Source organism: Podarcis erhardii (genome assembly GCF_964252035.2).
Source record: "Podarcis erhardii genome assembly, chromosome: 5".
Taxonomy (NCBI): domain Eukaryota; kingdom Metazoa; phylum Chordata; class Lepidosauria; order Squamata; family Lacertidae; genus Podarcis; species Podarcis erhardii.
The window spans coordinates 19,862,209-20,974,277 of NC_138509.1; the positions used below are offsets into that span (position 1 = coordinate 19,862,209).

General features: G+C 42.9%; 24 protein-coding genes and 14 long non-coding RNA genes across 75 annotated transcripts; 21 read left to right on the top strand and 17 right to left on the bottom strand.

The window, feature by feature from the left end:
* Positions 1-2,786: 2,786 nt before the first annotated feature.
* LOC309341581 (uncharacterized protein) lies at positions 2,787-91,590 on the bottom strand. 6 transcript variants are annotated; one of them, XM_081861273.1, is made up of 5 exons: positions 25,509-25,542; positions 24,334-24,389; positions 5,814-6,011; positions 4,713-4,876; positions 2,787-3,630 (listed from the first exon to the last, which is right to left on the bottom strand). In XM_081861273.1, exons 3-5 carry the CDS (start codon positions 5,833-5,835, stop codon positions 3,067-3,069), a joined length of 750 nt encoding a protein of 249 aa, XP_081717399.1. In that variant the 5' UTR covers positions 5,836-6,011; positions 24,334-24,389; positions 25,509-25,542; the 3' UTR covers positions 2,787-3,066. The 6 variants fall into 6 exon arrangements, 2 of the variants coding, with proteins under 2 accessions (XP_081717399.1, XP_081717398.1); XR_014156390.1 differs by lacking the exon at positions 5,814-6,011; XR_014156388.1 differs by lacking the exons at positions 5,814-6,011; positions 24,334-24,389; positions 25,509-25,542 and adding an exon at positions 91,240-91,590.
* LOC309341673 lies at positions 5,285-5,807 on the bottom strand. The gene is made up of 2 exons (XR_014156521.1): positions 5,670-5,807; positions 5,285-5,512 (listed from the first exon to the last, which is right to left on the bottom strand). It is a non-coding gene; the product is annotated as an uncharacterized lncRNA (long non-coding RNA).
* On the top strand, positions 36,074-38,920 carry LOC309341591 (uncharacterized protein). The gene is made up of 3 exons (XM_081861290.1): positions 36,074-36,584; positions 37,178-37,341; positions 38,252-38,920. The coding sequence occupies exons 1-3, from the start codon at positions 36,563-36,565 to the stop codon at positions 38,813-38,815; spliced, it is 750 nt and encodes a 249-aa protein (XP_081717416.1). The 5' UTR covers positions 36,074-36,562; the 3' UTR covers positions 38,816-38,920.
* On the bottom strand, positions 51,606-53,314 carry LOC309342732 (uncharacterized protein; the record flags this gene model as incomplete). The annotated part of the gene is made up of 3 exons (XM_081863565.1): positions 51,606-52,441; positions 53,004-53,167; positions 53,296-53,314. The coding sequence occupies 3 exons, from the start codon at positions 53,312-53,314 to the stop codon at positions 51,872-51,874; spliced, it is 753 nt and encodes a 250-aa protein (XP_081719691.1). The 3' UTR covers positions 51,606-51,871.
* Positions 57,875-60,363, top strand: LOC309342687 (uncharacterized protein). The gene is made up of 3 exons (XM_081863473.1): positions 57,875-58,028; positions 58,622-58,785; positions 59,695-60,363. Exons 1-3 carry the CDS (start codon positions 58,007-58,009, stop codon positions 60,256-60,258), a joined length of 750 nt encoding a protein of 249 aa, XP_081719599.1. The 5' UTR covers positions 57,875-58,006; the 3' UTR covers positions 60,259-60,363.
* On the top strand, positions 77,848-80,592 carry LOC309341843 (uncharacterized protein). Its single transcript, XM_081861690.1, has 3 exons — positions 77,848-78,258; positions 78,852-79,015; positions 79,924-80,592. The coding sequence occupies exons 1-3, from the start codon at positions 78,237-78,239 to the stop codon at positions 80,485-80,487; spliced, it is 750 nt and encodes a 249-aa protein (XP_081717816.1). The 5' UTR covers positions 77,848-78,236; the 3' UTR covers positions 80,488-80,592.
* Positions 91,591-92,641: 1,051 nt separating the features above from the next.
* LOC309341583 (uncharacterized protein) lies at positions 92,642-117,601 on the bottom strand. 6 transcript variants are annotated; one of them, XM_081861276.1, is made up of 4 exons: positions 98,662-99,279; positions 94,292-95,211; positions 94,000-94,163; positions 92,642-93,436 (listed from the first exon to the last, which is right to left on the bottom strand). In XM_081861276.1, exons 2-4 carry the CDS (start codon positions 94,311-94,313, stop codon positions 92,864-92,866), a joined length of 759 nt encoding a protein of 252 aa, XP_081717402.1. In that variant the 5' UTR covers positions 94,314-95,211; positions 98,662-99,279; the 3' UTR covers positions 92,642-92,863. The 6 variants fall into 6 exon arrangements, 5 of the variants coding, with proteins under 5 accessions (XP_081717402.1, XP_081717404.1, XP_081717403.1 ...); XM_081861275.1 differs by lacking the exons at positions 92,642-93,436; positions 94,000-94,163; positions 94,292-95,211; positions 98,662-99,279 and adding exons at positions 100,106-100,780; positions 101,339-101,502; positions 117,138-117,222; positions 117,315-117,601; XM_081861278.1 differs by lacking the exons at positions 94,292-95,211; positions 98,662-99,279 and adding an exon at positions 102,278-102,635.
* LOC309341590 (uncharacterized protein) lies at positions 110,577-113,157 on the top strand. Its single transcript, XM_081861289.1, has 3 exons — positions 110,577-110,719; positions 111,304-111,467; positions 112,550-113,157. The coding sequence occupies exons 1-3, from the start codon at positions 110,698-110,700 to the stop codon at positions 113,111-113,113; spliced, it is 750 nt and encodes a 249-aa protein (XP_081717415.1). The 5' UTR covers positions 110,577-110,697; the 3' UTR covers positions 113,114-113,157.
* A 6,199-nt stretch (positions 117,602-123,800) lies between the features above and the next one.
* BMS1 (BMS1 ribosome biogenesis factor) lies at positions 123,801-148,151 on the top strand. Of its 2 annotated transcripts, none has more exons than XM_081861117.1 (23): positions 123,801-123,928; positions 125,368-125,580; positions 126,163-126,353; positions 127,025-127,104; positions 127,869-128,057; positions 128,931-129,073; positions 129,175-129,296; positions 130,076-130,272; positions 130,473-130,609; positions 131,226-131,971; positions 132,791-132,892; positions 134,078-134,232; positions 135,019-135,100; positions 135,924-136,000; positions 136,668-136,853; positions 137,280-137,468; positions 138,444-138,624; positions 139,704-139,762; positions 140,337-140,459; positions 143,754-143,901; positions 144,759-144,934; positions 146,128-146,289; positions 147,694-148,151. In XM_081861117.1, exons 2-23 carry the CDS (start codon positions 125,405-125,407, stop codon positions 147,922-147,924), a joined length of 3,852 nt encoding a protein of 1,283 aa, XP_081717243.1. In that variant the 5' UTR covers positions 123,801-123,928; positions 125,368-125,404; the 3' UTR covers positions 147,925-148,151. The 2 variants fall into 2 exon arrangements, with proteins under 2 accessions (XP_081717243.1, XP_081717242.1); XM_081861116.1 differs by having other exon boundaries at positions 123,891-124,059.
* A 1,899-nt stretch (positions 148,152-150,050) lies between these two features.
* Positions 150,051-329,007, top strand: LOC309341560 (heparan-alpha-glucosaminide N-acetyltransferase-like). Of its 4 annotated transcripts, none has more exons than XM_081861216.1 (18): positions 150,051-150,068; positions 151,020-151,114; positions 152,762-152,898; positions 157,235-157,353; positions 191,913-191,982; positions 192,923-192,977; positions 211,106-211,188; positions 249,719-249,795; positions 254,484-254,514; positions 257,553-257,713; positions 264,715-264,827; positions 269,747-269,871; positions 274,804-274,930; positions 278,697-278,783; positions 301,980-302,057; positions 322,868-322,938; positions 325,622-325,734; positions 328,064-329,007. In XM_081861216.1, the coding sequence occupies exons 3-18, from the start codon at positions 152,801-152,803 to the stop codon at positions 328,243-328,245; spliced, it is 1,590 nt and encodes a 529-aa protein (XP_081717342.1). In that variant the 5' UTR covers positions 150,051-150,068; positions 151,020-151,114; positions 152,762-152,800; the 3' UTR covers positions 328,246-329,007. The 4 variants fall into 4 exon arrangements, with proteins under 4 accessions (XP_081717342.1, XP_081717344.1, XP_081717341.1 ...); XM_081861215.1 differs by lacking the exon at positions 150,051-150,068 and adding an exon at positions 150,151-150,373; XM_081861217.1 differs by lacking the exons at positions 150,051-150,068; positions 152,762-152,898 and adding an exon at positions 150,163-150,373.
* Positions 209,073-232,942, bottom strand: LOC309341646. Of its 2 annotated transcripts, XR_014156492.1 has the most exons (4): positions 232,862-232,942; positions 232,271-232,321; positions 214,074-214,397; positions 209,073-209,210 (listed from the first exon to the last, which is right to left on the bottom strand). It is a non-coding gene; the product is annotated as an uncharacterized lncRNA (long non-coding RNA). The 2 variants fall into 2 exon arrangements; XR_014156493.1 differs by lacking the exon at positions 209,073-209,210 and having other exon boundaries at positions 213,477-214,397.
* Positions 309,633-337,244, bottom strand: LOC309341647. The gene is made up of 3 exons (XR_014156494.1): positions 337,099-337,244; positions 334,462-334,537; positions 309,633-310,860 (listed from the first exon to the last, which is right to left on the bottom strand). It is a non-coding gene; the product is annotated as an uncharacterized lncRNA (long non-coding RNA).
* On the bottom strand, positions 314,544-316,703 carry LOC309341616. Its single transcript, XR_014156437.1, has 3 exons — positions 316,281-316,703; positions 315,445-315,560; positions 314,544-314,678 (listed from the first exon to the last, which is right to left on the bottom strand). It is a non-coding gene; the product is annotated as an uncharacterized lncRNA (long non-coding RNA).
* A 3,354-nt stretch (positions 337,245-340,598) lies between the features above and the next one.
* Positions 340,599-456,038, top strand: RET (ret proto-oncogene). 3 transcript variants are annotated; one of them, XM_081861128.1, is made up of 24 exons: positions 340,599-340,796; positions 341,636-341,876; positions 355,435-355,697; positions 357,569-358,095; positions 360,500-361,014; positions 409,061-409,312; positions 410,564-410,854; positions 412,476-412,717; positions 414,463-414,664; positions 416,631-416,830; positions 422,039-422,297; positions 422,615-422,740; positions 423,613-423,723; positions 426,722-426,841; positions 427,923-428,176; positions 433,145-433,292; positions 435,779-435,886; positions 439,079-439,293; positions 439,383-439,505; positions 439,932-440,002; positions 444,055-444,192; positions 448,081-448,180; positions 451,856-452,003; positions 453,865-456,038. In XM_081861128.1, the coding sequence occupies exons 5-24, from the start codon at positions 360,945-360,947 to the stop codon at positions 454,020-454,022; spliced, it is 3,336 nt and encodes a 1,111-aa protein (XP_081717254.1). In that variant the 5' UTR covers positions 340,599-340,796; positions 341,636-341,876; positions 355,435-355,697; positions 357,569-358,095; positions 360,500-360,944; the 3' UTR covers positions 454,023-456,038. The 3 variants fall into 3 exon arrangements, with proteins under 3 accessions (XP_081717254.1, XP_081717255.1, XP_081717256.1); XM_081861129.1 differs by lacking the exons at positions 340,599-340,796; positions 341,636-341,876; positions 355,435-355,697; positions 357,569-358,095 and having other exon boundaries at positions 360,119-361,014; XM_081861130.1 differs by lacking the exons at positions 340,599-340,796; positions 341,636-341,876; positions 355,435-355,697; positions 357,569-358,095; positions 360,500-361,014 and adding an exon at positions 377,992-378,013.
* On the bottom strand, positions 351,293-387,208 carry LOC309341654. Of its 2 annotated transcripts, XR_014156502.1 has the most exons (3): positions 387,113-387,208; positions 369,355-369,487; positions 351,293-351,740 (listed from the first exon to the last, which is right to left on the bottom strand). It is a non-coding gene; the product is annotated as an uncharacterized lncRNA (long non-coding RNA). The 2 variants fall into 2 exon arrangements; XR_014156503.1 differs by lacking the exon at positions 351,293-351,740 and having other exon boundaries at positions 369,241-369,487.
* On the bottom strand, positions 432,909-435,259 carry LOC309341670. The gene is made up of 2 exons (XR_014156518.1): positions 435,099-435,259; positions 432,909-433,061 (listed from the first exon to the last, which is right to left on the bottom strand). It is a non-coding gene; the product is annotated as an uncharacterized lncRNA (long non-coding RNA).
* LOC309341611 lies at positions 440,889-468,869 on the bottom strand. The gene is made up of 4 exons (XR_014156429.1): positions 468,656-468,869; positions 466,672-466,783; positions 441,925-442,001; positions 440,889-441,136 (listed from the first exon to the last, which is right to left on the bottom strand). It is a non-coding gene; the product is annotated as an uncharacterized lncRNA (long non-coding RNA).
* Positions 468,870-468,881: 12 nt separating this feature from the next.
* Positions 468,882-504,530, top strand: CSGALNACT2 (chondroitin sulfate N-acetylgalactosaminyltransferase 2). Its single transcript, XM_081861232.1, has 8 exons — positions 468,882-469,005; positions 483,562-484,802; positions 494,137-494,353; positions 494,869-494,970; positions 496,237-496,415; positions 497,579-497,673; positions 499,989-500,070; positions 502,980-504,530. Exons 2-8 carry the CDS (start codon positions 484,145-484,147, stop codon positions 503,270-503,272), a joined length of 1,626 nt encoding a protein of 541 aa, XP_081717358.1. The 5' UTR covers positions 468,882-469,005; positions 483,562-484,144; the 3' UTR covers positions 503,273-504,530.
* LOC309341626 lies at positions 480,755-484,653 on the bottom strand. 2 transcript variants are annotated; one of them, XR_014156455.1, is made up of 3 exons: positions 484,514-484,653; positions 481,135-481,262; positions 480,755-481,060 (listed from the first exon to the last, which is right to left on the bottom strand). It is a non-coding gene; the product is annotated as an uncharacterized lncRNA (long non-coding RNA). The 2 variants fall into 2 exon arrangements; XR_014156456.1 differs by having other exon boundaries at positions 480,756-481,060; positions 481,141-481,262.
* A 6,554-nt stretch (positions 504,531-511,084) lies between the features above and the next one.
* On the bottom strand, positions 511,085-734,417 carry RASGEF1A (RasGEF domain family member 1A). Of its 7 annotated transcripts, none has more exons than XM_081861238.1 (13): positions 734,247-734,417; positions 551,714-551,893; positions 539,258-539,386; positions 532,655-532,792; positions 528,215-528,436; positions 526,858-526,932; positions 524,424-524,516; positions 521,571-521,673; positions 520,213-520,292; positions 518,573-518,764; positions 517,519-517,642; positions 516,551-516,623; positions 511,085-515,467 (listed from the first exon to the last, which is right to left on the bottom strand). In XM_081861238.1, exons 2-13 carry the CDS (start codon positions 551,885-551,887, stop codon positions 515,443-515,445), a joined length of 1,428 nt encoding a protein of 475 aa, XP_081717364.1. In that variant the 5' UTR covers positions 551,888-551,893; positions 734,247-734,417; the 3' UTR covers positions 511,085-515,442. The 7 variants fall into 7 exon arrangements, with proteins under 7 accessions (XP_081717364.1, XP_081717361.1, XP_081717365.1 ...); XM_081861235.1 differs by lacking the exon at positions 734,247-734,417 and adding an exon at positions 608,557-608,665; XM_081861239.1 differs by lacking the exon at positions 734,247-734,417 and adding an exon at positions 600,980-601,110.
* LOC309341660 lies at positions 553,016-703,252 on the top strand. The gene is made up of 4 exons (XR_014156509.1): positions 553,016-553,190; positions 608,577-608,683; positions 647,080-647,164; positions 703,208-703,252. It is a non-coding gene; the product is annotated as an uncharacterized lncRNA (long non-coding RNA).
* Positions 734,418-748,117: 13,700 nt separating the features above from the next.
* Positions 748,118-768,249, top strand: LOC309341639. Its single transcript, XR_014156481.1, has 3 exons — positions 748,118-748,194; positions 765,781-765,889; positions 768,156-768,249. It is a non-coding gene; the product is annotated as an uncharacterized lncRNA (long non-coding RNA).
* A 112,025-nt stretch (positions 768,250-880,274) lies between these two features.
* On the top strand, positions 880,275-885,425 carry LOC309341598 (phospholipase A2 inhibitor alpha-like protein). Its single transcript, XM_081861303.1, has 4 exons — positions 880,275-880,418; positions 882,792-882,891; positions 883,638-883,721; positions 884,876-885,425. Exons 2-4 carry the CDS (start codon positions 882,804-882,806, stop codon positions 885,208-885,210), a joined length of 507 nt encoding a protein of 168 aa, XP_081717429.1. The 5' UTR covers positions 880,275-880,418; positions 882,792-882,803; the 3' UTR covers positions 885,211-885,425.
* LOC309341681 lies at positions 885,230-886,849 on the bottom strand. The gene is made up of 2 exons (XR_014156529.1): positions 886,165-886,849; positions 885,230-886,134 (listed from the first exon to the last, which is right to left on the bottom strand). It is a non-coding gene; the product is annotated as an uncharacterized lncRNA (long non-coding RNA).
* Positions 886,850-894,555: 7,706 nt separating this feature from the next.
* On the top strand, positions 894,556-905,645 carry LOC309342688 (uncharacterized protein). 2 transcript variants are annotated; one of them, XM_081863475.1, is made up of 8 exons: positions 894,556-894,825; positions 897,222-897,433; positions 898,982-899,098; positions 899,604-899,711; positions 901,490-901,606; positions 902,516-902,632; positions 903,706-903,789; positions 905,060-905,645. In XM_081863475.1, exons 2-8 carry the CDS (start codon positions 897,238-897,240, stop codon positions 905,434-905,436), a joined length of 1,116 nt encoding a protein of 371 aa, XP_081719601.1. In that variant the 5' UTR covers positions 894,556-894,825; positions 897,222-897,237; the 3' UTR covers positions 905,437-905,645. The 2 variants fall into 2 exon arrangements, with proteins under 2 accessions (XP_081719601.1, XP_081719600.1); XM_081863474.1 differs by having other exon boundaries at positions 894,770-894,829.
* A 4,107-nt stretch (positions 905,646-909,752) lies between these two features.
* Positions 909,753-917,515, top strand: LOC309341594 (pulmonary surfactant-associated protein D-like). The gene is made up of 5 exons (XM_081861298.1): positions 909,753-909,779; positions 910,667-910,825; positions 911,638-911,745; positions 913,856-913,939; positions 916,608-917,515. The coding sequence occupies exons 2-5, from the start codon at positions 910,669-910,671 to the stop codon at positions 916,982-916,984; spliced, it is 726 nt and encodes a 241-aa protein (XP_081717424.1). The 5' UTR covers positions 909,753-909,779; positions 910,667-910,668; the 3' UTR covers positions 916,985-917,515.
* Positions 917,516-918,728: 1,213 nt separating this feature from the next.
* On the top strand, positions 918,729-929,733 carry LOC309341589 (pulmonary surfactant-associated protein D-like). 2 transcript variants are annotated; one of them, XM_081861287.1, is made up of 5 exons: positions 918,730-918,884; positions 926,561-926,778; positions 927,906-927,995; positions 929,005-929,088; positions 929,303-929,733. In XM_081861287.1, the coding sequence occupies exons 2-5, from the start codon at positions 926,577-926,579 to the stop codon at positions 929,680-929,682; spliced, it is 756 nt and encodes a 251-aa protein (XP_081717413.1). In that variant the 5' UTR covers positions 918,730-918,884; positions 926,561-926,576; the 3' UTR covers positions 929,683-929,733. The 2 variants fall into 2 exon arrangements, with proteins under 2 accessions (XP_081717414.1, XP_081717413.1); XM_081861288.1 differs by lacking the exon at positions 927,906-927,995 and having other exon boundaries at positions 918,729-918,884.
* A 3,172-nt stretch (positions 929,734-932,905) lies between these two features.
* Positions 932,906-940,419, top strand: LOC309342790 (pulmonary surfactant-associated protein D-like). 2 transcript variants are annotated; one of them, XM_081863614.1, is made up of 5 exons: positions 932,906-933,130; positions 935,203-935,333; positions 936,849-936,965; positions 938,700-938,783; positions 939,354-940,419. In XM_081863614.1, exons 1-5 carry the CDS (start codon positions 933,105-933,107, stop codon positions 939,725-939,727), a joined length of 732 nt encoding a protein of 243 aa, XP_081719740.1. In that variant the 5' UTR covers positions 932,906-933,104; the 3' UTR covers positions 939,728-940,419. The 2 variants fall into 2 exon arrangements, with proteins under 2 accessions (XP_081719740.1, XP_081719739.1); XM_081863613.1 differs by having other exon boundaries at positions 932,908-933,130; positions 935,152-935,333.
* A 6,302-nt stretch (positions 940,420-946,721) lies between these two features.
* LOC309343278 (mannose-binding protein-like) lies at positions 946,722-952,859 on the top strand. Of its 2 annotated transcripts, XM_081864566.1 has the most exons (5): positions 946,722-946,838; positions 947,775-947,949; positions 949,310-949,417; positions 951,112-951,195; positions 951,835-952,859. In XM_081864566.1, the coding sequence occupies exons 2-5, from the start codon at positions 947,784-947,786 to the stop codon at positions 952,206-952,208; spliced, it is 732 nt and encodes a 243-aa protein (XP_081720692.1). In that variant the 5' UTR covers positions 946,722-946,838; positions 947,775-947,783; the 3' UTR covers positions 952,209-952,859. The 2 variants fall into 2 exon arrangements, with proteins under 2 accessions (XP_081720692.1, XP_081720691.1); XM_081864565.1 differs by lacking the exon at positions 946,722-946,838 and having other exon boundaries at positions 947,366-947,949.
* A 9,940-nt stretch (positions 952,860-962,799) lies between these two features.
* Positions 962,800-985,000, top strand: LOC309342733 (uncharacterized protein). The gene is made up of 10 exons (XM_081863566.1): positions 962,800-962,920; positions 963,258-963,448; positions 967,230-967,340; positions 968,769-968,846; positions 970,576-970,951; positions 975,618-975,639; positions 977,014-977,113; positions 977,785-977,868; positions 983,724-983,801; positions 984,332-985,000. Exons 2-10 carry the CDS (start codon positions 963,268-963,270, stop codon positions 984,706-984,708), a joined length of 1,407 nt encoding a protein of 468 aa, XP_081719692.1. The 5' UTR covers positions 962,800-962,920; positions 963,258-963,267; the 3' UTR covers positions 984,709-985,000.
* Positions 985,001-990,879: 5,879 nt separating this feature from the next.
* LOC309342946 lies at positions 990,880-1,000,948 on the top strand. 2 transcript variants are annotated; one of them, XR_014157041.1, is made up of 3 exons: positions 990,880-990,996; positions 991,112-991,252; positions 1,000,293-1,000,948. It is a non-coding gene; the product is annotated as an uncharacterized lncRNA (long non-coding RNA). The 2 variants fall into 2 exon arrangements; XR_014157042.1 differs by lacking the exon at positions 990,880-990,996 and having other exon boundaries at positions 991,008-991,252.
* A 4,046-nt stretch (positions 1,000,949-1,004,994) lies between these two features.
* MAT1A (methionine adenosyltransferase 1A) lies at positions 1,004,995-1,029,257 on the bottom strand. The gene is made up of 9 exons (XM_081861262.1): positions 1,028,883-1,029,257; positions 1,018,992-1,019,069; positions 1,017,602-1,017,724; positions 1,012,861-1,012,973; positions 1,012,335-1,012,478; positions 1,011,642-1,011,860; positions 1,010,511-1,010,693; positions 1,008,770-1,008,903; positions 1,004,995-1,006,825 (listed from the first exon to the last, which is right to left on the bottom strand). The coding sequence occupies exons 1-9, from the start codon at positions 1,028,980-1,028,982 to the stop codon at positions 1,006,723-1,006,725; spliced, it is 1,197 nt and encodes a 398-aa protein (XP_081717388.1). The 5' UTR covers positions 1,028,983-1,029,257; the 3' UTR covers positions 1,004,995-1,006,722.
* A 3,650-nt stretch (positions 1,029,258-1,032,907) lies between these two features.
* On the bottom strand, positions 1,032,908-1,034,536 carry LOC309342044. Its single transcript, XR_014156687.1, has 2 exons — positions 1,034,431-1,034,536; positions 1,032,908-1,033,068 (listed from the first exon to the last, which is right to left on the bottom strand). It is a non-coding gene; the product is annotated as an uncharacterized lncRNA (long non-coding RNA).
* A 6,688-nt stretch (positions 1,034,537-1,041,224) lies between these two features.
* Positions 1,041,225-1,046,065, bottom strand: LOC309341597 (DPY30 domain-containing protein 1-like). Of its 2 annotated transcripts, none has more exons than XM_081861302.1 (6): positions 1,045,911-1,046,065; positions 1,045,221-1,045,412; positions 1,044,481-1,044,603; positions 1,043,527-1,043,622; positions 1,042,717-1,042,833; positions 1,041,225-1,041,443 (listed from the first exon to the last, which is right to left on the bottom strand). In XM_081861302.1, exons 2-6 carry the CDS (start codon positions 1,045,365-1,045,367, stop codon positions 1,041,390-1,041,392), a joined length of 537 nt encoding a protein of 178 aa, XP_081717428.1. In that variant the 5' UTR covers positions 1,045,368-1,045,412; positions 1,045,911-1,046,065; the 3' UTR covers positions 1,041,225-1,041,389. The 2 variants fall into 2 exon arrangements, with proteins under 2 accessions (XP_081717428.1, XP_081717427.1); XM_081861301.1 differs by having other exon boundaries at positions 1,045,896-1,046,055.
* Positions 1,042,042-1,067,938, top strand: LOC309341592 (uncharacterized protein). The gene is made up of 5 exons (XM_081861291.1): positions 1,042,042-1,042,061; positions 1,050,828-1,050,991; positions 1,051,104-1,051,226; positions 1,063,725-1,063,832; positions 1,067,293-1,067,938. The coding sequence occupies exons 2-5, from the start codon at positions 1,050,839-1,050,841 to the stop codon at positions 1,067,653-1,067,655; spliced, it is 747 nt and encodes a 248-aa protein (XP_081717417.1). The 5' UTR covers positions 1,042,042-1,042,061; positions 1,050,828-1,050,838; the 3' UTR covers positions 1,067,656-1,067,938.
* A 1,592-nt stretch (positions 1,067,939-1,069,530) lies between these two features.
* EXOSC3 (exosome component 3) lies at positions 1,069,531-1,074,467 on the top strand. Of its 2 annotated transcripts, XR_014156393.1 has the most exons (5): positions 1,069,531-1,069,824; positions 1,071,020-1,071,169; positions 1,071,935-1,072,086; positions 1,072,806-1,073,336; positions 1,073,403-1,074,467. XR_014156393.1 is itself a non-coding variant. In XM_081861283.1 (4 exons), exons 1-4 carry the CDS (start codon positions 1,069,567-1,069,569, stop codon positions 1,073,005-1,073,007), a joined length of 762 nt encoding a protein of 253 aa, XP_081717409.1. In that variant the 5' UTR covers positions 1,069,531-1,069,566; the 3' UTR covers positions 1,073,008-1,074,467. The 2 variants fall into 2 exon arrangements, 1 of the variants encoding a protein (XP_081717409.1); XM_081861283.1 differs by having other exon boundaries at positions 1,072,806-1,074,467.
* A 7,467-nt stretch (positions 1,074,468-1,081,934) lies between these two features.
* PRXL2A (peroxiredoxin like 2A) lies at positions 1,081,935-1,103,171 on the top strand. 6 transcript variants are annotated; one of them, XM_081861297.1, is made up of 6 exons: positions 1,081,935-1,082,050; positions 1,096,510-1,096,689; positions 1,097,870-1,097,964; positions 1,099,205-1,099,345; positions 1,101,900-1,102,064; positions 1,102,763-1,103,171. In XM_081861297.1, the coding sequence occupies exons 2-6, from the start codon at positions 1,096,512-1,096,514 to the stop codon at positions 1,102,868-1,102,870; spliced, it is 687 nt and encodes a 228-aa protein (XP_081717423.1). In that variant the 5' UTR covers positions 1,081,935-1,082,050; positions 1,096,510-1,096,511; the 3' UTR covers positions 1,102,871-1,103,171. The 6 variants fall into 6 exon arrangements, with proteins under 6 accessions (XP_081717423.1, XP_081717420.1, XP_081717422.1 ...); XM_081861294.1 differs by lacking the exon at positions 1,081,935-1,082,050 and adding an exon at positions 1,084,751-1,084,775; XM_081861296.1 differs by lacking the exon at positions 1,081,935-1,082,050 and adding an exon at positions 1,091,618-1,091,758.
* Positions 1,103,172-1,104,867: 1,696 nt separating this feature from the next.
* LOC309341656 lies at positions 1,104,868-1,108,300 on the bottom strand. The gene is made up of 3 exons (XR_014156505.1): positions 1,107,307-1,108,300; positions 1,106,678-1,106,815; positions 1,104,868-1,104,974 (listed from the first exon to the last, which is right to left on the bottom strand). It is a non-coding gene; the product is annotated as an uncharacterized lncRNA (long non-coding RNA).
* Between the last annotated feature and the right edge of the window lie 3,769 nt (positions 1,108,301-1,112,069).

Consider the following 1,112,069-nt stretch of genomic DNA (forward strand, 5'->3'; position numbering starts at 1 on the left):
TTCCCTCCTTCAGAGAGATGGATTTGGGGAAATAAATCCCGCACCCTCCACTCCCAGAGAGGCTTGCCTGGCATCACTTTGATGTTTTTGTGTGTGTCACGTGGAGACATTTAGATCTACTTACAGCTACAGTAGTTGTTTTTATTGCAGGTTTTATCCTCCAACCTTAGCTTTTTGATCTCAACTGGGTGTTGTTTTAATCTTGCCGTTTATCTATTGTATTACATTTATCTCTCTCTCCAGAGCTGTTCTAGCATCTAGATTGCGGTATTTTGCCTATATTATACAGAGAGCAGCTTAGAGTCAGGGGCAGATCTCCTAGGAAACCGATGAATCTTAGGATTCTGGGCACCTAATCTCAGAGGGATTTAGTTCACAAGCATAAACATTTTTATTCACACCAGTGTCTTTGACACGTGAGACAGCCCAGAACAGAAATTCTAATCAAAATCTGATTTTTTAAATGTGGTGATCTTTTGAAGAAGACAGTGGTTACCCAGAACTGATTGCTAGCTGTGAAGGGGCCCCCAGAACAGCTCAAGTTCAGGGCCCCCAAAATGTAGGTCTGTCACTGCTTGGGACTGATGTTGGGAGAACTGTAATAGACATCTGCTGTTGGGTTTGAAAACAGCAAGGGAGGGGAGGGGAGTAGAGATTCAGAACTATTTGTGGTGCTGGGGAAGAGGTGTAAATACCATGCTATTTTACCCATCTACGTTGCCCACTCAGAACTAATATTTGCCCGATAAGGGGATTGGAAGTCACAGGCACCATGCAGGAAGAGATTTGCTTCCCTCACTTTATCTAGAACCTAGGATCCAGCATGGAAGGGCTTAGTACAAAAGCCATACACTTAGAATACAAGAATTATGAGCCCAGGAACTTGTTTGGAGAATCAAAATTAATGGGAGCTCACAGGCATTCCACACGTAAATCGGTTCCATGCATTAAGTTTGCCTAAAAATTCTTTTCACCTTAAGTTATTTTACCAGAAATCATACTTCAATGTGGGTACTCTTTGGAACGATCTGTAATTAATTAATTAATGAGTATGAGAATGAGAATCTGCAGGTTGTTAGACAGTAACTTTGTGGTTTCTGAAGCCCATTGTGAATAGGTTGTTTTTCAGAAAGTGTAGCCTTGTTGAAGAAAAGTATAGTGGTAATTTGATTAAACAAAAGAGTGCTGGAACAGAGACATAGCAGACACAGCATTCTTTGAAGGGCTTTAGAGTCTAGCTGCAGTTTTCAAACAAATGCCCACCAACAGTCAGCATTTGGACAGCAGACTAAGCAGGCATTCACGTCACCAAAATACGGTGAGATGTATTATATTTCTGTTTGAATTAGAGTAATTTTTTTAAAGTTGCTTTTGCACATTTGTTTATTTATTTCATTAAATGTATACACCACGTGATTGTAAAAAAAACACACACCTGCAAAGTGGTTTACTAACAGATAAAATAATAAAATTGAGGTGGGGGGGGAAATCAACCATACTTCCAAACACACAAATTAATATTTCCATAAATTAGCACAGACCCATTGAATGATATCTGTGTCCTCGTTTTCGACAGTGCTGGGGTGGTCACCATTTACTCTTCCTCCAATGAGTTCTGGAGGCACCTACTGGGCTATCACTCTAGAAACCCTTTCTCTCACCTAAGGGAATCTAAGAGGAGCTGGTAGGTGGTTTACTGCCACGCATGTGCAGAGTGCTCACCCCTCAGCATTTGGCAGCCGCCCAGGGAATGCTAGTGCTCATGGCCCTAAGGGCTTTCCTTATGGAGGAGGGAGAGAAACACCAGCCGAATACCCAGGGGCAGGTTCAGAAAAGGAGGCAAAGATGTAATAGGGGGCACAGGGTTCCGGGTGAAACCCTCCCTGAGCTGACGTCCCAGCCCCCTTGGGCAGACTTACTCCTGGAGGGGGGTCAGCAGGGCCGCCCAAGACATTTGGTCCCCTGAAACGAGTCCCAAAACTGCGCCCCCCCCCATGAAGAAGGGGAGAATGGAGATTGTTGGGGGATCAAGATCAAATGGGGAAGAAAGGCGGGAAGAGAGCAGTGGCGCCTCCTCTTTGCCCCGAGGCTGCTGTGGAGGCAGATTTGGAGTGGGGAAGAAGTGGAAGTGAAGAAGAACCAGCTCCCAAGCAGAGGGCGGATTCAGGGCAGCCCGGGCTGAGCCTGGAGGGGCCAGAGGGGAGCAGAAGGATGAAGGAATGAAAGGAGCAGCATGGAAGGCGAGAGGGGGCAGCCAGACATGCTAATGCGCTTATCTCGCCTCCTGGGTGGGTCCCCCCTGCGGGGTGGGGTGGGGGGGGTCATTGTGTGAAGAGGGAGCGAAGAGGAGACGGGGGAGAGGGGGGGGGAGAGGAGCGGGGAGACCAAGGAGAAGGAGGAGGAGTTATTTCGTAGCCGCTCGCCAGGCGCCACCACAGGACACGGCTACCTTCCCTCAGGCATATACAGTGGTACCTCTAGTTCACAGGCAACCCTCCTATAAAGCTTCATTGAAGGCAGTAGAGCACAAAACGGGGGGGGGGGGGATTAAGAGCAAGAAAATGAAATAAAGTGTTCAATATGTCCCCCCACAAAGTTTTTGATAGATGTATGTGCCTTAGCCTGCAACATAAGCATTTATAAGTTAAACTTATATGTCTTTAAAGCTTTGGAGAGCAACTTAACACACTCATGGTAGGAAAATCAATTAAACCTTATATCCCCATCCCAGACTTCTGTTTTTTAAAAAAATGGAAGACTCATGAATGGAAACCAAACTTATTAATATGTGTCTCAGGAATATTCAGCCATTAGTAGACCTGACCTTTTATCTCTAGAACCACATGTACCGCACAACTGACTTTTTTCTACGGGAAAATTAAGCCCATGTTTATATGCTTGCACACAGGAAAGTGAATGTTTCAGTAAATGGAAAGTTAAAGGAAGCCTCCAGACAAGCTATTAAAAGAACAAACTTTATTCAAAACATCCAAGTCATACATTAAAAGGCATTACAAGAGGGAGCTTGGGAAATATGTACAGGGTAGCAAGGAAGGAGTTGGGATGCTAATCTGGAACCTGACTTAAAGAGAAAAACTGAGAGTCCGAAGCACTTCCATCAACATTCTGCATTTGTCCAGGATTTGTAGCTGAATAATTCCCCGTTGCAGACCAGGGAGTGTAAGTGCTTGATGCCATGAAGAAGTTCCCAGCTGATGGTGGAGGCTGCCTCACCACCTCCGCACCGTAATATGGAACCGGGCAGTTGCTCGCCTGGGAAGTCTCATAAAGCCCAGTTCCACAAAAAGCAGCTGGCTGGTAAGAAGCAGGGTTCAATTCCAGGGAGCTCTGCTGTTGCGGGGCACACTCTCCCGGTTGCGTGTTGTTCAGAGGTGGCTGCCACAACTCTGCTCCTCTATAGCTTTCAGCATAATGCAAGTTGTGTGGCTGACAATATTGTTCCATATGAATATTTTGGCTGCTTCCTGGACTGCTTCTTGGGCTGCTGTCCAGGCTGCTTCTTGGACAGGTTCTCTCACTGTGGCTATAAGGAGCTGTAGCAGGGTTCCCGATCCTTATCTTGGAACCTATCCCCTTTGGTGTTCTGGCCCTTCTGTTTTGAAACCAGACCTGAACAGAAGAAAGGAGAGAACCAGTAAAGAAGACATTGTTATCATGAATATGTCTTTTTGATCCAACAGAGAGAATTACATTTAATAAATTATGCTTATTCCTCTGGGGTTTCTCTTTAGTTCTCTGCAGCATTTTTCTACTATCTTCAGCTCCGCATTCATATATCCCATGTTCATAATGTTCCAGTTACTGTTAAATATAGACCTAAGTTGGAATGACTAAATACTGCTATTTGGCTGTATTTTGTTCTTCAGTATCAGAAATAGCCACCTTTAAAAGCTACACAAGTGTACAGTTCCACAAGACTCGCTTTATTGAAGTATAACCTGTGGATGTGAGCTTCACATGTAAGAAATTGTCAAGCGTTTGTTAATGCCAAGTGGATGCCTGCATACAAGACTTAGCATCTCTGTGTGCATTTGTGCTGGAAGGCAACACTTTATGCCTGGCAATTGTTTTAAAAATTCAATAAACTTAGCAATAGTAATTTTAAATGGCTCACTCAGAAGACCTACCCATTTGTTGTGCCCTGTTTGGGGTCTTCTGCCACAGCCTCCCAAGTGTCCTGGGGGTAATGGACTAGGCAGGGAAGGGTTTATATGCTGTATATATTTTCTAAATGCCAATTTCTCTGTACTTGCTCAACTTTTGCCAGAAAAAGCAATGCAGCTTAACTCGTTTTAGTCTCCCTAGTGCAAGCTGCTTATGGCTGCAGTCCTCTGCACATTACCTTGCGAGTTAGTGTTAACTGGATCAGGCTGCAAAGGCAGCCTATAAAACCATATTTAATGTACTTTTAGCACCAAGCCCATCCATTGCAGAAATTAGATTTCTAAATTGGGTCTCTGAAGATTTTTAAAAATGATTTAAACCCAGAACCCACGATACGCCCCCCCCCAAAAAAAAGAACCAAGAAAGAGGAAGTTAGCTCTTGAACAAGGCGCCTTTCGCGATAAGATGAGAGGCACCCGGGTGAACTAAGGCCTTCGACTACGCAAGGATTATTCGGAGCGTTTCAAATTGTTCCAGTATGTGCGGTTTAGGAAAGTCTTGGGAGCCCCCACCATCCCGATTCTTACGTGCACACGATCTTCTTCGACTCCGATGCACCTCGCCAGCGCCTCCCTAGTCCCGTATCCGGGGTACCGGTTCTCTTCAAAGGACTTTTTTAGGAGCTCGATTTGGGCAGGGGTGAAAACGGTCCTTTTTCTCCTATCTCCTCCGACTTTGGGGTAGCTTCCTTCTGGGAAAAGACAAAGAGGCAAATCTGAAGGAAGTGCTTGGCTTCAACTGAAGCGACGCTTGCAGATCTTCCTCCCGACATGGAAAGCTCAGGGCTGCATCGCCTGCCTTTGCCCGGGAGCAAGTCCCCCAGAATCGGGCGCTGCCTGAGGTTCCACTGCGTAAAACGACCCCCGGCTTCGGTGGCCATTCTTTCAACCGCCCCGCTGACCACCCACCCGGCAGAGCGCAGAAGGGCAAAGCCTTCGCTTTTTACAGGAAGGCTTTTGTACCTGACATTCAAATCCACGCACTTTGTGGCCTTTAAATAAACCTCCGGTTGCTCGGAGGAAGGCTTGAATGAAAACAAACCAAAGAATTTTAAGTAAGAAGTTTACGCTCTTATTTCTATGCCTGTCATCGTTTTCCGCAGCCGATCCTTACCACATTTATTGGGAAATTTAATCCCGTTTATGTGAAAGGGATTTAACATTCAGAAAGTGTGTGTGTAAATGCTTCATGCAGTAAAATGCACTAAATGCTTCAGGCTTACAAGTAAAATATGTGCAAACCAATCTTGCGAAATGTTTCCAACCGAAGACATTTGAGCCCCTGTGTAATCCCTCCCCGGCTACCACAAATGGGTCTTTCCTACACCCTGATCCTGACCAGTGGCGTAGCGTGGGTTGTCAGCACCTGGGGCAAGGCAAGTAATTTGCGCCCCCTAACCCGTAGATTTGCGCCCCCTAACCCTACCCCTACCCCCCAGATGTTGCGCCCGGTGCGGCCGGCCCCCCCTGCACCCCCCACGCTACGCCACTGATCCTGACCCAGAAACAGAAACAACCTTCCTTTATAAAAACCCTCGTTTATGAAACCCTGAATTTATATCAATCATTTGAGCATTTTTTAAAAAGACAAGTGAAGTAAAAATCTTCTTAACAATCCTTTCTTCTTACCTTGGCTGATGGTAGTTTTCATCTTGCAAAAGCGCTGCCTCGCTCTCTTCCAACAAAGCTGCTTTTCGCTTCCACAAAGTCCCCTTGCTCCTCCAGGCCCGCTCCAGGTTTCTGGAGTTCGGCGCCTTTATAGCCCCTCCTGGCTGCCAATTGGCCGGCGCGTTTTCCTTGGAGAGGAGCGCTCCAATGGGGAGGCGGCTTTTGGGGAGGAGCGAGTTTCAAGTTCACTTTTCAAGCGCTGCTTGACGAATCTAGATTGGCCGGAGCGCACCCTTCCCTTGGCATCACCCCTTAGCAAAAGTGGAAAATAGCCCCCTAGGCTTTGAGATTAGTGTGCACAGTTGAAGAGAAGAGAATTGAGAGGATGGGTTGGGGAGCGAGAGAACCAGACAGAATTGTGGTTTATTTAAAAAAAAAATATTATAATGAGGCTTTAATTGTAAAGACAGAGATGCGCCAAACTTAGGCATGTTGAAAGGCTTTGCCCAAGAAGCCTAGATGCAGCAAGTACACTCTGAAACCCCTTGACTTTTGAGATGAAGCAGGCGCCTTCACTGCACCCTTTTCGGCGCCTGCTATAAATTTTGTTTCCTTTCCTTTACCTTTACCTGCCATGCCTTTTAATCGGTGGTTTTAGCTTCACTGTAATTGCATTTTGCATGTTTTTCACTTTGACTTTTATCGATCATGTTCATGCTTTCGTAAGCCGCTTAGAGATTTTCGTTAAGGTTAGGCGGTGCAAAAACTTGAAGGGAAGAATGTGAGTAATACCATTGCAAATAAAGGGGAGGCAAACTCCTCTTGCCAAGAAGTCAGTAGGTCTTTCAAGCCCAAGCGGGTGATGTTAGAGGGTGATGTCAGAGTATTCAGCCCCGGACAGACGTCGCAACCAAATCCTGAATCTACACAGTCTCAAGGCACTGTCGCTTGTAACTGCAACGGGGTTGCATTCTCTTTCTTTCTTTCTTCTTCTTTTATTAAAGATTTTCTTGTTTTACATACACTATGTGAAATGTCTCTTGTATTTTTTACATGTAACATTTTTACAAATCCGTTTCATTTGTTGAGACATTAGGGGGAGAAAAAAGGGGTGGAGGGTGGGGATACGAGTGGGGGTGGGGGTGGGGGTTGGGGTGGGGGTGGGTGGCGATGTTTCTATTATACTTAATTTATTAGGGTTTGGCGTCAGCGTTGCTTGTGCTGTTCACTTGTGGTCCTAACGGGGTTGCACTCTGAGGGAAAGCGAGCTTTCCGTTTCCTAGGCTTGCTTCAGACGTTGCTGATGCTTCCTTTCTTGTTCACTTCCACTATTTCTCTTTCTGTCTTTCTATCCCCACAACTTTCACGTGGCATCTTCCTCTGCCTTTCAGGGACTTGCGGCATCCAAATAGCCTGCCGCTCCACCCTGCACCCGGGGCAGGATAGTTGCCTCCGATCCTCAAAGGAACTGAGAACGTCCTGAAACCTTCCAGCTCATACAATGCATGTTCCCAGTCCCTGGCAGTTTGTTAATCAAGAATGGTTCTCTGATGGTCCATTCTTTGTTATTTTTGCATAAGATAATTAACACAAGGGACCCTCCCTAGGTGTATCTATAAACCCTAATCATAGGTATGCTGACTCAGAATCGGCAAGGAAACTTTTTTTCGAGTAAGAACTACATTTTTTGTGGTGAGCTATGGGAAATTCAATATATTTTTCAATTTTTTTATTATTAAAAGAGCATTTGCAGAGTGTTTTTTATGTGTAGATGCCACCCAGGGCAGGCGATAACGCTGCCGTCTTTCCTCATCCACACCAGATGACACACCACCTAGTACCTTTCCTTTCACTAAGATTTAGCAGTCTCACCTGCGTAATGATGCCCTCAGTTCTCCACCACTCAACTCTTTCCCTCATTCAGAGAGATGGATGTGGGGAAATAAATTCCGCACCTTCCACTCCCAGAGAGGCTTGCCTGGCATCACTTTGATGTTTTTGTGTGTGTCACGTGGAGACATTTAGATCTACTTGCAGCTTGTTGTCCTTATTGCACGTTTTATCCTCAAACGTTTTGATCTCAATTGGGTGTTGTTTTAATCTTGCCTTTTATCTATTGTATTACATTTATTTCCCTCTCCAGAGCTGTTCTAGCACCTAGATTACGGCATTTTGCCTATATTATACAGAGAGCAGCTTGGAATCAGGGGCAGATCTCCAGAGAAACCAATGAATCTTAAGATTCTGGGCACCTAATCTCAGAGGGATTTAGTCCACATGCGTAAACATTTTTATTCACAGCAGTGACTTTGACACGTGAGACAACCCAGAACAGAAATTCTAATCAAAATCTGATTTTTTAAATGTGGTGATCTGTTGAAGAAGACAGCAGTGGTTACCCAGAACGGATTGCTAGTTGTGAAGGGGACCCCAGAACAGCTGAAGCTACAGGGCCCCTGAAATGTAGGTCTGACACTGCTTGGGACTGATGTTGGGAGAACTGATGCGCATTGCCATTCAAATGGAGTGTATGTGCCGTTCCATGTGACAAATTATGTGGGATGGGGCTTTCCTGGGACCCCCACTATTTTATTCAAGCTGGCACCCCTGATAATGGATGTACCCCCCTTGCCAGGCATCACTTTAATGTTTTTGTATGTGTCAGGTGAAGACATTTGGATTTAGTTTCAGCTTTGGATCTTGTTCTTATTGCAGGTTTTATCCTCCAGTCTTAGCTTTTTTTTTATCACAATTGGGTTGACCTGAATTTAGTCCACATTCTTAAACATTTATATTCAGACCAGAGACTTTGACACATGTGATAACCCAGAGCAGAAATTCTAATCAAAATCTGTTTTTTTTAAATCTGGTGATCTGTCAGGGAACAATCCCATTGAAGACGACAACAGTTGTTACCCAGAACTGATTGCAAGTTGTGAAGGGGCCCCCAGAACAGCTCAAGTTCAGGGCCCCCAAAATGTAGGTCTGTCACTGCTTGGGACTGATGTTGGGAGAACTGTAATAGACATCTGCTGTTGGGTTTGAAAACAGCAAATGAGGGGAGGGGAGTAGAGATTCAGAACTATTTGTGGTGCTGAGGAAGAGGTGTAAATACCATGCTATTTTACCCATCCAAGTTGCCCACTCAGAACTAATATTTGCCCGATAAGGGGATTGGAAGTCACAGGCACCATGCAGCAAGAGATTTGCTTCCCTCACTTTATCTAGAACCTAGGATCCAGCATGGAAGGGCTTAGTACAAAAGCCATACACTTAGAATACAAGAATTATGAGCCCAGGAACTTGTTTGGAGAATCAGAATTAATGGGAGCTCACAGGCTTTCCACACGTAAATCGGTTCCCGGTTAACCCAAGTATTCTTCATCTGAGCAGTATAATGTAGAGCGGGAGAGGGATTATTTTGCGGTTACTGTGTTTCTAAACACGGGGAGGTGAGGTCAGCAGTCCTTTCTGATCTACTGCAAAACACGCAGCGTTCTTCCCACCTTCTTCCCACCACTGCCATGCAAAGGAAACAGCAATTTAGAAAGCAATTAGGACTGGAGGGGGGGAGCGGGACAGGGATTAGTTGCGCCCCCCATCCCACCCTATGCATACAAGCAGGTGATGCGTTATCACAGATCTCCAGTTCAGATAATTCAGAAAAGGGCAAGCAGAGTGGTCAAGTGAATGGAACAATGAGGAAAGGTTGGAGCATTGGGAACTTTTTGGTTTAGAGAAAATTTTTTGCATTGCATGGAGAAAAGGGATAGAGAAAAATCTCTCCAACTAAACTACACTTTTAAAAGCTACAATCCTAAAGGTATTGAACTTTCCCCCCTTGCAGTTTGCCTTTGCTGTTTTCTTACATTTTTAATGGATGCTTATTGTTTTGATATATTGATGTAAACCACTTTGTGAGGTTCATTTCAAAAGCAGTACATAAGTAAATGAAATGGTAGGGATTGAGAGGGACGTATTTCTGACTAAATGGATCTCTCTTGATTTATAATAATTAAAAATCATGATCAACCAAAGTTAAAAGAGAACAAAAAGCTTCCAAGCAGAGGCGGATTCAGGGCAGCCCAGCCCCCCCCCCGTTGCCCCAGGAAGACGTTGGTTATGGCGCTGATGCTGAGGGAAAGTAATAAGGGAAGACAATGGCGAGAGGGAAGCCCGTCAGAGTTATCTCGTAGCCGCTCCCCAGGCGCCACCACAGGGCGCGGCGGCGGTGGCGCCATCTTCCCTCAGGGAATATATATATTTGGCGGCGTATCAGCACCCCCACCCACCCACCCCCACACAATCCTTCAAAGTGTGCACTGCCGATCTAGGCTCCGGGTACAAATTCAGTAAATAAAAACCATGAGAACATAGCAACCCGGAACATTGAATTGCTTTTATTTGTAGGAGGGCGAGGAAAGGAAAACCAGCAAACAAAGTTTAGGTATAAAATACATAGCTGCGTTTCAACCTCTTACGAGTTCGTTGATACCTGATGTCCCTTTCTCCTCCAAGGTTCAAAGATCCCCATGTTTCCCCGCGTCAATTGTAACGTGGCAACTTTCCAAGCACAATGTACCCCAAAGTGACTTCCTAATACGAACAGCAGCCATGCCCGTGTGAGATGAGCCCTGTGCTGGTAGTTGTTGGAATGAACAGTTAAACTGCATGTCTGCTGAAACACACGGAGCAGGAGGTCACCTTTCTGCTCGGAAATACACGTGTTGAATTAACAGCGCAAACCGTGTTTTGACACGCCAAAGGCTCCCAAATTTATTGTGGCCGATGCTTTCGTGAAGGACGGTCTCCTCTCTCCGGAAAAGTTTCCCAGCTGCTGAGGAAGAGGGCAGGGAGCAGGGGAGATGTGTGTCTCAGAGGTTTTTGGTCCTCTAGAGCCCCATTGCACCCCCAGTCCCCGGTTTGGTAACCCTCTTGGGAAGACCATCTCTTTGTCCCATTTTGAGATACGAAACGAATACTGAGGATGACGTGACTTGGAAATCAGCTTGATTGTGAGCTTTTTATTCATTTATTGTGGGAGCCTCACAGGACTGTCAAGTGAGATAGAAGAAGGATTCTCGAAAATGGAAGATTAATGTCCCTAGCCGAGGCCAAATTGTCTGGAAATATTTACTATCAAGTATAAATGGTCTGGAATCCACTTCACATACCATCATAAACAGACATACTTGGATTCCAAGGTTGATGAATCCAAAATAAAAGGCTACTTCACAGCTAATACATGCCGCAATCCCTAGATTTTAATGTTACAGGCGCTTCAGGTTATAGACTCCGCTAATGCGAATAAAGTTTTATCTATCTATCAGTCTTGTGAACTGTCCTGAGATACTGTGATGAAGGGTGGAATCTAAATCAAGCAAGCAAACAAACAGAAAGTTATATAGCAGACAAATAAGTATTATACTTTTAACTCTATAAAAATCACACAACAGTAACCCAAGTGGTACAGTTTGCAGCTTTTCACGAGCACACCAAAATACACAATATTGGGAATGCTGTTAACAGAGCAACCTTAACCATGCCTACTCAGAAGTAGGTCCTAAGTCCCAAGTAAGTAAGGCTGGCACAGCACCCTAAATCTCCCTTCCAAAATACGAGAATTTTAAAGCAAATTAGTTTGGACACATTTCTCTATTCTGGAACGAATAAGAACCCCCTTATATTCTTGATAGATGTTCACCCGCTATGATGAAGAATATATTGAGATAGATTGCAATGTATTGTATCCCAAAGGATACAAGTAAATATTTTCCAGGAAATTCTGCTAGTCCCTACTGTAAGTACCTTACAGGAATACATATTTAAATCAATTGCCTTCTGCAGAAATACACCGAGCTTCTAAGCGATGATGATGGCAGAAATTAGAGACATTTCACTGTGTCTCTCCCACCCCCAATGTGAGCCTCTTTTGTTCAGGGATAATCCTTCCTGAGACAGTACTGATATGTTTGCTGAGGTTTCCACTCTTTCTGTAACGCCCCCAACCTTCACGGAAGCTTTTTTTTCAGCCGTAAAAAATGTAGTTCTTACTCGAAAAAGTTTCCTTGCCGATTCTGAGTCAGCATACCTATGATTAGGGTTTATAGATACACCTAGGGAGGGTCCCTTGTGTTAATTATCTTATGCAAAAATAACAAAGAATGGACCATCAGAGAACCATTCTGGATTAACAAACTGCCAGGGACTGGGAACATGCATTGTATGAGCTGGAAGGTTTCAGGACATTTTCAGTTCCTTTGAGGATCGGAGGCAACTATCCTGCCCCGGGTGCAGGGTGGAGCGGCAGGCTATTTGGATGCCGCAAGTCCCTGAAAGGCAGAGGAAGATGCCACGTGAAAGTTGTGGGGATAGAAAGACAGAAAGAGAAATAGTGGAAGTGAACAAGAAAGGAAGCATCAGCAACGTGTGAAGCAAGCCTAGGAAACGGAAAGCTCGCTTTCCCTCAGAGTGCAACCCCGTTAGGACCACAAGTGAACAGCACAAGCAACGCTGACGCCAAACCCTAATAAATTAAGCATAATAGAAACATCGCCACCCACCCCCACCCCCACTCATATCCCCACCCTCCACCCCTTTTTTCTCCCCCTAATGTCTCAACAAATGAAACGGATTTGTAAAAATGGTACATGTAAAAAGTACGAGAGACATTATACATACTTCTGTAAAACAAGAAAATCTTTAATAAAAGAAGAAGAATAAAGAAAGAGAATGCAACCCCGTTTCAGTTACAAGCGATAGTGGATTGAGACTGTGTAGATTCAGGATTTGGTTGCAGCGTCTGTCCGGGGCTGAATACTCTGAGCATCTAACATCAACTGTTTGGGCTTGAAAGACCAACTGACTTCTTGGCAAGAGGAGTTTGCCTCCCCTTTATTTGCAATGGTGTTACTCACATTCTTCCCTTAAAGCTTTTGCACCGCCTAACCTTAACGAAAACCTCTAAGCGGCTTACGAAAGCATGAACATGATCGATAAAAGTCAAAGTGAAAAACATGCAAAATGCAATTACACTTAAGCTAAAACCACCGATTATAAGGCATAGTAACTTTCTGCAGGTAAAGGTAAAGGAAAGGAAACAAAGTTAATAGCAGGCGCCGAAAAGGGTGCAGTGAAGGCGCCTGCTTCATCTCAAAAGGCAGGGGGTTTCAGAGTGTACTTGTTGCATCTAGGCTTCTTGGGCAAAGCCTTTCAACATGCCTAAGTTTGGCGCATCTCTGTCTTTACAATTAAAGCCTCATTATAATATTTTTTTAAAAAATAAACCACAATTCTGTCTGGTTCTCTCGCTCCCCAACCCATCCTCTAAATTCCCTTCTCTTCAACTGTGCGCACTAATCTCCAAGCCTATGGGGCTATTTCCCAGTTTTGCTAAGGGGTGATGCCAAGGGAAGGGTGCGCTCCAGCCCATCTAGATTGGTCAAGCAACGCTTGAAAAGCGAACTTGAAACTCGCTCCTCCCCAAAAGCCGCCTCCCCATTGGAGCGCTTCTCTCCAAGGAAAACGCGCCGGCCAATTGGCAGCCAGGAGGGGCTATAAAGGCGCCGAACTCCAGAAACCTGGAGCGGGCCTGGAGGAGCAAGGGGACTTTGCAAGCGAAAAGCAGCTTTGTTGGAAGAGAGCGAGGCAGCGCTTTTGCAAGATGAAAACTACCAACAGCCAAGGTAAGAAGAGAGGATTGTTAAGAAGATTTTTAGTTCACTTGTCTTTAAAAAAAATGCTCAAATGAATGATATAAATTAAGGGTTATAAATTCAACGGTTTTTATAAATGAAGGGTGTTTTTGTTTCTGGGTCAGGATCAGGGAGTAGGGAAAGCTTTCAAAGACCCATTTGTGGTAGCCGGGGAGGGATTACACAGGGGCTCAAATGTCTTCGTTTGGAAACATTTCGCAAGATTGGTTTGCACATCTTTACTTATAAGCATGAAGCATTTACTGCATTTTACTGCATGAAGCATTTACACACACACTTTCTGATTGTTAAATCCCTTTAACATAAACGGGATTAAATTTCCCAGTAATCGTGGTTAGGATGGGCTACGGAAAACGATGGCAGGCATAGAAATAAGAGCGTAAACTTCTCACTTAAAATTCTTTGGTTTCTTTTCATGCAAGCCTTGTTCAGAGCAACCCGAGGTTTATTTAAAATTAGTGTCCATTGTTAAGGCAAAACCAATTCAGGGAGGAAGATCTGCAAGCGTCGCTTCTGTTTAAGCCAAGCGCTTCCTTCAGATTTGCCTCTTTGTCTTTTCCCAGGAGGAAGCTACCCCAAAGTCAGAGGAGAAAGGCGAAAAAGGACTGTTTTTAGCCCATCTCACGTCGAGCTGCTAAAAAAGTCCTTTGAAGAGAACCGGTACCCCGGATACGAGACCCGGGAGGCGCTGGCGAAGTGCATCGGAGTCGAAGAAGATCGTGTGCACGTAAGAATCGGGATGGTGGGGGCTCCCAAGACTTCCCTAAACCGCACATACTGGAACAATTAGAAACGCTCCGAATAACCCTTGCGTAGTCGAAGGCCTTAGTTCACCCGGGTGCCTCTCAGCTTATCGCGAAGGGCGCCTTGTTCAAGAGCTAACTTCCTCTTTCTTGGTGTGTGTTTTTTTTTTGGGGGGGGCGTATCGTGGGTTCTGGGTTTAAATCATTTTTTAAAAATCTTCAGAGACCCAGTTTAGAAATCTAATTTCTGCAATGGATGGGCTTAGTGCTAAAAGTACATTAAATCTGGTTTTATAGGCTGCCTTTGCAGCCTGATCCAGTTAACACTAACTCCCAAGGTAATGTGCAGAGGACTGCAGCCATAAGCAGCTTGCACTAGGGAGACTAAAACGAGTTAAGCTGCATTGCTTTTTCTGGCAAAAGTTGAGCAAGTACTTAGTTCTCTCCTACGGAGAAATTGGCATTTACAAATATATATATAAATACACTTCCCTGCCTAGGGAAGCCATCCACTTGGCATTAACAAACGCTTGACAATTTCTTACATGTGAAGCTCACATCCACAGGTTATACTTCAATAAAGCGAGTCTTGTGGAACTGTACACTTGTGCAGCTTTTAAAGGTGGCTATTTCTGATACTGAAGAACAAAATACAGCCAAATAGCAGTATTTAGTCATTCCAACTTAGTAGGTCTATATTTAACAGTAACTGGAACATTATGAACATGGGATATATGAATGCGGAGCTGAAGATAGTAGAAAAATGCTGCAGAGAACTAAAGAGAAACCCCAGAGGAATAAGCATAATTTATTAAATGTAATTCTCTCTGTTGGATCAAAAAGACATATTCATGATAACAATGTCTTCTTTACTGGTTCTCTCCTTTCTTCTGTTCAGGTCTGGTTTCAAAACAGAAGGGCCAGAACACCAAAGGGGATAGGTTCCAAGATAAGGATCGGGAACCCTGCTACAGCTCCTTATAGCCACAGTGAGAGAACCTGTCCAAGAAGCAGCCTGGACAGCAGCCCAAGAAGCAGTCCAGGAAGCAGCCAAAATATTCATATGGAACAATATTGTCAGCCACACAACTTGCATTATGCTGAAAGCTATAGAGGAGCAGAGTTGTGGCAGCCACCTCTGAACAACACGCAACCGGGAGAGTGTGCCCCGCAACAGCAGAGCTCCCTGGAATTGAACCCTGCTTCTTACCAGCCAGCTGCTTTTTCTGGAACTGGGCTTTATGAGACTTCCCAGGCGAGCAACTGCCCAGTTCCATATTACGGTGCGGAGGTGGTGAGCCAGCCTCCACCATCAACTGGGAACTTCTTCATGGCATCAAGCACTTACACTCCCTGGTCTGCAACGGGGAATTATTCAGCTACAAATCCTGGACAAATGCTGAATGTTGATGGAAGTGCTTCGGACTCTCAGTTTTTCTCTTTATGTCAGGTTTCAGATTAGCATCCCAACTCCTTCCTTGCTACCCTGTACATATTTTCCAAGCTCCCTCTTTGAATGCCTTTTAATGTATGACTTGGATGTTTTGAATAAAGTTTGTTCTTTTAATAGCTTGTCTGGAGTCTTCTTTTAACTTTCCATTTACTGAAACATTCACTTTCCTTTGTGCAAGCATATAGACATGGGCTTAATTTTCCCATAGAAAAAAGTCAGTTGTGCGGTACATGTGGTTCTAGAGATAAAAGGTCAGGACTTCTAATGGCTGAATATTCCTGAGACACATTTTAATGCACCAATGGCTTTCTGTCCCTTTCCTTTTCTTTTTGAGTCTGTGTCTGAGCCCAGAGTTGATGACAATAAATGTGGTGGAAGTTGCTGTATTTTCTTTGTATGCAAAATAATATTTGTAGATTTGTTAATAAGTTTGGTTTCCATTAATGAGTCTTCCATTTTTTTAAAAAAACAGACTTTTGAGATGGAGATATACGATTTCATTGATTTTTCTACCATGAGTGTGTTAAGTTGCTCTGCAAAGCTTTAAAGACATCTAAGATTAACTGGCATGTGCCTTAGCCTGCAACATGGGCATTTATATCTATTAAAAACTTTGAGGGGGGCTATTGTGATCACTTTATTTCATTTTCTTGCCTTTATTCCCCCCCCCCAAGGTTTGTGCTCTACTGCCTTCAATGAAGCTTTATAGGAGGGTTGCCTGTGAACTAGATTGTGCCCAATACAGTTTGCCTTCTGTGACGTACAACCTTGTATTAGCCAAGTTTAGTCATAATAAAATAAGTCAGTTAATTTTAGATTCTAAATTGGACCCTCTTAGGACAACTAATTTAGAAGTAGTCCCACTGAACTTACTAATACACAACCAAATCAACAACAGCTGCAACATGCTCCCCGCCTGCCGCCCAGCAAAAACCCTGAAACAACTGAGCCTAAGAGTATAAAAAGCCTAAGACATCTCCAAATGGTTTTTTCAGGGCTTTTCACAAATAATGCGACATTATTGGCATATCATTATGTTCCCTGTTCATTTGATTATATATTCAGATCTAAATGGTTCTGCTAATGGGTTAGTGGAAAGTGTGAACAGCAGTGGGGATAGAGGACATCTCTGTTGAGTATCTCTACATAATCTGTGTGAGTCTGAATTTACTCCATTCACTGAGATATAGGCTTTAGGCTTGGAATATATGACAAATCCATATCATAAAACCTCACCTGCCCAGTCTGCTATATTTCTCAACACTGCACTATGGAATTTAATGGGGGTGGGCGCTAGACTGGGCAGATCAAACTGAATCGAGTGGATTTGTCCTACCCTGCCCTGCCCCTTTAGTCCTACCCTGATATAGGACCAGATCTGGCTTGGGTGTGACCTAGGTTGGGATAGGGCTGATCTGGGTCCACATCTCTCTCTCTCTCTCTGTGTGTGTGTGTGTGTGTGTGTGTGTGTGTGTAAGCACAGCCCTGGAATTACTCAAGATGTGATTATGGCTGCCAACCTAGATGGCTTTCTCAAGAGATTAGACAAATTCATGAATACTAAGACTATCAGTGACTACTAATCGTTATGGATATATACTATCAGAGGCGTATCAATTTCTGGGAAAGAACAGGCGAAAGGGTACTCACCTGACCTGTGTCCTGCTTTTGGTATTGCATAGTGATATGGTTGGCTACTGTGTAGAGCAGAATGCTTGGAAAACCTGGCATTTCTTGGAAAACCTGGCATTCTCCTAAACAGACCTCATGTACAGAAAGGTGGTGACATATGCACAAATTAGATGTGATACAAGAGATTTATGAATAAAATAGCTACAAGTAGTTCTTTAGTTGCCAACTGACCAAATATTCTTCCAGATTCATTTGCAGTTAAAGAAATAAAAACAAGCATTTAATGCATGCAATTAAAAAACAAACCAACCATATCCTTGCCTTCAGAAGTTGCACTCAGTCTATACTGATTCTGTATGTCCCTCATCCCTAAAAAACAACAACAAAAAAAACAACAACAAAGATGCTTTCTCTTGGAGATGAAGAGTACTCTATCCGTTGTAAATAAGCTCAATTAAAAGCAAAAGTAGGCATGCTGGCCCATTAGAAAACAACAACAGCAACAACAACTCCACAATCCACAGTAGGGTAATGTGTTTATTGAAACCAACAGGAATGCCAAACAAGTATGGCAAGCTCTTCAGAACTCTTCATCAGACAAGGTGTTTCACAAAGCAGGGGGTGAGGGAAATCAGAGTTTCTTTCTTAGTTAAACACAATCAGATGTTGTAATCATGACCTGCAAGATAAAGACCACAGGCTGAGATGCCATTCATTTGAGGCAGTAGAATCTAGCACAAAAGTTAGTACTCAATTTACAATGACTTTTTCAGATTACAATTTCAATCTGTAAGCAATCATTGTAAAATTGGTGTCTTTTCAATCCTGCAAAACCAACAGAAGAGTCTTGTAGCACCTGAAAGATTAACAAATTTATTATGGACACACACCATATAATTCACTTCATTGGATGCATAAAGTATTATCCTGAGTTGCAGGGACACAATTGGTGGAGAGCTTGTAAAAAGAGATCAGAGGGAAACTAAATGCTGAATTATACAGTTGAGGATAATGACCTTTTAAACTGCAATGATGCACCAAAACCAGTAGTTGATAACACAGACATTCTTGCACTGGTAAGCCAGTTTTTAGCACATCCGTTAAGAGTTTGGGTGTAATCTTCGATACCTCCCTCTCCATGGAGGCGCAGATTGCAGCTATAACAAAGGCGGCATTTGTTCATCTCCGCCAAGCTAAGCAGTTGGCTCCTTACTTCTCTCGCCCTGACCTAGCCACTGTGATCCACGCGACGGTCACCTCCAGACTGGATTATTGTAACTCGCTCTACGTGGGGCTGCCCTTGAGACTGACCCAGAAACTCCAGCGGGTGCAAAATGCCGCAGCGAGACTCCTTACGGGGTCTTCGCTTAGAGATCACATTCATCTGGTGCTATACCAGCTGCACTGGCTCCCGGTGGAGTACAGGATCAGGTTTAAGGTGCTGGTTTTAACCTTCAAAGCCCTATACGGCCTAGGGCCCTCGTACCTATGGGACCGCCTCTCCTGGTATGCCCCACAGAGGAACTTACGATCTTCAAATAAAAACACCTTGAAGGTCCCAAGCCACAAAGAGGTTAGGCTGGCCTCAACTAGAGCCAGGGCTTTTTCGGCTGCGGCTCCAACCTGGTGGAACGCTCTGTCACAAGAGACAAGGGCCCTGCAGGACTTGACATCTTTCCGCAGGGCCTGCAAGACAGAGCTGTTCCACCTGGCCTTTGGTCAGGGCGCAGCCTGACTCCCTCCTTTGGCAATCTTTACAAAACTTTAGTTTATGGTTGCCATCAATTTTGATTTTAATTCATTTTTATAATGTTTTATAATGTTGTACTGTTTTAGTGTTGTTAGCCGTCCTGAGCCCGGCTTCGGCTGGGGAGGGCGGGATATAAATAAAATGTATTATTATTATTATTATTATTATTATTATTATTATCCACTGTGGTTTTAAAAAATGTAAACCCAGCACCTATTGTATTGATTCCATGTGCAAATAATAGCACTGGTGGGTTGTAATACAATGGTCTCATAGTTTGAGGTCACTTCTTCATTCAATAATGAACACCTTAAGGTCAGTGACAGAGCATCCTGAGAAGCTGAAATGTTCCCTCATTGGCTTTTCTATACTGCCATTTCAGATTTGTGCTCATTCATTCTTTTGCATAGACCAGCTAGAAGGTCATTGCATAGTATCCAGGGGTCTGCTCCCTTTGGTCAAGCAGTAGTACATAAATCCCTGAAGAAACCTCTGTGACAAAAAAGTTAGTTTTGCTGGACAGGTTAGATCAACAAGTGTTTCTCTTTTTTCCCCCTGCCTGCAAATTGTTAATGAATGGCAGCCTCTGATTGGCCGTGGTTCCAGGAGGGAGAGTTTAAAAGGAGAGGTTTTGAAGAGACAGTTTGAGAGGGTTGGAATTGTGGTTGGAGAGGGTGGGAGATACATAGGGAGACAGGTTAGGAGACAGGCTGAGGTATAAAGAGTGAATGGGAGAAAGAGTTGGCTCTGGAAGAAACAACTTCCACTCTGACCCTATTGTGAAGGACAGAGTGTGGTGTCCTGTAGGAGGAATAGACCAGAATTTTACTGGGAGGCAGAGGTTGAGTCAGGAGAAGTAGGAGCTGGAAAGGAACAGCCTACTTGGGACTCAAATCTAGTCTGGAGGGGAGAGATAGATTGTAGATCAATCGGTGGGGGAAATTCTGATAGATTCTTCTAAGGAAAAGAAGAAACTTCCAGATCCAGTGAAGGGAGGGGATGTGGAGAGCCCTGTGGTCAATTACTTAAAGTACCTCAAGAGCAGGATCGTTAAAGCGGGTGGATAACTGAAAGAAAGTTTCAAGGAACCAAACCAATAATGCAAAAACAACTGAGGACAAATTTAAAGTGAAATTGCACTGTATTTCTGAACTAACCTAAGTTGAATCCATTTGTGTTATATACTATCTTGCCTTAAATAAATCTTTATTGTTTATTTAAAGAAAACGTGTCTGAGACTCCAACTTACTAGTTACCCCTTCACAAAGCTCCTTCGCAGCATACTCTGGGGCTAGAATTTTTAAGGGAAAGGGGAAATAAACCTTCGGGTAAAGGGTTGTTCAGTGAGGTGGGGGCAATTTACCTAAGTGAGAGCCGGCCCAAAGGCATGAGAGGAAAAAGTGTCCTTGTGCCCGTTGCAACCTCCTCTTGCACCTTTTGTTGTGCTTTACGACAACCACCATCTGCTTGCAAACACCCCCTTCTTGGGCAACATGGTGAAGAGAGTGGTGAAGGAGCTGTTACAGGAGTTTCTGGAGGATGCAGCCCCTCTGTTCCCTTATATCACAGTTTGATGACTGAGGTTTTCAGGGAAGACATTGGTGGTGGTCCCCCATGGTTCAGATGAACAGCTTGTAATTTACAGATTCTAGGCATTCAATATTATGGACCCAGTCCCGACTGAGTTTAGACAGCTCTCCTGCCTTTTCAACTTCAGACACTTGACAAAACCTTTTCTATTTTGTAGGCATTTTAAGATGGCTTCCTGATTCTCTGATTGGTTACGAACTTGCTGGCCTTGTTAAAATTCTGTGGGTGGCAAGACAAGGAACTCATTTTCAATTCAACCATCATACTTTCCAAAGTGCATAGTCAAATTCTTGCAGCAGAAGGTCTTCACGATCAATGCAGAAATGGGATTGTTGTTCATACATATTTCAAAAGGAGATTCTTTTAAAATGCACTGCAAGAATCAGAATGTGGTAGATTTACGGGCAAGGGATAATAAACATAATATACAATGGGCATCATGGGAAAAATTATGGAGGGAAGATTTAAAATTTACAACATGCTGTATGTTGAAAGAGAATTATATGAAAGTGATGTATCGCTGGTACTGAACTCCTACCAAGTTAGCAAAAATGTATAGAACAGCTACAGATATATGTTGGAAGTGTAAAGAGAAAGAAGGCACATTTGACCACACGTGATGGACGTGCAAGAAGACAAAAGGATATTGGGAAATGATTTATAATGAGTGGGAAAAGATGTTTAAAATTACTTTTGTGAAAAAACCTGAAGCTTTCTTACTAAGAATTTTAGATCCAGAAATACCTAAGGATCAGAATAGACAATTTATGTATGCTACAACAACTGCCATTTGCCCAAAGATGGAAAGAGGACAAAGTACCTACAAAAGAAGAATGGTTGATAAAGATGATGGACTATGCCAAAATGGCAAAAATGACTGGGAAAATCAGAGATCAAGGGGACAATAAATTTAATAAAGAATGGGGAAACTTTATAAGTTACTTAAAAGAACACTGCAAACAATTAAAAACATTGGTAGGATTCCAAACAGCTCTTGCAATGTAGTGGGAACTATGGTAAAAACCGAGTTTTAAGAAAATATGGAGAATATTATATGCTGCAGTTGGAAAAGAAGATCTTAGGAAACCATGGGAAGGTGGAGGGAAGTCTTGGGATTCAGAGAATCCTGTGTGTAGAATGACTATGATTTATGTGAGATGATAATTGTTAAAAGCAAAAATGAATAAAAAATAATGTAATAGATTTACAATACATTCTGATTCTTACCATGCTTCTTTTAAAAACAAAACAAAACAAAACTCCTTACTTCTTTACTGAGTAGAGATAAACAACTAATGGCCTGGGAACTCAATCCATGCATTGGGAGTCATTCAAATCTATCACCCTGATGCAAATTCTAAAGCCCACACCTCCATGCATTTACTCCATGCACTATGTGAAATCTACTTCCTACACAAAAAATTGTTTGCTTGTGTTACCCAGAAAGTGACTTGGAACCAAGCCAGACCTAATTTTGTAAGTTTATCTGTAATAAACTCATTTCTTGTTAATTTTAGAAATGGCAAACACAACATGGGGGGGCAGGTGGTAGTTATGAATTCAGATCTGTTTGCGGTGCTAAGGAATGGGTTTAAAACACCATGCCATTTCACCCAAGTTGCCCCCTCAGAGCTAGTATTTACCCAACAGGAAGGGTGGAGGTTGCAGGCACCATGCAGCAAATTTGTTCCCCCCCGCCCCATTTTATTTTATTTTTTACTGTATAGAACCTACAATTCTGAATTTAGGGGAGGGGGATTACTTTGTTGCTGTTATTGATAAACATGGGGAAGTCAGAAATCCTTTCTGATCTACTTAAAATCACCTAGAGCTCATCTACCTTCTGGCCATCCCTGTCATGTGAAGAAAATAGAAGCTTGGGAAGCCATTCAGATTGGTGGCGGGGAAACAAAACAGAAAGGGTTAAAAATCCCCTTTCAAGCTCTTTCTGACTCCACCCACCCCCTCAGCTGCAAACATGTGATGCCTTATCACTGATCTCCAGACATTGAGTCTAGATTGATATCAAGCCTTTGTTCCCATTGGTGGGAGGAGTCAAACTGCCACAACTGTGTTATTAAGGGATAATAATAAAGATTGCTTAAATACTGATTACTCAGTACTGTCAGGAACTGATCGCAAATGCCTTGTGTGTTAAAATGTCTGGTTTGTTTTGCACAAAATTGTCAAATGTCATGAATTAAAATAAAGCAAAGGCATTCTAATGAACAAAAAACTGCCAAGAGTCAAAAGGCTTTGTTAGTATTGTGAAGAACACAAAATGTTGTCCCTGAGAAAACTGGAGCACTCTAGTCTCTCAGCACTCTAGAAATGGCAGTGGCAATGGTAATAGAATGTACAGTGGAATGGATGTCTATACACATTCACAATGTGCTGCATGTTAGAACGTGGTTCCTCTAGGGAAAACACCATGAAGATGCTTTTTAAAGTAAAGGGTAAAGGGACCTCTGACCATTAGGTGCAGTTGTGACCAACTCTGGGGTTGCGGTGCTCATCTCGTTTTATAGGCCGAGGGAGCCGGCATACAGCTTCTGGGTCATGTGTCCAGCATGACTAAGCCACTTCTGGAGAACCAGAGTAGCGCACCGAAACGCTGTTTAACTTCCCACCAGAGCGGTACCTGTTTATCTACTTGCACTTTGACGTGCTTTTGAACTGCTAGGTTGGCAAGAGCACGGACTGAGCAACGGGAGCTCACCCCATCGTGGGGATTCGAACCGCCGACCTTCTGATCGGCAAGTCCTAGGCTCTGTGGTTTAACCCACAGTGCCACCCGCGTCCCAAGATGCTATATAGATGGCATCATACCCCCTTGAAACTAGCAAAAATGTATAAAGGAGGATCACCGATTTGTTGGAGATGTAAAACAGATGTGGGGTTATTTTACCATATGTGGTCATTGGGGAATTCTGGGATAACATCTATAATGAATTTAAGAAACTATTCAAACTCACCTTTAAAAAAACCTCAGAGATCTTTCTTTTAGGCATCTTACCATTAGAAATTAAAAAACACCACCAGAAGGAAAACCTTCACAAACTAGTTTATAAATTCTTGCTGAAGCTACTGATCAGATCTTAGAACATGTCATTGGCCTGGTTGTACGTAACACTAACCCCTTATTAACATTAACCATTGTTAATAAACCATGGTTACAACTGAGGCATCCTGGCAGATAATCAGTTAAATCTTGATTCAATGCATTGTAGAATTGTTAAAAGCACAGTGAGAGCAGTTGTATCTTGAGAGCAGTTTGAATTTTTTGCAGCACTTCATTGACAACATTGCAACTTTTGGATGATGGCACTTTAACCATAGCTAAGGAGGGTATCCAGGTTCACATGTAACACTAAGCTATGGTTAACATTAGCTAAGATTTCTAAGGTAGCTAGAACATTTAACCATAGTAAATAAACCATAGTTATGGGCTGGGTTCACACACAATGCAGCTAAACCATGGTTTAATAAACCATAGTTTAGTAAGCCATGATATGCTAGGCAGGTTGCTGGAAGTCACAAGGGCTTACTGCCATCAGCAAAGCCAAACATTTCCAAGCAAACTCTGCCAATGAGTAGGGGTAATCCACATGCTTCAGAACTCCTCTTCTTTTCAGGCTGCATGTTAAAACATACTCACACAATGGCAGTGATCAATCTCAGGATCAATTATGGTTCATCATGCCAGGAATAAGGCTGTAATACAAAGAAATCCTGTAATCTTAATTTTCAGATGAGGAATTCTCTCACAGTTAACTGAATAGATAATTTGTGCTCAGGCCAAGGAAGTTGGACCATCAACTCCAAATCAGTCTGAGATGACTCTGTCTCTCTAAATAAGTATCTTCTCTATGGACACAATCAAGCCCAACCTTATCATTAACTGGTATACATTCCAAGGGGCTAGGGTTGAGAGACAGAACTAGTCTAGGGCCATTTCTTGAGTTCATAGCTAGATAAGGCAACATGAATGAAACAAAAGACAACATGAATGAAAGGAATGTTTCCATGCTATGTTAACAGGACATGAATAAAACTGTGTGTGTGTGTGTGTGTGTGTGTGTGTGTGTTTACTTGTACATATATATTCACTCACACTAAAGTAACTATTGTCTTACTGAATAGGAAACCCTCATTAAACTGAGAAATTTGGAAAGTATGAAACTGAAGTAGAGACAAGCTATTTGTTGTTGGTGGTGTTTTAAAAAAATACATCTATGAAGAGAGGCCATTTTCAGAAATGATTCTCAAAATAGTTACCTTTATTCAAATCTTTATTGGCATTGACCTACAAAAACTGTCAAGCACTGAAAAAAAAATAGCAACAAAAAGTACTATATTCGGCACCTGCTAAATGTGTTTTTACTTAGGCTAGCCTATCTAGGCGTGTAGAAATGGAATGTGTTTTCATATCTTTTTAGCTTACTGCTGATTTAAATTATATTCCAAATTTTTAAAATACTTGTTTTTAACTGTCAGTCATTGGTAATTTTAATGTTTTGTTTACAGAGATTCTATTACAATCAAGTGGTCTTTCAATGTTTCTTTTTAATGTATCTTTACTAAAGATTTTCTTGGTTTACAAAAGTATGTGCAGTGTGTGTCTGTCTGTCTGTCTCTCTCTCTTCTGTGTTTAAATGTTTTTAATTAATTAATTGTTTTTAAAACCCTCCTAAAACGAGACAAATAGAACAAATCAGCAGCTCTTCCTGCATCCCAAAATCAGACAGGAGTAATCCAATGTAGATCAATCGGTGGGGAAAATTCTGTGCAGTGTTTGAGCTGGCAAGTAGTTTGAGGAGAAAGGATACACACCTGGTGCTTCAGAGATCTGCCTGCCCTTACTGTAAATTGTAGGACAGCCAAGCAGAGCAGTTTCCCAAGTTATCATTCTCTTAGGATTGCTTCACACACTATTTAGATAGCAAATCCATGTAAATTTCAATTCAGATAGAACTATTCATGACATCATAGATGTTAACATGGTGATCAAAGTTCTCTGTCAATAGTGTAATCACACTGATGAAGCAATACAGAAGAGTTTAAGTATTAACTGGTCAGGGTGGCAGCATCATTTGGTCTGGGTGAATAGAAACTGGTCTAGAGAGCAACAATTTGGAACAAAAATGAGGTTCACATTTAACAGAAAATAGTAAGATCCAACCTCCCACTAAACTACACTTTTAAAAGCTACAATCCTAAAATCATTGAACTTTTCCCCCTTGCAGTTTGCCTTTGCTGTTTTATTACATTTTAAATGGATGCTTATTGTTTTGATATATTGATGTAAACCACTTTGTGAGGTTCACTTCAAAAGCAGTACATAAGTTATTCGGGATTGAGAGGGAGGTATTTCTGACTAAATGGATCTGCCTTGATTTATAATAATTTAAAATCATGATAAAGAAAAAATAAAAGAGAACAAAAAACTTATTTTGCAACTTATATGTGTGGCACCATAGAGAGCATAAAACACCCAAGCTTCAATAAAGAATTAAACCATGTGGGTGAACCAAAAGGTCTTCACTAGATGATTTGGAGAAGGCGGCACCAGGAAAGACTCACTGAGGAGGCTGTTCCATAGCTGGGATACTACTGCCTATAAAGCTCTATTTTCCTGATCAACACCCACTTCATCTCATTTCCGTTTCAAATATTAAAATTATATTACTCAAATAAGTCCAGTTTGACTGTGAGCAATGTGTTATGCCTGCAGGTATCAGAAAAAGTTGTATCTTGACATTTCCTTCAGAAGCTCAATGTATATTTTGAAAGAGCAATCTTTAAATAACCATCTAGGCTCTTTAAATAACTCTTCCATGCATTAAGTTTACCTAAAGATTCTTTTCACCATAAGATATTTTACCAGAAATCATACTTCAATGTGGGTGCTCTTTGGAACGACCTGTAATTAATTAATTAATTAATTAATTAATATGTGTGAGTGTGTTAATCTGCAGGTTGTTAGACAGTAACTTTGTGGTTTCTGAAGCCCATTGTGAATAGGTTGTTTTTCAGAAAGTGTAGCCTTGTTGAAGAAAAGTATAGTGGAAATTTGATTAAACAAAAGAGTGCTGGAACAGAGACATAGCAGACACAGCATTCTTGGAAGGGCTTTATAGTCTAGCTGCAGTTTTCAAACAAATGCCCACCAACAGTCAGCATTTGGACAGCAGACTAAGCAGGCATTCAGGTCACCTAAATACGGTGAGATGTATTATATTTCTGTTTGAATTAGAGTAATTTTTTTTTAAAGTTGCTTTTGCCCATTTGCACCTTAAAGACCAACTATCACTCTAGAAACCCTTTCTCTCACCTAAGAGGAGCTGGTAGATGGTTTACTGCCAGGCATGTGCAGAGTGCTCACCCCTCAGCATTTGGCAACCGCCCAGGGAATGCTAGTGCTCAGGCCCCTCAGGGCTTTCCTTGTGGAGGAGGGAGAGAAACACCAGCCGAATTCCCAGGGGCAGGTTCAGAAAAGGAGGCAAGGATGAAAAGGGGGCACAGGCTTCCGGGTGAAACCCTCCCTGGGTTGCATTTGCCTGAGCTGACGTCCAAACGGGCGGACAAAGTAAAGAATTTTGCTATTTAATAACTCTTGGATTTAAAGCTGATACATTTGGACTGAAGCGATTGAAACAAAGTATTGATAATAACAAAGTAACAGATTATTGGAAAAGGACTACTAAATAACTGAAAGCCCCCTAGGGGGAATTAGTGACATTACAATGGCTGCAGACTTCCGGGTTAGCGCGAACGGCTAATGGCGGATTCCCTCCGAGCTCCGGAGGGAATCGGCTCTGCTGAGGACGGGTCTTGCCGTGCCGGCGACACGGGGACCCTCAGAAACCGCAGGCGCGGAAGCCTGCGGACTTGGTGACTCGGTGGGCACCTTAAGCGTCCTCCCCGACCCACGAAGAGCCTTTTTAAAGGCTGCGGAGAGGGTACGGAGAGTGGCGTGGTGCTGAGAGTAGACCGCTACCTCAGTAGAGCGAAGCCGCAAGCCATGGCCGGAGAGCGCTGACTTTCTTCCCAAAATTTGGACTGGATAACAAAGGACCCGTGAGTAGTGGAATTTGGACTTTAAAAATTTTATCCTGTGAATTCGGCACGATCGGGGGATGTGTTAAAGGGAAGTCCGCACCCCCTCTACTTATAGACGTTTCAAAGCAAGGAACGGAGAATTAAGGCGGAATGAATACTGTTTTGAAGATTTAAAAGTTTCTCACAAATTTGTTAGAACAAGATTTTTGTGCTGGAGAGAAAGGGAATTTGGAACTTTGTGTGTATCCCCCCCAAAAAACCCGGGAGTCTCCTATTTGGGTCCCGGAGGAAGAAGTGAAAGGAGTTTGACAGCTGTCAAAGAAGCTGTCAAACGGGCGGACAAAGTAAAGAATTTTGCTATTTAATAACTCTTGGATTTAAAGCTGATACATTTGGACTGAAGCGATTGAAACAAAGTATTGATAATAACAAAGTAACAGATTATTGGAAAAGGACTACTAAATAACTGAAAGCCCCCTAGGGGGAATTAGTGACATTACAATGGCTGCAGAGGGAAAATTACTGGCGGAGATAGAAAAAATGTTCTTTCTCGTGGGAATCTTGCAGGAGCAGAGTATGGCTCTAAGTAAAGTTTTTATGACCTTGAATCCTGAAACAAACAACTCTGCTGAATGCACAAAGGAGATGTATGATAAAAATTCTGCAGCTGAGCAGGAAGAGATGCCTTTGGAATTGACAGAGAAAAAAGAAGGAGTTCAGACACTACAAGTGGAAAATATCAACCAGGAATCTGCAGCGTTAGAGTATGAGCAAAAAGACCTTTGGATTACAGACCTGCGAAAGATGAGAAAGAAGAAGAGAGAAGCCCCTGGAGTACTTGGAATATTAAAACTAGAAAGAACAAAGCAATATGATTGGGACTTTTCTCTTGAGTATGGAAAACTAGATGGCCTTTCGCAGCAAACACTCTTCAACATTCTGAATGAAAGAAAATATGATCTGACTCTGACTGAACTCCTTCGGGGTCTTAGGACCATCAAAGAGGACTACCAATATAGCTGGCAGAGAGGGACTGACAGAGAATCAGACGCCTCGGACGTGAGGAATCCGGGCTAGAAATATTTTTTGTTTGTTTTCTGGACATTTGTCTAGGAAGGGACAGAAACCGGGGCAGGGGGGGGAGAGAATAGAATTATAAAATGTTATGTTTTGTTTTACTTGGTCAATGTGACCTATAATTAATATAATAAAGGGAAAATTTGTGAAGGGGAAGTTAGATCGACCTTAAAAAAAAGAAATTAATGATTATAAGAGAATTGGATAGTTGAATATAGATAAACAAAAGAATTTAATTTTTAAAAGCAATGTGAATATCTTTAAGAGGTTAGGTAAGAACTTGCTGAATTAATTTTGGAATTGGGATGTAAGAGGAGGGGGTGGGGGGAAGTCAATGAAAGTGGGTAAAGAAACTTAGGGTATGTAATTGTATTTGTGTGTTTGTCTGTCTTTGTCTTTGTGTGTGTGTCTGTTGTTATAAAATGTAAAAACCCAATAAAAATTATTTAAAAAAAAAAAAAAGAGCTGACGTCCCAGCCCCCTTGGGCAGACTTACTCCTGGAGGGGGGTCAGCAGGGCCAGCCCAAGACATTTGGTCCCCTGAGACAAGTCCCAAAACTGTGACCCCCAGGGAAGAATGGAGATTGTTGGGGGATCAAGATGGCGAAGAAAGGCGAGAAGAGACCAGTGGCACCTCCTCTTTGCCCCGAGGCTGCTGTGGAGGCAGATTTGGAGTGGGGAAGAAGTGGAAGTGAGGAAGAACCAGCTCCCAAGCAGAGGCGGATTCAGGGCAGCCCCTCCTGAGCCTGGAGGGGCCAGAGGGGAGCAGAAGGATGAAGGAATGAAAGGAGCAGCATGGAGGGCGAGAGGGGGCAGCCTCCCTCAGAGGCTAGACATGCTAATGCGCTTATCTCTCCTCCTGGGTGGGTCCCCCCTGCGGGGTGGGGTGGGGGGGTCATTGTGTTAACAGGGAGCGAAGAGGGGACGGGGGGGCAGGGGAGGGAGAGGAGCGGGGAGACCAAGGAGAAGGAGGAGAAGTTATCTGGTAGCCGCTTGCCAGGCGCCACCACAGGACACGGCTACCTTCCCTCAGGCATATACAGTGGTACCTCTAGTTCACAGGCAACCGTCCTATAAAGCTTGATTAAAGGCAGTAGAGCAAAAAACGGGGGGGGGGGGGAATAAGGGCAAGAAACTGAAATAAAGTGTTCAATATAGCCCCCCACAAAGTTTTTGATAGATGTATGTGCCTTAGCCTGCAACATAGGCATTTATAAGTTAAACTTATATGTCTTTAAAGCTTTGGAGAGCCACTTAACACACTCATGCTAGGAAAATCAATTAAACCTTATATCCCCATCCCAAACTTTTGTTTTTTAAAAAATGTAAGACTCATTAATGGAAACCAAACTTATTAATATGTGTCTCAGGAATATTCAGCCATTAGTAGACCTGACCTTTTATCTCTAGAACCACATGTACCGCACAACTGACTTTTTTCTATGGGAAAATTAAGCTTGCACACAGGAAAGTGAATGTTTCAGTAAATGGAATGTTAAAAGAAGACTCCAGACAAGCTATTAAAAGAACAAACTTTATTCAAAACATCCAAGTCATACATTAAAAGGCATTACAAGAGGGAGCTTGGAAAATATGTACAGGGTAGCAAGGAAGGAGTTGGGATGCTAATCTGGAATCTGACTTAAAGAGAAAAACTGAGAGTCCGAAGCACTTCCACCAACGTTCTGCATTTGTCCAGGATTTGTAGCTGAATAATTCCCCGTTGCAGACCAGGGAGTGTAACTGCTTGATGCCATGAAGAAGTTCCCAGCTGATGGTGGAGGCTGCCTCACCACCTCCGCACCGTAATATGGAACTGGGCAGTTGCTCGCCTGGGAAGTCTCACAAAACCCAGTTCCACAAAAAGCAGCTTCCTGGTAAGAAGCAGGGTTCAATTCCAGGGAGCTCTGCTGTTGCAGGGCAGAGAGATCCTCTCCTGGTTGCGTGTTGTTCAGAGGAGGCTGCCACAACCCTGCTCCTCCATAGCTTTCAGCATAATCAAAGTTCTGTGGCTGGTAATTTTGTTGCGTGTGAATATTTTGGCTGCTTCCTGGACTGCTTCTCGGGCTGCTGTCCAGGCTGCTTCTTGGACGGGTTCTCTCGCTCCGGCTATAAGGAGCTGCAGCCTGGTTCCCGATCCTTATTCTGGAACCGATCCTCTTTGGTGTTCTGGCCCTTCTGTTTTGAAACCAGATCTGAACAGAAGAAAGGAGAGAACCAAATGCCCATTATTTCAAAACAGGTAGGTCATAATTTCACTTTCAGGTACAACAACCAAACAAAGATTAGTGTATGACAGTGGGAGAACCTACGTTAACTTGTTTTGTGTTGTGCGAAAGGCATATAGACATTATGTTCTGTGAATATAGAAGACATTGTTACCATGAATATGTCTTTTTGATCCAACAGAGAGAATTACATTTAATAAATTATGCTTATTCCTCTGGGGTTTCTCTTTAGTTCTCTGCAGCAGTTTTCTACTATCTTCAGCTCCACATTCATATATCCCATGTACATAATCTCCAGTTACTGTTAATTATAAAGCTTTTACATCCACGATACACCTTCCCCCCCAAAAAAAAAAACACCAAGAAAGAGGAACTTAGCTCTTGAACAAGGCGCCTTTCGCGATAAGCTGAGAGGCACCCGGGTGAACTAAGGCCTTCGACTATGAAAGGATTAATTTGAGCGTTTCAAATTGTCCCAGTATGTGCGGTTTAGGGAAGTCTTGGGAGCCCCCACCATCCCGATTCTTACGTGCACACGATCTTCTTCGACTCCGATGCACCTCGCCAGCGCCTCCCTAGTCCCGTATCCGGGGTACTCGTTCTCTTCAAAGGACTTTTTTAGGAGCTCGACGTGAGATGGGCTGAAAACAGTCCTTTTTCGCCTTTCTCCTCCGACTTTGGGGTGGATTCCTCCTGGGAAAAGACAAAGCGGCAAATCTGAAGGAAGCGCTCGGCTTAAACAGAAGCGACGCTTGCAGATCTTCCTCCCGACATGGAAAGCTCAGGGCATAATAATCATTTTTTTAAAAAGTTTCTCTTACCTTCCTTGTTGGTTGCCATCATGAAAATACTCCCTCGGGTTCGTTCGCTCTGCAGGGGATTCGGTCTGGGCATTTATCTCCGGTGGGCGACCTCACCCTTTCTTCTCAACCAATAGGAGGGAGTCACCCCACCCTTTCTTCTCAACCAATACGAGGTTTCCCGGTTGCGGAATGCCCTCCCAGGGAGCTGCCCCGTCTTCATCATTTTTGCGTTTCACCCTTACTTCTCAACCAATAGAAAGAGTTACATTCTCTTTCAAAAAATCGGTTGCTTTGCCAAACTGGGTCTAACCCCTCCCTCCGTCGACACCCCTTTGGCAATTGACTCTTCAACTGAATGGAAGAGAATTGAGAGGTGAGGGGGGGGAGAGAGAGATCTTTCGCGCCCCTGCTACACCTTTTCTTTGCCAAGCCACACCCGCATTGTACAAAAATCACACTTGCGAGGTCCAACCAAAGAACACCCCCCCCCACACACACACATTAGCACACACTTCGTATCTTAAACGGGTACTCTCCTTTTTAAAAAGGTTTTGCTGTTGCTCTAAAAAGAACCAAGTGTAAATTATTTCATATCGACAAAGAAGCTTGGAACAACTTAATTCCAATACCCCTCATTCCAGCATCTGCCGTCTAAATAAATTAGTACATTCCCTGGATGGAGGCTCTGGCCAGGAATCGCATCAAATGCGAATTATACTGTATACATAAGAGCGGCGGCAACCGAAGAAAGAAATCTAAGCTATGTAAGCAAGCTATATTTTATTAACATATGATTCAATTTGCACTCATTTTTCGCTGGTTTTGAAGACTTAGGAAACAGCTTACGTTCTTTTAAAAACGGTGCATTGGATATGCAAGGGGACCCGCCATCTTAGAAGAGGAATTCCTTGCACTAAGAATGCCTTTTCCAAGCTGGTACCTGCAAGTAAGGATTCGTATGTTAATCTTTTATAAACCCAAATAAATAAATAAGACGACAGTGCCGTTGTAGTTGGTTTAATTTGCTTTAATTCAATCTGGACAGCTAGCCCATTTAAAGAGGTTCCCCGGTTGCGGAATGCTCTCTCTAGTGAGCTGCCCCGTCTTCATCATTATTGCGTTTCCTTAGGAATTTGAAAATATTCCTGTTTGTTCAGGCATTTGGTGGCTGCAGAATAATGTTCCTGACAACCCCGAGATCAGTGGGCAGAAGAATAGTTGAAAAAACAAACCAACAAACCTCCTATAATTACTTTTAGGATTCTTCCTAACTGAAATTGCTTTTAGGTGTTTGCAACTGTTATTTTTTTAATGTTCGACATGTTTTTGCTTTGTTTTTGTTTCTAAAGTGTGTACTTTTTCTGTTTGCCGATCTGGGCTCCGAAGGGCGGCGTATAAATTCCGTAAATAAAAACCATAAGAACATAGCAACCCGGAACATTGAATAGGTTTTATTTGTAGGAGGACGAAAAAAGGAAAACAACCAAGCAAAGTTGAATACATAGTTGCATTTCACCCTATTACTAGTTCATTTGTACATTATGTCCCTTTCTCCTCCAAGATTCAAAGATCACGATGTTTCACCACATAAATTGTAATTTGACAAATTTCAAAGCAGAATGTACCCCAAAGTAACTTCGTAATATGAACAGTAGCCATGCCAATTTGAGATTAGCGCTGTGATGGTGGTTTTTTTAATGAACATTTAAACTTCATGTCTGCTGAAACACACGGAGCAGGAGGTCACGTTTCTGCTCGGAAATACACGTGTTGAATTAACAGCGCAAACCGTGTTTTGACACGCCAAAGGCTCCCAAATTTATTGTGGCCGATGCTTTCCTGAACGACGGTCTACTCTCTCCGAAAAAGTTTCCCAGTTGCTGAGGAAGAGGGCAGGGAGCAGGGGAGATGTGTGTCTCAGAGGTTTTTGGTCCTCTAGAGCACCACTGCACCCCCAGTCCCCGGTTTGGTAACCCTCTTGGGAAGACCATCTCTTTGTCCCATTTTGAGATACGAAACGAATACTGAGGATGACGTGACTTGGAAATCAGCTTTATTGCGAGCTTTTTATTCATTTATTGTGGGAGCCTCACAGGACTGTCAAGTGAGATAGAAGTACGATTCTCAAAAATGGAAGATTAATGTCCCTAGCCAAGGCCAAATTGTCTGGAAATATTTACTATCAAGTATAAATGGTCTGGAATCCACTTCACATACCATCATAAACAGACATACTTGGATTCCAAGGTTGATGAATCCAAAATAAAAGGCTACTTCACAGCTAATACATGCCGCAATCCCTAGATTTTAATGTTACAGGCGCTTCAGGTTATAGACTCCGCTAATGCGAATAAAGTTTTATCTATCTATCAGTCTTGTGAACTGTCCTGAGATACTGTGATGAAGGGTGGAATCTAAATCAAGCAAGCAAGCAAGCAAACAGAAAGTTATATAGCAGACAAATAAGTATTATACTTTTAACTCTATAAAAATCACACAACAGTAACCCAAGTGGTACAGTTTGCAGCTTTTCACGAGCACACCAAAATACACAATATTGGGAATGCTGTTAACAGAGCAACCTTAACCATGCCTACTCAGAAGTAGGTCCTAAGTCCCAAGTAAGTAAGGCTGGCACAGCATCCTAAATCTCCCTTCCAAAATACGAGAATTTTAAAGCAAATTAGTTTGGACACATTTCTCTATTCTGGAACGAATAAGAACCCCCTTATATTCTTGATAGATGTTCACCCGCTATGATGAAGAATATGTTGAGATAGATTGCAACGTATTGTATCCCAAAGGATACAAGTAAATGTTTTCCAGGAAATTCTGCTAGTCCCTACTGTAAGTACCTTACAGGAATACAAGTTTATATCAATTGCCTTCTTCAGAAATACACCGAGCTTCTAAGCGATGATGATGGCAGAAATTAGAGACATTTCACTGTGTCTCTCCCACCCCCAATGTGAGCCTCTTTTGTTCAGGGATAATCTTTCCTGAGACAGTACTGATATGTTTGCTGAGGTTTCCACTCTTTCTGTAACGCCCCCAACCGTCACGGAAGCTTTTTTTTCAGCCGTAAAAAATGTAGTTCTTACTCGAAAAAGTTTCCTTGCCGATTCTGAGTCAGCATACCTATGATTAGGGTTTATAGATACACCTAGGGAGGGTCCCTTGTGTTAATTATCTTATGCAAAAATAACAAAGAATGTACCAACAGGGAACCATTCTTGATTAACAAACTGCCAGGGACTGGGAACATGCATTGTATGAGCTGGAAGGTTGCAGAACGTTTTCAGTTCCTTTGAGGATCGGAGGCAACTATCCTTCCCCGGGTGCAGGGTGGAGCGGCAGGCTATTTGGATGCCGCAAGTCCCTGAAAGGCAGAGGAAGATGCCACGTGAAAGTTGTGGGGATAGAAAGACAGAAAGAGAAATAGTGGAAGTGAACAAGAAAGGAAGCACCAGCAACGTGTGAAACAAGCCTAGGAAACGGAAAGCTCGCTTTCCCTCAGAGTGCAACCCCGTTAGGACCACAAGTGAACAGCACAAGCAACGCTGACGCCAAACCCTAATAAATTAAGCATAATAGAAACATCGCCACCCACCCCCACCCCAACCCCCACCCCCACCCCCACTCGTATCCCCACCCTCCACCCCTTTTTTCTCCCCCTAATGTCTCAACAAATGAAACGGATTTGTAAAAATGGTACATGTAAAAAGTACGAGAGACATTACACATACTTCTGTAAAACAAGAAAATCTTTAATAAAAGAAGAAGAATAAAGAAAGAGAATGCAACCCCGTTGCAGTTACAAGCGACAGTGCCTTGAGACTGTGTAGATTCAGGATTTGGTTGCAGCGTCTGTCCGGGGCTGAATACTCTGAGAATCTAACATCACCCGCTTGGGCTTGAAAGACCTACTGACTTCTTGGCAAGAGGAGTTTGCCTCCCCTTTATTTGCCATGGTGTTACTCACATTCTTCCCTTAAAGCTTTTGCACCGCCTAACCTTAACGAAAACCTCTAAGCGGCTTACGAAGGCATGAACATGATCAATAAAAGTCAAAGTGAAAAGCATGCAAAATGCAATTACACTTAAGCTAAAACCACCGATTATAAGGCATAGTAACTTTCTGCAGGTAAAGGTAAAGGAAAGGAAACAAAGTTAATAGCAGCCGCCGAAAAGGCGCCTGCTTCATCTCAAAAGGCAGGGGGTTTCAGAGTGTACTTGTTGCATCTAGGCTTCTTGGGCAAAGCCTTTCAACATGCCTAAGTTTGGCGCATCTCTGTCTTTACAATTAAAGCCTCATTATAATATTTTTTTAAAAAATAAACCACAATTCTGTCTGGTTCTCTCGCTCCCCAACCCATCCTCTAAATTCCCTTCTCTTCAACTGTGCACACTAATCTCCAAGCCTATGGGGCTATTTCCCAGTTTTGCTAAGGGGTGATGCCAAGGGAAGGGTGCGCTCCAGCCCATCTAGATTGGTCAAGCAGCGCTTGAAAAGTGAACTTGAAACTCGCTCCTCCCCAAAAGCCGCCTCCCCATTGGAGCGCTTCTCTCCAAGGAAAACGCGCCGGCCAATTGGCAGCCAGGAGGGGCTATAAAGGCGCCGAACTCCAGAAACCTGGAGCGGGCCTTGAGGAGCAAGGGGGACTTTGCAAGCGAAAAGCAGCTTTGCTGGAAGAGAGCGAGGCAGCGCTTTTGCAAGATGAAAACTACCAACAGCCAAGGTAAGAAGAGAGGATAGTTAAAACGATTTTTAGTTCACTTGTCTTTAAAAAAAATGCTCAAATGAATGATATAAATTAAGGGTTATAAATTCAACGGTTTTTATAAATGAAGGGTGTTTTTGTTTCTGGGTCAGGATCAGGGAGTAGGGAAAGCTTTCAAAGACCCATTTGTGGTAGCCGGGGAGGGATTACACAGGGGCTCAAATGTCTTCGTTTGGAAACATTTCGCAAGATTGGTTTGCACATCTTTACTTATAAGCATGAAGCATTTACTGCATTTTACTGCATGAAGCATTTACACACACACTTTCTGATTGTTAAATCCCTTTAACATAAACGGGATTAAATTTCCCAGTAATCGTGGTTAGGATGGGCTACGGAAAACGATGGCAGGCATAGAAATAAGAGCGTAAACTTCTCACTTAAAATTCTTTGGTTTCTTTTCATGCAAGCCTTGTTCAGAGCAACCCGAGGTTTATTTAAAATTAGTGTCCATTGTTAAGGCAAAACCAATTCAGGGAGGAAGATCTGCAAGCGCCGGTTCAGTTTATGCCGAGCGCTTCCTTCAGATTTGCCTCTTTGTCTTTTCCCAGGAGGAAGCTACCCCAAAGTCAGAGGAGAAAGGCGAAAAAGGACTGTTTTTAGCCCATCTCACGTCGAGCTGCTAAAAAAGTCCTTTGAAGAGAACCGGTACCCCGGATACGAGACCCGGGAGGCGCTGGCGAGGTGCATCGGAGTCGAAGAAGATCGTGTGCACGTAAGAATCGGGATGGTGGGGGCTCCCAAGACTTCCCTAAACCGCACATACTGGAACAATTTGAAACGCTCCGAATAATCCTTGCGTAGTCGAAGGCCTTAGTTCACCCGGGTGCCTCTCAGCTCATCGCGAAGGGCGCCTTGTTCAAGAGCTAACTTCCTCTTTCTTGGTGTGTTTTTTTGGGGGGGGGCGTATCGTGGTTTCTGGGTTTAAATCATTTTTTAAAAATCTTCAGAGACCCAGTTTAGAAATCTAATTTCTGCAATGGATGGGCTTAGTGCTAAAAGTACATTAAATCTGGTTTTATAGGCTGCCTTTGCAGCCTGATCCAGTTAACACTAACTCCCAAGGTAATGTGCAGAGGACTGCAGCCATAAGCAGCTTGCACTAGGGAGACTAAAACGAGTTAAACTGCATTGCTTTTTCTGGCAAAAGTTGAGCAAGTACTTAGTTCTCTCCTACGGAGAAATTGGCATTTACAAATATATATATAAATACACTTCCCTGCCTAGGGAAGCCATCCACTTGGCATTAACAAACGCTTGACAATTTCTTACATGTGAAGCTCACATCCACAGGTTATACTTCAATAAAGCGAGTCTTGTGGAACTGTACACTTGTGCAGCTTTTAAAGGTGGCTATTTCTGATACTGAAGAACAAAATACAGCCAAATAGCAGTATTTAGTCATTCCAACTTAGTAGGTCTATATTTAACAGTAACTGGAACATTATGAACATGGGATATATGAATGCGGAGCTGAAGATAGTAGAAAAATGCTGCAGAGAACTAAAGAGAAACCCCAGAGGAATAAGCATAATTTATTAAATGTAATTCTCTCTGTTGGATCAAAAAGACATATTCATGATAACAATGTCTTCTTTACTGGTTCTCTCCTTTCTTCTGTTCAGGTCTGGTTTCAAAACAGAAGGGCCAGAACACCAAAGGGGATAGGTTCCAAGATAAGGATCGGGAACCCTGCTACAGCTCCTTATAGCCACAGTGAGAGAACCTGTCCAAGAAGCAGCCTGGACAGCAGCCCAAGAAGCAGTCCAGGAAGCAGCCAAAATATTCATATGGAACAATATTGTCAGCCACACAACTTGCATTATGCTGAAAGCTATAGAGGAGCAGAGTTGTGGCAGCCACCTCTGAACAACACGCAACCGGGAGAGTGTGCCCCGCAACAGCAGAGCTCCCTGGAATTGAACCCTGCTTCTTACCAGCCAGCTGCTTTTTGTGGAACTGGGCTTTATGAGACTTCCCAGGCGAGCAACTGCCCGGTTCCATATTACGGTGCGGAGGTGGTGAGGCAGCCTCCACCATCAGCTGGGAACTTCTTCATGGCATCAAGCACTTATGCTCCCTGGTCTGCAACGGGGAATTATTCAGCTACAAATCCTGGACAAATGCAGAATGTTGATGGAAGTGCTTCGGACTCTCAGTTTTTCTCTTTAAGTCAGGTTTCAGATTAGCATCCCAACTCCTTCCTTGCTACCCTGTACATATTTTCCAAGCTCCCTCTTTGAATGCCTTTTAATGTATGACTTGGATGTTTTGAATAAAGTTTGTTCTTTTAATAGCTTGTCTGGAGTCTTCTTTTAACTTTCCATTTACTGAAACATTCACTTTCCTTTGTGCAAGCATATAGACATGGGCTTAATTTTCCCATAGAAAAAAGTCAGTTGTGCGGTACATGTGGTTCTAGAGATAAAAGGTCAGGACTTCTAATGGCTGAATATTCCTGAGACACATTTTAATGCACCAATGGCTTTCTGTCCCTTTCCTTTTCTTTTTGAGTCTGTGTCTGAGCCCAGAGTTGATGACAATAAATGTGGTGGAAGTTGCTGTATTTTCTTTGTATGCAAAATAATATTTGTAGATTTGTTAATAAGTTTGGTTTCCATTAATGAGTCTTCCATTTTTAAAAAAAACCAGACTTTTGAGATGGAGATATACGATTTCATTGATTTTTCTACCATGAGTGTGTTAAGTTGCTCTGCAAAGCTTTAAAGACATCTAAGATTAACTGGCATGTGCCTTAGCCTGCAACATGGGCATTTATATCTATTAAAAACTTTGAGGGGGGCTATTGTGATCACTTTATTTCATTTTCTTGCCTTTATTCCCCCCCCCAAGGTTTGTGCTCTACTGCCTTCAATGAAGCTTTATAGGAGGGTTGCCTGTGAACTAGATTGTGCCCAATACAGTTTGCCTTCTGTGACGTACAACCTTGTATTAGCCAAGTTTAGTCATAATAAAATAAGTCAGTTAATTTTAGATTCTAAATTGGACCCTCTTAGGACAACTAATTTAGAAGTAGTCCCACTGAACTTACTAATACACAACCAAATCAACAACAGCTGCAACATGCTCCCCGCCTGCCGCCCAGCAAAAACCCTGAAACAACTGAGCCTAAGAGTATAAAGCTATCAAAGCCTAAGACATCTCCAAATGGTTTTTTCAAGGGCTTTTCACAAATAATGCGACATTATTGGCATATCATTATGTTCCCTGTTCATTTGATTATATATTCAGATCTAAATGGTTCTGCTAATGGGTTAGTGGAAAGTGTGAACAGCAGTGGGGATAGAGGACATCTCTGTTGAGTATCTCTACATAATCTGCTTGAGTCTGAATTTACTCCATTCACTGAGATATAGGCTTTAGGCTTGGAATATATAACAAATCCATATCATAAAACCTCACCTGCCCAGTCCACTATATTTCTCAACACTGCACTATGGAATTTAATGGGGCTGGGCGCTAGATTGGGCAGATCAAACTGAATCGAGTGGATTTGTCCTACCCTGCCCTGCCCCTTTAGTCCTACCCTGATATAGGACCAGATCTGGCTTGGGTGTGACCTAGGTTGGGATAGGGCTGATCTGGGTCCACATCTTTGTGTGTGTGTGTGTGTGTGTGTGTGTGTGTGTGTAAGCACAGCCCTGGAATTACTCAAGATGTGATTATGGCTGCCAACCTAGATGGCTTTCTCAAGAGATTAGACAAATTCATGAATGCTAAGACTATCAGTGACTACTAATCGTTATGGATATATGCTATCAGAGGCATATCAATTACTGGGAAAGAACAGGGCGAAAGGGTACTCAACTGACCTGTGTCCTGCTTTTGGTATTGCATAGTGATATGGTTGGCTACAGTGTAGAGCAGAATGCTTGGAAAACCTGGCATTCTCCTAAACAGACCTCATATACAGAAAGGTGGTCACATATGCACAAATTAGATGTGATACAAGAGATCTATGAATAAAATAGCTACAAGTAGTTCTTTAGTTGCCAACTGACCAAATATTCTTCCAGATTCATTTGCAGTTAAAGAAATAAAAACAAGCATTTAATGCATGCAATTAAAAAACAAACAAACCATATCCTTGCCTTCAGAAGTTGCACTCAGTCTATACTGATTCTGTATGTCCCTCATCCCTAAAAAAAAAAAAGCTGCTTTCTCTTGGAAATGAAGAGTACTCTATCAGTTGTAAATAAGCTCAATTAAAAGCAAAAATAGGCATGCTGGCCCATTAGAAAACAACAACAACAACAACTCCACAATCCACAGTAGGGTAATGTGTTTATTGAAACCAACAGGAATGCCAAACAAGTATGGCAAGCTCTCCAGAACTCTTCACCAGACAAGGTGTTTCACAAATCAGGGGGTGAGGGAAATCAGAATTTCTTTCTTAGTTAAGCACAATCAGATGTTGTAAACAGGACCTGCAAGATAAAGACCACGGGCTGAGATGCCATTCATTTGAGGCAGTAGAATCTAGCACAAAAGTTAGTACTCAATTTATAATGACTTTTTCAGATTACAATTTCAATCTGTAAGCAATCATTGTAAAATTGGTGTCTTTTCAATCCTGCAAAACCAACAGAAGAGTCTTGTAGCACCTGAAAGATTAACAAATTTATTATGGACACACACCATATAATTCACTTCATTGGATGCATAAAGTATTATCCTGAGTTGCAGGGACACAATTGGTGGGGAGCTTGTAAAAAGAGATCAGAGGGAAACTAAATGCTGAATTATACAGTTGAGGATAATGACCTTTTAAACTGCAATGATGCACCAAAAACAGTAGTTGATAACACAGACATCCTTGCACTGGTAAGCCAGTTTTTAGCACATTGAGTGTTGTTTAAAAAAACGTAAACCCAGCACCTATTGTATTGATTCCATCTGCAAATAATAGCACTGGTGGGTTGTAATACAATGGTCTCATGGTTTGAGGTAACTTCTTCATTCAATAATGAACACCTTAAGGTCAGTGACAGAGCATCCTGAGAAGCTGAAATGTTCCCTCATTGGCTTTTCTATACTGCCATTTCAGATTTGTGCTCATTCATTCTTTTGCATAGACCAGCTAGAAGGTCATTGCATAGTATCCAGGGGCCTGCTCCCTTTGGTCAAGCAGTAGTACATAAATCCCTGAAGAAACCTCTGTGACAAAAAAGTTGGTTTTGCTGGACACGTTGGATCAACAAGTGTTTCTCTTTTTTCCCCCTGCCTGCAAATTGTTAATGAATGGCAGCCTCTGATTGGCCGTGGTTCCAGGAGGGAGAGTTTAAAAGGAGAGGTTTTGAAGAGACAGTTTGAGAGGGTTGGAATTGTGGTTGGAGAGGGTGGGAGATACATAGGGAGACAGGTTAGGAGACAGGCTGAGGTATAAAGAGTGAATGGGAGAAAGAGTTGGCTCTGGAAGAAACAACTTCCACTCTGAGCCTATTGTGAAGGACAGAGTGTGGTGTCCTGTAGGAGGAATAGACCGGAATTTTACTTGGAGGCAGAGGTTGAGCCAGGAGAAGTAGGAGCTGGAAAGGAACAGCCTACTTGGGACTGAAATCTAGTCTGGAAGGGAGAGATAGATTGTAGATCAATCGGTGGGGGAAATTCTGATAGATTCTTCTAAGGAAAAGAAGAAACTCCCAGACCCAGTGAAGGGAGGGAGTGTGGAGAGCCCTGTGGTCAATTACTTAAAGTACCTCAGGAGCAGGATTGTTAAAGCGGGTGGATAACTGAAAGAAAGTATCAAGGAACCAAACCAATAATGCAAAAACAACTGAAGACAAATTTAAAGTGAAATTGCACTGTATTTCTGAACTAACCTAAGTTGAATCCATTTGTGTTATATACTATCTTGCCTTAAATAAATCTTTATTGTTTATTTAAAGAAAACGTGTCTGAGACTCCAACTTACTAGTTACCCCTTCACAAAGGTCCTTCACAGGATACTCTGGGGCTAGAATTCTTAAGGGAAAAGGGAAAGAAACCTTCAGGTAAAGGGTTGTTCAGTGAGGTGGGGGCAATTTACCTAAGTGAGAGCCGGCCCAAAGGCATGAGAGGAAAAAGTGTCCTTGTGCCCGTTGCAACCTCCTCTTGCACCTTTTGTTGTGCTTTACGACAACCACCATCTGCTTGCAAACACCCCCTTCTTGGGCAACATGGTGAAGAGAGTGGTGAAGGAGCTGTTACAGGAGTTTCTGGAGGATGCAGCCCATCTGATCCCTTATATCACAGTTTGATGACTGAGGTTTTCAGGGAAGACATTGGTGGTGGTCCCCCATGGTTCAGATGAACAGCTTGTAATTTACAGATTCTAGGCATTCAATATTATGGACCCAGTCCCGACTGAGTTTAGACAGCTCTCCTGGTTTTTGAACTTCAGACACTTGACAAAACCTTTTCTATTTTGTAGGCATTTTAAGATGGCTTCCTGATTCTCTGATTGGTTAGCAACTTGCTGGCCTTGTTAAAATTCTGTGGCTGGCAAGACAAGGAACTCATTTTCAGTTCAAGCATCATACTTTCCAAAGTGCATAGTCAGATTCTTGCAGCAGTGAAGGTCTTCACGATCAATGCAGAAATGGGATTGTTGTTCATACATATTTCAAAAGGAGATTCTTTTAAAATGCACTGCAAGAATCAGAATGTGGTAGATTTACGGGCAAGGGATATTAGACATAATATACAATTGGCATCATGGGGGGAAATATGGAGGGAAGATTTAAAATTTACAACATGCTGTATGTTGAAAGAGAATTCTATGAAAGTGATGTATCGCTGGTACTGAACTCCTACCAAGTTAGCAAAAATATACAGATATATGTTGGAAGTGTAAAGAGAAAGAAGGCACATTTGACCACACGTGATGGACGTGCAAGAAGACAAAAGGATATTGGGAAATGATTTATAATGAGTGGGAAAAGATGTTTAAAATTACTTTTGTGAAAAAACCTGAAGCTTTCTTACTAAGAATTTTAGATCCAGAAATACCTAAGGATCAGAATAGACAATTTATGTATGCTACAACAACTGCCATTTGCCCAAAGATGGAAAGAGGACAAAGTACTTACAAAAGAAGAATGGTTGATAAAGATGATGGACTATGCCAAAATGGCAAAAATGACTGGGAAAATCAGAGATCAAGGGGACAATAAATTTAATAAAGAATGGGGAAACTTTATAAGTTACTTAAAAGAACACTGCAAACAATTAAAAACATTGGTAGGATTCCAAACAGCTCTTGCAATGTGGTGGGAACTATGGTAAAAACCGAGTTTTAAGAAAATATGGAGAATATTATATGCTGCAGTTGGAAAAGAAGATCTTGGGAAACCATGGAAAGGTGGAGGGAAGTCTTGGGATTCAGAGAATCCTGTGTGTAGAATGACTATGATTTATGTGAGATGATAATTGTTAAAAGCAAAAATGAATAAAAAATAATGTAATAGATTTACAATACATTCTGATTCTTACCATGCTTCTTTTAAAAACAAAACAAAGCAAAACTCCTTACTTCTTTACTGAGTAGAGATAAACAACTAATGGCTGGGAACTCAATCCATGCATTGGGAGTCATTCAAATCTATCATCCATTTGCAAATTCTAAAGCCCACACCTCCATACATTTACTCCATGCACTATGTGAAATCTACTTCCTACACAAAAAATTCTTTGCTTGTGTTACACAGAAAGTGACTTGGAACCAAGCCAGACCTAATTTTGTAAGTTTATCTGTAATAAACTCATTTCTTGTTAATTTTAGAAATGGCAAACACAACATGGGGGGGCAGGTGGTATTTACGGATTCAGATCTGTTTGCGATGCTAAGGAATGGGTTTAAAACACCATGCCATTTCACCCAAGTTGCCCCCTCAGAGCTAGTATTTACCCAACAGGAAGGGTGGAGGTTGCAGGCACCATGCAGCAAATTTGTTTCCCCCCCCCCGCCCCATTTTATTTTATTTTTTACTGTATAGAACCTACAATTCTGAATTTAGGGGAGGGGGATTACTTTGTTGCTGTTATTGATAAACATGGGGAAGTCAGAAATCCTTTCTGATCTACTTAAAATCACCTAGAGCTCATGTGAAGAAAATAGAAGCTTGGGAAGCCATTCAGATTGGTGGCGGGAAACAAAACACAAAGGGTTAAAAATCCCCTTTCAAGCTCTTCTGACTCCACCCACCCCCTCAGCTGCAAACATGTGATGCCTTATCACTGATCTCCAGACATTGAGTCTAGATTGATATCAAGCCTTTGTTCCCATTGGTGGGAGGAGTCAAACTGCCACAACTGTGTTGTTAAGGGATAATAATAAAGATTGCTTAAATACTGATTACTCAGTACTGTCAGGAACTGATCGCAAATGCCTTGTGTGATAAAATGTCTGGTTTGTTTTGCACAAAATTGTCAAATGTCATGAATTAAAATAAAGCAAAGGCATTCTAATGAAAAAACAAAAACAAAAAACTGCCAAGAGTCAAAAGGCTTTGTTAGTATTGTGAAGAACACAAAATGTTGTCCCTGAGAAAACTGGAGCAATCTAGTCTCTCAGCACTCTAGAAATGGCAGTGGCAATGGTAATAGAATGTACAGTGGAATGGATATCTATACACATTACGTGAACTCAGAAATCAGGCCCAGTCTTCACAATGTGCTGCATGTTAGAATGTGGTTCCTCTAGGGAAACCACTATGAAGATGCTATATAAAGTAAAGGGTAAAGGGACCATTAGGTCCAGTTGTGACCGACTCTGGGGTTGCGGTGCTCATCTCACTTTATTGGCCGAGGGAGCCAGCATACAGCTTCTGGGTCATGTGGCCAGCATGACTAAACCGCTTCTGGTGAACCAGAGTAGCGCACGGAAACGCTGTTTACCTTCCCACCAGAGCGGTACCTGTTTATCTACTTGCACTTTGACATGCTTTTGAACTGCTAGGTTGGCAGGAGCACGGACTGAGCAACGGGAGCTCACCCCATCGTGGGGATTCGAACCCCCGACCTTCTGATCGGCAAGTCCTAGGCTGTGTGGCTTAACCCACAGTGCCACCCGCGTCCCAAGATGCTATATAGATGGCATCATACCCCCTTGAAACTAGCAAAAATGTATAAAGGAGGATCACCGATTTGTTGGAGATGTAAAACAGATGTGGGGTTATTTTACCATATGTGGTCATTGGGGAATTCTGGGATAACATCTATAATGAATTTAAGAAACTATTTAAACTCACCTTTAAAAAAAACCCCAGAGATCTTTCTTTTAGGCATCTTACCATTAGAAATTAAAAAACACCACCAGAAGGAAAACCTTTTTTTTTAATATATATATAAATATTTATTAAAGTTTTTAAATATAAATGCACAAATAATGAACAGTCTTACTTCTATCACAAACATAATTTCATCACTTCTTTGGGCTCCCTCACGTCTCCCGCTCCCATTTACATCGTTAAAAGTTTTTTCCAAACAAATTATCAACTTGTTTACAATCTCATGTCCACTCATTCAAATATAATCTAGCACTTCTTTCAAAAAATTTTATATTTTCTTTAGTCTCACTTATCATCAAATTTCAAATCTAATTTAGTGGTGGCCAGTTTTTTATAATCTAGCATCCTTCTTAGCATTCAACCAAATTACAATGTTTTTGTAGATACTTCTTGAATTTCTCCCAGTCTTCCTCCATCTTCTCTTCTCCCAGGTCACGGATTCTGCCAGTCATCTCGGCCAGTTGCATATAGTCCATCAGTTGCATCTGCCACTCTTCCAGTGTGGGTAGATCTTGAGTTTTCCAGTTTTTTGCGATGAGTATCCTTGCTGCCGTTGTTGCATACATGAAGAATGTTCGGTCCTTCTTTAACACCTTCTGGCCGACAATACCCAGAAGGAAGGCCTCTGGTTTCTTAGTAAAGGTATACTTAAATACCTTTTTCAGCTCATTATATATCATTTCCCAGAAGACCTTCACCTTAGGGCATGTCCACCAGAGGTGAAAGAATGTTCCTTCGTTTTCTTTACATTTCCAACATTTATTATCAGACGAATGGTATATTTTGGCAAGTTTAACTGGGGTCATGTACCATCTATATATCATTTTCATTACATTTTCCTTCAGAGCATTGCATGCGGTGAAGTTCAGCCCAGTGGTCCACAACCTTTCCCAGTCCTCAAACATAATGTTATGCCCAATGTCCTGTGCCCATTTTATCATAGCCGATTTAACCATTTCGTCTTGTGTATTCCATTTTAACAGCAAGTTATACATTCTAGATAATACCTTAGTCTTTGGTTCTAACAATTCAGTTTCTAACTTCGATTTCTCCACCTGGAACCCTAACTTTTTATCATTTTTGAAAACTTCTTTAATCTGAGCATAGTGTAACCAGTCTCGCACCTTATCCTTCATTTTCTCTAAACTCTGCAATTTCCAATTGTCTCCATCTTTTTCTAATATTTCCCAATATTTTGGCCATTTAGCCTCCATATTGGGTCTTTTTAGGGCCTTAGCCTCCAGAGGTGAGAGCCACCTTGGAGTTTTATTTTCCAGTAAGTCTTTGTATTTTGTCCAGACATTAAACACTGCTTTCCTGACACAGAAGGAAAACCTTCACAAACTAGTTTATAAATTCTTGCTGAAGCTACTGATCAGATCTTAGAACATGTCATTTGCCTGGTTGTACGTAACACTAACCCCTTATTAACATTAACCATCGTTAATAAACCATGGTTACAGCTGAGGCATCAGGCAGATAATCAGTTAAATCTTGATTCAATGCATTGTAGAATTGTTAAAAGCACAGTGAGAGCAGTTGTATCTTGAGAGCAGTTTGAATTTTTTGCAGCACTTCATTGACAACATTGCAACTTTTGGGCGATGGCACTTTAACCATAGCTAAGGAGGGTATCCAGGTTCACATGTAACACTAAGCTATGGTTAACATTAGCTAAGATTTCTAAAGTAGCTAGAACATTTAACCATAGTAAATAAACCATAGTTATGGGCTGGGTTCACACACAATGCAGCTAAACCATGGTTTAATAAACCATAGTTTAGTAAGCCATGATATGCTAGGCAGGTTGCTGGAAGTCACAAGGGCTTACTGCCATCAGCAAAGCCAAACATTTCCAAGCAAACTCTGCCAATGAGTAGGGGTAATCCACATGCTTCAGAACTCCTCTTCTTTTCAGGCTGCATGTTAAAACATACTCACACAATGGCAGTGATCAATCTCAGGATCAATTATGGTTCATCATGCCAGGAATAAGGCTGTAATACAAAGAAATCCTGTAATCTTAATTTTCAGATGAGGAATTCTCTCACAGTTAACTGAATAGATAATTTGTGCTCAGGCCAAGGAAGTTGGACCATCAACTCCAAATCAGCCTGAGATGACTCTGTCTCTCTAAATAATTATCTTCTCTATGGACACAATCAAGCCCAACCTTATCATTAACTGGTATACATTCCAAGGGGCTAGGGTTGAGAGACAGAACTAGTCTAGGGCCATTTCTTGAGTTCATAGCTAGATAAGGCAACATGAATGAAACAAAAGACAACATGAATGAAAGGAATGTTTCCATGCTATGTTAACAGGACATGAATAAAACTGTGTGTGTGTGTGTGTGTGTGTTTACTTGTACATATATATTCACTCACACTATTGTCTTACTGAATAGGAAACCCTCTTTTAACTGAGAAATTTGGAAAGTATGAAACTGAAGTAGAGACAAGCTATTTGTTGTTGGTGGTGTTTTAAAAAAATACATCTATGAAGACAGGCCATTTTCAGAAATGATTCTCAAAATAGTTACCTTTATTCAAATCTTTATTGGCATTGACCTACAAAAACTGTCAAGCACTGAAAAAAAAAATAGCAACAAAAAGTACTATATTCGCCACCTGCTAAAGGTGTTTTTACTTAGGCTAGCCTATCTAGGCGTGTAGAAATGGAATGTGTTTTCATATCTTTTTAGCTTACTGCTGATTTAAATTATATTCCAAATTTTTAAAATACTTGTTTTTAACTGTCAGTCATTGGTAATTTTAATGTTTTGTTTACAGAGATTCTATTACAATCAAGTGGTCTTTCAATGTTTCTTTTTAATGTATCTTTACTAAAGATTTTCTTGGTTTACAAAAGTATGTGCAGTGTGTGTCTGTCTGTCTGTCTCTCTCTCTTCTGTGTTTAAATGTTTTTAATTAATTAATTGTTTTTAAAACCCTCCTAAAACGAGACAAATAGAACAAATCAGCAGCTCTTCCTGCATCCCAAAATCAGACAGGAGTAATCCAATGTAGATCAATCGGTGGGGAAAATTCTGTGCAGTGTTTGAGCTGGCAAGTAGTTTGAGGAGAAAGGATACACACCTGGTGCTTCAGAGATCTGCCTGCCCTTACTGTAAATTGTAGGACAGCCAAGCAGAGCAGTTTCCCAAGTTATCATTCTCTTAGGATTGCTTCACACACTATTTAGATAGCAAATCCATGTAAATTTCAATTCAGATAGAACTATTCATGACATCATAGATGTTAAAATGGTGATCAAAGTTCTCTGTCAATAGTGTAATCACATTGATGAAGCAATACAGAAGAGTTTAAGTATTAACTGGTCAGGGTGGCAGCATCATTTGGTCTGGGTGAATAGAAACTGGTCTAGAGAGCAACAATTTGGAACAAAAATGAGGTTCACATTTAACAGAAAATAGTAAGATCCAACCTCCCACTAAACTACACTTTTAAAAGCTACAATCCTAAAATCATTGAACTTTTCCCCCTTGCAGTTTGCCTTTGCTGTTTTATTACATTTTAAATGGATGCTTATTGTTTTGATATATTGATGTAAACCACTTTGTGAAGTTCACTTCAAAAGCAGTACATAAGTTATTCGGGATTGAGAGGGAGGTATTTCTGACTAAATGGATCTGCCTTGATTTATAATAATTTAAAATCATGATCAAGAAAAAATAAAAGAGAACAAAAAACTTATTTTGCAACTTATATGTGTGGCACCATAGAGAGCATAAAACACCCAAGCTTCAATAAAGAATTAAACCATGTGGGTGAACCAAAAGGTCTTCACTAGATGATTTGGAGAAGGCGGCACCAGGAAAGACTCACTGAGGAGGCTGTTCCATAGCTGGGATACTACTGCCTATAAAGCTCTATTTTCCTGATCAACACCCACTTCATCTCATTTCCGTTTCAAATATTAAAATTATATTACTCAAATAAGTCCAGTTTGACTGTGAGCAATGTGTTATGCCTGCAGGTATCAGAAAAAGTTGTATCTTGACATTTCCTTCAGAAGCTCAATGTATATTTTGAAAGAGCAATCTTTAAATAACCATCTAGGCTCTTTAAATAACTCTTCCATGCATTAAGTTTACCTAAAGATTCTTTTCACCATAAGATATTTTACCAGAAATCATACTTCAATGTGGGTGCTCTTTGGAACGACCTGTAATTAATTAATTAATTAATTAATATGTACGAGTGTGTTTATCTGCAGGTTGTTAGACAGTAACTTTGTGGTTTCTGAAGCCCATTGTGAATAGGTTGTTTTTCAGAAAGTGTAGCCTTGTTGAAGAAAAGTATAGTGGAAATTTGATTAAACAAAAGAGTGCTGGAACAGAGACATAGCAGACACAGCATTCTTGGAAGGGCTTTAGAGTCTAGCTGCAGTTTTCAAACAAATGCCCACCAACAGTCAGCATTTGGACAGCAGACTAAGCAGGCATTCAGGTCACCAAAATACGGTGAGATGTATTATATTTCTGTTTGAATTAGAGTAATTTTTTTAAAGTTGCTTTTGCCCATTTGCACCTTAAAGACCAACTATCACTCTAGAAACCCTTTCTCTCACCTAAGAGGAGCTGGTAGATGGTTTACTGCCAGGCATGTGCAGAGTGCTCACCCCTCAGCATTTGGCAACCGCCCAGGGAATGCTAGTGCTCAGGCCCCTCAGGGCTTTCCTTGTGGAGGAGGGAGAGAAACACCAGCCGAATTCCCAGGGCCAGGTTCAGAAAAGGAGGCAAGGATGAAAAGGGGGCACAGGCTTCCGGGTGAAACCCTCCCTGAGCTGACGTCCCAGCCCCCTTGGGCAGACTTACTCCTGGAGGGGGGTCAGCAGGGCCGGCCCAAGACATTTGGTCCCCTGGGACGAGTCCCAAAACCGTGACCCCCAGGGAAGAATGGAGATTGTTGGGGGATCAAGATGGCGAAGCAAGGCGGGAAGAGACCAGTGGCGCCTCCTCTTTGCCGCGAGGCTGCTGTGGAGGCAGATTTGGAGTGCGGAAGAAGTGGAAGTGAGGAAGAACCAGCTCCCAAGCAGAGGCGGATTCAGGGCAGCCCCTCCTGAGCCTGGAGGGGCCAGAGGGGAGCAGAAGGATGAAGGAAGGAAAGGAGCAGCATGGAAGGCGAGAGGGGGCAGCCGGACATGCTAATGCGCTTATCTCGCCTCCTGGGTGGGTCCCCCCTGCGGGGTGGGGTCGGGGGGTCATTGTGTGAAGAGGGAGCGAAGAGGAGACCGGGGGGGACGGGGGGGAGAGGAGCGGGGAGACCAAGGAGAAGGAGGAGGAGTTATTTCGTAGCCGCTCCCCAGGCGCCACCACAGGACACGGCTACCTTCCCTCAGGCATATACAGTGGTACCTCTAGTTCACAGGCAACCCTCCTATAAAGATTCATTGAAGGCAGTAGAGCACAAAACGGGGGGGGGGGATTAAGAGCAAGAAAATGAAATAAAGTGTTCGAAATATCCCCCCACAAAGTTTTTGATAGATGTATGTGTCTTAGCCTGCAACATGGGCATTTATAAGTTAAACTTATATGTCTTTAAAGCTTTGGAGAGCAACTTAACACACTCATGGTAGGAAAATCAGTTAAACCTTATATCCCCATCCCAAACTTCTGTTTTTTTAAAAAATGGAAGACTCATTAATGGAAACCAAACTTATTAATATGTGTCTCAGGAATATTCAGCCATTAGTAGACCTGACCTTTTATCTCTAGAACCACATGTACCGCACAACTGACTTTTTTCTATGGGAAAATTAAGCTTGCACACAGGAAAGTGAATGTTGCAGTAAATGGAAAGTTAAAAGAAGACTCCAGACAAGCTATTAAAAAAACAAACTTTATTCAAAACATCCAAGTCATACATTAAAAGGCATTCAAAGAGGGAGCTTGGAAAATATGTACAGGGTAGCAAGGAAGGAGTTGGGATGCTAATCTGGAACCTGACTTAAAGAGAAAAACTGAGAGTCCAAAGCACTTCCACCAACGTTCTGCATTTGTCCAGGATTTGTAGCTGAATAATTCCCCGTTGCAGACCAGGGAGTGTAAGTGCTTGATGCCATGAAGAAGTTATCAGATGGTGGTGGAGGCTGCCTCACCACCTCCGCACCGTAATATGGAACCGGGCAGTTGCTCGCCTGGGAAGTCTCATAAAGCCCAGTTCCAGAAAAAGCAGCTGGCTGGTAAGAAGCAGGGTTCAATTCCAGGAAGCTCTGCTGTTGCAGGGCAGAGAGATCCTCTCCTGGTTGCGTGTTGTTGAGAGGCGGCTGCCACAACCCTGTTTCTCTATAGCTTTCAGCATAATGCAAGTTGTGCGGCTGGTAATATTGTTCCGTGTGAATATTTTGGCTGTTTCCTGGACTGCTTCTCGGGCTGCTGTCCAGGCTGCTCCTTGGACGGGTTCTCTCACTCCGGCTAGAAGGAGCTGCAGCCTGGTTCCCGATCCTTATCCTGGAACCGATCCTCTTTGGTGTTCTGGCCCTTCTGTTTTGAAACCAGATCTGAACAGAAGAAAGGAGAGAACCAAATGCCCATTATTTCAAACCAGGTGGGTCATAATTTCACTTTCAGGTATAACAACTAAGCAAAGATTAGTGTATGACAGTGGGAGAACCTACGTTAACTTGTTTTGTGTTGTGCGAAAGGCATATAGACATTATGTTCTGTGAATATAGAAGACATTGTTACCATGAATATGTCTTTTTGATCCAACAGAGAGAATTACATTTAATAAATTATGCTTATTCCTCTGGGGTTTCTCTTTAGTTCTCTGCAGCATTTTTCTACTATCTTCAGCTCCACATTCATATATCCCATGTACATAATCTCCAGTTACTGTTAATTATAAAGCTTTTACATCCACGATACACCCTCCCCCCCAAAAAAAAAAACACCAAGAAAGAGGAACTTAGCTCTTGAACAAGGCGCCTTTCGCGATAAGCTGAGAGGCACCAAGGTGAACTAAGGCCTTCGACTATGAAAGGATTAATTTGAGCGTTTCAAATTCTTCCAGTATGTGCGGTTTAGGAAAGTCTTGGGAGCCCCCACCATCCCGATTCTTACGTGCACACGATCTTCTTCGACTCCGATGCACCTCGCCAGCGCCTCCCTAGTCCCGTATCCGGGGTACCGGTTCTCTTCAAAGGACTTTTTTAGGAGCTCGACGTGAGATGGGCTGAAAACAGTCCTTTTTCGCCTTTCTCCTCCGACTTTGGGGTGGCTTCCTCCTGGGAAAAGACAAAGCGGCAAATCTGAAGGAAGCGCTCGGCTTAAACAGAAGCGACGCTTGCAGATCTTCCTCCCGACATGGAAAGCTCAGGGCATAATAATCATTTTTTAAAAAAGTTTCTCTTACCTTCCTTGTTGGTTGCCATCATGAAAATACTCCCTTAAGTTCGTTCACTCTGCAGGGGATTCGGTCTGGGCTTTTATCTCCGGTGGGCGACCCCACCCTTTCTTCTCAACCAATAGGAGGGAGTCACCCCACCCTTTCTTCTCAACCAATACGAGGTTTCCCGGTTGCGGAATGCCCTCCCAGGGAGCTGCCCCGTCTTCATCATTTTTGCGTTTCACCCTTACTTCTCAACCAATAGAAAGAGTTACATTCTCTTTCAAAAAATCGGTTGCTTTGCCAAACTGGGTCTAACCCCTCCCTCCGTCGACACCCCTTTGGCAACTGACTCTTCAACTGAATGGAAGAGAATTGAGAGGTGAGGGGGGAGAGAGAGAGATCTTTCGCGCCCCTGCTACACCTTTTCTTTGCCAAGCCACACCCGCATTGTACAAAAATCACACTTGCGAGGTCCAACCAAAGAACACCCCCCCACACGTACACACATTAGCACACACTTCGTATCTTAAACGGGTACTCTCCTTTTTAAAAAGGTTTTGCTGTTGCTCTAAAAAGAACCAAGTGTAAATTATTTCATATCGACAAAGAAGCTTGGAACAACTTAATTCCAATACCCCTCATTCCAGCATCTGCCGTCTAAATAAATTAGTACATTGCCCTGGATGGAGGCTCTGGCCAGGAATCGCATCAAATGCAAATTATACTGTATACATAAGAGCGGCGGCAACCGAAGAAAGAAATCTAAGCTATGTAAGCAAGCTATATTTTATTAACATATGATTCAATTTGCACTCATTTTTCGCTGGTTTTGAAGACTTAGGAAACAGCTTACGTTCTTTTAAAAACGGTGCATTGGATATGCAAGGGCACCCGCCATCTTAGAACAGGAATTCCTTGCACTAAGAATGCCTTTTCCAAGCTGGTACCGGCAAGTAAGGATTCGTATGTTAATCTTTTATAAACCCAAATAAATAAATAAGACGACAGTGCCGTTGTAGTTGGTTTAATTTGCTTTAATTCAATCTGGACAGCTAGCCCATTTAAAGAGGTTCCCCGGTTGCGGAATGCTCTCTCTAGTGAGCTGCCCCGTCTTCATCATTATTGCGTTTCCTTAGGAATTTGAAAATATTCCTGTTTGTTCAGGCATTTGGTGGCTGCAGAATAATGTTCCTGACAACCCCGAGATCAGTGGGCAGAAGAATAGTTGAAAAAACAAACCAACAAACCTCCTATAATTACTTTTAGGATTCTTCCTAACTGAAATTGCTTTTAGGTGTTTGCAACTGTTATTTGTTATTTTTTTAAATGTTCGAAATGTTTTTGCTTTGTTTTTGTTTCTAAAGTGTGTACTTTTTCTGTTTGCCGATCTGGGCTCCGAAGGGCGGCGTATAAATTCCGTAAATAAAAACCATAAGAACATAGCAACCCGGAACATTGAATAGGTTTTATTTGTAGGAGGACGAAAAAAGGAAAACAACCAAGCAAAGTTGAATACATAGTTGCATTTCACCCTATTACTAGTTCATTTGTACATTATGTCCCTTTCTCCTCCAAGATTCAAAGATCACAATGTTTCACCACATAAATTGTAATTTGACAAATTTCAAAGCAGAATGTACCCCAAAGTAACTTCGTAATATGAACAGTAGCCATGCCAATTTGAGATTAGCGCTGTGATGGTGGTTTTTTTAATGAACATTTAAACTTCATGTCTGCTGAAACACACGGAGCAGGAGGTCACGTTTCTGCTCGGAAATACACGTGTTGAATTAACAGCGCAAACCGTGTTTTGACACGCCAAAGGCTCCCAAATTTATTGTGGCCGATGCTTTCCTGAACGACGGTCTACTCTCTCCGAAAAAGTTTCCCAGTTGCTGAGGAAGAGGGCAGGGAGCAGGGGAGATGTGTGTCTCAGAGGTTTTTGGTCCTCTAGAGCACCACTGCACCCCCAGTCCCCGGTTTGGTAACCCTCTTGGGAAGACCATCTCTTTGTCCCATTTTGAGATACGAAACGAATACTGAGGATGACGTGACTTGGAAATCAGCTTTATTGCGAGCTTTTTATTCATTTATTGTGGGAGCCTCACAGGACTGTCAAGTGAGATAGAAGTACGATTCTCAAAAATGGAAGATTAATGTCCCTAGCCAAGGCCAAATTGTCTGGAAATATTTACTATCAAGTATAAATGGTCTGGAATCCACTTCACATACCATCATAAACAGACATACTTGGATTCCAAGGTTGATGAATCCAAAATAAAAGGCTACTTCACAGCTAATACATGCCGCAATCCCTAGATTTTAATGTTACAGGCGCTTCAGGTTATAGACTCCGCTAATGCGAATAAAGTTTTATCTATCTATCAGTCTTGTGAACTGTCCTGAGATACTGTGATGAAGGGTGGAATCTAAATCAAGCAAGCAAGCAAGCAAACAGAAAGTTATATAGCAGACAAATAAGTATTATACTTTTAACTCTATAAAAATCACACAACAGTAACCCAAGTGGTACAGTTTGCAGCTTTTCACGAGCACACCAAAATACACAATATTGGGAATGCTGTTAACAGAGCAACCTTAACCATGCCTACTCAGAAGTAGGTCCTAAGTCCCAAGTAAGTAAGGCTGGCACAGCATCCTAAATCTCCCTTCCAAAATACGAGAATTTTAAAGCAAATTAGTTTGGACACATTTCTCTATTCTGGAACGAATAAGAACCCCCTTATATTCTTGATAGATGTTCACCCGCTATGATGAAGAATATATTGAGATAGATTGCAACGTATTGTATCCCAAAGGATACAAGTAAATATTTTCCAGGAAATTCTGCTAGTCCCTACTGTAAGTACCTTACAGGAATACATATTTAAATCAATTGCCTTCTTCAGAAATACACCGAGCTTCTAAGCGATGATGATGGCAGAAATTAGAGACATTTCACTGTGTCTCTCCCACCCCCAATGTGAGCCTCTTTTGTTCAGGGATAATCTTTCCTGAGACAGTACTGATATGTTTGCTGAGGTTTCCACTCTTTCTGTAACGCCCCCAACCGTCACGGAAGCTTTTTTTTCAGCCGTAAAAAATGTAGTTCTTACTCGAAAAAGTTTCCTTGCCGATTCTGAGTCAGCATACCTATGATTAGGGTTTATAGATACACCTAGGGAGGGTCCCTTGTGTTAATTATCTTATGCAAAAATAACAAAGAATGTACCAACAGGGAACCATTCTTGATTAACAAACTGCCAGGGACTGGGAACATGCATTGTATGAGCTGGAAGGTTGCAGAACGTTTTCAGTTCCTTTGAGGATCGGAGGCAACTATCCTGCCCCGGGTGCAGGGTGGAGCGGCAGGCTATTTGGATGCCGCAAGTCCCTGAAAGGCAGAGGAAGATGGCCACGTGAAAGTTGTGGGGATAGAAAGACAGAAAGAGAAATAGTGGAAGTGAACAAGAAAGGAAGCACCAGCAACGTGTGAAACAAGCCTAGGAAACGGAAAGCTCGCTTTCCCTCAGAGTGCAACCCCGTTAGGACCACAAGTGAACAGCACAAGCAACGCTGACGCCAAACCCTAATAAATTAAGCATAATAGAAACATCGCCACCCACCCCCACCCCCACTCATATCCCCACCCTCCACCCCTTTTTTCTCCCCCTAATGTCTCAACAAATGGAACGGATTTGTAAAAATGGTACATGTAAAAAGTACGAGAGACATTACACATACTTCTGTAAAACAAGAAAATCTTTAATAAAAGAAGAAGAATAAAGAAAGAGAATGCAACCCCGTTGCAGTTACAAGCGACAGTGCCTTGAGACTGTGTAGATTCAGGATTTGGTTGCAGCGTCTGTCCGGGGCTGAATACTCTGAGCATCTAACATCACCCGCTTGGGCTTGAAAGACCTACTGACTTCTTGGCAAGAGGAGTTTGCCTCCCCTTTATTTGCCATGGTGTTACTCACATTCTTCCCTTAAAGCTTTTGCACCGCCTAACCTTAACGAAAACCTCTAAGCGGCTTACGAAAGCATGAACATGATCGATAAAAGTCAAAGTGAAAAACATGCAAAATGCAATTACACTTAAGCTAAAACCACCGATTATAAGGCATAGTAACTTTCTGCAGGTAAAGGTAAAGGAAAGGAAACAAAGTTAATAGCAGCCGCCGAAAAGGGTGCAGTGAAGGCGCCTGCTTCATCTCAAAAGGCAGGGGGTTTCAGAGTGTACTTGCTGCATCTAGGCTTCTTGGGCAAAGCCTTTCAACATGCTTAAGTTTGGCGCATCTCTGTCTTTACAATTAAAGCCTCATTATAATATTTTTTTTTAAAATAAACCACAATTCTGTCTGGTTCTCTCGCTCCCCAACCCATCCTCTCAATTCCCTTCTCTTCAACTGTGCACACTAATCTCCAAGCCTATGGGGCTATTTCCCAGTTTTGCTAAGGGGTGATGCCAAGGGAAGGGTGCGCTCCAGCCCATCTAGATTGGTCAAGCAGCGCTTGAAAAGTGAACTTGAAACTCGCTCCTCCCCAAAAGCCGCCTCCCCATTGGAGCGCTTCTCTCCAAGAAAAACGCGAAAACGCGCCGGCCAATTGGCAGCCAGGAGGGGCTATAAAGGCGCCGAACTCCAGAAACCTGGAGCGGGCCTTGAGGAGCAAGGGGGACTTTGCAAGCGAAAAGCAGCTTTGCTGGAAGAGAGCGAGGCAGCGCTTTTGCAAGATGAAAACTACCAACAGCCAAGGTAAGAAGAGAGGATTGTTAAAACGATTTTTAGTTCACTTGTCTTTAAAAAAAATGCTCAAATGAATGATATAAATTAAGGGTTATAAATTCAACGGTTTTTATAAATGAAGGGTGTTTTTGTTTCTGGGTCAGGATCAGGGAGTAGGGAAAGCTTTCAAAGACCCATTTGTGGTAGCCGGGGAGGGATTACACAGGGGCTCAAATGTCTTCGTTTGGAAACATTTCGCAAGATTGGTTTGCACATCTTTACTTATAAGCATGAAGCATTTACTGCATTTTACTGCATGAAGCATTTACACACACACTTTCTGATTGTTAAATCCCTTTAACATAAACGGGATTAAATTTCCCAGTAATCGTGGTTAGGATGGGCTACGGAAAACGATGGCAGGCATAGAAATAAGAGCGTAAACTTCTCACTTAAAATTCTTTGGTTTCTTTTCATGCAAGCCTTATTCAGAGCAACCCGAGGTTTATTTAAAATTAGTGTCCATTGTTAAGGCAAAACCAATTCAGGGAGGAAGATCTGCAAGCGCCGGTTCAGTTTATGCCGAGCGCTTCCTTCAGATTTGCCTCTTTGTCTTTTCCCAGGAGGAAGCTACCCCAAAGTCAGAGGAGAAAGGCGAAAAAGGACTGTTTTTAGCCCATCTCACGTCGAGCTGCTAAAAAAGTCCTTTGAAGAGAACCGGTACCCCGGATACGAGACCCGGGAGGCGCTGGCGAGGTGCATCGGAGTCGAAGAAGATCGTGTGCACGTAAGAATCGGGATGGTGGGGGCTCCCAAGACTTCCCTAAACCGCACATACTGGAACAATTTGAAACGCTCAGAATAACCCTTGCGTAGTCGAAGGCCTTAGTTCACCCGGGTGCCTCTCAGCTCATCGCGAAGGGCGCCTTGTTCAAGAGCTAACTTCCTCTTTCTTGGTGTGTGTTTTTTTTGGGGGGGGCGTATCGTGGTTTCTGGGTTTAAATCCTTTTTTAAAAATCTTCAGAGACCCAGTTTAGAAATCTAATTTCTGCAATGGATGGGCTTAGTGCTAAAAGTACATTAAATCTGGTTTTATAGGCTGCCTTTGCAGCCTGATCCAGTTAACACTAACTCCCAAGGTAATGTGCAGAGGACTGCAGCCATAAGCAGCTTGCACTAGGGAGACTAAAACGAGTTAAACTGCATTGCTTTTTCTGGCAAAAGTTGAGCAAGTACTTAGTTCTCTCCTACGGAGAAATTGGCATTTACAAATATATATATAAATACACTTCCCTGCCTAGGGAAGCCATCCACTTGGCATTAACAAACGCTTGACAATTTCTTACATGTGAAGCTCACATCCACAGGTTATACTTCAATAAAGCGAGTCTTGTGGAACTGTACACTTGTGTAGCTTTTAAAGGTGGCTATTTCTGATACTGAAGAACAAAATACAGCCAAATAGCAGTATTTAGTCATTCCAACTTAGGTCTATATTTAACAGTAACTGGAACATTATGAACATGGGATATATGAATGCGGAGCTGAAGATAGTAGAAAAATGCTGCAGAGAACTAAAGAGAAACCCCAGAGGAATAAGCATAATTTATTAAATGTAATTCTCTCTGTTGGATCAAAAAGACATATTCATGATAACAATGTCTTCTTTACTGGTTCTCTCCTTTCTTCTGTTCAGGTCTGGTTTCAAAACAGAAGGGCCAGAACACCAAAGGGGATAGGTTCCAAGATAAGGATCGGGAACCCTGCTACAGCTCCTTATAGCCACAGTGAGAGAACCTGTCCAAGAAGCAGCCTGGACAGCAGCCCAAGAAGCAGTCCAGGAAGCAGCCAAAATATTCATATGGAACAATATTGTCAGCCACACAACTTGCATTATGCTGAAAGCTATAGAGGAGCAGAGTTGTGGCAGCCACCTCTGAACAACACGCAACCGGGAGAGTGTGCCCCGCAACAGCAGAGCTCCCTGGAATTGAACCCTGCTTCTTACCAGCCAGCTGCTTTTTGTGGAACTGGGCTTTATGAGACTTCCCAGGCGAGCAACTGCCCGGTTCCATATTACGGTGCGGAGGTGGTGAGGCAGCCTCCACCATCAGCTGGGAACTTCTTCATGGCATCAAGCACTTATGCTCCCTGGTCTGCAACGGGGAATTATTCAGCTACAAATCCTGGACAAATGCAGAATGTTGATGGAAGTGCTTCGGACTCTCAGTTTTTCTCTTTAAGTCAGGTTTCAGATTAGCATCCCAACTCCTTCCTTGCTACCCTGTACATATTTTCCAAGCTCCCTCTTTGAATGCCTTTTAATGTATGACTTGGATGTTTTGAATAAAGTTTGTTCTTTTAATAGCTTGTCTGGAGTCTTCTTTTAACTTTCCATTTACTGAAACATTCACTTTCCTTTGTGCAAGCATATAGACATGGGCTTAATTTTCCCATAGAAAAAAGTCAGTTGTGCGGTACATGTGGTTCTAGAGATAAAAGGTCAGGACTTCTAATGGCTGAATATTCCTGAGACACATTTTAATGCACCAATGGCTTTCTGTCCCTTTTCTTTTCTTTTTGAGTCTGTGTCTGAGCCCAGAGTCGATGACAATAAATGTGGTGGAAGTTGCTGTATTTTCTTTGTATGCAAAATAATATTTGTAGATTTGTTAATAAGTTTGGTTTCCATTAATGAGTCTTCCATTTTTAAAAAAAACCAGACTTTTGAGATGGAGATATACGATTTCATTGATTTTTCTACCATGAGTGTGTTAAGTTGCTCTGCAAAGCTTTAAAGACATCTAAGATTAACTGGCATGTGCCTTAGCCTGCAACATGGGCATTTATATCTATTAAAAACTTTGAGGGGGGCTATTGTGATCACTTTATTTCATTTTCTTGCCTTTATTCCCCCACCCCAAGGTTTGTGCTCTACTGCCTTCAATGAAGCTTTATAGGAGGGTTGCCTGTGAACTAGATTGTGCCCAATACAGTTTGCCTTCTGTGACGTACAACCTTGTATTAGCCAAGTTTAGTCATAATAAAATAAGTCAGTTAATTTTAGATTCTAAATTGGACCCTCTTAGGACAACTAATTTAGAAGTAGTCCCACTGAACTTACTAATACACAACCAAATCAACAACAGCTGCAACATGCTCCCCGCCTGCCGCCCAGCAAAAACCCTGAAACAACTGAGCCTAAGAGTATAAAGCTATCAAAGCCTAAGACATCTCCAAATGGTTTTTTCAGGGCTTTTCACAAATAATGCGACATTATTGGCATATCATTATGTTCCCTGTTCATTTGATTATATATTCAGATCTAAATGGTTCTGCTAATGGGTTAGTGGAAAGTGTGAACAGCAGTGGGGATAGAGGACATCTCTGTTGAGTATCTCTACATAATCTGCTTGAGTCTGAATTTACTCCATTCACTGAGATATAGGCTTTAGGCTTGGAATATATAACAAATCCATATCATAAAACCTCACCTGCCCAGTCCACTATATTTCTCAACACTGCACTATGGAATTTAATGGGGCTGGGCGCTAGATTGGGCAGATCAAACTGAATCGAGTGGATTTGTCCTACCCTGCCCTGCCCCTTTAGTCCTACCCTGATATAGGACCAGATCTGGCTTGGGTGTGACCTAGGTTGGGATAGGGCTGATCTGGGTCCACATCTTTGTGTGTGTGTGTGTGTGTGTGTGTGTGTGTGTGTGTGTGTAAGCACAGCCCTGGAATTACTCAAGATGTGATTATGGCTGCCAACCTAGATGGCTTTCTCAAGAGATTAGACAAATTCATGAATGCTAAGACTATCAGTGGCTACTAATCGTTATGGATATATGCTATCAGAGGCATATCAATTACTGGGAAAGAACAGGGCGAAAGGGTACTCAACTGACCTGTGTCCTGCTTTTGGTATTGCATAGTGATATGGTTGGCTACAGTGTAGAGCAGAATGCTTGGAAAACCTGGCATTCTCCTAAACAGACCTCATATACAGAAAGGTGGTCACATATGCACAAATTAGATGTGATACAAGAGATCTATGAATAAAATAGCTACAAGTAGTTCTTTAGTTGCCAACTGACCAAATATTCTTCCAGATTCATTTGCAGTTAAAGAAATAAAAACAAGCATTTAATGCATGCAATTAAAAAACAAACAAACCATATCCTTGCCTTCAGAAGTTGCACTCAGTCTATACTGATTCTGTATGTCCCTCATCCCTAAAAAAAAAAAGCTGCTTTCTCTTGGAAATGAAGAGTACTCTATCAGTTGTAAATAAGCTCAATTAAAAGCAAAAATAGGCATGCTGGCCCATTAGAAAACAACAACAACTCCACAATCCACAGTAGGGTAATGTGTTTATTGAAACCAACAGGAATGCCAAACAAGTATGGCAAGCTCTCCAGAACTCTTCACCAGACAAGGTGTTTCACAAAGCAGGGGGTGAGGGAAATCAGAATTTCTTTCTTAGTTAAGCACAATCAGATGTTGTAATCAGGACCTGCAAGATAAAGACCACGGGCTGAGATGCCATTCATTTGAGGCAGTAGAATCTAGCACAAAAGTTAGTACTCAATTTATAATGACTTTTTCAGATTACAATTTCAATCTGTAAGCAATCATTGTAAAATTGGTGTCTTTTCAATCCTGCAAAACCAACAGAAGAGTCTTGTAGCACCTGAAAGATTAACAAATTTATTATGGACACACACCATATAATTCACTTCATTGGATGCATAAAGTATTATCCTGAGTTGCAGGGACACAATTGGTGGGGAGCTTGTAAAAAGAGATCAGAGGGAAACTAAATGCTGAATTATACAGTTGAGGATAATGACCTTTTAAACTGCAATGATGCACCAAAAACAGTAGTTGATAACACAGACATCCTTGCACTGGTAAGCCAGTTTTTAGCACATTGAGTGTTGTTTAAAAAAACATAAACCCAGCACCTATTGTATTGATTCCATCTGCAAATAATAGCACTGGTGCATTGTAATACAATGGTCTCATGGTTTGAGGTAACTTCTTCATTCAATAATGAACACCTTAAGGTCAGTGACAGAGCATCCTGAGAAGGTGAAATGTTCCCTCTTTGGCTTTTCTATACTGCCATTTCAGATCTGTGCTCATTCATTCTTTTGCATAGACCAGCTAGAAGGTCATTGCATAGTATCCAGGGGCCTGCTCCCTTTGGTCAAGCAGTAGTACATAAATCCCTGAAGAAACCTCTGTGACAAAAAAGTTGGTTTTGCTGGACACGTTGGATCAACAAGTGTTTCTCTTTTTTTCCCCTGCCTGCAAATTGTTAATGAATGGCAGCCTCTGATTGGCCGTGGTTCCAGGAGGGAGAGTTTAAAAGGAGAGGTTTTGAAGAGACAGTTTGAGAGGGTTGGAATTGTGGTTGGAGAGGGTGGGAGATACATAGGGAGACAGGTTAGGAGACAGGCTGAGGTATAAAGAGTGAATGGGAGAAAGAGTTGGCTCTGGAAGAAACAACTTCCACTCTGAGCCTATTGTGAAGGACAGAGTGTGGTGTCCTGTAGGAGGAATAGACCGGAATTTTACTTGGAGGCAGAGGTTGAGCCAGGAGAAGTAGGAGCTGGAAAGGAACAGCCTACTTGGGACTGAAATCTAGTCTGGAAGGGAGAGATACCGTATTTTTTGCACCATAACACTCACTTTTTTCCTCCTAAAAAGTAAGGGGAAATGTCTGTGCGTGTTATGGAGGGAATGCCTACGGGTGGCATGCCTACGGATTTTCCTCCTCTAAAAACTACATGCGTGTTATGGTCGGGTGCGTGTTATAGAGCGAAAAATACGGTAGATTGTAGATCAATCGGTGGGGGAAATTCTGATAGATTCTTCTAAGGAAAAGAAGAAACTCCCAGACCCAGTGAAGGGAGGGAGTGTGGAGAGCCTTGTGGTCAATTACTTAAAGTAACTCAGGAGCAAGATTGCTAAAGTGGGTGGATAACTGAAAGAAAGTATCAAGGAACCAAACCAATAATGCAAAAACAACTGAGGACAAATTTAAAGTGAAATCACACTTTATTTCTGAACTAACCTAAGTTGAATCCATTTGTGTTATATACTATCTTGCCTTAAATAAATCTTTATTGTTTATTTAAAGAAAACGTGTCTGAGACTCCAACTTACTAGTTACCCCTTCACAAAGCTCCTTCGCAGCATACTCTGGGGCTAGAATTTTTAAGGGAAAGGGGAAATAAACCTTCGGGTAAAGGGTTGTTCAGTGAGGTGGGGGCAATTTACCTAAGTGAGAGCCGGCCCAAAGGCATGAGAGGAAAAAGTGTCCTTGTGCCCGTTGCAACCTCCTCTTGCACCTTTTGTTGTGCTTTACGACAACCACCATCTGCTTGCAAACACCCCCTTCTTGGGCAACATGGTGAAGAGAGTGGTGAAGGAGCTGTTACAGGAGTTTCTGGAGGATGCAGCCCATCTGATCCCTTATATCACAGTTTGATGACTGAGGTTTTCAGGGAAGACATTGGTGGTGGTCCCCCATGGTTCAGATGAACAGCTTGTAATTTACAGATTCTAGGCATTCAATATTATGGACCCAGTCCCGACTGAGTTTAGACAGCTCTCCTGGTTTTTGAACTTCAGACACTTGACAAAACCTTTTCTATTTTGTAGGCATTTTAAGATGGCTTCCTGATTCTCTGATTGGTTAGCAACTTGCTGGCCTTGTTAAAATTCTGTGGCTGGCAAGACAAGGAACTCATTTTCAGTTCAAGCATCATACTTTCCAAAGTGCATAGTCAGATTCTTGCAGCAGTGAAGGTCTTCACGATCAATGCAGAAATGGGATTGTTGTTCATACATATTTCAAAAGGAGATTCTTTTAAAATGCACTGCAAGAATCAGAATGTGGTAGATTTACGGGCAAGGGATATTAAACATAATATACAATGGGCATCATGGGAAAATTATGGAGGGAAGATTTAAAATTTACAACATGCTGTATGTTGAAAGAGAATTATATGAAAGTGATGTATCGCTGGTACTGAACTCCTACCAAGTTAGCAAAAATATACAGATATATGTTGGAAGTGTAAAGAGAAAGAAGGCACATTTGACCACACGTGATGGACGTGCAAGAAGACAAAAGGATATTGGGAAATGGTTTATAATGAGTGGGAAAAGATGTTTAAAATTACTTTTGTGAAAAAAACTGAAGCTTTCTTACTAAGAATTTTAGATCCAGAAATACCTAAGGATCAGAATAGACAATTTATGTATGCTACAACAACTGCCATTTGCCCAAAGATGGAAAGAGGACAAAGTACTTACAAAAGAAGAATGGTTGATAAAGATGATGGACTATGCCAAAATGGCAAAAATGACTGGGAAAATCAGAGATCAAGGGGACAATAAATTTAATAAAGAATGGGGAAACTTTATAAGTTACTTAAAAGAACACTGCAAACAATTAAAAACATTGGTAGGATTCCAAACAGCTCTTGCAATGTGGTGGGAACTATGGTAAAAACCGAGTTTTAAGAAAATATGGAGAATATTATATGCTGCAGTTGGAAAAGAAGATCTTGGGAAACCATGGAAAGGTGGAGGGAAGTCTTGGGATTCAGAGAATCCTGTGTGTAGAATGACTATGATTTATGTGAGATGATAATTGTTAAAAGCAAAAATGAATAAAAAATAATGTAATAGATTTACAATACATTCTGATTCTTACCATGCTTCTTTTAAAAACAAAACAAAGCAAAACTCCTTACTTCTTTACTGAGTAGAGATAAACAACTAATGGCTGGGAACTCAATCCATGCATTGGGAGTCATTCAAATCTATCATCCATTTGCAAATTCTAAAGCCCACACCTCCATACATTTACTCCATGCACTATGTGAAATCTACTTCCTACACAAAAAATTCTTTGCTTGTGTTACACAGAAAGTGACTTGGAACCAAGCCAGACCTAATTTTGTAAGTTTATCTGTAATAAACTCATTTCTTGTTAATTTTAGAAATGGCAAACACAACATGGGGGGGCAGGTGGTATTTACGGATTCAGATCTGTTTGCGATGCTAAGGAATGGGTTTAAAACACCATGCCATTTCACCCAAGTTGCCCCCTCAGAGCTAGTATTTACCCAACAGGAAGGGTGGAGGTTGCAGGCACCATGCAGCAAATTTGTTTCCCCCCCCCCCGCCCCATTTTATTTTATTTTTTACTGTATAGAACCTACAATTCTGAATTTAGGGGAGGGGGATTACTTTGTTGCTGTTATTGATAAACATGGGGAAGTCAGAAATCCTTTCTGATCTACTTAAAATCACCTAGAGCTCATGTGAAGAAAATAGAAGCTTGGGAAGCCATTCAGATTGGTGGCGGGAAACAAAACACAAAGGGTTAAAAATCCCCTTTCAAGCTCTTCTGACTCCACCCACCCCCTCAGCTGCAAACATGTGATGCCTTATCACTGATCTCCAGACATTGAGTCTAGATTGATATCAAGCCTTTGTTCCCATTGGTGGGAGGAGTCAAACTGCCACAACTGTGTTGTTAAGGGATAATAATAAAGATTGCTTAAATACTGATTACTCAGTACTGTCAGGAACTGATCGCAAATGCCTTGTGTGATAAAATGTCTGGTTTGTTTTGCACAAAATTGTCAAATGTCATGAATTAAAATAAAGCAAAGGCATTCTAATGAAAAAACAAAAACAAAAAACTGCCAAGAGTCAAAAGGCTTTGTTAGTATTGTGAAGAACACAAAATGTTGTCCCTGAGAAAACTGGAGCAATCTAGTCTCTCAGCACTCTAGAAATGGCAGTGGCAATGGTAATAGAATGTACAGTGGAATGGATATCTATACACATTACGTGAACTCAGAAATCAGGCCCAGTCTTCACAATGTGCTGCATGTTAGAATGTGGTTCCTCTAGGGAAACCACTATGAAGATGCTATATAAAGTAAAGGGTAAAGGGACCATTAGGTCCAGTTGTGACCGACTCTGGGGTTGCGGTGCTCATCTCACTTTATTGGCCGAGGGAGCCGGCATACAGCTTCTGGGTCATGTGGCCAGCATGACTAAGCCGCTTCTGGTGAACCAGAGTAGCGCACGGAAACGCTGTTTACCTTCCCACCAGAGCGGTACCTGTTTATCTACTTGCACTTTGACGTGCTTTTGAACTGCTAGGTTGGCAGGAGCACGGACTGAGCAACGGGAGCTCACCCCATCGTGGGGATTCGAACCCCCGACCTTCTGATCGGCAAGTCCTAGGCTCTGTGGCTTAACCCACAGTGCCACCCGCGTCCCAAGATGCTATATAGATGGCATCATACCCCCTTGAAACTAGCAAAAATGTATAAAGGAGGATCACCGATTTGTTGGAGATGTAAAACAGATGTGGGGTTATTTTACCATATGTGGTCATTGGGGAATTCTGGGATAACATCTATAATGAATTTAAGAAACTATTTAAACTCACCTTTAAAAAAAACCCCAGAGATCTTTCTTTTAGGCATCTTACCATTAGAAATTAAAAAACACCACCAGAAGGAAAACCTTCACAAACTAGTTTATAAATTCTTGCTGAAGCTACTGATCAGATCTTAGAACATGTCATTTGCCTGGTTGTACGTAACACTAACCCCTTATTAACATTAACCATCGTTAATAAACCATGGTTACAGCTGAGGCATCAGGCAGATAATCAGTTAAATCTTGATTCAATGCATTGTAGAATTGTTAAAAGCACAGTGAGAGCAGTTGTATCTTGAGAGCAGTTTGAATTTTTTGCAGCACTTCATTGACAACATTGCAACTTTTGGGCGATGGCACTTTAACCATAGCTAAGGAGGGTATCCAGGTTCACATGTAACACTAAGCTATGGTTAACATTAGCTAAGATTTCTAAAGTAGCTAGAACATTTAACCATAGTAAATAAACCATAGTTATGGGCTGGGTTCACACACAATGCAGCTAAACCATGGTTTAATAAACCATAGTTTAGTAAGCCATGATATGCTAGGCAGGTTGCTGGAAGTCACAAGGGCTTACTGCCATCAGCAAAGCCAAACATTTCCAAGCAAACTCTGCCAATGAGTAGGGGTAATCCACATGCTTCAGAACTCCTCTTCTTTTCAGGCTGCATGTTAAAACATACTCACACAATGGCAGTGATCAATCTCAGGATCAATTATGGTTCATCATGCCAGGAATAAGGCTGTAATACAAAGAAATCCTGTAATCTTAATTTTCAGATGAGGAATTCTCTCACAGTTAACTGAATAGATAATTTGTGCTCAGGCCAAGGAAGTTGGACCATCAACTCCAAATCAGCCTGAGATGACTCTGTCTCTCTAAATAATTATCTTCTCTATGGACACAATCAAGCCCAACCTTATCATTAACTGGTATACATTCCAAGGGGCTAGGGTTGAGAGACAGAACTAGTCTAGGGCCATTTCTTGAGTTCATAGCTAGATAAGGCAACATGAATGAAACAAAAGACAACATGAATGAAAGGAATGTTTCCATGCTATGTTAACAGGACATGAATAAAACTGTGTGTGTGTGTGTGTGTGTGTGTGTGTTTACTTGTACATATATATTCACTCACACTATTGTCTTACTGAATAGGAAACCCTCTTTTAACTGAGAAATTTGGAAAGTATGAAACTGAAGTAGAGACAAGCTATTTGTTGTTGGTGGTGTTTTAAAAAAATACATCTATGAAGAGAGGCCATTTTCAGAAATGATTCTCAAAATAGTTACCTTTATTCAAATCTTTATTGGCATTGACCTACAAAAACTGTCAAGCACTGGAAAAAAAAATAGCAACAAAAAGTACTATATTCGTCACCTGCTAAAGGTGTTTTTACTTAGGCTAGCCTATCTAGGCGTGTAGAAATGGAATGTGTTTTCATATCTTTTTAGCTTACTGCTGATGTAAATTATATTCCAAATTTTTAAAATACTTGTTTTTAACTGTCAGTCATTGGTAATTTTAATGTTTTGTTTACAGAGATTCTATTACAATCAAGTGGTCTTTCAATGTTTCTTTTTAATGTATCTTTACTAAAGATTTTCTTGGTTTACAAAAGTATGTGCAGTGTGTGTCTGTCTGTCTGTCTCTCTCTCTTCTGTGTTTAAATGTTTTTAATTAATTAATTGTTTTTAAAACCCTCCTAAAACGAGACAAATAGAACAAATCAGCAGCTCTTCCTGCATCCCAAAATCAGACAGGAGTAATCCAATGTAGATCAATCGGTGGGGAAAATTCTGTGCAGTGTTTGAGCTGGCAAGTAGTTTGAGGAGAAAGGATACACACCTGGTGCTTCAGAGATCTGCCTGCCCTTACTGTAAATTGTAGGACAGCCAAGCAGAGCAGTTTCCCAAGTTATCATTCTCTTAGGATTGCTTCACACACTATTTAGATAGCAAATCCATGTAAATTTCAATTCAGATAGAACTATTCATGACATCATAGATGTTAAAATGGTGATCAAAGTTCTCTGTCAATAGTGTAATCACATTGATGAAGCAATACAGAAGAGTTTAAGTATTAACTGGTCAGGGTGGCAGCATCATTTGGTCTGGGTGAATAGAAACTGGTCTAGAGAGCAACAATTTGGAACAAAAATGAGGTTCACATTTAACAGAAAATAGTAAGATCCAACCTCCCACTAAACTACACTTTTAAAAGCTACAATCCTAAAATCATTGAACTTTTCCCCCTTGCAGTTTGCCTTTGCTGTTTTATTACATTTTAAATGGATGCTTATTGTTTTGATATATTGATGTAAACCACTTTGTGAGGTTCACTTCAAAAGCAGTACATAAGTTATTCGGGATTGAGAGGGAGGTATTTCTGACTAAATGGATCTGCCTTGATTTATAATAATTTAAAATCATGATAAAGAAAAAATAAAAGAGAACAAAAAACTTATTTTGCAACTTATATGTGTGGCACCATAGAGAGCATAAAACACCCAAGCTTCAATAAAGAATTAAACCATGTGGGTGAACCAAAAGGTCTTCACTAGATGATTTGGAGAAGGCGGCACCAGGAAAGACTCACTGAGGAGGCTGTTCCATAGCTGGGATACTACTGCCTATAAAGCTCTATTTTCCTGATCAACACCCACTTCATCTCATTTCCGTTTCAAATATTAAAATTATATTACTCAAATAAGTCCAGTTTGACTGTGAGCAATGTGTTATGCCTGCAGGTATCAGAAAAAGTTGTATCTTGACATTTCCTTCAGAAGCTCAATGTATATTTTGAAAGAGCAATCTTTAAATAACCATCTAGGCTCTTTAAATAACTCTTCCATGCATTAAGTTTACCTAAAGATTCTTTTCACCATAAGATATTTTACCAGAAATCATACTTCAATGTGGGTGCTCTTTGGAACGACCTGTAATTAATTAATTAATTAATTAATATGTGTGAGTGTGTTAATCTGCAGGTTGTTAGACAGTAACTTTGTGGTTTCTGAAGCCCATTGTGAATAGGTTGTTTTTCAGAAAGTGTAGCCTTGTTGAAGAAAAGTATAGTGGAAATTTGATTAAACAAAAGAGTGCTGGAACAGAGACATAGCAGACACAGCATTCTTGGAAGGGCTTTATAGTCTAGCTGCAGTTTTCAAACAAATGCCCACCAACAGTCAGCATTTGGACAGCAGACTAAGCAGGCATTCAGGTCACCTAAATACGGTGAGATGTATTATATTTCTGTTTGAATTAGAGTAATTTTTTTAAAGTTGCTTTTGCCCATTTGCACCTTAAAGACCAACTATCACTCTAGAAACCCTTTCTCTCACCTAAGAGGAGCTGGTAGATGGTTTACTGCCAGGCATGTGCAGAGTGCTCACCCCTCAGCATTTGGCAACCGCCCAGGGAATGCTAGTGCTCAGGCCCCTCAGGGCTTTCCTTGTGGAGGAGGGAGAGAAACACCAGCCGAATTCCCAGGGGCAGGTTCAGAAAAGGAGGCAAGGATGAAAAGGGGGCACAGGCTTCCGGGTGAAACCCTCCCTGGGTTGCATTTGCCTGAGCTGACGTCCCAGCCCCCTTGGGCAGACTTACTCCTGGAGGGGGGTCAGCAGGGCCAGCCCAAGACATTTGGTCCCCTGAGACAAGTCCCAAAACTGTGACCCCCAGGGAAGAATGGAGATTGTTGGGGGATCAAGATGGCGAAGAAAGGCGAGAAGAGACCAGTGGCACCTCCTCTTTGCCCCGAGGCTGCTGTGGAGGCAGATTTGGAGTGGGGAAGAAGTGGAAGTGAGGAAGAACCAGCTCCCAAGCAGAGGCGGATTCAGGGCAGCCCCTCCTGAGCCTGGAGGGGCCAGAGGGGAGCAGAAGGATGAAGGAATGAAAGGAGCAGCATGGAGGGCGAGAGGGGGCAGCCTCCCCCAGAGGCTAGACATGCTAATGCGCTTATCTCTCCTCCTGGGTGGGTCCCCCCTGCGGGGTGGGGTGGGGGGGGTCATTGTGTTAACAGGGAGCGAAGAGGGGACGGGGGGGGCAGGGGAGGGAGAGGAGCGGGGAGACCAAGGAGAAGGAGGAGAAGTTATCTGGTAGCCGCTTGCCAGGCGCCACCACAGGACACGGCTACCTTCCCTCAGGCATATACAGTGGTACCTCTAGTTCACAGGCAACCGTCCTATAAAGCTTGATTAAAGGCAGTAGAGCAAAAAACGGGGGGGGGGGGAATAAGGGCAAGAAACTGAAATAAAGTGTTCAATATAGCCCCCCACAAAGTTTTTGATAGATGTATGTGCCTTAGCCTGCAACATAGGCATTTATAAGTTAAACTTATATGTCTTTAAAGCTTTGGAGAGCCACTTAACACACTCATGCTAGGAAAATCAATTAAACCTTATATCCCCATCCCAAACTTTTGTTTTTTAAAAAATGTAAGACTCATTAATGGAAACCAAACTTATTAATATGTGTCTCAGGAATATTCAGCCATTAGTAGACCTGACCTTTTATCTCTAGAACCACATGTACCGCACAACTGACTTTTTTCTATGGGAAAATTAAGCTTGCACACAGGAAAGTGAATGTTTCAGTAAATGGAATGTTAAAAGAAGACTCCAGACAAGCTATTAAAAGAACAAACTTTATTCAAAACATCCAAGTCATACATTAAAAGGCATTACAAGAGGGAGCTTGGAAAATATGTACAGGGTAGCAAGGAAGGAGTTGGGATGCTAATCTGGAATCTGACTTAAAGAGAAAAACTGAGAGTCCGAAGCACTTCCACCAACGTTCTGCATTTGTCCAGGATTTGTAGCTGAATAATTCCCCGTTGCAGACCAGGGAGTGTAACTGCTTGATGCCATGAAGAAGTTCCCAGCTGATGGTGGAGGCTGCCTCACCACCTCCGCACCGTAATATGGAACTGGGCAGTTGCTCGCCTGGGAAGTCTCACAAAACCCAGTTCCACAAAAAGCAGCTTCCTGGTAAGAAGCAGGGTTCAATTCCAGGGAGCTCTGCTGTTGCAGGGCAGAGAGATCCTCTCCTGGTTGCGTGTTGTTCAGAGGAGGCTGCCACAACCCTGCTCCTCCATAGCTTTCAGCATAATCAAAGTTCTGTGGCTGGTAATTTTGTTGCGTGTGAATATTTTGGCTGCTTCCTGGACTGCTTCTCGGGCTGCTGTCCAGGCTGCTTCTTGGACGGGTTCTCTCGCTCCGGCTATAAGGAGCTGCAGCCTGGTTCCCGATCCTTATCCTGGAACCGATCCTCTTTGGTGTTCTGGCCCTTCTGTTTTGAAACCAGATCTGAACAGAAGAAAGGAGAGAACCAAATGCCCATTATTTCAAAACAGGTAGGTCATAATTTCACTTTCAGGTACAACAACCAAACAAAGATTAGTGTATGACAGTGGGAGAACCTACGTTAACTTGTTTTGTGTTGTGCGAAAGGCATATAGACATTATGTTCTGTGAATATAGAAGACATTGTTACCATGAATATGTCTTTTTGATCCAACAGAGAGAATTACATTTAATAAATTATGCTTATTCCTCTGGGGTTTCTCTTTAGTTCTCTGCAGCAGTTTTCTACTATCTTCAGCTCCACATTCATATATCCCATGTACATAATCTCCAGTTACTGTTAATTATAAAGCTTTTACATCCACGATACACCCTCCCCCCCCAAAAAAAAAACACCAAGAAAGAGGAACTTAGCTCTTGAACAAGGCGCCTTTCGCGATAAGCTGAGAGGCACCCGGGTGAACTAAGGCCTTCGACTATGAAAGGATTAATTTGAGCGTTTCAAATTGTCCCAGTATGTGCGGTTTAGGGAAGTCTTGGGAGCCCCCACCATCCCGATTCTTACGTGCACACGATCTTCTTCGACTCCGATGCACCTCGCCAGCGCCTCCCTAGTCCCGTATCCGGGGTACTCGTTCTCTTCAAAGGACTTTTTTAGGAGCTCGACGTGAGATGGGCTGAAAACAGTCCTTTTTCGCCTTTCTCCTCCGACTTTGGGGTGGATTCCTCCTGGGAAAAGACAAAGCGGCAAATCTGAAGGAAGCGCTCGGCTTAAACAGAAGCGACGCTTGCAGATCTTCCTCCCGACATGGAAAGCTCAGGGCATAATAATCATTTTTTTAAAAAGTTTCTCTTACCTTCCTTGTTGGTTGCCATCATGAAAATACTCCCTCGGGTTCGTTCGCTCTGCAGGGGATTCGGTCTGGGCATTTATCTCCGGTGGGCGACCTCACCCTTTCTTCTCAACCAATAGGAGGGAGTCACCCCACCCTTTCTTCTCAACCAATACGAGGTTGCCAAACTGGGTCTAACCCCTCCCTCCGTCGACACCCCTTTGGCAATTGACTCTTCAACTGAATGGAAGAGAATTGAGAGGTGAGGGGGGGGAGAGAGAGATCTTTCGCGCCCCTGCTACACCTTTTCTTTGCCAAGCCACACCCGCATTGTACAAAAATCACACTTGCGAGGTCCAACCAAAGAACACCCCCCCACACACACACACACATTAGCACACACTTCGTATCTTAAACGGGTACTCTCCTTTTTAAAAAGGTTTTGCTGTTGCTCTAAAAAGAACCAAGTGTAAATTATTTCATATCGACAAAGAAGCTTGGAACAACTTAATTCCAATACCCCTCATTCCAGCATCTGCCGTCTAAATAAATTAGTACATTCCCTGGATGGAGGCTCTGGCCAGGAATCGCATCAAATGCGAATTATACTGTATACATAAGAGCGGCGGCAACCGAAGAAAGAAATCTAAGCTATGTAAGCAAGCTATATTTTATTAACATATGATTCAATTTGCACTCATTTTTCGCTGGTTTTGAAGACTTAGGAAACAGCTTACGTTCTTTTAAAAACGGTGCATTGGATATGCAAGGGGACCCGCCATCTTAGAAGAGGAATTCCTTGCACTAAGAATGCCTTTTCCAAGCTGGTACCTGCAAGTAAGGATTCGTATGTTAATCTTTTATAAACCCAAATAAATAAATAAGACGACAGTGCCGTTGTAGTTGGTTTAATTTGCTTTAATTCAATCTGGACAGCTAGCCCATTTAAAGAGGTTCCCCGGTTGCGGAATGCTCTCTCTAGTGAGCTGCCCCGTCTTCATCATTATTGCGTTTCCTTAGGAATTTGAAAATATTCCTGTTTGTTCAGGCATTTGGTGGCTGCAGAATAATGTTCCTGACAACCCCGAGATCAGTGGGCAGAAGAATAGTTGAAAAAACAAACCAACAAACCTCCTATAATTACTTTTAGGATTCTTCCTAACTGAAATTGCTTTTAGGTGTTTGCAACTGTTATTTTTTTAATGTTCGACATGTTTTTGCTTTGTTTTTGTTTCTAAAGTGTGTACTTTTTCTGTTTGCCGATCTGGGCTCCGAAGGGCGGCGTATAAATTCCGTAAATAAAAACCATAAGAACATAGCAACCCGGAACATTGAATAGGTTTTATTTGTAGGAGGACGAAAAAAGGAAAACAACCAAGCAAAGTTGAATACATAGTTGCATTTCACCCTATTACTAGTTCATTTGTACATTATGTCCCTTTCTCCTCCAAGATTCAAAGATCACAATGTTTCACCACATTAATTGTAATTTGACAAATTTCAAAGCAGAATGTACCCCAAAGTAACTTCGTAATATGAACAGTAGCCATGCCAATTTGAGATTAGCGCTGTGATGGTGGTTTTTTTAATGAACATTTAAACTTCATGTCTGCTGAAACACACGGAGCAGGAGGTCACGTTTCTGCTCGGAAATACACGTGTTGAATTAACAGCGCAAACCGTGTTTTGACACGCCAAAGGCTCCCAAATTTATTGTGGCCGATGCTTTCCTGAACGACGGTCTACTCTCTCCGAAAAAGTTTCCCAGTTGCTGAGGAAGAGGGCAGGGAGCAGGGGAGATGTGTGTCTCAGAGGTTTTTGGTCCTCTAGAGCACCACTGCACCCCCAGTCCCCGGTTTGGTAACCCTCTTGGGAAGACCATCTCTTTGTCCCATTTTGAGATACGAAACGAATATTGAGGATGACGTGACTTGGAAATCAGCTTTATTGCGAGCTTTTTATTCATTTATTGTGGGAGCCTCACAGGACGGTCAAGTGAGATAGAAGGAGGATTCTCAAAAATGGAAGATTAATGTCCCTAGCCAAGGCCAAATTGTCTGGAAATATTTACTATCAAGTATAAATGGTCTGGAATCCACTTCACATACCATCATAAACAGACATACTTGGATTCCAAGGTTGATGAATCCAAAATAAAAGGCTACTTCACAGCTAATACATGCCGCAATCCCTAGATTTTAATGTTACAGGCGCTTCAGGTTATAGACTCCGCTAATGCGAATAAAGTTTTATCTATCTATCAGTCTTGTGAACTGTCCTGAGATACTGTGATGAAGGGTGGAATCTAAATCAAGCAAGCAAGCAAGCAAACAGAAAGTTATATAGCAGACAAATAAGTATTATACTTTTAACTCTATAAAAATCACACAACAGTAACCCAAGTGGTACAGTTTGCAGCTTTTCACGAGCACACCAAAATACACAATATTGGGAATGCTGTTAACAGAGCAACCTTAACCATGCCTACTCAGAAGTAGGTCCTAAGTCCCAAGTAAGTAAGGCTGGCACAGCATCCTAAATCTCCCTTCCAAAATACGAGAATTTTAAAGCAAATTAGTTTGGACACATTTCTCTATTCTGGAACGAATAAGAACCCCCTTATATTCTTGATAGATGTTCACCCGCTATGATGAAGAATATGTTGAGATAGATTGCAACGTATTGTATCCCAAAGGATACAAGTAAATGTTTTCCAGGAAATTCTGCTAGTCCCTACTGTAAGTACCTTACAGGAATACAAGTTTATATCAATTGCCTTCTTCAGAAATACACTGAGCTTCTAAGCGATGATGATGGCAGAAATTAGAGACATTTCACTGTGTCTCTCCCACCCCCAATGTGAGCCTCTTTTGTTCAGGGATAATCTTTCCTGAGACAGTACTGATATGTTTGCTGAGGTTTCCACTCTTTCTGTAACGCCCCCAACCGTCACGGAAGCTTTTTTTTCAGCCGTAAAAAATGTAGTTCTTACTCGAAAAAGTTTCCTTGCCGATTCTGAGTCAGCATACCTATGATTAGGGTTTATAGATACACCTAGGGAGGGTCCCTTGTGTTAATTATCTTATGCAAAAATAACAAAGAATGTACCAACAGGGAACCATTCTTGATTAACAAACTGCCAGGGACTGGGAACATGCATTGTATGAGCTGGAAGGTTGCAGAACGTTTTCAGTTCCTTTGAGGATCGGAGGCAACTATCCTTCCCCGGGTGCAGGGTGGAGCGGCAGGCTATTTGGATGCCGCAAGTCCCTGAAAGGCAGAGGAAGATGCCACGTGAAAGTTGTGGGGATAGAAAGACAGAAAGAGAAATAGTGGAAGTGAACAAGAAAGGAAGCACCAGCAACGTGTGAAACAAGCCTAGGAAACGGAAAGCTCGCTTTCCCTCAGAGTGCAACCCCGTTAGGACCACAAGTGAACAGCACAAGCAACGCTGACGCCAAACCCTAATAAATTAAGCATAATAGAAACATCGCCACCCACCCCCACCCCAACCCCCACCCCCACCCCCACCCCCACTCGTATCCCCACCCTCCACCCCTTTTTTCTCCCCCTAATGTCTCAACAAATGAAACGGATTTGTAAAAATGGTACATGTAAAAAGTACGAGAGACATTACACATACTTCTGTAAAACAAGAAAATCTTTAATAAAAGAAGAAGAATAAAGAAAGAGAATGCAACCCCGTTGCAGTTACAAGCGACAGTGCCTTGAGACTGTGTAGATTCAGGATTTGGTTGCAGCGTCTGTCCGGGGCTGAATACTCTGAGAATCTAACATCACCCGCTTGGGCTTGAAAGACCTACTGACTTCTTGGCAAGAGGAGTTTGCCTCCCCTTTATTTGCAATGGTGTTACTCACATTCTTCCCTTAAAGCTTTTGCACCGCCTAACCTTAACGAAAACCTCTAAGCGGCTTACGAAGGCATGAACATGATCGATAAAAGTCAAAGTGAAAAGCATGCAAAATGCAATTACACTTAAGCTAAAACCACCGATTATAAGGCATAGTAACTTTCTGCAGGTAAAGGTAAAGGAAAGGAAACAAAGTTAATAGCAGCCGCCGAAAAGGCGCCTGCTTCATCTCAAAAGGCAGGGGGTTTCAGAGTGTACTTGTTGCATCTAGGCTTCTTGGGCAAAGCCTTTCAACATGCCTAAGTTTGGCGCATCTCTGTCTTTACAATTAAAGCCTCATTATAATATTTTTTTAAAAAATAAACCACAATTCTGTCTGGTTCTCTCGCTCCCCAACCCATCCTCTAAATTCCCTTCTCTTCAACTGTGCACACTAATCTCCAAGCCTATGGGGCTATTTCCCAGTTTTGCTAAGGGGTGATGCCAAGGGAAGGGTGCGCTCCAGCCCATCTAGATTGGTCAAGCAGCGCTTGAAAAGTGAACTTGAAACTCGCTCCTCCCCAAAAGCCGCCTCCCCATTGGAGCGCTTCTCTCCAAGGAAAACGCGCCGGCCAATTGGCAGCCAGGAGGGGCTATAAAGGCGCCGAACTCCAGAAACCTGGAGCGGGCCTGGAGGAGCAAGGGGACTTTGCAAGCGAAAAGCAGCTTTGTTGGAAGAGACCGAGGCAGCGCTTTTGCAAGATGAAAACTACCAACAGCCAAGGTAAGAAGAGAGGATAGTTAAAACGATTTTTAGTTCACTTGTCTTTAAAAAAAATGCTCAAATGAATGATATAAATTAAGGGTTATAAATTCAACGGTTTTTATAAATGAAGGGTGTTTTTGTTTCTGGGTCAGGATCAGGGAGTAGGGAAAGCTTTCAAAGACCCATTTGTGGTAGCCGGGGAGGGATTACACAGGGGCTCAAATGTCTTCGTTTGGAAACATTTCGCAAGATTGGTTTGCACATCTTTACTTATAAGCATGAAGCATTTACTGCATTTTACTGCATGAAGCATTTACACACACACTTTCTGATTGTTAAATCCCTTTAACATAAACGGGATTAAATTTCCCAGTAATCGTGGTTAGGATGGGCTACGGAAAACGATGGCAGGCATAGAAATAAGAGCGTAAACTTCTCACTTAAAATTCTTTGGTTTCTTTTCATGCAAGCCTTGTTCAGAGCTACCCGAGGTTTATTTAAAATTAGTGTCCATTGTTAAGGCAAAACCAATTCAGGGAGGAAGATCTGCAAGCGCCGGTTCAGTTTATGCCGAGCGCTTCCTTCAGATTTGCCTCTTTGTCTTTTCCCAGGAGGAAGCTACCCCAAAGTCAGAGGAGAAAGGCGAAAAAGGACTGTTTTTAGCCCATCTCACGTCGAGCTGCTAAAAAAGTCCTTTGAAGAGAACCGGTACCCCGGATACGAGACCCGGGAGGCGCTGGCGAGGTGCATCGGAGTCGAAGAAGATCGTGTGCACGTAAGAATCGGGATGGTGGGGGCTCCCAAGACTTCCCTAAACCGCACATACTGGAACAATTTGAAACGCTCCGAATAATCCTTGCGTAGTCGAAGGCCTTAGTTCACCCGGGTGCCTCTCAGCTCATCGCGAAGGGCGCCTTGTTCAAGAGCTAACTTCCTCTTTCTTGGTGTGTTTTTTTTTGGGGGGGGCGTATCGTGGTTTCTGGGTTTAAATCATTTTTTAAAAATCTTCAGAGACCCAGTTTAGAAATCTAATTTCTGCAATGGATGGGCTTAGTGCTAAAAGTACATTAAATCTGGTTTTATAGGCTGCCTTTGCAGCCTGATCCAGTTAACACTAACTCCCAAGGTAATGTGCAGAGGACTGCAGCCATAAGCAGCTTGCACTAGGGAGACTAAAACGAGTTAAACTGCATTGCTTTTTCTGGCAAAAGTTGAGCAAGTACTTAGTTCTCTCCTACGGAGAAATTGGCATTTACAAATATATATATAAATACACTTCCCTGCCTAGGGAAGCCATCCACTTGGCATTAACAAACGCTTGACAATTTCTTACATGTGAAGCTCACATCCACAGGTTATACTTCAATAAAGCGAGTCTTGTGGAACTGTACACTTGTGCAGCTTTTAAAGGTGGCTTTTTCTGATACTGAAGAACAAAATACAGCCAAATAGCAGTATTTAGTCATTCCAACTTAGGTCTATATTTAACAGTAACTGGAACATTATGAACATGGGATATATGAATGCGGAGCTGAAGATAGTAGAAAAATGCTGCAGAGAACTAAAGAGAAACCCCAGAGGAATAAGCATAATTTATTAAATGTAATTCTCTCTGTTGGATCAAAAAGACATATTCATGATAACAATGTCTTCTTTACTGGTTCTCTCCTTTCTTCTGTTCAGGTCTGGTTTCAAAACAGAAGGGCCAGAACACCAAAGGGGATAGGTTCCAAGATAAGGATCGGGAACCCTGCTACAGCTCCTTATAGCCACAGTGAGAGAACCTGTCCAAGAAGCAGCCTGGACAGCAGCCCAAGAAGCAGTCCAGGAAGCAGCCAAAATATTCATATGGAACAATATTGTCAGCCACACAACTTGCATTATGCTGAAAGCTATAGAGGAGCAGAGTTGTGGCAGCCACCTCTGAACAACACGCAACCGGGAGAGTGTGCCCCGCAACAGCAGAGCTCCCTGGAATTGAACCCTGCTTCTTACCAGCCAGCTGCTTTTTGTGGAACTGGGCTTTATGAGACTTCCCAGGCGAGCAACTGCCCGGTTCCATATTACGGTGCGGAGGTGGTGAGGCAGCCTCCACCATCAGCTGGGAACTTCTTCATGGCATCAAGCACTTATGCTCCCTGGTCTGCAACGGGGAATTATTCAGCTACAAATCCTGGACAAATGCAGAATGTTGATGGAAGTGCTTCGGACTCTCAGTTTTTCTCTTTAAGTCAGGTTTCAGATTAGCATCCCAACTCCTTCCTTGCTACCCTGTACATATTTTCCAAGCTCCCTCTTTGAATGCCTTTTAATGTATGACTTGGATGTTTTGAATAAAGTTTGTTCTTTTAATAGCTTGTCTGGAGTCTTCTTTTAACTTTCCATTTACTGAAACATTCACTTTCCTTTGTGCAAGCATATAGACATGGGCTTAATTTTCCCATAGAAAAAAGTCAGTTGTGCGGTACATGTGGTTCTAGAGATAAAAGGTCAGGACTTCTAATGGCTGAATATTCCTGAGACACATTTTAATGCACCAATGGCTTTCTGTCCCTTTCCTTTTCTTTTTGAGTCTGTGTCTGAGCCCAGAGTTGATGACAATAAATGTGGTGGAAGTTGCTGTATTTTCTTTGTATGCAAAATAATATTTGTAGATTTGTTAATAAGTTTGGTTTCCATTAATGAGTCTTCCATTTTTTTAAAAAAACCAGACTTTTGAGATGGAGATATACGATTTCATTGATTTTTCTACCATGAGTGTGTTAAGTTGCTCTGCAAAGCTTTAAAGACATCTAAGATTAACTGGCATGTGCCTTAGCCTGCAACATGGGCATTTATATCTATTAAAAACTTTGAGGGGGGCTATTGTGATCACTTTATTTCATTTTCTTGCCTTTATTCCCCCCCCCCCAAGGTTTGTGCTCTACTGCCTTCAATGAAGCTTTATAGGAGGGTTGCCTGTGAACTAGATTGTGCCCAATACAGTTTGCCTTCTGTGACGTACAACCTTGTATTAGCCAAGTTTAGTCATAATAAAATAAGTCAGTTAATTTTAGATTCTAAATTGGACCCTCTTAGGACAACTAATTTAGAAGTAGTCCCACTGAACTTACTAATACACAACCAAATCAACAACAGCTGCAACATGCTCCCCGCCTGCCGCCCAGCAAAAACCCTGAAACAACTGAGCCTAAGAGTATAAAGCTATCAAAGCCTAAGACATCTCCAAATGGTTTTTTCAAGGGCTTTTCACAAATAATGCGACATTATTGGCATATCATTATGTTCCCTGTTCATTTGATTATATATTCAGATCTAAATGGTTCTGCTAATGGGTTAGTGGAAAGTGTGAACAGCAGTGGGGATAGAGGACATCTCTGTTGAGTATCTCTACATAATCTGCTTGAGTCTGAATTTACTCCATTCACTGAGATATAGGCTTTAGGCTTGGAATATATAACAAATCCATATCATAAAACCTCACCTGCCCAGTCCACTATATTTCTCAACACTGCACTATGGAATTTAATGGGGCTGGGCGCTAGATTGGGCAGATCAAACTGAATCGAGTGGATTTGTCCTACCCTGCCCTGCCCCTTTAGTCCTACCCTGATATAGGACCAGATCTGGCTTGGGTGTGACCTAGGTTGGGATAGGGCTGATCTGGGTCCACATCTTTGTGTGTGTGTGTGTGTGTGTGTGTGTGTGTGTGTGTGTAAGCACAGCCCTGGAATTACTCAAGATGTGATTATGGCTGCCAACCTAGATGGCTTTCTCAAGAGATTAGACAAATTCATGAATGCTAAGACTATCAGTGGCTACTAATCGTTATGGATATATGCTATCAGAGGCATATCAATTACTGGGAAAGAACAGGGCGAAAGGGTACTCAACTGACCTGTGTCCTGCTTTTGGTATTGCATAGTGATATGGTTGGCTACAGTGTAGAGCAGAATGCTTGGAAAACCTGGCATTCTCCTAAACAGACCTCATATACAGAAAGGTGGTCACATATGCACAAATTAGATGTGATACAAGAGATCTATGAATAAAATAGCTACAAGTAGTTCTTTAGTTGCCAACTGACCAAATATTCTTCCAGATTCATTTGCAGTTAAAGAAATAAAAACAAGCATTTAATGCATGCAATTAAAAAACAAACAAACCATATCCTTGCCTTCAGAAGTTGCACTCAGTCTATACTGATTCTGTATGTCCCTCATCCCTAAAAAAAAAAAAGCTGCTTTCTCTTGGAAATGAAGAGTACTCTATCAGTTGTAAATAAGCTCAATTAAAAGCAAAAATAGGCATGCTGGCCCATTAGAAAACAACAACAACAACAACTCCACAATCCACAGTAGGGTAATGTGTTTATTGAAACCAACAGGAATGCCAAACAAGTATGGCAAGCTCTCCAGAACTCTTCACCAGACAAGGTGTTTCACAAAGCAGGGGGTGAGGGAGATCAGAATTTCTTTCTTAGTTAAGCACAATCAGATGTTGTAATCAGGACCTGCAAGATAAAGACCACGGGCTGAGATGCCATTCATTTGAGGCAGTAGAATCTAGCACAAAAGTTAGTACTCAATTTATAATGACTTTTTCAGATTACAATTTCAATCTGTAAGCAATCATTGTAAAATTGGTGTCTTTTCAATCCTGCAAAACCAACAGAAGAGTCTTGTAGCACCTGAAAGATTAACAAATTTATTATGACAAAACAAATTCCTTCCAGTAGCACCTTAAAGACCAACTAAGTCAGTTCTTGGTATGAGCTTTCGTGTGCATGCACACTTCTTCAGATACACACGAAAGCTCATACCAAGAACTGACTTAGTTGGTCTTTAAGGTGCTACTGGAAGGAATTTGTTTTGTTTTGACTATGGCAGACCAACACGGCTACCTATCTGTAACTAAATTTATTATGGACACACACCATATAATTCACTTCATTGGATGCATAAAGTATTATCCTGAGTTGCAGTGACACAATTGGTGGGGAGCTTGTAAAAAGAGATCAGAGGGAAACTAAATGCTGAATTATACAGTTGAGGATAATGACCTTTTAAACTGCAATGATGCACCAAAAACAGTAGTTGATAACACAGACATCCTTGCACTGGTAAGCCAGTTTTTAGCACATTGAGTGTTGTTTAAAAAAACGTAAACCCAGCACCTATTGTATTGATTCCATCTGCAAATAATAGCACTGGTGGGTTGTAATACAATGGTCTCATGGTTTGAGGTCACTTCTTCATTCAATAATGAACACCTTAAGGTCAGTGACAGAGCATCCTGAGAAGCTGAAATGTTCCCTCATTGGCTTTTCTATACTACCATTTCAGATTTGTGTTCATTCATTCTTTTGCATAGACCAGCTAGAAGGTCATTGCATAGTATCCAGGGGCCTGCTCCCTTTGGTCAAGCAGTAGTACATAAATCCCTGAAGAAACCTCTGTGACAAAAAAGTTGGTTTTGCTGGACACGTTGGATCAACAAGTGTTTCTCTTTTTTCCCCCTGCCTGCAAATTGTTAATGAATGGCAGCCTCTGATTGGCCGTGGTTCCAGGAGGGAGAGTTTAAAAGGAGAGGTTTTGAAGAGACAGTTTGAGAGGGTTGGAATTGTGGTTGGAGAGGGTGGGAGATAGGTAGGGAGACAGGTTAGGAGACAGGCTGAGGTATAAAGAGTGAATGGGAGAAAGAGTTGGCTCTGGAAGAAACAACTTCCACTCTGAGCCTATTGTGAAGGACAGAGTGTGGTGTCCTGTAGGAGGAATAGACCGGAATTTTACTTGGAGGCAGAGGTTGAGCCAGGAGAAGTAGGAGCTGGAAAGGAACAGCCTACTTGGGAACAGACTACTTGGGAAATCTAGTCTGGAAGGGAGAGATAGATTGTAGATCAATCGGTGGGGGAAATTCTGATAGATTCTTCTAAGGAAAAGAAGAAACTCCCAGACCCAGTGAAGGGAGGGAGTGTGGAGAGCCTTGTGGTCAATTACTTAAAGTACCTCAGGAGCAGGATTGTTAAAGCGGGTGGATAACTGAAAGAAAGTATCAAGGAACCAAACCAATAATGCAAAAACAACTGAGGACAAATTTAAAGTGAAATCACACTTTATTTCTGAACTAACCTAAGTTGAATCCATTTGTGTTATATACTATCTTGCCTTAAATAAATCTTTATTGTTTATTTAAAGAAAACGTGTCTGAGACTCCAACTTACTAGTTACCCCTTCACAAAGGTCTTTCACAGGATACTCTGGGGCTAGAATTCTTAAGGGAAAAGGGAAAGAAACCTTCAGGTAAAGGGTTGTTCAGTGAGGTGGGGGCAATTTACCTAAGTGAGAGCCGGCCCAAAGGCATGAGAGGAAAAAGTGTCCTTGTGCCCATTGCAACCTCCTCTTGCACCTTTTGTTGTGCTTTACGACAACCACCATCTGCTTGCAAACACCCCCTTCTTGGGCAACATGGTGAAGAGAGTGGTGAAGGAGCTGTTACAGGAGTTTCTGGAGGATGCAGCCCATCTGTTCCCTTATATCACAGTTTGATGACTGAGGTTTTCAGGGAAGACATTGGTGGTGGTCCCCCATGGTTCAGATGAACAGCTTGTAATTTACAGATTCTAGGCATTCAATATTATGGACCCAGTCCCGACTGAGTTTAGACAGCTCTCCTGGTTTTTGAACTTCAGACACTTGACAAAACCTTTTCTATTTTGTAGGCATTTTAAGATGGCTTCCTGATTCTCTGATTGGTTAGCAACTTGCTGGCCTTGTTAAAATTCTGTGGGTGGCAAGACAAGGAACTCATTTTCAATTCAACCATCATACTTTCCAAAGTGCATAGTCAGATTCTTGCAGCAGTGAAGGTCTTCACGATCAATGCAGAAATGGGATTGTTGTTCATACATATTTCAAAAGCAGATTGTTTTAAAATGCACTGCAAGAATCAGAATGTGGTAGATTTACGGGCAAGGGATATTAGACATAATATACAATTGGCATCATGGGAAAAATTATGGAGGGAAGATTTAAAATTTACAACATACTGTATGTTGAAAGAGAATTCTATGAAAGTGATGTATCGCTGGTACTGAACTCCTACCAAGTTAGCAAAAATGTATAGAACAGCTACAGATATATGTTGGAAGTGTAAAGAGAAAGAAGGCACATTTGACCACACGTGATGGACGTGCAAGAAGACAAAAGGATATTGGGAATTGATTTATAATGAGTGGGAAAAGATGTTTAAAATTACTTTTGTGAAAAAACCTGAAGCTTTCTTACTAAGAATTTTAGATCCAGAAATACCTAAGGATCAGAATAGACAATTTATGTATGCTACAACAACTGCCATTTGCCCAAAGATGGAAAGAGGACAAAGTACTTACAAAAGAAGAATGGTTGATAAAGATGATGGACTATGCCAAAATGGCAAAAATGACTGGGAAATTCAGAGATCAAGGGGACAATAAATTTAATAAAGAATGGGGAAACTTTATAAGTTACTTAAAAGAACACTGCAAACAATTAAAAACATTGGTAGGATTCCAAACAGCTCTTGCAATGTGGTGGGATCTATGGTAAAAACTGAGTTTTAAGAAAATATGGAGAATATTATATGCTGCAGTTGGAAAAGAAGATCTTGGGAAACCATGGAAAGGTGGAGGGAAGTCTTGGGATTCAGAGAATCCTGTGTGTAGAATGACTATGATTTATGTGAGATGATAATTGTTAAAAGCAAAAATGAATAAAAAATAATGTAATAGATTTACAATACATTCTGATTCTTACCATGCTTCTTTTAAAAACAAAACAAAGCAAAACTCCTTACTTCTTTACTGAGTAGAGATAAACAACTAATGGCTGGGAACTCAATCCATGCATTGGGAGTCATTCAAATCTATCATCCATTTGCAAATTCTAAAGCCCACACCTCCATACATTTACTCCATGCACTATGTGAAATCTACTTCCTACACAAAAAATTCTTTGCTTGTGTTACACAGAAAGTGACTTGGAACCAAGCCAGACCTAATTTTGTAAGTTTATCTGTAATAAACTCATTTCTTGTTAATTTTAGAAATGGCAAACACAACATGGGGGGGCAGGTGGTATTTACGGATTCAGATCTGTTTGCGATGCTAAGGAATGGGTTTAAAACACCAAGCCATTTCACCCAAGTTGCCCCCTCAGAGCTAGTATTTACCCAACAGGAAGGGTGGAGGTTGCAGGCACCATGCAGCAAATTTGTTTCCCCCCCCCCCGCCCCATTTTATTTTATTTTTTACTGTATAGAACCTACAATTCTGAATTTAGGGGAGGGGGATTACTTTGTTGCTGTTATTGATAAACATGGGGAAGTCAGAAATCCTTTCTGATCTACTTAAAATCACCTAGAGCTCATGTGAAGAAAATAGAAGCTTGGGAAGCCATTCAGATTGGTGGCGGGAAACAAAACACAAAGGGTTAAAAATCCCCTTTCAAGCTCTTCTGACTCCACCCACCCCCTCAGCTGCAAACATGTGATGCCTTATCACTGATCTCCAGACATTGAGTCTAGATTGATATCAAGCCTTTGTTCTCATTGGTGGGAGGAGTCAAACTGCCACAACTGTGTTGTTAAGGGATAATAATAAAGATTGCTTAAATACTGATTACTCAGTACTGTCAGGAACTGATCGCAAATGCCTTGTGTGATAAAATGTCTGGTTTGTTTTGCACAAAATTGTCAAATGTCATGAATTAAAATAAAGCAAAGGCATTCTAATGAAAAAACAAAAACAAAAAACTGCCAAGAGTCAAAAGGCTTTGTTAGTATTGTGAAGAACACAAAATGTTGTCCCTGAGAAAACTGGAGCAATCTAGTCTCTCAGCACTCTAGAAATGGCAGTGGCAATGGTAATAGAATGTACAGTGGAATGGATATCTATACACATTACGTGAACTCAGAAATCAGGCCCAGTCTTCACAATGTGCTGCATGTTAGAATGTGGTTCCTCTAGGGAAACCACTATGAAGATGCTATATAAAGTAAAGGGTAAAGGGACCATTAGGTCCAGTTGTGACCGACTCTGGGGTTGCGGTGCTCATCTCACTTTATTGGCCGAGGGAGCCGGCATACAGCTTCTGGGTCATGTGGCCAGCATGACTAAGCCGCTTCTGGTGAACCAGAGTAGCGCACGGAAACGCTGTTTACCTTCCCACCAGAGCGGTACCTGTTTATCTACTTGCACTTTGACGTGCTTTTGAACTGCTAGGTTGGCAGGAGCACGGACTGAGCAACGGGAGCTCACCCCATCGTGGGGATTCGAACCCCCGACCTTCTGATCGGCAAGTCCTAGGCTCTGTGGCTTAACCCACAGTGCCACCCGCGTCCCAAGATGCTATATAGATGGCATCATACCCCCTTGAAACTAGCAAAAATGTATAAAGGAGGATCACCGATTTGTTGGAGATGTAAAACAGATGTGGGGTTATTTTACCATATGTGGTCATTGGGGAATTCTGGGATAACATCTATAATGAATTTAAGAAACTATTTAAACTCACCTTTAAAAAAAACCCCAGAGATCTTTCTTTTAGGCATCTTACCATTAGAAATTAAAAAACACCACCAGAAGGAAAACCTTCACAAACTAGTTTATAAATTCTTGCTGAAGCTACTGATCAGATCTTAGAACATGTCATTTGCCTGGTTGTACGTAACACTAACCCCTTATTAACATTAACCATCGTTAATAAACCATGGTTACAGCTGAGGCATCAGGCAGATAATCAGTTAAATCTTGATTCAATGCATTGTAGAATTGTTAAAAGCACAGTGAAAGCAGTTGTATCTTGAGAGCAGTTTGAATTTTTTGCAGCACTTCATTGACAACATTGCAACTTTTGGGCGATGGCACTTTAACCATAGCTAAGGAGGGTATCCAGGTTCACATGTAACACTAAGCTATGGTTAACATTAGCTAAGATTTCTAAAGTAGCTAGAACATTTAACCATAGTAAATAAACCATAGTTATGGGCTGGGTTCACACACAATGCAGCTAAACCATGGTTTAATAAACCATAGTTTAGTAAGCCATGATTTGCTAGGCAGGTTGCTGGAAGTCACAAGGGCTTACTGCCATCAGCAAAGCCAAACATTTCCAAGCAAACTCTGCCAATGAGTAGGGGTAATCCACATGCTTCAGAACTCCTCTTCTTTTCAGGCTTCATGTTAAAACATACTCAAACAATGGCAGTGATCAATCTCAGGATCAATTATGGTTCATCATGCCAGGAATAAGGCTGTAATACAAAGAAATCCTGTAATCTTAATTTTCAGATGAGGAATTCTCTCACAGTTAACTGAATAGATAATTTGTGCTCAGGCCAAGGAAGTTGGACCATCAACTCCAAATCAGCCTGAGATGACTCTGTCTCTCTAAATAATTATCTTCTCTATGGACACAATCAAGCCCAACCTTATCATTAACTGGTATACATTCCAAGGGGCTAGGGTTGAGAGACAGAACTAGTCTAGGGCCATTTCTTGAGTTCATAGCTCGATAAGGCAACATGAATGAAACAAAAGACAACATGAATGAAAGGAATGTTTCCATGCTATGTTAACAGGACATGAATAAAACTGTGTGTGTGTGTGTGTGTGTGTGTGTGTGTGTGTGTGTGTGTGTGTTTACTTGTACATATATATTCACTCACACTATTGTCTTACTGAATAGGAAACCCTCTTTTAACTGAGAAATTTGGAAAGTATGAAACTGAAGTAGAGACAAGCTATTTGTTGGTGGTGGTGTTTTAAAAAAATACATCTATGAAGAGAGGCCATTTTCAGAAATGATTCTCAAAATAGTTACCTTTATTCAAATCTTTATTGGCATTGACCTACAAAAACTGTCAAGCACTGGAAAAAAAAATAGCAACAAAAAGTACTATATTCGTCACCTGCTAAAGGTGTTTTTACTTAGGCTAGCCTATCTAGGCGTGTAGAAATGGAATGTGTTTTCATATCTTTTTAGCTTACTGCTGATTTAAATTATATTCCAAATTTTTAAAATACTTGTTTTTAACTGTCAGTCATTGGTAATTTTAATGTTTTGTTTACAGAGATTCTATTACAATCAAGTGGTCTTTCAATGTTTCTTTTTAATGTATCTTTACTAAAGATTTTCTTGGTTTACAAAAGTATGTGCAGTGTCTGTCTGTCTGTCTCTCTCTCTTCTGTGTTTAAATGTTTTTAATTAATTAATTGTTTTTAAAACCCTCCTAAAACGAGACAAATAGAACAAATCAGCAGCTCTTCCTGCATCCCAAAATCAGACAGGAGTAATCCAATGTAGATCAATCGGTGGGGAAAATTCTGTGCAGTGTTTGAGCTGGCAAGTAGTTTGAGGAGAAAGGATACACACCTGGTGCTTCAGAGATCTGCCTGCCCTTACTGTAAATTGTAGGACAGCCAAGCAGAGCAGTTTCCCAAGTTATCATTCTCTTAGGATTGCTTCACACACTATTTAGATAGCAAATCCATGTAAATTTCAATTCAGATAGAACTATTCATGACATCATAGATGTTAAAATGGTGATCAAAGTTCTCTGTCAATAGTGTAATCACATTGATGAAGCAATACAGAAGAGTTTAAGTATTAACTGGTCAGGGTGGCAGCATCATTTGGTCTGGGTGAATAGAAACTGGTCTAGAGAGCAACAATTTGGAACAAAAATGAGGTTCACATTTAACAGAAAATAGTAAGATCCAACCTCCCACTAAACTACACTTTTAAAAGCTACAATCCTAAAATCATTGAACTTTTCCCCCTTGCAGTTTGCCTTTGCTGTTTTATTACATTTTAAATGGATGCTTATTGTTTTGATATATTGATGTAAACCACTTTGTGAGGTTCACTTCAAAAGCAGTACATAAGTTATTCGGGATTGAGAGGGAGGTATTTCTGACTAAATGGATCTGCCTTGATTTATAATAATTTAAAATCATGATAAAGAAAAAATAAAAGAGAACAAAAAACTTATTTTGCAACTTATATGTGTGGCACCATAGAGAGCATAAAACACCCAAGCTTCAATAAAGAATTAAACCATGTGGGTGAACCAAAAGGTCTTCACTAGATGATTTGGAGAAGGCGGCACCAGGAAAGACTCACTGAGGAGGCTGTTCCATAGCTGGGATACTACTGCCTATAAAGCTCTATTTTCCTGATCAACACCCACTTCATCTCATTTCCGTTTCAAATATTAAAATTATATTACTCAAATAAGTCCAGTTTGACTGTGAGCAATGTGTTATGCCTGCAGGTATCAGAAAAAGTTGTATCTTGACATTTCCTTCAGAAGCTCAATGTATATTTTGAAAGAGCAATCTTTAAATAACCATCTAGGCTCTTTAAATAACTCTTCCATGCATTAAGTTTACCTAAAGATTCTTTTCACCATAAGATATTTTACCAGAAATCATACTTCAATGTGGGTGCTCTTTGGAACGACCTGTAATTAATTAATTAATTAATTAATATGTGTGAGTGTGTTAATCTGCAGGTTGTTAGACAGTAACTTTGTGGTTTCTGAAGCCCATTGTGAATAGGTTGTTTTTCAGAAAGTGTAGCCTTGTTGAAGAAAAGTATAGTGGAAATTTGATTAAACAAAAGAGTGCTGGAACAGAGTGATAGCAGACACAGCATTCTTGGAAGGGCTTTATAGTCTAGCTGCAGTTTTCAAACAAATGCCCGCCAACAGTCAGCATTTGGACAGCAGCCTAGGCAGGCATTCAGGTCACCTAAATACGGTGAGAAGTATTATATTTCTGTTTAAATTACAGTAATTGTTTTTAAGTTGCCTTTGACCATTTGTTTATTTATTTCATTAAATGTATACAACACTTGATAGTAAACCACTTTGCAGTTTTTTGTTTTACAAACAGATAAAATAATAAAATTGAAGGGGTTGGGAATCAACCATACTTCAAAACATAAGGATGAATATTACCTTAAATTAGCACAGAGCCATTGAATGATATCTGTGTCCTCCTTTTCGACAGTGCTGGGGTGGTCGCCATTTAGTCTTCCTCCAATGAGTTCTGGAGGCACCTACTGGGCTATCACTCTAGAAACCCTTTCTCTCACCTAAGGGAATCTAAGAGGAGCTGGTAGGTGGTTTACTCCTAGGCATGTGCAGAGTGCTTACCCCTCAGCATTTGGCAACCGCCCAGGCAATGCTAGTGCTCAGGGCTTTCCTTATGGAGGAGGGAGAGAAACACCAGCCGAATTCCCAGGGGCAGGTTCAGAAAAGGAGGCAAAGATGAAAAGGGGGCACAGGCTTCCGGGTGAAACCCTCCCTGAGCTGACGTCCCAGCCCCCTTGGGCAGACTTACTCCTGGAGGGGGGTCAGCACGGCCGGCCCAAGACATTTGGTCCCCTGAGACGAGGGAAGAAGGGAGGTCTACACCAGGAACGAGGGACAGGCTCTCCAAGAGTCTCCACTTTCCCGGATTTACAGAAGGCGTCCCGGTTTCTGATCTGTTCCTGGAATGACCCACTTTTCCTCGGGAGATTGTTGGGGGATCAAGATCAAATGGTGAAGAAAGGCGGGAAGAGAGCAGTGGCGCCTCCTCTTTGCCCCGAGGCTGCTGTGGAGGCAGATTTGGAGTGGGGAAGAAGTGGAAGTGAGGAAGAACCAGCTCCCAAGCAGAGGCGGATTCAGGGCAGCCCAGCCAGTCCCCCCCCCCCCGCTAAGCCTGGAGGGGCCACAGGAGAGCAGAAGGATGAAGGAATGAAAGGAGCAGCATGGAAGGCGAGAGGGGGCACCTTCCTCAGAGGCCGGACATGCTAATGCGCTTATCTCGCCTCACGGGTGGGTCCCCCCTGCGGGGTGGGGTTGGGGGGTCATTGTGTTAACAGAGAGCGAAGAGGAGACGGGGGGGGGCGGGGAGGGAGAGGTGCGGGGAGACCAAGGAGAAGGAGGAGGAGTTATCTGGTAGCCGCTGGCCAGGCGCCACCACAGGACACGGCTACCTTCCCTCAGGCATATACAGTGGTACCTCTAGTTCACAGGCAACCCTCCTATAAAGCTTCATTGAAGGCAGTAGAGCAAAAAACGGGGGGGGGGGATAAGGGCAAGAAACTGAAATAAAGTGTTCAATATAGCCCCCCACCAAGTTTTTGATAGATGTATGTGTCTTAGCCTGCAACATGGGCATTTATAAGTTAAACTTATATGTCTTTAAAGCTTTGGAGAGCAACTTAACACACTCATGCTAGGAAAATCAATTAAACCTTATATCCCCATCCCAAACTTCTGTTTTTTAAAAAATGGAAGCCTCATGAATGGAAACCAAACTTATTAATATGTGTCTCAGGAATTTTCAGCCATTAGTAGACCTGACCTTTTATCTCTAGAACCACATGTACCGCACAACTGACTTTTTTCTATGGGAAAATTAAGCTTGCACACAGGAAAGTGAATGTTGCAGTAAATGGAAAGTTAAAAAAAGACTCCAGACAAGCTATTAAAAGAACAAACTTTATTCAAAACATCCAAGTCATACATTAAAAGGTATTCAAAGAGGGAGCTTGGAAAATATGTACAGGGTAGCAAGGAAGGAGTTGGGATGCTAATCTGAAACCTGACATAAAGAGAAAAACTGAGAGTCCGAAGCACTAACATCAACGTTCTGCATTTGTCCAGGATTTGTAGCTGAATAATTCCCCGTTGCAGACCAGGGAGTGTAAGTGCTTGATGCCATGAAGAAGTTATCAGATGGTGGTTGAGGCTGCCTCACCATCTCCGCACCGTAATATGGAACTGGGCAGTTGCTCACCTGGGAAGTCTCATAAAGCCCAGTTCCAGAAAAAGCAGCTTCCTGGTAAGAAGAAGGGTTCAATTCCAGGGAGCTCTGCTGTTGCGGGGCACACTCTCCCGGTTGCGTGTTGTTGAGAGGTGGCTGCCACAACCCTGCTCCTCTATAGCTTTCAGCATAATGAAAGTTCTGTGGCTGGTAATATTGTTGCGGGTGAATATTTTGAATATTTTGGCTGCTTCCTGGACTGCTTTTCGGGCTGCTGTCCAGGCTGCTTCTTGGATGAGTTCTCTCACTCCGGCTATAAGGAGCTGCAGCCTGGTTCCCGATCCTTATCCTGGAGCCGATCCTCTTTGGTGTTCTGGCCCTTCTGTTTTGAAACCAGATCTGAACAGAAGAAAGGAGAGAACCAAATGCCCATTACTTCCAAACGGGGAGGTCATAATTTCACTTTCAGGTACAACAACCAAGCAAAGATTAGTTTATGACAGTGGGAGAACCTACGTTAACTTGTTTTGTGTTGTGCGAAAGGCATATAGGCATTATGTTCTGTGAATATAGAAGACATTGTTACCATGAATATGCCTTTTTGATCCAACAGAGAGAATTACATTTAATAAATTATGCTTATTCCTCTGGGGTTTCTCTTTAGTTCTCTGCAGCATTTTTCTACTATCTTCAGCTCCACATTCATATATCCCATGTACATAATCTCCAGTTACTCTTAATTATAAAGCTTTTACATCCACGATACACCCTCCCCCCCCCCAAAAAAAAGAACCAAGAAAGAGGAAGTTAGCTCTTGAACAAGGCGCCTTTCGCGATGAGCTGAGAGGCACCCGGGTGAACTAAGGCCTTCGACTACGCAAGGATTATTCTGAGTGTTTCAAATTGTTCCAGTATGTGCGGTTTAGGGAAGTCTTGGGAGCCCCCACCATCCCGATTCTTACGTGCACACGATCTTCTTCGACTCCGATGCACCTCGCCAGCGCCTCCCTAGTCCCGTATCCGGGGTACCGGTTCTCTTCAAAGGACTTTTTTAGGAGCTCGATTTGGGCAGGGGTGAAAACGGTCCTTTTTCGCCTTTCTCCTCCGACTTTGGGGTGGCTTCCTCCTGGGAAAAGACAAAGCGGCAAATCTGAAGGAAGCGCTCGGCTTAAACAGAAGCGACGCTTGCAGATCTTCCTCCCGACATGGAAAGCTCAGGGCATAATAATCATTTTTTTAAAAAGTTTCTCTCACCTTCCTTGTTGGTTGCCATCATGAAAAAACTCCCTCAGGTTCGTTCACTCTGCAGGGGATTCGGTCTGGGCATTTATCTCCGGTGGGCGACCCCACCCTTTCTTCTCAACCAATAGGAGGGAGTCACCCCACCCTTTCTTCTCAACCAATACGAGGTTTCCCGGTTGCGGAATGCCCTCCCAGGGAGCTGCCCCGTCTTCATCATTTTTGCGTTTCACCCTTACTTCTCAACCAATAGAAAGAGTTACATTCTCTTTCAAAAAATCGGTTGCTTTGCCAAACTGGATCTAACCCCTCCCTCCGTCGACACCCCTTTGGCAATTGACTCTTCAACTGAATGGAAGAGAATTGAGAGGTGAGGGGGGAGAGAGAGAGATCTTTCGCGCCCCTGCTACACCTTTTCTTTGCCAAGCCACACCCGCATTGTACAAAAATCACACTTGCGAGGTCCAACCAAAGAACACCCCCCCACACCCACACATTAGCACACACTTCGTATCTTAAACGGGTACTCTCCTTTTTAAAAAGGTTTTGCTGTTGCTCTAAAAAGAACCAAGTGTAAATTATTTCATATCGACAAAGAAGCTTGGAACAACTTAATTCCAATACCCCTCATTCCAGCATCTGCCGTCTAAATAAATTAGTACATTGCCTGGATGGAGGCTCTGGCCAGGAATCGCATCAAATGCAAATTATACTGTATACATAAGAGCGGCGGCAACCGAAGAAAGAAATCTAAGCTATGTAAGCAAGCTATATTTTATTAACATATGATTCAATTTGCACTCATTTTTCGCTGGTTTTGAAGACTTAGGAAACAGCTTACGTTCTTTTAAAAACGGTGCATTGGATATGCAAGGGGACCCGCCATCTTAGAAGAGGAATTCCTTGCACTAAGAATGCCTTTTCCAAGCTGGTACCTGCAAGTAAGGATTCGTATGTTAATCTTTTATAAACCCAAATAAATAAATAAGACGACAGTGCCGTTGTAGTTGGTTTAATTTGCTTTAATTCAATCTGGACAGCTAGCCCATTTAAAGAGGTTCCCCGGTTGCGGAATGCTCTCTCTAGTGAGCTGCCCCGTCTTCATCATTATTGCGTTTCCTTAGGAATTTGAAAATATTCCTGTTTGTTCAGGCATTTGGTGGCTGCAGAATAATGTTCCTGACAACCCCGAGATCAGTGGGCAGAAGAATAGTTGAAAAAACAAACCAACAAACCTCCTATAATTACTTTTAGGATTCTTCCTAACTGAAATTGCTTTTAGGTGTTTGCAATTGTTATTTTTTTAAAGTTCGAAATGTTTTTGCTTTGTTTTTGTTTCTAAAGTGTGTCCTTTTTCTGTTTGCCGATCTGGGCTCCGAAGGGCGGCGTATAAATTCCGTAAATAAAAACCATAAGAACATAGCAACCCGGAACATTGAATAGGTTTTATTTGTAGGAGGACGAAAAAAGGAAAACAAGCAAGCAAAGTTGAATACATAGTTGCGTTTCAACCTATTACTAGTTCATTTATACATTATGTCCCTTTCTCCTCCAAAATTCAAAGATCACAATGTTTCACCACATAAATTGTAATTTGACAAATTTCAAAGCAGAATGTACCCCAAAGTAACTTCGTAATATGAACAGTAGCCATGCCAATTTGAGATTAGCGCTGTGATGGTGGTTTTTTTAATGAACATTTAAACTTCATGTCTGCTGAAACACACGGACCAGGAGGTCCAGTTTCTGCTCGGAAATACGTGTTGAATTAACACTGGGAGGACGCCTAAGGGGGCAGTTTCAATAGGCTGACCTTTGCTGTAACTCGAGGGGTGTTTTCTATTAGGGATTTTGGGCAGAGCAACCTCACCCTCAACCTCTGAGCTGCGACAGACTTGTCCACCACTCAACTCTTTCCCTCATTCAGAGAGATGGATTTGGGGATATAAATCCCGCACCCTCCACTCCCAGAGAGGCTTGCCTGGCATCACTTTGATGTTTTTGTGTGTGTCACGTGGAGACATTTAGATCTACTTACAGCTACAGTAGTTGTTTTTATTGCAGGTTTTATCCTCCAACCTTAGCTTTTTGATCTCAACTGGGTGTTGTTTTAATCTTGCCTTTTATCTATTGTATTACATTTATCTCTCTCTCCAGAGCTGTTCTAGCATCTAGATTCTAGAATCAAAATCTGATTTTTTAAATGTGGTGATCTTTTGAAGAAGACAGTGGTTACCCAGAACTGATTGCTAGCTGTGAAGGGGCCCCCAGAACAGCTCAAGTTCAGGGCCCCCAAAATGTAGGTCTGTCACTGCTTGGGACTGATGCTGGGAGAACTGTAATAGACATCTGTTGTTGGGTTTGAAAACAGCAAGGGAGGGGAGGGGAGTAGAGATTCAGAACTATTTGTGGTGCTGGGGAAGAGGTGTAAATACCATGCTATTTTACCCATCCAAGTTGCCCACTCAGAACTAATATTTGCCCGATAAGGGGATTGGAAGTCACAGGCACCATGCAGCAAGAGATTCGCTTCCCTCACTTTATCTAGAACCTAGGATCCAGCATGGAAGGGCTTAGTACAAAAGCCATACACTTAGAATACAAGAATTATGAGCCCAGGAACTTGTTTTGAGAATCAGAATTAATGGGAGCTCACAGGCTTTCCACACGTAAATCGGTTCCCGGTTAACTCAAGTATTCTTCATCTGAGCAGTATAATGTAGAGGGGGAGGGGGATTATTTTGCGGTTACTGTGTTTCTAAACACGGGGAGGTGAGGTCAGCAATCCTTTGAGATGTACTGCAAAACACGCAGCGTTCTTTCCACCTTCTTCCCACCACTGCCATGCAAAGGAAACAGCAATTTAGAAAGCAATTAGGACTGGAGGGGGGGAGCGGGACAGGGATTAGTTGCGCCCCCCATCCCACCCTATGCATACAAGCAGGTGATGCGTTATCACAGATCTCCAGTTCAGATAATTCAGAAAAGGGCAAGCAGAGTGATCATGTGGATGGAAGAATGAGGAAACCTTGGAGCATTGGTGACTTTCTGGTTTAGAGAAAAGTTGAATAAGAGGTGGCATGACAGAAATTTATAAAATTTTGCATTGCATGGAGAAAGTGGATAGAGAAAAATTTCTCTCTCACTAAACTACATTTTTAAAAGCTACACTCCTAAAATCATTGAACTTTTCCCCCTTGCAGTTTGCCTTTGCTGTTTTATTACATTTTAAATGGATGCTTATTGTTTTGATATATTGATGTAAACCACTTTGTGAGGTTCATTTCAAAAGCAGTACATAAGTAAATGGGGATTGAGAGGGAGATATTTCTGACTAAATGGATCTGTCTTGATTTATAATAATTAATAATCATGATCAAAAAAAAATAAAAGAGAACGAAAAACTTATTTTGCAACTTATGTGTATGGCACCATAGAGAGCATAAAACACCCAAGCTTCAATAAAGAATTAAACCATGTGGGTGAACCAAAAGGTCTTCACTAGATGATTTGGAGAAGAAGGCACCAGGAAAGACTCACTGAGAAGGCTGTTCCATAGCTGGGATACTACTGCCTATAAAGCTTTCTCTCCTGATCGAAACCCACTTCATTTCATTTCCGTTTCAAATATTAAAATTATATTACTCAAATAAGTCCAGTTTGACTGTGAGCAATGTGTTATGCCTGCAGATATCAGAAAAAGTGGAGTTGTGTCTTGACATTTCCTTCAGAAGCTCAATGTATATTTTGAAAGAGCAATCTTTAAATAACCATCAAAGCTCTTTAAATACCCATAACTCTTCCATGCATTAAGTTTGCCTAAAAATTCTTTTCACCTTAAGTTATTTTACCAGAAATCATACTTCAATGTGGGTACTCTTTGGAACGATCTGTAATTAATTAATTAATGAGTATGAGAATGATAATCTGCAGGTTGTTAGACAGTAACTTTGTGGTTTCTGAAGCCCATTGTGAATAGGTTGTTTTTCAGAAAGTGTAGCCTTGTTGAAGAAAAGTATAGTGGTAATTTGTTTAAACAAAAGAGTGCTGGAACAGAGACATAGCAGACACAGCATTCTTGGAAGGTCTTTAGAGTCTAGCTGCAGTTTTCAAACAAATGCCCACCAACAGTCAGCATTTGGACAGCAGACTAAGCAGGCATTCAGGTCACCAAAATACGGTGAGATGTATTATATTTCTGTTTGAATTAGAGTAATTTTTTAAAAGTTGCTTTTGCCCATTTGTTTATTTATTTCATTAAATGTATACACCACGTGATTGTAAAAAACACACACACCTGCAAAGTGGTTTACTAACAGATAAAATAATAAAATTGAGGGGGGGGGGGAATCAACCATACTTCCAAACACACAAATTAATATTACCTTAAATTAGCACAGAGCCATTGAATGATATCTGTGTCCTCCTTTTCGACAGTGCTGGGGTGGTCGCCATTTAGTCTTCCTCCAATGAGTTCTGGAGGCACCTACTGGGCTATCACTCTAGAAACCCTTTCTCTCACCTAAGGGAATCTAAGAGGAGCTGGTAGGTGGTTTACTGCCACGCATGTGCAGAGTGCTCACCCCTCAGCATTTGGCAGCCGCCCAGGCAATGCTAGTGCTCAGGGTTTTCCTTATGGAGGAGGGAGAGAAACACCAGCCGAATTCCCAGGGGCAGGTTCAGAAAAGGAGGCAAGGATGAAAAGGGGGCACAGGCTTCCGGGTGAAACCCTCCCTGAGCTGACGTCCCAGCCCCTTGGGCAGACTTACTCCTGGAGGGGGGTCAGCAGGGCCGGCCCAAGACATTTGGTCCCCTGAGACGAGTCCCAAAACTGCGCCCCCCCCCCATGAAGAAGGGGAGAATGGAGATTGTTGGGGGATCAAGATCAAATGGGGAAGAAAGGCGGGAAGAGAGCAGTGGCGCCTCCTCTTTGCCCCGAGGCTGCTGTGGAGGCAGATTTGGAGTGGGGAAGAAGTGGAAGTGAGGAAGAACCAGCTCCCAAGCAGAGGGCGGATTCAGGGCAGCCCAGCCAGCCCCCCCCCCCGCTAAGCCTGGAGGGGCCACAGGAGAGCAGAAGGATGAAGGAAGGAAAGGAGCAGCATGGAAGGCGAGAGGGGGCAGCCGGACATGCTAATGTGCTTATCTCGCCTCCTGGGTGGGTCCCCCCTGCGGGGTGGGGTTGGGGGGGTCATTGTGTTAACAGAGAGCGAAGAGGAGACGGGGGGGGGGACGGGGAGGGAGAGGTGCGGGGAGACCAAGGAGAAGGAGGAGGAGTTATCTGGTAGCCGCTGGCCAGGCGCCACCACAGGACACGGCTACCTTCCCTCAGGCATATACAGTGGTACCTCTAGTTCACAGGCAACCCTCCTATAAAGCTTCATTGAAGGCAGTAGAGCAAAAAATGGGGGGGGGGATAAGGGCAAGAAACTGAAATAAAGTGTTCAATATATCCCCCCACAAAGTTTTTGATAGATGTATGTGCCTTAGCCTGCAACATGGGCATTTATAAGTTAAACTTATATGTCTTTAAAGCTTTGGAGAGCCACTTAACACACTCATGGTAGGAAAATCAATTAAACCTTATATCCCCATCCCAAACTTTTGTTTTTTTAAAAAAAATGTAAGACTCATTAATGGAAACCAAACTTATTAATATGTGTCTCAGGAATATTCAGCCATTAGTAGACCTGACCTTTTATCTCTAGAACCACATGTACCGCACAACTGACTTTTTTCTACGGGAAAATTAAGCCCATGTTTATATGCTTGCACACAGGAAAGTGAATGTTTCAGTAAATGGAAAGTTAAAGGAAGACTCCAGACAAGCTATTAAAAGAACAAACTTTATTCAAAACATCCAAGTCATACATTAAAAGGCATTACAAGAGGGAGCTTGGAAAATATGTACAGGGTAGCAAGGAAGGAGTTGGGATGCTAATCTGGAACCTGACTTAAAGAGAAAAACTGAGAGTCCGAAGCACTTCCATCAACATTCTGCATTTGTCCAGGATTTGTAGCTGAATAATTCCCCGTTGCAGACCAGGGAGTGTAAGTGCTTGATGCCATGAAGAAGTTATCAGATGGTGGTGGAGGCTGGCTCACCATCTCCGCACCGTAATATGGAACTGGGCAGTTGCTCGCCTGAGAAGTCTCACAAAGCCCAGTTCCAGAAAAAGCAACTTCCTGGTAAGAAGCAGGGTTCAATTCCAGGGAGCTCTGCTGTTGCGGGGCAGAGAGATCCTCTCCCGGTTGCGTGTTGTTGAGAGGTGGCTGCCACAACCCTGCTCCTCCATAGCTTTCAGCATAATGCAAGTTGTGTGGCTGACAATATTGTTGCGTGTGAATGTTTTGGCTGTTTCCTGGACTGCTTCTCGGGCTGCTGTCCAGGCTGCTTCTTGGACGGGGTCTTTCACTCCCGTTATAAGGAGCTACAGCCTGGTTCCCGATCCTTATCTTGGAACCGATCCTCTTTGGTGTTCTGGCCCTTCTGTTTTGAAACCAGATCTGAACAGAAGAAAGGAGAGAACCAAATACCCATTATTTCAACACAGGTAGGTCATAATTTCACTTTCAGGTATAACAACTAAGCAAAGATTAGTGGATGACAGTGGGAGAACCTACGTTAACTTGTTTTGTGTTGTGCGAAAGGCATATAGGCATTATGTTCTGTAAATATAGAAGACATTGTTACCATGAATATGTCTTTTTGATCCACCAGAGAATTACATTTAATAAATAATGCTTATTCCTCTGGGTTTTCTCTTTAGTTCTCTGTAGCATTTTTCTAGTATCTTCAGCTCCACATTCATATATCCCATGTACATAAGCTCCAGTTACTGTTAATTATAAAGCTTTTACATCCACGATACCCTCCCCCCCCAAAAAAAAAGAACCAAGAAAGAGGAACTTAGCTCTTGAACAAGGCGCTTTTCGCGATGAGCTGAGAGGCACCCGGGTGAACTAAGGCCTTCGACTACGCAAGGATTATTCTGAGTGTTTCAAATTGTTCCAGTATGTGCGGTTTAGGGAAGTCTTGGGAGCCCCCACCATCCCGATTCTTACGTGCACACGATCTTCTTCGACTCCGATGCACCTCGCCAGCGCCTCCCTAGTTCCGTATCCGGGGTACTTGTTCTCGTCAAACGCCTTCTTTAAAAGCTCGATTTGGGCAGGGGTGAAAACGGTCCTTTTTCTCCTATCTCCTCCGACTTTGGGGTAGCTTCCTCCTGGGAAAAGACAAAGAGGCAAATCTGAAGGAAGTGCTTGGCTTCAACTGAAGCGACGCTTGCAGATCTTCCTCCCGACATGGAAAGCTCAGGGCTGCATCGCCTGCCTTTGCCCGGGAGCAAGTCCCCCAGAATCGGGCGCTGCCTGAGGTTCCACTGCGTAAAACGACCCCCGGCTTCGGTGGCCATTCTTTCAACCGCCCCGCTGACCACCCACCCGGCAGAGCGCAGAAGGGCAAAGCCTTCCCTTTTTACAGGAAGGCTTTTGTACCTGACATTCAAATCCACGCACTTTGTCGCCTTTAAATAAACCTCCGGTTGCTCGGAGGAAGGCTTGAATGAAAACAAAACAAAAAATTTTAAGTAAGAAGTTTACGCTCTTATTTCTATGCCTGTCATCGTTTTCCGCAGCCGATCCTAACCACGATTATTGGGAAATTTAATCCCGTTTATGTGAAAGGGATTTAACAGTCAGAAAGTGTGTGTGTAAATGCTTCATGCAGTAAAATGCACGAAATGCTTCAGGCTTACAAGTAAAATATGTGCAAACCAATCTTGCGAAATGTTTCCAACCAAAGACATTTGAGCCCCTGTGTAATCCCTCCCCGGCTACCACAAATGGGTCTTTCCTACACCCTGATCCTGACCCAGAAACAGAAACAACCTTCCTTTATAAAAACCCTCGTTTATGAAAGCCTGAATTTATATCAATCATTTGAGCAATTTTTTATAGACAAGTGAAGTAAAAATCTTCTTAACAATCCTTTCTTCTTACCTTGGCTGTTGGTAGTTTTCATCTTGCAAAAGCGCTGCCTCGCTCTCTTCCAACAAACCTGCTTTTCGCTTCCACAAAGTCCCCTTGCTCCTCCAGGCCCGCTCCAGGTTTCTGGAGTTCGGCGCCTTTATAGCCCCTCCTGGCTGCCAATTGGCCGGCGCGTTTTCCTTGGAGAGAAGCGCTCCAATGGGGAGGCGGCTTTTGGGGAGGAGCGAGTTTCAAGTTCACTTTTCAAGCGCTGCTTGACCAATCTAGATGGGCCGGAGCGCACCCTTCCCTTGGCATCACCCCTTAGCAAAACTGGGAAATAGCCCCGTAGGCTTGGAGATTAGTGTGCACAGTTGAAGAGAAGGGAATTGAGAGGATGGGTTGGGGAGCGAGAGAACCAGACAGAATTGTGGTTTATTTTAAAAAAAAAAATATTATAATGAGGCTTTAATTGTAAAGACAGAGATGCGCCAAACTTAGGCATGTTGAAAGGCTTTGCCCAAGAAGCCTAGATGCAGCAAGTACACTCTGAAACCCCTTGACTTTTGAGATGAAGCAGGCGCCTTCACTGCACCCTTTTCGGCGCCTGCTATAAATTTTGTTTCCTTTCCTTTACCTTTACCTGCCATGCCTTTTAATCGGTGGTTTTAGCTTCACTGTAATTGCATTTTGCATGTTTTTCACTTTGACTTTTATCGATCATGTTCATGCCTTCGTAAGCCGCTTAGAGGTTTTCGTTAAGGTTAGGCGGTGCAAAAACTTGAAGGGAAGAATGTGAGTAACACCATGGCAAATAAAGGGAAGGCAAACTCCTATTGCCAAGAAGTCAGTAGGGATTTCAAGCCCAAGCGGGTGATGTTAGAGGGTGATGTCAGAGTATTCAGCCCCGGACAGACGTCGCAACCAAATCCTGAATCTACACAGTCTCAAGGCACTGTCGCTTGTAACTGCAACGGGGTTGCATTCTCTTTCTTTCTTTCTTTCTTCTTCTTTTATTAAAGATTTTCTTGTTTTACATACACTATGTGAAATGTCTCTTGTATTTTTTACATGTAACATTTTTACAAATCCGTTTCATTTGTTGAGACATTAGGGGGAGAAAAAAGGGGTGGAGGGTGGGGATACGAGTGGGGGTGGGGGTGGGGTCGGGTGGCGATGTTTCTATTATGCTTAATTTATTAGGGTTTGGCGTCAGCGTTGCTTGTGTTGTTCACTTGTGGTCCTAACGGGGTTGCACTCTGAGGGAAAGCGAGCTTTCCGTTTCCTAGGCTTGCTTCAGACGTTGCTGATGCTTCCTTTCTTGTTCACTTCCACTATTTCTCTTTCTGTCTTTCTATCCCCACAACTTTCACGTGGCATCTTCCTCTGCTTTTCAGGGACTTGCGGCATCCAAATAGCCTGCCGCTCCACCCTGCACCCGGGGCAGGATAGTTCCCTCCGATCCTCAAAGGAACTGAAAACGTTCTGCAACCTTCCAGCTCATACAGTGCATGTTCCCAGTCCCTGGCAGTTTGTTAATCAAGAATGGTTCCCTGTTGGTCCATTCTTTGTTACTTTTGCATAAGATAATTAACACAAGGGACCCTCCCTAGGTGTATCTATAAACCCTAATCATAGGTATGCTGACTCAGAATCGGCAAGGAAACTTTTTTTCGAGTAAGAACTACATTTTTTGTGGTGAGCTATGGGAAATTCAATATATTTTTCAATTTTTTTATTATTAAAAGAGCATTTGCAGAGTGTTTTTTATGTGTAGATGCCACCCAGGGCAGGCGATAACGCTGCAGTCTTTCCTCATCCACACCAGATGACACACCACCTAGTACCTTTCCTTTCACTAAGATTTAGCAGTCTCACCTGCGTAATGATGCCCTCTGCTCTCCACCACTCAACTCTTTCCCTCATTCAGAGAGATGGATTTGGGGAAATAAATTCCGCACCTTCCACTCCCAGAGAGGCTTGCCTGGCATCACTTTGATGTTTTTGTATGTGTCACGTGGAGACATTTAGATCTACTTGCAGCTTGTTGTCCTTATTGCACGTTTTATCCTCAAACGTTTTGATCTCAATTGGGTGTTGTTTTAATCTTGCCTTTTATCTATTGTATTACATTTATTTCCCTCTCCAGAGCTGTTCTAGCACCTAGATTACGGCATTTTGCCTATATTATACAGAGAGCAGCTTGGAATCAGGGGCAGATCTCCAGAGAAACCAATGAATCTTAAGATTCTGGGCACCTAATCTCAGAGGGATTTAGTCCACATGCGTAAACATTTTTATTCACAGCAGTGATTTTGACACGTGAGACAACCCAGAACAGAAATTCTAATCAAAATCTGATTTTTTAAATGTGGTGATCTGTTGAAGAAGACAGCAGTGGTTACCCAGAACGGATTGCTAGTTGTGAAGGGGACCCCAGAACAGCTGAAGCTACAGGGCCCCTGAAATGTAGGTCTGACACTGCTTGGGACTGATGTTGGGAGAACTGATGCGCATTGCCATTCAAATGGAGTGTATGTGCCGTTCCATGTGACAAGTTATGTGGGATGGGGCTTTCCTGGGACCCCCACTATTTTATTCAAGCTGGCACCCCTGATAATGGATGTACCCCCCTTGCCTGGCATCACTTTAATGTTTTTGTATGTGTCAGGTGAAGACTTAGTTTCAGCTTTGGATCTTGTTCTTATTGCAGGTTTTATCCTCCAGTCTTAGCTTTTTTTTTTATCACAATTGGGTTGACCTGAATTTAGTCCACATTCTTAAACATTTATATTCAGACCAGAGACTTTGACACATGTGATAACCCAGAGCAGAAATTCTAATCAAAATCTGTTTTTTTTAAATCTGGTGATCTGTCAGGGAACAATCCCATTGAAGACGACAACAGTTGTTACCCAGAACTGATTGCAAGTTGTGAAGGGGCCCCCAGAACAGCTCAAGTTCAGGGCCCCCAAAATGTAGGTCTGTCACTGCTTGGGACTGATGTTGGGAGAACTGTAATAGACATCTGCTGTTGGGTTTGAAAACAGCAAATGAGGGGAGGGGAGTAGAGATTCAGAACTATTTGTGGTGCTGAGGAAGAGGTGTAAATACCATGCTATTTTACCCATCTACGTTGCCCACTCAGAACTAATATTTGCCCGATAAGGGGATTGGAAGTCACAGGCACCATGCAGCAAGAGATTTGCTTCCCTCACTTTATCTAGAACCTAGGATCGAGCATGGAAGAGCTTAGTACAAAAACCATACACTTGGAATACAAGAATTATGAGCCCAGGAACTTGTTTTGAGAATCAGAATTAATGGGAGCTCACAGGCATTCCACACGTAAATCCGTTCCCGGTTAACTCAAGTATTCTTCATCTGAGCAGTATAATGTAGAGCGGGAGGGGATTATTTTGCGGTTACTGTGTTTCTAAACACGGGGAGGTGAGGTCAGCAATCCTTTGAGATGTACTGCAAAACACCCAGCGTTCTTCCCACCTTCTTCCCACCACTGCCATGCAAAGGAAACAGCAATTTAGAAAGCAATTAGGACTGGAGGGGGGGAGCGGGACAGGGATTAGTTGCGCCCCCCATCCCACCCTATGCATATAAGCAGGTAATGCGTTATCATAGATATCCAGTTCAGATAATTCAGAAAAGGGCTGGCAGAGTGATCAAGTGAATGGAACAATGAGGAAAGGTTGGAGCATTGGGGACTTTTTGGTTTAGAGAAAAGTTGAATAAGAGGTGGCATGACAGAAAGCAACAATCCTAAAATCATTGAACTTTCCCCTCTTGCAGTTTGCCTTTGCGGTTTTCTTACATTTTTAATGGATGCTTATTGTTTTGATATATTGATGTAAAGCACTTTGTGAGGTTCATTTCAAAAGCAATACATAAGTAAATGAAATGGTAGCGATTGAGAGGGAGGTATTTCTGACTAAATGGATCTGTCTTGATTTATAATAATTAAAAATCATGATCAACCAAAAATAAAAGAGAACAAAAAGCTTCCAAGCAGAGGCGGATTCAGGGCAGCCCAGCCCCCCCGCCCCCTGCGCTGAGCCTGGAGGGGCCAGAGGGGAGCAGAGGGATGGAGGAAGGAAAGGAGCAGCATGGAGGGCGAGAGGGGGCAGCCAGACATGCTAATGCGCTTATCTCGCCTCCTGGGTGGGGCGGGGGGGTCATTGTGTGAAGAGGGAGCAAGAGGAGACCGGGGGGAGGGGGGAGACGCGGGGGGAGACCAGAGGAGACCAGGGGCGCATGCGCGGGGGCGGTTTGGGCGGGAAACGGCGCGCGGCGCCAACTGGATTCTATGAGGCGAAGGGAGAGGGAGTGGGGGATGGGCGGCCGTTGGGACGAGAAAGAGGAGCGGGAAGGACGCCCCTCCCCCCCCCCGTTGCCCCAGGAAGACGTTGGTTATGGCGCTGATGCTGAGGGAAAGTAATAAGGGAAGACAATGGCGAGAGGGAAGCCCGTCAGAGTTATCTGGTAGCCGGTCTCCATAGGGCGCCACCACAGGGCGCGGCGGCGGTGGCGCCATCTTCCCTCAGGGAATATATATATTTGGCGGCGTATCAGCACCCCCCCCCACACTCCTTCCTCACACACACAAAGTGTGTACCGCTCATCTGGGCTCCAAGTACAAATTCAGTAAATAAAAACCATGAGAACATAGCAACCCGGAACACTGAATTGCTTTTATTTGTAGGAGGGCGAGGAAAGGAAAACCAGCAAACAAAGTTTAGGTATAAAATACATAGCTGCGTTTCAACCTTTCACTAGTTCGTTGATACCTGATGTCCCTTTCTCCTCCAAGGTTCAAAGATCCCCATGTTTCCCCGCGTCAATTGTAACGTGGCAACTTTCCAAGCACAATGTACCCCAAAGTGACTTCCTAATACGGACAGCAGCCATGCCCGTGTGAGATGAGCCCTGTGCTGGTGGTTGTCGGAATGAACAGTTAAACTGCATGGCTGCTGAAACACACGGAGCAGGAGGTCACCTTTCTGCTCGGAAATACACGTGTTGAATTAACAGCGCAAACCAAATTTATTGTGGCCGATGCTTTCGTGAAGGACGGTCTCCTCTCTCCGAAAAAGTTTCCCAGTTGCTGAGGAAGAGGGCAGGGAGCAGGGGAGATGTGTGTCTCGGAGGTTTTGGGTCCTCTAGAGCCCCACTGCACCCCCAGTCCCCGGTTTGGTAACCCTCTTGGGAAGACCATCTCTTTGTCCCATTTTGAGATACGAAACGAATACTGAGGATGACGTGACTTGGAAATCAGCTTGATTGCGAGCTTTTTATTCATTTATTGTGGGAGCCTCACAGGACTGTCAAGTGAGATAGAAGTACGATTCTCAAAAATGGAAGATTAATGTCCCTAGCCAAGGCCAAATTGTCTGGGAATATTTACTATCAAGTATAAATGGTCTGGAATCCACTTCACATACCACCATAAACAGACATACTTGGATTCCAAGGTTGATGAATCCAAAATAAAAGGCTACTTCACAGCTAATACATGCCGCAATCCCTAGATTTGGATGTTACAGGCGCTTCAGGTTATAGACTCCGCTAATGCGAATAAAGTTTTATCTATGTATCAGTCTTGTGAACTGTCCTGAGATACTGTGATGAAGGGTGGAATCTAAATCAAGCAAGCAAGCAAGCAAACAGAAAGTTATATAGCAGACAAATAAGTATTATACTTTTAACTCTATAAAAATCACACAACAGTAACCCATGTTATGGGAATGCTGTTAACAGAGCAACCTTAACCATGCCTACTCAGAAATAGGTCCTAAGTCCCAAGTAAGTTAGGCTAGCACAGAATCCTAAATCTCCCTTCCAAAATAAGAGAATTTTGAAGCAAATTAGTTTGGACGCATTTCTATATTCTGGAACGAATAAGAACCCCCTTATATTCTTGATAGATTTTAATGTTACAGGCGCTTCAGGTTATAGACTCCGCTAATGCGAATAAAGTTTTATCTATCTATCTATCTATCTATCTATCTATCTATCTATCTATCTATCATCTATCTATCTATCTATCTATCTATCTATCTATCTATCTGTCTTGTGAACTGTCCTGAGATACTGTGATGAAGGGTGGAATTTAAATCAAGCAAGCAAGCAAGCAAGCAAGCAAGCAAACAAACAGAAAGTTATATAGCAGACAAATAAGATCTGCCCCTGATTCCAAGTCTTATACTTTTAACTCTATAAAAATCACACAACTGTAACCCATGTGGTACAGTTTGCAGCTTTTCACCAGCACACCAAAATACACAATATTGGGAATGCTGTTAACAGAGCAACCTTAACCATGCCTACTCAGAAGTAGGTCCTAAGTCCCAAGTAAGTAAGGCTGGCACAGCATCCTAAATCTCCCTTACAAAATAAGAGAATTTATTATTCCAAAATAAGAGAATAAGACTCCCCCTTATATTCTATGTAGATGTTCCACCGCTATGATGAAGAATATATTGAGATAGATTGCAACGTATTGTATCCCAAAGGATACAAGTAAATGTTTTCCAGGAAATTCTGCTAGTCCCTACTGTAACTACCTTACAGGAATACAAGTTTATATCAATTGCCTTCTTCAGAAATACACCGAGCTTCTAAGCGATGATGATGGCAGAAATTAGAGACATTTCACTGTGTCTCTCCCACCCCCAATGTGAGCCTCTTTTGTTCAGGGATAATCTTTCCTGAGACAGTACTGATATGTTTGCTGAGGTTTCCACATCTTTCTGTAACGCCCCCAACCTTCACGGAAGCTTTTTTTTCAGCCGTAAAAAATGTAGTTCTTACTCGAAAAAAAGTTTCCTTGCCGATTCTGAGTCAGCATACCTATGATTAGGGTTTATAGGTACACCTAGGGAGGGCCCCTTGTGTTAATTATCTTATGCAAAAATAACAAAGAATGGACCATCAGAGAACCATTCTTGATTAACAAATTGCCAGGGACTGGGAACATGCATTGTATGAGCTGGAAGGTTGCAGAACGTTTTCAGTTCCTTTGAGGATCGGAGGCAACTATCCTGCCCCGGGTGCAGGGTGGAGCGACAGGCTATTTGGATGCCGCAAGTCCCTGAAAGGCAGAGGAAGATGCCACGTGAAAGTTGTGGGGATAGAAAGACAGAAAGAGAAATAGTGGAAGTGAACAAGAAAGGAAGCATCAGCAACGTGTGAAACAAGCCTAGGAAACGGAAAGCTCGCTTTCACTCAGAATGCAACCCCGTTAGGACCACAAGTGAACAGCACAAGCAAAGCTGACGCCAAACCCTAATAAATTAAGCATAATAGAAACATCGCCACCCACCTCCACCCCCACTCGTATCCCCACCCTCCACCCCTTTTTTCTCCCCCTAATGTCTCAACAAATGAAACGGATTTGTAAAAATGTTACATTTAAAAAATGTAAAAAATACGAGAGACATTACACATACTTCTGTAAAACAAGAAAATCTTTAATAAAAGAAGAAGAATAAAGAAAGAGAATGCAACCCCCTTGAAGTTACAAGCGACAGTGCCTTGAGACTGTGTAGATTCAGGATTTGGTTGCAGCGTCTGTCCGGGGCTGAATACTCTGAGCATCTAACATCAACTGCTTGGGCTTGAAAGACCTACTGACTTCTTGGCAAGAGGAGTTTGCCTCCCCTTTATTTGCAGTGGTGTTACTCACATTCTTCCCTTAAAGCTTTTGCACCGCCTAACCTTAACGAAAACCTCTAAGCGGCTTACGAAAGCATGAACATGATCGATAAAAGTCAAAGTGAAAAACATGCAAAATGCAATTACACTTAAGCTAAAACCACCGATTATAAGGCATAGTAACTTTCTGCAGGTAAAGGTAAAGGAAAGGAAACAAAGTTAATAGCAGCCGCCGAAAAGGGTGCAGTGAAGGCGCCTGCTTCATCTCAAAAGGCAGGGGGTTTCAGAGTGTACTTGTTGCATCTAGGCTTCTTGGGCAAAGCCTTTCAACATGCCTAAGTTTGGCGCATCTCTGTCTTTACAATTAAAGCCTCATTATAATTTTTTTTTTTTTAATAAACCACAATTCTGTCTGGTTCTCTCGCTCCCCAACCCATCCTCTCAATTCCCTTCTCTTCAACTGTGCGCACTAATCTCCAAACCTATGGGGCTATTTTCCAGTTCTGCTAAGGGGTGATGCCAAGGGAAGGGTGCGCTCCGGCCCATCTAGATTGGTCAAGCAGCGCTTGAAAAGTGAACTTGAAACTCGCTCCTCCCCAAAAGCCGCCTCCCCATTGGAGCGCTTCTCTCCAAGGAAAACGCGAAAACGCGCCGGCCAATTGGCAGCCAGGAGGGGCTATAAAGGCGCCGAACTCCAGAAACCTGGAGCGGGCCTGGAGGAGCAAGGGCACTTTGCAAGCGAAAAGCAGCTTTGTTGGAAGAGAGCGAGGCAGCGCTTTTGCAAGATGAAAACTACCAACAGCCAAGGTAAGAAGAGAGGATTGTTAAGAAGATTTTTAGTTCACTTGTCTTTAAAAAAAATGCTCAAATGAATGATATAAATTAAGGGTTATAAATTCAACGGTTTTTATAAAGGAAGGTTGTTTTTGTTTCTGGGTCAGGATCAGGGTATAGGAAAGACCCACTTGTGGTAGCCGGGGAGGGATTACACAGGGGCTCAAATGTCTTCGGTTGGAAACATTTCGCAAGATTGGTTTGCACATCTTTACTTGTAAGCATGAAGCATGAAGCATTTACTGCATTTTACTGCATGAAGCATTTACACACACATTTTCTGATTGATAAAAACCTTTCACATAAACGGGATTAAATTTCCTAATTATCGTGGTTAGGATCGGCTACGGAAAACGATGGCAGGCATAGAAATAAGAGCGTAAACTTCTTACTTAAAATTCTTTGGTTTGTTTTCATGCAAGCCTTGTTCAGAGCAACCCAAGGTTTATTTAAAATTAGTGAGCATGCCAAAACCAATTCAGGGAGGAAGATCTGCAAGCGCCGGTTCAGTTTATGCCGAGCGCTTCCTTCAGATTTGCCTCTTTGTCTTTTCCCAGGAGGAAGCTACCCCAAAGTCAGAGGAGAAAGGCAAAAAAGGACTGTTTTTAGCCCATCTCACGTCGAGCTGCTAAAAAAGTCCTTTGAAGAGAACCGGTACCCCGGATACGAGACCCGGGAGGCGCTGGCGAGGTGCATCGGAGTCGAAGAAGATCGTGTGCACGTAAGAATCGGGATGGTGGGGGCTCCCAAGACTTCCCTAAACCGCACATACTGGAACAATTTGAAACGCTCAGAATAATCCTTGCGTAGTCGAAGGCCTTAGTTCACCCGGGTGCCTCTCATCTTATCGCGAAAGGCGCCTTGTTCAAGAGCTAACTTCCTCTTTCTTGGTTCTTTTTTTGGGGGGGGCGTATCGTGGGTTCTGGGTTTAAATCATTTTTAAAAATCTTCAGAGACCCAATTTAGAAATCTAATTTCTGCAATGGATGGGCTTAGTGCTAAAAGTACATTAAATATGGTTTTATAGGCTGCCTTTGCAGCCTGATCCAGTTAACACTAACTCGCAAGGTAATGTGCAGAGGACTGCAGCCATAAGCAGCTTGCACTAGGGAGACTAAAACGAGTTAAGCTGCATTGCTTTTTCTGGCAAAAGTTGAGCAAGTACAGAGAAATTGGCATTTAGAAAATATATACAGTATATAAACCCTTCCCTGCCTAGTCCATTACCCCCAGGACACTTGGGAGGCTGTGGCAGAAGACCCCAAACAGGGCACAACAAATGGGTAGGTCTTCTGAGTGAGCCATTTAAAATTACTATTGCTAAGTTTATTGAATTTTTAAAACAATTGCCAGGCATAAAGTGTTGCCTTCCAGCACAAATGCACACAGAGATGCTAAGTCTTGTATGCAGGCATCCACTTGGCATTAACAAACGCTTGACAATTTCTTACATGTGAAGCTCACATCCACAGGTTATACTTCAATAAAGCGAGTCTTGTGGAACTGTACACTTGTGTAGCTTTTAAAGGTGGCTTTTACTCATACTGCAGAACAAAATACAGCCAAATAGCAGTATTTAGTCATTGCAACTTAGAAGGTTTATATTTAACAGTAACTGGAGATTATGAACATGGGATATTTGAATGTGGAGCTGAAGAGAGTAGAAAAATGCTGCAGAGAACTAAAGAGAAACCCCAGAGGAATAAGCATAATTTATTAAATGTAGTTCTCTCTGTTGGATCAAAAAGACATATTCATGGTAACAATGTCTTCTATACTGGTTCTCTCCTTTCTTCTGTTCAGGTCTGGTTTCAAAACAGAAGGGCCAGAACACCAAAGGGGATAGGTTCCAGGATAAGGATCGGGAACCAGGCTGCAGCTCCTTATAGCCGCAGTGAGAGAACCTGTCCAAGAAGCAGCCTGGACAGCAGCCCAAGAAGCAGTCCAGGAAGCAGCCAAAATATTCATATGGAACAATATTGTCAGCCACACAACTTGCATTATGCTGAAAGCTATGGAGGAGCAGGGTTGTGGCAGCCACCTCTCAACAACACGCAACCGGGAGAGTGTGCCCCGCAACAGCAGAGCTCCCTGGAATTGAACCCTGCTTCTTACCAGCCAGCTGCTTTTTGTGGAACTGGGCTTTATGAGACTTCCCAGGCGAGCAACTGCCCGGTTCCATATTACGGTGCGGAGATGGTGAGGCAGCCTCCACCATCAGCTGGGAACTTCTTCATGGCATCAAGCAGTTACACTCCCTGGTCTGCAACGGGGAATTATTCAGCTACAAATCCTGGACAAATGCAGAACGTTGATGTTAGTGCTTCGGACTCTCAGTTTTTCTCTTTAAGTCAGGTTCCAGATTAGCATCCCAACTCCTTCCTTGCTATCCTGTACATATTTTACAAGTTCCCTCTTTTAATGCCTTTTAATGTATTACTCTGATGTTTTGAATAAAATTTTTTCTTTTAATAGCTTGTCTGGAGTCTTCTTTTAACTTTCCATTTACTGAAACATTCACTTTCCTGTGTGCAAGCTTAATTTTCCCATAGAAAAATGTCAGTTGTGCGGTACATGTGGTACTAGAGATAAAAGGTCAGGTCTACTAATGGCTGAAAATTCCTGAGACACATATTAATGTGCCAATGGCTTTCTGTCCCTTTCTTTTCCTTTTTAAGTCTCTGTATCTGAGGCTAGAGTAGGTGGCAATAAATGTGGTGGAAGTTGCTGTATTTTCTTTGTATGCAAAAGTATATTTATAGATCCTGCTATAAACAGATTTAGTAACACTTTTCTGTGTTAATAAGTTTGGTTTCCATTCATGAGTCTTCCATTTTTTAAAACACAGAAGTTTGAGATGGGGATATAAGGTTTAATTGATTTTCCTACTATGAGTGTGTTAAGTTGCTCTCCAAAGCTTTAAAGACATATAAGTTTAACTTGTATGTGCCTTAGCCTGCAACATGGGCATTTATATCTATTAAAAACTTTATGGGGGGATATTTTGAACACTTTATTTCATTTTCTTGCCCTTATTCCCCCCCCCCCCAGGTTTGTGCTCTACTGCCTTCAATGAAGTTGCCTGTGAACTAGATTGTACCCAATATAGTTTGCCTTCTGTGCCGTTCAGCCTTGATTTAGCCAGGTTTAGTCATAATAAAATAAGTCAGTTGATTTTAGATTCTAAATTGGACCCTCTTAGGACAACTAATTTAGAAGTAGTCCCACTGAACTTACTAATACACAACCAAATCAACAGCAGCTGCAACATGCTACCCGCCCGCCGCCCAGGAAAACCCCTGAAACAACTGAGCCTAAGAGTATAAATCTATCAAAGCCTTAGACATCTCCAAATGGTTTTTTCAGGGTTTTTCACAAATAATGCTACATTATTGGCATATCATTATGATCTAAATGGTTCTGCTAATGGGTAAATGGAAAGTGCAAACAGCAGTGGGGATAGAGGACATCTCTGCTGAGTACCTCTACATAGAGTTGGAAGAGACCACAAGGGCCATCGAGTCCAACCCCCTGCCAAGCAGGAAACACCAACAGAGCACTCCTAACATATGGTTGTCAAGCCTCTGCTTAAAGACCTCCAAAGAAGGAGACTCCACCACACTCCTTGGCAGCAAATTCCACTGTCGAACAGCTCTTACTGACAGGAAGTTCTTCCTAATGTTTAGGTGGGATCTTCTTTCTTGTAGTTTGGAACCATTGCTTCGTGTCCGCTTCTCTGGAGCAGCAGAAAACAAACTTTCTCCCTCCTCTATGTGACATCCTTTTATATATTTGAACATGGCTATCATATCACCCCTTAACCTCCTCTTCTCCAGGCTAAATATGCCCAGCTCCCTTAGCCGTTCCTCATAAGGCATCGTTTCCAGGCCTTTGACCATTTTGGTTGCCCTCCTCTGGACACGTTCCAGTTTGTCAGTGTCCTTCTTGAACTGTGGTTCCCAGAACTGGACACAGTACTCCAGGTGAGGTCTGACCAGAGCAGAATACAGTGGCACTATTACTTCCCTTGATCTACATGCTATACTCCTATTGATGCAGCCCAGAATTGCATTGGCTTTTTTAGCTGCTGCGTCACACTGTTGGCTCATGTCAAGTTTGTGGTCAACCAAGACTCCTAGATCCTTTTCACATGTACTGCTCTCAAGCCAGGTGTCACCCATCTTGTATTTGTGCCTCTCATTTTTTTTGCCCAAGTGCAATACTTTACATTTCTCCCTGTTAAAATTCATCTTGTTTGTTTTGGCCCAGTACTCTAATCTGTCAAGGTCGTTTTGAAGTGTGATCCTGTCCTCTGGGGTGTTAGCCACCCCTCCCAGTTTGGTGTCATCTGTAAATTTGATCAGGATGCCCTTGAGTCCATCATCCAAGTCGTTGATAAAGATGTTGAATAAGACCAGGCCCAAGACAGAACCCTGTGGCACCCCACTAGTCACTCTTCTCCAGGATGAAAAGGAACCATTGATGAGCACCCTTTGGGTTCGGTCAGTCAGCCAGTTACAAATGCACTGAGTGGTAGCATAGTCAAGACCACATTTTACCAGCTTCTTTACAAGAATATCATGGGGCACCTTGTCAAATGCCTTGCTGAAATCAAGGTAGGCTACATCCACTGCGTTCCCTTCATCTACCAGGCTTGTAATTCTGTCAAAAAACGAGATCAGGTTAGTCTGACATGATTTATTTTTCAGAAATCCATGCTGACTAGTGGTGATCACAGCATTCCTTTCTAGGTGCTCACAGACTGTTTGCTTAATGATCTGCTCCAGAATCTTCCCTGGTATTGATGTCAGACTGACTGGGCGGTAATTATTTGGGTCCTCTCTTTTCCCCTTTTTGAAAATAGGGACAACATTTGCCCTCCTCCAGTCTGCTGGGACTTCGCCTGTTCTCCAGGAATTCTCAAAGATGACTGCCAGTGGTTCTGAGATCACACCTGCCAGTTCTTTTAATACTCTTGGATGAAGTTCATCTGGCCCTGGAGACTTGAATACATCTAAACTAGCCAAGTATTCTTGTACTATCTCCTTAGTTATTCTGGGCTGTGTTTCCTCTGCTGAATCATTTGCTCCAAATTCTTCAGGTTGGGCATTGTTTTCTTTATCGGAGAAGACTGACGCAAAGAAGGCATTGAGGAGTTCAGCCCTTTCTGTGTCCCCTGTTTGCATGTCACTATCTTCTCCTCTGAGTGACCTCACTGTTTCTTTGTTCTTCCTTTTGCTACGAACATAACCATAAAAACCTTTTTTGTTGCTTTTAACCTCTCTAGCAAGCCTGAGTTCATTCTGTGCTTTAGCTTTTCTGACTTTGTGTCTACACGTGTTGGCTATTTGTTTGAATTCCTCTTTGGTGGTTTCCCCCATTTTCCATTTTTTGTACACATCCTTTTTTAATCTTAACTCACTTAAAAGTTCTTTAGATAGCCACCCTGGCTTCTTTAGGCACCTTCCATGTTTCCGTCTCATTGGTATTGCCTGAAGTTGTGCTTTTACTATCTCCCTCTTAACAAACTCCCAGCCATCATGAACTCCCTTTCCTTTTAGTATTACTGTCCATGGGATCTCACCCAGCACTTCCCTAAGTTTTATGAAGTCGGCTTTCTTAAAGTCAAGAAATTGAGTCCTAGTATGCTTGGCTGCTCCATTCCGCTGTATAGTAAACTTCAGAAGAGCATGATCACTCGTGCCTAATGATTCTTCCACTTCTACCCCACTAACCAGGTCATCAACATTGGTTAGGACCAGATCTAAAATGGCGGTTCCTCTTGTTGCTTCTCAAACTTTCTGGACAATGAAGTTGTGTGCCTCCTACTTCTTTGAGTCACGTTTCTCCATATATCTGGCTCCTGTGTTGGTGAACTAGCCTCCTTCTCAGGGGAGTCCTCTTTCTCCTCCTTGGTAATAATCTGCATGAGTCTGAATTTACTCCATTCACTGAGATATAGGCTTTAGGCTTGGAATATATTATAAATCCACGTCATAAAACCTCACCTGCCCAGTCCACTATATTTCTCAGTACTGCACTATGAAATTTAATGGGGCTGGGCGCTAGATTGGGCAGATCAAACTGAATCGAGTGGATTTGTCCTACCCTGCCCTGCCCCTTTAGTCCTACCCTGATATAGGACCAGATCTGGCTTGGGTGTGACCTAGGTTGGGATAGGGCTGATCTGGGTCCACATCTGTGTGTGTGTGTGTAAGCACAGCCCTGGAATTACTCAAGATGTGATTATGGCTGCCAACCTAGATGGCTTTCTCAAGAGATTAGGCAAATTCATGAATGCTAAGACTATCAGTGGCTACTAATCGTTATGGATATATGCTATCAGAGGCATATCAATTGCTGGGAAAGAACAGGGCAAAAGGGTACTCACCTGACCTGTGTCCTGCTTTTGGTATTGCATAGTGATATGGTTGGCTACAGTGTAGAGCAGAATGCTTGGAAAACCTGGCATTCTCCTAAACAGACCTCATATACAGAAAGGTGGTCACATATGCACAAATTAGATGTGATACAAGAGATCTATGAATAAAATAGCTAACAAACCAACCATATCCTTGCCTTCAGAAGATGCACTCAGTCTATACTGATTCTGTATGTCCCTCATCCCTAAAAAAAAGCAACAAAAAAACCTGCTTTCTCTTGGAGATGAAGAGTACTCTATCCATTGTAAATAAGCTCAATTAAAAGCAAAAATAGGCATGCTGGCCCATTAGAAAACAACAACAACAACAACTCCACAATCCACAGTAGGGTAATGTGTTTATTGAAACCAACAGGAATGCCAAACAAGTATGGCAAGCTCTCCAGAACTCTTCACCAGACAAGGTGTTTCACAAAGCAGGGGGTGAGGGAGATCAGAGTTTCTTTCTTAGTTAAGCACAATCAGATGTTGTAATCAGGACCTGCAAGATAAAGACCACAGGCTGAGATGCCATTCATTTGAGGCAGTAGAATCTAGCACAAAAGTTAGTACCCATTTCACAATGGCCTTTTCAGATCACCATTTCAGTCGGTAAGCAATCATTGTAAAATTGGTGCAGGGGGAATCTTTTCAATCCTGCAAAACCAACAGAAGAGTCTTGTAGCACCTGAAAGATTAAAAAAAATATTATGACACACACCATATAATTCACTTCATTGGATGCATAAAGTATTATCCTGAGTTGCAGGGACACAATTGGTGGGGAGCTTGTAAAAAGAGATCAGAGGGAAACTAAATGCTGAATTATACAGTTGAGGATTATGACCTTTTAAACTGCAATGATGCACCAAAAACAGTAGTTGATAACACAGACATCCTTGCACTGGTAAGCCAGTTTTTAGCACATCCACTGTGGTTTTAAAAAACGTAAACCCAGCCCCTATTGTACTGATTCCATCTGCAAATAATAGCACTGGTGGGTTGTAATACAATGGTCTCATGGTTTGAGGTCACTTCATTCAATAATGAACACCTTAAGGTCAGTGACAGAGCATCCTGAGAAGGTGAAATGTTCCCTCTTTGGCTTTTCTATACTGCCATTTCAGATTTGTGTTCGTTCATTCTTTTGCATAGACCAGTTAGAAGGCAACTGATGGCATATATTACTTTGGAAGATGAGCAGGTGAATTAGCCCCTCAGGTTGTATTGACATTCTTAGCTCCTGTAATAATTATGTTAAACTAGATACGGGAACAAAGTTGGTACCTGTCTCTGCCACAGCATCTGGTCCCTCTTGTTCATAATCCTGTTATATAGCCTGTTACTCATGAAGAGGTGTTTTGAGGTTAATGGGCTGTCACCCAAGGCCTGTGATAGGAAAGTGTCACCAATGCATCTCAGATAGAAGAGAGACTTTCAGTTCTGTAGTCAGTCTTGTTTTATAACAGATTGAACTAAGTAGGTAATTGACCTGATGTGATCAATCCTCTCCTCTGAACAGGTTAACCAAAACTGGATGATTACCAAAGTCTCAGAGCTGTTTGGAGAGTATCTGAAAAGGATAAAATACAACTGAATAAAATAGGCATTCACAGCCACAACTGCAAGGAAAGCTTATTTTTTATTTCATTTTTAAAATTAAGACTACAATCCTAAACACGCTATGGAGTAAGTCCCATTTAATTCAGTGGATTTTATTTTTGTGGCACACGTATTTAGTCTATGAGAAGCTGACAGTACACAGTTTTTTAAAAAACCATATAGTGAGAAAATCCCATAGAATATGGGAGAAAATATAAAGAAATACTAGAACCTAAGACCCCCTGGTGTACCTCACGTACAGAAGCCATGGCAGTAAAAAAGAAAAATAGGAAAGGAGACTGGCCAATGTATAGAATATTAGAAGAAAACAATAACAAATTGATGCTGAAGAAGTTTGAAGAAATTAGGTTGTACCTGACGGATTAGTTACAATATTTTCAATTAAATGAAAGATTAAGTATAGATTAAAAAAGGATTTAAAATAAGACATCAGATTTGGAAAAAGAACTAATCCAATCCAAAGGAAAATATATTTCAAAAATGTACAATCTATATCTTGAGTGCCTGGCGTGCTTTGGTCCATGGGGTCACGAAGAGTCGGACACGACTAAACGACTAAACAACAACAACAACATATCTTGAGTGGGAGGTAAAAGAAAAGGTAAAAGAAAGGGGTGATGGTGTGTTGGGCCCAAGAACCTGGATATAATATTCACATGAACCAGTGGGAGAAATTATGGAAGGTGGACATGAAGTTTACAGCGTGCTATAATCTTAGAGAGAACATTATGAAAATGATGTATAGATGGCACCTAACCCCGACCAAATTGTATTAAAATAGATCAGAAGTGTGCTGGAGATTCAAAAAGGGTAAAAGTTCATATATGCATATGTGGTTGGAATGTAAGAGTATAAGAGAGTTTTGGGACATCATATATACAGTAATGAATTAAAAAAGATACTAAAATTCCCATTTACAAAGAGACCAGACCAGAAGCCTTCTTTTTAGGAATAATGTCAACAGAAATTTTAAAAAATAGCAGACCACTCTTCATGTACGCAACAAAAGCAGCCAGGATCCTGGTGGCGAAGAATTGGAAAAGTGAAAAGATCCCATACAAAAACTGAATGGCAGGTTAAAATGATACAATAATTATAATTGGCAAGGATGACAGGGAGAGTTAGAGGATACCCGATGCAGAAGATCAATAAGGAGTGGATGGTATTTAAAGAATATTTAAAAAACTATTGTGATAACAAAAACCTCCTGGCAGATCTTGAGTGACTCTTGTAATATAAAGGTGAAAAACAATAGAACTTCTTTGATAAGATTTTGGAAAACAGAACAACAATAAGGCACTGTGTGATAAATAACAAAATGAGAAAAAGTACAATGAGAATAATTGGAATTATATTTTAATTACTTTAATTTTTTATCTTTACCTTTTTCTTTATTTTCCTTTTTCCTTTTTCTTTGAAAAGTAGTTGTAGATTGTAAGGATGTAGTGTGTGGTGTAAATCTTGTATTGTTGTGTGCTGTTATGTAAGTTAATGTTGATTGTTTAATAGTTAATCATAATCATAATCATAAGGATTACACTGCAAATTTTAATGATAGGGTTGTCACCTGTTCATGATTTTTATGGGTTGCTCATATTTTGAGACCACAAGGAAATAATATTACAGAGTTCGTTGTTTGTTTGGTTTATTATTCATGTTGCGTCCCAACAGTCTTCAATTAGTGTGTCTTCATAGTTTTCCAAACTATGCATTTAATGGAGGAAATGATTTCTGATGGTAGGGTCTTTTTAAACTACCCATTTGTTGTTTGTAGAAAAACAATAGGATTCTAGCATTGTAGGGGCTTGGAAGAGATGACCCTCAGGGTCCCTGCCAACTTCTACGATTTTATAATACCGGCATTATTTTGGCAGACCTACTTTGAAAAGAAAATTGCTGTGAAGAATATCATGGTGTTATGACCATTAATCAGTGATTACCTTTGTTTCTTATTTAAAACAGGTATGACTCAGGAAGTCCATGGTTCAATTCTAACGTCTGCTAAAAGCTCACTAATGTCAGAATCCTATGCACACACTACTCTCAGAGTAAACCCCGTAAGACACAGGCTATGTAGACATTAGTGGATTAAAACACATTGAGGTCATGCTCCCCTGCTGTGTTTCACATCATTTTAGCACATTGCTGTACCTACCAGATAAAGGGTTTAGGTCTGATGTCTTCATTTGATGTGAATTACCTGTTTGGTTTCCCCTTGCCTGCAACTCCTGTCCACAAAGCTGTCATCTGCAACAACTGTCTCAGATGCAGACACCTCCTCTTAACTGAAAAGTGAATGTGGATTATGTTTTTGACATGGTGGGAAACTGGTTTCAGGGCAAATGTATCAAACAGCAGCATTTCTCAATAAACTTTGGAATAGATATGGATTGTGGGAAGTGTCATGCGTACACGCTCTGGAGCCACAGTAAATGGTAATGTGTACACAGCCCAAGATAAGTCTGGGATGTAAGCTGTAGGTGGCCTTTGCAGCTGAGATAATGCTGATCTATCTTACAGGGTTGTTTAAGGATTACAGAAAGGTATTTTTGCTCAAATGCATTAAATTAGAATCTTCATAATCATAACCTGATCGTAATCAGCCTCCTGATGTGACTTCTTGGCATGCCCACAACTTGTCAAGGTTAAAAAGTGATAACTTTACATTTTAGAAAAGCTTGTACATCAGATTTTAAAACAAAAACCAACTTCTTATAATTGCAACAGTAGAAGTTGGCCTTCTCCCAAGCTGGTGCCCTTCAGATGGACTACAACAGGTTTGCTGGCTGTGGCGGATGTGAGCTGCAGTCCAAAACATCTGGAGGGCACCAGCTTGGGAAAGCCTGAGACAAGTAGTGACTGCCAACAGAAAGTTGTGGTGTTCCTGTTCAGGGCTCCAGTGAGCCTTAATTAGGAACCACATAGTGGTCTTTGGAGTGCACAGGAGTACAGGGTGGCAGGGTGCACCTTTACCCTCTACTTTTTGAAATTACTATTATTATTTATTGCATTTATATTCCCACAAGGGTCAGTTCATAGTTTTTAAGGCTTCACCGCCCTGCGGCTCCAGCCAATGCACTTTGCCATAGTTGAAGGACACTGTTGCAGGATCCCCTATGAGCAGAGAGCTTGCTCATGGGGATGTGGTGTGTCTGAGGGTTTATCCCTCTACAATGCCGGCTCACCCATGAAGTGAGGTGACTGCCAGGCGACAGGATCCACCGACCTATTCCTAATGCAAATCTTCCCGGAGGGGGGAGGTGCCATTTTGGGGTCTGCCTCAGGTGCCAGGATGTCTTGGGCTGACCCCTCCTCACTCCTTGCTGGTTTGCCCAATCTATTCAAGGACTCCAGCAGCCTTATTCAATTATTTAAAACTCCCAGCGAGGAGATCAATTGGGTATTCCATTACCTTTTTATTACAGGACAGCCCGCCCAGACACCTCTGAAAAATTGGTCTGTTTTGCCAAAGAGCAGCAACTTTGAGGAGAAATGACTGTGGAGGCAGCAAGTTACATTCTCCAGGGAAGCAAGCTCTCCGTCTGACAGAACGTCTGGTTTCAATGATTATTTTATCCTTGTAATGTATTTTATTCCGCCTTGATTTTCTCTACTGCGTTTTATGGCTTTGGGCTGACAAAATTAATAAGTGATGAATAACAAAAACAACAATATAGTCTTGTCCCTGTTCTGACAGGGGGAAGTGGTGCTGGAAGGGGTGTCACCCTTGGGGCCGGATTTAGGTTTGATGAGGCCCTAAGCTATTGAAGGTAATGGGGCCCTTTATATGTCCAGCTGTCCTTTGTCAATAACAAACTGTCGCTCTTTTTTGTGTTGAATATATGCTATATGGTAATTTATGGACCTAATAAGAATCTAAAGTCATTTGAACATAACAAAATATGCAGAATGTAGGCACCCTATATATTGCTGCTGTTGTTGTTTAGTCGTGTCCGACTCTTCATGACCCCATGGACCAAAGCACGCCAGGCACTCCTGTCTTCCACTGCCTCCCGCATATTGGTCAAACTCATGCTGGTAGCTTCGAGAACACTGTCCAGCCATCTCGTCCTCTGTCGTCCCCTTCTCCTTGTGCCCTCCATCTTTCCCAACATCAGGGTCTTTTCCAGGGAGTCTTCTCTTCTCATGAGGTGGCCAAAGTATTGGAGCCTCAGCTTCAGGATCTGTCCTTCCAGTGAGCACTCAGGGCTGATTTCCTTCAGAATGGATAGGTTTGATCTTCTTGCAGTCCATGGGACTCTCAAGAGTCTCCTCCAGCACCATAATTCAAAAGCATCAATTCTTCGGCAATCAGCCTTCTTTATGGTCCAGCTCTCACTTGCATACTGTACATCACTCCTGGGAAAACCATAGCTTGAACTATACGGACCTTTGTTGGCAAGGTGATGTCTCTGCTTTTTAAGATGCTGTCTAGGTTTGTCATATATATATATATATATACGAAAGCATATATATATATATATATATATGACCCTATATATAGAAATAAGGAAACCAGTGATATTTTAGGGAGCAGGCTAGCAGGCGGGGCCCATTACTTACACAACACAAAACACTGTTGCTGTATGTAAGTTTATTTTTATTTTATCTGTTTTTTATCTTGTATTTTGGAAATGTACAACCAGTTTTTCCTCCCTTTCATTTTTTTATCTTATATTTTGGAAATGTACAACCAGTTTTCCCTCCCTTTCATTTTTTGGGGGCCCCGCAAGAGAGTGAAGCCCTAAGCTATAAAGTAGCTTGTTTAGCTTAAACGTAAATCCGGCACTGAGTCACCCTATAGCTGCGTCTGAAATGCTTTCTATTGCTCAGGGAAGGGAAGGGCTGAGGCTGCTTTGGACTCATAACACCCGGAAATCCCCCGTGCAAAACACTCCTCGGGGTAACCTGGGCGCCAAACGCCGACCCGTTTCAAATATCCCGGCTGCGATGGTTTCCGCCCCCCCCCCCCCGCGGTGCCTCAGGCATTGCCTTCCTTTCCTCTCTCCCTCAGCTCCCCGTCCCCCCGGAACAAATGGTCGCGCGCCGTTGTTTCCGGGAGGAGCCAGGAGAAGTGAGCACCGGCAACCACACGCTTCTTCCGTCTGGGCTGCCCATGAGGAGGACGGACCCGTCTGGTAAGCCGAGCTCGGCGGTTTCTGTCTCGGTAGTTGGTGCGGTTGTCCGAGAGATCCCGATCCCCCCCCCCCCCCGCGGTAGAAGCGATTTCTCCGAACCATAAGCCGTAAGAAAAACGCTTCTAGGAATGGTAAGAGAAGTACTAAGGCAGGGTATTTCAAATCGCGGATCATATCCGGGATGGCGAGCAAAGCGCTCATCCACGTGTAAGGCTAAGAAAATCATTGCCGCTCCCGAAGGAAGCACCTCTTCCGAGGCTTGCGAGTTTCTGGCCTCTCGCTTCCCCACACAGTTCATTAATAAAGTGCTGCCGCCCCTATTCTGTCTTCCGGGAAGAGGTGCTGAATGGATGCTGGCTAGAAGTCTGCGTGGTGCTGCTAGATTTGCCATTCTTCAGGTTTCATCTCCGCCTTCCAGCTGGCAAAAGAATAGCTGTTAGTGGGGAATGTTGCTTGAGCACGTAGGGTTCTATTTACCTGCGATTGTTTATTATGCTATTTAATACACACAATCCCCGGTTTACATGAGATGCTTTAACCAAGATACAAGTACTATCCCAATTTTTTTAAAAAAAAAATTAAAAACAAAACATTGTAGTAAAATTTATTAATCTCGGGGACCTTTGCATAAAAAGGCAAGGTTTCCAGAGGTGTCTTAAGTCCTGTTTTCCCCTCCCTAATTCCATTTGGGAGGGTGTTCCAGAGGGAGGCTGCCCCCACCCAGAAGGCTTCCTAGATATTATAAAGTGGCAGTCCACCGATTATAGTACAGTGGTACCTTGGGTTACAGATGCTTCAGGTTACAGACTCCACCAACCCAGAAATAGTACCTCGGGTTAAGAACTTTGCTTCAGGATGAGAACAGAAATCGTGCGGTGGTGGCAGTGGGAGGCCCCATTAGCTAAAGTGGTACCTCAGGTTAAGAACAGTTTCAGGTTAACAACGGACCTCCAGAACGAATTAAGTTCTTAACCCAAGGTACCACTGTACAGCTAGCAATGCTGCCTCCTGAAGAACTTAATGATTGGTTGGAAGCACATAAGGGGAAGCAGACTACTTGTCTCAAGTTATTTAGGGTTTTATATGGCAATAGCAAGACCTTGAACATGGGTTTGGAGCTAACCTCCCCTGTTGAGTGCGGTGGGATTTAATTCCAAGTAAACGTGGGTGGTGGTGTTCAGTCCACACTTTGTGTGGAAGCAAGTATTTTACTAGCCAAAGTGAGCAAACATTCTCCTCCACTTTTATTCCACCCAAGTGGATATACAAAGGGAAAACAGTCAGTTGCCAGCTACTGAAAGTTGGGAATTAGGTCATTTTATTTTATCATCTTTGTTTTAGACAGTTGTTGAAGCACCTTCACTTCTCACCCACTAAATGATGCATATTATATATAGGACATTTGTTTGTTTATCTTAACATTACGTTGGTAAAAACAGGTAATTTGCCCTGAGTGATAGAACACCAAGAAAAGCAATGGAGGAAAACGATAAGAAACATCACCGCAAGAGACACAGTGGGCCAAAGGCTGACGAGAAAAAGAAGCGTCATTTGAAAGATTTAGGGCTTGAAGATGAGGAGGATGCCCGGAAAAGAAACCCAAAGGCCTTTGCAGTCCAATCTGCAGTCAAAATGGCCAGAACTTTCCACAGGTATGGAACTGCTAGACTTGGTTAGCATACTGGTTTCCTCCTCCCTGTTAGAATGGTTTATTCTTGCATTTAGCTTCAGGTTGCGTTCTTCACCTTACAATTTGTAACTGTATAACACTCTGAGTTGTCTTCATATATATTCACATGATAGATCTCTCTCCATTTTGGTATGATGTGTTTTTTCTTAATCTATATCCTGTTCTTTAGGGAAATCAGCTTTTTAGCCTCACAATAATCTTATGAGAACGATTATGCTGAGTAACTAGCAGGTGGCTGTCCACATCTAGGTCCACGAGTTGCAGCCGATCTTTTAGTTCTCATGGTGCTGTATAGGACTCCCAAATCATTTCCATGTAATTTTATGGGACTCAATGCAATCCTGATGTGAATGGATGTAACTAGATGGCATGAGATAATTTCCTTGGATTCCAGGCTATTGTGGTACATGCAGGGTGGGAGGAGGAATTTGAGGATGGGTGAATCTTTGGTCTGAACAACTGGTGTTATTCTTGTTTTTCTGTGTGGAAGGGTACTTGTCCTGTCTACTTTGTAGCTTACAGTAAACATTATTCTTAAAAACAGGACCCAGGATTTGAAGACGAAAAAACATCACATTCCAGTGGTTGACCGCACTCCATTAGATCCTCCTCCTGTGGTTGTGGTTGTGGTTGGCCCTCCGAAAGTTGGAAAGAGCACCTTGATAAAATGTCTTATTAAGAATTTCACCAGGCAGAAGTTAGTTGAAATCCGGGGTCCTGTAACAATTGTGTCAGGTAAGAACTGACCCACATAAACAAAAGCTTATGTACATGTGTGTGCTTGGTTTATGTTTAAAACAGTCCTCAGTTCAGATCTACTAACAGTTGGATGTTTTTAAGTACTGTTAATTTTCATGGAAGAAAATGGAGGTGCTTCCTGAGTTCTGCTGTTTTGAAATAATTGTGGCTTTAAAGTACATTACTTTGACTGGACCGTACCCTACATAAAAAAAGTTAAAAGCTTGGGAGAATGGTACAGCTTTCATCTAGTGCCTGAAAGTTAGACCAGCTGAGTGTTCTTGGGGAGTGTCACAAATGGGGTGCCACCACAGAGAAGGCCCATTGGCCCTTTGGCTCCTGCTGCATTTTGGATGGGAAGAAGTACTTGGGGCCAGGGCACCCAATGATCATGAATACAGGTGGTCCATATTTGTCTGAAAAGCAAGGACATAATTAGAGGAGTGAAGTGTGCTGTACATAAACATGTGCTATAATAAAATTTGAATAAACTAAAATAAGCCCAAATCACTTGGATTTCCCTGCTGGCCTATGTGATTTTGACAGGAAACCAATTTTCACATGGTAGTATGATCTGATGTTCTCAATGAATGAGCAGAAAAGTATTGTTACGCTTTTAATGGTAGTACTAAAATCTGTCATGTTTTGCTCTTCACCTTTGTTTACAGGTAAAAAGCGTAGGCTTACCATAATTGAATGCGGATGTGATATTAATACAATGATTGATCTAGCTAAAGTTGCCGATCTGGTGAGTTGAATCAGTATATGATAAGCTTTTCTTGCTATAAAACAACATACGCTAATTATAAACTTGGGAAAACATCATACACTAATTACAAGATGGATACAAGTCAAACTGTATATTTCTCTAGAGCTTAGCTCTATAAACATTAGTTATACCTCAATTCTATGTGTGTACTTAGAAAAAAGTCCTATTCAGTGAATAAATTGGACTGATACACTGGATTAGGCATATTTTCTTTGAAAGAAGGAAAATGTTGTTTACTATGCAACATGCGTCGCGGGTGGCTCTGTGGGTTAAACCACAGAGCCTAGGACTTGCTGATCAGAAGGTCGGCAGTTCGAATCCCTGTGACGGGGTAAGCTACCGTTGCTCGGTCCCTGCTCCTGCCAACCTAGCAGTTCGAAAGCAACTGCTAGGGGCAAGTAGATAAATAGGTACCGCTCTGGCGGGAAGGTAAAACAGTGTTTCCGTGCGCTGCTCTGGTTCGCCAGAAGCAGCTTGGTCATGCTGCCCATATGACCCGGAAGCTGTCTGCGGAAAAACGCCGGCTCCCTTGGCCAATAAAGCGAGATGAGCGCCACAACCCCAGAATCGGTCACGACTGGACCTAATGGTCAGGTGTCCCTTTACCTTTTATGCAACATGCACTTTATTTGATTCAGGTGACCCGTTGTTGATAGTTAGATCATAACACAAATTCTTTTCTTTATTAAATTCTCAATATATGCTAGTAATGTTCTGAAAAAAGTTTTCTTTCCATTTCTCAGGTTTTAATGCTCATTGATGCCAGCTTCGGATTTGAAATGGAAACGTTTGAATTTTTAAACATTTGCCAGGTACATGGCTTCCCCAAAATTATGGGTGTTCTTACACACTTGGATACCTTCAAGAATAACAAACAGCTCAAGAAGACTAAAAAGAGATTGAAGCACAGATTCTGGACAGAGGTTTATCAGGTATGATATTGCATCAATGGCTCACCCTGTGAGTTGAATGTAAAACATTTAGAGTTGTAACCAGTGAAGCTAGAAGGCTGCATTGTAACTCTTTAGTGTGTTTCTGTTACAATTTCCTTTGGATCCTTCCTGAAAATTTGTCCTTTATGTAGTTCCATAGCCACTCATGGTTAAAGTCACAAATTTGGAAGTCTGGAAGATAATTATCTACAGTGTTGTGTAATGAACTTTCCACAGTTCAAATGAGTTTTCGAACCCAGTACGGATTTTGGTACTTGTATGACTTCGCTGTAGGTGCACTCTTTGTATAGCATTTTAGTTTAACCAGTAATTTTGATGCAGGACTGCAGTGCACTGAAAAACATGGCAAGATAACTGTTTGCTGCAGTTTGTATAAATTGTGCTTTCCAGAGAGTGCAGGCCAAGTGTATGGATCACAGGTGGGGAAACACAATGTGATATCCAGAAACATTAAGGGGGAAGGATGCAGTTCTGGTGGCAATCCTGCTGGTTATAATGGCCATAGGTTAGCATAACTTGCTTGATAATGCAGTTGGGCTTCTCTTTCTCCTCCTGGGGGACTTCAGAAGTGGTTTTTTTTTTTTTTTTTTTGCTTTAGTTAGCCATTGTTTATCTGGTCATCTGGCATGACAAACTGTGGCCAATACATAGCTCTCCCTGAAATTCTCAGGAAGCTGAATTCCACCTGCAATATACTTGAGGTGCTTTTTCTTCTTATTGTGCAAAACTGCATCATGTACACAACTCTGTGTTTTATTTTCAGAGGAAATCACGCTTATGCCAGAGAAACAGTGAAGTGTAGTGTGTTGCTTCAGTTGCTCTGTGAATTATTCTCTTAATTTGCCAATTTAGGGTGCCAAATTGTTCTATCTCTCTGGGATGGTACATGGAGAATATCAAAAACAGGAAATCCACAACCTGGGGCGCTTTATTTCCGTAATGAAATTCCGTCCCCTTATGTGGCAGACGTCTCATCCTTACGTACTAGCAGACAGGTAATTCCATACCACACACCTCTCATTTCCCGTTTCCCTCCCAGCACTCTGCAATGTTGTTAGATGACTTTTTACTGTGGATCTTTCCTTATATTCTGTAGGATGGAAGACTTGACAAACCCAGAAGATATCAGAGTTAATCCAAAGTGTGACAGGAAGGTTTCACTTTATGGTTACTTGAGAGGAACACACTTGAAAAACAAAAGTCAAATACATATGCCAGGTTGGATACCACCACTTATTTCTTATTTTTTAGTTCTTGCAGCGCTGTGTCTTGTTGTCAAAGGGCAGCCTTGTATTAAGAATAATACAATTTGCACATACATTGTTCCAATGAAGTGTACATGGAGCCCTTTTTAAAAGACTATGTTCCTGCAAACAGCTGTCTTCCAGTCAGCAATATTTTAGGGCTTAAACATTGCCCCCATATTGCAGATTGGAAGGCTGAGGCTGTAATCCTATACACACTTTGCTGGGAATACCTGTTGAGCCGGAAGTCAGGCATTTAGTGTTGCCAGTCCATTGCTGTGAAACTCTTCTCCAGAAGAGATTTGGCAGGCACCCTTGCATTTGACATTTAGGTGTTTCTTGAGACTTTTTTTAGGCTTACAGGCCTATGCAGTTGTTTAAAAATTTTACTGAGTAGCCTGTTACTTTAATTCTATATTGCTTTTAAAGTTGTATTGCAACCTGCTATTTAAGTAAATATAGAAAATACAGAAAAGTAAAAAACAAATTTGGGAGATATATAATTAAAAATTGGGGTTTGTTCATATAGGCATTTTGCCAGCTGGGCTAATTTGGCCAGTCTCTCTTCATGAGATTCCTGTACCTTAACAATAAATAAAAAATGTGGTAGGAAGTCTCAACCTTACAGTACTTCATTGACATAAGATCACTAACACAGCAAAATCACTGTGGTCAGTTCGCTGCATGTGTGGCTAATTTTTAGCAATTCCTACTTGGACCCCGTTTTGATTTTCTGTGTTTCTTCTCATCCAGGCGTTGGGGATTTCACAGTGAGTGATGTCAGTTTCCTGCCAGATCCCTGTGCGCTCCCTGAACACCAGAAGAAGCGGTCCTTAAATGAGAAAGAGAAGCTTATTTATGCACCGCTGTCAGGTGTTGGGGGCTTAGTTTATGATAAAGATGCGGTTTATATCGACCTTGGAGGAAGTCACACACATAAAGAAGAAGAGGTGAGGGTTAATTCTTTAGCAGTTGGTAATGTAGTGTTAATTCTTGTACAGTACTGAACCCCTGACAGACTTCTCTCCCCAGCCTGCTTGATAAGGTGTAATCTCTTGGCATAAGTACCACTATGGTCTCAGCTAACTTACGCAAACAGCAAAATAAGTATATTTAGAAAATAGTTGCTAACAGAATTTTGGTTTGTCAGGAGGAAACAAGACCAAACCATGAACTAGTCCAGAGCCTCATCTCTACGCACTCCACTATTGATGCCAAAATGGCGTCAAGCAAAGTGTCTCTCTTCATGGATTCCCAACCGCTAGAGACTGACATTGACAACCAAGGGTAAGTTGACAACCCTTGATTACCAAGGGGGCAGTTGAGAGAATATTTCACTTATTGCTGTTAGCAGTTTTAGTCAGCCTAGCAAGCAGATTTTGATGAGTCCAAAAAAGTTTTTCTTTTTGAGGGTGGGGAACTGTTTATGGCTCCGGAATCAATATCAAAATCCTTTGCATGGGGTTCCCATGCTTAAGAACCGCAGCACAAGGGTATTGACAGCTCTTTGTTTTGGAAGTCTCCCCCTATTTCTCCTTTCCACCCCGATGTTGGAGGTGGAGAAATGCCATTTTGGGGAGTTTTCAAAGAGCAGCATTGGGAGGGAGAAAGGGTTTCCCTTTCTTGTGCAAGGCGCGTTCTTACTGCCCACCAGCTGATGGGTGACTGGGGCTTTTCCTTGCTCCAGTAGAGAAACAATCAGGAACTGATGTTAAGCTCCCAATTGTTCCTTTGAAGCCTCATCCTTACCTGTGCCACCCCCGACAGAGCGGGTGAGTGTGGCTTTCCAAAAACAGCCTCACAAACCAAATTTGACCTATGGCCTGGAAGCTCCCCAAATATTCTCTGCAGTATGCTTGTTTTTTAATGGTTCGTGATACTTGATTTTTGCTTCTTTTGGAAGTCTGTTTGAGATGCCTAAAGAAGAGAAGGAAACTGACCCACATACTGGGAGGGTACGTCGGAAGGCACTATTTGAAGACGAGGAAAAAGAAGATGGTGGAAGTGATGAGGAGGAAGATGAAGAAGTGTCTGAGAGTGGTAGCGATGGCGATGATGAGGATGGGCAACAAAGTGATGAAGATTTCCCAGATCCGGAGCTGGCCCTGAGATCTTCCAAGCGTTTTAAAAAAGAACCTAAACAAGGAACCCTAACAGAACTTCCAGCATTTGCTGATAGTGATGACAATCTTGAGATAAGTTCAGGTGAGGAAGAAGAAATTGGCCTTGATGGGGACGGGGAAGATGGAGAAGGAGATGGACAAGAAAGCGAGGAGGAGAGAGTTGCCGATTCTGAATCTACAGCCAGAAACACAGATTTATTGAATAGGTCTACATGTGGTGAAATGGACAAAGAGGAGAGAAATAGCAGAAATCTGCGTAGAAAGGTGGCTGCCGCTACAGATTCTGGAAATGGGACAGCAGAAGAAGCATCAGCATCTGAGATGGAAGAATCATCTGCGGAGGACAAAGGAGAATCAATGGAAGATTCTGATACGGAAGAATCTGACGGGGAAGATTCCCAGCCGCAGTGTGCTGGAGTTAAAACACAGGAATCAAAGTTTGACAAAAGCGAGGATGATGTTGAAGGTCTGTTGAAAGAGGAAGAGGAGTATAAAGAAGCCTCTGACTTTTCTCTAGATACAGTTGGTATGTACACACTGCTCTCTTGGCATGTTTGGCATGACATTCAATTGAAATTGCCCACCTTCTATTGTGTTGTTCATTTGCTAGTAAAAGGAGCTGTGCTGCTTAGTAAAAGGAGCTGTGCTACTTAGGAATTATGATGGTCTGCCAATCATTTCTGTAGCATAGATGTAATTCAGTTTAATTGCTCTTTTGTATTTTTGTTTTCATATTACCTTGCTGTTTTCTAGTGGAAGAGGATAAAACTGTAGGTCTGTGTGCCTGAGAATAAGTCCCACTGAGCTGAATAGATATGTATAAGATTACCTTGTGAACCATGGGTTGGATCCAGACTAAGTTACTTGCCCTTAGGTCCCATTGAAATCTATTTGAAAAGTTAGTCATGACTTAATTTAGGCTGCAATCCTAATCCAATTTACTTGGGAGCAAGTCCCATTGAATTAAGTAGGTCTTACTTCTGAGTAGACATGGTTGGGTTTGTGCTATTAGTCTCAATGATCACAATGTGTAGTCTCAGTGATCACAATGTGAACTGTGGGCAACTAATTTGCATACCTACTTAGTCTTAAGTCCTGTTGAATTCAATAAGGCTCACTCCCTGCTAAGTGTAGTTAGGACTGAAGCCTCAGTTTGGATCCAGCCCCATGCATTTGAGAGGGGATTAAGAAAAAGTGAACTCACATAGGAGCTGGAGAAAGTAAATAATCTTTTGGAGATTTATAGCAGCAGGGACCATTTATATTAGTGGTAGAATGAACAGCTGCGAATCCGAGCAAGCTTTGAATCTGCTCAGTTAAAGAAACCATGTTGTTTCCCCCCCAGGTGCACTTAAATGGAAAGAAGGCATTACTCATAAGGCAGCTGAAGCATTTCTGAGGCAACAACAATCGGCTCCCAATCTTCGCAAACTTATTTATGGAACAGGTATAATAAATACACTGCATTCCCTTATACAGTTTAAGAAAAGGGACTAACAGAATGGGTTGTGGAAGGAGAAAGAAAAATAACATGTTGATCATTTGTGGTACATTGGCTGCATGAAAGAAGAAAAGGTCCAACTCTTTCCCATCTTATGATAGCTCCTTTGGTTGGTCCCAGAATATTTATTTGCAACCAGGCAACCAAGTGTGGTCCCTGATAGGCTTTCTGGGTTCTAATCTGTGTCCTTCAACACAGTTGACCAGCTTCCCAGCAGTTGGCTCAGCCCAAAATCAGATTGTTGGAATCAAGTTTCAAGTTCTTAAGAGGTTATTGACTATTTTGTAGCATATCGACCACGCTGATGATTAAGGGCAGGTTACTTCTTCAGCAAACAATAACACAGATTGAAATTATGAAGCTTGGCAGGCTATAGTTGGAAAAGACAGAAGATATTCCAGTGAGGTGGATCAACTTAGGTGGATCAACTTCAAAACAAAAGCAAGAAGAGCAACTAAGATGGCGTTAATAAGTGTTGATTATGATATAATATTGCTATGTTTATAGGAGAAGAGACTTGGAATTCAAAGAATAAGAGTCAAGATCTTTGTCATACATTTTGTAATAGAGGATACAGTGGTACCTCGGGTTACTTACGCTTCAGGTTACAGACTCCGCTAACACAGAAATAGTACCTTGGGTTAAGAACTTTGCTTCAGGATGAGAACAGAAATCGTGCTCTGGCGGTGCGGCAGCAGCAGGAGGCCCCATTAGCTGAAGTGGTGCTTCAGAACAGTTTCAGGTTAAGAACGGACCTCCGGAACGAATTAAGTACTTAACCTGAGGTGCCACTGTCTTTATTTTTCACTGCACAAAAACAAATTGCCTTTCTCTCAAGCTCTCTGGCATATTCAGAGGACTGGAAGAGCGATGGGGCTGTTTCTCAGTTGTGCAGACATTTTCACTATGCATCCTAAACTACTGGACAAGTGAGTAGTTGGGGGGGGGATGTATGTCAGTGAACATTCTTCTCACCAGAGGACAAGACCCATTCAGTTCTGGGGAATGGATTTGTGGATGCTTGCCCCCGACTACTTAAGCTTGCACCCTAGTAATGAAATATTACAAGATGCAACATTCCCAGGGCTTCCTTTCAAAGTATAACTGTGAAGCACTTCTGTTTTTATTCAGTGGCTGAGGATGAGGGGGAGGAAGATGAAGAAAACAATGAGCTTGGAGGGTTGTTCCGCATCAGCCGTCCCAACGAAGAATCGAAGCGAAAAGCCGATGCCCTTGACTGCTCCAAATTCCCTGTGGAAACCCCACAAGATTGGGACTTAGATGAGGTGCTTACTGCAGATTCTGTAGATTATATCTCAGATACTGTATTCATAATAAGACAGTGCATACAGTATATGCTCACTTGCTGGTATCAGTGGAGGTTGGGAGGAGCAGAAGTGGTGATGATGGTAGAAACATAATTAACCACTCCCACAAATTTGAGGATCTTTGAGAATTGTGGATTAGACTTGCAAAAAGAGAGGAGCTGGAGTTTGGAAAGGAAAAGAAGCAACAAGCAGTAGGGTGGAGATCAGTAGGGAACTAAACTGGTTTGGGGAGGATGGTTAAGGAAGGAGTGGCAGTATTTGAATTGTGCAGGCATTTTTTTTGGTTTATGTTTGTCTATGCTGGTCATATGGAAGGATAGTTTTTAGGGCAGGTAGTCTTTTCTGTGTGGAAGGGTGCATAGACTAAGAAAGCCACTTTGAGGCATGATACTGCAGATCAGGTATAGGCAAACTCGGCCTTCCAGATGTTTTGGGACTACAGTTCCCATCATCCCTGACCACTGGTCCTGTTAGCTAGGGATGATGGGAGTTGTAGTCCCAAAACATCTAGAGGGCCGAGTTTGCCTATGCCTGCTGTAGATTATTTGATGCCTCACTTACATGTTGAGTATCCAGTTTACTGTACCTGATAGCCCTTCATTCTTGAAAACACAGTGGCTAGATTGTTGGACACAGTTCGGACACAGATTGTTGCAACTGGTAAAATAATTGCCGCTACATTGGGTCACTTCTATAATTAACGTGTGTTTGCAGCAGAAAACAAGTTTGCTACTCTGCCTGCAGGTTATGGACAGTATCAGAGACTGTTTTGTGACTGGAAACTGGGAAGCTGATAAAGATGCTGCAAAACTGTTGAAGGAGGATGGTAAGTTGGAGCCTTTTCCTTTGCTAGTTGTTCTCTTACTAGCTGGAAGAAAAGGTCTGAGCTGCTATGGGTGAACCTGCTTCAGGGCCAGCTTTAGTGGATAAGAGCTGATGAAAATATGGGTTTCCGCAGGGGGGGGGGGAGTTCTGCATGTGGAGACAATGCTGAAAACTGTAAGGAGGGTTTGGGAGGGACAATTGTGTGTGTGTAGAAAAACAGTATCTGGGAGATGGTTTGGGAGACCTGTGGAGCAGTGGCATAGCGTGAGGGGTGCAGGGGGGGCCGGCCGCACCGGGCGCAACATCTGGGAGTTAGGGTTAGGGGGCGCAAAACCATAGGTTAGGGGGCGCAAATTACTTGCCTTGCCCCGGGTGCTGACAACCCACGCTACGCCACTGCTGTGGAGCAGGAATGGGCTCTGGAAATGGCTGATTTCCTTTATTGGAAGATTTGAGTGCCAGTGCACTCATCTCCTTGTTTTAGTGGAAGACTTCGTATAGCCACTGAATGTATGCACATAGAAGACTGAGTACAAAAAAGCCCATACATTTATGTAGTGTTTTAACTCAGTCTGATTTTATCAGGAAGGGCAGATAATCAGTCCAAGTAAATATACCACCTCCCACCTGCCAGTTTTTCATGTCTTATGAAAATATCACAAATGAAGGGACCATGGGGGCTTGGGGTGTGTGTGTGTTTAAATGAAAACACATTCAGATGCATGCGTAAAATTTATCGATGATGAACAAGCTGAAAGATTTACTGTACAGGAGAAACTAGGGCAGAAAATATTAATGATTTTGCTGATGTTTATTTTTTATAGAAGAATTATATGGCGATTTTGAAGATCTTGAGACAGGAATTGTACACAAAGGGAAAGCAGCTGATCAAGGAGATGAAGTAGGTTTGAGAGAATTAACTGTGATTCATTTGTTGAACAGGTGTTCAAAGCTAGGAGGTTAAAGATTCTCTTGTCAAGAGAGACCCAAATTTTTCAGCAAATATATGATGCAGATCATGGGAATTTGAAAATATTCAGCATATTTTTTTCTCGGTGTTAGCAAATGTGTATTTGTTCTTTGTTTGCAGTTTATGAGTGTCATTGCTCTTCTTCTGTGTGGGACTCATAATTACCTTTGAACTGTTCAGAGCCCACAACTTTTCCCCTACAACTTTTTCCTTACTTTGTAGGATATCAGCAGCCATTTACTATGTAGCTCATCTTCAGCTCTTGTCAGAACTGCTTAAATTCTCACATAAGACACTTGTCAGGTGGATTACAGTGGCAATTTTTTAAAGGTTTCACAGACTCTGTAAACCCAATAACGTTTATCTGTCAATGATGCACAGATTGAGTTTGAACATTTCTTTGCCGTTTTGACTCCTTGTTATTGATGATCTCTAGTTAATTACTTGAATGGGCAAGTCATAAATTTTGATCTTTCTTAGGCCTTAGGTCTAAGTTGAAACCAAAAAGCTGCAGTATTAAAATGACTTGTAATTTTGTTCCCTGAGGACAAAACAAACACACAGAATAAAGCCCTCTTCCCCCCGCCTTTCCCATTAGGCATCAAGCGAAGAAGAGAAAGAGAATAATAATGGGAAAGAGGACAAATCTGGTGAAGAGGAAGAGGAAAAGAAGAAGCGCATGGATAAGAAACGCAAGCTGAAGAGGATGTTTGATGCTGTGTATGATGAAGGAGATGCCACCTACTTTGATGACCTAAAAGGGGAGATGCAGAAACAGGCACAGGTATAAATTTCATACCTCATTGGGAGCTTCTGTAGCTTAGTGGCCAGAACTGCAAGACTGAATTAGATCGGACGGACTTCTGAGTAGACATGGTTAGAAGGTTGAAATATGGTTCAGGATATCTCTGGTTTGAATTTCCCCCTTTTTCCACAATTCTAGGTAACCCCGCATGTCATCTTCAACCCTTATTTATCATAAGAAAAATAACACAATGTATGTGAAATGGTTTGAACTCTCCAACAAGCACTCTCCAGCTGTAAGGCACTAAGTATTATACAGCTTGATGGCAATGAATGTGTACATTTTCCTTCTAGTCCATTAACCTGTACCAGGAGGCTCATAATGCAAATGTTCATTATTGTCACTATTGGTTTCCAAGTTTTTTTTGTCAGTTTAATGGATCTCCGAACTGCTTCTGTCACACAGCTTAACCGGACTGAATTTGAAGATCAAGACGATGAGACCAGAGTTCAGTATGAGGGATTCCGGCCTGGAATGTATGTACGGATAGAACTGGAGAACGTGCCATGTGAGCTGGTGCTGCATTTTGACCCACACTACCCAATTATCCTGGGTGGCCTGGGAAACACCGAAGGAAATGTGGGATATGTGCAGGTATGCAGTCGCAACACTACATTCTCCTTTATGGTGCAGAATTCTTTTGTGTCTCAGTTCATCACCTCCTGTGTGACCACATTTCCCCACTCCCATACTTCTGGGTTAGGGTTGCAGCACTTGCTTATCCCACTTTTCAGATAATTATTGTCCCGCAATGCAGCTTTCCTCAAGGAGAGAGGGATGCCATGGCATCAGGCTTACCAACTAAAAAGGCAATATTTGCAAGGGAAAGTGGGTGGAGGGAAGGTAGAGGAGGGAGATTCACCCATCAGGTCCAGAAGAAAGCATTTATCCACATTTGGGGCTGGGCTGATCTTTTCTTACTTGCTTATTCAGTGCCAGAGCAATTGAACTGAGTGTGGAAGAAGCTCTCATAAGGAGATTCTTTGAGCAGTGCCGCTCTTCTTATCTCCATGGAATCATATCCAGTTGTTTCTTCACATGAATGGCATTCCAATTTGCTGCTACATAACAATCCTCCATTTTTTTGCCATCCTAGATGGCTTTCAGTGTGCCTCCAGATTCCTTGCCTGCATCTCCTTTCTGCAGACCCTTGTCAAAGCTGGTTCTAGAACATAATGTTCTGCCAAGGCTGCCAGCCCTTGTCTGGAATGTCTCTTCTGTTCACAGAAGGGCTATCTTACACCTCATGATAAAGATATTCATGAGAGATTATACTCGGCTCACAGCTAGTTCTTAGGCAAGACTTCGCAGAACTTTCATTCCATTCAATGGTCCTTTGTATCAGTCTCTTTGAGGATGAAAGTTGCAAAATATTCTATGTGTTTCCTTGACCCCTGTTATCATTTTCTGTTTCCAAGGGTTCTCAAAACACCAAGCACCAAACCACTCACTGCATTTTATATAGTGCAAGGTGGCCTCAGTACTAAGACAGGATAAGGGACTGCTGAAATAATTACTGGCATAAATGTAGGAGTTTGCTTTTGATGAAACATCCTTGATTTTCCTCAGATGCGCTTGAAGAAACATCGTTGGTATAAGAAAATACTTAAGACTCGCGATCCTCTCATTTTCTCATTGGGCTGGAGGAGGTTTCAGACGATCCCTATGTACTACATTGAAGACCATAACGGCCGTCACAGGCTGCTCAAGTATACGCCACAGCATATGCACTGTGGCACAACTTTTTGGGGTAAGAGCAAACTCTCTAAAGCAAACTCTGCAACTTCCCAGCCTCAGGAACAGCACTGGTAAAGCCACCTAATGATGATGAGGAATTGTTTGAAGCTTTATGTAAGAGCAGTGGTGGAATTAGAGGGGGAAATGCAAAACCCGCACCTCTGCCTCGTTTATCAAATTTACAGTGCCAGAATGAGATTGACTGAGTCACAGTCAAGAAAAAGGGTTTGCTATTTTAAGGCATGGATTATGTCTTGTTTACCTAGCCAGGGTGTAGGATAAGAAATCATCCCTGGTTCACACAATGGTAAGCCAAGATAAGGGAAACTTGATAAAAACTGAGATAAGTAGATACTGGCAGCCATGCAGGGGGAGGAAGGGGGAGCGTGTGAGTCAAGCTTTGAGCCAAAAAACAAATTTAGTTCATAATAATAAGGCTAAGCCATGGCTTAGCATGGTTTTTTCCTGTCCTGGATCCCTATGTATTGTTGGGTTGTAATTCACATAATCTGCAGCCAGCATGGCCAGTGATCTGGGCTGATGGGAGCCAGGACTCCAACATTATATGCAAACCCAAAGTTGAGGAAGGCTGGTTTAGTGCTACATGTGAACCTGGCCACCGTGTTAAGAGCCAGGTCCAAGAAAGCTTCATATTTCTTTACCTTAAATCATGCTCCCTTGATTATTACTTGTGCCAGGGGGTTGATATACAGTGGACGCTCGGGTCGCGAACGCGATCTGTGCGGGATGCACGTTCGCAACCCGTGTCTGCGCACGTGCAGGTTGCGATTCAGCGCTTCTGTGCATGTGCAAAGTGCGATTTAGCGCTTCTGCACATGCACAACTGCCGAAACCCAGAAGTAACCCGTTCTGGTACTTCCGGGTTTTGGCGGTCTGCAACCTGAAAAAACACAGCTGTAACCCAAGGTATGACTGTATTAAGAACATTACCTCAGTTTTGAAAGGAAGCATTTTGTATTTGCTTTTAACTCCCTAGTTTGCCCTGGGTTTTACTTCTCTCACTACGTTTTTAAGAGAAGATATGCACCACTGAACCATACACTGAAGGTTTGGGTCAATCTTGTTTGTTAGGTCCTATCACGCCGCAAGGAGCAGGATGTCTGGCAATCCAGTCAGTGAGCGGAGCAACAGTAAGTATTTACCATGGACGGTTTATAGTTGGCCTAGGGTGCATTGCAGGGGGTTGGACTAGATGACCCTCGGGATCCCGTCCAATTCTATGATTCTGTTGGTGGATTTATTTGTGAAGTGTGCAGGACGGCCATATGGATAGATAAGCAATGTAGGAAATAAGATACAGCACTCGGCTTCTGCTTGCTAGGGCAAGTTCCTTGGTGAAATGTTTCCCTTAGTCAAGAGACGGGGAAGAGTGGAGGAGTTTCTCCTGTTGCATTGCTGAGTTTTGGACCAAGCAGAAGCAATGTGTGAGTCTCATTGTATCTGTATGTTGTGTGAAGCCAAGTGCGATGTGAGAGGCCCTCTTCTCCCCCAACTTCTCTGGTATGCATACACATACAGTAAGCCACACCAAAATTTATAGACCCATGAGCAAAATAAATGAGAAATGGAGATAAGCACCCTGAAACCTGCACTTTCCAATGCATGTGCACGCCCCACCCTGTCTGCCCGCATGTGTGTTCATACATGGGCGCACATGGATAGCTTATAACAAATACAAGCAAGTTTCTGTGCTTTATATTTCAGCCTGATTTTCGGATAGCTGCCACTGGAGTTGTGCTTGACTTAGATAAGTCCATAAGAGTTGTGAAGAAATTAAAGTTAACCGGTTTCCCATTCAAAATTTTCAAGAATACAGCATTTATCAAGGTATGTGTTTGAGTAGTAGGAATGTTGAGGACCCTCTTGGGGGTCAGCAGAGTAGTAGTTCCGCCACCTTCAGAATTTTGGTGTGTGGGTGGGTCCCACCACCACCAAAAAGCTGCATTTTCTGTGGCAGCCCTTGAGTTGTAGAATTCCCTACCTATAGAAGTTCATCTGGCACAACCAATATGCAGCTTTTGGCAAATGCAGAAGATTTCAACCTTTGCTTGTTGACACCTGAGATGCATGTTCTCAGGACTTGCCCTATTCCTGCAGCTTTAATTTGTTGTAGCTATTTTTAAATATTTAATTATAACCCACCCTGGGAGTTGCTAGTGAAGGGTGGAGAGTACATTTAATTACTGCTGTTGTTATTATTTCCAGAGGCAGCATACCTCTTAATGCCTATTCAGGGAAGTTTTTAATATTTAACGCTGTATTGTTTTTAATACTTGATTGGGAGCCGCCCAGAGTGGCTGGGGAAACTCAGCCAGATGGGCGGGGTATAAATAATAAATTATTCTTATTATTACCTAGGCTGCCAGCAATGGTGATGAACTATGGCCCTGTTTCAGCTGCCCCTAAAGCATCTGGCTGGCTTCTGTTGTGCACAGGGTGTTATGGATCCTTGGCCTGATCCAGCAAAGCTGTACCTACCAAAAATGGTAGCCAGGATCCTGAATCTTTATCCCTAACCTTTCCCTACAGCCCTCAACTCGGTTGAAAGAATAGCAAAAGCTTCATGTGCCGGGTGACACACAATGATCTTGAATGCGTAATGGATATTTTAAACGCCCAGTGCATGTTTCCAAAAGCCTTACGCAATTTTCCTATTAAGGCAACATCTCCTGTGTTGCCTCCTTGAGCCTCCGATAAGGACCTTATTGAAATGTGTTGGTCATTATAAAATGTGTTTTCCAGGACCATTTTGAAGTTGCTCCCCCACCCCCACCTTTTAAAAACTTCTTTGTGTTTTAAACTCCTTTGGGAAGGAGCTTTTTTTATCTGTCATGCCCCATTTTGAACTTCAGACCCTATCTTGGAAGTCAGATGGGTGATTCCTGGGTGCTATGACTCACTCAGTGGCTCCATTCTTTGCTGTTATCTCTCTTAGGAGACAGTTTGGGACAGGCACCTCCCGCAAAGACAGTATCTTTCCTTTTTGAAATTCAAAGTCTTCGCCTAGCTCCCTTTTGTGATGCAAGCGTCTCTTTTCAGTATGTTTTTTGAAGACAGACAAGAAGTCTAGTATGGTTGTTTTGCAGTGCAGGTAGTCCTTCCACATCAAGTAATTCCATTTTTTTTTACACCACATCTTCCAATTTTCTTAGTATTTTGATATGGAATGATGGTGTTTCCTGCTTGGCAGGGGGTTGGACTCGATGGCCCTTGTGGTCTCTTCCAACTCTATGATTCTATGATTCTATGACCCTCCCGTGTGAGCTTCAAAATCAGTTAGGGCCAATAAACTGGGTTTGAACTCTGATGAAATGGAGCCTCCGTAGGTAAGTCGCTCTTGCAGAGTGTTAGAAACTCAGATACATAATCTAATCACCAAATGGCTTCTTAAACCTAGACTATGGTTGCCACAATGGAATGTCTAGGTGCCACCCCCCACCCTCCCCGATGGGATTTTATTAGTATTATTACCCATTGCATTACTATATCGTTTTAAAGACGAAATCTCAAAGCGGTTTACAACACATTCAAACAAACCGGAATAAAACTACTTCAGGTTTCAAGGGAAATATTTCAGATCCTCCTCTAAGTGACATTTTGTCCCCCCCACCCACCCAGTTGCCAACCTGGTGTCCAGAGATCTCCATGTGATTGCAATTGGACGCGCACCAGTTGCAAAACACACCTGGCGCCTGGCTAATTTTGAGCACTGCTCCTGTGTCAAGAGGATAGACCAGCGGCCTGTTCTGGACAGGGTTACATGTCCTCCAAAGGAGTAGATCAGGCACCCCCAACCTGCGGCCCTCCAGATGTTTTGGCCTACAACTCCCATGATCCCCAGCTAACAGGACCAGTGGTCAGGGATGATGGGAATTGTAGTCCAAAACATCTGGAGGGCCGAAGGTTGGGGATGCCTGGAGTAGATCCATAGCTTGGGGGTACTCCTGCATACATATTTGTCGTTAGAGGCACAAATGACATATGCGGCTAGGAATTTCTTTGGGACATAGGAAGCTGCCTTATAACACGTCCATTGGCCCATATTGTTCAGTATGGTCCACAATGATTGGCAGCAGCTCTCTGGAGTTTTAGACATGGACTTTCTCCCAGCCCTACCTGGAGATGTTGGGGATTGAACCCAGGAACTCCTGCTGGCAAAGCACTTCCCCTGCAGGCTTTTACAACCTTTGTCTGGTGTGCCAGCGATGACCATATCTGGACTGGGATAACTTGGGCACTGTAGCCCATGCCTTTGTAACATCAAGGCTGGATTACTGCAGTGCACTCTCCGTAGGGCTGCTCCTCATGCAGAAGCTACAGCTGGCACAGAACGCAGCAGATGATGGGGGCAACATACTGTACCTCTGTTTAACCATCTGCATTGGCTGCCCACTTGCTCCCATATCAGGTCCAAGGCTCTTGCATCAGTATAGAAAGCCCTGAACACCTTGGGTGCAGGATCTCTTAAGGCCTGCATGAGCCCTTTTATCTCTGCTCAGTCACTGGGTGAGCGCTGTAAGTTGTGCCTTGTCTTACAGAGGCCTTGCTGTGTTGAGCTCACTGCTTGTCCTATGTGGAGTGGAGCACAGTCCCAGCAGAGATCTGGCAGGCATCCTCACTTTTGATTTTCAAGCATCTCTTTCAAGCAGGCCTTTGCAGCTGTTGAATTTTTGTGATAAGCCAGTCACTAATGATTGTATGGTTCGAAATCAAAGCTTTGCAAACTTTTCGTGTTAGTGACACACTTTAGACGTGCATCATTTCATGACACGGTAATTCAGTCTTACTATTAAACCAGAGGTTTCCAGAAGGAGCATGGGAAGTATTCACACTGCAGCTGACACACTAACAAGTCACAGCACACAGTTTGGAAAGTTCTGTTCTGAATGGTGCTTCACGTTTTAATGTTGCACACTGCCCCAATATGATATGGTGGTATAAAAATAATTCTGTTAATAAATCAGTAAAGCATACAGGGCAGTCATTTGGCTGTCCTCCTCTGTTCCCCAAGGCCTCACAGAAGCCTACACAGCTTTGGTATAGAAGGGTGCTTTTGGTGATATTGCAATATCAAGCTCAGTATGAAGTTTTTCATTCCTACTTTGTTTCACGTCAACATAGGGGATGTTTAACTCTGTACTGGAAGTGGCCAAGTTTGAAGGCGCAGCCATTCGTACTGTGAGCGGCATCCGAGGTCAGATTAAAAAAGCCCTGCGGACACCTGAGGGTGCCTTCCGAGCCACCTTTGAAGATAAATTGCTAATGAGCGGTAAGTGGCACCTTCCAGTTGCTTTACAGGATGATTCTTTCAGGAGCCTTTCCTTTCAGGAATTGCCAAATGTGAAGGTGCACTCCTGTCATATCTGTGGAATGAATTGCACAGTCGTTTCTGAGAGGGCAGGTTTCTCAAACTCTGCTATGCCTCCTTTAATGTAAAAAAGCTCTGCCCTCTAGTGGTGATCAGTGAAGTTGTCACACCAGGCTGGTGTTTCTGATCATAGTTTCAGTGCCCCTATAAAAAAGTCATGGTAGCAAGGGGTCAGTTTCAGAAATGCTACATGTGTTCCCTAACTGCAATAGTTGCAACAATATCGTTCTGATTTTTACATTTATAGTAAGAGGCAAACTCAATAAAGTTATGTTTCTGCTTTGTGCTCTGGATTGCTGTCGTCTTCATGACCGTCTCAGATATTCCTGTGGTGGCAGTTGGCGTGTTCAGCTTCTGTACAGGGCTACAGTTTTGTATTTTACTGTGTGACAGCAGGACCGGGGTCTTACACATAACAGCAGAGTGAGGTGGTAGAATGGGCTATGCCACCTTCTGCTGGGAAAACTCTGTGTATGTAGAAAACTAGTGGTACAGGACAAAGGTTGAGCCAGAACCTGATGTGCTGGTTTCCTATTGTGTTCTACTTTCACATAAGGGATTCAGAAACGACCTTCTCCTGCCACTCTTCTCATCTCAGGGGCTCCGTTGCCTCACTCTGCTTGCAGGTCTAGGAGGGGAACCCCTTGAGATGCAAAGCTGTCATCCAGATTTGTGGGCATGGGGGTGCACCTGCAACTCTGCAAAGCTTGCCTCCTTAAAACAGTTTTAAAAGCTTAACCAGTTTCTTCCCTTTCTAGATATTGTTTTCTTGCGGACTTGGTATCCTGTCTCCACCCCAGCCTTCTATAACCCAGTAACTTCCTTGCTAAAGGCTGTGGGTGAAAAAGACTCCTGGGCAGGAATGAAGACAACAGGCCAGCTAAGGCACGAGAAGGGCATCAGACTAAAACAAAATAAAGATTCTCTTTACAAGGTAGGGGTTGTATGTTGTTTCATGTCAAAATATGCATAGATTTTATCTTGAATTGCCTTTGATCAGCAACACTCAATAGCAGCACTATTAGTGAAATAGTGGAGGCTCTGAAAACATACTGAATGTGCAGTGGCACAGGGAATTAAGCATAGTCCTGACCTTGTAAGCTTCCCCAGTCCACCATCTTTTTTCCACCTCTGTCACCTTCTCACTCTTTCATTGAAAGATTAAATAGGACAACTCTGCTTCCTCAGCTCAGAGTGGGGAGGAAAAGCCCTATTGTGTGCCTCTTTCCTTAGTAGTATAACTTACTCCAGATTCATGAGTTTGGTGCTATGTTTGCAGAGTCGGTGATTCCCATAGAATCAGCATTGAAAGGGACCCTGAGGGTCATTAGTCCAGCCCCTGCAATGCAGGAATATGCAGCTGTCCCTTATGGGGATCGAACCTGCAACCTTGGCATTCTCAGCACCATGCTCTAACCAGCTGAGTTATCCACCTGGTGATTTTGTGCCTGAGATTCAGGATAACCCTGGGGGAGGACCTTCCGTGATTTCACAGGCCTATGTAAAGCGGGGTTGGGCGACATGTGCTCCTTATTCCAGGTGTGGTTGAACTACCACTCCCACCAGCCCCAGCCATTAGTCCTGCTGGCTGGGTCTGATGAGAGTCCCAACATGTTGAAGTGGAAGGCACAATTTCCCCACTTCCGATTAGTAAAGTATTCCAGCTTTCAATTTATAAAATTGCCTTCAGCTCCCTTGCTAGATATGCGGCAGTACATAGAACAGGATTCTGTCTGTCTGCAACAGTTGTGACATCATTTGATTTGTAAAATGATGATGAAGTCTGTTAACGAGACCCTGTTTTTGAATTACGTTTATGCTAAGGGAGCCACTGCAAGGCAGTTCTTTCCTGCATTGCTCAGATAACATAAATAGAGCTCACCCAGTGACTCTTGTTCTTGTCAGTATAAGCTAGATGTCATCACAGGGGAAAATGACAACATGAACTCCTACATGGCCAAGGATTCAGATATTACATTTTGGTTGGGAAGGAGCTGTGAACATGAGCCAAGAGATTTTATTTGCCTAATTTCCTCATACTTATTATAATGCAGAATGTAATGGGCAAGTTAGAAAGCAAAATGAATGTTGCTGTTCAATTTACATTCACTCTTTTTTTTTTTTTAGCCTATAATGCGAGAAAAGAAACATTTCAATAAACTGCATATTCCAAAAGCGCTTCAGAAGGCTTTGCCATTTAAAAGCAAACCTAAGATTCAGGAAGGAAAAGGAAAAGTCACAAAGGACAAGTGGAGACCAGCTGTTATCAGGGAGCCTCATGAAAAGAAGGTAAGTTGTTTCAGGTTTTGTAATAATCCTTTATTGGGTGCAAGAACCACTTAAAAATAGCAAGTTCTTTCTGACTGCTGACCAATATTGGTGTTTTTAGTACTCATTATTTTTGCTGTAATTTACAAGGATTACAAGTTACTCACAACCTGTAACACAGATTTCTAATAAACGTCAATGATTCCTTCCCATAAAAATCAACAGATTTGTCAGGAATTTCCCTGAGATGTGGATTGCATCTTAAACTTGGACTAGGACAGTGTTTCTCAAACATGGGTTCGCAGCTGTTGTTGGACTAGAACCCCCATCATGCCTGACCACTGATCCTGCTAGCTTGGGATGATGGGAGTTGTAGTACAACAACAGCTGGAGACCTAAGTTTGAGAAATACTGGACTAGGATCTGGGAGACCAGATTTCAACCCCACACTCAGTCATGCAGCCCGCTGAATGACTTTGTCCTGTCCCTCATCCTAACCTACCTCAGGATAAAATGGAGCGGGTGGGATGGCCATGTAAGTTGTCTTTTAAGAAAAATCCATCCATCCAAAATTTCTCAGGCAGATGGGCAGCTGTGGTTGTCTTGCATCCATTTCTATGGCCAAGGGAGTAAAGGGACTTCCAATTTGTTGTAGTCCTCCAACGTAAAGCAACTTGACTTGTAGCTTTTAGGATAGTAAACAAATAAAAATGTACCAACTGGCATATGACTGCCATGAATCTTAAAGGCCTGCTTTATGTAGCACAGTGGTTCTCAAACTTTTTTCCTTTGGGCCACACTTCCAGAATAAAAATTTGCGGCTCGCACCACACCAATTTTTGTTATTGATAGGAAATACACTGAGAAACAAAATGAAACAATTCCTTGATTTAAAACATAGAACACAGCTACTTTCTAAGCTGATCATGGGACATCCACAAAACAATGCAGCTACAGCTACATGAGAACATGAATCATTCCCACAATATAATATTGGCTGCCCTGGAATCTTCCCACCAAACTTGCCATCCTCTCCTGCCACACCCTTTGAGAACCACTGGTGTGGTGTGTTTGATCCAAGAAACAGTGGATACAGTTATCAAGATACAAATTGTGTTAATTATCCTAGAGGGAGATGGGTGTGATAAATGGAACACCACCAACAGCTCTGTTTGATATAAGAATCTGTTTGATATGAGAGGGCGAAGTTCCTGCTTATGTCATTGCTAAGATTTTGATCTTCCTCCCAGAAGTGCATGTGCTGATTTGCATTGCTGCAGCTCAGTGCTAGTGAGTAGCGTTTTAATGCTGGATCTCCCTATCTAACAGTAATTAAATCCTGGGAAATCAGCCTTGTAATGTGTCAGTTCTTGCTCCCAAAGTTCGATATGTACATATCACACATTGTTCATTGTTTTTGTTAAGATTGCAGCACTTCTGTCTGCTTTGGGTACGGTACACAGTTACAAGCTGAAGAAAGCCAAGGTGAAACATCGGCAGCAGCTTAAAGAACGTCTCAAAGGGAGGCAGAAAGAGGAGGAAGAGAAAATAAAGAGGCAGAAAGAAGCAAAGAAGAAGCTCTTTCGCATTATTGGACAAAGGGAGAAAAAGCGGCAGAAATCGAGCCTGAGAGGATCTGCTGAAAGGGAGAAGTGAGTCTTCAGCAGCCACCTGAAGGAGGCGAGAAGACATTTTACCCTGGAGTCCCCAGTTAAGAGCAAGACCCAAAAATACTGTTAATAAGTTTCTGGACTCCAATGAACTTGCCTTGGAGGAGAAAAAACAATGACATTGTCATTTGAAAACATCAGCATCAGATGTAAATTATGGTTTATGGTGTTTACCCTGCAATATGCTTCAGGAAGAAGTGAAGGTGTCACACACTTTGTGGTCGCTGATCATTCATTGAAGTATTTTACATGTGATTATTTGGATGGGATTCATTTATGATCTTGAGGTTACTCAAAATAATTTTATTTGCTGTTAGTAAAAAAATGGATCATGCAGTTTGTACATGGTTTTAATACTAATGTTTGAATGAGATAAAGAAATGGGCAGCCCAAGTTGAATCTGTTTATGAGTTCTTTCTTACACATTGAAATATAGTGCATTTCTCTAGGAAAGGCCATGCTTCCTAAGAAATGTGAAAGCAAATCTTTCTGCCAAGTAGCTGAACTTAGATCCAGCAAATTTGGAGTGCACCTTCTGACTACATTTCATCTGTGGAGAGTAGACTGCTCCTTATTGATGTATTATGCAATTACTTGATAGGTCTTTGCATCATTGCCAAAACAGAATAATTGATAACTGATGGGGCATCATTTGACCTGCTTGAATCTTGACAAACCCTACACTGATCTCATTTCTGAGGGTGAAACTATGTGTTGTGTCTTATTTATAAAATTGTTATCCTTTCTTTCTGAGGCTTGCACCTTACTCAAGGCAGCTTACATACTAAAAATCACATTCACAAATACAACTTATCAAATACAAAAAAGATGGGTGGGACATATCAAACAGTCATCAACACAGGACTTCCACCAAAAATGCTAGCTCAGTGTCAAGGGTTGTATTTAAAGGTAAAGGTACCCCTGACCATTAGGTCCAGTTGTGGATGACTCTGGGGTTGTGGTGCTCATCTCACTCTATAGGCCGAGGGAGTTGGTGTTTTGTCCGCAGACAGCTTCCGGGTCATGTGGCCAGCATGACTGAGCCACTTCTGGCGAACCAGAGCAGCGCATGGAAACGCGGTACCTATTTATCTACTTGCACTTGACATGCTTTCGAACTGCTACGTGGGCAGGAGCTAGGACCAAACAACGGGAGCTCACACTGTCGCGGGGATTCGAACCACCAACCTTCTGATTGGCAAGCCCTAGGTTCTGTGGTTTAGACCACAGCGCCACCCAAGCCTATTTGGAGGAGACCCATTAAAATTAATGAATTTAAGTTAGTCATGGTCATTAATTCAATGAGTCTATTCGTGAGATACCCACTGCCTTGCAGGACATCATCGGAAGAAAAAAAGGCTATACAAATCTGAATGGAGTGCCTAAGGCAGTTCGATGACGCCTTGTACGCCTCCTTCTGGCAACTGCAGCCAAGTTGCTGCCAAACGTATTGCTCTGCTTTCCTTTGGACCACATTAGTGAGGCTTAGTCATCTGGGCAGCCCAGGACCTCCATACATGCTGCCCAGGCTTGTGCCCTGGATAATTCACTTAGGTGCTGCTAACGCAGCAAAAACAATGTGGGAGGCAGTAGTATGGGTAGGCAAACTAAGGCCCAGGGATCCGGCCCAATCGCCTTCTAAATCCAGCCCGCAAACGGTCTGGGAATCAGCATGTTTTTACTTGAGTAGAATGTGTCCTTTTATTTAAAATTTATCTCTGGGTTATTTCTGGGGCATAGGAATTCGTTCATTCCACCCCCAAAAAAATAGTCTGGCCTCCCACAAGGTCTGAGGGACAGTGGACCGTCCCCCTGCTGAAAAAGTTTGCTGACCCCTGAGTTAAGAGTTACCAGTCTCTGCAGCCACAGGCAGGCACTGTGATTCTCCAGTGGTTTGACTTCACTCTCAGAGGTGAACTCTGGTCTCTTGAGACAGACGGATGCTAACAGCAACTATTCTGAGTAGACAACCGTTGAACCAGGTTTTCTCCCCACCCCATATGTAGTACAGCTACCTTAGTTTCTTGATGTCACTATGATGTTTCCCTATCAATGGCAGCCATTTGAGGGTGAGTTGTGTGTACAGTATGTTACAGAAGTGGCAGAGTTTGTGGTGACCTGTTAGGCATAGTATGTCCTACTGCTCTAACATAATAAATAAATAAATATGGGAGCAGACTCCATATGTGTAATTTGCATTTGCTGAGTTACCAGCTGAGAGCTAGACTTCAAATTCCTTTGTTGTTTATCTCATATACACGTATGAAAGTAATTAAGCAATTAAGGACCTCTGATCCTTGTGACCTCTGATCCGTATGCAATGAAGCGCATACAGGTTCTCTGGTAAGCAGGTTTGCTTAAGAAAATGGCGACAAATGCAAAGGCTGTCTTTTTGCTTTTCTTAGGAATGAGCTTTGTGCAAAACAGCAATTCAGGTAAGAGAACATGGAAGCCTAGTTTCTTTCAAATAGGTAGCTTACATTTTTTTGGCTGTTTGGCTTTATGGATTGTAATTTGTTCTGTTTACAATGGGCAAACACATTACAATCCAAACTTGCCTGCCTGTGTTGCAAATATATGTTAAAATGTATTAAAATCATAACAGTATGATTGCTAGATAATTCACCTGCTGTTCAGTTCTGTATGTCGGGGAGGATATCCCTTAAGAGTTTTGCCTGGAGTCTCTTAGCAAGTTTTTTTTTTTTAAGGCAGGGAATTGGCCCTCATTATTAATGGATCATTTATTTCAACAATATTTGCGACATTCAATGTACATCTCCCCGTGCCTAAACATGTTTAGCTCTTTAACAATGTAAAGCATAAGCTGGCAAGGGGAGGGCTTACATATAGAGAAAATTGAAGTAAAAACCTGCACTTCGGCAGAGATGATGCCAAATGTGTGTGCAAATGTCCAAGAGCATAAGGAGATGCTACACAATAGTGCGTTGTCAAATGCAAAGCTCTTTTTGTGTTTTTCTGCTAGTTGACAGCTGCAATATTGTGGCAATAAAGCAATATTTTGCTGGTGGTTTCTAGCATGGCATGTGTTGCTCAGAAAACATTTTCCTTGTGTGCAATTAGATAATGAACTGAAGCTTGACCAGGCCCTGCTCTCTGTCAGCAATTACCTTCCTGAACGAATTGCTGCTTTCTATGTCTCTGAAGCCTGCTACAAAGTAAGTTTAAAAAGGGCATCGCTGAGAAAATAAGGGCTGTGCCATCTGCAATAATGTGTGGGGAATCAGCTGAGTTTAGGGAGGGTGAGGGTTGGTGGTATTGCAGAATTTGATAGCTGCTTGATCACAGAGCATCTAGTGTTTCTGTGAAGCACTACAAATAACCACAGGGTTGCAGCCTACAGATCAGGCTAGTTATTTCAAATCAATATGGGATTTCTCAACTCCTCACCAGATAGTATAAGAACATAATAACGACCTTCCTGGATTCAGTTAATGGCTCATTAGTATACCATTTTTCATCCTTTTGTTAAGTAACACACACACACACACACACACACACACACGGTGATAAACTAACCTTTAGCCATCTAGCCAATGTCTCAGGAGGGTGGGAAACATGAGAAAGGGGGAGGACTTGTTCATTCCAAAGCCTCTCCCTTCCTTACAAGAAATAATATTTTTTATTTTAAAAAACAACAGATTCCCAGTAGGCAGTTAGTTCTTGTAGCGCCAGAATTTACCCAGCGCTCCCCAAAAGTCAGCACACTTCTGTTAGGCATTAAGGACAAATGGATATATTTTCCTCCTTCCTCTTTCCACTTCTAATGTTGGTTAACTGAACCTGGCAATCTTTTTGTCTGCCTCCTGTACCAGCAATAGCTTGAAGCCATCCATTCAGGAGTTTGAATAGACTTTACTAGAAACTGGATTTGCATGCGTTGACCTTTACACAGTCTGAATCTGAGATGAGGCCAGTATCAGGCTTGTACTAAAGTCATGCAAGATTTATCATGATGGAAAATCTCATGTCATTTTAAAGTTATGCCAATGATCTACAGAGATAAACCATAGCGTAAGATCAGATTCAACACGTCTGCTCGCAAATTGCCTTGAAACTTGAATAAACATATATAAAAGGCAATTCATAAATTAATAAAAATGATAGTAGCAGGGCTTATTTTTCAGCTGTGAACTTTCCGGAACTCACTTCTGGCACAGCTCAGGTGGACTCCATTGCCATTATAAGAGAACAAGGGAGTTCTGGCACCTTTCTTTTCAATAGAAAAATAGCACTGGATGGTAGCACATAATAAAAATGGAGGAGAGAGAGGAAATTAGTCTACTGGAAGGAGGAGGATATTAGGGTTAAAAAGTTAAAAAGCCACAAACATCTCCCTGCTTTAGGCAGGAAGACCTCAGGAGAGAGGAAGGAGACCACATTTTTCTTTTTCTCACCCAGAACTGGTTGCAATTAAGCTATCCAGTTTAGGCCTGGCTGACATCCCTGAAATAAAGCCCTTCAGTTTATATTCTCTATCTATCTATCTATCTATCTATCTATCTATCTATCTATCTATCTGTGTGTGTTTCAGGAATGCTGGGAAAGACAAATGTGTCTGTCTTATTGTGCCAAGCTAGCTGGAGCTCTGAACACCTGTTAAGGCCTGTGGATACATTGCAACAGTTGGCCTCCTTGTTTTGATAATAAAATAGAGTTCCTCAGATCCACTCTATTCTAGATAGTTTGCTGGCATTCAGATTAATATCCCATCAGCACAGCCTTCTTCCCCTCAGCTAGATTACTTTCCCCATCGGGGTCTTAAATCATAAAAGACGCGTCTGTTTATTCCCTTGTTTCTTTAGTGTCTGCCTCAGCCTCTCCTCACGGTTTCACCGGCTTCCATGGGAGCGCCTTCAAACACAAGCGTGGCGGTTAGTTCCCGCTTTGCTCTCACAGTCACAATGTTTGCAGAAGCAGATGCGGTTGCCCCTGTTTGCAGGTAAATCGTGCACAGATGCATTTCAGGGGGGCGGTTCTGAGAGAAAATGGTGGGAACTAAAGGCCACTTCACACACTCAGGGGAATCATGAGGCAAAACCTTTCCTGTACTGTATAATTTCAGTGTTACTCAAAATGATACTTCATGGCAAAAACCTTACACCCAGAATGATATCATATTGGGGCTTCTGTGAGTCTACCTGAGAGGATTACTGTACTTTTCCTTGTAGAAGCCTAGGCTTTTTTTTTTACTTAAAAATTATGTGAAAAACTGCGGGTCGTCTTATACATGGATAGTGAATGGTGGGGATTTCTTAAATTGGAGTCCCTAAAAATAGGGGGCATCTTATACATGGAAAAATACAGTATATTCTCTGCTGCTGAGTATACAGAGAAGGGTGATTTACTTGTTCCTAAGGCAGGCCAGAGGTGTGGGAGAACTTTTGAAATTTGCTTATCCAAAGTCTGGAACTCAAATTCTACTGGGGGTACAACTTGGAAACAGATTGGGTGTTTAGTGGTCATATCTACAAACCAGAGGTGATTGGACACTCCCTTCAGATTCTTGTAGTTTGTCTGAGTTGCAGGCCTCTTTTTTTTGTCTGTGACTTAGAGATAAGCAGTTGGTTGCATGAACTGGGCCTTTTTGCATTGCAAAAGTCTCTCACATACCCCCAATCCCCCTTGGCCTATTGTTCCCCATTCTAGGATAATGTGGCATCCCGCCAGATGAGGTGAGAAAAGGCTCACCTATTTGTCTTTATGGCAACAGGAGGTCAACAGTACTTAACTGGCCAGATAAGGCTACAGTCATACCTCGGGATAAATACGCTTCAGGTTGAATGCTTTCTGGTTGCGCTCCGCAGCGACCTGGAAGTAATGGAGCGCGTTACTTCTGGGTTTCACTGCTCGTGAATGCACAGACGGTCAAAATGACGTCACGTGCATGCATGGAAGTGGCAAAACGTGACCCTCTCACGGGCAGATCCGCTGTCGCGTCTTACATTCCGTTCGGGATGCGAATGGGACTCCGGAATGGATCCCGTTTGCATCCCCAGGTACCACCATATTACCCTACAAATAAACTGGCTGATTGATTCAGGGGGCATCATCTGCTAGATTCTAAAGTCCACTGGATGCAGAATCACAGGCCTGGAAGAAACTCATCCAGATGGACCCCCAACAAAAAAAAAGTTTAACAGTACTTTACCTTTATTTTCCGCTTCACACACAGGGGAATCATGAGGCGAAAACTTTCCTGTACTGTATAATTTCAGTGTTACTCAAAATGATACTTCATGGCAAAAACCTTACACCCAGCATACTGGGGAGAAATTGTTTATGGGCTTCTGTGAGTCTTCCTGAGAGGATTACTGTACTTTTCCTTGTATATGACTAAGTTTTTTTTACTTTAAAATTATGTGAAAAATGGGGGGTTGTCTTATACAAGGATAGTAAATGGTGGGGATTTCTTAAATTGGAGTCCCTAAAAATAGGGGGCATCTTATACATGGAAAAATACAGTATATTCTCTGCTGCTGAGTATACAGAGAAGGGTGTTTTATTTGTTCCTAAGGCAGGCCAGAGGTCTGGGAGAACTTTTGAAATTTGCTTATCCAAAGTCTGGAAATCAAATTCTACTGGGGGTACAACTTGAAAACAGATTGGGTGTTTAGTGGCCATATCTACAAACCAGAGGTGATTGGATACTCCCTTCAGATTCTTGTAGTTTGTCTCAGTTTTTTTGTCTGTGACTTAGAGATAAGCAGTTGGTTGCATGAACTGGGCCTTTTTGCATTGCAAAAGTCTCTCACATCCTCCCAATCCTCCTTGGCCTATTGTTCCCCATTCTAGGATAATGTGGCATCTAGCCAGGTGAGGTGAGAAAAGGCTCACCCATTTGTCTTTATGGCAACAGGAGGTCAACAGTACTTAACTGGCCAGATAAGGCTATTACCCTACAAATAAACTGGCTGATTGATTCAGGCGCATCATCTGCTAGATTCTAAATTCCACTGGATGCAGGCCTGGAAGGAACTCATCCAGACAGACCCCCAACAACAACAACAAAAAAATCTTTAACAGTACATTACCTTTATTTTCCTACTTGCAACCTCTAACCCTGCCTTAACACTAACACCACACCTGGCATGCTAGTGTTTTAATTAATATATCAGAGAGAAAGAGGGAGATCAGAAATCTGCTTATACACAATATAGACACAATATAGACAAACAGAAATACAAAGCCTAAAACATTTGCAAGGCTCAGTGCCAAAGTTCCAAAACAAGTGTGTTGATGTCTTGGAGTTCACTCTCTGCTCAAGAGAGTGAATTTGGGCTTCATGGTTCAAAACCTTGCTCAAGAAGGTAATTTTGAAATGGTCTATAGAAGCATTAGCTTTTTCTTGCCAGGGATCAGGTGGATTTAAGAGCAACATATCATCTCCAAAATCAATGGTAAAATCCTTTCCTCAGCCCAGGGAACAATTTTAAAGCAAAAGTCCTGTCAGAACTGATCGCATTACCATATACTGTATTTTTCCGTGTATAAGACTATATCCCCCCCCCAAAAAAAATTTAAAGTTTAAAATTGAGGGTTGTCTTATACACGGAATGTTGCAATTAATTATTTCTTAATTTGGGGCTAAAAAAATACATTTGGGGCCATCTTATACATGGGGGTGTCTTATACATGTAAAAATACAGTATATTTTTTCATAGTAATCAGTCGGGCCAAATTCAGATTGAGAAATGAAAGACAACTAGGGTAGAATGTCTGCAGTATAATACTTTTGCAGTAACAATTAATAAATTGGTTAGCCTTTTAAAAGTGCTACAAGACTAACATAGCTATCTCTCTGGAAGATTTTGCAGCATCAAGGACTTGGTACTCCTTCGAGCTAAGCAAAAGCTGTGAACAGGGATTGACAGGATTTAGTTGCAGCCTCCTTCCCCAACACCTCCTTTCACTGGGACTACTGTGGAACCAACTTTGGCTACAATCTGAAGAATAAATTCTGGGGCTAAAGCCATAGGATTTGGGATTCAGTCTGGTTGCCCCTTTCTGCTTGAATATGGCAGAGTCCCAATAACTATCATGGTCTTCTATAATCAGTACTATAGTCAACAGTATCAGGGGGTCAGTTCAGTGTCAAAGGATGGGAAGAAAAGTTGAAGCTGACCCTAGTGTGAAAAATGAAGATTGATATTGGTATCATGACCTCTGGCATTGCATAATAGGACTTTTATCCCTCCACCTTCTTCCTCCCCCCCCCCCCTTGCTTGAATGAACTGGGATGATTTACTGATGCTGTCTTAAAATGGGACAGTAGTACCGAGGGAGTAGCTGAATCTCACTCACCCTCATCTGAAAACCACTGCCCTCCCCGTACCCTTTGGCTGTTCTTTGGTTGAACTTCAGTGCTGTGAGTGTAGCGACTGGCAGATGGTTCCTAATTTAAAATGTGCTGCCTGACATCAGCTCCAAATTTGCGTCCCTGTCAGATTTTTTATGTTCCCTCAAGTTTGTCCTTTCATGTACTTGACTTCCCCCTTGATAAGCAAGACAATGCATTTCCTGTCCTTTCTGCTATTCTCATATTTTAGTGAATTATATTAATTTTGATCCATTTGTCTTTGGCTTTCTTCTCTCTTTGCTGCACACCATTCTATTTTCACTAATTCATAAGGTAGATTTGAATCTTCTCTCTCTTTATACATGCATTTAATTTTTTTTTTAAGCCAACAGAAATGTACTTGGGGTACATCTGATGGAGCTCTTTGATGCTTGAAGTTAAGCCTGCGAAAATAGTTTAAGATAAGAAAATATACATTTGTGTGTTCTGTTTCCACAGTATTGTGTTTCTGGTTTTTCAGGAGAAATATGTAAGAAGTTAAACAGCCAGCAGATGTATCACTGAAATGTCACTGATTTCAAAATATTTTAGATTGTATATATTTATATGTTTTAAGGCTACAATTTGTCCCTTTGGGAATACAATTTCAATAAGGTGTGTTACAGTGGGCTCTCATCAAATTGTATTTCCCAGATATTGTCTGGGATATCAACTGTTGAGGCCTACACCTCACAACGGATATTGTAAGGCTGGAAAAGGTGCAGAAGGGGGAAACCAAAATAAAGGTGCTGGAGCAACTCTCCTTTATGGAAATGTTTCAAGATTTGGGCCTTTTTAGTTTAGGAAAAAGGCTATCCATCCATGGCCTCTAGCCATCATGGCTATGTTCAACCTCCACCATTAAAGGCAGTGTATGCCTCTGAATAACAGTTGCTCCCCATTTATTCTTTCTGATTTGTTCTTATACATTTTTGTTTAGTTGGAGAGCATTATATGGAGAACAAGGCCGGTACTTGCTAACTGTCAAGCCCATCAAGAATACAACTGAAGTCTCTTGTACGTTAAGTGTGGAGAAAGATCCTGAGAATGGTTACATCCGTAAGTATCCAAAACATTGTTAAATCACTTTACATAGGGAAGGGACTGATGTGTTACAAATATGTTTACAGATAAGGGTTTAAATTGAAGTGTATTTCAGTGAAAAGTTCATCTGGACCTACTGAGCTGCCAAGAGCTTGTTTCAAGTTGTTTTATTCATGTGCTGTAATAAATTCATGTCCTGTGTTTCATTATGAGTCTAAGGCAGCTAACAATTTCAAATGAATTATCAAAGGCAATTATTTTTGGTTAGATGTCTGTTCCATTATCTTGGCATGCTGACTTTGGGTTGCATTGGAATTTTTGTTGGTGCTTAATGGCAGGTTGTGAGCCAAACCGTCTGCATTGCAGGTTGATCAGCTATAGCTGAGATCACTTTTTGGGACATCATACACAATAACCTAACAGTACAGGGCATGAGTCCACACCTCTCCTGTGCTTTGCTGATTGTCAGCCGAGCATGGCTCAGAGCAGGTGAGGCACCATTGCCTTTGCTACAGTTGGCCCTCGTTAGCATCTCTTGGGTTCTGTTCGTCAAACTAGATTTATTGAAGAGGAACATAATGTCAGTGCTGGATGTTGCCCTGACTTTGCCACCCCTTGTTCGTTCTTCATCTGGCACACTCTCTCATCATCGGAGAGTTCTTGTAATGCAAGGCAAGATACACTAAAGTACCACAAGGCAATCCGTTTCCAATGTTTTGTCACTGACAGATGCAGTTGTCGTTTTCCCGCTGCAGGAAAATCTTTCTTTCCAAACCCATAATTTTGGAAGTGATTGCAGAAAGTTACCAGTGTTCCTATCATTCACAGGATTAGAAAAGTAAGAACTAAAACCAGGTGATTCCACCCCCATTGAGGAAGTAAGATAATGTATCTTTCCTAAGAGATTTGGGAGTAACAAACCAGTCTTGAGAATGCTTCAGTATGTGTCCAGGTAGTGACTCATCACTGCTTGAAAAACCTCTCTAAATTCTGTTAAGCCAAAATATGGTGATTTGTGATTGGAAGCAGCATACAGGAAAATTTGCAAAACCATTTAAACATACTAATTCAAAGTTCAGCATAGTTGATTTGATTGCATAAAAAGAAAACTTAAGTCCTTAATTTAAGGGCAAGGTTATACACGGAGAAATGTTTCATGGTGCCATTCTGATGGCCTAAAGTCAAAAGTTATTGGTGGCGGAATAACCACAGGGATGGTGGATGGAATGGATGAACCACAGGGATGGAGGAGCAACTAATAATGATGCTGTTTCTTAAAATATGTAATCCCTTATGCTTTTAATTAGGGTCACAACATAGACTGCAATCCTAACCCCACTTACCTGGAAATAAGTCCCAGTGAAGTCAGTAGAATTTACTCCTTTTTAAATAATATATCTTATTGATTTTCAAAAAACATGGAAAAGTACAAACAGGAAAAATAAAAGGAACATGCAGAGAATAATACCCCCAAAGTAGTCCCCACTTTCCTGGAACAACATGGATTATAAAAAGACAAGGAGTTGCCAAAATATTTTTACTCCAGAATAGTAAAGGTAAAGGGTAAAGGGACCCCTGACCATTAGGTCCAGTTGTGATCGACTCTGGGGTTGCGGTGCTCATCTCGTTTTATTGGCCGAGGGAGCTGGCGTACAGCTTCCGGGTCATGTGGCCAGCCAGAGCAGCGCACGGAAACGCCATTTACCTTCCCACTGGAGCAGTACCTATTTATCTACTTGCACTTTGATGTGCTTTCAAACTGCTAGGTTGGCAGGAGCAGGGACCGAGCAACGGGAGCTCACCCCGTCACGGGGATTCAAACTGCCGACCTTCTGATCGGCAAGTCCTAGGCCCTGTGGTTTAACCCACAGCACCACCCGTGTCCCTTTACTCCAGAATACTGTTCACAAAATAAAATTGACCAGATATTAGAATTTACTGGTGAGTAGACGCAGTTTAGGATTGCAGCCTAAATCATTACTGTATTTATTCAAGTATAATGCGCCATCAAATCTAATGTGCACCTTATTTTTTGCAATCTGCTTTGGCCAAAAAAGGTGAGCATTAAATTTGAGTAAATGCGGTGTATGATGATTTAAAAATGGGGCTGTACTACTATATTGTACAACTGTATTGCATGTTACAAGAAATGCAATAACAATATCCAGTCCTTTCACAGATCTGCAATTCAAGGGATATCTTAGTGGGCAGGGAGACAGATAAACTATGGCAGATTAGACTGGCTTTAAACTTTAGGTATGCAATGGAAATATGCAGTGGTTGTGTTAATGTATGATACTAAATTGCCAATTTGCACCTGTGAAAACTGAGAACAGGAATTAAAGGCCAATTGAGGGACAATTTATCCATATTGTTATGGCCATTTTAAATAGAAGGAGGTGGCTTCTAATTAAAGGCCCAATACCCCTGGGCTGGGTGGCAATAGTGATTTAAGTGACGGGAAATCACTACACTTGAGGTCTGAAAAAAGGAGTGTGGAATAGGGTTAGGGTCAGTGCTTTTTTCCTAGAGAAATAGGTTCTGGTTAGTACTCGCTGTGAAGTTGTTACAGTAAGTGCCACACTTTTTAACAACAACAAAAAAGAGGTGCCGGTAGTATGTACCTTGAATACCCCCTGGAAAAAAGCACTGGTTACAATTGCTTAGCAATGACAGTGTCTGAATTTACTGTAAAAGTGTCCTGCTTTTTTCATTTTTCTCTTCATTTTCCTGAACTGTCAGTCAGCATTATTTGCCCACTGAGCATGTTAAATTCTCATTCCTCTGCTGTTGTTTTGTTCTTCCCTCAGGATTCCCCCTCCCCATTAGTTTTGTGCTACTCGGATTCTCCCAAGCCTACTGTGCATGGATAGTATTGTTTTGCTATATAAGGTCCAGTACCCTTTGAGAATTTAGTTCACTGTTAACTGAATTTTATATTTTTTTATATCATGTGTCAGGAACCTTTGGCCCTCCAGATGTTGCCATCAGCCTCAGCAATCATGAGAGTTGTTGTTTAGCAACATCTGGAGGGCCAAAGGTTCCCCACACATGATTTATATTATTTAGATCAGTGTTTCCCAAACTTAGATATCCAGCTGTTTTTGGACTGACTACAACTCTCAGCATCTCTAGCTAGCTGGACCAGTGGTCAGGGATGATGGGAATTGTAGTCCAAAAAGAGCTGGAGACCCACGTTTGGGAAACCCTGATTTAGACAGCCACAAGGACACCTACCACTTATTTTAATTCAGTAAGTAAATATAGGGTTGTGTGCCTATTCATCAATTAACTCCCCTGGACATATTACATTTGGGTACTGATAAGGTGACTTCCTGAAAAATGTATGGGTACATTAACTTTCTTTCTTCCTTTATAAAGAACATTCCCATTGATAGCTATTAAAAAAATAAACTTCCAAATTAGCCCTCAAATTCTTTCAAGTTTACTTCTTGCTATCTATGCTGCCCAGTAGAGGGAGCCACACACCTCCAAAAAAGAACAATGTAGCTCTGGGAAAAGTATCTGTCCTCAGCTGTTGTCCTTTAGGTGCCCCTCACTGCTGAAAGCAGAACTGGGGGAGTTAAAATGGCATTCTTCCTAGCATGCTGGTACAATTTGGGTGAAGAATAGGAGAGAGAACGAATTATGGAGTAAAAGAGTAATAATTTACCATATATACTGTAATGCTTCAGAATGTTTAAAAGCAGGGGTTTCAGGCTTGTCAGATTTGCTAGAACCTAAAGATCTACCAACTTCAGGTGCAAAAGACTTACAGGTAGAATTAATGAAGTACCCTTGAGCATATTCTGAGTCTAGGATTCCACACCCCCTGCCTGGACCAGTACTGAACATACCATATTTTCCCCTGTATAAGACACCCCTGTGTATAAGAGGCCCTCTATTTTGGGGGACTCAAAAAAAATGGGGCAAAATAGGGAGGATTTACAAAAGTTTTTGAGCTTGGTTTTTTTGGGGGGGGGGATTGTCCAAGCCTGTTGAGCTTTTTTTTGGGGGGGGGGATGCAGAAATTCACTCACCATAATGACAGACGCTGACAATTTCAATCGCTCACGTCACAGAAGCCAATAAGCACCTGTCCTCTCACCAACAGTGGTCAGCATTTGCACAGCTACAACCAATCACCAGTCCCCTCCTAGGCACTATCCGCCCCCCCCCCATTTTTTAACATTATTTTGTAGTAAAAAAACCTCATCTTATACATGGAAAAGTACGGTTGTTTATTAGTCCTTTCACATGGCACTCCATTGCTGGTTGGCTTTCTTGATTTTAACAGCCTTGTTTAAGTCAAAAGAAAGCTGTTTTGTATTGTTTAAACAACTGGGCTTCAGAAACCCTTGCTGATTTCCTGCAGATCACCAGAGATCTTTCAGTGGATCCCAGTCAACCTGGAACTAACTAAGCTCCCCCACCCCACCCATTCTATTTTTATTCCATCTTTCCTCCTTGGAGTTCAAGGTGATTCTGTGAAATAGTCATCAGTTGCTGGACTCATAAACTAGGTATCTTACAAAGGAGGAAAGCTGGTTTATATTTGATATAGAATTTTTGCATTGTGATTGGTTCAAGGCAACGGCAAATGTATTGTCTCCTTTGTGGAGATGTAAAACTTATCACAGAGACATGAAAAACATTTCCATTCTGGCAGCTGTAACAGGCAGGAGGTCTTGGGCCATTTTCTTTGTGAACAAGATTATGTGTCATAAAGCTGTCAGGAGCTGGTTCTAATTTGACAGTTTGTTGGCTCTGGAGACTGCAAGACGATGCACATTGGAGATGGGGATATCTTACAGATGCCACAATATCTTTGCGGATGGCACTGATAAAAGGCGGGTGAATTTTATGGGCAAGTGAAATTGTCCTTGCAAAGAAATAAAGCCGTTTTCTGTTCTTTGACAGTAGTATGTCACCCAACACACTGTGGGGCAACAAAGCTGCCTCAGGGTTTAGAGCAGTCTTAATTTCCTGTTGGAATCAAACTATAGATTGTCGGTTCATCAATTCTTTCTGAAAATTAGGGTTGTAAATTTAATCAGTAGATTATAACATGCAGTCCAGCATTTCAGAAACATGGTTTCTCTCTTGTGTAACACCCATGTTCTCTCACCAAGAAATGTGGCTTGAACCCTCTTCTCTGCCTGTTCTGCAATGGTCAGTCCTGAGCTGGTTTCTGAGAGCCAAACTAGCCATGATAAGGGAGATTTGTCATTCAGAAGCAGCTACACCTCCAGTTTCTAGTTTGGATTGAGGTTACAGCACCGGTTGATGGATTCTAATTCCTCCCCCACCCCCTGCCCAATATTTTCCTAACTGTAAATCTCCTTCTCTCAGAACTGGTACTAGCTACTGGGGCAAAAGATGCGAGGAGAGGACAGAGAAAGGATTCCATATCGTAGCAGTCTTTTTACCCCCATGGTAAATAGCAACTTCGGGGAGGAATTGTGGAAATGGTGGAAGTGAAAGGTTTAACAGTGCCACAGCCTCAATCCAAATCTCTCTCTCTCTCTCTCTCTCTCTCTCTCTCTCTCTCTCTGTGTGTGTGTGTGTGTAGATACTTCTGGTTGAAGAAGTCATAAGATCTGCACAAGATCTCTTATGTTGTGTGTTGTTCAGCCCTGTGGGCTTAATATACTGTCCATAGCGCCAAGGAAATTTTAATTTCACAATTTAATGCAATTTGATTTATTTCTGACTCTATCCCATGGGCTCAAAGTAGCTTATAGCAGTTTTCTTTCCCAAATGTAAATTGTTCTGTGCAAAAGGGCCTCACAATCTAAGTAAATCAAGTTGTTGGGGGATAAAAGAGGCCAATTTTAAAAAAAGAACATTGTAAGCTTAAAATCACATGCTGTAATTTGGCAGCATTTCATATACTGATATGCAGTTATGAGAAAATAGAATAGAAAAAGCAAATAGTACACATTTCTTGTTAATGTGCATGTCTATTGTCAAGATGCATAACCCCTTCAGATTTTAAATTACAGACTCTTGGACTGAGATATGAAGAATGTCAAGTGTAAAAACTCTCAATAGTGTTTTTTGTTTTAATTAAAAAAACCAGCTTCTGTCCTAAAGGCAATAGAAAGACAAAATTTTGTGTGGAGTACTTTACTATGGATAGGTACTTAAAAATCATGGATAATCACTGGGGAACCAGGAATATATTGTATTAGTCAACTAAAGCTTGAGTTGACTGACTGGCAAGTGCACATTTTAATCAGCAGGGTTAAAAGTTAGCAGCATGCTCATTTTGAAGTTATTTTGGTTCTGGTCTGTTACTGTAATAGGGAGTGATAAAAGTATTAAAGATGGTGGCCTAATAGTGAGTGGCAGTTTTTCTTTATTACATTGTGTCGGGCATTTTGCCAATGCAAGAACCAAATTAATGAATCCATGTATTGGTTAAAATCCATTAAATCGGTGATCAATGACATATTTGACATTCAATTTAATATTTATTTAGATGATTATTCATAGTATCATGCTTCACTCTGTTCTGGCTGAGTTGCCTCCTTCCTTTTTTTTGTAATCTCAGATGAATACAGAATAAGAGGGCTAGTCAGAGCAGCCTTTTCCTGCAGAGGGCAGGCTGACCACATAAGTCTCCAGGCAGTTGCTAACCTAGAAAAGGCAACATGTACATGCAAACTCTCTTAATTTGGCTCAGAACCGCTTGGGTTAGGCTTCAGGGTCCATGTAAAATAGAGATGGGGAGCCTGTGGCCCTCCAGAGGTGGAAGGACTACACCTCAAACTACACCTGACCATTAGCTGGGCTTCCTGGGCTGATGGGAGATGGAATTCAAAAACATCTGGAGGGCCACTGGTTCCCCACCCCTGATGTGTACAGTATAAACAGAGAACAGCTGAGAAGTGGGCCGCCCTTGGCTGGTCTTGCAGTCCTGGCAGGTGCCAAGCCTGCCACCCTCTGGAAGTGGTCCTGATGTTAGGAGCCAACATGTCCAGGTTTTAACTGAAGGTGGAACTGCTTGCCTGCTTGTGGGTGTAAACAGTTCTCCCAATATTAAAACCACATAACTCTTAGGCTGAGAGAAATGAGTGCAGGGACAAGGTGTTTTCTGTTTTATTCAGAATAGCTGCCAGTGGTTGGAATCAGCCTACTCTTGTTCTGCATCCTAAATGATTACATACCCTCCAACATTTCTCTGATGACGACGACAACAACAACAATAATTATAAAGTAATTATTTATACCCTGACCATCTTACTGGGTTGCCCCAGCCACTCTGGGCAGCTGCCAACATACATAAAAACATAATGAAACATTAAACATTAAAAGACTTCCCTATGGGCTGCCTTCAGATGCCCTGTAAAGGTTGTATAGTTACTTATCTCCTTGGCTTGGGGGAGGTCCCATAACTCCTTACCCCCCCAACATTTCTCTGATAAAATAGGGACATCCTAAGGAGAAGCAGGACATTCTGGGATCAAAACAGAAACTGGGACAGCTTCTGTAAATATGGGACTGTCCCTGGAAAATAGGGACATTTGGAGGGTTTGCGATTAACTCCAATGTTATTTGTGGAATGATCAGGCCAATCTGTTCCTCAAGCCAGGAGACTGCCAGGATTATAGCCACTGTTCTCTTTCCCTGCAACAATACAGACAGACACTCTGCTATGAGCTGCACAGAAGTATTAAAGGCACCTAGCTAAGAAAGCAGGAGACATCTTTTCTCTCCATGTAAATCCTTTTAAACTATGAATTCTGATGTCGTAGAAGAGACCTCTTTGACCCAGTGCCCTGCTTATCACATTTACTGGTTAGCTGAGCCCTCCTCCCTTTATAAGAGCACTTTAACCCTTATCCATGTAGGTTAACTTAGGCGTCTGCAAGGGGGAGGGGATCTCAATTTATTTAATTATACTTGGCCCATGTGAGGCAACTGGGGTAAGGCGAGTTCATGGCCTTGCTTTGCAGAGGAGTTCATTTTGTTCTCACAACAAGTTTATACTATTAAGCTGGCACATCCGGTCAATATCTAATTTAGCGCAGCAGGCAAAGCTCGCTGACAAGCCTGATGACAAATGTGGTCCTTGCAGGCAAGTAGCAAAAAGAGACAAAAGGCAACCCGGCTGCCAAAGGATTAACTGCTTAAAACCCCATTTGTTTTTTTCTTGAATATTTGTTCAGCTGGTTGACTTGAAAGATAAGCCAACTTTAAGGTCATACTGCCATAAAAAATGTCTAGTAACCACCTGTTACCAACAGTGTGGCATATGTAATGCCATCTCGGACAGAGTAAAATTCAGAGAGAAAAGAATAAAGGGAGCATTTGAAACTAAGCAAAACGTATGTATCAGCCATAAGACTCCATAAGAATCAAAGGACTAGCAGCTGGGGATTCCCCACCCACCCAAATTTAATGTTGAAGGTACTAGTTGCAGCATTTTGAGCAATTGCATGAGGTCTTTCATCTGCAAAGCCAGGTTCACACTGCACACCAGGAAATCAAAAATTGGCTTGGCAAGTGAGTCCTATCCTTTTCCTTAAGTGTCAGCCAGCTTAGGCACATAATAGTTCTAGTACATTTATCTTGCTCTCTGCTCTTCCTTTGTCTTACAAAAATATGATAAATATGTTAAAAAACAGTTGCAGAACTGCTCCACGACATATGTGTGTGTGTGTGTGTGTTGTCCTGTACTTATAAGGGGAGTGAATGAGAAGTGCTGAACAATATCTTTCTAGAATTCAAACTAGGCTCTGGAACCAAGTTGTGGCTCAAGTTAAGACTTGTACTACTCCCTATCCCCATGTGTATCCATATGTGTTTGTCTTTGGGATATTCTCTTTTTACTACCATGCCAACCCTGGGCACCCTCAATGTATTTTTCATTTGCTATAGCTCATGCCCCTTTTCAGCAGATGCCATTGCTTTATGTCTGCTATTTAAAAGGGGCCAATAATGCAGGTGCTGATACATGAATGTGCCATGTCATTCATGCTATTGCAGGGGGTTGGGCTAGATGACCCTTGGGGTGCCTTCCCAGCTCTATAATTCTGTGATTCTGGGCTGGATTAAAGCAACAGTAGCCTGTGGCCAGGTGCTTCTGGAAACTTGCAGGAAGGGCCTGTGGGTGATGCTTTTCCCCTGTGGTTTTTATCCCTACCACCTGTTGTTTAGAAATACAGTGCATCTCTCTATGGAAATCCTATTCTCAGCTTTCATGATTAATGAATAAATGCATGCTTAATCCTCCAGCAAAAATATACGAATAGCCTCTCTTGCCAAGTCCAAAAGTGGCTTTCTTTTTTCATTGGCAGCCTAGCTAGATGAGTGCCAGATCATAAGCAGGACATGAAGGTCATAAGCAGGACGTGGAGTAGTTTGACCCAGAGAACAGAGGCCAGCCTCTGGCAACTGTTTAGGAAGGTCTCCAGCTTTGACAGTGCACTTGGGGGGGGGCCCTCTCTCTGTTAGTGGGCTTATCAAGTGGTGATGGTGGGCACAAATGCTCTGAGCAATGGTAGGCAGCCTGGTCTAGCCACCATCTAATTTCCCCACGGTGCTCCAGAATGAACTACATTGTGCTAAGTTGGAAACAATAATTTGTAACAGCAGACTTTAGGATAAGGTTAAGCAGGATAGGCTGCCTTCCCTCCGCGCCAGACAATGGCCATTTGCATCTTTTACAAGAAGTGTGTAATGTAACATATTTTTCAGCTTAGTAACTCAGAAGGGCTTTACATTTTGGAATGAGGGAGAAGGTTATGGATGACCTTCATTACAGACCTTCCAAGTGTCCCTATTTTCCAGGGACAGTCCCAGATTTACAGAAGCCATTCTGGTTTCTGATTTGACCCTGGAATGTCCCGCTTTTCCTTAGGACGTCCCTATTTTCAGCGGAGAAATGTTGGAGGGTATGGAGTTATCCAACCCCTGAGTCATCTGAAGGCAGTCCTGTATAGGGAGGTTTTTAAATGTTTAACCTTTTATTATGTTTTTATATACAGTGGTGCCCCGCAAGACGAACGCCTCGCAAGACGGAAAACCCGCTAGACGAAAGGGTTTTCCGTTTTGGAGGCGCTTCGCTAAACGAATTTCTCTATGGGGTTGCATCGCAAGACAAAAAAATCTTGCGAGTTCCCGCAGGTTTTTTTCGCTTTTCCTCCCCCTTTCCTAAGCCGCTAAGCCGCTTATCAGCTGTTCTGCTGATAAGCCGCTTAACAGCTGATCGCTAAAAGCCGCTAGACCGCTAATAACGCTAATCCGCTAAGCTGTCAATGGGCTTGCTTCGCAAGACGAAAAAACCGCTAGATGAAGAGAATCGCGGAACAGATTCTTTTCGTCTTGCGAGGCACCACTGTACAGTGGTACCTCGGGTTACATACGCTTCAGGTTACGTACGCTTTAGGTTACAGACTCTGCTAACCTGGAAATAGTACCTCGGGTTAAGAACTTTGCTTCAGGATGAGAACAGAAATCACGCGGCGGTGGCGCAGCAGCAGCAGGAGGCCCCATTAGCTAAAGTGGTGCTTCAGGTTAAGAACAGTTTCAGGTTAAGAACGGACCTCCGGAATGAATTAAGTACGTAACCAGAGGTACCACTGTATGTTGGAAGCTGCCCAGAATGGCTGGGGCAACCCAGTCAGATGGGCAGGGTATAAATAATTAAATTATAATTATGGAACAGGACCTTCCTACTTTAATTGGAGAAATGTTGGAGGGTATTTCATTATCATGTTCTTGTTATGTGGTTTTGAGGTTGAGTGTATGGCTAGAGCAATCAAAGCGTTTTGGGGGGGGAATTGTTCTGAAAATGTAACGTGTATCTTTTAAGCATAGGGACACGAGTGGCGCTGTGGGTTAAACCACAGAGCCTAGGACTTGCCGATCAGAAGGTCGGCGGTTCAAATCCCCGCGAGGGGGTGAGCTCCCGTTGCTCGGTCCCTGCTCCTGCCAACCTAGCAGTTCGAAAGCATGTCAAAGTGCAAGTAGATAAATAGGTACCGCTCCGGCGGGAAGGTAAACGACATTTCCATGTGCTGCTCTGGTTTGCCAGAAGCGGCTTACTCATGCTGGCCACATGACCCGGAAGCTGTACGCCGCCTCCCTCGGCTAATAAAGCGAGATGAGCGCTGCAACCCCAGAGTCGGCCATGACTGGACCTAATGATCAGGGGACCCTTTACCTTTACCTTTACTTTTTAAGCATATTCTTTCCTTCACATAATTCTGGGTGCTGTAGTTTACCTCTCACAGAGATACAACTCTCAGCAACCTTTAAGAAACTCCAGTTTCCAGAATTCCTTGGGGGTGTATATGTGTGGAAATGTTTCTAATATGCTTTAAAGGTATTGTGTGTGCAGCCTGTGTATACAATTTTTGGATTGGCTTGCTTTCGATCAAATTTGAAAATGCTTAATTTTAACAGAATCATTTAAAGCAAACAAAAATGGCATCGTCAGTGCTACTACTGGCATAATTGCAAAAGAAAGCTTGATTGCTATCTGCTAGTGGGAAAATCTGAAGCTCAAACCATACAGGAAGAAGTTGCAGGCAAGTAGCACACAGCTTAAATGTTTGCTTATTTTCCAGCACCTCCAAGCTCCAAAGTGGGGAAATCAAGGCTTGGAATAAACCTGTTCATAAGCTGGTTGCACCATAATAACTGGCTTTGAAATATTCCTCATCAAAAATGGCCCATTGTTTGGTTATTCAAGTGTCAAGAACATACAAATGGAAACATAGGGCTGTCAATGACTCATTTTTGAAGAACCGAGTGTGTGGGGGTTGTATTTTGTATGTAAAGAGTAGATGACTCAGGGCTGCTAATCAATGATATTTTGCTATAAGCAGAATTGTAATTGACCAGCCACACTTGAGCCAGGTGGGGCACAGCAGTTTTTAAGCGTGTGCCTCTTGCTATGTTCTCTCCACACAATGCATGTGACGTAACCATGTGGGCAGTGTTGTCTTCACCCTTTCCCTGCTTCTGTGTTTCCACACACAGCAACATTTTGAAGAAAATGGAGTGAGGGCAGCTCAAACCCTGATGGCTCAGTAGTTAAGGGGCTGGAAAGGGATGTCCCGGTCACTTCAGGCCTTCTTCAGCACAAAGCAAGAGGGAGCAACCATGTAGAAGTGCTCTCCTCCTTTCCCTGAGAGTTTTGCTGGGGAGTTCAAGGTGGGGTACGTAATTCTCCCCCTCTCAATGTTATCCTCACAACAACCCTGTGAGGTAGGTTAGACTGAGAGACTGTGAGTGGCCCAAGGTGAGTTTCATGGATAAGGCCCTACACACCCACCCACCCACACCCACACATTCCTTGGTGGTACGTCTCCTTCCTCATTCTCCCATTCTGGCAACAGGACTTAGGTGGGCAATCCTGACAGAGAACATACCTCCATCTCCAGTTATGGTGCTTCCTGCCAGCCTCTTTGACCTCCTTGATTTGCCTGACCCACTTGGTTGATGACAGGAATGAGCTGGCAGTAAATCACAACTTCACAAGTTGAGGTTACCTCTTTATTAGCAAAAACAGGATCTGCACAGGCCTAATGAGCACAGCAACTAATCTCCGACAGGTCTGGCCCCCATGAGACTGAAGGTCCTTGCCTCCCCACAGCTGCCTAAGTCCCCTCCTCTCTGGGGTTTTTCCTAAGCAGACTGAGACTGTGCCTGCATGAAGCTAACTTCTCCTCCACCCTCTTCATGCCTCTCCTGGTTCTGGGAGACCTGTGAGGAGCGGAGTTTGTTACAGCAGAAGGGGGAGACACCCATGCCTCTTCACCAGCCAGACATCTCTGCTTCTTGGCCTCCCTCCTCTCCTGCGTCTGATTCTGGACTTCTTTCTGCTACAGACGCTGCCTGCTAACTAAGCCCTGTTGCCTCTTCAGCTTTCGACACCTCCCCACCCCCAGTCCTTTCCCTCTGCTTTTTCTGACCACTCATCATCATCTCACCACCACTCCCTGGGCTCTGAGTCTTCTTTCCTTAGCGGTCCCCCCCCCACCATTCCTTTTTTTATTTCAGATGGTTGTGGGAATGGGATGGCGGAAAGAGACTCATTCTCCCCACCTCCTTTCCAGGATGGTAAATGGGGGCTGGGAGTGGTGTGGTAGGGACCTCAAAGTGCACATTGGCCAAGGTCCCCTAAAACCTGGTTGCAACTCCACCACGTCTTGAGGGTGCTATGTGTGTCCCTGCTCTGTCCTCCCTGGTGGTGTTGTGGACACTTAAACGCCTCAACTATGCCATTCAAGGAAGTAGATAGGGGCCATGGGAGCCCACTAGCTGCCCACCTTGGGTTCTGCACCTAGGGACAGGCCTGTGGGGCAGGGCTAATAGTGTGAGATCTGCAGCTCAGGGTCTCTCTCTCTCTCTCTCTCTCTGTGTGTGTGTGTGTGTGTGTGTGCGCGCGTGTATAGAGCAATAAACCTTGGTGATTAATGCTTTTGGCAACACTTCACCCTCTCCCTGGCCAAGATGTCAAGACTTCTCAAAACTGCTCCTGGGAGCTTCCTATTTTTTATTTTTTAATTAATGATCAGTTGCACTATAGTGCAACTGCAAAAAAAAGAAAAAAGTGTGGGAACAAAAGTCTCACAGACATGCAGGCCTGCTCGCATACCACTCTGAGGTAAACTTCATGTTGCAGACTAAGGAGAGATCTGCTTAGAAACTCAGGATCTTGCCACAAAACATCTGAAGAGAGGACTCCCCCCCTTTTCTTTCCTTTGGGATGAAGTAGTAAGCAAAGCATGGAGACCTCTTTTACGCCTCAGGCTTCTCAGCTTAGCTAATGAATACTGCCTGATTGATGAGCTGTATCTCTATTTTTTTTTCTTATTCATTACAAGCATGAGGAATCAGGGAGAAGGAGGCTTAGTTCTCCTCCAAAGCCTTCCTCAGAACACAGATATCACCCAGACCCACCCACACAGAGATATGACCTTTGTGTGTGTGGAGGGGAACTGCCCACTGTGCAGACAGCCCAATCTGCCGTCTGGTGTAGGATGGGGAGGAAACAGATAAACCTCTCCTCCCTGCACACCGGTTTGATTAAAAAAAAGTTATAGCAGATATGAGCGTTTGGCTTTTTTTTTGTTTGTTTGGGAGGGGGTTGCCTTGTTCGGGGGTGGGAGTGGGGCCTGGGGGAGAGTACTTCTGAGCATCCTGCATTTTTCTTGTGTGAAATGGATATTTCGTGCTGCCTGCAATGCTTTTTCTCAGATTTCTGAATGTGCACTCAGCCGCCAAAACTCTGGAGACCACTGCTTTAATGGGGGTAGTTTGTTGGTGAGGGCCTGTTCTTGTAGTTCTCCTTGTGCCTCAGTCAGATTGCTTCCCCTCAAAGAATCTTGGGCGCTGTAGTTTACCCCCCACAGAGCTACAATTCCCAGCACAATGTGGATGTGACCTATGGACTATGCCAGTGGTTTTCAGCCAGTGTGCTGTGGCACTCTGGGGTGCCTTGAAGGATGGTCAGTGGTGCTACAGGCAACACTGGTCTCCATCCCTTTCTCCTTCCCTCCCTCCCTCCCTCTGATGCCCTCTGTTGTCTCTGCCTCTCAAAGGCTTGCACAGCTGTTTGTTGCAGCAGCCGCTGGTGAAAGGTGCCTCTGGAGCTGGTCAGGGGGTGCTGGTTGCCAGGAGCTGAGGCATCCTTGGAGTAAGCAAGAAAGTGGGCAAGGGAGCCCATCCAGCTAGTCTACCAGCCCTTGCTGTTGGGAATGGACAGTCCCATGTTCCTGTGGGGCAGTGTGAGGAGGCACCTCTCTTTGGCAGCGGGGGCAGCTCAGAGACCAGGGGTGGCAGCAGCAGCTGCCCAGAGGACTCCCAAGGAGAGGGGAGAGGAGAGGAGGCCGAGGGAACACCCCACAAGGGGGGGGGTGTTTGAAAAAGGGTGAGAGGCTGCTAGCATTGCAGGCAAGGGATGACATAACTGGGCTCCTGAGCCCCACAGGGGTGCCACAGGAAGAATGTAGTTGGTCAAGGGAGTTGTGGACTCAAAAAGATTGAAAACCTCTGGACTATGCATGTATTCCAATGGGAAGTACTAAGCAGCTCCAAGCAAATACATGCAATTAATAATGATAATAGTAATAATGACATAGCTGTATCTCCTCTAATTAAAGAGCTAATTGAAGTGTGAGGATTGAGGAGGTCTAGTTCCAGCCTCCCAGGAAGTATTGAATTAATTGAAAGCTGGTGCTGGAGCTGTGTTAGATCAAGAGAAAGTACCGGAAATGCAGGGCAAGCAATTAAGAAAGGAGGGGCAACCCCAAACTGTCACTCACCCAGTGACAACTCTCACTGTTCCCCAATCACACATTTTCCTATTCACACCTGTAAAATTATTGTTCTACTCTACCTCTCTCCCCCCTCCTTAGTAGATTTTCCTGTGGTATGAAAGAAGACAGATGCAACTGTTTAGTGATTTTCAAACTTTGTTCCAAAGGAGAGGCAGAAGTGTGTATTTTAAACCCAAGCATAATGTTGGATGCATCCATCAGTATGCTTGCCGCACTGGGGAGACCCTGTTCAGTATGGATTCCCACCCTCAATGGCACCTTCCTGAGGATTTACTAAATTCTTCTGGTTTACTAATACAACTGATCAGGGGGCGTCAAGTTGAATATGGGGGGGGCAGGTAAGCCCCTCCTCGCATAATCAGTCACATGACAGGGTGCACCCACATCATTTGTGCCCATCAACTTGGGGGGCAGTCCCCTCAAATATTTTATTGGGGAGCCTGAATGGACCTTGGCTCCTAGGAGTTGGCTCCTGTGCAACTGATGATGATGAAGGAAATCCCAGAAGTATTGACATAGACCAGCAGGCACAGATGGTCATGTGAAAATATCTAAGTTGTGTTTTGTTACAGGAACAAAATGCAGTCCGTGCTGAACATTTTGATTTGGAGTACACCTTGCTATTTTCATGGCTTTCAAACGGCAACTGTGAACAAATGGTTTCATGCTTGGCCTTAATGCTTCGTTCTGCTGGCAAATAATTTTTTTAAGCCTTTTGAAAGCCTTTGGTCTCATTTGCTTCCTATATGAGCTAACTTTTAAAGAATGGGCACAAATGCATTTAAGGCTGTTTTGATGCTGTCCTAAAATACAATATTTACTATCCATGTGGTTAAGGGAAGTTATACTTACTGAATATGTATGATGTGTAACTTTTTGGAACTTGTATGTCTGCTATAACAGTATGAGTTGCAGTTTTATGGGCTTTATCATCTTTTTAATTTTTTAAAAATTTGTAATAAAACATGTAAACATAACAGAGGCACCACAGGATCAACAGTTAATAAACATACAAGCCGGCTAAAGGAATAAAAGGTGATTCTCATTCATGACTGGGTAAATGTAAGATAACATCTCTGGTGCGAAGTGTAGGTATTTTTTCTTAAATGCAAGAATATCCTTTAAAAACAAAAAACCAACAACTTGTGTAGATATTTAAGGGTATATTTACAGGGAGCAGTGTCTCTGGGCCCTTTGCTATCTTCTTTTATCATGTAATCTCAGTAAGCAAACTCAAAGCAGACAAATCCCTGCACTTAAGCCCACAGATTCCGGTCATTTGTGGCAAGATTTGCAGCAGGGTATTAAAGATTTCTTCATAAGCTGTGAAGAATCAGATCATCCAAGTTCACTGTGTTCTCTCCACTCCGTTATTAATCCCCTTTTCCCATTACGTGCGTGTCTGTTTACTTTTGCAGAGGCGCTTTATGTATTCTGAAGGACAGCTTCCTATATCCTGCGTAAAACACACCACAGTCTTTCCTGTGACCTTTTCTAAAGGCGTTTGTAAAGCAGGGTCCTTTCCCTTAAGAGCAGAGCAAAATCTGCATGCTCTGTGATGCGGTGAAAATAAATGGCTCTGTTTAATAGAAAGTACCGCTTGCAGCTGTTAATTTAGCTTTTGGCAGAGTTGCACAAAATGATCCTATGCTGCAATATATATTCAATCTGGGGGGAGGGTGCGGGAATAAAGAATACTTCATATGGTGATGCCCATATTGGAAAAATAAGGGTGAATGCATGTGCTGCCATTAAACTGCTGCAAAAGAATATTTGCCTGTGACATCGCTGGTGGCAAGAAGCACAACTCTTCTCTTGTATGTGTCTTCCTACTGATGGGGCTTGTCAATCTAGAAAGGTAGCCGATCTAAAAGAAGGAAAATTCTGATCCTAAATCTCTTCTGCCTTGTGGGATATCTTCAGGGGAACAAAAAGGCTAAGGAGTAAACCCTACACAAATCTGGAGTGGAATGCCTAAGGTGGTTGGATGGCGCCTTGTATGCCTCCTTCTGGCAACTCCTGCAGCCAAGCTGGTGCCAAATGTATTGCTCTGCTTTGGACCACATTAGAGAAAGTGCGGGGGGGGGGGCTCTTGTTGTTGGGGCAGCCCAGGACCTCCATACATGCTGCCCAGGTTTGCATCCTGAGGAGATCACTTCAGTGCTGCTAATGCATCCGTTTGGCTTCAGCAACGTTGTAATGTGTATTCATTTTGAATAGCTGCATGATCCTCATAAAGTTGTGAATCTTGATTTCCTTTCCATTTTCAGCAAGAGGAATGAGGGCCAAAGTTTATACTGTTCCTGGGCTGATGAGTAGAGTGGCCATATGCCCTGCTTTGCAAAGGTGAAGTTGCCTATCAACAGTTAGTACCTGGACAACAAACTGATCAGGTACACCAGCCATCCAGTCACAGTCTTTAATACTGTACATTAGAAACAGGAATCATGTAAATTCAGCCCATCTTCATTTTAACTCCGGAGGGAGCCATGCCAGTAAACTTTTCTACATAACTTTGTATGCAAGTTGGCACTCAGGAGGCTGTTTGAGTGCTCACTTTTTATGCTAATGACAGATTTAGCTCTGAAAATCCATTCCATGTTCATTGCTAGTTTATAGCCAAGAACAAACTATATCAATCTCTCAAATGGTATATGAGACTCTTTTAAAAGCGTTCTTTTTCTGGTGCCAAGGACATGAGGTAAAGGACACTCACAACTTCACAAACATGTGCATCATTGCTTATTTGTTGCTTAGGATCAATGCATCTTCCATCAAGATGCACTCAAACTGCCATATACTGTTGCTGGGCAAATGTCTTTCTTTCTCAGTTAGTGGGCCTGTCTGGAATGTGATGATATGACTGCCCCATGTATCCAGACCCTCCAAGTGTCCCTATTTTCCAGGGACAGTCCCAGATTTACAGAAGCCATCCCGGTTTCTGATTTGATCCCAGAATGTCCCACTTTTCCTTAGGACGTCCCTATTTCCATTGGAGAAATGTTGGAAGGTGACCCCGAGCTAAGGAGATAACTAACAATACAATCTTTAGAAGACATTCGATGGTAGTCTTGTATAGAGGTTTTTTAAAAAAATGTTTAATGTTTTATTATGTTTATATATATGTTGGAAGCCAAGCCAGTCAGATGGGTGGGGTATAAATAATAAAATTATGATGGTGATGAAATAGGACGTCCCTATTTTCATCGAAGAAATGTTGAAGGGTATGTGTATCTGCCTGCATAGCAAAATAAGAGGGGGGAAAGGTCCCTTTAACTGGGAGGGAGCACCTAAGGTTCTACCAAAATTTTTGTTACTCTTTACTTTCGGATTAGAGTGTTGAAGTACTCTTGACCTGTTTCTTGTCTGACAAAGCAGAAAGTGGTATAGAAACATATGCAGGAGTACCTTTGGATCTGAAGGCTGCTGGAGGTCACTGGAGAAGCCTAGAAGTTTAAGTCTCTGGGCCAGAATTCCTTATCTCTTAATACTCCCTATAGTATTAGTCAGTGATGTTATCATATTAGGCAGCGCTGTGAGGTTGACTGGTTGTAGTTTGCCTAGCTTGCTCATGGCTGAAGTAAGATTGGAACCTGGGAATTCCTGCTTATACCTCAAACTCTTAGACACTGTATTACACCAGACAAAACTTCTTGTTTTTTAATCACATTTCTTTGAGAACCACATGACTGCAATTACCTATTTGAAATTCATGGACCAGGCAGCCATTTTTATAAAAACCTTTTTTTCTCCTTGCCCCACATAAACTACTGTATGGAAGGAAACACAAGGCATAACATGCTGTATAAGAAGATAAAACATGAAGCAATCCTTCTGTTCAATTTCATGCAGTCTTCTCTGTGAGGCAGTGCTTTCAGGCTACATTAATTCTGAACACAATTGAATGGTATCATCTCTGTGCTGTTCCGTTGGAGGGACGTTCTGTGAAAAATAGGCAAGTGCTTAGTTTATAGACTTGGGAGGACAAGGGGATTTTTTTTAAATAAAAAACCAGAGTTAATAATAGCTCATCCTTCATTTCAACAATATGAGTGAACTAATGGGCAGTGGGTAAAATAATGGCGTTTCTTCATACCTATTCATTGACTTTTGTGTGTTGTAGGATCATATATGCCAATATGACATGGACAATTACACAAACTTGTTATCTCTCTGGGCACGTCTGCTTTGGTTTAATAGTAATTTCTTCTCTTATGCAAAACTTGTGGAACTGTAGTGTGTTGTAGTGAACAGAGTATTGGACTTAAACCAGGAAGACGTGAGTTTAAAACCACCTCTATCATCATGACTCCTTAAAGAGCAGTGGATTAGCATAGATCAGTTACCAACTCTCAGCCTAACCCATCTTGTAGGGCTATTTTAAATATAAAATAGGGAGGGAGAACACCACCATATACAGCAACTTGAGAACAAGTTGAGTTTAGAAAGTGCATTTCTGAGGGAGACTTAGGGTATCTCATCACCCTTAGCAAGCTGCATTTTCCAGGAGTCATTTGAAGGGTACTAGGTTGGGGAAGGCTGTCACAGATAATACAACCAATAAACTAGCCACCTTTCCATTAGATAATGAGTTCCCAGAAGCTTGGATAGATCAGTGTTAGTCCCAAACCTTGTAGAGTATTTTGCAACTTAATATTTTGAAAGTGTAAGTATTGAATAACTCTTTAAAAATATATGGGTTGGTGTTCTGGGCAGTACTCACCTCTGAGGAATTGTTGTTCAACAATTGCATATATTTAGTTTAGCTGCCCTTAACTCACCAATTTTGTTGGTACAAGAGTGTGCAATCATTTGCACACCCCTATAACTCATTAGATTGTAATGAAATCTCGTATATATGGAGTTGATTGTGCTTTGGGGTATTTTATCTGAGATGTACAATTCAGTTCAGACATGGAAGCCATCGCTTAATATTGCCATCCTCAAGTGGCAAGCATGTAGGCATGGACTAGCCCCCAGTTCAAAGAGGAGGTAGTCCCATTTGGACTTCCTTCATCGCCATTTTCCTTTCATACTGAATGTGGCGACCCTGTTGCTGCTTTGTAAAATATCCAGCACTGAAAGTACTTGGAGTGTAGTCAAATTTTATTTCTTTTGAAGAAAGCTCATCAAGATTAAATAATGCATGGCACATAAAATTTACTTGGCTTGTTTAAGGCAGTGCACGTTAATTAAGCTAACAGGAGTCAAGAGCAGCCAGAATACATGGCAAACCAGTCAATGACTTCTAAAAATAAATATAGCATTATTACACATCCTCTAATGTAATAACTCTGTAATATGTTGGTGACGTTTCCAGTTTGTGGAGTGATTTGCATCCCAGAACACATTGATCCAACATTGTAAGACAGAGCCTGTCATGCCTTAGAACTGTGTGGGGGAGAAAGGTGGGTGCTGAACACCCCCAGTCTGAGCAGTGTGAGATTCCAGGAGTTCCAGGCGCTTACAGTGTCTGTGTTTCCTTTTGGCAATGAGGCACAGTGGAGGCCATGGTGTCTTCATGATATACGGTTTATTTATGCATATATACAACCTGAGCCTACGATGGAGGGGTTCAAAGCATTAGCACCCCAAAATGGTCTTGGATTCAAATGGAAACCAACCAGTACTCTGCCTTTCTGGCTTTCAAGCTTGCTGCTTTGTTTCTCCGTCACACCACATTCCCGTTCCCACTGCCCAATCTATGGTTACCTAGAATTGCAACCATTTGCTCTAGTTCGGTGATCAACACACTGATGGGCAAAACTATCTGTGGACACCTGGTGTGTTTTAAAGGGGCCAGATCCAGCACGTGGACCACCAGTTTTTCCACCCTTGATTTACTTCGTTTTAGGTTTCTACTAGAAAACTACTTGTCAGCTTTTATGTGGGTAATGTTCTGGCCTCATCAACACACTCTAGCCAGCTAAACTCACATCTAATCCACACTTCCATTGAAACCCATCGTCAGCTTTATTAATGGCTTGAAATCAATTTTAACAGCAAATAATTTACAAATGCAGATGACCAGGCTGCAACTCAGTGTGGCAGAGAAGGCCAGAGGTGATCAGTTTTAACCAGGCCTAAACAGGATTAGATAAACCTACACAAGAGCAACCAAGTGAAGATACTAGATACTAAGGATTGATCAGATGCTGATGGGGTTGCAGAAGGAAAATCGAAAACAGTTCTAAACACACACACTAGGGGGCAACATAACAAACAACACAATACCCATTTGGGGGCAGAACACATTACAGTATAAAAGTTTATTTTGAGAGCCAGGATGGTGTAGCAACTAGAGTCTGGGGAAGTTCACGTTTAAATCCTCACATATCTTACTTGCTGAGTGAGCTTGGAACACTCCCTCTCTCTACCTCACAGGGTTGTTATAAGGGATAAAGGAAAGGAGGGGGGAACATTGCATACACTATCCATTCCTGAGCTCCTTGGAGAAAGGAGATAATATGAATGTAGTAATCATGGTATTGATTCTGATATGCTTGTTAATGTCCCCCCCATTTGCATGACTAAAGGCTACTTCACATATGATGTAGGTGTGTGTTTTATAAATAGATCTACATGCACCAAGGAGCCTCTCTGATGTGTGCATGCCCCCCCCCCCAACTAGCTTACACAGCTTTCAAATAATGCATTTTTCTCTGCTGTTGGGCTGCAATTCTAAATGACCATAGACTAAGCAGGGGAAGTGCATGCACTCAATTGGGTCACGTTTTGGAATTTTTCACTGCCCGCTGTTGCCCAACAGAAAGGGCAAGGTGCTTTCCTATATGAAACTGGATAACTGAGCAGTAAAAAACAATCTCAAAGCAATAGGAGAATCTGTGCACAAAGTTTAGCTGGGCATAGGCAGGCTATGTACTGTGGGCAAGCCTGAGTTTTTTTGCTCTGTCTGTGTGGATTTAAGATTCTGCCGATATACTGAAAGTCAGACACTGGATAAAGCAGTAATTAAAATACCGTGTTAGGATATCAAGAGCAGGAGTCTGTTTTTGTAATCAATAAAAGGTGTCAGACAGCCAAATAGCTGGAAGTTACAATTCCCCAAACTCATGAGCACTGCTATTACACTGCAGCTTCATTGTTAATCAATTGCCTAACATCTGCGAAATGTCTCTTTGGTAAGATGTGGAAAGCTCATCCCCTCCTCTCCATGACCCTAACTAAATTCTGGGATAACAATAAATGCTGTTAACTTCATAGACACATTGAAAAGAGGCAACTGAAAACTGTTTCTCATACCTAATAGAAACTGGTGCTAACCAAATGACTGTATGTGGAAGGTTTCCTTTTTATTTTTTTTCTGAAGGAGCAATGAAGCAGAACCATCCATTTGATTACTGGAAATGACCCAACGCCTTCCCCACTCCCAGAGTGGGCAGGGGGAGGGCAGGGGCTATTTCTTCCAGAGTTTTTAAATGAATTGCCAAATGAAAGCACACTTTGTTCCTCAGAACTTTGTGGTAGGCAGAATGTTCATTCACATTGGCTTAAATATTCCTCCAGGTTGCTGAAAGATTGGGAAGGATGGCTGCTTCTTTGTTATATCGCGTTTCATCAAGTGTTTCACACACATTGACCATGTTTAGACATAACACTGAACCACAGCTTAGTACTGCATGAATGAGCCAAACCTCTTTCTGGGCTCTTCTTCCCCTCTCTTTATTCTGCACTGCTTGAAGGATGACTTCAGAATTGCTTAGTTTTAAGTCAGCCATGCCTTCTTGCGTCATCTGAACTGAGATTTGTAGTTACCACTAACTAGGGTCAGGTTGAAAACAAACTAGCTTAATAAACTGCAGTTTGAAGCTGGCTTCTTTCAAAATGGACTATGGTCAGTGCTAAACCACAGTACTGAGTTCAGATGAAACAGGAAGCAATGGATAGCTAAAAATAAGAGGAAAAGCTTTCAAAATCCTCCTGGCTGTACAGGAAGGGAGAGTGTATGTGAGCTGGGGAGGAGGCTAAGCAAATTCATGTAGTTTAGTGCTGTGCCCAAATTTGGCCACTGTCTCCGTGGTCCTTACTGGGAATCACTTTAAACACTGATTTTTCAGTTCTTAGTGTTCAGCTTTACAGGGCCAATCATTATCTCTGCAATGGAAGCCAATATTGTGATTAAGACATGCTGAAAGGGCAGCACCAAAACCAGAAAAGGGGTCAGAAATCCAACAGGTGCAGGAGACGAACTTAGTATATTGAGTGCTTTAATCTCTATCCCAACAGGGGACTGTTACTACCATGTTGCAGATGGTGGGCAGAAACTGTGAAAAGTGGTTTGCATAAGGCCATCTGAAACAATTGCTTGGATCCAGTGTCCCCTGTGTGAGACAGTGAGGATTTTCTGATACTGCCAATGTCCCTCTTCTGCTTCTGCCCCCATGTCCTTGTGCATCCATTGTAACTTCCTCTTACCCTTGGAGGAACTTACGCAGAACACTCTGTGATTCTTTGGATCCAAGCCAATCATTATTTGGAAAGAAAGGGGGATTTTAGATGATAATGTCCATGTGCAGAATTGTGATGATCAGAGTTGAATTCTGGGCGAATTCCCAGCCCTTTATTGATGTTGTTTTCTCAGCAAAGTGGAGCAAAGCAAAACAAAACAAAGAAAAAAGGAGAATTTGACAGTTAGGCCAGCTTGAGTTGGAAGGCAGAGGTCTGTTTCAAACGGGGGCAATGGCTGTACTTATGTGAGATGTTATTTCAGTGCCATTTCTTTTCCTATCAACGGTAGGACAGTGCTCTTATAGTAGTTACATATTTCCCATTACAACTGATGTCTGCTGACTTGCCTTCTGGTGAGAGAAATCAAACTGTGCAGGTATTAGGAGGCAAAGGTCAGCTGAAAATATGGTCCAACTGAGGATCAGGTATTCTCAGGCAAATCTGCCACCTTTTCTCCTGCCATGCAGTGCTGCTGGCCACTGGAGTTCTTTGGTTCTGGGCATAAGCTGCGGATACTTGGCGATGCTGAGTGCCACACTTGGTCTCATTCAGGTACACTCAAGAGCTGGGGTTCACTGCAGCTTCCTAACCAGAGTACAATCAGTGTCAAGCCTCAGTTTGTTGCCACGTTATGTGTGAACATGGCTGATTCCAAAGGGCAGCAAGATGGGCTGTTGCCATGGCTCCTAGACCACTGAAGGGCCCACTTCCCCCAAAGTAGCTCCATTTGTACTTTGACCAGAAAAAAAGGCTTCCTGTAATTATCCATACTGAAGAGAACTAGCAGTAAACAGAGTGTTGCACTTGATTCCAAGACAAGTCCAACACTTTGGATTGACCTGGTTTGAGATTCCTGCTTAGCAACGAAGAACACCTGGGCGCATCCTTATTATGCAACCTACCCTATTTCAGGTGGTTCCTGTGATGATAAAATGGAGGAAACCACAATGATGGTTTCTGAACTTCTTAAAGGACAAGCTGGGATATTAATGAGAAAAATGAATGGAAAAGCAGAAAGCAGTGGCAGCAAAAAGTGAATGCTTTAGTTACAAATTTCTGTACTAGCAGACTGAACAATTTGGAAAAGGTGGTGAAGAGAGGTGTGATGTGGCAGCTGCTGCCTGCATTCTTGGTGACGCAGATTAATTAGATTCCTTCCAATCTGGGAACAACTGGTTTGAACAGAACCAATAAATGAATAACAAGTTGCTTATAGAATTACAGAATTGTAGAGTGGGAGAGGAAACATGAGGGTCATCTAGTCTAACCCCCTGCGGTGCAGGATTTTTTTGCCCAATGTAGGGCTTGAACCCACAACCCTGAGATTTAAGAGTCTCATGCTCTACTTACAGAGTTATCCTGGAGTCTAATTTGTCTTAATAATAACTTGCTAGTTTGCAAATACCAACTGTTCCTGACTAATTTGTAAAATTTGAGGTGTATTCTACCATAATCACTTCCTGTGCCAGGGTGTGACCCACAGTTTGTATGTTATGACAAGCAGGTGGAAGCAGCGGTCGGTGGCTAGCAGGGTTTGATCCTGCTTCCCCATCTGGTTTGTCTATGCGACTTGGTGAACTTGTGCATAACTTCTCTGTGGTTGAAGCTCTTTGCAATTCCTTGTTGACACAGGGCTTACCTTACTTATAACAAACTGGAGTTAGGATTATGGAATCATTTAGCAGGTGACCAGGACTATAACATTTAACCCACTAATGTCACCTTTGACATTAAATAGCAAGCTCCTTTTGCTTAGGATGTATATTGCTAGAACTGATGGAATATGCAATTCCATCTGCTTTTATGGAAACAAACTGGGGGAAATGGTCCAGCTGTGTTGAGAAAAGGAAACACAATCAGCAGTGACATCCTTCAAAATCTAATGCACTTATGGTAAAAATGCTTATTTGCAGGAATTTGAAAGCAATTGCTTTGTTTTTTGGAAATGGTTTTAAGAGAATGAAACCTAATTTTACAATTTTTGTATTATATGTGTCCAGCAATTTTTAACACATTAGAGCAGTGGCAGCTATATTTGATATGAACATGAGCTTGCAAAACCTTAATTCTGTTTCTTTTTGAACTATTGGGGGCGCGGGACGGGTGTGGTGGTTATTCAAGGTCAGCAGCACCGAGAGGCAAAAGTGAGTCTGTCCAAGGCAATATTTATGAATGGGCTTTCATCTGCCTCTAATTGAAATTAGCATTGAGTCATTCTCCCCCCCTCCCGCCAGTAACTTTCCAAGGAGACAAATTTAACTTGACAGAGGAATAAAAGGTCTGAACTCAAGCTCTCCAAAAGAGTACAAAATGTGGCCAAGCTCGTAAATCACACTGCTAAATTGTAATGTGTATGCTAATTGGTCTCAAGTTCCATTTTTAACCTTTCCTTTAGCATCATAAGGACAAGAAGGATATTTTAGCATGCAGCAGACAAGACACAGAGAGAGAGCTTAAAGCAGACTGAGGAAATGGACATTCTGAAGGGCTGCATGACTCTGCCCAGATCTCCTTCATGCTGGACCAAGTAGCTTAGATGGCTAAAATGAAACCTCTGTTTCAGAGACAGCATAACTCCTGAGTATCAGGTGTTGGGAACAAGCAGCAGAAGAGAGTCATTGCCTTCATGCTTTGCTTATGAGCTTCCTAGAGGGATCTAGCAGGTAGCTGCTGGAATCAGAATGCTAGGCTAGATGAACCCTTGGTCTGATCCAGCAAACCAATGCTTGATTTCTTTTTTAATGTTTTTTTTTAATTTCAAGTAAGAACTGCAGAGCTTAGGAGTTGTACAGAAAAGAAAGAAAAATAACAGCTGATGATTCTAAAGTAAAAATTTACCTCAGGATTTGCAGCACAAGGATTTGCTCACCCTCTTGGTGGGGCGTCGTTGTGGGACAGCGAGGGCTCTCCTAAGGCCCTGACAAGGGAATCACAGCATCGGCGTCCCATCCGGATAGGTGGTGTGGGCGTAAACCTGTGCCACCTATCAGGAGCTGGAGCCTAGCCTGCAGCTGGGATTGGGAAATGGGGGTGCAGGCTTGGACATGGGCTGGGCCAGGGGCGGAGCCAATGGAGCAGGAAGGCTTCCCTTGGGTCCATGCCCTGGCCATGTAAACAGCCCGCACCTGGGGCCCTATCTGCTTTTCCTTCATTGGGAAAAGTGCTTTGATTTTGTTGGTGCCTTCTCTTGGTTGTTTTGATGGGACGAGACCAATATTGAATGTTCTCCACTTTCAACTGATACAAAATACAAGCGAACAATCAAATGCTATCCATTATCAACTAGGGGGTAATGTTGAGCATCCTAATACTGAAATATTCAAATAATTTCCAATATGTATTTGGCAGCAAAATCTGAGGACAACTTTTGGGGGAAAATTAATTTCATTTCCAGAATTCATTTGTTCTTTTCTGTGCACAGGCATATTTCATTTTTTAAAAAATAAGTAGTCATGATGCATCTCTCTACCCTCTCAGAAAAGCGTGTGACAAATAAGACTCAAGCACATATTACTGACTCTGAATTTCTGCCCTGTCTCCCTTAATGGGCATAGCACAAGGATAGAATATCTGCTTTGTGTGCAGAAGATTCCATATTCAGATTCTGGCATCTCCAGGCATTTCTGGGAGAGACCTTAGTTTATAATCCTGGAAAGTCACTACCAGTCAGGGCAGACAATACTGAGCTGGATCGACCAATGGACTGATTCCATATAAGCCAGTGTTCATGTTAGTCTCTGTTGCAGAACACTTAACTTCCAACTGCCAAAAAAGCATCTGTCCAGTGCAAATTTGCACTACTGGAATGTGGCCAATATTGAATGCAGTCCATCAAGTAGGATAAAAGTAGTACACATTCCCATTATATTAACAACAGCAAAATGTATTGTGACACCTTAAATGCTAACAAAATTATTTTGGCATAAAGGGTTCATGGACTAAAGTCTACTTCATCATCAGCATTACACTAAGTTATATTCACGCCTTTCAAAATTAGTTCCAGCTGCGTTGCATCAGAGAGCCAGGCTGTTTGTTCCACAAGCAAACCTACCCACTCGACCATTGCCAAATTGCCATCTTGCTTTCTGTTTCAGCACGCCATAACACCAGATTCAAGAGCTTTCTTGGTGGGCCAATCTGTTACTGATTGTGCTAACCTGCGGAAGTATTCCCCAGAGTTACATTGGTTTCCTGTTTTGAGAAATTGCTTCTGCATGACTTCAGAGGCCAGTTTGGTATCTGGGAGCTCTACCAACAATTCCATCAGCAGTGATACATAACAGCCCACATTTCACTGGCTTCATCCCCATTCTAAGCCATTGACTTGTTCGCCTTATTATTGCCTGAGAAGCAAAGACATGGTTAATTGTTTCATATGGACCATGAATTCTAGCGTCTTAAATGAACCGTGACTGTGAGTGAGGCTATGGCTCTTCCAGAACTGATGAACAATTGCTCTCATGTGGTGAGGAACTGACTATTTTTAACAGGCTATCGTCCAAAAACTATGTATTCAAAATGTGGCTTGGAAACTGGCTGGTTTCAAGGGATTACTGCAGACTACTGAGTTCAGGATTCCTGCTTAAGCTGGGGCAAACTGGGAGGTTAGCATCACACTGGACTTTTTTCTTATCAAGCAAAATCATTTCAAGATGTTTAGCTGTAGAAAACGTATTACCCCCCCCCCCCAAAAAAAAACCTAACCAAAAGATTGCAGACTCTTTTAACTGCAGGGTTCTTTTGTGCCCAGATGTATTTTAGGCAACAAAGAGTTGCTTACCAAGAAAGAGGACCTTAGTCAATGCCACACAACCTTAGTCATGCCTCACAGTCACACCTACTGAAATCAGTATACCTAGTGCAGGTGGCGCTGTGGTCTAAACCTCTGAGCCTCTTGGGCTTGCAGATCATAAGGTCAGCAGTTCGAATCTGTGTAACAGGGTGAGATCCTGTTGCTTTGTCCCAGCTCCTGCCAACCTTGCAGTTTGAAAGCATACCAGCACGAGTAGATAAATAGGTACCACTGCAGTGGGAAGGTAAATGGCATTTTCGTGCGCTCTGGCTTCCTTCACAGTGTCCCGTTGTGCCAGAAGTGGTTTAGTCATGCTGGCCACATGACCTGGAAAGCTGCCTGCAGACAAACATTGGCTCCCTCGGCCTGAAAGCGGAGATGAGCACCTCACCCCATATACCTGAGTATATTATTTATTTCAAGTATTTATAGACAGCTTTTTCATCAGAAAAGATCACAAAGCAGTCTGATCCTGGCTTCGGCAGGGGAGATGGGATATAAATAAAATTTTATTATTTTATTATTATTATTAACCCTAAGGACAGCATGGATTGAACCTGGGGACTTTCTTCATGGACATCATGTGCTCTGCCTCTGAGTTTCATGCCCTTCCCTTTTCCCACGCCCAGCCATGTTCTACTGTGGCCAATGTGTTCTTTGTAAAACAGAACTTTGTCTGGAACCATCTAGAAAGTACAATGCGCATGATATGAACTATAGGCAAGTTTATGGAAATTAAAGTTTTATGAGCTTCAGAAAATATCATAAATATCATCTGTTAAGCAATCCGGTAATCTGAATTCATGCAATAAATCATGGTTTGCTGGAGTGTTGGTCTGGGGAACCATGGTACACTTTCACTTACCTGTGTGAGCAGTGAAAGGAAGGAGAAATCTACCTTCTTGTGTCGGGTTAGAACCTTGCCTCATTCTCCCTTGCCTCTCTTGTAGTCTTGGCTGAATGACTTAGGGTAACTCTACTCCCTCTTTTTCACTGTTTATTGAATGATGTGGAAGCAGCTGGCAATAATGAGTTTTACCACTTGGAGGTGCTACTTTACAGATATATAGAACAAAAGGGCACCAACAGTAATGTCTTGTTTCTAGTGAAACTGCTAATTTCAGACTGTGTTATTTTACCTTCTTACCTTCCTCACTGTCACTTTTCTCCTTGTTGTTATTTCTCTTGCGGTTCAAACTGTGACGAACTTTAATGTTCAAAGGTTATGATTCTCAGCATGCTTGCAGGGCAGTAAATTGCAATGAAATCAGGGGGACTTGTGTCCAAGTAATATGCATTGTGTGGGGCTTCACAGCTAGCTTGCCTTTGGAGTACACTAATTAAAACTTTCCAGAAAATTAAGAGGTAGCATTTCTCATCTTGACACTGTGGACCAGAAGTGATGAGCAGCTATCCATCCTTTCTTGCTAGATGTGAATGGACCATAGCTGAATAGTAGAGCTCATGCTTTGTGTGTGGAATGTCATAGCTTCAATTCCTGGCCTCTCCTGGCAGGGCTGTAAAGGCTCTCTAGCTGAAACCATGAAGTGCTGCTGCCAGTCAGTGTATGCACTATTGAGCTCGGTAGATTAATGGTTGGACTTCATATAAGGCAGCTTCCTGTGTTTCTGCGTGTGCGCATGCACACGCGCGCGCACACACACACCTCTTTTGTCGTGTAGTTCTGACTTCTTAATCAATGTTCTGCTTTTAGAGGCTTTTGGTGTACATTTACTTGTTGTTTTTTTGCATTTTACTGACTGGAATTAATTTGTATGGTCTGTGATCTCAGTTATTTGAGATAAAATGAACGAGAATTCCGTGAGGAGAATGATTGTAAATGTAGGTGTCAAGTAACATGGGGATTTGGCATTTTTTCACAATTTGCTGTAGCTATTGATGGTGCTTCTTGGTCTGCAGATAGAGAGCAGTTGATGGACTTTTTAAAAAGCCTACAGCTCTCTATCACAGCAACTCCTCCCCCACCAAAAAAACCCCTCACACACCCTAGTACAGAAACTTCCATATTTCATTAGCGAATTTTGAAAACCATTATTTGGGCCTGAAAACCATGCTGTCTCTCTCTCTTTTTTAAAGTGATGAATTCAAACTGTTTTCTCTGAGCATTCAAATATTTTGTTATGTGCAGCAGACTTTTTGATGCTGGCTTGGACCAACTGCCAGAAAGAAGGTGCTTGATGAGGCGCTTGGCTTCTAGAAGTCACTGTTGCTGGGGTGACAATATCAACAGAAGGAGGGGATCACTGGGGAGGAGAGGGCTGCCAGGGAAAGGAGGCAAAGCCTGGCTTCTCCAACCCTGGTTAGGAAGTCACAGCTAGTGCAACTAGCTGTAATGTAATGTGGTTTGAAGGAGCTCAACCAGCCGACAGCCTTGCTCCCATTTTTTGCACCAACTGCAGCCTCTAAATCCATCCCTCAAGAGCAGCTGTACACAGAGCGCATCACAACAGTCCAGTTGTGAGGTAACCAGTGCAGGAGTCAAAGCAGCTAGGCTACCCCTGTCTAGCCTTAGCATCATTGGGCACCTGCCAAGGCAAACATCCCTGCAGGGGACTCACTGACATTCTCTGGAGACTTTTGGTCCTGTTCTCATCCTCTTGGCTATTGCTGCCTGTGTTTGCCTGCTGTCTCTGAGCATGCAAGGAAAGTCAAAAGTAAGTTCCAGCAGCACCTTCCACCTGCCTTGGGTCTGGGCTTGGAGCAACCAGCCCAGGCATTCTTAACTGGTTGGTTTACATGGTGGAAAGAAAAGGGTGGTGGAAAGAGTTTGGTAGCCCTTCCTTCCAAGGTGAGGGGGAGTGGCCTAAGCATGAACTTAACACCTCCATGCATTACCGTATTTTTCTGTGTATAAGATGCCCCCATGTATAAGACACCCACTACTTTTGGGGACCCCAAATTTAGAAAATGAACATATGCACTATCCAATGTATAAGACGCCTCCAGATTTTTTACTTTATTTTAAAGTAAAAAAAACCCTAGTCTTATACATGGAAAAGTACAGTAATTAGAGGTAAACGTTGGTTATATGAGGCTGATTTATATGTGTTATATTGCCACGCCTGCCCATAAATACATATTAACACACTTGTGTCAGGCAGCCAGAAAGACAGAGGGCTTAAATAGAGGAAACAAAAGAATCGAAGGTACCTCAATCAATGCTCTGATTTTTTTTAAAAATGGGATATTTTAAGGGGCTATGGGGAAGGTGACCCATGTTACTAATTAATACTTGAGAGACAGTTCTTGGGCATTGGTTTGATGTCATTACAATGCATAGTGCAGCCAGATATAGTTATTGAAGTGTTATAATTCCCCTGTCTGAGAAAAACGTATGAAAATTCACTCTAGCTGTTGGATGGATGAATATTTAAGAAACTAAATCCATGGAAAATAATTCTGGGATGAGGCGTCTTAGCCTTAGACACACTGGCTAACGAAGTATTCGATTTGTATTATTAGCTCTGCTGGAAATAGTCCAGTAGCATTTTATTTGATTGGGCTTGTATCTTCTATTGTACGCTTGATGAATAGATATTGCTTGCTGGCAGGATTATAAATCCAGTCAGATTTGTCATCAGTTTGCAGTTACAGGAAATAAGTTACATATGGTTTTATAAGGCAGTGGGGGGAAATAGAACCTTCCAGTTAAAAATGAGCGAAGTCTGTGGCATCCACAAACTGAGGCTGAATTTGTCATGTAGTCAAAATGCTTCTTGACTCCATCACTTGAGACTCCGGGGGTGAGATGGGGAGAGTGCCTCTCCATAGAACAACCCCTCTGCACTAGAAAACTAGAAATCAGAGAGGACAAGTATAGCCTGTTCTGACAAGTTTATTCCTTTTCTGCATGCTGGGATTTTGTTTCTCAGCAGAGTATTCAGTTATTTATTCAACTATTTTTTTAATTGAATTTTTATACAGCTCTTCATTCAAGGCTCACAGGGCAGTTTACAATATCTGACACACACACCTCAATTCGCAGTCCAAAGTGGTACAGTCCAATTTTACAATGTAATCTGGTAGTCTAAATTTGGTTTCAGTCCCACTTCTGTTTTTAGGTTTGTGGTGTGGGAGCTGCTAAAACATGGTACTGTGAACTGAGTGGAACGTTCCACAGATCCAGTTAATTTGTTCAAAAGTACAGTAGTGATCTTTGAGCAGGCCAAAAGCTTCCCCTCTCCAGTTAATTCTAGTTATATACTGATATATTTTTTTAATTATAATTGTTCACATCAATTTCCTCTTTGCTGCCATACTGAGCACTCATCCATTTTATTCCTCTTCAAGTGACCAGAGATTATCACATAGCAAATTTAGGTACTGGATGACATAATTAGGGGCAAATGAAGCTCATTGACAATGAGAACAATGCTTCCCAGGAAGGCCACTGGTGGGGGGGGGGCAGCATTCCTCAGGATAGAAACTATTTGTGTGAGGGGGCTCCTTGCTTAGTAAACGCCACCTTGATTTACCCATGGTGGGCTTTAAATGAGCTTTTGCACCTTAAGTGAAAACCAAGACGATCACAGTGCCAAGCTAGAGACTGTGCTTTTGTGGGAAATATAGGTGCTTTGACCCTATAGGTGAGAAAGTGGAGCCCCAAGTGAAACAAACAAACAAATCAAAACAATTCATCTTGTGCAACTTTGCTCCAGGGCACAAAGATCTCTGTGGATCTGTCCTAATTGTTTCCAGTCATACGCTGCAGGTACCCAAATTTCTCCTTCCAATTACAGTGGTACCTTGGGTTACAGATGCTTCAGGTTACAGACTCCGCTAACCCAGAAATAGTACCTCGGGTTAAGAACTTTGCTTCAAGATGAGAATAGAAATTGCGCGGCAGCGGCGCAGGGGCAGCAGGAGGCCCCATTAGTTAAAGTGGTGCTTCAGGTTAAGAACAGTTTCAGGTTAAGAACGGACATCCGGAATGAATTAAGTACTTAACCTGAGATACCACTATATAGCTCCTTCAAGGACACAGTGTGCCATTCAAGGGCAGTCGTGCACTTGGGTGATGTAATGGACTTACAGGAGGCCTAAACAAAATAAAAAATTCCTTCCAGTAGCACCTTAGAGACCAACTAAGTTTGTTATTGGTATGAGCTTTCGTGTGCATGAACACTTCTGCAGGAGGCCTGTGTGACCCCTGGACTTACTGGTCTTAAATCCCCCCCCCCAATGTTATTACCCTCTAGCAGTCCTCAGAAAATAGGGACATTCTATTCTACATCAATATCAATGCTAGTTAGTAGTATTTATTGATTTGGGGTTTTCTTTCCCCACTCAGAGCTTTCCTAAACGCAATACATAAATTCCAAGATTTCTGTGCTTTTAAGTACCCCAGTTTTGTGTGTTTCCTCTAATAACTTTTGTACACTTGACCAGGAGGAAATGCTCAAGCAGTAATACTGGCGTAGAAAAGAATGTCCCTGTTTTTGGAGGAATATTGGAGGTATTACGTTCACTTACCTCAGAAGGTAGTAAGCTAGCCCTGCTGTGTTTGGAGGACTCCTCCTGCTTATTCTTCGGATATACATCTGCCCCAAATCTTGTCCTGCTGGCACCATATTTCTGACACTTGCAAGTGTGAGGAGACAATTGGGTGACACAGTATGAAGACCCAAGGGTAGGTGTGGAGGCTAGAAAGTGGACCACATATATGACATATGAACGGATTTGTCAGAAACATTTGCGATAATTCCACTGTATTCCAGTGTCAAGAAAAGTAGTCTGCATTATTTTCTTTATTAAAAGAATCCATGACTGATCACCCCATCACAATGCTTTCTTATCTGCAGCTGGAGGTAGTCATTTTTCTTAATGGGGTGCTTTTGGGGGGGGGGCAGAATGAAATTGTGAAATTATAGATAAAATATTTAGCGTGGGGTTTGCTAATGGTATGTAGTGAAAGGATGTGGGGTGGAGTGGCGGGGAGAAAGAGAATCTTGTAACTCAACCACAAGTAGCTAAATTGCTATTTTTCTCTTCAGCTTTGTTGGTTGCTTTTGCCTGCATGATTGCCGTGGCCCTCCTGTATTTTCTTGGACTTTATGTCTCCAAGTAAGTCTGTGTAAGTGATATGTGGATCTATATGATTTTGTGCTATGTTTTAAATCTGCAAGTTATCATTGAATTATTTATTTCTGCATTTATTTATTTTAAAGTATAGACACATAAAGAATTAGAATAAACAGTTTTAGTCTATTTTTATGGGTGTGGGCCTTTAACTGGGTGACAGGAATGGCCATTTTCCATGTATGTGGCTGATGAAAACACATTTATGGAGGTATATTGCCAGTCACAAAGTTCAGCTTTGCCCCGTTGACCTGGTTCTTGAATATATTTTTAAAGATATCTACAAGGAGCTGCATCCATCCAGGACCACCAATTGTTGCTCATGGCAAGTATGCCCATGCCTAAAATTGGATTTTGGCCTGTATCTGTGTGAGATCGTCATACAGGCATCAAATGGCCAATTTCTAACACTTTTAATCTATTGTGTGATTACTCTTGATATTTTTGATTCAGTAAAACTAGATGCACATATGCACCACCAGTGTTGGCAGTTTTCTCTGCAGGCACTGTCGTGATCATTTCAGTGCAAAATCTGCTTGCTTCTTTAACAGAACAAGAAGCCACAGTGCAATGTCAAAGAAACCTCAGGCAACATGTGTGGTTCTTCCTGATGTGTGTGGAGTGCTTTGTTGGATCATGGCATTGGCATTCCTGTTCTTTATTTCCTACAAATTGGAATAAATTTAAATTATTGTGAGCTTCTTCATTGTACATAGGGAATTCAGGAACTCACACCAACTTTTGAAAGTTAGTGGGTAACCTTCTGTGCATTAAATTCCTTCGGTGTTTTTAAGGAGTTTTGTAAATCTATTAAGTTACAGGAGAGAAACTCCTCTTTAAACTGTTACTTATATTCAGGTTTTCTAATTCTAGGTAACATTCAAGTCCTAGATTTATAGTCAGGTTACTTTTTGAATTCTTGCAGACTTCACTGTACCCGGGTACACTGCCATTGCCTTCAACACAAACCTACTTCCATTGTAAGTATATGTACCGCTTCACATTCTTTAAACATTTATGGGGGTATTCAGCTAAGTTTTACTTACAGTAGATCCATTGAAATGAATAACTCTTGACTAAATTAGGCCAATTAATTTAAATAGGTCTACTCTGACTAAAACTTAATTGAAATACCCTTAATTGTGAAATATGCATGTCTTGTACAGTGGTACCTCGGTTTAAGAACAGGCTTCTTTACGAACTATTCAGTTTACAAACTCCCCAAAACTGGAAGTAGTGTCCTGGTTTGCAAACTCTACCTTTGTGTAAGAACAGAAGCTGAATGGTGGAAGGGCACCGGTGGCGGGAGGCCTCATTAGGGAAAGCAAGCCTTGGTTTAGGAACGGTTTCAGTTTAAGAACGGACTTCTGGAATGGATTAAGTTCGTAAACCGAGGTACCACTGTATATGTTTCTAATGCGCATAAATTTCTGCAAATACCTCCTTTCCTAACCTTGTCATGTTTTAGAGAGCGATCCCTGCTGGAGTGGTGGATTTAGTAATTAAGAGTGCTTATTCTTGAGTTTTGAGTGATAGGCATAAAAGCACCCTCCTTTTTATTAAACAGAGTGCCTTCACCTGTGTGATGTACTACGTTTCAGCTTTCTGTTTGTTGTGGAAGGATGTTTTACCATTTTGATGCCCCCCCCCCCCCGCAAGAAAGTGAGTTGTGTCCAAGCACTTGCGAACACAGCTTGCACTTTTCCACACTAATATGTTCCTGGTTGCCACTGCAAAACCACCTCTCACAATCTGGTGATGCTTCCAGGGTTTAAAGGGGGAATTTCTTCACCCCTCTGATCCTAGTATACGCGTTGATGTTCTTTTTGCAGTGTAGTTTGCCCCTAGGTATGCTGCTTAGAGGAAAGTTCCTTCCTTCTGGCCTTTTTAGGCTGCTTCCAGACCACCTGACTATTGAGCATTCATCATGATTTGGGTTTACCAAGTTTGCAGGCATGCTAGATGACACCAGCTCTTTACTCAGCATTCATTCTGATCTCTTTGCAAGTTCAAACAGCATTACATCAACCCGTGTTGTTTTTACGCTTTACATTTCCACATCACTTTCCTTATCTCAAAATGTCTGATTTTGGGGAGAAGGAGGTTTGTTGCGCAAGAGCTCCGCATCAAATTTAATTGCGCAACTTGAATTTTCTAGCATGTGATTGAATTTGCCAGTCTGTGATACCACCCCAAAACAGCGATAGCCTGGAAGCACCCTTAGAAGACTGTCTGTTCTTCTCTGATAGCAACCCTACTAAGCAGATAAAATGCTGTGGGGCTCTTGTTTGTGTCCCTGTCTTGCTCAATAGTGCTTGCTGTCAGACAAGATGCTGGGTGATGTACTTTTCTTTGCTTAATGTGGCAGCTAACTTGACAGTAATGAGAGAATGCCACTGCTGGAGACAGATTTGAACTGCTGTCAAGAGCAGTCAGAGTAGATGGAGGTGTTTAAAAATATACGTGGCAGGTTTGTAGAAGAACCTCAGGGTGTATTCTTCTACAGCAGGTGGTTTTAAGTCTGTCTTTCTTTTTTGCTAGCCTCTGCTTGAGATATTCAGCTAGGGCTGGAGCTGACACCTTCATTGTTGACCAGGCAAAGTTAATAGGCCAGGAAACTAGTACAAATGCCCAGAGGCCTCATTCTATTTACCCACCACAGTGGCTGATATAATGCTCCTTTCCTCCCGGCTTACAGTAACACTACTCCCCACTTCTGCCAAGTTGTTAGCCCTCATACAATGCCCTTTTAGAGTTTGAAAAAACTTGTACAAACTGAATGAGACTTCCTGATTTAATACTGATTGCTTGTCCACTGGCATTAGCAGTAAATTTGTTTGCAGGAAATAGGCAAATGTTTGTACCCTAGAGCAACTTGTAGTCTATCATATGTACTCAGAAAATACTGAGTATGAGACTACCAGGGATAAGAATGTTCTGCTGGTTTCTTTTTTAGGTGGTACAGCTTGTGTGTAGTTCATAAAGTATTTCTCATCCTTCTAAAAGAAAAATGGATCGCAATTATGAGTTGGTTCAGAATGGGCCTCAGTTGGCTAGGTGGATATAATGATATAAAACGGAAATAAAGTAGGTGATGCCATATATCAAGCAAGGAAAAATTGAGTTTGGAGAGATGCAATCTGGCCTCTAGCTCAGGCTTTTAATCTTGAAGGGCATTTTTTAACATGATGTGATTGCTAATAATACTTCACAGCAGGTTTTAGGAAATTAACATTTTTAAAGAGAAAAAGAAGCACGCACACACCAACGACTGGAACATACGATTCCAGAATCTAAAATTCCCCGATGTCTAGATTTTGGCTTGATGTTAGACTTTTAAGGACAACCTATTAATTAATTTAAAACAAATGCTGTGCCCAAATATTTTTTAAACAAATATAAAAATGAATTAAGGATACATCCCACACAATGATCTGCAGATGTTTGCTTTTCACTTATTTTTGCTTTTAAGTTGCTTTAAACTTTGTATGATTTCATTGTTTGGTTTTACGTTCTTATATTGCTGTAAACTGATGTGATATATTTTTTATGATACAGTAGTATATAAATATTTTTATAAAAATAATAAAATTAACATTAAATTAAAACAGCTAAACTATTACCAGTGGTAAAATTCAGCCTCTTCAAAGTTAATGCTGTGTCCACCCTACTCCAGGCAGAAGTAGCTGGAACATACCTAGCAAAGAAATGTCTAGCTGTTCCTTATATATTCTAATTTGTTGAACAGATTGTTGCTGAGCTACTAGCTGTGGTGGTAGTCTTCTGAATGCCACTTGCTGGAAACTGCAGAAGATGAGAGTGCTCTTGTACTTGGGCCGTGCTTGCAGGTTTCCCACAGGCATCTGGTTGGACACTGTAAGAACAAGATGCTGGACTTAATGGACCATTGGCTTGATTCAGCAGGTTCTTCGTATGTACTTATAACATATAAGAAAAAGAATCAGTCTTGGCATCTGTTCACCTGCTGTTTGTTTGAGGGGACCCTCCAGAATCGTGCATTCTGTTACACGTTCTTGACACACGTGTGTGTGTGTGTGTGTGTGTGTGTGTGTGACACACACACACGTTTGTTTGTGTTGGCATCTGTCAGAGCTGCCTCAAGGTCCCAGCTCACAGAGGACCAACGCCAGGCTGATGTTATGTACAAAAGTCTTTATTGAAGTTTAATTTCCATTTCAAAGCCAGAGCGTGCAGCCCTACGTCTAGACTCTAGATCGGCGAAGTCCCGTCTGAGTCTCCGCCCCTTCCACACCAGTTTAAGATCCTAGCCCTGCTCCACCTCCTGCGCTGCTCTCTTCTCCTCTGGGTCCTCCTGCCCTCTGGGGCATTGCCCTTTCTGGACTCTTCCGACGCTGAGTCGCTTAGCTCCTCCCCCTGCCTCCGGCGTGCTTTAGGACCCGGTTCCCAATCCTCACTCTCTGCTGTCCCGCGCTCCTGTACATTTGAACTTGCTTCTCGTGCCAACCCAGTGACCTTTCTCCTAACCGTTACACTACTTCTATCACTGCTTCCCTCTTCCGTGACACTGGCCGGATCTGACCTCCCTTCCGTTGTCCGACTCTCCGAGGGAGGCGTGGTAGACTCTGCCTCGTCTCCTCTCCCTGGTGGGGAAAGCACTGGCCCCGATGCCTGGGACTCTTCCCCCCCACTCTGCTCTGGTGGGGAAGCTGGTCCTGATTTCCAACTACTGCTCTGGGAGTCCCTGCTGCCCCCTTGCTCCTGGGGCGTTCCCCTTGGGACCCCCCTGCCCCTGGCCACTGGCGCTCCCTTCTGTGAATCTTCCGATTCGCTGGAGAGGCTCATGGAATCCCTCGGACCACTGTCCCCTCCTACGCTCCCTTCGGATTCCTCCCCCTCGCTCTCCATCTCCCATCTTCCCTGTGCCTCAGCTCCTGAGCCCCTGACAGCATCTATCTGCCTTGGGAGACAATGGAAGAGTGCACCTGCACATTAGTGCTAGATTTATTCTGCCTTAATTTGTTCTGTAATACTTCCCCCAATGCTACTACATTACTGTTATTTTAAATCTGCCCTTCACCCTAAGGTCCTGGGGCAGCTTGGAACAAAACTCTCTTTCCAACAATATGCACTAAATGGAAAGGAAGCACTGTGAGTGGTTTATTTAACTACTCTACACTAGCATGTTGAATGTAAAAATTTGCCTTTAGTAGAGAAAGGGAAGTCCCGTGCCTTGGCACTTACTACAGGCACAACAGCTGGAGAATACTTTTAAACATGTTTGCACACCCCTTCACCTGGAGCTCCTGGCAAGAAGAGCAACCCAGCTCTTCTTCACTTACCATGCACTGGCTCATATTCTTCCCCAATCTGGTGGTGGCTGCTTCCCCCCACCCCCCACAACCCATCAAATTTATCCTCACCAACAGCTTGCCACAAGCTGTCAGGAAGAGGAAAGTCTTGCTCTCCCATTTGCTTAGGTCGGAGTTTTTCAAGCTTTTTGGGTCCACAGCTTCCATGGCCAACTACATTCTTTCTGTGGCACCTCTGTGGGGCTCAAGAGTCCAGTTATGCCACCCCTTGCCTGCAGTGCTGGCAGCCTCTCACCCCTTTTTGAACACCTTCCCTTGTGGGGTGTTCCCTCAGCCTCCTCTCCTCTCCCCTCTCCTTGGGAGTCCTTTGAGCAGCCGCAGCTGCCACCCCTGGTCTCTGGGCTGCCCCCCTGCCCTAAAGAGAGTTGCCTCCTCATACTGCCCCACAAGGGCCTGGGAGGCACCCCCTGGCCAGCCCCAGAGGCACCATTCACCTGAGGAGCTTGTAGCCAGGGCTGCTGCAACAAACAGCTCTGCAAGCCTTTGGGGGCAGAGACATAAGAGGGCATCGGAGGACGGAGGGAGGGAAAGAGGGACACAGGCCAGTGTTGCCTGTGGCACCCCTGACCATCATTCAAGGCACCCCAGGTGCCACGGCACACTGGTTGAAAACCACTGGCTTAGGGGAAAGCCTCCATCACCAGAATGAGGTATATTTGGAGAGCAGACTGCCTGTTGTGGATTTAATTGAGCTGTACTGGCAGTGACTGAAAGAACTCTTGCAGTTGCACTGTACAGAATGACAGAAGGATGAGCATGCTTGGAAGTATTCTCCAGCTGCTTCAGCGGCCATTGGAGGAAAATTGGCCGCTGCCTTCTTTCAGAAGCGAATACAGGCACAGGGTGGCTTTGTTACATTGCACCCTTTAATTAAGATAATTGCATGTGAATTGGCTCATAGAAAGGGGAGGAGGTAGATTTTTAGGAATGGCGGGCCCAAGCATTGCATCCAGAAAGACATCTGCTTCTGAGATGTAGAGAATGGAAAACAACTCTGCACTGTGTTCTCTGCTTCCTGAGCTAAGACCAGGAGGAATGCATATGAATAAGATGTACGGTATATTGGGGCCCAAACACACAATTTGACAACTTCTCTCTTGGAGATCATTTAAAAAAGCCAAACCAAACCTGAGGACTGATTGATGTCACCACATGGTTTACCTGTTGATTCCCTGGAAAATCTTAACCATGATCAAATCCTAGAAAATGTCCTGTTACATAGAACTGTTGTCCCAAACAGTGTGGGAATAGTACATTTAAGAGCGTGTGCAGTTCCCATTCATGCCACCCCAACTTTCCTGCATCTGCATTTAGAAGCCTCTCTGTGATAAGGAAACAAATAATCACATGGCAAGGTGGTTCTTTGATTACGTCACAGCAGATGAGGAAATCACATGACAGACTTCTCTCACATATCAGTAACTCTTCGTGTGGAAAGCTGAATGTGAGGAGAAGGGTTCCAGCTTTTTTCTTTCTTTCTGAACACATAAAATTTCTCCAGGACATACTAGCTTTCAACAGGGTTTTTGTAAGCAGTGGTATTCAATGATGTGATTCCCTCCATATACAGTTAAAAAGGTAAAGGGACCCCTGACCATTAGGTCCAGTCGTGGCTGACTCTGGGGTTGCGGCGCCCATCTCGCTTTATTGGCCGAGGGAGCTGGCATACATCTTCCGGGTCATGTGGCCAGCATGACTAAGCCGCTTCTGGCGAACCAGAGCAGTGCACGGAAACACCCTTTACCTTCCCGCCAGAGTGGTACCTATTTATCTACTTGCACTTCGACATGCTTTCAAACTGCTAGGTTGGCAGGAGCAGGGACCGAGCAACAGGAGCTCATCCCGTCGCGGGGATTCGAACTGCTGACCTTCTGATCGGCAAGTCCTAGGCTCTGTGGTTTAACCCACAGCGCCACCCGTGTCCCCCATGTACAGTTTGTTGTTGTTGTTGCTGTTTGGTCGTTTAGTCGTGTCCGACTCTTCGTGACCCCATGGACCAGAGCACGCCAGGCACTTCTGTCTTCCACTGCCTCCTGCAGTTTAGTCAAACTCATGCTGGTAGCTTCGAGATCACTATCCAACCATCTCGTCCTCTGTCGTCCCCTTCTCCTTCTGCCCTCCATCTTTCCCAACATCAGGGTCTTTTCCAGGGAGTCTTCTCTTCTCATGAGGTGGCCAAAGTATTGGAGTCTCAGCTTCAGGATCTGTCCTTCAAGTGAGCGCTCAGGGCTGATTTCCTTAAGAATGGATAGGTTTGATCTTCTTGCAGTCCATGGGACTCTCAAGAGTCTCCTCCAGCACCATAATTCAAAAGCATCAATTCTTCGGTGATGAACCTTCTTTATGGTCCAGCTCTCACTTCTGTACATCACTACTGGGAAAACCATAGCTTTAACTATACAGACCTTTGTTGGCAAGGTGATGTCTCTGCTTTTTAAGATGCTGTCTAGGTTAGATGTACATGTACAGTTAGGGGTGGTTTAATCCAGGAACATTTTTTAAAAACACATGATGCTGCTGGTTTTATATATCAGAACACAGGTATGAGCCAAAAGTTGAGGTCAATATACTTTCCAGACAAGAGAGTAAAAATGTGCCGTAGCTTCCAGTTATTGCTTACAAATACAAAAGCCTAGATGAGGCAGCAATTTACTTAAGGAACCATTTCCATTATCAGTGAATCATCTCTCTTTATTAGATGAGAAAGGCAGGAATGCCAAGTCTTTGGGCACAAAATCATAAGTCAAAATGTCTCACAGGAACCTGTACTTTTCCACTGTTTTTGCTTGGCTGTCTATATTACCTCTACCCCTTGCCCCTTATTTTTGTGTGTGTTTAGAATTTGATCTGACCCATCCCAAAGGCCCAGAATGGGTAACTGCAGTAGAAAAAAGACAAAAGATCCACCTAGGCTTCAAAGCATTCTAATTTGGGGAGATGCCTTCCCAGTTTTTTGCACAGCCAGTATGGAAATAGTAGATATAGATTAGTACCTAACCTTTTTACTTTGTGAACAGAAGGAGCTTCCATTCAAAGAATGAGGGAACAACACTTCTTCCATTTACAGAACAAAAACACTGGATTCCACGCACAGTGTTGGACTTGGATGGATTTAAAATAACTCATGTTTTACCCCACAGTGGTCTCCTTAAAACAGCATACCCTCCAACATTTCTCCGATGGAAATAGGGATGTCCTATTCCATAATAATAATAATTTTATTATTTATACCCCACCCATCTGATTGGTGTGCCCCAGCCACTCTGGGTGGCTTCCAACATATGTAAAGGTAAAGGTAAAGGGACCCCTGACCATTAGGTCCAGTCATGGCCAACTCTGGGGTTGCGGCGCTCATCTCGCTTTATTGGCTGAGGGAGCCGGCATATAGCTTCCGGGTCAAGTGGCCAGCATGACTAAGCCGCTTCTGGCGAACCAGAGCAGCACACGGAAAGGCCGTTTACCTTCCTGCCGGAGCGGTACCTAATTATCTACTTGCACTTTGTGCTTTTGAACTGCTAGGTTGGCAGGAGCAGGGACCGAGCAACGGGAGCTGAGTCCATCGTGGGGATTCGAACCGCCGACCTTCTGATCGGCAAGTCCTAGGCTCTGTGGTTTAGGCTACAGTGCCACCCACGCCCCCTCCAACATATGTAAAAACACAATAAAACACCAAACATTTAAAACTTCCCTATAGAGGGCTGCTTTCAAATGGCTTCTAATGGTTGTATAGTTACTTATCTCCTTGACTCAGGAGTCCATACCCTCCAACATTTATCTGATGAAAATAGGGACACCCTAAGGAAAAGTGGGCCATTCTGGGATCAAATCAGAAATGGGGACGGCTTCTGTAAATCTGGGACTGTCCCTGGAAAATAGGGACACTTGGAGGGTTTGAACCAGGGTTGAGGAACCTCAGGCCCAGGGTCCAAATGCAGGCCTCTTTATCTGATGCACAGAACTCTCTCCAGGCCACACCTCCACTCCTTAAGCCACACCCCTCACTGGCTCTGCTTCACACCTGAAAGTTTTTGCCTGACTAGAATGTGCCCACAAGCTTTGAGAATGCCTCTTTCTTGCCTTGATGGAGGACAGAGGGGTGTTGAAAGTAGCTGGCATGTTGCTCAGAAGGGAATGTAGCCATCAGTCTGAAAATCCATCCCTACCACTGCCCTAGAAGAAGGGTGGGGTGCGTGTTGGCATCATTCTGTCTTGGGAGGCAAGGGAGGAGTGTGCCTTTGGGGGTGAAGTCAAACTGTTGGATGGTTACAGTGCCTGCTGAGGCTGTAGAGACTGATATGGGAGAGAGATGTTTTGCTGCAGGTGAGACAGATGAAGGTGTCCAGTTGTGCTGGTGCAGCTGCACCATGGTGTTTCCTCTCTCTGTGTTCCTCCCAGGGGTCATTCCTCCTCTGGTCACTGCTATGGATGCACAACCTGTCTCCAGGCACTGCGGTTATGTGCAAGGGATTCCCACATGCTGGGGTTGGCATTCCCAGCCTTCATGTCATGCCTGCAGACATCTTTGTATCGCAGAGTTGGTCTGCCGGTGGGCCTGGTGCCTGAAGCCAGCTCCCCGCAGAGCACATCCTTGGGGATCCTGACATCTTCCATTCTGTGTTCATGTGAGAGGGATTGTTAAGTTCCTTGGGAGGGAAGCACTGACATAGCAAAATGCTACAGTTCTTTTGGAAATCTTGCTTAGCATATGCTCTTTAGTGTTCCGTGACTGTATTACTGCTATTGAAGTGGGAGCCCCACTGATGAGACAATACCTGGCTTGGCTCCATAATATTTAATGTTTTGTTTAGATACTGTACTTTCAACTTGTTATGTTTGGAATATCAGAAGCGTTTGGCATTGCTTCTTTGGAGTCTAGGAATCTCCCAAATGCAATTGCAATCCCTTCTCAAAATAGGAGAGCACCGACTCCAATTTAATTTTCTGGGAAATGCTGAGTTGATTATCGATTTGCTTGACATCCTTGGCTTGGAAGAGGCTCCTAACATCTCCAGTGTGATCTCCAAGTCAGTGTCTGTTAAAAGTCTGCTCTGCACTGCCCCTTTCATTTCAGTTTGTTTTTCACTATTCTAGCACAAATATTTTCCATTTCCTCCAGCATTAGACCCCGCATGCTGGCACTGCAGGCTCACCCATCCCCAAATCACATCCATAGACCTGCAATATATTTATGCAGTTCCCTAGAAAAGAGGGACACTTTGAAAATGGATGGTCAATTAGTCCAGTTTAGCTTCTGATAAAATTATTTAGCAGAAACAAATCAATAAGGTGTCCAAGAAGAGAAGACAGAACAGGATTTTTCCAGTGTTGAAAGTGTGATAAAACTATTGTGTGTGGCATAAGCACTCATATTTTCTTTTGTCCCACTGTAGTCTCTGGTCAAAAAGGTTTTGCAGGTTTTTGAAGCAAAATAAAAGTTTTTAAAACCTGTTTAAAGGAAAAGGGACCCCTGACCATTAGGTCCAGTTGTGGCCGACTCTGGGGTTGCAACGCTCATCTCGCTTTCTTGGCCGAGGGAGCCGGCGTACAGCTTCCGGGTCATGTGGCTAGCATGACTAAGCCGCTTCTGGCAAACCAGAGCCGTGCACAGAAACACCATTTACCTTCCCGCCGGAGCAGTATCTATTTATCTACTTTCAATTTGGCGTGCTTTCGAACTGCTAGGTTGGCAGGAGCAGGGACCAAGCAACGGGAGCCCACCCTGTCGTGGGGTTTCGAACCACCGACCTTCTGATTGGCAAGTCCTAAGGCAGCTTTGGATTTAGGGTGGTGTGGGTAGTTCCCTTGTATAGGGCACTGAGCTGAGGGATGCAAAATAATAATAATAATAAATAACAATACCACCTTATTTGGGAACCTATTGAAAAGAGCAATTAAAAAGCAACTGCACCAGCATGAATTATTGTGAAAATAATAAATACTTGGGGGTGCCAACTTTTGGCTCCGTTCAGGGCACAATGTTACCAAAGTCAAAGGTTCCCTGAATGTGCAATCGAAGCCTTTGTGTGTAAAGTCTTACAGACACTGGGTGAGATCCATTGTTAGTCAGAGTAGTAGACCTATTGAAATAAATGGGTCTAAGTAACTTCTGTTTATTGTTTTCAGTGCGTCTAATCTAAGTATGAGTTAGTTTGACGGTGAACAAATATGCATACACGCCTATAGGATGAATGTCTGAATTACGCTTTTGCTGCTCTCTTCATGTGAATATTAGCAGCAGGGAAAAGTGTCAGCTCAAATATACTTTAAGTTGTAAATGAAGTATTGACTTAATTTAAAGATGCTGATGTTTTAGGGCTGCAACATGCAACAGTGCAATTTACCCATCACTCCTAGGCAAGTGGATTGTAGCCATAACTGATTAGTTTATCAGAAGTTTTTAAAATCAGTTAATGTAAAAAGATATCACAGTTAATTAGGCAGCAATCATTTTCATAAATAATTTTTTGATGCAAGTAATTATGAAAATTGCAGTTGGCAACACCATGTTAGAAAGGCCATTGCCCATTTTCCTTCAGGAAGGAGGGGAATAACTCTTCTTTTTGATATTTTGTTAAAAGTTGATTAAATAAACACATAAAAATGTTTTGCTGTAAACCGCTCTGATACTTTCATGAATAGTGATAAATATTTTTTAATAAATAAATGAAGTTATGTTTATCTCACAACAACCCTGTATACAACCTGCAAGAGAGGCCCTTTAAACAAGATAAAGCCATTGGAGGAAGATGAATAAAATACTGTAAGCGACTGACATAAACACACTATAGTTTTTCCATTTGTAAAGTCTTGCAAGAAACAGGATTCCCCATACAGAGCACCAACAAAACAACCTTCTAAACCCGCTGTGACATTTGTCTAGATATGAAAACAATTCCGTAACAAATAGACTACCCGTTTGTTTTTTTCTAACTCTAGTCTAAACAATCAATGCACAGTAAAAATTAGCATTCAGGCTTCTTTCCGCTCCAGACTTTCTGTGATAAATGATGATTCTCTTTCTTGGCCTCTCAACTGTGGTGCAAAGTAGTTAGCATAATGAATAATTTCCTGAACAATAAAAGGACCTCTGTCTTTAGGAACAATGTTTTAGAGATTGTAACACTATTTTACTTAGTAGTACTTTTCAAGAAGATTTAGAAATGAAATTAATCCAGCAGGGACGTCTCTTTTTTTTGCATATGTCGCTTGGTAAAGTTTCAACTTCACTGACGATATATAATGAATTTTTGTCCAACTGTGGATCCTTATGATCCTTATCTAGCAAAAATGACACCATTCACATGGAAGAGGCAGGCTTGGAGAAACCTCACCGTTTGCTGAAGTACAAAAAAACTTTAGAGAAAAAAAGCCTAAGGGGAAACCCTCAAAAACAAACCAGTGAAAACTGAGCATGCTTAGTGAGCATGGAATACTAACTTACTGGCTGACTTCTGGGAGACAAAAAATAGAAACCAGAAAAATGAAGAGGGAGAGTGGAATGTCATATTCTGGAATGCACACAGCTGGCTGGAACCCTGAGTAGAAGCACTCCATATGGCAACATTTTCTTGCAGGTCCTGCTTGCAATGAGAGAGGTGCAGACCCAGACCCAGAGTTTTATATTCCAAGCAAAGCTAGTTATGTTGTTTTAATTTCTGAGTCCTCCTACATCTCTAATCAAGCATCCATTTTCCAACTGGGGCAGAACATCCTGGGCTGAAATATGGCTGGGTTGTCTAATGTACGCTAGATCAGGCCATTGGGTCATCAAGAAGACCAAATCCATTCCTCTTTCCAAAGCTCCTTCCCAGCTGGCAGCAAAGCTGGGTGAGTGAACTCCTCCCCTCTCGCCAACTGGTTGAGAGGTGAATGTCACGGTCTGGTTTACGAAGTCCTGGTGGAGGACATTGCGACCGGGGGCAAGATGGTGGGGTGGGAGCAGGAACAGGAGTCCGGAAGCCAGAAGTCCAGAAGCCAAGGGTCCGAGGCTCAGGAAACCAGGAGTCGAGGAGTCAAGGGTTTGAGGATCAGGAAGCAAGGAGTCAAGAATCCAAGCGCAGCAAGGCAGGAAGCGTGTTGCTGTGGCAAAGAGCCAATGGGAAATGTTGGTCTTATATCCCTTCCCGGCTCTTGCCACCAGGTGCTGTGAGTTACCAATTGACCTCACCTGTGCGGCCGCGTCTTGCCTCTTCAGAACAAACTTCGGAAAGCCCCAGTCCTGCGAAGCCCTACTGGTCACAGGGCCTGGCTCCTGCACATACTCCTGATAGTGAGGCATTCTGCAGAGCTTTGCCCAGTGGTCCCTCTCTGTCCCTAGAAGCAGGGAAGAAATAAAGCAGCTGGGCCAGTGGAGTCCTGTGCTGCTTCACTGCCACAATAGCCTCCCTTACCTGGGTTGCTTCCTCGGCAGTGTCCGGGTAGAGCACTTCTAGGAGTGCCGCCTCTTCTGTTTCCGCTGCCTGAGGCAGCTGCTTCACTCCATGTCAAAGTGGGCTGGCTCAGTGGAGAAGACATTTCTGTGTGTTCCATGCACACCAAACAGAAACAGATGTCCTAGTCTGCAATCAAGCAACCCAATCCCATACAGATCTGTTCACACAAAGATTTCTAACAATGAGGCCCAAGCACTTGCTTCTTTCTGGCAGCCGGAAAATAAAGATATCATGTATTCAGCTTTCAGTATCTCTACTTCTACTTTAACTACAGATGGTAACCAGCCTAACCAAAGAAGTAGAGTAGAGTTTGTTCTGTGGAATAATTAATGGCCTGGCAACTTACATAGTGCTGCATCGTGGGTTTGTGACCTTCTGGTGAAGATTTGCTGACCTTGCTTGCTGTCTGAAGAGTTGGATTTACTAAAAATAGATGAGACTAAATGAAGTTCTCTCTTAAGAACACTTCTTCAAACCAAAGACATAAAACCATTTTGAAGTGACCCCAGTGTAAGGCACTGGAAAGGTCAGGTGTCCATTAATATCCACAGTTGTGACAGACCCATTATAGTTTGCAGTAACAGATCAAATTCTCCATGTCCAAAGGTGAAAAATGACTTTGAGAGGCCAGTTTTAGCAGAACTTTTGGAATTCACAAGTTGGGTTTTTTTTTTTTTTAAAAAAAAAAATGTTATCCAATTTCTTCTTCTTCTTCTTCTTCTTCTTCTTCTTCTTCTTCTTCTTCTTCTTCTTCTTTGCTTAATGAATGCATTCACTCATTTAATGCTGCCATTCAATATATATAGTCTTCTTACAATAGCTTGCAACATATAAAAACAAAAGACATATAAAAATACAACAGTGCACCAATAATAATTGCAGTGGTGAAACATTTTACACTAATCCAATTCTACCAGCCTCATAAAAAAGAACAGAAAAGAACCCTTGGTAAGCCAGTCATGAATACAAATATTTTTCAGGGTTCAAATGTATTTCTTCACTCTAGGTCATCACATCATAGAATAAAATGGGGTGGGGTGGGGGATAAATACCAGAGCCGTAAGTCATCACACCATAAAATGAGGGGATGGATCTAACACAACAAATGAGATGAAAAAGTTAAATAGAATCAAAAATTAAAATGTTTTTAGAGCCCATTTAAATGAGAACAAAGAGGCGGCTGATTGTATCTCTCAGGAGAGGGAGTTTCACATTCATGGGACCACCCACATAGAGCCACTATCTTTCATGCCCAGTAGCATAAACCTTCTCTGTGGCAGGCAAAGGAGTAGAATCTCTGCCATGGGTCTTAAATCTCTTGCAGGTTTGTTTGGGCACAGGCCATAAAGTATGGAATTATCCATATTGTACCTAAGAAGCAAATTATTTTTCTTTCTACACCAAGTTTTGGAAAGAGCAGAGGAAAGGTAAATGAAGTTAAGCCCAGAGTTTTCCTTGCTCATAATTTCCCTCACTTCAATATTAAATCTGTGCAGAGCTTGAATGAACTATTAAAGGATTTAGACATCATCATCTGTTTCTCCCTTAGCCAACCTGTCCCCCCTGCTTTTCAGGAATATATCCTGCCATACGGAAATGTATCTTTCAGCTGTGTGTCCTCTCCCCTTACTAATTACTAATCCATGCTAATTTGTTACATGCTTGGGGGGCATGGAGAAGCTCTGTTCTTGAACCCCTGCCCCACATTCCAGCACATCAGTTTGTCACTGAGCTAGGTAGACTAGGTATGACTTGGTATCGGGCAACTTTCTATACTCCTAAACATTGTTGTGTGTGGCATTTATATCTATTTCTCCAATTGTTTTCTCAGGCCAAACAAACCTGAAAAACCTGTGTGATCAGAGGCACTAGTTAAGGAAGAAATTAGGGTCATTTTTGTTAAGGGCATGGTGGCACCAATGCATTCCCTTCAGTTCATAAAAACCTAACCTGTTTATAACCTACGTAGAACATCTGTAGGTATGTACTGTATTGAGAATGGGATGTCACATTAGCACCCAAAGCTGTTGCTGTTGATCTAGCTTGTCCAGTTTAGTTAATCCTAGAAGCAACTTGCTAGAAAATGGGTTGCCATAATTTTTGGAGAAACTGCAGCAATTATTTTACAGCAAGCTAGCAGTCTCTGTGCATATGCTGGGTTACATTAGCGCTTGCTCCTGATAGCCTAGAGCTCTAAAGCACCATTCTTTGCCAAGGAGGCGGTGGCTATCTCCAATCTGGCATCTGAAAATGACAAAGCAATCTATCAAACAGAATTAGGCAGGCAGATCCTTCCTGTTCTGTTTAGCGTTGTAATTCAATATGGCCAAGCCAGAGGCCTAACCAGGAGAGAATCGTCCCTTCAAATCTAATGAAGCACGGCTCGTCTTTTGCATCCCACAAGCATTAGCATGTAAGCTTCCTCTATTTTTAAATGGAGATGGGCATACTGTACATGTCAAGCAGAATTTATCAAGGTATTTTGGAGACAATCTACATTGGGCAATAGTTCAGTGGTAAAAACACACTGTGAAATACCAATTGTTGACTTCTGGATCCTTTGAAAAGAGTGTTTGATGTATGTTTGCACACTTAGGTTTTGATGCATTATTTCCTGTTCTGAGAAATATGGGCAGTGCCACACTGACATCCAGGTCTTAAAGTGGGCAAAAACGTGATTGTAAAAGAGTGGCACACAAATCTCTATCTGTGAGAAGCTGTGCATAAGGCAAGGTTCCAGAAACCATTTTAAAATTAATGGTGTTTTTTTTTAATCATCTGTTTGAAAGGAATGTGTTGCTACGATGCTTCCCAACATAATGCAATCCCAACATAGTGCATCCCAGAAATGTAGAATTCAGTATACCATCAAACTCAGCTTTCTATTAAAATAAGTTAGGAAAAAGCCAATGACTAGACCATATGGCTGCAAGGATTGGATGGAAAATGCAGAGACAACCTCATGATACCTCAGAAGTGTGGATATATAAGGTGGGAAAAATCCTGCTTGGAACTCCACCCTCTGAGCAGTACAAAAGAGCCATATTCACAATTCACAGAGAAACAGATTGGAATGATGTAAATTGTAAAACACCCAGAGAAACCACATTTGGGTTCTTGCTTTGGACCATAAATGGTATTCTGGAAAAAAAGTACCTGAAATGGCAAGTTGTGAACTAGACAAACCAACCAAATTTCTGAGTAGTAATAATAACTGCTAACAAATTGCTTCAATTGTCCATTTAACAGTAATGGAGTAAGGCACCGGAGAGACATAAAACTTCAGTTTGCACCTTCAAAATCCCCAAGGCTGAATCTCACCTCTTTTACACAGAATCTGCCTCTACTAGGATGAGTGCCAGATGAGGAGTGTGACCTTGGGAAGTCATAGGGGCTAGCTCGATAAAGATTTTGACCGAGTGTGCGGCAGCTGTGGGGGAAAAAAGAGAATTCCATGTTAGGGATCATTAGGCGGTGCCGAAAATAAAACTGCCAATATCATAACACCATTATATAAATCTATGGTGCAACCACAGTTTCAGTCCTTTGAACAGTTAGTGAAATGAGAAGTTTCCCCACCACTCGCATCACAATGCCAGAACCTGGGGCATCCAATGAATGAAGCTGAATGTTATATGATTTGGATAAGGACAAACCACAGAAACTACATCTTCGCACAACACATAATTAAAGTATGGAATTTGCTCCCACAAGATGAGTGATTGCTACCAACTGGGATGACTTTAAAAAAAGGTTAAATGAGTTCATAGAGGTTAAGACTTCCAAGATCTGATGGCTCTGTTTTACTTCCACGGTGAGAGGCTGTATGACACTGGATACCATTAGCAGGGAATACCAAGTGGAGTGACTACTATTGTACGTGGGTCCCGCCTGCTTCTGAGCTTCCCCTAGGCATCTGGTTTGCCACTGTGAGAATCGGGTGCTGTACTAGATGGACCTTTGGTCCGCTGCAACAAGACTCTTCTTATGTTCTAATGTGTGAATTGGAGTGCTTTGCCTGGCTTGCAAATTGATGTTACAGCCCATACCAGTCACGTGTCACTGGTGAATTTAGTTAGTTTGACTGGCTCAGAAAGAGGCATTCTGGCCTGTTTACACAGAAAATGGTTTTTGTCCTGCAATGCATATTGAAATATGGTATCTGTGGAGGTTTTGTGGCTTACTTCATCGTGCCCATTGGGTCCAATGCGACATTAATTTGGCTGGTTCTGCTGGCTCAGAACATGACATTCCATTTTTTGGAGTAGCGCTTGATGCTTGGAATGAGTATTGGGGCATGGTTTCTGTGGATGAACCGTGGCTCGTTGCATCAATCCAAAATGTTTTTAATGCTTGGAATGGATATTTGACCATGATTTTTGTGGAAGTTTTCTTCAGGATTCCTTTCTAGACTTGTGTGACTGATGAATTTGGTTAACTCAGTTAGCACAGAAGTTGGCATTTTAGGCCATTTTATGGTGGGGAATACCATTTATGGCCCAGAACTGGTATTGGAATGTGGCTTCTGTGGACATTTTGTGGTTTACTCATTCTGATGAATTTGGCTAACTTTGCTAGCTTGGAAGTCTCCATTCTAGGCCTTTCAGTTGTGTTCCAGATGGGTTCTGGCAATGAAGAAGTTAATAAGTGTGTGTGTGTTTGTGTGTGTGTGTGTGTGTGTGTTCTTAAGTGTCTCTAACACATTGCAGTTTTTGACAGCAGTTTTATGTGTAAGGGGGTCATTGTGGCCTATTCTGCACCAGCTTTGACACATCCTCCAAATTCTTAATGTGGCAAAATTATTATAATGACCAGCTTGAATGGGAACTGTCTTTTCTAACAGTTCAAAAAGAGGCCAACATATGATGCCCCCCTGCAGCCCTTGTGCTGTTTTCCCAAAACTGCTTAAGCAAAGCACTGGGCTTTGGGAAGGAGGCACGAAGCTCTGACAGGGTCCTAGAGCCCTCCATGCCTTCTTCTCAAAGCTGGGAAAGTGCTATCTAGACTTTGGGAAGGAAGTGGGAAGCCTCTAGGAACCTGTCAGAGTCCTCATGCCTCCTTCTCAAAGCCCAACACTTTGTTTACCTGGCTTTGGGAAGGCAGTTGGAGGACTGTGGCGGAGGTCAAATATTCCTGGGGGTTGCCAAAAAAGGCCTTGAGGGACTCATGTTGGAACCCTTTGCTCTAAGTAATTAGCAAAACTCTAATCTTACATCAATGCTGACTTCCAGCTTTTTCAGTCTTTGCCATGCTCTGACCCTCCTTGAATGGAGAACTTGACTGTCAACAAAGGTACATCACTCTTTTCTCCACTTTCCCTTTTAGGAACTTAATTCTGCAGAGAGCCCAAGACCGGTGGAGGAGAAACCCAAACGCCGAAGACTCCTTTCCCTGGACACATTTAGAGGGTAAAGTCCTGCACCATGTTGATTTGCCATAGTCTTTAAAATTAATTTTTACAATACAGTGGTACCTCGGGTTACAAACACCTTGGGTTACAAACACTTCGGGTTACAGACTCCACTAACCCAGAAGTAGTACCTCAGGTTAAGAACTTTGCCCCAGGATGAGAACAGAAATCGCGTGGCAGCAGTGGGAGGCCCCATTAGCTAAAGTGGTTCCTCAGGTTGAGAACAGTTTCAGGTTAAGAACGGAGCTCTGGAGTGAATTAACTTTGTAACCAGAGGTACCACTGTAGATGAATTTATACAGTTTATCATTTAAACTTGGAGCAGTGTTTATATCGTGCCTTCTTACTGAGGAATGGGGGGGGGGGTGCAATGGGTTATGCAGGATTCTTAAGCCCCACCTTTTCTGATGGCTGCAAATGCTACTGAGATGTTCATTTTGGGATTTAAGCAGAAACTGCTCACACACCTTCAGACTCCTTCACTTAATCATATGGTCTAGAAACTTGGTTTTAAAAAACAAAAACAAAAGAGTTGTTGGCTGGTTTTGAATTCTAGACCCATTCCCCACTCCTGTACTTTCCTTTTAATAGAGAAGAAGACGCATTCTCTTTAGTAGAGAATGGCATTTACTCGGCCCTTGGCTAAAGGCTGTGGTGTTTTTCATACAGCAAGTTGTTTTGTTTGTGCTCATGTCACTAAATGAGGAAAACAGTTTTCAGAGCAATACCCTAGATACTACTATAATATAAATAGTAAGAGAGCAGTAATGTTAATGCCATTTTGAGAAAAATGGTGGATTACTCGGATTCATAAAGACATGAGAGATAAGCAGTTGACCAGATCTTTTCCATGTGCTTCTGCAACTTCATTTTCTTATTACTGTAGTTGTTACAATCCCACTGGGAGTAAAAGGTTAACATTGTTACTGCAGTGGATTTTCCCCTACCCTACTGCCTGATGAGCTAGTAAGTCTCTCTCTCTCTCCTTTATTAAAAGATTTTTCTTAGGTAGCAAAGGTACATATGATTCTGTTTTCAAATCACTGAGTCCTTCATACAGGTCAGTTACATTCAGAGTGAGACATTACCGTTATAGGCAATATGTAAACAACAATAGGAAATGGAGCCAAGCCAAGAATCAAACCATTGGCATTTTAGATACAGTGATATTTTCCATTGTGTCTATTCTACACTGCCATTTTTAAAGGACAGAGTTAACGTCTAGTAGCTGGCAGAGGGAGCTTGTGAGTACATTAACTACTTAGCTAGTTATGCTGTTAAGAAGGTGCAGAATTCATTAGAGGTACATTGGGTACAGGCAACACCCCCATTTACATGGAGGGATTATATTCTGAGGCATTGTGTGTGTCAGTGAAATCACGTATATTTGAAATACCATTGGAAAAGCCCTTTTGTGATATTTTTGTGATGTTTTCAGGTTACTTCCAGGTTTGGCACAATGCATGCTTGTGTGATCAAGCATATATTGAACGAGCCAGTTCCCAGGATTCCTTTGGGGAAGCCATGACTGTTGAAGTGTGGTAAAAGAGTGCTTTAAATATATGGTAGGGTGAGACTGCTGTTTGTCTAAGGCAATCAAGGGAATTCATAGCGAGGCAAGATTTGAACCAAGGACTTCAGGCTCACAGTCCACTCTCTTCAACGCCATGCTACCCTACCTCAGTACTAGCAGTGATGGGGACACGGGTGAGGCTGTGATCTACACCACTGAGCCTTTTGGGTTTGGTGACTGGAAGGTTGGCCATTTGAATCTGTGCACATGAGGAGGGAGGAGCTCCCATTGCTCTGTCCCAGCTCTTCCCAACCTAGCAGTTCGAAAGCACACCATGCAAGTAGATAGATACTGCTGTGGCGGGAAGGTGAACTGCATTTCCGTGTGCTCTGGCTTCCGTCACGGTGTTCTGTTGCACCAGAAACAGTTTAGTTATGCTGGATGCTGACCCGGAAAGATGTCTGCGGAAAAATGTTGGCTCCCTCGGCCTGAAGCGAGATGAGTGCCGCACCCCATAGTCGTCTTTGACTGGACTTAATCCTCCAGGGGTCATTGACCTTTTACCTTTACTAGCAGTGATGTGACATGCTTGTTTTGCTTCTGTTTAGTCTGCATGCATGCAAGCAAATGTACAGTTTCTCCTAGGTGGTTTCCTACTAAGTAGCTGCTAACTGGGATCCTATATAATGAAAAGGCACAGAGGTCATGAACTGGTTAGAAGGCAATTTGGTTCCCTTCCCACATGCCTGCCAGGTCACCAAAGATATCAGCCTGCTCTGGCTGAGTAGCTACTACAATGAGCTGCTTGTGGATTCTGAAGGAAAAGCAAGCCAATATAGCCCAGTCTGGCTGCCTGAGCGACACTTAATTGCATTTCATGGCATCTGATGCTGCATGCTCTTCCAGGGAGGAGATGGTGCAAAGCTAATGCTGTCACCACCATGTATTGTAATTAAGGTGAGAGATAATGTTATGCCATTTGGAAAACAAGATTTAAGCAAACATGTACTCAGGAAAGAAATGAGGCTTTAGGACATATTTTTCCCAAAGGGATAGCAAAAGGGTCTTATTAATTTATGGCATTTATATCCTGCCCTTTAGCCAAAAAGGCTCTCAGAGCAGCTTACAGAACTCTGTGCTAAGATGGTCCTTGCCCTCCAGCTCGCAATCTAGACATGGCACATGAGGTAAAAGGAGTGGGAGGGAGAAAGGAAAAGCAAGCCAAATTTTTTTTTATTAAAAAGTTACAGTTCTTATAATGCAGTTATATAGTTTTGCTTATGCAGATTCTGTCTCTACAAGAGCAACAACTCCCTGTCAATGTCAGTGGTGGTTCTGGCTGCCTTGCCATTGATAAAAAGGAGTCTCACCCCAGAAGCAGTCTTTCCCCCAGATCAGCTGCAGGAGCGGAGCTGGTGATAATGTCTGCATTATTCCATCAGACTTGATAGAACTACATTGGTGGCAGTTAGATGCCTTCCAGGTGGGGTCTGGATGGAATTAACCTTCTCCCTTGCCATGTCCATGGCAGTTCTTAATAAGGCATAACAGTATGTAAAGCAAAGGTGGTCATATTCTTCTTCAGGCAAAGTGAAGCAACTTCCTCTGGTGGTGGATTTTGGGTAAGGGCAGCAGAGTAGAAGACAGATCTTGCCATGTTGTGTGAGTCACCAAGGTTTCTTGCTCAGGCGCCACTGAAATGAACAAAAACATAGCAGTTGCGTATCAATGAGCCTTGAGCTAGAAGAACTTCTGGAGAACTTAAGAGCCCTGGGAATGGATCAGACTGTTGAGATTCCTGCATTGCAGGGACCCTTCCAACTCCACAGTTCTATGATTTGGTGATTCCTCTCTAATTTAGCATCCTGTTACCCAAAGTGGCCAGCCAGCTGCCTTTTGAAAGATTATAAGCAGGGTAAGAAGGCATTAGACTCTTTCTGCTATTGCTCCCCCAGTAACTGGTATTCAGAGGCATGGTACCTCTGATTGTGTAGGTCATATACTGCCATTGTGTGAATATGTCTAATCCCCTTTTAAAACCATCCAAGTTGGCAGCCATCATCACATCCCAGGGTAGGATATTCCAATCTAAAGCTACAGAATATAAGAGTTCACATTGCCTGTTCTGAAGGCCCTGCCATTTTGTCATTTTTTTTTATAATAATTTTTATTAAATTTTTAAACAATAAACAACAACATACATAAAAACATGTTCTTTTTCATTAACCACATTTCATTCTCATCTTTGGACTTCCTCACATCTCTTGTTCCTGCACTCTAAACACATAAATTTTTCTAGCAAATTATTTACTTAGTTCAAATTATATTATATAATTGTCCAATATTGAATCTCAAATTTTAGAGTTTAAATAACTCTTATTCTTTAAAAATTAATTCTAGGATATTTTTTATCCAAAATTTGTCTTATCTTTCAATTACATTTAAATTTATATTCCTTGTTACTAATTTATTGGAGCCATATTGTTACGAATCTTACATCTTTCTTAACATTCGTACAATTTACAATATTTTTGTAAATAGTCCTTAAATTTCTTCCACTCCTCCTCCACCAGTTCCTCTCCGAGGTCTCGGATTCTGCCCGTCATTTCTGCCAGTTCCATATAGTCCATCAGTTGCATCTGCCATTCTTCCAGTGTGGGCAAATCTTGGGTTTTCCAGCCTTTAGCGATGAGTATCCTTGCTGCTGTTGTGGCATACATAAAAAAAGTTCGGTCCTTCTTTTGCACACTCTGGCTGACAATGCCCAAAAGGAAGGCCTCTGGTTTCTTAGGGAAGGTATACTTAAACACCTTTTTCAGCTCATTATATATCATTTCCCAGAAGGTCTTCACTCTAGGACAGGACCACCAGAGGTGAAAGAATGTTCCTTCAGCTTCTTTACACTTCCAACATTTGTTATCAGACAAATGGTATATCTTTGCAAGCTTGACTGGGGTCATGTACCACCTGTATATCATTTTCATAATATTTTCTTTCAAGGCATTACATGCCGTAAACTTCATACCGGTGGTCCATAACTTTTCCCAGTCAGCAAACATAATGTTATGCCCTATGTCCTGTGCCCATTTTATCATAGCTGTTTTAACCGTTTCATCCTGTGTATTCCATTTTAGCAGCAAGTTATACATTCTTGAAAGTGTCTTAAAGCTGGATTCTAACAGTTCTGTTTCTAACTTTGATTTTTCCACCTGGAATCCTATCTTTTTGTCCAACTTAAAAACTTCTTTAATCTGAGCATAATGTAACCAATCTCGCACTTTATCTTTTATTTTCTCCATACTCTGCAGCTTCCAATTATCTCCATTTTTTTCTATTATTTCCCAATATTTCGGCCATTTGGCCTCCATATTGATAGCCACCTTGGGGTCTTGTTTTCCAATAAGTCTTTATATTTTATCCAGACATTAAACAATGCTTTTCTGACAACATGATTCTTAAAGGCCTTATGTATTTTAACCTTGTCGTACCACAAATATGCATGCCATCCAAAAGCATTGTTAAATCCTTCCAAGTCTAAAACATCCGTGTTTTCAAGAAGCAGCCAGTCCTTCAACCAGCAGAAAGCTGCTGATTCGTACAGCTTTAAGTCTGGCAGGGCAAAGCCACCTCTTTCTTTAGCATCAGTTAATATCTTAAACTTAATTCTGGGCTTTTTGCCCTGCCAGACAAATTTAGAAATATCTCTCTGCCACCTCTCAAAACAACCCATTTTGTCCACAATCTGTAGAGTCTGAAACAAAAACAGCATTTTTGGCAATACATTCATCTTAATAGCAGCAATGCGTCCTGACAAGGAAAGCTTCAATCTTGACCAAATTTCTAGATCCCTTTTAATTTCAGACCAACATTTTTCATAATTATCTTTAAATAAGTTCATGTTCTTGGCTGTTATGTTTACCCCTAGGTATTTTACTTTCTTAACCACATTTAATTCTGTCTCTTTCTGAAACCTTTCTGATTCTGAAGGGGTCAAGTTTTTTTCCAAAACCTTAGTTTTTTGCTTATTAAGTTTAAATCCCGCCACCCGACCAAACTCCTGGATCAGTTGCAGTGCCCTTTTGGTACTAGGCTCTGGCTCCTGTAAGGTCAATACTAGGTCATCTGCAAATGCTTTAAGTTTATACTGTTTCGCTCCGACCTGAATGCCCTCCACCAACCGGTCTCCTCTAATCATATTTAAGAGCACTTCCAGGACCGATATAAATAGCAAAGGGGAGATAGGACAACCTTGTCGTGTTCCTTTTTCAATATTAAACTCTTCCGTTACCACATTGTTCACTATCAATTTTGCCTTCTGTTCCGAATAAATTGCCTCTATCCCATTCTGAAACCCCCGCCCCACTCCCATTCCTTCCAAATTTTTCTTCATAAACTTCCAAGAAATGTTATCAAAGGCCTTCTCCGCATCTATAAATATCAGAACTGCTTTTGTGTTGATATTTGTCTGCAGGAGTTCCAAAATGTCAATAATGTTTTATCTTGGGTGCCAGGCCTCTAGTTGTCCATATTTGGTCGATTCTTGTCCATGTCAGTTGGGCTTCAGCAAAGAAAGTTCCCTCTCTTCCTAGGGGGTTCTTTGTTCTCCAGATATCGATCAAGTCCATGTTGTCAGTAAGTTCAAAGAATGTTTTAGGTAGTCTGCCTTCTTTTGTTACATTTTGACTATGTGACTTATCCATGTTGGTTGATACCACCCCATTCATATCTCCCATCATAATGATGTTATCATAGTTCAGATAGTCCAGCATTATCTCATGCAACTTCTTGTAAAATTCCGATTTTCCGTCGTTTGGCGCATAAATTCCTAATATCAAAAACTTTTCTCCTTGATTCTGAATCTCAATTGCCAGGATTCTTCCTTGTTCATCTTTAAATAAAAATTTTGGTGACAGGCTCTCTTTTGCATATATCACCACACCTCTTTTCTTAACTCGATCCGAGGAAATAAATTCTTGGCCTAATCTTTTATTTATTAACACTTTTCTATGAAGCCTAGTCACATGTGTTTCTTGCAGACAAATAATGTCCAATTGTTCTTTTTTCAAAATGTGAAATATCCTTCTCCTTTTCTCCGGGATGTTGGCACCATTTATGTTCCAACTCAGAAGTTGCAGAGACATCCTGGATATATCTGTTATTGTCCTGGTGGTGGTATCTTTTTGTCCTGGTCTTCAGACCCCAAGGGTGTAGGTATAGATGCAGGCGATGGTCCAGCCCCAGAAGGTTCTTCAATCCCTTTCTGAAGGTCCTCTCCGTAGATATTCAAAAATTTGTCTCTGTCTTCAGCTGTTTTAATTTTCACCTTCTTCCCCCTGAACGTGAAAGAAAGTCCTTGTGGAAATTCCCACCTTAAGATAATTGAGTTACTCCTCAACAGCCTTGTTAGTTCAAGGTAGGTTGATCTAAGGTCCAGAAGTTGTCTAGGAATGTCCTTGTAAATCTCTGCTCTTTTGTCCGAAATTTCCAGTGACTTTCCGTAGTGTAGTCCTAATATCTTGTCTCTTTCCTCCTTGGATCTCAAAGTGATCAAACAGTCTCTGGGCTTGTCCTTCCTTGTTAATCTCCCAAGTCTGAAAGCGGTCATTTTGTCATTTTAGATGAGCAAGGGCGAATATTTATCTCTACCCATTTTCTTCACAAAGCATAATTTTATCAACCTCTTTGTCTTGTCCTTCCTTTCCAGTAGATTCTGCTCCATTTCAGTTAGCATTAGGGAGGTCATTTGAATTTTCCCTTCTGGTATCAAAATATATTGAGCAGGCCCTGATTTAAAATGATGCAAAAACTGAATGTTCTATAAATGTTTGCTGCATAACTCCCCCCCCCCTTGGTATAATATGATGCCAAATACTCAACTAGTACATTTGGCATCCAAATCTACAAAAATCCCTTTGGTCAAAACTGAAGCCTATAGGGCATTTCATATAATAATATCCAGGTCTAGCTCCCATTTGGATTTTAATGTTACAAATGGCAGACTTGACTTGATCCCAACCCATAAAATAGAGCAGTATCACCAAAACCTCATGTAAACACAACTAAAAAAAAGTAGGCACAATACATACTTTTCTATAATAACCCAAATCCAAAAATATTTGAGGCTATTCAGCCTTTCTTCAGGGACATATTTGATGCTCAATGTAGCTGCATTTGAATAGCCTTATAGGTACAACGAGTCAATGCTGAATCAATTCCTCTGTTGCTTGGTTACAAGGCAGATGATTAATCAACTAAAATTATTTAATTAGTGGGCAACTTTATCAGTCATACAAGACTATGGATTGTACTAGCCTGGTTTTCATTCTAAAACACTTACAAACATATATTTAAAATGCTTTAAATGTGATCCATAAAGATCTTCTTAGGGCAACTGACCTAGTTGAGCACATTGATCAGCTAGAGTCTCCCACTCCACTCTATGCATTATGTTGATGAGACAGATGTATAGCTGGCAATCTACAGATATTCCCACTTGCTTAATGAAAATCTGTTTTCTACACTGTCATTGTCTAGGACTGAATATATCTATCATTCTCAACAGGTTCCGGCTTCGTGCTGTACAATGCAGTGATGTGGAACTCTCATGATTGCTAATGCTAAACATGAGTGATGTGTTAATATTCCTTGCTTCACCAAATAATTAGATCTTTCATTTTCTCCCCGAGGCCTTCTTTCCCTCTGGAACCTCTCTCTATTTCTCAACAAATCATTTCCCCTCCCTTTATCTGTTGCCCTTTTTATGGTTCCAAGATTTGTGTAACTGCCATCAGTTCTTTGGCTTGCTTTGCTAAAATGCCAGTAAGTGGCAAGCTGCACACTCCGTGATGTTGGCTTCCTTACTGAGCTGCAAACACTGTCCAGTAGAAATGTGAGCTTTCCCCTGATCTTTGCCTTTTGTGTGTGTCTGGGATAATAAAGTTCAGACTAAACCAAGCCACTGGACCTCTGCAAGAGTGAAGGTTCCTACCTTAGAAATGTTGCAGCATCCGAAACCATCTCAGATGGCTTAGGGTGGGGAACTATCTAAGGACCTAATGGAGACCTAAAGGATAGGTTGTGATATTTGGGCCTGGCACTGATGCTTTAGTTCCTAACAGTGACTGTGGATGCTAAGAATATAAATTGCTGTAGGATCATCAGACATTAGAAATGAACATAGCAGCATTGAAAGGCAGGCATGGAAGGTGGGCAGAATTTCTGCATCTCAGCTCCCTCAAATGTTGCCACAAACTCCTCAGGCTGTCCTCCATTTTGAATCATGGAGTTGGAAGGGACCTGAGGATCATCTAGTCCAACACCCTGCAGTGCAGAACCATGCAGCTGTCCCTCACTGGGATTGAACCTGCAACCTTGGCATTATGAGCACCATGTTGTCATGAACTGGCAGGACAATGGGGAGGAGGAAGAGGATCCTGGTGATGGGTGTACCCTATGGTTCAAGGCAGACACTCTAACCAACTGAGCTTTCCAGCTCAATGCAGATGTTGTAGCTCAGGGATGGGGGAACCTTGGGCCTGGGGCCAAACAGTATCTAGCCCTGGGGACATTTCTGAGCCACACTGGAATGTGTCCTTGAGCTCTGACAATGCCCCATAGATGGAGGTTAGGGAGGGGGTTGTGAACATCTGCAGAAATCAGCCACTGTGCAGAGGTAAAATTTGCATTTATTACTATGTCTGCTTTTGCCTCTGACCCTGGTCATCTTTGGCATGTGACCTCTAGAAGACTGCCCAGCAAGGAATGCAGCTTTTGGGCAGAAAAAGGGTCCCTAGCCCTGAGCTAGATGGTAAATGTCAAACAGTGTTTCCTCAGAGTGGTCAAAGCAGTCTTGATGGGCTGACTCCTGCTGGTGTGGCTTCCGTGGGAGAAAGAGGCTCAGGTGTCTTTGCAAAGAGTACTGTACATTGAGACACATTGCACCCCCACCCCAGTCCCTGCACTAAACAAGCCTTCCCTTTCCATATGCATTGGCTGCTGTTTTGCTAGTGCTGTGCTTATTTATCTCATAAAATGCACACACTGATAAATTGTAGGGAAAAACCTCAAAGCAGTATAATCAGCCTTCTCACTGACTTAGGGAGTTGGCAACCTGTATGCTGACTAGGCAGTTTTAGCCAGATGTGTGCCATCTGTGTAACAAATTCAGGCTGAAAAGGGTAACCTGTGCAACTCCTTGCCACTCAGCTCTGATTTAGAGGCTGACGTCCAATGTATTTACAGTTGGGGGTGATTTCATCAACATGAACCCCAGTGGTGAAACAAAACAACCAAAACCCTGCAGTGCGCTGCGTCTATTCAGCTATTCAGCCATAGCAAATGGTGCTGCTAGAACAAGAGGCAGGTAGTGATAAACTGACTTCCAGCACTGGGCTTGAATGACCCTAAGGACTAGATTGCACCGATGTTATTTAAGCTTCCCAGTATATGAATCTTGGGTTGTTGACATGTCATGTGACATACGTGTCATAATTCATTACTACTTTGACTTTTTCAGCATAGGATGCACTTGCAAACATGCGGCTGAAATAGTTGTATTAATCTTTCTTTGTGGGTCAGATGTCATCCGTTTGTGGCGGGTAATGAATCATGAATCAAGGTCCATGACTTGATGTAATGCCTTTTCATATAGCAAAAAGCAGCACTGCGTGTGTGCACAGCCAGCATGGCATTCTCCTGTGTGCTAGTGTCCTGGCTGTCCTGAATTTTAATACATTCCTCCTCCTGCATCATATAGATGAGGTTAGAGTCCATTGATCTTCTCCTCATTTAATTAACATCTTGATTTTTCCTACAGGTTCAGGATATGCTTTGATCTCCTTTGATCTTGATCTGCATCTAAATAATTGAGGCTTTGGTAGAAATCTTTTATAAATGAGCTAATCATTGTACATTAAAACCTATTAGAGTCAATCTATTTTATTCCCATTGGGGGAGACCAAGTGCAGCAGGAGATATGGAAACGTAAACGTACTCAGCTGTGTCAAAAGAAGCAGCTATAGAGGTCTGAGACCAAACAGCACTCTTCTGCTACTTTCCTGTAATTCCATTAAAAACCCCTGTTATGCAGTGAGGTGAGAATGTTCAGCTGCTAAAATTGGAGGCTAACAGCCATTCTACCTTTAATTTACTTTTTGAATGGGACCTATTAAAATTAGGAAAATACATGTAAATATACATGAGCAGCTTTATATATGTAAGCAATATTGGCATTGATTTGAGGAATCAGATACTCTATTTTTCAGTTCCAAGAAAATCAAGAGTGGTTTGCAATTAAGAAAAAAATAACTCAAACTGCAAAATGCTAAAACACTACTAAAACCGCGGAATAACCATCTCCGGGCGCTTACTCAGGGTTCATATTTCCTTTGGCACAAGGTCACAGCGGAGATTGTGGTGTTTTTATGATAAATGGTTTATTTACACATATATGCAATCTGAGCCGGTGATGAAGGGGTTCACAGCATTAACACCCCCAAAGGCTCTTGTTTCTCCCATGGTCATAGACTTGGATTCAAATAGAAATCGAGCATTGCTCTGTCTCTCAGACTTCTCAGCCAGCAACTTTGCTGCCGGCTTCTAGCTCACATCATTCAACTCTCAGCTCTGCCTTTGTCTTTCTAACTGCCCACAAGTTGAAGGAGGGGACCTCACCCACTTTCCACCTTGCACAGAGCCCCTTTCCTTTGTTCTCTTGATGGCTATTTCAGGAATTTGAATCCTTGATTAAATTTTAACACTTGCTGGATTAGAAAGGTCTCAGCCTACTCTCCCCACAAACTCATAACGGTGAGGTTTAACCATATCCCCACAACATGGTTGTGACAATAATTCCCCTCTCGGAAGCTGATGGTGGAAGCCTCCATGGGCACTGATGGAGCTTGGCCAGCAGGTTAAGTCTTCAGAGCCTTCCATGCATTCCCACTGAATTCAACAGGGAGGGAAGCAGACTGAACCCCACCACTTTGCTGCTGCAAATTGGGACAGTTTAATTCAGCAGCAAATGTTGGGGAACTGGAGGTGTTAGCACAGCCGAAAGTAACAAGAGATCTGGCAGAAAAGAAGATCTGAGGTTCATTGCGGCTTGAGCATTAAGACTCCAGTCTAAGGATGTAGTAAGGGAACTTGAGAAGTGGCAAGGTAGAAAGGACCAATCAGGAGACTTTACAGTTGCCACAATTGCTCTTTTGTGCTAGTCTGATTATTGTTGCTAACCAATGTAACAACTGAGGTTTCAGAAACAATGGGTGAAAGACCTCTTCACAAACTACATGCCAACAAACTAGGTTTGGAACCAGCTGTTTAGCTGACAGGGAAGGGAGCTGTAGCTAATTCTAACATTTATTGAGCATTTGTTCTGATGTTTGTGGGGTGGTTATACAACAATGAGCATTCATCCCAATTTGCTTGTGGGGTGTTTAGATGTCTTCCTGTTTGTCATTTGTTCAATACATTTCCTTGTCACTTTCCAAACTGCAGAAAGTCTGGGTTTTTTTGTTTTTTGTTTTAATAAAGTGGATTTGTTGTGCTAGGGCAACTGAGGGCTTTAATCCACTTTAAATGCACAAACCTAAAGTTTTGATAAACAATTGAGTCACACTGCAAAATCTTGAGAGAGTGTAGCCACTTGATACATGTTTGCGTTTGACTCATTCAAAGTAGGCACACTTTTCCAAAATCCTAAGTTCAGATGTAAAAACTCACAAATGTGTGAACTGATGATGGAACTAAGGCTAGAACCTCATTCTGGTATGGGCAATTATCACCTAGTTTTGTCTAGAAGGCAGCTGCTTTGGTTCATGTTCAAAGGCTCCCACTGGGACTGGATAGTGGATATCAATGACAGCTGGCTTGGTTGATATAAGACTTGTTTAACTGAGGGGTAGAATGGGGAGGGGAGGCTTAAAATGATCAATTTTTATGACTAGCGTGCAAGTTGAGTATTGTGCTTATGTCACTGTGTGAAATACACCCGTGTGTTGGCTGAGATGTACTCCTGCTGTGAAACAATAAGGTCTTGACCTTTTAAAGCAATTAACCACCACATATGTGTTTAAAGTTTTAACTCCAGTGGGATTCCTCAGATGTTGAGAGTTAAGTATGTGCTCGGATCAAAGGCTGGCTTTTTTCAAGTCCTAACGCGGTAATACTAGCTAGTGATTTTTGGTGCCTGCCTTCAAGCACTTTGCTATGTGAAGGTTAGATCCTTTCAAAGGGTTTCAGGTTGAGCATCAAAATATTTAACAGGGAAAGGAAAATGGAAACCCAAAGAGGGGAAGAGTGAATTGATTTCCTTGCACCTCAACAGGTTATAGTATCCTTGAGCTGGAGGAAGACACAGCTGGTTGGTTGGTTGGTTGGCTGGCTGGAACATTCCTGTTAGGCTGAAAAAGATTCCCCACCCATGCTCTAAGGGTCACATTCCTTTGTAAGGACTCTTCTGGGGTGTGGTCAGACTTATACCACTCTCCATCCTCCATTCAGATAGGGAAGGGTATTATCACAGGTCAATAAGACATTCCAGCCTGGTAAAATTGGTAGACAAAAGCATACAGCAGGGTCAGTGAGAGGTATAGCCTGTACAGAGTTCTGATAACCAGATGTAGAGGTCTGGAGGGCTGCATTTGACCCAAAGGAGGACTGACATTCCCTGCTTCTGTGTTAGGGGGTGAGGATATACAGCAACATTTCTTGCAGGCTCCACTTGTACATATGTTATCGTTAGTCACATAGCCTTTCTGAATGTCTTAAGAAAGAAAGATGCTTCAGGACCGTAACTTCCATATATAAGAAGCACTTCAGATATGACATCTACTACATTCAACGTATACACAACATTGGAGGTTTCCTACCCTCCTTTTTACTGCTTTCAAACCTGTGGTTGCACAGGAAGGAAATAATTCACTCTTAGCCCATATGTATTTTAACTTATTGGCAACTGCTGATATTTTATAACTGCCACCACCAAATTTATCCAGGTCAGCTTGGATGTCCAACGCAAACTCAAGCTGTAGGGAGGAACGGCTTTAAGGTCTGAGATCCATCTGTCTGTTCCAGCCATAATTTCTGAATCCCTCTTCTCTAATCTGGGCATTAAGTTCTTTCAAAGAAGCGTGTAACCAAACAATCGAAGCAGGATATTTCACAAATCCTGGGCCCAGACTGATAAAACTGTGACACAAAGAGGAAACAGGCAAAAGACAGCTCAAGACAGCAAAATACAAGATTACTTAGGTGGATTGCCCTTCTTCATTATGTGGCTAGGATAGAATTACTAAGCAGGGCCTCAAAACATCCAGGTTCCATCCTTTGACTTAAGCCATTTCCAAATGGATTTGGCTGAATGTTCCCTGGAACAGCTCCAGCACAGCATGTTTCTTTTAAGAAGGTATTGGGAGAGTAAATGCGAAGAGAGAGTTCCCCTTCCCCACCTGATTATGAGCCCACCTCCTTCTTAATACTTAAAATGCTTCACAGTTGCACAAAGGTTATCCACCCACCCTGTTGATGTAATCTAGCCATTATTTTACAAGTGAGAGGAGAGGCTGCTAGAGAAATGTTTTTGGATAGCCAGGCTGTAAAGCTTAAACCAGGTCTGGTGGAAACTACAACCTTCAAATTGTTACTGGACTACAGCTGTCTTCATCCCCAACCATTGACTTTGCTGACTGGGGCTGGTGGGAGTTGAAGTCCTGAAACATTGAGGAGGGGGGCGTTTTACAGGTTCCCCACCCTGGTTTCAACTGATCTCACATTATCACCTCTGGGCAAATCTGGCCTGGAAGAAAAACCTAGGTAAACCACATGTACTACAGCTGGATAACGTCTGATGCGTAACATGCTGATTGAGAGCTGAACCAGAGAGTCAAAAAAAGGATAGAATGTCACCCTGACATCGCTATGGGGGACACGGAACAGGTGTTTCAGAAATTCTCTAGAGCAGTCCAGGTTGCCCAAATTGAAAGTAAATGGAAAGGGGTGGGGATGGGGATACAGGCTTCTGTAGTCTACATAACAGACAAAGGAATCTATCCAATAAGTAGAACAGACACGAGTTGCTGCCTCTTCCCCACCAACTCCACCCTGGAGCTTTGCCCTTTTCATAATGGAAGCTATTATGACAAGCTGGGCAAACACTGGAAATTTTGGCGAATATAGGTCAGGTGCATCATAGCCCTATGGACTCTTCATGCATCTGAGAAGAAACTTCTCGGAACATTGTTGATTGTCTCTTTCTAAACAAAGCAGATATTACGAAGGGACTATAGGTCTGTAGAGCTCTCTCTCACCCAAAGGGAACAAACTCTGTAGCATCTGCTTTGGAACTTCTTACCATTTGGAATTGGGGAGTGAATAGCATTACATTATTCAGCTATACATGCCCCTGAAGATTTTTTTTTTTTTTAATCAAAATGCATTAGGCAAGTGATAAAAAAAAGGCAAAGGACTCTTAACAGTTAAGTCCAGTTGCAAACGACTTTGGGGTTGCGGCACACGTCTCGCTTTACAGGCCGAGGGAGCTGGTGTTTGTCCGCTCTGCAGACAGTTTTTCCTGGTCATGTGGCCAGCATGACTAAGCCGCTTCTGGTGCGATGGAACACTGAAACCAGAGCAGCGCACGGAAATGCCATTTACCTTCCTGCCAGAGCGGTACCTATTTATCTACTTGCACTTTTTGGTGTGCTTTCGAACTGCTAGATTGGCAGGAGCAGGGACCGAGCAACGGGAGCTTACCCCATTGTGGGGATTCGAACCACCAACCTTCTGATTGGCAAGCCCAAGAGGCTCAGTGGTTTAGACCACAGCACCACCTGCATCCCTAGGCAAGTCTTAGGTATTAATAAGTCACTATTTTAAGCTTTGCCTCTCCTTTTCCCCCTCCCTGATTTCACTCCCAGGCTCCCAGTCCCTTTGTTCCCTTGACTGCCTTTGTTCTTGCTGAGTGCTTGTATCCTGTTCCAGCCCCTTCTGGCCACAGTCCTCAGTAGCTTAGGCCATAGATAGAGAACATGTGGCTGTCCAGTTGTTGTTGTTGGACTCATACTCCCACCAGCTCCATCAGGACCAGTGTTTAGGGATCTGTGGTTTGGCAACATCTAGAGAGCCACAGGTTCACCATGCCTGGGTTAGACCCTGACCTGTGTTGGTTTTTGCCTCCAGATTTCCTCCCCTTGCTTTGTGACTCTTTTCTCTCCTGCTCCAGCATTCTGCCCCACTTCCTCTTCCAGACCTGCTAGCATTGATACTTTCAACATTGTGTGCACAGCTGGCTGTCCATAGCCCAGCAGAGAGGAAAAATAGAATGTGGGGTTCCTTTATAAAGTGGGTATTGGAGGCATCATTGTTTGAGGATATGAGAACTCATATTGTTAATACCTTCCATGCCCCCCCAACCTGGCACTGAGTGTTACGTGCTATTCGGGTCATTTGGCCTCTGCTCTAATTTATTACCTATTCATTGCTCTGCAGAGATTACAGGGTACTATGTGAAAGACTTTGACTTATTGTATTTGCAAAAGCCATATGCATTAGTGGGAAATGTGTGCCAAATATGTTCCATGTAAGACTTTGAAATAAATTCAAGCAACCTTCAGCTCCTGCACAATAGTTTGTGAAGTTGCCGAATGAAAAACTTGCGGTTCCCAGCAAAAACACGGGTATGCAGCCATCTTTCCTAGTTTAAACAACCAATAATGCTTCCCTAAGAGTGAAAAAGAACCTGACGCTTTATAGCGTTATGGTCCTGGAAAAAAAAAGAATGAGTCTCACAGGAGCCACAAAAAACAAGCTGTCATCTGTACAGTGAGGCTTTGAAGTATGTAGGGCTATTTGTTTTGCATTTACTGCTCCTCGTTGTCCATGTTCATTCTTCTCTGTGAGTTTCAGCCGCTAAGTGAAGAAAGCAGTCTGTACAAGTGAAAGCTAAAGAGCAGTAGCCAAAGTGCACCTTGTGAATGTGAAATCCAACAAGAAAGGACTGGCTTCTTAATTGTATTATCTTTAAAAACATGACTCGGAGACCACAATGCATATCCCACCTTGACATTGACCTTCATTCCTCCGTCACTACAGCACTAAGCTGCCTGATGGGATTTTGTCCTGCTCTGCCACTAGTACCTGGAACTTCCTTCCAGAATACCTGTGCAGTTCACCCTTTCTCTTCCTCTTGAAACAAAGTTGAGTATCCATCTGATCAAACTTAATTTCCGGTTTATTTTTGCATTTCTGTTTCCTCTTTCTCTGTGATTTGATATGCTTCCCTCTCCTCCCACACACATCAGTTTAGATTGTAAGCTGCTCAGGGCAGGGGCCTGTCCTCTGTTGTTGTTACTCAGTAAGTTCTATGAATACTGATGCCACTGCACAAATAGAAATATTATCATAGAATGGTGCTGGACTATCTTTTCCTGTTTATAAACTCCCCCCTTTCCCTATTTATTAACTTGAGTTTTAGCAAAGGTTGTAGCATGCCTGATGGCTTACAGACTGCAGTCGGCGAGCTGCCAAGTGCTTTGGGCACAACCCAGTAATTTTCTTAAGGGTATGCAGAATTTGTGTATTAGTCCTATTAAGAGTTTCAGACCAGTTGCCTTTGACAAGGGCAAACAGGGAGGTTTTCATGTTACGGGTTTTACAGCCACCGAGAACTGAAATGGGGGATCAGCAGGTGTCAGATTTGTGGCTGAAGTGACTCACTTCAGGCGGTATCCTCAAGGGCATCCTGATCAAATTTGCAGATGACACCAAACTGGGAGGGGTGGCTAACACCCCAGAGGACAGGATCACACTTCAAAACGACCTTGACAGATTAGAGAACTGGGCCAAAACAAACAAGATGAATTTTAACAGGGAGAAATGTAAAGTATTGCACTTGGGCAAAAAAAAATGAGAGGCACAAATACAAGATGGGTGACACCTGGCTTGAGAGCAGTACATATGAAAAGGATCTAGGAGTCTTGGTTGACCACAAACTTGACATGAGCCAACAGTGTGACGCGGCAGCTAAAAAAGCCAATGCAATTCTGGGCTGCATCAATAGGAGGTATTGCATCTAGATCAAGGGAAGTAATAGTGCCACTGTATTCTGCTCTGGTCAGACCTCACCTGGAGTACTGTGTCCAGTTCTGGGCACCACAGTTCAAGAAGGACACTGACAAACTGGAACGTGTCCAGAGGAGGGCAACCAAAATGGTCAAAGGCCTGGAAACGATGCCTTATGAAGAATGGCTAAGGGAGCTGGGCATGTTTAGCCTGGAGAAGAGGAGGTTAAGGGGTGATATGATAGCCATGTTCAAATATATAAAAGGATGTCACATAGAGGAGGGAGAAAGGTTGTTTTTTGCTGCTCCAGAGAAGCGGACACGGAGCAATGGTTCCAAACTACAAGAAAGAAGATTCCACCTAAACATTAGGAAGAACTTCCTGACAGTAAGAGCTGTTCGACAGTGGAATTTGCTGCCAAGGAGTGTGGTGGAGTCTCCTTCTTTGAAGGTCTTTAAGCAGAGGCTTGACAACCATATGTCAGGAGTGCTCTGATGGTGTTTCCTGCTTGGCAGGGGGTTGGACTCGATGGCCCTTGTGGTCTCTTCCAACTCTATGATTCTATGATTCTATGGTATGGTAGATGAACTGCATTGTCATGCCCAGTGGTGCTGCCCACACCACCAAGGGGATTGTGCTGGGTGGCAATGCCCCACACAGTTTTGCTAGTCTGTGCATTTGATTACAGTCATACCCGGGTTACAGCCGCTTCAGGTTGTGTCTTTTCGGGTTGCGGACCGCCGAAACCCAAAAGTACCGGAACGGGTTACTTCCGGGTTTTGGCGGTCACGCATGCGCAGAAGCACTAAGTTACACTTTGTGCATGCGCAGAAGCACTGAATCACAACCCATGTGTGCGCAGACGCGGGTTGCGAACGCTGTGGGTTGCGAACGTGTATCCCGCACAGATCACGTTCGCAACCCAAGCGTCCACTGTATTTATCTCAAACATTTATTTATTTATTTAATTTACAACATTTATATGCCACCCAATAACGTAAGTCCTTTGGACAGCTTCTAATAAAAATTAAGACAAATATGTATAAAAAGTGATAATTGATACATAACTGCAGTATAAAATCTGACATCAGAAAACCAGCAATAGAAACCAAAACAATGAAGCTCATAGCAGCACTCAAATATCATAGATCTTAAAATGCAAGGGATACCTCAAAGATCTGAAGCTCATTAAAATATTGTGAAGCAGGGCTTTTCCCCCAGTTGGAACTCACCCAAACTCTGTTCTGGCAACTCTCAGGTGTGTGCCATTCCTATTATAAGAGAACAAGGCAGGTGTTCATGGTGAGTTCTGGCACCTCTTTTTCTAGAAAAACCCCCACTGTAAGATCAAAAGCTTGGGTGCCAGGTGGGCCTCCTTGGAGAGGGCATTCCAGAGTTAGGGTGCCACCACCTTCCAGAAGGCACTACTGGACCTCACTGGTATTCCCAACTTGTACTCAAGGTGGTTTGTGGTATGTTTCAAAGTACAATAAAAAAGAGTTACAGGGAGGATCAAAAGAGTTTATAAGCCTCCCCCACAATCTTTTCTTGTACTAACTGCCACTCTGCTGCTGAACCCATGGGCCACAGTAGGTCTCAGAGGGAATGACCCCAGCTTTAAAATGGCTGCAGGAGCAGCCAGAGATATTACAAGAGTGGCATATTGTGAAGCCATAGGGAAGTCCTCGCTGCACTGCTAGGGTAATTTGAGATACCTGATTTGAGACTGGAGGAGGAAATATGAGGACGACCTAGGACAACTGGGAGGCTGTACATCCCCTGCTGTCCACAAATGTCAATAAGGCAAGTGGGCGACCAACCAGGCCTCATCCATCAGCCAAAGAAGGAGTTCAGCTCCAACTGCTAGTTCCCTTGAAAATTCAGGAGCAAAGGCAGCGGGGGTGGGGTGGGAGAGACTCTGGCCCCACCCACATGCCAACGGAATAAGAACCTCCAACTGCTCTTCAAGCAAGAACTAAGCAAGGGAAGATCAGCCTCACCGCAGTGGAATATAATCACCCACTTGTAGCTGACCACTTTGTTTTGGCCTTGAAGAACCGATCTCCCTCCTCTGCCTCTTTCCTTCCACTCCCCTTCCCTTCTGCCACTTGCCTTTTTACTTTGTAAGCCTGATGGCAGGTTACCTCTCTCTTTTTTTATGTGAGCCACTTTGGGAGGGAACAATTGCCTTAAAGTAGGGTGAAAATACAGTTAGTAAATAAGCAATGTTGATTAGGGTGTTTTGAAGAAGGCCGCAGCACAGGAGACATGAGCAGAAAAGGTTTGCTACGACTCTACACCGCGTTTCATCAGTCTTGGTTTAATCTGTACAATGGTCTATTCTTATTTTATTTGCGTTTGTATTTCACGCTATCCTAGAGGATAGGTTATATAACACATTACCTAAGGTGAAGAAAGAAGCAAAAAACATGAGGCCCATTTCAATGGTGAGCACCTTCAGGCAGATGCTCCACTGTTTCCACAAAACTTCATGTGTTCAGAAGGCTTCCCTGTTTTCTTTTATAAACCACTGAATGTTTTCCACGTGCAGTTGTTTGCAGCAAATCCCTGCATGTATGTGTGGCTTCTTTCTCCAGTCATTGAAGAGAATGTGAGTATTTCTAATTGTACTGTATCAGACCAAGCTAAGATGTATAAAATTTTAGAAATTACCTAGAGATTATTGAAAAATGTTTCTCTGAACCTTGGAATTCTGTTGTGGTGAAAGCCTTTGCAGAACAATGTACATTATATATTTTTCTCTCCCTCTGCTGGACCACTGTATCCAATACACCAGTAAATTTTAATCTTCCTTGGATGAACGAATCCCCAGGTGTCTTGATAATAATTACGACATGTTGCACCATCTGTTGAGATCAAAACTCGCTTAACTCTCCTCATCCTTCTTTAGAACTGTTTAGATTTCTCTGCGATTTGTGTATTGTTTTCTTCTTTTTTGAGAGCTGCTTGACAGATCTCTTACTGTTATCTATGCCTGTGATCTTTGAAAAAAAAGGGGGGGAGAATTCCTGTCTAGGAAATGAATCTTGGGATTAATGCAGCCCCATTGCAGAGGATAATTTTTCTGGAATTCAGCTACAGGATCTCCACTGTATGGGTAGACAAGATGGATGCGGAGATCGAACTACACATTGTTTTTAAATGGCTGAGGAGAAGTAGCTGGAGACAGGAAAAATGTGATGCCTGTCAGGCTTGTAAGAAGCAAAAGCTTGGGTGTATTAAATGGAATATTATTCTGCAGTGATTGCTTTTTCAAGAACAAATCTTAGGTAATAGGTAGATGCGGTCTATGTTAAAGGATGTAGGCACTGTCAGGGAAGTCATAGAAAGCAAGGTTCTGCCTCAGCTCATTACATCTCCTCGCTGTCTCCTGATTAAATGAAAGCACGTTTTAGATACAGTAACTTTGGCCTGGGTATTTGTGGCATTGTTGTGCATGTAATGGTTTTAATAAATTTCATTTGCCGAACCAAACAGAGGCACTCACCAGCAGACTGAATGATGGCTGGAGTGTGTTAACTCTTCAGGAATCAACTCTCTGAAACAAGGAAGAGAGAGAGACAGAGTTGTATTAGGATGTGCAGAGTAGAAGTGGTTCCCTCTGCCCTCATATTTACACAGGATTATAATATGTGCAGTGTGCACTGGGTAACTGAGTAGTAATATTTAAACTGTTAATATGTTAATAATAAAAAAATCCAATTTGCATTGATTTAAACATTTTCTTGCCCATTCCCTAGCCACTTAAAGGCATTTTGAACAAAAAGATCTTACATGAAGTAATGGGGGGAAGTGGGTGTGCAGATAGAGAAAAGAGGTTGGCTCCACCCATTTGAGCTCTGGCCCTGCCCACTTTTACCTCCACCTCCACCGGCATGCTGTCCCCGACAGATTACCTCACCCATGATCTAGGCCAGTCTTATGTATTGTGGTGGGACAATGGGGAGGAGTTGATGCTTTAGGTATGCTGGACTCGAGCCATTTAGTGTTTTATAGATAATCATGAGCATCTTAAATTTTGTCCAGAAAACAATAGGGAGCCAAGAGCCAATAACTGCCCAATCTCTAATTTCCATACTCACATGCCATAATTCAATGCTTTCAGTCTTCCAGCACATAATATGGGGAGGGTCTGGACCTTGCACTAGTCTCTAGTAGTCGAGAGAAAGCAGGCCAGTTGGTTTCAAAGTGCCAGTGAAACAGTGTGTCCCAGAAGGCCTTGTGACATCATAGAGACTGATGGGTGACACTTCTCAGATGCATGCAAGTGTGTCTGGTCCAAGGTTTAATCCCCATCGTCTTTTATGACAGGGATGAGGAACCTGAGGCCCTCTAGATTACAACTCCCATCATCCTGACTATTTGCAATGCTGGCTGGAGTTGATGGGCATTTGAGTCCAGCATCTGGTGAACCATAGGTTTTCCAATCCTACTCCATGACTTGGCAAGGGATTCTGGAAATCAGTTTTTGGTGCTATAGCCATATGAAGAAGCAGAATATTTTGGCCTGGTTCCGCCTGCCTGTTGTCTTCCAAAGGAAATGAGGGACAATGGGATGAGGCACCCACTGGATCAAATTACTTTCTGAACTGGTAGAGTTGTTTTATTAAAATGGGATCCTTAGAATTTGCATAGCGAGAAGTTTTGATTTTCCTAAAAGGATCAAGTGCTCACTTTAGAGGAGCGGTTGTAATTTTGCAGGAGTTAAATATCTGACCCATAAATTGTTAGCACTGGGTCACAGTTAGTGAACTCCCTTTCAAGAGTTAATTTTATTTCACAGCTCTGGGGAAAAGTACATTTATCTCAGGTTGGTTGGCCTGCTCTGTATCACTGCTTTGTTGCATTTTGCCCTTTGAGGTGAGAACCAAAGTACTTTTGGAATGCTGTGCTGTAATTTTGAATCATATCCCCCCTTGGAATAATTGCAGCATTTATAGCTAAAACCCAAGAGATGTGCTGTTGAAAAGGAAATGAACATTTTTCTGTAGAAGAAACTGCTTAAAAGAAATCAGTAGACTATTTGCTCACATCCATACCTTGTTGCCTTTGTTCCTCCTCATTATCAAACTTTACACTGTCAGTCCTTGGGGCCACACTTATGCATCATGCTAATGGATAGTGCTGCATAAAATCATGAATACCAGTAGTCCAAAATAGTATTTCTGCAGCTCATTCTTCCCATTATTGCAGAAGGATTAACTGATATTACTTCATTTATTTATTCACTTTCTATGCCACCCTTCACTCGAAGATCACAGGGCAGTTTACAATACAGGTAATGACTGATTTATGTGCATTAGTTTTGTGTGCGACTGCACACGCATGCATAGCAGTGATCTGGAAGTGGCCAGAAAAGGGGGCAGACTGGGAGTGGGAGCATGGCAGGGGCATAATCTAACCGCTGTGCAAATCAGGGATTGCCTGTATTAAAAACAAAAAAATACGTAACATAGAATCAAACAAAAATACCGTAATAATCTACATACACACTGTATTTTATTGTATTTATTTATTTAAAGTCATTTGGTGCCAGTCTAAAAGACTCAATTTACCTTAGTGCTATGTCTGTATTGGTATTAGGTTTGTGCTTGTGTTGGGTGCTATTGAGCCTGATCTGAAAACAGTATTGAGGGATGCTCTAGGAATAGCTTCTTCCTTAGCCTCCTTACTGCACCACAACAGTAGCCTGCTATGAATTACCATTTCCTCTCTCTCCACGTACAGAACTGAATGAATGTCCTGTTTTGTTCCCTGGTTCCCATGATTCTAATTGATATAAATACTTCCTCTTTCTTGCAGCAGCAGCAGCAGCAGCAGCAATCAGGCATCACTTTTTGCAACTTGTTTCTATCCATTTTCTTTATCAGTGGTCCTTGTTCCTTCCATCCCATCTGCTTTTCCTTGACCATCTGTCAAGACTGAACATATGATCCTGTTTTGCACTGGGTCAGAATGTTGGCCTACCTAGCTCTCCAAGGGGAGCTCTCCAAGGTCTCAAGCATAGGTCTTTCCAGGCCTGCTATCCAAAGTTCTTTTACCGGAGGTGATGGGGATTGAAACTAAAACCTTATGCATGCGAAGAATATGCTCTGTTACAGAGCTGCAGACCTTTCCCAAGATTCTCTCTTGACACCGTTTTAAAGTGAATCCATATGCCATTTTGGATAGGAATTAAGCTCGGTCTTACATGGATTGCACAAACTGCAGTTCTAAACCAAGCAAAACCGACGTCCATAATCAGTATCATACATGAATATAACAAGGGGAAAAGCTGTAATAAGCCAGGAAGAGAGGAGGGAGGAAGCCTAGAAGATTTCTATATCAAATTACTGTGAATTTTCATGCCAGGATGTGAACTGAGTGCATTCAAAGTGGAGGGGATGTTCAGCTGACCTTTTCAGCTGTTTTGAAATGGACTTTGCCAGTGACAGGGAAGTACTGGAAAAATTAGCTGTGGCAAAGAGGCACACTTTGCCTGTGGGTAGGGTTAATAGGCCAGCAAAGCCAGCCTACTGCCTGTCAGAGTAGATTACAAATCAAACTGTGGCTTGTGGGTTCTATTTACTTCTTTTAAACCATCATTTATAACATGCATTTTCTTTGCAGTACAGCTCAAGAGTGTGATGGTGCTGTTGGCTTGGCTGTGGTATTTTTTGACATGGGTTTGGTTGTTGCAAGCTAGAGAAAGTTTGAAAAAGTTTTGGTAGGGTCAGGAGAAAAGAGACAATCGGAGGAAAGCAAACAAGATCAACTGTAGTAGACCTGTAACCGGGGCTAGTTTGTCAAATATCAACACAGTGCATGCACCCAAACTGTGATATGCACACACACTTTAAGTTGTTGATCTAATCTGGGAGTAAAGCACCAAAGACCATAACTGAGTATAACCTACTCCTTCCTAAATCAGAATCTGAGACTTTTAGAAATCTCTTCTCCCCTGGAAATCTGTTGCTGCTCAGATTTGTGATGGCTAAGACAGGCCAGCAAAATGTGGAATTCACCAAGCTAAATGTAACTCACTATTCACATATAATGTCCCACCAGGAGATGCACGAATCTGTCTGTGACTGAAAAAAAATGCTTTTGTTGTGTGCCTAAACACTGATGCAAAGGTGATGGTGGGGTGCATATGTTAACATGCCATCAATCTGGCAATATTCAGGTTGCTCTATCTGCACTTCCACTTTTTCATTCCAAGCCTCCAGTTTAAAGGCTTTGGCCCTGTATGCCTGAAGGAGCATCTCCACCCCCATCATTCAGCCCGGACACTGAGGTCCAGCTCCGAGGGCCTTCTGGCAGTCCCTCATTGCAAGAAGTGAGGTTACAGGGAACCAAGCAGTGGGCCTTCGCACCTGCCCTGTGGAATGCCCTCCTGTCAGATGTCAAGGAAAGAAAAAACTATCTGAGGAGGTTTTTAATCTTTGATCTTTTACTGTGGTTTTATAATTTGTTGGAAGCCACCTAGAGTGGCTGGAGCAATTCAGTCAGATGGGTGGCACATAACTAACTAACTAACTAACTAACTAACTAACTAACTAACTAACTAACGTTTCTAGTTATCTCCCTCCGCAACACCTTCAGTCTTGAACTCCGTCTTCCTTTAATATGCTTTCCACCTGGTGGAGTACACCATCGAACATGCTTCTGCTCCTGAATGCTCCTGTATTCTGCTTGCAGGATTCCCAAAGGCATCCATTTGACCAATTTTTAAGAACAGAGTGCTGGACTAGATGGCGCATTGGCCTGATCCAACAGGTACTTCTTAGATATGTAATATGTAGGGGGCTGCTCTAACCACTTACCCTTTTCAGTTTACCAAGGTTAGCTTCAGGTAGATGTGTGCCTGGGCAACTCAATTTTCCTTTTGTAAAGTTCTGGTCCTGGTAGATGAAAAAAGCTATAAAGAATTTTTTTTGAGGCCAGCATGTATTAGATTAGTCAGAGGACTGGGTTTGATGGTTGTGTGTGTGCTTCCAGTGTAATATCTGAAGGAAGAACTCATACATCTCTGACAAAACCAGAGGATGCTCACCTCTTCTCACCCCAAGATAATGGAACATGTAAACATCAGTGGGTGCATCTCTCCCTGTGAATTTGCCCTATTTTTTTTGGGGGGGGGGAATGAAACAAAATCCCTGCATGTCAAAAATACTACCACATGACAGGGAGAGAGAGGTTTACTGTAGCATTTTCCCCAATTTGCCAATGTACTTCATCATGGAGCTTTTTATGTGGGGGAGCAAAATATGAACTCCCCTGCTTTCTGCATCTTTAAGTCGTACAGTCTAGGATTCTGCTATCACAGTCTACCACCTCATTCTGAATAATGTATAGATTTGGATCTAAATGTTGATTGGGTTAAGTGTCTCCATAAAAGCCATTTGTGTGTTGTCATAGCACAATTGAGAGCATTTGCCCAAACACTAACATAAATGGTTTGGTGTTATAACTGGCACCTCATTGTGGTTAAACTTTAGTTCTTGAGAGCGGTTAAATATTTGGAGTGATATAACTAGGCTTATTAATTTAATGATGCCCCTGTGGTACGCCTTGTACAATCATCATTTATAGCAATCAGGAAATGGGTCACTGTGCAATTAGTGACATATATACAGAGACGAGCAATTCTATAAATGAAGCAGAAGTAGTAATTTCCTATCCTGAATGGCTAGGCCTTTTGTTCGACAATTTTCTGTGCAACTGCTTTGCAGCTTATTGATACAGGAATCACTCATTGTTAATGAGAGGAAAACATGTAATTTATATTGAATCCCTGAAGAATATAATCATTAATATCTCCCATTTCTATATTATAGCTTTAATAGCAGAGCTAAGGCTGCTGTCCGATTATACTTTTGCAGATCACTCATGTTTCGGAAGCTTGCTCTAAAATAAATACAAAGTGTATTTTGAGCAGACGTGGGCATGACAGGCTAGATATAGACACAAGTGGGAGTCCACAGGATCTGGATGGATGTCTGAGGGTGGCACACTCAGGAAGGAGCTGCAGGACCCTGGACAGCTCCAAACAGATAATTTGCTTGGTCTAGAGCTCAACTGAGGCCTTTTATTTCTATCAGTCCAAGCTATCCCACAGAAACTTCATCCTTTTCCTGGAGAGTCTTGAAGCCGTAATCCTCTGGCACATCTCAGCCAGTCCTGACCAGGCTGGGTTCCTCCTCCTCTGTGTCAGAGTCGTGACAGCTGCTCAGGGTCAAGAGCATATATATTCAATGGACCCAAGTTGTACATCTGCACAAGCAATCAACCCAGTCAGTTTCCCCCCAATATTTGTGTTTGAGGGAAGAAAGAGGGTTTTGGTCATACAAGGGTCATACAAAAGCAGCCACAAGCATTGTATTACATATACAGGCCATTTTATGGGCAACTGGGCATTTGGGATGTGTTCATTAGCTGAAGGGTGTATGAATCCTGAAAGCTGCCCTGTAGCGTGGGATGGAGTTGCCGTTGTCTGGTTTCATTTTATTTTTTTGCTGGTCATTTTGGCTTTTCCCTGGTAGGAGCAAGGAGCAGTTCTCCTGGCAAGCAACATTCTGTACTGTACTTTTGTCTGCTGATCATTGTCAAAGGCTTCACTGTTGCAAGTGTAGCACAATATAGATGCCTAAGCTTCAGTTTTCTTTCCCTCAGTCCCTGTGATCTCTCAGGTTATCCCTTTGAATATTCCTTCTATGCACCAAGTCTTTCCAGTGCACAGATTCTTAAAAGTCATGTCCACACTGCTTATTACTGGAGATAAGCCCTTATTATGGTCCAGTTGATCTTGGTACAAAAACTATACATTATAAAATGTCATTTAAGGGGGAACCCCCCCCCAAATTCTATTTAAGATAACCAAATTCTATTTATAGTTGGTTATCATTTGGTATTCCTATCACATGCCTTCCAAGCAATCGCTGTTCCTAGGTCTTACGTAATTGTGCTCTAGAAACACTGTGTGCCAATCAAAAGGTTAATAATTCTGCAAGGAGAGAGCAAGGACCAATCAAGGAAAGGCTCTAGACGTAGACTATTTTAAGTAATTGTGCTGCAACAGAGATGTAATGAGATGGTGATTATAGAGCTGATCATTTGTAATGGTCTGAAGCTGAAGATTTGGCTGGTTGTTTCAGATCAATATGTGAACTCCAGCCTTCCTCATCACTGCATCTTCTAGCTGTGTGTGAGAACCTCTCCTCTCCAACCATTCTCTCTGCCAGTTTTCCTCCCCCTATCAGAGTCCACCCTCTGGCATTTTCTCCTTTCTGGCATTCATCTGCGCCACTTTTTCTTCCAATCCTCCTTTTCCAGGCTCCATTGCGTTCTTTCTTCAGACCTCCCTTTTCATGGACTTCTTCCTTCTCTTTTCCTAGTGTAACAAAAGTTTCTTGGCCTATGTTTTACTTGATAAGAAGTCAATGAGATATAACTTTATATTTCAAAGAGTTAATTATTAAAAATGCTTTTAAGACTTACTCATTGGAGTTAAACACAAATCGAAAGCTCCCAGTCTATTCGGATGAATAGATCAGGCACTTTTGGTTTGTGTTTTTGGTTTTGTGAGTTTGATGGTTGAATGAGAGTGGATAATTTATTATGTAATTTATTATTTCTTAATCACAACATGATCAGCGGATATGGCTGCAACTTAGATTGTGATGAAGCCTATTTGCAACAAAAGACACCTATGTGAATGAGTTAAAGGACAGTATGAAATAAGGACAGGTTATTATTTTGAAGGGATCACGCTCCAGCTGAATTTATTTCATCTTCAATGACAGCCAGTATTTCAGCGTGGAATTTCTATATACAGTCAAAAGTGTCTGGCCTGGTGTTAATTGTTCTGTCTGAATTAATATGGCCATGTTATTTATTGGAACAGAGCAATCAGACCCAGCTGCTGACTGTAGCATGGGGGGCCCATTTCAATTAACAGGCCTATCCTCCCAAAGGAGCAATTGCATGAAATGAGCAGCAGGCATACAATGAAAACAGAGGGGGTGGGTGACTGCCGTTTGGAGAACAAAGATAGTGTTTTGTGCAGGATAGAAGATAATCAAATACATCCTTTGCTGCACCAGCTTACCTTTTGTCAAACTGGGGATAAATTTCAATTTGAAAACCAAGTACTGAGGTCTGAAACAACTGGCTGGACAACTAACTAAATTGTGAGCATGCTCAAAAGTTATGCTCAAAAATGAATATATATTTTTTGCATAACTTTCGCTGCCTTATGCCCTGTGTTTTCTTCTTTAAGGGTCTACCCCTGGCCTTTACTCTGCTGTTTTGTAAATCTGTGTGTATTACATATGCCAGGTTTTGCTGGTGTGGTCACATTGGCATATGCCACTGTCTAGTGTAATACTGGGAGGTATGGCTGGCTGACATATTTAGCACCTGAGGTTGTGCCATTGGACTGATTTAACAGTGCTTGTGTAAGATGAAGTTCAATTTTAGAACACCCCATTTGTCTTGGGGAAATGTCTACAGTCCATTAGAAGTGCTCTTGATTCAAAAAAGTAGGCATTATTCACTCCACTATGCCTTTTGTTGTTACTTTGACTCATTGATGATATAAAATTCCCCAGGGAGCTATTAATCCTTCTGCTACTGAAATGTTAGTAAATTTTGGTACATAGGGCATCACCTTCCTGCCTTTTATAGCACTGATAGTTTGTTGTGTCTCATCTCATAGCAGCATATTGCTTTTCTCATTAGGAGCTTCGATGTGGCCAATTTCATTGGCTTTTTCATTTGTGCTTCTTTAAAATCATGTTCTCTGGTGAATTATGAGCCAGTAAAACACCGGCTCTTTGATCAGAGCACATGTGTCTGGGTGGTTGTTCAAGAATACTGCAATATTATACGTTCCAAGCAATACAAGCACACTAGGTGTTAAGATGTAATTCAAGTTGTGCCTAATCAAAAGCACTGTACAACTTCATCTCTTGTCAGTTTTGTTTTTATTGGGTTAAATAAACGGGGGTTAAAATACTCAACACAGTACAGTCAAACAGGAATAACTAAGCAAAATGGAAGACAGAATGCATTATGAACTTTTTAATGGTTTCAAATATGATGGCCCTGTCTTTCTTAATAGATAGCATTATTTGTTAAGTACTCAAAGAGCTTCACAAACACGATCCCTACAACTACGATGTAATTAAGACTGGTACAATTATCACTACATTAGGGGTTATTTTGTGTTTGCAGGTGTGTGAGAGAGAGACAGAGATAGAGAGAATGGCTTGCCTAAAGCCATTTAAACTACAAACTTATACTTGCTTTATTGGGGGTATGTCTTATTGAATTAAATGGGACTTACTTCTGAGTACCCATTTATTTATTTTACACAGTAGAAACTGTTCTATATTCTGAGAACCAACAAGAATTTAAAACTGCAGAAATAAAATAGACTGATTTGGATGGGCTTGGGAGCAAATAACAGTCTTCAACCAAAAAAACACCCATGTTGGGCTTGCAGAGAAATGGTGCCACAGTGCTTTCCCAGAGGAACATATGGCACCATCAACAAATCTTCATCCACAGAACTCAGCGACCAGGAAGGGATGCAGGGGGAGAGATGACTTCTCAGATATTATCCATATCCATTTGATTGCATTGTTGGTGAGTTTGTTGCTGAGATTTGCCATTGTTGCCACTTGCCCAGGTGAAGAGAAACCTTTGCTCTCTTTGGACACTAATATATTGTGTTTCGCATGCCTGATGTTTGGTAGTAGTAAACTTCCAGTAAAGGTTTGAGGGACACTGTTCTCCTGTGGCTACCGTGAGCTTGGGGAGGCAGCAACAGCAACAATAGTCTGAGGAAGAGGACTGTTTTTCCTTACTGTTCCCTCAGTGCTTCCAGCAGTGTCCTGCAGCAAGCGATTCAGAAGCCAGGAGCTGCTGATTCCATCTGCTCAATGAGACTTGCAAGCATTTACCAAGAGGGTAAATGGAACTGTAATGAAAATTTTAGAATTAAGAGGTTTAAAATGTTATGATAGTTTAGACAATGTCATGGAATTGAGACAACTTCTTAGGGGGAAGAGGAAACAGGGATGATCCAGGTCACCCTATGTGCATAGCTAATATACAGTTTAAAAATAATCTCTTCCATAAGTTTAAAAAGACATGAGCAGATTCGATCCATTATAAAACGAGGCAATTGTATATTGAGTTGAATGTCGATAGAATCTAAAATGCAAGTGATTCAGTCAAGCAAATAATCAGGATCAGAAGTAGCATTATTTTTAACAGATAAACACACTACTTTTGTGAACAGATTGTATGGTATTCCCCTAATTATATCCCTTTTTAAATTTCAGATATCCAAATGGCTTGCAAATACTATTGATGTTTTGCTCTGAGACTCAGAAAAGCTTTGTAGTTCCTCTTAATTCCCCACCCCCTTGCTTGTAATATGTACTGTAACTTATAAAATGGACATACTTTGACACTTTCACTTACATTAAATATTCCAGTGATTATCGTTTGCAGTTAGCTGAGGCATGAAAGCTTTTCTTTAGCGGATGTTTTCTTTATATTTTAATCCAACCCTCTTCTCAGTTTGTCATGTTGTAAAATATCATCAACACAGTAATAGCCCTACACTCAGAGCCATCCCATGATATCTCTATCCCTGATACAGATAAAATGTGTGACTTCCTACTCTTCTGTGAAAGGAATCGGGAATGGGAATCAACTTTGATTTCCTGCCCTTGGTCCCTCTTCTGTCTTCTTTCAGTCAAATGGGCTGGAGACGGAACAGGAGTCAATCCATGATGGTTATCTGAGGTACAGCAATCACTGACTGCACCACATTGGGTACCTCTGGTGTCAGAAGTTACGCTGATTGAGCAAAGGAAGCGAGGACAGCAAGCATTATCGTTTTCTGCCTTCAACTTGCTAATAGGTGAAAATGAAATCCAACTGATCCTTTCTGAAAATGGTGTGAAATATTTGTCATTTGGAAGCATAAGCTGTTGCATACTTTCACAGAAAACACATCAGTAGTTCTGAAACAATTTTAAGCTGAGATTCCAAGTTGAAACTGGGACTTGGTAGCAATTAAAATCCTATTTGTCGGAGGCTACCTTGAAAATGTATTAATTGGCACATGGCATTAACTGATACCTTGACATTAGAATAAAGTGAATAATTAGGAGAGAACTGAATTGCTTATGACCTTATTGTGAAATTACCCAATTGTTTTCTCTCCTCATTGGAGAACTCTTAGTTCACTGTGCATTGAACTATATCAGTATTAAAATTTAATTTTTCCCTTTTCTATCAGAAGTGACCTGCAACATTTAAGCTACTGTTTGCATCTCTGAGGAGGGGACTGATTTAAATATTGTAAATTTGACCATCTCTGTTTACTTTCTCTGCTGCTACCAGAATGGAAAGGAAGGTGGCAAAAAACCAGCAAGAATTTGGTATAATACTATTATTTGGGATGTACCACTTTTCGAAAATGACTTAACCTCTGCCTCTGTTGCTAGGACAACTAATGGATATAATTGGAAAAATCTATGTTAAAGAGACACAGGGTGTGAATGAGTAGAGGAGCTGAAGAATTTCTGAAGTGTTATGGTATAATGATGAAATTAATGGATTGAAATGCTATATGACCAAATTGTATTCCCTCATCACTTCATATTTTAACTCCCAAACTTGCATTCCCCCCTCAAATTGTTCATCCTGTATCTCAAGCTTATAAATACTCCTTGAAAAGTTCCTATAAAAACACAGGTTCATTTAACACACCAATGCAATGCTTAATAACCTGCTATATAATCTGAAAATTGCAACACATTCTCCTGGGATTAAAAATAATGTCTCTAATGGCATTTTCACATGGATTCATATTGACCCACAAAAGAGTTAAGAATTAGATCATACCATATAACTCTATCGAATTTTTAGACAGGGTCCACGACAATCATGCCTTCTTTGACTCTCTGTTCATTATGTTTCAAGATATTTAACTGACCTGAAATCAATGAAGCTGTGTTGGATTTCTTGAAAAGATATAACGGTAAAAAGAGAAAGAAGATCTCAAAAAAAAGGTTTTTGGTCTGCAGTCCCAGTCATGCCCAAATCTGAAATGTTGACTACTCTTAAATAACGCTTAAGGAAAAGTGTTTTTTCCTACCCATTTTCCCCCCAACATTAAACTAGCTGTGTTTGTCACTTGATAGCAGTACCAGGACATGTTTGTGTGTTTTATTTGGGGATCCTAGGATTACTGACCAAACACTTGTTTATTTGTGGAGAAATATTTGTACCTGAGTCCAGTGTGACTTGTGAACAGATCTATTAATGATGGAAGGCTTATTTTGCAATGCTTATTTATGAGTGCTGGTGCTGGCTAGTAGATTTGAAGTTTTGCTGCAGACTTTCCCCTTACTATATTTTGCTGCTTCCTTCAGGATTCAGATAAGGAAAATAGCAGTGTCTCTTCTTTCTGTTACCTAGCCTGAGAAATACTTGTATCCGAATGGTTAATAAATCACTTCTTGTACCTGAGCATTAGCGTGGAAAGATAAGTGGTACAAATATTCTTATGTTTTCTGGGCTAGCAAAGACACGCTCCCTAGAAATACAGCTGATAGCGGTGGATCATATGAGATAGCAGGCTAGCACAAAAATAGTCCTTTATAATAAGAATAATAAAAAGCATGTAATGGCTTAGAAAATGAGACAAAAGTGCTAATTTGTTTGCAGAGCAAGCTGAAGCAAAATCCACAAGAGAGAGAGTGAGGAAACAATGTGAAAAATTAGAATGTAGGAAAAGTAATATTACAAAGTGTGTCAAAGCACCCACAGATACGGTCAGTACAAATGAATAAAAGAGGAAATGAATGGTTTTCTATGTTTGCCATTGGTAGGCAATATGTTTGGTGTGTTGGGTTGTTGCTAGTATGGTTTCTTGCTTTAAACCATGTAAGAATCATATCATAAAGCCATTAAAAATATATATGGTGGCATTGCTCTTGGAGCACAGTGTGCAGTTCTGGTTGCTGCCCCTCAAAAAGGGTATTAGAGAGCTGAAAATAGTTAAGAGAATGGTTAAGAAATGCTTAAGAAAATGATCATTGGGCTGGAACAACTCCCTTATAAGGAAAGGCTACATTTTAGTTTAGGGGGAAATGAACGAGAGGGAGATGATGATGATGATGATGATGATGATGATGATGATGATGATGATACTGGCTGGGTTTCCCCAGCCATTCTGGGCAGCTTCCAACAAAATATTAAAATACAATAATTCATCAAATATTAAAAGCTTCCCTAAACAGAGATGTATAAAATAAAGCACAATGTAGAGACAGTAGTTGGGGAGAGTTTTTTTTCTCCATCTCTCATAATGCCAGCACTTGGGGTCATCCACTGAAGCTGAATGGTGTTGGATTCAGGACAGACAGAAGTTCTTTTTCACCCACTGGACAGTGATGGCTGCTAATGTGGACCGATTTAGAGGGGAGTCAGACAGCTTCATGGCAGATCAGGCTGCCAATGGTTGCTACTCATGATGGCTATGTAATGCTTCTATTATCAGAGGCAATGTGCTTCTGAATACCAATTGCTGCAGATCATGAGCTAGAAAGGAATACTGCATACGTGTCCAGTTTGAAGAATTTGACTAGGTGCATCTTTGATGCAGCTGGGCTCTTCTTAACGGTTGTGCGCTTTGCTATTGGAGTAAATGGACAGTAGCCACGTACCAGGCCACTGTGGTTAAATGAGATGAGCAGTAGCAGGCCCATGGCCTGTCAAAAGGCTAAAAACAGAATAGCTTTTTTATGAGGAAGTGGGTTAGGTAGGATATACAGTGGTACCTCGGGTTACATACGCTTCAGGTTACAGACTCCGCTAACCCAGAAATAGTACCTCGGGTTAAGAACTTTGCTTCAGGATGAGAACAGAAATCATGCTTCAGTGGTGCGGCGGCAGCGGGAGGCCCCATTAGCTAAAGTGGTGCTTCAGGTTAAGAACAGACCTCCAGAATGAATTAAGTTCTTAACCCGAGGTACCACTGTAACAGAGGAAAGAGGACAAATGTAGGAGGCAAGCAGATGAATGGGTAACAATGGTTCTTAACTGGCCCCACACCCATGAACTACTGTAAGTGATGATGGACCACTTAATATACCGTATTAATTTTCTTCACTGCCAGCACCATTATCAAAACCAGGGCTATGTTATGAGTATCATGGTCCCTAGGCTACTAAGGCAGGTTCCTTTAACTGATACGTTTTTAGGGAATAGATAGTAGATTGCAGAACCACTGTGTTATTCTGTTGGATAACCCCAGCCCCGGTCAAAACAGACTTGATCTTCATTGTCAGAAGAAATAAACCAGGTGCAAATCCCAACTGTTCTGTGGACCACAGTTTGAGGAATATTGTACCCGGGAATCTGCGGAAGTGAAATATACCACTTACAATGGTAAGTGTCTAAAGACAGGGACCTGTCTTTAGTTTACCTTGCTCAGTAAAGCACCATATATACACTGAAGGTGCATTATAAATAATACTAAATGCTTCTGCAACAACTTGAATGAATGCTCATCTTAATTTCTTCTTGCTGGTATCCTTGACATTTTCAGTTTTCAAAAAAAGATGCACCAAATTTAATTTATATTAATCTGTCCAATGAAGATTTCATGGGTAAGTTTAAACAAGCTTGAGTCAGTGGTGCATTCTGCTATCTGCATCATGGCAGCTGCTGATGCTATTTCATAGAGCTAAAGCACACCTGTTGCTCCAGGACTTTTCTTCCTGGGTTAAATGACAGCCATCCCATACTGCCACAACTTACAAGCCACCCCCTACACAAAGGGTAGGTAAAATACCACAAAGACCCCAATACTGTCTGCAAAGCACCCAAAGAAAGGACCTATCATTAAGTAATTCAGACTCAGAATAGTCTGGAAAATGAACATCATGTTATAAGAAGCAGCTGCTTACGAGAAGACCAAGTTTTGGCTTAATTCCAGTTCTCAATATTTGTTGCTTAAGGGTTTCAAGGTTAAATGGGACCAGAAAATCAGGAAAACGGTTCCTGAATTTTAATTGGATGGCTACTTCACTCCATAGTTGGCCTGCCATCCAAAAGGAAAAAAGAAATGGATAAAATGAACCTAGTAACAGATGTACACATGAGATCTATAAGATCTCTGTATAACTGAAAGATATATGTATTACCATATATCTTACTGTATATGTACGCATTACTGAATACAAAACGAATGTATTACTGAGAAATAAATATCTAATATAACTACCACTTTCCTTTATTTTGCCTCCCACTAGGTTTTAGTAAAGACTTTGAATAATATTTTAATAATAAGATTTATAGACTCATTGCAAATGGGACAGGACAAACTGTTATGAAGTGTTGGACAAATTTAAACTTTACAAGAAGTCTTGCAGGGTTTCTTTCTTTTAATAATATGAAGCAGCAATGTTTTCACATGAAAGCTTACCAATGGGAAAACAGTTTTGTGTAGATGTCCAAATCCATTGCTAGATTTTAAGCGTTTCCTCTTCTCTTTAAATACAGCTACATCTGTATTGAAAATTTAAGAGGATGGCTGAAGTTGATGATTTTAGCTGTTATTGTACTTCATTTTATTAAAGGAGGTTTTATTATTATAGTATACTTCTGAAAGTACAAGCTGCCCTGAGGGCTTTGTTGAGCAATGTGGCAGAGTTCTTTTTAACAACAAACACAAATATGCATAAAGGCATGTGTTGATGCAGATAATTTTTAAAAAATTCATATATGATTAATAAACTGCCATATTGGGTCTCCTTTGTTAGGCAAAAATAAGAATAAAATTCCAAATGTATCTAACACTAAAAACTGATTTGCTGGATATTTCTGTAAAAACATGGTCTGGCATATTTTCAAATAACTAAAAAAGCAATTTAAGAGGCACTCTGTTTTTCAAAATTTTGCATATTAGGCAGAAAAATAAGAGTATAGAAATGGATAGAATAGTCTAGCCTTCAGGAGTCAGCTGTGGTGGCTGCATGAGGCATCTCTCATAGCTTTTCTAGCAAGTGCAAGAATTAATTAATGCCATCTATCCTTCTGCTTCTGACCTCAGGTTGTCATATTCCGTTTTCCCACTCATTGATCTGTAATATAACCTTCCATTTCCTGCAAGAGCTGTTAAGTAAAAGAAAATGCATAATGGTTGTGCTCCTGAACCACCATAACACCTGCACAGTGCTGGGGGTGGCGGCACATGGGAAGACTAGAAAGAGCATCAGCAACTTGCACAGTTGAAATGATGCACTGTCATATTTTCGGTTACAATTTCAAATTGAGAAAAATGTGGAATATTTAATAACCAGCTGTTTGAATAGTATTTTTCCCATTGTTCAAAACCAACACCAAAAACAGTGTCCCTCTCTACCACCACCACCACCACCACCACCACCACCTCCTCCTCCTCCTCCTCCTCCTCCTCCTTCTTCTTCTTCTTCTTCTTCTTCTTCTTCTTCTTCTTCTTCTTCTTCTTCTTCTTCTTCATAAAATGCTCTCTCTATTAGCACCTAAGTGCATTGTCATCCCAAGGGCAAGCATGAAAAGTATTCATTAAACTGAAACTAATTAATCTCCTCTGTCTCCTTAAAAAAAAAAAATGATGCCAAAAGCAATATATTTTTGTATGGTTAGGCTAAAACAGCAGCTGCTGATGGCTCCCTACAAAACAAAATGAGCCAAATTATCAATTTCCGTAACTCTCCTTATCTAGGACCAGAGGAAGCTGCTGCTCATTATGACCTGAATGTTTTGTTTATACGAATATTTTGTTACAACAGCCCTTGGTTGCTGTATGATCTGTGTCTTTTTGAAGGTTCAAGAACCTGAAGCTGGCCATGCAACCTAGTGCAGCACCTTCATGAGAGTAATAACGGATGTGCAATTTCACAAACTTGAATGAAGCATAGGTGTCTCTCTAGAAAGCCTGGAAGGCACAAGCAGACTCCGCCCCGGAAGTTGGTCAACAAGACCCAAACATATGGCTCCTAACTGCTACATGGTAGTTTTCCAGAAGAGGGAGCTACCGGCCTCATTATGTACCTCCACTGTGGATGGCCAAAGGGTGATACTACAATTCAGCAGGGATCTGGGGTCAATTGCATTCCACCTGGTCTGATAAAGCTACTGATTCTGCCCTGACATTTTAGTCTCAGCAACTTGTGGTTAAGGTGTGGACAGAAGTATTTTGAAGAGCTGCTCCAGGTATCTTGTTTGTTGAGTATTCTTCCTGATTCGCTTGGTTTAAATAGAATTTTAAGGTGGGCAAATGGTCCATTGCTTAGTTGCAGTTGTGTAGTGAGGTATACACATATTTCTAAGGCAATCTATATATGCAGTGGGTTTATATCCCAGCGAACCTCAGGCAACATACATGTAGTTCCCAAGCACTCACCCATCGAAGCACTGACCAGACCTACAGTACAGACCTGCTTACCTTCAGTAAGGTGGCAACCTCTTGTCAAATGGCAAAATCTTTTCCAGGCTTTACCATTTCAGACTGCATTTTTAGGGTTGGACATATGAATGTGCTTCCAACAGAGATATGGGTAGGAGAAGCAACCCTTTCTGCACATAGAAAATTAGCATGCTAAGATTCCTTTGTCTTGCCATGGTAAAAATATATATAGATTTCCTGTTGTTGTTTTCTTTTAATGCATGCTAAGAGTCTTTCTTTAATGTAATGTAAGCTTATGTTCAAATTATTTAACACAAACTTACCCATTCGCAGAGAAGAATGTTATCATTCTAAGTTGTTTAGTCAATCTGATTTTTAGTCTTATTTCTAACCTTTAGGTACGACAGTGTCACTGCCCAAAACCAGCAATTTTTTACCTGGTTTCCTAACCCATTAACCCTTTTCCTCTTTCAGATTTTCTCTCACCATCATGGTTTTTCTGAACTGTGGAGGCGGGGGCTACTGGTTCTTTGAGCATGCTGCGTGGAATGGTAGGGGACAACTTCCCATTGCATTTGCTGCATCCCTAAGCACTTTATACAAATCAGCAAACTCATTATTGATCTCCAAAAGAAACAGGAATTAATATGGCCTACCATATCCTCTGTAGGTAAAGAGTATTTAACAATGAACTCTGCTTAAACTTCATAAAAGCCTCTTCAGCAAATCAGCAGGAAAAAATATTGATCTTAAAATAAGCATGTGAATGCTAATTGTATTTTGCCTTTCCACTGGAGGACCATTACTTTATTTAGCTGGAGTTCATCCTTTAATTTTATTGTCTCAGTGCATTGTCTATGAGGCCATTTTCTTTAGGTTTAAGCAAGGTCTGTAACAGCTCCGTTTTGCTGACCCTTCCTTTTTTGCAAGGAGTATATTGACTTCTGAGAGCTAGAGAAGCTTTTAAGATCATGTTACAGTAGCCCCAATCTGAGTTACATATTGTGTAACAATGGTTTCCTGTTATTGGGCTCTCAGTTAAATGGATTAGCATGATGCCAAGTACAATAATTGCCTCGCTCTGTATTTTAGCTCAGAAATCAATTGGCGGTACTTCTGAACTGCCATCTTCATAACACAGGCTTTAATTACATGCACAGTTTAATCTGGGAAAACCACACGTCTTTTCCAGTCCTGCTTCAGTCACGAGAGTATTGGTTTGGTGGATCTCCTCTTACAACTTGTCAACGCTCAACAAATGTTTCTTGAAATATTCCTCTGTCCCTGCCAATTGGCACTGGCCCACTGACTCTGTGAAACAAAGTTAGATATATCTTCATCACTTTTGTGTTGTGAAGTTACTGAACAGGGAAAAGAGCATACTAGAAATGAAGGGTCATTCATTTCATATTATTTTGTCCTCACTAACGTGTATGTGGACTGTTATACAGTGGTACCTCGGGTTACATACGCTTCAGGTTACATACGCTTCAGGTTACAGACTCCGCTAACCCAGAAATATTACCTTGGATTAAGAACTTTGCTTCAGGATGAGAATAGAAATTGTGCAGCAGCGGCGCAGGGGCAGCAGGAGGCCCCATTAGCTAAAGTGGTGCTTCAGGTTAAGAACAGTTTCAGGTTAAGAACGGACCTCCAGAATGAATTAAGTTCTTAACCCGAGGTACCACTGTATACACTTGCATGGCCATTCACATGTTACATAAAGTCTGACCAGGTGGAGCTTCCAAGCCAGGCACAATCTACCAGTCATTCATAGTGGCTTGCCAAGTCCTTGACAACTCTTCTATTTTTGAGGTCCAGGCCTCAAAATTAGAGTTATAAGGCTCTGGATTGCTTGCCATACATTGCTAGTGGGCTGTGTTTGACTTGGTGTGCCATAACCTGGGCAGGGTCTGTGTTTTAAGACATGGGACCCATCTACACTATACATTTAAAGCAGGATTATATCACTTTGAACAATCACAAGATTCCCCCAAAGACTCTTGGGTTGTTAAGCCTACTGACACAGGTTAGAGCTCAATGTCGAGCCTACCAAGTGGCGGTAGCGACGGCGAAGAAAACTTTCTTCGCCGCCTCTATTGCATCTGCAGAAAACAGCAGCAGGAGACTTTTTCAGGTGGTCCGCAATTTAGCGGAACCACCTGCTACATCGGGGCCCAGTACGGGCCACATGATCTCCTGCAATGATTTTGCAAAGTTTTTTGCAGATAAAGTCGCTCAGATTCGGGAAGAGGTAGACGCCACCGTGGGAGCAGGGCCGGGGCGGGAGAGTGCTAGAGTCCTGTCTAGTCAAATTGCATGGGATCAATTCCAATCTGTTACCACCGAGGATGTGGACAGGCTGCTTGGACGAGTGAAACCAACCACCTGTCTCCTTGATCCTTGCCCATCCTGGCTTATAAAAGCTAGCCGGGAAGGACTGGGTGATGGGCTTCGTGAGGTGGTGAATGCTTCCCTCCGTGAGGGAGCCTTCCCAGACCCACTGAAAGAGGCGGTTATCAAACCACTTCTTAAAAAACCATCTTTAGATGCGGCCACGATGGCCAACTATCGCCCAGTCTCAAATCTTCCATTCTTGGGCAAGGTGATTGAGCGAGTGGTTGCTGAACAACTCCAGGCACGCCTGGAAGAAGCGGACCATTTGGATCCCTTCCAGTCGGGATTCAGGCCTCATCATGGGACTGAAACTGCCTTGGTCGCACTGGTTGATGATCTCCGGCGGGCTAGGGACAAAGGTGAGAGCTGTTTCCTGGTTCTGCTGGATCTCTCAGCGGCGTTTGATACCATCGACCATAACATCCTCCTGGACCGTCTTGAGGGGCTGGGAGCTGGGGGGCACTGTCATACAGTGGTTCCGCTCCTTCCTCCTGGGCCGTGTTCAGAAAGTGGTGGTGGGGGATGAGTGTTCAGACCCCTGGGCTCTCACTTGTGGGGTGCCTCAGGGTTCTGTCCTCTCCCCCATGCTTTTCAACATCTACATGCAGCCGCTGGGAGAGATCATCAGGGGGTTTGGGCTGGGTGTTCATCAGTATGCGGATGATACCCAGCTCTACCTCTCTTTCAAATCAGAACCAGTGAAGGCGGTGACAGTCCTGTGTGAGTGTCTGGAGGCGGTTGGAGGATGGATGGCGGCTAACAGATTGAGATTGAATCCTGACAAGACAGAAGTACTGTTTCTGGGGGACAGGAGGCGGGCAGGTGTGGAGGACTCCCTGGTCCTGAATGGGGTACCTGTGCCCCTGAAGGACCAGGTGTGCAGCCTGGGAGTCATTTTGGACTCACAGCTGTCCATGGAGGCACAAGTTAAATCCGTGTCCAGGGCAGCTGTGTACCAGCTCCATCTGGTACGCAGGCTGAGACCCTATCTGCCTGTGGACTGCCTCGCCAGAGTGGTGCATGCTCTGGTTATCTCCCGCTTGGACTACTGCAATGCACTCTACGTGGGGCTACCTTTGAAGGTGACCCGGAAACTACAACTAATCCAGAACGCAGCAGCCAGACTGGTGACAGGGAGCGGCCGCCGAGACCATATAACACCGGTCTTGAAAGACCTACATTGGCTCCCAGTACGTTTCCGAGCACAATTCAAAGTGTTGGTGCTGACCTTTAAAGCCCTAAACGGCCTCGGTCCAGTATACCTGAAGGAGCGTCTCCACCCCCATCATTCTACCCGGACACTGAGGTCCAGCACCGAGGGCCTTCTGGCGGTTCCCTCACTGCGAGAAGTCAAGTTACAGGGAACCAGGCAGAGGGCCTTCTCGGTAGTGGCGCCCTCCCTGTGGAATGCCCTCCCACCAGATGTCAAAGAGAACAACAACTACCAGACTTTTAGAAGACATCTGAAGGCAGCCCTGTTTAGGGATGCTTTTAATGTTTGATGTATCATAGTATTTTAATATTCTTTTGGAAGCCGCCCAGAGTGGCTGGGGAGGCCCAGCCAGATGGGCGGGGTATAAATAATAAATTATTATTATTATTATTATTATTATTATTAAGAGAACTGCACTTCCCTAAATCCAGTGCTGTTGTGAGGCATTGACCTTCACAGAAATGTTTCTTTGCACATTATTTTGAAAAATGATTAGGCAAATTAAAGATATGAGGAGCAAAGGAGGAAGTTACTATGTGCGGGTACAGAACCTGAAGACATACACTTAAAAATAAGCAACCTGTTTTATTAGCTCTGCCTGGTAAATAGTACCTCCTTCTATAGTGGCAATATATCTCTCAATATCACATTCTGGGAACAATAAGAGGGTGGGAATCACATTTGACCTCTGATTGTGAGGTTCTGACTCATATCTACTAGTGGAATGGTCTCCCTTACCAGGTTGTGGACTCTCCTTCCTTGGAGGTTTTTAAGTAGAGGTTGGATGACTATCTGTCATGGATGTTTTAGTTGATATTTCTGCATTGCAGCGGCTGGACAAGATGGCCCTTGGGTTCCTCCCAACTCTACAATTCTATTAGAAACAAAATGTTGAGTCAAAAGTACTAAATACGTAAAATAACGGAGTAGATGAACTCTGGTCAGTGAAAGCCCAAAACTTTTTGCTACCTGAATTGGAGACCTTTAAAAACAACAACCAATTTCTGTACCATTTAATCTTATGTCTCTATGTGTCCACCCCCTCATGGTGCCTCTTGAAACAGGTCTTCATCATGGCAGATGGCAGGGCTAGCCATGACTGGGGTGTGACCCAGCAAGAAAATTATGCTGCTTTTATCTGGGCATTGATCTTGGTTTTCAGTGCTTTGCCATATCTGAATCTGGGTTATACGAGCCAACTCAGCAACACTCTGCTGTGAAAAATCCCCTTGCCCTTTGAAGTAAGAAAATTCAAATTCGGAACTCAGAACAAATGAAAGAAGTAAAGAAAACTTACACAAATATGCTTACTCTGCATAAAAGGTGTGGCATATTTGCCTTATTCAGAAACCAAAAATAATTTGTGTAAGAGTCAGAATATTTTTGCAAGGGTTATTGTGGTAGCAGGAGGCAATCATAATGACTGGAGGATGTGTAAACTTACAAATGCTGTAGTATTTGCAAATAATTCTAGTATGCTTCCAAATGTATTCATAGGGCCATGAGGAGTAGCAAGATGCTGTGTCAGACATCAGATCCATTTTGTTGTTCTTATCTACCACATGAATTGGTAAACTGTATTGTTAAACAATCAGCATTTTAAAATCATTGTTGTGTTTTCATCCATAGGACTGACAGTTGCCGATCTGGTCATGCCCTGGTAAGCTATCAAAAACTGCTCAGCAATATCATTTCTTTCTGCTCTGAAAAATTCTTTGAACTTGTTCACACATGCATGGATATCACTTGGTTATTTTAACCTTAATGCCTTGTAGTTAAATATATGAATGGATTTAAATGATTAGCAGGTAATGTGAAAAGGCCAACTTTCTTACCTTCCTGGTCACCTTAAGGGATTTTGCTTTGCTATTTGCTTTAGTTTCACACTTAGGACTTTGCCAAACTGAACAGTAAGCCCATAATTTACCCAGTATGATCCAGGGATCGTGCCTAAAGCCAAAACCACGTACAATCAAAGCCCATTGGGTTCAGTGACAGGTGGGATTGCCAGTCATTTTTCCTGGAACCCTGCCCTCTTTCCACTTCTTAAAATAATAATATTGCCACACAAAAATAAAACTGAATGCACACAACTTAAATGTGCATAAATTACGGACTTACTGTAATGGCAAAACTATAATTTGACACTTATAATCTGCATAGGCCTGACAAGTGATGGAACAGAATCCCTTAACTTCCTCATAACAGCCATTTTCTTGATCAATAACCCACTCAGACTAGTAGCCTTTTTCTAACATGAAAGTTCCTTTTCAAACTATTTTTTCCTGTTCAAATCAGCCTTCAAACTTACCGCTGAATAGAATGACGGTATCTTGGTCATGTTTCTTAGGTTAAAGGTCAATGTAACCTTACATAATTTTGCTTTCTATTACAGCCAGTGATATATGATGGGCAAATTCTTAATACTTCTGAATTCTGTGATTAATAATAACATATAATGTTAGTCTTTGTTCCAAGATGGGTGCATATAGAGCTTTCTTGGCAACACAGATGCAATTAAAAATTCCAAGCGATGCATTCTGTTCCAAGTCAGAGTCTCTGTGTCCTAAATCCTAGTAACGACATTCGAGATATTTGAGCTTCCTCTGTGCCATATTTTCCCCATCTGTATCAGTTTGTCAAGGCAAAAGCTATCTAAACAGTCATTCTCTCCAACATCTATATATGACTGTCAAAATACCCTAACTCAGCAAGCATCCTATCAGCAGCATATCCCCTTCCCCATTTTGGTCCAGTCACCAGGGGGGTATTCATTTTTGCTTCACCATAAAAAAACAACAACTAAACCCCAACAAATGTAATGGAGTTTATTTAAACCCCCTTGCTTTAAGTAAGCAAGTTTTAAATCTATCGTGTGCATTCCTGTAATGTAAGGTTGATGTTAATGGGTTGTAAAGTGGGTAATAATTTTCTTACTGGCCCCTTCAATCAGATTAGATCATGTTATTGACCATGCTGTTCGTTTTATAACCACAATCATATTGTGGAGGAAGATCTTTGGCAAGTTGCACATTTATAAGTGCCCATTAAGGCAAAGAATGACAGATTTGCACATTTGGCATTTTTTTAAAAAATGTCCTTTCCCTGAAGACTGTTTTCCTCTCCACATCCTGAATTAGCATCTTTACATCCGTCTCAGGTTTTCATGCTGTTCAAGCAATAGCTGATTGTTCAGAACACTTATTTTATAAGGCAAAGTTATTAGTCACATTTTAAAAATATATATCCTCTTTTTGCTTATGTTCATCTTCTTGCTCTTTATTTCCCCTTTCTGTTGAACTGTGTCTTTACTTTTGTTTAGATAATGCTGCCGTATTTGTTTAAATGTTCTCTTAAAATAGCCCCCCTGCACACCAAATTATATACAATCCTATTCCCTCTCTGACTTCCCCTTTTCATTAGATTGAAAATAGTTACCAATTACTTCATTAATTATTTCAATTTCATGTTCACTTCAAAGTAATGGTGTATTTAATTTAATAGTGTATTCAATTATGCTTTCAACCATGTTTCAATCTCTATATTGAGGTTTTAGTTTAAACTCAAATAAATTCTCCAATAATTTGTCTAATCAACTTTTAAAGCTATGTAAGCCGGTAGTTATTTCCACATCTTGTAGTACTGAATTCTACCAGCTGGTTTATTAGGAATTTTGTGCCTATTAAACTGCCAACTATTTAAAAAAGAACTTTTAGTTGATTAATCTGTGTTTTGACTGAATTAATTGATTAGATGTAAATCAATTTATAGATTATTTACAACATTTCCTCTGTCCTCTGGGCAGTTTACAAAACTCAGTAATAAAATAAAAAATGCAAGCAAAATAAATTTAAAAGCAATGAAAAACAATAGTACGTAACCAACAATGTAAAAATAAACACAAAGCTAGCATAAATCAATATGGCAAAGTTACCATTCATTAGAACTAAATGCAACCTTTGTTCTTTGTATGTGCAAACTTGTATTGGTTTTATAACTAGTTTACAATAAAACCATTACCACGCACCAAAACCTGTCCCTTTATTTTGGACACATCAGCTGCTCCTATCTATTCACTCCATAGCTCTCAAAAACAGACTTCTTCTCTTTATACATGATTGGTTTAGACCTAGTCTTCTGCCATCATCTCTGATTTGGCCCTTTGCCATTCCTGATATTAAAAGTAAATTTAAAAGAATGACTCTCCAACTGATGAATGTTGGGTTACTGGTTGCTGAAATGGATATACCCAAGGAAGACTAGTTGGAACAGTTCTTTCACTGAATCATTTGCCCTAATACTGACTTTCTCTTGCATAAAGAGCAGGAGGCTGCTAGCATGTTACTATAGCTCCCAAACTCTAGGAGACAATCTAAGGGCATTTCCACAAGGGCCATTTCCTCTACCACAGCCCTCTTAGCCAACAAGGCAAGCTGCTTTTAAATCTGAGTTGTAGTTTGTCTCATTTACTAGGAAAGGTGGTTTCTTTTCTAGAAAATAATTTTATTTACTTCAGGAACACCCATTTGGGAAGTGTGAGATGAAAATATATCCCCAAACAAATGCCCATTCATCCTTACCTTCCTTGTCAATGGAGATTTTACTTAGGCGAATGGAGTCCAATAGATTTGAATCAAAAGGAAAATCAATGAATGTATGGTTGGAGTTGGGTTGTTGACAAATCCTTGATGTTTATAGGTTTGTTTTCATCATTGGCACATCAGTAGCACTGGCTTTCCATGCGATGATGAAAAGAGGAGTGAGCCGTATCCAGCTCTTGCGTAAATTGACCTGGAGGACTGTGATCTTACTCTTGATGGGACTCTGCTTCCTTAACTATGGACCAAGAGATGGTCCATGTAAGTATAATTGCCTTTCGGTCGTTAGTGTTTTTATCATACAATCACGTACAATATCCACACTTATCTTTCCTCCGTGCTTTCCAGGCATGGCTTGTGCTTTAAATCTCTATGGCCAAGTGCCCCCTGCTCCCCCTTTTTTTGCTGTGGGGCATTGCTGGCCCTGCCCCCAGTGTCTCTGTGCAGTTCTGGGATACTCTGTCCAGTTCTGGTTGCTGCAATTTAAGAAGGATATTGACAAGCTGCAACATGTGCAGACGAGAGCCACCAAGATGATAAGAGTCTGGAAACCAAACCTTATAAGGAATGGTTGAGGGAACTGGGTATATTTAGCCTGGAAAAGAGGAGACAGAGAGGAGATATCCATCTTCAAATATCTGAAGGAGTGATACACGAAGGATGGTACATGCTTGATTTCTGCTGCTCCAGAGGGTGGGACCCGAACCAATGGCTTCAAGTTACAAGAAAGAAGATTCCAACTAAGCACCAGGAAGAACTTTCTGACAATAGGTGATGTTTTGCAGTGGAACGGACTCCCTCAGGAAGTTTTGGAGACTCTGTTTCATTGGAGGTTTTTAAGCAGAGGTTGGATGGTCATGGATGATTTAGTTGAGATTCCTGCATTTCGGGGGTGTGTGTGGACTAAATGACCTCTACAATCCTATGATGCCTGCTCCCTCCCCAATCTTCTTGTGTTTAGAGAGAAGGTTTATGGGGCCTCGTGAGCACATATGACTGAGTTCCTCATAGCAAGGAGACTTGTAACATGTTTGCAACCCACTTCAGATCGTCCTGCTCAGAAGGGGAAAGTGAAGAGCCTCCATGTGGCCTTTTGAATTCATGAATAGGACTATTATTTTCCCCAATGGTGCATTATTATCTCCATCTGCAGACAGAAGATCTAGGCTTTAAAAATAACAAATGGTTAAAACCATTTATTGATTGGGGGACCCTACTATGCTTTCTAAAAAGAAGTCCCTGGTGGTTTTTTTTTTTTTTTGGCCTTTTGAGCAATAGTTGCTATAGTTTTATTTGCTTGTTTTGCTAAATACACAACAGTCTGCAACAGCAAATTACAACTTTGCATTCACCAGCAGAACATATCTAGTTATTGCCTATTAAAGTCCCAGCAGCTGGTGCTGGGCATGTCAACTGTTAACACTTTTCTGCTTTCAGCAAAAATGGCTTGCTAATTTAGTTTGGCAAAACAGAGAGGTACTTTTAGTGACAATAATCTGATCTGGAGACTTTTAGAAACAACAATTACCAGACCGGAGGTGTCTCATTTCTGCTGCCCCCAATGGCAAATCCTGTAAGCACTGGAAGTATTTGGGAAAGGCAGCAACAGTCATGGTGGCATAACACCCTGTGTGGATCATTTATTTATCAGAATGCTTTCTCCTTCCCTCCCTCCCTCCCTCCCTCTTTTGGCTGTTACGTGCAGCATCCATTTTCCAGCAGAAACCAAAGACAGCTCTTTTTATGCAGCCCAAGGGAAGGGAGAGAAATGAGAAGGAACTAAGAACTTGGCACTTAGAATAGATATGTTTGTGACTTTTTTATTTTTATTTTTTTGCAAATCTCTGCACTTCAGTACTGCAGGATAGCCAGTTCCAAGTGCTGAGTACTTATTGAGCCATTGTGGTATCAGCTTTCAAATCCCAATCTCCACCCCCGAAATGCATTATGTTCTTGACAGTTGCCCTTTTAAATCCACAGTGCAGTGCAGTTGGGGTCACACATATTTCTTCCTAACCACGAGTTTCTGCTTTCTTTAAAGGAAGAGCTTAATAATGGAAGCCTTAATAAAGTTCTGTATTTGCAGGATTCTGAAGCTGGTTTCCTCTGTAGAGGACGGCACTGTGGGTGGGTGGTACTGTATTCAGATAGGTTTTCTTCAGAGTGTTGGCATCCATCTGTCTTGGGAGGAGCGCGCCTCTGTATAGCATGGCAGGATGTAAGAGACAATGGCTGTCTTAAAACCCCCAGTCCAACTCAAAATATTCAATTAAATATATTTTCCTTCAGCTTCTAGCATAGACATTTCATCCATAGCAATGCTAACACTCCTCCTCCTGCTGCTGCTTCATCATCATCATCATCATCATCATCATCATCATCATCCTTGCGTTCCTTTTACAGGATTTACAGAGCAATCTCAGGCCTGTTTGCTTAGAAGTACTACTGTGTTTAGAGGACTATGTTTCCCAAAGGTGTGCAGAAGACTATAACGAAAGTCACTCCCATTGCTCTAAAAAGCACCCTACTTCAATAAGATTATCAACAGCTGACAGTCCTAAACCTAAAAGAAGCTTTAGTCTAGTGAATAAAATTAGGAAAGGGACGTGAATAATTTCTGGCAGAACAAACAACGTTGAACATCACCTTAAGTAGAGTATAAATGGACTGCATTTCTGAAATGTAAAAGTATTTGGGCATACCAGCAGGTTCCAGTGTTAAAGAGAATTTAGCTAACAATGAATTCAGTGTTTGAGAAAGATACTTGGGCCTGGGAAAGTTTTGTCTGCTTGCAGTTTTAGCAGAGGACACTAATGGGTTTGAGACAGCATTTAAAAGGGTGTTTGGATGAATACCTTGCCTTATGATTTGTGTTGCCAAGGAAACAGGGTGTGGAATTGCCTCCATCAGACCGTAGGCCTTATTCCATCTGAATAGGGCCTAGGGTTAGAATCATAGAATCATAGAATCATAGAGTTGGAAGAGACCACAAGGGCCATCGAGTCCAACCGCCTGCCAAGCAGGAAACACCATCAGAGCACTCCTGACATATGGTTGTCAAGCCTCTGCTTAAAGACCTCCAAAGAAGGAGACTCCACCACACTCCTTGGCAGCAAATTCCACTGTCGAACAGCTCTTACTGTTAGGAAGTTCTTCCTAATGTTTAGGTGGAATCTTCTTTCTTGTAGTTTGGAACCATTGCTCCGTGTCCGCTTCTCTGGAGCAGGAGAAAACAACCTTTCTCCCTCCTCTATGTGACATCCTTTTATATATTTGAACATGGCTATCATATCACCCCTTAACCTCCTCTTCTCCAGGCTAAACATGCCCAGCTCCCTTAGCCGTTCTTCATAAGGCATCGCTTCCAGGCCTTTGACCATTTTGGTTGCCCTTCTCTGGACACGTTCTAGTTTGTCAGTGTCCTTCTGACACTGTGGGTTTGATGTATCCACATCTCAGTTTCTTACCTGTAAAATTCATGTCATTGTGACTTACTTCAAAGGGATAATGGATTGTACATCATATCCTCCAAGTGCCCCTATTGTTCAGTCACAGTCCTGGAATTATGAAAGCTGTCCTGGCTTCTGATTTGATCCTGGAATGTCCCTATTTCCCCTGCCACTGCTGCCACTGCTGAGGTCGAGGAGGAGGATGAGCTGGCCCTTGTCCCAAGAAACGGTGGTGATGGCAGTGGCGTCTGCTAGGGAGTATCCCATTGCCTCTCCGTGGCCACCACTAACTAGCCTTCTCCCTTGGGCAGTTTACAGCAATTGCTGGGGAGCAATTCAGGAGAAAAGGCTGCTGCGACCAAGGCCCAGCTCCGCGTGATACGTTGGCTGTGAGGTGCAGGCAGAGGGCAGGGCTGCCCCAGGTGGGAAGAAAGAGGAAATGGAGTGCAGCGCCAGGAGTCTTGATTTATTATTATTATTTAAAAAATGCTTTGTGCATCTGCGTCTAATCTTGCCCCTTCTTCTGACAGAAAAGGCTCTGTGGGGGACAATGACCAAAAAATGGGGGGGGGGCGGGCAGTTGATGAAGGCCAGTTGGAGGGGAGTGAGAAATGTCCCTATTTTCATCTGAGGAATGTTGGAGGGTATGCTATAGTACTTAAAATAATTTGAAAGCAGCGAAAACATTAGTAAAGAAAAACATTTAACAGTTAAGAATTTGCAGGATAAGCTTTATTATATGTTCCAGATATTGCTATTTATGCTAGACAACAAGGCAGCTACCCCTGCAGTAGCATAATTTGCCTTCACCTGAGCCAAATTCAGAATTTTAAGCGTGAGCAACAGGAAAATAATCTTAAGTGTAGGAAGTTTCTCTTTTGGAAAACTTTGCATCTGAGCCCTACAGATCTAGAATTATGAATTTTAAGCCTCCAGATTATATTTTATTATCTTCCTGATCCACTACCTCCCTTTTTCATTGGCTTTTGTGCTCAGATGTGTTTTGTACCGAGACTCCAAAAGAAATCTTGGAAATAATTGAACCAATTCATATGGCTGATTGTGTCTCATATTCAAATATGGAATGAAGAGAGGAAATGTAATAAAAGATTATATTTAATACCAGTACCTTAGTCTATGCCTGGCTGATTGGCATGATGCAAATTTTATCATACCTGACTATTTTAGGGTTCTGAAAATACAATAATTTAATAATTTAATAAATAACTAAATGTGATTGAAAATGAGCTAAATGATACGTTGCGAATTTGTGACTTGAGTTTTCAGTATCTGCCAGCTGGCTTTGTAGTTTCCCAAGAGTAATGTGAAGGGTTTCTACCATGTATCATATGATCAAAAAACCTAATACTAACCCAATCACACCCCAGTACAATCTAACATTTTTTCATAATGTGATGGAAAACAGGTAATATTATACCACACTTTTCCATTTATCTGAATCAGAATGGACTTTCTCAGCAACGTTTCAATTCTAGCATTTTTTACACTCATCCCATTAGTCAAAGGGTCTTTGGTTGCCCACCCCCATTCATGCCAACATTTGTGTGTTTGAAAGGCAAGACAGGATTATATATTTAGCAACACAGCGATTTCATATATATATATATATATATATATATATATATATATATATATATGCAATTTCAGTCCTCTCTGAAATGATTCCACACAAATACCTGTGAGAGCATAAAAGTTAGAAAAAGAATGGTATGTCTAGAAGGCTGTGGGAAACCAGCAAGCAGGGTGGGAACACAACAGGCCTCTCCTCTTCTGTGGTTTCTAGCAACTGGTATTCAGAACTGTTGCCAGCTCCAACTGTGGCAGCAAAGCATAGTCACTGTGGCTAGCAGTCATCAATAGTCGTGTCATAGCTAGTAGCCTTTGAAGGAGGAACACCTTCATATCAAAAGGTCAAAATTATAAATCTCCTCATTCCAGCACTAGCAAGCCAAGCTACATCCAGGACAAAATGTCAGGACTGTGCAGACTCTGTTATCTTTTCACAATTGAGTAAGGCTTAGCTGCAGGGCTAAGAGGAGCTGCTAGCAATAGTTCACTAAATTTACAGAATGCCAAGATTTGCTAGTATCTTATAGTGAGCTAGCCTATTGGTCTGTCAGTCCCAATATGGTCTATCCTGAGTGGCAGTATCTCTCCAGAGTTTCTGGCTCAGAGATTTTTTTCCAGCCCCATTGGGGGCAGCCAATGTAAAGCCCTCCAGAAGTTGTTAGACTATAGTTCCCATCATCCCCAGCCAGCCCCATCATCCTGGCTAGTGTTGAGTCCAGCAACATATGGAAGTCACCACATTGGCAACCCGTGATGTAAATAATCAGATAAGTCTCCAGTGCTTACTCACCACAAGGAAAATGGACTGTAAAATACTGCCCCCTACTCCAAAATATCCTACAGCTTGAAATAGAGAACATAAAACAAAATGTTCGCCTTAGACAAATGACATTCCCATAAAATTTGACTTTAGTTCCTTGTCCTTTTGTTCGGAATGGCCAAGTTCCGCCTCCATGAGAGCAAATGAGAAAGCCAAGCACTCTTCAGCAGCCTCCTCTTCTGTCTTTGTCCCCTTTGTGCTTGCACAACAAAAGAGCAGTACATTAAGAATAAATGGCAGTAATGGACTGATGGGAATACTTCCCCTTTAAGTGGACAGCACAAGCTGGATGGAGCCCAGAGCTTTAAAAGTATGAAACCTGCTGATTAATCCTCAGATTCACAATTGTAAATGTAAGCACTTTAAGTTGCTGGGTGGCTTTGTGGAAAGGACAGTATTTTAGAATAGAGAACAGACAGCTTGATTGGGAGAAAGCTGAGACATATCTGAAACTGTCAGAAATTGTCAAAATGTCTGGGCACGTCTAAGGAGACTAGCTAACTTTCATCTCTTAGTAGTGGTGGGCTGACAGGGAGGCAAAGACATTGATGCGCACAGGGCGCAATGAAGGTTGCATAGAGGAACTTTCTCCAAATGTTCTGTAGTTCATTGAGCGCATTGTCAGAGTGAGGCTGTTGATGTGGACAGCTATACCCAATTCCAGACCTGAAAGCGTTTGGTTTTTTGCAATCCAGGGGTTCTGCTGCTCTTGGCTGGAGGTGACACTGGGGAGTTGAGCTGAAGCCTGATGTGCAATAGGCTCAGAATGCTACTTCAAAGAGTTGGCCAATGAAAGGCAAAAGGTCAGCTCCTAGGATCTATGGTGAATCTAGAATAGCCTTCACCATCCTAGTGCCCTCCGGAAATTTTAAAATGCCACTCCCACTAGCCTCAGTCAACATGATAGCTCAGTTGGTGGAGCATGAGACTCCTTAATATCAGGGTCGTGGGTTCGAGCCCACGTTGGGCAAAAGATTCCTGCATTGCAGGGGGTTGGACTAGATGCCCCTTGCTGTCCTGTCCAACCCCACAGTTCTATGACTCTATGACTGTTCTGGCTGGGACTGATGTGAGTGGTAGTCCAAAACATCTGGAGGGCACCAGGATGGCGCATACTGATCTAGAAGTCTCATACTGCCTGTCAACTGCAAAGGCTATTCTTGCACCCATGTATTCTTTACTATGCCTGAAGAGGCTTCTGGGACCTGAATGCACACAATTACTGGACTCCAAGCCTTAATCCATAAGTTTCTTGGTATTGGAACCAAATCCTTGATGCATCTGATTACTCAGTAATTTTGGGCCAAATAGAAAAATATGTAACATGCATGATTGCAAATCATGTACTGGAATTTTTTTCTCAGATTAGGTCTTATATGTAACATTCAGCTTTGTACTTACAGTGTCATGGAGCTGGGCAAGGATTCCAGGTGTTCTGCAGCGTCTTGGATTTACTTACTTCATTTTGGCTTTGATGGAGACCTTCTTTTGCTTAAAAGACCTTGGCAGATATCAGGTGAGATGCAATGGGACTGACCTTGGAAAAACATACCCTTGCTCACTTTTTAGGCCCCAACAGATCCATTTGGTAGTATGTGTGTGGCATCCAGCTAGCCTCATATTATTGATGTCTTATATTTTACCAGTTTCCAGGACTGCTGACTTTCTTACCTATAATCTCACTCTCTGGCACCACTAAATTTCAATCAGAAATAATCTCGATTGTCCCTTTACTTGGCTACACTGTAACCAATGCCCTTGCTTACTCTCCTTTCGTGGGAAGTATATTGTGCTCAAAGGTTTCACAAACTGAATCTCCACACAAGTTTTACAAGTAAGATAAATACCATTCTCACAATAGCTTAAAAACAGGATATCATCATCATCATCATCATCATCATCATTATTAAATTACTGCAGCCTTGGTGATGCCCTTGCACTGAGTCAGTCACATTTTCAGCAGAAGCAGTACGCTGGTAGCACAGTAAGTAAGACACCAGGCCTTGGCTACTGTTGGGTTCCCTGCCCCTTATAAGAGTCTGGTATTTAGTAGGTTTTCAAATTAAATACTTACCTAATTAATATGCACCTATCCACTGCATCAAAAGCAAATGGATAATGCATCAACAAATTTGGTAGCAGAGAAACATTAAAGGTGTAATTTTGAAAAATGTTGAAAGAGAGAGACTTCACATTAATCCCAACAACACTATAATGCAAGTATATTATTTTTATTATTATTTATTCAATTCATATACCCATTGGCGGAGGAATAGGAGTGTGGAGGGAACGGACCGCCCCTGGCACCACTATTCCAGTAGGGTGCCATCATGGTGGCCTTCCCTGGACATGTGCTGCGCACCCCCCGCTCGCCGGGCACCACGCCCCCAGATGCACACCACGCCCTCTGCGGGCAGTGTGCCACACCACCGGGATGCATGTCATGCCCCTGAGGGGGCACCAGCCACGCCCCCACCTCCTCTCCGCCCCCGGTAGCAGAGCATGCAGCTTTTGCCACGGCATATACCACCCTTTACCAGAAGATTCTAGGATGGTGTACAACATTAAAAACACATTATAGAACATCAGTGATAAAAACATAATAAAAAAATAATGACAGACAGCCCAATAGTAAAATAATCATCGTAGTGACATTCCACTCCCCCACACTTTCACATGCCATAGATTACTTAATGGCCATAGGCCTGAGTAAAGAGGAATACTTCTGCTTGGCACCTGTAGGCATGTAGTGATGGCACCAGGTGAGCTTCTCTGGGGGGAGCATTCCATAATCAGGGAGCCACCACAGAAAAGGCCTGTTCTCTTGTATATCACACACCCACCCACCCACCCACACCCTACTGAAGCTGTTTTCCGTAGGAAAAACACATCAAGATTTTATTACATGCACCTTCTATCAAGGTTTTCTTGTGTACATGTTTGGGTTTCACAGGTTGAAGACAGAAGTAACATGTTAAGACGAGTGAGGCCACTTTGAAAGCACCCTCACTATGTTCAGTAGAAACAGACATTTTCTTTCCCGGGATGAGCTCTGCATATTTTCAGTGCAGTTCAGTGTGAAGAATTACTAGGAGAAAATGGAAGGAATGTATTGGCTAGCACCTTCTCCATTACCAACTCACACAGCCCAATCCAATAGCTGTTTTTGCAAATTCCATTCAATAAAGGTGAATAATGAACATGCGATATGCATTTGATTTTAAATATATATATTTAAAATGGATAGCTTGCCCGGAGACTGAGGGGAGGAGCTAAACCAGTGTTTGACTTTCTGGTATTGTGCTTATGTGTATGTAAGGCAAATCAGAAATCTGGAATTGCACTGGGGATTCAGGGCCATTTGCGATGAGTGTTTTGTTTCTGTCTTCACCCTCTGAAAAAAGGGGATGCTTCCATTGGCTTCCAGTCTGAGAAGATCAAGACATAAATTAGAGGGAATGTTACAAATAATATTTCTTCATTGGCAAGCAAGTGAACTGAGTGACCTCATTCCTCCCTCCCTCCCTCCCATTTCCTTTTATCTCTGACTTGGACGATCCTGTTTTAAATTTGGTTTAAATGCGTATTTATAGACCAGACTCTAGTGTCTTCTCCTAGTGATAATGATCAGCTAATAATGATAAATACTTCGCTGATGAGCTAAGTATGTAATTACACAACAGGCTGCAGTCACTCAATAGAGCTTTTACAAGCTGCTGGGTAACTGTCTTTTAATAACTGCCTACATATATGTTTGCATTAGAGATGGCAATGGGTGTCGTGGCACAGGCCCCAAATTAAAATGATGTGTGCATTAACGTGGGGTAGATTTTATCCTTCCTGTTTTATTTGATGCTTCTTGGATCAGATGCTTGCACGAGAACCCTCAGGAGCCACCTTTGAAAACCTGGCACCAAAGGCACACATTTAAAGATGGCTGTTCTCTTGCACATTCATGTTTGAAAAGATGCCTTCCAGTCCCATTTCATGCACAGACCAGACATCTCTCAGCATTTAGCAGGGGAAAGGGCTCCTCGGAAGTGAGCATCAAAGCAACACTTCAGTAGTCCTAGCAGTTCTCCTGCGCATATATATATATATATATATATATATTCCCAATTTATGTTTCCCAATTCCTGTGTCAGGAATGAATTTGGGTGACCACACCAAGCATAAAATACTCAGCTAATAAAGATCCAGTGACAAAGGATGGCATAAAAAATGAATTGAACCATTAGTTGGCTAGAGAACTATATTGCATAACTTGGGAAAAGTGCAAGTATGTTTTGGTTTGCATCTTCTTCTTAGAAAATGCCAGTTAGCTAAGGCCACCTTTAAATGCAGACTGAACTAACCCCCCCCCCCATCTGTACCCACCATCCTCAGGGCTATATTATCAGGAGCTGGAGTCAGGAGTAAAAGGTAAAGGTAAAGGGACCCTTGACCATTAGATCCAGTCGTGGCCGACTCTGGGGTTGCGGCGCTCATCTCGCTTTATTGGCCGAGGATGCCGGCGTACAGCTTCTGGGTCATGTGGCCAGCACGACTAAGCCACTTCTGGCGAACCAGAGCAGCGCACGGAAACTCCGTTTACCTTCCCGCCGGAGTGGTACCTATTTATCTACTTGCACTTTGATGTGCTTTCAAACTGCTAGGTTGACCATAGCTGTCAAATGTCCCTTATTTGAAGGGACAGTCCCTTATTCCAGCGCCATGTCCCGCTGATGTCCCTTATTGATGGATGTCCCTTAAATGATGCCCCTTAAATTTCAAAGGAAGCAGCTCCTCTCCCTCCCTCCCTGCCAGCCAGGGAGGCTCCAACTGTGTTGCTTGGCTGTGTTGCTCACCCAATAAGAAGTCTAAGAACGACTGGGGGGTGGAGCTTGCATGCCTTGTGTGTGGCTAGTTAATGCAAGCTGAGAGGTTTTTTGAATGCTGGACGCCATTTTGTTGCACGTGCTGCTGCAAACTTTGCAGTGCAAAGCCAGGCTGGGGAGCCATCTTAAGTTGAGGCTGCATAGGCCTTGTGGTGCATGTGATTCAGATTCTATTCAGTTGAACCTCTGATTACAAAGTTGGTTGGACAGTGTTCTCGAAGCTACCAGCATGAGTTTGACCAGACTGCAGGAGGACAGGAAGACTGGAGTGCCTGGAACAGGTGAGGCTGCAGGTCCCTTATTTTGGCTGCTGGTCCCTTATTTTCAAATCTGTAAGTTGACAGCTATGAGGTTGACAGGAGCTGGGACCGAGCAACGGGAGCTCACCCCGCCGCGGGGATTCAAACCGCCGACCTTCTGATCGGCAAGCCCTAGGCTCTGTGGTTTCACCCACAGTGCCACCCGCGTCCCAGGAGTCAGGAGTAGGTAGCTATAAAACACCTGGTGTCAGTAAAGTCAATTCTTTATTCAAAGAAACCAAAACAGTGCAGGCCTAGTGATCCCAGCAACTCTTTCCAATCGGTCTTTCTTGCCTCTGTGAGGCAGTTGTGAGGACTGATGTCCCCAACATCCCACCACTCTCCAAGACTTCTCCCCTGGTTGCTTCCCTATCAGCCTAAGGACCTTTTTATTGTCTCTCATTGCTTTGCCCTCTTCATTCCTCTCTGTGTTCTGGGAGACCAGCAGGCAAGGGAGCTGGTCACAGCAGGAGAGGGAGAATCTCTGGCTTCTTCAGCAGCCTGCCTCCACTCTGCTTCTTGACCCACCTCTGCTTCTGCTTTTGAGCTGCTCTCTGCTACAGCCTCTTCCTGCTCACTCAACGCTGTTGCCTTTTCATCTTCCAACACCTCCTCGTCCTCCTGGTCTACTCCCTCTTCTCCCTCTGACCACTCACCATCATGCCCCCCATCACTCCCCTGGCTCTGAGCCTTCATCCTCTGGGAGTTCCTCTGGGAGTTCTCCTGCTGGTGCTTCCTACCACTCATCTGCATCCAGCCAGTCCATGACACATACTGAGAGCATAGTAGATTGCATTGCCTATTGTCTGCACAACAAACTTTCCCCTGGTTAGCACATGGGAGATGAGATGAATAAATTTCTCTCTTTTTTTGAGGGCATATTGCACACAGCCTGAACACATGCAAAATCACTGACCTAGTAGCTGGACAACTGCTTGATAAAAATGACCTTATGGCTTTTTATGACCACTCAGCATGCTCACTCACCCTCCCTCCGTAGGTATGCCTAGGATTTGATGGATTTTCTTCAGGGTTTTTTGCATGTGAATCAAGTGACGGAGACAGGAAGTGGCTAACAATCTAATTGCTGCTTTCACTTTCATGTAGTTAAGAGAGCAATTTCCTATTGATGTATATAAAGGTGGGGGAAGAAAACTTTTGGGGGTTAAAGAGTGGTTCTGACCCACATTCTTCTGGAAGTGGCCATATTTATTTTCTTGACCGTATCTCTGATCTTGTAAATTTCCTTCTCTTTTAAGTTTGATAACTGGTGGGCTCCACTAAGGGATTTCGTTCTCTACTGGCCAGAGTGGGTAATCATGGTGATCCTGGAGACCCTCTGGCTGTGCCTCACATTCCTGCTACCTGTCCCTGGATGCCCCAGGTAAGCAAGTCTGAATGCACAGTAGAGTAGAATTTTCGTAATGGAAAAAAGGGCATTCTATAAATGTATTTGTAAAGGTCTTATTCACTATCATGAAGGGTCATTTTCTAAACAACCTATTGTATGAAGGGTACTTAACTCCAAAAAGAGGCCAGTGGTTTTACCCATTTCCCAGGTGATAGGATATTCTCTGTGTACTCCCCCCCCCAACAGGATCTTTTTCTTTGCAGTGAGAGAGACTGGAGGCTCATAGCATCTTTGTAACATCTGTTAATTTGCAAGCACACAATTATAGCTTATTGAAAACAAGCAGATTCAGAGAGCGGGCAGCAAGTGCCAATCCTGAATCCCAAAGTGTGACATCTGTATCCTACTTCTGCCAACGCCAGCCAAAAAACTCCCATCTTTCCATCTGTCTCAGTTTAAATGGCAACTGCTGTATTTTCTGCCACACACAAACACCACTTGTCAGGTAGATCTTCCGTTAAGGAAATATATTCCAGTTATTATCTCCAATTGAGAAAATATCAGCTGGTTAGCAAGCCCTGACCACTGGCCAGGTGACAGAAGGGGGCCAATGGAGTTGCAACTGGTGCTCAAAAGCTTTTAATTCTGAGTGGGCTGCTCAGATTCAGTGCAAACTGCACCCTGAGTGTCTGCCCCCTGACTATCCATGTTCCTCTTTCCAAGCCCATTTGCTTTCCAGTTTGATTGTTCAGTCAATATCTACTTGAGTTCAGACAGCCAGACCTCGTAGAAACATACCTTTGCATTAGACTTGCTTCCATTTACAATCCATGTTGGAAATAATTGGACCCTAAAGAACCCTCTACTCCCATTCTAAGTGACACCTGCCAGGCAGTCATTTTTAATGCCCAAGTGTATTATTCTCCAGTACACTGAGCCCTTTCCCCAAGTCCAGTTAAAAAACATTTGAGAGCTCTTCTGTCCCAGATTCAAGTCAGAATCTCACCTCTCCCTGTCCTTAGGGTTGTGCTGTCAGTTCTCATTTCTTTGGACAGAAAATTGAAGGGCAGTGTCGGTGGTGTTAAATTTCAAATCCCAATTTTGGAAATGAGTGAATTTAGCCCCCTTAAAACCCTATTCTTTGGGAATTGCAGAAGAGGGAACAGGGCTGGCTTGCTGTGACTGATGCATACCTAGTAATATACGCTGTCGGGTGTTTTTGGCTGTGTTTCCCAAGCTCTTTCATGTACCCCAGGACATGCATCCTTTAAAAAGGCACTGGCAAGGCAAGGCTGTCATATGCTATGTGTCCTGCTGTTTTATCATTTAAAATAATGATCTAGCCATCAGCAGACACAGCTTGAGGTGTATGCAAGGGATTGCAGAAGAGCTGTGTGAAATAGATGTATCAGTTTGTGTTTTAGTATGGGATCATTTGCATGTCTTAGTGAATAAGGCAAAGCTATATTGCTACCTCTTAACAATTCCCCCTCCCGTTACTTAAAACGAAGCAGAATAATTTTTTCCCCTTGCAGATAAATGCTGCTGTTATCTTAAAACAACAGAAGTGAAAAAGAAGCCAATCTTCTCTTTCGTGGCATGTGAAGAGAGAGAAAAAACTGTGTAGGAAGAGTTATTTATGGGAAACAATAACGTCCCCCTACCCCATTACTGGTGCTATGACAGTAATCTAGATTTTGCACCAGAATCTTACAAGTTTTGGACAAAGGGGAGGTTGAAGAAACTTTGGGTTGTTTCCCCATTTCTTAGCACCACACAAGTCAATGGAATGATAAAGTTGACTAGATTATGCTAGAAATAATATTAGATCTCACAAATTTTGCTGGGTGTTTTTTTTTTGGGGGGGGGGGAGGAATTATCTAATAGTTCAGAGGGAAGGATTTTTTTTATAAAAAGGTCTACCAGAGCACTTTCAATTATGTGGCTTTGAACCTGCCTATTTACATAATAAAAAATGAAATGATAATTAAAAATGCATGCAAAACTGCTCCAGGCATAGAGGTGGCGGGGCGGGGGGAGGAAGAGGAGAAAGGAAACAAAGAACATGTTATAGGTACTCAGGGGCACTCTAGGTGCCTATACTAATCATACCAAGACATTTACATTTCTGCAACAATCCCACTTTTTGCATCTGGCGTTGAGCTTTCTAAGATGCAGCTTGGAACAGAGAATTATGAAAGACCAAAGTCTGCCCCCGAGAGGAGAGGAAAGCAATGGTGTGTGCTTGAGGAATCTTACACGGGCGTGGGGCGTGGGGCTCCCATATGCCTTTCCTAACCATAGGAACAACTGTAATGAAAAGGTTCTCTCTAATACACAGCAAAGGGTCCTGGAGAAATCAGTTGCTGGTTGACCAATCCTCTCCATTTGCACTTTCCCCTATTTCCATGTTTGGAAACCCTGAGTTAACCACTGCAAACTGGACGATGCTGTAGATTTCAAAATGTTGCCAGATCAACACAGCTCTTTGCCTCCCCATTTGCAAGGAGGCAGGATCACATCCTCACATCGACTGAACTCCCTGCCTGCATATTATGCAAAGTTCCTCCCAATTTAACTCATATTTCATCTTTCTCTACTCAACCCCATCATCTAGTTACCCCATTAGAAAATGAAGTATTTTGAAGCACATTAGATTCTTTGAAACTTTTCTTCTTTCTCTGGGTAAACTTTGTAGAGTTTCTCTACTGCTTGCACCTGCATGTTAGCAAAGATTTTTAATATGAGATACAGAGAAAGTCAATAGCTATTTGTTTATACATTTCATTGTACACACCATACTTCTGCTGCAGAATTGATTTAAAGCCGGTGGTGATTGGTTGTCTATTAATGGTAGAGAGAATTTTTGCAAAATTGCTTGCAACAGGAAGTTAGCGTTCAGGTTCTTCTGATGCACCTGAGGTGCAATAAAAAGGACTTGTGACACCTTGATTTCAGTTGATTGGGAGGAAACGATATGCCACAGAAATACAATAGATAGAAAGAAGTGTTCTTGAAAGTGTAAAAAGATGGATGCAGCTTGTTCCTCCATCTCAGATTGCTCATGACAGAGTGTGATTCTTTAATCTCTTTCACTCCGTGGAAGCTAATATGTGGCCATAAATCACACACATCAACTTCTCGAGGAATAAAACACTCTTTTTCCCAATGAACATTGGACCACGACCCTGAACTATTTAAGAAGAAATGCATGCTTTCATGCACAGAGGTGTAACATGGCCATGTTGGCTGTGACCCATTCTTCATTTAAGGCTATGATCCTGACCCATTCTTCATTTTGCATCATTTGTTGAAATGGTGTTCCTGCCACCTTTTAAAAAGTTAAATTAGGAGAAGCCTAGCTGAATGAATTTTCAATACCCAGAACTCCTATGTTTTCCACTCTAAGCACTGACAATCTGGTACCAATTTCATGCACATATGTGCAGTTGTATTAGTGGAATCAGCTTAGCATAAAGTGAGTGATGGAATATGCATTCTACACGCTCTTAGAAGCTGTGCAGAAACTGCAGCTGGGGAGATGTGTGAAAAACTAGCTCCATGTTTTCAGATTAAGTTTTCTATAGCGCCAGTCATAGGCAAATGGAATTAAGTTGATTTGTTAAGTTTGTAGGATTCTAGGGAGGGTGTTCATTCTCACAAGAGTTGGTGAACCACATTAGTGGTTTTTTGGAGCGAGCCTTAAGGAGTGGCTCATCCTCCTGATGACTTTATGAAATGCACCTGCAGTTTAGACACAACATGCAGAATTTGCAAACATACAAACTATAATGTTTGCTAAATCTACTGTGTGCCTCACAAGGCAAGGTCCTGCATTTTCCAAGTAATGCTAGAGACAGATTTGAGTAACTGCTGGTTTGCAGTTTGCTAAGGGTGAGTAACCATTGCCTCTTTGCTCTAGTATTTCTTACTGCAACCCAAGATTGTTTTGCTGCAGGCAGAGTCTAATTTAGTTAAGTGAGCATAAAATCTCCCATGTTCCATTTTAAGAGTGTTAGAAGCAGCAGGCTAGGCTTCCCCATTGCCCAGCAACACATTTTTCTTAACCATTTCTTGCATAAGAACCAGCTAGAGGATGGGTTCACATTAGGGTTGCCATACGTCCTCTGCTTCCAGGACACATCCTCTTTATCATGGGCAGAGTCATCATCACAATCCATAGCTAAAAGTAGAAGTTGGCAAATGTCTCCTCTTTTTTTGCTCTTCAAAATATGGGAAACCCAGAGATGAACGCAAATGCCTGCTCACTACCATGTGGATTTTAGTTTGTCTTTAAAAATGCTATTATACCTCTATTGCCACCCGCAGCTATATAGTGCAGTTGCAGCCCTGCCAACAGGTAAACAATAGCTGTTTTCTGCTTAGTAAGCAATATTTGAAAATTGAGGGTTACATTCTGAGTGTATATACTTTCAGTGAGTAAAAGCTAAAATTTTGTTTTGTGGAAAAATGCAGCTTTGCTGGGGATGAATCCGCACAGTAAATATTGACACAATAGAACCGGTTTTATATTCTAATCATGATATCATCCTCCACTGTTTTCAGAGACAGAAAAAGCAAAGGCACATCAAACATTTGAATTAGTAGAGATGTGTTTTGTAGATATTTTGCGGCAGATGGTACATCTCAATTAGGGAAGCATGTTTTCAGATTGCCGTATTCTAATGCATTTTAAAAATTATATCCCATTCTGGGGGAAGATCAGAGAGGCAACAAAAACCGTGATTGCCAGAATTAACAGAGCTTTTTGGCTTTCAGAGATCAAAAGGATCATTACACTTAATGGTGCATGTGTAGTAAATGCTATTCAGGAGTTGAAAATAAGCTCACTAATTCATTTTCAAATTCTTGTCATATCAGACTGGTCTTGTGACGAAAAATAAAATCAGTTCCGGTGCTTGGAAAACTGACAGCTGCAATTAATATTGTGTGTTCTCTCTGCAGAGGTTACCTGGGCCCTGGGGGGATAGGAGATGATGGAAAATACCCCAACTGTACTGGCGGTGCAGCGGGGTACATTGATAAGTTGGTGCTGGGAGAGGACCACATATATCGCTACCCTACATGTAAGGTAATTGATTATCTGCAGGGCTGGCTTGGTGAAGTGTTTGTAAGTGCTGGGCTTATCTGGCCGTTGGCTTTTATATGATAACATCGCTTAGCCATTGCCTTCCTTCTCCTGTCAGACATTAGCCAGGTGCAGCCAAACAAAAGGAAGACTTATTGTGGCACTGTTATCATACTGATTTCCCCCCCTCACCCCCAGAGGATGGAAGAAATCTAGTGTGAAAGCAGTGTTAAGGTTTGACAGCCAGGAGTTTCAGAGTCAAGTTCACAAGCAATCTCAGCTCTTTGGGATTTACCTTTGCATATAATAGTATAAGAAACACCACAATTTAGCTGGACAAATGCTCTCCGTCTGTCCTGTCTCTAATCCAGATGTTTCAGGAAGTGTTAATACCTCTGTGTATTAAGAACATTTTGACAGAGCATTAATTCCTGGTCTCTAGAAAAGGATCTCCTTTTAAATACAGGTTAAGAACTTAATTCGTTCTGGAGGTCTGTTCTTAACCTGAAACAGTTCTTAACCTGAGGTACCACTTTAGCTAATGGGGCCTCCCGCTGCTGCTGTGCGATTTCTGTTCTCATCCTGAAGCAAAGTTCTTAACACGAGGTACTATTTCTGGGTTAGTGAAGTCTGTAACCTAAAGCGTCTGTAACCTGAAGCGTCAGTAACCCGAGGTACCACTGTATAATTTTCAAGTTGCTGGATATATAGATCAGGCGTTTCTAATTTCTGTATCCTTGAAGGGCCACTGTAATCTTCAGAGAGTCACCCAGTGTCTAAAAGTGTATTTTGTTGCACGAAGCAACTTACCATACTTAACAGCAGTTCTGTGCTCCATAGTAAGAAGCTGGCATCATCTAGCACCTTCCAGTGTTCAGCATTTTATATACATTTGCACGTGGCATACAAAATCCAAAAGGGAGCTGGGACATTGAAAAGTGGAGCACCTGCCTTGCAAACATTTATCTTTTTCTGAAAACTGAAGTTGTGCGTGAGCTTTTTGCTTTCCCCCCTTCAGTGATAGAACATCTGCTTTGCATGCAGAATGTCCTCGATTGAATCCGCGGCATCTCCCAGGTGGTGGTCAGAATGCCCTCTGTCTGAACCCTGGATTGCTGCTGCCATTCAATTTAAGTAATGGTGTGCTAGATGGACCCATAGCCTAACTCAGTATAAGACAAAACAAAACAAATTCCTTCCAGTAGCACCTTAAAGACCAACTAAGTCAGTTCTTGGTATGAGCTTTCGTGTGCATGCACACTTCTTCAGATATCTGAAGAAGTGTGCATGCACACGAAAAGCTCATACCAAGAACTGACTTAGTTGGTCTTTAAGGTGCTACTGGAAGGAATTTGTTTTGTTTTGACTATGGCAGACCAACACGGCTACCTATCTGTGTCAGTATAAGACAGTTTCCTATGTCTTGCTTAGAATTTAGGAGGACTGTTAGAGGCCTGTTAAAATCCTCTTGATGGCTGTATGTGGCTTAGCAGGCTACCAGCTGGCCGTTTTTGAATAGACAGAAGAAGAAGAAAGCAAACTAGCATGTCAAACACAGTGGTGTTTAGATCTTCTGTCATTGGGTGCCTTGCCTACAAACAGAACTACTGGCACTGGCAATAAAATGCTTTCTATCTGATACTTTGGAGGCCTTAGCAGTGGCGTAGCGTGGGGGGTGCAGTTTTCTTAAGAGGGTCAGGGCGCAGGCTAATGAGTTACCAGTTTTCCAATAAAGTGGCTGCAGTAAGCCCATCCCTTCCTCTGCTGTTCTGATGAGGCAGTTGGCTTCTGGAATGCTGAAGGAACGCCGTTGCTGCGGTGACGCTAGGAACAGGAGTGGCAGACCAACAGAAGTAAAGACAGTTGTGGGAAGAAAGCAGGCAGTGAAAGGAGGCTGAGTGGCAGTGTGGGACTAAGAGCCTAACCCGGTGACAATGCTATGCTGGCAACTCTCACAAACTACATTGGCTGCTCTCTCCATGTTCCTTTTTAACCTCTGGATTGGCAAGTCAGAGAGGCTAGGTTCGCCTCAAGGACAGCTAAGCAACAGTTCTTACTGTCAGAAAATTGTAGATTTTTAGTTCTGTATACATTTTTGCTCAATTGCTCTGTGGAATGATTTAGATGGCTATGCACAAAAAGGCAGTGCTAAAAGGCAGCGAAGTACAGTAAAATTCTAGGTATATAAGGATCAGGGAGCAATAGGAAGCTCTGGGAAGTTTCTTGGTCTTGAATCTCCAAGCGGGCTGACTTTTCACAACCCTGTATCAGAACAGTGGCCCATCTAGCTCAGAATATTTATTAATCCTGGCTAGCAGTGGGTCCCCAAATTGTCCCCCCCATCTGACATCCTTTAACTGCCAGTGCCACAGAATTGTCCAAGGACCCAATATCAGGCAGGGATGTGCTCTTGGTGAAAATCAATCAGTATTTTAGTGCAAAATTTTTCTCTCTCTTTGCAATTTTGCCTAATATGCAGATTTTTGCAAAGCAATTTCCCCTAATATAGTGCATCCCCCCCGTTATTTTCACTAATACATGTATCTTATGCACACTTTTCTGGAGTACATGTGTTTTTATACATGTTACTTGCATGTGTGCAATGATTTGAGATCAGTAAAGCTGGAAAGACTTGAGAGGGGACCTCTTTTTCCTCATTCCCTGCTTTTAGTTGACACTTCTCCCCGCCAAAAAAAACCCCATAACTGGTATTGTCAAAATTTCTGCAAAAGTAGATACACAATCTTAGTTTGAAATCTTACTGAATTCTGAATATTCATGGCATCTCTACGAGCTGGTGATCTGTAGTGTCCAGCAGTAGCATAAGGCAAATTTGGCTGTGTCCAATAAATATATAATGAAGTTGAAATATATAATAGTAGAGTGTTCCCTCATTATGGATGGATGGATGCTGCAGATTGTCAGCTTCCCATATAGCTGCTGTAAACCTCCCAAAAGTTTAAAAACACCTTGTGAAAAAAGCTGACTGGTAACCACCACATGTCTCTAATCTGTAACTAGCCTGCCATTTCTATGGGCAACTTGTTGAGGCTTCTGTGATTATTATTATTATTATTCACGTAATTTCTATACCGTTTTATATGTTATGTTCTTAACCACAATGCTATATAAACTGCTATCAGTGTTACAGATTTATGTGATGCCTGCTTATTCCTAATGTTTTTGTTTTTGTTTTTGCTTCAAAATAAATTGGGGGAGGGGGGGATGAAATGAAGCGAACAATTATATAACATTTGTATTTGTATAATCGCTTCAGAGAAAAGATTTGGATCAGCAGCGAACATTGGGGTCTCAAATTTCAGGGGTGCGCTGTGCCACACCAAAATTCATCCACCGCCCACCTCTCATACTCCATTTTAAATCATAGTTGTGGTGTCCCTTGCAGCCCCCCCCCCAGGGCCCAGGCCCAGTGCAACCAAACTGGTTGTGCTTCCCTAAATCTGCCTCTGTTTGGATGTCTTTGGTATAGAAATGGTAATTTATTTTAAAAAGGGAGTTACATTTTTCTGGCACAGGATAAATGAACAAATGAGCCGGCTGCCTCTGAACTTCTTGCATTAATGACTGCGTTTGATTCAATGAATAGATATGCATATTTAAGGAAGTGAGACAATTTGGATGTATGCCACATTGTATTATGTGGCCGACATTTATTTTGTGACCTGTAATATTGTAAATTGAGAGGCTGCCTGCTGTTTTAGATCTTGGGAGTTTTGAGTAACCAAAGCAATGTTTTCTTTCCTGTTAGGAGCTGTACAAAACCATTCAACCTTTTGATCCTGAAGGCATTTTGGGTACAATCAACTCCATTCTGATGGCTTTCTTTGGACTTCAGGTAATTTGACGCGTTAAAAGTGCTGTGGTCAATGCACTGTACACACGAGGTTCTTTTGGATTCACATGACCAGATTTTCCTCATCTCACACAGTAGCAGCCATGGGCAGCTGGGTTGTGAGAAGGTACACTCTACACTGTAGAATGGATGCCTCCCTTAGCTTGGTTGGTGTGTGTGATGGGCAAGGGACAGTAATAGGACCAGTTTGCAGAGCTATTTGAAGCCACCAGCTGGTTATGGAACAATGGAGGAAGGGCAGGTACATGGAACAATATTGTTCATCAGAGACAAACTGCACATGATGGATGTGCAGTCAGGTGGATGTGACCCCTAAGTTTTTACTCATAGCCACAGTAAAAAGCAGCAGTCTGTTCCAGATGTTCATGCTGAGAGGAAGGGGCTGCTTATCCCGTTACCTGTGGGTGTTTGATCTCATTAAAATTATCCTGTCTTGAACTGTCCCCCACCCCCCATTGGATGGATACTCATCTCTTCCCCGCATGGAGCAAAAGGCAATTCAGATGGGGAAAAGTAACAAGTGCCACCATCCTGCTAGCCCTCCACACTCATGTACTTCCCACAGCTGCTTCGGGTATTTTAAAAAAAACCTTTGGGAAAAAACATTTACTTGGCTGAGCATCATATGTAGTTTGACGCTTGAAAAGCATATCCCCCAGTGAAGAGATGATGGTACACTCTGTTCCCGCTATTGCATTCCCTAGGAATGAAATCTGTCTCAATGTTGTGTCAGAACCAGACCACAGAGGCCAAAGGGATTTATCTATTAGTCTGATGTAGGAAAGTGGTTCTGAAAGGGGATCATCCTCAGGCACATCAGTAGAACTTTATGTGGGGGACAGTTATGAAATAATAATAATAATAATAATAATAATAATAATAATAATAATAATAATAGTGGTAGTAGTAGTAGTAATACCCTACCCATCTAGCTAGGTTGCCCCAGCCGCTCTCGGTGGCTTCCAACACATATAAAAACGTCAAACATTAAAAACTTTCTGATACAGATACCTTCAGATGTGTTCAGATGTGTTCTGAAAGTTTTGTAGTTCTTTATCTCCTTGACTTCTGATAGGATGGCAACACTTTTCCTCTATAGGAGTGGTGTTTTTTAATGCACCCTAAATATGTTTCTTTGTTTTTCTGTCCCATCTTTCCTCAAATAGAGAGCAGCTCCCATGGAATTTCCTAGTAGACCCCCATCTGTATACTACTAGCCAGATTCAGACTTGTGGTGTTGAACTTCAACAATGGAATACCGCATGGTATTCTTTGGATCCAGAAATGTTGATGTTGAAAGAAAGATCTGCAGGCAGGAATCTGCAATTATTTAGCATCCTGCTTTTGAGTCTTTCCTGCATAATCCTTGTGGATTTTTTCACTGCAGGGCAACATTTTCCATATGGCAAAAGCAACCAAGAGTCCTGCAGCTCTGTAAAGACCGACAAATTGATGGTGGCATAAGCTTTCCTGGACCAGAGTCCATTTCATCAGATGCCACAATCAATTTGTTCATCTCTAAGGTGCTGCAAGACTCTTGGTTGCTTTTGTTGCGATGGACTAACACAACTAGTCCCTCTAGAAATATTTTATATGTCCAGTTCTCTGTGTAAGACACAAAGTTGCATCAGAAACAGCTTGTGTGGACCTTTTCACTTTGTGACCCTCCTGTCCCTTAATATTGCCTGTGAAGTGACTTTTTGAGAAAAAAGAGGCCCAGCCATTTTGTGTATAAGCCCATAATGGATCAATAACAGAGAGTTGGTTTTTTTGTTTTGTTTTTTTAAAAAAGGAGAGCAAGAAATCTTGTTTCCTTTTTAGCATTTTTTTATAAAGATATTAATTTGTTTAGCAGATGCTGCACATCATGAGAACATGAAGTAAACCGAGTAAAAAGCACGGCCTCTTTTGTATGAGATGTTTAAGAAAATTGGGTGATTCGTAAATACATGGAAAAGCTGCTTTTTTAAAGGCGTCTTTTATGGCTCCCTTGGTCAGAGGATAGTTACCCGTAGAATTTTGAAACCCAAAGCTCATTACAACTTTATGGGACTCTTGTTTCCTAATTTTATGAGCACAGTTAATTCTCAGGCTTGTATGAGGTGTCAGGTCTGTCAGCTGGGAGAGGCAGAGGGAGGATTACCAAACAAGTCTGAGAGGCTCGTTCCCCCACAATGTTCCTCACTGGCTCTCAGGACCCTTTCAGCGGAGTCCTCCTTCAGGACAGCTGCTGCCTGACATCATGGTGCAGGCTAGAATTCCCTGCAGATGTTTGCTGTGTAATTTGCTGAGAGTGGTTTTTGAAACCAGCCGGGTATTGAGACTTCAGTCTTAACCAATTATTGCTGTTAAAGGAAGAGCTTTTCAAAGCTGATCAGCTTCCATGAGTCAAGTGAGGGAAAGGTACATATGAGATCTGCAGGAATGAAAAATAGTGACATACACAATGTGGGGCCATTTGTCTGTTTTTGGCTCTTCGTAATTTCTACTCTGACTGGCAGTGGCTCTTCAGAGTTTGAAACAGAGTCATTCTCTGGAGTCATTCTGAGCCTGCCAAACTTTTGCCCTGATCCTGCTATGCTTGTGTACAATAGGTTGTGTGCCTGTAGCTCACAGATCATTGTTATGGTGCTGATCAGCTATTCAGGGTTGTAAGTCACTGTGGGTTGACCAGGGCAAGATAAAATGACTAACAAATTTAATAAATAATAATAATAATAATTCAGGGAAGGAGCAGGCAGAGTGACAGTAACCAAGCCTCCACTTCCAAACAGCTTATTGAATCTCTCCCCAGTTTTCTGATTAGAGTTGGTTCAGAAAAGAAACCTTACATGTAACTGGTTGCACGCTTCTCCTTATCTGCCTACTTCTGTACAACACACGCTCTATAGATGTCTCTAGGTCTGCATGACTGATACAGTGCAAATGCTTATTTAGTGCTCCTGAGGAATATTTTTTATCTAATAATGGTGAGATTTTTTCCATTTGGTGGTTGTACTGATTTCTCCTTCTTTCTGAAGGTAATTAGCCCCTTTTTATTCTGCCTGCACTCAGTTCTCTGACTGTTATGGCTGAATTGTTAAGAATCTGCTCTTGATATTTGCAAATTTTGTAGTGCAGCAAATTTCTGCAATCCCTATTCAGTAGTGCAGCAAATTTCTGCAATCCCTATTCAGTGATAAAGATGGTGAGAAGTGTTGAAAACTCTCTAATGGATAGCACTCACTCAGCCAATGCTTGTGGGGTGGCTCTGTGGGACATTTCCCTTATTTAGCCGTTTAAGTTATCTGGGGAGTATTCCATAGTAACGCTTATATTTTTTGTGCTTTGGCTGGGCCTCTATAAAGCATTGTAAAGTGTTAATGGTGAAAACATGTGCATTAAACATCCCAGTTTAGGTGTTTTATTTATGTTCTCCTACACGTCATGCCTTCTTTCCAATGTTTTAGCTCCTGCTGGAATCAGTAAGGTAAAATAAGCTTCACTTTGACTGCTTAAATCCTCTTATTCCTAAAGAAACAGCTGCACAGTTGGTGATCATGTCCTGACCTACTGTGGCAGCAAACCTCACTGTTAATGACAGAGACCACCTCCTGGTGATAATCATTACTAGCGCAGCACAGTTATTTGCTCTCTATTCCAGCAGAAGACTGTGGGCAGGCACAGATGTAGCGTTAGGGCTCTCTTGACAGCTTCCCTGCTGCATTAGAGGGGCAAGATGTGTGCTTTGTATGTTGGTGTTAGTATTATGTTCCACTAGCCCCCACCCCAACAGTATTCATGTATTGGTGATGCTGTTCTATGGTATCTCCATTGCCACTGGCAGGGTCACCTGCCTCAGTCTCACCTGCCTCAGATGTAATGGAGATATAGAGTTGGGTACCATCTCCATTATGGGACGCGGGTGGCACTGTGGGTTAAACCATAGAGCCTAGGACTTGCCGATCAGAAGGTCGGCAGTTCGAATCCCTGTCACGGGGTGAGCTCCCGTTGCTCAGCCCCTGCTCCTGCCAACCTAGCAGTTTGAAAGCACATCAGAGTGCAAGTAGATAAATAGGTACCACTCTGACAGGAAGGTAAACAGCGTTTCTGTGTGCTGCTCTGGTTCACCAGAAGCGGCTTAGTCATGCTGGCCACATGACCTGGAAGCTGTACGCCGGCTCCCTCAGCCAATAAAGCGAGATGAGCACCACAACCCCAGAGTCAGTCACGACTGGACCTAATGGTCAGGGGTCCCTTTACCTTTACCATCTCCATTACATCTGAGGCAGGTGAGGCTGTGCAAGCCCTGGGCTGGAGTCTGGGTACCATGGTGGGCTGGATGAGGGTGAGTAAATTGAGCTTGAATCCTGGAAAGATGGAGGCCCTGTGGTGGTGGTTCCTATGTCTGGGAAATAAACCAATTGCACTCCCTCTGAAGGAGCAGGTCTGTTGCTTGGGGATGCTCCTTGATCCATCTTTGACAACCAGGGGCCCAAGTGACCTCTATGAATAGGAGTAAAGGTAAAGGTAAAGGTACCTCTGACCATTAGGTCCAGTTGCGGATGACTTTGGGGTTGCGTGCTCATCTAGCTCTATAGGCCGAGGAAGCCAGCGTTTGTCCACAGACAGCTTCCGGGTCATGTGGCCAACATGACTAAGCCACTTCTGGTGAACCAGAGCAGTGCACAGAAATGCCGTTTACCTTCCCACCGGAGCGGTACCTATTTATCTATTTGCACTTTGATGTGCTTTTGAACTGCTAGGTGGGCAGGAGCAGGGACTGAACAATGGGAGCTCACCCCATCATGGGGATTCGAACCACTGACCTTCCGATCGGCAAGCCCTAGGCTCTGTGGTTTACGCCACAGTGCCACCCACGTGCACCTTCTTTAAAAACCTCACTAGCTGATAGGGAAGTACTTATGGCTTCAGCAGCGTTGTGATCATGCAAGTCAACTTTCAGTTCACCACAGCACGCTAGTATTAATTTGATACCTTGTTGTTTCCAGAGAGATGAAATCTCATTTTTTTTAGCTATATCTGCAGCCTTCAAATCCATTTCTTTTCCAGAGAAGCTGTCCTGATGTCAGTAGGAAATATTCAGGAATAATGAAGTTGGATGAATTTGTTCCTCTAGGAAATATTTTTTAAAAAATGTATGCCCCCATCAGCTGCAGTCAAGTGGCATTTGTTCTGCCAATATTATTTAGATGGTGGTATAATTTTTCGACAACTAAGCAGGCAGAAACTTTCACTCACACTCCCCAAGCATAAAAATTGGGGTTGTTATTAATGCATATGGAAAATTAGTTTTGGAAAGGAGAATTTTCCCACACTTCTGAATAGCTGTTGAGTGAAAACTGCTGATTAACAGAACACAGCCTCATTGCCACTTCAGCTTTGCCAATTGCCATGACTGTAATATTGTCTTCCCACCAACAGTAAAATAAAATTCCCATCAGCTACAGCCAGGGCAATGTTTGGTCCCATATGCTGTGCTCTTCAATAAGCAGAAATCTGCCTTCATAAAAACAGTAAGGCAGTCCAAATCCAGGCCTGGATCACATCATTCACTCAGGACAAAATAGTCAATCTAATCAGTTTTGCCTCTGATACCCAAACTAGTTGAATGATGATTTTCAGTTCTACAAATCCTACTGCAAGTCATAAATTGTGGGGAAAGGTTTCTACTAGTGAGAAACATACTGGGCTTGACAGTGGCAGAGTAAGCTGCATGGGTGCCCGGAGCGGCAGCCATGCAGTGCACCCAGGGGTGGCCGATCCGCCACACAGGAGGCAGGGCAACCTTCCGCTGCAGCAGTGTTTGTGCAATCCTCCGCTTGCGGTGGGATCCTCTGCTCACCGCTGCATCAGTGGCGGGATCCTCCGCTTGTGGTGGCAGGATCCTCCACTCGTGGTGGCGGCGGCGGGATCCTCTGCCCACAGCTGCAGCAGTGACGGGATCTTCTGCATGAGGCTGTGGCGGTGCAATGGCGGCGGCTAGCGATGGCAGCGGCTAGTGCCACCACACCCGGGGGCAGCAGGTGAGCCTTTTTGTCATCCCCCTCAGAGTTGGCACCCGGGGCAGACCCGGTGCTCCTGTGCAACTCCACTTGTACAGTGGTATTTTCCAGACTCCTGACTTCCCTACATACCCGTTCAACACCCCCAAAAGCTGCTCCTGAGAGTTGATGCACCTTCTGGGGGAAGCTGTAGAGGGATGGGGGATTCAGTAGAGCTATATTGCACAAGCAGAAATATCTTTGGATCCAAGTCATGGGTTATCCAAGAAATCTCAGAGCCTATATTGCCTTTCCTTTTTGTTACAGGAATGATTCACACACAGCTGATATACTGGGAAAACAGAATGTGAAGGATAGGTCTGTCAATAGCTATACGGAATGTTACGGAAACTGAGCCTTCATTTTTCACCTCAGTTTACTAATGTGTACCAGGTGCTGGGGACAAGCCACAGGTGATAGTCATGCCTTTATGCCTTGCTTGCAAACTTCAAGGGGCTTCTGGTTGCTTTCAGAGTGACCAGGGAGTCCCAATCTGCTGTGAGGTGTGTTCCTCTTGACTTTGATCAGAATGCTGTATTGGAATATAAGATGTGTGGAACGTGAGGATTAATAAATGGATAGAGAAGGGTGATGGGAGAAGGAAGCGCAAATGAAGGAATGGATAGAATGTGTAGTTTAACGAAGGGGGTGGAGGTTTGGTTTGGTTTGGTTTGGTTTGGTTTGGGGCTCATCCACAGATGGCCTCATCTCAGCCCACCACTGATATATGTCCCCTGACAGATTACTGCAGAGGCAATGTAGTCTTTGACATAAAAAAGTTTGCCAACCCCCAGACTGGATGGACATTGGCCTCATCCACCAAAACAGTTCCTCTTTTCTTAAGTGACTCTATATCCAGAGGTATAATGGGGGTAATGTGAAGCAGTGTGTGGTTCAGATCTTAACTGTTTTGGAAAAAATATAATATTCCTCAGCAGTGGGTTTACTTCACGATACATGATTTAATGTTTATAACATTTTGTTATAATTGGAAATCGGAAATGTAATAACTACAGGACCCACCCTTGAAGCATAAGGGAGAATTTTCATGTGAGTGGACTGAAACGACTATGAGGCAATAGGTTTTCAGCTTTGATTCTTTAAAAAACAGTCTTTATGTTTATTTCATGTGTTATAATCTTTAAAACACATGCATAGTAAACAAAGATTATTATTATTATTATTGGTTTGATTTTTTTAAAAAAAATATTTTTATTGAAAGGCAGTGGCTGACAACATCAGTCCTTTTTTTCTTTTCCTTTGCAGAACAATAAAACAAATACATTTCCTAAATTGAGATAAAGCCTTGATGAATTGGGAAGTGGAGATGATAAGCTATGCTTCTTGTGGTCTCTTTAATTGTATTCATTCGAAGTTCTCATTGGCAGGAAATTACATCAACCACTAACTCCTTTTACAGAAGGACTATATCTGATAAAACAGGAGGAGGGGGGCGGAATCTGGCAGGCACCTTTGAAAGTAACTTTACTCCTCTTTCAAATGCCTTTCAAATGCACTCTGACGGAAAGATAGGCATGTAATTTTATGAAAGAACATTCAGACAGCTGTGAGCCTGAATGCTCACGTGCTTGTCCTCAGAAAATCAGAGGACTTAGTCATGTCCTAAGAATATTCCTTGCAATGAGGAAGGACTATTGGTAAAGCCTTCCTTGGAAATTGCTTTAGAATTCATTGCCTTTATGAACATAATTACCATGCATTCTTGTTCTTACTCAAATTTCTGGTAGGCAAGTTATTGAGTGACCTGACCTATTCCAATGGGGTGCACCCCATGAGGCATGCTAGGCAAGGGGACCAACCTGGAATGAAAAGGTGCCCAGTAGTAGCACATGGTAGCAATGAATTGCTGGTATTCGTAAACAAGGTAACAGGTTGCAGAGAAGTAAGTGATCACAGCGCTCAGGATCAACAGGACCAGGGACAGAGCCAAGATAGTGGCGACATTGCTCCTATAAGGGGCTAAGTTCACCTGAGCTGTTATATCCTGGAACAGGCTTCATGATGGCCCAGGCCTTGCTGGGAATGGAAAGGAACTCATGGGGCTTATGCTCTGGCAAAGAGCATTACATGTATTTATTTGCTTTTATTTTCTTCCAACTCGGCACACTTGCACATGTAGAGCAAAGCAAAAGTTAACACTGTGCACATTCTTCATAACGTTTATGGTATTTAAGTACAGCATTCATCAGTTGCACTTTTTGCCCCTTGGGAAACTTCAGATGCATCTTTTGGCAGTTCAGGTGGTTGTTTACAGGGATCTCAAGGAATTCTGAATCAGAAAGCAGTGTTGCCTACCTGAGTAGATCTTCATGAGTCTTCCCCTACCTGGGGATTCACATGACAGAATGCTCCTCCACAAACAATTTTCCTGCAGACAGAAAATTAGCATGCCAGAGATAAGGCTAGGCTTCAGTTCTATACCCTGACATCCTAGTTTTCTGTCTACAGGAAATTGTGTGTGTGTGTGTGTGAGAGAGAGAGAGAGAGGGGGGGGGAGTGCCCTCAGTGGCTGTTTGAAGCAGGCACGGGTTTCCCCGCACAGTGAGAACTAAGCCATTTTCTGTATGGCTCCCAAGGATCAATTTCTGCTTCAGGGGCAATTAAGGAAAGTCATTTCCAAATTAGTAGTTTTATATGCCGAGGGAGGGGTGTCTGGTGGTCCCCCAAATATGGATAGTGTCAGACTGCAATTCAGGATTTAAAAAATGCAGACAGAGGAATGTTTTGTCCCAAGATAGAATATTTGGGAGCAGGACTTGGACAGTGAATATATTCTTCCCCTGCCTACCAATTTGCTTAGACCACTTTACTTCCACCATGAGAACACTAATTTTAAAAATTAATGTTTGAAAAAATGTGAGGAACATGATGTAGAGCTTGGTTGGAAAGAATTCTTTCCCATTCCATGTTGGTTGGGCTTATTTATGTATTTAATTGCATAAATGACATGAAATACTAATTCTGCATTTATGTGTTCAAAGCATTCTGTTTTTTTTCCATCAGAAATTGTGTTTTCTGCTCCCTCCTTTTTAACCTCTCGGATGTTTACACTGAGTTATGTCTCAGTTGAATACTTATGACCCATATTTTCCATTTGTTTCTAATTTTCCTCCATCTGGATTTATCCTAACAATGACAGGTATAAAAATCCACGATGCAATATAAGCTATTTACTTAATAATAAAAAACCTTGCAAATTCAATTGGGATTTCTTGAGGTTCTCCACTTGTATTTTAAGGAACCCTAGGAGATTATTTTTGTTGATCTTTTTTTTTTTTTTTTTAAAAAAAGGCATTTTTGGGGGGAGGGGTTGCCCAGAGTGGGAACACAAAGCCTGGATCATCATCAGCCTGTAGGATATGCCTGTTATATATAAATTGTTCCCACTCTGGGCAACCCCTCCCCCCAAAAAAGCTCAACAGTTTCGTTCAATTCCCCCCTAAAAAAAGCTCAATAACTGGTCAATGGTCAGTTACAGATAGGTAGCTGTGTTGGTCTGCCATAGTCAAAACAAAACAAAAAAAACAACTGGCCCCAACAACATCACACATACCATCTTGGGACTATTTAATTGCTCATCGTCTAACATTGTGTATGCCATCAAATGCCAACAGTGTCCTTCAGCTCTCTATATTGGACAAACAGGCCAAACCTTATGCCAAAGGATAAACGGACATAAATCTGACATCAGGAATCACAAGACAGAGAAACCAGTAGGAGAACACTTCAATCTCCCAGGACATTCTATACAAGATCACAAAGTAGCTGTTCTATTACAAAGGAATTTCATAAATAGACTGGAAAGAGGAGCTGCTGAATTGCAACTTATTACCAAACTTAAAACCATGGAGAGACCTGGTCTGAACAAAGACATTGGATTCTTATCTCATTATACATGACAAAGCCATTTTTCACCTTCTCACCCCTTGCTTTTTCCTGTAAGACCTATTGCAGTCGTTAAGAGTCGTCAACAGGCTCATCACAGCTATCTGCCAATCACCCATTCCCACCACCCTTCTGAGTAATACCCCTCCCCACCTTCTCACTATATAGAAGGGTCTGGTGACTTCTGTTTCAGTGTATCTGAAGAAGTGTGCATGCACACGAAAGCTCATACCAAGAACTAACTTAGTTGGTTTTTAAGGTGCTACTGGAAGGAATTTTTTTATTTTGTTTTGGTCAATGGTCAATCCTTCCCTAAAGAAAGCTCAACATCTCCTGGCAATGACAATGGGTAGATCACAGCCTGATACATAACAATTGTGTAATGCTAGAATCAGAATTGTTGAATATATGTGGCAATTCCAGCATTGTGAGTTCTGAATAACTTTAGACTGCAGAGGAGGACTTATGTGACTGAAGGCATGTCATGGAGAAAGCTAGCCTTTTACCATGATGTGCTTATTTTCTATGTACAGGATTTTTTTGTATGAAGGATCCCAAAATCAAGTGAGCCCAATCACCCGCAGTCTGCAGTAGTGCCAGTCAGACACAGGTTTGTCAATTTCGGTTCTTTTATTTTCTTATTTTCCCAATCTTTAATTCAGCTCTCCCAGTTTGCAGCAATTCACTTTTAAAAAAGCAACTCGTGAAATTTTGTCTGGATTTCTCCTAATGAATTTTTATGTGCACTTTTGACCAAAGTACATATTTCTGCAAGCAGTTTTCCAAATATAAATACATTTTTAGGTTGTTTTCACTACTATCTTCCTTTTCAATGCACACTTTCCATTAATATATGCATTTTTGTACGCATTGGTTGGGTGGAGAACTGTATCACAGAATTCCGAAGTGGATTTTTAATAAAGGTTGTGTTTTGGTTCGCATATTGTTGTGGAAAGTGCAAATTTGATAGATTTTACTTTAAATGTGTGTTGAATTTCTTGTACAGCCTTCCCCTGAATATCAACTTTGGTAGTACTGTGGTGTGTACCTAGCAGCCGAGTTAGAAAAACTGCCATATTATTATTCTCCTTTCTCCCGGTCAACAAAATTATGGGCAAGAATTGGGCAGCATCCTCCAAACCAGGGCACCACAAAGTTGGAAGCCATTCTTGCTAGTACTTATTGCCCTGTAGGTTTTCTTCTGTAACGGCTATCCATTTATTAGACTGAGAAGCAGAAGTGATGACATGTCACTAGGGTGACTCAAGCAGAAGAAAGAAATATTGGAACTCTTACAAAGGCATCTGTTCTCATGAGTTTGATTTCAGATTTGACAGAGAGATGAATTCTGACAAAGCCACAAATGGGAATGATTACTTAGAAATGGAAGTTAGATACTGAATCTCAAAGGGTTACTTTCCCATAAATCTGTGCTCTCTTGCTGAAGTTTTTAGTGGTAAAGGGTGACAAGAAGTGAATATGCTTAGGACTTAGCAAACTTAATTCAGGAGTCAGACACATTTTATGATACATTCCCACATGGCTTTAGTTACTTTTCTTTCGTTCAGGCAAGAATGCATCTATGTTCTCATTTTCACCCATATTTGCAGATGCCACTTTAGGTTTAAGAATATGTTAGTATGCATTGGAAACATTATTTATTTAGAAAAATGTGTCATATGTTTACAATGCTAAACAAGTGTAGCCATGACAGACAATCAATTACAATACAAAGTAGAAAACAAGGAAATCGTATTTATTTAGAAAGATAGAAGAGAAAGAGCCAGAAAGGGGCAAAATAATAAGAAAGAAAAGAGGAAAAAAGAGGGAGAGGGAAATACATACATTCTCTGCATCATGTTTGGTTTGGAGTGGGATGTAATTGAAAATAATGTTTATATAGCGGAACCTCGTTTTTTGAGTGTCTCAGAAGCCGAATGATTTGGAATCCAAATGCCAAAAACCCGGAAGTGAATGCTTCCAATTTTGAACACGCCTCGGAAGTTGAACGGCTTCCAAGGTGCGGTTCTCTATTTTCTCCATTGAAATTGCTGACCGCCCATTGTGTCTTGGTTTGATGAACGTTTTGGAAGTTGAACGGTCTTCCAGAACGGATTATGTTTGACAACTGAGATTCCACTGTAATATTAATGCCAATAATCATGTTAGGGTTGTAGCCAACAAAATAACCTGGTTATAGAATGGAAATTCCCCCCATATCTCTTCACATGCCCCTCCCCCATCTGCTCTGGAGATTTTAGGGAACCTCTAGAACAGACATGGGCAGCCCAGAGGAAAGGAGAGGTGGGGGAACTTCCATAGCAGAAGCCCTTGACAAAAAGGATGACTTCACTGAATACGACCTTTGATATCTCTCCACAATCAAATCAAATAAAACATACAACTGTGCATTGTCTTGAAATCTTCAGTTCCAATGGTTTATAAATAACCTCTGCCTTTCTATGAACCTATGAACCTAGTAAGATGATAAATGATAAAATAGTACTATTTTACTAAGATGCATAGTAAAAGTATTTAAAGAGATTGTTAACTTCCTTTGGCTCTCCACCAGGTGCTTATGGTTTAAAATAGCTGATTGAGGACTATCATTTTAATTATGCAACATTACACTGTTCCTAGTCATTTCTTGAACCATATTGGTAGTGGTGCCTGCCCTGTGGAACGCCCTCCCATCAGATTTCAAGGCAATAAGCAACTATCTTACTTTTAAAAGACATCTGAAGGCAGCCCTGTTTAGGGAATTTTTTAATGTTTAATGCTGTGTTTTGTGTTTAATATTTGATTGGGAGCCACCCAGAGTGGCTGGGGAAACCCAACCAGATGGCCAGGGTATAAATAAAATTATTATTATTATTATTATTATTATTATTATTATTATTATTATGTTCTTGTATAGCTTCACTTCAGTCTGACTTGTACAGGAGAACTTCCCAGTGAATGTTAGTACTGATGAGGGTGTTGTTTGGATTTTCTAATTCAAGCATAAAGGCACTATTTAGTAAGCAAAGCCATTAGATCAGCAATGGTTCACCTTCAGCTGCCCAGCTATTTGTGGCCACTGAGTAACTTCTGGGCAGCCTATGTGACTTTATGGGGCCAGTTCACACATGCATGTTCATCACTTGTGACTTAGCATGGAGTGGACATTTCAGTCGAATGTGCGAACTCCATGTCTCCATGGAAAAATATTGTGTTTTGAATTGACTCTGAGTAATATGAAAACTCTACATGTGGTGACTGGAAAAATTGCAATTTAATGGCATATTCGGTGAGTGACAAACATATATGTAAGAACTGGACCTTAGAACTGCAAGACTGCAATCCCAAGCAAATGTAATATATGTAATTTTCACTGAACTAATAGGACCTCCTGTAGTTTGCAAGCCCCTGTGGATATGTTTAGATAAGTAGATGGGTTGCGCATCTTTCACTTAGTTGTGAATTAGGTCAGGATTGTCTGAAACAAAATGTGTAGAGATGAATTCATTTCTAAACTTGAGGACAAATAAGATGATGTGGAGAACTGACAGACTCTAACTTTCACTGTACTTTGTTTGGAAGTAGCACACCTCTAGAGCAGTAATTTAAGTCTTAGCATCTCTCTGATGTTGAGCTCTTGCTGCGCGCTTGTTTAAGCTTCCATCTTTTTCCTGTCACTGCAGGTGTTCCTTAGCTCTGTTAATACAGCTTTATGCATTAACAACATAAACAACACGGGCCAAATGCCCTCTGGTTAGAGACTGAGTATCATTTCCCCAATTTATAAGAAAGCGAATAGGAATGATCCACAAAATGCTTCGCCAATTAGCTTGCTAGACATCACCCCAAAGCTACAGTAGCATCGCCTTCAAAAACGATCAGACAGGTTACAAAGTAACAACGTTATTCTGAGGACACAGAATCATTGATCAATGTTTTACAAACTTATGTTATGATCTCTTGGGGGGGGGGAGAGAAATGCAAAGGATGTGTGCACAAAACACCATCCACAGTATGGGAAAAATCATGGCTGGCACATGCACAGACCATGCATCAATACCTTACACACAGTAAAGTGTAGGAGCAAGTATTGTGCTTATGTGTGCACAGGCTTACACATGCAGCATTAATGCGCATGCCCAAATGATGGGTAGACTTCAACATTGCACTATTATAAATGCTCCACTTGTGCAAACATACCAGCTTGCCAGACAGAATATCCCACCTTTCCATTTGTGCAGTTCTGGAGGTTTTGACCCCGACCCACTGAGCCAAATTTGTGCAATTTTCCTCCTCCACGTGTCCATACTTGGAAAAGGAGGTGGGGTAAAGTTGCATGGCAAGGGCAGTTCCAAAGAACAGGCAAGTTATGCATGTGGACTTCATGTCAAATGTTCTGCTCTTTGTGTGCGGGTGTGGATGGAAGTGGAGGAAAGCGTGAACTGGATGCTGCCTCAGACTTTGAACTGGCCATTCAGTTGTTATTGTTTCCCAAAACTTCTGGGTCTTTCTTAATTGCTCGGCCCTGCAATTTTGCATGGCAGCCAAGTGCAAAACGGTACTCCCCCTGGGAACAAGTAATCACATTGCTGTGAAGTCCTTTTGGTGTCAGTCCGAGCATCGCCTACCAGGTGTTGCCTCAAATTTCTTAGAAGGGCAGGTGGCTAAAATATGTCTCTCAGCACCACTGTATTAAGAAGCCGATTAACAGTGACTCATGGCCGCTCCAGTTTCCTGTTGATGATTTCTTCACAGTCAACAAAACCTCACCAAATAGCCGAGACTGTGTTTTAAAAAGAAAAGGCTAACCTTTAGAAAGACCTGGAGTTGATACGTTCACTTGTGCTGCTGAAGCAGGGGAGAGCAAAGCACCAATCTTTTCTTTAAAAACACTCTCAAAGTTGGTAGAAAAAATCCTTATACTTTTGGATTTTGCAGTGCAGCGTGTTTCACATAGTAATGATACAGATGGAATGAGACATCTTTTCATTGCACTCTCACGACATTGTTGCTGCTGGGGTTCTACCCTTGTGGGACAGCCCCAGCCAATCAGTTGTCAGTGTGGTTGTGGCCGCAGGTGATTTAACTGCGGCACAGCCGGCCAGCACCCTGCTTTAATTCCATGGTGTGTGTGTGTGTGTGTGTGTGTGTGTGTGTGAGACAGCTGAATGTTTGGTCTGTGATAGCCCATTCACGTGTGCAAAGATTCTTCCCTCGAAGCAGCCCATGGCATAGAGTTCTGCCAAGCTTCAAGATTACGTTCTTTCTTCCATGATCTCCTGTAATCACAGCTGTGGCTGCTGCCAAAGCTGCCCTTGTAAAAAGAACAGGAAAGAGGAAGGAAAGATTTGCATGGGGCGGAGAGAACACCCTACAAGTTGAGCATAAACAGAGAATGGGAGAAGAACCTTCTGGCATGAGAGCAGAAAGTGAGTCTTTAAACCTCTTTTGTTGACCACCAGCATTACGCTTTCCATTTTTAAGTCGCTTGGGAAGACGACAATCAGGCATAGCCCAGGTCTGTAAAGCTGCTTTGCAGCTGCTTGGAGGGGGTGGTGCAAGGCATCTGGGCATTGGCAATGCTAGCCAAGCCCTGGCTCCGTGGCCCACCTAAACAGAGGGAATTATTTTCCTGGGCAGCTAGCAGAACCCCTCTTTGCTGGGCATGGGGCTGCCGCATGCCCTGACCTCCACAGGAGACACACAGTCCCTCTCTGCGTCTCTGTTCCTTTTCGGGCACTGTCAAACAAGGGCAATGACCACTGAATTACTGATCCCACGTTGAAGAGCTGCCCAACCCAGCTTCAGGTCCCCTACTAAGTGCCCCCCTCCAGAACTCACCGCTCTCAGCTGACTCTCAACTGCTTCCTCCCTGCAACATTCAAATTCCCTTTCCAAGCCTCCACCAATCTTCTCCCTCCGCCAGAATTCTACTCTCTCTCTTCCCCCCTCCCTCCCTGCTTGACTTTCCCTTAGGAATTCTAATAGCATTATCTCAATTACCCTATAACACACAATACTTCTCATAGATTTGTGGGGGGACCACACTAAACCCTAGAAATTAATAGATGGTAGGAATTTTGGGTTATTTGCCATTGAACTGAAAATGGAATGGTTTTTTATTCTTCCTCATTTCTTGCTTTCTTCAGTTTCTGTTTCAGCTAAGTTTTCCTTCTCCATATAGCTGCCTATTGCTCTGCCCTTTCTTCTCCTTCTGACCTCCTCTTCCCATAGTGTAGTCAAGAAATGCCACAATAATGCTGCCACTGCTGCCACAGATGGCACTTGCACCACCATGTTGGGGATCAGGCAGTTGGAGTACATTACATCTATACTGTACCAGTTGCACTGGTTGCAGGTGTATTTCTGGCCCCAGTGATAATGATAAATCACCTGCACCCCCATCAAACCTGCCCAGGTGCCCACCAACAAACACAATTAGGCTGCTGGGCACACAGAACAGGGCCTCTGTAGAAGTGGCCTGGCAGTGATAGAATGCCATTCTGCTTGAAGTTAGGTAAGCTCCAAGCCTCAGCATCCCTCAAGGGCAGGCGTGGGTGAAATAGTGGACCTTTTCTGGATACTGAGGCTGGATCTAGTTATTCTCTCCAGGTTAAAGCAGGAGCCAGACCTGACAGACAGTGGCTTGCTTAAGACTACTGATTGAGTTCATAGCTGAGGTGAGATTTAAACTCGGAATAAGAAGCTGGGCTTGGGCCAAAGCTTTGTTCTGACCTCTTCCATTTCAAAGTTCTGTCTTGGGCCCAGTCTTATTCAACATCTTTATCAACGACTTGGATGATGGACTCAAGGGCATCCTGATCAAATTTGCAGATGACACCAAACTGGGAGGGGTGGCTAACACCCCAGAGGACAGGATCACACTTCAAAACGACCTTGACAGATTAGAGAACTGGGCGAAAACAAACAAGATGAATTTTAATAGGGAGAAATGTAAAGTATTGCACTTGAGCAAAAAAAATGAGAGGCACAAATACAAGATGGGTGACACCTGGCTTGAGAGCAGTACATGTGAAAAGGATCTAGGAGTCTTGGTTGACCACAAACTTGACATGAGCCAACAGTGTGACGCGGCAGCTAAAAAAGCCAATGCAATTCTGGGCTGCATCAATAGGAGTATAGCATCTAGATCAAGGGAAGTAATAGTGCCACTGTATTCTGCTCTGGTCAGGCCTCACCTTGAGTACTGTGTCCAGTTCTGGGCACCACAGTTCAAGAAGGACACTGACAAACTGGAATGTGTCCAGAGGAGGGCAACCAAAATGGTCAAAGGCCTGGAAACGATGCCTTATGAGGAACGGCTAAGGGAGCTGGGCATGTTTAGCCTGGAGAAGAGGAGGTTAAGGGGTGATGTTCAAATATATAAAAGGATGTCACATAGAGGAGGGAGAAAGGTTGTTTTCTGCTGCTCCAGAGAAGCGGACACGGAGCAATGGTTCCAAACTACAAGAAAAAAGATTCCACCTAAACATTAGGAAGAACTTCCTGACAGTAAGAGCTGTTCGACAGTGGAATTTGCTGCCAAGGAGTGTGGTGGAGTCTCCTTCTTTGGAGGTCTTTAAGCAGAGGCTTGACAACCATATGTCAGGAGTGCTCTGATGGTGTTTCCTGCTTGGCAGGGGGTTGGACTCAATGGCCCTTGTGGTCTCTTCCAACTCTATGATTCTATGATTCTATGAAAGTGTGTCTTGGCCTTCCTTTTTGAAGAATACAACCAAAGGTTTCTCGCAGAACTGAATTTTTTACAACTTGAATTTTCTGAAACTATATTTACAACCCCTGACATTTAATTCTGAGTTGGTTCTCCTCAGAGTTCCCCTCTGCACTTGAAAAACAGTATTTTTAAAAATGGAAGGGAGCACAAAGAAGTTAGCCTTCGTGGCATGCGTTCAGTTATTAATCACTGTGACAGCCACATTTTCTTTCAGACTGAACGCTACTCGCAAATACCAAGGCATGATATTAGCTTGAGCGAAAGAAGACCAGATATTGAATAAAGGACTCTTTTTTTCTTATTTCTTAAAGTATTGGATTGATGGGACCCAGGCAATCAATACTATTCTTTTTCTCATTAAAGGCTCTAGCAAGTATTTTGCTCCAGAGCCCCAAAGAGCAAATTTCAGCATGAAGAAATCTGTCAGTTTCTAGTAATGGTACATTAACAAGTTAAGTAAAAATTATGGATGAAATGTTTAAGCCTGATTATGGAGTGCCATTGGTTTTAATGAGTTTTGATAGGAGGTTCAGAGACTCAAAACCACACAGGCCTCATTTTTTCCTTAGTTTAAGACAATGCAATCTCTGTCTTGCACCTTCTACTGCTCCCATAGCAATTCTGAATGTTGTCTATTCCAAGTGTTGTGAGCGCCTATTGGATAGTGCTTGTGACATCAAAGTCCAATGAGGATATTTCCCTTGTCACGCTGCAACGGCCTCTTTGTACATAGAACTCTGCCCCCTCTCCTCCTCTGCATCTCCCTTAAATCTGTTCTGATTCCTCAACCCTCCGGAGAAGATTTGGGGAGTGCACAGAGTGTGTATTGTGGGGGGGGGGGGGTTGAGAGATTTTACAAGCAGGTGTCAGGAGCAGGTCAGCAATAACTCACACAGAATCAGTGAAGTTAACTCTTTAATCAAAGAAACAGGACAGCTCAGAAAGCCAGGCCTAGTGAGTACAACAACGCTTCCCGGTAGATCTTGCCCCTATGAGGCAGTTGTGGGGACTGAAAGTACCCACCTTATCCATAAGTCTCCTCCTCCCCCAGGTTCTTCCCAAGCAATCTGAAACTTTGTTGCCTTGCCTGTCTTTTCTCTGCCCTCTTCATACCTCTTCTGGTTCTGGAAGACCAGGAGGGAGGGAAGCTGGTTGCAGCAGGAGGGGGAGACCCCCTGGCTTCTTCAGCAGCCTGACTCATCTCTGCCTCTTGCCCCTCCCTCCTCTCCAGTCACTGATGCTGGACTGCTGTCTGTCACAGACTCTTCCTGCTCATTAAGCCCTGTTACCTCTTCAGCTTCCAACACCTCTTCTTCCCAGTTTGCTCCCTCTTCCCCCTCTGACCACTCATAGTCATCCTGCTACCCATCCCTTGGCTCTGAACCTTCTTCTCTCAGGGGTTCCCCAGCTGGTACCTCATAGCAGTGCTCTGCATCCAGCCAGTCCATGACAGGAGAGTAGGACAATTCCATTGCTCAAGCATAAATCCTTGTGCTGACAGGATGCGCTAGTTGGATACCATCTTAAGAGTCCAAGCTTCTGGCTGGAGAGCAGAAACTGAGTGTGAAGATGAACAAGAGTTCTACCCCAAAATCAACTTAATTCACCTTTAGTTTGTCCTGTAGTTATGGGAATGACTTTCGGGTGCTGTTCAGCATTTTTTGAACTAGTTCAGTGAACTTCATTCACTCCACTCAGCTTCACTCCACTGCTTCTTAGTGATGTGATTTTAAGCACGGCTGCTATCTGGAAAGAGATTGTTTTCATATGTTTATTATTATGAGATTCATAGTTGATTTTTGACCTGGTTTATAATGGTTTTGTGTTATGAACTGCTTTGAAAAACTGCTGGTTTGGCTCTGGAAGATGTTATAAAAATATCTGAATAAATAAATAATATTACACACATTAAAATTGACATCCATACACAAACCAGCTCTAAATGTAGGAACATGCAAGTGTATAAAAAAACGTATCCTCAGTGTGTGTTTTAGTGGCACATTGATGAATTGAAATTTGCAAAATAAGACTCCACACTAAAAGAGGTCCCTATTACCTCCATTCATTTCTGGAATCTTGCAAGTGTTTTTCCTACCTTTGGAACATGGCGGCATTCTGCATGTCTGGCCTTACAGGGAGGTAAATATTCCATTCATCACTACTTTTGCAGGATCAGGACGTTCATACCATTAATTACTAGAAAGAAACAAGTTTCCTTCACAAATAATGGATATTGATGCCTACATTGGCTTAAGGTATTGTTGGTTCTAATGGTCCCAGTTGGAAACTTTTAGCAGGGCTGGCAAAGATTTCTGCTTATCCTCCTGAATGGCTCCCTACTCAAGATGTGTTATGGAAAAATGCCACAGACTCTTTCTGCCTGAGAATTTGATTTCACTTAAAACAAATAATCTTCCTCTGCAAACAGACTTCTCACCACACAACTTAGCCCTGAATCACAAAATCGCTCATAATCTTAGGTGATGACAGTGCAATTTTGACATATGGATGGAGACACTGCCTGATTCAGGAATAGGATCCTGGGAAGAGGTTATAGTGAGAAGAAGTTCAAGAGTTTTTAGATTCCTGCTGCATTTGCACTTTAGAATAAACATATGTCTGGACAAGGAGAGAGCCATAGGGACATTGGAGGAATCTGTGAAAATGGACTATCAAGCAAATTTCCTTCCTCCACCTATTCAACACCTATTGGACTCTAGCCAGGAAAGCTGCTCTTCTTAGTTCTCTACAGTTAACTTTTTAAATGCATGCACACTTTATACATAGATAGATACATAAATTGTTTTGCAATGTGCATTATTTGCATACTCGTGGGGGGTATACAGCTTCTCCTTTATTTGTTGCTAAAGTGTTGCTTGTTGCCAAAGGCAACCTATGTGCTTCCTAACCATGTCTTAAAATGCCCACCATGGTGTTGTTGTTTGTCCCCCCCCCAAAAAAAAGACATTTAAATACTATCTCTTTCAGAGTTTGGAACTCTCTCCCCAGGTCTCATGAGGAAGCGTTTAAAGGTCTAGGGAAGAGACAGCAGCCAGGGTACACTGGTGCAGTGCAGGCATTATATGAATTGTGAATATTCCTGACTTAGAAAGCCTTAAGAAGAGCCCTGCTGGATCAGACTAAAGTTCCATAGTCCACCACACTTGTTTCCTAAACCAGGGAATCAAATGCCCACAGAACACCACAAGCAGGACATAAGTGCAATAGCCTCCACTGCTGCGCCCCAGCAGCTGGTATACTGCCTTGGAACAAGCATGTGGCCATCATGACTTGTAGCCTGACTAATATGCAGTAGCCATGTTCAGCAGCTCTTCTGAAGAGGTTTGCAGGGAGCAGCGCCTGGCTGAGTTTATGTTTAGTAACGGCTACTGCCAGAGATGTAGGGACGTGGATGGCGCTGTGGGTATCAGAACCTAGGGCTTGCCAATCAGAAGGTCAGCAGTTCGAATCCCCGCGACGGGGTGAGCTCCTGTTGCTCGGTCCCTGCTCCTGCCAACCTAGAAGTTCGAAAGCACGTCAAAGTGCAAGTAGATAAATAGGTACCGCTCTGGCGGGAAGATAAACAGCATTTCCGTGCACTGCTCTGGTTCGCCAGACGTGGCTTAGTCATGCTGGCTACATGACTCGGAAGCTGTACGCCGGCTCCCTCGGCCAATAAAGTGAGATGAGCGCCGCAACCCCAGAGTCGGTCACGACTGGACCTAATGGTCAGGGGTCCCTTTACCTTTACCTTTTACTGCCAGAGACATGCTTTCCTTTTCATCAAGCCCACACCCAGTCAGTTTCTCTCTGTTCCTCATTCCCCCATTCATTCCTCTGTCAGTTCTGCTTCCCTTCTCAATACTGATCCTCCACTTTACCCATCCCAACTGTGCTGGTCCTGAGGCTTAACCGTGCGGCAAGGTCTGAGTCCAGTCCTAGGTCGAGGGTGCAGTATGGAGGCTGTCCATCAAAGCTGAAGCGGGGTCCAAGGCAGGGAGTCGGGTGAGGTCAGGAACTCTGACAGAAGAGCAGGACAGGGTGCAGGCAGGAACAGGCTACCAACAATGTTGCTCCCACAACCTGGGACTGGGGCTGACTGCCTTTTATCTTCCCCGAGGCATAGGGCAGTCCCAGTCCACAGGTGACTCGCCTCTCCTGGCCTGGAGGCGAGCACTCCTCCTGCAGGAACTTAGTTCCCTCCGCCTCTCTGCCCTGAGCCTCTGCAGCTCAGGAGAGGCTGAAGGGTTACCGGACCCAGAGGCAACCTCAGCTTCCCCTGATGGGGCTGAGAGTGGAGCGCCTGCAGGCAATGGGTCCTCCATCACCTCCGGAGCCAGAGCAGACTCAGCTGGTGCCTGCACCTGAGGATCCAGCACAGGTGAGGACCCTTCAGTCTCAATCCCCAGCCCCGGCTCAGCTGGTTCTGGAGGCGGGGACTCCTGTGCAGGCTGGGATTCCTCAGGTTCAGCCTCTGAGTCCAAATCCCAGGCCATCACACCAACTCTGGGCTGAAAGCTGAAGTGGGTCAGCATTAGTGCTGTGCTGAAACTTGCCCTCCCAATTCCTTGTAAGTTTTATTCTGTGTTGTACAGAGTTTTGAGATTTTTTTTCTTTAAAATATAAAGCAATATAGAAATGTAAGAATAAGAATAAGAATAACGGGACTTCTGTGTATGGGACAGATCAGTCAGTACAGCATGAGACTCTTAATCTCAGGGTAGTGGGTTCAAGTCCCACGTTGGGCGAAAGGGGGTTGGACTTGTGGTCCCTTCCAGCTCTACAATTCCTCGGGTCTATGATTCTTCTCTCTCACTCTCAGGGTGCTTTAGAATTTATTCATAATTCTGGTGGGTGCAAGTTTCAACTTAACTTCTCATTGTGAGGTGGCTGAGGCTGGTCTGTCTGGTTTTCATATCATTAATGTCTCTCCAGTACACTGCATCCTGCCCCCCAACTCCCCACACCTTATTGCTTTGAAAAGGCCCCATAGGAAGAGTTAGATCATGATACCTTCCCATGCCAGCCAGCACAGTGATTATTTATAGAATGAAATGAAGGCGCAATCACAAAACATCTTGACCTACCTCAAAAGGAAGGCAAGCATAAGAAAAATCCTGCTCTCTGTCTTGAGGAGTTCATTGCGATTTTCTCTTCCCTCTGATAATTTATGAATGCTGTTTCTTCTCTCAGTAATTGGTGGGGAATGGTTGGGGGGAAATGTGGGAGCATCAGAGAGCCATGTCTGAGGCACAGAAAACTGACGGTCTGATCTAGAAGACTTCCCTGCCTTTGTTCAAGTTACATTCCTCTCTGCCAGCTTCTGCCTGTGGCAAAATGTATGTGTTCAAGCTGCCCTTTGCCACCACTTTAGCGAGTTAGCTTGCCTCTTTGAGTACAAGGTGAAAAATAAAGCACATTAGCTTACTGAAAATAATCACTGCTTCCCTGATTTTTTTGTTTGTATTTTCATTATGTTTTTCTGATTTGCAGGCGGGGAAGATTATCCTAATGTACCGTCAGCAACCACTGAGCATTTTAAAGAGATTTCTCATCTGGGCTGTTTTGCTGGTGAGTTGTTGAAGCCTGATGTTTTAAAGATAATAGCATTAGCGGTGCTGCCAGGCCCTCGTTATTTTTAATTACAGTAGTTGCTCACAAACTGCAGATAATCTAACAAGAAGGGAAATGGTCCAGGGCCCCAAAGTATTGCAGCATGCCATCTTGTTATCTCCAACGGCTCTTCAAAACATCTACTTCTGCTATAAGGTATCTAAACTGGAAGTAATCTGGTATAAGCCTTGTTCAGCTCTTCCCTCTTTCTTGGTGAGGTCAGGGGCAGTCCATCCTGTTTTGCCACCCGAGGCAAAATGGGTAGGTGCCTCATACCTCATGCCTCACGCCAAAGCCTTGCTTACCGAGTTCACACAACTTCAACTTCTGGCAAGATCAGCACTTCCGGGTTAGCGCCTCCGGCAATGGCAGAGCTCCTCCGATCGGGAGGAACTTGCTCCATGGAAAGCAGGGTTTGAACCGCCATGGCGAAGGCGGAGACCCTTGGAAATCACAGGTGGAAGAGCCTGTGAACTTGGGATTCGGCTGGCACCTTTTGCGCCCCCCCCTACTTGCGGGGAGACCCAGTATCGGGAATCCGGAGTGACATGGGGTGAGTGGCGCGGTGCTTTGAATCGACTGCTTCTTTCACTGAGTGAAGCCGCATAGCTGCTGTCGGAGAGCGCTGACTTTTTCCTGTGGACAATTGGATTTTAAACAACAACCCGTGAGTAGAACAGAAAATTGGATTTCTAAATACCTTAATTCGGCATCAAATGGGGAAGGCTCAAAACAGGAAGTCCGCCTCCCCTTTTTGTAAATAGACTGAAGCAAAGTATTCGTAAGCTAAGGTTTTGAAAAGCTTCATGTAAAGGATCAAACTTCCATTGACTGAAACTATTAAACCCCCCTTGGAAGCAGGGGAAGAGGGGGAAAATTTTGACCAAGCGTGCCTGCAGGAGAGAGTGGAAAACTAAATTACCACGTCTCTGAACCTGGGAACGAGCTGCAAAAAGAAAAAAAAGGAAAAAGTCCATTGACGGTGAACAGTACATATTTGAGAGCTAGCTACAAGAGAAAGATACTGTTTCCATTGTCCGCTTCTGCGTTTTAAAAGAAGAAAAAGTAAATGAAAATTGATACTATTTTTCACCTTTGGAACTGTGTTGGAAAGGACTGAGTTTTTGAAACTGTTACAAGAGTGGAGCGGAGGCATCCAGCTGTAAGATAAGGACTGTGAGAAACCAGAGTTTGACCTTGAACATCCCAAGAATGTCGGTTAGGGAAGATTTAGTGTCTGCATTTTATAAGACAAACTATTTGTTGGAAAAGCTTCATAAACAGATAGATGCTATGGCTACTAAAATTGACATCTTGGGATCAAAAGTGGGTATCAACACAGAAGTTGTCAAGGATCCGGCACAGAAATCTATCATGACTGAACAAATCGTTGAAAAGGAGAAGGAGAAAGTTGCTGTGGTCGAACCTAAAGTAATACAAGGGGGAGCCTTAACCTTACAGATGCAAATTGAGGATTATAAATTGAGGCCCTTTATGATTGAAACTAGAAAAAGCCAGATCTTGAAGATTGGAGCCTGGCCTGGTCTGGAAAAAGAAAGTTGGAGAGATTCCCCAATACAGGGATCAATTGACTTTTGGGATATGGATTTGGGTCAGGAGGAGATTGGAGCTTTTGGGGCCTTTGGATTTGGAGGAATTTTGAAACAAGATTTGGAATGCTTTATGGATCCTAGCTTTAACTATGGAAATCTGGCTGTCCTGTTAAGAAGGAATAAAGGCATTGTTGGGATGGAGCTCCCCCGAGATCTGCTTTTTAGCACTAAAGATTATGAACAAGATTGGCAGAAGGGACGTGAAGAATAGTTAAGAGCCTCAGATATAAGATCTCCAGGTTGATGGACTGTCTGGAGTTGACAGAAGGAACGGCAGAGGCAGAGACCAGGGAGAGGAGACGGTGGAAGAAGTTTGGGAATTTAAAGTTTATATTTGGAAATTTTGTAAAAATTTAATGAGGGAGAGAAAAATCATGGAATGAAATTTTTATGACCCTAGTGGAAATGTTTTAAGAGTTTAAGTTCAAATAGATATATTAATTTTAAGGAGAAATAAGATTAAAAAAGAAAGGCAAAAACGGATTGTTAATTGGTGAAAGAAGAGAATGTAAAATTATAGTATATTAAGATAGATTATAAGGACAAAATAAAGAGGGAAAGGATTTGCTGAAATATTTAACTGAATTAGAATACAAAAAAGGGAGGTGGGAGGAGGTCAAGGAAACAAGCAAATGAAAGATATATTATGTGAAGGTTTGATGTGTTTTTTGCTTTTGTTTTTCCTTTTTCCTTGATCTCTTTTTTCTTTTTTTTTATTTGTATGGTATTCTTTTTTATTGTGATACACTGTTTTGTTTTTTGTTTAAATTGGTGTTTTTCTGTTTTATCTGTAACCTTTAAAACCTCAATAAATATTATTTTTTTAAAAACAAAAACTTCTGGCAAGATCTTGCAAGACGTCTGTTAGATCTCTCCAGAAACCAGAAGCCCCAGGAGCTTCTTCTTGCTTCTCTGGCAGGGGCAGTGTTGTGCGAGCAGACAGGATTTTTTAAAAAATCCCCTCAAAATTCTAAGTTCAGTTCCCATTTCCCCCCACATCATTGGAGATCAAATAGTTACCATTAGCCTATTTATCATCATTCTGCTAGCTGGCTTTAATGGAATCAATATTAATTACTGAATATCAAGCATAGTCTGAAAACAAGACACAGGGCTGTTAATGTCCCTGTAGCTTCCAGAGAGTGAAGAGGGCTTATTGACATGATGGTAGCCATTTCTAGGACCACCCCAGTTCACCTCCTTAGAAAATGATTTCATGATTTCATGATTTCATAAATTCATGATTTCATGAATCAAATCATGATTTCATTATTCCATGATTTAATTCAGGATTTCATGAATTCAAGATTTGGTTCATGATTTTTCATGAATTCATGATTTCTTGATTTAATTCAGGATCTCATTATTTAAGTCAGGATTTCATGAATTCAGGATTTCATGATTTCAAGAAAAGAGGCCTTGATTCAGCAAAGAGCCACATTCAGCAGAGGAACCCTGGAAACAAGTGGGTGGGTTGCCTGGATTCCCACCACCCTCTGTAGCTGTGCACATGGAACCCTGTCAGAAAACTGGTTTGTGTTTCCTTTGGGGAATGAGGCACAGTGGAGACTGTGGTGTCTTTATAATATAGGGTTTATTTACATAAATAAATGTGTGTGGGTGTTGTATTCTGGGTCAACGCATGCGATTGCAAAGTGCACGTAAGATTGCTACGCTACATTTTGCCCCTTTTCCGGCCACAGTCGGATTGCCATGATGTGCGCGTGCATGGTCACATGTCAGTTGGACGCATGTAAATCAGTCACTGCCTATATATACAGCCTGAGCCTATGATGGAGGGGTTCACAGCATTAACGCCCCCAAAGGGTCTTACTTCTCCCATAGTCACAGCCTTGGATTCAAACAGACCTCCAGGATTGTTCTCTGACCCTATCTCCAGCTTGCTCCTTTTTTCCTCTCACACAACTCTGAACTCACTATCCATGAGTTGAGGGAGGGGGACCTACCCATTTGCTGTCTGGCACAGAGCTCCCTCTCCTTTGCTTTCACAGTGCCCCATCACCTTTCCTTTATTCGCTTAATGGCCCATTATTCTCTTAATGTGATCACCTGAACATAGGAAGCGCCTGGTTTGATTAGCTTTTAACCTTTTAACACTTGCTGGGTTCAGAAATTATGTGTCTTGCACCCAGTTTAACCTACCAAGACTTGATTAAATTCTAACACTTACGGGATCCAGGAATTTAAAGGGGTCTGGCACTCCCAAACTCATAAGAATATTGTCCTTTTCCATATAACAGTTTCCCTCCTTTTATAAGTTAATGTATTAAGTCACTTTATTAGGGAAAGAAAAACTCTGTTGTCTGAATTCAAAGGCCAGACTGAGGTATTAACCCAGGAAGGGTAGAGAACACATAGAACTCCTCCTGTTCCTTCCCTTTCTATTTTTGTTTTCGCCTGGCTTGGGGCCCATTGCGACATTTTATTAAAAAAAAATTATATCAGTTCTCACCATATTTCATTAAAGCACTTAGCTAGAATGCTGAAAATCTCTCCTTCATGTCCTTTCCCTTCCATTCACCTTCTAACTTATGCACATAATTTTTGAGGCCTGCTTCAGGTCCAAAGGCATGGTTTGCCAAGACGCAGACAGGTTTCTATGTGCTCCTCTCAGGAGCTGTAGGCATGCCAAATGTTTAACATCATTGACCGTGAAACACAGGAAAGTCTCTGAGACAGCCAATACCTCTTGCAACAAGCTAGTGATCCACTTTTGGTACTATGTTTTTAACAATGAAGGATGTTTTAGGAACTGTCTCTCTGTGTGTGTTTGCTTTCACTTAGATTTTTACCTAATCTAAATGGTTACAGTAAAGTCATCTGATGATATCCGTCCAAGTGTTAGGAGTTAAAATTACTGATAATTCAAGAGCTGCCAATGGGCTACATCTCCCAAACAACCAGCAACTTCCCCAGTCTGTAGGTGTGAGGAATAGCAGATATATCAACTGGAACACAAGTGTAGATTAAGACATTTCATTATTTAGCAAGAAAAACTGACAAAACACTCAGAACGATATACTGTATATTTCATGTCTGTGGGTTTCAAAACTGATTTAGACCCAGCCTCTATGATGCCAAGCTTTAAAACTTCATGACTGGATAATTCCTATTTATGAAGTTATGTAAGGCCTCCTTTCATGAATGCCTCCTGGAATCTGATGCTCTGAAACTAGCTAGCATCTCCTGTTTTCATGCCTTACTGTGCCTGTTAACTCCCCTACCTCCATCTGGTAACTCAAAATAAAATGTTCCATGTCCTGTCCAAAAACCACAGCTTTGAATCATCCCCTTCGTGCACCAAATTTCCTGCTAGGCTTTGCATTTACTGGACAATTTCTCAATTCTTCCTGAACATCTGTGATAGTAAAATAATACCATAGATGTCAGCTCTTAATAATTTGGGTAATTTTCCGTTGTCAGCTTATTTCAGCTAAAACTCATTTGGAGTTCAGTCTTCACCCTTGCATTTTAAAGCTGCAAACATTTATTTATTTATAAAAAATATTTATACACCACTTTTCATTGTAAAAAAATCTGAGTGGTTTGTAACAATTATATGTAACATTATGCAATAAAACCCATATTGAAATGTTAAAAATAGGAAATCAACTATTATGGGAAAACATATTCTTAATTGCCTGCATAAGTCTGGTGGGGTGGTGGTGGTTAGCAGGCAAGTTGAAACCAATGATGTGCTGAATCTCTGTTGGCAGACATCATACAGTGGTGCCCCGCAAGACGAATGCCTCGCAAGACGAAAAACCCGCTAGACGAAAGGGTTTTCCGTTTTTCGAGGCGCTTCACAAGACAAATTTCCCTATGGGCTTGCTTCGCAAGACGAAAACGTCTTGCGAGTCTTGCGATTTTTTTCGCTTTTTCTAAGCCGCTAATAGCCGCTAAGCCACCAATAGCCGCTAAGCCGCTAATAGCGCTAATCCACTAAGCCGCTAATAGGGTTGCTTCGCAAGACGAAAAAACCGCAAGACGAAGAGACTCGCGGAACAGATTCTTTTCATCTTGTGAGGCACCACTGTATTGTGCTAATGACATTAACAGCTCTGATTCTTGTTGCTGTCAGATGAGCCTTGCCAACAATGCTCCTGCAGTGATTGAGCTGGGATCAGGTGGTCCCAGTGGTATGCTGGAACTAAGTTGTTCACGGCTTTGTAAATTAATACAGGCACTTTGAACCTGGCTCAGTAGTAGTTGGGCCACCAGTGCAGATGTTTGTAACAATGGAGTCACATGTTCTCAGCCAGAAGCCCCTTCACCACCACCACCAGTCTGACTGCTGCATTCTGCACCAGCTGGTGCTCCCAAACCAGGTTCAAGGGCAGACCCACACAGAGCACATTGCAGTAATCTAGCCTTGAGGTCACCAACGTATGGATTACTATAATGAACACACAACTTAAATCTTTCAGTTAATAAAACCATCCACAAAATTGGTTCCCATGTCCAAGAAATGGGTCACCTGCCTACCCTGGATGGGGTTGCACCCTCTCTGAAGGAGCAAATTTGCAGCCTGGAGGTGCTTCTGAATCCATCTTTGTCACTGGAAGCCCAGGTAGCTTCTGTGACTAGAATCACCTTTTACCAACTGCAATGGTTACAACAACCATGACCATTTGTTTGGCTGCTGTAGATCATGCATTGGTTAATTCAAGTTTGGATTACTGCAGTACAATGCACTTTATGTGGGACTTCACTCACACTTGTTCTGCAATCTGCAGTTGGTGCAGAATGCTGCAGCATGATTTCCCAGAGACCTGCGCTATCAAATATGGACTTAAAGGACCTTTAATGCCTCCAACAGCTAGTCACCTTCTAGTCACTGATGCAGAGAAGAACATTGCTCCATGCCCTCTGTATGAGATGCCAAAGACATCTGGTTGACTGCTGTTGAAAACCGTGCGGCACTAATTGTGTTTCCATGCTCAGATGCAACAAGCTTATATCAAATGACTGCTTCAGCATGTTGCCATCTATAACACAGATTTGATTCCCTTCAGGCTTCCCTGGACTGATAGTTTTGTGACTTGACCTTAAATATCTCTGAAAATCCTAATAAGCCACATTCACTATGTAGTGAACACTGAGATAGAACCACCAGCATCCATCCTTCGATTACATCCTGCCCATTCAGCAAGCATTTCTCCATTTTCCAAAGCACAGTGATAAAGGTCTTTGCCACCCCCCTTTTTTTTGAATGGCAGATCTTGCAGTTCATCTCAACAGGATGATGGTTCAAGTCTGTCAAGACTGATTATGCCAATCTCCAAGATCCCCAATTTTGACTCCGAGGTGGGAAGAGTACCTCCCTGGTCACTTACTTGAATGAGGACTTGGATGATTGATGCATCAAATTAAGAAAATCAATGGAATGTTCATTTACAAAAAATTAATCAGTTAGCATAGTTCTCAATGCAGTCTTGTTTGCTTCAACATAAAAGGCAAATGCCTGATTAATAGTGACAGCAAATGAGCTAACAAGTGTGCTGAAATGCACTTGGATCAGACATGCTGGAAAAGCTGATCAAGAAGTAAAGCAGTTTCTCCTTCTATACCTTTTGGTTTCTGCCCCCCCCCGCATTGTTCACCAAAAGTATTTCAATTATTTGGAGTAGTGGGTTGAATATTTCACATGTGGTAGTTGTTATGTGGTTTGAATTGCTTATTACTGCTCCTGGGCTACCAGAACTTGACCTGGTGAATGGTCTGAAGGCTGATAGGCTACCTTAAGCTAATCAGGCCTGGCTTTGTAAACTGCTTTGATGGGAGAACACTTGGGAACAGGCTGTAATCTGCTCCAAGCTCCTCAGAGGAAGAGTGGACTATCAATTAAACAAATGCCATCCATTTAGCAAGTATATATACATATATAAGAGAGGCTTGATGGATGTGCGGAAGGCTGAAACACATGTTTAAGGGTGCATGCCTGCTGCAAACTCCCTCTTCACACAATGTTACTACATAAAGTGTGTAGCTGCTGTTAAATTGCAGTTGACTGTAGATGCCCTTTAGATATTCTCCCAGCCATGTGGGAACAATTTATTGATGAGCAGCTCTTGCACAGCAGGAGGAAAATTTAACTACCCTGACCGCATAGGTGCCAAGGCTGGCCTTACCATTAGGTAGATTAGAACAAGGTGGATGTCTTGGGGGGCAGGTGGTGCAGGGCAGGGGGCAGCATTGACATCATGGAGGACAGAACTGTGTGTGCCACATTGGCTGCCTGGTGCTTTGTAGCTGCCCAATCGCCAATAGCGAAGTAAGCTTCAACTGCTAGTTCATTTGGCTTCTGAACATGGAATTGAGGGACATCTTGACATTTCACAGCAAAACCTCTTAGACCGGTCCTGTTGGGGACCATTAAAGGTAATTGAAATAGCAGATAAAATTATCTGCTACCATGAACTGTAGTGAATTTGCCTCTGTGATCATTTTGATGAGTTCAGTATATGGTTATATTAAATTACAAAACTGAGTCTAGCCATTGGGTCCATTTTGTCCAGTGTTGGCATTTGTGACTAGAACAGGTTCTTGTGGGTCACAGGCAATTGTCTTTTCAAACCATCTCACAAGAAAGCCTTTTAATTGGAAATGGTGGGTCAACTGGGTTATTTTTCTTTAAAAAACTATGCCTTAATCTGTGCAGAATAGGTGCTCCTTGCTTTCTGCCATTCTCTCTCTCTCTCTCTCTCTCTCTCTCTGGCTGTCAGCACAAAATGGTAGGGAATAGAAAGAGACCATTGTAGGTGACAAGTTGGAAATTATGTGTTTGCTCAGCCATGGTATAACAAGCCTGGAAGGCACAATTGACTGCAGCAAGCAGAAATATTTCCAAGCCATTGATCCAGGCTCCACACACCATGCAGGAAACCCAGACTGCAGCTTGTCAGAGGCAGTTAGCAGTTGCTTTTGTAAAGCTGCCTCCTTGAGGATCTGTTCTTGGACCTTGCTCAGCAGGGGGCCCTGATTTCTAAAGATGAGTACCAGTGTTTGGAAACAGGTTTGCTTCATTGGTTCATATGTTGTTTCACAGTTCCTCTAGTTACATGGTTGGATCTTCCATGCAGTCCTTAATGGGGTCGATTTCTTATGAGTAGAAATGTAAGGCCTTTCTGTAATAATCCATTTACAACAGACAAGTTGTGCGGGAGAAAGAAGGAAAGCAGTTGCACACATAGATGTTATTCATCTTGAAGCAGCATCAGTTCCATAAGCCACAGCGATATGTTCAAACTGCTTCTTGCCTGTTCGTCTCCAAATCTAAAACTTCCTTTTCACTAGCTAACATTTGAACTTGCTTTTTAATTTTTTTTGCTCCGCCCTAATCCTTGTAGGTAGCTATGGCCTGCATTCCAGCCATAACAAAGGGGCACAAGCCTAACACAGGTTGGGACACAATCCTAACTACTGCGTCACATCAGCACAAGGGTTTCCATTTTTGTAATGGGCCTTTTCCTCCTCTCCCACACCCAAGCACACTCCCACACCCTTCCCAAATCTGCTCCAGGTGGTTGGGGGAACCCCAGGTGGGCGCACAACCCCAGAATCGGACACGACTGGCCCGTACGGGCAGGGGTACCTTTACCTTTACTAACCCTCTGATTTAGAGCATGTGCCGTGAAAATCATTGCACTGGCAAAATGGTTTCCTTAGCTTTGCATTGGATTCCACCTACAGTCCTTTTTAGCCTTGATCTTTGCAACACTGGAAAGCGTTTTGGTTTGCAGAAAATAAAGAATAATTAGGTTGAGCGTTGGGTTACCAGCAGGCAGCATTTTACTCACCAGTAACTACGTGACCCGGAAGTGTCTTCGGACAGCGCTGGTCCCCGGCCTCTTAAGCGAGATGGGCGCGCAACCCCAGAGTCGGACACGACTGGCCCGTACGGGCAGGGGTACCTTTACCTTTACTAACCCTCTGTTTTGTTAGGTAGCCAGTATCAAGATCTAAAAAGTCATAAGATTCTCCCAGACTCTGCTCCTCCACACCCTCCCTCTGCCCATGATCTACTGTATTGCAATAGACTCCATTTTCAGCTATGGCTCTACCTTACCTTGATTAACCTAAAACTGCCAAGGGGGCCAGTATTCTTGAAATTGAAAGCTGGCCATCATAGCTGAACGTGGCATTGCCTTGTTCATGAACTAAAATTTCATGTCAGCATTATTTCTTATGCCCAGTGAAGGGAATGATAGAAATTGAAGATGGGCTATATCCATGCAAGATTTAACTCTTAATGGCCAACTCTGAAGCATTCTTCTTATTTACATTTCCTCCTCTGTGTTCTTGTCCTTTGTTCTTGGGGGCAAGCGTTCTTGTCAATTAACAAGTGTTCTTGTCAATCTCAAAGGCTTGACAAAGGCAGCGCACATTACTCATGTCACCTTGAATTTGTCTTTGCATGTGCAGTATGTCTAGTATTCATACACAGCACAATCTAGAATTGCTTTTTTAACAGGTCTGATTCTTCCTGGGTGTCACTTACGTTAGCAGTGGAGCAGTTAGCCTTGCCAAACCTTTCAGCTTGGGCACCTATTTTGTGATATTCCAGTTGCTCAGCATTTAGGAGACCAAAGTGAATGTTTAATTCCACTAGTAACACAGTTCCACAGAGGGAACTAACTCCATTTAGCGAGGGGGATTACTGCCCTGTGTTTCATGCCACATGTGATTATCCTTTAGAGTCACCTATATTTCCACCCAATTTATTAGTGGTTCCACACATCAAATGGCTATTCTTATAAACATGCAGATCCCTTTGCTTAGCAAAACAGGATAAACTATTTGGTCAGTGTTGGAAACATGGCTGAAATTGCTCTTGAGGGGGTTTTTTTAATAAAAAAAGTAACCATAACCAATGCTCTTAAAATAGGCAGAGTTTCACAATTTAATCGTGCATGTATCCAAATGCAGTTCTTGAAATTTTTGCTCCCCTTAACAAAATATGAAATGGTGCCTCTGGTTTTCTAGAGCACCTAAGTGAAATTCAGCTTCATGTGTGCTGGGTAACACTTTATTTGCAAAGAGGTCAGAGCTAGTATTGTCTCTTCCTCACACAGCCAGTCAGATTGTGCCTTTGCAATGAATTATGGGTCCGCCATCAGCTATCTGATCTTGCCCTTGCAGACTAGATGGCACTAATGAACATTGCCATGACACAAAATCAAACCTAATTTCATTTTGTGAGGGACAGCTGTGACTTTTGCTGTAAATATGATCCTATTGTGGTTTGGTGTGTGCACGCTGCAGTGATGGATAGCTGCATGTAATGTTAAGAAATGTTGCCATCACTTGTCAGTACAAGCCTATGTGAAATAAGCCCATTTTTTAAAAGGCATTAAAAGAAGCTTGTCATTTTTCTAAGGCTCAAGACAGGAAGAAACATTTCCTTATGCTAGTGCTATATAACAATTGCAGACTTAAAGGATGAATGTAAGGCAAGGATGGGGAGCCTCCATCCCATAATTTCTCTTTGCCTCTCTATCCTGCCCTGAGGACTATCTCTAAGACTGCTCCTTCTCTCCTAGGTTGGCCAGTTGAACATTGCCCCCCCCCCAGAACATGCTTCATCAAAAAAGAGAGGACCAAAGAGAACAGGGACTTATCATTTGCATAAGATTTGCATATGCTAATTTACATATAGCTGCAGATGTAGAAATAATACCACCATTTAAACAGGAATATAGTAACTCTTCCCAGGGTGAGAACAAGACTGTGGGCAGGTGAGCTGCTTACAGTGCAGGCCAACTCTCCCTCTCCCTTCTTATCATTTTTTATTTTTAAACTACACTTGGACCGGACAACCCTTCAAACAGTGGACTCTCCTCTGTTCAGTAGTGCACATGGCCATTCTGCCTTCTCTCCAGGCCAGTCTTGCTTCATCAGACCACTCATCTCCCTGGATCTGCTCTGTACTCTCCTTAAGTGCTTTTGCCTGGCTGGAATGTGCCCTCTTTGGTGTGTTGGAGCTTTTTGAGCAGGAAAAAACAACGTGGTGCCCTCCAGATGTTTTCACCTACAACTCCCATCTGCCACAGTCATAATGGCCAATGGTCAGGGATGATGGGAATTGTAGTCCAAAACCTTGGAGGGGACTACGTTGGCTGCACCTGTTTCTTTCTTTCTTTTAATTTCTCTTTATTAATTTTCATACACACATATGCACAAATATGTACAGAAAATAAATTCTTCACGGAAAAAAAAACAATAATAAGAACAACATAACTTAATTATAAGAAACCCCCCCCCCAAAAAAACAAAGACAAACATGTAAGTTATTGACTTCCCTCCACCTCAGTTTTGGGTTATGTAATACATTTTTTCGGCTGCACCTGTTTCAGGGAACCACACACACACACACACACACACACACACACACTCCATGCCTTTTGGCATTGCTGACACACACAAAATATTTACTGGGGGTATTGGCAGGTTCTTTTTTCTCACATTATCCTGTTATTCAGGTCCTGAATATACCATAAGCTAATATTATCAACTAAACAGAGGATCTCTCAAGGTCAGGCATATGGAGGAGCTGTTATTTAAGTGGGACCACTGCAATGTAGTCTTCAAAGTACTGTGAGATAGTTCAATATATTGCCCTTTTTTAAAGACAGTCAATGTGCAGTACAGGATCTTATGTCCCAGCTAAGCCACTTTTTGGCCAGTGAATAACATTTGTGGAACTGGATAACGTGTGTGTCAATGCACATTAGCCAGTTTTGCATGTGCTATTTGTTGCACACATGATTTTTATTTATTTCTTGGACAAGAGCAATGATTGCTGCAGTAATGTGGTTGTGTATTTGCACCTTAAATTTTGCACTTTTAACTGCAGCATGAGGGCTTTTATTATGCATGTTTTTGGCTCTTTTCTGTTTCCCTCATTGTAAGCCTTTTCAAGGACCACATAGGTTGAAAAGCATCTCTGCAATAAATAAATAAATAAAAACATGTTTCAGCATTTTTTAATCTACTTTTCTCTGCAGGAGGGATGGGAAGTGAAATTTGCCATTGCATATTTGTGCAGTTTCTGCAAGACCTTGTAAACTAGACCAGAGAGGGGTATAATCTGGGAACGCCAATTCCTCCCCACCCAAACTTCTTGAATTTCAAACATATTTCAGGATCCAATCATGTTTGGAGCCCACACCCAAATTTGCAACATGAGTACATTTCTAACTCATTCTACACACACACACACACACACACACACACACACACACTGCTTTTCTTTTCATGCTAGTAACATGCCATTTCCTCACTCATCTTTCCACCTAAATTGCAGTGCTCTGTTTTGCTGATTTTAAAGCACAGAAAGTGAACAAATATAGATTTTGGTGATCTTTAACTAAGTTTTAAATAAGTTTGAGGTGGGCTTGTGTATGTTTGAACACACCACAGTAATATATCTAATCCTGAGATTCTTCCCAACCTTTTATTACAGAAGCAACCCACAAAAGATTTTCAAGGACAGTAGCTCAGTGGTAGCACACACGAGATATTTGAGTGCTAGTAAAATGCAATTTCCCTGCAAATAGGGCTGCCTCGCCACCTCCATTTACTGACCACTGTGCCTTCAACAGGAATCAGGCATTCAGAAAATAAGCACAGGCAAAATCATATGTGAAATCTCCTCTCCCTTTCCCCCCCCCTTTTTTTGGAATTATCAATATTAACACAAAACTCGCTACCTTTAATCAGGGTTTGCAAGCAAGCTTCTGGCTCTCATTGCAATGTCTGTTTCGAAACTAGCAGTGGTTGTCTTTCACATTGGTGCTGGCACAGTTCATCACCAAGAGATTTTTCACTGCAAAGAGAAAGGACAGGGGAGTTCACACATGCAAAAGGAAAAGAGGAGGATGCAGTGTATGAGCCCGCAGAGCACATTCAAATGCTTAACCCGTGGTCAAGGGATAACAATATTATATTTGCACCAGGCCTTTGTTTGGAAAGTCCATAAAAATTAGTGGACCAACTCTAACTCCCAGCTGAGAGCAGTGGGACTGAACAGAGCATCAGAGCCATTGCCATGTCTGAAATCTGGTCATTTATGCCAGCCAGAGTAGAAGAAAGAGTGGGTTAGGACTGCTCAGTAAAGGAACTAATTTTCATTTCTGATTATAACCATGCATGAAAGTAGACTATTTTGCCATTGGCTTTTTCAGCTGCTCATTATTGGCTGGTGGGGAAACTATCAAAAACAGTTGTGTATGATCATTTTCTAATTACATAGAAAATCTTTCTTTATTTCCATCTCCTCCTGCCTCCCACTGCCCTGATGTTTGATTTCAAAGCATCTCCATTCTTGTGTTACAACATGAAACCTGAAGCATTCGTTAAACCACCTCAAAGCTGATTTAACCACAAATCCATTACACTTTAAGGCAGTTGATACAGCTTGTAAAAGTCCTGAATTTCCCACACACTACAGATTAAACGTTTGGAACTATATCCATTAAGCTATTAGTATAATACTTATATGCAACAGGTAAACTGTTAGCTATTTGTGATAAAATAGATGCCTTACCCAAGACTTGAAGATAAATCTTTACATGTCAGGTTGGCAACAGTTGAACAAGTATTATTCACATGAATACAATGTGCTTTTCTCCCTTGAGCCCAACAGAGGGTTTAGTCGTTGTTTGTTTTCAAAACTCTTTCATAACAGTGCATAAGTTATTAATCCATAGCTTGATTAAAGCTCACAAAAATCCTCCAGACAGGGTCTGCTTGAAGTCACCACTCTTCCACACTCTCAGTCAAAGAATCAACTAACAGAACAACCAGCCAACTGCCAACTGCTAACTGCCACCTCCTTTCCCCAATACCATTTATTCTTTATGAAACACATTTACAATGCAAATATAATACAAATACTAACAGAAACACCTGCTAGATGAGTCATTTATTGACACCCAGGGTTAACAAAAGAAAATTTCATGTTTCAGCCTAGTTACTGAGTCTGTGTCCATGTGTGCAGGATTAAAGCAGGAATGGGAACTTATGGTCATCTGGATATTGCTGGACTCAAATTATTATATTATATTATACTGGCTGGGACTGCTGTAGCATATGGAGGGTCCTGTAGTAAAGTATATGATTCAAAGAGACGCAGCTGTTAGGCCACAATGCTGCACATGGCTGATGGGCAGAGTTTGGTTAGTGGGTCTCATATTGTATAAGACTTCTCTGGTGGTATTACTGCAGTCTCAGCTTAAATGTTCAATTCCAGTACAGGAGGTGGAGGGGAACTTGACCGGTATAGTATAAAATTCTGTACTTCTCTCTCTGCTGTTTTTTTTTTTTTTAATTTTTTAAAAAAGAGGGGACTTCCGGGTTGGTGCCTCCGGTAATGGCGGAATTCCTCTGATCGGGAGGAATTTGCCCCGTGGGAATCTGGGTCTGGCCACCACGGTGAAGGCGGAGACCTGTAAAAAATCACAGACGGGAGAAGCCTGTGAGCGTGGGATTCAGCGGGCACCTTTTGCGCCTCCCCTACTCATGGGGAAACCCGGTTTCGGGGGTCCGGAGCAACGTGGGGTGAGCAGCGCGGTGCTTCGAATCGTCTGCTTCTTCCACGGAGCGAAGCCGCATAGCTGTTGCCGGAGAGCGCTGACTTTTTCCTGTGGACAATTTGATCTTAAAGTAATTACCCGTGAGTAGAGCTGAAGCGGGAGAATTGGATTTTTTAAAAGTTTGATTTGGCATCATAACGGGGAGGTTCAATACAGGAAGTCCGCCTTCCCCTTTTGTAAATAGACTGAAGCAATGAGGCTGCAAGCTGAAGTCTTGGAAAGCCTACTGTAAAGGACTAAATTTCCACTGGTAAAGAACATCAAACCCCCCCTTGGAGGCAGGAGAAGAGGGGGGGAAGTTGTGGATTGAGTATGCCTGCAGGAGAGAGCGAAGAGAGCTAAAATACTGCCGCTCTGACTCTGGAAACGGGCTGCTAGCAGGACTGACGTCTTTTGGAATGCTTATTGACAGTGTTTAAAATGTTCATTGACAGGACTTCCGGGTTGACGCGATCGGATTAATGGCGGATTCTCTCCGAGCTCCGGAGGGAACCGGCTCCGCTGAGGACGGGTCTTGCCGCGCCGGCGATGCGGGGACCCTCAGAAACCACAGGTGCGGATACCTGTGGACTTGGTGACTCGGTGGGCACCTTAAGCGCCCTCCTCGACAGTCAAAGAGCCTTTTTAAAGGCTGCGGAGAAGGTACGAGGAGTGGCGTGGTGCTGAGAGTAGACCGCTACCTCAGTGGAGTGAAGCCGCAAGCCATTGCCGGAGAGCGTCAACTTTCTTCCCGACATTTGGACCGAAAGTAAACACCCCGTGAGTAAAGGAAATTCGGACTTTAAAAGAAATTTTATCCTTAATCTGGCGATCGGGGGGGATGTGCTAAAGGGAAGTCCGCACCCCCCCTTCATATAGACAATATAAAGCAAGGAGCGAAAGCCTAAGATCAGAGAGAAATAATCTCGTGTCTTTTGGAGACTGACAGAGATTCCATCAATTTACGTGAACAAGTTGTTGTTTTTTTTTCTAAGCTGTGCTGGAGGAAAGAGGAGAGTTTTAGAAAACTTCTGTGTAACCCCCCCCCCGAACCCGGGAGCACCCTGTATCAACCTAGCGCGAAAGAACAGGGTTTTGACAGCTGTCAATTGAGCTGTCAAACGGCAGGATTAAGAGAACTGTATTACTTTATATCTCTTGGATTTAAAAAGTGTTATATTCAACTAGAAGTGGTTGGAAACAAAGTAAACAACAAGGCAAAAAGACTGTTGGTATAGAACTTTAACAATGGCAATCCCTCTAGAGGGGACTGGAGACATTACAATGGATGCAGAAGGAAAACTACTAGCAGAAATAGAAAGAGCCTTCTTTCTCGTGGGAACTTTACAAGAGCAAGCTATGATTATGGACAAACAGTTGATGACCTTGATTTCTAAGACAAGTAACCCTGCTGATGGAATGAAGGAATTGACTCTGAAAGATTCTGCAGCTGAACCAGAAAAGACATCTTTGGAGTTGGAGGAAAAACAGGTCGAAGGGGAGAAAGTACAGATATTAAATTTCTTACAGGACTCCTTGCAGCCAAGGAACAGAGAAGCTCTTTGGATTACAAGTCATGGAGGGAGAAAAGCAAGGGAGGAAGCCGCTGGACACAATGGAATATGGGAAGTTAAAAAAATAAAGAAATATAACTGGGGCTTCCTCCTCTTTTCTGGATTTGATGACTTGGGGCTTTGGGGACCTTTGGCAGAACCTTGGCAGCAAGTCTTTCTAACTAGGACTGACCTGAGAAAGGATGAAGAGACCCCCCGAGACTTGAAGACCAACAAAATGGATTACCAACAGAACAGGCAGGAAGAGACTGAAATAGATTTAAAGGCCTCCGATGTGAGAAATCCGGGCTAGGGATCTTAGAAGAGGACAGCTATTTGGGAAGGGATAGATACCTGGGGCAGGGAGGGAAGGGGAAAAGTAGAATTTTAAACTTTATGATTTTTGGGTTTTTATAATGTTGATTCATATTTTAATACAAAAAAGGGGAAAATTTTGGTACAAGAATTTTGATTGATCTTAGAATAAGGATCTAATGTATATAAGTAAAGGATTATTGAATTGGGCCTAACAAAAAGAATCAAATTTAAACATAATAAGAACAGGATTGGGGAAGGAAACAAGAACTTGCTGAATTTAATATGGAAATTGGGATGTATGGGGGGGTGGGGGGAAGTCAGGGAAAGAGGGTTATGAAAGCAAGGATATGAAAGCATTCATATGTGTGTTGTGTGTGTGTGTGTTGTTATAAAATGTGAAAATCCAATAAAAATTTCTTTAAAAAAAAAATAAAATGTTCATTGACAGCTAGCTAAATAAGAGAAATACATTGTTTCTATTGTCTCCGGCTACTTTTAAAAAGGAGTAAAAGTAACTGAAAATTGAAACTAACTTTGGATTGTTGGAAACTGTGTTTAAAAGAGGACATTACGGATTAATAGAAATAGAAACTGTTTCCCCCTAGTGGAAGCCTTTGAAACTTGTTGCTTTACAAGAGCTGGGCTAGAGGAATTTCCAGCTGCAAGATAAAGAACTGTGAGACTCTGGGACTGACCTTGAATTTTTTAAGTGTTATGGCAAATGGAAAGGAAAAAACAGACCAGTCAATTGCTGAAAAAACATTAAGGTCTGGGAGGACTTGGCAGCAATCCAGGAGAGGCTCAACATCAGGCCCCTCTGCCTCTTCTGCTGCTGCTTTTGCATCAGTACACTCAAAATCAAGAGGAATGTTGACAGAAGAAGCCTTAGCGGCTGCATTAATTAAGATAAATGATTCACTGGAACAGCTTAACAAGAAAACAGACGCGATAAATGTGAAAGTGGATGCTGCAACTACTAAAATTGACTTAAATACAGAAAGTATAAATAATTTGGGACAAAAGGTGAATACCAATACAGAAACTATCCAGAAATTGATACAGGAATCTACGTTGATATGGCAGACTGCGGAGGAAGCCAGGGAGAAAGCCGTTGCTGCTGAATGTAAAGTAACACAACTTGAGAGAGAGTCCCAGCCCTACAGAGGCAACTTGATGAACATAAGTTGACGCCTGTTATGATTGAACTTGAAGAAAAACAGACGAATTTGAGGATCAGAGCCCTACCTGAATTGGAGAAGGAAAGCTTGACAGATTTTCTCATACAGGAATCTGCTGACTTTTGGGACTTGGACTTGGGCCAAGAAGAGTTTAGAATTGTGAGGGCCTTCAGACTTGGAAGAGGAGGGAAAAAAGAGAAGAATAGATTAAGAGACTGCTTGATCACCCTTCGAATTAAAGAAGAGAGAGATAGAATCTTGGGTTGGCATTACCAGAAGAACCTAGAAGTACAACAGTCAAGAGTGGACATTTTTAAAGACGTCCCGAAATATCTTTTGGATTTTAGGCCTAACTACGGAGATATTGTTGCCCTGCTGAGAAGGAACAAAATCATCTTTAGGTGGGAGTTTCCCCAAGGTCTATCCTTCAGTTTCAAAGGAAGGAAAATAAAAGTAAGATCAGTAGAAGATAAAGTAAAGTTTTTGTATAAATATGAAGAAGATCTGCAGAAGGGACTTGGAAAAGAGCCAAGAGCATCGGATAGAAGATCACCAGGATGAAGTTGATGGACTATACAGACTATATGGAACTGGCGGAAATGACTGTCAGAATCCGAGACCAGGGAGAAGAGTCGGCGGAAGAAGACTGGAAAAAGTTTAAAGATTATTTATGGAAATACTGTAAATTTAATGAATGTTAGAAAAATGTTGGAATGAAGTTATACGGCTTTAGTAGAAATGTTATAAGGATTTAAGTATAAATAGATTAATAGAGTATTAAAGATGAATGTTAGAAAAATGTTGGAATGAAGTTATACGGCTTTAGTAGAAATGTTATAAGGAATTAAGTATAAACAGATTAATAGAGTATTAAAGGGAAAATAAGGTTAGAAATGTGCTAAGATAATTACAGGATAGAAATCAGAGGAAGATGGAAAGGAATTGCTGAAACAATTAACAGAAGTGGAATACAAAAAGGGAGGTGTGAGGAGGTCGTGGAAATAAGATATTGAAATTATTTGATGTGCTTTAAATTGTTTTTGTTTTGTGTTGTTAGTTTAATGTGTTAGTGTTATGTAGTGTTTGTGTATTGTATTGTTCTTGTTTTTTGTAGTGTTTAAATTGTTGGAAAAGTAATAAATATTATTTTTTTAAAAAAAAATTTTTAAAAAGAAAGGAGTAATGTCCCCCCCCCTTGGTATGAGGGACAGGGAGGCACCACAAAATGGGGACTTCCACATGTTAAATTCCCTCTCACTTCAAAGCAAAGCAAAGCAAAGCAAAGCAAAGCAAAGCAAAGCAAAGCAAAGCAAAGCAAAGCAAACCAAACCAAACCAAACCAAACCAAACCAAACCAAACCAAACCAAACCAAACCAGAGCAGCAAATCATTTCTTTTTCTCCCCGCACCCTGGATCTGACTCGCTGCTCCTACGGCCGCTTTGAATTATGACGCACTGTCACATTTATAGGGTGATTTCATCAATTGATTTATTTAATTAATTTAGCGTTTTTAACACCGCACAGAGGGTATGTGACAGAGTGTGGCATTAGCAATTTCCTTCAGCAATAGATTTATTTGAGTTTTGTCTGCCAGGATTTATTTGAAAAAATACCAAAGGCAGCTTTCTGGCCTTGCTGTTCGTTGTGGTGCAAACACCAACAGCTTGGTGTCGAAAAAGAAGAAAACCAGGCCAAATGTTCCTGAGGCTTAGAGACAGCAAAGCTACTGCAGTGGAGACTTAGCTTGCTTCCTTACCATCTTGTTCAGGATATAGGACTATAGGGAGCCTTTCGGATAAAGATGTCGAGGTCTCTATTCTCATGAACAGGCCAGTAAAGGGCTTCATTTGAGCCATGGCTTAATTCTAGAATGTGTCTTCAATAATAAGGTCCAAGAAAGAGCAAGCAACGCTGGCTGGCAGCTCATTTAAGCAGCTTGCACTAAGGGATTCATGTGAACCAGGCCTTGGCATCTATTTCTGAAGGCAGATTTGTCCCAGAGTCCAGCAGTTGCTGGCCAGTATAGCAAAGTTTTATGCTAAGAACTTAGTGTAGGCATGATGTCAGAACACAACAGCCTCATCCAAGATGATGCTTAAAAATATTAAGATTGTCTTCTGTTGAGCTGTCATTTGTCAGTACCCTTGACCAATCTCTCCCATCAAACTGTACAAAATAAAGTTACTATTGGGCTCAATCTCTCTGGCATCCTTGAGGTTCTTTGACTCAGACTGATCCAATTTCTGGAAAGGGCTTTGTTTTAGGAAACCTCATACAATAAAATAAAAACAATCACACTTTCAAATCAAGGTCTTCTATTCAGTTCAGTGCCTCTCTCTTTGCTCTGCAATGCATCTTTTGATTAGTTAATCAATGGAAACACTTAGAACTTGGCACACAATCTGTTCCTTCCTCTTCCTTTGCCTCCCCTCCCCTCTCTTTTCTGTTTTCCCTGAGTTAGATATGTTATCACTTGCTATTGACCTGTTCTCTTTTCCTTCTTATTAAGGGGATTATCTCTGCCATCCTAACCAAATGTACACAAAATGAAGGATTCATCCCCATCAATAAAAATCTCTGGTAAGTGCTTTCAAGTCTACCTTATAAGTTTGATTGATGCAAGTCACGGCAAAATTTGCTCATAGTTTGCATCATGCCAAGAATAAGATGAAAGATGTGAGATACCAGACACCACTTGGTTTGCCCTATTAAGATGCTTCTATTGTATTGCCCCCGCCTTCATTGGGTTTACGTTATTCCCTGGTGTGATGTGGGCTGTATTACAAATGCTGATGCTCATCAGCTGATCTCCTGTCATTGAACAATGACTCACTGCTTGAAGATTGGCTCCATTGGAAAGCATTGCTTCAGCGGTTGATCTGCATTGGCTCATTCCCACATGCAAGGCTTCATTTGCTGCTACAGGCAACAGCTGATGAGCATGCATGTACGAGCCACCCCTTTGAGTGGTCTAACCACACATTGCAAATGCATGTAACAGGTCCCAAGTTGAACTCCTGGCATCACTGCAGGAAGGGCCTCTATCTGCATCCGTGGAAAGCTACTGCCCGTCCTTGCTCATGTCTGAAACAGAGGCAGATTCTAGTCTGGGTCCTCTTGCAAGAGAGAGTAGTAGCAGCAATAAATCTTGTCTGACCCAAGGTTGTGGGTTTGAGCCCTGTATAGGACAAAAAATTCCTGAATTGCAGGGGGTGGACTAGATGACCCTGGTGGTCCCTTCCAGCCTCACTTGGTACCGTATAAAGGCAGCTTTCTGTTCCTCTGGAGAAAAGCTGCTCCAAGGGGGAATATAGAACAACACCAGTGGTACATGGGAGTCTGTTTAACCTTTTCCCTATTTGTCACTTCTCCACTACAGAGCCCCCTCCCAAAGGGTGTCAGGCATTTGTTAACATGCAGTTCTGCTACCAGCTACTGTTTTCATATTTACTGATAGCCATCTGGTAGTGGCATCCATTCAACTGGTAATAATATGTGGTTAGAGCTGGTTCTCACTGGGGAAGGTGGGGCTAGGATCCATAGCTGTCAACTTTTCCCTTTTCTTGCGAGGATTCCTATTCGGTATAAGGGAATTTCCCTTTAAAAGAGGGAAAAGTTGACAGCTATGATAGGATCACAAATGTGCTATATATTCACACTATCCACCCTGACAATGTAGGCAGACATTGCACTCATTACCAGGAAACACAGGCTGGCGGCAAGTACCATTCTGCTGCCAGCAATTCAGGAGGCTGGCCTAGACCTCAGATGGTAGAATCAGAGCATTCTCTTTTCTAGTGGGTTAGACTGAAAATTTATGGTACAGTGACGATCCTCTCATGAAAATCCATATCATAATATTTATCTTAAAAACCAATTCTGTAGTGTGACTTGATACCGTAGCTCTCAAATGCCTTGGTCTCCCCCCTTCCTTTTAAATAAGCGCAAGGGAATTGTAGCAAAGACACAGTGCCCGTCTTTCATGTTTTCTAGAAAGCCTGAGAATATGCAGTGACTCCTAATGGAGAGTTAACTAGTTTTGAACACCTATAGGGGTTCAAATGAGTCTGGCCATTATCTCCAGCCCTTTTTATGGTGCTTATCAGAGAGGATGAAACACTTGGATGAAGCACTTGACGGTTTTAAAGGGAAAGTGAAAAATCAATAGCTACTTACAGCCCTTGCAGTATGCAAATGAACAGCCTAGCTGGCTGGGTCTAAGGAAGGGCATGGAAAAAAAAAAATCACGTAGGACAATGGACTTCTGAGACAAGAGGAAAAATATGCTGCCGCAAGTAAACGTATAGCTTTACTGAAGTGAAACTGCTACATCCACTTGCTGTTTTTGTTTACTACAGTGGCAGCAAATTTAAGAGATTTAATGAAACTTGCACAGAAATTGACATGACATGACCTAACTATAAAAAAATTTTAATGTGATGAATGAGAGTTTTCAGTTTCTGAAAATATCCTGGGGTAGATAATGGCAAAGGACTGTTCTTGTTAAAGTGATGTAGCCTAGTGACTAACAAATGTAGCCCATGTATGCTTCCTTGGGAGTAAGGCCCACTAAGAATCAGGCATGGCTAACCTAGTTGCATCTGTCTCAGGGAGTGATGATGGCCATTCATGCATTCTTTGCATGTGTTGACGTATTCCAGTGCAGGAGCATTACAAATTGTTTGGGGCAGATTCAACAAAATGGCTGCACTAAGGGGAGCCAGTGCTACAAGTCCCGCTAGTGCAACAGGGCTTTCACTCCACTGCTCACCCACTGCTCACCTCTAAATCAGCTCAGGGAGATTGGGAGAATCCCCAGAACAGCACACTGGGGTGCTGAGACCATTACGTCTGGCAAGCAAAAATGCTTGCACTGATAGAACAATTGTATCAACACAACATTGAATTCCACACTCAGTGTCCCTCAATATTTTGTGGTTAAAGCTACAAGACTGGTTAAGATAGACCTGCTAACAATGGTGTTATCTCTCACATTTATATGAGAGCGGGCTCATTAGCTCATGGCTAGAGAAAGGGAGCAATTTTATTTCATTAATTGACTAACTGAATGAATTTCTAGGCTGCCTTTCCACCAAAGTAGTCTATAACACAGATAAAATCAAGAGCAATTCAAATGGGACCATGATAATCCCTTTTCCTGTGTCTTCTCTGTTCCATAGCACTTGGCTAGGTGGGTTCCATAGGCCAGTATAGCCCCACACAGTGAAGTTCTGCCTTTCTGGTTGTTTTCTGTGTTTGCTAGGTCTTTGTCCTTTGTCACCACCCTGAGCTGCTTCTCATTTGTCCTGCTGGGAATCATGTTCTATGTTATCGATGTGAAAAATTGGTGGGGAGGTCAACCTTTCATTTTCCCAGGTAAGATATTGCAGCTGTGGCCTATTATAACATTTGATTGGGGCATTAACACCAAGGTAAGTTTCTAAGAGTAGCCCTGTGCAGACATTTAATCTACATTGAAAATGACATGGCGTAGGGGGTCAGGGTCACACCCGCTGGTCCTGCCCCATCATTGTCCATAGCCTTCATGTATGGAAGAGTCTGTCCCTACAGGGACCTGTCCACATACACTGCTGACATGCAATCTGTGCTTTGTAAAAATGGAGGTTACAGATCTGCACATAAAGAGCTTATGAGTTTTGACAAGTCCCAACTCCCTTGCATATGTACAGGTCTGCACAGATCAAACATCAACCCAGGACTATTGAGGAACCTTTTTCAGTTAGAGTAGCCAAAAGGACAAAGCCCTCCTCTGCTTTTGACAGCAAGTGAAATATTTTTCTTTTTTGTTTCTCTTATTTTCCAGAGCCTTTCCTGGCTATTTATGTTGCTTTGGCTTTTGACCCAGCAGTGTAGTCTCTGTTTTGATTGTGGCTGTTGTGCATTTTAACGTTTTATTGAGAATCTATTTTATAGATTGTTTTTATGTGGTTGTGGGTTCACTTTTGTTCTTAACTATTAGATTTTAATAGCCTGTTGAAAGTTGCTTTGCCTGCTTTTTGTAGAAGGGCAGAAAAATGACTAATGAATGAATTAATACTAATGAAGCTTGGTGGTGGTACACATAGACACCCCACAAACCCTTGCCTGAGAATTGCACAATGTCAATTCCAAAACACATGAAAAGGCTGCTCTGTGATTCATTTAAGTGCTTATTGACATTAACAAGTGATGCTACTTTGAGAGTGCAGTGACTGTACCTGGTGGAAGCCAAGGATAAATCATTCTGTATTTTGCTCAGTCTTAAGACTTCCTCTGGAGCCACTTGGCAATCTCTACTTAATTATGTGTTTGTTCAGGAATACAGACTAGTAATTTATGAAGCTGTTATGCCAAATGGCTTATGTCTATCATAGGTCATAACTCAAGTCTCTAAGCAGCTAGACTTTTGCTCTCAGCAGTCCCTCTAATGCTGCTTAGCTATACATTGCTGATCTCATGCTGGAGAATGCAAGTTAGAGTCAGGTTCTCCCAGTCAATTTCTCACTGCACATACCCTCATTAGAGTGTAGGCTGCAGTTGCCCCTGACAGCTGTCCTTTGTAAAACAGTGTCCCTGTTTTATTTCCATCTTCCCTTTGGAGGCAATGTCATGCAAGCTTTTATAAAACGTTGTTAATGTGAATGGTCAGAGTTGCCACCTTTCAGGTTACAGCCCTCTGTCAAGTAGCGCCTCTAGAATCTAGATCCTAAGGACTTGTCAACACCGGAATTTAATGTTCGTCTCAGATTTCCGCAGTGCCCTGTGTGATGCCAAAGTTTGGTGCTCCCCCACCTCTCACACCTCTCTCTCCATTCTAAATCACATTGCAGCATCCCGTGCAGTGTCCCCTTTCTGCCTCTATAGGTGCACAACATCAGAATGCTGCAGAAGTGGGCTTCAGCCCTACTCTGTTAGGTGCAGCTTATCTGAAGTGTAGCCCATGTTAGTGTTCGTATCCACTGCTGCTTCATATAGTGTGAACGATGGTAGTCACAATGACCATGCTTCAATTTAAAACTTTTAAAATAATAATAATAATAATAATAAATCTGCCCCTTTTGCAATTGTTATTGACTGTGGTTCTAATGGTTTTGTTTCTTGTAAGCTGTCTAAAGGGCCCAATAAGGTCAAAAGGCAGGTTTAGAAATTTTAAGACCCATAAAACAAAATATCACCTGACCTGGTGTGGAAGTGGAAGAATAAAGTGGCTCTGTCACATGATCATGTTGGAGGTGGCAAAATGAATCACCGCTAGCGTCCTCACCCTTAAACTTTGGGTAAGGCGAAAAGGCCAATTACAATAATGATTCACACCCCACAAGGAAATGTATGGGCAAAATAACTAGCTACCCTTCAGAATTGCAGTGCAGTGATTTTTAATATACAGATTGTCACACAGAGGTTATGCAAGCTACTGTGGTGTAATGGTTAAGAGCGGTAGACTCGTAATCTGGGGAACTGGGTTTGCGTCTCTGCTCCTCCACATGCAGCTGCTGGGTGACCTTGGGCTAGTCACACTTCTCTGAAGTCTCTCAGCCCCACTCACCTCACAGAGTGTTTGTTGTGGGGGAGGAAGGGAAAGGAGAATGTTAGCCACTTTGAGACTCCTTCAGGTAGTGATAAAGCAGGATATCAAATCCAAACTCTTCTTCTTCTTCTTCATAATGGTATATCCTAAACTATGTTTCTTCCTATGAATTTACAGGGATGAATTCAATTCTCATCTACGTTGCAAGCTCCCTCCTGAGCACATACTTCCCTTTCAACTGGGAAATGAAGTTTCCGAACTCCCACGCTGAACCCTTGTTTCAGAATCTACTAGGCACTTCACTTTGGGTATTAGTTGCTTATCTCCTCTATAGGAAGAAGTTCTTTTTAAAAATATGACATCCTGGGATTCAGGAACGTAATTTCCTCCCTGCCCCCAGCTCTTGCAATATGATTATGATAACTGACAATCTCAAAACCGGAATCCTACACAGGATATGGTGGTGCTGCCGCTCCATGTCTCTTCTCCATCACTTCTTGCAACATGTGACATAAAAATGTGTGATGCAACAGCACCATCCCTGCATCACAATAATATGAGGCTGGAGTGGGGAGACTTCAGTCACAATGCCATTACATCTCACTTTGTTTAAACATTACAAGGCAAAGATGCAGAATATAGAGAGAGCAGCAGCTCTTTGTCTCATATAGCACCTGGCTCACTCCCAAATCAGTCCCAGGAATCCAGTCTCAGCACCAAGCAGCAAGACAGGTAAGGAAGTATTCTGCCAAAACAGTTTCTCATGGACACCCATTGGAATTGACAATGAATCCATTCCAAAGATGGGGGATAGGGAACTTGTGGCCCTGCAGGTGTTAGATAAATTCAAACTCCCATCAGTCCCAGCCAACATGGCGAAAGGTTAAGGATGATAGGAGCTGCAGTTCATCAACATCCAGAATCCACATGTTCTCCACATGATGCAAAATGTTGTATTGGAGCTGGCCCCAAATATCAACAATGGTATGAACTTCTGCCATGAACCAAATACGTTGGTACTGAAGTTTAGCTGGTTTCACTGATTCTTTGTGTACTTGTTCCCTTTTATCAAATGTGTGTCTCAAAGGTACAAAATAAATAAACAAGCAGCTTAAACTGTTGATTCAAGATGTCGTTTCCCTCATTCACAGATGTACTTAAAAAGCCATATAGTTGCACATTTGTGTTTAGCAAATCTCAAGTCATGTGAAACTTGAGGACATACTTCCCTAGGAAACAGGGTTAATGTAAGGACAGCATGTTGTCACCTCACTCTTCTTAAAAGTGAGGACTCTTCCTTTATGTTGTTGTTGCAGTATCAACCGGACCGCGGACGTCTGATATCTGCTACCTTTAGGGCGTGGTGCTTTTGATAACTTTATGTTAATACAGCTTGGGGCTGTAGTATCTCCCACAAGTGTTCTAGTGGTGTTACATTTACTAGTCTAGTGTATCTGGTACTCCAGGCAGAAATCTTTATTCTCCTTGCTACAATCCTATGTCAGCAGCCTACTCCTCTGACCAGAAAACAGAAGCTAATAAACTGTTTTTATTCATTGGTTACCCAAATCTATCACTGCCTAAAACTGATTCCCCTACCCAGGAAGCCACCATTTTTCTCCATCCATGACAAGAAATAAGTATTATTATTATTATTATTATTATTATTATTATTATTATTATTTAATTAATTCAATTTCTATACCACCCTTTCTCCAATGATCATAGGGCTGTTTACAATAGAAAAACACAAAACTGCATACTGTAATAACAAACCAAAACAATACCCCCCCACACACATACAGGTTGAAGACCATAGGTTGTTTAATTAGCCAAAGGCCTGGAGAAGAGGAATGTTTTTGTCTGGCACCAAAATATATGTAACAAAGGCACCAGATAAGCCCTTCTGGGCAGAGTATTCTACATAGAATCATAGAATCATAGAGTTGGAAGAGACCACAAGGGCCATCGAATCCAACCCCCTGCCAAGCAGGAAACAGGCAGGGAGCCACCGCAGAAAAGGCCCCGCTGTCATGTTGCCGCCCTCTGGTCCTCTCCCATCACTTGATGTGCTACAGTTCTTTCTATGGTTGAAGGCAGGGCCTTGTTTTTATTTTGCTCTTCAGTTAAGCATGGCTAGCATCACATCACTACATTGATCTCCAGCACTGGTGAGAACCTAATTGCGCTGTCCTTCAATCAGTGCTGAAACTGCAGGATCTTAAGTGCCTCGCATAGGTCAGGGTTATGGCACTCCATGGGATTTATTTAATTTTAAAATTTTCAACCATTTATATTTAATCTGAGCTAGGGAAAATAGTGAGTCACTTTGTTTCAACATTGTGAGGCCTCCAGAATGTCGCCACTAACTAAGACTACAGGGTAATATTAATATATTTCAAAATAGGGAACTTTCTCTCAGCAGACTTGTTAAGTTATATCTTAATATTGTCTTGGGGTGTGCATTACTAATAAAAGATAATTAAATGTTATTTTTTAAAAAGAAATTTATGTGCTTATACTAGTGTTTTTCAAGCTATCCAGGAATATTTTCATACGAACCTCTCTACTCAAAACCCCCTGGATATCACTGTATATTGTATGGGGGGGGTGTTATGGAGCATGTATTTGGCCTTGCCTGATGAGCCTCATCTAACATGAACAGAGAATAAGCTAGTGTGATCTGAGAGTGTATCCTATGCCAAACGTTGCTCATGGCTGCATATTGCAGGGGGAAAATCAGGAGTTACAAGTGAGTTGTATGTCTGCCATTACTGCCTTATAAGCTTCCAAGGAATACCAGGATTCCCTGAAACACTGTTGGAAGACCACTGGGTTATACCTGCACAGAAGCTCATTTTTGTGGAAGTTCTTAGCAAGCTTGGCACCATTACCACGCACAAGGACTTGGAATTACCCGATCCTGCTGTGGCCTTAACATTGTGAATGGGATCCTCCCTTAGCCCCTTGAGCTATTTACTGGAGGATGACTAGGAGAGTATCATCTACAGGAACGAAGGCTGCAGCAGAGTCTTTGGCCCTGGATGACTCTTACATGTACATTGGAATGAACACACAATGGAGGAGAACTCCCATGATTAATCTGCCCACTGGACTTCTTAAGCAGAATCCTAAAGAAGGAATTGTATGTCAAGTATTACTTTTTCAATTAATGGAAAACTCTTCTTCTTGTTGTTTTTCAAATAAGGGCTTTACCTTTTATATTCAGATTTATACTAGGTTTCTTTTTTATTTGGAGTTCTCAGAGTAAAGGAATACTCAGAGTCCTAGCTCCAAATCCCAAGAGTCGGCGAGTAGCCAATTTCTGTTTGTATTCCAAAGTCATATGAAGAGTACTCTCTGGCAACCCAGCCTGGAAGAGGCTATAATGTGAATATGACAGCTAGGCAATATTTGGTTGGCAATATTAGAGAAGAAGTGTATAAGTGCCTCTGAAGAGGAAATCAGCCGGACTTGACTCTAGGTAAGTGGGATATCAACAATGTTTCCTAAACCCTCCAGTTGCTGCTGTATGGAAGTTTTTGTTTGTTTGTTTAAATTTATATACCACTTAATTGTGACAAAAACATCAAAGTGGTTTACAAAATTGGGATCCTAAATCATATTATTTTCATTTTTAAAAAAACTCAGTAAGAGCTAAAGACAGTGAATAGAGAGCACAAATATTTCAAAAACAGCTGGCTGATGCTATAAGGATTCCCTGTACTTCTAACATATCTTTTTTTTCCCCCTAACATATCAAAACAGTCAAATAATCAAGGGAAACTAACTTTTTGAGGGAATATTGTAAAATATTGATTGGGGAGAATTAATACTGAAAGGGAAAATTATTTCTGAGGATCTGGCTTGGAAAGGCATTATTTGTGGGGTAGGGGTGTCAGAAGAGAATTTGGCAGGGAAATTAAACTCTGAAAAGAGAAGCTGTTTTCTGTATGTTTGGGTGATAATTGTGTTTGACCACTGCAGCAAAAGTACACCAAATTCATCTTAGTCCAAAAGCAACGATCCAGATACTTCTGAAAACTCGCAAGCAGCGCAGGAAGGTATGCCAGATACTACAAATGTATTTCAGTTCTTAATGTGTTGGCTTGCTCTGCAAAATTCTAGCAATTTCTCTCTCAGGGGTGGGGAATCTGTGGGACACCAGAGGTTGCTGGATTCCAACTCCAGTATGGCCAGTGATTTGGAATTGGAGTCTAAGAACATATCGGGGGTGTTACAGATTTCTGTTTGAAAACAACAACTGATATTGTGATGCCCCTTGTGTTACCCACTTATGAAAGACTAGTAGTACACAATCCCTACTCTCTGTAACAGCTTATGCCACCTTCACTTGGCCTTATCATTCTGCATACAATTCAGATTTTAATCTGAATTGATATGTTCCCTTTTAATTGCAGGGAAGAAGCAATCAAGGGCTGAAAACTAAACATTGATCATTCATAACACAAAACTGGCACTTATAGCATATTCTGCCTGATTTGCCATTAACTTGCTGCAGTGGTCTGCTTTTTCTGTAACTGTTGGCCTGTGAATGGCCATTGAGTTGTTCAGTTCCTGCACTTTGCTGGCCAGACAAGCCATTGATAAAAAGGGACGTTGTGATTTTGAATTGCAGACAGACCAATCAATCAGGGGACAAAGGATGAAGGCAAGTTGTTAAAATTCAAACTGCATCTCAGCTTCCTGTAGAATTTTTAAAATTATTATTACAGCTAACTTCATCAGCAGTCAGAATAGACATGAACTTGCTGGCAACTGACATTTAAAAACTTCTTTTTGTGATTTACTTCTTATTTTTCTGTGCCATTATCTTTGCCTGAACACTGGGCCAATATGTGTGACAGGAGATTAAAAGTCCCAAGTCCCTTCATACTTTGTTGAAATAAAGTTTAAAATAAATTAAAATTCATTAGATTTTTGCAAAGCATCAGAGCAGATTTTTGGGAACACAATGTTTTTAAATTGCACAACCTTGGGGGAATCTAATATAGACTTGTATAAAAAGTATGTGTGCTTGACCAATGATATATTATCTGGTTGCCACTAGCCTCCTAAAGTGGGAAATGGCTGTGCTGGATAAAAGACATTAAATGTGTTTTCTGGAGTCTGTTTCTCCGTAGACCCACAGCTGAGGTCAATGCAGAGCAGAAATTTTCCATCCCCTGGAGCAGCTTGCCATGAACTTGATTATATGACCATATAATGGTGTATCAGATGTATCTGTAGGTGTTGGATTAATATGCAAATACTGGAAGATTATGTTATACCACTTTCGGTCCTATTTGCAGAGCTGGCTGCTTGCTCATTTTACAGTGTTTTTTTAAAAGTCGTTTTATTTTAACAGTTCACAGTTTAGAGGTGGGGAAACCATAAAGGCTATTCCACCTCCCTTTTACAAGCTGAGGCCAGAAAAACACAGTAGAATATTAGAAATACAAATGACAAAGGCAGGAATGAAATCATAAGCCACTTGCCATCACACTCTCAGGGTGCTCATGATTCTGGGTGGGGAGGTGGCAGAGGGGGAGGCTTCTCTTAGGAAAGGCAGCTGCTGACGGATCCAGCTTTGGGGGCTGGACAAAGTGCCTGGTGACTTTACAGGGTGACAGGTGACAGTGGTAGTGGTAGTATGGGCATATGCAGTAGCGCTGAAAGGAAAGTTGGGTGACCAGCAAGCAAAAGAGGGAGCCAACATTTTCATCTCTCCTCATTGCTCTCAATGTAGTGTCACAATGGATTAATGGTGAATTTAAGAGTGGTTTTCAGGCTCCATTCCAGACAATGCTGGGGTTCCTCAGAAGCCAATGAAAAAGGTCAGCAATGGCAGGGTGAGACATTAGGGCATAGGTGCCAACTTCCTGGTGCCCTGGGTGCCCAAGCACCCACAAAATTCTTCATGAAGGGACTGGATACCTGCAAATTTCAGTGTCATACACGCTCTAGGGCACCCACGGTCACAGGGCCAAGTTGACACTCCTGCATTAGTGTCCTCAGTACTACACCACAGTGGTCTGTACAAGTTGCCTATTCATAGGTTCCACATAGATATATTTGGCTGAATGGACAAAGGCTGTGAATAGGGTCTGTCACCATGATAACCAGCCTCTCCTCTATGTATCCTGCTGATCATCTAGACAAGGCTTGGATCTTAAATCAAGAACCACATTTCCTCATGGTCAACCAGGGGCCTGTAGTTAGTGGGGCCAGAGGTGAAAGGGGACAGGGCAATGGGTATGACTCCTATATTTGCATGGTAGGTTATATATTCCAGCAAAGAACAAGTTTCTGTAAGCCCAGTTACATTTTCCATACAGACAAGCAAGAGGCATCATCACTGTTCAGTATCACATTTCAGCCACATAGAAACACTCAGGGAAGGTTGTGGAGCAGGGCTGGCATGGAAAGTGGGCAAGAGAGAAGGTACAGCCTAGGGAGAGTCCCAAGATCTGATGCTCTCCACCTGTATTCCCCTGTATTGGAACAGGAATAAACAAAGCACTAAGCTTCCTATAAACACAGCCTACTCTAAGCAGTCAAAATGGCGGTCTTACCAAGTTTCAGTGGGGAACTTCCAAACTGAACACACAAATGCAAAGGCCTCACTCTTCCATGTTGTGCATAGGTGGGCTAGGAGAGAGATGCAAAGACAGGTTGAGGGCTGAGGCACAAAACTGGCTGCATCCATTGGATTTGGCGAAGGAGAGGCTCCAGGTGGAAAGAGGACTGTGGCCAACTTTCCATGGACAATGGTTGGTGAGTTTCAATGATCGCTAGTTTTGCTTAGTGCATATATTCCTTTATTATGATGCCCCACCTTGATTGATGCAGAACAAAAAGCATACTTTCAAATTCCTGCCTTCAGTAGCAGGAAGCTGATTATCTTCCAAAACTGTTGTAACAAAAGGAAGGCAATGACTGCTAAACTGAGCAATTGCTTTTCACTGGACCCTTAGAAATCTTTGACATCCACCTCCTTATGCCATAATGAGTGTGTTAGTCTTTAAGGTACCAGAAGATTATTCTGGTAATGTCTTTAAGGTACCAGAAGATTAAAAAAAAAAAAGACCAACAAAGTTGCCCTTATGGAACTTATTTGGAGATTATCAGGGAAAGAAACCAATAGGAGAGTTACAGTACTTAAAAGTTGCCTTGGGCACCTTTGAAATTAAGTTGCTAGCTTTTACCATATTTATTACATTAATATACAGCCTTTCTTCCCTGTGTAAGCCCTGCTGAACTCAGATTTATTTTCTAAGTAATCATGAATAGCAGATGTGGGGAACCTTATTTTTCTTCCGGAGGGAAAGGTGGGTAGAGGGCAGCTTGCCTTCCGGAAGTGCTGTCCACAGTGGTGTAGCGTGGGTTGTCAGCACCCGGGGCAAGGCAAGTAATTTGCGCCCCCTAACCCGTGGATTTGCGCCCCCTAACCCTACCCCTAACCCTAACCCCCAGATGTTGCGCCCGGTGCGGCCGGCCCCCCCTGCACCCCCACGCTACGCCACTGGCTGTCCAACAATTCCATTCCACTTGGTCTCCCCAGGAAAGGCAGGACCGTGTGCTGAACCCCTCAGGTTGCATTCTACTGTTGCATAGGATGCTGCTGCATGTATTTTTTTTATTGTACTCCTAGCTAAACCGACCATGCCAACTTCAAATCTCACATGAAAGCATATGCCGTCTTGTGAAATCTTAAAAAGTATTTTTGCAGTGAAAACTAAGTGCAAATTCTCACATCATTGTGTATATTCAGTTGAAACAGAATATGTTTTCTGTTAATATATAGGAACCCTCAAACCATGCATCGTTTATTCTACCTAATGTGCTTCTTTCAAATTCAAATAACGCAGAAGCATTTGTTGGAAGCACCCAAGTGTGCTTTCCTTGTCCTCGTATATAAAAGTGCAAATGTTAACCATGAATTTTAAAAAGGTCACTGCAGTTGGTCAATCAGTATAAATTGGATGTAGCTTGTGGGCAGAAATGAATCTAGTCAAGCACTTAGGTCTATGGTTTCCTTGTCTCTTCCATGAGCTCTTCTTAGGCTGTGCTGTTCATCTTCCTGCTTAAAGGTCCAGCTCGTAGGAATATGGGAAGCTACCTTATACGGAGTCATTTAGCTCAGCACTGCCTTTCCAGAGCTTCAGACAGGGCTCTCTCCCAGCCTTCCTTCGAGATGCTGGGGACTGAACTGGGGACAAAGTAGATGCCCTGCCATTAAGCTATGGCCCTCCCCCAATAGATCCTATGGTGGGGCACCACTGGGACTTGTTAGGAGGCCCTTATTCCCCCCGCAGAGCTACAATTCTCAGAGTGGTTTAACAATCACCCCTCATTCAGGGAAGCTCTGAAAACTGTAGCTCTGTGAGCAGAATCAGGCCATCCTAACAACTCTGCACAACTCGGTTGTGCAAATGAGCCACAAGGGGCAGGCTTGTATACTTGCTCCCACAGGTGAGCATTTTGCTTTCATTCTACATTTCAGTCAATGTTGAGCTCTCCTCTGTACCCAGCAATGCCAGGAGCAGACTGGTAAAACCACTGGGCTTGAACAGAGAGCTGTGGGGGGGGGGGAGTATAACATGTGCCTGAAACCAACACCTTTTTAAAACATTTATCATCTTGTATCATATTAAAAATCTACGCTTGTCTGTGCTCACCAATCCCTACTTCCAGCAGAATAATAACAGTACAAAATTGATGGTCCTTAGAGCAAAAGTTATTCTTTCTGTCCTGGATTCCCCTTCGCTTTCCCCCCATGTCCATTTATCAATCATGGAACTTTTTTATTTTTATTTTTTGTCAGTATAGATCTTGTCCTCTGTAAACTGTCTGTTTGTGTAATGGATGGATTGGTTCCTGCTTTGCTTCATTCAAATGGAGGGCAAGTTCAGATGTCATATGCCTCAGAGAGAAAGCAAGGCAGAACCAGAGAGGACAGAGGAGGGCTTTAGAGGACCTCTGGCTGCTCTTTTCAGTTTTATTGTTAGATCCATCCATGGGTGATGGTTGTATGTGGTGAGGGTGAATTTAAAAACAACACTACCCTAATTTTGTTTTCGCATAATGGAGAATGAAAAGAAAACATTAATGAAGTGCATGTGTGTTTTGCTACAACAGGCCAAGGCTACTGCTGTCACAAAAATGGCACAATTACAAAAGATTTAAATCCTACTGAGATAGATTCATACCTCATACTTCACACAGGAATTGGGGAACATTTTCTGTTAATGTTGGCTGATCCAGTCCCTTTGGTTGGCCACGGTTGCAAGTTCCACAGTCGCACTTGGTCATTTGATAATTGGTTTTCAAATAGCCCTTTAAATAAACATCAGAAACTCACTGGTAACTTAAGACCAGGCCTTCCCACTGATTCCCTGGAACCAACTGACCAGTTTGGATCTCTTCTTTCAGTAACAGTCTGCCGTTGCCCTGACAACGCTTGGGCCCAGAACTCTGGCTTGCCACTCCAGGTGAAGCTGCTGATGCAGTGAAACAGAGTGTATTAATATGCTCACGGTGTCAGTCATTTCCCCCAAATGACTGAACAATTTAGCCATTTTATTAAACCAGTGAGTGAAATAATGATTTTGTGAAGTGATTTAATTTCCGTCATTTCATCAAAAGTATTGGTTTCACAAGGTTACTTTCACGGGGAAGGGCAAAATCCATTCCTCAGTTGTGTGGCCGGCTGCACATGGGAGGGAACCTTCCCCACACCCACCGTGCACCATGTCCCAAACACCCTTCAGCCCCACCCTCTTTCCCAATGCAAGACGTCGATCCCCATGCAGATCCCTGCTTGGGTGTGTGTGATGACCTACTCTTCATCTGTTGAGCATACAGTCCGTGAATGATGAACGTTCATGCTGCTTACAATATAAAACTTGAATATAAAATTGTAAGACATGCACTGCAAGATTTTTACATGCAAATTTGAAAAATGTGAGTAGCCCTCCCCACCAGGGTTTGGGTTGTGGAGATAGCTAATATTTACATGTACCCTTGAACCTATCTAAACAATCTTGCAGCATTGCTAGTGAGGGCTGAGGATGCCTGTAACACAGGTTTTAGTCGTGCCAGGAAGTTTCCTTGACTTTTTAAGATAATGTCATGTTGACACACTGGATCAAATCCTTCCAAGGTGGTTTTATGCGATATGGTATTCTGACATTACCCATGCTCCCTTAACTGAGAGCAACTTGTGGGTGTGCAATAGGTTTCCGGCCACATAATCTTCTGAGCAAACATAATGCTCCTTCTGCAGGTTAATCTGGGTTTTTATATATATAAAAGCAGCACAAATGTCAGTGAATCTGAATAAATTACCTGTCGAAGGAAAGAGCCACCACTTCTCGGTTTTATTAATGTTCTTTTAGCACAGAGGCTTTGAACTTTAACAGATATATTGCAAAGCTCAAAGTCCTAACTGCAAACTTGTACAAAATGCAAAAAAAAAGACATTTAAAATAATTCCTAATTAAGAAAATCAACCTGCCCAGTTCATGTGTTTTACAAAAGGGAAGAAGAAGAAGAAGAAGAAGAAGAAGAAGAAGAAGAAGAAGAAGAAGAAGAAGAAGAAGAAATTTTAGGTAATCCCCTAATGATCTTTATGTGGGCCTGGGGCCCTTGATGCCAGCCAGATGTCAAACGTGGCTGTACATCTTCTGAGACAGTGTAGGTGGATTCGTTAACCTTCTGGAAATGATCAAGGGAAAGCTGGTGTAACATAATGGCCAAGTTTAAACTGTGAGCCAGGCAGTCCTTGGGTAAAATCTCGCCTGACATGTCATATAGCAGACCTTACCCTCCATTAAAGTGCTAGAATTTTATCACTTTTTTGTTTGTTTGTTTGTTTGTTTGTGGAGAAATTTTCTACATCAGACCACTTGGTCCCACCAAAAGGGTCAGGATTCCACCCCATGTTCATTCAGTGGTCCTGATTCTGTGTTTTTAAATTTAGCACGTGGAGTTTTCCGCATCGCTCATATCTCCATGCCAAGGAAATAGCAAACCCACTTTGCCCTGTTTAACTTTTGTTAGGTTTCTGTTAAAGGTGCAGGGCCAATAAAATGATGGGAAAGTCAAAATGGGTTGTGCTGCATTCCTGGTGTGGTGTATCCTCTGAATAATATAATATAATATAATATAATATAATATAATATAATATAATATAATATGTGTGTAGATACAGCAATGCATACTGATTTCTCAAGTCCTTATTTTGTGCAATGTTTTAATAGTCTGAGAAATTGTCTTGATTACATTACAGTTCAGATGCTGGGGAGAAATGATGAATTCACTCTCCCTATACACTGGTACCTTGGGTTAAGTACTTAATTCGTTCTGGAGGTCCGTACTTAACCTGAAACTGTTCTTAACCTGAAGCACCACTTTAGCTGCGCTGCCGGAGCACGATTTCTGTTCTCCTGAAACAAAGTTCTTAACCTGAAGCACTATTTCTGGGTTAGCGGAGTCTGTAACCTGAAGCGTGTGTAACCTGAGGTACCACTGTACATTCAGATCAATTCTGGAAGCCCCCATCTGGGAACCTTCACCATTTGAGTTGAGCAAGGGCAACACAAGAAGAGATTCTTATTAGGGGTGGTAACCCTCTTGCAGAATGTTCTCCCCAGGAAGATTTCCGTACCTTTTAACCTTTTTATTAGACAAACCCCATTTAATTCTCCCAGGCCTTTTAATTAACTCTTTTTAATCCTTGATGGAATAAAATTTTAATTGAGGCTCTTTTTAATCTCTGTGTATTTTAAATCTTTTGTTAGTGTTAATACTGCTGATATCTCTTTATTGATTGCATTGGAGGGGGTCGAGGTTTGTAAACCTGCTGGGATGTGTATGTGTTGGAGGCCAGATAAAAATCCACTTACGTGTGTTGTAAAACAAGGGGTTTTTTTTGTCCACTTGGGTATTTACAACATTTTGTGCTGAGAACAGGAGGAAGCAGGAGTGTGTGTTTTGTTTTTCCACGCACTACTAAGTTTGTACAATCACAAATGTGACTCCCCCGTTCAAAGGTAATTTCTCTTCTCCTTGTAAAAGCTGAGTGAAGGAGGCAAATTAAGACCTGCAAGGCAAGCTACAGTGCACCTAATGTTTTATTGTGACACAATTGTTTGTTTCTTTGTTTTTGAGTTGAAGATGTAGGGCATAGACTCTTTCCTGCCCCCACCAGCTAGCTGAATCCATCAGTGGAGGTATTTTCCTATTCCTTCCAGCTGCCTGGCCTGCTCTATGCCTTTAACAGCTTTTTGATGGGAGGAAATCAGCAGGTGAAGCTCCACAGCTTGGAAATAAACATTAACACCTCCTGATGTCTCCCAAAGAGACAGCTACAGTGCTTTGTAGAAAGTTGGCAGCTGTAGCTGCCACTGACTTTTCCCAAATCCAATCAGATGCCATTAGTGAGGAACAGGAGGAGTAATAAAATCACAGCAATGTGACCATTGCCTTTTACTTTAGTCAAACTCACAAGCTCACGAGTAAGGCTGACTGGTTTACATATATCGAGCATTACTGAATCTGCAAAGATTTGACTGTACAGATTTGCATATATTCTATTCTCAGGTGATAGAAGCAGTTGGTTTTTAAACAGACTGTAGGGAGAATTCACTGGTACTGGACAGCCTGGCTGTATGTGCTGTGGGAGAAGTTTCTGGGAAGGAAAACAGCATTTTGACAAAAAGAGGAGCTATTTCGTGTTTTTCTTTTTGGTGTGTTTAGGTGGTGGATGGTGGAAGTACAGCCAGCAGGAAGCAGACTTCTGAAAATAACCTTGAAAAGTTGGGATAAGGGCTGCCTGTTCTCCTGGGCAAACATGATGAATAATAGTTTCATATGAAAATTCCTCTTGATTGAGAATCGTTGGCAGGTAAATTGGTTTCAATTGAGTAGGCTTCCCAAAATAATTCCCACAATGCATTGCATCAATGCTGAGGATCATATGATGCTATTTTTAAAAATTGTATTTCATGAAACATAGCACAAAGAAGAGTGGATATGGTTATATGTCCCATGTTTGCAAGGTCAAGGAAACCAATTGGCATCTTATGATAACTGCTACTCAAATGAAGTCCTGGTAGTCTTTCCCTCCATATGCTCCCAGGAGCACACCAAATATGCACAGAAACATGCCATATGCCAGCACAGAGCCAGGATCTGCTGGATCCCAAAGCGTAAGGTGGATGGGATCTTCTCAGAAGAGGAAGCAGTCCCAGTGCTTGCTCTAGCCCCCAGTCTCTCTAGCCCCCAGTCCCAGTGCTTGCTGGGATTATGACTTTGCATCCTTAGCAGATATTTTGGAATAGTGATTGCAGAAGAACACATCACCCTTGGTCTCAGCTGGATCTGCTTTCTACAGCTGCATATGAAAGGTTGAAATAAAGCATAAACCCCGATATCTATAATCTCTTTCTCAACTTTCAGTGACTATTGGGTATTTCAGTAATGGGGACCAATGAGGCTCTGAGTCTACTACATTTCCATATGTGGAAAAATATGTTTGGCTCTGAGGTTGGGAAAGAAGAGAACAGAAGGGGCCTAAAACAGAGTGAAACATTCAAATTAGAAATGTTATCTCGATGCTGTCCTCTGAGAACAAACTAAAACCTCTCTTTTTGTATTGGCTTTAGTTACTATATCTGGAAATATGCCACTCCCTTTCATTATATTAAAACAGGCCTGATATAACCTCTCTCTTCCCCTCCCCAGCCCCTCTTTATATATGCTCACACCCCCACCCCCACCATCGGTTTTTGAGGAAGCCTTGCCTGAAAAGCTGACAACTCACAGAGAGACCTATTATAGCTTTAATTACTTGAAGTCAACGCACAGGAGAGGAAGATGTCGTCATTTTAAGACTTTGCATGTCTAAGTGCATTGCCAGGAAGAAGTAGAAGAAATGGAACAAAAAAGCTGCAATGATGATTTATACGTCTTGGCTTAAACTCAGGTAAAAAAGACACAACCCAAACTCCATTGATATCCAGCATCTGTTCACGGGAATTCTTTTGTTTCGGATCCAAGTCTGACTTGTTGTATTATCATACTGACTGGTACAGTGCTACAGAAACACAGAAGGTAGATACAGTAGTGATGCTCACAGCACAGCAATTGTTTCCATGCTGCAAGGTTGTCTTGCTGCAGTTTAGGGAAAGAAATAAGAGACAGCTACACCATAGATAATATGTGCAGCTTGACTAAACAATTGGGATACCAGTAATTACAGTACCAAAACATTAACCTTCCAGTACTTTTTTTTGTTGGCTTTATTCATTTCTACCTGGGTCTCCTCTGGTAGCCAAGAATCAAGAGATGGAATATTAGGGCTTTCTCAATATTTTGCAATATTTATGCTTGCAAAATAGAACCTTTTTTGGGGAGCAGGGACCTACGCATTTTATGAAACCAATAAGTACAGTGGTACCTCAGGTTACATACGCTTCAGGTTACAAACTCCACTAACCCAGAAATAGTGCTTCAGGTTAAGAACTTTGCTTCAGGATGAGAACAGAAATCTCGCGGCGGTGGTGCGGCCGCAGCAGGAGGCACCATTAGCTAAAGTGGTGCTTCAGGTTAAGAACAGTTTCAGGTTAAGAACAGACCTCTGGAAGGAATTAAGTACTTAACCCGAGGTACCACTGTACAGTTAATAGATCTAGCATAAGGTTCAGTTGCCTCACTTAATTATTCTGATGTATCCCTGGCAATTTATTATCACCATTTTTTTGGGGGGGGGTGCTTTTCAAAAATGTTGTAGGCATGAGTTTCAGGTCTTCAGTTTTTAGCCTCTTCCCCTGATCTAGCCAAGGATGGGGAACTCCCAGCTACTATCAGCCTTAGCTAGCATGGTTCGAGGTGATGGAAATTCTAGTCTAACAGCATCTGACGTGCCAGAGGATCCCCAATCCTGGTATAAGCTGACAGTTCATATGCTGTAGCTCTTGAGGTTTTTTCTTAACTGTTGATGCCCTGTTGTAGGACTGTTATGTTTTGCTGGTTGGTCCTTGACTGAAATGCATGCTCTTTGCTTATAAAGTAAGCCACAATGGGCTATGACAGAGCAAAAACCAAGGCAGCTTTCAGCAAAATATAGGGGTGGTGGTGGATGACATTAAGGCAGTAGAATTGGGGAAATTTCCTTATTTTGTCTGCGATATGCAATAGTGTGTTAGCATGGTGTATATTGCACCAAACCATTTTATACAATATTTTATCCAAAGTAGTATGTACAATTCCCCAGTTTCAAATGATTTGATGACAGTTCCATAGTAGTGGTACATTTATTTACAGGTGTCTATATCCCTAATAAGGGACACGGGTGGCACTGTGGGTTAAACCACAGAGCCTAGGACTTGCTGATCAGAAGGTTGGTGGCTCACCCGTGACAGGGTGAGCTCCCATTGCTCAGTCCCTGCTCCTGCCAACCTAGCAGTTCAAAAGCACATCAAAGTGCAAGTAGATAAATAGGTACCGCTCCGGCGGGAAGGTAAACGGCGTTTCTGTGCGCTGCTCTGGTTTGCCAGAAGCGGCTTAGTCATGCTGGCCACATGACCCGGAAGCTGTACGCCGGCTCCCTCAGCCAATAAAGCGAGATGAACGCCGCAACCCCAGAGTCGGTCACGACTGGACCTAATGGTCAGGGGTCCTTTACATTATATCCCTAATAAGATGGCTTCTTGTGTGATTGGGTCCCGTGTTTTTGCTGAGAGTTACAGATGTGTACAGTATAAGTTAGGGAAATATTATCAGTGGACCCGTGTGCTATTTTTCAGATGAGAATAGGGGGTGCAAACCATTCTGCTGGGGCATGAGTGAGAGAGCTTCAGCTGTGTTGCCATACCATCAATCAATGGTTTTAATTACTTACATGATTGAATAATAAAAATCCTCACAGCTAAATTGATTTCTTGGTCTGGCCAATGCCTGCTTTATGCTGAGGCAATTTTTCACCCAAGCCAAATACTGTTTTATCAAACTGCAGGGATTGTTTTCATATAAAGACTCAAAAAGGGAGGGAAAATGAGCAGTGAGAACTCTGCACCAAACTGATTTGGAAATGGGTTGAGGGGTAAGTCCAATACAGACAGTTCCTGACCAGAGTTTTAACTGCATAGAAGCATCAAACCTGGAAGATTTTCCACATGCTTGGCAGACAGCAAGTGAGTCTGAAAACATCCAGAACTTGCTGAGATGCCTCACAAAGCATGACTAGTGGTGTCAGTGAGCATGTGACAATGTTGACAGGTTTGGAGGAAGTCCATTCATCCAGGGCACAGCTTTTATATCTAGAGGAACATGGCTAATATATCCGCATGTACAGAGATCAGTTTATCTGCTATTGGCCAATTGAACCAGATGGGAGCCTGTCTTATTTATAAATATTATTATTTATAAATATTATTGTGTGCCATACTCTCCAACATTCCTCAGATGAAAATAGGGTCATTCTATTCTGCATCAGTGTCCCCTGCCCTGCACCCCATTTACTGTATTTTTCCGTGTATAAGACTAGGGTTTTTTTAACCAAAAATTAGGTTTAAAATTGGGGCTCATCTTATGCATGGGTAGTGCTGAGGGGTGTTTTCTTAATTTGGAGTCCCCCAAAATAGGGGGCGTCTTATACATGGGGCGCCTTATACACAGAAAAATACGATAGATGCACACTGCTGATGGAAAATGTGGGAAAAGGGCAGGGTTGGCTGAGCTGCCCCAACAACTGTTACCAAGAGGAGTATGTAACAATGCCATACAGGCAATTGTCCTGGTTATTTGCTGGAGCCTTAGATGATATATGTTAAACTGTGAGGCTTGCTTCAGCCTGTTGGAATGTGAATAGATGCTAGGAGAGGATATATTTATTAGACACTATCCTTCCTTCCTCCCTCCTGTTTGTGTGTTCACCAGACTGCCATCCCTTTGCAGCTTAAAACGTAAGCTTAGATAGGCTAGTCTTAGCCTTTTAGTTTAAGTAATCCAAAAAGATTTAAGGCAGGCTGAATTATCTTGCTATTTTCCCCTTTTCTCCCCCTTAAAACAATAACCACACAGTCTTGTAAAAGGTAAAAATAACATTTATTCACTCAGAATACTTGTTGAAGAGTAACAGAAAGGCAGCTTTGTTCAGGCAGGCTTAAAATGGTAATTCGGTTACAAAGACATACTTAAGTCTAGCTTAAAATGCAATCAGAGCATTTAGCTCAGACTCAGCAGATATTCTCACATTTCTGGCTTGGTGGAAAGTGATGAAAAAGAGACAGAGGTTGTGCCCAGGCAGGTAGGAGAATATATAAATAATCATGTGATTATCTAGCAAAACATGAAGAGGCACCTGTGCCAGATGTTTTCAAGGCAGCACTTCTGCACAAGCATAATAGTTTCTATGGTCTGCAGCTATGACTGGCGGAGGGCATCTGTGTGCCTGCACAAGCCACGCCCCCTTAGGCTGCTCCTGCTGCCGCAATCACTGTAGTTGGATTCGTTGAGCAGTACTGGCTGGTGGAGTGCAGGAATACAGCGGTGGCAGCTGGTGCCCTTCCCCTTCCTATGGGTCCTCCTGTGCACCCTGCCCTTCCCCACATCCTTTCACCACTAGCGGAATTCTGGACCGTGTATAACGTAGTGAGAAGCCGTGGTGCCTTAAGGGTTTTAGTGATGGTCCTAGCATGTTGGGGGCAGTTGGAGATTAGAGTGTGTGTGCACACACATATAGGAATGTTATTGTCTAAATCCACCACAAAGTTATGTTTACTTAAACCCATTTGTTTCAATGGGCTTTAATGAAGTGTAGGTCTGTTTTGGATTTGGGTCTGTTATCTTAAAAAAAAGAACCACACAAATAAGGCCTTGCTAGTCTTCTTCTTTTCCTCTTAAGACTAAGATATGACCTGGTTGCAGACAAGTATTCTCTCTTTGTTTTTAATCATCAGAGCACCATATATTTTAACAGGTGCCTTTTAGCATGGCTGTGGATTTTTTAAAGGCAGACTAATCTTTTATTGATTAAGTTTTTGAAACATATGGTGAAGAATGTAAATCAGCTTCAAGAAATAATAGAAACCATTGGGTGTTAACTTACAGGTTAGTCCCCTATAAGTCCTCAGTCTGATATTTTTATACAAATTCCTATAGTATCAAAATTAAATTTTATTCCAGAAGATGTTATCTTTCCTTTATGAACTTTATGTTCGTGGACATAAATAATATTAATGTTAGCTCTGTTCCTCATGGATTTTACCCATTAGTTAGACTGAATTCCTATTTCTGTAAAGGGGAAAAAAAACACCCATTTCATGTACAGTCATACCTCGGGTTGAAGTAGCTTCAGGATAAGTATTTTCGGGTTGCGCGCTGCAGCGACCCGGAAGTAACGGAGCGCGTTACTTCAGGGTTTTGCCGCTTGTGCACGCGCAGACGGTCAAAATGACGTCACGCGCATGCGCGGAAGTGGCGAATTGCGGCACGCGCAGACGTGTGGATGTGGGTTGCTTTCGCTTCTGGATGCGAACAGGGCTCTGGAACGGATCCCGTTCGCATCCAGAGGTACCACTGTATATGCAATAATCACTTAATTTCTTCACACTTCATTGCTCTGTGCTTTGGTCACAGTTCAACACCAAATTGGAGCTCTTTGGAATTGTTGGCTTGACGAAAGCTAACTGAACTGGATTGTGGCCCACATCACTGAGAGCTTAGGTCATGACTAATTTGTGGCCTAAATTCAGCTGACTTAGTCTGGTTCCAAACCTTCAGTGTGTGAACTACTGTAACTGAAAAGGACTAGATCTAAACTGCCGTCAGTGGATATGAGAGCCAGTGTGGTGTAATGGTTAGAGTACTGGAGTACTGGGAGACCTGGGTTTGAATCTCCACTCAGCCATGAAGCTCACTGGGTGACCTTGGGCCAGCTGCCATCACTTAGCCTAACCTACCTTACAAAATTGTTTTACAATATGTAACATCAATTTCATTTCTATAGATTATTGAATAGATATGTCATATTATTATCCATAGTTGCTAATAACCTTCTATATGCTGTATAAACTTGTTTCAGATATCAATATATTTATCCAAACAAAGTCTACTTCTACAATGGTACCTTGGTTGTTGAATGGCTTGGCTCCCGAAAGCCGCAAACCCGGAAGTGTTCTGGTATGTGAATGTTTTTTGGAATCTGAATGTCCGACATGGCTTCCACGGCTTCCGGCTGAGTGCAGGAAGCCGCAACTTGGTTTTTGAATGGTTCCAGGAGTCGAACGGATTCCTGGAACAGGTAAAGTTTGACAACCAAGGTACCACTGTATAGGCAATCTGTTCATATGTTTGCACTCAAAACACCTTCTAGTTTATACTAGGATTTAAAATATATTGCTTTGAACATCTACCCCACTAACTAGCCTGCTAAGACTCTCAAGGAAGCTTACAACAATAAAAATCATGCCTAAAATATTAGTCAAGACTATAAATACTAAGTCCAATAAAAACTAGGAAATCAATAAAATAAAAAAGCAATAAGGCCTTAAAACCTTTACATATTATACAGCAATAAGGCCTAAAAACCTTTACAGTAAAAATAATATATATAGTGGTCTGCTCAGTCATAGGCTTGGCAGAACAATGTAAGTTTACTGGTTTCTTAAAAGGTTCCTAGAGTTTGGGTTTAGCACAGTTACTTTAGTTGCATTTGCCTGTGTCTCTGGATGGCAGTTGTGTGGACACTGCCGATGCCAAACATGGGATGGGGCCAGAAACATACTTTGGCACACTTTCTCTGTGGCCAACCCCTTTTCTCCCCAACAACCACTTCAGGAAGTGAGGGCTCATTTAGTGCTGCTGACATGAGTGGGGTGGATGGCAGAGAAAGCATAGTCAGAGCTCCATCCACACCTCCAGTGTTTGATTAGTTGTAGGGAACAGAAAATGAGCAAAGGCATCAAGTTCTTTGGTCTCAATTCCCTTCCCCTAGTTCTGTTCCTTGTGGATTCCTGCTCCCCAGGTTCCTTCCTAATTCCAAACTTTGATGTCCACAAACTTGAGTAGTTTGTGTTAAGTGTGCTGAGAGTTTTAAGGAGCAGGGCCGGCCGAAGACATTTTAGAACCTGAGGAGAACCACAAAATTTTGTGCCCCCCCCCTTCCTGCCAAGAGTGAAGATCTACATCAGGAACAAGGAGGAAATAGATCTACATTGCAACAAGGGTGGGAGGTAGGCGTGCCATTGGGGAGGGGCGAGGCCCCCCCAAATTTTCCAATTTTTTTTTTTCAAATTCTGCAGCAGCCTGACATCATGTACACATGTTCAAGTTGCGCTGCCCCGGCCCCCTCAACCAGTGTGTTTGGTGGGAGGACAGCAGCAGTGCTTTCAATTCACCCAGAGGCCACTGTAGAGGTAGCATTAGCATTAGCAGGCCTCCTGAGGAAACGGCCGATTCATACCATGGGTATGTATTTCTTGGAGGCTGGATCTGCTGCCCCTATGGATCCTGCCACCTGAGGCAGTCGCCTCACCTTGCCTCATGTGGGTGGGCTGGCCCTGGTAATGAGACGCACATTCCCCTCACCGAGCTACAAATTGCAGAGCGGCTTAATGATCCCTCATTCTTCACAGAGAACCCTGAAAATAGTAGCTCTGTGAGGGGAATGGGAGCCTCCCAACAACTCTCAGCACTCTTAGCAAAATTCGGTTCACTGGATTCTTTGGGGGAAGCCATGATTCTTTAGAGTGGTATGATACTGCTTTAAATGTACAATGCAGATGGGACCTGCCTGTAAAGACTCAAGGGCAAAATCTAATCTGGTATGCCTTGCCCTTAATTCTGTAACCCTCTAGACAGGGGTGGAGAAAGGGGTGTGTGGTGGGGGTAGGTCGTCCCGGGTGTCACCACTGAGGGGGGTGACAAAATGCCGGGTGGCACTCACTGAGGGGCCTGCAGTGTGCCTGAGCCATGCGTCTCTCCTGGGAGTGACGCGGTGGCTTAGGCGCCCGCCGGCTCCATGCTGCCCCAAAGGGTCCACCCGCCACCCCCCTCACCTGTAGGGCAGCTTACTGGGAGGAGGCAGGCAGACTCCTCAGAGGCCCCACGGAGTGCCCTGCCCTGGTTCGCCCCACCCCCATGGGCAGCTGGCCCCACCCCTGGGCACAAGGCACGTGCACCACCCCAGGTGTCCAATTGGCTTGCTCTGCCGCTACCTCTAGAGAAGCAGGTGGGATTTCTCTCTTGTGGTTGCAGAGTTCTTTGTTTTTAGCTGTCAGAGTGTACTTAGCACTGCTTGGGTGAGGCATAACTTTACATGTAACATTACCTCATGGAATCCCTAAGTTTTTTTTTTAAAAAATGAGCTCATTACCTAAGTGGTTTTTTAAAAAAACAAAAAACAAAACACGCCACTTAAAGACATTTTAAGCCTCTACCCCACCCTTGGCACATTTTTAGTCCTCATCCCGCCATTCTTTCCATAGAGCCAAATATATTTGTGAGTGGCTTTTCCACACCTTAACTTCTTCCCCCATACAGAAGTGCGGTGAGGAAACCTAGTCAGTTTGACCAGTACGGATGTCTCTCCTTTTTCACCTGACAGCATCAATTTCACTGAAGAGCACATTGGTGTCAGTGCTAAAGAGAAGGAATGGTGAAGGAAATTTCATTTGTTTACTTATTCCATTTCTATCACACTCTTTATCAATTCATAATCCCAGGGTGGGTTTAACATGAAATATAATGGTAATAAAATACCACAAACAATAAAGCTTAGCAACAAAAACAACGTTTTAAAACCTCTTGTTAAAAGAGCAGGGAAACTTGGCAGTGCGTGGGGTAACCCAAAAAAGATACTTGTGGGATTGTATTTGAATCTATATGGGCTGGGGGAAAGGATGGTGACATTTAAAGTGGGAAAAGAGCACTGTAAATAGCAGTATGTAATGTGCATTGAGTTAAAGGGGAGGAAGATTCCTTAATGATAATTAAAGAGCATATGTGACTTGGTGTAGATGTTGGAGAAGTAACAAGCAATGTACATTTCAAATTGCTATTAATAGTGAGTATGAAGTATATGAGCAGAGTGTGTCTATAAAATGTGGTGTTTGTGGTGCATTTATGTAATCCAAGTGATGCTTAGGGTTTGTTTGTTTTAGATTATCAAAGGATGCACATTTGAATCCCCACAAGGATTCATCATATGGATGCTCTCTATATTCATCCCTAAATGAGCTAGTGGTGTTTTCTATTCACAGCTACCTCATGCAACTGTTTGGCGGTAGTAATGCTTCCTATGCAATTAGTCTTCATGAGTTCTGGTGTACACAGTGACAATCCCTCTTGCTAGATCAGGATGAATGCGTGTTTCTTATGGTCATAAGCTGTGGGAGCCAAAATATGATTGTTATTCCATAAACATCTAACTGTACAGGTTTCAGGTCAGGTTTATTAGTTCTGCATCAAAAACTTAGAGACAATACAATAACAATAAAGGGATTAACATTTTAATGAGCAACAGCAAATGCTCATAAATGTAAATTATTGGCATTGGATGAACCAATGAAAATTTATTTTGGCAAGGTATTTAAGACAAAACTGAGTACATTATAGCAACGTAAGGGAATTCCTCAGCATGTTGCACTGCAGTTATCATGCTGCACAGCAAAGTCTGTGATCAAAATTAGCAAGCACCCATTAACAGCTTCAGCGTTTAAAACACAGCATCATACAAGGCAACTTGTGTAATTTTTACAAACAAAAGTACAATGATTTGATTGATCTGCACTCACAGTGCAGAAATAAATGAGTCCTCAAGTCATTTAACAAACTAGTGTGAATTTTCAAATCCTTATTCACCCATGAAGCTCATAGGCAGACCTTGGGCCAGTCACTATCTTACAGCCCAGCTTACTTCACATTCTTTTTGTGAGAATGGGGAAGAAACCCATACAAGCTATCTGAGCTCCTTGGAGGAAGAGTGAGATACAAGTGTGATTAGTTATAGAAAGCAGCCTACAGAAAAATATCAGATTTCACTCCTGGTTTTTTTTTGGGGGGGGACACATTACATTGTTGTAGAATTAATGTTGGGTTTTGTTCTTACAGATAAAATAAATGAGGGCTGCCATTTCACCATTTTGTGCTGATTTTAAAAATATTTCTACACAATGCTTCAGTTCAAAGAGTATAACATTTTAAGGACAACCTGAGATGATACTCTTATGGTTCTCAACAATGTACACAAGTTAGAATTGGGAATCCCTATCACCTCATAAAGGGTACCTCCAGATGGCCTGTTTAATGACATTTCATACTGATTTGTTTGTGCAGAGACAAGGTGGCAGCTATTTAATGAGCAATCACTTGATTTATATCTGGGGAGGCTAGATGACATCACAGCAAAGCAGGTTTTATTTTCCTTGAATTTCCTCATCACTTTCCTTCAAGCAAAAAGTCCCATCTTCTGGGAAAGTCATGCAATAAACCATAAATTCATAACCCAAATTTGCTGGCATATGATTGAATGCCACCCCAGAATAGCAACAGTCTGGAAGCACTTAAAGTTCTTCTGATTTACTGAGGGTGAAGAAGAGACTCCAAAGATTGTGATGAGATGACAAGGAGGGACTTTGGCTTTGCAATGTCAAAAGGATAAGCTGCTTTCAAGGAAATTGGATGGATTTCGAATGTTTCCTTGCAGTGAGTAGACACCAAAGGAATTGTGCAGGTGTTGTGGTGTAGGAGTGAGGGAAGAGGAGCAACTTGGCTGCATGGGGAATATGGTGGAGCTGGTAGCGCCAAGCCAGGTGGACGGAGACCCACAAAATATTTGCTGTCTCTCCTAAAGGGTGGGAAATAGCAGTTATTCATTTGCACATATGGAATCATTTCAGTGTATGCATACTTAAAACTGTCTGTTTACTGACAGCGAGAATTACTTTAAAATGCTCAGTTAGCCTGTCTACTAAGGACATTTTGAATGAAAATAATTCTTCTCGCTAGAATGATTTCCCTTCTACTACAATACATTTCCTTTCATTGTCTTTTTTCCAAGTCTCTGCTGAAAAGATTGAACCCATCTGTTCTATTACTGTTGTCTCATCTTTCCTTAGCAAGATATTATTTATCACAAAATGAGTTACAGTGTGACAAAGAGTTTGTCAAAATTCAATGATGAATCCTAATCGATAGCGCAGCCTTCATATCTCAGAGTAGGGGGCGCAACTCTCCCCTGTGACAAACACTTCAATAATGAAACATTAAAAACTATCCCCTGTTTAGATTCCCTGAGTAATTCCACCGAGTTTTCTGCAATCACCTTTTTTTTAAAAGCACACTTTTATTCTGTTTTCTTTCTTTCGTGGCTCTCAGGGCAGTGTAAATGGGGGCCCTTACTGGTCCCCCCCATGCAAGTACTGTGACCAGATCCAAAACTGCTTGGCATCATGAAAGTTGCTTTGTTGTAGGACTTGCTTAAATTGTGGTCTTGAGGTATAAATTGTAGGGAAATAACTACATAACCATGAGCACAACCATGAACCCCAGATCTGCTAGGCATGAGGATTGGGTGGATATCCCCTTCACTGTTGATGTGATTTTTTTTGTGGCGGCATAAATGCATGTTGTGGCAAGTTTCCCACCCATTACATCTATAGAAAGCTACAATGGCATAGATCTTGCGGTGTTTTTGCTGGTGGTAGCCAAGGTTTGGCTTGGGAATGGGGTGTTCTGGAAGCAGACACAGCCTTGGATTTGCTGGATCCAAAACCTCTTCATTCCCCCAATGGGCCCCCGTGCTGGGTTCACTACCAACTTTAGCCTGGGGCTAGCACAGATGCTCCCCCATTCCCTCTCTCTCAACAGTGAGAAAAAGTTGAAATACAGTGGTACCTTCAGGTTACATACGCTTCAGGTTACAGACTCCGCTCACCCAGAAATAGTACCTCGGGTTAAGAACTTTGCTTCAGGTTGAGAACAGAAATTGCAGCGGGAGGCCCCATTAGCTAAAGTGGTACCTCAGGTTAAGAACAGTTTCAGGTTAAGAACAGACCTCCAGAATGAATTAAGTTCTGAACCTGAGGTACCACTGTATGGGCAAGAAACACTCAAGCCATCCACCATGGTTGGTGTAAGACAGCAGAGCTTTGGGTCATCTGCCACTTCACCAGCCCACTTAGGTTTGCTTTGCACGTCATTTAAACTTCTTCTGGGGGCAACCCAAACTTGAAATAAACATTAGGCATGAGGCCTTATTAGGCTCAGTATAAACTCTGGCATGCTATTTTGCTAAATTGTATTTTCAGGCAGCAAAATGTCTTGGGCTGGCCCTGATTATGGTAGTTTAAAAAGTTTTGGGATGAAAAATTCTAGGACCTTTGTCTAGAGCTCAAGACTTGTTAGCACCTGAGGCTAACCACAAAATGGCGCCCCCTCTCCCACCAGGGAAGAAGGGGTAAATGAATAGCTACATCAGGAACAAGCGGGGCGGGGATAAAGCTATACATTGGGAACAAGAGTGGGAGGGGACTCACAGTGCCTCCTATTGGCCAAGAGGCCACTGTAGAGGTGGAACTGGAGGGGGGCAGGGAGAGGTCTGATCACCAAGGATTGCACTGCTGCTATTGGTGCATTCATTGGTGGCTAGATCTGCTGTCCCTGTAGAGCCTGTTGCCTGAAGTGGTCTCCTCACCTTGCCTCATGGGTGAACAACCCTGCCTCAGCCCAAATGTATTGGTCCCCATGCCTTTGAAAAGCCTTTTCATTCGTTTCATTCAATTGTTCTTTAGTTTTAGATGACACCCATATTGATTCATTTATGGGTTGATATTCTTAAAAAAAAAATAATGATTCAAGAACAAGATCAATTAAGAGTAAAACATTTCTACGCAAACCATTGATTTGAGGCATATTTTGCCTGCGTGTTGTCTTTCCTACATTATTATCCTGATAGAGATTCATTAGTTTCTACCTTTCCTCCTCTGTTAATTTCCAGCTCTCAGACTGTCTCTACAGATTCCCAGCATGCAAAAATAAGCAAGCAAATCTTTCTTGAATGCAAAAAACTATTTTATATGAGCACTTTCAGCATTTGTAAGGACCCTGGGCTTCCTTACCCAAGGGCACAACTTAAACGAAAGCCTTCAAGGTTAATGGTGTGAGTGGCTTTCTTAAGTTCAGTGGAATTTACTCTCAGTATCTATGCACAGGACTGCAGCCTATGTCAACGTTGAAGTAAGTCTCATGAAAGAATATAGAAATGCAGCCTAGAGCATTTGGGCCCTACTGGCATAGTGTATCCAGAAAACATTAGAGGGCATAACCTGGGGAAGGCAGGGATGTTTCTCTGTGTTGGGGCCAGACTGGGGCCTCCAAGGAAGGCAGCTAAGCAGGACTGGGCATGTAGAGAAAGTTCCTTCATGCTGTTCTCATTGTTGATTGGGATATGAAGCCAACACAGCACAGGAAGTCTGTGGGCTTTGTGGGTTATGTCACCTGCCAAACTGCAAACCAATGGGCAAAATTAGCAGCCATTGTTTGCAATAACTTTTATCTTTGTAATTTGGTGGGTGTGATTTTTTCTTTTCTTTTTTTTTTTTTTGCTATATAACGTGATGGAAAGAAATAGAGAGAGCTCTGTTTTCTAGAAGTTAGGTGTGAGCAGAGGATGGTGAGCAACAGTGTTTTGTAGATAGTGGGAAGTTTTCCTACACTGTAGAGACAGCGTTGATTAGAAGAGGGAACGTTTCTTGGAAAGCATCAAATAGATAGCTGGAAAGCTGATTTCAAGACAGAGGTGCTGGCCTTCTACTTAACATGCTAGTTTTATTTATGGAGATAAGGTTTTTGAAAGCAGGAACATACAATCATGTGAGCTGCTACCCACATTTCTGAAGTTCTGAACTGTGGCATGGTAGGTTCTGAAATTCGGAGGTATAACCTCCGTAAGGACTAGGACTATGCCTCAGCTCAGTCATTAACTCACCACCCATATTGGCCTGTAACAGTAAACCAAGAAGCTTGGCTTAAAAACTGCATGGTGCATGAACTCCTCACTTTGCTTCTCTTTTGGTGCAGGCAGGTAAAGCAGGAAGAGGATAGCTTAGCATTACATCTGAGCCTGGGGTTGTGGTTTGATTTGCCCCAATAAGCCAGGATGCATAAGCCAACAAGAATGGTTTTAGACCAGCAAGCAGTTCTGGCTTGGTTTACAAAGCCATTTTTCTTGGATTATGATTACATGTAAACACAGCCACTCAGTGGCCTTTTATGTGAGCCGCTATATTTGTTCTTCAGCCTGACCCTCCAACTGCTGATCTGTATTGCTAGTTGGTTGTTTTATTTATGAATGAAATAAAGTGAAGTATTTTGGGCACCCCACCCCAATACATTGTTATTCAATGTTATTTTTATTATTAATTAAATTTATATACCACCTTTCATCCGAGGATCACTGTAGTAGTATAAATGAAAAATATTGTGTCCACCCTCAGAGTTGCTGAGTTCACTTTGGGTTGTTTTTTCTTTTCTTTTTTAAGGAGACTGCGGGAAACCATTTGTGCAAAATGCGAACGCATGTAAATTCATCGCTCCATGCTGCAGTCACATTGGCTCAAATCCTTGTCACGCCATCATGGTTCCTGGAAGCAAGGCTGTCTCTTCTGGTTATGTGCACTGCACCTCCCACCAGTATAGCTTTATCCTGGATTCAATAATGCTTCTGTGACCTACGGGGAGCTTCCATTTCCTTCTGGTGTGCTCCCTCAACCAACCAGCTATCCATTCTCTCTGAGCAGATGAGGTATGCTCTACGTTGGGAAAGTCAATGGGCCTCTTAGTGCCCATCTCTGTGTAGAGCAGAGGTTTTGACCAGATGATGACCTGCAGGCTTTTTAGTACTTTGATTATGACCTATGTTTGACTAGGACTATGATTCAGCAGTGACCTCACTGCTCAATATAGATCATTTATATTTTATGCTTCCAAAGTTTAATGTTTTTGCTACTTAGGTAAGCACTGCAGGATGGACTAATATTTTCTATTAATGGAAATGATGCTTGTTGTTGCTTTTTAAAATAAAACTGAAGGTAGCTGAAACAGACTTGATTGATTAGGGCTATTTATGAAAGGTATGGCAGGGGAGACTTTGCCGCAGGTTAGCTACTTTGCATGGGGTTGTGGATGTGAAGGTAGGCAAATAAAGGTACATTTTCAGCATTACCTGGATGGGGAAATGCAGCAGAAATTGAACTTGCTGGGGAACGAGCCTGAGATCTTCTGAATGCAAAGCAGGCACTCTACCAGTGAGCTACAACCTTTCCCAAACTTCTGTGGTAAACAACAACTAGCCTCTCGGGGTGGAGTTGTGGTTCAGGATGAGTTGTCAGTCCTATGTAGAGCCAGAAGAGAACTTGGTGGATCAATGCAGAGCCTAGTACAATCTGTGGATGTAGGCTGGAGATCCAGAAATGGAGTCAGTAACAAACTTCATTATTTGTTAGGGCAGCTTTGAGGTTTACTGGCTTTTCAGACTGCTTGAGCTCAGTTTAACTGGTCAGACAAATATATCATGGGCAGCTGTATAGTCACCTACCATGCCTCAGTTGCTCAAACAATGCAGGCATTACTACATGATGAAATTGGCTGAGAATTGACCAACCATGGGAGCCTTTGGATCTGATTAAATGGCACATAAACATGATAGACTGAAGGCCTAGAGGATATTAGCAGATACATGGCTGTGATCATTGCAGAAAATGTCTGCACTGCATTCAGATAGTCTGTGATTTAGATTTTCTGTTATTCTCCATTTGGTTTTTTAATGTGTCATGAATGAAGTCCTCATTTTCTACTGATTTTGTGGTGGGTGGGTGTTTAAGTTGTTTATTTAAAGCATTTTCACCCTGCTCTTTTCCCAAAGAGCTTGCAAAAATCTGTAAAGAGACAGTTCTTGCCTTCAGACTTGCAATGTGAAACACACAACACACATGGGTGAGAAGGAGGAAAGTAGTGCTAAAGTAATCAAAAGGCTCATAAACCCTGATCATTCAATAGGTTCACTAGGTGTTCCTTGAATAAGCAAAAGTCATTCTAGTCTTCAGATATTTCAAGGAGGGCAAAGTTGACACAGGCTTGGCTAATGAAAACAGCGTAACAGAGAGTTGGGGTTGGGGGCAGACTATATGTTGTATACAAAGGAAGCCACAATGGCTGTTCTAAAGAAAAAATAAAATCAGCTTTAGGAGAGGGTGATTTTGATCAGAAATCTACCCCATTTGCTTTCCCCCATGTGGGATTCCAAGACATGTGCTTGCATGAGGAATCACAGAAGCAGCAAATTGTCTACAGTGGTGCCTCGCAAGATGAAATTAATCCGTTCCGCGAGTCTCTTCGTCTTGCGGTTTTTTTGTCTTGCGAAGCACGGCTATTAGCGGCTTAGCGGCTATTAATGGCTTAGCGGCTTAGTGGCTATTAATGGCTTAGCGGCTTTCTCGCAAGACGAAACGTCTTGCGAAGCAAGCCCATATGGAAATTCGTCTTGCGGAACGACTCAAAAAATGGAAAACTCTTTCGTCTTGCGCGTTTTTCGTTTTGCGAGGCATTCGTCTTGCGAGGTACCACTGTACAGCCATAAAGACACCTAGCACAACCTCCTTCATTTATTCCAAGCAGAGAGAAGACTTGGCCAACAAAGCAAGTGAAGAAATCACTCTACAACACAGGAGCGATGGCAAAATGAAAGTGAAACCAAAAAGGAAACATTCCAAGGCATACACAGAGAAGGGAGTGATCACAACCCACCGTGTAACAAGGCAGAGCAAATGCTCCATTTGTTTTTAAGCAATCAATAACTCCTGGTAGCTTGGTTTTATTGGAAGAAGAGATAGCTGCTTGGTTATGAGAAAAGACTGTTCTATATTTTGTAATCACTGACTCAGGCACAGCAGCATCACCTGATATTGCTCATCTGGCACATGATGTACCCTGTGTGCAATTCCAATGCAGCACTCAAGAACGGTTTCCAAGATAGCTCTGAAAATTGGACAGACTTGTTGTCCAAAAGCAAGAGGAGCTGCTGACAAATAGTGACAGTAAAGTTACTGATGTCATCATTAGGTTTGTTTTGCATCAGCAGTCAGGCCAGCCAGAGAAGTATTTTCCAAACTTGTGATAGTCAAAACATACTTCCTCACCACAAGGCAAGTATACTTTCTTCTTCTTCTTCTTCCCCTTCATCAGTAGATTTCAGGGTGGTGCACAGCATAGAAATACAGTATGAAAGAGTAAGAATTCCCCACGCTTTGTAAGTTTTGTATGAATCACTGTGCTTCTCATGACTCCAGATTGGAAGGAGACAAGTTCAGGGGAGGTGACTCTTGTAGACTCCCTTAAGGGAAAGAGCAGTTATGGCATATCGGAGGGTGGGGAATTATGGAATTGAACATGATGCAGACATATGGCTCAATTACCCACCTTCCAGGTTCTTGGAGTGGGGTAAGGGACCTCAGAGCATTAAATCCTGCAGAGATGCAGCTTTCAAGCTACTCTGGACCTAATAGTTCCTTATATTTATTTCTCATGACAGAGACTTTGTGAATTCCTGGACTGGATACTAGCAGAGATGAACATATTCTTACTGGTGTGTGCATTCATTTAGGGCTCCATAATACTGAGTGGTTTTAGTAGCTGCGCTTAGGGTTTCTGGGGAACATAAACATAACATTTGCAGAGTTTTTAAGTAATGCTTCCTGGGCAAGCAATGTATTATGTTATCTGAAACTTCCAGAAGCCGAAAAGCATTCCTATGGATTGATCTTCACCCAAGCGAGTAGAGCCATTTCCCTTGCTACCAGCAGCTAAGCTGGTATATGCACTCATCTCTGATGAGTGTGCCTGTATGATGTAGGTGTTTTTGAACACCGATTTTTAAATTTTTATTCTTAAGGCTTGTGAAAATCCCCAGTACACTTGAGAGTAAGCTCTGTCGACTCCTTGCAACATATTCCAAAAAAAGGGACAGGTCCCAGTGTGGAAAGTTCATCCAACTTTTCTCCCCCAAAGAAGAAATTGTACACAGAGGGAACTACAGAGATGGTGTTGGCATTATGCAACAGAAGTGGCTGAGGCACTCAAGTGCTTCCATTCCGCAATGCATGCAACGTTTGCTGGGGCTTTTAGCTGAGTATTGATGGCTTGCTGGGAAAGCTAATAGGTTGAGCAAAGTCCCCCCCCCCCATTTGTGGTTCAAAAGTGGTGTTACACTAATAAGCAGCAGCTGCAGGCATACATTCTAGGCTACTTTGGGCATCTGCCAGGTAGCTTGCCTACCCTTAAGCATCCTCTCACCATCAGACAAAAATATCTGTTTCCCCAGCAATTAATTATTCAGCATGTTTAATGTATCCAGGGCGGGGCAAGTTACTATTCTGAAATCGGTACCTTCGTATTAAGATGTAGTTACAGAGGACAGGCTGCTGTTGCTTTATCACCTCTCTTCCCCGCCCTCCTGCCCTGCTCCAGATCTTTTAGTAACTCCTTTCTGCATGTTTGTTTGGATGTCCTCCCTTTTTCAACCCCATCCCTACTTTTTGCCTCGATTTTGCAGGCCCAATCTTCGGCACCCAGCTCTGGGCTTGCCCCAACCCCTCCGGCCATTTTTCAAGAACCAAGCCTTCCACTCTGCTCCTGCTATCTTGCAACCAAGCCCGGGGAAGGGAGCAGATGACGGCGTCCCCGGCCGCTGCGCCTGGAAGCTGTATGGATGCCGCCCCATCTCCAAACTGCTGGGTGCTTTCGTTTTTAAAACGTTGCGCAAATTATGCAAGGACCAGTTGCGTTTCCAAATGCTGGTCTTTTGCATTAGGCGCCCTCGCCCAAACTTCCTACACCTGGAGTTTGCAGTAGAAGCAGCAGCACCTGTAGCAAAGCGGTCCTGAGCTTCCCCTTGACTCTGCCCTCCTTTCTTGAGATTTGATCCCTCCCCCGTTTTTCTTTTTCGGCCCCCTTTCGGTGGGTCCCTTCCTGCCTCTGCAGCCAGGCGCCCTGCCCCCTGATCAGTTTCACACTCCTTCCCCCCCTCGCTGCTGCAATTTGTTCATTAACTTGGGGGGGGGGAGAAAGAGAGCGGCTTGTCCATTTGCTGCCTGGACCGAGCCATCCGCGCAGCAGCTCCACCGCGAGGAGGGGGACCAGCCCTGCTCGCTCTGTGCCTGCCTGCCAGCAGCCTCATTAGGCGCACGGCAGCTCCGCCGCAAGGACTCAGGCAAGTTCCCAGCTGGCTCAGACCACCCCAGGCGGCAGCCAGCAGCACCACCGCCCCTCGCTCAGCACAAAAGCCGAGCTGCTCTTAGATCTTGCGGAGCAGAGCGACTGAACTCCTTCCATTCCCGGCTGGAGGGAGGCGTCGGAGCGGCATCCTTCCCCCCTTCGCCTGGGAGGGGGCGCTGCAAAGTGCACTTGGAGAAGATCAATGCAGCCGTGCAGGTCCTGAGCGCGCCAGCCGCCTTGCAAGCAAACGGAGCAGATCTTAATTTCCACTCTCCCCCCCCCCCACCACGTTCTGAACCCGCTCCAATCTCTCTCTCCCCCCTCACCCTCTTCCAGATTCAATGAAGAAGCACCCCGTAGACTCCGATGGGCGGCTAAAGACCAACGGGAGTTGAGCCAGCGCTACCTAGGCAGGTGGGCTGAATCCGCCTCGTCCCTAGGCGCTTCTGGGTCTCTACCTCTCTTTCGATTTCTGGCGAGAGTAGAGACCTGGGAGGCGCCCCAAGCGCGGCTCTTCGCGACCCAGGCCGGCAGGAGCAGACGGGAACCCCCCTTTCCAGTCGAGCCCTTGGTTTTGTTGGCGTTTGGCAGCCGCAAGGGATCTGGAGACCCTTCGGAGGATGGGGCGACCTGACTGAGGAGCGGACTGTTGCATCCCCACCCAAGACCCAGGCGCCTGCTTTGGAGGGAGCGCGGAGAACTATCTTATCTCGTGCACGGTTGAACTCCAGCGAGCCTTGCCAAGACTTCTTCCTTGCCGTCGAAGAAGTTAGGAGAGGCGATGGGATTATTGCGAGGGGGAAAGATGCCTTTAGCCCGTTGGGCGTTAAGTGTCGTCGTCCTATGCGAGGGTAAGTAGATACGATGGGGAAACCCTCTTCGCACTGGTTTAGGGCACGATTCAGCCAAAGTTAACGCATTACAGTAATTGAATATACTCTCAGTGAGATGCGTTTCCTTGTAAACGTGCAGCTGGCTCCTCGTCCCGTGGATTTCTATGCAGAGCGTTGAGCACCTGTTCGGCTTTACTCTGCTGAGAGCCGTGGGGGTGTTGCAGCCCCGTTTTACGCATGTTTACTCGTGTCTCAGGAAGCCAATCTAAGAAGCTCACTTGCTCGGGAGTAAGCCCCATTGAACTAAGTGCTGCTTCCGAAGAAACATAGGATTGAGCTGTGTGTCCCAGGGAGTTCAGTGGGGCTTACTCCTGACGGAGTAGGCATAGGACTGCCGACTTCGTGTGTGTTTATTTGGAAATAAGGTTCTCTGTATTGGGGAAGGGGGCTTATGTCTTAGGAAATGTGTTTCGGATTGCAGTCTTAAAATGCTTAACTTTTACTCGGATCACCCTTCCTGGTGATGACAGACTGTGCTTGGAAACGACCCCACCCCTTAATATGCCTGTGATATTTAGCTCTTGATTTACTCTTTTATTTCTTTTTCTTTTTACAATCTAATCATTCTTGTGTATAAACCCTGATTTCAAACAAATCAAGATGCAAAAATGGGGAATGACTTTTTAAAAGTTTGTGAAAGATCTTTTTTAAAAAAATCTTTCTCTCTCCCCGCCATCGTCAAATTAAATTGGCTTCAGGTTGATAAATGGAAGAGCCTACAAGATGAAAAGTTATTGGCTGGCCACACAGATGATGCTTCCCGCAGCTGTTTAGTTTCTAAGGCAAACAGAAAAAGCCATTATCTTCCTCCCTTCCATCTGGCCGTGTTTGCCAAAGCGTTTCTGATGTTTACGTGAATAAATCAAAGTTTGTGTGTTGTAAAGAAACTTGTTCGCACTCTCCCGGGGTGAGGGTCCCCTTTAAATCATTCAAAATAACAAAAGCCAAAACAAAGGAATACCTTTTTTCAGGTAAACATCAGTGGCTGATCTAGAGGAGGATCATTTGCTGAATGCTGGGTCGTGATTAACAATTTTAAACCAGTTCACAGTGGTTTTAAATACCCATCAGTTAAAAACAGTGGAAAAAGGAGGTTTTGGTTTGAGTCTTGGAAGCACTGATTGACTTACACAAGCCTTTTCTTCTTCTGCCTTACACATTTCTTAAGAATACCTGGGGCCCCTTACCCTATTTCAGATCTTCCTTAAGTCCATCATTCAATCTAAACTTCTGTGCCTCTTCAGTTGGTGTTTGTAGCTTGAAACCATAACATCAAGGTCAAAATCGATAGACTGCAAACATTTTAAAGCCCCCTTTTCTCTTTATACTCAAAAGTGTATTGAATGTTTTCAGAAATGTGTTTAATAGAGATTTTTGCTTAGGCTATGCCTCTTTGTATTATTGTCTAAATAATGCCAGCGGCGGCAAAATAGACAGGTCCCTGCCCATAGGAGCTTACAATCTAAATATTGATGGTATGGGTGGAAATGGAAGGAGGGGAGAGGGAAGGACAGTATATTATCATTCTCCCAAAATCCTTTCCCCCCCAGCAGTACAGTGTTGTATTTTTTGAATACACATGTTCATGTTTTGGAAACTGATGTTTCACTGTAAAATGCAGCATCATATTTATCACAAATTAATTTGGAAGCTGCTTTTAGGTCTCCTCCTTTAAACTTAATATGGTTTAGTGCAAATGCTAATCCAGAAACTGAATATGTTTCTCCCTTTAACATTAATTTGCCGCCGCCTTTACTTCTTTAATGTTTGTAACCTTTATGCTTTTATGTTCTTAACATCTGCATACTGGACGAGGAATAGAAACACATTTTCAAAAATAGCCCATCTGCTTTAAATATCAAAGCTTCTTAGTGGAAGCTGTGGAATTGACCTGAGATTAAGTCCCATTGAATTCAATGGAACTTGCTTCTTGGCAAATGTGCGCAGAATTGGGTTATTGGCTGCAGAATTGGGTTATTGGTTTTAACAAATGGAAAACCACTAGAAGTGTTGTTTCAGAAGTGATGCTATGAATGCTTGTGAGTCTGGATTGTGCCACTTGTGAATTGGGGTGTGTGTGTGTATGTCAGAACTTTTTTCTCATTCAGAGCTTGTGTGTATGAGAAGCAGAAATTTAGCAGCTATAGATGTGCCCATTGCTGTATTTGTGTGCTGGGTAATGCTGCCCCCATGTAACTTAACACCTGTCTAGCAGCATGTGCCATGCTGAATGAAGATCTAGATAGAAAGGAAAAGAACGCAAATTTTCCCGTGTGGGGGCTGGAATTGCAGGTGTAGGAGATCTGGCGAAAAATACCAATGGTCAATGGCGAAAACTGCAATAAGAGAACAATGCAAGGGAAAGTTCTAACCAGTATCTAAATGTGCAGGAGCTTGCAGCTCCCGTTCATTTCAGTAGCTTAATTAACTACAAACCCCAACATATGGGAGGCGGCATTGCATAGGAGAACTCCCCACTACACTGGTTTGTATAGGACCAGAGGTTGTTCTAGAGAACTGCAAGATGCAGCACATTTATATTTGAATGCTTGCCAGTTCTGAACTTCCTTTTAGTGAGCATTTGCAAATGCTGCTCAGTTTCCTCCTTCCTTATTCACCGAAGCTGATTGATCCTTAAATACCAAATACAGGTTGTGGGTCCAATAGGAGGCATAGCTGAGTCTTTTTATCTAACCGTCTTTTCTCCTCCTTATCTTAGTTGAGCTTCATGTGAACTGAAGTCTGCTAATCATTTTATTTATCTCATTGACTAAATATTTATTCTATTCAAAAGCATCATGAATGAGCGTTAAGAGTCAATGTCGGGAGATAACATTCTAAAGTGGGGCTGAAGTCCAATTCCTGCTCTTGTCTCACATGCGAGACTCTTGCCTCCTTCCTCATGAGGCTTGAAAACAAACTTGCCACTGGAAGTGCCCCCTTCCTCAGCAAAGTAACAAAGTTAGCTTTCTTAGGTGCACATTTTCCGCTTGTGGACCTCAGTAGATGACTAATGCCATTTTAAATTTTTGAGTCAACATAGCTGCAGATGCTTATTAGGACAATGTTAATTAGGGATGCAGGGTGTCTAGAACAAAAGGTGCCTATTCTGTGGGAGAAATGAAGTCGGAAAGACACCAGCTCCTATTTATGTTACTGAAATATCCACATAGGTAACAGGAAAGTACTGTAGACTTCTGGATGAATTTTGAAAGCTCCCAGATTTATTGATCTTTGACCAATTAGGCAGGGCCATTTCCCCTTCTACCCAGTAGCCAAGCTGCATTTGCCTCTGTGCATGCCCCCAATCCCTGTCTCTGAGTGTGCCTGGGTGATGTAGGTGTTTTCAAAACACCGACTTGTCATATTTGGGTGAACTTAGATGTACCTCTAAAAAGTAAAAAGTGCTTCCGCCTTAGAACATTACATGTGTACTGTACTTTAGGGAGGTGATTCCCAAACTCCCCCCCCCCCCATGGACCACTTGAGAATTGCTGAGGGTCTTGATAGACCCCTTAATGGTGGTTGGTTTGTATTTTGCCTTCTGTAGCAATGGTGATGTAATGTGCTGTGCTAGGGTGTGCTTTTTTGTTTCTTTTATTTATTATATTGTATTTTATTGTGTTACAGTTTGGATTCAGCAAATAATAAAATACACGTATGAAAACTAATAGAAGCAGTAAAAATACAATTAAAATCAATGTGAATATTTAATGCACTGCGCCAACTGTTCCCAGCCACTGCTCCTGCTGTTCTTCCCAGGCAGACAACAATGGACCACCTGAATGAGGCATGCAGATCACTGGTGGACCGCAAAGCACAATTTGGAAACCCCTGCTTTATGGAGCATTTCCCCCCTTATATACCTCTCCAATCAGTTGCTGAGAGAGCCAGCCCTCCTGTTACATAGAGTGAGGTGGCTGCCTTTAGACAGCTGATTTTGGGAATTGCAAACGGGCAACAAATGTATTGTATTTTTTAATCCCAGGGAGAGCTGCTTGTAATGCTTTGTGTCTTGGGTGCTAAAATAACCTGGCCGGCCTTGATACTTAATGCACCCCGATTTGATGGTGCACGAGGCAGGGGGTTTCATTTGCTGTTCTGCCTCAGACACCAGCATGTCTTGGGCTGGCCACCCCCCCCCCCTTCACATACTCTCTTTGACTGACGTTGGAACAATGAGGGCACAGGGCAATGGTTTCAGAGTTTGGGATGCCCTCCTTATGGAACTCATAAGTACAACAGATTTTTTGTGTGTGCCCTTTTTGTTGGGAAGTTAAAGCATTTTTTATTTGAGAAGTACTTCAGAGATGACGGATTCTAAATGGGAATTTTGCTGCTGCAGGCTCTGGGCCACACAGGTTTTAAAACGTTTCGCTTTGATGGATGTTTTCATCATATGCAGAGAAGCATGTAACAAAGAGCAGCTCTGTTGTGTGTGGCTGAGCAGCCAACACACCCAAAGTCCTGCTGACTAGCCGTGCCCTGAGCAGGAGGTGGTGGTGCGGCTGTTGTTCCCATTTCTGTTTCTTTCACAAAGGGCGATAAGTAGGCCAGTCCCAGGGCTGGCATAGCTTTGATGCCCATTTGGGAGCATGTGGTGGCAGCTTAGAATCCTTGGCATTATTCATGGAACTTGCCCTGACACCCACAAGGAATGTCCTGTTTTGGCCCACACTGTTGGCAGAGGACATAGGTGGTACCCTGACAGTGGGCCTTCCTCTCCACCGGTGGCAATGGCGCTTATGCCACTTGGTGACTAAGCCAGCCAAATGTCAACTGCAGGATTCCACCCGCCATGCTTTATAAATAAAATTAATAGTTGACGTGGAAAAATGGTGGGGAACATGTACGCCTGATCTTTTTATGTTGTTTTGTTGGGATGTTTTTATTTATTTAATTTAGGAACCATCGGGTATTAGTCATGAGCTCATGATTATTTTTATAGAACAATGAAATCTTAGGCTGCTACCAGTAAGACAAAAAGCCTTTATCTCTAATCCATACTGAAGGTTAGAGAAAAGAAATATGGCTTGTGCTCGGATTGTAATGCATCTTTGGTTTATTCAAAGTCGCTAGCATTTCAGGACAGCTTTTCACTTGCTTGGACTGCACCACTATTTACTGCTCTCTGGGCTCCCGTGATTCACTGTTGCTCCTTCCAGAGATTCCTGCCCAGAGAAGGCAAGCTGTAGTGATACAGCAGTACCTTGGGTTACAGACGCTTCAGGTTATATACGCTTCAGGTTACAGACTCCGCTAACCCAGAAATAGTACCTTGGGTTAAGAACTTTGCTTCAGGATGAGAACAGAAATCGTGTGGCGGCAGCGGGAGGCCCCATTAACTAAAGTGGTACCTCAGGTTAAGAACAGTTTCAAGTTAAGAACGGACCTCCAGAACGAATTAAGTTCTGAACCCAAGGTACCACTGTACTGCTTGCTTGCCGTAACAGGATGGAGGGGTGTGTGTTGATACTTCTGACTTTTGTGTTGCCTGAATGTAGCCTATTTTGCAATGGCAGGAGTCACACTTGCTGCCTACTTTTGCCCTTGGCCCTACCTACCTCTGGGATGTGGCCTCTGCACCAGGAAGGTTTCCCATGAGGTTCCCCACCCCTATAGAATAATTACTATAGGCAGATATTGTTCTACTGGGAATAAGGCTTTTCACCTGCAGAGGTGGGGAATCTTTTTCAGCCTGAGGGCCCCAGTTACCTTATGGGCAACCTTATGGGGAGCCAGATCCTATTGGTGGGCAGGACCAGAGGTGAAAAAAATGAGGTGTGGGGACACAAATATGACACTTACATTTGTATTTTGTACATTCCAGCACCACAAAAACTAGAGGTTCCTACACACATCATCATCCTCCATTCAGGCAACCAGGCACAGTTCAAGGCATTTGAGGAGGGTGTCGAATAGTACCCAGAAGGGCTGTGGCCTCAGAAGGAGGCATGGCCTGGAAAGAGTCCCAAGGGCCACATAGGGAGTTATTGGGGGCCACATTGGGCCAAATTTAGCCCTAGGCTGGGGGTTCCCCACCCCTAATTTAAATTAACCAGTCGGTGGACCAGGAATCATTGGTGTTAAAGTCAACAGCCCACCATTGGGTCAAAACCAAGTTGGGAGGGAAAGCTACCGAAACTGCTTATTAATTGCCTTGTGCTAAATACAGAGTGAATAATGCCCAATCTTAAATTCAGTTCTCTGAATTTTGCTGCAATTTGTTACTTTTTTTTAAAGATTCCCATCATATTTTTTTTTAGCATTTTAGTGACTTTCTTTTAACACACGTTTTATATGTAGTTTTGACTAACACACAGTTTTGCAAGCAGTTTCCACTAATACACATCTGTATTAACCAATATATTTATTTTGTGCACCCTTCCCCTCTTTTAGGCATTTTCCTAAATATTATTTGGTTGGTGAACAGTGCAGCATATATGTGAATTTTGAAGAAAAGCTGTGTTTCAGCTTGCGTATTGTTTCAGGCTGCAGCAACTATAGATAGGGCTCAGGTTCAGACTAAGCTTTCCCTTCATAGCTTTAGGTACAAACAAGGCCTATAGCCACTGAGTATTCTGGAGACATGTTCGATTTAGTAATAAACTTTTTCTGCAGTAGAGATTCATAATAACAGCTATTGATCGTATAAAACACACATTGTATATCTCTTCCTTTGTTAAAGTTGGAAGACAGAAATAGCCATTTTGTGGAATGCTTTCAATTCTTTCTTTCTTTTTAATTATTTGCTTTTGTGATGAAAACTAAACTATGTATAACTTCATAAACATACCAGTGACATATAGTTAAATCTCTGCTGTACTGTAAAATACTGGTTTTTTTACTTGCAACTGGAATTCTCCTTACACAGTCATTCCACAAGGCCATGTGTTGCCAGTGCTCACCAGCTATGCTTTCTGCTACAGAATGCTTTTAATTCATTATACTAATATGGATTAATTTAGTAAGTATATCTTCTGTTCAATATTGGACTGTATTACTGATGTGGTGATACTGTTCCCCTGCTCCACCCCATGGCTAAATATCCTAGGAGATTCTGATTACTTATGGATTGCATGCAAAGTTTCTCTTAATTTTAACAGGAAAGGAATTCCTCTGGATGAAGGGAATATTTTTTGTAGTGCAACCTACTATTTATATCTGTTTAGATCTTGATGATCTTGGCTTACATGATCTGATCTGGTCCACATCTATATTCAGCAGTTTGGCATCAAGTGGTTTATTTGCAGACCATTTTGAAAAGTGCCAGGCTGTTTTTACACATGATACTAAAAAGAAGCATCCCCTGTGAATATTAATGGAGGAGAAAGCCGTTTGTCAGTCAGGGTGACAACCTAGACAACGCATGTTTTCAAACCGCATTACAGAGTGCTGAATGCACGAGTGCCGTGTGTCCTTAGCTTCTTTTAGCTGAACAAATCCCTTTTTAAATGGTCTCTCTCAGTGTCATCTCTCCCGCCCCCCCATGCTGAAAGAAAGAAAGAGCCTAACATATATTATAATCTCCACTTCTGGGAAATGGTAATGAGAGCAGACAGTAAAGTCAGTTCACTGGTAAAGTCAAGGGCCAGGTTAAAAGTGGATACAGGGTGGGTGGGGGGTTTGTTTGAGATGTCAGTCTGGTTTGGTAAGAGGAGGCTCATGGAAATGTGTGATTTCCTTTGGAGTTTAAGGTGGAGAACCCTCCAGTGCCCATCAGCCCTCACCAGTGTGACCAGTAGTTGGGGATGATTGGAATTTTAGTCCTGTGATATCTGGAAGGCCACAGGTTCCCCGGTCTTGGTGTAAGTCAATCATTACTGCACTTTTCCTGCAAGCTGAGGATCAAACTAGCTGCAGTGATGGCATGACTTGATAGGGCTTGTAGTGAATTCTTAAAAACGGGGGCAGGACAGAGGGCAGTTAAAAATGCAGCATGAATGGTAGTGAGAGTTAAACTCTTTGCTTGCCTGTGTTCTCTCTCCCCCAAATAGCCACATTTTTCCCCTGGCAAAAGCTTCTTCTGTTCTTGGAGCTCCAGTTGGCAAAATGATGGGTGGGCAAAAGCCTTCATGGTGGTAGAGACAAGCCTCTCATCCTTTTCCCACTGTGTGCACTAAATCATCCCTTGTTTTTTTATGGTTTTAGTTGGAGGCCTGATTCTAACATGCAGGTCTGGCATTGTCAGGTTTCTTTTGGCTGTGTGGCGCACTTTTATTCCTCAGTTAAAATTGGAGGCAAGCTTCATGATCTTTACTCCTTTAAACGGCTTAAATGTGTTGGAGTAAGAATTACCTGCCTTCAGATGAGTCCAACCCCAGTGTTTCTGCATGAGTCACTGTTCTTAGAAGGCCAGAACTTGGTCTCGTGCAGAGTTGCAGCAGGCAGCCTCTTCTATGGGTAGCTGGGTGCCTTGAAGTCACATCATCTGTAAGTGATTAAAATCACTGTTTCAGTACACTTGCATTTCCCTTGTGGCAAACTGTTTTGGAATTTTCGCTTGGGTTATGACTTGCACTTTAAAGGCAGAGAAAATAGACTTTGGTCACACAGTTGACTTCCTTTAAATGGCATAGATAATGATGGGGATGTTTGTTTCACGCACTTGTTTCTTGCTTCTCCAAGACTGGAGGCAACTTCTAACAAAGTTAAACAGTAAACCAATACCAGTCATAATATCACATAATCTAAGATCACAGTCTCATAAACAATGTTCCGTTAAAGAAAAACGATACTCTTTTCCAGCAACAACAATATGGCAGTAAAGATCTAGAAGCTTGTTCAAGAGCCATAGGCACTTTGGAAGAGGCCGGCTTTGCATCCTTCTTCAAAGCTTAAAAGCACAGCAGAGTTCTGAACCATACAAGGTTGGTTGTTCCATATCCTCAGAGCAATTTGCAGTGAAAACCCTGCTCCTCACCGCAGATGCAGTATCTTTAGCCAACATGGACACAGGGCCCTTCTCCCAAGACATAAACAGCTTCTATGGGGAAAGGCATATGTGGATCCTTGGTTGTGACAGGGAAGAACCAACCCAGTGTAGGGCACAGAGTGCAGAAACCTGGGCAGACCCAAAGAATATAAAAATATCAGATGTTGGTTTCATGCTTAGGTTGTCATGCCTCGGGTGGTCCCACCACCTCATTTTTAAAAGGCCCTCTTCCCAGTTTAATGGGGGTGGTCTCATGATCTGATTGGGCTCAATTGTTTTAAACAATTTTTCAAGTTTTGTTGTTGTGGTGGGAGAAAATAATGCTCTTGGGCTCCTCCTCAGAATTCCAGCCCCCAATCCTTTATCGCTTACCTATTTTGCTGTATCTCTTGATGAGTTTTGTTATGACCAAAGATCCCTTGGATGGCAAGAAATATGAAGATTGAAAAGCCAACACTTTTATGTGAAATACTGAATTCTGTGGGACATGATCGATAGGGCAGACCACTTTATTAAATTAGGTTTGTCACATGGACTGATGGTTCGCATTAATCTTGTATCTACATACTAGGTTATGGTAGGATAAGTGGAAACTAGTATTTATATACCAAACCCTTAGAAGACCTAGTGGACACTGACCTAGCCTGTGGTTACTATTGTTGGGTACAGTTTCTGCTGCAAGAAGGGCTGTAGGTTTTAACTGGGAATATGATTTACTTTGTATGAGCCAAAAACCACCCTGAAATGTCACATTGTAGAAAGCAAAACTCTTCCAAGTCCATAACGGAATAAATTATGTAGATGACCAATATTATGTAAATTTTTCACTCAAGCACATTTATTTCTCAGCAAGTTGCTATTTGTTTTCATCCATAAACAAATACCACCTTCAAACTTCAATCAGTATCTAGTGATCTAGAATGTAGGAGTAAAGAGATCAGAACTCCAAAGGTTAATGCAGATAATCTGTCTCTTTGATGTTTGTATAAACTTAAATAAATAAGGTATGGACATATATCCAGTCATGAGAAATACTGAATTGAGGCTAAACAGCCTGCATGCTACCCAGCCTGTGTGTATGTAATTTTAAATACAGTGGTACCTTGGGTTAAGTACTTGATTCGTTCCGGAGGTCCGTTCTTAACCTGAAACTGTACTTAACCTGAAGCACCACTTTAGCTGATGGGGCCTCCCACTGCTGCCACAACGCTGGAGCACGATTTCTGTTCTCATCCTGAAGCAAAGTTCTTAACCCGAGGTACTATTTCTGGGTTAGCAGAGTCTGTAACCTGAAGCGTATGTAACCCGAGGTACCACTGTACCGTATGCACTCCTAGAAGACTGGGTTCAGTTTGTGAATCCAAGAGTCTCAAATTCCAGACCATAGTCTTAAAGTACTGTTTAAAGATAACATGCCAAAATCAATGGGGTGATCTAAATAGTCATATACTGTACAGAGCTTGGGCATTAGTGTCAGGAAGAAACAAACTATTTTGGCTGACTTGCCAATTTGAAGCTTGTCTACACATTAGTTACCTTATACTTGTTTGCACATTAGTTCCTTAACTTCATCCATTCGAGTACCTTAGCACTCTATAGGAACATCGCTATTCTGGACTGTTGTTTGTTTGTTCCAGCAGTGAGCATAGGCAGCTAAAGAGAATATGTTGCAACAGGGCTCAACCAGCTAAGAGTCCCCATAAGTGCAGCCAGATACTAAGAACACTGCAGCTTCTCTGCTCCTGGGTTGGTCTCCAGCTCTGCCAGGACTAGGCTCTCCAGCTGGAGAGCCTTCTTCTAGCCTTGTGCTTTTGGCAAGTTGAGATTCCCTGTCACTGCTTCCAGCCACTCACCCTAGCAGCCACCACAGCTTTTCTTTGCCAGAGAAAACAAGGCATTCACTGTACGAGCTGCTTTTCCTTTTCCCCCCTCTCTCTCTCTGGCTTCATCTGTGATTTTCCCTACCGTTATCTCTTCCAGCTACAAGCAAGAGCAGTCACTGCCAAAGCAAAATCTTAAAACAGCCCATGCAGTGATTTCCTTGATGCTTCCAGCTAGGAAAACCTGGGGCTTCTTGGAGGAGGAGGAGATGCTGCTGAGAGTGCAGGTTGAGTCATGGGGTGGAAGTGTGGAATGTGGCTCCAGATGCCTGTACTGGCTGTTTGAATGCAAGGCTGGTAGAGTTTCCTGGATATGGTTCTGCATTAAGAGGTTAATAAGGGTACCTGCTCTGTCCGTCTGGTATTCTATTTCTTTGAATAAAACCTGCACAAGTGCCTTTTGAAAAGCAGTTTCATGTTATTGATTGGTTCAAAAATGGTATTTCCCTGTTAATGATCCACTGATGGGAATTTACTTTTAGAAATTCATAATGTATGTTCATGAGGAATGGCAATGATGCCCCAAGCTTCATTAATTTGAAACTGTTATTAATTCAGGCAGTTAGTAGTTGTGATTACAACCGTATGATCTCCTAATGATATTATGGCATCTGTTGTATACAAACATTACAGGATGCAGCTTAACAACAAAAAGCCCTTCCAAACAATGTGCTGGAGGTATTAATCACTTTTGATGCTGAAAGTTGCATCCATTTCCACTTTGGCTGCTCAAGCAGAAGCCATGGTAGAATCTAGAAAGGCCACTAGCTATTCCATTCCGTGATCAGAGAATGGGCTGGATTCAGTCTAAGGGAAGATTTCTTGTTGTCTTTCTGTCTCACTCTCTCTCCCTCTGCACCCCCCCCCCATACAGACATGTATTTTCCCTTTATATTTTCTCCCACTCCAGAGCTGGTCTGCTCTCTTCCCCCCTTCCAGGCAGATGTGGGGGGAATGGGAGGTTTCACTCTGTCGATGTTACTGCCATTGAAGTGCCAGCAGTGAAGTGGGCAAGGGCAGCAGGGTTTTCTACCCCTGTAGACGGGAGCCTTGAGAGGCTGGATCCCTCTGCAGGCAGAGAGGAGATCTGCTATGTCCTTAGGTCTCAAGGCATCCTTCCATTAACTCTTGTTTTGTGTCCTTAGTCTTGATCCAGCTCATTATTATCTCCTAGAAGTCTTAAAACTGTTACGGCATTTTTAATTTTTATTTTAAAAAAGCTTGTCATTCCAGGATGGAGGAGGAGGACAGGAGGGGAGGGGAGGGGGGAAGAGAATGCATTTTATGCCTTCTGTTTGTCTTAAGAGGCCTGGCAAGTTTGAGGGTTGGTGTGGGAGGTTAGGGAAATATCAGGAAATTGGTCTCCCCCTCTTGCCTCAGTCGTGCTTTCAGAACCCTGCAGAACTTTGGAGGAAGGGTTTAGTAGGAGTGCACGTTGGTATCCGCCCAGACTCTCTAAATCAGTGGTTCTCAGACTTTTTTTCTCTGGGCCACACTTTCATAATAAAAATCTCATGCCACTGCAGGTGTTTTTTTATTGATAAGAAATATATTGGAAAACAAAAAGAAGCAACTCCTAGCAGTGCTTGATTTATAACATTGCACGCAATTACTTTATAATACGATCACGGGACATCCAGAAAGTATAAAATAGTGAAGCTACAGGACTCATTCCCAAAGTATAATTTTTAAAAAGCCCCTTGCATGTTTACCTTAACTATGTATGGAAACTCAATGGGAGGTGTGAGCTTGCTTTTGCTGGGTAATTTCATTTATATTAAGTTGGATCCGAGACAGACAAACTCATCTCATCAATTTCTCCCTAGCCTAGCCTAGCCTAATACTACACTATACCATAACTGCGCTGATATGTTCAAATGTTTATTTGATTGCCCTTGAATCTTTCTGCCACACTTGCCATCTTCTCCTGCCACACCCTTTGAGTACCACTGCTCTAAATATTCCTGATCTGTGTCTTTCTCACCTTGTTCCTACAAAATATGTTTCTGGGTGTTTGCTTTATATTGCTCAAAGAATTTTCTCAACAACTGGACTTTTAAATGAAGTTTCAGAAGAGTCTGTATTTCAGAGACACCATTTTTTTTTAAAAAAAGGTCTGAAATGGCATGAATGAGCCAGTAGAATTAGAAAAAGCTTTCAGAATAAATGACGCCTTACCACTAGCAGAAATTTTTTTTATTTTAAAAAAAACTTTGTTCAGTTAATCATGATACAAATACACTTATTCAGCCAAATTACCTTTCAGAATCTGTCTAACTAAATCAGTGGTTTCTCTGATTCTGCAAAGGAAGATGGGTACATTATCCCTAATGGTTAGCTAATGGCATATGCATTTAGAAAACTAATTAAACATTATATTTAGCAGATATTAAAAAGTTGCTTCTGTTACTCTAATGGGTTGTTTTTATTTTTTATTTTCTTTTAAAAAACAACATTAAGGAGAAACTTACAAAGGAGATAATAGGAAAGTAGGTGGTTTGGTTTCCAGTCTATCAAAACAGATTTCATAGAATCATAGAATTGTAGAGTTGGAAGGGACTCTGAGCTCGAACTCCCTGCTGTGCAGGAATCTCATCTAAACCATCCATGACTGTTGTCTTATCCAACCTCTGCTTAAAAACTTCAAATGAAGGACAGTCCACTTTCAAGGCAGTCCATTCCACTGTCACACAGATCTTGAAGCCATTGGTTCTGGTCCTACCCACTGGAACTTGTAACTTGAAGCCATTGGTTCTGGTCCTACCCACTGGAACAGGAAAAGACAAGTTTGCTCCATCTTCCATGTGATATTTGAAGATGGATATCGTCTCTCGTCTCTCTTGCCTCTTATCCAGGCTAAATGGTACCCAGCTCCCTCAACCATTCCTCGTAAGGCTTGGTTTCCAGACTCTTGATCATCTTGGTCACCCTCTTTGTACACATTCCAGCTTGAAGATTCTTCTTCAAATTTGGTGTCCAGAACTGGACACAGTATTCCCAGTGTGGTCTGACTAAGGCAGAATGGAGCAGTTCTATGATTTTCCTTGACCTGGAGACTATACCTCTGTTGTTGCAGCCTAGAATAGCATAATCTTTGTTTGCTGCTGCATTACATTGTTGACTCATGCTAAGCTTGTAGTCTAGTAAGACCCCTAGATCCTATTCACAGGTGCTACTGGCAGATGGTTCTTCCTGCCTAAGTGTAGAACCATACATTTGTCCCTATTGAAATTTCATTTTCTTGGTTTTGGCCCAGTTCTTCAATCTGGGAAGTTGGTACAACTGGCTGTTCCTATCGGGCATCTCCGAGGACACTGGGTATGGGAAGTGTGCACCTTTTATTTCCACAGTGTTGCAGCTAGAGCTAGATTGTGTGCAGGTCTTTGGGAGAGTTTGGGGACTGTTTCTGGCAATCCACATGTTTTGTGATCTGTGTCTTTTGCATTCTGTACCTAAGCCAAATTTTGACCAGGCCAGGCAATGGGAAATAGCTGTGAGTCAGTGGTAGAGCACATACTAGCCGTGCAGAGGATTCCAGGTTCAGCCCCTGGTATCTCCAGGTAGGCTTGGTAACATCTTAAGTTTTAAACCCTGAATGGCTATTAAATGGACCATTTGGAATAAGGCAGTTTCTTCGGTTCTGTCCTTTTGTTGTTGCTGCTGCTGCCAATCTTTATTGCACAAAGCTGCCCCATAACTTTCTACCAGTGAAACTGCAATGTGATGGCTGTTATCAAATGTGCATATCTATCTATCTATCTATCTATCTATCTATCTATCTATCTATCTATCTATCATCTATCTAATTTCCAAGCCAACTCAGTGGATTTTAAAATAATAATTACTCCCATCATTTGGAACTTTGCCTTTTGTGCCTTCAGTGTAGCTCCCTAAAGCACATTTTTTCCAGCAAGCTTTAACTTTCTTAAGCAGGCCCTGCCCTGGGGGAGCGAGGAGTCTATTTCACAGTCTAATACATTTCGCCATTAAAGAGCTTCCTCTTTTAATTCCAGGATATTCCAGAAGGAAGCACTTAATTTGAACTGCATTGCAACGAGTAGAAAGCTAGCCTTCTGGCATCCAATGGTTCCTAATTATTTGCCCTGGGGAGAAGAGCGGATGGCAGCGGAAGTGGAAGCAGAGGCTCTGGAGAGAAAGGAAAGATGGGAATGCTCCAAATTAAATAAACCATACTGAGAAGGAATTGGAGGTACCACATTCTTCCTTTCCGGAGACTCCCTAAAACCTTCATTTATTTTGACTTGCAGCTGAAAGGTTTCACTCTCACCTCTTCATTGTTCTGCAGTAGAACAACAAAAAGCTGTAGCCATGTGGAACAAATATTGAGAAGCAAACTGTTTAAGCACATGGTACACTTCGTCGCATGCTTGGGTTTCCAATATTTCAGGTTTTTCTAAAGTGAGACACTTGATTCCTTCCTAACAAAGCCTGAGAAACCAGGAGAAGAGGGGATTGATTTTTTTTTTTTTAATGATGGGAAAGACTGGGAGGGAAGTCCAGCCCTGCCTTACCTTACCTTCCTGCAATGCCTAAAACCTGAATAAAAGCATATCAACTAAAAGTTGGCAGTGATGCGAAATGACTGGCAGAATCCGAGACCTGGGAGAAGAGAAAATGGAGGAAGACTGGAAGAAATTTAAGATGTATCTACAAAAACATTGTAATTTGGTTGAATGTTAAGAAGGATGCTAGATTACAAAAAATTGGCCACCACTAAATTAGATTTAAATTTGATGATAAGTGAGACTAAAGAAAATATAAATTTTTTTTGGAAGAATTGCTAGATTATATTTGAATGAGTGGATATGAGATTGTAAACAAGTTGATAATTTGTTTGGAAAAAAAACTTTTAATGATGTAAATGGGAGCGGGAGACGTGAGGGAGTCCAAAGAAGTGATGAAACTATGTTTGTGACAGAAGTAAGATTGTTTATTATTTGTGCATTTATATTTAAAAACTTTAATAAATATTTATATATAAAAAAAATAAAAGTTGGCAGTGATGGTAGGACAGGACTTGAATAGTTCCTGGAATGCCTTCTGCTCAGGGGATTATACATGAGATTCAGCATATAGGCCTAAAGACATCTAGGCAGGAGGCTTCAGGGATGCACCTAAAATGCTCCTATTTGAAGCACTCTCATACCACTTGAACAGTCATGGCCTCTGCCATAAAATCACAGGAACTGTAGTTTATTAAGGGTGCAGAGAACTGTTAGGAGAGCCTGCACACAGTTACCAGCACCCTTAACAAACTAGGTTTCCCAGGGTTCTTTGGGGGAAGCTGTAACTGTTCAAGTGGCGCAAGAGTGCTTTAAATGTATGGCGTTGAAGTGGCTTTAAATGTATGGCGTTGAAGTGACCCGGTAAGAATATGGGAAGCTGCCTTACACTGAGATAGTCCTTTGGTTCCTCCAGATCAGTATGATCTTTGTTGACTGGTGGTGGCTTTCCAGAATTCGGGACCAATCTAGGACCATTGAGCTATGGGCTGCCTCAAGCCCAACCTTGGATTAGTGCAAAAATGCAGGGTCTCAAAGGGGAGCTCCCAGAAACTTTGCTCCTTTTTTGCTGCTGTGCTGAGCAAAGCCAAGGTTTGGCTTAGGAGGTTATCTTAACCTGGACCCAGACGAACTGCTTTTCATTCCATTTCATATATTCACTCCAGTTTTCCTAGTTCCTTATAGTTCTTCTCAACATTTCCATACACTGACTATCTGATACTTCTGAATGCCCAACTTTATGAATGCCCTGTGCTGTGAGTCATCTTTATATTCCCCGTGGCATCCACATTTGGATCGTATTTCAATTTTTCTGGAAATACAAATATAGTTCTATTACATTACCTGATACACCGGCAATTAATAAGCTAGTTGCCAGATATATTTGGAAAACAAGACGGGAATGTGCAGCAGGGACTAGGCGAGCAGAAAAGAGACCATAATCGTCCTTGAGTATTGCTAACCATGAGGTTCGTTTTGCATTATTACGGAATCCTAACTGTTGAGGAAACTCGCCCAGTGGCTTATTTGACAGGAAAAATGGTGATGAAGTGACTGTTCCTCAGTGTTTGCCAGATACTGGAGTCAGGGGAAGAGGGAAAGCAAGAAAGAAATGAAAGGTGAGAAAGTGGCAGTGTCTTTGGTTGAGTCTGGTGATGCTTTCAGATAGAAGCATTTTTGGAGTGAGTTCAGTTTGAACACTCATCACTACATGTTTAATGGTTCTGTGCTTAGTCATGCAAAAGGCCTCATGGTATATTTTTCATTATCCACCTCTCCCAGATTTTTGGAAAGCTGTCATTGCATTTTGCAGTTATAAGCAGCAAAATCTGGTATCCTGAGCTGCCTTCCATCCTGTACACTTTCAAGTTTAGCAGCTTAATGGAGACCATTCCAAGTTGGCTTGTCTGCTGGGAAACATTGTGTATTGTATAACTCCCATCATCCCCGACCCATTTACTATGCTGACTAGCTCCCAACAACTAATATGTCATTCAGGGATTTGTGTTATTTTCATGGGCTTTTTCTATGTGCTTCATTTCAACCCCCCCCCCCCCCCCGCAATAGATCAATCATATAAATAAATAAATCTGAAGGGCTACAGATTTTCCAACCTTGTTGTAGTAGATCCTGGAACACATTCCAAGATTGAACAGTAAATTAACATGGAGAGCTAGCTAGGCTTATTAGCAATATAATGCTCCCATACAGCTGCTCATTTACATGGGAAAGGTCATCAGTGGTGGGCAAACTCTTTTCGGGAAATTTGCCACCATCACTACCTCAGTAAGCTTCTAAGGAAACTCAGGATTCACCAGAACACAGTTGGAAAGATATTGTGATGTTGTGTGGTTTTCAGAAGGCAACCCCCCTCTGCTGCCCAAGATTCAGTAAAACTACTGATTTGCTCCAATTATGTTTTGGTATACTGGCTTTCCACAAATGGTGGTTTTAACACAACAAGAATGGACGCTTTTAGATCTCCTTCCATTTCATGCAAAGAGAACAGGGAAGCACACAAGTCCAAGGCTCTTGCTGGCTTGTTTGTGTAATAACAACCCATAGTTTGTTGTTACAGCTGAACCTGGCCCAGAAAATCCTGCCCATTTGAAAAACGTATAAATTCTGATGAACTTTGGGGAAGGTGCTTGAAAAGTGCAAAATCACATGCCTTGACAACCAACATTTTAAACTTTGCATGGCTCAAAAGCTTTCCTCTGACTCTTGCTGTTGTTTGAGGAATAAAACTCTGTGTGCTCCTGTGTGGAGGGGGAAAGAGTTGAAGCATAATACATGATCAAACCCCAATTTTGTTTAAAATCTGCTCTGTTCCCTAGAGCATTGTGTACTTGCTTTACCCGGAGTGTGTGCTTTTTTACCAACTACTCTCCCGGAGGTTTCACATTATCCTGTTACTTAGTTAAGAGGGGCAACTTGCCTTGTGTGGCGGCAGTTTGGGAAGAGGCATAAATAAGACACAGTTAATTGAAAGCAGATTCCCACTGTCTACCTCTAAAACCCACCCAGTCCATTAAAGCTCTCATGAATGAATCACTTTTGCAAAGAGAACTCTTTGCTCTTCTTCTGCCTCACTAAACTCTTACCTGGGGGAGGTCGAAGCTCTTGAATTTGGTGACATTGATTACTAGGGAATAAACAACTTGTTAAGTACAGTGTAGTGTTCAGAAGCCAGAAGGACACGGAGATTTAGCCCTTTGAACCTGCTTTGTTTCAATGAGTGGGTACAGTTGGTAATTGATACAGTGATAAGGAAAGGTCTTGACTGCATTACCTGGTGTCAGCTTCCGCTGTGCCCTGAACGGAGACCACAGACTGTATTTCATTTGAAGTGTGCTCATGCAAGAACAATAGATCACAGATTTAAGATGGGGCCTGGCTACTAAAGCAAGAGAGCCAGGTGGAGCAGCGCGAGAGGTAAATAGCCTTTTGTTTGCCTTTTAAGAAATAATAATTGGGGCAGCTGCTGCTGGAAAAGGATTATTTATAGCAATAGCAGGGTTAGGCAAATCAAGGGCAAAACTTTGCACTGCTGTGTCTTTTAATTTTTGAGTTACATCTTTAGGAGGGAATATTACAAATACCACATAGACTTACCTTAAGCATCAGCAAGTCATTTTAAGAAGGGGATAAAAAAAAAAAAGCAGTAGCAGCATTTTGTCTGTAAGTTAAGCTGTTCCAGTTATCCATTGGTTTTGAGTTCGTGTGTGTGTGTGTGTGTGTGTGTGTGTGTGTGTTAAGATTGTGCAGTTCTCTTTCGCTTGGTTCATTCTTAAGTCAGCCTGGATAGCTCAGTTGGTTTGAGTGTGGTGCTGATAATGCCAAGGTTTCAGGTTTGATCCCTGTATGTATGGGAAGGCTGCATGTTCCTTCATGGCAGAGGGTTGGACTAGATGATCCTCAGGGTCCCTTCCAACTTCACAATTCTTTGTTTCTATGTTTACAACATTAGGCTCATGTGCCACATTTTGATTAGATAGGGAAGGACCATAGCTCAGCCGTAGAGCATCTGTTTTGCATGCAGAAGATTCCAGGTTCTAGCCCTAGCTTTTTCTTCTTTGGCAATCACTCGTAGCCGAGTAAGATTGTCCTCCATGAACACGGTCTTAACAGTGACTCCGTAAGTGACAGTGGAGGCAAAACTTTTGCATCATAGTAAAATCTATGATGCATGAATATAGCCTCACCACACTCCTTGAAAGTTGTTCAGACTGGCTAAGTGTGAGTCCATGTACAGAAAGCCCCCAGCAGGGGCAGATCTTGCTCAGCAATGGATAAATATGTCTAGTTAACAATAATAAGCTTGAAATAATAGTACTGAAAATTCAAACATGAATGAAAGAACATAGCATGGAGAGGAACAAACTACCATACCTCTGAAATAATTGACCATCACGACAACTAGGTTAAAGGATGTGGTACGGTAGGCTTTCTTGATCAACATCAATAAAACATCTAAAAATAACTACACAGATATAGTCTAAGTTGATTAGCAGTAATTGCCCTGAGTCAGTGTAGTCACTGATGGGTGATGTCATGTGTAATATTCTCTTAAAGTGATTTTAGCAGACGTAGCCTTTTGAAGAGCTCTTATAGTCGGCATAAATATCTTCCTGGTTCCAAGCTGGATGCCAACAGTCAATGATATGTCTAAATATGACATAATACGGTATTAGATTATATCTTTGTGCTTTTCTTGTTATATGTTGCCAAAGAAAAATGACAGCATCTGTCTTTTTAATGCAAAAAGGGAGCCATTAAAATCTTTGAGAAGCAGAACATGGTAGCAGGGAAATCATGTAAGAACAATGAAGGTGAGCTTTCAAATATTTATCTAGGATCTGCAATCCTCTTGGTCACAGCATAAGCATTTGACTTTTCTGCAAAGTCTGGAGATGATAACGGTGGAGAGGTTCTTATCCTATGCTCATGAATTGAGGCAGAACTTATGTACATGTATAGAGGAGAAGGCATAGTTGGCTTGCTCTCTAAAAAGGTCTGGGCCTGACTCAATATGTGTTTGGTTAAAATGTAGTAGTAGTAGTAGTAGTAGTAATAATAATAATAATAATAATAATAATAATAATAGATTATAGGACTCCTCCCCTATATATATATATATATATATATATATATATATATATATCCTATTGCAATGCTATGAGGAAGAAAAGGTACTCCTCTTCAGACTGGGCCAATAGTATTTTTCTCAGTCCTGGTCAATCCAGAAGCTTCCTTCTGCTTGCCAAATGCAGGAACTAATGTTGGACACCCACCTCCATTCTATGCCTGAAAAAGATTCTGAGGCCAACATGATAGCTCAGTTGGTTAGAGCATGCTGCTGAAAACCCCAAGGTTGCAGGTTTGATCCCCCTATGGGACAGCTGCATATTCCTGCATTGCAGGGGGTAGGACAGATGATCCTCAGGATCTCGTCCAACTCTACAACTCAACCTGGTATGCTGGCCTGCCACTTCCTTCAGTACGTCACGTATACCACACTGGACTCGAGGTTGGGGAAGAACTGCTAGCAGCTGTTGTCCCTCTTATTAATAGACAGAGGCCAGGGACCCCTACCTTTCAGTCATAGCGAGCATGGGAACCATTCCCATCCTCAACACAAAAGCAATGCCAGGATCATACAAGCTGGCCACATTAAGTGGTGAAAAGTATAATTTTGTGTTTACAATCTCTTAGCAGTTAAATAAGTATGTAATTTAACTCTGACTCTAGTTTTTCAAATGTCTCTTCCAAGTCCCGATTCATTAGCTTTGCGCTTCACCTCCCTTCTCCAGTTATCAGTCTTTCCCTCTACAAGGGAAGGTCTTTAAGGTGCTACTGGAAGGAATTTGTTTTGTTCCCTCTACAAGGGTATTATGAACCAAAAGTTGCACATTTGATTTGAAGTAATCCTCCTCCAGCAAAAGCAACTTTTTAAGAAATAAATTGGAGTGGGAAATGAATGGATGGATGGATGGATGGATGCATGAATGCCTGTTAGCTGGAAAGACCTTTTTTTCTTTTTCTCTTCCATTCCTTCTCAGAGTTATCTTCCAGAAGGCAAAGAACCTCCCCCCTCCCCCCAAAAAAGTCCCCTTAACTGTCAATCCAATCAATTGGGATTTGCCCCCCCCCCCGTCAATAATTAACAAAAGCTTTAAATCAATTCAGCTTTGCGGTACTAGTTGTAATACTTAATGTTTAACAAGGAACTGTAATCCTCTTTCACAATTGAAGCTTTTGGCTTTGTAGAATGTAAAAGTGATGACTGGATAAGTTAAACAATGGTCAGGATCCAACCTGCTCTCTCCAGCGTTTTGAGTGGAAAGTGTTTCCGGTCAAGTGGAAGGGGTTTTATTTCCTGCTGGTGAGAGTCCACTGGGCATCACAGGATGTTGCTTCAGAAGCGTTGTGGTGAGGGTGCCTTTGTGGGGCAGCAGAGGATGCTGTTGGAAGGGGGTGCTGAAAGGAGATCATCATTCATGGCACTTTAGACCCCACCCATAGCTTGCTTGCGGTTTCACAAGAAAACAGAGCAGGAGCCATATTTAGTTGGTGTGCTATGTCTCAATGTCAGGGTAATATGAGCCATGGCTCATTGGGGCTCAGCCCAAAGCCAGCATTCAGGGAGAAGGATCAGTCGTCTCATAAGAAGAGGATATTTAAGAAAATGGGCAAAGGGCCTTCCAGTGCTGGTTGGCAACACTAAACTAAGCTGACACAGAGAGGGCCGCCCCCTGGAATGGTTGTAACAGTCATGGTGGATGCAGTGATGCAGGCAGGTGCCCTTTCTTCCTAGTGCCATTTGCACTTCCGATTACTGAGAAATTGGGGGGGGGGGATAAGGCTGGGCCCATCACCTCCTGGCAAATAGAAGGGGAAGAAATGGAGGCAGTGAGAGATTTTACTTTCTTGGACTCCATGATCACTGCAGATGGTGACAGCAGTCACGAAATTAAAAGACGCCTGCTTCTTGGGAGAAAGGCGATGGCAAACTTAGACAGCATCTTAAAAAGCAGAGACATCACCTTGCCAACAAAGGTCCGTATAGTGAAAGCTATGGTCTTCCCAGTAGTGATGTATGGAAGTGAGAGCTGGACCATAAAGAAGGCTGATCGCCAAAGAATTGATGCTTTTGAATTATGGTGCTGGAGGAGACTCTTGAGAGTCCCATGGACTGCAAGAAGATCAAACCTATCCATTCTGAAGGAAATCAGCCCTGAGTGCTCACTGGAAGGACAGATCCTGAAGCTGAGGCTCCAATACTTTGGCCACCTCATGAGAAGAGAAGACTCCCTGGAAAAGACCCTGATGTTGGGGAAGATGGAGGGCACAAGGAGAAGGGGACGACAGAGGATGAGATGGTTGGACAGTGTTCTTGAAGATACAAACATGAGTTTGACCAAACTGCGGGAGGCAGTGGAAGACAGGAGTGCCTAGCGTGCTCTGGTCCAGGGGGTCACGAAGAGTCGGACACGACTAAATGACTAAACAACAACAACAAAAGGCAGTGGAGAGTTTGGTGTGGACCCAATGCCAGGAGCTTTGGATTGGCTCTGCCACTGCACATGCACCGAGCTCCTTGCTTCCTTCTGTGTCCCAAGTAAGGATGCAGGCAGGAGGGAGCTGGCTGAGGGCAGAATGAAGCAGTGCCCCATTTGTCCCCATTGACTGGAGCAGTGCCCCATTTGTCCCCATTGACTAGCTTCCCCTGGTACCTTCTCAGCACTGAGTAATCAAAACCAGCCGATAGGCATCCAGGAGGAGGAGAAAGTCAGCAAATGTGTCTTATTGGTATGCTTGAATTCCTACACCTCTTAAATTAGAAATGAAATCCTTCAGGGTAGTCACAAATAACTGGCAATTGCCAGATAGCCATTTAAAAGGTAACCATGTGCACATGTAACCTTGTGGGGGAGTCATTTCTCCCTACCATCCTGTTACTTCTCCATTTCTCCCAGATTATTGAGCCTTGGTAACAATGGTAGTTTTACCATGTGGTTAGAGGTTACAGGCAGCCATCTATCTCGCCATGTGGATACAATTACCATATGCTAAGCTTTAAAGTGATGACTACTTGGCCTGCAAGCATTTATTTTTATAGTCCAAGGTAAAAAAAAAAATTTTTTTTTTGAGGATGGAGGCTTTGAGCAATTTTACTTTGGGATTTTCTCCAATAATGAAGCCTCTGTGGAGAAAAGGAAGTCCAGCAAGTTCATTCTCTATCTCTGAATATAGCTTCTCCATCTCTGGTGACGCCATAATTAGAAACTGTACATCCTTCCTACATATCTGAAGCATTTTTCTCCCCACTGTGTCAGCATTATATTTTAGCGTTGTGGTCAAGAGCTAAGGCCATAAAGGTATTTTTAAACTGAAGTTCCTTTAAGCTAGTAAGTTCAGAAACTCTTTTGACTTGTGGCCTTTTTTTAAAAGTCAGTTTTCCTTTTGGAACGCCATCCCCACTGAGATTTTTTTAAAAATGAGTGAGAGTCGCCTGGGATATCCCCTATCCATTGTCGGGCTCCAACTCCCCTCTGTTGAGACTTTCTTTTTACAATCAAGTGGTCTTTTAAGTTATATGAGCTAAATAAATGAACTAGAAGAGAAGCCATGGGAAAATACTAAAATAATATTTAATGATGGGGGATTGGAGATTGGAAATTGAATTTCATGGTTCTAAAACCCCTGAGCCTGTTTCAATCCAAGTCCATAATGACCTGAACTTTGTTCGTCCTCCCCCCTTCCCCATCTGTGAGTGTCCCTATTACCCACTTTCCCTAACTTAAACAAGCAAAATGGGTTTCAGGCAGGATTTGAGGAGCTACAGGGATACCTCCGGTTACAGACGCTTCAGGTTACAGACTCCGCTAACCCAGAAATAGTACCTCAGCTTAAGAACTTTGCTTCAGAATGAGAACAGAAATCGTGCGGTGGTGGCGCAGTGGCAGCGGGAGGCCCCATTAGCTAAAGTGGTATCTCAGGTTAAGAACAGTTTCAGGTTAAGAACGGACTTCCAGAACGAATTAAGTACTTAACCCGAGGTACCACTGTATAAACATCAGAATTGAGTTCTGGATGCTGCCACAACTATAAGCAACAGCATCTACTGGACAGTGGGAAACATTGAAGCAGGGCTGGGCGCTATCTGGTTTTCAACACCATGATATATCACCAGCTAAATATAACAATATATCACCACATACTGGCAGTGGTGGAGGGTCTTGCTGGGCCTCCCTGCAGTGGCAAAGGCCCCCCCATACCTCCCCACATCAGTGGAGGGCCTTAAAATATAAGGAAGTAGTGGAATTAATAAAAAATATAAAGTAAACTTCCATATAACATATTTAATGTATTTTCAACTAATTTAAGAGTAGTTTAAGTGATTTACTAGCCAGGTTGCATCTGCTTTCCCACTCAGAGTTCCCACTTAGAGGTTCAATCTATCCATGCATAAGCCCCACTGAGTTCAACTAAACTTACTTTTACTTTCCTGGGAGTAAGTCTCTATGATTTCAGTAGGGATTGCTTGTGAGTAGACATGCGTTTGCTTGCACTGCTTACTGACAAACCCCCTCCCCATCATTCTCACATAGTACCCAACCTCCCATTTCAGCATAAGGCAGCCAGCTAAACATTCTCCTCCCCATTCAGTTCTCCACAGAAGCCCCCCCCCCTCGCAAAAGCCCCCATACCACCAATCTCTCCCTTTTTAAAATTTCTCCTCCTTTTAAGGGAGTGAAGGAGGGCAAGCAAGCAAGCAAGCAAGCAAAGACTTAATCTCCTTTAAATAAATTTTAGAAACCTTCATTTTTAATATGGGGGGGGGGAACTATTTAGGGGGAACCACCAGAAAATAAAAACAAAAACTCTTCTAACTCTTTTTTTTTCCAAGGGGGGGGGGAGTCAGTGTGAGGAAAGAAAGAAGTGTTTTCCATTTCTTTGTTTACATTCTCTGTTTACTTTGCCCCTGGATCTTTAATTTTCTAGCCATGGGGGTCCCTCCTGGATTGTTAGCAGGCTCTGCATAATTAGCTGAGTTCTAAGTGGAAAGATACAGGTGAAGCTGGAAGAGTTTGCTGGTTTGTGTGAGAGCTTATCCTTATTTCTTATTGGCTAGGAGGGAGTATACAGTGGTACCTTGGTTCTCAAACTTAATCCGTTCCGGAAATCCGTTCCAAAACCAAAGCGTTCCAAAACCAAGGTGTGCTTTCCCATAGAAAGTAATGAAAAACAGATTGATCTGTTCCAGACTTTTAAAAACAACCCCAAAACAACAATTTAACATTAATTTTTCTATCTAATGAGACCATTGATACATAAAATGAACGTACTGTACTATAAAATAAATAAGACACTATTGTAGATGATTTAGATTTTTTTTCTTTCTTACCTGCACTGATGATAGTCATTGTTTGGATGGGGGGCTTTTATCCATTTCCGCAGTCACACAGTCACTCAATCAGTAGCTGAACTGGGCTCCACACAGTCACAAAAACAAATTAACCGAAAAAGCCTCAAAAACAAAAAATCAACAGCAATAACAAAAGTGCCAAACTTAATCTGTTCTGGAAGTCTGTATGATTTCTGAAATGTTCGAAAACCAAGGCTTCTGATTGGCGCAGGTGCCCTGGAAACAACAGCCGACAGCCGCATCAGACATTTGACTCCTGAAAAAGTTTGAAAACTGGAACACTTACCGGAACGTTTCCAGCGTTTGGGAACCAAGGCGTTTGAGAACCAAGGTACCACTGTACTGCCTTGTTGAAACACTTAATACGATGTTGTTTTAATACGTGGCATTCAACAATTTATCACACAGCCCTAGATTGGAGCCACCTTGGATATCTAGAGGTCTGGCACCCAAGGTCAGAAAAGTGGAAATCTGCCCAAAGACCTGCTCCGACCATAATGCGCTGAAGATGGATATGACACTTTTGCCAACCGGCTCCTTTAGATGGAAGATGAATGATAGCTTGTTTGGAGATCAGGAGATCGTTAAGAAGGCCCAAAAAACTCTGAAGGACTATTTTGAAATAAATATGAACACTACGGTGGAAAAAAGAACTATCTGGGACGCAAGCAAAGCTGTGATGAGGGGGTTCTTGATACAACAGAACACTGTAAAGAAAAGAACACAAAATGAAAGGAAAGATAAGATTTTGCAGAAAATCAAAGAATTGGAGAAGAAATTAAGATCAAATCCGAAGTCACAGCCGATTCTGAGAGAAATTAAACTATATCAAGCTCAATATTCCAAATTGATAAACCAAGAAATAGAATGGAAGATTAAATTAATGAAACAAAAAACTTTTGAATCGGCAAATAAATGTGGGAAACTGCTAGCCTGGCAGTTGAAGAAGAGACAGAAACTAAATACAGTTACAAACCTAGAAATTGAAGGAAGAAATATCCAGAACCCCATGGAAATTAGAAAGTGCTTCCAGAGATACTTTAAAAAATTATACACTCAAGGGCCGCAAGATGAGGTTGAGATTAAACAATTTTTGGAAAGAAATGGACTAACAAAGTTGTCACAAAAAAACAGATTAATCCTGAATAACAAAATAACACAGCAAGAGATTGAACAAGCTATCCAGAACATGCAATTGGGCAAATCTCCAGGGCCAGACGGCCTGACCTCCAAGTATTATAAGACATTAAAAGACTATCTGATCCAACCATTGATGGAGGTCTGTAATGAAATTATGGAAGGGAAGAAGGCGCCGGAATCGTGGAAGGAAGCTTTTATCACATTGATACCAAAATCTGAAGCTGAAAAGACACAACTTAAAAACTATCGTCCCATCTCCCTTCTGAATGTGGATTACAAAATATTTGCAGACATTTTGGCAAGTAGATTTAAAAGAGTTCTTAATGAAGTAATTCATAAAGACCAGGCAGGCTTTCTCCCAGGCAGACATATGTTTGCAAATACTAGGAACATTATTGACGTTTTGGAACTTTTGCAAACAGATATAAATACAAAAGCAGTGTTAATTTTTATAGACGCGGAGAAGGCCTTTGACAATATTTCTTGGAAATTTATGAAGGGAAATTTGAATGAAATGGGAGTGGGACGGGGGTTTGAGAATGGGATTGACGCATTATATTCAGAACAAAAGGCTAAACTAATAGTTAACAATGTGGTTACAGAAGAGTTCAAAATTGAAAAAGGAACACGACAAGGCTGCCCGATTTCCCCTTTGTTATTTATTTCGGTTCTGGAGGTGCTCTTGAACTTAATCAGAGGGGACCGGTTGGTGGAAGGGATTCAGGTCGGAGCGAAACAATACAAATTGAAAGCTTTCGCAGATGACTTAGTTTTGACTCTGCAGGAGCCAGAATCTAGTACGAAAAGAGTATTACAACTGATACAGGATTTTGGTCGGGTGGCAGGATTTAAATTAAATAAACAGAAAACTAAAGTGTTGGGAAAAAATTTGACAGATATAGAGTCGGAACGGTTTCAGAGAGAAACAGAACTAACTATGGTTAAAAAAGTAAAATACCTAGGGGTAAACATAACAGCAAAAAACCTGAGTCTATTTAAGGATAATTATGAAAAATGTTGGTCTGAAATTAAGAGAGACTTGGATAGTTGGACAAAATTGAAGCTTTCTTTGTTAGGCCGAATTGCTGCTATCAAGATGAATGTATTGCCAAAAATGTTGTTTTTGTTTCAAACATTACAGATTGTGGACAAAACGGAGTGCTTCCGGAAGTGGCAGAAAGATATATCCAGATTTGTCTGGCAGGGCAAAAAGCCCAGAATTAAGTTTAAGATATTAACAGATGCGAAAGAAAGAGGGGGCTTTGCCCTGCCAGACTTAAAGTTGTACTATGAAGCCGCAGCTTTTTGCTGGCTAAAAGACTGGCTACTTCTCGAAGACACTGACGTGTTGGACTTGGAAGGTTTTAACAATGCTTTTGGTTGGCATGCATACTTATGGTATGATAAAGTTAAGATCAATAAGGCCTTTAAGAACCATATTGTCAGGAAAGCAGTGTTTAATGTCTGGACAAAATACAAAGACTTACTGGAAAATAAAACTCCAAGGTGGCTCTCACCTCTGGAGGCTAAGGCCCTAAAAAGACCCAATATGGAGGCCAAATGGCCAAAATATTGGGAAATATTAGAAAAAGATGGAGACAATTGGAAATTGCAGAGTTTAGAGAAAATGAAGGATAAGGTGCGAGACTGGTTACATTATGCTCAGATTAAAGAAGTTTTTAAAAATGATAAAAAGTTAGGGTTCCAGGTGGAGAAATCGAAGTTAGAAACTGAATTGTTAGAACCAAAGACTAAGGTATTATCTAGAATGTATAACTTGCTGTTAAAATGGAATACACAAGACGAAATGGTTAAATCGGCTATGATAAAATGGGCACAGGACATTGGGCATAACATCATGTTTGAGGACTGGGAAAGGTTGTGGACCACTGGGCTGAACTTCACCGCATGTAATGCTCTGAAGGAAAATGTAATGAAAATGATATATAGATGGTACATGACCCCAGTTAAACTTGCCAAAATATACCATTCGTCTGATAATAAATGTTGGAAATGTAAAGAAAACGAAGGAACATTCTTTCACCTCTGGTGGACATGCCCTAAGGTGAAGGTCTTCTGGGAAATGATATATAATGAGCTGAAAAAGGTATTTAAGTATACCTTTACTAAGAAACCAGAGGCCTTCCTTCTGGGTATTGTCGGCCAGAAGGTGTTAAAGAAGGACCGAACATTCTTTATGTATGCAACAACGGCAGCAAGGATACTCATCGCAAAAAAATGGAAAACTCAAGATCTACCCACACTGGAAGAGTGGCAGATGCAACTGATGGACTATATGCAACTGGCCGAGATGACTGGCAGAATCCGTGACCTGGGAGAAGAGAAGATGGAGGAAGACTGGGAGAAATTCAAGAAGTATCTACAAAAACATTGTAATTTGGTTGAATGTTAAGAAGGATGCTAGATTATAAAAAATTGGCCACCACTAAATTAGATTTGAAATTTGATGATAAGTGAGACTAAAGAAAATATAAAACTTTTTGGAAGAAGTGCTAGATTATATTTGAATGTGTGGACATGAGATTGTAAACAAGTTGATAATTTGTTTGGAAAAAACTTTTAACGATGTAAATGGGAGCGGGAGACGCGAGGGAGTCCAAAGAAGTCATGAAATTATGTCTGTGATAGAAGTAAGATTGTTTATTATTTGTGCATTTATATTTAAAAACTTCAATAAATATTTATAAAAAAAATAAATAGATTGGAGCCACCTTTTCTTGGATGTGCTGACATGCGCTTGCTTCAACATCCATTGACCTGGGGAAGCAGACCTTGTGCATTGGCCACCATCCATTTCCATGGAATGCTTGTGCCACTGTCCACCTCTTTGTGATGGCAACTAATGTTGCAACAAGTATGTGTGGCAATTGCCGCAAGTCGTTCCTGCCAGCTCATTGCTTTGGTAAGGCCAATTTGGATACAAGAGGAAGGGCTGGCTTGGAGGTTAGTAGCAGAGAGATCTCTGGGCCCCATAATGCTCTAGCCTTCTGATAACATCATCAGGAATGATAGGACTGGGCAGGAAATATGTGGAGAAAGCCTTATCTCCCACTGTCCTGCCTTGTCTGTGGTTGGTTTAGAGGGTGATTAAAATACAGTGGTACCTCAGGTTAAGAACTTAATTCATTCTGCAGGCCTGAAACTGTTCTTAACCTGAGGTACCACTTTAGCTATTGGGGCCTCCCGCTGCCACCACACCACTGATTTCTCTTCTCATCCTGAGGTGAAGTTCTTAACCTGAGGTACTACTTCTGGGTTAGCAGAGTCTGTAGCCTGAAGCATCTGTAACCCGAGGTACCACTGTATATGTGTCCCATGTCTGGCTCAGCGTTTGAAATTCTCCAGGTGCCAAGTGCATTTTACACCTGGCTCTTGGCCACTTGTGACCAAGTGAAGATGCCCGGGGGCCAGGATGGTGCCTGACGTCTCCACCACCTGGAGGTGCATGCCTGGGGATCCTTGGATCATTCCTGATTTCACATACTAGCAACACATCCTGTAGAATTCTATCCGTTATATTTTATCAGCTCAATCAGAATGAATTTGAGGAACCAAAAAGTCCTATTGAAAAATGGCAACTAGGCATTCCATTTGGGTGACTGTAACCCTGGTTTAAAGAGCCACTGGGTGCCTAGCTTATATATCTGAGTTTCTAACACTGGTTTCGGTTGCAGTGTGGCAACCCCAATTCCATTTGGAGCCATGTGAGTCTGAGTGTTTGTCCTTATCGTGCTATTGCTGTAGAAGTGCTAAGCTTTAGATCAGCAGCTTGGAACAGTGATCAATATGATAGCCACTTCCTTTGAATGCCTTCCTGACAGGAGATAGACTTTCTTAATTGTTATAAGTGCCAATACAGTTGAGAGTCTGTTGGTATTCATCCAACTTCCATGTGAGTGTTGGCTGTGTCCTAGACTAAGCTTGAGTCCCTACCCACTTTTCAAGGTCTTCAGGTTACCAGTAAATTATATCTATACACTTGGCAATTTCTTTGCAAAATCCTGCAACTAATTGAAATGCCCTATATCAAACAGCAGACCATCAAAATAATTGCAGAAAAAATGGGGGGAAGGCTTCAATTTAAACTTTGAGGACAAAAGCCTTGATGCAGGGGAAATCAGACAAGGTCCCTCCCCCGCCCCTGCTTATATGGAAGCTTGCCAAAGGTTGCATTTATGTTCATTGAAACTTTAATTCCAAAAACCAGCACTTAAATGCTAATAGGAACAGGGTTTAGAAGCTCAACTGCCCTTCTCTCTCTCTCTCTCTCTCTCTCTCTCTCTCTCTCTCTCTCTCTCATACACACACACACATCACAAATGTAAGTTAATTCCCCACTTCCAAATCTTGAAAGTTGGCATGTGTGTTTCTAGTTTGCTGGCTTTTCTTTACAGCACAAGGGAGAGAGGAACCTTCCCCTTACTCCTTCCAGTATGTCAGTAGGCAAAGCAGCTACAAATTTGTGGGAAAATACTGTTTGTGTGTCTTTTTCTGTTGGAATTTCAAACAGGGCTAAGCTGAAATGGCCTATGTTTTAATTTGACTTTGTTTTCACACAGATTAGAAAATCTCTCCCTTTTCCAGTAATTCTTCAACATGTGCTGCTAAAACAACCATGTTTTGTGAATGGCATTAATGCTAGAGAACATTCAAGTTACTATATACACCTTGGGGCTCCTTGGATCAACCAGATATCCAAGGTACAGTCATACCTTGGTTTGTGAACGTGATCCATGTGGGAGGCACATTTGCAACCTGCAGCGCTGCGTCTGCGCATGCACGTGATGCGATTCGGCTCTTGTGCGCATGTGCATGACATCATTTTGCATTTTTGTGCATGCGCGAGCGCCAAAACCCGGAAGTAACCCGTTCTGGTACTTCGGGTTTGGCGCGGTCCATAACCCAAAACCGTGCAACCCACAGCATTCGCAACCCAAGGTATGACTGTAGTGGCAAAAGTGGAAGAAAGAGGCGAGCCTCGCACTGGTGCCCAGACATACAAGGAACATTAATAATATGAAATTTTCAAGAATCATAGACTTTCTAGAGTTGGAAGGGACCACGCGCGTCAACTATCCAGTCTGTAGCAGTGCAGGAATCTTTTGCCCAATGTGGGGCTTGAACCCATGACCTTAAGAGTCTCATGCACTGCTAACTGAGCTATGTGTTTCAGTGAGGCACAAAAACAGTATTTCGGGTGGGCCCTGAGAGGACAATTGGAATGCTGCTGCTTTTCTGTGCAAACTGTACTCTGTGAGCAGTCATCCTGTTTCTCAAGTGCCGCTGCTGCTGATACAAGAGCATTCAAGTTGCTCCCTAGAGAGCCTGCACTATGGATGTCACCCTTTTGGGTATTTCTGCATCTGACTGTGTCACCTTATGTTAGACACTGAGGGAAGCAGCAGGGAAGTTGCTAACGGGGAAGCCACAAAACTGCTTTGGCCAACAAGGGAGTTTTCTAGTGTCTTGTGTTCTGTTTGGCAAGCAGTTATTCAGTATTTGAAGTACATATTGTGAGACAAAAGTAGAATGCTGCAAATATTTGGATGAGCCTTTACGGTAGATCAGGATGTGGGCTTGATGATCTACACCAGTGTTTCCCAACCTTGGGCCTCCAGATGTTTTTGGCCTACAACTCCCATCATCCCTAGCTAGCAAGACCAGTGGTCAGGGATGATGGGAATTGTAGTTCAAAAACAGCTGGAGGCCCAAGGTTGGGAAACACTGATCTACACCTCTTCCTTTTCCCCCAAGGGGAGCAATCACTGCGATACAAGTAGCATATTTGTGTTACACTTCGGAAACCTTGGATAGTCCCTGTTTTGACCTTGGAAGACCCATTGTGACAAAAATTGAGAACAGGGTGGTCTGCTGTACCGGTTAGATTTTGTTCTGTATAACAGCTAGAAAGGATAAGGAGTTTGTACATGCGACTGGGGCTAGGGGTGAGGGAGAGATTGAATTCAGTTTGCATTAAAAATCGAACCTACCTAATTTGCACTGCTCAGGACAGTGGGAGAACTAAAACACAGCTGTCCTTCAAAATGTGTACACCTCTAAATCTCGTTGTGATACAGTTCTCAAACCAAACGTTTACAAAAATGTATATATTAGTGGAAACATGCATTACAATAGGGAAAACCACATGCAAAAATGTGTTTATTAGGAGGAAGTCACACTAAAATGCTGATGACTTTTCATGTTACACACACACACACACACACACACACACACACATTTATACACATGCAATGCAGATGAGGTGCCCATATATATGTGTGCTCAATATAACAAATGGAGAGGGTCACAAATCCTACTTTCCCCATGCCCTCCCAAGTACCGGTATATATACATGCCAGACCTTAGGGTAGATTCAGATTAGGGATGTTTGAAGAATATGAACTTTGGGAATTCTATTGCGAAGTGACTTGATCCACGCTTCCTGGACTAATGTGCAGGTTGGAACTTAATTATCTGCCAGTGTTCCCAAATATTGGAACATTTTTTTATATAAAAAAAAGACACAGAGAACCTTGTCTTTGCATACTGTTTTTAAACTATTTTTTGATTTACAATAATTTCTAAGTGCATTTTAAACCTATTTTGATACATTTCCTTTACTCAAATGCAATTTCAGTTTAATGCAGAAATGGCATGGAACAGATTTATAGGTGTGCAAATGCAAAAACAACCAAAAATATACTGATTTGCTGAGCCCAAACACAGATAAGCAAGATTTCCTCCTAAGAAATGCAACTTATCACATGAAACCCCAAGCTTGAAGCACTATCTTGAAACGCATTCAGAGCCAAGATTGCACATAATGACCTTGCACGGCATATCTGTTTTACTGGTGGTTCAGAAGCCTCAGTTATTGGTTGGTATGGTTGCCAGAGTTCTTTGTGCTGCAGTGTGTCTTCACAATTAGCTCAAAGGAAAGTACAAAATAAAAAAAGGAAGAGGTGAGAGAAATGGGCATGGAGGGACAGGACAGGTGCTAGTATTTTGTGGACATAACAAGGGCTGCTGAACACTGATTTACTAAGTTTCCCTCTACATGATTAGCAGATGGAATTGAGTTTCCACTTTTGTTTTCCACATATATTATCCATGTGGGAGAACTAAGGGACTCTGTTAAAGTTATCATATAGTAAACACTGTTTTTTTCTTCTCTTCAAAAAATGCTTCCTGGTTGGTCTGGGGGATCAGTTTGCCTTTTTTTTTTTTTTTACAGAAATACTTGAATTGTAATTATTTATTACTTTTTAAAAATCTCTATATAAAACATATTCTAGTATATAAAACAGAACACAATCAAAATAAAAACAGGATACTGTCGTTAGTTTTCTGTTCTTGCATTTGTGTCACACCTGCTCACAGTGCTACAGCATCAGGCGCTTACAGATCGTATATCATTAACTCATGTAAATGTTATTAACAAGACTTGAGTCAATACTTCTGCGCATTGTAGAAGCGATTACTCTGTAAGCTTAGGGCAGATCCACACCTCGTATTTAAGAGCACATCCAGTTGAACATTTAAAACTTCTGATTTCCCCCCAAAGAATCCTGGGAACTGTGGCTTGCGAAGGGTACTGTGAATCATAGCTCCGTGAGTGGGAAACTGCAGTTCCCAAGATTCTTTGGGAGAAGCCATGTGCTTTCAGTGTGCTTTAAATGTATGGTGTGGTTTTCCATTTAGTCCTCCACAGAAAGGGTTGCTTTGTTTTTTTGGTTTTTTTGTAGATCAGAATATTTTAAAGACTATTATAAAGGCATTGGTGATTCACATTAAGTTTCTTTATGCACTCAAGGGCAGTTCAAAATTCTGGAAGGATGCAGAATTCAGTGGTGGATTTCAGGGCCCACTGGGTATGGGTCCTTCTGAATTATTGGAGGCAGAGGCTCACAGGACATGGGGAGCTTCATTTGCACTGTGCAGTCCATAGCAGTCTCATTGGTGTCTGTAGAGACCCTGGTGTTTGACCTAGTTGGCCTAGAGGTCTATGCCCTCTTCTCATGTTACTCACCCAGGAAGATAAACACAACTATGAAGGGAATTTTGTAGAATAGTAGAGTTGGAAGGGATCCTGAGGGTCATCTGTCCAACCCCCTGCAATGCAGGAATATCCCATACGGGGATCGAACCTGCAACCTTGGTGTTATCAGGACCCACTCTAAACAACTGAGCTATCTAAGTACATCTTTAGGCCAACACCCTGAGGTAGCACAGTCCATTCCAGCCCCATGTCTTTTGAGAGATAACATACCAAAGGAGACAACCTTTTCTCTACATAGACCAGCGGTTCTCAACCTGTGGGTCCCCAGATGTTGTTGGACTACAACTCCCATCATCCCTGAGCTCTGTCCTTGCTAGCTAGGGGTGATGGGGGTTGTAGTTCAACAACATCTGGGGACCCACAGGTTGAGAAAGTCTGACATAGACTCTCCAATATGCTTTAGGGTTTAGGGTTCTTAATCATCTGGGAAACCTACTCCTCTCTAAATCAACCTGGGAGGGCTGCAAGGAGCCACACCATCTCCAGGGTTGAGGCTGAATGCACAGCCCCGTTGAATCTGTGTTGCCCTTTCACACGAGTAACATGCAAAGAGGGCTCTTGTGCAACCCGGTGGCAACTGGGGATTCAGCAGGGTTGTTAGGTATCCCATTTCAAATGGAATTTGCTGGGTCTACAAATCATGCCAAGTGATTCATTTCCCCACAAATCAGCAAGTTTTCAAACCAATCCATTCTTAAGGAAATCAGCCCTGAGTGCTCACTGGAAGGACAGATCCTGAAGCTGAGGCTCCAATACTTTGGCCACCTCATGAGAAGACTCCCTGGAAAAGACCCTGATGTTGGGGAAGATGGAGGGCACAAGGAGAAGGGGACGACAGAGGATGAGATGGTTGGATAGTGTTCTCGAAGCTACCAGCATGAGTTTGACCAAGGTACGGGAGGCAGTGGAAGACAGGAGTGCCTGGCATGCTCTGGTCCATGGGGTCACGAAGAGTCAGACACAACTGAACGACTAAACAACAACAACATAATTCAGGTATAAATAAGTTACATAAAGACACCCCATCTTGATCCATAGACATTCAACTGAGATTTCAGCTTCCATTTATGTGAGGCTCTGAGCTATGTCTGATTTGTTCCAAGTTGAGTTGTTGGAGGTCTAGTGATGTTCTTACCATGTGTCTGAAATCAAAGGTAGAAAATTGCAGTACTTTCCTCTTCGGGGATTACATTCCATCATCTTTGCCATATCTTTGTAACACCGTCTGCTCTTAACATTACCGTACATTTCCGATGTACAGTGTGTTTTTGCCAGAGCTGGAGCAGAGCGCATGTTTTCCCTTGTTTTGCTGGAAACTACAGCAGATCAAAGATGCTTCATGTAATGATCATCAGTCTGCACGGAGTGTCTCTGTGTTACATATTAACCAGCTTTGATGCCTCTTTACATGAGGTCACAGCTTCCCAAATTAATTCTGTCACAGGAGAGGATTCATTAGATTCTTAATTGACTATTTCCTTACAAACAAGCAGGAAGGAACTTCTAGAAAACAAAGTAATTAAACAGTAAGCAATGCACATAAATCATATTTCTGAGCAAAAAAATGAAAAAAATACAGAATTTGTTGCACTTTGTACAAAGGGTGTTTTTGTTTGTTTGTTTGTTTGTTTGTTTTTTGGCAAGTATACCAGTGATAACCCAGGGTCCTCAGCCAATGTTTTTGAAGTTCAAGCTTGGTTTTTTAAGACAGGGGCTGAGCATCAATCCTGGCTGCAACTTCATGGGCATGGGGAATTTGTGGCTTTTTCTACAGAGTTCTTTCCACCATGAAAATGTTTGCAGTTGATAAATGTAAAGTTGGATGTCTCATGCCAGTTTTAGACCTGTGGCACAAACTGATTGCATCAGTTTACTTTGTGGATTGAAAAGAAAAACAGAATTGTGCCTTCACAACCCCATTGAATGTTTGAAAAGGGAATAGCAGTTCATCATAATGAAAGCACTTTCACGTGAGAGGTGCATAGTTATGTTCATCGCTCAGTTCTTTAGCAGTTTTCAGCCGCCAGCAGAGGCTTTCACTGATTTTTTTTCCATATATAAAAGAGTAACGACATGATACTGTTCCAACTATGTTTTGAAAACAAGGAAAAGATTGAAAAAAGTACCTCCTGTATTGCCAGTTTTGTGTGAGGCAGTGGGGTAGTGCAAACACTTTTTATTCCGCGCTTAGAGCTGAGCTGAATTTCCATGAGTTTTGATTTTTGTGTTTGATGGGGAGGAGGGAGTGCTTTTGGTGAAGTGTTACAAAAATTGCACAATGCTTAAAAGTGTTCCTACGCTTTGTCCAAGTGCTGAACATTAATCACAGCTCTGACAGCACTCTTCAAACTCCCTGGAAGTCTGAGTTTCACCCAGAAAATATATTTAGAGGGGCGTCTAACCTGTGGCCTTCCAGATGTTGTTGGACTCTATCACTCTATCAAGCCAACATGACTAATAGCCAGAGATGGGGGGAACTGCAGTCTAACAAAATCTGGAGAAGCCACAGGTTAACCACTTCTGATATTTAGGGATTCTGCCTAAGATTTATCTCATTTGGGTCACAGAAGTTCCCTGAGTTCAGTCAGTCAAGTTCATGGACTGCACAGTTCTCTTGTTTCTAAGCTCAGATGTTTCCTTGTGCTGTGTTCTGTCAGATAACTAGACTCCAGAGACAGTTCCTTGGAACCTTAAAAAAAAAAAAAGCGTTTGAAGGCTTTTGAATGCTGACCTCATGGACCTGGCTGCCTGAGACCCCTGGTGCCTTGTTTCACATGGGAGGTAGCTATAATGAAGATGATTCTGAAACCAGTATCACTCCTGGGAGGTGAGGCACAGCTCTGAGGTAATGTGGGAGACAAGGCCCTAAGTACTATCATTTGAGCATAGCTTATGACATAGGGCACATGCCAGAGACCATCTTCAGGTAGGAACCATCTTTGGTAGATAGACCCGTTTTTCAAAAATGGCCTAAAGGAGGGTTGGAAATTGAAATAGTTGGAGATCTGGACCGCCGTATTTGTTCCGGTGGCCTAAGCAGGCTGTATGATGGTGAGAACCTGCAGGCTGTTTTGCTCTTTTAGCTCTATCATATCATCTTTAACTCAATTACAAATACCCCACCAACTTTGGAAATGCTTTTTTTTAAAAAAATACATAAAAGTTGATAATGAATAGTAGTATCCTCTGTTCATATAGTGAGTACCTTTCTTGTTGAGTACCTTCAGCCCATCTGAACATATTTGTTTTAAAAAGGAGTGCCCCATCTCCCTATACAACAAATCCAATCTAGGTTTTTTTTAGTAAAACAAACAAATTGCAGCATATAGCTTGCTGAGATAACTCCTTAACTACCTTTAGATCTTGGGCTGGTATGACATACCTAACAGCCCCGTCTCAATTTTACCACTGACTTGCTCCTATTAGAACAACATGATCCCATGCATCATATTTTTGCAGGGACCCCCTTGTTTGATTCCTATGGTCAGCTTATATTTCAAAGTGACTGCGTTGCACTTAGGAAAAGTACAGTAGCAGCTAATTTGTATGACTTGATGTCTGTTGCTGCTGACTAAGAGAAAGGGACAGGAAGCAGCAGCTTTGGGGGATAAGTAGAAGTAGCACTACACTCCAATCTGGCTAACAAGTGATTCAGCTTCATCCCATGGTTTAGCTCAACAGGTGAATTACTGTTAATACAACTTTCACAGACAGTTAGCATTAATATTAAAGAATGAGAGGCAGATAATGCTTGAGAGTGTTTCCGTTTCCTTTTTCGCTAATTGCAGTGTCGTATATTATATCATCAGTTACACACTTAAGAGAGATTCCCTAGCAAGGTATGTGAAGTCTCTGGGGAGATAGCATTGCTGTATTTATTCATGAAGATACAAATAATCACTTCAGACTGGGGCTGAAATGGTAGAAAGAGAACCCCAACACAGCGCTTCTCCGATCCTTCTTCTACTTTCCCCCCTCTCTCTTGTTGTTCAAAGTCTCACCAGATGTTCATCCCAACCAGCCCTATGCCCTTGCCTTGCCTTGCCCTGCCCCATATATGAAGGTGAGGCTTAGCAGTTACATGGAATTGTGACATCGTAATAATGCTGTCTGTGTCATCAGTGAACCTGGAGAGAGGTGTGTGAACGTGATGGTTCAGTTACTTCATATGTGATTATCATTTGTTGAATGCAGAGTCAACTGGAGACTTTTGTTTGTGTGAATGAGCCCATTAGAGACCAAGCAACACAGATGGAAGAATTCTGTACCCTATGAAAAAGAAAAGAAAAAAGGTAGCTGTGAATTATGGTAACAGGGAGTAGACAGTGACTATTTCTGGGATGCCAAATTGTCATCTTCTGGGAGCACTTATTCTGCCTTTGGATGCCCCGTTGCAAATGTCGGTGGAAAAGGGTGGTGGTGGGCTGTGCTTATGTTTGAGTGGGCTCAAAGACCAACCTAGCAGTCTGCCCAAATCTTTTTTCAATACTGGTCATCATCACTGGGGGGAGATTTAAACCAAGCCCTCCATTCTGAATCAAGTGCTCTATTCTTACTCTCTCCCCTTGAAGTAGCATTGAATATAATATTATTAGAGTTGCACACAAGAAGAGCATTCACAGCCACCCACCATTTTGTGTGAGTAGTCTTTTCTCCTCCTGTTGGATTGGACCATCATTTTTACACCTCTCATGAAATTTGGTAACAGGACATGTGCACGTTGTATTCTGACGCCCACTTAAAGGTGACCAGTGGGGTGGGTGAAATCTTGCTTTCCCACTGTGAATGGGGGGGGGGGGACGACGACAACATAATTAAGTACTTGTAAGGAATAAATCCTACACAAATCCAGAGTGGAGTCCCTACGACAGTTGGATGGCACCTTCTGCCCCTCCTTCCGGCAACTCCTGCAGCCAAGTATTGCTCTGCGTTCCTTTGGACCACATCAACAAGGCCAAGGGGGGTGGGTCTTGTTGTTTGGGCAGCCCAGGAACTCAATACACACTGCGCAGACTTGTGCCCTGGGGAAGTCACTTCAGTGCTGCTAACACAGTGGTTTTGACTTCACCCCTGGAGGCATACTCCATTGTCTCTCGAGACAGATGGATGCCAACAACTTGTAGTGTGCTCATAAGAGACTCCTTAGTTATATGTGCTGAATTATTTCAGTACTGGGAGCATATTCAAGAGTAAAGTAAATATATATTCTGTATTTATGTGCAAAGCAGTGCTTTGGAAGATTGAACATCGCTTTGTAGACAAAAAAACCCTTCTGCTACCTCATTTTCTGCATAAGCTCAAGGAAGCAGATAGGAAATCAATTTTGTGGGGGATTCCCTTCAGAGAACAGCTCATGCCTGCCCACTTCCATGATTTTATGCTAGGATAGTGAACCATCAAGCAGTTAAATATTTGCAATTGAACAACTGTCAATCATCATTAATAACTGTAGCCATCTTAAGAACTCTCGCTTCCACCACCGCTCTGATTGATTACTGAAATATGATACTTAACCACAAATAGTGGGTTATTAATAGCAAGCATCATGTTTGTCTGGTAACCTCGTTATCTTTTCTATGTGTTAAAAAGAGAGAGAGCCCCGGCTACACAATCAGAATAAATAAGGATATAATTAATAACACGACCTGTTATCCATAAGATGTGGTGAAATCCTAGGGATAAGAAATGGAACTTGTTATTCTGTGATAGAAATGCAGTTCTCTGAAAATACAGCAAATGTAGTTTAAATAAGTGTCATAAAGAGGCCTTGTTTGCACAGTGTAAAGTATATAATTAGGGGAAAATCTTTTGCCTCCTAGTTTGTAACCAAGAATCTCTCCTCCCCGCCCCCGCAGTAACTGAAACCACTGGTTAAGCCTGGTTTTGTGAGCTTGACAAGTTTTTTGGTGGGAAAAAATTATCAAATGAAAACTGAAGAAAAAAATAAAAGACTAGAAATAACAGAAACAAATCGTAATCAATAAACATTCCTAAAATAAGTTGTCATTTCAGGCCAATATTCACTCAGTGTTCATTTAGAAGCAAATGATTGAAGAGATCCCTGATAGACTCAGCCAATGAAGGTTTTCTTTCAGCTTCGTATTTAATTACCTCCCGTCTGTGTGTGTGTGTGTGTTTATTTATTTATAATATTTCATATTGACAAATGATGCAAATAAATTGTGTACATAAGTACGATAATTTAGTTTGCCCCAAGTAATTAATTTTTCAGAGCACTTGTACCCCGCTCTGCAGCCTGGAAAACTTCATGCACAGCTTACAAGTCAATGCAAATATCACAAGCCAGCCCTCAGGCTTGGTTTACTCTTGTTTTTTAAAAGTTTGTTTTTGTAAGCTGATTTGAATCCATCTTTTTGCAGAGGGACACTCATGGTAAAGACCCATATCTAGATATGAAAAAGTGTGACCAAATAATAATTACCATCAGTTGCCCCACCCCCAATGCCTTTCTGCTTCAACCTAACTGACTGCTGTTAGGAGGAGGGTGGAGACTTCGTGATGCCCTCTTTCTATGAATGCTTATTTCACAGAAAAGAAGCGGGGCTTGATATGGGGTTGCAGTCAGTATACACATGCTGGTCAGGAGGTGATTTGGGGATGGAATTACCTTACTTGCAATGTGCTGCAGCGGGGAAAGCAACAGCAAAAGCAACAGCAGGCCAACGTATTAATTGCTTTTTAAAGCCACAAACCCCACCCTCCTTGTCTTTTGTTAAGACTTCCACTCCAAACAGAATCGTGCACCCAGGCATCTTATTACTTCTTTGGAATTTAATTTATGGAACAGGGTAATGATGATTGATGACTGGAGCAAGCAATTGAACAGGAAATGATTTTGGAGCGGAATCCGGGTGGGCAATTAATCGGGGGTAACTTAATTGGATAGGTCCTTATTAATTTGGGGTTATCTGGGGCGGGGTGCGAATTAATTGAATACTGCAATTGATTTGTGCTGATCTGAATGGAAATTAATCGGCTTGCCTTCTGTGAAATTTAAATTGCGGCAATGGTTTCTAAATTTGCACCTGTATATGTAAAGTAGTGCATGTACATCTATGTCATGTTTTGCCCTCTTTTTTGACACCCTGAGAGGAAGGAGGTGGGGGAGAGACAAGGATGCCAAAGGGTGAATGTGGGCAAATGCAGCTGCATGCATTTGTCACTTCGTTACAGTTTGGGATAATGATTAAGAGACTAAGTGATTAAGCTTGGGATGGGGAACTTTTTTTTCAATCTGAGACTGTATATTCCCTTTTGGTCTAAACCACTGAGCCTCTTGGGCTTGCCAATCAGAAGGTTGGCAGTTTAAATCTCCGTGACGGGGTGAGCTCCCATTGCTCTGTCCCAGCTCCTGCAACCTAGCAGTTTGAAAACAGGCCAGTGCAAGTAGATAAATAGGTACTACTGCGGCAGGAAGGTAAACGGCATTTCCATGCACTCTGGTTTCCACCACGGTGTTCCATTCTGCCAGAAGCAGTTTAGTCCTGCTGGCCACATGACCCAGAAAGCTGTCTGTGGACAAACTCTGGCCCCCTTGGCCTGAAGGCGAGATGAGTGCCACAACCCCATAGTCGCCTTTGACTGGACTTAACCGTCCAGGGGTCCTTTACCTTTTACCTTTATTCCCTTTTGGGCACCACAAGCCAGTGGCGGGTGGGGGCCAGAGTCAAAGTGAGTGAAACAATGAATTTACCTTTTACAGTACGGTAGTCTTTACACAGACTCAAACCACAAGCATTGTTGTGAGAGTGCAAGGACCCTCAAGGAAGGGCAATGAGAGGCATGACCTGGGAAGAGGCCCCTTGCAAGAAAGGTAGATTTTGAGGAGAGATCCATGCCATAGGGGTAGCAAGAGAAAATGGGTAGAGCCATACAGTGGTACCTTGGGTTAAGAACTTTGCTTCAGGATGAGAACAGAAATTGTGTGGCAGTGGCACGGTGACAGCAGGAGGCCCCATTAGCTAAAGTGGTACCTCAGATTAAGAACAGTTTCAGGTTAAGAACAGACCTCCAGAATGAATTAAGTTCTTAACCCGAGGTACCACTGTACTTGTGATAAGTAAATTTGCATTTGACTATTGCTAGTTGGAAGGGACGCAGGTGGCGCTGTGGGTTAAACCACAGAGTCTAGGACTTGCTGATCAGAAGATCAGAAGTTTGAATCCCTGTGACGGGGTGAGTTCCCGTTGCTTGGTCCCTGCTCCTGCCAACCTAGCAGTTCGAAAGCACGTCAAAGTGCAAGTAGATAAATAGGTACCGCTCCGGCGGGAAGGTAAACGGCGTTTCCGTGCGCTGCTCTGGTTCGCCAGAAGTGGCTTAGTCATGCTGGCCACATGACCCGGAAGCTGTACGCCGGCTCCCTCGGCCAATAAAGCGAGATGAGTGCCGCAACCCCAGAGTCGGCCATGACTGGACCTAATGGTCAGGGGTCCCTTTACCTTTATTGCTAGTTGATTAAAGACATGAAAAAATGGGTGCCTTTTAAGTTTGATTCGTGAGAAAAACTCTACAGAGTAGTGAGGTGCAAAATAAAATGGCAGCAATAAATTATTGAGGAAAGGTGGAAAACAACAAGGGCATCTCTCTTAGGAGCTGTTAGTTTTCATTTTGCAACTTGTCAGACCCTTCAGCAAGAAATTATTAATAAATGTTCACCTCCTTTATTACTGTCCTAGATTATCAGTTTAATGTACGATACATTAGAACAAATCACAAAGGCAGCCGTAAATCGTGCTACAGTGATTCATTGCTAGATATGGCGGTGGTCTCGTGAATCATGACCATATTTCAAAGGAATTATATAATGTTTCCAATTAGAAATGCGTACCTGCAATGCACAGCATTCTGTCGGGTCTTGGATTAAGCAAGTCCAACAATAAGAGATAGCTAAAAGTGCAGTCCTGTGTTTGTCTATTCAGAAGGAAGTGGGTATACACTGTACTTTGTATGTGGACAAGAGCTGAAGTAGTGGGCTCTAATTTAAGGAATGCTGCAGCTAAAGAAACTTTAGCCTGGTTGTTTGTTAGCTGCTTTGGAAAGAGATGCCTATTAGGCAAAAAAGCTGCTGGCTTTTCAATGTACCGCCTTTCTTGGCACCATAGTTAGAATTCTATGTATACTAGGGGTAGGGAATTATTATTTCTACCCAGAGAGCTTCATTCCTTTCCAGGGGATGGGTGGGGTGGGGGACACAGGCTAGGGCTGGGTAAGGCCAGAGACAAAAGTGAGCAGAACAACTAGCACAAATTTTAGCTTTGAATAGTAGCCTAGTTCTTAACACACCCTCACACCCCTTTCTGTCCTCCACACAGGCAAGGAAGAGGCATTAGTTCAAGGATGCATTCCAGCCAGGCAAAAACACTCAAACAGGGTCAGTGAAGGTTCCTGGCTTGGAAGAGGGGTTATGGTGTTAGAATTCAGGCTCGGTCAGAGGTATGTGCCTATCTGCAGGCACCGGCTGAATTCCTTTGACCTCCCTCCGGCAACTCCCGGCAGGAAAAACACACGAGGTCCGTTCCGGCGATTTTCCTAAGGCTGTGAGAAAAACACACCAACTGCTTCTCCTCCTCCTCCTCCTCCCTGCATATCCCCAGGGAGGGGAATCAGACACAGACAGAAATGTAACTACATGCTTTTATTCCTGTCTATAGCAGTCATACAGTAAAAGATGTCTGCTCTCTCCAACAAACAGAGAGAAACTCCAAACTCCACCCATGTACATCCTGTACAGGTCATATGACACACACTGAGCTCATATCCTGTGCTCAATAAGGATGGACTGCCCCTTTGTTTCCATGGCAGCAGTCACACACATCCTGTCTGGCTTTGCAGCCACTAGCAGCTGTCTGAGCTGTTAGAGCCTTTGCTTGCTGCAGCATTGCTGCTTTAGAATAACATATGGATGGGGAGAGTTTAGAGGGTCAGATATAGAGAGGCCTGAGGTTCTCCATGCCTGACATATACCACAATGTCATAGATGGTGTCACTGTTTTCAGGGTGTCTGGGATGTTGAAATTAAGGATGCCCATTAGGAGCAACTCTTAGACTCAGGCATCTCTGGTCACCTTGCATCTAGCTTTGTGTTCATTGAAGGGAAAGGGAATTTATGGGGGAAGACAAACAAATACCGCACGATGTTCATATTAGCCTATGGACCTAGGGAGAGAGGTTGCAAAAAACACGAGTTCAGAGAGAAAGCACTTAAGAGGTTTCAGATGCAAGTTGTGTGATGTAAACGGTATGGTGTGATCCCAGTGTGGTGTATTGGTTAGAGCGTTGAACTAGGACCTTGGGAGATCAAGGTCCCTGCTCAGTCATAAAGCCCACTGGGTGAACTTGGGCCAGTCGCAGTCTCTCAGCCTAACTTGCCTCATGTGATGGTTGCAAAAATAAAATGGAGAGGCAGGAGAACCATGTGTTGAGCTCCTTGGAAGAAGCTCAAACCTTGTATTAATTTAATAATAAATAAAAATAAATGGTGTGAAGACCTCAGAATCAGCACAGTAGAGTTTTACCGCCCCCCAGGTAATGTGGTGAGTGAAGAGCACTGATGCGGACAGGGTGTATGGGACTAACAAGAGTCTCTGATGTGGGACCATAAAGACTTTTCCTTGCCGTGGGTGGGGTGAATCCCAGTATCTGCATTTCTTAGAAAATATGTTTGTGGAGAATATTGTTTTAGCAGCAGAACAAATCTTGCAGGACGCCTCTGCCTTGCTTTCCAAGCATAGGTTTAAATTGCAGTGCTGTTGGCTCAAGTTAGATTGCAGTGCCATAGTTCCTGATGTAACGTATTGTATTATTTCATATTTGTCAGTTTGTCTCCTTTATATGAAGCAGAGAAGCATCTGAGAGTTCAGGTATCAATGCTTTTGACATCTACACTCCTGGCCCTGGATTCATTCAGACCAAACAAAATAACTGCATAAAGCAAGGCTCCTTTGTTGCATATTTTACAGCTCCATACCTGCCTTTATCAGTGCTCCTTCTTTAACAGTTGTAGACCTGTTCAGATTTGTGAACAATGTGGAAAGGCAGCTGTCTGAGGGAAGGAAATATAGAACCACACTTCAGAGCTGCCTGCTGAGAATGAAACTGTAGGAAATGGGTTCTGATTAAGCTCTAATTAAATAAAGTGCTTAGTAGTACCAGGAAGGGAAATAAAAAATGGTACTGAGAGTGATCCGTTGCTTTCAGCATAGACTTAATTAAAAAAACATTTTGACCTTTTCTGTGCAGTTTTATTGCATATGATTTTGAAATTACTGTTAAATCAGTTTAGGTCTATAGTGTAGGTATGTCAAATAGGTCAGTGTTGATTTGATACAGTGTGGGTTCATGCATTAGCCACTGGAAGAAGAGTGTTCACAGGAAAATTGCTTGAAAATTAAGAAAGGTTTAATATAAGGGAGGTGTTTGAGATAGATAAATGACTCCAGAGGGCAAGTGGTTAGTTATGGGCAGCTGAGATTGATCAGCTAATTTGTTCCCCCCCTTTCTGTTTTTAAAATGTTATCATTTAGATAGCATGTGCAATTCTGCCCCCATACATTTTTTTTAAAATGTCCATTTTAACAATAAAGTACAGCAACTTAAATTAGCAAAGAGAGTGAACCAATATGACCACCAGTGCTTGCTTTATTATGATATGGATAAACGTAGTTAATAAAAACATTTGTAGAGGATTAACACAATAAGGGACGTGGGTGGTGCTATGGTCTAAACCACAAAGCCTAGGGCTTGCCAATCAGAAGGTCGGCGGTTTGAATCCCCACAACGGGGTGAGCTCCCGTTGCTCGGTCCCTGCTCCTGCCCACCTAGCAGTTCAAAAGCACGTCAAAGTGCAAGTAGATAAATAGGTGCCGCTCCAGTGGGAAGGTAAATGGCGTTTCTGTGCGCTGTTCTGGTTCGCCAGAAGTGGCTTGGTCATGCTGGCCACATGACCTGGAAGCTGTCTGTGGACAAACGCTGGCTCCCTCAGCCTATAGAGCCAGATGAGCGTGCAACCTGAGTCGTCTGCGACTGGACCTGACAGTCAGGGGTACCTTTACCTTTTTAACATAATTCACAAACATAAGCATTGCATCAGCTCTAGAAGGGAATGCAATGAGTTGCTGGAGAGCCAAATTCTGTGTGCTACATGGAATATGGAGGTAACATCTTCTCCTTCACCTGAGGCTGCAACATGTCTTGGGTTGTCCGCACTGACTGCTGATATCTGACTATTGCACAGTTCAAGATAATAACATATTTAAAACCAGTTATGGCTATAAAATTTAAGAATAAGAACATACTCATATTCACATATCACCACTTTTTAAGTATTAGGCCCATCTAGGCATATGAAGCAAATGTATACCAAACTGCCCTTTTTTACAAAACCAGTTTGGCAGATCAGTTTCTACACTATTGCTTTCCTTTCACATTTTATTGAGCAATGGATTGAACCACACAGCAGCTGGTAGTGCTTTTTAATTTTTTTAGGCTTTTAATGCCCTGCCCTTCAATATATTTCCAGAATAGCTCCCAATGCAAAAATGTGATACAACGATGCTGAAATTAACAAGCATTACGAAGCAAGTTGACCAGATGACATCCAGAATGAAAACAGAGAGTGAAAAGGCCTAAGAAAAATTAAAAAAGGGTTCACCTGGTGTCAAAAAAGGCAGTAAACTTAGCCACAGCTGAAGCTTCCTGGGGAGTGAGTTCCAAACCTGGAATGTGACTCCATAGAAGGCCCCTGTGTTCAGTCACCACCTACCAGATGGGGGTGGGATCTGTAAAAACTTCTGAGGCAGATCTCAGTATGGAGGCAGGTATTTGAGGGAAGAGGTAGTTAATCTAGCATGATCAACCAAAGAACCAGCTGGACAAATATATCTCTTGAAAGTTACAGAAGGGAAGTGTGTTGCCTTTGCAAAGTCCTTTTTTTAAAAAAAAGGTCCACCTAGTCATTGTACATGTTGCATTCCTTCATTTCTGTATCTTTTCCAGTTGCCTTTGGCCTCTACTTTCCCCGGAGGGAATATCATGAGAACGTCTACCTTGACCAACCCAGCGGAACCCCCCTGCTGCAGATCCATGCCTTGAAAGATTCGGAGGAGGAGAATACATATTTTTGGCTGTGCCCACAGCTCCACATCCCACGAGCTGGAAGTAAAGACAATCTTTGGTTTCAAATCCAAGAGAAAACTGGACTTCTTTTCCTCAATAAGAGCCTAGATAGGGAAGACTTCGATATGCTGTGTAAGTCATGCAGATGAAGCAGATGCCCTCATTGCATGTGTGTGTGTGTGTGTGTGTGTGTGTGTGTGTGGTCTCATGTTTACCTTCATTTGCATCTGGTGGAATTTAACCAGATACTAATTGTTACCAAATCAGTAGAACTCTTCATTGAATGGAAGGTACTCTGGAACCTCTTCCTAAATATTGGCACAGACACCAATAAGAAGACGGGTAACCATGTCAGTCAACTGCAAGAACAACAAACAGTCCTGTTGTTATCCCCGAGATCAAGAAATTAATCATCACATTATTCCCCCACCCAGTCAGCCCCTTGCCTATAGAAACATATCATACCACAAATACATTAGTTTTAAAGATTGACACGAGAAGTGATGCATCAATAATAATGTGATTCTGTTTTGTTTACTTGTGGTTAATGTGTGGAGACAGAGAATGTGTGGAGACAGGCCTCAAAGGATGCTCGCAAGTAGCAGTTTATTATATGAAGGTTGCCCAGAGTGTCTTGGCCATTTACCTTCTCATGTGTCCTTCTCTGCTACTTTGGTTCAAGCCACTCACTCAAAGGAGATAACACTTGGATGAATTGTTCTAATTGATTCTTGGAACATGTGACAGATGAGTGAAATAATAACACTCTGCACTCTAAGGTTATGTTTAACTTACTTGTAAACCCAAAATCCTAGCTCTGAATGAACTGTACAGAAAGAGGAACAAGAACAAACCGGAGATTTAATTGTTGTTCGTTGCGGTTAACAGAAAATTACAATTCTTTATTTAAGATTGGGGTTTTTTCTACGGCGTTCTTCGGGCCAGTCTCAGAAAGCAGTATACATGGAAATATTAAAACCCTAATAAAAGAGGAAAGATGGACTACAAAGGGGGAAAAAAGCTCCATGAAAACCCTTTGAAAGGTCTTCCCTCCCATCAGCGCAAGGTGATTCAGTGGCACTTGGGGGAAGGAGAGGCCAAATAGCTCAAACAGTAGAGCATGAGACTCTTAGTCTCAGGGTCTATGGGTTCGAGTCCCACATTGGGCAAAAGAGTCCTGCGCTGCAGGGGGTTGGACCAGAGGCCCTTCCAACTCTACCATCCTGTGATTCTGTGATCTCAGCTGGAACACTATAGAGCTACATGGTGGGCAGCTGTTTGGGGTGCTTTGTCTAGGTGGGTATAGAACCATAGATGATGGTGAATTGCTAAAATGAGGGTTCTTTGTAATCTTCCCTGTTTCTCTTGTCTCCTCCCTAATAGTTCCAGGAATTTCGGTATCAAAGCTGATCCTCCAAGTTTTCGTCTCACCCCTACCTTTCCAAGGGAAGGAATGCCATGAATCTTATACCAAAGTATTGGTGAAGCTTTCTGTTATCAATTCCACCATGCCAGGTTGCAGTTATGGGATGCCAAGCCAGTTGTGTTTTTCCAATATGGACCTTTCTTTTCACATCAAGGAGAACAAACCACCAGGGATATTCCATCAGCTCCAGTCATATCCTCTGCAAAACCAGTGCCAGAATGCAAGCATTTCCTATGAGGTGATAGCAGGTAAAGCAGCTGCTTGTCCAGTGGGCAGCGGGGACCCTGTTTGCCTTCGCAAATCCTTATTTCATTGGGTTTTCTGCACAGCTTTAGAACATACTTCCAAATATGGCTCCCATGAGCCTCTGGAGGAGGTATTGGAAGCTGGGCAAAAGTTTGCATTGGAAGGCACTTGCATAGGTAGAAGCCACATATGAAAATACTTGGTCAAAACATTTGGAAACTTGGATTAGGTATAGAAGTTATACCATCCCCCCCCCCATATGTGCAATGGTTCAGCAAATTCTATAAATTAAAAAAAAATCTTAAGCAACAGATTTCATGGCCTTCATTGTTTAATTAGGAATGTTTCACTATTTTCAGAAAAGCATTAAGTAAACACTGTATCAATGATGGTTGAAATTCCATATTAAGAAGAATTATCAATGGGAATTCTGGCTAATACATTATAATGGTCCTGAAAGAGAATTTTCACATCCCCACCATTGCGGCAAAAGTCTTGGAACATTTATGTGGCTGGGTATTTGCTGAAGTGTTTAAGGGATTCTGGAAAGGGCTTCCAGTGATTCAAATTTTAAAAATCCAAGCCAAACCAATGCTAGTTTTCCTCTTCATCTTGATTATGATGTAACTTACGTTTTGAGCTGCCTTGAGCATCTGGGAAAGGCAAGTAAAGAAGCATTTTAAATAGATAAATAGAATAATGAACCTTTCCACATTTTCTTTCTCATAAGACTGGAGCAGGGGTGTCTCAAAGCAGTGACTCTAGCAACAGGACAAAGGCACTTCCTGCAGTACCATAGTGTCTTGCCTTGGCTGCGAATTTTTGACCTGCTCTCTGCTGTCCTTCAGCACCACCACTAAGGAGGAAGGAACAGTCCTCTGCCTCAAAAACTACCTGAGCCTGCCTTGTAAATTTCCTTGCATCTTTTTCTTGCTCCCTGAAGTTTCATCTCCCTCATTTCACTCTGTTGCAAGATTTAACGTGCCTGCTTTGATACAGGGTGCAGGTAGTCCCCTTTCCCTTGCTTTTCCACAGAAAAATATTCAAAGTGGGCAAGAAGATCATAGCTAAAAACATTATGCGATCATTAAAGATATATAAGCATAAGGTTAAATATATATATAGTAGAACAATGAAGCAGTAGAAACAATAACTATCCCTTAATTTAACAGAAAAAAGCAACACCCTTTGAAAGTTTTGTCATGAGCCACAGTTCATCCATTAATAGTTCATTCGCTAGTGTGGCAAAGGCACATTAGACAGTAGGTGTGGTGGGTCTTTATCACTTGGGGGTGAGTGGGTCTTCCCTAATGATATGAGGAGGAATGAAATGCCAGACAGAGCAATCCAGAGATACAATAAAGGTATAGAACAGGGGGAATCCTTTCAACCCCCAATTCCAGTCTTTTATAACCAGTACGATTTCCAGAACTCTATAAAGAGTTCTAAGATTGAAGAATGGTGTAAATAATACATAACTGACTGGATTTGAGTTGCAGTTTGGGTGTTGCTGATTGTGAATTTCCGACTTCTGGCATAGGATCCTTTACCCCCAAGGTTGTATCACAGAGAGCTTCCACTTTGTTAGTGATGGAATGAGACGGTATTCTTGCTGTGTTCTAGATAAAGGTGTGCCATTTCTTTACAACATGGACACGGCGAGTATCAGCGTGGCACAGCCTCTGGATCGAGAGGAGCGAGAGAAGTATGAGCTGATTGCCAAGTGTACTGTGACAGAAGGTTCCAGGGAAACTTTTAAGGAGGTGCCATTTCTTGTAGCTGTCTTTGATGAAGATGACATGCCCCCCTTCTTGCCTAATGACACAAACACGGCAGATGCAGTTGTGGAGTTCAGCAGGAAAAAGGTAACGCTCCATGATGGTGCAATGTGCTACTTGTTGGTGATTTAAGAGTCCTTTGCAACCTTTCCACTTCCTCCCATGATTTTTGCATGTTTTGAAGGGCTCTTTTGAGTATGTCCATGTGAAAATGTAGAATTCGGGTCCATGTAAAGTTTTCCTGTAGCAGGACCTGGTAGGAAACATGGATCTTGCTTGTCCATCCCAAGAGTTACATGGATAAATTTTCAGTGAAACATTTCTTCTTGAGGGTGTTCATGGGAGCACTTCCAGTAGCAACCCATGAATACAAAATGTTCTCCCAGAATATGATGTTAATCATTAATTCCCTCTAGTAGCAAATTTTGGGTTGTCAAATACCAATGAGTCATAATGTAATGCTGTTTACACACTTAGATGACCTCTAAAACATGCAGAAGCATATAAGGTTGTAAACCAATAGAAAATAAATGTTCTAAAGGACCCTGTGAGCTTCCAGGACATACAGAACATTGAGGTCATTGAGATAAGAAAATAGTAGAGTAACTCATCTCATTGTCTGGAGAGGGAACTTCCAGGGTCACATTACATTGAATGCAAATTACAGGCGATCTTTCCCTCCCTGCTGCCTATTGTTTGGTGGTCGAGGAGGAAGATGCAGCCACCAATTACAGCTTTGTTAACATCCTGGATTTCTCCATTGTTTTCTGTTAGCAGCATAATTGTCTGCTCTGGGGTTGTGGAAATATGTCTAAAGCAATTGGAAGTCGGGGCAGTGTGTGTGTGAATCTTCTCAATTAAATCTGTGTTTGAGGGCAGTTGAGCCATTGAATATTGAAGGCGTCAGCTGAAATATCAATGGAAAATGGAAGGAGACGGAGGGAACTAGCCTGCTTAAGTCCCACTCAGTCTGTAGTCAAGTGAATGTACATCATAAGTTTTAAGGACTCTCCTTCCTGCACTACATTTCCTCTCTCTACCCCAGCTGTATTGCAATAAAGCAGTCAGATGAAATTTGGGGTGTTCAGGATGCTATGTCAGTAGGTTTTCTTCAATAAATAAAGCAGTCAGGATCAGAGCTAGTAGCTTGCCCCAATCCTAAATAAATGAAGAAATCTGAAACCCTTTTATATAGGACAATGGGGGAAGATTTTAGGAGTGTCCCCTCTCCGACCCCACCCCATTTCAGTCTTAAACACTCCAGAGTGCTATTGTGTTGGAGCTCCCTTTAATACAATCTCATATTTTTGTTAAAAAGTTCTAACAGATTTATCATGAGAAACGTAAGTTTAAAATTATAGGCGTGTTTCTTTCCCGGGCAACTTATTTCTTTGGCTGCTAGATTTTGCGTAAGAGAGATTTACCGTTTTTGGATATCTGCTGCCACCAACAGGCCAGAACCATTTCCCCCCATTTTATCCACCTCAGCTGGCTCTGGAGAGTTAAAATTGAAGGACCACCGTATCCTCTGAATGCTGAATGAAAACCTGTATGCTAACTATTCACCAGCAAGCTTAATCATGTATGCAATGTTGGTTTGAGGAAGCATGTCTGAATCTAAAACCAGTAATCCAGATTCCTGCTAACTGAGATCAAGCAGACACCTCTGCTGTACTCTTTTCTAATGGGATAATTATCATGACCTTGTAAATCTGTTCCATACTGAAGCACTTTACATTATATTTTTCATCCTAGGATAATGCTTAAATGCCAAGTCAGAAATAATATATTGTGACTGCAAGCAATTTCCTCCCACCTATTCTCTTTTAAAGGGCACCGTCATTGCAGAATTAACTGTCTATGATGCAGACACCACCCCTATTTTCCCTATAGACAGTAGCAGGAAGAAGTACACTGGCACCATAAGTACATCTGATCCATGGGTCAAGGAGACATTTCAAGTGGAGCACAACTTCCATGAGATCTTGTTCAACCCAAATGGCAGCCAAGTGAGGGGAACACGACACGAATACAGTAAGTTTATGTGGATTATTATTCCCAAAGGAGTAGTAGTATGCTTACAAAGAATATGTTCCGCAGTTTGCTGCCTTATCCAGCTTTTGAATCATAAGCTGGAGATGTGAGATAATAAGTAATAGTATCAGACTTCCGGGAGGGCAGGGAATATCATGAGATAATGCAGTGTGGTCCAGTGGCCAGTGCTAAAGAGATAATTGTGATGCTGTTGCAATAATCCTTTCAGCCAGTAGGGGCAGTATAGAATAGTCACAAATCAGGGCAGACAACCTAGTAACCTCCAGACATTCTGAACTAAAAGTCCCATCAGATTCAGCCAGAATGGCCAATGGCCAGGAATTATGGGAGCCATAGTCCAGAACATGTGGAGTGTTCCACATTATCCCTTTCACAGATGACAGACCTGACTAATCACCTTTGGTGGAAGTACTTTGCAACAAACTAGGACCTGTTTGAGCACTGCACTGTAATTATTTATTTATGTTGAGATATACATCAGCAACAGACATGGCCTTCCCTTGTGGAATTGGGGCAACAGTTGGATTTTGCCATGGAAAAGTGTTTCAGTTTTGAGATGTTCAAAGAAACCAAGGTTGCCTTTTATTAGCTAAATCCCTTACAGTATGCAAACGCAAGTTCATGGCCAATGATGGGAACTTGCCAGGTATGCTGGAAAATCCTAACCAACAATGGAATGCCATTGTGCTCACAGCTCAACGGTTCAGGTTCAGCACCTTCAGTTCAGTTCATTTGTTGGCATAATTCCCAGTTGCGTTAGTGGACTAAAGATATAGATTTGTGTCCTAAAATAAAACCAGCTAACAATTTTAAAGTTCAAGATGGTTTGGACCATTTTCAAATTTTATGAGATGGAATTAACTGGCCTTTTCAATGTTTATATGCTGACAAGAAACCAAGAGCTTGCAACTGTTGTACAAATGCATATGGTCAGATTATATTCCAATCTGTGCAATGAATACTGTTTCCTTTAAATGAAAGTATAATAACTGTTCTGGTTCAGACATAACAGTCTTGGTCCAACAAGCCATTGTTTACCAGATCAAAAACAAGCCTTTCACCTGCATTCTCCTGCAGGTTGTTGTTATTTTAAAATACAATACAATGGACCCTCCTGATATGAACTTCATTTGTTCAAGGGGTCCGTACGTACCCCGAAAAGTCCGCATCTAGAGGTGCCGCTTCTGTGCATGTGCATGGCATGATAGAGCACTTCTGCACATGCATGCGTGGTGAAACCTGGAAGTTTACACTTCCGGGTTTGCCGCTTTCGCAACCTGAAAGTTATGTTACCTGAAGGTAACATAACCCAAGGGTCCGCTGTATTAAAAACAGTTTAAACTAATTACAATCAAGAGAATACGGTAGGTCCTAAAATATATATCGCAAGTGTCTAAGGCCAGAGTAAAGAGGTATGTCTGATGAAAACTGCATAATGAAGGTGCCAGACACATCTCAGTGACAAGTATGATTGAAAGAGGGCTGAAGAGCCTATGTTGGGTCATGTAACTGTTCCACATAAGATTGTTTCTTCTGTTTCTCTCTGATGCATATGCTTAGTAGGGTTTTTGATTTGTCTTATAGAACAGAGCTCTGCGCACCATTATGCCTGTGCCCAATTTTCGCCATGAGCTCTACATTGTAGAGTTTGAGACTCTTAATCTCAAAGTTGTGGGTCTGAGAACCACTTTGGGCAAAAGATTCCTGCATTGCAGGGGGTTGGACTAAACGATCCTTGTGCCCCCTACCAGTTCTATGACACTCTGATTCTACAATCTGCTCTTAGGGTGCCTTTTTCACTCCTGCATGCCAAACCAGCCATTTTTGCCCTGCTTTCTGTGTCCACTGGATGTCTCTCTTGACCGCCTTTCTCTTTCCTTGAGAGAATATCCCTGAAGTGTTTATGTATTGCGAACTTAATGAGTCCAGTCTTCCGTTTCTGCAGGACTGGTGTTAGGCAAGAGCATTTCAGTTACTGAAAGCAGCTCCCACCAGGTGGACGTTATTGTGAACGACACAGAATACCAGGGGCCTAACAAATCCCTGATGCTCCACTTCAATGTCACCATTCTTCCAATCAGCATCCAGTTTTCAAACGTGACATATCAGTTCACAGTGAACCGAAATGCTGCCAACTTTTCACAAGTAAGGATTGTGTGCTCTTTTGTTCCATTTGGAAATTCAACTTGGAATTTACAGTTGACTTGTGCCTGAAAATGTTTATATAAATGAATATCCTTCAGAGGTTGATTATGTCCTTTGTTGTCTTTCCAACTTTTTTTTAATAAAAAAAATAGTACAATTTCTTGTGCCAAGGGCGGGCGTGTTTTGCTAAGGAGTGCTTCCTCTCAGGTTGGAAAGAGAGCACAGAGTCCCCTGCCATTTCTGGGGAGTTTCATTCCAGAAGGGAGATAGCTCAATGGCTACCTTGGTCCTCTTCTCATACAGCTTCTCAGCTCTGATGATGCAAGGTGTAGAGTTTCTTCCTTGTTAAAGTCTGTCCACTGCTGCACTTCTAGGCTTGTAGAAGCCAGTCCCTCCGGTGAACAACCTCTAGGTTGAATATTGTAGTGTGTCCAACCTTGGGTGTGTGGGGTTGTTCTAGGGAGTCTGGAAAAGTGACATCATAGTAGGCAATTTCAGGGCCACTCAAAAGGTATGAAAATGTTCATATTAGGGATTTTGATCTTTTTTTAAAAAGAAATCCAGTTGTTTAGAAATTATCAAAAATTCAGCACACCTCATGTGAGTCTTGCAGTGATGGCAGCTGGGTTAAGCACTAGGGAACCCTCCCTGCTGACTTCCACTGCTGGGCATGTACCACCCATCAGCCTACTCTGTGCTAGAACATACTACTCCCTCATTTCCTACATATTTACCCTGCTAGATGTTGTTCGTCTTTCGGTAGATCTAGAATACTAGCTGAGTGTACATTCATTTTTTTATTGAATGGGCAAGATGAAATGAAATGTTTCATTTGTTTTTTATTAAAGAAATGAATGCACGAGTTCCAAAATGATTCCAAGCATCGTATAATTAATCCGTTACTCACTCAAAACTATTTTAGCTTTCATCCCCATCCCCCACCCCTTATGAGTCAGAATAGGTCAGATGGAGGTTTCAGAGAGAGCAGGGTGTCAGGAGTCTGCCCGGTCTTCAGCTCAAACACATTGTAACCAAAGTGTCCAACATTCTGGTTGGTCTTTTTTCCCCATAGAACCTTCCAATTATAGTGCTAAGGAGAGGGAATTGTCAAAGTCTATAAAAGAGGGAGAGAAATGCTTGGGTTTTTGTTTTTGCCCTTGCAGATTTTCTCCTCCGTTAGTGAATATTTGCAGGTCTGTCTTTTGGTTGGTTTGTTCTTTGTCTTTCACAAAAACAGTTCCCACTCAGTCACCCCTTGCAGTTCCTTGAAGCATTTTCAATCCACTTCACAATGTATTACTCCTACCTCTCCCCATTCCCTTGTGTTAACTTACTGAAAGTATTTTCATCTCCCTCATCGCTTGACAAGGCTCCTAGAGTGGCGTACCTTAGATTGATAAAAACAGCAACATATGATTAAGGCAGTAAAAATAGGCTATTTAAAGAGGTGGCACTTACGACAATTTGCTGCTGCTTCCTCTCCCGCTTACAGGGCAGTTGGTTTTTAATGGCCACCAGGAGAGGAAGAAGGGACCAGTCTCTCCTGGTGAAGTGATTTGTGGTTTATATTTTAGAGAAATACATTAATTAAAAGTTACATAATCTCGGTAAATTGTACACTAAGTAGAATAATGTTGGTTAGCACCCACAGCCTGTGCAAGTGTGTGAATTGGGGGAGACTGGGGGAGCAAGTGGCACCCACATAGTTGCAGAGCAGTTTAAGCTTCATGGGTCCACAGTAGTTAATGGCTGCTGGTAATTTGTCAACGTAAAAACCGCTACATCCAAAATCCACTTGGCGTGGCTGAAAGACGCTGTGGCAAACAGAAAACACCCACACCTGGCAGCGGACACAAAGACATAGAATTTCCACCGATGACACCAAATCCTGACGTGCCACCCACCCAAAACACACACAATCACCAACACATGCACATAACAAGCACACCCTGGTGCAGCACTGGAAACAAATGCATGTGCACACACTGGCACCCCTCAGATGCACGCAATCACAGCCCCCGCATGCTCCCCCACAAATCAAGAAACCATGACAACACAAAGAGAGCAATGCGAAGGAGAGCTTTATTGGAGACATGGAGCCATGGAAGCCCACACAGTCACAGCAGCATGCAGTAATGACAGGCAGCCCAAATACCCCTTGCTCCCATAGGGGACACTCCCTCTCAGGTGTGGCAGGTGGAGGTGAGCAGGCACATCAGTAGAGGCGATGACACCACAGCTCACATCCTAACCATAGCTAGACTGATGGCCTTCAGCATTGGATAATGGACCACCAGTCTCTCCCTGGTGGCCACCCAGGACCCTGGAGGTGGTTGCTGGTATGGCAACAGAGCATAATTCTCCCCCTGCAGCACGGGGGAAGAAGTAGAGCATGTCTGGAGTGGCTGAGCACGTATCATGCGTGCCGCCTATTGTTGATGCCAGGCACCTCTGCAACCTGTGTGGTTGTGATCTGCAAAACAAAAGTCATACAAGAGTTAGCTTATAGACACAGGTGTCATGTTGGCTAGTGGCTTAGCAATCTTTTACTCCTCTTAGGCACCTACTGCAAAAAGTGTACCTAGTGTGGGGTAAATTTCCCCAGATTGGGCCCAGCCCATTACTTCCTAGGTGACTTCAGCTGGCAGGGGTATTTATACTTGTCTGTTTCCCCCTCGACTGTGAAGGTCTCAGATAAGTTGTATCCTAACCTACCCAACATGGCAGACTTGGAGTTCTACTTGCACCTGGTGTGTTTTTGCTGCTCCTATGAGTGTCTTTAGTTGAATTTGCAAAATTAGTTCTATTTATAGTTAGTTTAGATCATGGTTGGACTTTGCCTTTTTATTGTCTATAAAATCAGTTCCCTTATTCTTTTCTGTCTAAAATTTCAGATAGGATCCCTTGGATGAGAATTTCTGAAAGTTTAATGTTAATTGGATCGAGAGACCCCCCCCCCAAAAGGTGCAAAAGCAGAAAAACAGAAACTGGGTATCCTATTGAAGCCAATGGGAGATGAAAACTAAATAATATATATAAAAAATTATGAATGAAATAACTAAATAAATGAGGTTTTAAAAGTAAGACTGAATGGATTAACCAAACTAAACATTCCTCTTCACCCCTATAATTAGCTTAACAATGTTTCTCCCCCATTTTTGAACAGCATATAAAAATATACTTGGAATGCCTCCTCCTGAGTCTTGTAGATTGAATATACATTACAGATGCATTCCATATGTTTGTGCTTCAGGCTTGCTTCATGTTTTCTTCAGACTGGCTTGCATTTATCAGCATGTGGAGTTCAGGCATCAACTTATTTACTGTTTTGTCCTGTGGAAACTTCCTAATGCAGATTTTCAGGAAGAGAGGAAATAATCAAAATACTTGGGATCTTGAGCTTACCCTTCCATAAGAAGTGCCATTCAATCTCTGTTTACAGACACAGGAAATCAGCACCCTCCCTTCTTCGTTCAATTTGAAGGGTGGTAATTGTAGGTAATAATTGTTACTGCCTTCTAAGGGGGAAGATAGCTAGCAAGCTTGCTCTCTCTGCTGTGCAGGTATCATCACACCTAAGCCAAGTGCCCCATGCAAATGCCCAGTCATGTGCAGCCCCAGTTTGTTTGGTTCTTGCCCCAGGAGGGAAGGAGGCAAGCTTGTGCCTTCACCATATCAGGTTGGTACATAACCTGGTGTGCATATGATTTGGGGCATAGCATCTCCCCTCCTTCCTCTCAATTTGGATGTCAATTTAAGATCTGCAGCAAGGAATTTGATTCAAGCAGCTCACTCCCTAGAGGGTGGCACTCCACATTCTTGAAGTATTAAGCATAATCTGGAATGATTAGCTAGCACAGGGGGAAGTTCAGGATGAACTAACGCAAAGGCGAAATGGCCTTTTGCCCTGAGGAAAATAGGAGCGTATGAAGGAACAATTAACCTTTGGGCTGATGCCATTTCTCCATTTTGACAGTCAAGTGAATGAATGAAGAAGCATGAACGTGGCCTGGCTGCAGCCTGCCCCACATCAAAAATAGGATTTAACCCCCCCCCCAATGGCTTCAGAAAGGAGGCGCTATCCGCTTGTTCTCAGGCCAAATGATCACGTGTGATTTTTTAAGGAGGGAAAGTTGCTGTGAATCTCACAGTACACATCCGGTACTTTCCATTTGGATTGCAGTTGAGGATAGAGATACATACAAATGAAATGAGATGCTGTGTCTTTTTAAATTTGTGTTTTCTTGTCTGGTTGTAGAACAAAACATCTTGGGGCACGAATTGAGCTCAGTGCACCAGATGTATGCATTGTTACCCTTGGGGTGTATGTGTGTATATGAAAAGAGAGAGATGGGATCTGTAAACAGTGTGCCCCAAAGGCCATTATAAATAGAGGTATATAACTCATCTGTTCAAAGGTCAAATGTACATAATAGCATTTACCGTTAACTTTGCATTGAAATGTCACATGCCTTCTATACTGTGTGAAATTCATGGCTTTTGGGATCTGCTGTTTGCAGTGTTATCTTCTGCACTCATCTCTGTGTGTGCATGTGTGTGACCTATCTGCCAGGGAGATCATTCAATGGGTCTTAGTCCGTGAAAGCTTATGCCACAATAAATCTGTTAGTGTTTTAGTTGTTGAATGTTGGCTATTGTCAGGTTGCCAATCAGGAAAGTCCCTTTCAGTTGGCCCCACCTGCTTGGTTGCAGTGTTCGCATACATGAGAAAGAGCACACCACAAAGCAATTCCACCATGGTTTGATGGGTGTGAGAGGAGGAAAGCAATACAGGGCCATAGAAATCCATGCTTACAGCCCAGTCCTACGCAAGTCTGCTTGGAAGTAAGCCCTGCGGAATGCAAGGGATTTATTGACATACAAGTGTGGATAGGATTATGGCTTTAAAATTGGAAGCCCTGTGTAGATGCTTCTTCACATATTTAAATATGGTTTCCCCAACCACATGAGCAAGAAAATTATTGTTTCGCCTGCAAACAAGTATTCATACCAATCCAGTTGTCATCAGATCCCACAATGTGTGAAATTGTGTCCAGAGTTGCAGAGCATTAGCATCTCTGAATATACTGTTGCTTCTCTATGATATTAACTGTTGATAACATGCATGAGGCCACCATTAGTGCTGCTTCAGTATGTTTGTTGCTGGTGGCATTTTTGATGATGATTTCCTTTTTTCTTTGAGCCCAGATAGGAAAAATCTGCATTGACAACTGCATGAGGTTTTACGGCGTCAACGTCACCTATAGCTTACAGACCCCCAATGTCAGCTGCTATGCTGTGGAGATTGCTCAGGGCCCTGAAGACCAGTATGGGACCCTCTACGTGAATGATTCTGCTGTGCTACAGAGACCTGACTGTAAAGAAATCCAGTACGCTGTACTAGCTAAAGAAGAGCAGAGCAGGAAGGAAGCGCTCACCCATGTTACCATTGTCCTTGATGGATCACGTAAGTTGTGTCTGGGCTTTGGTCTTGCCCGTGATATGAGCTCTGAATACGCAAAGCCTCCAATACTTGAATATGCAAAGTATTTGGTTATTCAGGCCTTTTTATGCAGCAACCCTTGCATGTGAGATATAGGCCCCAGGGAGCCTGTTAACACCCTCCCTTCTCTCACTCTGGACAGCAACACAGAACTGTGTTGTTGGATGAAATCCTTTGAATTCAAAGGAAAGAATGTGCTCTTTGCATTTTGTAAGCATTGGGTAGACACTTACAGAATTTTCTGGTGATGGTATAGGCCCTTCTCCTCCTCTTCTTTGTAGCTATACATACCGATGATGGTTGCCCAGACTCATGTTCGATGAGCAAGACCCGATCAGAATGTGAAGAGTGTGGTGGCCTTGGAGCGCTAATGGGAAAATGCCAGTGGAGACAGGGAAGTGGTAAAGGTATGTCCAGACATTCAGCAATTGAATGGGAATCTAGAGTAGGGCAGATCTGAAGAGAGCATTGAAGAGCATGGGCAATTCTGTCACTGGGAACCTCAGTCGGATATCAAGGACATTCAGGGCATTCTTTGTAACCCTGAGTTGCAAACATATTAATATTAATTGATCATTTTATTCCTTGAGCAGCCTTTACTGCTGTGTGTGTGTGTTTTAGAGAGGTAATACTTAAAGATACTGGGAAATCAGATATTGTGGTTGCAACCTATAAGAAGTCAAATACATTCTCCATTCCTCTCACCCTTCTCTTAAACAAACACTTTTGTATGAGATTTTGTGCAGGAAAGAAGAATAGCACTATGTCATCTATTACATAATCAGTAGAAATATGTCACCGATAAGATAGCTTTGTTTGGAGTGGCAGCATATGTATTTAAAGGTGAATTCCTTCAGACCAATATAGTAAATTGCCATGGAGACAACTTATATTAGGATCAGTTTGATTCAGTCTTGGAGGTGTACAGCAAGCAGCTGGAACAGTGGCTGTGATAAACCACACACACAAAAAAAAGAATTACTATGTGCTTCTTCAGGGGGTATTCCAAGGCCTGAAGGAACCAATTTGCCTTGTAAATGTTTGCTGCTAAAATTTAGCAAAGTCCTAATCAACTTATTTGAAGAGGTGTAGAAAGAGCTTTCAGATTCAGAAAGTCACCTGAACTGAAAAATAAATATAATTACAGTCTTTCCTTTGACGGTTTCATGCAGCATCACTTTAGGAAGAGTAAAGGGTAATTTTTCAGTAGCTCATCTTGCAGTGTAAAGATGCTGAGGCCACAACATGCTAAGTTCCTTCTTTTGTTTCTTGTTCTTAGGAATAACAACAAACTATTCCACCTGCAGTCCAAGCATCAAGACCTGCCCGGATGCTATCTGTGACGCTGTTGAGAGCAGAGATAAAAAAATATGCCCTCAAGATTGCACAAGTATGGAATTGACACCTCTCAATTTTCTTTTCTACTGAGTTTTGCTTTCCTACTTCTGGGTCAAGCTGTTGCTTTATCTTAAATGTCAACCAGGGCCAAAAAGTTTACAACTGCCTTCTGAAGATGCCCAAAGTTTCAGGGTGGCTATCTCAAAAAAATGAACTGGAATTAAAAACACAACATAGATTCGAAATATATATATTTTAAGAAAGGTTATGTCTTGAAGGTACTGGTTTCTATTTTATTTAAATGTGATAATTCACTCTTTAGGCTCTAGTGTTGCAGCAGAATTGCACCATGAGTTCTAGTTCCATAGTTACTGGGTTGAGTGGTTATACTCAATAATAGCATACATCCTGCCTGGATAGTTTAATGTTCAGTTAAAGGGTTATATAATGTAGTTATACTTAGCACTTTTGTTGAGTGCCTTGAGCCAGAGTGTCTCTGAGCACTCTGCAAAAGTTGTTAAGTATCTTTATTGCCATTTAAGATGAGGAAATATAATAGGAAAAAAGGCTAAACTGATTCTTCCAAGAAGTGAAAAGGGATATTATTTTCCTGGTTCTCCCATTATCCTCCTCCTGTGCGCTATACTGGGCTGAAGTCCAAATTTAATGTGTGTGTATTTCTTAGTTACCTATGAATTGTAGCTAAGTATGCTCAGGGTAGCATTCTTACGCTGCAGTCCTACATTTGACCCCCTTGGTTAAACTCAGTGGGGTTTACTTTGAATAAGCAATGGCAATGGGCTGTAAGGGTTCCCGGCTATTCACCCATTCAGATACTGGCCTGGCATGTTGAGTCTCAGAAGACACAGGTACACCTATCACATCATACATTATTTCTTGATACCCAGGCCACAAATTAAAGTGGGGTTCATTGTTCTAGGGGCAGCTTGCCTTTGCACAGAACTGTGCGATAGTAGGAAGCAGACTCAGCACTGTGGTATTGTAAGCAAAATACTATGCTTCTCTTATATTCGGGAATGCCTGTGCACTTCTTAATTGATTCTCATCATCAGCTGGCACTGACTGGTTTGCCGAGCCTTGATGAAAAAATCTTCTGTTTAAACATATGGTTCCCCACATCCCTCTGTGGTAGGAACTTCTACTGGAAACTGCTGCAAGGTTCATTTTCTTATGAGGAGAGAGCACTGGAAGCACAAGGCATTTTGGGGGGACATCTGTTTATTTACAAGTCTACACACTGAACATGGGGCAGCAGACAAGCACGGAGAGAAAATGCTCGTCTATAAAATACAATCAGTTTTCCCCAAAGCAAACAGTATCCACTTGGACCACCCATCCAGTTTTTCCTGTCAGCTGCAAAACTCAGACCTTTGTCCCACTTACTGCTACATTCCAAAACCAGACTGTTTCTTCCTCGTCATGCATGCATGCATTGGCAAAACATTGCTTTTTACCCCCACCCCCAGTAAGCAAGTATACCCTATATTTTCCCTTGGAAGCAACAATTCATCATTAGAGCTCATTAGAGGAATACATGCAGATGTTAGACGGGCAAAAGCTAATGGATAGTCCATTCTTTTCCTTGACACTCATACAACCCAATAATTTTTCCATTACACCTCTTAGTGGTCTTCCCAAACTCTTCCAGTTGTGTTGGACTACAACTTCCATCCCCCCCCCCGACTGTTAGCCACACCAGCTGGAGCTCATGGGAGTTGTATTCTGGAAGATGCCCTTATTGAGGAAGACTGGCCATTCTCCATTGCTTCCAAATCACCTCCTCCTACCCATGCCTGTTTCCCTATCCTCCTTTGCTATGCTGTAGCATCAACCTGCCTTGTATTTATTTGAATCTGTTCTTGAGCACCCAACCGCAGCCACCACAATGGCACTAGGGGAATAAGTCCATTCCACCTATTGCTGTTACAGATAGGTAGCCGTGTTGGTCTGCCATGGTCAAAACAAAATAAAAAAATTCCTTCCAGTAGCACCTTAAAGACCAACTGAGTTAGTTCTAGGTATGAGCTTTCGTGTGCATGCACACTTCTTCAGATGGTGTATCTGAAGAAGTGTGCATGCACACGAAAGCTCATACCTAGAACTAACTCAGTTGGTCTTTAAGGTGCTACTGGAAGGAATTTTTTTATTTTGTTTTGACCATGGCAGACCAACACGGCTACCCACCTATTGCTGCAAGAGAAGTGATGCCCATTTCCAAATGCTGTCTGTCTCTCCCGTTCCACCAGCTTGTGGGGAGGGGAGAAAGAAAGCTGTGTTTTGCAAGCAAGAGCAGCAAAGCAGAGACGCTCCACTTGCAAATGCCAGCCTTGTCTCTCCCCTGCCGATCAATGGTGGGGAAGAGAGAAATGAGCAGATCGCCATCACTGTGCTCAGTGTCCCTTGCAGTGTGGTTCTTGCTGCTGTGCTGTCACCAGGGTAAGATGCAGATTGCCACCCCTCTCACCTTGCCACCCAGGACACCAGCAGCTTCTCTCTCTCTCTCTCTCTCTCTCTCTCTCTCACACACACACACACACACACACACACACCCTCAGTCCGGGTCTGGCAACATATTCTGTGCATAGATTGATGCATACAGTTGCATATGGATAAGCATCATTGATTTGTTAGGACTCAGTCATGGCATAGTGGGCAGGATTATAGCTTTGAAGACTATTTCCAGTAAAGTAAAGCTAGCAGTGGTGTAGCTGCTTTTGCACGTACAGCAAATCTATACACCATTGTGAATTCCGTTTCACGTTTGTCTCTACTGTCATATTTTAAGGCAGGCTGTTTTGTGGCAGCAATTGATAATCATCATAATAGCCACACAAAACAAGGTCTCATGCGATTGCTTCTTAGAGCTAAGCCCCAAAGACAGATGCCAGTTTTCGTGCCCAGATTTGTTTCTCCTGTTTTTACAAACGAAATTTCAAATGCTCATCAGGATAAACCCACAGAACATACTGACATGATATTTTGAGCCCTGGCTGTGGAATGGTGCATGCTCACATTTGTGTTTAATTTAGAGACGAACATTGTTGGTGGCCACCAGAAAGGCCTGAATGGACTGGGAATCAAGGCAGGACATGGAGTTTGTCACTGCTTTCCAGGAACTAGCTGTTACTGCGAGAAAGATGATATCAGAGGTAAGTCTGAAGTTTATTTACTGACTTTACGCTTGTGCTGTTGAATGCTCCAACACTTCCATCTTTGATAGATAAAAACTTCTATGTGTGTGCTCTTCCTCTTTCTCTCTCACATGTACATGGGATGGAAGGGTGAATACAGGACACAACCGCAGATGGAAACTGAAGGATAGTGTGTTTCTTCCTGCCAAGGAAACATTCAGTACACAACGAGATTTTTATGTAGGAGCACATTGAAATGAGTGATCATCCTCATGCCTTTGCTAATGGAAATAAACTTCCACACATAACTGTCACCTTCTCCTTACTGACTGCCCTCAGGTCACTGTGTGCTTGTTGTGGATTCTGAATTCCACATGCCTATGACTTACAGCTGGGATATGTGCTCTCCACAACACCCAAAAGCATCTCCCTGACTATACTGTAAAGCAGCACACATTGCATGAGTTGGGGGCAATTGTGTTGTGAGCTTCCTTGCCCCAAAGCTTTGTCATTGGCAAGCACTCATAAGATGCTGGCTGCAACTCATTTGCCAATAAAATCAGCTTCCAGGGGATGGGAAATTCCCTGTGGCCATGTACACTGATTGCACTATGCTAATAGTAGTAGTAATACAATATGGAGATAATTATTGTGATGTTTAGATTATCATTTTTAAATAGAGATGAAAATGAAGAAAGAGCAAGCACTCCCCCCCCCCATTTAATGGCTGACATTATCCTTTAATTAACTCTTGATCAAAAGGGAGATTGAAGAAAATTAAAGATTGAGTGAGATGGGACTGAAAAGAACTAAAGACAGAAGGAGTATCTCAAGCTACACAGTTGGCTTGATTTGGCAACACTGATCAATGCAGCCTGCTGATTTTAGGAAGCAAGTATAGCAGCTTTTTAGCAACAGTAAAAGCTGCTTTAACATTTGAGAGTATGTTAGGTAGCTGATGTAGGTGTTCCTCTACTTCCCAAGTTGTTTTCTCCTAATACTTGCTTTCAATAAGAGATGCTTTAAATGTGATTGTTAATTGGCATGGAAAGAAAAAAATTGCGGCAAGTGCCATGACCAAATTATTCTTTATCCACAGAGCCATTGTGTGATTACATGTGCAAAACTGTGATTGCAGGAGGAGTCCTGCTATCCTTCATTATTTCAGTACTCCTTTCTTCCTACTTCATCCATCGCTATCACAAGAATTCTCCAAAGCCACCTATTGCTTCTGCAGAGATGACCTTCCGCCGCCCTGCCCAGTCATACCCCATAAGCTACTCATCGACAAATGTCCGTCGACCGTCAATGGACTCTGAGAACCAGATGTCAGTAGACACATTTAAAATACCTGTAAGTTTTTCCAGTTTTCAGCTACTTACCATTCAAGGCATATGGAGAACCAGCTTCTATTTACTACTGCTGATTTACCAAGTGTGCGAAAGAGTTCCTGGTTTACTTCCACCATTGTATTTTTTTCTTCAAATCCTTCTAACAGCTGCCACCATGTATCTTTACTATGTCTGCTGTTTACTAGAGCCTTAAATCTACATAGTAGCGGTGGTGCTTTCAGTTTGGCATAAAACAAGCCAGGTTCACAATATAAGTAAATAAAAGTAACAAGTTGTTCTTTAAAGAGTAAAATAAGGTAAATATTATACCATACCCTCCAACATTTCTTCAATGAAAATAGGGACACCCCATTCCATAATGATAATTTTACTGTTTATAACCCACACATCTTACTGGGTTGCCCCAGCCACTCTGAGCAGCTCCCAACATATATAAAAGCATTAAAATTTTTTTGAAAAAAACTTCCCTATACAGGATTGTCTTCAGTTGGCTCGGGGGGGGGGGTCAGATAACTCCATACCCTCCAACATTTCTCCAATGAAAATAGGGACACCCTAAACAAAAGTGGGACATTCCAGGATCGAATAAAAAACCGAGATGGCTTGTCTAAATCAGGGACGTCCTTAGAAAATAGGGACATTTGGAGGGTCTGCTATACTTAAACCAGTTACTGTTTCTTGAAGATTTAGGTTTGCTCTAATAAAGGCTATTGTTACTTTAAGTGGTAGTTGCTTGTAAATATGGAAACGTACACAGAAGTGAAGGAGAGGAGGAGGGTGGGAGAGGAAAAACTGGCAGCAGGGAGAGAGGGGGAAATGAATGGAAGGAAGAGAGAGGAGATCAGTTCAGACCTCTGGCAGGAGTAATCTGTCTCTTTTCTGATAGTTGATAGCTGTCTTGGGCAGAGAGATATACAGAAGGGAGGCAGAAAGAGTTAAGGGGGGCCCTACCCACAAGGGGCAACTGGCCCCACCCACAGCTTGCATGCAGCTACCAACAATTTATCCCTTAGTCAATGCAGGGGGTGGGAATCCTATGCACAATGCTACTTATTAATATAATTTGTTCAGTTTCCTTTCTTCGCGTATGGCCAATATTCATATGGAGTTTGAGACCTTGGAAAACAACTTGCTGCAAGTTTATCTGCCTGAAAATTAGACCCATATGAATAGAAAACGTTCCATTCAATTCTGTGGTTGTTCCACCTAATACAATAGCTTGTTTGTTAGTTGTACGTCCTTTGGTATGGAACCATAAATGACCGCTTGTTCTACTGGAATGAACAATTAGATTACAGTTAACTAGTCCCTCCAGAAGTCTGCAACTAATTATTTTAGGGTTTCCTAGCAACCTGGTTTGGCTGCTCCTCACTGCAGCTGTATCAGCCATACTAGTAAAATATTAAAACCCATTTGCTTGCTTGAGAAAATTTCAGCTTTTAAAAAGTCAAACGAATAGCAGTCTTTTAAAAAAATAAAAAGATAGCTTGTGGTCATCATGGCCACCTGCATTTATCCTGAGCTTATGTTTTACTATGATTTGAGACTACATGTTTGCATACGAAGTTCTACTGACTAGGTCAGGAATGGCCAAACTTGGGTTTTCCCGACCCCCTGTGTCATATTAGGAGTCTCAGTTGCTATGCACTGCTGCTTCCTACTTGGCAGGCAAGCCTTTCGTTTGCCATGGGGAAGAAGGGTGACTGCAGAGAGCCTTACAGCGCACAGCTTGACCCACACAAGCTGACATAGGGAAGAATTGCAGGGGCTGTGAGAGTCACATGCTGTACTTCCCCCCTCCTCCCATTTTCTAAAAAGTGACCTCTCATCACGGGGGGGGGGGGGGGGCCTCACTACCAACAGCACTGACTTGGCTGAGCACCATGTAAGAGAACCACATGCTGTTTTTGCACCAATAACAGATCACCCCTGAGGCCTCTGTGTCACTGCAAAGGCCTCTGAGATGACTTGTGTGTTACTAGCTGGAGGATGAGGTACGATTTGGCACGTGACATTCTCCAGCTTTGCTTGCACATTGCAGGCTCCCTTTCCAGTGAGGTTCTTGAACTTGGCTAGATTTCTGTAGGTGCAGCCAATATACTGGGGTAGGAGAGCTGAAAATACCGTATTGGCCCAAATATAAGCTGCACCTTTAAAATTGGAAGGGGAAAAAGAAAAAAATACCTGAATATAAGCCACTCCATTCCTCGCTGCTCCTGGCTGCATACTTGTGGGGGGGCGCACTGCATTGCCGGAGGCCTTTCCCCTTCCCCACTCTCTCCCTTCCCAACCTTGGGGGAGAGGATGGGGGACTATGCGTGGGGCAGGCGCCACTTTGCCACACTCCTGGCTGCATACCGTAAGGTCGCGAATATATAACTTTTCACGGTTGGAATTTTGGGGGGAAGTGAGGCTTATATTCAGGGCAATACGGTAATAACAATATATTTCACATCTGGCAACCAAGGCACCACTTTGGTTTCAGATAGTGCATGGGTTGTCAAGTCTAAAAAGCCCAGGACACGGAATTTTAGAGGCCTCTAGCAGCCGTGGTGGCTCATTCACCAAGAAGTAATGTATTTAGCTTTAACTTTGGAAGTGTATACTCGATTCTGACCAAACTAAGCCTACTGATGTATATTTTGCTCTAGGCGGCTTAGTTTGGTCAGAATTGAGTATGCACTTTCAGAGTTGGTGCTAAATGCATTGCTTCTAGTAAATGAGCCACCATAGCTACTGGCATTTGCCCTGGGCCACTGGAACAGAATGAGGTACCGGTAATAAATAAATAAACTATCACATAAAAATGAAGAATAACATCAATAGTGGAAATACTCTTCGGACCCATATGCTACCTTAATTTGCACCAAATAATTTTATGGAATCTAGTTTATGAAATGATCACAGACACAGAGTCACAGGTTACCAACCTTAAAAGTCCTGTTATAAGCTATGTGGAAAAAGCATCCAAATTAAAAATGCTCACTTAATGCCTAAGCAAAACAGATTTCTGTTTAAATGGTAATCTGGTACATATACATGAAAGGACAGAGGGTGAAGGCTCAGTTCCAGGAACATTAAGCTCAATGTGGTTGCTAGTGTCATAACCTTAAAAATCCTTCTCTGCACAACAGGGAATCAATGTTAGAGGCATTTTGGGGAGCTTTTGCCAGTGAAACACTGTCTTTTTGTGCATCTCATTTGTCTCCCTAGGCTATATTTAGATGTTAGGGGATGGTACTTTCATAGAGGCATGTATGCTGTTTGCTTTTGTTTCTCTGTTGGTTTATACAGTCATCACTGTTCTGTGACTGTCAGGCTTGATAGGTTCCTGAAACAGAAAGGCAATTGTCTGAGATGAATGGTTGAATTCTAAAACAAGCCTCCCTTCCCCTTCGATTTCCTCAAGCTTATAAAACGGTGAAATATTTTTACCCAAGAGCATTTCCTTTCCTTTCTGGCAACACTGATGGCAGGAGCGCAGATAGTTTTCACCCTAATTGCCACCTATCATGTGCATATACTGGCTTCATAGTTTTATAAAAGGCAATTGCACCTGGGAACTTCAGGGTTGGGAACTAGCCCAATAAATTTCCATGGATTATGTGTGATCAGGCCTCAGAACCTTCTTCAGTGCAGAAGGAGTGTGTCACTTCAGCCACTGTGTTCGGCAAGCAGGGGAAAAAGACCATTTGGGTTGGCCAGGTCTGGTATATATTATTGCTCTGCCAAAACTTATCCTCTGTGGTTTTTTCAACCATTATCCATCAGTTAATAAGCAAAGAAAGTGAAGGTTGTGTCTAGGCCTGGGCAATATATTAATATAAGGAGTACGAGGAGCAGACTGTGATGTCAGCTTCACTCAGCAGTGTATCACTGGTGAAACTGCCACCACTCCTGAGTCCCTCTGCTAGCGACTTTCTCCAGCGAGTGTTGTTAGCAGAGGGACTCAGGAGTGGTGACGGCTTCACCAGCGATATATCATGGAGTGAAATCGCCATCCCACTCTGCCCTCATACTGCAAAGACGGACAAAAGGGCTGCATCTTCATCTTTTAACTGCTCAGCTGAGGAGTGTTCAGTTACCGCTCCCCTTAACTGAGCAGTTAAAGGCTCCCCGAGCCCGGCGCTGGCTCCCACGCAAGCAGGGAGAGCTCTGGCCATGGCTCTGCTGGGGATTGGGAGCCCTCTTGTGTCCCAGCTAAGCGTACAAACAAGCTGCCTTGTCCCAGACGGCTAGGGGCTGGGGTGAAGCCACCTCAGCTCCCATGATGAGAGCTGTGGCGATTTCACCAGGCGCCTGGCAGGCTGGCGGCAATGCAGCTTGTTTTTTCAACAGCGCAGTATATCGGCAGGCCACGATGTTTGGCTGGTGATATACCGTGATGCTGAAAAGCTTATATCGCCCAGCCCCAGTGGTCTCATTTTAAAGATACTGGGGGGCGGGCGGATTAAGGTGAAAGGAAGGGCTTCCTTTAAAACAAAATCAGTGAGTGTATTGCTCTCTGGCTCCTAGTAGCTCAGCATCCCCAGGTCCCTGTGCTTCAATTAAAGCCCAGGTATCTCCTCCCTTAGGGCTTTTTCAGATCAGGAAGCACAAACAGCCAAGGAAAGGGGAGAGTGCTGGAGAAATGTTTAATGGAAAGAAAAACACACATACAACACTTGGCTAACTTGCAACAACCATAAGATAAGCTCAACCTTAACACCCACTGTTATTTTTTTTTTTAAAAAAAATAATAATCTAAAATTATCTGCTAATGAGGCAGAAAAGCAGAAACTTCTTTTGCAAGGAAATATAACTATTGGCAGATTAAAGAAGGTATTGGGGCCTTTCTCCCCCGTTTGGCAGAGAGAGAAGGCAGGTTGAAAACCGTATCAGATGACCTGCAGTGGAAAGGAGAGGGAAGTGCCCCCATCAAATGCTGTTACTCTTCTGTCTTGTGAGATTTACTTTTCCTCTAACACAGGAAGATCCAAAGTGGGAATTTCCTCGGAAGAACCTGGTGCTTGGCAAAACACTTGGAGAAGGAGAATTTGGGAAAGTCGTCAAGGCAACTGCTTTCAGGCTTAAGGGGAAGGCTGGCTATACTACTGTTGCAGTCAAAATGCTAAAAGGTACTTTTTCTGCAAGCGCCTGGAAATATCTGCAAATGATTTGGTAACTTATGACAGAGGTCCAGCTTGGAAGCAAAAAGCTGCTGGATCCCACATACGTTCCAGCCGGATGTCCTAAAGCGTTCTATTTATATTCTGACATTTCCCCCTGTGCTTCATTGATGAGGGCAGTCACTTCCACGGGGCACAAGGGCAACTTGACTTAGCTTGGCCAATGTAGCTCACTTAAATTGTCATCTCAACAGAGGCATTTGAAGAGCATTCTAAAAATGCTGCGCTTTTCAGCTTTAGCTGAACTCTTTCCTACAGATACTTTAGAGCACAGTATAAAAATAGCACCTCATTGTCACACATAAGATGCGAAAGAGCAACATGCTCATCAGATTTTTCTCTCTAACTATAGCTGCTCTATCGATATACAATGGCCAGATCTAGAGTATTTGGTTTGTCACAGCAGAGTGTGACAGAAGCAAAGCAGTAGCTTGGGAGGAAGGCCAGCTTGCCCCTGGGTATACCCATTGTTCCTTTTGCTCTCCTTCATCTGCCTTTGTTTTCCTGCATGCAGAATGGTCAGGAAACCCTTAGCTTAGATATGTCCAGAGTGAAGAGAGAAAGCATGTGGTCTGGTACGGTGCCACTTCCCCAAGCACATTGGCATTGGGCTGCAGTATATCAGGGGACGCGGGTGGCGCTGTGGGTTAAACCACAGAGCCTAGGGCTTGCCAATCAGAAGGTCGCGGTTCGAATCCCTGTGACGGTGTGAGCTCCCGTTGCTCAGTCCCTGCTCCTGCCAACTTAGCAGTCTGAAAGCACATCAAAGTGCAAGTAGATAAATAGATAAATACCTTCCTCCAGCGGGAAGGTAAACGGTGTTTACATGCGCTGTTCTGGTATGCCGAAAGCGGCTTAGTCATGCTGGCCACATGACCCGGAAGCTGTACGCCGGCTCCCTTGGCCAATAAAGCAAGATGAGCTCCGCAACCCCAGAATCGGTCACGACTGGACCTAATGGTCAGGGGTCCCTTTACCTTTTTGTATCAGGGGAAGCAGTGATGGGTGAACCAAGGGAGATGAAAGGTAGTATTACCCATCTCTGCAAAGTGGTAATAACAATTTCAAGTTATGAAATGGTAGGGCTATTAAAAAGCTGAAGATCATCCAGTTGAGATATCTGTACCAGGCAGAATGTTATAAACCTCAAACAGCAGTTATGGCATTATTAGCCTCTTGCTGGCATCCATCTGTCTTGAGAGACAATGGCTTATGCCTCTGAGGTGAACTCAAACTGCTGGAGAATCACAGTGTCTGCTGTGGCTACAGAGATCAGTAACTCATAACTGTTGCCTCATGTGCTGTTTTTGCTGCGTTAGCAACACCAAAGTGACCTCTCAGGGGTGCAAGCTTGGGCAGTGTGTATGGAGGTCCTGGGCTGCCCAGATGAGAGCCTTGTTGATGTGGTCCAAAGGAAAGCACAGCAATACATTGGGCACCAGCTTGGCTGCAGGAGTTGCTAGCAGGTGGTGTACTGGACACCATCCAACCATCTTAAGGACTCCAAATTTGGGTAGAGTTTACTCCTTAGTCTAGTCTTTTCCCAAAGATGTCCTGCAAGGTAGCGGGACATTAACCTGTATCACCTAGTTAATATTGTGACCAAGCAGGAGCTAGCTATCATCATGCCTACAGTGCAAAGAGGAAGTTTCAGATACCTTAATTCTCAGCATCTGCTTTCAGGTTCTGCTGAGTATGCAGTAACAGTGTCCGTCCCCCCGTCCCCCCAAGAACAAGGGGATATTAGCAACAGACCTGACTTTTTGGTGCTAAATCATCTGCAAAATATTACTATAAGAGGAGCAGTTTCAGTTAGATTTCTTCTTTAATGTTCTCAAGTGGTTTTCACTGTTTTCCTTTGCCACCACATTGCAGCAAGTTTTTCAGGCAAGATACTCAAAGCCATCAAAGAATACAGGAGCAGTTTGGCCTGCATTTGTTCCCTACCTGCTACATCTTCCTTTGCAATAGAATGATTAGAAGGTTAGGGCTGAGACATGAGGGGTTGTTATGGCAACCCAACTGTTAAAGGTGGGTGTCAGTTAGAGAATCTAGTGGAGCAAGTGTTTTCAAGATAATCTAAGATTGTTTCATGAAAATAAACAAGCCTGATTCACTTCATGCCTCTCAGACCCTCTTCTTTGGCTTGGAAGAGGCAAATTTTTTCCACGTGGGTAGAAATCAAGGAAGCACTTTCAATCTCTCTCTATATTATTCATTTAAGGCATTTTAAACCTGCTCTTCAGCTGAAAAAGGCTCCCAGAGTGGTTTACATGAATAATTAAAACAAGGAACACCTTGCCCCTAATTTGTTTAAGATGGTTATTTGCATCCAGTAAGTGCCAGAGATCCAGGTAGTATGTCAGTATTTCAATATTATGGGAATAGTGTTTGTAATTAATATATGGTATTTCTTCCATTGCTCTGTTCTGCAGAAAATGCTTCTCAAAGCGAGCTGAGAGATCTGCATTCGGAGTTCAATCTTTTGAAACAGGTCAACCATCCACATGTCATTAAACTCTATGGAGCTTGCAGCCAAGATGGTAAGTGAGAGTCACACGTTATACAAGTGGGGACCATTTTAGTAAAGGTAAAGGGACCCCTGACCATTAGGTCCAGTCATGACCAACTCTGGGATTGCGCGCTCATCTCGCTCTATAGGCTGAGGGAGCTGGCGTTTGTCCGCAGACAGCTACCGGGTCATGTGGCCAGCATGACTAAGCCGCTTCTGGCGAACCAGAGCAGCACATGGAAACGCCGTTTACCTTCCCGCCGGAGCGGTACCTATTTATCTACTTGCACTTTGACGTGCTTTCGAACTGCTAGGTTGGCAGGAGCAGGGACTGAACAACATGAGCTCACCCCATCGCGGGGATTCGAACCGTCAACCTTCTGATCGGCAAGCCCTAGGCTCTGTGGTTTAACCCACAGCGCTGGGGACCACTTTAGGCATGTTTAGCATGATTGCTGACGCATGGGTCCTTTTGGACCTGGAGGAATGGGGTGGGACAGGGGCAGGGCGGGCTTATGCGCATTCTGTCGATGTGATGTGCGCTGTGACCTGGAGCGCAAGCCCCGTGGAAATGGGGAGTTGCCTGTATATAAAATAAGAAAGAGATGGTATGCAATCCCCAGAGTGCTGCAAGAGAAATACAAGCTTGGCACAATCAATCAATCAATCAATCAATCAATCAATCAATCAGTTTTTTAGTCCTGTGCCCCAAAGTATCTATCAGCAGAGGAGGCTGCCCTTTATTTCTGCTGTGGCACTTTCACTGCTCTGGTCATTCCTACTTCCAAACATATTCCACTGGGGGCCTGTTCTTGGGCCCTACCTTTACATTGGATGCGATTGCTTTTCTGGTGAAAAGATCAACAGAAATCTGGGGTAAGGAGGCAGCTTGCAGAATCACCGGGCTTTATTGGACAAAGGTGCTGCCGTCTTAGATATTGAAATACTCCCATTACATGTGTATTAGTCAGCTAAAATGGTAGTACCTGTGGCCACCTGCTTTGGACATGACAGGGACACTTTCACAGTGATAGGTACAATCCAGCAAAACAAGTAAGAAACGCACATACACCTTACTGCTAACTTTATAGGATTTGGTCAGTTGCTGTATTGGCCTGAATATAAGCCACACTCGAATATAAGCCGCACCTTTAAAATTGGAGGGGGGGGAGGAAAAAAAATCCTGAATATAAGCAGTTCCCTTCCTCGCTACTCCTGGCTGCATGCTGGGTGGGTGGGTGGGAGGTGCACTGCATTGCTGGCGGCCTTTCTTGTTCCTCGCTCTCTCGCTTCCCGGCCTTGGGGGAGAGGACAGGGGACTACACATGGGGTGGGCGCTGCTTTTCTGCGCTCCTGGCTGCATACCATAAGGTCGCGAATATAAGCCACACTTAAACTTTTCATGGTCTGAATTTGGGGGGAAAGTGAGGCTTATATTTAGGTCAATACAGTAAGTGACAGATGCTTAGTTTAGAAATAATATTCCATAGGACGGTGCAATAAAACAGCCGGAGGGGGAATTATTAGTCTGGTAAGTTAGGCACTCATTTCAATAGATCTGATGGCAATTGTTGTTGCATAGCAACAGTCTCACATTTGAAGGGGAACTGTGCCTTAAGGGACTGGCATGTGATTTGTTATACTGCCATACTGAAGTTGGTTGATTTGTGCAGCTGTATATTCAGCAGCACCCCCAGTTTCTGAACTTGCTAATCAGCCACATTCATTATATGTTTCCATATGGCACAATTTATAAGAATTTCATTTGTGGCTGACAGCATGTGGGGAAGGTTTTTGTCAACTCCAAAGCCCTGGGAGCAGGGTTCCACTGGAGTCCCTGGGGTCAGAGTTTTAGTGCCCTGCTTAGCATCTTGTCCCTCCTATGGCTAGCACAAGCAAGATAAATTACACAAAGTCTATGCAGATGTATTTAATTTGAATAATGTATACAGGCTGCAGCATCCTGCTTTTGTGTATATAAAATTTGGATTCATTTGGCCTGGAATTTCAGGGTGTTGTTATTTTTAAATCAGAGAAGACACAAAGCCCTGCCTAACAAAGATAAATACAGAGCTAGGTTTTAAGGTTGGTGAATGAGTAAAATTGATACAAGCTTTGCACTCTCTTGTTAGCCTGGTACAATAGGGGAGAATGCTAGGAATCCTGCTGTTTCTGGTTTGGATGCTTATATTCTCTACATTCTGTTAAAGCTGGGATAGGAGAGCTTTGAACCACCAGGCCTCTGTGTTCAATATTGTAGCATGGGGGAAAGTATTCATGTGGGTGGCTATGATGAGGCAAAGCTTGCTAATGGACTGAAATGTCAGGATCCTTTCTGCAGGAATCTATACTTGAGAGCTTTAACAAACCACTGTAATTAGTGTGCAGGGAGCACGAGATACTGTGAGGATTACCACAGGCTGCAGAAAATAATGTTCATGCCTTAAACAGAGTGCTTTTGATTGGTTTCTCTGCGCAGACCAATTTGCATAGAAATCTTCCTTAAACATTCCATAAAACCAAGGAAACATCACAATTTATCTGTCTGACTTTGGAAGAAATGCAGCGTAACACAATTGATTGCTTTTCTTAGACAGGATACCCAAAGGCATGTTCCCAGAAATAAGCACTTTTCATTTCAATTGCCTGTCTCCATGGTGGGAGAACACTTCTGAACATAAGAGTTCACCTAATAGCACTGGGTTCTGTTGTGATCTTTTTCATAGAAAAGTTTATATAATGTTCCTTTAGGAGAGCTGGAGGGTGGGGGAAAATCACATCTGGAAACCAGTGTGCACCCCTTTGGTTTCAGATAGTACATGGGGTAGATGGGTCTAAAAAGCCCAGGACACAAATTTTCACAGCCTCTAGCAGCTATGGAAGTACATTTACCAGAAGTAATGTATTTAGCATTAAGTGTATAGTTGATTCTGACCAAACTAAGCCCCCTAGGGTTGTGTGCAAATAAGCTTTATATTCAGATTTGCTTGATATGCATAATTTAGGCTGTAGTGCTGCAAGGGAGTAAGACCCATGGATCTTAGTGGGACTTAAGTCTGAGTAAGCATTCATAGGACTAGACTGTTAAAACAGATAACAAAATTAAATGGTTTTTGGGGATGCAGGTGTGTGTTTGTTTTTAAGCACAAGGTGTATAAATCTTGCTGATATGTTGCTTTACTAATTATTGAGAACAATTTTTATGTATCTTTTTATGCCTCAGGGCCTTTGTACTTAATAGTCGAATATGCTAAATATGGCTCCTTGAGGAGTTTTCTGAGGGAAAGCCGGAAAGTTGGGCCCAGCTATGTGGGGAGTGATGCCAACAGGAATTCCAGCTACCTGGACAATCCAGACGAGCGAGTCTTAACCATGGGTGACCTGATCTCGTTTGCATGGCAGATATCTCGCGGAATGCAGTACCTTGCTGAAATGAAGGTATGGCGTCCCTCATTCTCACCCTCTCTCTGTGGCCTTCCAAGTAAGCATACATGGCAGTTAAACATATTTCTTTCTTTTCCCCAAAGCTTGTACATCGTGATTTAGCAGCCAGAAATGTCTTAGTAGCCGAAGGGCGTAAGATGAAGATTTCTGACTTCGGTTTGTCACGAGATGTTTATGAGGAGGACTCTTACGTCAAGAGGAGCAAGGTACAAACACAGTCGCTGGCAGCCTGGGATTGATAAGTTGATAAGGAAACTATACACATTAGTAAAAGAACTTCTGGACACACACATTGAAACATGTCTAGCAGGACTCATCAGTGCACAAACTTTTATGTGCCTTGAGATTGTAAAAAGGAACAGCTAATACGGGTTGTGTAAAACCTGTGTATGTAGCCTTCTGTTTTTGATCTTGTGCAAGCTATTTACTTTCAACCCAAGGGTTTTCCCGGGGCTTCCATGTTTTGCTGTAATCCATATGAATGAAATGCACATTTTCTGATAAAAGGCATATGAGACTACTTGACAACATGCATGTTAAATGTGACAAAAGTGAAATGAAAACAAATGTGACATGAGAAGCAGTGCTAAACAGAACTTGCAAGCAGTAATAGTTCTTTATTTTCCTGCCAGGGTCGGATACCTGTGAAGTGGATGGCAATTGAATCTCTCTTTGATCACATCTACACAACACAAAGTGATGTGTAAGTCTATGTATTTATGTTCCCTGTCATGCAACTTTGTCTTTGTACTCATGCTGTGCCAGAACACCTCGGGCTGAAGAGGCCATCTGCTCTATAGCCCTACTGTAGAAAACAGAGTAAGTTGTAGCAGGCTGGATAGTCAGCTTCTCAGTCACAAGATACCCAGCATCTCCTGCAAGGAGGAGATTAAACCTTAGCTAGCAGTACCTCAAGGTTTGTTTAACAAGCTTTTACTGGCCAAGGCATTCATGAAGCCTCACTTTCAGCTAGCTTTCTTCAGTCCTTCAAACACATTTGCTGTAACACTGGACAATATAAGGTGAAATGGATTACTATAATCTGGACAAGGCTGAATTTCCCTAGAATCAGAACCCCTCTAACCCAGGGGATGGGCAACCTTTTTTCTGTCAAGGGCAGCATTCATAGAATTGTAGAGTTGGAAGGGAGCACCAGGGTCATTTAGTCCAATCCCCTGCAATGCAGGAATCCTTTGCCTAATGTGGGCTCGAACCCATGACCTTGAGATTAAGAATCTCATTCTGTACTGACTGAGCTATCCCATGCTTGAGGGCAGTCTGTCAAGGCTGCATGCCCACAGTAGGCAGGGATAGAGCCAAAAGTGGGCACAGCCACCCATTTTCTCTTTGTCCAGCACCCTGCTTTCTTTGCCCTTCCCCACCAAATGAGCTGCTAGCAGAGGGACAGGTCACTCTTGCCACAACACTGTAATGATGAAGGGGGGAACCTTTAATCACTTGATGCCACAGATGCCTTAGATTACGTGATAGTTCCATCCTTGAACCTACAGTCCATTGTAGGGCATTGTCTCTGACCCTCAGCTCCCCAACGTGCTATTTTGCCCTGCAAAGAATCCCAGCTCATCAGATTTCATACACAACCAGTAACCTCTATCTTTAATGTTTGTATAAAGTGGAGGATCTGAGGACATACATAGATCTTGGTGGGAGAAGCCTGAGCCATTCCACTTTCTCTCTTTTGTGCCGTTATGAAGCACAGAGGCTTTCTTGAATGCAAGCTGGTGAATTTACTCTTCAGAAATCACGGGGTTTTTGTCCATTTTCCTTTTGCTGGCATTCCTGTTTTCTCTCTCCTTGCCTCAGTAATGTTCTGTATCTGTGAAATAAAATAGACTCCGTCTGAGAAATTGTTTAGTATGAGGTCACATTCCCAGGATGTTAGGTGTCGGGACTTGTGTGCACAGATGGGGCCCTCGGAATGCAGTTTGAAGAATTGTGCTGGGTTCTGGGCATGAAGAATTCTTTTGTACTTAGCAAGCTTTTTGCTCATATTCCAGTGACCAGCAGAAGTAACCACAGAATGCTGGGAAATAGCCAGCTTGAACCATACCGGGGGGGGGGTGGAGAGAGAGACTTTCCACCAGCTAATGAGGGGAGCTTAACAAATACAATCTGTCTATTTAACATGTATTCTGAAGGTGACATTACTTTGTGCAAGTGTTCATTCAAGTCCATGTCTCTCAGCATGATTCATGCTAAGGAACGGTGTTTTGGCAATGTGCACTGATCAGTTATTTAGAACTATAGGTGGCCAACATTCATTTAGTGCTAAACATCCCTGCAAATCTGTCACCTGAATTTATCAATGTGTTTGTGACCCTTCTGTGGAACCTTCAACTACAGAAGCATGGAAGGGCAGCATCACCTCCATGTGAACTGCCAACTGTGGGAATCAATGTTAGTCTGATAATGGCAATACAACTCTTATGTCTCAGTTATCTGACTGAAGTGTGCTATTTAGCAGTGAACAGGTCTAAGGCAAACATAAATCATGATAAAGCACAAGTTACACAGGGCTGGGGAACCTTTGGCCTTTGGGCCAGATTTGGCCCACCAGGCCTTCCAATTTGGTCCACTAGACCATTTCCCCAAACCCACACTTACCTGTCCTACACCTGATGTCCCATGTGAAGTCAGTTGCCGGGAAGTTAAAGATGTGGTTGGATCAGCTCTATGTGCACCTGAAACCAGAAGATAGCAAGAATGAATCAATGCTACACATCAATCCTGCTTGGTCAATGTCTACCCCCTGCCCCTGGCTAACTTTATCTAGGTGGGTAGGCCATTATGATGTCAGATGATTGACAACATTCTGGGTGACAGCAGCATAAAATGGTGAGGGACATGGGGAGTGGCAGATCTTCAACAAAAAGCAACACAAAATGCAATAAATAAATTGAGCAGGAGCTTGGAATAGGTATAGGTTAGTATACTAACTATCTAGCTAACATGACCCTATAAGGACCCCTCCAATGCTATAACTAATTCTGTGGCAAACTGTTTTTACAGAAACAAGGGAGAACCTTAGAAATAAAATCCAAATTACTGTAAACCCTGTTTGGCATCATCATAGAGAGAATGATAAAACTGTGGAAGAGGCACAGATTCAAATAAAAGGCATATAAAGGGAACAGATGAACTTCAAAAACTTTGTGAAAGGTTATCTGACTTAATTAATTAAACCAAACATCAAGGAAGTTGCAGAAAGTTTCTTTCCATGCTAATAATAATGGTCTGGTTAAGAAAAGAATGTAAAAAAATCATCATATGACCAAATGAGGCAAGCAGTTCAGTTATGCAACCATTTTTGCAAACCAGTTCCTTACTGAAGTAATTTCTTAAAATTTATGAAGCAGAATGATTGCTGCTCCAAGAGAAAAAGGTTTCAGTTGCCAAAAAATTCAGGAGGAATCCCATCCTAGTGAGTTTAACACAGCTTGTGACTGCAAAGGTGAAGAGTGATGAAAAAGTCCTAGCCACTTAGAACACATTCAATCTCATACAGCTCATTAGGAAAATGCACTGTTAATCACTTTGGTTACAGGGTAGTCACTTGCACATTACAAAAGAAGAAGAAGAAAGAGAGAGAGTACAAGTTTGCCTAAATTTTGCATGTGCTAATAGATACATACATCTATCTCTATGTATAGATGCACATTTAAAAATAATGCCTATACCTTAAATAGAACTACAGTGGAACCTTGGTTGTCAAACACTTCGTAAGTCAAACATTTCAGCTTTCAGACACTGACAATCTGGAAGCAATTTCTCCTGAGGCGCATTTCTCCAATTTCTCAATGGATTCTACAGACCGTCCATTGAGCCTCGGTTGTCAAACGTTTCTGAAGTTGAACGGTCTTCTGGAACAGATTACAGTCGACAACTGAGGTTCCGCTGTACAGTACATTTCACCATTGTGGGGAATACTGTGGCCAAGTGATCTGTGTGCCTTATCTGTTTGCTGCCCATGTGCTGACTGTTCAGGGACAACTTCAAGGCACCCCCTCTCCTTTCTTATGGTTATCTTTTAATTGGACATAAGCAGGGCAGCTCTTTGAATAGAGGTTTGAGCCACTGATTTAAGGGGAATAGCTGTGTCTCCCTTTCTCTGGATTGTGTTTTGTGACTAGGATTGTTAATCCTAGTTATTTGAGAACTAAAATGAAGCTTTTCCTTTTTAAAGTTAAATGTGCAATTGCAGCGTGCAGTTCAGCGAAGTTGCAATAGAACATTAGGTTGTATCCATCATTAGTCATATTTAGAGTAGACCCACTGAAATTAATGCAAATGACTAACTTGGATCTATTCTGAATAAAACTTATTTGTACAGTGGTACCTCGGGTTAAGTACTTAATTCGTTCTGGAGGTCCATTCTTAACCTGAAACTGTTCTTAACCTGAAGCACCACTTTAGCTAATGGGGCCTCTTGCTGCTGCCGCGCCGCCGGAGCATGATTTCTGTTCTCATCCTGAAGCAAAGTTCTTAACCTAAAGCACTATTTCTGGGTTAGCGGAGTCTGTAACCTGAAGCGTATGTAACCTGAGGTACCACTGTATACAACCCCATAGATTTTGCAGTGTGAAACCGAATTCTAGAAAACAATCGGCTTCATCAGATATGTAGATTTAGTTTCACCAGTGCACAACTGACATGCAGTATGGAGGCTGGAGTAAACGTCAGTGTAAGCCCATTATCCTAATGCTTCCAGTAAATATTCTTTTCTTTTGTTCTCAGATGGTCATTTGGAGTTCTGCTGTGGGAGATAGTCACTCTCGGAGGTAACCCCTATCCAGGTATTGCTCCTGAGAGACTATTTAACCTCTTAAAAACAGGCTATAGAATGGAGAAGCCAGAAAACTGCAGTGAAGAAATGTAAGTAGCATCAAGCTGCCAGCATTGCTGATCAAAGAGATTCCATTAGTTGATTATACCAATAAAATATTATGATCAGCTGCTCTAATTTAGGTCTTTTCCAGACAGAGGGTCTTGAAGATGTAGCTTGAGTGAGTTTAGAAAAACAAAGAGGAGGTGTCACACCTTGCCATCACAATGAATTGTGAAGCAATGAACTCAGACGTAAAACTGACATATAAATAGACCAAAGATAGGAGCTGGAGCTAGGTGAAAAATCTATTCACTGATGCATTTGGGGGAGGCAGGATAATGTACCCATCAGACAATTCAAAACAGAAGTTGAGCATACCCAAAAACTCTTGCCTCAGATCAATACACCCATGGCAGGATAGGCTATTCATATGCAACCATCGTTTTTCCTTGGGGAGCCAATTATATAAGGGTGTAATTCTATGGTTAAGACATGACTGAGTCACTCTAATGGTACACCAGCCACATAGGAGCTGCTTGTGGAAAAGGCAGCACCCGTGCCACTATAGAGCAGGGGGCTTGTGGAAAAGGCAGCACCCGTGCCACTATAGAGCATTTCAAGGACACCAATGACTGCGAGTAAGTTTGTTTCTTCATTTGCTTACACAGTGGCTTAGTTTTTGGCTCAGACAACTTGCAGGCTGAAAGGCATCTTACAAAGGATTTTTTTTTTTTTTTAGCCACCACCAAAAACTCCTATATAAACTCCTTAGTCGGAAAGATGGAGGAAGCAAGTACTCACCCCCCAAACCTAAATAATATACCAATTCCAGTCCTTTTGTACGCAGATGATGCGGCACTTATTTCCTTCTCTTGTGTGGGCCTAAGAAAACTTTTACGAGCTCTTACAGAGTATTGCGAAGCTGAAGACCTAATAATAAATTACACTAAATCAAAAATTATGGTGTTCTCCAAGAGAAAACTCCGACATAAATGGAAAATTAATAACCAACCTATTGAGCAAGTAACATCTTTTAGATACCTTGGAATCTTTTAGATACCTTGGAATAATCTTTGACGAGAAGGGATCTTGGTGCCATCAGATTAAGAATTCCATTGCAAATGCGCAAAGATCTTCTAGAGCTATCATAAGATTCTTCTACAGAAAAGGAGGTCAATATGTTCCTGCTGCCTCCCAGGTCTTTGTCGCAAAAATACTTCCACAACTGATGTATGGCACCCAGATATTTAATTGTCAAAAACTTAAGTCCCTGGAATCTGTACAAACTAAATTTTACCGCTCCCTACTAGGGTTACCTACCTGCGTTTCCAACGCAGCCATTAGGCTGGAGGTAGGTCAACTCTCTATTAATGCCAGGATATGGATCTTGAAGATTCACCTCTGGCTAAAACTCATATTTTTCCCAGTGGGAGTGGCTCCATTGACTCTATTAGACCCGTTCCAATCTAAATGGAGATTGTCGCTTTATGAAAAATTGAAGGGCCTGGGGCTTTCCTCACAAGAACTTATAGCCTCAGGTTTTGAAAAGGCTAAAAGGATGGTGAGCCAGCGAATAGGAGATGTAGAGCTTCAGGATCATATGAGCAAGATAGATAAATATCCAGCTATCCAAGATTATGGAAAAGGGTTTAATCTAACACCATATTTGCTGGATCTACAAATCGCAAAATACAGGCGGGCGTTTACCCTTACCAGATTTGATGTACTGCCATCTGCCTTACTAAAGGGCAGATACGAGGGCAAACCCTATGTTGAACGAGTTTGCCCATGTGGCCTGAAAGAGGTGGAAACGGCTTCACATGTGTTGCTACACTGCGACCTTTACGGGGATATTAGGTCACTGTTTATCTCCCCCATCGTTCAGAAATTTCCAGGTCGATCTGAACTTCAGCGGCTGAAAATTCTACTAGGAGATAAAAACCCAGAAGTAACACTGAAAGTGGCCAAATTTTCTGCGGCTGCGATCAAGCGGAGGGCATTAGCTGTAAAAAAGTAAAAAACTTGACCCCTGGACAAGCCCCCTTATCTTTTAAGCCTATACATATATTGCAGTGCATAAATGTGTATATATGTGTGTGTGTGTGTGTGTGCATATGTGTTGCTTTTTATGTATAATTTTACAATTTTTTTAAATTGACACCATTATTCCCTTTGTAAACTATTGTTGTTTTATGTTTCTCTGGTCTATGACCGTAATAAACTCAATTCATTCATTCAAAGGATTTTTTTTTTTTTTAGCCACCACCAAAAAAATTGGATCCAAAAGCAATTTAACTATAAATGGGTTGCTTGTTACGGTATCTTATCTTCCTGTCTGTTCCAGACAGCCATCTCTCTGTGCAGGATCCTGCTTCTCCCTCAGTCCCGGGGAAAGGCAGTAGGCAGCTTTGCGTGGAGTCTTCACTTTTTTAAAACAAAAAACAATGAAGATCACACGATAAAATTGAATTCTGCAGCCTGTATAAATTAGATGTCCCAATAGCACCCTGCCTCTGCCTGCTTGCCACTTCCTTGTTGATCACTACGTAATCTGAGTAGAAGCAACTTGGTTTATACAAGTTGGCCAAGGGTTTTGTGTAGAGGAGGAGGATAAGAAACCATTTTGAGCCAGAGAGTCACATTCCCTTGTATGGCTAACCTTCTGAGTGCTGGGCAACATCACAGTAGTGGAAACTCACCTGAAATTCTTCCTCCCACACACAAATCTACACAAATACAGCAATGCCACTCCCGACATCCGGAGGGGGGGTGTTGCGGGCTCACGCCCCATTCACATCCTCGTGGGGCTGGCTGCAGCCCCGCGGGACCAAGGGAATCCCGGGATCAATAGTATTCATTATTCACCACGCCAGCCAATCGGCTGGCGGTGGGGGCGGGACTAGTAAGGGGCATTTAAGGTCGGGGCAGCCCATACTCGCCCCTTTCTTTTCCTTTCAGCAGCTGCGGTTTCCCTCCCTCCCGCCCTTTAGGTTCTCATCTGGACTTTGCTATGGGCTTCGGCTGGTCGCCGCAAGGGGCCTGGTAGGAGTTTTTCCATTTGGCTAATTGGCTATATTTTGGAAGCCACTTGGTTTTTTCGCCTACCTCGTAGCAAAACATCACAACACCTTGGTTTTGGCGGTTAGGCATTGGCAGGGGTATTATTATGCAAATGAGATGGGGGAGGAACGCCATCACCTCCCCCAAATGCTGAAGGGTAGTTCGTTAAAGGACTCCGGGGGGCGTCGCCTCATCCGAAACCTGCGGAGGCTAGGGCCTAAAGCGCGCTCCCGAGCGGTAACCCCTTGGGGAGCGCCTAGGGATGTGCATCTCGGGGGCTCCCCGTGTTGGTGCTTAACCCTTCCCTGTTATACCGGTTAGTCTGATAGGGCCAGTGCCTAAAGCCAATACCACTCTTACCTGTAATCAATAAAGTTGTGGCCATTTTTTGCCCATTAACCTAAATTCGGTGTCCTGTGTCTTTATTCCATTCTGTGGGAGGGGGCGGGAATAGCCACGCAATTGGGTATTGGAGGGTTTTTCAAGCTTAATTGCTTAGCGAGGGTATGATCTTAATGGAGAGCACAGTCAGTAGGGAGTGAAGAGTTAATATTTCTCTCCATTGCTGCGGTCTCCATAAAGATACCGTCCCCCTGCGGGGCAGTTAAACTTTTTCAAAACACTTCCATTGTCACCATTGGTAACTTCTTTAAAAAAACCAACCTAACTCCTGGATTGAGGTCAGATAAGGAGGGGAGACCCCACAGGTTGCATTCAGCCCATGGGGTGGAGGTTTCCTCTCCTTGGTGTAGACACTTTGATTACTCTGGCGCTGTTGCCACTGCTAAATGTTTGGGTCCATTTGTGCATGTGAAGCATCTCAACAAAGTATTTGTATTAATCAGTATAACATTCCCTTATGTGTCTTCCTGAAGGTACAATCTGATGCTTCGCTGCTGGAAACAAGAACCAGATAAGAGGCCGACATTTGCTGAGATCAGCAAAGAATTAGAGAAAATGATGGTAAAGAGTAGGGTAAGTGCCTTTCAGGCTTTATCACTGTGCATGAAGGAAAGTTGGAAAGATTTTCCAGTGCAAGGATTTACATACCAGTAATTGGTAAGACATTGTCCATTTTTCACCATTCATCTTTGAAAAGAATGAGATCAAATAAGAGTGCAAACAGGGGATATTTGAAATTGGGAAGCCCTACCTAATGAGAGGAGGTTGATGGTTCAGAGGAAGCGATGCAATTGCATACCACAAAAAGCTTTTTCTGGTAGCTGATTACATTTTTTATATACACCAACAAACCTTAATTTGCGAAAAGGCACTTATATTCACTTGGTGTTAAACCTTTATGTTCCTTTTGACCCTAGACACCACTCACTTACCTGTTTGCAGCAACATATGATCGCAACAAACAGGTGTTTTGAGAACACATGCTGCATTCACCAGAGACACGATTACCTGTGCCCCCCTCTTAAATGGCCATTTATGTGCTCATAAGTGACTTGGGTCTGTTTCACATATTATCATGGAAGGAAAATTCCACAACAGTTTTCTTTGTCTACTTGTAAAACATAAATAAATGAATGAATGAATGAATGAATGAGTAGCTGAAGATCAATCTCCTGCAAAGAAGTAATTGGCTTATACCAGCATTCAGGTTTCAAGTCACTTGTTTTTCTAAGTGATGTACCCTCGTCTGAACAAAGTGTTGGAAGTTTATGGGCTGCGTTAAGGTACCCTTCCCCCCAGTTCCTCAGAAAGCTTTGGTGCCTTTTAAAACTGTTTCTTCTGGCAGCTGCTGCTCACAGCCAGCTCCAGTTCTTTACAAGGCCCTGTGATCTCTGCCCTCGCCCCCCAATCAGAAGAGCTGATGTGGGTGGGCTTTGGCTCACTGGTACGCCTTGACAAACAGAACTAACTGTGAGCAGCAGCTGCTGGAGAAGCGTTTTTCAAGCCACAGAAGCCCCATTAGAAGCTTGGAATTTAACCAAGGAAGAAGAGGGGCAGATTCCTGCCCAACCTCATTTCCTTCTAGTTGAAGGGGAGAGGTGGGAAACTGCATTTGCATGTGAGAAACCTGTGCTGAATTATACCAACCTCATTGACGGCCCCCTCAGATTAGATATATACTTTTATGAAATATATGTTAGTTATTGCTGATCACTGCCCAAAAGTTTTCCTTTAAGGCTCTAGGCATTTGGGGGTGTATCATGCTGCAGCCCTAGCTTCACTTAGCTGAGGGAATCGGGCTGTCATTCATTCATGTAAAACCAAAATACCTGTTTCTCATTAAGTAGAGAACAACAGATCATTTAAGTGTAGATAGATGTCAAAATCCAGAGGTAGGTTAGTGCAGCAGAGAAAAAGTAGGTTTTGTTAGGTTTGTATTTTGTTTTGTTTTTTTACTGGAATCCCCAAAGTGGCTCACCAAATTAATCAAAAATACTGTTCTGTGAAAAACATTTTTTAAACAAAAGTCTGGATAAAACACAAACTTTCTTCTTAAAAGGGTAGTATAAAAGGCCAAGCACAGCCAGGCTCAGTTACTTGATTTCTAGGAGTCCTTTTAAAGTCATTTCCAAAATGGCAATTTATTAAAAATGGCATTGAAAAACAAGTTTAGGAGGACACACCCCTCTTGCCAGCTTGGAGTAGCTTCATCTAGTCCATATGTGCTTTATCCAAGTATTTGCTAAATGAACCTTCCCCTCCCCAAATCCAAACTCTACAGGACTGACAAAGTGTAAGTATCTCCCCACTCCTTGGCAAGTAAACTAATCAAAACTGCACGATGGTAAGATGCTGGGCTTGAGAAAAATCGCTCAGGTAAGCTTGTGCTAATAGGTACTAGCATTTACATGGAAAAAAACATGGCCAGAGGAAAAGGTCCGGCAGGTTGCTGTGTATGATGGACAGAGGTACCCATAAAATAGACCCTGCTGGCTTCCCAAACTGGAGTTTCAAGCTTTTTAAGATAAAGAAACTAGAATGTCAGGCTGACCAAACCTTAACTATCAGGACATCTGGTTCATCATGCTCTGCAGCAACAAATAGCTATTTGCATACTTGGTAAGTGTAGTTAATGTGTTCATTAATTGCCTCTCAGAACAGTTTATAGTTATAAATACACACACACTACTCCAAGACGCAGTTTTCCAAGAAGGGCAATACTATGCCATGAGTAGGGAGTTGGGCCTAACAATGCACAGTCCAGATATTCATAAGTAATAATGGGATTTTAAGACATCCAAATGATTCAAAAAGCAAAGCTTCACAATGCAAGGAAGTCCATTCCAGAGTGATCAACTCACAAGTAATGTTTGTGATTTTTTCAATGAAAGGGAAAAGGTGGACAAGGTGCTTGGATCGGTCAGGAAAACCACTTGTGCTGTGGACCCTTGCCCCTTGCTAGCAGGGAGGGGACAGCTGACTGAGCCAGGGAGATGATTAATGTCTTCTTGCAAGAGGGAGTGGTCCCTGCCCGCTTGAAGGGGGCACTGGTAAAACCGCTTCTCACTGGCTGCCAATGCAAAGTGTTGATTTTACCTATAAAGCCTTAAACTGCTCAGGACCTCAGTACTCAAAGGCCACCTCTCCCCACGTGAACCGACCCAGACCCTGCAATTATCACCAGAGGCTCTTCTTTGCATGCCTCCACAAGAGGTCCAGAGGGTGGCAACATGAGAATGGGTCTTTTCTGTGGGGGTTCCCCGTTTGTAGAATGCTCTCCCCAGGGATGCTTGCCTGGCTCCTTTGTTACGTATTGTTAGAAAAACATTCCTCTTCTCCCAGGCCTTTGGCTGATTCAACAAACTATAGCTTTGAAACTGGGGTGGGGGGTATTGTTTTTGTTTGTTAGAATGTTATATATTTTGTGATTTTATATTGTATACCGCCCTGTGATCCTCAGATGAAAGGTAGTATACAAATTTTATAAATAAGATGACGATGACGATGATGATAAAGTATTCCTCTCCCCCAAATATGGTAGTCAGGTAGACCTTGTCTCATGAAGCCATCTGATGGAGCAGACCAAAAGTCTGATTTCAACAGCGGCTAACTGCATTCCTCCTGGAAGCTTATAAGCATGTAATGAAGGCAACAATCTTCTTTTGTGGTCCTATTCTAAATAATTACTATTAGAATTTTACTGTATCACTACACCACCTCACCTAGCAACTTATGTCCAGCTGTGGCTGTTTCTGAAATTTCACAGAAAAGGGGGGGCATTAACCTTTCTAGGGGGCTGAAATCTTCCTGATTCCAGCAGTAACCCTTCCCAATGTACCAGATTCATCAAATAAATCCATTGCTTCTGAAATGGTTCCCGATTGCTCAGAGGAGCTTCTGTGCCATGCTGATAATCATACTCGGAACGCTTCTGCTATCCTGGAAGAGGCACAACATTTTCCAAGTCTGCCTGCCAGACTCACTATGTTAACTTGCTGGCAAAGGACATCGCTCATGGGGAGCCGTAATTGAGCATATGTCTAAAGAAGCATGTCTAGTGTTACTCCAAACAAATGTGTTGCCAAGGATACCATTCTTGCAGAAAGCAGGTTGGTGATGATCTCATCCATACTGATCCTTTAGAGTGTTCAGTTTAAATGGTGAGAAATGTGGATAGAAATGGTAGCCAAAGAGCTGCACTCTCAACTAACCCTAATCCCTCCTCTCTCTTTTCTTAAATCTGTTTAGGACTACTTAGACCTTGCAGCTTCCACCCCATCCGACTCCTTGCTATATGATGATGGACTCTCAGAAGAGGAGACACCCCTCGTGGATTGTAATAATGCTCCCCTCCCTCGAACCCTCCCTTCCACATGGATTGAAAACAAACTCTATGGTAGAATTTCACATGCATTTACTAGATTCTAGCAACACACACACCCAAAGTGATTTTCTTCTGCACTGTCCTCACACTCTCTGTAATATCCTTTAGAGCGTTATTTGTCTGAATGAAATCAGTCAAAATTTGCTTGGCAAGTCTTTCTTTTCCTTTCATTTGTCACTGTCAAAACTCTGCATTAGGTTCTTACTTTAGCCGGTTCTGCAGCTGTGTTTAATTTTTTATTTTTTTTTTAAAGAAAAAGGATGTGAAAACGTGCAACTTTACTAAATATATATTGTATAATAAAGAAAAAAAACTAATTCCTAGATCAGGGAAGTACTCTCAGGGGAAGTTTAAAAAAATGCTAGCAAATATTCAATTAAAACTATACTTTTCGGTATCCATGGAATTGAGAGCACTTCAAGTGCATCATTTAATATGGCATCTCTAATTTTAGGTAACTTTTTTTTTAACTACTTGAAGATTTTTATTCCCCCCTTCCCCTCACATTTCACTGTTAAGAGTCCATTGCATAATAGTTCCTGTTTTTATTCTGATGGATTCCTGAATTTCAACTGTTGCCTGTATATTTTAAGTTCCCAGTCAGCCATGGCTGCTTACTAAGTAGTGGAATTTAGGGTGGGGGCAGAGAAGGGAAGTCTAAAAGAGTCAGCTTACAACGCAGAGAAGTCAGAGTAGAGCAAGTACAGCTGTGTATTTCATTGGAAGCTGAATTGGTGAGGACCACATGAAAGCAACCTCTTCTGTTTTCACATGCTTTTGGTTTCTCATGAAAATGTCAACATCTAAGCCATGTTTTGAATGTTGTCGCAAGTGTCTTAAAAGGAATGTGCTTTAATATTGTGGTGGTGAGATGGACAGTAAAGATGGTTCTTGCCAAAACTCCTACATTTTTTTGTCTTGTAATTAAATGCTCTACATGCCATTTAATGCTTTCAAATTGCTATAATTCAAGCCATGTGGCTTTCCCCCTTTGCCCATTTTTTTATTTGTCAGCATTGAGGTACTGATTTGGAGCCTAATATTGGAGCCCCCATTCTTCAATTCATAGTTAGACTCTTTAATTAATGGGCATGTTTTTAAGATGGCTTATGTACCAGGCTAACCTTTCCGAAGTCAATGAGTTATTTGAATGCCCCTTGAATAGTCTAGAGTAGAACCATAGTTGTTATATTCAGGTTCCAAAAGAAATACTTGGAGATTTATTTGTGTCTTAGACTTCAAGACATCCTTGCAAGGAGTAGTCCTACCCCATCCCCCAAACTAAACAGAAACAATTAGGTGATTCAGGAAGAAGAGCGAGAATCAAATCTGACATTCATGAGACATTCACTGGCCCCGTGGAAGCTGTTCCAGGGCCCATTCAAAATATATATGCTTATGTACATACATCCTATTGACTTCAATGGGATGAATGTTTTTAGGAGTGAAACATGCATGCTAAATATTTAAACTTGTCAGAATGGAAGACTATGTAGGCTTACTACTGCTTTGAGCACTTTATTTACCACAGGAATACTCCATTGCAATAACCAGTCTGCTGTATTCCCATGAAGATACAACATTGTGAGATCCAAAGACCTATCAGGAGCTTGTACTGGGGATATATATCAGGAGAGCACTTTATTTTTCATTGTTTTGGCCTTCACTGCAACCTGTGCTTCAGTGCCTTTCAAACACAGTTATCTGTTTGGGTTTTTTGTGTTTTCTTTTCTTTTCTTTTCTTTTTGTGGTGGTGGGGATATTTTGTAATTTGGCTTGCAATTGTTTAAGGGAGTTTTGCCAAGGGCCTTACTGTCTGCACATGAAGTTTTGGTTCTTCAGTGCAGAAAAAATTATCTGTTTTCATTTTTAGGCATGTCATACCCGAACTGGCCTGAGGAGAGCCCCGTTCCACTCACAAGATGCGATGGCCCTAAGTCTGTGTTTTCAAGATATGCAAATGATAGTGTATATGCTAACTGGATGGTTTCACCCTCAGCGGCAAAATTTATGGACAAGTTTGATAGTTAACAGTTTCTTGGTAAAAAAAAAAAAAAAAAAAAGGTAATGGACTCAGGAGGGGAGCAAATGTCCAAAGAACGGCCTTCCCTTTGGCTCATTCTTTGCATAGTAACAACTGGTTGAAGCTACAGGAACATCTAGAATGGGAAATGTTCCTCTTACTTTTGGGTAGTACCTAAAGTGTCTTCTCTCTTGTGTGATGAATACTATAATTGACTCCCTGCCCCCTTTTAAAGTTGTATCAAACTGGGTCACATGATAGTTTCAATTCCTCCGTTGGTTTTTGCCATTCTCCAAGCAGTCCATTTTGGTAGCTGTGTTTTTAACGCAGTAGGACCTTCCTACTTAACAATGTTCAGGGCAAAGACCCAGTTCTGGAATGGATATGAAGAGGGTGGGGGCAGGGGAGGAACACTGTTGTTTCACTATATAAACTGCTATCTCTATGGTCATTGCTAAGAAAAAGCAAACTGATCCAAGCATGAAGCACAAATTATATGATGGGAACAATTTTCTCTTTAAAAAAATTCCTGAGTTTGCTGTAGCATTACGTGTTACCATGTTGTTGGCAGTAACAAATCCTGAGTTAATGGGGTTTTGGGACCAAGACATTGAACGATTCTAGTCAGTGCTGAGATTCAACTTTTCAAGTCTTGGGACCCTATAGAAATATATTGTTCCATCTTAATGGGAAAAAGAGGTTTTTGTTGAAAAATCAGGGTTAAACTATTCTTAACTTTAGCACAATGGAAAGTTTTTGATATCAGATATACTTTAATAGACTTGACCTACAGAGTGCCCACCTGACACAACTTTTTTCTTTACATCCATTTTACTGATGTCTCAAAATCTGCTCAGGATGTTTTGAAATGAGCTGAAGCCAAGGAACCTGGTTAGCAGTCATGCCCAGAGGGTTTTTGTCCTTTTGGCTCAAAACTCTCTTAATTTCTGCAACCCAATTGCACAACCATATGGGACAATGCAGACACAGCACTGGTTCCCTGTTAAGAATGGTTGATACACTGGGAATCAGGCTTAGAATTGTGTGCAGCCTCCCTCCCCCTTAAATGCATTTACATGGTTTGGATCACCAATGTTCACCATGGTTAATGTTAAACAGGGTTCCCCATATCCTATGATTTGAATCCCTCTTCAAACTTCTTTCAGACCATGGTAAAAATGGGAATCCTGGTTAGCCAGAGTTAATGTTGGTGGTGACAAACTGGTTGTGGTGAAGAAGAAACAGCCTGCAAAAGAAAGCACACCCTTCCCAAGGCCAGTTCCTTGTTTTAACAGGTAACAGGGACCTCCTCTTGCATTAACCCCTGGAGAACTTTTTATTTACACACTTATTTTCTTGTGAATCATGTGCAGACAAAACTTTTTATTCAATGTAGTCTTTACTCTTTTTTTCTTTTTTCTTTCTTTTTTTCTGTCCATATGGCTAATATGTCTAAGGGTTTGGGTTTTGTTTTTTTGAGAATAAAGCTAATACTTGATGTGATGTTTTAACTTTAGTGTGGTGTTCTGGAAGATAATCTGACTCCTGCAGAGGTTAGATAAAATGATTGATACACACGGCATTATGTTACTGTATTTTGTTATGAAGTTACAATGTTAAGGAAGGGGAATGCTGGAATGTTAACTCAGTGTGTTTATCCTTTTTGGATACTCTTGCATAATCAAAAAATTATACCAAAGTGTTGCTTCTGTCTCTTGGGTTTCAGCTATGTAGTTCTGTGTGTCTCTTTTACATGTCCCATATTCCAGAAATCAATGAGTCAGATTGCCAAAAACTGTAACCACTCTCTTAATGCAAGAGGTCTGAACACCTCAACAGGATAACATTGTTTGAAAGTAAGCCTGTTCTCAGACAGAGGGACAGGTTAAAGTTATTGTTCTGTAAGCTAACTACTACGCTAGACACTGTGTTTACAATAAAAGATAACTGCCTACAGAGATGTGAAACAGCCCTGATTATACTGTAACAAGCAATCATCTCAAATAATAAAAATGTAAATGTCATAGGCTTGCTACTTCATTGTTGTTGAGAGGAATTATTTGTAAGGATTCAAACCCACAGTGGGTACTGCTGGTGTGTGTCAACACCTAACCCAAGTTGAAGGAAGGAAGGACAGATAGCAAACCAATATATGAGCTTTATAAAAACCTTTTGGATCTAAGCTTGACCACACTTCTGACCAACAAAGAGAGCACTTCCTCCTGCTAAATACAGATCACCTTTGCTTTCCTCCTACTCTGCTTTTGCTGCATCCTGTTCTTGAATACCAAAGAGCTGGATCTGAACTGTACCATCTGTATCTGCCTTTCTTACTAGAATTAAGGAGAAATCATATACATGTGTGGTGCTGTGGTCTAAACCACTGAGCCTCTTGGGCTTGCTGATCGGAAGGTCGGCGGTTGAATCCCTGCAACAGGGTGCGCTCCTGTTGCTCGGTCCCTGCTCCTGCCAACCTAGCAGTTCGAAAGCACGTCAAAGTGCAAATAGATAAATAGGTACCACTCCGGTGGGAAGGTAAACGGCATTTCCGTGCACTGCTCTGGTTTTGCCAGAAGTGGCTTAGTCATGCTGGCCACATGACCCGGAAAAACTGTCTGCGGACAAACGTTGGCTCCCTCGGCCAGTAAAGCAAGATGAGCACCGCAACCCCAGAGTCGTTTGTGACTGGACTTAACTGTCAGGGGTCCTTTACCTTTTCCTTTTAATGCTCACCTTTTTTGGCCAAATTACGTTGTGAAAATTAAGGTGCACATTAGATTTGAGTAAATACAGTATATTCCCTGGGAATAGTCACAACTATCTGATTTTCCATGAGTTGAATATTCCCAGTCATAGCAGCTTCCGAACGGACTACTTGATCCTCATTTTGCAACAATTACAGCATGTGGATAATACCCAGTTTTTCTATTCCAGTATTTTATGGTATGAATGGCTGTCCTATATTCTTGAAGTAAGCAAAGCACTGAATTTGATACATCTTATAGTCAGTAGTTAATCTTTTAGAGGACAGAAGGTATTCCATATCATTTGCTATTCGTTTTTTGGTCCTTATGCAGCCACTAACCACTCCATTTTGCTGCCCGAGACAAAGATGCACCCCACTCCACTCCATGTACAGAAGCAAATTAGCATGGCAATTAAATCTTTCTTCATTACTGGTGATGGGACACCATCCTCCCCCATTGAAGGAGATGGGTATGTTTAGCCTGGAAAAGAGGAATGGGAGGAGATCTGATAGCCATCTTCAAATAACTAAAGGGCTGTCACGTGGAAGATTGGAGCAAGCTTGTTTTCTCCTCCTCTGGCGGGTAGGACTCAAACAAATCGCTTCAAGTTACAAGAAAGGAGATTCTGGCTAAACATCAGGAAGAACTTTGTGACTGCTGTTCAACAGTGGAATGGTCTCCCTCAGGAGGTTGGACTGTCTTTCCTTGGAGGTTTTTAAGCAGAGGTTGGATGGTGTCTGTCATGGATGCTTTTGCAGAGATTCCTGCATAGAAGGGTGTTGGATAAGATGACCCTTGAGTTTCCTTTGAACTCTACAATTCTGTGAATTCTTTGCAGAAGAACCAACAAAGACAAACTCCATGAGGGTAGGTATATATTCCATATTACAAGCAGAGCTACCCTTGCTACCTCCATACAGTTCAAATGAATCAGAGCAACTGGATTCATGTAGAAGAAGAAAGAATGTGCAGCTACTTTGGCTTACTTCAGCAATGGCCCAAAGTAGCAAACAGCATTTATAAGCAAAATATTACAGAAAATGCTCTTTTCTCAGACACTCAACCCCCAATAACCAAGGTCCTTTGCACTCCATCTGAAGCAAATTTCAGCTCTGTTGGGGGAGTACCTTGACCAAGGATTGTATACAATGATGAGCTCATAATCTAATTGTGGGTGTTGTTGCAGATTCGCTAAGTTTTCATATGTGCTTCGCTAAAGCATGACTTGGTGACCTCATTTTGTCACAAATGCGGCAGTTCTTTCAAGCGGACAAATCACTATTGTGGAACCTTGCATTTTCTAGCACAACAGCTGAAGTAATGCTTAAACACTGATGGTGTTATTTTAGTTACTTCCTCCTGACACTCAAAAATATGTTTATAATAATGGCACTCTTTCTGCACATTCATTTTAAAATCAGGCACTCCACATATTCTTTTTCATAGCCATGCATATTAGCTGTTTTTGTTAACATCTAGGGCCAAAAATAGATTTAACTGTAGGAATGGAAGAAGGGGACATAGATGTGGATTCAGAACAGGGAATGTATTAACCATTCACAGTAAAGCAGCTAAGGATTCTTTCTGAGCGGAGAATATTTCTGCAGACTCTTCTTTTCTTAAACCTTTTCAAATGAGCCAGTTAAATTAAAAAATGGCATATTGCATACATGGGCTGTAATCCAGAAAGGATTGTCAGTTCTGGATACCAGAGCTATGCACATATGCTGTTCTGTATTTGACAATAGGAAAGCCTAATTCACATTTATGATACTCTGTCATGGCGGTCACCTGGCCAGGTGACATGTGGGAAGGACCAAAGTATATATGAACCTTAAAAAAAAAAATCTAGAGAAGGCAATAGAAGACCGCTGAGGGATTGGCTGAAAGGTGGAAAGGGTGTGGTCCAGAAAAACAGCCATGCTGTGGAGGTAAAAGGGGGAAGCAGCAGAAAAAGAGAGACTGCAGGCTAAAGAAATAGGCCCATGCTATCAGTAGTTAAGTATGTGGAAGAAAAACACTTAAACTGGGGTAAGTCAGCAATTACCTACATCAGTGCTTCACAAGTATGACTGCTTTTTAACATAAAAAAAAAATCCATGGACCTGCCCTATGCTAATTTTTGTAATTTTATACTCTATTATTATTATTTATTGAATTTATATACTGCCCTATACCCAGAGGTTTCAGGGCGGTTCACAGAACAAAATCAAAATATAAAACCACAAAAAATATAATCAAAATAAAAACAACCCAATAACTCCTCCCCCCCCCCCCCACATTTTAAAAGGACATAGGATGTCAGTCAAATCAACCAAAGGCCTGGTTAAAAATGAATGTTTTTCCTTGGCTCTTAAGGTAAAGGTACCCCTGCCCGTATGGGCCAGTCATGTCTGACTCTAGGGTTGTGCGCCCATCTCACTTAAGAGGCCGGGGGCCACTGCTGTCCGGAGACACTTCCGGGTCACGTGGCCAGCGTGACAAAGCTGCTCTGGCGAGCCAGCACCAGCGCAGCACACGGAAACGCCGTTTACCTTCCCGCTATACAGCGGTACCTATTTATCTACTTGCACTTAGGTGTGCTTTCGAACTGCTAGGTGGGCAGGAGCTGGGACCGAAAGACGGGAGCTCACCCTGCCGTGGGGATTCGAACCACCGACCATATGATCGGCAAGTCCTAGGCACTGAGGTTTTACCCACAGCACCACCCGCGTGGCTCTTAAAGGTGTATTATGAAGGCACCAGGCAAACTTCCCTGGGGAGAGCATTCCACAGATGGGGAGCCACTGCAGAGAAGTCCCGTTCTTTGTTGCCACCCTCTCAACCTCTCATGGAGAAGGCACACAAAGAAGGGCCTCAGAAGTTGATCTCAGGGTCTGGGTAGGTTCATAGGGAAAGAGGCGGTCCTTGAAGCATTGTGGTCCTGAGCTGTTCAAAGCTTTATAGGTAAAAACCAGCACTTTGAATTGGGCCCAGAAACTAATTGGTAGCCAGTGCAGTTGGACCAGGATCTGTGTAATATGCTCAAACTGTCTTGCTCTGGTGAGCAACCTGGCTGCTGAATTCTATACTAGCTGAAGTTTCTGAACAGCCCTACATATAACACATTGCAGTCATCTAACCTTGAGGTTACCAGAGCATAGACAACAGTAGTTAGGCTATCCCGAACTACTAGGGGCATAGCTTGGGCCACAAGCCGAAGCTGATGGAAGGCACTCTGGGCCACTTGAGGCCACCTGAGCCTCAAGCGACACCAAAGGATCCAGGAGTACCCCCAAGCTATGAACCTGCTCCTTCAGAGGAAGTGTAACCCCATCAATATCAGGCGACCTCCCACCCATCCGTTCTAGGTAACCATCCACTAACAGTGCCTCAAGTCCTATCTGGATTGAGATTCAGTTTGTTGGGTCTCATCCAGTCCATTACCGAGGCAAGACACTGGTCCAGCACTTTCACTGCCTCACCTGAAGATGTAAAGGAGAAATAGAGCTGAATATCATCAGCATACTCCGAACCTCCGGATAACCACACCCCCAGTGGTTTCATGTAGATGTTAAAAAATGTGGGGGTTAGGATTGATCCCTGTGGAACCCCACATTGAAGGTTCCATGGGGCTGAAAAGCATTACCCAAGCAATACCCTTTGGGAACGACCATCCAAGTAAGAATGGAACCACCGCAAAGCAGTGCCACCCACCCTTAGTTCAGACAGTCGCTCCAGAAGGATACCATGGTCGATGGTATCAAAAGCCGCTGAGAACTTGAGAAGAATTAGCAGGGACATGTTTCCCTTGTCTCTCTCTCTCGACAGAGGTCATCATACAGAACAATCAAAGCAGTTTCTGTGCCCAAACCGAGCCTAAACCCCAACTGAAATGGGCCAAGATAGTATTGTTTTCCTCTTTGAAAACCAACCAACAAGAAGTGAGTTTGGGCATTGAAGCTTCAGCCCTGATAATTTATTTGGGAGTAAGTTCTATTAAACTGGGCAATTGGGACAGATTAGGGATTCTGCTGGTTTACCCACCCATCTGTCAAGCAGTCTCCCTGCTTGAGCTGAAAGAGCTGGTCTCTGAAGTGGTGTTGAGGACTCCCATACTGCTGGTTCTGGGAGACTTCAACTTTCATGCTGAGGCAGCTGGAAGTGGGGTGGCAGAAAAAGGTCCTCCTTTCCTTCCACTCTGCAGTTTTAATCTGAAATCTTAAGCGCAGTACTAGAGCACTAGAATGCAGAAACAACTCCCATCATTCTTAGCTAGCAGGACCAGTGGTCAGGGATGATGGGAACTGTAGCAAAAACAGCTGGAGAGATCAAAGTTTGTGAAACTCTGGTCTAGACTCTACAGCTTGAAAGGAAAACGAAATCCTAAACTCTGACTGTGTATGGGCATGTGTAAGAGAGAAAGAGATCCCTGAGATGGTGTACCTAACCATCAGCGATATAACTATAAATAAAAAACCAGGCAAGTCCCCCCCCTTTACATGTGAGACTAGTCTCTTCAAAAGAGGATGAGGAAGTAAATTGAGCCCTTTGATGTAGCACTACCGAATACAAGGCAGGGAGACACCTCCCGTTCCATACAAATATTCCCAGAACATCGTGGAATTGAAATCCAATGATAAGATGAAAGCAGAATAATCAAAGGAGCATAAGAACACAAAATAGTGAAAGTATGGCAAATAAAGAGGTGAATGTGTCAGACAAGCCTCCCTAGTGAGAGTGTGGTGCAAACAGGGCTGCACCGCTGACAAATGACTTCTTCCCAAGGTACTACCAGCCTGAAAATGCTTTATTCAGAATAATGGCTCCTTTAAGGGAAGTAGCACTACTGTACTGTATTATGTAATGGGAAAGCTAAAAACATCTTCCGTCAGTTGGATGGCACAACTGAACAGGCCTTCTCTCCAGTGACACTTGCCTCATCTTAGATGGCAGTGGCACATATAGGAGTGCACTAAAAACTATATGCATGCACAGGTAGGTTGATGTGGAGGAGGAAATCCCCCAGGTATCTTCATCCCAATCTAGACAGCAGTAAAGCATACACAGTGCAGCAGAATAGCTTTATAGAGGAAGCATGTTGCAACAGATGACTTACAAACTAGCCCCGTCTGTCTGAGTGCTTATCTGCTTATCTGGGGTTGTACTCAGCTTTCATATTTGTATATAAAACTTCACAACTGTCCACTACACCTTCATCATAAGGAAGCAGAACTTGTAAAAAAGTGTCCATGGACATCCAGCTACTCAGGGAAATGGGGAGTGCAAAAGAATGCCAAGCCTCATACTACAGGGAAAGGGTGGAGGGAACTAGCACCTCCACCTGGCTTATTTGATCTGTGCAGGTGGTGGTGGTGGTGGGGGCCTTCTGATCCTGAAGGGTGCAAGCCTTGTGCAGCCCATTTCATTATAATTAGACATGACTTACTAGTCTTCAACAATATTTGTATTTTAAAAAAATTAAACATGCAGCATCAAATTCCAGATGGGGATTTATGACATAACAGCTCAGGAATTGTAAAGTGTATTGAAACAGATTTCATGAACATTTTCAAAATTATTACTTGCACATTTTGGCTTTGCTGATCATGACTAATTTGCAACAATAAAAGCAGCATCACATGGGGATCATTGTGGGAGTTATTCTACCATTAAGGTCTGAACCATGGAATTTTGTAAAAGGCCCCTCTGGCAAATCAAGCTAATGACTTTCTGACAGCTCCCAAAAAGCTGAGCACAATCTATGCTGCCACGGAAACACTTCTTTACTAAAAGCGCTGCTTTTTAAGAGTTGAATCATCTTCTCTAGTTATTTTTCAGTTTACTACCAGGTATCTGTTCCTACCTCCACTTTGCATTTACAGTGGTGCCCCGCAAGACGAACGCCTCGCAAGACGGAAAACCCGCTAGACAAAAGGGTTTTCCGTTTTGGAGGTGCTTCGCAAAACGAATTTCCCTATCGGCTTGCTTCGCAAGACGAAAATGTCTTGCAAGTTCCTGTGGGGTTTTCCCCCTTTTTTACCCCTTTTCCTAAGCCCTAAGCCGCTTATCAGCTGATCCGCTGATAAGCCGCTTATCAGCTGATCCGCTAAAAGCCGCTAAACCGCTAATAGCGCTAATCCGCTAAGCTGTCAATGGGCTTGCTTCGCAAGACGAAAAAACCGCTATACGAAGAGCCTCACGGAATGGATTAATTTCGTCTTGCGAGTCACCACTGTACAGTGGTACCTTGGGTTACAGACGCTTCAGGTTACAGACTCCGCTAACCCAGAAATAAGAACCCAGAAATAAGAACTCGGGATAAGAACTTTGCTTCAGGATGAGAACAGAAATCATGCAGCAGCGGCGCAGCGACAGCAAGAGGCTCCATTAGCTAAAGTACCATACCTCAGGTTAAGAACAGTTTCAGGTTGAGAACGGACCTCCAGAGTGAATTAAGTTCTTAACCTGAGGTACCACTGTACTGTTCTCCCATTTGATATCTTTTAGGATGCAAAAAGCCTTTATTTTAGTAATGTATCATCATCTCCTTTCCACTCTATCATAAAAACAAAAATGCCAACAGACTGAACTAGTGCACCTCTATTCTGAACACATCTTTTTCATAGTTCCACTAACAATTCAAAGTGATGGAATCATTTCCATTTTTTAATTAAAAACAGCTGATCTTAATTGGTAGGGCTCAATACTGGAAGCGGTTACATTTGCAAATAGGAGATCAAGGTGAGGTTCAATGAAGACAACATGGGTGTAAATCACAAAATGTGGCATTATTCTTACACAGGAAACTTTGCATTTCCTTGGTGTAACAGCATGAGGCAGATCCCACTATCACAGAAACATTTAGCAGCAGCAGCAGCTGCAGCATGATTAGAAATATGCTTCATGGTATGTAAGCGGATATAAAGACAAGTGTTACCGGTATATTGCCATCCTTTGATACTACAGATTGCTTCTGTGAGGAGGAGAGGGTCTGTAGAGATCTGTGATAGCAAGTGTCTCCCGAAACACTGCATTCTCCTTCAGCCCTGTCGGGGGGTAAATAATCGTTACCATTCTACATTACAAAACAAGATAATATCACTGGTACCAAACTGCATGGGAAACAGTCCTACTAGAAAAGCTAACCAACAGATTGAAACGAACACAGGGACAAACAAGGATGCCCTCACCCTAGTATGACTCCCCTTTATTACATATACAGCCCCACAAGACAACAACATAACCCCCACCCCAAGAGCATACAAATTGATATGGCTAATCTGACCCAACACACACACACACTGGGCCCTTCACACACACACAAAAAAAAACCTCACTGCAATCAACTAAATGCAACTAACCATGCTCTGGGCTCTCCAACCTCTCCTACTGCCAACAAAAGCAAACAAACAGATAAAGAACCTATTCTCACAATGCTAACACAAAAAACTATGAAAATCTTTTCATAAAAGCAATAAAAATACAATGAATTAACAATAAGCAAACTTTAAAAAGGTACCATATTGGGGAAAGATGTCTCGCTCTGCCCCTAAGGCCAGGGTCCTAAACTCCCAAAGCAAAAAAATCGGGTGTACCTCCACTAACTGCTAAGCCCTGCCCCACCCTGCCCCAAAGTTCCTGACAGAGAAAATACACAGCCGGTGGTCACTCAGCAGCCCTGCAGTGCATAGTTTCAAGCCATGGCTCTGCTTAGCTTACAGGTGAGGGATGGGATAGAGAGCAGACACTTAAGAGCTCTGCTTCATCATTTAGGAGTTAAATGAGGTTCCATTCCAACCACTGACAAAACAATACCCGGGTTGTTGGTTTTTCTGGGGGCTCGCCCAGTTCCCTGCAATGCCCAGACTTACCCTCTACTTGCTGCCTGTTCTCCATTGCCAGCTGATGTTGGGTCCTGCAAGGATTGTTATGTGAGCTTTCATCCTGGTCAGACTACTAGGTTCTGGCTGGAAATAACAGCTGATTTCCATCACCATCCTATAAGCTTCAGCTGTGCTAGCACAAATCTACATAATTCACTGTGATGCACCACAGCTGCCCTAAGAAGCTTGGTTCTTCCTTTACTTGAGGCCTCCAACACTATTACTTTAAACAGGATCAAAAGGGGAAATAGGAGTCTTCCACAGTGTCAAAGTCTCAGCATTGCTGCCACCAATTGCAATCAATCAATCAATCAATCAATCAATAAATGTCCAGTAGCACGCGAAAGCTTATACCCAGAACAAACTTAGTTGGTCTCTAAGGTGCTACTGGACAATTATTTATTTATTTTATTTATTTTGGCTGCGTCAGACCAACACTGCTACCTACCTGATTCTAGAACCAATTGCCTAGTTATTCACTTTGTCTCAAGGCCAGTAGGATCCTGAATTCAGGAGTAACTTATACGAGAAGGAATCTAGTCGTCTGCTGTACCAGTTCTTCCAAACTTACTTCTATATATATATACACATCACTTCAGCACTTACTAGTAACTTTCACCTTTAACAGTCAAGAAGCTTGTGGGTACTACTAGCGTTGCAAGTTATACAAGGCAGGGTGTATATTTAGCAATTTAACCAAAAAGAAATTATAGGCTGTCACAAGGAAAGAACAATAAACTGTATAACACTAAAATTAAGCAACGTGTTTCAGAAGTCTTACTCTAGACTGGTGTTATATCAAGAGTGGTTTCTCAAAGCCGTTGGAGTAGTTTTCTCAGTTTCAAATGAACTTTAACTCCAGCAGCCCTAAAGACGCTGCAAAGGAGGCTGAATATGGAGGAATCAGCCACAGTCCTCTTAAATTCCCTTTTATAGGAAGCCTGCCTAGTAACCTGAGAACAACATCATAAACTCTTAACTGTGAGCTAATGGCAGTTGTTCACAAAAGTTCACTAAAGTCCAGTTAGAACAAATATGGCAACTTTTGTCTAAGACAAAAGAAACTTCTTCTGGGTACTATGCGGAAAACAAATGGTCTTGTTCCGAAGACGTAATTAAGAATATTTCCACTGGAGTCTAGACAATGCAGTTAGCCATTCATTATCTTCCCTCAGTCAGTTCCTGTGACAGGAGACAGTCCTCCTGATATCAGATCCTAAACCATTTAAACCAAGAACCAGCACCATGAATTAGACCCCCAAATAAAATGGAACCCAGTGCAGCTTATAAAATACATATAGGTATAAGAAGGTCAAATTACCATGTTCCCGTCACAGGTCCTTCTACCACGTTTTGTGCCATCAATGAAGGTTTGTGAACACCTTTGTTTTATTGATGTTGATCTACATAAGCCATCTTTCAAGGATTAGCCCTCCCATAGCGGCTCACAATGTATTTTTTAAAATGATAGTATCTTATAACATAATTACAAAGCCTAAAACCACACTATAACAGGCAGCCCCATGTAAAATGTACCATAGTACTCTGGCATAGGCCATGGGCGTAGCCAGGATTTATGTTGGGAGGGCAGGAGTTTTTTTGGGGGGGGGGCAGAACCGAGCTATCTGTGACTCAATTGGTCAGTTTGTTAAGTATCTTTATTTACTTGATGGGGGGGCATCTGCCCCACCTGCATCCCCCTGGCTACACCCATGGCATGCGCCTATGTCAGGCATAGGCAAACTTGGCCCTCCAGATGTTTTGGGACTACAATTCCCATCATTCCCGACCACTGGTCTTGCTAGCTAGGGATCATAGGAGTTGTAGGCCAAAAACATCTGGAGGGTCGAGTTTGCCTATGCCTGGCCTATGTAACAATGGCAAGATCAGCTTCCTCCAATAAAGACCACATATTGGCCTAGATATCACCTGCTTATCCAGGCAGAAGACAGGATCCATAAATATCCCCAGGCTACATACCTGCTTCTTTAGGAAGAGTACAGCCCCACCCAAAAACAGGCGAAAGACAGCTTCCTAAGTCATACCTGCCTCCTGTCATCCATTATTCTATTTTGTCTGCCATAAGCTCCAGTTTGTTAGCCCATATCCAATCCTTTCATTTTTTTCAGATGCTGATTCACAATTCCCACAGCTTCCCTACAATCAGATCAAAAGGAGATTCAGAGCTGGGCAATCTTAGCCAGTGGTTTTGTGCAGATACCGAATTAGACAGACCCCTGCAGAACACCCAAAGCCCTAGAATGTATAACTTGCTGCTAAAATGGAATACACAAGACGAAATGGTTAAATCGGCTATGATAAAATGGGCACAGGACATTGGGCATAACATTATGTTTGAGGACTGGGAAAGGTTGTGGACCACTGGGCTGAACTTCACCGCATGTAATGCTCTGAAGGAAAATGTAATGAAAATGATATATAGATGGTACATGACCCCAGTTAAACTTGCCAAAATATACCATTCGTCTGATAATAAATGTTGGAAATGCAGAGAAAATGAAGGAACATTCTTTCACCTCTGGTGGACATGCCCTAAGGTGAAGGCCTTCTGGGAAATGATATATAATGAGCTGAAAAAGGTATTTAAGTATACCTTCACAAAGAAACCAGAGGCCTTCCTTCTGGGTATTGTCGGCCAGAAGGTGTTAAAGAAGGATCGAACATTTTTTATGTATGCAACAACGGCAGCAAGGATTCTCATTGCAAAAAACTGGAAAACTCAAGATCTACCCACACTGGAAGAGTGGCAGATGCAGCTGATGGACTATATGCAACTGGCCGAGATGACCGGCAGAATCCGTGATCTGGGAGAAGAGAAGATGGAGGAAGACTGGGAGAAATTTAAGATGTATCTACAAAAACATTGTAATTTGGTTGAATGTTAAGAAGGATGCTAGATTATAAAAAATTGGCCACCACTAAACTAGATTTAAATTTGATGATAAGTGAGACTAAAGAAAATATAAAAAATTTTTGGAAGAAGTGCTAGATTATATTTGAATGAGTGGACATGAGATTGTAAACAAGTTGATAATTTGTTTGGAAAAAATTTTTAACGATGTAAATGGGAGCGGGAGACGTGAGGGAGTCCAAAGAAGTGTTGAAATTGTTGTAAAAGAAGTAAAATTGTTTATTATGTGTGCATTTATATTTAAAAACCTTAATAAATATTTATTTAAAAAAAAGAACACCCAAAGCCAATGGTCACAGGATTGGAAATGTGTTGGAGAAAGACAAAAGTTGAGAGCAGTGGCATAGCGGGGGTGTGCAGAGGGGGCCGGCCGCACCGGGCGCAACATCTGGGGGTTAGGGTTAGGGGGCGCAAATTACTTGCCTTGCCCCGGGTGCTGACAACCCACACTACGCCACTGGTTGAGAGGAAAAATGGGTAGTTTATTCCCCAGTTAAAGAAGTTGCTTATTTGAAGAGATGGTATAGCATGGATGGTGGCCAAGTTAGAGGTGACATCAACATGGCTTCCCTCCAATATTCCTGGGAATCACACAATAGAAATTTTAACTAAAGATTTGCAGAGAAACTGAGGGAAGTCAAAAATGGATGAATGTGAGAGTTAATATGAGTTGATGGTATAAAAATGTTTGGAAAATGAATAAAAAATTATTATATATATTTATATAAAATATTCCTGGGAATCACAGGAGCCAACTCTTAGTGGCCAAGGTCCATTTGATGCCTGCAATAAAATATTTGAGGGAACTGCCCCCGCCCCCAGTTGATTGACATTGCCATTCAAGTAGTGTGTGCGTGCTGGATCACATGATTGATCATGTGGGTGGGGCTTACACCCCCTCCCAATATTTTGTTCAAGTTGGCACGCCTGTTGGGAACTGTAGTTTATTAAGGGTGCTTGGTAGTTCTATGAGGGTGTAAGCAACACTTCCCAGGATGCTTTGGGGCAAGCCACATGTTGGACGCTACCAGAGTACGTATGAGCTGCGGTTCAGTTGCTCCCTTAATTACAAATCCTGTCTCAGCCATTTAACTTACCAGATGGCCTCTGACAAGCCACCGTATTTTCTGAGCGTCAGTCACGCATCTCCAATATGGGCGTAACAATACTGGCCTGCCTTGCAAGGCCCGCTGCGTGGATAAACGGCCGTTATGTGGAACGCTTCCAACACTCGGCCAAGTGCCGCTTGTCGCTATTGCCAGAGAGCAACGGCAGACGCGAAGTACTTTTTGAAGTGGGCGGCGTGAAGAGCGCGCCCGCGGAGATGAGGCGGAGAAGGGACGGTGCTCCTCTCCAGGCGAGAGCCGCCCCTTCAGCCTGGGCTGGGACGGCGAAAGGGGCGCGCGCCGACGCCTCTCCGCGCAAAGGGACGCGCGCGAATTGTGAGGTAATTTTTGCGCTGTGAGGCGAAGCGCCTTTATGCAGGCGCGCGCTCGCGCGCAGGGAGTTGAAAACGCAGCTCGGGGAGGGTTTTGTCCGCGTCAGCCGCTGGGGTCCCCGTAGGGTGGCGTCGAGAGGAGACGAGACCGACCCGTCGCGTGGGGAGGGGGGAGGGGTTAGGGCGCCCGCCCCTGTGGCCGCGGGAGGGCGCCTGGCCTCGCCCTCAGATGGCTCACCCCTCTGCCAGCAGGGCGGGTCGGGCAGCATGGACCGGAGGAAAGCGAAGAAGTGGCAGCGGCGGCGGCGGCGGCAGCAGCCACGCTCCCCTCCCGCCGGTGCCTATCGCTTTAAGGGGCTGCCGCGGCCGGGAGGAGAGTAGTGGCTGAGGCGCGCCGATGCCGCCTCCTCCGCCTCATTTCCTCGCTCGCTCACAGGAAGTGGGGCCGCTGCTGCGCGGCGCAGCCTGCAGTCCAACAGCAGCAGCAGCAGCAGCAGCAAGAGCTGCTAGTTGAGCCGAGGAAGAAGCAGCAGCAGCAGCGGCGGCGGCAGGAGGAGGAGGAGGGGGGGGGCTCCGTTCTGAGGTGAGTCTTGCGGGGCGCGCGGGCCACGTTCGCCGTTCTCCCCTTCCTCGCCCCCCCCCCATCTCAGCCTCCCCCGTGGCTTTGGCGCATCTGCCCCAAGCAGGTTCTTTCACTCCTTCCTTCGCTCCTGGTGCCACGATTGCCGCCCACCGACCCACCCCCCCCCCCCACCATGACACCCAAATCTAGGCTCTCCAGAGCAGGTCTAGTCCAAAGTCCTTTGCGCACGTAACGAAAACATCTCGCCCACCTCGGCTCGTTGTTGTGTCCACTCGCCCACCCCCGGGAATGTATGTGTCTGCAGGATGGGTAACAACTCTTGGATACCTACCTACACACCTGCGTGTGTGTGTGTGTGTGTTTCTTTTTCTTAACTAAACCCTCCGCCTCGCCGTATCTTAACCCTTTCTTCCCTCCCGCCGCCCCATTACAGTAGAACCTTCTATCCTTCCTTCCTCAAAAATCCCCTCGGGGCTTCAGGACGCCAAGCCGAAGATCTCTGAATGCAAATCGGGTGACGCCTTGTGCTCCTCATTCGTGCAGTCTGGTTGCAGAGTGGTGGAAGGCAACATCCCCCGCCCCCACTCCACCTTTCCAGAGCTTCTATATCTTGGGGAATAGCGTTTCTGTCATAGGAATTGCTTGATTATAGCATCAAGGCTGGCGGTTATTCCGAATAAATTGATATAGGTTAGACTAAGTTGAAATGCTAGAAGATAGCCTGGATGGCTCAGTTGGTTAGAGCATGGTGCTCATATTGCCAAGGTTGCAGGTTCAATCCGTGTACAGGGCAGCTGCATATTCCTGCATTGCAGGGGGTTGAACTAGATGACCCTCAGGGTCCCTTCCAATTTTATGATTCTGTGTGCAAGATTCTTTGGTTGTTACCCTTATTCCTATTAATCACAATTGTATTTCTTATCTGTGCCTTATCTTTCCCGGACACACTTTCCCTAGCCTGTTTTCTTCAAACAATTGCGTAAAATCACACTCCACTCTTGCAAGTTGTCCTATAGCTGCTTCAGTTGCAACCAGATTTTTTCCTCCGTGCGCAAAAGCATGCAGTGGAGGAATAGAAAGACATCTGTTTCTGTCATAGTAGTTTCATAGGCAAAAGGATAGTTAAAATGTGTCGCAAGACAAGCAGTCCACATGCAATAACTCTGGGCCGTGTACCCTCTATATTTTCTCTCTGTTGCATTGTTCTGTATGTTCTCTTCCTTCCTTCCACCCATAAATTTATAACTTAGTTCCCTCTATTTTGCGCCTGTTCTTTTCTTCACATATCTCTTCTCACTTAGATACAGAAAGAGAGAAAACTCATTATTTCTTCAGATCCCTTACAGAGTAAGCTGTTTTGTAAGCAGTGGTTTATCCCATGCAGACTGGAAGGCAGTGGGTGGTAAATGGATGGTGTGCTAGACAGTATTTAGCATGTGTTTCTCTCAAGATGGGGTGCTTTGTTAATGAAGAACTGAGGGCTTTTTTTTTACTAGCGACAATCGATCACTCATATTTCCTGTCTTTTTTAAAAAATGGTATAGGACAGGGATTCATAACTGGTAGACCTTTACATGTTGTTGGACTTGAATTTTCATTAGCCCAGCCAGCATGGCCAATGGTCAGGGATGGGAGGTATAGTCCAGCAACATCTTCGAAGGGTTCCCCATTCCTGGTGCAGAGGAGCAAGTAGATAAATTACTCCTATCATTTTATTTTGTTGGATGTTCCTCTTTCAAGTTTGAGAGAAGAACCAACTGAGGTGTTCCAAACTGTGTTACAGAACTGGTCATGGCTACGAAGCTGAACCATGAATCAGTAAGTCTCTGTTTTGTATTTTGCCTCTGCCACGAACTCTCTAGGTAGCCTCAAGCAAGTCACAGCCAGTTTCCTCTGAAATACGGCGATAGTACTGACCTAATTTTACAGGGTGGTTGCAGGTTTAACATTAAACATGTCGTACTGGGAAAGCACACAGTAAATTGGCAGGATGTTTCGGTATCATGGGAGGTGAGAAGTGCATGGATTGCTGTAGCCTCAAGCAAAGCCAACTTGCATTGTTGTGACACAGTGCAGAAATCATCTGGCACCAGTTGAATTAAAATATATTGGAGTTTGCAGTAGGAATGGTGAGGTGAAGTTACTCACTTGAGATTCAACCCTTTGGTGCTTTCCCAGATAGATGAATTGGCTTGGGCTTCCCCAAACCCTTATGTAGCATAGCTACTTAAGAGTGCATTCAGATCTTGGTACATGTCATTGGAGCGGGGGCAAATCAGTTCTGGTGTCCCATTGCCCCTGTTTAAATGTAATGATCCCATAGTGACTGTTATGTCTGGATTACGATTGCTCCCCCGACCCATATCTCTTCTTTCCTTGGTTCTAGGCAGAAAAAAGTCAAAGCATGTTGATTCATTCTTTTGTAATGTCTATCTCATCTGAGATGGAACTAAACTATAGGATATGTGGGAAGTTGTTATGAAACCAAGGGCATCTAGTAGCCCTGCATGAGTCTTGCTGGTCTTATCTGGCACAAACTAAAAGAAGACCAGATATGAATTGTGGTTCTTGGCTTTAGGCTGCATTCTTAAAAAAACACAACAAGTTTAAAATACCACATTTTTCGCTCTATAAGACGCACCAGACCATAAGACGCACCTAGTTTTTGGAGGAGGAAAACAAGAAAAAAAATATTCTGAATCTCAGAAGCCAGAACAACAAGAGGGATAGCTGCGCAGCGAAAGCAGCAATCCCTCTTGCTGTTCTGGCATCTGGGGTAGCTGTGCAGCCTGCATTCACTCCATAAGACGCACATACATTTCCCCTTACTTTTTAGGAGGGAAAAAGTGAGTCTTATAGAGCAAAAAATACAGTATGCAGAATCATCACGTAACGCAGATTTCTGGTGCTTTAGAGTATTCATACCTAGATTCTACACCAGGGGTCCTCAAACTATGGTCCGCGGGCCAGATCCAGTCACCAGAGTCCTGAACCTGGCCCGCCCAGCAACTGCAGAACCCGCCTCGCCCCCCCCCATTTTCCTTTTTTCCACGGGGAGGCTCTAAGCAAACGCTTGGCACACACAAAAAGGGAAGCAGCGAAAAGTAGCAACAATTCCGTCCCCGGTGTTCCAAAAGGCTCCTCAGCATTCCAAAAGGGTCCCTCCCCAACCCCAACATTCCAAGGCTTACCTGTGCCAGTCGAGGAGGGCTTGGAGGGGAGACATGCGACACTGCTCGGCTGCTAGGGGAAGCAGGATACGGCTAGCCAAAGGAGCTCCTTTTAATATATGTTGGTGTGGCTGCTTGCTTGATCGCCTCTCCCTCACCGACGGTCACAGATCCATTGCAAACACAGGAGGGCAACGTAACGGTGGGCGAAGCTCCCTTTCTCTCTGCCTCTCTTAGCTCCCCACCTTTTCCCCTCCCCAAGCCCAGGCCAAGAGACAAGCTCAACAAGTATATGACCAATTTAATAATAATAAGGTGTTTTGAATAGTACTGCAAGTAAACTCAGTGTTACTCTGTGTAGACCCACTGAAATTAATAGACCCAAGTGACTTGTGTTCATTATTTTCAGTAGATCTACTCTGAGTGATCTAGCAAACTGGCATTGTCTACAACCCATACCATAACATTTTAAGAGCCAGTGTGGTGTAGTGGTTAAGAGCGGTAGATTCGTAATCTGGGGAACCGGGTTCGCGTCTCTGCTCCTCCACATGCAGCTGCTGGGTGACCTTGGGCTAGTCACACTTCTTTGAAGTCTCTCAGCCCCACTCACCTCACAGAGTGTTTGTTGTGGGGGAGGAAGGAAAAGGAGAATGTTAGCCACTTTGAGACTCCTCCGGGTAGTGATAAAGCGGGATATCAAATCCAATCTCTTCTCCTCTTCTTCTTAAATATTGTATTGTTTTTCCTGTTTTGTGCACTACAAATAAAATACAGTGGTACCTCTGGTTGTGGATGGGATCTGTTCTGGAGCTCCAGTCGGATCTCGAGGTTTTCGCAACCAGAGGTGCTTGTTCCGCGCATGCGTGTGGTGTGGTAGAGCACTTCTGTGCATGCATGTGCGGCAAAACCCAGAAAATGACTTCTGGGTTTGCCACATGTGTGTCCCAAAGGATACATAACCAGAGGTGCGCATAAGTAGAGGTACCACTGTAAGTGCAGTGTGCATAGGAATTTGTTCATATTTTTTTCAAACTACAGTGGTACCTCAGGTTACAGACGCTTCAGGTTACAGACTCTGCTAACCCAGAAATAGTACCTCAGGTTGAGAACTTTGCTTCAGGATGATAACAGAAATTGCACAGTGGCGGCCCGGCGGTGGCAGGAGGCCCCATTAGCTAAAGTGGTGCTTCAGGTTAAGAACAGTTTCAGGTTAAGAACAGACCTCCAGAACAAATTAAGTTCTTAACCCGAGATACCACTGTATAGTCTGGCACCCAGCAATGTCTGAGGAACAGTGAACTGGCCCCCTGTTTAAAAAGTTTGAGGAGCCCTGTTCTACACCATATGAAGCACCATGTCACAACTTTCCTCTTTCTTTTAAAACATATTGGTGATCTCATTTGGTTAAGGAAAATATGTTCATGAAATCATCAGTACAACTGGCAGATGTCTACTCTTAGGGTGGGTTAAATATTTGTTCCCATCTGTCCTTGCTTTGGTTGGAGAAAAAATTACTGGAAAAAAGTTGCATAGAAAAATTGAAAGCTGGTCACTTGAAATCATGTGGGTGTGAAAACTGTTGCTTTGTAAAGAGAGCCAAAACCTTGGCTATTATTCTTTCTCGCATAAAGCCTCTGTTGCACTGATGGAATGGGAAGGAAAGTGCTTAGAGTGATCAGGTATTCGTGTTTGTCTTTTGATTATGGTTAAGGGACTGGATTGTGTGCTTCAAGCCTATGCATGTAAACTATCAGCACCTTTAAAGACCATAGAATCATAGAAATACAGAGTTGGAAGGGATCCCGAGGATCATCTAGTCCAACCCCCTGCAATGCAGGGATCTTGTTCTGGGTGGGCTTGAACCACCGACTTCTGGTTTACAGCCACACACAGTGACTCATTGTGTCACAGAGTTAAAGGGAAGCTCTGGTAACTAAGGTAATCAAATTTCTCATTGGTTAGGTGTCCTGTTTTTTACACCCCCCCCCCCCGCTATTTTTAATTTCTTTCTTGAGACAGAATAATTTGCCCTGATTGCTGTCCAGCATTTGAAGTAGCCGGGCGTCAGTCACATTTTGCTTCGAGGAACTGAACCATGTTCAGCCATGGTTCACATTAATGCATGTGTGTCCCAAACCATGATTAACAACATCTTTCATGTAAGAGGAACGGAAATTTGTCATTCTGTGCCCCATTTCTGACCCCTCAACCTTGGTTAAAAGCTAAAGAAAGTTGTTCCTATGCCAGCTCCAAGTATTCATTTGCAACTAGTAGTCAGTAGTTACCTATGCTGCCCATAAATGTGAGAAAATTCAATTTACTGACATGGTGAATAAAATATACTATTTCTGGAGATATATGTGTAGGATTGCACATTGCTGCTTAATAGAAACTGCATGTACTGTCTATTACTGTATGTTAATTTCACAAAGAATCTTCATGTAATTATGGCAAATATTCTAACTAATATTAACTAATATTATTAGTTTTTCTAATTGCTCTTGGGTAATCCAGTACTGACAATAGAAACACTCCTACTTTTCTTAGTTTAGTTATCATGGATATATTCAAAGAAAAGCCAAGAAAGTTTGCTGCAACAAAGATTAAGGCTGCTTTATGGCTGCAAATCTAAAAAGACAACTAGGAGAACTCAAGTTTTGTTTTCTAATGAAGTCCAGAAATATGTCATATTGTAGGACTGTTGAAGTCTCTGCTGCAACACTCTGTGCAATGCTAGACACTTGCAATGTGAATGAGTTAGATACAATGTTGGAACTATTTGACTAGCTGAATGTTGAGTAATTCAACAGTTCTTGACTGTGGAAATTTTGTTGCACTGACGTGTCCTAATCTCAGTGTAGCTTTTAACTGCACTGCTGTAAAAGAACCTGGAAGTGCTGTTATTTTCTTTGCTACTTTAAAGTCTTCTAATTGCATTTTGTATTTCTGTCCCGACCCTGAAGGAGTTAGGTGTTCTGTAGATGACTGCTCCAGGGTAATGTCGCGGCACAGATGTCAAATATCATGCTATTGTAGTATATAAAGTAATGACTTTGTGTGCAGATAATGATGATGGTGAAGTATTCTTGTGTTTGGTGCTATTTTTAAGAAATTAATTTAATGTAACTGAGTGGTAGGAGTAGCCATTTGTGCAAGGGCTTAATGAGACAGCTGGTGCTCAGTGTCTGCAGAAATGTCCTTCGCTCGTACAAGTCTTGCTTTGGAAGCAATATGTACATAATACTAAGAAAGTCTTTACAGTCAGTTTATATGTTGAAAAACTGAGGTCTGCAGTCTGACCTCAAATGTTTCATAACTAAACCAATTTCCAGCTTATCCACACAGGCTTGGGGCAGCTGAGCCTTAATTCTATAAAAAATAATAATAGTGACACAGGTAGTGAAAAAGGTCTACCGTCCCATCTGTGATGGGAATGAGGTTGAGAGAGGGTTTTAAAACTTGCTCAGTTGCAATTTGATTCTGCTCCTTGTCTCACAGGTTTTCCCCTCTTAATGAAGAAGTGAGGGTGACTGCAATTGAAGAGGAGAAAAAATGTTCAGTTTCCTTGTAGTTGCAGCTTATTGCCCCACATGCTACTGCCCTGGATGAGAAGAGTGGCTTAGGGCAGTGTTTCCCAACCTTGGGCCTCCAGCTGTTTTTGGACTACAATTCCCATCATCCCTTGCCACTGGTCTTGCTAGTCAGGGATGATGGGAGTTGTAGTTCAAAAACAGCTGGAGGCCCAAGGTTGGGAAACACTGGCTTAGGGGAAGAAGGGTGTTTAAAAATGGTGGCTCCCTGAAAACTCTTTCCTTCCATAGCTTATAGGCAGAATAGTCCTAAATTCTCATGATGGGAAGATTGAAGTGACAGATTGTCCATCATTTCCAAAGGATGATGCTTTCCTTTTTTTGAACAGGTGGAATCTACTAACACGCACCCGACCATAACACACACATAGTTTTTAGAGGAGGAAATCAAGAAAAAAAAAATCTAAACAGTGGATGTATGATTTTTGTGGTTCATGCTGTGGCCACAGACATGTGATCTGACGGTGAGTTTGGGGTAGCCCAATGCAAAAATCCTGTGGATCCATGCTTTGTAACCACATTTTTGCACCACTGTGGCCCCAGGCAACAGTGGGTGCGTGCTATTTTTGGTGCAAGCTGTAGCCATGGACATGCTATGTGATCTGATGGTGAATTTGGGGTGACCCAGTGCAAAAATCCTGAGGATCCATGTGGATCCGTGCTTTGTAACCACGTTTTAGGTGGAGAGGGAAGGAAAAGCACTCAAGGGACAAGGAGCACGCGTGGGGTGTGTGGAGAAGGGTGCTGCTAATAATTCAGGTGAGGGGTATAAGTGGAGAAGGCTCCTGTTCTCTCCCGCTTTGCTCCTTTGAAGCAAGCAGGCTCTGCTTCTCTCCCACCTCCCCGGCTTAGCGCTTAGCGATCTGAAAAACCTCGCTGCTATTTCACGAGCTGAGTGGGGAGGAGAGAGGGACATGGTTGCTTTAAAGGAGCCAACCGGACAGGAGCTGCTTACACTTGTGTAAGCGGCTCCTGTCCTCTCCTGCATTGCTACTCTGAAGCAAGCAGGCTCTGCTTCTCTCCCTCCTCCCCACTCAGCGGCTCTTCTCCCGCTTTGCTGTTTCAAAGGGAGCCACGGAGGAGGGAAGGAAGGGGAACCATGGATCCTCTGCTCACGACTGCAGCAGATCCCCCCGCCATCCTTAGGCATTTGCTCCATAACACGCACAGACATTTCTCCTTACTTTCTAGGAGGAAAAAAGTGAGTGTTATGGTGCAAAAAATACGGCATGTCTTCAATTTCCTTCAGCTGAAACCAAGCAGGTCCAAGGCTGGCCCCAGAACACCCCATTTCAGGTCTTCCCACCAGCAAACCTCCCTGTGCTCGCCAAGCTTTCAGTGGGCTTAGTGAGGGCCTCCCTCAGGTGTGTCTTGCTACCAAAACTCATCTCTGTGAGCAGAGGGGCACCTCTACCCTGTTCAATGCCCTCTAGATCAGTGTTTCCCAACCGGTGTTCCGCGGCACACTAGTGTGCCGCGAGATGTTGCCTGGTGTGCCGCGAGCGAGTCCAAAAAAGGTTGGGAAACACTGGTTTCTCTTTCAAAAAGGAAACGTGGGTTAAAGCGGTGACACCGCCTCCCACTCACTTTCCTGCTCTGGCTTCCCTAACAGTTTTCCGAGTTGCGTCACTGGATCCAGCCCCCTTTTCCACATGTGACACGGGGCTGGAGGGAGGGAAAGAGGGCTTTACGTCGCGCACAAAGGCAGCCTCCTAGAAGCGCTCTGGGCCGGCGCCGTTTCACCGAAGGCGCCGGAGGACCCCCACCCTCAGCTCCTTCAGAAAGGAAGCCCCGCCCCTCGGCTCCCTACGCCGCCAGGCAGCTCAGCTGACTGACGAGGACGTTCTGCGGCGGCGGCCGCCGCACAACCACCACAGGTGCTGGCAGCGTCCGCAGCGCAATAAGTAACAGCGCCTGGTGCTGCCAACTCTTTCTCTCTCTCTCCGGCCCCCCCCCCCAAGCTCTCGCGCGCCCCGCGTCAACATCGTCGCGCGCAGCTTCCCGAGCTTGAGGCCAGCCGCTGCACGCACGCGCCGGCTCGTAATCGGCTCCGGTTGTTGCCTTTCTCCGCCGAGGTCGGTGGACCCCGAGCCTAGGCTTCCTTCCCGCACCCCGCTTTCCGAAGACCGCACACCAGTTGGGCCAGTACATATTCCCCTCCCGTGACTGGAGCGGAATAGCCCTTTCTCTTCTTCCCCAACCCTTGTCGTTGGAGGAGTCCCTCAGTCCCTCGCTTTGCTGCCTCCTCCCCCCCCACCCCCAAAGCTTGGAGGTTCCCCGGCAAGGGGGAGGGAAAAAAAATTGAAAGTTACACTTTCGTGCGTCCCTCCCGGCGTGACGCTGCGCGCTGACGTCACGGGGCTGTAATGGTGGTGTGCCTCGAGATTTTTTTCATCAAACAAGTGTGCCTTTGCCCAAAAAAGGTTGGGAAACACTGCTCTAGATTATGCCTCATTTATTTGGCAAATATATAGGCAATAGGCATGAGCATTAGGCTCTCAGGCAGGCACACACCTAAATACAATGTGAAGAAATGCAGTAAAAATACAGACTAAAACAATGGAATTGGAAAGCAGCAGGCCAAGAGCAGATGATAAAACTTAGCAGAAGGCTGAGAAACAGTGAAACCATACTGGAATGCCTGGACAAATAACAAAGTATTTCACTGATGTTGGAATCATATTTGGGAACACCCTTCTGATGACAGAGGGGCTTGTAACTGAGCGTCTGACAATGACTAATGGTCAGACAGGAACATGTGGTTGAAGTCAGCCCCTCTTGTATGTAATAACTTGTGCTTTGAATTGTGCCTGAAAATGGACCGGCAACAAATGTCGCTGTTTAACTACGTGGGAGAAACTTTGTAAAGGGCAGTGCCAGTTCAAAATGCAGCTGCCTGGCTATCAACAGGAGCTTCTGTGAAGTCTTCAAAGGCAGCCCATGTAGTTGACCAATCTAGTCAACTAGTCATCTAGAGGTTGCCAGGCCATGGATAATGGTCAACAGATATTCTCTCTCCCAGAAGGTGGGGAGTCGCAGCTGATGCACTAATCCATGGGTAGGCAAACTAAGGCCCGGGGCCAGATCTGGCCCAATCAACTTCTAAATCTGGCCTGCAGATGGTCTGGGAATCAGCGTGTTTTTGCATGAGTAGAATGTGTCCTTTTATTTAAAATGCATCTCTGGGTTATTTGTGGGGGCATAGGAATTTGTTCTTTTTCTTTTCTTTTCCAAAATATAGTCCAGCCCCCCACAAGGTCTGAGGGACAGTGGACCAGCTCCCTGCTGAAAAAGTTTGCTGACCCCTGCTAACCATAGCTGAATTCTATTGGAATTGAAAAATAATGTTTTATGGTCTTCAAATTTTTGCTTCAGATAATAAAATTTAGTATTTCAAGTAGAGTTATATGGCACTATGGAGTGTGATACAGCCTGACTGCTTATACAATACCTGCTCCCATTGCAGAGTGCGTGTGTACTGTCGTCTGTGGCATGAATAAGGTAGGGTTGGCCACTGTGAGCTTGGCATTGGTAACTTCAAAACTGGACTACTGCAATGTGCTCTATGTGGGACTTCCCTTGGGCTTTACCTAGAAGATCCAGCTGGTATAGAATGCAACAGCTAATTTGTTGATCCTATCAACATCAAATAATAGCTGGAAAGACTGCACTCTGTTTGTGGAATGCTCTCCCCAGGGGGGTTTGCTTGGTGCCTTCATTAAACACCTTTAGGCACCAGGCAAAAGTGTTCCTCCCTAACCAGGCCTTTGGCTGATTGACACTCAGTGCCCTCTCGCTGTGCTCGATGGGGTACTGCTGGGAGCAACTATATGCCCCCGACGTGCACTTAGCCTGTCCTGGAAACTGGATTTTCAGTGTTGTAGCTCCAGCCTTCTGGTATTATTTACCAGCCAAAACTACAAAGGCACCTAGCAAGATGATGCTTAGGTGTCTACTGAAGATGTTTTTGTTCAGGAAGGCTTTCACCGAGGTCTCTCTACTAACAAACTACTTTTCTATGAGTGGAGAGTGTGTGTTGGCTTGTTCTTGGGGATAATTCAACATGTAGCTGCCAGCCCCCAAACACCTACGTTCTGCTGCGGTGATTCAGTTGATTGTAAAAATGGGCCCAGTGTTGGAGTAGGCGAAGCTTTTTAAAAACTTCTGATAGCTGAGGCATCATTTTTCTCAAGTAAAAATCATTCTGTGATGGTACAAACTCCATGCTGTCTGGGGGCACCCACCCGCTGTGTTTCTGTGTGCATTCCTGACACCACCTTGGGGTGGCTTATTTTGCTGTGCTTCTGTATCAAGAGTAAATTATTTAGTTTCACTCAATGGCAGAGACATAACAGAATTACAGGCCCCTAGCAATGGGTTGATTAGAAGGGGACAAGGCTAGAGCAGTGAAAGCAGCAAACAGCCATTTATGAAGGCAAACAAGTTTTGGTGTTCAGCTGAGTCTTAAATTTATTTTTAAGTCTCATATCATGACCACTGTTAGTGGGTCTTGGCAAAGATGTTTACTGTTTACAAAGTTTACTGCGGATTCCTAGTTAATAAAGTGAGGGTTTCTGGAATAGTAGCAGAGGATCAGGCATTTGAAAGGAGGTTCAGTCAGTGCAGTAGGGAAGGATGAAGTGATATAGCTTCATTTCAAATTAGGACAGACTCAGTTTAACCTGTGGCCTATTCATTATCTTCATAACCGCACTTGCTACCTTTAGAAGAACAGAAATAATGAATTCTATGCTCTGCATTGTTGGAGGCAGTATGATTCCGAATACCAACTCACCCTTACCAGATGACTTTGCAAAATATATGATGAAGAAACCAGTGATCTCAAGCCCATAGCAGATTGGGGGAGGACGTCTGAAAGCTTTTCTAGTAGGTCCCATGAAGATTCATGAAGGCTAACATTTCCTGCAAGTAGAATAAGAATTTTGCTTGAAAAAATGTGTCACTTTCCAAATGGCAAAATCAAGGAAAAGTCTGGGAACATTTTTCTCTTGGAGGTAAAATTGCTGATGATCTTAAACTGAGTCAGATAACCACAGAACAATGAAGCCAAAGGACCATTTTGTAGCCTAAAAAAACACCCTTAAGATAGTTTTGGGAAATGAAGTTTGCATATGTATCAGAAGGATATATTCAATCACACCATTATTATGATAGAAGTGTTTGGTTGTCTAACAGAAGCCATTATTAATTTTGTCTGGCTTACCTTTGCTTTAGAGTATGTGAGATTCTTTTGCAAGAAGTAAAGTGGTTATCTTAGTCATAAGTAGTCGCCATTTTTTTGGTCTTGCATTTTGTGGGAATTGTACTAATAAAATGCCCATAACAGGCCATCAGGGGATGCTGGTTTAAAACTTGGTACATCAAAGAGCTGAGTCTTGTACATAACTGGTGAGCTGTCTGGGTCTTTGTGTGTTTAGAGGTAGAGTAGGTCTCATAAGAAGAATCAGCCTCAACTGAGAGCCTGATAAAAGATCCTTTGGGTTCTGGATCTGTCCCTTGAGCTGCTAGGTTTACAATGCATATTGGTTTACAGTGCTATTGCATCTGTGTAATCTGCCCAAAGTATTCAGTTTGTTAGATGATGGCTGCCAGCCTTATTCTCTGAGGAAAGGGATACTTGCTTCTCAACTGTGAAGTGTATTTGGAGGTTGAAGTGACTAGTTAAACAATGCTGTGTTCTTTCGCTGTTCTTATATGTCAATAAGCAGAACGCTGTTATCAAAAGGATGTTCTCTCATGGTCAAGAAAGCAAACTTAGGCTGCGATAGTTTCCCCAGAAACTCAATGGATTGTTTCTTTGTTGCTATTGTTAGCCTAGTCTGTGCTTGAGGTTTAAATGTACTGAGCTTTCTTGTTCCTGTTCATTCTACTCAGATATGAATATTTTACAGCCTTCAGTTAACATGGTAATGCATACAATTTCTGACTTACATGCCTTAAATAAAATCTATTCCAGAACAAAATCTGATTGTCATGAATACTTATGCCTTAGCAGCATTTTGAGTGGACTAAGAATGTTTTGAACAGAAAACGTTTTTGTTAAATATTTGAAAGTGGGTTTAAGCCCTGCTGCTGCATTCTCTCCCCCAAAATTTGGAATTTCTCTACACAACCCCTAAATCTGCTCTGTTTTCCTTCACTCCCCCTTAAACTTGTTATAATAAATACCTTTAAAGTCCTTGCACTAGTGGAACTGATTAGTTAGATACAGCCCATAGAGACTGGAAGCTGGGTGTTGTTTTTTTGTCTCATACTTATCTCCTAGTTGGGTGCATAATGATGCGTTTTGTTTCTTGCATCTTGATTCACCACATCTGGACTCTAGTCAGTGACTTGAAGATACGCCTGGTGTTAGTCGCTTCAGTATGCATGTAGATAGTAATTTATAATTTTATCTGACTCTTCCCTACGCCCAAAACACTCTTTTCCTAGTGGAAAGGCCTTAATACTCTGACAGGTCTTCAGAGATAGGTGTTTGTCAATTGCAAAGGAGCTATTTTTAGTACATCTCTACAGTGCTTTTAGCACTTTGCATAGGGGTAGTTTTGTTAAGAGGTTCTGCTGAGACTGTTTTAGGACTGTGGGAGGGTTGGTCTTTACCTACCTGCAGTTATGTAAGTCATGCAAGTTGGAAGGCAACCCCCATAGTTTGTTGTTTTAGAACCATGAAGCCCCTCTCAAAATACAAGTGCACATTCTAATATTTTTGGAATTCTAAACCTCATATTTGGCCATCCATTTTTTTTACCTGAAGAAAGTACAGGTTTCCTGTGTACCCTTTTCAGAAGAAGGTAGATGTTCCTGCATGGTGACAGAAAATATAATTGGAAGTAGGAGTTAAATTTACTAACTTCTTAATACATTGCCGTTTAAATAAAAAACTGGTTATGATGCATTCCAGAAATGACAAAAATAGCAGGGGAAAGAATTCTGACAACCACTTATGTAGCTGGAAAAAAAGCTGTTTTTTACTAGTCTGTTGGATGAGTTTGTTTCAGACATTTCCACAAGAAGGAAATCACTGGTGTGTAGAAAGAATTGAAGGTTTACAACCCACCCCTGTCATGGGCCATCGCAGAAAAATAAATTTTGTGATTCATCATGTCTACATTTTTAGGATATTAAAACTTGCCTTCATGTGTTTTCCAGATGTTTGCCTCTTTTGCAATTCTAACTGAGTGTACTTTTCATTTAATTCTAGGCCCTCCCTTAATTTTGCTGACTCAGATTACAGATTTCCAAGACGGAGGAGAGAGAAGCATAAGCACCAGAGGAAAATATCCTGCAGACTGCCCATGAAAATTACTATTGCTCAGATATTTATGGCTCTTACGGGGGTGCGCAGATAGTGAGAAAAAATATTTTTAAAATGCCCCCATGGCTATAAATTGCGAGATTCTTTTGCTTTATACTTATCAGAATTTGATACATTTTCAACTTGTTGTCTTTGGAATACAGAAGCATAGCAAATTCACTACACCTCCAAAAACGTATGTTTAGACAAATTGCCCTGAAAGTAATGGGGGCTGTATCTGACTGTTTAGACTGTAAATGCTTGCAATAATGGAAGTTGTAGCAATACTGGGATTTGCGATCTCTGCAGTATTGCTTGAGCAAGACAACAGTTGCAAGTTTCCCCCCTTATTTGCCTCACACAAATGGATGTATCAGTAGAAATAGTTTTGGTTCAGCTTACAAACAATTGCTCCTTTCAGAAAATACTAGCAAGACATGACCAAAAACATCAGCTGTTTTAGTTGGAATACAACTTAAGTGCCGTAAGAATGCCTAGAAGAGGCATAATATTTCAAGCCAGAACTCGGTGGCTGTTGGTCGGTCTTGCCTTGCTGTTGAGTTTGTTGCTGTTTATGTACCTCCTTGAATGTGCTCCACAAACGGATGGCAATGGATCACTTCCTGGCATTGTAGGGGAGAGTTTTGGCAAGGAGCACTACCAAGCCCTCCTGCAGGAGCAAGAAGAACATTACCAAACCAGAGCTATGAGCCTCAAGCGCCAAATTGCTCAGTTAAAGCAGGAGCTTCAGGAAATGAGTGACAAGTTAAAAATGTTACAGGAGAAGAAAACCCCAAGAGTCAACAGCATGGGCTATCAAGGCACCAAAGAACAAGCACCCAACGATCTCCTGGAATACCTGCATTCTCAAATAGACAAAGCTGAAGTGAGCATGGGGGCCAAGCTGCCTAGTGAATATGGAGTCGTTCCTTTTGAAAGCTTTACTTCCATGAAGGTGTTCCAGCTGGAAATGGGGCTAACGCGACACCCAGAGGAGAAACCTGTCAGGAAAGATAAGCGAGATGAATTGGTGGAAGTAATTGAGGCTGGCCTCGAGGTAATCAATAATCCAGATGAAGAAGATGGTCAAGATGAAGATGACGGAATAGGGGAGAGACAGCTTTACAATGAAAACGATTTTATAGAAGGTACTTTATGCATTTTTTAATTCTAGTTCATAATATGGTGGTCTATACCAAATGGCAGAATTTCCGAGACAGAAGACCGGCTTTCCCCAACCAGGTAGTCTGTAGGTGCTTTGGACTACAATTCCTTTCTGCATATGACCAGGGATGGCAGGAGTTGTAGTCTGAAACATCTGGAGGGTGTAGAAGGTTGCAGTAGGTCATTAAATAACAGGTTTGGGGGATGGCACCATGAAATTGCAAGCACTGCCCTTCACTTTTGTGTGAATTTCCCTATATCCTTTCTACCTGCGGAAGCTTCCAACACTGGTTCTCCAAGTGAGTTTCTAAGCATACCCGGTTTACTTTAACCTGTGTAGCCTTTGCATCATCACCAAGCCAGATAGAGAGCCTAAGTGTGTACAAGGTAAGGGCATGCACTTTTCTGCGGCTCACTCCTATCTCCTTAATCCCTATTCATCCCTTGAGACTGAACCAGCCTTGGTTTATAGATATCACAGGAACGATGCACTTTTCTTTACTGGTAACTGCAATGATATTGGGTGGAATTCAGCATCATGCTTTGATTAACATTCTGTCTGTGCAAGCATTTCGGCTTGCCACACAGAATGTTCCCCGTTCTCTTGCCCCCATGTGCTGTTCTCAGGGTTCTTACCCCTCCAGAGCCAATTTTGGGAGGTGCGGGGTGGGGAATCCCTGTTGTGCATGTGGAAGACTTCAAACAGGCCTTCCACTACTAACAGGGCTTTTAGGTGAATCCCACCCGTTGCAGTCCTTCTCTTATCATATTTACTCTGTTGCGAATTTAAGGATTAATGATAACTACAACAGAAATCCAGATACTCCATCAAAGCAGGAAATAGTTACTGGCCTAGTGTTTGTGATTTATTTATTTAATTACTTATTTATTAAATTTGTATACCACCCTATATACCTTCAGGTCACAAGGCAGTTCACAGGATAAAATCAAAATATAAAAAAATCAAAATAAAAACAAAAGCAACCCAATAACACCCCATCCCAAAAAAATCCAACCCACATTTTAAAAGGGCATTGGATGTGAATCGTGAATTGGATGTGAAACATGATGTGTTTCATGTTATGCCTATGTGTGTGTAGAGAAGAAGCATTATATTATTGCTCAAGAAAATGAACAATGGTTAGAACCAGATCATTTATATGGTATAAATTTGCATGAAGCAGTTTGAATGGTGCAGATTTGACAGCTGCCAGCTAAGTAGTCCATTTGAGGGTTAAAAAATGAAACAAAACAAACAAAGACCTTAAATCATTATTCATTTTTGGATCAACTTTTACAATTCCAAATTTAACTCTGTTGCTGTCGTTATTTAAAAGAGACTATCAATAACACACTCCCCTACCTGATGAAAATATGTCATAAGCTTTACACTTTTGTGTGTTCGAGTCCCCCTCCCCCCCCAAAAATAATCTGACTGGCCTGAAGTTTCAGCATTCTGTTTTGCATGCACAACTTGTGGTGTATCACTGTCATATGTGTTGGACTACGAGGAGCTCAGTAAACTACCTGAGGGTTTATTCCCTGCCTACCATGGTTTAAAAACAAGGGGGAATTGTCCAGTAGCTGGTGGGTTGCATCTTCTCTGGTGTGCAGGGCTGCCAATTATTGCATATGTATATAATATATTGCTTACTCATTCAGTATTTTGGCATCTGATTTATAGGAGGCCACTTCATATCATGTCAGAGCATTGATCCATCTAGCTTAGTTTAGCACTGTGTGCTCCAGAAGTGGGGGAACCTTTTTCAGCCAGGGGGCAACAATCCCTTCTTGGCAACCTAATGATCTGTAGGATGAAAGGGAAGACACTCACAAATAAAAAGCCCGTACAGTGTCCTTGGCCACCTTGCAACGATGAGACAAACTCAAAACCCTGCACATAGCAAACTTCTAAAGGAATTCTCAAGTGCCCTGGGAATGAGGCAGAAAAAAATAGAAGTCTTTTCTCAGAGAAGAAAACCTTTGAGCAGCTCCATACTCTTGCCTTCTTCCCCCACCCCTGTCCACTTTCCACCAGTCCAGTAACAGATGGCATATTTTTTAAATCACAAGTTGGCAGGAGTACTTCAGTATGTCTCAGGCTGCGGTATAGTCCTGTAATGGGGGTAATAAGTTACATGCAGTACTCAGCATTTTTAGAGTAGTCTGGTGGAACACATATTAGCGATCCCAGACTGGGTGTACTTGAAACTTCTCAGCTGAGTTTTCAAACCAGTACACCGTGTGCCCCAAAACGTAGAAAACTGCTGTGACCACCCTTGACTGGCGCATGAATATATTCACTTGTTTAGGAATCTTTGCAGTTCATTATTCTTAAGCTCTAAGAAACTTAACAATGATGGTTTCACTTCATTGCTAATTCTTCAGGCAGAAAAAAAGGTTTTTCTTTTTCTTTTGGATGCTGTGTCATTGTTTCCAAAATGCGGTCAAAAATATGGCAATGATTTCTAAGACTTATTGAAAATGTTCATGTCTAAGATTGCCTTGAGACTGTCATTTTCAAGAAATTGCACCACAGTGGTAAGTACTGCTCTTTTTTTATGCACCTGCTTTGTCTCTGTCTTCATGTGTACTTGTGCAGTTTTGTGAATTGCTATCTCAATCTTCAGGCCTTGATAATTTGTTTGCTCCATGAAGGTGCCCATGTTGGCATATTGTTGAATTATACATAATGTATGTGAAGTGCTTTGAATACCCACAAAGCACTCTGTAAATACCAAGACTTTTACATATGCATTTCCCTTAAGAGCAATGCCTTCAGAACAAAGTGATCATGTTCTCTTCATGGCCACGTGTCTTCACTGTTGGGTTATAGTTGCTGTTGAATCATTCTGCAACACTTAAAGGAAAATCACTCTGGGCAGTAAATCATTAGAGTAGGTTAGTAGCTGGCCGCAGTAATGCTGCATCGCCTCTTTTCGGTACGTTTCTTCTTTTTTTTAAAGGCAGTTAGTCTGCAGTTTATAAGATGAGGAAATAGCATTGACTAAACTTTTTCTGGCAAGCCAACAGAAGACTTTTTTTGGTCAGAACTGAGCAACTATGGCAACCAATCTCCCCCTATTAATATTCTGTTCCCTTTGGTGGTTTCAGTATCTTGTATATCTGCTCACTTCATAAAAATTGTTGCCTGGTTAGCTTGCATCAACAAATGAAGTAGTTTTCCAGACAAATTCAACTGCTTCACTTGTAATTCTTGCCTTGTCACTTTTTTTTTTTTTTAAATGAATTTTAAATAAGAGTTGTTCAGCAGTGGAACAACTACAATTCTATGATTCTATACTTAAAAGCACTTTTAGGGGTTGATCACAAATGTTTAACTCTTAAGAACTGTGCACATTACAAACACACATCACAATGGCAAGTAACAGTAACCTAAAGCATATTTTTTTTAAAAAAAAATCAAAATTGGCATCTTTATCAGAATATTTAGGTTTTAAAATTTTCAGTAAGCAGACAGTTGCAGTTGTTAAAATACCCATGCACAATTAAAATTATTATCACTTAACTGTGACTCTGTCTAATGATATGGAGAAACCGAATGCAGGTTAAACCATGAGATCTCAACAGAATTAGGGTTTGAAGTTCTTTGGGAGTTGTAACTGTAAATGCAGTGATGCCAGTATGTATAACATGATAGCAGCAGGTAGGCTAACCTGTGTCCACTCAAACTACTCAACAAGAAAAGAAAAAACCCTGAGAATTTGGCTAGATGCACCCAGACTCCATTCAAGAGTTAATTGCTATGGATTTCCCCCATCACCACCAGCAGAATGCAGTATTACTGATTTCTGAACTTATAAGCAGGTTTTAGTTGCATTGTCAAATAATTTGTTTCACTCAGCCTCAGAATAAAGTTGTTGTTTCTAATTTGGCCATTACAACACCTGAAATTCCCAGCCATTTTACAATAATGGCTAGTGGCATTCTTTAAGTCATACGATAAAGCCAGAAAATTGCAGAGTTCGCTCTATCCCCATCCAAAAATGCCTCATTTTTTTTTTAAAAAAAAGCAAAACCAAACACTGAAGAAATGAGAATAATCAGCAAGGAGGAGGAGGACAGGAATCATTTGAGCAGTAGAAAGGCCTCAATAATTCCAGTAGTAGAGGCAGAACTTGTGGCAAAACATAGACTGCCACTTGAGCAGGTGAGCAAACATTGGGATGAGGTATTTGTTCTTTCCCTTGTTAGCTACTAAACCAGATAAATTGAGTGCAATGTATGATGGAAATAATCATGGATAGGGAAGAGTTATTGCTGCTGTTGGTTTTTCCAAAACTCACTTCCCTGTGTAGTTGTATCCTTCATGGAAAAATAGCCTAGGGATTAGTCAGTGAACCACTCTGTTGCAAAGAGTGTTGGGTGATGTTTTTGGTTTTTTCTAGAAATGTTTGCAATCTCTCTGGCAATTTGTTTATAAACTCTTGGGTTTAAAATACTTTTAAGAGTTCATTGCTCACTTGGACCCATTCAGTTTTAACAGCCATTTAGCATTGTTATTTCAACCTGATGAATACTCTTGATTACCAAGACTACCATGTTACTTGGTGTGGGTTCAAAAATGATAAACCGGTTGATAAGTTTGCAGCTTGCCTGGTTGAAGCTGGAAACCATCATATCCTGAAAACATATCAGTTTTATTTTATTTGCTGATTCAGCCATCCTGTCATAACAAGTTTACTGTACAAAAGAGTTTGATATAAATATTCCAGTTAACCTTGAGAAATAAACATGGAAATAACTGGACTGCTGATAGTTTTCAATGCATACCAGTAGTTTTTTGCCTGCTTTTAAATTTCCGATGTGTTTTGAGCAGGGCCATCTTTACCCAGGAGTGCAAGGGGTTTGGGGCACCTGGGTGCCAAATTCTGGGGGGTGCCAGGCTCCCACCACTGAAGCTGCCTAAGCGTATTGTATTGAGCTGCTATGCGGCAGCAGGGTCAGCGACACCTTTGACACGACTGATCTCGCGCCGCCTGCCTGGCAGCAGCAGGCAGACAAACAGGCGGCGCAAGATCAGTCGTGTCACAGGTGCCGCTGACCCTAAGTGAAACTCGTATATGCATGCTTGCAAGGGCCCTCCCAGCTCCTCTAGAAATAAGGGTGCCCCCACAATGAAAGGCTACACAATGCCCACCCGTCTCATCTTTCAGACACCTTCCTACGACCGTAAGCACATGCACATTGATAGCATTGTACATATTCTACAGGAAACTGGATATACACATTTAAAATTTGTCCGTTCAGATTATGTAGAAAAATTAATTTTCCTTAAATGGCAGTGAATGAATTAGCATAGTATATTGCAGCAGAACCGAGCATACATTGTGGAGGTAAATTGTGGCCATTTTTAATTAGGCGGTCTTGGCAATTGCATAAGTTATTTGTGTTTGGGGCAGCCTGATAAGTTTCTAAGAAATATTAGGAGCAGAAACAAAGTCTTCATACTGTTAGAATAGCTGATTTGAGTCTGTTAGTGAAAGGAACACATAACGGACTCTTAAGATGAACCCCGGTTCAGGTGATGTCAGTAAATCATGAGCTTTGCCAAACTGCAAGCTCAGATATTGGAGATGGGATGTAGTTTTGAATGGTAGTTTGCAACATAGCAGTTTCTGGATTTTTCTTCACAAATGCCATTTCAGCATAAAAGCAAGAGATAGAAATCCAGAAGTTATTTTTTCAGAAACTTCTGTTAAGAGGTCTGAATGCAACCTATTTTCAGACTCTTAAATTATTTTTTGGTAGGGGCATGGTGACCTAGTCTTCAGTGGACTGAGTAGCTGAGCAGAGCTTTGACATCATTAGTCTTGATGGGATCTGTAAAAATCTACGTAGGACTGGTAATTAATTCTCTAGCAGCTATGCATGATAACTCTGTTTGCTCTTAGAGAATTATAATCTTCTGACAATCTCTGCTAACTCTGTGTGTTCCTCCCCACCTTCAACCCTATGCTATGCATATTTACTTGACAGCTGTGCACTGGACTTCTGTGGGACTTAGTCCAGGGGATGCTTGTATAGTATTGCAGCCTTCAAGGTATCTTAACACTTTCAAACTACCAGTACAGAAAGACAGGTGTTATCTTTATTCTTATTCTGTTTGGGTTTTTAATCATTAATGTTGTACAGTCATACCTTGGGTTAAATATGCTTCAGGTTGAGCACTTTCGGGTTGCACTCCGTGGCGACCCGGAAGTAACGGAATGCGTTACTTCCGGGTTTCGCCGCTCGCACATGTGCAGATGGGCAAAATGACATCACGTGCATGTGCGGAAGTGGCGAATTGCGACACGCAGGCACAGGTTGTGTTCACTTCAGGATGCAAACGGGGATCCGGAACAGATCCTGTTCGTATGCAGAGGTACCACTGTATAGTGTTAGCTGCATTATTGTTACATGTTTACTATTAACTAGAAATTGTGTGTGTGTGGAGGGGTGATAAGTGGAATGTAAGTTGAGCAATAGGCCTGGGTGATGTATTGATATATTGCCTGGAAACCTGTTTAAAGTTAAAATCGCAAGAGTGATTCCAGAATTTTGGAGCAGGAATCCCTGTGTTTGTGTTTGCAGTGTCACGCGGTGCCCCGGCTGAAGTGCTCCTCTCGGAACAACGCTACCCGCCTGGCCTTGTTGCCAGGAAGCAGCAGGAGCTGTGCACAGTGACGCTGATCACCTGCATGGCTGGCAACTGCCTCCTACCTCCCTGCCTCCTTTCCAACATCGTAATATATTGGGATATCGCAAGTTTTAGCTGGCGATATATTATGATATATTTCGAAAGCAAATTTTCCTAGCCCTGTCAAACGGTTAATGTGCAAGACAGCTAGTCATTGTGAACGTTCACTTGGCTTCATGGAGAATGTGCATATAATGCTTCTATCAAGAGGGAATATTGCACATTTCCTGGTCAATATGCATAATCTTCAACAGTCCTTGGAGAATGTGTGCATACTGACTGCTTGTGTGTTTCCCACAGGCATTTGGTTGGTCACTGAGAACAGGATGCTGGACTGAATGGGCCATTGACCTGACCTAGCATTATTCTTATTAGGTTTTTTTCCTTCTTGCTTTTATTGTGTATTTTGTGTTTTTATCTTATATTTTTAATTTGTGAACTGCGCTGAACTCTGCGGATGTAGGGTGGAATACAGTAAATAAAAAAAATAAAATAAAACCTTTTTTCTTCCAGTAGTTCCCTGGAAAATATTTGGCAAAACTGTCATCCTAGCTTCGCCGCTGATAAATACGATATAAATTTTAGAGAGGCTGTTTTTGCACAGCTCTATGAAAAACTGTTCCCTTAAACTTACCCTTTTGATCCTTTCCAGTTAAGCAAATATGTAACTCAAAATTTTCACTTTGAGCAGGATTTATAAAAAAATCTGCAATGACAATAGTGTTTGTTTTAATTAGATCTACCACAGTTCATTTTCTATCAAGGAAATTGATGGAGAGAAAATTATTTACCTCCTGCAATGGGCATTTTTTGAGTCCAGCTATGGAAATAGTTTGCTACTATTTGGTTTCTGTAATGCATATTTGCTCTTTGGAGGCAATACAAGTTTATTGTCAGTGTTTGCCAAATTTGTCATCCTTTAGTGCAGGACTTCTAAATGCTGGCAGATTACATTAAGGATATGGGAACTATTTAGAGGGGGGGGAAATGATAATGCTTTCTAGTACTTGTTCCTTTGCACCTTCTGCTTCTCCCTCCCCCCCCCCCAAAAAAAAACCCCTGGATGAATTATGTACACTTAGCCTTTGATAAGCCTAAAGAATTAGCATCTTTTTTTCTTTTTCAAAGAGAAATTGGGAATGGTCGTTTCAATTGCTAAATCAAAGATTACCAACGGTCTCGGTCTCAGTCAGTTTTATTGCACATAGCCAAAGGCTGCCACAATGTACACAGAATTATTTGACAATTAAAAGAAAATATACTGAATTGATAAAAAAGACTTAAAACATTTATATTATCAAAACATTACATACTCTAAACAGAGCTATAAAAATACCCCAATGTACAAATCAAGACAATAAACAATAAAATTCATAAGCTAAAATCATCACATGGCCACTAATGTTAAAAACAATGTCAATTAATACAGTGTGCAATTTGTACTCAGAGTTTGGTGACAAAGATAGAGCATAGCCTGAGGTAGATAGATAGGATCAAATAAATTCATCTCCTTTACAGTTAATGGCTATCTTGGCTATATAATTTGCTCTAATTTTCCTAGCAGCATTGCAAAAAGTGCTACACGCCAGGTCACATACTTATCTGTGTCTGCGAGGAGATATAAAATCATGTCAAAGGTGTTCTGGCCAGGGGACCTTGTCATTATAGGTACTAAAAATATTTTTCTTGCATCATTATATAGGGGACAGTGCAAGATATAATGCATAAGGTCCTCTACTTCAGAACATCCCCTAATGCAAACACGTTCGTTTTTTGGTATGCCTCTGCGTCTCCCATCTCTATAACGGATACTTTTATAAAAACTGTATTTGGTAGTAATTATAATGAAAGCTTATAATGAAAGCTTTCTTGAGAGCCTGATGTTGCCAAGAAGCAGGTTAGACTTAAATGAGTACAAATTTGTTCTATGAAAGTCAGCCAGCTGATTTTAAAGTATTGATCTTCTTGAAGAAGGATCAGTCGCAGCTTAACACAGTCAAGCCAAGTCATCTGCTGCTTAGTGTAGGACTTGACCTACTAAGCATCTTAATCTGTCAATAAAATTCTACAATAGATAATGAAGGCAGGAGTCTGATTTTCATTTTGAACATTGGTTACTGCAGTCTCTCTCTCTCTCTCTCTCTCTCTCTCTCTCTCTCTCTCTGCCCCCTCTCCCTGCAAAAGTGCAATTTACAACTTGGCTAGCATTTTGAGAATAGGAGACACACTTGGGTTGGTGCTTTTGTTGCAGAAATAGTTAAGGAACTGCCTTGTAGAATCAGATCATTGTTCCATCTGCTGTGACTTGCAGCAGCTTGTCTAGCATTTGGCTAAGGTCTTTTCCTCATCTTGGTACTTGAAATACTTTAAGTGGAATTACGAGGGGTTGAATCTGGGTTTTATATATGAGAAGATTGTGCTCTGGAGTTCCTTTCACATTTTCAATCTTGACAGCTGAGTTTGTTTGTTTTTCTACATAATAATGTACCTGGCTGAGCACCATCCTGAATATTGACACTCTCCTCACAATGCATAGTAATTCCTGAAGCAGTGGAATTTGTCACCGAGTTTAAAGTCTGTGACTGAATCAGTTCCTCCTGTAAATTGTTCCTAAGGTTATTACCGTACTGAGAGAGACAAAGGGACACAATATGAACTGTTCTACAAGAAGGCAGATGATATGGAGTACAGGCATGTCACACTGTTTCGTCCATTTGGGCCCCTAATGAAAGTGAAGAGTGAAACTGTTGACATCTCCAGGTCAATAATAAACATTATTGTTCCCCTTGCTGGAAGGACGGAGGTTTTTGCACAGTTCATGCAAAACTTCAGGTAAGTGCTTCAGAAACTAGGCCCTATACCAATCGTATGTAGTCATGTTCTACAGTAGAAGGCAAATACAGTGAATCTTCCAATCAGCTATAACGCTTAGTGGTATTATAGAACACTGGTAGTTCCAGTTTGGAGAAGCATCTTCTCAGTTTAAAATCTGAGATGCTTTTTTGCCAATATAGGCTAGTGTGCAAAATGTGACCATAGATTGCTGGAGCATTTGGTACCTGATGTGCTGTGGATTAAACACTAGCCACATCTCAAGAAGCACTAATGGGAAGAAGGCACAAAGGATGAATGAACTGCAGCTGTTTGTCATTCATTTATAATGGACAACACACCTATAAGCCTGGTATTCCAGACTTAGTGATTAATTTGGTCAGATTGGTTTCTAGGATGCAGTAGGTAAATGTATTTGTAAATGGAACAAATCCAGTATGCAGTATTTGCTATTTTAAATTACAAAACCCCTTGTTAAGCTATTGCAATACCAAATACTTGTTTTGCTTCTCCAGGGAAGTGTGCATTAACCAGGACAAGCGGATTCACCTCACAGTTGTATATTTTGGACATGAGGGGCTTTCTGACGTCAAGAGCATCTTAGAATCAGTTGCTAGGTGAGTTGGAAAAGTTCGAACTTTTGATTATGTAAAAAACAAAGCAGCAATTAGCTGTTTAAATTTCTCTTAATGAGGTGGTGGTATAATGCTTCCCCCAGATAAGGCAAAGGGTTTTGATGACTGGCTGGGGTGAGTAGAAAACCTTCAGAGAAACCCATGCAATGTTATCACTTTGCATTTTAGTGACTGAGTAGCAAAGTTTTTATTTTTCTGAATTTATTTTTTAGCAAAATCAATATCCTGTTCCTTTACAAGAAAACACATTGCAACAAACCACAACAAACACAAATGAATGCAAAAGCCTCACATAAGAATAAACAGCCTTTGTTTAAAAAAGCAACAACCAGAGGGGGAAAAGACCCCAAACTCAGCAGCAGCAGAAATAATAGAATCAGCTATTACCGAAAGCTTCCCAAAACAGCTGTTTCTTTATTTCAAATAGCTGTATACTGCTTAATACCAGAGCAGTCTCTAAGCAGTTTCTAAAAAGATGTCACCTCTAGTAGTGTTGAGGCCAGGTTGGCATTTCTGGGGGAAACAGTTCACAATGACTGTACTGGGGACATGTTTGTTCTCTATATTCGCTGAATTCATGTAACTATTAGATAGCTTTTTTGAACAAAAATCTGTGGTAGCTCCAAGATTTGCTGATGTGGCAATTTTTTTAAAGCATAAAAATATCCTATGCCAGTAGGAGATTTTAAATGACAAAATAGAGGATGCTGATAAGCGCTCAGAGACTACCATATGTGTTTATGGTTCTGTGTTCAAAATACATCTACATTGGTAAACTGGTTTTTTTCGGGGGGGAGTGGTAATTTACAGGAAACTTATTGCAGGCAAGGTATTTCAAGGTTTTCTTGAAACTATTTAATTTAGTGGTAGAAGTGAAATCTTGCTACCATCTTGATCCTATATAGTTCTGTTTCATATCTGGGAGAAACTCTTTTTACCTGGAGCAGAATATAGAAAATAAAGATTAAAACTTATTGACTTGCAAAAAAGGCATTAAGAGTTCTAGAGTTCAAGTGCCACTACAGATAACACTCTAATTTGCCACCTAGTTGCCCTTGCTTCTGACAGAATCCAGCAGAAACATATCCCAATTGGCAGCATCCATAAGTGCAAAACCTATTCCATAAAAGAGATAGAGCCCAGGCTGTGTATGAAACATAGTTTGCCAAGCTGAAGCTGACGTGTCATGAACTGAACATTTTAACATCACTCTTTTCCTATGTCCCCACCCCTCTTTTTTTTTCTTAGAGAGGCTAACTTTCATAATTACACACTGGTTTCTTTGAATGAGGAATTCAATCGTGGTCGGGGACTAGATGTGGGTGCCAGAGCCTGGGAAAAGGGCGAGGTCTTGATGTTCTTCTGTGATGTTGATATTTATTTCACAGCTGAGTTCTTAAACAGCTGCCGCTTGAATGCTGAGCCAGGTATGTTCACACTAGGTTCCTAAAGTCAGCAGAGGCAGCCAAGGCTTCTGGAAAGTGGGAGGGTTGCAAGTCCCACCAGCTCTACTCAATACTGCTTCTCAGTCCTCTTCCCATAGAAGTCTCTGCTATCATCCATGGTAGTTAAATGGAATGAAATGGCTCAGAGGCAGGATTCCTCCACATACCAGATCCTGGGGACAAATAGGAATGTTGTCTCTATGCATCACGTGCATAGTTCCCACTGGCCACCATGAAAAGCATAACACTGGGATAGGTGTGGGCAGATAATTTGTTCGGGACTGGAAACTTGAGTATAAAACAAAGATGGGAACTGAGCTTCAAATAGTGGAGTGGCATAGGCCACCTGGTAGAGCATTCAGCGCTGCATGCAGAAGACCCCCAAGTTCAACTCACAACATCTTCCATTAGCACTGGAATGTCTTCTCTCTGAAACCAGAAAGCTGCTGCCACTCACGTAAACAGTTATGAGCTAGATGGACCAATGTTCTCACTTGGATTAAGCAGTTTTCTATGTTCCTGTCACCTATCTTCTCTTGCCCAGCACCTCCACAGGCAGGGGACAACCCCACTGTGCATTTTTAAACTGGCACTGGCACCTCTTCATTAGATCCTACTTAATAAAAGAATTAAATCTTGGTCTCCCCAAGATGTGACACTCTAATCACTATCCAACACCCTTGGCAAGAGCCGCGTCTGGAATTGGGCCAAAATTTACAGCAGTGGCAAAGACTATACCTTTTATTTTAGAGGGATGTTGAGGTTAGGAGTCATGTGTCTTTCACGTACTAGTGCTTGACCCTTTTCGAAAGTTTTATTTATAGTTACCTTCATCAGAACGATCTCCTCCAGTCAGGAATAATTTTGAACACTGTTGCTTTTAACTCCTCAGGTTATTTGATGCTCTTGTTCCAGACCCAAATATAATATTTGGCTGTGCATGCTTGGTTCCATTCCCCCTTTGTGCTGTGATTGATGCATAACATGGGTTTTTTGAGCAAAAGTCTTAAGAGGCAGACTTTTTACTTTTCTTTTGCTTGTTAGATGGATTACTGTTTAATAAAAAAAATAGAGGAAACGTGCAGCTGCTTTTTACTGCCCAAAGATGTCCCATAAGGAGTAACGAATCTCTCCTGTCTCTGTAGGGAAGAAAGTTTTCTATCCTGTGGTATTCAGCCTTTATAATCCTGCCATTGTCTATGCTAATCAAGATGTGCCACCCCCTGTGGAGCAGCAGTTGGTAAGTGACTGGAGTTTAAAGAAGCTTAAAAACCTTGTTCTCCATATTAACCGTAGCAGCTTCAATGCAGTGTTTGATGGAAGAACTGTTTATCGTGGAAAGTAGGTCCTTTAAATTTAGCTCTGTTGAGCCTTCTCCATTAAGCAGAGAGGACAAGAGTCAGATCAAAAGAAAAAGAAATTTGAAATATTTAAAACACTGCATGGGATGATGAAAACTTATGAATTCAACACTCACTGAAACATAAAACAAATGTGTAAATGAGCACATTCATTTACATGCCAAGGAGCATGTAAATCATTAAATGCTAGGTAGGGGAAATTCAAATGTGAAATAAAGATTTCAGCAATTTACTCAAGAGCAATTAACTTAGAAGAATTTGGAAATAAAAATAATTAACCAAACAGATACTAGTAAGCCTTAAATTGCATACTCCTTAAATGTTCCATAGTCCAAAATGCTTCCTAAATTCCCAACTATTCATCCGGTTAACCTAAAGATAAAAAATGGAGAAGGAAAATTATAGCTTTATCCACATATAGACTGGTGCTAATGCCAGTTATCTTCTTCATTTTCATCTTCATCATCATCACCATAAAATTTTATTTGTATCTTGCCCTCCCTGGCCAAAGCTGAGCTCAGAGCGGCTAACAAGTAAAAATAGCACAGTGTACAAAAAATCACACAATTAATTAAAATACATTCTAAAATCAATTCAGAATCAAATTAATGGCAACCATTGGGCTAGAGTTCTATGGGGATTACAGAAAGAGAGAGGGGGTCAGACTGTGCCTTGGCCAAAGGCCTGGCGGAACTGCTCTGTCTTGCAGGCCTTGCAGAAAGATGTCAAGTCCCACAGGGCCCTAGTCTCTTGTGACAGAGCGTTCCACCAGATTGGGGCCACAGCCAAAAGAGCCCTGGCTCTGGTCGAGGCCAACCTAACCTCCTTGTGGCCCGGGATCTCCAAGATGTTTTTGTTTGAAGATCGTAAGTTCCTCTGTGGGACATACCAGGAGAGGTGGTCCCGTAGGTACGAGGGTCCTAGGCTGCATAGGGCTTTAAAGGTTAAAACCAGCACCTTAAACCTGATCCTGTACTCCAGTTTACCCCATACTCTTCAGTAAAAATGACAATAATTCAACAGCATCTATGAATGATGCATACAAACATCTTGCAAAGCTTGCAGAGTTTTGTGTTCAGATTTTTTTTAAAAAAGGATCAGAGAGTCAGTGGTCAAAGGTGAACAATTCTACCACACCATCTGCGGAAAAATAAAATGGCATGTTCCTAATGATACATGGTGTTTGCTTCATTAAAGAAGAAAACTGAGAAACATTAGATGAGGGCAAAACTGGAAATCTGTTACTGTGTAATGTGTAGCACACTGGCTGGAGTACGAGGTAGGCTAACGTCCTATTCATGCTGCGTGTAAAGCTGGGAGCCTCCACAGCTGAAGGCCTATGTGGTCAAGGAAGCCTGCTAAAGCTGGGGATCACACAGGGAGTTCATAGAAGGCCAAGGAGATAGAAGATAAGGAATTGCAGTGTGTGTTTCTTTACACAGGGTGATTTGATTACTTTGCACCGACTTCTGCCTGCCAAATGTGCCTATGGAAGTGCCGCCAGCAGCATCCCAGAAGCATAAAGCCTTCAAACTGAGCTTTGTGGGGCTGAGCCAACCCAGGATCCATTAAATCCTGTGTTATCCCTGCTGCTGCATCAGGTGTGACCTGGGCCCAACCAGTGCACCAGCTCCAAGCTGGCGTTGCAGTCATTCTGCCGCTGCTTCTTCATGAAGCCAGGCTGTGGGCGGGGCGAGTTAGGATCGCTTCCTTAGTCTCACTTCAACTTGAACTTGATGGGACAACAAACATGGAAATCCCAGCGAAAACACATTCAGGGCACATTACGACCGTATGTTCTTAGAGAAGCAGGTAGTCCACATGCCATTATTGGAAATAAACTCATGTTGCCTGTTATGCCTAGTTTTGACTTGATGCCGTTGTTTCAAGTGCCTCTTGGCACTGCAAATTTTTGTATGATTTCACTAACACATGCATTTTTATGGACACTTTACCCCGGTCTATGCAGTTTTGCACATGCTACTTGGCTAGACAACTGCAAAATTCAAAGGACAGCTGTGCTTCGGTTCTCAGATTGTTTTGGAAACTGCCAATTAGGTACCTTTAAATGCAAATCGAATTGAAATTCTCCCCCATCCCTAGTGGGTGGTGAGTGAATTGTTTACTGGGATAATTAATTTCAGATCCTGTTTCTTCTTGAAATGCCTAAATATGCATACTTTTATAATTGTAGGTGCACAAAAAGGATTCTGGTTTTTGGAGGGATTTTGGTTTTGGAATGACTTGTCAGTATCGAACAGATTTCTTGGCTGTCGGTAAGATGCTTTGCTTTATGATTTTTGTCTTGGATTTTATCAGATATCCTCTGTTTACTGATTGACATGGGGATGTTGCTTCTTGCTGGATATTCTGCACAAATACCCAGCTCAAGTTACTCTTGCTCTCACTAAGGAAGAGAAATGATTTCTTCCAGGAAACTATTACTTTACATTATTTCTGTCCGGCCTTTCAGTCTAAAGACACCCAGGGCATACTTAATTAAATCATAGTTCTTGAACTTTGTAGAAAAAAAATGTGTGAGTTATTCACCCATGCAGTTTCTTACTTGAGCATTTAAAAAGCTAGCACAAGCCTCACAGCTTAGTTTTGTCTATATATGTTGGCACCACCTTGTGGCTTAACTGAGTTTTGATATTGTGTAATAGCTTTATGTCTTATTTTAGTACAATATTAATGCTGCTTTTAAAAAATGCAGTAGCACTGCATCAATATTTTTTTGGTCTTTTTTTAAAAATATATATATATATATTATTAAGATTTTTAAACATAAATGCAAAAATAAAGAACAGTGTAACATATATCATAACATACTTTCTTAACTTCTTTGGACTCCCTCACATCTCCCGCTCCCACTTGCATCATTGTCAATTCTTGCCCGCAATTTATCATCTTGTTTAAAATCTTGTGTCCCATTCATTTAAATATAGTCTATTAATTCTTCAATAGGTTTATAATTTTTCCTCAATTTACTTGTCATCTTAATTCCATCTAGTTTAGTGGTGCACAATTATTTATAATCTAGCATCCTTTCTTAACATTCAACCAAATTGCAATGTTTTTTTAAATAAATCTTGAATCTCTTCCAGTCTTCTTCAACCTTTTGGTCTTGCCTCTCTTCATATTTTTAATTAAGGCAAATTACTGTTTACTTCCTGTTTGTCTGTAGGCAGCCCAAGCCTAAGTATGTGTGACTCTGCTCCAGCTTCTAGATTTTTTTGTTCCCTGTCAATGAAAGATGAGAGTGTCCATAGTGCCATAGGATTAGGTTATCTAAAGAAGAGGAACAATTGCTAGGGAAGGGATAACTGGAGGAGACAAATAAAGCCAATTCAGTGGAACAAGAGTTTGGGTAGGGAGATCAGAAACAATTCCAAAGAAAAAGAGAAAGGAATAACCACTTTTGCTATAGAATTCATCAGTCTTGGTAATTTTGTGTGTTCCCACTGATTGTTGTTTGGCTTTGGGGCCTTAACTAACCCTTGTTAATTTTTAAAGGAAACTTTTTATTACAAAATTTGACTATTGCTGACAAGGAATTGCTCTTTTGCTGTGTCCATATTACACATTTTTTTGCTTTTAAACCGTTCATGTTTTTCTATAATCTGGACTACTTGCATTTTGTTGTACACCTGTGCTAATTATTTTACTATTTTTTCTGCCAGAAAGGGTGCATTTTATGCTACTTCTGTTCTTTGTGAAGTATTGTGTTTAATACTGAATTTTATTCTTTTAATGCTTTTAATAAATAAAATAAATGATAAATTGCAATGACTAATATTTCTTTGCTTTATTGCTTGCTTTAACTGCAGTTGAGAGTAGAGGAGATTGTTGAATGGGAAAGTGTATGTATAAATGGGAGTGCTTTCTTGTAAAAAATGCACAAATGTGTGTGTGTTCGTAGCTTCCCTTAATGAATCTGTTTTTTAAAAAAGTTTTTTTATTCAAAATTAAAACAAGACATATTATCCAAAAATATACCATCCTTGTTTCCTCCCCATTTTTCCTCCCTCCCCTCACCCTCCCACACAAAACCCACCCACCCCCACCAACTTCCCTCAGTTCCAGTCTTTGGTTTCTCTGAGACTTCTGTTTTCTGCATGTTACAAAGTTGTATAAATCTTCAAACTGTTTAGCTGATTATTATCAATAAAAAGTTTGTGAATATTTATTCAAAACCTGCCAAGAAGTCCCTTAATGAATCTGGAAACTAATTCCTCCCTTTCAGGAATAAGATTTTATATGACATCAGGACCTGAGTCCTAGCATGTGTGTAGCTACAGCTTTTTTGCAGAGCTTATAGGCAATTGTTAGCTTATATCAGGGATGGGGAATATGTGGACCTCAAGAGATTGTTGGACTCCATTCCCTTAATCCCTTACCATTGGCTGAGATTGGTGGGAACTGGAGTTGAACAAACTTTGGAGGGTTATGTGTTCCCCATTTTTGCTTTCACCTATCTTTCAGTTACAAGAGTTCTCGGACTTCATTTTTTGCCATCTTCATGTTTTAAAAATGTCGAATACAGTGGTACCTCGGGTTAAGTACTTAATTCGTTCTGGAGGTCCGTTCTTAACCTGAAACTGTTCTTAACCTGAAGCACCACTTTAGCTAATGGGGCCTCCTGCTGCCGCCGTGCCGCCGGAGCACGATTTCTGTTCTCATCCTGAAGCAAAGTTCTTAACCTAAAGCACTATTTCTGGGTTAGCGGAGTCTGTAACCTGAAGCGTATGTAACCTGAGGTACCACTGTAACTGCTAAAGAATTAGCAGCAAGATGGCTGCAATTGTGCAGATTTTTCATGATTTCTGATGGATCTAGGTTCTGGAAGCTGTTCACAACTGAGGACAACAGTTGAATAATTCCAACTAAAATATAAGATGTGATCATCTTTGTTAAACAGGTTGCCCTTCTCTGTTAGTGATTACATACATAAAAATTTGTTGACTCCTAGGTGATTAGAATCTGAAGCTCTTCAGACAAGGACTTGCCCTTTATCACCTAACTTGCAACTTGAGATCTCTACTTTCTTTTAACCTTGTGAGTCCTGCTGGTTTATCTTGCTTGGAGATATAGGATCTTGAAAATGAATGTATCTTCTCTACACCTCTGCTTGTGAAGTAATTTGATTACGGCATTTCTGATTTCTGTCTTTGATTTATTGCAGGGGGGTTTGACTTGGAAGTCAAAGGCTGGGGTGGAGAAGATGTCCACCTTTATCGAAAGTACTTGCATGGCGATCTAATTGTGGCCAGGACCCCGGTCCCTGGCCTCTTTCATCTCTGGCATGAGAAGCATTGTGCCGATGAACTGACTCCGGAGCAATATCGCATGTGTATCCAGTCTAAAGCCATGAATGAGGCCTCTCACTCTCACCTTGGGATGCTGGTGTTCAGAGAGGAGATTGAGACCCACCTGCGTAAGCAGGCGTACAGGACTAACAGTGAAGCAATAGGTTAAAATGATCCTCAGTGCAATCCTAAGACTCTCGAGCTGCTATGAACCAGCATCGTTCTGAAGCCTTAATTATAACTCAGCTAAAAAACAACAACGCAGTGCCTCTCTCTTGCTGAAGATGATTTCAAAGATCTTTCTCTGGCCAGCTGTTACCTACACATTGCACCAGATCAGGCACTTGAGCAAAAGGAAGCATTTCAGTTTGCTTTTAACATGTCTAACTGCATGGGGGGTTGTGGGCAAGGGAACAAGAACAGAGTATATTAACTTTTCTGCATCTAGATTTTTCTTTTAACATTTTCATTTTTCAGATTTGCATTATGTGGGAACAAGAGTCACAAGTGAATGAAAAACTGCCTTCACTGCCTATCATTATTCTGTGCTGCTTGCTTCACTGTAGTTTTTTTAGAAAGGGATACTATAAGTACGTACGCATTCCGTGGGAAGAATAAAGTCCTGAGGCAAGAGCCCGTGGAGAATTATATGCAAAAAACCCCACCATGGTATGTTGTGCAGCCAGAATCACTGAATTCGCCTTATTAACCATCAGGTACATAAATCAACTTGCAAAAATATGTATTTAAAGTATTTAAAAGAAAGGACGTTGAACAGTTTACAATAATATTGCATTGCTGTTCTTTATTGGATTATAAATGAATTGAGCTTGTATGCTGTCTGCTTATCCTAGCTACTGGCCAAATAAATTTTTTTTGCATGTTTTGGGATGTAGAAAGAAATGCTGTCTTGAGCATAAGCAGTTCATTTCACTGCCTCATAATTACACTTCTGATATCCTTTGTTCTTCAGGTGAGTGTTGAAGTCTCTGTCACTTGGGAGAGGGGACAGGAGAAAAGACGGCAATCGCTTGCTAACTTGGGGTTGTTTTATTTTACTTTTGGCACTGGGCACAATAATGTCTCCTGCTTAGGCCCCATTGAAATGAACAAGAGTTGCAGAAAAGCAGAGCTGTGCTTTTGTGCAGTCTCTTATCTGTTTCGAATGGGGTCTGCGACAGGAACACTGGGAGCATTGTGCCAATTGAATTTGTGGGCAATGAAAATAATACGGCTTTTAGCTCTGAAAGACTATGTACTGTTTGAAAATAGTTCTGGACACTGATCTTTTTTAAAAACATGTAATTTGCCTTTATAACATTGTGAAGAACAATGTAACTTGTCTGAAGTGGAGAGAATGTAATGCAAGTTGGCTTGCTGTTGTCTTCTCTTTATAATTAAATTGAATACTACTGTGTTTTAATAAAGGACTGGTTTCTTGTTTTGAGGTCATGAAGCAATGTGGTACAGCCCTAAAGTGTGTTGTGAATGCATATAGTGTAGTATGGCCAGCAAAAAAGAAAGCAAATATTGTGTACTTCCAAAGATGCAAGTTATGGCTGTAGATTGAAGATGATGGCATATTTTCTGTGAGGAATCGTATGCATAGAAATCCAATTGCATGAGAAATCAGGGAAGCTGCAAAGAACAGTCACAAGAGGGTTTGTTTGTTTTTAAAAATCAAAGTGGCACCTGATATAGGCGCTGTTTTCCTGCCCATTTCAAATAAAGAAGAATAATGGATTGAAGATGGAGTTGGGAAGCCACCCTTATTGGTTAACTATCTACATCTTGCTCCTGCTATAGCTGAACTGATTTCATTCTTCTGTACCTTCACAGGCTGATACCATATCTGTCTTTTCGGACAAAGGTAAAGAGCTATATCAATGCTATGAGTTCCTGGTTTTGTTTTCCAGGAATTGCCCCCACGTTCCAACAACCTTTCATCAGCGTAATAGCAATACTCTTTCTTTGCTTTTAATTTCACATTTTGTAATGTTCAGTGTGTCATTCTAGTAGTGGAATAAGAAATGCCGAACCAAATGAACTTTCAGTCACACAAGTGCCAATCCGTAGAAGAATTTTCCCAACACCAGATTCTTTAATCGGTTAGAGAACTGCCTTGTGATTCAGTATCTGGGAAAATTGCCAGCAAGACAGAAGATGGAAGATGAACTGCTTTAAGGACATAAGAGACCAGCTGGATCAGACCAATAACATGTTTGCTCCAGAACAAATGATGTTAGTAAAATAATGGAGGAGGTGGCTTTTCAGCATAGGAACTGCACTGAGAATCTTGGGCAGTAAGCCCAAATTGAAAAATCTACAATAGGGCAGGGGTCCCTGCAGCAGAAAACATCCAGGCCCTGTTATTGTCTCTGTATGTCTTCCTTGCAGCTAATAGTTTGGGAGCCATCGGGGAGGGGGCTTTTGCACTGATGAATTGATGTGGGGCTTATGTATGCACCTAACTTTTTATTTAAGAAAAAAAGAAAAACATTGGGAGAGCCAACTGCAGAACTCCCAAACAACTTGCTGTTTGATCCCTTTGACAAGGATCCATATTTAGGTCATGTATGGGATTTGCAATAGCCTGGTGGGATTTGACTTTTGCTTGGCTGACCCCCCACCCTCATGCTGTGTCATAAACTGCTTTTGAAACTTCCCTTCCTTTGCTGTGCAGCATTTAGCAAGAGGGAAGTTGAGAATAACAAGCGTAAAATATCCCAGGGCAACCAAAATGATTCCACAGTTAATCTGGATTTAATCAGTTGTCTGCAGTCAGAATATCTGTCCCAGGCCACTTTGTAGGTCCTGTGAAGTTGGCCATATTCACAAGCTTATTATTCTGCTTGTGGGATACCTGGTGTTCCCTTCACTATACCAAAGTAAGGGAAATTTAAAGAATATATTGTATTTTTGGGAATAATATTTTATTCCACTTAGGGTTTTTTGGATTTTCTTTTGTTATCTGTTTTAAAACTGTTATTTCTGTGGTGGAGGGGATTTTATTTACACATTTGCACACCACCCAGAATAGTTTTAATGAAGGGTGTCTAAGTAATAACTTCACAAAGACTAATTATAGGGTTGAGGACATAGCAGCCTACATAATACATCAGTTTGATCTTGACTGTTCAGCAGTTCTCAGAGTCCAGCATTGAATGTGTAGCGCAAACCTGATTATCGTGGGGAGCTTTTTGTGTCAGCTACCAAAGGCCCGAAATCTGCTCCCATCGAAGTAAAATTGTAATGCTTGACCTTGTATTTGCTGTGCATTTTTTTGTGTGTTGCTCATACCTGTCCTTTTGGTTTCACAGCTGGATATGTTGTGAATTGTTAATCTCCTATGAGAGAGATTAGGATTCCTAAGTGAATTCAGTTTCCTTTAACAAATGCAACTCCAAGCAAACACTCTTTAAAAAAAGCTTTTCCTAGGGAAGAACTCTTATCACCCATGCTGTGTTTTATTGTGGGATTAATTACAGCTTTTATGAGAAGGCATCTTGACCTGTCTCGACTCACTGAGAAATAGAACAAGACCCTGTTTGTTCAGTGTTAATCAAAAGTAAATTGCATGGTATGCAGGGATCAAACTGTCTCATTTCTGTCACTGTTCATCAGCAAATAAATGCCCAGTGTTTAAATTCCCCTTTCTTTTTGTCAAATTGTGAAGCATCAACACAGCCTGTCTGGTTTGTTCTGACATACCTAGTAAGACAATTGAAAGCATATATTCACATCTCTTTCTATAAGTGGGAAACAATGACTTCCCAGAGAAGACAGTATAGAGGAGTTGGTCAAAGTTGTAGTATCCTAAATAGGGTCATTCTACAGATTTAGTTGGCCAGATTGAATCTGCTCCTTTTGTTTTCACTCCACTTTTTAGGGCAAAGTGTTCTGTGAATAAGTCCTCCTGGACCATGAATAACTGAGGGTGATTTTGCTTAAGTGATCTAGATTCCTATTCTGACTCCTAGACAAAAAAACAGCTGTTCAGCAGAGCTGTCTAGAAACTAGCAAATTTACTGAAATACACAAGAGCGCAACTTGCAGTCATGGTCTAGTTATCAGAGTGCTCTCATAAGGAAGGAACCAACAGAGTTGCTTTCTTTTTCCCAGGGAAAAAACATTTTAAAGGAAAAGGAAAGTAGCAATTTGATTAGGTTACTATAGGCTGTCCCAAAGAAGAGAGCTGTAGAGGGAAGTGAGAGGTGATATTATGACAAGTCAGAAAGAGGCTACATGTTGGCAGGGGGGAAGGATGGGGGTTGCAGCCATGGAAGTTGGCAGGAGATACTGTTGTACCATTCCTTTCTTGAGTTTTGTCTGAAACACAAGGAGGGGCAGCAAAGCTTCTTACCATCAGGTTAAATCAAAATAGAAGGAGCAGGACACTTTCTGCAGCCTTGGAAAGACTTTATGAGGTAGATGCCAAGATTGCCCAAACCCAGGAAGTAAGGAATCTTGTTTGGACTAAGCAGCAACAAAAATCCAACCTGAGTCCACCACCAACCAGACCTTGCAAAAATAATACGCTGCCGCTACTCCCTGTTGTCCCCTAGCCTGGCTTAGGAGTTCCCCCAGACCTTACTGGATGTCCCTGCAGATACAGTAATTCATACTTCTAGAGTAGGGATTCCCAAATTTGGGTTTTCAGCTGTTGTTGGACTACAACTCCCATCATCTCTAGCTAACAGGACCCAATGGTCAGGGATGATGGGAATTGTTGTCCCAAAACACCTGGAGTCCCAAGTTTAGGAAACCCTGTTCTAGAGCAGTGTTTCCCAACCTTGTGCCTTCAGCTGTTTTTGAACTACAACTCCCATCATCCCTGACTAGCAAGACCAGTGGCAAGGGATGATGGGAATTGTAGTCCAAAAACAGCTGGAGGCACAAGGTTGGGAAACACTGTTCTAGAGAATGACCTAAGAACTGCATCAGAATTTCCCAACCAACTAGAAGCTCAGCTAACACTTAACTTTCCAGGACTTCAGTAGGTACTTTCTCACAGACCCACAACTGCTGTTAATCAAGCAGGCAGCCAAATTGACCTTGAGCTCACAGCCATCACTAAAGAACACAGGTGCACTCAATCCATGATCTCATCCTTATTAGTAAGAGCTTCCTTTCTCACCAGAACTCACTTATCTGGTTACTCAGAAGCCTATAGAAACAAAAGTTTGGTGAAGGCCTAAGCAGAAGAAAGGCTTTTCTGACAGCAGAGACCACTAGATGTGGAAGTACAGAAAAAGAGCACTCAAAGCCAGGTTTCCAGAGTCAATCAGACTACGCTTATCCCAGAAATGCCTCTTCTTGAATCACCATTGCCTGAAACAGGTAGGTAACCTTTTCTCTGCTGAGGGCTGCATCCTATTGAGGGTAATCTGGTGGGGGAACACCCCATCTCCCTGCCTTTCGCCCTCTTTGCCACCCACAAAATTAGGACATGGGTCACAGGCTACCTATCCTGACTCAAAAGTTCAGGGATTCAGAGGTATAAGACAAGTACCATGACAGGAGCCGACCAGACCAAGGTCCTGTTTGCATGGCCATTCCCCAGAATGAACACTTGGAAAATTCACTGGTGAATAAGGCTGCAGTCCTGGGACCACTTACCTGAGAGTAAGTCCAACTGAATTCAATAGGACTGACTTCTGAGTAGATACAGCTCAGATTATGCTCCATGGGACCAAGCAGAAATGCTTTTGCAAAAGTTACTTTAAGTATTCATATTATTGTATATGTAGGCAGGCAAGCTACTACTTTTTTGTGGGCTAGTCTCTTTTGTAGATTAACTAATTAGTGATTTATTGGCATACTACATTTCTGCCCTGCAGGTGTGTTCACTGAAGAACTCTGATTCTGCGTTTGATGGAGTCACCTGCAAGGTTTGTGGCTAGTTTTCTTAGCTTGCTATGTGGTAGGTGTTCTCAAATACCTGTTCATTGCATTTGCACTATATTTTAGTTGCACACTTAAAAGCCAACAACTAAGGTTAAACACATTCCGTATGAAGAGGTTCTGTCACTAAGCCAAAGTCTCTGGCACACTTTTGTGTCCTGAGCCTATGACAAGCAGTCAATTCCTTATTGGAAATGACTGGATCTTTTCCCCAGTGACTGTTGGCTTTCCAAAATTCTAGTAGGGGCAAAGAAGGCTGGCACATGTGCTCTGACTTATTGCTGCACATTGCCTTGCATATAAAAGACACCCCTTTGTGCTATATACAAACTATTCTCCCTCTTGTAAGGGAGAGGTTTCCCTTGTCATCGACTTGTCCTATAGCAGAACTCACCTGGCACTCAGTCACCTCCTGCTTGCAGGGGGTTGACTAGCTTAGATGACCCTTCTGGTCTTTTCCAACTGTATGATTCTATGACTCTTGACTATGGAATCCTGGGGGGTTGAATAGAAACAGTGTTGCTAGGCAACCAACTGCCGAAGACACAAGAGGGCAGGTGCCTTTCAACAGCAATCTTGTCCTCACAAAGTAAAGGGATACTTGTAGTTTCCTTTGTGAAGAGCCTAGGTAAGTCCGCTCACCTTCCTGGGTGGGTGATGCTGCAGCCAGGCCCCAAACTGTGCAAGTGATCTGACCAATGGCAGACCAAATCACACGGCTATTGGCCAATGCCAGCAGCCCTTGTTTGGGTGTTCCCCTGGGAGCAGGCCCAACCAGCCAATGGGGACACTCCCAGGGACTGTTAAATTGCAACCTGCCCGGCAGTCGTTCCTGCCTTTTTGTCGGAGTGTCTTCCTGCATTGAGCCACATCGTAGGGCAAATGAGGTGCCTAAATTTAAAAATGTCCATTTGGGGACTCTGTTGCCTTTAATTTGTGTTGCTGGGGGGGCAGCAGGAGTTGCCCATTTGTGTGTAAGCGACAACATTTTGTGGCCCATTATAAACGCCCCTTCACACTTCACTTGGGCTCTTCTCTGTCAGAAATCCTGTCCACCGCAGCCTTGTATTACCATCTTCTGGTGCTCTTTTATTTTGGTACGTCTTATACTGACGATTTTTAGAGTCTATTTTCTATTTATACCATCCCCTGCTTATTTCAACTATAATCAGTTTAGAAATAAGCCTAAATAAATAAATAGAGGGACCCCAGCTTGTAAGGTAATTCTAAATCTTTAATTTTGTTGGCCTTCAGCCATAGATTTCTATGTTGGGTTATAACCAACTTTGTTTGACTGTGTTGGAAGGAAAGTTTGCTTTCCTAATGCTTCTCGGGACCTATTTTTGATACCTAGTGTACAGTTACTATATAGGGGATTTGGATGACGTAGGGCAGAGCTGAGGGACCTGTATCACTCTAGATATTGTTGAACTGACAACTATAACCACCAGCCCTAATCAGCATGGCCAGCGGTCAGGAATCATGGGAGTTGTAGTCCAACAATATCTGGAGGGTCACAGGTCCCCATCCAGGTTGTGTCCTGATTTTCATGTGGGGCAGTGGAGGGTATGGAAGTGGCTATTGGTAAAACATTAGCATTATCTCATGACCCCATCGCACCAGGACAGAAACTGAAATGTCTCCTTAGCTAGGATGTTTGCCGACATAGTCTGCAGGCTAAGAGTACTGTTTTGTTAGGCTAGCTTTAAAAAATAATAATAAATAAAGGAGACACTTAAGTGCTTAAAGGCTGAATGGATGTTAGTAATCGTTACAACAATCTTATAAGGTTGGCCAGTATTATCTATGTCAGAGGCTGGGAATGGGTGTGCGCTGAGGGTAAGAGGCTTGTCTCTTTCCCAGATGGATGTTTGAACTGGAAACTTCAGCTAACACTCTTGTTCACAATGCTGTGATGCTATGTCAGTCCTCTTTTGGTTCAACCCTGTGGGTTTCCCCTAGAATCTCTTAATTCACCTCATCCAATCAGCTTGCTGCTTTACACATTGAAAAATGGCCTGGGAACCTCTGAATTCCTACTTTTCGGGAGTAGAAAAAGTGACGACGATTCATGCTGCCTGGTTGAAGCAATTCTGATTTTATTAATGCAAGCACATCTAGTCAAACACAGAATATCCTGCTTTATGGTACAGCTTTATATGCAGCAATTCAGCTCATAATAACAAAAACACGGATGGCGAAGGAATGTATCAAACCAAAGGAAAAGAATATAATAATAATAATAATAATAATAATAATAGAAAGCCATATAGAAATGGCACTTTTTCAAGTATATATACTAGAACCAATTGACCACTGGAGTGCACATTCATGTAAAAGCTTTTTCTGTCTTCTTAAATATGTATACACAAAGTGTCCCAGAACTGCATTTCAAATATATATCTCTGAAATTTAAAGCATCCTTTTGTAAATTTCAAATACATTAACAAAGCTGATATACAATCCCTTTCATAGTGTTTGACAATGTTGCTAGCTAGGACATCTCCAAAAGTGCAAAAAACCCACTGTAATAATACAGTATAAATATTATCTTACCTCTAGGGCTGAAGATCAATACTTCAGCATTGGGGGGTGGGGGGGATAGCAGCAGGTCACAAATAATCAAAGCCACTAATTCTGTCTCTGTCTTTGTGGGGCCATCTTTCTGTTAATACATAATATTGTGTTTCCTCTTTTGATGTGTATAAATCTGTTCCATTGCTTCTGTTTAGTTAATTTGTTTTGCCTTATTCGCTGAACAATTTTTGTGGTGGCAGTGAAATGCTTTGGCAAATCATATTTGTTTTTTCAATAAAACTGAGTTTTCTTCCCAGAGAAACATGTATTAACTTGAAAATGGGTAGGGTGGAATAGTAAGATCTTTTCACACATTTATGTTTTTAGGTGTTGCAAATATGGTATATTAATTGGCCCACTATGGGTTCTTAATTTAATTGTTCTTGAGAAAGTAGTAGGTACATGATAATATATAATTATCACTTAATTAAAACAAGTATTTTTAATCCAGTGCTTGGTGTTTGTTTTTTGTCTAATTGAAAAATTAATTAGGAAAAGGCTGGATAGTAACAAGATTTTTAAGCAACTGAGAAATCTGAAGCCTAATGATTCTTATCAGTGAATTAGCCACATACTCAAGAACAATTAAAAATAAGTTAAATTAGGCTAGCTTAATTGGTTTTGGAATATGCTCCTAAACTTGGTCTGCAGGGATTTGTTCCAAATGGGGTGGTTTTGCTCTTATGGGCTGGTTCGCATATGGATGTTCGGCACTTGAAAAGTGAAACATCAAATCATGATTTTGCATGTAAGTGAGCACCTCAAATGCAATACTCTTCTATTTGAGTCAATTTACACATTCAGCTGCCGCCTGAGTAATCAAGTGATGTGGCTTGTGTGTGAGGACAGCTTGAAGTCTTTCAAAGGAGCAGGGAAAATAGTGTAGCTCTGAGAAATGAAAATATCAAAATAGCATGATAGGAGATTTATAATGAGTAGGAAACGTTTCCTCAAAGCAATATAATAAATTAAGAAGGGAGGCATTGCAATGCTTATAAATTTGAAATTGTGCCTTGCACAGCTGTGATTGCACCAGAATGTGGTGGATTGTCTAGACAACCTCTTACAAGTTCCACTGTCACCAATAATTATACAACGAGCTCCATCATCCCAGGAGGAGTTAGGTATCAAAAGGTGACTTCACATTACATATATTGGGTTGTCTCCAGCATCAGTCTGAGTAGACCCACTGAAATGGATGGAGCCAAATTAGTCATATCCATTGATTTCAGTGGCCGTACTCTGAGCATGACTGTATATATTATAAACAGTTATAACTACAAAAGTTACTTAATCGGGTAAATTGCTCTTACATGTTGTCATAAGGTCAGGGGACATGAACTAATATCAATAGTCAATTGGCCTACCAATAGGAGCAATGCATGGCAGCAGCAAACTGTTCTCAAATTCACTGCAGGATGTTTTAACCCAGGAATAACCAATGTGGTCCTCTAAAAGTTGCTCCCTTTATCCCTGATCGTTGGTTTTGTCAGCTGAGGCTGCTGGGAGGTGCAATATACCAACTTCCAGAGGACGCCACACTGGCTACCAATGGCTTTAATATTTTACCTGATCTTTGAGCTCACCTTAACTTAGCAAAGCCTTTTTAGAAAGTCCACCTTGAACCTTGTGTTGCAATACTCTGGTTGACCTCCTCCGACTAATTTAAGGATTTGTTAGTCAGAGGCTAGTTTGTAAAAGACAACACATCATTGGCAGTTAATCTTTTGCGGAGACTGTGAGAACTGTACTCTCCCTCTCTTAAAATCCCTGATAAACAAAGACACAAATGTAAACTAAAGACTTCTTGGGTCTAGTAAAGGAGGGGTAGGGGAGGAGGAAAGATGAAGGAGGATCTAGCAATTATCCTATTTTACCTTGTCAAACCTTGTAACAAAAATAAATTCTGCTGCACCATTATTGTAGGTATACTCTAGTTCATGTGCCATATCTTCCAAGTTTATTTACAAAGCTGTAGCTGGTTTTTTTTTTTAAATTATTAAAGACATCCATATTTTTATTTTGCTTGCTTCCAACCCGAGTTGCAGAAGAAGGTACGCTAAACATTTTCAGTACCTTGTAAGGCACTATTCTCTGATGTAAGAGGGGAGCAGCCATGCTGCTACAGTGGTTTTTAAGGCCAGACTAAAGGAGACAGTCTTTGTGCTGAACCGCAGAGGCTCCCGCACTGTTTCCTTGCAGTCGAGGGTCTATTGACACCAGGGGTGGGGGGAACCTTTTCGGCCTCATGGGCCAGATCTTTCTCCGCCCTGCCCCCACCTCCATCGGCCAACACTGACAGGTGGGCGGGACTACCGGCCTGTCTGCCAATCATACCAAACTTTACAAAACTGGCAGAATTAAATGGTGAAGCTGGACCTGATCTGGACCGCTACAGGTGGGGGGTGGATAGGCTTTTGTGTGCTCTCCAGAAAAACAAAAGAATTGGCTTGGATTCTAAGAGAGGTTTACTTATGGAAGTTCATGGAAAGAAAGTTTCCCACCGCCCCGCGGCAATCTTGGCCTCTTGAAAACAAAAGACACTTCTCTGGGTGATTGGGAGCCCTCCTAAATTATTTGGGATGGGTTGCAGGGAGCTGTTGGGAGAGGATGAGACAGGAAATTTTTAGTCCATGAACTTAAGGAAACTCCAAGTCCAATTTGGGAGGCTGCAGTAGCCCATCCCACATTATTCAGGAGGGAGCCCTGATCCTTCAAAGAAGCAGGGGGAGGAGAAGGAACACTTGACTTCCATGAACTCCCTTACATTAGTGTATCTTATGATCCAAGGCACTGTATGTAGAAATCTAGCATATTGGGTAGAAAAATCTTCTCCAAGGTATGTTTCTTTTATTTGAACATTCACACATGAAAGCAACACCACCCCTTTGTCTATAGCGGTACACTCCAAGCTTTACTGCTTGACTCTGTTGACTGTATAAATTGGCCCCAAGAGCACAATTTTTTAGTGCTCCACAAAGTAAATGAGGCCAGGAAAGCAGCATAAAGACATAAAAAAAGGGGGGAACCCAGAACATTGAGAAGAAATTACAGAAGTGTAGCAGTGTAGAATCCATTGCAATAGAAGCAACAAAGAAACCTGTGGCATGTTGGAAACTCATAGATCTGTTGCGGTGTGAGCTTTCATAGGCAAAGTCCTACTTCACTAGATGGAAAAGGGGGGGCAACAAGGTGTGGCTTGGAAGCTGCTTTTTGCCTTCTGTTTTCTGTGATGCAACAGGAGAAGCAAGCTCTTCAAAAATATCAGATGCCCAAAATGAGGGTTATAGTTCAACCAAGGGCTCTGTGCTTATACTGTCCTTAGTCAACCTGCACCTGTTCTGGGAAACGCGCTTGTCCCTCTTTAGGTCTGTGGAAGCCTTGCTGATTTCAAACGCATCAGCCCCACATGACAACATTTATTTTCAGGAAGCGTTGGGTGGATCAAGGCATAGCGGAAACCAAACCTGCAAAATGTTGAGCCCATCTGAGACTGTGCGTGTGTTAGGTGGAAGAAACCGAACATGAAAATAAAGATCTGGATGTCATCACAATAAGACACCACCATAGATACCACTCCCTACAATCCATTTCATCTCTGAGAACAGGGCCCGGCCCTTGATTTTTCTTCTTCTTTTTATAGTTAAAAAACAAAATCCTTCATTTTTTTAAGTGCCTTAAGGTTGATGTGAAATATTTAGCACATTTTTTTTCTTCTGTAATTCATAAAAGGCATTGTATCTACAAAACAGACCCCAACCAGTGAGGCCTTCCTGTTTCAAATCACGTCTTCGAGGATTTAAAAACAATGTTTTTTTTTAGTGTGTGCTTTAGAATCCAGAGCAGAAGTCCAAAATCTCAGGCTCTGTTGAGCAGAGTTGTCCTAAAAATGAAGAGATAAAAATGAAAAGATAACGTCAGAAAATCGTCTTAAATGTTGTCACCTTAAGTTACATTAAGAGAAACAGAGGCAACTGTGAATATACTTGAGATCAGCTCAGATTACTGGCTGGTATAAGTTCCCAGCTATTGATGTCTGGCTGCCCCATTAAGCTTGGCTTCAGATCTCCCAACTGTATAGCTGGATGATTAGGTTTCTAGCTTTCTCTGTTACCTGTGTACTTAGTTTACCCCAGTATTCTCAATCATTTGATAATGACTTGCCAGTCCTCAACCATGTATTGAAAACTGACCACAGGTCAGGTTTCTGGCCCTTGATATGGGAACTGGTGTTCCCTGGTTGGTTTGTTTTTTATATTAAAAAAATCTAGACTAATACTTGAGTTTAGCTACTACACCTACACTGTATCTCTCAACCAGAAAGTGATTTTGGATCCAGCCTTTGTCCAGCAAGGCCTTGACTGCTGTGCAATTCAGAGCTGTTCTACTGTGTTGGATTTAAATTTGCAGCAAAATGAAGTGAAAATAAGATTGCAGAATGTTGATGGGCTGTAGTGCCTCAGGCAACAGGTGGGAAATATCACTTCTCAATACTATCCAAGTTAAATATTAAAAACCCACACAAAACATCCTGCAAAAAGGAAACTACTAGACCAGGGAGAAGTCCTTTGCTGGTTGTGTTGGCTTTCTATTTTTCAACAAAGGTGAGCAATGTACAATGTCATCCGCCCCCCCATACTGTACAGTCATGTCTTGCATGGGGGGTTATGTTCCCCTGGGTGGTCTGGGTGTTTGGCTTTTAGTGTAGTCCTTCAAAGCAGAAATAGACCAATAAGTCTTGTGTGGCTTTGATTTTAATTTGAGCTAGAGGAGAATTAATGGCCTTCTAATTCTCGCCTCTCAATTGAGGAAAGCATCATGGAGTCCATGAGCATGGCAAACTTTGGCGGCACCTCTTCTTTACCTAATGTGTAGCTCCCATGCCAAATTTCAGAAGGCTCAAAAGACCAGTAGCGTAGGCTGCATTTCGCAGTATGAAAAAGAACCAAGTAGCTGGTTTCATTACCTGAGTGTCTTCCAGCTGTCTTTCTCCATATGATTTTCTGGACCTTCACTTTCAAATGATGCAATAAACAAAGCTGAGGGTTGGGAGGGTGGGGCAGAGAAGGATGGGAAGTCAGTCAGAACATGTAACAGGATTTTAATCACATAGGAACAAAGGAAGTGGAGGAGGAGGAGTGGAGGAGTTTGGATTTGATATCCCGCTTTATCACTACCCTAAGGAGTCTCAAAGTGGCTAACATTCTCCTTTCCCTTCCTCTCCCACAACAAACACTCTGTGAGGTGAGTGGGGCTGAGATACTTCAAAGAAGTGTGACTAGCCCAAGGTCACCCAGCAGCTGCATGTGGAGGCGCAGGGAATCGAACCCAGTTCACCAGATTACAAGTCCACCGCTCTTAACCACTACACCACACTAGCTCTCATATGTAGTAAGAACATTGCCCAACCTAGCTCAGTACTGCTTTGACTGACAGTGTTTTTCCACAACTTGGGACGGGGAACATTCCCACCCCTATCTGTTTCTTCTGCAACTCAAGCAGAGCTACAGCCCTTCTCCTTTTATAGCCACAATGATGTCAAATGATAGCATTTTAGGAGACATAAAAGATAGAATACATTTCCCCCCTCTTATCTCCATGGTATTCTGTAAAGCATAGATAGTTATAACTACACCTGCCGCCTTGGACCCTAAGCCTATAAAACATTGTGGTTGCATTACTGTCAGCAGCCTTGCAAGTATGTATCCTTTCAAACAGAGCCCTAACAGCCGAAGGAATCTTCTAATGGATTCTTAGAACACTGCCATGTGGTTTATGCTTGTCGGTTGCAGAGTTTATACCTCTTCCTCTTCAGCACCAACAACATCCACAGCTGTTGGCAAATCTGCCCATTTTCACTTTCACTGTTGAGCCTTTCGCACATGTCGTTTGCGGAAATGAGCAAATTTTGCGTGAGCTGCCGAAGAATCTTACCTTCTTCACTATAAATAGGTGCTGTGAGCAGGTAGCTCTGGATTTTCTTGTCCTTCTCAAAAGGACACTCCACCTGCTTCCATGTGATAAAGTCATGGATTTGCCTTGAAACTTCCCAGAACTTCTGTGTGTGAGATAAAATTATTCAAATCAGCATTTCATTATTGTTTATTTCATGCCACCTTCTGAACTTTGGTTAAGCCTGTAGTTCAACGGTTAGAGATGACAGTGTGCAGCCCCCTGCCCTGGGGGAACAGGGCCATCAAAAGGCTTGTCAACTCTATGGGCTGCATTCAGTGCCACACAAAACAACTTTCTCTTCCTTTCCCCATGCACCCTTCCTTCCAGAAAGTACTCCAGTCTCCCCCAAACCCTCCAGAGCTGGTTTGAGGTATGTGCAGGAAGAGCCAAGGAGTTTGGTTGCACAAGCACCAGGACAGCACTGGATGCATCCCTATGGATTTGCTGCCACCTCCGTTGGCACAGCTGCAATGGGCCTTTTCAAAGCTGCTGCAATCGTGCACATGGCAGCAGCCACCTCACTCCCTCCTCCCATGTAGAAGCACCAGATCATGCAACCAGCTCCTCTGTGCAGTCCTGGCATCACCAGCTTTGTGGCCGAGCAGGGATTTGAACCCAGGCCTCCCAGGTCCTGTTCTGGCACTCTAACTACTAGGTAAAATAGTTTCATCCCCTGCCCATTATGCAGCCAGCACTTCCATCTTCTACAGATGGGGACATAGGAGACAGAGGTTCAATGTTGTGATAGCAAGTAACCCAATTTTTTGTCACTGCCGAGATGCACTCACTTCAAATGCAATCCCCGCCCCCTGCCCCTGATTGGTTAATTGCTTTAGCTTGAACGTGAGGCTGTGAGCAAGCTGTGACGAACCTATTCTGAAGGAACAGAATGCAAACAGATCGGTATAAAAATGGCCAAGTGGCAAGCCTCACTGACTACATATGGCATTCTGTTCTTTTGCTTGGATGTTTTGTAGGCCTGCAGTGCTCACTGTGCAACTGCTTCATTCACTGCCTGCAAAACAAGCTGTACCTTGAAGTTTATCTGTCCATTGGGCAAGTGGTTGGTGTGTATTTTATGCAGAAAGTAGATATCTTTAATGAAGAGGTTGAAAACGGGGATGACTATTTTCTCCCTGCTGCTGTGTGCTGTCTGCGATCTCTGTGCTGCTCCTTGAAGGGCTGTTCGGTAATTGCAAAAGTTGCTGGATGGGTCCATGTGATGCTGTTCAGATCAAAAAGAGAATTTGTTAGAATTCCTCTGAGTACAAAGGCTTACAAAATTTGCTTTATAGTGATCAGGATGGGGTAATCTGATAATTACAAACATCCTCCCCACAGAACCTAATTGAGACTGGAGGAAGTGCTATTTCATTCCTTTAGTCAGGTTGCATTCTGAGGAACTAAAGGAGTATGGAGAGTTCTGTATGAAATGGGTGCTTGTTTATACGCTGCATGGGCAGGTTTGGATTTAACCTGGGAGTTGTGATCCAGAGATTTTCAGGGTTGGTTCATACATCCATGTACATCATTTGATTACCTGACGACCTACAGCTGCACATATGAACTCTGTCCACTGGAAAGCCTTGTGCTGGAGTGATGGGAAAGATATTGCCTATGATTTGTTGGGTGCACACATATAAGTCATCCGGCATTACTAAATATTGCCTTTGGAGAGAAACATTTGCTATGTTATTGTTTGAAAGTGGGGTGTGCTTCTTTCACCAACTGGTTTTTGTTGCAAGGGTCTACTTAGGTTCCAAGTGGCAGAATATTAGTGAAATTTCCAGTGATTCAGGACAAGCCCCCAACAATATCTTTCAAATATTCCAAACCATTTTGCCCTCCTTGCTTTCTCTCTTCCCCAGTTGTGCTTGTTTTCAAATGATTTAAAAATAACGAGAGGTTTGTGGCAGGAATTACTCTGATTAAATGTTGATCATCACTCTCCACCAGATGGCAGACTTAAATTGGAGATGAATATACATCATGAAGGCAAGAGGAGAATCACTTGGGTTTAAACAGGGCTGATACCACAAGGACTGAGGTGGGGGAGGGGGCACCGGCCACAATTAGGGATATTCCAGGTCCTTTCTCTGAAAGTTCAGCTCCCGTTTTTAAGAAGGATTTTTTACTTATGGACTAAAGATGCACAGGCACTATTCTGCCCAATTGCTCAGTAAGATGAACCAATGTATTCCTTCTCTGCAGTGTTCCAGCCTGATGTGGGCAAAGCTGCAGATGTATGATGAGCACTGGGGAACTTTTAAATATTATTTTCAACTGAAACTGAATTAAAGTTTGTGAATAAATTCAATGGCTTTTGAGAGATCAGGCTATCTTAGCTGTTTCTTACTCAGCATCTTATAGTGTACCTTTTCAGCTTCATTCATACTATCTGGCAATTACTAAACACAGTTTTAAAGGCTTTTTTAAAAGGAAGAAATACATGGCACATTTCTGGCAGTGCATGGCAAAGCATGAACCATTTATGGTGCTATAATGTTAGTATTATCAAAATGAATGGTTGGGATTTTCATATCATGCTTTAAAATCCATTGTTCTGGGCTGTTCTAACAATGCATTGTTGCAGATTTTTGCTGTTGTGTTGTGAACCACTTGGGACACATGGAAAAAGCAGTGTATAAATGATGATGATGATGATGTAATTACCTCTAAAACATCAAATTTGGCTGTTTTGACTTTGGACCAAGTTTTCTTTAGCCGGGCAACAGGACTCAAGTTCATACCCGCTAAAAACAGAAAGAAAAAAACAAATGGAAAATTTTCAGCAAATCATTGAAAACATCCCTGCATGTCTGTCAGGATGCTTCCTGCAGTATTGTTGGTGCTATGTTCTGCAAATCACTACTTGTGCAGGCAGTTGTGTCAAAGGAGGGTAGTGCAAATGTAAGGAAGGGTAAGAGATCAGAAACAGGCCATGGGATCGCTTGCTCCTTCTCACTTCTTCCTCTCCTCTCCAGACTGCACCCCTCCTTAGCCACCCTTTCTATGGTTAAGCACTGCACTGGCACCAGCACTGACCTGGCATCCCACTTAACCAGGATTATTAAGCCCCCTTCCCTGAAGAGGGAACATCTGTAAGTTGGGGTTGCAGCTCTCTTAACTGGGGCTGTGCAACTCTTCCAGCCCATTTGCATGTTTAAAGTGCACTTCTGCATTGGGTGAAAACCCCGATCTTCCAAGAGCCTAACTCTCACAGGTAACCTCTATGAATACAGAAGGCTGCTGGCTGCAAAAGTGCACTTTAAAGCAAGGTGGGACTGGATGTGTCCCCACAGCCTACATCTATGTGTGTTTCCTCTTAGGTGACAATGCCAGTTTTGAGTCTAGGACAGGAATTCTTCTTAGCTCAATCCCAATTAAGACGGCTGTTGCATACCTTAAACATGTTTTAACACAGGATGGAGGGAAATTTTGCTATTGAGAAAACAATTCTGTGTCCACTTTTGGTCACTTTTGTTACATCTGTGCCAAAGGTTTGAAGCTGGGAGAAGTTTGCATTTTCAGGATTTGGATAATCTCTGATTCTCCCCCCCCAAAAAAAATTGTCCTTTTATGTAATCAGGACAATTCACACATTAGGCATACACCTAAAATATTCTAAGTGTGCACTAGATTATGTAGACAAGAAGAGGCGCACTTGTCTTTTGCAAACATGCACTGACTCACTCTCACCAGGGAGCCAGGATTGGTTGTACCTCTCCGTCAAATATGCTTTGAGCATCAAACTCTGATTTGCCACTCTGCAACGCATGAAAAGGTCTTCTGCGGCTCGTCTCTTTGGCAAGCGCAGACTACTTTTACCTGTCTTTCCCCTGTCTCTTCTTTTGATCTCCCACCGCTTACCAGTTAATTATTTGGAGAGTCTCACTTGGTAATATCTTTGATGCCCATTTGTCATCCAGAGTGCAGCACTCTCAGCGGGACGCTGCATCTACTCAAACACCATCATTCTACTGACGCTGTCACACACATTGCCCACAGGTGCTTTGCGGAAGTGTACTCACAGATAATGGCCATCATGGAATTAAAGTTTCCAATGTTGAAGCACTCTCTTGCCACATCAATGAAAAATTCCACTATTCTTGTCCTCTGCTTTTTCTTCACAACCTGAAATTTTAAATGCAAACCTTGAATGGGAGAAGTGGGGTAGCATTTACTCAATGGAGGCATGGCATCCCGCAAGCAAACAACATTTGTTTTTAAAGGCTTTGAGGAAGAGCATTTCAGTGGAAAAGGTGTTGATGCTCCTATCCTCATTTGAGTCACCTCCCCCCCCCCTTTTAGAGTAAGCCTTTGCGATAGTGATCTAAGATCCCTGTTTTGTTTAAAGAGCCATTATCTTTGGAAGATCATGAAAACTTTGTATGTCCATGGATGCTGGAATCTTGTAGCCTTATGTAAGGAAGAAACTAGGCGTTGGGGAAATTTTGTCAAGCAAAGAAAGAATGGTTTTAGTGACTGGAATACCAAATACATTTAAAACATTCTGTCCTCAAATGTAGAAAATAGGAAATATTCTATCCAGGGGAGGTGTTCTTCTGTAGGGTGGAAGCAGGGGGTTTGCTTCACTATAGCACTGAGGATTTATAATCCAGCTTTTTTAAACGTTACTGTTGATAAGATATCCTGAGGTAAAGCACTAAGCTCACTTCAAATCTGCAGGGAAATGAGACTAAGCAACAGCATTTGCACAATTATTAAGGCAGAGCAAGAAAACAGCCTCAGACAAGGCAGTGAAAAATTGCCGGCCCCTCACTCTCGCTCACCTCATTATTGGCTGCTAGTCCTGATGCTACCACCTAGCAAGTGAACATGTCTGCCACCCCGTGCACCTTCTTCTCCTTCACTGCCCAGAGGGAGGCATTTTCCCAGGAGAGTCCTGGTGCCACCGCTGCAATTTGCCACAGTGGGGAAAAAAATATGCACTTAAATCTCCCCCTGAAAACAAAGGGTTTTAAAATTCTTAGCTTTGTCCAAATGACTGCCCCATGTTGTTGTTTTTTTAAACACATTTGCTTCCCACATGACGTGTTGCTGAGTTGCATTTTTGCCTATGCTGTTTGTAATTAGCTTCTGAGAATTAATGGGTTTGGTACAATTATCAGTCACTGTTCACTAGCCTTGTTGATAGTGGATCAATGCTTGCTTTGTGCATTATTTTTTCAAGTTTTGTTTATGAGGGCTAACAAACGTTATTTCTTTTTCTTAAAGGCAGAATCACATGTAGAGAGAGGCTATACTAGAACCTTTCTCCCAGCGTGCAAGATTTTACATGCAGAAAATTAACTGACATGGTGGAGCATCCAAAAATGTCATTGCCTACCTGCAAACTAAAGTGATATAATTCAGGAAGGACACTACCCCATGATTCTGCCACATGACTCTAAGAATTTTGGGAAAATGCACTCAAAAATTTATCACTGTAAGTTTTTCACTACCATATTGATTTCGTACATCTGGAAGATGAGGTTTGGGGATACATTTCCATCTTCCGGTCAGACTCTGACATGTTACGAATCCTATGTGCGGTTGGTGTCCACCTGTTTGTGTACAGAGAAGACACTTCTGTTGAGGTAAGCCTACATATCCTCTATATTGGGTTTTCCCAAACTCTAAAAAAGCTGTTCAGCTCTCAGTCACTAATGGTTGTTCTAAGTACCTCTAGATACTTTCATGTCACAGGCACACAATTCTCCCTTCCTTTTTATTATATGGAGTTTGAGAAAGAGGCACATGCTGTATGTTTTAGTTTGGCACTGTAAGCAGCTCAAGCGAAGCTTGCATCTTGGAAGCCACAAAGACTATTCCATCTCCACACCTACACACTGTTCATTCTAAAGTGAAGATGTACTGTTTGTTACAAGGCATGATGTAAAAGGTAAAAAGGTAAAGGTAAAGGACCCCTGTACGGTTAAGTCCAGTCAAAGGTGACTATGGGGTTGCAGCGCTCATCTCGCTTTCAGGCTGAGGAAGCCAGCGTTTTCCCACAGACAGCTTTCTGGGTCATGTGGCCAGCAGGACTAAACAACTTCTGGCGCAGTGGAACACTGTGACAGAAGCCTGAGTGCACGGAAACACCGTTTACCTCCCCCCCCCACAGCGGTACCTATTTATCTACTTGCACTGGCATGCTTTCAAACTGCTAGGTTGGCAGAAGCTAGGACAGAGCAACGGGAGCTCACTCCGTCGCAGGGATTCGAACCGCCAACCTTCTGATTGGCAAGCCCAAGAGGCTCAGTGGTTTAGACAAGGCATGATGTGTGTTCATATGACCAAACCCATTCCTGTTCCCTCGCTGTGGTCCAGTTCATACATTTCCAGAGCAACATGGTTGCTGTTTCCCACAGCCCCCATCCCATAAAGTTCCAGAAATATACGACACACTGAATTGTGTTGGAGGTGAAAGTCACAGGGGACTTTGCAGTGCCACATCTGCTAGAACTCAAGGGGAAGTACAGTGATGAAGTAGCCTCCTGAGATATCACTACATCTTACAGTATTAGCGTCGCATGGGATGGAGCCAGGTGAAGCAGCAGTAATGCTGCTTGGGGAATGTATGAATCGGGCTTTTGCTACGCAGCATGAGTCAAATCAGAATAGGACGAGAACGGGTGCAAAAAATACAAATGGAAGCTGACTTCAAGTGTCAACAAATATTCTGTAAAGGATTGCATTTTTGCATGGGCGGGTGCATTCACATGCATCCTGAGCCAGAGGAGATGCTACTTGGTGGGAGGTGGCTAAGATACACAGAGTTTCAGCCAAGGCAGTTTGGAATGAGTTGGGTCAAAAGCTGAGAGTGAAGGAAGAGTAGCTTGTCGGTTCACAAGCGGCGCATTTCCCTTTTCAGTACTTGCCTTACAAATCTCCGTCGCCACCAACATGCTGAGGCAATTAAACCAGTTGTCATACGCCTCCAGAGTGTAAGTCTTAGTAACGTCGCCTCGGCACTGCAAAAGAAAGGTTGTAAATTATGCCTGTATGAAGCGCTTGCAAAAAAATGGTTGTTTCCAGTGATACCCATGCATCTCCACACAAGTGACTTCAGCTTGCATGCTTTAAAGACAGACACACTCTCCAGGCTGTGATTCAATGGCGACATGGGGCAAATGAACTCCCCCATCCCATGTGGTATCCTCCTTACTAGATAAGTGCCCTCTGTTATCGGGAAAATGTTATGTCCCAAGTTCTGTCAGATGCAAAAGTATTCCCCGTTTGAGACATTTCCAGCAATCAAGTGCCCCACATGGGCAATTCCCCCTCACCTCACAGGATTACAGCCTATGTGAGGTCGGGGAGCAGGGCTGAAGTCTCTGGCTCTGCCTCCTATGTCACTTCCTTGTCACCTGGTCTGTGCACCTCTCACATATTGCAAGGGTAACTTCTTCAGGGGATGGGACCGCTGTAAGTGTTGGATATGTAATGATGGTGCCAGGTGAGACTCCCCGGGGAGAACATTCCACAAGTGGGCAGCCACACTGTACAAATGTGTGAGATGCACAGTCTGGGCAATGACAACACCCCCTAAGGAAGGGGTGAGGCCATGAAGCATGGCTCTGTTGTTTCCATCCTTGCACAATTATAATTGTGGAAGGGGAACACCCCAAATACGGCCAATTGTTTTGGCTATAAGTGCACCATTAAAAGTAAGAATTTTGGTTCTCTTTTATATCATTCTGAATTTTGGATCTGGACTGCTGTCTGGGAAACCACTTAGAGCATTCAGAGAGAAAGGGGTGCATATTTCTCGTGCTTTTCCTCCTGGGGAATTTGTGAAAATAGTAAGGATTTGCATATTGTCTTCAATAAGTGTTTAGGAATGAAAAGTGGGGGGCGGGGGGATAGACACTGTCCAAACCCATTTTGTCATATTTAAGAGATGACTGCATGTTCAGTAACATTATATGCTAGTAGAGAACAATAGCTAAGGTGGGCGTACTCAACTCACTGTATGTAACTGAGAAACTTCAAATTGCTTTTAAACTTGAAGGAAGGTTGAAAAAAAAATAACAACATATGACACTTTGCTACCTGGGGACTTTAAGGAAAGAGGCTCAAAATAATATGTACTGGTGTGAATTATGATATTTAATCTTTTCTTGTTGTTGTGTCTAGACAGATCCCAGTCTTGTACAATATCCCTGCAGACTTCCTTGACCTCTGAATTCCATAATTGCTAACTTGCAGAAAAGAACTGCTACATAAGGTGCTCTTTACATGTTCTCCCAGCTGTGTAGGTGGCAGCTCACAAATAGGGATCTCTCTCCCTCCTACCTGAATAAAATCCACAGGGCACCTAAGAGACAAAGGGGATGGGGGCAGCGATAGGGGCTATTGTCTTAGCCAGCAATTTGTTTGTTTATCCTCAATGCTTAAGTCTCATAAAGCATGAACAAAAAAGAAGGCCTCCTTCATCTGTCATGCTATATGTATGCACAATATATTAAAATGTACTGAAAGCCTCAGCTAGCGAAGAAATCAGTGCAGTCAGCTTATTTAACAGGAGCTGTCCTATTAGAGCAGAGCTAGCCATATGGTCCTTACAGATGATATTGGACTTCAGCTCTCATAATCCCTGAATATTTACCAAGCTTGCTCGAGTTGAGAGTTCAGCAACATCTGAATGGCACCACATTGGCTATCCTTTCTTGATTCTTCCATATCCAAGTGCAGCTTGGTTGTTTGACAGTTCAAGAAACTAGCTAAATACTAGTGATAATTTTGGTTGTTTGACAGTTCAAGAAACTAGCTAAATACGGGTGATAATTTTCCTATTTCTTTACATTCAATTCTCGGGTGTAGAAAAACTTGGTATGTGCCATAGGAACTGGGTGTCAACTTAAATGTGGCAGATTGGGCAGCTATTGATGGAATGTCTATACCAGTTGTTGTGTACCAAAACTCACATCAGCTCCAGTCACCACAGGGCTGTGATTGATGGGAGTTGCGGTCCAAAATATCTAGAGGGCACCTGCTTGGCAAAGGGTGGCCTGCGCTATGGATTTAGTCTGGTGTAACAGTCATCCGCTTTCTTGAGGAAATCCTGGAAACTGTAGTTCTGGGTGGGAGATAGTAGCCTAGTGATTTCTGGCCAAGGATCTTAATCTTAACCCATACTGTGCCCTTACCAAGCTACAATGCTCAAGATTCTTTGGGGGAAACTATAACACTTAAACTGTTACAGAAACAAGGTAAGTTTGCCTTTGATTTTAAACACCTTTATAAGCCATGCACACAATGTTAACTGTAGCTCTGTTTCAAATTGCCACTGCGTTCACACTTTGTACGCACCTTGTGATTATCCAGGGAGTCCACGTGGCTGACTATTTGCATGAGGTCCTCGGGGTAAATGTTGCTCACCCTCTCCTAGATACAGCAAGATAGCAAAGGCCGTCAATTTTGCAAGCACACATATGAGGAACAGAGAGCTGTGACAGCCAGACAGCCCTGTTGGGCCAGATCTTAATTGACATCTGTTTAACAGAATAGGCTTTGGGTCCTGTAAAAGACACACCTTGTGCTGCTTCACAGAGTCGCACACATACTTAAGAGTTCGCTTTCTCTCTCGCTACCCCTTTCTTTGTCTAGATTTTTCGGTACTGCCTGACCAGATTCTAGTTGAGACTAAGGCTGTGAATATCCATTTAAAGCACACTACTTGCCCTCCAAAGACCCCAGGATCTGTAGTTTGCCCTTCACAGAACTACAATTCCCAGCACCTTTAAATGACTGTTCTCAGGATTCCTTTTGGGGAACCACAAGCTTTAAATGCATTGTGCGTATGCAGTATAAGTTGGTGCTTATGGAAAGTGCAGGAAGGAATTTTTGAAATGCATCAGCTTGGATTGCTTGTTGCTAACCAGGAGATTCTGTAAGGGTGTAGAGCAGTGAGAAGACATGTGGCAGAGTGTCTTCCCACCCTGATGCTCCATTGGTCCTTTCTCCACCCTTTTTTCCTTCTCTGCTGTAGCAAGCAGATTCTAGCTGCCCAGCACAGCAGAGAGGAGTGATGGGTGGGCAAAATAACCATGAATGTAGTGGGTCAGGTGGTTTCACAGCTGCATATTCACCAGCAGAGCTTCCAGGTTAATATTTGGCATCCCTTACTCCAGGTCAGGGAACCAGGGGACAGTAATGCAGATATGTGCTTGGACCTTTAAGATAGGTGGTCCTTGGGAAAGATTTCTGCTTTCATTTGTCTCTCCTAGGCTCTGGGTGTGTTAGCCTTGCTCTGAGATGACATTTGAAACCAGTCCTGGTAGCATGTATGGATGGGTTGAGCGGCTGAAGGACTCATTAGAACAATTTAGAAGACAGTGAGCTTCTGACGTTGACTGTGACTCCTCTTCCCCCTCCCTTTCCCTCCTTGAGATATTTCAAGTCAGGAACAAGAGTTTGATAATGCAATGAATCTCCTAAAAGAGGTTGCAGGAGTGAGAAAGTGATCAGTCGCAAGTGGTCTTGTCTCTCTCCAACTCAAGTGAGTTCATTGTCTCTGTAACTACCAGGCTCCCTTCTTCCTTCGGTCTCTCTTATACCTAGAAGCCACTTTTCTCAAACCTTCAAGCTGTAACTCAGAGCTCGGCTGGAGAACAGCTTGCCCTGGCCCTGCTAAACCTTCAAGTAGATGGAAGATAAAGGAACTCACCAGCTCAATGTGTGTGAGTTGCTGCGCAAGGACAAGTGGGTCACAGCAAACACTCAGTATGTCCTTCTGTGACGACTGAGGCTTTGTTTTAAGAATTGTGCCTTTGTCAGTCACGGGTTGGCGGAACTTCTCTCTGATCTCCTGGTACTGATTGCGTGCCGCAAGAGTCATCAGTAGATTCTGCGTCATCTGGCTGATGATCTTCTTCACAGTTCCATTTTCCTAATCAATAAAACAGACTGATGTTAATTATTCCTGGCAGAGGAAATTCTAGATTGTCTCTCTGTTAATCAGAATTACGCTGGAAAGATTTCTGACTGGGATACTAGAATTCAGCATCAAGTAAGTTCATGTGCTGAATAAGCCCTCAGGAGGATTGGAGAGCTTCTTGCAGATGAATTGTATCATCATTCTGATTTGTGTAGGATTGCCAGGTGATTTGAGATACCAGCCAAAACAGGGAGGATGCTAAGTACTTAAATGACTTGAGTCAACAATGCCCCTGAATGGAAGCTACAACTGCCAATCCATTCTAGTCATATAGAACTACTAGAACAGTTTACAGTTTATACACTTAGGCAGCCAGCAATTAGTTAGCCTAGGATAGCTCAGTTGGGTAGAGTGTGGTGCTGATAATGCCAAGGTTGCAGGTTTAATCCCTACATGGGACAGCTGCATATTCCTGCACTGAAAGGAGTTGGACTACATGAGCCTGAGGATTCTAACTATACAACTCTATGATTCTAGTTCAGTTAGCAGTTGGACGGGTTTGTTTCAAATCACATGGGATGTAACAATCAAGGAAAGAGCCAGCTCAGTGAGTCCTAGCCCAAAGCACAGTTCAACATCAGCTCCAACATCAGGAATGCAGGAGAATATGAGGGGAAGTGAGTATATTAAGATGCCCCACCTTTCCTTGATAGAGACATCTAGTCAAGAATATTCAGGCTGCTTTCCATGTTATCTGTGTAATGTATAGCCTTGCTAAAGTCCTGCGGAAGAGGAACAATAACCTCTCACCTTAGAAACAAGCTCTAGTTACATATATAAGCAGGGACAACATTGCTACAACTGACAGAGTCTGCATAAACTCTCTTGCTGACGTTGGTGTTAATTTGGCTTGTTGCTCAATTGTGACCTCAAGCACATGGCCATGAACCTTGATAAATGTTGTCATCTTGCTTGCATAGGCATGCAGGCTGCTTGATCTTCCTTTAGTATTCCTTACTGCGCCGAGATTTTAAAGAACTGCCTACGCAATACACTTGGGCCCTGCTCATGTCTGAAATCCTTGGTATGTCTTGCATCTTTGCTTACTCAGGCAGCAAAAGCAGCCTGTCTGTGTCATCCTTGAGTCTCCACGGCAAGCGACATTGCCAATGTCAGCATGTTTATTTTATGGCTGTTACCTGACTGCTACGTTACCACTGCATATATATATATAAGCACAAAAGTCTAACAAGTAGAACCATGTCCCTAGGATGCCCTAGACATCAGAAACATTGGCTGAGAGAGTTGCCTTGGCTAGACTAATGTGTGACTAAACCTACAGCAGAGGTTAATCTCACTGGGCCTCCTCGCAGAGTGTCACATGTGTGATGTCATGCGCATGCAAAGAGCCGCCTCCCCAATGTTGGGCAGAGCTTGGCGCCTCTGGCATGCACCAACTCCCCCTTTGTTTCCACAGATACTTCAGATATTGCATTTTGGGGATATATTGACAAGAGTGAGTAAGCAATCTTCATAAAGATCAGATTTTTCAAATGGTGATTTGATGTTCCCACATTGTTACCACTTAAATGTGAAGGATTGCACATGGCTCTCAATTGAAAAGACATATGTCTAGATCAGGCTTATATCCTAGGTACACTTAAAGGTAAAGGTAAAGGGACCCCTGACCATTAGGTCCAGTCGTGGCCGACTCTGGGGTTGCAGCGCTCAGCTCGCTTTATTGGCCGAGGGAGCCGGCATACAGCTTCCAGTGGCCAGCATGACTAAGCCGCTTCTGGCGAACCAGAGCAGAGCAAGGAAATGCCATTTACCTTCCTGCCAGAGCGGTACCTATTTATCTACTTGCACTTTGACGTGCTTTCGAACTGCTAGGTTGGCAGGAGCTGGGACCGAGCAAAGGGAGCTCACCCCATCGTGGGGATTCGAACCGCCGACCTTCTGATCGGCAAGTCCTAGGCTCTGTGGTTTAACCCACAGCGCCACCCGCGTCCCTCTGCTAGGTAGACTTACCTGGTTGTAAATCACACTGAAGCCAGTGGGGCTTACTTCTGAGTAGACATGTACAGAAATTGTACATCACAAGCAGGTGGCCTTATAGCATTTTATTGTTCTTTTGCATAGGTATGCAAACACATATACACCACTCTCCCTGTCCCCATTTTATTGGCTCACATGCTATTGTTGATCTTGTTGGATATTTGTAGGCATATTTTACAGCCTGAGAAGCATAGACCTTTACCAAGGTGAATTATTTTTACAACTTATTATTCTTGATTCAGGTATAGCCTCGCTGATGAATAGGAGACAAGGAGGAGACAGGAGTGTTTCCTCCAATTTTGAAAATGACCCAGATAATGAAAACTGAACATAAAACAAAATATAATTGTTTTCCTTTAGTGTGAGATTGTACGAGTGTTTATGCGCACACCGTTTAAAAACCCAACACATAGCCTTAATCATTTCCTCTTGCCTTCAGGTTGTGACAGCTTAATAAAATGCAGGTAAACAACATTGCTGACATCCTGAAACTTGTCATGCTACTCTTGACAACACCTTTAATATCAAAGCATCACCTCCAATCATCATGCATTGCTGTCAAAGTTGTTGAGCCACTCTAGTCTTTTTGGCCATTAACATTTTAAACAGACACATGCCTGTCACTCTTAAACCTCTGGGGCCAATCTCAAATATATATTTGGAACAGTCATTTCAAAAAGACAGCATTCTTCTCGCTCTACCCTTTATAGTACTCAGGCAACATGCCTAACCAGACATAGACACAGGAAGCAAATACCACTGAACTCAGCTAGACTTTGGAGTAAACAACTTTAGGATTATGCTGCAAGGATCTAGTTAGAGCCTTTTATCCCCCTCCTCCCTGTGTGTTTTCAGAATCTATTTGATTTATCAACATAAAATAAGGTGCAACAGGCAGTTTTTAATCACAAGGCCATGTGTGAATTTTGTACCTTGGCACCACTTGGTACGCTGTGCCTTGATGCACAGACAATTCATATAGAATCAGAACTGTAGAGTTGGAAGGGACCCCAAGGGTCATCTAGTCCAACCCTCTGCAAGGCAGGAAACTCAGTTAAAGCATCCATGACAGATGGCTGCCAACCTGCCTGAAAAGCCCTTTCTAATTTTACAGTGAGATATGGAAATTCTAATGGAATACGTTGACATCACACCACCAGTAAGAAAAAATAATAGGCCAGTTGGCTTACAGGAATATGATGAACATCCAAGCACTATCCAAGTGCAGCCTGCAATAAAATGTTGCAGTGTACCCTCCCTCCCTAGAAGGAGTGCTTCTGTTCAGGGTTCTAGGCAGCTGTTCCTTCCAGACATGACATTCCACTCTCTTCCAACTGTTGTTTTTCTATTCCAATTGATTCTTAGTGTCCTTGGCTATTGAGTGCACTCAGTTTTCATTTAGCTGTATTTTCTGGTGTAGCAGAGGGCTGCCCACTTAGACTTGTTTTTGTTTTAATTTAAAAAACCACAACATTTTGCTCTTCTGCAAACCTGAGGGCTTCCCTAAGCAGCGGCGGAGCTAGTCACTCGGGAACCCGGAGCGGCGCATATGCCGTGCACCGGGGGTGGGTTGATTCACCTGGGGGGCCGATTGGCGAAGCGGTGATCCACTCAAGGGGGGGCTGATTGGTGTGGCGGTGATCCACCCGGGGGGCCAATCAGTGCGGCAATGATCAGCTGGGGGGATTTTGTTACCCCCCCCCCGGAATGACACGTGGGGCGGGCTTCCCCCACCGCCCCATGCCAACTGATACCTCCCTCTCCCCCAACCCCAGTGGCCTTTCTGGGCTCATGTCTTCAGTGCTCACCACTTGAGATTAGGGGGACGAAGTGAAACACAGATATGGTGGTTTGGGCTCTCTCATTGCTAGGATTACATTAAGACTTGGTCCCATATGGGGGTTGCAATGGTAGCAAGTACCGTGAGTTACTCAATAGTGGTGATGTGGTCAGTTAAACATAAAATGTGAGGAGTAAGAGGTCCCTGAAAAGTCAGAAAGGGTCAAATCCTCTGCTCCTGTTAATACCATTTAGGCAAGTCATGGTCAGCAGTTGTGGTGCCTCAACACATCTAGCAAATATCTGCAACCTGTCAAGACAAATTATAGGTTGGGACGGGTGGCGGTGGTGTCTGTTCCAGCTGCATGTGTGTGTATTCATTTCCCCCCTTACCTCATCACACTGTGTGATCCTGTGAGCAATTTCCTTCAGCTCTTTCATAGATTTTTCATCCTGGAAGTCATAGGGGAAGGTTTCAGTCCATTCTTTCAGGAGCTGAATGATCTTGGCAGCAAAGGACTTAAGCTTTGCCTAGGAAAGAATGAAGAGTGGTTAATCAATGAGCTAAGGAGACTTTCCTTGACGGTGACTTCTGGGTAACCAGATGGCACCCCAAGTGCCAAATCTTTGAATCATTAACAGTGGCATATGAAAACAAAAGGAAAAATAAGTTGTGTTAGGCTAAAATCTCAGCTGGTCTTACAAATCCCTTTCTGTCTTTCTTCCAAATAGAGAGCATTAAAAAGAAAGCAGGTGTGTCTAATGCTTAGCTCAGCATCCTCAAGGCTTTGCATCAGTGTGGTGTGTGTTTGGGGGGGGGCAGCTTGGTTCTTTCAGCTGTCTCAAGTGCATACACAACAGCCATAAAAGAAAGGAAAAATTAAGGGATACCTTTGATGCAAAGTTTTAGCGGCTTGCTCTACGGCTTGAAAGCACATTTTGTCAGAAAGCTCTGTCTCCGGCTTCTTCCATACAGACAATGCATCCCTTGGGTTTATTTTGTTTTAGACATTAGCCAGTCAAAGTTAAGCACGTTGATTTAAGCGTATGCTTAGCTTCCTCGTTAAAAGCAACAGGAAGCGAAAGCGCTTTTAACTGTGGCTGGATTGTGGCATTTATTTATGCACCCCGCAGCGCTGCATGTCCTCATAGCAGCTTACAAAATATCAACATAAAAATAAATGTGGTTTCATGCCAATTTGATGCATGATATTTAAAATGCATAGAAAACCGCCCCAAAAACACACACAGACAAGCAGGCACGGTGAAGGAAAGGCACTGTCTTCTCTGGCAGCTCAAAAGCTGTTTGTTTTTTTTAAAAAAAACAAAACAAAAGAAGGTTTTGCCAGGTGGGTTTCTCAGGGAGAGTTACAACGAGAAAGCACTCCAGGTTTGCAAAGATTGCCCTAAGCAGAGCTGCTTCTGAATATCATAATGAATATGAAGGAATAAAGTGCTGAGGTGCTTCTTCAGATACTGAGGGCCCAGGGCTTTTGGGGCTCTGAAAATCAAAACCAGCACTTTGAACAAGCTTGCAAAGTGGGAAGGGACAGAGGTCAGTGGCAGAACATATTCGTGACATGTAAAAGATCTTGGGTTCAACCTGGTATCTCCAGGTAGGGCTTATGAAAGACTTCTGCCTAACACCTTTGATTGCTGCTGCCAGTTACTGAGCTGTATAGACCATCGGTCTAACTCGTTCCTAAATCCAATGTAAATATTTAAGATAGGTGGTGATTCCTGCAACAAATGGCCATTGGGCACATTGAATTGGACCAAGTGTCATTTCCAGCACTTCCCAAAATCCAGTGCATTTACTATACAGTGGTACCTCGGATTAAGTACTTAATTCGTTCCAGAGGTCCGTTCTTAACCTGAAACTGTTCTTAACCTGAAGACCACTTTAGCTAATGGGGCCTCCTGCTGCCGCCGCACCGCTGGAGCACGATTTCTGTTCTTATCCTGAAGCAAAGTTTTTAACCTGAAGCACTATTTCTATGCAGCACTATTTCTGGGTTAGCAGAGTCTGTAACCTGAAGCGTATTTAACCTGAGGTACCACTGTACAAGGAACATGCACATCTTTCTACGTTGTAATCAGGTGTCATGAGGCAAGATCATTCTTCTAGTTTCATTACATATTGGTTGGAGTCTAGCATCAGCAAATTCCAATGGAGCATTTTTTGGAGGGAGATGGAAATTTAGATTTCCTTCATTACTGAGTCATTTGAGCTTCATCCAGGCTTTGGAGGGTGGGGACTTCCTAAATACTCCTTGGTCCCAGGGCATCTTATTCATTTCTCCTAATAGCTCTGTTGTTGTACCTTTTATTCACCCTGCTTGGGTATATTAGCTAATGACATTTAATTAAAGTTCTCAGCGAGAGAAAATGATTTAAGTTTTGCTGTGAGAAGGAGCAGAAATAATGCTCTCAGCAAAGTTTGGGGGAGCAACCATTTCCTTTGTTTGTCATTCTAGCCAGTTGCTTTAAGTTTCTCCCCACCCACGGCCACTTCAAGCAAGCAAGGGAAGGGTTATTCCTTCCGTGATTTCCACCCTTGCCTGGGAATTTACAGAGCTCCAGGGGATGTCAAGCAGACAGGTTCCCTTTTCGGAGAAAGAAGAAAATGCCTTGAGATTGCTTAACATAAAGAAAGTGATCCTTAGGCTCCAGTATTTCAGGCTTTGGTTTTTTTGGTTCTTTGTTTTAAGAAAAATAACCCAGCAGCTCTTTATTGATTCTTAACAACTCACCAAAGACAATCTGCTGGAGACTTAGCCACTTGCTTGCGATATTAATGTCTAACCAGATTACATAGGAATTCTAGGAAAGGGTTGTTTAAGGACTGCAAGGAATAACTGTTCTACCACCCAGCAGATGCAGCGTCTAGGGCAGAAACTGGAAACTGGCAGTTCCTGGACTAGACTCTGTGTTTTAACATTTGTCCCCAAGGTTAACAAGGAAAGAGTGATGTGTGGAAGGAGAAACAGAGGACTTAAGCAGCAGTCTCTGAAGGGTTGGTAGCAGGATAATGGCCAATCACCCTCTCTGCCTACTTCTAAAATTCCAAAGACCAGGTTCACATGTGAATATATATCCTTTAATTTCACTGTGCTTGATTACTGTGCACTTGATGATGGAAAGAAAACTAGAACTGAGCCAAAATTTCTCAGAATACACATTTTTCTAAGAAAATGGTCAAGATATTTCTCTCCCCCCCCCCCGCAAAGAAGTCCATTTTGCAAAATTCTCTGCCATTTATCATGTTGACCACCATTTCCCCCTCCAACCACCCTTGAGCAGTGCTGGGCTTTGGGTGGGATGCAAATTGATGGCCAAGCTGCCAGCACAGTTGCTGCATCTGCAGCATCAGCAACAAAAAATATTCGGGGGGAAGCGACAAAGAAGCTGTGCTAATATGATGAGCCACACCCACAAGGAATAGTTGGTGAGCTCCTCCTCCTCCTGAAAGAAATCTGGAGAAATGGTTCCCCCAATTCCTCTCCCCACAAAAAGGGTGAAGAAATTCAAGATACAGTGAAGCGTTTAGGGAAGGGGAACATGTGGACTTCCAGACATTGCTGGACTCTCATCTCCTATCATCTCCAACCAGCAGGGCCCATAATGGCCAGGGGTGGCGGCAGCTGTAGATGGGATCTGAAAGGTCACAGGCTCTCCCCCCCCCCTTTTAGGCAATTAGTTTTTCTGGGAAAGTATCAGTCCTCCCCATCCCTAGTTGAGATGCTTGTTAGCTTCACAATAAATCAGTGTTTCCCAAACTTTGGGTCTCCAGCTGTTTTTGGACTACAACTCCCATCATCCCTAGCCAGCAGGACCACAGTGGTCAGTGATGATGGGAATTGTAGTTTATAAACAGCTGGAGATCCAAGTTTGAGAAACACTGCAATAAATCAAACCGAGCTGTTCAAAGAGAAGAGAGTGGGTAGTAGTAGTAATAACAACAACAACAACAACAACAACAACAACAACAACAACAACAATATTTTTGCTATATTTCACACATACCCAGTGGAAAATTTTGGCAGTGGAAACAGCCCTCCTTTGCTTTACTGGTGGTGGGGGAGGGCAGTGTTGACAGCTATCATGCATGCAGGTCCTAAATAGTTCTACCTTTTCAGCAATTTTCTGGATTCTAGCTACAAATTACATTCTGGCAGTTCCCTACGGAGGGCAATATCTGATTTCCCCCTCTTTTCCCTATTATATAGCCTTGTAAAGTTAACTTGCTACTTTTTGGCAGGGTTAACAGCCCTCTGACATATTTATGAAAACGTGGTATTTTAAAACACCGAGACCCTCTCTCTTGTCAAATAAAGCAGCAAAAGCCTCCCAAGTGGATCTGAGCAGGGCTAAAGTTTGCGTTTAATCTGTCAGCTTGTGTCTTGGAACATTTTCTGTGAGATTTTGCTAGTGGCTGGTGATGTCATTAATAAAGGAATGATAAGTATAAGCACATAACCACAAAGCCTGGCTTCTTGCCAGGGTTTCTGCTCACACGCCACCCAACCGGTATTTGATTTAATAGTTTGTTTATCCAGGTACCTTATCACAGGGCATCAGAGCTCTGTTTGTGTGTTTCATCTATTTTGCACAGTAGTAAGCTTTGACTGGCAGCACTAATACTTTTCAGAACTCACGGTTCCTTAGCAGATCATGGACTAAATTAAAACAAGAACTGTTCTGCTGAAGAAAGCTCAACAGACGCAATAAACAATGCAGTCTCCTCCAACATTTGAGAAGAGGAAACCAGAATCTTGATACATAACCATTTCCTCTTACTATGTAAGAGTTAATGTATCTGGAATATGAAAGGGTGACACAAGAAAGACTTCAAATACTGTCCTGAAAACAAATATTTGCAAGCTTTTGAAAGGACAGAGGAGATAGGACTCCTAGAGTCTAGACTCCAGTGCATCACTCTTCTATCCTTAGCCATTCTCTTCTGTTGGAGATGCCCAGAAGCATGGAGAAAGCAAGGGACTGATTCATTATACATGGTTTAATGGGGATCAGCCCCAATGTATATGTATGCTGGGCTTGTTAAAGTAACTTATTTGTTTAGGGACAGTGGTGCCCAATGGGCTTGGTGAGGGGCGAGGCAGGACAGTGAATGGTAAGTGGAACCGGGAGTTATAATCAGCGGCGTAGCGTGGGTTGTCAGCACCCGGGGCAAGGCAAGTAATTTGCGCCCCATAACCCGGGGCAAGGCAAGTAATTTGCGCCCCTAACCCCTAACCTGCCGCCTTGCTGCTGCCTGGCCTGGGGTATTAACAGTTCTACAAATCTTTGGTGCTGGCTTGCTTCATTAGTTTAACTTGGGGGGGGGGGTGAGAGAGAGATTGCAATCGTGCTATGTGCACCGAGGGGGGGGGCACGGTTGCAATGCAGTGGGGGGGAGAGAAGAAGAGAAACTAGCAGGAGAACCTTGATTTCCCTCTGCAGCTCTGTGGGGAAGGAGGGCGCAGACTGGGCTCCTTCCTCGCCACAAGATCCTGGCTGCGGGGCGCAATTCGGGAGGCTCGGCTGGCCGGGCCCAGGCCCCGCGGGGCTCCTCCGCGCTCCCCTCCCCCGGCGCTGCGCCTCCGTCTCTCTTTCCACTGGTAGCGAGAGCAGGTGGGAGGAGGCCACCCGGGAGCCGGAACCGGGCGCCAAATAAGGAGAGCGGGGCGGGCCTGGATCCTGGCCTTGTTTGGCGCTTCCCCTCGGCCGGCGGCCCAGCCAAGCCCGCGGCGGCGGCGAGGCGATGCCCACGCAGGGGGGCGCCCACCCCTCGGCCCCCGCCCCTCGGCCCCCGCCCGGCGCTGCCGCCCCAGCACCTGCCCGCTCCTCCCAAGGGGCCTCCTCTCCCTCCCGCCTCTTCGCAGCAGTCCTCGCGGGGGGGGGGGACAGGCTCGACTCTCTCCTCCCTCTTGCGCCCCGTCCTGCGCGCGATCCTGGCCAGGCTCCGGCTCAGGGGAACCTCCTCGCTGGCGCCTGCTGCTCCCCCTGGTCGCCCAGCCCGACCCCTCCTCCCAAAGGAGCTGAGCCCCAAGGCTCTTCGGCGACTCTGGAGGCGGCGAGTGCGCCCCCCCCAGATGTTGCGCCCGGTGCGGCCGGCACCCCTTGCACCCCCCACGCTACGCCACTGGTTATAATAATCAATGCTAGTTCATAGAATCAGAGAATTGTAGAGTTTGAAGGGACCACGAGGGTTCATGTAGTCTAACCCACTGCAATACGGGAATATTCTGCCCAATGTGGGGCTCGAAACCACGAGCCTGAGAGTAAGAGTCTCATGCTCTACTGACTGAGCTGTCCCAGTCTAGCAACTCTCCCAACCCCCCATCCATTTTTCTAACAGGTCCCACTCCTGATCTTTAGCAACAGACTGACATAAGATAAATTAATGGCTGTTGCTAGGTATAAATTGCAGTGTGTTTCCTACATGTGTAGCATTAGCATGCCCAGAATCTATTGCCTGAGAATGCTGCAGTTGTAGGCACCTTGCAGGTGAGGCTGTCTCTGTAAAGTCTCACACAGATAATTTTTTGTTGGTTTTAACATTTGACTCAGATGATGCCTAGGTACGTTCAGTAATGGCTGCTAAGGTGAAATTTACTGGTGTTTGTTTCAAGGAAGACTTACACAGCCGTGCTTATCACGATGTAAATGCAATTACCCTGGCAGCATTGCTGTGCAAAACAGCCAACGCGGTTGCTCAGCGCACGAAAACAGCTACGAGATTCAGTTCTCCTACCCACAGCAAGAACACTGTGCCAGTTCCAGTAAGTACAACTGGCAGTAAAGTTCGTATTACTGAGTATATACAGCACGTGCAAAAACAAACAGGTTAGCAAAACGGTACAGCTGGTGACTAGGAGATTGTATCTGTTAGCTGGAAGAACCTGTTTGACAAGAGGATGTAGAGATTTCAGGGAGAGAAGAAGAAAAAATACATTGCTTCTAAACCAGTGAGAAGCTTTGTATTTCACATACCTTGTCTGCGTCGACTCCAGTCTCCAGTTGCTGCTTCTGTTTAAGGCAGATTTGCCCCACTTTAGCTAGGAGTTCATGGGGGTGAATGAAGACTCGGGAACTCAGTAGGAAGGTAAAGATATATGTCCTCTGTGTTGGAAAGACAAGGAAAAGGATTAAAAAAGGGAATGTGAATGTCTTCTTCTCAGGGTTAGAATCTAATCATCAGATAACTGGTATCATTTTGACAACCACCAGCCAAAATAGACTAAGCTTTTGAGTTTCATACTAACATATAACTATGTTCTCAGAAATTCATACCAGCAGATCTTAACCACAGTTTACTTGGAAGTAAGGCCTGCACCACGTATTTACATACGCAGATAACTACATTTTTCTACAGATGGTGTGATTTTTCTTGGTTGCAGGCCATGTAAGATTTGAGTCCTGGTCTGGGCAAAAGGCGATATATAAATGATGATGATGATAATAATAACAACTACAAGGTGTTCAAAGCAGGTACAATGATTGCACAGTAGTAGTGGCACTGCCATAACCTGTGTGTTTCATTAGACCCTCCTGCACGCTTGGCCCCTTCTGCATGTGTTCATTGTACACATTTTTAATGCCTGAGGAGGCCTGCAAATGTAAATAATTTTCTGCTTCTGTCTGTAGTGTGAGATCACTCCACTTCCACATGCAACAAGTAGTATCCATGCATGTGTGAACCAAGCTTGATGTAAGTAAGACAAAACTTCTAGTTTAGAGTTGCAGTCTTTGTTCTGTGTAATAATTTGCGTTTACAGTTCCCTCTTAGTCTGCACAGAGTTAGAGTAAGGAGTATGGACTTCCTTCTAAGAGGAATATGGATCTTTGTTCCTGGAATTGTTGTGAAAATGTTAAGAATCAATGGCACTTAATTCTAAGCAGGCATAGGATTCCCAGAGTAATCCCTTCCCCCACAAGTAACTTACCATGTACGTAGTTAGTACCAATGCAGTTTAACCTGGTCTACTCAGAAGTCCTATTGAATTCAATGGGGTTTATAAATGGGCTTAGAATTGCAGACTTAGGCTGGAAGGATCTGGCGCACACCCTCAACTCTGAATTTAATCTGAACATTTCATCGTACAGACAACGTACCGGTACATAGCACAGCTTGCCAACAGTACAGTAGATAGACATGTATAATTTGTGAGCAATCTCTACCAAATTGCCTAGTACTGTGTACCAGTACCATTTGACAAGGTCAAGGACCAGTACCATTTGACAAGGTCAAATACTCTCCATTCTCCAGACCTCAACCTCTATGCTTCCCTTGACTCTCCATCTGTCAGTGAATAAGGATTTCTCTCTCTCCCTGCTTGTCCTATGGTCAAAGCCACAAGACCACCAAGGGATATTTTATTTTTACTGACTGTGATTCATTCTCTCAAAGTTGTTGTAGTGCCAGAAAGCAGAAGATAACTGAATTTATTGTGCAAAGACTTTAATATAATTATTGTATGCAAGAGGTTTCTGTTTTCATATTTTTGCCTTTGGACTGCAGTGGGAAAATCCTAGCTGTCCAAGAAAAATATGCTTGAAAATACATGGTGTGGCAGGCAGTAGATCATGTCTTAACTGCCTTGCCTCAGCATCACCTTATCTTCTTGTTTGAGACGTAATATCTAAGGTAGGGTTGCCATACATCTGGGCAGTGAAGTAGCTGAAAGCTCAACAACTTTTGTGTCCGGATTTTCACCTTTTTAAATATGGCAACCTTATCTAAGACCCCTTACAGATGACTTGCTTATTCAGAATTCATCCTGATTTGTTTGTGAAGAGGTTAGCTGACTTTGCATCAAACAAGTTTTATCCCACACTTTCCAATATTTATTTTCCCATCATTCTCCTTACTGCAAAAGTCCAATCTTTGTGAAAAGCAGTTTTGTCACACAAAATCTCCATACCAGCTTTAACTGTACAACCTGAATGTGCCAGTATGCTATTGAATACCACCTGAAAACAGCAGCCATTTGGAAGTGCCCTACCTGTCAATTAAATCACTAGAGACAATGTGCATGGGTCTGATAATATGCAAATAAATCCTGTAGGGTTTTTTGTGTTTTTTTCCTTCAAGGCTACGGTGGTCAAGCCAACTATTTGGGTGGTGGCTGCAGGATCCATGATTCATACAAGTCTGCATTTGTGATTAGGCCACAGTCTTTGAAGATAGTTAAGGTAATGTTGAAATGTTCCCTTTGAAAATCCTACATATTTTATGTATCAGCCCACAGTGTGTACCAGTCACATAGTGTATTTTTCTCCCACCTCTTTTAACAGCAGCTGAGTACTAGAACAGAAGTAGATGAATCTCCTTAAATCTGCAGAACAGAATATAACGCTTTTCTTCCCCTCTCTCCATTTTATTGCCAGAGATGAGCAGCTAACATTCGCAAAATATATGACCATTTATTTTTATAGAAAACCCCATCATACATTACATTTTAATGCCAGCTGAGTGAATCCATCATGTTAATGCAGAACTTATGATCTATGGAAGAATTACTAAGATCTTAAACTCGCTTGAGGACAGATGAATTATCAATAGCTGGGGCAACATATGTTCAGAGGTCTGGAACTCATCACAGCAGAAGGGAGTGGAGCACGAAGGAAGCATGACTGATAGAACATTAATATGAGGTTGGAGAAGGCTATGTGCACTGGGTTTCATGATGCTCAGAATGCCTGTTTAGTTTGGGAGACAAACTACCTATGTCCAGTTATGCTATGACTTTAACCTTAAAAAAACAACAGACTGCTGTAGTTCCCCACCCCCTTGATTTAGGCCTAGTTCATGTATGCCCTTACAGCTTCTATGTGGCCAGGAACCCACAACTGTTCCCAAGTGGAAGCAGAAGTGGTATGGGATATAATCACATCATCTTGCTTCTCTAAATGTTCTCTGCAGATGTTTCCACTTCTGTGTGGGATTCTGCCATTTAGAGAGGGTAAGTGTGGGCTGTTGCCTCTCTCACATGTGTATTTCAGCTCACATGATTGCTCCTTAGGAACATCTTTATCTTAAGTTCTTCACTACAGTCATTGCTGTTTTCTGATGCTTGTTGCTGACTTGGGGGGGGGGATGTTTCTATAATATTTGGAAATCTTAATTTTATGTTTGAAGTGACGGCTCAGGACCGCAATACTCTGCGTCCATCATCTGAGGCCCTTCCACGTGTGGTCTGGAGGGTGGCAACATGAGAATGGGCCTTCTCTGTAATGGCTCCCCATTTGTGGAATGCTCTCCCCAGGGAGGTTCGCCTGGCTCCTTCATTATATATTTTTAGGTGCCAGGTGAAAATGTTCCCCTTCAACTAGGCCTTTGGCTGATTAATATTCTACAGCCATTTAAATGTGTCTGTGGGAAGGGGGAGTTATTGTCTTGCTGTTTTGTTTTCACTTATTTACTTGTTTTTATCCTGTATTTTATTCTGTGAATTGTCCTGAGATCTTATGATATAAATAATAATAATAAAGAAATGTCACTGATTTCCTTTGCTGATATTTGAGAACCACCTGTAAAATGGAGCTAAGCTTGTTAAGCAAGTTTGGTATCTTTTTTGGGGGGGGGGGATAGCAGCTGACATCTGTTTCTTTGATGGAAGGTTATCAATTCATTCTTGTTATTTAATGCACAGTTTCAAGTTCTGATAAGTCAAAAACCTTTGACCAAAGCAGGAAAAAAGACTCATTCTCCAATCTGTCTGCTCACACAAAGATAGCCAAGCTTGCTGTGACAAATTATTGACTCAGCTGACAGTGACAGGACAAGAGGGTACAGTTGTGTGTTTGCAAGTGATAAACGCTTTACACATTTTCCTGTTCCCCTGTTCTCCTTCCTTTGCCGGCAAGCTGTTCTAAGTGAAGAACTGGATGTAATATACAAAGAAGATGGCCCTGCAGTTTGAATTGTGTCCCCCAAGCTTCTAGTTCAAGTGGACACCTACCCTGACATTACAACGAGCATTCCCCCCACCTCACTTTATATCATTGCTTGGTGGGACAAAAACACACACACATTGCAATGATTTTAGGACACAATGTAAATTGAAGCAAACATTACAGAACATGAACTTGAAGATAGCACCCCCATGTTGAGTTCTTGTTCCATGTTCTCTGAACAGAGTGGCCAGAGATCAAGGATGAGGCAGCTAAAAGTCCAGTAACATCAAAGAGGGCCAGATGTTCCCTGTTTCTCTTGTATGCAGTAGATTTACTTTCTCTGTGATGGCATAGGATTCCAACAAGAATTTATCAGAGATGGTATCTGTGTTATGGTTGTCATTGGTAAAACATTAGGTTGGAACACACACCAAGTTAGTCAAACTTAGTTCCCACTGAAACCAATGGGCCTCACATCTTGTCTAATCTGCCCCAGTGAGGCCTAGGTTCAACTAACAGTCTGGAACCAACCCATAGTCCGTAATTGCCTTTGAGGGAGATGCTGGGGGTGCTTATTTAAAACGTTGTTACTCGTGTACATATATGTTGACTGGAGTTCCTTGCCTTTCATCCCTCTGTCTCCCAGCCTGCTCCTGGGCACGTGCAACTTAAACCCAAACTGAGTATTTCACAAGAATATTGTGAGCAGTTTGCTGACTTTTAACGCAAAACTGAAGAGCAGCTGTGTGAGCAGAGGAAAAGCTGGGGCAGGGGTACTTAATCCTTTCTCCTCTGCTGCTGGTTGCTTAGAAATAACCTCCAGGGACTGTTTTACTTTCTGCAGAGGAAAAGATGTGGAGACTCCATATATTTCGCCCAGGGAGCAAGACAACAACTTGGTGTGGGACTGATTTTGAGCAAGAAAGGTTAAGCTGCCCCCTCTTCAGCTCACAACTGCAGCTTCCAAGGCTGCTTCTCTGTAAACAGCAACAAACGATCAGGAGGCTGTTTATATCTCCCATGTTTTGCCCTTGAAACGCTGAGGTGGAGCTGGGAAGAGCTTGGGCAGATGCATTTTGATTCTAGAGCACATGTTTGCAACCACACATACATGGGCCTCAGTTATTTCCACTTCCATCTCCTGTCTCCAAACCAACATATTATGATACTGAAAGATCAACATCTTTCCTCTTGCTGCTATTATGCAATGAGCACAACCAGTTTCGCTGAGCGATTAAACATTCTCACGTTTGTTTGTTTTTAAGAGGAAATTGTTGTAGTTGGTTAGCTATAGAGTGGCTGGGAAACTCAGCCAGATGGGCGGGGGAAAAACAATAAATTATTATTATTATATCCTGCTTCTGAAGCCAGGGCAAGACAGGCAGGCTGCTGCGGAGTTAATGGATGCAGCATTGTGATGGAAAGTCTTCGGCAAAATCTGAGTAGGGGAAAAGAGCCTAAGGCTCTTCCTTGATCTGCAAATAAGGGTGCTGCAAGACTGTTCCTCGTTTCCATCTCTCAAACGTTGGAGGGAATGAAAGGGAAAATGGACAGGTGTGGCTATAGTCCTTCATGGTAGCGTGCCAATTGCCTGCTGCTTTGTGCCACCTCCATTCCAACTCTTGAAGTTAGGAAGAACTGAAAGAGGTTTATCCTGGAAAACTGAATAAATTCCCCCTGCACTCTACTGGAGAAAACCGGTAACAGTGGTGTTGGCGTATGTCATGCAGAAGTTTTTGCTACATGTGTCAGTGCAAAGAATCTGACATGTAAGCAGCTCTGCCTTTTCAGTGACCCTTCTTCCAACAAGCTAGGCCACATTCTTCTGAGGACAGCATGTTATAATTCAGTCCCCTGCACTAATTCTAGTTTGGGACTCTATTCTGAACAGTCTGCATAAAGCAGGAAATTGCTGTCTAAAGCTGAGATAACTCCAGTCCGAATGCTGGCTTTTCAAAGGCTGTGGGATGGGAGCCATGAATAACAAAGGCTGTCAATACAGACAGGGACACCAATTTCTCCATTTATCACAATCAAGAAGGTTTTCTAAGGCATCAGACTCCCAGGTTCACTAGGGAATCATGAAAATATTTTAATACCTTTACATTTTAAAACTTTGCTTATATTATTAGCCATCGTGTTTGCAGAGAAAGTTCAAATTGTGTGTGGGTTTTTTTAATTTATTTTTTACACTGTACATTCAGAAGACATAAATCCCAAACAAACACAACCCATATTACTAGGTTTGGAAGGAATATTTCATTCTAAGAAATGCAGGGGGTCTCTGTTGATATAAAAGACTCCTTCTTGCAGAGAGTTACCTTCCACAAGTTGTTAGGTGAGAAAAATGGTCAAAGCGGCTACGCTGTTCTAATATACTTCCACCTGCTGCTCTCCTGCCATATGTTTGCACTGTTTTCTTCATAATGCCGCAAGAGATCTTGCCCATCTGGGAGAATGATTCTAGCCTAACCTTTGCTTCTACAGGTTAGTGTCTAATGTGCAGTGTATGTGTATGTGTGTTGTGGGAGAAACCATTCAAACATACTCCGTCCCTTATTATCACCTGCAGTCTAAAATAGCACAAGTGTAGTCTAGTAACAATTTTTCAGCCTCAATTACTGTTTGTGTAGGCCAGAGGTTTCACAGTCTCTGGGAGTGGTTCTGCATTTGAGACCAACGTGTTTTGTTTCTCATGGACAAAAGGTTTGCAAAACAAGAAACTACAGAGGCCTATGTGGCATTTCCCCAGTGTTCAGAAGATGGGGAAATACCTGGGGAAAACCAGGACTAAACACTTCCGCAGAGGGGGGAAAAAACAGCCTCCATGCAAATAGTCACAAGTTTATGAGCCAGAATGTTGGGTTAGATACGAGAAACTTGGGTTCCAATTCCCATTTGGCTCTGAAACATGTGGGGTTGTGCAGGGGCAAGTCCAATATCCTTAGCAAAACCTTCCTGGCACTGTTGTTGTGAAGCAGAAATTCCGCACTGAGCTCCTTGAAAGAAAGTCAATTATACCAAATATAAATTGGGTGCAATCTGTTCCTGGAGTTGCGCCTGCTCAGAATGCTTGGTAGGGAGCAATGCCTGGAAAGCACCCCAAAATTCAATGTCTTTTCCTTAATGTGTTAACTTCCAATGTGCAGAGAGGCTTTTATGTGGGGAATACTTTACAGCTGAGCCCTCCCACACACAGTCTGGAGCGAGACACTTCTCTGAAAAGGTTGGCACACGCAGCGTCCCTAACGTTTTGAATAGGTTTCCATATGTTAAAAGGAAACCAGGGAAACCGTTTAAGACACTGAGGGGTGGGTGGGTCTAGCTTTCGCAACATCTTTGATTGCATTTCATGTGGGAGTGTGTCCAAACCTGTGCCTACCTGACCCCAATCTCATATACTGCTGTGTGTAGGCAGGCAACAATGTCTGGGAAGGTGATTTGAGACGTTCTGTACTAGAGCCCTGTAAAATAAGAAAATCAGCCCACTTGCAATCCCGGTAACGGCTTTTAAATGTCTATAGTGAGGTGGCCCCAAATACACTATCACTCATTATGCCAATGCTGCAGGCAGACATGCTGGAAGTGTGGGTAATTAGGGTGTGGGAGGGTACTTTGCCCTTAGATAATCCAGTATTCCTTTACAGGGGGGTTAGGCAACTGGGGGCCCAAACCAGCATCTGAATCCCCCAGTCTGCACCCAACAGAAGCCCTGATCCCAAAGACCTCCCCCCCCACCCTTGTTAAAATGTGTTTACAGGAGAAGAGGTACTCAGGAGTGGCAGATGCTTCACCCACGAAATACCACTGGGTGAAGCAGCCATCGTGCTCTGGCCCTCATACTGGTCCAGGGTGATGTATTGATACATCAGCCAAGCCTGGAGTGGACACTGCAAACTAGGAACGTGCACCAGATTTGGTTAAATCCCAGTGGGCAGAGGGCTCAGTCCTGCTGGCTGCGGGGGTCTCCTTCACCAGTATGTTCCCTGCGGGGAATGTGCTGGCAAACAACATCCCAAGAGGCTTGCAGTGGGGTCAGAGGGGGCAGACAAAGTGCCTCCTTTCTCCCTTGCCCCCTTTTGGTTAGGGTTTAAAACTTTAACAAAACATTAGGGCTTTCTCCCCCACCCCACAACTGTTTTTGGGGCCCAGATCCATTTCAGAATGGAGGCGTGTGTGCCCAGCCCTACTGCCAACTCCATTTTTGTGAGAGTGGTTCAGGAGTGAACAATTTGTTCTGGATGGAAGTCTGCGCACAGTGAGTTGGAGGGAAGCAGCTGATGAGCTTATTTTAGTGGCCTGTGATTAATGTAATTTGAATGTCATTTTTAAAAAACACTGCAAAATGCATATTACAGCAAGAGAACACTTAACGTACTGCATTCCTCTGCGTGTGCTTTCCTTAAAAAGGACAGACTCGAGCCAGCTCTTGAGTAATGATGTATGAACTTAGAAAGGGTGAGAGCTGAAAAACAAGTTGGATTCTCTTCTAAAAACAACCTACACTGATTTGATTCTTAGGATGGGAAAAAATGAGGGAAGCGATCAAGTTTGCAAGTAAATTTGCAGCTGAAAGTCCCCCCTGCCCCCGCTCAAAACTGCTTATGTTGCCTCAAGAAGCAGTTTCCTTTTTAAATAGTTTCATAGACTTCTAGAAAGAGGACTGAAATGAAAGTTGGATCCAGATGACCTGTTCATTATTGAGCATTCATCCTGATTTGTTTGCACAAGGTTTGCAGTCATGTTAGACATTGGCTGTTTATGGAGCATTCATTCTGATTTGTTTGTGAAGAGGTTAAGCAAAGCAAATCTTATTCCAACTTTCCAGTGCTTCTTGCCACTTTCCTTATCATTAAAATCCAATCGGTGGGGTGGGGTGGGGTCAGAAGTTTGTTGCACAGGAGCCCCAAGTCAACATTAATAGTGTAACCTGAATCCCACCCAAATATGGCAACAGTGTTGAAGCACGCTAAATGAGACTTTACAAAGGTTGCAGGTCCCAGGCAGTAAGGCAGAATTGTTGTCTCGTATGAAAAGCCAAAAAACCCATGCATGCATGCAGAAATGCTAAAAGTCAGAGAGATAGCTCAACTTCCCCACCCTGCCCCGCCAAAAAGGCTTGTTTTCTATGTGTGGGGAGTTTTACACAGATGAGACCATTCCAAACATTCACCAACCACTGACAACTATCAGTGTCAACCAAAACATCATCCTGGGCAGATACTGGACAAATGTTCCAATTTTTAGACACAGGACCCAGTTAATGCTAGATGGTAGCACCAGCCACTCCTCTAAGGGACTATTCAGATGCAGCACCAGCATGCATGGAGGCCACAAGCAACTATCATGATATTTTTTCTGTGCCACCATGGTTGTGCAAACAAAATGAGGCTGTGGAATCTTTGGGGTTGAAAATTACACCCCATTTAGTTTCCAGCAGCTGGAGAGAATTTGGGAGAAGGGGAAAACCATGAACCCTTGGCCCAATTTGAGATGATACAAAATAAGGTTTGGGGCCTTGAAACTGAAAAGGTCGAAGTGGATTCCTATAGCTCCTAAACTTGTTGCTAAGAGACACGCTTAATTGAAGGAGGAGTGGAGGAGAGCAGGAAGAGAACATGTAAAAGGGAAGACTAAAATAGTAACTGTTACTTAAGGACCAAGAATGCAGTGATAACTTCTGAGGAAGAAGAAGAAAAATATTTTCCCCTTCAGCTCATTCTGTTCAATCCAGAATGTTTTGTCTGAATATTTTTCTGAAATGTTTGCTTGCAATGGGCATCAAGGGTTGCAGCTAAGGACATTCCGTTCCTAACCTCCAGAAAGCTGAAGTCTTGCGAGTACGCATATTTTCCTGGGTACTAGGCAAATGAAGTCCTGTATGCACAGAATCCTCTATGGAACTGTGTGTACCTCTTCTCTCCCCTCCCCCCCCCCCACAACCACCCTTGCAGTTTTTCTGTTACCCTCCAGCGCGGCCAGAAGAAGATGGGAAAAAAACTTGTTACACTCCAAGTGACCTTTTTGTGCCTTTCTGGAATTTGTATCCAGTTGGAGATATGGGCATGGGACAATTTCTGCTTGGGAATGGTGAGGAAGTAGCTGGTCGTTAAAATGGTGTGCTAACATGGCCCCAGAATTTAATCTGTGCAAAGACTGCATAAAGGCAACTTTTGTTTCCATTGTTAATTATGTCAGTAGTGTAAGGAGACAGCTGGATAGCTCCCTTGGTTAGAGTGTGGTGCTGATAATGCCAAGGTTGCAGGTTCGATCCCCGTAAGCGACAGCTGCCTATTCTCGCATTGCAGGGGGCTGGACTAGATGATCCTCATTGTTATTTCCAACTCCATGACACTATGAAATGGGGCAAGAATGGCACACCAGTCTTGGGTATAACCTGGATAATGGCACCAAAAGGCAAGGATTGTGCAATATATGGGCCACTATTGAAATACTGTATTTTCTTGCTGCAGACTGTGCAATTCCCCCTTCTTCTTGAATTGATTTGAAAGATAAAACTGCAAATCTCACAGTCCTTGGCAGAAAATGATAGCCAAAGACCACGGTGATTATGCTTTTCTCTGTCTCCTGATTCAATTCAGGAGGCATAGAAAACTCCTGCATATACTTGGGTGGGAGGGCATAATTTCCAGCTAAGGACAGACCACACATCTGGTTATCCCTTCTCTTACCAAAATTAACTATTACTTTTTGTTTGGAAAAAAGGGGAAACCAGCAGGGGAGGGCTGGCTAGTGCCAGGAGCAGGAGAAAAATGCAGTTTCAAGCTGGTCCCAATTTAAATGTGACAAGTTTTTGGTTTGTTTGTTTTTAAGCTGGTGTTCATATTTGGAATCCTTCAACCTTCAGAGTTTGCCCCTAATTCATAGATACATAGAAGTATAAATATGCCCCCCCCCCCCCGCATCATAAAGGAAAGATCAAACATGCATGTTGTGCTGTATGCATTTAAAAGGTCAGAAAAGAATAGAGCAAACTATATAGAAGCAACCTTCCAGGGTTTACACATACATGGGGACTGCCTGTCTACTAGGTGCAATGCAATTACAGGTCAGCATAACTGGTTTAATAGGCTGGCAGGACTCAATAACTTTTTATCATGTGACTATAGTTGAGTATATCAGACATTCTCCTCCTTCAAGAGGTACACAAATTGGCAGATTTGATTGTGGGAGCAGGAGGAGGAGAATATGAAGAGATTGTTTTAAAAGGTGATAATGCAGCTTGCCCCTGAAATCAGGGGCCTCTGAGATATAACAATACGCATGTTACTTGACATTTCATTTTGTCCCATTCTTAGCATGCATGAACAGTCATGCCTTGGTTCTCGAATTGAATCCATTCCGGAAGTTTGTTCAACTTCCGAAAACGTTCGAAAACCCAAGGCGCAGCTTCCGATTGGCTGCAGGAGCTTCCCGCACTCAATCAAAAGCCACAGAAGCCACGACGGACATTCGGCTTCCAAAAAAAGTTCGCATACCGGAACACTCACTTCCGGGTTTGCGGCATTCGGGAGCCAAAACATTTGAATCACAAGGCATTTGAAAACCAATTTATGACTGTACTTAAATGCTCAACAGTCACAGCAGTATGCAAACCAAGAGGCTTAAGCCACTGCCAAACGTCATCCCAGTTTAAGGGTGGATACTTTCTAACACACCTCAGATGAAAAATTATTCACTTAATTTTTGTGTGAGATAAGCCCCTCGTTGTTGAAACGGCACGATCAAATCATTTCCCTGAGGTCTGGCAATCAGCATGCTGTCTTAAGGAATTTACAAAGGTGTATACTCAGAAAGTGCATTTTTAAAACACTGGATGCAGCAAATCTGCATTTGTTTTGCTATTTATATTTAGTTTCATGAATTTCCTCTAATCCAAGTAACTCAGGCTGGTATAGTTTCTCCTCAAAGTAACCCTATGAAGCCAGTTAACAAAGAGAGAGTGACTAGCCTAAGGCTACCAAGTGAGCTTTGAGTCAAGGTCCCCCCAGTCCAAATCCAAATAATAAAAGCTTGAAAATTTGAAATGCAGTGTATACTAACAAAGATCTGACCAGCAAAGTGAGAAAGCTGACAGTTCAACAACCAAACAAAAGTATCTAGGCCATATCTGCCCACCAAAGTGTTACTTATTTTATACAAGTTCTTCTTCTTTTTTTTTACATGGCTTTCTCCACTAGGATCCTTAGCTGGATGATGCTGAGAACAGCCTCTGGTCAGAGGGAGGAGATTCCCCCCTCCCCTCCCCCCAAACTACAGATCACAAAGCTCCTTAGGGAGAGAAAATGACTTTTTAAGAAATTTAATTGTATTTTGCAAATACGCTCACCATGTTTCCATGGGAAAAGCTGCTTCAACCAACCAACCAACCAACCAACCAGTTGCTAACTAAAAATCCTAGGAAAGTGTTATAAACTTATAAACACCAAGGATGAATTCAGTTCTCCTCCAGCAGCTCTGCATACCCTCAAGTCCCCAGGCCATGAAAACGGTGGCAAAAAATAAGGAAAACTCCAACCATTTACTTACATCTGGATAATAGTCTGTGGTGGGTACTAGGCGCTCAATCAGGGCCTCTAGTGATCCAGAGATGAGACTCCCATCTTGATAAACAGGATCTCCACTCCTCTCTCCTGTATCTGGCTGCACCTGCCCACTACATCCGGAACCAAGCATGCTGGAAAATATTGGTGTCTGGGGCATAGTTTCCTGCAAAAGTGGAGGGAGAAAATGGAAGTGATGTGAGCCATATACAGCGGCTTTTTCATGTGTCTCATTGGTGCTTTCCCATGTTTTGAAGAAATATCAGCCTGATCCTGTGCAACATTAGGCCTGCTTAAGTCCACTACAATTATTCGGCTTAGACCTCTGGCCAACTCTTCATAGGGTCAGACTGCTTTTTTTGTACTGCACATAACATAGCATGAACTTTGGAAGAGGAATTTGCAGTCCCAACATGCCCAAGTGTGCACGAAGCCTTTTGTCTGGCTTTGTTGTTAAATTAAATACGCATTGATAGGCCTACATTGTGCACTGGCTAGCAGGATGACATTTGTGTCTCACAATAAGAGTGTTTGAAGACAACCTCGAGGACACATTCTTACAAAGGAGTAAACCAAACAGTCAGTCTTAAAAATTGTTCATAAGGATTCCTATGAAAACAAGTAACTATTAAAAGAGAAGCTTAAGATTCACAATTAAAATATTCCAATGAAAAACCCACAAATTAAACACATGGTGGAACTGAGTTGCCTTACAACAGGAGTTGGGGACCTGTACCCTTCCAAGGATTGTTCAACTTAATCCTCAATAGCCTCAGCCCAAGTGATCAGTGGTCATGGTTGGTGGGCTCTTCGTCCAGCAAATCTGGAAGCTCCTCACTCCTGGGTTTAAACTTTGTAAGTAAAGACTTCAAACAATGGGTTTTACTTGGGGGGAGAATTCTCAAGAGAAATGACACTGCTCTTCCAAGGCCATCGATGTTCAAGCATCCCAAGGATGGGGCTTGTGTAGTGAAGTCTCTTCAATGGATCTTAACAGGACAGGAAATATCCACATGACATGAGGAGCTTCCCAAGGTGGAACAAAGCAATTCTGCCTGACCCGTTTAGATGGCTACTTAGCAGAAAACTGATTCAAGCATGGCTGTTCTGCTTCATCTAGTTTAGATCTTGACAGCAGTTCATCTCATTTGCCCTGCCCTCTCATACATGAACAGTTCTAGAAATGTCTGAAGATGTGTCTGCTGACACAACATCTGCCAAAGAGCAGGTAATCTGGGGAGGCAGTTGGCTTCTGGAACACTGAAGAACACGTTGCTGGGGTGATGCTTTCAAAGGTGTGTGGGCTATAGGGACAGTTGGGAAAGGGAGCAGTTGGTTAAACCAAGTATCTGAGTCTGGCAGCTTTCTCTAAGCATGGTCAGAGGAATGTAGCAGGAACCAGGTCTTATCCTGGGACAGAAACACATGTGGCCAGACTGCCTGTTTGTCTTAACAACATACTGGTGAGTGCAAACACAACCTTACAGTGTCTTGTGTTTCTGTCTTGCTTCAGGGAAAAATAGTATACCTGCTATCCTGGATTATTGGCAGAGATCAGAGCTCCCCCCACCCAGCTTTTCTCCTAGCTATCAGACTGAAGTATGTGATAGTCAACAACTACAAATATGTGTGGCTGCAAAGCAAATTTACATGGGAGGCGAAAACAATCGAGTTGCCATGGTGTGCTTAGATCATGAAACGTGAATGTCAGAGTGATTATGCATCAGCCCTCCATATGCTTTCTCAGTATCTCGTGTTTACTAGCCTGAATTTTCAAGGTTGCTAAGCTATATCAGGAGTAGCTGCTAAGAGAAATCCTCAATAGTGGCTCAGGTGACATCGCTTTGCTTCCTTCGTGCCATGGATATTGGGATGGCTTTGTAAACATTTCATGGCTGGTATGTATGGTATCACGTCCATGAGACTGTGTTATTGCCACGAACAAGGGATCTAGTGGAAAATTAGTTTCCTGAAATATGTGAATACTCAAGGCCTATAGCCAAAGATAGGGCTCTTTATTGCTAGTTCATATGCAATTCTTCACCTTTGCATTTCCTGGTCATGAGCAATTTTGCCATCTCAGTTTTCTTTTCTTTGCAGTCTCTCTCTCCCCCACCCCAGCTTTTGCTTTCCCTCTATTCTTTGGACTCTACTTTCTTCGGTGGATTGGCACTGCTTTCTCAGGACCTTTCCTTTCCAAACCCCCCATTTCTTCCATATCGCCTTTCCTGCTGCCTGCCATGCTTGTTTCTGGGCTCTGAGCTGCTGAGCCCATGGCAGTCAGAGACATTTCTGCTTTCTGTGACGTTAGAGCAACTAAGTCAGTCACTGCCAGGCACATCATAAACCACAAAGTCCCCTTAATCGCACTAAAATGTAGATATCCTGCAATATCTGAGGATTCATTAACTAAGTTATAACACATCACTGTTAAGTACTGCTAGAGCTCCTGTATGCCATCACTCAGAATTCTACCATGCATATGTAATGTCTATATGGCACATGAAAAATTCCACCAGCAATGGAGCTTCAGCAAACTTTGTAATGGGCATGCATGACTCCTTACTGCCCTTTGATGCATATGCAAGCAAACAGTTCATGAACCTCCCACTACCTGATGAAAATTCATGGATGTTCATTGCAAGGTCCAAGGTGGTGAGTCAACCTCACTTCATCATTAATACTAACACTAAAATAATTAAAACAAAACAAATTCCTTCCAGTAGCACCTTAAAGACCAACTAAGTCAGTTCTTGGTATGAGCTTTCGTGTGCATGCACACTTCTTCAGATACCTGAAGGTATCTGAAGAAGTGTGCATGCACACGAAAGCTCATACCAAGAACTGACTTAGTTGGTCTTTAAGGTGCTACTGGAAGGAATTTGTTTTGTTTTGACTATGGCAGACCAACACAGCTACCTATCTGTAACTAAAATAATTGTTGCTTTCTACTGTTAACCCTCTTCCACTCCCCACATTCCTGGCAGCTCAACACAATATGAAGGACATGCAGCTGCCTGGCTTATCAAAATCTAGGGGGCTACTGTGAAACCCAAAACAAACCCTGAATGGTGTAACACAAATGCCTCACACCTCTTAGGACAATAAGGGCTAGAACAAGGGTATTGCAACTCTCATAACTGCTCCCATTGCAGGTCCTTCCCTTCACACAATTTACTTATATAAAAAAGAGGGGGATGGAACTACTTTTGGGACAACCTTGAGGAGGCAATACCACAACATGATGTGAGCTGGGGGAGCAACATTAAATTTCATATGGGACATTAATTCAGTGTGAGCCAGCTCTGCTATATAAAGCACCAGCCAAACATTATGTTCCCTTTTAAGGCAGCTCCCCCCCCCCCAAGCAATATTTAGCAAGCCAGTTGGGGACTTGTCTAAGTTAATTCCAACATCACCCTGACACCAAGACATAACTAAAAGAAGAAAACTCCTGCCAGCTCATATGCTAGGACAGAATCCTGCACAGCTGTTTACGACTTAGAAGGCAGAATGTCCCTAATAGTAAACAGCAGCATATCCCTCCCACAGTTCAGGCCAGTGTTTGCCATTTAAATGTTTGAAGTGACTCATGTGAATGGGGACGAGAGACAAAATGTACAGCATCTAATTGACATATAAATGAGAAATGAGACACGGCAATTCTATGCACAAGTGCTTTCTTGGTAATGTTCTGTGGTATTTCACAAATTTAGTCACAAGGCATCCTTGTAGGCTCACATGACAGCTTGACAAATGGGATGTTTCTTTGGGAGGGAGGGAGGGACGTGGAAGGCAGCTTGACTCTGTTTATTATGCGAGTTGCCTGTGAGTTTACTCCTTCCTTTTAAGGGATATGGCAGTGGTTTTTAATGAGCTACCCATGTACAGTGTGCACTGTCAGGCTATCTCATCTAGATGCATGCCCAAACTGCAGATTATGGAATAGGAGGGAACATGCTTCTTTCATAGTATTAAAACGCAGGGTCAGGCATTCCTTCACAAAGTGAATAATTAACATAAGATTCAAAGCAACAAGATGCAGGGATCTGCTTAGACCAGTGGGGCCTGCAACAAAATGTTGTCATGTAAAGGTAAAGGTAAAGGGACCCCTGACCATTAGGTCCAGTCATGGCCGACTCTGGGGTTGTGATGCTCATCTCGCTTTATTGGCCGAGGGAGCTGGCCAGCATGACATGTGGCCAGCATGACTAAGCCGCTTCTGGCGAACCAGAACAGTGCACGGAAACACCGTTTACCTTCCCGCCAGAGTGGTACCTATTTATCTACTTGCACTTTGACATGCTTTCGAACTGCTAGGTTGGCAGGAGCAGGGACAGAGCACCGGGAGCTCACCCCGTTGTTGGGATTTGAACTGCTGACCTTCTGATCGGCAAGTCCTAGGCTCTGTGGTTTAACCCACAGTGCCACCTGCATCCCAAAATGTTGTCATGTAGTGCACTTCTTTTCAAGGTTAGAGCCTGCCAGCCAAGCCCTTTTCCAGGAACACCATTCCATACTGCTCCCAGTTGCCATTCCACCAATGGACATTCAGCATCCTGAGGCCACTGACTATGGACAGTACTAACTAGATGGCTTTGGTAGTGTTGGGGTTTCCCTTTTAAGATTTCCCCCTAGGGAAATCTTTTTGTACTTTTGGAAACCTTGGGTTTGCTTCCAAGCCTGCTGCTCCCTCCCTCTTATTCATCAGTGGCCCCATTTAGGATACAATCCTGATTATAATAAAAATGTTATTATTCATACACCAGCCACTCTGGGCAGCTTCCAACGCATACAAAAACATAATAAAACGTCAAACATTAAAAACTTCCCAATACAGGGCTGCCTTCAGATGTCTTATAAAAGTTGTGTAGTTCTTATCTCTTATCAGTTGAGGAAGACAGGTGTATCAACAGCTCTCAGCTGTGATAGTTGAAAGTTACCATGTTAAGAGGCAGTAGACCTCTGAACACCAGATGTGGAGGGCAGGCAACATGGGAGGGCTGTTGCCTTCATGCCCTTTCTCATCATCTGGCCAGCTGTTGATGTAAACAAAATGCTGGACAAAATGAACTTTTGGCCTGATCCAGAAGGACCACTCTTGTGTTCTTAGGCACCTAGATTTGAATATGAATAGTAGAATCCTTGGCCGCGCATGAAGAGATTCCAGATCCATGAAATGACATGTTAGCACATCTATACTAAACAACCCCCTCCTCACATGATAAATAAACTTGGGTAGAGGCTTGCACCTGCTAGCAACTTTGCTGGTATTGGTGCACACACTACCCATGCTCCCTGGCACCCACATGTTCAGAATGAGTGTAAAAGCAGAATGTGTGCAAACTGCTGTACATGTGTACAGCTTGGTTTGTGGGGCAATCAGGGTTCCCAATTCTGTGAAGGAGCCCCATGTGTATTTGGCTCTGGGCAAGGAGACCACTTTCACAATCACCCTGCACATGCAGAGTTTAAGAAGCAATGCTAGAAAGCATTCTGCTGCTGTTCCTCACCCACCACCCCCAGAATGTACAGATAGAGGAAACATATGCACACCTGGGGGGGGGGAGGTCACGTGGTTCTTATGACTGTACATTGCAATTCAGCTAAACCTCCCCAGGATCCATTTCTTTACACCCTTAGGTATTCTGTGGCAACAAAACCTACTTCCATGTCCCCCCATTGGGGGAAGTCTTAAGGGGAGGGAAAGAAGGAAATTGGAGTTTTTCCCTGATTATTTTCTTGTTTCTTTTGACAGCGCCTTTACATCTCTAGAGAGGACTGGCTTATCTCAAATAAGTTGCTTGCCTGTGGATTTCCTTTAAAATACCCCATTTTCTTTTCACAATGACCTTCTGAGGTTGGCATAACAGGCACTTACTGAAGGCTACCCCAAAAACATGACTGAATAGATGTTTGAACCTGGATTTTCCCAGCCCAGGGAAATGCCACCCCCCTGTACCACATTGACTACCAAGACAATGGATTCAACGGTTTTGAGACTTGTAGTTGCATGACATGTTTCTCTTATGTGGTATATTCTAGAATAATATAAGTGAAAAGCAAAACCTCTTCCTGCCCCAAGGAACACAAAAATCTAAAATAACATAACATTCTGCCATGTATTCCCTCTCCTATCATTGATCATGGTGTCAGAAAAATGAAACGGATGATGACATCACATTGTGCATTGTAGAATGCTATAGGTTGCCATGAGGAGTACAAAATATACACAAAGTAGTGCGTCTAGCAACATCTAGTTCCACTTCAAGAAAAGAGAGCAGTAACCAAACAAGTTAAAAGCTAAGAGAGGGGGGGGAGAGGGAAATAATATATTTGCTTTGGCATGCTAAGAATGCAGAGCTGGGATGTTTAAGATCTTTATGTTCGCCCATGCCGAGGCTAAAAGTCACCTACTCTTGTTATGTCTGTCAGTAAACACTGGAATAGAGCTCAAAGAATTCCTTATTTCTAGATAAAACAATGTAAAACGCATACTGTACTTTCACCAGCAGTCTCTGGAGCACAAGTGCTCTGAAGCTGGCCCAATTATATTTATACGACAGCAGCCAAACGCGAAACCAAACCGCAATGTGCATTTTGGATCTGTAAGCAAAACTGCACTTTGACAGGATCCCATAAAGAGAAAAAGAGACACCCCTCCAGCTTTTTTAACGTGGGAGCCGTTCTTTCCCCCACAACACAGCAAAGCCATTTAACAATATCCACATACGCACTACTTTTAAATGACATGCGACACGACTCCAGTTTAGCAGAGAAGCCAAAGCTTCACCTGGGGGGACTGAGTCCCGAATGCCATTTACTGCCATTTACTTTCAGGAGGAGGGGAAAAGAAGTATTAGAACAACAAAACAAAACATTCCCAGAAAATTCCGCAAAAGAGAAATAAAGGAAGAATGGGGAATTATTTTTCCTTACCCTCATTGTTTTCTGTAGTATGTACATAAGCTTGTAGTGTTATGTTGATCCTGGTGGCTTTTCTAAGAGAGGTAACCCTTAGTCGAGCATCGCAGTTCGAGCCTGAGAGGAGAAAACGAGAAAGCTCTCTGGCTTCAGCTGCCCTTCCCGCCAGCTCAGATCTCAAAAACAGCTCCAGTTGATCTGAGCAAAACCCGAAAGCCTGCGAGCTTCCCAGACGAGCTCTGACGTCAGCAGCTGGCTTGGCTTGCCGTTGGCTGAGAGGAAGCTTGTCTGATTCAAAAGGAGTGGAGTTTGCTACTGCAGCTGCCTTTTGTGCGCTGAGAGTGCCAGCTTTGAAAGGAAAAGCCCACCCTCTGCTTCCCTTTATGAAAAGCTTTCCAACAGGTTGGGTCGCATGGTAATACTATTCCCACACTCACCCTTCAGCTCTGCTTTCTCGGAGATCGAAAGGGCTGGGCTGCAAAGATGAGGAACTTACTTGAATGATCTGGAGTTTTTATTTTGAAAAAATAAAACACCCAAGGTCGTGTGTGGAGCAGTCAGGGTATTTCTAGCCAGTTTCACAGAACCGACTCTGTTTCTCTAAATAGTTCCTCGTTGTTTCGAACAACGGCTTTTTGAGTTATTTCTTGTCAGAAGGGGAATTCTGACAGATAGTAAGGTAAACACTGACAAACAGACCCTTTGCATGAGTGCCAAATCGTGGATTGTGTACTTGTGATTTGGATGACTATTATTATTATTATTATTATTATTATTATTATTCATTTATGTAGCATTATCAGGGCACATGGCTCCTTACAAAGTTTTACAAGCAACAAATAGTATGATCATCCAGCAATCCAAACAGACTGAATTAACAGATACACAGCACACTCTACATTGCCATCAACTTCACATTACTTCCATAGGACGCTAGCAGCTGTGGAAAAATTCCCCAGATCCTAATAATTAAAACAGTGTTCTCATCCCCAGCTAAAACCTAACAAACTTTTGCTTACATTCATCCTGTTTCCTTTGCCTCCCTCCCTTCCCTTTGTTGTCTTCCGCATTGTGTATATTTAGAATGTGAGCTTCTTGGGGTGGAGACTTACCCTTCCCCACTTGCTAACATGCTTCTACTCCTACTCTTATAACAATGGTCGTAATTAGTAAATAATAATAAAATAATAATAATAAAAAAAACCAATTACTGTATATCATGTTAGTATGCTTACAATAGCTCTTTATTGTCCGACACGTTTTGCCCAGCTAATAGGGTTAACTGCTGTCCTGTCCTGGAATAATTTATGGGTTAAAGGGCAGGTACTGTATCTGTATCCCTCTGATTTTTTCCGCAAGTAGCCATGTCTTTTGGTCTTAATTTGTTACCCCTTTTTCCAGTATTTAGACATATCAAATATAGAAGAGACTTGTTTTAAAACTGAATGAATGTTCTAGCTCATTTAGGTTTCATTATTTGTGTTCAAGTGTAGGAAATGCAAAAGACAATTTAAAAGCTGATTGCGAAAACAGTTCTTAGATGCTCCACTCCCTGCCCCCATGACCCTTCCCCCCCCCCCCGGCCCTTCATTGCTGTGTTGAAATATGCACGAGATTACTCACATGGTTAATTGTTAAATGCAACACAGTCACATCTGACTTCAAAAGAGGAAATTTCCCCAAAATGAAGTTGAAAGAGAAAGTTAAGAAGGGTCAGATGTCTCCAGAATGCTTCAGGGTTATTGAAAACTACAATATTAGAAGTTGAGTTAGAATGGTTACCACCGATCAAGAAAGGTACCACCAGGACCAAGGGGATGTGGTTTGCAAGCAGAGTGAAGGAACTGTTAGAAGCAAAGAAGGCTATCTTCAGAAAGTCTTGTCCAAATGAGGAAACAAACTTTGGCAAAAGAAGTGCAAGCAGACAGTATGAGATAGGGGGAACGAAATGTGAGGTGCGCATAGTTATGAACAAGCAAACATAAAGACCAACAACAAAAAAATCATTATATACATTAGTAGCCAGAGATAAGCTAGGGAGGTGCTTCAGCCTTTAGACGACAAGTAGGTCAAAGGTATATTGAAGGAAGAAAAGAAGATTGCAGAGAAGCTGGGTGAATACTTTTACAATGGACAATATAGTTCAGATCCCTGTGCCTGAACTAACTTTCACAGGAAGGTGAGTCTGAAGAATTGTGGTGATAAGAGAAAGTGTTCTAGGCCTTAGTGGCAAAATAAAAACGGAAAATCACCAGGTTCAGATAGCATTTGCCAAAGTGTTTTTAAGTAACTCAAATGTGAAATAGCTGATACTGTTAACAAAAAGATTTAATGTGTCTCTAAGATCGGCCTCTATAAAGGAAAGTGGCCATCAGGATGCCAGGTTTTAAAAAGTGATCTGGGGGAATTCAAGAAATAACATCCAGTTAGTTTCATGTGTCTTCCAGGAAAGCATATGAAGAACAAGTCTTGCTGAAGCAGAACCAGAATGGCTTTTGCAAATGTAAGCCCTGTTTCACTAACCTCTTAGGGTGCTTTGAGAGTATTAACAAGCATACAGATAGAGGTGATCCAGTTGATGTTTTGTACTTGGACTTTCAAAAAGCTTTTGACAAAGTACCCCACTGAAGAATTTTGGAGAAATTCTAATAATTTATTTATCTACTTGTTCTGGAGGATCAACAAGAATGAATTAAGTGTGCATTTCTGGCACCCCCCCTCCTTAAGTATTATGATTGTATTATTTATATTGCATTATGAAAGAAGAGAAAAGAATACAGTATTACCTAAATTGCTTGGGACCCATATGCTTCAAAGAGCACCTTCTTCCATAAGTTCCTCTTCACATGCTCCATTCATCACCTGAGGAATCACCTGAATCCCAGGGGGCGGCAAAATGGAGCAGAGTCCTTTTTGTGGCATGCACCTTGTGGAAAGTCCTCTTGGTTTAGATTTGCCAAGCCCGAACACTTTGTGGGCTAAAGCCTGGTTTAGGATGGAAAACCTCCATCCTCTCATTCTTATTAATATTTTAAGACTGTTTTCCTTTATAGCTTCACTCAGTTTGGGGAGCTTTATGAATGGATGTTTTTTGTTGATTTTTGTTTTTAAATTAAGGTTTATTTGTCAATTTGGTTTGTGTGTATATTTTATTGCTATTGGCAGCTTTGAATTTCTTTTTGCGGGAGACAGGAGAAGGATACTGTATAAATTTATGAAAGAGATACCAATCATTTAGCTATATTTGGTTTAAAGGCAAGTATGACTAATATTTTTTTCATTTTCATTTTTTTTTTTTTTTAGTCTAATTCCCGTTGCTAAAACTGGGCTACTCGGGACATCGCTCCAATGTTGTAACCTGGTTGTAGCAACCCATCACTTCCCACCTTGCTTGTAAGAATGTATATATTTCAATGTATTTAGAAACACTTACATTTTGGCCCCCACTGCTCTACACTTAGTGCCTGCCTTGTGCCTCTTGAAAGCAGCTGTGTATAATAACAATGGCGAACATGCCTAATAAGAATGACTAACCTGCGGCTTAAGCCCTTTTCTAAACAAACCTCAGAAAGAACTAATTTCTACGAGCTTTTCATCTTGAATGTTGATGGGTGGTTAGGGACAAGGCTGTGTGTTGCTCTTTCCACACTCTGTTACAAAGGTCATGGCAGTTCATCTCTGTCAACATTTGAGGCTTTCCTTGCATGGTGATAAGAACGGTTCTATCAAGGTAGTTGAGGAAACAACGGGCTTTTCCCTCACAAGCAATTTTCCAGTATCTTATCCCTGGTGTTTTCTGTGTGTGGCTAGGAGTAGTCAAAGTGTTACCTTCCAGATGTTGTTGACTTATAACTCCCATCAGTCAGCACAGCCAAAGTCAGGGGTGATTGGGCAGAGGTGTATCTAGGGTCCCTTATGCAGTTGACAAGGATCTGTATTGCCCGCCCCCCCCCCCCGCAAATCACTTTACCATAGTAGCCACATTAGAAATCACTACATTTTATGTGACCCAAGTAGTCAAAGTGTCTGGAGTGAGGGTGAGGTGAGGAGGAATGGCAAGAAAGACAGGAAGAATCTCCTGCGTTTGATCTTACTGCAACAGCAGTGGCATGTTGCTAAACACATATACATCATAGATGCCATAGTCTCCAGCGGTCTACCTTCATACCGCCTCACCATTTCTCCTACTGCTCAGTTTCCAGCTCTGGTCTAAACTCATGACCTGACACAGATAACTGGAGGCAGATTTCTGGGGTGATTTTTGTCTTCCCCCAGGGCCTACACCCCCAGAGAGTGCCGGCTTCTCCAACCCCTAGGTACACCTCTGGTGATGGGAATTGTAGTCCAACAACTTTAGTGCATTTAATATGTGTGTATTGTCTGCAAGAAGAAGTACAAGTCTGACTTTGGCTTAGATTGTGGATTGATAAAATATTTGACCCAAACCTCTGTATTTTAAAGAAAAGTGTAACGGAAACAAATAACCAAGCATGGTTTGTAAGGTTGGTAAAGCTCCTCTTAGATACCTAGATTTTACATGGCTGGAAATGTGTAAAGGAAGCACACAATAAAAGCTATCATCGTCAATTGACCGTAAACCAGTTTGACCCCCAGCCAAGATGGGGTACATTTCAAAGTTGTGTGAAATTACAGGAAAGAACATGACTTCAGTTTGGTTTGAGAGGAGTATTACAAATCTCTCCTTTTGCTGCTTGCCTTGAACTGCCAAAGCAGGGAGGTTTTTATGCACCTGGCTGGCTGGTAGGCTTGCCAAACAACCAGCAGGAAACTGGCTTGGCCAGATGTTATCTGTGTTGTTTTTACTAGCAGGCCAGTTGGTTTGTAGCTGTGCACTTTGGGGTTTTCCAGGGTTTTGCTGCTGTTCTCCTTTGCAAGCCATTCTCTGTTTTGTCTTGGTAAAATGCAAATAATATTTCAGTTATAGGTTAGATGGTGATGCTTATACTATGGTAAAGGCTGCCATTCAGGTTGCATTCTTCCAACTGCTGAGAATATTTTACAGTTCCTATTTCCTTTATCTACTCCAAACCCTTCCAAAAATGACAGTTTTGTCATTTTTATGGTGTGAAACTGAAACTGATTCATTCAAAGTTGCTAATGACAGAGTTTATCACAGCTGGCCAAAAAGTGTGACCCTATCCATATTTATCCATAAAGCTAAAATCACATATAGTCAAAACACAGGGGGTTCAATGGTGGGTGGGATTACCAGTCTTTTTTCCTGGATGCCCACCCCCTTTTCACCCCCTTTTAATGCTCTCCCCGCCCCAGCCAGCACATAAAGATGAACATGCACAAGTTAAAGGCATGGAAATTGTGGGCTTACTGTATTAAAAAATAAGTCTCGTGATGTTTAATGTGTCTTAAGCATAATCCTATATGCACTTACTTAGAAGTAAGATCCACTGAACGATGTGGTACTTATTTCTGAGTAAACAAGCATAAGAATTACAGCTCAGACACAAGACCAATGCGCTCCATTTGCACTGCAGAATGTGTTATCTACACATAGCTCTATAAATAGCACTCAGTTTGACACATAAAATTTTTGGGAAGAGAAACTGTTCAAAAGTATTTTATCCTACTCAACAAGTCTGAGCGGGGCTTCCTTCTTTCTTTAGACTAAGCACTTTTACATAAAATTGTGAAGGCGGGGGTCAAAGGGAACCGTGATAATTTAAAGAGTCAAAAACAAATGAAGAACTGGATTACAGTGCGCTGCAACCGATTTACTTAAAGACACTTGGATAAATTGCATACCCGATTCCTACAGGACAGCAACAAGTAATTACAAAGGCACCAATTTACATTCTTCTGAATCATGTTAATTACAAGGGAAGTAGCTTTGACATATGCCATTTACATCCTCTTAGTAAGTTCTTTCAGTAATGTTTAGGTTCATTACATGTACATTGCTCTTTAAGAAGAGTTCACAGAACATCATGCATGCTACAACCACTTGAAGAATTCACATTTTTTTGGATTCCTGTATGAAACAACCTGATGCACACATCTCAGACCAATGTGTGCATTGGAACTTAAGTTATCCACCATATTTCACATTTCTCCAAGTGTAATGACATTGTTCTGGAAAGTATCAAAATATGGATTTTGAGAGCAAAGGCCCATTTTAATGCATATTCTCGGAGAAAAATACACCACATGCCAACCCTTGACACCACCCCTGATTTTGAGAAGGGTTTGTTGTTGTTTTTTAAATGCAGATTAATGCGGAAATTGAAATAAATTATGGGTGAAAACTTGTGACGTGGTCTAGAAACATAGAGATTCATCCTTCCCTAATACATGTGCAATGAAATGCTGTTCTGAAAAAGAAGTTTGGTGCGGAAGGAGTGAGGAAATGGGGAAGGAATAATGAGGGCAGGCCACAGAAAAGACATGATCTTTCTCACTCTGTAAATAGCAAATAATGAGACTTCTAGCTTACTAGTGATTTAAGTCACTCATGTACAGTAGCAAAAAGGTTGGGGAGCATCTAAGGAAAAACAGTCTTCTTATCATAGAGGATCTTTCACCTCAGATTTGTACAGGAGGAACACATTGCTGGAAACATTGCTTGGAAACATTGCTGAAAGTGCCTTATTGGAATGCAGTGATGTGGTAAACCAGTGGAGGGGATGAGAGGCTGGATTGCCTGTCTTTCTTATGTAACAGCACAACCTGTACACAAAGGGAGGTATTCTTGGAATGTTCATACTCAGCATGCTTTATGAGCTTAGTATTACCTCGGGCCTCCCAGTTAGAAGGTGTGGTACAGAGGCGTGAAGCAGAAACCCTCAGTTAATTTCAACATATTAGATACTCCATTGCAAACCAGATTGGCCACAACTGTGGTGCAGGCAACTTCTGCAACAAGTGCTTAAAAGCAGTTTACTGAATCTTCAGTCAGGCTACAGCCAATACCTTCCTAGGCATCTTTGGATCTAGTTGCAATAGTTTTCAAGCTTCCCTCCTTGCAGAGAGCCTTTCACGTCAGTTTCATTTGTCATGAAAACCCAAAACCCTGCAGAACATTGTGGGCTGCGTTCTAATCTCACCCTCAGCTTATGTGGGGCATTGAAAGTGTCTTGTTTATGAAACTGGATTCTACAATGTGCAAATTGATAGGGTACTCTGGAATTGCAAAGGAAGGCTAATAGGAGCATGCCATCTTGCTTTTAGGAAAGCTTGCTTGCCATTACTCACAAGGAACCCCTGAAAAGTGTCTGAAAATCAAAGGGTTTCTACAACAAAATTTGAAAATCAGTGGAGCAGTATAAAATGGGCCCAGCATCTTTACTGTAGAAACTGAGCTTTTATCTCATGATGTTACATATTTTGCTATAAACTAAGCTGGAAATAGGGACACGGGTGGCGCTGTGGGTTAAAGCACAGAGCCTAGGACTTGCCGATCAGAAGGTCGGCGGTTCAAATCCCCACGATGGGGTGAGCTCCTGTTGCTTGGTCCCTGCTCCTGCCAACCTAGCAGTTTGAAAGCACGTCAAAGTGTGAGTAGATAAATAGGTACCGCTCTGGCGGGAAGGTAAATGGCGTTTCCGTGCGCTGCTTTGGTTCGCCAGAAGCAGCTTAGTCATTCTGGCCACATGACCCGGAAGCTGTACGCCGGCTCCATCGGCCAATAAAGCGAGATGAGCGCCGTAACCCCAGAGTCGGTCACGACTGGACTTAATGGTCAGGGGTCCCTTTACCCTTTACCTTTAAGCTGGAAATAATAATAATGACAATAATTTCTAGTTTGTTTTATTGTACTGTTTGAAATCAGGCCCACAGCCAGAGGTTTTGTAATGGGGATGGCATAGTGCTAACTGTTGAGAGTCATCCTGGAAAGAGTGAGATTGGAGTGGGGATTGTTTTTTTTAATAAGAAATAACAAAGCCCAAATACATGTAGTCCAGTTTAAGTCAATAAAATACAACTTTGAATCCTCCTAAGGATAGATCATGATTCCCCAGTGCTTTTGCAATAACTAACCAGAATGCTAGAAGCAAGGAGCAAATTTACTTCATTGTTCCTGAGAGAAAAATAATTTTGCTGATGTTTGAATCTGGGTAGAGAATGCTCTTTAATATTGTGGTGTTCATATAATCACTTAAGAGTGCAATCCTATGTAGCCATAGGGCAGACTGGATCTTCACCTTGGATGTTGAAGACCAAACTTCAGTGTTGAAGCCTACTTCTTCACAACCACCAGCATCCCTCTGAAGTTCTGGCCCAACTGACATCACACTTCTGGCATCAGTAGGGCCAGAAAAGGGACATTCTGGGGACATTCTGGATCCAACAACTGGAGGAAGGTTTAGACACCTCTGAGCATCTCTAAACCTCTCCCCCTCCCCTTTCCCCTCCTGCTGGAAATAATGGGATGGAAACAGACAATCCTCACACCCAAAATTAATACTTTAAGGCTCAGAATCCCTTCCAGTCGGGATTCAGGCCTCATCATGGGACTGAAACTGCCTTGGTCGCACTGGTTGATGATCTCCGGCGGGCTAGGGACAAAGGTGAGAGCTGTTTCCTAGTTCTGCTGGATCTCTCAACGGCGTTTGATACCATCGAACATAACATCCTTCTAGACCGTCTTGAGGGGCTGGGAGTTGGGGGCACTGTCATGCAGTGGTTCCGCTCCTTCCTCCTGGGCCGTGTTCAGAAAGTGGTGGTGGGGGATGAGTGTTCAGACCCCTGGGCTCTCACTTGTGGGGTGCCTCAGGGTTCTGTCCTCTCCCCCATGCTTTTCAACATTTACATGCAGCCACTGGGAGAGATCATCAGGAGGTTTGGGCTGGGTGTTCATCAGTATGCGGATGATACCCAGCTCTACCTCTCTTTTAAATCAGAACCAGTGAAGGCGGTGAAAGTCCTGTGTGAGTGTCTGGAGGCGGTTGGAGGATGGATGGCGGCTAACAGATTGAGGTTGAATCCTGACAAGACAGAAGTACTGTTTTTGGGGGACAGGAGGCGGGCAGGTGTGGAGGATTCCCTGGTCCTGAATGGGGTAACTGTGCCCCTGAAGGACCAGGTGCGCAGCCTGGGAGTCATTTTGGACTCACAGCTGTCCATGGAGGCACAGGTCAAATCTGTATCCAGGGCAGCTGTTTACCAGCTCCATCTGGTACGTAGGCTGAGACCCTATCTGCCTGCAGACTGTCTCGCCAGAGTGGTGCATGCTCTGGTTATCTTCCGCTTGGACTACTGCAATGCGCTCTACGTGGGGCTACCTTTGAAGGTGACCCGGAAACTACAACTAATCCAGAACGCGGCAGCTAGACTGGTGACTGGGAGCGGCCGCCGAGACCATATAACACCAGTCTTGAAAGACCTACATTGGCTCCCAGTGTGTTTCCGAGCACAATTCAAAGTGTTGGTGCTGACCTTTAAAGCCCTAAACAGCCTCGGTCCAGTATATCTGAAGGAGCGTCTCCTCCCCCATCGTTCTAGTATTATTATTATTATTATCAGAAACAACTGAGGTATGCAGACTGTTCTTCCATCCTCACTTCCACTCTGCTGGCTTGAGACCAGAAGGGGTTTGCATTAGGTGGTAGAACTGCCTTCAAATTTACGCCTCCCCTCTGACACGTTGGTATTACACCCTCAAAAAATTGATTATAAATTTTGAGTATGGCAACTGAAACACTATGCTACAAAATATCCTCTCAATTGTAAATAGTATGCTTGTTATTTTACTGATGATACTAAACGCTTCCTTTCTTTAGAAACCTCAGAGTTGTTTACATGGGATATATGTCATCTTCCATCTAGGCACTGACCAGGTTCCATACTCATTGAGTGCTTCCACATACGTAGTGTTGTATTGCTACCCTTCAAGCACTGTGCACTGGTTTATTGTGAGGTCCACAGCTATTATTTGAAACTGCACCACATCAAACAAGCATACTATATGGGGAGGTGATGCAGAAGTTTTGGAATTTGCAAAACGGGGTGGTTGTTCAGTTTGCCTGTTATCTCTACGCAGCGAAGTAACAAAGCCATTTAATGCAGCAAACACATCTTTTAAAAATTCATTTTTTTATGCATTCATAAGGAGCACGTGGCAATTCACAAGAATGTTTTTATGCGAGTGAATTTTATTGAGTCTATTACGAGTTTAAATGCTGCAAGCTCTGTGCTGGTTTGTGACCTTGTCATGTGCGAGTGCAATGGTAAACAAGCTTATTCAAAACTGGGCTGGATTAAGTTTAGGGTATCAGTTCTTAGTATTCTTGTTTATCGCTACTGGGTTGCTTCAGCAGGGCGGGGCTCTTTTCAGTTGGCAAACAAAGCCTGACACAAACAAGAGAGGCACGCAGGGTGAGGTGGCAGCATGGAACGTGCAGGAAATGCCCTCCAGGAGCAATTAGCAGCAGGTAGCTAAGTATGCAGCCTCAGAGGCACCTAGGGGAGATACCTCTGTATATTATAAAGTTTCATGACATTATTAGTATTTGAATCTGAATTATGCATAATGATAATGCAGTCCTATGTATATTTACCATGGGGGGGACTCCCACTGAATTTGAGCTTCCTCCTAAGTAAAAAATACATTTAATTGGCTGGTGCAAAACAAACAGTGTGAATAAAGGACGTGTCTTTTAACAATGGGAATTAAGGGCACATTCGCTTGACAAATGGAAAGATGGTTTTCAAAGCTGCCAAGGACCTCAGGCAGGGAATCCTGGGAACTGTAGTTCTGTGAAACAGCTCAGGGTCACTCCTAATCATAACTAGTTCCAAGTTCGTTTACATTTTCAGTGCAAAAGATACTTTTATTTTAAAGGAAAAGCCTTCATTTTAAAAATTTAACCTCCCAGTTCCTTTAAAAAAATAAAAAATTGTTACCCGTCTGTTACTTTAAATGTTCTGTTTTTAATTTAGTAAAAGGTACTGTCAGAGCTGCCTCTAGGTCCCAGCTCACAGAGGACCAACGCCAGGCTGATGTTATGTACAAAAGTCTTTATTGAAGTTTAATTTCCATTTCAAAGCCAGAGCGTGCAGCCCTACGTCTAGACTCTAGATCGGCGAAGTCCCGTCTGAGTCTCCGCCCCTTCCACACCAGTTTAAGATCCTAGCCCTGCTCCACCTCCTGCGCTGCTCTCTTCTCCTCTGGGTCCTCCTGCCCTCTGGGGCATTGCCCTTTCTGGACTCTTCCGACGCTGAGTCGCTTAGCTCCTCCCCCTGCCTCCGGTGTGCTTTAGGACCCGGTTCCCAATCCTCACTCTCTGCTGTCCCGCGCTCCTGTACATTTGAACTTGCTTCTCGCGCCAACCCAGTGACCTTTCTCCTAACCGTTACACTACTTCTATCACTGCCTCCCTCTTCTGTGACACTGGCCGGATCTGACCTCCCTTCCATTGTCCGACTCTCCGAGGGAGGCGTGGTAGACTCTGCCTCGTCTCCTCTCCCTGGTGGGGAAAGCACTGGCCCCGATGCCTGGGACTCTTCCCCCCCACTCTGCTCTGGTGGGGAAGCTGGTCCTGATTTCCAACTACTGCTCTGGGAGTCCCTGCTGCCCCCTTGCTCCTGGGGCATTCCCCTTGGGACCCCCCTGCCCCTGGCCACTGGCGCTCCCTTCTGTGAATCTTCCGATTCGCTGGAGAGGCTTATGGAATCCCTCGGACCACTGTCCCCTCCTACGCTCCCTTCGGATTCCTCCCCCTCCCCCTCGCTCTCCATCTCCCATCTTCCCTGTGCCTCAGCTCCTGAGCCCCTGACAGGTACATTATATGTAGATTTTTTTAAAAAAATAAATTTTAGAAAAGAATTCACTGTGGATTTTGTATAATAAATGTTAAGATTTAGTATAATAAGATGCAGTAATGGTCTCAATGAGGCAGTAACTTAATTTAGCTCTTCTCAGTCAGCTGTGAATATGAGAGCTATCAGTAAAAATCAGGTTTGTGGGTTCTGTGGCCATATCAACAGAGTTTAGTCAGTTTAGCAGTCATTCCTTCTTCCCCTTGGGATCTTGGCACCAGAAGTTCTGTGAGGGGATCTCTTAAAGACTGTCAACACCCTCACTAAACTCAATTTCCCAGGATTCTGTGGGGGAAGCCATTGATTGTTAAACTGACTGGGGCTTTTTTATAGTATAGGATGATATGCCCTTACAGTGTGAGCCAATCAATGGCTAGTCAGAAGTGAATATACATATGTGAATGTTCTGTATTCACTGGAGCATGCCCTCAAGGCAGTGTAAACAGGACTGTGAGCCACGTAAGACTGTAATCCAACTCCCTGGCTGGCAGCAGCAGAGCTCTGATAGAGCAACATAACCGCTACGATACCCTCCAAGTATCCCGATTTTCTAGGGACAGTCCTGAAATTACAGAAACCATCCCAGCTTCTGATTTGATCCTGGAATGTCTCCATTTCCCCTGCCAGTGCTGTTGTCAAGCTAGCAGAGGAAGATGAGCCAGCGCTTGTCCCTAGATGTAGCAGTGGTGGCAGTAGCACAAGGGAGCACCCCGTTGCTTCTCCATGGCCGCCACTGCTGGCCTACTCCCTTGAACCAAAAACAAACCCCTGTGTTGCAATAAGAACCAGTCACAACAATACAAACATAAGACATAGGCTAATAGTAGAGAATATATAATAGAATAATGATATCATTCAAATTATAGGAATAAGCCAATCAGAGTTCATATGTACAATATAACAGAGTGGTAGCGAGGACCGTCAAGCTGTGTGTTCAAAACAGATGCCTAAGGACAGTCTCACAATAGTCTTTCAAAAGTTTCAAAAGAAGACGTCTCAAGTTTCAAAAGTAAAGTCTCTCAATAGTCTTTCAAAAGTTTCAACGGAAGATGTCTCAAAAGCCTCAAAAGGACAGTGTCTCCGGAATGATACAGTGGTACCTCTGGTTACGTACTTAATTCGTTCTAGAGGTCCGTTCTTAACCTGAAAATGTTCTTAACCTGAAGCACCACTTTAGCTAATGGGGCCTCCCGCCACTGCTGCGCCACTGCCACACGATTTCTGTTCTCATCCTGAAGCAAAGTTCTTAACCTGAGGTACAATTGCTGGGTTAGTAGAGTCTGTAACCTGAAGTGTCTGTAACCTGAAGCGTATGTAACCCGAGGTACCACTGTACTACTGTTTCATAATAATCTTCATCAGCTGATATTTTTCAACAGAATATGTAAGTAAGATTCATGCTAAGGATCAGTGCTCACTAGATAGTGTAGCTGCTGATCAACTATTAACTATGAAGAAGAAGAAGAAGAAGAAGAAGAAGAAGAGGAGGAGGAGGAGGAGTTTGGACTTGATATCCCACTTTATCACTACCCGAAGGAGTCTCAAAGCGGCTAACATTCTCCTTTCCCTTCCTCCCCCACAACAAACACTCTGTGAAGTGAGTGGGGCTGAGAGACTTCAAAGAAGTGTGACTTGCCCAAGGCCACCCAGCAGCTGCATGTGGAGGAGCGGAGACGCGAACCCAGTTCCCCAGATTACGAGACTACCGCTCTTAACAACTACACCACACTGGCCTACGTGTTGTGATTGGCCACCTCCCTTGGGCAGCTGGAGAGTGGGCGAGGAGGAGGAGAGGCCATGGCCCCCCAGACTGATGTGATGTGCTGGCTCTGAGAGGCAGGTAGAGGGCAGGGTTGCCCTGGGCAGGAAGAAAGGGGGAGCAGAAGGAGTCTTGATTTTTTTTTATATATAAAAGAAAATGCTTTGTGCGTCCATGTCAAATCTTGCCCCTTTCTAAAATTTATTCATTGGTGTGTGTTTTTCTTTTTGCAAATCTACCAAAGAATAAAATAAAATAAAATCGGGATCATTGAGTTTTCTCAGGACGATGTCTGCTGTGTCCCATTGGTGTAGTGGGGTGGCACTCTCACTACTTGCAACAGGAAATGCTGTACAGGTAGCGGTGGCTGTGAATGCTCTCAGTAGCACATTTTCCCCCACATGGGACTGGAGTATGAATTATTAGTCCCTGCATCCTTAGTTGGAAAGTGATGCTATCCCATTCCTGCTTGGGAGGAGGCTTTGTGAATAGTATCTGAGACATCACTTCTCCACCAAGGATGCTGGGATATAATTTTAGTCCCAGTTCTGGGGGCAGGAGGAGGAGGAAAGGAAGAGATAGTTTTCAGGGACAAATGCAACCTCTGCTTTCTCTTCACTTCCTACATTTTTTCCATGGTGGGGCAGGGAGCTTGGGAGGCAATGGCTCGCAGACTGAACACAGTTCTGCTTGCATCAGGCTGCAAGCCATCCTATGTTCCTCTTGTTCCTTCTTGTGAACATTTGTGGAGGGGTGTGTGTGTGTTTGGCTCTCCTCAAATGTGTGCGACTTTCCTACTAAAATTGTACCAGCGTAGCTGAATGTGCAAAACCCCTTATGTCAAGATGCAAGCACATGAATGTTTCAGCAAATCGGCAGAGACAACACAAATGTCTGCTGATGTCAGTCTTTAAAGTGGTATTTTGGGATGTTTATAAGCTTCCTCTTATTTAACAACAACATTCCCTTTGAAAGCTTTTCAAGCCACAAGACATCAGAAGCAGCAATGTGTTAAAGGAAACTAAAAACAACAAGGCTAGCAAGTCAGTTTAATAGTTCTGGCAGGCAACAGCAAAGCAACTTTCTTTATTTTCCCAGGTTAGATTTAAGCTGTTGCTTTCTTGTATAATTTTGAAGGATCCCATGTGTGAAAGTGACCATGAGACAGGCACAAACTGATAAAACTTAGGCATATGAGCCTTACATTTACTAATACAACAATTTCAGAGCAAACCTCAGCCATGAAAGTTTCCAAAACACTGATCTGAGTCATTGCTTAACTCCATTTGCAGAAAATCCCCAGAATTCTCTTACTCTGAAAGGATCAAATGCATTTATAAAACTATTATTTTGCAGTGGATCCCTGGCTTGATTGGCCATATTCACAAAGTTCTGGAAACAGCTTTGCCTTTTCTGGATATGTGTTGCAGCGATATACAGTATTAAAATCCTAGCAAATAATGCTTTTAAAAAAGCAACAACTTTTTGCATCTCTGCTCTCTTTCTGGCGATAGTGCTAAATACTTACACCATGTCTTCTAAGGTATCCTGCCTGAAAGACATGCAAATCAGCCATCCTTTCCAACTGCTTCTACTGTATGCTGCCTATTTAGTTAGATGTAATGTCTTGTGATCTTTACAAACAGTTTATTTTTAAAAGTTTTCAGAGCAGCCTGCCAGTTTGGCATATACACTAATAAACACAAGGCTACCTCTGCCTTTCCAAACAAGGTGTAATCCAATAAACAGATTATAGCATCCTGATTATTGTATTCTTGTCTATTTCCAGAACTCCTTACCCATGTCCAATTCCAGTGCATACAATACAATCATCCCTTTGCAATAGTGTACAAGCAACAGTTGCCACCAGTGGCTTGATGCACCTTGTGATGTTTCCATGGGATGACAGTGCCGTAAACAATCTTCTTACAACTAATTTTGACTATTAAACAGCAGAGACTACCCAGTTTGCAAATAGTGGCTGATGGCTGCTACAAAAGTTGGCTGCCTCCCCCTCTCTCTGCCCAATGGTGGAAAGAACCATGGAGTTCCAGGCACTCACCCAGGGTCTGTGGTCCTTTAGGGAATTGAGATATGGCAGAGACTGTCATAGTTTTAAGAAATATGGTTGATTCACCTATTTACACCTTCAGTCTGCATAGAGGGAGTCCAGATCTTACAGCATGGTGATTTCAAGAGGGACTTGAGAGGGACAGCAGTGCAGCCATGGAGTCCAAGGCATCTCTCCTAGCCTACCTGCAGCCAACCCGCCCAACATGGATCCCAGTCCTTCTTCCTTTTCCTTCTTCCAAGCAACCCTTGCTAAAGACTCTTCCTATCACCTCATACCCAGTAACCCTGGCAACCTTCCAAACCTCTGTCTCTGGGCAGGAGGGAAGGACATTTTTCTTGCCTTACCAATAGCCCTCAGTGGCCCTATATTGTTTCTTAATGGCCCTAGCTTGGCCAGGTCATTTTGCATAGGCTTGCCCAGGAATTACTCTGCAGTTTGTATTTCTCCCTTCACATCCCAAATAATCAAAATCCTGCCATTTATTAATTTCTTGGGGTTTGGGGTGGGGGACGGGTCCCTCTTCCAAATCTATAACATGGCTAACATTGATCAGTGACCAATAGCTTCTCCTGTAACACAAAAGAGAACTGTGTGGATGAAAAGTTTTTTTCCTTTCCAAGATCTGAATGGCTGGTGCTGCTGGTAAACTTCCATAGATATTATCTGTGCGACAATGATGATCATACATTTCTCAACAGCCTTTGATGGCTTATGCAGGAAACCTTCCTTTGCATGGCGCACTGTGATAATGACCCGTGGACATAAGGGATGGATAATGACTGAGCAGAGCTCTTGAGCCAGGGCTCAGATAAAAAGTTGAAGGAAATCTTATCCAGATGCATCCTTTTACAGTTAGAATCAATCTGAACCACCTTCCTGTCTCGGTCCCAGCCCTTTTCACAAAATATACACAGTTCCTCCAACCCAAATAATACATGAGACTAATGTTCTTTTCACATGTAGCTACAGCTACAGACATGTTATCCAAATGTGTCTTGAAATACGGACACCTGCAGACAAAATTATTATTCTGCTGAACATCAAACATCTCATTTAGAGGGAGAGGAGAGTGGGGATTTCTCACCCAGCCACCTTTGTTTGACACCACATATTATGATTCCTCAGAGTCAGGAGTACATATACTGCTGATGGCAACTTTTCACACCACATAATCACAAGAAAATCCCTCCCCCCCCATGGAGCACATTGCATTTTTGCAATTTAATCTTGAATATACCCAAGAGTGTATCGTCAAACCTTTATAGAAATCCCACTCATTAACAGAATGCTCACTGCTCCTCTGCCACCATAGAGACATGAAATTATACCTCTGCACAGCATTCAACAATGGTCATCAAATATATGTAGAGCTACTTTCAAGGGCAGACCTCCACAGTATACTTATCACAGGTATTAATGTCCCCCACATCTTCTATGTAATTAATAGCACCTGTAAATATATACGATGCCCTCTGATAGGGTCTCCATGATGCCAGCATCACCACCCTGTAAGGAACATGAGTTCTGCCATGGAGATGCCCCATGACTCAAATAAGTGGGCATAATTATTACTGTTATCTACCCAGAGGCAATGGAGGCAAGTTCTCCTGTGAAGGTGTAATGTATATTTGTAGCAGACTATCCCTCTAGCAGGAATTGCTGACCACTGTCCCATGTGAAAAAGGACCCAATTGCATCCTTTCTGTGAAGAACATTCCAAGTTCTGGATTTGGCCTATTCACTGGACTACTGGCTGCTTCTGGGCAGGAAGTTGTATATGAAAGCTTCCTGTGTCAACTCACTGGTGCTTTGCTTCATCAGAAGGATCTACCTGAGCTCTTGTGTTCCTGGTCTTGCCTTCAGTACTGCCTGGTAGCTCACTCTCTGAACCTGATTGCCCTTCCTTTCCTGTCTTCAGACGCCTTCCCATGGTCCAGCCCTGATTCCCAGAAAATGTCAAGACCAAATCTTACCCCAAAATGCACCAGCTATAAATTAGAACCCATTTTTTTTTTACCTGTTTCAAAGCTGCCTGTTGACATGTGTTTTGTTAATTGAAGCAGTGTTGAGATATCAAGAGATAGAAATGTGGCATATGTCTGTTTAAACAAATTACTCATCTCCCACGTATACAGAAGCCCCCCTTCCAAACTTTCTTTCATATTTGTTCTGCTCGGTACTGATGTTTCTGCAAAAAAGCTAATCCATTATTCATCAACACCTCTGATTTTGGCCTAAAATCTGAATTAGAGATAATTGGAATCTCTTCCATTGTTTATGTTCACACATCAAGGATCATCTAGTCAGTGCTGTTATGCTTCATGTACTGAAGCTAATCTAATTTTTTGAAAAACGGTTTCCATAATGGAATTGTTGCATTTAGGCTTGCATCTGTCACCAAAAGAAATTTAGAATTTGAATCGGTGAAGATGGTGGAAATAATCTCATTGGCGTTAATGGGATTTGCATCAGCATCATGACTGGATCAGTACAGGAGGCTATAAAAAGACAACAAATGTTATGGCACCCGAGTGCCTAAGCTTTTGTAGGCTACTACTTGTTTGATCAAGTGTATAAAGTGGACCGGGATTGTTATGTTTTATTATGTGCATCCTTTCTCTCCAGGGAACATAGAGCAGCAGATCCAGGGGTTATCCCACTTTTATGCCCAGTGAAGTAAGGGAAGCCGCCCACATTGGTTCATGACTGAGCATCTCTCAGGTCTGTCTATTATACCAGAGATGTTCAGACTTCATCCCTGCCAAGGAAACCCTGCACATCTGCTACACAACCTGTGTGAGGTACAGAGAATTCTTGGGGAAGAGGTTATGTGTTTTGTGCATTCTGTCAATGCCAATTGCTGGCCAAATGTGTTGAGACTCACTGGTACTACATGATAAGTACATGAGCTGATAAATGCATGCAACACAAGGGATGGGAACCTGTGGTCCTCCAGATGTTGTTGGACCACATTTCCCATCAACCCTACTCACTGGCCATGCTGATGAAAGTTTTAATCAAAACCATTGGGAAGGCCACCATTTCCCCATCCCTGCTGTAGGAGAAGACCAGTAGTATTTGAGAAACTGCTTTTCAGTAAAGTTTGTTCACCATTACTGATCTTGATCAGCTACTGAGAAAACTCAGGGTCCCCTACAATACAGCTTGGAAACCACTTCACCCCACTAAGCTGGCTCTCTGTATCCTGCACATACACACTGTAGACAAAAGGGTGGAATGACTAGCAAGGTGAGAACTACAGAGAGCAGAATCCACTCTGATTAGCAAAGGGTTACAAAACTGGAGTGATCCTGAGCACATGATCCTGTAAGCTGTTGCCCTACGACCTTTTCGTTTTAGTTGTGGGCTATCATTTGCATCTCGAGCTAAGTATGTTGATGGCTTGCACAACAGCACTTCACTCAGAATCAGCTCAGTGAACGGTATCCATACCAACCAAGACCATATGCCCATAAGCTATACCAGCAAAGCTGCACCCTTCCCCCTTCCAACTCTGTACACACATATGTGCCATTCTAGGAATCTTAAGATTTGACAATAAAAGGCTATTACCTTTCTCCAAGAACATATTATTTGAAGAGACAAGGCAAATGCCTCTGTCGCCCACTCAAAACTTCAATTCCTGCTATTACAAAAGAGAATCACCTCTCTCACCTCTTGTTCTCTCTAGTTTCTCTGGTTAGACAACTGAAAAGGGGATAGCCATTAGAATTTTATTGATTCACTATTTCTGTATGGCTACACATAGCCTTTCTGTGCATGGTCCTTTTCAGATAACTTTTAAAGGAGAAGAAATAAAGAAAACTTCTTAAAACAAGTCACAAAGACAGAAAACTCATTCTCTTATTTTCCAGGCTCAGTCTCTTCCTCTAAAAGAAATACTTTGCTTCTATTGGATTTTCTTCTGCTAATGTTAAATGTGCACATTGTATGGTTGTGTGATATTTGGAGCTGGCAGTGCACCATTTCTCTGTTTTTACACTGGTGCAAGCATCCTTGATTGCAGCAAAGTAGTTGGCACCTGTCTATCTTGAGACACAATGGAGTACATCTCTGGGGGTGAAGTCAAAACTGCTGTGTTAACAGGACCAAAGTGACCTCCCCGGGGTGCAAGCCTGGGTAGTGTGCATGGAGGCCCTGGGCTGCCCAGATGGCAAGACCAATTCATTTGGCACCAGCATGGCTGCATGGCCGCTGGAATGAGGTGTATAATGTGCCATCCATCCATCCTAGGGCCTCCACTCCAGGTTTGGTAGGGTTTGCTCCTTAGCCTTTTCTTCTTCCAAAGATGTCCCTCAAGGCTGTGGAGGTTTAGGGTCAGTTTTCCTTCTCCTAAGTGGGCTGTTTTCGAGGCTGACAAGCCTCATCAAAATAAAGGAGAAGAATATAGGATGCAACAGTTCATGGGGGTACACTAGGCAGTTTCTGCTATTGGACTAAGTACTTCCTCTGAATAGAGAAGCAGCTGCACTATTGCTCAATAGTCTGGTTCTTAAGTTATGCAAGCGGTGTGATTATTGCTCCTCATAGCTGCTTTCCACCCTGCTCCTGTAATGGATGAAGGATATGTTTATGCAGCTAAAAGCTCATCAGCATCACCTTCTTAACTCAGCCTTTGTTGCTGGCGTGGTTCTTCTCATGTGATCCTGCATCTCTTTGTGGTTCATCCATTCCTACATTACTGGAGTGATGTGGAACCTAGGACCTGGTTTTCTGTATCAACTGGTTCGTCTTGTTGTTTCCAACAGCGGCTAGTCTGGTGCCTCCCCTGTTGATTGTCTCGATATGGAATACAGAGGTATACTACTTCTGAATTTTAAAGCATCCATAGCTAAAAACAGTTGATAGACCTTTCTCCATGATTCTGTCTACTCCTTTAAAATGTCATTGAGGACGGCGCTCATTGCCACATCATGTGGCAGTGAATTCCATAAGTTAAGTATACATTTGGGAAGGGGGAATTAAGCAAGCAAGGCCAGACTACACATTGATGTAAAATATAGTTTGATCCTTCTTTGCTGACACTATTGCAGAATAGGGCTCTAAGCTGCTTTTGGTAGGTTGACCCCCAAATATTTTATTACCTGACCTCTATGAATACTCCCACACACACTTCATTTCCAGCAGATCTAGGGAAAAACATTAAACATTAAAATCTCAAACAGGATGCTGACCACCTAGGCTGTTGACATTCTTAGATAACCCCTCTCTCACTAACTAGAGTTAATCTAAGAATGCCAACTGTCTAGATGGTGAGCTTCCTGTTTGAGAAATTGACTAGAGCTTCAACAGGAGGGCTTGCCAAGTCTGCTGAAAAGTCAGTCTCCATGGACAGACTGAAGACCTATTGGATTCATCGACCTCTGGGGAAGCACCATCCTGGCAGATCCCTCACCCTGTGGGACTCAGACAAATGGGACTTAGGCATGACCAAGTTTTGCTGAAAATATAGCCCATTTCAACTGACTAATGTTTATGTAATTTCTGCTGATGAAATTATCTGAGAGGGAAAACTATTTCTATATGTATCACCACTTTTCTCTCAAATCTCCCTTGAGGTTCTGCCACCACCAGATGCCAGAAAAAAGAAAAGGGGGGGGGGGATGGACGCCAGTTGGATCATATCTCTAAAATCTAACATTTTTCAATGCTCCTGTTAAAATAAGTATTTATGCTATTGTTTGTTCTCTTGAAGGCATTAATGCTCATTGCCAAGATTACAGAAAATATAGTAGACATCAGTGCTTCTGCATCCCTTTAAAGGGCTGGTATGTGATGTTATATTACAATGGATTTGCAAATGCAGAGCAGTGGCTATAAACACTTACTCAAGGGACTATTCATGTCTCAGCCCATCTGAAACTGGCGCACTCAGAGAATGTGGGTTTTATATAAACAAGCTATATATAGATAAATGCAGCTTGTCCTTTACTCTTCTCCTTTCTCCTGTGAGGTTTTTGGAAGTCTGTGTAGTACGTACACCCTTCAGGATTGCATGTAAGCTTTGGCACTGAGGGTTGAGAGATGTGAGCACTGTGAGTAGTAGTAGTAGTAGAGTAGTAGTAATAACAATAATTTTATTATTTATACACTGCCCATCTGGTTGGGTTGCCCCAGCCACTCTGGGCAACTTCCAACACACATAAAAACATAATAAAATATCAAACATTAAAAGTAATGCAAGTAAACCCGTTATGCTTTCTGGGTTCAGAAAGTAACATTTTTGGTGTTTAAAGCACTCTCTCAATTCGGATCTTAAAGCACTTTTAAGGGTATTGCTCCTTAATTTAGCACCAGTTTTAAGGCAGTGCAGGTGCCCCCACCCACACTGCACAGGGCACTGAGCCAAGGGGGCACAAACTTGAGAAGATCCATAATTGAGAATATCCACTTTTGGCCTTGCCCAGGGCGTTAAAGATTGCCAAAGTCTGCCCCTGCCTTAACCTCTCCCTGTTAAGTTGCAAACTCTGGAATCTGCACCAGTTCCCTGACTTAACCCTGTATTTCCCCTTTGGCTAATGGCAGGTCCCATTTGGACTGAGGCAGTGGTATGGGATCCTAGGGTTAGATTCCCCTACTCCATGCCCACAGTAGCCCCAATCCAAATCGGGAGCCCCTGCAGCTGCTTTTTCTACAATAAAAATACAGCAAGCATTCCAACCACATATATAGTGTGCCCTCAGACTTCCATGCATTACATACCAGCAAACAGAGGTTTGCCAGTTAATACACATTAATCTTTGTACTCACTCTGATTTATTTTTCACCCAGCGTGCTCCACCACTGATTTGGAAATTGTGTACACACAATGTTAACTACAATCCACATCTACCGTTTTTTTGTTTTTTGTTTTAAATGAAATACTACGCTTTGATGCATGTTACTCCGAGCCAGTGCCAATACAAATGGGGAAAAAAAGTTATGTTTGAAGTGGCCTTTAGACCTGCCCCAACTGATACAGGAATACAGTGGTACCTCTGGTTAAGAACTTAATTCGTTCTGGAGGTCTGTTCTTAACCTGAAACTGTTCTTAACCTGAAGCACCACTTTAGCTAATGGGGCCTACTGCTGCTGCACGATTTCTGTTCTCATCCTGAAGCAAAGTTCTTAACCCGAGGTAATATTTCTGGGTTAGTGGAGTCTGTAACCTGAAGCGTATGTAACCTGAAGCGTATGTAACCCGAGGTACCACAGTAATAACACCAGTCTATTTTTTGTGGGCTGTTTTAAGAATTACTGCGTAACGAGCTTAAAACACTCTGAACACTTGAAATGTGCGGCATAAACATTAAATAGTATTATTTTCAAGGTGCAGTTTACCAAGGCTTCCTTCTTAGCTATTGTCATGGGTTATGTCAGAGGGTGGGAGGGCAAGTGCCCCCAAAGGAGCTCCCCACACTTGCCTCCTCCATTTTTGAACTCCTGTCATTAACATATACTACCATTTTTCTTCCAGAGACCTTAACATGTAGTAGCAGGACACAACTCCCTCACTTCTGTGTCCCCCGAAAATTTATTTCTTTTGCTGCCACCAGCTACCATAAAAGCTCTTGGAATTAATATGCTCATCACCTTTAACAGTGATACTGTTTTAGTTGCTGGGGGCGGGGAGCGGGGAATAACATTCACAAATCTAGTCTTCCTGTCTTTTGTCCTGAGGAATCCCTGTGTGCCATAGTTAGAGCAGTAACTAGAGGGTGGGGGACTTTAAATCTTGGAAATCCCCCCAGAAACCTGGCACGAGCACACAGCAAGACAGGCTCCCGTTTAGTCTGATTCTTTAGCCTCAAGCAAAACTACGTACAGAACAACCGTTCGAAACAGAGACAAATAACTGCTTACCTTTCTGGCTACCTCCTCCAGCCAAATATCTGTCCTACAGATTATCTGGGACCACCCGGCGAAGTTTTTCTGCAGCCCATCCTTCTTGCCAACCTGCTAGCAACTTCAGGTTCTTGTTTTGCAAAAAGGAGCAGGCAAGCAGCGGGCTCTAAGCCAAGCCAGGGAGCTGAACGGCTTTTCCTGCTGGCATGTGTTCAGTGGATCTGAAGTCATTAACGAGAGAGGAATCTGTCCACCTTCTGAAATCTCCTGAGGCTTCTTGCCCAGGCGCACTATCTGCAAATCTCTCTGGTTCTTTCTCTCTCTCTCCCTCCTCCCCGCTGTAATTTTGCACAGTTTTCCTCCGCCCCTGCCAAATCAAACGCGACGAAATGGCAATTTTCCTTGCTTACTACACTTGTTGATTCAGGAATGTTGTCTTTTGTTGCGACTTTTTTCTGCCTCAAAGAAGGAAAAATGTCTTACACTGTGGGAGAAGCTTGGGAAAGGAAAAAAAAGGGCTGAAAATAACGCTCTACAGTGCCACCCTATGCACGTTTACTCAGATGTAAGTTCCACGGATTTCCATAGGATTTACTCTCTAGAGTATGGGGTTGCAGCCTAAAACCATGAGCAAGAGTATTTGTATAACATGGTTACGTGGGGGAAAGGGCACATTCTAAGATTTTATTCGTGCTTTGGGCTTCTGATATTCCTTCAAAGTTAAGCTACTGCAACAGCTTTTATGATGCAAATGTAGCGAGCGAAGACAGCGTCATGGGAACAGATTTTGGGATTTTGGTGGTTAACTTCTTGAGTAGGTAATAAGTAAACAAGGCTAAGTAAACAGGGGTCCCCCCATTTGGAAGCATTTCTCCCCATTTCCTAATTTGTAAGACCTGCCTATAAAAGGTAGGCAAGCTATATCCTTTGAGTGGCGAGCTATATACTTCTGTAATAAATATACAAGCAGATAGTTTTAAAAAATTGATCCTCCTGTCAGAATTTCTCATTGATCCTTCAAGAGGGAAATCTGTTTGATGTAAGGTTCAGGAGTGTGGGTTAGTTCCCAGGCAGTGCAATCCTCGGCTTACTCCGAATCCGGCGTGCTCCCACCACTGGTGTTTGAAGCCAAATACGCACGATGTTAGCCACAATCAATCCGTCTCTTGCAGCTTCTTGTTTGATGTGCTTTCTCTCAGAACAGCTTGTGTCTGATTAGAAAATGGAAGCTGTGGTTAAGCTGAGGTGTGTACAGTCCAGGCAGCCATTGCACACGTGAGGATGATCGCTCACGCACAGAGGGCAACTTCAGTGAATTAGAACTGGGCGTGGGGAAACCAATCACGTAATGGGCATCAAGGGGAAATATCCTTGTCCCCTTTTAAGCACATAACCCCCCAACTGCATTTATTCAGAAGTAAATTCCACTTTTTTCTTCCCCCACACTTTTTGATTTCCCTTTTGATTTAATCTTCTTGTTGTCTGTGTTTTGAGTTTTGCTTGTCTCAAGGGATTTTTACTTATTTCATTTAATAGCCATAGCTTGCCTTATCAATTATTACTTTATAAGAATCATTTTGTGTGGCTGTTTCATATACAATACTGTCTAGTTAGTGTACACACTAACCCATTTGTAAAACAAAAATGTGTTGTTGTTTTCTGAATAAGGACTTACGCATTCTTGTCCTCATGAAGCATTCTGCTTTTGTTCTAGAGTGATTCCAGATGGTGGCATCAACAAGGGTGGATGTGGTTACTTGATGCACATTTGACACCCCCCTCCTTTATTAGATTATCCGCACCTTCCCCTCCCTGCACGTGCCCCAGGTGAATGAAGAAAGAAGAGGTGATTGTGACTTTACTGTGGGCCCCCACACAATAGCATTGGGCAGGTGTGGACCCCCCCACATTGTTGGGACGACCCCCACCCCACATCTGTTTTCAAATGCGGGGTAATACAAAATCAATTTGCAACGAACTTTTATTTTTTGGAATGAAACCAGTTTCTCAACAATATATTTTCAGGAGCAAAAAATATGTGGATGCTGTGTGGATGACAGACAAAAATCAGTCTCTATTGTTTCTAGAATAAAATGGTGGGTGTATACTAGGGATGGGTGATAAGTCGATATATTGTCCCAAACTGGATTGAAGTCCATATTGTGATATTGGTTTCATAATGTTTGACCTGCTTACTTTATTGGGGCTCAATAAAGCAAACTCATTGTTGCAACCCTTACAGACTGGGGGTGCTCTGATGTGCACAATAATTTACAATGTAAAATTCAGAACAAACAAAACCAAAGAGAGGAAACTAGATCCTTTTTAGTTCTTATTTCCCATCCCTGCAAACCAACTTTAAAGATACCTAGCATAAAAACCTCTGGCCCTATTTCTAATTTGTCAGGTTTCCTTCCCATGTTTATTTCCCAATAACAATGCGTTATGGGAAGCTTTGTTTTTTGACTTGGTTTTGGCGTCAAACCCCAAGCCAAATCAGGCAGCCTTCAGATCAAGGCATGCTGTTTTCTGAAGTGCCACATCAAGTCTGAACCAAATCTTGAGGTCATTGCATACCTGCTACTTGTAGAAATCCCCTTTTAATGAAAGGTGAGCTGTCAGGAAGCAGAATTGTGTGCCCAGTACTACACATTTGTTCCCCAGAGCCCTGGAGAATTGTGGTATAGACATATCCTGAGTTACATCTTGCTTAACTCAGCAATTTAACAATTCATAGCATTTCCCCCCTAGGTTTATGTGGTCAGTTTGTTTTCACAATGGGAAGAATGTAAGAAACAGCTTCATTTTCTGGTGGGGGTACCATGCATTAACTGAATTTGTTTTCTTCCATGGCTCCAAGTAGGCTCAAAATGTCATCTCTGACTGTGCATAATGTGCCATTTTCTTACTGCTAAAACTAGTACTGTGTCCTTCCCACAACATTTACTTAGTGCTAAGAAAATAACACATTGACACATGCTGAGATGAAATTTCGGCCAGACACTTTTGCATTGTGTCTCTGCACCCTTTCTGTAAAAATTAAGCAACATCTTCAGCTTATTAACAATGGTCTCTGGTGAAGGCCCTCATTCTAGTAAGTGGAAGAATGTCCTTGAAAATTTGAATGCAATGGGCCCACAGTCTAGATTAATTCAATCTGGAGTGTGGCCACTCTGTTTGTTTTATATAGGAGACTATCTAGAGATTAAACAACTCTAAAATTCTTTTTCGACTTTTTTGGGGAAATGCTGTTAATTGATTGGGGCCCCATTTCATATCTACACTTAATGACATATAAAGGATGCCACGTTTGTATATCAAATAAGCAGTTATCATGCCTGTTCCAGGGGTTGTTTTCGAGTGCAGCTGTAGCTCTTTAGGAACCAAAGACAGCTGACAACAGCTATGTCTTTTCAATGAAATATCACATCCTTCAGTGAACCATGGACTATTTTTTTGTTGAATGTACACAAACAATGTGAAAAGGCTAAAGCAGAAGGCAACCATTTCTTTGTTTTAGTCTTAGGCCATAATAAAAATGGCATTAAAACAAGGTAATAACAGGAGCTAATAAAAGTACTAAGCGTATTTCTAATACAACAAGCCCTTAAATCAAACTCTGTTATGTATTGACCAGAGCCAAGGGAAGGGAAGTCATTTGGCTGGAGCTGGTGGGAGTCATAGTCTAAAACACCTGTGATCTTTCCACAATATAGCTAAAACATTTTATGGACATTCAGAATGATAGGGTAGTGAAACTGCATGGGTAGCCAATGAGGTACCCTAGAGGTTGTTGGACTCCCATCATCCCTCACCACTGGCCAGGCTAAGACTGATTTGGAGTCCAGCAGCATCTAGATTGTGCCATGTTGACATCCCGCTGTTATAATACTTTTACTATTTATACTCTGCCCATCCTAGACAGCATCTTAAAAGGTAGAGACATCACCTTGCCAACAAAGGTCCGTATAGTAAAAGCTATGGTTTTCCCAGTAGTGATGTATGGAAGTGAGAGCTGGACCATAAAGAAGGCTGATCACCGAAGAATTGATGCTTTTGAATTATAATGCTGGAGGAGACTCTTGAGAGTCCCATGGACTGCAAGAAGATCAAACCTCCCAATTCTTAAGGAAATCAGCCCTGAGTGCTCACTGGAAGGACAGATCCTGAAGCTGAGGCTCCAATACTTTGGCCACCTCATGAGAAGAGAAGACTCCCTGGAAAAGACCCTGATGTTGGGAAAGATGGAGGGCACAAGGAGAAGGGGACGACAGAGGATGAGATGGTTGGATAGTGTCTTCGAAGCTACCAGCATGAGTTTGATCAAACTGTGGGAGGCAGTGGAAAACAGAAGTGCCTGGCGTGCTCTGGTCCATGGGGTCACGAAGAGTCGGACACGACTAAACAACTTAACAACAGCAACTCTGCCCATCTGACTGGGTTGCTTTGGGTGGCTTTAAGCATATATAAAAACACAATAAAACATTAAACATTAATAAAACTTCCCTATACAGGGCTGCCTTCAGACAGCTCAGGGGTCAGATAACACCATACCTTCCAACATTTATCTGATGAAAATAGGGATGTCCTAAGGAAAAGTGGGACATTTCAGGACCCAATCAGAAACCGGGATGGCTTCTGTAAATCCAGGACTGTCCCTGGAAAATAGGGACACTTGGAGGGTCTGCTAAGGTAGGTGAAGACATTGCCTTATAGATTGCTAGCAATGTGAGACAGCTTTCACTCCCATGTTGGTACATAAACACAGTGTACTATGTTTACTTTGGAATTTGCCAGAGGGGCCAAATCTTTTTGGACGTGTACATTATCCTCCTTTTAAATTCAAGTTTTGCGGTATCTGCCCTAAAGCCAGTAAAATAATCTAGCGAGAAGCCATGCAATTAGACCATCTGCCAAACCCTCTGCAGCCACGATATGTAAATCGACATGCTAAATTGGCTTTGCTCCAATAAACAAAATTTTGGAAGCTTAAACCAAGAAAAGCAATAGCATTCTGTGGCTTTAATTATACGGTGTGTAACATCTCCCTGGTGGACTTAAGGCCTCTGTCCAAGACCATCAGCTGAGGGTGGTTGTTTTATGTGCTGAGCTGCTAGCAGCAGTTCCTGCATCCAAACTTGCCACTTCAAAATCCAAAATATAAAATGCAAGTCTAACAGCTCAATTATGATGCCTACATTGACAAATTTGGGCAAATTCCTAAACCTCATCTAGGACAAGATGAACACAAACTAAGATTATAGATATGCTGAAGATGCTTTCAGGTAATTAATCACCCTTAGTGTTTTAAAGTCTCTATTATATGGACCTTGTCTGATCTGTCTATCCTTCCTTGTACACATCTGAAAATGTTGGTGTCTAGAGTTTTGCTTCTTCTGAATCATACCAGCTCTTATATTCTAGCTACATGGAAGTCAGGGTGTAGGGATTTTCTCCTACCGTGGAGTACTTGACTAAGGAAGTATCTTATTCTATTAACTTCCTAAAGACCATAGTTGGTAACCTTCCCCTCTGCCTCTTTGTAAATTTAAAATAATAGACAAGAAGACTAGCAAGTAATTTTTAAGGGGGGGATATGAATTTGATATCACGTTATTAGACTAAATAAAATTGTCAATATGGTCTCCCATTTTCTAAAGAACCATTTTAACAGGGGTGGGTGGAAATCCCCTCCACACACACACACATACACAAAAACCAATGAAAGTGACATTTTAGTTGCTATCAAGCTATTATGGCTGAACTTCAATTCTCAGCTCAGACCTACATCGTTGTGGTGGGAAGTCTATAATCCAAAGCCAGTGCTGGACTTAATAATGACAATACTTAGCGTTTACTTCAGGCTTCCCAATGTGATGCGCCCCAGATGTTTTGGAGTACAACTCTCATTATTCCTGACACTGGCCATTGTAATACGAAACATCTGCAGAGCACGCACCAAGCTGCGGAAGACTGATTTCCATTGTGCTTTTGGACTGATCAAAGCACTCTGCGTGCATCAGATGTGGGGAACGTTTGTCAGCCTGAGGCCTGTAGGCCCTTGTGGGGAACCTTCTAGGGACTTCATGACATTTTTGTCTGGGGCCAAAGTCAAGAGCGGCTGAAGCAATCACACATTTCATCTACCCCAAACCAGAGGTTTCTACAGATACACACATTTATGTCTCTGTCCTCCATCTAAGCAAGCAAGCAGACATTCCAGCTAGGCAAGAGCACTCGAGGAGGGACTGGAGAAGAAAGGGGTGGCCCGAGGGGGCCATGGTGTAGGGAGAGTCCGAAAGGCAGCCGCACAGAGAGCCCTGGGAGGTCACATTCTCTGGTCCTGACACTGAGGAAACCCTGTTAGGCAAGACAGTATTGCCTCCATAACGCAGATGGCACTTTCATAGGTTTTTTTTAAAATATAGTTTTTATGAACGATTTTCTTGGGTTACAAAAGTACATACATTGTCTCTATTTTCAGATCATAACGACCTTTCTACAGATCAGTTATATTCGATGTGAGACATTAATGTTGTATGCAGTAGGAAGTTGGGGAGAAGAGAGGCAGGGAGAGAAAGCGGGTGCGGGGGGAGAGGGGAGTAGTAAACTTTCATCATTTTACATAGTGTATGTGCAAAGTTCTTGTGTCAGTGTCATGCGGGTAGGTTCTCTTTCTATTCATTTATTAGTTTTCATTGGCAGTGAGAGAGGCTGGGGGGCACAGAGCATGGTTGGTTGCCTTCAGCTGACTAAATTTTGTTTGCATGTGTGTGCAGGTAGATGGGCGTTGGGTGAAGTTAGCCATATCAGTTCATATGCTGTCAGTGGCTTATTGTTGTTTTCTTGTTGGGCAGTGTGTGTAACAAAGGGGAGCCACACAGGGGTGAAGACGTCCTCTTCTATTTCTCCCTGTGTCAGTTTCGGTTTGTTGGTTAGCTTTTCTAGTAAGGCAGTTTCCCATACAGTTTGGTACCCGTGGTCCATGTTCACTCCTGAGTGCTCCCTCCAGTGTCTAGCTATAATGCTGTGGGCTGCTAAGAGTAGGTGGCTTATAGTTGAGTGTGAAATATGAACTTCAGGTGCTACACTACCTTGTCTGTATGCTACTGAAACCGATGGGAGCTCGATTCTGATTCTCTTGGCCTGCATGAAGCTCATTGGGTGGCTTTGCCCAAGCCACTGTCTGTCAGGCTAACTTACCTCACAAGGGTGTGTTGCATTCAAACAGGCCACCCGGAGCTCCTCTGAGGAAAGGTGCAATACAAATGTGATAAATATAAAATAAACACGGCATAGGCAACGATATTAAAGAAAGCAATAAATGCTAGTCCAGGAGGGTGCTTGATGCGAAATGTTTTCTGTGGTTTCTATGGTGACTGATTAGACTGCCTGGTGACTAACAGCATGAAAGAGTGCTGCTGACTGAGAATAGTTGATTCCCATGGATTCTGGGCATTGCATGCCGACTAGGTATTTGTTATCTGGAGTGATGTGTTTGTGTGTGTTCAGCCTGTGGGTACCTACCTACATGCTTATCTAGTTTAGTTTGAGCTTGAAATAGGAATGCTTCTAGGACCAAAGTCTCCTGCATTATCTAAATTACACACACACACACACACACACACACACACACACACACACACACACACAATGCTGTAACCTAATTCTCCCCTTTGTATTCCACAACATGTTTTGGAGAAACCCAAAATTAGATATAAAAGTTACCTTAAGGCTGTGATATGTAATCTCAGTTGAAAACCACGGGGGTGATACCCTGATCATAAGGACACTTTATGCTTTCTGACCTCAGACCTCCACTTTGCAGCCTGCTTGGCCAAATCCTGCGCTGAACATAAGGGTCACACTGCAAATGCACAGGTCCTGGAGTGGAGCCATAGTGCTCTCCTCTTTTTCACCTGGCTGCCCCAGTAAGGGCACTTGTAGGTATCTATCCAGCTTGCTTTCATACACATTTTGTCTCTTTCCCCTTGAGGAAACTTGACTTTCAAGCTTCTGCTTTATTTCTCCTTAGCTTTCTCAGCTAAGCCCACTGTGAAGAGCAACTCTAAGAGGCAGATCAAAAGCCCCTGAGGATGAGTGAGTTTGCGCTGCATTCAAAACAGAATCTCCCTGTACTGTTTCAAAGCCAAGTTGCATGCTTGAACAGGTCTGTGCAGCAGGTGGATGCAGTGGGGAAATGTATTTAAGTTCCACATTTCTGATTTCATTTTCCAAGAGCAGGAGGATAAGTTTGGTTTTTTGGGCCAAGTCTGTGGGTTGCAGGAGTGCAGTCATCTTTATTTGCACCTTTGTTTAGCATATGTGATCCTACATGTTTATAAGGGCTCATCCAGTTTTCCACTCGTTCCCCTGGGAAAACCCCATTTTTACTGCTGAATTGGAGCAAACGTCAATGGGATTTTCTGCAGACTAATATTTGCACTAAAGGGTGGTTTTTCCCTGGGAAAGTGGTGGGGCAAACAGAAAACAACTTGGACCCATGACCAGAAAGCACAGGGCAAGCAAAATACCATTCAGACTTATGTTTTCTAGGCATGGAACAAGCAGAAGTATGGATGAATCCTTAGGAGAGGTTTTTTTCTGTCTCGTAGGTGAGCAGGGGTTCAAAATCGTGCTGGATCTGAGAAATACAGCCTGATCCCCTAACCAGCAGAAGTAAGAAGTCTCAATGATATTATTATAAAGAATAAAAATATGGACTTGATGACCCTCAAGGTCCCTTCCAACTCTACAATTCCATGATTCAATTTTATGATATATTGCCTTTCAGCCCCCGAAGGCCACCATTTTAATTAATAACACGGTGCACCCTGATGTGGTGAGGGTTGGTCCCCAGGTTTCATAGGTCTACCCCACCAAATGCTGGAGTCTGTTTTGATGCCAAATGAATCTAATCCAGTTGGCTACACCTCCCCCTCAAGTCTCCCCCAGCTCCCCCTTTTTGTCTCCTACATTTCCCATGGGTCGTGGCAGCCCACAATAACTGCCACAATGCTCCCACCAGCACCTCGAATCAAAGTGATGAGATCCACTTTCCTTAATAATACCTGGTCCTTTGAGCTCTAACCTTCAACAACTCTGGGAAAGGGAGAATCACAAAATCGTAGAATTGCAGAGTTGGAAGGGACCACGAGGATCATCTAGTCCAACCCCAAGCAATGCAAGAATCTTTCGTCCAAGGCGGGGCTCAAACCTACAACCCCAAGATTAAGAGTCTCATGCTCTACTGACTGAGCTAGAAGGGAAGATTTGTGTGTGTATTGCTCCTGGACTTTGTTATCTGGTGTTCTGCGGGGACATCCTCCGTTCACACACGGCAATCTGTCATCTTTCACCCCTTGTCAGTGAACTGCTCAGGTGAGACATCTGAAAGAATCCATAGCATGTCCTTTTTGGTCATATCTGAGCTGGCAGGGTTAGAAGGGAAGCATCTATCATCCCTCCCTCCCTCCCATCCCACACAACCTCCAATTTCTCTTAATATGCCTGCACAGGAAAGGCCAATTTGAAGTGTGATTGCTGTGAGCGTTTGCCTTATGGTTTGTTATTCCACAGGTCAAAGGTGAAGGGTTGGGGCATTAATCAGCAAGCACAATGCAGAACAGAGATGCTAAGTGTGTCTAAAAAAAAAGGAGCCCGCTGTCATGGGAACAACAGATGAAAGAGAAGCCTTTTCAAGGATAACATTCACAAATGAGACAGCATACCTCAAATGTGCCTTTCAAGACATGTGCGCGCATGTATGTGTATAATTGTTAATGCTTTAAAAAGAATTGGGAGCCCATCCTTTCAATCAGTTTATACATCTTGCTGCCTGAGGTGAAGCAACAAATGGTTATTACCCCACTCTCCATCTTCCCGCAAGCCAAGGTGCAAAGTACCAAAGACTAATTATTTTGGCATCCGGGACACAAGTACCCCTCTCACTCCCTGCAAATGCGACTACAGTGGTACCTCGGGTTACAGACGCTTCAGGTTACAGACGCTTCCGGTTACAGACTCCACTAACCCAGAATTAGTACCTGGGGTTAAGAACTTTGCTTCAGGATAAGAACAGAAATTGTGTGCCGGAGGCACAGCAGCAGTGGGAGGACCCATTAGCTAAAGTGGTACCTCAGGTTAAGAACAGTTTCAGGTTAAGAATGGACCTCCAGAACGAATTAAGTTCTTAATCAGAGGTACCATTGTACTCCTACTACCACTATTTGCTTACCTCTCATGACACCCCAAATCAGCTGCAGGAGGCATATTCTCCACTCTGCCTAATGGTAGGGCCAGCCCTAGAAGGTGACAACCTGAGTGCAGAACCTAACAAATATGCAATAATACATGATTGGGCTGTACCACTTGAGAGCATTATCTGCACACAGACAATTTGGTTCCAGCATCTTATGATGATTCACTTTATATTCCTTTTACTAGAAATAAAAGCTTATTTGCCACATCCATACGCTTCTCCTTTTCTCCCTCCCCACCTCATGTGAACAAAAAGCAAAACTCAAGATGGAGTTAAGTAGATAGGAGCAGGCTTGGATCGCAAGAGTGACCCAGAGTGCAAAGGAGGCTTAGTTGTCACTCCTACAATGTCTTCAGTTGCTCCTCTTTCCCCTATAGAAGTGTATAATTGCCACTGAGACTTCTGGGAGGAAAGAGTTGCCCTTGAGGATGTTGAAGTAGTGGTTAAACTTGCCTTTCTTGTGGCCTGAAACTTGGGTGGGCTGCAAATTGCCTCATGAGATTCAGGGATGCCCTGTACCTGCCTCTTTTGGAGTCTTTGTAGTAGCCAAGACACCCTCACACACCACAACGATAAACATTTTGTTATTCTCAAATTATAAAGCTAAGGGAGCAATCCTAGTCCCTGAGCAGAGATGCTCAATCAGTAGAGCCTGAGGCTCTTAATCTCAGGGTCGTGGGTTCGAGCTCCACAGTGGGCAAAAGATTCTTGCATGGCAGGGGGTTGGACTAGATGACCCTCATGGTACCTTTCAGCTCAAAATTCTATGATTCTACCTCATCCATAGTCCTTCCACATGCACTATTTATTTACTTGCAGTATTTATAGCCCATTCTTCATTGAATATTTTCAATCCCAGAGTGGGGAACAAAGTGATAAAATAAACGGAGAAAAACAACACACAAAAATTATAAACTCACATAAAGAGGTTCAATAAACACAAATTTAACAGTTCTGTCACATGGTAAACTAGCAAAACCACAATAACAAGAATTTAAAATTCCAATTTAACAAAATGCCTAGGTAAAAGCAAACACGAGACATCCAAAGAGATTTAAACAGATGAGAAAAACCAATGGTTCCAGTGCATCGGTTCCCACCCCGGTTTTTTTACTTAGGGCAGCCCATTCCCTCCTCCTCTGCCTTTCACATGAAGAGGACCTACTCTGTGCCTACAGACTCTCTGTGGCTTCTGAGTAACTTAACACCTTTTGCCCCACCATCCAGCCTCTCACCCCGAGTGGTATGAATTGTTGCCACAAGCATCCATGGAAAAAAACAACCACCACCCACAGCACAAACAGAGGGGAAAGAAACACACACACAAAAGGAAGAGGGGGGTGGCAATAAGCCACAGCTGATGTTTCTTTCTCCTTTCCATTCCTGAGGAGCAGTACCTGTTTATCTAGTTGCACTTTGACATGCTTTCGAACTGCTAGGTGGGCAGGAGCTGGGACCGAACAATGGGAGCTCACCCCGTCACGGGGATTTGAACTGCTGACATTCTGATCGGCAAGCCCTAGGCTCTGTGGTTTAGACCACAGTGCCACCTGCGTCCCTGATCAGAAATGTACTGGGAGCCAAACCAAACCAAAACCAAACCAGGCTTGCAAATCACCACTGATGCTTTCAAAAATGCTCCAGAGACTCTCCCTCCTGCCTCCCCTAAATGCGTGGGACTTGGCCTTTTCCCTTTCTCACCTTCTTAATCTCTCAGCCGCTGGGAAGAAAGGGGGCAGTGGGGAAAGACCAGGGCACAACACCACAAGCAGGACCTCTGCTTTCCAAAATAACTTGTGCTCCATTTATCCTTCTCAGTTGGTTGACTGCCCAACCCATATCTAGTCAGAAGTAATTCCCAAAGAGTTCTTTGGGGTTTGCAGGCTGTAGCCGTAGTTGTGAAAAACTCAAGTAAAAGCAAAAATGTGACATCACTCTATGCTTCTGCGTTGCTTGCTGAGAGCTGGTATAATGTCACGGCAGAACTGTGATCACTCAAGTCTTGCCTTTGACGTGAATTTGCTTAGTGGCCTTGGGCAGGCCATTCTCTCTCAGAATGCTGATCAGTCTACAGAATCATTCTGAGGACAAGGCAAGGCGGCATGGGGGAGATTTGCAATTGGATCTCTCGACATCTTTGCATTGGTTAAAAGCAGCCAACAGGGCTCCTAGTTGAGATTGGAGTCACGACACGAAAGGCTAAACCTGTCCTGCTTCTCTCTGTTTCCCTGACTTAAATTGTTCCCTTCTGCCTTGGTTGGGTGAGGGGGAAGACAGATGGACTATGGGGGTGTACCAGAAGGAGACAATGCAGCCACATAAAAGTCATAAGGTTTCTGCACCCTCCCCCACATCTCTCCATCCTCTACAAAGGCAAGCAAGAGGCATTAGCACAGAGACATTCAAGCCAGACAAAATATCTTAAAGGTTGAGAGAGTGTGGCCCCAGGGAAGTCCCATGAGCCAGCTCAAGGCTGCATTTGGCAAGTGGGCTGGAGGTTCCCTGTGCTTGCTTTTAATTAAGGGGGGGGGAGAGATGTTGGGAAAATGCACTATATAAATGCTAAGTTTGTATCAATGCCTTTTGGGTTTTGATTCACTCAGGCTTGCTGATTTATTGACTGTTTCCGTAGTCTCCTGCCATTGCCTGTTTCGCTGAAGTTGGAATATTGTAAAATTGGGTTTTATTATATAATGTTTTATCCCTGCTGTGTATTTCTACCCTGGGATCTTTCAATGAAGGGGGAACTATAAATAAGATAGATAGATAAGTACATTTCTTGTTTGGGCCAGGGGAATCAACTTTTTGCAAGATAAAGCATTTTATTTTATTGTATGAACCCATAAGCTGGCACATTTCTATGCCAGTCACTTGTAGCTTGCGAACTTCATATCTGTAATGCTTCCCACTTTCCTGCTTGGAGGCCATTTTCACTCACTGCAAGTGAGCCAGATCTCACAAGCCTAAGCATTGTTTAATGTTTGGATAAGATATAAGGATTTGTTAGGGGAAAAAAACCCAAGATGGTTGTCACCAATGGAAGTGAAGGCACAGAAAAAACTCAATATGGAGGCCAAATGGCCGAAATATTGGGTGGGAAATTTTGGAACAAGACGGAGACAGAATAAAATTGCAGAGTTTTGAGAAATTGAAAAATAAAGTGCGAGACTGGCTCCATTATTATCAAATAATGGAGGCATAGAATTAGGACAAAAAAGTTGGCTTCCAGGTGGAAAAATCAAAATTGGAAACAGAATTGTTAGACTCAAATATCAAGAATTTGTCAAGAATGTATAACTTGCTGTTGAAATGGAACACTCAGGATGAAATGGTGAAATCAGTTATGATTAAATGGGCACAAGATGTTGGACATAACATAATGATGGCTGACTGGGAACAGTTATGGACCACAGGTATGAAATTTACGGCATGTAATGCCCTAAGAGAAAACTTAATGAAAATGATTTATAGGTGGTACATGACAGCAGTCAAGCTTGCAGAAATTTACCATTTGCCCGATAATAAATGTTGGAAATGTAATGAGATTGAAGGTACATTCTTTCACCTTTGGTGGACATGCCCAAGGATTAAGACATTCTGGGAGATGATTTATAACGAAATGAAAAAGGTATTCAAATATACCTTCCTGAAGAAACCAGAGGCCTTTCTCCTGGGCATGGTCGGCCAATTGGTGCCAAAGAAGGATAGAACATTTTTCAAGTATGCAACAACAGCAGCAAGAATACTCATCGCGAAGTATTGGAAGACACAAGATTTACCAACCTGGGAAGAATGGCAGATGAAGTTGATGGACTATATGGAACTGGTGGAAATGACTGGCAGAATCCGAGACCAGGGAGAAGAGTCGGTGGAAGAAGACTGGAAAAAGTTTAAAGATTATTTACGGAAATACTGCAAAATTAATGAATGTTAGAAAAATGTTGGAATGAAGTTATATGGCTTTAGTAGAAATGTTATAAGGAATTAAGCATAAATAGATTAATAGAGTATCAAAGGAAAAAATAAAGTTAGAATGTGTTAAGATAATTATAGGATAGAAAACAGAGAAAGATGGAAAGGAATTGCTGAAACAGTTAATAGAAGTGGAATACAAAAAGGGAGGTGGAGGAGGTCGCGGAAATAAGTGAATGAAAGATATGATACTGAAACTATTTGATGTGTTGTTGTTTTTGTTAGTTTAAATGTGTTGGTGTTGTGTAGTGTTTTTGTGTTGTGTTGTATTGTATTGTTTTTATTTTTTGTAGTGTTTAAATTGTTAATAATTTTTTTTTTTTTAAAAAAAAGATAACAAGCCTCAGCTGTGACTGGAAGTTTTTTCCTTAGAGGTTTTGAAGCAGAGCTTGGATGGCCATCACCATGGATGTTTTAGTGGAGATCTGTACATTGCAAGGGGTTGGACTGGGTGACCCTCGGGATCCCTGCCAACTCCACAGTTCTGTCATTCTATGATATACAAGTCCTTGCACCTCTGGGGTGCAAAGATCCGCCCAGTGCCCCCAAATTTAGTTTAGCCCCCAAATTAACACTACCACACTTATAAGTAAACTTATAAGTATTCAAAGATGCTGTGGACCCCTCTGCTGCATAGCAGCTCAATACAATACGTACATAATATTTTGATGTAAGAGTTAATTTTGCGTGCATGGCGCCGTTGAGAATGACAAGTGCTGCTGCTGTCGCTGCACATCTTTGGTAAATAAGCGCACAAAGTCGAAAGTCCTTTAGTGAAACAGTAGGTATACATTTTGGTAATACCTAGGTATATATGTATTTTCTTTTTCTAGCTTGATCAAAATTATTTATTATTTCATAACAGGTAGATAGTTAAGAGCTTAGGCGGCTTCAGCGGTGGGAGCCTGGCACCCCCCAGAATTTGGTTCCTGGGTGCCCTGCAACCCTTGCACCCCCGGGTAAAGACGGTCCTGTCTCCCAGTTCTGTGTCCAAGTGATACATACAAGCGTTGGCCTGGATAAGGCTCTTAATTTTCATGTTAGAAGATTTAGATTCCTATAAGCTTCAGTGCTATAGCCTGCTATTGGCTGTTGGATGAATGGATAGATAGATGGCAGTCACAAAGATATTTACACCTTGTGCCTAAACAAGAAAGTCAGTCCCAGTGATAGTCACAAAGCTTGCTTTCACATAAAGTATATTTAGGATTCAGAAGACAGTTTAATCAGTGCAAGATGAAACAGACTTATTAAACTTTAAAAAATCATTTCATAAAATCTCTTTTCAAGGGATACTTACATGAATACAAAGCTATTTGAACTATGTTTCTTATCAAATTCTTAATCAAGCCATTTGGGGGGAGGGGCACAAGAAATGTATAAAGTTTTACAAATACACACAGGTCCCGCTTTATGAACACGGTGCATTCCCTGGTAATCTTTTATCAGGCAAGTGTTTGTTTCATGAGCTGATGATTTCTATTCATTCCTATGAGGAATTTTCTAATGCATTTCCAACCATGGAATCTGCAGTGCATATAGCGAGGTTTAGGGACGAATTTTCGCATAGTGAGGACCTACATAAAGTGGGACCTGCATGTATAATAAATACTGGAAATTTACATCTGGAAGATGTAAAGGCTTTGCACTAGTTATTATATGTGTATACGTATATCATATACAGTAATGCATCTGCATTTGAGTATTTCATCTGAATGCTTGATTTGCCTCTACCGAAAAGCCTGCTTTGCACAGTGATTTGAAAGTTCCCTCTCTCTGATATTATTTCTGTGACGAGTCATACACAAACGTGAGCCCTCACTGGACATTCTTCATTGGATGATTATATTGTGAAGAAGGGATGTGCATAGACCCCTGATTCACGCTGTGGTACCACTCTAATGGGCTTTGAAGACGCTCAAACTCAAGACGAAAGGGAGAAACGTGCTAAGAGGAAGGCATGCTTGACAAACCCTCACCATTATCAACTCCTGCCCGGAAACCTATGTCCCCACGGTGGAAGGATGTGTGGGTCCAGAATTGGCCTTCACAGTCACTTATGGACTTACTGTTAAAACCATGTTTTTGGAAGACAATCTTACTCAGCTACGAATGATCACCAAAGAAGAAGACCACTCTATGGCTCCCAGATCAGGGCAATTTGCCCTGTGTTGTCCCACCCATCCCAGATTCATCCGCCAAACAATTCAGGGATGGGGCTAAGAATTTTCAAAAGCCCTTACAAATGTTCTGTGAATGTGTGTGCACAGCATTGTGCAGGATCAGAGCCTCCCACTCAGCTAAAAGTCTGCACAAAAGGAGAGCTGCAACCAGCACAGTGTAGGATCAAATTGGATCCTGTGTGGATGCAGCCAGTTGAACCCCACAGGATTGATCCAGTCGAAGAATCTAGGGCTCTTTTGGTCACATGTGCTGCATCAATAAGATTTTGGGCATCACATGGCAGGACAGAGTCTCAAACAAAGATGTGCTCTCTCAACGTTTCCAGCACGTTCACACTCCTGTTTCAGCAAAACGTCTATGGCTGGCTTAGTCATGTTCACAGAATGGAAGATGGCAGGATTGCCAAGGATCTCTATGGGGAGCTGGCTTCAGGCACCAGGCCCATCGGCAGACCAACTCTGCAGTAGAAAGGTATCTGAAAATGTGACATAAAGGCTAGCAACATCAAGCCTGTTGAATGGGAATCCCTTGCAGATGACCACAGTGCCTTCAGACAGACAGACAGGTAGTGCATCCACAGCAGTGAGCAGAGGAGGAACAACTGCTGTTAGGAATGCAGAGGGAAGAAATGCCATGGTGCATCTGCAGCAGCCCAAGCAAATACCTTCATCTGCCCCAGCTTCAACAAAACATGTTTCTCCTGTATCAGTCACTACAGCCACAGCAGGCACTGTAACTCCCCAACAGTTTGAATTCACCCCGCAAGCTGCACTCTTCCATCGTATCACAAGACAGATGGGTGCCAACAACTAGGGCTAAGTCTAGAGAAAAATGTGAAGTAGGTATTTCTGAATGCATAGGGAATACATTTCCCCACTGACTTACTGTCATCTGTCCCTACTCGCTTAGTACTTAAAGGCAGGTTCTTCCAGGGCAGATGAGCTCCAGTACATTTCTTGTTAGAAATTAAGTATTGGGGGCAAAATAAACAACCCTTTGCTTCTTCTTCCACTACCATTAGCTGCATACCTCTCATCCTTCCGTGAGTTAGAGGCAGGAAGGGGGACCTGCATCACACCGTGTTTAGCTTTGTGCAACTACGAAGGAACACATGGAACTGCTGTTCCATTTCATGTTTCTTTAGCCTTTGATGTGCGAAGCAGAAAAACCTAGGGACTGGAGCCTGGTGGTTCCCACGTTGCCACTTAGAACGCTATCTCGTCACAGACAGCGCTGCGGAGCATAGCAAATGCATTGCAGTTTGCTCTGTGCAGATACTAACTGCTTAGCAATTTCTTTCCTTTTTTCTTTTTTTTCTTTTTGCCGTGCTCCACCAAGTAAAAAACGAAAGGGGAAATTACACAGAGGAACGAAACCCACACCAGCTTCCGTGATGTCAGATGAGTGGCTGTGATGTGTGGGTGGGTGAGGTGGGAGCTAGAGGGGGACGCTGACACTCTTGAAGACTTTGCCAGCGCTTCCCTTCCTTCTGTGTTACAGCTTGTGCCCCCTCGCTGCATCTCATTACCAAGTACGGCCTGGGATAAACGGGGGAGGGAAATGAACTTTGGCTTGACGGGGGAAACAAGTAGAAGGAATTTCAGTTCTCTAAACTGTGAAAACCGCCGTGTTAAATGAACAGTCAAACGTGCCCTTGTACTATAGCTTCCTACCTTGGAAAACCCTTTCCACATCAGTTTGTCTGCTGATTACCTGACACGGAATTTCCAATGGACTGCAAGTGGGTCCATTCTGGGCATATTCTGTGGGCAAACACAGTATAATGAGGATGCTGGTGGCCCCTGCAGTCAGAATTTGCTATTGATTTGCAAATTCAGCATGGTCATCAGCCAGGGGATGGTCACTGTTGCTGACTATATCTGGAAGGCTGCAGGCTCCCCATACCTCATGCAGACAGTCCTGAACTGGACAGACCAATGATCTGATGCCGTATAAGGCAGACAGCTTCCCATGTTACAATCAGTTGGCAGCACTACCCTCTTGCGGGCAAATTTCCAAGCCGGTGCGTTTCTTTCAAAGGGCTGCATGGGTTCCATGGATAAATAGACACAGCAAGTTTCAATTGCGGGGGGGGGGGGGGGGACACAACCATGTAGATTTTGCAGTAAATATCTCTAAGCAACGTGCTTCCCAACTGCAGCTTGAGGCGTTTTGGTGTAATGCAGCTGCTCAAAGCCTGTTTTGGGAAGTCCCCGCTTCAAATTACCACCTTGGCTAAGAACTCACTAGGTGGCTGTAGGCCACCTCTTCCTCTGCAATATGAAGATAGTAATAGAGGGTTGTCACACTGACAGCTGAAGTATGTGAAATGTGAATACTCAGGAAAAGTGCTATAAGCCACAGCAGATCTTTCAGGTGGCCCCTGTACTTTATCAATCACAACCACCACTATCAAACTCCTCTGCATAGCCTTTCCTACCTGCCAGCTTCTCTTAGCCACATTCCACTGTTTCTTTTTCCAGGTCCCATCCTTCCTTCAGTCTCTCTCCTTTTCTCCCTTTCCTTATCAGATTTCCTCCCTCCCCACTCTTTCCTCAGGGTCCTGCCATCTGTGATGGGTTAAGGGGCTGCTTGTGCGTAAATGGTTGAGTTCTCAACTCATGCAATCAGTTTCTAAACTCTCCCAGTCCGCGGAGCCATGGGTGCATGGCTACCTCAATCGCTGGCAGAATCCGTCAGTGGGCGCTTCCGGAATTTACGCCAACATAAGAGTTCCTTAACGGAAACCCTCCTTCTGGATTCTCTGCGTGACAGTTTCCTGCGCGGAGTAGGCGTCCCCAGCGGAGGTCCTGAAACCTCTCCGCTGTTCTCACTGGAAGTATCTTGGAGCCATCCCTCCGACTGAGTTTCTGTGGGAACTCTCTCTCTCCCCCTGCTGGTTCCTTCCTCAGCATCCGAGGGTCTCCTAGCCTCCTTGAGCCCTTCCACCACCTGACTCTCCGATGGCAGTTCCCTGACACCATCCTACTGCCTATTCTGTTCCCTAAGCTACCCCGACTGTGCCATCACAGTTGCTCAGCCTTTGTGATGTCAGCATTGCCAGTAGCTTCACTGACGTCACAAATCCTTACTGCACGAAATGATTAGTGATTTTCTTCGCAAAATCAATGTGGTTTTTTCCCCTATCCTGACGTAACACTTTCCACAAAAATTCCTTCTTGAGAGCCAGTGTGTGTTGTAATTGTATTTGATTTCTACATTATATTGTACCATGTTTTGTGAATTATGAGCACTGCAGCACTGTCAGGATTAGGACTGGGTTGGCAGGCTCTGATGGAGGAGGAGGAAATGGAGGACTGAATTGGATGAATCTTGGCTGGAGTCAGTTTGTAAGGGGGAGAAGGGATGTCAGCTCTCCCCTCTGTCCTTCTGGCTGAGCGGCAATCCTCAGTGGAGTCTGGGGAGGGCTTGGAGGGAGGGGAGGTTGAAGAGGAGGTGGTAGTGATCGAACAGGAGTCTGAGCAGGAGGGTACAGTCTTGTCATCTAGAACCAGGCCACCACATCTGCAGTTTGGAGCAGACCCATTAGTGCTGACAGAGTGTGCACTTGCCACCCCAATATTCCCACTAGGTGGAAAGACGCCATGCATTGTCTTTAAAAGCTTAGCGGGAAGGGTGGGGGAACTTGTTGGGACACTTTGTCACTTTGTTGGGACATCTTTGTCACTTCTGTCCAGTCCTTGATCTCCTGAATTGTGTCTCCTGAGCAATGTCTCTGCTGCTGAGCCTGTATCACTCCTTGCCTGCATAAAATTTTCTTCCTTCCTTCTGAGCAAGAGCCTTTGTCTGTGTGTGTTGGGTGGGAGCCAGAACCTTTCTGAGAACTGGAGTCATGACTAGATGGCACACTTGCCTGAACCAACAGGCTACTTTTTAATTATTATTATTTAATTAAATTTTACATAGCATATTTCCATTTAAACATATCAATCACCTTTTCATTTAGGATTCTCAGAATGCCTTGACTTCCCTCTCTGTCCTTTTCTGGTTTCCATTGCCCATCCCTTTTTATTCAGCTTATCCCCCCCCCCCATTTATTATATCTATTATTTTCTTTTTCATTATAACAGGCTACTATTATGTACATAGACCCATAGGAACTGAGTGTATGTTTTGTTGTACAACTGGGATTGCAAAAACAGTTTCCCCACCTATGCATACAGAGGCACCAGCTTCTTCAGAGGATTGGGGCCCCTGGTGTGACATCCTCTGAATATTGAGGGCAGCCCGGCACCCTCAACAAATATTCAGGGAGCCAGAACTGCCTTGGCCCCTAGGAGTCAAGACAGAAATCCTGATCTACAACCAGAGGAATAAGAGTGGTTTTGTGCGCCTTGTTTGAGTGCCACCACACCACACCTCTACTAGTAAAAAATGAGAGGGGCCTTCAGATGGCCGCTGGGGCAATTTCCAATGGGAGGTGTAATTGCCACTGTCACTCCATGACAGAAAAGGCTGTGGGAGAAACAGAAACTCCCTCACACACTCTTGGACTGTTGTGCAAAATGGTTGGTTCAGGTGAATCCCTTACTGCCCACAAAGAAGCTCCTTTGAGAAAATAACACTTGGTTTTCTGCTAAAGGTTGCTGGCAAAATTTGAAGTTTTCAAATGCTTCTTCTAAATGTTGTTTTTTAATTGGTGGGGTTTTCTCCACAAAGATTCCCCTAGAGCAAAGCTTTTGTATGCTTCATGTTAATCCTGCCCAACCTCTGGGGACTTGCTGCTTGCCTTAATTTGGGGGGTAAAGTCACTTCCTTTGTTATCATTAATAAAAGGAAGGAGTGTAAACATATTGGTGAAGACTAGATAACTTGAAACTCATGAGTGGCTTTGTATTCAGTGCACCTAAAAGCGTGACAGAGTTAAAATGCATATCCTTGTCACAGGCAAAGGACAACGGGTTAAACTGAGAGCTTGGCTTCTTTGCTCAGTCTCAATGCAAATTCTCTAATCCCCTGCTAATCAGTGTATATTTTTCTATTTTTATATCAGTGGTTGTCTATTCCCACAGCTATCTTTACTGACTAAAATATTTGCTTTGGCAACCAACTTTGCTCTACACATATTTGCGATTTGGGTTGTTGTTTTTTCTCATTCTGTTCGATGATAAAAGTTGTGTGTAATTTTCAGGTTTGCATATGTTTCTATGTTTGCTTACGTTTCTATACAATTCTGTATAGTAGAATCTACTACACAGCATATCTTAAAAGTGCATATACTCCCCTTATTGACTAACATCAGATTTGAGGGGTAGGTTGGAGTGCTTTCCTCATTGAGGAAATGACTCGAGATGGAATGAGTTAAACACCCTTCCACAGTGCCATTGCTAGAATCAAATTTGGGATACTCGGTGTCTGTTTTAAAGTAAACAAACATACAGAAAACCCAAGGAAAAAACAATTGCTCTATCAGATTATGGATCTCCAACTTCTTGGCCTCTAGCAGCTGATAAACAGAGCCCAAATGAAAACAGGCCCGTGGAGCGAAATGAAAAACAGATCTGAAACGCCTTCCCATTTTTAAAAAATCAGGTTTACGCTTGGGATTTGTATACACATTTTGTCTCCAGTTACTGGTAAGCCCCACACCAAAATGTTTACAATCATGTACTAATCAAGCACATAATTGAACTGATAGCATTACAATAGCAGCACCATTTTTTTCTGTTTAGGGTCTTCTGCACCTTAAATTTAAACCACTTTGATACCGCTTTGTAATGGGTTTAACTGGCATGGTTTGCCCCCAGCAACTAGCAATGCTAGTTTTGGTGCTGGGGGTGAAGTCCTTTTCTTTTGTGCCCCTTCATAGAACCACATTTCCCAGGTTATCTTGGCTGAGCACCAACCACGTTGGAAACTAGTTTAAATTTGTAGTCACGAATATGTTTGCTGTGTTTAAACTTCACCAACATACCTCAAAGGGCTCAAAGTACAAATTAAATTGGGACTTATAAGTATGTGTATTTACCTCACAGAAAATGTCTTAATAAATTCAAAGGAGACATTTGTGTTTTTAATTTCATATCTGTTCCTTTTAGCTGTTATTAGGCCACAGTACCATTCAGGTGCCATTGTTATGGTTTTGTTTATTTATACTGCTGAGAATGTATTGCAGCATGGGCAGTGAATGGGAGGAAACCATAACACCCACAGGTTTCCACTACGTGGGATCACATGCTGCAACTTGTGGTTAACTGGAGGAGCTCTGGGCTTGCAAAGTGAAACAAAACTTGCGTGCTAATCCTTTCCCTTTGTGGCTAAGTAGGCGTGTTGGGGACTCTAGGACTTGAAACCGGAACATCTTAGTTGGAACATACAACATCTCTCTCTCTCTCTCTCTCTCTCTCTCTCTCTCTCTCTCTCTCTCTCTCTGTGTGTGTGTGTGTGTGTGTGTGTGTTTCCAAACCTTAGAGCCTTCTCCAGGCACAAAAGACAATCAGGCAGTAAAAACAACAGTCTCTGCAGGATGTATGACACCACTAGAATGACCAGATCTAGGCTGTGCACACCTAATTGGCTTGAAATGCAACTCTCTTTCTCAATTCAGACTGAAGTGGATACAGGATAGATATGGATTGTGGCTAGTCCAGAATATATACCGTTTCTCAAGATCAGAACAGATGTGATCTCCATCTTCTCCTTTTTATTATTAGTTTTTGTTGACTGTTTAAACCAGGGACTAATACAGTGCTTTTAGCAGTAAATGTACTAATAGCCACCCACTTTTACAGTTCATCCCCTACACATTAAGCATCCTATTGTATTTTTATCAATATATACCCGGTTTTATCTCAATAAAGATAAATTTCATATTTCTTAGGATCTATGAAAAGACGAACATCAAACTTTGAGCAAGAGCTTCCCAAAACACAGCCCACAATGATATGGTAGGATTAGTTTATCAATAAAGATTTAGCAGATTCAAGACTAGCCTTATGAATAACATATCCTTTTCCTGATACAGGAAAGATCTCTTTTATGCATGTTCAATAAAATTGAATGACCCGCATCTTACTCCACTTACATTTTTATTTCCTGGTATGTACACCTGGATTACTGTCTTGCTGTCCTCCATATTTCTATGTAAGTGTGCAGGAATATAGCCTTAGCAGGATGTGACACTAAACACATTGATAAAAAGGTGTGGGGAGAAGGTAATGCTTTGCTCTCCAGCCACAAGCCTGATCATTCAGTCCAGACACTGAAATCCTGCTCCGAGGGCCTTCTGGTGGTTCCCTCATTGTGTGAAGTGAGGTAACAGGGAACCAGGCAGAGGGCCTTCTTGGTAGTGGTGCCTGCCCTGTGGAACGCCCTCCCATCAGATGTTAAACAGATAAACAATTATCTGATATTTAGATGACATCTGAAGGCAGCCTTGTTTCAGGAAGTTCAGGTTACGTGGGAGCCGGTTGAAGTTAAATCCTTCGAAGACAGAGGTCCTCTGGCTGGGGCGGGATGATATGGGATTGAGGGGGCAACTCCCATCTCTTGCGGGGGTGCAACTAGTGCCAGCACCGTCCGTTAAGAGTTTGGGTGTAATCTTCGATACCTCCCTCTCTATGGAGGCGCAGATTACAGCTATAACAAAGGCGGCATTTTTTCATCTCCGCCAAGCTAAGCAGTTGGCCCCTTATCTCTCTCGCCCTGACCTAGCCACTGTGATCCATGCGACGGTCACCTCCAGACTGGATTATTGTAACTTGCTCTACGTGGGGCTGCCCTTAAGACTGACCCAGAAACTCCAGCGGGTGCAGAATGCCGCGGCGAGACTCCTTATGGGGTCTTCGCTGCGAGATCACATTCAACCGGTACTATACCAGCTGCACTGGCTCCCGGTGGAGTACAGGATCAGGTTTAAGGTGCTGGTTTTAACCTTTAAAGCCCTATACGGCCTAGGACCCTCGTACCTACGGGACCGCCTCTCCTGGTATGCCCCACAGAGAAACCTACGGTCTGCAAATAATAACATCCTCAAGGTCCCAGGCCTCAGAGAGGTTAGGCTGGCCTCAACTAGAGCCAGGGCCTTCTCGGCTGCGGCTCCAATCTGGTGGAACACTCTGTCACAAGAGACTAGGGCCCTGCGGGACCTGACATCCTTCCGCAGGGCCTGCAAGACAGAGTTGTTCCACCAGGCCTTTGGTCAGGGCGCAGCCTGACTCCCTCCTCTGGCAACCTGCTTAGAATCTTGCTTAATTAGTTGCCATTAATTTGATTTTAATTGATTTTATAATGTAATATTTTTAGAATGTGTGAATATTTGATTGTTTGATTGTTGATTGTTGTTAGCCGCCCTGAGCCCGGCTTCGGCTGGGGAGGGCGGGATATAAATAAAATTTATTATTATTATTATATTATTATGTTTGATGTCTTAACTGTGTTTTAGTTTGTTGGAAGTTTCCCAGAGTGGCTGGGGAAACCCAGTCAGATGGGTGGCATATAAATAAATTATGGTGATGATGATGATGGTGGTGATAATGCAGGAATGCTTCGGTATTATCTAGAAATATGCTATTACTAGGATCAGGCAGAGAATAAGGACGGTACAGTAAACCAAAAGGTCCCTATTTTTATCTGCGACGTGCTGAAATGTTACTAAAGTTTACTAGATGGGGCAAATCAAATATAGGCAATTAAATATCTCAGTAATAATAATAAAAAGTAAGAGGGGCTAAAGAGAGAACAAAGGAAGCAGGAGAAGCGGGAAAGGAAAGTGCACAGGGAACAATCTAAAAAACAAAGACAAAAACAAGCTTCAAAGCTAGAGCAAATAAAGCTGCATGACCATTTATGTTTTAAGAAGAGCAAGAAATCGAAGAGAAATTTGTCCAATGCAACAGCAATGATTAAAGGGTTGGAACTCATGAGAAAAATTGCTCAGTGTGTCTGGGTGTGTTTAATATAGAGAAAGGAAATTTAAGGGGAGCCATAATAGCAGTTTTCAAGAGTCTAAAAGGCTGCCTTGAAGAAGAGGTTGAACAAATGTTTCTTGGGCTCATTCCCTGGCATTATTACAGAAAAGCAGATCTAGGTCTAGAAACTCTCCATGAATCGATAAAGTGCACTCTTAGTCTATAAGGTTCCACAAGAACCTTTGCTGTTTTTTCCACTTTTTAAATATCACTGAACTTTTTTTTTTTTTTTACAGGAGTTTACATCTCCCCACCAACATGTCCCGCATTGACAACTCCAGAAAACATATTTAATGCTTCTAATGAGGACTACAAGTTTAATTGCTTGATGACACAACTCAGACTTCAGACAATTATTCAATAGGGGTTATTTTAATTGGTGGGGATGACTTTAAATTACAGTGTAGTTGTACAGCAAATTAAATATTTCTTTGTTACTTTGAGGCTATAATAGTTTTAATGTATTAGGGGAAGGAATTAAAAAATAATAATACCCAGAATGACCTTTCTAAGAACAAATGCTCCTTTTTTTTGTTTATTGCATAAGAAAATGTAAGATTACCAAAATATAGGTGGCCTTGGGTCCACCTTGGGTCCTCTGCTGGGTTATGGAAGTGAGATGGTGCAGCTGTGGATTCTAATCACCCTCCTGGAGACTATACCCCTGGTTTTGAGAGGCAAATCAGCCTTAGTCCCGTTCTTTGTGTGGCCTACTGTTGGATTGGACACTGGGTCACTTTGGAGTTGGTGGTACTCCTAAAGTAGACTGTGAATGTCCCACATCTGTGATTTTTGTGCCTCTGAATCTCTGTGCAAAATATCTGGGACTGGGTCATGACATGCACAACACTATCAAACGTCAGTGCTACATATGTGTTTACTGAATGGAAAGCTGGCCCCTTCAAACAATCGCGAACCATTCACAGTTGATGAGCAAAACTTTGAGCGTTGGGAAGTTTCAAATCTGAGTGGTTTTTGCTTTTAGCATCAACCACAGTTGCTAGCCATGCACCCATTTTGAAATAAAACCAAATGCTTGAAAACAAAACCTATAAATATAAGATGGATAACAGAAAACAGAACTTACTTTACATTTCTTTACAGCAGCATTGCACGGTGGTTCTGCCATCCAGACCTTTCTAGGAGGTGGACTTGGAGCTATTTCCCTCTGCAGTTTTTGTCATCAATCTTGCCACCTTCTCCTTTAAAATAAGGTGAGTACCAAATTAGTGTTTGGGTTCTTCCAACATGTTTCTCCAAACCTAGATAAATACTGTCTTCTGTCTAGTTTTGTTTGAAGAGAGATGCTTGTAGTATTTTCCAGTCAGTTTTTGGAAACTGCCATTTTATTGTGTTGCGGAAGTTGGATGTTACATTGTTCAAACACTGTTGTCATGATGGATGAGTTTTGAGAACTCTTGGTGGATGATGATGATCATGGTTATTTAATAAATTTATATATTTAAATTATGGAATGTCACAAACCCAGACCAAGTAAGAGATCTCTTGGACAGTTTTGTTTTATTTTAATTTTTTTAAAAAAATCAGTTACATAGGGTGCTCATGAGTTGCAAACAGTTCAACTGACATCCTTAGGGATGGTGACTATTGATGTGGGAAGTTTATAGCTAGAATTATATCTTCTTCTTTATCGCCAAGCAGCAAATTTCCACAGAAAACCCCAGTGACTACAGTGGTACCTCCGGTTAAGTACTTAATTCGTTCCAGAGGTCCATTCTTAACCTGAAACTGTTCTTAACCTGAAGCACTACTTTAGCTAATGAGGCCTCCCGCTGCCACCGCGCTGCCGGAGCATGATTTCTGCTCTTATCCTGAAGCAAAGTTCTTAACCCGAGGTACTATTTCTGGATTAGCGGAGTCTGTAACCTGAAGTGTATGTAACCTGAAGCATATGTAACCTGCTGGCTGTTGCCTTCTGCCACCTCTCCAACATGGGGGTTGTTGCTGTCTTTCTCTGGGGATGAGGGAAGGCATCAGGAAGCTGGCTTCCACTGGACCCTCTGAATGTTCTTTTCGGTCACTTGTAAACTCCTTTTTTACAAGTGGGATGCAGGTGGCACTGTGGGTTAAACCACAGAGCCTAGGGCTTGCTGATCAGAAAGTTGGCGGTTCAAATCCCCGCGACGGGGTGAGCTCCCATTGCTCTGTCCCAGCTCCTGCCAACCTAGCAGTTCGAAAGCATGTCAAAGTGCAAGTAGATAAATAGGTACCGCTGTGGCAGGAAGGTAAACGGCGTTTCCGTGCGCTGCTCTGGTTCGCCACAAGCAGCTTAGACATGCTGGCCACATGACCCGGAAGCTGTACGCCAGCTCCCTCAGCCAGTAAAGCAAGATGAGCACTGCAACCCCAGAGTCATCCGCGACTGGACCTAATGGTCAGGGGTGCCTTTAAACTCCTTGAAGGTTTTGCGAACAAGAGTCCTCAGAGGGCCTGGTTGATTTCCCTGGGTGAGCACCAGGTTGCTCACCCATCCTTAACTGCAGTTGATGAGCCTAAAGTAAGGCAGTTTTATAGGTTCAGGTACTTGGAGAGTCCTAGGGCTTGTGACCCCACCCCTAGGGCCCACTTCCCAGATCATGAGCCTAATAAGTGTGTAACTTTTAAAGCACATTCCTCCTAAAAGTACAGTAGATATTTATGAGCATATGATAAGAACCTCTGCCACAATGTGGTGTTAATGGCAATCTGTGATGACCACAGGAGGCATGAACTGCAAACTTACAATGACTCTTTAGATGTATTTTCCTCTCAAAAGATTTCACAATACATTTCTGGGTTTTTGTAGGGATGTGCATTGACAGGCATAATTAGCTTGAAAGAGGTAATTACAGCAGCGTTGCCTCTGCCTTGGTCCAAACATAAAATTAATGATGCACAATACAATATATGTGCCTCGTGTACTGTTGGGAGTAGATAGTTAATGGTTTTTAAAATATATAAATACATATCCCAAAACCCTTCTCTGATACTGAGGAACTACATATGGTAGAGCTTTAAGACAGGCATAGGCAAACTCGGCCCTCCAGATGTTTTGAGACTACAATTCCCATCATTCCTGACCACTGGTCTTGCTAGCTAGGGATGATGGGAGTTGTAGTCCCAAAACATCTGGAGGGCAGAGTTTGCCTATGCTTGCAATACGATAAAGAGCTGAACTTCACAGGACATGCAATCAACTCAAAGATTCCGCATGCAACAGCACACAGGAGTGAAGATCTGCACGCTGTCCCATGTCGCACATGATCCTTGCATGTGCAAGTGCCTACACAAGAAAGCCCATCTATTGTGAAAAGCGGTTGATGTGATGTTGGGAGCAGGAGCTACTAATCAAAGTATTTATGTACTAGCATTAAAGGTTATGCTTGGGGGGGGCAGGTGTACAATCCCTAGCTTGTTCCTGTGCCCTGCCATATAATAACTTTAATGTCTGAACTATGTGAAGAGTAAGTTCACACTCTTCCATGTTTGCTTCGTTCCTCTCTGTATCTCTCTTTTTTTTACATTTCAGTAGCTACGCACTCCAGTTTTCACTCAGTATTGCCTAGCAATTTCAATTCACATGGTTGTGTTTTTTTTATATATAAATCTGTCTTCATATTTGCAATATGCTGGTGTACACTTCAGAGTTGCCATGGGAATGGTGCTGAAAATAGCTTCCCATATCAAGCGATCCCTGCCTGGTCTGTAACATTTAGAAGCACTTGCCAGCAGCCAGAAATGTGGAGTCGATTTGTGATGGCCAATCCCTATACAATTCTCAATAGCTTTTTTATATTTGTGAAGGAGATGCCACTATGGGGAGACCGTTTCAGCGGCATTCCCATGATGACTGTGGTACTCACTCTAACACTTCAAACTCTGACACCTAGATGTACAAGGGAAGGCCCAAGAATATATGGTTTGACAGTCAAAAATGTGTCAAATATTTTATTTGCAATATCGGGCAAGTTCTTTTGTTGTTGTTGTTGTTGTATGTTCAACCCCACTCCCTGAGACTCGTGCTCAGATAGAGAGAAGTCAGATCTGGTGAACACTTGGATACCAAGGGAGTGGTTTCCCTAGCAACAGTAACAATGTGAAGTGCTCTTTAGAACTTCCCCTCTGTGTTCATGCTGGCTTTCTCATGTGACATTTGCTGCAATGCTGCAGAGAGCTTGTTTGTCGAAGTTACGGATTCTTCTAAATAAGACTTTCCACATTTGGCTTCTCTGTTTCCACCCCCTCCCTGTCAATGACTTGCTTTTCAGTGACTGACAGGCTTCCTCTGCTCCCAAAGGACTGGCTTTTCCATTGGACGAATGGAGCATTTGTGCTGCTAGGAGGAAGCAGAAGATTCTCAAATAGAAAAGGAAAGAATGAAGGGGGGGCAAGGAGTCCGAGGTGAAAGTGGATCACACAGGTGACAGGACAATCCTGACACTTGACCAACTGCCATAGTCGGTAGATTTAAGAAACCATTACTACATCTGGGATGGCAGATATCTAACACAATTCTGGTTGGTGAATTTGGCTCTCAGTAAGGTCTGCTGTAATTGGCAGAGATCTTTCTCAGCCTTACCTGAAGATACTGAAGATTACACCTGAGACCTTTTACATGCAGATGATCTCATGGGAAGGGAAGCTCAGAAGGGGTATGGAAAACTACTCCTCATCTTCCTTTTGAGGTTATTTTAGGTTACGCAACCAGGAATGTTGTATCTATCCCACAAATATTAACTTTCTCTCTCTCCATGTTAATGTCTCTGGAGCAAGGTATCAAATAGATAAAGTTAACCTGAACTGGGTTGTGAAAGCCAGTTTGGTGTAGTGTCTAAAGTCTTGGGCTAGGATCTGAGAGACCAGGTTCAAACCCCCACTCAGCCATGGAAATCACTGAGTGACCTTGGACCAGTTCCCATAGCTGTCAACTTACAGATTTGAAAATAAGGGACCAGCAGCCTCAAAAATAAGGGATCAGCAGCCAAAATAAGGGATTTTCAGGGCACAGGTATGTTCAACTTCTGAGCCCCTCCGAGCCAAAGGCAGAAAGCCCAGCCAGCAGCCAAACGAAGCCTCAAGTGGTGGTTCCCACAGCGCAGCAACCCGGCAAAGGGGATGCAGCAAGGAAAACCACTGTCACCTCTCTGCTGGGAAGTGCTGAGCAAAGGCGAGTCCCCAGGCAACGTGGACGATTTGATCGGCACAAGGCATGCAAGCTCCACCCCCCAGTCGTTCTGAGACTCCTTATTGGGTGAGCAACGCAGCCAAGCAACACAGTTGGAGCCTCCCTCCTCCCTGGCTGGCAGGGAGGGAGAGAGAGGAGCTGCTTCCTTTGAAACCCAGGAAATTTAAGGGACATCATCAATAAGGGACAGCAGCGGGACATGGCGCTGGGATAAGGGAGTTTCCTGCCAAATAAGGGACGGTTGACAGCTATGCCAGTTCCTCCCTCTCAGCCTAACCTACCCAGTGAGAATAAAATGAATAGTGGGAGAACCATATACACCACCTTGAGCTCCTTGGAGGAAAAGTGGCATATAGATGTAATAAAAACAAATAAAATATAGGTAGTTACAGGCCACAGTGACCAATAATGATGTCTGGTGGGGGTACAGCTCCATTTACATTGGCATTTCTTAATTGCAAACTTTGGAATGGTCACAAGGGGGGCGGAATTAGTGACTGCTTTGCATGTGTGAAAATGGGCTTTTAGCCTTTTACTCACGTGAACAGTTAATTTACTAGGACAATTTTATGAGGAGTTGTTGAACAACTATTATTCCCTCTTGCACTCTGCATCGTCTGTCTGACCTCTCACCAATCTTTTGCAAGTATGTCCCATTGCTCTCTTTATAATGCAGATTCTTCTGTACAGCCCAGTGCTAAGTTTATCAAGTCACTTCGAGTGCCTCTTAGTTTTTCACAGTGCTGAAAGGAAACTTTCTAATAAGAGCCTTTGCAAAGCCTGCTCCTAATTAATCAAAGCTGTTTGGAAGGGAAGTTTATTTGCCAGCGGTTAACACGGAGACATGAGCTATTGTGGGAACCTTGCTGATCCTCTGTTTTAACAAGGCAGATGCAGCTTAACATTGCTGTTGAACTGATGACCTATGGCTACGATGCCAAAGGAAACTGGGGAAAGCAAACAGGCAAGCCATTGGTCTGGAATTGCCTGCTCCTTTGCTGTTGTTTTCAACAATGAAGATTAGTGACACCTATGGTTTGAGTGCACTGATGGTGTATGTCTGAATTGAGCATAGATAACAGATTCCAAAACACCAACATATAGCCGTAGAGACAATTTTCCAGGGACATGTAACAGGAATCAAAACAACACAGAAGAAGGATTGATCCAAAAATCATCTGACAGTCCCAAAGCCCCTGCTTTTTCTTCACTGCACACAAAAGAACATGCTCATATGTTTTCAGGAAATCACACAACAAAAATAAATAAACCCATTTCTTCTTCTTAGCCTAGTATTATTCCCCATGAGCTGGGTCCCAGGAAGGGGCTTTGCAGGTCAAATGGGTTAGGGAATGCACGTAGAAGTGGTCTGAATTCTTAATATCTTCCATTAACGGTCACATGATTATAGTCTGTATTGGATATTCTATTGATTTTAAAAAGAACAGGTTCTGACTTATAAAATGAATTCACTGTGGTTGTTGCAAAGTAGGTGTGAACAGGGCAAATCCCATTTCCCCCAAGACTCTGAGGGTCAACAGAGGTAGGGCGAGCCCCCAAGTCAAAAGTCCTTCTTTTCTCCCATATATGTAAACATCTATGATTCACTCACTCATGGAGGAAAAGGGCACAATTGATGTCAGGACAAAATGTGCTCTTTAGTTTGGTTGATAGGGTGCTTCCTGACACCCTACTTTGTGCATGCATGTCTCTCTGTGTGGCACCCTAACAGAGATACAAATGTGTTTGTGTGGTAAAGAGCATCATTTCCACGCACTCACAGTTTCTGTGCTATGTGGGTTCCTTCTTACCTATGTGATTGGAACAAAGGATATTTAGGAAATAGAAATGAACCATGTTTGGTTCACAAAACCAAGTTAGGATTATGCTAATTCCTTGCTTGAAGGAAACAAGTCAAGACCTGTTGATTTTGTCAGGCCTACAGGAAAGGGAAGGTTGCCAAGGTCTTTCTTTTTTGCTGAAAGCCATTTTGTGATCCCATTGGGTGGAAACATGAACAGGGTTGAAAACTGGAAATGAATGAATAAATAATGGAATGGTATCTTTATAGTTTAAGCATCAGAAGAACTGATGTAATCAAATGAGAGAACAGGTGTGATTTGACCCAATAAAGTATAAATTATCTTGACATGGCAATTCTGTGAATGGGTTGATGATTTCCAAGTCCACTATCTGAGCCAAGTGGCTGGTTTAATAATAACCTACTTTAGCTTACAAACCACTCTTGTTGTGTGTACTGTATGTTTTCAACTGAACTTAGCATATGACTGCCTTGTAGCAAGGTACATTTTCCAGGCTTGAGTTCTAATCGACTTATTATGAGCTTTGGTCTCAGTAAGTGTTTTGTTGATCTATCCCAAGATACTTATGTTGTTTCTGAAATTATTAACTGGAGTGTCTTGTCTTCAGTCACGCAACATGAAAATGCTTTAGTGCCAGTTCTTGCTCAATGTTGTGTTAATGGGTTCACATACATTGTGAAGTCACTCTGTTCAACGTTCTGACTCGACTCAATGTCAAGAAATGTACCAATACCTATGTGGTCATTGGAGGAATGTCAGGCACGGTAACTACTTTCTGATGAAGTAACAACTCGGATATGATGAAAAGGAAGTTAAATGATCGTGCACCAACGATTTCTGGTTTCTTAAACTCTGCCCCACTCATTATAAAACAAGAAGCTTAAAAGAAATTAGGGAAATTCTCTTGCTGTTATTTTTGAGTGCTCAGACTTCCCTTTAGTGGTTTATGGAGTCACAAACTGGCTGGCTGTCAAACTTGATGCCCTACTGATAGCTTATAGAATAGACTAGGTTACTCCCACCACCACCACCCCAAGGGGATGATGCCATTAATACTAAGAGGAAGCATTTTGTGGGGAAACTGATAAATGAATAAAAAGGAGAATTACGATTGCAATATGAGCAGTTTTCTTATTCCTTACTCTGATTTTTTATTTTTTTTACACTACAGGGGAATTATTCAACAATTTTGCTCAGAGTAGACCATTAATTTCAGTGGGCCTACTTCGAGTACAATGTAGTTGAATACTGCTCCCAAACCTCACTGCATTTTATCGCTAGGAATGTGCTAGCTGTGTAGCAGTGCTGCAAGCCCGTTTTTAAGATTTCATGGCTTCAAAGAGATTTTATAGATTGTGTGAGCGATGGCAGAAACCCTCAATTCTTCACCAGTGTTCATTAATAGCATCCTGTTTTGCACTGATACAGTTTTTCTATTCCCATATAGGCTTTCATTTTATCTTATGAGATTTAGATTATGATAAATAGGCCCCCTCTGGCTATATTGGTTGCAGTAACATTATTAAGATAAAGGACTGTAAACCTTTGTTGGCTAGAATTTGCTGATGGTAGTAACTAAGTATGAGTCACTTTGTGTCAAATCCAATGTAGACCGTAATGGGCAGACAACAATTATCAATTTTATTGCTAATATTACAAGTGCTTCGTAGAAAGAAAGAAAGAAAGAAAGAAAGAAGAAACAGCTGCATGTTTGTTCTGTATTACTACTACCTTTCTTTCTGAAGATTATTTGGTAGCACTCTATGAAGGAGAAGCATTCCGGGGTCATTGTCTAAATGAATGCATTTCTATTTTACTCAGTGTTTATCCAGGGCCGGCTTACCCATAGGCGCTAGGGGTGTGGGGCACCCAGGTGCTGGGCTCTCAGTCGTGCCAGGCCGAGAATCCGGGGCTGAGATTTGGAGTCCGGGGATTGAAGAGCCAGGCCAGCCAACAGCCACTGCCGAGCAGAGCAGAGCCCATTGGAGCGCTGAAGGCTTTTCTGCACAGCTGGGATTGGCAGGCTGTCAAGAGGCCTGCCCAGCGCACGCATGCTGCTCACACAAGGTGCACAGCTTCCCTCCCAGGGTGTGCAGCTTCCCTCCCAAGCCTCTGTGGGGATTGCTCTCCTCCCTCCACTTGCAGCAGCATGGGAGAGAGTTGCGTGCCCCCCCCAAGCTCAACAACTCTGAGCTGCCCCCCCCAAAAAACTCAACAAATTTGCCAATTAACCATTAACCAAATATGCTCTGTCCTAGTGTCTTTATTCATCACGGGGGGAGGCCTCGGGGTCTTGATGCGCAAAAACCAATACCATGCAGTGATCTGTTTTTTTGAAGGCTTCATCAGTGGGTGTTTGGTTGGCTCAGGGCCCTGTTATCAATCCCACTTTGGTACTCACCAGAGATTGCCATGACCATGACTAGTTTAGGTTGATGAAGCACAAGGTGGAAGGTTATGCTGGGGTGGAAAAGCCCTCTCAACCAACTTCTGGTGAAGTTGCTATGGTAACATGGTATAAAGGTAAAGGTAAAGGGACCCCTGATCATTAGGCCCAGTCATGGCCGACTCTGGGGTTGCGGCACTCATCTTGCTTTATTGGCCGATGGAGCCGGTGTACAGCTTCCGGGTCATGTGGCCAGCATGACTAAGCTGCTTCTGGCGAACCAGAGCAGTGCACGGAAACGCCGTTTACCTTCCCACCAGAGTGGTACCTATTTATCTACTTGCACTTTGAGGTGCTTTCAAACTGCTAGGTTGGCAGAAGCAGGGACCGAGCAATGGGAGCTCACTCCGTCGCTGGGATTTGAACTGCCGACCTTCTGATCAGCAAGTCCCAGCGCCACCCAGTATAACCAAAAGCTATTGTTAAGGCATGTGCACTGCCTTGCCCCCACGATTGAGGGGGCCATGGCTGTGCAACGTCAATACTTCATGCACGCATGCCCTGTGGTGTGTGCGCATGGTGTCAGCATGCAATAAAGCCTGTGAACATGATGTCAGCATGCCCTGCAGCATGCTAGCACCATCACTCGTGCACGCCGTGACATCACTCACATTTGCCATGGGGCATGCTGACATGTCATGTGAATGCCCCCAGCCTGTGTGTGTGATGTGAACACACCCTGTGGCATGCGTGCATGGCCACCACAAAACTTTGAGAGGGCCCAGCTGTTTCACTGAATTATTATTTTTTGGGTTTGCCCCCGCCTTACTTTGTGTGCCTCTGGTACGGTATGTTTTCGAAGTGTGTGTGAGATAGATGTATATTAATATCAGTATTGCAGGCACAACAGTTCATTTTTTAGGAAGCAGAGAGCTGTAGTTGAAGGAGAATGTTCACATAATGGGCATTGATTTGTTGGAAGAAAGTGAAAGGCCAACAAATTGTTAATAATTCATGTTAATGCATTGGAAATAGAGTCACAGAAAGGGTCACCGAAAGTTCATTATACTGCCTATTTTCCTTTTGATTATTAGTGCCCTGTTTCAGCAAGAAGAAGAATTCAGAGGCCTCATAATGCTTACTTTTTGTGAAATATGGGTACTCTTGGAGGGTATGCAGGGTGAGTATTCAATCATATGATTTTCGCACTCTGCAGTTGCATAGTAGTGCTGGAACTTCACCGCATACCTCTGCTGATCATGCAGTTCAGCTCTGAGACAGAAGGAAATGGAAGCTTCCTGGAGAAGCAATGATTTGGTATTAGAAAGGCTCAGCATTCATTGCATTGCCACTTGTGCCTTCTCATCAACCAGCTACCCTCATTAAGGGGGCTGCTGGAAACTGGTTCACCTTGAACTTAAAAGGTCTCTGGTGTGCACAGATTTGGCATGGAAATGAGTTTCTCTTTGCGAAGGGGTAAGAACACTGAAGAGCGGAATTAGTATCCTGTAGAATACTTCAGATAGGGAATGGCTCAACTTTATGGCCTGAATTCCTGTGGGTTGAATTACTATTTGCAGAAAGGGAGGAGGGAAAGTTGAGGTTTATGTAAGGCCTGGCCTAGCAATTCCTATTGCTGCCACCTGCTAGAATTGCCTCCAGTTGCAGCTGCTGCTTTTCTGCTGCCAACTGCTGTTTGGAGTTCCTTACTACAGTGCTCTCAGAATTCTGCCTCCTGCTCATCAATTGCAATCCTGAACCAACTGTAAGGCCTAAAGGCACATACGTCATTTGCTATAGCTGGACCTCAGGAGGAGGTGGGACATTCTAGATTCAGATACATGTTTGTGCTACTCTCTGTACTGTTATCTCTTGTATTATTATTCTTATTTAAACACACAATCCAAACAGGGCTAGACAAATTCATGTACTATAAGCTTCACAATGGCCATTAGCTATAGTGGCTAAGTGGAACCTCCATCTTGAGATTGTCTCTAAATGCTTACCTCTGGTGACCAGCTACTGGGAAGGAAGGAAGCAACATGCACCTTCATGTCCAATTTTGTGAGATCCCCGGGGCATCTGTTTAGCCACAGACTAAGTGCTGGGCTCAATAGATGGGTAGCCCAATCCAGATTAGGCTGTTCTTGTGCTTCCTGATTTCCTGCACGATGGAGGATAGAAATCTGAAGCCTTGTTTTGTTCTGTGGGAAGGAGACACTGCTCATTGCATACACTCGGCAAATCAATACCAACAAGCCAACCCTATATTCTCTCAGGTTGTAGCCGGGTGTATGTGTGCCAGGACAGTCATAGCCCCGGGTACACGATTTTTAGGGGTGGTGGTGAGCCAAGCACCCCTCAACACGGATCCCTGTTCCATCCTGCCCATTGCTGGGGGGTCTCTAGGCCCTGGCCTCACCACCGCATCCCCAGCCCCCTTGTTGAATGGCCACATGGCCAGTGTAAGGGGGGATTTCCATGCCAAGGGCTGCGTCAGCCAGCCACTCCTCTCTGCATGGGTGGCAGGGGTGCATCATGGCTCCGGGGGCTAAGGCTGAGATGATGTGTGGGTTCTGTGAACCCTCTGTGCCCTGTGCACATATGCTCGGTATGAGCATTGGCCTGGCGCTGTGGCTTCTGTTGACCCTCCGTGTCCCACCCCCACCCAGCATGCGCAGACATGCACACATACCCTGGGCACCAGAAAAGGACATAACACCACTGATTTGAAGGGTAACATCCTGTGGACTGTGCAAATCAAAGTGAACACAAACAGCTGCAAACCCACAGCAGGCTCCAGTGTGGCAAAGCACACACTTTTCAAGTTGAATTGGTGGTGATGTTAAGACAGTGTGTGTGTGCATGAGTTTGGTTGCGCATGGATGTGTGGGGTGCTTATGGCAGCTTCTCCAGTTTTAAATGTGCTTTCACGCCCCAAACGATTGGCAGCCCTGACGGAAGCTCATCCAATGTCAGTGGTCATTTCCTGTGATTCATCTCCTAGCATCTGGTACCCGAGGGACACGTTGGCTCTGAATATGAAACACATGGTAGTTTGATTTTAGGTTTATTCAGGTGTTCAAAGCATACATGAGAGGATGAAGTGTAGAAGGGGCACACGGTGTATGCACCACTCCTGCCCACAGAGATGCCTGCTCCACCCCAACCTTCACATATTGAGGCTGTAGACCTGTAGGGAGATTCTGTGTTCTGCCAAACATTCAAAGCATCACCCTTCAGATTGCATCTCTCAATGTATGAAAATTAAGGATGGAGCTGGTAGGGACAGGAACATGTGGTCTTCCTCCCACAATTTCTTCCCCCAGCTTTTATTTGAACACGCAAATAAGGCTGTAATTACTGGGCAACCTGGAATAAAAATCATGAAGAAATGAAATTCAGGATTCTTTCTAAGGATTCATTCTAATTTAACTGATTGCTGTCAATATAGTCATCACATGTTGCTGGAGAGTAGGACTTTAGTCTTGGGACCAAATTAATCACCTGTAGTGTTAGTGCTGTGCTTTTTGCTGAAAAATACCCATCCACTAGATTGAAAATTGTGTTTTGGTAACATATGGAAGTTTTGGTGATGTGTGTTGCCAGTGTGGTTTCTGAATTTTTTTAATACCAGAGTTTGCACTGGCATGGGTAGGAAACAGGTTTTTAGCATCTGTTGCAGCACTTTCACTAATGTGGACAGAATGATCTCAAGCCTATCAACTAGGCTTTGGGAGTGTGTGTGTGTGTGTGTGTGTGTATGTAACACACTATTTTGGTAACATACCAACAGTGCCTTGATCAAATAACAACAGAAACAGAATTATAACATTGCATTGGTTTTTAAATTAACAAATTTGATATATGACGGAAGACAATAGATTGAGACTGATGGAAAACCAATAGCTCATTACAAAAATATTTGAAGCAAGAAATAACTGGCCAGTTCTGACCCTTTCTCACACTTTGCTGTATGGAAAGTATCTAGTAAAGAAAGCTGAACTTTAGTCTGTTTTCATACTGATTATGGATTCATATTCGTTTTTGGTAAATCAAATGTAAATCAAAATCCCTGTGCAGAGTAGCAGTGATGTTCTCTGAAGGTAAAAGTGATTACCACATAAATGGATTTTAATGCTTCTTTTGATTAGGTTCTATACTCTTTTTATTTAGCTCATCATGAGCATGTTAGTTCTGTTCCACTGAAATAGCCATTCTCAATCATACAGAGTAAATGTTGTTGCTTTTATGATGACAATAACTTGGTGTGATGAACAAGAAACCTGAAGCAAAACAAGATTGCTACAATAATGTCTACTTGAGAACGAAGTGAGTTTGCTGATTTAATATTGATTAATTTAACAGTAGCGTTTAAGTATGTGCTTAGGAGCATAGCTGGGCAGAGAGATGCTAAAACCATGGGTTTGCACTGATAACATCAGTTTTGAAAATCAAGTCATAGATGAACCAAAAGAAGCATCCTGCAATTGGCCAATCACTTGAATACAGAAGCCCCATTTTTAAGGATGATGTCGGGCCACTGTGAAACTGATTGTGTCTACAATATCTTTTGTTGAGATCAAAGTTACATGTGTTTCATGGCACAGAATACTGTTGTGATCTCAACCTCATATTTCTGTTACAGAATTCAGTATATATCCTACTAAATGCAAGATTTGGGCTTCGTGGATACATAATATTTTCTGCTCTTCTAGCTGTGGTTAGAGACCCACACCTTGGGGCTTCTACCTCCACCTTGCAATTAAGTCTCCCCTTTTTTCATTCATTATCCTGATATAGCATTATATCTGCACCACAGATTAACTCTGGGTACCTTTGACCAGCGCTTGCAAAACCAATTTCAGTGCTGAAGTAGCTGAAGTCTGTAGTTACGAATTGGCAGTGGGTGCTAGCATCCATCAGCAACAATGCATTCTTTTCTATGCATTTCTACCCAAAACATACACTTTTGTAAGCACCAAATGTGCATTTTTGTATGTTTTTTTTTATTAAACTGAAAGTGGATCACAAAATTTGGAGTACACAGTCTGATAGTTAATTCTGTTCCGATTGGCACATAAGTCCAGGAGCTGCACATTAGGTCTGCGGGGCAGACTGAACAAAATTCTCCCTAGTTCATCCCTAGTTGAAACTGGGACAGAAATTTGCACCCCTTCCTGGGCTTCAGATGATTCTCTTTATCTTGAACTTCCCATGCTACTGGGATCCAACCTGCTGGATTCTGTTTGCTTGTATTTCAAGGGCTTGTACCAGAACTAACTGTTGCAATGGATTTCCCTGTTAAATGTGTGGTTTGAATGAGCAGCTGTAATTTTTTGGATTTATTATAATATATTTAAAAAACCCATCTCACTAGCATTTAACAATGTCTTCAGGCTCGTTTGTCTCAGATTACGTTGTTTCAACATGTGGTGCAATCTGAATGTTATATGGAAACCTAGATAATGAATACTGATCTCTCCAATTCTGTCCTAATGCTCCGTTCAGCTGTTAATCCTTTACGTTTTTCCTCCTGGGTGCACCCATTTGCACCAATTCATTTAATGGAAATGTGGGATAATCCAGTTGGTTTACTGAGCCATCTTTAAGCATTATTGCTCTTGATCACTTACACTATTAATGTTTTACACTGAAGAGGCTAATTGATTTCCTAACTTGTTAAAAAGTTACCACTGTTTCCCCCCAGTCCTATTCCAGCTGTGTTAAAAACTGTATGACATGCAGAACTGTAGCAACGGCCACACACTCTCAATTTTGGATGTAACTTGGCATCTCTATCCAGGACAAACCTTTGGAGGAGAGGAGGGAATGGACTACATTTCGCTTGACTTTCCTATAGTATTTTTTGTGTACAAAGTTCTGTACAAACCCTTATTTTATCACAATGTTCCCCTGAAGGCAAGGGTTGGACTGTTAAACCTATTAACGTTTGCAAAAATCAGTAGGATTAACAGTGCAATCCTATGCATGTCAATTCAAAGTTCAATGGGGATTACTTCCAGGTAAATGTGTACAGAATTGCAGCCTTAGATAAACTGCCAGTAGGCATCAGTTCAGTCAAGAAACTTGGCCATCACTGCACTGCCTTTAATCTCTGGGTATAAAAAACATGGTTTGGAATTGCACTTAGAAGCTGTTCTTTCTTCCACCTCAGTCCATTATGTTTTAAACAAAGAGTAGTTTAGAAAGTGGCTTTCCATTTTTTTGGCTAGCATTAAATGTCCGCTGTAGAAATAAAATGAGATGCAAGTGAGTGGTGTCTGTGACGAGAGCTGGAATGAACAAAGATATGGATGCACTTCCATCCAAAAGAGGTGAATTCTCTTAACAAAGAGTAGAAGATGCCAGTCTGTTAAGTGTGAAGAGTGATCTGTCTAGCTGTCTGTCTTTTAGATAAACAGATGACTTCATTAGCCAACACTGTCGTTTCTAGCATTTCAGGGAGCTATTAAAAATCCACTTTAAAGTTTAGCAGGAAAAAAAATATATTCTCATTATCTCTGAAAAATCCAGACATCACACAAAAAACACAAGATTAACCTTACATACCCTGCCCTTATTTAAGCATGTAGCAAGATCATTATATGACACTTTCTATGTACTTACATTTTAATGAGAATTTTGGAATAATACTAGCTTAATGCAAAATGGTTTCTGTCAGGGATTTACAGCATGCATAATTTTGCGATGTTTGTGAATCTGCTACAGCAATAATGATCCTTTGCAAATCCCTAGAATTCACTTACAGACCGAAAGGAGAGGCGGCCAAACTACAAGCATTATCCTTATTATTGGGATGTGTGAAGGGTAGCTAACCAGCTGGAAAATTACCAGCTTGGAAGGTTCAAGGCTCTATGTTCCACTTTGCCATGACTGAGCGATGTTGATGAAAGGATCTTTTCCCCAAGCATTTCCAAGCACCTTATGTTTTTAATATATGATTCTGTATGTGTGCAGAATCCATATGCATGTAAACTGGGAGTGGGGAGAGAAACCTGGAAGCGTGTGTGTATCTGTGGCTCTGAGAGAATTTCAAATTTCTGCCGTGCCTGGTCTACTTCTTCAATGTGAGTGGCATGCCACAGTGTGGTATAGTGGTTAGAGTATAGGTTTAGATCTGGAGATAAAGTTCTAATCCCCACTCAGCCATGAAGCTTTGTCCAGCCACTCTCCTTCAGCCTAACCTACCTCATATAAACCTATGAATATAAAATGGGGGAGGACCATGGCAAACAAAGCTATAAGATACAGTGGTACCTCGGGTTAAGTACTTAATTCGTTCTGGAGGTCAGTACTTAACCTGAAACTGTTCTTAACCTGAAGCACCACTTTAGCTAATAGGGCCTCCTGCTGCCGCTGTGCTGCCGGAGCACGATTTCTGTTCTCATCCTGAAGCAAAGTACTTAACCTGAAGCACTATTTCTGGGTTAGCGGAGTGTGTAACCTGAAGCGTATGTAACCTGAAGCGTATGTAACCTGAAGCATATGTAACCTGAAGCGTATGTAACCTGAGGTACCACTGTAATTCCAAATATGTTAGCTTGTCAAAAATTGCACATTTGCAGATACGTGTCCCAAACTCTTGGTAGTAGTTGTTGAGGCAGAAATATTCACAGAAATAATTGGGTCTGGTGTGGCTGGTGATAATGTAAGATGAATAATGTTGTTTTCGTCAGAAGCCGAACTGCAGCAACAAATACATGGTGGAACAGAAATCTGTGCCTACTTAACACTCCTATTTGGGATGCTTTCCTGGAACTGCAAATCTCTGCTTTTTCCTTTGGGGAAATGGAAATCTTGGATATTTGTTGCATCTCTATATTTCCTATTGCTCATAATTACTGAAATTAATATATTTCCCCCATCACGATCCAGCTCAATGCCTCATCCACCAAAGTTGTGATGGTTACTATGAGGAAAGCAAAAACCTGCAAGCTGGCCAATTTGCTTGCAGGAGAAAATTCCTCCCTGGCTTTGAATACAGTGGCCAAGTAAACCATAGGAAGGTCCATATGCCAATTGTCTGCCCCCCCCCCCCCCCCGCCCAGGAGTCCCTAGCTGACTGGGTGAGTGGGTGGAAAATCCAATGACAAACAGCCAAGAAGATGGTTTGCACCAGGCTAGGGGTGGGCTGGGCACAGCCCCAAGCCCTGCCACTGATCAGCCCTGCCTGCCCTCACCTGAGAGGCTGTTGCAGCTGGAGGTGGGTGGAGGCAGGTGACAATCTCATTTCCTTGCAGCGCTGGAAGACAGCAGCCTCCCCGGACCCACTGTGGCTGAGCCATGCGGCAAATGTCACCCACCCGGAAGCCTGGGTGAGCGGTTATTCTCTGTTCACCTTTCGCCTTTCTGCTTCAGTTCTTATCTCGGGCTCTTTCCTTCAGTTTTCTCTCTCTCACTTCACCCCATGGACCTCATCCTGTTCCAGCCAACCCACCTTTTCTAGACTGATTTCCTTCTCCAGATCTGCTGCCTCTTTGGGTGCTTTCTTCTTTCTTTCCAAGGTCCTTCTGCCTGCTCGGATACTCTCTAGGATCTAATTAGCTCATCAGCGCGGTGAAAGACCTTTGCCCTGCTGCATCCTTCTATAACGTTTAGGGCAGTTCAACCAATCACTGCCTGGGGCTTGACCACCAATACCACAGTATCTTAGCACAATACAATATAGATAGAGGGGGCAAAGAAAGACCCACAGCATCCGTAACTGAATCCCCCCTTTCTTAAATGCTTTGATTGGAAATCTTGCCCATTGACTCATTAAATTTCACAACCATATGGCAGTGATAAAGCATAACAAATAGCCTAGAAATGAACACATACAAAAGCAGTAATTCAAATAAGGAGATAGTGCTGAAGTCATAAATTGTAATAGCAGAAAACATCAACAAAGCTGCCATGGTGAATTACCGACTTGTGTTTCCCTTTCAGTATGTTGTTGACATGCCTATATATATATATATATATATATACAATTTATTCAATTCAGGTTATGGGGGAATTGGGAATGCATTTTATATATGTTAAACATATTATAGTTGTGCAGGGAAACATGTACAATCCGAGTAAAAGCAGATGTTCTTGGAAACTGATTTGCTGTGCCAAGAGGAATCATTTTAAAAAGTTGCTGTGTGCTAAGTTAGCAGTAATAATATGCAGAACATTTTACATTCTGTGGCATCTAACAAAAGCTGACACAGAAGAATTCAGTGGGGGTGTAGGATCAATGCATACAAAATGTATCCACATTGAAGCAATTGTTTTGACCTGGTCTGTGTTAATCAGTCTAGCACAGAAACAGACAACAGGTGTGTGTGTGTGTGTGTGTGTGTGTGTGTGTGTGTGTGTGTGTGTGAAACTAGCCCTAGATGCTTCCCATACGCCCCGCACCCAACTCCAAATGAAGGTTTTGATGCAAAAGACCCCTTTTACCTGCACATCAGCAACTTTCTCTTGCAAGGCACAGTCAAAGGGCTCTTTAACTCCCTCCTGTGTTCACCGGCAGATTTCACAGAGCCTTGCCTTTATTATGTTTTTGTGACACTCACTTCAACGTATAGGCAACATGTGTAACCCGCTCTCCCCCTTGTGATCATCTTCTCCTGTTAAAGTCACATTTTGGTAGAACACGAGGCTGCGGCCTTCCTAAAGTTAGACTATAAATTCCTATGCATTTTCCTTCTTGTGGCAGTCTGCGCCGCTACAGAATCCCACAAGTTAGTTTCACTTTTGGAAGGTTGATTTCAGCAAAACTCGGAAGTGCAATCCCAGCATTCTGAAGCTGAAAGAGAATAATCTCCACAAAGATGAATAGGTTTTTGATGTCACCAAAATTCATACAGCATAATCCATCTTCTCTCTGAGTGTGTGGTGTGTTGCCTGAATATAGCAAGGCTGTATCACACCCTGCTTGCCTTGCAGTCTTCAGGAGATGGAAACTCTGCAGGCATATTATGAACACCTTGCTTTTAAAAATAGCCACAAAGCTAATATTGACGTACTTTCTGCTTTCCAGAATAAATTCAGTTCTCAACATTCCGTCACTCTCTAGTGTGATTAAGAAAGAGTTTGCAAAAGAGTTTCATCACAGCCTGATTTCTTCATACCGTGAGAAGGTCAAATCCGTCTTGCTGCCTCATAGAAGAGTCATATAGTTCTTATATTCCTACCAACTCCACTAGATTCAGGCATTCTTCATATCTATATATCTTACTATATCATGTGTCCCATCTTGAATAAAATATTGGGGGCCCCAGGTAAGCCCCACGCTACATAATTGATCACAAAGCATGATGTACACACAGCATTTGAATGGCAATGGCTATCAGCTTTGGGGGGCCCTGGCCCCTCAACTATTTTAGGGGGGCTGAAGTGTCCTTGGCCCCTTGGAGTGGGCTCCTATGATTTATATCTATACGTTTTGTAACTGTGAATGGCTATCAGGATCATGGTAGAAAGTCTCCTTGGTTTTCCACACTTACAAGGAAGCACAGCCAAGGCGGTCATGGTGTTTTCAGAAAGTATGGACACCCTGGAAGGCTGCAAAATGCCGACACCTGGATAGATGATTTGTTGAATGAAAGGACAAACTCCCTGCCCATCTCCAAAGGTAAATGCAACAACGCCCCCTGCACCCCAGCCCTGAGAATTGCAGCAAAACTTTCTCTTCTATTTGATAATTTTTGAATGTCTTTTCTTTGCTCATTAATTGATGGGGACTTGTAAAAAAACGCAAGAGAAGTGTTGGGCACAGAACTACCTCTACCTTTTCTTCTTCTTCTAGGGCAGGCTTCCTCAACCTCAGCCCTCCAAATGTTTTGAGACTACAATTCCCATGAATCCGGACCACTGGTCCTGCTAGCTAGGGATCATGGGAGTTGTAGGCCAAAAACATCTGGAGGGCCGAGGTTGAGGAAGCCTGTTCTAGCGCCTGTGAGCTACCTTTGAACAGCTCAAGGCTTGCAGGTGGTTCCTCAGTCACAAGGTAATGCTCCACCGCATCTGAGAATGTAAATTAAAGTGGAAACCTGAAACCACTTACTGTGCGATAGCTGCTTAAAATGGCCCACTCAGTATTTTTGGATGACACATAGATGATTTGTTTTATGAAGTATCTCATGTGTCTAATAACTAACTAACTAAAGGGAAGAAGTGGTTGCCTGTAGACGTTGGCCACTGTGATGTCATGAACTGACAGGACAATGGAGAGGAGGAAGACCAATCACCAGAGCAGCAGGACCCATCACTAGAGCCAGAAGGGCCCCGGTCTCCACAAACACAGTGGGCTCAGAAATGTAGGGAACAGTGAGAGGGGTGCTCTAGGTGGCTGAGGCAGACAAGGGCCCACAGCCCAGCTCCCTAGCTGGCCAGGTGGAGCTTGCTAGCTCTGGGAGAAGTTATGTGATTCCTCAGGTGGAATAGGCTTGGAACAGGTGAGGGTCATATGCCTCATCAAGCCCAGATTCTGCAGTATAAAAAGGCAGCAGAGCTGAGGTGCTGTGTCTGCTCAACTGCCCATGTTGATGGACCTTGACTTGGAGGCTCTTGGACCTCCACACAACTGTGCTTTGTTTTTGGACTTTGAACATGGAGAATTGACCCTGGACTGTGGACTTGACATACTGACTTGCCACCAGGTAGGCCAGGGTGTGGTTAATATGGGTGTGTGACAAACCTGACAAGTGCCTTGAAAGAAACAGCATGTGCTGGGGTTTTTTGTGGCAGATTGTGGTGGCCATTTTGGGTGCTGTGATCTCTCACACTGCACACACACACACACACACACACAAGTGCTTTTTTAGTGGCGCACAAGATGTTGCCCTGATTTTTTTTTTTTTTTGTGGCGAGAGTGAAGTGTAGGTCACATGACTTGCCTGGGAGCACTTCCTGGAAGATGTTTTAGGTCTGAAAAAGTTGGATGGTATGGTGTGGTTGTTCCATGACATAGTCCTTAAAATTTGCAGGCCTTCTCAATTTAGCCACACAGTGTATGTGAGAGATGGGTGTGGATGCTGGGTGTGACATGCTACAATCCAGTCAGAAGGAAAGCTAACTTCTGGGCAGCCTCTACCATTTATACAAATGAAGCAGATTGATACCATTTCTGTCACTTTGCATAAGTTATTTGCTCTTGCTAATCATTCAAAAAGCTGAAGGCCTGGGCCTTGACAACTGGGAATCCCTTCATTTATTTGTTTAAGAAATGTATGCCTGCTTCCAACTATATGTCTCAATGCAAGCAATGGAAAAAATCAAATGTATAACATAGACAAAATGTTAAAATGTAGATTAAAACATCAGAAAACAGAACTTTAGAACATTATTTATGGCATAAAGGCAACTCCAACCATATCGGTTAGATTTTTTTAAAAATGCAATTCTCAGGAAGCTGAGTTTTTCAGCCTGCACACACCTATGTAATTCTGGCACATTCATACATAACTATGGTTACCACGCACGCTCCTGAAAGTCTTCAGCCTTAGCAATCTGCATTTGGTGACGAGGGCATGATAATAGCTAGCTCAGTGTGTAATTGGAGTTTGCAGATAATGTTCCTGACTCCATGCAGTCAGAGCTACTGTCTAACAGTCAAAGTAGAAGGGAGATCTGTGGACTATGTATATAAATGTATATAAATCTGTATATAAATGTATATATGTATATAAATCTGTGGACTGTGTATATAAATGATGACATTCTCATCATTTATATACATGCATTTATATGAATGTGGTATACAGGGGGAATGAGAGAGCAGTCACTACCCCCAAACAGAGTTTTAATTATGAGGAATGAATCATTTTAAGACATGCCTGATATCTCCCCCCAAAAGCAAAATAGGGAGACTGAAAATAAGGGCAACTGGAGTGTATGCAGCAGTGGAATAATTTTTGTTTGTTTCCTGTATGTTTCTGTCTGTTTTTAAAAATAAATTTGTTTAGGGTTTTGGTCCTGTCTGCTTATAAGAGTCGGTTGTGTGGTGTTCCCTCCCCCCACCTTCTGTTAAAGCAGATTGTGTTGCTGCATAGATTTCAGCACCCCTCCCCAATCCTGCTTTGCTAAAGAGCTTTTAAAAATGCTTCATTCAGTTTACAGCAGGGGGAGAAAAACACAGAAAGAAGTGAAGTGTGCGCTAAACATTATTTTATAAACTGCGAGGCATTGTCTTAGTCTGAAAGGCTCGGGTATCTTCCGAGTTGCCATGGTGAGAGAGAAAAATGGCTCAAACAAATTCCTGTGGAGAACACCTTTTTTATAAAGTGAAAATCATCGTTCAATAGGCCCCTGTGCTTAATAACTCATGAAAACATTTGTGGGCATTCTCAAAGGCTGGGGTGATGTTTTCACAATGGTTTGTCTTATTCCATTGAACTGGTTGCACAGCTGAAAAGCAGAAGCTGTAATAATTTGATTTCCTCCCTCTGTGTGAATGTGGGTGAGGGCACTGGACCTTGGTAAGATTGGATCCTCATGGGGGGGAGGGGCCATCGTTCAGTGACTGAGTGCATGTTTTGCATACCGAAAGTCCCCAATTCAACCCACAGCACTGAAAGGACTATAGGGAGCAGGCCTCACGAGAATGTTTGCCTGAGATCTTGGAAGACTGGCTGTCAGCCAGTTAGTGTAGGACACATCATTATGGGCAGCCCCAAAGTCTGATCTGCAGTAGGAAACCATGTTTGTGGCTACATCATTACTGAAGAAACAATGGGATGTTCCAGGTTGCACAAAATTCCACACTAAATTTTGGACTCCCATATCATGCAACTTTTAGCACAATGGGTCAGTGTCTCTGGCTGTTAACCAGTAGGTTGGTGGTTTGAGCCCACCCAGGGATGGCTGTGGGCAGGGGCTGGACTAGATGACCCATGGGGTCCCTCTCAACTCTACAACACGGGTGGTGCTGTGATCTAAACCACCAAGCCTCTTGGGCTTGCCGATCAGAAGGTCAACGGTTCGAATCCCCATGATGGAGTGAGCTCCCATTGCTCTGTCTCAGCTCCTGCCAACCTAGCAGTTTGAAAGCATGCCAGTGCAAGTAGATAAATAGGTATCGCTGTGGGGGGGAGGTAAACGGTTTTTCTGTGCGCTCTGGCTTCTGTCACGGTGTTCTGTTGTGCCAGAAGCGGTTTAGTCATATTGGCCACATGACCCAGAAAGCTGTCTATGGACAAACACCACCTCCCTCGGCCTGAAAGCAAGATGAGCGCCGCAACCCCATAGTCACCTTTGACTGGACTTAACCATCCCAACTCTACAATTCCATGATTCTGTGATTTCTGAGGTAAAAACAAAGACATCTTTGTGTGGAGATTCTTGAAGAATTTATGGGGTGGGGGCAGTCTGCATTCTGGTGTGAACTTGGCTTCCAGATTAATCTACAGACTTCTCTGAAGTAAAGCTCTGGAATTCTACAAGGTAAATGGTTTGCAATTTCATTTGCAATTCTAGCTCTTTGGAGCAGCTGGAAAGCACAGCAAGTGGACCCATGGGGACATAAATCTTCTTTTTTTGCCGTGTCATTTCCCTGAATGGATTTATTTATTATTTATTCTTATTTATTATTGAATGTATATCTCAACATTCCTCCCAAAGGAACCCAGAGCAGCAAACGACAAGTGATAAAACAATGAAAAACATCTTTAGAACAATTCCCGTGCAGATGTAGTCCAGGGGAGATCTCAACTTAAAAATCTTGTTGGAAGAACTCCGTCACACTACACGTGGTCCAGCTATGGAATTCACTCCCCCAGGATACTGTGATGGCCATCAACTTGAATGGCTTTAAAAAGAGGATGGGACAAATGCATGGAGGAGAGGGCTATTAATGGCTGCTGACTATGATGACTATGTTCTACCTCCACAGTTGGAGATAGCAATGCTCCGAGTTGCTGGAAACCGCAGGGAGGGAAGAGTACTCTTGTGCTTTTGTTCTGTGTGCTGGTTTCCCACAGGCATCTGGTTGGCCACTGTGAGAACAGGTTGCTGGACTAGATGGGTCAGGCTATTCTTATGGTCTTATGTTAGGAGGAAGGTATTCAGTAGGCAACAGAGTTAGCAGAGATGGTGCCTCTCATGTTTAAGAGGAAGGAATCCCAAAGGGTAGGTGGCACAACACTAAAGGCAAATTCCTGCATTGTAGGGAATGGATATCCTACAGCATGTAGTGGTTGATTGGATTATATAAGGGCGTGAAATGATATTTCACGTATCCTGGTCCCAGGCTGTATAGGATTTTAGACACCAACGCCAGTACCTTGAACCTTGCTCAGTAGCTTAGTTGGCATGTCATCATGCACTATTTCCCTCAGGGACATTTTTTGATACATTTTCAATGTCTGTAGCTGATATTTGACTTTGGAACTATTTCCCTTGAAAGAAATGGATGAAGGAAGCTGTTGAGCACTTTGTAAACTTGTACGTACTTTTGTGTACATAAAATTTTGTGCGTTTTTTTTTTAAAAATCCACACCACATATGTGAAAATAGAATGGAACACACTTTCTGTTGGTCGCTTTAAACATCACCACAAACTGAATTAAGATTGATTTCTGCATTGTTTTGTGTCCTTGTGTTACCCTAATTCTCACATCAAAAATCTTTTCCCAAGCACGTTACCAAACGCTAAGAGTTCTGCTAGACTTTTGCCCTGCTTGCCTGTTAGTCAGTACAAAAGAAATGTTCTTCATTGGTCTCCGTGAAACCTTGTCACACTTGATTATGAAAAAAGAAAAGGGGATGCTCAGCCTAGCCACAATTTGTGGGCCCCTGGGCTGACTTGCACACTACTTTTTAAAATTGGTTTTCATGGAAACAGCTCCAAAGTTTCCTTAGAAAGTGGAATGGGGGCATGACATTCCAAGGACTGTTGTCAGAAAATCAGGACTGCTTCTGGTAAATCAGGACAGCTGGAGCACATGCAGAGCTCAAGTGTGTTTGCTTATTCAGATGATTTGGTGAAAGCATTTGAGAATGAGAGAGAGGGATTCTGTTATCTTGGATGGTTTATCTAAGCATCATGCTTTCCTTTATAGGGTGTTAGAGCTAAGAGGGTGATAACTTCTAGATCTCCATTGATAGGCCCCAGTGCCTGCAGTCATGACACTTTGATGCAGTACCATCTTGTGAACACCATCTGCTGCAATTTGATAAATTTAGAAAGGAATTTTTCTTAGCAGGCAGAACTTGGCAGAACTCTCTCCCCCTAATCCTACAGACTGAACAGTCTCTGCCTAGCTGCTTCCTAATATGATGGTACAGTGGTACCTTGGTTCTCAAACTTAATCAGTACCAGGAGTCTATTTGACTCCCAAAACCATTTGAAAACCAAGGTGTGGGTTCCAATTGGCTGCAGGAGCTTCCTGCAGTCAAGCAGAAGCCGTGTCAGACGTTCGGTTTCCAAAAAAGTTAGCAAACCGGAACGCTTGCTTCTGGGTTTGCGCCATTCGAGAGCCAAAATATAGTACCAAAGCGTTTGAGAACCCAGGTGTGACTGTACCTGGGATGGGGCAAGGTTCCAGGCATGTAGGAATTTGATATGGAATTAGGAATGTGAGGATTTTCTGTCTTACTGGTTTATGTGACATTAATTTGCTCTGCCCTGCATCCTGAATTCCATTTTAACTAAGCATCCACACTTCTTTTTGGTTCCCTGACTTCATTTGTACCTTTCCCTCTGCTCCACTATAGATGCACATGTGTAACTTGGTTGAATCACTGTAAAAATGATAAATGGTAATGCGACTGAGTGCATCAAGGTGCTTTCTGTGGGATTTTACTGATGCACAGCTGCACATTGGTAAAATCTGATAAGAAACAATCTTAAGACATTCATATGTTCAACCACATCAAGTTTGAGCTTTTCATCTTTATCATTGCATTAAACTGTTGCAAACTGTTCTGTACAGCACTCAGTAGATATTTGTAATTATTTTTAAAAAGGTGTAATGCAGTATCTCTAGTTAGTTCCATGGAAATGAGGCCATGTACTTCAGAACTTCAGCCTGGTCAAAGAAAGAACAGTTGCAGAGAACTTTCTTCTTTCCCCCCTCCCTGCCAGAAAGAACTCTCAGCTCCAACTGCCAGTGGGACAGCAGAACCACAGAGGGAACCACATTCTGAGCCCACTGAGTAGCCAAAGGAAGACAGGCTGTGGGTTCAACTGGAGCATCTCTGTGCCTGTTGTGCTGTGACTGCAGAACTGAAGGCAAGCTGCCGCCTCTCACTTAATGATGCTGTGCCCCCTGAGCCGCTACATCACAGAAACCAGGTGTTTCACCCCGCGAATGCCAAGCCGCCCCTCCGGATTGGATGAGAAATGACACTGCAGCCTCCTGATTGGCTGGAGGGCAAGGAGGAAGTTGGTGGAAGGGGGAGGCCTCTCCCCACCCACCCTACCCCCTCCCCACCAAGCCCACACACTCACCCATGGCTTCCCCTACTGCATTCCACACAGCAGGAAAGATTTGCCTTCATGGTGAGTACCGGCACCATTTTTTCCTAGAAAAAAAAACACTGGTTCTGACTACACACAATTTTGGCTTTATGCGCAATCCTCAGAACCTAACACAGGTTTCCTCAGCTTCGGCCCTCCAGATGTTTTTGGCCTACAACTCACATGATTCGTAGCTAGTAATTAAATGTTTTAAAGTATTTTAAATTTGTTGTTAGCTGCCCTGAACCCGGTTTTTGAACCTGGAAGGGTGGGATATTATTACTATTACTATTTGTCAGGGTTTCTGGGAGAAGTGAGGAGATGGCAGAGGAGACGGAAAGCGAGTGGGAGGAGGGAGAGAGAGACGAGGAAGAAGATGACGGAATTCGAAGGGAATCTATGAGCCTAAGCAGTGAGTCAGAGGATTCCCAAAAGGGAGCTAGCATGATCAGGCGAAAAGCAGGAGAAGAGAGAAGCTGTGAAAAGTCAGGGAAGGAGGGGAGAAAGCCCAGTGAAGCACAGACGCTGTCAGAGGGGTCTCAGCCGGAACGGAGTAAAGGGGGTGGAGTTGTCAGCCTCTCGGAGGGAGGAGGAACAGGAGAAAACAGAGAGAGGGGGTTGGAGCAAGGTGTTCAGCCGGAAAGGGTAGAGAGTGGAACAGGGGGCAGTATAGAGGACGAAGGAAAGGTCAAAAGCAACGTACGCGCGCCAAGTTCAAACATAGAGGCGCGCGGAAGTGGGGAAAGCTCAGAGGAGGAGCCCGGCCCCAAAGCCAGAAGGAGGGGGCAGGAGGCGGCAGAGGATTCAGCCTCAGGCGAATCCCGGAAAGAGAGAACCCAGGGGGGCAGAAAGACCCTGCGGAAAAGAAAGGAGAGGAAGAGGTGGTCTAGAGCCAGGCTATTAAGTTGGTGTGGAGGAGGGGAGGAGTCAGAGGGGGACTTCGGCGGTCTAACGTGACAGACGTGGACACCCGGTATCCTGAACCGACCCAGGAAGAACCACATTTCCCTCAACCTGCACCCAGCGACCGGGAGGGGGGAAGGGGGGGCTTCGAGGGGGGGATGGATGTCAGGGTTTCTGGGAGAAGTGAGGAGATGGCAGAGGAGACGGAAAGCGAGTGGGAGGAGGGAGAGAGAGACGAGGAAGAAGATGACGGAATTCGAAGGGAATCTATGAGCCTAAGCAGTGAGTCAGAGGATTCCCAAAAGGGAGCTAGCATGATCAGGCGAAAAGCAGGAGAAGAGAGAAGCTGTGAAAAGTCAGGGAAGGAGGGGAGAAAGCCCAGTGAAGCACAGACGCTGTCAGAGGGGTCTCAGCCGGAACGGAGTAAAGGGGGTGGAGTTGTCAGCCTCTCGGAGGGAGGAGGAACAGGAGAAAACAGAGAGAGGGGGTTGGAGCAAGGTGTTCAGCCGGAAAGGGTAGAGAGTGGAACAGGGGGCAGTATAGAGGACGAAGGAAAGGTCAAAAGCAACGTACGCGCGCCAAGTTCAAACATAGAGGCGCGCGGAAGTGGGGAAAGCTCAGAGGAGGAGCCCGGCCCCAAAGCCAGAAGGAGGGGGCAGGAGGCGGCAGAGGATTCAGCCTCAGGCGAATCCCGGAAAGAGAGAACCCAGGGGGGCAGAAAGACCCTGCGGAAAAGAAAGGAGAGGAAGAGGTGGTCTAGAGCCAGGCTATTAAGTTGGTGTGGAGGAGGGGAGGAGTCAGAGGGGGACTTCGGCGGTCTAACGTGACAGACGTACAGCCACAATGCTGAACTGTGAAAGAAGCAATTATCTTCAATAAACTTTTCCTGTAAGTAAACTACAACGGAGTAAGGTCTCTCGTGAGCTGGGACCCACCTGGGTGGCTGTGACACTATTATTATTATTATTATTATTAATAATAATAATAATAATAATTTTTATTTATATCCCGCCCTCCCCAACCGAAGCCGGGCTCAGGGCGGCTAACAACAATAAAATATTACCACATTCTAAAATCATTTCATTATAAAATTAATTCAAATCAAATTGATGGCAACCATTGGGCTAGAGTTCTGTGAAGATTGCCAAAGGAGGGAGTCAGGCTGTGCCCTGGCCAAAGACCTGGTGGAACAGCTCTGTCTTGCAGGCCCAGCAGAAAGACGTCAAGTCCCGCAATGATAAAGATGAAAAGCTCAAACTTGATGTGATTGAACATATGAATGTCTTGTGACAGAGCATTCCACCAGATGGGAGCCACAGCCGAAAAAGCCCTGGCTCTGGTTGAGGCCAGCCTCACCTCTCTGTGGCCTGGGACCTTCAAGATGTTTTTGTTTGAAGACCGTAAGGGATGATGGGAATTGTAGTCTCAAAGCATCTGGAGGGCCGAGGTTGAGGAAGCCTGACCTAACCCCTGCACAAGTTGCGAATCAACTGTGTTTCTCAAGCACAGTCAACAGAACACATGGTGCATTATGTATTTTTGCAGGCAACCCCCCCCCCCATACCAGGTCCTGCACACCAAGGAGCTTCCAGTCTAAATCTTGACAGTGGGGAAATGATGAAGGGGTGAGGAGGAGAGACAAGAAGTGCATGACTAAGTAAATGCTGTGATACATAATGAGGCCTGGGGAGTACCTGTGTGCTACACAATAACATGTGTAAGACTCCACCACAAATGCTTCCCCTCCTCACCATAAAGCAAAGCTGCGTTGGGAGAAGGGAATTTAGAGCGGAATAGGAGAAGCCGTGTTTAAAGCTACCCCTGACCGTGGTTTCCCTGCTCCAAATTGCCCCCCTGGCTTTCCCCCTGCAGGGTTCAAAACACATGTTTGTGAAAGTAAATGTGTTCATCGGGATTTGGCATAATAAAACTGATATGTATGTAGCGGAGATGCGCCTTTTAGACCATATGGAATACTTTTATACAACTGGAGTATTTGTCAGGGTTAATTTCATTCTCTGATCACGGCTTATTAACAGACATTCATATTGCTGGCTATCATTAAACAGTAGCTTAGGGAAATTAAGAGAGTTTCCTCAGTAAGTAATTAAAAATGGGCAGACTTTTAAATATACGCTTTATGTAGGCTCTCTATAGGGAGAGTTTTATCCTTTCTGAAGCACCCAGTCAGAGCCCCTTAAATATTTCTTCTTCTCTATGCTCTGTTTCATCAGTTTCATTTTGCTGATACAATCACACTTTTGCTTTCCCAATTATGCATGTTATGCACCGAAGCATAATATGTGGGCAAAATCCATACAAAATGAAGCAAAAGTTCATTTGGTTTCAATGGTTAAGTATGTATTTACATTTGTTCAATAAAATCAATTGAGTTTAGGCTTACTAGGGAATAAGCACCACTGAACATGGTGGGGGGCGGGTAGAAAGCTGCCTCAGGTCTAGAGCAGCATTGCCTGCAAGGAATAATGGCATAAAGTTCTGAAGGTCCGTTCTTAACCTGAAACTGTCCTTAACCTGAGGTACCATTTTAGCTAATGTGGCCTCCTGCTGCCGCGCGCAGCCACTGCGTGATTTCTGTTCTCATCCTGAAGCAAAGTTCTTAACCTGAGGTACTATTTCTGGGTTAGCGGCGTCTGTAACCTGCAGCGTCTGTAACCTGAAGTGTCTGTAACCCGAGGTACCACTGTAATAGTATCCCCATTTCAATAAATGTATCTTTTGCCTACCTTCTTTTACCCAAATAAAGAATGACAGTTTGTACATAGCCGTTTCAGTGCCATTACCCCAATCAATGATTTTCCTAACTTGGGACTATTTTCACATCAGCATGCGGTGGAACACTTGTGTATCTGTTGCAGATCCCCTAGGCATTGCAAAAGGTTTTGGAATGCATCATAGGGTGCCCTGTCAACATGGTATGTTGCCCTTAGGCCTATGGGGCTTTGCTATTCCTCTGCATGATCTGAGAGGGCAGCCTAGAATTTCTGCAAGGGCAGAAAAAAATTCCTCCTTCTACATAGACACTAATGGGACAGGAGCCCTTTCCTTCTTTAGTAAGGGTCATCCTAATTAATAGCAGATTTGGGAAAACCTACTACCACAGAATAAAATTTCCCACTGGATTTTTGTAGCCAATTGTTTCATGGAACTTTGTGGATTGATTCTAGTGGGAAAAGGTTCTTGGCTACACCAGGACAAGCAAAAGGCCTCTAGGCCTTGGTGCAACACCTGGATGCTATCATACATCGTACAATCCTTGATGAATCTTGGGAAATGACTCTGCAGAGGTGATACAAAAGACTTCATATGCTGATGAATGCAACTGGGGATGCAAAGGATGGAAAGAATCCAGATTGGAGTCTGCTGTGGGCTTCCGTAAATCCAACCCTGAACCTCAACATCCACTGTTGAATTCTGATTCTCTCCTCCCTCTCTCCCTGAGTATGGAGGCAACCTGCATTAATAGCATGCAATTTGGAAGGTTTTATGTTGGATACTACACAACATGGACTAACAAATTACGGCCTCGTAGTTCAGAGTCTATAGTTTACAACTCCCACTGCAGAAGCATTTTAGTATTAAAGCTTCTTAAATGGAAAAGCAGCAAGCCCCATATTTTTTAAAACGGCAACATTGACAGCTAGACAGAGTAATATGTTGGTGCCATATAGCTTTTACAAGTGGCTCACAAATACAGGAGGGAAGGTGCTGAAAACATAAACTTGGTGATGCTGGGGAGGGAGGGAGGGATTGGAGCCTCCTTCTCCCTAAAGGTTTGTGCCACTTAAGACAAATCCCTCTTGCCTGGAGTTGGCCTGAAAGTATAAATATTTAGAAGGTATCACTCCAAAGCGAGGGTGGCTGGGATGCCTCTGGAAACTTGAGCAAAAAGCAGGTGCGGTCTTACAGATTGGGTTGTTCTTCACCTGTGGCATATATTACAGAACCTTACTCTCCTGCCTTCCTGTGAACATAACAAAACTAAAATCTTCTTAAGCTACTTTAATGCCAGTAATCACTACCAACCTCAAGATATGTCTTACTGCAATTGTTCTTGTGCATTCCTCCTCCTTACCCTGCTTCTCACCTCTTTTTTTGACTGATTGTCAGTCCATAGAATATTGTAAGCTCCTTGGGGCATATATATACTTTTTGTGTGAGTGTCTGGAGGCAGTTGGAGGATAGATGGCGACTAACAGATTGAGGTTGAATCCTGACAAGACAGAAGTACTGTTTTGGGGGGACAGGAGGCGGGCTGATGTGGAGGACTCCCTGGTCCTGAATGGGGTAACTGTGCCCCTAAAGGACCAGGTGCACAGCCTGGCAGTCATTCTGGACTCACAGCTGTCTATGGAGGTGCAGGTCAATTCTGTGTCCAGGGCAGCTGTTTCTCAGCTCCATCCGGTACGCGGGCTGAGACCCTACCTGCCCACGGACTGTCTCGCCAGAGTGGTGCATGCTCTAGTTATCTCTCGCTTGGACTACTGCAATGCGCTCTATGTGGGGCTACCTTTGAAGGTGACCCGGAAACTACAACTAATCCAGAATGCGGTAGCTAGACTGGTGACTGGGAGCGGCCACTGAGACCATCTTGTGAGACCTACACTGGCTCCCAGTATGTTTCTGAGCACAATTCAAAGTGTTGGTGCTGACCTTTAAAGCCCTAAACGGCCTCAGCCCAGTATACCTGAAGGAGTGTCTCCACCCCCATCGTTCTGCCCGGACACTGAGGTCCAGTGCCAAGGGCCTTCTGGCAGTTCCCTCGCTGTGAGAAGTCAAGTTACAGGGAACCAGGCAGAGGGCCTTCTCGGTAGTGGCACCCATCCTGTGGAATGCCCTCCCACCAGATGTCAAAGAGGAAAAAAACGACCAGACTTTTAGAAGACATCTGAAGGCAGCCCTGTTTAGGGTAGCTTTTAATGTTTAATAGACTATTGTATTTTAGTGTTCTGGAAGCTGCCCAGTGTGGCTGAGGAAACCCAGCCAGATGGGCGGGGTATAAATAAATTATTATTATTATTATTATTATTATTATTATTATTATTATTATTATTATTTTATTATATTTTGCTTACACCTAATAATAAAAAATAATAGTAATAATTTTATTATTTATACCCCACTCATCTTACTGGGTTTCCTCTCAGAACCCATGAGTTCTGGGCCAAGCTCTGAAGTAGGAAATAAGCCATGCTGAAGGAAAATTGTGGCGGGGGGCACTTGCAAGGAAGGGTGAAAAACCCCTTCACATCTTTCTTCTGTACAAGCACCGCCTCACCCCTGTATTCACATTATCTCAGCAAACCTCTGTTTGGAAGCCCATGTTTGCCAACACAATGTTTGCCACCCTGCAACACATTGCCCAAGATGTGGATAGCTCAGCTGGTAGAGCATGAGACTCTTAATCTCTAGGATGTGAGTTCGAGACCCACATTGGGCAAAAGATTCTTGTATTGCAGGGGGCTGGACTAGATGACCCTCATGGTCCCTTCCTACTCTGCAAGTCTATGATTCTGTGCTGCAATGGTCAAGCTGGCCCTGGTGGGTATTGATAGCTGCTAATGCAGGTTGAGCAAACACACATTAGTTCTTGTATTGCAGTAAACTGCTTCAGTCTGATGGCAGATTTATAATAAGGAATTCCCTTTCCAATTTGCATTGTAGAACGGACTGCAAAGGCTTTGCCCCTAGAAATACATGGCTATAGCCTCTATTCAGTGAAATCAGAAGTGACACGCTACAAATGGTTTCTAGCTTCAAATTACAAGTCCCCATTACTGTCATCTATGCAAATGTTTTTCGACAGCTGCTCTTAGTAAATCATAAGAGGACGTGAAATCTTCAAGACGGTTTTCATCATTTGTCTATTTTCTTTTCTTCTTTTTAAAATGTTTATAGTCATCGTGGCTTTTCTTTCCCATTTGTCTTGTTGCACTCTGTGAGCACGGTTCAACCTGGAAGGCTAAATTTATTGGTCTGGAAAATGCTCGTCAGAGAGAAATTTGTCACAGCTTAGCCTAAACATTTTGCTTGATGAGTTTTCTCGCAGAAATTGTTGCGGCTTGATGTTTCCTTACATTCCGTTTATATGCGAACTGTGCGCTTAAGACAAAGCTGAAACACATGATCGACAGTCTCGCTGGATGTGCTTTTCTTATGCTGAGCCATGCCTTGTCAGAATGCAGGTGGCAGGTTGTGTGTCTGGATGCTGCCCACCCCTAGGCTATAGTGGAAGAAGCTATACTGCTGATCTGCCCTCCAAAACTCTGACTGGTGCTTAGTGCTGTCCCCACACATCATCACACCTTCACACCAAACATACCTCGTGGATGGAGAATAGAGAGGTGTACGTGAGTGTCTACTGTACAAAGTCCAAACCTGCATGTGTTGTTCTGCCCACTTCTGCCTCCAACCCTAAGAATCATTGGCATTTGGCGCATGGAAGATTTCAGCTATTGGATTGAAGGAAATGAGGCCCTTGGGATGAACAGTGTTTGTCCCCCCCCCCCCTGCTGTTGACAATATCATAGTACAATTTGGTTACCACTGTGATTGGCTTTTGTATATGTACAGTGGTACCTCGGGTTAAGATACCTTGGTCCTGCATACCTGAAGGAGCGTCTCCACCCCCATCGTTCACTGAGATCCAGTGCGCCAAGGGCCTTCTGGCAGTTCCCTCACTGAGGGAAGTGCAGCACAGGCTCCTTCTGAGCATGAGAGGAGCAGTCACTGGCCACTGAAGGCACACCATGCTGGGCTCCATGCTTGGTCTCCTCCTGATGATGCATGCGCTGGGTGCATGACATCAGGCACGTGATGTGACACCAGGTCCACTCAATCTGGGGTGCAATTCAGTACCTCTGCCCTGGGATCAGGTTGAAGGAGCCAGCCAAGTGCTTTCAGTAATTCCCTCTTTCTGTGCTTGCGCACCGATTATGATGCACTAATTTCATGAGAGTTGTACTTGCGTTGAGAAAATGAGGAGGAGGCAAGAAACCTCACCATCAGTTTGTTAATTAGGAGTTTGCTCAGTTCACGTCTGAGGTGGCGGCTTTGAACCTATGATAAGCTTAGCAAGTAATGTACTAAAGTTAAGTGCATTGCCATGCAGGAAACCCCCTTAAGTAAGTGCTTGTACCCTTGTTAACTGACAGCTCAGACTTGAGAAAGCCAGCATTATGGCAAAAGCACCATTAATAGCACTGGGATAACCTTCTAATCCCTCTGCACATTTCTGGAAACAATTCTTTAGAAGACTCCAGCTGTCAGTCTAGGTCTGTCAACGTAAGATGCCAAGACAGAGAAGGTTAGATGTGTGGTCATTTATTTATTTTTGAGGAGGAGAGGAGGGTGAGGAATAACAGAAACCTACCAATTATTCAATGTCTTACTATAGGCTGAATTTGACATTAGCGACCAGCATCAAACTGAACGTTGCAGCTTTGGTTATTTAACCAGCCCAGCCTAATTTGGTGTGTTTAATCAGTTAATATATCCCCCCTTTTGTAAACAATTTACATCCATAGCAGCTTCCATTTAATAAAATGAAATAACACCAATAACTGAATAATTTTAAATGAATAAAAACGCCATTCAAAACTTTTGCAGTTGTAACTGCAAACTATAAGAGCAACATATAAAACCATTTCAAAGAGTGGTAAAGCCCTTAAATAAGTGAGTAAACATTGTGCAATGGATCAGACCAATCAAAATTCATAAAAGTATATTAATTACAACAGGCTTTCTCTAGAGTAGGGCCATGTCTAAATCCTGAATCAAATTGGCCAGATTTGTACCAAATCTGAATCACATCAAAGCTACATACCAGGCTCAGTGGACCCACCAGATACATATTAGGCTCGGTGCCGATATCTAGACCTCAAAACAGTCTCTGAAAAGGTCAACCAGATGTCTCCAAAGTGTTATTAATGACAACACCAGGGTGTGGGGAGGTGGAAAGCTGGATTTCACTAATTGGGAGATGCTGCACAGTTTGGCGTGATGTTGCTCCTGGCCACACTGTGTCTCCCATCAGGAGAGGTTACCTGGACCAACACAGCCTGGTGGGCAAATGTTGCATTGGGAGGACGGCAATGCAACAGTCGTCACATATGCAATGCACTCACTGTGTGCATGGCACCAGCCCCTCCCCCCAATGTTAGGTGCAACTCAGCACTAGTGGGTGTAATAAAATCACCAAATTAGAAGGCAGGGGGAAATGCAAAAGGGAATGCCTGTTGGTACGAATGGAAAAGACAAATGTAGCTAATCGTAAATCCAAATAAATGCAGATGTAAACTTCTCTGGTTTAATTCAAATGGGGAGGGGAGGTGGATTGACAGCTAAATTCTGCTCAAATGTGGATAAGCCTTTAAAATCAGAAATCTAGTTCTTGCAGAGGTGGTAAACCTATCTCTTGATAGTAACCACTTCAGAGAACAGGTATGGGTTCACATGATAGAATTCTCCCTCACACAAACCAAGATTCCTGGACATGGAAAAGTAGCATGTTTATTTTGCTGATCATCTCAGAAAAACATCTCTGTGGCTCTACTTTGGTTTCACTTCTTCCCATTATGACTTTTGCAGTTGGATTTTTGGCAGCGGGTTATAGGCATTTGCAGGCAATCTGCAGCTCCTCTGAACCACATAGACAGACACACAGCTGTGATTCAGCAAGCCATAGTCTTTGAACTGGAACACTACTAGGGAACTTTTTTTTTCAAAAGTCTTGCCAAGGTTTGTGTCTGCCCTGCTGTGCCAATGCTGGTTAGTGGCCTAGCTAGAACTACCTTAGGGTATCTTTTGTTTGCATGGCCGTATTTTTCCATACATCCCCAACAGGAACTATGATTGCTGCTCTTTTCATCTGGCTGTCAAATGTTTGCATCCTGCAGTTACCTTGAATATCCCCTCATTATTTCCCAGCCATGCGTACAGTTCAACATTGAGCCACACATATTTGTCTCAAATGTATGCATTGTGTTTTGTAGTTGCTCTCCCTCTTGAAAACTGATGCATATTTAGAAAAACACATTGTGTTTATAAAAATACTCAAAGCAATTGGCAATGAAAATTAAAAATTAAAAGCTAAGAACAACAATGAAATGTGCATACCATAAATATTTAAGTTAAACCGCCATTACAACCAATAACTAAGGAACTTGACAGCAATAGCTGGGGAAAGCTCTTGAGAACAAAAAGTCTCCATGTGTTGTTGAGAAGAACATAAGGAAGTAGTTTGCTGAAATGCCCTTTTTAGAACGTTGTGCGAAACTTCCTATGTATCTGTATTTTCTGCTGTTACAAATTGAGTTTTACTGAAACTAAAGGTGGTTTGAAACAAGACAACTTCAAACCATGGTTCATGAAGATGTTTTGCTTAAACCAAATTCAGATTCATCTAAGGAAATAAAGTGGTATTTGGGTGCTTTTGGCCTCTAAAATAAGTTTGTGGTATGCTTTTGTAGGCAAAGATCGAACCAATCCATTGTAAACTGCTTAGTAAACCATTAATAGAAGATTGGTACTTGTGGTTTTTTTTGTTGGGGGGGGGATGGCAAAGCAGTGGCAGGCAAAATAAAATAAAATATATGTACGAAGATGTGGGTTTCATTTGTTTCTGGGAAAAGGAAGATGGGGAAAGGTGCATTCTGGTGAATGTGATTAAGTTCTTGCCCCCCTCTGAACTCTGTAAAATACATCACAAAAGATGTCTCTGCAGAAGTCAGTCGGTTCACTGCACGAGAACAATGCATAATGATTGCTTTTCTGCTATTATTGTTAACATCAACATTCATTTATGCACAGCGCTTTGTCAATAGAATGCTTTTCGGAATCAACTGACAAACTAGAGCTGGTCAAATTGGTGCTGCTGTTACTGGTTTGGCACACGTCTCCCTCACCACCCCTGGTGTACGTTCAATAGGGAAATAATAGTCTCCTCTCAGGTTGCTACCTAATTTCAGCAAAAGCAAAATTCACAGGGAATTTGGGAGGTTCTGTTTTGGCAAAGCACCTGTCATTTTCATTTGAAGCTGAAACTTTGAGATCATTGAAATTGTTCCTGAGCAGTGCTATTTTTCCAGAAAAAGAGGTGCCGGAACTCACCACAAACGCTTCCCTTGTTCTCTTATAATGACAATGGTGTCCACCTGAGAGGTGCCAGAGCTGAGTTCTAGCAAGCTCCAGCTGAAAAAAGGCCCGGAGATTTCTGCAGCTTGACCCTCCCACCTTCTCCTGTGGTGCAATTCAGTACAAAGTCAGCTATGCTGCCCGAAGCAATAGCTTCACCTTGCCTAATGCCTGGGCTGTCCCTGCTGGAGATACACTGGATATATCAAATGATGCCTCCACCTGGTGTCAGGTATGAGTGTGGCTGCTATTATTGTGTGCTGGTCATGCATGTGGCTTTGACATGGAGGCGCTAGCTCACACGTCTGATGCTTCCATGCAATTTCAGCCTGGTCTTACAGCTGTCAATAACCCCATGCAATTCCAGGGAAGCTACAAACCATTTGAAGTGTCCCTGTGCCAGTTTATTTACATGCTCACACGAGTGACCTTATTATAGTCATTAGTGTTGTTTATTTCGTTATTTAGGGTACTAACACGATCCATCCAGGAAGTTACAAGTGGTAATAATATTTTTAAAGGAGAGGGCTGGCACTCGTGTCTGAAATGTTGGAGAGCCATTGCCAGTCAGTGTTGACATGGCCAAACTAGAGGACCCATTGGTCTGACTCAGCGTAAGGCAGTTTAATATGTTCCCATGGAAGGAGTGGCTTATGATAGCATTTAGGACCTTGTCTATTGAACCCAGAACTTTGCATTGTGCCTGAAACCCCAAGCAAGGTGTATTCACTTAGGAAGTCGGAATTCAGGGAGTTAGTGCTGCAAAAAGTGCAGCAGCCTCCAAACTGTCTTCGAAGTTAGTCATGAATATAGTATCACAGGAAACTTATCCATGAGATTATGGATTATTTATTTAGTCATCATTTATTGATTTCATAAAAATTATATACCGCTGGATGGTAAAAAAAACAACTTCAAAGTGGTTATGTTTGCCTGTTTCTCATTCCTGGCCACCATTCTAACCTGCAATTCTAAATGCAATGTTGCAGTAAGAGGAAAAGCTTTCTGATCCTACCTCTTTGCCATTGATGGTTATTTCAATTCTCCTAAAATTAATTAATTCATTAATTCACCTGGATTTGGCTTTAATTTGGTTGCCCTCATCCAGGCCCCTGCAGTTTTCAGATATGCAATCATCTTTCCATAAAAGAAAGATTAGTGCATGTTTCAAGTGTGAGCAGCTGCTGTCTAGCACCCTTTCCTTTGGAGTAAAGGTGTTGATAACGCCAGGTGTCAAAAGACCAAGCTTCTCCTGGCTGGTTTTCAGCAGCCAGAATTGGGCCTGGGCCCAATTTGCACGTAGTCAGTTCCCAGTAGACTGACTGGGTTCACTGTTTGCTTGAACTTGTCCTCCCAGTGCTCTGTTAATAGCTGATTTCCAATAAAATATTCACAGAAAGGAAAATCCTAAGCTTGTGAAAACTGAGGAGGAATTCTAAAAAATATCTTAACAAGTATTCAGGACAAATTGTTCACATTCTTTGCTTAGCTCCATAGAATTAGTGTGCTTGCTTTGCAACTTCTCACTGGTACTGTATGATTTCAATGCTTGATAAATATGTTTTGTCTTCTGCTAATCCACCCGCCATTTTGTGTGACTAGACTTCTAAATAGGTTGAAGTAAGATAACCTACATTGTTTGAATAAGAAAATGTTTTCTTACATTTGTTCTATTTAAGAGGCTTTCGTGATGTTTCTTACAGGTTCTTCAAAAGCAGAAAGGAATCAATGGGCAGATGTGATGCTTGCAGAGACAATATGTTGCAGAATATAGATGTCTCAGCGAAAGTACAGTAAGTGGAAACTGTTGAACAAAGGCTTTCCCTAACGAAGAGCTGATATCATTCACACAATTATTGCCATCACAGTTGTGCCTTAGGTGAAATTAGAAGTAAGCCTATTGGCTGCTCCTCAGGAGAAGCATCTGAGGAATTTTAGAGGAACCAAAACAGTTTTGATAAAATGAATGCAATTTCTGAGAGGGGTTTTGCACATGCCTGGTCAAAATGTGTTGCAGCGTACTGTCTATTCTTTAATATATTTATGAGAATCTATTTGGTTATTTACAGCTTGTGGCCAAGGTTGCCATCCATCAGCATGTAACACTAGTGCTGAGGGAAATGCGCCGGCTGCCAATATGCTACTGAGCCAAATTTAAGGTCTTACTATTATATAATTAAATAACTTAGGGCCAGATCATCTGAGACCTCTCCTTATCCCATATATACTTGCCTGCTCACTGTGATCACATGACCATTCTTTATAGCCCCAGATACACTGCAGTGGCAGGGAGTTAAGTTTTGTCTTATGGATCAGGCCACTCATTTTGTACTGAACAGCACTCATCAGTTCCAGAAAGTGGTCAGAGGCTAGAAAACTCCCTTGTCCTCATCCCCCAATTTAATGTTGAGAGAACAAGACTAAGAAGTAACTCAGAATTGTCCCTTGGATGTGTTTGATCTCTGAGGCCTCTGCTTGGCTCAGCCTGCCCCAAGGTTGCTCCTATCTGTTTTGATAAATTTTTATTCTTTTGTTGTAACCCTTACTTCAGGACCAGGGACAGTTCTAGCTTCTTTATCACTGATGTCAGTGGTATTTCCAGGGCCAGGCTGTTCACTGACCTTGGTTTTATGTAACTGGCAGATGGAAAATCGGAAGACCTTGTTCTTTATTGTTTCTTGTTTGTTTTCCTTTCCTTTTTTCCTTTCTCTTTTTTCTTCTTGCTTCTCTTTCTCTCTTCCTTTTCTTTTCTTCCTCCCCTTTCTTTCTTCATTGATGTCCTCTACTTGGGGCCTTTATTAGGGTCCAGGGATTGTACATTCATGGGGGTGGTAGATGGTTGATGGAGGGCCTGGGGTAGAAGGCAGAGAAACATTGGTCTCCCCGGGTGGGGGGCTGGGAGGAGAAAGGAAAGATCCCAGATAAGACCTGGGAGGGACTGTTACCTTCTGTGGGTTGTAAGGGTTAAGAACAACCTTTAAAAGAGGACCCCATATTTTAGCTTTGCATTTTGTAGCTGTTTTTGTTTATTTACATCTTTTCCCCCATAATGTATCATGAATAAATAAATAAATAAAATCTTAACACCCCCCCCCCCCAAAAAAGGGGTTCATTGCCCTTGGTTGGCTTTGAGACTTTAATACAAATTGGAACCTCTATCACTAGTTTCTGGACATTTCTTGTAGATGGGAGTTCTGCACTTTTAAATGAAAAATAGTCTCTCTAAATGTAAATTAGTTTTTTTGTATTCTGTTTGTATTCTTGGTTTTATCGTTAGACAACTCTTATCTTCATTAAGGAGTTGTTTATTTCTGTGTATTAATTAAAAAGGCATTAATATGCATATGGATATAAAAACACTTGGTGAATGATAGCAAAAGTTCTCATATTCCCCTTGGAGTATGCATTATAAGCACAATTCTTTTAAATGTTTCTTAGTCGGGCATTATTTATTACCCTAAACTTAAGACAAAGGGAGAGTGCTAAGGCTGATTATCGCTTGGGTGTTCTTCAGTGCTAATTGAGTTATTTAACTCAATTGCTATATGTCATCTTTTTAATAACTTAAAAATCAACTCCTGTGGATATTCTATTTTTTTTAACAGTCTAAACATATGGTCTTTTAAAAATCTGGCTCTTTGCTATACACATTTTAACATAATAATTAACTAGCTGACGCACAAACACACTCTCTTAGGCTTTGCCTCATCTATTCTGTATGTGTGCCTTGCTTTTCTTTTCATTGTGTCCTCCCTAAAAGAGGGCATGTGTTGTGGTGAGACCTGGAGACCGACCTCCTATGTTGTGGGTGGGTAAGATTGGATAGCCTCAATACCCGATTGGTAGGTCCCTCAATGTTGGGTTTAATCTGGCCAATAGGGTGCAGTCCTAACGGATGAAGGGACCTATATAAACCCATGCACGTGACCCAGAGCTTCCTCCTTTGGCTCATGCATTCGGAACACCCACCCACCCACCTCTGCCTACTTTTAGGGCATTTTTTGCACTTGACCTTGCTATGCCGTCGTGTGTCGTTGGGACAGGGGCACAGCAGGAATTTCCCCACTTGGCTGATTGGCTGTTGCCATTTGGTTTCGCCTGCCACGTAGCAAATTCTCACAACTTGTAAGGTTGTGGATAGGCACTGGTTCATGTGATAGGGGTGGGAGAATAGTCTTGCCATCCCTATGTGAAAGATATTCCGTTAAAGGAATCCAGGGACGCAACTGATTTGGTCAACCCCCGAGAGGGGGTTGTGCCCATGTCTGAGTTTGGGGGAAGCATCTGGGGTGTGAACATAGGCTGTTCCCAGCTTCTTGCCTACCCAGGTGTTCACCCTTGGCTGACCTATGCTGGTGCCCTGGGTCAGCGCTGCCTGCAACGGTGCAGGGAGCTAGTCGAACCAGAGCCTATGCAACCACTCACTTTCTGTAATCAATAAAGTTGTGGCCTAAATTCTGCCAAAAACCAAAACTAAAATTTGAGTCAAATGTGTCTTTATTTAGCGGGGAGGTCTCTGGGTCTGAACACGCAACAACAGGAAAAAAACTTCAAAGGATACACATTACAAGTAAATTTCCATTGTCCTTTCCCATCCCTCTCTGCTCCTTCCACCCCTTTTGAATGGATCAACTCATGGTTTGGGGTGGAGATTTAACCATAGTTTCCCAATCAACAAACCCTGGAAGTTCTGCATTACAGCACATGGGGTAAGGACTGAGAAGAAGGAAGTATGCTAGTGAAATCTCATCCTTGGCCCAGTAAAGCATGTTTTATTGGGCTGAGTTTGCTATGTCTTAGCTGAGCATTTATAGATATATTCCCAGTTATAACATTCAGTGAACCAACCCATTTTATACATACCGTATGTTAGCACTGTCTCTTTACTGGCTAAATACAATATAATAACGCATCTGCCCATATTACTATTTATTGCCTTGATGGCATGTAAGACCCAGCACATAAGAGCACTCTGTGCAAAGGCTTCCAGGTGCAAATTTGATTGAATACAAATAACCTCTAAATGGGAAGAACTGTGATTAGCCTGAACTTTGATTGCTAATATATTCCAACATCACAGTTTCCTACAAAAACGATGAAGAAACTAATCAGGTTTGAATTACTTCTGCTTTACAAACAAAAAACAAAAACCCTGTAAAAAACCCAAACCCTGTTACAATTGGGAGAGTAGATGAAAGATGTGTGCCACAAATCACTTAAGCCAGAGGTTTTGCACTCATTCATTTAAGGGTTGCTCTCTGGCAGCCTGGTTATATGAGGGCAAGCTACTCAGCATTCCAGTCTACCTTCATATTCTGTGGTTCATACTATCCCATTGTTTGCTTGCTGAGCTCTATCTCCAGTAAGCTGCTGTGGTCCCAGCAATGGGGTATATATTTCTCTCTCTCAAAATAATTTTATCCAAATCAATTTAGAAGGAGAAAGATCATAGATATAATAACAGAAAATTAAAAACAAGACACAAAACAAAAAAGAAGTCCATCTGCTATGTTCTGCCCCAGATCAACTTTCCAAAACTCTTTCAAGGGCAGCCCCCTCACCCCAAATACATTGCTGTAGTTCAATAATGAGGTGGCAGAAGTTTGAATGACAGCTGCCAGGTCCTAATTGCTGTGAAACATAGCACTATCACTTTGATGTCTGTTGGTGCTCTGTGGGGGTTGTTTGAACTACAGTTGTTGGCACTCATGTTTTGGATGAGTGTTTGTGGTTTTTTAGTTGCAGTGTCTCCTCAGGGCATTGGGAACACTTGTTCCTGTTGTAGGTAGGATACCATGCCATCCATAGCATGACTTTTCCCTGCCCTTCTTGGGGTGGCTTTCCAGATCTGCTTGAAAGTGTGTTTTGTAGATTCTGCTACTAGTTTGTGAGAAAATCAGGGCTTGAACTGCCCCCTCTAGGTGTGCTTGGAAGAAAGCTGGGTATGCACATAGAGAGCTACGTTGTGATAGTTCAGTTGGTAAGAGCATGAGACTCATAATCTCAGGGCTGTGGGGTTGAGCCCCATATTGGGCAAATGATTCCTGCATTGCAGGGCGTTGAACTTAGATGACCCTTATGGTCCCTTCCAGCTCTATGTTTCTATGAAATGAAGCTACCTTACTGTTGAGTTCCATCAACACCAGCCAGCATGACCAATGATCAGGGATGATCAGAGCTGTAGTCCAAAAAATGTGGATGGCACCAGACTAGTCTCATCTAACTGGAAATACCTGTTCAGGGTCTCAAGAAGGGGTCTTAATAGCTCTGCTGAGACCTTTTTGTTGGAGCTGGCAGAGATAGAACCTGTGAGATTCTGCATACAAAGTATCTGCTCTGTCCCTGAGCTGTGGTGCCTTGGGATGAATTGCCTTATATTTTGTGAAGCTTTTTAAAAATATATATATATAGGTGGTTTTTCTTTTCTTTTAATAGAATTTATTTATTTGTCCTATAGGCTGAAATCACTGATAGTAAAGGGCCACATGGAGACAGAAGAGAGCATAAATCAACAGATGATAACTCACTTATTGATTGTTGCTTTGCTGCACAGAGTTGCTTGAATTAATTTGTTGTTCAAGTTGACTTTTCAGGACTGGCCCTACCATTAAGCAAAGTGAGGCAACTGCCTCAGGCAGTAATGCTGAGTGGCAGTAGGATATTTTCCCTGAGCCCCCTTGCAGTACCTTTCTATTGGAGGACAGGGCTGTGTGTGCCATGCAACCTGTAACGCACCCTGTAACTAGTCTTTTTTCTCATGTGCCCCTATAGAAGTAAGATTCATTTTCCCTGAAATTTACTGCATGGGAATTCTAGGAATCCCAGATAGACTGCAATCTATTGTGGCAGCTCTCCCATCTATCAGCCGTTGCACTGACTGCTGCTCTGGAGTGACTTTGAAAAGTAAATATCTTGAATTCATCAAGAAGTTTCTTTCACTGCCACCTTCCCTTCTATTACAGCTTTGATAGAACAGCAGCCCTAGAGATCTGTAAAAGGCACTAAGTTTCCGGGATGATGAATTGAACAAGGCAAAAGTACATCAAAACCACAGCACTCTGAGGGGAGCATGCTGAGAAGGGGTGGGGTGGAATAGAATGCTGGTGGGGGCAATGAAAGAATATTTTTATGGTCTATTTGAGTTGCTTATTGTTTCTGTACTGAATGATGAAAAGGATAAAATGGATCAAAATATATGAAGGTGAGCAAAACACGGTGACAAGCTTTCTCTGCATTTGAGATTTGCAATATGCTTAACAAGTAATTTCGGTCACAGGTGGTATGGCTCTGTTTGTGTTTTGTTTGACTTAACACCAGCAAAGGGGCCACTCTTTCTTTTCCTTCTGATTTTTCTCTTACCAAGCACTTCAGCCTTTTCAACAGGACTTATTGGAGTGGTTCGCCTCTCGTAAAACAGCGGCCTTCTTTACATTAGGCAGCTCTTTCTTAGCTTTCGTTATGCCCCAGGGTGTGGCGATGGATTTGAACTTGTAATGTAGTAGGCAGCTGAATGGTTTGAAGGGTAGCGTCATTAATTAATTAATTAAATTTCTATACCACCCTTCATCCATGGCTCACCATGCAGTTTACAATATGAAAACACATACCATAGTAAAAACAAAAAAAATACCACCCCGGTTTAAAAAGCTATAGATGGTTTAATTCATCTGGCATGTCTTCTTTTTGAGAAACCCATTCTGATTCTTAGTGACCATAGCATCCCTTTCCAAGTGCATGCAGACCAACCATTTAATTACCTGTTCTTGGACCTTTCCAAGTATCAATGTCAAGCTGACTGGTTAGTAGTTACCTGGATCCCACCCACCCCCCACACACTCTGTTTGGAAGATGGGGACAATCTGCAGGGACCTTACCCGTTCTCCAGGTAGTCTCAAATATTATAGACAGAGTCTCGGAGTCTTTTAAATTGTTTTTAACTCTTCCAAACCTGAATTCATTCTGAACTTTGGCCCGCCTGACCTTCTCCCTGCAACTTGTGAATGCTCTTCTTTTGTGATTTCTCCTTTCTTCCATTTCTTATCCATTCTTATACATCAGTAAAGTTCTATGAATTGTTACTACAGTTATTTGCTACTCTGCAACTATTTCTTTTATTTGAAGAACATATCTGAGCATGTGATTTCCCCACCAGATTGAACCCCCACTGGGTTTTTCCTTTTTGGGGCCAAATGAACATCATCTACAAGGAACTGATTGGCCACGCCGCCGCCACGTGATTTCTGTTCTCATCCTGAAAAAAAAGTTCTTAATCCGAGGTATTATTTCTGGGTTAGCGAGGTCTGTAACCTGAAGTGTATGTAACCTGAAGCGTATGTAACCCGAGGTACCACTGTACTGTCAACAATCTTTTTCAAACTGTGAACTTTGGGTCAACCCCCCCCCCCCAATTTTACCACATCATTTATTTGATGATACGGTAACCCTCTTATATTTTCTTCTCCTTTACTTAGGATTTATGTACAGAGCCTCCTTATTTTTATGTTTATTTGCAAGAAAGAGAGAGATAGACAGATCAGCAAGTATGGCCAGTGAATGCAATATAAGGCACAAAAATCTGGTCTTCCACCCTCACCCCAGACTTTCCTTAATCTTGACATTGTTTACCACTGTCAATTCAGTTTTCCAGCCAGCTGTTTGTTTTATTAGACTGACCTCCTTCTATCTTTTGATTTACCTTGTTCTGTCAGGTAAGCAACACTAGAACCAATAAAATCCAGATTTTGTCAGGTTTCATCCAGGCCCATCAATAATTTGCTGGGTTCTCCCCCTACCATTAATCTTCCAGGCTCCTTCAGGCTCTCCATGGAACCTGCTTCTGCCCTGGCTCTGCCTGATTTGGTTCTACCTGTGCCCACCCTCGAGTTATTAGTAGTCTTTTTAAAATGGAGAGCAGAATGATTCACATGTTGTACCAGTAATGTGCTGTCAGTGACACAGGAGATGGAACAAGAGTGGACTGTGATGTGACGCCAGGCTTAGCAGACAACGTTTGAAGTAGAAGCCCCCGTGTTTGATATTCTACACTGGTAACAGAGGCTCACTCATTTCTGACTGTCCAGGATGCAAATCCTAAGATACAAGTTCTTCCTCCTGCAGAGTTGCCAGTAAGCCAGTTTCGTACTGGTCTGTAGACTAACCAGTAGTAGAGTCCAAAACACCAATAGTGGTAGATTTTGCCTGGCATCCATGGCCTGTTCTCTGGTTGTGGGTGATTCCATTCCACTCTCTAGCTTCTTCCATGGGTGGGACTGGGGATGCAGTATATTTTAAATAAAAATGTGGACGCCAGTTATCATTGTGTTCAGCCATTGTTGTTGTTGTTTTAAAAAATAAATGCTTTTGACTGAGGATGGAGTTATGCAACCCAGTTGTTCAGCCTAGGTTAACATTTTCAGGTAAGCTAAGGTCTTGTGAACGGTCCAGCCTGTGTCCAGATTATAGCAGTGACCTATGTTCTATTTGCCTATGGCTGGGCAAAGTTCTGAGTAATCAATCCTCCAGGAAGGTTCTTTAATTTTTTTCAGAGATTGGAGTGTAACCCTGAAAATTGCCTTTGAGAATTCTCATGGTTTAGCCCTCTTCATTGTTGCCTTTCTCCATATTATTTTAACATTAGCATTTACCAAGGCAACGGGGAGACCACTTGACAAGAAGCCGACTACTCTGGCATACTGTATACCTCATCAAAAGTATTTGTGCCTTTTACCTAAAGCCATGACTCACCTAGCAACAAGCTTATTATGCAGTTTTCACAAACCCCGGGAAAGCTGTGGAGGGGGGGGGACCCCACACACTTATTTTGAAAGAGGACCATTTTCACAATTTGCAGAGATTTATTATTATTATATGTGAATTATTTCATTCCTGATTGAAAAGCGTGGTTCTCCCCCCCCGCCCGCCCCAAGTTGCTTGGCAACTAACTGAAGGCAAGTGGGACTGAAATTGGAATTTGAACATATTATAGTCTTTTTGGTTTCCCTTTCAAGTGGTAAGCAGAGCAGTGAATTCTGAATCCCTGGCTAATTAGTACCTCTCTATGTAAAATGGGCCAGTGTATTGCCAACTGGATTATCATGGGGAGTGAGGATGTTACCTCTGGGTAACTATTCAGGTGAGGAGATGACAGCAAATTGTGAAGGCTGGCTGGCTGGCTAGGAGAGAGCGTCCCACATGCATACACAGACGGACTCTGCCAGTGAAATTCCTTATTTTCAACTCCCCTGCTGTTCTGCTTATCAGTCTTCCTAAGCAGTCTGCTCATCATCTTGAGCTGGGTGGTAGGAGAAAACTGCCAAGCACATTTCTGAAAGCACCAGTGTAGAACCACCCTCTCGGGTTATGTCACATCTGAATAAATTGTGACCCACCAAACAAATGCAACCTCCCAAAACAGTATTTACTGAGGTCTTGATAGGCTGCAAAATGGTGTTATCTTTTGGGGTGAGGTTTCCCTAAACCCTAGTAATTAACAATTGGAAGGATTTTGATTATCTGGGATGTGAAGGGAGAAATACAAACTGCAGAGGAATTCCTGAGCTTGCATACGCAAAATGACCTGGTCAAGCTTAGGACTATTATGAAACAATACAAAGCCATTGGCAATACAAGAGAATTGTCCTTCCCCTGTGCCCTGAGGTATGAATGGAAACTGGAGATTTGGAAGGTTGCCAGGGTAATTGGGTGCGAGGTGACAGCAAAAGAGAGTCTGTTTGCAAGGTGTGCTGGGTAGAAGAAGGGAAGACTAGGATCCATCTTGGGCAGGCTGGCTGAAGGCTGGCTGGGACAAATGCCTTGGACTCCATGGCTGCACAGCTGTGGGGGACAAGCCCCTCTTGAAATGACCCTGCTGTAAGATCTGGACTCTCTCCATGGAGACTGAAAGTGTAAATAGGTGAATAAACCATATTTCTTAAAGCTATGACAGTATCTCAGTTCTCCAATGGAACACAGACCCTGGGGAGCACCTGGAACCCCCTGGAGCCTTGCAGAGAGTGAGGGTGGCATCCAACTTTTGTAACAATATGGAGAGTGCAGCCTTTCAGGGACGTTTCTATGAACTGCTTCAGACTGAAAAGACAAGAGGGTTTGCAGGATCTAGCAGCCCACAACATCCCACTGCTGCTTGGCCTGAAAGCAGTTGAGCCTTTGTGAGCAGTTCAACTGTGTGTTTGTGCAAAGGCACGAGGGTTTTGCAAGCTTTCAGTTCAAGTGCTCACAAAAGCTTGAAAGCAGCTGCTTTCCCCATATTGGATTCCTACATAGGGCTATGTTCTACAGGGAAGGAATTAAATCTCAGAATGAGGAGTCAGAAGCAAGGAAGACAGCTATTTTCCATGGAGGGCAGCCCTGACCTCCTCTCCACAGTCTAAACTTCAAACTGCCCTGCAGTTGAAATGGTGAATCTGCCATTTTAAAACATGGTTATGTGAACCAGTCCTTGGTGAGAACAGCACTGAGAGCATTTTAAGAGTTTGTTTCAAATGAGGCAACAATTCATATGGAGACTGTTACATTTTACATGAAATCCAATTGATAAACTTCAGCTGATGCTCTTTTGAGCATTCCTCAAAATCTCTCGTGTTTTGCTGAGCAAGAGCCAGCAGGTTCACCTCACACTTTAGTTTGTCACTGAATGCTGCCTAAAACAAAGATGTGCAAAATGCCCTGGAGGAAGTTTCCTTAGCCTTGTTGAAATCAATTCTGGCTTCTCTCAGAATTCCTCAGATCTCTTCTTGCCCCAGCAGGAAGCTGCAAATGCATCACAGTGTTTTGCTTCAAATGAGTTTGAGTGGCAAACTCTATCATAATGCCTTGCAAATCTTTGACCCTTTCGTTTGTGCTTCATAAGAGCAACTTGGGCCATAATCCATTTGCCCATTACTGTAACGATTTTCACCCATTCCCCCCTAGTTAGTTGGTATAAGGAAATCGGTTTGGGGTCAGCAAAAGATTTGGCCCAATACAGTGGAGTATGACGCCATTAAGTCTTGCTCCTAAACACTGCCAGCAAGAAGAATTGCCTCAGGGAACCTAGTGATAACACGGTTCATTGCTTATCTGATGTTATGTTGTCTCCCTACAGTCCTTCTTGCTGTGCAGAACAAGAGCTATGCTTAATTTGCCTGACACATCTCCTCGACTGGGGCCAGGCGCAAGCAAGTGAGCAACAGCCATGTTGCATCCCTACACTTGGAATCTGTAATTTCCTAGCCTTGAGACTTCACTTCACTTTGTGAATAAGTGACTTTGCTCCCTTTAGAAGCTTTTGGCTAATTAATCATGGTTGCAGAGTGCTGTTGCAGGCAGCTTGTTATAACATTTGATTAATAGCAAGTGCTGATTTGGGAATTGTGGAACAGTGAGCAAGACCACATCTGGCAAGGCATGACAGTTACTTACTCCTTCACAAGATGAGTTTTTTCTTTTTGTCCCTGAGTGTTTTGCTCTGCGCTGCTAAGACTCAGAATGAAGATGCTAACCCATTTTCCCAGGAGGTGTTGAGTTCAAAGGTTTTTGGGGTTGTTGTGCATAAAATACATTTATAACACTTATTAAACTGCAAAGCCAATCAGATTTGGCTATGTGTTGATGCCATTTGGGTTAAAAAATGATGGCAGTGCAAATGAAGAAGCAAACATCTTTGCAAGGAGTACTGAAATTATGACCAACAATTGCATTTTTCAGCATCACTGAAAATATTTAGAAAAAAAAGTAAGTTTTTCAGTTTGGCACTCAACTTAGGGAGCTGAAGATCATGAGCACGTAACCTGTGTGTAGGAAGTTCCATTTAACCCATATATAAATGCACACTATTTCTGTGGTCTTTACTAAAATGACCTGAAATGAATCAGAACAGTAGTAATAACATCAAACATCATTCCATTAGAAAGATATTGGCAACTGATACTCTCCGGCATTTACATGCCTCCTAGCTTTGGTCTCCAGTAATTAACTCCATCTGCAACCGCTTTTCAGCTAATAAACATTTGGAAATTTCACCCCAGGCCTGAAAAATGTGGCATACCACAGACAGAATTCTGCCTTTCAGGGTTTCAATTCTGTATCTTCCCAGCTAGCTCTAGGGTTGAACTTGGAAGATCAACTACACACAGGCAAGCGGCCATAGCTCAGTGGTACAGCACACACTGTGCATTTAAGACAACCCAAATTCAATTCTTGGCATCAACCTGAGGTAGGAAGGCACTTCTGCTTAAGTAGGGATGCCAAACAATTGGTCCATAGGCCAGTTCTGGTCCTCCAAGCTTTTTTTTAATTTATTTTTTACCCCCAAGACCACCTACCAATTTTACATGTGGCAGGATAGCAGCATCTGCAGGAATAGCGAAAATGATACCCAAATCAGAACCATGTGTAAGCAGGCATGCCAGGGGATCTGTGGGGTGGTGGTGATGGCAGCATCTATTTTGGAGAGTTTAAGACAGTCCTGGGGGAAGTTTGGGGCAGGTCTTGGCAGCCACTTCTGCCTGCCACCCTCTTTTCCACTCTGATCTGCACTTCTAGAAGCGCTCACTTCTAGAAATATCTCACAGTGCTCAGGTGAGACTGTGTCCATTCCTCTGCTCTTCTTGCTTACAACTTGCTTGACTGTACTGAGCTTGCTGAATGTCCTAATGACTGGTAGGTGCGCATCCTCACATTGGCACAAATGTCAAAGGGGGACAAGTAATAATCGTCTCCTGATTATTAAGAGACTAGTCACTTGTGACTAGAGCTGAGCAGCGATGACATGTGTGAAATACCTGCTACGGTTTTACTGTTTGCTTAAAAATGTGAAGTGTGATTGTGACAACCATTTATTTATTTTAAGAGCAGGGATGGGGAACATGAGACCTGTGGGCCAAAAGTGGTCCTCCAAGCTTCCTTATCGGGCCTTCAAAATTCTCTTCAAGTCACACTTGCTTTCCACAGGCCACACCTCGGACTGCCTCTGCATTGTACCCCAGGCGCTTTTGCCTTGCTGCTGTGGCCATTGCCCCCACCTTCTGCCATGGCCAAAAGGAGCTGAAATCTGCCATGCCACATCTCCCCGGCTCCTCTTAGGATAGCTCTGTAAGGTTATCTTTATCCCACTTATTTGACCTGAGTCTCCCAAACAGAGAACTGCATTCTTAAAGTGCAATTTTAGTACCAAACCTGGGGATCTAAAAACTCAAACCTGGTAAACATGTGTATCACACAGGGAGCTGTGATTAGATACTGCTCCCTGTTGAGCGTTCACTTCATAGGAAGTTTCTGAATAATGGCCAAAGCTTTCCTGTTGTGGCAAAATCATTGCTGGGAGTGGATTCATTTTGGAAGTTTTCCATTGGAGCTTGTGTCTGCTCTCATGCTGCTGTTTGATTTCTTTAAGGGGATTGTTTAGTTTGTAATGGCTGTAAGCTGCCCTGAGCAATGCATATGCATTGGAAGGGAGGGGTTTAAGTTTTACAAGTAACTAAATACATTGCATATGATGGGCTCATTATAGCTGACAGCATATATGTGTGCGAAAGCACTAGGACAAACACAGCCAGAATTAGGAAGCAGGATTTAGACTCAGTATTGTACGTTTTCTGAAGTGAACCAAGGAACTTCTTCTGCATTATCTCCCATTATAAACATGATTTATAAGCCCTGGCAGATGCTGCCTGGGTTTTGCTGTGCTTGTTATGCTAATACACCATAGTTTGCAGGAAAACCGGCATTTGTCAAACGGTCTTCCCTTGTTCAACATACATTGAATTATTGTTTCACTTGCTTTAGTTCTTCTTCTCCCCCTTTATAATTAACTTTCAAATCTGCTCAGGGAACATAAAGAGCAAACAAATTCATTTTGCAATAACCTGTAAATAAAAGGGTTTCCAGATCACAGCTGACAGCTAATAGTGAGCAAGTCTGCTGCTGCTTGAGAGGCTGGTGAAATGAATGACTCAGAGGTATGAAATATCGACGATTAATTCACATTTCTTGGCTTTAGTCTTTTAGCACATAATGATCACATAGATTCTTAGAGGTGCTATAAAGAGCAGATCTTTGGGCACTGATCATATTTCCACCTTCTAGCAAATGGAGGCCGTGCAAATCTTGCTATCAGCTTATAAAAAGAGCCAATATAACACAGTGCTAAAACTTTATGTAGAGCAAAGAACGGAACTTTCAAACTAGTAGTTATCAGTGAAGTCTCTATAGCCTTCCTTTTCTAGGAAAATGAATAATTGCCCTTTTCCCTGCCATGCAAAAGATGCTTAGGTAGCACATAACAGCTAAGTCTATAGACAAGCTATAACTCTTGCAACAGAGACACATATCTGAAGGTGTGACATTGGGGCCCCCAATGGAGATGTGTTCCTTGACCTTTATCAGCCTCAGAGTGTTTGTATGTCTGTGATCACATCCATTGACTTATATGCCTATTGCCAAGGTGAATGTATTGCCACAGTTCTGTAGGAGCACAGCAATCCACAGAATGCAGCGCTGAGCACAGAATCCAGCTTCTTCTAAGATATGAGCTGAAGTGTAAGGGTAATGTTTTACAAAATATCAGAGCAGCTGCACATTTCTTTGCTCCACTCACTAACAATGCCAGAATAAATTATTTTTTAAAAGAGAAAACATGCAAATTTGCACAATACATGTTACAGAATCAAGCTTTTCTTGGTGCAGAATTTGAATAATCTTGACACAGAATACCTATTTTGTTTTTATATTTTCACAAAGCGTACATAGCTCTGTCTGTTGCCGACATCTGCTTATGCTTGACAACAACCATATTTGGTTATGTCTTTTGTAAAAGATTAAAATATACAATCTACAGCAGTAGTCACCAACCAATTTGGACGAATGGGCACATTTCAGATTTTGAGAAAGTTCTCTCAGTGCCATGCACGAAAGGGTTGACATGGCAGGGGGCATGGCATAACATAAAAATAGAGAGAGTACCATATTTTTCGTTCTATAGGACACACCTGACCATAGGCACACCTTGTTTTAGAGGGGGAGAACAAGAAAAAAAATATCTCCCCCTCTCTGCTCAGCGCCCCTTCAGTGAAGCGGCAGGCGAAATGGAGCCCCTTCCATTTCTCCTCCCGCTTTGCTGAAGGGGCGCTGCGCAGCTCTCCCTCTCTGCTGAAGCCAGGAGAGTCTTGCTCTCCTGGCTTCAGCAAAAGGAACCCGAAGCCTCCAGAGCGCAGCGGGACATCCTGCTGCCCTCTGGAGGCTTCAGGCGGCTATCCCTTAAGCCTTCGCAGCGCAGCGCGAGTTCCCGCTGCGCTCTGGAGGCTTCAGACGGCTATCTTTGCAGCCTGGAGAGCAAGAGGGGTCGGTGCGCACCGACCCCTCTCGCTCTCCAGACTTCAGTGAAAGCAGTGTGAAGCCTCCGGAGTGTGGAGGGAGTGCTCCCTCTGCACTTTGGAGGCTTCGCGTTGCTATCGCTGAAGCCAAGGAGCCTGCATTTGCTCCATAGGACACACACACATTTCCCCTTAATTTTTGGAGGGGAAAAATGTGTCCTATAGAGCGAAAAATATGGTACTTATTCCTGCCCTCCCCTCACCCCATCCCCAAAAAACACATGCTTCTTCTAAGAAGTTACCTATGCACAGATGGTCCTAATAGTGTTCACAAATTACTGATTACCTGCCTCCAGCAACAAGGGTGCTGCTATCTAATAACAAGGAACAATCTCCAGAGCCAGAAAAAGAACCCCCCCACCACAAACACCCCCCACCACACTTTGCTCCCCTTCTCTCTGTCCAAATGCATCTTTCCCTCCATCTCACTTACTACACATACACACAGACCAAACAAACACTGCCCCCCTCTCATTGGCCAAGTGCACCTCTCTCTCTCACACACACATTCAGAAAATGCCCTCCATGGGTGAAGGAAGTGCCTGCTATTTCTAAAAATCCACACACACCCATAAAACAACCCCAAGCACACAAGGGCCAATAGCCTGGTGCCCATGAGTGCCAGTTTGGCAATCTCTGGTCCGTGGGTTGTATCTGGTCCATGGGTTCCACTGGAGCAACAGGGCTTCCATTTTCTGCCCATCCCCATCTGTGCAGGACCAAATTTTTGTATGGCCCCACAACACTTCAGAGCCGATTCTGAGGCTCAGGGGGTGCAGGAAGGGCCAGAAGATGAAGAGAAAGTTTCATTGCCCGTCTAGACGTCCCTTCACCTGCGGAACTGTACCATTGGATACAGACCTAAAGAATTCCACAGACATCTCAATTCACTGCAGGCTCGCCGAATTTCTGACTCAGTAAGTTGAATGTAGGCCACTTCCTGTTCCCTGTGGATGCCTAAGTGTTTGACACCCACCCTCTTTCCCCGCCCCCCATTACAGGGACATAATAGTGTGCCTTTTGTGTGTTAGGTTCATGTGATCTACTTGATCAAGACCCTGGCAGGCCACAAAGCATAGCTGGGGGAGGGTCCGCAATAAGCTTGATGGGTCAGAAGTTGTGCAGGCCTGATTTATTGCAAAACAGTAAAAATGAAATCTGTGAAGAGTAGCAGTGCTCCCACTCAGACACTCATACTTATTGACAGGTGCTGTATAAATAAAACCAGTTTTTGTTAAATGTCAGGTCAATCTCTGTGTATGTTTATAGTGACTAGCTGTAAAGGAGTTGAGGTCTCCAACATCATTAATAGCTGTGTAGCGAGAGGGAATTTTAGCAGGTATAGATTTTCTTACACCACCAAAATTCTTCCTTCTGCACAACTATTTAGGGCAGTCTCTTTTCAATGTTGTTTAACGGCGGTCCCTTTGAGGTTTGCATTTGGACTAATGGAGAATCATTAGCAGGAGGGAGTGGTGGCTGTGATGCAACGAACAGTGGGGCATGCTGTTCCCTTTCTTTTTCTTTTTCTTCTTTTGAGATTAGCCTTTCTAGTGGGAGGATTATTGGCTTAGCACTTTCTATCTTATTAGTGGCAGGCTGGCCTTTCTCGTTCCAAGGCGCTTTTCACTTTAATCTGATTGGCAAGTGAATCAAGGGTGCTGCTGGCTTAAATTGGGCTGGTTACCTCTTTTCGGTTTTTACTAATGCTAATCCTTTTGTTTAGGGAGATGAAGAAGTCCCATCAGATGCTGTTTTGGGGTACTCTGGTAATCTGCTAGTTACTGCCGTAGGGGTAGGCAAGTGATGTTTGGTAGGCCCTGCTGTGTCTTTCTGTTTATCTCTCAGCAAAACTCCTGTTACTAAGGTTTTCCTTACTCTCGTATTATGCTAGTCTCACTTTATGTATGAATTGGTAGCGGAGTTGCTTCTGCATTATATTCCTTTTCCCCTCCATTTCCCCCCTTTTGTATCAGGTCTACTAGTGCCTTAATTGCGTTGGCAGAAAGGTAAATGTAATATTTAAAAAACATGTAAATGAGTGGACATTGGCAGAAGCTTTGGCAAAGCCCTCCCTTATTGTTGGACCTGTTTCCAGTACAGGTGTGGCAGAGACCATCCATACTTAGTAAAATTGTGTCCCTGCATTGTACAGTTCAGCAAGCCAACCTGATCTGAAAGGTCAAGGGTCAAGAGCAGGCATAGGCAAACTCAGCCATCCAGATGTTTTGGGACTACAACTCCCATCTTCTCTAGCTAACAGGACCAGTGGTCAGGGATGATGGGAATTGTAGTCTCAAAACATCTGGAGGGCTGACTTTGCCTATGCCTGGTCAAGATTATCACATAATCGGCTCTTGCCTGTTGGTGCAAGGAAGGAGACATGGGACTCAGTTACATTAGTAAAGAAAAAGTGCTTTATATGAGTTATAACACTGACACCAGATGGCACTGCGAAGTCTCATCTTTCACCAGTGGGATTTCCCATTATGAAGTTTACAATGCGTTTAGCTGAATCACTTCTTTGATGTGTCTAGATCCAGTCATGTTCTAGGCAGGTGTCCCTGTGGATCCCTTTATTTATCCAGATCTCTGGTGGTGGTGTGGTGTCACTTGATGAAATCCTGCCTGACACCCCTCCATTGACCTGTTCAAGATAATCTGTGAGGCGTTCTGATGCTTTCATGTGCGTCAACTGTTCAGTTCCTTCAGTTCCTGCTGCTTTCCTGCAATCTACAAGGCATCTCATTGTTTTATTTCTGGAATTGTGGATGGAAGAATAGGTATGGAATTAGGGCCTGCAGTTGGTAAGAAGGAACCGAGACTATGGTTTGTAGAGTGAATATATATATCTCCACTCCCAGTGATTTGAAGCCCTATTCTCTTTCCTGACATTTCAGAGCTTTGGAAGCTGCTAGAATTCATTATGGCTAGAAATTTGCTCATTTTACAATGAAAGATGAAGATTTCTGAAGTCTGATTGGCCAAATTAAATCCTGGAACTAGATTCTGTGATCTGCACCATGGTTTGAGTTGCAAAATAAACAGGCATCATTAGCTTTTGGGCAGGAGCTCTTATCTTTTCTCATATATGCAGTTTTGGTCTATCACATTTAGGTTTCCAGTCTGACTTGGGAGTGATTATAGCAGCTTGTTTTATTTCCTTGTTTCCAATCTACTGAAGCATGTCTATTAAATATATGCAAGTTGTCTGCCTCACCCAGTACAATGCTGATTATCTCATGCTCTCCCAGATTGTGCTTCCATTTGTGATTATTATTAAGACCATTTTCTTCAGCAACCTTGACTTCTAAAGCTCTGCAATTTGTTGCCTCCAGAATAGTGATGAGTTATCAACAAGCAATTTGCTGTAAATTTGGTGACTGAAGACTGTGCAGATTTGCATTGCTTTGCCTTATTTCTGTTCCTAGCAGACAAAGTGACTCAAACACACGGCTGATTTCCTACAAAAATGCTGGCAAGAAACCTGGTTAAGGATTACCAAGCAAGCATACCAAAATGTGTACTTTTATAAATCCCTTTGAGATGCAGTGCGGTCCCAGTAACTGGGCAAGAGTCTCTGCTGACAATAGGGCAACTGTACCAAAATGAATTGCTGTGAAAATAAGAGGAGAGGGTTGTCTTCACTCAAGGTGCCATATTACCAAATTCCGCTCCTGCTCTCTGCGATGAGGCTTCTCCCCGCTTCCTTCAATATATTAGAACAGGTGTCTAGTGATCTATGCTGCCTCAAGGCTAATGCCAGTGAAAGGGGGAAGTTGTTATTGTTGTTCCATAGAAATAATTGTCCATAGTCAGTATCAGAATATTGTCTGAAATGACAACAGTTCAAATCTTCTGGAAGAAACAATACCACCACCCAAAGTAAAACTGTGTATGATATGATATTTAATGCTCCAGCTGGATGGACTTAATGCATAATAAACACAATATGTTTAGAATTCAATATATGAAAGAAGGGTGGGGGAGCACAACCCCTTCCACACCCCCAGAATTTATGACCCATGCTAAGAACATTTGTCAGAAGTTAGTAGGTATCCAGCGGTTAGAAAAAATGGGATTTCTGCTTGTGCAGTCATTAAGGCAGACTAATGAATGACAAAATATAATAGCATATGTTATCTTTCCCAACCCTAGGACAGAAGGAGGCTGATGAAGTAATTTAATCCTCATCATTTAAACCTCTCTCGCTCTCGCTCTTTCTCCCCTCTAGTAAAAAGACTGTGCAGACTTGCAGAGCCCTCCTGAGAAATGTTGTTAGTTTCATCAAAATGCTTCTCTCGCCCCTTGAAACTGCTCAGGTGGTTTTGCCAAGGAGGAATCTGCAAACATTTTGAGTTAGACAAAACCCAGTGGCAATTCGAGCCTCGGACCAACTACCGGTGTTCTTCTGCTGGCAGTTTCTTTACCAGCTGCCGGTAAACATAGAAAGTTCTGGTGAGAGGTTGATGGTAAAGGTTCCATGTTATTTATTTCCTGTGGGTTCTCCAAGTACAGGATATCTTAGAAATTTTGTCAGTCTTATTGAAGGTAATTTTTATTCTCTCAAAATTTTGCCTGAGGGGGAACCTCCACCTCAAAACTCTGCTTTTTGTGGAATTTACTGGCCAGTCTAGCCCTATTTATTCAGTGTATATTTTCCTTCCATAAGTATGTTTATTTCCCCTTCTGCTGAAGCTAATGGAACTTTGCATGCCTGCTGAGGAGATAATATATACATTGCGTCCTTCTGCTTTGAGGTATTTGTCAAAATGGCAGTAGCGAAAAAATGAATTATAAGCAGGTAACACTGTTGTTATGCTGAGGAGCTGACAGTTTCAAATTTTAGCTGGGGAGTGACGATCTGATAAGACAACAACCCGCTGGGAATGAAGCAGTTTTTGGACATTACTGGGTGATCACATGACTCTCATGGAGAAAGGAAAACTGTTCAGAGAATCTTTATGCTCTGAATAGAATATATAAAGCTTGGTCTCCACAATTTCTTCCAGTGTGAGGCAAAACAATGATAAAGCCATTTTCTTTCTTTCTTTTAATACATTTTCCCCACACTGTCACAGAGATGTGTTTTTTTTTTAATCCTGATATGCTTTATTTGCCTAAGAAAATATCTGAATAATGACTGTTTTATGTATAATTCCAGAAGGTTGGTATCTGCTGCGATAACTGAGGGCTCCATTGTGATAACACAGATTTTAAACCATTTGAAATTCATCAAGTGGCCACTGGTTCCCTAAAAACAGACAAACAACCTGTGGGGACTGGAAATTACTTGTCAGAGATCTCCAGCCCTTTCTACAACTGGTATTCTCAGCGTCATGGCAGTTCGACAGGTTTGAAAGTGGTTTACACTACAATTCTACACTATTCAAAAATAGTATCATTGAATTTAATGAGGCTGTCTAGGAAATTTGGTATAGGACTGCAGCCTTGAGTATTCAATATGGACATGCCTTTTAATTCTTGGGTAGCACAATGCCATGGGCCAGCTGAGGTGTTATTAGAATGATAGAGTCCAACCCCCTGCAATGCAATAATCTTTTTGACCGATGTGGGGCTCGAACCCATGACTCAGAGATTAAGAATCAAGAGATTAAAAAAGGATGTGTGCAAAAAATGGAAAAGAGGGGAAGCCACCAAAGAGGAATTCAAACAAATAGCCAGCACGTGTAGACACAAAGTCAGAAAAGCTAAAGCACAGAATGAACTCAGGCTTGCTAGAGAGGTTAAAAGCAACAAAAAAGGCTTTTATGGGTATGTTCGTAGCAAAAGGAAGAACAAAGAAACAGTGGGGTCACTCAGAGGAGAAGATGGTGAAATGCAAACAGGGGACACAGAAAGGGCTGAACTCCTCAATGCCTTCTTTGCCTCAGTCTTCTCCGATAAAGAAAACAATGCCCGACCTGAAGAATTTGGAGCAAATGATTCAGCAGAGGAAACACAGCCCAGAATAACTAAGGAGATAGTACAAGAATACTTGGCTAGTTTAGATGTATTCAAGTCTCCAGGGCCAGATGAACTGCATCCAAGAGTATTAAAAGAACTGGCAGATGTGATCTCAGAACCACTGGCAGTCATCTTTGAGAATTCCTGGAGAACAGGCGAAGTCCCGGCAGACTGGAGGAGGGCAAATGTTGTCCCTATTTTCAAAAAGGGGAAAAGAGAGGACCCAAATAATTACCACCCAGTCAGTCTGACATCAATACCAGGGAAGATTCTGGAGCAGATCATTAAGCAAACAGTCTGTGAGCACCTAGAAAGGAATGCTGTGATCACCAATAGTCAGCATGGATTTCTGAAAAATAAGTCATGTCAGACTAACCTGATCTCGTTTTTTGACAGAATTACAAACCTGGTAGATGAAGGGAACGCAGTGGATGTAGCCTACCTTGATTTCAGCAAGGCATTTGACAAGGTACCCCATGATATTCTTGTAAAGAAGCTGGTGAAATGCGGTCTTGACTATGCTACCACTCAGTGGATTTGTAACTGGCTGACTGACCGAACCCAAAGGGTGCTCATCAATGGTTCCTCTTCATCCTGGAGAAGAGTGACTAGTGGGGTGCCACAGGGTTCTGTCTTGGGCCCCGTCTTATTCAACATCTTTATCAACGACTTGGATGATGGACTCAAGGGCATCCTGATCAAATTTGCAGATGACACCAAACTGGGAGGGGTGGCTAACACCCCAGAGGACAGGATCACACTTCAAAACGACCTTGACAGATTAGAGAACTGGGCCAAAACAAACAAGATGAATTTTAACAGGGAGAAATGTAAAGTATTGCACTTGGGCAAAAAAAATGAGAGGCACAAATACAAGATGGGTGACACCTGGCTTGAGAGCAGTACATGTGAAAAGGATCTAGGAGTCTTGGTTGACCACAAACTTGACATGAGCCAACAGTGTGACGTGGCAGCTAAAAAAGCCAATGCAATTCTGGGCTGCATCAATAAGAGTATTGCATCTAGATCAAGGGAAGTAATAGTGCCACTGTATTCTGCTCTGGTCAGACCTCACCTGGAGTACTGTGTCCAGTTCTGGGCACCACAGTTCAAGAAGGACACTGACAAACTGGAACGTGTCCAGAGGAGGGCAACCAAAATGGTCAAAGGCCTGGAAACGATGCCTTATGAGGAACGGCTAAGGGAGCTGGGCATGTTTAGCCTGGAGAAGAGGAGGTTAAGGGGTGATATGATAGCCATGTTCAAATATATAAAAGGATGTCACATAGAGGAGGGAGAAAGGTTGTTTTCTGCTGCTCCAGAGAAGCGGACACGGAGCAATGGTTCCAAACTACAAGAAAGAAGATTCCACCTAAACATTAGGAAGAACTTCCTGACAGTAAGAGCTGTTCGACAGTGGAATTTGCTGCCAAGGAGTGTGGTGGAGTCTCCTTCTTTGGAGGTCTTTAAGCAGAGGCTTGACAACCATATGTCAGGAGTGCTCTGATGGTGTTTCCTGCTTGGCAGGCGGTTGGACTCGATGGCCCTTGTGGTCTCTTCCAACTCTATGATTCTAAGAAACTCATGCTTTATCAACTGAGCTATAGTAATAGGACTATGCACTGGATTTAGCCAAAAGCCAAAATTTCAGGCTGCTTTTGGAGGCCTGGGCTTTGGCTGAGTCAGGGCAAAAATTGGGGAAACAGATCCTCACCAGCTGGTGAATGGGGGGTTCAATTCTATAGGCCACAGGGCGCTCCTTTCCATGGCCCCCACAGGAAATGTGATGGCAAAGCAGGGCCCTGCAGGATGGAATCCTCTGTTCACCAGCTGGTTAGTGGAAGATTCAATCCTGCGGTCTGCAGTGTTCTCCTTCACAAGTGCCTTCAGCAAAGCAGCATCCAGCAGAACCGAGCCCTCCTGCTCTTGGTCAGGGAGGGGGAAGAAACACAGGTCTCTTTCTTCCCCCCTGGCTGCATGTAGGTATTTTGAAAAACCCAATCAAACATTAGCAACCCCCACCCCCAATTGATTCAGGGTGGAATCTGGGCTGGGTCGTGTCCATGTCAGGTGAGCTGGGATCCTGCGCTCCCCTAGCAGCCCCAAAGTAGCTATAGGGAATACATTAAGCCAATAGCAATGACATCCATTAAAGCATTGTATTGTTCAATCTATTTCTCAAATATATGTGATTGTTATCATGGTATTTTTTGTTACTTAGTTGTACAGTAACTACTTTTGGAATTTTTAAAGTGAGATGCAGTATATGTTTAATAAACCCAACCTGGCCTTAATCAACACCCACCAGTCAAACTGTTGCTCGCTGCCACCACCATGCCAGTCATGCATGGAAAACACTGGGCATCATGTGGTGAAGGTGGGCATCTCATGACAACATCACACAACTCGTTCCATATCCCTGCCCACAAACATGCCAGCCGAAAGAACTCACTGAAATGCCAGGAATAACTCATAGAAGTCTTTACTCTATTTAGCAACAAAATATTGCATTGATAACTAAAAGAAAAGAGGATGTATTCAGTTACAACTGAATGTTAATCCCAACTCTCAGCCTGCTTTCATTTCCTTACCAAACTCCTAGCCTAGGCTAGGATTGGAAGTCCAGGTGTCAGAAAGCTCTGGCTGAATGGTTGTTTTTTTCCTGCTGTTGCTGATCAGCATACATTCTGGCTTTTGTATTGCTTTTCTTTAGAAGTCACTGCACTTTTCCCTTTCTCTCTTCTTCCCCTCACCTTTATGCCTTGGAGCATAAAACACAAGTCTAGTCTTGTGCTCCTGAGACCAAGGATGCCACACTTCTTATATATAGGAGCAATCTTTCAATTTCAAGACAGGAAGGGACAAGTGAGTTCAGAAAAGAAAATAACCCTCTGATCATCTTTGGATGGCTTCGAAATGTGTCGCTGACATTTTTCACACTTGGTATCTATCCTTATTATGTAGGCTTTAAGAGCCCTAGATGTGCAGCTTTACTTGAGGCTATGTTCGGTGAATTTGGCATGAGAGGGAAACAGAAAACATTCAGTATAAGGGCAAGATAAAAAAAAAATAATTCTCATGAGATTTCCTGCTAAAATTGCAGACATAAATGAAAAATGAGATCTTTTTTTAAAAAAAACCCAAACCAACAACTTATTGAGTCAATCTAGAATTCACAGCCTTTTTGATATTATCCTGTGGAGGTTTTTGTGTCAAAGCACATAAGCTTTCTCTGCTTATTCCATGCCAGATTTTTTTTTAAACCCACATAAAGCCAGTGGGGTTGAAAATTAATATTTAAAATGGAGTTTCAGAATCTCAGAAACAGCATTTCATGGGTCTGAGCTGGTGCACATGGTACTACTAGATTTCAGGTTGCCAAATACTGCTATAGAATCATAAGATTGTAGAGTTGAAGGGATCCCAATGGGCATTTAATCCCACAATGCAAGACCCACAGCTAAATAATCCCTGCAATTGGTTTGGGTTCTACCCTCTGGAGCAGCAGAAAACAAGTTTCCTTCATCTTCCATGTGACAGCTCTTCACCTCTCAGTCTTCTCTTTTCCAGGCTAAACACGCCTCACTCTTTCAACCAGTCCTCATAATGCTTGGTTTCCAGAACTGTTATCCTTTTGGTTACCTTCTGCTGTACATGTTCCATCTGGTCAATATTTTTGCATAATTGTGGTGCCCAGAACTGGACACAAACTGCAGTGTGCGACGGGCACAATGGCACTTTCCCCTCTTAGAAAAATTGCCCCCACCTCACTGAACAACCCTTTACCCGAAGGTTTCTTTTCCTTTCCTCTTAAAATTCTAACCCAGATTATCCTGCGGGGGACCTTTATGAGGGGATATTTATCAAGTTGTAGTCTCAGACAGGTTTTCTTTAAATAAACAATAAAGAGTTATTTAAGTCAAGATAGTGTAGAACACAAATGGATTCAACTTAGGTTACTTCAGGAATACAGTGCGATTTCACTTTAAATTTGTCCTCAGTTGTTTTTGCATTATTGGTTTGGTTCCTTTTTCTGGTGATACTTTCAGTTATCCACCCCCTTTAACAATCCTGCTCCTGAGGTACTTTAAGTAAATAGACCAAAGGATTCTCCACACCCCCTTCCTTCACTGGGTCTGGGAGTTTCTTCTTTTCCTTAGAAGAATCTCTCCCCTCCAGACTAGATTTGAGTCCCTGTTCCTTTCCAGCTCCTGCTTCTCCTGGCTCAACCTCTGCCTCCCAGTAAAATTCCGGTCTATTCCTCCTACAGGACACCACACTCTGTCCTTCACAATACGCTCAGAGTGGAAGTTGTTTTTCCAGAACCAACTCTTTCTCCCATTCACTCTTTATAGCCCAACCTGTCTCCCTACCTATCTCCCAACCTCTATTCCAATCCCTCCTCAACCAACCCTCTCCTCAACTACCTGTCTCTCTTCAAATCCTCTCCTTTTAAACTCTTCCTCCTGGAACCACGGCCAATCAGAGGCTGCCGTTCATTAACCATTTGCTGGCAGGGAAAGAAAGAAAGAAAAGAAACACTTGTTAAACCAACCTGTCCAGCAAAACCAACTTTTTTTGTCACACGGTGGAGGTCTGACCAAGGCAGAATAGAGTGGTACTATTATTTCCTTTGGTCTAAATACTATGCTTCTGTTGATGTAGCCTAGGATTGTATCAACTACTGCATCAATCTGTTGACTCACGTTAAGCTTGCGGTCTACTAAGACTCCAGGATCATTTTATATGTACTGCTGTCAAGCCAGGTGTCCCCCGTCCTATATCTGTTCACCTGATTATTGCTGCCTAAGTGCAGAACCTTACATTTGTCCCTGTTGAAATTCATTCACTTTGGTCCAGTTCTCCAATCTCTCAAGGTCATTTGAATCCTGCTGCCACTCCCAGTTTCATGGCATCTGCAAATTTGATGAACGTCCTCTCAATTCCTCCATCTAAGTCACTTATGAAGATGTTGAACCACACCAGGCCCAGGAAAGAATTGCACTCAAGTGCAATTACCAAAGCTCTTGGCATTAATTTTAGGTGTTTAAGGTCAAGAATCAGCCTCCTCAAAGCATGAAATGGGCTGGGAAACCAAGAGATACGAACATCAAATGAATATGAAATTTTAGCTATTAAATTTTTTCAATTACACTTCCAAGTTGTTTTGAGACGTGAGGACTAGAAATTTTATTTAAATTGAAAGGACTCCCAGAATTCTGATATGATCCGTGTGTTAACCTGAATTGATAGGCAGGAAAATTGCCAGAGGGGCCTGTAAAAGACTAATAGATAAATTAATATGGGATCTTTCACACACTTGATCTCAGATTGAAAGCCTACTTTGCTTCTGCCCAGCTTTCCATTTTTGCTGGTCTGACGCAGTTTAGCTAATCTGTGGTTCATGGGCCATAACCTGTATCTAGAGGTCACACTTTCAAAGAATAAAAGCGGACATGGTATCTCTAACAGCTGCGTAACCTTGTAGAAATCTTGATAATCAGCTGTGTAGAATTGGGTGTGGAATTAGAAAAAAATGTGCCCTAACTTTACAAATGATTGCTCTGCTCTGAAGTCTCTCTTACTTTCCTTCTGCAGCTGCTCTCCTCCCCAGATAAAAACCACAACTTCTTAATGTTGAGAGATAAATATTGGCAGCCCTTGGCTTTGCTTTTCATCGCCTGCCTGATGGGAAAATGCCAGGAACTTTGCATGCTTTTCCAAGCAAGTCTGTAGAGGTTCCTTTCACCAGATTTTGAATTTGGCACACAGTTCCCAACTTCTCTAGATAAAAACGGTAGAATTCATTTGGATCTCATGTTCAGTGAACCATTGCTCAAATTTAGCATGTAATAAAAGCCTATCCTTTAAAATAAAAAGCTTTCTGTCTCATAATAACATGGCTATTAAAAATAAATGGTTAAAGGCAGTCCTCTTTAATGTTGCCATGTAAATAAAACATGCTTTTCATATTGAAAAGCTTTATCTTTTGGAGCACATACAACAATATGGCTGATAGCTTCCTACCAATGGCCACATAACTTGGACTCTAAAGTGCTTTGGAATGGACGTGGATATTATTGCTGATCCTACGCACAGACCTATTTTGCTGATTCACTCCCTCATCCAAACAGTGTGGGAACTCTTTCTCCTATCTTCTGTTTATATAAAAGCCAGCTCCTAACATATTATGGTAACCTAGAAATAGCACAGGATTCAGCTTTGTGGATAGCAGCACGGTTAATTCTTATGGACCAATGCCACCAGGATCATGGAGCAAGGCAACTAGAGCCTTGAATGCTAAATTTGCTTGAATATGCCAATTTGGAAAAGCTGATTAAGACACGCAAACCACACAGAACATGGCAACAAAGCTAGGTTTGAGTTGCAGTCACTTCTGTCTCTCTGACTGTACTTATATAATACATTTTTCCAACCATGGATGCTATCAAGCCAAACAATTCTGCTAAGCACAATTCTGCTAAGCTGCATAATGGAATTTCCCCACCTTCTCCCTGCACGATCCCAAAATATGTTCTGGAGGTTCTGCCAACCTTCTGGAGCAGATTTATGGGGGATGCTCCAAGAGGGTGGTAAGGATGCATTGTGCAGCTAAAAGTCCTTGCATTGGTAAACTGGTTAGCTGGATAGCATCCTGTGAGTTTGTCTCATTCACACAGACCAAGTGCACACTTTAAAACATAATGTTATGTGACACATATATTGCAATTTGGTGCCATCTGGACTTTGTTAGACTCCAGTTCCCACAGGCCTCAGTTACCACATTCACAGCAACATTCTTCTAGTTAACTTATAGTTAACTTTGATTCTGCCTGGAAAGCAAAGGCTGGATTCTCAGTTTGGTGAAACTCATAATCAACAACCTATAAAACTAATTACTTAATTAAATGAGAGAATAAAAGTGGAAGATGTGAAGACTTAGTTCCCCCCTTGTACATATATTTTCTCTTATGCTGTCAAAACCATATAGCTTCCAAATTCAATTTTTGGTTTTAGTTCCTAAATATGATTGATTACCTTAAATGTCACATAAATATTTTACTGTTTTGAGAAAAAGCTATAGGCTTCTCACTCTCACTGCCACCATGATCCTTAATAATTGAGCCATTCTCTACCCACAAAATAAGTGATCTTGAGCAGTCTTAAGAACAACTGTGGAATGTCTACTTGAATTTAAGTCCAGCTGATTTCAATGGAATTTTCTCCCCACTGCATAGAATGGCAATGCACAGGCTGCAAACAGTCCTTTAATAAATTTCCATTTCATTTTTAAATGCCAGGTGCTGCATGCCTCATCTCCTAATACTGGTTTTACTACGCACAGTATCTGAGGCAGTATGTATTTGAATACCCGTTGCTGGGGATCATGACTAAGGAGTACTGTGGTTCTTGTATCCTGCTTGTGACCTTCCCACAAGCATCTGGTGGTCTGCTGTGAACAGAATGCTGGACTAGACTGACCTTTTGTCTGATCCAGTGGCACTCTTCTTTTGTTACGTTCTGATGTAGGCTATAATTTGCAGTGCACACTGTACTAAATTTATCTTGTTTCGGTTAATGTCAAGTTCCCTTTTTAAAAGTGTAGCTCTGAAGTCAATGGTTACGAGGTAGTTCATAGAACTACTAGGCACATGAGCAAAGACATTTGTCTGTATCTCCAAAAAGAAACACAGTAGACTGTTATTTCATAGTGTTGATCTAATTTGCTCACAGCAGTTGATCTCAAGCAATTCAAGAGAACATTAATTCCATTGGATAATTCTAGCTTGCATCATCAGTGAAGTCATAAAGAAAATGGGCGCAACCATCATTAATGATGGTGCCTAATAATAATAATTTATTTATACCCCACCCATCTGTCTGGGTTTCCCCAGCCACTCTGGGCGGCTTCCAACTGAATATTAAAAACAATACAGCATCAGACATTAAAAACTTCCCTAAGTACCCAAATGGCTGTTAAGCAATGTATTTGAGGCACATTTGTGCCCAGTTTACTGTAGGGTAGCCAGCTGTTTTGGGACTACAACACCCATCATCCCTAGCTAGCAGGAACCCAGTGGTCAGGGATGATGGGAATTGTAGTCCAAAAACAGCTGGAGACCCAGGTTTGGGAAACGCTGCTGTAGAGGAGTGGTCCTGCCCCTACTTCTACCAAAGGTCTAGTTTTCACAGAAGTGGTAAACCTGTACATCTGGATTGCACCACTTGGATTCACCAGACTGCAGGTTGATTGACACAACCAAATGCTCCTCCATTTGAAGAAGAAGAAGAAAAGCTTCCTTGCCCAGAGAAATCTGGCATGTTAGTTTCAAATAGGACAGGATGGTCTTTGTATGGGGGAGCGTTTGATTAAGTGAGTCCCCCACATGCAGCTAGAGTGGTTCAACCCAGAACTTCAATGAGACCTAGGCTAAAGAATGGATCTTCTGAGGGAACCTTCTGGAATACTGAAGGTTTTGTTGCTATCAACAGAACGAGCTGATCCATAGGGAGAAAAGAGCAGGAAGATAAAGGTCTGACAGCTTTCTCTGGGTCTTATTAGGAGGGACAAATGGGAAGCAAAGGCCAACCTTTGGATCACCTCACCAGTTTTCAGAAGGAGCGGAAAGATGGCTTTTCCGTAAGTAAATGAGAAGTGTGGTTTGTTTCCCAGATACCGATTAAGCACAACTTGCCTTTGCAGCTAATTTATCTTCAGATGTTAGTTACAAATCAATAGCGGTTGGAGTAACTGACACAGATACATGGCTTAATGTCAGTAAGAGCACAATATTAAGCCCACATGTCTTGTTTCAAGCAGCAAAAGCAGAAGCAAGTGAATTTTTTTAAAAACCCTAGTTATGTAAGTGGGTGGAAACTTGTTTCTTTTCCCTCCTAATACAGATTTGGAGGAGGGAATCCTTAAACTTTTCCATTTTGGAAGGCAAAGAGAACGTATAAAAGATGGCTCAGCTGGTATTGTGTTTGTTTTCTTTTATTCTATGTGGGACTCATCTGACTTTAGCCACTGTCTGAATGGAGCAGGTGATGGAAGTGATGGGAAAAGCTCCACCTTTCTGTAAACATGCCAGGAAATAGGCTGCTAGCCAGCTGTTAGCAGCACAGAATCCCTGCTAGTTTAAAGGGGGTTCAAGGTGATGGCCGTCACACTTGCCTGGAATTGAAGTTGGCCTTGGTTGATTCTCTCCCTGCCCCGTTATTTCGTGTTTTATTTCTGCATTATTGTGCAAATAACAGCCATGGTTGTGGAAAGGCGAATCAAAGCTCTTTTATTTCTCTCGTGCTCTTTGCTTTAATGCTTTGGGAAAAACCCAGCCCAATATCACTTTTGTTTTCCAAGGAATAGATTTGTTACAGTTGCCATTGGGAGCCTTGGTTTTATTTGGGGAGAGAATCTGTCCACCGGACCTTAATTTAGATATCCCCTGATGAAATAACAAACCCCAAGATTGTGGCTTTCAAAGTGGTGAGCTCATTTCCTATAGGATTATCTGAACAGCATATTTTTTATGGGCAAGGTAGGAAACTTGATGGTTTGTTTTCTGTCCTGGGCTCCTTTGGGAGGAAGGGAAAAACACAAATTTGAGAAATAATAGGAAGCTTGGATTGAAGACTTGACATCACAACATCAAGCCCTCAAGTTGCCTTTCTCTTTCCTTTGTTCAATCCATTCTTCTCAACTTTGGTAAATCTATGAATATGCTAACCATCAGTTTGCGTAGGAATTATTTTGAAGTACTGGAGAACATATGTTGATATGCTTTATTGTTGCTATGGCCATTGGCTAATACGAATAAAGTTTTATCTATCTATGTTGAAAGTAAAGGTAAAAGTACCCCTGCCCGTACAAGCCAATCTTGACAGACTCTAGGGTTGTGCAACCATCTCACTTAAGAGGCCGGGGGCCAGCGCTGTCCGGAGACACTTCCAGGTCACGTGGCCAGTGTGACAAAGCTGCATCTGGCGAGCCAGTGCAGCACACAGAAATGCCATTTACCTTCCCGCCAGTAAGCGGTCCCTATTTATCTACTTGCACCTGGGGTGCTTTCGAACTGCTAGGTTGGCAGGCGCTAGGACCGAGCAACGGGAGCGCACCCCGCCGTGGGGATTCGAACTGCCGACCTTTCGATCGGCAAGCCCTAGGCGCTGAGGCTTTTACCCACAGCGCCACCCGCGTCCCATGTTGAAAGTAGATTTATGAAAAATGTTGCCACCAAGCATATCAATATTGTTATTGGGGGTTGTTTTGTGGATTTTCTATGAATTTCATGTGTTTTTATTATGTGTTGGATGCTGTTTTTGTGTAACAAGTGATGAACAATTTAAATAAATAAATAATATTCAAAGTACATCTATGAAGGACAAGGCTTAACTTGTCAAGCTTAAAAGAATACTAAGTTTATCTCACAAGGGAGTCTGGATAAAGTAAATCTACATACCAACAGGGCTGATTGTTGAGGTAAATACAGACTTGCCATGCAGAAAGACAAAGTGTGTGCGTGCACCCACACCCTGTTTATCCTAGCTTTTATGTTGTATTAACTTTCTGATTTCCTTAAAGTTGATTGGTGCTGATTTACCTCTAGTTGCTTTTATAAAATGAATTTACTCCGCGCTACATGCAATAGATCACCTAGAAATAGTGTCACAACATGAATGTACGCTGCAAAATGCACTGTCAAGATGAGAATCGAAAGCTGGCATAAAACCTCAGCTATGATAGTAGTAAAAATACTACAGTATGAAATCTATCACAGTCACCCCTTACCAACAGCCACATTAGGTATGCATAGTGGTAATAACCCAGGTTGTATACTCTGAGGAGGTTTGGACAGTAGAACATAAATTCTAGACTGATTTAGGTATTGAATTTGCACCAAGTTCTGCCCTTAATTAAAGGAGGGAAACTGATCCTGTATTGGCTGACACACCTTTTTTTATTCCTTGTTACTTAACTTTACATATGCATGGAATGCATATGAATTGCATGGGTCTCTCTTCTGTCTATAAATGCTTTCATCCATAAATTAATAACACATCCACATGGCTCCCGCTGAACCCCCTGAACTATTTTACACATGTTGCCTTGTGGTGCTTACCATTTGCATAGTTGGGTTCAACCAATTTGTTTGGTAACTTGTTGCTTAGACGGTTGGTTTGTTCAGGCAAGATCCCAGCATGTTTTGGTCAAGAAGAAATTCCTTTGCTTGCTGGCATGGGAAAGGAGGCTCTATATAGCTCAGTAGAAGACCACATGCTTTGTACACATAATTTCGAATCGATGCCATCTCTAGTTAATGTTGGAATCTCGAGCCTTGTCAGAGGAATGTGCCACTCTCCAGGCACCCGGCTTGAGTTCCTTGTTGACCTCCCTGTCTGCGACTCCCGGCAGGATACAGGCGAGGTCTCTATCAGCGATCCTCCTCAAACGTGAGAAGAACACACCACTCTTCCCTCCTCCCTGCCTTCCCCAGGAGGGGGAAAGAGACAGACAGAAATGTATTTACATGCCTTTATTTCTGTCTATGCAGCAGTACAGAAAAACACGTCTGCACTCTCCAAACACCAACAGCAGAGAGAGAAACTCCACCCCTGTACTTCCAGTACAGGTCAGATGACACTCTGAGCTAACATCCGGTGCTCAGTACAGTGAATAGACTGTCCCTTCGTTCCCACGGTACAGTCCCAAACATCAACATCCTGTTTGGCTTTCCAGCCAGCTGCAGCTCGCTGCTGCATTGCTCCTTTTTCGTAACAGTTAAAGCATCTCAGATAGGGATGCTGAGAACTTCTCCTTGAGGAGCTGCTATTAACTTAAATGAAGAAATGGACTTACTCTGTGTAGGACAGTTTCTTGTACCCTGAAATCAAGCATTTCCCCTACAGTTTCATAGGATATGATGAGAGAATCCCAGTTGTCCTGAGAGCCAGGTTGCCAGCACGAACACACTCTGCAATTTTCTCTGCCACTGCAGTAGCATTAAATGGCTGGATGTGCTTTACTATGTTAGGTGACAGACACAGAGCCAAGGAGATGTGATAGTGGTACACCTCTGCCTAGCCTGGTGCTCTTGCTAAGCCTTAGAGCATTCTGGTATTTGGCTTTCCTCCACCAATCTAACTATATTCTATGTTTAAAACTATACACAATTTAATACTATGACCTTTGCCCAAGGAGGAACTTCTCCAGATGACCTGTTCATTGAGAATTCAACCTGATTTGCTCACACAAAGCTCACGTGGAGGTTAAGATTATGCCTGGTCTTTATCGATCCATCTGGTTTGTTTGTGGGGAGGTTATATAACAATGAGCATTTATTCTGTTTGCTTGTGGGGTTTTTATATGTCGTTCCATTAATCATGCACCACAGTTTTCCAGTGCATTTCCTTGCCACTTTCCTAAACTAAAAACAAACAAAACACTGTTTTAAAAAAACAGTGGATTTGTTATGCTAGCATGACAGTTTTAATGCACTTTAATTGTGCAAACATAAGTTTCTGGTATATGTTGGATTCCTCCTGCAAAATACTGACAGTCTGGAGTTGACCTTGCATTTCAATCCAGGGTGCACCCAGTTTAGATGCTCCTGTTGCTACATTATTGTCATATTGCATTAGGAATAGGGGAAGGAATAAAACTAAGCAATGAATTTATTTTGTTAGCAACTTTGTCTTATAAGTCAGCAGGGACTAAGTAAGTTCTTAAAATTTGATGCACAACTGTTTGGTATCTAATTAATCTCTCTTGTCTCCTTTGTATGTTTTGGTTCTAGAGATTAATTGTTAGCGAAAGTAATTAAGTGGGCAAGCAATTATATCACCTACCTACATATATATGAAGACAGCTAAAGGATGAGGTGAAAATATGTGAGGATCAATAGGAGGCCTCTGCTAATGATAATGACTTGATGCTTTAATTTACAGTAGTTTTGCATTATCATGGGAATTGAGATTGGTGCCTGTGTGACAACATGGAAATAGCCAGATTTTGTACAGTGATCTTTAGCAGTGACCAGGTTTATTTGTTTCTTGGTGGATTTGTTCAACGATGTGTCTTTCTGAAGCTTTTCTACACAATTTCTAGATTAGTGTAAATATGTTTGAAGAAGGCCAACTGCTTGTGTTAGCTTTCCCTACGTCCCAGGTAATTTTAGTGGTTTCCCCAATGGCATGTCTTTGTGCTGTCCAGAGGATGAAGGAACAAATTCTCCATCTTCCTCCTAGAATGTTCTTTGTGCTCTTTGTGGTCACATCTTAGCGTTCACATCTGCAAAGCAGAAAAATCCCTTGTGATTAAGCACCCCTGCACTGAACTCCATTGACTTCGGAGTTCCTCGTGAGGGGACAAAAAGGCAAATATCTGCTTTATTTGCCTTACAAATACCTATTTTAATTGTCAAAACAAAATAAAAAAATTCCTTCCAGTAGCACCTTAAAGACCAACTAAGTTAGTTCTAGGTATGAGCTTTCGTGTGCATGCACACTTCTTCAGATACCAAATTGTGTGAAGGATATGCTGTGAATTTGTGGTTTGAACAGCGAGAGAGCTGTATCCCCAAGGTTTTTTGTTTTTGTTTTAAAAGTCAAAACAAAATAAAAAAATTCCTTCCAGTAGCACCTTAAAGACCAACTGAGTTAGTTCTAGGTATGAGCTTTCGTGTGCATGCACACTTCTTCAGATACCTGAAGAAGTGTGAAGTATCTGAAGAAGTGTGCATGCACACGAAAGCTCATACCTAGAACTAACTCAGTTGGTCTTTAAGGTGCTACTGGAAGGAATTTTTTTATTTTGTTTTGACCATGGCAGACCAACACGGCTACCTATCTGTAACTGTTTTAAAAGTGTTATACAGTGGTACCTTGGGTTAAGTACTTAATTTGTTCCGGAGGTCCGTACTTAACCTGAAACTGTTCTTAACCTGAAGCACCACTTTAGCTAATGGGGCCGCCTGCTGCTCCTGTGCCGCCAGAGCACGATTTCTGTTCTCATCCTGAAGCAAAGTTCTTAACCTGAAGCACTATTTCTGGGTTAGCGAAGTCTGTAACCTGAAGCGTATGTAACCTGAAGCGTATGTAACCCGAGGTACCACTGTAGTGCAGAAAACAAAGTTGCAAGGGAGAACTGGCATTAGCTACGCTGGCTAAGGCTGATGGGAGTTGTCATTCAATTCCTGGCAGGCCACAGTTTCCCCATTCCTGTTGTTGCAATTAAAGGCTTAATGTGTAGAGGGAATATATCAGCTCAGAGAAATTAGTGAAACTGCTTGAGCCATAGCTCAGCAGTGGTGGTGCACATGTTTTGAGGAAGGGAGACATTTCTACAGGCTCACATAGCTAAGGCTAAAGATCACCTGGCTTTGTAAGCAAAAGATGCCACTTGAACCCCTTGCATTTCCAGTTAAAAGATTCCCCATTACCAGAGCAAGGAGAGGCTTCACTGCCGGAGATCCTGAAGAACTGCTCTGGAAACAATACGGACTTAAGAAACACATAAATAGTGTTTCAGTTGTATGACTATTTTTATTGAGAGCTTTTAAAAGTAGCCACTGCAAAGAGGACAGGAGCTGAATTCATAAGAGACTTGAAATTACGTGCTGGCAGCTTGCCGCTTCTTTGATATCCTGTGCTTGGCTTATTACAGTGACCTTTTTGGGACTGTCACTATTGTTATGCCATTCCTTGGCTGTAGATACTACAGTGCGGAAAAGCTAACAGACGAACACTTCGTGGAATGCTAACAATGCTGATGGTGTCATTGCTATGGGCTTATATTCAGCTCATCCATCTCCGAACTGCCTACTCTTTAAAATTGTATGTCCTGTTGAGGTCTAGATTTTGTTATTAGATCTTTTAAATTCTATTGCGCACCCCCCCCTCCCAAATGATTAGCAATTCATAGATCAAAGGATATGCAGTGATATTGAGCATATCTTGAGGACAGAAAGTGGCAGGGGATGAGGAAGCATTAATGGGTTCAATTTCCATTTCAAGATGCAACTGGAATCTCTACATTTCATTTGCATGTGGTGAGTGGTGTGTTTGTGTGTCTGGGGCAGGGCATGAGAGAGAACAAAACTGGAAGACTTGGAACCTATAACTATTCATGTATGGTTCACATGGCTATGGTTCAAGTTTGTACGATGCAGAATATAAATATAATGAATAGAAAAACGCAATGAATAAAAAATGCTTGTGTGTGTACCTGCATCATGTTACCTGGTTATGCGCAGGAAGCAACTGTCACCTAGACACTCTATCCTGTAAATATATGAAACAGCCCAGCTGCCTTAACTACAACTAGAGAAGGTATAACTGGTAATGATAGCTTGATGGAAATTTAGCATTTCTTCCAGGATCCAGGGCCATTGTAATTGAATTCTGATCCAACAATTTTTTAAAAAAATAAATAAATTTGCCTTACAGGCAAATTGGTTTCCAATATGTAAACCCCCCACAATGGGTGATCAATGGATTATGAAGGAACAAGCCAATAAAAACAAAATAGAACAGTATAATCTAGTCAATGAAACAGTCTCACACTTTTGCAGTGCCACCTGTGTCACAGTGCTTGCAGTATCATTTATAAAAACAAATCCATACAAAACAATTTTAGTGAAGAGTCTTGTTGCACTTCTTGCAAGCCCATTACCAGGAAGGAAGAAAACTGGGGCTAAATTATCTGTCATGGTTGGGGACGTTTGGGCAAATTTATTTCTCTGTAAGCTAAGGGATGAAGCTTGTGAGAATTACTGCAGCCAATTGGAAACAATGTCTGAACAAAAGAAGGAGCATGCTGAACCAGGTAGTTGCTGTGTGTGTGTGTGAGAGAGAGAGAGAGAGACAGACACACACACACACATACAGAGAAAGAGAACACTCAAAGCACATTTTCCTCCTCAAAGAATTATGGGCACTATAGTTTAAGTGGTGCTGGGAATTGTAAGGGTGCATTCAGACATGGGGAATATTTTGTTAGTTTTCTTGATTATAATGTAAACACTTCTGTCCCATTTTCTAATGTTCCTTTCTGGGTGTGTTTTTTTAAAACCAGAACTTGCTGGAACTCAGTTCCGGCACCTCTCAGGTGGGCACCACTGGCATTCTAAGAGAACTCATGTTGCGTTCTGGCACATTTTTTTCTAGAAAAATAACACTGTTCCTTTCTCACTGCAATACCGGTTGTTACAGAACTTGTGGCTTTTTGACTGATATACTGGTATGTCACACTAAATTTCATTCAACCAGTGGGTGTGATGTGACACAACAACTAATGTCATTTGGCAATGTCACTACTGCTCGACCCTTATGTTTCCTCATGATTCTCCCATGAAAATGTCAGGAAAGAAAGGATGCCAGTAAGCTGCCCCAAATTTCATCACTTTACTCCCACAATTTTCCAGGTTAAGAGATTTCTAATGGAAAAAGCACTAAACATGCGCTACTTTCCATTATTTTACATCATGCGAAAGCTCAAATGTATTGTGGAAATTGACCATTAGGGAAGTGTTTGGAAAGAGGGATAAACTACTGTGTGAATCCAGCTTAACTCTTTGTGGGGGTAAGCTACAGTGGCCAGAATTCTTTGAGGGGGGAAATCTTCTTTAAAGTTATAGTCAGGGTTGACCAAAGATATTTTGGCACATGAGGCGAACCACAAAATGGCGCCCCCTCTCCACCAGGGTAGAAGTGGTGAGTGAAGATCTATATCAACAACAAGGGGGAAGAATAAAGATTTTCACTGGGATCTGCTGTCCCTGCGGATCTTACCGCCTGAGGCCTCACCTTGCCTTATGAATGGGGCCACCCTAGGTATAGTATGTATACAGCCAGAGAGAGCAAGAGGGCATACTTGTGTGGGAAACTAAAAATATTTACGTATACACTTAAAATATGTGATGTGAAGTTATCTATAAAAAGAAAACACTAGATGAAAATGGAAAGAAAAGGACAATTAGAACCATCCACAGGTTTGTTTCATAAATAAATATTTAAGCTGTTAGGGCTTTTTTGTCTTAGGAAAATGACAATTGTGGGGAAATATGGATGTCTTGTTGTTTGAAACGTAGTTATTTCTCTTTTTGTACCTGCATTCTTCATTTTCACTCACTCTGGGTAATGTTTCTAGTCTTTCCTCTCCCTAAGTTTTATTTGATTATTTGATTCAAGCACGTGCAAAAGCCTACTACTTTCAGCTTTAAAATCTCAGTAAAATTGATTATTTTTGCCTCTGCCTACTGACAACAGATTGTCTCATTATTTTCCAGCTTCTATTTTTCTTTTCTGTCCAGTTTGCTTCTTTCCCATTTCTTTCATCTCCTTTTTAAAATATATTTTTAATGCTATGTTGCCCATTTGCAATTTCTCTTCTTTTGCTTCATCTTTTGCCCATGGCGGTTAATTCAGAAAAGACAGCCAAACTTTTGCTGTGACAAAGCTGATTGCCTATCTGTCAACACACTTGCAGGTGAATTGTTTAGCCTCTATTTATGTAACCATTGCAACTGGTTTCAATAGCCAGGCTAGCTTCCTGATGAAATGATAGCTTGGGTGATGGGCCATTACGGGAAAGAAAGGAAGTGGCTCTGTGCCAGAGGACAAATCGGTGGGGCCCCTCCCTTAACTAACTGTCTGGTAGTTAGAAGAACAAAAGCCAGAGTTGAGGTATGTGAGCTAGAAGTTAGAAGCAGGCCATAGGCTAGGGCTGTTGACAGACAGAGCCATGCCTGATTTCTCCAGGGATCCAAGGCTGTGGCTATGGGAGAAGCAAGACCTTCTTGATGTGTTAATGCTGTGAGCCCCTCCATCATTGGCTCTGGCTGTACATATGTGTAAATAAGCCATATTTCATGAAAATGTCTCTGCTGTGCCGCATTCTGAAGGAAACATGATCCCTGGGTAAGTGCCTGGTGTGTGTGTGTGAATGGGGGAGGGGGAGGATGTTGAATGTTTTATAAAATTTAAAACATTTATATACCACCTTTCAAACGAATCCCAGAGAAGTTTGTAGCCTTAAAACAACACAAGAGATGAAATTTAATTCCAATAAATGCACATTATGATACCGGCAAATACAAATTAGGGACGTGGGTGGCGCTGTGGGTTAAACCACAGAGCCTAGGACTTGCCGATCAGAAGGTCGGTGGTTTGAATCCCTGCAACAGGGTGAGCTCCCGTTGCTCGGTCCCTGCTCCTGCCAACCTAGCAGTTCAAAAGAACGTCAAAGTGCAAGTAGATAAATGGGTACCGCTCTGGCAGGAAGGTAAACGGTGTTTCCGTGCGCTGCTCTGGTTCGCCAGAAGTGGCTTAGTCATGCTGGCCACATGACCCAGAAACTGTACGCCGGCTCCCTCGGCCAATAAAGCGAGATGAGCGCCGCAACCCCAGAGTGGGTCACGACTGGACCTAATGGTCAGGGGTCCCTTTACCTTTACCTTTAAATACAAATTAAAATGCAACCATAAATTCAGTAACCGTAACAGCTCCCAGAGCCCCCACTGCAGTGTAGCTGGTTCAGCAAGATACCATGTCAGTAGTACTAGAAGCCACTGGGAGATCAAGCAAAAGCAACAGGACAGTGCTACTCCCTCTCTCCTTCCCCTGATAAAGAAAATTCATCAGGGCAATCAGTGCTGATTCAAAACTGAACCCAGATTGGAAAAGTTCCAGAAAAATGGAATCGCCAAGACCTGTCCTATTGAAATGTAATGACATAAACAAAAATTGGGTAGCTGGTACGTGGGAGGGAGAAATGAGCTTATGCCAAGTGACAGACACCTATGAGCTCTTAACGGCAGCAAGCAGCTCCATGAATTTGTTACTATACCCAGGTCTGTAGTAAAATAAGATTACACAATAAGTAACTTGCTGTTAAACATTTCTGTTGTTTATCACTGCCATCTGCTAGCATAGATCATAGCCATTAGACACCTGTGCGTTTGGTGATGTTGGGTGCCCATCTGTTTGAACTGTGGTTATGACTGTGTTCAAGGCACTTGACATGTCTTTCCTGCCTGGGAGATAACCAGAGTGGAGAGAGAATCAGACTGCTGCCAGGGAGGAGAAAATGTTTTTCATTCCAGTGTTGTTTTAGTCATTCATGTCTCAGAATTCATACAGGCAGTTTTTTAAAAATATATCTTTATAACACCTGCTTAACCAGTAGTAATCTGCTATTGATCTTAGTTTGCCGCCTTCACTCGAGAATTAATCTCAGTGCAACACATTAAAACCTGCATGTGTGTGTGCATGTATGCAATATGTAAAACTATTTTGTTCAGCCTGTCTCTTCAGGTTGAGGAGTGGAAAGGACTGTACAGGGACTGTACAGTGTTGTTGTGCTCATTTTGGCTGAACTGCTGGCATGGTGGCTTGGAATGTATATCTGCTGGGGGTGGGGTGGGGGAGCAGTTTGCAGGTTAGCTTCTGCAAGGGAAGGAAGAAGTGTCCACTTGGCTGTGATTAAAACCTATTGTTGTATTTATTTATGCCTTTCCCCCAATGGGACTCTTAGAGAGGTCAGTTGAGCATTCGGGGAGTGGAGCTCTAGTCACAGGGAACTCATAGGCAGTGAGGCTGTGCTGCTTGGCAACAAATGGAAATACAGTGGTACCTCAGGTTACATACGCTTCAGGTTACAGACTCCGCTGACCCAGAAATAGTGCTTCAGGTTAAGAACTTTGCTTCAGGATGAGGACAGAAATCGGACTCTGGCGGCACGGCAGCAGCAGGAGGCCCCATTAGCTAAAGTGGTGCTTCAGGTTAAGAACAGTTTCAGGTTAAGTATGGACCTCCAGAACGAATTAAGTACTTAACCCGAGGTACCACTGTAGTGGGATCTGCAGGAAGTGCATTGGAGGAGGCAGTTAGTGGAAGGGGGCAGAGGAGAGGAGCCACACAAAAAAGAGTGAGGCCTCTGAAGGAGCTTCACAGTAGCGTCATTCAGACATTACTCCCCCCCCCCCAAATGTAAAATATAATAATATTAATAATAGACTTAACAATGAAAATATTTTTAGGAACATTATTTCACCTTCAAAAACACATTAGAAGCATGGAAACACCCAAGGATGAGGAAGAGCATCTAGACAGTAAGCAAGTGAAACATGTTAATCTTTGTTCAGCAGCGCAAACATCTGCACCTCGAGTGCTAGATCTGATCACAGTCCTGCGCATCGACTGGAGGGGGAGTGATAATCTATACATGTCGAGAACCATCATATGTGAGAAATGTGTTACATGTCCATGTCTTGAAAAGGAGCATGCTATTACCTTTTAAAGGGCACTCTTGGTTTTTCTTAATAATGCAAAAACCCTTTGAAGGTGTTATAGATTGCAGCTGCTGCCAGCCTGTCATCAAGACCACGGTGATTAAATCATTCAGTAATTTTTAAGAGATGCTTCCATTTTATGATGAGAACAGGGAAAATACAACAGTCGATAGGAATGACATTTTCTTAAGCACTGGGGATTTTCTACCTGTTTCATTGTAAGGACAGGAGGGGAAATTCTTCGGTGAAGACCTTTTTTTAATTATGGCAGGTTGCCATGCAGTTAAATATCTGTCTTCCTACCCCATTGCCCCAAGAGTTTAATTTGCTTTATCTGGAAGACATTTGATAAGAAATCTGAGAAGGGATTTTTGTCTGCATCTGAGTTTGTAAAGGATTCTCTGGGAGACTATTTCCTAAGAAGGTTCAGTTTTCCGGTGGATTTCCACATCCAACAAAACCCGTGTGGGGCATAAAGAAGGGCAGTCCATAATTCTTCTCACAGTATCCCCTCCTCCTCTTCCTGTGTGCACCCAGATTTGCTCTGGAGGGTTGGGGGAAGCACCAGAACCAATTTAAGAGGTACTCAGCAGAAAGAGAGAGGGGAAAGTTCCATTGTGGAAGGAGAAATCCTTGTGGTAATGGAACAAAATATTTAGTACTACGTTTGGATACAACATCATACAACCCTTGGTTTACATAACACACAGTATTATCCTATGCATAAAGTATTCAGATCTCATGGAGCTCAATAGGACTTGCACACAAGTAAGTGTTTGTAGTATTGCAGCCTAATTTTTCTGCTAGTCCTGAACAGAAGCAAAAAGGCCAAGCCTCCTGTCCACCACGAACCCTATGGAGTTCCTCCTGATTTCAGATCTAGTGAGAGCCAGTGTAGTGTAGTGGTTTAGAGCAGTAGTCTCGTAATCTGGGGAACCAGGTTCGCATCTCCGCTCCTCCACATGCAGCTGCTGGGTGACCTTGGGCCAGTCACACTTCTTTGAAGTCTCTCAGCCCCACTCACCTCACAGAGTGTTTGTTGTGGGGGAGGAAGGGAAAGGACAATGTTAGCCGCTTTGAGATTCCTTAAAGGGAGTGAAAGGTGGGATATCAAATCCAAACTCATTTTTTTACTGGACCTCACCCACTAATGATGTTGCCAAAGTTTGTAATTGCTTGGTTTGTCTAACCTGCAATGTTCTTCTTCTCTATAATGAATCAAGTGGCACTTCCACCAAGAGTTCTTCTCTAGCTTGGCATATCAAAACAGATTCTAAACAAACACATTCAGCTGACCAGATACATCCAAACCAGGTATAAGCACACAAACATAAGTTCATGAATTTTAGACTTCCTTAATACTTGGTGAAATTCTGGCTGATAGGTGTAAGATGCAGTCTCAAGCAGACTTTTTTGTCTGGGGAATAATATATGAGTAAACCATCTCAAGTTGTTTCCTGTAAATGTTTAGGTGGGTACACTGGATAGCTCAGTCAATAGAACATAAGACTCTTAAACTCAGGGTTGTGGATTTGAGCCCCATGTTGGGTAAAAGATTCATGTGTGGCAGGACTTTGGACTAGATGACCCTTGTTGTCCCTTCCAGCTCTACAATTCTGTGATGCTATGATAATAAGCCAACTCAGACGTTGAAGGGAGGAAACTAAGCTCCTCTTGTGATGTTTTCTGAGGATGGTGGTAATTGCCGATACAGTTCTGAATAGCGTTCCCTTGTCATTACTGCCCATGTACTTTAGTGACTGTTTTCACAGTCATCAAAGCTAGAAAGATAAAAGCTGGTGATGTTGAATTCCACATTCATTGCTATTTCCTTGGCTTTGGGGGAGGGCATTCAGAACATGTACAGACCAACTCCTGGCCTTTATTGTAGTTTAGGAAATCAGAGAATATGTACTATTGAGCTCCAGCTCATTTTGGAAGACTGTTTCCAAGGTGCTTTTTGTCTATTTGAATATGTGTCTACCAAATGCCCTGTAAGCCCTGATCTCAGCAAGAGATCCTGGATTTGGCAAGACAAATAACATCTGTTGAAAAATCTTCACACATAAGATTTGCAGGTGCAGAGCCCTAGGCAGCTCTGAGCCTTTGAATCTCTCGTTTGACAGCCTCAGACTCCACTGCCCAACATTTAACATCTTGAATTTTTCTGCATAGTTTGGTCTTGTGTGCTGTTGCCAGATATGCAAATGAGTTTAATGAAGTGCTAAGAGTCAAAAGCCTGCAGACTAAAAATAAATAATTCCTTGCCAAATGTATCCAACATAGCTGGTCAGAAAATAAATGAAATTTTTGTGTGTGCATGTGGTCCATTTTTAAAAAGCAAACAGTCCTTGAGACTGCATTCCCCATTAGCTTTTAAACCAAGCTGATGTGTTTTATGATGGGTATTACAATATATTAAATGCATTGCTCCTCAAGTTCCTGGCTGGCCAGTATGGGAAGCGTCTTGAATAAAGGCAGTCACTATTTCCCCCTGGGAGAACCTACTGAGCTTTTGCGAGAGTTGAAGAGCAACAACTAACACATTGCTTTCAGATACTGTATATTTAAAAGCTTTCCCCAGCACCTTACTTGATACCCACACCTTTGTATATTTTCATTGGCATCTCTCACAGGAATCTCTGTGAACCAGCCCTAAAGGGATATACTACTACTACTACTACTACTGATAATGATAATAATAATAATAATAATAATAATAATAATAATAATAATTTATTTATACCCCACCCATCTGGCTGGCCTTCCCTAGCCACTCTGGGTGGCTTCCAACAAAATATTAAAATACAGTAATGCTTCAAACATTAAAAGCTTCCCTAAACAGGGCTGCCTTCAGATGTCTTCTAAAAGTCTGGTAGTTGTTGTTTTTCTCTTTGATATCTGGTGGGAGGGTGTTCCACAGGGCGGGTGCCACTATTGAGAAGGCCCTCTGCCTGGTTCCCTGTAACTTGGCTTCTCGCAGTGAGGGAACCACCAGAAGGCCCTTGGCGCTGGACCTCAGAGTCCAGCCTGAACGATGGGGGTGGAGATGCTCCTTCAGATGGGATGCTTCTTCCTCAGTCTTGACCTGAGGGACTCATGTAGTCCTTTGGCTAATCTAAAAGTTCCAAGCCTGAGGATGATCCTCAGAAGAGAAGAATCCCTGCCCCCTCCAATTTTTTCTAGCTTTATCAAATCCGTTCTGTCATTTGTTGTATTACCTGAAGAAGTTTGAGCCTCAAGTTTGAGGCTACACATTCCTGGCAGTCCCCCCTTTTCCACCATGAAGGAGGTATATAGTCTTTGAACTGGTCAGGCTTGGGGCATTTCCCTGGGGATTGGTTTCTGGGGCTTTCTGAGAGACTGCAGAACTGCTGCACAAGAGGAATTCAATTTTTACCCTGAAATAGATTTTGCCCCCAGTAGACTCCCTCCCCTTTTAAAAGAGCCAATTTCCAATGAAAAAAATGGAAACCCACCTAAATACTCCCAGTCATAATGTACTTTAAGCCACATTAGAATACCGAATGCTTCTGTTGCTGGGAAAACCCTCTTGAAGACTGGCCTTGGGCTTTGTGATAACCAATGTTTCATAACATATTTGTGGCTGATTTCTTTAATTTCTACAGAGAGCTTTTAAGCACTTCACTTGCCTCATTTACATTTGAGATATGTGATACTCTTTGCAAAAAAGGCCTATGCTTCACTGGGGCTTGGGATGGGATCATGCCCTGTTTAAAAGTGTTAAGTTGTCATTTAAAAATTGGTTGTGACTGGCTACAAACTTGATGTGTCTGCTTAGTTTGTTGTTCAGTAGAAATATTCCTCAAAATAGAAAAGTAATGGAATGATGGTGAGATATGGAGGCAGTTACAAAAGAGAGCAAATATCTCTTGGATCACCATTTAGTAGGCCTCTGTTTTGAGGTTGAGCTGTGAAGTAAGGATGGTTTGGAATAGCAAGACGATTTGTTTTTCTTTTATTAAGATTTGCAGTCTTGATTCTTGAGTACACACATGAAACTATCTGCCTCTGCTGAAAGGGACTAATTCTGTCTTCCTTTTGAAGCCTGTTAAACTTTCTGATCAGATAACAGAGAGATCCTGAATGTATTCCAACTCCTTTTATATTGCCATATAACTTGAATAAAACTAGCAGCAGAGGACCATGCAGAGCTTCTCCTGTCACCACTATAAAGTGTTTAATTGCTTTTCCTTTTTTGCTAGTTTTTCTCTTATTTATACCTCTTCTACACACTTCTAATGAATAATACTATGTGGTCAGCTTGTTTAGACTGTAATTCCAATTCAGATGCATTTGCCATATCTTATGTTCCCCCTGATCCTGGGCTCATCCAGGTGTCTTGGTATAATCTATGGAGGAAGTCTGCATGAACAAAATCTCCCAACATCCTATGAAGGTAGAGAATGCAATTTGTTCCATTTTGATCAAGCCCACATGGAAGATGAACATTGATCTGTTGGTTCTTGCACAGCAGTGGATTTTAAAGAACTTTTTCTTTCTTTCAAGGAAGACTTTTCTGAGCCAAATGGTGGTGTGTTCTGGTACTGTTCTTGTTGTGGTTTAGCATTCTTGGTATGGTTTGGGTTGTTCTGGCTTAAATTTCAAACCCGGAAGCGACAGCACCATCTTCTGTGCCAATTCTGCATGGAATGTTGCTTTCCGGGCTTGGTTTTTACAGCACTCAGCAAACACATTCTGTACTCAGGCTCAGGCGAAATCAGATCTCTTTGTCAGCTCCTGTCCTGCTGATTGTTTAGTGCCACTGAGATTCTTCTCCATGTTTTGTGTGCATGTGCTGTTTCTAGGAGTATGGCTGTTGGAAGAGTTAACTCTAACTGCTGTTCTAAAGGTCATGCTTCCAAGGTATCATATCATCATTTCCATGCTGATCTTCAAGAGTTTGCACCGTATTCCATTCTTTTCCCATTAAGACAAAATGGAGTCTCCCAGTTATATTTGATCTCACTTTCTCTCAAACATATTGTCAAAAAATTGAAATCTTTCTTTCCCCCCTTAATATCTCTAGATACAGGTTTGCCAAAATTTCTGTTTCTGTATCCTTCTCTTTTGGTGGCACCTCAGTCTACACTTTCCTTTTTACTTTAAAGCAACTAAATCATATAATATAGTCTCTGGGTTGTTTATTCCCTTTTGCACATATTACATTTACCCTAAGAGCATCCTTGATACCAATTAAACCTTCCTGGACCATCTGTGAACAAGCTCTGAATGTTTCTTCTCCTTCTATGTTTTGTATTTAAGCAAGTTTTATTTCCAAACTACTTATAAATATCACTTTATGATTATTAGTTTAACCACCCTCAGTTTGCAAAACCACATGTGAGATGGGAATCTATTTCTTTGCATCCAGTTTTGCTTTGTGAGACATTTTTACCCCACACAGAGACATGGCAGTGCCATCTATTCGCAGGCCAGTGCTGTGAGAAGCCATATGCTTTGATGGGTTTGATTTCAAAGTCTCTAAGCAAAGGTCTTGATAGCAAATTACATGGAATAATGATATCAGTCACTTTGGTATTATGGATCAGATCACAGATGGGAATGGTTAAAGATGCGTTTGAGTGCCTGCCAATCTTTCATGAAAGAGGGGATCAAGTGAAATTTTCTATGTGAAGAGCAGAGCTCTCACTTTCCACTGATATTCTTTTTCTCTGTGGAGTTACAAACATGGATACTGGGCTTGCACAGAGCCTTGCTTTGGAACATTCTAGAACTAGGCTCGCGGGTTGGTCGGCAGCCTGCCACCAGCTTAGTTGTGCCACATTCAAGGCTGTGTGGCTCCTGCCTTCCATTTCAGCTTTTTTGGCTGCCATAGTAGTGACCAGAAAGCAAAAATGCTTAGGGTAACCTTGTTAACTATTCAGCATCTGTCAGTATGAGTGAAGGAAACAAAGGTCTGCATTGCCCTGATGCTAGAAATAAGACCATTTTCCATCCCAAGAGCTCAGTGGAATGATGGACAAGTGCTTCTCTGCTCAATTTGGAATTACCTCAAAATGTTCTTAGAGAACTCACTCTGTCTGTCTCTCATAACAAAATAAGACACACATTCCCCACCCCCCGGTATTTCCCTGGGCCTCATAATACTGACAAAACATTTTTCAGGGGTCTCTAGTGTGTTGCCTTCAGAAATTGGACTACAACAGCTGAGAGCACCAAAATCCTCCCAGCTTTGTCCTAGTCCTAGAGAAAAGTTTCCAAACTGCCTCCTCAAGCTGTAGGGAACATCCTGAGACTTTGGAATATGGGGGCTGTGAAAATAGTCTGCAGTAAGAATGGTAGCTCATTTATGTGCAGGGTGGGAGAGGATTTGTGAATCTGAGGCACACTCCCTTACCTCATGTGAGCCAGTCCTATGAGTATGGAGCATCTAAGAATAACTTATAATATATGGTGTCTAGTGCATTGAGTGAGGTATAGCAGAAGAATTGCTGGCTATATACAGTGGTACCTCGGGTTAAGAACTTAATTCTTTCTGGAGGTCTGTTCTTAACCTGAAACTGTTCTTAACCTGAGGTACCACTTTCGCTAATGGGGCCTCCAGCTGCCACCGCCGCACAATTTCTGTTCTCCTGAAGCAAAGTTCTTAACCCGAGGTACTATTTCTGGGTTAGCGGAGTCTGTAACCTGAAGAATATGTAACCTGAAGCGTATGTAACCCGAGGTACCACTGTACTATAAATAATCTCATCTTTGAAACTATTAAAAAGAAACAGAAGCATTTCCAATAATAAATACTTTTTTCACGGTTGATTAGTACAGGGAGAGAACACACCAGGTACAGTGGTACCTCGGGTTACAGACGCTTCAGGTTACAGACACTTCAGGTTACAGACTCTGCTAACCCAGAACTAGTACCTCGGGTTAAGAACTTTACTTCAGGATGAGAATAGAAATCGCATGCCAGCGGCGCGGCGGCAGTGGGAGGTCCCATTAGCTAAAGTGGTACCTCAGGTTAAGAACAGTTTCAGGTTAAGAACAGACTTCCGGAACGAATTAAGTTCTTAACCCGAGGTACCACTGTATTTCTCTACTTTTGCAATAAACTTGGTTTAGAAGATCAGCTAGAACAGAAGTGATTTTTGAGCTGCGGCTCTTTTGAGGTTAACTTTGTCCCCTATTGGTGAACCAGATCCTGTATTTAGTGTGAAGTGTGCAATTCCTGAGTCATGCGTTCTTCATAAATCTGAAGTGTAAAAAACCTGGCCCAGTTGTCGCTAAATAGAGGTGTAAAAGCTTGAGCAGAAATGAGCTATAGGTGTATCAGTTGCAAGAAACATTATTATTTATTTTTAAAAAGCTGTTTTGGAGAATTTTTTGAAAAAGAAGTTAAGAAAAAGAAGTTCAGTAATGTGATATTTGTTTATAAATAGTGTTTAGAAAACTTTGGACAAATATCTGTTCACATAAAAGAAGAAGAAGAAGAAGAGTTTGGATTTGATATCCCGCCTTTCACTCCCCTTCAGGAGTCTCAAAGCGGCTAACATTCTCCTTTTCCTTTCTCCCCCACAACAAACACTCTGTGAGGTGAGTGGGGCTGAGAGACTCAAGGTCACCCAGCAGCTGCATGTGGAGGAGCGGAGACTCGAACCCGGTTCCCCAGATTACGAGACTACCGCTCTTAACCACTACACCACACCTAACGGCTATAATATTAATAAAGCCCTTTTGGACATTCTGCCTTGCATTCAGAGGCATGGGGCCCAAGGTGGAGAGAGTGATATAACCTAAGACAACCTCTTGGGATTGAAACAGGCCACAACTTTTGTTGATGACAGATGTCAGTAGGCTTTGACAAAGGCATTGGCTATGTATCCAGAATAATCTAAACTGCCTGCTGATCGATTGTACGTTAGGGTCACAGGGTTAAGGATCACCTTATGATGTATATCAGAGAGGTATTGGCACTATGGGGACTGGAGCACCTCCCCCTGCACCCACTTTCCTGGGGGTAACTTAAGCCTGCCCCCCTCCACCTTGACTAAGAATCCAACTCAATGCCTTATTCACCAAGTTGTGGCAGTTGCTATGTGTTAGGTGAAAAACCCCCAGACAGGCCCAATTTGTCTGGAGGGGAAATTCCTGCCTGGCCCCGAAAATGGCAGCTGGGATTTCCATAGCAACCTTATACCCCTGACCTGCCCGCTTACCTTTGGGCAGGGCTCAACATTCTGCACAGGGAGGAAGAATGGGAAATCTGGCTCAGACTTAGCTGCTAGGTCTGGGCACAGTCCTCTTAAATGTCCAAGGAGTGGACCTAAGTGAAGGCAGGAGGGGGAAGTCCTCACTCCAGTCCTCTGCTTGAGACTCATCCGCTGGCCCACCCATGATTGGCTGGATCCATGGGCAGGTTCCCATCAGTCTCATTTACCAGCAGAGGCGGCCATGACACCCCCTGCCAGCCATCTGGTGGTTGCCCGGCTTAGTCATGGGCCGTGCCATGCCACGGCCGCCACCGCTTCCCACATAGGAGGTAAGCGGACTTCTGTGCTGGTCAGCATAGAAGCAGGACTGCACTGAGTAGCTCTGCCCATAGGCTTCACACAAAGTACCACCATCTATAGTGATGGAGCCTTCATGTATACATAAACATGACGCCTTCATCACAATAGTCAGGCTCTTAATGTGACTGCTAGGGGGCAGAAATACTCCGTGTGTCCCCACTTCTGTCTCGACCAACACAGGAGCAAGAATGCCAGCTTAAGTGTATTTCATAGAGAATCTGAACCATTTTAGTAATCTGATGAAGACTTGGGGGCTGGCTTAGATGGAGTGAGGACTCTTTTGGGAGATTCTGTAGGAGAGCACCATTCTGTGCATAAGTTTCCTTGATGGGTGAAGACCCAGAAAAAAAGATCCATTCCAAATTAAGTGTATGTTTAAATGTTTGATTTGTCAGATACAGGCAATGAATGACAAATCATGGTTCAGTTACATCTAGCAGTCTTTTGGTTCATAATGTTTGAGCTAGACATGGGGTAGGTGTCTAAATCTGCGATGGACAACTGGTGGCTTGTGAGCTGGGTGGAGCTGAACAAAATTGTACTGGGCTCTTAATCTTTAATAAGGGTGGGTTAAAAAGATTGCCTGTTGGCTCACCTGAAAGGAAAATAAAAAAATTCCCAGCCATTTGTTACTTCTGTCTCCGATTGATGGGGAAATCTGCAGAAAGAGCTAAATACTATTTTGGGAACTACTAGATGAACTAGGTGCTACACTTATGATATGGGATAGTTCCAACATTCTTGCTGATAATTGCTGGCAACTGCTAAGGATGGAAGGAACTGTGTACTATTTAATGAGTATCTGCTAGTGATTAAAAACTATTCTCCTTGAGTTTTAACAGCTCCTGCAATGATTCCATACACACACACTCTGTAAATAATTGTAGCTTAGTTTTCGAATCGAATAACCTTTTTAATAGTCTTTCAAGAAATATACCCAGCTTCTAAAGATAATTAGCCACCAATTTATTAAATTTACTAACCATGTAATACGCCAACATCTTCTTAATTAGCCAGTCTTGCAAAATGCCAATAAATGTGTTTAATGATAATTTGCAATAGCACAGGGTTGCATCCTTAATGAATCTAAAGCATAGACTTTTTGTTCAGCCACCTAAAATAGCTAATAGCAGTAAGTGCCCTGACCTTTTAAAAACTATGTTAGAGTACAGCCTCCACTGTCCCTAAACCCCTCACTTTGTAGCATTATTGCTTTATATATCTGATATGGCTGCTGAGGAACTGATTTATAGAGTGGGTCTGGTCTTTTTATATTATTATTGTTGTTGTTGTTGTTGTTGTTGTTGTTGTTGTTGTTGTTGTTGTTGTTATTATTATTATTATTGTTGTTGTTGTTGTTATTATGTGTTCAACTTGTGTGTTTTTGTAGTCTTTTAATGTATTTGTGTCTGGAGAAGGATCTAACATGTTTACAGTGTATTTCCCTGAATAGCCTATTCCCGGTCTGCCATCAAAAACTGAATAAACAGAAAATTTAATGAAAGCAAATAGGACCCTTGTTTTATTAGGGGTGTTTCAAAATTCCCCCATACTGATAAACTGATACTAGTGCTAATTGCAGGCCCAGCGGCAGTACCCCAACTTCACCAGGTGCAGATGTGTTGTAGGTAAAAATGAATTCAGGACAGTTTATTGGGATTGAAATAACCACAAGAATTGATTACATACCCTTCAAGTGTCCTGATTTTCCAGGGACAGTTCTGGAATTATGAAAGCCATCCCGGCTTTTGATTTGATCCTGGAATGTCCCTATTTCCCTTGCCAGTGCTGCCATTGCTGAGCTCGTGAAGGAAGATGAGCCGGTGTTTGTCTCAGATGTGCCTTTAAGAGACGATTATGTGTTTTCTTTTGTCTTTGTTTTTATTTAGACTAGCTTCTTTTATCTTATTTCATTATGAAAAAAAAACTTTAATAAACTCCTATTTAAAAGGAGCAAATTAAAATAGAACTTTTTCTTCTGATCCCCTGCTGAGCAAAATATCACCAAATGCATATTTGAAACGAATGTATTGAAGTCCTGTATTCTATTGGATTATTGAGATAATGTATGTAAGGTGCCTTAAATACTTGGAATGTGCTAAATGGGTATTGTTTGCAATACTACTATCAGGTCACATACATTGCCAAACCAGTGCTCTCAAAACCTTGTTTTCCATTCCAATATACTATTTTTTTAAATTATCCCCTGCTCCCCCTGACACACACACATCCCTCACAGAAATAGCCAATTTTGCCTATATTTAAATACCATATAAATAAATATATATATATATTTATCATGCAGAGATTAATATGTCCTGCAGTTGCACACATGAGAGGCAGAGCTGTAATGGAGAGTAAGAGAATCAGCCTTAAAATAACTTATAAGTAACATTTTAAGGCATGGAAAACCTTGACCCTGAGCGTCTTTCTTCCTTTCCAAGCTGTTTTGGGAAGCAATCAAGCTATTACTTACTTAGCTTGTGCTCTACATTTTTCACTAATGTGGGAGCTGCTGCTAGTTTTTTTGTACATTTTTGTAACATTGTCGATATTGCGATGCAAGGCTGGTTCTTGCACACACTTGCATACTTGTTCATTGGGCATGTGTGAAGGAGCCATCACTGAATTAATGCCACAGATGGAACTTTCATATGGCTTTACAACTCTGCAAACAAAATGCTTTTCAACAGACTTGGCTCCCATTTGGCTACAAGTCAAGTGCTGAGTCATTTGCCCAGTTAATGCATCTGGTGTTCCCCCAGAAGGCAGGATTAATGTGCAAGCATCAATTATATTCACGTCTGTGTCCACCAGAAGCTGTACACATGGGGCCTCTGCACATGAACTGAATCATTACATGAGCGTACATGTGAGATGTCCCATTGATGGTGATGTAGATCAAAGCATCCAAAGGCTGCCTAATCTGCTAGTTCTTGACCTACTAGGATAGGAAATGGGACTAATTCATAACAATACAGATATTTCATTTAATTAGATACATTCTAAAGAGACTGGGCAGACCTCTCAGTTGTGATACTGTGCATCATCTTCACATTTTGCAATACAGTTCTTGGCTCAAAAACATACTAACACCCACATAAAAATGCACATTTTAGGCTATTTTAAACAAGAAGTGAATTTTGTAGTTTTTAAAAAGTTGTAGATTGCAGATAGAGGATAGAACAGACTCATAAATGAATACGTTCAAAACTGAGATGGAAAACTTATTTCCATCTCTAGGTGAGGACAGTACTATGATTAGTTGAATTTGTCAAAGGTTTTTCTCAGTTTGGGTCCAACCCATAATTTTCACATTTTTTTTGCTGTTGAGGCTCAAATCCATATTTGAGGGCTTTTACAGAGCCGAGAAAAGGCTTAGATGAAAAATAAAATGTGGAGGGAACTTTTGAAAGCAAATTTTAAAACAGTTATGGGTGGCTTGTTTTTTAATAGTGGCAGCTGACCGTAATTTATCATCTTGGCCAAGAAAGTAATGCCATTCAGTTTCCACAGCCTGTGATTTATAGGGAGATGTTTTCATGAGAAAAAGAATAATTAGATTAGTGCATGGAGAAGAAAAGGTAAATACACTTCTTTGACTCCAAGTTTCTCAAGGTTGGTGCCCTCCAGATGTTCTGGTCCAGGGGTGCCAACCTGAATAAAATATTAGGGGAAGGGCAGGTAAGCCCCAGCCAGCATAATTAGTCACATGATGCAACACATTCACACTGTTTGAATGGCAATGCCCATCAACTTGGGGGGGGGCACACCCACAAATATATTTTGGACTACAGTTCCCATGCGCCTCAGCCAGTACAGCTGGTGACCAGGAAATTATGGAAGTTGTAGTTCAAAGCAGCAGGAGAGCACCAGGCTGGGTGTAAACAGAGAACTTATAGATATTACTTTTGAAAGATGAAAGTATTCCTGATGCCTTCTGATACTAACATGCCTTTCAAGTAAGAATGGTGAAGGTTTGACAGGAATAGTGTAAATTTATTCCTCAATATATTTGCTCATCAGGAAGGCACAGGTTTCCTATTCTTGAACTCTCATGTGCTCTCTTATGATTACTAAATTCTGAACTGATGTTTTGTATCATGCACCCCCAGCCTTCGGCCCTCCAGATGTTTTGGACTACAATTCCCATCATCCCAGACCACTGGTCCTGTTAGCTAGGGATCATGGGAGTTGTAGGCCAAAACATCTGGAGGGCTGCAGGCTGGGGATGCCTGTTTTATATTTTAACATTTAAAAGAATGAGAATAGGTCTTTTGCAGTTCCTACGTGGTCTTTGCTTTATTGAAGAAAACCTGAAATTGTGTACACAGTAGTTGACTATTGCGGCCAGACCAAGGGCCTGGAAGTGAGGCATAAAGTTGAAAGGTGATGCTGTCTAGGAGGGTAGGGCAGAGACTTGTGTGTGACATCTTGTGCTAGGATGCAGATGAGCAGCGGTAGTTGGGGAGCGGGAAAGAAGCAAAGCAGGCAAACCTCTCAATCCAAGCAAAAAACAAATCCCCAGCCAGAAAGTATGGGAAAGAGGACGTGCGGCTGATGTACTCCACCAGGGGGAGACTTTGGTAATCTTTCATAATATGGCACCCTCTGTGAGCCCAAACCTTTGTGTCCCCAAATAGATCTTCTCAGTTACGGATCTTCTCAATTTTGTGGCCTTTTGGCTCGGGGGAACTGCTCACACCACCCTAAATCCAGCACTTTCCTTTTGCTGGTGCCAGACTCTGCTACGGGAGAGATAAGAGTGAGAAAGACTCTCTTCCCCCACTGAATAGTATTTAGATGACTATGGCCTCTTAGCGTGCAGCAAGGCTAGACCTAGGAATGCAGCTTCCTGGCATTTTTATGTGTTTATTTTTGGTCTGTTGATTTTGATGTAACTCTGTACTACTTATTTCAGATTATTTTCTTGTAACTACTGAATTTATACTGTGCTTATTTGAATTGTAGCAAGTTGTCTTTTCAAATGCAATGTTTTGAACATTTCCTGTGGATCACTTTGGGGACAGCATTACAGTGGTACCTCGGGTTAAGTACTTAATTCGTTCTGGAGGTCCGTACTTAACCTGAAGCTGTTCTTAACCTGAAGCACCACTTTAGCTAATGGGGCCTCCTGCTGCTGCTGCGCCGCTGGAGCACAATTTCTGTTCTCATCCTGAAGCAAAGTTCTTAACCTGAAGGACTATTTCTGGGTTAGCGGAGTCTGTAACCTGAAGCGTATGTAACCTGAAGCGTATGTAATCCGAGGTACCACTGTACTGTGGAAAAGGCATATATAAACTATACTGAACTGGAGAACTGGAGAAGAAGGCCGGAAACTTAGAATCCAGGAACAGAAACTTGAAAAGGAGATGTGGCAAGGAGAGAGGATGCTCTTTCCTATCACAAAGCACGAGGGAGAAAGTGAATAATACTACTTGCCAAATGGAGATATTTTAAAACTGGGGGTGAGTCACAAGACTGCGATCCATGGTTCGCATTGAGCCAACAGTCTGCACAAGACCAAGAGAAAGGAAACAGAACAGAAAATAGCTAATGGTCTCTAGATAAAGGGAAAATGATTGCCCCATGACTGCCCTCACCCCAGTTCTTGACTTTTTTCTTTTTGGCGATACTGGGTTTATTATTATTATTTATTTATTTTGCAAGAAGCAGGCATGCAGCTTCAGAAAGATGAAAGTCTACATGAGATTATTCCTCAGGTGGCCTTGTGTGTCTGATTCTATTATGAGATTTAAAAATAACTACAACAAATGTTCACATAGTGTTTTTTACACAAGAGAGGCTTAGCTGTTGACCATTCAGTAGAGCAGTGTTTCCCAACCTTGTGCCTCCAGCTGTTTTTGAACTACAACTCCCATCATCCCTAACTAGCAAGACCAGTGACAAGGGATGATGGGAATTGTAGTCCAAAAACAGCTGGAGGCACAAGGTTGGGAAACACTGCAGTAGAGAACAAGTTCCATGCAATAGGGTACTTAGGGAGGCAAAATGTCCCATGAGCCTCTGAGTGCTTGCTACTTTTGTCACTATGCACTTATGTCTGCAGCCTAGATTGTAACTATACTGGATTATAACCATACAATCTCCCTCCTCTTCAAAGAAGTCCTCACTGTTATTGGGATGAGGTGTGATACTCTCAATGCAAAGCAAAGGAATTGTCCTTTGCATGGTAAAATCTCACTAGCTGCATAACAATTTCACTATTTCCAATGTTATCTCCATAAACGTGCACTGGGTATAATTAAGCTTTAGTGATGCCACCATTAATTTTATTCTCCATGAGCATCTCAACAAGTGATTGAATAAGGCCTCTTATTAGATCTGTGGGGGGAAAGATGCAACTGGTTCAACATGCGATCCACACAATGATTGAGAATTGCATTATATGATTTACAGTATGCATGTTTACTCAGGGATGTGTGAGGAATTCAATACTGGCGATTTCTGGTGCGAACCGGCCTGATCTTCCCCTCTTGGACTAATGTGCAAATCAGAACTTAATTATCCAACAGTTTTCACACTTCCTCAGCAGCTTAAACATATAAAAATATGTTTAGAAATACTGTTTTGAGTGCTAATATATTTACAAAATGCACATTTTAATATAATTGTTTTCTGGGGGGGGGTTGGCAGATAAATACAGAAATGGGACAGAATGGTTGGAAAAGAAACACAGGTAAGAAATAGATTAATAAATCACCCATCTTGACTTGGAAGTAAGTCTCACTGTGCGTATTACTCACTAGGATTGCAAGTCGTAGGCACTTTGTCCAACTGTGTGCATAATGTGTAATGATTTTTACATTGTCTTTCAATGAAAAGTGCTAGATGTGATGCCAGTACAGTGGTACCTCGGGTTACAGACACTTCGGCTTACAGACTCCGCTAACCCAGAAATAGTACCTCGGATTAAGAACTTTGCTTCAGGATGAGAACAGAAATTGTGCTGCAGTGGCGCAGCGGCAGCAGGAGGCCCCATTAGCTAAAGTGGTACCTCAGGTTAAGAACAGTTTCAGGTTAAGAACAGACCTCCAGAATGAATTAAGTTCTTAACCCGAGGTACCACTGTATAGAAAGGCAGATATTTTCATGAAAGTTGCTGGAAAGGATTTGCATTTCTGTTTGCCTACATCTTTAAATCTTGCCATGTTTATGATTTAAAGTGAAGGTGTGATTTAACACACACAAACACACAGGATCCCAGTGGCATCCCCCCCCCCCCCCCGCTAGATCATGGCTCTCTGTTTAAATAATGAAAAGGGGCAGAATAGCTCATGAGGTTAGCAATTACTTAGGGATTTTTTAAAAATTTTGTTTTACCTCTACTTGGAAAAAGCAATTTGTTTTCACCTGACAGCTGTTTAGCATGTTGTGTGTTCAATGGTTTGATGGTTTTTGGCAGGTTTCTAGTGGGCAGCTGTCCATGCCACACAGTTGGTGCTCGTGTTGACAATCTAGCTCCCATTGTGAAAGGAATGAATTGGGTGTGGGGACTGAACAGCTCTCCCCTTTACCCCAGTGTTACCATGTAGATAGAATTTGGCAGTCAGAGCATAGGAGGCGGATTGTGTTCCTTCTGTCCATGTTGTACATAATTCTAGTTGCAGTGAAAGAAGTCAGTCTCCAGAGCTATATCAATTCAAGCATCTTCCTTTGCACAATAATATTGCCTTGAATATTTATTTATATCTGAGATATAATACAGCATTCTCTCGCAAAACAACTTTCCTTTAGAAGCTATTTGCCTAATCATACCAGCGCTTTTATTTATTTATGCTACCTATTCTCCATGGAGCTCAGGATTAGAAATCATAGAATCCCAGAGTTGGAAGGGACTGTGAGGATCATCTAGTCCAGCATTGCTGGAATCTTTTGCCCAATGTGGGGCATGAACCCATGATCCTGAAATTAAGAGTCTCAGGCTCTACTGACTGAGGATGGTGCGCAAGGTTTTACCACCTCCCCCCCCCAATCCCTCCCCACTCCCCAGTTATTATCTTGAGGATAGTGACTGACCCAGTGAGTCTTACTGCCAAACAAGAATTTTAACAAAGGATTCCCTCATCCTTTGGCTGCACTATATCTTTAAAGCACATTCAAAGCACACTTTTCCGCTTCAAAGGTCCTGGACACCATAGTTTGTTAAGGATTGCTGAGAACAGGGCTGGATTTATTTTTGACGAGGCCCTAAGCTACTGAAGGTAATGAGGCCCTTTATATGTCCAGCTGTCCTTTGTCAACAACAAATTGTCGCTGTTTTTTGTGTTGCATATACAGTGGTACCTCGGGTTACAAACGCTTCGGATTACAAACGCTTCAGCTTACAGACTCTGCTAACCCAGAAATAGTACCTCGGGTTAAGAACTTTGCTTCAGGATGAGAACAGAAATCGCGTGGCGGCAGCGGGAGGCCCCATTAGCTAAAGTGGTACCTCAGGTTAAGAACAGTTTCAGGTTAAGAATGGACCTCAGGAACAAATTAAGTTCTTAACCAGAGGTACCACTGTATGCTATATGGTGATTTATGGACCTAATAGGTATCTAAAGCCATTTGCACATGTTGCCATGCAACCAGTCCATGCAGAGTGTAGGCACCCTGTATATAGAAATGAGCAAACCAGTGATATTTTAGGGAGCGGGCTAGCAGGCGGGGCCCATTACTTACATCATAGGAACCTACACAACACAAAACACTGTTGCTGTATGTAAGTTTTATTTTATTTAGTTTTTTATCTTATATTTTGGAAATGTACATCCAGGGTTTTTTTCCCTTAAATTTTTTGGGGGGCCTCCAAGAGAGTGGGGCCCTAAGCTATAGCTTGTTTAGCTTATACGTAAATCCGGCACTGGCTGGGAATTATAACTTGTTGAAGGGTAAACAATAGCAACCAGAACTCTTTGAGGTGGGAAATGAGCTTTAAAAGTACAGGGTGGAATTCAACATGGCACCCTTCCAGTCACTCCATTTGTGGAAGCATTCCTGCTTGCCAGATGGAATGATCACATCCATGTGCTGTGTTCTGAGGGTTCTCCTGACATCCCCCTCCAAGCTGATTTGGGGGGGGGCACATAGGAGAGGAGAGGGTGATAAAGCCCCATTATGTAAGCAGAAGTCCTTCATCAGGCTTTCACTTACAGTAAGATAGCAAGAGAAGCAGGTGGGGGAGGTAGTGGTTAATGCGAACCTAGATATATTCCCTTTTCTCTCTAACAAAGTATGTCCTTAATTTATTTTTGTCGTATCTACCTAAGACCAAAACAAACCAACATAATACGTTGTCTGTTGGGAATAAAGGTAACTAAGTCAATTGCACATGTCACAGGCAACAATGAGACCTATTTTATGCTGCTTAGAAACAATGCGATTTTAAGTAGGGAACAGAATGCATAATCTAACTCTACACATGATGTGGAACTGCGATCTGGAAAGTTTGAAAGTGGCATCGCCAAATTCTCAGCCCATACTCTTCCTACCTTGGGATACTTGAGGAATCTAGTTATTGCAGATTCCTGTGCAAAATGTAGGAATGGATGGACCAGCTCATTCCTGTTCTGTATCAGTTTTCCATATGCTCAATGTATCCTGCTTTTTGTGAATTTTTCAAAGCACATGAAACTTTCATATATAAATAGTTCCCATTTTAGCATATTTCCCAGTGTGCTTCCCCCTAAAACAGCACATTTTTGTGCATTTTAAAACTGTACTTGTACCACAGAATTTGTAAGTCTGTCATCAAGTTGACAGGTGGATTCTGATCTGCATATAAATCCAGAGCCAGCAAATTAGGTAGGTTTAGAATATGGACCATACAAATTTCTTCTCCATCCTTAGCTAAATAACCCAATAATTATACAGGTAAGATAGGAATTTAGCTACCCTTTTCTTAATCCCACCAATATTTGAGGGTAATCGCCATTCAGAATACAGGCTGGTGTAACAAATCTCATTGCTTTTTCCATTGTTAGGCTATTCTTTTTAATATGTAAGCCGTTTTTTGGAACAGTTCAAAGTGGTATGTAAAATATTCTAAACAAACAGAAACAGTCCATTATGAATCTGACATGTCTACAGTGAATGCCCGCCTGTGGAAGCAAAGGACCATTTTTAAAAGCTAAGCCATTAAAACAAGAATACTACTTGCTGAGACAGCACCATTCTGTTCAGCTGCACAGCATGACCCAGCAAAAGAACCATCAACAATTGGTATTTGGCCTGCCAAGGAGAAAGAATCACTAGGAACCAAATGTTTGACCCTTGAGGCATAGTTTGGAAGAATTATGAACTAGGAACAAAGCAAAACCTGCTCACAATATTCAAAGATAATACCCTATTTAATTGAGCAACGGGCCACCAGCAGGTGGGGAAACCCAAATTTTAATGCTTCTTTTCAAAGCCTAGTTTTTAGATGGCAACTCTCACTGTGCAGCTCACACCAGGTGTTGCTGTTATCTTATTTTTAAAAAATGCTTCAGTACCACTGCAGTATAGATGTTAGAGCAAGGCTAAGCTAGAGAAAAGGCACACAAACAGATGGGCTGCAATTTGCGCAGGGTTTTTTTTTTTTTGGAAAGCCACAGCAAGAAAGGGGAATGGCTTTTGTGTGTGTGTGTGCAGCTGAAACAGAGGGATGAAAGATGGTGGTTCCTCTAAGCATCTAGACTAATTTGAATAGGGCTTGTGTTGCTGGCACACTGGTTTAGTAGGTCAGGTAGAAGACTGGCATGTGAAGAGAGTCAGAGCTCAGTGGGAGATCACATTATTTGCATGCTTAGTGACTGAGGTTCCATTCTTTACATTTCCACTTTAAAGAAGGATCCTAGTGACAATCATCATCATCATGATTCATGACTCAAACCTGAGCAGCCTGGAGTTATTAATACAATTTAAGAGATCAGGGCTAGCAAAGAACTTTCCTGAACCCCTGGGAGGCCTACGTAGGCAATACTTGACTAGATGGACCAGTGGTTTGAGCCTTTAGGAGGCAACTTTGTATGCTTGCATAGGTGGTGCCATGTGTGTTGGAAAGAATTAGCTCTTGTTTCAAGACAGGTGATTATTCACAGACTCTCCAGTTGTCCATATTTTTCAGGGACAGTCCTGGTTTCTGATTCGATCTTGGAATGTTCCGCTTTTCCTTAGGACGTTACCAGTGCTTTTTTCTGGAGGGAAGCAGGGGGGTACATACCCCTAAACATTTTGTGAATCTAAGTTTTCCTCATTGAGGGGCAGTATTTCAATATGAGTAGGAAAATGAGAGTACCCCTAAACATATTTTTTTTAGAAAAATAGCACTGGACGTCCCTATTTTCATCTGAGAAATGTTGGTGGGTATGGAGTTATGGAGCCAAATAAAAGAATAAAATTATTATTATTGTGGAATAGGACATCCCTATTTTCATTGGAGAAATGTTGGAGGGTATGTATTCAGCAGGAACTCTTGTCTGTTGTCAGTTTATTAGTTCTCTGCACAACAGTCCTATATAATAAACAAAATGGACGTAGATTTTCTAGAAATGTGGGACCTAGTTCTGCATAAACATGCACAAAACTGAGCTGTACATGCCTCTGCACTTGCTGGCATTTGTTTTTCAGTAACTGGTTTTTGGATTAGGCTGCAAGGTACTGCAAGCTGTGACTTTATGGGAAGAACAAACAATCTGCGCGTTATTTCTCATTTCATTTGGGTAATTGGTCCCTCCACTGAGCTTGAGGCCACACAACATTTTGGAACAACTGTTTTATACTGTAAAACCACATGCTGGCATAAGAACATGTGTTCTGCATACCTAGAACAAGTCAAGTTAAAATGTCATGAATACTTGAAACCAGCGTTTCCCAAACTTGGCTCTCCAGCTGTTTTTGGACTACAGTTCCTATCATCTCTGACCACTGCTAGGTAGGGATAGTGGGAGTTGTAGTTCAAAAACAGCTGGAGACCCTAGTTTGGGAAACACTGCTTTAAGCTATATATGAGTATTCAGAATGATAGTGAACCAGAATGAAGCAGTTCACAAATAAAAGAACTTCAAACTGTTACGGACAAGTTTCCAATGAAGTGTCAACGAACAATGAATGAACAGATATAGTATATAGAACCACATATTTAGTCAAGACAGAAAAAGGGCATTAGAGGGATTTTTAAAAACAAACTTTGTAAAAAGGTTAAAAAGTCTATGGAGAAATGGAAAGTGAATCTTGACTTGTGGAGAATTAAATACACCCTTCTATTTCCATAGGAAATACCTATTATTGTGTGTTTAAAAGAGACTTTATCTGTGCGAAGACTAGGACATGTGATTGTGTGCTGATCAAGCCCCACCTGCTATGGGAATCCAGCCCCCAAGAAGTTTCCACTGGGTGATCCTCAGCCCCCAAAGCAGCACTATTTTTCTAGAAAGAGGTGCCGGAATTCTCTTAGAATGGCAATAGTGCCCACCTGTAAGTTCCGGCTTAAAAAAAAGCCTTACCCAAAAGGTTCCTCATCCCCAAATAGACCTTGTTTTGGATCTAGACACATCAAAGAAGCAGTTCAGTTAAACACATTGCAGACTCATACAGGGAAATCCAGAAGGGAAAGACGGGACTCCACAATGCCATCTGATGTCAGTGTTACATCACATATACAACACATATGAAACACTTTTTCTTTACCAATCTAGCTGAGTCCAGAAGTTGACACTTGTGGGTGAAGTTGACACTTGTGGTTCTCATGATTTAGTTGCCATAGCAACTCTATTAACAAACTGCAGCTTACGTCACTGGAGATAACACTGCTTGGGTTGCTGAAATATTCTAAGAGTCCTTTTATTAGCAAAGTTCAGAGTTTCTGCCACATTAGTTTAATGCATTTGTATACAGACGCTTCCACATAGAAATATAGAAATGCAGCAATTTATTTATTACATTTAAATTTCATAGTTAATTTTAATTATTGGCAAGTCTTCCTAGAACATGGTTCATTTAGGAATTATTCTCCTTCCAATGTAGTGATCAGAGTTTGCCTTTCAACTTGCGCAAGAGAAGATACCATTGACTTGCTTTCATTTTTAAAAATCCTTTTTATTTGATTTTAACAATACAGAGTTATAAAAAACCAAATCTATATCCATATAGAGATTTCTCCAAATCTCAGGACTTCCCCCTACCACTCTCATAAAACCTTGTAAAGGCTAAATAAAAACAGCATAAAACTCTACACCATAGGTATAAATGGGCATTGCACAGTTTAAGAAAGTTAATGTACTAGGAATCTGAGTTCAGGAAAGCTTGGGTAAACATGTACAGAGGTACCTCGCAAGACGAATGCCTCGTAAGATGAAAAACTCGCAAAACGAAAGAGTTTTTCGTTTTTTGAGTTGCTTCGCAAGACGGATTTCCCTATGGGCTAGCTTTGCAAGACGAAAACGTCTTGCAAGTTTGTTTCCTTTGTCTTGCAAGTTTGTTTCCTTTTTCTTAAAACCATGCATTCACTTCGAGGAGCAACTCATAGCACGCGGTGTGGTAGCCTTTTTTGAGATTTTTGAAGACTTTGGTGATTTTTGAAGCTTTTCCAAAGTCCGTGCTTCGCAAGACGAAAAAAATCGCAAGATGAAAAAACTCACGGAACGAATTAATTTTGTCTTGCAAGGCACCACTGTAGTGTTTTTAAGAGGTGTTTAATGATGGTTATTGCCTCTGCCTCTTAAACTATCTGGGATGGGGAAACCGTTCTAAATGGTGGATGCTCCCACCAACAGAGTCTGATTCCTTGTTTTCCTCAGTGAAATACACTGGGTTTTCCTCAGAAGATTTTAAGGCTGGACTTGTTCTGCACTGGAAGAGGTAGTCAACTTGGTATCCTGGTCCCAAGTCATTGAGGGCTTTCAGTGTCAAGAGAACCTTGAATTTGGTGCGGTAACTGATACCGGTTCAGATCTTTCAACACCAGTGTACAGTGGTACCTCGGGTTACATACGCTTCAGGTTACATACGCTTCAGGTTACAGACTCCGCTAACCCAGAAATAGTCCTTCAGGTTAAGAACTTTGCTTCAGGATGAGAACAGAAATCGTGCTCTGGCGGCACGGCAGCAGCAGGAGGCCCCATTAGCTAAAGTTCTGCTTCAGGTTAAGAACAGTTTCAGGTTAAGAATGGACCTCCGGAATGAATTAAGTACTTAACCTGAGGTACCACGGTAATGTGTGCAAAGCTGGGTGTCTCACTGAGCAACCTAGCAGCTCTGTTTTGCACTGCCGCAGCTTCCAAACCAGGCACAATGACAGCAGTGCACTAAAGCAATATTTTCCTTAAACCTTATTCTCCACATACCTCTCCTTCAGATTTCACTTCTCCAGCGCATTGCCTGTTCCACCCTTCCATCAGCCATCCTGTCTCTGTGCATCTCTGATGCTTGAGTTGTCTTATCACTTGGGATCTCCTTGTTTCTCACCTGTCTCTATGTGAGCTTTTAATCCCAGCCAAACTGAAAACCCTCCCTTCCCTCACAGAAAATGGACTGCAAATGTCTTTGCTTCCTGAGTGACCGAACATTCCAAGCCACCAGCTGGGCTCAACTAGTCACGGTCAGAGCCTATACCTGGACAGTTCTTTGAAAGCATGCAAGTTGAGCATATGGGGAACTGATGTGATTCCTCTCCCCACATGTTTACTGACCACACAAATATATATACATATAAACCTCTTGGAAACATCTACTTGGCTTATCGCACCCATGCATGTGTTTGGGGGATTCAAGAGAAAGCTGGGAACTTCATGTTATGCTGATAACTTGATCTCGCCTGCTGAGATGCTTAATTAAACAGGCAAGACTGCACAGCTTTTATGTGAAAACACTTGAACAAAGTCTTCCCATTCTGCTTTGAAGAGAGGTATACTGTAAAAGAAGTCCAGCCTTCAGCTACTGTGAAATATAAATATCATGTAAGGCTGGAACTAGACATGAACAAATCTGTCTATTTCTGCTTCTCTGTTCCTCATTTTTCCAGTGCAGTTCACCACGTTTCTGCTGCGGTTTGTGTGTTTTGTTTAAATCATCACAAAAATACTGATAGCATTGTAGTGTGCATTTCTCCCTATACTGTATATATTCTTCTCCCAGTACAGATAATTAGTACGCAGCTTCCCCTAATATAATGCATATTTGTATGTTTGCATATTTATGAACACTTTCCCCTAATGTATACATTTTTGTACACATTTTTTGTTTGGTGAACTGCATCGCCCGATTCAGTAAAGTGTGAATTTGGAAGGGTAGCTGTATTTTAGTTTCCTTGTTGTTTTGGGGAGTGCAAAATGGGGAGATTCGCATTCGGATGTGAACCAAACCAAAATTCTCCTTCATCCCTAGCTGAAACCAGCCATCTTGGGAGATGCTGTGTCTCGTTGCTACTGACAACTGCAGCTCTGCCTCTCCTTTTCCTGTCTTCCTTGGTAACACCAAGAAATAAAAAATGACTGAGGTTAATTTATTTATTTGGCATATAATGAGGTTTTATATGTAGATTCTAATGGCTGATGGGATGTTACGTCACAGTAAGTTTGCACATCCAAGCAGCAGCCAATGAAAGAGAGAGTGTTTGGGAAGAGAAAGCTTCTTGCATGATGTTTTGAATTCATACAAAGTCCTAATAGGACTTGTGCAGCAATATGAATGTTCTTGATTAGAGTTCCAGCCAGCCAGCCAGCCAGCCAGCCAGCCAGCCAGCCAGGCCCTCATCCAGGATATCCCATTTCCTTCCTGCTTGCCAATTTTTCTTCTCCAACTGACATACAATCGTCTGTGGCCACTGAGCATGCTCAGTCCCTATTGGTCTGTTTGGGGAGCTTTTGCTTCCTTAAGTTTTTAATGTGCTTCTGTGAACCTCAGGGTTCCTCTGAGCACACTGCTAGCCTCCTTTGTGCTTCTCAGTGGTGCTGTTTTGGCTTCCATCCTATCAGCACAGCCCAACCTGAAATTGCTTTCAGTAGTGAAATTGCATTCAGGAGTGATGCAACATCACTTTCACCAACAAATATAGGCAGCAGCCGAAATACTGCAGCCGAAATATTGACAGCAGCCGAAACTCTTATAACTTCGAATTTTGGCCTCCAACCCAGGCAACTAACATGGTGTGAAAGCTCATGAGAAATTACATCAGTCTTAGGGAAGTTCATATATTGTACCACCTCTCAAAATTCCTGTACATGTTTTGCCTGAGCAAGAGCTGTTTATTGTATGGTATTGTGAGATAGTTGTATCTCCAGTAGGGATGCATGTAGCAATAGGTCTCTCACTCAACTCCCCTGCCTCCTGCCTGCTGGTAATGGTATTAGTATTAGTATTAGTATTAGTACTAATTAGTACTACTAGTAGTAATAATTGTTGTTACTATTATTATAATGTATTATTTTATTTATACCCTACCCAATTGACTGGGTTCCCCAGCTACTCTGGGTGGCTTCCAACAACTATAAAAGCGGATCAGAGCATAGCAGATAATATTTGCAGTGCATGGTTCAGTCCTGAAAATGTGAAGTAATAGTCTCTGTTCATGTGCAGAGTACATGTGAGTAATCATAATCATCCTCTTATGCCTGAGACTAAAGAGAATATTTGTCAGGTCTGGGGAATGATGTACATCCAGACATGCATGTAACATAAACTTTTCATTTCTGAAATTTTAGAAATTCACTGACAAACTCACAAAACAGCAGCAGCAGCAATTCCCACCATTCATCTGCAGTCATCCTATTTTGAATTTAAGCTCGGGGAGGAGCTTGTTGGAAGCAGATCTGTGCACCTTTTCTGGAAAATACTCTGGAACTGCATGTGATTCAGATCAGTCTGCCTTGTCCCACCCAGCAGCTGCTACAGTTTTTAGTGAGTGAATGCAGGAAAATAGTAAATACAAGCCACCCACCATTTCTTTCCCTACAAACAAACAAAGAAACAAAGAAACAAACAAATGTGAAATAATTAAGTAAAAAATATACATACATTGTAGAAAAAGAGTCACAATGTCGCTTGCTTGCTTGCTTCCCACTCCCACTCTCTCTAGCAAAGCCAGAAAACTCTAAGCGAAAAGTGCAATGCTGCTGAAACATTTCCTGACTACTAAAGAGTTGTAAGGAGATGTGGCCTTCAAGGAAACAGCTCAGAGCATGTTCAGAACAGATGCTAGTGAATCTGCCACATCAGCAGACCACCTACTGTTATATCCTGTGTCTGGATTGACCTGATGACTACAGGAGGGAGTGAGAACCTGCACAATTAGAAAACAGTCCTAGTAACACTTTTAGAATGGAACTGTCTGAGTGGTACAGAGAGCTGGTTGGCCAGAGAACAGGAGATTGACAGAAATGTCTCTAAGACAGAGTTGCCATATTTAAATTCCTCAATAAACACACAAAACGTAACCGGCTGTGCTTTTGAATAAATAAGGTATATTATTCATTGTATCAATTTGTAGATTTCAACAGAAGTCTCATAAAGTTCAATGAAGAAAGCAGAAGACCCAGTGGATCATCTAGTCAGTTTATGCATAAGGTCCATACATGTATAAAAATCTATTCCACCTGTCTTGTTCAAAGAGTTCAATAATCCACATGAAGGGTTGTTACAGTTCCACAGAATCCTTTCACAGAGTCTAAGACAAGGCTTTCCAGAATATTAGCCTTGTTTCGCCATCCTAGGCTTCCTCAGTAGAACAGTCTCATATGTAATATTACAGGATAGTGGATCTTATAGCGTAGTAATGATTGCAGTCTGTAGCAATGCTTCATGTGGATTATTGGACTCTGAACAAGACAGATGTATGGACCTTATTCATGAACTGACTAGAGAATGAACTGATCCACTGGGTCTTCTGCTTTTTTTTGTTGAACTTTATGAGACTTCTGTTGAAATCTACAAATTGATACAATGAATAGTATACCTTATTTATTCAAAAGTACAGCCGGTTACGTTTTGTGTGTTTATTGAGTATGTTCCACGTAACCATAGGTTTGTTGTTGTTGTTTTGCGAATATTTAAATTCCTGATGCCTGCAACATTATTGAGCTTTACTGGGGAAACCTCACCCCAAAATAGTGGTTTTAAGCTTTTCTGGAGCTGTTTCCGCTGTTTGACATTCTCCTCAGCAGGTTTGTGCCCCAATGCAAGAGCCTCCACTGGGGGATATTTGAACCAGGGGTTAAAGCGAGGTTAGCTCCTCAGTATTTTCAAATGTCTGTGTCAAGGCATGCTGCCAAACTCCATGCAAACAGCATTTGGCTTCTCCACTATCACACTATTAACTCTTAATACATTATGATAAAACAAGTGTCTTGATTTTTCTCTATGATTTGTTATGGAGTACGTTAGTCTTTCTGGCTATGCTTTACAGATTAATTCCTACTTAAGCAAGGCTTCCTCCTCTCCTTCCTAATTTTGAGATGATCTCTACAAATGCTAATTTCTAACGCTGTGAAGTAGATGTCTGTAAGATTTAGCTTTTTCCACTTGGCAGCTGCCTTGGACGTTTATTGAAAGTAATTAAATTAGGCACTGCTTAATGCAACTGAATATAACAAATGGCTTTCTATCATATTGAGTGCCCAGAGGTGAAGACTAGTTGGTCTAAACTGTCCTGCAAAAGGTCTTGCTTATTAGCATTGCAAATCATGTAAAATATGAGAGTACTCCTTAATAGGGATGCCATGCATATACATAATTTTTTAATCGTATTGTAAAAGTGCGTACTTGCTGTTAAGGTATAAGTTTCCTACATAGATAGTGGCATTAAGTGTATTGTTTTGGGATCTTAAATAAATATATATGGGTGCGAACATGCGGTTGTTTGAATCTGCCTTTTTGCTGATACTGCTAAGTGCTCTGAAAAAGGCAAACGCAGTGGTACCTCGGGATGCGAACAGGATCCATTCTGGAGCCATGTTTGCATCCCGAATGGAACGCAAGAAGCGACGGCGCATCTGCGCATGCACAGATCGCGTTTCGCCACTTCTGCGCATGCGCGTGACGTCATTTTGAATGTCTGTGCATGTGCGGGTGGCGAAACCCGGAAGTAATGTGCTCCGTTGCGGAGCGCAACTCGAATGCGCTCAACCCGAAGCACATTCAACTTGAGGTATGACTGTATTGGATTTTTACAAAAGGATGTACAAAATTATGCACAACACTGAATCAGACTCAGAGCTGGCGCTACCGTAAGGCACACCGAGGTGATTGCCTCAGGTGGCAGGATCTCACCGACATCCAGAAGTGGCAGATCCCACCTGTGTTATTGCTGCTGCCAAGCCCACCCACTGCCATCTCTCCTAAGCTCTCATTTCTCCTTCTGCTCCTCACTTCTCTGGTGATGTGTGTGGGGGGGAGGGGCCTGCAGTGACACCAGAATTCAGTGGGCACCTCCTGCCCCCACCCCCACCACCAGAGGAGAGATTGAGGCGCCCAGAGGCGAAGCTAGCTGCTCCAGCACCTGAAGTACATGTTGTGCACCCAGGGGCAGGGCCATGGGGGCAGGGTGAGCATCTTGGGGTGGGGTGAGCATTCCAGGGGGCGTGCCACCCATGAAGGTGAAGCGAGCCCCCCATGGTGGCCTGCTTCCTGGGCGGGGGGGGGGAGGGAGGGAGCTGCACCACTTTGCCAGCAGACTTCCTCCCTTCCCTTCTCCTTTAGACAGCTTGGGGGAGGCTTTCCCCCACCCCCAGAAAACAGCCTGGGAGGGGGGGCCACGGTGCACCACCTGCTACTCCCAAGCCTCCCCATAGATGTCAAAACAAAGAGGGAAGGGGAAAAGCCCCCGGCAAGGCGGTACAGCTCTGCCCCTTCCCCCGACGGCTTGGGGTAGGCTTGGAAGTTATGGATGGGCGCTGAATGTCACCCCCTTCAGTGATGACACCTGGGGTGGACTAACCTCCCCATCCCGACCCCTTCCTCCGCCCCTGGAAGTGGCAAGACCCTGGCTTTGGCGGTAGTGGGGGGAGGTGTCAACTTCCTGTTTTGCCTCAGGTGGTGAAATGGGACGGTCTGCCCCTGATCAGAGCTTTCTTACAATGAGAGTGCACTTTTGAGAACATGACGCACATATGCAACAAAGATTCCAATTTTAATCTTAAAAAATGAGCCTAAGTATTCCACATGTTTCATTCTCGCAGAAATCGCCTGGTTGCTGTCTGTGACTAATTTGTCCAGCTGCGATTAAGGTGGACAACTGAGAACATTTGTTTCATGTGGCAAGATGCCTGACCTACATATGAGCAATTTTAGCAAAGGACATCAGTACAGTGCAGAATTCTAGATTAGCAGAACCTGCCCTCCCCCTCCCTCCCTCCCTCTCTCTTTCGGCTTGATCAGCAGAACTTTGTATCAGTTTTTGCATCTCTGTTGACCTAATTTTGGCAAGCTTAATGCCTCCAGTGTCTAAACTATTCTCTGCCCCTAGTATACTTGTTGTGAGTAACTTTGTGTTGTGTCTTGAAAATGTAGTAACTGATATTTTGCCTCTCTTTGAAACTTACGACTCAGAGCTGGGAAAGAGCTTGATATTCTAAAGCTGATTGTGTTTATTTATATATATATATAACTGTTAAAAAAGTACTACATTGTAGAAGATAGATAAATACAGAAAAAAATATAAAACAGAAAAAATCACCTCAAATATAATGTAGAAAAAGAACACCTCAAAAATCTTGATTGACAGTTTAACTGGTTCAGAGGTTTGAAAAGAAGTCAAATTTTAAGGGGGGGGGGCTGTCAGATGCTGTACCCTCATGTAGCCTGACCAGTTTAATCAATTATGTGACATTCCAGATTTTCAAATAATATCTGCTTTTGGTGCCATTTTTCTGTTTCATAGTAGTTTCCAACAATGTAACCGTTAATTTATTTGTGGGCATTTCAGTATTGTTTACCTCAGCTAGGTCATGCAAATAACTTAAACATACCATCTTGAGTTTAGTAAAGTCATCTGACCACTTGGACTCTCCAAGAAAAAGTCATCCTGTCACATGACCAATAACTTCTATCATTTTTGATGAAAGCTCATATTATTTCCTTCTCTCTCTCTCTCTCTCTCTCTGTCTGTCTTACACACACACACACACACACACACACACACACTGGGCAGAAGTCTTCATTCAGCATCCCACACATCCAACATTTAACATTAATGTGTTACATACAGTTGGTTTTAGAAGAGCAGCTGTGATGATTTTCAACTAGTTTTCGCACAGCTACCAAGGAAAGCAAAATAGAGTCTACTTGTTAGATTTAAAATAACTGGCTCACCACCTGGACTGTTGGCTCCCAGTGGAGAATGAACAATTAGTGGTACAAATATTTGGTAAAACAAGACCTCCAACTCAGTTTCACTGGAAATCCAGGAAGAATTTGCTTGGAATTGGCTTGTGGAATGCAAGGAAGCTTGAATCTCATTTGTAGCTTAAGGCTTTTCAACAACGTGGATGTTGTGTAATTCTTTAGACCGTGAGCTGGGAAATCCATTTCACATCTGGAAGGTACAGGCACTTCAGGTTTACCTCTTCATTGTAATATGGAGATATGATTGGCCCACCTTAAAGAGACATTGTAAGGACTGCTACTGAAATAGGTAAAGTGGTTTGAGTATTTTGTTGTTGTTTAGTTGTTTAGTCGTGTCCAACTCTTCGTGACCCCATGGACCAGAGCATGCCAGGCACTTCTGTCTTCCACTGTCTCCCGCAGTTTGGTCAAACTCATGCTGGTAGCTTCGAGAACACTGTCCAGCCATCTCATCCTCTGTTGTCCCCTTCTCCTTGTGCCCTCCATCTTTCCCAACATCAGGGTCTTTTCCAGGGAGTCTTCTCTTCTCATGAGGTGGCCAAAGTATTGGAGCCTCAGCTTCATGATCTGTCCTTCCAGTGAGCAGTCAGGGCTGATCTCCTTAAGAATGGAGAGGTTTGATCTTCTTGCAGCCCATGGGACTCTCAAGAGTCTCCTCCAGCACCATAATTCAAAAGCATCAATTCTTTGTTGATCAGCCTTCTTTATGATCCAGCTCTCACTTTTGTACATCACTACTGGGAAAACCATAGCTTTAACTATACGGACCTTGATGTCTCTGTTTTTTAAGATGCTGTCTAGGTTTGTAATTGCTTTTCTCCCAAGAAGCAGGAGTCTTTTAATTTCATGACTGCTGTCACCATCTGCAGTGATCATGGAGCCCAAGAAAGTAAAATCTCTCACTGCCTCCATTTCTTCCCCTTCTATTTGCCAGGAGGTAATGGGCCCAGTGGCCATGATCTTAGTTTTTTTTTATGTTGAGCTTCAGACCATATTTTGCACCCTCCTCTTTCACCCTCGTTAAAAGGTTCTTTAATTCCTCCTCACTTTCTGCCATCAAGGTTGTGTCATCTGCATATCTGAGGTTGTTGATATTTCTTCAGGCAATCTTAATTCTGGCTTGGGATTCATCCAGCCAAGCCTTTCGCATGATGAATTGTGTATTTAGACCTATATAAATGCTAAGGATAGCTATTGGAGATTTATTTCCATGATATTAGCTTGCTCAAGATAAAGGCTTGGGGCATATGGTTAACTTGGGATACTTCCAAGCAAGTTTATTGGGTGGAACAGAGCCACTGCTCTTATCCTTCTAGCAGGTGGGTCTTTTTTGCTTTCAGAAGGGAGAAAGGGAGGGGCAAAGTGGCAGGAAGGTTGATGCAGTGCAAGCACATGGCAAGGAGCATTGGAATGGCTCCGCCAGTGCTTTTGCACTGCACTGACCTCCCAGCTGGCTGTCTTTCCTGGTAAGCAACAGCAAATCTATCTGACGGAAAACTAGTACAGAAGCTCTGTTCTACCCAGCAAGTTGCTTTCTCTTCTAAGTCTGCCAACAACAACAATAACAAAAAGGTCACCCTGTTACAATAGTTGTCACTTCCAGCTGACCTAGCAGAAACCTGGAGAAGCCAGCGGCTGTAAAACAGGCTTGTGAGAGGATCCCAGCTGTGCAAGAATGAGGGGACCCCCAGCAGATGAAGCAGTAAGGTAAATAACTAAGGAGATAGGCAAGTTAAGCAGCTCTCCAAGTTTAGCCACAGGGAGGGCAGTTAAACTCCCACACCCATAACTTTCCAAGTAAGCAAGTGCAATAAACAAAAATAGTTATGAAGGTAGAAAACCAGAAAGGTGTGTATACAGTGTATTGCACAGAGTGCCACACGAAATACTATTTACCACTGGGCAGAACATATGGGTGGGAATGAAGTGGAATGAGCTCTTGCTTCCTGGAGAGCAAGTTCCTTCCCTTGAGGCCACAGGAGCTAATCTGGAGAGACAGAGTAGCTTGTGGATGAGGCCTTCAGGAATGCAATTACAGCATCCTGCTCCCAGCATGAAGAGTTCCTCTGCTGTCATGAAGGATGCAGGTCCCGGGGAAGGAAGGTGCCAGTTTGCAAAAGAGGGAAATGAACCCTTAAAAGATGCACATTCCTTGGGGGTCAGACTGATACCCTGTTGCATTAAGGATATGCCTCCAAAGGATAGGGGCTTGCAGTCATGGACGATTCAATAAACACAGAGACCTGGGCTCCTGGCAGGCATATGAACCACTTGATAAACTGTTATTTTGGTGTGAAGGCTGTGGATGTCACACTTCATCTAGATTCAGATAGGTAGCCGTGTTGGTCTGCCATAGTCAAAACAAAAAAATTCCTTCCAGTAGCACCTTAAAGACCAACTAAGTCAGTTCTTGGTATGAGCTTTCGTGTGCATGCACACTTCTTCAGATACTTCAGGTATCTGAAGAAGTGTGCATGCACACGAAAGCTCATACCAAGAACTGACTTAGTTGGTCTTTAAGGTGCTACTGGAAGGAATTTTTTTGTTTCATCTAGATTGACTGCTAGATTGTGCTGTCGGGAGAGTCAGCTGTCTAGATGAATGTAGGAAATGTAGTTGCACAGTTTTGGAAGCATAATGTAGGTTGCTGGTTAGAAAACTGAAATCCAGGACTTTTAAGGTAGTTTTCTCAGAGCTGCTACTTGTTCCAAGTCCAGGGCCAGCTAGACAGTGCAAATAAGATCTCAGTCTTGGGAAGAGATGTCTGTATTTATGAGATACTAGGAACCATTTTGGGACAAGACAGGCCCATACAGTGCAGTTTCAACTGCAGAATACTTAGTTCTGCCACAATGACAAGAGAAAACAATTTTGGCACTGTGTTCTTCAATCATCCCTCTGCAGGCACGAGCCTTCAGACACATTAGTTATCCAAGGGTGAAAGTTTGTGTGAGTGCCGTAGTTCAATTGCTCCATTCATGTTGGATTTGCTCTGTCCTGAGACAGAGTTGTGTCACCCAAACACTTCTCCGTAGCAAAACTGACATGCAAATCACTTCCTATTCAAATGTGACATTGGCATGGATCTTAAGACCCCCTGAAGCAATTATTAGCTGGTGGCAATCTTGCAAACTTTTACTTACGCTTGCCCAATGTTTCACTCATGGGGCAAAGGAAATTGTTCGCAGAAATAGTGTGTGTGAGAGAGATTCAGCACTTCAATGCTCCATCTTTTTTTGGACTAAGGCACACTTTAGCTCATGCGCTTATCATGCTATGTATCAATACATAGCTTCATATTTAGTGCTACAGATCAAGCAATTGAGTAAAATGTGCTTTGCTCTGCACATTATTTCTTTATTTACTCTTTTTCTCTTAGCTCTCCTTTTTGCCCTCACACTAAGAACACAAGAAGAGCCCCTTGGGATTGGACCAGAAGCCCATATAACCCAGCATCCCATTCCCAAATTGGGCAAACAAGGCATATTCTTTCTTCTCCTCTGCTTCCCAAATCAGTTCTTCTCTTGTGATCATTTTGGGATAAATCAATGGGAAAAGAAATGCTGCAGATTGTGGGATACAGTGGCAAGGAAGACAGAGAAAGAAACAGGTCTTGCCCCCTCCCCCTCCCCAGCCATGAACTGTAAATCCTTCAACAGGGTTTCACTTGGGTATTATCCTCTTTGGGTCCCTCTGTTTCATAAGACAGCTTTTCATTTGCAGAGTCCTGTACAGTGTGCAGGCGTCGTATGAGGCCCCAGGGAACCTCACACACTCTTCCTGGGAAGATGGTTCTGAAAGCAGATTTTTAAATTTACATTTGGAGGAGTAGCATGCCAAAGCTTTTGCTTAAGGTGAAAGCTTAAAGGTATATATACACCCCCAAGTTACTGTGTTGGTGCACCTTTTTATAAAGAAGAATAAATGGTAAGTCAGTCAAATAATTGCACGTTAATGATGCAGGCAGGAATTCCTGGTTTATTTTATTACAGAAGATGGTGGTAGCATAGAACATTGAGTCTCAGTGCCTCTGTAAGTCACTGATTTAAAGTAACTCATAACTTTCTCAACAAATACATTTTGGGTTGCGATTTTCCATGCTTGGCTAGGGCGAATGAATTGGAAAGCCTGAGCAAAATCAATTTCACTGTGTTAAGGTCCAGAGCATAGAGTGCTCTTCACACACACACACACACACACACACAGAGAGAGAGAGAGAGAGAGAGAGAGACCCTGTGTGTGTTCTGATCAGAAACTGTAATTCATAACTCTTAAGTTCTGAATATATATATGGAATGCATCGTGCTTTAAAAAAATCAGTATTTTTTGTTCATTTGAATATCAAACTTAATCAGCTTTAAAATCCATTTATTCTACACTTCACAAGATTTCAAAAGAATAGAACAGTAGTGAAGACAAATAATTGACAATTAAGTAATGAAAAGCAAAGTGTGATTGTAATAGTAGGAGAAGATAATGTGAGACAATGCAGAGAACCTGAACAAAAGCCACAAAGACATGGATAACGTTAGTGGGTGGGAGATGGTTCAGAGAAAGGTAAGTGATGCTCTTATGATGAAATTTCAAAGTAGAATGAATCCTTTTAATTAACTTTCTTTAAATGAATTGATTTCCCTTCTTTCTGGTTAATTTGCTAGTTTTACATTTGCAGTCATTCTAGTGGGGGAGCTTTTTTATTTCCGTTTTTAAAGATACTGTTTAATGTGTGCTGTGTCATCGTTTCTACAGAATCCAAATAGGCAAATTCCGCAAACCTGGATGCTGCCAGGCTAAAATGAAAGAGGGAGGGTGCTGAGAGTTGGAGAAGCATAGTGGCTACGTTGACTGAAAGCTGGGAAGTGCCTGATACACACCTCCCTGTGGTCACGAACGCATTCTCACAAAGGTGCGAAACAATTTGAGCACCCCTGGAAAGTGTTGTACAAATGAGGATCATCACTTGATTGGCTAGTGGAATTATTACAAAATGGAAGCTGGAACTGAGACGGCAGTTCTTCATCAAATTCTGCTCCAAAAGTTCTGGTGCAGAAGCAGCCTGCCTGCTGTGGCAGAGCCACAATTCTAACTTCCCAGCAGTAGCAGCGTGACTGCCACTTACCAAGAGTGGGAGGGGCAAGGCATCGGTTGGAGAAGTTGAAGTTATGCAGATACGTTGGCAGGAGTGTTGGATCGGCTCTGCCCATGCATGCACTGCTGCCAGAGGACTAATGTTACGAAAAAGCCACTTCTTCTCTAGTGTATTTCTTTGCTGTTTACCCTAGGCTTCACTGGGAGCAGTGGAGAACCTTGGGGTCTCACATTTCAATGGCACCCTGTGCAAAGCCAAAATTCAACACCCCTCCGACCTCTTGCACTCCATTCTAAATCATAGTAGCTGTGTTCCCTGTGGTGCCCCCGAGACTCTGCAACCAGTGTGACCAAACTGGGTTGTGCTCCCCTCAATCTGCCTCTGCTGGGAGGAAATGTGGAGTCAAAAATTTGTAAATAAAAGGTGGGCATCTTGAAGTTTGCCATGCTTTTGGCAAATCCTGACTCTGGGATTTCATTTGCCACATTATACAGCTGTGCGGTTACCTTCTTTCATTAGTTCAACCCTAACCAGCTTCCTCGTACACCCTGGCCGGAAGCAAGTGTCCCACTTGAACATCCTGGGGCACATGCCTCCTCACAGTCTGGAGTACCTGAGTGAGCAGAGAAAGGAGGGAGTGATGACTTCTGAGCCCATCAAGTTCCTTGCCTGCCCCTCTCAGAGTTCTGTCTTGAGGTCAGATGATACTTGGGCGTTAGAGACCCGTTTTGTTCTAGCATTTCTGGTCAACAAAGGAACAACAACACATGATAACACCGGTGCTTTAATGATCAACATCCAGGAATAGAGTGGCTCCTGAAAAGGAAGCACATGGGTGGGATTGCCAGCCAATCATCCTGGCAGGCCTCCCATGTCTTGGACACGTGTCTTGATAGGCAACAGTTGCAGTGTTGCTCATGGGTTCATCTCCGTGGTGGGAACCTCTTCAACTGTTGCACAGTGGTTGTGAAGCTTGCAAGGATGGTGGAGCTGGCCTGGAGCCAAGTAGGTTACCAACCTCATGGAGGAACAGCTGGGGTCATCCTGGTCACTCCTGCTGGTAGTAGGAGAGGTCTCTCTCCTGACTAGAATAGAATAGACCATGAGGTGGATCCTGTACCTGTGAGAAATCGACCTATGAAGAGCCAGGACAGACAGAGTGTATGAAATAAGCAGCAGCCTGGAGCTTTTTGCTTTTTTTAAGTTTATGCAGCATTTCCATATAAATTAAACTCCCGAGTGGTAGTAAATATTAGGAACAGAAGAAGACATTGAGCCATATGAGTGCTTTAGTCAGTTCTCACGCCTCAGCCTCACTTGGAGGGAAAGGGACCTGACAGTGAACCTTCTCCCCATTTGGGGGATGTCAGGGAACTGCCATCGGAGCCAGAGGAGGAGAGAGGGCTCCAGAGGGATGGCGGAGAGGGTCCCAGCAGGAAGAGGGACAGCCCATCTGCTGGGGAAGGAAATCAGCGCAACACCAGTGGAGAAGGGGGGCAGAGGGGGGAATCGGTGAGGGGGCTCCAGGACTCCTCAATGGAGACCAGTGGGGAGAGCACGGGTCCTCCGCTGCCCACACCCTCTCTGCGCAGAATACTTCCGCGCAGGGAGAGTAGGCGGAGACTTGGCGTCAAAGAACTTCTTTGCTGGAAGAAGTTCAAGAAACGCCCACTGACGGATTCTGCCAGCGATTGAGACAGCCATGGATGGGTGGCTGTCCGGACAGAAAGGGTTCACCCAGGTAACTCAGCCAGGTGTGGCGACGACTTATGCATGAGCAACCCCCTAGAACCATTACAGGGAAGGTAGCAAAATACTGTGCATTAGGTAATAGCTTGTTTTGCTGCATGCATCCAGACTGTGATTCTGCACGCTCATAACTATTTGACCAGCAGTGGCAGAGGTTGGAATAGAGGCGACCAGTTCAGTTCGGTCCCACTGGGCACAGAGCCTAGAGGGTGCCACAACTATGATATAGAATGGAAGACGAGAGGTGGAGGGTACTGAATTTTGGTGTCTCACAGGGCACTGCTGAAATTTGAGACCCCAAGGTCCACCATTGGTTGGAAAGAGGTATATAGCAACCGTCAACAAAGAACCACAGAGATAGAACCTGTGTGTGGCATACACTACTGCACACTGTTCGGAGTGGTGGTGTGCTTTCACAATATACCATAGTGCAGACTAGGGATTGAAGGAGCTGTAAGTTTTGGTTCCCTCAGTTTCTCATTTTCCCAATCATCAATTCACTTATTCACTTATCCACATTTCTGCAGCAAGTCGTGCTTTAAACAGCAATAGCAAAACAAACAAACCATCAGCAAGTTTAGTGTGGATTTCTCCTAAACAAGCTTTGTATTCAGTTATGACTCAGGCACACATTTTTGCAAGCAGCTTCTCCTCCTATCATGCTTTTTTTTTTTTCATGTAACTTCCACCAATATGTATTTATTTCCATGCATACTTCTATGTACTGTATGCATTTTTGTAAACACTGGTTGGAGAACTCCTTTGCAAAATTCAGATATGGACAAATTTGGAAAGATGCCTGTTTCAGTTCTCATATATCCCCCCCCCCCGAAAGCGCAAAATTGATAGGTTTGCCTTTGAATACAAACTGAATCAAATTTCTCCTCCATCCCTAGTTCAGACAAAACATGATTTTCACATGTAACAAAGGAGGTGGGAAATAAACCAATTGCAGCAGTAAACTACATTACAGAATATGCCCCTTTGTCCATTGTTTACCTCTGTATGGTGCTCTGTCCTGGTGTTGCCTGTTGGTGGAGTGGGTTTCGGGTTGTTGTGTTCTGGGTCCTGAGGCAAGATACCTGTCAGAGTTCTAAGCAGAAAAGTTTTAGCAATGTGCTCAAGTTCCCCTGTGTCTACCCAAGACAGGCTGTTTGTGCAAAGTTCTTTCTTTGTGTGCAAAATGACTTTTCTCCATAGTTTCCCATCGGCCCCTGTGAACTCTGATTGAATTTGACATGAGGCCAGAGAGAGAGAGAGAGAGATCCATACTATGTGCTCTGTCATCTGCGTTATGTACCTATCCGGCTGTGTTTGTGGTTATACAGGTGGTGGTCTCTTGTGTTTTCTTGATGGAGGATCTCCTCTGATGTCACAGTGGCCCCTTAACTATGTCACCATCCTTCTGTTTGACATTGGCTTACCTGTGCTGAGGAAAGGACTTTGAAATGTTGAGATGTCTAAGGTCTGTGGGCAACCAATCACAGAATTGTAGAGTTGGAAGGGACCCTGAGGATCATGTAGTCCAAGGTTTCCCAAACTTAAGTCTCCAACAGTTTTTGAACTACAATTCCCACCATCCCTGACCACTGGTCTTGTAGCTAGGGATGATGGGAGTTGTAGTCCAGCAACAGCTGGAGACCCAAGTTTGGGAAACTCTGACCTAGTCCAACCCCTTACAATGTGGGAATATGCAGCTGTCAAACCCTCTTGTCTGTGCCAGGATCCTGTGGGCTTTTGAATGGCACATGAATGATGCCATATTTGTTAAACAATCTCAGAGTGAATTAGGCTCACTTTATACATATGTCTGGCAAGGCCATATTGCGGTCTTATTGTCCACAGCTCTTCTGAGACAAATGGAGCTGAAGAGTGGCATGAAATGGAGATACAGAGATGTCAAAGTTAACTTTAGAATTCAGAGCCAAAGTGGGGAAGAACATTTCTGGTAGCATTGAAAAGATGACTTTAGTGATTGACACGAAAGGCTCAGCAGTATTTGCCAATTCAGGAAGCACTTCCCTCACTCTGAATTGCCTTCAGCCATCCTTAGCAATATCATCACATAGCCAAAGCTGATTTACACAGAGTTGTGACATCATTTTCTTTCACTGCATAACTGGTGGTTTCCACATGATTTCTAAATGCTGTTGGATTTCTCTTTTTGGATCATAAAATTGTCCTCTGTTTCACCTAGATACTTCTTGGATGATGGATGCTTAAGCTATATTTGCTACCCAACAGATGCTTGATTAATAAAGCACCCTTGAGAAAGACCCTTGCTAATAATTAAAAGGAATGTGTGATGGATGCTAGATACTATTTGCATATTTGCTTGATGAACATAATCTCTGTACTTGTCCAAGATCAGATTTAATTCAATTACAATTGTACTGTTTGGTGCATCTTCAATCAGAGCGGAGGACAAATTGAGGGGGAAGTTTATAAACTCTTTGGAATTTATTCATCTTCCTATGTAAATTATTCAAAATTTTAAGCTGTGCCTTCTTGGATAATAGCTGAATGTAGAGAACCAGGGGTTTAGAATTCTGAACATATTTAGCTTAACTTCTAAGAAGTGAACAAATACAATGTTTTAGAATGCAATGATGTTTCTGAGATTTGTCACAAGGGAGCACAAAGAAGGAGTGCTTCAACTGTTATGAGTTTTGGATTATTCCTTTTGCTTCATTTTCTCAGTTCAAGATTATGCACCAAATACTAGAGAAAATGGAATGGATATACAACCAATAGCACACCGTCATCTTTCACTAAATTAAATAGTATTGGCCAATTTGGGGAAGGAATGGAGGCATACTGAATACAGAACTGATAGTTCTCGATATTAACAAATTGGAAGGAAGGGTCTGAAATGGCTGCATACTTCCTTTGCGGTGAGCGGTGGTTGCTGCCCAATGCAGCGCCTCCTCCATCAGCCCAGATGCGACACCTCACTTTGTCTGTGTGCCTCCACCTCAGCTGCCATGGAGGCTCATCAGTTCCTGCCAAACCTGTTTTCAAATTGGGCCAATCTGTGGCAGCCTGGGAGGCGTGGCTGGGCGTGCAGACCTGAGTCAGGCAGGCTTCACTCAGGTCTGCCCGCCTGCTATATATCCTGGCCAAACAGGAGCGTCAACCACCCTTTCCCTCCCTACTTTAATTTCTTAATTTCTTGCTGCTTTAACCATTTTTTTTCTTTTCAGCTAGAAGGGCTTTGCTTTGGTCTGGTGACGGTTGCCGTATTCGGGGCTGGGAAGGATTTAGCAAGGGGAAGGCAAGGGCTACCACAAATGTGTGGATTTACTGTTTGCTGTTTAATTACTACATTGACATCACATAATTAGTAATTGCACAGCTATTTACTGGAACACACAAACATTTTATGTATACTTCTAAAACTATGACTTGGCAGGGTTGGGGATTAAAAGCCAACAGTGCAATCCTATACATGCCTACTCAGAAGTAAGCCCCATTCAGGGTCAATGGGTTTATCCCCAAGTAAACTGTAGCTTGAGTTTCTTTAGGCTTTTCTAGTAGGGAACATCCTCCAAAAACCAAGTCCTAAACTATTTTAGCTGTCAGTTTCTGTATTTGTAATTCCATAAGATGTTTCTAAGCTGCACCAACCAAAACTCAGTTGCATTCCTAATGTAAGCCACATCACGGATTTCTTTGGTGAGATTAAGCCACTTTCTGTCTTTATTTCCAACCTTTCTCCTACTATATCCTACAAATGAGCTCCACTCCCCCTTTTTACTTTAGGACACATATCTGACATTATTACAGTGGTACCTCAGGTTACAAACACCTCGGGTTACAAACACTTCAGGTTACAGACTCCGCTAACCTGGAAGTAGTACCTTTACCTCAGGATGAGAACAGAAATCGCACGGCGGCAGCTGGAGGCCCCATTAGCTAAAGTGGTACCTCAGGTTAAGAACAGTTTCAGGTTAAGAACGGACCTCCAGAACGAATTAAGTTTGTAAACAGAGGTACCACTGTACTGAGTTTTCCATCATGACCCAAAGATCTCTTTTTCTGGTAGGCAGAGCAGTGGTGTAGTGCGAGTTGCCAGTGGCCGTGGCTGCGCAGAGGGGTGGGAGGGAGGGAGGGAAACGGACACAGTACGCATGTACATTCAACTGCCTCTCTGCTGCCTTGCCCCCACCCCCACCCCGACCACCAGCTGGGAAGCCCAGTCAATAATGCATCCCCACCTGTACTGCCCTGCCAGCCACTTCTGCATTTAAGTACCTGGCTAAGCTTCATACTTTGCCAAATCGCTTCCTGCTACTTGGGGAAGGGCCGTAGCTCAGTGGTAGAGCATCTGCCTTGCAAGCAGGAGGTCCTGGGTTCAATCCCCGGTATCTCCAGGTAGGGTTGGGAGAGACTGCTATCTGCTGCTGTTTGCTACTGCTCGGGGGGGGGGTTTCCCCATTTCATTTCACTTTTAATTTTAATTTGTGTACTGCCTTTCTATACTACTATACACAAGGTGGTTGACAGCAACAAAATATGCAACAAAGGACATGCTTCTTACAATAATCTGATCCAATACAAAAAGTCATAATAAAACGTAACTTTGAAATGGAACAACTTATATCGGATAAAGTAATATTCAAGAATCTATTAGGATATAATAGTACACAATAAAAGTTAACTCTCAAAACATCAGCAAATAATAAACAGAAATACTCTCTTAACAATTGCAATAAAGAATTACTAAACTATGATCAATAAAAATAGCTGCAAGTCTCAATGCATAGAAGACTGCAATATATGCAAAGCCATGTAAAAGGATCAATTTGAGAAACAAGACACACAATTTATAAGATGATGATGATGATGATGATGATGATGATGATGATGATGATGATTTAAAATCCCTGCTTCTGCTGTTCTTAAAGTCATGGCCTGGGAGAGGCTAATTGCTCAGACCTCATGCAGCACTCAGATTGGCTGGAATGGGACAGTCCCCCTCTGTCGTCAGGAGTAATGAGTATTGTAGAGGCAGGTTGCTTCTGGTTCTATCTCTCAAACTTTCTTGCACTGTTTTTCTAGTTCTACAGTTCCTCTCTTTCCAGCCACTACTTTTACCTTATTTACCAAGGTGAGTGAGGAGAAAAATGACCATTGTGTGGGAGAATGGAGCCCTTCGCAAGTCTCTTGCAAAGAGAAGCTCTTCTTTTACATACCCTTCTCAAAATGTTTCTCGATGCATAATATCAATAAGATTTGATAACAACAGTTTATCCATCTTGACAAAGAGAAAACAAATCCTCCAGTTCGGTAGCACTTAAGGCTAGATGCTATGCTATCTCTAGTTGGAAGTAATAGCTGCCATTGTCTCTTTTTGTTATGGATCTATCACCCGCAGAGTGTAACAGTACAACCCTATGCATGTCTGCTCAGAACTAACTCCCATTGAGTTCAATGGGACTTGCTTGCACGGTAATTGAATAGGATTGCTGCCTTAGCATGGTAGGTTTTTTTTTTCTAGGGTTCATCTCCTTGGGAACAGGGCAACACAAACATAGGATTGCACGAGTGATGTCTTATTGGAACATGATTTCTTCCCTTGGTTGCCAAGTTACAAATGAACTGTTATCTCATTGAATCACATACATTTCAATAGACCCTGTTTTTCCAGCTAAAGAGAAGCACGGGGAGAACAGCTGATAGCACACAGATAAGTATCAAACTCATTTATGAATGGGTTTTATATTGTATTCACTGGCAAACAGGATCAGACACTGCCATTTACACTGAAGACTTGTTCAAACCATCAAAATGGAACTGAAGCAATTGATGGAACTCTTGCAAGCTATAATTTGCTCCCCACTTTTTTTTTAAGGACAAAAATAAAACAAAACCAACCAGCCTAGATATTAATAGGTGCTTCAGAGCAACGCATCATCAAACTGTAATCTTCCTTGTCAAACTAAACCTCTGCATGCACATTTCTTATTGATCCTGTTGAATATGGAAAATAGTGATGGCAATTGGAGGTGTGACATTTATCAGATGAATGCTCCAAATGACAAAACACAGTTATGAACCAATACTTTCACCGTGGGAGGGGAAAATACAGAACAGGAAACTCAAATTTGGAGAATGTTCTGAGTGCAATGCTGTTACAGCTATGTGGGTCTCTTTCTAGTCAGTGCCTCGATAGGAGACTTGCAGGGAGCCATGTCAAAACTGTTGGGAGCTTCCTAAACTGACAGCAGGAGATATATAAATATGAAATAAACAGCTGCTTTTCTCTAAAACATCTACAGTTACTACATAAGTCCTTTCTTCTGTAGCGTGTATTGCCTATAAATCCTATTTCTGGGCTTCTCTGAGATATCCTGTTGGATACTGTGGGCAGCAAGATGCTGGATTAATTGAAACCTTGGCAAGCCCATTTTTAAACCTCTGTGACTAGGGGTCTGCATGTTCATTTAAGGCCTAAGTTCTGGTCTCATCTGGAAGGATGAATGATCCTTATGTAGGATCACTTACCCTATGTAATTAGGATGCATATGCTTTTTGTGTTTTTTCTTGGCAATCAACTTCACATCACTGGCTGCTATGGGTATCAGCAAGGGAACACACAATGTAATGAGAGCACAACATGGAATGAAGTATCCTGCATAGCAAAGGCAGTAGAGAGAACTTGATGCAGGCATGCTGCTTTCTGTTGCAGCCCATGTTTCTCATAAGACCATTCACCCTTCTTGGCGGGTGCTGCTGTGGGCCACTGTTCCCTCTGCGATCAGATGGGGGAGGCCCCTTGAGCTGCTTTCCAAGCAGCAAAGGAGGTCCCTGGGCCAAGCTTGCTGCCTGGGAAGAGGATCCAGCTCACTCAATTGGCCAATCGCAAGGGAACAAAGGAGGTGGTTATGGGCCACTCCCCAGGCATTTAAGGAGGACCTATGGTTTGCCTTGGCAGCCAATGTATCTGCCACTCCTGGGATCTCTTCGTTAGATTGTCAGTCTTGTCATTGGACCTTGACACAAACACTAGATGTCATGTCTAGCTATCCATGGAATTTGGGCGGTACATAGGGTGGGGGTGCAACATGTACTTCTGTCTTAGCACTGAATCTACTAGACAAGACTGAAGCAATGTGCTTGGGAGAAGATGGAGAGGGAATGCCACATGCTGCTGGTTTGGTTTCAGCTGTCCCTGCTCACTCAGGTCTCCAGCCTTGGGGCTCTCCTGGACGCATTCCTCTGCCTAGAACCCCAGGTTTCTGCAGGGGACAAGCAAGTATTTCCCTGATGTAATCTGGTTATGGAGATTATGCCTCTTTTTATAAGAATTTATTATAACCTTGAAACTATAGACTACTATAATATACTCCATGTGTTTTTTGTTCTTGAGGACTTCAGGAGATCCTTCATCCACTTTGAAGTTCTGCGGTGTCTCTTTTAACAAGGTTGGATTTTTTTTAAATAAAATACCAGAAACCTCTCCTCTGGCTTCCTGCAGCCTAGTGGGCACACTTCAATTCCTAGTATTCACACCTAGAGCTCTAAGAATATTGGGTATAATATCATGAAGAGACTGCCTCATCCCTGATAACCCATTGTAATGCCAGTGGTCAATAGAGAATGTACTGTTGGGAATAGAGTCTGCACGACATGCTAGCATGCAAGCTTTCTTTTTGATTGTTCTGTAAATTGTAGAATTTTCTTTCCTTGGGGTGTCACCCCAGCCTGGAATACTTTCTTGAAAGTTTTAGAAAATTTAAAAAAACAAAGAAAAACAATGCTGGCTTGGGTGGATGGAGCAAGGCAAGTTAGAGTCGAGCATGAGATCTATTATAGCACATTTTCATTACATGTTTAAGTGCAGATGGCTTAACTACTATTAGCCACTATGAGACTATGAAATAAGGTGGGCTTCACATTTAAAAGATTTTGAGGTAGATGTAATTAAACTTCTTGAATAGCAATATCATTTTCTAGGAACACACAAAGCATTGGATCATTAAAAAAATAAGCACAGTTTAAGCAATTAAATATAAAGCGTTACAGATGAGTTTCAGTCGCAGTGTTTATGAGTCTTCTCTAGGACTCAGAAGTGTGGGTGTGTTGCTATGCCTGCAGGCACAGGGGATGTGTTACTGCCATCTTTACCCCTAGTGAAGGATGCAACTGTTCAGATCAGAAATGCACTCAATAAAGCAGCAATCAGCAGGTTTACTTGCTACACCAATAACCACATTTAGGCACCACAGCTTTTCATGTACCAGTTCATGCAGAAATAGTGGAAACAATCAGCATAATAAACTGTGGCCAATCTCTACACACAACCCCACAGCATTAGTTATTGCATGAGCAGCCTCTTGTCTGACCCTTTAATTGCATAAAAGCCATCAACTCATTACAAAGTATTTCCCATCCATAGTGGGTCCAGGTGAACCAAGCGCGATGTAAAGGACAAACAATAAAACACTTCCATTTACAGCACACAAAATTAAACCCAGCGGAGAAAAGAGCACTGCATGCATTATTATTACAGTTAGAGAAAGTTACTTGGTGCTTTTAGTCCGAAACAGACATCAAGGAGCACAGCTCATAAAGATTGTTTGAGGTCCCTGCTCAGCTTCTCTTCCATGTATTAAATGCACTTCAGGAAAGGTTTATTTAAGGGAACCACTTCCGAGATAAACTGGCTGGTTCCTAGAACATTAGCTCGACAGAGAGCGCACACAAGCAAGATGGATATTTCAATTAGAAATCAAAGATAAAATGCAAGCAGTAGCATTAGGGCTAGACACCAGATTCAGACAACTAATAGAAGAAAACTGTACCCAGGAACATAAAATGGTTCCCTATGGCTCAAAGCAATGAGTTGCAAGCTATCCACACAAATGTCAGGGTGCCCCCACATGCACGTTTGTGGGTTTCGTTTATCAAAACATAGTGCCAGGCTTTTTATCAGTATCAGCACAGCACAGAACAGTTGATAGTCCCTGGGTGGGCTTTTTTCAGATGGCTTGAGTGAGTGCTGTGGCTTTCAAAACACTCAGCATAAATTAAGGAGATGTATTTATGCCTGGGAGGCTCTGAATTGCTAGGGATATCTTGGGGGGGTGGGGTGGGCAATGGATAGAGCAAAGTGCTTCTTTGAACTACGAAACCTGAGCTCAATTTTGCAAGTGAGGAAAGCTGCAAGGCTGCCTTTCTAATAGACCCCTGGTCTTCCCTAAAATTGATCCCTGTGGTACCTCCTGAGAGGAGAGTTTAGGAATGTTGAGCATCTTTTTATATCTTGCCGGAGCTTGGGAGCAATGCCCTCATTAAGGAAAGTTGCACTTGAGAAAGAAAAGCAATCTATGTGGCTGGCTTCAATCTGTCTGTTGTGATCAAGGACTACAGCTCTAGAACAGCACCCCAGAGGCTAAGACCAGGAAGGAATTACTAGTGACATGCCATGCCAGGTGTAGAGTACCAGTGTCAGCCATCCATCAAAGCTTCAGAGGTGTATTGCTTTAATATATCTAGAAAGAGAGAAAGAGAGAAGCAATCTTCCAGCCTTACCTTGATCTGGTCCAGTGTAGCTTTTTGGCTGTGCTCCGTCCACTACAAGAAAGAGAGGGATTAATGCCAATTCCCTGTGAGTCATCCTAAATGACAGAGTAGGTTCACTCTTTGCTCAGGCTGCTTGCTGCCTCCGCTATGTGACAGCTGCCGGCTGGCTTTGGAACAAGAGTGTCCCATTCTGCAGCTTACTGCAGGGGGAGTGTTAGGTGGATACGCGCAGGCAGCAAGAGAAAGCAGAAAAGCAGGAGGGTGTGGGAGAAAGCGAGAGCAAAGAGACTGAAATAGGAATATACCATCTGAGTAGGCATTGCCTCTGTCTCCCTGCCTCCTCGTGTTGGATGGTTTTAAAAGTTTCTTTTCAATAATGAGGCATGGATGCTTTTAAAGAACTTTAAGAATTGCCTATATCTTGCATTGCCATCCCAAAGAACTATTTTGAGATCACAGCTTCTCTGAACAGTTTGCTTGTTGAGAAATGTTTTAGCTGCTGCTGGTACAATACAGGATAATGTTTTCCTAGGTTGTGACTGGCTTGGGTGTTCATTTGACGAATCCATGGCCCCACTGTGGCAGTGTAGAAAGAGTCTTGAGTCAAAGAGACCAGGATTCAAGTGAGCGGTGTGCCGGATATTCACTGGTTTTGATATCTTCTTTGAAATGGTCATATTTTGCAGCTGAATTAATTCCTGAGTGGGGAAGGAGTGAAAGTAACCTTGCTGGCTTTGTTTATGAGTGCCTGTGTGACATCACATCGTACGCGCCATTGTGATGTGGCTGACAGACTCCTCCGGGTTGCCATAGGCAATCAGATTAAATGGCAGCGAGGGCAAAGGAGCAGAGGAACAAAGTAGGCTGCCAAACCACAAGCAGCCAGGAGGACAAAAAGGTGCCAGGCTGCATCAAAGCAACAGGAAGAGGTTTGCAACAAGTATCTGAAATTGCCACAAACGGGAGGGGCTTTCAGGCATTCACAAGAACAAACCACTTCAATTCAAATCTCCCGAGCTCCAAGGAAACTGGCTGGCTTGCCTCAGACAAGTCAGTGTTGCTTAGCATCATCTACCTCAGAGGGTGGTTTGAGGATAAAAATAAGTAAATTCCATGTATGGTGCCCTGAGTAGGATTCAACACTGCTTGATAAATGTAGGGCCCCCTGCAGAGGGGACCACAAAAAACTGTTGGGCTTTCTAGCTATTCTTTGGGTAGGCCCCAAGGCAATTCTGTTCGGTTCCCAAATATCAGATGTAATAGAAAAATAAATAATAATAATAATAATAATAATAATAATAATAATAATAATAATAAATGGAAGGTTCATCCTGACAAGATGGAGAGCCTGTGAATAGAGAGTATTGAACAAATTCTGGGTGGAGTTGCACTCTGCCTGATGAAACAGGTTCAAAATGTAGCTATGCTCTTTACTCTAACCATGGCTTAACAGGCTAAACCAGGGCTTCTTTGCCCAAGCTGGAGCCTCTCCTGAACAGAGGTAACCTGTCCGTGGTTATCTATACTCTACTAACAACCTGTCTGGATTTCTGCAATGTTCTGTACACAGGGTTACCTCTGAAAATGGTTTGGAAGCTTTGGCTGCTGTAAAATGTATCCACCAGAGTGTTGACTGGCAGTGATATCTCATCAGTCTTAGAAAAACTTTATGGGCTCCATTTTTTGCTTCTGGACCTAATTCAAATGGCTGGTGTTCACCTCTAAGGCCATAAATGGTTTGGAAACTTGAAAGAGTGCTGTTTTCCATGCCAATTTATCTGTACACTACGGTAGTAAGCCGATGATTTATTGCTCAGAGCTGAGATTAGTTGTAACACTATCCCCCCTCCCCCCGTAGTGGTACCTTAGCTACAGAATGCCCTCTTCAGCAAGCTATACCTGGTGCCACCTTTGCTCACTTTTAGGCACCAGACAAAAAACACTTTTAAAAAAATGTAAGTAGTATACTACCCTCCAACATTCCTTAGATGGAAAAAGGGACATTTCCTACTCCTCTTCACTGATCCTCCTCAACCCACCATTTTTGGTCCCGTCCCCCTCGCAGAACATTTCTGCCACCACTACACCAACGGGACAGAACACAAAAATCCTGAACAGTCCTGATGAAACCTCTTAATCCTGATTTTTATTTTATTTATTTCACAAAAAGAAAAACACACACCAATCAATAAATCTTAGAAAGGGGCAAGATTAGACATGGATACACATGGATGTTTAGGGGAGTTTTTAATGTTTGAAGTTTTATTCTGTTTTTAATCTTCTGTTGAAAGCCACCCAGAATGGCTGGGGAAACCCAGCCAGATGGGCAGGGTAGAAATAATTATAAATTATTATTATTATTATTATTATTATTATTATTATTATTATTATTAAATAATTATTTAAGCATTCAAAAAAATCAAAACTCCTTATGGTCATCTCCTCTCCCCCTTTCCTCCCACCCAGGATGGCCCTGCCCTCTGCCTGCCTCTAAGAACCTGTGCCTTGACGGAGGTGGCCTCTCCTCCTCCTCCTCAGCCACTCTCCAGCAGCAACTATGAGCTGCCAGAGGAGGAGGCTGGCAGCAATGGCAAGGAGAGGCCATGGGATGCTTGCAGTTGTGACAATGGCCATTGCCATTGCTCAGCACAAGCGCCAGCTCCTCTTCGCAGAGCTCAGCAGCAGTGGCACTTGCAGAGGAACTAGGGACATTCTGGGATCAAATCAAAAGCCGGGATGGCTGTTGCAATTCCAGGACTGCCTTTGGAAAATAGGGACATTTGGAGGGTATGAAGGACGCATTTTAAAATACATCTGCCATCTTAAGTGTTCTAATTCTTGACTTCCAGCTGCATTTTAGCTCCTATTTCTTATATGTATCCGTTGTTTTACTTAAAGGTTTGCAAAGTGCCTTGAAAATATTGGTGAAAGGAGGTGCATATGTGTTTTAGATAAACTGTTGTGTGTTTTTTTGTCTATGTCTCTCAACTTGGCCTGGAACCAAAGAACTGCACAACCAACTCCCTGTGCCCAAGGGAGCTCTGGGCTTTCACTGCATAAACAGCGCTCCCTTGCTCAACGCCATGTGGCTAATCCCTTTTGGAGTTTTGCAGAAGCAGCTGTAAAATGCCTTGGAATATTTGTGTGTGTGTCTGCCATTCAAAGGAAAATAACCAGAAACCCCACCGGCCATGCCATCGTTCTTGGCTGTGCCTCAAAATAAGTCTTTGGAGTCCAACTTTTGTTTTTAACCTAGAACTGGCACATGAGAAAAATATCTGGTGTTACCAACTGCCTTTTGAGGCTAGTAATGTGTCACACAAATTTGGGTGTGGGTGTGTGGAGCAGCTTTTGTTCAGTTCTCTGCCTAGTATTCTAAACAATGCATATTCTTTATGTATGCAAACTGCTGGCTATTTTACAGGTTAAAAAAAAAAAAAGCTGAATACCTAGTAGATCCTTTCTGGTGGTGAAGAAAATGAAGCTTGTGGGACATAATCAATTGCTTTCATTTTCCAGCAATTAAGGGGACTGTAATTGAGATTCATGTTGCATGGAAAACCACAGATTCAGTAGATTATTTTGTAGTACAATGCTGCTCATGTTGAAAGAGCTGTCACTGCATTGCCGACTCATGTTGGCATCAATGATACATTAATATATCAACTTGAAAATGAAAAATGTCTTTATAATCAAGAAGAAGGGGCAGCTTAAAAACTTCACTGTGGCCTGATTCTGAAATCTATCAAGGTAATTTATTGGTATTTTGCAAAATACCAGCCTCTAGTGAAGTCTGACTCCAATGCAAAAAATAACCCACACATCAACAATAATTAATGGAGAATGATTTGCCTTTAATTGACAGATACCTTAGTGTAGATTATTGTTCCTGTGTTGATCCCTGAGATGCAGCACTGATAAAGTGGTATCTATCATAGGGCCAATTATCCATTCAGCATCAAAATGCTACATGCCTATTTCTGCAAGGCCTGTCATCCAAATAACCAACTAGCCATTAATTGATTGATCATGTTTACATCACTTTATATTAATTAAATGAAACCGGTTTCTCTTTGGAGAAGAATGTTTCTAAAGATTCCATTAAATTAAAATTTACAAACTTCTCGTGAAATTCTACCCGTATCTATTCATAAGATTTTTTTTCTGTGTTCAGTGGAGCTTACTGTCAGCAAAGTAGGTAGACAATTGCAGCCTGAAGCAAGCACTCATTTTTATTAGGAGTGGCCGTCTTAATGGCAATCTTTATCATCAACGTTCCCTACTGCAGTATTTCGCCTGTAAAACAGATTAAAACCAAGTAAAGCCAAATAATATTATTTGCAGACCCAAGTGCGGTGAAGCTGAGGGAAGAGGTGCATGAGGCAAATGAAGACGAGGAGACAGATGTTGGGCTATATATAATTAGGCCACAACTTCATTGATTGCAGATGCATAGGTTTGGTGTAGCGCCCCAGGGGTTCCCAAACTTCTTTCAAAGAGGGCCAGATTTGATGAAGTGAACATGTGTGAGGGCCGACCAAAGTTGCTTGCTGAGGTTTTTTTTAGGATTGAAATTGTTGAGCTTTTTTTTAGAGTTTTACCCCAGGACATATACTGCCACGGAGGCTGGATTAAATTGATCAGCGGGCCAGATTAAAATGGACTTTGGGCATTAAAATGGGCTTTGGGCATGCTATCCTATTGTCTAGTGATGTATAGAAGTGAGAGCTTGACCATAAAGAAGGCTGATCGCTGAAGAATTGATGCTTTTGAATTATGGTGCTGGAGGAGACTCTTGAGAGTCCCATGGACTGCAAGAAGATCAAATCTATTCATTCTGAAGGAAATCAGCCCTGAGTGCTCACTGGAAGGACAGATCGAGAAGCTGAGGCTCCAATACTTTGGCCACCTCATGAGAAGAGAAGACTCCCTGGAAAAGCCCCTGATGTTGGGAAAGATGGAGGGCACAAGGAGAAGGGGACGCCAGAGGACAAGATGGCTGGACAGTGTTCTCGAAGCTACCAGCATGAGTTTGACCAAACTGCGGGAGGCAGTGGAAGACAGGAGTGCCTGGCGTGCTCTGGTCCATGGGGTCACAAAGAGTCGGACATGACTAAACGACTAAACAACAACAATCCTATTGTCTGTTCCACACGATACAGCAACCAGGCCTCAAGTGTGGTGGCACTTACCTTTGGAAAGCGCTTCCATTACATATTGCATAGGTGTCATCTCTGTTGTCATTTTGGTGCCTTCGGAAGACCTTCCCCTTTCAAGAAGCCTTTAAGCAGAGATATTTATCCCAGTCTGCATCTGTAGTAGAACAACTTTTAACTGTTTTCATATGTGGAATTGTTTTTCACTAATTGGTATTGTTTTTATATATGGAATTGTTTTATATTTTGAACTGTTTGCAGTTGTTGTTTTACATTTGCTTTATACTTATGACTTTTATCTGTTATATATTTCTGTATTTTATCATTGTATCTCGTCCTGAGACCTTGTGGTGAAGGGCAGGTAAGAAATCTAATGAATAAATAGTTTATTTGCCATTGTTATTCCTTTGAAATGATCCTTATGAAGTGAAACTGCTCGTGAAATGGGAGAGCCATTATTGGCTCTCCAATTAGTCTCTGCCCACCCCAGCGTTATTATTCCACCCGCCATTTTGCTGCCACTGACAAAAATAATAGGGTCTGGCTGGAGGGGTGGAGAAGAGAAAAATTTGCTTGGGGGCCCTAGATGAGGCCCCTCAAACTGGGGTTTCACTACCCATAATAGATGCCAACTCCTTTTTCTTGTTTTCAGAATTAATCAGGCTCAAGAATGAAGGAAGGAACTGGCTGCACTTTTGTGGTGCTTTATTTATGTCCAAACAACATGCTAGGAAAGCAACTCACCTATGCAGCTTGACAGATGTCTCAAGATGCACAAAGGGAGGGAAGAAAGGAAAATATTGTGTGTGTGTGTTTATGTAGTGGGAAATGGTTTTATGCTTGTAGTTCTGGAAAATTGTGTTGACATTTCTCTTGTGTTTGGAGACAAATGACGGGGAGTTAGTGTCAATCTGACACGTTGTGTGAAGTCTTCTGCATGACGACTAATGTTGCCTGATTTGGAGTGATTGGCAGGCTCGACTCCCCTTGAGGAATGTAGGTCAGCAGCATTTGAGGGGCTGTGTGACAGGGGCTGTGTGCAGAAGTTCTTTGGACAATGTGCGCACCTCCACTGTTTGCCTGGCAGGTCAGGGGTGCCGTCAAATCCTTTTCTTATGGGATTATAAAATGTACTTTAGTAAATGAAACACTAAATGCATTATGTGCAGCTCTTAATCTTTCTTCGCTTGTGGAAGCCAGCAAAAGCACGGTGTGTGCATTAAGGCTTTGCGCTTCAGTTCCAGAATACAAATAGGAACAGCTCGGTTGAAAGCAGGTAAACTTGCTTTTGGTATATTGCATTCAGCTTGACCCGTGAGTCACCTAATGATTAGCAACCATTGTTAACATTAATTCTTACAGCTGCCAAATACAGGCTTGGATCCAAAATAACAGATAGTGTTTACCAGGCACAATTCCCGATCCTTTTCCTCTGCAGCCCCTCCTGCTCTCTGACCCCTTGCCCACAAACGTAGGGTGATACAATGTGGAGGGAGGTGCAGCTTGAGATGGTGAAGGAATTGTTGGAAATTAGTGACTCCATTATGCACAAAGGGATATGTCTTCCATTTACACAAGCCAATCTTTGGACCCAAGCCATAGAGGTGAAACCATATGTGGACAATGGTATGTGATATTCTCTGAGTATTTACCAAGGGTGGTATCTGTCTACACAAAGTAGACCCACAGAAACATTGTGTGGTGGCATTACAAGTCAAGGGAGCACTGTCAGGCAAAGAGCCCTCTGACTCTGTGAGGGAATGTGGGCTGTTTCCAAAGTTGAAGTAGGAATGGGGCAGAAATCTGACAACATTTAGAGCTGAACTTGCTTAATTTGCGCACTCTGACACAACCCACTGTATCACCACCTTCTTTAGAAATTTAGAAATCCACAAAAATTGTTAGGTTAGGAAAAATTGCTTTGCGGAAATGTGTATGGAGTTCTGCCTAACATGTATATTAGGATAAATTTACAAATGTGTATATTAGGAGAAAGTCACACTAAAATGCAGATGAATTTTAATGTGCACCTTTTTTTTAAAGCAAACTAAAGTGGAAATATGAGTGGGATATAAATAATAAAATTATTATTACTATTATTAAGAGTGAAAGAAGTGAGAAACCGAGAGAACATAAGATTACATATTTGCCCGTCCCTTACTTTAAGAGCATTTGTTTGTTTGTTCTTAAAATGTTAGAAAAGGCCTGTGCTCATTCACAGTTGACAAGATTTCAGCAGTGTTTCAGGATCACATGGTAACTTCAGGAAGCCCTGTCTGCCTGGAATCTGGTCAGCAAAGAACCCAGTGCTGCTCTGAGCAAGCATGGGGCTTTATTACAATGTTGGGACTAAATGAAAGATCCTACATTCAATTTCTTTGATAAGCAAACCTGCACAGTTCTGCCCCTTTTGTTACATTTTGGTCGGTCAAATAAAGGCATTGCCCTGATGTGGATTTCTGAATTGATTTCCAGACTGGTTTTTCATGGGAGATTGCCAACCCAAATGAATTTGTGTTCCCTGGAAATATTTGATGAATCATAAATGGAAAAGTTGCTCTTGGTCTTCTACACCTTCTGAAAGAAGATTATCTATCTATCTATCTATCTATCTATCTATCTATCTATCTATCTATCTATCTATCATCTATCATCTATCTATCTAATCGTTGTGCCACTAAGCTGACACTAGTAGCTAAATCAGTTGCTGGCTTTTTGCCAGCTTCCTTCAGCTTGGGAAAAGCCGCCGTCTCGCTTGGCACAGCAGTGATGTTGTGTGCCCTGAAAGTGAGGGCTGGAGTGTATGAAGGATGATTTTGGCTTTCCAGTTTTGACAGCCTGTGCATCCTGGATATTTAATTACCAATTAATGAATGCTTTTTGTATTATTAACTCTGTGAAATGGTCTGTGATTAGAAGATGGTCCCAATTAGCCTATGGCACTCACTCTTTCCAGTTTGTCATATGCGTGTCAGCATTAAGGAATTTAATCAACCCAATGCTTAAATATGGAACTGTAGTATTATTATTATTATTATTATTATTATTAAAAAAGAGGTGCCAGAACTCACCATGAACACCTCCTTCATTCCCTTAGAATGGCAGTGGTGCCCCCCTGAGAGGTGCCAGAACTGAGTTCCAGAGAGTTCTGGCTGGGGGGAAAAATCCCTGATTGTTTTTGTTAGAATGAGAATGAGAATGAGAATTACATAGACTGTAATAATGGTGCAGAAGAAAAAAACAGAGTCTCTGTTCGTTTAATGTTGCAGAATCTGTTGGGAAGAGATGGTCCAAAAATTCCCTAGCATCAGTGGATGTTGTTGGGTTACATCCTCCATCCTCACTATTCTGCCTTGTTGGAGTCCAACAAGAACAGGACATGTTAGCTATGCATGGTAAGAATCAGACTCACATGCTCCCCTTCCCCTCTCTTCCACACGTCTGTTTGTCCAGTTGCTTCTCCTCGGGGAAACTCACTGTTTACCACTCAATCGGAACAAATGTCAATGGAGTTTTCTTTGCGGATTGATGTTTGCTCTGATTTGGCGGCAAAGTGCAAATATTCCCGAGGAAAGTGGCAGGGTAAATGGAAAACCTCTCGGACCCTGTGCCTAGAAAATATGGGACAAACAGTAAAGCTATCAGACTCATGCTTTCTAGGCATGGGACAAGCCCTTACTTTGAATATAGTGGTACCTTGGTTCTCAAACGCCTTGGTACTCAAACAACTTGGAACCCAAACACTGCAAACCTGGAAGTAAGTGTTCCGGTTTGCGAACTTTTTTTCATAAGCCGAACAAGCTCCATTTTGAGTGTTACGCTTCCAATTTGAGTGCCACACTCTGGTTTGAGTGCCATGCTTCTGTTTGGTGAAGTCTGTCTGTTTTTGCTATTTATTTTGCATTTTTGTGGCTCCCTTTTTTGTTTTTGTGACTGTGTGGAACCCAGTTCAGCTACTGATTGATTGATTGTGTGACTGCAGTTTATTGCTTTCATTTTATGGATCGATGGTCTCGTTAGATAGTAGAATTCATGTTAAATTGCTGTTTTAGGGGTTGTTTTTAAAATTCTGGAATGTATTAATCCATTTTGCAACGCTTTGGTTTTGGAACAGACTTCCAGAACAGATTAAGTCAGAGAACCAAGGTACCACTGTACAAGTTTCCCTTTCCTCTTACAAAAAACAAACCAGAGTTTATTAACTCTTGGGGCTAAGGCGAAGGAGGGAAGGGTGGTTATTTTAAATAAATAAATAAATAATCCTTAGGATAAATATTCCCACTCGAGGCAGAGTGTGAGAGTTGCAATGTGAACATAATTCAAAAATTATTAGAAAAATGCAGGTGCATTAAGGTTCTCAATATAGATTTATGACCAGGTAGGAAGAATTCACCTGGTTTTCAGCAAAGGTCTAGGAATGTATAGATGTTTATAATGCATTTTCATGAGTTGCCTTGAAATAAGAAATAGCAAGTTGGGTAGCAGTAGCAGTCTTCCCATAGGTTACAAAGCTGTATGGGTGTATAATTGTACAGTGGTACCTCGGGTTACAAATGCTTCGGGTTCGAACTCCGCTAACCTGGAAGTAGTTACCTCAGGTTGCAAACTTTGCCCCAGGATGAGAACAGAAATCGCGTGCTGGCAGTACGGTGGCAGCAGGAGGCCCCATTAGCAAAAGCGTGCCTCAGCTTAAGACTGGTTTCAGGTTAAGAACAGACCTCCAGAACGAATTAAGTTCGTAACCCGAGGTACCACTATAGCTTTAAATATTGAAGTCAGGTTTCAAAACTGCTTCAGTGGGTGTATTGATATAGCATTCTCTCCTCTGCAAACCAGTCAAATTAAGAGACTATCCAGTGTATGCTGAACTTCATTTATCTATTAGAGATGGTGTTGGGAGGAGGGAGGTTCCAGGATAAAATAACAATATTTTCTGTTGTTTTTTTAAAAGGATACCATATCCATTGTATTCTTTCTCCTCATCTCTTTTTGTGTAACTTCCATTATGACATCAATCTTTTGGGAGCAAAATTTGTCAAAGACGAGCTTTCAAAAGCACCACAGGAAGAAAACATCCACAGGTTTTGTTCAAAACATCTTGTTTCTTGTGGCTCACGAGAGAATTGTCAAACGGTTCTGCAACAGTCTGACAATATCAAGAAAGAAGTATTTAATCAGAAAACCAGCTGATGAGACTCTACAGGATTTCTGAAAGCTTCAGTGATTTGTTATGTCTTTGCTTGAGGGAGGGGGGCTCAGTTTGACAGTAGCACTGCTGCATTACAGAATAACTCAAATTGTGTTGCAAACTGGGTTGTTAGAACAAGTTCAATGTCTTGTGCTCCTAAGACCTCTTTCTCTTTCTCTCTCATAATGGAGTGGTGGTAAATTTTGAAGCACAGAAGTTCACAATGACAGCCACCCTTGCCCCAAGAAAAGCTAAAAAATGAAGCTGTCATACCCAGCTGATTGGGGTATGCAGGTAAAGGATGTTGTAGGGGTTAATATGTTGGCATTTAGCTATGGGGACCTAGGTTCATGTCTCTAATGAGCTGTGTGGCGTGACCACAATCACCATCATCATCATCAAACCTTTTATTGGCATCACATACAAACATCCAAAACAAATCAATACAGAAGTGCCACTTCCCCAGTGGCACAAAACATTTGCTAAAAGAAAGCAGGCAGAGCAGTCTAGACCACAATCTTACGCATAGCTGGCTGGTAGTAAACTGCATGGAATGCTTGCTTCTGACTGCATGGGTTCAACTTTAAAATCACATTGGGCTTTAGCACTGTGTTGAAATGCAAAGTTTAGGTTTTAATTAGAAATGGAAACCATCTTGCACACACGTGTCGCTATTCAAGCTGCAAGCATGAAGCCGAACCCCATCAAAGGAAATAACTATCCAACTGCTGCTTGATTTCATTTTCTGCAACATTTTCTGTTAATATGTCATAAATGATTGTAAAACTTGAAGGCCTTGTTTTCACCTTATTCACTGACAGAGGTATGTCAGATGATGTTATTGCGGGTGATGTTTCTGTGTCCCCCTTTCTGCTCTACTATACCGCTGTGTGTATCATTTGTTTGTTTGTTTGTTTGTTTGGTCTGTCTGTCTGTCTGTCTGTCTGTCTCTCTCTCTCTCTCTCTCTCTCTCTCTCTCTCTCTCTCACACACACACACACACACACACACACACACACACACAAATGAGAGTGCTGCATTAGAGTTGCTTTCTGTTGGTGTCTCACTTGGCTGCCCTGTAGATACGTGTAAACATGGTACCCACATGGATGGACTAATCATGTGGAGCTTCCCCCAATCAGCTCATAGCTTAATTTGCAGGGTGCCCATTGTACAGAAAAGATCTACGTGACTCGTCCTTGTCCATGTGGCTTTTGTGTTGATGTTCTTGTTTCAGCTTGCATTTGATTGTAATTTCTTGGGGTTTTCTTTTTCTCTTGTTTTGCAAGCCACTTCAAATGCTTGTTTTGTTTTGTGTTGTGTTGTGTTGTGTTGTTTTGTTTTGTTTTGTTTTGTTTTGTTTTGTTTTGTTTTGTTTTGTTTTGTTTTGTTTTGTTTTGTTTTGTTTTGTTTTGTTTTGTTTTGTTTTGTTTTGTTTTGTTTTGTTTTGTTTTTATAACTGCAAATATATTTGACTGGGGATATAAATGTAAGTAGTTGATAATTCATATGGTTGACACACAGTCACCTATTTCAGAATTCCCATCATTATTCCTTCTATTTTGAGTGTTGAGGCTGTGAGTGCTGTTGTGTGTCAGCCCAAAATGGCACCAGCCATACACAAGAGTGAGGAATCGGGAGAAGGGATGGAACAAACAAACAAACAAACAGAGACAGAAACAGGGAGACAAGGGGAGTCAGAAGTTCGTTCTCTCCTCTCTATGGCAGGGACAAGTGAACTAATAGCTGTTGTTGCTGTTTAGTCGTGTCTGACTCTTCATGACCCCATGGACCAGAGCACGCCAGGCACTCCTGTCTTCCACTGCCTCCCACAGTTTGGTCAAACTCATGTTAGTAGCTTCGAGGACACTGTCCAACCATCTCATCCTCTGTCATCCCCTTCTCCTTGTGCCCTCAATCTTTCCCAACATCAGGGTCTTTTCCAGGGAGGTAACAAATAGATGAGGATATAGTGCAAGGATGTGGCCATCTAGCTATTGTAGTACTGAAGGGACATTACATGTCCAGAATCTGGGATCTTGTGGTGGCATGATCATTGTTGTTTATCTGGCAACCATTTTGTACAGTTTGCTCCATTGGTTTTCAGTGGACAATCCACCAGAAGTGAAACTCTCTTCTCCGTAAGAAATCATGGTGTCTGTTTGCATTTAGCAGTTCTACACCACCCACTTTAAAAAAAAAATTTATTTTTTTTGCCTTGGTGATAGAAACATCATTGCTCTGACAGCTTTTTCACAGCTGTGGGAATAGAATTCACAGTTGACTGCAAGCATTTCATTTCATAAAAAGAGTTAATTAAGCAACTTGCATGGGTGACCCTTTCATTATCAGCTTGTGTCGTTATCGTGTCTCTCCTGGAGGATCCTTCAGTTTTTCATCAACAAATTGAGACTCCTACCCTTCTGCACTGCAAATATTTTTGTCGTTTTTGAAGACAAGTTTTCTAATATGATTTGTCAGTCATTCCAAAATTATTGATCAATTTTTACTCAGCAACTCGATGATAACTGTTTTTCATCAAGCTGTTTATATGTATATATTTGAACAGATTGATCCTTTAAAAATAGCATTGCTGTTTTCTGCTGTCTTCTGACCTGATGTCTGTAATATGACTTAATTTAATTGTCACTTATAGGAATCTTGGGGGGGGGGATAGTTTGCTATATATCAGTGCACAAGAGAGAGATATTTGGAAAATATTCATTCCATGAATTTTTAGATCTGGAGTTGGGAACTTCTGGCTGTTGGCCTAAGCAGGCTGGCCAGGCATCGCCATTTGGCCTGCAAGGCCATTTCAGCTAAGCCATGCCCACCTGCCCGAAAACCTGGCTCAGCTCAAATGGAGTTTGCAGGCACCACCAGCCAACTGACTGTGTAAAGTGCTTTCCAGTGAGCATTGCAACATCTGCCCAATAGCTGATGGTTGGGTCCTGTGAAGCCCCTTGCAGACATCCCACAAGATCCAATAGTCTAGATTTTAGACCATAAATACATAGATTAAGCATGCCAATTCAGCATGTTTCACTTGTGTGGTTTCTTTTTTTAAAAAAAATTATATTTATTCAAATTTTAAAGATTACAAAGAGAAAATTAGAAAAAACAAAAAAATAAAAAATACAGAAAAAATACAGAAAAAAATACAAACAGTTAGAAAAAAAACAGCTCAAACCTTTACATAGCTTTCTTTCCTTTGCTTATTTCCTTGACCTCCTCACACCTCCCTTTTTTGTATTCTAGTTCAATTAGATATTTCAGCAAATCCTTTCCAGCTTTGTTTTTATCCTAATAATTTTTCTTAATATACTATAATTTTACATTCTTGTCTTTTACCAATTAAAAAATCAATTTTTACCTAATCCTTTATATCATTTCTGCTAAAACCACATTACTTCATTCCAACATCCTTCTAACATTCCTTAGTTTTACAATGTTTCTGTAAATAAACTTTAATTTTTTTCCAATCTTCTTCCACCAACTCTTCACCTCACTTGTGTGGTTTCTTTCAGGTGCATCAACTTCCCCCAACCCAGAGATAGCAAGGGGATGTTAGGAGTCCTGTCTTCCAACCTTCCAAGAAAAACGGCATTGCCAGGTAAGCCTCACTTCCCTTCTCCAAGAGCAGACGTGTGTTGCAAAATAAGCATTTGGTCTCCCACGTCCAGCTGCTTAAGTAATGCCAGTCCTACCATCGCCACAGAATTACAGATGCTAAAGTCAAATGGTAACCACTGTGGTGGTTATTCAACGAGCTGCTCTAGGCATGACCAGTGCTTTTCTCTTTTGATTCTTTAAATCAGCAGACCTGTTTATTATGTCAGGAACTTCTTTTTAAATTAGTTTTGAAAAGCTGTTTGTCATGTAGCATGGGCGGCTTCTCAAGAAACACAAGGAAGGGTGAAGAGCAGCTCTCCCAAATGCACAGATTTAAATCAACAGGGTAGCCTGCTTCTGCGGCCTCCAATTCTCAAAAGACAGCCAACCCCTCCCAGTCTCAGCCCCCCCCCATACACTATCCTTTCCTATTCCTTCCATTAAGTTGGTGATATGAACAGCAGCAAAAGTTTGTGAGGGAAATAGAAGAGAGACTTTCCGCCTACCTTCCTTTCTGTCACATCACCATGTAGGCACATAGGGTTGAATCTGACAACCGTTGTACAAGTGGAACAACTTCTGCTCATGAGATAGAATTTCCCATGCGCCTTCTCCCTCTGTGTGCCCCCTTCACCTCACATCAGATCCTGGGGGGGGGGGGGGCTAGAAGGGTTAAATTCCATTGCGTAAGTGGATGTTTCTCTGCTTGTTCAATGACTTCATAGGATACAGCTATTAGTATTTGTAAAGTCCTGGTCTTGAGGGGCTGACCATCTAAAAAAACATCCCTTTCAATTCCTTACATATTCAGACATGAGGAGTTAATGTATTATACATAGTATTTGGGGGCATTAGTATATTTGGCGCTTTTTTCAGTAAGAAGAATGGAGCACGATTTAAGTTTCCATACCAGCACTTTTTTCTCTGTCTGCAATCATGCAGAGTTACCTTGCCATTTTGGAAGGGTGTTGAAGCGTGCCTAATTTCACAGATTGTGCCCCTAGGCCTGTAGCATCCCTGTGTCTAACAAACATAATTTATGTGGAATTGATTTAGCTTGACCTGTTTTGAGATGCAAATGCGCTTGTACCTAATTTCCTAAGATGTCTGTTTTGTGCACTGTTGTGGAAGATGTAAACATTCAGCACATATATGTATGAGACGAGAAATTAAATGGGATGAAATACTAGAATTGTTAGCAAAAAAAGAGAGAGGGGTGGGGCTCCATTTTTAATGCAGTGTTTTCTGTAAAGCATAAATGTAGAGAGAGGGTGATTAAGATTATCAGTCATGAGTGCATTCATGAAAATATTGCAGTATCCATAAACAGCAATTTTTCATTTAAGTCTTTAATTTGGGACCGGTTTCAAGTTCATATTGTGCTATCAGTTTCATAATTTTTTACCTGGCTATATTTTGCGAATCGTGATGTGTGCTGGGGATGGGCAATAAATTGTCCACAACCAGTTTCAAGTCCATATCGTGATATCAGTTTCATAATTTTTGAAGTGTGTGTGTGCGCGCATGCACGCACGCACACGCTATGTAAAAATATTTTTACATAGGTTTTTGCTTTGCTTTGTATTAATTGGAAAGGATTTCAAGGTGGTAGGTGGAAAGTGTTGTTATTTTTCAAATTTTTAGTCGCTTGCCACAAAAGGAGTCTCCAGGTGACATACAAAATTCTTTGAGTATGACACATAACAAAACCAGCCAAAAGAACAATACCTTACACTTAAAGCCATTTAAAACTTATAAAGCAGACTCCATAAAACAGCAGCAAAAACTTTAGCATAATATAAGCTTTTTCACAAGCACCGTAATGTCACAAGGCAGCATCATTTGAGATTCCTCTTGTAGCCTAACATGTTAAAGCACATTCTGCCACTAAAGAGGGTTGGTGAGGGAAGCCCCGTTCTGTGCCCAATAAGCATGGGACACCTTTGCCCGGTGGCACTGTGCCCATAGATTGCAGCAAAATACTGGGCATGGTTTTGCCCAGTGTCTTCTCTGTGTGATTGGCTCATGGGAAAAAACTGCCTCATGAGCCCTTGCTGAAGAGAGGAGAGGAAAGCCTATACAGTGGTACCTCTAGTTACGAACTTAATTTGTTCCGGAGGTCCGTTCTTAACCTGAAACTGTTCTTAACTAGAGGCGTGCTTTCGCTAATGGGGCCTTTTGCTGCCGCTGCACTGCCAGCACATGATTTCCATTCTCATCCTGGGGCAAAATTCCAGGTTAGCGGAGTTTGTAACCTGAAGCGTTTGTAACCTAAGGTGTTTGTAACTCAAGGTACCACTGTATAAGGCTACTTCCCCTGGAGCTCACAGCCATTTTGCTTTGAGAGATTCCTGCCTGCCCATCCTTGCGTTAGACCCTTCACTTAGCAATTTTGGGTCACTGGTTGACAGGGTCGGAAAGGATTCTCTCTCTCTCTCTCTACCTGATTAGCACTTAGTTGGGTTGCCCCCCCCCACCTTTCCCTCAGTGAAATTATGGTTTTCCTTTGTTAGGCGGAAGAACATTGCTTGTATGAGGGTGGAAATGGCATTGGTCAGGATCAACATAGTATGGGGGGGGGACATAAGGGGCCTGTGGGGAGCATTGACCACAGCAAAACCTAAGCGTGGTTTCGTTTGGAATCTGCCCCCTGGTCCCCCAGTGACACCTTGCTTGCTTGGCTTGCATCACTGCAAAGTTCAACACTGGCTGACTCCTGCCATACAGGTTTGGAGTGATCCAAACCCAGCAGATCCATCAACATGGGGCTTGTGGTATGATGAACTGATCCTGGGACCCAGTGCCATGCCAACCTTTGCCCTGCCCCTGCTGTCAATAAAGATTTGGCCTGATTTTATCCCATCGCCATTGTACAGTCTGGTTCTTTTGCTACTCTCATGGGTCACATAATGTGCCTGCCTGGGCAAAGAGAAAATCAGAAGCAGGCTATTGATTGGGCTTCATCCAGCCTATTGCTGACTTCCAGATACTGGCTCATCATTTTTACCTCTTTCCAGGCAGCTGGCAAAGAGGCATTAATCACCCTTGCTCCCAGAAGGTCCACCCCACTGAGCTAGATGCTATCAGCCATGAAGGGCTGAGCAAACATTCGATCGGTCATTCCCCTCCAGGCACTTCGTCCACACATTCAAGCTGTGATACCCAAAACTTGTCCTGCAAGACAGGACCAGATGGTGCTCCAGACACACTCATTGACTGAAATAAAATTGGCGTCATCCAAGGTAAGGTGGACGAAACTGGTTTTATTCTCTGAATGTCTTGAGAACACGTCATGGCATGCTTCTGAGAGCTCTCATACCACCACCACCCCTTTGGCCAGCCCCAGCTGGAATAGGCCCTGCTCTGCTGGCTGGACCTTCTAAAGATGCAATGGTAGTGAAGAAGTATCCTTTCTTTGTAGCCGTCATTGCCAGGGAATAGGCATGATATTGTGGGAGTCTGGTGAGTCACAGGTTTGCTATCGCCCCCTCAGGTTTACCTGTTCTGAGGATATTTGTGTAATTGTATTCAGCGCTTGATTTTACTTTTTCCACGGCAGGCCTGAAAAATCAGGGCAGTTAGAATTTTTAATGACAAGGTGATGACTAAAATTTACTGTATTACAAACAACAAAAAGTCTTGTTGCACCTGAAAGACTAAGAAATTGATTATGACTTAAGCTCTCATGAACTACAGTCTATTTCATCAGATGCATGAAAAGGTTATGAAGTGGACTGTAGTTCAGGAAAGCTTGGGCCGTAATAAATTTGTTGATCTTTTAAGGTGCCACAATACTTTTTTTTTTTTTCCTGTTTCTTATATGATGTGTTTTAGTAGTCACCTGTTGCAGCAAGCACAGCTACCCCCTCTGGTCATTTTATTATGTACATTGGTATGAAAACTAAATATTAAAGCAATAATATTTCAAGCAGCTTACTCAAAATGCAGAATTATCATAATTCCCCTTCAGCAATGTGACATAGCTCTGTCAATAAAATATGACATATTAGAATGGCTGTCACTGAATTTGAAAGGCAAGGCTGGTTTGAAGGTTTGCAATTCAGGAATCGCATTGTCTGTCCCCCAGCCCTCACTCAGACAAGCTGTAAAACTCTTTTTCTTGAGGAAATGACCAAACTACCGTACTTTGAAACTGCCCTACAAACTCACACTGGTAATTCCAGTCAATTTAATTATAATATAATAATAATAATAATAATTTATTATTTATGCCCTGTCCATCTGGCTGGGTTTCCCCAGCAACTCTGGGCAGCTTCCAACAAAATATTAAAATACAATAGTCTGTCAAACATTAAATGCTTCCCTAAACAGGTCTGCCTTCAGATGTCTTCTAAAGGTCTGGAAGTTGTTTTTGTTTGGTTCATTTCCCTCATGCATGCATTGTGGGGATTTATTTATTTTTAGTTTTTATTTAATGTACTGTACTGTAATCTCATTTCTTCCTTTTCTGCTCTATGTGGCCAAGCTGAACAAAGAGTAATTCAGACCTTCCAAGTGTCCCTATTTTCCAGGGACAGTCCTGGATTTACAGAAGCCATCCCAGTTTTTCTTAGGACGTCAGAGAAATGTTGAAGGGTATGGTAGGACATCCCTATGTTCAGTGAAGAAATGTTGGAGGGTATGGAGTTATGCAACCCTAAGCCAAGGAAATAAGTAACAATAGAACTTTTAGAAGACATCTGAAGTCAGGCCTGTATAGGGAAGTTTTTTTTTTTTTTAATGTTTAATGCTTTGTTATGTTTTTATATATGTTGAAAGTTGTCCAGAGTGACTGGGGCAACCCAATCCTATGGGCGGGGTATAAATAATAAAGAATTTGTTGTTGTTGTTGTTGTTGTTGTGGAATAGGACAGTTCTATTTTCATAGGAGAAATGTTGGAAGGTATGGTAATTTCATGCGATGGAAGACTAGGAGAATACTGGGTCCTTCAGGCTATCCTACACACCATATCCCACTGTAGGCTACTAGATAAACGGGTAAAGGTAAAGGGACCCCTGACCGTTAGGTCCAGTTGTGGAAGACTCTGGGGTTGCGGCGCTCATCTCGCTTTACTGGCTGAGGGAGCCGGGTGTACAGTTTCCTGGTCATGTGGCCCACATGACTAAGCCACTTCTGGCAAACCAGTGCAGCGCACGGAAACGCTATTTACCTTGCCGCCAGAGCGGTACCTATTTATCTACTTGCACTTTTACATGCTTTTGAACTGCTAGGCTGGCAGGAGCAGGGACCGAGCAATGGGAGCTCACCCCGTGTGGGGATTTGAACTGCTGACCTTCTGATCGGCAAGCCCTAGGCTCTGTGGTTAAGACCACAGTGCCACCCGCGTCCCTAGATAAATGGGTACCATTTTCCAAAGTCTGTTTCAGCTGCCATCTCCATCAATCTTTATTTCTCTACCAAGCCACAATATCATTCCCTCTGGACCCTGTTCTTCTTTCCAACAGACTCTGAATTAAGTTCTGTTACCTCTCTGTTGACAGCATCACCAATAGCAACAGGACCAGCAGTATTCTAGAAGCCAGGAGACTTAACTGACTCCTACCTTTGGCACTAGTGATGGCAGGGCTGTTTTGAGATGGTGGAGACTGGGGCATGAGATGCTTGACTGATCAGCTTGCTGCAACAACTCTGATTAACCCCTGAGAACAAATATGTGACTGTGAAGGTGCTGCTTTTAGTATCCTTTTTTAAAAAAACCCATCAGCCATGTTCCTTACATTTGATAGGGCATAATCTTTCCTGGAGGAGCTTATGATTTACCATGTTCTAAGATTAACCTGTTGCTAATTATCAAAGGCAGTGCTTTTTTCTGGGGGGGCGCAGGGGCACACATACCCCTAAGCAGTTTGTGAATCTAAGTTTGGCCTCATTGAGGGGCAGTATTTCAGTATGAGTAGGAAAATGGGAGCATCTCAAAACATGTCTTTTTTTAGAAAAAAAGCACTGATTAAAGGTATTTGTCATAGTTCTGCGAGTGCTCATTCAGGTAGAGAATTTGCACCCCAAGGGTCTTTCTGTATGAAATCTCCTGTAACTTAGGGATTTTCTGATATAACAAGTTGGAAGAAAGGCAGCTGTTTTGCATTGTTTTTCTGACCCATATTTGTTTCACACGGGCCCATGTCTCATTCTGCTTCCACATTAATTTCCATTCCCTTCCCCAAAAAATAATTTTTAAAAATCATATTAAACACGTATTTTTTCACAAAACATTCATTTCTAAAATTATGTTCCCTCAAATGTGCATTTCTGCTGTTCCCCCCATGTATGTGTCCTAAAGTACATATTTTTATACAAAGTATGGTTTTTTAGCCAAGAACTGCAACCCAAAAATTAGAGAAGTAAAACATCTAATGAACTTCTGCCTTCCAATCTGCACTTTGCTCCAGGAGGTGCAGGTCAGATCAGCCTTGACCAGAATATGCAAAGAACAAATTCCTCAAGTATTTCTGGTGTGACTTTTTTCCATGGTAACTTTCTCAGCTTCCATTCTTCATTTCAGGTTAACTCCCATAGCTGATTACTGAAGGGGAATATGATCATTTTATTATCTTTCTATGATCGTTCTACTCCCATGGCTACATTCATTTTTTAAAAAAAATTAAATTATTAGTTGCTTCAGAGAGATTTGTGAGAGGTTTCAGTATCTTTAACAACAGTTTTGTTCTCTTAATTCCATAGTATTGCATCTGGTCTATTGTATCATATTGTTTTTATCAGTTTACAGCAGAATTATCCCAAGCATAAGGTGTAATTGCTCTTCCCAAGAACTGGGTAGGGACTGACTTGATTTGTAGAAAGGCAGCAGTTCTCAAATGATTAGTTGATGCAGTATACCCAGCTCTTAGCGAAACATTTTTGCAGACTGATTGCCTTTGGCAAAATGTTCTGTATTGGATAGGACAGAGAAGCTGGTGATTACATGTTCTATTGTTTCTGATTTGTCATTGCGTTTTCTACAACCATCTGTATCTGTGGTCTTTTTTTCTTTTCTTTTTTTCCTTACTAACAAAATGCAGCGCCAACAAGTGAGTGTGTCTGTGGCAGGAGATTGCAAGAGGCCTGGGTGTGTGTCATTTATGCACGCATGCATGTGTAGTGCATCTCTGTGTGATTTATGTCTGGTTATAATAGTACCCTGTTCAAGAAAATGTGTTTTGTTACAATGAGACAGTTCCAGCCTGGCGTTCCTGGCTTATTAAAGCCTTAAGCCTGGAATGAATGTCAGCCCCACATGCTCCCTCCTTGCCCTCCTCTCACACATTGGCTTTGGCACTTCAGTCTGGGTCATGTTGCATGAAACATGGAACTGTGGGAGCCAGTGTGGTATAGTGGTTAAGAGTGGTAGATTCGTAATCTGGGGAACCGGGTTCGCGTCTCCAGTCCTCAACAGGCAGCTGCTGGGTGACCTTGGGCTAGTCACACTTCTCTGTAGTCTCTCAGCCTCACTCACCTCACAGAGTGTTTGTTGTGGGGGAGGAAGGGAAAAGAGAATGTTAGCCACTTTGAGACTCCTTAGGGTAGTGATAAAGCGGGATATCAAATCCAAACTCTTCTTCTTCTTCTTCTGACCACAGTTATCCTGAGTAGTTTTGATGGGGGTTGTAGTCTGTCTTCTTTAAATGAAAAGTGGTTGTCTCTCATGGACTATTAAAAAATAAAATAAAATATTACAGTCAAATGAAATCCCAGGTAGGATTCGAGATACAAGCAGCAGAAGAAAAATAATAAAATATTTGTAACAGAGAAACTTTTTGCAATAGATAAAGAAAGGCCTTTTTTCAGCAGGAACTCAGTTCTGGCACCTCACAAGTGGGCACCACAGCCATTCTAAGAGAACGAGGGAGGCGTTCATGGTGAGTTCTAGCACCTCCTGTTCTAGAAAAATAGCGCTGGGTAAATGTATAATATAATAGGAAAGGTTTGAGTAAAAACACTTTGTAGGTGAGGGTGGCCTGTTGCCTTTGTCCATGGAGTTTTCTTGGCAGGGATACTGGAGTGGCTTGCCAGTTCCTGCTCCAGGTGGATCACGTTTGGTCACAACTCTCCACTATGACCTGTCCATCTTGGGTGGCCCTGCACGGCATAGCTCATAGCTTCTCTGAGTTATTCAAGCCCCTTTGCCACGGCAAGGCAGTGATCCAAGAAGGGGACGAGATGGTTGGACAGTGTTCTCGAAGCCACAAACATGAGTCTGACCAAACTGCGGGAGGCAGTGGAAGACAGAAGTGCCTGGCGTGCTCTAGTCCATGGGGTCACGAAGAGTCGGACACGACTAAATGACTAAACAACAAAAAAGGTGAGGGTGGGCAGTCAGTTTATGAAACAATGTAACTGTGTGATTTGAAGTTTATTGTGGGAATGTTCAATAATTTTAATAAATATATATATACAAAAAGTGGCATATAAATTCTAATCCTCCTCTTCATCATCCTCCAACAACATTTGGAGAGTCACAGGTTTCCTCATCCTTGCTACAGAGGATATGTCTGAACTTCTGCATAAGCCATTGATGTTTATCTCGCTATGATGTGCTATATGGATTTCCTTTGCTATAGAGTGTTTGTGAAATTCAGCATGATTTTTCTTTCATAAATTCTACACACAGTGCCAAAGCTGCAGATTGCTGGGGTCATTATCTCAACTTTCCTTTCACAACCTGCTGGTCTCCTCACTTTTCTTATGCAATGGTATTTGTCTATTTCTTACATTTATTTTTGTGGATGTAATGCATATTCTTACATTCTGATGGGTTTTCACTTGTATTTGTCATTGAATTTATTGAAGAACTTTGTGCATATCTATGGCTCCTTGTAGCATTTAATACAGGATTTTGATGTGTTCTGTCCTGGAATCTATTATTTTTACCACCTGTCTCTGTTCAATTCTTCTTTCAAAATGCCATGTTCACAAGTACCAGCCATTTTAGATCATTTGGCAACAAATTTTTGGTGTCTCAGTAGATTCTTGCTTGCATCATGCTTGCTCATACATCACATTCTTTGTTGGTTCAAAATGCATTTTGTTTTATTTCTTATAATTAGGAGGGATCTTCCATTTCTTGTATCTCAGGTAGAAGCAGTGTTGCAGTACTTACTTATTTTCATTCTTTTTCATTCAATTCTGTGACAATTTTAAAAGTTTCCCATTGTCCCCTTTATTGTATGCCAGAAATCTAAGAAATGGAATCTGTCTGGTTCCCATTGCAAATTATTTGCTTCACTTGACATTGATGCTGCTTTGATCCTTTGTCTTCAGAATGACACTTTCTTTCTGGCACCATGTTTAAATAGTGCCTTCATTATTCAAGAAAACACAGACTTTGTTACACTGATTCACATCTGTATTGAATATGCAACAGAAAATGTTTTCTGGGTAGTAGGCTACTCCTTTGACTCCTTCAGTTGTCTGACATATGACCTCTTTGAGTACATACAGGTCAGGTAAGATCTTTGCTCAGCTCCCACTGTTGGATGGAGAGATGGTTGATCATATGAGTACATGTTTTATCATTTTACTGTTGTTAGCAGCTCTGAGCCTGGCTTTGGCTGGGGAGGGCGGGATATAAATAAAATTTATTATTATTATTCTTATTATTATTATTATTATTATTATTATTACACTGTGGTCATCAGTAGGATCTTGGGTGAAGGCTTATAAAGAAGGAAGGAAAATATTTGTAGATTATTTTAAAAGTCAGTGTAAACAGGTAAATACGTTAGCAAGTTTAGAGTACATTCAGCAGTATATGGTAAACTGAGGCAAAAAGAAGAAGAGGGGGAAAGTTATGGAATATTTAGAATATGTGGAGTAGAGGGGAAACTGAAGAAACCATGGAAGGAGGGGAAGGGAAGTCGAGACTATTGAATTGTTTGGATGGTTATTGTATGTAACAGAAAAGCAAATAAAATTATATATATAGGATCTGGGGCGAAGGGTAGATTTTACCTTTTTTGTGAGAGTATCACCAAGTGTAAAATTTTGCTTTCTCTGTTATGTGAATGCTCACTATTTACTTCTTACAGAGGTGCATTCTGGGCACCGTAGAAGGAAAAAGACTGGGCAGGTTTAGCCCCTTCAAAGTTGTATCTCAGGTTGCAACCTGTTTCCTTTGCCCCATAGAGTCTGATCTTCATAGCCTTGCTCTCTTTTGTAACTAATCCCATATTTAGAGTCTGTGGATAATGCTATTGCGCAACTAACAGAACAATGAAACTTGTTAGAGCAAGATGCACACAAACGTGCATATCAGCAGTAGCCAAGGTGGTGCCAACCAGATGTTGCTAGACTGCAACTCCCATAATCCCTGACCATTGTCCCTGCTGACCAGGGCTGATGGAACCTGTGGTCTACAACATTTGGAGGGCACCATGTTGGAAACTTTTACTGAATATTGACTTCTTTTATAATTATTGGTAGCAGTTAGCAGGGCCTTGGATAGCGCTGATAAAACCTTTGGTTTCTACTTTGAGGAGAAAGGTTTTTATCTCTTAACCAGTTTATGGCTAATGAGTTGTTTTGAAAGAAGCAAGAGATTCTAATCTGCAAAAGTGAGGATTCTGAGGAATGGTTTAGTAGCTGTGTTGAAGGCCGTGTTTATCTGTTAATAGAGTTGGGTCCAGAGTGTCAGGGAGAAAATTCACACACTGAATCTTTCCTTTTATCAGGGAACAATGTTGGGGATGAAGACTACAAATGAAGCAGGAAGCTGACAGGACTGTCATTACTAAAACTCTTTTAATTACCTTCATTTCAAGTCTTACTTGTACCAAGATTTAAACTCGTTTATCTCTGGCGATAGCGATTGCCATAAGATACAATATGGAGAAAATAGAGGGAGAAACTTTCTTGCCTTTTCATTTAGTTTTAATTGAAAGGGAAAAGGCAAGGGCTTTCACCACTGCCTCTTGCGCTGCCACCGCTCTGCTGTTTCTTGTTTCTCCACACTGCCATTTTGAAATTACTCACTACTGGCTCTGGCCTGGGGTCATTATAAAAGACCCTACTCTCACATGAATTTGGGTACAGTGGTGCCCCGCAAGATGAACACCTCGCAAGACGGAAAACCCGCTAGACGAAAGGGTTTTCCGTTTTGGAGGCGCTTCGCAAAACGAATTTCCCTATGGGCTTGCTTCGCAAGACGAAAATGTCTTGCGAGTTCCTGCGTTTTTTTTCCTTCCCCCCCCCCTTTCTAAGCCGCTAAGCTGCTTATCAGCTGATCCGCTAAGCCGCTAAGCCGCTAAAAGCCACTAAGCCGCTAATAGCACTAATCCGCTAAGCCGTCAATGGGCTTGCTTTGCAAGACGAAAAAACCGCTAGACGAAGAGAATCGCGGAACGGATTAATTTCGTCTTGTGAGGCACCACTGTACCAAGTTGTAACAACTGCAGGGACTCCTGGAATGAGTTATTGAATTCTACAACACAGCTGCTTTGGACAACAAGCTGTGTTTTGCCAGCCCTGTTTGTTGAGTCATCCAAATCCAACACACACAAAAATATGCAGACTGCAATGTTGTATTGCAGCTGCAGCTTGCATAAGGATTTGGTGTGGGGGTTTTTCTAATTAATGCCATTAGTATGTGTTAGAGTTCTCAAGTGAAAAATATGTTAAAATAACCTTGAATAATGAAGGCTTTAAAAATAGATTCAGCTAGGACAGGCAAAAATTGAGATTCTATCATGATATTTTCAGCACACGTTGATTTTTCCCTTGATATTGGTTTTAAGTCTCCCTGGAGCTTTAGAAAATCTTTTGCAAATATTAACAACTTACTTCAAAATCTTAGTGTGACATTTTCTTTCAGATTACCTGATTCATTCCTTATGAATATCTGCTCAGAATTCCAATCTCCTCTCACACTGATAGCGTTGCCTTACATTGCAGCTCAGGTACAGAAGAACAGAAATGCAAGAAGCCCTAAAGATAACCTCCATGTATTTGGCATTCTGTAGTTTTAAAAAAATATTTTATTGAATTTTCAAATCAACATCCAGTAGAATGTAACCGTAAACCAAAACATGACTTTGCACTAATCATTTCAGCATAAGAAATATATCAGCTGCGGAGATGTGACTGGTGAAAAAACACTATGTAATGACGAGGGGTATTTTAACGGAGAAATGTGTAGGGTGACTGTTTCATGTTTGCGTGGCAATACCAGCCCCCTCCCACTGATGGAGTAAATAAAGACAACGGACACGGAATTTTAAGTTAATGGGCGAAAATGGCCACAACTTTGATTACAGGTAAGAGTGGTATTGGCTTTTAGGCATTGGCCCTAACAGACTAATCCGGTCTAACCGGGAAGGGTTAAGCACCAACAGGGGGAGCCCCCGAGATGCACATCCCTAGGCGCTCCCCAAGGGGTTACCGCTCGGGAGCGCGCTTTAGGCCCTAGCCTCCGTAGGTTTCGGACGAGGCGACGCCCCCCAGAGGCCTTTAACGAACTACCCTTCAGGATTTGGGGGAGCTGATGGCATTCCTCCCCCCCCGACTTCATTTGCATAACAATACCCCTGCCAATGCCTAACCGCCAAAACCAGGGAGTTGTGATGTTTTGCTACGAGGTAGGCGGAAAAAAACAAGTAGCTTCTAAAATACAGCCAATTAGCCAAATGGAAAAACTCCTACCAGGCCCCTTGCGGTGACCAGCTGAAGCCCATAGCATAGTCCGCAAGCGAACCTAAAGGGTGGGTGGGTGGGAAACCGCTGCTGCTGAAGAGAAAGAAAGGGGAGAGCCAGGGCTGCCCTGACCTTAAGTGCACCTAGAAACCCCACCCCTGCCGCCAGCCGATTGGCTGGCGCTGGGGGCGATGAATATTCAAGAGGCTTGGGAATCCTGGAGTTCCACGGGGCTGATGCCAGCCCCACGAGAGCGTGGACGGGGGCGTGATCCCGCAAAACCCCCCTCCTTAGGTTGGGAGTGGCTTTGTTGTTATTTAGCCGTTTAGTCGTGTCCGACTCTTCGTGATCCCATGGGACCAGAGTACGCCAGGCACTCCTGTCTTCCACTGCCTCCCACAGTTTGGTCAAACTCATGCTGGTAGCTTCAAGAACACTGTCCAACCATCTCATCCTCTGTCGTCCCCTTCTCCTTGTGCCCTCAATCTTTCCCAACATCAGGGTCTTTTCCAGGGAGTCTTCTCTTCTCATGAGGTGGCCAAAGTATTGGAGCTTCAGGATCTGTCCTTCCAGTGAGCACTCAGGGCTGATCTCCTTAAGAATGGATAGGTCTGATCTTCTTACAGTCCACGGGACTCTCAAGAGTCTCCTTCAGCACCATAATTCAAAAGCAGCAGTTTCATGTTAGCTTACTGTAATCCAAAACCCCTGAGGGGATGTAATGCAAGTGACTTGTGAACACATCTGTGCAATTTCATATATTGCTCATATGATTCATAGATTGCCAGGGAAGAAATTCAGTTCAGTTCACCTTTTAATGTGAACCTATGTAATTCACACTTCCCGAAACAATATACAAACTGAAATGCAGCTGTCTTTTGAAATTTGCATGGTGTCTGAATTTTGTGGTGCAGTTCTCCAACCCAAAAATGTGTACAAGGATGCACATATTAGGGGAAAGCATGCATAAAAAAATACATAGATAAGTGAAAACAGCATACAAAAGTGAATTGTATTAGGGAAAATGGCTTGCAAGAATACTGTATGTATATTAGGCAAAATTGCATAGAAAAATGTGTATATTAGGAGAAATGCACAATAAAGTCCTAACAAGGAGGACAGAGACAGGCAGACAGACACACACACACAGAGAGAGAGAGAGAGAGAGAGAGAGAGAGAGAGAGAGAGAGAGCTGAATATGGAAATGTGCAGAATTGAATTTAAGATTTAAGAAAAGAAGAAATGGAGAGAAACCAAAAATTGTCCACTCCTAGTGGTGTGGGAATCACTTCAGAAATGAAACATCTCGTGCTATTTTGGTAACATCAGCAGAAATAAACCACATGTGTCCAATGAATGACATGACTCCTTGCTATTCCGGGCAAACTTTGGCATGACAAAAATGGACCTGTTGGAACAGAGCAACTTTGGCGGCATCTGGAAGAGTTTGCACTCTGCATGATGTGACAAGAAAGTGAACCTGTACACCCTCCCTCATGGCATGTAAAAACTGGGTCTACACTCATGACCTGTAAGGATAGGGAGCCCAAGCCACTGGCTCCTGACAGAACCATCAGCCTGAGAGAACTTCTGTGGCAGCCCCTCCACCATCTCGCCTGGGGCTGCTTCTGACCTTTGTGACCTGAGCAAAGACAGAAGCTAGGGGAGCTTGTGCCATCAGCTCCCACCAGCCTTAAGAGGACTTTGTCACTCAACATGTGGTATCATTTATTTAGTTTAGTACAGTGGTACCTCGGGTTAAGAACTTAATTCGTTCTGGAGGTCTGTTCTTAACCTGAAACTGTTATTTACCTGAAGCACCACTTTAGCTAATGGGGCCTCCCGCTGCCGCCGCACCGCTATTGCGTGATTTCTGTTCTCATCCTGAAGCAAAGTTCTTAACCCGTAGTACTATATCTGGGTTAACGGAGTCTGTAACCTGAAGCGTATGTAACCTGAAGCGTATGTAACCCGAGGTACCATTGTATTGTGAAGGCAGGGTGAAAATGCCACAAATACGGTAAATAGATTCCGATGTGAACAGGCCTCTCTTGTGTGACGCTTCTGTGAAAAGAGATGTATGGTTCGAATAAATGAAATTTGTGCACATAGGCATTTATTCACAGGGGTTGTTCTTAACAAGGAAATGTATACATGGCCCCAAAGCGTATGCAAACGAAGGCATGAAATTAATTTCATGTATGTCTTCCATGTTCTGGCCATGTGCGGACCATCCCTCATTAGCTGAAGGAACTTCAAGTGTTCTCTTGGATAACCACACTGTGAGAATGTGCCGTCTCATGTGTCATGATTTTGACCCCTCCCCCTTTAATGTCTCTCTCTTCCCTTGCTTAGCATTGTTCAAACACACGCTTTTCATTCATCAGTTTTGTAATGAGTGTTTGGATCTGTGAATTACAGCTCGCTTTTCAATTGCCGCTGATGCATTTTTGCCCTTTTGCACTGATGAAGGATTTCATTTAGTTGTGTGGAGCAGATTGAAAGCGGCTGCTTTGATTTTCTTTCTTTCTTTCATGTTTTCAGGGCTGGGAAATAATTCCATGCCTTTTTCAGAGCTCTTCCGGCCACATTTTAAGAATGATATGGTTTGCAGTAGCGCTAATTAGCGCCAATAATAGCTTGACTGTCTTGCATTGTGTTTAGCCTTGGAATTCTTGACTGTTTGGGGTGTGGGTGTGGGTGTGTGGGTGTGGGTGTGTGTGATGTACATTTGTTCAGAGTGACCATTTGGCCTGAAAAACTGAAACTTGGCTAAAAATTGATCCAGCTGAACTTTACAACAGAGTTCCTGGGAAGTTGGTTGTAATACATAAAGGTAAAGGTAAAGGTACCCCTGCCCGTACGGGCCAGTCGTGTCCGACTTTAGGGTTGCGTGCTCATCTCGCTTAAGAGGCCGGGGGCCAGCGCTGTCCGGAGACACTTCCGGGTCACGTGGCCAGCGTGACGAAGCTGCTCTGGCGAGCCGGCACCAGCTCAGCACACGGAAACGCCATTTACCTTCCCGCTAGAAAGCGGTCCCTATTTATCTACTTGCACTTAGGGGTGCTTTCGAACTGCTAGATGGGTAGGAGCTGGGACCGAAGGACGGGAGCTCACCCCGCCGCAGGGATTCGAACCGCCGACCATGCGATCAGCAAGCCCTAGGCGCTGAGGTTTTACCCACAGCGCCACCCGCGTCCCTCTTGTAATACATAGTTCATGCTTTTTATTACTGGGGCCTAATTCATGCTGTTTTGAGAATTATAAGGTCTAAGGTATAAAATAAATGTTCAGGCAAACTCATACTTAAGTATATAAACCACATGTCTGAAAACAGTACAGGAAAACAGTCCTAAAGCTCTTTCAGTGGCCTCAAATGTTCCTCTGCAGTTTGGATGGAGATGGGAAAAGCCTCCCCAATGTCTCTGTGCTCACAAATCCTGCCTTAAGGGCACATTTGGGTATGAATAGGGTGAGCCTGTGACCTGGACTCATCACAAGAGAATGGTCAGGCTGTCCAGGTAAACCCATTAACAGGTTTCCTGCCAGACAGGATTCTGCTGTAGACTGCCCTTTCTGTATGTATGTATGTATGTATGTATGTATGTTGTATTGGGGGGTGGTCTTGAGCTACAGGATGGCAATTTCAAAAGTCTATATAAGGGCTTGCACACCATTGTTCTGGCTTCCTCCTCCCTTCTGCGTGGGGTCTCTCTCTGTCTCTCTGTGTGTGAGCACCCTGTTGCAACAGTTTAATAAAGATCATGCTTACTAGCTGTTTTGCTTCTCAATATTCTCTGGTTGGCCTCTGTTATTTTCTCCTACCAATAGAGAACCTACGTACAGGCTCTTGGGTACCCCATAAGGGAAAAGGAGCAGTTTTTTCTTATAACAATGCTTACTGCTGTCTCCCTGCAAAATACAGGCTGAAAAGCAGCATCAAGGCTTAGGAATGTGCTCTCTCTTCTCCACTCTCTGCCCCCACTTTTTTTGCGCATTGACTTTAACCTTGATTGGTGGAACATTTGCATTTCCATGATTCTTGGTCGCTCAGATGCTCAGCTCTAAATACAGTGGTACCTCTGGATGCGAACGGGATCCATTCCAGAGCCCCGTTCACATCCTGAAGAGAACGCAACTTGCGTCTGCGTGTGCGTGGGTTGCAATTCGCCGTTTCTGCACATGCGCGTGACGTCATTTTGAGCGTCTGCGCATGCGCGAGTGGCGAAACCCGGAAGTAACACATTCTGTTACTTCCGGGTCGCCGTGGAGCTCAACCTGAAGCAACTTTAACCTGAGGTATGACTGTACTTGCAAGGTCCACCCTTCTACAGCTTATGAGGTAGCAAGTGCCTGGAGCAGAAGAAACATTTGGTAGAATAGGGCTGCCATTTATTGGAAATTATTGCTGACTGATCAAATAAGGTCTATCCATAACTGTCGGCATCTTTCTGTCTTGGAATACAATGAAGGAGTGTGCCTTAATAAACACTATTATAAATACAGATGGTAAGATTACAATATGCTATCTCAGTGAGGCCTTGAGGAATATCTTGTTGTGTTTCAGGACATCCCTAATTCTGACGTGCTTCCAAAGCATAACTATGTTGGCCCTACAGATCCTTCAATACGTTTTAAGTACCAAATAAGGTGAAGCAAATATTGAAAGCTCACCAAAAAATTAAGATTTTTTCCTGAGTTCAAAGTTTCAACTTCTCTCTTGCTGCTTTTGATTTTGGGATGCATCAAATCCCAAACAACATAAGGGATATTCTGTCAAAAACGGTAGCATGTTACCTAGCAAATGCTCTCAGATATAAAATATTGTCGCATGGAACCCATCATGCAGTACTACAGAGGATGTCAGATACAGGCATCAAAGATTCACCAAGATATGCGTGAGAGGTTTACGTGAGGTATGATTTATTTGTTCTATTGCAGCAGGGTCCAGTCTCCTCACTGACCAGAGCCATGATATGATGCAACTGGGGCCCAGAAAGTTACTGTGTCAGCACCACAAACCGGATAACGAAAAGAAAAAGACATTAAGGTAAATAAACATTTAATGATCTATTTGTTGTGGGTGGATCTCTTTTAAGCATAATGCTTGTTAAGTCTGCTGAATGTTGTGCTACTATTGCCCATTTAGGTCTCTTTCCCCTGTTTCTGCCCTACTGTCCCCCATTGCATTATTTTTGTGCTGGATTATATTTCCCTAGATGGCTTTTTGTGTCTTCTCCTTAAATTGAATCTCATGTTGCTGTCTTCTGCCTATTAATCTTTTTTGGTTCTCTTTGTGTTTCTGCCTACTGAATGGATGGTCACAACTCCTCCTAATTTATTATCCTCTACAAATTTCATTAATGTAGTAAATTATTAGGAAGATATTAAATAAAAAAACAGACCTCATTACAGTATCCTGGTAACTACCTCAACCTGTGTTATTGAATTTTTTGCCACCAGGGTACAATAACAGACCTGCAGTTTAAAACAAGCAGAGCACAAAGTGAATTCCCCATATTTTGCTTTCCTTCTTTCACAGCAGTGAAATTATCCAGTGGAGATGTGGTACTGGAGGGTACACTGTATCCATATCTTTCTATGAACTGTATCTCTAATATTGTATCTCTGGTATCCTATATATTTTCCATTCACTCTGATTACCAGTAATGTTGGATTTGTAATTTCTTGTCAGAAGAACCACCAAAGCTTAATGGTCGAACTTAATATGCCAAAGGTCCCTAGTTCATCTCCAGATAGCAGATCTTGGGTTGCAAGTCTTGGAAAGACCTCTATCTTCTTTAGCTGCTGCTAGTCAGAGAACAGTATTAGACTAGGATGGACCAATGGTCTTGATGATATAAGGTGAACCATTGATGCATTTCTTAGTGCAGATAGTATTGATCTGATGTGTAGAGATCTTTCCTATTCTACTTAATTCAAGAGGGTCCAAGAAGCAAGCAGAAGGTTCATGATGTTTGGGTTATTCCTTCAGAGAAGCTGAGTACAGCTGGTTTAAACTGGTTCTGTTAATCTCTTTCTGTCGAGGTCATGCTGACTATAATAGTAGGGCCAGAAGGCGCATTGGTTTCTCACTTTCTCTTTCTATCTCTTTTCCGTCTGGTGTGGTGTTCTGTATGCTATAGTGTTAAGTTTTTGACTTATTATAAGTTATTGTAAGTTTTAAGTTAAGTCTCCTGCAACGGGATTTCTTATGGACAGTGCCAATCCTGAATGTATTAGAATTGTGACCATTATGCTCACTTGCCTTCAGTAGCAGTAAAGCTCTGCTAGATGAAATATAATTGCCTCTAGTCTATTTTTGGGGAATTTTGCAACGTGTTTTTACTCTGCTAACTATACATTGGAATCTGCTCTGGATCAATACTAAGTAGACTTTCACTGGCAATGTGAAGGGAAGTGAGAGGTACACAGATGGTTCAGTCAAACAAGATGAAAGGCCTTTGAGTAGCTTCTCCATGGAAACCAATGGCATTGCACAGAGATAGGTTGATGGTTGTATGGCCATGTACCAAGACGTAATTTACCAGACTATCTAGTCAATCACCACTATTGCCCTGCTAAGTGAGGCAATATGGTTCTGCATCTGGTCCCAATCCAAGGAAGCAGAGGTGCAGTAAGATTTTTTCATCACGAAACAGGATCATTACTGATGATCAGCTCACTGAAGGCATCAACGTATCAACGCCATATATGTGGATTATTATTATTGCATTATTTGCTGCATTTGTATCCCACTTTTTCCTTCAAGTTGCTCAAGGTGGTGTACCCTCCTCATTTAATCCCCACAACAACCCTGTGAGGAGGTGGATTAGGCTGAGAGGCAGTCACTGGCCCAAAGTCACCCAGTGAGCTTCATGGCCCAGTGGGGATTTGCGCCCTGGTCTCCCAGGTCCAACACTCCAGCCACTGCATTCATGGGTGGATGGAACGTGCATACAAACCCTGCTCCCAATTTCCCCATGCAGGCCACCCCATCTGCTGTGTCCATTACTTTCCTCATGTTGATTGAGGAAGAAAATTCCATGCAATCGGCGATGCTATTTTATCCATGATCACATGGAGGGTTCTACTCCTGTATAAGTGATTGCAAGTAGAAACCCCCTGCAGACCTTCCCCTCTCAACAAGGTCAGTGTCAGAGAACCTTGGGGGGGTGGTAGGGCATGTGAGCACACCCTACCAGCTTTCCACAGACATATTGCTTGTGTGTTCCATATGCAATGACTTCTAGCAGTGCGATTTTTCTTGAAAAAGGTGTTGGAACTCACCATGAACACCTCCTTCATTCCCTTAGAATGGCAGTGGTGCCCCCCTGAGAGGTGACGGAACTGAGTTCCAACAAGTTCTGGCTGAAAAAAAGCCCTCGGCTCTTAGGAAGTTATCACATGGTAAGTTGTCACCTCTGCTTCTTCTGTTGCCTGGAGATATTGCACGCTAAAGCCTCTCTTTTGTGACTTCTCTATGACTTGCTTTGTCATAACTAGCATGGTTTAGAAACAACAATAATTGTACATGGAATTAATTAATAACAACATAATTTTTACTGGTGTGGCAGGGTAATATTGCTGCATGGCTGTCAGATTTGGGTCCTCTTTAGGATCAACAATTGTCCCGAAGAAGTTGTCACAAGGAGGCTATGTTTGGAATGTGTTGTTATCAACCTAATTATGGCAGCTAATTTGGATAGCATAATCCCATGTGCTGAAGCAGTGGAATAATGCAGCAATGGCATCTTAGGGTATGGATTGTCAGTTCCATTCAGAAATTGAGGGAAAATTTTCCCAGTGTGTTTTGACAGCATCTTTAACAAGGGTAGTTATTCATGTTATTCCTTCCTTTTTAAAAATAAAAATAAAGGAGGGGGGAGATACATACTACAGTAATTTCATACATATATTTTTGAAATTTCCTCAGTCTGTAGCTTTTCGTTGTGCAGGTTCCATGATAGACTGAACTGAATATTTCCCCTCTTAATAAAGACAGAGTTGAATGCGTTAGGAACTTTCCACTTCTTGCAGCTGACTTTTGCGTATGTGCTTGTGTGGTGCATTAGAGCTATTTTTATCCCCCTCTTCTTAATCTCTTTTTCCTTTGTGCTGGATCCCTTTCTGGTGAAGTGCTCAAGGTTACAGAGTTGAGAGGGAAAATCTCATCCAGTATTTATCAGAAGAGAATTTATTTGACAATTTTTGAATGTGGTCCCCCCCCCCCCTTCGACTATTTCCCTGGAGAGTATTTGGCAAGGTGGTCTCCCTGCTCTTTCCATCCACGAGAAGCTGAGAGCTTTTTACCAACCTCCCACGTTGCATCATTCTGTTTTATTCCACACCCCTCTCCCCACATGTGTTCACATGCCTGCAACATGCCCTGTCTAGATTTAGGGTTATGATTCTGTCCTCCCTATTGGAGTTGCTTCTCTCTGCTGGCAACTCTGCTAGGGGAGTGTTTTCTCCTCCTCCTCCTCCTCCTCCTCCTCCTCCAGTCCACTTTCTTCTCCAGCCCTCCCTTCTTTTCCTTGCTCAGTTCAAACCTCTAATACACTTGCCCCCTATTGCTGGCAGTTTTGCCCTTGGCTGGGGCTGGCAGTCTGGCTCCCATCCCTGATGAAGAGACATGATGGTTCCTGATGGTTCCTGAGAGAAAACAAAGCAGAAAGCTACTGTAAGCACAAATAACAACAGCTTTCAAGGGCAGCAGGAGTGCTTGGAAATAAAGATGTGCCAGTGCTGATTCTACTTATAAATCGTTTAAAGGACTGTAGGGCATTTGGGCACCACTAGCAGAGCAGGGACATGAGTGGCGCTGTGGGTTAAACCACAGAGCCTACGACTTGCTGATCAGAAGGTTGGCGGTTCAAATCCCCACGATGGGGTGAGCTCCCGTTGCTCAGTCCCTGCTCCTGCCAACCTAGCAGTTCAAAAGCACCTCAAAGTGCAAGTAGATAAATAGGTACCGCTCCAGTGGAAAGGTAAACGGTGTTTCCGTGCGCTGCTCTGGTTCACCAGAAGCGTCTTAGTCATGCTGGCCACATGACCTGGAAGCTGTATGCTGGCTCCCTCGGCCAGTAAAGCGAGATGAGCGCCACAACCCCAGAGTCGGTCACGACTGGACCTAATGGTCAGGGGTTCCTTTACCTTTACCTTAAGGTAGTCTCTATGGGAGTATATTGTATTTAATTATGGGGTATCAAAATTTTTAGGGGGCTAACCAGGCTGGGATAGCAGGCTTGTTGGTTTCTGAATGTCTGATGTAGATTTTCAATTTCGTTGAAAAGGTCCCTTTACCTTTACCTAGCAGAGCAGTTAGATATGACAGTGGGGAAAAGATAATTAAAAAGATATTTTACAGCAAACAAACAAAACATGCATGGGAAGGGCTTTGGTGGGGGGACCCAATTAACCCTCTGGGGGTTGGGTGTGCCCTCTTGGCCATTAGTTGGCCAGTGTGGTCTACATCTTTGATCAGCTTTCTTTAACCAGAATTTTGGACCGAGATTCTGGTGCCCTGAGTCTGGGTTAAGCCTCCTGTGCTGTATTTATATGGATCTGTTAAATCTGTCACCTAAAAATGAGTTGAAGCTGAAGGATGTTCTTTGGATTTTAGTGCATGTTCTTTTTATGGTAATTGAAGAACAAAAGTTCAGTACACTGGTAAAGCTTTTACTGGACTGATCTAGTGGTTGAACAGTCCTCCATGGGGAAAAAATATATCTGAATGTAGAAGCTAGTGTGACCTAGGAGGTGGATTCAATCTCGCCTTCTCCCTGCCATCTTTACATCTATCTAAATTTTCATGGAGGAGCATCCCCTCACACACACCTGAACCCGCAAAGCCTCAGAAAAGCTTTACCAGTTGGTTCTGGTCTTCAGTCAGAAAGGTTTATGCTGGGCCAGTCCTACCTTGAGGCAGAGTGCGGTAGCTGCCTCACATGGCAAATTCTGAGGGGTGAAAAGTGGCCAGAAAGGTGTGGCATGTGGTTTGCCCTGTAGCCCCTAAACTAGCTTTCTGCCCCAGCATGGCTGGCATACCAGTGAGGCAACCTGAGATGATTAGCCTCGGGTGGCATGAATCTCCCACTCCACCAGGGCATGGGTCTGGTTCAGGAAAGGGGAAGCATTGGTCTCATCTCTGACACCAAAAGGTCTTGGGCCGGCCCTGGGTATACGGGATAAATTTGCAGCAAGCATCCCGATTTTGCTGAGAAACAATCACAATGCAAGCGTATGGCAACACTGCTGAAATAAAACCACTAAGCTGGGCTGGGGGGTTGATCTGTTTACTTGTGTGCAAAGAGCCAGATCCCAGTAGCCAAAAGAAATTGGATGAGCCTTTAAGCCTTTTCTGTTGACTGCATTCTATTTATATTATTTTTTAATGAGAATATCATCTGTAGAGTTAAAATAAAAAGAGCCTATCCTTGGAGGAGCTGGAGGAATCTTCATGTAGGGATATTGATTTTTGTGAGACGGGGATTTTACGCAGAGATTTTAAAGAAGCTCAGGTGTTTTTGTTTTTGAGCAAACATAGATTGCTGTTTGTCACTAATTTCATGGTTGACTTCAGGGTTTTAAATTTTTTATCTCAGATGTGATAGAGCTTATAAAATGTTTGCTTCCATCCCCCTGCTTCCTCCTTTGCTTGGTGTGTTTTTTTCAAGGAAATCTACAGACTGAAGTCTGAATTACAGCCTTTATTCTTTTAGAAAAAGAAAAATGTATCAACCACTTGTTTAAAAACCATACTTTCTTTTTCTTTGGTGATCACTCATAACCAAGTAAGATGGTCTTCCATGAACACGGTCTTAACTGTGAGTCCATAAGTGACTGTGGAGGTCAATTCCGGATCCACATGTCCTTCCACAGTAGGTTTCTAGGTGGGAGCTGATCATGGTGAGGGTTTGCCAGACGTGCCTTCCTCTTAGCACATTTCTCCCTTTTGTCCTGAGTTTGAGCGTCTTCAAAGTCCAGGACACCTTTGCTAAAAGCTGTTCTCCAATTGGAGCACTCACAGGCCAGTGTTTCCCAGTTGTCAGTGTTTATACTACATTTTTAAAGATTTGTCTTGAGAGAGTCTTTAAACCTCTTTTGTTGACCATCAGCATTATGCTTTCCATTTTAAGTTCCTTTGGAAGAAAATAATCAGGCATCTGAACAACCTGACCAGTCCAATGAAGTTGACGTTGAAAAATCATTGATTCAACACTGGTAATATTTGCTTCTTCCACAACGCAGAGTACTAACTACTATACGATTACAGCTTCTTCCAGTACACTGGAATTAGTTTGCCTGTTTTCCCAATGTAATTTTTTTTTTTTTTTTAAACACCATTGATGGAATCTTTTGAGGAGTTTGGGATGGCGTTTATAAGTGGTCCATGTTTCACAAGCAGTAGTAAGGTTGGTAGTACAATAGCTTTGTAAACAAGCATTTTGGTTTCCCTGTGAATGTTCTGGTCCTCAAACACTCTGCACTTCAGTTGGAAGAAAGCTGCACTTGCAGAGCTCAGGCAATGCTGGATTTCGGCATCAGTGTTGGCCCTTGTGGAAAGATAACTGCCCAAGTAGGAGAAATGATTGACACTTTCCAACGTTACACCATTGAGTTGGGTTTGCCCAAGCTCCTAATGCTATGCCTCAGTTTTGAGTTATACCTGCATGAGGTTGCTGTGTTAATAGCAAGAATGCATTATAAGGTGAGCCACATGTAAGCACAGATATATTAGGATTGAGTGTAGGAATACCTCAGTTTTCCTGTTCTCTTATATGTGGGGTATATATTGGAAGAGTGAAGAGACTTCCTAGTTTGAAATAAAGAGGAAGTGCCAATTGTATGTGCAATTTTGAATAAGGTAGCATATTCTAATAATTGCCATGGGGATGTACAGTATTTTTCGCTCTATATATAAGGCGCACCAGACCATAAGACACACCTAGTTTTTGGAGGAGGAAAACAAGAAAAAATAATATTCTGAATCTCAGAAGCCAGAACAGCAAGAGGGATCTCTAGGCAGCGATCCCTCCTGCTGTTCTGGCTTCTGGGATAGCTGCGCAGCCTGTATTCGCTCCATAAGAGGCACACACATTTCCCCTTACTTTTTGGGAGGGGAAAAGTGAGCCTTATAGAGCAAAAAATACGGTAATTGCAGTCTTGCTAATTCAAAATGTTGTGCACGGTCTAAAAGTAAGGGACACTCAGCTGATGACCTCCGATTCTACTAGCTCTAGGCATTCTTCCTTCTCTCTCACAAGCAGCATGGCCACAGTCCCATACTGAAAGAGGCAAAGGCAGGGGAAGACCACAGGGGCTACGAAAAGACTGCTCCTGCTCCAGATGGCATGCTACAGTAGTGATGAAGCTGGCACAGCACCATAGTTTGTTGCAGCCTCGGGTTGAAGAAGCGGATGATGGAAATGATCCAGGTGGTGGAGCAAAGGCAGCTGTGAGAAAGTGCCAGCAAGTGGCCCAAGATGCAAACCGACTTCAGCAAGATGGAGCAGGCTTTTAGAGGAAATCTCTCTGGAACAGCAAACGCAGAGAGCTTAATTGCTTTTAGAAATGCTCCAACAGGAAATGACCCTCTTTGGCAGAATGTAGGAAAGGAGGCACTGACACACGGAGCCATAAGGGGTTGTTTATAATAGAACGCATAGGGGCTTATCTTGAGAGCAAACCTAAATAACTTTTAACGTGCCATCCCCCCAAATGCAGGACCCAGCCCTAGATAAAGGAGAGGTGGTTGCAGTACTAAGATAAGCAGATGGTGTCAACCAAGTGGCAGCTGTTCAGCCTTCTCGCCACGCCAGAAAACTGGTTGCAAATAGGTTGGTAGATTTTGACAATATACATAAGGAAGAGGTAAAGAGTGGCAAAGATGGGGGGACCCACAGAGTTGGTTGCCCTATGCACAAAATGATTAGAGGCACAAAATTTCAATACCCAGATCTGCCTCAATACGGCTGTGCGCTTCCTTCGCTGGGCTCTATTGAAAACAGCTTCTCCATGCAAACCAGGAGGTGACCTCTCCAGACAACAGAACGACTCTTCTTTTCTCTGTGGCTGTGATCTCCTGGGTAACGCAGATGCTGTTAGGCAGTTGAATGTGCATGTGTACTCCATCCGTTTCCCTCCCATCCAGCCCTCCACACAGCCCTGGGCACTGGCAACCCATGCTACACCACTGGAAGCAAAGTAACCTGAATAGCTTCTGAGTGGGTGGCAGGGTGATGATGGGATTTCCCCTCCCCCCAATATTCAGAAAAGGGGCTGCACTAAAAAAGAGGAAAAAATCAGAACTGTCAAAATACATTTGCTGTAACACTTATTTTACTTCGCTGCTTTGCATCAGAGCGGTGTGTTTTGAGCTTTCAAATGGCCTTTCAAAATTCTCCACTGTAATTGTGAGCAGATGAATTGGAGGAGACCATCTTGCCAAATTTCTCCAGTGAGAGAGTAAATTCTCCAGCAATTTCTCGGGGTGGAGCTCACCAATTGCAGGGTCAGCAGCACAGGTTCTTTGGTTTCCCCTACGGCACTTTTTTTATTTTTGCTGCTGCAAGTAACAGCAGCAACCATCACAATGTTCTGGATGTAAATCAGAGAGAACTCTGCAAAGTGCCATTCCCATCCACCTCTAGAGGACTTAGTCCAGCACTCCCAGTTCAGCATTCCAGCCACTACACTGCTCTGGCTTTCCCTGGCTGCATTCCAGGCAGGAAGAAGCATTTGGGTGGGGCATGGAGCAAGGCCAGTGAGGGATGTAGCCTGGGGAGGGTCCTGAGGGCCTGGTTTAAAAGCATGGGGGGCCACATTCCACTCTGTTTTAAGCCCGTTACCTAAAATGGTTGTTGTGGTGGTAAAATGGGCTAACTTCCCCTCAGCTCATGGAGGAAGGATGAGAAGAACAAATAACATTTAGTGAAGAGGTTTCTTGTTGACATAAATGGCTCTTAGGATATTCCAAGCGCTGAATTGATGTTGCTTTGGAATGTCTGTTGTGTTTGTTCATTCTTTCTGTCTGAGCATCCTTTACATTTGTAATGCATGAGAATCTTATGACGGAAGGCAGTATTAAGTCCCTGGTGTGCTCTGTTCTGTAAAAGGCTCTCTCTTGAATGTCTTACAATTCACAAAAAGATGGGGAACAGGAAAACACTGTCGTTTTAAGTATGGAATGATATTTGGAATTTTGACCAAGATCTGTAATGCTAGATTTGCCCCAAGGGGGGAAAAGTCCAACCATTCATATACCGGGCAAAGGGAAATTGAGGAGGAAGCAAAGAAACACTGTCAAACCTTTTGATGGCACAAAGCTTTCTCTCCCTTCGTATATTCTTTTTTGTTTTCAACTTTTGAAGTACCATGTTTCTGTGTCCTCTTTCTCTACCAGGTGAGGTTAGGGTCACAGCCAGCAACAGCATGAGGTCATCTTCACTACAGAATGAGTATTGAGCCACTGAAGGAGAATTTGACAATTTCTGACCCACTTTAATCTCTTTCTCTGTTCTCACCAGCGACAAGGAAGAGTAGGAACAGCTGCCTGGCTAGGTGTTTCAGAGCTGTTTGACAAAATGGTTGCTATTTAGTTTGGTCACCTTGACTTTTCTAAAAAATATATATTTATTAATGTGTTTATTTATTGCAGGTAAATATAATGTTCTTCAGGGGTAACTTTCAAACTATTTTTTAATTTTTATGCAGCAGTTAAAGTATGCAAGAGAAGTATGTTGCCAAATTGTACAAAAAATAAAATAAAATAAATACAGTAATAGTTCCACTATCCAAACTCATAAAGGTGTAAGTCCAGTTTAGTTATAAATCCCAGCAGCTTTATCACAAACTCTTGCCGTATTTTGTCATAATTTCATGTAACAGGGAACTTAATGACCCCATGCCATCCAGTATGGGAGTGAAATGAGCCACCCATTGTCACTGCCCCACACCAGGATTCCTCAGAGAATCCTGCCTTTGAAGAAATCCTATGGTGCGCACACATATTTGCTCAGCTCGGTAGGTTTAGACTGCACTAATGGTTTGCTGTATTTCTTATCTCAGCCCAAGTGATGTACCCCATTAGGCTCCATAGTGGAGACCAACTGAACTGAGAAGTGCAAAGCATAGATCATGGAGAAAGCAGTTTCTCAATTACCTGCTGCTTAGACACATGACAAAGTGAGGGAAGGGGTGTGGGGAGAGGAGGGGCAAAGGAAGAAATTTATTCTCCCCCAGTGATTTGATGGTCCCTTTTAATTTGTCACATTTGTATCCCACTCTTCCTTCAGTGAACTCTGGGCAATGTAGATAAGGTCTCCCATATATCTCCCCATTTGGAAAATGAAGGGAGGGAAGAACCTGCCAGTTTTGGTTGCCTCAGTTTCTCACCTTTCCAATCTCAAATTCAGTTCCCTGCATTTCTGCTGCAATCTACTTTAAAAAAAAAAAAAATCCTCATGAAAATTCACAAGCTTTTCAAGATGAATTTAGCCCAATAAAAACATTTTTGTATGCAGATGTTGTTTTTAATTCATGCATATTTATGAAAGCGATCTTTCAGAATACGATGTGTTTCTGCGTATTATTTTCACTAGTATGTTATTTTTTATTGCAGCCTTTCCCCTAATATATGCATTTTTGCAAACATTGTTTGGTTGGAGGATTGCATCACAAAATGTGGATAACTGTGAATTTCAAAGGATGGCTGTGTTTTGGTTCTCATATTGTTTTGGAAAGTGGGAATTTTATACATTTGCCTTTAAATGTGAACAGAATGTCCTTTCATGATGAAGAAAGAAAGTATGGAAACTCTTAGCATAAGCCACTATCAAAGTGAGCCCTGTGTTTACTGTGAACCTTAAAAGCTGTAGGAAACTGAAGGTAATAATCTGATCTTAAGGAGCTTCATAACTCCACCATATTAAATTGTGCAATGCAACAAGAAGTGGCACTTTGACCTTTTGATCGGCTAGTACATACTAGTATTATTAGTTAATGCTGACATGGCTTTTCTGTATCATATACCTTTAAATGTCAAGAGTACCGAGATGAAAGTGAAGTGACCTATTGAGCAAAGATTAGGGAAGGGTTTCCAAAAGGCAGAGCCTGTTTTATTTCATGAATGTCCTGAATATTGGTTGCAAGACTCATTTTATTTCCAAACATTGAATGCATCTAAACATTGAGAATTGTCACTGCAATTCAGTTTTGCACTTGCTAATTGATTGAGAAGCTCTAACATCCTGCATGTGGTGTGCTCCCATGAACACCAGAACCCATGTCCCAGCAGCAATATATGTGGCTGTGAGGAGTTGGTTGACACATTCACCATCTACCAGAATTCCTGGTGTTTATGCCTGAGTTTATGCTATATTTTTGAGCAATGAATCTTGTTTTCATTAACAGGCAGTGCAGGGCAGGGCAAAGAGAATTTGGATCAGTCCCTGGAAAACTCTTCCTAACCGTTCTGCCATCTTTGCCATATGTGTCGTGCTATAGCCTTGGATTTCTCTTTGATCACTTTGCAAGGCAGAAAACAGCAAAGACCCGATGAAGAGAGCACAGCAGAGGTTATATTTTCTGAGAATCCTCCGGAAACATAATCTCTCAAAGGACCTGTTGATGGCATTTTACCATTGTACTGTTGAGAGTGTATTAACTCTGTGTGTGTGGTTTGGGAGCTGCACGGTCAGGGGAAAAACAATGCTGTCCAGGGTAGTAAAGATTGTGGAGAGAATAATTGGGTGCACTCTTCCCACCTTGGATCAAATCTCTGCTTCCAGGTGCCACAAGAAAGCTGCAGAGATAATGCAGGATAGTGCGCACCCCGGAAATTATCTCTTTCAGCTTCTGCCTTCTGAAAGAAGGTACAGGGTTATAAAGACTAGGACTAGCCGCCTGAGAAACAGTGTCTATTCAAGTGCGATTTTGGTTTTAAACACAGTGCAAGGTAGTCTCTATGGGAGTATATTGTATTTAATTATGGGATATCAAAGTTTTTAGGGGGCTAACCAGGCTGGGGTAGCTGGGATAGCAGGCTTGTTGCTTTCTGAATGTCTGATGTAGATTTTCAATTTCGTTGTTCTGCATGGAACAATGACAATAAAGATTATCGTATCATAGTGAGTGTTTTGTCCTTTCAGCTCTCTTAATCTAAGTGAGGACAAACAACTTTATGCCACAAAACAATTCTGTTAATTTAAAGGATACACCAGCTGCCTAAGAAAAGCCATTATAATTCTTTACTTGTGTTAAGGAGATGGCAAGGGTAGGAGGTACAGTGGAGCAAACCATTATAGGCAGATGCATTCTTCTGGTTTGTAGCTTTAGTTGCTACAGGGCATGCAACATTGGGCAGAATTGTCCTAAAGAACTCAAGCGTTGCATAATGGAAGCTGCGCCTGCATTTCTGTTTGCATTCATAATAACTTGTTATCTTGTGGAATAAGAAAGTTAAACAGGATTGGTTGGCTTAAGAGAGTTACATGTTTAAAAACCAGAGCTCCTTGTTTGCTGTCAAGGTGTAAATGGGCTTTTTATCAGGGTTACAAGCTGCCCTCAACAGTGCTCTGCAAGTAAATGCTTTAGGGGAACAGCCAGTTAATTATATTTATGAGAAATCCAAATCAGCTTTATAACATTTGGATTCTCTAACCCTTAATAAAATATCCACCCTGGCCAATTGGCAGTGTTTTATCACCAGGCTCTAAGATGTCTGGGAGTTCATAAAGACTCTATCAATTGTAATTCAAAAAAGCTCAAAAGATGTGATTTATTACCATGTTGCAACACAAATTCCTTTGTGATATGAGAATTCCTTGTCCTATAGAAGGTCATAATTTAATTATCATTCTCTTATTCACATTCCTAATAATTAAATATTGTACTTTCCTCTTCAAATATGCATATTGCTTTTGGGGGAGGTATCTCATTGTGAACAGAATTGGTGTGTGCCGGTTAAGAGAATGCAGCAAGCTTTGTCAAAAGACAAGTCTGAAGGAAATGAGTCTGGTTGAATGGTGGACATCCACTATGAACTGAGCTAACAACTTGTCCTATGGTTCAGATTAATTTCTTGCAGATACATATATTGTGTTGACGAAAATGCAAAAGCAGTTTTTCCAAAAGCCCCCAGCTCCTGGTTATTCAAACAAGGATGTGAGAGAGCTTGAAAAAAATGAGGCCAAAATCTCTTCCAGCTTAAAGGTATTGACTCCCTAATTCTCTCTCTAGCCTCATTAAACTGAGGCAGGTGACTTTGTCACAAGCAATAACTCATATAAAAGGCAGAATAGTTTGCAGTGACTTTACAAAGCAATAAAAATGCATTTCAGGTACGTGCAGAATGTTTGCTGCTGTTTTCATTAGTGGAGCTTACCTTTCCCTTGGTGGAAACCCTTTTCCCCATGCAGCTGCTGTCTCTTTCTTCCGTCTCTGCAGCGTCTCCACTCAGGTACGGGGTGGGGGGCTCCCCCTAGAAATGGTAGGGTGCGCGCTTGGAGCCACCGACACCGACCGAGCTGTTCGCTTTGCAGTGATGCCTCGGACCTTCATCCTTGTCCTCGGAGAATGCGGATTCCCGGGTCAACTGCTTGGAAGGCAGCTATGCTAACCACTATACCACCAACGATCTATAGCTTGGGAGTATATGTAATCAAAACCAAAACATGGCCTATTTGCATGTTTACAATATAAAAATACAAGGTAAGAAATGGAAGCATATTGGAGTTGGAATGCGGAGAAGGGGCTAAAGCAAAAAGTTTTCAAAGTGGTACTCAGATAGATAATTAAGAGTGTTCCTTTGGTACATTTATGCATTTATAAGAAAATGGATAAACCAATGAATTGCTACCCAAGTGCTGAACAAAAATTTACAGAAATATATAAGAACGACACTAAAAACATTTTTAGGACAACAGATAAAAAGCTCCTTCATTATATATATAGTGTCAGCTGCGGGCAATTCCTTAAGCTATTTGTGAAGTTCGGAGTATTGAGAAAATAGTTTTAAACCAAAACCTTTATTTCATGTCAATTATGATGGTTTATTATTATTTATTTGTTGCCATGTATCATTGTGGTCTCAAAGTGACTTACGAGGAACACAAAGTAAAATATTTTCAAAGTGACATACAATAAACTGCAATGAAAAGATAAAAGTGATCATACACTCTCAATAGTTGAACCCTCCCTGTCCATCCCGCTCCATTACCACTGAGTATTCTCTGGACATTGCAACTATTAAACCCATTTATTAAGGCGATTACCCTGAGGTCAGTAATGGATAACTTGGAAATGGAGGCTATTTTCCAGGAAACTTCACATAGTAGGTATTTGGACCAGCTTTGCATACTACAGCAATAATACCTCACAGTGCATCTCAGGAGGTCTCTTGAACTGTGCATGTTAATAGCAAGTTATGCTATTGTTGCATTAAAAAGAGGCATTTGGTTCATGGCGGCCCATATTTGACTCTGTTTTGTCCCATTATCTGGCTATAATAGAGAGAAGCCAACCTTATCAAAGTATACATTCAATTACTTGGCTTGCAATGTGTATTGTAAATTGGTTTTACATGTTGTGCTTCTTAGATTTATAGGGCAACCAGGCAATAAAGAACGATGAGCACTGAATATTTTGGGCATAATAGAATTTTATCACAAGCCATCTGATATTTGGCAGATAGAAATGGCTGGAAGCTCCTGGTGTCTTTGTGGCTATGGAGATACAACTGGGATTGAGGACTGAACGCATTATGATGGCCTCTCACCCTGTGCCAACCACAAACCCAGCTATCACACTAAGGGAGGGCACCTGTTAGTTTAACTTACAACTTATATTACTGGGATCAAGTGGTTTCTTTTCTTTCTCTTCCTTACTTTCTTTTTGCAATTTTAACCAGTCACTTTAGGGATTTGTTTTTATGCATCCTTTCATAATTTTATGCAACCTCATTGAGTTCTTATTTAAATATGGTGAGGTACATTTTAAAAATAAATTACATTGCAGGAGATAGGATTTAATAATATTAGCAACAAAGCATAGAGGCAGCCAATGTGATGTCTTTGAGAAGTTGCTGGATTCCAGCCTCCATCAGCTCCAGGCAGCATAGTGTATGCCCAGTGATTATGGGAGTCTAAGAACTCAGTATTTTAATTAGCATTTTTAAATAACATTTAGATTAAAAGAACTGGAAAAGCCGGTTTGTTATCTGCTAGACACAGACATTATGTTTACACAAGAAAATTTGACCACACTTCTGCACATAATCAGACAAATAGGCAGTGGGTACAATTCAGTTCATAACTGGACAGGACAATGTAGATCATTACAGACCATTGTTATTGTCAGTGTTATATGGTAAGTACGGTAATTTCTTGGTAAATGATCATCTTTATTCACCCCAGATCTGCCTGCACACTGATGACTTCAGTAGTACTCTACTGAGAACTGTTCCCCAAGTTATATGATGCTTTCTTCTCCCACAATGTGGGCTTCCATTCTGTCTTATTCAAAGGGTGCATTCAGGGCTGTATTAAGCATATGCAGTGCCAGGGTGCAAAGATCCGCCCAATGCCCCCCCCCCCAGGTTGCCCAGTCCCAGGAACACAGGAGGGCAGAGCCGGCCGACTGCCTCAGTGTCTTGCTGGCTCAGTCACCTCCGAACTCGCGGTGCAGAGCTGCCCACAGCAGAAGAGCCTTCTGTGGCACTCCGACCAATGGGCAGGCTCTTCCCCGGACTCAACTCTCAGGCCCCGGACTCTTGGCCTGGCACCCCGAGAGCCTGGTTCCCGGGTGCCCTGCACCCCTAGCGCCTATGGGTCCTGGGTCCATTACAATTCCTTTATCATTTTTAAGGTATATAGTTCAGGTTTTTGTTGTGAGGTACTCAGTACAGTGGTGCCCCGCAAGACGAATGCCTCGCAAGACGGAAAACCCGCTAGACGAAAGGGTTTTACCGTTTTGGAGGCGCTTCGCAAAACGAATTTCCCTATGGGGTTGCTTCGCACGACGAAAATGTCTTGCGAGTTCCCACGGTTTTTTTCGCTTTTTTCGCCCTTTTCCTAAGCCGCTAATCCGCTTAACAGCTGATCCGCTGATAAGCCGCTTCTCAGCTGATCGCTAAAAGCCGCTAGACCGCTAATAGCGCTAATCCGCTAAGCCGTCAATGGGCTTGCTTCGCAAGACGAAAAAACCGCTAGATGAAGAGAATTGCGGAATGGATTAATTTCGTCTTGCGAGGCACCACTGTATTTCATTACCATTAAATATTTCCCCAGCACTCTACAGCCTTCCTGGTTGTCCTAACTCCCTTATCTAAAAAGGCCCCATAGGAAGATAGGCTTACAATGGCCTTTAATTGAAACACGGGAAGCCAGGGAGACTGGCTAGCGAGCACCAAGATTGGTGAGCTTGCTGATTTTGTTTTGAAGGGAATGTCTTCCTTTCACCTTAAAAAGAACCTCACTTTTCCTGAAAAGACCAGCCATGGAGATATTGCAGTTTGCACGGAGCATGGGCATCTAGGAAACTTGAAAAATGCATATCACCAAAGATTAAGCTTGTATTATTTTATTTATTTTAATTCATAAAATTTACACCCCACTTGATTGTAAAAGAAACCCTCAAAGCAGTTTACAAAAAGCTAAAACAATCAAATCAAGAAAAAATTACAACCATACTTTTAAAAGATACAATGTAGAATGACAAGACATTCATTTCTCAAGCATCTTGAAAGTAAGATAACTCCTAGAACCGTAACAAAGATCCATTCCAACCTGTGGGGACTTCACTGATTTTTTCTTTCCATTTTGATAATTTTTGGTGGATAATTAATTGATAGAGGATGGCCGGGGCGGGGGGGGGGGGGAGAGAGAGAGAGAGAAATCTTCAGCATAGCACAAAATTTCAATGTGCAGCATGGATGTTCCCTTCTTTCCAACTTTATTTTCTTTTGTTTCTTTTTAATATACATCTTTTGCATAATCCAGGACATGCAGCTGAATTTCCTTGGCTTTTTTTTTTCTTTGCAGAGAAATGAAGGTGGCAGCATAGTTTATTGATTTGGATCACGTCCCAGCTTTCAGGTTAAATGGGGATACTTTGCTCACAGGCTTCTTTGTGAAGAACTGTTAGTGCTGACAATAATGTCATTGCCTGATTTCTAAGAAATTCTGCCAAAGCAATTATGCTCAGGAATGAAAAATAGCTTATTAGCCAGGCCAAAATGACAGGTTGTAAGTGCTTTATATGGTAATGATGAGAAGTTGGTTCCGCCTTCTTGTGCTGGGTGCACTGGTGTAAAGTAGATCTGAAACAGTCCCTTCAGTTTTGATTCTCATATTCGGGAACATCACCTTCAGATGGGCTCCTTGAAATTTTGTCTATTGTTTTCCAATTCTTGGGCTGTAGGGGAAGTATGCAAAGCTCTCAAAAAACTGATCTTATGGCTCTGGGAAGATGTACAGCCCTTGCGTCGGTCCCTTACAGAACAGCACAAGGAACAAAATGGTGAAAGACTCGTGATAGTGAGTGGATTAACTAAACTTGTGTTAAGGATAACTTCAATTTCCTGAAATGGGAATGTTTGCTTATGTGGAATTGCTGTGTATTTTTAGCATGGGTTTTTTTCCTTTGGCAATAGCTCTCATGTGATTGGCTGACTGTCAGTCACATGAGAGAGGCATTCCATTCTGTTGTGACTGTTATTCAAGGAACTGTTGTTTTTAACTTTTTTTTCTGGCTGCTGAGAGACTTCTCGGGATGCTGCTGAGGACAGTGTGTGTTAGTGTGATCTGTCTGAAGTGAAACAAAGGAGATCCCTAAACGTTAATAGCAATCTGAGCATGATATTGTAAATATATTCCTCTAAGTTATATGTTTATTAAAGTAAAGGTTTTAACCTGGCCATCTTTTCTTCCACTGCCCTCACCTTACCATTGTGTAGATGATTGTCATTGAGTATATCCTGTACTTGACAACTAAATATGCATATGTTAATCTATAAGTCAGATGTGGGTGAACTCCAGATATGCCTGAATGGCATTTCAGGGGAAGTTGGAATCAGGCTTGTTCTAGGGTCAGATGTTCCAGCTTGTCACAGAGGATCTCCTACCATATTAGAGTTATGTCAATCTTATACATGCCATGAGCTACAGAGATACACCATATCTTAAGTTCAGATTCATATACATCTCTTCACAATCTCGAGGGCTGGGTGGGATCAGGTTGGGGAAGGCTGATATAGGAGCATTCTTCATAACTGTGGTGTCTCGGTGTGTAGAACCAGAGAGACAGCTAGAGAAAAAAGTGCCCCAGAGGGACAGTCATATCATCTGAAACATCTATGACACTGGTCTCATGACATGGCAGAACGAGTGCTTGTCTGGATAGATACCTCTTCAAAGAAAGCCCCAAAGTCACCAGCTTGATATTCCTCCAGATGTTTCCAGAAAACACAGCTGCTTCTCACATGTTCGTTTTTCTTATTCTTTGGCAAGCAGGCAGCACTTTAAAGACTAGTTATCCCATCAGAAGGAGAGAAGGCACTGAACCGTATGAAAATCATTTCAAGGAAGGGTGCTATTCTATTTGGTGGGTTGTGTAAATTATAGATGAAATTTCCCCTTTAAAAGTAAAGAGTTCTGTTGCAAGGGTGGGGTGGGGTGGGGTGGGGAGTAGGCTATAATTTTCCTTCTCACTTTCCCCCTTCCAGCAGCTGATGTATTCTGGGAGGGAGGAAGCCCAGGCTACTTGATTTGAGAATACACAGAAAATGGACCTTGTCTTAGACCATTGCAGGAGGGAAAACAAATCAAAGTTTATATCAACCATATATATATATATATTTATAAAATATTTATTGAAATTTTCCAGAATAATACGTTGTAAAAAAAAAGAAAGAAACAACAAAGATACAAAAATACAAAAAATAAAAATAAAAAAACTAAAAACACATAGAATTTCCCATTACTTATTTTATTTTAACTTATTTTCTGGATCTCCTCATACCTCCCTTTCTTATATTCCAATTCAAATTATTAATTCAGCAAATCCTCACCATTCGTTTTTGCTTATTTCAAAACCTTATTTTCCATTTCTCTTAAGGCATTACAGCTGGAAACCACTTAATTTCTGTCCAACATCATTCTAACATTCTTTAATTTTACAATATTTCTGCAAATAATCTTTAAACTTCTTCCAATCTTCTTCCGCCGACTCTTTTCCCTGGTCTCGGATTCTGCCAGTCATTTCTGCCATTCCCATATAGTCCATCATCTTCATCTGCCATTCCTCCAGAGTGGGTAGATCTTGTGTCTTCCAATATTTTGCGATGAGTATTCTTGCTGCTGTTGTCGCATACATAAAAAAAGTTCTGTACTTCTTTGGCACCAATTGGCCAACCATGCCCAGGAGAAAGGCCTCTGGTTTCTTCAAGAAGGTATATTTAAATACCTTTTTCATTTCATTATAAATCATTTCCCAGAAAGCCTTAATCCTTGGGCACGTCCACCAAAGGTGAAATAATGTACCTTCAATCTCTTTACACTTCCAACATTTATTATCGGGCAAATGATAAATTTTTGCAAGCTTGACTGGGGTCATGTACCACCTGTAAATCATTTTCATAATATTCTCTCTTAAGGCATTACATGCCGTAAATTTCATACCGGTGGTCCATAACTGTTCCCAGTCAGCAAACATAATATTATGTCCAACATCCTGTGCCCATTTAATCATAGCAGACTTCACCGTTTCATCCTGAGTGTTCCATTTAACCATATAAATGACTCAAGAGTAGAAGGGCTGTGTTATTTTTCCTCCTGCTTTTTGTGGCAGCAATCCTTTTTACACAGAGCGACTCAATTCAAATGATGCTCCAAGGCCAAACAGCCGTTTGGAGTACCAGAAACCAGACTGGGCTCTGTCCTCCCTGTTTCATGCACCTTTCTCTCTCAATTTCATGTTTGAAGTTAAGCATAAATCACTTGGATTTAGCAGTGCAATTATTACTAGTTAAGCACAGGAGCATGTCAGGTTTGTTTTGCTGTGCTCACAACAGAAAGCTTCTCCTGCATGGGAAGAACAGAATGGTGATTGGAGAAAGCCTCTCCTCCTTACAGAGGGGAGGAGTTGTGAGTGGGAGCCGTTTCCCGTGTTGCAGGGGGCGTTTCAGCCCCTGCCCAGCTGGCCCGGCTGCCGCGCCACACCCCCAGGTAACCAACCAGTTAGGTGGAGGCTTGGGGCGGGGTTTAGCTGCTCAAATGCAGCCGCGGCAGTGCATCCCTTTCATTGTGCTGCTGGTTTTTGTCGGATCACCCACCCTCCCTTTAGATCATTGCTTGGTTCTTGACATTGCTATGGGCCTGCAGTTGGTCGCCTTGGTTGTCCAAGGGGCCTGGTAGGAATTTTTATCCAACTGGCAAATTGGCACTTGGTTTTTCGCCTACCTCATAGCAAATTGTCACAACTTTTTGGGTATTGGCGGTTAGGCATTGGAATATGCTTGTGTATTGGAGGGGAGGGTGTGGCCATCGCCTACCCCTCCACTTTATGGGTATTCCGGTAAAGGAATCTGGCGGTCGTGGATCCTGTCCAACGCCCTTGCTGGTGGCTAGGGCCATGGCACGACCCCCGGTGACATCAGGGGGAGCTTTCAGTTGTATTTGCATCAACAGGCTCCTCCCACTGGTGGTTAACCCTTGATAGACTCACCCCTCCCTGAGGGGATGGAGTCACTCGCTGTGGTTTATCCAGTGCCTAAACTAATACCTCTCACATACTGTAATCAATAAAGTTGTGGCCTTTTTTAGCCCATTAACCTTATATACCTTGTCCATGTGTCTTTCTTATCCTCAAGCAGGTGGCGGGTCCTCGAATCACAAAAGAAACCTTTTATCTCTTGATCATTTTCAGCCTTATCAGTATATACATTACACTGAAACAAAGGGCTTTGGTATCAGTTTACACATGAATATTACAATTTATTACTTGGGCACAATGCTATGCAACCATTTCTGTTTGTAAATGGGGCCATGCAACAAAATGTCGCAGTGTGAAGTGCTTCACTTCAGGGTACCAGGCTTTCCATTCCACCCTCTCTGTAAAAGTTGGTCAGTATTCTGTTCAGCCTTGTACACCTGAAGCAGCGTCTCTACCTCCATCATTCAGCCTGGACACTGAGATGATGATGGTGATGATGATGATGATGATGATGATGATGATGATGATGATTCCTTCCTATTGAACATGTTCAGTCTTCATGGGCTGTTTTGTGCACAGAGTGAGAAACACTAGTATTCAATCCTAGCTACATGACAACCCTGAGTTTCCCCACTGGTTTCTATGGAGAGTTCTCATTTCCATCACTGAAGACACCGAAAAATAGCTTTTTATTTTGATCCAGGAAATGACCTGTCAAGACAATGAGATGGTTCTCTCTCTCTCTCTCTCTCTCTCTCTCTCTCTCTCTCTCTCTCTCTCCTCCACTTCCTGCCCTCCTTTGACAGCTTCTCTGTTCCATTCCCTCTCCCACCCAGATTTGTTTTTCCAACATCAGGGAGACACCTACCTGTTGCAGCCTGGAGGTTAGAGCTGCTTCATTATTCGTGTAGGAAAATTTGTTTTGGTGTCAATAATTCACCTTTCCATGTTGTGTTGCACAACACAATTCTTTGGTCTCAATTCAACGGTGTCTAGTTCAGGTGTTAGTGTTGCCCTGTAGTTACCTGCATGTCTTTGCTCACGCGCACACAAATGAAATAGCTTTTTATAGGTAAAATAACAAGGGAATCATTTTGTTTAAGGTTGCTTGGCTGTACATAATTGGTTTTTTCTTGTGTATATATTAAAATACATATTTTAGCAAATGAATTGTTACTGCATGGGAAGCATCAAAATTCTTTTTGTGCACTTGGTTAACTTCAGTGAAATATTCTTATTCTTGAAAACTCTGGCAATATAAGTGGATGCCATGCTTTCTGAAGCCTTCTTTTAACTGAATGGGCTATGATTTCATATAATATTATAGTCAGTTAGCGTTTATAGGTTCTCGAGATACAAACTCCCTAGTGCTTCATTAGATCACATATTGCGGAGCCAGTTGATATAGTATCTTTGGAATGAAATGGGACGTAAGAAGCTTCCTGTGCTGAGTCAGATCATTGGTCCAGCTCACTGCTGTCTGCTAGCTGACAGTGCCTCTCTGGGGCTTTAAACAGGGGTCTTTCTGCCTGAGATCATTTAGACTGGAGATGCCAGTGGTAGAATCTAAGTCGTTTTGTTCTATTGCTATGTGCCCCTCATCTCACAAAGCTACATCACCACTACATTCATGGGAATTTTCCTTTACTTCATTCCAAAAAGTCACCATGGCCCCTTTTGTGGACAACAGCCTACTTTGTCAGGTGCACAAATTAGATAGCGGCAAACTGACAATGTGGGATGTCGATGTTCTCACAGAGTTAGCTACGCAATTAAATTAGCTGGCAAAAGGGATGAGCTGCTACACAGTTTTGATAAATCAGTCCAACCCTTGCAGTGATTGTTTATACCCTTTCGCATTATTAGCAATTAGCAATTTAGAAAACCTCTGGAAGAAAATAAAGATGTCGTAGGGTTTGACATGAACATAAAGGTGGATAAATATTGCAAAGCAGCATTGTTTACATCTGCCCAATGAAAATACTTGAGTCCTTTAGTCCATATTAAGCTGTTTTAGATGTAGTTGTTATTATTTTTTGCTGCATTCTTTTAATGCCAGTGCATTTGCTGCCCTGAGTTCCTTTGGGAGGAATGGTGGGATATAAATTCAAAAAATAAAATTAAATAAAAATATTGGAAAGTTTGGACATGGAAAGACATCTGAAGGCAGCCCTCTTTAGGGAAGCTTTTAATGTTTAACAGACTACTGTATTTTAATACTTTGTTGGAAGCTGTCCAGAGTGGCTGGGGAAATCCAGATGGGCAGGGTATAAATTATTATTATTATTATTATTATTATTATTATTATTATTATTATTATTATTACTATTACTACTACTACTACTACTACATGTAGGAAATGGCATGCATCCTGCATGTGGATTGCTACATACTTATTTATTTGTGTATTATTATTTTTATCTTATAATCTATTCTTCCAATAGAAAGCTTGCGGTCACTTAGGGGAGGATTATGGTTTTCTCTCATCTGAGCACTGATTGAGTCCCCCAAATCCTAAACTTCACCAGTGCTAAAGGAGTAAGCGAATAATCACGTTCATTGCACATGACTTGCATGTTATTTCTGTTACAGGAGTGCCTTGTGTCTAGTGCTTAATGAGTGTGTTGGTGCTATCTTAAAAAGAAAAGAAAAGAGAGTCAGCAAGTCAGCATTGCTTTCATCTGTTCTGCCGTGTGTTAAAATATCTCCAAAGATGCATTATAATTAACTGCACAGGTGCTGGGCCCGAGGCAGGCTGTGTGGAGAAGAGTAAATCCCTCTGCTCTCTGGTGATAGCAATGTCCCCAGTTGCAGCTGCACATGAAAGAATGTGGGGTGTCCGATTCAGAGACATGGGAAGTCCCTGTGCAAAACTAGCTGCTCTTGGTGCTCGGAACCAAATTGGTGCATGTTAGATAGCAGTTCACTTGAAAGATTCAATCGGCAAATCTTTCTCAAAGTGAAATGGAATCCTTTTTCATGCCACATTTCCTTCCCCTTTGGACCTGCCAAGACCCCGCATGATCCCTAAATTATTAAATTAGGGCTTTCATGATCATCCGAAGGTCATGGTGCCTAATGTGTGCTAATGTGATGGAAGTGTCAGATACAATTATCTTTGGCAGTAAAACATGGTTTTATAGCCCTAAATACAATAAATTAGAGTGGGCTGCTCAGACTGCTGTCGTCAGGGATATTTCTGCACCATTAAGGTCTGATGAGGAAGTCAGGTCTTTGCTTGGATGCTGGGGAGAAGCAGAAAGAAGGGAATTGGTTTGTTTCACTTTCTGTCATTGCTGCTGCTGCTGCTTGATGGATTAAATATCAGAGTGATTTTCAAATTTCTCATCTTGTCTTGGGGGCAAAAATCCAAGCGGATCCACATTATGATGATTCTAGTGTTTTCTTTGCAGCTGTCACTCTCCAGTGTATTTCCTTTGCCTGCCTTTGTGAAAGGCTCAATCTTTAAATCCTCGGCTATCTCTTTGGGCACAGCCAAGCAAACTGTAACTGATTTATCATAGGTTGTCTACACATCTCTTTGCTCCAGGGACAACCAGGTAATGAACCACCATGCCTGGGATGTAAAAAAATACAACTGTTTAATTGCACTCGTATCTGTGAAAAACTTAATTATGGCAGTTTCCAGGTGGGTTCCAGTTTGGCTGACAAAGTTGCTCCCTTTGAAGGTGCAGCCCCAGCCAATCAGCTGCTTAGCACCGAAAGCTCATCTTCCAATGAGGTTTCTGTAACTGCTAATCAGCTGATCGGTGGTTTCAGCAACCGTCTTTTAGCTTTGACAGGTGTCAATAATGTGATGCTTTTATGCCAGTTGATTGGCAGGTGGTTGGTTCTGCCCACCTGCCAAAGTTGGCCCATTCTTGTCTCTGGTACCAACATGTTGAATTACTAGTTGGGCCAATCAAGTATCACTTTCATATGTGAAAACAAAATAAAAGAAAAAAAATTCCTTCCAGTAGCACCTTAAAGACCAACTAAGTTAGTTCTAGGTATGAGCTTTCGTGTGCATGCACTTAGTTGGTCTTTAAGGTGCTACTGGAAGGATTTTTTTTTTTCTTTTATTTTGTTTTGACTATGGCAGACCAACACGGCTACCCACCTGTAACTTTCATATGTGATTTACTTTACAAAAGATCTGAAACCGCACCTTTTCTATGCTCTTCTAAAAGGATGTGCAATTCATGGGGAAGGGAGGGGAAATTATTCTGCTTGACATCGATCTGTTGTCATATTAGTTAATTCTGGAACATCAAGCTCTTCCTCACCTTCCAAAGCACATGTCTGAATAGATAAGGAAGACAAAGCCAGGTAACCCAGCTGGGAGTAATAAAACAGGGTAAATTACCATTGTCTATAATCTGTCTTAATAGAGTCGGATGCTACAATTAACTGCTACTATATCTCTTTTCTGCCTGTAAGCAAAAAAACCCATGCAGATAGCAGGCGATAGGAGGGACGGAAGAGAGAAGAGATCAATTTTAATTGAAAATTATTGTAGCTTTGCTGTTGAAAGGCATAAGAGACAGTGCCAGATTGTGAAAGGCTTGTCTCAAGATAGCTGAAGGGTATTAAGAGAGAAGGGAAAAGTTCACTCTTCAAAGAATAAAGTCCAACACCTTTGTAAACCTGAACTATTAAAAATGAAACCCAAACTTCAGTCCTTTGGCTTGAGTAATTGCAGAATGGGTATTGTAAAACTTTGGGGAAGAATTTTGCTGTCAAAAGTAATCCTGTATGTTTAACACTAGCATATTCTTCGGGGGGGGGGGTTAACTTTTTTCCATTGGGTGGAAATACCATTGTCATGCCAAACTTGAGTTGCTGAGTTTACATACTTGGAGAACTCCCCAGCAGGTACCCTGCCAAGGCCCTTTGGGGCTTTTGAGGCACCCAATGCTCTCTCTTCCCTTGTGTTAAAGTGTGGGCTATGCTGGCTGCTTTCTGCTTTCCAACGGGATTATTATAATTATTATTATTTTGCCTGTCAGTCTGATTTGCCTTGCTTTCAGGGATTTTCACCTGCTTCTGCTTGGAAAGAGCAAGTCATTTAGGTGGCTGTTGGCTCCATTTCTATTAACTAGGTTGAGAGTTGGTCACACTAGGAAGGAGAGTGCCAAAAGAACAAGAACAGACAAGAATCTGGTGAAGAACCAGAGGTGACTTGGGGGACTCCCAAGACTTGACACTCAGAGCTGTGAGATCTTTGGGGTGAGGTCAGTGTGAGTGTGTGTCTGGGAAAAGATGGTCCTGCTCTCTTGGGTGAACATCACTTTGTGTGAACCAGCCCTAGAGGGACAAAAATGCAACCATTTTGACTTAACAAATTTGTGGCTCTGACTAACTGTGGGCTGCTTCAGAGCTCACTGTTGTTAACCTAGTTGTACAAATGGGGATTGCGCAGCTCACATTTTCTGATGACACACAGCTTAGGTGAAACATCTAACTCCGAGAAAAGCAGAGATAAAACTCAGCAGATTCTAGGGAAGCTAGAGACGGGCGAAGAAAAAAATCAATAGAATGAGGTTTAATCAGGATAAATGTGGAAATGGTTCCTTTGGGAAAGAATAAATTGGTATGTAAGGATAATCCAGGGGAAAAAATGTCAGCTAGGAAGCCACACTGAAGGGGAAAATTTCAAACTGGAAATAACAGGGTGTGGGAGATTAAATTTGGATACACATCTTGATGAAGTGAAATGTTCTGTGAAGTATGTTGTTTATACAGAATGAAGACAGTGATCCTGGCTTTACAGCAGCACGGCATAAGCCACTGACTTTAAATTGTGTGTTTCTCTCTTTGTTATCTGTATTATTATGTGCTACTGGGGAATGCATACTTTTTAATAGCACCATCTTATGCATATTTTCTCAGAAGTAATTCTTGCTGAGTTTGTTTTGACTTACTCCCTGTTTCTCTGAATGCACAGAGAAAACAGCATGAACCATGACTGGCCCTAACACGGAGCTGTTGTCAAAAAGTGAATCCTTCGGATAATTTCTATAGGTATATGTCTTCCAATGATATGTGAACTCTGCTTGGGGCTCCTCTAGAGTTGGTTGCACTACTGCACTGGAAGCTTCATGGTGAACATTTACTATGTTTCCTGATTAAGGATTTTTTTCCCCTCAATTACCTTTTGAATTAATGGAGTCATTGGGGTGTTTACATGTTATATTCAGTGAGTGCGCAGTCTATGCACCTGTGTATACTGTTGGGGGATGTGTGGTGAAGTACATCTGGAAAGGGGCGCGGGTTGGGGCAGCAAAACAATAAGCCCTTAGAGGTTCACTCTTTGCAGGTTGGAAGAGGTCCATGCTAGCTGTGACTTGACCAGCCACTCCCTGAACTGAGAGCAAACCCCAGAGCCCCCCTCTGCTGTAACGCTGGTGAGAGAGTGCCGAGTTCTGATGAGCTCCAAGGGCAAATTTTGCAGCTTAGCAAACCCTTGACAACTGCTACCTTTGCTTTATAATTCCCAAGTTCTGCAGTCTACAATTTTCCAGAAGCTCAGTTCAGATGCAGTGATAGCTTGTTCACCTGCATTCCATACATTTATTGACTGTTTCTTTGTAACCTGAAATCTTTAGTTGTTAATATTCATATTACAATTTGATTCAGCCCTTCAAAACCTGTCTTCTCAGCTTTGGGATTTTGAGTTTATGTTCATATTGATTACAATTATTTGATTTTTAAAAACCAGAATAGCAAAAAGGTCACTTATAAAGGCAAGCTCAGGCTCTGTTCATTACCTTTCCATATTATTTCTCTCTCTCTCTCTCTCTCTCTCACACACACACACACACACTCACTCACACACTCACTCACTCACACACACACACACACACTTTTCAAGATGAATCTTTTCTGTCTCCCTCCTCTGAGAAACACAAGTTGGTAAAGATTGCTTCAGCAAACGGAGAGTTCCCCCAGGCATAATTGTCTTGTAAGTCGACTTCTGTTTTTAATTAATTAATTGCCTTGGTTCTCCAGCTTTTGCTATACATCTTTTCTTTTCTCTCTGTGATAGAAGGATTTAATTCCGTAGCTCCCAGCAACATCACATCTTATTATAAGCACTTTCATTATAACAATGCATCTTAATTATACTTGAAATGCTTTGAACTTGAGAATTCTGCTTTAATGAGTGTGCTCTGTGCATTGTACTGTCTTCTCAGAGGTGTTTAACTGAAGATGTGAGGTCTTCATTGGATTCTGTAGCCTGATTCAGTTACTGACTGGCCTGGTGCGCCAGTTCATTCATGTGATGGAAGACTAGGCATGTGCCACTCTCTTCCCCATGCACCTGAAGTAGTTTGCAAGGTGTGCAGGAGAGCTGAGCTGAAACAGTCCTGTTTTCCATTTCCAGGAAAGCACTGTTTTTCTGTGTGCTGACAAACACCCTCCATGTAATTTTGACCCTGGCCCTTTGAAGGATATCTGCGGATGCTCCAAAGGCTGCTTTAGAAGGCTCAAAGCAATTGGCCTACGCTTTTCTACCAAGTGCAGAGAAGTCCCCTAACCCAACTGAGCCAGGGGAAAGGAACCTGTTGTTGGACTCTAACTCCCATCAGCCACAGCCAGCATGGCTAATGGTTATAGATGATAGGAACAGTAGTCCAACAGCACCTGTAGAGCCACAGGTTCCCAACTTCTGGTTTACATGGAGTCCTTTTATGTACAGTGGCCGCACAACTCATGCTCACTTTACATGTGTGATAACAACCTTACATGGGTAGTGTGGGGATAAATAAATGGAAATCAGAGAGAATCCACCATTCCTCACTTTTCATTTATTTCTTTTTTACCCACCCACACATCCCAGAGGTCAGTAAGGAAAGTGCCGCCATACTTGCTAGGGTCTGGGATGGCTCTTAAAGTGACCATCCCCAAACCTGGTAAGCAACCTTCCACCTCACAGAGCGGAGCAGGGTGGGGGGTTGTGGCAAGTCTGGGGTTTCCTGACTTTGATTTTGCCTTTGCATGCAGACCCTAAGAACTGAACCCTCACATAAGTGGTTGACCAACTAAATTCTCTTGTAAGCCCTCCCCTAAGGCCATGTGATTGTACATAACCCCACTCTAGCTCTGACGTCAGGCCTTCATGTGAGTAATGAGGAAGGAAAAACTCACAGAAGGTATTCAGTGGTACCTCGGGTTAAGAACTTAATTCATTCTGGAGGTCCATTCTTAACCTGAAACTGTTCTTAACTTGAGGTACCACTTTAGCTAATGGGTTCTCCCGCTGACGCTGTGCCGCCGCCACACAATTTCTGTTCTCATCCTGAAGCAAAGTTCTTAACCCGAGGTACTATTTCTGGGTTAGCAGAGTCTGTAACCTGAAGCGTCTGTAACCTGAAGCGTCTGTAACCCGAGGTACCACTGTATATAATTTTTTTTTTGGGGGGGTTACTTATTAAATTGTATACTGCCCCTCATCTGAAGATCACAGGGCAGTGCACAACATGAAAATACAGAATGAGAACACAAAATACATAATAAAGACAAGAACAGACCAATAACCTCCCTCCCACAAACACATTTTAAAGGGCATAGACTGTTAATCAGTCAAAGGGCTGGTTAAAGAGAGACTTTTTCACCTGGCACCTAAAGATATGCAATGAAGGCACCAGGTGAGCCTCCCTGGGGGAAACATTCCACAAGTGGAGAGACCATTCCACGGAAAAAGGTGCATTCCTGTGTTGCCACCCCCCAGACCTCTCCTGGAGGAGGCACATGAAGAAGGCCCTCAGATGACGATCACAGGGTCTGTGTAGGTTCATATAAAAGGACTCTCCTCAGCTTTTGCTGAGTTTGGTCAGAACACTGCATGTGACAATGCTAGGCTGTGGCTGCAGCGCTTCTGGCAAGAACATAACAGCCTGCTGGATGAGGCCAATGGCCCACCTAGTCCCACAGAGGCCAGCCAAGTGACTGTAGGAATCCCGCAAGCAGGACCTGAGCCACAAGAGCCCTCTCCCCTCCTGTGGCTTCCAGCCCCTGGTATTCAGAAGCATTACTGCCTTTGACTGTGGAGACAGATCATAGCCATCATGGCTAGTAGCCATCAATACACAAAAGTGTCCTTGTAAGACCAGGGATGGGGACTCTGCAATGCCTCTTTCCCACCACATTCTTTAAGAGGGCTGTAGAAGTTTGGACGTGCCCTCAGGGCTGCCTTCTTGTTCACCCTGTTCTAATGCATGCTTCTATAAATTTCTTTTATTTTTTAAAGACACCAGAATCCTAGAGTGTTCTTTAATGAGCGCCGGACAAAGTAGCTTGCACTGCTCCTTATTCTGGCTTGGAAATGGGAGGCCTGACTTCAGATTGCTTCCTTAATAGGCCAGGATTGGCACTTGCTGACTGCCTTCCTCATCCCCCATTAGGAGAACTGTCAGGGAAGTTTAAGTGTGGCAAGCTCACGGTTCTCGACGCAAGCTCTATGGGAGTGCATGGTGGGTTAATTGCCTTGAGGCATGTGACAAGGAATCCTAACTTGTGGAACAGCAACTTGTCGGCAAGGAATCACACGTGATGTGGAGCTCTGGACGCAGAGAGTCTTCGTCACCGTGGTAACCGTTTGCACCTGCAAATGGAGGAGTGAGTCACAGGGCTGAGAGTGGCATTCTTTTTATGGAACATCGGAAGCTATTCATAGTCAAGCTCTTGTATAGAGTAGAAAATCCCCCCTGTTTTTAACACCGCAGATGCCTCTTGAGAGAGAGAGAGGAGAAAATACTGAACATCATTTAATCATAAGTGCAGAAGTACTGTCTTGATGGATCAACCTAAGATCCAATACAGTGCTATTGTTTATCCCCACTTGATGAGCTTTCTGTTGTTCAAGGTGCTAGTCTCTCAGTTCCCCATTCCAAGGGCTGACCAGTTTAGTTCTGTGAATAGTGACCAGCTATTGCTAATCCAGACCTCCCAAGTGTTCCTATCTTCCAGGGACAGTCCTGGATTTACAGAAGCCATCCCAGTTTCTGATTTGATCCTGGAATGCCCCACTTTTCCTTAGGATGTCCCTATTTTCATCATAGAAATGTTGGAGGATATGGAAGGACCAGGGATTTTTTTCAGTGGAAACTCAATGGAAGTCCATACTGGAACCTCTCAGGTGGGCGCCATTGCCATTATAAGAGATCAAGGGAGGCATTCGTGATGATTTCCAGAACCTCTTTTTCTAGAAAAATAGCACTGGGTAGGACATCCCTGTTTTCATTGGAGAAATGTTGGAGGGTATCTTAATCTCTGTATCTCGTTCAAATGAAGGCTAGTGTATACAATGCCGGACAGTTTCATTTCTTTCCCCACTCTGTGCAGTTGGATAATTGTGAAGCAGGTCACAATTAATGGCAATTTGTATACATAATTTGTATGTACAATTTTCCAAAAAAAACCACTTCACTTTCCTGAAGTGAAGAATCAATTTTTGTGCCTGGAAATAAAAATAATGGAAATTTTGTTTCATTCCTATAACAGTGTATGGATATATTGGCAATTGTCCACTCATAGGCAATCTGGGGATACATAGTTTTATAATATATATTCAGAGTCAGGCACGTACTGGAGGCCGATCATTATGTAGTGTCATAGCTGCTAATTTAAAACTGGAGTGATGTGTTGGAAGACTAGCGTTGTTTTTATCCTCCAGATCTAATCTGTTTAGGATCAGTTCATTTTCTTAGTTACCGCTGTATTTTAAGAAGGCAATTTTTCAGTTCTGTGCTAACATCATTTATCACCTCTGTACAAGGCTCTGACAAGACACTTGCCTTGTGATTATGCATAATAACAGCTGCCCTTTTCTGAACCTCCAAAGTTTGCACTCTGCTATCTCTGTGCAGCAAAAGTATTGGTGTAACTTCCTTGAGCGCCCAGTTCCTTCCCCCTGCTTGGTGCTGCTGTAGCAAAGCCAAAGGGTTAGTTAATTTCTCATCCTGTCCTGTAACAGGCAAGATGTACTCTTGGTGCTAAGTGTAGTGGAGGGGGAAAGAGGCCAGGGCTGCTGTCCAGTTGTTTTATCTTCTCAAGGAGGAAATAGCAAATCTGACCTCTTAGCTGCCGAACGTCACTCAATTAATGTCTCGGCAAAGGGCAAGAGCAATGTCTCAATTCCATTAGGGATTAGGTGGAACAAAAGGGATGGTGCGAGAGCACCATGTTGGTAATCAATTCTCTGATTAACAAGACCAACCTTCTAGTAACCCCAAGAAACTTAATTAACGCAGAGCCTCTTCGGTCTCTCTTGCTCAGCGCATAGAAAGGAGCTCTTCATTCCCTAATGAATTCTCCTCTAGTTCTCAGGGTCCATATTGTGACAGCGTCCAATAACGTCATCAGGACAGACAACTGAAATTGCCACAAAACCTAAGTGTTTTCAGCGCAACATCTCAGTTTATATTAGGCTCAGGGAGCCTCTCCTAAGCAATGACCGCCACATGGTTGAAGGCCCATTCACTGCCATGTGCTTCCATAAGGAGACTCAATGGAATAGGAGAAACTTTTAAAATATATATATATATGCATGTGTAAGGAGTGCCGCTGTGGATTTCATCTGGTTGCTTTTAATGCTGCCATTACTGTTTGGACCAAGGGAAGGACTGTGACAGTGGTTGAGCACATGCTTGGCAGCTTCAATCCCCAGCATCTCCAGGTATCGCTCCCTGAAAATATGGAGAGCTATCGCCAGCCGGTGGAGACTTGGGATGGATAACCACTAGCCCTCCAGATATTGCTGGACTCCCAACTCCCATCAGCCCTGGCCAACATGACCAATGAACAGGGATAATCTAGACCACAGATCTAGTGCAGGGGTCAGCAAACTTTTTCAGCAGGGGGCCGGTCTACTGTCCCTCAGACCTTGTGGGGGGGCGGACTATATTTTAGAGAGAGAAAATGAATGAATTCCTATGCCCCACAAATAACCCAGAGATGCATTTTAACTAAAAGGACACATTCTACTCATGTAAAAACATTCTGATTCTCCGACCATCCGTGGGCCAGATTTAGAAGGCGATTGGGCCGGCCCTGGCCTTGGGCCTTAGTTTGCCTACCCATGTACTACTGTATGCAGAACTAGATGGATCAGTAATTTGATAGTATAAGGTAGCTTCCTACATTTATATTGTTGCTGTTTGCAACTGGTGGTGCTTAGTGTCCTTCCTTTGGAGTTTTTGTTTTCATTATTTATTTCATAACATTTGTACGCTGCTTGATTGTAAACAAACAAACAATAACCCTCAAAGTGGTTTACAAAAAAGATATTGGTTTAAATAATGTATTTACCGTATTTTTCGCCCTATAGGACGCACCGGCCCATAGGACGCACCTAGTTTTTTGGGGGGGGGATAAAGAAAAGAAAAATCCCCCCCCCCAGGCATGGGGCTGGGGCGGGGGAAGCCCGAGCTTCCCCCGACCCCAGCCCCCAGAACAGGCTGCTATCAGCAAGCCTTCCCCCACCCGCCCCGACAAACTCTGGGAGTATTCCCCACCTCCCGCAGAAGCCGTGCGCTCTTTAAAGGGGCTGCGCGGCTTCTATTGGCTCTTCTAGCTTGGGGATGGCTGCGCGCAAAGGAAGGCTGTTCCCAAGCCAGAACAGCGAGACGGAGGGCTCCATTTTGCTCTTCTAGCTTGGGGGCGGCTGCGCGCCTTCACCCCGCTGTCCTGCAGAGGCTAGCAAGGCTGTTCCCGAGCTAGAAGAGCTGCCATCCGCAAGCCCTGGGAGCCCAAGGGAAGTCGTGCTGGGCTCCCCAGGCTTGTGGATAGCTTCCTGAAGCCTGCATTCGCCCCATAGGATGCACACACATTTCACCTTCATTTTTGGAGGGGAAAAAGTGCGTCCTATAGGGCAAAAAATATGGTAAGTACAGTCAAACTTTGGTTCCCAAACGCCTCCGTTTTGGAACGTTTTGGCTCCCGAACACTGAAAACGCGGAAGTAAGTGTTCTGGTTTCCGAACATTTTTCGGAAGCCAAACATCCAATGTGGCTTCCACTTGAGTGCAGGAAGCTCCTGCAGCCAATCAGAAGCCACGCCTCAACAACCGAGGTCTGACTGTATTATGCTTGTATCCAGTGCTTTTTTTCCTGGGGAGAAGCAGGTCTACGCATACCCTTAAACATTTTGTGAATCTAGGTTTGGCCTCATTGAGGGGCAGTATTTCAATATGAGTAGGAAAATGAGAGTACCCCTAAACATTTTTTTAGAAAAAAGCACCGCTTCTTTCCTGTCCTTCCTTTAGCTAGCGCTCATAGTGGTGTTCATAGGTATTATTTCATTTTATCCTCGCAACAAACCTGTGAGGTAGGCTGAGGTTGGCCCAAGATTACTGAATGAGCTTCATGGCTGACTGGAGCCTGAAACAAGGCTTTGCTAATCCAAGTTCTGTATCATCCACTTGCCACACAGGCTCTCAAAAGTGGCTCTTTATATCAGCCTTTCCTAACTGGGTGTTTTCCAGAGGTTTTGGATTATAATTCCTATCATCCCTGACCATTGACCTGGCTGGCTAAGACTTATGGGAGTTGTAGTCCAAAACATATGAAGGGCACCAGGTCGGGGAAGGGTGCTTCATAACATATTTGTCGAGCAAAGCACATCAGGAAAAATTATGGGGGGATGAGATGTTCACTATATATATATATATACAAGAAAGGAATTAAAAACAGAGCAGCAGCAGCATTCATAACCTACACTTAAATGGATATCAGATTTTCTCTGCACACAGGTTCTGGTGCTGTATGAACAATGGGCCACATTTCAGTTGTTACAAATATATTGTGGCATTAATAAAAGGAGGGATATACCTACATTTATTTCTACACTGACAAACAAATTAAAATGGAAACAGGATTGCTGTGGACTTTAGCACTGAAAATAATAATTGCAGCTCTATTGGATTTTTACCATCTCCAATGCGTGTGTGATTTGCAACCTCTCTCCTTATCGGCTAAAAACAAGGTCCTTGTGTCAGAGTTCCAGAAATAACTGCATCCTCATCATGAATTTGAATATCCAGCTGGGATTTCAAATTGCAGCCCCAGAGAGCAAAGGCTAATGCATTAAAGCAAATTCCTCATTAGCGCCTTGAGCTTCTATATTGGGCTGTGCTACATATAAAAGGTTTGTGCTGCATAGATCAGTACAGAGAGGAAGGGATGTGGGGGGGGGGGAGATGATCTGAGGCTGTAATATGTTGTTTTTCCTTTGAGAATATCAACCTCATCTTGGTGGTTTTGTTGGGGATAATGATGATACCATATACTCAATCAGGATTTATAGCTGGTCTCACTTTAATCAAATGAGGCTAAAATCATCCTGGTGACCCTGTAACCTTGCCCCCTTTGACCGGGAGAGGTTTGTGACATGAATACATAAGAAGCACTTAAGCCTTGAGAGACCACCTACTCTGATCAAAGCTTCCCTTTCTTTTTCTTGCACTGTCGGTAAAGAATGCTGACTGAAACCAGCATGGTACGGAATCAGTCTCTCCCTGGCAAGGGAAGGTGAGAAGATTGGCCTATAATTGCCCTCCGTCTGTGAAAGTCCATCAGAGAAAGAACCATGAACTAACTGAGGGGTACTCTCTGTCATACTGAGCCCTGATTCAACCCTAGACAGCTCACCCTTTGACGAGGAACCAGACTTCCTGGACTCTGGAGATGTGGGGGAACAGATAGAGTACCCCAGTTACACAATGGATTGAAAAGTTCTCTAGGTCCAGAGAGAGAGATCTCACCAGGAAGGATGTGTGTCTTAGCTGGAGCAGGAGGCTCTTGGAAGCATTGCTGCAAAAAGACCCAACAGGCAGCTGGTTGGCCAAGAATGACTCCCCTGGAAGCCCTATATATTTGTGCTACTTTTGAGTAAAAGGCTCCTTGACAGTACCCACACTTCTCAGTGTTCCTGGTGAGCAGGCTTCAGCACCTGTAGATGATTTTGGGTGGTTCTCAAGATGCTAGGCTGTATAAGCCTTCTTCTGAGATCTGTTGGTTGCAGGAGCAACAGATTACTTTCAGCTCTTTCCCCTGCAATTTGATTTCCCTGCCTTTGTAATGCCTTCTGACAGGTCTGTCTAGCTGCCAGCTTCTGCCTTTGCAGCCCACTTGACTCAGGACTGCTTTCTTGTGCTTTGCCCATGCTTCACATTGGCTTTGCTTTTGGACCCCACTCGCTACTGTTTTGCGGCTGCTGTGTTTTGGAGCTCAGCTTTCAACGGATGCAGTAATGCATTCTTGTCCCCAGCCAAGCTCAGGGGCTAACCCAACCAGATTAGGACCACTTGTATTTGTCTGTGTGGTTTCGGTCCCTGATCTCTGATGAATGTATGAATTGCTGCACTTTCTGCTTGTTTTGCATTTCTGGTGAAATTCTCCAACCTCCCTACTCTAGTGTTGCAGGGGCTATTCAGTTTGCTCAGACATCTTCCTTATGTGTTATGTGTTCCTTATGTGTTCCTTGTGGGCTTGCTCAGGTAGATAATTTTGTTTTAAAAGAATGAGGGCAGAATCGCAAAAAAGACACACACAACAATAATTGGAAGTATTTTCTTGCCTAAGTAAAACTAAATTGGTGGTTTTTAGCTTTACTAACTTTGGAATCCAAATTAACTTGCAGTTAACTCAATCATAATTTTCAGGCTCATACTCAGAAAGCAAACATTGTATTGATTTTTTTTTGAAAAAAATAAAAATAGAAGTCTGATGAGAGCCAGTGAACCTGACTATTTTTAGAACCAATTACTGCTTTATTTGGATAATTTTGTATGTGTATTTGTATGTAAACCACACAATTCTCTTACCGGTTGGATATGCATAGCAGCTTGGGACTGTTTCTTCGTTTTTATTTCTCAGTATTTATTTTTAAACCAAAGACAACACCCAGTGAGTGATCTCATTATGGCTACGATGTTCAGTGGGCCTCTTGGGAACTGGTTTCTCATTTTAGATTAATTTAACATCTCCCGCCTCTCGTTCAAAAAAGAGGGAGGGAAGTGTGTTAGACTTGTTTTGCTTGTTTTGCATGGCTAAACGTTGATGACATTTTGCCGTGCTGATTGGGAGGGAATGGATCGAGCATTATAGAATCTGGTAACAGGGAAAGTGCCAAAGAAATCAAAGGCGATAGCCAGTCATGTAAGGAAAAGCATGCATTGATTTGGCGTTTTGCTCTGGACAATAAGGTGTTGATGGGCCGTGGGATTTTATTACAGTGCCAAGATTAAGCCATAGGCTAGGGATGAAGAATGTGTGGCCCTGTTGATGTTATTGGACGCCAACTCCCATCAACCCCAGCTGCTATCAGCTGTAGACAGCATGGTTAGTGGTCAGGGATGATGGGAGTTGCAGTCCAAAAAGCATCTGGAGGGCCACTGGTTCCCCATAGGCAGTGGTCCAAGATGAGCTAAGAGCAGGAGTTTTGAGATGAGGCACATCAACAGGTGAGGGGAGAGAGACTTTGCAATGGCTTTTTCCACCTACCTTGCGCCTCTCTCCAGCTCCAGGAGCTTTTCCCAGACCATGACTTCAAGAACAACAGAAGCAGCTAGGAAGAGAGAAGAATTAAGGGATATTAAAATAATAATAATTTTATAGGTTGTATTCCCTTGTTTCTCAATTTGATCCTTTTACATATTTTTAATGCTTTGTGACCTGCCATTATTTTTATTGATTCTACTTTAGTAATTATGTATTGTAATTGTTGAGTGTAAACTGTTTAGTTATTATTTGCTGATATTTAATTTTACTGTTTACTATTATTTTCTAGTGGGTTATTGAATGGAAGGCAGGGATGGGCTTAATTTTGCCAGCCGGCAAATATGTATCAGGACCTAAACAGTTTCCTATTTCAGCATCTCTCCTGTGGATGGAAAATGGAAGCTGTAGGTAACAGCTTTCAAAACACTGTGCTGATTTCATAGTTGTGGAATTAAATTTAGTTGGTTGCATTTTGTTTCTTCCTACTATGTAGTAGGGTTTCCCAAAAGATTTTATGGTATGGCGCACTTCCTGACTTAATGCATGATCAGAAGAAATGTACAAAGCTACAGAAGTTGTTTCCTTTTTTTTTTTTTTTAAATAATTTTTATTGATTTTACAACATAAACAAAAAACAAATAAACATAACACGACTTCCCCAAACCTCCCCTTCCCTGCATCCATATTTTAAAAATTTTTAGCAATTCTTCATCCCATTTTTATATTTAATTCTCTTTAAAAAATTCTATTTTATAAATTTCAATTTATAGCTGTAATTCTTTGTATCCAATCCCTTGACATCTTAACATTCCGAAATTTTACAACAATTTTTAAGATAGATTTTAAATTTTTTCCAGTCCTCCTCCACTGTCTCTTTCCTCTGGTCACGAATTCTGCCGGTCATCTCTGCCAGTCCCATAAATTCAGTCACCTTGGTCTGCCATTCTTCCAGAGTAGGTAATTCTTTAGTCTTCCAATACTTCGCCAAAAGGATTCTTGCTGCTGTTGTTGCATACATAAAAAAGGTCCTATCTTTCTTTGGTACCAATTGGCCGACCATGCCCAGGAGAAAAGCCTCCGGTTTCTTTACAAATGTCCACTTAAGGATTTTCTTAATTTCATTATAGATCATTTCCCAGTAGGCCTTAATCTTTGGGCAGGTCCACCAAAGGTGATAAAAAGTTCCTTCACATTCATTGCACTTCCAACAATTGTTATTGGGCAAATGATATATCTTTGCAAGCTTGACTGGAGTCATGTACCACCTATAGATCATTTTCATTATGTTCTCTTTCAGGGCACTGCATGCCGTAAATTTAATACCTGTGGTCCATAACTGCTCCCAGTCAGCAAACATAATATCATGACCAATATCCTGTGCCCACTTAATCATAGCTGATTTAACCGTTTCATCCTGTGTATTCCATTTTAGCAGCAGATTATACATTCTAGACAAATTCTTGGTATTGGGTTCTAGCAATTCTGTTTCTAACTTTGACCTCTCCTTCTGAAATCCTAGTTTTCTGTCCTGCTTAAAAGTTTCATTGATCTGGAAATAATGTAACCAATCTCGAACTTTAGGTTTCAATTTCTCAAAACTCTGTAGTTTCAACTTTTCACCATCATATTCTATAATTTCACAATATTTTGGCCACTCTGTATCCATGTTCAGTCTTTTTACCGCCTTGGCTTCCATTGGTGACAACCACCTGGGGGTTTTACTTTCAAGCAAATCTTTATATCGATTCCATACATTATACAATGCTTTCCTAACAATATGGTTTTTAAAATTTCTATGTACCTTTACCTTGTCATACCATAAATATGCATGCCAACCAAAACTATTATCATAACCTTCCAGGTCCAGAATGTCTGTATTCTCAAGAAGTAGCCATGGTTTCAGCCAGCAAAAAGCCGCTGCTTCATAATAAAGTTTTAAGTCCGGCAGGGCAAAGCCCCCTCTATCCTTTGCATCAGTCAAAATCTTAAATTTTATTCTGGGTTTTTTGCCCTGCCAGACAAATTTAGATATATCTTTCTGCCACTTCTTGAAACAGTCCATCTTATCTAAAATTTGCAATGTCTGGAACAGAAACAACAATCTCGGCAATACATTCATCTTGATAACAGCAATTCGGCCTAACAAGGAAAGTCTCAATCTTGACCATATATCGAAATCTTTCTTCACTTCGGCCCAGCATTTCTCATAATTGTCTTTAAATAGGTTCACATTCTTAGATGTTAAATTCACCCCCAGATATTTTACCTTTTTAGTAATTTCCAAACCAGTTTCTCTTTGAAAACTATCTTTTTCCCCCACCGTAAGATTTTTTTCCAACACCTTTGTCTTATGTTTATTTAATTTAAAACCTGCTACCTGACCAAATATTTCAATAAGTTCCAAAACTCTTTTTGTACTGGTTTCTGGCTGTTGTAATGTCAAGACTAGATCATCTGCGAATGCTCTTAACTTATAATGTTTAGTTCCGACCTGTATACCTTTAACCAGCTGGTCTCTTCTAATCATATTTAGGAAAACCTCCAGTACCGATATAAACAATAGAGGGGAAATTGGGCATCCCTGTCGTGTCCCTTTCTCTATTGGAATTTCGTCCATAACCATACCATTTACAATTAGTTTGGCCTTTTGCTCAGAGTAAATTGCACTTATACCATTTTCAAAGTTTTTGCCTACCCCCATCCCTTGGAGATTCCTCTTCATAAAGCTCCAACAAATGTTGTCAAAGGCTTTCTCTGCATCCACAAAAATCAAAACAGCTTTTCTATTTATGTCAGTTTCCAGAAGTTCTAAAATGTCTATAATATTCCTCACATTGTCTGACAATTGCCTGCCTGGTAGAAAGCCAGTTTGGTCCCTGTGAATCTCCTCTAACAAAACTTTTTTGAATCTTTTTGCTAAAATGTCTGCAAAAATTTTATAATCCACATTCAAGAGTGATATAGGGCGGTAATTCTTAACTTGATGTTTCTCAGTTTCTGTCTTCGGTATAAGTGAGATGAATGCTTCCTTCCACGATTCGGGAGCCTTTTTCCCTTCCAAAATTTGATTGCAAACTTCTTTCAATGGTTGTATTAACCAATCCTTCAGTGCTTTATAGTATCTCGCAGTTAGTCCATCTGGTCCTGGTGATTTTCCCAGCTGCATATCCTGAATGGCGCTCTCTATTTCTTGATCTGTAATTTTCTCATTCAAACTCCTTCTATTATTTTCAGAGATTTTTGGTAAGCCGTATTTTCCAATAAATTCTTCTATCTCCTGTTCGTTTTTTGGCCCTTGTTTGTATAATTTCTTGAAGAAACTTTGAAAACAATTACTTATCTCATTTGGTTTATTAATAGACTTCCCATCTACTTCGAGTGATGTCACTGTATTCAATTTTTGCCTCTTTTTCAATTGCCAAGACAGTAGCTTCCCACATTTATCTGCGGACTCAAAAGTCTTTTGTCTCATTTGTTTAATTTTCCATTCTATTTCCTGATTCATCAATTCCATATATTGTGTTTGATAGAATTTTATTTCTCTTAATATCTCTTGAGATTTAGGCTTAGATCTCAATTTCTTCTCCCCTTCTTTTATTAGATTCCAAATTTTCTCTTTCTTCTCATTCTGTTTTTTCCTCTTTATTGAATTCTGTTGTATTAGGAAGCCACGCATCACGGCTTTACTTGCATCCCAAATAACTCTTTTTTCAGTGTCTGATCTCAGGTTAATCTCGAAGTAGTCTTTAAGTGTCTTTTGGGCCTTTTTACAAATTTCTTCATCTCCAAAAAGAGTGTCATTCATTCTCCATCTAAAGGTTCCAGCTGTTGTCAGTTTCATTTCCATCTTGACAGCATTGTGGTCAGAACAGGTCTTTGGGCAGATTTCTATTTTTTTAACTTTTGATGCCAGATTACTAGAAGTCCATATTTGATCAATTCTAGTCCATGTCATTTTTGCTTCAGAGAAGAAGGTCCCCTCCCTTTCCAGAGGGTTCCTAGTTCTCCAAATGTCAATCAGGTCCATAGTGTCAGTCAGTTCGAAGAATGTCTTTGGTAGTCTTCCATCATTAGATATTGTTTGTCTTTGGGCCTTGTCCATGTTTGTGGAGACGACTCCATTCATATCACCCATCATTATAATTTTAAAATCCAAAAAGTCCATTAAAGTCTCATGCAACTTCTTGAAGAATTCAGCCTTCCCCTCATTTGGTGCATAAACTCCAACAATCAAAATCTTTTCTCCATGAATTTGAATTTCCACTGCCAGGTATCTTCCTTGGTCATCCTTAAAGATCAGTTTTGGTTCAAATTTTTCCTTGACATAGATCACAACTCCTCTTTTCTTAACTCTATCTGATGAAATAAATTCTTGTCCTAATCTCTTATTTGTTAAAAGTTTTCTATGTATCCTGGCAATGTGAGTTTCTTGTAGACAGATTACATCTAGATGTTCCTTCTTTAATAGATGGAATACTTGACCCCTTTTTCGAGGGTGGTTCAAACCATTACAATTCCAGCTGAAGAGTTGCAGAGACATTTTTGTTACTGGGTAGCTCTTCCACCGACTGCACCAAGTTGTTGTTCCTCCTCGGTCGGTACTCGGTTCAGTCCAAATGATAGATTTGAAATGTCCGGTACTTCCCCCTCACTAACAGTTCCTTTCTGAAGATCCTCTTGATTTCTTTCCAAAAAGAGTTCTTTATCCTGGTTTGTTTTTATTTTAATTTTCTTCCCTTTAAAGTTAAAGGACAGCCCTTGTGGAAATTCCCACCTGAATGGGATATTATTCTGTTTAAGTAGATCAACTAATTCTTTAAATTGAGATCTAACCTCCAAAAAGTATTTAGGAATATCCTTGAAAATCTGGATCTGAGAATTTTTAATGACCAAGGCCTTCTGGAAATGTAGGTTCAGTATTTTGTCTCTTTGTTCCTTTGATCCCAAGGTAATTAAACAGTCTCTTGGCTTCTTCCCTTGCTTCCTGCCAATCCGAAAGGCTGAGGTTATCACAAATTCATCTTCTTCTCCATCTAACTCATCATTCCAAAAATCTTGAAATTTATCTGTGAGGAATTCCCCAAGCTTGTCCTCTTCCTCTTCTGGAACCAGTCTTAATTTCAGGTTCTTGCTTTTCCTTTCCAGTTCTAGTAGGGCTAATGCTGTATCATGTTCATGTACTTTTTTTGCAATAGGCGCAAACTTTCCTTTGGTTTCTTCGGCAGTAGACCTAGCACTCTCAGCTATTCTCCTTGTTTCCGTAGACTCTTGAACCAAACGGTTTATAGAATCTGTATTAGATGAGATTGTTGTTGTGTTCAGGTCTAGTCTTGTTGTCAGCTCCGTCAGTTTCTTAGAGTTCTCTGTAGACTGTTTAGTAAGTTCTGCAGATTGCTTGGTGAGTACTTCTAATGACTGATTTATTTTGAGCAGAGCCTGTGTCATTGACTCCATTGATGCTGCTGTTATTTTTTCTTGTGCAGCTGCTGCTCCTGATAAAGAGCCTCTTTTTTGAGCTTGTTTTTGAGCCTGCTTTGTTTTACTTCTTGTTGAAATTTCTTCTGGCGGGTTGCTCATAACTCAAGGTCATTCACACAGGAAAGTTGCAAGTGGAAAATCCCGCTGGATACACCGTAATACAACTAAAGCCCTCTAGAGGAGGAAATTGTAACCATCCAAAGGCACCCACAACAAAGAAACAGAAAGTCCAAAGGCAAAAGTCCCACTAAGAGTCTTTAATTTGTAGCACTTTACTGTTAAAATTGTAATCCACCAAAGTCCCGTTAATATGTTTCAAATAAGTCTTATTTTGTAGCCACTGTCTTTTGACAGCTCACTTGACAGTTCCTTTTTCAGGCGATCGCTGCTCCGGCAGCCTGACCAGAAGTGTCAGCAGCAGAGGTTTTTTATTCCTTATCCCTTTCTTTTGCAGGTTAAATTAATTCTGTTTCCTCCCCCCCTTCTCCTGCACTACAGGGGGGAGATCCTTTCGATGTCTGGTTTAATAAGAGTTAAAAGGAAAGTCCGTTTAAACACAGCTCAGTCTTTCATTGCTCCGTTAATCATGCAGATCCGGGAGGCTGACTTCCTTAATTTTTGCCTTCCCGTTTTCAGCCAAATCTTCTAGATTTTTAAGTCCCGTTTTAATTTTGCGTTCTTACTCACGGGTATTGTTGTTGCCAATCTTTAGTTTCAGAAAGGAATCGGCGCTCTCCGTTAATGGCGACGCGGCTTCACTCCGTAAGCTGGGTAGCGATCCTCAGCACCGCGCTCACCCCGATGCCGCTCCGGAGCCTTTAAAAAGGCTCTTTCACGATGCCGGGGGGGCGCAAAGGTGCCCACCGAATCTCCTTGCTCACAGGCTTCAGCGCCTGTGATTTTAGGGGTCCCCCGCTTGCCGTAGCGGGTAAGACCCGAACTTACGGAGCAGTCCTGCCTCGGAGCTCGAGGCTAGGACCGCCATCAAACGCTGGCGCCGACCGGAAGTCCGCTACAGAAGTTGTTTCCCCCGGAATTTCACCAGTTCTGCCTGTAATGTAGTCAAATAGCTGCCATTATAGCCATGTTCAGGTGTTCTAATGAATGTTCTAGCTTTGCCTCCCTGTTGGCATCATCCTCCACGGATTTGTGTTGTGTGAAGGGTTTCTGGGTATATTTTTATATCTTTCCTGTTTTACAATATACCTGCTATGTGGAGTCTTGGAATAATCTCTCTCCCCTTGAGGGACCTTTCTGGGCTCATCTGGCAAAGGTGTGAAGCAATTCTTGTGCTTTATCTTTACTCCTGTTTGCAGCCATCAAATTTTATGACAGTTTGTTGTTTATGTAAATATACTGCAGACAAGGGAGGAGGCAGGGCAGTGCAGAGATTAGGTTTGATGGTACAATGAGCAGAGTAGGTTCAGCATCTCAGTGAAATGAATAACAACCAGAGACGAAGTCCTGTTTTTATCTACATTGAACACATTTCATCCAAATGTGTTAATATATTAAATAATGTGCCACATCTTTGTGAATCTGTTTGTCTGCCTTCACCTTCTCAATTCGTTTGCTAGTGCAGATAGGACAGGTACTGGCTGAAAGCTGAGAAAGAGGGGAAGGCAATGGCTTCTGTTGAGATAGCCCCGCCAACATCCTTTTCCCACTTAGTACTGCTTTCCTCTGGGGTGAAAACAGTCCATTTGTAGCATCGTTGGCTATTTCTCCAATTGCCCCCCTCACCTCAGTCCTATTTTCATGGTTAGCAACCAACACATTTCAGACAACGCTTCTCAGACTGAGGGAAATGGTGAAGCCTGTCATAGTTAAAAGGCCTGGAAGCAAGGGAACGAGAAGAAAGTGGGCATACAGTGGTAGTGAGCTCAACAGCCCATCTTTGTGGAAACATAACTGCGTGACTGTTCTGCCAGTCATAGTTGTTCAATAAGCATGCTTTTGAGTGAAGATCTCACATAATTTCACATATGTTCATGACAGTCCCACCCATGTTGCTTCTGCATTTATCTGCAATTTTTAAAAATTGTGTGTGAAAATAAGGGTTTGTATTTAAAGACATGCTCTAAAGCATTTTCCCGCAAAATAAAATATTTTTAAATGTATTATATCTCAAAATACATCTTAAAGCTAAGAACTGCATTGCAATATTCATAGAAGTTTGAAATCTGAAGGAAAGCTATGTTCTGATCTGTAGTCAATTTTTAGCTCTCTGAAAACTATTGTCTCCTTCCAGGTTTGCATTGTCCTGCTCCCCTCAGCATCCCGCCAGTTATTGTCGCTGAGCTAACATGACAGGCTTTACTCAAACACCTGCTGGGCTTTCTTTATATGACAATTTTTCCATCTGTTTGTTCCCCAGGAAGGGCTTAAACATTCCTCCACAGAAAGGAAGCTGGCTTAGAAGCAAAGCCTGACAAACTCTCTAGAGTTTTTAGTCTAGGGAAAGCATAATTACTATTAATGAAAATTATGAATCATTGAAAAATGCTCCGATGTATTGCAGTGGTTCTGTTCTCCTCTGAGTCCTCCTACTTTTCCCCTGGTACATCTGGGAATGCAGTGCTTTATAAAAATGCAAAATCATCAGACCCGGAGGCTGCAACAGCTACAGACTTAGTAGCAATCTTGAAAATTCTGGTGTGTCCAATATTATGAATTAATTCGTAGAATAAATATAGCCCTCTGGTTCTGTTTTCATAATCACTTAGTCAGTTTATAGATTTTAGATTTATTTTCTCTTTTTTTAACAGAATGCTGCATTATCATTTCATCCAGGCATTGAAAATGCTACAGGCAATAGCTTAGGGCAGTTTCACACCTTACATGGCTTTACCAATTCTGGGACTGCCCCAGCAGTATCAGGGCAGTTGAGAGGTATGAGATAACATGGGAAGCTCTGGTGCACATAAATCTTTGAATGTGAACTGAGGCTGCTACGGGTGACTACATACCCTCCAACATTTCTCCAATAAAAACAGGGACCTCATATTCCATTAAAAACAATCTTACTATTCATACCCTTCCCATCTGACTGGGTTGCCCCAACCACTCTGGCGGCTTCCAACATAAAATAATAATAATAAAACATTAAGCATTTTAAAAGTTCCCTATACAGGGCTGCCTTCAGATTACTTGTGGGGTGGATAACGCCACACCCTCCAACAGTTCTCTGATAAAAATAGGGACATCCTAAGGGAAAGCAGGACATTCCAGGATCAAATCAGAAACCGGGATAGCTTCTGTAAATAGGGACAGTTGAAGGGTCTGTGACTAGGAGTTATCTGTCATCATCATCATCATCATCACCATAGTTTTCAGGTTTTACATTTCCACATTAACATCTTTAATTATACCCATACATTCAACGACTTCCCTCCTTCCCCTTCCAAGGTTCTTTAAATTTGGGGGCCACTAGGGGCGCATCAGAAGATGGCTGACAATAACATCTCTCCGACCCACACGAGGTAATTTGGAGGCTGTGATGGGAGTAAATAGCCTCCCTACCCCCCCCCCAAGGATTGTGGGGGGGGGCTGCCCTTGCCTGCTGTGCCCTATACCACCCCCGAATTTGTGGGGATGGGGGCACTAGGCAGAATGCCCTCCTGTGGGATCTCGGCGCTCCTGGACGCTGTCTCTGATCCGCGCCACTAGCTGCAAGAACTTCAAAAGAAACAATTAGGAGGAAGCGAATGCACATATTTCAAGGAAGGAGGGGGAGTAAAGACTGCTAACAGAAGAGATCTCTGATAAACAAGACGAGTCAGAGGAACAAGAATTAACCAGATGAAGATACACCAAGACTCGGTATGGCAAAAGGACTGGATGGGGGAGGGGGAAAAAGCTTTCCTTTCTTTCCTCTATGTGGTTAAACAAGAATCCCCGCCCCTCACAAGTCAGAAATGTCGTTTGAAGGACTTAAGCTGTGGATTCATGTCTTTGTGGAGATAAACTTTCTAACCAAAGCATGCTTTAAGAAGAGCGTGGAATGTATAAGGGCTTTGGAATGACGCAGTTAAAAATACCGTCGCCATATTGGGAAGTTCTGTCGGAGGACTTAAGTCTGGGAGGAGAAATAGAGAAATAGAGCTGTTTTTATATTGTGGGTGAAACTCCTCAGATGGACTTAAGAGCGACAGTTCTGTAATTAATGATGGAAAGAGCGATGTTATCTATGAATGCGATGATATATGGAAACCATCTTGATTTGAGGATTGGATGATTGGAAAAATTCACACAGGGGACAGCTGCATATTCCTGCATTGCAGGGGGTTGGACTAGATGATCCTCAGGGTCCCTTCCAACTCTATGATTCTATGAGATTCTATGAGATTATTATTGGTGTTTATCGGCTTAAGGAGATTATCAGAAGAGATCATAAAGCAAAAAGAGAAAATATACGAACAAGATGAGATGTGGAAACAGCAAGATAAGACTGGATAGAATTATGAACTTTGTTTGGACTGATTTGGACATTAATGCAGTAGCAAGATGATCAGAATCCCCCTTCAGATCTTGAAATATGGGTCCCCTCAACAAAATTTAAAAATTCGGCTTTGTAATTCAGAATTTATGTGATGTGATTTGATTTGATTTGATTGGTCGGTTAATAAAAAATATTTTTTTTTTTTTTAAAAAAAGGTTCTTTAAATTTACCTGTAATTCCTGCATATTCTTGTATCTGTCTCTATACTACCTTTTCCAAAGAAGATGTAAAGGTGCAGGAGTTTCTGCAAGTATCCTGTAGGCATGGTTACAAACCCAGTTGTTCCAGCATTGACCTAGCTCAGCACCTTCTCTGTTGCCTTCTCCATGATAGCTTCACCTTTGGGGTCAGGCTACATTCACCATCCCCTTTAGAACAGGGAAACTCTTTCCTTTCTCATCTGTATAGCTGGGAAGCTCCTTATACTAGGAAATGGTCCCGGTCCTTGCATTCCTGGCATGTCACTCAGTATCTAGTTCAGGCATCCCCAACCTGCAGCCCTCCAGATGTTTTGGCCTACAACTCCCATGATCCCTAGCTAATTGGAGCAGTGGTCAGGGATGATGGGAATTGTAGTCCAAAACATCTGGAGGGCCGGAGTTTGGGGGTGCTTGGTTTAGTTGCAGTGGGGTGCTGGGAGTTGGAGTTGGATAACATCTAGATGGAGTCATATTAGCTCTCCTCCATCTAGCTAAATCATTGCCTTTACATATATTTTCAGTTGCATGATAAGTGAACACACTGATTACATGAACTAGGTTTACTTGTGTCAGATCCAGGTCACGTGTGATGAAGGATGGCATATAAACTGGAATTATGTAGTTTACACACATTCAGGTGTTGTTGTTTGCAATATTACTCTCCAAAAAAATAATGTATGGCATGGTTTGAGACTACCTAGGCAGATTCTAGAGCAAAGGATGTAATGGAAATAATTATATAATAAATATTTTTTTAAAAAAATAATAATAATTACCATTGTATTGTATAATGTTTAACTACTTTTAGTAGGTACATTGGAACTCTGTAACAGCCTGTTATAATTTAACAGAACTTTTTTTAACACTGTAGAGTGTTCTAGAAGTTAATCTATACTCAGTTTTGAAAGTGAACATAAAATAACATTATATTTGAATTTGCTTGCTGCGCTTGAAGACAGGCTAGTGACCTAAGCTAATCCACTTAGAACCTGACTTCCACAGTAAATTAGTATTTGATTAGGTTTTTTTAATGTTCGCACCATTTCATGCAAATATTCAATGGAAATATTCACATTATTTTACTTCAGAGTCATTACTGTGGCATAAATGCCATGCAGGGTGACCTTTACCCTCTGAGTTTGTTGTCACAATCATTCACATGGATTTGAAATGCCACTCTAATTTATTTATTTTTTAATCCAAGTTGAGACAAAAACTCTCCAGTTTTGTTTGGGTTTGGAGACTAGGGCCTAACAATTTAGCAGAGTAAACATTTTCCTGGAAGTTTTCTTTGAGCTGTTTGAACTGTTGCAACGGTTGTGAGTAAAAAAATGTTTGGCCTGACCCTGGGCTGGGGTGGAGGGGAGAACTTAGATTTTACAAATAGTGGTTTGGATCTAGATGACCCCTTCCATGCATGGAAGGGCATTTTCTGAGTTAGCAGCAAGATCCTTGTGCGAGAAAGGAGTTACCTCAGGATGCATGCATGTAGTAAGTCAGTGGTGTACAAAGTCTTATGATAGCTCTTCTACAACTGGGTGCAGAATAGTGGCACTACCAGAACTTCTTCCATTATGTTTCTGCATCCAACCTAAATCGTGTGTGTGTGTGTGTGTGTGTAAATATTCTGCTTGATATCATGGCTTTCTCGGCTTGATTCTTAGGCACCATTTCCTTCCCTTCTGCTTTTTTTTATCCTTGCACTAGTGGCCTTGCAAAATAAGTGTGTGATGGTATCACCAAGGGCAAAGTAAATTTACAAGCAGTTTTTATAAGAAATGTTGAGGAACAGAAAGTGAGGCTGTGATTTTTGGCACAATCCTTTGTAGACATAATAAAGGCATAAGGAATGGGCACAGTTAATGTTCTCTGTTACTGATAGGTCTGTCAACTGATTCAAAGTTTGTTTGTTTTTTAGTTGCTCAAGTAGTTCTTTTTTAATCAATCAATGGGTTAAGGTTTAAACAAATGTGCATATTACCAAGGTTTCAATACCGGTGCCATTTTGATATATCAAAGGCAGTTTAACAAGAGGAAAGGGGGCCCTGATGACATTTTAATTTTCATTCCCTGTTGCAGAAACACACCACTTCAAAAAAGCCCACATTAAAATTGTCCCCCAAAAATTAATCTGCTGAAGGTTTGTTTGATTAATTTAGGGATTCAAGCTTGCTGCTGTACTTCTGCATCCACTTTGGCATGTGAATGACAAGGAAATTACAGTGGGGTGTATGAGAATCTTGTGCTGGTGCAGTGCCTCTATCAATGCAAATAGTACATCTCCCACTGACCTTTCTCTCCTATTAGTCTGCTGGCCAGAGAAGATAGGAGTCTACTGGGGCTGGGCTCAGGGTGCTACAAGTCTTGAATAAATCTAGTGTGCTGAATTATCCTATCTAATTCCGCCCTCCCCAAACAATCCTGTTGTGTACCTCCAATAGGCATATGAAGTAGTAAACCTACAGCAATGCCAAGCCCTAAGTTTTCATGCGGTGACATTTATTAAACATAATATTAAGGGGAAAGGGTGCTGAAGAGAGTGACCTCAATGATGGAAAATCAATTCAGCAGGGAAGAACAGATGCTACCAGACAAGTTGAACTTATTGTCAAATCCAGGAGCTCAAGGTCATGAACTGCGGCTAATGGAGGATCAAATCCTATGGGACTATTGATGGAATTCCTTTACCTTGACAGACAGTAGTTAAGAAAAGGAATCAACAAGGATGGAGGCAAAAAATAATGTAAGAATAGGTTCAAGAGTTCTTCTTGTTGTTTATTCAAAACAGATTTATAGAAAGTTTGGCGTTCTATGTTGAAAATTTTCAATAAAAATACTTACAAAAGGCGTGCGAGGGGTGTGTGTGTGGACGGAATCAGCTTACAACAGTTTCCATTCCACCCTTCCTCCAAGAGCTCAGATTTTAACTATCCTACTTGTCAGGTGTCCCCCCCCCCCACACACACATACAACACCCCTGTGTGATGGATTAGACTGAAATAGAGTGACTGGTCCAACATCTAACAACATTATCCCTCCTCCCCCCCCACACCCCCAGATGGAAGCCTTTTGTAACAGAAGGGTAAATGGAAGAGTGATTGACAGCAGAGGACTTGGAATGGAAGAAGGAGTGAGTGACAGGGAGAAGAACGTCAGTTAGGAATGAGTAGTTGGAGGAGGAGAGGGGAGAGAGAGAAAGAGATACTGAGAGGAATCAGAGAAGAAAGAAAATGAAGTTTATTCCTTTTCAACTCTGGCTCCCAAAAAAAGCTCAACAACTATCCCTGCCAGTTTTTTTAATACTGTGAGTAGATCTCAGTCTCTTGGGAGTTGGAGATCCCTGTTTTAGATTAATCAGTTTTAACTGTAAGGACTTCTTATATTGGACCAGTACCTGTTCTGAATGTTATGGCCCTTACTTAAATTCAGGTTTAACAATCTGTTTTCTGTTTTGGGTAGTTTAGCAGGCATATTTATCTCACCCAACATGTGAAATCGGACTGGTCCGTGTCTGTTGGCAAAGGGAGACTTCTCTGCAAGTCAGTAGGTGTTGGCAACCAGTATCTAAGGGAAGTCTGCACTCTGCATACCTCAAATCTAACTGTCACAGAGACCATTGGGGGAGGGGGAGATGCAATTTTCCAATTTCAAAAGAATTGTATCTCATTCTTATCTTTAAAACAAAAAAGTTACATGCACCAGTTCCATGGGAAAATAAAGCAGGATAATCTAATGTTGACTTCAGTTGGCCTTGGAAATATACGGGGGATTTATGCCTCTTAAATGGGATTGGGACCAGAATCTGGCTTGTCTTGAGCAGCACTGCAAAGGTGTAAGAGCAATGTTGAAGTGATGTATTTTTGATGAGAGCTGAAATATTTATAGATAGCAGTAGCTGAGCCAGCCATAGAAGGGGAGAGTTCAAAGAAGCTGCTTCAAACTTAGTAGATGAACAGATAAAAGCTATTACTATTCTGGCAGTTCCTCATGTATGTAGTGATAGACCTTAGTTAAAATCCAGAGACAAATAGGATCTAACTTAAGAAGGGAGAGTTCTCTTGTGATTTCAGTTGCCTACTCAAGCATCAGTTCATATGGGGAAATAGTTCTTAGGTTATCACTGCAGGTATGTGGGGGGAATCATGTGATCAAATTCATCCAATTGTGCATATGTCACAGAGAAGGGGTTCGACCATAGTTTTTTCCCTAGCCATACTTGTTTTCTTTGTGTGGGGATTTTGTGGAGAAGCATTCAAAGTTATACTCCCTTAGCAAAAGGTTTTGTTTGTGATCTTTTTTCTTTTTTCTTTTTTTTTGTCTGCACTGGCCACAAACCACAATGTGATAATAATAATAATAATAATAATAATTTATTATTTGTACCCCGCCCATCTGGCTGGGTTTCCCCAGCCACTCTGGGCGGCTTCCATAAAAACCAGAAATACACTAAAATATCACAGATTAAAAACTTCCCTGAACAGGGCTGCCTTAAGATGTCTTCTGAATGTCAGGTAGTTATTTATCGCTTTGACATCTGATGGGAGGGCGTTCCACAAGGCGGGTGCCACTACCGAGAAGGCCCTCTGCCTGGTTCCCTGTAGCTTTGCTTCTCGTAATGAGGGAACCGCCAGAAGGCCCTCGGTGCTGGACCTCAGCGTCCGGGCAGAACGATGGGGGTGGAGACGCTCCTTCAGGTATACTGGGCCGAGGCCGTTTAGGGCTTTAAAGGTCAACACCAGCACTTTGAATTGTGCTCGGAAACGTACTGGGAGCCAATGTAGGTCTTTCAAGACCGGTGTTATGTGGTCTCGGCGGCTGCCCCCAGTCACCAGTCTAGCTGCCGCATTCTGGATTAGTTGTAGTTTCCGAGTCACCTTCAAAGGTAGCCCCACGTAGAGCGCATTGCAGTAGTCCAAGCGGGAGATAACTAGAGCATGCACCACTCTGGCGAGACAGTCCGCGGGCAGGTAGGGTCTCAGCCTGCGTACCAGGTGGAGTTGGTAGACAGCTGCCCTGGATACAGAATTGACCTGCGCCTCCATGGACAGCTGTGAGTCCAAAATGACTCCCAGGCTGCGCACCTGGTCCTTCAGGGGCACAGTTACCCCATTCAGGACCAGGGAGTCCTCCACACCAGCCCGCCCCCTGTCCCCCAAAAACAGTACTTCTGTCTTGTCAGGATTCAACCTCAATCCATTAGCCGCCATCCATCCTCCAACCGCCTCCAGGCACTCACACAGGACCTTCACCGCCTTCACTGGTTCTGATTTGAAAGAGAGGTAGAGCTGGGTATCATCTGCATATTGATGGACACCCAGTCCAAACCCCCTGATGATCTCTCCCAGCGGCTTCATATAGATGTTAAAAAGCATGGGGGAGAGGACGGAACCCTGAGGCACCCCACAAGTGAGGGCCCAGGGGTCTGAACACTCATCCCCCACCACCACTTTCTGAACACGGCCCAGGAGGAAGGAGCGAAACCACTGTATAACAGTGCCCCCAGCTCCCAGCCCCTCTAGACGGTCCAGAAGGATGTTATGGTCGATTGTATCAAAGGCCGCTGAGAGATCCAGCAGAACTAGGAAACAGCTCTCACCTTTGTCCCTAGCTCGCCGGAGATCATCAACCAGCGTGACCAAGGCAGTTTCAGTCCCATGATGAGGCCTGAATCCCGATTGGAAGGGATCCAAATGGTCCGCATCCTCCAGGCGTGCCTGGAGTTGTTCAGCAACCACGCGCTCAATCACCTTGCCCAAGAATGGAAGATTTGAGACTGGGCGATAGTTGGCCATACTGGCCGGGTCTAAAGATGGTTTTTTAAGAAGCGGTTTGATGACCGCCTCTTTCAGCGGATCTGGGAATGCTCCCTCACAGAGGGAAGCATTCACCACCCCGCAGAGCCCATCGCCCAGCCCTTCCCGGCTTGCTTTTATTAGCCAGGATGGGCAAGGATCCAGGAGACAGGTGGTTGGTTTCACGCGTCCAAGCAGCCTGTCCACATCCTCGGGGGTAATGGATTGAAATCGATTCCATGCAACTTGACCAGACAGAGCTCTAGCACTCTCCCGCCCCAGCCCTGCTCCCACGGTGGTGTCTAGCTCCTTCCGAATATGAGTGATTTTCTCTGCAAAAAACTTTGCAAAATCGTTGCAGGAGATCTTGGGGTCTTTACAAAGCCCCGGTGGTAAAGGTGGTTCCGTTAAATTACGAACCACCTGAAAAAGTCTCCTGCTACTATTTTCTGCAGATGCAATAGAGGCGGTGAAGAAAGTCTTCTTCGCCGTCGCTATCGCCACTTGGTAGGCTCGACGTTGAGCTCTAACCTGTGTCCGGTCAGATTCGGAGTGAGTTTTTTGCCACCGACGCTCTAGCCGTCTCAGCGATTGTTTCATCGCCCTCAGCTCCGAAGAAAACCACGGAGCTGTCCGGGCTCCATGCAATCGGAGAGGGCGCTTCGGACCCAGACAGTCGATAGCCCTGGTTAACTCCGCATTCCAGCGGGCCACCAGGGAATCAGCTGAAAGGCCATCAACATGGGATAAGGCATCCCCTACCACTCTCTGGAAACCATTTGGATCCATTAAGTGGCGGGGGCGGACCATCCGAATTGGTCCCGAATTGGTCCCAATAAAGCCAGTGTACATAGATTTAAGCTATTGAATCCTGAATCCAGTAAATCCAAGTGATCTGCTGGAAGTGATTTGTGGAGCCAATATGGCAAAATACTCTTAAATCCACGAGTTTTTGTTTAGCTGCACAGCTTCCATGGTTCTTCTTTTGCATAAAATGACATGAGAAAGTTGGGCCATATATTGCTGTTCAGTCGCTTCTGCAGCTAAGGCAGTCTTGGATTTTCTATGTGACCTTTTCCATAAGGTGAAGATTGCCCAGGGAGGGGAGAGATAGATATGTTCTGAGTGTTTGAAAAGAAATTGATTTACTTTGGAGAGCGAGTAGGTTATGTCCTTACATGCCTGATACAGCTATTTTGTAACTGGAACTTGAGTTGAGTGTGTGTGCTTCTTCAGATTATTTCCTACACATCTTGAATTTGTCCTAGATGCATTCAAAATAGGGCTTCAGAGGTGGGATCATGTGATGCATTGTGGCCATATATCAAACGCATGATGATAGAATCCGAATAGTAGTTGCAGTAATGTTTGGTGTTATGTGAAATCTCCAGGTGGGTGAGTGAAACAAAAAAAAAATTGTTACACCTTCAGATACATCCAAATTTTAACTAATTCATTTTTCAGATATGTAACATTCAAACACTCATTTGTTCAAATGGCTTTGAGCCCTGGATGACTTGGTTTCGAGTGGTGGAAATCAGAAGAGGGAACCATATTTTAATGTCCAAACGTCATATTTCCTGATGAGAATTATGTGGCAGCAATTTCAAAATACACTTTCCCCATACCTTCATGCTAAAGCATTTAAACTACATAAGGAGGGGTTCCCCCCATAGCTAAATAGATAATTTTTTTCTCATTGTGGAGCTGCACAGTAGCAGCTCATTGTTTTTGCACTATGCTCACATATGGAACATGTATGTATTTCTTTAAAAATCAGATTAATGCACAAATGTGATGCAATGAACATGTGAACATGTGAAATTGACACTGAATGGAAATATACTGATCCATCCCTTATATAGCCAGTGAATGGTATGTGCATATTTACAAATATAGACTCAGAGAAGCATATCACTTGCTGTGTTCTATAGACTTTGTGCTGTGTTCTCATGAGACATTAAAACAGAGTACGAATATTGTCACAGTGGTTAATGAAGTAATGTACCATGAAAGCTAACACTGGCAGTGTTTGAACTGAATATTTCTCACACAGGGTTTAGGTTTTGCTTTTAATAAAAGAGTGCATGTACAGAATGGCTCCTTAAATGTGCTTATTAAACAACAGCTGCTTGCTGTATATGATTAAGGTTTTGTTTTTAAAAATCGAATAGGCTAATCAGTAAACATACAAACTGTGTTGGTTTTCAAATATTCCTTAATGTTTGTTAACATATGCATTTGCCTTACTCTCCTGAAGATTTAATAAGATGTTTGTTTAAGTAATGAAGAAGCAGACAGATATGAACTGCAAAGACATTCTGGGCAAAGCAGAAGAACTTGAGCCCAAATTAGTAATGCAGGATAATGTTAATCACAGCTGCCATTCATAACCAAGAAGAACATTTTGAGTGTCTCTGTGTTGCCACTTGTTAATGACAGATGAAGCAGTCATCACATAAATTCAAATGATAAAGTGTAAGTACAGATTGTAACTTGGCACATGGCACCAATAATGTCAGGAAGTATGGAAAGAATTTATTTGAAGAGCTTGTCAGCAAAAAAACAACAGTACAATAAAAGAGAAGGTATCAGCAGATAACCATTGTAATACAAATTAATTGCTATTTGATGTAGTAAAACCAAGGTTTAAGAGGAGAGTATTTTCAGCTGATAACATACTCTAATTACTATTAGAAATAGATCACAGTAATCCCAACTACAGAAAAATTGAATTGCCACTTTGGGTGGTTGAAAACTTGAGTGCAAATCCTTTGAAAGGTCCTGGTATTTCTAGCTCTGAAGATAAGCTATTCTTATCAGATGAACAGGCTAGGGCACTGTGGCACAGAGGAAAAAAATGAATTTGGAAAACTTTTGATACTGTCTCCAGTCAGAAAAATGGAGCCCACTGAGTGACTTTGAGGCAGTCACTTTATCCTAACCTAATCATCTTCATCAGGTTGTTGTGAAAGAGAAAAGCGAATAGTCCCAGGTACAACTGGAACATGCAACAAATTTATTGTAGCGTGGAACGATCTTTTCCAAGTTTCAGTCAGCCAACCATCCCTTCCTCCCCAATACAGCAAATCCTCTCACCTGGTTTTCCACTCACCCACAGCATACACTCAGCATTTTGTGGTCACTTAGCATGCTCAGTACTCATTGGGCTGTATGTGATGTTCCCTTGCCTTTGTTCTGTAAATATTTTGTGTACTTCGGCAAAACCTGCTTGTGCATGGGTAATGCTGTTTTGACTATATAAACAACTGCACTCATGCCTGAATATCAGGAATGATGTTCCCCTGAGGATCTAAGGAGTATAGCAGGTTACATATGTAATAAATAAATATTCTAAAGCATCTGACAGCTAGTCACAGTATCCAAACATGCAATCCTTTAACAAGTGCCCAGTCCCAGCTAAAATAAGCCCAGGTGAAATATAAAGGAAGCAGGTCAGGGAGATGGATAAAGCGCACAGCTGGGGCAGCGAAGGAGTTTGTATGCACTTTAAGATTGCAGACAGTAAAGCAAGAGTGGGGGGGCAGGGAGAGAGAAAGGACCTTCAGTACCTTGGACAGCTCCCCAAGAAGAGACAGCACATTCTGACAAATGCTGGATGCTAACTGAACTCTTGCATATACCTAACAACCTCAGCCTGTCTTTCCCAGATATTTATTTATTTATTTATTTATTTATTTATTTATTTATTTATTTATTTATTTGTACCCCAGCCACTCTGGGCGGCTTCCAACAAAGATTAAAAATACATCAAAATGTCACACATTAAAAACTTCCCTGAACAGGGCTGCCTTCAGATGTCTTCTAAATGTCAGGTAGTTGTTTATCTCTTTGACATCTGATGGAAGGGCGTTCCACAGGGCAGGCGCCACTACTGAGAAGGCCCTCTGCTGGTTCCCTATAGCTTTGCTTTTCATAGCGAGGGAACCACCAGAAGGCCCTCGGAGCTGGACCTCAGCATCCGAGCAGAATGATGGGGGTGGAGACACTCCTTCAGGTATACTGGACCAAGGCCGTTTAGGGCTTTAAAGGTCAACACCAACACCCCTTGCTGCAGAATGAAGACCTTTAACTTATACTTTTGGGGAAAGGGCTGTACCAAATAGTCTGGGTGACTGTGATGTCCATTTCAACCCCACCCCTTACAATGAAGGCTTTAGGGGAACGTGGGAAGGAGCTCCCTCTCATTTCTTCACAGTTATGAAGGCAAAATGAGAAGGTTCACACTTACATCCTGAATGTATAGCCAGATAACTTAGGGGACAGATCATGTCCCAGAAGGCTTGAGATGTAATCTTTATTTTATGAAACTCCTATGAAATTTTGTAGATAGCATACCATAGCTATAGCATAGCATCTCATGAGGATGCTATTAAGGCAGGAGCGGAAAACCTGTGGTCATCCAGATGTTTCTGGACTATAACTCTCACCACACCTGGCTATTGGTCATGCTGCCTGGGGCTATTGAGAGTTTGAGTCCAATATTACACCTTCCCTGTACAAGTGCATAGTAGTGTGGCTCTCTGACACAGCGAAGTAAGTGTGCATGGCTTCAGAAATCAATGTGCTTTTAAGAAAGGTAGTGTGCATGAGGTTTTTTGTAGGTCTCTCTAAAAAGCCTTAAAATGCCCTCTTTCTTTAATGGAAGAAACCGCTATCAAGAATAATGGTAATAAAGTCATGTAGAACAAGTAGAAATTGTTGGATGGAAAAATTCATCTCAGAGAAATTCAGATTAAGAAATTTAACAAGAAATGAGAGGATGCATTAAGCCATCAAATCAATGTTCTAAATGCATATAAAATTATAAATGCTGTAGTGATTATTTATTAGTTCAAATAATGAGGTTTTTTCACCATTTCAAAAAAATAAAAGAATGTGCAACATACAGTGGTATCTCAGGTTACATACTGTCAGGGGTTCAGGAGCAGAGACACAGGAGATGGAGCAAATGGAGAGTGAGGAGGAGGAATCCGAGGGGGGTGTAGGCAGTGACAGTGGTCAGAGAGATTCCACAAGTCTCTCCAGCGAATCAGAAGATTCACAGAAAGGAGCGCCGATGGCCAGGGCAAGGGGGGTGCCAAGGGGGAAACCCCAGAAGGAAGGGGCCAGCGGGGACTCCCTGAGCAGCAGTTGGAAATCAGGACCAGCTTCCCCACCAGAGCGCAGTGGGGGGGAGGAGTCCCAGGCATCGGGACCAGTGTTCTCACCACCAGAGAGAGGAGATGAGTCAGGATTGACCACACCTCCATCGGAGAGCGGGGAAACGGTCAAGAGGAAAGTCACCGGCTGGGCGCGCGCGCCAAGTTCAAATGTACAGGCGAGCGGCACAGCAGGTAGCCCGGATAGGGAGCCAGGTCCTAAAGCCCGCCGGAAGGAAGGGCAAGACTCAGGGGGGTCACCGTCAGAAGAGTCCAGGAAGGAGGAAACCCCAGGGGGCAGAAGGACCCAGAGGAGGAGGGAACAGCGCAGGAGGTGGAGCCGGGCTAGGATCTTAAACTGGTGCGGAAGGGGTAGTGACTCAGAGGGGACTTCGCCGATCTAGAGCCAAGACGTAGGGCTGCACGCTCTGGGGTTTGAAATGGAAACTAAACTTCAATAAAGACTTTTGTACATTACATCAACCGGGCGTTGGTCCTCTGTGAGCCGGGACCTAGAGGCAGCTCTGACACATACGCTTCAGGTTACAGACTCCCCTAACCCAGAAATAGTGCTTCAGGTTAAGAACTTTGCTTCAGGATAAGAACAGAAATCAGGCTCCAGCGGCACGGCAGCAGCAGGAGGCTCCATTATCTAAAGCTTCAGGTTAAGAACAGTTTCAGGTTAAGTACGGACCTCTGGAACGAATTAAGTACTTAACCTGAGGTACCACTGTAATATAAAATAACCATGCACACCCTTTAGTGCCATTTTAGTGTGAAATATGTTTAGCATATGTTAAACCTTCTCTTCGTTTTGAATTCCAATACCTAAAACTTTTGTGTCCCACAGATATCTCTCTTACCTAAGGCATGTTAAGCATCTGGCTAATGGGGGAACCTTTTGGTGTTCCAGGCATGTGGGAACTGATATGTTGAATCTCTTCAGCTGCTTCTAACCTTGCAGTTAGCTTTCTGCCAAGCTTCCACCCCATTTCAGTTCTTATTTAGCACCGCACAACAAAGAATTGTACATTATATTCTAACAGCACAATACAAACCCAAAATCCACCAGGACAAGAGAGTTTGGATTCAGTGGTTTTTGAGTTCTCCTCATCTGAGGTCAGTCGGGGCATAGCCAGCCTGGCCAGACCCAGTTGGTAGAACTGAAGTTTCTACACACAACAATAATTCCATTCTCTATCCAGGCAAGCCGGGGCATTGTGACAGTTCAGTGTCACATTACTGCCAGGCAAAGGTGCTTGAGAAGGGATGTGGTCTAGAGAGACCTAGAGGGCTGTCTTTGGCCCCCAGGCCTGTGGTTCACCACCTATGGTGTAGGTTCTTTCTACATTCAAGAGCTGCTTCTGCTGTCCTGACTTGTTGACCATTGGAACTCAGTAGCTCCTGCTATCTTGACAACCTGCAATGGAGTTTGTGGGTATTATTTTGGCAGAACATAGAAAGCTGCCTCATACTGTGACAGACCAAAGAAACTTAGTATTTTCCATGCCAGTGATGGGGGATGTTTTGCCTGCCAGATGTTGTTGGAGTCCAGTTCCCAGCAGGCCCTTCTAGCATGGCCAGGGCTGGTGGGAGTTTCTGTCTAACAACATCCAAGGGTCCCTGGTCTACATTGCCTGACAGTGATTCTTCAGGATTTCAAAACGAAGCCATTCCCAGTCCTATTTGGAGATGCCTAGCAGAGAACCTGGGACCATTTGCATGCGAACTGTGTGTTCCACTACTCCAATATCAGCCCTTCCCTAGAGGGAAATAAGGGGATAATAGAGTAGAATGAATCACGAGGCCGTGGAAGGGAAATAGATATCTTGGCCACGTTGTGCTTTCTTTCTGGATACATTTTAAAAATTACATCTCTGCTACCCATCAAGATTATGAACTCAGTGACACTATCTTTTCCAAAGAAATCTTTTGCTGCTTGAGATTTTAATGTTAGAGTGAGCTATATGGATTTTAAAGTGCCTTTTTACGTAGCACAGCAGTGCAGTGTGGGCTGCTTTCCCAAAAAATTATCCCATGGCACCATTTGTAAATCTTTTGGCTACAATCCTGTGCATTGTTTCCTAGAGGTAAACCCCACTGAACTCAATGGGACTTACTTCTGAGCAGACATGCATAGTCATGCAGTGTTTAAGGGTCATTTCCTTGGTAGGGTATGTGTTTCATGGGGGAAGATACTGGTGGACCTTTAAATGTTAAAATACCCCCATGGAATAAACCCACAGCAAAGCAACCTCCATAATGCTGCTGGATATATTTAATGGACATCTAATATCAATGTAATTGATTGCACTTGGGTGTCCCTTCACATATTTAGTGAATACAACCTATTCTTTGTAAACCACTTAGAGGTTTTATTTACAGTTAAGCTGTATGCAAATGCTGTTAGATAAAACAAATCAACTGAGCTATTTTTGTGAGTTGAGCTTTGAAAGCTGGGCCCTATGGATGTTTAAATGCATCTAGGGCAGGCATAGGCATACTCGGCCTTCCAGATGTTTTGGGACTACAACTCCCACCATCCCTAGCTAACAGGACCAGTGGTCAGGGATGATGGGGATTGTAATCCCAAAACATCTGGAGGGCCGCGTTTGCCTATGCCTGATCTAGGGTTTTCCATCAGTTTACTCTTCAGCAATCTTCCATAGTAAATTTCCACCAACCCAGCAATTTTGGAGAGTGCCTTGTGATTTAGGGGGTTGCTGCAGAGAAAATGCCACAGAGTAGCCTAGTGTGAGAATACAATTTCTTGTGTGTGTGTTATTAATTCTCCCTAGATCTTCATCTTTATAAAGAGCAATCATTTTTAGCCAATGCTACTGGTTAAAAATATATATATTCTGAGCTTGTGCAAGTGTTTGGCTGGGTTGCAGTTTAAATACCTGTAAACAAACAACCAAGCAGGCAGGAGGAGGAGGAGGTGCTGTAAATCAACACAGCACTCTTCAACTCCATTTTCAATTTCTTATATTTTCCAGTCATGCACACACACAAACACACTCACTCTTCCTGCCCACCCACCCACAATACCTGCTTCCTCTATTTGATATGTTCCACTGTGGGATTCATTAATATGGAAATGATTAACTTAATGTTCTACAAGTAGAAAAATATAGATTACTGAGGAAATTGAGTTGCTTGTTGCTGCTCCTCAAATGCCTGAATTGTGCTAGGATGACTCATAAGCAAAGATTTTTCTCTCTCTCCACCCATTATTATTTCAGCATCTCTTTGCTTTCAGCATGAAAATATAATTGCTGTCATTTTGTTTGTGAATTCAGGGAAACATTTCGGGAGGCTCAAAATTTGTGCTGTGCTGTTTTGTTTTTGTACTTCATTGGCAGAAAGTGTGTGCAGAAAACCACCATTCCCAACCCCTGGTGGGATACTTGTTTGTGTGTATCACTCTTGCGGGTTGAAAGGAGATTGTCTCACATCAGATGCAGATCTGTGGCAAAACCTGTCTGGTAAAATAGTGGTAAAATAGTTGGGTGTTTGAGTGTCTGATTTGAAATGCATCTCAGCAGGGTGTCAGCGTTGTTTACAGTTTTTGTGCATTTTACTGAGCAATTTTGGGAAACCATTGTGAGCTCCCACATCTGTAGTGATGAGGGACATAAAAAGGAAAGACCAGCAGTGGTGATGCCACTGGAGCCCTCAAGTAGTTTAATTGGCTCAAATACTGTAATACTATGTGACATGAGAGCCAGCATGGTTAAGCTGTAGTGACAGGTCAGTGGTTTATCTGCTGCGATAAGTAATAGTGTAATATGACAGTTTCCTAATGACGCATTGTTAACCCTTACATTGAGAAGATTCCAAACTTTTATTTGAGATGTGAATAACATAATACATTACCTGTGTGCCCTTGAAGACTACCTGGAAGCTCCTGCAAGTCCACAAGGCAGCTTTTCACCAATAGGAACAGCTTGTAGTGCATAGATCCTGCATTTTCTCATTGCACAACTGAAGATGCTTATTAAGGCATGCAAAGCCCTAAGGGATGCCTACCCTAACATGGACCAAGAATGCCGTCTTAACCATACAGCTCCAGCACTCTTCATGCTCCACCATATTGTGGAATTCCTTCAGCACAGTGGTGCATCCGGAACCTTCACTACATAGCCTTTGGCAAGTGCTGAAGACTTGCCTCTTTTTCCTGATCTTTGACACCTGAGATGAGTATTTTTAGGATTCACCCTCTTCCCCTGACTGTGATTTGTCTTACCTATTTTTAATACATAATTTTAAATCGTTGTAACCCATGTTGGGGCCTGCTGGTGTAGAGTGAGAAAATAATAATAATAATAATAATAATAATAATAATAATAATAATAATAATACTTTTGAACTATTTTCTACAGCAGTTTAGGACCGCCCTATACAGGCAGCCCTGTGTTTACATAGGGGGTTACATTCTGAGGCACTGTGTGCGTTGGTGAATTTGCATGTAATTTAAACCCATTGAAAATGCCTGCAAACACCCCATTCCTCCCCTATTCCACCCTTTTAGTGACATTTCAGTGACATCTTTATGACCTTTCTGGGTCACTTCCAGGTTCGGTGTGATACACATGTATACAGTTGCACACATATTGAACGTGCATAAATGGGGGGCTGCCTTTACATCTTCCAGATTAGTAGGTGTTTCTGAACACAAAAACTTGATATTCATGAATTGTGGGGTATGGGCTAGGGTGCACACTCAAGCCTCACTCCAACATAGTTGTGCCTGTTGCATGCTTGGCGCTCAACCATCTCCATGTTGAGTGTGGAAGATCTGCAGGGGGAGGGTCTTCTACTCATGTTGGATTGAGTTTTGAGTAAAACCCTCCATATGATTGAGGACCCTGAATAAAACAGAGCCCCTCATCTCATGAACTGTTTTCTTCACATTCAAGTCAACACATGGAAGCCCCTTTCCTGCGTCATGTACTTTGCACATAATTTTTGTGTGTGTGCCAAAGTAGCACAGAAATAAAGGGATGTGACGGTCTGGTGAGTGGGTGTGCGTGTGCCACAATGAGCACAGTCAGGGTGGGGCTTGCTTGTGTGCCTGCACCCACAGGTTGAGCATTTGCATGTTCAGGTGAGTGCCCTTTAAACCTTTTTGGTAGAGCTGATATTTTGTAGCCCTAATTAAGCAGGTAGACAATTGTTTCAATGTATTTCTGTCACATCTTCTCATGCTTTTTTTCCTTGGCACGATTCATACACAGCTGAGGTGTGTTGGGTCTATCTGTGAAGGGATGCAGGATCAAGCAGCAGACAATGTGTTTGCCTCCACCAAAGAAATCTCTCTCTCTCTCTTTCTCTCTCAGGGGCAGTTCACAGAAGACAGATTGCCTGCTGCAACAAAGTAAAATTTGGTCCTGTAACTCCTAGGATCAGAAAACACCCTAGGTGCCTTTTGAAACCTCTTCTAGACCTGATGCATAGTTTCCAAAATTTCCATCTTCTTCTAGCTGATTTGCTCACTGAAATTTCTAATAAGTATAAAAGCAAGCAATTTGGCAAGATAAGGTGGTGTATTGTTTTGCTATCTAAAGTGGAAGGTGTTGCCTTAGGCACTTGGGATATTTCAAAATCCTGTTTTTGCAATTGGGATATTTCAAAATCCCGTTTTTGCAAGTGTCTTTCATTTCTGACCCCAGGCAAACCAGCCAGGTTGACTTAAAGAGATCTGAAATCCTGTATAATGTGCTGCACTTTCCTGCCATCCCATGGATACCAATTGTGGCACATTTAAGTTTTATTTGGAAAGAATTCACATTTGAGGGTCATCTAGTAAATTACTGTGGTGCTCCTATTGGCTCTTGGGAAATGAAGCTGAAAATTCGCAATTGGCCTTCAAGAAGCTTGAGACATGTCAGTTGGAGCGGTAGTTAGAGAGACCCATGAGAGATGTGGAATCACCTGTTTCTACTCAGGCTGGGAATGCAGCCAAAATGGCCTTGCTGTTCTATTCAACACATCCATTTAGGGCCCCAGTTTGGAGCCAGAAAGTGCATCAGCTGAATTAAGATGAAAAGAAGAACAACCCCCTACTACTCCCTATGAAATGTGAGTTTGGAGGCGTGCGGGGAACAGGTGGGTGGGGAAGAGAGAAGCTGGTTTTGAGCAGACTTTAGATTTTTCTGTACACATTCTTAATAGATTGTCCTCAGACCTACCATGTATTGTTGGGTCATTTAATTTTCTGGCAGAGCAGTGGGATATTTTATACCAGCATTTCCCAATGGCTGGGATTTTGACAGAGAAATACTAGCTGGAAATCTTGGAGGAAATAAATGGACAGCGTCCGTCTGTTTTTTTAGCCTAGCAATTGAACTCCAGACTTGTTACTCCTTTCTTTAGTATCAATACAAAAGTAAATATCCTATATGCAGTGTGTGTGGTGGGTATTCTGCTTTCCCATACTTTTAGCAATTGGGCTCAAGAGCATTTCAACTACAACGCTTATCAGACTGAGAGACATCTGAAAGGGAGAAGTCAGATCTAGTTTGGAAAGGCAGCAATGATGTTGCCAGGTGTTGCAATTGCCTGGTTCAGATTATGAATCTGGCACACTTTTAATACACACCTGTATTGCAAGCCCAGGGTCATTTCTTTTCCACTCATCGTACTCCAACTCAGATGATAAAACATGTCTGAAAAGGACTTGCCATTTCCATTTACTTGGCTACTGCAGCAGGAGAATAGGAGCCCCCTCCCCCCACAAAAAAGGGACTGAAACATGAGCAACTTAGTTTGAATCCAGTCCATTTGTTTTTGTTTTGTGCATGCAAGTGTTTTGCACCCTGGGCAGCTGGGAAAGTGTCCCCCAGCTCTGTTTGTAAATGCACACACACCATTTCGGCTGGATGGCACGGCTGAGAGTGGAGGTGGAAGCTGGAGTGGTTACATTCATCTGCAGCTGTTAGTATTTAAAAGTGGTGTGGCCAACAATGAGGTTGCTATAGCAGCAATAGCTTAGCAGATAACCTGAACCCAATGTGCTAGGGATCCCAGTGCTGGGTGATCAACAGCAGGCAGCCACCAGTATCAACCAGGTGGAGTATATATTTGGGGTAGAGATGAGGGTGTGGTGTGTGTACTACTGGTAAATGTTTTCTAGATGCTTAATTTATTGATCCTGTGTCCATTGTGACTTACCGTAACCTTTAGGTAAGTTTGCTCCTTTTCTTGATCAGTTTGGCCTGGGTTTTCAGGTTGCTTCCATAGATTCACTGGTGGTGTTTCATGCTGGGGACGCTCAGTCTTGGGTAAAGCATTCACAGAATGTTTAATTTATGATTAATGCTTAATATAGGCTCCCTATTATTACACACAGTCTGTGGGTGGGCTCACATGCTTGAGTTAATGTTTTGTGGAGATGGTATTGTTTCTTGGCCAGGGGTTTGTTAGCAAGAATTGTATCCCATGCATGAACAGAATCTATGCACTACTGAACTATGTGCTCACATGTTGTGTCCTTTTTTACTGCTCAATTGTGGCTCCTGGTGTTCATATTCCACTCTTGATCTTCCTGGGCAACACCCCTTGACTTATCTGGGTTCTGATCATGTGGCAGAATTTTGTTTTTCAGGAGTTGCCAACCCTAACAATTGTCAACCTTTCGGTTGCCCTTTTTACACCTTCAGACATCTTGTAGTGACTGAGACAGACCTTGGCTGTAATGGTGTAAAGAAATGAATGCACGGGCGTGTGTGAGATGGAGAAAAGCAGGAAAGGGAGTAGAATGTGCAGCTCCTCCCATATGATGGTTTGGAAGTAAGCAGGGCATTTTTCAGTTGAACTCGCCAGACCTCAGCTCCAGCCCCTCTCATGTGGGCTCCATTGCCATTATAAGAGAACGAGGGAGGTGTTTGTTGTGAGTTCTGGCACCTCTTTTTCTAGAAAAATATCACTGGAAGTAAGTCCCACTGTGTTCAATGGGGCTAACTCACTAGTAAGTGTGTAGTCCAATTTAATTCCATTACATTGTTTGAAGTGGCTTGTGGAATAGACTGGGAATTTCTAGTTAGCACCAACATTGAAGTTGCTATGTACATGTTAACGTTTCTTGGTGTAAGTTGCAGGATATAAGAGGGCATTTCTTTGGGCAATTACATTCCCTCAAAATAATTGTTTTTATCTGCTAACCTTTGTGTAGTTCAAAGCTCTCATTTCTTTCTCAGTACCCATTCTGATGAGCATAGTTCAGAATACATTGCCTATCATCCATAAAATGCTCTGGGGCAAATTTCTCATTAATGGCATTATTAATAATTGTCACAGAAAAGGCCCTAATAGCATCAGATGTAATCCTGGTCATATGACTCGATCTTTATTATCAAGAGAGGGGGATGCATCATTAAGTCCCACCGACCATTTTCACGGAGCTGTACAAAGTGAAGCCCTTGCTCTCAGAAGCATGAAGTCTGGGGGAAATTAAAATGTGTTCATTATAAATTCAGGATTCAAAAGTCTTGTTTTCAATTAACAAGGAGTGAAGAAGGACTGGGTTCATAACTTCTTTTAAGTTGGTATCATTCCCTAGTTACTGAACTCATTAAGAGATTCAAGCCTTCTGCTCATCTAATGCACTGAATTTATGCTGAGTTAAGATAGCCCTCCCAAACTCTTGGCACAATAGCCTATCCTATCAGGGCCCTGATGTGCATATTTAGCAAACTAAACAACGTCAGCATGCAATAGGACAATAGGGTTGCATCCGTCTGAGCATCCTTTGGCCTCTCTTCGTCCACCATTGGCTTCTGCATCAATATGATACATTTTTCCCCGTAGACTTGAGTCCTAAGTGTGCATATCCAACATATAGGAGACCTGATCAAGTCCAAGCTAAGCATGTTTACATTCTATTTGTTTAAATGGAAGAGGTAAGCATGCTCCTAAATGTATCCTGTGGACAGGTGCTTAACTTTGAGTTGGATTATTCCCAAGAACATCTCCTTGTACCTCTGATTTAAAGCTTATTTCTCATTGAGACAAATGGCCTATATGCAGATGACATTGTGTCTGCCTCTCTATTTTATTCATTTAAGAAGGTTCATAAACTGCTTACTAGAAAGATATCTAAGCAGTGTACATAAAACAGTAAGATGATTATCACTAATATGCAGATAAAATCGGTGGGATTTAAAAACCAAGTATACATAACTAAATTATGTCTTCAGATAGGCTTGCTGAAATAAAAAGAAAGTTTTTTAGCAGGAGTATTAAATCTGTCTAATGTTAATAAGCAGGGAGCTCCAAAGTATAGGTGCTGCCACACTGAAAGGCTGAAAGACACATGCAGAATCAACATTATGAAGTGCTTGTAAATGTTCAGGTCCCATAGATTGAAGTGGCTGAGCACAGATCTGCCTGAGACCATCATTAGAGAGATTTTGGGACTTTTCAGATATTCAGCTAGGGTAGAAGGTATTAAAAGGAAGTGGAATTGCAATGGCAGGTTCTGCCTCCCAATTATAATTGGTGGTTTGAAGATCGAAGAGTGTCTCTTACAGATACAGATGATAAGGCAGGGTTTCTGATCATGCAGAGAGGTCTCTCTTCTATCTGTGGAACAAATGAGGCTGTTCCTAACACACATTGTGCATGTTCCATCTATTCTAATTAAACATCTAAAAAATCCTACTGGGGCAGTGTGTCAAAGGGAGCAGTTGAGCTTAAAAACCTCCAAGGAGTGAGAGTTCACAACCTCCCAAGGGGGACTGTTCCACTGTTGAACAGTTCTTACTGTCAGAAAGTTTTTCCTGATGTTTAGTCGGAATCTCCTTTATTGTAACTTGAAGCCATTGGTTTGAGTCCTACCCTCCAGAGCAGGAGAAAACAAGCTTGCTCTATCTTCCATGTGACAGCCTTTGAGATATTTGAAGATGGCTATCATATCTCCTCTCAGTCTCCTGTCATAGTGATGGGATAGACAAGAGATGGAAAAAATGGAAATTTTAACTACATGAGGGTTTGTTTTCTGTAAGCCGGTTCCTCAAACATCCATCTGTCTGGTTTTAAGATGAAAGCCTTGAGACCGTCACAGAGAATGCTAGGCTTTGTTGGAGAAGGGAACTTGATCAGCCCACCTCATAGGATATTTAAAAGGAAAGCCATAATCCATCCAAAATAAACTTTTGTGTTAGCAGGATCTCCCACTGCTTCTATGAGAACAGAGGAAGGCAAACAAGCTTTTTGAGGAAATTGCTGAATAAAACCCAGATCAACTGCCTTGATGCTGGCTTTAAAACTATGAGAGGTTTTTCCCTGAAGGAAGTTCATAGCCCTCTTCAGGTGTTCTAATGTCAGGGTTTGAAAACAGACAAGATGGGCCTGTGGGAATGAATACAGTGGTACCTCGGGTTAAGAACTTAATTTGTTCTGGAGGTCCGTTCTTAACCTGAAACTGTTCTTAACCTGAGGTACCACTTTAGCTAATGGGACCTCCTGCTGCCTCCACGCCACTGCCGCATGATTTCTGTTCTCATCCTGAAGCAAGGTTCTTAACCCGATGTACTATTTCTGGGTTAGCGGAGTCTGTAACCTGAAGCATCTGTAACCCGAGGTACCACTGTGCACTAGCTCTACCCCACTCCATGAGATGGAAGGCAACTGCCCAAAGTGGGGAGACTTCTCTCCTTCTGGAGCCCCCCATCTGCTTTAGAAACCCCAAACCACTGAAGTACAGTGCTCCAACACCTAGCTCCCTGAGCCATTCCAGAAGGACATTGCAGTCGACACTATTGATTTGAGCTTATTAGCCGAGTTTTTGCTGCCCTTACTTCAACACCCCTCCTCCAAGGAAGCATTAATTACTCACTGGATCCATGCAAGCAATTCTATTTGGCAAGCTCTAAGAAGCTAAGATGGGTCAGCGTCAAAAGACAGCGTCAACCACACTTCCCCAAGCAATGGGCCCACATCCCTAGGTGACAATAATTGAAAAGATCCAGCATCACGAGCTGCAAAGTGTTGATGCGCAATCTGTTGGGTTTTGTGTGTGCGTGCATGTGTGTGTGTGTGATGACTAAATGTTTGGATAACAATAGCACTTGATTCTGCGTGCATTTGCATAGTATTTATAGGCCACCTTTCCCATGGGAAATTGCTCAAGACAGCATACGTGCGGAAAATAATAATCAATTACAGTGAAAACAATACAACATAAAAGCAGGCGTAAATACGAGGTATGAAAACAGCAACAGGCAATTCAAATCAATTAACACCTTTTGGTAAATACAAAAGATATTTTTAGCTGTCTTCTGATGAAGGGGTTTGAAGCAACGACGTTTCAAAAACCACAAACCTTTTGACACTTTTCTTTCTACATTAACCCGTTTAAAATCGTGTGCTCCAGATTTGCCACTTGGCAAAACCTTGCCTGACTTCCAAAACTGGAGAGATTAAAGGAATATAATAAAATATTGCAAACTTTAGCATAAATTATCTGGGAAGTGCTGCCTGTACAAGCTCTCCTGAAATCAGCCATCCAGCTAAGCACATTTTGCCCCATTGATAACAATGGGAGAATCAAGCATGTATAGTAGTCTTTTCCATTGAACTCTACGAATGCTTAATTTGGACTGCACCAGTGCCATTTTTTAGGGTGGAATGTCCGTTTGGTATGACACGGGGCTGCTGATGAAAACCGCATCCCTGTGCTACATTCTCCCCTCCTCTTTCAAAATATGTGACGCTCCTGTGTCATGACATTCTAATGTGTGGCCCCCTGCTCCATATCAGCCAATGGGAGAAGTAGTTTTCTTCAATTACATTTTATTAAATTTCAACATTTTTAGCTTATATAATCAAAACACAATTACGTTTTTTTTCTTATTTTTGTGAACTTCCCAACCTGTTTTCCATGGAGTAGCTGTTTCTCCCCTTCTTCTATCTATCAAATCACAACCACAGTATAATACAGTGGTACCTTGGGTTAAGAACTTAATTTGTTCTGGAGGTCCGTTCTTAACCTGAAACTGTTCTTAACCTGAGGTACCACTTTAGCTAATGGGGCCTCTCGCTGCTGCCACGCAGCCGCCACACGCTTTCTGTTTTCATCCTGAAGCAAAGTTCTTAACCCGAGGTACTATTTCTGGGTTAGTGGAGTCTGTAACCTGAAGCATCTGTAACCCAAGGTACCACTGTAATCTAATTACTTCTGTGGCTCATAGCTCAAATCCTGCTCATGAGTTCATCATACTATAGTATTTCTTTAAGTAGTCTGGAAAAGGCATCCATTCTTCCATAAAACACTCATCATTAGATTATCTTACTTTTGCTGTTATTTTTGCCAGTTCTGCATACAGTAGTTCATTATCTTACTTATCCATTCTTCTTTTGTGGGAACATCTTCCTTCCATTTCTGCACATAAAGAATTCTAGCTGCTGCTGTTGCATACATGAACAAGTGGAGTGGGGGATTTCTGCCCCTCTAATCCCTAACAAAAACACTACAGGGTTTGTTTGTTTTGTTTGTTTGTTTGTTTGTTTGTTATACTCATTTTAAACTTTTTTTTTATCTTGTCGGGTATACTTTCCCAAAATACACTCACTTTTTTAGAAGTCCTCCATGTATGAAAGAAAGACTCAGCTACCTGTTTACACTTCCAGCAATTGTCAGGAGCCAATGAGAGAAGTCTTTCTACATGTTATGGAGGTGTAGAATGCAACACAGGTGCCATTTTTGGAGGATGGAGCCTGTTGCAGTTACCTCGCATTCTGCACTCCACAGTTCCATTCTAGGTTTCCAGCACTAATATTACAACCAGCACGGTGTCATTCCATCAGCCCTGGAGTACAGTTTGTGACACACATTGCCAATTCTCAGCTCTCGAGGCTCCTTATTGGTATGCGGTGCAAGCACAGCACCTCTCTATAACCTTGATAAATTAAAAATTGACTTATCAATATTCAATCATGCCACCTCATTTGTCCATTCCTTTTCTGTCTGGCATTTCTAAGTTGAAATTGGCACTGGCCTAAGTAAATGGAATTAAAATTGCATATTCTCCCTTTAAAACTGAAATTAAATCAGTCTGCTACTAATGTCATCCTAAAACACCATAGTTTAGCTGAGGTGATATAATGTATAGTGGCAGATGTAATATTAACAAGTGTTCCTTTTCATTACAGCACTGGTCTTCTGGCATTTTATCAAGCATCTGATTTAATATTTCACTGGGAAAGTGAAGCAATGGCAGGTGCAGGCTGTCCAGCGTATTTTGGTATTAAAATTAAATTTGCAGACTTCTTCGTAGCTTTTATTTATGAGGCTCTATCACACAGAGAAAGGAGACTTTCAAGTTTTTGCATGCTAGCTGGTTGGTGATTTCTCACATCTGCCTCTTGCTTACCTTTTGCTTCAACTTCTCTCTATTTTAGAATCCATCAAGTCAATGTGTCTCCATTCTAAAATCTATTTATTTTAAAGTGATTCGCTTTCTGAATACAACTGCGGCGTAGTTTACTAGTGTGGAATCATTCCCATTTAACAATATTGGCTAAAGAGACTAAAAACATGAAGCCTGACTTGGTTTCCTCCCGTTGTGGTTTGGAACGTAAAATTATTGCATCAAGACATCTAACCATTTAAGCATCATGCTGAAGTATCTGAGCATGAAGTATCAGAGGCATGCGACTTTCAGAGCTGTCATATTTCACTTTTAAGCTCAGGCATGAAAATTATTGGAATTTGAATGGCACAATAAACATGTGGCATTATAAATTGTAAACAGTGTGCATGCATTTAAAGAGCAGAGTTTCTCTGCATTATACAAATGTGTATGGTGATTCTTATTCTTTTATTTATATAGGCCATCTATCACTTTGCAATGTTACATGAGCAAAGAACAAGCCCCTGTTGTGCAGTGCTTTCAGTCTAAGTTGAGACTATGGACGGGAATAAGCAAGGGTAACAGATCCGAAGAGAGCAATAGGGAGGGGGGAACTGGGTAATATGGGGTCTGAATGTGAACAAATGCAGTTATATGTATTTAACCTTAATTATGGTTGAGAACAGGGACGCGGGTGGCGCTGTGGGTTAAACCTCAGAGCCTAGGACTTGCCGATCAGAAGGTCGTGGTTCGAATCCCTGCAATGGGGTGAGCTCCCGTTGCTCGGTCCCTACTCCTGCCAACCTAGCAGTTCGAAAGCACGTCAAAGTGCAAGTAGATAAATAGGTACCGCTCTGGCGGGAAGGTAAATGGCGTTCCCGTGAGCTGCTCTGGTTCGCCAGAAGTGGCTTAGTCATGCTGGCCATTTGACCCAGAAGCTGTACGCCGGCCTCATTGGCCAATAAACGAGATGAGCGCCGCAACCCCAGAGTCGGTCACAACTGGACCTAATGGTCAGGGTCCTTATGGTTGAGAACAGAGGGGTAAATCTGAAGGCTTTGTGGAAGAAGCAAACATTGTGTTGCGGGTGGGGGAAATCAATCTATTTCAGGCCTGGGTCACTTTTGCTTCCGCCAAATTCTACATTGATCTGCCATGCTTTTGATCTTCATGAAAACTCACATTTAAATATAATTTTCTCTCAGATGATGCACTTCTGAACTTTGTTTTCTCCTCACAATATGCACTTCTAAATGTATTTCGATAATTTTGAGTAGAGAACGACAGAGTGGCGCAGCTCCCCCCCTTACCCCGACAGCTTGGGGTGGGCTTGGGAGTCACATGCGGGTGGTGTGCCAAATGTCACCCCCCTCAGTGAGGGCACCCGGGGCGGTCTGCCCCCACTGCTCCCCTTTCCTACGCCCCGATCACTATCTCCCTGCAGTTTAAGGGAAGAGAGAGACCATGCACCTCACAAAGTTGTTCTGTGGGAAAGGGCGTACAGAGGTCATGATGGAGAAAGGACCAGGCCTTCACTTCTGTGCACAGCACAAAGGAATTGGACCGTTTTATATAGATGTTCCATTCATAATTCATTGCATCAAATTTGTACCATGTCGTCAAAACTCAAGCTACATTTTGCATGCAAGTTTAAAAACTGAAACAAGAATTGGTTTTGATAGGGGAGCTAACCATTCCGCGACTCCTCCTGGTAGTCTAGTTTATGCTCTCATTGCAATTTAGCAAGGAAAAAAATTGCTAAATTGTTGTTAATTTTGTGAGTGCATCCAGATTTTATGGTTTGGGGATTACATTAAGTATTGTTTTATTGTTCCTTTTAAAAATTAAATTTGATTATCTTTGGTTCTTATTAGTTTTACCCTCCCGGGTTCATCTATAGCAGAAACGTTCAATCTGTTCAGTCAGCACTTTGATGCTCTGTAGGCAGTTCCATAGACAAGTCGTTTTCACTTTATGTATTCTGAATGTATTTATTAGGGGTTGTGCATCAGCTCTGTTGCTTTCCGAATTATGAGTCAGATGGAAACAATTCAGGCAAGTTTATCATATTCCTAAGTCAAATGGCATCATTTAAAAGGTGTCTCAAAAGTCCTGAGTCACTCTGTGGACTTGGGTGCCCCCAAAACACTGCGCTTTTAAAAAGCAAAACAAATTAAGCTGTCCCAGAGAATGCTCTGAGCATGAGTGAGGGGGCAGAAGAGGTGAGGGGAAATCTTTCATTTTGATGAACAGATCTAGGTTTTAATCAAAGTAAATCATTTCTCCAGAGCACTCCAATCACAGTTATTCTTTTTTGGGGTGGGGAAACGGCGAAACTTTGTTTTTTTACATGCATCTAGGTTGATTCAAGGCCCCCACACCCCATCAGCAAAAAACCTTCTAGTTTATTATTTGCAAATTTAGAGAGGAATATTCTTCAGATATTGCAGAATATTTGTTCCCATGATAAATAATTAGGCTCCTGTCAATAGATCAATAATCATTTCCCCTATCACCAGGGGGTATAACATATTTACATATCCAAAAATAATTGTTAGAGGGTCCATAACAATTTATTTTTCTTTTTATATAAAATATGCTCAAAGCAGTTCAGAGTCTGTAAACCCAAACATCAAAATGTCAGTTCTGCAACAATTGTAAATGTGAATATGCCAAATATGTAAATATACCAAATAAATCAAAATATTGCCTAAGGCTGCAATTCTAGCCGCATTTGCTTGGGAGTAAGGCACACTGAATTCAGTAAGACTAACTTCTGGATAGACCTGATTAGAACTGCACTTATAATTGGTAGTAGCTAACAAAATGACAACATTCAGCCAAGTAACAGTTTGAATGTCCCAGATCTACACAGAAGTAAATCTCATTAAGTTTAATGGGAGTCACTCCTAGGGAAATCCTAAATTTCCCTAAGCATATCACACTCAAAACATGCTTTGATAAATGAGAATGATGATCACAAAAGTAACCATGTTTAGCTAGCCAACAAATACAGTGGTACCTCGGGTTAAGCACTTAATTTGTTTCAGAGGTCCGTTCTTAACCTGAAACTGTTCTTAACCTGAAGCACCACGTTAGCTAATGGGGCCTCCTGCTGCCGCTACGCCACCGGAGCATGATTTCTGTTCTCATCCTGAAACAAAGTTCTTAACCCGAGGTACTATTTCTGGGTTAGTGGAGTCTATAACCTGAAGCGTATGTAACCCGCGGTACCGCTGTATTTCTCAAACTAACCTATACCAATAAAATATCAGCAGAAAAAAATGTGAAGATCAAATTGTACTATGATTAACACAAGGTATGTGCTTCAAAATCTGTCAAATAGGTGGAATTATGATAAGGCAGTGGAAAGTACATGAAAGCCAGGGTGGTGTAGTGGTTAAGAGCGGTGGACTCGTAATCTGGTGAACTGGGTTCGCTTCCCCGCTCCTCCACCTGCAGCTGCTGGGTGACCTTGGGCCAGTCACACTTCTCTGAAGTCTCTCAGCCTCACTCACCTCACAGAGGGTTTGTTGTGGGGGAGGAAGGGAAAGGTGAATGTTAGCCGCTTTGAGACTCCTTCGGGTAGTGATAAAGCGGGGTATCAAATCCAAACTCCTCTTCTTCATCCTCTCAAAGAGCATCAGAGAACATCAGAAAACCTCTCTCTAATTTTTTGACCCTTTAGCCACACCCCTAGCCCCTCCCAAGAGAGTTCACCAAGACTCACCAACAATGCAGTGGTAGAGTTTGACAATCAGCAGCTTTTGAGATCCCACACCAACCAAAAGCATTACTGTCAAGACAAGAGACACAAACAAGTCTGAAGCATTCGCATTCCAAATGGCAATGGAACCAGTTGCCATTCAAAGGGAATAATTGCATCCTAGACTTGAAAGTTCTCATACAGATTTTGCCTACAGATTTGAAGATATTTCAATGTTGTGGGTGGGGGGAGGCAAAAGCTCTTTTTGCCAGTCATACTGGGTTTGGGAAGTGCTCAGAAGCAGTGAGAAACTCAGAACAAAGTTAAAAACGTGCCCTTACCAGTCACTTTGCCCTCACCACAGTGTGCTTACCAGACCAGATCATAATATTTTTTTTAAAAAAAATGATATTTATTAACATTTCCAATAAAAACATATAAACACAGACAACAATAAAAACATACACAAACAAAAAACCAAAAACAAGTTGTCAGGGCTGCCTCTAGGTCCCAGCTCACAGAGGACCAACGCCAGGCTGATATTATGTACAAAAGTCTTTATTGAAGTATAGTTTCCATTTTAAAGCCAGAGCGTGCAACCCTACGTCTAGACTCTAGATCGGCGAAGTCCTATCTGAATCACTTCCCCTTCCGCACCAGTTTAAGATCCTAGCCCTGCTCCACCTTCTGCGCTGCTCTCTCCTCCTCTGGGTCCTCCTGCCCTCTGGGGCATTGCCCTTCCTGGACTCTTCCGACGCTGAGTTGCTTAGCTCCTCCCCTTGCCTCCGGCGTGCTTTAGGACCCGGTTCCCAATCCTCACTCTCTGCTGTCCCGCGCTCCTGTACATTTGAACTTGCTTCTCGCGCCAACCCAGTGACCTTTCTCCTAACCGTTACACTGCTTCTATCACTGCTTCCCTCTTCCGTGACACTGGCCGGATCTGACCTCCCCTCCATTGTACGACTCTCCGAGGAAGGCGTGGTCAGCTCTGCCTCGTCTTCTCTCCCTGGTGGGGGAAGTACTGGTCCCGATGCCTGGGACCCTTCCCCCCCACTCTGCTCTGGTGGGGAAGCTGGTCCTGATCTCCAACTACTACTCTGGGAGTCCCTGCTCCCCCCTTGCTCCTGGGGCGTTCCCCTTGGGACCCCCCTACCCCTGGCCACTGGCGCTCCCTTCTGTGAATCTTCCGATTCGCTGGAGAGGCTTATGGAATCCCTCGGACCACTGTCTCCTCTTACACTGCCCTCTGATTCCTCGCCCTCGCTCTCCATCTCCCATCTTCCCTGTGCCTCTGCTCCTGAGCCCCTGACACAAGTATAATTTCAAACCTTATTTTCTTAAACCTAATTTCCCCGACCTCCTCACACCTCCCCCTTCTGTATTCTAGTCTCATTTATCTTATCAGCAAATCCATTCCCTTATTTCCCATAATTTTTAATAATTCTGTTCTTTTTCCTTAATCAACGCCCCTGAAAACCACTAATTTTTAAACCCATATCTTTCTAGCATTCATTAATTTTATAATATTTATTAAGATAGTCTTTAAACTTCTTCCAATCTTCTTCCACTGTCTCTTTGTCCTGGTCTCGGATTCTGCCAGTCATCTCTGCCAGTCCCATGTAGTCTGTCATCTTCATCTGCCATTCTTCCAGGGTGGGTAGATCTGGTGTCTTCCAATACTTTGCAATAAGAATCCTTGCTGCTGTAGTAGCATACATAAAAAAAGTTCTGTCCTTCTTTAACACCACATGGCTAACCATACCCAGGAGAAAGGCCTCTGGTTTCTTCAAGAAGGTATATTTAAATACCTTTTTCATTTCATTATATATCATTTCCCAGAAAGCCTTAATCCTTGGGCATGTCCACCAGAGGTGAAAAAATGTACCTTCCTTTTCTTTACATTTCCAACATTTATTATCTGATAAGTGGTAAATTTTTGCAAGCTTGACTGGGGTCATGTACCACCTATAGATCATTTTCATAATATTCTCTCTCAAGGCATTACATGCCGTGAATTTCATACCGGTGGTCCACAACCTTTCCCAGTCAGCGAACATAATGTTATGATCAATATCTTGTGCCCACTTAATCATAGCTGATTTAACTGTTTCATCCTGCGTATTCCATTTCAACAGCAAGTTATACATTTTTGACAGATTCTTAGTTTGGGGTTCTAACAACTCTGTTTCCAGTCTTGATTTTTCCACCTGAAAGCCAATTTTCCTGTCCAACTTATAGACCTCCAATATTTGATAATAATGAAGCCAGTCTCGCACTTTATCTTTTAGATTCTCAAAACTCTGCAATTTCCACTTATTACCCTCCTGTTCTAAAATTTCACAATATTTTGGCCATTTAGACTCCATATTAAGTTTTTTCAAAGCTTTTGCCTCCATTGGTGACAGCCACCTTGGAGTTTTATTCTCCAACAAATCTTTATATTTAATCCAGACATTATACAATGCTTTCCTGACAATATGGTTTTTAAAACCTTTATGAGCCTTAACCTTGTCGTACCACAAATATGCATGCCACCCAAAGAAATTGTTAAAACCTTCCAATCTAAAATGTCTGTGTTCTCAAGAAGCAGCCAGTCCTTTAACCAGCAGAAAGCTGCTGATTCGTAATAAAGTTTCAAGTCTGGCAGGGCAAATCCCCCTCTTTCCTTTGCATCAGTTAAAATCTTAAATTTTATTCTGGGCTTTTTGCCCTGCCAGATGAATTTAGAAATGTCTTGCTGCCAACCCTTGAAACATTCCATCTTGTCCACAATTTGCAATGTTTGGAACAGAAACAACATTCTAGGCAATACATTCATCTTTATAACTGCTATTCGACCAGACAAGGAAAGCTTCAAATTCGACCAAATTTCTAGATCTTTTTTCACTTGTTTCCAACATTTCTCATAATTACTTTAAATAGATTCATATTTTTAGCTGTCATGTTGATCCTCAAATATTTTACACTCTTTACCACAGTTAAACCTGTCTCATTCTGAAACTTCTCTTTCTCAGTAACAGTTAAGTTTTTCTCTAATACCTTAGTTTTTGACTTATTCAATTTAAATCCTGCCACTTGACCAAATTCTTGCATCAATTCCAAGACCCTTTTAGTACTAGATTCTGGCTCTTGTAATGTAAGTACCAAATCATCTGCAAAAGCTCTCAATTTATATTGTTTCGCTCCGACCTGAACCCCTTTAACCAGCTGGTCCTTTCTTATCATATTCAACAAAACCTCCAGGACCGAAATAAAAAGTAATGGGGAAATTGGGCACCCCTGGCGTGTCCCTTTCTCTATTTTAAGTTCTTCCGTGATCACATTGTTCACTATAAGTTTAGCCTTTTGTTCAGAGTATATTGCGCCTATACCGTTTTCAAACCCTTGACCTACCCCCATCCCCTGGAGATTCTTCTTCATAAAGGTCCAAGAAATATTGTCAAAGGCTTTCTCCGCGTCCACAAATATCAAAGCACCTTTTGTATTTATATTAACTTCTAACATTTCCAAAATGTCTATTATATTCCTTACATTGTCTGATAAATGTCTTCTCAGGAGAAAGCCTGCTTGGTCGCTATGAATCTCCACCATCAATACTTTTTTCAATCTCTTAGCTAAAATGTCAGCAAAGATTTTATAATCCACATTTAGTAAAGAAATTGGGCGGTAGTTCTTAAGTTGGGTCTTCTCAGTCTCTGTCTTCGGTATAAGCGTGATGTAGGCCTCTTTCCACGTTTCAGGAGCTTTTTTCCCCTCCAGAATTTCGTTGCAGACTTCCTTCAAAGGTTGTAATATCCATTCCTTTAAAGCTTTGTAGTATTTGGAAGTCAGTCCAATAATATATTCTCATTGTGAGTGTGCTGGTGAGCACAGTTGTTGACCTCAATTCATGTTTCCCACCAGAGAAAAATTCTTCATGGGATAATAATAATAATAATAATAATAATAATAATAATAATAATAATTTATTATTTATACCCCACCCATCTGGCTGGGCTTCCCCAGCCACTCTGGGCGGCTTCCAAAAAAATATTAAAACATTGTAATACATCAAACATTAAAAGCTTCCCTAAACAGGGCTGCCTTCAGATGTCTTCTAAAAGTCTGGTAGTTGTTGTTCTCTTTGGCATTTGGTGGGAGGGCGTTCCACAGGGAGGACGACACTACCCAGAAGGCCCTCTGCCTGGTTCCCTGTAACTTGGCTTCTCACAATGAGGGAACCGCCAGAAGGCCCTTGGTGCTGGACCTCAGTGTCCGGGTAGAACAATGGGGGTGGAGACGCTCCTTCAGATATACTCGACCGAGGCCGTTTAGGGCTTTAAAGGTCAGCACCAAGGAAAGGGATGGGCTTCTGAAAGACCCTGAAGTACATCTGAAGCAGGGCCTCTGCGCAGAGCTTCCTATGCACTGGCACATGATTCATCACCTAAAAAGAAGAAGAGTGAAAATAGAATAAATTAGGGTATATCTGCTGGAGTCTTAAATTACTTTCTCCTAGATGGTAAGGAGGGACAATTGCCCATTCCTGCACTATGCAGAGAGAAAATCTACCTCAGACAATGTACAAATCTGGGAATAGGAGATCTCTTTCCTGCATCCTCATTTTTGTCTTGGAGAATGAAGCGCATTCTTTCAGTTTTGTCTCTTGTTTTTAAATAACGAATCATTTCACAAGAGAGCTCCAAATCCATAATCTGTTCTTTTAAAGATGGGGTGTTTTAATGTGTTTTTGCAGCTTACCCAGACCTTGTGCATATTTGCTCTGTGCAGTAAATATTACCACTGGCTTCACTCTTGAAGTGCCTATTGCTAGCAATTACTTCCCAGGAAAAATTCGGTGTAATATAAATGAATAGTATAGATATAGTTTTTTTTTATCTGCTGGAAACAGAGCCATGTTTCATTTTCTCATTCTCTCCCAAGTACTGCCTGGGAACTGATGGGTTTGGTCGGTATTTACTGATATGTGAAAAATTAACTTTCTATTCACTGGCTGGAATTTGCTCTGTCGCCAGGGATGGGAGATTGATGTTGGGGGAGAGTGATTAGTGTTCTGACAGTAAGACAATGGTTGCTTCTGACCCTTGCCTGGCCTTTCTTACACCTCACTGCATCCTGATCCATAGAAGGAGCTGAGCTTACTTTTTCTCACTTTGTGTGGGTGCCACAGAGGGAGAGGCTGCCTGTGAGTTAGTCACCAAAGACCCTAGAACGTTCCTTCCGAAAAGAGCCACCCAAGGGATGGCTATTCAGTCTGAAGTCAGACGGGTCTTTGAAAATTGGGATTAAAGGATGTTCTAACTTATCTTGAGAGTCCCACGGACTGCAAGAAGATCAAACCTATTCATTATTAAGGAAATCAGCCCTGAGTGCTCACTAGAAGGGCAGATCCTGAAGCTGAGACTCCAATACTTTGGCCACCTCATGAGAAGAAAAGACTCCCTGGAAAAGACCCCGATGTTGGGAAAGATGGCACAAGGAGAAGGGGACGACAGAAGATGAGATGGTTGGATAGTGTTCTCGAAGCTACCAGCATGAGTTTGACTAAACTGCGGGAGGCAGTGGAAGACAGAAGTGCCTGGTGTGCTCTGGTCCATGGGGTCACGAAGAGTCAGACATGACTAAACGACTAAACAACAACAACTTATCTTTGCAGCAACCAACTTCTCAGAGGTAGTCAATGAAGCAACCAAGTGGTAGAAAAGAATTTAGGTAGAGGAAAACACTTTGGAGCACAGGAGCCAACTCCTAGGGGCCATGGGGGCTTAGACCCCCCCCCCCACAACAAAACATTTGAGGGGGCTGGGCCCCCACAAAGTTGATGAGTATTCCCATTCAAATGGTGTGTATACACTGCATCATGCGATCGATTATGAGGAGTGGGGCTTACCTGGGCCTCCACCATATTTTATTTGTTGGAACACCTGCCTTGGAGGGTGTATTGGGATGGAGGAGGAAGTTGTTAGTTTGTATTTTTAGGCCAACCTACCTAATCCGCACTTCCCCAAACAATATGTGAACTGAAACTGTGCTCTCTCTACATTTCTCTGAATTTTGTGGTGCAGTTCTCTAGCAAAAAATTGTGTGCAAAAATGTGTATATTTAGGAGAAAGTGTGCCCAGAAATGCACATAATTGTGAACGTAACATACAAATATGTGTTAATGTTAGACAAAGTTACATACAAAAGATGTATGTGTTGGGGGAAATGAGCACTTAAATGCGGGAAATTTTTCATGAGGACTTCAAAAATGTGGTTCAGAAATGTGGCGAATTGAACTTCAGAGAGGAAGAATGGGAAACTGAGAGAAACCAAAATTGGCAGATCTTTCCATCCCTAAGTATGAGAAGCTGAGCACACAGCACCATAAACTTGTTTTCAAATGTCCTAGCCATCATTGTAATGTTTTGGAGACTGAAGAAAGCAGGTATTAAACAAGTGTGAAGTGACGAGACAGGCTCTGGGCAGCATATTCTGTGGGCTTAATGGCAGAGATGAATGTATTCAACCCACCCCCCTAAGATTTCATTAAAGCTTTTTCATAATACAATAAAAGAAAAGAAACTAAATAAAAACAAAAACAGAGAAAGGAAGAGAAAAGGAAATGTAGACTCCTCTCTCAAGGGTACCTCTTAATTTACACAAAGTGGTGGACCCTCCCAGGTCTCACCTGGGAACTTTCCTTCCTTCTCCCAGACTTTCACCCTGGGAGATCTTCACTTCCTTACTTCAGGGTTCTTCCAGCAACTATCCACCACCTTCCTGTGGGTCCCATTAACGGCCCAGAGCAGAGAACACCAAAGAAGAAAAAAGGGAAGGAAAGGGGAGAGAAAGACAAAAAAATAAAACGGACTTCCAATTTTCTGTCCATTAGTTAGATAAAATAAATTATTCAAATCATTTGCTCTAGGATGACATCCAACTATTCTGCTTTACACGTGAATGAGGCAGACACCTATGTAAACAAGTGTGGCTGTTGCCATCATGCTAGTTTGATCCTAACATTTTTTTTTCCTCTGGGGAGTTGTAGCTATCAGCACTTTCAAAGAGTGTTGGGGAGATGTTGGCTTGTTCAAGGGACTTCCAAGCAATCTCTCAAACCTAAGTCTCGTTATCTTGGTAGGGAAAACCAGTAGGTTCTGATGGCAGCCAGCTTTCTTTCTTTTCTGAGATGCTCAGCAGCTCTCGGAAAATTAAGCTTGTTATCATAATTGATCCTGGGGAGAAGGTGCCGACACGTTCATTCATTTCCATGCCGGCATACTGTGAGATGGCAAACACAGAATTATGACCTTGCACCTGGCTCGAGCAGAAGAAACTGGACCCCAGGGATCTTTGCATTTTCATGCAGATACAAAAAAAATCTAACAGGGGGAGATCTTAAAAATTGATTGCCCAAGTTTAATTTTCTTTCTGAATAAATAACCTCTTCTCTCCAAAAGTGGTTCCAGGGTGCAAGATCTCATTTAATTGCATCTAGCCATGATATAATTTGTAGCGAAAGTAAAAAGGCATAAAATGCCACCCCCAACAGAATTCCTATCTTATATGAAGCTCTGCAGGTGTCAAATATGAAGCTCTTAAAGAACAAAAAGGAACCAGTAGCAATTATTCCATTTCCACACTGGTGGGATGTTGCCAGAATCCACCTTTTAGGGGATATAAAATGTGGGTCTGTTCTATCGTCTGCTGAATCGCAGTAGATAACCATTGTCAGCCAGTTTCCTGGGTTGCTGAAATTATTATTTTAAACCATCACAGATCTGACCTTCAGCTTTTAAAATAAATTTGTATGTTGGTGTTGGCTAGCACTAGAAGTTTTGCTTGTTTGTTTTGCTTATCCTTCGACGAACTTCCTTCCATATTTCTGATACTGGTACTGCATAGCAAACCCAATCCAGCTAAAAGCAGCCACGACTAAGCCCAATCCAAAGCCTTGGGATATTTGAGTTGCACCTAATTTCTTCTGTTGGTTTCAGTGTGACTCGGTCACAAAGATCAGTTATCATGAGTGTGCACATACAGCGATTACCATTGATAGTCAAAACAAAATAAAAAAAAATTCCTTCCAGTAGCACCTTAAAGACCAACTAAGTTAGTTCTAGGTATGAGCTTTCGTGTGCATGCACACTTCTTCAGACACTTCTTCAGGTGTATCTGAAGAAGTGTGCATGCACACGAAAGCTCATACCTAGAACTAACTTAGTTGGTCTTTAAGGTGCTACTGGAAGGAATTTTTTTTATTTTGTTTTGACTATGGCAGACCAACACGGCTACCTATCTATACCATTGATAGATGTACCCCTGAAGCTTTGGACATCATATCCCAATGGTTTCATGCAGAACAGGGATCGGGGTCCCTTTTCAGCCTGAGGGCAGCCTTCCAGGGGCCAGATGCCTGATGCTGATGCTGGATGAGACCAGAGCAAAAAGTAGGCAGAGCAATAGGAGTGACTCTTACCTTTGTATTTCAGCTATGGAAAGGCCAGAGTTTTCTACATACCCATGCTCCATCCAGGCTAACGAAAGGCATTATCATGGTTCAGTGACACATTCCAGTCAAGGCAAAGCACTTGGGGAGGGTGTGGAACAGAGCCAAGGAAGAGTGTGGCATGGGTCAGGTGGAGCCATTTCACACCCCTCACCCAAGCCAGAGGTTTCCCACCCCTGGTGTTGATGCTTAAACAGCATGGGGGGACAACATGGAACCCTGCAGAACCCCGTAAGTCAAATGTCACAAGGATGAACCACTGTCTGTCAATGCCACTTCTTCAAACCTACCCACCAGGAAGAATCAGAATCGCTATAAAAGAGTGATATGTGGCTTAGAAGGATATCGGTTGTTGGTTTTATCAGAAGCCATTGAAAAGTCCAGGATAACTAACAGGAACACACTCCCCTTGTGACAAGGCCAAGTCTCTGAAACAAAGGTAGGTAGCCAGCATATCACATGAAGCTGATAAAAAGCATTCCTGGCTAATGCCGCCACTTGGCTATCCAACAAAACAGGATGCCAGAAGGATGCCCAAGAAGTGCCCCTGATGCAGTAGCATAGCACATATATGCAATCCAGTGGAGATGCCAGGGGACCTATTTGGTCAGAAAAATTTAAGAAAACTTACCAGATTCATGCTTCCCAGGCTACTATGTGGATCAGAACGCAGTTACCCTTTATTTTTCACTCTTCTCTGAATTTTGTGATATATTTTGTGTGTGTGTGTGTGTGTGTGTGTGTGTGTGTGTGTTTAATTTACCAAGATACACATGTAAATGCTTGCAAAATTTGGTTTTTGATTAAAATGTGTGCAAAACCCCATTTTTAAAAACATCAAATCAATCTGGAAATGGGACATAACATGCACAACTGAAATTGATAAAAAAAATAAATAAATAAACTGATCCATCCAGATCTATGCTCCAGCCAATATTGCTTCTGTTCTCTGTTCTGGGTTCCATTTCAACTTCTCATCCACCTTCATCCACATTGGCCGCAGCTTCCAGACATCCATTCAGAACCATGACAACTGGTCCTGGTTGCTTAGTTAAAGTAATACTGTATAGAGCTAGGTGGTATCAGCATGCCAGAGACGTCCAGCCACAAAGCTCTGGACAATCTCTCCTTCTGCCTGAAGGACCCCGATTGTGTGAACAAGCCTTCAATTGTTGTAACATGCTGTGGAATTGCTTTTTCCCTTTTCTCTCTGGTTGTGAGATGCATTCCCTTGATGCCACCGAAACTGTTGGAGTGACAGATGATTGGAGAGATGTGCGTGTTGGGCCAGTGAAGCATTTAACTGCATTGCTGTCAAGGGAATCCTTTGTTCAATCACACACATTTTCTGCCCCATGGAGATGGAAGTTCCATAATCACCATACATGGGAATGGCACTCACACAAAAGCACCACTTTTGATGCTTATTACATATCTCAAGAAAGGCATTGCTGTGTCCATGTTGCTTTATTTCTGAAAGGAGCCATGAAGATCAATATCTCCTACTTTCCTAGATATTCTAATTCTACATCAACCACGTTCAGTCTTCACTGTAGCCATTCTCTTCCATAATTTCATTTCCAGGCATTTCTTTCTCTTTTACTGCATCTTTCTTGGAGGGAAATCATGGGTCTAATTAGACCAATAGCAAACATCTGACACCATGTTTGCCATTTCTCCCAAAGCTTGGGGAAAGTTAATTATGAATACATCCAAGGGTGAATCTTGCTGTGAATTTTGCCATCTCTACCGAAGTCTTTACTCTCCCTTACCAAAATCTCTGGGTAGAGCCTGACAGCAAAGTGTTTGAAATATGGACAGTTAGAACCTTCTTCTCTATTTGCTAGTGCAAGTTGGTGCGGTGTAATGGCTCGGAGATGGAACTGTGAAACTGAAACTGTCAAATTTGAATCTGGGTGCATTGGCGTTGCTTTGAAAAATAATTTGTGCTTTATAAATGCAAATATTAATAACAGCAGCTGCTAAACATAACCCAAGGAGGCCTGATCCTATACAGTGGTACCTCGGGTTAAGAACTTAATTCGTTCTGGAGGTCCGTTCTTAACCTGAAACTGTTCTTAACCTGAAGCACCACTTTAGCTAATGGGGCCTCCCGCTGCTGCCGCGCCACCGGAGCATGATTTCTGTTCACATCCTGAAGCAAAGTTCTTAACCTGAAGCACTATTTCTGGGTTAGCGGAATCTGTAACCTGAAACGTATGTAACCTGAGGTACCACTGTACTTTGCTTTATAGATGGATATGTGTATTTTTATGTAAATAGTGTATATTTGATAGAGGCACAACCTGTACAGTGCTTCTCAATTGGGGGAAGGGGGTTTCCCTTTACAAAGGAACAATAGCAAGTCAGAGAAAGGGTTTAGCCTTCTCCCAGATGTGGTACTGTTATGTATACAAGTATATCTAAGGCTAAACTCTTCTCAATTTTAATGAACATTTTTCTATTGTTTTTGACACTTTTGAGAGACTGACTGCCTATTCATTTCCATTGAGCTGTATTTCTATTCAATTAATGTATTCTAGTGATATCATCATGTAGTAGCCAAATCCTGATAGGCTTTGTGTTGTTGTGATGTTATCAATTCACTGTTTGATCCTTGATTGAGTGGGATCAGTCATGTGACTATCTCAAGGAAGCACTGGCTTTGATGGTGTTCTTACATAGCCAGACTTGAAACGGGACTGTTGTGTTATCTTCCCATTTACTGTATTATCCGTGATCGTTTGGGATTATCCATGTGACTAATCCAAGAAGGAGAAAGAAACAGCAGGCAGGATAAAACAGTGCTGAGAAGTAGCAGCAGCAGAAAGCTATTTTTAGAAAATGTTTCACAGAAATCATGACTCCCCCCTCCAAACTAAAATTGGAGAATATTTGGCAGTGTTTCACTCCTATGGGAGCATCCCTATATGTAGCTCCCCTCCCCTTGCAGTTTGAGATGGTCCAGGCCTGGAAAAAGTTAAAAACCAGTTTGGTGGATTTAATTTATATTCCCCTTTTCAGATCCAATGATTCTCACCCCCCCCCCCCCGCATGGTGCACAACGATGTAAACAACAATTAAAACCATAAAGAATTCTACTGAGTTTATAAACTGGCCCCTAGTCATATATGTCAGCCTCTATTTAAGAACAATGATGTAGCTAAATATGCATAACAGCTGCCCAAGTTCTATACTAGCCTGCATATTTCCAAGTTCAACTTGATGATGGATATTTGGGGACTCTGATGGGGCTGCACTCCTCAAAATCACAGAGCTTTCTTTGCAATATTAGAAATGCGAAGCTGCAGCACTGACAGAACAGATATTCTGAGTTTGTCTGAGTCCCGTATTAGATACAGACTGCTGTCATGGACACACACCAAAGCAAGAGCAAATACCCTCAGAAAAGAAGTTATGCTAAATCAAAAATGGGAGCTATTTTAATGGTGTTATTTTTAATACCTGTCCATATTTATTCATGCTTCCTAGGAAACATTGTGGCCTCGCAGGCCAACCATTTGTGGTTTAGAATTCAGAGTTTTTCATAGCTTTATGAAAGGCCATTGTTCCCCCACCACACTTGCATTGCTATGCTAAAAAGTCGACAGTCCTTAGGGTTGATGCTGTTCTAAGGATCTTCTCTTGATGCCATGTAAGGCATCGTACTTGGGTCAGCAAACTCACAGTGTCTGTACCCTTTGTCAGTGGCTTATTTTATAGCAGCATGTCAAGTTAAACTGTTCAGATTCAGCATGAATACTCTCATCTCTGAATGCACATGCAGGTAGCGCTGTCTCAGTGAGCAATCTACACAAAGCACATGTTTAAACAATCATGGCGGTGGTCCCTGCATAGAAACCCTTGTGCAAAGAAGGCACATAACACTTGGTTTCTTGGTTTCTATTTTTTTGCCTGTCCTTCTTTCAAAGAGGAAGTTCATCTAACTAAAGGAGATGCCTGCGGAAGGAGATATACAGCTGTGTCTGGCCAGTTGCGTTTTTCTACCACTTAAGTACCACATTTGGTAGAGGAAGGAAGGAAGGCTGGTTTGCCTTGTCAGTCCACATTTGGCACCGCGAAGCACAGCCATATGAGTATGATTCTCCTGTTTTTGATAGCTTAATGGTTGCCTTTCCAGGGAGGGGGGTATTTTTACCCTTTTTAGATAGATCATTAACAAATGTTTAGAGAATACAGTTGTAGATATTGAGAAACGTTTTGAGAAGTTACACAATTTGTTTATCATATAGGTATCTCCATTTGTTTGTTTGTTTGTTTGTTTGTTTGTTTGTTTGTTAGTTATTAAAAAATAGAATTTAGAATTTTCATTAAGTTTTCATTAGGTTCTGAAGCACATCCTGTTAAAACCTGGGCGCTCTAAGCGCCAACTAGTCTTTCCACATCCATGCTTACAACCTTCTTAGTAGGAGTTAGAAGCTAATTTCCCTCTCAGACTGAGCACTTACAAGCATGTTTGACAGGTCCCCTCCCTCGCCCAAGTCTTTTTGCTCACAACTCCTTGGAAAGCAAGGGCATCCCCACTGTGTCCTTTAAGCATCTAGCAATGGCCCCTCCAGGAAGGCGGATTAAGGTGGGAGGAAGTGACTAGCCCAGGAGCTTCATGGCTGAATGAGGGTTTGAATCCAGACTTCGCCTATTGCAGTCCGGCATTATCCACTTCAGCGCACTGACTGTGCAGGTTTACCTAAGCATATCATAATTACCTATGAATATAATTATGGATTAACTGTGGAAATTGCCCGTTGGCTTTAGGGAAGTTTTCTAAGAGTGTTGTGTTTTTTTAGGAGGCCATTTACCCAGCATGCTCCCCTCCCCTCCTGTAACAATTTCTATTAGAAATTCCTCTATAAACATCACAGAACACAGCCAGGAAGCTTCCATTCCTGGGCCATTATCATGCAATTGTTCTGACTGACACAATTCACAAACAATAACGTATAAGAGAGTGGTATGAGGCATCATTGAAAGCTATGTGATAAAGGCGCTGTTGCACACGTGGTGCTGTGGTCTAAACCACAGAGCCTAGGGCTTGCCGATCAAAAGGTTGACAGTTCGAATCCCCGTGACAGGGTGAGCTCCCATTGCTCGGTCCCTGCTCCTGCCAACCTAGCAGTTCAAAAGCACGTCAAAGTGCAAGTAGATAAATAGGTACCACTCCGGCAGGAAGATAAACGGCATTTCCATGCACTGCTCTGATTCGCCAGAAGCGGCTTAGTCATGCTGGCCACATGACCCGGAAGCTGTATATGGACAAACGCTGGCTCCCTCGGCCTATAGAGTGAGATGAGCGCACAACCCCAGAGTCATCTGTGACTGGACCATAGCTGTCAACTGTCCCTTATTTGGCAGGAAAGTCCCTTATCCCAGCGCTGTGTCCCGCTGCTGTCCCTTATTGATGTCCCTTAAATTTCCCAGGTTTCAAAGGAAACAGCTCCTCTCCCTCCCTCCCTGCCTGCCTGCCTGCCTGCCAGCCAGGGAGCAGGGAGGCTCCAACTGTGTTGCTTGGCTGCGTTGCTCACCCAGTAAGGAGTCTAAGAACGACTGGGGGGTGGAGCTTACATGCCTTGTGCTGATCAAATCGGCTGTGTTGCCTGGGGACTCGCCTTTGCTCAGCGCTTCCCAGCGGAGAGGTGACAGTGGTTTTCCTTGCTGCATCCCCTTTGCCGGGTTGCTGCACTGTGGGAACCACCACTTGAGGCTTCGTTTGGCTGCTGGCTGGGCTTTCTGCCTTTGGCTCGGAGGGGCTCAGAAGTTGAACATACCTGTGCCCTGAAAATCCCTTATTTTGGCTGGTGATCCCTTATTTTCGAGGCTGCTGGTCCCTTATTTTCAAATCCGTAAGTTGAGAGCTATGGACTGGACCTGACGGTCAGGGGTACCTTTACCTTTTTACATACACATATGCTTTTGTCACACTGTTGTCTCTGGTCAAACAGGCTTTGAAATATCCCCCAAACCTGCAAAACCCCAAACCTGCAACACCTATAATGGAGTGAGAATACTCACCATGGACAACAACTATCTTTCATACCACCTCCAAGACTCAGGAAAAAAAATTCATATGCAAGATGGAGAGCAAGTGGAAGAAATGAGTGGATGTTGTGTGAAGCAAGAAGTTTGGAATGATGAGTAGGGTATAACCTAGAATATATATATCACTAATGCTGAGGAAAAAAGATGTGCAATTCACCTGTTTCTTGTTCAGCGCCAGCAAGAAATAAGCCATGTCCTCCTTGCACTGAGGCTAACGGGACTGTAGGTAACAGCTGGCGTTTCTTCAGCTGACTTCATTCTAATATTTCTTCATCTATATTTTAAAGCACTTCGCCACTCATGAATTTTAGGTAGCGTCTTATTACTCTTTAGTTCCTCTTGAAATAATAATTCACTGGGGACAAATTCCAACTAAAATACTGCTATGTTTGGGCTCATCCTGATAAAATGAAAATGAAACACTTTTGAAAGCTACAGTTACCATAATGAAAACTGATTTATTATTATTATTATTATTATTATTATTATTATTATTATTATTAAGTTAAATCACGAAAACTTGCAAACTGGCCAATATGCTTGCAGGAGAAAATTCCTCCCTAGCCCTGAATATGGCGACTGAGTGAAGCATAGCAAGGTACATACACAAACTCTTCTGTTCCCTCACTGGGCGAGCCCTAACAGACTGGGTGGGTGGGAAATCCCACGAAGAAAGTAGCTTACATGATGTTGCCCTGTTAAAAATGGCAGAGGCAGGCCTGGTTCTGACCCACCCACCCACCCCCCTGTGCCTGATGGACCTGATGATTAGGCCATCCCTGTAGGTCTGGCACAGCTGGGAAGGGGTGGCACCTGATATCCCACCAACCCACGGCTGTGCGGGAATAAGTAGAGCCCTTTGAGACCAGGCCACAGCCAGCCACAGTTGTAGAGAGGAGCATCTCCTTGGCCAAAAGGCAGCACAAATTTTTCAAATAGACAAATAAGTAAATAATATGGTTAGGGAAGACTGAGCTCTAAAGAAAGTAATTAAGTGGGCTGCTCTGAGGTCTGCATTTTTCATTCTTTTTGAGAATGGAGCCAAAGCATGGACCAGCATTGGTTAATTTGATGGATGGGTGGATAATTCCACACTCCATTTCATTTCCTTCTGGTTTGTCGAACTCCCCTCCTCACCCTCCACCCACCCACCTCTGGCAGATTGGCAAGTGGGATTATTAAAGGTTTAACTGTTGAGATTTCCCAAGGAGGTGACCTCTTGAGTGGTGCAAAAAGTTCATCCTGCCTGGAATGAGTTGGAAGATGGTTAGCTGGGAAATTGCAATGACTGGGAAAGTGGCTCAGTTCCCATGGTAAAACAGATGCTGAAAACATCAGCCTGCCATCAATGTGCCATTGTAACATGGATTTGCCACTGGAAAATGCTCGAGAGCTTTGCTCTCACTCCCATCTAGGATGGAGGCTTTCGGACACTATACTACCCCAGACAATGCATGGCTTATGTGTTGAGTGGCTCTGGGTGTCTCCCAACATATAGAAAAAGATAATAAAACATTAAACATTTTTTAAAAAACTTTCCTATACAGGGCTTCCTTTGGTTGTCTTCTAAAGGTTGTATAGTTACCTATGTCCTTGGCTCGGGGGTTGCATAGTTCCATACCCTCCAACATTTCTCTGATGAAAATAGGAACATCCTAAGGAAAAGTGGGACGTTCTGGGATCAGATCAGAAACCAAGATGGCTTCTGTAAAACCAGGCTATCCATGGAAAATAGGGACATTTGGGCAGTCTGAGGTTGTTTGGCTGAGACCATCTATTCAAGTGTGTGTGTGTGTGTGTGTGTGTGTGTGTGTGAGAAAGAGAGAGAGAGAGAGAGAGAGAGAGAGAGAGAGAGAAAGAAAGAAAGAAAGAAAGAAAGAAAGAAAGAATAAGATGAGGGCTCCCCCTGCCTTTTTTTTAAAAAAAAAAAACAACCTTTCTTAGCCACCACTTCTCTAGAATATAATCTTCAGACTCCATTGTTCACTTAGCAAAGGCGACATGGAGGGTTCTTTTTGTTCCTTCAAAAATCCTTCCCTACCTTCCCTTTCCTTTCCTTTTAAGTTAACTTCCCCCACAAGCAAGCAAGCAAAAATAAATTAATTAATAAAGCTAGCTAGCTAGCTAAGGGAACCATTTTCCTGTGTTTCGAAAAGATTGCTTTTGGTGAAGGCATTTAGCTGAGAGAGATGTGGACTGATAGCAGAGCAAGGCCTTAAAAAAGCACTGTTGGGATAACAAAGAAAGTGCAATCAGCTTGTCAATAGAAGCTGGATTCGGATTCAGCCAGGTGACAGAAATGGATAATAGACAAGTGCTCCGCAGTTGAAATCCCATGAAATATTTGGTTTAAAGTGCCCCCTAGTGGTTCCATTAATTTCCTGTTGTCTAATTGCAACATTTAAACTGGAATGGCAATTTTTGCGCTGCTCTCTCTTGCTCAGCACAAAATGTCAAATTTATTTCAGAAGCAAAGGATTGCAGCTGTTCTACATTATGAGCTTTTCAGGTAACTCCCTCCCCCTTTGCCCATTTTCATCAGCAGTAGCAGTGAGAAGTATACAGAAAACTGTGTTATTTAAATGCTGTCTCAGTAAAGGTTCCGTTCTATAAGTAGCTGAATTACTCAGCCATGCCTGCAAAAGGATCCTCTTCTTCTCCTTGCTTAATAAATTGTTATTTTGAGTTGCCTTTTCCTCCTTCCTATGCTTTACTGTAAAATGGTTCTTGTGCCATAGGCACATTTATGTGGCTTGTTTTTAATCTGTTTTCATGGTATCTGTGTGTCTGGCCATGTCAAGTCCTAGTGATAATCTCTGCTTGTTTTCTCTGGTGAATGTATTTGCTATAAGTCATTTCCTTCAAAGTAGGCCATTTTTAAAAGGGGAATCGCCTTTGGGTCAATTTTAAGCGGATAACACGATCTAGGCAGACATTTCACTTGAAGTATCCTAAGACTACAGTTGTTCATCCAGTTCTCTGAAGGGAGTTATTTGCTTGTTAAGTACATGATACTTAACAGAGTTATATGAAAAAGATAGGTCTCTGCCCCACGGAGTTTACACATCAAATCAGTGTCCAGTGTTTCCATTGCAGAAGAGGCGGCATCTTTTTCAAGGACCACATCCTTTAAAAAGTATTTCATTTAAGCCAGAAACCCTTCCTGCTTACTAAGACTCTTAAGTAAGTCTCACAAAATTCTTCATGACTTACTCCCAAGCAAGTTAACATGAGACTGCAGCCTTTGATTCACTTAGACAGCGGCAGATTTAGGGGAGTGTGACTGGTTCAACCGCACTCAGCACAGGGGGCATTGCAAGTATGATGCAGAATGGAGTGCAGGAGGCAGAGGGGCGGCGAATTTTGGCATTGCACAGGGGCTCTGCTGAAATTTGAGACCGCAAGGTCTGCTACTGAGTTAGATCAACAGGCCTGAAGTGCTTAAACGCTGCCTGTATATTCCAGGGCAGCCTGCTGTCTTTTTCTAGGCAGGAACATTTGGATCCTTAAGTAAGAACATAATCACTATAGAAACTGCAGCAGAAACTCTGACTTATACACAGTGCCATGCTACGAGGAAATGCTAGCTTAGGGAGATACAAAAATAAAGCCCCTATTAAAAGAAGATAATATTTGAAAGTAAACACCCGTTATTTGGGGGCTTTTGATATGTCAGTTCCTCTGTTCCTATGAAGGCAGCGTACGTACATACAATCTGCAACATCTGCATGAATCATTGTGGGCCATCATTCTGCTTCTGAAAGGGAGCTTTCTTCTCCCCACTCCTTTTTTACTACCTCAATCCACACACAAATTTTTTTTTATTCTGACTAAAATATTGATGTATTCTAGCCATTTTGAAGTTCAGTGGTGGGCAGATCCTTGTGTGCCAGTCGGCGGTTTGAATCCCCGCGACGGGGTGAGCTCCCGTTGCTCAGTCCCTGCTCCTGCCAACCTAGCTGTTCAAAAGGACGTCAAAGTGCAAGTAGATAAATAGGTACTACTCCGGCAGGAAGGTAAACGGCATTTCCGTGTGCTGCTCTGGTTCGCCAGAAGCGGCTTAGTCATGCTGGCCACATGACCCGGAAGTTGTACGCCGGCTCCCTCGGCCAATAAAGCGAGATGAGTGCCGCAACCCCAGAGTCGGCCACGACTGGACCTAATGGTCAGGGGTCCCTTTATCTTTACCTTTAGGCCACCTTTTGACTCCTCCATTTCGAGATAAGCCCAGCAACTGTGAAGGACAAGGAGGTCTCAAGCACCCTAAGAGATAACCAACACAGTTTAACCTAACTGTTAACATGCACGTATTAAAATGGGGCAAACCTTGGTTACAGCTCCTGGTTTGTTTGAAGAGTGCTGAACCACAAACACAGGTTCAGACAACATGCCCTTTGTTTCTGGATGTAGGCATCCAGCTCATTCTTTTATTAATTGCCCCACACAGGTGAGCTATAGCAATGAAAACATTGTGGTGGGGCAGGAGAAGGGTGGATATACATGCCTCTGACCCATGTGAATAACTGGCAGGGTAAATGTATGTTCCTAGTTCCTTACAGAGTGATTATTTTTGTTTCAATCTCTTTGCTTTAGTTCTATTTGTCATATATTTTTGTGCTGACTTCAGATTAGTAATTTGATTGTCAGTGGACTGGGGCTTCTCACGGGCTTTTTCATTTCAAAAAGAACATTAACTTTAAACATTTTGAATAGCTTTCAAATCTCCCAGGAGCAGTATTGTTCTCTGCACAGAGGGTTCATTTACTTTGTTGTGGAGTTAAAACCTTCCTGTAACTGACAGTCCTAAGAAATTTCTGTGATCTCGCCAAGTTAGCCTGGTGGAACTACATTAAGCACTCCTGTCAATTGCCTTGTCTATAGATGTTCTCCTTTAACGGCCATTTCGCACAATATAAAATAGCATGCTCGGGTTGGCTGAGTGTCAGTTGTTCACTTGAAAGGAAGCCAGAGCCAATTCTGACTTCTCAGCGAGCATACCTATGTGGTCTGGGTGTGTGTGTGCATGTGCTTGTTGCATTCATACTTTAGATAGACTTAAAACTTAGATGTACACCTATAATAAAATCACAGGTGAGGTCTACCTTCAACATTCTTTGCAATCTTTTTTTTTTAATAAGATATTTATTGAAATTTTCAAAAATAATACATTGTAAAACAAAAGGAAAAGAAACTACAAAAATACAAAAATAAAAACAACTAAAAACACATAGAGTTTCCATTTACTTATTTTCTTTTAACTTATTTTCCAGACCTCCTCATACCTCCCTTTCTTATATTCCAATTTAGATTATTTGTTCAGCAAATCCTCACCATTAGTTTTTTTTACTTATTTCAAAACCTTATTTTCCATATCTCTTAAGCGTTACAGCTGGAAACCACTTAATTTCTGTCCAACATCATTCTAACATTCATTAATTTTACAATATTTCTGCAAATAGTCTTTAAACTTCTTCCAATCTTCTTCCGCCAACTTTTTCCCCTGGTCTCGGATTCTGCCGGTCATTTCTGCCAGTCCCATATAGTCGATCATCTTCATCTGCCATTCTTCCAGAGTGGGTAGATCTTGTGTCTTCCAATATTTTGCGATAAGTATTCTTGCTGCTGTTGTCGCATACATAAAAAAAGTTCTGTCCTTCTTTGGCACCAATTGGCCAACCATGCCTAGGAGAAAGGCCTCTGGTTTCTTCAAGAAGGTATATTTAAATACCTTTTTCATTTCATTATAAATCATTTCCCAGAAAGCCTTAATCCTTAGGCACATCCACCAAAGGTGAAAGAATGTACCTTCAGTCTCTTTACATTTCCAACATTTATTATCGGGCAAATGATAATTTTTTGCAAGCTTGAATGGGGTCATGTACCACCTGTAAATCATTTTCATAATATTCTCTCTCAAGGCATTACATGCCGTAAATTTCAAACCGGTGGTCCATAACTGTTCCCAGGCAGCAAACATAATATTATGTCCAACATCCTGTGCCCATTTAATCATAGCAGACTTCACCATTTCATCCTGGGTGTTCCATTTCAGCAGCAAGTTATACATCTTTGACAAAATCTTAGTTTTGGGTTCTAACAATTCTGTTTCTAATTTCGATTTTTCCACCTGGAATCCAATTTTCCTGTCCAATTTATAAGCCTCCATTATCTGATAATAATGAAGCCAGTCTCGCACTTTGTTTTTTAGTTTCTCAAAACTCTGCAATTTCAATTTGTCTCCCTCTTGCTCCAAAATTTCCCAATATTTTGGCCATTTGGACTCCATATTGAGTCTTTTAAAAGCTTTCGCTTCCATTGGTGACAACCACCTTGGGGTTTTATTTTCCAATAAGTCTTTGTATCTTATCCAGACATTAAACAATGCTTTCCTGACAATATGGTTTTTAAATGCTTTATGTACTTTAACCTTGTCGTACCACAAATATGCATGCCACCCAAAAGCATTATTAAATCCTTCTAAGTCCAAAATGTCTGTGTTCTCAAGAAGCAGCCAGTCTTTCAACCAGCAGAATGCTGCTGATTCATAATAAAGTTTAAGGTCTGGCAGGGCAAATCCACCCCTTTCCTTTGCATCAGTTAATATCTTAAATTTTATTCTGGGCTTCTTGCCCTGCCAGACAAATCTAGAAATATCTTTCTGCCACTTCTTGAAACAGTCCACCTTGTCCACAATTTGCAATGTTTGAAACAAAAACAACATTCTAGGCAATACATTCATTTTTATAACTGCAATTCGACCCAACAAGGAAGTTTGACCAAATTTCTAGATCTTTTTTCACTTCCGTCCAACCTTTTTCATAGTTATCTTTAAATAAGTTCACATTTTTTGCTGTCATATTAATCCCCAAATATTTCACTTTCTTAACCAGAGTCAAACCTGTCTCATTCTGAAACCTTTCTTTTTCAATTGGTGTTAAATTTTTCTCTAAAACCTTAGTTTTTAACTTGTTCAGTTTAAATCCTGCCACTTGACCAAATTCTTGAATTAAGTCTAAAACCCTTTTAGTACTAGATTCTGGCTCCTGTAACGTCAAAACTAAGTCATCTGCAAATGCTCTCAATTTGTACTGTTTAGCTCCGACCTGTATACCTTTAACCAACTGGTCTCTTCTAATCATATTCAGCAGGACCTCCAGAACTGATATAAAAAGCAATGGGGAAATTGGACACCCCTGTCGTGTCCCTTTTTCTATCTTAAATTCTTCCGTAACCACATTATTTACAATTAATTTTGCTTTCTGTTCAGAATATATTGCACCTATACCATTTTCAAAACCTTGCCCTACCCATCCCCTGTAGATTCTTTTTCATAAAACTCCAAGAAATATTGTCAAAAGCTTTCTCCGCGTCCACAAATATCAAAACTGCTTTAGTGTTTATATTCACTTCTAATTTTTCCAAAATATCAATTATATTCCTCAAATTGTCAGACAAATGTCTTCCCGGGAGAAAGCCCACTTGGTCTTTATGAATCTCTTCCATCAATACTTTTTTCAATCTTTTAGCCAAAATATCAGCAAAAATTTTGTAATCCACATTTAATAACGATATGGGGCGGTAGTTCTTAAGTTGAGTCTTTTCAGTCTCTGTTTTCGGTATAAGTGTGATATATGCCTCTTTCCACGACTCTGGCACCCTTTTCCCTTCCAAAATTTCATTGCAGACTTCCCTCAAAGGTTGTAATAAGCACTCCTTCAAAGATTTGTAGTACCCATTCTTTGCAATCTTGGGGTACAGACCTGAAACCTGGCAGTCTCAATATAATTGCTTCTCAAATGACAACAAGCAATGTAGGTAGTTGATAGGCATGAACACCACCCAGAATACAGAGCAACATTTGATTTAACTGGAGAAATGCTTTATGCATTTGAGGCAAACTGAACAGCTGTCTGCATTCAAAGGAATTAATTGTATTAAATGTTCACATGGATTACGTGTGCTTTGAATATAGGGTGCTTTTTGAAAACGCTTCTTTGGTGCTTATACAAGTCTGGCAACCTAGTAATTGATTAATCAAATAGATGCATTAAGTGAATGGACGCCATCCGCGTAAACATGTCTGTTGCTAACTATCTTAGTTCATTTATACGATAGTGGGCAAAAGCTACCACTTACCCTTGCAAGGAGAGATTGTGCTTAAAATTTTATTTTCATTCCATTACTTAGTCATTATTGAATCATAGAATTTTAAAGCTTGAAGGGACCATGAGGTTCATTCAATCCAACCCCCTGCAATGCAAGAATTTTTTTGCCAAATGTGGGGCTTGAACCCACAACCCTGAGATTAAGAGTCTCTTGCCCTACCGACTGAGCTACTGTTTTAGCTCAAGAGTTGCAGACCTTTCACCCTTGCTCAATCCTCCAGGGGCTGCATAGCAGCAGTGGGTGTGGCCACCCCAAATTTATACAGTGGATGCTCGGGTTGCGAACGTGATCCGTGCAGGAGGCAGGTTCGCAGCCCACAGTGTTCGCAACCCACAGTGCTGCTTCTGTGCATGCGCGAGTGCGAGTGCCAAAACTGGGAAGTAACCAGTTTCAGTACTTTTGGGTTTGGCGTGGTGCGCAACCCAAAAACGTGGAGCCTGAAGTGTCTGTAACCCAAGGTATAACTGTACACCCACAGACACATAGCCCTCCCTCATCTGATATATGTCGTTTAGCTAAAGAGAGGGCTATGCCCCACCCTGCTCATGAAATGATTGATCTGATGACTGGGAAAGGGGTGATTTGCATCAGGGTGGTTGCCTGGGCTGAGAGGTTTGCAGTTCTTCACCCACCCCACTGCATAATTTTAATAACTTTTTATCATTCCTCCAGCAATCTTTCCCTCCTGCCCTGCTAATCGAAACTTAAAATCCCCAGTTGCTTTGGCATTTCCTCTTAGGGATCATTTTTGCTATCTTTTTGGGCACCTTTTTCAGCACTGCGATATCTTTTTGAGATGGGGTGACCAGAATCTTGCGTGGTATTCATATGCACGATGCTCTGTATAATAATAGTTGAAAACCCAGAAGCTCAGGTCCGCAGCAAGTATTGAAAGCTGCAGTCTTGTGCTGGTGTGTGTGTATATAGCTCTCAAATAAAAAGCTTTAATTCTCTGTTTGTCACCCACAGAGCATAACTGCGGTTCAAATTCTGAAAAGGTTCAGCCATGGGTGTGATCTTCCCATACATCAGGTTCCTTTGGGAGAAACTCTATTCCACTTTGAGTAATCCACATGCAGAGACTGGCCCTGGATGTGGAAGAAGCAGGTCTCTTGTTGCTTTGCTGACATTTCTTTTGCTGAAATTCTTTGTAGGGCCAGAAAGTACATGACTAGCCCAAGTGAGAACACATGCACACACACACTCTTAAAAAATCCCTGTGTTTCACAATTTGTGTTGACATTATGGGGACACACAGTCACCGCTTTGTTCAGTATCTTGCATCATCTAGGAACATTAATGTGGAGGGACTGCTTACCAGCATGAGAACAGTGGGAGGGAAATACGTTTTTAAGAAGAGAGAGCAAAAGTTCAGGTCATCTGAAAAGGAACAAGGTAGAACTTTATAATGAGCATAGAAAAAGACATGATTAATAAAACCAAAGAATCAAAGGGAAAAAAGCACATAAAAGGAAAATTGGGGGGGGGGGATGTGATAATGGAATGCTTAGTACTAAAAGAGAGCACCGGTGTAATGGGGATGTTAGGAACCTGATGGAATAGTGAGAATCAGTGGGACAACAGCTCTTTATGAAGATTAAATCTATAAAAAGGATGGGGAATAGTGTGTTGAGACGGGTCTTGCTATAAATATCAAGTAGAACATAAATTTTAGATACCAAAATTGGCTCTCTTTGCCAGCCATCTCTTAGCAACTTTCATGGAAGACTTAGAGGCCACACCAGTCAGGAGTCTAGACGAGAACTTGTTTGTATCTCTCCATCACAAAACAGCAATAGAATATCAGATACCACTAAGTACAGTGCTACCCTGTGATTAAATTATATAATGACACTATCCATGTTGCTAGCCAAAAACACAACTCAAATGTCTGGTAAAGTATTTGAATAGTAAACTGTGCCATGCAGATTATTCACAATGAAAGAATCCCTGCCAGTGTGTTTGATTTGTGTGTAGACTACAAAATCCTTCATTTCACATATATTGGTTTACCTTGTTGCAGACTTGGCGCCTATGGGGGGTGGGTTGCACATGCAAATAAGTGTCTTAAATCACCCCATCTAGCCTATTGTTTGGAAGCGGCTTACAAGACACATCAAGAATACAATGGCATCAAGCAAACAATTAAGCAATCTGAGAGCACAAAACTTGAAACTTCCTTTTGGCTCAAGGGATTTTGGTTCCTGCGCTGGAGTAGCAAAAGCTGCTGCCTTTGCTCAAGCTACAAAACTTGAAGGACTGCTCAAGTTGTCTTGCCAGCTGGGGCCCGAATTCCTATAAGTACCTCTCCCTGGCAGTAAAAGTACATTAAATTAAATAGCCATCAATTTGCCGCTGCCCTTACATGACACTCCAAAATCAGCTGTCTAGTTAGCTGCCTCAATCTGTCTAACGGTAGGGTTGGCCCCAACTGGGGAAGCATCCCTGTTTGTGGAGAGAGACAGTATTTATCAATGCAATATTTCAAGAGAATACCCATGAAATGTACTTTCCCAGACTGTGTTCAGATTTTGCTAGGGGTTTTTAAGCAGAAGTTGGCAGGCCATCTGTCAGGGATGCTTTAGTTGAGATTCCTGCATTGCAGGGGGTTGGACTAGATGACCCCCATGTGCCCCTTCCAACTCTGCAATTCTGTGATTCTATGTGCCCATGTGAAGATGGTAATGCTGAAACAATGGTTTCGGTATTGCTATTTGTACAGAAATGTGCATAAAGAGCTCATCAACCCCTTTTTATCATCTCATCCAGGGCACCCCACTGATTGTTATGTGACTATTCTCCTTGCAGATTAAGATAGGCTGGTGATAGCCAAGACTGGCAAACATATGTTAGCTGCTATTAAAATAAGGACCACGGTGCTTTTTTCTGAGTTTTAAAGCGTACATAATTTTTGATTTACTTTTGCAATTTGATCTGCTTAGCTATAGCTATATGTGTTTGTGTTTTGCACACAAATTGCAATGGCTGGTGACTAGGGCCAGGTGGTAAGATCCACAGGGGCAGAAGATCCCAATATAGGATCTTTATTCCCCTTTGTTCTCCTCCTTGTTCCCTGATGGTGATGGGGGCATTTTGTTGTTTGCCTCAGGTGCCAAAATATCTTGAGCCAGCCCTGTTGGTGGTTGATGTAAATAAACGTGCAAATCCTCGAAAAATGCAGCTACCTATGGAAGTCTACCAAGCCTCAAATGGCCAGCCCTCTTGCCCAAATGCTCATAGACACTGCTCAAATGTTTGTGTCCAAAGAATGGGGCAGAAATAGCTCCGTTCAGTGTTAAGCAAGGTGTGAAATCCTGTGGACATTGCTTTGGGGAAGTATCTCCTGTAACTAGGGAATTTTTTAGACATAAGTTCCTGGAAAAGAGGGACACGGGTGGCACTGTGGGTAAATCCTCAGCGCCTAGGACTTGCCGATCGTATGGTCGGCAGTGTCAGCATCGCCCTTGAGCCAGTGTACCAACTGGACTCATGCACTACAGCCCCAACTGGGCTAGGCGAGCTGGGTAGCACTGCCAGAGACCTCCTTTCCCACAGGAACAGGTCACAGTGCTGTGGACTCACAGCTTGGAGCTGAGAGCACCGGATTGACTGTCTCAATAATGCAGTCGTTGCGCAGCAGCGTTTTGCAGAGTCTTGCAGAGTATAAACCACTCGGAGAGTAGCTCTGTAAAATATCCTCCTTTATTCTATAACTACAGCTATGATACAAACTATATACAGAGCTAAATATTCTGAGCATAAATCAATGCTATACTCTGAGTGCCTGCAGCTGCTCTTAGCAGCAATCTTATCTATAAACACGATCTCTTGCACTCTCTCTCCGACACACTGACTGACTCTCTCTCTCACACAGAGACTGACTCACTCACTTGACTAATTAAGTAGAGAGCAGTACATTGCTCCTCCTCTCTGTAGAGTCAGCAGAGACCTCAGGAGATTCTTGGATATGGGAGGGGTGAAATCTCCTCATCCTCCCCCATTTCATCCGACCATTCAAGAATCTTTAACATAACTGCAATTTACACACACACTCCAAAAGTTGTTCTCTGCTTACAACCTTGGTAAACATATTTGCAGGTATCTCTCTTCCCCCTTATCTAAGACACTTTATCACATCATTTAATTTTTTTTTTAAAAAAAATTTTTTTATTAATTTTACAGAATAGGAAAAAGAACAAAAAAAAATAAAATACAAGAGTTTCATAAATCATATGTCTTTTACAGAATCTTTTGGACTTCCCCACATCTTCCCGAATCTGCATTATTTATAATACCAACTTCAGCATTTTGTTATCTTATTTCATCACTTATTGTATCTTTCATTTTATCATGTTACCCATTTCAGTATATTTGTAACCCAATGTTCATAATACAAAGTCTTCAGCTATTTATTATCTTATTTCATTACTTATTGTATCTTTCAGTTCATCATGTTACCAAAGTCAAAATTATTATAACCATGATCTTATGTATTGTGATTAAAACATAATGCAATAAAAAATTTTCTTAATTTCACCTCTATCTTCTTGTGCCTTAGTTTTCATTTCACCTAATTACCATTGCTGGGGCTAATATTTCCTAAAAAGTGCATTTTCTTAACATTCATACAACTTATAATATTTTTGCAAATAGTCCTTAAATTTTTTCCAGTCCTCTTCCATTGTTTCTTCTCCCAAGTCTCGGATTCTGCCAGTCATTTCAGCCAGTTCCATATAGTCCATCAACTGCGTCTGCCATTCCTCCAGTGTGGGTAAATCTTGTGTCTTCCAACACTTTGCGATGAGAATTCTTGCTGCTGTTGTAGCATACATAAAAAAGGTTCTATCCTTCTTTAACATATTCTGGTCTACAATGCCCAGAAGGAAGGCCTCCGGTTTCTTAGGCAAGGTATATCTGAATACCTTTTTTAACTCATTATAGATCATTTCCCAAAAGGCCTTCACTTTCGGACATGTCCACCAGAGATGAAAGAACGTCCCTTCCGCCTCTTTACACTTCCAGCACTTATTATCAGACAGGTGATATATCTTAGCAAGCTTGACTGGGGTCATGTACCACCGGTATATCATTTTCATAATATTTTCTTTCAGGGCACTACATGCCGTGAATTTCAATCCGGTGGTCCATAGCCTCTCCCAGTCCTCAAACATAATGTTATGTCCAATATCCTGTGCCCACTTTATCATGGCGGATTTAACTGTCTCATCCTGTGTATTCCATTTAAGCAGCAAGTTATACATTCTTGAAAGTAATTTGTCTTTAGGTTCTAACAATTCTGTCTCTAATTTCGATTTATCCACCTGAAACCCAACCTTTTTATCTGTTTTGAAAATTTCCCGAATTTGAGCATAATGCAACCAGTCTCGCACCTTGCTTTTTACACTTTCAAAACTCTGCAGCTTCCAATTGTCACCATCTTTTTCAATTAATTCCCAATATTTTGGCCAGTAGGCCTCCATGTTAAGTCTCTTACGTGCCTTGGCCTCCGCCGGTGAAAGCCACCTTGGTGTTTTGCTCTCCAATAAGTCTTTATATTTTGTCCAGACCATAAAAATTGCTCTTCTAACAATATGGTTTTTGAACATTTTATGAACTTTAACCTTGTCATACCACAAATACGCATGCCACCCAAAAGCATTATCAAACCCTTCCAGATCTAGGACATCGGTGTTCTCTAACAAAAACCAATCTTTCATCCAGCAGAAGGCTGTAGATTCATAATATAACCTCAAGTCTGGCAGGGCAAATCCCCCCCTTTCTTTCGCATCTGTTAGTATTTTAAACTTAATTCGGGGCTTTTTGCCCTGCCAAACGAACTTAGAGATATCCTTCTGCCACTTTCCAAAACATACCACTTTGTCCACAATCTGCAGGGTCTGAAACAAGAATAACATTTTCGGCAAAACATTCATCTTTATAGCTGCTATTCGGCCTAACAAGGAAAGTTTTAGTCTTGTCCAAATTTCCAAATCCCTTTTAATTTCTGATCAACATTTCTCATAGTTGTCCTTAAACAAATTCAAGTTTTTAGAAGTCAGGTACACCCCTAGGTATTTTACCTTTTTAACCACATTTAATCCTGTCTCTTTCAAAAACTCATCTGCTTCTGTAGACGTTCGGTTCTTTGCTAAGACCTTAGTCTTTTGCTTATTCAACTTAAATCCCGCCACCCGACCATAATCAGAAATTAAATCCAAAACTCTTTTTGTGCTAGGAACTGGCTCCTGTAATGTTAATACCAAATCATCTGCGAATGCTTTCAATTTATATTGTTTTACTCCAACCTCAATGCCCCGAACTGACCGGTCCCTTCTAATCATGTTCAAAAGCACCTCCAGGACCGAGATAAACAATAATGGGGATAGAGGGCACCCTTGTCGTGTCCCTTTTTCAATATTGAATTCCTCCGTCACCACATTGTTTACTATCAATTTAGCTTTTTGATCTGAATATATTGCTTCTATACCATTTTCAAACCCCCGTCCCACTCCCATCCCTTCCAAATTTTTCTTCATGAACATCCAAGAAATGTTGTCAAAGGCTTTCTCCGCATCAATAAAAATTAACACCGCTCTAGTGTTAATATTTGTTTGTAAGAGTTCCAAAATGTCAATAATGTTTCTCGTGTTGTCAAACAAATGTCTACCCGGGAGAAAGCCTGCTTGGTCTTTATGAATCACTTCGTTCAATACTTTTTTAAATCTATTAGCCAAAATATCTGCAAAAATTTTGTAATCCACATTTAGGAGTGAGATGGGACGGTAGTTCTTAAGTTGAGTCTTTTCAGTTTCTGTTTTAGGAATCAATGTGATGAAAGCTTCTTTCCACGTTTCTGGTGCCTTCTTACCCTCCATGATCTGGTTACATACCTCCATCAAGGGTTGTATCAAATAGTCCTTCAAAACCTTATAATATTTGGAGGTAAGTCCATCAGGGCCTGGAGATTTGCCTAGTTGGAGGTTCTGTATGGCACTCTCGATTTCCTGCTGTGAAACTTTAGCATTCAGGATTGTTCTCATTTCCTGGGAAATTTTTTGTAATCCGTTAGTTTTAATAAATTGATCCATCTCAGATTCTTTCTGCGGCCCTTGTGCATAAAGATCTTTGAAGTATCTCTGGAAACATTTCCTAATTTCTTCAGGCTTCTGAACCATTCTCCCTTCAATCTCTAGATTTGTGACTGTATTTAGTTTTTGTCTTTTTTTCAACTGCCATGCTAGCAGTTTCCCACACTTGTTAGCTGATTCGAAAGATCTTTGTCTCATTTGTTTAATTTTTCACTCCACTTCTTGGTTTATCAGTTTCATGTATTGGGCCTGGAAAAATTTCACTTCTCTCAGCACTTCCTTAGACTTGGGCCTAGATCTTAATTTCCTTTCACCTTCACTTATTCTCTCCAGTATCTTCTGCTTCTTTTCATTCCAGAGTCTTTTCTTTACGGTGTTTTGTTGTATTAGAAACCCTCTCATGACCGCTTTACTTGCGTCCCAGATTGTTCTTTTTTCCACCGTAGTGTTTAGATTTATCTCAAAGTAGTCTTTCAAAGTTTTTTGGGCCTTCTTCACAATCTCCTGGTCTCTAAATAAAGTGTCATTCATTTTCCATCGGAAGGATCCGGTTATGTTTAGTCTCAATTCCATTTTCAAAGCATTATGGTCGGAGCAAGTTTTTGGGCAAATTTCCACTTTTCTAGTTTTAGGTGCCAGTCCTTTAGTTGTCCATATTTGGTCGATTCGTGTCCATGACAGATGAGCTTCAGAAAAGAAAGTTCCTTCTTTTCCTAGGGGGTTCTTGACTCTCCATATATCAATCAAATCCATATTGTCTGTCATTTCAAAAAAAGTTTTAGGTAGTCTGCCTTCTTTTGTTATATTTGCACTCTGCGACTTATCCATATTTACAGAGACGACCCCATTCATATCTCCCAACATAATAATGTTGTTATAGTCTAGATAGTCCAGTAAAGTCTCATGCAGCTTCTTAAAAAATTCCGATTTTCCATCATTTGGTGCATAGATTCCTAATATCAAAAATTTTTCTCCATGTGTATAAATTTCAATAGCCAAGATTCTGCCTTGTTCATCTTTAAATAGAAATTTCGGTGACAGGCTCTCCTTTGCATATATCACTACTCCTCTTTTCTTAACTCTGTCCGAAGAAATAAATTCTTGGCCTAGCCTTTTATTAATTAGCACTTTCCGATGGAGCCTTGTCACATGTGTTTCTTGCAGGCAAATAATGTCCAATTGTTCTTTCTTCAAAATGTGAAATACTTTCCTTCTTTTTTCTGGAGAATTTCCGCCATTTATATTCCAACTAAGAAGTTGCAGAGACATCCTGAATCAATTTATAGGCCTTACAGTGGGGTGTCTAAGTCCCCCGTTCCCGGCTGTGGCAGTGATGGTCCAGCTCCAGGCTGTTTGGTTTCTGGTAGTGGAGGTGGCCAAGACGCAACTGCTCCTTTCTGGAGGTCTTCCCCGTTGTCGTGAAGAAACTTCTGCTGGTCCTCTGGTGTTCTGATTCTTATTTTCCTTCCTTTATAGCTAAATGATAGTCCTTGCGGGAACTCCCACCTATAAGGGATTGTGTTGTTTCTCAACAGCTTTGCCAGTTCTATATATGAGGCTCTAAGATCCAATAACAATTTGGGTATATCTCTGTAAATTTCAGCCTTTTTGCCTTCTATCTCTAGAGATTTTTTGAAATGTAGGCCTAGTATCTTGTCTCTTTCTTCTCTTGATCTCAAAATAACCAAACAGTCTCTGGACTTGTCTTTCTTCACCGATCTGCCCAGTCTAAATGCAGTCACAATTTTAAAGTCTTTATCCTCTTCTATTCCCCAAAATTTGGAGAATAAAAGTGTCAAAAATCCCTCCAAGTTGCCTTCCTCCAATTCTGGGACAGCTCTCAACCTAAGGTTATTCTCCTTGTTTCTCAATTCCACCATCGACAGGTAGGCCTGTTGTTCCCCTACCTGTCTTTGCAGAGGCTTGATTTCACCTTTAATCTCATCAACTTTTTTACTTGCTTGCTCCGCTTTTTGATAGGCTTCCACAGCTAATTTATGATTTTCAGCTGTAGCTCCTTGTAAATTCTCAATTGCCTGTGTATTCTGAGAGACCTTTTCAGATAATGCACCAATAGTAGATGTTGCTTGGTCTATTTTTAATGATTGATTGTCCACTTTTTGATTTAAAATTGCTAATTGTTCTAAAATTTGTTTCAAAACTGTGTCAGATCCTCCTGTTGCCATATCCTCTTCAGCAGGCTGTTCGGCCTCCACCTCCTGTGCTGTCAGGACGGTTGGAACAGATGATCTGCGATGATGAGCTAAAGTTGTTTGGACAAGTTGCACAGGCTTCCTTTCTTTTTCTTTTTCTTTTTCTCTTTCTTTAGCTTTGGCTGCTCTTGTTTTCCCTGTGCCGCTCATTCCACACCTGCCTCTTGTTCAAGGTCAAGTTATCCTTTATTCCATGAGAAAGCAAGTCCAGAGTACAAACAATTAAACCACAGAAATTCCAAACAAAGTATGTTTCCCAGGCCTCTGTAACTCCACAATCCTCTAGGGGGAGTATCTTAAAGTTTCAGGGAAGGAAGGAATTTTTCCGCCATTTAAAGTTTCTGTGATCTCTTTTTAATTTGTAATTCCAAGACAAAAGGAAGGTTCGCAGAGTCCTCTACTTTTTAAACTAAGACCGCTAGGAGCCAGAGTGGTAGTTGCAACAGTATTTTAAACATTTAAAGTCTCAATATATGTAACGACTTAAAATCTTGTTACTATAATCCGCAGTTTGACAGCTCAGCTACGCACTGACAGCCCGACGACTTGCGTTCTTAAAACAAAGTCCCAAATACAAGTCCCATAGGCAAAAATAAGATCTCTCTTGGTCTTTTAAATAAGAAGACTGTAAATTCTGTTAATGCACAATAGTTCCACTTTACAAAGTTCCCTTTAAACGCCTCAGCGCTTCTCTGTATCTATGCTTTGATCTTGTAAGCAGTATCGGGAGACGGACTTCCTTTTACTCGTCTCCCGTTTTCAAACCCGGAAAAGAGATATTTTGAGTCCAAATTGTAGTTCACTTTACTCACGGGTATGTTGCTTGCCAAATTGATGTTCACAGGAAGAAAGGTCGGCGCTCATCAGCAGCAGCCGCGCGGCTTCGCCTCCCGCAGAAAGAGCGATGAACTCACAGCGCCGCTCCCCCTTTCGCGCTCCGGAGCCCCTTACGGGGTCCCTTCAACACTTCTGGGGGAGTTCCTGGCGCCCGCCGAGTCCCACGGCCACGGGCTCCCTCTGCCCGTCGTTTTTCCTAACGGGTCGTCGCTATGCCGCAGCGAGCGACCCTTTCCTGCGGAGCCCCTCTTCAGAGAGTGAAGAGGACCGCCATCGCTGTTTCGCGCCGCCTCCGGAAGACCCACTTTATCACATCATTTAACAGTTACTACAACCACTCTGTGTCTATTAGGAAAGAGTTAAAACATAAACCTCAACCTGTAACTCACACAAAATACACATTGTGAATACACAAATGAATAAGCAGCTTCTGGAAAAATCTTCACACACATTTCTTTCTCTCAAATACAAATTGACATTTCTAATTAAGCAGATTTGAACAAACCACTTTCAGAACTCAAATACACGCTTTCCTTCTAATATCAGGTAAGGAAATAAATGCAGCGTTTTGTGCTATTACTCTCAGCACACTTCATGCTAGGTTTAAAAACCCCACCAGAGTTGCATGTGACCGCAGCCTTTGCAAACTCTTCAGAAAACCTTTTCGGTGGTACACCCTTGGTTGTTCTCTCAGATCTGCGCAAAACTCTTTGATCTTCTTGTTCTGGTGCTTCCTCCTCTTTGGGAGAATGGGGAGCTAAAGTATATGAAGCTGCTAAGTCTGAATCAGCGTCAGACTCACCTGAGGCTCTTGGGCTCTGATAATCTGTGCCATCATCTGGATCTACACTGGCATCAGGATTATCAATCACATCAGAACTTGCCTCCCTCTTAACTTTCTTTGCCCCTTTTGCACCATCATCACAAATGGGATGGCACTGAAAAACGCCAACTCTGTCCCATTGTGGATTGTCGTCAATGCTCCTGGTCAGCCTTATGGTTTTCGTGTCTGTGATCAGGACACGATAAGACCCTTTCTCATATCCTAGGAAAACACCATGTTCTCCACGCTTACTCAGTTTGTCACCCTGCGAGGTGTACACCCAAACCTCCGAACCAAAAATTTTAAAGTGCTTCACACATGGCTTCCTTCCGTGAAGCATCTCATATGGGGTGCAATTTACACTAGACTGGTACCTCCTGTTATACACGTGACAGAAAAACGAAAGAGCTTCGGCCCAAAAAGGATTGGGCAGCCCCGAATCATGTAACAGCGTTCTGATTCCTTGCTGCAGGGTCTGGCTCATTCTCTCACATAAACCATTCTGCCAGGGTGATCTGGGCGTGGCAGTCCTATGCTCAATGCCCTGTTCAGAAAGAAAAGCCTCAAACTCTTCTGAACAAAACTCTCCACCCCTGTCAGTGAAAAAACAATGTACATTCTCATTATGTACATTCCTAAGCCATTTACAAAACTGACGAAACTTGGTAAAGGCTTCAGACTTTTTCTGCAGCAAATAGACCCATGCATATTTAGAGTAGGAGTCTATCAAAACCATGAAAAACCTTGAATTGCCTCTAGAGAGCGCTAGAGGCCCCACTAAGTCTGCATGAATGACTTCGTATGGTTTCTTGGCCTCTCTCCCAGACTCTGTACCTTTGGGAGCTTGCTTTGCCTTACTCTCAGCACAAGAAACACATTTCATGTGGTAGGGACATTCTTTTAGCTTCATACCCTGAACCATATCAGGCATTTTTGCCACAGCCTGGAAATTCAAATGACCATAAATACGATGGTAATAATGAATACATCGGTCATGCATCTTCTCATTCTTATCAACAGACAAATTGCAACACTCTTTCTCAGTTGCTTCTGCAGTACCTGTACCTGAAACAAAAGGCAATTGATACAGACCATTTACACATTTTGCATATAGAATGAGCTTGCCATCTCGACGAATTTCACAGCGAGATTTAGCAAACACCACCTTAAAACCCTGATGATCAAGCTGGGAAACACTCAACAAATTGTCCTGAATATCAGGCGCATACAGGACATTCTTAATAGTTGCATTCAGGCTCTTTAAGAACACAGTTCCCTTAGCCTCACTCGTGAGAACTGTCCCATCTGCTTGATGAATTTCTTTCTCTTGCTTCTCAAGCTGAACAAAGAGATCCTTATCTTTGGCTACGTGGTTGGAACAGCCAGAGTCGATCACGAAGAAACTCCACCCACGTTGACTGGAGCAGCGAGAGATCAAAGCCTTTGAAGTAGCAGGTGCTTGGGGATTTCGTCCTCCTCCCCCTCTGCCTCTGAAGTTTCCCTTCTTCTTTGAAGATTTCTTGCAGCACTGAAAACTCAAATGGCCTTGTGCTCCACACGAAAAGCACCGCTTCAACTTTAGTGCTTTAACAGCAGCAGTTTCACTTTCACTTTCCCCTGCTGAAGACTCAGGCACATTTTCAAGCACATTTTTAGCAGCACAGTCCCGGCTTTCTCTAACAGCCTGTCTGCCATCCCACTCATTCAAGAGCACGCTAGACACATAATCTTCTGTTAGCCGGTCAGCAGGCATTGTGGAAATCTGGGCAGCTACTCCATCGTAAGAATCATCTAGGCTATTTATCATCAGCATTGCAAACACAGCCTCTGAAATAGCCAGGTCTCGCTGAACAAGGTCCTGTCTGAGACGCTTTAACTGAGATAGATGGCTAGGCAAATCACCACCTTTCACCAACTGCAACCTGCACAGCTTCTTGAAAAAAATCACACTGGAACCAGCATTTTGTCTCAGATGCATATCTCTCAACTTATGCCAAACAGCTTGTGCAGTCTCTTGACCCTCTAAGTTCACCAGCAAGTGGTCTGAAACACTCAAAACAATTGTCCCTCAGGCTTTCATATCTGCAGCATGCCACTCAGCCCAATCATCATCATCCTTATCTGGAGGGTCATCTTCTATCGTGTGAAATAGCTTTTCCCTCTGTAAAAGCGCTTTCATCTTAACTTGCCAAACTGCATAGTTTTCAGGCGTGAGGAGAGGAAAGGACATAGCCATCTGGCCAGAATGTGCACAGGCCATGTCTGCTATTACTTAGAGCAAGACACTTCCCTCGTGCAAACACAGATAAAGCCTTGGACTTCTTCAGCCACTCTCTCTCCCACTCAGAGCGCAATTAACAGGCAAACAGGGATGCTATCTTCTTTCTTTGGCAGTCAGCAACATACCTCAAGCAGCAGCAACAGCAACAGCGACAGCTTGAGCACTCTGCTCCAAAACAGCTCTGCTTCTAGGCACCACAAATCAGTCCAGCATGCAGCCTCCGTTCCGCCGTCCAGCAATCAGCAACAGAAACCTCTGGCGACTGGGATGACTGGAACAACGACTGGTCAGACGACTGGGCCCATAACCGATGTCAGCATCGCCCTTGAGCCAGTGTACCAACTGGACTCATGCACTACAGCCCCAACTGGGCTAGGCGAGCTGGGTAGCACTGCCAGAGACCTCCTTTCCCACAGGAACAGGTCACAGTGCTGTGGACTCACAGCTTGGAGCTGAGAGCACCGGATTGACTGTCTCAATAATGCAGTCGTTGCGCAGCAGCGTTTTGCAGAGTCTTGCAGAGTATAAACCACTCGGAGAGTAGCTCTGTAAAATATCCTCCTTTATTCTATAACTACAGCTATGATACAAACTATATACAGAGCTAAATATTCTGAGCATAAATCAATGCTATACTCTGAGTGCCTGCAGCTGCTCTTAGCAGCAATCTTATCTATAAACACGATCTCTTGCACTCTCTCTCCGACACACTGACTGACTCTCTCTCTCACACAGAGACTGACTCACTCACTTGACTAATTAAGTAGAGAGCAGTACATTGCTCCTCCTCTCTGTAGAGTCAGCAGAGACCTCAGGAGATTCTTGGATATGGGAGGGGTGAAATCTCCTCAGGCAGTTCGAATCCCCGCGGCGGGGTGAGCTCCCGTCTTTCGGTTCCAGCTCCTGCCCACTTAGCAGTTTGAAAGCACCCTTAAAGTGCAAGTAGATAAATAGGTACCACTTTATAGCGGGAAGGTAAACGACGTTCCGTGTGCTGTGCTGGTGCTGGCTTGCCAGAGCAGCTTCGTCACGCTGGTCATGTGACCTGGAAGTGTCTGCGGACGGCACCGGCTCCTGGCCTCTAGAGTGAGATGAGCGCCCAACCCTAGAGTCTGTCAAGCCTGGCCCGTACGGGCAGGGGTACCTTTACCTTTCCCAGAAAAGAAGAATCATTAATCCTTAGTAAATAGTTTCCTGGTTCATGCCGTTCAGCTTTTAACTAAAACAAATGTTTAAGTAAGCCACGTTATGTAAGTAACGTTAAGTAAGCCACGTTATGTTGCTAGACTACAACTCTCATCATCCCTAGCCAGCAAGTGATCAGGGATAATGAGAGTTGTAGTCCAACAATATTTGGGGACCCAAGGCTGGCCTACGGTAATGAATAAATCAGATTAGATTTATAATAAGCAAGTTACCCTTGCCTTAACTGTGTTTATGTGCTCCAAAGAATGCATGAGGGTGCAAAGTTCGTATGGGGTGTGTGTGCAGTTGTCCCCTCCACAATATCTCCATGCACACGGACACACCAATGCCCCTTTCACTCTCTGCCCACTACACAAATGTGTGAAGGGAAATCCTAAGGACGTCCAGCTGATTTTGGTAGAATTCACCTTGAGGCCTTGGGAAAATGAATAGAACATTGCAGAGGGTTGGACTAGATGACCCCTGTGGTCCCTTCCAACTGCACAATTCTGTTCCTTAAAAAAGAAAAGTATGCTGGTGCCCGGAGTCCCTTCTGTAATAAGCCCTTCTGCTTAACTTGTAGCTTCTAAATTAAAAATCAGATTAATTCTGGCCCCAAACATTTGATTTTGATTTCCATGTATTGTGAGTGGGGTTTAAACTATTGTGGTCAGTTTACTAGCACACTGAGCTTCAGTCTCTCTTGGAATAGAAGAACAGGGCACACGTCACAAGAAGCACCTTCAGGCGTGCAGGAGGGGTGGCGACGCTTTTAGCCTTGAGGATTGAATTCACTTAGGGTCACAAACCAGTGAACCACCACACATACAAACATACACAGGCACAGAGCCTCCCCCCCCCCACCAGCTGATCCATGAAGATCAACTGAAGAGGGGAGTTATATACCCTTCCTCACTCATCATATAATCTATTCTGATGGAGAAGGAACAATTCACATCCTCAAAGACATGGGACTGAATGAACAGCTTTGCATTTCTCTTCCCTCTGCAGTGCTGTGTCTGCTTTAAGGCTGTGATTGGTTAAACACCTCACTGGCCCGTTTCACACATAATGCTAAGCCATAGTTTAGGAAACCATGGTTTAACATTATGCATGAACCCACCGCAGCAGTTTAACTGTGGTTTCAGGTCGCTCGTTAACCAAGATTTGGACTTGTTTTCTAAACCATGGTTTAGCATTTTTTAGAAATTCAGATTTTATCACTGCAAATGAAAATATGTGGGTGGGGGGAATGAAAGTGCTCTGAATAATCAGCTGCTCTCACTGGTGCTTTTAACTGTTTTGTGACATGATAAACCCAAGCTTCAAGTGATTGTTTGTCAGGCACCTCAGCTTTAACTATGGTTTATAAACTGTGATTAACTTCAACCATGTTTTAGTGTTCCATTTGAACCAGAACATTCAGAATAAGCACTGCTCTGAAACTACCAGACACTGTAGGTTAGCCTTCCTCAACCAGGTGCCCTACAAATGTTTTGGGGGGCAGCTCCCATCAGCCTCAGCTTGGACAGCCAATAGTTGGGGGTGGTGGGAGAAATAGTCCAAAACACCTGGAAGGCCACAGGTTGGAGAAGTCTGCTTTAGACACATTTTCAGAGCAACTCCTGTCTGTCCCAATGGCATTAGTCTGCCACCCAGATTGTGTAACTCTGGATTTATTGAGTGTCTCTGTGATGGGTTCTGCTTCCGTGCCAATAAAAACATGTCTACATTGCACTGCATTGAGAAATCTTCAGGTAAATTCATATTTCCCACACTTGTTTCCTCGTGCTTTTGGGTCTGTGGCTGTCGGGAGATTTTTGCAATTTCTAAACATGCAATGATTTTGAAAGACCAAACTGTTCTTAAACAAACAGCTGTAATTTACCAAAAGGACCTCCTTTGAGCAATCGGTTTGCTCAGCCCTCACATTGCTCAATCAGCAGGTTATTTTAAATATAAAATGACCGCTGTGTGATGGAAGCATTATTCTCAGTGAACCTCCATCCAGAGCATCAGATATCTCAGAGTAAGTTGGGAATTGTAATCTTATGGTATTTTCTTTTTTCTGCTGTTTTGATCAGGAATTGTATCATTCTAATAAGCATCCTAGCTGAAATTTGCTTTCAGTATGGAATTGCTATGAATGAGGGAGAGTGCATGATTTTTGTTGTACAGTGGTACCTTGGGTTAAGAACTTAATTCGTTTTGGAGGTCTGTTCTTAACCTGAAACTGTTCTTAACCTGAAGCACCACTTTAGCTAATGGGGCCTCCTGCTGCTGCACAATTTCTTTTCTCATCCTGAAGCAAAGTTCTTAACCCGAGGTACTATTTCTGGGTTAACAGAGTCTGTAACCTGAAGCGTATGTAACCCGAGCTACCACTGTATCTATTTTATTTAGTGCCCTGTGAAACAGCACCTATTATTTTTAGTTTGACTGGTCCTACATACACAAATAAGTTGAAGACGCCTTGGAAACCATGGTTTGGGTACGTACTATGCATTCAAACCAGGCTGTGCAACTATGGTTTGAAGACAGGTTGCAAACCATGATATGTTCAAGTGTTACAGATTCAGTGAGCAAACCCTGCTTATGTAACTTTTCTTACCTCTCCAAACTCTCCTTCTAAGGAGCCAAGCTGGTCTTCCTGATGCTGCCTTATACACAACCTTAGAGAGTGGGAGAGGCTCAGCCTGATAAGTTAAACCCCCATTTTCATAATGTATTTGGTTAAACCAAGTTTAAGGCAGCAAACGATAATTATTGCTAACCTTGGTTAAGTATTATGTCTGCACTGTCATTGTTTCTGCCATGTTGGACAGATTAATACAAATAATCACAATGTGAATAGTTTTCCAGGTTTGGCTTGTACATTGTGAATTAGAAATTTGCATGCTTTGCAGAGTCATCCTTTTTGTACACTGCCTGGAAGTAAGTCCATTGGGTTCATTGGGGTTTCCTCCAAGTAAGTATGCAGAGGATTGCATTTTTCGTGTTGTTGACATCTCTTGATTGTTTTGATGTTGGGCAGTCTTCCAATATTTAACCTTACAAGCTGTCAGCCGTCAAATATTAATTACCCTTGGATGTGATCTATTGAATGCAGTAAAATACTATTTAATGCTGTTGAATGTTCTTTAAAATAGTGCCTGCTACAAAGGGAACATTGGCAAATACTATACACCAGTGGTATGTTCTACAGCAACAAGGTAGTACTGTAGTGAACAAACTTGAAAGACCTGGGTTCAAATCTCCACTCACTCATGAAATGCATGATATTAAGTCCAGTTGCTAATTCTCATGCCAATTTACACATCTCTGGATTGTTGTGAAGATAAAATGGCATAAAACAAATCCAAGGCACATCATTCAGATGGAAGGTCTGGATTGCAAAAGTGGTAAAGATGGATTTGATACACTTGTGGTGGTGGTGTTTTTAAATCGCAATCATTATTTTATTATTACCACCTGCAGCAGCAACATCCCATACTTTTAAAAAGAGCACACAGAGAGAGATATAAAAATATGACAAAACAGCAATGTTTTGAACACTGAGATACTAAAAAGCAGAAAAGGCCTTGGAGCACATAAAGCACAACCACACAAAATTAAAGCACTATTTAATCCCATTGGTTTCAAAGGGAGGGGTAAGTTTGTGCTTCACTTGCTTCTGTTGTGATCAGTGAGGATTTAATAGTGCTTAGCTTTGGACTGATTGTGCTTAAATTATGTGAATACTAAAAGTTAGACTCTAAAGTTGACTATTAGCCCTAGTCAGCACAGCTAAGCATCCAGGCCTGGCTAAAAGCATTTGTACTCATCTCTATTAATTACTGTTATGTTATTTATACCCTGCCTGTGTAACTGGGTTGCCCCAGCCACTCTGGGCAGCTCGCAACAAAATATTAAAAGCACAATAATATATCAACCATTAAAAATTTCCCTTCAGATGTCTTCTAAAAGTCAAATAGTTGTTTATCTGATGGGAAGGGCATTCCACAGGGTGGGCACCACTACCGAGAAGCCCCTCTGCCTGGTTCCCTGTAACCTCACTTCTTGCAGTAAGGGAATCACCAGAAGGGCCTCAGAAGTGGACCTCAGTGTCCAGGCTGGACGTTGGAGGTGGAGATGTTCCTTCAGGTCTACACTCTAGTGAAGCAGCAAGCGTTTTGCAACAGGTTTGGAGAATGAATGGACGTTTAGAAATGCTTTAAAACAAAACAAAAAGTACTATTTGTGGAGCAGCATAATACTCTCTAGCTGTAGCTGCAGACCAAACACAGGACAATAATCAAATGGAAACTCGGTAGGCTGCTACTGCCACCTTACGTCATCAGGGACACCAGCTCACACTCTCACTGTCTGTCTTTCTCTCTCTCTCTCTTTTTATATATTTCAGACAGTCTGAAAGATGCGTCTGTTTCTAGCATTCAGTGTTCTTCTTCTGGGAACATCTTTGACCAGCTCACATCCAACCCCAGATGAAGATTTGAACAAAAGTACGTTCGTATAATAAGCACGTGGATCAGACATAGCTCAGGGGTACAGCACAGGCTTTCGATGCAAAAACTTTGGTTCTTGATATCTCCAATCAAAAAGGGATCTTAGGCAGTAGAGATGGCAAAGACCTCTGCCTGAGATCTAGTTCTCAAAAGCTGCTGGTGGGGTGGTTAACCTGTGTTTGGACTGTACCATCTCAGAAACAGTAGAATGGGACTCAGGTGTTGATCTACTATTTAAAAAATGAACAAATCACAGCACACAGAAGCCAACAAATCAAGGCTGGGCCTTGCCTTATAGCTTTCTGTGTGCAAGGAATGTTTCTTTTTGGATAAGCACTCAGATGTGTGGGACCTTACCTAAAGTGGGACAATCCAGAAATAAGGTTAACTAGCACTTACTGTTCATAAGAGTTAGACCAGAGCCACTGTCAGTTAACATAGCTAATACACGAAATGGGGCAATTGTCTGGTTTTGCGTAAGCCAGATCCATATATTCTTTAGACATATGTTGAACTTAGGGGATCCAATTGAAGAATGAAAAGTGTATATTCAGAGTTTTAAAAGTAAATGCCATACCCAAAGAGAATAGGTATAATGCATGCATAATAGCTAATGGGATTTCTTCAGATGGATAGAAATCCTTTGAAAGAAAAGATAGCAAGCCCAAGGAATATTAAATGTTCCTGGATATTTGTCTTGGAGAGTTAAGTCCCAGTGAAAGTGATACTGTTTTTCCTTTCAGGAGTACATGGTTTGGAAGAAACTGTGAACCATTTGAAAATAAAATTGGACGCACTATACAGTGCTTTCTATACAGTCCATAAAGGTAAGACAGCTGGAAGTATTTTATTTCCCTCAAACCATTCCCAGAATCCTAGATTCTTTTCAATGTGGATTTCCATTAAGTGGTCCACTTTAGAATTACACTCAGTATGTTATGTTTGCTGCCAGCTTTTTAATATATATTTTTTTTAAGTATTTAGGATATGGGAGTTATCACAATATTGAAATGTTGATAAAAATAATTCCTGGTCTTGGCTAGTGATTTCCACACTTTGATGAGGAAACAAGTGTCCCAAGGTACAATGTCTATGCTGCGGAAACATTGTGTCCAGACGTCCCTATTTTCCAGGACAGTCCCAGATTTACAGAAGCCGTTCAGCTTTCTGATTAGATTCCAGAAGGTTCCGCTTTTCCTTAGAATGTCCCTATTTCATTGGAGAAATGTTGGGAGGTATGTGTGTCTTGCCAGAGATTCTGGGTTATGCTCTCGGGTTGGAATGGGTCAGAGACTGTCAACATAGTGCCCTCCAGGTGTTGATAGACTAGGGCTCCCATCAGCCCCAGCCAGCATAGCCAATGGTCAGGAATTATGGGAGAAATTTAATAACTAAAAATAAACAGCATCTGAAGGAGACACCAGTGGCAATCCCTAGACTGTGGCTCAATGCATAGCTCTTCACAAAGTGAGAATGTCCTCCCCCAGGCACCTAAAGCTCTCCTGCAGCTACAGATTGAGTGCTTAACCAATGCTTCCTCAGCAATCTTGCCTGCCATTACTGAGTTCCTGTTCATTTCCAACGTAACACAGGATTCCGTGTTTACAAATTGCTGAAAATAGACTCATAGCATATTAGAACATTGCTAGTTTTAATTTTTGAGTTTGGCCAAACGGTGGGATGCAGTAGAAGACAGAAGTGCCTGCCGTGCTCTGGTCCATGGGGTCACGAAGAGTCAGACATGACTAAACGACTAAACAACAACAACAGTTTTAATTTTTAACCTCCTACTCTTTAAATAAGGTGCATTGCCCTTTGCTTCTCCATTGCCGTCCTCCACATCTGATCTCAGATCGTAAGCTCCTTGGGTCTTTCACTTAAGTTGCTCCATAGTGCATCGTGAATATTGGGGTCTATATCAACCAACTTGTAGCAGCAGAGCATTTGAAATTATTGGAATGATTGTCTCTTGTATTTCCAGCTCGCAGTTTTGGAACTGGCAGTGAAAGGTTATACACCACAAATCGTGGTGAAGGGGACTTCAAAACGCTCAATGCCACCTGTCTCGCTGCTGGCGGTCATGTTCCTTCTCCGAAGACGGAGGCTGACGCCAACGCTTTGCAGAGTGTGTTGAAGAGGCATGAGAAATCGGCCTATGTTACGAGACACAACGCATACATAAAGTGGGCATTTTGGGAACCAAGCAACTCTGATGGAAGTAAGAACTGTACAAAATTTGCCGAAGATGGACAGTGGTACTCTACATCATGCGAAGAGGAGCTCCTCACTGTTTGTGAATTTTCCTTTATCCCCTAAATTCAGAATCAGTCTGGTGTTAATTGGAAAGAGTGGTGGACAAGGAGGACCTAGGTTCAAAGTCTCACCCTCTGGGTGACTCTCAGCCTAACCTACCTTGCTGTGTTGTGAGGATAACATTGGGAAGCCCCCATGTATACGTCCTTGAGCTTCTTGGAGGAAGGATGGGAAGTAAATGATTGTGATAAATAAATAAAAGGCACTGCTTGAGCTTCTCTGGTACGCTTGATATGTGTTTTGTCGGTCATGTATGAAGCTTATGCCTAGGAAAGATAAACCTACTCCATATTACCCACCCCAGTTTCTGTTAAGCCAGGCCAGCAAGGTGAACCTACCTACCTAAGTCACACATTCTGAAACAATACATGAACTAAAATGCAAACATCTTTTGAAACTCACACTTTCTCTTCCCGGTCAAAACCAGACTTCCTTAGCGTATATACTTAACAGCACTCATGTTGCATCAGTTAGTCGTTTTTCCCAGAGTCATCATGCTTCAAAGTGTCATCAACCACCCATTTGTTCATTTTATATTTACCAACCACTCCTCCAAGAAAACACAATCAAAGCAGGTACAATTAAAATATATAAAGGCAACCAACTCATACTAATCAGTAGGCACATTTGCATCTTATACTGAACATTGTCTCCAAAGGCTGTGTGTGTTGTATACAATAATTTCTTAAAGAGTGTCAAGCATGCCATTCAGGGGTGCCAACCTGGATAAAATATGGGGGGGGCAGGTGAGGCCCGCCCCACGTAACTGATTACATGACACAGCACACACATTCCATTTGAATAGCAATGCATATCAACTTTTTTGGGGGGGGTGTCTGGCCCACTCAAATATTTTATGGGGGAGTGAAGGGACCTCAGCCCCTAGGAGTTGGCTCCTATGATGCCATTTTTTGAACTGCATATCAGCTTTGGAAAACATTTGCTTCAGCTTCTTACTTACCAATTACAGCCGTACCTTGGTTGCAAAATGCCTTGGAACTCGTACGTTTCGAATCCTGAACAATCGAAAACCAGAAGCGAGTGTTTTCGAAAGCCGAACATCCGGCGCAGCTTCTGATTGGCTGCAGGTTGTTCCTGCAGCCAATCAGAAGCCACGTCTTGGTTTCGAACAGTTCCGGAAGTCGAACGGACCTCCTGAATGCATTCTGTTCGAGAACCAAGGTACGAATGTATATTTATTTCAGCACAAAGACTTCCAACAAACCAAAAGAAAACCCCAAAGCACTGCTCTCCTTTCAGTTTTGTGTCATGTTTGAAGGAGATATAAGCAATACGCTGTTTGCTATTTTATTACCCTTATTTGAAGTGGTATCTCCCATGGAGAAAACCTTACGGCGTGTGAAAAATCACCTACAACCATTTTCTGAATCAGAGTACAACATATCAAGAAACACATTCTATTTCCAATTAAGATCTTTGAATAAGAGATAGTGACAGAATCCAGTAAAATGAAAAGGAAAAAAAAGTCATCCCCAGGGAATGTGTAAGTTTGTTTTCTTACACTCTCCCATATACATTATTAAAGTTTTCAATCCATTCCCTCTGTGACTGCCAGGAGGCTCTTTGTTTGCTTGTCAGCTCAAGCAAGTATTGAACGAGTCTTGATTTATTCATAGCAAAAATAAAGATTTACAAAACACTCCGTTTTACTGTCAAATTGCAATGTTCAGCAAATAGCTGGCAAGCACAGCTCAAGACTCCATGGGACAATGAAAAATATTTTAAAGACCATCATTTCTTTGGGGTAATGATTTGAAGAAGCAGAAGTGAAGGGGTTTAGGAATGTGATTTAGCATTTGTTAGGGTTTCAACCAGGGCTTTGTTTTTCTTCAGCTGGCACTTCCCAGGTGGGCACCGTTGCCATTCTAAGAGAATGAGGGAGGTGTTCGTGGCGAGTTCCCTGAAAAATAGCACTGGTTTTAACCAAAACAAAAATCAGCATGTACCAGTCACACCTCCAGATGATGTGCAAGCAGCATCAGGTTGACGGGGACCTGTACATGTACAGCCCCTTCCTTCCATGGCGATTGGAAGACTGGTCAATAATAATAATAATAAATTAAAAATTCTTTATTTATACCCCGCCCATCTTGACATCCTACAGAGAGAGCTATACATGCACACACTATTACAGTGGTACCTTGGGTTACAGACACTTCAGGTTACAGACGCTTCAGTTTACAGACTCCGCTAACCCAGAAATAGTACCTTGGGTTAAGAACTTTGCTTCAGGTTAAGAACAGAAATTGTGTGGCAGCGGCAGTGGGAGGCCCCATTAGCTAAAGTGGCACCTCAGGTTAAGAACAGTTTCAGGTTAAGAACGGAGCTCCAGAACGAATTAACTTCTTAACCCGAGGTACCACTGTAATTTGCTATTTGCTTACTTACTGGATTTCTTACCCATCCTTATCATCATAGGATTTCCTCCCCCCCCCCTTTTGTTTTTGTTTTTTAGGAGTCTGGGCCCCCTCAATGTTCAGAGGGCATTCAGTTCCGCCCCGGCTCCTCGCAATGTTGCATGCGCAACGTCGGAACATCATGTGACGTTGCACATGGGATATCAGGATGTTGAGCTGGGCGCCTCAATCACCCTAAGCAGCTATTACCTCTGCTTACTGTAATGACCTCAGGGTGGGTTACAACAATCAAATATACAATTATAAAACAAATGAAAAGGTCACAACCATAAAACCAGAAAAGTGTAAAAAAAATAAAATAAAAACAGTGGAAAATAGCTGCAACGCAGAAAGGCTAGTTGGAAGAGGAAAATCTTCATTAAGTATACAGTATATCCATGTAGGAGGGTCCCCTTCAGTGTTACAGAAAGTGTTCATTGGCAGAGGGAAGGAGGGCTACCTGAGCGCCACCCGTGTTACCTAATTGTACACATCTACAGGGGACGCGGGTGGTGCTGTGGTCTAAACCACAGAGCCCACAGCTTGCTGATCAGAAGGTCAGCGGTTCGGAACTCCATGACGGGGTGAGCTCCCATTGCTCGGCCCATCTCCTGCCAACCTAGCAGTTCAAAAGCACACCCAAAAGTGCAAGTAGATAAATAGGTACCACTCCGGCGGGAAGGTAAACGGCGTTTCTGTGCGCTGCTCAGGTTCGCCAGAAGCGGCTTAGTCATGCTGGCCACATGACCCGGAAGCTGTATGCTGGCTCCCTCAGCCAATAAAGCAAGATGAGCGCCGCAACCCCAGAGTCGCCCACAACTGGACCTAATGGTCAGTGATCCCTTTACCTTTACACATCTACAGACACACACTGCTCTGTTCCTGCTGCTGGGTGGCCTGACTTTGTTACCCTTATACCACTCATGTTATGAAGGTGCTGTCAATTGAACCTGAGGTCAAAGAAACAGAATAGACCCTCCTTTCTCTCACACACACTTTTTGCATTTGGGAAGCTCCCCCATAATGGTACAATGGGATCTCCAGCTTGGTTGGGGTTTTCTGATTTAATTTGCATGCAGGTAAATTGAGCCGTGCTTTTCTCCTAACACTAAATCTCACAAAGGTATTAATTTCCTCAGAGAAGAATTGCTGTGTTCTCTCAGGAACATTGTGTCACTGCCAGCTGGAGAGAGGCAGACTGTGCCTCCACCAATAGCAGAGGTTGGTATGTGCAAGAAAAAATATATGTTCCCCCTACGAAGGCCTGTGTTAGGATTTATTTTTAATTTGTCATTTCTCCTGCCTACGCATTGAGACAATCATAACATGCTTTATATAAGACATTGCATGCGTTTAAGGCACTTTGGGCAGATTCTATGTTAGCTGAGGGCAGAGTGAGATGAATGAAGATTGTCAGGACGGCAAAGGCAATCTGCTGCATGGCAGGGATCCCAGTGGGGGTTTTTAAATACAAGGAGGCTTCCTTGGCTGGTCTCCCTACAGTTCCTCCTTTAGGTAGACCCAGGTGATAACCGGGGCCAGCCTATTACTATGAAGAGTGCAGAAACTGCCTTAAGGAGCAGATATTGCCAGCGGGGTGTGGGCAATGACCTGCAGCCTCCCAGTCATGCCCCCCTATTATATAGGGCAGAGTTCTGTGTCCAACGTTACCAGTCCTCCACCCACTCAACTAGACTGCTGCCCTCAAGTGCCCTGAAGAATTCCCCCATTGCCAGCGTTGGAAGAAGAAAAAAAACCAACTGACATTCCAGTTGGTTTCTGGGAGAGGCTATTTTGTTCTTTGCCTCGGGTAGCAGGGCTGGCCCTGCTGAAGGCACATTGGCTGGATCCACCTGACACCCTGTCACGGGTTCAAGACACATTATGGGTTCACAAGCTTTTGGCTTGGAATCAACTTGATCCCCTCCCCCTCTTTCCTTTTTCCTTTCTCCTTCTGTGATGGAACTCCTATTTGGGGACTTCCCTGGCTTTTTTCTGGCCCACGTAGGACCAGTCTGAATAGTTGAAGATTTGACGTTTTCATCCCCAAAAAGTTTTTGATTTGAGTTTCTACTGAAATGAGGCTGCATTTTAATATTGTTTTTAAGTTGTATTTTAATCAATTGTTTGGTGTTAGCTGCCCTGGTGTTAGCTGGTGTTTGGTGTTAGCTGCCCTGAGCCTGGTCTTGGCTGGGGAGGGCGGAGTATAAATAAAATAATAATAATAATAATAATAATAATAATAATAATAATAATAATAATAATAATATAATATTGTACAAGTGGGAAATGTTATTGAGTCACAATTTGTACCAGAAGTGCAAGGTAAGAAAGGAGGGAGGGAGGAAGAAATGTTAGCTGCATCCTCCCCCACTCATTTGTGCTTGCCTGAAATTACCCACCATAACAGTCCAGGGAACCATGGGAAATTTAAAATGGTGGCTCACATGCCTGGCATCCCAACAAGCCATACTCTCAGTGACAGTGAGTTCTGCTTTTGTATGGAGGTCTTAGGAGCTGCCTGTGGATGCCGACAACTGGCGCCAGTGCTGACAGGGCCCTTCCTCATACTACGACCGGACTTCCCCCACCCGGCAAAGCTATTAATATCAGTGGGGGAAGAGGAGATTGAAAATTTCTAGACAAATAACAAGGATAATCCTTACTGCACAGCAGTTGTTTTGAACTGGTGAAGCCCATTAAACTCTGTTGACACAGTGTTGGGGAAAGACTCAAGTAAACAAGGAAGGCATGAAACCCTGTAATTATAAAATACTTATCTCCTTATTTCCTTACTTCCATTGCCTGCCCCCCAGCTCAGATGCACACACCAGTTGCCATTCTTCATCATTTTATATCTATAATAGCTGTCTAATTCTGCAACTGGATCAGGAGGGGCGGAATGCTTGTGCCTCTATAACAACGCCCTCTCTGGCTCTGCCCACACGGATTTATTTGCACAAATGATTCCTTTATCTTGGAGAGTTCCTCCAGTTTCAGACTGTTTTCCTTTGAACTTGTTCCATATGCCAAGAATGACTTTAAAATTAAAACATCATCACAGCAGGTCATTGTCAGCCAGAGATATAAGACATGTGGAAGACAAAGAGTACCTTATTGGCAAAAGTGGTATTAGCGGTAAAACCATTTCCTGGATTACTGGTAGGTTTAATAGTTATGTGAGCTCATAGTGCACCCTTTTAGATGCTGGCCCTACTCAAACCTTACCTGAGATTTTTCCTGACTAGGGCTCAAATGAACCAAACCTTAAAAGGTAAAGGTAAAGGTAAAGGGACCCCTGACCATTAGGTCCAGTCATGACCGACTCTGGGGTTGTGGCGCTCATCTCGTTTTATTGGCCAAGGGAGCCGGCGTACAGCTTCCAGGTCATGTGGCCAGCACGACTAGCTGCTTCTGGCAAACCAGAGCAGTGCGCGGAAATGCCGTTTACCTTTGACGCGCTTTCGAACTGCTAGGTTGGCAGGAGCAGGGACCGAGCAACAGGAGCTCACCCCGTCGTGGGGATTCGAACCGCGACCTTCTGATCGGCAAGTCCTAGGCTCTGTGGTTTAACCCACAGCGCCACCCGCATCCCGAACCAAACCTTACTTGCCCACAAAAGTTCTGACTAGCCTGCTTGCCCACACATAACATGCAATCGAAATTTATGCCTCAACAGCTCAACATGGAGAAGAGGAAAGAATTGGACAAAAGGCCTTTAGTGCAGTGATAGTGGCATCTCTCCTTTGGAAGTCCCTCCTAGGATATATTAGACTGGTGCTGTTCCTGTTGGGAGATTTAGGATAGAAAAAAGAAACTACTTCTCCCTACAGTGCATAGTCAATCTATGGAACATGCTCCCCCAAGCAGCAGTGACGGCCACAAACTTGGATGGCTTCAAAAGACAAATTTATGGAGGGGATGGTTATCAATGGTGACCAGCTATAATGGTTGTGGCTTTGCCTCCATGGATGCTGGAAACCAGGGGAGGGGAGATTGCTGTTGTGTTCATCTTCTGCTTCCTGGCTTCCCACAGGCATCTGGTTGGCCACTGGGGACCAGTGTGGGAACAGGATGCTGGACTAAATGGGCCATTGATAATGCAATGTTCATTCTCTCTCACAGACACACACACAAATTCTCATTCAAAATGCTGGCATTACTTTCTAAAGTGTTTGCAATATTTTGTTGGAAGCTGTCCAGAGTAGCTGGGGCACTTTGGTGCTGCTGAATCAAACCAAAGGCCCCATCTAGCAGTCTGTTCCCACAGTGGCCAATCCGATAGCTCCAGGAAGTGCTCAATTAGTACATGAATTCACTTTTATGTCATGTAGTCATAGAACTGTAGAGTTGGAAGGGACACTGAGGGTCATCTTGTCCAGCCCCCTGCAATGTAGAAATATGCAGCTGTGTGGTGTAGTGGTTAAGAGCGGTAGTCTCCTAATCTGGGGAACCGGGTTCGCGTCTCCGCTCCTCCACATGCAGCTGCTGGGTGACCTTGGGCCAGTCACACTTCTGTGAAGTCTCTCACTCACCTCACAGAGTGTTTGTTGTCGGGGAGGAAGGGAAAGGAGAATGTTAGCCGCTTTGAGACTCCTGAAGGGGAGTGAAAGGCGGGATATCAAATCCAAACTCTTCTTCTTCTTCTTCTTCTCCCATACGGGGATTGAACCTGCGACCATGGCCTTATCAGCACCCTGCTCTAACTAACTGAGCTATCCAAGCTCAACCACTCAGCCCCATCCCATTCATGATTTCCCAGCAACTGCTATGCAAAGGCATACTAGTAGCCATTGATAACCTTACTCTTCATGACTATTTCTAATCCCCTTTTAAAGCTATCCATGTTAGGGGCCATCACCACATCTCGTGGTAGCAAATGCCATGATTTAAGTATGGAATCACAGGAAGGAAATTACAGGGTGGTCCTGGGGCTCTGAGAAGCACTATTCTGACTGTTGAAATGAGCTTTAAGGAGGTTCCATTTACTTTGCTGAAACGTTTTCGCAAGAGACAGAAATATGCTGAAAAAGTAGTAAGCTATGGATTTTGCAAACAATGCATAAGCACATGCCAGGTACTTAATATACTGCTGTTTCAGAGAGCACCATTTTAACCACTGGTTTTTAAAGCTGGAGACTCAGAGCTCAGGGAGAGGAGGGGTCAGAAAGCTTATGGAAATGGATTGGCTTTAGAATGCCTGGTGAAATACTGTTGTTGAAGAAAATCTTTGTGTGAAAAAACTGTGTGTGTGTCTCTTTCAAAGGGGCGTTAGCAGGATTACCCATGGGTGATTATAACATATTTGGAGTTCCTTAAGCACTCCCAAAAGTACATGATGTTGCACAACAGTTTGGTAAGGTGGAGCTGGTTATTCAGCTATGCCATGCTTTTTATGGGGAGGAGTTGGGAGTGAGCCAAAATCTTGCAAAACTGGATGTGAGAGAAACAGCATTTTAAAAAGTCGTTCATGGCAATCGCATGTTATATAAAGTGCCAATTTGCATGTCTGAATGAGGTATCATAGATCAAACACCACAGAAAAGGTCACTCTTTCATGTGCATAATGGCGAGGAGGAGTCATAGCACAAGGGTGATGTGGATGCTATTCACAGATAAGTAGCTACCCCTGGTACCATACATAGTTAGAAAAGCTTTCCCCAAGATGTCCCCAAAAGTTGTTGGATCACACATTCCACCATCCTTGACTATTAGCTGAGTTGGCTGGGGATGATGGGATCTGAGAACATTTGGGGACCCAAGATTGGGGAAGGTGAGTTAGACAATTTCTAGTACAGTGGTACCTCAGGTTACAGAAACTTCAGGTTACAGACTCCACTAACCCAGAAATAGTACCTTGGGTTAAGAACTTTGCTTCAGGATGAGGACAGAAATTGTGTGGCAGCAGTGCAGTGGCAGCGGGAGGCCCCATTAGCTAAAGTGGTGCTTCAAGTTAAGAACAGTTTCAGGTTAAGAACAGAACTCCAGAACGAATTAAGTTCTTAGCCAGAGGTACCACTGTAGTAGAGCTGGAGTAAACTCTGCTTGAGAACTGGATCAGCTATTGCCATTGAGAGTAGACAGTACAGCATGAAACAGATGGATGGTCAGGTTTAGAATAAGGCCACTTTACATCTTAGAGCACTTATTGATGGGCAGGCTAACATGTGGCCTGACTCCAATGAGCAACGTTGTGTATGAGACCATCTATGATGGTCCATTCACATGAAGAGAGCACATTTGCATTCAAGCCTCATTTCTGGGCCTCCCATGAGCGTCTGGGGTTGCAAAACTAGATAGCCACATGGTCTAAGATGGGTAGCCAAAGCGGTGCCCTCTAGATGTTTTAGACTACAACACCCATCATACCTGGCTATTGGCCATGCTGACTGAGGCTGATGGGAGCTGCAGTCTACAACATCTGCAGGCTACCTATGCTCTGAGAGTATGAGGATATATAAAACCTGCTGGATCAGACCAACATCCTCTCTAGCCTAGCTTCCTGCTTCCTAAAGGAGCCAGCCAACCAGACTCTAGGAGCAGGACAAGACACTTGTTCTTTTCTGATGCTGCAGTCATCAAAGCTTGAACATGCACGAACCAGTTCCAGGTTTTCACATCACTGGACAATGCCTCAAATGCAATGCTTTTCCATGGAGTCTGTTCACACACTCAGCTACGAGTCAACCACTCAACCATCACTTACCCTATCATTCTTTGGGTAAAAGATTCCTGTATTGCAGTGGGTTGGACCAGATGACCCTCGTGGTCCCTTCCAACTCTACAATTCTATGGTTCTTTGGTTCCAATGGGGTCATTAGCCTCATCTGGGGAAACTGTGACCATTGAGTCCTGTTACTGGCAAGATATGCTGCTCAATGTTCTGCATAGTAAAAATGTTCTAGGATAACATTCATGCATATTTGAGCCCCCAGCCCTTTTGCTCCAAAAGACAAATGCCTTACATTTTGCAAGCCATGGGAAATCCCATCCTTTGTTCTGTGCATCTCTTATCAGCTACACAACGTTGAAAGAGGCCAACAGCTCCCGACGTGTTATAAATTGGCTATAAGTTTCCTGTGAGGTCACATGATTGAGAAACTAAAGCCTGTGTTACTTAACTTGTAGCCTATAAAAGGAAGGCTGAACTCCTAACAGATGATTCCTGTCTGGGCCTTTGTAGAGCACCAGAAACGTCAAAGTGAGTGAGTAGATTTTTAATTTGTCCTTCCTTAATGATGACTATGCGACTGAAATACATGCGATATTGAAGACTGCCGCCAGTTCCTTGTTCAAATGGCTCAGATTGCATTGTGCTCCATGGATTTGATTAATTTCAACTAGAGCTAGATCTGCCGCCTTAACTCTCTCTTCATTGATAATCCATCCTTTGATTATTAAGTGTTTTCCGTATCAGACTTTCACATCTGCCTGCGCTTATCTAATAATTAGCTCCAGATTTAACGACGAGTTGATTTTGTGTCCAACAGCAATGTAATTTGTTAGTATCTTGATCCATTTTGCTTAACACCCTGATTTAAATGCAGCTGGCAAATTGTCCTTTTGAATGTATTGTTCGGAAGGAGGCATTCCGTTGCAAAGGAAGAAGGCATTTCTATTCCTTTTATAATTATGCAGGGAAAATGGTATTTTGGCCAAGTACAGCTTGCCCTACCCAGGTGATAAAAGTTCCACTGGCTGAGATACCCTCCTAGTTAGAGCTGGGAACTGCTTTGCATATAGTCACCTGGTGTCAGCATCCTCTTCATAACCTTCTGGCTTCATGTTTTCAATCAATTCAATTTAGCCCAGAGACGCTGCTGAAGCATAATAGGGGAAGGGCCATAGATCAGTGGTACAGCCCATGCTTTGTGTGGGGAAATCCCAGTTTCAGTTGTGGGCATCTCCAGCTACAGAGGACAATGTCTATTGAATCAGATCAGTCCATCTAGCTCAGTATTGTTTGCACTGACTTGTAGCAACTTTCCAGGATTTAAGATGCTGGAGATTGAACCTGGAACTGGAGGCGGATCCCCCACACAGTGTGCAGAGCCAGGAAGGCACCTTCCGACCTCCTTCCCAAAGCCTAGTAAACGCTTGCTTCAGGAAGGAGGTGGGACCCTGACAAGGTTCTAGACTCCTCCTTCCCAAGGCCTAGTTAGTGCCTCCCTTCAGAAACCCCTTTAACGGGGAACCCTGGTATCGCCGCCGCAAAGAGGAAGATGGACTAAAAGATTCCGCCCAAGGCCTGATACCGCCAAAGTTGTGACGTTTTGCTACGGGAAAGGCGAAACCTGCCAATGCAGGGAAATTCCTTTCCGGCCCTTTAACAGCGACCTTAACGTAGCAGCACCCGCATACCTGTGAAGATAAGTTAACCTGCAAAAGAAGACATCAACTGAGGGTGGGTAGGGTGGGAGAAGCTCTGGAGCCAAGTGAGGATTCCCAGGTAAGATCCTCCCTCTATTGTGTGGGCAGGTAGTCCCTCCCCTGCCTGGCCTGGTCTCCATGGCAACGCTTCCCCCAGGTGGGATTGGACAACTGACTGAGGTAGACGGAGACCTCCAGGTATCCCACCTGAGGGAAGGCAAAGCCAAGCCTATACTGATGGGGCCGCTCCAGATCCAGGGCTGCGCGCGTCCATGCAAAGGGCGCCCCCCGTTTTAAGCGGGGAGCAGTCACTTGCTTTAACTGACCTAACCCCTCCCCAACAACTTACAAACCAGTATGGCTAACCTGACACAACAACAAAAAAGCCCGCACACTAACATGCAAATAAACTACACTGCAACCAACCAAATGTAGCCAACCGAACCTTAGACCCTCCAGTCTCTCACAATGCCAATAAAAACAAATAACTATATAAATAAAGGACCTACTCATGAGACACTGACACAAAAACCCTGCAGAAACGCAATGCAATAGAATGAAAAGCTCCTCACCCCCAACCCTCTCTCTCCCCTTTATTTTCCCCCAAAATCTATGACAATAGCATCTCATACTGAATGTAAACGAACTATGAAGAGACACTCTGAATTGAAAGCAGAGACACTATATGTACTTTTCCTTGTTTGTTTGTTTGTTTGTTTGTTTGTTTTGTATCACAAAATATTTATTTATTTAATTTAAAAAAACCTGTTTATATTACTGAATTTAAAGCCCACCCTGGGACCTGCTGGCGAAGGGTTGGTTATATTATATTATTATTGTTATTATTATTGTTATTAGTATTATTAACAATAATAATAGTAATAATATAGGTGCTAGCTATTATGTTAGGCATGAGGCCTCTTCTGGGTGCTCTTGGGCTCCAACTTGTATCGGCCCAAGGCAGCGTGGCCAATGGGTTCTCCTACCTTGCATAAAAACTTGTTGTGTGTAGCTGTTCAAGAGATGAGGAAACAAAAGAAAATTAAAAGAGTGTTGGAAATGGTGCACAATCCCCTACTTCAATCTATTACACAACACTTTACCCACAATATTTTAAATCCTTGTTCATATAGCCTTCATTTCATTGCAGTGCATTATAATTGGTACAGTTGGGTTTGGGTTAATTCTTTTCTCCTATCTCTACCTCTTTAATTCCCCCCCCCCCAGGTCAAACCACTGAACAATGCTGGTGCTTCTAACGCTCTCTGTGTTGGTTTCGCAATTTTCACCAGCATCGTTCCAGGGCTCACTGCAAGTTATACAGAACTTGGATCGGAATGCCTGCTCACTGGTTGTATGTGGACCAGCTGAGAAAGGGTTACCAGGGATAAATGGGAGAGATGGAGTCCAAGGACCAAAAGGGGACAAGGGAGAGCAAGGTATGGAAAAGGTGACTTCCTAAGAGCTCCCATTATTTGAGGATCAGCTTTTGATTCACACACTGGGGAGGGGGAGACAGGAAACCATGCAGTCCCACATAATTTAAGCAAAAGCAGCTTATGATGCAACTTCATGATGAATCTGAAGTTTACCCACCTGAGGGTAAAAGCCTTAGTCTTGGTTGGAGGGGAGGTTGTAAGCCTCTTGCTGCCCTTCCGAGGGAAAGGGGTATCCTGTTAAAAGGATCCTGGAGGAGATGCTTCTATCCAGATTCCCAGATGGGGGCTAGAGCCATAGTACCCTTCAAGGTGGAGATCCTGGTGGGGATGTACCTATCTGATGTAAGTCATAGGACCTCCTTGCCTCAGGGTAGACCCTTCCAGCAGGCGGGTTGGTTGTTATAGGATATACCCAATGCCTATGACAAACCTCTTACATCTGCAACCAATAAAGCTGTGCTCTTATTCAACTCAAAAGAATGTGTCTTGACTGGTTTTTCTCCACTGGGTAGGGGCAGCAGAGTCGCTGTGCCTGAACATGCAAACAGCATAAAAATTCTACCAAGACAACATAAAAGCAAAGTAGCATGACATAAATATAAAAATGAATCTTAAGTTTTCAAATTGATACTGTAAAGACTGTGTGGGTCCATCAATAGTGAGGGCTAGAAGGGCAAGACTGCATGATGTTCTGCATTTCTCCTCCTCTCACTGGATTAAGAAGGACATGATGTCAAACAGAGAAGGAAAAGGCAGAAGAGGAGAAAGCAAATCTAGGGAGGGGAGGAGAACGTCATCTGGTGGATGTATGGCAACAGCCACCTTGAATGTAGCTGCCTTGGCTAACTTTAGAATTGCCATACATCCAGAATCTCCCATACATACCTGGAACACTGCAGTCAGAAGCAGTGTTTGTGCAGAAATCAGCCAAATGTCAAGGCAGACATATGGCAACCGATGTCGGCAGTGTCGTTTTTGCAACTATGGCCAAAAAAGCTCAACAACTTTTCCGTCCAGATTTTCACTTTTTGAAATATGGCAACCCTAGTTAACTTAGCAATGATGATGACCCAAGACTGGAATCAATGCATTGCTTCTTGTGTTAGCATCTTTAAACTGAAATTGGCATGAGATCATTTGCCAGTAATTTATCAGCCTTGTGTTCATCACAAGTGCCTCTTGTTCACCCACTTAGTAAACCACTTTCCCCCTCTTTTTAAAGATTTTAATATGATATTATAACAATATGTAGCTGTACATCAAACATGTTTGCTTCGCCATGCAGAAAAAGAAAGAAAGAAAGAAAGAAAGAAAGAAAGAAAGAAAGAAAGAAAGACATATGAAGAGGGAAAGGGACAACATAACAAAGACTATAGTATCGTGCATAAGTTAAAAGGGGAAATATCATCCATTGTCATTCCAGAAAAGTAAAAACAAGGCCCACCTTTTAATAATCTTCTCCCTTGGGTTATTATGTATTGCATTCCTCTCATATGTAAGCTTTATCATTAAGATAACCCAATTTTTCATTCTTCCACTTAATGCCAGGGTTGGCAGGACCAAGAGGAATTCTTGGTCCTCCCGGAAAAATGGGACCAGCTGGACCACAAGGAGAAAAGGGGACCCAAGGAGAGCAAGGACCCAAAGGAGATGCTGGAGCAATGGGTAAGGAGTGTTGTTGACTAAATGGAATTGTATTGCATTAAATTCAACAAAAGCTAGATATTATTACAAGAAATCAAACTTCTTTTTTAATATTTTTATCCACATCTGTCTCTAAGTCTTGTTAGAGGGCCATCCTGCCCATTGGGCGCATCAAACATTTTCCCTGGACAGGAGTACAAACCCACCAAGGTGCTCTTTCCTTGCTCCCAGTACAGGGCTGGCCCAAGACATTTTGCTGCCTGAGATGAAAGACAAGATGGTGCCCATACCCCAGTCCATGTACAGAACCTCACCAGACTTCCAGTTGAAACTTATTTCAATACTAGTCATAGGACAGTGTCCTCCAGCATTCTGAAGGCATACCAGATTGGGACAATGTCATGCACATTTCAATGTTCCCAGTTCTAAGGCCCAGGAGCTCCTGATGCACTGCAACTCGTCACAAGAGACCTTCCCCCTTTGGTGTATATCTCTGCCTGCTCACAAAACCTCTTTCTTTTTGTAGGACCGCGTGGAATCCGAGGTTTGCAGGGTCCTCCAGGAAGCGTTGGCCCCTCTGGAGCACAAGGCAACAATGGCCCACAAGGTGAAAAAGGCGTCAAGGGAGAAACAGGTAATCCTAAGTGCTAAATAGTTGGATTTCTGCTAGAGGGTTCAATATACCACAGTGGCCAGGATCCAAAGCAGCATACAACTACTTCTGCACACCCAGTGGGGTTGGGGGCTTCTGCTTCTCAAACAGCCATTTGTGATATCCCTGGAGACCTACCATCCAACTAAAGAAGTAAGAAGACCTAAATGTCAGTCCAAGTGCTTAAGCATGCCTAAGTAGCTTTTTTGGATCCCAGTCACAGATTTTAAAAGAATACACTGAAAATGTTCATGGCATCTGTTGTCCAGATACTTAGTATGGTACAGTTTCCAAGTTATAAATGCTATGTGAGTGGAGAAAGCAACCATAAAATGCCCATACCTCTGATATTTCCCTCTCTATTTACAGTGGTACCTTGGGTTACATACGCTTCAGGTTACATACACTTCAGGTTACAGACTCTGCTGACCCAGAAATATTACCTCAGGTTAAGAACTTTGCTTTAGGATGAGAACAGAAATCATGCAGCAGCAGCACAGCAGCAGCAGGAAACCCCATTAGCTAAAGTGGTGCTTCAGGTTAAGAACAGTTTCAGGTTAAGAACAGACCTCCAGAATGAATTAAATTCTTAACCCGAGGTACCACTTTACATCCATCGTGGATGCCAATGAAAGAACAAGCAAATACATCATAGGCTGACAGCTCTCAAGCTTGACTCCCATTGTTAGGCAATTGGCTGGGGTCACAAAAAGATTGTGATCTGTGACAGCCAGCTTCTGAAGTCATGCTCTGGCAACATGCAAGTTATAAAATGTAGTGATAAAGGCCACTTCATCAAATGCATCTGACACTAGTCCAGAAAAGCTTGTGCTATGATATATTTGCTAGTTTCTAAGGCATGGGTAGACAACATGGGAGGTTGTTGGAACCCATCAGCCCCATTCAGCAAAACCAATGGCAAGGATGGTGTAAGTTGTAGCTCACCTTGGGAGGGAACCATATTGACTACCCCTGCTCTGCAGTACCATAGCCTCATCATTGTTTTGGTATACCAGACTAACAGGACTACCCCCTAGACGTAAAATTGTGACTATCATATCCTCAGTATAAACCAAAGTTAGTATATAAACACTGAAGCTATCATTTCTGTGAGAATGTCCAACCTAAGATGTAGGCCGCCTCTTCCCATATGAGCTGAGCCAGACAGTGCAATCATCTGAGGCCCTTCTTCATGTGCCTCCTCTACAAGAAGCCCAGAGGACAACATGAGACCAGGCTCCCTGTTTGTGGAATGCCCTCTCCAGAGAGGCTTGCCTGGCACTTTTGTTACATATCTTAGGCAAAAGCATTCCTCTTCTCCCAGGCTTTGGCTAATTAAACCATCTATGACATGCAAAGGCAAACTCGGCCCTCCAGATGTTTTGGGACCACAGTTTCCATCATCCCTGACCACTGGTCCTGTTACCTAGGGATAATGGGAGTTGTAGTCCCAAAACATCTGGAGGGCCAAGTTTGCCTATGCCTGATCTATGACCTTTTAAACCGGATAGGTGGGCTGGTATTTGTTACTATTGTGTGTATTTTTGTGCTTTTATATTGTAAACTTCCCTGTGATCTTTGGATGAAGGGCAGCATAGGAACAACAACAACAACAACAACAACAACAACAACAACAACAACAACAACAACAGACAAACTAGGGCTGAGCTGAAACTATTTACCTACTTTTGCATTTGTGATAATTACAAAGTACCTTCCATTTTTGTTGATTCTCCCCTCCCCATTCAATATGTCTGTAGGTTCAAAAGGAGCTACTGGTGCCCAAGGTCCCAAAGGTGACACAGGTGTGGCTGGGCCCAAAGGCGACAGAGGCCCAGTGGGTGAAAAGGGAGCGAAAGGAGATGTGGGAGAAAGAGGTAAGTGGTGTGGACAAAAAGGTACATCTCAACAAACATTTTGATGGCATGAGAAAGGTTCCGAAGAGACAACAGAAATAACTTCTTGATGTAGTGCATAGTTAGTTTGAGGGATTTTTAGCTGGCCACTAACAATGTTAGCCGCTTTGAGACTCCTTAAAGGGAGTGAAAGGCGGGATATCAAATCCAAACTCTTCTTCTTCTTCTTCTTCTTCTTAGATGACTTAAAAAAAAAAAAAAGTATAAAACTGGCACTCCCCAGATTCAGCTCTGAATTTGAGAAGGACCTCAGCATAGTGCCCTGGGATGAATGCCCTCCTACCTGCAATGAAAAAACTATCATTTTAAATTCCCCACAATACCCCTAATAAAGCAGCACTCCAGGGCATACTGAGCATTGAAAATGTCTGTACTCACTCCCCCCCCCAGGGACTGCTGTTTGAATACTCCGCGAGGCTCCAGAGCTTTCCATGTCACTGTAGGAAATTTAAAATGGTAACTCGCCTTACCAGTGCCCAAGGGCACTGCCCCAGGGGTGCCAGGTGCAATGCCAAGCCCTTACTCATCTTCTGCTCAATGTCAACCTCTGATACTCCTTTCCAGTTAACGAAAAGAAAAGATTTGTGACTTGTTCACACTGCTCCTGCATACAACCTTTTAAACCAATTGGCTATGGCTGTTTATCAGATGTTAACATGCATAGGAAAACAGAAGCCACCTACCAACTAACTTGCTAGAGTGTAGTTGTTGTTGTTTTTTAAAAAAATCCTGTATCAATAAGTTTTTAATGTTAGACATCTTATTATGTTTTCATATGTGCTGGAAGCTGACCCGAGTGACTGGGGAACCCCAGCCAGATGGGCGGGGTATAAATAATAAAAATTATTATTATTATTATTCTCTCCATAGGATTACAAGGAGCGACCGGTACCCAAGGGCCAGTAGGGAAACCAGGATCTCCTGGATCCAAAGGAGATAAAGGATCTGTAGGTGACAAAGGGACCAAGGGTGACAGCGGTCTCTCAGGTAAGGAGGGTAGCCTTTTGTAGTTGATGTTAAAAGTGATGCATTAAAAGTGTTAGAGCAAAATTTGTCTTTTAAGTTGCTGTGCACTTTTTAGTTGGTGCAATCCATGTGAATTTTGTAACTCTGATTATTGAGGGAAAGTTTAAGTGAGCAATCAGGGTGGAGCTAACTTTATTAAAAAATCACACAACTCGACTGAGACTGTATTTAATTCCTGGGTGGGGTGGGAATATTTATTTTAGTTTGGGCCTTAACAGGAAGGTCTGAAAGAGGGATCAAGCGATGGATACAGGTATCTGTATAAACAAAGGCTTCTTTCAAAAAAGGGCAAACGTTTACTGTTGATGGACATTAATACCACTGAACCATTAATGGTATAATTAATTCGTACCATTAATACACACATGCATACACCAACACACAAGCAAAACAGACCTAGTAAGAGATCACCACCCAATATTCACTAATGTACAAATTCATTTCCAGTTGATTCTACACTGAGATTATGTATTTAATATAGCATAATATTATTTAAATTTTCATAGAATTAATGAATGAATTAATTATGGCAGCAATTGATTGATTGTGACAACAACATGTTTATTGTGTTGTGCCATTTCATAGAATCATAGAATCATAGAATCATAGAGTTGGAAGAGACCACAAGGGCCATCGAGTCCAACCCCCTGCCAAGCGGGAAACACCATCAGAGCACTCCTGACATATGGTTGTCAAGCCTCTGCTTAAAGACCTCCAAAGAAGGAGACTCCACCACACTCCTTGGCAGCAAATTCCACTGTCGAACAGCTCTTACTGTCAGGAAGTTCTTCCTAATGTTTAGGTGGAATCTTTTTTCTTGTAGTTTAGAACCATTGCTCCATGTCCGCTTCTCTGGAGCAGCCATTTGTATTGTCTGGCAATTTTTACAGTTCCTGGGTGGGTGGAAATTGGAGAGAGAGGTGGCATTTGGTTTAACAAAACGTTTCACATCCACACTGTGTGCAATATATTGTTTACCGCATATTACTACAGTACTGAATCTTGCAGATCATGATCATTTTATTATTTCTCAGAGGTCAACCTTATGAAAAAACAAGTCAGTGACCTAGAGGGGCAGCTAAGAGCCTTGCAAGCCAGTTTCTCCAAATATCAAAAAGGTAAATGTGCCAGTGTGGTGTAGTGGTTAAGAGCGGTAGTCTCCTAATCTGGGGAACCGAGTTCGCGTCTCCGCTCCTCCACATGCAGCTGCTGGGTGACCTTGGGCCAGTCACACTTCTGTGAAGTCTCTCAGCCCCACTCACCTCACAGAGTGTTTGTTGTGAGGGAGGAAGGGAAAGGAGAATGTTAGCCGCTTTGAGACTCCTGAAGGGGGGTGAAAGGCGGGATATCAAATCCAAACTCTTCTTCTTCTTCTTCTAAATGTTGCATGAAGCAGAAACATTGTGAACCATCTTTTGCAATCTTCCTTGGTCCGTTTGGCCCCTTAACAGAGAACCAGTACCAACATACAGTCTATGGGCACATTATATGTGATAGCACAGGGATGTTCATTGTAACCCTTAGATTCCAGCACATGCATGCATCATTCCCTTGTTGTAGCATTAGAGAACCAGCAGCAACATTGTCTTTGCAAGATTATGATCGCAGCACAAACTCAATAAGCACAGGGATAAATTGTGTAGGTTATCCCTAGTCTTTTGCAGCGTTATCCGAACCCGCTTTTTAAAGATCCGTTTTCCTTTCCTGCAAAATAACTGCAACATTTTGAAAATTCGGTGAAGAAAATGTAAACACTGGGGTTTCTTTTGAATGTGCTGTAGCCTGGCCAGAGCCAGGTGCACCATCAATTTTCAATTGTTACCTTTGTGGCCACAGCTAAGGTGCTATGAGGGTTCTGTTGATTCTACATAGGATGGCATTAATCACCTTGTTGCTAAAGTAAAGGTAAAGGGACCCCTGACCATTAGGTCCAGTCATGACCGACTCTGGGGTTGCGGTGCTCATCTCGCTTTATTGGCCAAGGGAGCCGGTGTACAGCTTCCGGGTCATGTGGCCAGCATGACTAAGCTGCTTCTGGCGAACTAGAGCAGCGCACGGAAATGCCGTTTACCTTCCCGCCGGAGCGGTACCTTTTTATCTACTTGCACTTTGACGTGCTTTCGAACCGCTAGGTTGTTAGAAGCTGGGACCGAACAACGGGAGCTCACCCCATCACAAGGATTCGAACTGCCGACCTTCTGATCAGCAAGTCCTAAGCTCTGTGGTTTAACCCACAGCGCCACCCGTGTCCCTCTTGTTGCTAAAAGCATTATCCAAATTCAAGATTTCTATGGGTTACAAATAGCAGAGGTTGTCATCCATTTACCGGCTTCGCAAAACACAGTGGCTGACTATCAACCTGACGCCCACTCCCTTTGTTTGTTTTAGTTGCAGCATTCCCAGGAGGGCGAATCGTCGGTAACAAAGTATTCGTCACCAGCGGCTACGAAGGCACCTTTGATGACCTGAAGCAAAAGTGTCTGCAAGCCGGGGGCCAGCTGGCCGCCCCCAAAAATGCTGCAGAGAACACAGCCGTCCAACAGATAGTTGTTCAGCATAACAAGTCGGTCTTTCTTGGGGTAACTGATATCCAGACGGAGGGGAAATTTAGGTACCTGAATGGCGATGCCATCGTTTACTCCAACTGGCTACAGGGAGAACCCAATAACGAAAAGGGCAGGGAGAACTGTGTAGAGGTTTATGTGAATGGAAAGTGGAACGACCGGGCCTGTGGGGAAAAGAGGCTAATACTCTGTGAATTTTAGGCCATCTGTTCCAAAAAAAAAAAAAAGAGCTCGACCCAGCCACAAGCTTCAGTACTGTGTTTGCTTTTTATCTGTAGACATTAATCATTATTTTGTTAATCCTTTGTTGTTTTTGTCTATTGACATATGTGCACACATAAGATAGCCAATGGGCCAGGGTGGGACCTGACAGGTTTTATAAGGACTGCTGCTGCTCAGCAGAGAGGGCTTCTTTTAAATTGCTTTTAACAATTTTTTTTAAAAAAATCCTTTATAGATTTTATTATTATTATTATTATTGGGTTTCAACTGTTTTTAACTGAGTTATAAGGGCATTTTGTGGGATTTACCTGGGAGGAGAGGAGCGGGAGAGGAAGCTCCTTCGGGCAGGACCTTTCTTCTTGCTTGTGTTACTATATAAAGTACTATGTAGATTGATGGGCTTATATCAATAAATCATGATCCGTTTTCCGCTTAAGACGCACATTCAGAATGAAATGTAAGGTCTTTCTTGTAAATCTGAAGTTGAAAATGGTTTGTGGGTATCCCCCCCCCCAAGTGGGGTGCATTGCTTTTGATGTGGGTGGGGGATTTTTACATGCACAGGATATTTTTATATTTATATTTTCAAAACTGTTTATTAAAAGAGATTTTCTTGGAGCAAACAGAATTATTTTCATCATATGAGTAAGCATTCCTAGGAGCATTTATCTGAGGTAGAGATGGGTTAAAAAGTACTGAATCATTTAACTAACAAGGGCTAGCCAGAACCTGCTTTCCACTGTTCTGCCTCATGGTCTACCACTTGTGCAAATCAGATCCTCATTGGTATTCACACCCAAACATGTAAACTGACCAGCTACGCCATTGCTTCCAATAGGATGTACACCAGAATGTGGTAAACAATGCTGCCTTTCTATTCCATTGTGTGATGCACATTTGGTCAAACATTGGAAAGACATACACATATTAAATTCCACAATGGTTCATCATTTCCCCAAGAACTTGCACAACATTCTCTGCATCCAGATAGATTTCACTTTCTGACTCGCTTGCTCTATAATTCATGCTGATTATATTTCCGCTGATGAAAAATAAACTGGGTGGAATTGGACATAACAAGGATTTGTGCTAATGGTTCATACTCAGCCAAACGACAATGGCTGGGGTTGGAAATTTTGGGTAGTAGTGTACCAAGTTTTGCTTAGTTAATAGAGGATATCATCTTACCTCCCTGCAAACAAATCAGGGTGAATGCTCAATATGTAGGTAACTTGGAAATGACCTCAGTTGAGAAAATATTTTGCAACTATAGGCTGTAACATGAGACATACTATACCCGCTTGGGTCTTCTTCTGAACACATGAACAATCTTCTGATATTAGGGCATCGTTAGTAAGTTATACATGTATGATTGCAAGGCAAAAGCTGTACAGCCTTGACCACAGTAAATCAAACATCTCTCACTGTGTTTCTAGATGGTGTTTTAAGATAAGCTAACTTGCCCTTCTCCAAAACAAATATTGACTGGAAATGTAGTTCAAATACTGAACAAAATTTATTCTGCTTTAGCAATCTGGCCAATATGACATCTTTTTTTTTTTTTTTAAACGATTTATTCACCTTTCCTAAAGTGGCGGTGGTGGTGGTGGTTCCTTCTTAACAAAATAAATTACACTACCTGTGTGCTTTCCAGCAACTTCTACTGTTGTCTTTGCAAAAGAGCATTTTTAGTTGGAGAGCATCATGTGCTTCACATGGACTGAAATGGTAGAGTCAAGCAAAAGGTGCATCAAGTGATTTTCTTGAAATTTGCTTTCAATTCTTAAACCTCCTTCACTAGGGCTGCCATCAAAACTTTGAGCTGCTTGGTGACCAGTTGTGTCCGATTCTGCTGTCTGAAGTGGAGCAAATATGGATCAAGTAATTTCAGCAAAGCCCATGAATTCCCCCCCCCAAGCCTGCCCTCCATACACGAGAGGTGGGTGAAAGATGGCTTGGCAGAAGTGTGAGAGACGACAGCCATCATCTGGCAGCACAGGGATGTGCCGAGCGGTGGGAAACCTGCCGTGTCAGATGGAGGCCACCAGAGAAGGTTCTAGATCAAGTCCCTGGGATGACCATTAGGTCACTTGTCCACCTGAAGGCAAAAGCGGGGGGCCTCACTTCCTGAGGCACTCCAGCATAAGCACTCAGAGCAAAATGAAGACCCATGGCAGGGAACAACATGAATGGTGCTGTGGGTGGGGATGAAAATACATGGCCAAGCTTCAGATGAGTCCTCCGAAGCCCCATTCCTACAGTGCCTTTTAAAAAGGTGCTTGGGGGGTTCATTGATTTGAGAAAGGCACTCATCGCTCTCAGAGGCAATATTGACTGGCACACTACTAAAATAATAGTTGTTCCTGTGAATGGAATCAAAAGAACTATCTGAAACAATGGTTGAGGAACAACAGGTCATGAACCATGCTGGCTACCAATATGTGATCCAGCCCACCTCCACACTTGCTGCCTTTGTTCAGTTCATCTATGAACTTGTCTCTTTTTCAATACTGAGGTGGGTTCCCCCCCCCCCTAAAGTCTACACTAGGCTACACTACACTACTCCAATCATCTTATTGATTTATGGAATGATATGTGAATTGTACATGTGTTTTTTAACAAAACGCCGCTGCAAAATGTATTCTCAAAGGTCAACAACTCGGGAGGGATGACCCAAAACCCACCCTATCTTACATTGTAGAAGCTCCAGACTGTCTGTTGTCTGGAGTGGGTGGGGATTTGAGCTTTGCTCCATGGAATTTCAACTGATAAATCACAGTGGGTGGAAGAAGAAAAAAGAGAGAGAATATTCTCACTTGAGAGATAAACACAGAGGACGCTGGGGTGCTTCCAATATTGAAACAAAATTTGGACTTGAAGAAGGTAAGTGTGATCCTGAAAACAGGAACCTTTTCTGTGCCTGTACACTAGAGAGAGAGAGAGAGTGCATTCTTCATTTTAAAAGAACTCCCATGTAATTTTGCTTCAGCCAGATTCCAGCCACAAAAAGATTGCCAATACACAAAGCACGTGGAGGAAGTAGATATCTATGCAATACAATCTCTATTTATGTGTGATAGATAAATAGATAAATAAGATATACAGTGGTACCTCGGGTTACATATGCTTCAGGTTACATATGCTTCAGGTTACACACTCCATTAACCCAGAAATAGTGCTTCAGGTTAAGAACTTTGCTTCAGGATAAGAACAGAAATCGGCAGCAGGAGGCCCCATTAGCTAAAGTGGTCTTCATGTTAAGAACAGTTTCAGGTTAAGAATGGACCTCCGGAACGAATTAAGTACTTAACCCGAGGTACCACTGTATTTGCAAGGGTTGTAGTCTTGATTGTTTAACCTGCTCTGCTGTGAAATGTTTTCAGCAGCCTTAATCTGCTTGAAAATTCTACTGCTACTATACATTTGTTTTCCTTGTTGTTCCATGTCCTTGTGTCCATATGGATGAAAGGCAGGATTTAAAATACTTTACATAAAATATTATTTGCATGTGTTGCAACATTTACACTGCAACCCTATGTGGGTCTACTCAGAATTCAGCCTCATTCATTTCAATTGGGTTTGTTCCCAAGTAACTGGTATAGGAATACAGCCTTAGTTGGTTAATTGGTTAGATATTTTTCAAGACCTTTCAAACGTCAAGGATGATTAATTCAAGCACTTATAAAAATTATGACCACTAAAGCTATCCTGAGAAAACTCTCACACAGGAGGGGTGCCTCTTCAAAAAATAATAATAAATTCATTTGAAGATGGGTTTTCTAAGACTTGCCTGAGAAGAAATCTTGCAGTGTTCTTCCTGGCAGCTGTTGCTCCATCTTCCCTCTGTTAACAGAACCTATGACATCTTTTTAATACGGTTTTGAACCAATGCACTCCCTCATCAGTTATATATCTTGTTATTTTCATTTTCTAATTTCATTTTCAGAGAAGGTTGAGGTTTTTCTGACCACAATTAGTTTCATAATCCCACCTCAAGATCCCCCAATTGTCATTTTCCCTACGACATTTTAAAGCCAATTTTGTATATAAGCACATTAGGTTATAAGTACAGGCTCAGTCCACAGCACCTTAAGTTATAGGTATTGGGCAGCCCTTCTCAGCTTTGGGTCGGTCCTAGATGTTGTTGGACTACAACTCCCATCATTTATTGTTGGCATGGCCAGTGGTCAGAGAGGATGGGAGTTATACTTCCAGAACACCTGGCAACCCAGGTTTGAGAAGGGCTGCTTTAGAATCTCAGCAGGCAGAGCAAGGGGGTTTCTGTCTTAAACTGTTTCAGACTGCTGCAAATCAGAACGTAGGTAGGCAAAACACTATTCACAAATGTAAATGGCTTCCTAAACCAAATAATTTCAGGGAAGGTTTCAGATCACAAGCTGGTTAGGGGGGCTTTAGCCTTTTAGAGGGGCCCGCTATGGTTCCCATCCAAATCAGAGGTTTGCGCTTGCTGTTTGCACTAGAAAAGCTCCTGTTCACACCAATATAGGTTTTCCTTTCAGTACAAATGACAGCTGTGAGAGGATCCAAACTGGTAATGTATTTGGGGGCAAAGGGTTAAAGCTCCATTTAGCCCCCCCCCCCCGAGATTTGCTGTTATCGTGCACGGTTATATAGTTCAGATGCATTTGTGATGTAATTGTTATTTTGGAATATTACTTATTTCTTATAATAAGTTTTGCTTAATTTTTTTACCACAACTACAAATCCATATGTTGAGATGAAGGAAGTATTTTAAAATGTTTTTTTTGTGTGTGTGCAGATCTCTTTTTTAGAAAGTCACATCTTAAAGTAGAAATGGGATGGAACAGATTTATGAATGAACACATGCAGAATTGGCCATCCCTAGTTGAAACTCTCCATGTTGTGCAACATGTGTGCAAAACTTACAGGGAGGCTATGCCGTGTTGAGCATCCAGTGTACAAAACCTCCTGTTGGTGCTATTGATACACTTTTCCTGAGCCTTTATTCAAATAGGCTCAGTTACTACTCTTTATGTGCATTTGCCCATCGACTCAAATGTACCTGAAATTATATCTTACATATAACATTTTTTCCATTCAAGACTAACAAAATCATTATTTCACACAACTGTTTTACTAGGATCACTTTAGAATTGTTCTCTGTAAAAACGGCAATAGATCATGCTGAAAAGGCTATACATGCATTCTTCTAAAATCAACTTTCTAGGCATGGGATTCCTTTGGACTTTTGGCTTCCTTATCTTGCCGGCAGCATTCTCACAAAGCACAATCCCCACTGCAGGCAAGGACAACACGTGCCCTTTCATTCTTGGAATGCCTGGGAGCAATGGATTGCCAGGTCCAGCAGGGGAAAAGGGTGATCAAGGTACAGTTACAAAGACTTGTCAGGGATGGGCTTAGTGCAGGCATGTCCAAAGTCTGTTCTGGGGGTCTAAACCCGGTTTGATCCGGCCCCTGTGGCAGTTTATTTCCTGGGGTAAAATCCTAAAAAATGCTCAACAACTTCAATCCTAAAAAGATGACTGTTGTGTAGTAAGGACCTTGGTCAGCAAGGGCTGCTCATCGCCTTCTTGGGGGCGACATTTGTGGCCCCTTGCACTCCAGCCTCATTACCCCACCACACACACTGACCAGCCATTGCAGGGAATTCCCTGTGCCCTGGGGATAGCAGATTTCCATTGATAGCAGATTTCCATTGAAGACCGTGGCAGCCCAGCCAGTGGCTGAATCGCCAGGGCAGAAACTTGCTGGCCATCCGGACATTGGCCCCAGCCCTGCCCAACCAGGCAGCACTGCTTTAAAAGGCCCATCGCCTGGTGGAGCTCTGTAGCGCTGTTGACCATTTTAAATTCCAGATCATTGTCTGCCTGCATTTGTACTCTCTGACTTCACCTTAGAATTGGAGCCACAACTGGGAAACATTCTGAGGAGGGAGCATTGGGATGCTACCACTGTGTGTGTGTCTCCATACTGGACCGCTGTCATTTCTGCCGCCCCTGATGCTATCCTAATTGTCACTTTTTGGGGATACCCCTCTTAGCCTTGTTTTGGTATCTAGGGGACAAATGGTAGCCATGATGGGATGGGATACTGACCCATCCCATGGATTCGTATTTCTTCCTTCCTTCCTGTTATTCCTCGTGTTTCTTCCTGTTCATTTAATCCCTTGATTTCTAGGACCCCAAGGAATTCAGGGACCTCCAGGAAAAGCTGGGCCTCAAGGCGATAAAGGAGATCGGGGTCTAGTAGGTGAAAGAGGACCAAAGGGAGACCATGGAGCAAGAGGTAGGAGCCTAGTCATAAGATTAGCTACCTGCTAATCTGACATCTTTCTTCTCTGGTGGACAAGTCATACTGGGCACTGAGGAGACAACCGCTGAATGCAACCTGCTTTCATGTAAGAGTATTTGCAAAGTACAAGGCATCATCTCAATGGTTTCACTTTCCTTCACCCAGTTAGTAGTAAAGTTACAGCCACCTGAAATCAAGATATAATTTCACCTAAAGCAAACAAACATTGCCTTTTCTGTGGCTGTATCTGCACTGTGAGGGAGGACGTTTATTTTGACAAATAATTACAGAGAAAGATCTCACCTTGTGGCGACATTTCCCTGGGACAACTGATGAGAAAATCCATCACTTCTAAACTACGGTAACTGCACATTTATTTTGGTTATGTCTCTATTATACCACAAGAGGGCGTATTTAAACCAACTAGTAGCAAATGACCAAAGAACAAAAACAACCCAAAAGGGGAAATGCCACTTCCTGATGACTCTTCAAAAAACCTGACTCTGGAAAACCTGATCTGATAAACTCATAATAGAATTGTGGAGTTGGGAGGGACCCCAAGGGTCATCTAGTCCAACCCCCTGCAATACAGGGATCCTACCCACAGCAATCCCTGAGTGGGCTCGAACCACCAACCTTCCCAGTAAGCAGCCAGACGCACTGACCCACTGCACCACAGAGAGCATCCGTCACTGAAAGAAGAGGGTTATCAGTACAAAGACCTAGGTAGACCAGGGTCAGCTGGTTGTTTCAGTTTCAAAAAATTATAAGTGTACAAACTTTGTAAACCTATAAAAGGAGAATTCCTATGGTCAGGGGCTCCAAGACTTGACCACACTATATTTCCCCAGGTGTCACCAAGAAATGCCCACAATAGGCTTTATGCCAGTCAGTTTGGAATAATGGTTGGCTTTTTTGCTCATTATATAACAATAATGTTCATTATATAACAATAATGTCCCCTCTCTATAGGTACTCAGTTGCTGATGCAGTTCGTCCTACACCTATTAGGAAGTCTGCCTAAATGCCTCCATCTATGTCATTCCTATAATAGCATACTTGGTGAATATAGTGTCAGGCATCCCCAAACTCAGCCCTCCAGTTGTTTTAGGACTACAGTTCCCATCATCCCTGACCACTGGTCCTGTTAGCTAGTCCCAAAACATCTGGAGTGTCGAGTTTGCCTATGCCTGATATAGTATCATGTTTCCATCATGATCTGCTAAGAGTGCTGTTAGAGAAACCACACTGGCAAAATCCTTTACCTGCACAGCAATCAGGGTGAGAACAATCACATCACAAACAAGATATGTGGATCCAAGTTCCTAATAGGTGGTGGTGATTTGCAGCATTTGCACAGAGCAGCTGGGACTGCTGTTACATAGTCCTTTTTAAAAACAAACAAACAAACAAACAAACAAACAAACAAACAAACAGGAATCTATTTATTGAGCTGACTTAAGCCTGATAATACTTACCCATTTGGCTTCAATTTTGATCTACTGTATCTCCAATATGTGTTTTTGGAAAAGTTTACTAAAGAAATAGAATAAAGAGAAACCAGAATCCTACTGAGAACAAACTATTTAGTGGAGAAAGGGAAATGGAGGTGGCCTCAATCACCAGCTCTGGGACAGCTGATTGATAGGATTCCAGTTTTGGGTAGTGTGTGGTTTTTGGAGATGTTAATCAGGTAGGCTTGCATGAAAATGTGAACCACAAAATTTCTTCCCCAACCCAACTGTGCCCAGCTGAATCTAGACAAAAATAGTTTTGTTAGACAACTGGGGTCATCAACTTGTTTTTAAATCAGCAGCTTTGACTTCTGAACTGCATTACTTGCTGTGTTTATTAAAGTACTTTTTCAAAAACTGAGAAGCAGAGGCAGAGAATCCAAAGGTTTTTAACGTTGCACTTGTGGAAGACAGGAGTGCCTGGCGTGCTCTGGTCCATGGGGTCACGAAGAGTCGGACACGACTAAACGACTAAACAACAACAACTTGTGGCTTATCACAGAGGTGGTTCCTCTTGTTGTCATGCTCTTCTCATTATATGCTTTACGTCTCAATATTAAGAATTTTGTCTTTATTGTTACATCATTTAGAACTTCAGCAACTGGAATCTGAAGTGGCCCATTTGAAAGAACAAGTGGAGGCTCTGAGAAACACTATGCTCAGGAACCAAAATGGTGAGAAAATGGAGTGGACTGGCGAGGATGTGGATATCAGATATCATTTTCTGAGAAATGCATGAAGTTATCTATCAAGTGTCCTTCAGAGGGACCTACATGTTGATTTTAATATGATGATGCAGCCTAAATCCAGCTGCCCTGGCTCTTGGAGTTAAAGCTCTGAGAGATAATTTAGATTGTAAGCTTTCTCAGGACTGTACTACTTCAAGTGGCAAGGACAGGGTTGCATGTCTAAAGGTTCTCCAACCAAAAGGCAAAACAATCTCCTTCTGTATAGATTAGTTTGTTAGGAAGGAAGCTCAGCTGATCCTACTCAGTGCCAAATTTAAGTACAGTGGTACCTCGGGTTACATACGCTTCAGGTTACAGACTCCACTAACCCAGAAATAATACCTCGGGTTAAGAACTTTGCTTCAGGCTGACAACGGAAATCGCGCAGCAGCAGCAGTGGGAGGCCCCATTAGCTAAAGTGGTGCTTCAGGTTAAGAACAGTTTTAGGTTAAGAACGAACCTCCGGAACAAATTAAGTATGTAACCAGAGGTACCACTGTATAAACTAAACAAGCTATAGCATAGGGCCCCATTCTCTTGGGGGTCACCAAAAAAATTAAAAGGGGAAAAACCGGATGTACATTTTGAAAATATAAGATAAACTGCTTAATTGTATTTCAGTTCAACAATTACAGTACTTTGATAAAATACATATTTTGTTATGTGCAAATGGCTTTAGATACCTATTAGGTCCATAAATTACCATATAGCTTATATTCAACACAAAAAAGCGACAATTTGTTGTTGATAAAGGACAGCTGGACATATAAAGGGTCCCATTACCTTCAATAGCTTAGGGCCTCATCAAACCTAAATCTGGCCTTGCTACTGACTGTATCTAAAACAGCTCTGAGGGGGGTTTGGGCAGTTGAATGCACTGTCTGTCATGCCACAACAAACACAAAGCTGCTAACAAATTCTTCACTGTGGTGTTACTTTACTTTATTTGAAAGTTGAACTGCCAACTGAGGGAGGGCCCCTACTGTCTAAAATGGTAACTGTGTTGGCTTTACATTGCTAATAAGGTCATTAGTTCTAATTTGCTAGCTTTGAGTTAAACCTGATTCTGGCTATGGACGTGGGGATTAGACATTGGAAGAACTGCTAAGCTTCATATGACCAAAGCATTAATTGTATGATTTATGACAAACCTGATTCCCATTCATATTTGTACATAATTATATACCGTATTTTTCGCCCTATAGGACACACTTTTTCCCCTCCAAAAATGAAGGGGAAATGTGTGTGCGTCCTATGGGGCAAATGCAGGCTTCAGGAGAGCCCCACCGCCAGCCCCACAAGCTCAGGGGACAGCGAGGAGGCGCAGTGCGCCATCCTGCTGTCTCCCGACGTGGTTTGGAGGCTGGCGGCAGGGAGAAGGCCGCTTTTCCCTGCCGCCAGCTCCGCAAGCTCGGGGGACAGCGGGGAGGCGCAGCGCGCCATCCGGCTGTCTCCCAACGTGGTTTGGAGGCTGGCGGCGGGCTTCCCCCGCCCCCAGCCCCGCAAGCTCCCAGAGCGATGGCGAAGCTGCACGCAGATTCAGGATTGCTCTGGGACCTGTTCTGGGGGCTGGGGACGGGCTTCCCCCGCCCCCAGCCCCGCAAGCTCCCAGAGTGATTGCGAAGCTGTGCGCAGCTTCAGGATCGCTCTGGGACCCGTTCTGGGGGCTGGGGATGGGGGAAGCTCGGGCTTCCCCCGCCTCCAGCCCCGCATGCTCCCAGAGTGGGCTTAGCGCAGCTCTCTGCAAGCTGTGGGAGCCCGGCGCGACTTCGCGCTGGCCTCCAATGGCTTGCGGAGAGCTGCCTGTTCTGAGGGCAGGGGTGGGGGAAGCTCGGACTTCCCCCTCCCCAGCCCCGTGCCTGGGGGGGAATAATTTTTTTCCCTTTATTCCCCCCCCAAAAAAAATCTAGGTGCGTCCTATGGGCCGGTGAGTCCTATAGGGCGAAAAATACGGTAGTTAAAGTCACAGCAGGTTTAGCAGCTGTTCTAACAACAGTGGTTTACATTTCCTAAGAGCATTTCAAACCAGCAGACAGTGCACTCTGATAAGTCCCCACACTAAAGATTATTCAAATATCAATGTGAACTCATAAGGTTCAAACTGAAAGACACTACCCAAACTTCATATTAATAAACTAAGCATCAGCATGAATCAACAAAAGTGGTAGAGAGTGCCACCCATTAGCTAGCTAAAATGTAAGCTCAAAATACATTTTCCATCAAGTTCTGTGATTCTTTCAACTTGCAAGATGCAAGTTGGTATGGAAGAAGGATGTGTTTAATCCTTTTCCAGTAAAGGGATCAGACCATACCTTCTCATTGCAGAAGACCACCAGTTCAGTCCCTGCTATATCCTCTTAAAAGGATCAGGTATCATAGAATCTTTTGCTCAACCTAGAGCCCATCCTAGAGCTTCAGTAGACGACCTGATTCTGGGTCAGGGTTTCGTACATAGCAGAGCAGCTCCCTCGCTGCGATCTATTGAAAGTCATCCCTTCCATTTTTACAACCTTCCCAGACTGCCTTGCACTACAAGGAGGAGGAATAACTAATCAGGTACCATTCAATGAAGCCAAAACTTAACGCAGCTGTAACTGATTCTCTATTCTTCTAGCTCATTTATTCCCAAATGGCCGAAGTGTTGGTGAGAAGCTATTCAAAACCGACGGCTCCCAAGGCAGCTTTGAGGCAGCCAAGGCGACCTGCTTCCAGGCCGGTGGTCTGCTTGCCTCTCCAAGGTATTCTGCAGAGAACGCAGCCATCCAGCAAATAGTTGCTCGTCACAACAAGGCAGCTTATCTGGGGATGAACGACTTGCAGTCAGAAGGCACGTTTGCCCACCTGAACGGCAATGAAGTCAATTACACCAACTGGGCAAGCGAAGAGCCAAACAATGCTGGCGGGAAGGAGGACTGCATTGAAATATTTCAGGATGGCAAGTGGAATGACAAGTCCTGCACAGAAAGACGGTTAATAGTGTGCGAGTTTTAATCTTGGCTGCCAACTTCTGCCCAGTTGCAAGATCTGCAAGATCTCCAATCGTATTTGGGAATATCCAATGCGAACCCTGTTAGAGAATAGGGACTATCCACTGGCCCCCAGTTCCTGTACAAAGCAAGAAACCATCTCCTCCACTCAGTCTGTATTTTGCCAGAGTCCTCTTTTTACGCAACTCAGGCATCCATTTAAAGACACACAACACACAATAGCCTGTTTGCTCATTACGGTACCATCTTGCTCACTCTGAAGCCACACAACGCAATAGCAAACCCGTGCATTTCCACTTGCTCATTCCATCTGCGATTTCCACTTGTTTATTCCAGTATTGTTTTTTCCTAACGTGATTTTTTACATCTGAACACTGTGAGTGACTTAACCTGCAGAATCAGTTGGGAAATCTTTCTGTCCCTCCTCCATCTTTGGCATTGATTTCCACCATTTCCTGGCCTTTCACTTTCTGAAATCTCAGATACTTCACCAACTCCCCCCCTCTCCCCCCCCCCATTATTGTTCCAGTTGTTATGGAACCAGTGGCATAGTGTGGGGGGTGCAGGGGGGCCGGCCACACCGGCCGCAACATCTGGGGGTTAGGGTTAGGGGGCGCAAATCCACGGGTTAGGGGGCGCAAATTACTTGCCTTGCCCTGGGTACTGACAACCCATGCTACACCACTGTATGGAACAACATTTTTCTTTTGCATTTCCCCCAGGGATATTTCAAACGTGCACTTATGCAGGTGTGTACAATACAGCGTCCTACACGCACAGAGCCGCGCACCTCTGCTTCTTCTCATTTTATTTTTGCTACTTTAAATATGTGGCACAAATAGCCACACAGGCAGTAGCAGAAAACCTGACACTAGGGGAGCTGGTGTCACTGTGTTCACTGTTACAGAAATCCTTCCCCAACACCTTAAAAGGCTACATATCTTTCAACATTATTCCAATGAAAATAGGGAAGTCCTAAGGAGAAGCAGGACATTCTGGGATCAAATCAGAAACCGGGACAGCTTCTGTAAATCTGGGACTGTCCCTGGAAAATAGGGGCACTTGAGACTACCAGTTGGCAAAAATGTATCTATACATCCTCACAAAAGGGTCTCACAATATTGCAAAAACTGCTGAGCAGGTACCACCCATTTTGCCTTCTCCCTAACGTTCTCGTTTTCTACTTGTATGGATTTTTAAAAAGAAAGGATGGAGGATTTTTTTTTAAATGACCCCATGAAGTGGTAACTATTTTACTACTTCAGACGCAGGGAAAGGACGTTTGCCAACTTCGTGCTCAAATTCTACCAAAATTGAAGTAGTGGGTGCAGAATAAAACTTGCAAACTAAGGACTCAGCTAGATTGGTAAAAAGCGTTTTATATGCGTTTTATATGCAATATAACACTGTGACACCAGATGGCGCTGTGGAGTCCCATCTTTCCCAACCGGATTTCCCTGTATGAATTAACAAAAGAGTGTGCAAGATTAAAATAAAAGATATACAGAAATACCTTTGGTTTGCTTGATTTAGTTCTGAATCCAACTTTCCCTTAAGTGAAATTTGTCTTTTTAGTAGCAGCCAAAGCCATATTATGTTGCAACACTGTTGTGTAATGCTGTGCTTTAAAAACGAGGGGGGGGGATATTTGCTTTGACAAATAGCAACTTCAATGATATATTGGCAGTTTCCCCAGATAGTTCTTGCTTCATCTGGACTTTTCTTCACCTGACAGCCATTGCTACATATTTTGTACATGGGGGTAGGGTCATGAGATGCAATTCCCACACGAAGGTAGAGAGTGGGTGGATCCAACAGGCCGTAAACCACTTTTAAGTGATATGGGGCTGGGAGGTACTATAATCAGATTTTGCTAGGTCATACTTGGAGTGGATCTGCAGAAGGTAAGCTAGTAATTTTTTCTTCACTGTTGTATAAATCGTGACTTTTCACAAACTAACCTGCAATGTTAATACCCTGTTAATCTGCTGTGTTGCTGCTGTGCCAAAATCTTAATCACTTTTGGCAGAGTTAAAAGAGGGATCGCAGGGAAAGAAGAGGTTCGTATTTCAAGGTTGGCCGTATTCCCTGGTGAAGGAACAGTGGGGCCTTGAGCTATGCCATAGACTTTGAGCCCAGGGCATGGCCTGGGGAAACATGATGCAGCTAAGCAACTCTGAGTTTGATCAACACCAGTTTGGGAGACTGCCTAGGAACCCCATGTACTACAACAGCTTACCTTCCCTGGTGCAGAACAAGCCAATCTTTAAGATCTTCCAAAGAGACCCTAGTGGTCATTTCATGACCAGCAGACAATTATCGCATGGTGACAAAAGGGTCTTCTCAGTGGTAGTACCCACCACTGGGATGTCCTTCCTCAAGTCATTTGTGATTGCATGTCCGACTGCACTCAACCTTCCCTTGTCTCTGTATTCCAAAACTCAAGAGGACAATATAAACTTCCTCCCATGGCTCCCAGTACTTCCGCTGTGTCAATCAGTTGGTGAGGACCAGGTCCAAGAGAGATTGTATTATTGGGGGGGGGGGCAGTATCTGCCGACTATTGGCTAATAGTTATTTATTTTGCTATCTGGTGGTGTGAGTGCTCACTTACTAAGTTTCTTAAACAGTTAAATACATACGGGACACTTCTTTTCGTATAGATACGCTGCTATTTATACAGACTGATATATCATGTTATCTAAGTTTGAACTTGCCGAAACTACCAATACCCCCAAGGATTAAATCTGACATGTTTTCATTTTATTTCTCTCCTATAAAATCCAGCTTGACCAAGCTTATTACCCCTACTCCTGAGTTATGCACCCAAACAGGCAACAAAATAAGCTACAGCAGGATTTTGAAACTTGACACTGGAAGTCTGCATCAATACCTGGCATGGGTATAAAGGAATAACAAGGAACAAAGCAATCATGTTTCAAGAAATAAATAACTCTGCTGGATGGATGAGAGTGAGGGTGGGAAAATGAAGTTGAGCATCTTGGCTTCAGCTCTGCAAATGCATTATACACATAGAGAGCAAACAAGTCAGGATTAACACTGACTGATTTGGGTCAATTGGCAATCGGTTCTTAGAAAAGCCGCTTCCTTACAACCCAGCACGACCAAGAAGCCAAAATCAGTGTCAGCAGTGGCATTCAGCAGGGTGAAGGAAGCAGCCTTAATTTGGGGTGGGTCGGTGAGGGTAGGGGGAGAGCAGTGGAAAAATGGGACTGGTGTCTGAATGGTGCAACAAGATCTGTAACCGTGCTGGCCCTTGGGATGGGCTCCACTTTAGGCAATGGTATGACTTGGGCCAGTGATCAGCATGAAGCCATTCATATGAAAAGGTGGCACTACACCAGGCATAGGCAAACTCGCCCCTCCAGATGTTTTGGGACTACAATTCCCATCATCCCTGACCACTAGTCCTGTTAGCTAGGAATGATGGGAGTTGTAGTCCCAAAACATCTGGAGGGCAGAGTTTGCCTATGCCTGCACTACACTATGTAGATAGGAACAAACCTGGCACTGAACATCTGGGGTCAACAAAGGCAGTGAGCATGTTTAACCCCAACCCCAATGGAGTCTAGGGATGCATTTGATGGGGAACCAGTGGCCATCCAAATGTTGTTGAGCTCCCAACTCTCATCATCCCTGAGTATTGGCCATGCTGGCTGGAAGTTGAAGTCCAACAACATCTGGATGGCCTCAGGTCTCCCATCCCTGCCATAGCGAAGAAGAAATTGTTGTGGGGGGAGGGACACTGCTGTTATGAGAATAAGTCCTGAAGAGACCAACTTGGCTGTGAGTCCTGGAAGATCTATTCCCTGCCTTGTAGGCCTTTTCCACCTGGCATGGGAAGGTGCAGTTTGGACTGACTCCAGCTGCTGAAGCTGAGGCTGCTGAACCGATTCTTGGGCTGGGTACTGTTTTTGTTGGGGTGTGGGTTGTTGCTGCTAATTTGTTTGTATCTTTCTTTTAGATCTTGTGATTTATGTGGAAATTGTTTAGTTTGGCTGTGTGCTTTTTAACTATTTTCTAGGACTACTGTTGTTATGTTGCAGGTTTATGATTTTTTTTTTATGTTGTAAGCCACCTTGAGCATGGTTTGAACTGTGGCATACAATATGGAAGGTGGATGCCTGACACACTTGAGTCTGAATGGTCCAGGCCTGACAGACCCCACAGCAGGGTGCATTGTGACTTTGTACAGGGTCCCTGGGGATGCCACAGTGTGTAAACCCTCCCTTCGCCCCCACCTCAACTTGCATGATGGGAGCCATTTTGCTACTACAGTGGTACCTCCGGTTACATACACTTCAGGTTACAGACTCCACTAACCCAGAAATAGTGCTTCAGGTTAAGAACTTTGCTTCAGGATGAGAACAGAAATCATGCTTGGGCATTGTGGCGGCAGCAAGAGGCCCCATTAGCTAAAGTGGTGCTTCAGGATAAGAACAGTTTCAGGTTAAGAACGAATTAAGTACTTAACCCGAGGTACCACTGTAATAGTATAAACCAGTGTTTCCCAAACTTGGGTCTCCAGCTGTTTTTTAGACTACAGCTCCCATCATCCCTAGCTAGCAAGAATAGGGTCAGGGATGATGGGAATTGTAGCCCAAAAACAGCTGGAGATCCAAATTTGGAGGGGAAATGCTGATATAAACTGGGACATAGCGGGGGGGAGGGGGCTGTGTGCCTGTTCTCCCCTACACAGTTTGAGACTTCACCTGTTCAAATGAAAGCCTGGAGATAGCTCAGGCTTCCTCAGACTCGGCCCTACAGATGTTTTGAGACTACAGTTCCAATCATCCCTGACCACTGGTCCTGCTAGTTAGGGATCATGGGAGTTGTAGGCCAAAAACATCTGCAGGACCGACTTTGAGGAAGCCTGAGGTAGCTAAATTCACATATAAATAGGCCCACCAGTATGGCCATGTCATGCCATAATTGAAGCCATATATCCTCTGGTTGCTATATCCTAAGGACTAACAACAGGGCATTGCTTTTATACAAGCCCCCGTTGGTAAACACTCAGCAAAATCTGGCTTGCCACCCCAGATGGATTTCCCATAAGGGTCACACACCTTCTGTCCTCGTGTACATAAATACTTTATCTGAATCAACTAAGCTGCTGGTGTTGCCAGATGTCAGAACTCTTGATTTCCCAGCACATACTCCAACCCACTTCATAGTGGCCTTTGAAAAACCCATTTCCTTATTTACAGGAACAGGGTGAGCAGTTTAACACACATGTATCATCAGATTAGCCGACCTTTCCCACATGGATAAATGTCACGTCAAACATTGGGCAATAAAGAGACTAGAGTAACCTGCCTAATAATCCCATCGGTTAAGGTCTCAAATTCAAACCTATCAAGATTTCTGCTTGACTCTGTCACCATGATTGTAACATAGCTAGAGTTGTCCTCATAGGTATCTATTTCTTTTACTCTTGTGCTTCTCAAATCCCCCCCCCATATACTAAAGGGGCAGTCAGCCACCCGTAGGGTGTCCTGAAACCCTGGCCTACCTGGCGGCAAGTCACTGTGCCACGTCCAAAGCTCTAAGTCCACAGGTCAATCCACACAAGAGAACTCCAAAGTCTGAAGGTCAGGAAATGAGGTTCAGGGTCCATCCAAGTAGCCAAGTCTAAAGTCCAGCAATCAGGGTACAGTGCAGAGTCAAACCCAGAACACAGTCCTGTGGAGATCCTAGAAAATCCATGCTGAGGTCCTTCAATATGAGCAGACACAGCACCTCAGTTCTGCTTACCTTTGGTGCCTTGCATACTGATTGCAGCACCTGGGCTTGATGAGCAATATGGCGCTCACCTGTTCTAAGCCTACTCCAGCAGAGGAATCACACACATTCTCTCAGAGCTAGCGAGCCCCACCTGGCCAGCTTGGGAACTGGGCTGTGGGCCCTTGCCTGCCTCGGCCTCCTAGAGCACATCTCTCACTGTTCCCAACGTCTCAGAGCTCGCTGAGTTCATGGAGACAGGGGCCCCTCTGGCTCTGGTGATGGGTCCTCCTGCTTTGGTTCCTGTGCACTGACCCCCACCCCCTTGTCATCCTCCATCACCCTGTAAGGCCTTCTTACACCAACCTCTCCATCCCCATCCCCTGCTTGCCCCAATGTGTCCCAGTCCCAGCTACACCCCTCAGCAGGAGCCCCTTCCTCCTCCCTATTGTCCTGCCAGTTCATGGCATCTGTCCACAGGTAGTTGGACTCCAGCTCTCATCATCCCCAAACAGTATAGCCAATGATCAGGGAGCATGGGAAGTGAAGTCCAGCAACTCCTGGAGGGTGACAGGTCAATTGCCCTCGCCTATGGTGAACATCTAGCAAACTTTCGATTTTGTGGGGGAAACCACTCCAAACCGTTTCCAGGAATGAAACTGATGATTAACTGGTTTTGCAACTGCTGACCTAGTTTGTTATACACGTACAGCTCTACCTCTGTAATGAATCTGTTGCAATGGAAAGAGCAAGCAGATTTCTACTTCTTGCTAGCAGGGATCAGAGAGTGCTTCCTGCTAAGAGGCACTGGCTGCATACACACTGGACTTTTCAAGCACATGATTTCACCCAAAGAATCCTGGAAACTTTAGTTAACCTTCAAAGAGCTACAGTTCCCAGCACCCTTAATAAACTACAGTTCCCATGAGTCTTTGGGGGGAAGTTGTGTGTTTTAGATACATGGCGTGTACCCGGCCATTGAATGGCTTGCTAGTATGGTAATACTGTGTGGGAGCCTACACAGAGAGAGCAGGCTTGACCACTGCAGTCTTCCAGTAATGGAGGGCAATGGAACTGTGGCTCACTTTCTCCTGCACACATTTGACACTAATTGCCTGAAGAGAACTAATGTCCCCTGAGCATTGTAGGTCATGCTGGGACCTGCTGCCACATTTCTGCTACTCCCCCCCCCAAAAAAAACTCTTCATGTTTACTCTGATTTGGGGTGGGGCAGTGGGAGTAAATAGCAATGTGCTCTTTGCACAAATTGAAACCTATACCACAGGTGAAGTCAGGTTTAGTTCTCTTGCTATTTATTATTGTAAAAAACCATTCATACAAGCAATAAAGCACTGGATAACATGCCATGTAGTTTGACCCTAACTGTGGCAAATAAGCCTGAGAAATCCAAAGATCCTAATCTATGTTTTAAGTATTTGCCTTGCAGAACTTGAAACCTGTGACCACCGCTGTAAGATCTTTGTCAGGGGTTCAGGGAGAGAGGCGCAGATGAGGGAGGAGACAGAGAGCGAGGGGGAAGGATTCCAGGGTGACGAGGAAGAGGACGACAATGACCCAAGATTGTCCATGAGTCTGTCCAGTGAATCGGAGGACTCCCAAAAGGGAGCCCCTCTGGTCAGGCCAAGGGGAGCTAGAGGGGGAAGCAGTCAGGAGCAGGGGAACGAAGGGGGAACCCCCAGTGGGAGTTGGAGATCGGAACTGGGTGCTCCGCCGGAACGGAGTGAAGGGGGTGGAGTGACCAGTGTGTCAGGCGGACAAAAACAGGAGAGTGGGAGAGGACATCCAGGTGGGGGACTGGGTATGGTTAGCGGCCCAAGCGATGCCAGCCAAGTCGTTGGCTAAGAAGAAGCTGGGACACAGGCAGCTAGGGCCATACCAGGTGGAGGCTAGGATCAACCCTGTAGCTTTTCGACTGGCCCTCCCCGAAGGGTCCAGAGTGCACCCGGTCTTTCATAGGTCGGTGCTCACTCCCTACAAGACCCCGCACAGGTTTCAGGAGTCTGAAACAGTACCGCACCCACGCACGAAGTCACCCGAGAGGGAGGGGGCGCCCAGGGCCGAACCACTCAACGAGGTCACTGAGATCCTAGACTCGAGATGGGGGGTAGAGGGAGAAGAATACTTTCTAGCCAGAGAGGGTACCCCGGCCAGTGCCAATATTTTGGTGCCGGACTACGCTTTAGACGAACCTCTTCTGAAAGACGAGTTCCATGCACTTTTCCCGCATAGACCCATGCCAGCCGAGTACTTTGATGACTGGCTCTTTACGCCCACACTTTCAGACAGTACTTTCAGGGGCTTTTCTTCCGCCGAGGAGAGAACGCCAGACTCAAGCCCGCCCAGGGGATCGTGTTCGGGGGTAGACACAGAACCCTCTTATTGGTGGGACGAGCAACCAGAGGAAGACTGGCGCAAGAAATGGCTGACGGGGCCTTGGCAGGCAGCACCAGACGAAGTAGCAATGGAAGAGGGAGCTGAGAACACCTTGGGTGAAGAACCCGAATTCGAACACACATACACCGAGCTGCCAGCAGAGGACATTGAAGTAAACGAACTGTATCCTGCATCTACCTCCGAGGAGCTGCAGCTCCCACAACCTGCCTCCGATGGGCGGGAGGGGGGAAGGGGGGGCTTCGAGGGGGGGATGGATGTCAGGGGTTCAGGGAGAGAGGCGCAGATGAGGGAGGAGACAGAGAGCGAGGGGGAAGGATTCCAGGGTGACGAGGAAGAGGACGACAATGACCCAAGATTGTCCATGAGTCCGTCCAGTGAATCGGAGGACTCCCAAAAGGGAGCCCCTCTGGTCAGGCCAAGGGGAGCTAGAGGGGGAAGCAGTCAGGAGCAGGGGAACGAAGGGGGAACCCCTAGTGGGAGTTGGAGATCGGAACTGGGTGCTCTGCCGGAACGGAGTGAAGGGGGTGGAGTGACCAGTGTGTCAGGGGGAGCAGAACAGGAAGCAGAGAGGGGAAGGAGATCGGGGCAAGACGTCCTGACGGAAGGGGCGGAAAGTAGTACCGAGAGCAGTGTAACTGTCGAAGGGAAGGTCAGGAGCAACGTACGCGCGCCAAGTTCAAAATGGGAGGCGCGCGGAAGTGAAGAGAGCCCTGGGGAGGAGCCTGGTCCCAAAGCGCGAAGGAGGGGGGAGCAGGCGTCGGAGGATTCAGCCTCTGGGGAGTCCCGAAGGGAGAGAACACAGGGGGGCAGAAAGACCCTGCGGAAAAGGAAAGAGAGGAAGAGGTGGACCAGTACAAGCCTCTTAAACTGGTGTAGAGGCAGGACTGACTCAGAGGGGACTTCAGCGGTCTAAGGGTAACAGACGTAGAGTCACGGAGCTCGGATGTAAAGCTAAGAATGTTCTTCAATAAAAGCTTTTGTACATAAGCCGGACTGGACTTTGGTCTCTTGTGAGTTGGGACCACGGGTGACTCTGACAATCTTGTTTCCATTTTAGCTTAGGATAACAATGGCCCAGTTATGAGGTGGCAAAATCTGAGTCAGACCAAACCAAACTAGACTGCAAGTGGGTGATAGAATTTGCCCCTGAGAAAAAAAGATTCCTATACACAAATTCCTGGTGTGTGAGAGAGAGAAGACTACTGAGGACCTTTTTTGGCTGTGTGTGTGGAACTCTCTGTAGGGAAGAGGATTCAGTTGTGTAAAGGTAAAGGGACCCCTGACCATTAGGTCCAGTTGTGAACAACACTGGGGTTGCCACGCTCATCTCGCTTGATGTACGGATGTACTATCTGGCATGGCCCCAGGCAGAGATGTCGGCTTCAACTAACTATACAAATGCTGTTGTGCTTTGCCTTAGATCTCATCATCGAAAAATGCAATGCCATGTCCTCTGCATTCTTGTGCTGGGAGCGTCATCGGTGAGAATGTCAGATCCGGAGCGATGCAACTGTGAAGAGAAAGTGCCAGCCTGCACGGTTATTCCTGGAAGCAATGGATTGCCAGGCATCCCTGGGAGCAATGGACTGCCAGGAAGAGATGGGAAGGAAGGTCCTCAAGGTGAAAAAGGAGAGCAAGGTACGGCATAAGGAATTTCCAAGAGCTATCCAATGGTAGTCATAAAATCATAGAACTGTAAAGTTGGAAAGGACCTTGAGGGCTATATATTAAACTCCCTGCAATGCAAAGATGTCAGCTAAAGTATCTATGACAGATTACCATCCAATGAAGGAGAGTCCACAACCTCCCTCGGGAGTCCATTCTACTGTTGAACAACTCTTACTGTCAGAAAGTTCTTCCTGATGTTTAGCCAGAATCTCCTTTCTTGTAACTTGAAGCCATTGGTTTGAGTCCTACCCTCCAGAGCAGGAGAAAACAAGCTTGCTCCATCTTCCATGTGACAGCCCTTTAGATATTTGATCTCCTCTCATTCCTCTTTTCCAGGCTAAACATACCCATCCCCCTCAACTGTTCCTTATAAGGCTTGGTTTCCAGACCCTTGAGGGACACGGGTGGCGCTGTGGGTTAAACCACAGAGCCTAGGACTTGCTGATCAGAAGGTCGGCGGTTCGAATCCCCGCAATGGGGTGAACTCCCGTTGCTCGGTCCCTGCTCCTGCCAACCTAGCAGTGAGAAAGCACGTCAAGTGCAAGTAGATAAATAGGTACCGCTGCAGCGGGAAGGTAAACGGCATTTCCATGCGCTGCTGTGGTTCGCCAGAAGCGGCTTAGTCATGCTGGCCACATAACCCAGAAACTGTATACCAGCTCCCTCGGCCAATAAAACGAGATGAGCCCCGCAACCCCAGAGTTGGTCATGACTGGACCTAATCGTCAGGGGTCCCTTTACCTTTTACCAGACCCTTGATCATCTTGGTTGCTCTCTCAGTATTAGGAGGAAATCATAGCTCAGTGACAAAGCACATACTTGGCATGGAGGAGGCCCCACGTTCCACCTGTGGCTTCTCCATGCAAAAGGGATCTCCAATAACACGACTAGAAAAGACTGCTGGTCACTCTCCTCCAAAGAGGTGGAACATAGAGCACACTTGAGCAACAACGAAGACCCCCAGTTTCCCACAGAATATCCTTTCAAATAACTATTTGTTGGTGTATTCATATGTTTAACTATAACCCAAGAATGCCCATGCATTATGTTGCTCACTTGTTCATCTTTCTCTGTTTATCCATTGGATTAAATGGCAGGTTTACGAGGAATGCAGGGACCCCCAGGAAAAGCTGGGCCTCCTGGCCTTAAAGGGGAAAGTGGTCAGAAAGGTGATTGTGGAGGAAAAGGTAAGCGATGTGGACAACTGCAGACACACACAAGCCAAGAGATTTTACTGAAATTTGTCTGGGTTCTATACACAAGGCTAATAAGAATCTAAGCTTTGTGGTTCCATACGAAAAGTGAAACATTCCAAACGATGGGAGAGGATATGTCTTTATTGAAATATAAGTGTATTAAGGTCTAGAGTTGCTTTAGATATCTGTCTTAATTAAAATGGCCAATTGATTACAGCTGCAAAATCAGTCTGGTTAAAATGAGGCTTTGTACTCCCATGATTCTTTAGAACTGCTACTTCAAACAACAACAGAAATGTTTCATTTATTGATTCAAGCAGATTCTAGTTGATGGAAGCAAACAGTCTCATATAAAGTCCCATGTGACACTATCAATTCATACACATACACATGAGCTGGGATAGCTCAGTCTGCAGAACATGAGACTCTTAAATCTGGGGGTTGTGGGGCTGAGTCCCACCTTGGACAAAATATTCCTGCATTGCAGGGGGTTGGACTAGATGACTCTTGTGGTCTCTTTCAACTTTACAGTTCTATGATTCTATGAGCAAGAAAGTATGGTGCCATTTTTTTCAGCCTGCTATGATTCTGGCCTCAACATCACTATGGTTAGCTAAGGGAGGTGGGTGGAGTCTCTGAACCAGACCTGACCTGATTTGTTTTAGTTTGAAAATAGTTTCCTTGTTCCTTGATGGATGGTTCATTGTGTACACTATCAACTTTATGCATCTGATGAGGTGAGCTCTTCTGAACCACAAAAATGTATGCGGCATTATATTTGCTAGTCTTTAAGTTCTGCCAAGACACTGCTGATTTTGCTGCAAAGACTAACACTCTTCTGGAATTAAGACAATGAGAAACTGAATGGGGCAGGGAGAAGGTCAATGGTGGATTTGAGATTTGTCACTTCTGAAGAAGATTATTCCTTTGTTGTTCTTTTGTAATCTTTTATACTTTAACACAAACAGAACAAGAATTATACTGTCCTTTTGCCTTATAGAACTTGAACTGCTCAAAACTCAAATTAGTGATTTACAAGGAGAGCTGAAGGCTTTGCAGCTGACTGCAAGCAAAACCCAGAAAGGTAAGCTAGTTGTTTGTGTCCCTTGATGAAAGATGTACGGGTTGCCATTAATATCATCCTCTGACATTACACAGTCCTTAACGCAACCAAACCACTCATTTGAGCAACTAAATGTACAGCAATTGCTGTATGGATCAGGCCCAGGTCCTAAATTTGAGCTATTAATGACGAAAGCACATTTGAAAAAATTAATTTTGATTGTATTGTCTGTTAGCCATTCTAGGTTACATTTTCTCAAACAGCACAAGAGTAGGAGGAAAACTATTTGTGATTAATGGAGATGACGGTGATTATGAGACTTCAAAAGCGACGTGTAACCATTTTGGTGGCCAGGTTGCTTCTCCAAGGAATGAAAATGAAAACAACGCTGCACTGAAACTCTCTGCAAAAATGGGAAGAAAAGTATTTTTTGGAATGAATGACCAGGAGACAGAAGGCACCTTCAAGCATCTTAATGGTGAAACAATGGAATATTCAAACTGGGCACCAAAAGAACCCAATGGGGTGGAAGAGGACTGCATAGAATTGTATCCAGATGGCAAATGGAATGACATCTCATGCAATGTGGCTCGGTTAATAATGTGCGAATTTTGATCTGACTGTCTTTATGGGTGTTTATAGATATATTAAAGCAGAATTCAAAAATCTGTTTATTTTATTTTATTTTATTTGCTTTTTTATTGAATTTACTTGATAACATAACATTATTATATATGGTCTTTTGAAAAAACAAAGATTACAAAACAATGTCAGTTCAAAATATAATACAATTCTCCATACACTCCTACATTTATACACCTAAGATTTCCCACCCTACCCCAATGCCTTTACTTTTTCTATTTTCCTGTTGTACAAAACTTGACATTAAAATAATTATACTATCTTATAATTTCTTACTAATTTTTAGAACCTTTTCATTCATATATACAAAAATCATTCAAAAATCTGTTTAATTGACCGAATCACTTCAGGCACACTGTGTACCAAATTCCAAAGAGTAATAGAATTGCTGATAGTATAGAGGCCAAGAAGCTAATAATACAGTCGTACCTTGGATCCCAAACATCTTGTGACTCAAACATTTTTGCTCCCGAATGCTGCAAACCCAGAAGTGAGTATTCCGGTTTGCGAACGTTCTTTGGAACCCAAACATCTGATGCAGCTTCCGATTTACGTTGACATAAACTTCACTAGGAATAAGCAAAAAGCAGCTTTTTCTTTCTTGTTTCCCTTTGGAGCAGAAAGTTGCAACCACTGAAAAACATCAGTCTTTTCAGTTAGCAGGTGTAAAAGAAAATTCATGTAACTACCAGGTACCATAGCTGTCAACTTTTCCCTTTTCTTGCGAGGAATCCTATTCAGAATAAGGGGATTTCCCTTCAAAAAAGGAAAAAAGTTGGCAGGAACAGAGCCAGAGAACCATGAGTAGGGCATGCTCGGCTCTTCTATTTCCTAAAAGCAAAATGGTAGAATCAATTTTCCTTTTAAGATATGGGAAAGGGGCATTAATGAGGAACCAATTAGCAAAGAAAACTCCACAGAAATAAAAAAAATTACCCCCCCCCCCATAGTTTGGCACACAGAACGGTACAATATCACAGGGTATAAATAGTGATAAACAATTCTCCAGCCAGAATGTAGCCACGGATAAGATTATTGATTGACAAAATCAAATAATGGTTAAAGAAAGGATTACTGTGTTAAGTTTAGGATAAACACACCTGTACAAAGGCACCTTGTTTGTTACTTTTACAAGAGCTATTCATATACAAATCAGGGTGAAGGGGGAAAATAAGGAAAAGAATATCCACTAAAGTCCCATGGAGTTCACTTTCGGAGGTGGGGTGTTCAATAATAAACTAATACAGTTAGTTTGGTTACAGTTAGTTGGGTTACAGACCCTTCAGGTTTCAGACGCTTCAGGTTACAGACTCCGCTAACCCAGAAATAGTACCTCGGGTTAAGAACTTTGCTTCAGGATGAGAACAGAAATTGCACGGCGGCAGCGGGAGGCCCCATTAGCTAAAGTGGTACCTCAGGTTAAGAACAGTTTCAGCTTGAGAACAGACCTCCAGAATGAATTAAGTTCTTAACCTGAGGTACCACTGTACAGCAAACAAGGGTTACAGCAGGGAAACCTCCCAACACAGACACCAAGAGAACAGCATTTCTCATTGATCGCAAAATAATAATAATATTCTGGGAGCTTGACCCTCTTTCTGCTCTTTCAACTTTTCAGCTTAACAGCTTGTAAATGATTTTTGAGAGAACACATATGCCCTTGGCCAGCATTGGGAAAAGAGATTTTCCAGCTTTTATCGGATCACAATGAATTTAAACCTTTTGTAAATTTTCAGAATTGCTACATGCAGAATACCTTTCCATGAATTTTTGGCATTTTGTGGCATTTTGCAGTATTTTCAGAATTCCAACCATCAGATCATTTTTTTTTTTAGCATTTTCAGATTAATTGAAACATGTTTTCAGCATTTTTCAGAATTCCAGCTGTCATGCCTTTTTTGGAATTTTTATCCCTGAAACAAGTGTTTTTGGAATTCCAACACAATTCCATTTTGAAGGATTTTCAGATTTCAAGTCTTGAACATCCTGGCATCGTCCCTCATTTGGAGTTCTGAGTTCCATTGTAGGTATTGAGAAATATTAGAGAGAGCTACAAGCATGAGGTGTATGAAAAGGAGCCAAAGACTTGAGTAAGTTTAAACAAGAGAAAAGATTAACAGTGTACATATTGTGCATATTCAAATATTTTGGATGATATTAGAAAAGGGAGGGAGAACAATTGTTCACTTAATACAGTAAAGCTCTTAGAGATCTTGAATTTTTTGTTTCAAAAAGTGCAAAATGTTAGGAAACAGTAAGCATGCCATAAAATAATCAAAACATTCCAAAGATCACATTGGGGGAGAGGAAATACATGTGAACTGTGCATCCTCATTACAAACTTTTGAAAGAATGTTATCTACAAAAGCCAAGCATTTACTACTGATTATGACAACATACTTACAAAATTAGCAGAACCTTCTTTAAACTTTAGAGAGAGTCAGTTACATGATATCTAAACAAAGAAAATCTGGAATATCAAGATGTTCAGTCTAACATACCTGTCCAAAAAGTACAGTAAACAGAAAGTGGTCTAGGTTCTTTGGACGAGGAATTAATGAAAGAAATGGAGACCAGTTATCATAAAAACCATATTTGGTAATGTCACCTCTGACTACTATTTCACTGTTGTGTTAGTTTGTCTACAAGCGCAAATGCTATCCAAATGCTCTCATACCAGTTTTACTTCTCCATAAGAATGTGATCAGTATCTGGGCTGCTCCCAGGAAATGGATTTTAATTAATCACTTAAGTAAGATATATTTATTTGCTCCTCAAAATAATAACAAGGTCAAGCCTGGGTCTTTAACCACTATAAATTCAGAATTTTAGAAATCACACGGAATACATCATCTCAATACTTGCTTACTGCCTGACACTCCCACCATAAGTGACTATAAGTGCCATTAGTGGAGCACCCCCAAGACAGAAAAGCAAGCCACAAATATTATGAGCTTGCTACCACCAGTGGATTGATTTAAGCAAGTGCTCCTTAACAGGTACTGTAAATTGTTCAGTAATGAGTTAACAATTTGTTTTGAATTGTTTACTTTGAAGTGGCAAGCTCCATTGTTCTCTGCAAGTATTTTACCACCACTGGACAATACTTCCTTTGTGTTTCGCTTTCTTGGATTAACAGCATCTATAGCAGGAACCCGGAAACCATGCTCTTGAGAAGTCCCACTTGAAAGCAACAGACCTGCTTTGATAGTTTGAGGATCGTGAAGCAAAATATTTATGGTTAAAATGCTTTGCATAAGAAACATGAGCTCTTGTTACATAACCCTTGGTCTATAAATGGAATCCTGAATGCCTCCTAAATTAGTCTTGCTAAGACTTTTGTGGAACAAAACGGAAATTACAAAGTGACTGGACTTTTGATATGAACTCCAAACATGGACCAAACAAAGAATCCTAACAGGTATAAATGATTGTATATTATTCTTTCAGTGTGCTAAAATCAACAGGGACTTCTTGGACGAAATACTCTAAATGCATTCGATTACTGTATAGATTAGCAAAATGCTTGTGATTATAATGGGAGTGAAGGGAAGGTGGAAAGAGGAACCATATATTTCAGGGCCCCCCATATATTTCTTGGGGCTCTTTCTGTACAAGGAGGGTCCTACTGTGCTCAGTGGGATTTAGTCCCATGCAAGCATGCATAGGAGGTGCAGCCAGGCCCCAGATAGGGCAGCATTTCACCATCATTTCAACAATTCCCCGAGATGTGGAAGTTATGCTTTTTTGCATAGGAAGGAATCACACCCATTCACTTGGATTGGAGAAAGTGTGTATCTGTATTCTGTAGGGTGGCCAGATGAAACAGGGCTTCCACACCTTTGTGTCGCTGATGTTGTTGTTTAGTCATTTAGTCGTGTCCGACTCTTTGTGACCCCATGGACCAGAGCACGCCAGGAACTCCTGTCTTCCACTGCCTCCCGCAGTTTGGTCAAACTCATGCTGGTAGCTTCGACAACACTATCCAACCTTCTCATCCTCTGTCGAACCCTTCTCCTTGTGCCCTCCATCTTTCCCAACATCAGGGTCTTTTCCAGGGAGTCTTCTCTTCTCATGAGGTGGCCAAAGTATTGGAGTCTCAGCTTCAGGATCTGTCCTTCCAGTGAGCACTCAGGGCTGATTCCCTTAAGAATGGATAGGTTTGATCTTCTTGCAGTCCATGGGACTCTCAAGAATCTCCTCCAGCACCATAATTCAAAAGCATCAATTCTTCGGCGATCAGCCTTCTTTATGGTCCAACTCTCACTTCCATACATCACTACTGGGAAAACCATAGCTTTAACTATACAGACCTTTGTTGGCAAGGTGATGTCTCTGCTTTTTAAGTTGCTGTCTAGGTTTGTCATTGCTTTTCTCCCAAGAAGCAGGAGTCTTTTAATTTTGTGGTTGCTGTCACCTCTGCAGTGATCACGGAGCCCAAGAAAGTAAAATCTCTCACTGCCTCCATTTCTTTCCCTTCTGTTTGCCAGGAGGTGATGGGGCATGCAATTTAGACCTGCTGAAATCCCCACTTTTGCATGACTATTAAAACTACAGGAACCCAGCCCTCTTTTGCAGCTGACCATGCTAGCACTCAGAGACAAGAATGGGGTAGGAACTAAACCCTTATTACTAGTGATAATAGTTTCTTGTAGGACAGCATGATTTGTCCGGGGGGGGGGGTCACAGCCTGTTTGCTTTGACACAAAGAACTCAAAGGATGCAATTGGGAGATTTCAGGATCCAAAACTTGGGCATCGCTGATGAAAGCAGCGGTGCATATTACAAATACTTAGAATTTTCTTTTCTTTATCCAAACCTTACTATGTAAAGGCTATGTAGAAAACAGGTGGCACAAGTTATAACATGACTGGCACAACAGGCTGGTGTACTATGGTGCTGAACCTCGCCTGATTCAGCAATGAAATAACTTTTTTATGGTACTTCCTGTTTGTGCCACATGTAAGGACCTTTGGGCTCTTGTTCTAATCTTTGGGTCCCCAACTTGCTCTTTTGTAAGGTCCCAGTTTCCCCTAGTTCTCCCCTTTCAACAGGGCATCAAGCAATGTTTGCTGAACCTTGTATTTCCAGATCAGAACCTGAAATCACAATCCTGAAAATCCATATCTGTTCCAATTCTCTGTCAAATATTGTCCATCTCCTTCTTAAAATCAGAAGCTGCTAATTAGGATAAAGGTCACACCCACACCATAAATTTAAAGCACATTTAGAGCACACGTCTCTAAAAAAGAATTGTGGGAACTGTAGTTTCTTAACACTGTTGGGAACTGTTGCTCTGTGGGTGACAGTCTACTGTTTCCAGGATTCTTTGGGGAAAACCATGTGCTGGAAATGTGCTTTCAGTGTATGGTATGCATGTGACCAGAGTTTAAGTTGTCTTCTTTTCTAATGACGTTGTGCTTGTTTCTGTCCCCACTTTAGACCCTACATCCAGACAATGCAGATACTTCTAATACTTTCTCCATTGGTAAGGGGAGCATCTCTGCAGAGAACCACCAGCTCTGCTCCAAGGCTTTTTCTGCCAGGATGGGTTCCTAATGCTTGTACATTAGTTATATGTGCATCTGCTGAGACCAGACCAAAAGGAGAAGAGGGAGATCAAGGTACCAGAACATTTATGGGGAGGGTGCACTCTCTTTTTGTGCACTTTGAGGTAAATATGGGGTAAATAACTTCTATATAAGCTTGATCCACTCTGTTCTCATATACAAGCGTGGAGCAAGTATGTGTGGGCTCTTTTTTTAGCTAATGACAATAGATCAAAGCCCCTGTGACAGGAAATGGGGGACAGGGCAGCTTCCTGTTCCTTATAGCAGCAATGTCAGGAAGAACTGTTTTATGGTAATATAGTATTTCATAAGGCTAGAATATCTAACTACTGTAATTTAGGTAAACCACAGGCTACTTCATCACATGCACTAAAATAAAACAAAGACACATAAAGGTAAAGATAAAGGGACCCCTGACCATTAGGTCCAGTCGCGGACGACTCTGGGGTTGCGGCGCTCATCTCGCTTTATTGGCTGAGGGAGCCGGCGTACAGCTTCCGGGCCATGTGGCCAGCATGACTAAGCCACTTCTGGCGAACCAGAGCAGTGCACCGAAATGCCATTTACCTTCCCGCCGGAGCGGTACCTATTTATCTACTTGCACTTTGATGTGCTTTCGAACTGCTAGGTTGGCAGGAGCAGGGACCGAGCAACGGGAGCTCACACCGTCACGGGGTTTTGAACTGATGACCTTCTGATCGGCAAGCCCTAGGCTCTGTGGTGTAGCACTACTGTAATTTAGGTAAACCACAGGCTACTTCATCACATGCATTAAAATCAGACAAAGACACATATAGCAGATCAAATAAGCAAAAGGCTCCGGCCACAATGCTCAAGCTGATGTTTAACATGCTACAGGAGGATTGAGGGACTTGCAGTCCACTGATTAAATGCAACCCACCAGTCTTCTCAGTCCATCTTGCCAGGCCCTACCCAGGTCCTGTCCCTTGCCCTGTTCTGTGCACTCAAGTGTCCTTTGCTCAGGCTAGCAAAGGGTATCAAGCTTCTGATATTGGACTGGGGAAACAGAGGGATACCTGGATAGTTGGTAGCTATCCCAACTGATGGATTGCTCCGTTGGTTAGAGCATGGTGCTGATAATGCCAACTTTGCAGGTTTGATCCCCATAAGAGACAGCTGCATATTCCTGCATTGCAGGGGGTTTATCCTCAGGGTCCCTTCTAACTCTTCTGTGATCTACGAACACTGCACCAATCTGCTTTCTTCGTGGCTGGTACTGAAGCCAATCAGACTGGCAAAGCAGGAAGAGGATGGTCTGCTTCACAGCTCCCTACATCTCTGTGGCTCTTCCACAGATACAACTAATAAATGCCTGCATATGGAGGACTATGGTATCAGCACTTAACTAGCGGACAATAGTATAGGAGCCAAACAACTCTGAGGCACAATTCTCAAGTAAAATCTCATTGGAGACAAGGTGACTGTTCTGACAAAAGAGTTGGGAGTACTGTCTACGTAACCTCAAATGATAGGCACTATAAAACAGAGTTGTTGTTGTTGTTGTTTTTAAGTCGCATATCAGTTAACTGATTTGGGTCTTCTTTATAGGATTACCAAGACCTCAAGGACTACAGGGTCCAGCAGGACCAACTGGCATTCCTGGTTCAGAAGGAGATAAAGGCTCTATAGATGGAAAAGGATCAAGTGGAAACAGTAATCTTCCAGGTAAAAGCTGTTGTTGTCAGTTATTATTATTATTGTCATCAGCAACAACATAGCTAGGCACTGTACAAAAATAAAAAATAATATGAGCCCTACCAGAGATTTATAATCTAAAGGGGGGGTTAAACTTTTTTTTCCTCGATGTGCAAAGTACCAGGAGGACAAAGATGATGACAATGATTCATTCTGACTGCTCTTTTTCAGTATACAAAGCATTTGACACCATTTTGCTCATTTATTATCAGAACAACACAGTGAGGTAGGCAAGGGTGAGAGCTAGTAGTCCATCCCATATCAGTTGCATTGTTTGACCTCCTTATGTTTTTATTTGGTCAAAGTGAAATGTGTCACTGTATAACACATAACTGGCACATAATCAGCAAGAAAAGTATTAACATAATTACAATTGCTCCGATCAAATAGATTGGAAGAAAGTGTTTTCTTCTACAATGTGCAAGTATAATGAGGATCAAATTTCAAAACCGCCTCATATTGAAATTAGCAAAAAAGTGATACAAAGACTTGAAGTTTAGGCCGAAAGTCCACAGACACTTCTCAAAGTCAAGAAGTGAGGAAGAAATATATCCCTTTGGTTTCTGGGCCAGTCATGACTCCATGAGGAAAGATGCTCCCTCCTTCTGAATCAACTCTCTTCCTCTAAAAAATAAAATGCCTCTGTATGGTTATAACCAGTGCTATTTTTCTTGAAAAAGTGTCAGAACTCACCATGAACGCCTCCCTTGTTCTCTTATAATGGCAATGGTGCCCACCTGAGAGTTCCGGCAAGTTCCGGCTGGGGGGGGGGAGCCCTGGTTACTACTAATCTGGTGTGCACATGTGGACATTTCTTACTTAGGGGGTTCTGGAGGGCAGTTGTCAGCTTTCTTCCCCCGATGTGGTGATGTCAGTGTGTGCAAAAAGAGAAGCCACATCCAAACACTGAGCACTCCTTTGCAAGTGCAATCTTAAGAGCCAACATACAGGGCTACTGGTCCTTAGACAGAAGCACTTTCTGAGCTCTGGGAGAAAAGAAACTCCACAGCAGACACTGTCCCAGCCCTAAGAGGAAAACCTCTTGGCAGTTTTTCTGAGTCCTCTCCCTTCTCCTTTCCCCAGAGGACTTCAGCTGGACCTACTATTGTCCTGTTGCAAGGCAAAAACTTGCACAGCCTCTCCACGAAAACGTCTCTTTCTCTTCCCATAGTTGGCCGCACAAATCTGTCACTTGCAATTATTAACCTGAGGTTATTTTAATTCCATCTCCAAACAAGAGGGCATTTAGTTCAACTCGCCATCCAGGAAGTTAACAAAATTTGCACCTGAAGAAAAATTTCCAAGTGAACCAGCCAAGATGAGTGAGCTCAAGAACTATTTGTATTACATTTCCTTCCTACAGAAGGCAGAACAGGAGAGAAATACTGAACGTTGGAAAACAGAATAGCTATTGTTTCTGTTGGCAAATGCCCTTCGACTTCTTTAAAGAGGAGGAAGTTTATTCTGCTTCTTGTGTACAGTAAAAAAAATATTTGAATAACCTAAAAGAATGAGCAACTGAGGACTACTTGGCACATTATAGTTTTACAGTAGGTGCAGTGTTCTCAAATGAGAGACTCTGCACCAGCTCTATAGCTACATGAAAGCTTGGCCATAGATTGTTATCCATACATATTTTGAAAAAGTTCACTTCCTGAATTTGCAGTTGATCAGGAAATCTAATGCAACTATTTTCTCATTCAGAGCTGGAAAGCCTTAAAACACAAATAAGGGGCTTGGAAACAGAGTTGGAGGGTTTAAAAGCTGCCATCACCAAAACTCAAAAAGGTAAGAAAGGGAAATTATTGTTTGCTTTTGTCCAAATAGGCTGATATAGCTTCAAGTTGACTATTTCCCCAAAAAATATTTTATTAAAGTTTTCACAATACAGAAAAATAATACCTAGAACAAATAGGATCAGAAAGACAAAATTAAAAGAGAAAAGAGCAAGAAAAGTTAAAGGGAAAAAGAGGAACCAGATAGATAAGGAACATTAATAATATCAATAATCATAATCATAATATATATATATATATATATATATATATATATATATATATATATATATAGCCCTCTATCATAATTACACCTTAATCTTCACCTTCAAAGAATGAGTCTTCTTAGCTCTTGCTGTCTCAAGTTTACTACTGATGCAATTTGAGTTCACAAAAGTGATGGGGAACCTGTGACCATCCATCCATACATTGTGCAACCACTACTCCCATCCTCTCCTCTGCTTTAAACCATGCTAAGAACCTATCTCCTTCCACTGAAATATAAAATGCTGCCCGTACCATCAATGCACCTGGCATTTTACAGTATTAGATTTGAAAGCCTTGAAATCCTGTCTCTTTCTAGTTCTCCTTGCCCCCAACGGCGTGATGGTTGGTGAGAAGGTATTCAAAACAGATGGATCCAGAGGTGATTATCATGCTGCGCGTGAGACTTGCTTGCGCATGGGTGGTGCACTTGCCTTCCCGAGGAATGCGGCAGAGAACAGCGCCCTGCAAAAAATAGTGACCTGGTATAACAGAAGAGCAGTCCTTGGGATCAACGACATGGCGACAGAAGGCAGGTTTGAGTACCTGAATGGCAACGTCATTGGGTACTCTAACTGGGCCCCAGGAGAACCAAATAATCTTGGCAATGAGGACTGTGTAGAAATGCATCAAGATGGCAAATGGCATGACAGAGGCTGCACACTTGAGTGGTTAGTCATTTGTGAATTCTAAAATCAGGAGGTGCGGGGGTGGCCATGTTTGTGAGATGAAGAAATAGTTTGTTCTAATTCTTTCAAAATTCAGAACCCCTCTAGCTTGAACAGTAAGTTGCGCAAGTGATATTCAAGATGCTACTTTCCTTTACCTGATTGTGTGCAGAAAGAATATGGCAAATTTAATGTGAGGCGTGTGATTTCTGGTAAAGCATGTCCAAGAATAAAAATACACGTTATGAGTACACAGACATTCAGGCAACATCCATCCGTATGGTAACAACAAGAAAACTACACTGGAATGCCCATGTGCCTTTTCAACCAGTCCCAAAAATGCAAAACTGACATTTCCTTCTTTGTAGCCCAGTTAAAGGAATTGTTCCTCACCTGCACAAGAATGTATCATAAAGGCTACTCCAGCTCAGACCATGGCATAACCTCATAAGGCGCTCAAGGAATTATACCAATGATTCTAGTATTCAGATTCAGGAACATTGTGCTCTGTACCAGCATAGGAGCTTGCTGAAGAAAGAAATAGCAGAGCAACAACACTCACCATCATTTCAGGTGATCAGCGGTAATTGTAGCTACCAACACAAGAGGCCAAAAGACTTCCAATTGATCCTATAAGGCTACTGACTCTGACATATCTCCCAGGTTTGTGCTATTTGTTGCTCGGACATAGGTTGGGTTGTTCCGGAACTAGCTAACTCTTGTTGCATCTCAAGGCCCCAAGACCCACCCCCAAAATAAATACACACGGGCACTTATATTAGTTTAAGTTTTGGGGCAAATTTTGGCTACAACTTTATTGAAATACAATCACATGAGCGGTATTGGCTTAGGCACTGACTCCCCACTATAACTGACTCCACCTCTCAGGGTGATCGTCCAATGGGGTAAACCAAATGACGGAGCAAGTCGATGAGGACCAACCTAAGCTCACCCCAGGGTTCCTGTGGTCCTGGCATGGCCCTAGCCCCTCAAGCAGACTTCGGATGAGATCCAGGACCCCCAGATTCCTTTAAAGGAATACCCAGTTCCTGGAGGGGCAGGTGATGGCTGCACCTCCCCTCCCCACAATCCAACTGAGCCAATGCCTAACCGCCACCTTACAAGTTGTGATGATTTGCTAAGGGGTAGGCGAAAACCAAATGGCTAAAGCCAATCTGCCAAATGGAAAAATTCCTACCCAGCCCCTGTTCCAAAACAGGTGACCCAAACCAAAGCAAGGCCAAGCGACTCTACCTAAACTAGAGAGGGTGGGCGGGTGTTCAACAGTGCGAAGCAAGGGCCCTCCTTGCATCACACTGCTGTTTTAAAAGCCCCTGGGATCATGCCGCCTACTGGCTATTGGCTACAATCGCCTGGTGTGATCCCAGGGGAATGGCCAGGACTTCTTGCTCCTTCCCCCCCCCCCATTTTAACCCTGTCAGGTGAGCTCTGGGGTCCTACGCGCAACCAGGACCCTCTGTTATGAGGATCCCATTTGTCTCCTTTCAACCAGGCCAACAACGCTGCTAAACTTCTGACCATCAGAAGCAGGACCCTATCGCTCACCAGTTTGGGGATACAGAGAAACCTAGGGAAAGTGGGCTACTTTTGCATAGCAGAATATTTATCCTCCTTTGTATTCCTGTGACAACTTGCATTGTCAAAGTATGCTGCATAAGGCAGAGAGGAAAAAATCCATGCTTTTAAACTGCCTTCTAGCTGTAATCCCAAATGTTTTGTATTATTACCAGACATTAGGTCAATGGAGATGTTTTTATGAACCACAGACCTTGCAAGGAAAAGGATATTGGATTCCTGAGGGTACTATGATTGTGAAAAGAACCTGTTGCCAAGATATGGAGACTCGCAAGTAATCTTGTCAATGGAGGCATAGTTCATTGGGTTACATTGCCAGCTCTAAGGTGTGGATATAGTACAGATTAGTCATTCCACACCTGTCTAATCTATACAGCCTGGTGCAGCCCATGTCATCCCTCTTCTCTGAACTGTCTTCTCCTACACTTACTCCAGTGATGAGTAAGAGCTAAAGTGCAGCCATAATGAACGAATCAAACATGGTTCTATACAGTGCTATTTTTCTAGAAAAAGATCTCCCAGAACACACCATGAACTCACTTTGTTCTCTTATAATGGCAATGATGCCCACCTGAGAGGTACCTGAACTGAGTTTCAGCAAGTTTTGGCTGAAAAAAAGCCCTTGTACTTTATGATGCTACCTTCAGAGTCACATTATGAGTCAGTCAGTTGTATCAGTCTTTTGGATCTTCCCTCTGACTGAACAATACTATAAGTTAAAGCCCTAAATACTCACCCTATCTTGCTGAGGAGCATTACACTTTCATCAGCAAACACATGTTCCCTGTAAGGCCAACTTCAGGTAAGGACAACCCTAGGTTATCTCAAGGTCATCTTTGTTATCTCTGTCATCTCATGACATCCTCAGAAGAACACTCCATAGAGAGTGCCAGTCTTTTCCTCTCTTTGAGTTGCAAGGTTTAACAAATATACAACAGAAGCAAAACAAAACAAAACCACTCCAATGTCCAGCATCTGACAGATCAAAAAAATACACAAGAAGAGTTGCTGGATCAGGTCAATGGCCCATCTAGGATTAAATTCTACAATTAAACAAATTAATGCCTTAGATTCACCTGAAATGTCAAATCTAAAGTGCATTTTAGAACCCTGATAATTTCTCGATACTACACAATGGAGTGGTAGGTCTCTGAAAGAAAGAACTTGCCCTATGTTCTTGAGCAACTAACATGTTTTGAATTAAGGAACAGTCATTAAAATAAAAGATTTCTGGCAGTTGGAGCAGATGGACTAGTTGATGCATGAATGTGCAAGAATGGTTATCATGCATTTATTTTACCCCCCCCCCTTCTTTCCACGTGATGTGTGTCATGGCAATGACAATGGATTATATTTGTCACTAACAAACATGGTCCAAGGTCCAAAGAGCTTGAGCAGATTCTGTGCAAACATCACAAGCTACCTTAGAAAGCCTTCTTGGTTGCAAAGGTGGTTTGCTGTTTGCTATGAAGAGCTGCTGTTTGAGAAGCTCAAGGCCCAACCCCCTGTTGAGACTATGGTGGCCCATCATGTAACATGAATATTGAAACGGAAGGAGAAAAGGTCGTTGCTAAACATTCTGAGCTTTGTGGGACAGCGTCCCAAGATGTTCTTGTCTCCATTCCAAGCCTCTGTTGCCTAATGTGCATGCGTGTGAATAATCTTTAGACTGACTGTCTAAACCATTACTTTTCTTCTCTTATGCTGCCTTTGCTTTGACAGGAGTGGTAAATAAAGCTGGAGACAAAACATTTATTACCAGTGGGAAGGAAACCTTTGTATTATTGCCGGTCAGTGCAGTTATACCTGAAAACTCTGAGTTAGCTCAGTCGGTAGAGCATGAGACTCTTAATCTCAGGGTCATGGGTTTGAGCCTCATGCTGGGCAAAAGATTCCTGCGCTGGAGACTTCCGGGTTAGCGCGAACGGCTAATGGCGGATTCCCTCCGAGCTCCGGAGGGAATCGGCTCTGCTGAGGACGGGTCTTGCCGTGCCGGCGACACGGGGACCCTCAGAAACCGCAGGCGCGGAAGCCTGCGGACTTGGTGACTCGGTGGGCACCTTAAGCGCCCTCCCCGACCCACGAAGAGCCTTTTTAAAGGCTGCGGAGAGGGTACGGAGAGTGGCGTGGTGCTGAGAGTAGACCGCTACCTCAGTAGAGCGAAGCCGCAAGCCATGGCCGGAGAGCGCTGACTTTCTTCCCAAAATTTGGACTGGATAACAAAGGACCCGTGAGTAGTGGAATTTGGACTTTAAAAATTTTATCCTGTGAATTCGGCACGATCGGGGGATGTGTTAAAGGGAAGTCCGCACCCCCTCTACTTATAGACGTTTCAAAGCAAGGAACGGAGAATTAAGGCGGAATGAATACTGTTTTGATGATTTAAAAGTTTCTCACAAATTTGATAGAACAAGATTTTTGTGCTGGAGAGAAAGGGAATTTGGAACTTTGTGTGTATCCCCCCCAAAAAACCCGGGAGTGTCCTATTTGGGTCCCGGAGGAAGAAGTGAAAGGAGTTTGACAGCTGTCAAAGAAGCTGTCAAACGGGCGGACAAAGTAAAGAATTTTGCTATTTAATAACTCTTGGAATTAAAGCTGATACATTTGGACTGAGGCGATTGGAAACAAAGTATTGATAATAACAAAGTAACAGATTATTGGAAAAGGATTACTAAATAACTGAAAGCCCCCTAGGGGGAATTAGTGACATTACAATGGCTGCAGAGGGAAAATTACTGGCGGAGATAGAAAAAATGTTTTTTCTCGTGGGAATCCTGCAGGAGCAGAGTATGGCTCTGAGTAAAGTTTTTATGACCTTGAATCCTGAAACAAACAACTCTGCTGAATGCACAAAGGAGATGTACGATAAAAATTCTGCAGCTGAGCAGGAAGAGATGCCTTTGGAATTGACAGAGAAAAAAGAAGGAGTTCAGACACTACAAGTGGAAAATATCAACCAGAAATCTGCAGCGTTAGAGTATGAGCAAGAAGACCTCTGGATTACAGACCTGCGAAAGATGAGAAAGAAGAAGAGAGAAGCCCCTGGAGTACTTGGAATATTAAAACTAGAAAGAACAAAGCAATATGATTGGGACTTTTCTCTTGAGTATGGAAAACTAGATGGTCTTTCGCAGCAAACACTCTTCAACATTCTGAATGAAAGAAAATATGATCTGACTCTGACTGAACTCCTTCGGGGTCTTAGGACCATCAAAGAGGACTACCAATATAGCTGGCAGAGAGGGACTGACAGAGAATCAGACGCCTCGGACGTGAGGAATCCGGGCTAGAAATATTTTTTGTTTGTTTTCTGGACATTTGTCTAGGAAGGGACAGAAACCGGGGCAGGGGGGGGAGAGAATAGAATTATAAAATGTTATGTTTTGTTTTACTTGGTCAATGTGACCTATAATTAATATAATAAAGGGAAAATTTGTGAAGGGGAAGTTAGATCGACCTTAAAAAAAAAAAAGAAATTAATGATTATAAGAGAATTGGATAGTTGAATACAGATAAACAAAAGATTTTAATTTTTAAAAGCAATGTGAATATCTTTAAGAGGTTAGTTAAGAACTTGCTGAATTAATTTTGGAATTGGGATGTAAGAGGGGGGGGTGGGGGGAAGTCAATGAAAGTGGGTAAAGAAACTTAGGGTATGTAATTGTATTTGTGTGTTTGTTTGTCTTTGTCTTTGTGTGTGTGTCTGTTGTTATAAAATGTAAAAACCCAATAAAAATTATTTAAAAAAAAAAAAAAAAAAAGATTCCTGCGCTGCAGGAGGAGATAACCATTGTGGTCCCTTCTAACTCTGCAATTCCATGAATCTGTTACCCTGTGATATACTTTGCTGTCCCCTCCACATTCATGAAAGTTCCTCAGCTGGGGTAGCCATGTACATGTCATCAAAAAAAGAGTACAAAAGATGACACACATTTGCATAAAACTTGCTATAATTTGGATATAAACAGAGCACACCTCACCATGGTGGGCTTGTGGGGAAGACTGATCAGGTGAGCTGTGTCAGTCTGCTGCTCAGGGTGCTGCTCCCTTTTAATGGGTCCCTGCTCTCCATCCTTATGGTGATTTATACTTGAATCAGGCTACCCTTCCAAAAGGGGACCCTTTCCAATAAAGGGTGGTCCTCTGTAAAGTAGGACCCACAGCCACCCTACTTCCAGGCAGTGCCTGATCCTATGATGTTCCTGCTCAATGAAGAATAATGGGATTTGTTTTACTTTGCTTGGACCTACAAGGGACATGTTTAACTTTATTAGAATGATATATCTAATATCTAATAATATCTTATTTAGAATGGTATATTAGATATATCATTCTAAAACGTTACAGGGCAGACTTGTAGATTAAAAGCGTTTCTTACCTTGTTTTGTCCGTCAAAACGTCATTTCCCTATTGCTGGTTCCTGGTTGCTCTGCAGAGCCCTCTGGTGTCTCATTTTAATAACGCATTATGAACATTAAAAGCGGAACATAATGTGTCCATCTACGTTGTGAAACCCATTTCTTAACCCTTCCTTAACATTATAAACCATGAGTGTAGATCCACCCTTCTTCTTTCTCAGGTGTGGCCATCCACTCTACCTGAACTTGCTCTTTTTGTTCTTGTGTTTTCCCCTTAGGTTCCAAAACACTTCTCAGGGTGGAAAGAAAGAAAAAAAAACTTCCCAGGTTCCAATTTAGATTCTGGTGTAACAGCTGGGATGGCATCAGCCACATCCAGCCTTTCTGAATAGGGAATATCCTCTGTGACTGGAAACAGGGCCTAGTGTTGAAACGCGGATAAATAACTGTTCACCACCACCCTCTTTTGCCTCAGTTTCGACTGGCTTTAAATCTACTGTTCACTGCTAGCTTAATCTTTTGCAAAGAGCTTTATGGCCTCTGCAGATATTCTGGAACTCTGTTTAACTGCTTGGAGAGGTCATATGTGGATTTAATCATCATTACTTTTGGGAAACTTGGATGGTTTTAACAAAAACATGTTTACTTCCCTTTGGTTTCACCTATCTTACTTATCTGAGAGCTTACAAGGAAGGTTACTCTGAACAAACTCATCAGAAGGTTCAAAATGGTTATAGATTGACAGCCCAAGCTTTCTGATAATGCTGCAAAAAGTATAAAGCATTTTAGATTTCTGTATCTCTATAATGCATAATATAACAGATTTCTGTATCACAGTTCTATAAGATGTCTGTAGATCTATTTGCTGGAAGAAGCACTTCCAGTGATTATACGAAAGGGCAAGTTCTAGAATTTGTCCCTGTTTTCCAGTAAATTGACTGGGGGGGGGGGAGGTTATGCTGAAACACCTCATGCAGTCGTGCCAGTAAGTGCTGGTGTATAAAGTACAATTTTGCAATCCGCTGAGATAAAATAAAACATACTTATCTATGGGATTTTTCTACTGATTTCCCCCCCGCCATTCTAAGCAAAACAGAAATCCTCCCCTTTCTTGGCTAGCCTTCATCTCTCTTCAAATCAGCTGAGCTGCTTCATTTGATCAAGGAAACATATGAGGAACCGGTAAGTAATGCTGCTTCAGATTAATGCTGGATGAAAACTTTGCTTGTTAAACTCCTCCAGTTCTACAAAATAGTTTAATCCATCTGCTGTTTCCCCATTCTCAAAATAAACCTGAATGTAATCCTAACCCCATTTACCTGGGAGTGAGAAAGTTTGAATTCAATAGAACTTATCTTGGAATAGACAGAGATAGGAGTGTGCTGTTAGTTGATTTACCATTCCACTTTAAATTGCTTTAATTTGTGGGACTGAATTAGAGGCAAGCTTTTTTGGATGTTTGCCTGTGACAGGGAATGCAAATAAAATATTAAATGTCTTCCTTACAATATGCAACAGGCTTTATTTTGTTGGCGATGAAAAATTGGTAATATGGGCATTTATTTAAATTTATTTGATTAAGCAATGGATTGGTTCAAAGGCAGAAAATTAATCAGATAAACGTGTCTTATTGACACATCTGTTTTAGTATGACAGCTGAAATACTATTTATATTAGTGGGGGTAGGAGAGCGAGGGGGGATCACATCTGGCAACAAATGTGCCCCTTTGGTTTCAGATAGTACATGGGTAGATGAGTCTGAAAAGCCCGGGGAACAATTTTTTGAGGTCCTCAAGCAGCCACAGTGGCTCATTTACCAGAACTGTAGCTCTGTGCAGAAGCTAGAATTCTCCAACCAACAGCATTTGCAGTTGTCTCGCACAGCTATAACACCAAGATCATTTGGGTAAAGTAACAATTGTTCAGAATTCAAATTGACCAATGTCCTTCAATGGCGCAAAACACACCGACAGGTGGGCTGATGGCTTTCTGAGAGTCTCATCGTAAGAGGGCAAAACAGAGTCCTCTCTCACTGGCAGAGAAAGAACAGCAGAGTGGCTACAGGCAACCTCTAAAAGATCTCAAAATAATTTCCTCTTAACTGGTTATCTGTCTAAGGTATCAGCAATGTATCTTCAAATTTTAATCGCCCTGATGCTGGGAACATCGCTGGTGTTGGCCACTGATTCTGAAACAAACACTTGCACAGTAATGGCATGTGGCAACCCAGGAATCCCCGGTTTACCAGGAAGAGATGGGAGAGATGGTCCCAAAGGAGAGAAGGGAGACCAAGGTATCTCCATATAGTTATATGGTAATCTTTGGCACCTTATGACAGCTCATCTATATCTCAGCTGGGTTTCTCATGTGTGTGTGTGACTTGGCAAGGTGGTTACACATTGCTATGTATTTAACCCTTCTCTCTCTCTCCCCCCCTTCCTCTATTTGCTTACATTGGCGTCATACTGTTTTCCAAGGTCCCAAAAGGCATGGGGACAGGGTGCGGACTGTCTCCATGGTTCTGAAGAGCAAGCCTGGATGTTTTTGCTTTGAGTGGTGGCTGGGTGCTTCATAGCACTTTTCCAAGCTCTTTTCTTTGAGCATTGGAGGTGGAAGAGAGAAGTGACTGAATAGCTTCCCTTGTCCCTCTTGGTGGCAAGGGAAAAATAGGTCTCAAAAAGGAGAATTCCTGGATGCCAAGATCCCAGTTTAGGGCTGATACTCTTTGTTGAGCAAACCTTAGCAGATATTTTAAATCACAACATATGCAGGAAAGTAAAGCATGTAAATATAGGATGTTTGACCTTTGAAATATCCCCTTGTGAGTTCCAAAACTCCCCTCTTCCCTTAACATAGAACAGACCACATGCTTGGTGTGTTAAAAGTGGTTTACTTGCAAACTCTCCAAAGGTTGGGTTCATGTGCTTTCCATACATCAGTCGGAACACACAGGCAATAAAACTTGGATTAGCTACACTAGTGAAAGTTCCTACATTATTAGTATAGGAACACAAGAAAGGCTTGTTAGAGCCATGCGGTCTGAGCTTGGAGCAACCAGTTCTAAACCTATTTAAACACTGAGCTTCTCAGACAGCTTGAAGGCAGATTTGTAGTGCGGCGATCCTCTTGGGAAGAGAGATAAGGATCTATGTGATGGGGGGAGTGATGCACTTGGAGAGAGAGGGGGGGAGGGAGAGAGAGAGAGAGCATTGTCTGGGGAAGGGAAAGAGGCAGAAGGTATAATTGTGTGTGAAGCTGTGTATATGTGAAATGTGCGAGAGAGACAGAGGAGGCAGGAGAGGGAGATACGCCTGGTCCGTATGTATGTGCTGAGTGCATGTATGTACTGTGTAGTGGAAGAGATTGTAGAGCAAAGCAAATCTAGGCAGAGCTGGTGGGGAGTCAGGGAACAGAGTGAGCAGGGTAAATATATAGGAACCAGGAGGAGAATAAACAATTGTGATGATTTGCAGTGGCATCAGCACAGAATCACAATTATCAGCTGAGTACAAGGTGAGCTCTAGGAACATCTTGTCATGAAGGCTGCCATCAGGAGTATGAATGTATATTATTTAAAGTGGCCCTTTTTCCTTGTTGGCTGTTTGTTACTTGGGAATAGTATCCAAAAGCTGTTTCTTTTTCTCAAACACAAGGAGTCCAAGTAAGGGGCCAACAGGGTTTTCCTGGGAAGGCAGGGCCTCCTGGACTGCCTGGAATTGCAGGGCCCCCAGGGCAGAAAGGACAAAAGGGAGAAATGGCAGGTAAGAAATCAACTTTCTGGTGCTTAATTTTGCTTTCAGGAAGACATGAATGGGCACTTCAAGACCAGCATAACCTCTTCTTTGTGAATGCCAGTGAATGGTTTGCATGATAATTATTCTTCTGTGAAAGCTTTGCTTAGAAAACCATAGGGCCAAAATGCATCTCGTGGTCCCCTAGCCATTGCATCTGGGAATACATCTGTGGGTTCATGTAGAAGCACCATTTATGTCAACCAGTGTCACAGTGGGGTTAGGGCATTCAGAGCCGTCCTGTTCCCTATTATTCAAGTGGCACCTTTTAAAGATGCCATCATCATTTAAACAGGGGCAGCTTGTGGATAAACTAATGTGGAGGGGGCAATTCATACAATGATGTCTTTGTATCATCACAGCATGAACCTGGCTGCAGCAGACCCACATAGAGCAAGCACTTTGAGCCTGCTGGATGTATAAACTGAACCACAGAAATCTGAAAGTACTCCATGGATAACCTACTGTAAATCAGGAATAATAATTATTATTAATAATAGTTATTATTTATACCCCAGCCCAACCAGCATCCAGCACATATGGAAACATAATAAAACATGAAACATTAAAAACTTCCCGATACAGGGCTGCCTTCAGGTGTCTTCTAAAAGTTGTATAGTTACTTATCTCCTTGATATCTGGTGGGAAGGCGTTCTACAGGGAGGGCACCACTACCAAGAAAGCCCTATGCCTGGTTCCCTGTAACTTCACTTCTTGCAGTGAGGGAACCAGCAGAAGACCCTTGGAGGAAGACCTCAGTGTCCAGGCTGAACTATGGGGGTGGAGACACTCCTTCAGGTATACAGGGCCAAGGCCGCTTACGGCTTTAAAGGTCAGCACCAACACTTTGAATTCTACTTGGAAACATACCAGGAACCAATGTAGATCCTTTAGGACAGTGATGGCCAAACTTGGCCCTCCAACTGTTTTGGGACTACAATTCCCATCAACCCTGACCACTGGTCCTGTTAGCTAGGGGTGATGGGAGTTGCAGTCCCAAAACAGCTGGAGGGCCAAGTTTGGCCATCACTGCTTTGGGACCACAACAGGAGCCCAAGAGAAATGCTTCCAAGAAAGTCACAGACCTCTCTATGCAGCTTAATCTGCTGCTGAACTGGTCCTATAATTGGATTAAACATTAGTAAAACAAAAACAAAAAAACCCCCTCCTTTCCTGTAGTTCAGCTATCAGCCACAACCAGCACTGATAGTTGTAGTCCAAAACATAATGAGAACACCAGTTTGGCAAGTGCATGCCTGATGCACTTGCTTCTGCCCCCAGTGAACAAGCGGTCCCTATCTCCTTTCTTCCTTCACTATATTTTGCATCTCTCTTTTAGGCAGAAGGGCTTCTGTGTTTGTGAATGTGAGCATTTATGCCCCAAGGAATGGGCTGAAGGCACATAATGCAGGAACACTGGCTGAAGCTAAGTAGGACTGGATCTAGTCAGTCCCTGACCAGGGCACCTGGGACCCTCAATGCCCTCGGCTATATTATGGAAGAAAGGCAGGATATAAATGTCATATAAAAATAATTGATACACAAGTGACAAAGGACAGCAGGTAGTACAGAGTCAGGAATTGTTAATGGTCTGGGTGGCAACTTTCCAATATAAATCATTTGTGCTTAACCATATGAACCATATCTTCATTTTCTCACCTTAGCCATTACTGCCACTCAGCAACAAGTAACTGCTTTGGAAAAGAAAATCCAGACTCTTCAAGCTGACCTTACCAAGTATAAAAAGAGTAAGATGGAATATGCATTTTCAATGCTTGTTTTTATATTTACTGTATTTTTAAAAGGTAGCTTGTGTTGTGTGCGTGAGAGAGAGTGCAAGTGCAAAAACAACAAGCTAATAGCAAGGTATGCAGGGACTCTTTGGGAGAAGCCCTAACTGTTTAAATGGTATGATACAACTTTCAATGTATAGTGCAGATGGGCCTAACTAAGATTATAAAGGAGTCAGTCTGTGTTGTCAATAGCTCATATGTTGCAAACTTTCCACTATCGTCTCATCTCTTTATATTACTTAGAGCCAGGTTATACTCTCCGCACAAAAAGTGTGGTGATCATGTCATCCCATGCAGATTTTACAACCAAAAAAATTGATCCTTTATTAATCAGCTTGTTCAACATTCTGTATGTGTGAAAAAACAAAATTTGGGTTGAGTGGGTGCTAATCTGTTTTGCTTTTGAGGTGGGACAATGGGACTCAAAGCACTGATTATTGTGGGTGGGGTGTGGAGGGAAATGACAGATTTTTCTCAGTGTGTTGGATATTGATGAACCTAAAGAGCAGCCTCCTACAGCCTGGAACCTTCCAGATGTTGTAGGACTACAACTCCCATTATCCTTAGCAACTGTGCTTTTCTCTCTCTGTCTAGTTGTGATGTTGCAGCAGGTGAAAGTCGGAGAGAAATTTTTTGTTTCAACTGGTCAAGAACTAACTTACTCCAATGGAAAAAGACTGTGTGAAAATGGAGGTGCAGCTCTTGCCACCCCAAAGAACGCAGCAGAAAATGCAGCCTTGGCGGAAATAGTAAAGAGGAATTCGAAGATTGTTTTTCTCGGTATCAACGATATCCAAACTGAAGGGAGATTCGTGTATGTGAATGGGGCACCCCTAAGTTACACAAATTGGAAACAAGGAGAGCCCAATAACTCTGGTAATAAAGAGGACTGTGTTACAATAGTTGAGGATGGACAGTGGAACGATTTGGATTGTGAACGGAAAACACTGACTGTTTGTGAACTGTAACTTCTCCACCCCACCCCCAAAAGATGCTTAACCCTGTGGGTGCCTGTGCTCACAGTTATTAACTTAATGGCACAGCAAATTTGCAGTTTTTAAGTTTGAGGCGGAGAGAGAGGTGGTTTTTAAGATAGCTAAAAGTAGCATGACAGAAGGATTATTTTCTGCTGCTCTGCACACACAGCTTTTGTGCCACAGTAATCTTTGGTCAAAAGGCTTTTTCAGCTTCTTGAAATGTTACAAAAAGCTGCAAAACATATTTAGCAGAATGATAGAGAGGGCAACAATGCTTCTATTGCACCACTTTCGACCTGGGGGAGGGGGCTCCTGTCAGTGTGCCAACCTCAATGATGGATGTGCCATTTTAGGCTTAAGAGTGCCATATGCAAAACCACCACCCACAAACCCTATTAGTCTAATTTGCAGAATATTCAAATATATTATTAATTGTGGAAAACCATTTAACCTCATCAACATGTCTCAGCTATGTCTAGATGTGCGTCTGGAAAGGCTGGAGATCTGCCCTTCTGTTTTATTGTTGTCGTTTTCACAAATTTAAAGCTGTGTTTTTCATGAATCTCTTTCATGTACTAGATTCTGTTCTGGTGTAATTGCAGCCATGTGATGAATAAGTAAAACAGTCCATATGTTTTAGGAGTAGCAAGAGTATACTTGTATGCTACAGTGTCTAGAGTGCTACATGCAGTGTGTGAAATGTATATTAATTAATTTCTAAGTACAGGTACACTGAGAGTACATGCTGCAGAGGACTCTGGTTGGTTCTGGATTCTTGCAACATGAGTTAGGTATTAAAAGAGATGAGCCAGTGTGGTGCAGTGGTTAGAGTATTGGACTAGGGCCTGGGAGACCAGGGTTCAAATCCCCACTTGGGCATGAAGCTCACTGGGTGACCCTGGGCCAGTTACTGCCTTCTCAGCCCTAGCCTGCCTCACAAGGTTGTTGGGATTAAATGAGGGAGGGGAGGTCTGTGTATGCCAGCACAACACTAAAGTCAATAGAACAAAGCAACCCAAAATCAGAACCAAGAGTAAATGAAATGATGCCCACTATCACCTGCATTAATCATACTGAGAACTAGAACAAATCTCATAGGGCAAAACACAACCACCATAAAAGCAGAGACTGACGTATTTCTTTTCTTTTCTTTTCTTTTCTTTTTTTAAATAATTTTTATTGAATGACTTTATGTTACAAAAAACAATACAGCCATACTACCACTAAATATAATTAAGAAATAAAACACCCACACACCCACACCTGCACACAAAATGATAATAATGAAAGTAAATATTTTTCCCCTTTTATCTTTCAAAATCTTTTCTTCAACTTTGACTTCCTGTCAAGTCCCTTTGCATATATTTTATCTTACATTTGAATGTAAAGACTGACGTATTTCAGGTGATGGTTTTTTAAGGCTCAGATCACAAGGAAATTAGCATACTTAGCAGGCAAGCCTCCCTAGGCAACAACCCTCTCTCTCCCTTTTGGCCATCTGCTGTGGTTCAGACAGAAAGGTCACATAGAGGTGGGCCTCCGTATATGCTCTAGCGGCTTAGGTATATATGAAAGAAGTCTCAAGCTATGTAGGACGTTATCGGTCAATTTGATTTTAGCAAATCCAAGTCTGAAACTAATTTAGTGGGTCCTAGAGTAGAAAATCCCTACAGGCATTCTCTACAAAATTCCTTTCAGATTGGCACATTTTCTCAATTTGGGGGAAGGATTATATCTCTCTAGCATGCATGTTGCTCAGGTTTGGCACCAAAGTGGTTGGTTTTTCACAGGAATGGGGAACCCTAGACACATGTGGCATTTAGAGGCTGTTAACAAATATACAAGTAGAGCAAGGGCCGAGACAAACATTGTAAAGTAAGTCTTTAGCAAATCCACTGCCTCACATCAAGCTGAGGGGGGTGGAATACCTATAAACCAAAGAGGTCTTTCAGCCTGCAGCTCCTGGCTCCTCTCTTTCTGCTCCTCTCTGTGTCTCTCACTCTCTGTTTCCAAAACATTCCTATAGTTCATAAGCTTCATAAGCAAATCTAATTTGGTCCCTCCTTCAGCTGGAGGGGCAGATGAGTCATTTCCCCATCTCAGTTCTGGAGTTGTCTAGAATGGAAATTGCCTAGATCAAATGTGAATGAGTTTCACAATTTGGACAGTCTTCCAACAATTCGTTCCCATAAAGAGATGTTCACTGCACATCTAAACAATTTGCCTGACAAAAGGTATGGGCTGCATAACTCTCACCACTTGTCCAGCATTCATAATAATGTGAAGAAGGAACTTGTACAGAACTTAAAAGAACAGATTAACTCAAGAATTGTTAACAAGGAGAAAATTCAAAGTAGGGTAATTTGTAGCCTGTCACAGTTTGACTTAAATGTGTAAGTGTGTGAATTCAAACCCTATTTATTTTGGTGGAATGCTCTAGAAATATCAGAAGTACTATCTTCAATTTATTTCAGTACCTCTGTCTCATAATCATATCTACCCATAATCCCTGTAGGCCAATCCTCATCAGCCTTATTACTACATTAGCATGAAAAGATATTTCTGCTCAGATTCAGCCAATTTCTTCTTAACACTCAAGGCCCCTTGAACATACTCCCAGCACTGTGTGAAAGTCTTTATATGTGGACAGCTCCTGCATGCCTGGGAGAATGTTTAAATGGCACAACCAAATGGTCCAGGGTTGACTGATTCTCACAAAATTGTCACTGTGCTGGGAGCAGTGATGTTGATTGTATAGGAAAAGACTCGTGCATGAACTACTATTTCTTTATTTTTAAAGGACACATTGCATGCATATGCAGAACATCTTTGTGTCCATCTCCATGTTCTTTCTGTGGGGATAGTCTGAACTTTCTCTGATCCAGTGGAGCATGGGTAGGCAAACTAAGGCCTGGGGGCCAGATCCGGCCCAATCGCCTTCTAAATCCAGCCCACAGATGGTCCGGGAATCAGCATGTTTTTACATGAATAGAATGTGTCCTTTTATTTAAAATGCATCTCTAGGTTATTTGTGGGGGCTGCCTGGTGTTTTTACATGAGTAGAATGTGTGCTTTTATTTAAACTGCGTCTCTGGGTTATTTGTGGGGCATAGGAATTCATTCATTTTTTCTCTCCAAAATATAGTCCACCCCCCACAAGGTCTGAGGGACAGTGGACCAGCCCCCTGCTGAAAAAGTTTGCTGACCCCTGCAGTAGAATGTTTGCAGGGCAGCCATAGCTATGTAAGCATAGTCCCTGAAAAGAAGAGGTTGTTTGATGGGGAAGCTGGGGAGGGGGGTTAATCCTGCACCCCGTGTCACTTCCAGAAACACTGATTGGCTGGATTTCACCGTTGTTAAAATGGATATACTGTACATGCTGATCCCTGCCCGTTGGGCAGGGAAGGGTGAAGTTCACACAGTCAAGTTCACACACTCTTCATTTATATCTGAAATCCTCTATTTAGCAAGGATAGAAGCCTGATCTCTATATGATCAGATGACCTGGGGAAGGTGTGATCAACCTCACTAGCCTTTCCACCCCCCCTCACCGGTGACCCTGCTTTTGTTGTTCCTTGTTAAATCGGTTTTGTTTTTGTTTGCTTGCTTTTGCTTTCATGGTTTTTGAATGGCAAGCTCCATTTATATAAAGAACGTCGCAGTCATTTAACTTTATAATGCATTATATCATTTCATAGGTTGCTTCCCCAGTGAAGAGCTCACATGGGGAACATGTGAGCGTAATTTTGTCTTTCCTTGTGAATTTTGCAATCCATCGCATAATTTTTTTATTAAAGTTTTCACAATACAATAAAATTATATCTAGAACAAAGGAAATAAAAAGGAAAGAACGAAGGAGAAATAACAAAAGAAAAGAGAGGAAGGCAAAGGAATAAAGAAAAGAGAGGAGAAAGACAACAGAAATAATAACACACACACACACACACACACACACACACACACCCCTCTATTCTAATTATACCATAATCTTCTGTCCACATACAAAGAAGTGAACCTCCCCAGCTCCCATCTGGGAAGTTTCCCTCTTTCCTCTGCCTCACACCTTGAGAAAAACCCACTCTTGCCTGCCTCCCACACAGCCCCCTCCCTTCTAAACATCACCTTCCTGAATTTTGCAATCCAGAAGGCGAGCAACATAATGAGCATGGACCATGTGCTGCAAAGGCGTCTGGTGGGGGGGCGCGCATCAAACTTCAGGTGCCTTACAGCAACTTCCTGTAAGTTGTCTGGTTTCTTTATAAAGAGAAATACAATCAAAGTGGCGAAACTGCTAATTGCTCATTGTTGGCAAGCTGTTCTTTTCAGAAGGTGCCAAAGCATCTCGGAGAGGGGATAATAGAGGGCACCTGATTCGCTTCATGATGTGCTACTTCTCGGAAAATGCTATCAGCATGACTCAGATGTGTACTGAACACTTTGCTGCCTGAACGAACAGCTCTTGTTCTTTTCTTTTCTTTTCTTTTCTTTAAATGCAACTTAAATAACACAAAGGCTGGATGTTGCTTACTCTTCCAAGCTGTTAGGCTTTCTGGAAAGTCCCTGCTGGTCATTTAATTTCGCATTTAATTATACATTTGTTGTATTAGCACTAATCTCAGCCTGTTCATATGGTGCTAATGGAACTCTTGCAGGAGTTCCGATTAGTGAGTTTTTCAAAAGGGTTGTGTGTGTGTGTGTAAGGAGCTTCAGTGTGTGTCTCAGATAAAGATGAGCACAGAGCCATAAGCAAGCTTGAAGAGCTGTCATTTCTTGAGTGATTATGAAAATTCAAAAAGCCGTTTTTTCTATATTGCTAGTTACAACCAGGAAATGGGAAATTGCCATAATCCTCACAGTATGGTTTAAAGATTTGCCCAAGCAATCCATCAAATCTGTATTATGCTCGTTGTTAAAAGAATCCAGGGAAAGGTCTTCTGTTCAGACACTCAGGTGGGGCTAGAGCCATAGTGCTCCCCGAGTCGGCGATCCTGGAGAGGTGGTGCCTATTTGAAGTATGTCATAGGCCTCTTATATGCTGACAGACAGTTGCTTGCCTAAACACCAGTCAACAAAACCCACTGCTTATGAGATGAGATCTGATGTTTGGTAAGCACCATAGTGACACGGGTGGCACTGTGGGTTAAACCACAGAGCCTAGGACTTGCTGATCAGAAGGTTGGCGGTTCAAATCCCCACGACAGGGTGAGCTCCCGTTGCTTGATCCCAGCTTCTGCCAACCTAGCAGTTCGAAAGCACATCAAAGTGCAAGTAGATAAATAGGTACTGCTCTGGCGGGAAGGTAAACGGCATTTCTGTGTGCTGCTTTGGTTCACTATGGTTCACATGACCCAGAAGCTGTACGCCGGCTCCCTCAGCCAATAAAGCGAGATGAGCGCCGCAACCCCAGAGTCGGCCATGACTGGACCTAATGGTCAGGGGTCCCTTTACCTTTACCTTTAAGCACCATAGTACCCTCATTCTATATCCATTGGAAAGATTCATTCTTCCAGGCTTATGGCCATCTAAAACTTACGAAGTGCACAACAAAAACCACTACTGACTTACAGCAAATGCATGAGTCCTGAAAAGCATATGGGACATAGAGGACAAGGAGGACCTGCAACATAATGTTGCAGAGTGGAGTGCTCCTTTTTGCTGTCCGTGTGTTCGAGTCATTCAGCCCACGCCCTCTTTCACAATACAGGCATCTCTCCACTTACACGCATTTGACTCGCACACGACTGTGTACACATGGTGCCATGAAATAATTAAACAAATCAATATAAAGTGCAAAAAGGGGCAAAAAGTGCAAAAAAAAATCCCAAAAGAGCAGGAAAACTGCAAAAATAGCACAAAAACCCAAATGGCTAGCAATCCCAGGAGCCTTTGCATCATCCCCTTGTCGTTTCCACACTGTCCTCCAGCGATGAGGAAGACTGAGAGCCATCATTGCCACCATTCATGCCAATCTGGTAAGTGTTGCTGGTTGGGGTTTTTAAAGGATTTTTCAAGGGTTTCCAGAGGTTTACAGGCTTTTTAGATGGTGTTCTTCACTATACACTATTTCACATATACACATGGTACCTGGGAATGTAATCCACATAAGTGAGGAGACGCCTGTACAACATCTCACCTCTCCAGAGTCTTCCATTTCCCCAACAGTAATCAGGGCTGTTTTAAGAGTTGCCCCCCCCCCAGCCCTTTACAGGTTTCCCCCCTAAATATTTTCTGCACTTCAATGACCATTGAATATTCTCAGCCTGCTAACATCTCCCTCAGGCAGTGTGTATGGTGCCCTCTGGGTACATCAGGACCATCCTCTGAACTTTGGAAATAGAGGGGATAACTCTATCTAAAACCACCCACCTTATCAAAGTTCCTTCAAAATTCTCATCCATAAAAAACAAACCTAAAAACAAAGCTGGTTTGCACCAATGGACTAATATCCTTCTTCTGTGAAAAACTTTCTTTCAATTAGCAGATTATATTAAAGCCTAGAAGGCAGAATTATGAGTTACACAGACTGCAAGAACATATCCATTATAGGGACCCCAGGCATCAGAACAAGGCAACTAATAATAGCCAGTTAGTCAAAAAGATGGATTATTATTCAAAAATGACCTGATAATGAAAGAAAAGGCATAGTGAAGAAATTGAGCACCATTGTTAAATGGAAAAGGATATCTTATTTAACATATTGGTATTATATGTATCTTTTAGATTTTTTTGTTACATGAACAGGTAGAGCAGAATGATATTTATTTTAACATGGATATCTCATCTACAGAGTATTCCCTATTCACCTCATGGAGTGTGTCAGCTGTGCTGCAGAAAAGAAAGGGGTTCATAGAGCTTGCCCTCACCCCCTGCTGAAGCAAACAACAGTACATCTGAAAAATGTTCAGACTTCACCTTGGGTAGTTATCTAGTGGGAAGGCTATGCTGTCCCTTCTCTTGGAAAGACCCCACCCTAGTCTTCTGTCTGGCTCAAACTGGGCTTTGGGAAGGAAGAGTGAGCTCTGGCAGGGTCCTAGAGTCCCCCTCCCCAAACCCGGTAAGTGTTTTCCTGGTTTTATGTGGTGGACTTGTGACATGGTAAAAGCATTTTGGGAATTGATCTACGATGAACTAAAAAAAGATGTTAAAATATACTTTCCCCAAAAAACTCTGAAGCATTTCTGCTTGGGCTGATGGGAGAAGAAATTGCAAAAGTAGACCAAAGATTAGTTATGTATGCCACAATGGCAGCAAGAACTTTGTTAGCCTAAAGGTGGAAGACAAAAGAATTACCAACGATTGAGGAGTGGCTAATAAAGATGATGGGCTATGCAGAGTTAGCCAAACTGACTATTAGGATCCGGAACCAAGGTGGCCAGAAATTCTAAAGAGATTGGAGTAAATTTATTGAGTATTTGAAAGATTATTGCAAAAATGTGAAGACACTAGCAGGACTGAAATAAATCTTGTAAAGTAATGTAAAAATAATATCTGACCATGGATGAAAGGGGACTTGATATATATTGAAGGACAGAAACTGGCAGTTGAAAATGCGCATACAATTTATTAGAAATGGGAAAACCAGTTGAAGGGAAGGAAGGAAGTCACATGCTTGGCGGAGCAAAAGTATTTGATATGAATTTGAAAGATTGTTATATTTCATGTTTTTGAAAAAAGAAAAACAATAAAAAGTGTGTGTGTGTGTTTTCCTGGTTTGGGGAAGGAGACAAGAGGAGCCTGTCAGAGCCCTCATGCCTCCTTCCCGTAGCCGGGCAAGCCAAGCATTTACTGGGCTTTGAGAAAGTGCCCTCCTCAGCTGCACGCCCAATATAGCTGCATCACTCACACTGCCCTAAATCTGCTTCTGCAACAGCTGGTGAGAATGCCCAGCATGTTATTAGAGATTCACATTCCAGGGATTCAGAGGCAAAACAAGATAACATAGTATCACAGGGCCCAGCCAGTTAGCGCTATCCATGAAACAGCATTGCAGGAGAGGAACAGTTAGCTTGAACTGAACAGCAGTGTGGCTGCTTCCAGAGCAGCTCCATCTCTCCAGAAAGGTGATTCTGCTTTCACTGTTTGTTGAAAGAAATAAGAATGAGATGTAGCTGCATCTCAAGATCTTTCCCATGATGTTGTTCGCAAAGCAGGTTTTTATTTGTTTCTAACTGTTTGGCTCTTCTATGGTCTTGGGATGCATGAGTACTTCTAACAAGGACACCTGAGTTTCTTCTGCTGCTCTCTTCCATTTTATAAATGAATTCCCATTTTGCAACTCACAAAGTGGTTTCAGAAGAACACAGCAGGGGACGATTCTGAGATATAAATGCATTTTCTGCGTTCCATTCAACCTTCTCTGCTAGGAGAACGTGATCTTCAACAGCCTCAATAGCTAAAGGTCACCCAGCAGTGTCCTCTTTCTGCTTGAATCATCAAGAGCAGTACACAGTGAACACTGTGTCCTTTTTGTTCACAGTCGAGAGTATTGTTTCCCAGAAAACTGATGGCACACTTGAACTTTATGTCTCCTCCCTATGTGAGACATTTTTAAATGTTAATTGCCCTTTGTGGCACATGGTTACACTAATTATCACAGGGAAAGATGTGTAGATACAGAAGTCAGTACAAAACTGACCCCTTTGGATTCCCATAACCATCATGTTAACCCACTTTTCCTGAGGACCACAAATGGCCCGATTTATTTCTGAATGGAGCATTATGGGAGCTGCTAAAGTATATCAGAAGATCCCTACCACAGCCTTTCTCAACCTGTGGGTCCCCAGATGTTGTTGAACTACAACTCCCATCACCCCTAGCTAGCAAGGCCAGAGCTCAGGGATGATGGGAGTTGTAGTCCAACAACATCTGGGAACCCACAGGTTGAGAACCGCTGCCCTACCGGATCAGACCAAAGGCCACCTTGAGATTGCTTATACTAAATATTTCAAATAAATAACTAGTAGGCAAGAGGAAGTCGGAATCAAAGAGTATTGCTCTGGGGCAATTCAGATTTTGCCCAAGGTGGTGCAAGATTTCTCCAAAGTTGCCCAAAGTGAATTAGGCGACCACCAAAGCCTAATTCCCAAGGTAGACAGTAAATGTCAACAGTCTCCAAATATGGCAGGTGGGAAGAGGGGCAAAACTGGATACCTCATTGCTCACCCCAACTCTAGGTCATTTATGAACAGTCTGACGTGCAGCATAAATTAATAATGCAGAGTTTTAAAGAATAAAAGCTTTACTGAATTAAAATAAACTTCTTCATAAACAACATGGTTCCAAACAGTTTGACTGAGATTACACACTGACTCTGCTCACAGCTGAGGCAGACTGACTCTGACTGAAAACTTACAGAGAGCACAGAGAGAAACTAAACTGCTAAGTCACATGTCAGAGTGACTCAACAGTTAGCAGTTAGGCCTGAATAACTTTAGTGACCCAAATGAAGTCCCAGCACTTCCCAGCCTGCTTTGCTGCTTCTGCTCTCATGTGTCTTTGTCACATAACACAGTCAAAAAGCATGAATCCCAGTAAAGATCCTTGAAGGAGCTAGCTCATTGTGACATCCGACCATTTGTCAGCCATAAGGGGACCCTTCCTTTTATCCCATAGCTATCACATTTACTCGATAGTTTTTGGTGAAGAACCATGTTAAAAGCTTTCTGAAAACAGAAATGCATTGTGCCATCTGGATCATTGTTATCTGTACGCTTGCTGACAATCTCAACCTTTAGCAAGGCAAGGGGAACCTTCGCAGAAGCCATGCTAATTTCTTATCAGTGGGACTTGTTCTTCTATAGGATTGATAATTTTATCTCTAATAATATTTTCCACCAATTTACCTGGAAATGATATTAAGCTAACTGGCCTGAAATTTCCTGGCTCTCCCCTTCCTCCCTTTTTAAATCAGTACATTGGCTACTTTCAAGTCCTCAGGTACAAAGGCCAACATGAGGGATATGTTCCATATTTTTGTTAGATGATTGGAAATTTCGCATTTGAGTTCCATAAGATGTTTTTGGTGGACTCCACCTAGACCCAGTGAGCTGTTAATTTCTAATTTGTCAATGAAACTTTAACTTTCTTCTCTTGTCTCCTTTAAACCACTTGTATCCTTTGAATAAGGAGCTGGTTCTTTGGAATCTCTTTTGTGGAATCTCTTCTATATGTTTGACAAACCCTTATGTTAAGGTTACCTCCCCTGTAGAACGTCAGGACAGGGTCCTTCACTCCATGTTCCTGCAGTGTGTTGCAGGAAACTAGTTCCAAAGGATGAAAAGCATGATATGTTAACTGTAAAGGGACTGAGTTTCATGTAAGTCCTTCAATTTTTTGAATGGCGTTCACCCTCCCTCAATGCGTAAATCTTTATATCTTTTTATTGAGGTTTCGGTTCTTTGGAATCATCCTCTTTATACCTGCAGATTTTCCTCCACGTTTAGCTAAACAAATCTTTAGGTGTTTCCACTCCTGTTTTCAAGGGAAATGTCATCACTGGGTCCTTCATAATATCTGAAGTATTTGCCAAGCAAATGGAGTGCATTAATAAAACAAAGACTCCTTCAAACCCACCCTTACCAAACTTCCATCTACGTCCACAAGTGTATATCAAATTTCTACTTGAGTATCAAGCCAGCTGTGCAGCTGCACTGTATAAATTGCATGGTTTGAAACCTTCTTTCCTATCCAGGTGAAACACAAGGGTAAGTTGACTTCAATTAGCATTTAGTGGTCAAGATTACTGGCTGAAACATCATCATCATCATCATCATCATCATCTGGAAATATTTCATCGCAACATCTTGTATCATCATTATTTCCTTTTGTAATATTGACCTTCATCTGTCTTTGTTTGAGATAAGCAGTATGGGGGGGGGGAGACACCTCGAATGACTTAAACCAAAATTATTTAACATTTGAAGCTTCACAGTTTAGAACTAACAGCTTTCACTATTTTTTAATGAATAATATGATTGAGCTCATTCTGAGAGAAATGCTGTGCTATTTTAAATGTATGCTCTCTCTTTTTTTTTTTTACAGCTGGTCAGAAATGAAAGTCTTGTCCCAGTTCCTTCATGTGGCAGTAGTAGTCGCCGTTTTTACTCTTCCGTGTCTTGGACAGGCAGGAGACAAATGTGCAGGAGTTCCAGGCATCCCGGGGACTCCGGGGTCAAGTGGGTTGCCTGGGAGAGATGGGCGTGATGGGATGAAAGGCGACCCAGGACCACCAGGTATCAACTTGTTGTTATTATAATACAAAGCCTAGTATTAAAAATTGCTGGTAATGAACTAGTATTGCATCTTACAGACACCTGATTGTAGACCAATTCATATCAGTGTTCAAATAGCAGAGTGTCATAAAAGTCCCAGCTCCTTTACTTTTTGTGATATCCCCCTTAATTACAGCTATGGGGAGGGAACATGATTTGGGTAAAATTGGGGTGGGGATCAGGGACCATTAAGGATCCCACAAACACACACACACACACATTCATCAATTTGATCATGAGAGCTCCTTTCCACATAAAGTGGGCCTAAAAAGATTGATGAGGGCATTCTCAGGTAACTGCCAAAGAGAACAGCTGGCTGTGAATTACAAGAAAACTAAAGTCATGGTGTTTTCAAGAAACTAGGGCTCTCCCAGTTTGTTTCGGGCCCCACACATCAAGCAGGCCACACGCTGGATCTGATCTTTGGCATCGGTATAGATGTGATCATGTTTCCTTCGATGAAGGTGCCATGGTCTGATCACTATGCCCTGAAAGCCAGGATTGACGTTCCACCCCCACCCTGCTTGGGTGGCGAGCCAATTTGGGCTCGCCCGCAAAGGCTGATGGACCCTGATAGATTCCGTCAAGCCTTGCGGGACCTTTCTCCCCCTGGCGACTCATTGACTGAGCTTGTTGAGGCCTGGAATACCCAGCTCCTGGCAGCCATCAATGAGATCGCACCTAAGCGCCCTCTGCGACCCCGCAGAAACCGGGCTCCCTGGTTTACCGAGGAGCTCCGGAAAATGAAGCGGGACCTCAGACGGCTAGAGCGAGTATGGCGGGGTGCCCGTGACGGAGCCTCAAGAACATCTTATAGGGTTTTTATGAAAACCTATGAGATGGCAGTGAAGGCCGCTAAGAAGTCTTACTTCTCGGCCTCCATTGCATCCGCTAGCTCTCGCCCGGCGCAATTATTTAGTATAATTCGGTCTTTAACGTCCCTCAAAGGACAGCCAAATTTAAATAACAATTTGACACACAGCTGTGAGGCATTTGCGAGCTTTTTTGCGGAGAAGGTCTTGTTGCTCCGCCATGACCTCCCTGCCAATTTGGATACAATAAAGGAACTGGAGGCCCCTCGACTGTCCTCGGGTCCAGTATTGGACCACTTTGACCGGATATCCCCAGCCGATGTGGACAGACTCCTCCGAGCTGGAAAGCCCACCACATGTCCTCTCGACCCGTGCCCGTCCTGGCTGATTAGAGCGTGTCCAGACGAGGTGCGGGCCCCCCTGGGGGATATCATCAATCTGTCCCTTGGCACCGGGACATTCCCAGGGGAACTGAAGGAGGCAGTGGTGCGCCCGCTCTTAAAGAAAACATCATTAGATCCCTTAGATCTATCCAATTACCGCCCGGTTTCGAATCTTCCATTCCTGGGTAAGGTGATTGAGAGAGCGGTTGCTGAACAGCTTGGTAGGTTTCTGGATGAAACATCGGCTCTGGATCCATTCCAGTCCGGCTTCCGCGCTGGTCATGGGACTGAGACGGCTCTGGTCGCCCTAACAGATGATCTCCGCAGGCAGCTGGATCGAGGCGGGTCGGGGCTGCTGATTCTTCTAGACCTGTCAGCAGCCTTCGACATGGTCGATCACGAACTCCTGGACCACCGCCTTGCCGACGTGGGGATCCAGGGCACAGTCCTTCAATGGCTGCGCTCGTTTCTCTCCGGTCGGGGACAGAGGGTGGCGCTTGGGGGGGAATTGTCATCCCGCCACTCCTTGGTGTGTGGTGTGCCCCAGGGTGCAATACTCTCCCCAATGCTTTTTAACATCTTTATGCGCCCCCTCGCCCAGCTTGTCCGGAGTTTTGGGCTGGGCTGCCATCAGTATGCTGATGACACCCAACTCTATCTGTTGATGGACGGCCACCCGGACTCTGCCCCAGACACACTGATCAGATGCTTGGAGGCTGTGGCTGGATGGTTACGTGGGAGCCGGCTGAAGTTAAATCCTTCGAAGACAGAGGTCCTCTGGCTGGGACGGGACGACAGGGGGCTGGGGGGGCAACTCCCATCTCTTGCGGGGGTGCAATTAGTGCCAGCACCGTCCGTTAAGAGTTTGGGTGTAATCTTCGATACCTCCCTCTCCATGGAGGCGCAGATTGCAGCTATAACAAAGGCGGCATTCTTTCATCTCCGCCAAGCTAAGCAGTTGGCTCCTTACCTCTCACGCCCTGACCTAGCCACTGTGATCCACGCGACGGTCACCTCCAGACTGGATTATTGTAACTCGCTCTACGTGGGGCTGCCCTTGAGACTGACCCAGAATCTCCAGCGGGTGCAAAATGCTGCAGCGAGACTCCTTACGGGGTCTTCGCTTAGAGATCACATTCATCCGGTGCTATACCAGCTGCACTGGCTCCCGGTGGAGTACAGGATCAGGTTTAAGGTGCTGGTTTTAACCTTCAAAGCCCTATACGGCCTAGGGCCCTCGTACCTACGGGACCGCCTCTCCTGGTATGCCCCACAGAGGAACTTACGATCTTCAAATAAAAACATCTTGAAGGTCCCAAGCCACAGAGAGGTTAGGCTGGCCTCAACTAGAGCCAGGGCTTTTTCGGCTGCGGCTCCAACCTGGTGGAACGCTCTCTCACAAGAGACAAGGGCCCTGCAGGACTTGACATCTTTCCGCAGGGCCTGCAAGACAGAGCTGTTCCACCTGGCCTTTGGTCAGGGCGCAGCCTGACTCCCTCCTCTGGCAATCTTTACAAAACTTTAGCTTATGGTTGCCATCAATTTTGATTTTAATTCATTTTAATCCATTTTTATAATGTTTTATAATGTTGTACTGTTTTAGTGTTGTTAGCCGCCCTGAGCCCGGCTTCGGCTGGGGAGGGCGGGATATAAATAAAATTTATTATTATTATTATTATTATTATTATTAAACTATGGTCCCACTAGTCTCTAGAAATGTTCAGATTAGGTCTGCATAACTTGTGACCCACCAAAACGAATTGAAAACTGTGACATACTAGAGGTTTGCAGGACACAACTATGACATCTCTGACCGATGGCTGTCCAGCATCCTCTGCTCAAATACATTCAGTGAAGGAGACCCACTACCTCCCAAGGCAGATTGTTGCACTGCCGTTTGGAAGTGCCTCCTAGTATTTCATTTCTCCTAATGTTTTAGGGCAAAGAATAAGCCTACCCCATCTTCTGTGTGGCAGCCCTTCCGATATTTGAAGACTGTCTTCATGTCTCTCCTTAGGCTTGGTCATAAACAAAATTGGATTGGGTAATTCAATGTATCGAGCAAATAAAAAAATGTTAACTGTGTGAATTATCAGGCAATGCATTCAAGAAAGGAGATTTCTTAGTTTGCTTCTACTTTTGTACTGGAAGGATGATTTCCTGAATATTTCCCAAAAAAATACTTTGGGAAAGAAAGAATAACTAAATTGTCCCTTTTATATGTGATCAAAATATTCAGTGAGCAGCTAAGAGGTATTCAGTGATTTGTGTGCACACACTAAAAAGCTTAGCTGATGTGTCATCATATTTCATTGCCCATGAAATAAGATTTTTATATCTTCAGGGACAAGAGATACTATAGTAAGATTTTGGTTTCTGAGTCATCATTCCAAGGAGATTGGACTATGGTATTGAGTTACACAGACTGTAATGCAATCTGCTTCCTTGAAGGGCACCTGCAGCCTTGAAATTATTCTTTAGTCTCTACTTCTATGGTGTACGATTGAGGAGTGCCTTGCATATCTTTGTTCTTGTATTTCCTTCTAGGTCCAATGGGCCCTCCTAATGGTCTGCCAGGTGCTACTGGAAGAGATGGACTTCCTGGTCCACCAGGGCCGAGAGGTGAACAAGGAGAAAAGGGAGAGAGAGGCCCAGAAGGTAAAAAGGAATTGCATAAGCTTTAATATAATAAAAAGAGAGCCAGGAAAACTGTTGTGACAAGTTTCCCTGTACACTTAGGCGATACAATTATTAATTACTTTTAGGGATGAGGAAGAAATTTGATCCATTTCACATTACAACATGTGAACTGAAACACAGTCATCTTTTGACATTCACTCTTCCCCGAACTTTGTAATCTAAGTCTAGCCAAGTAATGTACTGTGTACAAAATGAATATAAGAGGGTAAAGTGTATATAAAGATGCATATATTCATGAATATGCTTGCAAATATGCATTATATTAGACATTGCTTCACAAAGATGTGTATATTAGGCAATCCATATACAGACAAAATACGTATTTTAGGATAAATTTGCACCAAAATCCTGGTGAATTTTCGTGAGGATTTTTTTTTTAAAAAAAAAAGATAAATAAATTACAATCTGATGTAAAAAAATGTGCAGAACTGAAACTGAGTTTGGAAAAATCAGAAACTGAGAGGAACCAAAATTGAAACCATCCCTAATTGCCTCCAAGCTAATGTTGAATCGACTCAGATAAATGAATACCCCAAGCATAATAAAACACAATTCATGCTATTATAAAGGTAAGGGACTAAGCCTCTTCATCCCTGTATGGCCTTGTAGAAAGACTGGTCTGTGCCTAGGACATCTACAAGATCAAGTAAACACAGTGCAGACAAGGGCTTTCAATCTGTTGGTGAAATATCTGGCTCACTGCACAGACACAGATTAATTTGTCAATTACACTTTGGTACAATGTCTCTTGAGGTTAAGCATATGCCTTATGTATCATGCTTCAGAGACTGATTTTCAAAATGACACCAAACTGTTTGATTGATCACATAAGATTTACCCCAATGTCCTTTTGAAAGGTTCATGCTTTGCTTGGAATTACTTTTGATTGAGTTAGCTCCACCCTCATGTATATATTATCAATAGGCAGCTAATTTAGGATTTAAAAGAAAGGAAAAAATGAGTAGTGCATGGGATACACCACAATTAGATTAGGCTTGTTTGGAATCAATGACTTTGAAAGTTAATTAGAATTCATGCAGGATACCTGCTACAGATGTTACACTCCCATTTGTGTTCAATTCATTGACTCATCTAACACTGGACAAAATAAAATGCATTAACTGTTTTATAGGTTTTTATTCTCTAGCTTAAAACTAAATGGTGAAAGGGAGATTTCTGTCTTTGATATGCTAGGAATAAATCTTACTCCAGAAGGGATTTTTTGGTGGTCGTTGATAAATTCAAGATCAACAAATGGGCTGAATTATTCCTAGCTGAAAATGAAACACATGTCCTCCAAAAATGATTTACAGCAAGAACACTGGATTTGCTGTGGCCAATGAAGCACAGCTCAGCTCAGTTTTCTCTTCTTATTTTAATTGACAGGCCGTCCTGCTTCTCTTGATCCAGAAGTACAGGAAGTCCTCAGAAGTCTGAATCAAAAAATATTGAGGCTCGAAGGAGGTAATCTCTTTGTTTTTACCCTTCCTAATACTGCTGAAAACCAATGTTAAGAATAACACAGGGATCCTGACTTATCTTCTTTTGTGTAACTTCAAGCGATAGCTTCAAGTGAGTTAAAAGTGGTTTTAGAGAAGCTCACTTCCCTATTGCATTCACACATTTATTTATTTTTTCTCTCTGCTGCCTCTAAAAGAACAAACAAACAAACAAACCCCACCCTGTTTACCAAATGTGAACATAAGGTGAGTGTCCACACCAGAAGGAGAAATCCCTCTTTCAAACTATCTTGGCAAGGGGTTGGGAGAGAGAAATTCTGTTGCCTATCACCAATCAAAATTTAACATAACACCGGTCTTGAAGGACCTACATTGGCTCCCAGTACGTTTCCAAGCACAATTCAAAGTGTTGGTGCTGACCTTTAAAGCCCTAAATGGCCTCGGGCCTGTATACCTGAAGGAGCTTCTCCACCCCGTTCGTTCTGCCCGGACGCTGAGATCCAGCGCCGAGGGCCTTCTGGCGGTTCCCTCCCTGTGAGAAGCCAAGTTACAGGGAACTAGGCAGAGGGCCTTCTCAGTAGTGGCCTGCTCTGTGGAACGCCCTCCCATCAGATGTCAAAGAAATAAACAACTATCTGATGTTTAGAAGACATCTGAAGGCAGCCCTGTTTAGGGAAGTTTTTAATGATGTTTTAATGTACTTTTAATCTTTTGTTGGAAGTCGCCCAGAGTGGCTGGGCAAACCCAGCCAGATGGGGAAACCCAGCCAAATTATTGTTGTTGTTGTTGTTGTTGTTAAAGCTAAAGATTGCTCTTAACCCCCCCCCCTCAAAGAACTCCTGCAATAATATGAGAGCTGGTTTTAGGAAGTGGCCTGAGCCACACTTTTCGGATTAACATGCAGATTAGAACCTAGCTGCCCACCTGCTTTTGCACTTCCCTAATATGTCAACACAGTATTTGGCTCAAAAATAATCATACAAAAATCAGTTTGTTTGTTTTAATGTCCATTTTGAGTTAAAATACATCTAGGCTGCAAACTTAAGTCACTGGGGAGGGGTGGAGCACTGAAGGGGGTTGATCTGCAACATTCAATGCCAATTGGGCTCTCACTGAGCCAGGAGTGATCTTACATTCCTTCTCCCTTCTCCAAGTTCTCCCCCACCCTGTTGCTACGCCATTGCCTGGGTTGGTGTAGCTTTCTTTCAGGTTTGGGGGCAAGTCAGGGGACTGAGAAAGCATTTGGTTGCTCAGATCCAAGTCTTCTTTTTGGCCCGTTTTGGATCTATTGATATTGGTGCTCCGATGTTCATATAGTAAGGGTCGTGGGAGCTTCTGCAGTAGCAGAAATGAGGAATCGGACATCGAACCTCGCTCTTTGAGGTTGGAGCTCTGTCTATCTTTAAAAGGGGAGATCTGGTGCTTTCCACGGGGCTTCAAGACATCCTCCCTTGATTTGCATTTAGAGAAAGAAAGCATTTTAAAATATACATTTTGTGCATTTATATAATTTTTAGAAAAAATGGAAATGCACAGTAATGTGGATGATGTGAGATTGGGACAACACACAAAAAAGTAATACTGCTTCGAGAAAGATTGATTTACCCATTCCTAGTTTATACATGCATGTTCTTCACTTGATGGTATAAAATGTAGCAGTGGCTCGCATGCATCAATTTTTGTTGCAATATAGTACAAAATAGATAACCATGATTTTTTCTTCTCTGTTGCAGTGCTTCTTCTCAAAGGAATGATAAACAAAGCAGGACATAAAATATTTGCCACCAATGCAAAGGTAGTTGATTTCGAAACCATACTTCAAACATGCCAGAATTCTGGGGGTTCTGTTGCAAAACCCATGAATGAAAAGGAGAATGATGCTATTTTGGAGATTGTGAAAGAGAAAAACCAATATGCCTACCTGGGAATTAAGGAGAGCCCTGTTCCGAGAGAATTTGAATATTTAGATGGAATGGCTGTCAATTATACAAACTGGCGTCGATATGAACCAAATGGCAAGGGAGCTGAAAACTGTGTTGAGATGCAAACGGATGGATCCTGGAATGACAAAAAATGCAACCAGTATCGTCTCACTGTCTGTGAATTCTAGTCAGATTCCTCTATCTACATTACAATCCTAAACCAACAAAACTGCCTTGGCTTCTGGGAATTGTGGTTCTACAGATAAAAATCAGATTTTTATTTTTTTGACCCACATCTGCCAAAAATTAGGATTTCCATGCTTAGGAACATTTAAAATATTTTTTTTAAAAAAAAAAATCTGTTAGATCTAAAGCAAAGCAGAATCATTGATGTTCAAATGCATATTCAAATATATTGAAAATGATTGTGAAGTTATATGTTTGTTGTCTTTCGTGATTTTTCATGAATTTTTGGCTTTCAAGGCACAGGTGTAGCTGGCAATACTCCACCATCAGTCACAAAGAAATAAATCTCAGCATAATTTCCTAGTATTTCATAAAACATCTACAGTGGTGCCTGCAAGACGAATGCCTCGCAAGACGAAAAACCCGCTAGACGAAAGGGTTTTCCGTTTTTCGAGGCGCTTCGCAAGACGAATTTCTCTATGGGCTTGCTTCGCAAGACGAAAACGTCTTGCGAGTCTTGCGATTTTTTCGCTCCCCCCCCCTTTTCTAAGCCGCTAAGCCGCTAATAGCCGCTAAGCCGCTAATAGCGCTAATCCGCTAAGCTGCTAATAGGGTTGCTTCGCAAGACAAAAAAACCGCAAGACGAAGAGACTCGCAGAACGGATTCTTTTCGTCTTGCGAGGCACCACTGTAATTGGTACTTAGGAAAATATAAGATGTGGTATATTTATCCAACTAGACAAATGAATCATGGAACATGAACCACAATTCTCCTCATGTGCGATTCTGATGCTTCTCAGTTAGTCAATATCCTAGAGGTGCAGGGATAAAACTGTTATCACATTTGCAAAGCTAAGCAGGGTCCAGGATGGTTACAAATTGAATCGGGAACCCCTTGTTGAGCTTCCTGCATTGCAGGGGGTTGGACTAGACTAGATGATGCTCAGCATCCTTTCCAACTCTGCAATTTTCTGATTCTACTATGAGAGTGATGACAGTGATTCCTGATTCCAGTCAATAGCCCTCAGTCAGGAAATAGTACCTTACACCACAGCAAGGAAGGAGAAGGGCAGCAGTCATGTGACTCCCCACCCCCAATATTCTGAAATGGTGCAGTCCAGGAAAAGCTCGTTTTCCTGTGATTCTGCTATTGGGAACAGAGGTTTAAACACACTTCTTTAGCACTTGTGCATATGAGTGTCTAGAGCAGCAGCTGATAACAGCAGATGTGTGACCCAATATGGTATTTCATTATGTTTACAATGGCCAGTTAATGGACAGCTTAGCCTGAAGGAAGGGTGTACTTGGAGGACTTGCCTGTCAATCATTAATAAAGTGTACTGAAGTAGCAAGAATGAGACTACTATACTACACTGCACAACCTTTAAACAGCCTGCAAATGTTGAAGGGCTCGCTCCTTCAGAATGTTGAATGTTGCATCCTGATATATCAAATAATGCTGTGCTTTTGATGATGATTATGAGTCTCCTTTTTGTTCTATTTACACTATTTCAACTCAAAATTAAAATTAAAAAAACAGACCAAAGGAAGAGCACCCCCAAGAGCTGATGTGAATTCTTGCCTGGCAAAATCAAAGCAGCAGCTTATGCTACCAGGATATTTCTTGCATAGCCAACAATCTGAGTTCAGTATTTCTTCAGGGACACTTGTTTTAGTATCGACCTAAAACAGCAATAGATTTTGATTTCCCGTTACCTTGGGAAGATATCCTGCTTTCTTTTTTACTTTCTTTTTAAGGAGCTTTTTATAGGCCAGAAAGTTTCCATTTCATCTTTAGGAGAAAGAGAGGAAGGACGGAAGGAAGACAGACAGACAAAAATTGACAGGAAAATTTGGATTAAAAAAAATGAAGTGTTCTAATGGGGAATAGTTTGCCCTTCTATACATCTGTCTCAGCAATTGTAAATAGTCGTGCTGAAGATATGTTATTGCTGTACCTGCAGTGCTATTTTTCTAAAAGAAGATGTGCCCAAACTCATGATGAACAACTCCCTTGTTCTCTTAGAATGGCAATGGTGCCCACCTGAGAGGCGCCGGAACTGAGTTCTGGAGTGTTCCGGAAAGTTCCGGCTGAGAAAAAGCCCTGTGCACCTGGAGTTCTGTTGCAGCAGCTATGGAGATGTGTTAACCATACCACTCTAGGTGACGTGTAAACAGGGCATTAGTGACCTTTTGGCTCTTCAAGAACAACAGAGACATAGGTGGGCAGCCAGAGGTTTTAAAGGGCATCACAATTCCTGCATGCATGACTCCTATGACCCTACTCAGTGAACACATGAATAGTGAACATATGAAGGAGGAGAGAGAGCAGGCCTGCTGTTTCCACCCACAAAACTGAGCCAACCTACTGGCCCTCCTCCAAAGTCTGCACATTAGAAAAAGCTAATTAAATATTACATGTATAATCGGTAAACAGTATTTGCCGAGAGGAATAATTTCCAGTGGAATGTTTGAGAAACAGGATGTTCGCTGCATTGAAGAGTGCTTGGGAACTTGTCCAAGTACTGTTGCTTTTAATGAGAGGAATTCTATTATGAGACATTATTTGTAAAAGGCTTAATTCCACACTGGAGAGAGAGCAGAGCTTTGTTTACAAGGTGCCTCAATACAGAGAGCTCTGTACTTGGAGAGCTTATATATGAGGGCTTTCTGCCTAGCCACATATGACTCAATTGAGTAATCTAAAATTGTTTCTGAAACCAGATGCCAACAGATACAGGCTGAGAAGTGGAGGCTGCAATCCTATACATGGTTTACCTGGGAGTAGGGATGGGGTTCATTGTTTTTCTCAGTTTGCGTTTGTGGTTTTTGTCATGGTTGCTTGGTCCATGACCACACTGAACTGCTCATCTAGTGCTGGCTTATTCCGCAGCCTGAATGCGGACATTGAAATTGGTTCTGAAGTCGATCTTTACCATTTTGGCCGAAAAATTTCTAATACAAATCATCTGCCCCCAGGGCACACTAAGATGGCTCTTATGCTTTGAGCCACCTCATAGCAGAGTCCTGTCTTTGTCTCACAGTGGGATCCTGTCTTTCAACACAAGCGCCGCTGAACTCAGTGAAACTTACCCCTGAGTAAACATGCAAAGATTGTGCTTTGACTCTTTGATCCTTTGGGGCAGTTGCTGTTTTGCTTTCTCTGGGGGTTCCCAGTGTTGCTTAAAGCAATAGTAAGTTCTTATAACTTGGAGTTTCTCCAAACTTCTGAATCAGCTCCCCCTTTCTAAATCTAAATGAATCTTTCTGGCACTACTCAGCTCAGCACAACTCTTCTGCATACATGCACAAAATTAAAATGCTGGGGCCATAAAATACTATATCAAGCAGTATTTCAGAAAAGAGGTGCAGCCCCTTCCCTCTGCCCTAATAAAACAAATACTGTATGTTTGCTTGTGTTAGTGTGTGTGTTTTCTGTGTGTGTGTGTGTGTGTGTGAGAGAGAGAGAGAGAGAGAGAGAGAGAGAGAGAGAGAGAGAGAGAACATTTGTATCCCAGTGTTCCTTATATGGTGGGAGCCTGTGGTGGCACTGTCTATAAGCAGCAGCTCACATCAATATTTAAAATATAGGTACATTGTCTTAACAAAGCAATTTAAAAGACGCTAGAGATTGTCTCGGTCGTTTAAAACCACTAAAATCTATAGGATCAACATCTACCATTTCAAAGCAGGTAAACTCAAAGCTTGCTTTAAATGCAAAGATGGCAGAAAACAGGCAGAGAGAGGGTCAACTGGGCATCCATTAGAAGAAAATCCCATAATTTCTGCATGCAGCCACAGAGCTGGCTCTTTCTCTCGTGCATCCGGTCTTACCCCAGCCATAGTCAGGAAACCTTCCCCGCAGATAATGGTAACATATGATAAAGGGTCTTCATATAAATGTTTCTGTAATCCTATGCCTATACACACACGCGCGCTTTTTTGTTTTTGACTGGGAAGAACGGCATGAATCAGGCACTCTCACAAATCTCTCAAGTCAGTTTTTTTGTTATGGCTTATGTGTGTCTAGGGTCTGTGCCAGGTCTAAAGTACTAAAACCCTTTTGGACATAGTATAATACCCCTTAAGTCCAGAGAAGAACATAGCGGTGGTGGGTTATTGGTTGACATTGTCCCAATGTCAAGGTGAAAAACAGAGCGTTTGACCTAGAAGAGCCATATGTCTCCCTGTGTTGAATGTTCTAGGTCAGGTGTGTCAGATTACTAAAAACCTTTTCATAGGTGTAGATTCTACATCATGTGGGGAAATAATATATACAAAGGTTGTGTGTTTTCATAGAGATCTACTGAGAACAGCTTGTAGCTTATGTGCACTATGTCTTGATTTGTCCCCCCCCCCTCCGAAAATAGCACTGGATATATCATTATTTATTAATTATATTAAGTTGTATAGAAACCCTATATTTTGCAAACAATCCTCAGCAGAAATATTTTTCAAAGGTTCATTGTCCTGCCCATTATGTTAGATCTTATTTCAAAAAGTTAGGGAATCAATATGGGCTGTTGACCATTCCGTCTTTTATGTAATGAAGCAACTATGCAAATAAAATGGAGGGGGATAAATCAAGTTAAGTCAACCGCTATCTAACATGAACATATATATCAAATAACACATACTATAAATGGACCCTTTTAGCTCTTCTGCAGTATTCGGTGTTGGAAGAAGAAGGTAAGTCAAACTGCTCTGTTTTAGGCTGAAATCCTATATAAGCCCCATTTAACTTCATGAAATTTCTTATATATATGGATTGTGTTGTTAGTGTAGCATTTACATTTCTCAGGTTGCATGCTTACTTTGGAGTAAGGTCATTGGATAGTTAAATTTACTTCTGGGTAAAGATAAATAAAATCAGGTGCTCATTTAGATTTTCCCTCTTTCAATTCAATCCAATCATATTTTATTGAGAATATCTATTTATTTTTTTAAAAGCATTTATATATAATGTTTTTAAAAGCTCTAAGAACATCATAACAACAATCAATAGAGAAATCCTAGATAAAGAAGACAACTGCAGGCGAGAAGGGCATCAATTCATCTTTAAGAAAAATACCATAATAAATGGATCCTTACAGGCACTTACTACTGAGTTGTGCCACCATATTCTTACGAGGAAGCTAGTTTATCAATGTAAACTTTACAAGGATGAGCGGAACCAAGAGCATATAACAAGTGCATGCTCCATTGGGGGCAGTGGCTAGGTTTGCCTTTTACAAACTCCATGTCACCTAGCAGCCAATAACACTCAACAGAATAAGTCGGAGATGGAGAGTGGGAGCAAGCAAAGCTGGGCCGGCTTCTCAAGGCACTGAAATAATACAATACAAAGTTATGACTAGCTTCATCATTGTTTAGCTTCCCTCACCTTAGATGATAGATAGATAGATAGATAGATAGATAGATAGATAGATAGATGATAGATAGATAGATGAGAGAGAGAGAGAGAGAGAGAGAGAGAGAGAGAGTAAGTAGATGATATAGATAGATAGATAGATAGATAGATAGATAGATAGATAGATAGATGATAGATAGATGATAGATAGATAGATAGATAGATAGATAGATAGATAGATGATAGATAAATAGATAGATGATAGATAGATAGATAGATAGATAGATAGATAGATAGATAGAGATGATGATAGAAAGATAGATAGATAGATAGATAGATAGATAGATAGATAGATGATAGATGATAGATAGATAGATAGATAGATAGATGATAGATAGATAGATAGATAGATGATAGATAGATAGATAGATAGATAGATATAGATATAGATATAGATATAGATATAGATATAGATGATAGATAGATATGGTTCCACGTTATTCTTTTGATGGTAATTTTTCCCCACTGATTTTAATATTGTCATTTTATATTGTTGTAACTAGGGATGGGGGGAAATACAATTCAGTTTAAAGGCAAACCTACCCAATTCACACTATCCAGAAGCAAAACAATGAAAAAGGAAATAACAGAATAAAATTATTGTGATGCACCTACACCTCTCTCCCCACCCCCACCCCGCTTCATTTAGCTGATTGAAAAGGATGCCTTCATCCCAGTTGGTTCACATCCTCGTGGCAGTGGCTGCTCTGCTTGTAACCAGTGATGCTCAGGAAACATGTCCACAACTTATAGGTAAGCTTGGATATAATCAAGGGCCTGGGAGATGTGAGCAGGAGGATGTGAAGTGTCTGCGTTTCACAACTGAATTTAACAGGAATATGTTCAAGAGAAAATGATTTCCACGTTCTTAAAATCCAAATACATGCTTTCTATGGAGTAAAACTGGAAGGTTACTGATTGATTACATGGTCATATCAAAAGACACATGAATCTGGACCATGTGGAAAACTCACAGTCTGTACCATTTGGACCTGTGCTTTTTTGGATTCCCTCCCTGCTCCCTTGGTAACAGCTTCTCTAGATTGCTTCTGCATCCTATTCTTGTAGTTAGAGTTTGCCTACAGGACAAACTGATCCACATCTGTTATGGATGTGGGACTAAACCAAATACTACAGACAAGTAACCTGCTTATCCCAGCATTTCTCCAAAATGTACAAACGTTCTTTTTAACTAAAAGGCAATTGACATTATAGAGTGGGATAAGATTCTAGTGTGATTCTGCAGACCCCCTTTAAGGTGTTGTGCTTGTAATGCAAATGTTTGAAACCCCTCAAAAGAGAATTCCTTCTTTGTTGCATTTTGCTCAGTTCTAATTTACATAGTTCTAAAGATGAATGTGAAATAAATGCAGACAGTCTTTAACGTGTGTGCCAGGTATTCATCCTTCTATTTTTCACTTCAGCAGGTCCTCCAGGTCCTCCTGGACACCCTGGACCGCAAGGGTTAAAGGGCAGACAAGGCGAGAAGGGAGATCATGGGATACCAGGTGACTATGAGTATCATCTTTAAAATAGTATTTTAGTCCAGGTGTTTGCCTTCAGGTAGATTTTACATGCGTGGAGGTTGAACAAGGAACTGTGTGCCACTTGGCCCTGTCTCTTGCATCGTATGTCCTACCAGCTCTTTCCACAACATATGCACATTTAGCACAACGTCTAAAAAGATAAACCTACAAACTGTACGCACCTGGTCTCTCGTATGACTGGAAATCCTAGTCACACAAATTTATGTTTGTAGGCTCCCTTTTTCAGAGGTCACACTAAATGCTCGGATGTTGGAGTAGAAGTGACGAGCTGTATGGAATCGGGGTGGAGCCAACAGACATAGTCCTACTCTCCCTAGCATGTGCTTCTTCCAGTCCTAGGATAAGGCTTGGAAATACTTGGAGCTGCCACCTTGCTGAAGCTAAGCAGGCCAAGGTCTGCTCACTGCTTGGATGGGTGACCACTTGGCAACCTCATGGATGCCGCCATGGTTTCAGTGATGGTGGAATAAAGGCAGGATGTAACTGAAAGAAAATAAAAATAAATTTGCTATGTGCATGGAGGCAAAAGTCTGATTCAGATCTTTGTGCTTGTCTAAGGTTGAGATTAGAGATGTTGGAAAATTTCACAGTAATTGAACTTGAATGCGAGTTTTGCCATGTTCACTCTTTGCCAGTGTGGTATAGTGGTTAAGAGTGGTAGTCTCGTAATCTGGTGAACGGGGTTCGCTTCCCCGCTCCTCCACCTGCAGCTGCTGGGTGACCTTGGGCCAGTCACACTTCTCTGAAGTCTCTCAGCCTCACTCACCTCACAGAGTGTTTGTTGTGGGGGAGGAAGGAAAAGCAGATTGTTAGCCACTTTGAGACTCCTTAGGGTAGTGATAAAGTGGGATATCAAATCCAAACTCTTCTCTTCTTTGCCAATTGTCCAAGCCACTCAGGTTTCATGCAAGTGCTAACAATATTTTATGGTACTAGATTTTAAAAAATAATAATAATCATGAATTTAACGACAATGATTCTGAACCCTGGCTATTATGCTAATGGTGCTCTGTTTGGTGTTTGGAGTTACTGTCCGAGCTGATGTGATGAAATGTATATTCCATTGAACTCTGTGTTATAGAGGTTTGATGGTAGCCATTAATATTCATATTAATATTCTGTCTCTCTGCATATATTATATGATTGGGATGAGGGGATAAGGTAGTAAAGCTTAATAGTACTAGTCTGTGCTTTTTTCCTAGAAAAACCATGAAGTTGTTACAGTAAGTGACACACTTTACAACAACAAAAGAGGTGCAGGTATTGAGTACCCCCTAGTACCCCCTTTAAAAAAACACTGGCACTAGTACATAGGGGAATGTTGTTGTTTTTTAAAAAAAGAAATAATGGTTCTCTGATCATCTCCCAGAAGTAGCTGAGGTAATCCTACCAATGAAATGGCTCGCTAATCTGCAAAATCATAATTGCTTAGACATTAATGCCCCAAGGAACAAAAGTATCATAACCAGACGGAGGAGCCTGGAGGAGAGATGGCGGTGGATGGAAGCAAAAATATGGCCTATACTGTAAATTACTACACTGAGTGTTGCATCCAGCATAGTTCACAGTCAAAGTTCACAGTCACAATATGAGGTCACGATAAGGACGCATTATAAGGACGGGAGAAGAGAGCATAGCACTACAAGGCTTAAAGCATAGGTAGGCAAACTAAGGCCCAGGGGGCCGGATCCGGCCCAATCGCCTTCTAAATCCAGCCTGTGGGCGGTCCAGGAATCATCGTGTTTTTACATGAGTAGAATGTGCCCTTTTATTTAAAATGCATCTCTGGGTTATATGTGGGGTCTGCCTGGTGTTTTTACATGAGTAGAATGTGTGCTTTTCTTTAAAATTCATCTCTGAGTTATTTGCGGGGCAAAGGAATTCACTCATTTCCCCCCTCAAAATATAGTCCGGCCCCCCACAAGGTCTGAGGGACAGTGCTTAAGATGTTTGCTGACCCCTGCTTAAGATGTTTGCTGACCCGTGGCTTAAAGTAAAACTACATAGACAGGACGCAACAGCACAATTGAAGACTGAGCAAACTTTAAAACTGGCAAATAGTAAAACAAAGTATTTTATTCAGTTGCAAACACAAACCCCATTAGATTCCAAAAATATAGAAAGAGGTATGTCAGAATCAATGTGACACTGCAAGACAAACAAATCACAATACTCCTGGGGCATGCACCTGGTTACTTGTTGATGGGCAATGAATAACAGAAGCAGTACAGTAAATAGTGATACCCACTACATAAGCAATGCTCACAACACTGTCAGGAAAGCTGGAAACAATAATGCCATTTTTGCAGAACACCAGGTCAGGCCAAGATCGTACAAATTTAACAAAATGCAAACCACAGCCGACTGAGTCTGAGTTAGAATAACATGATGAAATGACAGAACGTCAAACCCCATGCCTAGTGGGGATGGTCACCTTCTCTGGTTTTCACTAAGCACTTTGCCCCTTAACTAAATCCAGCGATGGATGATCAGTCTCAGTAATAAGATGGGCACCAACCAGCAGCACATTATTATGAGATCATCAATTTCAAGGGGGAGATATTATGTGCTTTACTTTACAAATCGCTGAGGCAGATGCTGGACATTTAAAGTACATTTCCCCTCCCTAAAGGACCCTGGGAAATGTTGTTTGGCCCTCACAGAGCTACAACTCAAAGCACTCTTAACAAACTACCGTTCCCAGGATACCTGGGAAGTGCTTTTATCTGTAGGGGTGCAGGGGTACGAACACCCCAAAACATTTCGTGAATCTAAGTTTGGCCTCATTGAGGGGCAGTATTTCAATATAGGTAGGAAAATGAGAGTACCCCTAAACATTTTTTTAGAAAAAAAAGCACTGTACCTGGGTGGGTGGGTGCTTTAAATATGTGGCTTTGTATACAGCCTAAGTCAGGGGTCAGCAACCTAAGGCCCATGGGCCAAAAGCGGCCTGCAGAGGTTGTTTGACCAGCCCACAAGCTGCCCCCAAACTGAGCCTCATGCTCTCATGCTACGTTAAACGACGCAGTGCGGCACAGGGACTCGCTTCTGTGGGGTCAAAAATTGCGTGTACGCAGACGCCGAAAATCCCGTGTGCGATCCAGCCCATGGAGGGATCTCTGCGGGACCGATCTGACCCAGGCAAGATAAACCTTGCTGACCCCTGCCCTAAGTGCTGCAGAAGTCTTTCTCCCAGCCACATGGAAAGATAAGAGAGCAAGGAACATGAGACCTGTCGGTGTGGGGTGGTATGTGAATTTGATAAAAATAAAATAAATACTTGTGCTTCTTCTAGCTTGCTAACGTAGCACTAAACTATGGCCTGGTGTGAACTGACACGTGGGTCCCCCCCCCCCTTCACTTTTATTCATTTGTTATTTTCTGCACTCACAAAACCCTCTCCCCATTTCCTCACCTTCTGGTGAATGCACTCCTTAATTTTTTAACTCCTTTCAGTATTGTTGAAGTTTATAAAAAAAAAATTTTTTGAATTGTCCTTGGCTTCAGCACACCTAAGCCACACAGTGTTCCTTAGGCTATGGTCCAAACCCCTGGCTGGAAGTGGCAGGGCTTAAGGGAGTGGCATAGGCACCGCCACATCCACAGCCATCAACCAGGGCGGAAGGAGCAGGGAAGATGCCCAGAATGGGTCTGTTGCTACATTCCTTGCCCCAAAATGTTTGTTTCAGGGCTGACTTGGGGTGTTCCTCGTCAGCAGGGAGCCAGGCAGGGCTGACGGGCACCTTCACCTCCTCCAGTTCAGCTGTTTAGTGCTCTGAAAATGTAATGAATGTTTCCAGAGAGAGTTTGAGAATCACAGCCAAGCTAAATGAGTTTATGGGAAAGTTACAGGGGGAAAGCACATATAATCCCAATGAATAAGGCCATAAATGCGAAACCATAAACCTGCTGTGAAATACAAAGTCACCAAACAGTCTACAAGCGCCAAATATTAATTATTCTTTTCATTGCCCCTGCAAGAATGCTGATGAACTAGAAAAGTAATCCCAGCTAAGTTCGTTAGTTCTGTGCAAATGCATATTCTCAGCATCAAATTCCCACTGGACTAAATAATATATAGCCAGGCCACTAGAGGGAAGCATATCCTCTTGCAAACTATCCTCTTGGAAATGTCATTCTGCAAAAATCGTTCTGCAAGAATATTCAGGGTTCAAAGCTGACAGTAATTGAACAAAATGAAATTTTCTGGCCGAATCAGGTCAGCACTCCAGACACAACACTTCTTTGGTTTTAAAATCTCAGTCCATCAGCTGGTTGCTATCCCCTCCAGGCTTCCCCTTTGATCTGTGAACTGATAGAGAAGAAGAATAGTTTTCAAACTATCTACCAAGGAAACCTCTTTTTCCAGATCGATTTGTCTTCTCAGGAACCCCTGAGGATTTGCAGAGAACAAGTTATTTATATTATCATCAATATCATCAGTGATGATTGCGCAGTGTTGAGTGCTCCTCAGTCGCTAGAGCTTGAGACTCTAAATGTCAGGGCCATTGGTCCGAGCCCCACGTTGGACAAAAGATTCCTACATTGCAGGGTTGGACTAGATGACCCTTGTGGTCCCTTCCAACTCTACAATTCTATGATTCTATGTTCAGTATGCAATGTCAGCCATGCCTTATTTCAGGATATTCCCTCCCACCAACCCCACACTCCCCAGTTTCCCCTATCCATGAGCCATGAGGCATTCTGGGCCCACTGAGCATGCTCAGTCCACATCAGGTTATGAGGCTGATGTGGCATCCCCCCCACAAAATATATCAGGCACCCCCCCCCCCAAAAATATATTTTTTTCTACATCTGCAAACTTTGGGATACACCCAAATATACTGATGATTCCCTCTTGGTTCTCTGTAACCCTGTTTTGGCTGCCATAGCTGCCCTAACCCAGCCCTTGAGTACAAAATTAGTATATATTCTAGGAGGAGCACAGAGAGTTAAGAAACACCATAGTGTACCAGTAGCAGCAAAAATGGACGCCTTCATTTGACCCACCAGCAATAAAACATATCTCTCCCCTATCAGTCTCTACAGCCACAGCAGGAGCTGTAAACTCTCCAGTTGTTAGACTTTGCCCCTGAAGACACACTCTTCCATTGTCTCCTGAGACAGTCGGATGCCAACAACAACAAAGATGTGCTTACATAATGATTCTGGAGAACATCCTAGGACAGACATCTTACACAGAGTGTGCAAGGCATGTCACAGACTTCTGATGTCTCTATGTGGCCCCACATTAACTGAATGAATGCAGCAGTCCATACTAGAACCCTCTGCAATACACATCACAGTTATGTTGGGCAATCTGTCTTTTAAAGTAGCTCCTCTGTCATCATTGGTGTTAAAAAGATCTGATAAAGATACTAGGTGTGCAGTCTGAAAACTCCCGGGTTTTATTGGCAAGTGCAAACTAGGCATGTTTACTCAGAACTGTAAATCCTAGTATATTCATTAGGGCTTACTCCTAGGTAAGTATGCATAGGAATGCAGCCTGAATAGATAGTCAGACAAAACCAGCATTTTCTTTCCAATGTATAAGAAACATTTCTCACCAGTTCATAATCTGGATAACAAATCTCAGAAGTCCATTTACTGCAGCAAAATGTGTTTATTTCAGATGAAAAACAAAACCAATATGCTTGGTGCACTTTTTATTTTTAATGTTTTAACACCACTTTTATAGAATCCATTCCTATTCAAGGCATCTGTTAAGAAAAACTGTTATCTTGTCTTGTGAATTTCAAAGTACCATACAAACGGATAAAACAAAATAAATTAATAATTGTCACTTCTGTTCACAGGTCTGTCTGCATCGGAGGATCCTAAACTGCAAGATGACCTTAAGGAAATCAAATACAGAATCACCATAATAGAAAGAGGTACCTTTTTTTATTTAAATAATTGCTTCCTTCCATAAGGTGAGGGGGGACAGGGCTTAGTGAACTGGGAGAGTCTGTGGCAGAGGAGAGTCCAGAATGAGAGGCAGAAACTGAAGCAGGAGAATGGGAGGAGGGAGGCCAAGATGCAGAGATGAGTCAGGCTGGTGAACAGTCATGGGCATCGTCCCCTCTTGCTGCAACCAACTCCTCTCTCCCTGGTCTCCCAAAACCAGAAGAGGCATGAAGCAGGAGGAGCAAAGACAAGCACGCAGATGCAGTTTCTGATTGCTGGGAGGGTGGGGTGGACTCTGGAGAGGAAGACAGCTTTGGGAGGTGGGAATCTTTAGTCTTAGTAACTGATACATAGGGCAAGACCTCCTGAGAATCAGTTCCTGTGCTCGTTAAACCAAGCCTGTGCAGATCCTGTTCTTGGTAATAGAGAGTTAACTTCAACATGCACAGTGTGATTTACTGCTGGATCGTTCCTGTCATCTAATAGGACTAATCGGGTCTTCCATTTTGTTTTTCAGCCTTGGCTTTGAGTGGAAAGATTGTAACAGTTGGCAGTAAAGTGTTTGCCAGCACTGAAAAAACGGCTGATTTTAACAATTCAGTAAGAATCTGCAAAGCAGCCCATGGCACCATTGCTTCTCCAATGAACAAGAAGGAAAATGATGCTATTATGAGCTTTGTTAAATCCTTTAACACATATGTTTACCTGGGCATTACTGAGGGGCATGTTCCTGGGGAATTTCAGTACCTGAACGGGGAGTCCCTGAATTATACAAACTGGTATGAAAATGAGCCCACAGGGAAAGGGGCAGAAAAATGTGTTGAAATGTACAGTGATGGCACCTGGAATGATAAACGGTGCGATGTGTACCGCCTCACCGTCTGCGAGTTTTAAACTGAACTGTCACAGATCTTAATAAAGGGTGTTGGGTGTTCTTTTTAGGTTCTATGTAATTGTGGGTTATAGCAACTAATCAGATATGTAACTTGATAAGTTGTGATTTTTCTGTGTTCAGAAAGGGAAATCAATAAAAGCACAATGCATTGCTTTCCTTTATGTTTTCTGAGTGCAAAGGATGAGCTAAACTAACTGGGTCAATGTCAGCTTTGTTTAGATGCAGAATTGGAATGTCTGAGACATGACTGAAAACGTGATAATAAATAGGATGATCAGTTAAGAATTAGAATTTGTTGCTAATGTCGTTACTGAGGGGGGAAATCCGACTAAGACATACGGTAAATGTGTGTCTATGGGGTATGTAGGGGGAGATCTGAGCTGATCTGAGCAGATGCTAATGCTGTGGTGAGGTTCCTTTTTTGTTCAATTCGCAAACTTACTTCAAAATGAACATTATAAAAATGGTGGCAATGACCGCTCCCCACATCAAATGGGGGGTGCCTTTTGCATGGTCGCCTGCAGCCCCCTGGATCCCAGTGCGGCTCCTGGTAGTTCGGGCTGGCTTCATCCTCCCCAGGCTGGATACCTGGAGGTCTCCGCCTACCTCAGCCAATCGCCCAATCCCGCCTGGGGAGACGTTGCCAGGGGATTGGCCAGGTAGGGGAAGGGACTGCCCTGCCCACACAACAGAAGGTGAATCTTACCTGTGAAGCGTCAGTTGGCTCCAGAGCTTCTCCCACCCTGCCCTCCCTCAGTTAAGTCTTCTTTTGCAGGTTAACCTCTTCTCCACAGGTATACAGGCACTGCTATGTCATGGTCACTCTTGAAGGGCCGGAAAGGAATTTTCCTGCATTGGCAGGTTTTGCCTTTCCCGTAGCAAAACGTCACAACTTTGGCAGTTTCAGGCCTTGGGCGGAATCCTTTAGTCTATCTTCCTAAATGGGGGGGGGGGTGAAGCAGTGATCCACGCCCCCCTTGCGGCAGTGATCCTAGGGTTCCCCGTTAAAGGGGTCTTGAGGGGAGGCATTGGCCATACGCCTAGAGGTTGTCATTGCTCTCCCCTGCGATGGCGGCATAACGGGGGCGGGCTCTCTGCTTGAACATATGTTCTCCAGAGCCAGCCCAATCCCCACACATTCTGGATAACCCTGATGTCTCCCAGATCCCCAGCTGGGGACTGGGAAGGATAAACGCCCAATGCCTGAGCCAAGGTCTCACTACATCTGAAATTTAATAAAGCTGTGGTCAATTTTAATCCCATAGCATGTTGTCTTGAGTCATTATTCCACTTGGGGGTCGCCTGGGTTGAGGGGACTCTGCCTGTCCACGCAATGCTTTGCCTGCTAAAAGCACAAGCCTGACTATATATATTTTTGTTCAGTTGGCAAACCTACTTCAAAATGAACATTTTAAAAATAGTGAAACAGCTTTGCAGGGTAGAAGCGCACTTCAAAGGTAATACATCAGAGCTACAGGTGAGTCAAGGTGAGGGGAAAGAGGACGTGATGGAAAACATTATCTTAATATCATTTGTTTCTCTACAAGCCATGTAGCAGGTGTTTTCCACCTGTTCAGTCTGAGCCAGAGCAAAGCATTTCTGTTATGGGTGATTCAATACTGCTTTCATTTCGTGGCACATAAATCATCCTCCCCCTTCTATTTTGTTGATGCCTGAATTGTTTACTCAGCCTGAGATTTACAACTGTTTGTTCAAGGTAGTTGCTGTGTTATTGAATAGCACACTTCCCCAACTGGACACGCTGGCACCTGTGTTGGTATTTGCACAGATATTCAGATTATTAATTTTGGCAACGCTGTGCATATATCCCCCCCTTTTCTTGCCTCTACAAAATTGTTTTACATTCTATGTAACTAAGAACGGGCACCAAGGACGTTGATTCCTGCAAAAGCCAAGAGGACAACCAGACTTTCCAAGGCTGGATCTACACTGACCTGTTTAACATTATTAGAACAATATTAGATATGTCGTTCTAAAATGTCACATACTCGTTAATTAAAACTTGTTTACTTTAGGATTTTTCCCGTCAAAATACTGTTTCCCTGCTGCTGGTTGCTATGCTGCATTTTAATAACACATTACGAATGTTAAATATAGGATGTCGTGTCCATATATGTTATCATAACCATTCCTTAACCCTTCCTTAATATTAAAAGCCATGAGTGTAGATCTGCCCCAAGTGTCCCTATTTTCCAAGGGACAGTCCTGTGTTTACAGAAGCCATCCCAGTTTCTGAGTTGATTCCAGAATATTTCGCTTTTCTGTAGGACGTCCCTATTTTCATCAGAGAAATGTTGGAGGGTATGGAGTTATGGAACCTCTGAACTAAGGAAATAAGTAACGATACAACCTTTAGAAGACATCTGAAAGCGGATGACTTGGTAATGACGGTAGAAGAACCAGTGGAAAGTATTAAAAGAATATTAGAAGAAATAGAGCAATTTGGTCGAGTTGCAGGATTCTATCTCAACAAAAAAAAGACGAAAATTATTGCTAAAAACATGAATCAAGAAATAATTGAGGAAATACAACAAAGGACAAAGATAGAAGTGGTGAACAAAGTGAAGTATTTAGGAATATGGTTAACCCCCAAGAACATTGATTTGTTTCAAAACAACTATTTACCTATGTGGAATCAAATAAAAAGGGATTTGGAGGTGTGGGGAAGACTGAAACTGTCCTTTTGGGGGAGAATATCCACGATAAAAATGAGTGTGCTACCAAAGATGTTATTCCTTTTCCAATCACTGCCGATAATTAAGGGGGCATCAATTTTTAAAGAATGGCAAAAAATAATTTCAAGATACAGTGGTGCCTCGCAAGACGAAAAGAATCCGTTCCGCGATTCTCTTCGTCTAGCGGTTTTTTCGTCTTGCGAAGCAAGCCCATTGACAGCTTAGTGGATTAGCGCTATTAGCGGTCTAGCAGCTTTTAGCGATCAGCTGTTAAGCGGCTTATCAGTGGAACAGCTGTTAAGCGGCTTAGCAGCTTAGGAAAAGGGGGGAAAGGGGGGGAAAACCCGCAGGAACTCTCAAGACATTTCATCTTGCGAAGCAAGCCCATAAGGAAATTTGTTTAGCGAAGCGCCTCCAAAACGGAAAACCCTTTCGTCTAGCGGGTTTTCCGTCTTGCGAGGCATTCGTCTTGCGGGGCACCACTGTATATCTGGCAGGGTAAGAAGCCAAGGATTCAGTTTAAGTTATTAACAGATGCGAAAGAAAGAGGTGGCTTCGCCCTGCCAGATCTGAAATTTTATTACGAAGCATCATGCCTCTGTTGGATAAATGAATGGATCAAATTAGAGAATGGAGAGCTGTTAGATCTAGAAGGATTTGATAACAAATTTGGTTGGCATGCTTATCTATGGTATGAGAAGAAAAAAATTCACAAAGGTTTCGAAAACCACATCTTCCGAAGATCACTGATAGAGGTGTGGGAGAGGTATAAAAATTTGTTGGAACCTAGACTCCCCCATTGGATTTCACCATTAGAAGTGATGAGTGTGAAAAAAATCAATATGAGGGGGAGGTGGATGACATATGGAGAATTGATAATAAGAGAGGGGGAAAATGGAAAATGAAAACTTATGAAGAGGTGAAAGAATCTGTTTATGACTGGTTACATTACTATCAGATCAATGAAATGTTTAAAAAAGATTGTAAAATGTGTGGGTATGAAGGTAAAGAATCAAAATTCCAAGTGGAGGTATTGAATAATGAATATAAAAATCTGTCTAAAATGTATAAAATGTTGCTGGAGTGGCATACAAAAGACGAAGAGGTAAAAGCAGTAATGATACATTGGGCAAGAGATTTTGGTTATAATATACAGTATGATGATTGGATGAAATTATGGAATGAAAGGTTAAAATTCACGGCATGTATGGCGTTGAAAGAAAATGTAATGAAAATGGTTTACAGATGGTATATAACGCCAGTTAAACTGGCTAAAATGTATAAAACATGCAATAAGTGTTGGAAATGTAAAGAAAAAGAAGGTACTTTCTATCATATGTGGTGGGAGTGTAAAAGGGTGAAAGACTTCTGGGAAATGATATACAACGAACTGAAAAAGATCTTGAAATATACGTTCGTTAAAAAACCAGAGGCCTTTCTATTAGGAATGGTAGGAAACGAAATTAATAAGAGAGACTGTAAACTGTTTCAATATGCAGTGACTGCCGCAAGGATACTTCTGGCCCAAAGATGGAAACAGGAAGAAATTCCAACAGTGGAAGAATGGAGAAGGAAATTGACTGAATATGCAGAATTGTACAAATTGACTGGGAAGATTTGATACCAGAAAGACCAAAAGTTTATTGAGGACTGGGAGAAATTTACAGAATATCTGAAAAATATATGTGATGTACAGACAACGCTTGTTGGTTTTGAAGAGACTCTGTGAGATAGTAAGAAATACTGCAAAAAAGAGAGTAAGAGGAAAAGGAGCTGGGAAAGGCAATATTGTGTTTAGAAATGTGTTAACAAATAGAAATTTTACGAAAGATTGACAGAGAAACTGAGGGAAGTCAAAAAATTGAAGAATGAGTGCAAAATAATTTGTTGACTTTATAAAATTGTTTGGAAAACGAATAAAAAATATTTTTTTAAAAAATAGAAGACATCTGAAAGCAGCCCTGTATAGTTTTATTGTGTTTTTATATATGATGGAAGCCACCCAGAGGGCTGGGGCAACCTAGTCAGGCAGGGTATAAACGATTCATCATCATCGTCACCATCATCTTCCTAGCTTATTTCTCACAGCGTTAGCCACTACATTGCTAAATTAGGAAATGTGGTAGGGTTGGGGGTTTTTTTGCTTCATAGACATAATCAATACCGTAACCATCCGGTAAGGGTGACAGATGGGAGGATAATTTAGGCAGGTTGACTAATAATGATACTATTTAAAAACGTCTATTATTGTTTATTATAATACGGCAGGGATTGGTGCAGTGCATCTCTGTAACAGAACTAGAATCTTAAATACATAGGCACCTCCTCTGAGTCAGACAATAACAACCCTACAAAGGAGGTTTTCCTTCCCACATTCTAGGAATTCCATCTGAAGCAGCCTTATCAGGCAGTTAAGTCCTTTAGAACTATGTGGAAAACTACTTTCACACAGCCATCTCTAAATATAAAAGCATCCCGTCAAATCCTAGGATTACCAAAGAGCCCATTAGGTATGACAGCAGCAGGGTGGGGAGTGCTTTTATGTGGGCTCCTCCAAAGACATGGTCACCCTGGGGGTGAAGCCAAACTCCTGGAGAATCACAGCGCCTGCTGTGGCTGCAGAGACTGGCAACTCATAACTGCTGCCCCCTGCGTTGTTTTTGCTGTGTTAGCTGCACTGAAGTGACTTCCCCGGGGTACAAGCCTGGGCAGTGTGTATGGAGGTCCTGGGCTGCCCAGACGACAAGACCCCCTTCTTGGCCTCACTGATGTGGTCCAAAAGAAAACAGAGCAATACGTTTGGCACCAGCTTGGCTGCAGGAGTTGCCAGAAGGAGGCATGCAAAGCACTATCCAACCATCTTAGGGACTCTACTCCAAATTTGTGTAGGGTTTGCTCCTTAGCCTTTTTTCCTCCTAAAGATGTCCCTCAAAGCAGTGAATAGATTGAATTTCTACATCAGCCAAATTAATATACAGATTAACTGAACAACTAGTGCTTGCTCTCATACCCTTAGGAGCAGTATGGTGTACAGGCAAAGCTTTTCCCAACACAATAATAAACATGATCACCAGCTAAATGTCTACATTTCAAGTTGCAGTTAAAGACTGGACTTTGGCAAGCTTAAATAGACTGATCCGTGCCAGAGGGAGGAGGGGAGTAAGTTGGGATTTTGTTTTTGTATCTCCCTCCTTTTATAATACTGGAAATCAATAAAACAGTAATCACTTGGAAAGCTGGAAACGCTAACGATGCATGCAATTTTCAGTTAGAAATCTGAAACCGAATCACAGGCAAATCCAGAGTCCAGCAAATTCAGCAGTTGTCTTTACAGCTCCTGAAAAGTAATTGGCTCGGCGTACACAGCACGACATCAATTATAGCAGCATCCCCGCCACCTCCAATGTAAATGGCTTTAACGAGAATGTACCAATGACTCATTTGTCCTTCTTGTAAAACCTCTGAGAGGTGCAAAGCCACCTTGTCCAGTTTGTATTTCACCCAAACTGTGGGAAGCAAACAGAGCAGGAGCAGATGGAAAGCTGCATGGAAATTTCCCTAAAGGGACGGTGTTGCTTTAAGAGCAAGCAGGTGGGAGGTGATACGGGCACCCTACTCCAAATAGTTGTCTATTTCTACTGTAATACCAGCTATTGCCTGATCCCTGGTGTCCTAGAGATTGCTAGTCTCCCTTGCTTTTTGACAGCTTCATTAAACAGCTGGAAGCTTTTGCGGGAAGAAAATGTGCTTTACTTCAGTTTGGCAACCCTGAATAAAAACCTACAACAAAGAGCAACTTGAGTCGAGATCAAAGGCACGTGGAGGCAAAAATATTTTATAAAAGCAGGTAAGACCGGAAAGACCAGACCTCTAAATTATACTATGTGTGTGTTGTGTGTGGTAAACTGTCTCTCTCGACTACAATAAATGCAGCCTAGTGTGGTACTGTGATGGAAGCCTTGCTTTTCCTAAAAGGTTAGGTTTAAAATAAATGTTTGGTTACCTATTCTGATAGACTCCTCCTCACGTTTGCCTGAAAATATTATTATCCTGAGAAAACAGGGGCTGATATTTCTGGTGTTTTTTCTTGAAGAAGAGAATCATCTGAAATTTTGAGGAGGGAATTGTTGCCTAACCAGAGTGGGCTTCTGACCAAAATATGCCTAGTGGGAAGCTGTGGAAAGACCCTTGTTAAATGACCCTGCTTCTTTTGGCCACACTTCCCAGAATGCCTTGGGAGGGATGCGACATGATGCAGTGTTGCTCTCAAGGGAATTTCAGAGAAACTTCTACCCACAAAAAAATACTCTTCAGGAGGTAAAGGGTAAAGGGTAAAGGGACCCCTGACCGTTAGATTGAGTCGCAGACGACTCTGGGGTTGTGGTGCTCATCTCGCTTTACTGGTCGAGGGAGTCTGCATACAGCTTCTGGGTCATGTGGCTAGCATGACTAAGCCGCTTCTGGCGAACCAGAGCAGTGCACGGAAATGTCATTTACCTTCCCACCGGAGCGGTACCTACTATCTACTTGCACTTTGATGTGCCTTCGAACTGCTAGGTTGGCAGGAGCAGGGACCGAAACAACAGGAGCTCACCCCGTTGTGGGGATTCGAACCGCCGACCTTCTGACTGACAAGCGCTAGGCTCTGTGGTTTAACCCACAGCGCCACCCACGTCCCACTCTTCAGGAGAGCTTGGTTTTAATTCTACACAACAAATGGCCCCAAAGAAATTGATCAGCACAGCTCAAGGTAGGATTCCAATGTTTTTAACAGTGGTGCAGAAGATGCAGTTTGGGTAGGTTCAACTTTGCATGCAAAGCTGACCAGCATTGTTCTGTCTGCACAGCTGTTAAAAGAACTGGATCTGTCTTCTCCTTTGAATCTGGTCATCCTAATGGCGCATGAACAATTCACGGTTTTAAATAGTATCATTAATAGTCAACCTGCCAAAATTATCCTCCCATCTGTCATTCTTGCAGGATGGTTATGGTATTGATTATGTCTATGAAGCAAAACACACACACACATAAAAACAAACCTAGTGCATTTCCTAGTGCAGCATCATAAAACGATTAATTTAGCGCAATGGAGTCACTAACCGAGTGAGAAATGAACCAGGAAGATTATCATCTCTGGTATGCATTTTGCTTTCCCATCCACGCAACAGAATTTCTTCATGAGACCTAGAGTTTGTCTGCCTTTGTCTGCAACATTTGGATAAATGTGTGTACCTACCTCACAGGGCTGTTCTAAGAATAGGGCGAAGTGCTTTGTTGCAGTGGAACGGTAAGTGTGAAGTGGTTTTTAATACAGTGATACCTTGGTTTACAACCATAATCCGTTCCGGAGGTCCAGTTGTAAACCAAAACAGGTTGTAACCCAAGTTGTGCTTTCGCCAATAGGGCCTCCAAAGAAAAAATTTGGTTGTAATTAAAATAAAAATGGGTTGTAATCCAAAAAAAGGGACACACACTTCAGGGATTGACGTGTTTGTAATCCAAAACGGTTGTAATCCAAAATGGTTGCAAACCAAGGTACCACTGTGCTTGAAATTCGCCATTGCTTAAAATGCCCTGTAGCACCTCTACGCTCCACACACTGCCCTAAATCTGCCTCTGCCCCACCCTTCACTAAAATAATTGTCCAACACCTGCTTCCTGAAATTTGGAAGGTCTCAACCAATGAGAGAACCTTTCTGCATTGGCCTTTCCCCACCAGAATGCCCTCCTCTGAGATGCTTATCAGGCATCTACATTGATGTAGGTATTTGACTGACAACACTATATTTCAGTCTGTGAATTCCTTTACCTTTTTACTTCCTGTCACAGTGGTTTGGGGAGGGAGACAGTGACTTTGGAACAAAATGAGTGGTGTTTTGTTTTGTTTTTTTAAGTGCTGAATCCTGTTCTATTTATTTATTTATTTTGTCTATGGCTTCTTAACCCTTGCACCTACCCTCCTTACTGAAAGCATAAACCACAGGGAAGGTCCTTAAACCTTTTTATTAAAAAAAAGTCTTTTAACTGTGTGTAGCCAAGGACCCCTGAGCCTATTTGCACTGAAACGCAACATTTCTAACCTCTCAGAAGAGGTTACTTTGACAGCAAACTTCACACACTTATGCAAAAAAAAAATTAAAGTCTATAGGCAGGGCTTTTTTTTCAGCTGGAATTTGTCAGAACTCAGTTCCAGCACTTCTCAGGTAAGCGGCATTGCCATCGTAAGAGAGCAAGGGAGGTGTTCATGGTGAGTTCCAGCACCTCTTTTTCTAGAAAAATGGCATTGGTTATAGGCATCTATATATAGTTCCATTGTAGTCAATTTCAGACTTTGGAAAGCAAGGCAATGAATCATATGCCATGGATATGAGGTGAAATGTGAGGTCGATCTGAGCAGCTAAGCTGAGGCAATGTCCTATTTGAGACAACGAGGTAGATTCTCAGGCTAATATTTTTCTGTGCACAGCTATAATAATTGTTAATGAATATGTTAAACGCATGAGTATTCTTGGGTACTCAATCTGTATTTCTGCTTCTTTGTACTATTTTTATCTTAGCACATTAACCATGGAAATACAGAGGGGGTTTTCTGTTTTATCTTATCACATTCACAAATGAAATATAGACGATGCATTGTTTCTCCTTGCTGAGATGAATAGCTATTCAAACGAAAAGAGGAAAAGAAAGCGTAGCACACAAAATGGTTTCTGATTGAAATAGATAACAGTGTTCTGCAAGGCCCCCTCAAAAGAGCAATAAACAAATGCATTCTGGAAACCAGCCTGCCATATTGACAATGGGCACAATTATTCTGGGCAGAAGTCAGTGCTTCTGCACTTCAGTCCTACCTGCTTGGGGGGAAGTTGCTCTCATTTCAGTGGGGATTACTCCCAATGAAGGGTCTAGCTCAGGGAAAGCAAATGGTGCACTTTTTCGGCGTAGTTGGATGCCAGCTCCCATCATCCCCAGTCAGAATGTTCAGTGACTGGGGGAATGATAGGAGTTGTAGTCCAACAGCTTCTGACTGGAGGGCACCATCTTAGCTACATCTGGTCTAACTTAAGTGCTGCAGGGATTTATTTAACATAAATTTGTGGGGCCAAGCTTGACATGGTTTGTGCAATCTGTCTGGAATGTACCCTTCCCCATTGCCGCGAAATTAACAGAAGGAGCTAGTTAAATCAGCAAAACAACTGACTTAACCCCACCCCCACCCCACGTACAATGGCATACCCTCCAACATTCCTCATATGAAAGTTGGTACATTCTATTCTACATCAGTATCACTGCTGAGGGAAGCTTTTAATTTTAATTTTCTGATTTATTCATTTTTTTGCATGTTAATATCTTTATTAAAGTTTTCCATGATACAAACCACCACCACCTGAAGCCCAGCTAGCTCCTGCCCCCACTCTTGGCTCCTATAACCCAATTGCCTCCCCACGCCCCTCAAACTCCAGTCCCCCACAGGCTTGCCTGCACCCCACCCACCAGAACCTTCCCCATCACCCCACGACCTGCTGCTGCCCAGGGTCTCCTCCAGTCACCACCTTCTTTTCAGGCCTGACCTGGCTCTCTTTCTCCTTTTTATTTGGCCAGCTGTATGGGTGGTTACGGGACGTGGGTGGTGCTGTGGGTAAACCACAGAGCCTAGGACTTGCCGATCAGAAGGTCGGTGGTTCAAATCCCCATGATGGGGTGAGCCCCCGTCGCTGGGTCCCAGCTCCTGCCAACCTAGCGGTTCGGAAGCACATCAAAGTGCAAGTAGATAAATAGGTACCACTCTGGCGGGAAGGTAAACTGTGTTTCCGTGCGCTGCTCTGGTTCGCCAGAAGCGGCTTAGTCATGCTGGCCACATGACCCAGAAGCTGCATGCTGGCTCCCTTGGCCAGTAAAGCGAGATGAGCACCGCAACCCCGGAGTCAGTCACGACTGGACCTAATGGTCAGGGGTCCCTTTGCCTTTACCTTTATGGGTGGTTATGGGGCCTGCCAGGCTGGGGTGTTGTAGCCTCCCACAGCGGGGAAGGTGGCAGAATCCCCACTGCCTCGCGCTTCCTTCCTGCTCCCCTTACTGCTACTGCTGCTATTCCACAGGCGAACCTGGTCCCTCTCTCGGATCCAGCAAAAGTCTCTCCCCACCTCACCTTCTCCGACTCCCAGGAGTGGTGGCAAAGGAGGTGATAGTGGTGGAGGGGGAGGCGTCAGTTGGCAATCCTCTCTTCCTACTGCTTTCCCCAGTGTGAAGCCATTTCCAGTTAGCATACCTCAACAAAGATGGGAATTTGGGACTCCGCATGACATAGGGAGAAGCTGTGATGGCTTAATGGTTTTTGTGACAGTCCCGGCATTTTCAGGGCAGTTGAAGATCATGCAATGGCCATAAACCAAATCAGCCCACGACCCCAACAGCTGTTTTTAGTGAAATAGAAAGATATCGGGAGATCCATTCAGGGCTCTCACTGTCATAGTCTTTGGCCCTTAGCTGACAAGCCACTTCGGAAATCGGGGGAATTCTCAGCAGAGAAGTAGCAGACAGAAGGGAGATGCTTAGCTCTTTCTCTCTCTCCCCCCCCCCATTAGCTGTTACCTGAAAAATGTTTCCATTGGAGTCTGGAATCCTTCAAAGATAAAGCAATTGTGCTCCAGCAATAACCCCCTCCCCAAAAAAACAACAACCAGAAAACTTAAACAAGGAACTGAAACTCACTGTTTGCTCTGAGAGTAAGAAAGAACTGTGTTGTGTTTTACAGACGGTTGACTCTTAAGCTCAGCTTTTCAACTATCGTTAAACACTACATATTTAGTTTGCTAATAAGGATGTCCAAGAGAGTGATCCTACAAAGGTCTTTTTTTCCTAAAACCGATTCTGTAAGTCACACATATTTATGATTATAATATAATATGATCATGAAAATCATCGGTTCATCAAACATATTTTACAAGAGGATCCATGAGAGCCTTCTGCCTTGTGCCCAGCTCGAGGCTATCATAGTCAATAGCAAAGTGAACCAAGTGACCTTTAGATGACTCCAAAAATAGTCCTTTGAAGTTTAACAATGGATTATGAAACAAGTTGCATAAATATGGAGTGATTGGGCAAAAGCATACATTTATAGAATATTACAGCCTCTTTTAGAAAACCAGTTTAGGGATATATATTTTTCATTGCCGGAAATTGAACGGCAAAAGCCTCAATGTTCCCAGAGTCCACATGATGTTGCATGGTGTCTGCTCCCTTTACACAATGGGGGCAACCAAATTTCATCTGCGCCCAACACTTCTACAGCAATCTGTTTCTCGCTCCAGCACATCACGTTCACTTGCCCCCTGTTCAATGTGCCACGGGCAAATTTGTTGGGATCAATCATACAGAAACTAGAGGGTACCCCACCAAAATTCCACCTTGCTCAAATCTTGCAGGATAAGGATACCCATACGACCCTGAATGTGGCTAGGTTCCTGGTCGCTGTCCTTACCCAAAAGCGACGCCAAGGAGCACTACAAGCTAACTAAGGCGTAGTATGCCATTCTATTTTATAGTATTTTATTGTTATTGTGGTGCTTTAGCGGCTGTTTTTTTCCCCCACGTGCACAAGCTGTTATTTATGTGTTGTTTTTACCTGTATGGCCGTAATAAATATTGTTGTTGTTGTTGTAATCTGTTTCTCTGAATGGTACTTCCAAGCACCAGAAGGAGGTTTTAGATATACATGTATCTTATCTATATCTATATCTATATCTATATCTATATCTATATCTATATCTATATCTATATCTATATCTATATCTATATCTATATCTATATCTATATCTATATCTATATCTATATCTATATCTATATCTATATCTATATCTATATCTGTATCCCTAAAGGGGAGGAAACCCAAAACAGCTCAGTGAGAACTAAGCATTATCAGTGGGATGAGATTGTTAGGGGGTGGGAGAATGAAATAGAATGGAATATGTCACTGCAGATCTGGAAGGGATCCTGAGAGCCATCTAGCCCAACCCCTTGCAGTGCAGGAATCTCAACTAAAGCATTCAAGACAGATGGCCATCCAAGCTCTGCTTACAAACCACCTTCTAAGTCCACCACCTTCTAAGGGAGTCTGTTCCACTGTCAAACAGCTCTAACTGTCAGGAAGTTCTTCCTGGTGTTTAGTCAGAAACTCCTTTCTTGTAACTTGGATCCATTGGTTTGAGCTTGCTTCACCTTCCATGTGACAGCTCTTCAGATATTTGAAGATTGCTAGCATCTCTCCTCTCAGTCTCCTCTTTCCAGGATAAACATACCCAACTCCCTCAACAGTTCCTCATAGGGCTTGGGTTGCAGACCCTTGATCATCTTGGTTGCCCTCCTCTGCACACATTCCAGCTTGTCAATATCCTTCTTAAATTTTGGTGCCCAGAACTGGACACAGTACTCCAGGTGTGGTCTGACCAAGGCAGAATAGAGCAGTACTATGACTTCTCTTGATCAGAACATGATACTTCTTTGATGCAGCCTAGAATAGCATTACCATTTTTTGCTGCTGCATCACGCTGTTGAGTTTTTGGTCCACTAAGACCCCTAGATCTTTTTCACGTGTACTACTGACAAGGCAGGTGTCCCCTGTCTTATATTTGTACAGCTGCTGCTTCCTATCTAAGTGAAGAACCTGACATTTCCTTGTCCACAGCTACATCAGCACATAACCAGTTCTAATTGGCTGTGTACTGTTGTGACATCATCTCAATCATGACATGCTCACCAATTGACTGGCATCATTCATGTGACTACACTCTGAAAGATTAAGGTCCTGGGAAGAAAAATGGTGCCACCATCGTAGCAGGTCATACAAATTAGGCCAGCAGTCTCAACCACTGAGCTACACAGTTAAAAGATTTCATGTGATTTAAAAGTTATATAATGATGGTGTGGTGCAGAAAAAGAAAACCCACATTGACTAACAGCATTCCAAAGCCATAGAATTAATTATGCCTGCATACTTAGCAACGTATCATTTGCATGTATGTTCCAAGTGCAAATTGATCTCCAGGAAGGACTTTTCCCCTTCTCAAGCATAGTTTGCACAATTTGCCAGTGGGGACACTCAGCAGGCAAAACAATAAGGAAGGAGGGGTTTCTGAGGGCAATGTGCACAAAGAAACAGATCTTCAAGTGGAAAGCAAACAGGATCTGTTTTTATGGACCACAGAAACATGATGGTATCAGAATTCTCTACACAAAAGTCATTAATGAGAAGGAATGGATCATTCTAAGTATTTACACATTGAGCAAGATTCATAGTTTGTCCATTTTGAAAACAATTCTTTTGCTTCTTGTTTTCTGGCTGAAAGCTCTGAGAGTGCATCTAAGTTGCCCTGCTCCCCAAATCCTGTCAATGTTTCTTAGGTAACCAAGAAAGTTGCTTTTAAAAAATAAGCCAAGAGATTGTTTTCTTAATGTTCTGGTGTTCTCTTTCCTTCACATATCGCCGCAACTTTTTGTGTTGAGCCACTATTTTAGTTGACAGAAGAATGAACTTGTTTTCTTCCACTATATAGTTCTCTTTGGCTTTGGTTGTCATGCCTCATTGTTTTAAAAATCTCCATCCAAGGACACTTCCTCATGCTTATTCCAGGGTTGTTGTTGTTTAGTCATTTAGTCGTGTCCGACTCTTCGGGACCCCATGGACCAGAGCACGCCAGGCACTCCTGTCTTCTACTGCCTCCCACAGCTTGGTCAAACTCATGTTAGTAGCTTCGAGAACACTGCCCAACCATCTCATCCTCTGTCGTCCCCTTCTCCTTGTGCCCTCGATCTTTCCCAGCGTCAGGGTCTTTTCCAGGGAGTCTTCTCTTCTCCTGAGGTGGCCAAAGCATTGGAGTCTCAGCCTCAGGATCTGTCCTTCCAGTGAGCACTCGGGGCTGATTTCCTTAAGAATAGATAGGTTTGATCTTCTTGCAGTCCACAAAAAAACATGGGAGGGATACAACTTTCAACAGAGTCCTCTTCTTTCGTCCTTTCTCCTGGCCAGCAGACCATTAGGCAGGAGTGTGAAACCTCACATGCAGAGACCAAAGGCCTCTTCAGGCCTCTCAGTCTGATCCAGGGCCAGCGTGTCACGTTTTGTTACTTGAAGTGAAACGCAAAGTGCCCCCCCCACCTCCACGGCACCCATGGAGAAGTGGCTCAGGCATCAGCGCCCATTTCTGGCGAGATCTTGCCAGAAATCGGCAGCGGGGTGGGCAGAGAGCTCACAAGGGTGCTGACTTGGCTGCTTCACCCTGCCTCATGGGTGGGCTGGTCCTAGTCTGACCCATGGGACTCTCCCCCAAGCTAGACTGCTTCCCTAGCCGCACACCTCCCCAGGTGACAGCCCTCACTGGCCTTGCTTAAACAACACCCTCCTTGAATAATTTTGCCTGGCTGGAATGTTGCCCTTGGATTCTGATCATGCCTTTTGCTTGACTGGACGGAGGATAAGAGGAGGGTGTGTGAGTGTGTGCAGAAAGGCAAAATGTACATTCTCTGTGCTCCACCCACATTTGGTTGCTGCCCTCGGGTTGCGCAAGGCTCCTCATCCCTGTCCTCAGGCAGGCACAGGTCACAGAAACTACTATTCACAACGTGAGGCTGGTGCATGGATAGTGATCTACTCCTTCCTCTGCTCCCCAGATCTGCAAATTCCTCCTGTTGTGGGCTGGCTAAGAAGGGCTTCCTTTAAAGATCACGCCATAGGCGAATTGACAGGTCAACTGGCAACCTTTTGAAAAGGCTCAATTCAGACTTATTTCTTTTTCACGTCATTTTTGGAGGTGTTAGCCGGTATTGCTGCTGGAGCTATCTTGAAAACTCATGTGAGGTGTGTGGTTGTTTTGTTTTTCCCCCCTCTCCCTTAGGTACGTGTTTGAGCCAAGACGGCCGAGTAGAAAGCCATGGTGGAAACCATCTTGGCACCGTGGACAATTGTATTGGTCATCTTTGCCACAGTGTTCGTGATGAGCTTTCTGATGTTCCTCCCTCCAGCTGTCGTGTTGATTTGCAGGAGGAAGACCTTGTCACAGATCTCTTTGGAGGGAGCCGTATAGCCAGCTTTGTTGAAGATGACTGCATGAGCACGGGGACTTGACGGTGCTTGAGAAGCGCCATCGTAAATGTGGAGCAGGCTTTGCCTCCTCTGATATATGCAAAACGACGGATGCTGATATTCAGGATCCTGGATATAAAACAACATCTGAGACTTTTGATGCCCAATTAACTATCCTCTCTGCTTTGTTCCATTTTCTCTTTGAGAATATCAGTGGATGAAAAGATACAGAGGGAAAGAAAAGGCATATGGTCCCTGTTAACTCTGCACATATAATGCCTTTATTGCTCATGGTACTTTGCTTGCAAACAGTATTGAAAAAGAGAATTGTTACATTTAACTTATTAATGGTTGCGAGGCACTATACTGAAATCAGATATTCATAGTTCTTGTATTTATCTCTTACAAATGTGTATTTGGAATATGAGTCGATGTTTGACAGTTCAATGAAGCCAATGGCCAATCTTATTTTCTTAATTATTTATTCAGTATTTGCCAGTTTCTAGTTTTGTTACGTTTTCTAACTTTGAATGTCAGTCTTCTGTGATACCCTTACAAAATGAGGCATAGATTTTCAGTTCCCAGAAAATGAAACCAGGTGTTCTCCCGCAGTTAATCTCCATTCTCTTTTTCTCTTTTTTTAAAATGTATTTTTATTAAAGATTTTGTTGATTTACAAAGGTATGTGCAATGTCTCTCTCTTGTATCCATTCTGACACCACATAGGATTCAACGAGAGACATGGGACATCGTGTTGGGAGAGGCAAAACTTAATTTCCCTACTTGTGACTTCTAACCCTCTTTCACACCGCCACCTACTGGTCCTTGTGCTTATGCATCATGCTTTTAGCTTCAATTTGGGAAACAGTTGAATGGAAAGCACCTGCTTTGCAGATTGGGTTAGTTGGCTTTAGCTTATATGAGAGAATGGACATTAATGTTGATTTTGCAGGGGTCGCTTTCACAAGATGGCTCTAGTCAGCTGCCTGTCACCTTTTGCTACTGCAGTGTGTACGTGTTCATATTAGCTCAAATTTGACAGAAAATTACATATAAAAATGGAGAGAGAAAATGTGTATCGAGGAAAATTGCATACAAAAGTGTGTCTGGGGGAAATGCATGCTGAAACGCTGACAATTTTTTGTGAGGACTTTTAAAAAAAAAATGCAAACTGATGAATGATTGTGAACGGAACTTAAACAGGTAAACTGAGAAACCAAAACTGACAGAGCATTGAATAACTGAGTGGCAGGTTCTGTGGCTGTATTTGCTCAGCCTCCACCATTTCAATGCTGTGAAAGAAATATAGTGGCATAATTGATTTTATCAGCATCTGCTTGATGTAAGCTAACAGAAGCGTAAAGCACACAGTCAGCCTTCTACCTGACGTGCGGTCTGGCAAACAGTGTATTTAATGAGGGATACGCTCCAGAAAGGCTTCAGAAAGGAAAGACTGGTGATGCAAACAAATAGGGTATAGAATTTGTTTTTTAAAGAAAGGTTTGGCCATGTTGCTGCTGGCACAATGTGTCGGTCTGACAGTTGAGCATCCTACCCAAAATGCCTTTATTTACTCTGGAAGCTGCAAGGCTGGGAAGGTTCTCAAGCTTTAGCCAGATCTGAGCTGCAAAACTTGATTGACAGTTGCAACTCCTTATCCAGTGCTTGTATCCTGCTTTATTCGGTTCAGGAGGAAGGAAGTTTGTGTTCCCACGCTTGCAGGCTTTGCATGGGGATCTGGTCAGCCTCCGTGAGAATCTGATGCTAGACTAGATGGGCCACTGGTTTGATCCAGCAGATCTCTTCTTATGTTCATTTTGACATAGCATGCGTTCCTGTTTGGTGAGCACGTCACAGGTGCTGCAATGGCATGGGGTGACTGGTGGGAAAAGGAGCGGTCCTCCTGAACAGAGAAGAAAATTGAAGGAAAAATGAAGCAGACTGCGTGAATCTAAGGAAGATTAGTGAACAGAAACAGGGCTGGTGGATAACTTTTGTATCTGGAAAAGGGAAAACAGGGGGCAATTAAGGATTAATTTTTGGAAAGAGAAATCCTTTGGAAGGGTGCAGATAGAAAATGAGGGTTGAAAATATAGATTTCTGGGGTCTGGTTCGAAACTTTTAGGACTGAATGGGATTGGGATGCTTTGGGGGGAAATTAACTGAAAGAGAAATTATGGAGGAACCTAACACCCCACCTGTTTTTTTAATCCAGTTTGTGGTCTCTGGTAAGCTGCTAATTTGTCATTTGCAAAACGGATGTTACAGTGCAGTAACAAATACTAGGGGGAAAGGGGTGGCCTGAGTTTGGGGGCTCAGGCCCCACCCATCCTTTGGGGGCTCAGGCCCCACCCATCCTTTGAGCAAGTCACTTGTCTCTCAGAGCATTTGGTTTTCAAATGTGCTCAACCAAGTGCCCTCTTAAAGCTTAAAAGTAGGGCATGAGATTAACAGATTCATTGTTTGTCCCCATCAACCAGCATTCAAAGATATACTGCCTTTGACCATAGGTGTTCTATTTAGCTCTCATGGCTGGTAGCAGGAACTTCTATGAATGGAGTATGAGCAGAGAGGGTAGAAGCTTTGGGTGGGGGGAACCAAAAGAATATATGTAGAGGAGTTAAGAGGACTTTTAGTTTTCTCCCCCTTTTTGAAAGGCACAAGCTCCCTCTGCAGTTTGCAAAGGGAAGTGAATATACTTTCTTAGAACAAAGTGATAAGTTCTTAAACCAAGCAGTGATGTTAGCAAGATTCTGCCTAAACGTTTGCAGTGTTTATCGGTTTTTTGAGTTGCTGAGCTTTGGCAGAATCAAGATACTTCACAGTTCTGGAAAGCAGCTATTTGATATTTCCTTCTGAGTTCTTTCTCTTACCACCCCCTCCCTTGATCCCCTTGCATTCAGCACATTGCATAAAACATAGAAGAGGCATTAAGTACAAACACTTCTGCAAATTCAACATTTGTTTTGCTTTCTCCCCGAGGACGATCCTCGTGGGTACAGGGAAGATTATATTTGGATCAAGTGGCTGGAAAGGAAATATGCGGAAATGAAAGAAAAATGTGTCTTAAATGCGTTGGCATGCATGCAAGCACTAGCCTCCTAGAAGGAATCTTGAGGACTGTATCTACACTGCAGGTCTGCAATGCAATACAAGGCCTATCTACTCAGAAGCAAACCCTGCTGAAAACAGTGGTGTATACTGTGAGCAGGGATGTAGTCCCATGAATGTTTACTCAAAAGTCCCACTGTGTTTGGGGAGGTTGTTCCCAGGTATGTGGGCTGAGGGTAGCAGTCTTAAGACTGTCTTCTAGGGAACTGGGAAATTGGCTTGTGGATGGGAAGAAGGGACTAGGGATTTGCAATGGAGTACAGTGGTACCTCGGGTTAAGTACTGAATTCGTTCCGGAGGTCCATTCTTAACCTGAAACTGTTCTTAACCTGAAGCACCACTTTAGCTAATGGGGCCACCTGCTGCCGCTGCGCCACCGAAGTACAATTTGTTCTCATCCTGAAGCAAAGTTCTTAACCCAAGGTACTATTTGTGGGCTAGCAGAGTCTGTAACCTGAATCGTCTGTAACCTGAAGCGTATGTAACCCAAGGGACCACTGTATTCCCAGTACTGAGCTAAGTGAACCAAACACCTGACTGTAAGGGCGGCTTCCTAGGTTCAACTAACCTACAATTCTTTGTGGAGACATGCGATGATGGCTAAAAGAGCACAGAACCGAGGTGTGGAGAGTTGGTTGGGCCAAAACTGCTTTTGTTTGTATAATTGCCATGGCAGCTCCCTCAACTCCCACCTCAACGAAGTCTTGCTGAGGGTGCCGAAAATTTTGCTTAAGAGATTGCTTGCTCCTTCGTGGTCTAAAGTACATTTTCCCAGAAGAAGAGATCACAATGAAACCAATTTCAAGCTGCAGCCTGAAGAAAGAGGTGTGCTTTCCTCTTTCTCTGTTGACAAGAGGGTTGCCCTCTGGGGCCCAAATAAGCTTTCCAAAATATTGTTGCCAGATCTGAAAACTAAAGCTTTTCCTCCTTCTAGTAAAGAATAGTGATTTCTGCCAGTTGAGGTGTGTGGAAAATAGTGAGGCGCATGGTGATAAATTTACCTCAGCTGGAAAACCTCTTATCTTTTCTTTAAAAGCAACGTTCTACTTAAAGCTCATTCTTCTGCTATTGCTGACAGACTAAAGAATCCGCCTTTTGCAAAATCTGCTGCCTTGTTGTCATTTTAAGCTGCTGGTGTTTCTTAACATTGCCAATAATGAAGAGGAAACAATCCACCATTGAACTGGGTTGTTCTGCAGAATGTGATGCATCTAATATGGGTTACAATGCCATCTAGTGGGTGTCTCAACCATTGCCTCCACACTGGGGTTGCAGTTTCTCCTCAGAACTTCTCAAAACACTTTGAAAAAATTAGGATTAGGTCCGTCTGCCTGTTTCATATCCAAATTATGATGACCCAGTGCCTGTTATTGCGCTCAAATGTTCTTCAAGCCTACAGTGGCAAGGGGCAAAACGCTTTAATGCCTTTCATTTTGACATACAAATTGTTGTGGCTATCGCTTGGGAGAGGGAAAGTGTATATATTGGCGGGTTGAACAACTCAAATTGGATGTAAAGAGAGGCCTGTACAAAGGCACAGATAGGATATCAAGTTTTTCCAATGTTGAAAAAAACAGCATTTCTAGAAAACTATGCACATGAGGATGCTGAGATCGGGTTAAGTGCCAGCCATTAATTATTATTAAATTACAGTTATAATTAATTTTATATAGCACCATCAGTGTACATGATGCTTTACACAGTGAAATACTGAGATTAAGATCCTGAATTGCTGATGCATGAGAAGTGCCAGATCCCATTCCAGAGAGGGCTGCTCTTCCGTCAAGAATCTGGACAAAAGGCTATTCTAGTACAATTGGGTAATGCTGAGATGCGGGGGGAACTGCACTTCTGACCCCCCCTTCTTTCAATGGCACCATGAAAGGCAAAACTATGGGCATCCAGCCCGGATGATTGGCTCTTATCAATGCTAAATTCAGCCCCACCACTTTCCCACCCACCTCACTCGATACGTAGCTTTCTAAAACCCAAAGCATTCTTGCTTATCTGTTGCACTTCCTCAACAGAGGTCCCACCCCATCTTCCATTCAGTGCTAGACATTTTCCTGCCTGAAGAGGATCCCAAATCTATTCCCCTATTGGCCATACTGCCTGGCCAACAACTCTTGTCTTCTTTTACACCGCTCCACACAGTGAAGGATGACACTTTCCCATTGCAACACGGGACGGGACGCCCTGTTCCCCTTCCTTTTTGGTCTAGGGAACTCTTGCTGCTAAAGGCTTGCTTTTATCCTCATAACATCCTTCTAGCAGTTGGAGGGTTTTTGAAAAAGGCTAGCTGACCTAGTATTCCTTATTTGGTCAGCTATCTCCCATCTGGAACTCCTTCCTGCTTGGCTTTTGCATCCCATCTTAGCCGAATGTTCCTCCCCTGACCTGCTAAAGCATTCCCTGAAATCACAGCAGCTCAGCCAATGGGGTGAGGGGTGGGGCTTGTAAGCAACCGTCTAACATTTTGTATATAAAACAGCCCTGCCTAGAATGGGCTGAGGCAACTTCATCAATATGTAAGCTCATAGATAAACAGCATTGGCCATGTACCCATCTAAAATGTTTTGTCACGAGGCTGTTATAAAAGAGAAAAGAGTTTCCTTTTTAAAAAATGAAGAAGAAGAAGAAGAAAGAGAATAGCAGATAGATTAAAGAAAAGCTGACAGAACCCTTTTGGGTAATATGTGTCAAATATAGGCCCCAAAATCCTCTTCCACACCAAGAGTCCAGGGAATATTTGCAGTACCAAATATTAGCAGAAAGGAAATTAGACCCCATAATTTCTAATTGTCCAGTTGTAGTAGGGAAGCTTATGGAACCTGAGGGAATCTTTTCTTCCCATTTGAACAGAAGAACAGAGAGAAGTTGGGCTGAAGGCTGGTATTCCATCGTTTTGATTGTGGGTCGAAGTCCTATGTTGTGCCTTTTCTAAGCGGAACGAAACAAAAATAGCAGCAATAGGAAACATCTTTTGTATGTGCGTGTGGTGAGATGTCGAGAGTACAAACAGCGTCGATTTCCATGAAAACAACTTTTTTCTATTTTCGAGGATGGTCAGTGGAAGCACCTTTCATAATAGAGTCCTCTCCCCTTAAGCTCAGGGGTCGGGACCGTGATCGTTAAAAGGCCAGTTTCTTAGGTACTTCCCAAGAGAATTCGCTTCTCCCAAAGTGGCCGTAACAGGCGGTCCTCTGATAGATGGGCTTCTTCAAATCCAGATCCCTGGTTTATTCAAAGAGAGAAAGAAGAAGTCATTAAGTACAGCTGGATAACGGGCGCGCTAATTTTTCCCGCATGGAACAGAGGCTGCCCAAAATACCAGAGACGCGTAATAGGTAATAGCAGCTGCAAGGAACAGCTGTTTTAAAAGCCTGGGATGCCTATTTAGTGAGCTACTGGCCACATATGTCTTGGGCAGAGCAGCTGCCATGGATATGGCGTGAATTTGTGTGTGCCCGTTCACACACACACACACACACACACACACAGAGTTCCCCCCTTTCTCTCTGGTTACATTAGCATCTGTTTACTTTCTGTGATGTATCCTAGAAACACCTAGTGTCATTCACTTCATGGCCCATTCTGGCTTTGTTGAAGGAACTGGACCTCTGTAAAGACGGGCCGTAGCTGACAGGAGCGGGCCAGCAGCAAATCACACAAAGTAAGTGGAGTTAAATCTAGAAAAACCAGGATCCGCACAGGAGTGCCCAGGCCTAATGAGCACAGCAACTCATCTCTGTTAAGTCTCGCCCCTGTGAAGCAGTGGCTGAGACTGAAGGTCCCTGCCTTCCCACACCTGCCTTAGGTTCTTTCCCCAAGCAATCTGAGACTGTGCTGGCATGCCTGCCTTTGCTCTTCCCACTTCATACCCCTCCTGGTCCTGGGAGACCAGCAGGGAGGGGAGCGTGTCACAGCAGGAGCGGGAGACATCCATGCCTCTTCACCAGCCAGACTCAGCGCACTAAGCCCTGTTACCTCTTCAGCTTCTGACACCTCCTCCTCCTCCTCCCAGTCTTCTCCCTCTGACCACCCATCACCAATCCCTGGACTCTGAGCCTTCTTCCCTTGAGGGCTTCACAGATGGTGCCTCCCTTCACTCCTCCACATCCAGCCAGTCTATGACAGTAGCCGAGTGGTAGACAACATACCTCATGTTCAATTCCCTGCATCTCCATCTAGGGATGAGAAGGACCCATGTCCGAAGCACATGAAAGCCCTGCCAGTCAGCAATGGCAATACTGGGATTCTCTTAACATCTGAAGCCAGGTCTCTCTTACCTGGCTAGAAGAACTGCACAGCCCACAGCAAACCTTTCAGCAAAGGAAGAGCCTAAGAGCAGTGCTTCCCAAACTTGGGTCTCCAGCTGTTTTGGGACTACAACTCCCATCATCCCTAGCTAGCAGGACCAGTGGTCAGGGATGATGGGAATTGTAGTCCAAAAACAGCTGGAGACCCAAATTTGGGGAACATGGACCTAGAGCCTTCCCAGGCAGCAAATCTAAGGTCCCATTTGCATCATATGTTTAAAGCAGGTACCACACCACTTTAAACAGCCACGGCTTCCCCCAAGGAATCTTGGGAACTGTAGTTTGTTAAGGGTGCTCTGAGTTGCAAGGAGACCCCAGTTCTCCTCCCAGAACTACAGTTCATCCCATGAACCGCCCGGAGATCTTGTGATGATGGCCGTATATAAATAAAATAAAAAATTCTCAGTCAAGCCCTGCTCCCAGGGAACTCTGGGAATTGTAGCGCTGCAAGTAACAACTCTCAGCATCCTTAGCGAACTACAGCTACCAAGGTGCTTTGGAGAAGCCATGGCTGCTTAAAATGTTATGATACTGCCTTGGACTGCATAACTCATTTGTTGTCTTGATGCTGTTCTTTGGGTGTGCAACTCTGAGCCCATTAAGAGCAGCAGCTGAACCCTCATAAATAAGGAGAACTAGATCTCCACTGGAATGTTGCACTATCCTGGAGCAGGATTTAGTTGGAAGCTCCAGAGTGAAGAAAGCTGATACACCTGAAAAAGTGCATTTGCTATTTTGCTTTCTCGGCGTTTGAAATTCAATAGTCAATACTTCTGGTTGCTTTATATCTTCGGTGTGGCGGGGGTGCTGCAGTAAATTTGTTCCTTTGGCAGGGAAAGCCCCTTGCAAAAGTGCTTACTTCACGATAGCGCCTGGCCGGAGGTCAAAATTCTGGTGTACGATGTTTAGCAGCTCTTGTTCGGGCTTTGTGGAGGTACCATACGTGAACAGCGAGATGGAGAGTGGCTCAGCCACACCAATGGCATAGGCAACCTATGGATGAAAAGAAACAACAATTAGGCCTCTCTGTGTGTATGTGGTAATTGATTGCTGAAGCAATGGGTGAAGACTTGCTTGAAGAAATCCATTCTTGCAAAGGCACAACAACATTTGGTGGTGACAGACTTACGCATATAAAACATAAAACTGCATCAGTTGTGTAGAGCAGTTTTTTTCCAGCTGTTGGGCCCCAGCTGTTGATGGACTACAATCGCTATCATCCCAGACCACCGGTCCTGCTAGCTAGGGATGATTGGAGCTGTAGTAAAACAACAACAGCCAAGGAGCCATGTTTGAGAAACACTGGTGTGCAGGGCGCATGTGTCTGGTTTTAAAAGCTGAAGCAAAGCAGGGCCTCCAGTGGTGCTGTCACGGAAGGGCTTTGGTGGAGAAATGTAGCAGGACCACACTGTAGAGCAGTGAACCATCTGATGAGTGGATTGCCTATGAGAGCATTAAGCCCAGAGCAAGCCCACCCTAAGGGCACTGGAAGAAAGGCTACAAGTCAACAGCAGAGTCTCTGCTAAACAGGCAGAGGCTCCTGGGTTCAATCACCAGCATCTCTAGGTAGGGCTGGGAAAGATTCCTACCTGAAATTCCCGGAGAGTCACTGCCAATCAGTGTAGATGCTACTAAGCTAGACGGACTAATTGCTTGACTTGGTGTAAGGCAACTTCCTACGTTCCATTAAGTCCAGACTCTAAACGGCGTTTCTCCAAACTGGGTCCCTGGCTATTGTTGGACTACAACTCCCATCATCCCTGAGCACTAGTTCTCCTAACTAGGGAAGATGGGAGTTGTAGTCCAGCAACAGCTGGAGACTCAAATTGGAGGGGAGCTGAACCTCAAGAATGCAGTGCTGAACTTCCCTATACAGTCATATCTCGGGATGAATACGCTTCGGGTTAGGCAAATTTGGGTTGCGCTCAGCGGCGACCCGAAAGTAAAAGAGCACGTTGCTTCTGGGTTTCGCCGCGCGCGCATGAACAGACCGTCAAAAAGACATCACACACATGCGCAGAAGTGCCAAAACGTGACCCGCAGACACGGGTTACGTTCGCTTCGGGATGCGAACAGGGCTCCGGAATGGATCCCGTTCGCATCCCGAGGTACCACTGTAGAATTGTTTCAAAGACTGCTAAGATAACTGTTACATTCTCTGTGCTTAAAAGAATTCAGGTAAGAAAAGGAATTCAGGTAAGTAGAGGGCTAGAGGGGCTACCAACCTGCCGCTGTATACAGCCGATTCTTATATACTGAACCTATCAGAAACAACTGCCTCACTGATATCCTTAATATAGCAGTTCCCCACAGGTAGCCACGTCTCTCAAGCAGGAAGTAGCTGTTGCAGGGCTACAACTACCCCCAGAAACAGCAGCCACACACTTTGCTTCCGCCCTCTGCCTGATAACGTTTCGCCGTGATACAGTGCAGTTTGTACTTCAGACCTTGCAGCAGGAGGAATGGAGGAGGAGGAGGAGGAGGAGGAGGAAATGCTGATGGCTTCAGCAGCAGGCAGCCACAAATCTGCCACAACGCTTCATTTCTGCTGACGGCTGCTAAGTGAGAAAAGGGCGGAAGAGGACAAAACCAGAACTTACCTGGACCAAGACACGGCGGCAAAGCCCAGCTTTCACCAAGGATTTGGCAACCCACCGGGCTGCGTATGCTGCTGACCGATCCACCTTTGTATAGTCTTTGCCCGAAAAAGCCCCACCCCCATGGGCTCCCCATCCGCCGTAAGTATCCACAATGATCTTCCGTCCAGTAACTCCAGCGTCCCCCTGCAATATTGCAATGGCAATCGTCACTTCTAAATCTTAATGAGATGGAAAAGCGGCAAATGCTACAAAATGGAAAACAACAACAACAACCTATCAAGAAGCCTCGGAAGAAGATGTCCCAGAAAACTGCCACATATTTCCTCTCTTTAGCCCTGTGTTTCTCAAACTCGGGTCCCCAGCTGTTGTTGGACAACAATTCCCATCATCCTTGACCACTGGTCCTGCTAGCTAGGGATGATGGGAGTTGTAGTTCAACAACAGCAGGGGAACCCAAGTTTGAGAAACACTTCATCTTAGGACTTAAGCTCCTGCCTACTACGGTGAACTAGGTAAAGGGACCCCTGACCATTAGGTCCAGTCGTGGCTGACTCTGAGGTTGCGGCGCTCATCTCACTTTACTGGCCGAGGGAACCGGCATACAGCTTCTGGGTCATGTGGCCAGCATGACTAAGCCGCTTCTGGCCACCAGAGCAGCACACGGAAACGCCCTTTACCTTCCCGCCGGAGCGGTACCTATTTATCTACTTGCACTTTGACGTGCTTTCGAACTGCTAGGTTGGCAGGAGGAACTATGTGTAGCCCTAAGTAAATATACGTGAAAATAAATGATATAAAATAATTGCAGGTTTACACTGTATATGTATCCTTAAAAGCACCCTCAGAATTCTCCGCAACACACAAGGGTCCCATGGCAGACATGCAAGTTTTTCTCAACGGCTAAGACAATGTGAAACGGTACCCTGAGATTAGAAAGCTTGAAAACCACTGTGATGGAGGGAAATTTATATTTGTTTTCTTTGGGGCATGTACCTTTTGAGGGTATGCCTCCAGATTTGATTTGGGGGGGAAAGTACCAGTCATAACATAAACATGCATTTCAGAAGAACCTAAGAGGAGGAATATTAGATTTCCTCATATCTACCCACATATCAGTGAACACATACTTACCTGCGGTCCTCCAATAACAAACCGGCCACTGGGCTGAAGATGGTAGACCGTATTGTCATCTAAGTATCTGGGTGGAACCACAGCCTTGATAACATGTTCCTGGAGGGCCTTGCGCATGGCATCCAGAGAGATGCTTTCGTCGTGCTGCACTGAGATGACAATAGTATGGACACGCACTGGGATGACGACGCCATCTTTCTGGATGTACTGAACTGTGATCTGGGAGCGAAGGAAGCAATTGTGAACTGTAGGGTGGCGGCGAGAGAAAAAGCACACCCCAAAACTGGCAAACCAACCCCAAAACAACAACTGTGCCCCCATTTGGGGCTTGGCCCAACTCTGAATGGCTTCCCTACAAAAAAAATGGACAACTCTGCTTGCACCAAGGGGTCTCTGCCCTTTGGGGGACCACATCCTCTTCCCACAGCAGCACCCCCATAGCCCAGCCCATACCTTTCAAGAGGGTCCCCAAGTCCTCCAGAGAGGCTTTTAGAGAAGTCTGCTGGGTAAAGGAGGGAACTTCATTCCATTTACAGATCTTGCGTTCCTCCAACCCATGGTTCTCACAGAAGAGCAAGAATCACTTCCCAAAGCATAACATGCACAGGCCTCCCGATGCCAAAGAATGGTCAAACGGATAGGCCCTAGTTATGAGCAGAAGAGAAATAATCTGGCCTAAACCTATGAAAGTACCTGGGTTTTGGAGTCCGGCCTAAGCCAAGGGAGAACCCCGTTGCGCCTCAGCTCGGCCATTTTGGCATTCAGTTTGTGAGCAAGCATGATGGTCAGGGGCATACATTCTTCTGTTTCGTCGGTGGCATAGCCAAACATCAGGCCCTGCAGTGGGAAAGGAGCCATTATTTTCCATCAGCAAAAAGAAGACAACAACAAGGACCACTTTTCATGTATTAACATCTTTAGAATTCGCTTCACAAGATTCTTTCTCCCTTTTCATTCTAGAATCAGCTTCCTCTTTCCTCCTTGATACAGCTCCTCCCTTTAGTGTTTCATTTTTATAAATGCTATTTTGTATTCCCTCAAGTGGTAGGGAGTCCTGAGGAAGCATTTTACATGTTCTCTTTCATAATCCTGGTGACTGAATCCTGAAATGCAAGGTGCAAATCAACCCCCAGCTGCTTACTGGCTCTTTTCACCAAGATGAATACTTCTGGCGGATATAAAGATGGAAATTTTTTTTAAATGTTCTCACAATGATTACCTGGTCCCCAGCGCCAACCTCTTCTTCCGACCTGTGCAGATGCACGCCCTGGGCAATATCGGGCGACTGTTGCTCCAATGCAACAAGAACGTTACAAGTCTTGTAGTCAAAGCCTGCGGAAGAGAAATGGAAGCCATGAATTGCCTTTCTTTTCCATCCTTCAAAACCATGTCCCACAAGACCGCTGGAAATGTTTTTACTAGGTTGCAAACATCCTTCCCCAGCAGTTCTACGGAGGGTGTGGCCTTCCAGGAAGGGAAGACTAAAGAATGTTCAGAAGGAGCAGTGTTAAAAATGGTGGTATTTCATTCCATTTAAATATATATATATATATTGGTTTTACAAATACAAAGTACAAATAAACAAAGAATAAGAAAAATATGTCCAAATCTCAGGACTTCCCCCATCCCCTTCATGGGGTCTTGTTTTAAATATCTATACCACTGCATATTCATCCCTAATCCAGTTTTTATATCAAACCATATTATCCATGTTAATTTTTACACTACAAGTGAAATCAAAACCCTGCTTTTGTTTCCATCTGCTTACACTGGTCTCCTAAATAACTTATAAGGGACGCGGGTGGCGCTGTGGTCTAAACCACAGAGCCTAGAGCTTGCTGGTCGGAAGGTCGGCAGTTCAAATCCCCACGACGGGGTGAGCTCCCGTTGCTCAGTCCCTGCTCCTGCCAACCTAGCAGCTCAAAAGCACATCAAAGTGCAAGTAGATAAATAGGTACTGCTCTGGTGGGAAGGTAAATGGCATTTCCGTGCACTGCTCTGGTTTGCCAGAAGTGGCTTAGTCATACTGGCCACATGACCCAGAAGCTGTCTGCGGACAAACACCGGCTTCCTCAGCCAGTAAAGTGAGATGAGCGCCACAACCCCAGAGTCATTCACGACTGGACCTAATGGTCAGGGGTCCTTTACCTTTACCTTTAAGTAACTTATAAATTTCCCTCATTCTTTTATAAAGTTTTTATCCTCTTGGTTTCTGAGTTTTCCAGTCAGTTTTGCCATCTCGGCATAGTCCATCCGCTAGGTTTGCCAAAGGCAGAGAGGTTGTTTAATAGGTTCGCTAATTGGGGGATTACCCAGCCAAGGAGAATCATCAAAGTTCCATGCCTTGAGATCTCTAAGTCTGAGCTGGATCAAAAACATCAGAGTCATTTTATGTAGTACTGCAGACAGCATATACTGGAGACTAGGGTCTGAGGAGAGAGGTGAGGGAAGACAACAGAGAGAGTTCTGGTCCTCTCACCGGCACAGCCAATTGGCTGTAAAAGATTTAGGCCCCTAAGGTCCACTTTACTTGTGGGTGCGGCAGAAATATGATGCCCCCATCACATCTCATTTCGCTCTTGCAGAGTACAATGAGGCCAAATCTCTGCTACAAATTTTATGGGACCTTCACAATTGCTCTCCTGGCTTTAAACAAAAAGCAAAATAACCACACCCCAAAATTCAGCCTTGGGGAACTGCCAACTCATTAAGAGCAGTAGAAGTTGTGGCGGTGGAGCTTAACACCGACCAATGTAGGATGCTGTCTTATACTAAGTCACATCGTTGGTCCTGGGCGGCTTCTTCTCCCCATCTCATCAGCTCAAAACTAAACAGCAGCCTTCTTTGGGTATCAGTTTTTAAAAACAAAAACAAAAACAAAAAAAACGTGGGAAATCAATCACAAATCCCCTGGATAAGAGATAATTTGATCCTTAAGGAGCAAGTTCTGCTACATGAGAGCGGCCATGCAGATTGCAGAAACCCTCTTCGTATATTAAAATGTTGGATGTTTTTATCATTAAAGTGACCTGCAGTGCTGTTAAAAACTCTGAAGCTTGCTTTCCCTTCATTAGTGGGACCAAAGAGGGCAGCGTTTCAAAAATGATACCAACGGGTGCGGCAAGGATATTTTACGAAGTACAGTGGTACCTCGGGTTACATATGCTTCAAGTTACATACACTTCAGGTTACAGACTTCGTTAACCCAGAAATAGTGCTTCAGGTTAAGAACTTTGCTTCAGGATAAGAACAGAAATCGGGCTCCAGTGGTGCGGTGGCAGCAGGAGGGCCCATTAGCTAAAGTGGTGCTTTAGGTTAAGAACAGTTTCAGGTTAAGTACGGACCTCCGGAACGAATTAAGTACTTAACCCGAGGTACCACTGTACAAAAGGGTAGCCCCCTCCCCAATTTGTTCTGAAACTCCAGCCGAGGAACAAACGGTCAAGTTTCCCTTTTTCTTAGCTGCTTTCTCATCAACCGTCCCCCTACAAGGTATAGTTTTTCCACTTAGGATAAATGTTCTTTTACTAAGCGCAGGGCTACTAAGGTTTAATGTGTGCCCATGCGTTCTTTTCCAGGAATGAGAAACTGACTGTCTCCGTTCCTGGCATGTAGAATGGCAGAAGTAGAATGGCTATCCATGAGTAAGCAACCCAGCATGCCAGATGAGCTGACAGGCCTGGGTTCTTCAGTCAAGAGAAGATCTGGCTGCAACACGTCCCCTTTGGACATTTGAAACTCAGCCGTGTCCCCAGCCACACTACTGCACCCCTTTGTGGGGCAGAGAGATGCCCCGGCCAGCTGCTTGGGGAAAGGAGCCTTTCCAAGGCGGCTGATTGGCTGCATCTGTGGAGAATGCTCACAAGCAGATCTTCTGCCTGGGAGGCCCATCATTCCCCGCACACCCTGTAAGGGATACTGCTGCCGATTTGTACATTGCAGCCAACATCCCAGGGAAGCAAGCTCTTCCTAAATCACAGAATTGAAGAGTTGTTGTTTAGTCATTTAGTCGTGTCCGACTCTTCGTGACCCCATGGACCAGAGCACGCCAGGCACTCCTGTCTTTCACTGCCTCACACAGTTTGGTCAAACTCATGCTGGTAGCTTAGAGAACACTGTCCAACCATCTGGTCCTCTGTCGTCCCCTTCTCCTTGTGCCCTCCATCTTTCCCAACATCAGGGTCTTTTCCTCATGAGGTGGCCAAAGTATTGGAGCCTCAGCTTCACGAACTGTCCTTCTAGTGAGCACTCAGGGCTGATTTCCTTAAGAATGGAAAGGTTTGATCTTCTTGCAGTCCATGGGACTCTCAAGAGTCTCCTCCAGCACCATGAGTCATTTAGTCCAACCCCCTGCAATGCAGGGAATCTTTTGTCCAATGTGGGATTCAAACCCACGCCCCTGAAATTAAGAGTCTCATCCTCTACTAACTGAGCTATCCCAGCCAGTGTGGTTTTGTGGTTAGTGTGTTGGACTGATATCTGGGAGACCACAGTTTAAATTCCCACGACTCCAAATCTTGATGGGTGACCTTGGGCCAGTCGCTGCCTCTCAGCCTAATCTACTCCACAAAGTTGTTGTGGGGATTAAAGGAGGAGAGGGAGAACCTTGTATGCCACCCTGAGCTCCTTGGAAAAAAGGGTGGGAAATAACTGTAATAAATAAATGAATGAATGCCTTACTCATGCAGTATTTCATCCTTCCCACTTCAATTTCAGTGGGAGTCTCATTTGTTTCCTTAAGAAGCTACTCTCTTGCATGTGACCAAAGCACCAAACTGACCATATAAAACAGAGGTGCTACTGGTTTAAATGAATTACTACAATAAATAATTTCTGGGTGTGAACCCTACCAGCTCAATCCAGGGTAATGACTAGTTCAAACATACCCCCATGCTCAAAACAAACAAACAAACAAACAAACAAACAAACAAACAAACAAACAAACAAACACACACACACACACAGAGGTCTATATTTTTTGGCTTAAGGAAGTCTACTTTCCTGTAGGTGCCTGTGTATTCTGGGCTTTGCTGCTCTATTGCTGCCCTGTTCATTTCAGATTTACAGTGGTACCTCGGGTTAAGAACTTAATTCATTCTGGAGGTCTGTTCTTAACCTGAAACTGTTCTTAACCTGAAGCACCACTTTAGCTAATGAGGCTTCCTGCTGCTACAGGCGCTGCTGCTCCACGATTTCTGTTCTCATCCTGAAGCAAAGTTCTTAATCTGAGAAAATATTTCTGGGTTAGCAGAGTCTGTAACCTGAAGCATATGTAACCCGAGATACCACTGTACATTGTTTCGTCTTTGCTTTGTTTCCATGGGTTAATTGACTGCAATGCATTCTGATGCACTGGGAACAAGCCACGGGCAATGTTAAATGTGTGGTTGGCACCAAAAATGCCAACTGTGCATTTATTTCTCCCCCTCCCCTCCATAATAACTTTTAAGTGTCCACACTTCGCACATGGAACTCACTTCCAAGTGAACTGTGGCAATCCTCCACATCAGCTATAGTTAAGCAACAGGTAAAAATTGAGAATAATATTACCAGCTGCCACCAGCTAGCACACCACCTGATGAATCGCACCGCATGAGTTGATGTAAAAATATAATCTTGGCCTCAGTAAAAAGTCTTTAAACGTGTTTAAGGCCTGATAACTTTGTGGGCTCAAGAAGTCAAGTATGCCATGAATAGCAGGAATGCTACAAAGTGGCCCAGTGCAAAGGACACCCACGACTTCAAACCTGAGATAACCTTTAACCTCTCAGTAAATAGTTTTTCCTGTTCCTTATTAAAGGAGCTGGGAACTTGTCTCCTGGTGGCAGCTAAGCAATCCACAGCACCAATTGCATCAGGCTCTTCCTTGTCCTGGGTAAGCAGGCAAGCAGAGAGGGACTAGTTCTACAGCTTTTTGGCTGAGCAGTGACCCAGCATCATTCCATTGTTTTATCACCAACCTTTAGCTGAATCATCATAGCCTATGTTCATAATTGTGTCTCGGACGATCTGCTGGTAATCCACCACCGCTCTGGATGTGATCTCCCCGCAGAGCAGCACCATCCCTGTTTTGCACACACTCTCTACGGGGGAAGGAAAAACAAGTGGGAAACTCTGTTAGGTTGGCTCAAATATTCATTTACAATAAGCATGTTATTTGCTCTTGGGTACCTATCACTGTGTAGCATGTATACAATCGTACCTTGGTTCTCGAACACCTTGCAACTCGAAAATTTTGGCTCCCAAATGCCGCAAACGCAGAAGTGAGTGTTCCGGTTTATGAACATTTTTGGGAAGCTGAACATCCAGTGTGGCTTCTGATTGAGTGCAGGAAGCTCCTGCAGCCAATCAGAAGCCGCACCTTGGTTTTCGAATGTTTTCGGAAGTCGAACGGACTTCCAGAATGGATTCTGTTCGAGAACCAAGGTACGACTGTATACACACTGAGAATAACTCCCTTCCCATTTTGCGCCTGCTCATCATACTGCAGTGACTTAACCCTCTCATGAGATTGTTCCAGGGACCGAAGGCAGATAGGGATACAGTGGTACCTCGGTTTTCGAGCATCTCAGAAGCCAAACATTTTGGTTTCTGGACACCGAAAATCTGGAAGTGCTTCCGTTTTCAAACATGCCTCGGAAGTCAAACAGCTTCCGCTGAGTGTTTTTCAATTTTTGCCATTGACTTTGCCAACCGCCCTTTGCACCTCGGTTGTTGAACGTTTCGGAAGTCAAATGGTCTTCCGGAATGGATTGTGTTCAACAACCAAGGTACCACTGTACAACTCATTCAATAGTAATTAGACCAGTATCACCCAGCAAAAAACAAAGCAACAGATACGCCCCCCAAACTTCCTATCTACCCAAGGGGGTAGACAAAGCCTCTCAAGTGAGAACCTCATTGTTCATCATACAGCCTTTATTGGCACAATTTAAACAACGAAAACCAAAGTGAGAACTTAAAGTCATAGGAGTAGAAATGAAAGCAAAATTGGGTGTGAGGAACCTCATTCTCTGGCCCCACCCCAAAATGATTTCTTTGTAGAGATCTACTTTTACATACATTTTTGCCAGTTCCTGGGTTCCACCTTTGTCACACTCTGGTGTGACCAAGGTATGAAATACAGGGTATGGATTTTGCAGGCATTCCTTGAGTTCTGTTGGAACAACAGGGAGACAGATACAGTCTGGGAAACAGTTTGGAGGGGCTACGCAAAACCTCCCCCCTGCTTTTGACACTTCTGCTAGTGGTCCTTGCAATATATGGATTCCCCATGCCACCTACTACCTATCACAATTATGTTTGGCTGGTAAGTGCAGAGCAGTCATCATTTCAGACACGGTCTCTTACCACAAGCAACCTTGGCGTTAGGATCTTGCCTCAGGTGGGCATCGAGCACGGCATCACTGATCTGGTCGCATATCTTATCTGAAAGAGATCATTTGGGAAACTGAGAGAAGAAACCAGAAACATGTGTTGCTTTCGACACATGGGATTGACAAGCGGAAAGTTTTGTTTAGATCCTCTGCATTTTATAGCTCTATCATATGCATGCTGCTTGCCTCCACCTAAGAAAAATTCAACAAATTGAATCCATTAAAAAGCCAAGCCATGTGCTACAATTTGCCCCCCAAAAGCTACTAATCATATGTCTGTTATAGAGCATACAGAGATGGTGAACAACCCAATTCTCATTTTGCATCTTTTCATAATATTGGGATGAGCTACCCTGCCCATGAGATTGTCCCAGCTCTAAGGCTTTGAAGGAGCAAAGACAGATTGGAGTAGAATTCAGTTCCACCGGTGACCAGACCAGTGTGGCCGAGACAAAAATGAAACAAGATACAGAGGGAATATGCCTACAAAGATCAGGTACTGCTAAGCCCACAGCTGCCGGCAGAGCAAGTCTCAAATGAATTCCACCACCAACATCCCAGACTGAGATCCTCTAGTCCTCCCAATTCACAGTGGGAAGTCATCTGAAGTATGCAGGGGAAGAGTAAAGTGAGCAGGGATGGGAAACCTCTGGCCTTCCAGGTGTTGCTGGACTCGATCTCTCTGACCGTTGGGTCATGTTGCCTGAGGCTGGTGGCAATTGGAGTCCAGGAACATCTGGAGGGCGAGATTCCCCTTTCTTGGTGCAGAGCTCACTTACCCTAAAGGACCTGCTTCTGAGGTTGCACCAAGAAGTCTCAGGAACCTCAGCCCAGCAAAGCAGAAGGAAATGTGTCTCGAGAAAGCCGGCCCCTTGCCTCTCAGAAACAGAGGCCAACCGATCTTCTATTCCATTTCCCTGGACCCTAAATGGGAAGACATCCACTGTGGTGGTGGACAGCCAAGCTTGGCGAGTAGAGCATTTGCCTTGCAGCTGGGCTACACGCAGCTTTTAAGGCTTAACACCAGTCTTTCGACTCTGGGAAGGGCCCACAGATCAGCAGTGGAGCGCATACGAATGGTCCCATGCTCAATCTCCAGGGAGGCCTAGGAAGGACCTCTGCCTGGTTCTCTGGAGAGCTTCTGCCAGTGGTCTGGCTTGGTATAAAGCAAGACCCTCACACATTTAAGAAACTTTAAAGTCTTATAACAACTGCTAGTCACAAAGGCTCAAGAAGTGCCCCATCTTTCCCAGTAATGCTACATAATGAATTGAAAAGGATGTTTAAACTAACATTTGTAATTAAACACACACACACACAAACACACAAAAACCCTAGAAGCCTTTTGGGGGGGGATTATAGGGATAAGGTAAAGGTAAAGGTACCCCTGCCCGTACGGGCCAGTCTTGACAGACTCTGGGGTTGGTGCACCCATCTCACTCAAGAGGCCGGGGGCCAGCGCTGTCCGGAGACACTTCCGGGTCACGTGGCCAGCGTGACAAAGCTGCATCTGGCGAGCCAGCGCAGCACACGGAAACGCCGTTTACCTTCCCGCCAGTAAGCGGTCCCTATTTATCTACTTGCACCCGGGGGTGCTTTCGAACTGCTAGGTTGGCAGGCGCTGGGACCGAGCAGCGGGAGCGCACTCCACCGCGGGGATTCGAACCGCCGACCTTTCGATCGGCAAGCCCTAGGCGCTGAGGCTTTTACCCACAGCGCCACCTGCGTCCCTATTATAGGGATAGAACTACCTAAACTGTATAGAAACTCATTCATGTATGCTACAGCAGCAAGAATGTTACTTGCCCCAAAGTGGAAAGAAGCAGAAGTCCAAGCAAAGGAAGAATGGATACAAAAGCTTATGGAATATGCAAAAATGGTGAAAGTTACCGGAAGAATAAGAAATCAAGATAACAAACTTTTTTTATAAAAGAATGGAAATGGTTTATGGAATATTTGCAGAAAAACTGTAAACAGATAAGAACATTGGGAGGATTATTGTAATAACCTGCAGTTTTATTAAAGTATATCTTTAAAGCAGATGACTAAATTAGCAATTAAGTTAATTTGGAAATGCAGAAGATATTAAAAATAAATTTAAGGAACCGCAGAAAGATGGGGAAAGGAGGTCAAGCTTTGAAATGTTAAAATGATTGTAAAATTAGTGAAATGTATGAACCTGAAAAACATAGATTAAAAAGAGAGAGAGAGAGAGAGAGACAGAAAGAGAGAGAGAAGTGTCTCCTCTTTCTGCCTTGTCGCCAACCTGGGACACCAGATATTCATCAACATATTGTAGATGGTGTTACATGAGAGGGTTGGCCAATATTAACTGACTAGCAACTTCTCAGAATCCTGATTTCATAGCTGGAAACAGGGAACACTTACTGCATGATACCCCAGATTGGATCAGTACCAGCATGCTGCTTGCTATTGAACTGATTAACTTCAAACATCACAATATCTGATTTAACTTGGGCTAACACAATGCTTCTTTAATATTTTTATTATTGTTGTTAATTAATTAAATTTCTATACTGTCATTCATCTGAGGATCACAGGGTGGTTTACAATATAAAAACACAATGGTACCTCGGTTTACGAACTTAATCCGTTCCTGAAGTCTGTTCTTATACCAAATCCATTCTTAAACAGAGGCGCACTTTCCCTAATGAGGCCTCCCGCCGCCAGTGCCCTTCCACCATTCAGTTTCTGCTTGTAGACTGAGGTAAAGTTCACAAACCGGGACACTACTTCTGGTTTTGCGGAATTTGTAAACTGAATAGTTTGTAAACAGGGCTGTTCGTAAACCGAGGTACCACTGTACATACTATGGTAACAAACAAAAACCATTCTCCTTGCAAACACAGTTTAAAAGGCCATAAGGGAAAGGTAAAGGGGCCCCTGACCGTTAAGTCCAGTCATGAACAACTCTGGGGTTGCGGCGCTCATCTCGCTCTATAGGCCGAGGGAGCCGGCGTTTGTTTGCAGACAGCTTCCAGGTCATGTGGCCAGCATGACTACGGACTACTCTGGCGAACCAGAGCAGCGCACGGATATGCCGTTTACCTTCCTGCCAGAGTGGTACCTATTTATCTACCTTCCTGCCAGAGTGGTACCTATTTATCTACTTGCACTTTTGAACTGCTAGGTGAGCAGGAGCAGGGACCAAACAGGGACTGAAGTGAGGAGCCGCCGCAGAAAAGGCCCGTTCTCGTGTTGGCACCCTCCAGACCTCTCATGGAGAATGCACATGAAGAAGGCCTCAGAGGATGATTGCAGTGTCCGGGTTGGAAGCAGTGACAAGATCTACAGCAGGCACATCCAACTCCCAAGATTGTGATCTACTCACAGTATAAAAGAAACTGGCAGTGATCTACCCATTGTCACTGGAGGATGGACCAAAGTTGTTGAGTTTTTTTTAGGGAGCCAGTGTTGTTGGATACAGATCACTCAGCGTCCAAGGATCGACCAGGAACACCCTGCAATTGACCTGTTGGACATGCCTGATCTACAAAATCAACAGAGCTGCTAAGGAGACCAGAAAGGAAGCTGGCTAGAAGGTAGGATGTGAACTTCCACTGGAGAAGAAGCTCTAGACTTGCCAGGGGGTGGCAACAGAAGCGGAATTTGATATTTTGATAACAGCAAATCCATGTGGATCAGAAAAAAAGCCAGACTGGATCATGTTGCAAAGAGACACTCAGGAGTGTGTGGGCAAGCAGGCTGGCAGGCAAGCTGGCAAAGGGGTAGATACAAGGATTCTCTGCCCCATCAGTGGCATCGAAGTCCTTGGTGGCGCAGCTAAAACTCTGTGTGTGTGTTCCTCGGATCAGTTCTGTACACAAAGACAAAGGCTGAGATCTTAACCCTGCTTATCTGGGAGGCCCCAGTGAATTAAACAGAAGTTGTTTCTGAGCAGACGTAGTTTAGGACTGCACTATACATAGCCTTTCAGACATTTTGTGCCCATGTCTGGTCACCATCACTGTGGTGAGGAGGCTTTTGTAATTCACGTGAGCCTTCTGGCCAATCCAGCTAGTACTTTTTGCTGTTCAAGTATGCATGATGAAGTTCCCCTCCTGGTATGTGCCGGCCATGCTCCAATATCTAAGGAAAAGGCCCTACTGGCAGTGCATTTCCTTAACCAAAGTATGTGCCATGGCGACTCGAGGTGGGGCTTTTTCAATCATGGCTCCCTCCTGTTGGATATATGTTTATTGATGCTTGTTGGCATCATTTTTTGTCACCTATGGAAAAAGCATCCGTTCCATTCAGCGCATAAGGGTAAACAAACACTGTGTATTGTTTTGGGATTATACACTGTGCATATTATGATTGAGGTTATTTTGTAGTTTTATTGCCAAAGTTTTTACTTTGTTTTATTATCAATTGTCCCGTTCCCTGATAACTTTTGTTGAGGGACAGTTAATAAGAATTAAAAATAAGAATGATATTAATGTGAAGTGTTCAAAGCAAGCGCTGCTTAAAGCTTGAACCCTTAGATGTTTCCCGCAATGGTAAATCTGAAATACTTCTCCTTCCCCCTTTTCGTGCCAGTATCCTGACTGTCCTTACCCCCAAATAGTGGGGGATAACCCTATTTTAACCTAAAAGCCCTACAAGTAGATTACGGAGACAGTGACTTACGTAGCAGAGGGAACCCCGTGTGCTTTGCGGCTAAAGACCAAAGCACTTGGGATCCAGGAGAACTGGGATTAGAGCTTCAGCCCTTTTATTTCCCTTTTAAAACTTATTGAATTCAGCAATGGACGGCTGACTAGGATAGGGGATATGGGGAGAGGAGTAAATTCCTTCCCCGGTTAAAAATCACTCCCCCTACAGGATGCTAGAGTATATCCACATCCTCCTTCAATTCGCCGGCAGCTGCTTTTAATGTTAATTTTAAAAAGCCCAATTTGGCTCTGAACTCTGCTTTCCTCGGCCCGAGTTCAACTAGGGTAGTCAGCTTACAAACTGGCCCTGTCAACTTTGCCTTTAACAGCAACAAGATCAGCATCAGCTAAAGAGGTGATCATGTTCAGCTCCATGCCATGAAGAAGTCCATGTGTGGGTTATGCCTCACCTCTGCTAAAGGCACAGGAACAAACCAAGCTGGCTTTGCAGTTGTTCTTCCTGGCCAGTTGGCAACCTTACGTCTAAGTGACCTTACATCACATTGGCCCATTTAATCTAGAAGCGATTTGAGTGATGATTGCATCAGGCTTTATTTGGGTGGACGTGAACGTTCGGCCTTTCAGCTAAACGGGTCCATGGCGATAATGAACTTCCCAAAGCCATGTACCACTTCCTCACAAGATTAATGATTAACTAGTGTTTGTACGGTAGGCAGGGATTCTGGAATGGCTGCCAAGTGGGATGGGGGAAGAGGAGGAGGGGTTAGAGGCCAACTTCTGATTGGCTGGGAGAGCAAGCCACCCCATCTCCAGGGATGGCCAAAAGAAACCAAACAAAACAAAAACCCCAGCTGATATCACCAAGGCTAATTGATAATGGACAGGGAGGGGTGCAATTTCAGGACCCTGCAGTGCCATACTAGCTGTATCTTGGGAACAGAGTTTAGGTGTAGAGAGAGAAGGTGATCAATAGCATGGAGAGGGGGAGACCGAGAGAACTTTTAGGTTTTGTGCTATTCTGTAATACTTAAGAACTGTGCCTTTTCAAAAGATTCATCTTTAATACTGTACCCCCTTGACCCTCCCCCCCTTAAAAGCAATTCTGAGATCCCCGACAGTAGACAAAATCACTTTGTTGAACTGTTCCATCCTTAAATCACGAGAAAGGGTCTTGTTCTTTGTTCTTCTCCTTACCCAACTCCTTCAGGACAAGGGACGCTACCTTCTCGGTGGTGGCCCCAGAGAATGGAAGTCCACCTGGCATCTCTCTCCCTTTCCTACCATAGGGGAGGTTTGCAAAGACATTCTTATTCTAAGTGTGTGTTTGCGGCAACTGTTTTCTGATTCTGCCACTGTATTTCACGCTGATCAGTTTGGGGTTCATAACATTTGTCATGGAAACTATTCTACAGTTTCAGTTAAATGGACTGAAATGCATGGCATCGTATTTTTGTTCTAGATTAGGAAAGGAAACTTGGAATATTTCGGATGAAATTCAAACAGACGTTAAACTCTGGAAGGAGGCGCGGTGTGTTTACATTGAAACATTAACAGCGCCCGATTTTTTAAAATTTCTTTTTATGTGACAACCTGATATTGTCAGAGCCAAGTGAGATGACACCGACTAGTCATTTGTCCTAGCTGCCATGTTTGTCCAAACTCACTGTGTGCTTTTCTCTGATGTTGCGTCACTGGGACACATGCGCTACACTGCTACAAAAAGGGCCTTCCAAGGTTGACGCTGCACTTCTCAGAAATCTGTTGCAATAACTAAAACCCCAAACCTGGGTGATTATTTACCTCATCTGACAGCTGTGAAATTTTGCGTAACGAAGCTGTACCCTGGTCCCAAGTGTGGGTAAAACATACTTACTTGCCTGGGGAAAGTGATATGTAAAGACTAGGCCACAATTTAGCAAGTAATTAATCAAGAGGATTTAACAGCACATTCCTAAGCATGTCTTCTCAGAAGTCCCAGAGTTCAGTTGGACTTAATCCCCAACATGCATTTAAGAACTGCAGTCTTAATTGTGGCTCACGCTATGCTGGGTTGCAGTTTGTTTCATCCAGTTTCGCTTTTTCACTATATAATATTGTTCCCCAATTGCACAGACGACCTAAATGTATTCCCCACCCCCAACAAAGGTATGGCCTCACTTCTAGGAACTTTCATCTGGTTTGCTTGCAGAATGGGTCAGTTTATATATCTGGAAGAAGCAATTGGTAGACATTTTTCAGTCTTACCCAGGAGAAACTGGACTATCCAGTGGGACGCCTGTCTTTGGTTTGCATCATTCACCTGGTCGCTCACTATCAACCCTCCCCTCCCTTAAGGAAGGCGGATAACCACTAGAGGAAAAGTATACAATTGCACATTCCTTCTGTTGACTGCTGTCTGCTCATTTCTCGTTAAGGAAAATACTGTAGATTTTGCACAACTCTACTTGACTCACACACACACACCACGGATCAGTGACAGGAGGCCCCAGGGCCAAATCCTGCCCTCTGAGGTGTACAAGCTGGCCCAGATACAGGAGACATGTGTGACAGGTCAAGGGAGGACCTTGCAAAGTCATGGACCTTGCAAAACTGTGGCTATCCACACACATAGACTGTATAGGAGAATTAGTGTATGTGGGGAACACCAGACAGATAACAAACTATACTGTGTAATTTTATTTGATTATATTGATGGAACTGTGGTTTGCTTCTTTTTATGCTTTGTTATTGTTGTGAGTCACACAGAGCTCAGCTTTGTTGTTGGGAAAAGCAGCATACAAATATCAAATAAACTTGTAGCTCTTGCATATCCCAAACCAGTGTTACCCAGCTGTTGTTGGACTACAATCCCCATCATCCCCAACCACTGGTCCTGCGAGCTAGGGATGGTGGGAGTTGTAGTCCAACAACAGCTGGAGACCCAAGTTTGGGAAACCCTGTCCTAAACCTACTCTTGCAGCCAAATTATACCTTCTTTGGCTTTCTGGATCATCAATGTTCTCCCTAGAGCATTACAGTCTTTCATGGACACATCACTCAGGATCTGAAATGGGGGTGTGACCAGAAGGCCAAATAATCCCATTGAACTCCAGTTATCAGAAGATTTACTGACAATCTTGGAAGCCTCCAAGAATATAGACAAAGCTTCTTCTTTTTCAAAAAAACAACTCAGTGGGAGAGAACTGGGCATATGTTTAACTTCCCTATCTAAACATACTTTAATTTGAGAGTTCAAGGGTTGGACGTACCGTTAAGTAGAGAAAGACAGCTTGGGGATTCTAGAGAGGGAACTGGATCTCAAAACAGACCAGTGCACTCTGGCAAAAGGGAACAAAAACCTGGCCTTTCAAATAGAAGAATCAAGGTTGGTTCATACATTTCATAGTCATCACTTATTGACTTACATGTGTGAATGGACCTTCACAAATCTGAGACCACTGATACCACAGAAACCTTTGTCAAGTTTTCTAGTTAGTATGGCCAGCAGTCAGGGATGATGGGGAACTATAGTCTACCAAGAACTGAAGGGCTACAGGTTCCCCTCCCTTAACGTAAAAGTTCAAATGTCATTCTTAGTGTCTATAAATATAATGTAAGAAACAGGATCAGCCACCGTCTTGGCATCACTGCCACTTAAGAAAAAAACTGATGGAAGCCTAAGGTGCTGGCAGCCCCATTAACTAGACAAAAAATGTCTCCTCGGTGTTGTGGAGTGGCAGAATTCTCCCGCAGTCGCCAGAGGTTGTTACGTGCCAGATAAGAAGTTGGCACAAGATATCCAGTTAATGCATCAAGAGGGGGGGAAAACTCTGGTGCGACCTCTCCCCCATCCAACTGAATACTAATAACTAAACGAGTTTTTCTGTTTTGTTTTAATTCCGCTGACTGTTACATAATCAGAAGGAAAGGCCTGAATCATGCTGAAAGATATACAGTGCCAAATACACATCTGAGTACCTCACACAGCTCTAATGTGCGCGCATGCATGCACACACATACACCGGCCTTGTCCAAAAAATCATTTATCTGTTTGCATCTGCTGCAAGCACGTCGCAAGCCTCAGACTTGCCAGATAAAACAAACTTGAGCTGGAATGTTGGCACAGATAATGTCTATTCCCTTTTCTTTTTAAACAAGTTTCAATTTGCCTTGCTTTTACAATAATCAAGAAAGAGGTGTGAGGAACCGGTCGCTTTGTGTATAGAGAGGAGCAGGCTGGATAATATGTCCTACCATCATGCCCAGCTGCTATGGGGAATGATTTACAATTTAATGATATAGCAAGCATGTGGGAGAATTCCACAAGGTCCGCTGAAATATCAGATTAATGCAGCCCCCAGCTAAAGGGACTAAGTTCTGTCAGTGTAGGAACATACAGATCTATTTATTTTTAATAGTTACACAGAAGTTTTAACTGGGAGGGTGAATCATTTGGCTTACGAGCTCTTCTGCATAACTCCAAAATATGTACACACGAACCAAGAGGAACAGGCCTAATAAAATACACTATCTTCACAATTTTTTTAAAGTGTGCGCACACCCAACTCTTGTTCTCTGAGAGTCTCACTGCAACAGACACAGTATTTTAAATCCCATTGATTTCAAACTGGCTGCAATCCTATGTCCCTTTACTTGGAAGTAGGCTTGGCAGAACTCGCCAGGATTTGCATCCTAGAAAACTGCACAGAATACACTCCGTGTCATTAACACCAGCGAGCCTTTAGAAGCATGTAACTTTGGCTGGATCGTGTCCATCAGTGCCAGATCTGGTGCTATCAAAGCTGTGGCATGGACATTCCTGATGGGATTGTTCTGAAAGGTGCACGGTCAAATCGCAATACAGAAAGAACTGCAGTGGCTAGCAGTGGTTTTCGAAGCTATGCCCCCTGGGGAATGAATCAGGGTCTGCAATGGCATCCCCGGAGAGGCTGCTTTTACCTCTCACACGAGTCAACAGCAGGTGAAAAGAAGCCTAAAACTTCGGCTGCGTGCATACCATCAATTTAAAGCACGTTTAAAGCACTTCCTCCGCCCCACAGAACGCTGGGAATAGTAGTTTGTTGCGGGTGCTAAGAACTGTAGCTCGGGGGGGGACATACGTTAAATGTGCTTTATAGACACACGCACGCGGTATGCCTCCCCGCCCCCGCGCTAAAAAAAAAAAAATACTACAGGATCTCCTTGCAACCTTTCAAAACGAGCTGCAATCCCCTGCGCCAAGTCCTTACCTGGGTGTCCTTCCCCTACCGATTCCGATGTAAACATGAACGTCCCTTCGTCTTCATTCAGTGTGTGGTCGCACAGGCTATCCAGCGTCCCATTCATCATTTTTGCTCTCTTTTCTCCCTCCTTCCTGTTAACGCTTTCCTCTGCGTAGGGAAGAAGAAATCTCCTCGGAAAAGAGCAGCGCAAGAGATCTGACGTTGGCAACCTCTCCCTTGGAAAAAGGCAGCTACGCTGCGCTTATATTTAAACCGGCGGCTTCGGATTACACCTCCCCGTGCGTAAAGCGCAGGCTCCCCGAGGGCGCGCCGGAGACGCACACGCGACGGAAACGGCGGGTCTCCCTCTGGCTAGAGCTGTCACTCCGCCCGCCTCCAATATATGGAAAAGCGAAAGTGCCCCGGCGATCATGTGAGGAGATCGGGAGAGCCCATTTCCTCGCAGGGGAGAGGGGGAAAGCACGCTCCAAAAAGGAGAAAAAAGTGCGCGCGCGCAGGGAAGATCTCTCGCACGGATCAGGAGAATGCCTTTGTCTGCGCCCCCCTGCGGATCTCAGCAGCTCCTAAAAGGGCTGCTCTTTCTTTCTCTCGCTCTCTTTCTCTCTCTCCCCCCCCCTCTCATTTTCTTTCTGGGGGAGGAATGCAGAGGAAAGTTTGCCGAAGTTTGCGCGCTTCGCGGTTGCATAACAGAAATGGCAATGGTCGGGGAAACTGGCTTGGATCTTTGCAGGAAGCGATGGGAGATGGATTGGTCTGAGATGATGCAATATTCGAAGCGGTTGTGCCCAGTTATGCAACTTTCCTTTCTCCCTCTTCGACGATTCCCCTTCTATCTCCTGAAACTATAATCTTCCGTCTCAGGGGCATTTTTACCCCAGTGGAAGGAAGGAGAAGGAGGATTTTTTGTGTGTGTTTTCAAGACACCCTGAAATTTTGGGCAACTTCGAACTATAGTGCCACTATGGTGTGGTGTTAGGGCTTCAAACCCAGGCTGCAGCTGGCACTGGACTGCGAAGCTGGCATCAGGTCTTGTAATATGTGTGGATGAAGAACCAAAAAATTGCTCTGGAGCTGGTTCACAAGGACTGTCCTGTTCTCACTGTGTTCAGCCAGATAACTTAGGAGCTGGGTATGAGCACAACAGCAATTTCTGAGTCATCTCATTTTCTCCAGCATCTAGTATCCAGAGGCCAGCTTGAATAAAAAGTTGTTGGGGGGGGCAGGTAAGCCCGTCTCCACAAAATTGATCACAAGATATGACAAACGTGCACCATTTGAATGACAATACCCTTCGACTTGGTGGGGAGAGGCACCCCCCTCAAATATTTCAGGGCGGGTGAGAAGGGACTTCAGCCCCCAGAAGTTGGCTGCTATGCAGAAGCATATTGCTTCTGATATTGGAGGTGATATAGCTGCCACTGATACATTTATCCTCCATGAATTTGTCTAATATCCTCCTTTATCACGTTGGTGGCCATCAACAAATTCCATAGTTTAACTATGCGTTTGTGAATAAGTACTTCCTTTTGTCTGTCACGAACCATTCGTTGGGTGGCTTTGTGCTTTTGAATTAAAGAGAAAATACTTTCCACTATAGGAAAGTCATCTGCTATGCTTGTTCTCTGAATTTCAGTTGTGTAACCATGTTGCAACAAGGATAACGAGAGTTGCAGCACCTTGAAAGCTAACAAATGTTATGGCGTGGCACAATTCGCAGCCCTAGCTAGGAGAAAATGTTGGGGTAAAAAATGGGCCACATTTTAAAAAAATATTACAGGAGAACAGGTTTAAGTGTCCTTCCTCATATATCTCACACATGAATATGTTTTGGGACCTTTTAGCACCTGGAGATATATGATGGAATTTGACTTGGGGTAGGAAAATGTCCCCCAACTGTATGTGAGTTAAGAAATTTGTTTTGTTTTTTCAGTTTAGGAAGGCCACTGTTCTGCACTGAATACAATTTCTGAACATTGCCCCAAGCCAGCTCTATACAGGGTGCATTTCTATACTCTAATCTGGAGGTGACTGAAGCGGCCAAAAACTATTTCTGAGATGAGGATGTAGTTGATAAACCAGCTGTGTGGCTGAAATGCTTATGCTCCTGGGCACTTTCACATGACCTGCTTATTGAGTATTCCTTCTGACACATCTGTGGGGAGGTTAGGTGAAGCTGCATCAAAACAAGCTTTTGAGTTCATTTCTCCATTACTTTCCTTATCACTAAAAGCCTAGTCTTTGGCAGAAGCAGGTTTGTTACGCAGGTCCTGATCAACTATAATTGTGTGATGTACATTTGCTAGTCTGTGATTGAATTCCACTCAAAATTAGCAACCGTCTGGAAGCACCTGCTACCCTTCTCCCCCCCCCAGGTTCTTCCTTCACATCTGCATGAGTGGAGCAGCGTTGAGAGAAACGACAGAGTAAAAAACGCTCCTCTGCTACTGCCAGTAAATGCGACTCAGCCCTTAGGCCTGCACTGAAAGGAACACACATGAATGCAGCCAAAATTAATTAAATGTGTGCCTAATTGCCATTCTACTTTTTCAGGTTCTCCAGGTTTTCCCTCTGTCTTTGATCATTAAAGCAGATCTCACAGTTTCTGTGCCTTCTGCACTGTTCCCCCCTCCCCGAAAGTGGGTAGATGTGAACTGACACTAGTAATTTTTTTGTGTTTGTGATAAGTATCTGGGAAATTTTACCATTCTTCTAACAAGGGCCTAGACCAACTCTAAGAAATCTTTGTGGGTCAAGCCTTGGACTGCTCTGGAATGCAGTCAGACCAAACCTGTCAGGGAATCGTTGGGGGATAACAAGATCGGGGGGGGGGGGTAACTAAGGGCCCATCTACATAGATTCACAAAATCCAGATTTTCAGCATTTTGTCATCTATAAGTCTATACTTGAATGCCTTGTATTCTGATTGTACCCTGAAAACCTGTTTGAATAATCCAGCATTTCTGGATCTACTCTCCACCTTTCCAGAATCTGCAGTGACCACATGCTGGTTGGTTGGGTGGAGATGTGTACAGGGTACTCTGTTTTGCTATTGATCCACCTGTAGCTTGGATGGGTCCCTCTAAATGCCGCTTGTTGGAAATGGTGGCTATCAAATGAGAGCCCTCTGAAGATGGGTAATTAACATAGATGGCAAGACCATGCTTGCTTAATGTAAGGTTACCAGATTTTTTTCAATGAATCTGGGGACACTTTTCAACTTCCGCCGGAATGAATGGATTTTGTCAGGGGCTGATTTGTAAATCTGGGGACTGTGCCCGGGAAACAGAGACGTCTGGTAACCTTAGCCTAATGAGTATTGATGGCTGGTGGCTGCCATTTATTTCTCATATTCCATCTGCTTGGGTCTGGTTAGATTAAGGACAGCTTGGTTGTCCTGAAGGAGCTTGAAGACTTCACTGCTGGCAAAAAGCAGCTACCCCAGGAAGGTTTGGTTAATGCATGCTCATCCTGTTTAATGATTAGCAATGTGCCTGGTTGCTAGCCTATTCCTCTGTGCTCAACTTGTAAACAGACCTGTATTGCAAAAGCACCAGGTGTCCATTGAATGACCATGCAAAAAGCTGACCCTGCAACTTCCGTTGAAACATTACCAAGTAAGATAGCATGGAGGATGCTGTTCTGACTATGGACACTTATCTAAGGCCACCTCCAGATTGTCAGAATTCTGCGGGAGGGATTCAGGTACCTATGCGAAATTTAGATCTGCATTAAAGCGCTCTGTTGCAGCAAATACGCTGCAATCAACCTCCCCATCAACAAATTGGAACAAATGTGCAATAAAAAAACAAAGTCTAACCTCCTCTGTCAGCTTTTTGCAAGCAAATCAGGATGAATGCTTGTTAAGCGCTGGAGGAACCCCAAGCCCATGAAGGACCTCCAGAGATACCATGTATCCAACTATGCTCTTTCAGATGTATAAGAGAGCAGCTTATGATGCTATCATACAGAGCTGCATATCAATATGGGCCATTAACAGCAGCAGAATTGCAGTAACACACCTGAGAAGCATCTTAGTGTGACTTTCTCCTGATATACGGTACACATCTTTGTATGCAATTTTTCCTAACAGAGTATGACTACAACCCTCTGCCCACCACCCAAATAGATTTATTTTGTAGCTACTTCAAAGGAGCCAACTTGTTCCAACTTTCTTTTGAAGCAATTCCACCAGCTGGTAACAAAACCAGAAATTTAAAACATTAGAAGAAGGAGAAAGCCGTTTGTCAAACAGATCAAAACAGTCTACGGGACTTGAGGGACTTTAGACATTTACTTTGCTCAAATGACCTGTGCAACTTGTTCTGGACAAGATGAACTTTAAAGGGGCTGGTGTGCAAATGAAGTAAAAACAAGGAAGGATCCTACATCTGGCAGATGTTCGCTGTTGCTTTTATATTGATAATATTGCTATTATTGACCATGTCGCTTGCTGACAGGGAGTCCTTGGAATTGAATGTAGGGGCATTGAACTCAACAGTGACTGTGCAAACATTAAAGCAAAACACTGCTCTCTGATCCCAGCACATGCCTAGAAGCCAGAGGTGTTTGGCCCCCAGAGCCAAAGGACACACACCTTCCAGACCCTCCAAGTGTCCCTATTTTCCAAGGACAGTCCCAGATGGCAGAAGCCATCCCGGTTTCTGACTTGATCCCAGAATTTCCAGCTTTTCGTTAGGACGTCCCTATTTTCATCAGAGCAATGTTGGAGGGTATGGAGTTATGTAACCCTTAAGCCTTTAGAAGACATCTGAAGGCAGCCCTGTATAGGGAGGTTTTTATGTTTAATTATGTTTTATATATATTAGAAGTGGCTGGGGCAACCTAGTCAGATGGGTGGGGCATTATTATTATTATTATTATTATTATTATTATTATTATTATTATTATTGAATGGGGGTCCCTATTTTCATTGGAGAAATGTTGAAGGGTATGCCCTTCCCAGTCCGCATTCCCTGTCCTCAGGCCACAACCCTCAAAGGCCCTGATCTGTGCTCTCCTCCGGTGTGTTTGCCTGGCTGTTGCCTGTTTGGATGGATGGAGGATACAGAAATGTGTTCAAGGTATGATTGTGTGTGGAAACCTATGTGCTCAGTAATGTTGCTCCACTCACTTTTGCTCCTGGCCCCACCTGCCACAGATATACAGCACACACACACCAGGTTGTCTCTGAGAGAATTTTGTAATTTGCTGCTTACCATCCAGGCTGCCGGGTGTTTCACTCTGTTCCTACTAACACCTGAACAGCCTTGCCCTCCTCTGAAATATTTTTAAGTGTGCACACACTCCTGTTTTTCTGCCACCACCTGGGCCAGAGAGTATTTCCCCTTATTCTTTCTGATAATGGGATTGTTGGTTCACTGCTCTGACATTTTGATACTGGTGTTTTATCATGAAACTGATTTGAATTATTTCTTCTATAGATAAGGTTGCATTGGTTTCCCCCCCAACATGCTTTCTTGCAAGCCTTTTGAAAAGTCATAGCCCGAGTGCCTCTCCCTCGCTGTATATTTTATTTTGATCCTCGTTCAGTTACCTTGAAAACCAGGTGACACATAACGTAAATCAACATAGGCGGAATGGGTGTGCCAGTTCTGCTGCTCACTGAACTGAGTGAAAGTGCCGAGGATATGGGCAGATACTGAAAAGTGAGGGACCGTAAACAGAGAACAAAATGAATAGCTTTTGTCCATTTGTATGATGCAGCTTGGGACGTGGGTGGCGCTGTGGGTTAAACCACTGAGCCTAGGGCTTGCCGATTGGAAGGTTGGTGGTTCGAATCCGCGCGACGGGGTGAGCTCCCGTTGCTCGGTCCCTGCTCCTACCAACCTAGCAGTTCGAAAGCACCTCAAAGTGCAAGTAGATAAATAGGTACCGCTCCAGCGGGAAGGTAAACGGTGTTTCTGTGCGCTGCTCTGGTTCGCCAGAAGCGTCTTAGTCATGCTGGCCACATGCCTCGGAAGCTGTACACTGGCTCCCTCAGCCAATAAAGATGAGCGCTGCAACCCCAGAGCCGGCCACAACTGGGCCTAATGGTCAGGAGTCCCTTTACCTTTACTTATGATGCAACTTAAAAAGAAAAAGTCCAGGGCATGAAGATCAGCAGCAGTGAAAGAGGTAAAATGGAAGACTTTGAGGAAGTGACATAATAGTATTACTTTGCCCTGCTGTATTGGGAACCACCATAGCTCGTTGGTGGGTTCTCTGCTTTGAATACAGAAGGTCCTTGGTTCAATTCTCCGCTGTCACAGAGCACGTTGGTTAGCAATCATACTGTTCAAAGTTGGAGTTAATGCTTTATTAGCAAAAACACGATCTCCACAGACTTGGCTGAGTGTCTGGCCTAATGAGCAGAGCAGCTCATTCCTGGTGGTCTTACTCCATGAAAATCAGTTACAGATAGGTAGCCGTGTTGGTCTGCCATAGTCAAAACAAAATAAAAAAATTCCTTCCAGTAGCACCTTAAAGACCAACCAAGTTAGTTCTTGGTATGAGCTTTCGTGTGCATGCACACTTCTTCAGACACTTCTTCAGGTGTATCTGAAGAAGTGGGCATGCACACGAAAGCTCATACCAAGAACTAACTTAGTTGGTCTTTAAGGTGCTACTGGAAGGAATTTTTCCATGAAAATCAGTTGCTGAAACTGATAGTCCCTGCCTCCTCACAGGCATCTAAGTCCCCTTCTCACCAGGGCTTTCCCCAAGCAACCAGAGACTGCATCTGTGCATCGTCAATATCTCCTTCAATGCTTTTGTGCCTCTTCTGGTTCTGGGAGACCAGGGAGGGTTGGAGCTTGTTGCAGCAAGAGACAGAGACACCCATGATCTTCACCAGCCTGACTCATCTCTGCCTCTTGGCCTCTCTCTTCCCACCCACCTGCTTCAGCTTCACCTTCTGCCTCTGATTCTGGACTCTCCTCTGTCACAACTCTCCCCACTCACTAAGCCCTGTTACATCTTCAGCTTCTGACACCTCCTCCTCCAAGTCTTTTCTCTCTTCTCCCTCTGATCATAGTCCCACCAGCATTCCCCAGGCTCTGAGCATTCTTCCCTTGGTGGCTCCCCAGCTGGTTCTTCCCACCATTCCTCTGTGTCCAACCAGTCCATGACATCAGCATCTCCAGGGAGAGCTTTATTTTTTAAAAGTCTATCTCTAGTACATTTGGGCAAATGTTGTATTTGTAGCTTGTCAGCGCAACCCATCTGTGTGTGGATGAGTGAAGCCGCAAACTGGAGTCAGCAAAGTGGAGGTCCAGCTCACAGTCCTTCCCAAAGTGATCATAGGGGGCTGTGGCTGAGCTGGGCTCAGGGGAAGAGTGTATCCTACCAGGGCTTTCGCCCACTAAACCTCATGCAAGCCCCTGTGATTGACTTTGTTGGGGCTGGAGATCTAATAAAGCTCTGGCTGTGCCAACCTCCACTTCTACACAGATGGCAGAAGATGTTCCTTCCCCAAACCATACCACCTGTATCTCTTAAAAGACAGGGGAGAGGGAGGAAGAGCAAGAGTTAGGATACATCCTATTGCTTTGCCCCTTTGCGAGAAATGTGGGAGATATGGGGGTGCAGGAAGAAGAAACCTTCTTCCTTCTCTTGGGTATCCCTTTCCCACCATGATGAGTTGTGGGCCCTGTTAAATATTTGGCCTGGGAAGAGGGGGTGTCCAATATTATAAATGTTTCAATATTCCAATATTCCAAAATAAGGAGCATTAACAAAGCAAGTTTCGCCAACTGCATCAGTACTCACTTCCAAGTGCTGTTAAATTTAATTGAATTCCTTCCATTTAACTTCCATGTTTGCTGTTACAAATGAACACTCTGCAAAGCACACTATGCTCATAACCAGTCACCAGTGCTGGTTTCTTCACAAGTTTACAGTTATCGGCTAAATAAATAAATCCGTCCACTTCCCACCCCCTTTTTGCCTCTGTCTCTCCTTCTGATCCATGTACAAATAGCAAAAACAACATTGTTTGAGATAATAATGAACCAAGAGGTGTGCTGCAATGCAGCCAATAGCCAGTGTTCAAGAGCCTGTTTGGGAGGTGGGGTGAAAACACAAAGGAATGATTGGCCGGTTTCTTCCCACACACCCAGAAACTCATCTGAGACACAGCTGCAGGGAACTGGAGTTGTTTGGTGTCACAGAATGTGATTTATTTCTGTGATCTGGGTCTGCGTTTGCTACTTGACTCCTCTCACTTTCATCCTGCGGTTTCTTCCCCTGCAGATCCTATTATCAATCAAGCCTCTTGCATTTAACCACAAACACATTGCCTAGTGAAGGACTGAAGAAGTGCATTTTATCTCAGAAGAAAGCAAAATCTTTTCCCACAATCGGATAAGATTATCATGGGAGTGTACAAACAGCTTCCCAGGTCATGCACAAATCCAGTGTCTAATATATACCTATATATGGTTACTGAGGCATGTGAGTCAATGAACTTTAAAGGTAAAGGTAAAGGGACCCCTGACCATTAGATCCAGTCATGGCCGACTCTGGGGTTGCGACACTCATCTTGCTTTATTGGCCGAGGGAGACGGCGTACAGCTTCTGGGTCATGTGGCCAGCATGACTAAGCTGCTTCTGGCGAACCAGAGCAGCGCACGAAAACGCCGTTTACCTTCCCGCCGGAGTGGTACCTATTTATCTACTTGCACTTTGACGTGCTTTCAAACTGCTAGGTTGGCAGGAGCAGGGACCGAGCAACGGGAGCTCACCCCGTTGCAGGGATTCGAACCTACTACAAAATAGAAGTTTATGAGCTTAAATGCCTATGAGATGCACATATCCACCCTAGCTTTTTGTCCATCGTCAAAACAAGGTGGATGGATCATATGACCAGTGCGGCTTGCAGTAAACTTTTTAGCAGCAGTGGGCAAGAGCATACAAACCTCTAGCATTATTTCTATACATGGGTGCATGGACACCCTACAGACACAGTGTATGAACCAGCCTGTTCCCTGAAGTTGTGTGATGAACTCACAATGGCTCTTAGATCATTATGAGCCAGTTGTCAAGTGTTGGTTGCCCAGCACAGGAAACCCACATTCAAGTCCCTGCCATATTCACGTCACCAATACATCATACGGCCTTGGGCAAATCTCAGGAAGCGCAATAATACTGGTGCATTTCTTCATTTTTTCAGACAGCAGGTAACAGGCTTCCTTTAACTAGTACTCCAAAATAGTTGTTAAGTGACACCTTGTAATCTACTATTGCTCACATGGAAATTTGCATCACGCCTTACAAGAAGCGATGGGTCACTGCATTTGTACAGGATGTTGCCCACAGCTTCTGTGAAGCGTTTCAAAAGGCAAGGTCCATAGGGAAAGATGTGGTGGAAACAAACCTTGGAGCCTCAGCGAATCATTAGTCCCTGGGTATGTGTGTGTAGGGTTGCCAGCAAGCCCACACTTTTCTGGGCCAGCTAACTGAAACAAGAGAAGTCTGGAAAATTAGTAAACTGGGATTCTGCAACAACCGTCCCTGACTCTGGTCCATGGCTTACCTAATTATGCTGGGTTCCGCTCAGTCAGTAGAGCATGAGACTCTTAACTACAGGGTCATGGGTTCAATCCGCACATTGGGTAACAATATTCCTGCATTGTAGAGGGTTGGATGAGACGGCGCTTGTGGTGTCTTCCAACGCTACAATTCTATGATTGTACAATGCACCATAACCCATTGTGCCTCCATGCCGACTTTCCAGACTCAGCTGTGCATTGGCTCTGCCCCATCAGGTTCTGTCCTGGCTTTGCCTGTTCTGCCCCAGGCCCAAATTTTTTGAAGTCAAAAGTTGGTAACTCCGGACTCTCCATCAAACATGAAAAATACACAATTGGAGCCATTGTGTAGCTGTAGCAACGAGGTCTTTTTTCCGTCTACATTATCCAGATTTCTCTACACAGTGGTACCTCAGGTTACAGACGCTTCAGGTTACATACGCTTCAGTTTACAGACTCCGCTAACCCAGAAATAGTACCTCAGGTTAAGAACTTTGCTTCAGGATGAGAACAGAAATCGTGCTCCGGCGGCGCAGCAGCAGGAGGAGGAGGCCCCATTAGCTAAAGTGGTGCTTCAGGTTAAGAACAGTTTCAGGTTAAGAACTGACCTCCAGAATGAATTAATTACTTAACCCGAGGTACCACTGTATTGACATATTAGGAAGTTTAATTCAAAATGGCACCGATCCCGAAAAACACATTTGGTCCATCGTTTCCTTGCACAGATAAACTAGGAAGTACTTGTTCTACATCTACAGCTGTTTGATTAGGTTAGCTTGTATTGCTCCGCGCAATGTTTTATGAATAGATTTTTGTTGCACTCACTGGTATGATGATTATGAATATGTGAGCTATTTGGGGCATAATATAATGGACCTGGGTGGCGCTGTGGGTTAAACCACAGAGCCTAGGACTTGCCGATCAGAAGGTCGGTGGTTCGAATCCCTGCGACCGGGTGAGCGCCCGTTGCTCGGTCCCTGCTCCTGCCAACCTAGCAGTTCGAAAGCACATCAAAAGTGCAAGTAGATAAATAGGTACCACTCCGGCGGGAAGGTAAACGGCGTTTCCATGTGTTGCTCTGGTTCGCCAGAAGCGGCTTAGTCATGCTGGCCACATGACCCAGAAGCTGTACGCTGGCTCCCTCGCCCAATAAAGCAAGATGAGCGCCGCAACCCCAGAGTCGGTCACAACTGGACCTAATGGTCAGGGGTCCCTTTACCTTTACTATAATGGAAATATGACATACAAATAAACATAATCTGTGTTGATGCAATATTTGGTTAGCCAACTGCATTTGGATATTCTCAGGCCATTTGCTTCATTGTGGTTGTACTGTAGCTCTTTGCACATGTCTGCAAAGTGGGTAGAATCGTGGCACTAAGGGGCAGCCGAATCCTGTCTGCCTGTTTTGCTTTGGGACATGCCTGCCTCACTCCCTAGGTTCACCTCACCTCCATGGGTCGGCCAGAATGTTTAACTTACGTGTAGGTTTATAAAGCTCAATATTCACATGCTCATAACATAAAACCTGGTAAATTCCCCATGCCTGGTATTATATGTAGCATCCAATTATATGGATGTGAGCTGAGCAAAGGGTTAACCTCACTACCCCACTCTGCGTTGATGGCAGCCACTTGCCCAAGGTAGGAAAAGTGGCCTATTACAGTATTTAACTGCGGTGCAAATAAAATCCTAAGTGTTCAACACATGGGAAAGAAAGTCACAACTGCATTGGCTAAGGTTTGCTCGATACACATAAGCTTCTGCAATGCAGGCTCTTAATAAAGAACAAGTTTATGTGTAACTTCCATTTAGTGTGTGGATACGCACACAGAGAATTCCAGCTTTGAGAGGAGCCCATCTAGTTACACTGCTTAATTCAGTTTGACCTTATTTTGGGCCTCATATCTGTTTTCATCCTTACTAGTAGGATGGCAACAGCTGTGAGGAGCATATTACTATCAACGCATTCTTTTCAGTGTCTGCGTAAGGGGTCTCAGGTTTAGCTAAATAAACCTGCAAGAACCATTTGAGGGGGAGGGAGAGGGAGAAATCCACATACCTGGACATATTTTTCAAACAGCAACACCACTTCATCCAAATATAATCATATAATCCTAAAATAAAAACCATACTCCACCTATTTTGTTACTAATATAAAAGGGGCACCTCTTCTGTTTTTGGTGTCTTCTGTGTACATGTGTCTTGTTTTATTTCACAGCAAAGGAAGCCAACTGGAGTCCCATTAGGGAATGCAAATTCCCCATGTGCACAGCTGAAATGTTGGGGTCCAAATGGCACAAAATGTGATAAAAACATCGCTTTATGCTGATGCCTGTGTTAAGAGATGAATTTCAGAGTGTCTCTAGTAAACGTTTGTTGTTCTTGATTCCACCCACAAACCTGTCTTGTTCCACCCATGAGTGACCATGTGGAATTCAGGCATCCCCAAACTCAGCCCTCCAGATGTGGCCCTCCAAACAGGACCAGTGGTCAGGGATGATGGGAAATGTAGTCCTAAAACATTTGGAGGGCCAAGTTTGGGGATGCCTGATGTAGATTCTGTCAATGCCAGTCATGACCCCTGACCCATTAGAATCCGCTCTGCTCTCTGCCCTCTCTGGTCTTCCCCAGAGAGGCAGTGTTTTGAAGTCTATGACATGGCAACCTTGGGCACAACCTCAGTGCCAATACAACAGAGAGGACCATCCTAACTTGAACCAGGTCTTGCTATTGGGCTCTTAGTTCTATTTATTCCCAACTAGTGATTGGGTTTTATTGTACATGAAGGCACCGCTTCGTCCAGTAAGCAAATAGGGACTACCTTATACAACTTGCTTTTATTTTATATTTTGGTGGTGGGAGTTTGCTCTTTAGCTGCATTAATTCATTGTATCAGTAGCCCTAAAACAGATACCAACCATCCACATCTGTAGCAGCCCTTGAAGTTTCTGGAATAAACAGCTGCAGGTGAGAAAGATATCTCTCAAACAGGCGACTCTTCTCCTTCCTCTGTCTCAGCTACTGTAGTCAGTGCATGCTAGAAGTCAAGAAAAAAGAGGGGAGGAGAAAGAGAGAAAGTTATCGTTTATTGGAACTCTTAAGATGATCTGTGAAAAAGCAAAAAAAAAAAAAAGTGTTTAAATGGCTGTCAGACTACTCAGTGAACAAAAACTCAACCCAAACATTTCAGGGGGTGTTTCTTAGAATTTATCAGATGATACCCGGGGTCCCTCCCAGTTCCACGATTCTGCAATTCCATTATTTTAATATCAGAAATGAGTTCAACTGGGGAAAAGTTGCCTAGAGAGATCGTTGCAGGGAATGTTATGTAGTAAGTTTGGATCCTAGAACAATAGGCAGGTAGGATCCTAGAATGCAACAACTGATTGGCTTGCAGGAGAAGACCAATCAGGCTCTAGGAGGAAGTTAATCAGCCTATTAGGCTGGTAGGATCGGAGAATGCAACAACTGATTGGCCTGCAGGAAAAGACCAATCAGGCTCCAGGAAGGAAGCAGAATCAGCCAATCAGATGGGACTCATTGCGTAAATAATGTATATAAAAGCCTGAGGTTTGGGGGGCAATTCAACCACTGTTTTACAAGCTGCGATAAAGAGCATGAAATCACTGCAGGACTCTGAGTATATTTCAGGTAGGTAAGCATCAGATAGGGGGAGATCTCTCTATATATTTTATTCAACCACTCCCTTTATTAGCAAAAAACCCCTTGCTTTTTTGTTGTGTTTGTGGCAGATTTTCTGCCATCATATCTAGTTTGGCCCTATAATAACCAGGGCACCAGAGAGTATTCTCTCATTACTGGATCCTTGCATTTTGCCACTTCAGGAGGGATGGGACTGAGGTTATCTCCTCCCTCCACTCACCCAGACCATGTGCAAGTATCGGTCCTCCGGAGACAAAACGCTTGAAAATGACTGCCCCAGAAGAGGAGCAGAGGTGAGCAGCACCGCTCTCCTTGCTTTCTGCCCACACTCTAGTATTCCAGAAACCCTGGCATGAGTGTCACACCAGTAGCTCACGCTCTCAATGGAATCACGCACTGGAAAGGAGAACTAACTTCCAGAGGATATGGCGATGGTGGTCACTACTTAAGTAGCTGTAAAAGGGGATTAGGAAAATTCACGGAGGATAATAAGACTGTTGGTCATATGAAACCAACAACGCCATGGGATCTCTACATTCAGAGGCAAAATGTCAATGAAAACCAGTCACTGGAGAGGAGCAACAGGAAAGGGCTCCTGCCTTCGTGTCTTGCTAGTGGCCTTCTTAGAGGAATCTGGTCGTACTTACGTCAGATTGTTCAATTTCATCTATCTCGTCAACTCTGCTCAGATGAGGAGCCCCATATTTGTCAGTCAGCTCAGCTAAGGTTTTCGACGGTGTCTCTTTCTCAGCAGCTGCCTTTGCCTACAATTCAAATTCCATTTTCAATACCACGGCAAAGCCAAGCGATTTTACGACGTATTCAGCTGAACAAAGCCGTAAATATGTGAGCACATGAAAATCAAGGTGCAAGCCATTCCCCAGCTCCTTTCTCAGACCATTGAGCTGAATGGGCAGTATCTCCTGTGCACAAAAATTTCATTGAAACAAATGGGACCTGTTTGAGACACACAGCAGCACTTGAGACCCACTGAATTCCTCCCTCTATTCTCTGAGCAATGTGACTAAGACAATGAGCCACCATAGTCAGCAGAGGCCAATTCTGACTGATTAAATGGTTGCTTGTTTTTCGACGAAAGCATAAAAATGTCTTCTTCGGGAATAATTTAAATAAATTGGTGATATGTAACTTCCCCCTGCTCCACTGCCCAGCAGCTACTGGCTCTTATTGTTATTGCACATGTCCTGTTTTAAAGGATGGGAAAACAACTATGGCTTGGCTTTATGTGCAAACTCATCCTTGACCATGGTTTGCTTGGCTCTCCTAACCTAGATGTTCACCAAACTTCTAATGCAGGAGGCAAGAACACTTGGGGGGGGGGCAGATCACAGGAGAAACAAGCCATTCAAAGCTGCTGGAACATAGTTTGGGAGACGGCTATTTGATGAGTGTTGGCATGGAAAATAGAAATGATCATCAATGACATTTTATCCTACCTCCAACTCTGCTTGTAGTTTCTGCTCCAATAGAAGCTGCTCTTCTCTTTCTCTCTCTAATCTCTCTTGTTCTTCCCTTTCTCGTTCCATTTGTGCCTGCAGCCATATCATGCAAAAGTGCAAGTTGGTGAAAAGGAATTTCTCCCTTGATGTGCTAGTCTTTTTCTTTCTTCTTGATTTGCAGGGAGTTTTTGCATGGCAGGTGGGAGGGGGGGTGGCATTAAAAAAAATGAGACCCACCAGCCGACTTAGCATTGTGTGCAAACTGAGCCAACTTCTCTGGTGTTCAGTTTAGATTGGTCAATGAAAGTAAAAATCATATAATTTTGCACTTCCTTGCTTTAAGGTCACAGAAAAATTTAAAATCTTATGCCTTCGTTCCATGTTTAATCAAGGGTCCCCCCCCCCACCTATGTATGAATAAATAGTTTATATCATTTAAAAAGGACCAGTTGGCTTTGATTTATGAATTGTGGGTTGGGATTAGAGATCAGCCAAAGGAAAAATATCCGCCCATCCACACATGGGGAACACAAAGGCTGCAATCCTATACACAGGTACCGCGAAGTAAAGCCTACCGAACTCAGCCAGATTTACTTCTCAGAAGACTTGTACAGGTGTATTAAATGAAATTGCATTAGCTAGCGCAAAAGTACATTTCTGCCCAAACTTTACAAACCCTGCCAGTGTCTCTTAATTCATCTCTGAGATATGAGTTCTCAAAAATTATCAATGTATAACCTCAGAACATTCAAAAGAATCCCTTGTTGCAGGCACAATGCTCTTCTGTTCATAAAATGGAAGGCTCCGGTTACCCCCTGGTCCTCAGGAATGTGTGGATGCTAGCCACAAAGGGGGGAAATATCAGATCTTTATAATAATGCCCCCTTCTGGAAGCACTCACACGCAGCTTGGGCTTTTTGACTGTTTCTCTATTTGGTTACTCTGCCCTACCTGCCTCTCTTCTTCAAGCTTCTGCTGAAACAAAAGTTCTTCTTCCTTCATTCTTTCGATCATTTCCAGTTCTCTTTTGGCCTCCTCACGCTCTCGCTCCAGATCTTCCCTTTCCAGTTTCCTCTGGAAATGATTGTTTTTTTAAAAAGTCAGCATAAGAGAAAATAGAAAAGGAGATACAGAGTTTCACATCCCTGAGTAGCAAAAAGTTCAGGCGACAGAAAATGAGAGGCTCAGATCTATTGCTAAGCAAAAGTATCTGGACTTTACAGTAATATCTTGTCTGCTTACAAATATGCAAGCAGAGCAAGCAGGAGTGCAGTTCCCAGCCTAATAATAATATTAATAAATTAAAATTTAAAAAATGGAAAATTTTGCTTGTTGAGGACTTTCTCTAGCTGCAGAAAGGGGCATAGCTCAGCCTTGACATCTCTATGGTGTAAAGCTCTGCTCAAGCATTATTAACAATGGCAGTAGTGAACACCTTTAATTTAATAACAGGAATGCCAGGACAGGGAATGGGAACGAAGTAATTTTAGCTCCTGCCCTGAAAGTATGTGTTATCTCATTCATGGCTCTAGGATTATCAACTGGCCATTCAGCAAGCATCAAATGATGCAAAGCCGATACTTGTGTTTTCACTTAACACACACAAGACTGTTCCCCTAATATAATAACCAGCATTAGCATTTAATATTTGAAGAGCCTGACAATATTAAGTGTAGAAGCAGAAGACTCACATGAAGTGCATCATCCATATTTTTTCGATATTTATAAATCCACCATGCCAAGTACAGGATTGGGTCTGCTGGCCGACGTTCTGCCACCTCGGCAAGGCCCTCTGCCAAGCATCTGCCTAGGCATTTTTTGAGATATGCAGTCTCCATTTTCAGTTCTCCAAGTATCTGTGACGGCAATTAGTCCTTTTGGATCTAAAAATGGAGGCAAGCAGTGGGAGGAGGAGGAAAACATTTTGAATAATAGATGTACATTACAGTAATGTAAGCTGCTTTGACAACCTTTACCAGTTGGTAAAGGTTGGCAAAAAATTGCCAAGATATTTAAAGAAACCAATAAATTAATAGCTAGCTTTGACCTGGGTGGAAATCTATGATTAAAGGCTTGCTCTGTAGAACTTAAAGGCTGCAATTCCTAAGAGTTTGTTTCAGGTTAGTGCTATCCACCCCTGAAATCCTTCTGCATAAGCCCCGTGAAAGTGGACAGGAGCCACAGAACAGAACAGAAGCCAGACTTTGGGATGGATCAGGCCCATGGTAGGTAATCCAACCACATTGATGTGTAAACTGACCTTCAGTTGAATTAGCTCAATGCAGATTCCAGAGCCTATTCAAACTAAGTAGGTACTAAACTGCCATTTGATATCTACTACTTAAGAACATGGAAAGAGTACTTACTAAAAGACAACTCACACTCATATGAAGAGGACAACTTTGTTCCTGATGCAAGGGTGACCAAACCCTTGCTGGTATTTTCTTCACTCTTGTCTAGAAAAATAAGCTCTGTGTGTATCCAAAGATGGAAACAGTTAAGTCTGGGTGCTGATGTTTGGTATCCTAGCAACGGACCAGTGTTCTAGCCCTATGCTGCTATCTCCCTGAAGATTCTGTATCTCCTTCCTTCTTGGATAGATAGTATTTCTTTGTGTTTTTTATTGTTATCAATTGGAAAAAGGAATATATGAAGTTGAAATGTTTACACTGCATTACTTTATATTTGGATATCTGTATTAATGTGGGTAATTTATAAGCTTGAACATTACTGTATTCAGAAAAGGAATGCTTTTAAAAACAAACCTCCACCTTTGAAAGATAGGTTAAAAAACCCTTTTATTCCTTTCCTTTCCTCTAAGGTAAACACATCAGTATTCCACTTGCAACAAGAAATGACAGGTACTTGTTTTGACCCACATTATACAAGCATCTATCAATAAATTAATGCTAATTTCAGCCTCCAGTATATACAGCTAAGTGGTTCCCTTAGCCAATTAGCAGCTGCAACCAAAAGGTAGGAATCATACACACTGTTTAGGCTGTTAAACTGGGTGCCAGACCCCTCTAATCCCTGGATCCAGCAAGTGTTAGAATTTAATCAAGGCTTCCAATTCATGGAATAGCCAAGCTAGCCTCCTAGTGAGGGTGATAGCTTCTGTGACAAGCCATTAAGGGGGATTAAGGGGTTTGGTGTGAGACAGCAGGTGGGTGGGGGTCCTTCCTTCAACAGATAAAGCCAGGATTTAGAGTAGAAAGATTCAGAGCAGTGATAGGACCTAGAAGTAACGTAGCAAGGTGGAGAAAGTGTCAGAGAGCACTGTTTGATGTCTGTTTGAGTCCAAGGCTGCAGTTATGGGAGAAAAAAGGGTGATGAGGCTGGGATTGTAGGCTCAGTGTGAAAAACCCATATATCATAAAGACACCATAGTCTCCACTGTGTTTCATTCCAAAAGGAAACATGAACCCCGGGGGAACACCTGTTATCTTGCACTGCTTGAAGATTGGAGTGACATGCAACAACACCAAAGAAGGAAGGGGACACATACAGAAGTGATACAACTTCTGTTGGGCACACCAAGTGTTCACAAATACAGATGTTCAGAAATAGCTGGTGGACTTCCACAGCAATCTGTGAGGAGTGTTCTACCACCACATTTCTTTCTCATGCAAGTTTGTGCAGGCTTTTGTACTGCACTTTTCTTTAGAAATCCTAGAATAGTGATTACTCTCAAGTGGAGCTGGGCCAAATGCTTTTAATCACTATTTTGCATTAAATGTCCCTGGCCTCAAATGTTACAGTCCAATCCTATGCATGGTTACTGAACAATAAACACAACTTTATCCAATGCTGCTTACAGTTGCAGGTTTAACATACCATGTAGTAAGCCCCAATTGGATACATTGGGGCTCAGTTCAGGGTAACTGCATATTGTATTTAGTCAGTGATTTTTTTCCCTTAAAAAAATGTTTAGGGGTACTCTCATTTTCCTACTTATATTGAAATACTCCCCCTCAATGAAGCCAAACTTAGATTCACAAAATGTTTAGGGGTATGCGTCCCCCTGTGTCCCCCAAGAAAAAAAGCACTGGATTTAGCTGTTAGTTACTTTTCAATCCAGGTTCTCAATGTGTAACTCAGCTGGTTAGAGCATGGTGCTGATAACGCCGAGGTTGCAGGTTCGATCCTTCTATGGCACAGCTGCATATTCCTGCATAGCAGGGGGTTGGACTAGATGATCCTCAGGGTCCCTTCCGACTCTACAATTCTGATTCTAATACATAAAAGCTATAGACTGAAATAGTACACGGACAGTGCTTTCTGGCTTACAACCCAGGCATCTGGGAATGGGTGAGGTGTATTGCGCATTTGAATTTCTGCTGCGGGTACTGGTTTCATTTGTAACTGAAGTCTATATTTTGTTTTGAGTTTTTGGCTGTGTATATATATATATATATATATATATATGGTCAAATTTTGGTTTACACTGTGTACATTTCCACCCTGGCACTTTTGAATGAAGAGCGGGTCGTAAATACTTTCAATAAGCAAAAATGTTGTTTAAAAATTAACCATTTCAAAAATCGTGCTGCGTAGTTGGGTTCAAGCTCGAACTCTTCTTGCACAGCAGCGCCTTCCAGTCCTGGAGAATTGGGCTCTGCTATCTCCTCCTATGTCCATCTCATGTACAACCAGCTAGTGTGCTTTTCTGTTTCCACGGTAATAATACACAAAACAGGATATCCCGACGAGAACAAAGGGATTCTCTGTCTCTGTCTCTCTCCTTTCCTATCTCTCTGCTGCAGGCAGGGAGACGGAACGGGACCCTGAAGACGACAGCAGCAGGGCTTCTCTTCTTTTTAACCCCCGCTTCTTATCTCTTTTGATGCCGGGAGACGGAAACAGTAGGAGTGCGGCGATTAAGCCAATGAGACGGCAGAAGCAGCACGTGCGCGCGCAGCCGAGACGCTTGTGGACGTACTGCTCCGCCTCGTGGGCGGGGCTGTGCCGAGTAAGGCGTCCCGGTTGCTAGGAGACGGAGAACCCGAACCCTCGCGATCGGACCCCATAAGGTAGCGTGCAGTCCGGCGAAACTTAAGCGGATTCGAAGGGGCGCTTGGCTGGATAGTGATACGGTGCAGATTTATTTATTTACTTTGGAGGGCTAGTAGCATTAATGTCTTTTATAAAGCTACCTAAAGAAAAATTAAAAAATTCTGTACCGGGCACACATTTCTTCTTTTTTTTTCTGAATTAATTTTTAAGTAGACTTTAAAAATAAATGGTTTATTTAATTGGCTGCGTTGCAAAAGGCTTCCTTGCAAAGTTTTAGAACTTTTTCTCTTTTGTCCCGTAAAAGGTAAGGCTTTGTTTGGCGTTCCCCAATCTTTGGGGCAAGGGACGCGGGTGGCGCTGTGGGTTAAACCACAGAGCCTAGGACTTGCCGATCAGAAGGTCGGCGGTTCGAATCCCCGCAACGGGGTGAGCGCCCGTTGCTCGGTCCCTGCTCCTGCCCACCTAGCAGTTCAAAAGCATGTCAAAGTGCAAGTAGATAAATAGGTACCGCTCCAGCGGGAAGGTAAACGGCGTTTCCGTGTGCTGCTCTGGTTCACCAGAAGCGGCTTAGTCATGCTGGCCACATGACCCGAAAGCTGGACGCCAGCTCCCTCGGCCAGTAAAGCGAGATGAGTGCCGCAACCCCAGAGTCAGTCATGACTGGACCTAATGGTCAGGGGTACCTTTACCTTTTAATCTTTGGGGCACCCACCGGTTAGCAATCACAGTTTCTTACCAAGTCTTTGGAAAAGGAATGATCAGGGGTGTTAATAGAATCACACACTCAATCATGGAGTTGGAAGGGGCCCTGAGGGTCATCTAATCCACCCCCCTGCAAGGTGGGGCTCGAACCCACAGCACTGAGATTAAGAGTCGCATGCTCCACCAAATGAGTGTAGCCATAGTTCCTGTGAAGGGCTGTCAGGATCGCCAAGGTGATGTGATCATTGTGCTATTCAAATATTAAGTAACTGGTTGGCTCAGTGGGTTAGAGTGTGGTGCTGATAATGCCAAGGTTGCAGGTTCGATCCCTGTATGGGACATCTGCGTATTCCTGCATTGCAAGGGGTTGGACTAGATGATCCTCAGGGTCCCTTCCAATTCTATGATTCTATGACTGGTCTCTTCTCTTTTTCCTGCTCCTTTTGCATATACAGTGGTACCTTGGGTTACATACATTTCAGGTTACAGACTCCGCTAATCCAGAAATAGTACCTCGGATTAAGAACTTTGCTTCAGGATGAGAACAGAAATCGTGCTCCGGCGGCGCGGCGACAGCAGGAGGCCCCATTAGCTAAAGTGGTACCTCAGGTTAAGAACAGTTTCAGGTTAAGAACGGACCTCCGGAATGAATTAAGTACTTAACCAGAGGTACCACTGTATTTATCTCCCATTGGATTTGTGGGAGGCCTCTTCCAGCATCCCTCCTGTGCATGCAGAGGTGCATCGGCAGGGCAGCTTCTTCTGCCAACTGGTTTAGCTCCGGTAACTATCTATAAAGGTAAAGGGACCCCTGACCATTGGGTCCAGTCGTGGCCGACTCTGGGGTTGCAACGCTCATCTCGCTTTATTGGCCAAGGGAGCCGGCGTACAGCTTCCGGGTCATGTGGCCAGCATGACTAAGCTGCTTCTGGCGAACCAGAGCAGCACACGGAAACACTGTTTTACCTTCCCGCTGGAGCGGTACCTATTTATCTACTTGCACTTTGACATGCTTTTGAACTGCTAGGTGGGCAGGAGTAGGGACCGAGCAACGGGCGCTCACCCCGTTGCGGGGATTCGAACCACCGACCTTCTGATCGGCAAGTCCTAGGCTCTGTGGTTTAACCCACAGCGCCACCCGCTTCCCTTGCCCCAAATAGGCGGTACCTATTTATCTACTTGCACTTTGACATGCTTTTGAACTGCTAGGTGGGCAGGAGTAGGGACTGAGCAACAGGAGCTCACCCCATCACGGGGATTTGAACCGCCGACTTTCTGATTGGCGAGTCCTATGCTCTGTGGTTTAACCCACAGCGCCACCCGCGTCCCTACTAACTATCTATACCCATATATATTACAAATTTAATAAATTATAACAATGTTTTCATTCGCTGCAGAAAGCAAAGTATGCTTTGAAAATACAGCTGAGATGTATGAAAGTGCAGGGAGGACGGAAGGTAAAGAAACCTGATTAGAGTGCAGGATCTTGGGAATTATTTCCGGAACATTGATTTTATTAACTTGGAAGGAAGGGATGTGATCTGGCAAGAGTTCACCCAATGTACCATACCCATGCAGAGCTTGGCACAAGATGGGGATGGATGTGAAATACCTCAAGGAACGCATAGGAAGATGTTTGGCTGAGGGACTTGCAGAAGCGGCGGACCGTCGGCCTGTGGACCCAATCGATTTCCTGGCACACTTTATTTACAACTACAAGAACAGATTAAATGAAGAAGAAAAGGTAATGCATCTTTTCTTAATTTAAAAGCAAATGCTGAAGAAAGCTAGCATCAAGGAGACAGGATTTCCATTAATCCTTTGTGCGTTTCCCCAATACTTTGTGCTTTTTTTAGAGGAGGGTAGAGAGGGCCGAGCTGGAACGTGAGCATGAAGAAGCCCTTGCAGAAGCGAAGAGGATAGAAAAGCTGAAAGCAGAAGAGCTCCTGGTTGCCAAGAAATTTGAAAAACAGCAGCAGGTCTGAAACCCTTTCCTAAGCAATATTAAGTTTACCATATGAATAGGTGAGATGATCTGTAATGAAAGCAGAGGGCCCAAAATAAGCCAGTAATACCATTGTAGTGAATGGCTATTGGGTTTTAAATGATGAGTGGCTGAGACACCATCAATCATTTGTTTTAGTTAGTGATACGGAAGGAGAGGAGGGGGGGTACCTTTTCTCTGGTTCTCCCCCTTTTCCGAAGCGGGCCCGAGGCGATGACCTTAACGGTGCCCAGTTCCTGAAACCCCACACTGTTGCACAAGCACCACACTATACCCCTTTGACCCCATAAAACGATATTCTTCCTTTCATATACGGGCGGAATAAGCCCTTCTTTTCTATGCCTTTCCTTTGCCTTATTTTATTATGGGTTGACCGTTTCGAACTGCATCCTCCATTGACTATAATGGCTGCGCCTCAGCCAATCAGGAGCGTGCATTCCCCTGCAGTAGCTAGCCCAGGGAGCTCTTGCACGCCTCATTTAACCCCCTGACAAGCTGATGACGGCTCCCCGCTGCGAGAACAATGGAACCGAAACCAGCGACCTCGTAAAACTGTCAAAGACAGGTTACAATGTATCCATTTGTTTCCGTTTCCAATATACAATATACACTTGGCCGGCGAGGCGGCCGAAACCTTCGGAAAATGATATAAAATCAGCCAAAGCTCCGATTTTCTCCGTTTTAACATCATTCTACTCTCTCCCCTCTGGACTCCATGTTGCCGCCTCACTGCCATAATCCCCTGAGACTCCATGTTGCCGCCTCACTGCTATAATCCCCTGAGCGGCAGGTCACGTACTCAGGAAGACCTTAATCTGATCCAATCATTCCGTCAAGCCCTTCCTCCGGGCAATGCCAGGTGATGGGCGATGCATATCTCCACCATTGTCTTGCCATCACCTGTACTCAGGGAACGTTTATGCATATTTCTTTCTTTCTGCTACCCCTACATTACGGAACTGCTGATCCGTGCTACCCCTACGTTACGGAACTGCTGATCCATGCTACCTCTACGTTACGGTACTGCTGATCCATGCTACCCCTACATTACTGAAATGCTGATCTGTGTAAACCTCCACCCACATTACTGAAGTGCTGATCTGTGTAACCCCACCTTTCTGTGATGTATTCGTGACGTCTTCTGCACTGTATTCTGGGACTTGGAGGGAACTTTTAAAAGTTTATGTCGCCCCATTATCGGGGTTCAATGCCATTTTGAACCTGTTGCGCAATAAACTTTGGATCTCCGTTTATTGCTCCTGTCTCCGGCTGAGCTCATTTCTCCGCTAGGACCCGCGGACTCCGTCCGACGAGCCGGGTGGCAAGGGTAACTCCGCACCTGGATTTTTGCCGTAACATTTGGCGCCCAACGTGGGGCCAGGCGGTTCTCCCGTGTTGCTGACCGGGGGCCCCGAAGTCTTCAGCCGGCACCAGGCCATTTGCCTGGGAAGATCCTTAGGACCCCCGGCCATCTCCCGGGCGGTAATCGAACGCCCCAGGGGTTCAGCCGGGGAGCAAAAGGAATCCGGCCGGCATATTCATCGATCCCGGGATCAACGTTGAAGACTCGTGAGTATAGTAGAGAAACCCAGTGCACTGGTGGATAAGGGGGTTGGAATCTCCTGGCAACTGAATTCTCTGCCCTCTTCTCTATCGATCTCTCTCACCCTACTTCTCTTGGTCCGTTCGGCGAGAGGTAACGTGGACCACCGCTCGACCCAAAGGGGGGTTCTGAGCTCTATCTCCTTCTTCTCCCAAACTCTCCAGTCAGCCGCACCAATTAGGGTCCGAAAATAAGACGGAGAGACCCGGCTTGAAAAGATAGCCGACTCCCCGCAACGGACATCCTAGTTGAGAGCAAGGGGCTGGAATTCTTTTCCGAACTTCCCGAGCGCCCTTACGGAGGGGGCAGGAAGGGGTCTTGCTGTCTGTACCAATCCCAGCCGCACCGGTCGAGCCACGTAACACGTGAATCGTGCGTGAGCCCGCTTCCGAAAGCAAGGGGGATTTTCCGTTCGAAACTCTATCAAGGGATCACCCGATCTGGCACCGCACTGCGCGGGCGTTCAGTAGGGCCCCTCTTCCTGAGATTGACGATAGGTAGGAGGTTGCCAGGAGGCATAGCCCAGGGAGGATTGGGCGGGACTTGGCAGAGTGGAAAAGGAACCCCAGGAATTGAAATTAAGAAAGGAAGGAAATAAGGAATAAGTAGAAAAGAGCTCTCAAACCCCTTATTGAAAACCCTCTTACCCCTAAGTAAACCCTAACGACCTCCCTTCTCCCTCTCTTACCCAGACACGCGTGAACAAAATGGGTACCCAAGCTTCCAAGCATGAGCGGACTCACTCCGGGAGGAAGGCTTCAAGGAAGCCATCCGAATCCCAGAGAGACCCCGACTCCCCTCTTGAATTTGTCATCTCTTATTGGAAGTCTATTCCCGGGCACAACTTGTTATCGAGGCAGAAATTAGAAGATCTATGTAAAGAAACCTGGCCTGCCGGGACTGCCAACGCGAAGCCTGAGTTGCGCTGGCCAACAGGAGGCTCTTTTAATGAAGGTCGCCTGAAATACCTAAGAAACTATTTGATAGAAGAAAGACCTCGTCAACTAGACTACCTAGCCGCCTTTGAAACAGTCAGAGGATTGCTCCAAGTTACAAAGGGAGCTACGACCTACCAACTGCCTATCTTAAATCATGGAAGGCCGTCTCTGCCCCCCCCTTACGAAGGGCACCCTATAGACGATTCTGTGGAACAAGCACTCATCCCCTTCTACTACAGGCAAAACGCCCCACCCGCCCCAAGCGACGGTCAGGACAATGACCAGGGTGGTAACGATAGCAGCGAAGAGACAGGGGAACAAGGAGCACGGGGGGGGGGGCGAACCAAATAATGACCAGACAACGGACCAGAGGGATGCAGAGTGCCACCTCAGAAAATCTTAGCTCCCAGGCAAGAACCAGGGAGGCACAAGGTGCTACCGCAGAAAACACTAGCCCTTTAGCACGAGTAAGAGAAATACAGAACACTATCTCAGAAAACATCAATTCCTTAACCAGAGAAATACAAAATGCTACTCTAGAAGGCTCAAACCCCTTAGACAGACCTGAAGGGGCCCCAACAACGTCAAGGCAACCGGACTCTACAGCCGTCCAGATGCCCTTAAGGGCTTTGCCGATCCCGCCGTTACAGCCAGACGGACCCCCCCGAATGGTATATACCCACCAACCATTCTATACGGCAGATTTAGTAACTTGGTCGAATCAAATGCCATCATTAAGAGACGACCCGGATAAATGTCACCGCCAGGTTAGCGCGATATTTTCAACCCATAAACCGACCTGGCCAGATGTACACGTTCTTTTGAACGCGCTTTTCAACGAGGCCGAGAAAGCGGATATTTTAGCCAAAGCTGGCGAAGCGATTGAACTCCCAGATTACCAGACAGGTCGTCCAGCAGGGTTAGAAGCACTCACGGCCCAATGCCTCCGCACCGAACCAACATGGGACTATAACACTACAAATGGGATATGGTGCCTAAATTTGTTTAAAAAGGCCATTTTGGACGGCATTAAGGCCGCTGGACAACGCACCGTCAATTGGACGAAAGTCCAAACCGTGCTACAAGGGGCGAATGAACACCCGTCTGATTATTATACAAGATTGGTGTCCGCCATAAAGACCTGGGGAGGGATAGACCCAGAGAACTCCCAGCACGAAGTAATAGTGACAGCGCTAAATCAGTATATAATTCACGGGACGAGAGGAAGAAAAAAGATCCTAAGTCTGAAGTTGAACGAGTCCTTGCCCTCAGCATGGAGTTAAACCCCAACAGGGGCAGGGGTTTCGCCCGAGGAAAAGGAATACGGGGAGGAGGGTCTTCCAATCCCCATAGACCCTGGGGACCTACTACCAGCGGATGCTTTTATTGTCAAGAAGAGGGACACATTAGAAGGTTTTGCCCCTACCTCAATAACACAGTTTACGCTACACCGCATCCTAAAACAACCCATGGATATGGAAACCCACCGCCCGTCGCCTATAATCCTCAGACGGCTCCCGCCCCTTACAAACCACCACCGCCTCCAAACGCGCCTACTCAAAACCAAAGACCCCTACCAGGACCAAGGACCCAAATGCCCGCAGTCACTCCATCCACACACCCGTGGACGAACGCCACAGCACCTCCCTTACACCCCCCTAACCAACCCCCTCCAGATGACCAAGAGAATTATTGACAATTAGAAGGGGATCCCAATCAAACCCAAACAATCTGCCCAGTTCTAACGTTGTCCTCCGACGAACCGTTTTGTACTATTGAAATAGACGGCCATCCATATCAATGTCTATTAGACACCGGAGCTACCTTCTCCACCTTAACTGATAGCCACTTAGAACCAAGTTTGGAGACAAGAAAGGTCATGGGTCTGGATGGGATACCCCGTACTTGTCCATTATCACGTCCGACTAAAGTCACCCTTGGACCCCTACTGGCTGAACATACCTTCCTTTTAACGAGCAGCCCAGTAAACCTCTTAGGAAGGGACCTACTTTGTAAATTAAACGCAACCATTAAATGTTCCGAAGAAGGCATCTACTTATACATGCCAGAGGAATCCATTCCCGCCTTCCAAGGGATAATTGAAGAAACAAAAACTGACAGGCAATTTCCGGAACTCCCTCCCGAACTGGAAAGTGACTTGCCCTCCTCTCTATGGGGCACGGAGTCAACCTCAGTAGGCCTCCTATTGTCGGCAGCCCCAGTAAAGATCACCTACAGAACCGACTTGCCCTTTCCATGTACCAAACAATATCCGTTGCCCAAGGAAGCCATCGAGGGACTAACTCCTATGATAGAGGACTTCCTAGAGAAAGGCATCTTGATTCCCTGTGCATCCCCATGTAATACTCCGGTACTCCCAGTAAAGAAACCATCGACAGAGGGCGCCCCAGTACGGTACCGTTTTGTACAGGACTTGAGGCTGGTGAATCAATTCGTGATTCCCCGCCATCCAGTAGTGGGCAACCCAAACTCCCTCTTGAACGCCATTCCAGCAGAAACCAAATGGTACACTGCTGCAGACCTGTGTTCCGCTTTCTTTAGTATTCCCCTGGACCCAGCTAGCCAATTCCTTTTCGCTTTTACCTGGGGACCCAGTCAATTAACTTGGACGAGACTACCCCAAGGATATGTGGAATCACCTGCAATATTTTCGGCCATCTTACACCAAGATTTACAAGATATCCATCTCCCAGCAAGCTCCGCCCTCTTGCTTTACGTAGATGACCTCCTCCTTTGTTCCACCAGTGAGGAAGCATGTAAGAAAGACACCAAGCATCTCCTTTCGGAATTAGCCAGAAAGGGACACAAAGTATCACCAAAAAAGTTGCAATACTGCAAACAAGAAGTTAAGTACCTCGGGCATATCCTAGGAGTAGGCACCCGAAGCTTAGCAACCGATAGGATCGAAGCAGTCACTAAAATTCCCCTTCCAAAAACTAAACGACAACTTCGAGGATTTTTAGGAATGGCTGGCTTCTGCAGAGCCTGGATCGCGGGTTATAGCGAAATAACAAAACCCCTATCCGCAATGACCCGCCAAGATCATCCAGACACCCTAGTCTGGGAAGAAGAGGCATACAAATCTTTTGAACGATTAAAGCGAGAATTGAGGTCCGCCCCTGCCCTAGGCTTACCCGACTACAGGATCCCATTTAACTTGTTTATCCATGAACAAATGGGGGTAGCCTCAGGGGTATTGACTCAGCCATTCCGAGACCAAGAAAGACCCGTAGCATACTATAGTCTTCAATTAGACACCACCGCAAAAGGGGCAGTAAGCTGCCTAAGAGCCATAGCCGCCGCCGCGATCCTCCTTGAAAAGGCTCAGGAAACGGTCCTGGGACATGAAATCACCGTCCATGTGCCCCACTCCGTCTCCACCCTATTAACTCTGAGAGGCTGTCATCATTTTTCAAACTCTCGACTAAATAAATATGAAGCTCTTCTACTAACACCATCAAACGTCACTATAAAGAGAGTTAACTCCCTCAACCCAGCCACCCTTCTTCCTCTTCCCGAGGATGGAACCCCACACCATGACTGCGCGACCATAGTCCGCCAAGCCGAGAAACCCAGAGAGGACCTAGATCACCTACCCTTAGAAAACCCAGACTTAATACTCTATACAGACGGTAGTTCAAAAGTTGTGGAAGGAGAAAGGAAAACAGGATACGCTGTAGTCACGGACTTTGAAGTAGTAGAATCTAATCCGATAAACCCGCAATACAGTGCCCAAGCTGCAGAGTTAATAGCACTCATACGTGCCTGTGAGATCAGTGAAGGCAAGCGAACTACGATCTACACCGACAGTAAATACTGTTTCGGACTAGTCCATACAACGGGGCAGATATGGTTACAAAGAGGCTTCCTAACCGCTGCGGGTTCTAAAATTTCACATTCCGCCTTGGTAGAGAGACTACTGACTGCTATCCACCTACCTACCGCAATCGCAGTGGTCCATTGTAAGGCTCACACCCGTGGTAAAGACCCTATCTCGAGGGGTAACAGGCGAGCTGATAGAGCAGCCCAATCAGCCGCACTCCGCCCCCCTAACAACGAATCAGAATTCCAAGCCTTACAAATCCCACTCAACATAGATCCCACACAAATTTACAAAGAAGCCCCCGAAGAAGAAAAGACTCTCTGGCGCTCTGTGGGCGCAATCGAACAAAATGACGTTTGGGTTCTCCCTGATGGCAGAACTGTCCTTCCAAAGGCCTGGGTTCCAAAATTAGTGAGGGTCCTCCATCAACGTACACACTGGGGAAAAGGGAGACTGATAGAACATGTTAAAAGATCCTGGTACGCTCCCGGACTTGCAGTCGCAGCCACGACCGCGTCAAAGAACTGTGTTACCTGCAGCTCCTTTAACCCCAAACGACAACCCAGAGCACCGCCAGGAGCCAGGCTATGGGCATTCGTCCCTTTCGAAAGTCTGCAATTAGATTTTATCGACTTACCACACTGTCAGGGTTTCAAACACGCCTTGATCATAGTCGATAAACTCTCCTCCTGGGTAGAGGGATTTCCCTGCAAGAAACCCACCGCCTCTGTAGTGGCCAGGGCCCTCCTACAGGACATTATCCCTCGATTTGGGGTACCCCGTCGACTAGACAGCGACCGAGGAACCCATTTCACAGCTCAAATAGTACAACTGGTGGCCAAAGCCCTACAAATAAAATGGGACCTTCATACACCTTATCACCCACAGTCTTCAGGCCAAGTAGAGCGCATGAACCAGGAAGTTAAAACACAATTAGGAAAGCTATGCAAACTCACTGGGCTGAAATGGGTAAACGCACTTCCACTAGTTCTCCACAATATACGGAGTGCCCCAACTGGACCACTGAAACTATCTCCATATGAACTTTTATTTGGGAGACCCCCTCCCATTTATAACACTTTATTTCCACTCTCAGAACTTGAACTAGGAGAAGCAGAGCTCACTAACTATGTTATTCAGCTCCAGACACAGCTACAACGTCTCCACCACTACGCGGCTATCGAAGGACAAAACCTGCCCATCGACGCCCAAGCCCACTCCTTCGAACCAGGCGATTGGATCCTAGTCAAGGTCTACCAAAGGGCACCCCTTCAACCAGCGTGGGAAGGCCCCTACCAAATCCTCCTGACATCGCCAACCGCCGTGAAAGTAGGTGAGAAACACTCATGGTTACACCACACCAGATGTAAGTCATCGCCACCCCCCACGGAGACGGAGGAAGACGTCGGCGACGACTTCACCTTTTCGACCCCCCCCACTCCACCAACCTCATACATTGACGACGACGACGACCAACAGACCGGACCAGATCGGGGCCAGAATCGGGCCCAACAGACCGGACCGGATCGGGGCCAGAATCGGGCCCAACAGACCGGACCAGATCGGGGCCAGAATCGGGCCCAACAGACCGGACCGGATCGGGGCCAGAATCGGGCCCAACAGACCGGACCAGACGCAACTCCACCCAATTGGACATCCGAGATCGTCCCAGATCCCAACTCTATCAAACTACGCTTGAAACGCCTTTGACAGCTCCTTTGACAGCGCGCCTTTGACAGCTCCTTTGACAGCGCGCCTTTGACATCCCCTTTGACAGCGCGCCTTTGACAGCTCCTTTGACAGCGCGCCTTTGACAGCTCCTTTGACAGCGCGCCTTTGACAGCTCCTTTGACAGCGCGCCTTTGACAGCTCCTTTGACAGCGCGCCTTTGACAGCTCCTTTGACAGCGCGCCTTTGACAGCTCCTTTGACAGCGCGCCTTTGACAGCTCCTTTGACAGCGCGCCTTTGACAGCTCCTTTGACAGCGCGCCTTTGACAGCTCCTTTGACAGCGCGCCTTTGACAGCTCCTTTGACAGCGCGCCTTTGACAGCTCCTTTGACAGCGCGCCTTTGACAGCTCCTTTGACAGCGCGCCTTTGACAGCTCCTTTGACAGCGCGCCTTTGACAGCTCCTTTGACAGCGCGCCTTTGACCGCTCCTTTGACAGCGCGCCTTTGACCGCTCCTTTGACAGCGCGCCTTTGACAGCTCCTTTGACAGCGCGCCTTTGACAGCTCCTTTGACAGCGCGCCTTTGACAGCTCCTTTGACAGCGCGCCTTTGACAGCTCCTTTGACAGCGCGCCTTTGACCGCTCCTTTGACAGCGCGCCTTTGACCGCTCCTTTGACAGCGCGGCTTTGACCGCTCCTTTGACAGCGCGCCTTTGACCGCTCCTTTGACAGCGCGCCTTTGACCGCTCCTTTGACAGCGCGCCTTTGACCGCTCCTTTGACAGCGCGCCTTTGACAGCTCCTTTGACAGCGCGCCTTTGACAGCTCCTTTGACAGCGCGCCTTTGACAGCTCCTTTGACAGCGCGCCTTTGACAGCTCCTTTGACAGCGCGCCTTTGACAGCTCCTTTGACAGCGCGCCTTTGACAGCTCCTTTGACAGCGCGCCTTTGACAGCTCCTTCGACAGCGCGCCTTCGACAGCCCCTTTGCTCCTCTGAAAGTCCGCCTTCGACAGTCCTCTTGACGACTCCCTTTCGATAACTCCTCCCCTTGACAATGCCTCACCATTCCCGCACTTTGATTGTGAACCTCTCTTTCATCTCCCTCGTCTATGGAACTTTGGCCCGATCTCCAGCTACACCCATGGATCATTGCACTGGACTAACCACGGACTACCATTATATGGACTATCATAGAGTCGAAACCGGTGGAAAGTCAAATCCCGCACGAATGGGGGACTTTGACTTTTGCCTCCCAGAGTCCCGGACATTGCTGCGCCATTCCTTGGTACCCCGGTTAACTGACAACGATTACTGGGAACTTTTCATCCGGGACAAATACGTACATCGAATTGGGTCAGCAGCAGTCACCCTTGACCATTCCTACTACCGCCTCACCTGTAGGAACGGAACTCATTTCCTTTATGGCAACGGCGAACTCCTGAGGAACCCAAATTGGACCGCAGTCGAAAACGGAGGGGCCGCTTCATCTTACACCGATTCGACAAACCCCTCTGATAACCTGATTTTCGGATTCCAATGCCTCCTCATGACCCCAAAACCCCGAAAACCCCAACTACAAGGACTTTGCCTGAGAGGATTTTGCTGTCTCTGGAACCTTGGGGTCACCCACGACTGGAGAGGGGCAGAGTATTTAGAAGGGTGGTATCATCCGGCGCATCCCTCACGCTCTCCCACTTGGGATAACGTTGGTCCCCTGAGGTGCGGGGGCATAGCCAAGGACAGGCGACTCCTCAATACCACCGACCCACTTCATCCATTCGGCACGGCACCTCGCCAGCTCGGCATAGATCCTGCCCTTCCGGGGGAGGATCTCCTTTCCTCTTGGGAACAGAACTCTTACATCAAACTCCTTGGCCAGGTGGCTAAAGAGGCACCCTATCCGGAGTGCTGGATATGTGCACACGCACCCAGCCACCTCCAACAAAGTCTTCCCCTTGTTCCGGTACCTGTGACCACTGAACAGTTCCGGTCTGGGGACGTCGCTTCTTGGAACCTGACTGCCCTGAACCTGACCCACCAATACCTCTACCTTACTGGCCCTACAAAGGGACCCCTGTGTCGCATTTTCACCGGAGAAGGGACTTTCATTGGGTCCAGCACTTGCACCTCCAACATAGAACTCTTACCCACCGGCCATGTCACCGTTACTGATATGACCGGATCCCACACATTCCCGAATCTCACCCTTGCTTGGACTACCGTTATCGGACACCCTCCAACCTGGCAGCCTCAGCCCGCTGACTCCATGCTGTTGCTTGCCTTTGCGTCCGGACGGATGGAATCATACCTCAGCGGCCTATTCTGGATATGTGGCCATCGCGCATACACCTGGGTGAGCCCACATATGTCTGGTTCCTGCTTTGTGGGGTACATTGTCCCCGGTATAAGGGTAGTCCCACATCTACCCCCTGGGAGACAGAGGAATAAGAGAGAACAGAAGGGGCTGTCAGATCTGTCCGATGTCGCTGCTAATGGGGAAACTGTCGGTCGAGCACTCTTCCCTGCCTATGGGGCCGGCTCTAATCATGTGGACATTCTCCGGCTTACCGACATCCTTCTAAAGTTCATGCAAGAGGCAACCCAAATCACAGATTCCTTGATGTCGGAGCTGTCAGAGGTGAGACAACTTAGTTTACAGACCAGGATTGCGACGGACTTTCTCCTGTCCAGTCAAGGAGGGACATGTGCCCTTATAGGCACTGAGTGTTGTACATACGTGACTGATCAGACTTTGAATATCACCGGACATTTAAACAATATTCATGAACTGGCAGGGAAGCTGGATGAGATACGACATGAAGGACTGTCCGACATGGACTTATGGGGATGGCTACCCAAGCTCGGATGGCTCCGACAGCTGCTTAAGGTGATATTGCTTACTGCCCTTATTATAGTCCTTTGCATCCTTGTGTTCTGCTGTGCTATACACTGTGTCTCTCCTTGCTGCTCTCTTCTCCGCTGTCCTGCTCCATCCGCCCCCCTTTCCCTCCGAGCCTATTCCCGTTCCCACAGCGCCCCCGTCTTCCCTGAATATGTGCAAATGAGACACCTGGGGGAAGGGGAGTACGAAATCACAGGGGTATAGGGTGCGGAGAAAGGATTTGCAAGTTCTACAGAACTTCAATGCAAATCTATCTCCGAATGGGGGACTGATACGGAAGGAGAGGAGGGGGGGTACCTTTTCTCTGGTTCTCCCCCTTTTCCGAAGCGGGCCCGAGGCGATGACCTTAACGGTGCCCAGTTCCTGAAACCCCACACTGTTGCACAAGCACCACACTATACCCCTTTGACCCCATAAAACGATATTCTTCCTTTCATATACGGGCGGAATAAGCCCTTCTTTTCTATGCCTTTCCTTTGCCTTATTTTATTATGGGTTGACCGTTTCGAACTGCATCCTCCATTGACTATAATGGCTGCGCCTCAGCCAATCAGGAGCGTGCATTCCCCTGCAGTAGCTAGCCCAGGGAGCTCTTGCACGCCTCATTTAACCCCCTGACAAGCTGATGACGGCTCCCCGCTGCGAGAACAATGGAACCGAAACCAGCGACCTCGTAAAACTGTCAAAGACAGGTTACAATGTATCCATTTGTTTCCGTTTCCAATATACAATATACACTTGGCCGGCGAGGCGGCCGAAACCTTCGGAAAATGATATAAAATCAGCCAAAGCTCCGATTTTCTCCGTTTTAACATCATTCTACTCTCTCCCCTCTGGACTCCATGTTGCCGCCTCACTGCCATAATCCCCTGAGACTCCATGTTGCCGCCTCACTGCTATAATCCCCTGAGCGGCAGGTCACGTACTCAGGAAGACCTTAATCTGATCCAATCATTCCGTCAAGCCCTTCCTCCGGGCAATGCCAGGTGATGGGCGATGCATATCTCCACCATTGTCTTGCCATCACCTGTACTCAGGGAACGTTTATGCATATTTCTTTCTTTCTGCTACCCCTACATTACGGAACTGCTGATCCGTGCTACCCCTACGTTACGGAACTGCTGATCCATGCTACCTCTACGTTACGGTACTGCTGATCCATGCTACCCCTACATTACTGAAATGCTGATCTGTGTAAACCTCCACCCACATTACTGAAGTGCTGATCTGTGTAACCCCACCTTTCTGTGATGTATTCGTGACGTCTTCTGCACTGTATTCTGGGACTTGGAGGGAACTTTTAAAAGTTTATGTCGCCCCATTATCGGGGTTCAATGCCATTTTGAACCTGTTGCGCAATAAACTTTGGATCTCCGTTTATTGCTCCTGTCTCCGGCTGAGCTCATTTCTCCGCTAGGACCCGCGGACTCCGTCCGACGAGCCGGGTGGCAAGGGTAACTCCGCACCTGGATTTTTGCCGTAACATTAGCTAAATCACATTTTTATTTTATAAAGATCATTAAAGAGCAGCAATCCAAGAAGACAATTGCAGAGTTATCTGGGAAGGATGGAGCACCAGTTCTGCAGAGTATTGAAGAAACTGACAAAAATCATATAAATGAAGTGAGTAACAACATGTACGTGGGTTTATTGTCTCAGAATTGCCTTTTAATAATGAAATTGGGTGGTTGAGTTTTTCACTTTGAGAGTAAAATCAGGCCATCAAAAAATAAGGGAGTAGTTTCTGCATACCCAGGTATGCAGAAGTATAAAAGTGTGTAAATGAAAAAGCTTTCTTTTTAAATAAAGTAACTGCTCTATGACCTTCCACGAACTGTGACCTTCCAAAAACGTGGGCACCGAGATAAGAAAACAGAGTAACTAATTGTTTGGTGAATGAATTTCTGGATTCACAATGAACATTTAAGACAGGAGCTCCTCTGTATTTCCTATCTCTATTGCTTGGAGTCAGGTGTGTGTGGCTGGCCACTTATAGCTCTAATGAAATCCTCAATTTCTCCATTATTTTTTATGGACATTTCTCACTTCCATCTGGGAACCTTAGGACAAAGGGAAGAAGCTGAGCAGATTGTATGAGTCTAAAATCTAAGTCTCTAGTCAATGCATGGAATCAGATGAATAAAATAAATTGAAAGAGAGAGGGAATTAATTGGTGTGTCAAGATCCTAAAAGCTTATAATATTATAATGAATAACATTAGTTTTGGATGAGGAGAGATGTAGGTCATGAGATTAAAGTCTCCTCCCCAGACTATACACCACTTGCCTCTCTTCTTCACCCTGAAGGAGAGAAAAAAGCCACTGTGACCTCATTATGATGCTGCCTCCCTAAAGGAGAGAGGCTGTCCACTGTGATCTCATGATGATGTTGCCTCCTTGAAGGAAAGAGTCTGGCCACTGTAACCTCATGATGATGCTGCCTCCATAAGGGAGAGAAAAAAGCCACTGTGACCTCATGATGATGATGCCTGCCTGAACGAGGGTGGCTGGCCACTGTGACCTCATGATGTTTATGTTAGGATACTGCCAGGGAGACATCAGCCATCAAGGCCCCACGCCGATGCCGGACGATCCATCGATCTCCCGTAGATACAGTATCAGTCAATTAGCGACACGAGCTTCCAGAAATAGCTTGCCACATTCCAGAGCTGGTGCACGCTCTTATCAGCAGAGTTCGCACAGCGAAAGATGCACTCAGGAGAGCATTATTTATAACTTTATTCAGCGTTGGTCAGAACAAAGAGAAAACATGACTGCCTGCTTCGATGTCTCAGACACAGAGAGAAAACGAAAGCAATAGACAAACATAAACTTCCTGTGAACAGGAAATACGCAGACTCTGTGACTCACAAAGCCTGCTCCCTTTTAAGGTGGAACGGAAATATCCTAACAGTTTATGCCTCCTTGAAGGAGAGAGGCTGGCCACTGTGACCTCATGATGATGCTGCCTCCTTGAAGGAGAGAGGCTGGCCACTGTGACATCATGATGATGCTGCCTCCTTGAAGGAGAGAGGCTGGCCATTGTGACCTCATGATGATGCTGCCTCCCTGAAAGAGAGAGGCTGGCCACTGTGACATCATGATGATGATGCCTCCTGGAAGGAGGGTGACTGGCCACTGTGACCTCATGATGATGCTGCCTTGAGGAAGGAGGGTGGCTGGCCACTGTGAATTCATGATGATGATGCTTCGCGGAAGGAGAGAGGCTGGCCATTGTGACCTCATGATCATGTTGCCTTCCTAAAGGAGAGTAAAAAGCCACTGTGACCCCATGATTATGCCTACCTAAGGGAGAGAGAAAAGCCACTCTGACCTCATGATGACGGAGAGAGGCTGGCCACTGTGACCTCATGATAATGCTGCCTCCCTGCAGGAGAAAGGCTAGCCACTGTGACCTCATGCTGATATTGCCTCCCTAAAGGAGAGAAAAAAGCCACTGTGACCTCATGATGATGCTGCCTTGCGGAAGGAGGGAGGCTGGCCACTGTGACCTCATGATGATGTTGCCTTCCTAAAGGAGAGAGAAAAGCCACTGTGACCTCATGATGATGTTGCCCTCTTGAAGGAGAGATGCTGGCCATTGTGATCTCTTGATGATGTTGCTTCCCTAAAGGAGAGAAAAAAAGCCACTGTGACCTCATGATTATGTCTCCCTAAGGGAGAGAAAAAAGCCACTGTGACCTCATGATGATGATGCTTCCCTAAAGGAGAGAAAAAAGCCACTGTGACCTCATGATGATGTCTCCCTAAGGGAGAGAAAAAAGCCACTGTGACCTCATATTGTTGTTGCCTCCCTGAAGGAGAGAGGCTGGCCACCGTGACCTCATGATTATGCTTCCCTAAAGGAGAGAAAAAATCCACTGTGACCTCATGATACTGTTGCCTCCCTGAAGGAGAGAAAAAAGCCACTGTGACCTCATGATGATGCCTCCCTAAAGGAGAGAAAAAAGCCACTATGACCTCATGATGATGCCTCTCTGAAGGAGAGAGGCTGGCCACTGTGACCTCATGATGATGCTGCCTTCCGGAAGAAGGGTGGCTGGCCAGTGACCTCATGATGATGTTTCCTCCCTGGAGAGAAAAAAGCCAGTGACCTCATGATGATGTCTCCTTAAAGGAGAGAGGAAGCCACTGTGACCTCATGATGTTGCTTCCCTAAAGGAGAGTTTACCACTGTATATACCACTGTATATACCAAGCACCCTGCACACACAAAATAATGAATATTCTCCCCAATTTTGTAGTCTTGGACATGCAAGGAGGGTAATTTTATTAGAAAAATTCAAACATGCAGTGTTACTACTGTAACTCTAGTCTGAAGAGGTACAGTTCAGGAGGGAAAAATAACCAAAGCTCTCATCTAGTGTACTTTTGTTGTTGCAGATAGGCTGTTCCATTCTGGGTTAGGTCCGACACTGGGGGTTGGAAAGGCAAGGTTGAAAGGCCACTTCCTGTAAAGTCGGAGTAGCTACCTATCGCTCTCCAACTTAACTTAAAAATGGAAACATCTGCAACATACGCAGAAATGCAACAACACTGTTGGATCACCCTGAAACAGGAAAAACAAAAACAAATGGAAACTATAAGTGTGAAATCAATCATCAGTAGGCGAACAACCAATATAAGGAGAGAGGAAGTGAACATTTGAGTCAGTGGGTGGGTGGAATGCCTGTATTCATAAGAACAGAAGGTTCACTAGATAAGAACGTTGTTTTCTTACTTTATTTATAAGGGAGTATTCTTTATTGGGTTGTAAAAAAGTACTGCCTCTCTGGGTGGGCATTCATCCTTGCCCAAACAGTCCAGCATATGCCACGCTGGCTTGAGGACTCAGTGAAGATCCTTATGGCCAAAGACTACCTTGGCTGAGGTTGAGTTATTATGAACATTTTATTATTTATTAAATATTTTTGTTACAAAATAATTGTATTTTAAATATTTTCTTGGAAGTCGCCCAGAGTGGCTAGGGAAACCTAAATTATTATAACTGATTTCAAAAGGAGAATTTTCATGGTGGTGTATGTCCCTGTGCTCATGTATATGGTGTTGATTTGTATTAACAGAAGAGAACAGAAGAGAAGGATGTGAGGATTCCAGAAAAACATGAAACTACTTCTGAGTCAAAGAAAGAAACCTTAGAAGACAAGTTGGATCAAGGTTACATCAGCGTTGTAAAGGCTGAATTGGGTGAGACACCTGGTGAGGAGAATATCAGCACAACTCTCCAGGAAGGCTTGACAGAGATAACCATGGATGAAGATTTTAATCGGATTCCGCAGGAGATGATGGATGACGGAGGTGAAAGCCGGTTGGAACATGATGAAGTAAATCAGAATGAACATGATACAGAAACAGATGACACGGAAGATGAAGAAGCCACTCCAGATGAGGAATCCAGATCCAGTCAAGAGCTGAATTTGGAGTAACAGTGCAATCCTAACTATGTTTACTCAGAATTAAGTCCCATTGAGTTCAGCAGGACTTTCTCACAAGATGTTGTGCATAGGACTGTGACCCAAAAATGAAAGCAGCAGCTTCTGAGTTGCTTTAGATTCTTCCCTTTCTCTAACTTGCAGTGTTCTGGGGTGGATGATCAAGGTGTTTACTACAGTTGTTGATTTCAGTAGAACTAAACCGCAAGAGTCCTTTTAACTTTGACATTTTCATATTAGGGAAAAGGTCACGCAAATAAACTTCAGGTCTAGATTTGTCAGTTTTCATTACACTTTTTCAAGTCTTTATTACTCTTGAGATGTGCATGATAGACTTACTCAGCTACTGTACTGTGCTTCTTAAAAACTCAATGGCGGTTGTCACATATCTTTGTGTCTCCACTAACTACCAGATGGTGTCGCCATAGCTTTGGAAACCAGGAGATGAATCATTGTGGTCTTTTATCTCATTCCCTGTTAAATTAGAAAGTTGAAGCTAGAAAGGAATATTTACAGAGGTAATTAAAATATCTGAGACAAGATCAGTGATAAACTAAAACTAGATTAAAACACACACCAATATTCTACATACAGGGGATGCTTGTCTAAGGGTAGTGAAGGTGCCCGCCTGGTGTCAATAGGCAGTGAGTTCCATAGCATAGGTGCTGCCATATTAGAAGATGGATTTCTTACCAGTGCAGAGCGGGTATTATGTGGCGCCACCTGTAGCAGTGCCAGTTCTGCAGACTGAAGCGGTTGAGTGAGTGTATGACGATCTCGCAGCTAAACTGATCCCAAACAAACCAAACCCTTCCAGTAGCACCTTAGAGACCAACGAAGTTTGTTATTGGTACGAGTTTTCGTGGATATGCACACTTCTTCAGATTGGTATCTGAATACGGAATACTGGAAGGAATTTTTATTTTTATTTTGTTTTGACTAAGGCAGACCAACACGGCTCTAACCTGTAACTCTAGCAAATCATACATGACTTTGTCTATACATGACAAAGCCATTTTTCACCTTCTCACCCCTTGCTTTTTCCTGTAAGACCTATTGCAGTCGTTAAGAGTCGTCAACAGGCTCATCACAGCTATCTGCCAATCACCCATTCCCACCACCCTTCTAAGTAATACCCCTCCCCACCTTCTCACTATATAGAAGGGTCTGGTGACTTCTGTTTCAGTGTATCTGAAGAAGTGTGCATGCACACGAAAGCTCATACCTAGAACTAACTTAGTTGGTCTTTAAGGTGCTACTGGAAGGAATTTTTTGTTTTGACTATGGCAGACCAACATGGCTACCTATCTGTATCTAGCAAATCAGCAACTGTTGTGCCTAACAGACATCCCACACACAAATACCCCCCCCCAGTTTTGCTCCTTTTGCATGCATGCATGCATGCAGTCACATGGCGCTCTCACTCCTCCTACACTGCAAAACGACCATCTGCCCTTGATGCTTCCGTTGAAATCCCTGCATTGCATCGGGGTTGGACTAGATGACCCTGGGAGGGTCCCTTCCCAATCAACAAAGGAGATACAGTAGCTCAATTCTGTAGATGACCTTCGGGGTCCCTTCCAACTCTACAGTTCTGTGACAACCGGGTGGCCACCTGCCATGAATGCTTTAGTTGAGATTCCTGCATTGCAGGGGGTTCGACTGGATGACCAGTGGGGGTCCCTTCCAACTCTAAAATTCTACGATCCCGTGGGAAAGGATGCCAGGAAGCGAGTGCCTCTCTAGCCCATTCTATCTCTATAGTGGCAGGAGTCCATCGGCGATCCTGGCAAAGGACGAAGGGCAGAGAGAGACGGCGGAGGGAATCGCCTGCGCATGCGCGAGAAGGCCCTTCTTCCCGCATGCGCAGCAAGAGCAGGAGCAAGCGGGCTGTTTTGTGGCGTCATGGCGCGCTCGGCTGAGGAGCTTGTAGGGCAGGTGGTGCTGCCGGGGGACGCCCTGTTCCTGCCGGGCCACGCCGAGGCGGACAGCGAGAGGCTGTGCTTGGCCACTGGAGGCCCTCAGAAAGGGCGGCTGGTTTGCGGGCCCGGGCTGAGGCGCGGCGGGGACGGGCTGCTGGTCGCCAAGTGCGGGCTGCTGCGCTACCGCGGCGGCGGAAGTGGCTCCGGGGGAACCTATTGGGTGGACTCTCAGCAGAGGCGGGTAAGGCGGGGCGGGGCGACGGAAGTGGCGGGCTGGGAAACGGCGCATGCGCGGCAGGGTGGCGGTTGGCGGGCGCCTCGTCGGGGATTCCGCACCGTTATTTCACAGGGAGGAGGCAGGGAGGCGAGCTTCTTCTGGCCACGTTTTCATTTATTTATTCTGTAGAATGATTCTCTTTTTTTAAGCAACAACTAGTGGGTTACAAAAAAAAAAAGATGTTTTGTATACTACTGGAATTTTTAGGTTTTAAAAAATTTAATTAAAAACAGTGCCTCATCCAGTCGCACTGCAAACAGGATTCCAGACAGTCATTAATGTCTTGAACCGCCCTGAGATCTACGGGTGAAGGACGGTATGCCAAATAAATACATTCCCGATTATTATTAAGGAAGGTGGGGAGGAGGACTGGTTTCATAACAGCCGCGTTATTAGTTTCATAAGAATTGTAAAACTGCAATAACAGTCAAAGCAGTTTACAAAAAAAGGTGCTGTTGTTTTGTACAGCGCTGCTTGTTTTATTTTTTTGATTTTTTATTAAAAATGTTAACCTCATCCAGTAACACCTCAGGTAGGAGATCTGTATAATCTTGATACCCCGCAACTCGGAGAATAACTTCTTTGAACCCCTTTTCAGCTAGAACAGATATTAAGCACTTTCTGGAAGCAGTTTTCTGTAAGAACCCACTTTGGCTACAGTGTCCTTTGATTCATGTCAGAGTAGCCCAAGAGTGTGAAACCAAGCATTTTGCTGTGTTTTTATTTAATCATGATGTTAGTCACTATGTATAATAAACACGATTTTAGCGATTAACTGTACTCTACCAGGATGCAGAGTGAAATTGGATGAAGTGTAGTATGAACCTTTTAAGAATACCCTATACACCTTATGACAACACTGTAAGGTCTTATGCCCAAATTTTGTATCTGTGTATATATGGGCAGAATGGTTTGGATCACATGCTGCACCAAGGTAAACCATAGTTTGGCACAAACATACGGGCTCCTGCAGAGAACAGTGTGTCCACTTTGCCCATTCTTGGTCATTCTGCTGCTACGCTAAGTGGATTGTGATGATGGATTGTGTTTGAGGAGCATACTGTGTAATATTGACATTCTTGCTTGTTTTGAAGGCTAAAGCAATCTGCATATTTAAAATTACTTTCCTCCCTTGCTCCCAAATTCTTTTCATGACTAGTATGTTCCAGTCAAGGGAGACCATGTGATTGGCATAGTGACCACCAAAGCTGGGGACATATTCAAAGTGGATGTTGGGGGAAGTGAGCAAGCATCTCTATCCTACTTGGCATTTGAAGGTGCAACCAAAAGAAACAGGCCAAACGTGCAGGTGAGGAGTCTGAACATGACTTGACAGCATTGATTCTCTAAAGCTACATTCTATACACAATTTCGTGAGAGCCTCGTTGAGTTCAGTGTGATTTACTGCAACAGACAGGATTATGTTGTTAAGCTTGTGCTAATTATTCACAATGGTAATATTGAGTCAATACCTCTCCTTTAGTCACAATGTTTTATCAGTACATCTCTTGTGTGAACTTGTTGAAGGAGATCACGTACACCATGAGCAAAGAGTTTAAATTCCTTTGCATGTTGCTCCTCCATCTGTCAATTTATGACAAGAGCTCCTGATCTTTGGAATATGCATGTGGTAACAAATTACTCATTGTCATGCTTAGATAGCCAAGAATAATAGGAAGAGGCTTTGCCTGTTTGGGTTCCTTTTAAAATCAGTGTTGGACAGTTAAGCGTCTGATGTTGGATTTTCCTTTTACTGCTGGACTATTGACACTTAAGCTCGGATGTCTTTTGTTGTTCAACAATATTTTATGTCAGTTGACCGAGGTGCTAACACTACATCTCACAGATTTTTGTTGCCCTGTTTAATGTGAACAGCAAGCAACCACATCCCTGGCAAAATGACTTCTTAATAAAACTCTTCATTTGCAATGTAACATACCCTCCCACATTTCAGATGAATATAGAAACATTCTTGTGTGATGAAGCTAAATGTATTAAAGTTGAACATGATACCTTTCATCAGAGTTACACATTCAGAACCGTTTCATCTATTTATGTATATTTTTTTCCTTAGGTGGGAGACCTTATTTATGGACAGTTCATTGTTGCCAATAAAGATATGGAACCTGAGATGGTCTGTATTGACAGCAGTGGCCGAGCAAATGGAATGGGAATCATTGGACAAGATGGTTTCTTATTCAAGGTGTCATTAGGCCTAATAAGAAAGTAAGTGTGACAGATTTCTAACCAAGTATTTTGAGCTTGGAAGTTCTAGCTTAGATTGCAAAAGCAAATTACATGCTTGGCAGTGCAACTGTTATATGCGAACTAGGATTAATATCACTTTGGCACTTTAATTGCATGCCAAAATTGACGTAACTAAAAAAAAGGATGTAGTAACTGAAGACTACTAATCAGTACAGACTTCTGTCAGGGTAACTGGCACAAACTCTTCCAGGACTTTAGTACTTGAGATGTGAGAGGTTATGTTGTTCTTAAAGATTCTTTGCATATACAAAACTAAAATGTTTGGGAAGAAAGCCAAGGAAGAACTATTTTCCCAGGCATGTTTTTGTTGCACAAATAATATGTTAATTTATCAGTCAGTCATGCAGTTTCTCACTCTGCCCCTAGCCCTCTTGACGAGCAATCTAAAGAGTGGCAGTCCCATGAAAATGTTTTATACCACCTCATCTTAGTGGGATGTAACCTGATAATGGGCATCTCCCAAGTCCCAAAATGAGTGGGGCTGTGAAATTGCAGTTTACTTTATCAGCAAAATCCTTTTTTAAAAAAGTCATCCCAACACCTGCTCTGATTTGGGTAGGTCCTAAAGAAAAAAATGTAGCTTTGTAAGAATTGAGGTCTTAATCGTTAGAAGTATGAACAGTTTACCAGAGCCATATATTGACTTTTCTTCCCTTCACATTTTATTTTGACTGCAGACTCTTAGCTCCAGAGTGTGAAATAATCCAAGATTTGGGACAACTTTATCCATTTGAACTGGTTTTAGGAATGAATGGGAGAATTTGGGTGAAAGCCAAAACAATTCAACAGACTTTAATTGTGGCAAATGTCTTAGAAGCCTGTGAACACATGACTGCAGAACAGAGGAAACAAGCCGTTTCCAAGTTGTTAGACAACTGATGGGAAGGAATTTTATATAGATACTCTTATGTGGAAATGATGACCCAGAAATGCATTTTTAAATATTTTTATATTTGAGGCAATAAATGTTACAGTTCAAATACTTTTATTTTTTCATTCTGCCTCTTTTGCTCTTGAGTTTGTTTTGTGACAAATTATATCTGCTTGTTGTTCCCAGTGGCAGACTGTGACTTGCGCACTTTTTGTAAAAGTATGCACACTTCAGACTTTTATAACTAAGTCAGTGGTATTTGCAAAACAAAGGGAGCCTCCTTTTGGTCTGTTATTTTTATTCTCATTGTATTTTTAGTGACTTACAGCTTGATTACGTGTGTGTTTATTCAGAATTAAGTTGTGAATTCAGTGGGGTTTTACACCCATGCGAGTGGGCATAGACTTGCAATTACTTTTTGCCAGCTGTACTTGATGAAGCTGTGAAAAATAAAGAGAAAGGTTTGTATCAATGAAAGAAGTGGCTTATGCCTTGAATCTTTGTTTACAGAAAGAACTGATTTTGTTGCACTTTCCATGAGAAATGTATGTGTTTTTTAAATTTTATATACCAGGGGTGGCCAACTCCCAAGAGACTGTGATCTGCTCACAGAGTTAAAACTGGCAGTGAGTTGTTGAGCTTTTTTTAGGAAGGAGGAAGGCCCATTTTGGGGGGGAGGTTGGGTCAGGGTTGCTGGATTTTTCAGGGAGGAGATAAAATGTTGATTGCAGGAAAAGCCTTCAAAGCATTTGCAAAAAAGATAAAACAATATGATTGTCACTAAAAAAAAATACAACCATAATTTAAAACATAAAGAAAGTTAAAACCACAATAGACTAGACTAAAACAAATTGAAACGTATTAAACTTTTCTAAATGTTTGGGTAGGCTTATCTAAATAAGAATGTATTTAGCATGCACGGAAAAGAATACCCCCTTGCCCCAGTAAAATTAGATAGTCAGTTACTAGATAGGGGTGTGTGTGTCAAACTTGGATTTGCTGCTGTGCAATGGGTGTAACAGCCCTGAGTTAGAACTTGAGTATCCATGCATGTTGCTGCTACTTGTACCTTCTCTCTCTCTAAAATCCATACTTTATTGAAATTCATAGATAACAAAAACAAATAAAAAAGACAATCTTGTGTAAGTAATCTTATATAAATTTACAAATATAAATTAATTCAGACTTATACAGTCTCTTTCACTCTACATTCTTACAAAAGTATGACTGACTTCCCATTATCTCCCAATGTATTTAACATTTCTAAGGCTGAATGTACTTAAAATTGTTACCTTAATCTTTCAATATTTTCTAATACTTTCTTACAACATATTGTACCAGTTTTCCTTATTTCTTTGTAGTTAATTTACACAGGGGTCATTCAAACGCTGTCAAAGATGTCATACTGCTACTTTGTAAATATCTCTTAAACATATCCCATTTTTGAATAAATAATTGTTTTGTATTACCTCTCAGCCAGTTGTCCCATTTTGTATTACCTCTCAGTCAGTTGTGCCATTTCTGCATATTCTAGTAATTTATTCTGCCATTCCAAGAGGGTTGGAACCTTTTCCCCTTTCCAGTTCATTGCAATTAACATTCAGGCGGCGGCCATTGCATGTAAGAAAATTTATTTTACATTTTTCGGTACAGTATATCTCTATCTAGAATTCCAAGCAGGAAAGCTGGATATTTTTTAAGAATGTTAATTTAAAGATCTTTTTCATTTCACTGTAAATGAGATTCCAAAACTCTTTACTTTTCCTGCATGTCCACCACATATGATACATACTTCCTTCACTTTCCCCGCACCACCAGCATATGTTCGAGACATTTTTGTACATCTTCAAAAGCTATGATGGAGTAAGATATCATCTAAACTGCCTCTTCATTATGTTTTCTTTGATGGTATAGCATGCTGTAAAATTCATATTTGTTTTCCAAAGGGTTTTCCACTCACTCATCGGGATGGTATGTCTGATGTCCTGCGCCCATTTAATCATCACTCCCTTCACCTCCTCCTCCTTGACTTCCCAGTTAAGGAGGAGTTGGTACATTTTTGAAATTATCTTAGTTTTATTATTTAATAATTTTCTTTCCAATTTAGAGGGCTCAGTGGTGAAACTGTTTTTTTTATCTTATTTAAATGTCTCAAAGAGATGATGATACTCTAGCTATTTGTACCTTTTCTGATTTGATAGGCTCTGCCTAGGATATGTATGCCTATTGGAAATGCCTTTGGGGCTCTTAGAAATCCCATTTGTGCTGTTCATGTTACACCTTTGAGCGTCATTTGAATTACTTGAAGTGGAAGTATGTCAGCGGATAAGACTTGCCTTGCTAGATCCAATCGAAAGACCTATCTAGTGCATCCTTCTGTCTTGCCAGCCAGATGTCCTCTGGGAAACAAACAGGCATGAAGGAAATGCTCCTCTCTTGTTTTGCCCCAATGTATGGTTTGCTGGTTACGAACATCCAAACCTGATCTGAAGGGGACGCTGTTTTCCTTGCCTTACTCCTTGCTTAACAATTTTGAAGCTAATCTTTAATATAACCAATAATACATGTAAGGTATCTAAATACTATAGTCTATAATTTAACAATCACATATTTTCCCAGAAAGTTGCCTGATTGCATCTCCACCGAAACGTAAGTCTATATTATCATCTGACATCACCAGAATTTAAAGAATCTGTGACAGGGAAGTGGGGAAGAGTGACCAATAAATACCTGGGCCCGCAATAAACACACTTTTAAAATGCTGAGTATGATTCTGGCATCCAGTTTAGGCTCTACCCAGGTACTGCCTGAAATGCTTTAGAGACCTGTAAAACTAGTTTGACAGGCCCCTAGTTTGACAGGGGCTTCAAGTAAATCTATAGATGGTTAAATATTACAGTACAGTGTGAACATGGATAGGAATGTCCTCTCCAACTGCTTGTCCTATTTTGATGGCTGGCTTTCAGGTTACTCAGCCTCTTGTAGACCAGTTGCTTGGAGTTTCGTGGCCATCCATGTGTTGAGTTGATGCTTGACCATCCTGGCTCCTAAAAGCAGCCAGAGGAAACTTGGCTAGAGGAGGTGGTGGTATTCTACACTTTAGTTCAGCGAGAAGCTTGTTGACTTGTTGACAGAACTTATTTTCAGATTGCGCCCTTGTGCCTGTTTTAATTTGCCATTGTTAAGGAGCATGAGAAAGCCATAGTAGCTCAACCCCAGACATTCTTACATAGACTGGTACCTCGGGTTACATACGCTTCAGGTTACAGATGCCGCTAACCCAGAAATATTATCTCAGGTTAAGAACTTTGCTTCAGGATGAGAACAGAAATCATGCAGCGGCAGCGCAGTGGCAGCGGGAGGCCCCATTAGCTAAAGTGGTGCTTCAGGCTAAGAACAGACCTCCGAAACAAATTAAGTTCTTAACCCGAGGTACCACGTGACCTTGGGCCAGTCACACTTCTCTGAAGTCTCTCAGCCCCACTCACCTCACAGAGTGTTTGTTGTGAGGGAGGAAGGGAAAGGAGAATGTTAGCCGCTTTGAGACTCCTTCGGGTAGTGATAAAGCGGGGTATCAAATCCAAACTCTTCTTCTTCACTGGTTGCCACCATGCTTCTGAGCCCAATTCAAGGTTCTTCTGTTTTGAAATCACTGACTTGACTCCCAAATGTCTAAAACGCCTCCTTCCACAAACGCCTGGGATTGAAATCTGTCACTACACATTCTAGAGGTAGATCAATGTACCTTCTAATACAGGCCCCTTTGAGGGGTAGAGCATATTACAAAGTTGGATTGTATTGAGCTTTTATTTAACAGGTGCTGGGACTGCATGGTGAAAGGTGTGCTGTAAATGTCTCTAAATAAAACAACAAATGAGTTTTGAAGGGAGGAGCCTGCTCTATTCATGGAGGCTCCTGGCACAATTTAGAACCTTGGGCAGTTACAAAAAGGCACAGCAAGAACAAAGAATTACAATTTTATCCTCTAAAAAGCCAGTGTTGTGTTGTGATTGGAGCACTGGACTAGGAGCTGGGAAACCAAGTTTCGAATCCTTCTTAGCCATGAAACTCTAGGTGGTGACCTTGGTGCCAGTCACTGCCTGTCAGCCCAACCTACCTCACAGGTACAGATAGGTAGCCGTGTTGGTCTGCCATAGTTAAAAAAAAAAAAAAAAAAATCCTTCCAGTAGCACCTTAAAGACCAACTAAGTTAGTTCTTGGTATGAGCTTTTGTGTGCATGCACACTTCTTCAGATACCTGAAGAATTGGTATCTGAAGAAGTGGTATCTGAAGAATTGGTATCTGAAGAAGTGGTATCTGAAGAATTGGTATCTGAAGAAGTGTGCATGCACACGAAAGCTCATACCAAGAACTAACTTAGTTGGTCTTTAAGGTGCTACTGGAAGGAATTTTTTTATTTTGTTTTGACTACCTCACAGGGTTGTGGAGATTAAATGAGGAGGGGGAGAACTGTGTATGCTATTGTGAGCTCCTTAGAGGAAAATGTGGCATGTAAACCCAATAAATAAATAAATACTCCTTGCTTTTTCCTGTTCCGGAAGAATAAAAGTTGACACCTGCATCAACTAAGACTTATGGCAATGTTATTAGTCACACAAAGCAAGTTTGCTGTATGGCACTTTGTGATTACTGCTGTAAGGAAAAATAATTCATTTCTCTCTGTTTCTAATTGGTACCTCCGGAGGGCGCGAGGGGTCAGTGCACAGCCTTTGTGTTGGGACATTCCTGCTGTGGGTGGAGAAGTAATTAGAGAAATGTTATCTTGTTAAAAATAAGAACCGTGGACACTTAATCTTGGAAACTGTCTACAGATGAAAAACACCTTCCTATGAAGTCTTAAAAGGTTACCCTCTTGGCCGTTGACCAGAAATGGAGAATGCACAAGTTTCGGGGTGGGGAATCAAATGGAGCCGTTCTGAATCTGTTTGGAGATGGTGCACCTCTTGAATCAGAGAGAGGGGTAGCTGTGCATCCCTGTTTGTTTCTTTTTAAAAAAATATATATATTGGTTTTTCAAATTAAAATTTCAAATTAAAATTTTACAGCGCTTTATCAAACAAATCATAAAAACAAGATTAAAAATCATAAAAACAAGATTCCAAGGAATCTCCTGGACTTCCACCCGCCTTTATAAATAACTTCCTCTTGCATCTTTTATGATGATCAAAATCTTTTACATCTCCATTGTGTCCAGAATTCATCCTTAAACTACAAGTTTAAAGTTTAACTTCCAATCCTAATGATTTTAAGTGTTTACAATGGTCTAAGATATGTTATAAATTTTCCCCATTATTAAAATTTTGGTCTTCCTGATTTCTGATTCTTCCTGTCATTTTAGCCATTTCAGCATAGTCCATCAACTTCATCCGCCATTCTTCTCTGGTAGGAACTTTATCTTCTTTCCATCACTGGGCTAATAACATCCATGCAGCCATGGTCGCATACATAAATGGTCTTTTCTGCTCCTAAGGTACCTAGAAGCATCTTCTGGTCAGTCACTTTCAGGAATCTGATGCTGAGCCAGCTGGATCCTTGATCTGACCCAGCAGGGCTCTCCTGGTCCTTGTGCTCCTGCTGCATGTGCATGGTGCTATGTACAGTGCGGAGGTGGTTGCATTTGTGTGCTCATGCATGCTCAGTGGAAGCCAATGGTGCATGGGAGGTGAATGTAAAGCCCACAGACATTGTGCTGCTTGTCATGTGGCACTTTGCTCCATTACTGAGAGGATCCCAGACATCCTTGGAGCTGTTTTTTTGCAGGGTGCATTTGGCAGAAGCACACCAGAGTTGCCAACTGCCTGGAAAGAGGGAGTGCAGCTGGATGTGAAGCAGCTGGGAGTCAAGCTGCTTCTCACAGCACTCAGTGCATCAGCATGGGTGAGCACAAGTTTCAAGTGGTAGATGGTTTTATTTATGAAATCATAGGATTGTGCAGTTGGCAGGGACACCAAGGGTCATCTTGCAACGCAGGAATAATAATAATGATATTATAATAATTTATTATTTATACCCCGCCCATCTGGCTGGGTTTCCCCAGCCACTCTGGACCGCTTTCTACAGAGCATTAAAAACAGAATAAAACTTCAAACACTAAAAACTTCTCTAGTCAGGGCTGCCTTCAGATGTCTTCTAAAAGTCAGATGGTTGTTTATTTCTATGACATCTGATGGGAGGGTGTTCCACAGGATGGGTGCCACTACCGAGAAGGCCCTCTGCCTGGTTCCCTGTAACTTGGCTTCTCACAGTGAGGGAACCGCCAGAAGGCCCTCGGTGCTGGATCTGAGCGTCCGGGCAGAAAGATGGGGGTGGAGATGCTCCTTCAGCTATACAGTGGTACCTCAGGTTAAGAACTTAATTAGTTCTGGAGGTCCGTTCTTAACCTGAAACTGTTCTTAACCTGAGGTACCACTTTAGCTAATGGGGCCGCGCTGCCGCCGCGTGATTTCTGTTCTCATCTTGAAGCAAAGTTCTTAACCCGAGGTACTTTTTCTGGGTTAGCAGAGTCTGTAACCTGAAGCGTCTGTAACCCGAGGTACCACTGTAATGGGCCGAGGCCGTTTAGAGCATGGGTAGGCAAACTAAGGCCCGGGGGTCGGATCCGGCCCAGTCACCACCTAAATCCGGCCCACAGACGGACCGGGAATCATTGTGTTTTTACATGAGTAGAATGTGTCCTGTTATTTAAAATGCATCTCTGGGTTATTTCTGGGGCCTGCCTGGTGTTTTCACAGGAGTAAAATGTGTGCTTTTATTTAAAATTCATCTCTGGGTTATTTGTGGGGCATAGTCATTCGTTAACCCCCCCCAAAAAAAAAATTTAGTCCGGCCCCCCACAAGGTCTGAGGGACAGTGGAAGGCCCCCCTGCTGAAAAGGTTTGCTGACCCCTATTTTAGGGCTTTAAAGGTCAGCACCAGCACTTTGAATTGTGCCTGGAAACATACTGGGAACCAATGTAGGTCTTTCAGGACTAGTGTTATGCGGTCTCGCCATCCACTCCCAAGTCACCAGTCTAACTGCTGCATTCTGGTTACAGATAGGTAGCCGTGTTGGTCTGCCATGGTCAAAACAAAATAAAAAAATTCCTTCCAGTAGCACCTTAAAGACCAACTGAGTTAGTTCTAGGTATGAGCTTTCGTGTGCATGCACACTTCTTCAGATACACTGAAACAGAAGTCACCGGACCTTTCTATATAGTGAGAAGGTGGGGAGGGGTATTACTCAGAAGGGTGGTGGGAATGGGTGATTGGCAGATAGCTGCAATGAGCCTGTTGACGACTCTTAACGACTGCAATAGGTATAACAGGAAAAAGCAAGGGGTGAGAAGGTGAAAAATGGCTTTGTCATGTATAATGAGATAAGAATCCAATGTCTTTGTTCAAACCAGGTCTCTCCATAGTTTACTTATCACCAAACTTAAAACTATGGAGAGACCTGGTTTGAACAAAGACATTGGATTCTTATCTCATTATACATGACAAAGCCATTTTTCACCTTCTCACCCCTTGCTTTTTCCTGTTAGACCTATTGCAGTCGTTAAGAGTCGTCAACAGGCTCATTGCAGCTATCTGCCAATCACCCATTCCCACCACCCTTCTGAGTAATACCCCTCCCCACCTTCTCACTATATAGAAAGGTCCGGTGACTTCTGTTTCAGTGTATCTGAAGAAGTGTGCATGCACACGAAAGCTCATACCTAGAACTAACTCAGTTGGTCTTTAAGGTGCTACTGGAAGGAATTTTTTTATTTTGCTGCATTCTGGATTAGTTGTAGTTTTCGGGTCACCTTCAAAGGTAGCCCCACGTAGAGTGCATTGCAATAGTCCGAGTGGGAGATAACCAGAGCATGCACCACTCTGGCGAGACAGTCTGCGGGCAGGTAGGGTCTCAGTGTTAATGGAGAAATCTGAGGGCTCCCTTGGACAAAAACAAAGACACCAACCAGGATAACTTGGAGCAAAACAGCAGCCTGTAGGCTTGGCCTTTATTGGATACTGTCGCGACAGGACTTCCACCCGCAACAAGATGAAGCAAAATGGAAGTCCAGAACAAAAGAAGACCCCAACTTTTATTAGTTACTAATCCCCCAAACTACACCCCTAAGACTACATCAGAACTACATCACAGCTAGTTGTGGAGGTAACCTGAGTACCTTGTCACCTGGCTGGTTCCTCCTTTCCCCCCTCCCCATGAGTACTTTCCAGGTGACAAAGGGGAGTTTGCCGTTTCCTGCCCCCAAAGGGAAGAGCTGATCATTGTCCTTTGTTCCAGTCCGTCTTGAATCCACTCCTATATGCAAGTTCTTTGTGACCTTGATGGTCTTCTGTTTAGGACCATCAGGGTTAGCATAGCAACTGGGCAGGGCCTCCTGTGTATGTGCTGGTATGCTCAAGGGATTATGGCTGCCCTGTATCAAACCTTCCCCATTTCGTAGTCCTTCCTTCATGGAGTAAAATAAAAGTGGAACGGTGCAGATCCGATGTATGGTTGATTTTCTATGTATTTATAACAGAAGCGTAGCGTATGTAGTGTGTGAGTGTGTTTGTGTGTTTGTACAAACTGAATGATGGGCGACATCAGCCTGCGTACCAGATGGAGCTGGTAGACAGCAGCCCTGGACACAGAATCTCAGCTAAAGCATTCATGACATATTGTGATCCAACCACTGCTTTAAACCCTCCTAGGAAGGAGAGTCCGCAACCTCACAGGCGCCCATGGCCCGGCCAGCAGCAGCTGATAATGGCATGCTCTCGCCTTAGGCAATGCTGCCCGCAGCATAAGCAGAGCGGGGAAGCCTGCAGCCAGCTCGCCTCTATCCCCTGCCATCAATCAGCGTGCGGGGGATTGATTAGTCAGCCTGGGAGCGCGTTGAGGCGCCCCCCCCCCCCTCGCTCCCAGGCTCGAAGGTTGCAACAAAGCAAAGACCTTGGCGTCGCTTGCAGGTAGCGGGGGAGGCGCCTGATCAGCGGCAGCAGTTGCAGTAGGGGAGGCGCGGAGCCCGCAGGAGCATCTCTCTGCAGGAGCTGCTGTGGTGTGAGTATCCCTCGGTCCCTGCGCTAGCCCGGCCGTGGGAGGGAATAAAACAGCAATATTCCCTGCTGCAGATCAAGGGAAATCCACGCTCGGTTGTCCCTTGGGAAAAAAAAAAAAAAAACGCAGGCAGGCAGGGAATAATAACAATATTCCCAGCAGCCAAAAAAGAAAGGAAAAGGGGGAAATCCACTCTCGCCTGACCCTTGAAAAAAAAAACTAGGCAGGCAGGGCATAATAACAATATTTCCAGCAGCCAAAAAAAATAAAAAGAGGGAAATCCACTCTCGGTTGACCCTTGGAAAAAAACGCAGGCAGGGCGGGAATAAGAACAATATTCCCTGCAGCCAAAAGAAAGGGGGAAATCTACGCTTGGTTGTCGCTAGAAAAAGCGCAGCCAGAGAAGAAATAATATTCCATGTCGGGGGGGGGGGCAGGCGGGATCCACTCTGCGGTGTCCCTTGGAAAAGCCTAGCCAGGGCTGCCTGGAAGCCGAGTGGCTTGTAGGTGGAGGGTTTACTCGCATCTGCCTGAATGAGGCCGCTGGGAGCGCTGAGAGTAGAGGAGAGGATGCAGGAAATTTATCAAGAAAGGATCGCCTCTTTTAAAGGCACAACTTTTTCTTTTCTTTTTTAAAAGCATTTATAATTGCCTCCACCCCCCCATCTCGTTGCAGTGTAATTCTATGTTAATCTAGTTAGATATAATCTTGTTGCCCCCTCCCCAAGTTAAGTGCCCCAATTTGGAAAGTTCTGCTGAAATTATTATTGAATGATTGATGAATCTTCATCCTTAACCCAGGGTGGGTTACAGCAGTAAAGCATTATATTAAAAGCAATTTACAACCATAAAAATAAAAAGGTAGGGTCCTGGAAAACGACACTTTGCTCATGGTGCAGCAGTAAAGCTGCTAGAATATTTGCAAAGCTAAGCAGGGTCCAGTATGGTTTTAAATTGGATGGGGGACTGTATGTTGAAATTCCTGCATTGCAGGGGGTTGGACTAGATGACCATTGGGTGCCTTCCAACTTTGCGATTCTATATTCTTAACTGCAAAGTAAGAGGGAAAGTATTTACCATATTGGCTCTAGGAAGTTGTACTAGAATCAACAGACTTTATAGAGCTGGAAGGGGGCAGATAGACCTTCTGATCCTTGCCAGTCTGGGAATCTTGCAACTAAAAGCTTCCCCTAAAACATGACCATCCAGGCATCACTTAAAGATCTCCAGCAAAGCACCCTGATGAACTCTGTTCCACTTCTGAACCTAAAGAAGCTTCTCCAAATGTTCAGATGAAATCTTGCTTTCTTGCAGTGGTATTAACTCTTGAGAAAATGAAGGTCATGGCTTTCAGATTTTTTTTTAAAAAAAACATATTCTGAAAGATTATTACTGTCTGTAAAGTCTGAGGAGACTCTGTATACTGTTATAGGTAATTTCTGCACTGGATAGCCTAGAATGTATAAATAGTTTAGGGTTGTTTTGTTTGTTTGTTTCTTTTGCAGTTTTATTTGTCGTTTGAATATTCCTCAATGAATGTAAAGAAATATGTTCCTTATGAGGAGTTAAGTAGAGTTTATCCAAATATTCCATTTTATCGGACTTCTGGCTTGGATTTCAGGCACCATTTCAACCTTTGATTTGTGAGGTTCAATAAAGAAGCAGCCTATTTTAAGAAGGTTGCCAGCTGACCAGAAAATACCTAGCCTGGCTTACCCTCCTGTCTTTCAAAGCAGTTTGATGTGCATAAATTGTCAGGTGTCTTCCCCCCACTTCAAAGATAAACATTAGCACACTGATGCCTGCACATTAAGGCAGTATTAAAACTGTTACAGTGGTGGATCGAAAGGTTGGCAGCCCTATTTAAAAGGCAGATATTGCAGCTGAAATGATTAGATAGCTGTGTTGATTTACTCTTGCCTCCCTAAACACACGTTCACTTGAGTTGGTATGTATTTTGCTTTGAACGTAAGGAGAACAGAGCTGGGAATCGAGTAAATCTTTTGTGACCTGAATCCTGTGGGGAGGCCGTGCAAACCCATTGCGTAACAGATGGCGTATTTAGAAATAACCCTTTACATTAATCAAACACTTGTGCTTTGTTTTGAAATAATCCTCACTTTAAAGTGAGTATTAACTTCGTATCTTGTACATCAAGAACAGCATCTTTGGGCTCCATCCATTTACCTGGGATTAAGACCTGCCAACATAGCTGAAAGCTTCTGGAAACTGGTTTGCTATTTGTGTAATATTTTTCCTCAGAACAAAATCCACAGGATTGGGGGCATATATATATGTTTAGGGAAGTTTTTAATGTGCAACATTTTAATGTATATTTAATCTTTGTTGGAAGCCGCCCAGAATGGCTGGGGAAACCCAGCCAGATGGGTGGCGTACGAATAATATATTATTATTATTATTATTATTATTATTATTATTAATGCCTGCAGTAAGTGCTGGGCTTTGCTCAGGAAGTCAAATGAGTGGGGGGAACATCCCACAACTGCAGTTTTGAAAGTTTCAGTCTGCCATCTTGATTTAACATGGCAAAATTTCAAAAGTAGGGGGTCCATGGCTTGGTTTTTGAAAAATGAGGTCCACAGTACTTCACTAGTGAGGTTTGTGGGAGGGGGTTATTGGTTTTTGTTCTTATTATGATAGGTATTTTGTAGTTCATTTGGTAGTGTTATGCTGTAAACCGCCCCGTGATCTTTGGATGAAGGATGGTATATTATTATTATTATTATTATTATTATTATTATTATTATTATTATTATGCACTAGAGGTCTCTCCCATGACCCTGCCCACCTGTTAAACATGGCCCATGGTTTGTGAGGCAGAGGAGATAAGCATCCAGGCCACAGGCCAGTTCAAATATCCCCCCCCCCCCGGCCTTATACTGAATCACATTACAGATTTATATACAGTCATACAGACGCTTCAGGTTGTGCGTTCTTGGGTTGCGCACTGCGCTGAACCCGGAAGTACCGGAACGGGTTACTTCTGGGTTTCAGTGCTTGCGCAGAAGCGCTAAATCGTGCTTTGTGCAGAAGCGCTGAATCGCAACCCGCACGTGCGCAGACGTGGTGCTGCGGGTTGCGAATGTACCTCCCACACGGATCACATTCACAACCTGAGCGTCCACTGTATTCAGTGATGCTGCCTGGCATCTGCTCTTCAAGACCCCAGGTAAAAGTCTTTCCCATCCAGCTGCCTTGGTTCCTCTAATTAGAAACCTGAGGCCTTCTGTATGCTCTGCCCCTCCTTATAGCTCCAGGTTGATTTGCAAACCAGGCAGGGCTTCACTTTATAAGCTATAAATATAACATTTAAATGCCACTGCATTGGTGGGGCTCCCGAAGTGGATTGTTTTGCTGCCAAATGGTGAGTGTGCACAAAAGTGCCTTTGGATTTGCCCTTTGATCGTCAGGGGTTTGCCAGATCTGCTCCTGGCTTCGCAGTTCATAGACGTTGCTGCGGGGAGTGTGGGGGCAACAGACTCTGAGCTGAATGGAGTGGCCTTTGAATGTATAGCGATCGGGACTGACTCATCCAAGAGAAATGAGATATTAATGATTAAAAGAGCCGCTTAATTGTTCTGGGCAAGGCTGATCAAAGGCAAAAGGAGTGAAAGAGCTTACATCTGCATTCTCTCTTACTGAGTAATCCACATCTGCTGGGTGCAGTGAATGGTCTGGGAACACCCACCCCTCTTCCCTTGTTGGCATCTGTCTTGTCTGAAGAGTCAATAGAGTGCACCTCCGGGGGTGAAGTCAAACCGCTGCATTAGGAACATGGAACTGACCTCCCTGGACGCAAGCCTAGGCAGCGTGTATGGAGTTCCTAGGCTGCCCAGATGACAAGACCCCACTCTTGGCCTCACAGATGTGGTCCAAAGGAAAGCAGAGCAATACGTTTGGCACCAGCTTGGCTGCAGGAGTTGCCAGAAGGAGGCGTACAAAGTGCTATCCAATTGTCTTAGGGACTCCACTCCAGATTTATGTAGGGCAGGGGTGTCCAAACGTTTCTCAAAGAGGGCCAGATTTGATGAAGCGAAGGGCCGTGGGGGCCAACCAAAGGGCCGGCCAAAGTTGTTGGTTGACCTTTTTTTGGATTGAAGTTGTTGAGCTTCTTTTAGGAAGGGGCCGGATTAAACCGACTGGCATGCCAGATTAGGCCCTCAAAATGGACTTTGGACATGCCTGATGTAGGGTTTACTCCTGGGACCGAGCAGCTGACCCCATCACGGGGATTTGAACTGTCGACCTTCCGATCAGCAAGCCCTAGGCTCAGTGGTTTAGACCACAGCACCACCCGCGTCCGATAGGGCTTTTAAGATAGGCCCTCCTCACTTGTGATGGCAGTCCAAACATCCCTAAAACTGGGACACAGTTGTTTTTATTAAGCAAACAGATCCTATCTGAGTTGAGTACAGAAACAGAAACCTAGGTATTTAATGCATGCAAATGAGTGGTGACCACATTGTCATGCACTATAAAGGGATTGCATAATTACTTCAATATCCCTGGCTCTCAGCTCAGTTGAAACTACCATTAATCAACTCTAGATCAGCATTGGACACCTAGAAAATGTGGGCATTGGAAATTCCCACAGGTATCTGGTTGGCTACTGCAAGAACAGGATACCGGACTAAGATGGGCCATTGGACATTTCCTGAATTCCTTCACCATGTAACCACCGTATAGATTTCAGAATTACGGGGCAGGTTTGCCTATATTCTTCTGTGCCTGTGCACATATTCCCCACGTGCTGACATAAACACTGCCAGAGGCAACAGGGTTCTGGTTATTGTTTAGAACGGAGAACTTCAGCAGGAAAGTTTGTGTTGTGCGACAGTGTTAAAAAGATGTGCCCGATAAAATTCCCGCCCCTATACCACAGCTAAAGCAGTTGCTTTAAATGCTGTGTTCATCCTTGAAATTTAAGGACCTTGCTTAGACAGGTTAAACTTGCTACGGCTTCTTCTTGGCTTCTTCTTGCCGTTCACATTTTCTGGAGACACAGACCCTGCAGGAACTTCGAGCGAGGAAAGCAAGTTGCAGCTGAGGCGAGAGCGTTCTGTTTTTGCCTCTGTTCTTTATCTCAGCAAAACCTGTCACGATCACTTTCCACATCCCACAGTGGAGAGCTGGACTACACATTCAGATATGTTGTGTGGGGCAGCATTTGCTGGATCTGACCATTTCGTGGGGAAATAGCTTAAGGAAAAGGCTAGTTTTTCCCAGCTGGGAGTGATGACTTAACATCCGCCCCCCGCTATACTTTTTCTCTCTCTTTTCTTAAAGGGAAGGGTTGTTGCTCGGTCGTAGAACATCTGCTTTGAGTGCAGAAGGTCCCAGGTTCGATTTCTGCCTGAAATCCTAGAGAACTACTGCTGGTCAACATAGTAGGTAATACTATGCCACCCCAGTCTCCACCAAGTACTGTGCTAGACTCATGCACTCACCCAGGGTCTGTCTTTCCTTTTGGGAACTGGACACAGTGGAGACCGGGGCATCTTTATGATATATTGTGTGTGTGTGTTTGTGTAGCTTAGGTTGTTTTTGTGTATCTCAAGCTGTGTGTTTTATATATATATATTTATAAACTTGGGAAGTGATGCTTATATATATGTGTGTGTATGCACACACACACAGAGAGAGAGAGAGAGAGAGAGGGAGGAATCTTGGTTCTCAAATGCTTTGGTACTTGAACATTTCAGCTCCCAAACACCAAAAATCAGGAAGTAAGTGTTCTGGTTTTTGAACGTTTTTTGGAAGCCGAGCGTCTGATGCGGCTGTCGTCCATTGTTTCCGGGGCGTCTGCACCAATTGGAAAGCTGTGCCTTGGGTTTTGAACGTTTCGGAAGTCGAACGGACTTCTGGAACGGACTACGTTCGAGAACCAAGGTACCACAGTGTGTGTGTGTGTGTGTGTGTGTGTGTGTAGATGGGGAAGAGTATAAATACTATTGTTGTTGTTGTTGTTGTTGTTGTTGGTAATAGTAGTAGTAGTAGTAGTAGTGGCACCAGGTTTTCCAAAGGTAGCATCATCCTTGTTTTGCAGCTTGCCTTTCCCCAGAAATGGTAAAACCCCTCTTTTTCTACCCATGCTAATCTAAGCCTTGGTCTTTTGTAACACAGAAAGAGGAGCCCCACTTATCTGCATTTTTACACATTGTTCTTTGATGCTCCGATCCACACCCAGGTTATTATTACCTCTGAGGAAATAGCTTTTACACCTGCCTGCCTAGGATTAAAGGGAGTGTCTGAGATACAATTTAGGATACCTAAGTTCATTAACACCTCACACATTGCTGATTACAGAGGATTCTTTAATACACATGGGATCTTGCATCCCAACCTTAGTTAAATTCTAACACTACTTGAATCCAGAGTGTCTTGCACTTGCAGATTCATAACAATACTTAATAAGATAGGTCAGCGGTCTGATGCTATAAGGTAGGCAGCTTTCTGCTAAAAATCACTCCCCATAGCTGTTTCCCTTGAAGGAAAAGATTTGGATAGCCTGCATTTCCCCACACAGGGAGAAACGCAGCTTACGAAAGGTGGGAGGGAAGGGTAAGCAGCCCACCTCTGCTCTTCTTCTGGTTAATCTTCCAAGTCTGCGTTGTTTTTGTTTTTTTAAATGGGCACCAGGGTAGGAGGGGAGAGACTCTCCCTTCGAGTGTGGCTCTTAAGAGGGCTATACCACAATATATTTCAGAACTCTCAGCTCACAGGAGAGAAGGTAGAAGGAAGTGTGCTCAGTAAGCAAGCTGATTTGAGATAGTGATTGATCAGATATGGACAAAATGCTTTTGTCAGCCAGCGTAAACATTTCCAAGGTGGCGATACTGACCTGGTATCTCTTCAGTGGGTGTCGTGGCACAAGGTTGATCTCAGTATTTCAGAAATACTGTTTTGGCAGAATACCCGATGAGCAGGTAGGGACGGGAAAAGTGTGGACTGTACTGTTGCTCCTATCAGGTCCAGCCCGTATGGCCAATGGGTCCGTGATGGTGGGAGTTGTGTGAAGTATTTGAAAACAGAGGGAAGCAAGTAGCTTCATGAGGCTTTATAGTCCTCTTCGGATATGCACTGAGTGCCATGGCATAGATCTTTACCCCCCACTACAATTGTGCCAGAGACTGACAGGTCTCTGATGTGTGTGCACCGAGGGGAAAGGTTGGCTGGAGTCTGACTTGGGAGAGGGGGCAGTGGTGGGGACCTCCATCAGCCAAGAGGCAAAAATCAGAAGCAGGGGAAGATCCACTTCTCAACAACACGCAACCAGGAGAGGATCTCTCTGCCCTGCAACAGCAGAGCTCCCTGGAATTGAACCCTGCTTATTACCAGCAAGCTGCTTTTTGTGGAACAGGGCTTTATGAGACTTCCCAGGCGAGCAACTGCCCAGTTCCATATTACGGTGCGGAGATGGTGAGGCAGCCTCCACCATCAGCTGGGAACTTCTTCATGGAATCAAGCACTTATGCTCCCTGGTCTGCAACGGGGAATTATTCAGCTACAAATCCTGGACAAATGCAGAATGTTGATGGAAGTGCTTCAGACACTCAGTTTTTCTCTTTGAGTCAGGTTTGGGACCAAAAGAGCCAGACTGCCAAGGAGAATTGGTTTCAGGGCAAAGATTTAGGATGAGAACCTGTAGCATTAAAGTCTATGCAACAAAACAAGCTGCTCGGGAGTCTTACTCCGTCCTATGGTGTAAGATGTTTGCAAATGTTGCTTGAAAAATACCAAAAATAGACATCAAAGAATTCCTTTTCCAGATTAGCATCCCAACTCCTTCCTTGCTATCCTGTACATATTTTACAAGCTCCCTCTTTTAATGCCTTTTAATGTATTACTTCAATGTTTTGAATAAAGTTTGTTATTTTTAAAAAGAAGCAGCAGCAGCAGCAGGGGCAGATGCAGAGCTGGAGGGTGGGTTGGAAGACGGGGACTAATAATAATAATAATTTATTATTTGTACCCTGCCCATCTGCCTGGGTTTCCCCAGCCACTCTAAGAGGCAGGTCAGGCAAGTGAAGGGTCAGGTGCTTACCAAACCTCTCCTGCAAAACTGTCTCCAGAACCAAGAAGGGATTGAAAAGAGAGGGGCAGAGGCAGTTTCCACACAGGCATAGTCTCTGGCTACCGGGGGAAGGTGCCTCAACTGGTGGAGGGGGAGTGGTCCCTTGTTGCTGCAACTGCTCCATAAAGCGCAGAGCTGGGAATAGCTGCCTAGCCGCTAGATTGCTGCGTGCAGCTACCCAGAGCTGTAGAAGCAAACCATGAGTGTTATTTTTTGACAATAAATACTTAACTACGGTATCTGCTGTATGCATTCCTTCGGCTGGGAAGCACCTTGACAGATGGGCATTACGATGAGCAAAATAAGCAGTACCTTGCTGAAATTCAGCAATAAGAGTTGCCAACTTCTGCCAGCATCTCCTGCAACAGGCACAAGTTCTCTTATGACGTATCTGTGAACTGTTTGTACAATACACTGGTAACTGGTGTGGGAGAGGAGAAAGGGGACTTTTTGGCACCGGCTGTAATGACTGAGGTACCTTTCCGAGGGAAATCCATTTCTCTTCCCTCTCAAAGTGTTCGTATACTAATTTTTAGGTAATTCAACTGACATTTAAGGATCTGTTGGCTGACTGGTTCCTGGGAGTTGTCTCAGTTGGTAGAGCATGAGATTCTTAATCTCAGTTTCATGGGTTCGAGCCCCATATTGGGTAAAAGATCCCTGCGTTACAGGGGGTTGGACTAAATTATTCTTGTGGTCCCTTCCAACTCTACAATTCTATGATCTCAATACTCTGGTCTCATCTACACTTCTGCTTACCCTGGGCCTAGAAATCTGAGTGGTTTTCCGCATGTCCTATGCTTTCTAAGCACGGGTTCAAGCAGTTTTGCCCCACCGCTTCCCCTCTGGAAAATCCAATTGCTGTTTGTTCCAATTCAGAGCTAAAGATTGGGTTTTCTTGGGGGAAAGTGGCGGGCCAAACAGAGGCATGGATAAGCCCTCTCTTGGATCCATTTCATTGCTTTTATTAGTATGACTGTGTTAGATTTTGTACTTAAATTTTTCACAAGGCTTGGGATGAGCCTGCACCTTTAGCTGGCTTGAGCTCACTCACCCCAATTTGTTGAACAAAACCTACAAATCAGTAAATAGGGTTTGTTCTTAGGTTGCCTCAGAATCAGCTCTGGGCAATGAGGCAAAAGCGCCGCCTTAATTCTCCTTTCAAGCCACAAACGTCTAAAAGAACTGCACGCGGTCAGGCCAGGCTAGTAGCGGTTTCCACTGCCAAGTAATTTCTGTGGGCTTATTGTAATTTGTGTGGCATTTTTCTTTGCCACACCAGGATCACACGACCGGGACCACTTCTTCCAAACAGCTTGCAAGGAATCGTATCCCTGGCACAATACTTTGTCATGAGCCAGCCCTAGATTTCGACATGATCTGTCTTGTGTAACGGCTTCTGAAGTGATGTGCTCAGGCTGACGCCAAGGTTTCTCATGCTGGCAGCGCGCCTGGTCCTGCCCACACTACTGAGGAGGGTGAGTCAAAAGCATCTTGCCCGTAGGAGCCTTTTCACATCGTATCTGCCCTTCTGCTAGCCTAGATGGCTCTTGGCTTTCGCCCGGGTGTCAAGTCTGTGCATACCTGCCGGCTTACTAACTGTTGCGGGCACTGGTAAGTGCGTCCATTTCTTAACCCTTGCATATTTTCAGAGTCCAAACAGATATAATATCTGCATTCAGATCTGCATTGCTTCATGCTTTATGCAATCTCTGGAAGGAGGAGTAGATGGTTCTGTTGTGTTTCAAACCTCTCACATCCACCCGTTGTGTGTGTGTGTTTTGTTCCAGGCTTAGTAGGGCATTGGTTTCAGTCATGCTGTAATGAATGTGGTGGCCACGCAGGATGAAAAATTGTGTATCTGTGGTATGAGGAGCCCAAATGGCACCGACATGATAAAAAAACACAATATGATGGTATATATTGCAGGGGCCAGTGGTGCTGGGAGTTGTAGTTCAGCAGCGTCCCTGAGGGCACTTGGATTATAGGTTTATGGTTTGTGTGGTTGTTTGAGCTGCTCGTGGTCTTTTGTTTACTTCGCTCATGCCTTATTCGCGAGAAGTTTTTACAAAGAAACAAACTCTGTTGGGAGAGCGTGAGACTTTTAACCTGAGGGTTGTGGGTTCGAGCCCCACGCCGGGCAAAAAGATCCCTACATTGCAGGGGGGTTAAGAGTAGATGAGCCTTCCAAATCTACAATTCTGTGATTTCTTATCCATCTTTCACCCTGAGATGGGTTACAACATTGTAAAAATACAATTGTGAAGCAGCTAAAATGGATTAAAATCAAGGGAATAGGGCGATCACAAAAGCTGCTTTATGTTGATGTAGATCGGAATGTCCCTAACCCTATATTCATGTTTGAAGTTCTATGACTACCTGCATGCTATGCCCCAGAAGCTTGAGGGGCGGGGGTTGGATAAGAGAAATGGCATTGGAGGTGGGAAGGCTTAATCCCCATACCCCAAGGCAACATCTTCAAGCGGACTCTGAATCAGGGCATTTCCATTGTTGCATTTGCTTTTTAAAAGTTTTAAAGTGGGAGATGCAATTACAGGACTTCTGCTATCTTGTCTAGTTTGGCCCTTAAAAGTGGGACAGGTTTAAAAGCAGACGCCACTTGAAGCAAATGTGAATGCAATTGCACTAAAATTTGGGAACATGATGGGAAAGACAGATTTTTAAATAATAATAATGCTATCTTATTTACAGTGTGTGCCACCCAATCACAGATTTACTGTGTGGCTGCCATATTATACAGGGTCAGATGGTTTATTCAACTGACTGCTCTGACTAAATTCTGCATCAGCTGACATAGTTGTTGTTGGACTACAACTCCCATCATCCTTAACCAGTGTTAGAAACAGATAGGAAAGCTAGGAGCTAAATGGCAACTTAAACCTAGGTTATGGGCGCAACAACGGAATGTCTAGGCCCCCTTTTTTATAAGAAGAATACAAAGCTGAAAATGAACGAACCGCAGCTAAAATGTTATGCTCATTTTTCACATGGTCTGGTCTTTTTCCTGCCCGCCCCCCTAATATTCTTAACAGGGTCTTTTCTCCAGTCTTCAGAGAGCAGCTAGAAGCGGAGAGGCAGAAAAAGACCCTCCTTTCCTTCCACACTGCAGTTTCAATCTGAAATCTTAGGCGCAGTACCTCGCCCAGAGCTCAGAAACTGCCCGTGCTAATGAAATTCCCTGCCACAAAATGTGCCCAGAACAGTGGGAGTTTCGAACACTGTCCCTAACCATTGGTCATGCTGGTTGGGATTTGCAGGAGTTGTACTCCACAACAGCAGGAGGGCACTGCCATCTACTCCTTGGCTAGGGGTTTTTCTTCATAGCCACCTGGCTGAGGTCTGTCTCAGCTCTGCTTCTCAACATCCTTTTAACAGGTTTCCAGGAACTGGCTCCAGGCACAAGCTCTTAAATCCTACATTGCAAAATGTTTTCCAAGCGCCAATCCGAGCTACAGATTTTACAGCGGTTAAGCCACTTAAATCCTCCTCCTTTGTCCACAGCATTGGCTGGTGGTGTTTAATAATAGCTGTTAAGTTAGAATCAATGCTACTGTCAGAACAGTAGTAAATACGCAGATATATGACATCTGGGTATTGGTCTCCTACCCTCTCACCCCATCGCCACCGCTGATACTCACTGATGTGGGATGAATAGATAACTGTGATTTATTTATTTTTTTAGGGAAGAAAACAAAAAAACAACCGGTTAACTTGAAATGCTGTCGGGAATATCTGTTCTGGTTGCTAGGATTAAAGTCTTCAGAGAAAACTCTGGGATTGAACAGTGATTTGTATAATCCAAGACAATGCTCTTTAAATATGTTGAATCCCACAGAAACCCCATTATCTGCTCTCAGTCCCCCCCATCCTGGTGGGGCAGAGGTGCAGGTACAGAGGGAAATGGTGGGTCGTGGGACAAACCTCTTCTCTACCACCATCATCCCCCCCCCCCCCACTGGTGGCTTGCCAGCAAAGTACCACTTTTTCTTCTATCTCCATCTCTGGTTCAGTTAGTAAGGGGCCAACTGGAAAGTCTTAAATGGCCTGTTTTGATTCAGAGGTTGTCAGTTGCTGACCCATGTTTCATGTCTTGACCTGCCTTGATGTCCACCAATGTCCCAATCACTGTGTTATTGTATGAGTTTTAATTTGCTTTAGTCTATTCCATTGCGGTTCTAACCTTCTGAATGTTTTAAATAATGGTGATAATTTTTTTGGTGGTAATTTTATTGTTTTATCTTCTTTCTAAACCTAAACTGCTTCAAGGGTCTCCCCCCCCCCTTTACAATCGAGTGGTGTGTACATTTTATGAAACAAAATAAATATTGTTCGATCGCACTGGGAACCAATGCGGTCAACTTGGTATTTTATTTTTTTAATTTTTGGCTTTCCTTACAGTTCTTTCCTTGGGGGACTTTGGGTCCATGCCACACAAATTAAAACACTAGAATTGGCACATCCCATCGCTCTTGTTCTGTTCCAGAGTGCTGCAGTCCTATATGATGGGAATGGATTTGCTTATATCGTATATCAAATGTCCCCTTAAAAATATATGGCAGTGGTCTCTCCTTTCCATCTGCCATTCCAACTTATGAGTGAGCCCTACCACCTTGCCCCTTTTCATTTTTTAACCAAAATCGTAGTATCTCCAGCCATATGCCCGCATAACTAACAGATTCGGAGTTCACAGTGGCTAAGTCCAAGTAGAATCCCTGATTCAAAACATGCCTTTTGCCATATGCTGCGATGGCTTGTTTGGAATATTGTACAAATAAGATCTCGGCAGCCTCCAAGGTCGGATGTGGGGGAGATTCTGACTCAGTTCTGTCTCTTTGAAACTGTGTTCTAGGTTAGAGGGAACGTAGATTGGCACGTTCCTGGTTGTATGCAATGTGTGAGCAATGAATCAGTATTTATTGCACAAATGTTTTCCCAACATGGCACTAATGATATCACTGTGACTGAGGAAAGATCAGTGTGCAGCTAGCCTTTTTATTATGCACATGGTTCGCCCTTCCATAATGCAATGCGCTTGTGTGAACTAAGCAAATAAAACATTTTTGTTTAGGCAAGCCTATCCCAGATATATAGATGTTGACATATTTTAATCTCTTTTTAGATTACCTCTGGTTTTACTTGTTTTTGAAATGTTTCCACTACAGTATTTACTTTTAAAAACTGTTTTAAGTGATCATTTTAAAAAAGTCTTGTAAACTGCTTTAAAGGTTTTGTTACAATCAAGTGGTATATAATTTTTTGTAAAACAAATAAAAGCCTGTAGATCTTGTGTAGGTTTTTTTTAATAACAAAATGTGCCTTTCATTGTGCCATGAACAAAGTGACCTAGAAATATTTTAAATAAGAAAAAAAAAAAGTTGCCCAGGAACTGGATAGCTCAGTTGGTTAGAGTGTGGTGCTTATAATGCCAGGGTTGCAGGTTCGATTCCCATATGGGGCAGCTGCATGTTGGACTAGATGATCCTCAAGGTCCCTTCCAAGTCTATGATTCTATAACTGAGAATCTTCCATTTTCCCAGCTGCTCCCTCTGAGCCCCTTGAGAATCCCTCTTCTTTGGAGAAACCCTGCAAAAACCCTGGAAAATGGAATGTATTTATCTGCTCCCTTTTAGAGCGCATCCCTCACAAGGAGTTATATAGCTAAAGGAGATCCACTTAAATGGTATGGAATCTAAAAATCCAGAACGCAGGGGTGAATCTATGCCCTTATATTTGGTTTTTTTAAAAAGGGGGGCACTTAAGTTGGTGTCCAGGCAGTCCAAATTAAGGGCCTATATAGCATGACAGGTTGCAAAAGCTAGCTTATCACAGATAGCGGCAAGCATGAGCTATGTAAGGCACGCCGTGAATTAGTGGATATCTTCTTCTGCCTCCCGAGATTCCAGCGGACATTGCCCACACCCTTTGAAGTATCCTTGGAGCCCGTAAGGATTAGAATTTTACTCTTTGAAAGTGGCAACCACTGCCTACTGAAAAGCAAGATTGCTTGCTGACTCCCCTGTTTCAGTAGAAAAAGCAGTTTGCAATTTACACTTGGGGGTTCTCGGCTAATCGATGGACAAACCAGACCGTCCCCCCACAACCTTCTTCTACCGACGTGCCATTCAATTCTGTGTCTCTCAGTGTCTCTCAATTCTGTATCCCCCAGGGATAGTTTCATGGAGAATTCATAATGGTCCAAGTTGGGAACTCTTTGAACATCAAGCCAGTACCTTGTAAACAAAATAATCCCATCGGGTCTCTAGGTGAAATTGGTTCTGTAGGATTGTTTTGTCTTGAAACCTTGTTAGCTAGTGGAGTAATGGATATCTTTTTTTGTTTTTCAGACATGTGTTCGACGCTTGACCTGGGCTATTTCTCCATGGCGATGTGGACCATTGGCCTCGGAGCCATTGGGGCTGCTGTGACAGGGATAATCCTTGCCAATACAGATTTGTTTCTGACTAAAGCAGAAAAGGCTTCCTTGGATTTTCTCGGGTCGGCAGATTTGAAGACTCTGGGAGGAGGTAAGGCTTATGTGTGGTAGGGTCCTCTGTGGGCTGAGAACCCAGTGTTCTGAAAAAGCAGTCGGTTATACTTTGAAAAGCCTGTTGCGGGAAAGAACCTTGATTTCCAGGCATGGGGAAAAGACCCATGAGCGGCATTTCTGCCTTTGTGTATTCGGATCTGCAGCCTTCTAATATGTGGCATAGAGTTTACCACAATTCCCTTTGTTTCCAGCAGGCACTGAACTGCTTATATCAGAGGTTTTCAACCTTTCTGAGTCTATGGCTCCCTTAACCTACTACATTCTTTCTGTGGCACCCCTGTAAGGCTCAGGAACCCAGTTGTGTCACCCCTTGCCTGCAGAGCTGGCAGCCTCTCACCCATTTTTGAACACCCTCCCTTGTGAAGTGTTCCCTCAGCCCCCTCTCCTCTCCCCTCTCCTTGGGAATCCTCTGGGCAGCTGCTGCTGCCGTCCCTGGACAACATTTCCCTATGGAGCTTATAGCCAGGGCTGCTGCAATAAATAGCTGTGCTAGCCGTTGGGAGGCAGACCCAAGAGGGCATCAGAGGAGGGAGGGAAGGAAAGAGGGACCGAGAGCAGTGTTGCCTGCAGCACCCCTGACCATCATTCAAGGCACCCCAGGGTGCCCCGGCACACTGGTTCGAAACCACTGGCTTATATGGTTAAAATGGCACCACATGTTCACAAGTGGGACATAATCAATGGGCTTGTTTGCAGAGGTACATTTTTTTTTTTTTTTGAGGGGGGAGCCCTCTGGGAACTGCAGAAACAACCCAGGGAGGGCCGAATACGATCAGTGCACACAGAATGCTGTCTGTCTTGCAGAAATGAGTGTCAAGACTGGGGGATAGAATATTTGGAATCTTGAACAGAAGCGCTTCACTCTGCAACACTTGGTTACAGATCCCACTTGCTCCCCTGTTTCTGAAAGAAAATGTGTTCACTGAAAGGCCCCAGCCCAACTCAGTGAGGCTGTACTTGCCACGCACAGTTTGTGAGCCCGTGGCATGGTGGCTTCGATTATATCATTCAGCGTAACACTTGAAATTCAAGTGGTCTCCAAAAACCTCATAAATAATATCGAAAAAAGCTGAGAAGATAGTCCATCTTACACGGCTGCCAAAGTGAACAAGAGGCAACAAGGACCATAATGACATGTGCTATTGTTTGTCCCTCAGCAGAGCCAAGAGCATTCAAAGCAGAGGAACTTTGGAGGAAGCATGGTGCTGTCATCATGGCAGTGCGGCGGCCTGGGTGATTTTTGTGCAGAGAGGTAGCATGTTTTCCTTGTGGTTTCTTTCTAAAGAGCAAATGATGGGGTTTAACCTTGCAATTTCAAGACGCTTGTGGGCTGCATGGTTACAGAGATAAGGGTCTAGTATGTTTTCCAGGTTGCCAATTTTTTGGTACTATGTTAAAGAGTTTCACAGAATCATAGAGCTGGAAGGGACCACGAGGGAAATCTAGTCCAACCCCCTGCAATGCAGGAATCTCTTGCCCAAGTGGGACTTGAACTCACAACCCGGAGATTAAGAGTCTCATGCTATACCAACTGAGTTATCATATTTGCTTCTTGTTTTATTTTTTAAAAATTGGGTCAATCTCCTTTCCCAAATCTTCCATTCAGATGAGCTGCGGTAGGAACCTTACAGGTCCAGCGCTGTTTGCGTTTTCTCTTTCATACTCAAGTCCTCTTCCTATGTCTACCTTCCTCCTATTGTTCTGTGTTGGACGCCTGGCAGTGTGGAGAAGCGGTGGAGAGATCCTTCAACGGCTAAACTTACCATTCATTTTGAGCTTAGGTTTCCTTAAGTTACAACATGTGTTTTGACCTTTGCGTCTTGCTTGGCTTTAGATTTACACAAGGAAAGCCTGATTTTCCTCCCAGTTATGTTAATTAGATTATTACAATAATAAGATGATTACAATAATAAAGCATATGCACACACACAGAGAGAGAGAGAGGGAGACAACAATTTAAAACAAGGCATTAATTAAAATATTATTTTAATTAATCCTGCAATCCTAACCCTAGGAAGAAGCCCCATTGAATTCACCAATACATGGTTAGGATTGCACTGTTACTTATTTTAAATATTTTTAGGTTGCATACCCGGACTGTGTCCAGCCAACTAAATCGCAAAACCACAAGAAATTGAAAGAAGGCGACAGTCCTAAAATCTGCAACAAATGATGGAATTAAAATGTGAAAAGCGGTAGCTAAGCACAGTTGAAAGTGTTCTAGCTTGTCTAAAGATGGAAAGCAAAGAATCCAGTGGCCTTCTGCTAGGAGGTCCACAGTTGCATTGCCACCATGCAGCAGGCTCTGCCTATTCCTTAGATAGGCCACAGAGCATTAGCACTTCTAAAATCAATGTGATGCCATCTTAACATACATTCCCACAGGCTTCATTTCAGGGCATGTTTGTTAAGAGCAGTGCAAGGGGTTGTCGCTACGTAGGGATGGCCTGTAGGCTGCAACCACATAACTTATCTCTTCTCTCATTCATAAGGAAGCTGCTCAGCTGTCCTCTCTGAAGCCCCAGCTTGACCAGCTGGGCATTCCCCTGTATGCTGTTGTGAAGGAGAACATTGGGACCGAGGTGGAGCAATTTCAGCCATATTTCAAGGGGGAGATATTTCTGGATGCAAAGGTAGATGCAATCGGTGACTTGTACTTGGGTTGTTCATCTGGCTCATAGGTTATGTTAGAAGTTTTGAGCCACTCTGTCTCAATGTGTTTTCGGGTGCGAGGCTTAAGGCTATTCCTGCTTAAACTGGTTTGTGAAGCAGGCGTTAAGTTTGCACTGGCCAAAAAGCTTGTACGGGTCCTTTATTGGCAAAAGGTTCACAGGTGGCTCAAAGATATGTGTGGGAAAACTCCACAATTGAGCCCCTCCTGTGCTTCTTGGCTGAAGGTGTGATCATTTGCAAATGTGATACAAGACTTTTTGTAATGCAAATTTGCATTCGGAATGCCATTTGCACTGCATTGTGATTTGGGCTTTTTTTTTAAAAGTGATTGGGTGATGGCTCCCCAATGAGACTACAAAGGCATGCCTCTCTTGCTTTCTTCTTTGCAGGGACACACAGTGAGAATACACTCCCTCATAGGTTTTTGACCACCTTCAGAAATGAAAGCTGCCATGTTGGTCCATGATCCCACTTACTAAAATTTCAGAGCACACAGATCCCTCCAGCAGAGCCACTGTGATAAGAGATGTGGCTATGCCTCTTCTCTTGCAACTAGGGGGTCTGGAGGGAAGTCGGTGGCGTGAAGATTATCTTAGCAAAGCTGCTACTTAAGAGGCTAACTGGCTTTTGCTTTTCTATTTATATATCATAAATATACATAGGCAGAAAACAGGTTAGCTCTGAAGCACTGGCCTGTCTTTGCATGATTTCCCCATTAGTATGCATAGATAAATGGAAAGATTAGGACATCTATTTATTCCCCACATAATTGGGCTGTGTGTCTTATTAGGCACCCCATCTTTTAGCAGGTGCCAAAAATAAAAAGAAAGTTGGTAACAAATCAGTTGTGTGTGGTTCACCAGTAAGAACAGATACTGTGATGACATTTCACTATGTTTACTAATGGTAAACCAAGGGGGAAGTAAGCTGTTTTGAAAATGTTCAGGGCAGAATAAAAGCAGATCCTTTTTTTAATGGTGAGGCTGCGCTGCAAACAGCATATGGATCGGGATCCAGATTGAGGGGGGAAGGGGGGAGGCAGGCGAGAAAGAAATGAATGAAAAGGTAGAGAGGGGGAGCAACTCTTTACTCAGGAGGGGGTGCTAAAAACATTACAATTCCACAGCTAGGAAACCCAAATTCTACTCAACCATGAGAACCTGGTTTCAGCAACTTCTCTAAATCATTCAAAGCCCTCGCCCCAGGGCTGGCCCACCCATGAGACAAGGTGAGATGATCGCCTCAGGCAGCAGGATCCACAGAGGGAGCTGATCCTGCCTCCGAGGAATGCACTGCCTGCTGCTTTTGCAGTGGCAGCTCCTTGGAGGATGGATTTGCCGCTTCCTCGACAGCCTCACCCCAATGCTGCCTCTACAATGGCCTCTTGGCCAGTAGGAGGCGCTGCTGGTCTCCTCTCACCCTTGTCCCTGATGTACAGCTTTATTCCCATCTTGTTACTGACGTAGATATCTGCTCACCCATTCTCCCATGGTGGTAGGGAGGCACCATTTTGTGGCTTGCCTCAGGTGCCAAAATGTCTTGGGCCAGTCCTGCTCCCCACAGCCATTAGAGACCTTATGGCTCTTCCAGCTCCTGAAGTTGCAGCAGCCATCACCTAAGTACTTTCAAAGAATTACAGAGTTGGAAGGGGCCCAAGGGTCATCTAGTCCAACCCTCTGCACCACAGGAATCTCAGCTAAAGCATTTCAAGCATATATTTGTAGCTATAAAGGCTAGAAGCTTATTTTGGCGTGAGAGCCAAGATTCTGAGGAAGCTTAGTTTTTGCGCCCAGTACCACGCTCTGTAGGGACACGGGTGGCACTGTGGTGTAAACCACTGAGCCTAGGGCTTGCCGATTGGAAGGTCGGCGGTTCGAATCCCTGCGACAGGGTGAGCTCCCATTGCTCGGTCCCTGCTCCTGCCAACCTAGCAGTTCGAAAGCACATCAAAGTGCAAGTAGATAAATAAGTACCGCTCCAGCAGGAGGGTAAACAGCGTTTCCATGCGCTGCTCTGGTTTCGCCAGAAGCAGCTTAGTCATGCTGGCCACATGACCCGGAAAAACTGTCTGCGGACAAACGTCGGCTCCCTCTGCCAGTAAAGCGAGATGAGCGCCGCAACCCCAGAGTTGTTCATGAATGGACTTAACTGTCAGGGGTCCTTTACCTTTTTACCACGCTCTGTGGCTATGCACACACCATACATATAAAGTACCTTGCCCCCAAAGAATGCTGGGAACTGTAGTTTACCCCTCAGAGGTACAATCCCCAGCACCCTTAAACTACAGCTCCCAGGATTCTTTGTAGGGAGCGATGTGCTTTAAATATATATGGCATGCAAGCAGCCTACTGTCCCTGCACTCCTGCATAATGAGAATGTATACAAAGTCCTAACGGTGGTAGTCTGAACCTTGTTTACCTTTTGTTTTGCTCCGTATCAGGAAGCATTGTGTTTCTCTAGGAAGAACACACACTCTCTCTGTTTTGACTCAGTGTTTCTAATCCCTTTCTACAGAAACGTTTCTATGGGCCTAAGAAAAGAAAGATGACCTTTTTGGGCATGTTTCGCTGTAGCGTCTGGAGGCATTTCTTCAACGCTTGGAAGCATGGCTATACTGGGAACTTGGAAGGAGAAGGCTTTGTCCTGGGAGGAGTTTTCGTTATTGGTCCTGGGAAGCAGGTACCTGTGTGTGTGTGTGTGTGTGTGTGTGTGTGTGTGTGTGTGTAAATGAGCGGGTGCAAAGCTGTTTCCATGCATCCTGTATTTCCATGTTCTGCAGTTTTCAAACTCTAGAAGGGTCTTGGAGACCACTGCTCTCTCTTGTCTGGTCTCCTGCATTGAGGCAGAACTGCATTGAACATTCAGCATCCTTCACAGAGGAGGGCCCCACTATTTTGGTTTCCTGATCTGGGAAGGATGCAAAGAGGTATTCATCTTGCTGAAAGCCCAGGCCTTGATTCTTGTAGCCGACTCCGTTCCCAAAAGGCCAGGGAGCGAAAAAGTTAGTCTTACAAAGGTAACAAAATGCAATACTGAAATCCTAACCGGGGGATTAGGTGTAGTATTGCATTTTTTTTTAAGGAAATCCCAAAGTAAGGGATGTGGTAAATGAGGCATGGGCGTTGCCAGGATTTATTGGGGAAGGGGGGCAGGACACCTCCACCACCCTGGTCCTGTTCCAGAAATGGATCTTCTCAATTAGGGATTTTCTCAATTTTGCACCTGTGTGGGGGAAGTGCCTGTGCTGCCCAAATCCAGCGCTACTTCACATGCACAGAAATAGGGAACTTAGAGGAGTTGCAGAAGTTTAAGAGCCTCAGATATAGTTTTGTACAAAGGAAGTGCGCACCTGATCCACATTTTCCCTTTTATTTTAGGGCATTCTCCTGGAGCATCGTGAGAAGGAATTTGGAGACAAAGTGAGCCTTGATGCTGTCCTTCAAGCTGTTGAGAAGATCCAACCACAACCTTCAGAGCATAACTAGAGATACAGATGGCCCTTTCTTACTTACGAAAAGCTGCAAAGTCTGGGTGCAAACTCTTAACTATCTCTCTAACTTGTTCCTAGAGAGCAAACACAATGTTCCATTATAGCGGCTGTTTAGTACTACTGTTGGCTCCAGATATTCCTTCTGTGTTTCTCTTACTGGATTAATGACGGGCTTGGTCTGAAATCCAAAGATCTAGCCAAGACAGTTTCCAGTTGGAACAAAACTGTTAGGTGTATCTGGATATCTGAATGCAGGAATGATGACGGAAAGCTAATAAAAACTACATTTGAAACAATTACGGGAGTCCCAATTGGTTTTTGTTTTGTAGCTTTTTAAAATCACCTTGCTAACCAGCCCTTATTTCATCATAGCTCCCAGTCCTGTAGAACTTTTCCCTCGCTGGGCCAAGTGTCATACTACCTGTGATCTTTGAGATCTGTCATCGGGCTTTCTCGAATGTTTCTTTTTTTGAAAAAAATGATTTTAATTAAAGATTTCATTGGAGGGTTTAAAAATAATTAATTGCAACCTTGTGGGAGGGAATTGTGTTGGGATAGAAGAGCTGGGAAGGAGGCATTAAAATTCCTAATGTGCTTTTTTTATTAGTTTTTCTGTGTTACAAAACAAAGATAGAGGGAAAGGTACACCTAGTATTTTTCACAGTTCATTTACATTTAGTGAGAGACACTTTTGTCATATAATAAAACAGTCAGTATTCCTGGCTGCTACTACAGCTTTGGAAAAAAACATTTAAAAAAACATGCAAAACCCCGGCACCTTCCGAAAATGGATCTCCTGACTCACATCTCGATTAGCCCTCTGGGCAAAGGGCGTTTTCCACAAGAGTAACTTATTTTTAGTTTTCATTATAATAAAACATAGAGGGGTGAAGCATTTGCAATGCCCAAATGAGCATTCTGGCAAAGGTAGGCTTTGTAATTGCATATCTCTTTGTAAACCTGCTTGAAGCAAGAACTGCTTTTGAAGTCTCAGGGCTCTTCTAGAGAAGTGTCTTCTTGCAGTGTTGTTCTTAAACATGTCACTGGTGCAATAATATCACGATAGCGGTAGATTTACACCACCGTCCACGTATAATTCTGCTTCATTGTTCTGTCACGCTTCCCCCGTGTTGCTGCTTTTATTGCCCTCAGGAGGGCAACTCTTGCGACAAAACCAGGATGCCAACCACACAACCCCCAAATGTTATTTGTGGCACGAACAGTTACTGGATTTCAGCAGGAAGCTAAAAGATACGCACCAATTGGGAACGAAGCAGTACGCCCGTTCTTGGGCACAAACAGCATAGAAATGGGTTGTGTATAACTGCGCTGATTGCACCATAAATAGATAATAAAAAGAACATGCCTTGTTTCTTCGCTCCTCATGACTCCAACTGGTTGCCCCAATTTCCTGTGCAACTCCTTTCGGGCAAAAAGGACTCGTGTGGATTTGGCACATGAGGGCAAGTGTATAAAATTGTGCTGAAATTCTATTTATTTTTTACTCTCCACACACAAACGAGTGTCATCCCTCCACCTCCCCCATGTCGGTCCTCATTTGTGTTTACTCTGCCACAGCGCATAGGTCACTTTCCCCATTGTTATTTTGCAGCGGTCTCAATAACCAGTTGGGAAGTGCATCTTATCCCAAAGATAATTAAATACACTGTCTTCAACCACAACAAATACAGATTCCAGGGAGAACTTACATTCTCTGTTTGTCAACCGAGGAAAGATGTTACAGATAGGTAGCCGTGTTGGTCTGCCATAGTCAAAACAAAACAAATTCCTTCCAGTAGCACCTTAAAGACCAACTAAGTCAGTTCTTGGTATGAGCTTTCGTGTGCATGCACACTTCTTCAGATACACACGAGGAAAGATGTGTTTGTCTTAGATAATTTAGACTGCTTCTCCCTTCCTTGCCACATAGCATTCCTTTTTAAAAATAAACCAGCACTGATCTATTAAACCACATACTCATTTTTTTTTGGGGGGGGGAGGGGGCACGGCTGTTGCAAGCATTAACGGGAGAGGCGCATGCTCACAGCCCTACAGCCCCCTCACACATTCTTTCCACATGGGAACAGGCTTCGGGTCCACTTATTTAATGCATATATGTGCAATGGGACTCCAATGTTAGCTGTTTTTTGAAAGTGCAAGCAGTCTTAGGATGGGATGAATTGTACTGCAGAACTGGCAAGGTGGTTGTTAAATGTTCAGAAAAAGTCAGAAGCCCAAGGCAGTATAAGTTCCTCAACTACGGTTATTCAACATTGTCAGTGACAATGGCTCACTTATAGGAAAACAAAACCTGAACTCACAGGACTACTCAATAAAAGCCCCAGCATGAACAGCTGACAGTTGAAAGTGCTTGTGCTTACTTGCCATTAGAACATTCGTCTACCAACGCTTATACGATTAGTTAGAACGCGCCTTGTAACATAAAAAGTGTTAAACCCAATACATAACAGTGGTGTTCAACTTCTTACATTCCTGCTTTTCCCTTGGAACTGGGGTTTCTGAAAATTTGATAGCCTTGGGGCCCACGTGAGACGACTGAAAATTAGTGAGGCCCACCTGTCACAAAATGGTGGTGCAGGGGCAGAGCTAGTCAAAATGGCTGCCAATGTATGACTTCAGCATAATCAGCTGGCAAGCCACAGGCATCCTTTTCTACTGAGCATGCAAGAAGTTCTGTAGCCTTATGAGGCTTTGCCCTTGGGTGGGAAAAATATTGCGCCCGGGAAAGGAAGATGGGAGTGTCTGTTGACACTCAAGGAATAGTTTCAGAAAAAAAGCTTTATGTCTACCATCCATGAACTGGTAGAAGGAGCAAGTGTGATAGTTCACAAACAAGCACGAGTTGACAGTCATTTGCACAGAGTATATATTCGCCTTCCAGTTCCCTCCCCTTTCTCCTCCCTCAGGAGTCCTGCCCCATGTTGAGGTTCTTGAGCATGAACAGAAAGCTGTGTTTGGACTCTTTTGGGACTCTTGGCGCCCTTCCCAGGAAAGGGGAATGAGAGCGGTTCAGCATGTCCAAAGATGTTGCAACTGAGTGAGATAAAAGTCAGTTCTCAGGCTTGAGTATTCTTGGCAATGACAGAGCCTATTCATTAGCGTTTTGAAGCCTTCTTGTACTGATAAAAGAATAACATTTTCCCTATGCATCTTGTGAGGAAAGCAGAGAAGAGCAGAGAAAAGCTGTTTTGGATTTTTAGAAGTCAAAAGGAATTTTGGACAGTTTTGAGGCCTGGTGGGGGGGGGGGGTGACTTCGGGCCTAGGTGGGGTCACCTGTCCTCACCTCCTTCAGTCCCATCTCCAATTCCTGGCATTTCCAGCTAGGGCTTGGGGGGTGGGGGGACCCTGCCTAAAATGCTGGAGAGCTGTTGCCAGTCAGTGTAGATATCATCAAGCTGACCTGAGTATAACTTCCTATGTTCCACAACTCAGATTTGCTCAAGCTAAATGGACAATTTGCCCTGGAAGTGACATGGTTCAGCCTCTCCTCTTTGGGCAGAGGTCACTGATCCAATTAGAAAAGGCCTTGGGAGGAGAGGCTTGAGTTACGCATACGCCCTCCACAAATTTCATGCCCCCTCACTGTTCATCTCCAGGCAGGAAATTGTGGGAAGCGGGGGGGGGGGGGCGATGACACACAAGGGCATTTGCCCCCAGTGCAAAAGTATTGTTGTTGTTGTTGTTTAGTCGTTTAGTCGTGTCCGACTCTTCGTGACCCCATGGACCAGAGCACGCCAGGCACTTCTGTCTTCCACGCAAAAGTATTAGGGGGCTCAAAACTTGAACACCTGGTGCTGCCTCAGTACAGTTTCACGCTTCCATTGATGGGCTCCATTGAAAACGGCTTCTCCATGCGAACCAGGAAGAGACCTCTCCAAACAACAGAACAACTCTTCTGATCTCTGCGGCAACAATCTCCTGGGTGACACAGATGATGCTATTAGATAGTTTAATGTGCGTGTTCCTCCGCACCCCGCTCGAATGTGCTACAAGTATGCGGTGCTTATGTTCAACAGCACAGGAGCATTCCCATCCCCATCCCAAGTCATGTTGAGATCCTACACCTCTGTTTGTAAGTACTCGAGTACCAGAACTCCACACAGGATGCGTTATTGGGAGCAACATAGTTTTAACAGTGTTCAGTTAGAAACCATATCCCCTGAACAGCCTATTATGCAGCCAGAGACTGCAAACCTCCTTGGCTGTTAGAGGCTGTGCATATTGATGCTTGTTCTAGACTTTTCTGGGGGGGGGAAGGGGGGGATTATAGATTGTCTGGTTTAAGTACTAAGGCTGCAAGATCACCGGGTTCTCAAATGTTGCAATCAGATGTCAACGGAGTCTCTCTTCAAGCTGACCCAGCAGTTGCTATGACACAGCTGGTCCCTACTATAATAGGAAGCACTTACCTGAGGCACAGACTCCATATGGGACATCATCTTCCTATTAGTGTGCTATTTAAAAAAACAAGAGAGAGAGAGAGAGAGAGACAGAGAGAGAGAGAGAGAAAGCTCCCATTACAGGTGTATAATTCCCCTTTCCTGCTTCCCTCCTGGTGCAAAAATACCTGTGAAGAGTGTTAAAGGGTTTCTGATTCTTATATTGCAAGAATGTGGATTAGCAAGAAGGCAAAATCTGATAAACATTTTTTTCCCTTGGATAAACACAGTTAAAGGAACATCTTAGCTGTTTTGCAGGTTGGAATTTTGGGATGTGGTGATTCATAGTGTAATCATGCGCCTGTTGCTTGGAGGTAAATTCAGACAACTGCCATAGGAGTGCAGTCTTAGGCTGCAATCTTAACCCTGCTTACCTGGGAGAAAGCCCCACTTCTCAGTAGTCCTGGTTAGGATTGTGCTGTGAATCATCTATAGATGTACTAAAGAAACCAGAAAAAAAGACTGAAAGTCATGAAAGTGGTGACGGGAAATATTAAGCTGAAGAGCGTATTTTACCTGAATCATTTATTGGAAGAGTCAAAATATCAATCTGATTAGTAAAATTGTGAAAAGCCCCATTTGGATTTTTTTGTTTCTTCTTTGAACTAATATAACCAACCAGCAGCCTAATATAGTAATGGCAGTTATGTTACAACAGCGACCTCTGCTGGCTACCTACACATGTTTTTATCTGCAATCTTCTGCTACTGCAGGGTGAAATTAATGCTGGCATTTTGATTTTGTAGGGCTGCAATTTGTAACTTCGCTGTACAACACTTAATTAAGAAAGTGTGCCATTCCACATGTGCAGAGTGCTAGGGTCTCCTTACTAAAAGACATCAATTATCATGTGCACATCGATGGAAAGGAAATAACTTCCATGTAAGAGGGTCCAAAAATGCTTTTCAGACAAGACTGATTCTGTCTCTTTTTAGAAATTAAGCCATGCCACATGACATACATTTCTGAATTCATATACTGTTGATACATAAACAACAATTGCCAAAAACACACACCCTTAAACACAGAAAAGGTCATAAAAAAACACCTTCCCCTTCTCAATTAAAAGCACAAAGTATTCCAACCAACAGACAAAAAATGAGGGTATATCAGAGCCTAGCAGAACACGCTTGCAATTCAGGGCTCAGTCCTGAAAATGTGATTATCACTGTTCATGTGTAGAGTACATCGCGCCAGTGAATTATCAAAATCGGCCTATGTTATGCCTGGATTTAAGGATTGTATCTTCCAGGCCAGGCTTGGGGAAGGATGGGGAGTCAAATCAGTGTGATATCCAGACAGGCCTAGATCAAAAACTTTTAGCCTGCAAGAACATCTTGTGATGTTCAAACTCCAGAAAGGATGGTTGCATATAGATTTTTCACTCAAAAAATTCAGATTCATATTCTCTTTCTCTCTCTATTTCTCTCTCTACTTGGAGATGCCAAGGATTGACTCTGCATGCAGGACGATGCTCTTTTGCTGAGCTACAGCCCTTCCCTCGGAGCACAGCCATGTTTTATCCTTTCCACCCAGCCTTCCTATGCTGTTTTAACCTCTCAGCGTGGCTTGTGGCATTTGTCTATGCTACAGTACCTGGGTGTACGGGGAGAGCAAAGAGTAAGGTTACTGTAACTTCCGTCATAAAGCTTCAGTATGCTGATGACAACGTAGTGTGTGCACGCTCAGAGGATGACCTCCAAACCATCCTAAATATCTTCACAGAAGCTCACGCAAAGCTTGGCCTATCGCTCAACATCCAAAAAGCCAAATTGATGCACCAACAAGTACAAAATAACCCCTCTGCAGCGCCACAAATCCAATTTAATGGTGTAACATTGAAAAATGTTGATCACTTCTCCTACCTGGGCAGTTATCTTTCCACAAGGGCCGACAATGATGCCGAAATCCAGCACCGCTCGAGCTCTGCGAATGTGGCTTTCTGCCGAATGAAGTGCAGAATGTTTGAGGACCGGGACATTCGCAGGGAAACCAAAATGCTTTTTTACAAAGCTATTGTACTGCCAACCTTACTGTATGCTTGTGAAACACGGACCACTTATAAATGCCATCTCCAACTCCTCGAAAGATTCCATCAAAGGTGTCGCCAATAATTTTTACACCTCACTTGGGAAGACAGGCGAACTAATACCAGTGTACTGGAAGAAGCAAAAATCACCAGTGTTGAAGTGATGATTGTTCAACATCAACTTTCTTGGACTGGTCATATTGTGCGGATGCCTGATTACCGTCTTCCAAAGCAACTACTCTATTCCAAACTTAAAAATGGAAAGCATAATGCTGATGGTCAACAAAAGAGGTTTAAAGAATGTCTCAAGGCAGATCTTAAAAAAAAAGTAGTATAAACAACAACAATTGGGAAACACTTGCCTGTGAGCGCTCCAATTGGAGAACAGCCTTTACCAAAGGTGTCATGGGCTTTGAAGACACTCAAGGAAGGCACGCTTGGCAAATCCACACCGTGATCAACTTCCGCCCAGAAACCAATGTCCCCACTGTGGAAGGATGTGTGGATCTAGAATTGGCCCCCACAGTAACTTACGGACTCATTGTTAAAACCACGTTTATGGAAGACAATCTTACTCGGCAATGAGTGATCACCAAAGAAGAAATAAGAAGTATGGGGAGAGGTGGGGAAATAAAGGCGCGGACCCCACCCTGCAGCCACAAGCTCTCTATCACCAGGTCAGCGCAAGGTTTGTGCCCTTGCGCTTCCAGTCTGTGGTCAATGAAATAAGAACCGGGGCAGCACCAGCTGTGTGGGAGCCAAGTGATAAGCAGAAAAGGGTGCAGCAGACAGGAAAAGATTGCCTCATTCTAGTCCAGACATGCCTGCTTCTCTCGTCAGGACCAGCTGCAAGTCACGAAGACAGGAAGGGCCCTGCTGAGTCAGATCGAAGGTGCCCACATTCTGCCAGCAACAGCAGCCAGCTATAAATGACTCCAGAAAGCTTGCAAAGGCAGGCCAGTGAGTTGCCTCAAACTCCAACAGAGCCTCGAATTTAGACACTTGTTAATTTTTTGGCATTTGATAAGCCTCACAACTTTTTTTATGCTTATTCAGATTTAGGGCAGTGTGAATGACTCCCCCCCCCCCCCCCCGTTGCTGAGCTGAGGGGAAACAAAATAACAGCAGCGACAACAACATTAATAATACAACACCTATATGTATACAGGTGCCTTCTGATAAAAAAGCAACTGTACCAAAATGAATTATTGCGAAAATAAGAAGTATTTGGGGTGAGGCACCAAAGGTTGTCCTCGCTCAGGGCGCCATATTACCCAAGTCCCCACCTGGGTTATCAGAGCCAAATGTGACATACTCTCAGCTTAGAGCACAAGTTAAAGCAAACGAGGAACTGATTTGGTAAACGCAGTGCTTTTTTTCTTAAAAAATGTTTAGGGGTACTCTCCTTTTGACTTATGAAAACCACCATTTTACAGTTCAAAACAGTAAAAATAAATACAGTAAATGGACAAAAGTACAGAGATTCACAAAATGTTTAGGGGTATGTGGACCCCTGAGTTCCCCCGTGAAAAAAGTGCTGGGTAAAAGACATGGTTTTTGTTAACCTGTATAGATTTTGTCATATCAGACTTAAAAACTTTAATAATAACTAGAGGCCGCCCCCCCATGCTTGTGCTGCTCACTAATCCACCACTTGCCAACCCGCACCCCTCCCCCCACCCCTATCCATTCACAGCCCCTTCAAGCTCCCCATATTCTCACAGCTCTTCTGTGTCCCACCCCCCTGGTTTATTCAAACCCCTGCTCTTGTTTAAAACCACCATTTTGAAACTTGCCTTCTCTTTTGCTTCTCTTGCCCATGCTGACTTCATGAAAACCCAAGATTGCGCTGAGACAAATCTTCCAATGGAGGACTGGATGGTGACAGCCTTAACTTTTTATGTATATAGGAGGAAATATAGCTATTAGACCATGGTGAAGATATGCTCTCAGATCAGCTGATTTTATCATAAACAAACCACTCGCTCTCTTTTCGGCACCTTATTTTGTTTCAGTGTTCTGTCATTTTTAAATTTAAATCATGGCTGGGCATGCAAAAGCTGGAAGTGGCCCCAGCTTTTCTGGACCCTTGAGAAGGGCAAACAGGGAATTAATGCGACAGCTCTCTCCCCTCAACAGCAGATATTCAGTGATATGCTGGCTCTGGGCTTGTGAGTTCCCACGGCTCATAGTTATGGATTGAGTTATTCTATAGGAATGTCTTTAATTGCATCCATATGCAATACCCACTTGATATTCTCAGCCTCACCTAAAGTTGCTGGGGATAGAATCTGGGACCGTCTGCATGCAAACCTACCTCGCTGGGTTGTTGTGAGGATAAAAAGAAGGGGAGAATGATGAGTGGCACCCTGAGCTCTTTGAGGGTGGGACAGAAATGAATTAAGGCAGAGTCTACCACCTTCAAAAGGAGTCTGTTCCACTGCTGAACAGCTCTTACAGTCAGAAAGTTTTTCCTGAAGCTTAGTCAGAATCTCCTTTCTCATAACTTGGATCTATTGGTTTGGGTGCTACTCTCCAGAGCAGGAGAAAACAAGGTTGCGCCATCTTCCATGTGACAGGCCTTTAGATATTTGAAGGTAGCTGTCATACCTCCTCTCAGCCACTCTTTTCCAGGCAAGACTTACCCAGCTCCTTCAACCATTCCTCATAAGGCTTGTTTCCAGACCCTTGATCATCTTGGTCA

What these genes read in the sequence shown, in the direction of transcription:
- LOC309342688 (XM_081863475.1), top strand. Translation starts at nt 897,238, where the DNA reads ATGCTGGTGCTTCTAACGCTCTCTGTGTTGGTTTCGCAATTTTCACCA. An exon ending in AGGAGATGCTGGAGCAATGG is followed by an intron (nt 899,099 to 899,603) that starts GTAAGGAGTGTT and finishes TTCTTTTTGTAG; the next exon opens with GACCGCGTGGAATCCGAGGT. An exon ending in AGGAGATGTGGGAGAAAGAG is followed by an intron (nt 901,607 to 902,515) that starts GTAAGTGGTGTG and finishes TTCTCTCCATAG; the next exon opens with GATTACAAGGAGCGACCGGT.
- LOC309342733 (XM_081863566.1), top strand. Translation starts at nt 963,268, where the DNA reads ATGAAAGTCTTGTCCCAGTTCCTTCATGTGGCAGTAGTAGTCGCCGTT. An exon ending in AGGCGACCCAGGACCACCAG is followed by an intron (nt 963,449 to 967,229) that starts GTATCAACTTGT and finishes ATTTCCTTCTAG; the next exon opens with GTCCAATGGGCCCTCCTAAT. An exon ending in AACATGTCCACAACTTATAG is followed by an intron (nt 977,114 to 977,784) that starts GTAAGCTTGGAT and finishes TTTTCACTTCAG; the next exon opens with CAGGTCCTCCAGGTCCTCCT.
- LOC309341560 (XM_081861215.1), top strand. Translation starts at nt 150,304, where the DNA reads ATGGCGACAAATGCAAAGGCTGTCTTTTTGCTTTTCTTAGGAATGAGC. An exon ending in AAGACCTTGGCAGATATCAG is followed by an intron (nt 264,828 to 269,746) that starts GTGAGATGCAAT and finishes TTCTCTTTTAAG; the next exon opens with TTTGATAACTGGTGGGCTCC. An exon ending in CCCATCAATAAAAATCTCTG is followed by an intron (nt 322,939 to 325,621) that starts GTAAGTGCTTTC and finishes TGTGTTTGCTAG; the next exon opens with GTCTTTGTCCTTTGTCACCA.
- LOC309341597 (XM_081861302.1), bottom strand. Translation starts at nt 1,045,367, where the DNA reads ATGGAGACTGCATATCTCAAAAAATGCCTAGGCAGATGCTTGGCAGAG. An exon ending in AACTACAAGCAGAGTTGGAG is followed by an intron (nt 1,042,834 to 1,043,526) that starts GTAGGATAAAAT and finishes TTTGAATTGTAG; the next exon opens with GCAAAGGCAGCTGCTGAGAA. An exon ending in ATGAAATTGAACAATCTGAC is followed by an intron (nt 1,041,444 to 1,042,716) that starts GTAAGTACGACC and finishes CTTGACTTCTAG; the next exon opens with CATGCACTGACTACAGTAGC.
- MAT1A (XM_081861262.1), bottom strand. Translation starts at nt 1,028,982, where the DNA reads ATGATGAATGGGACGCTGGATAGCCTGTGCGACCACACACTGAATGAA. An exon ending in TAACGCCAAGGTTGCTTGTG is followed by an intron (nt 1,017,725 to 1,018,991) that starts GTAAGAGACCGT and finishes CTTCCCCCGTAG; the next exon opens with AGAGTGTGTGCAAAACAGGG. An exon ending in GGCCGGACTCCAAAACCCAG is followed by an intron (nt 1,011,861 to 1,012,334) that starts GTACTTTCATAG and finishes CTTCGCTCCCAG; the next exon opens with ATCACAGTTCAGTACATCCA.
- LOC309341592 (XM_081861291.1), top strand. Translation starts at nt 1,050,839, where the DNA reads ATGGGGATGGATGTGAAATACCTCAAGGAACGCATAGGAAGATGTTTG. An exon ending in AATTTGAAAAACAGCAGCAG is followed by an intron (nt 1,051,227 to 1,063,724) that starts GTCTGAAACCCT and finishes TATTTTATAAAG; the next exon opens with ATCATTAAAGAGCAGCAATC. An exon ending in ACAAAAATCATATAAATGAA is followed by an intron (nt 1,063,833 to 1,067,292) that starts GTGAGTAACAAC and finishes TTGTATTAACAG; the next exon opens with AAGAGAACAGAAGAGAAGGA.
- LOC309341594 (XM_081861298.1), top strand. Translation starts at nt 910,669, where the DNA reads ATGGGATTCCTTTGGACTTTTGGCTTCCTTATCTTGCCGGCAGCATTC. An exon ending in AGGGGAAAAGGGTGATCAAG is followed by an intron (nt 910,826 to 911,637) that starts GTACAGTTACAA and finishes CTTGATTTCTAG; the next exon opens with GACCCCAAGGAATTCAGGGA. An exon ending in TATGCTCAGGAACCAAAATG is followed by an intron (nt 913,940 to 916,607) that starts GTGAGAAAATGG and finishes CTATTCTTCTAG; the next exon opens with CTCATTTATTCCCAAATGGC.
- RASGEF1A (XM_081861235.1), bottom strand. Translation starts at nt 608,598, where the DNA reads ATGGCAGAACCACCGTGCAATGCTGCTGTAAAGAAATGTAAA. An exon ending in TGGCGACGGAGATTTGTAAG is followed by an intron (nt 521,674 to 524,423) that starts GCAAGTACTGAA and finishes TTAAAATTTCAG; the next exon opens with GTTGTGAAGAAAAAGCAGAG. An exon ending in CCAAATTTGATGTTTTAGAG is followed by an intron (nt 518,765 to 520,212) that starts GTAATTACATCA and finishes TGATCTGAACAG; the next exon opens with CATCACATGGACCCATCCAG.
- CSGALNACT2 (XM_081861232.1), top strand. Translation starts at nt 484,145, where the DNA reads ATGCCTAGAAGAGGCATAATATTTCAAGCCAGAACTCGGTGGCTGTTG. An exon ending in CCCCTGTGGAGCAGCAGTTG is followed by an intron (nt 497,674 to 499,988) that starts GTAAGTGACTGG and finishes TTATAATTGTAG; the next exon opens with GTGCACAAAAAGGATTCTGG. An exon ending in AACAGATTTCTTGGCTGTCG is followed by an intron (nt 500,071 to 502,979) that starts GTAAGATGCTTT and finishes GATTTATTGCAG; the next exon opens with GGGGGTTTGACTTGGAAGTC.
- LOC309341583 (XM_081861275.1), bottom strand. Translation starts at nt 117,371, where the DNA reads ATGAGGGACATACAGAATCAGTATAGACTGAGTGCATCTTCTGAAGGC. An exon ending in CTTCTGAAGGCAAGGATATG is followed by an intron (nt 117,223 to 117,314) that starts GTTGGTTTGTTA and finishes AGGTCTGTTTAG; the next exon opens with GAGAATGCCAGGTTTTCCAA. An exon ending in TCGAAGAAGATCGTGTGCAC is followed by an intron (nt 100,781 to 101,338) that starts GTAAGAATCGGG and finishes TCTTCTGTTCAG; the next exon opens with ATCTGGTTTCAAAACAGAAG.
- RET (XM_081861128.1), top strand. Translation starts at nt 360,945, where the DNA reads ATGGGATTATTGCGAGGGGGAAAGATGCCTTTAGCCCGTTGGGCGTTA. An exon ending in GGAAGACTTCGATATGCTGT is followed by an intron (nt 409,313 to 410,563) that starts GTAAGTCATGCA and finishes CCTCCCTAATAG; the next exon opens with TTCCAGGAATTTCGGTATCA. An exon ending in TACACAACACAAAGTGATGT is followed by an intron (nt 440,003 to 444,054) that starts GTAAGTCTATGT and finishes TTTTGTTCTCAG; the next exon opens with ATGGTCATTTGGAGTTCTGC.
- BMS1 (XM_081861117.1), top strand. Translation starts at nt 125,405, where the DNA reads ATGGAGGAAAACGATAAGAAACATCACCGCAAGAGACACAGTGGGCCA. An exon ending in TCCTGTAACAATTGTGTCAG is followed by an intron (nt 126,354 to 127,024) that starts GTAAGAACTGAC and finishes CTTTGTTTACAG; the next exon opens with GTAAAAAGCGTAGGCTTACC. An exon ending in ACACACATAAAGAAGAAGAG is followed by an intron (nt 130,273 to 130,472) that starts GTGAGGGTTAAT and finishes TTGGTTTGTCAG; the next exon opens with GAGGAAACAAGACCAAACCA.
- LOC309342687 (XM_081863473.1), top strand. Translation starts at nt 58,007, where the DNA reads ATGAAAACTACCAACAGCCAAG. An exon ending in GAAAACTACCAACAGCCAAG is followed by an intron (nt 58,029 to 58,621) that starts GTAAGAAGAGAG and finishes GTCTTTTCCCAG; the next exon opens with GAGGAAGCTACCCCAAAGTC. An exon ending in TCGAAGAAGATCGTGTGCAC is followed by an intron (nt 58,786 to 59,694) that starts GTAAGAATCGGG and finishes TCTTCTGTTCAG; the next exon opens with GTCTGGTTTCAAAACAGAAG.
- LOC309341591 (XM_081861290.1), top strand. Translation starts at nt 36,563, where the DNA reads ATGAAAACTACCAACAGCCAAG. An exon ending in GAAAACTACCAACAGCCAAG is followed by an intron (nt 36,585 to 37,177) that starts GTAAGAAGAGAG and finishes GTCTTTTCCCAG; the next exon opens with GAGGAAGCTACCCCAAAGTC. An exon ending in TCGAAGAAGATCGTGTGCAC is followed by an intron (nt 37,342 to 38,251) that starts GTAAGAATCGGG and finishes TCTTCTGTTCAG; the next exon opens with GTCTGGTTTCAAAACAGAAG.
- LOC309341581 (XM_081861272.1), bottom strand. Translation starts at nt 17,453, where the DNA reads ATGCCAGGTTTTCCAAGAAATGCCAGGTTTTCCAAGCATTCTGCTCTA. An exon ending in AAAAGCAGGACACAGGTCAG is followed by an intron (nt 4,877 to 17,353) that starts GTGAGTACCCTT and finishes GTCTTTTCCCAG; the next exon opens with AAGGAAGCTACCCCAAAGTC. An exon ending in TCGAAGAAGATCGTGTGCAC is followed by an intron (nt 3,631 to 4,712) that starts GTAAGAATCGGG and finishes TCTTCTGTTCAG; the next exon opens with GTCTGGTTTCAAAACAGAAG.
- LOC309341589 (XM_081861287.1), top strand. Translation starts at nt 926,577, where the DNA reads ATGCAATGCCATGTCCTCTGCATTCTTGTGCTGGGAGCGTCATCGGTG. An exon ending in AGGTGAAAAAGGAGAGCAAG is followed by an intron (nt 926,779 to 927,905) that starts GTACGGCATAAG and finishes ATTAAATGGCAG; the next exon opens with GTTTACGAGGAATGCAGGGA. An exon ending in AGGTGATTGTGGAGGAAAAG is followed by an intron (nt 927,996 to 929,004) that starts GTAAGCGATGTG and finishes TTTGCCTTATAG; the next exon opens with AACTTGAACTGCTCAAAACT.
- LOC309343278 (XM_081864566.1), top strand. Translation starts at nt 947,784, where the DNA reads ATGTATCTTCAAATTTTAATCGCCCTGATGCTGGGAACATCGCTGGTG. An exon ending in ACAAAAGGGAGAAATGGCAG is followed by an intron (nt 949,418 to 951,111) that starts GTAAGAAATCAA and finishes TTCTCACCTTAG; the next exon opens with CCATTACTGCCACTCAGCAA. An exon ending in CCTTACCAAGTATAAAAAGA is followed by an intron (nt 951,196 to 951,834) that starts GTAAGATGGAAT and finishes CTCTCTGTCTAG; the next exon opens with TTGTGATGTTGCAGCAGGTG.
- LOC309342790 (XM_081863613.1), top strand. Translation starts at nt 933,105, where the DNA reads ATGGACCAAACAAAGAATCCTAACAG. An exon ending in AGGAGAAGAGGGAGATCAAG is followed by an intron (nt 935,334 to 936,848) that starts GTACCAGAACAT and finishes TCTTCTTTATAG; the next exon opens with GATTACCAAGACCTCAAGGA. An exon ending in TGGAAACAGTAATCTTCCAG is followed by an intron (nt 936,966 to 938,699) that starts GTAAAAGCTGTT and finishes TTTCTCATTCAG; the next exon opens with AGCTGGAAAGCCTTAAAACA.
- EXOSC3 (XM_081861283.1), top strand. Translation starts at nt 1,069,567, where the DNA reads ATGGCGCGCTCGGCTGAGGAGCTTGTAGGGCAGGTGGTGCTGCCGGGG. An exon ending in TGGACTCTCAGCAGAGGCGG is followed by an intron (nt 1,069,825 to 1,071,019) that starts GTAAGGCGGGGC and finishes TTTCATGACTAG; the next exon opens with TATGTTCCAGTCAAGGGAGA. An exon ending in TCATTAGGCCTAATAAGAAA is followed by an intron (nt 1,072,087 to 1,072,805) that starts GTAAGTGTGACA and finishes TTTTGACTGCAG; the next exon opens with ACTCTTAGCTCCAGAGTGTG.
- LOC309341598 (XM_081861303.1), top strand. Translation starts at nt 882,804, where the DNA reads ATGCGTCTGTTTCTAGCATTCAGTGTTCTTCTTCTGGGAACATCTTTG. An exon ending in AGATGAAGATTTGAACAAAA is followed by an intron (nt 882,892 to 883,637) that starts GTACGTTCGTAT and finishes TTTTCCTTTCAG; the next exon opens with GAGTACATGGTTTGGAAGAA. An exon ending in TTTCTATACAGTCCATAAAG is followed by an intron (nt 883,722 to 884,875) that starts GTAAGACAGCTG and finishes TTGTATTTCCAG; the next exon opens with CTCGCAGTTTTGGAACTGGC.
- LOC309341843 (XM_081861690.1), top strand. Translation starts at nt 78,237, where the DNA reads ATGAAAACTACCAACAGCCAAG. An exon ending in GAAAACTACCAACAGCCAAG is followed by an intron (nt 78,259 to 78,851) that starts GTAAGAAGAGAG and finishes GTCTTTTCCCAG; the next exon opens with GAGGAAGCTACCCCAAAGTC. An exon ending in TCGAAGAAGATCGTGTGCAC is followed by an intron (nt 79,016 to 79,923) that starts GTAAGAATCGGG and finishes TCTTCTGTTCAG; the next exon opens with GTCTGGTTTCAAAACAGAAG.
- LOC309341590 (XM_081861289.1), top strand. Translation starts at nt 110,698, where the DNA reads ATGAAAACTACCAACAGCCAAG. An exon ending in GAAAACTACCAACAGCCAAG is followed by an intron (nt 110,720 to 111,303) that starts GTAAGAAGAGAG and finishes GTCTTTTCCCAG; the next exon opens with GAGGAAGCTACCCCAAAGTC. An exon ending in TCGAAGAAGATCGTGTGCAC is followed by an intron (nt 111,468 to 112,549) that starts GTAAGAATCGGG and finishes TCTTCTGTTCAG; the next exon opens with GTCTGGTTTCAAAACAGAAG.